The sequence below is a fragment of the Pithys albifrons genome, chromosome 2 (genome assembly GCF_047495875.1).
Source record: "Pithys albifrons albifrons isolate INPA30051 chromosome 2, PitAlb_v1, whole genome shotgun sequence".
NCBI classification, from domain to species: Eukaryota; Metazoa; Chordata; class Aves; order Passeriformes; family Thamnophilidae; genus Pithys; species Pithys albifrons.
Window position 1 is genome coordinate 68893543 of NC_092459.1, and position 1003567 is coordinate 69897109.

The 1003567-nt window shown below is 36.7% G+C and overlaps 2 protein-coding genes and 1 long non-coding RNA gene across 6 annotated transcripts; 1 reads left to right on the forward strand and 2 right to left on the reverse strand.

Moving 5' to 3' along the window:
• Positions 1 to 4304: 4304 nt before the first annotated feature.
• Positions 4305 to 725652, reverse strand: PRKN (parkin RBR E3 ubiquitin protein ligase). 2 transcript variants are annotated; one of them, XM_071549418.1, is made up of 12 exons: positions 725506 to 725652; positions 593508 to 593671; positions 500691 to 500931; positions 469426 to 469544; positions 398509 to 398592; positions 366381 to 366496; positions 280964 to 281100; positions 133948 to 134009; positions 121848 to 121997; positions 23138 to 23224; positions 7913 to 8030; positions 4305 to 5556 (listed from the first exon to the last, which is right to left on the reverse strand). In XM_071549418.1, the coding sequence occupies exons 1-12, from the start codon at positions 725543 to 725545 to the stop codon at positions 5447 to 5449; spliced, it is 1428 nt and encodes a 475-aa protein (XP_071405519.1). In that variant the 5' UTR covers positions 725546 to 725652; the 3' UTR covers positions 4305 to 5446. The 2 variants fall into 2 exon arrangements, with proteins under 2 accessions (XP_071405519.1, XP_071405520.1); XM_071549419.1 differs by lacking the exon at positions 398509 to 398592.
• A 75-nt stretch (positions 725653 to 725727) lies between these two features.
• PACRG (parkin coregulated) lies at positions 725728 to 954419 on the forward strand. Of its 3 annotated transcripts, none has more exons than XM_071549422.1 (6): positions 725728 to 725758; positions 726187 to 726360; positions 778843 to 778977; positions 845422 to 845593; positions 860435 to 860584; positions 953962 to 954419. In XM_071549422.1, exons 2-6 carry the CDS (start codon positions 726229 to 726231, stop codon positions 954114 to 954116), a joined length of 744 nt encoding a protein of 247 aa, XP_071405523.1. In that variant the 5' UTR covers positions 725728 to 725758; positions 726187 to 726228; the 3' UTR covers positions 954117 to 954419. The 3 variants fall into 3 exon arrangements, with proteins under 3 accessions (XP_071405523.1, XP_071405521.1, XP_071405522.1); XM_071549420.1 differs by lacking the exon at positions 725728 to 725758 and adding an exon at positions 725773 to 725991; XM_071549421.1 differs by lacking the exons at positions 725728 to 725758; positions 778843 to 778977 and adding an exon at positions 725773 to 725991.
• Positions 899520 to 910059, reverse strand: LOC139669032 (uncharacterized). The gene is made up of 3 exons (XR_011697159.1): positions 909889 to 910059; positions 904902 to 905094; positions 899520 to 900666 (listed from the first exon to the last, which is right to left on the reverse strand). It is a non-coding gene; the product is annotated as an uncharacterized lncRNA (long non-coding RNA).
• Positions 954420 to 1003567: the final 49148 nt, after the last annotated feature.

The window sequence follows — 1003567 nt, forward strand, 5'->3', positions numbered from 1 at the left end:
GCCATAACCATATGTCTGTCTTCAGCTGGGATCATTTTTTTCCTAGTAGCTGGCACAGTGCTGTCTCTTTGGATTTAGGATGAGAATAGTGTTGATAACACACTGGTGTTTCAGTTGTTCCTAAATAATACTTAAGTTTCCCATGCTCTGCCAGTCAGGAAGTGCACAAAAAGCTGGGAGGCAGCATGGTCAGGACAGCTGACCCAAAATGAACAAAGGATATTGTATATCATAGAAATCATGCTCAGTATATAAATTGTGGGGAGTTGGCTGAGAGGGGCCGATCACTGCTTGCAGCAGGGCTGGGCGTTGATTGGTGGGTGGTGAGCAGTTGTATTGTGCAGCACTTGTTTCTCTTGAGGTTTATTTCTTTTACTCTTTCTGTTATCCCTATTTTCATTCCTATGATTCTATGGTGATGATTATTATTATATTTTACTTTTTTCAATTATTAAACTGTTCTTATCTCAACCCATGGGTTAAATCTTTATCAGATTCTCTGCCCCATCCCATGGCAGAGGTGAGCAAACTGTATAGTATTTAGTTGCTGACTAGGGTTAAACCATGACACCATACTAGTCAAACACTAAATCAGATAAGTCAGCATGGGGATAACCAGTCTTTGGAATTGACATTATGCTTTATCTTTCCAATCTTGCTGCAAGTGTTGCTTATTGAGCTTACTGCACACAATGATTTATTTTTGTAGTGGTTTGAGCAGCATCATGAACACAAGGACATAGCAGTTGTTGTTACTCAAAGTGTGAGAAAGTTTGGCACAAAGGGCTAATTCTTTCCAGTCTTCTAGGCCAGCAGAATTTCTTGGAATCTGGCCTCTTGCCCCCAGGTGCCTCAGGTTTCCCTCCACAAATGCCAATTTTACTTTGGCTTAAAAGATCTGCAAGATCTGTAGGCAAAAAGCTTTGCTACCAGACCAGTTTGCAATATAGATGGTATCTTACTATTCATATGCAAAAAGCATATCCTATTGCTTGCTGTCCTTTCACAGCATAACTATTATTTTCCAATAGCAGCATAATGTTTCTTCTGGAGTGCCATTTACTGGGGTTTTTTAAGTGTACATTTTAAAATGCAATAATTTGCCTTGCATTTTGTGATGAGAGAAGGCACATGTATAAATGATATTTATACATAGACAAAGTCACAGTTTCCAAATTATTATTTATTTTGAACTATGAGACATGCTTTTCCTTGAGGAAATCAAGCTGCTATCTATTTTCTTCTTAATCTACTTGGTATTTGGATTTCACTGTCAGCTGGAATTAAATATTACAGATTTTCACTGTTGTTATAGAGCTGAATTATTATAATGATATTTTTAAATATTTCACCATACATCCCGTATTTAACCCATTTAACACACACTGAAGTATCCTGGATTGCAGTACCAAGAGCAAGTTTGTAATTGTTTTAATGTGAAAGATGAAGAAGGTTCAAGCTAAAGATACACCTTTTTTTTGCTTGGTAGCACTGTAATAAATCACCTTCTTAGAACATACATGTGAATTGCTAGTAGAGAAAATAAACCCTCATACTCCTGAAAACTTTCCATCTGCTTATGGCCTCAGGTTGGTTTACTCCTTGTTTCATGCTTGAGTCCTGTTTCTCTTCATTACCCTTCATGGCTGCCCAGGACCACTTCCAGAGATGTGCTTGCCAACACAGAGGAAGCTTTTGCCGAGGGTGGCTTCATGAGTGGTAGCAAGCAATGCCAGTTTGATAGTTTTTAAGAAAAGGAAAACTCCCCTCTCCATGCAACAGCAGTCAAGAGTGCGCAGGAGCACATAGAACAGACCCTGTTCACCCCATCAGGAGCTGCACGTAGTCTCTGACAGAGATGTTGCCATTATGCCTCTAGCCATGACCAATTGTACTACAAACTCAGCAGGCTCCACTGTAGACATGCACAACAGGTCTCTGCACGAGCCTCTGAAAGCACCAAACCAACCAAAGATGAGGTGAATTCCACTCTGATATTTCGGAGCTGAAATAAGACAGTCAGTCTGAATAGACACTGAAAACCTGGTTTGTTCTCTTCTGTTGTGTTTCAAATTACAAAAGAAATCAGATTTTTAAAGTTTCATATTTTTTAATGGCATTTCCCATGCAAAAAAAAGCTACCAGTGTAGGATATTTCATATCCACTTCACACACCTCTATTAATTCCAGCATTCCTACAGTTTCAGCAGAGCACTAATCCTGATTTTTCATGTGTGCTGATTTAAAGGTAAACCAGCAGTAGAAATGAACCCAACTGAAAAAGAGATAACAAGTCAGAGTTACAATTTACTAAAAAGATTACAATAAACACAGTGATACAGAGAAACAACTGGTTTTAACCCCCAAACCCCAGATGTATAACCCAGATCCCTGGGGCATGAACAAAATGGTGTTTGTCAGCCCCTGTGCTGAGTGCCATGTGGTCCCCTTGAGTACAAAGTAAAAGGAAAAGAAAGCCTGTTGAGGAGGATGATGGTTGCAGCCTAGTCAAGACTGGCAGTCACAGCCTTGTTGAAGTTCTGCTCCTCCTTTATATTCAATGAGTGGCCCCAGCAATCCCAAACGCCCAAGATTATATATGCTTAGGTTCAGGTGGGAATGCCCAGTACCTCCCCCAGGGCAAGGAGTTTCACAGTGGGTGATCTAACTCTGAGAGTCATGAGGTTTTTTTGGAATCTTAGATGGTCCATTAGCAGACATGACCCCGCAGGCTGGGTGTGAAGGTCCTAATGCCTCCCTTATCTCACAGGGCTCTTTAACACCCAGCTTGTAGCCTGTGTGCCCTGGGCAGCTGCTGCAAACATAAACAGTTCATCAGAAATGATACAGAGGGTGTAGAATGCACAGTTTTGGTTACACCCACACAGTGATAAGCTGGTCCCAGCCACTGTAACTAGGACATCATGGACTTTAAATTATGAAAACTCTGAGAATCTTAAAATAAAGAGAAATCAGATTTACAGCCTGTACCATCTCAAACATTGTACATATATACACAGAGACTTTTAGTATAAACACAGAGAATAGCAGGACATGTTCTATTAAAGTCTGAAGAAATACATTTGGTTTTGGCAGAGCGTAACTCTGAACTGTGTGAAGCAATCCTATGTGACAAGGGCCTACAAAGTCTGTCTCTAAAAGTAGATAATCTTAAGTCAATGTTGAAACTCCTTTCTTTATTCTCCTTTCCTGCTCTTCCTTACATTTTAGATGAATGCTCATAATCCCATTCTCTAAGAAATTCTTCCCAAAAAGAGGTGATTCTATTCTAGCTTTATGACTCATGCCTGTCATGCCCTTCCCAGGCCAGAAAGAAATACAGGACCTGGTCTATAGTACATTGATTTCAATGGATCTTGATCCAGATGTGTAAATCATGTTTCTATGTAGCAATTAAAACATTAACTTGTTAGGGCAGGCTCTAACTCAGTGAAAATGCCTTATAGCAAATAACTTCTTCCTGCGTATGAAACACACTAAAAAACATGGGGAAAAGTTTCAGACTTCTTTTTTTTCCTGAATGTTTCTGAATATGAAATCTAGTGATGAATTTACTTGATCAAAGTAAAATTAAGCATTGTGACTTTCCCCCTAGACTGTTGGCAACAAGACATATAAATTATAAAATAGAACTAGGTATAGGAAATTAAATAATGAGATAATCAAAATTCACAGTAAAATATCCCCATTAAGATAATGTACTTACATGGGCTACATTGCAGCATTCAATTTCACCCCTATACTTCCATGTAGCTACTTCGGCATTTTAGTTCACCAGTGCCAAACAGGAAAATTACCTCTTGGAAATGTCCATTGTCTTCTTGCTGTCACTTCCCTTCTTACTCATTTTCTTAATTCTGCCTGTTCACCTTCTCATTTTTGGTACCTCATGCCTTCAATTCCTTTGTTTCCATTTCATTGGAAGTGACTTTTAATGTCACTCCCAGTTTAGACAGATGAATATTCCACAGCTCATAGCAATTGGACATTTTTGAAGTGAGCCTGGGATTTTTTTTATACCTCAAGGTTCCTGATCTGCACTGATATGAAGCACACCCATATTTTCAGGACTCTGCAGTCATGCCATACAAAATATTAGTTCAAACTTTAAAAGAACATCATGGCTGTGGAATTTATTTTGTGCTGACATTATGTTTTATGTTTAATCAAAGTGTTAGCATCTCAGCTAGAAGTTTCAATCAGTTGAGGTGATGCATGACCCACCCAACATCTTTGTACTTACTTACTTTGTATTCAAATGAAAAAAAGAAAAAAGTTTAAAATTTTGACCACTTTATTTATTGTGCGTTTTTTTTTCAAAACTAAATTGTGCAAATCCTTACATGGCATGTTGGATATAGAGATTACACATTTCATTTAAGAATAAGACAGCAATGTAAAGATCATAAACAACAAAATTGTCCAGGCTTGGAAATGCTATTAAACTTTACTTACTGTGTTAATGTCGTAAAATGAAGTTGTATCCCTGCCCCACACTCTTAGAGCAATGAATATATTTTCAGAATTATACCCATATTCTAATACAATTTAGGAGAATGATGATAGAGATAAGCCCTGAGAAGTCTTCTCCTGCCTCACTTTGCTATGTCCTAAGTATTCTGTAAGTACAGGAAAAATGAAGCCCTGTAAGTCTAGCTTGCACAAGACTTAATTGGATTCAATCACCACTGTAGCAACAGTCACGGATAGCACTGAAACTGCATTCTCAGCTAATCTTCCCATTGTAACAAAGTCTATAATGAGTAGGTAGGCAGGTTTCGTGTTGTATGTCACAAACACACAGCCATTAATGTGGATGTTTCTATGAGAATTTGGTTTGAAAGCAAAACCAATCCCTACTGAAAGTCTGTTAGGAAGAAACCCTGAGAAAACACTTAAGAGCCAACAGTCGTCCCTTTGCCAAAAAAAAGCTGTTAAGAAATACTGCCTCAAACAAAAAAATTGTGCTGAATGAGCAAAGAAGTGGTCAAAGAAAAAAGCAGATAATTCATTCTCCACCCCCCTTGATGCTCACACACTCACACACACTATGCAGGCTCATCGTTCTTGCAAGAGCTATGGATTCCTGACAATGTCAGGTAAGGTTCTTGATAGTATCACTGTCTGTCCTCCATACTGACAGACTACAAGAGTTCAGAAAGTTGTAATTTACCCCTCTTTGTACCATCATGAACAAGTCTGTCCATTAAAACAATTACTCTTTTTACTTAGTGGATTTAAACTCCTTGGCATAACTTCAGTTTGATTTTGGTATGATTGTATATGCAAGAAAGCAAAATACAACAAACTAGGCCAACTTCTGAACCCTGTGAGCTGAAACCACTGGGAATTTTGTGTAAGCAAGGAGTTCAGAATTTGGCCTCAATGAAAACTGTAGCAGCAGCACAGGCTGGCCTCAGCACCGCTAGTCAAACCAGTGATCTCCCATGCAGGTTCTGTTCCACTCCAAGCCACAGTTCCAGCACCACTCAAATCTGCACTGAGGGCGAGGACATTTCATGTGCATGCAGCCACCTGCAAAATAGCAACAGAATGGCTTTGGTACTTGGCAAACACTTAGAGATGCTAATCAACAATTAAAAGCATTAAAAACAACTTTCTTAGGCATTAATTTACCAAGTAAGTAAAATATTTAATGAACAAAAGGTACAAACCTGAAGAATGTTTCCCTGGGCTTTCTAAAACCTGCTACTCTCTCTCTCATTGGCCTGTAATATGTGGGTCTTACTTTAGGGACTGCAGGAGTAGAAGGAAATTAGAAAAGATTTTGCTAGGGATAGGGAAAAGAATGACAGACTGTGGCCTCTCAAAGCAGTCATGATGGTGTCTCCTCAAGGTTACTCTATGGTAGTCCAGCTGTGAGCCAGAAAATGAAAAAAATTAGACTAATTTTTGGATTTGTATTCAACTGCAAGATCTGCAAATAGAGTAAATCAGGAGATACAGGCATTAGAGGCTGAGTGCTGATTATATCAACATAGTATTAGGAATTTAAGTTGATTTGACCTTTTTAGTATCTGAAGTGGCCTTTTGATCACATCAGTGTGTTGCATTTCTTGCTTGCCCATACCATGAGAGCAGCTTTAATCTGTCTGCTCACAACCTTGATCAAATGTTTATTTTGTAACATATAAAACATTAACATTGTCAAAGGTCATTACAGAAATACATTTCAAATGGAAATTATGTTGCTTACCACACAAAGAGATCTATTGTATAATTCAAACCGAGAGAAAAGCATGCAGTATGAAGAAATGCTGAGATGTCATCTTGGTTTGACTCCAAATGGTGATGGGAGGTACAAGGAGTGTTTGTTCACTACTTTACAAACTGTTACCCTTACACCACCTTTTTCATAAATGTCAGTTCAGAATATTTCTCAGAAGGCAAAAACGGCAGAAGATACAAGAACTGGTTTATTAAAACAGGCCTATCTGCTTCATCTGACACAGAGAGAAAACTAGTTGTGATGGCAAGGTCTATTCGTCAATTTATATCTTTGTGTAAGAAATGCAATGCACCAGAATATTTTTTGTCTTATTTAAATGTAACATACCAATGGCCAGCTCCATGTTACAGTTTATTTAATGTTTAGATCCAGTCCTATCTTATGATTTGTATTAAGTCCTCACTGGGTCAAACTCATCTCAGTTCTGGCGCAGGACCCAAACTCCAATGGACACGCTCTGTCCAATGTGAGGCCTACCTGCTAAGCTACATAAATCATGTTATTCTCTGCTACACGGCAGCTGAGATCAGCAGTCAGATTGGAGAATGCCTCAAGCAATATGACCTAGAGCTTTGTGAGGACAGCAGTCCTTGGAGAGACATGGATGTGTGTTTAAACTCACTCAGACTGGGAACTGAGCTGTAGAAAAGTGTTTCTTTCTTTCACTTCAGCTATTACAGGAAAGTTATTTTCATCCAGAAATATTTTGGAATGCCTGTAGTTTATACAGCATATTACAAAAAAGTTATTAGCATTGTCACTGTCCCATGTAAAAGACAGGGTCCGTGGAAGCATCTGGGGAAGGAAAGCACAATTATTCTCCTGTGTGGAGTCCGTGTACTCCCCAATAAGGACTGTTGGCAGACTTCAGTGTACAGTTGTCAGCCTCTTGACAGCAGCTGTAGGCAGCTCTGAAGTGCTTCTCTCAGTTTACAAATGACAGCCTAGAAGCGGGCACGTGCAGTGCCCATGACCAAAGAAGAAAGCAAGCACTGCACTTTTTAAGCTTCACGCCTTAATCTGCAGAATGACAGAATCACTGAGGTGGGAAGGTCCTTTTAGAGATAATCCAGTCCAAACCCCACTGCTCAAAGCAAGTAGCATACTCAGGGGTCCAGTTGGGTTTTGAATGTGTCCTAGGATGGAAAGTCTTTAGGGGAAACTTGTTGCAGTCTTCAGTCACCCACATGGTAAAAGAACCTTCTCATGTTTAAATGGAATTTCCTGTATTTCAATATGTGTGCATCGATGCCTGTCCTTTCAGTGGGCACCACGGATAAGAATTTGCCTCTGCTTTCTTTTCTCCTCCCATCATGTGTTTATTTATACAGTCCTTTTATCATCTTTTTAGACAACTACCTGGGTATCCAATCATATGAATGCTTCATCCAGTGCCTCATTTTCCCGACCTACAAGACAGCTGGGCATTTTGTATGGCTTGATTAGTGGTTTTAGAACTAAGTGACTTGGAGTTAGTATTTTCAAGATAATTTAGATAGTGACAGAGGGAATTATTCAAGCTCTGTATGCTTTCCCTATCTTGGAATAATGCTATGCATATGTACACATGCCCATTTATACATTTATATTGTAAAATTAATTTTAAAAGACAGTAAAATACAAAATATCTAATAAATTTACCATTTTTTTCTACTGGAATATTGCAATTGGGGCATGGCTTGGTTGTCTTCTTGATTGTTTCTCTAGATGCTTCTTCCCATCGAGCTTGCATGGCTGCATGTTCATCAACTACATACCCCTGCAAAGAGAAAGGAAAAGCATCTGTGGGCACATTGGTGAAAGGCTGTGCTGGAACATGATGTCTACACTGAAGTGAGAACCATTTACCTGCATAAAACAGACAGGCCAGGTAGGCTAGACTTGGTGATATATGCATAATTTCTGCTTCAAAATGCACACTATTTTCTCCAAGGGTGCACAACATATGTATTAGGTTAGATCCTGAACTGCAGGGTAACAGGAGTAGTGGCAGCAGCTGAAGCATGTGCCTTCCTGGAGATTCCTTCTAAATCCAGCAGCAGCACAGGCTGCATCCTCCCTTCTGCTCCCTGCACTGAGTGGCAGGGAAAGTCCCGGCAGGAGGACATGGGGGCATCAGTCGTGCTGCAAATTCACAAAGGCAGGTAAGACAAAAGGCAAGGCAAAGCAGCAGTCAGGTGAATCCAGCTGAGGCATGTCATGTCAGACATTCTATGTTTGATTCTGCTTCAGGGATTAAAGTCTTTGCAAGAAAAAGAAAACCACCAAGGCAATGCAACACTTAGTAATGCAGAATGGTGGGGTGCCTCAAAGGAAATTGTTTTCATAATAAATCTTACTCCTTTGTGTCAGAGGTCTGGGTTTCATTCCAACATGAATGCATATAAATGTAGAAGGTGTCAAGAAGAAACAGAAAAACTTTGGAGAAAAAGTAAAAAAAACCCACCTGAGAGCAATGAAAGCAAGCAGCTCCCCAGACAGAATGACATAAATGGAAAAATCATCATGTAGAGTGTAAAAGGGGCTCCTGTGTTTGCCCTATTTATGACTGGGACAAAATTACATAATCTACACAAGTGGCCTATTTGGCAGTTTCCTACCTAAAAATGATAGTTCAAGGACAAAAGAGATGGCAGTGCCTTGGGTCATTTCTATCACACGAGGTTGGCAACTATGTGAATAGTAGCTGTAAACAATGTATGTAGGTTCTAGCCTTGAAACTTTCTCATTCCTAACATGAATTTTTTCAAGCAAGTCAGAAAATGACCATCTTAACCTAAATTATTTAATTTTTAAAAAAATCCTGTAACTTCTTTGTGTGCACTTTCTAAATATTTTTAGGTGGTTAGGTGGATAGACTTTAAATATTCATTTAAATGGATAATTTTAAAATACATTTATTTTGAGTTAGACTGAAAAAGGAAATTTGCCCAACTTTAAAAATGCAACACAACTATAACTCCTTCTGATTTCTTGTCATCTACTATTGATAAAACCTGTAAGTTGTTGCAGTGCTAGTGAGTAAGAGCTAATTTTTAATTCTTGGCTGAAGTGATCTGAGTAAAACTGGAATAACAAAGAGCAATATCTGCAGAAATTTGTTTCCAGATCACTGGTGGCCATTTAAATAAGTATTTAAAAAGAAAACAAAACACAAAACAAGAAAAAAATCTCTACAAGCTTATTTTAATCGAGAAACTTCAAAATTGTGGGTTTGGTTATTATTTATTTTATTCTACTATCAGCCTCTTCAGCCCATAAATCCCTTTTGTCGCGCCTCACGTAAATTTCTACAATTTGCCAAAATTTTGATGTAGAGGTGACAGAAGTGTACAAAGTCATTCATCTGTATCCTAGAAGTGACTTTTACTTTTGGCTCTCTGCTTCTGGAAAGTGAACTCAGCCCTGCACCCTGCTGGATTATTCAGCAATTCGGCAGAAAGATGACCTCTATACAACAGCACATTAGTAAGTTCTGGGAAACAGAAAAAGCTGCTCAGGCTAATAGCAAAGAACATAATCTAGTATTGATTTTGCAACACCTTGATCTTTAAGGAAGGATGACTTTAGCAAGCAATCTGAGCTAGCTCAGAGAGGCCTGAACACCAGATGGGGAGAGAAGGCAATACTTGACCTGAGCCTCAGTTTGCTCAGTGACAGGAATAAGATATTAATTTCATCTCATTTTAATGGAACTTCATTACTTAAGATCCATATAGATGACTCAAGATGAAAATCACTATAGCAGTGACAAAACACTGCTATTCTTTTCAGAATAGCTAAGTGGGAAGAACAAAAGTATTTTTAATTTTTGTAGTCAGCCCAGAAGAGCTTCACAGTGTCTCTATTTTCTCAAATAGTCCAAATTCAAAGTTTTAATACTTGCAAACATACTTATTTCCCATCTTCATGTCTTTGTTGTGACCTAACAGTCAAAATTTCACATATCAAATTGTTAATTTGATTTACATAAACATTTTTAGTCTCAGTTCTGAAAACAAATACAAACGTGGGAGTACTTAAGAATGACTAAAAGAAGCAACTTCTAACCACACATATGCAGTTCACCAAGAAAGAACAAATTGCTGAAAAAAGCAGATTGAATTAATATATTAACATTTTCAATTGCAAAAATTCTAGCATGAACTAGATGCAGCAACACAATATTTTCAGCCCATTAGAGCTGAATTATCCCTCCTCTCCCCAGTCTTGCTGAGTGCTAGGTTAAAGACTTCCTGCTGTAGGAAGCAAATGTAGAGAAATGGCACAGCGACAAAATCCCTCTGATTCAGTAAAGAAATTATACCATCTTCTACTATGAGCCTCCTGTGTTCATGTGCTTTATGTGTTTCACATACAATGATGGCAACACTCATTTTTTCTTCAAACAATAAAGATGTATGGCAATTCTTCATTACCAATTTCTATTTAAATCATATTCTTACATCCTAAATTAGCAAACTTAACCTCCTTGGCAATGGCCTAGGTAATAGAGCAGGTCTGTCAAGCAGTGGTGTCTCTCACTCTGCTTGCTCTGCCTGGTCTTGGATAGGAAGTTCAGAGATGCTCTGGGTGTGCATCACATGTCAGTTTGCTGAGGACAGGAGACTTTGATCATTTCTGTTTCTGATTCAACACAATATGCTCTAGCGCCCCAGTTACTACAAAATTTTTGTTCCAGCCCTACTGAAAAGCTACTAGATTTCATCTATGACACTTTATGAATATTTTTTTTTTGATTCTCAACTGTGCTGCACATTATGACCAGTAATGAATATGCATAAATAAGAGGATGCTACAGTAAGGACTGTTGCAAGCATTATTCAACATCCCCTCTACAATAGTCCCTTAGTGAGATAGAAGAAAGGGTCTGCCTTGTTACCTCTGGGTCACAAGGAATTAGATTTACTTCTGTTTCTATGTTGAGTCATTTTTGAAAAATGATAAAGACACCGCAGAGACTCCTGAGGACCATACAGCAATATGATGATGTGTAAAAGGAAAACTTTTTATGTATTTAATCAATATCATGCGGTACTGGAAAAAGGGACAGAAAGCACCTTGAAATAGAAATCAAGTGTCCTTAAAGCAGCATCTCATTCAGGTAATAGAGCACACACTGATGTCTTGTAGAACTATATAAAGGACATGAACTATATGTTCACAGACTGCAACTAAGCAGTACCATCGACACTAAAAACATTGATAGCAAAATTTCTTGTTAAAAATACTGGAAGCATTAGACATATAATGCTCAATTCTGACATCCACCAAAGTATATGCTGTCTTATGTTTATGATCATGCTTATTTTGCCTAGTATAGACAACATCTGAAAGCTGAAGACTCCTGATTCAGAGTAAGAAGCTGTTAACCTTATGTTTCGCTTTGCTTTAGTGAATGTGATTTCTGCACTCCTGTTTGTTTGCTCTTGGTGCTTCATTCCCTTCTGATACCAAAAAAAAAAATCTGGTCATGCATAACTTAAAAAAAATGCATTTTAGTGCAGCTTTCTTTAAATTAGAAATACATTTGCTTTTTATCAGAAATGCTTGATTTTAAGCTAATTTTACTTGCAAAAAATAAGCTTTTAATTTAATAGAAATATATAAAATTATGACTTTCTTTGAAATACAGAACTTTAAAAAGGTTTAGATATCTCAAACTAGAAAGTATTACTCATTTTCTAACATGAAGGTGAGAAAAGATTGTATACTTAAAGACATTTGAAAGGAAGACAAAGAATAATTCATTGTACACAAAGCAATGTTCAGCCCACCATAACACAGCCCACTAGAGCTAGAGCTCTAAGCAAAACCAGTTCTACTTCTTGAAGTCTGAGCTACAAAGGAACCCTGATCTTTTGTCTTCTCAGCTTCTGCAGGGTTGTTTTATGAACATGATCACATGAATTGACATCCTGTCATGTTTACTGGTGTCTTCACTTATGGGAGTAAAAATATCAGATGTCTAGGGCGCTAGAGAAGTTAGAGTGATTTTGGAAGAAAATGCATTATTTGAGTCATTTAATAGTCAATATGTCACAAAGAGAGGTGTTCAAAACTGTGGGAGTAGTGCTCTAATTTAGAAAAAGATTTAGGCTAATCCAAACACTAAAACATGGCTATAGATAAGGAATGGAAAGTATATTCACTCAATGAGAATATGTTTCATGCACAAGAAAAATAGAGGTGTCAGTACTACAGCAATCCAGTTAAATCCACATGAAGCAGCTTTGTGTGAACCAATTTGCCTGGTGTGCCTCGGGAATTCTGACATTAAAAAGTTTTGCTTTCTGATGACAGCAACTAGATAAAATCAAATTGACATAGACAGGGTATTATGTCGGATATAAGATGAAAGACTTTCACTAAATAATATCAGAGCAGTCCAGTTTGGTGACACTGCACATCAAGGTTCTCACTGCATGTTGGGGCCATTCATGTAATGAATTAAATTCAGGTAAGTGGTGAATATTTAATTTACATTGATTTAAAGCAGAAAATCTAATCTAATACAGGTCATTCTTATGTAACCATTTTCCATAAGGGGAATAAAGAATATGCATTCTCCAGGAAGTGGCAACAGAGCTGAAAATGAGTGTCAGCTCAACCTCATAAACAATAGCAATCTGTCACATCTTTTTTACTTTATTGCTGCCCAAGATAAGAAAGCTAAAATTCTCTTCCTATAATTCCCATCTATTTTTCCTTAAACAGAAAGTTAAGAACTAGTCTCAGATTTCATTCTGTGCATCTTTATTTATAACATAGAGATTAACTTTACAAGACATTTCCCAGTTATAGTTATTTTTCTTGCTCCTTTAATTAGGCACCTGTGGGCTGAGACATCCTGAGCATGACATTGTGAATATACCAGCTACTAAAACGCTGAGCCTCAGTTTTCTTTCTTTCCTTTTCTCTTTCTTTCTTTCTTTCTTTCTTTCTTTCTTTCTTTCTTTCTTTCTTTCTTTCTTTCTTTCTTTCTTTCTTTCTTTCTTTCTTTCTTTCTTTCTTTCTTTCTTTCTTTCTTTCTTTCTTTCTTTCTTTCTTTCTTTCTTTCTTTCTTTCTTTCTTTCTTTCTTTCTTTCTTTCTTTCTTTCTTTCTTTCTTTCTTTCTTTCTTTCTTTCTTTCTTTCTTTCTTTCTTTCTTTCTTTCTTTCTTTCTTTCTTTCTTTCTTTCTTTCTTTCTTTCTTTCTTTCTTTCTTTCTTTCTTTCTTTCTTTCTTTCTTTCTTTCTTTTTGTTTTCTTCTCCGGGGACACCCCCTTGTCGCGGGGGAGAAGCTTGCGTGCCCTCATGAGGTTGAGAGCTATACTGGAGGTGGTTTGTGCCGCCGGTAGGGTCTCCCATGCCAGACAGGTCTCAGCTGAAGGGTCAGACAAAGTGTGTCCACGGGCAGAATGGGCTCACTAGCCCTCTGGCAACCATCCTAGGAGAAGGACAACTCCAACCCCAAAGCCGGGCAGATGGAGCTCGCTTAGCCCTGTAAGGCCATCCATCTAAGAGAAGGATACTCTAACCAAACCTACGCCCTGAGGTATTCGCTGTCACCGTCCAAGCTCGCTAGGCCGTGGCAGATGAACCTTAGGAGTAAAGGGTGGGGCCAGTTCTGCGCACGCTGTGGCTCACCTAAAAAATCCATTGCGCAGGCTTGAAGGGTTCACCCACATTGCAAAGCCCTGTAGCGACAGGTGAGGGTCGAAAACGGCAGGTGATAGGAAGCAGCTGGAAGCCGCAGACCCAACCCTGCATGCAGGTGGTTCAGGATATGGGTCATTAGAGACTTGACCCCGGAGATGATAGTCTCTTGCGGCAGCATCCTGTATGACCAAGCAGCCTTTTCTAGGGACAGCACTGCTTGTTCCACATGGAGAGGGGCCTAGCAAAGGTGGCCTAAACAAAGCTCATCTCCACACCCGGTTGGATAACCGTGGCCAACCGGCATCTTCCATGCGGTCAAACAAAAACAAAGAGATTTCAAAGGCATACACCTGCCTGCAAAGGTGTGCTCAAACTAACACTCGCATGTTGGAACATCAGAACCATGCTTGATACTGGGGACAGTGGACGTCCTGAGCATCGTTCTGCTCTAATTGCCCATGAACTGTCACAGCTCAACATTGACATTGCTGCTCTCAGTGAAGTTCGTCTTCATGAGGAAGGCAGCCTTAAAGAACATGGTGCTGGCTACACACTCTACTGGTCAGGCAAACCCAAAACCGATAGACACCTTTCAGGAGTTGGCTTCATGATTAAAAACTGCATTGCCTCCAAACTTGAAAATCTGCCGACAGGTCATTCCGATCGCATTATGTCCTTACGCTTCCCTCTACACAACAAGCAACATGTTGTTCTCTTTAGCGTATATGCCCCAACTCTCTAAGCTGACCCAGTGGAAAAAGACAAATTCTACACAGACCTGCGCCGCCTCACCCAAAATGTTCCTGCAGATGATAAGATCATAATCCTTGGTGACTTCAATGCCAGAGTAGGTAAGAACTCTGAAGCCTGGAAAGGAGTCCTGGGCAAGCATGGTGTTGGAAACTGCAATGACAACGGACGCCTCCTGCTAGAGTTTTGTGCAGAACGGCAGCTCACCATCACCAACACTATCTTTCAACAGAAAGACAGCCTGAAGACAACCTGGATGCATCCTCGATCCAAGCACTGGCACCTCATTGACTATATCTTAGTACAACAGAGAAATGTCAGTGATGTCCGTCATACTCGAGTGATGCCGAGTGCAGAATGTCAAACAGACCACCGCCTTGTGCGCTGCAAACTTAACCTCCACTTCAAGCCCAAACCTAAGAGAGGCGGCATTCCAAGGAGGAGGCTCCAAGTCAGCAATCTTCAAACAGCCACAGTGAGAGACAGCTTCCAGGGAAACCTTCAAACTAGACTTAAAGATAATCCCATAGATCCCTCTCCTGAAGCGCTTTGGCAACATATTAAAAGTTGCATCCTACAGTCCTCTGAAGAGTCCCTAGGGTTCTCCTCCAAGAAAAACAAAGACTGGTTTGATGAGAACAATCAAGAGATCCAGGAATTGCTGAAGAAGAAGAGAAGTGCTCACCAAGCACACCTTGCTCAGCCATCTCGCCATATAAAAAAAGCCGCCTTTCATCTTGCATGCAGTAAGCTCCAACAGAAACTTCGAGACATCCAGAACTAATGGTGGCTCGACCTAGCAGAAAAAACACAACTATGCGCAGATTTGGGTGACCAAAGAGGATTCTATGAGGCCCTGAAAGCAGTGTACGGACCCACATACCAGGTTCAAAGCCTCCTATTCAGTGCAGATGGTCAACTGCTTCTAACAGATAAAACCTCCATCCTGAACCGATGGTCTGAGCACTTTCAGACTCTCTTCAGTGCCAACTGTGTAGTCCAAGGCTCAGCAATTCAGCACATTACACAACAACCGGTGAAACATGAATTGGATGCAGCCCCTACTATGGGAGAGATACTCAAGGCCATACAGCAGGTGAAAACTGGCAAGGCAGCTGGGGTTGATGGAATTCCACCTGAAATCTGGAAGCATGGAGGTCAAGCACTCCATGCCAAATTCCACGAGCTTGTTGTGCATTGCTGGGAACAAGGGGAGCTACCACCAGATCTCCGTGACGCAGTCATTATCACCCTGTACAAGAAGAAAGGAGAAAAATCAGACTGCTCAAATTACCGAGGTATTACTTTGCTCTCCATTGCTGGTAAAATCCTTGCAAGAATACTTCTGAACAGATTAGTACCCACTATTGCAGAAGATCTTCTACCTGAAAGCCAGTGTGGTTTCAGAGCCAATAGGAGCACCACAGATATGGTGTTTGTTCTCAGACAACTGCAAGACAAGTGTAGGGAACAGAACAAAGGTCTCTATGTAACCTTCGTTGACCTCACCAAAGCTTTCAACACTGTGAGCAGAAAAGGCCTGTGGCAGATCTTGGAACGTTTAGGATGTCCCCCCAAGTTCCTCAAAATGATCATTCTGCTACATGAGGATCAGCGCGGACAAGTCAGATATGGCGATGCACTCTCTGAGCCCTTTCCAATAACTAATGGTGTGAAACAAGGTTGTGTTCTTGCACCAACTCTATTCACAATCTTCTTCAGCATGATGCTCCAAAGAGCCACAGCAGACCTCGATGAAGAAGATGGCATCTACATCCGATATCGTACCGATGGAAGCCTCTTCAACCTAAGGCGACTGAAGGCCCACACCAAGACCCTGAATCACCTTGTCCATGAGCTGCTTTTTGCTGATGATGCCGCCCTCGTTGCTCACACAGAAGCAGCTCTGCAACGCTTAACATCCTGCTTTGCAGAGGCTGCTGAGCTTTTTGGGCTGGAAGTCAGCCTGAGGAAGACTGAAGTTCTCTACCAACCTGCACCTCAAGAAGTCTTCCATCACCCTCACATCACCATAGGCAATTCAGAGCTTAAGTCAGTCCAGCAGTTCACCTATCTGAGAAGTATCATTTCCTCAGACGGTAAGATTGACAAAGAGATAGACAACAGGCTAGCAAAGGCATACAAAGCCTTCGGAAAACTCCATAAAGGAGTCTGGTCCAATAAACACCTGAAGAAAAGTACAAAGATCAGTGTCTACAGAGCCATTGTACTGTCTACTCTTTTATATGGGTCTGAATCCTGGGTCATCTACCGCCACCACCTGCGGCTTCTCGAACGCTTCCATCAGCGCTGCCTCCGTTCAATCCTAAACATCCAGTGGTCTGATTACGTGACCAATGTGTCTGTTCTTGAACAGGCAGGGGTCAGCAGTATCGAGGCCATGCTGATGAGAACGCAGCTGCACTGGGCAGGGCACGTCTCCAGGATGGAGGATCACCGTCTTCCGAAGATTGTGCTCTATGGTGAACTCGCCACCGGCTGCTGCAAGAGAGGAGCCCCAAAGAAGAGATACAAGGACTCCCTGAAACAACACCTCAGCCTTGGCCATATTGACTGCCACCAGTGGTCCACTCTGGCCTCCAATTGGGATTCATGGAGACACACCGTTCACGACGCTGCTGCTTCCTTTGAGAATGCACGGAGAGTCAGTCTTGAGGAGAAAAGACAACGCAGAAAGAACCGTTCCTTGCCAATGTCACCTAGGGAGACGTTCCACTGTGCCTTTTGTGACCGGACCTGCCTATCCTGTATCGGCCTTTTTAGCCACCAGCACGCTTGCAGCAAGCGTGGGTAGTGCCCTTCTCAAATCTTTGTTCGCGAAGCCTGGACATGATTTATTTTGTTTTAGATGCTTAAGAATTCAAGCTAGGTGTGCCACTTTTTGTACAGCCATGTGTTATTTAACTTTTAAAATTTACCTGATAGGAAAAGAAAAATCAATAGCCTAATAACAGATGTTCCACATTTCATACTGCGACTCAGGACTCATTGAAAGATGTGTAAGACAAACGTCTTCAGTAGCTTTTTCTTTCACTAAAATGCAATGATATAATTAATGGTTTTTGTGGTTAGCATTCACCTTTTATCACTTAGATTATTATTAGCCACTTAGAGACTAGGCTTCCCAGCCCTACATGCTTGCTGGAAGTGTACAGCATAAGAGTTTAGAAGCTATTATTCCACGATGAAAAGAGAAGCCTGGCAAATAATGCCTGTACATTTTATACCACCTACTGTCAACTCTGAGACCTGCATACAAGCAAGCAATGGGAGGAAGATTCACCTGCAGTTCAAGTAAGCCATTCCAGGAGCCATGTTACAACAGACTTCAGCGGGGTGCCAGGTGATGTGACAGGCTTTCCTGGACGCGTGCATGGACACAGAGGTGACATGTTTCAACTGTGCAACAAACAACTGTTCTGGGAAGTGATCAGATGAGTGTGCTTCAGAGCCGATGGTTTGCTTGAGACATCATGGCTGCATTAGGTTTGAGCCCAGACAGTATGGTTAGGGGTACAGACAGAGCATGTGCTGATGAACAGGGGTCAGGTTTGCCCTGACTCAGCTGAGGCACTGACTGCACTGCTTTTGTTTAGGTCTGGTGGGTTCCTGGGCTGACAGGGGTGCTGGATAAGCTGGATTTCTGTAGACTGCATGGGTTGCAGAGCCAGACTTGCTAGAACTATCTGGAATTAAGGCTTGGACTAAGACTAGATATGGTCTGACAGGATTTTTAAGGAGTTTGCATTGGAGCCTGAAGCAGAAGAGACCACTGGGCAAGTCTTAAGAATTCAGACACAATGGATGTTTTGTCTAGGCTTAGGTTTACAGCTATTGTTGGTCTAGTATCAATAGTAGACTTTGTTAAAATGAGATTAACTATAATTATGTCTGAGTTTTCTATAAAGACTTCTAGACTGGAATGATGAATTAGAAATTAGATGCTTTTTTGGGTTCAACCTTTCAAATACAGGTTATAGAAGGGATTGGTTTACTGCTGTCACTACAGAAATCTATCATGATGTTTAACTTACTCTCTTTACTAAATTCACAGTAATTTCTGGAAAAGCAAGCTTGAAAAAAAGCTATTACTTTTTTATAATTACATACTCATTGTCTTGGTAGGACAATGTATTCAGCAGATTCTTGGAGAAAGTTTGTCCATAGAACCACCTTTAAAACATACCTTTATGTAAACCATGTCATCCAGTTTGTCTCGCTTTTCCCCCCCAAACATTTGCGACTAGTTGCCCCATATTCTATTAACTTATTTACATATGCACCACTTTTACATCAGTCTCATTGCTATTACCATTACAGTTTACCTTGCAGTCTCATCAACATGCCTAGCACCAAAACCATCCTCAAAGCTACTCTGAAAATGTTCAAATCTGATATGTGGTCGCATTTTATTGTCCAGTTGCTAGTGAGCAAGAAGGTGCATTGCATATCCTTGTAAAAAGAAAACCACCTGGAAGGGTTTTGTGCTGGGAAAGCTAATTTTTAAGGTGGGGTCCTACATGGGAAGCTGGTTTATGGCTAGATTCCCTACCAGCATAAGCTGTCTATGTGCGAGGTTAAAATGGGCAAGGAAGCCTGGTTTTGTGGTGTACATAGCAGGGACTATGTGGCAATTTCTAAACCTAAATCTGGCTGGAGTCTCCTTTACTGTGTGCCTTATAATTAATCAAATATGATTCTGTCTGTCATCCCAAAGTTCAAACAGCTCCAAGAGGCTGAAATGCTTTTAAAACAAAGCTTCTCAACTGAAGTTGCCACAGCTAAATTTTCTTTTCCCTGAAATAACATAACTTACACACTAAGATGGGAAATAATCAGCCCTGCACCAGTAAGTAAGTGCTTAAGATAGGCTTCCAATGGCCTTTTGGGGCTAAAATGGACATTTCATAAGAAAGAACATTTTATCCTTCCCAACAGGCTCTGCTATATCTGTGCACAGATCAGAAAGGTCACGATACACCAGTAGTTAAAGCTGGGCTGGTCTCTGCACGAGGCTGCTGAATTTGCCTTTTCTACCACAATCAGCAAGCAATGACCTTTAGCTGCCCATATTATAAGGTTCCAACTCCTTTATTTTGAATAGCCTTTTGAAGCACCACACATGGCACCTGCTTTGTCCCTCCTATGCCCTGCAGCCACACTTGCCCTCTTCCTTCCTCCTGCCACCCGACTCAATTCCCCTTCCCTACTGCTCTCCTCTACTTCACAGTCCCACCAGATCCATTCCCCTCTCTTGATCTCAGGCTTTCTCTTCTCTCTTTCTCGCATCTGCCCAAGCACAGGCCCATTTCACCACCACCATTGATGTTTTCTAGCCCCTCATACCTGTGCCATGTCATCTCACATTTCTCTTCCTTTTCCTCTTTCTAGAGCTTCCACTCTATCTCTGACAGGTCACAGTCACTCTATCAGCTCTTGGATATCATGGAAAATAAAATGCCTCTATATCAGACTCTATCTCTCCTTCTGAGGGATCACCTTCTCTGAGGCTTCCCAAATTGGTGTCAGGCTCTAAGGACACCACCGGACCTTGCTGTACCATTCTCCTGGTAATGACCACACCCTGCTCATGGCTCAGGAACCCATGTCAGCCTCTGCCCCAGTGACACTGCAGTAGGGCCTGCCTCCAGCTGGCCACATCCCTGCCCAGCCAGTCATGGGCCACCTGTGGACCCACCTTCCACTATTTTGACTCATCTCTGTCCTCATGCCCTGCCCTGACAGACCCACAGAGAGTATTTCCCTGAGACTGATCACGTATCCTGCACCTGTTCTGGAGAGGAAAAGTTTAGTTGCAGTGTGTCTTGTTGATCTTTAAATCCCACTGGCAGGGGAAGTGGCAATAAATAAAATTTATAGAATAAATTATTTGGAAAGGATCCAGACAGAAGTCAAACTGCCTAAGCTGGAGACAACCCTGGAAGTGTGTTATTCCTACGTTGAAACAAATGATGGTCAAAGATAAAGCAATCCTTCTCACTGCTTCACCAAGCAGTACAATAACACCTAGCAGGGGAGGGCCAAATGGAACAGACAAGCTGAAAGCACAGGTGGATAAACCTTTACATTAATCTCAGCGAGGGAGACGGAAACTGTCCGACATGCACTGCTCTCCATATATGCCCCACAAATGATCTGTGTGCATTGTACGGGAGTGCTGTGTGCAGGGGAGCTCTGTAATGATGTTGTTCGGAGGAAACCAGCACCTCACCAGCACCTGGGCTTGCCCTGTTCCAGTTCTCGGTTTGCCCGCCTGGCCACGGGAAGGGAGGGAAAACCTTCCGTCAGTGGCACAGCACCACCTCGTGGAGAAGTTTAATTGGTGCGGCTCTCTTGGGAGAAAAGGGGGACCTTAGATAATTAACTTCAGCTTAAATTGGAGTCTAAACGAATTTTGCGTAGTCTGCGGTTTTGTCTATATAGGAGAACCGATTCGTATAGATGCAAGAGTTATTTTGGTACTATCATATAGCTATTCTGAAACAGCTCTTTGAAAGTACAGGAAATTTTTCAGGAACAGCAAAATTTTTCACATTACACTGGAGCTGCTAAAGTAGTAAAAATTCTCAAGTTAATAGGTCTAATTGGATGCAACTCACATCCTGAGAGACTGGATCACATAGATTAAGTGCTCCCATTGTTATAAGGAAAAGATAAGGCAATATTCAAATATTTAAAATGAACAACTTCCTCTTAAGGTATTCTGATTTCTTCTGGCACAACCTTATCTCTGCCAAAGCACACAGAAATTATAAGAACTGTAACTTTCACAGAGTCAACACTGTTGAACTTATTTGTTATGTGCCATGAAAACTTTCAGTACTTTAGGCAAAACTCTAGGCATAGATAATGAATATAGGGCTCACTGTTCATGTTGAGATATATTCAAGTTCCAGCTCAATTTAATTAAGGTAAGACACTGAGCCTTGGTCTCCTACTTTACTATGCTGTTGGATGCTTTAGGTATCTCTCAATATCTCTGTTCAAGTTGCTTTGTTTTTATATAAATGTCAATGGGAAATAGAAGACTGCTCTAAGGCTACTGCAAATAAAATTAAACTGGTCTTCACAGAGGTTTGCAAAACTGCAAATCTTGTACATATATGGCTTCAAAAAAAGAGGTTTCACAAATTCATAAAAAAAAGTTGCCGATAGCTGCTAAACATAAAATACCCCATCTACAGCACAAGTCCCTAGAGGCTGGGAAAGTAGATGGATTTTTGGGTCTCATACAATACACATGTTCCAGGGCAACAGAGGTAGATACCCTTTCTGACTACTAGGGTACAGGCTGTTTAATTCTGCCTCAACCAGTGCTAATTCATTTATAATTTAGAACAGCTACCCTAAAAAAGGTTAAAGAGAAGGATCTCTACTCAGTTCAAGGCCTAGTCCAATGTCTGCAAAGTACAGCATATGAGCCTTTTCCAGGTAGCACATGGCAAAGATTCACCACAGAACTTCAGCTACCCCCTAGTCGCTATGTTCAAACAGTCCCCAAAAAGCAGCCTCAGACACAGCCTGCCTGCAGGCACTGACAGGACTTTAGTATGCCTCGTTGAGAGCTGGCTGGGTGCAAGTCCTCATCAGCACTTGCCCACAATCCTGTATCTGCCACTTTGGACTGTGTGGAGACTCATGGTTCAAGTTTCTTCTTAGCATCAAACATGTCAGACATCTGAATACCAGTTTTCTGCTTCCTAAGAGTGCACCCTGGGCATCAAGTTGTGAGATATTTAGGGGGTATCTTTCTGGTTTTTTTCTAGTTTTCCTATTCTTTCCACTTCCCACTTTCTGTCTCTCTCTTTTTTTTTTTTTTTTTTAATTTGAAAGACTGTTGTTTATGTGATCTATTTATTTCAAGGAAAGTTGAATCTCAAATGAAGAGAAATGGCAGGAGAGAAAAACTATTTCCTGTCCAGGTCTATAGCTACAATAGTTACAAAATTATAGAGCAGCATAGAATAATTATCATCTAGCAGCTTCCAGACTAGACAATCTATTTCTTTACTTCTGTAAGCTAAAACATAAATTATCATCAGCATTTTCTCCATAGGCTGCATAAAAGTCCTGTTACTCAGTCCAAACCCACAGGATTTCCTGACTGGTGCACTGAAAATAAGCTGAAAGGCAGAAAGACTACAGAAAGCCTTTCAAAAGTGTTCACATTGAATAGACACAACCCTAAATGCCCATTGGGAAGGCATTTCCTTTATCAACGGATGGCAGAGCCCTGTGTGTTTCTGACAGAACTTGGCTACTCTATCAATCAAAGCGACTGAAATCCACTGCAAAGCCAATTCGGCAACTCTGACGGCTGGAGTAATTCAGCATGAACATAATTGCTTTTACTTAGGATTTTAATTAGGATCCATTTGACAAATGTCACTCTAGCTGGGTCAGAGATAATGACCAGAAGTTATGAGAGTCCTACCTTCTGGGCCATGGCTCCCTGCGGGCTGAGGATAGAGTTGCATTCTCCTTCATGGTATTCTTCTTTACATTCACGGCAGAAAACAAACTGGAAAACAAACCAAAGCACACCAGTCATGAGAAGACACCAGGAATATAGGCAGCAGGTTACAATCGTAAGGAGTCATATAGCAGATGATCCCTTGGCCTTCTCATGCCATTAAATTCCCATAATCCTTCTAATTGTGCATCTTATTACACACTCTTATCATTACCACAACAATTTTGCTGTTATTATTATTATATTTCATTGGTGAAGTAACATAAGTGCCATTATTAAAAATGAGATTTTGCTATATGATTCATTTAGGAACATAAAGTCACACTAGGTACTTATGGCTATGTTTCTGCTTACAGTGAAATTTGTTTATACAAGAAGGGTGATGGCTGAAACAAGCAGTTCTGCTTTACAGGGTTTGCTAATGGAAATAATCTATTCATTGTTCTGAATAAAAGGCATTCTCTATGGAAAACTACTGCTGACTTTACTAGGGGATGACCATCTTATAAAGGCCATATGAAATACCATTTTCTAGGAAATTATATCCTTGCCATAGACTTTTATAGAATGGTTAAAAAATCCATAGAAAGAACACAATGATAGGTTACTTAACATGGGGTTTAGGATTCAACCTCTAGAACCTTATTGAATTTCTGGCAATTGTTCTGGTTTCATCTTCCTTAAATAACATTGTTCTTTACATAAAGCTTCATTGAAAAGTAATGTCTTTTGCAGATGAGTGAAACAATTGTCCCTACTTCAGTCTGAGCTGCCTCTGCCACCTAAAGTGGTTCATATCTATCAGGTTTAATGCTTTTTTTAAAACTCTACAATGAAGATATCTGTCGTGACATGTGTCAAAATCTTTGACCCATCAATGCTACATTAAATTCTATGTCCTTGGAGGCAAGGGGAAAAGTCAATAATGTAAAATGGGTCTCTCATATGCTGTTTTAAAGCTGTGGTGTCTTGATGCAACTCCAAACTCTGAAAGATCTCTCAGTGGTAAGTCATTTTGACTGGCATTATAAGCAAGACTGATAAAATAGCCTTGATTTTTACATACAGAGCTGCATTCACATGTACTGAATAAAGCATATCAGGAGGACATGACACTAGAACATTTGTCTGCCACAAATTCCAGCTTTTGCAATTTCATTTCGAATTCTTTCAAGCTGTATTTTCACTTTCCTAAGAAGCACTGAAAATTATATTTCATTGTTATGTTAAGAAACCGGACTTTATAAAAAGAAGTATTGTACAAGTCCAAAAGGATTGCTCCTGTTATTCAGAAAGCCAGGGAAATTTAGAATGGAGGAGCAGAGTGAAGGTTCTAACTTCCAGAGATATCAAACCTAATCACCTGTTTGCTTTCTTGTCCCTTCTGCCCACTATTCTGTGAATGATCTAAAATGTTTTGGTTTACTTCAGCTAACACTGATTTGTTAATTCACTTGTGGTTGTTAGCAAACAGCTTCATGATGGAGGTGCTTTTCTGCAACATACCTTGTATGAGAGGCTGCATTACTGTATTAGAACATCATTTAATACAACAATGATTTGCTGTGCATTAGTGGTCAAAAGTTTCAGGCATGTCAAGCGCTGCTCAAATACATATAGAGAGGTACTCTCTGCCTGTATATCTAAGGTCTTACAGACTCATTATCCCTTAACATTTAAGATTATGCCTGGGTTTAACTGTATTTCCCTCTGTGTATCCTATTCCTATTCTCTTTTCCTTTGTGACTTTTTTTCCTTATTAGCACATCTGACTGGCAACATTTGTCTCATAGGCTTTGGTATACACTTGTTTTATCACTGCCTTATCACACAATACCTCAGCTTGCTTCCCTCACTCAAATTTCTCTCACTTTTCCAATGCAAGTGCAATTTTAAACCCTTCATAAACATTGAAAAGGGGGAAATAATGAAGAAAGAATAAAAAAACAAACCAGGGCATATATTTTGCAAAGACATTCCAGCTGCTTCACAATGGAGTTTATGTGGCATTGCTTTTTATTATAATAATAAAATTCATAACCTCATGTAGTAAGTACTATTTAAGATGTGAAATGTGCTTTCTCATTACAGAGTCCACATTTTATACTTACCTTTGAAATAAATTATCCTCAGGGCCAATGTTGCCAATGTTTTCCCCACAGGCTTACTGGAAACATTCATGAGTGCCTTTCACTAACAATTGTATATCCTGCAAGTAAGTCTGTGAGTGAGCCTGCCACATCCTTATAATGAAACTAAGCCCATTTTTTTTTTCTGAGACAGGATACTCTTTTCACATCTTATTAGATAATGGATGAGATGTAGAATCAGTTCTGTGGCAAAAGAACACCCTGGAGGCTGATCAGTTTGTCAGACTAAATAGGCATCTCCCAACAGAAACACATTAAGCACTCCCTTTTTATGGAGAAGCATGCATCATAAAGAAAAGGCATGCCACTTACAACAAAGAGCAGTTTGTGATAGTTTTATTTGTTTTTTACATTCAGACATAAAAAAATAATAAATTTTCCATAACAAAATATAGCAACTGCAAAAATGCTGTCAGTTAGCTTCTATTTTGTGGCTTCATTAATATTAATACAGTTATTTTGCCCTTGGAAAGGAAAGGATTTGAGTTGTTCAGTCAGGATTTACTATTTTGCATAAATTTAATTAATAAGTGTTTAAAATTACTATAAGTAGTATAATTACTAATAATAGTCACACTTTCTTTTCCTTCTTGTGCCAAAAAAGGACTGGCAGATTGCTGTGATAATATAAACAGCATATAAACTTTCTATGTCTTTGTGTATTTAGCACTTACTGTTGTTACCCTTGAAAGATTCTTCAGTTGGAAAACAACCAACAAAAAGAATAAATCCCAAAGGTTCAAACCTACCCTCTAGGTTTATGCATTAAAGAGGATTATCAGGGAAATCCCCAAAGCACTTAAGGGATTTAGGCACTGGAAATTAATATAACCTGTGTGTGGGCTATTACAGGCTTTTGAATATCTGTAAAAATGTATGAGATAGGCCCAAGCAGAAATCCTAAATCCAAGTGACCTCACAATAGGAGGCATTAAAAACCTCAACAGGATTCAGATCCTGTTTTTAAAATCCTTCTATCCTTATGATTATTCAAACAAAAGGTAAAATCAGACCAAACTCTGGTCAGTTCTACAGCATTCAGGCTCCACATATGACATCTGCAGTGCTGCTGAATAAAAGCTAGGGTTCTAAAACCAAGCTGCAGAATCAGTTATTCCTGATTGCCCCATTTATAGTGTTTTAAGTTTGGAAGTGGGAACAGAATGTAGCTTTTTTTCTTTCTTTTTTTTTCTTTTTTTCTTTTTTCTCTTTTTTTGATGAAAAGAAAATGAGTTTGTCACTCACATGATATGCTGGTTGGCTTTTTGGAAATGAGATTTTGCATTTCCTGTTTCACAGCATTTCAAAGATCTGCTTTCCCTTGGATTAAGAACTATGGCTCTCATTCTCTCCCTTGCCTACTGCAAATGCCTTTTCTTTGGTCTCTGATAATATCTCCCTATAGTGCTTATAAAATATTACTGCTAAAATTATCTTTCTTCCAACTTCAATAAAATACTCCCATTCCCTACACAAAGCTTCAAGTTTGAGCTCCCTACTGTTATTTTAAAGCTACTTTTCACCTCAGGTATTCCTTTTCTTTTCCAACCTTACCTCCTCCCATGTGTGTACACAGCAGAATGCAGGCAAGGTCATAGGAAGACAGTCATAGAAATGGTTTAATCTGCAGCACTGTAGATGCAGTGCTAGGGATGTCTGTGTGAGCTAACAACTCAAACACATACCCAGAATTCTTACCAGCCTTCTGCAATCCCTGTTGGCATGTGAACTGTCATGTCTTCACTACCATAGTTATCACTGTGAGTTGTACTGAAGACAGACTATGATTTGGCCAAAGTGTGTCTCCTAAAACAAACATTCACATCCAGATTAAAGACATTTGGAGACTCTGGTACAGTACATTAAGGGCCCTTCTATATCCCTTTTAGAAATTTTATCTAATGTCTACTTTGATCCTTTATAGTTTAGGCTTCCATCCACTGCTTTCTGCTTTGCATTTCTCTGCTAAAATGAAGACTCTTTCAGTATCCCATGCTTTCTTCCTGTGAAGGTACTTATGTACTGTAATCCCAATACCTCTGAATCTCGTTTAACTTAAACACAGAAACTTCTAAATTTCTCAGTGGTTAAGCCTCCTCCTCCAGGTCCAAATCATATTCATGCCACTTTTCTGGGGATTGTATTGGTTTTTGGCATTAATTATATTTGAGTAATATTTGTATCATTGCTGTGCTGCATCAGCAAATTTTTTTTATTTTCTTCAGAATCCCTGTTGAGTACTGAATTTGATAGGTTTGCTGACAGTTCCTGTCAAATGCTGCTAGCAATACCCAGCTATGCATAGATTCTTCACAGAAAACACTACTTTCTGTGATCTGGAGGTTTCTTAATACTCATGACCAAACCACAGTGAGGCGTCCATACTACATCCTTTGACAGTGAGGAGACAATGCTGCTGCTCAGACCATAACCACATCAGTTGGAGCCCAGCACTCTAAAGCCTCTAATTGATACATTATGGTGATTTCCTTAGCAAAATACTCTTGTTTGTAGTCTTAAAAATGAAGTTGATTTTGTGCAATTAATTTTTCTTACCAAACTTGTAATCTCATAGTAGAATAAAATCATTTTCTTCTCTTATGACCTGTTGACACTGAGAATATATAGGTCTGCATTCCTCCAAAAATTGCTTTATCTTCTCTGTTGTTCTACCTCTTTCTCTTTTGATCATCCCTCATTCAGAGGTGACTGTCTGGACTCATCACTAATGAAAGGAATTGTGAAAATTAAAGCTACTGAATGCAGGTAAATCAACATCTCCATCAGTACTGGAGAAAAACTAGTATGCAAGAAATGCAAAAGTTCCTCAAAATCATAACTGTATGAACAAATAAACCCAACACATCTCGTCACCTTTAATTTAAAATGCAGAACATGCAAATTTTTATCTTCCTTCTCACAAAAACGAGTGAAGAAATCAACCTTCAATTCATCTACTCATTCTCTTCTAAAATCAAGTTCAATTCAAAACCAAGCCAAAAGAGTACTACATTATCATTCATGCTAAGATTGAAATAAACCACAGTGTTAATTCTATTATTTATTGAGCTGCCAGAAAAATGTACATTAAGTGCTTTTATAATGTGTGAGAAGGCTGTAGAATATTCTAAAGAGAATCCCAGGGAAACCATGTATAATGTAAGACACATTTATAACTAAATAGACCTAATTTTATGTCTTCAAAACCAGTTCGGTTATATATTACATATCAAAGCAAAATAAGTAGCATTCTAAGATACTTGCACAGCTTTGATCACCACAGCATCAGAAAACCTCTTTTATTGTACTCCAGTGAAGCAGAAGAGTACTGCTATTACTGTTTTAGTGACTGAAAACTATTTTGTAGAAAACCTTGGCCATAGATCTCTAAAATTTGATGATCTTAATTCAATTGATGTGACTATCCAAATGCCACTGAGGATCTACACCAAAAATACTTGTGCAAGAGGACATAGCAGCACATAAAGGAGACTTCCTGGTTTTAGACTTTGGACTCCCCACTAGTCATCTCAGATTATTCCTCTAAAGTAAAGTCAAAACTTAGCCTAATAGAGATAATCAGTAAAGTATTTCCATGTTTTTTTTTTTCCTTTTTGTAAATGAAAATATAATGGAGGAATGTAAATAAGTAGTCACCAATCACACATAATCTCCCACGAGTCGTAACCATCAAACGTTTATATATAGTATTAAGCAAATCAGACTAGCAAGAATTTTCAACCAGGTTTTTTTTTAACTGAAGAATGTTTTATAAAGTAGAAACAGAAACAAAACATTGGATACGTAAAAAAAATTAATTATCTTCATTGGGCAATATGATCATACAGTAAAAAAAGAACCCTGGAAAATGTGAAATATAAGACACCAAGTTTCAACACTAAATGAGCTTTTGTAGTCAAATTTTGGCTGCTGATTGGAGGAAAGATCTATGTCGAAAATATGAGCATGCCTTACAGGAAATCAAAGTAATCAGGAAGTGATATATAGAATAAGCCAAAGTCATCTCTATAATGTTTTCATTTAGAAAAATATGGCTTCAAAATGTACTTTCCAAAGTACAAATTATAACATTATAGTGAATGATAAAGACCTACAGAATTTTTAAATTTTCTTTTAGAAAAGCCCCCAGACCCCAGATTTCAAAGGAAAAGATTTTACTATGTAGTATGTCTTTTGATTAAGAGAGCAGTTGGATTCTTGGCTACTGTTCAGAACTCCATAAACACAGACTAAGCATTTTTTACTTTGAAGCTACGAACTTTGTTACTTATTTCCATCCAAAATCAATTAAAACTACCCCACACCCTCCCCGAAGAGCACAGTCCTTGTCGTGCTCCTCCTGCGAACCACACATCTTGGGTATTGGGTTGACTTTGCCTTTGGCACTTTGTCATACCTAGTAGCAAGTGTAAGACCAACACCCACACACCCTGCCTTTTGGTATTTCTTGTCCTTACTGCAAGAAACTTTAAAAGCAGAATATTTACCATCTGCAGTAGCTATGTTTACTTAGGATTTGTGGCTTTGCCAATTGTCAGTTACAGGAAAATCTGCAAATACTACAGTGAAGATAAATGCCATGGTACAAAAAGCATCCATTTTGAATTATACCAGTTTTATCAGATATAAGGCAATTGCAAAGCATGGTAGTAGTTGCAGAGCAATTTTAGTCTTTTTTCTTATAATAAAGTACACACATTTACTATGCATATTTCAGCTAAAATCAAACTTTTCTGAGAAGCATGACAATCTGTCAAAATATGGTGTCAAAAATACAGCTGCATTTTCTGTGCAGCTTTTGCAATCTAAGGACAATTTGCCATCAATTCTGTAAGAGGCAATTTTCTATAAACATTAAAAGCTAAGTGTAGGACTGCATCAAGATTTCAATGTTTTCCTTTTGAATCTGAAAGTTTCCTTCCTAACTCCTGCAAAACAACTCATGGGCTCATCCCCTAATATCTAGATGATGACTTTTACATCCAAAGCCACTTCTTTGAAGTGCTGGTGATTTTGAGTCTGCAGTCAGTCTGTCCCAGAGTTTGCCTTACATCCGGCAGCACTAACCTGAAAGATGGATTGCTAAAACAGCATAAACTCAGACAACCTGGCCCAGACCTCCCAAACCTAATTTGGTGATTTATGTGGGTTGGCAATCTTATTTCTGCTTTCCAGCCCCTTCTGAATTGCCTGCAGTCCAAGTGCTGCAAGGGATTGAACAGAAGGAAAAAGCGGAGTGGGACCCAGATACTTCTCTCAGATGAGGTGACTTCAGGCCCCTGTGGGAGAAGAGATAATGCTCCTTCCAGATTCCTCTACCATATCTACACACAAGGGTATTACACAATTATGTTCTTAGCATGTTGGCTGGGATGTGAGATTTATTAGCCCATTCCAGAACATAAGAAGGAAAAGCCTACAAAGCAGAGTTAGCAACAAGATTATGTAGCCTACTGAAAGTATGAAAACCTGTTACTAGTTGTGCTATTAAGTGTATATAAGAGAGTCATGTCTTGTTATTACTGAAGAATCCTACCTGATAGCTGACTACCCAAGCAAGTATGAGTTCAAACACTGCAAAATTTTCAAAGCAGACTATGGCTTTGGTTGTCCACTATGGCATAGGTGGCCCTGGAAGAGTTGCACAGCTTTAACTGGAAGCAGAAAAATATTGTGCCCTGAAGCATCAGGAAGGGATTCCTAGATTGATGTCAACAAGCTACCTCTGGAAAAGGAAGCCAAACAAGCTTAAATAAAGTAGGCAGCTGCCTACAGCGGCAGGCTCCTAAACCCTGAAAGACATTCATGTCCTGCTCACTTACCTCACCTGTGCCAGAGCTGCAGACAGCAAGCAGAGAGAGCAAGGCTTCTAGCTTGTCATGCTACAGGGACTATGACAAGACCTTAGATGTTAAACATTGCTGCTTTGAGGAGCTCTCCCTAACCCCAGAAACAGCAGCTGCCACAGACTCTGACCCCTCCTTCAGGACCAGCTGTCACAGCTGCTCATCTACCTCTGCTCTTAATTCCTTTGTACCTGCTTCTCCTCTCTGCCTCCTCATTTCTACACAGCAGTAGCCCAGACCCTTTCCCTTCTTCAAGTAGCAAACCTGTGTTTTACTTGCAGCTTACACTGCTGTGAAGCTTTCAGGTGGCCCTGCTGGAAGCCTTACAGCTGTATCAGAAATCCGTAGCTCACGCAGCTGGTAGTGTAGCCGGGACCTGGGCAACGGTCTCTGCATGGTGCTGTACTGTGCTGGTTAGATGTTTCAGCACTGCTTGGAGCCAGCTTGGGGATGCAGAACTACTGAGATCCCTTACTTTACTCTGCAGTACAGACATGACAAAGAAATTTAATTATTAAGTTCTTGCTGGCACCACTGGAGAGAAAAAAACAATTGAGTATTGGCTTCAATCTGTTCCCATTTAAGTAACTATAGTAAGTGGTACAGACACTTAATCATATCTATCTAGTGAATAATGTTTAGCAATTTTATGCCTGGATGATTAATAAAATGCAAAGTGTATCCAGATTAATGTAAGATTTCTACAAATGATTTCCATAATAAATTACAAAGTATTTGTATGAGGAAACATTAAAAAAACCCCAATATCATTGCCACCTTATAATTTAATCAGATGCAATGGCTAAGGAGATTAGTAATTTATAAGGAACAATTTTAAATCAGTTGAAGATGTAAAAGGTATCTAAACTGTGATTTTTAAAAGATGTTTTGTAATTTAGTGCCTACAATTCTCTTTTCTGAGTATATCACAAAAGAATGCAGCATTTCACTTACATCTGATAAAAAAAAAAAAAAAGAGAAACAAACAATAAATGTCTAATATACAGGCACGAATTAAAGCATAAACTATGTGTCCCTACTGCTTACAATGGTAGAAATCCACTGTAATTCAAATGGAACATTATCTTATTTACCCTAGAACAAATAAAGTTACAGTATGAGTTACACTATAAAGAAAACTCCAGTGTATATTGTCACCACTAAAAGGGATACAAAGAAGCAATAAAATTTTACATGGAAGAAAATATTTTTAAGGAATTGGGATGTAAAGAGGCAAAATTATAGTTATCTTGAGATGCCTTTAGAAAGTATGAGACAAGCATTTTGTAACAAGTATAACAGCGTACCTTTTGAAAATATTTTTCTTGCAGAACATGCACCACTTTAAAACTCTGACATAAAAAGTTGGAGTTTTTTTGCAATAAAGTGGTTGAAAACTTCACTAAAATACCACTTCTCCCAGTCTTGAAAAAGACATTTTGTTGCTGAATGCGTATATCAGTTCACAAGGAATGTCATGAGGAATGAATTTTACTGCCTGTGGCTTTAGCTTCTGCTCTAGCAGTTTTGGAGTTCAATTAATATGCCCTTAAACAGTACAACAAACCTACTTCCATATGATAATACTGCCGCTATGCATGCATGCCCCGGGCATTTGAGCATCTAGCTGCACATTTATATGTGCAAACAGACCTGGAAATTTGATAGGTTCATTAACATGGTTCTTGAAATGAACTACTGAACACACAGGCTGGGAAGCTGTTGGGTGCTAAGCAATTACTCAGTGCCAAATTCACACTGAAGAGCAATAGTAATCAGGACATTCCCTTCCTTCAATGTTTTTTTTAGTACCCCTAACAGAACCAAGGCACCCCACATACAAACTTTTATTCTGTGCCATTTGGACTGTGTTCCTGTAACCATGTACAAGATGCACATATTTTGTTCATCTCCTGGTTGCTGAAATTTCTGTATATTGAAAAACTCACCCAGCAAGATTGAAAACTTCCTGAAGATGGCAGCAGCGACACAGGAATCGACACAAGCTGGCTTTGCTAAGCTTTAGCAATTGCAAAATATTCTAAAAAACCCCCATAGTTAACAGCCAAGATCCAGTCCAGGGTTACTAACAGCTGATACATGCAAAACCAGTCCTGACAAGACAGTCTCATAAAGAAGAAATGGTATTCAGATGCACTGAAACACATAAAAAGGAGCTAGGGATGCTCCTTGTTTCAAGGGCATTGCATCTTCCTTCTCTTGAATCTAGTAACAGCTGAAACCCTGTAAAAAGAACATCCTTCTAAATATGACCATTGAGCAAATAAAATAGCATAAATAATGTAACTTGGACAACTGCAGTGCTGTTTTAAGTGTTTTATTGGGTTCATGCTATCCCCCATTTGTAGCACTTGCTTTTTAGAACTGTAAACACACATCTAGTTTATGTGCTAGGGAGAGCACAAAATAATGAACAGATTTCTGTAAGTCTCTCTGTTCTCAGCAAATGCCTAGCTTCTGCACAAGGGTCCAGTGAGCGTGCCTTTCCTCTTAGTGACCAGATTAAGCAAGGCATTAGGATATTTCTCTGAGAGAAATTGTTTTTTTGGAGAGCTTCTTTTGCTTGGTTTGAGGGTGGGGGTGGGGTGGTGTTTGCTATTTTTTTGGGGAGGGGGTGGGGTGGGGAGGAGTGTTGGGTTTCTTTTGAGAGGGGAGGGGAAAGAATGATCTTAAACCTTTATTCTGCTTCCAGTTGATGTTTGTCTTACAAAAAAGTGAATCCTTTAAGACATAACTAATCTACAGTCATCAAATCCAATCCGTGTTCTTTCCAAAGACAAGCACCATTCAGTTCAACAGCTGCTTGATTCAAATTTAGAGTGTGAATGGTACCTTCCTGGAAATAACAAAACAAAACAAAATGACCCCTCCCCTGCATTAGATGATTCTAATTAGAAGTGTTTCTAAGCCTGAATATTGACACTAACCAACACTGAGAAACTCTAGACAAATTTCAAAAACAGATGAAAACTCTGTGTTAAGCCTGTCTAAAATTAGATGCAGTCAGACCTTGGAACTACATCAACTCCAAGCTCTACAGGATGGATTGAGACCAAAGATCTACAATTCCAAGTAATCTGAGAGGACAATAAACTAAAATAAAAATCATTTAGAAGGGAGAAAGAAATTGCAGTATCTTTTTTTAAACCTGAATGGGGCATTATCTTTGCAAAATGTTCTACAAACACTCCTGGAGAAAGCATTGGAATAATGATGAAAATACCATGTTCATCTTTCAAGAAAGAAAAGCAGATGGTTTCTGAACAGCACACGTCTGATCAAAAATCAATGATATCTGGACTGGTTTATGTCAGGAATACTTTGTCACAAGCCAGAGTTCCCATTAAGAATACCTCATTTTCTATATCTTCTTTTTTGTACAAAGGCTAGATGTACAGCTACAAGTAATTTTCTATTGAAACAAGATTTTTTTTTAAACTGACAGAGTTTGTGCTAATTGTATTCACAGTGTATATACCAAGTCAATAATGTGACTTCTTGTCTGACCTTTCAAACTGATCCTTTACTGGTTTGTTGATCCTAGGCATTTTCTGTAAAGTAATTACAAAAGCTACAAAAAATGATCCCTGAAATGTGAGCTCAAAACATTACCTGGTTTACAGGAAATACAAAGAATTTGGCACTTGTCTTAGCATCATTTTGATGAACTACACATTAAACATTTTAGCAAAAGAAACTCTGCTCAGAGTCTGAATATATATATGTGTATAAACACAACAAATATTGTCCTGTATCAGCATATACTGACAGGTAGCAAGATCCACGTCTATAAAGAAAAAGGTCCATAAATATTTCATGTTTATCAAGATCATTTTAAAACTCAGCAATTTTCTTACTTTTCTTTGGATTTCTGACAGATCTACAAATCACTCAACATGCACTACATTTTTCTAGTTGCCTGGGAAGCAACACAGCCGGGCGTGAGTAATCTATAAGTTTTCTGGAGTGCATTGATGACAATTCCTTGATAAAAGTGATGGAGGAGCCAACCAGGGGGGACATGGTCTGCTGTACCTCATACTTCCATCAATGAAGAACCGGTTGCATATGGTAAGACTAGAAGCAGCCTAGGTTGTAGCAACCCTGAGTTGATGGAGTTTGGGATCTTGAGAGGAGGGGACAAGGCAAAAAAAGACCATAAATCTGGACTTCAGAAGAACATGCTTTGGCCTGTTCAGGGCCATAGAATGCCAGGGTAGCCATCCCTGGAGAAAACAAGGGTCCGAGACAGGGGCTGGTGTTCAAGGATCACCTCCTCTAGCTCAACAATCATCCATCCTGACCATCAGAAAGTTAGTTAAAAGCAGTAGGAGACCTGCATGTTGAATAAGAAGCTCCTGACTAAATTCAGACATAATAATGCAGCATGCAAGAGATGGGAGCAAGGATCCTACAACACTGTACAGGCACTATCCAAATGTGCAGCGATGGGGTTAGGAAAGCCAAAACTCACCTGGACTTGGATCTGATAAGGGACACAAAAGGCATCAAGTACTTTTGCAAGTACACCAGCAACAAAAGGAAGACCAAGGAAAGTGCTGATGAATGGGGCAGCGATCTGGTGACAAAGTACATGGAAAAGGTGAAGGTACTCAGTACCTTCTTCACTTTGGTCTTTACTGGCAATTTTTTCCTTCAGGAATCCCAGATTCCTATGACCAAAGAGGATGTCTGGAGTAAGAAAGACTTGGCCTTGTGGAAGAAAGACCAAGTTAGAGAATTTTTAAACAAACTGGACATACCAAGTCTATAGGCCCTTGTGGTGTGCACCAATGAGTGGTGAGGGAGATGGTCATCATCTTTACAATGCCACTTTTGATTACTTTTGAGTGGTCCTGGCAACTAGAGGAGGATCCCAAGGACTAGGAAAAACCCAGTGTTATTTCTGTCTTCAAGAAGAGCAAGAAAGATGGTCCAGGGAACTACAGTCTAGTCAGCCTCAGCTAGGTCCTTTGGGAAGCTGATGCAGCAATTAATCATGGAAGCCATTTCCAGACATATTAGGAACATGAAGGTGATTGGGAGTAGTCAGCACAGAGTTATGAAAGCAAAATCATTCCTGATGAAACTCATAAATTTTACAATGAGGTGATTGCCTTCAATGAATAAAGGAAGAGCAGTAGATCTTATTTATTAGAAGTTGAACCCAGACACACATTGCCCAGAAAGGTTGTGGAAGTCTCTATTCTTGGAGACATTCAAGCCCTCACTTGAACTGACCTGAGGAGCCTGCTCCAGCTGACCCTGCTTTGAGTAGGTGTTGGCTTGAACTAGATTACCTTGACATCCCTCCCAATCCCAATTATTTGTTGCTTCTGTTTTCCAGTTGCTTAGTGAAGACTCGCACATTTTTATCAGGCAAGAATCTGTGCAACATTTTATTTATCTTTCATTTTGGTATATTAAGACGTGATTCTGCATGATTCTGAGAATCCTTTGTTTATGTCACCATTAGTGGGTTAATGTGCTGTAAAGGCTCTTCTCAGGTGCACTTTCTGCCTGGTTTTACCAATGGTGAAGTCATGCAACAGGGCACCCTCAAAGGCATGTTACTTCAAGTAGAGGTGCTAAACCAAAGAATCACAGAATCACAACATGGTTGGGGTTGGGAGGGACCTCTGGAGACCATCTTAGTCCAACCCCTCTGCTGTTTCACCTAGAGCAGGTCAAGCAGGACCATATTCAGTTGAGTTTTGAAGGACACCCCACAACCTCTCTGGGCAGCCTGTTTCAGTGCTCTGTCATCCTGAAAGTGATAGATTGAAAGCTCTGCCACCTCCTCTAGCTGCTTGCTCTCTCTTTACAACCATGGGATTTATACATAAAGACAAGAAAATCTTGGGTGACCGTATAGAAATCTTCTCCACACACATAGGAATAGACGTACAGTGCAGTCCTAGGACCCACAATCAGTGTAAATTTCACTGCTACTAAACATATGATATGAAATTACACTCTGGATGGTACATCAGCTTACATTAAGCCAATGCCCAGATGTTTACCCTTATCTCAGCACAGTCAGCAAAGGAGATCCAGTCCTTAAATCCCAAGAAAACATACATGCATGGGTACAGAAGGACCACTCCAAGCTGGAACTTGAGAGTAACCTGGGATTAGACTAGACCTCTGGATAAAAACAGTTTATACTTGACTAAAAAATATTCATGAAACAGCTTTAGTTCAAAAGATCCACTGCAAGAAGACAAATCAAACATAGTACCAGTGCTGATTGAAACAAAGTTTGCCTGAAATCTAGGTGTCTTGGTTTGAGATAAGCAACTGCCAACCCCCCCAAGCACAGAGAGAAAAGCCTCCCTCCTAACACCAGGGAAAGGGAGGAAAAGAGAGGGGAAAGAAAAAAACCACTTCAAACTGCATTTATACTAAATCTACATATATTTTTCACAGAAAGAAAGAGACAATTAGAAGAGAGTACAAATGTACACTCACACAAGTCTGCAACAACAAGTTCCCCACCTCAACTTCTTAATGAACACACAAATTCTGTCCTAACTCCACATTACTTAAGAAGAAGCTTATTCCCCAGGGAGACAAACCCAAGCAGAAAGGAGAGACCCAGAACAACACATTTTACTTTCCTGAGGTACCCTGTGAGCCAGTGGTGGGCCTGGTCCTCTCCATCCCCCCTGGGACAGCATTGTGCGTCCTCCCAAGAGGAGGGCTGAGAAGCGACTGCCTTAACCACTCCCACACTGGTTCCTACTTCCCTGGAGATGATGTCATAATGTGGTATGGAATACAAAATTACTGGCTAGAAGAGGTCAGCTGTTAGCTCAGCCCAGCTCAAGTCAGCTGACAGCTTCGGCCTAGTCCACACTTCAGAGCCCAAATCTAGGCCCACCTAGGTGAACCCATAACACTAGGAAACCATAATCCAGGTCCTTCCAAGTACCTCTAGGAGCTCCCTGCACCTACTGACAGGTCTTGTTCTCAGAATAACTCTGAACTGGTACTTTTTTTTCAGTTTCTGGAATTAATGACTGCAATTCAAATTATCTGCATCTTCAGAATAAGCATGCTTGGCTGAAGAATACCTCATTTATTTACTGCTTCTAAGAAACCAATGTGATACGGCTTATTTTTTGCTTTTAATAGGAAAGAAAATGCAAGAATTCAAATTATATGATAATTAGATTGTGTGTTGATCTGATTACATGCGAAATTTCTTGCTGTCATGATCAGTTCCTCAGTTTATGGAAATAGGCATGACTCCATTTTCTCCACTAGAGCTACATTAATTCACAGCTGCTCAGCATCAGAGCCTACCCACCAGTTTCTGACATCTAGAATATAAATTCATATGGCTGTATGGCATCAAGAGTCACTAGACAAGCACAGCACACACCGAAATATTTGTAATTTGAGATGTTCTGGTGCAGTAATGCACCTTCTCCTGGGCTCCACCCCTCCCACTACTCATCTAATGCATTCCATCCAAATTCCCTTTTTCTTTGCATTTCTCTAGCTACATTTACACCCTGATTCTCTTCATTGCATTCCTGAAATAAAATTCAAGGTACTTGCTATCTTTATTTTTTATTTTTTTTTCTCTCTCTCTCTTTTTTTTTTTTTCCCTCCTCCCTCTCTCTCAATTCCTTAATTTTCCTTTTGTTCGTACCTGGAAATGTTAATCTTCTTACATTGTTTCTGAATATAGGAAAACAACATAATAACAACATAATTGCTGTTAAAACTTAATAAAAGCAATAATATAACAATGCCAACAATATCACTATACCAACCACTAAGAACAATACTACTGTCAAACACAAGGTGTATCATCTCTTCCTCTCACCCCTTCCTTGCTCTCAGAAGATTCAGAAGCAGCCACACCTGGAAGCCTTCCAGCTATGAAGCCACGTGACTTCAGTGTATTCTCAGGATAGGAACAAAAAGTTATGTGTTTGGAGACACTCACCTTTTCTATCTCCCAAGGTATATCCTTAAGGCATTCTATGCAAATGAGTCAATGGTAATTAGGGTAGCATGAGCTAAATTCTGTATTCAGGACCCGAACAGAAAGCAGATAATTAATCAAGGGGGAAAAAAAGAAAGAAGAAACTTCACTTTTTTCTATATATTATTCAGATATAACTGAGCTCAAGGAAACTATTAATGTGTGTCTAATCCCCACTACTTGAGCATATATGTCTGTGGTTCTATTCTGCTGCTAATCACAATATTTTCGCTTTCTTTTTTTCATAAACCAAATGAGAAAGAAACATACCAATGGGTCACTGAAAAATAGAAATGTAAACTTTTTCTTGAAATAATTATAATGTGGTGGGAAAATATATCTTTTTGTCTTTTCCCCTCAAAATTCAAATTCTTTTGCTATTGGGAACTTAATGCAAAGAAAAAAAGAATAGCCACTGTTACTGTATGACCCTGCTGTATTTTTGTTCTTTGCCTTCAAAGGGAACCTGCCAGCTCACACAGAAAACAAAGAAAGGTTATTTTTGCAAGCCATCTTAAAAACACTCAACAATAATGTCTTCAAACTACTATGGCTCCCAGTTGTCTTATTGCAGTATTTGGGGGCTATTACTGTAGCTTTTTGATAGATTAGGATCATTAGCAAACCTTGTTTGGAGTCTTATGATGCCTTACCTTTATGTAGTATGTTTACTTCAACTGTGTGCCACAAATGAGTGCCACCAGCACTTTCTGATTTCAGTGTCATTTTTGGACACATAGGAGGCTGAAATTTTTCTATAAGCAGCAAAACAAAAAGAGAAGAAGCATGCCTGCTTGCATTGAAGTGGCAAAATCGCGTTTGTCAAACAGAGATGGACTTTAATTTGCCCCTGTAAGTTGTGATGTGTTATTTTCCCACTGGAAAATCAAGTGTGAATCCCTTTTCTCAGCTTCTTTATGAGAAAATTGTAGTTCACGAAAACCTGGTAGGTACTAATGGAAAAAAGATGCAATTTGACTTACAGTTCAAGTTATCTTGTTTCTTCATTAACAGAAATTAAAATTAAAAATGGTCCAAAACTATAAAATTCAAGGTTTGTATCAACATTATATTCAATCTTATGTTCAGGGAATAAGTTGGAAATTAATACCATGCTTAGGTCCAGCTCATTTTATACAGCCTCTGCCCATGGACTCTAGCCCTTGAGGAATCAGTGTCCACTTCCAGGAGTTTGTTAAATGCTCATCACATGTTAAGATGAGATTAAAAATTCAGAAAGAAAAGCTATTTGTTCTAGCTTGTCCATCATCCTGGATGCTTAAACTAACTATCTAGTTATCTGCTCAGTACATACACACACATACAGACAAGCAGAATTATGTGACAGCACCTTGTCTTGATGAGTCACAGACAAGCTTCCAAAGGGAAACAACTTTATAAGATGCAAATCCATGATTTTCTGTATTTATACTGTGTTTATACCACAAAAATTACTAATATGAGAGTAGATTGAAAAGAAAAGAAAGGAATTACCCTTGAAGTCAAGGAATAAAGTACACATTTGCTATTTTTTGAAAAGCCTTCCTCTAAAAAAAAAGGAATTCTCTGATTTTTGACAGATGCCACTGTCACTGTGGTATCCAATTAGATGTTTTTGTCTTGCATAATGACTGCTAAGGATATGTATAGGATTAAGCTGTATAATTGTGTAATGACTGGTAAGAACGCATGCACATGGCATTACACAATGAATTTAGATGTATAACTGTTAATGAGAGCAATGTTTAATGCCTGAGAGTAGCAGGCTAGACATTAGGTCCCCTTTACGAATAAGCTTAATTTAAAACATTTAAAGAATCTCACTCAAATCGATTTCAAGTATAAACAGATGCTTAAGTAAAATTTTTCATTAAGTCTTTAATCCAAGCACACAGCAAGTTTATTTCATCCAGATTTTCTAAGAGCTTGTATTAGAAATATATAAAGCCAAGCAACTAAAACACATCCGATTACTCATATGAAGCCTTCCCAATACATCATTTTTCTACACCTGGTATTTGACAAGTCAACCTACAGAAAGTCATTGTAAATCAGGTTTTATTAATGCCTTCTTTACTGAATTTCTTTCTTAAAAAAGAAAATAATTTGACGTATTGGCAGTCTTCTTGGTGTTTCTGTTGGGCCATCTCAGCCTACTAGTGGCTCTGACTCAAAATGTGTCCACACTTCTACAGATTTGCAAAAGAATTTTTGGTCTAAGTGCCTTCCCATTATTCACATCCGATACATGATGGATGTGCATCTTAGCACTGAACTGTAGACAATGGAAGTGCTATAAACATATAAAAGTGGCACTTCTGTTAAGACTCTTGCAGTATACTTGTCCATCAGCCACAGAAACTGTAAGGCTTAACATGATGTGTGGTACTCTGAGATAACATATGCCTCGTGGGTGTTGTGAGGTATGAGGCAGAGGCAAATGCTTTAGTGACCCGCCAGTGTTATCTTACAGCAACATACGTACCTTGGAATATCCTATGAAATTATAAAATAGCTCCAAACTAACAGAAAATATTTTTTAAAAATTTAATAACAAACAAAATGAGGTGCATAATAATTAAATGGCCAGTAAAGAGCAAATAGCTTATGAAATGTTTCATTTCTGGACTGCTCAGTAGAACAATAGGCAGGGACATGGGTAAATGAAATAAAATGTCTTGTACATTCTTCATGCTCTTCAAGCTCAGCAATTTCCCCAAAAGGTTCTTCATTAAAACAAAAATGAAGTGATGGAAGAGATAGTTTGGAAAATTTTTACTTTTTAAAATGACTTTTAATATCTCTCAAACCACACTTCTATTTATAATTCCCACTTGCACTTGAAATGCCAGTTACTCCACCATACCATATCACAGCCCTGTATAGACATGAATTTTGCAGTCTGAAATTTAATTCATACAGATATCTGTAACTAGAGCAATCCAATGTTTCCAATTCAACAAAATTTAGTGGGTTCATGTTTTCTAGAAAATACGGAATCTTTTTTCTAAGGGATTCTTACAGACCAATAAACATCACTAGTCATTTTTCAAACAACAGTAGGGAATGTATCAATTTGCTTGGAAATCTTGCAGCCCTGCATGATTTTTAGCAAGAATCAGGGACTACTCTGGATTTACAGTGTTTAGTCTTCTGCAACTATGGAAAAAAAGTAAAAGAACCCTGTTCAGTTATATAGGATTAAACACCAAGAGATACTAAACCAACAAATTCCAGTTCTCTCTTGTAGAAACCTTTAAAGAATGCTGTTAAGTAAATTTCTCAATCATATTCTTTGAAAACAGAAAATACTTCCTAATTTTGTTAGGCAATCAATTAGAGATAAGGTAGACGGGAAGCTTGCCCAGACCATTGCAATGTGAGCTAATACCTGTCCTCTTTGTCCTGTGAATAAATATTGGTTTTGGCTGGCACAACTATCCAAATATGGATTGCAAATCAACTTTTAAAAGTATCTCACGAGATGACTTGTCTTAATGTCCTCTTGAAGCAGTGGATTCCACACAGTGAAGTACTTTGTACTCAAGAGTGAGTTTCTCTTGTGGATTGGGTTGGTTTGTTTTTGTTTTTTTTTCCTGTAATGGCCATATAAAATCCATATCCAAGACTAAAATATATCTTTGATACAAAAGCAGATGAATGAACAATTAACTCAACATTTAAAAAGAATAACATCAAGACTGCACATTGTAAGAATTTCTTAAAATCTTATTTTGTTGTAAAAATACATTATAAATCAAGACCTGATATTTCCATAGTTATTTCATATATTATTTATGTCATAGTGTATATGCTGAGATGCAGTAGTTTGTTCCAGGGCAAGATCTCTGGAGACAGTTAGTATCTTTTGCTGGATCAGTTGGTACAGCTAAAATATTGAGCAGGGCTGTGACATATATACTGTCTTCATTTTTATCCAAAAGCAAAAACTCCCTTTTAGGAGTTACATAGAATGAAAGAAATTAAGAAAGCTATTCTGTGAGCTTTAGCAATCAAGGACACAGTTTTACAGACATTTGTATAATGACTTTGAGAGACGATATGGATTTTCTGATGTTTGATCAGGCTTGAGCTCATAATGCAGCTCAGGATATTTGAAAAGTCTTTCTCACTCTTTCTCTTCTATCCCACTGCCTATTATTGAAATTTATGGAAATATATCTGATAACATGAGGTTAAAATTGGCCCCACAGGTTACCAAATTCCTACAGGGGTGTGAAAGATCAGCAAGACACAGAAACAATGCTGTTGCATGAGACTTATTTCCACACAAAAACAGGATAAAAAACTGTTAACTCATCACACACTCTGACAGGCAAAGCCAGCTGATAAAGAGGGAACAGGAACATGGAGCAGATACATAGTGATGAACATACAGTAAAGGACTTACAAAATAGAGAACAGAGTGACATGTCCCATTGTTAAATCTACTACTCTTTGTGCTCTCTATATCATTTTCTTTTGTGATCCTGTAACTCTCTATCCTTTTTTCTGCTGTGTGTTCTGAAAGGCAGAGAGAGATACCTTTTAAAGGCCCTCAATAGGTTTTGGTAACCTATTTTATGTGATCATTAGCCTTCATTATGTTTCCATCCCCTGATTTTTGAATTACTTAGCTTCATTTTTTGCTCTCTGTAACTCTGAAAAAAGAAATGCACCTACATCCAGGTTAGCTTTTTGTATGCTGAACCCAAACACTTTCAATAGGTTGCTATAAAGATATTATTTTCTCTTTTTTTTCCTGTTTTTTTCTCCATGGAAATAAAACTTCTTATTTTCCAACATTTTAGGGCTTAACTATTTGAAACTTGTCATGATTTTGGTTGTTCTGCTTTGTTCCTTTGTTTCAAGAGCAATTACACCCTGAGGCGCAGGACACAATAGGAGTTATAGCATTTTTGATGCAATGTAAGTGGTGTCTTATGTAACAAGAGCACCCCCTCCTAGGCTTTGCTTCACTTTGTTTACCCCAGCAATACAATCCAGCATCTGATTTGCTTTCAGCACTGCAGCTGTGTTTTAGTCCAAAGGCTTTAGGGACTTTTCTATAAACAACTCCCAAATCTCTCTCCCATCTAATAATTCCCATTCTTTTCCGGGAGGTATTTTTTTTCCCCTGAGTGCTGATTAACAAGGTAGCTGAGTAGAAGTTGTTTCCTTTCAACCTTCCTACTGATTCATGCATAGTAAGACCCCAACGCAGTGCTTGCGACACCACTGCTACTTCCAACGAAGACTAATTTTATGTCATAAACAAACATGAGCTTATAGACAAAACATTTCAAGAAAAAGACAGTTACAAAGAAGAAAGCTAGATATAGGCTCATTCTCCTGCCCTTATCAGGTAGTGGCAATCCAAAAATTATCTGTGTCTATTTAATGCTATGAACACTAAATAGTAGAATGCATAGCAAATAAATATCTAAGGACAGAGCTTTTGAACTACGTCGATGTTATGTGTGCAACAGAGGGTACAATCACATACTTCATTTGTAGTTGACTCTGTAGTCACAACAATATCGTGGTTTTGTTAAGCAAGTCTGAATGGAGGAAAGGAATGCTACATTTTGCTATGGCTGCTGCGCTCTGGATCCTAGGGCAGCAGGAATTTGCTTGTTCTTCCAGTATGTATGGATGTGGGGAAACCATGGGAGTACAGACTGGAATAGGGAATGAGACCTGGTAGCTAGGCCATGAATAAAGGGTGGGAATCTTTCAGGAGGCACAGGGTACTTATTAGAAGGGAGCAAATCCACAGCTAAGTTGTGACAGAAAGCCCATGAGCTCTTTAAAATGTGGGGGGCTCTCTGGAAGTTTGTGGTTTCTTAGAGAGCCACTAACAGCTGATGGGCTGGAAAGCAACACGGAAGTAATGGCGTGGTGCACCTATAGTGACACAGTGAAAGATTTATCATATAAATATATATATATATAGTTCTGAGTGTACATGTGTGCATACATATATATAGAGAGAGTATATGTAGTATCTAGTTTGGTATGTTTTCAATAAAGTCTGCCTCCAAAGGTGGAAAATTCTTTCTTAGTTTTTTTTTCAGCATGCCTTTCTTTTCAAGAAAAAATGGGCCAGTTCAACTTTAAAGCTTCTAGATATTTGGAGGTCCAGCTGTAATACACAGTAAGAATACATTACTGTCCATACGGGGTAAATACCTCTTGGGTTAAAAAGACAAGTCAATTAGGACTCTTTCCTATAATTACTATTTTATAATGATTAATCTTCATTGTGTTTGTCTTTCAATCTCCTTATGAGACTCATGCTTAGGTAAATAAATGAATTCTATTGAAATCAAATCTAATCACAGGGGAAAGTGTTTCATATCTTCTGTACAATGTGAAGCCATTTATTAAAACTGACTTAACCTCTAGGATTATGCAATTCCTTTTGGTGTGTGTTTGTGAAGAGGTTTGTGAAGGGAATTCTGCAACTTCAAGTGCAGCAGACACAGCTGAGATCCACCTGCAAAAAACTGAGAAATGCCCTGCAGCAGATCTCACCCAGGGTCCAAACATGTCTGGTTCTGTCTCCCACACAAGCTTCCCCATTTCAGTGATAGATGACTTCGGAGATCCAAAGGCTTACTGATGAGAGAGAAGTATGAGAGGAAGATCAGGCAAAAGAAAGGCTTCAGCCTCCTGACTGTGCAGACATCCTCAGCCCAACATTTATCAGTCTTTCAGAAGTATAGCTGAGATTCTCAGTAAAGGGAAAAAAAGGTGTAAAGGTAAAAAGGTAGTACCTTCAAATGCTTTCCTAGTCTACTGTTTCTATACAAAGGCACAGTGTTGATTTGTACTTCAGGATAGATCCAATAAAGGACATGGGTGCACAGAAGTTAAATACTGCAGTATTTAATGTCCTAGAATGAAAAACAGACACTTCCACACATACAGGTGTTTCAGGGCAGCACAGAGCTGCTGGCAGATAGATGTGTTGCTTGCTCAGAGGGACAGTCGAGTGTCTGCGAGGGCTTAGGCTCACACAGAAACTAAGAGGTGGTATCTTGCAAGCAGACACAAAGCAGAGAGTAAGCAGCCAGTTTTTGCAGTGAAAATGAAACATGAGTGGAGCTCCCCAGGGATGCTTGCCAGGAGCTGCTGTTTGTCACACCCTGCTGGGAGTCTGCAGTGAGGTGAAAATTTTGCAAATGACAATATGTTGTTTAGAGGCAAAGATGAAGGCTGATTGTAAAGACCTGTAGAAGAAGCTTACAAGACTGGATGATAAAGCAGCAGATTAAATTCATTGTGTATTCTGTGGCTGTTTACCCTGATTCAGTACAAGATTTAGGAGACATCAAATAAAGATAGCAGCAATGAAATTCAAAGCAGTTGATTGGAAGGGAGTGGTTCCTCATGCCACGCACAATACTTTTGTGGGCCTTATTGCCAAAGGTTATTATGCAAGCTGAAAATTTACATTCTTTCAAGAGTGCCTGGTCAAGTGGATGGCAGACAAATCCAATGAAAATAATTACAGACACACTGGTCTCAGAAGTATCCTTAGCTAACTGGAGTCTGAGAAGGTGTGAGAGACAATATCACAGTTGCTTGGTCTGTTCTTACTCTTTTCTGGGGACCGGCATATGGCTGCTGCTTGTGACACCACACAGCCATGATGGACCCGAAACCCAGTGCAGCAAGGCCGTTCTGCCTCTGCCTGAGTGCAGTGTCCAGGTGTGTGTTGGTGCCTGGCTCTGGGGCAGGCAGGACTCAGTAAAGTCGGATAAGCTGCCCAGGGTGGCACAGGCAGGAGCACAGTAATACTGGCTTCAATTCACTGCCATACAGATTTAGAAATTGGGCATTATTGTGGTATTGGTACCATGGCAATGGTGCTGGCACTGGTACCACTCACTACTGCTGCCAACAAGCTCCAGCAGTAGGAATTTGTTGGGGACTAGAGCCAAAAATGAGGCCCTAGTGCATGCCATGACAGCTATACCAGCAGACAGCAGGAGCCACAGTAAGCTGATCTACCCTGCCGCTTATTAACCTGTGTTAAGGGTCATGTCAATGCCAGAAGAAACTCAAAATGGAAAGCATTCCTCACTCCTTTACAACTTCATTTACACTAAACTGCATTTTCTGTGATGCCTCTGCTGGAGGAACAGCTCAGAAACTCATTCTTCATATAGGAGATGCTGACTATATAAAAACAGATCTGGCACTACATTAAGCAATGAAAAACTATATATGGAATGAGAATTTAAAATGAAATTTAAAATGCAGCGTGTCAAAACCAGTTCTTCTCCCCAGTCTGTTACAAATGATATAGCCTTCAGTATAAGCTTAAAGAAGCAGCAGTTCTTGACAGCAGTTAACCTCTTTTTTCATTACTGGGGCTCTTCCAGTTCCTCCCAATCAATAGCACTCCTATGTATCTTTATAAATCTGAGTAGCAGAAGTTGACCCCATCTGCTTTTCTGCTGAAAAGTAGAATAAAAAAGCATTTTAATGGATATTTGAAACAGGGAGATTAAATTCTCTCTTAGTTATACCATGAACAAAAGGCAAGAGAGAATGCTACATAACTTGATACATTTCTTACCCTTGGACTTCTGCAGATCACAGTTATTTTTGTCATTTCTTTATATATTGCTTTTTGCAACTCTGAAAGTTTTTTAATGTGAACTGACTAGGTTAAAAGGTGCCTATATTTCATATCCTATTAAAAATACTTCCTTTATAAAACTGACATTGTTTTAATATTTTGCAGTTTATTTTTAGCAATAGTCTGGGCAATTAAATGAGGCAATCCACATCTGCTCTCCCATCCAGTAAGTTTTAACCCAAATTTTAATTCAAGATCTTTTATAGTAGCATTGAGCTTTTCTTTCTGTGCTGTAAGGACTCATGGAAGTTAAAGAAAACAGATTTTCCTCTGATCAGTGAATATGAAAAAAATCTATCTATCTATCTATCTATCTATCTATCTATCTATCTATCTATCTATCTAATCTATTGATCATCTATCTATCTATCTATCTATCTATCTATCTATCTATCTATCTATCTATCTATCTTGATTTTAAATTTATTTCCATATTGATTTTGCAACATTTATAATCTGAGCAAATTTAATCTGATAATTTCTTTTTAAAATTCAATTTTACTTTATATTAGTATTTTCTGTATATCCTTCTGAGTATATCCATTCTAAGTATATTTCTCAAGTGGAGGAAACCAGGCTAGTTTTGTATGTATTCCCCTCTCATCTTTTTAAGGATGTTGCAGAATTTTGTCACAGTGGATAGAATAATAAAAAGCCTGTTTTCCAAGTTAGATAACAGTTGTATACATAATTCACTAGAAATAGAGGTAAATGTACTTCAGCTAAATGTGTTTAACTGTTCAGATAATTAAGTAAAAATGCAAGTTGCTTCCAAATAATTTACAACTTGATTACTTGTTGGATGATGACAAGAAAACAAATGCAATACTTTGGTTCCCTTTTACTAGGAACACGACAAAAATCCAGCATATCTTTCCAAAGACAATAGAGGAGTTTTTGACAAGATGCTGAAGTAGTCAGCAAACACAAACAGATTTGCAATTAAATTTGGTCTAACAGGGCTTCTTTTACGTGTAGAAACCATCATGCGTGCTACATCTATTTTTGGAGCTGTATGTTTGTTTCTGCAAGTAACACATCCATAGAATTAGTATTGTTGTTGTTATCATCATCATCATCATCATCATCATCATCATCATCATCATCATCATCATCATCATCATCATCATCATCATCATCATTATTTCTGTTAAAATAATAGTGCTCGAAACGCAGTTGTTGAACTAGTACCTTGAAAATAATCTCCAGGGTGGCTAACAGTAGTCTGAAACACCCATGTCATTGCTATCTCAGAACTGGAAAACAGAGCAACACTGATTTCTAATTCTAGTTCTGCTTTTAAGTGACTGCTATCTGCAGGAGTCACAACTCCTGGATCTTATCCCTTGCATTTCTGAATGAATGTGGGAAGTATGTCAGAAACTTCAGAAACACGCAAACTGAAATCCCTCATGTGCCAGGTCAGAGGATTGATCTCTTTAACTTCTACTCATGGGATTGGCACTCAATCTCCCTTTTCCAGGAATTTCTACCCTTCTGCCCATAAAAATTTGGATATTTTGGCGACGACCGATGTATTGAAGCACCTCCTAACGCCTGTGAGATGGAAGTGGAGCACTGCAGGCGTTGGGAAGCACACCCGAGCATCTGAGCTCTGCTGGGAGCAGTGGGGGCAGAACCTCCCTCCACATGGCACAGCTCAGTGGCACCGGGGCTTCCTGAAGCACTCAGGAAAGGGGCACACAGGCAGACTTCTTCTGGTGGAGGTGACATGGAGGGTGCGACGACTTACTAGCTTTTACGAGAACATTGTAACTAGCAACAAAATTGGAGCTAACTGTGACCCAGGAAACTGCTGTGAAATAACTAAAGACCAACTGAGCCAACTGCCGCACATCAGCGGCACATCAGTCAACATCTGGAAACTGCCCTTTAAGCTACCCAAAACCCAGGGCTTCTCACTAATGAGCTGTTAAAGGGGCTGTTTAAGAGCTAGGAGCTTGGCCCATGGCTGCGCAGCAGAGAGCAGGAGGTGTTCTGTGTATGCCAGAAATATGTAGCCTCACTATCTTCCAAAAGTGGGGCTTATGTGAAAACATAGCAGCAGCTCTAATTCATGGCCTTGGACGAATTTTCAGCTTACCTGTGCAGTTTACAAGAAGTTGTTCAAAATTTATATTACAAGATATGCACTCCATAAAACTTTAGAAAAAGCCCTTGACCCAGAAAGAACCTGTTAAACAAAACAGCTGTAAGAGAAAGGATGGTATGTACAGACTGCATGAAAAAGAAAGGTTTGTAATACAATTTGTACACCTTTAAGCAGATTTCCTCACTTTCAGATAGCTGGGGTTTTTGTTTGGTGGTTTGGTTTTCCTTTTACTTTGTTTGTTTGTTTTTTTAAACCACACTCACCACCCAGTTTCTGGATTTGATAGACTCCCACACCTACTACCTGTCTCAGGAGTCCTGCTAACCTAAACAGAAGGTTTAAAGATTTGGAAAGGATTTCCCAGCACTCAGAAGGAGTCAGCACCTTTTGGATAGAATTATCCCAAAGATAATTCTAGAGATCAGAGTACCTGTAAATTGTTCAATGTCATCAAGCAATTCTGAACTTATATACCTTTGCCACATGCAACATCCATTCCACAGCTAATCTTTATTTGACTCCTACATTTCCTAACCAGCAAAAGCCTTTTGTAAATACACAAAATTCCAGCAACTTCACTTATGAAAGTGATTATTTCTCCTATTCTATCACCAGGAACAGAATTTATGATTGCCTATCAGACAATGATAGAAAACCAGAATTCATATTTTTATTTGAAAGGCCATTTCTTTAATATTATTCTCAGTCCCTTTCCCCTTCTAAAAGTGGAAAATACGAGTGTCCTCACTGTGTACACATTTATTTGAAACATAAAACACAGAAATTTGGAGTTAAAATTACTGCAACCAGAAAATCAGACATTGAAGATTTTGTACAACCAAATAATGCATAGGCTTTTATAACACTCTGAGTAAAACCAAGAGAAATTTAGTGAAGTCTAGATCTATTTTTAAACTTCTGCCTCCAGATTTTAATATTTAGGGGTACTAATTGACAGGAAACTCAACATGAGCCAACAGTGTGTCCAGGTGGCCAAGAAGGCCAATGGGATCCTGTCCTGTATCAAAAATAGCGTGGCCAGCAGGACCAGGGAAGTGATCCTTCCCCTGTACTCTGCATTGGTGAGGCCACACCTTGAGTACTGTGTTCAGTTCTGGGCCCCTCAGTTCAGAAAGGATATTGAGATGCTGGAGCGAGTCCAGAGAAGAGCAACAAGGCTGGTGAAGGGACTGGAGCACAAGCCCTATGAGGAGAGGCTGAGGGAGCTGGGGTCGTTTAGCCTGGAGAAGAGGAGGCTCAGAGGTGACCTCATCACTGTCTAGAACTACCTGAAGGGAAGTTACAGCCAGGTGGGGGCTGGTCTCTTCTCCCAGGCACTCAGCAATAGGACAAGGGGGCATTGGCTTAAGCTCTGCCAGGGGAAATTTAAGTTGGATATCAGAAAAAAATTCTTTACAGAGAGAGTAATCAGGCATTGGAATGGGCTGCCCAGAGAGGTGGTGGATTCACCATCCCTAGAGATTTTTAAACGCAGATGGACGTGGCACTGAGTGCCATGATCTAGTAAATGGACTAGAGTTGGACCAAGGGTTGGACTCGATGATCTTGGAGGTCTTTTCCAACCCAATCGATTCTATGATTCTATGATTCTATGATTCTATGAATAAACTGTGAAATTTCACTCCAAAGACCCATGTCTATTCTATTCTGAATATTTTAAGGATTACAAAGTACATATAAACATGGCACATTAAAAAGGTCAGGAATACACAGCTCTGGGACACATGGTACATTTAATTACTGTACTTGCTAAACTTTTTGAACAGTGGTAGGAAAATAGATCAAACAACAGGCAAAAGGAGTTGAGTTTTTAAGACTATTTCCTTAAATTGCTTTCATACTGTAATATAAGAGAACAGGGAATTGTTTGAATAAGGATTTTATATACATATATAGCATCTTGGGATTTTTTTTCAGATGAAGCTCAAAGCTGATTATTTATGAAAAGCAAATTGTTCTCTCAACCAGCAGAGGATGGTCTCTGCAGATCAGTAAATGAACAGAGGACAGTGGTAAAATCCTTTAGTTGTCAAAGACTACATTCTACAGGGGCTGTAAATGAATGAATTTCAGTTCTAAATTCAGACACTCCATTCACAGAAAATTAAACTTATTCTGAAAGGGAGACATATTGAGGATTCACTTTCGTTCTAAAATTATCTGACAGCTTCACTGCTTAATGACATACAGCCTGTCATTCCTCTGAAAATCCATGAAAGCCACAGCTGCTGTATCACCTGAATTTTACTAATGCACCATTCACATAATTAATGAAATCATAGGGATGGACCAGGCCCTACCAGAAATAACATAAGCATACACAAGACCTTGAATCCTGCTCATTTATGATACTGCCAATGACTGTGACTAAGAAGATAATATTACATATTAACTATGCCTGTGCAGCTGAGTCAAGGCTGTATATGTTAATATGACATTTTCTTAACTTTTAACTCCCAAGCTCTTATCTATAATGTTTTAGTAACAGATTTTAAAAAGGAACTTATTTATCTATAGATAATTTAATGTTCTTTCAGGGTCTTGGTTATGATTACTCAGTCTTGTGAGGCTATACAGTATCAAGAGAGTTTAGCTGTAAGTGTTGAGGATCACAGAAAAAATAATACGTAGAAATAATCTCTAAAATGAATTTTCTTCTACATACAAAGAAAAGAGTTGTTTAGTTTATCAAGCTGTATTTACAACTAGAAGTGCCTCATGGATTCAACACACACTCTATTCAGTGCCATGAACCAGATACATTTATCACAAGTGTTTTTCACCTGTAGTTTTACCAAAGGCTTTAAAGAAATGCAGTACAGACATGGTCACTTCTTAAAATGCCCATGTCTTTCCACTATTACAGCCAGATATAAAATAGAATGCAATATACAAAACAAATGAAGACAGTAAGAATGTAGGTGGAAACTTCCTGCTTAGCTTTGTAAAATTCACACATCTTTTACAATGGATACTTCAAACTGCCTGAAACGTAAGTGCAAAACCTGCCACGCCAGCTACTGGCAGCAGGGAATGTCCTCACCTTACAATGCTCTAAATGTGGGTCAGCTTTCATAGAAAATTTCCATTCTGTTAAACGGCAGATTATGCAAAATCCAGATTGAAGAATAAATAATAGCAGTTTATCTGATTGAAGAGGAAGAGATGCTCCTCCATGAAACCCATTTTTATTTCTGCATATCAGTTTCTGTCTCTGTTCTGAGCAATGCATTTGTCCACATGCTGGACTGACTCTGAAGCGCTTCCTATGCCAGTTCTGCCTGGCAGGGAAACATCAAGGTGACCCTGTCTAGACAGGGCTGTTGAGCAGCAAGGAGCTGTGTCTTCCCACAAGACTTGGTCAAACTCCCCTACAAGACATTTAATAAGGGTGAAAGCAGATGACAAGCTTTTTTTTCTAGCCTCTGGCTTTTCTTGGCCTAGGGCAGCCCTTGAATTTACAAGGGCACCAGCTGCTAGAAAGGCTTAGAGAGAGGCAGAGCTGAATAAAGAATCTCCCCAGAAGGCGAATGAAGCCCTGGGCGCACTGGGGAACAGACATGTTGCTGAGCATATGTCTAGGTCACAAATTTGAAATACCAGAATTTCAGTTTCCCTTTGGGGAACTCTGGACCCAGAGGGAAGGTCTCCAACTGAACTACCAGGCCTCTCTCTCTCCCCCCTCACTGCAAATAACAAAATAATGCTTCCCCTGCCAAGAGCAAGAGGAAAAATAAGAATAAAATGGAGCGGATGAAGTTTTCCCCTTGCCACTCAAGAGAGACATTGTAGCCTTGCCTCCTCACCCAACTAAAGACAAAGTCCAGGTATCCTTGGGTCACAAAATTTACTATAAGAATGGCCAAATTCAATTCCCTTCTTCACTTTGTAGCACACCTTTACCTACACACAGAAGAAAATCTTGTGTTAATACAATTCCAAGGATGACTAAATTGAAGACCTTATTTCGAAAAGTTGTGTTGGTTCACAGAATGTCTGCTGAGGGAGTGTGCAAGCTGTGTGTCTCTTTTTATACTCTTGACACTAGAGGAGAATTGAATGAGGGAAATTACATCTGAAATAGCAAACGTAGGGGTTTTGAGTCACCACCCAGAAGCATCTTTTTATAGATGAAAACTGCAATCGTTTTGACAAGCAAAGTGTAGTTGGGTGTTCTTTGTATAATTTGACTTATCTGGGTTTTCTTTTTATAAATCCCTTTCCTGCCCACAATGGTAATTTCTGTTTACTGTCTTTTTCAAGTACAACATAATTTGTTTCCATTCGTAATTAAGACATTAACAATTACAGCAGTGTTCAGTCATAAAAACTGAGTACTGTTACATGCTTTACTAGTAGAATTATTTTGTTCTTACAGACAATGAAGGAGAAGAGAGAGAGAAAGCAAAAATATTTATTGCATCACAGCAAATATGTTCTCCAGAACAGAAATAGCCATGAGTTTCTAAATTCTGACTTTTCTATTAGAAGTCACTTTTATTTACAGGGGAACAGGAATTGTTATTTGGGACTCTTTTTGGCTAAGGAGTTTAATATGTTCTGCAAATATTTCTGTAAAATACGACATGCAATGTGTTTTTGTGAACAATAGCAAAAATAAAACTTGATGGAATTTTATGTTTGCAATGGGAAGTGAGCAAACCTGAATATAGTTAAGATCAAACCATATTATTTTTAAATTGCTTACTATTCTGGAGAAGAAGTATTATATATTATAGTTCCAATATGAAACATCACCACTACCAAAAAATTTGTCTTTCAAATTCAGCAATAATTGACAAAGTCAGATGTGGAATATTTGCAATAGTTTTAATGCTCTTATGAAACTCAGCATTCATTCAGAGGGAATAAGGTAGAAGAGAAAGCAATGAGACTATCCATGCACTGCTTTGCTAAGCTCAGAGTATTGTGTCTAATACTGCTGGTTATGGAAGGCTAATATTTGTATTATCATTTATGAATACATTTGATTCACTAATTGTGCAAATTTAATAACTGTGCTTTTGAAAAGCTATAGTGTGCACAAGATCATCCAATCTTAGTCCAATTGGGTTTTGTCTGGCTTAAGTTTCCATACACTGTTTCTTGTTAAACTCTTACATTATTAGTTTTAAAATTCTCTGAGGGATTAGAATATGCCTTAGTGCTGTCTCCACGAAGGGGATCAGTCATCCCTCAGTATCTTCTGTTTACTTAAATGAATCAAGTACTTCCAATTTGTAAAGTACTTTTTGAGTCCTAAAATAAGTTCTGTAGCTCTTATATGATCCTCAAATTTTCAGCTGTTCCCAGTCAACTGTTCCCTTAGATGTTCTCAGATCCCAAAGTCACCTGTTTCTGGTTCATGATCCTGGGAGCACATGCATAACTGCATGTCCCTTTCAACCCAAAGGTCCTTGTCAAAGTCACTACTCTCTTAAATGTGGTATATCTGGGAGGTAGTTGTACAGCTGTGCATGTATATTAAATTACATTTTATTTCTGCTCTCAGTTGCTGAGAATGAGTGCATCTTTGTTTGCAGTTCCCACCAGTCTTTGTGCCATCCACAAGTTCCATGATGGGTCATTTTCATTACTCTCCAGATCACTGATTAAAACCTGGCTTTGTACCAATGTCTATGAAAGTCCAATGCAATCACTCCTATTGAGGATAATTTCTCATTGGCAACAGCTTTTTGACATCTGTTCACTACATTAGAATGTCATAAGTCATAAAGTCAAACTCCTAGCAATAAATTATTTCTAGCCAATTATATTCATCAACCAAATCTGTCATGATGTCTGAGGTTTAAATCAAGTTTGTTGACAAGAGTTATCTTTATAAAGTCTACTGTTTGAAATGGATTACTTTCTTGCCCTTTAAAGTCTTCATTAATTTAATTTCATTGGTACTTTCTTTGTTTTTTCAGGGATAGGTGTTAGCCTAACCAGCATATAGTTACTTGGGACATCCTGCTTGACATTTTTAATAGGGAAAAGACACAATATACTGAAACAACTGGTGGTTCATCACTGTTGTTATTTCATTTTCCCACAGTTTACTTTGTTCCAAGATTTACTAGAAAGAGCATCAGCAGACTTTAGATCTCCTTATCTAGTACTTCTGAATATGTATTATCAAATCTACCTATTTAGAAAAATTTACATCAGGCACATGCTTCTTCAGTTCTTCCAAATTAGTAAAAGACTGGAAAGTCTGCATATAAAATAAAGTAACTTATGATATTTTCTTCCAAAATGCATAGCTAAAATATTTATGGTGCACTACTGATAATTTTGCTGACTACATCTAAATATGAGACTACCAAATTTAGTTTTTCTTCAACATTGGATGTACACATCTTTGTTACTAACTTTTTAATTTTTCAAATCTCTAGAAACCATGCATATTTATTCAGCTCCATCTCTAGTTTCTTTTATTGATTTTCTATACTTGACAAATTCTAATTGATATTAACAATTTTCTTTTCTTCATCCTGTTTGTCATATACTGCTCTTTATCTCTGTTCAATGTCTGCTTTAGATGAATTATAAGCCCAAACTGCCTTTTACCCTGTATCTACTATGGTCAATAATGAATTATGTTTCTTGAATAATCAATCATTACTATCTATTAATCCATTTCTAAGAATTCATTTTTCATTTCAAGAGCAGTTTATGCAATATTTATACTTATATTTGAAAACATGTAACACCTGTGATGCAAATTTAGCAATCACATTTTGGAAAAATATTCCTTTTTCATTTTGCTGAAGTGAACACATGATGCATTTTGTACCATTTATTATTTATGTAAGCAGTCACACTTGCAAAACCTACAGAATAAATTGCTTTAGAAGGCAGAAACAAGCCTGGTGGTTTTGGCCTGTGCATTTCAATATTATGATCAGTTTATGACTGCCTGCTGTCATTTTCAAAATATTCATAAACCAGTTTCCTTACTAAAATCTCTTACAATTCAGTTAAATTCATTTTATTCTGTCTTCCTAATTCAGCCTTTGTAACTTCCATGAAGAATTTAAGCTCTATACCAGTTATTGTCAGACCGAGGTATTTAGCTAATACCTTATTCCCAATTAATGAAAATATGTGGAATTTATTAAGAATGCTGAGAAGCTAAAGTTGTCTATTATAGCTGCTGAGATATAGTTTATATCTGTATAGATAAAATAATTTATAAAGGAATTTAACTGTATTTTCACTGGAGAGGGTCAGGATTTGAGCTAGACCTGCAGTTGGATGTGAACTGAGGACAGTAACACTGAGACTGACTTTCCTGAGATTAGACAGAGCACACACATAACTTGGTACCTTCAGAACTGAGTTTACAGCTAATGCTTAGCATAGGGAAATGTGGCTGCCATTACTCCCCTGTGCTAAACCCTATCCTGTAGTGAAGAGAAAAAGTGAAACTGCATATTTCCTTCTGGGCATACTATTTCTTCCATGGCTACCAAATATGAATTCTAAAATACTTCCATTAATTCTATGGATGACAATAAGGCCAGATATTGAAGCATTTCCCTATGTCTGCAGGTGGCTTATGGTCTTCAGCAAAATTGTTTTCTCATTGGTCATCTCTCCAGCTGTCCCATTGATACAGAAATCAATGAGACAGGATTACAACTCCTCACCAAAATCCTTGCAGGTCTCTGGTGACTAAGTCCCATTTTTCAAAACTCTCCTTGAACAGACTGCAAAGAAGTACGCAATAATGTAACCGTAGCTTCTGAAACTATTTGAACCTAGCCTGCATGAAGTACGGGGATACGTAAGGGAGAGTCTGGACTGGCAGAGGGGTGAAATGGGTGGCATTTCCCAACTATGCCACTTGAGAGGCCCAGAAATTTATAAAACAATCAGTGAATTAAAACAAATCAGTGAGTGTGAGAGCTCATGAGTCCTTATTTATACCTAACAGGACATATCTACCACAAAATGAGATTTTTTCTTGATTTTGTGAGGCATTTTGATGTGCAGGGTTTATAGTCATACTTACTCACAACCAAAAGCCAGCTCTCTCATAGTCAATGCAGCTTCAGAACAATTTCACTTACAGTTTTGCTGCTTGAGGTATCATGTACAGTGAGAGGTAGTTCATGACAGCATATTTCAATGAAGTGTAAAAATTGTTAGTCTGGAGTGTCACAACACACTGTAAAATTAACTGTTAATTATTAAAAGGTACTTGCCATGGCTCTACCACAGTCCCACGTATGAGTGAAGATACTTAGAATGGGACTGTGTTGATGAACTTCATTAACCTATCCCATATCTTTATCCAGACAGAACTAAGCCCTGAGGGTGATTGTTTCCCACAATCTGGACTAATTTGTGTAGCGAGCAATTTGTGCAGCTCTAACACTGCAGCTTTAGAGGCAGAATGTGATCCAGCAACATGGATTTCCTCTTCCCCTTGCTATGCAAGGTCTGCACAGCAAGCAAAGGGAATCAAGCAGGGTAGGTTATTTCTCTTTTAATCTACTGGAATGGCACAGAGGACAGACAATAATCTTCCTGCCCACACTGTGTTTAAAGGAAATTAAAGCTTTCTGAAGGATGAAAAACATATGCACTTACGAATTTCAAGGATTATAATTATCCACAGCATATGCAAGTGAGGTGAACAAAGGAATATTCCTTTGGTTTTAACAAGATCTAAAGATGAAAACAAATTGACCTACTTGGAGCTGTAAAATACTTCTGAGATCAATGACAATTTGACTGGTATAAAATACATTAAACAGGTGAAAAACAAAACAGGAAGCATCAAAACAAGAACGTTTTGCTTGTTGTTTCTGTTTTGAACAACTTCAAACTACATGGAAGGTACTTTCATGTGTGGTATCCAAATTTTAAAATTCTCAGTTTTGGACTTTGTTTGGATGAGACCATATCTCCAATTAAACTAAATACACACATTTGTCACTTTGCAAGAAACAACAGTAAAAGCACTTAAAGATTCTGACCTTGTGCCTTGGGAAAAAACATTCTTACATAGCCACTGTCCCAACACTTATGCCACTAGACTTTAGTGCACTATCAATTTGTTGTATCCATTTTGAAGTCATAGGACAGATTAATGCTTTCCCCAGTTACTTGAACTACAGGATTTCACCCATGATGCTATTTAAATTTAGCATCTTACTAAATTAAGTCTCTGAGTGATGAAGTGACAGCTAGAAAGTCCTTGACACATCAGAAGTAGTGGCATACCATGAAGAGAGCTGACAGCACTAATGTTTATGGGAATATAAGAATCTTTAATTTACAGCCACCTTGCACAGGTTTGGTTTGGTTTGATGCTCTCAATTAAGCAAAGACAGCCCTGTCCTAGTTTAGCAGGTGGGACCAGTTAACACTGTGTGGGGGTGATCAAAGCTGTGTATTCTACCCCCTCTACTCATTTCCCAAGGACAATGGACCATTAGCAGCAGCTGCCCAGGGAGTCATTAGCACCTTAACACCCAGCCTGAGCGGGGTGGCTGCTAATGGGCCATCAATGGTTCAACAATACCCCCTGTCTCCCAGAGTTAATCACCCATTGTGTGAGTCCCCGCCCAGGGGGAGGGACTGGGTGCTCCCTGAGGGTACATAAGTGGTGGGTAAGCCCTTAGGAACCTCTTGTCAGATCCAGAGAAGCAGCAGGACCTTGACAGAAGGAGATCTCTATTCTTGATCAGACTACAACTGCCACTCTCAACCAGACTACAGCCGTCACCTGCACCAACAGGTTTTTCACTTCCTTTTGTTTTGGACTTGATGGAACCACGTGGATCTCAGCACAAGGGCTAACAAACCCCTTTGGGTTTGTGCTCCAGGACACTGGGTTATATTGCTGGGTTTTGTGAGTTGAAAGCAATTTCCCTTTGTGTCAGTGTATTTATTGTAATATTATTATTAAATTTTAGCCTCTGACTTATAATCTCTCTCGTGGTGAGTTCATTTCCCTTGCTGGTTCACCTTTAAACCAGCACAGCCTCCAAATTGCAATCTTATTTTATCATATTCAAAGTTTTCAGAGTTCAGTGCCATGCTAGGAATTTCTCAAAAGATATGAACACAAACATCAAATGTATTATCTTAGTCTTGTTGTACTGTCCTACATTCTAAGATGTCCATCCTAAAGCTGATCCTCTAAGAAACTTCTGCTTAAATATGCAATACAAGTAGTACTCTGTTTCCATGATAAAGAATGTGAAAATTTATGGTTCAAAATGTTCCTTAAAGTTAATCTTTACTGCTGCAGATATACACAGTATTGGAAACAACTTTGGGAAGACATATAGTATGAAAATTGGTTAGGCTTTTTTTTTGTTCTAAAAATGAGTTGTAAGACAAGGATGCCTTTCAATTATTATGAAAACTGTTTTCTCCCAGGTTTATCTTCAGTCTCATTCTTGTTTCTTTCCTAATGAAAGAGATACAGATGTGTTGGTTTTGCAGTTTCCTTAGTTTCTAGGGCCACTTAAGAATACTTTCTTTGAAAAAGATCAGAACACTAGTTTGAGATGCCTCCCTCTATTTTGGCCTTCCTTCCTTGAAAGGTAAAATTGTCCTCCTCTTAGCCTAGTCCAGAAATGTGTGTGGGTAGATAAGAATGAATTCAACATTGGTTTCATATTTTTTCTCTTAGCTATAACGGGGCTTAATAAAGACCTCTTCATGGTTTAAAGTGATTTACTTGTATGTCTTATAGGGTGGACCTTTCTTTGAAAGTTGTTTCCACTGAGAAAGAAGAGAAGGAGTAAAAAGCTAAAATGAGCACAGTGAAGCTGCATAACAGACTATGAATTAAAAGTCATACAACTTTCATAAGAACAGTCTTTACAATTTAAATGCTTTTTTGTTTCATGTTCTATTGTGTACATGCTCCCACATGGTCAAGCTATTCAATTATTATTTCTTAATTATAGTAAAAATGGGATGAACTAAACAAAACTAGAGCTCTGGCACAAGGACTGACCTGAGATATTTATTTACTATTTCTAGCAAAATGGATCCATATCTGACACTTATTCCAAGGGAATGCCAATTTGCAGGCTGATGGGTTTGCTGATACCATTCTGTTACACAGAAAAAGGTAACAAAGGGTGTCCTGCCAAAACCTGTAAAAGTTTACCACTGCTCCTTTTCATTTTGCAGGTTTGCTTTAAAGTAAACGATAAATAAATGGCGGAGGAACCGACACCATACACCGATCATTGCGATCAAGTGAATGCCATTTATTTCACACTACACATGGTTTATATAGAGTTAAAGCTACATTCTATTGGTTAAATTGAACCTCACATTATGTAACTGCAAATCCCCATTGGTTCTAATGCATATCTCACAAGTCCAATGTTTTGGTGAACTTATCCTGACTGTTTTGAAGAACATCTCTGGTGTGCTGTGAGAAATCTAAGGAATTCTCATGAGAAACCTCTAGTTAGTAACTCCTCCAATGGTCTAGTGCAGCTGTGGCCTTGTTATTCTCAGCTGCTTTCACTCTCATAGGGTCTTATATAGATCTGAATTGCTCACTCTTAATTTTTCTGTACCAACAGGACTTCACTGATTTTCCCTTCGCAGACATGACATAAACTTTGAATCTTATAAGGCTACAAAGATAGCTGCAACTTTTATAGAGAGTTTACCTACTTCAAATATTGACTAAGTGAAGTTCCAAAATTTCTTTAATTTTTGAAATGTTTTCTCTAAGGCACTTCTAAGTAAAGGTTCCTCTCAATTGAGTTTGAGATTGTTTGATAGTAGATTCCCAGTTTCATATAGGCTTTACAGGTCACAACAAGTAGCAAAATGCATCCATCATTCTAGGGCATCATTTCTGGAAGCTCCCAATTCCAGTTCCTCTCTTTCAAATTCAGTGTTTTGACATGGGCTTAAAACCATGAGTGATGCTTTGCAATCACTGCAGTCATGCATGGTTGATCGGGCAGCACTTCCTAAGTGTCATGACCTGTGTCCCAGCACAACAGAGAACAGTTTCTTCTTCTCTCTCCTTTTAAATCAAATGTATTAAAAGCAACTAAGACTTTCTCAAAGCAATCTAGTTATTTTCTTTCCAAATAGTGCACTAAGTTTTTAGCATCTGACATGTCAAGAATGTGAAAAGCATAAGAGCCTGACACTTTCACCAGCATGTCTAAGAAAAGTAGACAGAAAATATAGCTGAAGGGTTTGGGTGGAGCAGACATACCCTGTGTGACTCTAACTGACTTTAATATCTAACAGATGGGGCTCCATATCACAAGATGTTTCTATTGTTCACCATTGATTCTGAAAGAATATGCTTCTTCTGTAGCCTTGAAGGTCTTTAATTTACTGTAGTTTTCTAAGTGTGTTGAACTATAACTCCATTTGACAGTTTAGTGGTATTTTTCTATAGATCTGAAGGGCTGTCTTGTAATTTCCAAAAGTTATTTTTCTAGTCACAAGCTCAGCATGTGCTATAATAAATAGCAATAATAATAATAATATTTTTCTGAAGATGCGCTGCAACACCCCCCTCTCTTTCCAAGCCTAAAGAACACCATGCAATTACTACTCATGCTACATTTAGTCATCAAAGCCTCCTACCACAAGTAGAGTCCTTAAAAGGTGATAAACAAAAAAGGAGCCATTCTATGGGTCTGGCACTTTTCCTACATAATTTAAAGAGTTCTCTTCCAAAATATAAAGCTCTTGCTACCTCCAAACTTGGTTTAAAACATCCAATCTAGCAGAGATAAAGGAGGTGTTTGGTTTCCTCTACAAGTCCTTGCCATGTCCCCAAAGATTAGTGATGGAGCAGTATTCTTCATGCCTGATGTACATATAATGACATGCAAAACACTACTTCTGGTAACATTGACTGAGAATCTGATAAGGAACATGTAAAAAGTGATGTAGCTCTGATATAAATGGTCACATGTCTGTGGGCATTTGGAATCTCAGATTATTGTAACAATTACTTAATTTGCCTTTGAAAAAGACTATTTCCATTCAGGAAATATTTGTCATATCTGCATTGACATATATCTAATTATTACACCCTGGGAAAATAAAAATGTTTCACCCCAAACTGTGCAAAAGCAACAATAAAGTTGGATTCTTCCATAAGGTAAAAAATCCAACCAAACACAAACAAAACAAACCAACATTTAGCATGATTATTCCAAGGCACAATGTTGAAAAACATTTTCCTTCATCTTAGTCACATTGCTCAGAATATTCTTTTAAACATAAAGATCTCTTTTTTTGTGTTTGATACCTTATCCCAGAGATAATTAGGTAGCTATTCAGATTGGTTCTCTAATGGACTAAAACAAAGCAACATCACTATTACTATTACTAAAAGAAAAATAAATACAACAGTACTTTTGTTTTGAGTGGTTTATCAAGCTCTTTTTCATGCTGCTGAGAGCATAAAAACATCCCAGACTAGTCCATTAGTGCTAAAAATAATGTCTTCCTTGATCTTTACCAGTTGTATGCAGAATAAATTTGAAGTCATTGTCAAGTCATTAGCTGGATAATGAAGTGAGCTTCTCATTTCTTCCCACCAGAATCAACCTTCCTGACTATTCTTTTTCTGAGATACAGTTGGTGGCAAAAGGATAGTAGCATTCTCATAGTCTTCTTTCGCAAAGGAATAATATGTATTACATCCACCAAAGGACCTTTTTTCCTAGAAGGGCTGATGAAAATGGTTTCAATACAACTCTTGTACATTAAAAGACCTACTCATGAAGTTACTGTCAATGTTTTCTTGCTAAAAATTGAATGAGTGTGTGAACACTGCAAGCACTACTAGCAGGGGTTGCAGCTTAGCCTAAAGATACCACCGTGCTCATTTAGGAACTCTGTGCCTATATAGTTTCAAAACTGTATCTATAAATTCATACATATGCTGAGCTGAAACCTGTAAGAGGAGTAAGAATTTCCTAAACTACAAAACATCTCATATTCTACAGCTCCTTTTTTAGAGTTTCCTTAGAGGGAAAGTCTGCATTTCCTCCAGGCATTGAAATGAACTTGGGGCATCAGTGACTGGCTTTGTTGACAAATTAACTGAGAATAAATAAATTTATACTATATCTTAAGATGCTTTAAAAGCCATTTTAAGCTTAAATTGACCCAATGGAATAGACTTACTAGATAGATAGATTAATTCTACATAACTTATTTTAAAGCATCATGTTTGAGTCACGTATCCATTTTATCTGGATTATGTTTTTTAATTCAAACTCTTTGTGGCATTGCTAGATTAACAGAAAACAGTCTCAGTGTTTTTTGAGTTGTTTAGAATACCTAAGTAGAAAATGGTTTTCTTTGTCTCTTTATCACAATAATATCTTAAAAAATTTATGACATCTCTATATAGCCTAGCAAAAGAAGCACTTGGCAGGGGTAGCAGGGACTCGGTTGTTATTTCCAGCTAATGCTTCCTCCTGATACAATTCCACCATTTTGATAGGAACAATGTTATTCTATCTAGAATAACCTATTGTGCCCATTGCATTACAGCTGAGAAATTAAACTTTTTCTACTGTTGGAATCTAAACAGATGTGATCTAGCTTGTCTAGGCATTACAGAAAGAAATAAAACACTCAGTATTGTACAACAGCCTATTACAGAGATAAAACGGTGCAATCCTGATAAAGATATAGAAAAGAAAAAGAAATATAATTTCATTGTGAGAGTGTTTTGTGGATAACAAGCAATAAAGCAACATTTATTTTGTGTGCTATAATTAATGGACAGTGCAGACTGCAGTTTTGTATTTTTTTTGTTCTGAATCATCTCTCATTGTCCTTTTCTTGTTTTCTTTTCTCTGCAAGTTCCTTCTTTGACTTTCTCTTTTTTAACTAAGTTTGGTTTCCAGTTGTTGGCCTTTTTTCTTTGGAAACCTAATCTGTGATCATCTCAAATAGCATTTTTGCAAAGGTCCTACAGAGATGCTGCAGTAACTTTAAAAATGGTTACACTGTACAATCCTACACCTAGACCACACTTCAAACTATCCACACATATTTTAAAATATTATTACTTGGAAAGGCCCCCTTGGAGGACCTGTAAAAAAATGAGGAGCAAAGAGGGTAGGGCAACAAAGCTCTTGGAGATCAGTAAATGGGAAGACATGGAAAAGGACAGAGCGCTAAGCTGAACTTCACCTGTATTAATGGTATTGAAGTAGAATCACAGGAGGTTCTTTTTTTTTTTTTTCCCTGTGGCTTGCTTTTAGAGGACTACACACAGAGAATGCCTAGGAAAATGTAATACTTGATGGAGTTTTGATGGCTGTAATGCTTTAGATCATTTAAGAATACAATTTAAAAATACATTTAAAAATGTGTATTTTGAAACTGTGTTTTGAAGATGAAGTAAACAGGCACCAATGTGTACATTTCCCTCTTTTGTTTCACTTGACCAGCTTAAGAGATAGATTGAAGGAGACAGATTTATGCCTTCTGGTCTGAGAATAAATACACTACTGCAGGAAAAACTCATGTCTGGGATACCTTAGGAGTTTATATTTCAGGTGAACACAAACAAGACAATCAGAAGAAAATCAATCACATACATAGAGCTATGAATATTTAATCTGGAGAGAATGTGTCCCAGGATAGGAAGGAAAAGTGGGAAATGTGCTCCATTTTGTGCTGTGGCAACACTGGCCACTGCTAAGACACTGTATGATCCCGAGCTCACACACTGAGAACAGAGCACGTTCATGGATAGCGATGACAACCTGTGGCATTCCTATCTGAATTAATAAAGTAGCAACAACTTTTCCCTTCTAGATTGCTCATCTAATGGAAAAGAGTAGACATGACAGCTTAAGTATAAAACCTGTTAAACTTACCATATCGGATAAGTAACAAAGAATTACAGGTACTTCAATGTTTTATCGGAATATTGTGCTAACATAGCAGAGCATTAAAACATAAATATCTTTCCTAAGAATAAATGACTTCTTATTCCTACTTGCTGCTCATTTCGAACACTTAGTGCTAGTTGACTGTAATATCTGTGTGGCATTACAATCTGAATTCTCCAAATTTTTTCATTCTTAGTCATCTTACAGGTAATCCACTAAGCAGCTTTCTTTACTCATACCACAGTCAGAGTTTTAAACCTCATTTTGTATCTATTAATGCATCAGATGTGTTTGTAATAAACCTTTGTCATATATATATATAAGGCAATAAGAAGACTGCTGATAGAAAGATTGAACTTGTTTTTCCTTCCAGGCCAGACTATGCCCTAAACTAATATTACATATACTTGGGCAGCATGTTTTATAATCAGACTGTACTTTTTGCACTAATGATTCACTACACTAGAGGTGGATGAACACTGAAGGTTTTCTAAACATTCTGAAGTTATCTAAGACTTATGCTTTTAATTTCTTGACATTTCTGTTTCACAGATCCAGAGCTACTTTCCACTAAGATTTTAAGATATGATAGTTCTTTCATAATTCATGGCATAAATATGTTGCATTTAAAATAGGTAACATTAAGGTATTTGAAAATAATTTTGCTTATACATTATACGTGTATTTGAAAGAACGTAATAGGTAAAGACAATTAGAAAAAACCTCTTCAGAAACTTCACAGCCCTTAAAAGTATTCCAAGTTCTACTTAAAGGCACATAAAATGAGGTATAGGTTATCTAAGGCTAATTATTTAAATGGGCACCTGAGATTGCACATCTGTTTCCACATTTAAATTTCAGGGCCATATGAATTAATAATTCCCAAAAGAAGATGTTCTTGCAATTAAGTGACTCTCTGAAATACTAAATATCTTATTTTTGTTTTCATTTCTCTCAGAGAATTTTTTTGCTATGCTACAGCTCCCAGTGGTACTGCTTTACCATATAGGTTGGGGACAAGCTGTCTAATGTGAAAAATGCATCTATATGCCAGGGTGACAAATGCCACCAAGAAGCTATTGACAAATACCTACCTATTACAATAGTGAATAATAGTCTATCATTTTTTGTGCCACCATTTGGATTTTAACAACTGTTTTAGACACTCATGTGAAAGTATGTCTCTTAGCTACTTGTCAGTTTTATAAGTTGACTGTAGTAGTAGCACAGGCCAACAACTTTACACCAGGATCTCTGTCTGGAAAACTGTATCACATTTACTCTTTAGTAATGCTCATCTTTTGGTCAACTCAAAATTTAAAAGCTTAAAAGAAGCACAGAAGAGAAGGACTAATATGAATTCATGATTTTAAAATAATTAATGATTCAGTTATTTACATTAATAATCTAAAGCTATCAAAGGCATAGATAATGTAGCTTAGTGTTCGTGCATTCTGAAGGAATACAATGGGTATGCAATTTTATTCTTTCTTGGTGAGGCTATCAAAATGGATAAAAAATGTGTAGCTATATTCATTCTATCCCCAGGCAGCTCTAACTGGAGTATGAAAAAGAAATCACGTATGGTAATAAGTATCAAACAAATGGTACCATAAAAGCCTATCCATTTATATTAAAATCCTTTTTGTGATCTGGAAGAAAGTAATGAAAACCCCAGCAAAAACAGTTTAGAAGCCTACATGAGGCATGGGAACATTTGTCACATAAGCTCAGACACATCTATCATTAGAGGTCAGCAGTGAAAAAGAAAACAGATTCCCAGAAGCCCCAAAGAAATTGTTCTGGAAACATCAAGGTCATGCAGCAGTGTGTACTCAAGGAACACTAAGGTCTATCACATCCAAACAATGGCAATGTGTGTGCTATTGAAACCTGACAGATGGCAGTGGTTAGCCTCACCTTGGAGCACTGAACTAGATACATCTGAAAAACATTCTCCTTTGGTCACTCATGCTAAGGCCAAATCGAATTCCTTTCCTAGTTTGGCTGGTTCAGCTTTATCCTCACAGAAGGCAGCATACTTGCAGTGGCAAAACAATTTGCCCAGTAATGCAAAAAAGCAAGTATTATGAAATGAGAAAAATGACAACATCTGCTGCTTATGGAGGGTCCAGGACAAGGTCTAGGTACTATCTGAATCCTCCTTAGATCTTCATGCTAGTCCTCCTGCTCAGAGGTGAATTACATGAAACATGTTAGCAAAAGCAAAAGAAAGCAACTAATTCAGAAGGAAACCCCCAGAAAATCTGAAATACATTTCTTTATTATTCATAATGGTTTAGTATGACTAAAGTTAATGGTGGTCAGTAATGGTTCATCTTTGTGTACTTAAGGAAAGGCCTGATTTAACTTCCTTCACTGAGAACTGCTGAGCTGCTGTACAAGTATCCACATGGCCTTGCTTGCTGCCTCAGGTTACTGTTCTCTGTTTAGACCTACATGTTCACCTCTATAGTGTGAAATCACTTCACCAAAGGACTGAAGCTCCTGGTTTGCAGTTCATCTCTGGAACAAATGAGCAGACTTTGTAGAAGGTACTAACTCAGTTACTTTTTATTAAATGTATGACCTGCAAAAATTCTACAGATATTTGATAAAAAGAAATCCTTTCTGTGCAATGGTATTTGCTCTTTCATTCCCTTCTTTAAAGTTGAATGATTCACCTGTGATGAAATTGTGAGGACTTCCCCTGCCTCAATAGGGTCCTAAAACACATCATCTCTATTTCCACTAGGGAAAATGGTCAGAGGCATAGAACTGTCTTTGTGCTTTTATAACCTTTCACTTTTCTGTAGCACAGACTCCTGATCCACTTTGACAGGTTAATACACATCACTTATAGGCAACGTCACCCCTGCTAAGCTAACTGTCTTGCACAGAAGTCAACCTATTGCCCTGAATCAATTCTTTTCAGGGACAGAAGACCTGAAACTGAACACTCATTCTTGTCAATCCGGTGCCGATGCTTTCTGAGGCTTTCATCCCACACAATTAAAACAGAGAAAAAATGATAACAAGAAAGTAAAAATGCTCTCAGGTTCCCATGAAAAGAGATAATCCTCAGCATCAGTCGGAATTTAGAAACTGATTGTAGAAAGATTATCCCAGTCATCATCTTTGTCATGAGCCATGAATTTCTTTTGGGTTTCTATTCTTGTCTTTTGGGCATGTAAATTCCAAAATAAATGTTTCTTTTTTTTTTTATTTTCTTTCTTTCTTTCTTTCTTTCTTTCTTTCTTTCTTTCTTTCTTTCTTTCTTTCTTTCTTTCTTTCTTTCTTTCTTTCTTTCTTTCTTTCTTTCTTTCTTTCTTTCTTTCTTTCTTTCTTTCTTTCTTTCTTTCTTTCTTTCTTTCTTTCTTTCTTTCTTTCTTTTTAGTTTTTTATTTTTTGTGAGATTTCAGTCATGATCAGCCTCTGAATGATAATTTTCTATTTCATATTGCAATTAAATATTCATTTTCATCTTCTTTCTGTGTTCCATATTTCTACTGGTACTTGATTTATAGATACTTATTACTATCACTTTTGCACATTGAACTGCCTTATTTTAGCAATTCCTACAATAAGCAGGGTAAGTGTGTTTGAGTCTCTTAGATAACCATCAATAATGTAAAATAAAGTATGTGATAGACATAAGTGATACTAGATCTAAATATATTGACTTGCATGTAATAAGTACTTGGCATCAGTATTAGCATGGCAGTACACAAAGCAGGAGACAGTTACATTACCGAAAGCAGTAAAGAAGATTAATGTGTTTTATCTCTTTATGTCATCACACAGAAAATCACATCTTAATCCTGCTTTCTCTGTTGGGCAAGAATATACTATTACTAATACTTCTATTTCTTACCCATTTGCTGGATTGCTATCAGTAGTAATATTGTAATACTTATTAAAGATTTTCTCCCACAGATTTTCTCCCTTCTCTTGTTATAAAAAATGATAAGTGCCTTCCCCTCACTTTCACCATCATACAAATTCTTTCTCTTCCCCTGTCAAACCAAGACATTTCTAGGATATTGTCCTCTTTTGAGCCTTCATTAAATCTTTGCCTTAGTCTTACTCCTGACTGCTGCCATACTCATTCTTTTCCCTCTTTCTATTTTTATTCTCTTTGGCCTGTTTGGACTTTCGATTTTCTCACTCTTAAAACTACTGTCCTTCATTTGTTTCCACAATTCTGTCCTCTTCATGCTATCTATAAAATCTAAAGCTACTCTTTCAGCTTAAGCAACATCTTGAGCAAACTCTTCACCCTTTTTTACTGGTTTTGGGTGTAACAGTTCTAAGGACTTAGGCCTTAACTTTATTTTCTTCTCTTTGTATAATATATTTTGGGGTGATTTAATCTGTAGATGTAAATTAACCTGACAATTCACAGGCCTCCCTCTCTACCCCATGCTTCCCTTTTCCATCCACATTTTTCATTTACCTCCAATGTCTTCTCATAGATTCCTAGCCATGCCATAAAACTAAATATGTTTACATTAGAACTCTTTATTTTTCTCCTATTGTATTTTTTTATTTCTGTGGGCAAGAGAACTATCTTTAGATGTATAACTTGGTACTCACCATTCATTTTTACCTCTTTCATTTCTTTGGGATGTTTTGAAGTGTTTTCCCTGTTCATACACATATTTGAAAGTGTTTGATGAGAGCTGTGCTAGCTTGTGTTCTGGTTAATAAAAACCCCTCTTTTCTTGCTTCCATTCAGATTGCTATTGCAGAGATCATCTACCTAACCAGTAACTTTAGTTATGTCACTCTCCCTTTGCATTCTTCTTCATCTCTTTTCCCTTTACATATTTAAGCAAAAGCTACTTGTCATCTTTGAAGGACCTTTCACAGACTATTGTTTCTTTACATACTATTTGTCATTCACCAACACAAAATATTGATTCCCATCCTTATCAGTTCACTGTGCTGTCAGTCTCAATCATCTAACTGTATTGCTTTCTACTTTAGTGCACTTCCAGCTCAGAAAAGCTCCCTCTAAATAGCCACACAGAATTTCTTTCTCCAGTTTCATATCCTTGACAATGAAGCATCTGTTTGCTTTAATGTCTACCTACAAAAAGGTTGAGAACAATTAGAACACTCATTTGCTGAGACTCCTGCTTGCTGTCCCTGTCATATTATTTCCCATACACCCTCACCTCTCTATCTTTTGCCTTATCTTTTTATTTTTGGCACTGTTTTTTTGATACCCATCACAATGGGCTTTGTTTCTTGGCTGTTCTGCATGAATTGTACAGCACAAAAAAACCCCTGCATGTCTGAATACAGGTATGACTTGGTGGCAACACCATATTTGAGGTCAGAGGGGGAACAGAATTGGACTAATGAAGTTAACAGTTTCAAAATCTATATTAACCTTAAGTTTTTATTATTGTTACTTAATCTTTAAAGATCCTTTCAAAACAGTTTAAAACTGCAAGCACTGCCGAAAGACAGATTTATTATAAAATGCACAGAAACAAACACTTACATTGAGATATAAACTACATTCAACAAATTAAAGTTCAGTTTTAAAAGAGAGAGACAGATGATGGGATTAAAAAAAAAAATCTCTGTTCCCTTTCCTACCCGTTCTTGCAAAATCCTACTGATGATTGTGTTAGGTTGAGCTGGCAAAATGTCAATTGCCCAACACAGAGAGAGAGAATCCACCATCCCACCAAGGGAAAAAGAAGGAGGGAAAAAAAGAAATGAAGTGGGAAAAAAAACCCCAAAACCTGAAATGGCGAGTTTCTTATTTTCATACAAAAGAGAGACAATTGAAAACAGAATATGATATAACACACATATATACAAATGTGGAAAACAGTAACCACCAAGTCGCCCACCCAAACAACACAGACCTCTACAACCTCAGCTCACAAAAACACCCCAAAAGACTCCCAGCAAAGGACACTTGGAAAGAGAGGAGAAAAAACAACAACAACAAAAAATGTTTGCTTCCCTAACCAAACAGCTGTGAAGTCGTGGCAAGGCCTAACACTACTGGAAAGGTGATAACATGTTCATTCAGTGTTGGCCATGAAGGGGACTGAGGCCCCTCCTACACCTGTTTTATGCTTGCTATGACATCAGATGATAGGAAATATCTCTTGGGTTGCTCAAGTCAGGTGATGCTTGTCCCCTCTAATCTATGTAAGACTCTCTGGGCCTGCTAAACTGAGGCCTAGCTAAAACTAAAGCCAAAACTATTACAGTGATACAAAGTAATTATCAGTAATTAAAAAAAAGATTATTCCAAAGTAGTGTCTTGGCAATTGCCTATTGCTATCCTTAGTGAGCCTATAGGAAACATTGTTTAAAATCTATAGCATTATTCTTATAAAAACCAAAAACTTTCAAAAGTATCTTGAGACGCACTATTTCTTTGCCCTAAATGACAGCACTGAAATGCCCAAGATACTTTCCAACCAGACAACAGAACAAAAAGCACATAGAACTATAATTAGGTGTAAATCCTTTGGCTGAATGAAAGGCTATTATTGAGCCTGAAAATGGAGTTTGGAAATCCAGAGTGCCACATGTGTGATGCTACACATTATAACCAAGAACATTAGGGAGTCTATTATACAGAGGCAACCACACGCCCACACAATAAAAGCGGTGTGCTCATGTTGTCTTTCCTTTGTAAAGCTTTTTGGAAAAAATGATAATAATAAAAACATATAGAGCAATTTTGAGTCAGGAATTCAAAGGCTGCAAAATCATTATCTGACACAGGGAGAACTATCATATGGAAAATTACTACCTTCAGTATTACCTTGAATGCTTGAAATGCTTTATAGAAAAATGAGAAACATTTTTTTCTTATTACTAAGCTTTCAAAAAAAATTTTGTATGTGCAGTACCATTCTACAAGAAAGAGCTGCACTTAGCTCCACAGTGTTCCAAGCACTCCGATGCTCAGGTGACAAACAATATCAGCCATTCATAGAAAGTCATAGGAGTCTGGCTAAGTGTTGGAAACTTCTGATAATGTCTTCAGAATTTAGAAAAGTCCTTTCATTTTTGTCATCTTTGTGAAAAACGAAGACTGACATTTCAATAAGTAGAGGAAAAAGAAATGTAAAACAACCTTTCCTCACTAAAATTAGTACACAAGACATTATCTTGCTGTGCTTTCTACAGTCTTTGTGATCCTGGCTTGTTACCAGGGTGATAATGTATCACAGAGCAGTAGCCTGCCTATCTACTACCCACAGCATCTTCTTAAAAACATGTAAGTTGCCCTAGCACTTCACAATATCTAAATCAGAAGAAATTACTTGTTTTATTCTCCTGCATTTGACTTAAATCACATTGACTAGACCTAGTGACAGGTAACATAAGGAACAGGACTGTTAGGGCTCCACAATGTGACTGGGGACTTTATCCCTTTTAAATTTAAGTCACAGTTTCTCTGTAGTACAGTAAAATTGTCTCTACAAAGCATTGTGACAAAGCCATGCTGTCATTTCAGTAGTGGCCCACATGTTTTGAAGTTTTTTGAGGCACTCTCTGTAAGTCACTTTTGAACCATGAACAGTGAACAAGCACAAAAAAAGGAACGGAGAAAAAAAATCAGACCTATTTCAGTTCTACAATTTGTTTTTGTGGCAGAGAAACGCCTATATGAGTTTGTACTTTCTTTGTTTCCACCACATAACCTTTAGAAAATTATTTCCAGTTCAGTTTTCCCTTTTAGCTCTAAGGCAGCAGCTACAGGACAGGTAGAATAAGAACATCAACCCCTCTCCATTAAGAGATCCAAATTATATTTGAAATGACAATTCAGAGATGAAATTACAAAATCAGGGTCTTAGACTAGTTAATTAAGTAGATCTATCAGCTATGATAATAAGAAATTAGGGGAAAAAAAGGTATAAAAGAGGAGGAGAGCAATACCCATGCTGGAGCTGGTAAATTATAACCACTTGTTATTCTTGGATTCACAAACTATCTTTGGCTTTAAGTCAATCAAATTCATGCATGATGTTTTTCTTAAAGTAGTGGTGTGCCACTTTTGAATGAGTGATTAGGAGCAAAGTGTTTGGGACACTGCAGCAGGGGATACCATCTTTACTATAACACACTCCCCCATCCGTTCATGGTACCTTGAGGGTTCAGCCTTCAGGAGGTATTGAGTTCTCAGAGGCACATAACTTTGAGATTTTTACTGCAGAAACCAAGGCTTTTTCTGTGGGTGTGGGTTTTTTTGTTTGGTTTGGTTTTATTTTTGTTTTGAATATTAAGTATTTAAAATATTTTAATATGGAGGGCTGCATGTTGCTCAACAGGTCTGAAATCTCAGTGCTATCATGCATTTCTGGAGCCAGATCTTCAGCTGGTATAAACTGATATAGATGTTTTATTTTCAGTGAAGCAAAGCCAATTTACTTCAACTGGGAATTGAAACTACATCTGGTAAAGCATTCTTGGATCTTGGATACATAATAATCATTAATACTCATTCAACAAATAGTTATTGTAGATAATTAATAACTGAAACACTCACTCATTTTTCATTTGTCAAGTGGAGAGGAATCCATTTAAGTTCTATAACAAATATGTAAGTAGTTTCAAACAAAAAATATTTCTCCTTGAATAAATATCTTCATTTATTTTTGCTAACATTCTTTGAAAATTCTTTTGAAAATTCTCTACTAAATGAGACCTAGAAGGGTACATTAAAGTACTAAATGGTAGATGATTTTTAATATAAGTTTTCTTCTTTTTGCGCATGTGTACCCCTCTATCCCTATATGGTTGTTGATATTTTTAACAAAACATGCTGAGGTTGGAGTGAGTGCAGTCTTATGAACTAAAGAGAAAGACCACATGCTATCACTTATTCAGTCTACAGGAAACTCCAAGTTGCATTGCAAGCAACACTAAAAGACAGAGCACTGAATCTGATAAGGTTTGCAAGCATCATCAGAATGGAACAACTGGTTAGAACTCATAAGCAAGACGCAAATGTATACATTTTTTAACTCACAGCATTGAAAGTAAGAAAAAGGGACAGTCTCTGTGACTTAGCAATGTGTAAGGTACTGTGAAAAGTGCATTCTTGCTGAATGGATCAAATCATCAGCATGACTGAGCATGTCTCACAATTAGTTATGTATATATGAACCAAACGGAGAAATACACATTTTTGTTTTAGCACAGATGCTGCAGCTTCACATTCACAGAAAACAGAGCTTTTTCAGGACTATAAGCTATTTTATTTATTTGTCTGTTTGTTTATTTATTTGGTACAGTAGAAGTTCTTAACGTGATTTTGCATGCCCTGCATGGATAGCATGGCATATGCTTTCCTATTACTGAATGCTTAATGACTTTCTAAATTAGTTTGAAGGCCTAAGGCAAGGAGCGGATGGTTAGTACTTTTGACCAGTCATTAAAGTGTCTCTTGATGGAAAGAAGAAAACCCTCTAAGCCAAAATGATACTTGGGTCTTACATTAGCAGGCTATCCAACCCCTATACCAAAGGTTTTATGTAATAAGTAGCTTTTGAATAATGCTGTAAAAATTGGAGGAGGTGGGACATCCTCTTTTCCCCTTGCTGAAAGAAGGTGACACACACATCTTGAAATCCAAAATGTATGCTAAGGACTGCTGCAAGGATGTTTCCAGTATAAAAGGGGCTAGTCCTATTTTCTGTAGATAGAGGTTCTTGACAGTCACTAAAAAAAAAAATCACCACTTAAATTCAATAGAATAAGCTCAAAATCGCAACACTTTTTACTTTTTTTTCTCTGCAGCCTTCTTTGGTAGTGCAATCTGAAAAGTTTGATTTGAAAAGTTCAACAGTTGGTATGGGAGACAGAATGTCCATACCATTAATGTTTCAAGGGTTTTATTTAAAACCAACTTTAGCCTGTCTTGTGGATTGAGTGCTCATTGGCAGCAGGAATGCATGATATAAGCTCCTGGACCTCATCCTTCAGTTTAATTTCTTTAGGACAAAAGGTCAGTTGATGTGCCCTAAGATCACGCTATTATGTGAATCAAAGTGCAGTGAGTAGGAAAAATCAAGAAATTGCTTCAAATGAGCTCTTCTGAGATAAAAATGCTAAGGCCAACACATATTATAATATTCTGAGATATTATGAATTTTAAACAATATTATTTCTACTCTAAAGTTTGTAACTCTTTAATGGAAAAAAATAATGTTCTGCCCATTGCTTCTTTCCACCATTATTTATCCTGGCATGGAGAGTTTTGGATTGACCAAATATTTAACTAAATGAAAGAGAGAAAGAATATACAATTTTTATTAGTCTGGTATTCTAAACAGTACCTTTTTTAAGGATACAAAAAAAAATAGGAAAGAACACAGAAAATTATGAAACTATTTTGCATGAAGCACCTCAAAATCTGAAAGGAAAACAGTCTAATTCTTATCTTCTGATTATGGATTAAATCTGTTTGTTCAAATAGTTCACACAATCACAGACTACGCTGAATTGGAAGGGAACCACAAGGATCATTGAGTCCAACCCTTAGTCCTGCACAGGAGCATCCCCAAGAGTCACACCATGTGCCTGAGAGTATCATCCAAAAGCTTCTTGAACTCTGTCAGGCTTAGTGCTGTGACCACTTCCCTGGGGAGCCTGTTACAGTGCCCAACCAACCTCTGGGTGAAAAACTTCTTTCTAATATCCAACCTAAACCTCCCCTGACTCAGCTTCAGGCCATTCCCACAGGTTATGTCACTGGTCACTAAAGTAAAAAATGTAGGGTTTTGAGCTCCCCAGGTTCCGGTGTGAGAGTCAAAGACGTAACCTCCATAGAAGTATTGGTCAGTGTTCTGATTTATTATTTACATTACACACACACATATCGCATATTTTCTGAGTCCACGAATAGTACAGGAATATCATTGGTCAATGGCTAGGGCGTGCTACCAGCTGGATTGGTACTTTTCTCAAAACTATGCCCTTCTGTATCAATGTGTTTACCTGCTTCTCTTAGCAGCTGCCGCATTCTTTCTATTGTTTACTGCTCTTCTTGAAGCAGGCTCAAGGATACAGGGGCCCCGTTTCCCTCTCCATGGCCTGGGTTGTGCACAAAAACTTCTAAGTTCAAATTTCTTCCAACAGGTCACCACAGAGAAGAGATCAGTGTCTGCTCCTCTTCTTCCCCTCACAAGGAAGTTGTAACTAAAATGAGGTCTCCCCTCAGTCTCCTTTTCTCCAGGCTGAACAGACCAAGTGCCCTCAGCTGCTCCTCATATGGCTTCGTCTAAAGGCCCTTCACCATCTTTGTTGCCCTCATGTGGATGGTCTCTAAGAGCTTAATGTCTTTCTTACATTGTAGCACCCAAAACTGCACCCGATATCCAAGGTGAGGCTGCTCCAGTACAGAGCAAAGTGGAACAATCCCCTCTCTGGACCATCTGGCGCTGCTTTGCCTGATGCCCTCCTGGCTGCCAGGGCACTGCTGACTCATATTCAACTTGCCATCGACCAGGACCCTCAGGGCTCTTTTCATGGCACTGCTTTCCAGCATCTCATTCTCCAGTCTGTATGAACATCCTGGGGTTGCCCCATCCCAGGAGCAGAATCTGACACTTTCCCATTGCTGAACTTCCTGTACTTGGTGATTGCCCAGCCCTCTTTTTGCCGAGGTCTCTCTGCAGGGTCTCCCTGCCTCTGAGGGAGTCAACAGTATCTCTGAGTTTTGTGTCATCTGCAAACTTGCTCAGTATCCCTTCCTGTCCTGTATCCAAATCATTCATCTCATTCACTATCCCCCTCTGTGCTCGATCCATGAGCCAATTGCTTATCCAGTGTGTGACGTGTTTATCCAGCTGTGCTGGACACTTTGTCCAACAGGATCCTGTGAGAGACAGTATTGAAAGCTACTAAAATCCAAAATGATTACATCATCAGGATTCTCTTGGTCAGCTAGGTATGTTAGTACCTTGTCATAAAAGGAAATCAGGTTTGATAAGCAGAACTTTCCTCTCATGAAGCTGTGCTGGCTGTGATCAGTGACAACGTTGTCTTTCAGGTGTTTTTCAATACCTTGCAGAATAATCTCCATAACTTTACCAGGCACTGAAGCGAGGCTGACAGGCCTGTAGTTTCTGGGATCCTCCTTCTTGTCTTTCTTGAAAATCCAGACAACGTTTGCCTGTTTCCAGTCACCTGGGACCTCTCCAGATTTCCAAGACTGCTTGAAATTCATGTACATGAACCAGGGGACTTACATTATGGTGGTATGGTTGTGCCTGGCCTTTGGTCGCTAAGTGCTGCCCAGAACACTTGGAAAACTATGAAGGATTATGTGGTAGTACATAAACCAGCAAAAATTTAGAATTTGAACCCATTCAGATGGATAATTTTCTCATTACTTACTACACTATCATCAGTGATAAAACAGATAATGATGCCTATATTCTAATGAGATCAAACTCCATCTAGCATCATAATTATACTGATTAAACTCTACCCGACTTCTCTAGTTAGAGCTTCCAGTTAGTTGGTTCCAGGTAAATTGACTTAGATACACATCCTATGATATTAAGTTAGAGCTTAACATTCACTTAGTCCTTTCCAGTTGTATTCAATTTATTGTCTTCTTTTTTTCACAGTTGTTATATGAGACAATGGTATGTCCACTGTTCTACTAAAATGAGAAAGCTGCAAAGGGACTCATACTCTTGTGCAGACATTTTGTGAAATGGCTCACCTAGGAACTGTGCAAGAAGGTGTCCAGTAATGGCCAGTATCGGTTGCTTCATAAGAGAGAAGAGACTCCCCATAAGCCATTTTTCTGTGGCTCTGACCTATCCATGTTCTGCTTGGCAATTTCTCTTTTGGCTTCTGATTGCATCTTTTAATCTTAGAAAAATTTTCAAAGCAACCACAGATCAAACTTTTGTGAATGCCAGCATTCTTCAGAGAAAAAGTGAAATCTTTCTGGCAGATACAGTTGTCTCTCTATGTATATCTGTATATTTGTGCACAAGTCATGTTTTCTACAGCTATTTTAATTTTTTTCCTCTCCTACTGGTTGTTAAAGCATCAGGATGCTGTCTCATCTATGCTGGCAGTTTCTTTAAAGTCTATGTAGCTCTGTTTTTACCTTTTCAGAATCAGGCATGTGACAAGTCCTTGGAATCAGGACAAAGAGCTAGGCATCTGGGCTGTACAGCAAGGGCAACTCACCAGTGTGTATTAAAAGCTTTTCTTTCTCAAGAATGAGTGTGGATGTCATGAGCATGAATTTTACCACTGAAATGCTGATCTCCCTGACTGTGTACCAGAGATGCCTAAAGCACCTTTGGACTTTGCTTTGATACTCGGATCTCTAAACTACGTCACACATTTCTTATTCTCACTAACTTCTTTGACAGATAACAATGGGAATGTTTTCAGCAGAAATCCTCTATGTCCCGTGTTCTAGAACAGAAGGACAGGGATGATTCTGCTTTCTCAGCTATCTGAAAATGAAAAGACATCAGAAAGTGATTCTCTCGACCCATCAAAGCACCAGCTCTGCACTGCAGGGTCAAGGTATCTACATCTAATGAGGGGCTATACTTTGAAAAGTAATCCAAGAAAAAAACAGATTATCAATCATACCATTTTAGCTTTCAGTATAAAATACAGGAACAGACAGCTGTTTGGAAACTTCTTTTTGGCTTGAACATCTATTATCTACAGCACACTTAATGCTCCTAGATGGATAATCTCTTGGCTAACTCTGCCTCTGGGTGGAGCTGTGCCATCTGAACACATGTGCCATCTAAATTACTTGAACAATATCACTAGAGAGTCAGTGCCAAGTGACTGTAGGTTTAGACAGGCAGCATACCTAATATTATAAGTGCTGTCTCCTTTGAAAAAATCCTATTCTCTCTGACAATGTTGAAAAATTTGCTTTACTTTCCATCCAACATGTGATTTCACCTGTTGGTGCTTACAGAAATTCTCCCTCTCCAGCCAAATCTTTGTAGCAATAAATGACCATTCAAATGTTAGGCAAGGAAGGTCTCCAGCCACCTAGGAAATTAAACTCTCCTTTATTTAGATATTACAAAAATAATCAAGTATACTCAAAACTGAAAGGTCCTCAGGGATTCCTTAATAAAATCACAAAGCCTCTCTTGGTATGCCCTTTCATTGTGGCAAGTCCAATTAAATTAAAGGGTTTTTTTTAGAAATGCTGCAGAGTATGGTATCAGCACACAATTCAGGAAGCCACACCTAATGTGCTGCCTACCTGTGTTTGTACCCACACTCCCTTTAAAATCTGGACAACTATCAAAATTATGTTTCATTTGTGAATAAGCTGTCCAGAAGAGATGCAAAATTGCCAAAAATTCAGAAAATGTTTGACTGCACAGAGTGCTGATGGGAAGAAACACTGGCCAAATTGCTTATGCAGGCACAGTTATGGGAATTTTCTGCTTTACAAAATAATTAGCTGATTAAATCACTTACTGGAAGGCAATCAAATACCAAACCCTAGCTTCCAGTGAGGACACAACAAAACTAACTAGTGTGGTTACTATCAAATTGTTACTTAGGTTCTATATGTTGTGGCTATATTCAGTTGCAGATTTGCTGCAAGAAACTTTATGTATGCAAGTCATACGTATTGACTTAAACAACATTGTTCACATCTAGAGACTTAAAGGCAGTTAAAGGAATGATTATCAGATAAACCATTATCCACTAAAAATTCACTAGAATTTTATTTTCTGCTTATTGGTGGAGCATAAATATTACTGCAATTAAAAATATATTATTATCAATTCACAACAGTAGAGTTTCAAGAAATTCTGTTCCATTTTGCTGTTTTTATTCACTGCTCAACAACACAGTCTTTTACCTTTCAGGAATTCAGGGCACAATGCAGCTAATGTTTTGTATGTATTTGTTTTCCTGTGGTAACTCCACAGGGAACTGGACGTGTGGTATTGCTCCAGTAGGAATTTTTGTTTTGTTGCTTGCATTAACAGAAATTTATATATTTGCCTGGGAAACAAGGTCAGAGAACTGTCCCTCTAGAGGAATTATAAGCAGTACAGTAGCTGCTTATTCCTTCTAAAATGAGCAGCAGCAAAGGAAAATTTTTAGAATTGACGAAGAGAAAAATGTCTTAATCCACTTACACACATGAACACAGACACACATTTTACGTGAGAAAAATTGCCACCTTTGAAACAGCTGCTTTGAAACAGTAGAATGATTTCCCAAGATGAGGATAATTCAAACATCTTCAGCTTATCACCTCAATACTGTAAATTTCTATTATGTTCTACAGAAAGGAACTTTGTTAGGCAGGGAAAGAACCTGCTTTGCTTCTGCCTGGACTCTGTTTTGCCCTGAATCAAATAATAACCACCAGAAAGACAAACTGACCACTTAGAAAGAGATAATGCAATGTGGGATGGCAGCTTCTGTAGCACAAAATAATTTAGAAACAAAAGACACATTCAGAGTCAGAAGGATTTGTGCTCCTAAATCTCTTTGATGCTTTTAAAAATCTCCTGCTGTTTTAGTCTTATTGCCTCAGAGTTACCCAGACAATTGCACTCACTGTAATGGAATAATTTGTGATTCACAGTGGAGTACATAAGAGGAATATCATAACCCTTCATCTCTACATGACAAAAGAACTCCTTTTTTTTTTCCAAGGGAGAGTTTGTAATTTAAATGGTCAGACTCGGAAATGGAAGTATGGAACCCCTGAGGTCTTGAACAAGTTTCTTAATCTTGCAATTGCAGGCTCTCCATGTGTACAAATGGGAGTAATACTTTCTCTCACTGTAAGAAATAGACATTAATGAGACTGCCTGCTCTCTCCTGCCATGGGACAGGTGTCTTAATGCCTGGGCCAAGAAAAGAAAAGGGATTTCTTACCAGTGCTTTTGCTCATAATACCTACAACAAATGCCATTCTGCAATTCAAATATGCAATGTATTCAAAACGTGGTTTGAATTGTACTGCTTTGGGTGCGTAAAACCACTGCATTAACTGACACTTGAGTTTAGTACAATTTTCCAGTTCTTAAATTTTGGGGGATATGAATCTTTTCATATTTGTCCTGTAAGTGTTACTTATATTCATACTGAATCATACCTGGCCTGCACCAGTGGGAAATGTATTTATCAGCTCCTAACCCAAAGCAGATTCTCGTGTTTCTTTGAGATGTTGAAGTAATGTCATAGGTCTCACAGTTCATCGTCTACACTACATTCAGCAAAAACTAGTGTGTCACTATGCCCTGGTGGGCACGTTGGGTTGGCTTTTGACCTGTTTGCATTGCAGCTTGTATCACTCCCTAGCATTGTCTCGTTGACCTGAGAGAGATTTCTACTTAGAAATCATAAACAATGTATAACCTAAAGATGCAAAGCATTGCATAAATGAAAAGTCTTGTTAGCTCAGTAGTATTGTCAAGGAGCTGAGTACTTGGATCAGCTCTCTTCAGAGTACTCTTTCTTCCAGAGTGGTAAACACATGTCATTGCCTCTGACAAGGAAGAGACTTTCCTGCATGTCTAGCAACATCACAAGAACAGAAGCCTTAAGTACTCCCTGCCATGTATCTCCCTCCCAGAGCCAGAAGAAACAGTAAGGTAAATCCAGTAGCCTTCTAGCATAAAGGAAGTAAAGCATTGTACTACTTTATTGAAATAAAGCCTTATAACTGCTGTGTGCCTGCACTGAAACTTGTGGCACTTTGGAAAATCTTCAGTGTGGTGAAACACATTCATTAACTTTTGTACTTATTGTGGATTGACTCTGGCTGGATGCTGCTCTATCACTCCCCTCCTCAACTGGACACAGAAGGGGAAAATATAACAAAAGTCAAGATAAGGACGGGCATAGATCACTCACCAGAGCAAACAGACCCAACTTGGTGGAAAAAAGAAAATTCATTACCAGTCAAATCTGAGTAGGATAATGAGAAATATAAACCTAAATCCTAAAAACACCTCCACACCTCTGCTCTGTTCTCCCCAGGCTTATGCCCAGTTTCCCTAGCTCCTCCTCCCCAGAGGCAATTCTTCAATTCTTCCTTATCCAGCTGCAATTGCTATTCCACATTCCCGCCTCCCCCCCCGTCCCGTCCCCCCCCCCTTATTTATGTTATGCCAGCAGTGCTGCCACCATCACTGATGGGCTCAGCCTTGGCCAGCAGCAGGTCCCTCTTGGAGCCAAATGGCATTGGCTCTATCAGACATGAGGAAGCTTCTACCTTCTTCTCACAGAAACCACACTGTAGTCCCCCTCACTACCAAAACCTTACTGTGCAAGCCCATTATGGTATTAAATACCAAAATGAACACTATATGCTAATGTGTTGTCTCACTATTTAGTTTAGGATTTATATTATTTTTTCCCCTCCCTGTATTTAAGTTGTCAAGAAATTTTCAGAAAGAAGCAGGGACCTTGACAAAGCAAGTGATTTAAGTTTAATTTGTTCTCAGACTGTATAGGAAAAAGCCATGACATAAAATTACCACTATCACAAAGCAATTCATTATTTTTCAATGACTGAAACGCTTGACAAATAACACCTTCATAGCAGTGCATGCATAAAGGCTGCCTCAATTGCCATCTCTACCAATTATCTCACAGAACTTGATGAATTTGAAACTTCATATCTTGGTTATTCAAAAACTTTTGCAGACTTCCTACCAAGTCTCGAGATAACAGAATGGAAGATATTTTGAAACTCAGAAGTTTTCAAAATCTTATACTCCTGAATTCAAAATTTTAAAAACGAGGAAATAAGTTTCATGTTTGAATGCAAATGAAGTCATGAAGTATGAGGAGAAATAACAGCAGAAAATCAGTCTACCAGCAAAAGCTGCAGCTTTTCTTTGGGAACCCTTCAAGTTAATCTTGTTATTCAATAACTTTCACTATATCAGTGAATCATGATTCTGCTATTTATTAAATTCTTCTGTAGTCACGAAATCCTATCAAGGTTCTCCTTTCATTTTAAATCTATCTGTCAGGCTTCATTCCTAGTCCCTACAGACCACTTTCATGATAATAATGCTGAGAAGTCTACTTTAAATTGGATAGAAAGAAAATGGAGCAATCCTTGAAATCAAGCAGAGCTCGTATTTGTTAAACTGCAATAACCTACTGTACACTTCAGCTGAATATTGTTTGTAATATGTTCCCTTAAGTACTGCAGTAGTGTTGGATACTACTACTTTAGCAAATTGAGCTGAAAATAACGTAGTGTTTCTTTTGGCTCTGCCTTCTACTGATTTAAGGCAGTCTTTTTTGGGTTTGTTTTTTTTTAAATTTAGCTTTTTAAAAGAAACACCATGCAATAAATTTTTGCTGCACTGCCAAATCCAGCATGTAGCTACAGGATGTGACACAGAAATTGCACCTAGTTTCTTCTACTCTTCTGGAATATAGGGGTGGTGGAGGAATGGCGGTCTCCTCCAGAGATCTAGGGCAAGCAATAAGACTCCTACAAAAACAGTTTTTTGGAGTGATAAAGATATTTTCTAAACTTTAGAATTAACAGAGTGAAACAGCTGTTAAAAAGTACCTCTCTACTGTACAACCTATCTCCTCAAAAGCCCTAAAAATTATATCTGACCACTTTTCTTCTTTCCTGACTTTTTCCTTTCTTTCCAATGATCCAAGTCCAGTGTGCCCCACTGTTCTTGTGAATGGGGAAGTTAGGCCATAGTCATACCACCACTTTTCCAGTTCATCTTGCTACTTGTAGCAGGTCTTTCATATCTAGCTTGTGCATGTTCCTATGGTTATTAATAATCTGTAAATAAAGGGAATATTGATGAAGTAGCTAAAATATAAATACATGCAAGGACAATGGCTTTTTATTTTTTATTTATAGTAATATGACTTTCAATACTTTTTTTGAAAATAAAACTTAAGACTGCATCTTGTTTATCAAAGAAACTATAAAATTAAACTGAATTGATTCATGACCAAACACAAAATTTCAAGAAAATTTGATGAAATTGCTGAGCAAACTCTTCATGGTTCAACTAGTAAAACTAGACTCTTTCTAGGATTCTTGTGTTCTTCAAAGACCCAGCAGAAGAAACTAATGCCTGTGTCATGTTTGCACCATATTGTCATAAATAATAGTCAGAAACATTTACTGTAGGCTAAGGTACAGGCAAGGGAGAAAATACCAGACTTCATTAATGCTCTGGGGAGCTGCAGTAGGATCTTATGGGAATTTAAATACAAAACCAAAGAGATAAACCTTGAAAAAATATGTATGACTGTTAAATAATGTAAACAAAATGGGATGTTTAGAATGCCTATTCTGAAAAAAGTGTGTTTACTTGATAGAGTGAAGAAATTTTTCAAGACCATTTCATCCTTGTGTAATTTTTCACTGTTTATGCTGCTAGAAACTTCTGCTTTGACTAGAACAGCCAACTTTTCAGGGAAAAAGCTAAATACTTTGCAATCATGAACTGGAAGCTTTTACTCATTTAAAGTGTTCCATCATTGCAATCACTGTATACCTGTTTTATGGTGTGCAAATTACCAGACTTGCTGAATCCCTGTTGAAGGATTCTCTTTGCATGTGACAGTTTGGTAAAAATAGTTCAAATAGGTAACATAAACAATAGTAGATAATTCAAAACCATTTCCCAACATGTTTTCAGTGTATTTAAAAACCAACAACTCCAAGAGCCTCTCTTTGCCTGGAGGAAAGCTCAGCTTCAGTATATGCTACAGTCTGACAATGAATAAACGGACATGCAAATGAATTCTTGACACTGAAATCTTGAAACTTTTGTATGAATGATGCCACAATCAAATCTGAATCCAGAAATGGAGGGGAAAAAAAGCCAGAATGCATTAACATGAGCACTGCAGTTTGGAGCAAAAATGCAATTTTGAAGTGGAACTCGTAGCCAGCTTTACCTACAATGCTTTGGTGCACATTTTGATTTTCTTATTAAACTAAACTGAAAAATGTACTCCAAGAGCTTGCTTGATGCCATATGCTCCTACCAGACATTACATCTACAGGATGGTTTAGAACTAACCTACCATGTTAATAGTGTGGTCACTGTGTCTCTGGCACCAACTATTTCACTTTGCAAATCCACTGTTGCAAGTCCATTTGCTAATGCAGGCAAAGCCTATACTGACAGGACTGTGAACAATAAAGTATTCAAATAGGAAATGACCCTCTGCATGTCTTGAAGAGATACAGTCTACAAATTGTTTTGCAGTCTGCAGATCAAACATCAGTTTTGTGTACAGAAACTTGATTACAAAATCTGCAAATACAATTTACTTCAGATCGAGTCATAATGCTGCCACATGAAGAAGTTTAGATGTGAGCTGGAAGTCTGGATTCACAAGTTTGTCCTGGTGTCTCATCTGCTTTTTCAAACATTTCCAGTCCTACATGAAATGAGGAATAAAATTTTGACCCCAGTGAATCTGAGAATTTTGCCAGTGACATCAGTGGGGCGGGGGTTTGATTATTAAAATGCATTTCAATGCATTTCAATCCTTAAAGACCATTTTACAGAGCTCCTATTAGAGTTGAACTAAGTGAAAACCCAACAACACACAGTCATCTCAGAGCACACCAAACAGCATTTTTAGGAAATTGCCCCTCAAAGATTATGATTTAAGGTTCTAAGTGTCCTCTGCTTCATGAACATTTGAATGCCTAGTACACTGATGTGTCTAGACTCCTCCCCTTACAGACTTCATGAACCTTAAATAAGAATATCAGGCATATTCAAGTAAGAATATCAGTCACAATCATATTACTTCCACATCTGAAAGGAAAACTGGCAAACTTCTGGCCAGCTACTGATGGCAAAATGCATTCAGAGTTCATGCTCTCTCCCACCAATATACAACCAGACCATGAAAGAATTGCTTAGGCTGCAAAATCTCATTACTTGCCTTCATACACATTACTCTTCCCACAAGGAAGGAATTTAAAATGATGTTTTAGAAAAACCTTCTCTTATGCACTGAGATAATGTGGTATAATATAATGCCAGGCTGCTAAATCCAGTATCATTGATAGATTCATGACCAATCATTAATAACTATAAGTAAACATGAAATAAGAAAAACACTTTCATTTAGAAGGGCTTAGTAATAATCCAGCAAAAAAGCAAAGATATTTTCTATATGCTGCATAAACATGGAAGAATGACACCCTCCAGGCTGCAAACAGAAATTTCTAGGAAAAAATACAAACCCACTTCTTTTGTCCTATATTGTACAATAAATATATTTTGAATTACAGAAACCTGTGGCCTAGAGGTGCTGGACCTAGATGGTTCAAGGAACCATCTTCTCACCTTTGGTCTTTCGTTCACTTCTACCCAAACCATTACTGTGTTTATTTTTCTCAGGAGGTCACATGGAATGAACTGCTATCCTGAATTAGTTTCTAGAGGACAAGTGTTTATATTGTAGGTACCAACTTTAGCACACAGCAGAGAGACTGAGAAAAAAAGAGATTTGTGAATCAGCTTCTTTTCTCATCCTAGAGATGGTCTTCAGATCAAAGCACTAGCATGTTGACCAGGGACAGCCTACTATTTTGTGCACAACTCCTGCTTTCCATATCCATCCACTGACAGTGATTACAATAGTTGCAACTAGCTTATTTTAAGAGACAATAACCTTTAAACAAGATATTTAAAAAGGGACTAGGATTTGCTTGTAATTTAAATCAAAAGAAATGCACGTTTCAGTCATGAGATGGCATTTCTCTACTATGAAAAACAAAATCTCACTATTACTCACTACTACTACGACTAAAATACATTTAATTCAAATTCCACTCCTTATTGACTGTTATTTATTAAAAGATTGTTTTTAAAGGAGGACAAAAGACCCCAGTATCCACTTTTGTCCATCAACATCAACATCTAAACATCATGAAAAGCAATGCATACTCTTTACTAATTGAAACCTTACCCCTCTACAATATATCATGATTCGGTACAAATCAGTAATTCAAATTAGTTCATGATTTGTATCCTTCCCTACATTTTTTCCCTTCCCTGAAAGCAGAAAATCCATGAAAATATCACTACCAGTAGATCATTTCATAAAGAAGTCTGGATATTACTATCCAGTATGTAGAAGACTAATATAAACACCTTAGGTCTCAATAGTATATTTATATTAGGATCAAAAGACAGTTTCTTTAATGGTTTTAATTCAAATGGTTATGTCTTGAATTAGTCCCTGTAACAACATTTCAGAATCATGATGCTGAGTTGGAAGGGATCCACAAGTATCATTGAGTTCAACCCTTTGCCCTGCTCAGGACCATCACCAAGAGTCACACCATGTGTTTTTTGAACTCTGTCAGGTTTGGTGCTGTGACTACTTCCCTGAGGAGCCTGTTCCAGTGCCCAACCACTCTCTGGGTGAAGAACCTCTTTCTAATATCCCATCTAAACCTCCCCTGACACAACTTCAGGTCATTCCCTCTGATCCTGTCACTAGTCACCAGAGAGAAGAGACTAGTGTCTACCCCTTCTCTTCCCCTCATGAGGAAGTTGTAGACTGTAATGAGCTCTCAGCCTCCTCCAGGCTGAACAGACCAAGTGGCCTCAGCCACTACCCATATAGCTTTCTCTCAATGCCCTTCACCATCTTTGTTGCCCTCCTTTGGACACTCTCCAAGATCTTAATATCTTTCTCATATTGCAGAGCCCAAAACTGCTCACAATATTCAAGGCTGCCCCAGTGCAGAGCAGAGTGGGACAATCCTCTCCCTTGACTGGCTGGCAATGCTGTGACTGGAGCCCCCCAGGACACAGTTGCCCCTCCCTGGCTGCCAGGGCACTGCTGGCTCAAATTCAACTTGCCATGGACCAGGGCCCTTTCCATGGCACTGCTTTCCAGCATCTCATTCCCCAGTCTGTACGAACAGCCAGGGTTGCCCCATCCCAGATGCAGAATCTGGCACTTCCCCTTGCTGAACTTCCTATGGTGGTGATTGCCCAGCCCTCTCATTTGTAAAGGTCTCTCTGCAGGGCCTCCCTTCCTTCCAGGGAGTCAACAGCTCCTCCCAGTTTTGTGTTGTCTGCAGACTTAGTATCCCCTCCAGTCCTTTTAATTTTGTACTTCTCTTTAGTGACAGGCTAGTGAAAAATACTAGGTATTTTAATTTACTTCTCTATTTCTTCCAGTGAGAAAACTGCCTTATAAAAAGCATACTTGTTTCACAACTTAACTAGCTTTCTTTCTTTATGATAATTAAAATTTCAGTCTTGCATATTTATTTTCTTTTCTCCATTTATATCTGTTTTACTGGCTCTCAGTATATTTAGAAGCTTCTGAAAAAACATTCTTATTGCTCTACCAGGACTTTGTGGTCTTTAATGCATTATTAACCATATGAATCATGATTTTTTTTTAACTTTCTTCAGTTTACCTTTAAAAGAAGAGCAGCTTGGTTTTTTATTCTTTTGCAACAAAAAAGGAGCAACGGTTTTTTTTAAGGGATCAAAGACCAATGATCAGATTCCACATTATTTTATAAAAAGATGCATTTGATGACAATGTATTTTCTGCTGTTCACCTAACTTCCTTTACATATGCTCCCAGTGATGGTAGTGTTAATCTTCACTCAGGCATATAACATCAGAATTCTGCCTAAGCGTATCTCAATGATCTTTTCCTACAGCAATTCTAGGAAGCAAAATTTCCAGCAAATTAATATGTATTCGTGCATCTGCATAGTTTTGTTCCTAGCTGGTTGAGGGATGATAGAATTTCTTTCTAGACTGTGCTTCTGGTTATCCCACCTCTCTGTCCATTTTCCTGAAAAGAAGTGTGGATAAGTATACCTTCACCCACAGACACACGCAAGCTGTAAGCAACTCACAGAATTACTGTAATTATACTACCAAATAGTGATTAATTTTCTGGGCTATAAATATGTCAGAGAAACTTAGACATAAAAGAGAAGGTGGTGGTCTGACAAAAGCCTTTTTTTTTTCAAAGTGGAAATTCCAGTAAATAAACACTCATTTAACACAGAAGTACTTTGAAAGCAATTCTTTATGCTAATAACAGGAACATATAACCAATCTTTCCTCTTTTAAAATGTGGGGTATAAAAGTCCATTAATAATACCCCCTAGGTAATTTATTTTTGATTCTCCACATCAAAATGTGAGGATCATTAAAAAGATGTCCAGTTAAGGCTCCAAAATAATAAGCCACAATTTTATGTTAATATAAGTGGGAACAAGCTCCTTTTTATTCTATGTTAAAATTGAAGCCAAGTGGCTGAAAGTTTGAATATTTTAATACATACTAAAAACTCCATAGTAAATTTGTCTTGTTAGTTTATTGATGTATCTCCATGGCATTCCATGCTAGTTCTCATCAATGTGTTCTTCATACAAACCTGTTCTATTTTTTATATTTTGTCTTCTACTCTGTATGTTTTGGGTTTGCATATTGGATGAATAAATCCTTTAACTCTAATTCTGTGTTTGTACTAAGAGTGAATCTCTAAGACAGAGCCGCCTCATGCAATTGAATCCCTCTCTGTGGATGTTCAGTCAAACTAACTACCTTCAATGGAAGAAAGTAACAGCTATTGCTTACTGCTGTCAGATTTTTAGAAGACAACATAACTGTTGGTGATAATAGCTCTATAATAGATAACAGCTGTGGTGATCCTGGTTCTAAGTCTCCTGGTGCATCATAAACAAAGCTGTTCACTGACTTCTTACCAACTACATCATTAAATGATGTTTGAGGGAAAGGTTTGCATGATGGAGATGTTCCAACAGAAACTTCATCACAAAGGAATGGCCCAAGAATAGCGTGTCCATGTTGATGCTTTGAGTCCAGGCTGAGTTAGCAACACACACAGATTATTCAGTTCAAAGTGTTTGCTTCATGGGCGAGAATCAGTTGTGTTGCAGTGGAATGAACAGTAACAGTGAGTGGTCAGGCTTGCATACTACTAGGCACCTTACAAACAAAAAATAGAAAGGTAGTCCCTGGCTTAAGTGAGCTTAATGCAGTACAAAGCATGGACTCCCACAGTGCCATTTTTGCAAATTGTTATTTCAGGTTTTACCTACAGTGTAAGGAGCTCTATTGTTAATTTACCTTTTAAAAGCATAAAACATTATGCATACTTTTTATACACAGGCCTGAAACCCTTGGTGCAGACAAAAAGCAGATCATTCAACTTAATTAAATTCCAGTGCCTAAAGTGACTAAAGGTCAGGACAGGAGACTTGAATAAAGCTGATTGCCAAAGAGCTCAAGCTGCTTTGTAAGTGCAGGTCTTTAATAGAAAATGGAACAAGGACTAGTGTGAGTGTAACAACTTAGAGCAGAGTGTTCTACTTGGGTATTACTTTTGAATTTCCAAAGGGGTTTGAATAATTTTTGTGATTCTGTTTAGGGTTTCCAAATGTCTTACTAACTTGGAACCTAATAATAGTAAAGTTTATCTAGATGCATTATCACCAGGAAACACCTGACTAGTTTTGGGTTAAATATGTCTTTGAAAAGCCTGGGAACAAGACTTACCAGTACTCTAATGTTTCAAAAATCAGGCTGTCAATAGAAGTACCTGATCCCTCATTAATAAAATGCCATCCTCAAAGTAGACAATATTCTTTTAGGCTATTCAGCAACATAATGCTAACTTACCAATTAAAAGTGAATTAACTGCTGAAAACTGTACTAAGTCATATCTGGAATAATAAAGCTCTTTTTCAACAGGCAAGATTTTTTTCCCAATTATCTTCAGAAACTCCTTAAAGAACTGCTGCATGATGAGTAGACAATTATCACTAAATCTTGAGAAACATACTTGCATAATTTCCCCTGGACTCCTGACACTTCTTGTTGATTGAAGTTAATTGCTTTCAGGACCTGCAAGCCGAAAAGCTATTTTAGTTTTATAAAGGGCACTTCAGAAACCTGTTCCTCTCCTGACCACATAAAATGGGAATCTGCTTAAGGTCATAAAACACAAGAAAACCAGATCCCAGAAAACTTTATAAAAGTTTTCCCACAAATAAATAATTAAAGCATTAAGGAGTGTAAGTTCTCGTGACTGAAATTTCTTTTCATTTAGTTTTTTAGAAGCAGAGAATATTTGCTCTACAGAAAGTAGAACTGGGTTGTGAAAACTTTCAGAAGGCAAAGTGTATGCTAGTTTATCCCTCTCTACCGTACCACTGTGTGCAGTGCTGACAACTGGAGTGTTTCCCCCATCTCATAGAGGGTGACAGTTGCAATAACCAAATATTCAGGGAAATCCAAGCAAGTTTACAGTGACTTAGTGATTTAATTATCTTGATTTTACAATTAACTATGTCATGGTGCAGTGTGCTACAGCTGAAGGAGAGAAGTTTTTCCATGACCTCTGGCACTGTAGGTTGTGACTGTCTCTTTAACAAGCTCCTCCTTTCTTGTGAGATTTACAAAGGGCTTTTTAAAGACAGCCTTACAGCCATTCTCTGTATATCTGTACCAGGCTGCCAGCCTGAAAGAGGAATATTTTATTAGTACACAGAGACAGGTCATCTAACAATGGAAAAATAGCCTAAGGGTACTCTGCAAGCTTCTGATTGACTTAGATTGCACTGAGCTCATACACCTACTCTTAGCCATTAGCAGTTGGGATTTCATTAATCTTCTTACCTTGGAAACCACAGGTAACTCCCTTGGAATACAGTAACATTAGCAATTTAGTATTCTTTTATCATAGTTTAAAGTATTCTGACTGTGACAACCATTCCTATGGCTGATTTGTTTCTGAATGATGTTACATTGAAGGCTAAAATTTATTACTCCTCATTTCTGTCCATCCCAGAGAAAGAAGGAATTAGTATGGAGATTTTTTTCCTGATCCTTGATTATTATTATTACATTATTTCTATATATTCTTCTATATTCAGAGGCTTTTTTTATTCTGTAAACTTTCACTTATCTGATAAGCTAATAGCTGTGACTTTGCAACTTGCTAAGTTCTATATGCAGCATTTCTGCAGCATGAATGAGAAGCAAGTAGTTAAAATAGCAAAATCTCTGAAATTCCCAATTAAGTATCCAATAGCAGTGTTAGTTCAGCCAGTTTGTCAAGTCTGTATATTTTACAATGTATACTGCAGATTCAATTATGATCTCTAAATTAAATATTGAAAGAAAGACAGTTATAGATAACACTTTTTATAGATAGCATCAGTTATTATCTTGGGAATGGATAGTATCTATCTTTATAAATACATAAAGATATCTACTCTTCTCTTTTGAGGTCTTCCCTGCTACCACACTCTAACTATTCATTAAGCAACTTTTCATGAAACATTTATTAGGCTTTGAAACTAATTTCTTACATTAGAATGAAGAAAACATTTTCAAATCACTTTCTTTAATTTTTTGAGTATCATAGGAGCAAAACAGGGTTGACCTGGCTCAAAATGAACCATAATAATCTTCCAGGGACCATTATATAAACAAGAACAAACCAAAATGCAGAAGCATGTCAAAGGTCCTCAGGGCATTTCCCAGTGGTTTTACATTGCCCAAATACTGCAAAGCAGTGAAAAGTCGAGGATCTGGCTCTTAGCTATTAAAAAATTGATCTCCTAAAATATTTCTGTATCTGATATGACAGTTACAACATTTGCCAGAGTAAATCTCATAGGAAACCTACTCTTCACAGTGTAAGTCTTGAAAGAAAAGGAATTAACTAAGCAAAAACCAAAATAACCTACATAACTGGAATATCATGTTACTGTAACCCTCTTGCTCCCTTCCCTTACTCCCCCTTTTCTGGTCATTGTTTCCTTTCATCATGCCACTACAGAAGTTTCAGCTCTGAGACAAGGATTCTGACTTTTCTATGGTATTGGTGATAAACGTAGCAGGTAAAATAGTGGCAATTCCAATGCAAAAGAAGTATAGAATTGCATGCTGGAATTATGACTATGCTACTCCAACACCTGCAGAGTGACAGAGGCCTGATGATGTTCAGTCACCCCCTAAACCACCCTGTCTAACCTCAATTCAGTTCCAATTTTGTGCAGTGAAACTGAAGCTTCACCAGTGAGACATATACTGTACCTACGTAAATGTTGGCCAGATTAGATAATGAACTATCTAAAAAATATTATTGCTCCATCCTTTGTATGTTTTATCAGAATGGCTCTTTTGTTTTTTTTACTGATAAGTGCTTTATAACATTTTTTAATGAAAGCAGACAGTCTGATGCTACTTGTGATACAAGATCTCTATTTAGATTATGTATATTCATTGAACAACAAATTAGGCCCATAGAAACTAATGTTTGCCTTATCACACTGTTTTATCTGAATTAGGAAGAGTATTAATCACCATACCATGTGACCGAGTAGGTGTTCAGCTACTCCCTGTAAGTGAGGCTGCTTTAGAAGTTGCTGTGAACAGATACAAACCAACTTCAAATAGTTAAAAAGTTTCTTATGAGACCCTGCTGAATTGTAGCCTTGGGAAAGGCTGATTCAGGAACTGTGTAATTCCGGGACTGTATAATCCTGGCAGCTCCCAGCTCGTCTTGTTTCTGGTTTTGATGTGGATATTTTTTTCAAATGCAATTGAGTGGCTGGGGTAGGCAAAAAATTGGAAGACCAAGTACATGAACAGTTAATACTCTATGGCACAAACTGTGTCAACTACACAGCACTTTTCCAGTAACAAGTTAAAATTGCCAGGTGCATTAGACAGACACTGCTCTGTAATTTGAAAGACCTAACAATTTTTAGTATTATAACTTGGTGGTGCAAGACAGACTTCAGAAAAAAAAAATAACTATTTAGCTCTCACGATAGGTTTTACTTCATTGACTACTAGATAGAAAGTCCAATGTTCTGATATATTAAATCACTGACAGATTGAGAGATCTTTATTTCAACATTAGTAGCACCTCAGGATGTTACTAAATTTATTCTCTAATAATGATGATTCTTGTTCAAATGCAAAGGGTTCAATTTATTGCCCTGCATGAGATTCAGAAAAGAGCAACCTAATGACTTTGTTGGTGTTTTCTACATCTAGATTGCTGAACAGTGATTATCCACTGCAGTCAGGTTAATTGACTCTGCTCATGAAACATAAGAAATGGTGATATTCTGTTACTGTCACCATTTTGAAATATCAATGAAAAATATGTAATAGTACCAAAACCTTCAAGTATTTATCTATTTTTTAACAAAAGCAAATTTCTAATGAAATAAATAGGAATAACTACTGATTAAATATTGAACAGTGACTTTTTTGTTTAATCTTTGAAGATTTGACATTTTTCAAGAGGGTTTCTAATCTTGGTCAGATACGTCAGTTCAACAGTATTAAACACAATTTAAATTGAGAAAAGTCTTAGCAATTCTAGTGAAGGGAGAGTTTTGGCCATCTTCACAGACTAAATAGCATTCTGTAACAGAAGTGTGTCTACTAGAGTCAACAAAGTTCCTGTTATTGTATGTTACTGATAACATAAAATAATTTATGGTAGTAAAGTCAAGGAACCACATTCACAAACAGGTACATGATATAGCAGACAATGAACCAACACAAAACATGCCACACATTAAACAGTCATATGTAAAAGGATGGCTCAAGCTGTCATTGCAGTAAATAATGGTACCATACTCTTGGGAATATAATTATCCCTTTGAAAACACTCAGCTCAACCTGTTTATGTCACCTTAATCCCATGTAAACTCAAAAATTATTAGTATGTAAAAATATCTGAAAACCACAGGGTCTCAAACCTTTGAGGCCACAGATGACCAGCAGCCCTTAAAATGAGGGGCAAGCACTAGGATGGCATTTCTTGAGCCTGCAGACCAGCTGTAGTAGCTGTCAACATTCTTGTGTACCACAGCCCACTCAGATCTTCCTTAGATCAGGGAACTAATCTATTCCACCTGTTCAGTAACACTGACAGTCCATAACTGATTGTTCCTACCTTGAGCTCTGCTTTTCTTTATTAAATCATAGCAACTTTTAAAAATTCCTACTTAGTAGAGGAATGACATGGAAATCTACTGCAAGACTTTCTGGCATTCTGCAAACCAAATAATTGTCAACACAAGACTTTCTCTGCAGTCCTCAAGATACATCAAAAATTACTAGATTTATTAGTTCTTAATGTCTCAGTGACACTTAATTTGTCTTTCCCAAGGGTATGTGATTTTAAATGGTCTTTTACTCTATTCTTCACCACATAATATTCTTTGCTTTCCTTTCGGTAGAAGGAAAAAAAAAAGGCTGATGTTATGCTCTCTTTTATCTAGCAATCTTAAAAGTCAGTTAAGCAAACCCATTGCACCAAACCATATGCTTCACAGAAGTGGGTGTTTAACACTTGTGCCAAATTTCTCCAAAAATATTTAGAATAGTGCCCAGTCAGCTGACTAACATGAACCAAACAGGTTTTATTTCCTGATAGATTTTATCCAACAATGTGATGAATACTTCTTCCAAACAAAAAAGGGGGCTGTAGTTTCCAGCATGTGGATGGCCTTCAACTAATACCAAGATAATATTTGGTAACTTGTTTATAACTCTGAGCCAGACTGGCTATTTTGATATGCTCCTAGTTATCTTAAGATCCTATTATCTCTTCTCATGCTTATCCTTTCAACAGAGACCCTTGCTGAGAACATTATAGTTGAGGGAGAGAACAAGCTGTCTTTCAGTTCAAGCCATCTGTCTGTTTTAACAAATTCAGCATGGTCTCTCTCATTTGCTCTTCTTTTAAGTTTCTTAGACACCTTTGGGATATTTACTGGGTAGACAGAACTGTCTGAAAGGTTTTTAGTTTGTGGTTGTTGGGTTTTTTGGTTAGTTTTGGTGGGTTTTTTGGGGGGTGGGTGGGGTTGTTTGCTTTTTTGTTTGTTTTGGGGGAGTTGGAGCCTGCTGAAACAACAGAATAAATACTTTGCCATTCAGTTTTACTTTATAATATAACCAAAGCCAAAATCCTTTCTGACATGCTAAATAGGCAAATTTAGCAGTATGAGCTATATTAACTTAAAAATTTGATTCAGCCCCATCATCACGGCTTGGACTAAGCAACATTTGGCGTGGGCAATGCAGATCGGTTGAGTGGATTCACCTTTTCCAGGTTATAGTCACAAAGATCAAGCAAGCACATGAGCAGATGACAAGGAGACAGCAGTCCCATCTTCTGCCTGAGGAGCCTCATCTCTCAGAGGAAATGCTCTGAACACCAATGCATGAAAACTCTCCTTGGAAGCACTTCAGAGACCATAAGGTGAACAACATTGGAACAGTGGTTCCTGCTTCCTGGAGAGAAGAGAAGCTGTAGTTGCTTTTCCTCCTCTGTTGATTTGACTTAAATTTATCCCAGAATTTTTGTTGATTTGTTTATAACAGAAGTATTTCTTGCCACAGAAGTGAAATCCAGGTTTTGGCCAAATATAACTTTTTTTTTTAATATGATATTATGTTGCTTTCCTTTGGTGACTTGAGGTCTCTTTCATTAGATGGCTGAACCAAAAGATCAGTCATTGATATGTTCCCTTTGCTAAGCAGAGGAAAGGAGTAAGAAATTAATCCAGACTCAGAACACAGTTTAGAAAGGTGACCCATCCCTGTTCTCTGTGATACAATTAACGAGACCATTGACTAGATTTCTCTCATGCAAACTGATCACCTTGACTCAAAAGGGAAAACAGCCATTTTTATAAATAGCAAAGAACACAAAGGCCTACAAAGGTCAGATTTGACTCTATTGTGTTTTCAATTCAGTAGTATTTAAACTTAAGTTTATTCTTTTGTTCTTTATGAAAATGGAAATACCAGCAAGGACTGAGAGACAGTGAAAATCATTCATTGCTAAGAAATAGTATCACAAAAATAATATAATCTACTTTAAACGGAAAATAATCTCAGTAATCTCAAAAGCAATCTCAATAATCTTTTTAGTTGCAGTAATCCAACTTCCAGGGTAAAGGAATGAACATTTTTGATACCTGTTCCTTTAAAATTTCCACAGAAGTGCTGTGGGAATTGCCATTAGAGAGAATAAAGGATAAGCTGTGCTAACAGGGAACAGTTTTGGTGGGAACACTAATTACTAGGAGCCCCTGAAACCTCTGTTGTCTACTAGTGTCATCAGTTGCCACACAATCTGCTCTGAAAATAAATATATGCAATTATTTCCTGGATTTTGTTTGCTTAAAATACTCTGACTTTATAGCTTAGATGCAATGTCACTGAACCACAAATACCTTTTGATCACAGGGCAAGATGAGAAACAACAGGGCAAGCAGTGAGTTGCAAAGTTACTCTGTGGTTAAAGCAGCAGACGGGTTGCTTTCCAAAAGAAAAGAAAAAGCCAACTGGAAATAGAAATGTTAGACTGAGAAAACAATATCTCAGTTTTGCAGAGACAGCTTCTTCAGTGGCATTCATTTTTACCATGAAATGGACTTCATCTCATTGTGAGCTTTCAGCTGCAGGACAGGCATGAATTTTTTTAATTCACCCTCTTTTTCTTGCACACGCACAAACACACATCCTGAATGGCGCTATGAAAAATCTCTAATATTAAATCAAATTCTGATATGAATTTGCTTACAGACTCAGAATTTATTAAATCTCTACCAAACCTTCAAATTACAGGTTCTTAAATGAGGTTTAACAAATAGATACCTTTAAACAATCTGGACATGTGCTGTGTTCTAAGTATGGCCAGTGATGAGATTCACTGCTCCAAATTCAACATTTTCAGGAGAGCAATTTATGGTTATATCAATGAGAATTTACATATGACAATGAATGAGAACAAAATGTACATACATTACTACATTTATTGTGGTAACTATCATTGGCTTTCAACAATAAAGGCTTATATAAGGAAATGTCACAAAGCTCAGATACTAAAATTCTTATTCTACACATCTGCTTATGTCTGGATCACAGATTAAGCATAGCCCATACTACTCATAGCTATAAAGAAAATTGGAAAGAAAAGAATAATAAGAAAGAGCTAAGAGAGAAAGAGGGAGAGGAGGTTTGTCTGAGAATATTGAGGTTATTAATACCATACAATATGTTCATAATGAGTAGGCACGTTGAAAAAGGGCAACATTTAAACTCTGAAAAATCAAATGGATAAATTGAAAACATTCACAAAGGAAAAAATCCCAACAGACAAACAAATCTATCCCTTATATAAAATGTGTGAAGTAGCAGAATTATCACCATCAGTAGATCTGCTGAAAATGAAATAGCCAGAAACAAAGCCTTTTGCATCCTTCTGTGGAAGGTACCTTTTGCATACAAGTACACATGCAGACCAGTTTTCAAAGAACTGAAAAATTTCTCAATTGTTTCACAATTTTTTCATTTTTGGACTCTAAAACTAGAATTTTTTGACAAATGTCTGTATGTCACTTCTTTTCATGTACATTCTCACTTCATTTTAGTATGGAAACTCAGATATTCCCAGATAAATTAAGATTTCCTATTTTCATTATTCTCTAATTCATCACTGCAGAAGCAAAATGTCCTAAAGACAACTTAAAGTTTTCTTGCATGTAATGAATAACAAGTCTATGCCCAGTTCCACATTGTCTTCACCTTAGGTATTTCCAAAGACAACAACAAGAGCAAGCTCCATTGGAGATGCAATTTGGCAGAGAACATTGTTTTTAATCTTACCCAGCTTCTGAACTGGGTTGATACAGCTGTGAATGAGGAGAAAAGGTGATTTCATGTTCCACCTAATCATGACCCAGACACTTTTGGGCCAATCTCAGACATACAGAAGTTTCAGTGAGGTTGCTTTATGTTAAATTGACTTTTTCTAGCACTAATCTGATTAAACCAGTTTTACTGCAAACCAATGGATTAGTATAAGGAGATAAGCAGGGGAGTTAGAAGATGGCCTGGAATATTTCAAATTCTCTTTTATTCCATTAATTTGTATATGCAAACATAAAATCAAATCAGGAGTACTTTCCATTAAAAGCCATGAAAGTACGCAAAGTCAAAGTATTCATATGCAGTTTTTGAGTTCTTTCTACTGTGATGATTTTTACCCAGAGCTTTATATAAACACAACAACATATAAATAAGAGCATGCATGTAGGAAATATCTACAGACTTATGCATTCCACCCCCTCAAGTTATATTTCCAAGGACTTCCCTTTTAGGTTACTGTCCCCTTGGCACCTTTAAATCAATCTCTTTGTGATCCTTCATAATAGAGCTTCAATGCCAAGACATTTAATGAAAAATGTATAAACCCCCATAACTGCAACAAAAGAAAAGATGCAGGAGAAAGTATTTTTTTTTAAATTATGGTACATGGTTTCTCATGTTTATATGGCACAGTGGCACAGAATTGAATTTTTTGTCATATATTCCAATAAGATATAAGATCTAAATAATGGACTGTATGTTAGAAAGTCTCATATATTTAGAACTTGAATAATCTTTTCAAGAAAACACAAAACCAAAGACAAATCTGCAATATTTTGTGGTGCAGGAACATCAATTATATAATGTAGTATCCTTCACAGTAGAACTGGAAACTAGAAACCTGCTGGAGTCATAGTTTTTATTTTTCTTTCCTTCACTTGTGACTGTCATACGCATATATATCTGCAATTCATTATACATCTTGGTTCATGAAAAGAAAAAAATCCCCCATAATATTTGCACTAAACTACTTCCATTGTGTTGTACTTTGCTTATTTGGCCTATAAGTAAAATCACCTATGCCCTAGTAGTTAAAAGATCAAGCCTCCGTGATAATTTTGTCACATTAAAAAAAGTTATTTTTTGTGTTTTTTTTTTTTTTTCTGTAAGGTTTGTTGTTTTTTACTGGAAAGTCACTTATGTAAGCATGAAGTATATATTTACATATATTCCATTACTTATTCACATATACATATAATTCTTCTTAATTCATTAAGCACAACTTTGTGGGTTAGAAGCCACAGTGTGCTAAGCATTATTCAAGTTAATGACACAAAGAAAACTCCTAGCTAAAAAGTAGAGATGAAAATTGGTAACGGTAGGATAAATTATATAGTAAACAGTATTATATCACATCTACAGGCTTAGAGAAGGAAAAAACCCTGTCTGTCAGTATTTGCAAAAAACTCCAACAGGGTACCTGTAAACAATAATTTTGAGATAGCTGTAACTCAGCTAAACCTAAAATCTAGCCCTGTCAAAATACTAAATGTAGATACAGACCATGAAGATGACAGGACTCCCTCAAGAGACAGCAGGTAAATGTATTAATGTTGGCAAAACCTCAATTTTATCATGTCCATATCAATATATCTCCAAAATAAAGTGTTTTAAAAATACAACAACCTGCAGATTAAATTGTATGTTTAGTATTTTTATAACGACTATACTATGGAAAATATGTGGCAAACTAAAAAAGAAAAAGGATAATGCTATGAAAAACTGGCTGTGAAAATGAATTAACTAATCTTAAAATTATCTGACTAAAATTTTAGAAATCAAAAATATCCCCTCAAAATCCATTTTGCTGTGCAGGAAATACATTCTTAACTATTATTTCAAAAATGAGCCATCAGTCTTCCATATACAAGAAAGGCATTTTATGGATTAAATACATGATGAGATGGCATCCCAAAAGCAATAGACTTTTGGGAGTCTACATGGTGCTTTTTAAAGAGTGTCTCCATCTGATCAGAATAAATTTTAAAATTAACTTTACCTTCTTCCTTGCCAAAATAAAGTTCCTTTCTATCTTGCGTCATTTTGCTAAACTACAGGCTGAAGGTTTATTACAATTCCATACTATGATACTAGTTATAATCTATGTGAAATCAAGCAAACCTTTGTAACTGATATCAGGAAAAAGGGTGGCCAGGTCCATATGAGCATTTACATTTTTAATGAAGCATGTCAACTCTGCAAGTTAAAACTTATTCATTCTTGAACTTTCAATTTGAAAAGTCTTTTATAATGTGTAACTCCAGAAAGACATGGAAAATGAAAATAAGTAGGAGGAAAGCATTTAGAAGCCTCACAGGTGTATTTCAAAATACATATAGTGTAAGTGGCTGTTTATAGTAGTAAGAAAAATATAGCTAACATATCCTACTGGGGTTAATTCAGACTAAAATCTGACAACCCATTTTAGGTTAAAAAACTATTTCTCAGCAGCTACCTTCTGAAAAATGATGTAGTTTTTGCAGTCCTAAGAGACATCTGGAAGCACTGAGGAACAATTAAGTAAGCTAAGGTTAGGGCTGTATTCTTTTCTGAATTTCGTTACCCTGAGAGTTCAATTTATTTTGTTGCATCTTAGAAAGAAAACAAGTTTAGCTCTAACCAAACATTTACATGCTACTTATTCCAGAATTTATTGACAGGACTTCTGATTTATTCTATGACATAAACATCATGATCTCTAAGTAAAGAAATTGGCTACTGTTTCACCTGTATAGACAGTATCATTTAATACATGGAGCCCTCATGCATTTTTCAAGCAGACCTAATTAGGAAGTATGCTTTGACATCCATGCTCTTTATTAATTGTAAGTTGTATCATACACCTTATGTTGTACTTACCTATGTAAGTACAGACATTAAGATACCACAGACATTAAGATACAGACTGTCACATCCTACTTGGACATTGCTTCGTCTTAAAATCACCAGAAAATTATTTCCATAAATCATAGTCTAGCTTCATTAATGTAGTCACTCCCATAATGGTTCCCTCAAACAACAGCTAACATACATTAACATTAATAAACCATTGAATGAGACTCCAGAAACATCAGATTTCTCTTTCATTAGTTGACTTAAAATCTGATGTATAATATAAATGGAAAAAAAGGCAAACTGATAAAAGTTACTCAAATGGTTAAAAGTACTTTCTGATATGCATGCAAAAGGAAAAGATAAACAAAAATAAACCTCATTTTAGGAGTCTCTCTTTACAAGTGGAGGTTTAAAAACTGATACTTAGCAAGAATTTTCTGAAATTGTGCCTCTGTAGGGCATTTAAAAAAAATTCCATTAATAACATGTTTGCTGTTGTTGAAGTGTCTATTATGAGGCTTAGGCTGTGTGAAAGCCTGTCTCTCCACAAGAGAGATATGACAGGCTTGTCGGGAGGGATAGGAGATGGCTGAAGATGGATATGTGCTGCCCTGTTGATAAGTGGTGGGGACAGGCAAGGAGATGGATCAGTAAAAATTTCCATTAAATCAAGAAAAACACAACTTGCCCCTAACATCACCTCTGATAGTTTCTTAGACCAGCTGCTTTCCTGACACCCCACTGAGGAACAAATTGCTTTCCTAGCAGGACATTTGGACACTCCTGCATTAATAGATATGGATCCCAGCATGCCAAGCCAAGCAAGAAGGCAATTTAATATGAGCAACACTGTCATCTCAATTTAGGACAACAGTTAGGATGCCCTACAGGGCATTGCAACAGCTTCTAGAAGTACATAGTGTAAGACATTCTTTCTGTCTTAAGGCTATAGAAAGCTGGTATTTCTAGTAAATAGCCAAGCCAAGGAGAATGGAAAATGTAAATGCATAGATGACAACAGCATTGTACTGTCTAGGAGCATCAGTTTCAATTCCAAGGCCTTTCATTTCTCTAGAGAACTGCAGCAAAATTTGAAGAGAGGGAAAAGAGAAAAAACTTTGAGGAGAAGAAACAACAATAGATTGCAGGCATTTCACTATCAGGTGTAGGTAAATTTCAGAACAAAAATTTAGTCAGTTCAGACAGCTGTCTAGCATAACAGCGTGACACTGCTAAGTAACAGGAAGGACACAGAAACTTTTAATATGTACTTTCTGGCAGTGAATGCTCTTAAATCTGTAGCTATTTTCAGTAATCATGCTTTTAGTTTTGCACAATATACTCTTCATTATAACCTCCAGATAAGACTAAACAAGAAAATAAAGTAAACTTGTCATCTGAAAACAGGGATTGTTACAGTGAGGCAAGGTCTCCACAACTATTTGGAGAGAAGGGATTGGAGATTTTCTGGGTTACCAGCACCCACATTTCTGCAAGCCTTAATTAGTTTTGCAAGACAATGATTTTTTGATTGTATTTGGTAAGAGAAGATGGATGAATAATTGAATCATCTGATGAAGGGAATAACAAGACTTTTTCCCAATCAGTCTCTTTAGGAAGAAAACATCATGGAAGGAAGATGTTTCAGCATTAAGTGGCATTGCAGATAGACTGCCTTGAAAGGCAACTTTGAAAAGAAGTTGAAAACTTAGCGCTTTTGGAAGGGACTTAGACATGACTATGAGAAAATGGGAGTCAGCAAACCGTTGTCAAAACTGGAAGACGGGTATCTTTAACTATGATAAACCAAAGTTATGACCCTTTATCTGAATATCTTAAGCAAGGATGCTTTAGAAACAGTATTTCCCAATCAGCTGTCTATCGCAAGTATGCTGTTATTCAAAACATTTCCATCAGCAGCACAGGCCCAATGTTCTGAAGATGTTCACCTTGTGCATGACAGTGTGTGCCCCTTGGTGCAAGTGTAGAGTTGCATCATGTGTTCAGATGTCTGATCAGTATCAGGAAGACATTACAGGGAGATTTGCTTGCCAAGAAAGACATGACCAACACTAGATATATCACTTCAAATTTTCTCAGTGAGCATAGGGTTTCGCAGAAGTGCTGATGGTAAGTTTTGTGCTATGTCTTCAGGGAACCTGCTCAAAGGTTCCTCCTCTGACTGCTGCATCTGCACACTATTTGCAGACTGCATGAGTGTAATTTGACAGGAGGTCTTTTCACCTACAATTTCCAATTGTCTTCACAATTTTCTTATTCATAGAAAGCTGGATGTTCTGGTGGTTTCATACATTGCAAGCCCATTGCATGGCCAATGTATAATGCAAGAGAGCTGTGGCATCATTTGAGAAGAAAGAAATCTAGATAATTGTTAACCGCAATGCCAAAAATGTGATTCCCTGACTCTACGGGTAGCTCTGCTGCAGGAAGCTCCTTTCTGGTGTCTCCTGTGTCACATGTGTTAGTCAGATGGTATCATTCAGGGCTGTAAAACTTTAAATTGATGTTGGGTGAAGTGTCATTCAGAGCTCTATAGTTTTAAATTGATGTTGGGTAAAGCGAAGAATACAGGTCTGTGGAAGTAGAGATTGTTTGAAAGACCCCCTCAAGCTCTAAAGCATTACTAAGATTACGAGAGTAATAATAATAAACCTGCCACCATCCAAATATTAGAAGCCACACAGTTAACCACCTGTGAAATTATGCCATAAAACTTAACAACTTCCTTCTTGATAGGGAAAAGTCTAGACATTTGCTTTATATTCTCTGAGCTCGCTCAGCTCTTCTTGAAATTGTCTTTTAGTGTAAGAAAACTAATGAGATGCTTGTTAAAACATTCTAGGATAAGCAGCAACTACCACTTTCCTCAATCCTGACTAATCTTCACATTCAAAATGACACTATATATGACAGAAAACAACACACAGCTCTCTATGCTGCTGATACTGCCAGGTTTTTTCTCCCACAGCTTCAAAGCACATGGAATGAAACATCTCTCTGAGAAAACAAATCAAAGTGGTACTCATTTACTCCAGATATCACAGATTCATAGAAGATGCTGAGTTGGAGGGGATCCACAAGGATCGCTGAATCCAACTCTCAGCCCTGCATAGGACATATGGTGAATCAAATCAAGATATCAGACAAAATCTTCCAATTTCCTTTGCTGACTGGTCCACATTGAAAAATTAAATAATTCAGAACACTTTAAATCAACTTTACTGAATATTTCTAATGACGAAAATCAGTAATTGTAAATTTCAGTAATAATATTTTACTGGAATGATCTTGTACCATTCTTATCTCTGTAGCTGTTTACAGATCTCACATGTATGAGTAAAAAACCAGAATGTTAACATGTTAAGTTTTTCTAGCCCTGTCCTTTAATCTTACTGACTGTGAACTTAATTGGTCACTATTTTCAATTCCCTGATCCATGATCAAATGCTAAACAGCTGAGTACAAGTTCTAAAAATATGACAGCTGTAGTTAAATTGCACTACATGACAGTGTAACTGAAGTAGATAACCTACCTGCAAGATCTGACTCTACTTATCATGGTCAGAAAGCGTAGCCTTTCTTGCTTTATAAAAAACCGATTAGCTATAAATCAAGAGGGAAGCTAAAAGGTGAATCTTTGGCTTTTCACTGTCCGTTTTCATTTTTCTTCACTATATGATGTTTTCAAATTTAAAGGAGTACAAAGGAAGAAAGTTTTCCAAGACTAGAGGTGAGAGATGAGATCTAGAAACTACCATATATGAACATACACGAACAGTGAATCATTCTCTAGGAAAAGATGCTGCTCAACTGAATCAAAACTTCATAACATGCTAGGAGGCCTGATCATTATTAAGAACTTGGAACTACCAGGAATATAAAAAACAAACAAAGCAGGCTGAAGAACCAAAGTAGCCATTGCTAAAAGTGACACTAGGGCACAAAGGGAACTCCCTACAAACAAGAAATAGAAATGCTACATGAATATCTAAGTGCTGAAGAACCAATCTACTACAAATGCAAATATACTACAAATAAAATATGGAGGGAATTAAGTGAATCTAACTGTACCCCAAAGATTTAAGATAAATATGAAATTGAGGGTCTTTTTCTGTTTTAAAGCAGAATTAGTTGACAATACCTGACAAACACTACTTCACTTGTTTCATAAGAGGTCTGAAGGCTTTACTTCAAAATGTGTTTTTTAAAGAATGTGGTAAGGAAGAGATGAAAGAATGAAACTACAAGACAAACGGTAGAATTGAAGTAGGACAAAAAGGCATGGAAAACCCCCATGCCTACAAACACACCAGAGCATGGCTACACATCTTTAAATCTGAGAAAGATTCCTACAAAGAATAAGTTGATCCAAAGGACAGAGGAGAAAACAGCACTGAAGAACTAGCCTGCATAAAAAGATTTCTAGTGCTTGGTGATGGTGACCTGTTTCCATACTTTAATATGCATTCAAAGAGAAATACAATAAAATAATCACATGATTTATGGTGCATAAAATGTGAACAACCTTTGCTAAGAGAAAAAAGACAGAGAGATGAACAATTTCCTTCCTTTTACACAATGCAATGCCTCAAATTGCACAATTTCCATGAACATTTTCAAGCACATCAATTGATGAATGGGACCAGTTATAGTGTGGACTTTCCTATGTCATTTCCAGACTGTCCAAAGTACTGAGAGTTGGATCAAATAACTGGGAGCTGTGAAACCGTGGACTGTATGAACTAACCAGATTTCTTCCTTCAAGTTTAAGTTAAATGTTTCTTTCCTCATAAAATGTCCACAGTGATTCTGACATGGTGGCTAGTTTATTCTGTGCTATCATGAAGTATCAGCAGTGCTATTTCATAAGCAGCTGGCTATTTGAAGGAAAAAAGATTATCTAATCAAATTCTGTCAGTGGGAACTCACAGGAGAGGTGGAAGAACTAATGTCAATCTAAACTAGGACTGGCTTTCTGTAAAGCAGTATCTAGAAAGACTCCATGGATATGAACTCCCCTTAGGTTTATGTATGTTTGTCACTCACAGCATGTAAGCATTCTGCAATGTTGCACTTATTAGATTTTATCTGTATCACCTGCCTTTTATTTGGGATGTAGTATTTCTAGAGCAAAGTCTGCTATAGACTGGAATGAGCAGAGAGTCAAGCAGCTATGGAGAAAGTTGTTGATGGCACATCTCATTGATTTATCTTCCAAACCAAGTGGGATGGGAAGAGGCTAGGAAAAAAAAACCCTTTTCTTTGATAAGAAGCATGTTTAAATGGACACCTTCCTTCTTTAACTGAGTAATAACATCAGAAAAGAAAACAGAGCCAGTTTGTGTTCCCTCACTGCGCATTTAACCTGATATTTTGGATTAGGACAAATAAATACTATAATTTATATACCTCACTCCAGCATTTGCCTTTACCACATTTCCACATTTTTGACTCAGGATAGGATTGTGTTCCCAGACGATTCTTTGTCATGTTGCTGTCTCTCTAAACATTTTATTTCTCTTGGCATACAGCTGCGTGTACTTGTCTACATATAGAAACTGCATTTATCCTTACCGAATTGTTACCAAGTTCCAAACTCTTTGCTGTCCCCCCACTACATACCCCATGTAAATATAATGGCCTTACACTATAATCATTCATCCATGCATCAGAGAAAATATTAAAAACAATAAACCTCAGGACAGATTTGAAACAACCCTCAACTTTGATTGTGAAATGCTGATAAATAGTCTATATGCAGCTTTCCAACTAATTATGTATTCTCCTAATAAAATTATCATCTGGTCTTCTATGTCTGAGTTGGTATTTGTGAATTTTATATGAAACAATATTAGAAGCTCTACTTTTCTTCTACCCATAAGTCCTGTTATTCTGGCATAACAAAGGCAGATTGATGTAATAAACTCTAAGAAAACACTTGTGTCTTCTTTGCACAGTTTAAAGATATGTATTTCTCTCAATGAGAAGCCAACGAACAGCTTTCTGGATCTTTAATGTTACTGTTTCTCTTATTTATGGAAAGCTTTCTTCATAGTTCTGGGTACACTTTATATTAAAAATACTTTATTTCACATCTTGCACTTTGACTGCCCCTGTGTGTTTTCTGTTTTTATAGCAGTTCAAAGTGATACAACCTACTTAAATTTTGTATTCATTTCTTTCTTAAATTTCAGGTCATAAAAAGGTCATTGCTCAAACAAGTTGGTCTTCTCTTACCCTTCCTAGTCTTTCTTTACATTGAGAAAATTTACCATTACACCCCTATGATTTCTTTACTTGCTTAGTTCCCTTTTTCTGCTTAGAACTGATTTCTTATCAGTTACCAAAGAGTGCTTATTCCTACTTTCCAGACTTCACTGTTTTCCTCTGAAAACATTTTTGCCACCACAAAACATTTGCAAATGTTATCAGGGCAATTTATTTCTGCCATGTGTCATCTCTTCAGCAGGAATACTCTGCATGGGTTAAATGTTTTTTAATGCAGTTTTGAATTGTTATGTGTCACACTCTGAAAATAAAGATTGAACTGTTCATTCTCTGTTGAAGGAATTCATGTAAGAGATCCTTTGCTAATAATTAATGTCACACCCCACTGGGACAAACACTATTTGCATGGCTTATAATAAAAACAATTCAAAACCACTAATGTGTTTCCCTGAACAGTGAAAGCTTGTGAAGCATTTTATGAAAACACCACTGGTGAGAACCACAGCAGCATATAAAAAACTATTATTGTACTGTACATTTATTCTAAGTTTATTTCTTCTTTGATTTATTTAACTCACCAATTATGAGTTGCTGTCACGCCTCTCATAGGAGGATATGGTGAGTTTCTAGCTCAGAGCAATGCTACTGTTTAGCATCCTCCTTTTTCTTCATCTCCAAATCCCAGACATTTTCCCCAATAACTTTAGGTAACTACTTCATGTCCAGAAAAAGTTTCCTATCAGTATAAAGGAATTTAAAATATTCCTGTAGATACTTGAAAACACAAAATTTGGTATCTAATCAATATGCATTCATGTAAAAGTTCTCCAGTGACCAGGAACTCATGTAAAATGTCACAGTCACATGGTCAGGCTGTTCTTATACATTTGATGCTTATACATCTTTGTAGAACCACTCTGTACACACTTACAGTCTCCCCATACAAAGATGTGGCAGGTAGTTTCCCATAATTCTGAATACACTGTCTTGGTTTGAGATAAGCAACTGCCAACCCCCCCCAAGCACAGAGAGAAAAGCCTCCCTCCTAACAACAGGGAAAGGGAGGTAAAGAGAGGGGAAAGAAAAAACCCACTTCAAACCGCGTTTATACTAAAACTACATATATTTTCACAGAAAGAAAGAGACAATTAGAAGAGAGTACAAATATACACTCACACAAGTCTGCAACAACAAGTTCCCCACCTCAGCTTCTTAATGAACACACAAATTCTACTGTCCTAACTACACATTACTTAAGAAAAACCTTATTCCCCAGGGAGACAAACCCAAGCAGAAAGGAGAGACCCAGAACAACACATTTTACTTTCCTGAGGTACCCTGTGAGCCAGTGGTGGGCCTGGTCCTCTCCATCCCCCCTGGGACAGCATCGTGCGTCCTCCCAAGAGGAGGGCTGAGAAGCGACTGCCTTAACCACTCCCACACTGGTTCCTACTTCCCTGGAGATGATGTCATATTGTGGTATGGAATACAAAGTTACTGGCTAGAAGAGGTCAGCTGTTAGCTCAGCCCAGCTCAAGTCAGCTGACAGTTTCGGCCTAGTCCAAACTCCAGAGCCCAAATCTAGGCCCACCTAGGTGAACCCATAACAACACACAGCCAAGGCAGGTATTATCTCATCTACACTTATTCCTTAATGTCAGATGCACCCATGAAAGGATTTAATAAACTACAGGTTTTCCTACAGAACATGCATTTTCAGACTCAGCTAGGGATATCCAGAGAACACCGTGTGCCCTCACCTTCCCACATATTAGCTTCTTATTCTCTGTCTCCACCTGCTCACTAGGGATCAAGCGAGACACCAACCAGAGGTGTAATACCACCTCACAAAGAGTCATAGGTCTCAGCAGAGGAGGCAAGTTCATGTTCCTGTTGATTCCTTCTGGGCTGTTCCTACAAAATGCAGAGCAGTTTCTCACTTTTCAAGTCTCGAGAGGGAGTGGAGATATTGGTGCTTCAGAGAGAGTTTTGAATAATCAGTAAGTGCCCACCAGGTCTTTTCAGACCTCACTGTATGGCTTTTTGTCCTCATTTTCCTGTTTAGTTCTCCTCCATCCCCAGTGAGAAATTGTGGATTTTATTTTTGCTGATTTAGGTCAAATGTCAGTGAAAGACTATGCCACCAACAGATATGTTCAACTAATCCCCCCCCCCCCCGCCCCAGGCCAGAATTTGATGCTGCTCAGTAAGATTTTGACAAAAACATCCTTACCATAAAGATTAAGGAATTTCCAAAAGCATGTTGAAGAGAAATACAAGACGTTCCCTAAACTAATTTCAGTTGGAAAGGAAAAGTAAATAGAAAACAAAGTCTCGTCAAGCTTTCTTTATATATGTTAATGTTGTGGAACATTACCCATGCCTATTTTTTTATTTTTAGACTATATTTAATATTTAATACTAGCTTTAGATTGGTGGTCTAAAAGTCTTTTTTAATATAATTATTTCAAGTGTGCATAAGAGACTTATTAATGTCATTACTTGATTTTACATGTCAGTATTTTCACTGGCATAAAAATGACAATAAGTATAAAACATACTATTGCTATTTGACATTTCTAAATGGAAAACAATGCCCTGTTCTACCAGCTTGTTTTATTGCTCATTTAATCTGAACAAATAAGTCACTAGTACCTTTAAATCTCACTCTTTATCTTTTCATTTATGTTTCTTAAGTGTCAGTGGGAATAAATTTACTGTCATGATAGTGATTGTCAGCCAATTTAACGTGAGAGCTTTTAGGAAAAAAAAAAGAAATTTTGAGAAATAAAGGGCTAAATTTGAGTTAACTGATACTTGGCTATCCACTCATGATCTTCTGTCCCCAGTCAAGGCCTTCATTCACAGATATATTACATTATCCTTATCAGAATTCTTCCTTTTCTTCTCTCTGATGATAGTTTATGAGCACACACTGCATCCTGGTTTTCTATTATTTCCCACTGAATTACAGTTGGTCACAGTTCTCCAGATCTATGTCCTTGCTTTTCATTCAGAATATTGTTACTGTGTAAGGGATGTCTTTTATTTAATTTGGTCATTATATTTTCATTTTATTTTATTTTCATAGTTCGCCCTTGACTTTGCAACATTTTCTTTACTTCCTTTATTACAGCTTAGTGACCTTAATATAATTGTTAAGGTTGAGATGCAACTTCTATTCTAAACTCACTTTAATAAGCTTATAACTTTTCCCTGATATTCTCTTTCAGTCTGAGTGTTTTTTATGCTTATACTTTGTTAGAAGTGGATTTTTGTTTGAAGCTTCATAAGCATCATCTATTTGTTTTGAGTTATCCATCATGAAAAGGCAGCAGTCTTGCAGCAATCAAGAGTTTTCAGATGCTTTTTTTTGACTCTGATAATTGAAAATCAGCTTTGTTTCAGCACTTCAAAATCAGCTTTGATTGAGGAATGGTGATTTTGCTATCGCTTTGAAATGGTTTTGAAATAATAAAGTTCTGCACGTGACATCATTATTAAATAACTTACTGAAATACTAGTGGTGAGGAAAGTCAAGCTCAGAATAACTCTGTTCTATTTAATAATATTTTAAAAAGCTGTTCATTTTCTGTAGGAGAACTACATTTAGCTATACTTTAAATATTTTTAGTGCCAGTTTCTTCCCACTCTTCAAGAAGCATAGCCCAAACATATGCAGTACAGATTATCCAGTCAATCTGGGTTCTTTATAGCACATAGAAGTAACGCAACATGTGCAATGAAAAATCAACATTTCTCTTGTACTGGTGAAAAGATAAGCTTAATTCCACAGACATATATTGCTATTGTAATTGCAATGTATCTGAAAGAGATTTGTCTTAAAGGGCCAATAAGAAATTCTATGTAAACCCAGGAGCAGCACAGGGAAGTTTTAGACAATATCTTGTTTGTCTTCACAGAAAAGATATTTTTCAGGAAAAGTGTCAATGCGCACTGCCTCTAGCTTTTTTATGGCTCCTCCCTATGGTATGCTTGTGCTCTACATTTTGTGCTATTCTTTTTTTTCCATCACAAAGAGTTTTATAGTCTCAATAAGTAATCAATTTATGCCCTCCACATGAAAAAAGATGTTGTCTTGAAAGAATGAACCAAGAGCCTGGGTGGACAATGAAGATTTTATGTCTTTCAGAGAGTCAAGCTAAAGCTGAGAAAGGCACTCTTAGGCCATTTCTTCAATCGGCTAATGAGGAAATATAAAAACTTGCAAATATTTGTAATAGGGGGTAAAAAAATGTGTCACTACTTTTAAGTTCCAAACTGTCAGAAATGATGGTTTTTCATATTTGTACTTAGATAGATTAGACTTATACCCCAAATCTCTACTACACTTTTTCACTCTGACATCAAACAACATGAAGATCACAAGTGCCACAACAGCTGTAGAAGGAAATACTTTTTCTGGAATCTATGTGAGCTGCTCACTTTTTGACTTTGATTTTCTTCTGAGTTGGGCCACAGGCTAGCCATTACACCAGACATATAATGAGGGTAATTTTTCTTTAGCATTCAGAACTTTAAATATTTTTTCCCCTTGCTAACCTACAAATGCCAGTCAAAAGATTCATCTAATCTATAGTCTTATTGTTCTGGTCCTATCTTTTTACTCCAACAATTCTCATTGATTAAGCCCCTCTTAAATTTTGCAAAAATGTAATAATAATAATACAACCCAAACTACCTGAGGAGGCCTTCATATGAAACATCATATGAAAGGCAATAAATAGGCCTACTTTGATTAACATTTATTTTTCTTTTCATTTATAAATGATTTCCTGCATTCAGCCCATGTTTCACTTTCCTGTTAAAATACAGTTTTTAGAAGATAGCTCAAATAAGACTCTCACACAATTAGAATCCTGCCCCGGTGGCTGCCATTCTCAAGCAGCACATCCTGTTCTGATTGCATCATTGTTCCCTCTCCAGTGACTCAGTGATATATCTGTTTATTCATACCAAATATTCCACTAACACCTAGTTCTGCTAATTTACAAATTCATTTGTATTCATTGATTATAAAACTGCAGTCAGTATATGAACTGTATAAGCAAGGAAGCTCAGGCACCTCTTGTGGCTGCTACAACCAAGACTTTTTAATTCATTAGCTGAAGGAAACACAGGTTGATTTAAAATGACTGCACTTTTCCATGAAGAGTTTTTCTTTATTCCATCAAATAACGGAGAATAACCTTACACTTTATGTAAGTGAGATATGAAGTCACAAGACAGAGCTCTGTTTTCCATACGTGCGGAATTAACTGGCAATTCCTATAAACAGGTTATTTTTCTTTCTCTTTGATTTTGTATCCCATGTCTTTCCTGATTGGTCACATGACATACTTTGTCCCCTGATTGCCAGACATATTTCTAGACACTTTGTTGAGAGAGAGGAGTAGTAAGCCAAAATTAGTTGCAAGTTCTCTCCAGTCACAAACTTCCATTATATTGAAGACTTGATAGAATTATGAGTTCATCTAATATAATCTCCTGAGCATCATAAGCCATTTAATATCACTGAGATATTGCTATATGGAGCCCAATTATTTTAATTAGACAAGAGCACTTCAGTCGTCAAGAGACTAAACTGTCGTGTGCCACAGGCATAGACCAAAATAGACAAAGATGCCATCAAAGCCTCAGGCTCTTGCAATAAAAAGGAATTTCTAGGGGAGGAATGCCCCCCAAATTCCTGGAGATGGTATGTAGCTCATCCACCAACTCTGGCACTGAATATCAAGTTCCTAGCAATAAGCCCTGAGAGAAAATTTTGAATTTCCTTCAGATTTGGTGATCAATTTAATCCTGACTTGAGCATCAGAGTATGATATAGTCAATGGGTACTTACGCACAGGAACCTCTCCAGAGAATGCACTTTTTTTGGAGCTGTTTTTCACATTGATAAAATCAATTTACAGTAAGCTGTGGATATTTTAAATTATGCACATTTTCACATTGCATCTACTGTAAAATGTTGGGTTTATTTTTCCACAGGAAGAAATTTGAAGTCCAGGCACCTTTGGCTCTGGAATCTGCATACCGAACGAGTGACAAAGTCAAGTGTTTGGTATCTCTAACAGGAAAATCCCAAGGGCCTGTTTGGTCTAGCAGTTTACAAGGACTAAGATTTAGTTGATAAATTCTAAAATCAACTATTGATGTGATTTTAAACCCACCTCAGCCCTCAATTTAAAATGGGTCTCACATGCTTGCAATTTTGGCTCATTCCTATTTCAGACAAATCAGTTAAAGTGGGACCACTTGTCTTCTGCAAGACATTTGTTTACAAATCCCAGTCTGAGCTGGTTTATATTCACAGAGACCAGTTTTATCATCTCTAGTTCCTAGGTTTGTGTGTCCAGTTTAGACTTATCTTTTCAAGCAAGAACTTGATTTTATCCTAGTTTTCTCTAATACAATTCCCCTGACTCAAATACAACATTATTCTATCTGTGTTCTCAGACTAGATTACAGAGACCAGCAACCTCCACCCTTTATCAGGTAACTACCTCTTCTCTCTACTTCCTTGCTTCTGTCTCAGAACATATATGACAGATTTTAAATGGTGAACTACTAGGAAGCCACAGAATAATAAATCAAGCCAAAACACTGAAGACACTGCACACTCAGCTTCTAATGTGTATGTATAACAGCCATTTTCCAGATACCTGCATGATACCCTACATAAATCAAGGGATACAGAATTTCATCACAGGATATGGGTCATCCCATAATATTCTGGACATCTAGCAAGACAAAACTAATGAGGTTTCAGTTTTTGCTCAGTTATAGTGGAAGAGAATCTCATGTTTTCTGACAGTATTTTTCTAGCTAGTTCTCCATGATTTGGGATGTAAAGGAAAAAGCAATAATTCTTCTACTGTTGAACCAAGTGCAAGTAATTGATTCATTCTCTGCATAAAAGGTATTTATTGTGCTTTTGCTAGTCCTAGGAAGTGATGTGATCCGTATAATTAAAAATGGAAACATTCTCTAGATAGCTTTGTCCACTCCCTGCTGACAGTTGAGTTTCTTATCAGTCACGAGATCAATGAATTGCAGCACTGCAAGATATGGGCAATGGAAATAATGCACATTGACTGCAATACATAACTTGTTAATTGTACACTGCAATTCTGGAGTAAACACTTTACTAAAACATTAACATTTTACTACATCTTAAAAAGTCCCAGGCTTTTGCAGTTCATTTTAACCCACGTAAAACAGTACCAGTAAAAACCTGCTACAAATCCAAAACAAATTTTGGTCAGCCTGAGAAAGTCTGCCATATTTTAGCAATGAAACAACTTGCTTAGCTATTGAAGCATAATGTGTCAACAAGATGGAATTCTACTTTCTAAAGGCTAGAGTGCCCACTTAATAGAAGAAAGCAATACATGATTACTGCTTAGAGCTTGTGGCGCAATGCTAGCAGCTCTGCATTTAGCAATAATAGAAAATGTCTGTCTCATTTTCATTCCCCTTGAAAAAACTTCCTATACAATACTATGAAATGCTCCTGCTGTGAGTTGGTTTCTTAATCACAGCAATATCTTCAGCTATTACCTTATCCATGGTGATACCTTTCTGGCAAATTCACTTAAAAGCAAAAATTTAATGACATAAAGAACAAGGACAGATACCTGAAATGTAGTAAAAAAAGAGTAACCCTTCAATTTTGCTGTAAGTACTAGATAGCAGCTATCTCTTATTTCCATTTTAGTGTTTTGCAAATGACACAAAGGTCTTGAGGTTCCCTTTTTTTCTAAATTATTCATCTGTTTTTCAAAACATTGGAGCCTCTTATTTCTACTTCTGCTTCAACTTTCATTCCCATCTTAAAACTAGGAGAAAAATTCAGATCATTGTGCACACAGCCTTTCTTCATCCATGACCTTTTATTCATCAGATTATAAAATTTAAAAGATCTTTTTCAGTGCAAGTATCTTCAAAGTTTGTCTTGAATTACCACTATTCATCTTGACTATCTTTGTATCTCCAAGTATTTTAAAAGCTGCCTATTTTCTCTTTACATACACTGAAGATTCTCCTGGTACTACTAAAGTAGAAAAAAGTACATGTCCTGAACCAAACATTTATCCCTATATCTTTGTTTGGAAATAAAGTCTTTGAGGTTAGTCAGACTTTCAAACATCTTGATCAGGCAATATATATGGAATAACACAATAAAAACAGATTTGAGGGAGAGAAATTGCAAAAAGAAAGTCCATGCTGATGATGACAATGCATTGCACTAAAACAGAACTTTACAATGAAAGACATAACTGCCAGATGTGGAAACTGCTCTTCCCTTCTAGTGTAGGGTACTTGTGCAAACTCTTATGCACTTTCACATACATAATACAGCTCTGAAACAGTATTTGCAAGGTAGTTCAGATTCCAGAGGGAGTATAGGTGCATTCACATAGCACTCCAACTGAGATATAAAACCCTAAATTAAACAACTATGCAACAGAATTTTAGAAGGACACACATGGCTAACAAAATCATCATTTGTATTTATCAAAATTAAGTGGTTAGGAACTTGTTGCATGGAATTTTTATAATTCAAATCTGTCTCTTCAAAACAAAAGCTTTTCTCCCATTATTCAGGATTTAACTACATGCATATTATTGGGCATAACAAAGGCATTACTGAAGATGAAACATGCATGTTAGGAAATACATGAACAGGAGATGATGAATCACAGAAAAGAACTTTGCAAACAACAGAAATATCCTATTGCACTTCTGTAACTATTCTAGACTGTCCTCTATTCTATTAAGCTTTCTGAAAAGGTAGACAATTATTAATTTTACAAATATGCTGCAATTGCTTTTGACATGTGCTTCCTTAGCCATAGAAGAAGAATGCAAGAAGAAATCAATGAGAAAAAATTGCTGGGTAGAGTGAAATTGCCTTAGGGATTTTGCTTTATGTAATAAAACAGCCTAGGGATTCTATTTATAAGGAAGACATAGTATTTATATCTATTCATTTTTCAGGGACCTCTTGCAGTCTGTAACCTTAAAATTTCACCTGTATTAGAAGGAAGCACATCTTTAGTGAAATCTTGATGTTCTTCAATGCACTGTGCTTACAGAACAGTAAATATAGTGTAAAGGAGGTGAAATAACCCCAGATTTTGTTCTCCCTTTACAAAACTACAGAATTTGCCTTGCCATTGTACATTTAATACATTGAGCTTGAGTACTCACAGACTGGAGTTTCAGATTAGGGGATTCAAATGAAGAATGACAAAAACATCAATTATGATTGCTTATTCCTAAGACCATTTAAATTGTCACGTAGACATCAGTATACTTAGCATGGTCTCAGGACCTTAATGAACATTCAGGAGTCAGATCTTCTAGCACGGGACTATCAGACAACAGATACTTTCTGGAAATACATTTTTCTTGCTTATATAGACTATGGTATGAATGAACAAACTCAAAGGGAAAAGACTAACACAGGCTCTGTCTCCACTATCTGTAATCTCCCATCTTACTCCGTTCCAAGAGATGGGTCAATTGATATTGCATGCTGCAAAAAATTCATACTGTTGTGAAGCAAAAGGTGGGATGCAGTTCCACATCAGTCAATTATCATCCCACTGAAAGATACTGACAGGGGATGTTTTGCAAGGCAGCTGAGCTGTATGTGGAGAAACCAAGGCAGACTTCTTAATACACAAGTAGTATAGTCCCTTTTCAAAATCCAGTCTAATCTGTTTTTAACTACAAGCTTCTTTAATATGTAGTAAATTACATGCCAGTATAATATAAAACAAGCAAAAAATGTTTTATTCATAGAGTTTTTGTACGTCTTGTTTACTACAGCTTTTCCTGTACCCACTCCAGCTGGTACAATATGTACCATCTTCTATGTTTTGTTGCTATTTTCTAGTATTAAATAAGTCAAAATTTTATAGCTGAGCAATAGATGTTAATAACATAGGTCTGGTGCATAGTAATGAAGGTAGAACAGTGTATAATGGCAATATCTTAGCAAATCAATTAATATGTTTATGGCTAATGATAAGAAATATGAAAGACTAGACAATAGTGAGGTCAGTCAGTGATACCACAACATGACTGTAAGTGAAGACTATTCATAATCATTAAAAGTATATCTGCAGGCTACTTTTCAGTGAAAATACATCTCCTTGTTCTATTTTTCTGCCTGAAAGCCTGAACAGACAGCAGTGCCCGACTGCAGAGGGTACATATGGGGATGCTTACATTTAAACCTCTTTTCTCACCTTTTAGATACAGTTCTGTATAGGTATTTAGTAGGCTGGTTTTGGGCCCCACATGTTGGTGTTTCCAAATTTCCCAAGACAAAGCAAAATCCATCATCTTTAAGCTTTCCCAAAGAACCTTTTAGTAAATTACCAGCACTCTTTTGAAGATTCACATTTAGCTTTGATACCGCTAGTGATGACTTTGCAGAAAGAGATTCTAGTTTCTCATTTCACATAATATATAAAGAAACTGAGGAAGTCAAAATGTCTGCACTGTGGCTCAGTCATCTGCTTATTTTTCAAGTTCTTTCAGATTTTGTCATAGTCCTTATATGTTTGGGACTTGCTTCCACAGTTCTCTCTCTGAATAATGGAATATTTATATTGCTCTAGTCCCTGGAGGACAGCTTATTCTCTATGTGCTTTCTTCAGCCTGTCCTTTTCTCAAATGGCTGCTGAAAACCCTTTTTATATTTATTGTCTTGACTTTCTCTTGAAAACCCATCCTTCTTCCCTCTCTTGAATCATCTCATCAGCTAATCAAAATCTTCATCTACTTGACAGTTGTTAGCTACCCTTATATGCCAACTCAGACATGAACAATCAATTTGTTCTGTGCAGTAGGCAACTATTTCTCTACAAGGGCTTTTGGGTGAATTGGTGAATAACAGACTGTTGATGTTAGATGTAACCTCTGTTAGTAATACAAGCTTTACACAAAGACAGGGGTTCAAATACCCCAAAGGAGACTATATATAACCAAAATACTATTTAAAGAATGACATAGATCTTCATGGAGAATCTCCAGATTAGCATTAACCTTCCTTATTTCTTTGCTTACTGCCTTAAATAAGGAACGTATCTCTAATCTAAGCTGTACGGGTACGTACTGCAAGACATCTTTTGCAGCCTTTATTTGCATGGGCAATAGGGATGTTCTTCATCCTGTGCCTTTTGTTTGATCTTGTAAATCATTGCATGAACTCATGAGAGAATGCTGAGTTCTGAAAAGGATGTTTCCGGATTCCATAAAAATTAATGGAAGGCCTTCACACTAAAAAAGGCAAAGTTTTGCCTAGAAAAAATGACATCGTAGTTTAAGATCAGAAAACACTCAGAGTGACTACATAAAATGGAGTAAAACCAAACAGCTTTCCTGTCTTGACGTCCTTGCAGTCAGATCTTTACCTTCAGCCAGTTTTATCATCAGCAGCTGATTTCAGTGGTAGGACCTACACCACAACAAGTCTTCTGTGACAAATCTTCCTTGAGGTTATCATTTGTCAGGGTACAAAGAAGGATTCAAAGGCACATATTTTCACCCTGTTCCATTATAGTTTCTGAAGAAGGGCCTCAATCTTACCAATATTTGGCTTACAGACCAACCTTCTACTTCTCATTTCAGCCTCGGTGAATTGTACCCCATAACATTCAAGACATTACATAATTCAAAACAAAGGGTGAGGTTAAACTCAAGGCTGCAGATCTGTTCACTAGCAAGCACAGCACAGAGTCTGTAAAAGGAAAGAGAGCAGTTTGCTAAACTAGGCAATACATCAATTCTTTACGCTATGCACGCTTTATTTACAGGGCATTTGCAGATTCTGAATGATGATGAATGAAGCTGCAAAACACAGTATGACTTTCATCACTTCAAGGTAGAGCGCAGAATAAAGATTATTTGTGGTTTTGTCTTTTTTAACCAATCCCTAATAGTTAATTCAGAGGCATTCCTTTTTGTTTATTCAACTTTGTTGCTTATTACTTTCCTAGATTCTGTATCATTTTATAGCCCTATGTCTGCTCAGTGAATTTGGGTTGTACCCTGTTTTACATGCACCACTGCATGGATAGATAGGAAGTTTTACCAAGGTCGACAGATGCTAACCTACTCAAAGAAGACAAGTTACTGCAACTTCCTAGTTCAGCAAACTGCTATTCTTCCATGGTATCAGTTTGAGCAACAACAAAACTGCAATAAAAAGTGCATTTTCCACAAGAAAGACAAGAGAAAGAGCATAATAATATTTTATAAATATAGATATTTTCTCTTGTCTTGTAGTCTTCACAGAATTCAGCAATAGTGCCAACCATGGAAGAAGTCACATAGTACAGCCACCAGTTAGTCATTCTGACTTAACATTTAATAGGTTTTTTCATATATAGATTCATCTCTATGTAAATCTATTTCCCAAAGAGCTTGATTCTTGTAAAGTACTTGCTTTTTCGACTGCCAAAAAAATCACAAGTCCTCCAAGATCTGATCTCTTAGCAAAAATATTTTCAAGTGTCGTCTGCTCTTGGTTTCCGTTAATCCACTATTAATTGTGCATTCTCCTTGCTTAAAAGCATTTTTATGAGTAAATGAGACTATTTCTATTTTTCTTTTCATCATGTATCTTAACACGCACAAGCAATGTCATTTCAGTGTCACAAACTGGCTATTCTATCTCTCTTTTCTTTTTCTATAGAGAAAATATTAATATGATAATGCATGGCTTGCTCAAAATCCTGTTCATTTTTGCTGAGTACTATGGGAAAAGAGTCAAAGTGCATTTGGATTTTTATTTGCACTGTTCAATTTCTTACTGTAACTACTCAGCAACTTCTTAAACCAAATAAAGCAAACAATTATGGAATGGAAATATTCCACATGATGAAGTCATTATTCCTAAGCCATAGTCCTATATTTAAATTGTTTACTGAACTACAGTATCCCACTCTGGTATGAAGGACAATTCAGTGTCACTGATGGAAAAGAAGAAAAACCAACCACATTTCCCCCTTATCTTAGCATTGTACATTATCAATTATTTACCACACTACTAGAAGGACAATATAAGTTCTTACCCCACAGCCTATTCCATTGCCAGGTTCACAGACAATTCTTCTCAACCCTGGTTCAGGAAGCAAACCCGCTCCACAGCCGGGAGTTGGACACAGCACTCCTCCCATCTGCAGCACACACTCCTCAGCCCCATAGCGCTGGTAGCGGTTGTACTATGAGTAAACAGACTGGCATTAAATTTCTAACAGCACAGAAAAGAACCTCAAAAGCTTTGAGCCTGACTCTGGTGCACATAATCAAGTCTCACATTCTAAACTCAGGTTAGTTGTTAAAAGTGTGAAACTTTATGGTGTCATTAAATTGGGTGCCCCTTCGCTCCAACTCACATCATACACATCATTTTCTGGCTCACTGCTGTCTTTTTCACCAAAAGAGAATTGTGTGGAATATTAAACCCAAAAACCAGAAGAATGTCTCTAAGTAACTTCAAGTACTCTTAGATTACTATAAAAAAATGTTGTAAACATTATAAAAATAGTCCAACAGATTACTGATAAATGCTGCATACAGAATGAAAAGAACACATAAAAAGCCTCTCAAGGACCCATAGCTAGAAGTACAGTGCAATGTTTTAGAGGTAAAGGGCTGTAAAAATTCACATAGTCAACTTTATTGTAAAAGTATGCTGACCATTAAATTGATGATTAAACAAAATAAAATTAATAAACAAAATAATTCTCTGATGTACCTTTCTTTCAATGGCATATATATTTTTTCCGGGGCGTCCCATGACATTTTTTTAGTATTTTTCATTTTTCATCTAATTCCATTCTAATAGCCTCAAAGGCCATGGAAATGCTTTTATTTTAATGACAGAGGCACTGACACACAACAATATGAAGTAACATGCTCACCGTACACTCACTGCCAAAAATACCTATTCCAAAATGTCCGATGCCACTGCAATAACTTTCTCATGTCTCATTTACCCTGCTTTCAGCCAGAGAGAAGTGAACAAGTACAAATCATGCTGCATATAGGTAAATCACGTCCGCTCTAGGGTTCTGTGTTGGTGTATTTCCACACTAGTGGCTATATAACCACTGTAATCCAGATGTCAGACTCACCTATAAGGTTGGTCTATTGTGGAGGGAAATAAATGAAAACATTTGGTTCTAACAGTCCCAAAGAAAACAGGCAAAGCCAAAAGGCCAAAGAGGAAGGGAATAGGTATGAATTTTCTCTTCGAGAAAACTCTCAAATCCACATTCCTCTCCAAAGAAATCCCACAAGGAAAATGAAAGCTTTAGGATTGACACCTCATAAACAAAACAAAAAAAGAAGAAATTTAAATTACAAAGATGGCTCTTCTACATATCTGCTGAGTACATTTAAGAACATTCTTCTCCAAATGTTGCCATAATGTGTCTTGTTACACTGGCTTTTTAAAACTAATATGAGAGTACTTAAAAGACTATAATGTATTAGGCACAAAAGCTTGTATCACAGAAAAAAAAAAACAACCTGAAGTATCCACCTTTGTTAATTAACAAAAATCCAAACAAACCTCCTCTCAAAAGAAAATCAAACCTAAAAGGAGAAAAAGAGTTCAGAATGTCACTCACTCAATGTACAAATGACAACCAGAAATTCTGAATTAAGAATCTTGGATTTGGAAAATAATAGTGTTTTGAGAAAGGTGCAAGACATGCCTGCAAAGTCTCCTTGAACGTGGGGGCTCAAGAAGTCAACTGGTGTTTTTCTAAGCTATCATTATGCTCGACCCCAGAATAATGGCATACATGTTTAATATTGGATGCTCTGAACTTTCAGCAGTTTGTGATCCTTGCACTCCTTGCTGAGTGCTCTGAGTTGTTCAGCTGGCCTTGAACAGAAAGATAGGTAACCACAGATGCAAAACTCTCTGGTGACCTAATTTTTCTTCAGGGAACAGACTGGGCCTGAAGGTGAGGCTGGTGATTATCTTACCCTGCTAAGAATGAACTTTGTGCTGGCTGTGGGATTGTTAGCAGCTTCTCATTATGAAGGCAAACACCAGTGACACTGTAGCTGAGATTCTGTCAGCAATTCAATTAAAAATTCTCAGCTAAAGAAAGAATATGCTTTCCAGCCATTAACTTAGCATTAAAGGGCATGGAGAGAGAGATTCCTCCAATATCCTCTCCTTTTTTGGGGGGGATACACAAAAGTGGAGTATAGGTAAAAAGAAAATCAATTTGTCTTGTTAGAGAAAGATTACAGAAAGGAAACATCCAGTTTACCTTCTGGCAAGATAGACAAAGCTATCGTATTCTGTCCAACAGATCTGACATTTTACACTGGTTCAGCATAGGACTTATGCCAAAGCAGTATGGACCCTCATCAGTGATTTTCACACTATAAAATCCAAAAAAAGGTCCAGTTTGAAGACAGAAAAGATCCTACTAAATGCATTAGCACATCTTGACATCTAGTTCCCAGCCTGTTTTCTAACTTCAAAGTCCAGACACACCCATAAGACATCATTTTTCAATTTCTTTTTCCTTGTGCCTTGCTCAATTAAAACCCAACAACCAAGTGAAACTCATAGTCCCAGAACAGATACATGTTTGCTGCCATAACACAGTTGTACACTACACATGTGGATTTATATCCTTTATTCAGTGGCCTGAAGCAAAATTTATCACTTTACAGTAAGGGTGCATTTATAAGACTTGTAAAGGACCAAAACACTTATTAATGAATTATTATTACTTGCATATAGTGACATTATAGCTATTAGAGGCATTTTTCCTATATATCACAGCCATACATGTCATACAGGACTGATGTAATCAACATGCACTAAGCAAGTCATTTTTCAAGAGCCCTGAAATGTCTTTGGAACCCATGACACATTTTTGATCATATGTCTGGATGAGATACTTGAGGATATTACAGCAGTAAACCACCGCTAGTTTACTCGCCTCTTAGCTGGAGATCTAAAGTAGGATTCACTTAATTTAGGTTGCATTTCCTCAGTGATGATGCCTATAGTTACACTGGTTGCATAGACTTTTATAATTAGCAGGAAAGAGAGGATGTAATTCATCTTTTCTCTTTTAGATTTGTACATCAGGATGAGCAAACTGAGCCCTAAAGTGCTCTATTCTATTAACAATAAAGAGAGATGGGAAAATTTGCTACATAATGACACTTGAAATTAGGTGACTCTCACAATAGCTCCTTCAGTTCCAATAATTTTAATCCCAAGTCACCTGGCCTAAGTTATTCTTAAAATCAAGGTCTAGGTATCTAAACAGATTGGACTGTGAACCACCTCACAGAACTTCAGGTCATCAAAAATCAAACATCTAACCTAAACAAGTCATACAGGCTTCAAATGAATGAGAAGAAACAAGATATTAAGAAGGGAATTTATCCTGACTTACATATGATGTCTAAGATAGGTAGGAAGAATCACCCTGTGGAATTGCTCTAGTTGAAGTTTAGGAGAACTAATTTAGCCTAGATATCTAACATGTAAAGAGCTGCCATTAAAAGATGAATCTAACTCTTCTGTAATTCAAAGTATTTCACAGTATCTATTCCTCAATTTTTGTCAATGTGCCTCCTATTTAGAGATGCACTCAGCATGTGCAAAATGGTTTTGTGTGCTGCGAGGAAGAAAAATATCTCCAATTATTTTTAGGAAAAACCTCTCACAAAGTATAATATATGGGAAACTTGATGGAACTGGCATTCATGGCAGCTGATTTCATTCCTGGCAGCAGAACAGTCTTCCTGTGGCTTTCACGTAAGTCACTTAATCTATGCTTCTCATCAGTTCCCCATTTGTAAAGAGGAAGAATGATACTCGCTGATTTCACTGTAGTGTTAAGAGGCAAAATCCATTAATAGTCATGAGAACATCAAATACTATGGTAATGAGCAGCATAAAATTACACAGAAATCACTAGCCGTCTGCTGCTGCTAGAAAGCAGCTTTTGAGCAAAGCATGTCAGACATTTATGTGCTGCTGAAATAAGGTCATTAGAAATACAGGTAGGCAGATAGGTGCTGGATTCACCACAGAACCATATATTACAATACTTTTTTGAAAAAAAATCCCCAACAAAACAACTTCAAAAATATGATTTACTCAAAATTGCTGATGCTAAGACAGCAAAAGGTATACAGACAAGGCAGTTGTAAAACATTCTGTTTTTTCTCTGAAAACTGCATCCGATTGTGAACCTTCCCTACAATTTCTGAATTGTCCCAGTCAGCCCAAGTCTAATCTTTTCAAGGAATAAACTTTTGAGTGGAAAAAAATCCAAGCTCTACTTACAGTATTTCAGCTATATAATGAAGTTCTTTTGTGTAGTCTGGAGACTGGGTAATTGTAAGAATTTATTCCTTGCTCTCCACTTTCTCGATGGGAATGGTTTCCCTCAAGTCTTAGACCACTACAGGGCTTTCTACCAGTGAAAATTCAATTAGTTGATGTTGTAACAGGAAGGGTAATATAAATAAAATTATTTGGTTGATACAGGAATAAGAGGTTTAACTGTGGATTGCAGTCTTTTCAGTTACATTGAGATTCAGATACTAAAACAAAACTGAAACGCACCTGGGTGCACAAAATTCCCACAAAACATACTTTGTGAATACAGTGATTCCTTGCTGTGTCATTTAATTTGCATATAATGTTTTAGTATTGTAGACTTATAGAATGTTTTGGGTTGGACGTGACCTCAAAAGATCATGTATTCCAACTCCTCTGCCACAACACATATATCTTGAGCTACTTTAATTTCGGTTTTACACTTTGAGTATAATTTTCTTTATTTTCCTTTTTTATTAATTCACAACTAAAAGCATCTGCTCAGTAGTAGCCTTGCAGAGAACTTTGGACTAAAGTTTCACATTAGCTGTAAAGCCAAAGTTTCTCATCTCTGAAATGTAATTCAATTACTTGTTTCTTTTAACTGCATGTAACAGTCTCAGAGGAAAGAAAATCTACTTTCTGGAGTCAGATTGTTTTTACTGCTCCTATAAATCAAATAAACATCTGTGTGTTTCAAAATTAGATTGTGGAGGCTATTAGTCCATAATGTAGACTAAGCACTTTATTTATATGTATTATACACATACAAAATCTCCAAGAATTAGTTCTGTAATGTAATTAGGCAACTTAAATACAAAACCCTTAGTACCCCTTGGACTAGTAAAAATACTTACAAAAGTGTAATCTAAAATATAGATTAAAAAGTGATGGACTGACATGGCTCTCCATGGAGTACCCTTGATTTATTTTTCCTGAGTTACTGGGCTCCTTTGCTAACCAGTGGTCAGATTGGAAGAGCAAGTTTGGAGCACCAGCTTCTTCTTCTTGCTTCCACAGGAGTACCACAAAGGAGACTAGAAAGAGAAGTACTTCTAAAGGACTGGAATTTTTCTGACTGGAGAGTCATGGAAAATTGGGTAAGGCAGTCATCTGAAAAAAATATTTAGATAAGAACTCCAAGATGGACCAATGCACCACAATTCACAGACAAAATTAAACTGGAATAGAGAGGGGAACAAAAAATCCAGAAAGACTGCAACTTGCAAAATGATATGAAGGCAAGTACAGGGTAAGGAGTATGAAAACAGAAAATACAGAAGACAGGACACTGCAGCAGGTTGTATTGGAAACCAAACTCAATATATGAGAGGCACTATGATAGAATGAAGAAAGTAGATTTAGCACTGTATTTACAAATCACTAGGAATTTTGATCTTCCAGCAGATATTTGAGGGATCAATCTGAATAGACTGAATGCTAAACATTCAGCTTCTTCTGATCCTCTTGGAGCTCAAATGCACATTCCTCTTCCCCCTACAAGTAACAACCATAAGGGCTGTAACTGATGCAAGGAACCTCTTCAGTTGATGCTGTTGCAAATTGTGGAACTGAGATTCACTGCAGTAGATACAGGCTCCCAGGAATTCCTGTTCTCAGGCCACAAGAATGAGTATGTGCATATTCCATGAAAGCTGATCAAAGCAATCCAAGAGATGGAAGAAGTCCTAACTTCCACATGAACCTGAGGCCCTGAAGACTGGGATTCAAATCTTCCCTCTGAATTTAATCAAAGCTGGATGGAAGAGAAATTTGAGCCCTACTAAAAATGACATATTTTCTAGTTTTGACAGAAAAAATATCCTTTAAATTATTTTTGATCACAAGCACCTTTTCCTTTGTCTTAATTCTTTATTTCAGTCACTGAACAAAAAATAAATTATTTTTACAAGTCTAGTGCATGGACAACAAGTTGAAAAAAGAGTAAGAAAGTAGAGATCTCCTGCTTACGACAAGAACCCAAAAAATAAAGTTCTGATAATCCAGAAGAGACAGAACTGAGGAATTCATATGGATACCGATTACCTCTGAAGTAAGGGAAAAAGGTGGTTTGGAGACAATAAAGGCAGGTCTAGCAGAGGAAGAAAAAGAGAGGCATATCAGTAGTCATATGAAATTGCAAGACTGTAAAGTTTGTTGTGTAGTTCCAGCTATAAAACAAATGTAGTATAAAGAGGATCAAGAGTTAAATGCAGTAGCTCAGTTTTAGAGAGAGAGTGATGGGATGGCAATGACAAATCCAAAACGTGAGCCAAATGAAATGCAGAGAAATCGGATAATCAGAAAAGAGGAAGAAACTGAGAGATGTGTGTAGGTATCACTCACACTGAGTAGTAGTTGAAGTCAAGGGACTGGGTGGGAAGCAGGAGAGCTGTAAGGCAGTAGACTTGTAAAGACAGATTTGAGAATACTAACAAAATAGCTTTGATTTATTGATTATGAACTGGAGAAATTATTCAGTGAAAATTTATTCTGTTCTTTAACTGTTGTGAATTAGTGACATGTAGCTTACCTTTTCTCCAAGTGTAGTTGTCAAAAAAAACCTTGACCCACAAATGCTTCAGAAGCACTTTGTTGATCATATTTGACAGTTTCCTTCACTAAACTCAGATAATTAATTAGAATTGTCACATGACATTACTTTTGCCTGAATGGGTAAATATATATCAATTACTGACTTTACATTAATATTCTGTAGCATACTCTTGAAAAAAAATTCCTCTAGCATGTATTGCAAGCAAAAAAAAAATTAACTTTGTCACACACACATATTGTATACAAAATCCTTCAAAACCTTGAATAATGTTAAATGATCTCTGTTCATGCTTTGTGGTCTTAATATTAGATTTTCATATTTCCTAAAGTTACAGCTTACAGCAAAAATTAGCACAAGTCAACACCACCATTGAAGAGCATGGGGATGTGCATCTGCATATTTTCCAAATAGCGTATTCCTTTGCATAATTTTTCCCTAGGCAGCAAAGAAATGGAGCGGGAGAAGGTGTCCCCATTCAGGCATGCTCAGATTCCAGGAATATAAATGCTAGAGAAAAAGTGAGCAGTGATATGAGTTGCAGTAGCAGCTGATAGAAGAGATCTGTTAAAATTGATCATTCACCTGTCAAAATATTAAGGAACTGGCCAATACATTCTGCAAAGTTGTCAGAGCAGTTGACACAGCAGAGAAGTGCAACTATACATTACTTAGCAGCTCCTTTTCCTGCCACTAGCATGTCATCTGCTTCATCTGTGCTGTGACCTGTTGGGGGCACTCAGGTACAGCAGCAGATTGCTTGCTCCTGTGTTACTGGTTTTCCCTTCCAGCTTTCTGTTGTAGCTGCTATTTTATTCATGAATCGCAATATTACACTTAAACAATTAAACAAGGTTTTTTTATCACTTTGGGGATCAGAGAGAAGTTTCTCAGAGAGTCATTAGGGAGACTTCATAACAGTTCACTGCAAGTCATCTTGCTATGTTGATATATTGTAGCACTTTGGTTTGAATTAAAGTGTTCTCTCTGCTGTCTCTGGCATTGGCTTATTGAATTACCTGCCTTCCACTGTATTTGGACAGAGCCCATATTTAGTGCATCTTTAGCATATTTTTGTAAGCAGCTTGTACTATCATCACTTGTAGAACCATTTATATTTACTTGCAGACACAGCCAGCCTGACAGGGCAAATGGCTACTGCAGAAGACTAACTTTCTTACCTGGTCCTATTTCTAAATAGCTCCTGACTTAATAAATCTTTCATCCTAACCCTGAGTGTATCTCAGGTACTTATGAAATGAAGCAGTTAGCCAGTAGGTTGGGCTGCATTCATTATGCCAGGGAAAAATGATGGCTTATGAACAGTGAGATCAAATTGCAAGAGAAAGAGCAGCAGAGCTATGGGCACTTAGAAAGCTTCGAGTTTTACCCTTCCTGGGACTGCACGTCCAGGAGACTCTCTTTGTCTTGTACACACCTTTGTGGATTGGGAGAGTCTATAAAAAGGGGGACCAAAAGAAACCAGACAAAGCTGCTTCTGGAGATTTTTCCTGGGTCAAACTCTGGTACCTGCTCACAGGGTCAAGTATCAAGTGGGGTACCAATCTGTTGCTAAATCTACTTAGGCTGCATATTAATTTTTCTGGAAGTTGGGTTTATGTGGTAAGTTAGGTATCCACAATGAATATCATGCACCAGGAAAGCTTGCACTCTTCTATTTCACCACACAGACTATGATTACTATAGTCTAAAACCAATTTCCTCTTTAAAAACTAATTTTTTTGCCACAAACTAAACAGTAAAAGGTAGATTTTCCAGCAAGAATGAATTTCCGATAACATATGTTTCTGAGGGAACAGAAGACATGAAAATTTTACATGCCCAGGAGACCACCAAGAAGTTTGACTGTTTGAATAAATGTTTAACTACTATACAACCCCTTTCAGGAAATATTAATCAGCACCTCTTTGCACTTCTAGTTAAACACAAAGCATTTTTTCTCAGCATTAGTTTTCCATCATGTTTACATTTTTATAAAGGTATTTCAGATAGACAAGCAGACATGTTTTCAAGTGGTTTGATCCTGAAAGCCACTCAAAATCTTTCTCTCCTAATAAAATCAACAAACATTATATATGCTCAGTATTCAGAGGAAACAAATACTCAGTGAACAAAAGGTAGAGACCAGCAGTTTATTCCTTGATTTTAATTTGACAGAAACTTGGTTGATAAAGGTAAGACAGTTGAAGAAGCAGACAGAGTCATTTACCTTCCTGCTGCCTAGCATTTCAATTCACAGTATCTAGAGTGATACAAAATTAAAATGCTATATATTAAGAGTATGAAACCTTAGTTATGTGGCATGTCTAAAATATAATGGCAAATGGGCAATAATTATTAAACAGATGTGGTTCCAAAAAGGTCCTGAAGGTTTTGATTCTTTACGGCATCTAAAATTTCTATCAATAACTTGGAAGAAAAGTAAGAACATAGAATATCAATGATGAAGCTTGTAACAATATGAGAAGAGGAAATAATTAACATATAACATGGGTCATTGAGTTAATGGAGTTCATGCTGCAGGACTATCCGAACTGTTGGCAAACTGGGTTTAAACAAACAAATCACTTTTCAGGACAGTCACATGTAAAGTTATTTTTCTAGGAACATACTATAACCTAAAATTGCATAGTGAGATTTGTGTCTGGAAGCAGTGTGATGGTGTCTGAGCTGAATCTGAGCTGTGCCCATTAAGACACCTCTTAGACGAATAAACAAAAATCTCTAGAAGAGAAATAATATTTATTATTGGGCAGGCACTGATTTAACTGAAACCCACAAGTTCCAGTGGAATACTCACTTCAAACTAAAAGGTTCCTTCCTTCTGTCTGAAGGAAGAGTCTGACAGTCTGACTGACAAATAGAATCCCTTTTGCGCATAAGCAATTTTTTTCTATTTCTGTTTCAGGGCTATGGTGGCTTATTCTGAGCTGCATTCATAGGTTGAGGTAACTTTTTATTATGATGATCACCTATTTCCTTGTGACAGGACAAAGGGAGTTGGAAATGCAAAGGACCTGAACACTGAGGAATGGGAGATACACAACACAGGAAATATGCTGGTGCTGGGAGAGTGGTGGAAAGAAAAGAAGCTGGGAATGTTTTTGTCTTTCACTACTGAGAGGTATAACAGGATCTAAAGTCTGCAAGTGATTTGTAAACAAAAATGGATGTTTTTCTAGGTAATATACCCCAGTTTAAACAAGAACTAATCCAAGAAAGTCATGTAATGTGTATTCTAAAGGAGATCAGAACAGATTATCACAATAGTCCATTCTGCTTTTATAATCTGGCCTTAAATACATAAGCACTTTAAAAATAAATCAATATTGGACACGAAGCAGGAACATGTCCCTGTTATTCTCTGGCTATTGCTTTGAGTGGAAGAGAGTATATGATGTTTTATAATACTGAAATTGTAAGCAATCTGAGTAAAACAGTTTTACAATTAATTATGATTTCTTTCTATATAGTATGCATGATAACAGAAAAAGACACACTTTGGATCCTTTTAAAAAACAAATATCTAACTAAATAAATGTAACAAATAAATGGATAGTCATGTGAATAAGGACTTTGCCTTAAAATCCTTTATTTCTTCATTTAGATGTATTTTAATTTTTTTAATCTTGGATTTGCACTGACTTATTTTCTGACTGTCAAAGTGTGCTCTAACTTCAAACAAAAGCTACTGTGGTCTGCAGGAAACTCATGATAGCAAAGTTTTTATAGGGACAGAGTATAATCGCAATATTCCTTATACTGGTATGGGCTAATGGAATAATCCAAGTCTCATGGCAATGTTAACCACTTGCAAAGTCCATCAATTAAAATATGTTGCTCTGTCAGTGGTCGTTAGTCAGGCTAAGGTCTACAACTCCATTCTCAGGGCTTTGCCAGCGGAACTGTCAAGTCTGTCTTCTTCAGTCCCCTCTCTCACACTTGCAGTCTCTTGGTTTAGCTGTTTCCTACTTTTCCTTCAAATTGTTCCTTTTGTCCCACTCCTCCTACTCTGCTTCGCTTCACCTCCCCATGCAGCTTATTAAGTGCAGATATTCCTTTATTTACCAAGCAAGTTTCCATATTTGGTCATTCCTTTCCACTCTTTGGTCAACTCCTCATCAGATCCTTATAATTCTGGTTTCTACTCTTAGACTCTTACATGAGCCAACCCCATCTCTTGGTCTAACCAAGTTTCATCTCACTCTGCTCTCCATTTTTCAGGTAGCTCTAATCAGTGTCTTGGCCTCATCAGTCCTGGTCATAACTTCTCTGACTTCCTCTTCCCAAATTCTCAATCTCACCAATTCCTGCTCAAAGTATCAACTTTGGCCTAGTCTGTTTTCCATCTTTTTGTTTTCGATTTTTGCCAGACAAACCCTCCCACGCTTCCCTTCATGCTGCCTTCTTGCAGAGGAAAAGCCAAAGTGACATCTCAGGAGTTGCTCCTACCTCGGTCATAGCCCTCACACAGCTTTGTGCAAGTCCCTTGGTGCCAGGTTCATTAAAAGATGTGGATGTTCTCATGTACTGCACACTAATTCTGAGCTTTCAGGCCCTCAGTCCCTAGTACCCACAGCTCTAGATCAGGGAGTCAGGCTTTATAACTGGTCCCTTAGGAGGGATACTTCAGAGACGAAGACAACTTTAATTTCAGAGGCACTGAGCATTTGAAAATTCAACTTGTCTCTCAAAATTTAAGGCCATCTCTTAGTATCTTTGTAATTTAATTTCATTTTTAACAAAATAGTAACTGTTCACCTTGTGAGTGTTTTAAAGCATATTTCATTTATGCTTTCCTAAGGTCCCTCTACAGAAGTAGTTTCCTAAGTGCAAAGCACAGCTATAATTATGAGAAACACCTTTTTAAGAGAAAAAAAGACCATGAAAAGAGGTGGATAATATCATGAGTAGCTGTAAGTGCCAATCCCTTAGTCAAACTGTTTGTCTATCTGCTGCTTTAGAGTCTGTTTACTGCTTCAGTCAAAAACTAAAAAACTGTGGCAGGTAGCAGATGTACCCATTAATAACCTGTCAAGGCTGACGAATAGAATGAAAAAAACCCCAACTCTCACACAGAACTCCCAAGTGTTTTTTCCTCTGCCTTTGAGGTCATTGGGGGTCATGAGATACAGTCTGTCTCCCTGGAGAGAGATGAAACTGTCTCATTAGCGTCTATCTTTCATGACATTAAGATGCTACCTTTGAGATGCTAACTCACCTGTTCTTCTCCCAGAATCCTGAAGTGATGAAGCTCTTTAATCAAGGAATCTGGACAGCCAGCTGTTGAAAAGAAACAAAAGTAGGCATTTTAGAGCTTCCTGTCAGTATGGTTTTGGCATAAGACACACACGGGACAAGAGTATAGAACATACAGATTACCTTAGATAAAGAAGATTAGAAAGATTAGCCATGGTTCTGCAGGCACCAGAAAACTGAAAGCCATCTATCAAATAATCCTTCCCTATTTCTAAGCATGCTACCAAGAACACTTAGAAAGGTTATATTCCAAATATCTTAGCCCTTTTCCCAAAGGACTGCAAACAAAAGCAAGATGAAAAGGGCAGCACTGTCTGCCAGATACCGCCAACCCTTAGTGTAAGCCAAAGAGCCTGTTAAAAGAGTATCTCACATCAAAACATTGGAGCTGCCAAAGGTGAATTCTGATTCACACATCAGAGTTGGAATCATTTTAAGCATAATATAGATTTTCCCCAGTTCCCTGAATGATACCATAGGCCCCACAGGCCACTTTAATTTTGGCTGTCACAAATATAACCCATTTCACATATATGTAGTTGTTACCCACAGGTGTTAATACACAAATCAAGTACACAGGCAGGGAAGTGATTTGCCAGAACTTTGCAATGAGATTAATGTACAGTCACTACAGACTTTTCCATCTGTACCAGCCAGTAAGAAAGAATATCTGCCATGTGCTTTACTGACCTGTTCGGACTGTCTTTACCTTCCTGGTGATGAAATCCAAGGTTGCTGTACACTACTTTCATACACTGCTTTTGTAAACCACTTTTGTACGCTACTGAACTCATTTCTGGCAAAGGATGAAAGTGCAGACTGTGAAAGCCAACTGGGTTTTATTCTTTTTACCATAAACTGAAGCATCATATTGTGAACACAGAAAATTCCTTAAAAGGAATTAAGACCATAGTTCTTGGCAGAACATGGGAGGAACTACGATCTTTAACAACCCACTTTTCTGCTGATGTAACTACAAACAGTTACCTTTCACTCTTAATGACTGCCATTAAAAGGATACAAATTAATTTGGACATAATTGTCACAAAATCTCTATTAGCACTGTGGCTTTACTCAGAGACAATGAGACGTGGCCTACATTCACAACCTCTGTTGGCATGGTTGCCTTAAGAATAAGAAGGACAAGCCTTTACACTCAAAAGCAACATAACTAAAAAGGCAAAAAAACATCCTATAGATACAATTTACTAGTACAATTATACTAGTTCAAGACTCATCCTAGTATAACTTTTTCTACATAGGGAAACTGAGTTAATTGATATTCAAATCAGCTTCTTGCTGATAAATGTTTTATCTCCATTCAGAAGAGGTGCAAATGGAGAATGCACAAGCTACACAACTTCATCAGCAAATTCTGGCAAAGGTAGACAAGGTTTAAGGTGGCCCAGGTTTAAGCATCTAGTAAGAATTGTCTATTAATGGCTTGTCTCTTATTAAATACTAGTATTTTTTCCCATTTAATAAAACCTAGGATATTCTTATAGGCTTCTTTTCACCCACCTATTCCCTCCTCTGATGCACAAGGATATTCACATAGTTGAATGTGTGAGTTTTAGCTTTAAGTGATTCTTTCTTAACACATTTTTATTCTCCTCAATCTCTAGGACTACAATCTGAGTATCACCTTTAACTTTTCCCTTCTCATTTTCCCCATGCTTAGTCTCTCACTGTTCATTCTATTTCTTGCTCTAAAGCACTTAAAGTTGTTCTTGCTACTCCTACACAGAATCACTGCTACACAGCCTTTTTATGGGATTTGCAACTCCATCTTGCAGGTCATCCAAAACCTGAACATATCAACTCTGTCTCAGTAATTTCTTCACCTGAGGTTTGACATGTAGTCCAGAGCTGTTGTCTTTTCTGTGTTTCATATCAGAACTTAATGTATAAAAGACATTTTCATTATGAGGGTGGTGAATCACCGAAATGGGTTGCCCGGAGATGTGGTGGATACCCCATCGCTGGAAACATTCAAGGTCAGGTTGGATGGGGCTCTTAACAAACTGACTTAGTTGAAGATTGCAGGGGGTCTGGACTAGATGACCTTTAACTGTCCCCTCCAACTCAAACTATTCTCTAATTCTATGAAAAACATGCAAGTTTAAGTGTTACTACTTGTCCACTTCTGCATCCTCTTCCCAATAAAATAGTCTGTTTTTCAGAGATTTGCCCAGGTTAGTTTCCAGTCTTTTCAAAGGTCAGACTTTCACTGAATCCTACTGAGCTGATTATAGAACAGATCCTAATGGTACTAGCAAAGAAGGAGAGTGAGTTTAAAAACTATGTTACTGTTGGCATGATACTTTCCAGCAAAAAGTTCAGAAATGTCAAATGTATGCAATATTGAATTATACTGACATATCTTAATATTCTGCTGTCTGTAAGAAGTCATTTCATATCTTCACATTTCAAAAGCAATAATTTCCGGGGGGGGGGGGGGGGGGAATCTTCCCTTTTCTGTTTTTAATTGTTCTATTTTTTTATTACTAGATGTATTTCTGATGTTTTCTATATGTAGTTTAATTTCTTCTGTTCTGCAAGCAGATATTTGTAAAACATGCTCTAACACTTAAGCTATTTTTACCAAATATCCATGAAATTTGAAAGTCTTCGATTATGTTAAATTCCTTCACCATGACTAGAGACAAAGGTTATTGAAAAATAACCATCCCATAAATAAAAGGTAAAGGGATTAAAAACCCTCTGATTCTGCTCAAAACCATTAAGAACTATTTGTCATCTCACTCACAAAATCATCCACATATCCATCAACATATTGATGTATATGAAAACACACATTGCAACTTGAAAATTATTGCTAGCTAAGCACAGCACCTAATGGGTTTGCTGGCAAACTCTACACACCAAACATGTGTAGAAAAATTTTTCTAAGTTTCTGATATGCAGCTAGTACATGCCAAATGACATAAGTAATCTGCTCTTGACAGATTTCTGCTATTTTGTACATAACGCTTTGAGGACTAGTTTTTATGTCCCCTGTAGTACAGAATCCTCTATAATCAATGGTCTCAACAATTATCAAAACTTTCTATTTCCTTCTTCCCAATTATTACTGGAAAAGTACAAGCCTTCATGAAATTTCTACAGACATGAACTGAACAACAGCAATATTAAAAAAAATCAATCAATAATAATTACACATAAGACTGTTAAAAGGAACTGATGCAAAAGCATGGACAATTGTCTTTAATTGGAAGCCAAAACTCGGGATTGAGGACATCTGCAGACTGATAAAATGGCAGCTAAACTGCTTATTAGTTCCCTCTTTCAACTCCCATTCAAACCTATGTGTTTCATATTTTCTCAGCTCCAATGGCTGGTAGAGGTTTTTACTAACTTTGAATGCAGAGTAAGATGCAAGAAATCCAAGACTGATGCAAATATTAAATACTTTTATACCACTTTTTCCTCTGTCATAGTTCCATTGACCCCAAAGCAATCAGATCCATAAAACTAATGTGGTGTCTTAGAAATGAGTCTGAGTCTAAGCAGGAAACTAAATTATGAAGGGATGATACTCAGTTCAAAGCATCAGCAGCTTTATAAACTCACAAGTAATTTCTTGGCCTCTATTTAAGCATTTATTACTTGTATTAAATTTAAGCATATTATTTGCTTCTAAATGTTTAATCATATCCCAGATTACTTGTTTGAATAATTTTGTTATTGTTGGATTCCCATATTGCTTTACTATTTAACTCCAAGTGCCTCATTTATGAATGAAAGGTACATCTTAAGTTACAGAAATTTGCAGCTGCAAATTTACATTTTATGTTCTGGTATTCTCTTCATAAAGATACTTTTCATCTGTTCATATGAGTATATATATCTCCAAGAGAAGAATACAGAAGCAAAATTAAAGGAGGACAGTTTAATGTCTCCTAACATCATAAATTCCCTGATTTCAACTGGTCTGAACACACATTTTCAGACACACTTATAATTAAACTGTGATTCTAACTACTACCAATTTAATTACTCAAATCTTCACATATTTTTTCTCAGACAGAATTAGCTTCTTGTTTTGTTTTGCTTAAAAGTATCACTTTGTATAACTTATGTTCTCCAGGGAGAAGGCAAAGAAAAAATTAAATCAACCCTTTAATACTGCTTAACCTGGCAGAATGAAAGCAAAAATCTGCTGCTCCAAATACAGCCAACTGAAAACTAACATAAGTGTCAGGACCCTGGTGGCACCCCAAGCCCTGACTTTCCCAGCCTAGAACCCCAATCAGCCCCTGCCTCACACTACTGCACCAGGGCTGATCTGCTTAGAAAATTAAGGAGCATGTTGTCTTGTCTTTCTTGACTTTAGTTATCAAAACCATTCCATATTCAAAACCAGAAGTCTAAAAATCTGGAAATGCAGCACTTTAATGGCAGGACTTGCAGAAAAGAAATGCTTTTTTATATATATATATATATATATATATATATATATATATATATATATATATATATATAATATATATATTTATATATATATATTTATATATTTATATATATATATTTTTATATATATATATATATATATGTATATATTAAAATATATATATATATATATATGCACTTAAGTGCGTGCTGGCCTGTCATGAGTGCACAGCAAGGAATGGTGGCAAGGGAATCCTGCAGCTTGGAGGTGTTTGTTATAGTAGGTAGAGCACAGCCAACCTCCAGCTACAGTGGGACACAGTGTCTGAGACTCCATAAGCAAGGTACAAGTTACTCAGCATAGCCCAAACCAGCTGACTCTGTTGAGTGAGCATTGATGGCAGGAAGAGCACAGCCCTGCAGTGTGTATAACAATGGGAATGGTAACAGGGTAGTAAGAAGATGGAGTCAGACTCAACCTTCACACTAAACTTAACAGGTTTAAAATCCCATGAATAGTGTGAATTAATTTGTTACCTCATTTTCCCAGTCTCATCTAACTTGTTCAGCTTATTGGAATAGTGTTGTAAAAACACACATCTTTCTGCTGCCTGCGTCTCTTCCAGTAAAAAGCAATCCTGTGCTGGTGACAGTTCAGTCATTCTTACAGGAACTGACAATGATTTCAAAGTATGAACTGACTTCACTGGGCTTTGGTTAATTAAATGTTTCGATGTTTCAGGTGACCTTTTCTCATTTTTGATGCCATGTGAACGAGAAAAAAGACAAAACTATTAAGAGTGTCTAGAATGCATAAATATTTTATTGAGAAAAGATATTATGAAGACTATCAAGTATGCAATTTACAGAATATAAGCACATAAGCCCATCTTTGCAATACTGCTTGTGCATTGTGAAAAGATGTTGAAATATTTTCTCACAGATCCTACAGAAGGGTATTACTGCAGGCATTTTCACAATGTTTTTTACAACACTCAGGAGCAATACTTATATAAATAGTAAATTATTGAGGTTTTTTTCTCTGTTGCTAACTAGATAATTTGCTAATGTAGACAAACCTAGAACTTCATTAATTTGTAGATGTACACTTGTATTTACAGATATCTTCCTTTGTATGAAAAGATTTAATTTTTAAAGAAAAAAAGCTCATAAAAATGTCCTGAGAATAATTTTTCATCTCAAGTCCCTAATCTTGTATCTGCAGGTCTAAAAATGCAGAGGATTCACATGGGTTCACAACTTTATCTCAAAATCAATCCCCATTAATCATAAAATCACATATCAGAGTCAAAACCCTCTCATGAAATCAGTTTTTAATCACTAGATTAGATAAGGCCTTCTTTATTTTCCTTCTGAATCCTTAATGCTGATCATGCATTCAAGTTGCATTTGCAAACAGAAATTCTCTGACCTATTAACTCATTCTTCTGCTTCCAATACCCATTTTGAGTCTACTGTGATCGGGGTAGGTTAAGTAATCAAAAATTTTACCTCCAAAAACTAAACCAAATAACTTTTTGTTCAACAGATACACAGGGTTTATACCTTTGCCTTACCTATAGGTATCACAACTTTTCTTAGTGAGTATGATATGTCTCAGGTATAGTTCTATTTCAAAATGCTACAAGCGATTTCAAAATACAACCAGCATTCAGCAGATAGCATGACTAAAATATGTGATGATTTATTTTTTATAAATATCCGGTTGACTGCAGTCAGCAGTATGTTTGCAAATTGGGGGTCAAACTTTTAGTACCCAAATATTTTGTATTGGCCACCTTTAAACTGGTTGAAAAAATTACATATTCAGTAAAACCAAAACATGTAAAGTAAAAAAACCAAACAAACATGGGATTGTGCACTTGAACTGATGTTATCAAAATAGCATGAGTAAACAGATGATATTTTTCTGTATAGTAATCTAGATAATTAGATAGCAAGGCAAAACAAATATATGCCCCCAAAGAGACACATTTAGAATGCTTCAATAATACAGATTTCCTTGGGGAAAAAAATAAAAAAGAATATTTTTTCAAAAGCAAAATGTTTTGAATTATGTCCTTTCAAAGTCATCAGGCATGTATTTAGATTGCAAAGCTTAGCTCTGCACTGAACCAGAGCAGATAACCAATACGTGCACCTTATGTCTGTACCCAGAGGTCAACATGGTGAGGGTGTCCTTCTCTAAGCCTTTAAAAGTCTCTCTGAAACTACAAATGTCAGGGCAGTTCCTCAGCCTCAGCAAACTACCATAGCAATAATTAAGTCAATGTTGCTTCCCTGTAGCATACTAGCAAGCAAATTGGCTATGTACACAAAATGTACTAGCTTGCTACAAAAGACCATGTGCCAGTAAAGGACATATTTAATTGCTCCTTTTTCAAAGGTCAATCTGCAGTAAGAAACCTACACTCTTAAACACCACCACCCTCCCCCACCCCAACCCAAGATTCAAAGTAACATTTTCTCCTGATTAAAACCCTGTCAAACAGCATTATGTTAATTTTCTTTTTGCCTTGATTGACTTCTGACAGCTGAAGGCAATAAAAACCCCTCTACATTATTTTGTTATCATAAAGGCTGCTGAAGCTTATAGCCAGGAAAATTTCATGAAAGCTGAATGGTCAGGACACAATGCTTGTCCTGTTCCAACCAGTCACCAGTAAAGTTGCCCAGCTAAATAGGTTACATCTTAGCGTGCTCTTAAATCCAAATGGCATATTTTGCTCTCATGAAGTTCTTGTGAAAGAATTCCACAAAGAGACTGCAACATAGTGGGAAAGGATCACATAAAGTTGATTGTAGCAAATTCTGCTGGCCTGGCTTTCTCACACTGCACACAGCTCTGGCCTTCACTGTGCTGTTACTCACTGCTTGTTTTAATGATGCTTTAAAGCCAAATGACTAGAAGTAATGAACCAGATTAGCCATTTTCTACTAAGATCTTCTTTTAAGCTTTACCAGAGAAAATATCAGCAGGAATATTGACCTGCCATTTCAGTTTAAAACCTGCTTCCTTGCTTCCTTTTTGCATATTTAAAACAACATTTAAACCACAGTTGAACAAGTACTGTTTAGTCACATCAGCATTCAAACCCTGAATTGCATTGAGTTTCACAATGCCAGCAAGCCATTGCTTGTTATTTTTGGCAGTTTTCTGTATATTCTGCACTGCTATGTGACAAACTGTTGAAAGAGTCTGTCAGAGGGGGTGAATTTTCTAAAAAAAGAAACATAAAAAATTCAATATTGCCCAAGAGACTAAGACTTCAGGGCAACCCTGCAATAGTGCAAACATATTTGATGAATAGTCTGTACCATCTGGTTTCTCAATATTCCACTTTAAATTATAGGTGTAAATTCACTCATGCAATTCTCAGTAAAGTCAGTGAATACCAAACTCATGCAACACAACAAATTCCATGCTGTCTATCTGTAATGAGATATTGAGCTATGACCTTTACTGCTCAAATACAGTAGCTCCAGAAGCAAAAATAGTCTCTTCTTTCCATGCAAGTATTATTGCCAAATTAAATGTTACAGAAACATTTTTAAATTTTTCTTAATTAACAGAAGTTACTCCTACAGTTTATAACATCAAAGAGAAAATCAACAAGTCTAACGCTAGTCCTACCATAACTAGATGATTTTATTATTTTTTTTAATTTGAGATACAACAGAGCTGTTTTAAACTGCTTTTGGCAGACTCATACCTTCTGCCATATAAACCTTGAAAGAGAAAATCTCATTTCAGGAATCTGGACTGAAAGGAGTTCTTCACTCTCAGTTTGATAGGTTTTTAGCTCAATCAGCTCAATTCATGATAGGTTTTCTCATCTTTTATTCAAAAAGTAGTTGAAATCTCTAAAGCAAACTCTGTTCTCTCAAATTCCAACCTTCATGCTGGCACTGGACTTTGATGATGATCAGTACCTTTGAGAAGGGAAGTGAGAGGTCAGGAGCTTTCAGCATGTGGTGGAGACTTTGTAAGAGAAGAGATTGTCTTTTCAGGGAAAATACAACCACCCCTGAATAAAAGTCTTTAAAAGACTGCAATTTCTGAATACCAGAACTAAGCAGGTACAATATAGAAAACATTAAAAGGTTTCTAAGCTGAAATTAAATTAAAGTTCACACAGTCATTTTCCAGGTGATGGCTCAATAACTGAAGTATATTGTAAAGCCCAAATCCTGAGAATCAGATTTGGAGAGTAAATATTTCTTCTTTTTTACTTTCAAGTGTTGAATTAAGGAAAATGTCCTCCTATAATTTTGGACATTACAGATAGAAAGAACAGTTTCATCAATTCATATTTCAATACATTTCATCTCATTTGTATTTTACCAAGGGAGATTATTACACTGACTATGTAATGTAAAATAAGCCATTGCATCATCAAGAAAGTTGTGGACAGGTGCCAGAGAACAAACACAGCTTTCCATCTCTTTAATTAAAAAGAAGCACTTAAGGATATTCAATTGCAATTTTAAAGGTTATTTTCTTTCCCCAGTACATGAAAATCAATATGCCGAGCTAAAAAGAATCTTACAGAAACACCAAGATGCACACGTCTTGCTCTCCTGCTCACACATGCATAAGCATGCACAAAATTACAGTTGGAGAAAGGACAATGGCAAACAATATTCAGTGACCCAGAAACAGCAGTGTTTTTCTTTCTACTTTTGCATTTCTTTTTTTTTTGGTATGACATTCTTCTGTATAATCAGTATATAAATAATGCTATTCCTTTAATCTGTAGAGCATTTATAAGACTTCAACACAAGCTTTCACTGAGAGCTTAGACAAATATTTAAATTGCTACATAAGTGACTCAGACTACAAGGCAAGCCCAGGCTACTCTAAAAATAAATGTTCATGGACAATAAGCCCATCCAACCAAAAGAGAATTTTAAAAAGCCATAGAATATATTATGTCTCTCAAAATAGTGCATACATATCTGGATGAATGGCTATGATTTTCTCGTTTGCACAGGGATTTTATGACAGAAAACCATTTCCAAAACAGTAAAGAATGAAGCGATTGTCTAGAAGTGACCTGCACTCTCGTAATGGAGTTTAGATCTTAATTGATACCTAATTGTAATATTTTTCTTCCTACTTTGCAGCACCAATACATGTCTGCATATCTTGCTGTCCTCTGTGAGCAAACATGGCAAAGTTCCACTTATGAAATGAGGACGGTTTTCACCTTAATCAGATCAAATTAGGGCAGGTGGCAACCCTGCAGGAAACATAATTATGAAAAATGCCTGTGTTCAATACAAACTGTCCCTCCACTCTTGAGGTCTAATAGGACATCATTGTATAATCTTTTTACATTTTACTGGCAGGTCAGAATACAGAATTCCACTGAGGGGGGCTACATACAGCTTTCACTTTTTTCTCTGCAAATCCACAAAAAGTATACATATGTTCTTCAGTATTTGCTCTAACATAAGAATCAGAGTGTACCTGGGAGTGCAAAAGCTGGTGGGACAAAAAATAAAGTTAAATACAGAACAAAAAGAAATTAAGTCGCTCTCTAGTCAGGTCTAATTCTAATAACATTGTGTGAGACAGGCTAATCCTGCATTACAAACAATGATTCATGTTTCTACTATGAAAACACCTGACAGGCAGGCATAAGAGATCATGCTGTCTGTTCATCTAACAGAAAAGAATTGGAATGACCTGTGAGATTCCCCAAAGAGAAAGTGTTAAGGATTTTTCTGATTTTATCCTGATATACTGCCCCTATTCTTGAACAGGCCACTCATGATGAATAGCTGGCAAAACACACTTGAAATAAACTGAGAATTTAGTGCAAAATTCTACTCTACATTAAAGGGATAATACAGCCAGGTTCATTTAGAATATTACTCCTCTGAAGACACCCCCAAGCACTACAATAACAAATGTTATATCAAAGATGCACTCAGCAACAAATGCAATATGAGTCTCTGTGAGGCGATTTTTCAGTATGTCAAAATTATAATATCACTCCAAGGAAACAAATTAAGCAGCACAAGCTAGGCTGTTGGGATCACTTTATTAGCAATACAGGGTTTTCTCATAAAGAATGCTTTGCTTTGGATCTGTCAATGAGATGGTCCATCCGTTTTATGGTGCACGACTTCACATTTGCCTATGAAATAAACAAAACACTTTAACATTCATCTCTCTTTCCACAGCACTATATAAAAAAAGAATTGAGAATAACAAAAAAATTTCCTGATCATTTTTACACTACAGCTGAAGACCAATGCAGGGTGGGTTTTTTTAATCAATGTGGATAAACACTTAAATCACAAGGGATAAAACTGCTATACTAGCACCAGTGAAGAAATGCATAAAGATTTCTGCTGGTGGAGGAAGATCTGGTTTTAAATATCCACAGGCTTCTGCAAAATATTCTGCTCTGGTTAGTCACCATGCTGATATAAGAATTGATTTAATTTTTTCCCTTGTGCATAAAAGAGGAAACAGCCCTTGCTAGGTGGACAGGCCCTTTCAATGAGTCAGAGAAGGATGCTGTGCTTGCATTGTAATCATAAATTTTCAAGGCTGTCACAATTTACCTGAAGCTCAGTGGCTGTACAGGATGAGGAACACAGCAGAAAATGGATACACTTTACTCTACACAGGGCAGGAGAGAACCCCCACAGCTCAGCATTATGCCATCAAACTCATCTGGACACTGAAGTGAATTAGTGCAAGCAATTTCATGAGATTACACTAGCAATTTGGTATAGAACAGCTGCCACACCACACTACAGGATTCTGCTTCTAGTCTTTACTTACATGGCCAAAAATAACTTCCAAATTAATCCAGAACAACACAATCTATCCTTTATCTTTACCACTTTACACAGAGATACGCTATGCCTTGTAATGAATTGGTCTTGTCTTATGTTTTTTTAAACTAACAATAATTCCATTAGCACAAGTCCCATGTATCTTCATTAAATCAGACACTCCGTATGATGCTTCTTCTTCTAATATTTGAATTATTTCCCCTATCTAGACCATGCTCATTTTTCCCTTCATCTACACTTTTTTTTCTGTATTATTTTAACAGTGCAGAGTTTCTAAGCTGTGAGCCTGAAGACAGAAAAGATAGGTATAGGATCAAATCTCCAATCTTACTAATTGCATTTATGAATCCCCACAGGGTACAGAGTTCAGCCATGGGTTGTGGGGCAGTACACATTTTTTGACTCCTCCCTTTGGCAATTAGTAGTGCTGCATCAATCATTTCCAAATAGGAAAGAAAAGAAGTAATTTTTAAAATTTATACTAGTGGGATTCTACAGTGACATAGTTGTGCATTATGAATGCTAATGTGGACACTAGAAATCGAGACTGGAATGTTTCTGACCTTGATGGTAACACTTAAGCAAGTTGATAAGCCGAGAAAGAACTGGTGACCCCTCAGTAGTCTTCTCTCCCTCCCATATGTATGGTCTCATCTTTGCCCAGTAACAGAGAAACAGACTTCTGACATGAGTATCCTCTGGTTTTATTTTCCTTTTAAAAATGGAAAGTCTAACTAATGATAAGGTTCAGCTTTTTCCTTTTCCTTTTTTTTTCTTTTGTCCTCACATCATTAAAATGCCCACTTGACTTAGTCTCATTTCAGGAGATCATTGAGAGGCAGTTGTAAAAAATAACAACACTAGGTCTCACTGCCTGTACATTTACCTTTTGACATCATGTTAACTGTTTTTTTCCGTAAAGTATTTCTAAGCAGTCATTTATATGTTAAGTACTGAACTCTCTATCACTTCTGCGTTTCAGTATTACTCTGCTTACTAAGTATTTTCCACTTGTGTCTGTTTCATGGATCAGAAATTCATTCCTTGTACTTCTGTCTGGCTCCAGTATACCATCATGCATGAAATTTCAGAGACACTTCTTTTCCTGACTGAGAATTATTGGATATACAGCTATAAAAGCATACATAAAAGCTAAAAGCCCTTAGAAATACTTGGAGGGGAAACAAAACATCCCTTAAGCATCAAATCAGTTGGAAATTCTTCATACTGCTCTTCTATACCAGTTCCTGAAGGATTTGCTTTCCATTGCAGCTTCCCTCCTGTCTGCTTCAGAGAAAAGATTGTCAATTATGATAAATGATTCTGTATGGCAGGATTTAGACCCACGCTACAGAAAACTATATCTAATGAGATTATCTGATTCTTTTTTAAGGATCAATAATTTATTTATAGGCAGGGGCCTCAAAGGTTAATTTCTAGTGCTTTACTTACCAGGCTAGATAGCACTCAAATAACTTGTAAGAGACATAGAATCAGAATTGACTAATCCACATCAGCTTGTTTAAAAAAACTGTCAGATTAACAAATCAATGATACTTACACACTACGAAATTGGTTTCCACTTAAAAGCTGACTGGATTTACACAGTTTACATGCAGCACAAATCCTGTTTTCATGTAATTTAGCAAGGATTCTGGGCAAAGTGATTCTCCCCTCTCTTGTCAATTTCCAAGACACACACACACTGGCCAGCAGAAATCCTATTGCAGTTTGATGGATGTCTGCTGAGGGAAACAGGGGGAAAGAGAAAAAAAGAGCAAAGCAGGATTTTTGATGTCTGGCTACAGATTGCTGTCACTGATCATTTTCCTATCTCTGCTTTCACAGCTACCTGTGACTTTCCATTTAGAGAGTTTTCCCCCGCTTTACTGGTTATGCCAAGAAGTATGCCTTGCCTAACTTGTGACTCATTGATGCATTTATGCTACTATCCAGTGCAGGGGTTGCATGAATGTAGCCTCAGTGGGTGGTGCTGCATTCATAGTTTTTTTGCACATTTCCTCACTTTAATTCCGCTCACACCTCTTACAGTCATTATATGAAAGTCAAAAACGTGGATGCCATTGAGCAGTCTCTGGCACTGAATGTAAAAGTCAACTTTGCTGCAACAAATTCTTTGGAATACGTATGCACGTCTTTTTCTCTCTCTCCATTTCTCACTATATATTTATAGTTCTCCTTTGAAGGTTGTAGAGCATTATCGAATTTTATTTTTGTAACATCTGGAAGTTGATGGAGAGTGGGTTTTGGGAACACAGCACACTTGAGATCATTAGGACTGTATCCTCCTTCACTGGGACAATAACAAATCAAGGCAGCAAACATCTGAAAGGTATAATGATATTTTTTGTGCAATGGTCACTGAATTAGAGGAACTGTGATATAAAACTGATTCAGGTGACATGTGCTTAATCAACTGAAACTCCGACAACTCTAATAATAGTTTCCTAACTTCTTTCTGTACCTGGAAAATATGATCGGAAGACAAACAAATATTTGCCATAAAAAAATACACCACAGTGTCAGTTTGCATATTTTCATCCTTGTATCTACAGATCTTCCTGAATTGAAGGTTAATGCTAACATTTAAAGACAGGCTGTGCATAATCTAAGAGGACATGTGACATTTTTATGTTTCAGGCTAATGCTTTGTGTCTTTGTTCTTCAGGACAGTCTCATTTAGGAAAGTAAGCTAATGCCATTGACTATCCCAATATTAAATAGATAAATAAATAAAAAAATGCAGACAAAGGAAAATGCAATGGAAGTGGCTGAAATAACTGGTATGTACACAGTACAGTAAACAATTCTGCCGAGCACTGTTCTAATTTGTCCCAATCTACCACAACCAATTACTCCTGCCTCAGAAACTCCTTATCTTGGATTTTCCAAGCCAGCTAGCCTCTATTTCTTGATAAAAGACACAGCGGTATTTCAGAAAATTGCAGATTAGATAAAGAAGTAACCCAGTGTTAGAAGTAATTGCCTGCATTTTTTCCCTCAGCTGAGCCAATCCTCCATCCAAATAGTTGAAAAGCTACCTTCCAAGTTAGGTCTTGGTAATCCATCTGTATTGGCCACAAAATAATAGGCTTGACAATATTGTAGAGCCTTTGTTCTTAGCATTACTGTCTGCTAGAAAAAGCTGGGAGAATAATCTTTGAAAGGTCAGCAAGAGCAAAAAAGTACTAGGTTGAATTGGTCCTCCACAATACTGTCTGGACATAACACACACATGACAGAGATGCAACACTGAGCTCCACAATACACAAAAGCTTCTTCTTCCTTCCTCTTCCTCCTCATCCCTCTTCTAGGAAAGAAAGATAACTTTGGCTTGGGAGAAGCTGGAGCTGACTGAAAGTACTATAAATAAAAAAATGTACTGAACCTAACACAAAATCCATCTCTCAGTACTCTGTCTGTAGCACAGGTCAGTAACAGATGCCATGAGAAAAACATAAGAAACAAGAAAAGAGTTAAATTTCTCTGTATACCAACCTTATCTGCAGACTGCATTTAATGATGTTCTATGATCGAGGATGCAAACAGATCCCCCACCTCCGTCTTGTGAATTCTCCAATTTAGTATCTAGTCACTTTGAGAACCCTGAATACTTTTTGTCTCTTCAATATCCTTAAGTATCCCATTCCACCATTTTAATTTGCAGTGGGTGAGCTTCCTTGGTTTGCTTTAGACATGCTGCCTTGTAGTGGTATGGCTATCTCCAGTTCTCACATATTAAAAACAGGTACATTCCTATTAATCTTTTCCATTCCTCTTATGATTTTAGAAAACATCATCACACCTTAATCCAGATGTCTCTTACCAGAAAAGAAAAATCAGGATTTCATCACATAAAAACTATTCCTTAGCTCTGGCCATCCTTACTGTTCTGTGTTTAAACAATAGTATTTTCTTTTTCAGAGGCAATAATCAAAACTGCACTTGGTATGTGCACAGCAGGGTGCACTCTCGATTTGCCACAAAGAACTAACAATTGTCATTCCTAGTAGTTTCTAAGCTCTTAACTGCCTTTTTGATTTTCACTTAGTGCTCAGATGATACTTTCAGTGAACCACCCAAGAGGACGGCAAACAGAGGCAGCAGATGACAGACCAGTGCTACCCTGTTTGCTTTTGCCCTTGGACACTCCAAATGATGCTTCTTATGAAGCCTTACTGGCAAGGATGTTCAAAAATTCCAGCAGTGTCACACTGACAGTCAGCTCTGCAAAAGGAGTAAGTTTGTTACTCCATCCTTGCACCTGTGCAATGCTGCAGCACCATTCCAGCCAACATGGGATATGGCCATGTACTCCATTAGCCTAACTTGGCTTCCTGGATCCACCTCAGCTTGTCCCAGCATTGGGACTTTCCCAGTCATCACAGGACTATGGCTAATCCCCACGGTGAGCCCCCTTGGCACAGCATGGCATGGCACAGCCTGACACAGCATGGCAGGCCTCATTACTGCCCCAGAATCTTTGCTTCACCACGTCCTGCCAGCAAGTAGTCATGATAAAAGACTGCAAAATGCCTTACTTAGTGCCTAAGGAGTTAAGGATATGGAAGCTGAGCAGAGGTGTGAGATATGAGGGCAGAAAACAAAATAGACATAAATCTGATAATCCAAAACTAACATGAAAAAAGCTTTTATCTGAAAGTTGGAACTGAGGAACAAAAGATCAGGATAGAAAACAAATAGAATGAAGAAAACTACCACCAGCCTCCTCCTTTTCATCTTCTAAAGGACAAATATTTCTCAAAGAGCACTATATTTACCCTGTATTAAGTAGCCTTGTTATTTTCCTTATGAAGATCATGTAATAACAAGAAAATTACAAGTATCATTTTATTTTCTGACAGATAAAGTAGCACAGGACTGGAAATTCAACACTATATAATAACTGATGTTCAGTGTAATTTTGCCACTGTCCCCAAATCATTTTATTAAGTAATGTAAGAAAAGTGTAAGATCGGTGACCCTTAACTACACAATACTAGCAAAGGCACTGTGTTCTGCTGTATGCTGTATATGGTACTGTCAGCTTCTTGTCTTTTCATCACTACAAAGAGAAATGGAGACAGAAAGCACTTATGCATATGTGCCTTTTACATCTAAATTTCAAAACTATGAAGAATGATCTCTCTATACCCTAGATGTGAAACCCTGGAGCTTCATAAAGAGAAAAAGTTCCTTGCAAACTAAGTTGTGCACACAATTCTTGCTCTTTAGGAAGAGCCTCTACTGAACCCATGTAGAAAATTCCTGAGGATGAGACAATTTCTATGGTACACTCAGTTTTCTTGTTTATGCTAGGAGAAACAAGGACCTCAAACCTACATAGCATCTGACCCAGAATAAATGGAAAATGAATTCTCCATTTGTAGCTTAGGTTTTCATCTCAGATCCCTCTACAGGTTTGGTTTGAGGGCTTATTTTCATCTTTTGTCTTTTGAGGACAAGCTCTTTTTCGATTGCAAAGCCTGTTTATATAAAGAATGCTGCATTTATCTGTACAAAGGTGATACATTTATTTTTATTCATAATACAGTTGAGCTGAAAGCCTTCCTTGTGCTATTAACCCCACTGTGTTAAATAGTGGGCGAACATGTCAAATTAAACAGATGATAGAGTCACTTGTAAATCTATCACATAATGCCATGTGTGAGAACTATACAGAATGTATGGCAGATTCCCCAAGGGAGCAGGCTGAAGCAGCACAAGGGAACTGCACAGTTTTCCATGCTGTGGCTTTAATGACCAATGCAAAACTGAGATTTTAATTTGCTCTCTCAGCATTGTAAACTTTGATTTTGGCCTAACTTGGTGATGTTACATAAAAAAAATATTACACTGCCAAAAATAATTCCCCAACTACCCTTTACAAAGGAGAAAACCATAAATCCCATGTCTTGAACTTAAGCAATATATGCACCAGCAATCTGTAGCTGAGTCAAAGCTGTGTTTGACAATGATAAGGCAATGCTGCCATGCAATTACCTTGGGAACCTCCATTGAAGGCAATAATTGAAAGTTGTAACATCTGCTCTGAATCCTCACTTGATGACTTTGTGGAGAAAGAACAATCTTAGCTGAATGACAAAATATCAGTTCCATATTTTCTGACTTTTTTCTTGAAGTCTTAACAATATTTAAATATGGCTCACTTAACATTACTGCGTGTATTATATAAGAATAAAAAAATACAAGATCTGGTTCCCACAAGTCTGCTATGGAATATATTAACATACATGTTACTCAAGAGACTGAAGCCTTATCCTCAAAGACATTTTAGCCTTCTGCATAAAAGCAAACTTAGACACAATTTAAAAGAAGAAAGAATAAAACAAAAGGAAACAAATAAAGAAAAGAAACCCTGCAATTAAAAGAAGTTTTTTGGTTTGGTTTGGCTTTGTGCCCAAAAGACCAAACCAGTTTCAGTTAGCAATTTCCATGTGCTAGGTACAGCCAGTTTCTTTATAGTTTTCCTTAATTAACCTGGCTTTTTATCTGGCTTCCTGGAAAAAGCGTTATTAGAACCCACCCATAACTAGCCCTGAAGGTTGCACCAAAAGCCAGAGGATGCCATTTAAGTAATAGCTCTCATGTCAGTCTTCAGGTTTAGCAATACAATTATTTTTAAAACAACCTTTAGGGTCCAGAATAGCTCTATTTTTAAAGAAAGCTTTGTTAATAAATTGCTTCTTTGTCAGGATGCAATCTGCAGTTTATTCAGTCTGAAATATTCTCCTGTGATAGTTATGAGTCTGAGTTCAGTGCTCAGAAACCTTCAATTTTGAAGGAAGCAGGGCTTAGCTGGACAGAAGGGTAGATCAAAAACCTAGCAGCCTATATAATCATTTGTAGTGAGTGAGCAGAGAATACCTAGTGGGGGTAGTTTTTTCACTAGGAAGCTTGAAAGTGGGTGTACAAGATGAGGAGACAGGGACTGCAGCATACAGAAAAAATAGAGATCATAGAAGACGTGCATTACCAGCAGAGCTATTTTTCATGTCAGGTTTTCTTCAACTGCAAACTCTTGGTGCCAGACCTACTAGCACACTGATTGTGGTGCCTCACCTGGGCACTGGACTACACTTGTAGCACTGTGGTCTATATTTTCCTGACTAACAAGGCCAGAAAGCGGATGGGGTGCACTGGGGAAGCTGTGGTTACCAGTACCTCACTGACACAATGAATGATGCAGAGCAAGAAGGCTGTGCTGAGAGACAGCTGTAATTAGAGAGACCTCACTGAGACAGTAACATTCATATAGCATGGGGGGAGACATTCAAAACCAGAAGAGATGAATGCACATACCCCAGGAGTAAATGGCCCCTCTGCAGGGAAAAATATGGCCACTTGGCTAGTAGAGTGTTATACTCCCTAATAGGAACAGATATGTGGAAGGAACTAGTAACAAAAACTTAGCCAGGAATTGGTGATAGAATGAAGGTGACAAAACCAGCCCCCTGCCATGTTTGCTAGGCACATTGCTGATGTGTTGCTTCTAAGAAGCATAAGACTACTGAAAAATTGCTAGATCACATACAAATGAGATCAATTCTTGCCCATGTTAGCGTGAATGGAGAGATACTGTACAAAATATATAATGATCTTGGGAAGATCAAAAGTGGTTGGAGGGTATGTGAGCAGACATGAAGAGATGGCAGTTATAGGGCTATTCCCATTAATCCTTTTAGAGAAGTATCAAATATCAGGTAAAGACAAATAAGATCTAGAGGTTAAGTATAGGCAGTTTTGACTGGAATATGATTAGTTCTCTCAAGCATGGAATGGTGTTCCAAGGAACACAGTTTCTCAAATAACCTCTCCAGATAGTTAAAGTAGTGGATGAAGCAAAGTCACAACTTGCTGCAGTGTCCTTTGAGAACTCAGGGAGAACAGGTTTGCCTAAGTAAAACAAGAGAAAAATGTCCTCAAGTCCTTGACTTATAAGAAATAATAACAAACTTAAATAGCTGGACTGACAGTACACTTGATGTTGACAAGATCCTTGCCCCTAAGAAGAATTTTGGGCTGACCTATCACTCAAGATCCTCTGTGAAATCCAACTGACGGTGATAGCTGCAGGGTCTGTGTTCAGTGTTTTTCATTTCTGCATATTTCAGATGCTATTTTTCTAACAATGACATATATTAACATTTGTGCATCACACAATGTATAAGAACTCAGGATGAGTTTGAATGAAGAGACACATAACATAGGAGAGTTAAGAAGTACACTCCTTGTCCCTCCCATCCCTAACCTCCAGAGTCAAACAGAGGCTAATTCAGCTTATGGCATGATTCATAGCAGCCTATGGAGTATTTTAACTTTTGCCAACTGCAGTGTTTCAAAGATGTTTTGACATGGAGAGACTGCTAAGTGTACCTAAACCAGACACCCTTTTGCTATGCATCGCTCTCTAGACTCACTAATGGCAGTTCCACAGCTCTGTGCCACCAGCCAGGAAAGGAAGTATCAGCTGACTACATGATGTCACCTCGATTTTTCACTTTGATGAGGGCCTGGATGTGCTCCATGACAGCATGTCAACATTTAAAAAGGTAAAACACTGCTGTTGTAGAAAAATGTAAACGGAGATTACCAAATACAAATGTGAACCACATAGTATTTATGCGTCTCTTATCTATACAAAGCATACAGGTTTACTTAGAACTGAGAAAACCACTTCTTCAGTCTCCACAGAAAAGGATTTGTAAACATTTCTTTGTATGTCTGAATTCCCTTGGATGTGTACCATATATGATTTTTTAATGAAATCACATAAGGTAACACATTAATAAACATTTAAAAGGAAATGTTTTTGGAAAGGCATATCACTGACCTTAAGGTCAATCAGTAATGATAAACTTATAATGGATTTAAAATAAATGTGTGGTATGAAAACACACACAATAAAAAGAAAATTGAAGATATATCTCCCAAAGAAATAATAACCCCCCCATCAATATACAGCAGGGTGAGTAGTCCAAGAATTCAACTAAGTAAGTTCTATCCCATCCTGAACTCTTATTCTATTCAATAATCCACAGCATTTATGCATAAAGAAGTCCATGGGGCTGTGGTTGCCTTGCAAGAGTTCTAGACAGAAATAAATCAGGACTTTGCCTTATGTGAACTGGGATTTGATGTGACCTTCATGCTGCAGACCTGTCAAGCTGTAGCAATGATGAATGCAATCAGACAGCTATTAGACACTGTTCTAATTTAGACATAGCAAAACCTATTGAGTAACATCAAATAAAACAAAAAGCAAGACTGGAGTGTGAAAGGGCTTTAGTTCCCTTTAGGTAAAATTCAAAGGACTTTGTAACATCAAGGCCTTGCTGAGCTGGGCATGAAGGCCTTGGAAGTGATGTGGCAAACTATTGACCAAATACAGCAGAATCCTGTCACGATCCTCAGAGGAAGCTTGAAATTTCTACAGGGATGCTGTGTTTTTGCAAAGTTTTGAGCAAGGCAGTTAAAATAATTTTGAAAGTTTGCCTTTCTTTTTTTCCCTTGTCAACAATACCTAAAAGATTATTTCTTAAGCAAGAAATGTGTGAAGCAAAGCATAATTTATTTCAATACTGTTTTATCATCTCAGTCAAGACCATATCTATGAAGAACCCTGGAACGATTTTACGTGCATCAATACCTACTCAAGCAAAAAGAATTGGGACTGAAAACTTCTCCCCTGAACCTTAATATTTTCAATATTTTAACACATGGCTGAAAATTCCCCCCAAGCCCTTTCAAACACTTATGTAAAAAAGTTCAGGATACAGCCAAGTGTGAATGATCTGAAACATTTTAAGAGACTACAAAGCTGTAACCGGAATTGTCTTTTCAGCTAGACACTGGCTCAGTAACATTCAGTTTCTCTCCTTCACCTTTCTGAACTTTTAAGGAAATAGAAGCTGTTTTGAGATTGAAAGCAAATTTCTGCTGATCAGATGTCATCTATTTTTCAGCCTGCTCCAGTCTGGAGGATGTCTACAGAAAAGTTCAGGTCTAATAGAGGGATTAAATGGAAGTTGGAAATAATTTTAAGGATAAATTCTGTCTGGGACTTAAAAGTGACTTTATGGCTTCAGAAGCAAATGCCTGCTGGACTCACCACGTCATGTCCCTAAGCAGTAATGGCATAACCCTTAGGATGGAATAAATGTATGTAGGCCAGACTTTGCAAACAAAGATTTGGGCAGGGCTCTCCCCGCGAGCCCTTCCAGCCTGCACAGTGGATTTTTTAGGTCAGGCACAGCGTGTGCAGAACTGGCCCCACCGTTTAACTCCTAAGGTCCATTTGCCACGGCCAAATGAGCTTGGACAGTGACAGTGAAGTCATTAGGACTGTCACAGCACCCAGTACTAACCAGAGTTGACCCTGCTGAGCATCCGAGATCTGACGGGATAGGATGGCAGGGAGGCCTTGAACTGCCAGGGGACGGTCCGACTGAGACTCGAACTCATGTCCTTGGGATTCAGAGTCCAGAGTGCTCTACTTTACACCATCAGACTGTACAAGAATGGAATAAATAACATGATGCCAAATGCACAACAGAAGATTCAACAATCTATGAGATCCCAAAAGATCAGAAGTGGAGGAAACAGGAGTTAAAATGCTATGAGCATTACCTCCTGCTGGTTATGACAATTCATTGGAGTGCAGAGCAGGTCTACACTGAGCTGACACAGCTGGAAAGTGCACACCTGAAAACCAGTTGGGCTCATCAGGTCTTCAATCAGGTAATCTAAACCAGAAGAATTGGTCTCTGTAGGAAAGAGACAGCATTGTGAGAAATTTGGGCTTGAAACTGCCTGGATGATCTTTGCAATGTTTTTACTAAACACTGTCAAACTAGCCAGAACCCCAGCTTAAGTACAGGGAGAGTGCAAATCTGAATTCCCTTGCTTTTATCAGAAATTATGTCTCAGCAAAGGACTAATCTGCCTGTGGACAAATCTACCGAAGGGAGCTTTAGTAGGTCTAACAATCTGTCAATGCTAAATCAATATTATCAGGACTACTAGTACAATTTCGCTGGGCCAAAAGAAAAAAAAATAGACAAACCTTCTGGAAATTTAGGACAAATTCTACGATATCAAGAAATAGAAACTGCTTTTCACCTGTGAAAACTAGGAGACACATTGGCTACTTCTGTACTCATATAATTATGATGGTAATTTATATAAACTATAAGGATGGTCCCTGGTGTACTTCTGACCCTTACACTGTATAGTATGTGAGAATAGTTTCAGTGCACAGGAACATGCCAGGAACTGTTTCCCAAAGCCTTTCTGCATGCAGATGCCATGGTTTGGAAGTTAGAGGAACTCCCTAGCATAGTCATAGTCTGTTTTTGTGCCAGGCAGCCTTCTTGTGCCCTGGTATATGCCTTCTCATTTTTAATTCATGGCTCTAGATACCAAGTCTGGGGAAAAAACTTCCTACTTCTACCCAACACCTCATATGAAAAGGTCCTGAATGTTCCTTTATTGAACTCTAGTGTTACAAGAACAGACTTGGACTAGAAAAAGATCAATTCCTCCCTCAGTTGGAATTAGTATTAATTCACTTTTTTATTCAGTGAAAGCAAAGTTAAAGCTCTCTCATTGTCCTGAAATTGAGGCAGAGTAAGGTCTTTTGAAAAGACAATAAAGATGTGGTATGTATGGCAAAAGGCAAATTCCTTTCAAAGAAAATTTCAGTTCAAGCTAAGAGTGGAAACACAATTTGCTATCTGTGAATTCCTGTAAGTGAAATTCTGCCCAACCTTCCTTTCTGGGATGACAATTTCTGAAATCTAGGTTTTGATTGATATTATGTCTCGAGGATGAAAATATTACTTAAGATTTATAATAATTGTGAGGGCTGAAGGAAAGAGAAGTAACACAAATCATTTGATACACTAGAACTTCTTGTGTACAATCTGCTATATTAGTTTATCATTCAATTGTTTTAACATTCTAACTCAAAGCCTTCTATCAAAGAAATTACCAGTCTTAATAACAGTGTGAATTACTGGCAGTTTACAGATTATTCATTTCAGTGGCGATAAGTTCCATTTCCTTTGAGACCTTATGAACTTCTATTGCAGTAGATTTATAGCCCTACTTTTGAAATCATTACTTAAATTCAGTTAGGACTTATTATCTTCCCTTACAAATTGCTAACATTAAGTTGCCTATAGTGAAAGGTTTTTATTATAGAAAAAAAATTTATAAGTTTAAATTTAATAAGAGCTTCATTTCCACTGGACAGTAAATATGCAGCAGTATTCAGTCTCAGAAGCAGATCACATGACTGCTAATTTCCTGAAAGACTAGAAAGTTAAACTTATTCTTTTTAGTTTAGAGTTTTCTGTTTCAGAATGTTAAAAGTATAAACCACATATAATTATCAGTGTAAAAGCAAAGTAAGTTTGTGTACTTCATCTGATATTTCAGTACTTGTGCAGTGGAGGGCTGTCAAAGCTCCAACACAAAGCACCATAACTCTCCTTGAGGGCACAGAAGATCATAATTAGATAGACTAAGGGGTTCAACTATCAGTCCCTTTCTAAAAAGAAGAAAAGATTAAAACAAAAAATGATAATGCAAGATAGTACAGTCACAAGGAATTACAGTGAAGGAAATGAGCACAACATACATAACTGGAAAGTGGTGAGATACTGCTAGCCAAGGGTACTGCAGAAATGTTTAATGTTAAGTAAACATGTGGATGCTTGTGCTGAGATATTTGTAAACAAAGCAGCCGATCTGGCCACTTTCCAAACAGAAAAAGCAACATCATATGAGAAATACTTGTTTTCCCAGCAGGTGAACTCATATACATTTCCTGAAAAGGAAGCAGTCAAGGGGCTGCATATGAACCTGTTTAAAATGTGTATTTTAAAAATAATGTTAACTTCTGTTCTACATGCATGCTTTCACAATGACACAATCTTTACATGACCTATACTCTCGATAAAAATCTGCACTCTTATTCAATCCTGTTGCTCTGTTTCTGGACATGGTTTGGGGTTTTTTGTTTTGCGGGGGGGGGGTGTGGGGATAGGGGTGGGGACCAGTGGTTGAGGCAATGGAATTTTTAATATAATTATTTAAGATCTAGACAGACTTGCATGTTTTGAAGTATTATTTGAAAATTTTGATTGGAATGGCCAATGCACAATGAAACCAAGTAACTGCATAAAGGCTTCTCAATGCCTTAGTTGTGTTTCTCATTATTTGATTTAAACACAGAATTACAGCTGAATGTTTTTGGTTTGCAATACTTGATTTAGGAAGAAAATATACCACCTCCCTAGCACAGGAAAGTGCACTTACTAGTAAAGGACCTTGCAAAACTAAGTCCTTATAAAATGATTATTTTTTTGGATACACAGTGAAACAAATTATTTTTAAATTGTAAATGTAAGCAATTTGATTTGTAGTTTGACTGTAAAATTATTGTTATATAACTGGATAAAATATTTATCATGCAAGCAATAAAAACACTTCAAACTTGAAGTTATAAATACATTAATGGTACAGCTTATAAGACATACAAAGAATCAAGTTGCTAAAAGCCATTGTCCAAAAATTTAGCAAAAAAAAAGGGTTTTAGTAGTTTTTGGACAATTCATAAACATGGAATGGGTAAACTTCTGGAAAAAAAATATATATATATTCAAAAGATTGAGCTAGCCTGCATCCATAAAGAAAAAGATTTGACTTTGTCTTAGGAGCAAGTTTCATAAATTCATACCTCAACTGACTATAATAACTATTGTGTTGTGATGGCTTAGAAATGTCATTGGATGCATAACAGTGTAGTTAGCATTAAAGGTTAAATACATTACCATTATCATAACACTAAAATTTTAAAAGTCTGAGAATTGAGGATATATAAAATAGAAATATTATCCTCAGAATCTTACTGAGACAGCTTTGTTTACCAATTAGCTGAAAATCTGCACTACCTTAATTTACATTTCAAGTATTAATCAAGATGCCCACATGTGAAAAAGTCCTTCACTTTAAGCAAAACTACCTACATACTTCATCTGATGTTTTTATTGAACATTCATTTGTCATTCCAAAGTTCCCTAATCAAATGTTGGAATGCTACCAAAATAGTTCAAAATGTCAGCATGTTTTCCAAATTTTGACAATTATTTCAAATTGATACTTGACTCATTTTTAAGCTATCTTTAGAGGGAAGGTTCTCATCGTGCATCATGACCTTGAACTCCCTTCCAGCTATCCATAGCAAAATAATAATTCTCTGCTTTAAACCCCGTAGGTTAATCTATGAGATTAAAACTCAGAAATGAGCCTTTGAAGATGTTGCCTCTTTCCCCAGTAGTCCCCCTCCCTTTTCCCCTACTGCACCCTGCAGACAGGTTATATATTGGATACATTAAATTTCCTTTCTGTACAATACCAGATAATATTGTAATCCAGCACATAAACCTCAGAAAAAACTCTGAATAGAAAATTAAAGCAGTTTTGCTAATATTTACCAAATATAATTACCCATTCTCAAAGTGAATACAGTGTACAGCTGAAGATATTTAGCTTGCCATTGCTTGCCAAACTTGTATTGTTTTCACTCCCAACGATGCCATCAGCACAAAATACTAAATATTCCAATGGCTATTTCCAATCGTCTATGTTTTATTTTATCATGTTAAATGTTAATAGCACTTCAAAACCTGTATTCCTCAAATCAGCCACTGGAAAACTTCAGTTTAATGGAGATAATAATTAATAATGAATTTATAATGCAGTTAGGGTTTGGAGGACCTAATTAAAATTGGGTGCCATTAAGTTCATCATTATCTTGTCAAAATACACAATAAAATGAAATTAAATTCTCTTCCTTCTGGCCATTTTTCTAAAGGATGGGTTTTTAAAGATCTTTCAAAATTTGAAGGACAATTGGGTTCCATCATATCCTTAATGGTCTGAAAGAGATCCGAGAGAAATTTTCCCTCCCCTCCTCCCCTTTATGTTATCCTCACAAGAGATTGTAGAAATATCCACTTTTTATTTTAAAATACATGCAGGAAAAAAATGTGCTCATTTCTGAAGGAGCAGCTGACTCAGCACTGGTCTCCCCCCAGACAAAGTCTCAGGAGGCTGTGCAAAGCAAAGGCAACTACAGCAGCATGTGCCAGCGGAGGAGCTTTACTGCTTACTGTTCTGTGAGGGACTGGGAGTAGAACAGACAACTAGGAAAAGTGAAAATACTATCACACACAACATCTTTTCATTGTTGTGATGTACATTTTGAATTACATAAGAGAACTGTCCACATTAAAAAGGACACTCCAAACCTCTCACGACAACCCTGTTTTGGTCAACCCAGCTAAGTCCTCTGCTTTACATCTCTATGTGGTTCCAAAAATTGTGTTGCTTCACTTATGGTGATGTCTAGGAGTTCAAACCTGGGATGAGAGGTAAATATTTCAGGAATACTTGAAACTGGCACTACTGTCAAAAAATTAGTAAACGGAATTGTGATGTGAGAGAGGGGCAGCAAGGTAAGTCTACAGAAAGTACAGCTCTGAGAAAAGGAATATTCCCAGGCAGGAATATTTTGGGACGAGTGCTCCCCAAAAGGCCTAGGCACTATGAAAACAAAACAAATGAAAACACATTATCCTCTGCTGTGTCTGAATAAACAGGGATTTCTTAATAAATTGACAAGTTCTTCCCAAGGCAGCCCCACTATTGAGGCCACTCTTTGTAGAGGCAAGGGGGGTGCTAATGACGGTCAGAAGAGCTCAGGGACAGCAGCATCAGAAGGCTAGAGTTTATTTTTAGTTACAGCTTCACCTTTTATCTACTCCTGTATACAGCTCACTATTGGTTATCAGTTCAGCTAGCATACACGGAAACATCCTACTGGTTACAAGGTATACCAAATTCTACACGTGGCTGTCTGGTCCTTAAGGGTGCATTCATCAATTACCTCAGGCATTAGGAGGTCCACACACACACTGTCATCCCCCACACCCCACAAGCTTTAAGCATTCTTCTATCCAGAAAACTCGCAGGAGCAGGCAAGGTGAGTGCTCTTCAACTGGCTTTTCAGTGAAGTGCTATCAAATATTTTCAATGATAATACTGAATAGAATCTCCATGTTGTACAAATGTATTACAGAAAAAAATTTCATAAAATAGTTGATCCTGATGAGGACAAATACAACTGGTGTGTATAATGTAGTCCTAGACTTCTCAAGGGACTGACTGCATAAAGAAACTGCAATAGCATTGCTAAATGAATTGGTTTCTCCTTTCCGTTATCCTCTCAGCCATGTCAATCCAACCACTTGTAAACGTGATTATTGAAAGATCCAGATTGCATACCTTTGCCTGCTTTGCTTTTTAAATAAAGTAGTGACTTGGTTTAGTTGATGAACTTGGAAAGAATTGTACAATCAGAATTGAAGAGGTAGTAAAAAAAAGTGTAAGGGTAAGAAAGGAGAAAGGGTACATATGAATGACTTGAGAAGTATTTACTACTGAACACATTACTCCATCTAAGTTTATCCTTAAAGTAGGGGGTCACAGGAGAGGTGAAAGTTAAAGACTTAAGTGAAGGGTCACTGTAAAAGTCATCATGGATGAAGAAAGGCAGCAGGAGAGCAACAGAGGTCTGGTTTAATTCAAGCAATGCAATAAACCTAATATAGAATGAAAATATGACACTTCCCTGCTAGGAGAAGAAACTTTTCCTTCCACATACAGTCTTTTCAATCCTGCATTTCAAAAGGAATTTTCACATGCCTTTAAAATCTAATCACAGAATATTCTTTACTCCAGATTCAATGCATTTTCAAACAAATAAACGTCCCACAACCTCCACCCTCCCCCCCGCCCCCGAAACAATGTTTAAAAAAAGGGTGATCAGCAAGAAGCAGAGAAAAGACTTAATGCCTCAAGACAATAAGGAGTAGCAGAGGTATGGGTGTGCAGTATGAAGACTGTAAGTCCAGAACATTAAATATATTAATTTCAATAACAGTATTTTGAAAGCATAATAGGTGCAAGATTAGGCATGTGCAAGCAACTTCTGCCTGCCTGTCATTTTTTGGCTCACAGCTAGAAACCTCCAGTGATGTGGTGGGTGTTATGTCAGGAGGGCAGTACACAAAGAGAAGGCTGATTTGAGTAATGAGGGTAACTGTAAAAGAATGAATTGGGGACTAAAGAGGTACATTAGCATTCTGACTCTGCCCCACTCCTGCACAGAATGAAAGATTTATTTGAGAGACTGAGAATGTTATAAATTCTTTGGCTGCTGTAAGGATATCTGGCTTCTTAGCAGGTATTTGATTTGCTTAAAACTCATCAGAATGAATAAAGAAACTGAATATTTGCCCTTAAATCTGAATACTGTGTAAAATATTGTGTCACACTTGACTGGGGCATTCTATTGTCATGTCAGCTGCAAACGAATATTTCAAAATATTCTGAGATGTCACTGCTGCAAAGAGAACCTTCAATTTATCAAAGACTCATAGAACAGTAGGGGTTGGAAGGGATGCTTGAAGATCAGCTCGTCCCACCCCCCTGCAATGACCAGGGACATCTTCAAACACATGAAGTTGCTCAGAGCCCTGTATAGCCTGACCTTGAACATTTCCAGGGGGATAGGGCATCTATCACTTCCCTAGGCAACTTATTCCAGTGTTTTACCACCCTAATTGCAAAAAAAATCTTCCTTATATCTAGATTAAATCTACTCTTTTTTAATGTGAAAGAGAGGTTTAGTTTCTTCCATTGTGTTTGTGTGCTCTCCTTTGTTAAGTGGAAAACTATTAACAACCACTTCTTAAATTAATACTGCTAATATTGCTGTCCATATTAGAGCAAATTAAGAAATACCGTTTGCTTATTAGAACACAGTGTGCAGCAACAGCATTCTATTTTATGCACTCCACTTGAACATAGCTCGGCTTCAGCTCTTCTCTCAAATATTGTAGTGTGTAAAGACAAATAGTGGGGGTAAAACTCAAATTTAAGAGATGTCATTAAAGCTGTCACAGGTTTTGCCAATATTCATGTTGAACTTCTTGTGCATGAAATAGTGTATTGGAAAACAGTGTAGAAGATTGGTAATTCAGGCTACCAGAGAGAAAAAAAATAGAATTGTATTAATGCTGGACTCCTAGAAATTTCAGTCTCCACAAACTTAGTTTTTTTTTGTTTTGTTTTTTTGCTTCCTTTCCTTTGACCAAAGTAAAAACTGGATTAGAGATGTAAACTCAGCTTTATAGCTTAACCCTACCTACAAACTATACATCAATACAGAACTAATTGTGCATAAAATTTAAATTCTATTGCACTGCTACATAAAAATACAAAATCCTCCAATGGTATAATGGCTGGTGCTGAGCTCAACCCCATCAGGGTTGCCCAGGGCAAGTCATACAATATAATTACTTCTTACAGACTTAAACTTCTTTCTTTCACAGCATTAGTTTTACGATGAAAATGTAAGACCATCTAGAAGATTAAAGCAGTACTTGTGTCTTACCTTCTCAAAGTGTAATTAAAGATATTTAAAATTTTAGTTTGGAGGAATGATTCTAAAGCAACAAAGAGTTAGACATTGCCCTCAACCTAAATTATAAAATAGATATTAGAAGAAAGACAAAAAGTGCTTTGATTCATTATGCTCACTCACTCTCTTTTATTTAGCCTTTCCTTTTTGAGCAAGAAGTGTTTATTGTCTAGATGAAGGCAATGTGGAAATGGGACTATGGATGAGGAGAAGTGCCCATTTCAATAAGGGAGGCAGAAGTGCTGAATATTCATTGCCCTGCAACCTGTGCATTCATTTTGATGACTGTTGTAGTCACATTCTGATTAGGCAGCATCCATACTCACCCTACACAACTGTGACTGATGATGGAAAGTGCTGAAATAATGAGTGAGCCAGACTGGATGTGTCAGCAAGAAACCAGCACAGAGTAAAAGCCTGTGCAGGGAAGTGCTGGGATAAAAGGACAAAAGGGAAAGTGCTACTCACAATCAAGTGGGATGTGGAACTGAAGAGCTTTGATCTAGCACCCTTCTGTACAAACCCAGGATTTTTTATGACCTGCCTGGGGAGAGGGTTTATTTCCATGCCAAATGGACCGGCTCCTTCAGAAATAACAAGGGATTTTAAAGCCTCTTCTATCAAGCCTATACTCTTGACTGGTGAAAAGACATAATGGATAAGGACTGCTATCCTAATAATCCCTACTGAATATTAACAGTTTTTAATGAACCCATGCAAAATGCGCTTTGAACTCCTGGCTGTTGTTTTGGGTTCTCTGGCACAGAACTGTTATATATGTACAGGGAAATGACTTGTGTGATACAAGTCTCAGGAAAACAGAAAAATGTAAGGATGGATGTTGGAGATGGTGATTACATGGATATGCAGGAATGGAGGAGGGCGAGGGATCACCGGACCGAATTTGATGTGTGGAAGGTCCAGGAGGACCATTCCTGACCCGGACCGTGTCTCCAAACCAAGGACTTTGCTTGTTATTGTCTTTCTTGTTCTAGCAGTTTCTCCAGCAGGCAGGAGCTGTCACCAAAGGTACAGCTGCCATTGGACGGCTCCCCCCAAGGGGCGGTCCTAGTCCTGCCTGTCCCAAGTTCACACCCCTTCAGTTCCTTCACCCAGAAGTTTGTAGCGGATTTGCATGCTCCGCCTTAGCTCCACCCCCTTTCCAGAACATTCCCTACCCAAGGTTATATAAATCCCCGGTTCTGTTAATAAAGTTAGATCAGCTTTGATCACCCCAGACCATCCCTGGCCTCCTGGGTGTTTGTTTCTCCCTCGTGGTGGGCAAACCTTACCTGGGGCCTGGGAACCTGCGAACGACAGCTCAGCAGACGGTCTGCGAACCCCCGTCGCTGGTCTGGTCCCTTCCCAAAGAGACCAAGACTGCGACAAATGGAAATTTTATTCATGTTGTTTGAGCTGAAATACTGAAGAATCCATTTTTCAATAAAAAACAGTTAAAAAAATCTTCAGGAAAGGCTGTGATAATTCCAGGAAGAATGCCAACATACAAAGTGCTGTGGTCCTTATCCAAGAAATCACCTTTCTTTTCTGCAAAGAAATTGTTCTGAATATTTTCTAAATTCTTAAGAGATGTCCAAATCCTTCTGAAGCCAAAAGGATTACAGAGACTGAAACAAAACCACAAAAATTGGCAAAAGCACTTAGTTAGGTACTTTGTTTTGTGATCTTGACATAGCTAACTTTTATCTGGATTAGGCTGGCGGATTTGAAAAGCCTTGTCTTTATTTTATTTATTCTCTAGCCTTGTTTACTATACCAATGTTAATACTTGAAATTCCTTCTTTGTTAATCTACCAAGTGATAACTGGATGCAAATCAACAGGGCTCTCTTCTCAAATCTCAGTACACATAAAAGAAAGTTAAAAAACCATGAATACTTACACAAAATACACTGTCTTTTACTAGTAAAAAGGTGAATATATTTCAGATTAAATGGTTCTTGAACAAAAACACTACCTAAAGATCAAATGAAATTATAGCTAATGTTTTGTGATGATTTTTCTATTGATATTGTGCAAAAAAGAATTAAACAGAATTTTTAATTCCATAATTTTCTTATAGTTTTGGTTGCAAGTTAATAACATTTAATATCATTCCTATAATATCTTTTTTTGTTTCCATCAATTTCAAAAGGAATTATAGCTCTTAAGGCCTATTATTTTCTCTTACTTCACAGAAAGTGTAATAAAATATTGTTCAAATTATAAAACAGAAAGGGACTAAAGCATTTCATAATATATTCTGTACAACATATAGATCTTCATTCCCTAAACTCTAGTGGAAGAGCTAATAAATGAAAGCTGGTACTGAATTCCATTAGCATGCTTTATGTAGTTATGTTCCTTATTTCTTCTCTTCCCAACATACAACCTCATGTAGGAAAGAATCTTTCCCAATGTGCTCACGGAGATATGAAATTAATTAGAATTAGGATTTCCATCCTTTCACCTACTTTGCTGTAGACATCTGTAGTCATCTCACTCCCTTCCCTTTCACTTGGTTTTGAAACTCTTCCCCACTGCAGGTACTGCTGTGTTTCTCAACTTCACTCCCTTTATTGATGCTGTTTTATATAATTCTTATTATTTTATAATTTTTAGTTGTTAACCTTCGTGAGTCAAAGATGGAATAAGATAACTGTAAATCAGAGAAAATCATAATGTGCCATAAATGCTTGTAAAGGGAAGACAATGTAATTTATCTTGTGCTATGCCACAGTGTATCTGATCTCTGGCCTAATCCTATAAACATTTAATCAAATCATCTCTAGATACATCATTCCAGTGGCTTAACTATGAGATTTCTAGTAAAGACACGACACATCTAAGAAGGGTTTTATGGAAATGCATCTTAGATATAGCTTTAGACAGGAAAGGATACCATGAAGTAGAAGAAATGAGGACTTTTTAGGAATTTTATAGTCCCCTTGGAGCATTAGGGGCAGCATGCCTGCTGATGTAATTAGAGTAAGAAAATGTGAACATTCGTTTCTATGCCAGTCCAATAGAAAACAATTACATTTTAAGAAGACAGTCTTAGTTGTTACTAAATATTCATACTGACCTAAGTCTGGTGGCTTTACTAATTAATACAATTCTGAGTTTGACAGCTGGTTCGGATCTAGAACTAGGAGTGTCTCTTCTTTCCCAATACAAAAATTATGCAGATCCACCCTGACATTCTCTTGGCATTATCATTAACCCCCCAAATAATTTTTCTTTTCTATTCAGGAGTTTATTTGTCTGTTATGCCATTGGTTTGAATAACAGGGTCAAAAACCAGGATGTGCTAAAAAGTACAGCTATATAGGTCCTCTGTTTTGTTTCAGCAAGGCTCCTCAGTGAATCATAATAAACTTTGTGGATCATCTAATAACAAAAATCTCAGAAGATTGTCCTTTTGCTTTTCCCGCAATGAAAGGGCATGTGAGTCCAAAGCCATATTGTATAGAAAAGGTAAACATGAGCTCTTAGATGCAAAAATGCAGTGCTACGGGTATTTAAGTTCACAGGAATGAGGGTAGTAATCCTGGGAAAAAAAGCAGTGATTTCAGCTTTGTATGGGGCAGTTAAATGCCTCCCTGACATCCGATCCTGTCAGATCTCGGAAGCTAGGCAGGGTCAGCCCCGGATTAGTACTTGGATGGGAGACCTCCTGGGAAATGCCGGGTGCTGTAGGTTCTAGTCCTGAGGACTTCACTGGCACCATCCAAGCTCGCTCGGCCGTGGCAGATGAACCTCAGGACTTAAACGGTGGGGCCAGTTCTGCGCATGCTGAGCCTCACCTAAAATCCACTGCGCAGGCCGGAAGGGCACACCCACGTGGGGACAGTCCTTCCCAAATTTTCGTTCACGAAGCTGAGCCACACAACAGCTACAAAACTAACACTGAAAAATTCACATCTGTGTCCCTAGTCTTAAAAAGAAGTTAAGAAGCTGAATAGAGGGGAGAAAAGATCTATAAGACTGATCGAGGCCTGAAGAAAATGTCTTACAGTGATGAAGACCTCATCTGTTACACTTACTGAAAAAGAAGATTGAGAAATTACTTGATTGCAAAGGGTAAGTATCTTCATCTTAAAAACCTCAAACCAAACCAAAAAAACCACCCTGGACTGTACATGATACTATAGTGGAGAAAAAAATTAATGAGAATTATTGCTGGAAGCTGAGGACAGTCAAATCCAAATGAGGATGAACCAATGAAGCACAACTTATTTTGTAAGAAAGTGGCTGATTAATCGCTTAGAATTAACTGGCAAGAGAACTGGAAGTTCCATTGTGACTTTCCAATACAAATCCAGTGTCTTCTGGAAGGTGTGATTTTGCCAAATAGTTATGCTTTTCCAGATTAGGGATTTCAGCAGAAATACACATTCAAATGTGCAAGATATGATGGTATGTGACATGCAGGATATCAGACTAAGATATTTAACTATGCACACTAAATTACAAATCTATTAAATCAGAATACTGAACTGTGTGGCTACAGTTCAAACATTGTGGTTCAGAAACTGATGGGCACAGAATCCCTAACAGTGAAACTACTGTGACTCAGTTGCATAAAGAAGGAAAAAGATAGAAGTCCAGATCTCTCTGATAAGCATGAATAAATTGATGTAATTGATTGCATAAAAGGCTTTTGTACTATAGTAGTATGAGATAGAGAAAAACAGGACCTGCCATACCCTGCTGATTGGGAATCTAGTTTGCTGGCATAACAAATATGTGCATGGTTTGTGCTTCAAAGAAGAGAAAGCATTTTTAATTGGCTAAAAGGTGATAAAATACACTGCCTTGTTATGTGTTAATCTGTCAGACTGAAAAGTCTTTAAACTGCTGGGAAATTGTAGTGAAGCTATTTGAACAAGATATTTGGAGGCTAGGATGTTCTTACACAAAGGCTTTGATAAGATATAAGTACAGAGGATTTCAATAAAATATTGAATTAAATATGTTACTGTGAATTAAATGATGTTACAGATACAGAAGGAAAGAAAATGTAAATATATTGCTATTTAACATTTGAAATAAAGCATACAGAATGTATTTTGAAACATCTCTCATTTAGACTGTTCTGTTTCTGAAAGGACATGTTGAAAAAATAGCTCTTAAAAATTGTAATTTTAACAGTTGTTAGTTATCTTGTTCTGCCAGGACAAAAAAAAACCCTATATGAAAAGGTTAATATGTTAGCAGCAAGATCTGGCTACTTAGGCCTTGTAATGCTTCTTTGGCCTTATAAGTAGAGAACATTAGTTCCTGATTTCCCCTTGAGTTTGCCCTGCATTAATTTTACCATGCCTAACAAGAGTTGAGTCTTACAAAATTACCATCTTCAGGATAATCTGATGGTAAGCAGTCTATTTTAGTAATGCCCATACTGGACAAAAAAAAAATCTCCTTTACATCAGTGATGCTCCTGACCCCTAATTCTGCCAATCTATATGGGATAATTTGTCATTACTGCTAATAGTTCATCTGCAATCAGGCATCTCTGAAGACTTGCAAACAGAAGAAATAATTTAAAAATAAAAACATTTGCATAAGATTAAAAGGAGAATTTAAATTACAAAATATGGTGCAAAATTATTCACATATATTATTCTGAAAACCATAGTGCAACGGCCCTTAGATAGGCTATTAAATGGTGATACTTTTTTCTTTTAGCAAATTCAATTTGAGCTTTAAATTATATTTTATTTCCCCTTTCCTGTTTTTAGTCAAGTTTAGGATTTGTTCTCTTTAAAGTGCTTGCAGTAATGAAAATAGGTCCTGTAAGGAGCCACTGTCTCCAAACTTATTTGTGACGTTTGAAAGGCCTGAATATAAATGAAAGGTAAAAAAAGATAAAATGCAAGAAAGACAAAATACCAAACAATTGTTTCTATTCAAAAGTAGTTGTGCAAGTTTACTTGAAGTATTCACAGCAGCCTTCATGAATAAGCAATCCCGTCCTTCACTATTCATGGACTGTGTCTACTTTTTACTGTTTTCAAACTTGCAGCAATTTCTCCCTGGTTTGCATGTTACAGTGAGTGTAACTTTTCTGGCTTCCCTGTGCTGCAGTCTGTATTGCAGTGATATATAAAAACATATTTCTAAAAAACATTTCTTAAAAATTAATTGGGAAAATAGTGAGAACCAAGGTTAAATACTGTAGAAGAAATAATAAAACCTCTTTCAGTGACTTAGATTATTAGCTTGTCAGAAGACTTTGGGTTAATTCTTCTCAGTGATACTGCCCAGCATAATCAGAGTTAGAGAAACAGACTCACTGAGAAAAAGAAAAAAAAAGCATGGAACATATTGATTTGGTTGGAGAAAATGGATTTTAAATCTAACATTTGCTGTGTTTACTCTAATTTCTACAATGCTCCTGTGTACTATGCCACATTATTTCACTGCTGCATGAGCTGGAAAGCCATTTTCTTTCTTCATCAATTACTGTAACACCTGCATATTCACTCAAAGCTGATGGAACATCCATTCATTATTGCCCTAATACTTCAGTAAGTCTATTTGTGTGGAAAGCCAAAGAGCTTCACAAATGAAAAATACACAAGACAGCTTGTTAAACACGAAAAAAGGCATAATTTCCATATTTCCATGCCCACATAGACAGCCCTAAAGTTTTCTAGGCACAACCCAGACTATTTTAAACAATTGCTACTAAACTTCCTGACTTGCTGGAATAGTAACATATGTTCCAAATGGGACTCATTTGTGTTGTGCTTTATCCCAGTTCTGCTGCTTAGTATGGGCATTATAATAGTGAGGACAATTTCCACAGAGGGAAATTGTGTCAAATCTCAATCTGCTACAGTACATTAAATTTTGTAGGTTTAATGCTGAGTGCTGTAGACACTAGCACAATTTTCTTTGAGTTGTTATTTAATAGGACATAAAAGTGTTAATATTTTGACTTGATGAACTTGCTTTTTGCTTTCAGGAAGAGTTATGAAAAGTTACAGTGATACATTAGTTACAGTAATCTGGGTTTGGGACACCAGCAGAAACAAATAAAATCCATTAACAGAGCCAATAGCTATAACCAAAGCTAATAAAAAGGGCTAAAGGCAATTTATAAAAAGGAGCCTTAAATGTCTACAAAAGAAAGACAATTTAAAGTGATCATAAGAGTAACTGAAACAATATTGTTTTCCAATGTTTTTAATTTTAAAACACTTAGCAATATATACAAATAGGGTAATACAGAAATTGCATTCATTTTTCTTGGTTCTATACATTTATTTACTTAAAATGTTTTTAAGACTTTTGATAACAGACATCAAACATGAAAAATAAACCACTCTAGAAAAACTGAGACTTCCCTATCGTTCTGAGTCTATATCCAGCTCCAAGTTCTCTCTTCTTTTTAATGGTGGAGTAACTATTGATATGTAATTTTAAAAAAAATCTATGTTGTTGATAAGCATGATTCTCTGTACCATTTTCTTTTTCTCTCTCAATCATTTCCAGACAGAGCTATTCCTTGAGACATTTGACCTTAAGAGAATATTTAAATTTTTCTGAAATTAGGTGCTTTGAGTGGCATCACTACCTAACAGACCCTAAGGAACAATGCTCAGGACACCACTGTGAAAACATGTCTGCAGATCTTTATGAATAAAAGGAGGGACTGCAGAAGGGGGAGAGGACTACACAATAATCAGTAGCACTTTAAACCAGAATAAGAAAACCTCATTTATAAATAAGTACACTACACACCATTGGGTTTTGTTTTTTTTTTCCTAGAATGAGGAAAGCAACATACTATCCTGTTTTCACTAGATCTGAGGTGAAAACAACATGACAGGTGACTTGGAAACAGACTCAGAGACACTGCTGGATACATATCATTAGTGAGAAGACATATGGCTTTGCATTCCACACATTATCTGGAAATGATTCAAGACACTATGGGTTACAGAAAGTGCTCTAATATGATGTGTGTAGTCAGTGGAACCAAGCCATTAGCAAAAACAGCCACCACACAAATTTATGTGCCACTTAGGCTGCTGCTTCTTGGCTGTGGGTGGGATACTTTATTTCCCAAGGGAAATAAAGAAGAGTTACATTTTATCGCTCTAGGGGAATTCAACCTGCAGTATACAATCAAAAATAGTTATAACTAGAAGCAGGTTCTACCACAGGAATTCTTCACCATTAAACAACAGACAAATTTAGTTCTCTCCTCCTAATTGTAAGTGTTAAAAATATCTGTGTGGGCCTATCGGCCCAAAGAGGATAAAGCCCAGTAAGCCAGAGAATGAAGCTGCAGCAGATCTATAAACACTCTTAGTCCATTCTGGCCACCAAGTACCTTACTCCTTTTGAAAACTGCAGTAATGTGCCTCATGCAGATGTAGTTCTAGGATATGGGCCAACAAGTTTCCACAGGAAAAGCTGAGAGGGAACATACAGACTGATAGCTGTCAGGCAGGTAATTCCCCACTCCATCTGCTCTGATTTTAGGATAAAGGCAGCTTAACCATATTTCATGAATATTCATAACATTTCATCATTACAGGCCCAGAATTTTCCCCATGCCATTCAGTTAAAAGTGCAGACTTTCTAATCTCCAGCAGCGTTCAGGAAAATGGCAGCCCTTCATCTACTTGGTGAGTGGGCTACTGAAACCAAATTACAAGCTTTTCAGCTTTTAATGATCCAAGACAAAAACTGAAGAGAAACACAATGTCACAGCTCAAACTCATCTTCCCCATTATTTTCACGGTACAAAACTGACTTTTTGAGTCAGTCTATCGCTCTGAAAGGAACAGAAATTCCTCCAGGAGCAGGAGCTGAAAATGACAGCAGCACTTAAGACAATAACAGTATTCCTTTCCACATATTACAATGACTGAAGGCTGTCAGCTTCAGACACTATCTCATCGTTTACAACTCTGCCCTTTATCGATATTTGTCCTTTACCATAGCAAGACAAAGGCAAAGAGCAAGGGGGAAATTACTAACTTTTAAAATGACATATTTAAATCTGACACTACACAAAAAACCCGCCACAGTTTAATGACCTAAGCTGTTGCCACAGAAAAATCACCATCAGAAGTATCAGCCTACAATTTTAATCTATTACTACATGATGATACCATATTTTTGGTTCAGAGATCTAACACTTAAATAAGGTCCCTTTATCTATGCTCAGTTTTTAAATTACTGGTTTCTAGCCTAGATAACACTTCCAGAGTACCTTACTTTAGAAGAGGTCAAAAATCTAAAAAAACCCAACAAAAGCAAACCACAAAAACCCAGCTTCCATATTCAGTGCAATTCTAATTTCAGTTTGCTAGACATAAAAGTGGTGAAGGCAAAGTGAAGTGAAAATAGGTCTCCTAATCAGGGTGTCCTAAAATGAAAACAGCTAGAGAACCATCTCCCAGCCACAGCTGGGAAGCTATACAGGAGGAGGCACTGCTATGGGCTTCCTATTACATCCTGATATGACTTTATCATACTCTTTCACTTTACTGTACCTTAAGGTAAACACATGCCCAGTTGTATAGGAAAGCATCATCACAAACAAGAATCCTGTTTTGACTCAGTGTGCTAAAAAATGAAAAAAAAAAAGAAAAAATAAAAAGAGAGAGACCTCAGTAACTTGATAGTTTCCACTGTAGAGGTTTGGGAGACACAGAAAATTTTCTCTTGTGCTTTATGTATATTAAGTTAGCCTAAAAGCCATACTATAGTTTTGTAAAAGTGAATCTAATATGAAGAATTAGTGACTCTGCTACAGTTAAGGGGATTTGCTAATTGTATAAAAGATTGTTTTCAAGTTTGAATTATTCAGAAAATCCTGGCTCATTATGTTTTTATACCTCCCAGGGTATAAAGGGTGAAGTTAGTTTTAAGATCTGGCTCATTAGAGTGAGAGAGCTCTTCAGCTCAGGGGATAACACAGATTTTGCTTTGGTATTGTTCAGTATGCTAGCATTAAATAGAGGTAAAGTAAAAGATTTCACACTGAATAATAGACACACTTGCCAGTACAGTAGGTCAGTAGAACTAACAGAGAGAAGGAGGACACTGAGATGAATCAAGCAATTCACAGCTGCTGGAGCCTTGTTTCAAACCATATTTATCTCTACTAGATGTTTTCAGCTAGGAACATCAAGGTATAATTAAATGGCCACTTCATGTCTTCTGATACATTCTATGCTGCACACACCAGGTCTAATTTTGGCGCAGGACACTAATGTCCTACTCCTTGTCCACAGCTGATGTCTGCATTTAGCACTGCTCTGCATGCTTTGCAAGCTTACTATAGGCATGGAATAGCAAGTAACTGCCTAACCACCCTTCTATCTTAAAACAGCTTGAAACCACAGAGAGAAGAGGTGGGGAGTGGGCTCTTTTTCAGAGTTCCAGCCAGCATACAGGGGCACCCATCATTCCGTTTACTCCATTAAAATCTTTCCCTCTTCATTATCTTCGGAGATACTCAGCCTGTGGGGCTTTGACATATAACTTACCCTTTGGCAAGAAAACAGAAAGATCTTGTAAGTAATAATGAATTAACCTACATAGCTCTTCCATTGTTCAAAGGACCTCCTGGAGAAAATGGGGAAAAACTGGGAAGTAGTAAACATGAAGAAGCCAGACAATAACAAATGAGAATGTGACTGTCAGAGGGAAGTGCACCTGGTAAAATCTCCAGCCTTTTATAAGGAAATCAACTGTGTCCATAAGTCCAGATGTGGAGAATTGAAGATATAGACCTACAACATCTGCAACACATCCTTTCAGATCCGTTTGTTCAGAGCAATGACAGATGAAAAGATTCATTTAGAAGAAACCAAGTTCCAGTCTGTCAACAGACTGTCAGGAAAAGAACAGAGAGAAAGATCCTATCCCAATGTTATTCCTCTGATACAGAAAAAAAAAAAAAAGAAAAGCCTGGTCTCACCAGCCTTTCCAAAACCACAAAACCCAAATAGATCTTAGATAATCAAGAAATCAGATAAATGTTTAACAAATTTGAAAGCAGACAATGTCCTAAGGGCAGAAATAAAAGCAAGTAAAAGCAGCTGAGCCAAAATTCAAGAAAAACACTAGAGAAGAGCAGAAAGGCTATTTTTGTTTGTCTGTCTTGGTTTTTTACCATTCCAGGGTTAAGAAACCACCATTTTTGGTCTTCCCATGTTAAATACCTTTGTTATTGTGAAATTGCATTGCTTACTAATATATTAACAAAACTGTTACGCTGTTACACAGAAGCTGAAGTATGACTGTTAAATTCATATGTTTATATTTTGGTACTGAGAAGTAATTTACAAAACAGCAACAAGCCTAAGGGAAGGGTACAGTTAAAATCCAATATTTGATGCAGACTACCAATTTATAGATAACTTGGACTGTATATATTAGAATTTTATCTTAATTACATTAACACAATAATATTTAGTATATTAGGTAGTCTTACATTTTTATGTACTAGTATGTACTGTTTATGACATCATATATCATTATGTCACTCAGTCAAACTTCTTATGAGATCAAAATCTCTTTGCTACTTAAATGAACTGTTTAATGCATGTGAATTTCTTGAAAAGGAAGAGAATTGATAAGTAAACACACTGCAATAATCTAATACAAACAGATGATTAGTGAGGCCCTCCAAGAAAGCAAAGCAATAACTTCACATTCTTTTGCTAAACAAGATATCAGTACTAGAAGAAAAAGAAAAGCCATGGAACTCCTGGTGTCTACAGTAGCATTTGAGTTATTGCAAATGGCAAAATGATCTATTTTTCCACATTAGGAAGGGTTACCATTATAATCAATAAATATTTGAATACTTACTACAGTCAAAAATTTTAATTATCTTTCCTACTAGATGGAAAAATATGTCTCCTGACAAGAGAAAAGTTACTTTAACAGCTGTCACTTGACTTACCTTTGCCATTAGAATTAATTTTGAGACATAATCTTCACTCACCCCTCTCAAGGACCCATAAATGATAGTCATGTTGCCATCAGATTGTTGATAAGTCCCATCTGTGCACCAGCCCTGAAACACTATCTAGAATTCAGGACTGAAATTAGATATATTTTGTCCTTCAAGAGGTACACACACACTTTATCATATCAGAACAAAATCTTTACACCAGTCTGCTCCAGCTAATCTCCTTCATCACAGAGAAGTGTGAAGATACAGAGATAGAATTAGGATGACACAGTGAAGAAGGCATACATGTGGTTTCCTGGTCTATACAAATTTAAATTTGCATCATTAAACTCTATATTTTTTCTCTGTGTTATAAGCTCCTCCATTTTTGTTCTAGAGATTTTTGAGTAGAGATCACACTTCTGGCAGAACTCCAGGTAGCAGTGGTGACCCCACCTTCAAGCAGCTTATCCCAGCAAAATCCAGACCTGCCACTCTCGGGTAAGATTCTGACAATTGTAGGAAGTCAAGGGCTAATCTGGTTAACTATCATTATATTTTCCTTTAGAAACACAGAATATTCTCACCAGGCTGCTGGCATGAACCTCTGATGACTATTAAAACAAAGCAATCTGTGTGTGTAGACAGAAGCACAAGAACTGGTTTACCAATTCAAAGAATTATATGCACTTTCATAACACCAAAACATACAAGCTAACAGTGAGAAGACCACTGGAATAAAAAAAAAAAAGAAAACAAAACAAACAAACCACAAAAACCCAGATTAAGTTTAACAATCCTCTATCTTTATACAATCTTGTCATTAATATAGATGAAGGGTAAAGTTATGAAAGCTGTGGAAGAACTAAAACTTGATTGTGCCCAGTTGGACACTAACTTGTTTTGGAGTCCTGTTTTTCTGGGGTCTCTCAAGGCATCAGGCTGAAAAAGCCAATATAAAAAGAAATACAAAAAGCTCTTTAACTTTCAGATGCACATCAGGTGACCAGACAAACTCTGTAGCGACTTGTCATGTGGGATCTCTCTGCTTCTAACTCTTGGATCAATTTGTCAGCTACTAGAAGCTATACTGGACAGTTTTTTGTATGGCTGGGTGGGACGTGCAAAGGCATATGCAACACAGAAAGCCCTTTGCAATTTTTTCCAAGGATATCCCAGTTTTTTTACTCAGCCTCCTCTGTAGTCAACTGCTAAAACTTAAACTGGCCAAACAGATTATTATTTTTAAAAAGTAAGGCAATCCTCTTGCATGAAGCTAAACCAATGTTTTTAAAGTTAGAAGCCTATAGACAAGCAACATTATCCATTAATAGACCTGAGTTTTTAATGCTTCACGAAGACGTCTAACAGTTCAATAAAATAGTGAAAATTAAAATATTTTAAATAAAATTTGTTTTTTCAAAGAAGTGTTTGGATGCAAGATACACACAATGTATATTTTTTCTCTTTTATTATTAATAATCATTTCTTGAAGTAATTTGAAAACAGGATACACTTTAAAGAGCTCACCTACTCCTGCCTGTTTTTAAATATATGAAATCAAAATGACATTCTTATGACATCATAAGTAACCAATTATTTGCATCAATTATTGGTATCAATTGCATTTAGTGAAATAATAGCTTGGACACATAAAATTCAAACTCTCATGTAAGTAATCTTGTCCTTAAAAGTAGGTGAAACAAAGCCAGAGAAGGCATGTGTTTGGACAATCAGAAATGTTGGTAAAGATACAGGATATTTTCCTGTGTCTGCCATGAAATGCCAGTACATTAAGAAGATACATTAAGATGTAATGGCAGTACATTAAGAACTTTCTGTGTTATAAATTAATACAAAGACTGGGAGAAAAGCTCCTTCCATTTCAACTCCATTCTTCACCGTTCAATTGCTGCACTGTATGTTTTTCAGCTTAATGGGATAGAAAACTCCAATCTGCGCTCTGTTTTGATGTTTCAAACAGAAAAGTGGAGTAGGATTAAAATAATAGAAAATAATTGAACAATATTTATTTCACATTCTTCACTTTTCATATAATGAAAAATAGCTTGTGCACATATATTTTACTAAAATGTTCTTTGTAGTAGGTCCATGTCTGATCAGCCTAACCAGTGTGGTGTGAATTACTTCCTCTTTGATTAATTTTACTATCTTCCAATGCTTCTCTCTTTTAAAGAACTGCACTCTAACCTCTGCAGATACAAATTTTGGGTAGATTTAATCTTTACACTACGTTGCAATTACAAAGAATTGTGATGCTACTGAACATGAAGTGCTTCTGAACTGATCTGCTGTTTCTGATACCGCTCCCACATTTTCTCTCCAGGAGGTATCAACAGTTTCTCACACGGAAGCCCTTGAAAGGGTTTCACTTAGAGCTCTTTAAAAAGAGATCCTCAGCCATTTTCAGAGTGACATTTGCAGCAAGTGATGTAGGTGTCTAAGCCCTTCCTTTGAAGGTGCCAAGAGACTTAAATAGCTCACACTACAAAACAAATTAGACCCTCTAGACATTATTTAAAGACAAACTATTATCATCTTAGCTAAATCCACAGTTCATAGCTCTTTATTAGAGTACCTATAGAATGAAGCTTTAAAATCGTTTAGACTATTGTAACTAAAATTCAGCTTCCAAAAGACTATTGCAATTCTTGCAATATTTCCCTTAGCAGCATTTTCTATTTTAAACATCTGTTAAAAATCAGTAGCATTAATTTAATGGGATAATCTAGCAGGGCTCTTTTGAAATTAATCAAACAAATTAGTATTATGGAGTTTTAACAGAGAATGAAAAGAGCTGATTTGAATACCATGCATTGAAGTAACAAGCAAATCTGTACTGGGGCAAATAATTTGCAGCAAATGTTTCCATGGTGCAAAGCACATTTAGGGTCTTACAGTTGACATGTGTTCATAAAGTGATAAAGGGAAGTCCTATGTCCTTAGCTGAGATATGCCTCAAATAAATAATTGGCAAAATAAAAGCCTTTCTGTCCTTCCTGCACCTTCCTCTGTCAATGAGGAAGTCAAATAATTGCATAATGATAAATGACTGAGACACTGTTCCCAGACACTCATAATGGCTCACATAATACTGTGATGTGCTGCTATACGATTCAGCCAAAGGAACAAACAGTGGGGTGATGTTATTTCAATCCTGTTGCAGAGAATATCTACCTGACACACTCATCCTTGACTTAAAATAAAAAATACATATATTGTAGTTATACTCAGTGACTGCTTTGTAATGCAAATTCTCAAACCACAAAGTTTCAGATGTGGTATCTAATACTGATAAGACAAACAGGACAAGAAATTTTAAAATGTCATCATATTCAATGTGTATCAGCAATCAATTGCAGTCTGCCTGCAAATATCTGCAAAATGTGAAATGCACAAGCAAAATATCTTGTGAAATTTCCAGTTTTCGAAGTTAAAAATAGGCAGAAATACTGTAAGGAAAGGCCTCTCTCAATCTGACACATGCAATTCCCTGTATTCTTGGTCCCTCTCTTAATGAGAAAAAAATGAAGGGAAATAAAGATAAAAATTAGGAAGGAGAAGAGCTAATGAATTTCTTTTAAAACTGTATTTATGTAAATAAAATAAAAATAAAGAAATAAGACAGAAAAAGGTAAATCGAATGAAAACTTTATGTATTCACTGTTCTCCTCTCTAGCTTTTGTTTCTATTTGTCTTGCTATTTCTCTTTTAAGGAGATTCAAATGTGTTATGTAGGCGATCAGATGCTTATGGTGGTATATTTCTGCTCTCAAATTCTATTCAGCTATCAAAATATTAAGGCATGCATTATTTCCCCTGTGCTGGCAGGTATATGCTTCTATATCCCTTGTCCCCTCCAATGCTATTTTGATTGCTGGTCTTAAAATATTTGAGTCCTCTTTGCCCATCATCCACTTTTCTTTCAGACTTCTCATTTTCCTTTTTCATTCCTTTTAAATCCATCTGCATTCAAAACCAGCTGTAAAATGCTAGAATAGATATGCTATTTTCTTCCATCCACCATTTGTTCTGCTTATGTGTTCTGCAGCCTCCTTTAGTGCCTCAGTTTGTGTCTGTTTAGGTCCAAATGTGGAGAGCATGTTTGCTACTCTCCTCTGCAGGGGTTGGCATGACAGGTTCCAGTTTTCATTGGCTGCTGCACAGGACTGCAATAAACATAACTAATGACAGTACTGGAAAGAAGTTGAGTTTTCATTAAAAAACATTAGAGGCTACAGTGCATCACACTGAATGCTAAACCCCTCACTGAGTGTGCTGGATAGTCATGGCTAAGTATTGCATGAACAGTCACGCCCACATAAGGAAGTTGAAAAAGAAAAGAGCTTACATTGCTGAAGGGCTCTTGAAAGAATTTCATTTAAGTTAGAACTAGCACTGCTTTTGGCAGGTATTTCACAAACAGTTTTTGTTCAAAGTGTCCCCAGTTACCTAGGAAGAAAGACTATAAAGCAGAAGAGCGAAAGGTATCAGGTCAGGAGGACAAAGTTCAAAACAGGGCAGAACTATGCTCCTGCCGCATCAAGTATTTTGCATTTGAATGTCAGACACCAATTCTGATGCTGGTCTGTCAGGCTGTTATTAGCAATGCTACAACTCACAGAGGTAACTGACAGCAACTGGAAATTCTGAAAACCTGGAATGCTCCTCTGTATTTTTGATTGTGATGATTTGTGTCAGAAAAGTTCCAGTAATGCTCAACATACAGAAGTGAAATTAAACAAACAAACAAAATTGCTAAGCATAGGAATCCTTAATCAATACACTGAACCACTTAAATATGAATGTTTATTTATCATCTTTCTCTGTGATTTTAGATTAGATTGCACACAGAATTAACAGCCTTTACTGAATATGCCTTGTCATCACACAAACATCTTATCTGAAATAAATAGCAAATGGTGGAGTATGAGACCTCTCATAAGAGCTAATAGAGCATGACCAAGAACAGGATTTGAAATGGGATTCTAGAATAAATGAGATATTGAATAACAGTACAAATGAGTTTTATAAACTTGAAACTTTGTAGTGTGTTTTATTGGTTGATCACATTATTTAGTTACCAATGAAGTGGATTACTAGGTCATTTATTTGTCTTTGGAAAGCATTGCTTCACTTTTTCATTGTGCAAAGATCACTCATAAGATACTAATTTTTTGCTTCACTCTTCTTTCCCACTTTTTTTACCATAAGGCCTGTAAAACAAAGAAAAACTCTTCCTTCATGTTCTTGCCCTTGACAGTTTAATCAGAGAAAGTGTATTTCAGCCATTTGACATTTATTTATGATAATGAAATTGATTCAGATTCTGTAACCTCCCAAGGCTCTTGGATGTAATGTGCTTTCAGCTTTTATATGTAGTAAATTTAAGTGGACAACTGGGGGGACTAATATCAGTGAGATCAAAAGAATGTCATGGACCTAGTTTGGAAAAGTATAACTGCAAAATAGAATAATTCTGTTTGCAGAAAAAAAATCTGAATGCTTGAATCATACTGTTCTACTTCCAAACTCTGTCTCAAGTTTTTCTGCCCTCAGCTTATGAAGAAAACATACAGGTGTTTCCATTTTACTAGCCATGCAAAATAGAACGTCTTCATACAAAATAAAATGTCTTCATACTGTGCTTGCTCAAAGAATTCACTCTCCAGAAGTGGATAATGTATTTTGAGAACTATTGTTTCCTAAAGCTTTATACCTTGAAGACCTCTAAAAAATATGTATTTTTCACCTTTGAGGGTAAAGGAGTTTGAAGTAACAGCCTCAGTTGTCACTGATTGCTTTTCTTGACTGAAGTCTCTACTGAAAGACAATCTTTCCTCTGGTAACATGTTATAGATTCAGAGGTTTAGCATAAAGTAGCACCTTTTGGAAAAACTTGGATTTAAAACAGTCACTTTCAAGGTACCTTTACATATTTGAAATAAATAAAGAACTGCAGATGAATGAGGCTCAGTGGAAATGTTTATTTTGAAATTTCTCCTAGAAATTCAGAGACGTGATTTCTAGTAGCAATGTAGTACCTGTGACTTAGACATTTATATCCTGTACATATGTATTTTCCAAACTTTTATTCATTCCTGTGGCTTTAGCTCCTAGAAAATACGAACACTGTGAGCACTGTTCATTAGTGTCAAAACATAAGTATACTTTTAATATTCTTCTCATGTATAATGTAAAAGAAAAAGTGGACTGACAGAATGTCAGAGGAAAATATATTGAAAATAACAATTAAGTGTTACCTAAAGGAGATGCAACCCCTCAAACTGAAAGTATCACTAATTTATATATTCTCTTAATCAAAATTGCCTAAGGCAAAGGACAGCTACATTAAACCAACAAATACAGTTAATTGGGGTTATTTCCTATCTACCATCTCAGAGTTAAACTTTAAATAAGGTTGTTTTGGAAACACTCTTGGAACAAACTCAACCCTGTATGTTACGGGCTTAGAATCAGGAAAAGGCTAAAAATGTGCAGATTTGGAAGATCAGTGGCCAGACATGGATTACCTCCGTGATGTATTACACTCTATCAACACAAAGAGAGAAACAGCAACCAGTTCTCAGTACAGGCAGGTACTGTACACACAGGGTGGTATAATGCCACACTAAAAAGGTAAGACATTGTTTCTACATGGCAGGAACAGCAGCTCTCACTTGTGATCTTGGGCCCAAGGCAGCCTGCTGAAGACTGTGAGGACATTACAAATGAACACTCCCATGATCTGCTTTCACAGTTATGTCATCCATGACCAGGCACCTTTCCTGTCACAGCTACACAAATCCCTGATTCATCCAATGTTCATGAGGTTAGAGTTAGCTGTACATCCTTTCTGCATAAAATTTACTTTGGGCTGAGTTTAAACAATGTTCAACATAACTGAATGTGGATTTGGCTTAATTGCTAGACTAATGTAGACACTGATATACTTTTGAGTTAGTATCATTAGATATGGCTGTATTGATTTTAGTGATGTGTCTTGTAGGTCATTTCCTAGTTTGGGCTTGCAATCTTTACTTTGCTTCCTGTTTTATTATTCATCTTGTGCTCATCCCTGCTGTTCACTTGTCTCTCTGTTAACAACTGTGTATAATATAAGGCACAATGAGTTTTTAACTGCAGCATGAAAAACTGGCCCCATGGAAGCTGATGAATCACCAAGCCAATCCACTACCTGCCTCCAGCAGTGCTCCACATACAACACAGCAAACAGCAGGGAAGAGCAAAACAAAATCCCCTTTGTATTAGGCCTGTCCTGTAACAGTGAACAAGAGAGGCAAAAGAAAGCTTCTATTTGTATTTAAGATTGCTGCAATCTCTACCATCAATATAACACAGTTATCACACACACAAAAAAAAAAAAAAGGAAAAGAAAAAAAGAAAAAGAAGAAGACATGAAAAAGAAAGAGAAAACTGATAGAGGCATTTTAAAAGAAGTATATGTGAACAGGGAAATGTAAAAAATAAAGGAAATAAAAAGTGTCCCATTCTCTTGCTCTGTTCAGAGCAAACTGCAGCTTGTTCATTTGTTCAGTATCTCTTAGCTGACCTTGCTGACTCAGTCTTGAACAATCTCTGTGAGTGACTATCCCTATAACCTTAACTGCCTCCCCCACTTCATACTGCTGCTTGGGGATGTGGATGTGGGTTAGAGAAGTCCAAAGTGAAGGAGTGAAGATGAGCATGAGAACGTGTTGAGAAAAAGTACTTTTGTTTCTCTTTGTTTTTCGCTACACTGATCTATTTTCACTGGCAAGAAATGAAATTATTTTTCCCAAAGTTGACTCTGTTTTGCCCACAATAGTACCTAGTGAGCAATCTCTCTCTATCAGCCCTGGAGATTTCTCATCCTGTTTTCTGCTCCTTTTGACCAGGAGGAGAACTGTAAGCAGGTGGGTGAGAATTTGGCTGTTAATCAAAGATAACTCACCACAACAGTTCATGGCCTGGTCGAGTGTGGCAACGAATCTCAACTTGTAAGTCCTACTGAATATTCAGTACTCCGCGAAGAGAAATGCAGGTATCTCCCATGCTGTCTGCAGCTTATCTTGCCACACATCCAGTATTTGGGACACTCTCATTGTTTAGTGCCTCAGTGACTAGAAGGCTAACAGTACAATGAAGATTGAATAAAAAAGGGAAATCTTCTTGGAATCCCATAAGCATATATATTCTCACCCTAGTAGTATATCCTGAAAAGACAATAGTTTAGGAATTCTATGATGCACATTTTAAAAATTGTTGCAAAATGGGATATATTATTATTTGAATGATTGTTGTGCTCATTTTACAAATAAAATATTGAATTTTCAATAACACTAAGGAATCTCTTGAAGAATTAACTTGGAACTAAGCCTATCCCAAAAGTGCAGACCAGAGAAATAAAAATGTTAGTCATCCTTTCCCTTAAGTAACCAGCTAATCTTACAGTCACTATTATTGCCACTGACCATTGCTAATGACATATTTTGCTAAAACACTTTTGTCAAGGCAAAAATCAATATAATACTGGTTAAAAAAAAAGAATTGTATCAGTAGTTAAAACTTAAAATATATTAGAAAATTAAGTTGTAATTTTTAAGACAAAAAAAATATAGCACAAATATGTACTAACTCCAAGGGCTGGGATGAACTTTACATACCACCATGAAGTGCTGAGAACACATTTGTCTCATGAAGATTAGTTTAAATATCCTCAGGGCAAGTTATTACACATTCTCTATAGGTGGAATTTATGACAAGTGAAAAATGAGTAGCAAGAATAGATGCTACATACATCAGACTGCATCACTTTTTTGTTATTGTCAAGAAATTAACATAGAAGTTTGCCAATACAGCTGAAAATGTTGCAACCTATTTAGTTTCTGAAGGCTAATTTCATAATGCCATAGTTATCTGCATATGCCATACATCAGAGAACTGGGGAAAAATGAAAGTAGGTTAAAAAACCCCAACTGATTACAAACTACAATGTTCCTGAAAACATTGATTAAAAAAACCCCAAAACCCAGAAAAAACTCAGAAAATATGACTAAAGGTTAGTTTTTCTAGGCAAGCTTTCTGTTTACAGATTTAGTACACTACTAAATCAGCTTTTTAAGTTTCTGACAATGGAAAGTTAACAAAGAAAAATAAATCATTGTGCTTTGAACAACTGGCATTTTAACAGCTTTAGTCCGTTTTCTGCTTCTCAAAACCATTCAGGAAAAAATACAGCTTACAAATTTAACATAAAAGTCTGAAGGTTTTCATGGAACATTCTGATCACATAAGATTGTGAAAAAATATAGTGGAATAGAGACATATGGAGGTGAAACAATGCTGAAAAAACAGATGTGATTATTGGTGTCAATTTGACAATGTCATTTTGAAAGTAAAGAGCAAGTGTTGGCCTGTAATGATACCACTTTTCAGTTGTTGAATAAAAAATACACATTCTAACATCTACATTAATTAATACTGAATGGTTGCCACACTCTAAGGATCTTCTTTTGAAGTCTTATAAAAACTCCAAAGCCTTTAGCAATAGAGCAGCTTTTTTGTGATTAAACAACTGTCATAATTATGCAAATTTCTCATCCCCCATTTCAAACGGAGGACCTAAATGTTCAGTATTAAGTGACAATTGTACTTTCTGATTAATAATGCTTATTTTAGTAAAGCCCTCCTATTGGAATATGATATTGATGTGTGCGGCAAAGTAAGATTGCACAGGACCTGTTATCTATGTCTGAGGCAAGAATTTCTTGTATATAGTCCATAGTTGTACATTTTTGTTTAAATACATATTTGTATTTTTATACAGAGAATACTGTAATTTCGTAGATTCTGTTTAAATTTCAAGAATATTTTAGGAGCCCAAGAGAAATTTATTTTAGATGAACACATCCATAAATTATTTCAGCTACTAAAAGGCACGAAGTCATGATGTTCTTATCAACTATTCCAAGTTCTGTTTTACATAAGACTCTTCAAACCACAAAGAACTCAGTGTGAAACTTAGGCTAAAACATGCAACTGCTAAGTAACTTTCTGTGTAGCTCAGGCATAGGGTATGGAGGCTGATGAATACCTGGCATCATTTCATGAAGGACATCATCTTTCTGTCTGGAGACATTCCCTGCGGTGTTGTTGCCCAGTGCAAAAGTGTTATGCTCCCATGCACAGCCTGAGTATTTGCACATTTAGGATGTAATTCCAGATGACAAAACTATATTCCATGTTCAGTGTAATGTGGCACTTACATCATTGCTGCAAAAGCTTTTTAATTGTACTGCGAAACTTAGCACTGTTTTTATAGTAATTCAAAGAGGCCAATGACAAGATTCAGTCCAGCAGCAAAGAGAAAGGAGCTGTGGACAGGCTTTGAATATAAACACAATTATTGGACATGAGGGAAAATCCTGTATGCTGAATAGCTATTACAATTAGTCAAACCATATGTTTGCAACAGATCTCACTGCTCACCCAACACATAATGCACTCCCCTGACAATGCTCCTTGTTAGTACTCTCCAAGATACAGACATGAGAAGAGGGATCATGAAAAAAATATATCAGACCAGCAGTTGCAGAGAAAGATATAACCTCAGTGATTTCAAGAAAGGCTGCATCTCTGAGTATAAATGGAGGAAATTAACAATTTCTGCAGATAATTCTCTCAGAATTCAAGTTGTATTTCATCTTACATGTTTACAGAATCATTTATCTGCAAGTACCTGTGACAAAATGGATGAGGTAATTGACACGAGAAGATTGACAATTCACAATTGATAATATTTGACCACAGATACCTTTGGCAAACAACTTTCATGGAAGATTAGAAACCTTCTACCAGACAAAAAAACTAAGACATGTCTAACAACCACAATAAACAATGCTGTCTCAGCACAGGAGGCATTTGATTTTGAGAAAAACAATGACAGAATTGTTTCCTTCCTAAAAAATCCCCATCTCACAACCCTCTGGGAGCACTTGAAGTAAGAATTCATACGGGGATGAATGTCCACTCTTAGGACACATTTTCTGGCAACGAATATGTTTGTAGAATAACATTCTCCCACCCAAACAGGAACATGTTATTGGTAGATCAGCTGGCTGTTTAATTATGGAATACAGTACAAGATCAAGATCTCACTGAATGACAGAGTTCCTGAGAGGTAAAATAACTCCAATTAAAGACCTCAAAAACCACTAGCAGAAAAATGAGTAAAATGGGTAAGAGAATAATTTCAGGATACAAAAGTCAAACAGCATCTAAATGAAATTAAAAGATCAAAGTTCTTTTCCAATAAAAAGCTAAATTTTCAGTACCTAAGGATACTCTCCACTCTCTGCTCTTTCCTGCAAACAGAAATATTTGCTGTGCAGCCCTTTCCCCTGATAAGTGAACTCTCATGAGATTTTTTATATTGGGGATGCAAACAGAACTGACACTTCTGAGACCATTCACTGAAGAAGGGAAGAAGGTTCAGACAGTGGCAATGCCAACAAATATCACATAGCTTTCCATCTGTTTCATATGATATATAACCTAATTTGGTTAAAAAATAAGGCAGTCTGCTCACCAGAGGTTACTGGCTTGAGTTACAGAGGGATTTTATTGGGGAAAGGAACCATATTCTGTGCCACTCCAATGTGGCTTCAGTAGGTGTGTCTCATTAAGAGTTGCATTACTCCTGTATCCATCCATTCCTCATGAGCATCAACAACTAAAACAATCTGTGAATTTTGCAGCCTGTTGGTGTGTCATTTGCAAGAAAAATGATAGAGCAGAATATTGGGATCTGACACAAATGGAATAATGATAGTTAAATCTCCTCTTTCTACATGATTTTAAATAGGTAAGATTCCTAGAATGCTAAAAAATCTCCATGTGAATGGAGTGTCTCAACATGAAAGAAATGAAGAAGTCTTTGATCTCCTACTGAAAACTGGACTCAAAGATTATACCTTCTGGAATTCCTTGCATTTGTTACTAGGAATATCTTGTAAGAACCACAGCTATTTATGGATCTTGGTAAACAGCTGCAATTGCAATTGCAAGAAGAATATTAGAGTACTTTTCTAAATTCCTGCAGTAGAACCCCCCCAAAAGACAGTAAGTGGGCAAACACTTTAAGGAATAACAGTCAGCTCATTATATGCACCTCAAAATTGCAGCACAGCTGCAGAAACCTGTCCATGTAATGTGTCACCCACCTCCCAGGGAACAAATATGTGCAGTCTTAGTTTCCTTGCTCTTCTGAGAAGGTACACCAGCTTCCAAAGAGGAAGTGCTACAAAAAATGTAATATATTATCCTTGAATGTAGGATTTTTCCCCCTTGCCAAGACATTCTTCAGTGCCTATCTTTCCCCAAGACCGAATTGTGTCAAATTAAACATGTTGGATCTCAAGCCCCGCACTAACAGCCAGGAAAAAATTAGAAGCTGAATGATAGCGGAGGTTCAAGACCATGTGTTATGCAGAAGCTCATTCAAGGAGAAAAGTCAAAGAGGAAGCTAACCTATTTAAAAGCAGCAGGAATGAGAAGTAGGTATCCTATGCCACTCTATGAATTACTGCAGTTCCTTACTGGTAATTAAAGTAGGCTTTCTGGGAGAAAGAATGTGAGGGCTTTGAAGCTATAGTGACAATATAGTTGAGAAGTCCCTTTTTAGTATTGCTGCACTGAGAGGAGGTGGAAGGGAGCATGGGAGCCATAGCGTGACAGAAAAGGATAAAAACTCAGAGGACAATGTGAATAAAATGGGGTCATGGTACACAGTAAAAAGGCATAATTAGAATTTTATCTGTAGTACTGTCAAAGATAGGCCACTTCAGCGGTTGTGCTGGTCTATGAGGACCACAGATGATACATCCTCAAGGAAGCAATAAGAGGGTTTCTACAATAATGGAAAGTTGAGAGCACTCTGCTTTAGGCAGGCACAGAAGGATTATTTCCACTCAGCAGAACTTTGGAAGAAAGGAAGAGGAAACAGTACACCTAATGCAGAACTTTGGAAGAAAGGGAGAGGAAACAGTACACCTAATGCTTTTTAAAACTACAGGAGGACATGCAGAGACAAGGACCTTAGCACATGACCCTCATAACACGGGCTAACAGCACCTGCACATGCCAGTGTGAATATGCATTCAGAAAAACACTCAGAAACTCTCTTATATCCTCTTTCTCTGTCTTAAAGGAACTTTGCTTGCTGTTTTTCTAAAACCAGTGAGTGAATATAAATATGCCTGAAGCAGCCTGCTTAGATGCATGATCTGAAAAACATAGCACTTGTTCAGCACTTGTTAATGTTTTCCTTATTGCCACAAAAAGGAAAAAAAAAGAGGATGATGGCTTAAAAGAAAATGATTTAGAAGAATTGAAAAAGAATTGAAGAAATGATTTACAAGAATTAAATTTAACACCCAAGTCCCAGGATTATACTGACTTTTGGCAGGTAGACTGCCAAGCATAGCATAAAATACCAAAATGTCATAGTATTCCTGGTGCAAATGAAAAATGCTTATTAAACAAAACCCAAACAAAATCAGTCAACCAAAGAAAACCCCAACAAAAACTTCTCCCTGTACTATCTGGATGAAACAATCAAATTAAAAATATTTTAATCATACACTAACTAACCAAGCACTCCTTCGAGAAATGACGTCAAACATGTAACATGGGTTCATGCAAAATGTGTAATGATTCAAACTTTGCCTTAGAAAGTCCAATAGAGGCATAAGATCACACCTTTGAAACGAAAAGTTACTAACTCACTTCAAAGTAGGTTGGAGAGCTCATTCTTACTAATTATAGTGTTACTTTGTTGGGAGATTTTTATAAAAAAAGGGAATTTACAGTGGTTTAATACTTTCAACTAGTCCTTGACTGATCCACTTGTTACAACTTGAAAATCTTTTCTAAGCATTAGAGCTTACAGAATTAAGGGGTTTTAGTTGTATTAGTGAGAATGCTGCAGAGTACTACTGAGATACCTATCAGCTGCTGTTGTTTTCTATTTGGTATTGCAAACAATGTTTCATCATTTAGTTCTGAATAGTTTTACCAATCATCTCTTAGTGGTGAATAAAATCAATGAATGTTTGGAAAGAAAAGAAAGTGAATACAGATGAAAATGAAAGCCAAAAAGACAATCCAGGTAATTAAAACCATCCCTCTCTTGAGAATTAATCACTTCAGTTTATAACACTGAATATGGGTGTGGGAGGAGTAGGGAGTAGGATGATAAAAGAAGTGCCAGCAGTAAATAGGTTTTTCCTTAAATCAGTGTAAATATTGGACATTTTAAAAGGTTTGAAATGCTGATGCAGGCATCTTCTTTATCATTTCCAGGAAAAGATATTAACTTCCAGATGAGGGGCTTGCTTAATGCTTTTCATCTTCCAACCACAGCAAACAAATCAGTTTTGATTATTTACTCGAGTATTAAGCACATTTTAAAATAGAAACATCTCTAGCAAATTTTGTATATTTTAACCCTATTTTCTGTCTGGTGCTTTTAGCCTTTTGGTACTCTTTTTTTTTTTTTTTTTAAAAAGCAAAGTTAGCATGCAAAAAGCATAATTTAATTGAGCAATAAAGATCCTAATCTTTTCACACACCTAAGAAATCTAAAGTGCTCTTCAGCTCACTGAAACCAAATAAATTCAATAAGGTTTTGCTTTTCTCCATTCATTGTTTAGTTAAGTTTTTATTACCAGTGTGGTTCTCATGATGAGTAAGGAAATGACAGCACAGAAGCCTCAAGTTCTCTACTTACACAGCAGCCAGGAATAGTTCAAGTGGAAGCAATGCAAAGCTATTTCACCGGTGCAGATCCACTTCACATTTGACCTAACACTACCATAACTTCTGAAGCAAAATGGCAAGTCAGGTTTCACATTCACTCTTTTTTTTTTTTTACACTTATTTGGATTACCAACTGTGCCAAACTGCACGTGATGGTTCTGTAATGCTCTTGCCAACCAACACCTCAGTAGGATTTGAATAAACCAGGAAGAACCTGCATATCAGCTACTGGGAATCAATATTGCCAGCACCCCTAAGGGAAAGCAGTAAATGAGAAAATGCTCACACAGAGATAATAAAGACCTACACAAAAGAACAAACACTGATCTTCATTTGGTAAGGTACAATTTACATTTTAACCTTTGATTCAGATGTCTACATTAGTTGCAAGGCGTATTCCTTTATGTTTAATCTAAAATCCCTGCCATGGACTCCTTTGGCACAGTTTGCAGTTCAACATTTTGTCCTGAAGCAAAAATCATGGCTAACATGCAATATATGGCTCTTCTGTAGATTATCCATCCTCACTTCTAATGGTTATTCATGGTATTACTGTTATTGATATTATTACTATTACCATCAGCATAACATCTAGCTACAGATCAAGTGATACATGCTGTATGAACACTGAAAAAAAATACAGTCTACATCTTATGGGGCTTGCAATCTAATTTAAAAGCAAAACAAAAAGCCCCCAGTAAAGAAAATCCAAAACACAAAAAAAGAACACCAACAACGAAAGAAACCATGTCAGAAAGTCAAACTGACCTGCATGATGGCCAGTGATCTTGCAGAACACTTGTACAGACAAGCTGAACAGTGCTACAATGCATAGTCACTTCAAGGGCCAGTGACATCTTCAGTGCCATTTCTTTCAGCATGGGAACAGCTACTTCCTCCTCCTTTTCATTTCTGATTTCAGAAGATTAAATTACTCACTTGCTATAACCTATTGCAACTTGTCAAGGATTTACCTTGTCAAAAACTACTGAAATGAAAGCAAGAGTAATAAAAAGCATATTGATTTTTTTTCTGCATGTAAAATGAGACATCTCTATCAGCCGCATTGAAAAATCTGCTACATTTACTTATTACAAAGGGAACTTAATGAAAGAACTGTGTAAGGACTAATTGCCACAAAGAGCTGAGTTCTAAAACCTACCAAAACCACCACTGTGAACAAATCTGACTAGCATCTTTAGCCCTTACTAACAAGCAAGTCAACCCAGCGGCAAAAATCTGGTCACTAACGCACAGAACTAACTTGAGTTCCATAAGGATATATACATCAATAAGAATAGCGTACTCTCAAGTCCCCCAAATGGGCCCTCTGCTACAGAGATTTTGTAGGTCTTTCCTCTCCATGGGGTTTCTGAGACATGACACTTTTACCAGATGTGACTACAGAGCTCCTCTTATGCTGAAGTCCTGTGCAGGTAACTATGGCATAACTCAATTACTAAATGTAAAGGAAATCCCTCAGAAAAAACTTGATGCAAGGAAGGTGGGCTCCTCCCATGCCAAAATGATGTCTTCATTGCACTCTGGTTATTGATTCCTCTTCAGAAAGTACTTGCAACTTCTCTCTAGTCAGTAGTGCATGGCATTGGAATTTAACATTTAGGTACCCAAAAGAAAGGTGATGCTTACCCTGTAACACAAGTGAATCTTACTCTAAATAATTTCTTTCTGTCATATTCTGACTCAAGAGGATACAACAAATTACAGAAGGCACTGTGTAGAACAAACTTTTCATACTTTTTCATTCTTCTAAGCTTTTTTTTACTGCACAATCAATTTACAAATATAGTAGAGAATATTTCACGTACCAAAATAAGAAAATGGCACTGATAAAAAAATGGAAAAAAAGAATGAAAATGAGAGAGGAAAAAAAAATTCTGCTCTCCCAAAATCTCCTCAGGAAAAAAACTGTTCACAACTCAAAACCAGAGAATAACCATTTAAAAATAGATTCTATCTCTCTGCATCCATCATTCTTTCCCCTGTTTGTCAAGACTCTATGGCCTCGAGCTCTGCTTTAATTCATAACGGTAAATTAAGTTCATCCTTTATTTAATCTCAATTTAATAAATTACTGCTAAATGGTCCTTCTGGTAATTTATTAACATAAAATAATGGCTTTACAGGAGGCCATTCAAAGCTGTTCTGAGCTGGAGAACAGCTAGTCCACAGCCTTACTAGGTTTTCACTCTTAAAATGTATCTATGTCCCCATGAATTTTGGGGGTTTGGTTAACATTTCTGTAAGATGATATTTTTCCAGGAATACAATTTTTGATGGTTTCATGAGCAACTTAAAATTCAGTAATAGATATTTAGTTTTATTATAGTTCTTGTTGATGCTCTAAGTCGGCTTTGTTCTGTACAGATGCAGTATCAACAGTAGTAGTATAAGAGCCTTAGAACTTCCCCTTTGTTCTCTTGGTTTCCTTAAACTGCTCAAAACAAAAGCAGTATTAAATTAATCTTTTAAAGAATTCTAGACCTATCTATAATGTCCATCTTAATATAAATCAAAACAGTATTTTAATGCCCTGGGAAAGGGTGTTTCTCTTAGTTCATTTAGCTATTGTGTGAGCTCAGAGCTAACCAGGTTAATCATGTGCACTGCAGAATTACCTAGAGAATTCTTCTGTATCAGACTTTGGTTTGATGCAGCTGTGGAGTATTTGGAGCAAGAGTCAAATTGTAGTGGTGTGCATGTTCTTCCTCAAAGTCTGGCAAACAACAAATGAATAATAGCCTCTTCAGCAGAGAGCAGGGATACAGAGTCACAGTGCACATTTTCTGAAGAACATTTGAGTTTTTTGAAGGAATATTAGTTCCTGATAGCAGTACATTGGTAGGAGCAATGTATTTAACCATGGACAAATAAATCCCCTATCCCTCAGGACATCAGCTGAGCCTTACTAATGAATATCAAATTCACTTTAAAAAATTTAATAAGATCCAAAGTAAGAGTTAAATATAAAAATAGCTGCAATGTCCTGAATTTCAGCTAACCATATTAGGATGCTTTAGCTTAATTTTGAATATCTTGTTAAAGACAAAAAGTCTTTGCAGCTATTGTAACAAAAGAGTTTAAAGAGCTATACCCTTCAGCACGCCAAGATGAGAAAAGAAGTTTAAACCAGGTGAAATATCTTGCAAGTAAAATACGTCCCTTCTGCTGAAACAAGAAACTGTGGTTGGTCAGCTGTCTGATTTAAAATATTAGCTTACAGCAAAAGTGTTTTCTCCTCCCTTCAGCTTGAGTCAGTTGGTCTACAAGGAAAGGAAGGTATGCAGACTTTAGATATCAGATGATACAAATTATATTCCTTAAAAATCCTCCTCCCTGCTGTAATGGCAAATAAAAAGAAAATAAAAAAAAACAACCTCAAATTGTATGATAAACATTATATTAACTGGAAACTGTGGCCAGTTACTGCATATTATATCTTCATGTCTCAATAAAATGTACACCATAGAGTTATTTTGTTCTGTTTATTGCTTGGGTTTAATTTGTTTGTTTGTTGTTTTGTTTTAAATTTTTGCTTCAACTAAAACTACTATTAACCCCAACCAACTGGCTTAGAGTGGTATAAATACATTAGTCTTTTAAAACAGAAAGTACACTTGAAAAGGCAATTGCGGACATGTCCTTAATAACAACTGAAAATTTGCTCTTTAGAGGAAATTCTAAGTGCGTATGCAGAAAATAAAGGTCAGATTTTTAATTATAATAGTTATACATTTGTACAAATCACAGATTCCCTTTGTTGTAAGAATTAACAATTAGCTAAAGCAGTGTTTTTTGTGTTGTTCTGGACCTCTAATGTTATTAAGATTATGAAATTTGTTTGTTGAGTGGAATTTCATTGATTGACCCCTTTGGTGTTCAATGCATAGCAGGGATCACCTCAAGGGCTAATAGTTTTGCCAGAATGCTCAAATCTGAGAATGAAACTTGAAGATTTAATACCTTCTATCACATGGTCAGGACTCAAAAAGAAGCAGCTTGCAGGCAGTGTGTGTCTTACAGTACTCAACGACCTCTGGGAGTCAAGTGCTCCTAGTGAATGTTACGATATGCTCCAGACAGACCGTTCCATGGTTGTAATAAAAAGATTAAGCAGATAAAAGGCAGACATCAGTAAAATAAAAAGTGAATGGTATGCTTTTGTAAGTGGAAAAGAAAACAAAATACTGTGATAATTAACAAACAGAAAACACCAGAAAGGTTTCTCCTGTGTTAAGATATGTCATTCTAGCACCAATAAATGTAAAAGATTTGTAACAGCTTTATGACACGGAAAAGTATTTTACCTGGATATTCACAAAGTCAAGGTCTCCTTTCTGCGTGTCCCATAATTATGCAGTACTAACTGCCTCAACATTCACAGGAGGGAATATTTATATTCCATCAGTTTAATTTCTTCTCCACTCTCTGCTTTCATTAACCCGTTCTCCTCAACACAGGAACAAAAAATTCAAAATGAAGTAAACTGGAAAGCAGTGGCACATAGTACTTGCTTCTCAATACAAATGAAATTTGTTGTGTATGAACCATAACAAGCCAGGAGGCAAAACAGAGGGTAGAATCCAAGAGAGAATCACTTTCCATGGCCACCTTACTTTAAATATATCACAGCAGAACCAACAGCAGGCACCTTTCAAACTTTTACATATATGTCTGAAAACCATACGAAACATCTACCAATACACTTATTACAGTTTAAGTTCTGTGAACTTCCTTCCAATTCCAGTTAACTCAGCTTCCTTTCAATACCAGTTCACTCCAGGTCATTCATTCAGTGAATGTACATCCAAGAGCAGTCCAGCACACAAATACAAAATATTTCTGTTTCACAAAACTGTATTATCACACTCTTTCTGATGTCCACACAAGCTTTTGCAATTGTAGACCTACTCTAGTGTGCTGGTTTAAAGGTAAACTGGCAGGAGAAACAAATCCAGCACAAAAGAGATTGTAAATATATATATATATATATATTACAATTTAATAAAAATATTGCAATAAACGCAATGGCACAAAAAGACATTGGTTTTAACCCACAAAACCCAGAAGTATAACCCCGTACCCTGGGGCACAAACACAAAGGTGTTTGTTAGCCCCTGTGCTGAGCCCCACATGGTTCCCCCAAGTCCAAAATAAAAGGAAAAACCTGTTGGTGCAGATGATGGTCACAGTCCTGTCAAGGTTCTGCTCCTCTGGATCCACCAAGTGGTCCCAGAAGTCCCAAAACACCAAGATTATATCCCCTCAGGTCCAGGTGGGACTGCCCAGTACCTCCCCCTAGGGCGGGGAGTTCCACAATGGGTGATCCCACTCTGAGTCAGGGGGTATTTTGGAATGGTTGCTGGCCCATTGGCAGACACACCCCCTCAGGCTGGGTGTGGAGGTGCTAACAACTTCCTGGAGGGGAGTTATCACAGCTCTTATCTCCCAGGCTTTTTTCACACTCAGCTTACATCCTGAAGGGGTCAGGTGTGCTCTGGGCAGCTGCTGCAAATGGTCCACTGTTAACACTTCATGAGAAATGGCACAGAGGGTTTTAAAATACACAGCTTTGGTCACACCCACACAGTGATAAACTGGTCCCACCTGCTGAACTAGGTCATCTAGATATAGGCAAATATTACTAAAATGTCAAACATCTATCGTACTTTAACAGTGAATCTTTGCTGGCATTTACTGGCAAGATTTTCCCAAGACACATACATTCAAATCAATATCCTCCAATGATTTTCATTAGCTCAGATAGTACTAGTGTCAATTCCACTCAATAAAATCTATTTTACATTGAAAGGAAAGGAATAGTATAGCATTAAGCTTTTGTTTCTGTTTTGGTAGGTATGATATTCTGGTGGGAGGGTTTTTTTCTCCTTTAGTGAAGCTTGCAGTCTAATGCTCATCCTTTCTGACCTGGGTATGAAGACCAACAACATCAAGAACTGGCTGTGCATATTGCAGAAGCATCATCTGAATGCAAAGAAGCTGATGGCAGTTGTGTTCTCACAGTACTGTGTATTTGCAGACGAGACTACCACATTATGGTCTACTAAAACAATGTATTCCAAAAGGAATATCAACAATCAGAGATCCTTGCAAAACTGAAATATATATTTTTGGTTCATACATTTGCTGAAGGCAAAGAAAGAAAAACAAAATTATTAGATGAAGGTAATTCTTAAAATAGCTTAGTGTCATGCATGTGGTGAGAAAATACGCTCCATCCCAGTCAAAACCTGTATACCTGATAAGCACTGAATAAACAAATGAAAGGGATCTGTCACATGAAAGGGGGAGAGACAGAAATACAAAGACTTCTAGTCCCACCTGTATTAATATAAAGGTATTAGCTATAAGTGTCCTCGGAACAATCAAAGCTTTATGAACCCATCACTGCCTGTCGACTCTGGACAGAACACAAGTGGAAAGATTTTTGACTCCCCTATGAAGACCACACTTAAGCTAGGGAGAACTTATTGGCAATAAACGCCTCCAGACAATCAGATCCTTATGCACCCAACACTGCCTATCGACATGGATAGCACACAGGTTGGAAGGGTTGCTGACCTCTGATATGAGACCACACTTAATAGCAAGAAAAGAACTTTCCTCAGAACAACTTCCGAAAAGAACTTTCCTCAGAACAACTTCCGAAATAACATTTATTAATACAACTATGTGACAGTTATTGTGGGTTTTGCGTTGCCAGTGCTAATGTTTAGCTGCAAGATTGTATTTAAGTGATAACAAAAGACCACAAAAGAAACCAGCACAAAACACATTTTACAGAGACAAGCATACCAAACTTAAGTTTCAGTACCGCAGTGTATCCCACTCTCACGACAGACAGAAACTAGCAACAAAAAACTACTAACTAAAAACACAGCCACCCAAAACACTTATCTAGACACCCCCTCAATAATACAGGGCAATAAAATAGCTTGCACACCACCTTCTCTGTAACACAAAGCAAAGAAAGAACAGAGCTGCTTCTCATCAACACACATGTTGAAAAAAGAACTGCACACTGTAAAAGAACACAATAACTAGTATAAAGTAAGGTATATACTTAGTAAGTGGGAAAGTGTAAATCAAGTTACTGTTATTAGTATTAAAGTAGCAAAACACAGATAGTAAAGAAGGTGCTTATAGAGTAAGAATCAAAGTAGCTGTAAGCATAAGATGTAAGATAGAATGTATAAAATAATAAGCTTTGTAAGAGAGTAAAGTATAAGATATGAAATATAAAGTATAGAAAGCACAGGGTTTCTCACCCCTAAATTGTTCCAAGAGGTGGGAGGAGTCAGGACAAGCTGCTATCAGTTACCCCCGCAGAGACGATGACATTTCTCCCCAGTTTTAGTTTATACTCCATCTCTTTTTATACCTTTTTTTTTTTCCTTAGGTGGTTTGTGTGACTAAAGTCAATACTTTGGGGGTGATACAGATGCCTCGGGGTGGCTCTTTGGGTAGTAGAAGATATCGCAAAGGAGGGACCTGTCATCTTTGCAACACTTCATCCTTTGTGAATCTTAACAGTTTGAAAGCTCTTTGTCCTCTGCTGGGAGCATCCATCTGGGGGGGCTGAGGCATTTCCCTCAACTCATCAAGGCTTATCAGTGCTATCACCCCACAGGATCTTCTATATAGTTGAAGGAAATCCACTGAAAGGACTTTTGCTACAACAATGACATGGGAAAGAAAAATATTCAGAAGCAGAGGAGACATATTTTGTTGCATGTGTTCAAATGAATGAGGCCTGAAGAAAAAAAATCTTGGATCAACATGACAAAAGAGTACATTTAGCAGAATGGGCGACAAAGCTTACAACTATAGGATCTAGCTGCAGCCATAAGGAAGCCTTCAACAGCCTTCTGCTAGATCAGCAGTGCTCTTAACCAATACAGAGCAGATAAGGACTAAAAAGCAAGCTGCTGAACTGTCTCTCAGCAGCTTGGCCCCTATTGCTGCTGTCCCAGTCATGAACACATTTCTTGATTCCTCTACGCATCAATGTCCCTCATTGGTAAAATGTGAAGAAAAGTAATAGTTTTCTTTGTCATAAATTTTGGGATTAATAAAGCACTGTACAATAGTGTAAAATACCATGCAGTTCACAACCAAGGATTTCAAAGGTTGAACAGATCTTGGTAAGTGAAAATACCGTCCTTAAAATATCTCATTACTAAAGCTTCCTTGTCGTACACTCAGAAAACTGATTAGGCTTCACTTAAAAGATTTAAGAAATGCGTAATTTTTTCAAAGATAGCAAGACTGAAATTATGGAAGTATCAACTATCACAACTCAGTATATTCAGGATACATCATGGATGAAACTGAAGCTGAGATTCTTGTAACTGTTTGCAGTCATTCTCAGGATGTCTTACATTTATATGGATCTATCTAGTAAGCAAACCAGTCAAATAAAATTTTTCAGTCATTGATTCTCTTCTAAACTAGAAGATCAGGTATATTGAATACATGCATCCATACTAAACAAGCAGAATGTTTTAGCATGAGAAAATCTATCATGCTGTTACCGTTGGCAGGCAGGCAGTATTTGCAGCCTAGCTTGCAAATATGTTGTAGCTGACATTAGCACAATATAGAAGGGATTTTCTATTACCACTTCAAATCTTTTATATAAGTCATGGCAGTGGAATTAGACCTTAGTTTGATTTTTCAGACTGAAATCCTTTTCTAAATGTTATTGTTGCTTTAAGATAATGTTTGCCTTTCAACTGATCTGACTTATAGCTCTATATGTTAACTTGGTAGAAGGAAATAATGAGTATATTTTAAAGAAACATTTTAGAAAAGATTGTTTCAACTCTCATAGTTACATCTTAGTTCTGGATTAGTTTCCTGAGAAAACACCCTGCAACAAGTATGCTAGCATTTTTCTCATGAAAAAAAAAAATAAAGAGATGTCTGTGCCTCTCTAGGATGAAATGGACAACAGGGGCAGAGCACGTCCTTTGCCAGATCAAGAAAAGGACACAAAACTGAGATGCTGCAGCCATTTGATACTGTGACATAGTCTGGTTCATGGTCACAAAGTCTAAACTTCTTTTTTACCTAAATAAGTCTGGAATTCTGAACTGGAAACAAACAGGGTAGAGAGCCATTGATATCTACGCAGAAGAATCACATAGATCAGGGAAGCCTTAAGATGCCTACCTTTTATTTAGACTCCTAAATAACCACTGACTTGAACACATTGTTAGGATCCCCAGTATCTTTTTGATTGATGCCCAAGTAATGTAAAATGCTGGCAAAAATTCAATAAATCTCTCTTATACTGAGAGAGTGAACAAATTTGAACCTAGGCCATTTTGTGGAAAACAGGAAGAGAAATGAAAGGAGTAACTTTTAAGCAAGCCGAAACACTGACAAAAGAAAAACAGGATTTTTCAAAAAAAAGGAGAGATGACAGTTTCAAGTGTTTACGCTCTCCCTCCTCTCCACCTACATCCTCCATGGTGTTGCTTGCCCAGCCTCCAGTTAAAAAAGAACTTCTTGCTACTCTTAACACTTTAGTTTCACAAAGTATAGGTGATAATGTTTGTCTTTGTGTTGATAGTTCTGAGTGTCTTTATAGAAGGCAACCTAGGAGCTATTAGTATAAAGTTACCCAAATTGAAACTCTCAGGTGTTAATTTTCTAACCACTCTATTTCTGTCTCTATATTCAGCTGAAATATATAAAAAATAATAAAGTATATTTCTCTTGGACTGATTTTCCTTCAAATATAATGCTACTTTTTAAACTTAGCTCAGTTTTGTGAAATGTTTTTAAGGCAAAAATTCCTTTGAATTTTATTAGATTTTTTCTCTTAGGGCCAAGCAAAAGAGCCAGTGGTTACTGCTTGCAGTCCATGGTTTACAATTATGATATAGTAATAATAACAAACAAACCAACTAAATTTATTTGTACATAAATCTTTAAATAAGAAACCCATAAATCTGTAAAAATTTATAATTTAATAACAGACCTCAGCCCTGCATGCTAATGTGATATCTTCTTTGACGATGATTGTCTGAATACACTCTTTCCTGGGAACAAATTAATCTCATTAAAAGCTATTAGACATGAACCAGTGCAAATAAACTGAGACCATGCTCAGTCAAACTGCTGCCCATGAAGGGCTTCACACTTGATCCCTCTGGCAGTGCTGAGGAAGGCTAAGGATTACAAGATAGTGGGAGACAGCCAGAACCTTTTCCAGATCAGAACAGAGGTGTCCTGGATAACATGGAAAAATTTACAATATGTTGTACCTAATCTGTATGCATAACAATAGCAACAGAGAATAGTATTTTCAATGTGTCACATAGGACATGGTGCCTAGGAGACAAACCAATACCCTGGATTTTAATGCCAATGTTACTTGACTGAAAAGCATTCTTTGAAATTCTGAATAAGCTGAAATAAAAATTTGTAAGTCAGCATCACTTTTGCAGCTCAAATTCATATTTTACAGCAAAGAACAAGCCTCTTCCCACCTGCTTTATGGACTATACTTTTTGGTTGCTTCAAACACATCTATAGCTCAGTGAAATGGCTCAGCAGAAGTTTCACTTGTTCCTGTATATTACCCTGTACGAATGGGAAAACAGTCTTGTAAGAATAGACTCAACCTGTCTAGAATTTCCACAGTGCAGATAGTCTTTACATCTGTTGCTGGCTTGTCTTTATCTAATTCTTATTTTCCAAGATGATAATTTTATTTTCAAGAAATGAGGGAATATGTTATTCTAGAAGTTTTAAAAATGTGTGAGCTTCAGGTCATCTTTCCTCTTAGTTACTGAAATTCAAGGTGACATAAAGGTGGCCTATAGGAAAGACAGAGGGGGACTCTGTTCTGGAATGCCATGATGGGATGAGAGGTAACAGTTTTGAAATGAATTAGGGTAGATTTAGATTAGATATTAGGAAGAAATTCTGTATATGAGGGTGGTGAGACACTGGAAAAAGTTGCTTAGAGAAGTTGCTCCATCCCTGAAAGTGCTCAAGGCTGGCAGGATTCGGATTTGAGCAACACAGCCTAGTGGACGGTAACCCTGCCCATGGCAGGGGGGTTGGAACTGGATGATTTGTAATGTCACTTTCAACCCAAACTGCTCTATGATTCTATAAGAAAACAACTTAGAAAGGCTTGGAGTACCTTCACTAAAGGGGTACCCTAGATTCAGAGGCAGAGACAACCAACTGAAAGTTGCTTCACATGCTTTCCAATGGCAGGCAAGGAACTCCTAGTTGCATTGCAGAGACTCACTGAATTTACTAATTATATAGGAGCCAGTGACAGCATCCAGTGTGTTAGCATGAGAGGGTATCAGAAGAGATCTCCAGGAAGAGAAGGCAAGTGCTTGCAGTTGTGTCAGTGTGGCAGGATTCAACGTTCTCTCTCCTCTTTGAAGAGGTACAGGATGCTCTCTGAAGGAAGCAGTTCAGAATACTTTGTTTTCACAGCATTTTCCCTCCTTTTGTTTATAAGCTCCAGCTTTACACACACTAAATTTCATTTATGATACACTTCACTCATCTAAATCCCTCTGGATCACTCGGTATGGTTCACAAGTATTTGCTTTACCATCATAGCTAACTTGTTTTCTTCTCTGAAGCATTCTCATCTATTATCACTTGAGAAGTTCCACCATTGCTCCTGGGGATATAAACTCTCAGCTGCTTTTGGGAGAAGACTGAATCTTTGTTTTTCACCATTGAAATTAACTTTTTATACGGAACATTGCTATTCAGTTTTACCTGTATACTAGGAACAAGGAAAATAATTTCTAAATTAAAATTACCAGAATGCAGTAAAATAGCTTAATTTTCAAGGAGCTATGAACATAACATTTTACTTGTCTCAGAAGTGTCTGTTCCCATCTACTTAACTGTACCAAAATTAGCTAAGTTAGACAGGGGTGTAACAGAATATTAAGTTCATGAAACATCAGGGGAAAATTACATCCAAACATGCAATAACATTGGCATAAATTATATCTATTGCATAATATTTTTGTGGTATGTATAAGTAATAACAATTAGATGCAGCTATTCTAATACTCTTCTAAGGGGTTAATCTAAGCATGTTTGGGAACGAAGGCTAAACAATTCAACCTGTAAGCATTCAATACACTGAAGAAGATCTAAGAAAGTGTGATTTAAAAGAAACTGCCCCTTGTGCTATTGCATCTGCAGGCATGATTAATATATCGTATTTTACTTTGATGTTTAATACTGAAGGTCTCTTCAAATCAACATTATTTTAAACAAGCCCTTTGAATCATAAAATGTAAAGTGACCAACGACTTTATAATTAATATTAAAACAATGATTTGTAGAAATTACAAACATCTTAGGAGATAGGCCACTAATGTTCAAAGAATGTTTTTTTTCTAACTTCTGGGAATTTTGATATTCCTGTGTTTTATCTAGCACTTTTGGCATCATAAAGAGTGGAACCAGCTATCATGATCTCTAGAATAGTATTCAGTAAACATAAATAATTCTGACTAATTTTACAGAAAAAAATGTCATTACATTTACATAACATGGTGACTGACATATAAAGAGTGGAGCATAAGTCTGCTGAGACTATATGCCTAACTTTAAAAAATCCACGAAACCCATCAGCCCCAAAGCCAATACTATGAATGTCCAGTAACACTGCCTGCTACAAACAGTAACACTGAGGCATATTAGTGAACAGCACATTTCATTTTAGCAATAAAAACATAGGTCTGTACAAATGCAGACGTACCTCAAACAGAACCTCCATTGTGCTTGGATTAGAGGACACTATTGCTCCCTCAGACAGATATTGTCTCAAAGATGTATCTCAAGAGTCATATTAGGGTTTCTTTCCAATAATTCCATAAATACAATTTGCAACTTCATCTTAGTTTACTAATTTGGAGGTTATTTATGTTTTCTCAGTTCCCTGGTTCTTTGCCTGAATACTATGAATTCTCCCTCTGTTGGTTAGTATAGACACCCACATTACATATCCACCCAGCATATTAAGTCATCTCTGTACTGTAAAACTTGTTATTTCAGTTGAGAATAATACTTAAATAAAGTAAACTGGAATTTTCATACCTCTCTAGTATTATGATGGAAATATGTTAAATTATGTTGTTCTCTATGATTTCTAAAGCACTGCTGAATATATGTCTATATTTAAAATTTGAGTTAAAAAAACACATGCATATGTTGATTTAAGAGAAGGAAAGAGGAAGAAGCTAATAAACCTAGAACAACCACCAAATGGCAAGCTAGTTTATCTACATATTTTTTTCTAATACAGCTATGTCTACATTTAAAATATCTACACTTGTTGCACATTAAGAGCAACGTTAAACATAAAGACACTATTCAGAAACCTGCTGCTTGTATGAGTCAGCCTCCTTCCAGTATGTACACAACCTTGTATTTGGCATGTTGAATTTAATTTGCCTAATCCTCCACCTGTATTAGCAGCCAGCAGAGTTGCTTGAGATTTTCTCTGGCCTGAATTTTTCAACTTCATTTGAAAATTTAAATAACCAATATTCGGAGTGTTTGAATATCCACAGTGCCACGTGATTTTAGTCATGGAGTAGGAGATGTTCTGTATTTGTGAAGACCAATTCTACGCTGCAGCCAGAAAAAATTATTATGGAATAAGTTCATGTGAAGAGAAATGTCATGCGTAGAGAATGCAAAGTAGTTCTTCCAGTCTACTTAGCCTGGACAAGATTGACTCAGATGGACTATGCTATGCTTTACATAATGCAGTCCAAGACAGCAGACTGGGGTAGTATAGGAAGCAACAAGTGTTTAGTTGTTCATTTGTTTTTTGTTTCTTTTTAATTTTGCCTAGAAAATATAATGATTGAAGAAAACGAAGGTAGGAGCTTGCAAATTTGGATCAAGAAACTGAAGGAAGGTAAGAAGATAGTGTTGTCCATGACCACAGCCAACAGAGGAACAATGTGAATGAATTATAGCCAAAGAGATTCAGTTCATGTGTTCCAAGAACCCTGTAAAGGACAGGTGAACATTGGATAAGAGGTGAAGCTTATGTCATTGGAATTTTTTTTGAGAACAAACCTGATCATGACCTTTTAGTTATGGCACGGTGTGATTGACTTGCCTTTGGGAAGGTGGGTGGACAAATACCTCTTAAAATTCTTTCAGATTTTAGGTTACAATTCTGCATGTAAGGCTGTGAATTCTTGAAAGGTTTCATACTTACACACATCAGTTTTTAGGGCAGTGCCCCTCAGCCACCTGACAAGAGACCCCACTCTCAGAGGTGCATCAGCAATGTCCTTGCAACAACTGACATGTTAATTCTCCAAGGCAGGAGGAAGGCAGGGAATAGACAAGTATTGCTGTTATTAAAATTCTTTTAGTAAGGCAATGCTAAAAATTGTTTATCCAAATGGAAACACACAAGAGCGTATTTAATTAGTCAGTAAGTAGGAGGCAGTAGGTTTTCTCAAACTCCCATATGGAGAAAATGCTCATTTTGTAACAAATTTTTATTCTCAGAGTATCAATACATATTTTAAGAGGGAATAGGAAATCATGTACATCTTACTTTAGAGACACCAGTTATCAGTTTAGCTGGGCAGACACTAGGCAAACATTCTTTTACATTTCTATTTCCTAGTATAAGATAATGCCACTATCTATTTCTAATAAAAAGCCAGGCCACACTAAATGACATCCCTAATACAGTGCCTAATGAGATGTTCTTCTCTGCCCATGGCCCTACCGGGTGTATAAACTTTTAATTAACCTAAGATTTTGCCCCTAACACTTACACAACTCACAGATTTAGCCAGTCAACATAAACATGAACATTTGGTACAAATACCTCCCATTTGGAGCACTAATGTAATTGAAATTGGTAGAGATGCAAATATTGTGGAAAATATATCTGTACCTTAATTAACAACATCTGAACCAGAAGATGTCAATTACTTCTTTTCAATCATTAAATACTCCATCAAGTAATACTGCAGCATAAACATATATTTAAGTATATCATTACTTTGTTTAACCCAGAGGTATTTGCACTGTAATAAGAGAAATCACTACCAAGATGGTAGTGATAAATTTTTTCCTCCTTGCAAAAACTAAACCTCATGACAAGGCAGATAAACTGGCATAAAAGACTACCTGATATGGTTAGAAATCTCCTTAACTCTTCTACTTTCCCTCATCTCTTACACTTGCCATCATTCTCTGCTTTTCCCAACTATCTTGACAGTCTTAAGAAAGAATGTGGAGGTAAAATCTAAATGTTTGGGATTTTCTAATTGATAAGTGGAAAGCCAATTAGTAACTAACTGCTTCCAGCTCTGATGAAATATCTTCCTTGAGCTAGCAAACGAATTTGCACATTTCTATAGTTTAAAAAGTAGTACTTAACTTGCTTAGAAGAGTTTAACTCTGTGTCCCAATATTTCCATTGCAGCTGGGCCTACACGGACACATTAGTCACACTATTCACACTTACAAAGAAACTAGAAAAAAAGGAGTGTAGGTGGATTTTTAAAAGGATTAGTTAGTTTTAAAATAAGAAAACAGTTTCATTCTTCCTGCTAATAAAAGAACAATGGAATTAAATTTTAAATTTAATTCTTAAGTAAAGTATTTCCACCACTCATTTCCCTTGCCACTACTTTGGAAAATAGTGTCTGCATTGCAAAGGCAAATCTATGAAGGTTTTGGATATTGTTTACCTTTCCCTGGAATATCAGTATTTCCTAATGTTACTATAACCAACTATCAGATCAAACATTTTTACTGCATTTCATTTCTATAATCGTGATCACATCTTTGTGTCTGTTACATTATGCAAAGCATTATAAATGAGAGATAGCACATTTCTGCCTTTGTTCTCTTTGTTTTTATAGTCAGTCTCTCTTTGATTATAACAAAAGAAAGTTACAGTTTGAGCTTGTATGAGACCTCAGTTTCAATAAACTTACAAATATATTTCTTGTTCTACATGCAGAACAATTTTTTAAAAGCCTTTATATTACAAATTAAAAGACTGTCTGAATGACAGTAGTCTATGGTTGCACCATTTTCCATTCTCATTATAATTACCATCATAGATATAGATTCAAACTACAGCATTATTCTCTCTTGTTGTACTCATGACAAAAGAAAGAACAAGCGATCAGAATTTTATTGCTTCATATATTCTGTAAGTTAAGTACAGTCCTGTATGGCTTTGACCTTTTCAATATTCCATAATTTCATTGACTGGCTACTCTAATTTTTCCCCTGTTTACAGTCTCAGAAACCTGTGGGGAAGAACTAAAATGTCCAGCCAATCAAAATACTGAACACTGAAAAGATCAAAGTAGTAAAACATACTACAGTCTTTCACAGAATATATTAGACATTAAAATTTTCATATCACCCTATAAAAAGATAACACTTCCCCCTGAAACTCTAGACACTTTAAAAGTGGAGCACTAGTGCAGCAAAGGTGATACCACTAAACCAAATAGCACAATTTATACTACTCATATGTTCTTGGTTTAGATTTTTACACATTTCCTTAAATAACGAGCTCTTTTCTAGTGCCGAATTTTAAACAAATTCAACTATAGTTTAATAATTTTAATACAAACTCGTGACTTTCAAGCATGTGTTTCAGTTTTGGAAACTGCAGGGTTAGTTGCTTCTGACCCTGCTGAATGCATATCACTAAACAACAATGCACATTTCTGGCAGCACTACATGCATTTTTTATTTTTTTTCCTGTGGTTCATAGACACTGGGTGACTCTAGTAACATATAGGCAATTTTATATTATTTTTGTGTACAGGACTCACTTGCACTCCTACACTACTGAGCAAATAGGAGCAGGTGACACACACATCCAAAAATCCATTGCTTTGCCAATACAGCATTCTACTAGAAACAAACAAAACCAAGGCATCTTATTATGTCAAAGATGCTAACAGTATACAATGAGATTAAAAATCAAATGTAAACAACACTGAGATGATATAATCTGAATACTTTATGGATTCATTTCCATGTAATCATTGCAGCTTAATTGGCTTATGGAACTATAATGTATTACCCTGTTATCGCAATGCATATTTCTTTATCTACTTGCTAATGAAACAGATGTAAACAAGATGAAGAGCACTAATATGATTTGATTTGCAAATCTTTCCTTGAAAATGCCCAAAGAACACCCTTATTATTGATATTCTTATCAAATAAGTCATCCTATTTGTTACCTTTAGAATGCAAATTGCTAATGTTTATCCTTAACAAGTTTCCAAATGAACACAGAGTTAATTAGAAAAGTTTGTCTCTGTAATGCAGATTTATCAGAATCTCTGTTTCCTCTTTTGCAGCAGGCTACTGTTGTTAACAAAGAGGTTCAAATATTAAGCATAAGTTGCTCATCCTGCTTGCAAGTCTGCATTTTACAGTATGATCACAGCAGGCACAGGCACAGTCACCAAGGAAACAAAGGAAAGGTACTTCACCATCAACCTTCACACTGGAATAACAAATGTCTTATAAGACAATGAGAAGTTAATATTTGCAAAAAGGATAATATTTAATGTTACAAAATTTATAATATAATAACTCTAGTTGGCAAAAAAACGGACAAGAGTGCCATCTAATTTACTGCACTGTGCTGTTGAGCAAGGTTTACAGGTAATGGTGCAGAGCAGCAAGCATGAATCTTCCTCACCTACTAGTCATTTGGTTATATGATCTCATGCTGTGTGCTCTGCTGGTCTATCTTTCTCCTTGTTGCATTACAGCCATCCTGTATCCCATTCTGGCTTTTTTTTTTTTTTAATCTATCAGGACTGTTTCTTTCACTGTCTCACTGAAATGGCTCAGCAGATCTACAAAATCATCTTATAAAAGTAGTCTTTTACAATTCCTCAAAAAAAATGCTATCCTAAAATACTATACTATACTACCTTGTTGTCCTACAAGTGAATTTTGAAAGAAAACTCTGTAACAAGAGGTACATTAGGATTCCACTGAGTAAGACTAGTAATTTGAGTGGGGTCAAGGGGAAATGACCAAAGTGCTTGTGTAACACTTTACAATGACTTGCAAGGATGTTGTTGTGAGTTGGAGGTTGGTGCCTTCTGCCAGGTAACAAGCAATAGGACAAGAGGAAATGGCCTCAAGTTGTGTCAGAGGATGTCTAGATGCCACAGTAGGAAAAAATTCATCACCAAAAGAGTTGTCAAGGATTGGAACAGGCTGTCCAGGAAAGTGGTGGAATCACCATCCCTGGAGGTATTTAAGAGACATCTACAAGTGGCACATGGTTTAGTGGTGGGCTTTGCAGTGCTGGGTTAAGGATTGGACACAGTGATCTTAGATGTTTTTTCCAGCCTAAATGATCCTATGATTCTATGAATATCAACACAGAGTCCAGGTAAGCAGACAAAAAGATTGGCAATTTGTGCAGATATATGACCAGATAGAAGTCAATACCTGGCAAGAAAAAAAAAATTAAGTCAACGATCATCTTATAAAACAATGGGTATAAACTAGCTATGAATAAACTTAGATTGGAAACTGGATGATGATATTGAACAATCAGAGGAATATGTTTTTGTGAAAAGATCCAAACAGTAGAAGATGAAGAAAAAATATATCTTGAAATACAAAGAGAAAAAAGAATGCCAGGTGTTTTTATTGCAAAGAACTTTTCTGCATCACTATTTTACAGCTACGGTGAATAAAAAAAATGCTTTTTCTCCTGACATATCACAAAAGGGAGATAATTACACTTATTCTGTAGGTGTATTTGATAAAATTTAAGGACTGATTTAGAGAGCCATCTCATTGAGTTACACAATGTAAAATTAAGCTTTGATATTGATGATTATACTGTGTGAGACAATCCCTCTCCAAAGCAATTGTAGGAATTAAGAGAAATACAGACTAAAGAAGAGACTACTTTCCATTGGAAAGCACCTGTGATTGCTCAACAGACAATAAAGGACATAACATTTCTTCTGCTTCAGTTGCTGATCAGAAGAAAATCTGCACTCACCACTGACACTGCTTGGCAACAAATGTCTAAAAGACTTGGGAACATCCTCCAGAACATGACCCAAACATTTATGCTACCATTTTTTAAAATGCTAACAGGAAACATAGAGTTACTAAATTATAAGCAGTGTAATTCATGGAACAGCTGAAGAACAAAGATGCCAAATCTCAAGCATTACTATCTGGCAGGTAGTCCAACAGGAATCAATCCACTTCTAAAGGAAAATCTCTTCTACACGAAGTGGAGATTTAAGGAGAGATGGCAAGTAGAAATGAGGTTCAGTTCCAAGTTGTTATTGCTACAAAAAATATCCTTCTCTGTCACTATGCCATAAAAATAGTTGTTTGCTGACTTGTTGATAATGTACAAGGCACTGGTAAGAGGAAACCTTTAATTGCTTCCATAACTGAAAGTATCATTTGCAGTTGGGTGGATGAAAACATGGTGATGTCTCCAACTGATCCTGTCTATCAACGAAGACCTAGAGCTGTTCTCACAATCACAAACTAAGAATTTGCTCTTCTTACATTTTAATTGAATGTGAAAGAGGGTGTTATCAAACATGTTTTGATTTAATATGTTTATAACTTTAAATATGCAAGATTAGTCTTTTGAGACTTTTTCTGTGGTGAGAAAGTTTGATGGTGAGAGTTTCATTTCTCCAGAGGCCAGTTCAAAGCATAAGCCCAAATTTGGTACTCATTGTCACTTATTATCCTTGATTATATGGGAAAATAGAGGCACCCAGCTCGACAAAGCTAGGGCTTACTTTTTTTTACAACCTTACTTTTAGATTTTATAAATATCAGCTCACTAAAGAAAAACCTTTGGATGCAGAAAATACTAAGTCAAGAAGAAAACCCTATAAAAACCTTCTCTTGCATCCTCTGCTTTTACAAAATGGTTTCACAAAATTTTATGATCCAGTCCCTTTCCATTTTGGAACTGAAACCTTGGTGATGTTTGAAAATATTCTGAAACATTTGTCTTGTGGGAAAGGCTATTTTCATGATGCCTTGCTCCTACACTCTGGAGAATAATAGGCTTTCTCTCAAAAGCCTCTTGTAGAGAGATTTCCAATGTCATTTAGTAAACTCAAGAGGTCTGAATAAACATCTAGGTTGTTGTTTTCAACTAGCTAAGAAGCTTTTAAAGTTTACTGAATGTGTATTGATGCCACAGGGACCAGGTAGCATTAAATAACATTAGTGGATTGGCTTACCTGGGTCTTACTGTGAAATACTCTTCATAAGGATAAGTTTGGGCATCCAAGGCATTTTTCTGATGTTCCTTCTCTAGTTAGTGAAATGAGACAGAGGGTCCTTCTAATGAGGAGCCCTGCTACAGGGTTCCAGATCTCCCTGAGTGCTCAGGATGACAACTGTTCTGTTCTTGGCCGTCTCCTCTGTTTTTGCCATCTCTTCAGCAATATGTGGGTGGAAGATAAATATAAGTGAAGAGTTAGGAAATAAAATAGCATATTTCAGAGTAAAAATATCAGAATGGATGATATATTTATCATTAATAATAAATTCCAAACATTTATCTGCAGTGTGTGTTTTCCATATTATTCCAGTGAGGATTCAATGATATCTATGAGCTTTTCAGATGCTTCATAAAATGGCATATCAAAATGAATTTGTATTTGAAAACAAGACCACAACTGAGCACAAGCAAGGGAAGAATTCAAGGACACAATGAGTGGGTGGATACACGCAAAGGAGTAACATATGTCAGCACTACCAATTAACAAGTATCAACTGTGTATCTGTCAGTTTAATTACTTGCTGAAGTAATTCTATTTTTGTGCCTTTTTTCCCCTCTGATTTCAACTAATCTTCCTTCTTCTCTGACACACTAATATTTTTCTCTAAGTTTTCCTCTCACCATCTGTATTCTAGGATGATGACTTCCTCCCCTTATGGGGAAGGGAAAGAGTGGAAAAAGTGGAACTTAAAAAAATCCTGCAAACATAGATTTGTAATAGCATAAGAATGTGAGGGGTATTAAGAATTCTGATATATTGAGACATTTAGTGGTGACCTGGAAGTGTTCTGATACAGATTTGTTGTAGACCTTTTGGCATGACAGAAGTTTATTAAAGAGAAATCTCAGAGCTAAACTGCTTAGCTGGCTTCCACATTCTGCCTCTGGATTTCATTTGCCATTTCTAGTGAATTTCCATGTATTTCCCATTCTATTTGTTTCACAGAAGACCTGTTTTAAACATGGTTAATTTATCTCCTGATAATGAGCATACAGACATGATACCAAGCAGTTTAAAACCTCTCTGTAGGAAGTAAGCAAACTCAGCATGAATTTGATCTCAGACCTCCCCCGCTCTTTCCTTTTGTCTAATGCAGCATATGCAGAAAAACAACATAGATTCAAGAAAACAAATTAAATTTCAACTGCTGGGTGCTATCATTGACAATACTGTTTGTCAGAACCCTGGAAAATAAACCATGTTTTCTTGATAATGATGGTATTAGTAGTTACTGAGAGGGACCACAGAAGTCATTCTTACACAAGAGAGAGTGACAGTAATGAAATCAGCAGATACAGGAACAAGAAAAACATTACACAACTATTCCTGAAAAGCTATACAATTCAGACCAAATCTTATAATTAATTAATTAATAGTGATTAATAAAATATGTTGAGTATTCTATGAATAAGTCTAAGGGAACATTATTATAGGGATTTATTTTGTCTCAATATGACAAGCAACACTCATTATGTTCTCAAATTAAATATATATGCTATCCCATTTCTAACTGTTATTCCAAAACAAATAAATAAAAAAAATCAAGCTGCTTTTATACACGATGAATGCAAGTTAAAAGATTTATATAGTAGCTTTGCTTTGGTTTTTATGCTGTTAAAGACAGACTTAACTCCAGAGTGGATGCAGAACAAAATTCTGTGTAGGTGGTCCTATGTAAGAAAATGTCATAACTGTATCACTGAAGAATAGTTATAAGTACAAGTAGGATGTCATTATGGAATTTCACAGTTACTTCCAAGGAGGAACAGAATTAAGGCATAGGATGGATTATTTTAATTGGATTTACACTTTTCACCCATGCTGTTTTACGCTTGTAGGCATCAGATTCCTTCCTAAGTTTCCTCTGACTCATTTTGTCTCCTTTTCACTCTCTTCCATTTTGTCCTGCAAGACACAGTCTGTCTCTTGGTGGTTAAAAGAGGAAGGAATGAGATCACAGGGACACACAAATACTCATGTTCATGTTCTGGGAAGATATTGCAAACCATTTTCCATCTGTTGACTCCATGTTCCTAAGCAAGGAACCAACAGTGCTGCTGTCTGAGGGAAGTGGAATGCAGCCCTCTATTTCCTGTGACTATTACACCCATCTTCTAAACTCTGCGGAAGTCAGTCAGAATATTTCTACTGATTTTAATGGATTTCAGAACAGTTCAGTTCCTGTGCAATGCACGTTTATGTGCACTGAGTCAGGGTAAATGTACGGCAAAATCAGTGCACAATTTACACAGCTAAAGAGATGATGGCAAAAGCAATGCCCTCAGTGCTGAGAAGACTGTAGGAGTAAAGAGCCATATTTGACTCATTAAGGACTGCAGAACCAGAGGGATTGGTACACAGAGTGAGGTGCTGTGCTGTGAACACTCCCATACATACAGTACAGCCGCTTCTCCATATTAAAAGTTGTGCAACAAACCTGCAGGAAAAATTTCCATGGTCTAAGGGAAGCACCAGGAAGCTGAGTTTGCTTCTCCTTCCTCTCTTGATTAGGAAATGGTGTAGTCATCTATATGTATCTACTGCTTTGCTCGAGGAAATGATAAATGCCAAAATTAATTTGTGCTTGCTTATTTATCAAAGAATTCCACAAATATTACTGAAATGTAGAACTTACCAGAAACAATGAATAGCCATTAGAGAGAAGGAACTAAAAGTCGTAAAGAGATTTCACATATTAATAAAAAAAAATCTAATTCTCTAGAAGTTCAGAGAAACATCTACTACAACTGTAATTCATATTGAAATGAGCTGCATGGGAGGAAAATGGACTAAATACCAGAAGCCTTTAAACAACACACAGTTCTCAGTAAACCTGGAGAATCAATGCACACTTCAGAAATTAGCACATAGAAATCAATTAAAAATGGATAATCACTAATTCAGATATCAAAGCAGAGAAACATGCAAGTTCCTTGCTATGATTTATTAGTTGCTTTTGGCTTCCTCAGCTACAAATTAAATCAGTAGATAATCTGGAAATACTAGAACTAACTTAAGTATCAATTTCCTAATGCTTAGGCTTTGCAATTTGCCAGACAGACAATAGATTTTCAGTTGGAAATGATAGGAATGTTGGATTTTAAATACAAACAACACTCAGACTTTAGCAATTCACAGTTAATGCTTTTCTTTGTAATCCAGATCACTAAATACACACAACTTATTTTTGAAATTTGTTGTATTTTCCACACCTTCTGAACGCTGTAAGTGGGCATACCACAATTTTTAACAATATATCAACCTACTGTCACCACATTCTGATGCAGGTATTATGCCACATTCTGGCCATGTACATTACAAAATTTATATTCCTACTCTATTGCATAGTACTTACAAAAACATCATAACAAATATGGTCTTGGTAAACGAACAGCTTGAGTCTGTCCCCATTGATATGGCTTTATAAGTTACAAATTTTTTTTATTTATTTATGATTCAGACTCCTTTTCATCCACGAATTTGAACTATATTTGGATATTTTTTCTCATTCTTTTGTGCACTACTAAAAGAAATTCTTATGCCTTATTTTCTTCCTTTTAATCAATTGTCTATAATATACATATATATATATTTGGGTGTGGACTAGCAACGAAAGAAGAGTCAAGATACTACCTATAGACTTACTGACACAGTTAAGAGGTAGAAAAATAAGATGGGAATTTACATGGCAGCAGTGGATAGCATCACCTATGGACATTCTTTCTAGTGGTTTTACTATTTGATGCTTTTGACTATTTAACTCACGGCTTTGCAGACTATTTGGATGAATCTTAGAACTTCAGTGATACACTGCAAGTAGAATCAAGCCTAAAGCTGAAAGACCTACAGCTCATTTTCAAGAGTCAACTCAAGTGAAAATACCCTTAGGTTAATATCAGCATTGGAAGTCAACCACAGCTCAACCAGGTATTATAAATGTACCTACAGAAAATGGAAAACAAATCTCGGTTATTGAGGAAATTTCATATGCTGAAAACAAAACAAATATGTTTTATGCTGCATCAGCCACCATTATCTACTGGGAAAAAGTAAAAAGGGTTAAATAGTTCTTTCTGCTTACAGAAAGTTGGGGGATTTTTCACTAATTTTTATCCAACTCCCTTCCCATATAAGTAATGGTAAAACTTCTACTTATCATTATAGAATGATCAAAAATGTGATCAAGGAAACTTTTCCATTTTTTTGTTGAAACTTACATCTAAATAATAACATAATAAATTACATCAACCCAAGATCTGCTAGAAAAGTGTTGAGTTTATGAATATGTTTCATAAACATGAACAACTTAATGCAATACACTCAAGCCAAAATGTGATTCTAACGGAGAAAGAGGTTGAACAAAGAAACTTTCAAGATGTGATGACCCAGGAAGTATGTGATGGGGAAAAAGACCAAGATAAAAAGCAGAAATCAACTACCGTCTTTGCACTTTCAAAAGATTTGGAAGATTACTATAACACAGATTTAAAGCTACAGCTTGTTGTATGCAAACAATTCTATTTCTTTTCTTTGCAATGTATTATTTCAGGGATTCCATTCAATGTTTTGTAGTACAGCAAAAATATTTCATAGTTTCCAATAATTTGCAGCCACAGTGTCCCAGAAACCACTACTGGAAACCTACACGAAGATAAGACACTAAAATTCTTCTAAATATTTTTCCCATGTGGCATTCAATTTCTCTAAGCTGCTAAATGAACTACATGAATACCTGAAAAACATTCAATGATTACGTAAAAATGGCTTTTTGCACCTTTTTTGACTTTTTCCTTTTTTAGCAATCTAAGCTGCAACTGTACAGAATAAAACAGACTTCATAGCCCCAAAATGTGTCAGTCTTTTACAACAGTGAAAAACATATCCTTTTCCTGAGCAGGGGGCCATACATGACATATATAGTATCTGCATTCAGATGGTTAACAAGTGAGTTAGAGGCAACCATACATCATAAAGATCTTCAGTAGAAATCAGAGCACTCTGGAGATGATAATCATTTACTGTTCCCTAAACTTATAGTTACGCAGACTAAAATGACTGGATGTTTTGTTTCGTTTTCAAAACCATTCATTAAGGTAAACTTTTGTACAAAGGCAATTTTAGGCTTTTTCTCTCATATTTGCTACCCTGCATTGGGAGGATGATTTTTCCGAGAGCTGCTCCAAGTGCAGTTCCCAATGAATATTGCTGTTTTGGTCATAAGCAGACTCTAAGACCCCAAAAACACAGGGCAAAATTGCCTTTAAACTGCAGGGGAAAAAACACACTAACTACAGTAGTCATTTCTAAGGATAGGCAGAAAAAACACTAGACTAATTGGAAGAGACTTTAAGAAATAAGAATGTTTAAGTGGGAATGCATGAAAGGACCTTGATATCTTCAAGTGCTATCCAAATTAGGGTCACAGGGCATACATGAAGAAAAAGGCAACAGAACTAAGTTGTTTTCACCTTCCTGCCATTAGGAATGAGGAAACAAAAGCCTTGGCCTCTTTGCCTGAAAACTAGTTTTGCAGGCATCCCAACATGAATTCCTCTTTTCTCTACAAAGTATTTTCTGCTTAGAAACAGCAGTTTGCTTCTGGTGCCTACTTTTCAAGAATAGTGGTTGTTTTCTTTGCTTGTGCCTCAGTGGGGAAGGGAAGAGATCACATCTGTGGGTGAGATAAAAAGGAAAACTGTATTTTCACTGAAACTCTGATGGGTACAGAAACAGTCTCTCACAAAGCAGGGCATTTTTCCTAGTTATCCCATTTGTTGCAACCATACAATAATGTCACATTACAAACAGGACAGCGTGCAATGTGAAGGGTGCATAGGACACACCACAGCTTCAGTTTAGCCTGAGAGAAAAGCCAAAATATTATGAACAGACCTCTTTTTTCATATAGATCAATAGACTAAGCTCCCTGTTTAGCTCTGGTTTTCACTGTAATGACTAATGAATTCATTATACTGCAGAGAGGTGATTAAGCTTGATTTTGACAAATGTTTATGTGTTTCTGTATGTTCTATAACTAACAATGTCAAACACTGGCTTCACTCATTAAGAGAAAAACAGACCCAAATTTTTAAAAAAATGAAAGTTGTAAAATCTAACCCATGACTTATAACATGAGCAAATTGAAAAAGCTATTTCATTATAAAGATAATTACTGCAGGATTTCTGAGTCACCCTTTGATGGCATCCATCTACCTGAAAAGTAGTATAACTTGTGACACCAGCTACACAATTGCAAGAGATAAACTACTTTAAGAAGTGTCCATCCTGATTTAATACTAGTTGATGAATCACAGAAAAATACAATATTCTACTCTTTAAATATTTATTGTATTGTTTAAATATTAAACTTTTCTTCTTGATTGCCAAATCAGTATCATACAGGTTGGAAATGTGTTTACAGACTCTTTCAATAGGAGCACTACCTATCAGTGTCAGATGACATAGTTTTCAACCCTCTGGCTGGTGACAGCTTTTTTGCTGTGTCATGACAAGTGTAATTAAAACTCTGTTTTCAGATACATTTGCATTTTATTCCTGCTGAAAAGGGTTTTATGAATCTTCAGACTGACTAGCAAAAAAGCTGACTTTTCCTTTAACTTTGGCCTAGGATTTGTAGAATGAAATAATCAATCTTTGCTGATAGACCCTCAGAATAATTAGGTAGCTATTTCCTCAATGACCAAGGCAGAAAACGCAGTAAACTTATGCTAGTGTAAAACAAGGATGAGAAAAAGCAAACCATCATGAAATTTCATATCTCCATCTAAGCTCTGTTGTCAAAAGCTACTGTTCTACGCATTTACAGATGATGCAGGTATTCTGTTCTGTATCAGAAATACACGGCTCAGTTTATTGTAATGCATGATGGTTTAGAAAACTTGACACTTCAGAGTTCCTAGTACCAGGCAAGTAAGACATGTTATGTTGCTGAGGAACAATGAGATATGGAAGTTATCACTTGAAAGTGATAGATTTGAAGGTGTAATGACTGCAGCTAGAAATGGGAAGATATTTTCATTTGGTAGTTCAGTGAAAGTACTATGCAAAAGAGCTGGAAAAAAGTGGACCTCTATCTAAACTTCCCAATTAATTCTAATCAAAACCTATCACAGAGCTTTTAATTAGCAAATTACTTTAGCCAAGCACAAACCCACAGATTGTATTTATAGGGAAAAATGACAGATTCTCCACTCTTCTCTCAATCACAAATATAAAGGAGGGTATTTCCAGTATTACTGCAAGAGAAACAGCTACTGATCCATTAACATAAATGGTTACTCACGTTTTCATATCCAGTAATGTATTACATTCTTGTGCTCAGAATTTTGGAGTATTATAGGATTTTATGTGATATTTTTAATTTAAACACTGACCTGTTTTGATTATATATATTAATATAAATCATAAACATACAGTAATTTCTCTGAAAAAACCCCTTTTCTACATAAAATTGGTCATTTGATGACACCACTAACAGACTTTTTAGATGATTATTTTTTTTAATTTCTATTTTATTAAGTTATAAAAGTTATTAGGCAGTTTTGATATCAGGACATTTGTTGCCTTCTTTGGTAAATTCCTAATCTACCTTTCATTAAAATAACCCGTAACTGTGAGAAATTGTCTTTAACTGTATAGGAATCCCTGAGAATCAGGACTGTTTATACTCCTTTTTCTTACAATACATGTGACTTAGAACTCAGTGCCACAAGTTATTACAGGAAGACAGGGACAAACTGGACTAAGAGAGGTGAGACAACTTGTCCAAAGGATGTTTGAGCTTATAAAGTCCCTACACTTTTTGTTTTATGAAATGCAAATGGCTATATATTTCTTAATTCTTCCCTGAAGCACTGATGGTGGCTCTTGTAGATCCTGGCATTCACATCAGGTGGACTTCATGTTTGCACCACTATAACGGCCCTGCGTTCTGTGATGTAATTGTCAGACTTTAGAGATGATTTCTAAAACTAAAATGAATTATTTCAGGAAAAAATTACAAAGTATACTTTAAGTATATCACAGGATATGCTTCCAGTTTCTCCTATAATCTGCCAACATATTCTGATGCATCTTTTAATCCATGAGATAAAACAGACATCTGCACATTCATTTCCCTCATCTTCCACAAATTTTATTGCACTAAATCAAGAAGAAGCAATAGGCAAGAAGTCTCATATACTAAGTGAAGGTTATTTTGCATTCTTCTTGTTCAAGGAAATGTAGGTCTTGTTACATTCTCTGTTTTACTACAGGGAAGTGAAAATATGAAGGAATTCAAGAGAGAAAGTGCAACAAAATTGAGGGAAAGCTTGATAAAATCTTTGGCAATATCCTGATTGTTAGTTACTCTCCAAGCTGGAAGGTACAGCCAAATTATTTTAGACAAAAATTTTTGCATTAATGAAAAATACTGAGGTTAATATATGGAAATAATCAATTAGGATTTACATTTTAAATTACAGGAACCCACAAATTAAAGAGCTTTCCATATTCCCCACAGCATTTTCTTGTCTGCGGCCCCTTTCTAGTCACCACAAATCCTTAAACCAGGTTTGCAGAGTACTCAGAAGAAAACGTTTTTGGTCTTCAACCACATTGTCAATAGAGAGAATCCTCTTTGGCAGAAAAGGGAGACCTTTCTAATGCTGCAGCCCTTTAAGCTGGTTTAAGGGACCAGAGAAATGTGAACCTCTAATCTTTGCCTCATGTGAGCTATGCCAGTAACAGCACATCACTCCTCACATCAGTGCGCTTAGCATCCCATAGTGATGGTGACAAAAGATGGTGGTACACTCTTTATCAGCTTGAGAAAAGGCATGGGTGTAAGACAGCAGACAACAACTCATAATAAATAAACTCATAATATATTTCAGCATAAAAGAGTCTTGGAGTTGCAAAAAACCCCACTGATAACAACCAAACTCAAATTTTATAAGCACAAAATATTATTTTGTAGTTATGAGCAGAGAATAACACAGTATGACTCTATAGCATTTTCAGAATGAAATGGAAAGCTGAGCTGTGCTTTAAACAATAACATGAAGAGTGTCTAGACTCTCAAAAGTGTTAAAATCAATTGTGGGAATATAGATAACTCTATCATACACTATCCAAAGATGGAAACTGAGAGTTAGCATTCCATCTGCATCTTAGGCTAACAAGATACAATTCAAAAAAACAATAAGATATTGTCTGACATCCCTGTACATAATCAATAACATATGTCCTCCATTCCATAAGGGCATACACTTACTGTACATATGCCAATCTCTGGTGTAACTCTATGGAATTAGACAAGGGTCATTTGGCCAAAGAGCACATACAAAGAAAATAGGTCAGGTTTTAAGGCTAGTGTGCAAGCAGATCTCAAAAGTCATGGTGATTAGTCTATGCTTTCCTCTTCTGAACAGCATGTATAGTTTTTATAGCAGCACCAGTGAAATCACACTAACTCCATGGTACCACAAAAACTTAACAATATTTCAGCAAATAAATACTATCTTTTTTTTATACTCTTTCAAAATATAGTGTCATGGCAGTAAATAAAGCTAATCTGAAAATTAAAAAGGTCTTTTTAATATTTGACACTGAACTTCAAGGCACTGCCTGTCACCCATGATTGAAGAAACCTCATAATATCAAAATCAAATTTTCATTCAATGGAGAGCAACAGAAAGTGAATCTTTGATTTAAAAAGAAAGTTTCAAATGTAGACTCTGTCATAAAACCATGCCCATTAGAGAAAGATGCCCATCGGAAAAAATACCCCAACAAACCAAAAACTATTCTCAGAGATTCCTAGGAACTCTGCATTTCTCCTTTCTTTCATTTTTTAAGGTGTGACTTTTGGTTTGCTGGTTTGGGTTTTGGGTTTTTTTTGGGTTTTTGGTTTAGTTTTTGGTTGGTTGGTTGGTTTTGTTTGTTTTTTTTTGTTTTTTGGTGAGAGGAAATCGAGATAGTGCAGCTCTCAAACTAGTCCTGTACTAGGTCCTTAGCTTGAACAATCAAGAGAAAACCATGTGCAGCAACAGTGGAGAAAAAAAGCCATGGTAATTGTTTGGAAGGAAGAGAGCAAGAAAACAGACTTTAAGAAGGGATCTCAAGAACACAGAAGTCACATTGAATGAAGAACACCTTCAAGCACACACAAAAGGGATAAACATTATTGCTATGAATTTACGACATACTGATACAGTTTTGAAATGGTGAAATTAATGCACAGGGAGCAGCCTCTGCAACAAACAAATGCACCTGATTACATCAAGAAACCTGAAGGCCACATTCCTGTGGCTCAAAAATGTCATTAAATCCATAACTGTTAGTGCTTCTATTTATATGTGATGCTCAGAGAGCCATGCACCTTCTGAAATTAGTAAGCAGTGTTTCAAACTACTCCAGCTTCCCCAGATTTAATCACCATTAGAATATCTATGATGGTTCCTTCACAAGGGACTTAATATTCTTTGATATTCTTATGTATAATTACTTCTTATAATCGGTGCATAGCTATTAAGTGATGTACTGCTAAACCTCCAGGTTTCAAATGAATAAATATTAGCCTAATGTGCTCAATCAATGCATAGAAATAACTTTAAGCACTTTTCCTGCAAGGGAAAATATTTACCATATATCATAGTTAGATTAGCTTGAGGCACTAAGCTGCTGATAGAGGAGGATTGAAAGCCTAGAAATCACTTTAAAAGTCCTTGCATTTCTGTGAAGGACATCGCCAACAGAGAGGGAGAAAAGCAGAGAGCTCTGTTACCTTGAGCTTCCTATAAAACAGAGTACTTCGGATCAGAACCATGTCAGAATATTTGCTTTGTGAGACACAAAATGATCTTTTCTGTAGAGAAAAATCACTAGAGGATACAAAGAGCTTCTCGTATCTTCACTATACTGAATTTTTCAATCTAAATGACTCCAGCAGCTCTGGAGCAGGTTGTTAATAAATAAATCTCTTCAAATGAAATTTACACTGTAGCTGGGGTCATGCCTGACTGGATATACAATTAATATCTTAGACTTAATTGTACACCTCTTAATATTCAAGGAGTACCTTTAGTGTCTCTCAGTCTGAAGATGAGGGCCAGGTGGGATAATTTCTATATAATTTAGAGAAACTTCAATACTGTATTCAAATTGAACTGTTGGATTTTTTTAATCCACACTGAATAAAGTAAAAAATAAAATGCTAATAGCATTTTGCAAGTTTGTTCTTTCCAGAAAAAAGTTTACTTACTTCAAAAGTAAGGTTATAATCAAGATAACAGTAAATTCAGCTAAAGCTGCAGGTACATTTAGATATAAAGCTAGAAAACTACACACTTTCTTTTTTCCACTGCACAAAGGCAAAGCTTCCTTTATCAAATACATCACATGTAAATAATAGTCTTAAAATTTTTTGTTATTCTTTTGCTTAATTGCAAAATTACTTCTTATTTGATCAAATGTACCAAATGTCAGCTGATTCCTTGGATATGTTAAGTGGACTGAAGATATAATTTTCCAAATCACAGGCTGTTTACTATCTGGTTCTTTCTTTTTTCATTTATTATCAAAGTTGAGGATTTTCTTACATATGGCAACAAAAGTAACAAAATTCACAAAACTTATCAAATACTTAATAGTTCTGTTAAAATGTATTTGCTGCTGCTGTTTTTACTCCAGCACTCAAAATTTCTTCTGCCACACATGACTTAACATTTCCAACACTTCATTTTTTTAAATTTCTTTTTAAAATCATAGAATCATAAAATATGATGAGTCAGAAGGGACCCATCAAAGACATCAAGTCCAACTCCTGGCCCTGCACAGGATTCCCCAAGAACCACACCATGTGCCTGGGAGTATTGTCCAAATGCTTCTTGAACTCTGTCAGGCTTGGTGCTGTGACCACTGCCCTGAGGAGCCTGTTCCAGTGACTGACCACCCTGTGGGTGAAGAACCTTTTTCTGATATCCAACCTAAACCTCTCCTGACACAACTTCAGACCATCCCGTTGGATTCTGTCACTGGTCACCACAGTGAAGAGATCAGTGCCTGCCCCTCATCTTCACCTCACAAAGAAGTTGTAACTGCAATGAGATCTCCCCTCAGTCTCCTCTTCTCCAGGCTGAACACACCAAGTGCCCTCAGCTGCTCCTCATATGGCTTCCCCTCAAGGCCCATTGCTGCCTTTGTTGCCCTCCTTCAGACACTGTCTGATAACTTCATGTATTTCTTACATTGTGGTGCCCAAAACTGCACACAATATGCAAGGTGAGGCCGCCCCAGTGCAGAGCAGAGCAGAACAATCCCCTCCCTTGACTGGCTGGTGATGCTGTGCCTGATGTTCCCCAGGACATGGTTGGTCCTCCTGGCACTGCTGACTCATATTCAACTTGCCATCGACCAGGACCCCCAGGTCCCTTTCCACGACACTGCTCTCCAGCCTCTTGTTCCCTGGTCTATACACACAACCAGGATTGCCTCATCCCAGGAGCAGAATCCAGCACTTTCCCTTGTTGAACTTCATATGGTTAGCAATTGCCCATTTCTACAATTTGTTGAGGTCTGTTTTCAGAGCCTCTCTGCCTTTGAAGGGGAATCAACAGCTCCTCCCAATTTAGGGTTGTCAGCAAACTTACTTACTATCCCTTCAAGTCTTGTGCCCAAGTCGTTAATGAAGACGTTCAAGAGAACTGAGCCAGGGATGGAGCCCTGAGGAACCCCAGTAGGGACTGGACCCCAGCCTGATGTCACTTTCCTCTGTTTGATTTTTTCCTTGTTATATAGTACAGAAGTGAACATGTACAAAAAAAACACTAAAAAAAGAGAATAAATATAAATTAATTTAAAATAAAGTATCTATTGTTTTCTTTCCTTTTGAATTAGTTCATGGCTAAACTGTGAGCAATTAAACTTTACAAATTTTTCATACTTCACTTCCTTGAAAAAAATTGTATTCTTGAAAGAAGTATGTTGCAATTCTTCATGAAAGAAAAGCGTAGTCCATTGGGAGTTTTATTTAATTCATATTCAATAATATGCTTCCAATAGAAAAGAGTACAGAATAACATTAACAAAAATGAGCAATTAAGAGTGCAAGAGGGTAAAGACAAATGATCTCAACCACGATTTTGAAAATAAAGTTTTCTTAACTTTTAAAAGGTAGTTACACAATGTGAGGACAGAATTATGTTCCTTTTAACTCAAATTCTTGTTTTATAAATTATTTCTTATTTCACATACAATGAAATTGCTGTCACCTCTAGTAAATTGGGATATATTTTTCTTTTCTTTAGCTCTTTTTCATTGCTTTCTTAATGAATTTGATTGTAGACTAAACCCAGGAAGAACAGAAATTACTTGTTTCTACCATCTTAGCAAAGATACAGGATGAACACTAACTGCAAGAAAGGCTTCCTACATTACTATGGCTCAGTCTCAGAAATTGGAGGAAGGAGCTGGAAAAAATCAGGGGTTTGGAGCCTTAGTTGAAAACAAAATCAACAAATGCCAATTTTCCAGCACAGTTTTTTGCCAAATTCTAATGTGACTAAGTATTCCAGTTAATTTTTCAGAATAAAACAGAAGTGTCATTTTAAGCCAGAAATTCAAACCCAGATAACAAAATTTGCCATCACTGGATCGTGAGAGCTGGATTCACTATGTTTCCTGAAGGCATTCTTCATCTTTCATTAGCCAAGGAAATCTCTTCAACCCTGCTGTCTGCCAGCTCGGTGAAGAAGCCAGCCAGTGACTGTAAATAGACTAATTTATTTTATTGCAGAAGACAGTTCTTGTTCAGAGCTGAAACACATTGGCTGACTGATGTAGGAAATTTTTTGAGAATTTTTTTTTCCTCTTTTGTTAGTAGATACAAGTCTTTACCTCAAGGTTTTCTCATCCTGCTTTCTAATGCAACATTTACATGATAGATGCCTAACTTCACTGACCTACAGCACTGTTGCAAGGTTTTGAAGAGCAGATGTATATACACTGAGCTATATTACTCATATCTGTAAAAAAAAAAAAAAGAAAATTCCTTTAGCATGAAGGACATTTGTACAATTAAAACTTTATTTAAAAACAGATGCAGCATACATCTGCTAAAATCGGGACATTACAGGAAACATCTTCTCGTGAAATAATCAGTTTTCTTTCACTTTTCTGTGCTAGGTATACCACAAGACTTTCACCTCCTCCTATCCCATCTGTTATACTAGTTACTTACTTCTTCAAACAGAGAAGAATCAGGTTATTTTGCAGCTGTAATACTTGGAATAATGTACCTCTAGGAAAAAGATGCACAGAAGACAACATTGAATTTTCTTGGCAAATACAGTTTAAATTCAGTTGATATGAACTAGAGCCTAGAATTTCATAAATGCTCACTACTCATCAGCTCTCACTGTTCCCAGTGGAATCACTGGGTGCCAAGTGCTTTTGAAAAAAATCTGTCTCTGTACTAGATGCCTGACTTGGAGCTGCAGCATTATGAAGCTATTTTTAAGGCCTGGCCCAATGTTATTTATGGATGCATTATAAGGCAGGGTGATAAGATCCTTTGTCTAGGATTATGTACTTTACACTTTTACAGTACTATAAAGAATTATAGGAACATGTAGCAAAGATAAAATGTGCATTCAGGAATGTGGTTAACATAACCAATTAACATTACCCAAGCAAATTAGCTATTTGTTTGTTATTGCATTTCAAAAGAAATAATATTTGCATGCTCGATTTCCCTCATAAAAAAGGATCTAATCTGCTGATTCCCAAATACATTGTGAAAAGAAACGTGCATGTGAAATCAGTGGCTAATTGCACATGTAAACTATACTGGTTTAATTGTAATAGTTCCTTTTGCCCATAAAAAGTGCTCAAATGCAGTTTATGCATTCAAATAAACCAATTTTGGCAGGTGTCTGTTGAATTGAATTTGCCATTGCAAGATGTACTTAAGAACAATAAAAAAAAACTTGCAAAGTGTAACTCCGTAATACAAAAGTGACTCCATATGAATTTGATATTGCTCCACAACCAAATTATTCAGATTCTTTTATCTTTATTAGATTTTAGTTCTTAACTCATTACTGAAGCACAGTTCACAGATGAATTAACTATCTTATGTTTATTACTTGTACTCAGAATTATTTAATAAAACCTTGTTCCAGGTCTATAGCTGTGTTACTCACTGATAAATCAAAAAGGTTTACAGACAGTATCATCGCATTCTTGTAGCTAACACCTCAATTTTTGGCAGAAAAGTATTTACTTATGTGTCCTTAGAAATAAAATCTTTTCAAGATGAGCATAAAGTAATAGGGAAGGGGGTGTACTACTGAGCACAAACAACTGTCTCATTATTTCAACAGTCTCAGCCCAGGTACTTCCTAACTATTCATCAAATAACACAGAATTTAAAAAATTCTGGAAGACTGTGTATTTAATTTTTCCTGCACTAAATGTCATTACCATGACTCTTCACAGGAAGAAACACAAGGATCAGAAAAGTTCATAGAAGGAATGGAAGGGGAAAGAAGAAAATGCTATGAGGACACTTATAACAGCAAGAATAAACAAAAAGGCATCCAAAAAATGTTTATTTTCATATTGTAGGCTAATTATTGAATTTTCAGGGTTGATAGAGAAAAATGTTTGGTTTAGTTGCAGAAAAGTATATTTAGTAGTACTCAAACACACAATACACATAGCCCTGCAATGCCATTGTTTCATTAATTATTCAGAGTGCAAACATAGCATATAGGGTGCTGCACAAACTCCACATTTTTGGCACCTGTTTCAGTATTACATAGGCCACAAACTCCTTGGCAACTCCATGTGAACGAATCATAACACAAACTTTGGAATGGGGCAACTACACCAATAATTCTGCACCTGGCACTGCACAGGACCTGCACATTGAGGGAACCAGCAGCTTTGTGATTCGCAAGCATAACCTGAACATGCAGCGATGAACTAAATGCTGTGTTAGCTGCCCCTGCCAGCTCCTCGGACAGGTGAAGAGCTAGCAGTGCCACAGAATGCACATGGCAAAATACATGTTCCCGCTGAATGCAGAAATGCAAAGAGCAATTTGTTTTTCTGATGCCTGTGTCTAGAACATAGCATATGAAAAAGCCTTTGAAATAATACCATTATATCTGCACCTACTAAGAAACAAAAAATTCAAGAAATATTAGCCCTGTTGTAGACCATTTCCCTACATCTCTGAAATAAATGTTCTTTTTCATAACTTGGCTAAAATAAAAATGATACAAAGCACATTCAGTTCACCACGGAAGTAACACCTTTCTCATTTTCACTAGTCTTTTGGGCAACAATGAACCTCCAGGACTTAAAAACTGTCTTCTTTCCAACCTGACTAATCAGGACTAAGTTTCTTCTCTTCTTCTAGTCCACACCAACAAATCAAAACCTGAGATTCTAGAGGAACACTCATAAATCCCTAATTCTCTGTAAACTCCCTAAAATTTACTGTGCTGAAATACCAAGGAAATATTTCCAGTGAAACCTCAATGAAAAGAGAAACTCACCCGATTTTCTTTTTTATATCTGATATCAAGTTTAGTGAGAGGTGTCTGAAGGATTGCAAACCTTTTCAACTGAACTTTGGCCAGTTTATGACTTCAAAGAAACTACTGAAAATAAAAGGTTTTGTTTTTTTTTTAGCTACAACTGGAAACTAAGCATCAGACTACTGATTGATTGAATTGCCTGCAGTCTACTATATTTTAAAGCACAAGTAAATCTAACAACAGTTTTTGTGACTTAGGTAATTCTGAATACATATAAATTAAAATTAAGCCCAGATCTACTCATTCATGCCACAAGTATTTGAACATGTTGTTTAGTGATGTTTCAGTGGAGCTGCTTCCGAGTTACTTTTGGAAGGTATCACGTATGGATCCAACTGCAAGTGAACCCCTGAGAAACAGTGCTGCAAAGGCTTATTACAGGGGGGTTGTAACAGACCACATATAACTTTGTTAACCAAATTCCATAATGCCCTCGTTATTGGTCTGGAGTGGCCTCTTTATTGGCCTGAAGCTTTGGTGAGCAATAGCATCTAGGAAAGAAGCCTCTGAGGTTTCACTTGCTCTGATAATTTTAAGCAGCTAGCTGCAAGCTTCATTTTGGTTTCTTTACCATGTCTTTCTTTCTTCTCCATTACCAGCTAGATATTTAAGAATTAACTATACATTTAAATAAGGTCTAGAATCTCCAAGTTCACCCTCCTGCTCAGATTTTATTGCTTTTCTAGAGAAAAGGGCTTTCAGCTTCTCAGGGGAATGGTGAATGAGTTTATGGGGTGTCTTAGAGTGCCAGATAAAACAATTCCTACAGTAAGGTATGGGGTCTACTTATACAAGTAGATATCTTTGAAAATTCCACCATGACAAGGAAAGAAAGCAAACCAGGACCTCCCAGAAAACAGAGAATTTAGAATTAATAGACTAGAGTGTTTCATCATTAGTAGCAATTCCACTGATAATGTTTCACATGGTATTTAGCATATTATAGTGGGATCTGGTTTCCCTGCGTGGGGTGGAAAGGACTGAGAACTAATAAACACCAACTGGAGTAGGATTCATGGTTTTACTTTGGTGTAAAGAAAGCCATAAAAGCACCAAGGACCTTACAGTAGACTATCAGGAACACTGGAAAGCAGGGATTTTATGCTGGACACTCTAGGACCTTACAGTAGACTATCAGGAAAACTGGAAAGCAGGGATTTTACGCTGGACACTCTACTGATCTTTAACTGGCTTTAACAGTTTACTTGGCATTCACATAGTTGAAGCTGCCTACATGCCTAGGACTGTTACAGAAAAGACCCTTTTGTGATACATGGCACTATTTGGTCTATACTTTTTGGTACACTTATACCCCTCTGAAACCTAGAAAAACAAACAAACAAATAAAAAATATATATAGATGGCTAATCATTCACACCAGGAGCAATTAATTTAAAACTTATTTCAGTAGTCCATTATCTACAAAACCATCAATTTGACATGACCTTTAAATTGACTAGGCATTTAATTCAAACTGCATAAATGCTTTAATTAAATATCAGCTAGGGACAATGATTAAGTGAATGCCTGTCATATTCAAACTGAAATACAGTTTTCCACTATAGGGTCTATGTGCTTGTAAATTTTGCTCTACTCACCTCTTTTTTTACTATTGAAACAATAGTGTTATCAACAATGATAGCAATAGGTACATAAACTCAAAAAAAAAATCCTCTAGAGCCCCTTGGTCAGAAATATGGCTCTATTAGTAGCATCATGATTACAGTTTTGTGTCCGAAATGGCAATCTGAACAGCTAAACTTACTAGAACCTGCCCGATATGAATGTATAGGTGGTTTCTTTGAAACTCACAAGGATTAATATAGGGAAATAAGAAGTATATTTAAAAATATATTGTGAAATGTTATTTTCTGTAAAATGTAACTTTATATAGGCTGGAAAAAGCCTTGTCTGCAATTTATCATATCAGTGTTTTTGTCCTCTTTCGCAACTTTCCAGTAACTCCAAGGTGCAAAGAAAAATAGCATTCCTTTTCCAAGTAGGACTCACTGAGGACATTCCTCATAAAAGAAAATGGAGAAATGAGTAGACTGGCTCAGAAGGGAACAAAACCACAGGCTTTATCTGAAAGATATTAATTTCAGAAGAAATACAGTTGTGTGCTAATAATAATTATGAAAAGGAGAAATGGTGAGAAAAAAATGTGAGAAAACAGAAACTTCTGTGACAACACAATCATGGCCCAAGCTTTCGCATATAGCAGAGTTTATCTTGGGAAATTTCTAAGTGTCTTCTAAAACTTTATTTATCAAAGTTGGGTACATTAAAGCCTACTTTAAAATAAGTAACCAGAGAATTTAGAAATTAACCTCTGGATAGACTAAACTCCTTTTTCTTTGAAAACAAGGAAGTTCAGAGAAAATTCAATAAACTTATGCCTGTCAGGTGAGAAATACAATGCACAAAATGATTAGTGATTTGCTTTTGTGCAAAAAAAGAACAGGACTGAGAGGAAGTGCTTCAGGATCATTCTTTTAGTCTGCATGATTACCACTTGTGCCAAAGGTAGCAAACACTGAGTGGGATCAATAAAGAGTCCTTGCTGGGCAAATACTCTGTACCACAAATTGTGCAGTTTACTTCGTGAAAGGATAAAAGCACAGTGAAAGACTGCCAGCATCTTCCAATGGTACTCCATGGAAAGCCCAAGGATTACATGAGCAGTACTGCATAAAGTAGCTTTTTGGCAGTGGTATGAAGAAATTAAAAAAGCTAGTAAAGGGATGGGCACAGAACTCATCAAACAAGAGAGAAGTGTGACTATGTCTAACAGTCTTGTTAAAATAACATAGAGCGATCATACAATTTTCCTTGTACACAGGAGATAAACTATTACACCATTCAATAGCATGCAGGGATAAATGCTTGACCAGTTTAGAAACATTTCTTCCTTTATTTTCCATCAATTACACTAAATTCTTGAAATGTTCATATATTTTACATCCTCGTGTTTTGAGGGGTTTTTTTTGTTTGTTTGTTTGTTTTTGTTTTTTTTTAGTTCAATGGTGAAGAAAAGGAAAAGAGTTTCACTGTTAATCTTGTCCATGATTTTCCTCCACTTATTGCATGTCTTTACTGAACTTAACTCACAAAGGTGTATACAATGTTCATACAAATAATTCCTCTTAAATCAAATATGTCAAGTGAAAATGCATAAATGCCTGACTCTGTGGAGGAATATGACTTTCTACAAAGATAACATGAACTGTGTTATATGAAGGTCAGTGTTACTTTGGAATCAGGTTGCTGAGACAGAGCTGTAGTAGGAAACTGGCCTGGGAATAAGGAGAGCTGTACTTCATGACGGAATTAATTTCACCTCTCAATGCCCAACTGGAAAGTGAGAATAGAAAACACTATTTCTTTCAAGAAGAAGGAACAGGAAAAGCATTTTAGGATATTGTGATTAAGCTTTCAAAATTATGGGGTTATAAACATGCTTCTGGTAGAAAGCCCATGAAGTAACTGGAAATTGTTATATTTAACTCAGTGATATATTTGAAAATGAGAAGAAACTTCTGTATACACATTGCTTGCTATACCTTCCAAAAATTTGATTCAACTAACTCTGCTTCAAGACAAACATGATTTTGTTCTCTAGGAAAACATTCGACTTTTATTTTAAAGATATCTGTAACTAAGAATCCATCACACCCCTTGATAATGTAATCAGGTGTTTAACTGCCTTCAGTGTAAAAAATAGTGTATTTTCTTCAACACCACTGCCTGATACAGTAAAAACCTTCTACTATAAAATTTCTCTCCCAATTATGTAGCTGTTCTCATTAAGTTATCTATTAAGATTTTCACAATTAAACTAAGAAGACTTGGCCACTTATTTCTTTGTACTCCTTTCAACTATTTGTGATATCTGTGAGATCTATTATCCCTACTGATGCGATTTAGGGGACTCTTTACCTAATCCTCAACAGTAATCAACTTCAAGCATTGAATTCAGAACTGCAGAAGCTCTGCAGAAGCAATACAGAAAATCACCACACTGCTAAAAATGGGAGTAATGGCCCTTTTTTTGTTTGCTTGTTTGCTATTCACTTGATTACGTAGGAACACTTTATATACCATGGGATTGCACCAAGGTCAGTGTCAGATTGTTTATTTGATGTGACCCACTGAATCATTTTCAGACTAAATGCTTTTAAGGAATGGACGCCCTGTTTTTGTAAAAATGATTCATGTTCATTTTTCCAGATATATTTCCCTAATGAAATGACTATTATTTCTTTTCTCAGTTTGTCAACTTAGTAAGATTGCTCTGCATCGCTTATTTTTCTCACATATTTTACAGTTACTCAATCTATATTTTCTTCAATAGCTTATTTCATAAAAGTTTAATACAGCCATGAATATATTTCTCTTATACATCACGTTTCTATTATAATCTATCAGTTTGATTTCTCATTTGACATCTGATATCTTTTACATAGCTGAAAAACCATGCCATGTGCTTTGTGCTTTTCTAGTACATTAAGATCTGTTTCCTTATTAAACTTTGCCAAAAGGCTTTCATAAGTCTTTTCTTTCAACATTATTTAAAAAAAATAACTTCATGAAAATGATCAATATTATATTTAAAACACATTTCACAAATTATTTTTAGTTGTCTTTAATATTGTCCTTCTCTACAACTCCAATACTTGGGTCTGAAAGCAAAATTACTTGAGTTTTCTGGTTTCTTCTTTCTGAAACATTTTTGCACATTAATTATCTGCCTTCTTCCTTTAAAACTGTTCTCCAAACCCTCTTTTGTATGAACATTAAGAGTCTGTAAAGCTTCTCAGCTAGCTCCTTTCAAGTAAAGCTGTGGGGCTCCAGCTGTAACACCTAACACCAATCCAAAAGAATAATGTCAAAAAAAGAAGAAAAATACTTTTGTTGTTTTGATAAGTGAAGGATATTAGAAAACTTGAAAGCAAGCTTTGCATTACAAAATGAACCAGAACAAGAGCAGAAATGTATTATAAAACTTGTCTAGCAGAATCTGATTAATCTTATTGGGAATCTTCAGAAAAACAGGTTCAAAACACTCAAATAGAGAGCCTTGACAGGAGACCAAATGTGCCAGAAAGTCTGCTTATTTACAGGCTTGTCACACCACTTCTGTCAGGTGTCAGCCTGTGGTACAGAGAAACTCTGCATCATTCTCCACAGTCTCCTTGAGTATGGAAATCGCAGTGGTTTAAGGAAGAAGAAGAAAAGCACATTTTGGACAAAAAAATCAGTAGCCAGCCTCTCAAAACACACTTCCTGCTTCAAATGAAGCTCTCCCCCAGAGTGGGAGGCACTCAAGGAAGTGCTGCAGCAGCAGAAGTAGCAGTGAGATGCTGGGGGGCCACCCTGGGCCCTGCTCTTCCCCATGTCCTGCTGCTGTGGGGCACCTGTCTCCTGCATAGCATCTGGGACAGGGGCCAGCAGCAGGCTCTGATACCCAGTCCCACATGTCTCAGGAACCACTTTAAACCATTTCACAACACTGAATTTGTGTTGCACACTAGAAGTCATATGTGATCGACGGGCATTCATATAATTTTTAAAATAGCATATTGTAAGGCTGAATCACATTGAGCATCGATGAAGCTCATTTAGGATAAACCATAGTGCTATATTCACACTGTCCAAACAAACCCTACCATTCTGTTCCTCCTTTAAAAATCTTTCTACCTGTTTTTTTCTAAACTTCAATGCAATCACACTCTTGGAGCTGCAAGCTGAACTTATGCCTCTCTTTTTGCCATACAGAGGTTTCCTCTTTGGAAATTATCTATATAAATCAGTAGCATCTACCTTTTATTCCACAAAATGTGCTATAACCGTGGTAGTTAACAGGTTTCCTTCCCTAAGCTCTGAGACCTCTTACTGCTATATATCTGTTGTATTAACATGATCTGAAGTGCAACGATTAATTACAGCTTCACTAAGATTGCAAAAAAGGGATTTATTTTGACACACTGTCCATTTCCCAAAAATGTGTTTAACTTGGAAACAAAAAAGAAATACTTCCCAATACATTAACAATCAAGGATGTATTATTAGTAATGCTTAAGAGGACTAAACAACTTACAGATAGTATTTTTTGGTTCCATTTTTAATTCATATTCAGAAGTACTGAAGTAAGAAAAAAGTTCTGAGACAAGTATGACAAATATGTTAAATCAACAGAAAAGATAAGCTTAGGTAGTAAAAAACTAACAGCTCCATGAAATAACAGATAGAGAGGATTCCTAAATCAGTGGAAGATATATTGGCAACAATTATTTTCTAGATGAAAAGCCTGCCACTGATTTCTTAAAGCATTAATATTTAATAACCTTGCATTTGCACTGTGTTAGTCTGCTATTTCAGTTACGTTGGCTTATAAGTTTTTATAAAAATCACTGACCTGACAGACACTTAAAGGTACATTTTCAGCACCGTGTCTAGGAATTAACATTAATGGGATTTATGCAACGAAGTCCTTGAGCACCACTTTAAGTATTACTCTGCTGAGTTACTAATTCAGTGTGATTGCATAAGGTTAAATGAAAGGAGAATTTTGATCTAATAGTTTTATACTGTGAGCTAAATACATGTAACAGTTTAATTCTCTCCAATACAAACCAGAATATTTGCATTAAAGCAATGATTTGAAAAAATATTCTATATTGAAGATTTATGTTGGAAAGCAATTTCTTTGCACAGCAAATGAAAATGTCTAAATTCACCAGATTGATATTTATCAGTACAAAAAAATGGACTTCTGGAACACAGTAGTTTTTAAGAGCTGCTATCTAAAAATGAACTACACAAAGTTCAGGTCTTGGATCAAATTTTTCCCTTCTGCTGAACAGTCTGATTCAAATATTTTGTCTTTTTCTCTTCTCACAAACATAAAATATCATTAACTTGATCAAATGCAGGATATAAATATTATTGAATATTGTATTCATTTGGTACCAGGCTATTAATATTTTAATTATAACTCATATTTTGTTTATTTTTATTTTGATACAGTAGTGACATATTGTTTTATTTAGAGGTGAAACCTTATTTATCAACAAAGAAAAAAGCTTTAAAAATAACCTTTAGTAAACCCAAAATGTGCTTCTTCTAAAACAGAATTTATAAATCTCTTTTATTGCCTTTTATACATTTTTATCTCTTTTCCCTGTATGTTTTGATTTCTAGTAGAAAACCCCAGAAACTAGAGAAAAATAAATATAAATAAAAACAAAACTTAAACCACAACACAGAAATGCACTTTTTAAGTCACCAAAGATGAATATTTATATCTATAGGCAGCTACTTCTTACAATCCCTATCTGAAATTTATCATGTTCTATCATAAAAGTGTTAAGGCTGTTAACATCTACAAAACTTGTTCTAGAACAGCAGCTTCCAATAGTTAGAAAAGTTGCATTTTTCATCCTAAACTGATCTTTGGACCGTTTATACCCATTTGGTTTTATGTCATCATAATTCTTTAGCTCTTCTCATGCTCTAATATTTATCATCTCTGCAACAGTTCTAGGCAGCACTTACATTCCCTCACAGATCTTCATTTTCCTAGGTTAAAGGCTTCAGTCCCACATTCCTTTCAAACTCAAAATTTGCTGGTTATCTTGGATTTCCTGAACCAGCAACCAGAACAAAATGTGGTATGAATGAGCATCTGCATATATAACCATGAAATGAAAAATTGCCCACAAACTTATACAACTTTTAATTTTATTTTATTTGTTTCTTTAGTATTTGACACTGTAAATAACCCTTACTGCGCAAGGCTTCATATATATCACAAAGTTATTACAAATAGATATGTTACCATCAGCTATGAGAGCTGTGTTGTGATAACTGGTGGTCCATTCAGTTTTGGCAGAATGGTGCTGTAAACACTCAAAAAGTTAAGCAAAATGTCCTCACTGCTCTGGGCTAAGAGAACATACAAGGAACTGATCATAGCTCAGGTGTTGCTATTCACAGAACAAAACGGAAATCTGAAATTTTTAAAATTTTACCATTTTTTATCCGTTACTGCTAACTTCCACTGAATTATGAAGCCAGACAGCAGAAAATCTGATGGAATGGCTAGCCACCACCAGCAGTTTTACTGTCAACTGCTCAGCTTAAGGCACTAAGAGTTCAATATGTCAGCAGAGTCATCAGACACACAGTGACAATTGGGTTTGAATAGGTTGCTGCTGTTACAATTTCTGGCAGATAATAGCACACTGAGACAAAGCCAGCACCTCTATTCCTGTTCTACTGTGGTAAATGAGAGTAAGAGATCCCCTAGGAGTTCATGAAATTCTTTTTCCTGCAGTTTGGAACACAGGTATACACTTTCCTAAATTTCTAATCTCATTTAGGCATATGGACACATGGGTGGCTAATGGTGCTTTACAGAATTGTTATTTTCAATTGTTTTTTTGCAACAATACATTAAAAATGATGTTTCTGAATGTCACGCTTGAACAATAATAATTTCATTGACAAAACAAATTCATTGCTCATCATAGTGCCCTTGAAACCTTAGTAGTAAAGGCAAGAAAGACCTGTGACATGACTTGGACATTCCATTTTGAAGAGTTTTCTATACTCTTTCTTGTACGTATCTCTTGGATTTCATATTGCAAGCCCATGCATTTTCTTGTGACCACACCTTTAGCTATGGCACTAATTTTCAATACTGAATTTTTTATATTTATACTGTATAGTGATGAATTCACTCTCTTTCTGTTCTTACTATGCTCTCTATTGTGCTGTGTAAGACCTCATTGTCTGGAACACAGAGGATCTTTACACCACACCACATGCACATAAATAATTGTCCAGCAGTTTTTCACTTGTATTTGGTTTACAATACAAGACTGAGAAACAGGAAAATTAATGTGGCACTGCATATATTAAATAATTTTGCTATCCCTTAAACACTTCCTCAAATCAAATCTAATTAACTGTAAGTTAAAAAATGAAGTATAATTAATTGTATAACTCAACTTGAATGTTTCCTTGTGTTAGAAAAGAAAGCAGCAGATAAAAAAACTTTAAACATATATTTTCACAGTCTTTACTACTTGACGTATCAAACATTTACTAGTACCTGGTGTTCACTCAAAAACAGAACTACATTTCATCTATTACTAGCAACACACAGCTATGATTTGCAATTTCAGTGTTAGAGATGAAGGAAGTATTTCCCTTGGAATCATGGTTTTTTGGGCTGCTGCTGTTGAAATACTGTAATTTCCCAATTAAGATACTTTTTATAAGTCTGGTTATGCTTTCTCTCTCTTCAATGAGATATGTATTCATTATTTTGTTTTTTTCATGTGCAAACTTTACATGCAATACATGGAAACAACTGAGGCACGTCCATAACAAATACATAAATTTAACACATGAAATAGGTTTTAAAAAAAGCTTTACGTAGATCTCATAGAATTAGTATTATGACGTGCTTGTATTCTCCCTGGTAGCAGCCTTGGAAATGCATAAGTTCTGTGTGGTAATTATTTCCAATGCAAAATGAATAATTCAGGGGCAATAAAATGGTGATTTCAAAATTGGGAATTACAAAAGTACTCCTTGGGAGATCTACTAGGCTTCCTATGTAAGCTTGGACTAGCCAAAGACTTGATGCTTCAATTCCCCATCAGTAAGGTAAGGAATATTAATATTTCCCTTTTTTATGAGTGTAATTTGAGAGCAGTAATGAAAGCCATACTAAAACATAAAATAGTAAATACACCTGGAAAAAGACACTGTTTCCTATTACTAATTAATACGTAGAAATGAGCCCACATCTGTGGCTTATTTATCTTGCTGTTGGGTCAAGTCTACTAAGGAAGTACCTAAAGCTTTCTTGTACTTGCTGTTCAAGTATTTGCCTAGGATAAATCTCCCTTTCTGTGAAGTTTGAGACAAAAATAGTAGGTATTTCCCCTCCTGTTACTTCAAAAGCATGAAATGTGACTGTGAAAGAAAGCAGAAATTTGTGATCAGCCACAAGACAGATATGAATTGCACCAAACCTGACCATTTTTGGCTGAATTCTTTCTGGTGACTATGAGAGAGAGAATTAGGAAAAAATACTTTGAAATTATGTGCTCTAAAATCAGTATGACAATGAGGCTGGAATGCAGTTTCTTACTTAGCTTGCCTGAACAATTGAGCTTATGTAGCATAATAAAATATTAGCAATACCATTTGTGAAGTATCCTAAACACTGATAGCCTCACAAGCTATGTACATTGACTGAAGAACCTCAGGAGGGCAATGTGCTTCCCATTTCCTTTTTTAACATGCTCTTGTCTACTAACAGAGAGTGATACAAGGATTCAGCAAATGAAAACTATAGAATTGCTGTACTGATCCATCAGTTAATCTAATCCTTCACTTTTTACAAGACAGATATTTCAAGTCTCTAATTTTAATACTAATCTTATTCTGTTTCTGCAAGTATAATGGTATCCAATGATTGATTATAGATAAAGCTATAGCAGAATATTTATAGCTTACATGTAGTATATTTTACTCATGCCATACCCTACAGATGGGACTGCAGATGAATGCAGTAACGAAAAACTTGAATTTTCCTCTACATAAATGAATCACTTTTCATAGTCAAATATTTTCCTTCCATAACATTTTTCTTCTTTTTGCCATTCTCCAACAAATAGAGTCAAACGAAACATGTTCAAATATGCAATTCTGCATACATTTTGGTAGAGAGATAACAGAATATGTTAAGAATCCCTGGAGGAAAATTACAAGGACCCAAACTTTATAGTACAAAAAGGAAACCCTGTAACCCTAACTGATCCACCTTGCTATATGTCTACAGATCACTGTGAACTACATGCAAGTATTCACATTTTTCACATTAAGTCCCGGTCCTGCTCACCCCATTCCAGGAATAATGAATGCAAACCAATATGTATTAGGACTGATTTAGCAGCATTTCATATTGCAGCATAGTGGAGTCATAGCACTGCCAAGTCTCTACTGATGATGTGGGGAGCACAAATACAGAAGTACACAGAATATATACATATAATATACATATAATCTGTACTAATACCTTATAATGTGAAGCAGAACAACTATGAGCTTGAAAGAATAGTGAAGAGAACTAAAAAAGAAAATGCTTCTTCACAAACTTAATGGATGACAGAAGCAGCATTGTAGCCAAGTGAGAAATAATTGAGAGCTGAAGAGGATATCAAACAATAATGTCGCCTCCTGTTCAAGAAAAGGACACTTTTCACCTTCATCTAAAAATAGTTATTTTACTCATCTAAGCATTTATTACTGAATCTCTGTAGCACCAACTGGATGGCTCAGAAGGAACCCCTCTTAAAACACACCTTATAACAACACATACTTAAGTCAATTGACATTTTAACTATCTTTTCTAGAATAACTAGACAGAACAATAGTAGATACAAAACCAGAATGACAGCTGTGCAGAACTGGCTGACAATTCTAGTGAGAACATAGGCATCACTTACAACAGTGTGCTGGTTTTGGCTGACATAGAGTTAATTTTCTTCACAGTAACTGGTACGGGACTGTGGTTTGATTTGTGCTGGTAATAGTGTTGATAACACAAGGATGTTTTTGTTATTGCTGGGCAGGGCTTACAGAGTCAAGGCCTTTTCTGCTTCTCACTCCACCAGTAAATGAGCTGGAGGTGCACAAGTTGTTGGGAAGGGACACAGACAGGACAGCTGACCCCAAGTGACCAAAGGGATATCCCACACCATTTGGCATCATGCACAGCATATGGGGCTGGGGGAAGCTTTGTTGAGGGGGCTGGTGCTTGGGGACTGGCTGGGCATTGGTCAGTTGGTGGTGAGCAATTTTCATTTGCATCACTTGTCTTGGGTTTTATTTCTCTCTCTTTGTTATTTTCAAGTGCAATTTATTGTTATTGTTACTATTATTATTTTATTTCAATTATTAAACTGTTCTTAACCCATGAGTTTACTCATTTTTACCCTTCTAATTCTGCCCCCATGACACTGCTGGGGGACGGTGAGTGGCTGTGTGGTACTTACTTCCAATCTGGGGTTAAACCACAACAAACAGCTTTTAATTTCTGGATACAATAGAACAGAATGTGTGTTCATATGGTATCAATCTCACCCAAGGACTTCAGAGACATGCCAGCTGAACACACCTGGCAACACTCCTTGAGATTTTCTCTTATTCCAGGTATTAAGTTTACAGAATTTGGCTTCCCACAGAGCTGAGACTCTGAATGCCAAGACTGAAGCATTTACTTCTTAAAAATAGCAACTTCTGTCTCCCAGAGCAATTTCTAGTTTTTCATGAAGCCACCTAATAACTGAGTCTAGGCAGAAACTAGTATTGCTCCCATAAGCAGTTCTACATCTGCTCAATTTAATGTAATTATGTATTGATCACAAACACAAGCAAAATTTAAACATTTTATAAGCTTTAATTTAAGCTTACGTGATTTCTCATGAATGATGTGAGGCTTTGTGCTATACCTAGACTCTATACCTGATTCCAACAGCAGGAACCACAGCTATTTTAACAATATTGGTAGCTAGGTGATTTCATTAAATACTACTCTTCCTATTCTTGGAATAACTGCCACAAAGCATTAATTTGTTGTTTTTATACTGCTGGTCCAGATACTTGATAGATATTAGAAGTACAGCCAAAGCATCAAGTACTTAGCAGGATAGACATCAGGTGCCAGGACAATAGAGTGCCAAAGATACTGGCAAGCTCAATTTTGAAATATTGGCCTGATTTGGGGAAAGCAAGCCAAAATGCATCAGTAATACATTCTTTCATACAAATGCTTCATCCAATACTGAAACTGGCAGCATTAAGCATTGGGTGTTAGTCTGGTTTTCAAATGAGGGAATTCTGTTAATTTTGTGAACTTTCTGAAAAATAACTGAAAGGTCCTGGACACAGTAAGCAAATCACAAGGAAAGAGGTTGCTCAACAGCAGGTTCAGCTAAACTCAGAGCTACATGTGATGGCATCTTGATATGACTGGCAATAAGTGGAGCCTCTGTTCCATCACCCACACAAACAGAAAAATTATTGAAGGCATTTAAAGATATGATTAAGTCAAATTAAACACTGTATCAATGACTGAAATGACATATACACCTAAAGGCAGAATACAGTAGACCTCCTGAAAAAGAAATAATTGAGAAGTGATGAGTGGTTAATGCTTGAGGTAAGTTGGCTTCTCTTCCCCTGAATTTAAAGCTTTGAGAGCTATTCTTGAAAGTAAATATATGGTGTATGCTCCTTGAGCATTATTCTTCTTGGCATTCCTGATGAAGGTGATAACATGTATGCCAAGGAAGATTGTCAATTAACAATCAGCAGCATTGGTCAGAATATTTATATCAAAGAGGTATGAAAAAAACCCCAAACAACCAAAAAACAAAAAGAAGAGTACCAAGTACAAATTGCTGACATTCATGCTAGCATGCCATTTCATGCTAGTAGCATGGTACTTCATTGCACTGTGGAGAACTTCTGTAACAAATCTGGAATGCAAAACCCATTACAGTCAAACGGACAGTAAATATAATATGTTCCCCAAATGGAAAAATATCAAAAAGTCAGAAAGGATTTCCTTTAAGAAAAGCAAAAAGCTCTTAACATGGCTACAAGAAATTATCATATTCAACTCTCTACCAAGTTCAAATGCCTATTTTGGATGCATATGCCACTTGTGCAATTTCTCTCTGATATTGCAGAAACAATTATACCATTAGAATTGCTATTGTGGCTAGTTTAAATTCATTCAAACCCAGAAGGTGATACCAAATTTAGAAGCCCACATTTTAAGCAGAGCAAACAAAAATAACGTAACTTAATCTGTAGCTGATGCTTGATGGTCTCTGGAGCCCATTCCTAGTGCCTTGCATACCTGGGAGGTTGCCTCCTTACACCTGCCAGAGCTGGTATTTATGATGGTGCTTCCAGTCAGTAGAGATTAATGACATCAAAATTTTGGCAGAAAACAGAAATGAAATTCTATTCCAAATCAATTTATAGCAGCAGTAAAAATCATTTGAAACCTGATTGAAGAAGGGTTGGCAACGTCTATTCCAAAGAGATTTATTCTGCTTTGCAGAAAGAATAAACAAAATGCTACAAGAGTTTGTGGAGGTAGAAAGCTCTATACCAGACTGGCTGGCAAAAACTATTTCAGGATCCAGCAGAATTTTTCTCTATCTCAAAAGAAGCTGCTCCCAGAAATATTTGAATCACCTGCAAAACAAAGTCATGCCTTACTGTACAAGGAAAAAACAGTTTCAACAAGCAGCTAAAGTAGATTACTACTGCATTCTTAGAGATGTCCACTGTAAGCTTTCATTTCAATTTAAAACTATATTTCATTTGAATCCCAAGGCACACATTTGGAAAACAACTACAAGCTCTTGAGATATTTCTCATCCTTAGAGTAAGTTAGGAACTACTTGAGCAAGTGACCACCACAGTAACAATCACAGCATGTGACATCTGTCAATAACCTGGATATCCTGCATCTGGGAACATGCTATAAGTATCCCCAGTGACAGGAGTGTTCATCACCTGCAAAGAAGCAAATGTCAGAAGGGCATGCACAAGAAAAAGATAGCTAGAAAAGCAGGAAGACCTGGCACATATATTTCAAAGAAAATTAATTTCTCTTCAGGCTTTATGCATGCAGAGAATTAGTTGGCACTCTTGGATTCAATCTATGCTGGGAGGCATTCAGTGTTCCATGTCAGGGAACAACGCTCAGCATCAGAGCACTTCATAAAAGGACAGGTCCCTGTACAAGTGAGTTTCCAAATTTTGCTAAACACTAAAAAGGGTTACACCTTGACCTCCAGGGAAAGGCCTACTGAATGGGGATGGAGCAGGAGTTTGAATGTGTTGTCTTTCATCATAACTCTGTCAGTTTTAATAAATAGCCACTGAAGATCATACAGCATTACCTACCACAAAACTGGAGGTTAGGGTCATTGGCTTTATAATAGGACATCCCAAATTTTCAGGTTCTCCCTCTCTTCCCTTTCACTTTTGACGACATATAGATGTATATACACTTACTGGATAGGCTTACTCCAAAAACTGTTCATTATACATGAGCACTGATATTGTGTAGCATATCTGAACAAAGAGACAAAAGTACAGGCTAAGAAAAGCCCACATTTTGATGCTCAGTTCACTGAAGTCCATATCAATGCATAGGTAACACTACATTATTGAAATATAAAATATACCACAAAAGTGAAATACGGCAGTTGTGTGATTATCTGTAACATTTCATGTACAATTTTCAATATTCTTTTACTTAATATGAACCCAGACTTAGTAGCAATAAAGAAAGAGAATAAAGGAGAGCATGTTAGCACATGTACTTCTAATAGAGGGGCTGTAGCAAAGAGTGAAGGGTTCTAAACCTAGAGAGAAATAATCCCATATATTCCACGCTACAGTGTTACTAAATGAGACTCAAACACAGTCATAAATAAATGCCATTTCTTTCCAGTTTGAAAAAAAAAAAGGCTGGTATTCTGTTCTAAATGGAGCATTACAATGCCTGTTCTTTGTTCAGCCCTTCATGGAATAATGTGGTGTGTAAAATCTGTCTAAAAAGCAGTCTCTCTCTCTCTTTGTCTTTTTGCTACCATGGATATGACATCATTTTTTGCCAACCGTTGCTAAGTCATGAACAGAGGAAGCATTTCCTTTTCTCACATAGAGGGCAGGGTATGAGCCAGAGCTTCCAAGAGACACAATGTTCTCTTTATGCAACCAGGGAAAACAGTAAGAGAGGGCTGCTGATGGTCTGGGAAATGGCGGGCAGCCACCAAGCACACAAAACTCACAGCACTGCCTGGCCAGTTTCAGTTCCCACTAAATTGGTGGCCTATTTTCTCATTTCAAAGGAGGGGAAAGGAGGGAAAAGGAGGGAGAGAGGGGAGCAAAGAAAAAAGCCCTACATCTATGCCACCCAACTCTTGCTGAGGCAATCGCTTGTCCCTCACCTTTCCCAGCAAGGGCTGCATCCACTGTTGGGGAACAGGAGAGGGAGCACTTACGGTGGATCCAGGGGCTGCTTCTCCTAACCCCAATATATGCTGCACCTGTTAACAGAGTGCATTTTATGGCTGGGGGAAAAGAGAAGTTTCCAAAAGGTCCAAAAAGGATTTGGAACTCAGTTATGGTCAATTTAAGAAGCACTATAAGACATGTTTTTCGGATGCCTGCAGACTCAAATGCAGGTCCTGAAGTCCTAAGCTCTTTCCTAGCAGAAAAAACTAATGTTGAGATCAATGCAAATATCATATGAGAAAGGATTTTCAGTACATGAGCTTTGATTGTTTCACTCACTTGCATAGTGACAGTGAGGTAGATTATAGTGCTACAGTTGCAATGTTCAACACAAATCTTTTGGTAATTGAAAAAAGTTCTACATATTCACTTTTCAGAAAATAAATCAATGAAGCCTGTTTTCTGCAACACTTAGGAAAACTTCCCAACCAACACAATGGCTAACTTTCTTCCAGGTCTGAAAACTTTCATAGGTCACATTGTGTGACTTAGAGTGAGGAAAAGCAAATATTCTTTTTTTTTTTTTAAGAGAAGAGATTAATTTTTTTCCTTATTGCAGCTATTCATCACTTATCAATTTAACTTACAAAAGACAGACTACAGGTACTTTTGCTTAGCTCTGTCCTAGAAGAAAAATAGAATTTCCTGCCTTTCAGATAATGGCAGCAACCAATTGTCTTTTTTTTTTTTTTTTTAAAGAATCTGAGTGCAAAGGAAAAGGGATGACATTTCTCAAAGAAAGTAGAGGGAGTAGGGGGGGAGTCAAAAAAGAGAGATGCTGTTTCATAAGACAGAAAAAATATTTAGATTCAATCTAAAGTACTATTTTTCCTCTCCACCCCAGATGAAGCTTCCACAGACTTCCATCTTCCATTAGAGTAAAAATTTACTCAAGCTAAGTTATCTCAGGAATAGGCAAAGATTTGAAATATATGTTCCATTTTCTCCTAATTTTTACTTTGCGCAAGCCAACAATATGAGAACATAAATACATGTTGACTCAAAGACTCTGCTTTGACTGGCTATTCCTGTAAAAATCACCGGTAGGGGACACTAAATGAAAGATTTTCACACTTATTTACAGATATGTGAGGTTGCCCCTAACATGGTTAATGGTATAAAGCTCATACATTAAAGAAACAAAACTGCTCCTAAGGGAAGCCTCCCTTCAATACTTCAGTAATTTTGGTCTTCCTGCAAAGATAATTTAAAATAAAAAAATTTCATCAACACTGACACCTAAGTGACACAGGCACATGTTTTGTGACACACAAAACAGTTGCTTTGTGGTGCAATACGGTATTAAAAGATATTCCGTGTGTTTGCACCTCTGAATAGAAATGCATGAGTAACTTGTGAAAAGAATTTTCAAGTGTGAACTTTTCATAACAACTGCCATGAATTTATTAAAAAATGGACTTAAGTAGTTTGACAGGATGGAATTAGCATATAGGGCATAGCTCGTGGCATAAAAGAGACTAAACTTCTAGCTGCTGTTCACACTTAGATAGAGCACCATGAATAAGCAGTGAGCTTCTGTCCTCAGTTATCTAGGAGGGCCTTGATCCTGCCCTCAAATATGAAGGAAGGTGTCTTGTAATATCAGCTACTCTGCTAGCACTGCACCTGATATTACAAGACACCAAGTGATGTGCTCTGGCTTATTAAAAAGAAAACTCAAAGTGCATGAAGTAACCCTCCTCCAATAAGCCTTAATGCAAGCAACAATAACAACAACCAAAACAAAAGCCCAAAAAAGAACTGAAAAAGGCAAATGAAAAATAACCCCGTTCCCCCATCTTCAGTTTAAGAAAGAAAAGAAAAAAATTCAGCAGATATACATGTAAATTCCCAGAGTTCAACTGAATCACAGCATAAGAAGCAAGGAATTTATATTAAGCCTTTTAGAACCCTTTGGACTCAACTGGTGGCATTTCTTTTGAGTTCACTTGCGCCTGAATGCCCAGGAAGGAAGTGAAGTGAATGTGCAATGTTGAGCTTGCAGGATATGCTGCTTGATAGGGTGCTGGCATTGGCAGGGTTCATTTTCTTCTCAGACCCCAGAGCTGCACAAGTGTATTACTGTGTGCTTTTGTGCAACACCAGGGAAGCTGGAACAATTCCACAAACTATATGGATGAAAAGATGGAATGCATCATCCCACAAAAATGCACTCTTTTTTCCTCCTACCCTCCCAAAAGACTGCTTAAAAGGGGAAAAACGTGATCTCTTTTGTAAATCGTTCGCAGTCCTTTATTTTGTGTTTGCACTGTTTCTTTTAAGCAAACAAAGTTGGAACTCAAATATTACAGTAATATAAGGAAACTGTTCTTGCCGTGAGAATTCCCAGCAGTGAAGATTCAGGTTCTACTACATATGCCTTACAACTTTGCAGAAGAGTTTTGACTCAATCTAGCTTTCCCCTGTATTTTGTTGGCATTCATTTGTTCAAAAATTAAAATTTTGTGCTCCCTTTCTCCTCAACAGACTAGTGCAATACCAAATTTACATGAATCAACACAAAAACCTGTGGATTAGTAGGAAAAATATCCTAAAACAAATAATTCATCTTTGAGAGTAACTTCTCATCAAAATTCACAACCCTGGAAGTCTATTTGCATTAATTATTTAGGACAGTTTACCAAGGAGAATATTAATAATGTCTGTTTCTTTTTTTTTACCAGATGAACAACTTTTTGTTAATTAGATACAGAATAACTAGCATTATCAGGACTGAAACGTGCCACCAGGGAAAAGAACGCTACTAATGTAATGAAACATTAAAAGAGATAATGAACCTAGTCAATAGATAATTATGGGGGGGGTTGTCAAAGAAAAGTATGATTTCTCATATTTGATGAGGCTGAAGCTTATGGACTCCTTGAGAAATTGCCATAAACCATCAAACAAAAGTTTCATAATGGACACAGACCAAATTGGTTTATAAATGTATTTAAAGGAAAACAGGAATTGGGATATTTCCTCTCTGTTTCAACTGACATATATGGTGGCAGAGTAAAAAATGAACATAAGGAGTCTGATGCATTTGCAGCATGATTATATCGTATCCATGGAATAGAAAAAGTTAAACCTAATGAATATTTTCAAGTGAATTAAATGGGCTCTATTAAATACTCAATCATTTTCTAAAATCAGTACATTGCAATATCTGGAACACTTCAAAAGTGTTAGTGACTTTGAAAAGAAAAGGGAAAAACTGACTAGCTCTGTGCAGAAGAAATCTCTACTCTCTGCAAGTACTAGTAACATTACTAGTGCTACTAAAAAGCAAAACATTGCTATTAATTTTATAAAAAATAAATGAACCTGGAAGGATTGTTTGAGGCTGTTGCTTTGGAATAAAGCAGTAATTTCAAGTATCTTAGCATGCATAAAGTCTTACAGTATTTATCTAGGGATTTAAAAAGCAATTTTAATTGGACCTGTGGTCCAGTGTATTGGACCTGCCTTGCCAGACCTTTTAAGGGCAGTGACCAATCCCCCTTAAATTAAATAAAATTAAATATATAACCTGCATGGTATAACCTTACCTGATGCAAGAAGATTTGTTCTGTGTATGTTCTAGGACTATTTTGTTCACATTATACCCATCCTGCTGATGATATCCTTTTTATATTTTAAAAACAAAAATCTTGTATTTAAAAAGCCCTATGCTATCAAAGTTGTGAAGCCTTGAAATATTTTAAAAATTCTATATGCCAATTAAAAACATACATACAGATCCAGTATATTCAATAGAATGTATAGGTTCAAATTCTTTTCCAATTAGAATCTGGAGTGCTAATGAATTGGAAAAAAAATTTGCAAAATCATATTCTGATAAAAAAGTACTACTCAAATCCCCACGAAATGAATCCTATGGAACCACAGGAATAACTTACTGTCATTTACTTCTCTTTTATCAAGCCATGTTGGAGCTCGCATGGACTGACTCAATTTCTTATGTCAAATAAACTAAGTTTAAGACATCCATTCATGTCCATTCCAAACAGCAGGGGCTGCTGTGTAGTCAGCTACCTCACCTGAAGGGTAAATAAAAGGAAATGGAAATCACCCACAAAATAAATAATTAAACCTGCTAGCATGGCCCATGTATTAGAAAGGACTCAGCATAATGAGACATCTCATCAGTATAAGAGTAAAAGGAAAAGTCATATTAATCTCAAATCCTCTTGGATATGGTTCATTATAGATAGCCTGCTGCAGAATTTTGAGAAGAAGCTTCTCCGCTATAACTTCTTGGACATTTTTCATTACTGCATGCTGCCAGGAAGACCTGACTAACAGCATTAATGAGTTATGATGGCACAGATTTAGAACAGTGGATGCTACTACACATGTCCATCTTACCCTCTGGTAAAGTCAAACTTATTACAAGATGACAAAAACCATACTGGTCCATATTCTCTGAACCTAAAACATCATTTCCATTCAAAAAGCAAAGCTTTGTTTTGTAAGTGACCCTCAAACATGTACTAGCAGGAAGGAATTCACCCCAGGCAGAATTTTAGGTCTGGAGAACCAGGGGTGTTTTCCAGTAAAAAAATTGTGTAGCAAAAAAGGTAAGAAATCACTTAGATTCTCATCCAGTGCAAACAGAACACTGACCTACAAATGTATTTTACTTATTTTTTCTTTGAAACAGCTTTCCATTTCCTGCCTTTAAACAGAAGTGGAGAAGCACGTGTTTAGTAAGTAAACACACCATACTTCAACTGAGACAACAAAAATGAGTTTTGAAATCCAATTTCCAGGAAAGTCCAATTTCATTACCTATTTTTCCTGAACTGCTATCCTAAATGAACTTTCAATTTTCCAAGTATTTTTGCTCTCATATTCAAAAAAAGTTAATGTTGATAAAGTTTTTCATTTTCTTTCCTCATTATTGCAGCATTATATGCTGACCCTTTGTTTAAAGGTTTACATCTATGTAAAACCCTACACTCTTTCCATTTGATTGTGAGTGTAAAAGCAGTTATCTTACACTAAGTAAGTAAGGAAATACTTCTATCTCAGAGGTTGTATAGCTGGTGATGCTAAGGTGTCATGTGGTACCTGGAATATCTTTAATATACTTATATGAAAGATTGGATATATATTGGATTCTGAAGAACAGACATTCAAAATACTTTTAAACAATAAATTTCTGACAGAAAAATTTGGGGTTTGGAACACTTTGCAAAATCTCTGTCGACAAGTCTATATAATCTGACATGCAAAACCCTAAACACAGCTCCAGGTTACAACTTAAGACACAAATTTCATCTGGGGAGAAATATTTTTTTCTGGCAGAAAATTATTATTGTTTTCTTTAACTTAAGGATCAGTTCAATAGAGTCTTGCTCTCTACTGTTAAAGAGAATGTCACAAAAGTAATACAAGCTGCAACACATAAGGGATACAAATCCACCTTATTGTCCTGGCTTTATGTTGTCATGATATACTATAGTGATAAAATTATTATTGCCCTTTAGAAATGCAAAAAGATACATTAGCTAATTCATTGCTGATATAAAAATCCACTGGAACTAATTTGGTTTATTCTATAGGTAACTTGCACTCTTTTCCTTTAAAGTTACAGTAGCAGTAACCTCACTGGAACTTAATCATCATAAAACCAAAATTAAGCGCTTTCATTTCTGAGCCCTGAGTTAAATTTCTGTAGAAATATCGGTGGGCTCACACTACTATTGTCCAACAAGAAAAAGCCATGAATGGTGCAGAGTCTTAGATTTTACAAAGAAATTAAAGGAAAGCTTTTTTGCAGCTAATGGACCCAAACACATAGGTAAGTGATGTAAAATCTTTAAAAGAGTGACCTCAATAACTTGTACCAGTATCAAGAGCTCAGCTGGGGAACTCTACTTATTAGTGAACACATGCCCTATGTAGTGGTACCCAAAATGGCAGAAAGTAGCACTGTTTGTAACTTCATCATCTTAGCTACATAGAAACTCACATAGATTCAACATACATGGTTGAAAACAAATACGGAAATATGTGTGCATATAAATGTGTACAGATACTCATGTATCTTTGAATATGCAATCTGACAAAAAGAAAGCATAAATTATTTCTCATGTACTGATATTGGCCACCCTCTGATGGCCTCTGGTTTATTTAGGGATTCTGTTTGTACAAAACTGGATTATTTCCATCCATTTTTCTCTAAATTAAATATCCACCACTCATCTATAAGCTGATCTTTGCTCACAGCTAAGACCTTCAGGCAGTGAGATCTTTTATCTCTAAGTACTGACTTTAGTCCTTTGACAATGAACCCAGTGGGTAACCTAAATAGCTGCAACAGATTCCAGTGCCTATGTGGAAAGGTCGGCTCATCAGCAGGGGATAAAAAACACCAAAACAAAAACAAAGCCAGAAACAACAAAAACCCACAAACCAACAAAAAAGCACTGAAACCTACAACTAAAACACTACTTGTAACTACATTAAGAGAACATTTTATTCAATCTATCTCAGGTTCACTTGGGATCTCACATGACTGTTCTATGTGCTAAATTTACTGAAAACAGGGTCTGGTTTGTTTTCACAGATAAGGGACTGATTTGTACACACTAAATGTTTAGCATCCTGCAGATGGTTCAATATCTAAACATGACGCAGACTTTAGAATGAAGTCCCTCGCCTTGATTCTTAAAGGTTTACTTGTGCTCAGTCTTTACTGTAACTTGAATCCTCTTCTTGATTTAGTATGTGATATAATATATGAACCCACAGGCACAACACTTCACCCTTGTGCCCTGAGCATTGTGAGCCTCAGAAGACTTGAGAACTCTTATCAAAAGACCTAATAGGGAATCTAATCCTGCAGATAAGAGTAATGTGGAGTGGAGATATGGAGAAGGGAAGAGGTGGTGCAGAATCCGTTTAATCGCTTGAATGATGCTGTAAGCTCTTCATTTTATTAAATTTATCTACTTTCCATGGTTGATTTACATGACTAGATACATCTTCTTTTGGCATTTTGATGAAATCATAAAATGGGAGGAACTTTGAAAAAATAAAAATTCTAAAGACCTTGATAGTGTTTTACTGAGATTTCCAGTGTTTTTTTCCTTTAACTAAAACCCATAAATGAAGAACCATAGCCTGGCATGGATTGAAATGCAGCACTCCCAACTGATTTCAGTGGGATTTGTTTTGAAAAATCAATTGTGTGATATACCACAAAGATAGACATTAATTTTTTCCTACTTTAAAACAACCAAACACATTAATTATGACAAATTATGAACTGGTGTTTAACATTCATTTTGCTGGATTATTGCATGTACTACTCAGAAGTCAAAAATAAAACTAGAGGAAACAGATCCCATTTCTTACTTTGCAAAAGCAAAAGAGTATGTAAAAGAAAAGTAGAAGAACAAGATGAAAACAAAGGTACTGAAGACATCAGAACATTAAGTAGATAAAATTAGTACCAATGCATTAGCAAGTAAAACAGGAGTCTATATAGAGTTATTACACCTTAAATAAAAAAAAAAACACCCCACAACAAAACAAAAACACAAAAACCCAGAGTGAACTTTGTAAAGTCCATATTTATTGTTAGCTACGAAAAAACTATGTAATATATTCATTGTCACAACAAAATATTGAAGGGGATATTTGAGATGCTATATATACCTTCTGACAACCAGCTACCAAACCTTCCACTTGGACAGTTATCAGAAGACCAAAGATAAGCCTCCAGTGTATTTCCTGACATAGTACAGAGACACAATTATTACGAATTTGGAAACAAATCCTGAACCATAAATATTCCAAGTCTTGACAACTGTAGTTATCTGATGGAGACAGATATAGTGTATCAGAATGTTTATGCTCAAAACCAAAGTAAAATTAAGGTTATAACAAAGTTAATGATTTAACAAAACTAAAGCATCTACTTCACTCAGTTTTTAATGTTGCTTTTTTGTATTGTTTGGTTTGGTTTGTGGGTTGTTTTGTTTTTTTTTTTTGGGGTCTCATTTTAAGGATATCAGAAAGTGCTAAGTTATCTTAGGATGTATAAACAAAGGGCACATGGCAAATAACCTTGCTTCCAAAAGCACTTAATTTTTTTTTTCAAATCTAAACCAAAAACATTGCACCACATTCACCTACAGCCTGTATTTGAATGCTGTAATATTCTGATTTCCTTGAATACTTTAAGGGGTTCCCAATACCTGTTACACTTTGAGGCTGCCTGCTGAAGCACACAAGAAGGTGGCTAGTTAGTGCTGGGTGTATATTTAGTGATACTGTAACATACTTGTGTGGCAATAATTGAGAGCAACAACCCAACTTCTCGATTCCCTGTTTTTGATTCACTGCAATAAAATACAATGTTCAGACCTTTTAAAGGCTGAGGAGATGATTTCTTTGATCTTTAAAACATGATTGCTTATTTCAACTATGGTTTTGGGAATAATTCTTTTATATTTTTTTTTTAACACTTTTCTTTCTTCGGCTTATTGAAAGAAACAAAATGCTGGATTCTCTTTTCAAAAAAAAAGAGCTGAAGACAAAATGGCTACGTAGATAGAAATAATTTTTTTTCCATTTTTAAGCAACTAAAGTTCTAATTAGTTCTAAAATTAATATTCTATATTAGACATGTGAAATTTACATGAAGTTGTTATGGCAACTGTATTTTTTAACAAAAGGAAATAACAGAAGTATATACTTAGGAAGAACTGATGGAACACCATCATATTGTGGAATTTAATAAAAATAGAGCAATTTATGCAAAATTATTCTTATAATTATTTTGTTTTAGTGTTACAAGCTTACCCTTTTGTGAAAAGAAGCACTGAACCCAGAAAGCACATTGATATGATTACTTGCTAGTGTGATCTCTTCTCTTTTCCCAGATTTTATCAGCCATAAAGTGAGCTTGAGAAAAGTATTATGAATGGACTGTTGTCATATTATCACAATATCTGGAGTAAAAATGGATTGAGGAGGCTCTCAACTCATCTCTAAAGGTTAATGCTTCACTGAGAAAAGGACCATGGGTGTTGTTTATAACAGTGTTCTGGAAATACCTTCTTGTCAGCATCAAATTTGTTTTAAAATGACAGATTTCATTCCAATATCCATGGTACAATACAAATGACAGCATGATATTATTTCTTTATAAAAATGTTTCCATAACTTTAATGAAGATCATAGTCACTGGACGTCCATGTTCCTTATTCTTTCTAGCAAAGAAAATGCATCCACTCATACTTCATATGCTGGGGTGGGGGAAGGCTAAACAGAAAAGAAAGGCCTTGTTGCATATTGCTGAAGATGTCCATTTTAGCACACATACAAACCCAGCAAAATCCTACCTACATTTTTTTCCTTTCCCTTTTCTCTTACATCTTCATCAAAGTCTTCACAATGTCCATTTAATCTCCAGGAGAAGAAATGTCACATGTGAGTCACTTTGCTTTGCTCGGTTAATTATACTTTGTATAACTTTTTGCATTTTGTAGACAAGGAGCAGGTTTATTCTGGTGGCCACATACATTTGTGATAGAAATGGCATATCACAAACAGCACTAATGCACAGTAACAATAGAAAAAAATGAAATAAATGTGGCATTTCCCCCTGAAGCTTAAATGAATAAGTCCCAAAGAAAAGTAATGAAGGAGCAAAGAAATACTGTGAGCCAACTCTGTTTTGATGTAGACAAACAAAAAGGAGGAAGAATAAATCAGTCAGAGCCCACATTCCATTGATATTTCTGAGCTCTCCTGAGGACTCCTTTGCTCAAGACTGCTCAATAGACAAAGAACCAAGTTAGGGGCAGAGCAAAGACAACTGGCCAAAGGGAACTCCAGGAGGTACTGTACCTCACTGCTTCTGTTTTACAGACTCAGGGGCAACCTTTTATTCAAGCTATTCAAAAAGCATTAACTCAGAGTCTCACCAGCTCGTTTGAAAACTGTGACATCTTCTTGGAAGTGCAAATTCACAAAAAAATCTTCCTTTTGGTGTAAGCTTAACAGAGATTTCATTGAGTAATTGCCAATTTTTCTACTACACATTGTTAAAAGTAACAAAGACGTATGAGGAGGAAAGCAGAAAAGAAAAGAGTTCATTGAGCTCAGCAAATTGTACAAAGCTGGGTCTAGAGAGTAGTTCATTTAGTCCTTGCAAAAACATTGGATTGCATCCAAAACGGAGACTCTACAGACTTTCTTCATAGCAGAGTGTCAATACCTCCAGGGAGGTTTGCCTTCCCTGGGAAGAAATGGGCATTTATCTACCCTTTTTCTGGTCCTATGAAGACTACTGTTTAGGCTTGTGACTGAGCTGGCACGGGTTATATGTATGGGCTGCCCAGGACCATCATAATTAGTATGGATCCATGAAAGGGGTCAATAGTGTGTGTCTATTCACTAGCAGTCTCCCACTCCACCCCCAACTTTAAGAAATCACATGCACATAGCCTCTGTTTACTGTTAAACAGAGCTTCAAGAAAATGAGGAAATTTCAAAGTTCAGTTCCAAAGAAGTGAGAACTTACGGGGACAGACAAAATCTTTCTGTGTGCATAAGGCATACACTCACTTTCGCTATGCCAAGAAGCACTGCTTTGTTATTTGTTATGGAAATTTTAATTTTATGTCATGGGTGAATAAGTTGTACACGTGCAAAAAAAATCATGCACCTTCAGCTAAAATCACCTGGAGGTTCAGAGAATACTCATAAACCTTGCATGCCTAGATATCGATTTTTTATCTTTCAATTTGTTGGGAGGAAAATAAAAAGTATTAAGTATTTTATGGGAAAGGTTCATCTACAAAAGCTATAAATAAAAAAATAAAAAAGCAGGTATAAATAAAAATATCTGATGCAGAAGAACTTTTCCAGCAATACAGAAAGAATGACTGTGTCCTTGCTTTGGCCTGTAAAAATATACAACAGCTTTGTCAAAATCCTACCCTGTGGAAACATGTAAATTCTGCTGCCTCCACTGCTGGCATCACTAAATCTGAATTTTACCAACACTGTGTGGTGTGGTAGCCAGTAAATTTTCTTTTGTTCAGTAAGAAACAGAAGCCACAGCCCATTCCCTAAGAATAGTGATTTGTATGGACATTATTCAAATGTTCATCCACATAGAGGGATTATTCTGGTGATATATTTTCTCTCTGAGAACATTTTGTACCACCTTTCTGAGACTGTACTATGAGTTTTACATGGTGACTGTCTATTGTCATGGCAGAATTACATGTGGGTCTGCTCACCTATGTACACAGGTACCCTCTTAGGTATATCAAGGAGAAAATATACTACCCTTAGATATGAGATATAACATAAATATAAATTATAATTTTTACAGTTTTAAGATTGCTATAATGCATTCTCTTTGGAAACTTTGCAATATAAATTAAATTAAATTAAATTAAATTCAGAACTTGATAATATATAAAAGGCCATTAAGGAAAGACTGTGTTGCATCACATTCTAAGAAACAACTCGTTTTATTTTAATCAAGTCTAACTTACAATCTTGGCTGCAAAACAGCTGAACTAACTGGCAGAATAAGGGCAATTTATGATATTTTAGGGAAGCATCATGCTCTGATTTGAAAATGCACAGAGGTTCAGTGGACTCAATTTTTACATTTAATTAAGGTGACTTCCAGATTTGACTTTTTAATTTAATAATCATCAAAACAAATGACTCTTTATTTTGTACTAAAGTTCTTAATTTCGGTAATCTACTCTGAAGCCAAAAGCCACTCACATTGATATAGTAAAAAATTGGTTAATCAAAGGTTACATATGATGATAAATTGGTATGGCATTTGTTCTTCTGCCTTTTTAATGCAAGAAAAATAAGTGAACTTCTAACTAATCTGTCCAATGACTCCTTCCAGACCTATCCTTATTTTAAAGGATATTAAACAATAATTACATATTACACAATACAGAAAGCAGAAAACAACACTGAACAAAAATCTGAAACATTTTAAGACTAAAAGGGTAGATAACCATGCAATGTAGTCCTTATCTTACTGATAGTGAAGTAATAACTTGTAGTCATTATCCTACCAGTAGCTAAGTAATGAAATAGGTTGGTACCTGTGAGGAGACACCCAGACTTGGAAAGCACTAGGTCTTTCTGTTTAAGACAGGGCATATATTTGACAATGTGAAAAGGGCAGTGTGGAAAGGAAACCAGTTTTGGGTACAATGGGAAGAAATGGCCTACTCCCATCATGCCTCTCAAATGCCCACTCTCTCTCAGTCTTCCTCAGACTGCTGCTTCGTTCCTGGTGTCAGAATAACTGAGTGTGTCTAAGGCCATTTTAAAGTGGTGGAGGATCCCCCGGGAAGCACCAAAGTGAGCGTACAGAACGATTGTCCCAAAAGCTGAGGGGAGCAAGAAGCAGGGAGGAGCAATACAGGTTTTTGGGATCAAAACTCTTTTCTACATCGCTGTGCACTTAATAAATGATGGAGTAATTACCTTTCTTGCATAGATTTTACACTGTCATTAACTCTACAGAAATACAGGAGTGACAAATCAGAATAATTAGTAAAGACAGTAAGTAGTATTTAAATGAAAGGTTTGAAGGACACACCGCTGGTGTGTGTAGTGTATGCAGGCCCCTTATAGCTGTATAGTATGTAGAATCCTCAACTCTCAAAGGAAAAACAAAGAGGAGGTGAGACTGAAGTGAAATAAAGACATCCAGAATCAATAGCTCTCTCTGTTACTCTCTGCCATCAAAGACTTGTCTGTGGAACAGTATCAGGGCATACTCAACCACGCTTTTTAAGTCATGCAGCATTCTTCATCTACAACTACTTGATAGAACTTCTAAGGAAAGAAAAGGGAATTTACCCAAATACTATGGCCTTACAGGGATGAAAGGGCAAGTTATCGTATCTCTCCTAGCAGTAATATAAAAATCTGCTTTTGCAACAGCTTGATGTACTAGGAATTTCATTTTTTCTAAAGTGCCCTGCATTTTTAAGTGACCACAACTACAACTCATATACCTTAAAGCTTTCCTGAGAATTGTCTCAGTTTATGAACCTTTAGGAATTTCTTCATTGCTGCCAAATATTAATTGAAACAATTAACTGTGAAGAACACGTGGGTGCAAAAATATTAGTACCACATAATTCTTTCTAGTTAAAAGGTCCTTACTGGATTACTGCAGAAATGCTCTGGAGTTCTAATTACCTATGGAAGTCCCACAAGGTTACTGCAGAACATGGTAATTAGACAGTTGTAATATAAGGTGTTAGCAGGGGATTGAGGATTTGTGCTAAGAAGCATGGTGCTTTCATGGCTATTTACTGTGCAGAGACCCAGAATTTAATGGAATTTGGTGGAAATCTACAATGACAAGTGTAGTTAAAAGGTGAGAGAAATATCTTAATAGGGATTCAGCAGCTGGTGATGGGAGACTAGCTATACTACATCATGATGTTTATATGAATAAAAATAATGCTAAGATTTTTGTGGAATTTTAAAAAATCTTGATGAAATATTTAATGCAAAATACTTCTTAGATTTCTTCTGTATAAATAATACTTTCATTTACCAATAAATACACCAATATTTACCAACAAAAATACAAATAAAATACTTCTCAATTTTGTTCACAAAGTGCTTCATACAAACAAAAGGCCATTTGACCATTGGTCTATCACTGCTAAAGAAAAATTATGTCACTTTTTATGACAGCACACAATAAAGCGATGTGGCTTTTGTTGTGTGCAGAAGCCTTTTATGTCCTAGCTCAAAGGACAAGGGTCCCCGGGGTGGGATTAAAAGCAAAAGCTCATGAGAAGGCTCAAACTTGTACCTCTGGCACTGCAGCAAGACACTTGAACTGTTCTGTTATGACATCCCATTGAGTAGAAGCAATTCAGTATTACCAGTGTTTAACTACATCTAAATGTATGGACAAAATATAGAGGCAGAAGGCTATTTAATTATACTAAGGTAAAGGGTAAATTTGGAGCAACTGAAATTGAATTAAGTAGCACTACTGCAAATTGACACATAAACTGGAGAGAAAAATAGAGTTCCTAGTGTTTCTCTTCTATATGGCTGGCACATTCTAAACATGACTTTGAAGTTCTGAAGCCATGCACATACACCACTACTGAGGGAAAAGAGGAGTGGGAAAACCTGACACAAATCTCCAGCCTTTTTTCATCTTTACAACTCTGTGAAGTGGATATATAACACATCAGATGGAAATTACTGGATGAAGTGGAAGGTAGTGGTAAATCCATCTTTAAATGTCTTAGCTTTTTACATGACAGTTATTATAACTCATTTGCTCATAATGGCTAACATTCAATCCAAAACCCACAGTCTTTCACAATTTTATAGGAACAGTCCTCCACAAGACTTGCTGCATAAGGGTGAAATTCACTCTTCTTACCTAACCACACAGCAAGGTTAGATCACCTTCATTATAAGAATTATAATATTTCCATTTAATCTTTATCCTCCCCTGTCAGTAAAATACACCTCTCAGCTTTGTATGTCAGGCTAAGTAAAGAAAGCTTACATAATTCCGAAGAACATTTAATACTTAATTTTTTAATTAAAAAAAAAGCATATTTCTAACTGGCCAGCCAAATGTATTTAAAAAAACCCCATGTATTTTATAGCTATCATTACACATAAGCAAATAACCACGCAGATTCACAAACATCATAAGCTTCTTTTAACACACATACAAATTCTTTTAAAAGAAAAAAACATAAAAGAACATTCTGCAGGAAACTTCCCCTAATATTTTTCAGCATAATTTTTTAATAACAGCAAATATTTTTTTGTTACTCTGATTCTGAGTACATGACCTTTAAACGTATCATCTTGCCTGCCTCTGTACATCTTTTGATTTGTGACAACAAAATAACAGTCACTAGCTGCATTAGTTCATGATGGTGACTCATCTCTGCAGAAGTTAAATCCTGGCTCTTATGATCCTGGCTCTATTAAAGCAAATTGTGCCATTTTTAACTCAACATTAATTAAGAGCTTGTTACCTTTTGCAGGTCTTTCTAATGGAACTGCTGTGGAGCTGCCAAGATATAAAAATCCTTGTGTGTCTGTTTTTAAATGGACTGAGGAGAGAATATTCTCCCAGACAGAATTTGAAAAAAAATTTAAAAAGAGAAATTGACTATGAATGACTGTTTGCTTTCAGGAAAGTAAGGTCTTTGCAAACATTAAAGCAAGGAGCTAAAAGCAAAGACAAAAAGCTGCTGAGTTGCCATCTCTTATCAAAGGACTCATCCTGAAAAGCTGACCTCTTTTCATTTGATTTAAAAAGAATGGTCAAAGGGTCAAAGGAGAGAATGAGGACAAAAGGAAGGAGAAGACAGAAGAAATTATGAAACTGCTCGAAAGAAAGAATCAGGCTGAAAGCACGTGTGTCTCCTCTAACACATAAAGCCACAACAGAAGGATGGCATGGTTGGAAGGCTGGTGCTAACAACCAACAGTTCTGGCCTAGCTAGGAATCTCAGTAAAGCAGGGTTTTTCTCCTCTCCAGGGCATAAATATCTCACTTTAAGAAGGCTAGAAAATATTAATATATTCACTGAAAGTCACTCCTTTCATCCACTCCATAAGTGCATGCAAAAGTTTCACCGCACAGTGTATCTCACAGCTTTCCAACAGATACTGGGCAGTTTCGTTTATTGATTTATTGCGGTATGTGAAGTGTAAACTGATTCTCTTGTTATTTAGATGTATCCACAGTTTTCACATCCTGGGTACTGACAGGACATAACTGGCTAGCAGTTTTACAAAGTAGCACATTTACACCTTGGGGAAATATCTTTTCATGGTGTTTACTGGAAGTGCTAATTGACTTTTATTTCCTAATAACTGTTGAAACTAATAATTTCAGAAAAGCTGGTGACTTCAAAGAACTGTAAATTAGACATTAAGACGTCTTTCAAGCTGTCTAGCCTTTATGTGAAAATCTTAAAAAGTTATTTTTAAGCTTCTGTCCTCTAGACTGAATTAATGATGTCATCAATAAGTCAATCATAACTGTCATAATGCAGGATGTTGAGAATCTAGTAACATCATATATGTAATTACTACTACTGTAAGCCATCAGCTGCAGCTAAGACATTTAAGACACACTTCACGTGCCTCAGGAGTTGGACTTTGAAAAAATGATCTTTCTGGGAGCAACTGACAGTCTCTTTCCTCACCTTCTCATACCACATGTTCACACCGTTTCTTAAAACGTTGAACGATTTTGCAGAGGAGTTCAAATTAAAATTATCACAAGTCCTGCAAAAATAAGCAGATGGACAGAAGAAAGGTACCTTCTAAGTGTCTACAGGAAAGGTGGAAATAAGAACTCATACTGTATTAGATGGCAGAGAATTCGCAAAGATAACTGACCTTAAAATGACTCCATTGTGAGAAATTTTTCAGTCAGTGCTTCCATGTTCTTAAGATACTACAGTCAACTGACCAGGAATCACAAATCCATGAGAAACCACTCTATGTTTTCCTGCAATTGAGAGAAATCACTGCAAGGCCAAGCCTGACTACTTTCTACTGCAGCATCAACAACAAAGCCCATCTGCAAAAGTTCTTGCGTTAGAGGTGAGCAAAGTTTTAAAAAAGGACATTAGAAAAAAAATAATGTAATTTAAAAATGGTAAGTAAAATAAAAGAGAAAAAAAACCAAAAGGAAGATAAGGCTGTCTCACTGTAACCTCCCTTTCCCCTTCCATAGAAAATCCAGCCCAAACCCTGCAATTCACAGATGGCAGTATCAATGCCAAGGAACACTGTAAGAGGTTTCACTCACCCATAAGGCTACTGGAAATAGTGATACCAGGAATCATGACTGGGACCCATGCACTTATAAAAAGAGATAACCTGATCAAATTAAACAGGGCTGTTTTTCATTCACTCCATAGGTTCTGACTCATTCAAAGGATATTAGCACTCACAAAGCTGACTGCCAACTGCTTCCCTATTCAGTGCATATAATTGGAGTGGAGGTGGGAGGTGATAAAAGCAGGAAAGAGGCATAATAAGACCACAGAACATAGTGAAAGGTAAACCTGGCCAATGGAGTTAAAAAGAGGGGCTGGAAAGTAAATTAGACACTTCATGTTGCCAAACCAATAAAACAGTGAGAGTCTGGAGAAGAAGGGAGAAACGAAAATTGGTGAAGTTCAATCAGGAATGGAAAGGAAATGGACCAGTAAGAACAAAATGAGCCACAGAGCACAGATAAAGAGAGTTACTTGGGAGGGAACTAAAGAGTGGAAAGAGAATAACACAGCACTGAAAACATCAGGGGATCTCAGCTGACTAAAGGTGAGAAATGAAAACACAAAGGAGTGGTAGAGAGATAATGAGGGGAGCAATGAGATGTTAAAACTGAAGAACTGAAAGAATACCTGCCATTTAAGTATGCCAGTAAACTTTAGAGGAAACTGCAACAGAGCAAGCTGAACTGGCAAGATCACAAGGTGAACAGAAAAGAGGTTCAAGTAGTGAGATCAAGAGACTTTAGGATGCAGTAAGATGACCTCATCAGTGCTACATATACCTGCACAGACTCCTTTAAAGCTGACTAACTATTCATCATTATTTTCTGTCCCACAAGCACATTTCCTCTTATAAGCTAGAGTAGCTTTTCATCAAGGACGCTTCCAGTAATCAGCCACATTGCTGCTTTTAGAGCTTTGAACTGTTTGCTGGTTTGCATTTTGTCAGCACCTAGTGACTTCCAGGTCTGAAAGTACAATTCCATCCTGTTTGCTTCATCAGGAAACGAGTTTTAGCACAAGATTTCCACTATGTAACTCTGACTATGAAGTCATATTTAAAAAGCCAAGTGACTCAGGATCCATATGAAATACACCCTAAATCCTGTAGAGCAGACACAATAAATTTCTATATTTAAAAAACAAAAGTGGTAAAGTAACATAAGTAATTCCATTTCCAGTTTATGCTCTGAAGTCTATGGGTCTGATAACACATCTAACACGTAAATGCAAGTTTTAAAGTGATTTCAGAATAAACCTGAAATATGTTCCACTAATATTTCATTAATGGTCTAAGCTGTTGGACTGAAACACATGGGCTCACAAAAACAAATACTCAAGAATCACTTTTAACACCATTTTTTGAAATACCAGTGAACAACTCCTCCAGGACTTTCCCAATGAACAACTCCTCCAGGACTACATATTTGATTGATGCTTCCATCTATTCCCAATGTTCCTTCTCTCAGCTATAGCATTATTCAGAAGAGTCCTATTTTATAAATAAGCCAGATACCCAAATTTCTAATGATTTTTTTTTAATATAAACCCAAGGTTTGGAGTCACAAAATTAATACTTTTGTAAGGCTTAGCTCCATTCTGGGTGCTGTAACACCATATATAACAGGATCTGCTATATTTATATGTCATTTTCCCCTAGAAGTGAAGAAACAGACAGATGCCGTGTTGACTGCTTCAGAGAGAAGGAAAGGGTTATTAGAAATGGGAGCTCTAATAGAGCCATTGTGCCCTATTTCCCTTCTAATAAGTGTGATCTCTTTGTGTCCTTTAGCAGGGTTTCCAAGATGCTAACCACTCAGATCTTAATAGCCATATAGAGTCTCACAAGCCAGCAAAATTTGATGACAGAATAGTTTTCTACCAACTTTTTCTTGTTCTTATATTTATCTCAAATGTAATCCCCACAATATCTAATGATATTGCAGTTTTGCTTCTGTTTTACACTTGTGTTTAGTGACTCACCCAGTCATCTTTAAGTCTTGCAACTCTACACATTGTTTGGTTCATCTTCCTACACATACTTCAGTATCCTTTTCACTTGAATCTTCATCTTTCAAAATGTTTTCTACAGTCTTATAAAAGGCACATTTTTTCCCCTTAAAGTTTTCCTTTAATTGCCTTTTTCATTTCTTGTGTAGATTTGAGCTTAAAGTAGAGGGGACCATAAAACTCCCCTTGAGGTGTCAAATATAATTTACTCCTTAAATATTGTTTTAGGACATGGGAGAAGTGTCATTAAGAAGAGATAACATAAAAAGAAGGAAGAAAAGTGAATGGACAGGTAGTCTAGAAGAAAATGTGAATTAACAACATAGGTAAAATGAGTAAAAGGGCAGCTATGGAGTAAAACTAAGGAGGTGGCTTAAGGAAACAACAATCTTACAAATGGAAGTGGCAATCACAGCAAAACAACAGTTGTCTAAAAGTCCCCTTCAGTTTCTCAGAGTAGGTATATTGGCTTGAACATCTCTGTAGTTTTAACTCTGAAGGCCAAAATGTAGAGAGAAAGCAAGTATCAGCTACACTTCAACTTTCTCCAGAGTGGAGTAATCACACTGAATCACACCATTGTGACCCTCTTCATAGCATGGAAGAAAGAGATATCACCAATTCCTTCTCCCTGCATTCAACAGTCTCATTTTCATTTCTGCAGGTGTTCTTACTGGCTAGAGTCCACTTCCATCTTTCCTTTATGTTTGTTTATTTCTCTTAATATCTATTCTCATCTTTATTATTCTTCCTATACCTTCATGAGTTTTACATTACATTGTACCACATTATGGCAACTTTTTTTTTTTTTAATAAAATGTAGGATGAATGAACAAAACAGCAAACAGAAAAAAAGACTGGAATATTCCACAGTAGGGGAAAGGATATAAGTCTTTAAAAATAATGAAAAATAAAGGCAGAAACTCCTACCACAACTGACCCACTTGCAGAGCATGCATTCTGGTTCAGTTCTTCTAACATAAGATAAAGAACCATATCCTAATTACCTCCTTTGCAGTTGCGGAGAAATACCTTAAAAGAATATATGACTTCATTAAGTGAAGTAGCAAAAGCAGTATGACAGTTTCTGACATCTCTTGACTGCTAAGCCAAAAGCTAAACCTTTTTATATGTACTTATGTGCATGTATACATATATCATAGAATCATATAATTGATTGGGTTGGAAAAGACCTCCAAGATCATCGAGTCCAACCCTTAGTCACACTCTAGTCCATTTACTAGATCATGGCACTCAGTGCCACGTCCAATCTCAGTTTAAAAACCTCTAGGGATGGTGAATCCACCACCTCTCTGGGCAGCCCATTCCAATGACTGATTACTCTCTCTGTAAAGAATTTTATTCTGATATCCAACTTAAATTTCCCCTGGCAGAGCTTAAGCCCATGCCCCCTTGTCCTATTGCTGAGTGCCTGGGAGAAGAGACCAGCCCCCACCTGGCTAGAACTTCCCTTCAGGTAGTTCTAGACAGTGATGAGGTCACCTCTGAGCCTCCTCTTCTCCAGGCTAAACAACCCCAGCTCCCTCAGCCTCTCCCCATACGGCTTGTGCTCCAGTCCCTTCACCAGCCTTGTTGCTCTTCTCTGGACTCGCTTCAGCACCTCAATATCCTTTCTGAACTGAGGGGCCCAGAACTGAACACAGTACTCAAGGTGTGGCCTCACCAATGCAGAGTACAGGGGAAGGATCACTGCCCTGGTCCTGCTGGCCACGCTATTTTTGATACAGGACAGGATCCCATTGGCCTTCTTGGCCACCTGGGCACACTGTTGGCTTATGTTGAGCTTCCTGTCAATTAGTACTCCAAGGTCCCTTTCTGCCTGGCTGCTCTCCAGCCACTCTGTGCCCAGCCTGTAGCGCTGCAGGGGGTTGTTGTGGCCAAAGTGCAGGACCCGGCACTTGGCCTTATTGAACTTCATCCCATTGGAATCAGCCCATCTCTCAAGTCTATCCAGATCCCTCTGCAGAGCCCTCCTGCCTTCCAGCAGGTCGACACTCCCTCCCAATTTGCTGATGATGGACTCAATCCCCTCATCTAAATCATCAATAAAGATGTTAAACAGGACTGGACCCAACACAGACCCCTGGGGAACACCACTGGTGACTGGCCGCCAGCTGGATACAGCTCCGTTCACCAGCACTCTCTGGGCCCGACCCTCCAGCCAGCTCCTAATCCAGGAGAGGGTACACTTGTCTAGGCCATGGGCTACCAGCTTTTCCAGGAGTATATTATGGGAGACAGTGTCAAAGGCCTTGCTGAAATCCAGATAGACCACATCCACAGCCTTACCCTCATCCATCAGGTGGGTCACCTGATCGTAAAAAGAGATCAGGTTGGTCAGACAGGACCTTCCCCTCCTAAACCCATGCTGGCTGGGTCTAATCCCTTGTCCACCCTGAAGGTGCTGTGTGATTGCACTCAGGATGAACTGCTCCATAACCCTGCCAGGCACGGAGGTCAGGCTGACAGGCCTGTAGTTGCCAGGGTCCTGCTTGCAGCCCCTTTTGTGGATTGGGGTGACATTGGCCAACCTCCAATCATCTGGGACCTCCCCAGAGAGCCAGGACTGTTGTATTCTGTTTGAATATATATGCATACTAGTCCCTCACACACACAAATATTTATGTTTATATAAAATGCATAACATGATTTTGCAAGGGATAAAATAAACAGTGGCAAAACCGTGAGGGAGCTATGCAAGTCATCCTAACTGAGCAATATTAAGCTATAAAATGCCATCATTCATCCTGTGTTCTACATATATATTAAAAATATATTCCTATAAAAATTTTAAAAATATTTTTACAAATTTTATTAGTATTACTTTTCATATCCATCTGCTGGTAGAAGCAGGCTTCTTTACTGCTAAGATTCCAACTGTAGAGGGCCCTGAGGGAGAAGAATAGTATAATTTTTTAAAACCTCTCAAATTATGCAAAGTAGATTTCCAACATATAAAAAGTATCCTAATCTTAAAGTCTGCTGTGAACTAAAAACATGTGCCAAAGGAAATCAAGGATTCCTTCCTTAGAGCATAAAGCTTCCATTTTTGTTCCTTAGATTTGCAAGATATCTCTAATTGGCACAGCTCTAGTGCTGAACTGTGCCTAGACCTGCTCTTCAACAAATCTAACTTTTAGCACTGCTTGTGCACATTCCGAGAAGACAAAAACATGAAAAAGAAAATGCGTTTCTCTTGTAAGTTGTACTAAAAACTCTGCAACTTGATATTCCTCAGAGGTCTAGAATTGCAACTACACCCCACTTAAATGCTGCTGGAACAAGTGCAGGAGAGTTGATTAAAGTGGCAATAACTACACATGACTTAAAAATGGCCACACAAATGCCTAATGCTTTACAAAATGTGACACATGAATACAGTAAGTGACCTTTTCAGGAGTGGGACTGGCTGAGCAGGCACACGAGGGCAACTGCACACAGTGGTTTTGGGAGAAGTCACACAGGAAGCTTACTGCACAACCTGACTTTAAGTTTGCCCTTTTACATATAGGCTATCGACACCTCTTATAAACAACATAAACAAGAACCAGAGTTGTAGTTTGCATGCATGGAGATGGAAACAAGTGTTTTGGCAGTAAATTTTTCAACTCTATCTTCAACAAAATGAGTTAAGACTTACAGAAGGGCAGTTTCCAAGTGATGATTGTCTCAAAAAGACTGGAAGATCTCATTTCTCCAGGAGCAAGGAAAAAACTGTTCCAAGCCTAATAGGCAAAGTAATATATTTATATTGCAAAGTTACATTTCTCTAGCCATTTAAAAGGGATAAAGAAGGACTTTTAAAATAAGAGGAAAGTCTCATGTGACAGAATTTCGGAACTTACAATGAGCACTTAAGAGAACTGTCTTTTGATAATACATGTTTAAACAGATAACTACTGTAATAATTTATCCATAAAACCAATTAGTTTCATTGTAAACATATTTTGCCTTCAGCTCTGATAATTTTACCATTATATTTAGATATTCAACATACAGTAGGGTGATTGGATTTGAACTACAATGTAAAACTATTCTGTAGAGGATTGAAAAACTCAGAAAAGTTAATTGATTTATATAAAATGGTCAGAGGAAGATTTAGTTAATATAGTAAAAATTATCTGATAAAGCTAAATACTGTCTGTACTTTAATGTGAAAACTTAAAATTATAACATAGAGATATACTTGTGCATCTGAAATGCATTATCTTCCACAAATAAGATTTTAATTGCAATGAAGTTAAGATTACATAAAGTGAAAATATGTATAAATATCTGCACACATATGCAACTTGATTTTGATAGGCAGGAATCAGAAACGTCAGTCTAGAGTAACTTTAGTCCTTTCAGTTAATTTGATAAATATTCAAAGCAAGCTAAATCATGACTACTATTTGCAGGTGCAAATCATTGCATTAAACTGTGCCTAGATTTGCCCAAATTTCTGTGTGTAAGTCTATATCTACCTGCTGCGAGATCAGCAGTTTGTAAGTGGGAGGCTGAGGCAAGCCAAGATTTCAGTGTTATCTCTTCCAAATTTTTCTGGTGCATTAGCAACCACTTTCTGGCTGCAAACAATACCATACTGTATGTGTCATATTGTTAGTACTATGCCTTAATTTCAGATGTAAAACTGCCTCTCAAAATAGAGCAGAGAGTGAATTAAAAAAGAATGTCATCATACCAGAACTGTGAGAAACTAGAAAAGACAGAAGACCATATTTCCAGGTTCCTTGGATATATCACAACATATGGACTAGAGAACATTTTATATTTAAAAACTCTCCAAAATACTGAATTGTCATTCATAAGAAGACTGTCCTGTGCTTTTGAATTCTAAGGACTAAAATTTAATCTTATTTTGTCTTTATTGTTGTCATAAATCCATATTTTCCAATACTACCTAAGATAAGACATTTATCTAAGAAATATCCTTTGTTTTCTGGCCTCTGTTTAAATGGTCAGGAAGCTTCCTACATACATATGTGCCCATCAATCCCCAGCTTTTTGAATTTGGGAGATTTGTGTTACTGGGATGAATTGACTATAAAGAATTTCAGTATTATGATTAAAACCAAAGTTTTCCACATCCTAGGTATTTTTCAATTTCAATATTCTAATGACTACCTTTAAAACCATGGGGAAGAAGGATTTTAAACCATGAATAATTTTAGTCTATATTCTCAAACACCAAGATCCATTAGATCCGTGATCCCATTAGTTTCACTGGGAGTCATCCATCAAATATCTGCCAATTTAAAAACATGTAACTCCAGCAATTGCAGAACAATAACTTACACTTTAGAACACTGTTCTAAAAGGACTACAAAGATTTCTAGTATAAACAAACTGTGACTCTCAGTTGCAATTTAATGTTGCTTTCAAATATTTCACCTATGAGAGAATATGAATTACATGGTACTTTTAATTAGCATAGTTACAGCAATAATCAACTTTGAGAGAAGTCTTGGTCACACACCAGTCCTGATTTCTGGAATACCTGGCGTATGAATACAAATCTCCTTATGTTCTATGTAAGATCACTTCAATTATCTTGCTTTCCTCTCAGTCTGTACAAACATTATCAGCTGCTTTTCGCTGCTTTGTGAGACACAAAAAAATGACCTTAACATACACAGAGCAGCTGCAGGAGGAACCTGATAAAGTTACGAAACTCTCCCAGTGCAAGAGCAACAGGGGCTGTCCTGAATGTCATGGTCATAGTCTGTTGAATGACATCACTTATGCAACTTGTATGGCATCTAGAGAACAAACCCAGCATAGAGGTTTCCCACACTAGAGGAATCCTATTCCTTCCCAAATTTCAGTTAATGTCCAGGCTAGAGTACGGCTAAAGTGAAAGCACAGGTTAAACCACCTGACATTTGCTCTAAGGTTGGACCTTGCTATCTGCACTAAATTGCACTATTGTGCTGCTTCAGTCCATAGTTAGAGACTGTGCCATTTATTCTTTCAGTTCTACAAGTGCTGTGAATGCCTACTATTTTGTAAACAAACTTAGAATGATATAGATGAACTGTGGGTTGCTTTCCTGTGAGGATTTTACATGCCAAACACTTGAATGTCAAATCTATTATAAAATGCTGCTTAACTGGGACTTAGAATTAAAAGTGGTGGAACAAAAGAGGGAAAACACTTTCATGAGCTTCATCCAGGACATGAAATTCACTGCTTTGTTTAATGTGTATTTGGATAGTCATACAATGCATGAAGGGTTGTAATTACTTTCAAATACAATGTGTTTTGAAACAACATGTTTTTCAGGTTTGGATGTATTTCCAAATATGCTGTGTAAAAATGTAAGGAAAATTGGTTAACTTAGAAACAATAAAGCAGTTCCCTGAATCAGTCCAGCCTGATGCCATTGATGCTATCTAGCAATAAGGTTGATGCATGGAAATTCCATTATCCAGGAAAGTATGCAGGTCCATGAATAAACATGAGCATTTGAACACAATCAACCAGGTTTAAGCATAAGCAATATTCCTTCCATTGGTGAAAGGCCTAATATAAGCAGCAGAAACCTCAGAATTTTCTGAGAAGAAGGAAATAAAGGAGTGAACTGCAGGAACAATGAGTAAAAGATGGGGGAGTTTAGGGCCACCCTAGAATGAAACATAGAAATGGGGACAGAATAACATAAGAAATCTGTTAGAATTTGGTCCTCTTCTTTTTTGTGGAAGACACCCAACTAAGCAGAGGAGGTTTGGCCCTTTAGAGAAAATGTTTAATTATAGGCATAATGTGACTGTTTTGTCCTCAGCTTTTGATGTTGCATCTGTGATGGGAAAAGGCTTCCATGTAACACCCTCATAAATCCTGATGAAGTTGGGAGGACATACAGAGGCTGTGACCAGTTTTCCAAATCCATATACTGAGATTTTTTAATTAAAAAATAATCTACATTTATTTTGATAATGAAAATATTCTCAATGCTGATAGGATTTTGCATGTTTACTAGTAAACTATAATTTAATTTTTAAGAAAATGCAATGTCATGAAATTGATTCTTCAGATAACTCCTGTTGACTAGATTTTTTTATTATGAAAATTCTACATATCATTATATAGGGTAAATACATCATTTGGAAATACCTTTAAGGCCTTACAGTATTTTCTGACAAAAATATTTATCATTCTTTTAGAAAAATAAAAACTAATTTCTTATGTGGACTTCTGTAACACTTAAAGATGTAGAGCAAATATAGACTTGCACCAAATAAATTCAGGACAACTTCCATGATACTCTATGGAAACCAGTCTATAAATTCTTATTAAGAAAAAAAACAGAGTAAAAAGGTTCAAACAGAAGGAGGGAAGAGCATATACTAGTAGAATAAATAAGTCCCTGTGGATCGACATGCACTGTAGAAAAAAAAATTCTTATTTTCATTCTGACATATATTAGACATTCAGTTCTCTTGCTAGTAACTAGTTATGGTCAAAATATGTAATTCACTATTCATACCATCATAACAAAAGTCATGTCCAGCACAAAAGAGACCATGCCATTTCAGACCTGATATGTGCTCCAGATTTTAAAAACTAATTTGGTAGCTTGATTCATTAGTGGCCTCAAAACTCCCTATCCAGACAGCGTTTCATAGAGAAATATGGCTGCTGGCACTTCTCTGGTCATCTTTCCATTGAGAATAGAAGACTGCTATGTTAAAGCAGAATAAAGTTTGAAAACTTTTTAGAAATCATAGAGCACTGGATAGAAAAGTAGTCACACCACTGCATTTTGTGTTTTCTTAGTGTGGTATTTTGGGATGGTGATGTGCTTTTATTTTAAATACAGACACTGTCAAGCGTAAAAGATCTGTATAGAAAGTAAAAAATTTCACACTACTTACCCCAGAGGCTAGAATGACTTCCTTCCCAAATAAATAATTAGGCAGATTTGCAAAACACACATTATTTTCCCAAGTGACTGGAACGGCTCCAAGCGATTAAATACATAATTAGGTTGTTTTTCTAAAATGCATATTATTTACCTGAGAGTCTCATCACAGAATCTCTGGTAAATACTGTCTCCCTGCTAGCAGTTATTACCAAAAACGCCTCTATAATTTTCAGCCTTCCTCCAGCAGTGATAGCAACAGAGGATATTACTTGGGGCAATGGATCATGAAAAGCAAAATCTGACTATGCCAGGCAGCCTATTTAACTGACAAGCTGAGTTTCCCTTGTACCTGGCATTGAACTCTTTCATATGTACAAACACAGTAGAAAGCAAACAAAAGGAATTTTTGGTACTTTAATTTGTGTTTAGCTGGCCAGAAACTCTGCTAAAGGCTGTGCCTATCCATGTTTATGTCCATGCTACAGAAATAAGAGAGAAAAAAAGCCCCATACTTAATATTAACTGTTTTCTACCTGATAAGGTTAATGAAGGAAACATCATATGTTTGTCAAAAAACAAATAGCCCTCCAGTCCCTTTGACAAAGGATTTTTTCTCCAAGCAGCTGTCTGGGCCAAGTTATCAGAGCATACCAATCTTCACTTGTACCTACCCCTACCCCTCTAGGGGACACACAGTTACAGTGCAGGCATGCAACTAGTGAATGTGAATATTCCTGCTCAGCAGGCAGGAAACAAAATGGTCAGGCAATAAGACCAAGCTGGTTCACCTATGAAACCAAGAGATGATACCAAATGGCTTTTCTTAGTGATCATAGACAATAAAACTGACCCTCAGAAGTGAACCCTTTTCATTACTCCACCTTCAGAGTCAGTTTTGCTCATGCTTTTATCTGTTCAGAGGCCTTACTGCTTTGTGGTCCTTACAGAGGACATCGAGAGTGATCAGAATTTCAATTAGAAAAAAAAGAGGGCAGGAGGAGACAGCAAGGCATGACAAGGTGAGGGAGAGAAAAAAGACAAAAGTAAAAATGAAGAGCAAAAGAAAAGATGGAAAATAATCAGAGGGTGTGCTAGCAATATTTAGAGATCAGTAAATAAGGCAAGAGAGAGGGGCAGACAACAAAGGCAATGGCAGTGAAGGACAGAATAGAAAATATATTGCTTCTCAGAAAGAAAAGAAAAAGTACATAATGAAAAGAAAAAGTGTAGAACCAGGATAGACTTATTCTTGGGGGAAAATAAAGAAAGGGAACAAATAGAGAAATAAATCAAAAAACTAAGCAGGAGAATTTTACTGTGAATACCTTTTACACTCTATTTCCCAGTAGTTTCATTATTTCTGTTTTTTAACGTGTTCAACTAAGCTATTTGTTTTTTATACATATATGCAAATTCACAGTCACAGCCAAATATCTTAAAAGGGGGTGAGAATTTCTTCAGATTTCTAATTTGGTGCTAACACAATAAAATTCTATCCTGGATATTTTGGCTATTTCTGTAAAAGTCTAACAGTAAAAGCATTCCTGAAGCACTGATGTCTCTTGCAATATGAGCCAGAAAGCTGAAGATGGAGTAGCTGAGGTATGCATCGAATGGCAAGAACTGCACACTTTGCCAGGTCATTGCTTTTATGGCAGTGTCTCATTTTTTATGAGGTTTAAAAAGAGACATCTAGGTCAAAGGGGAACAGAGAAGAGAAGAAAACAGGTACTGACAGGCAGACAGTGGGTGACTGCAAGCACACTAGGATGCTGCTGGATGGTATCAGTTTCAAATACAATTGTTTCCTAATATTCTGATCTCTGTTACAAAGAGACTATGGGATGCATCTTAGTGCTTCGGTCTACGCCTGTTCAATGAAGCTAATGCTTAACATTCCACAGAGTAAGCAAGGTACACAAAGGTATAGACAGAGAATGTGTGAATATTGTTTCAAACTTAAATTGTTAGTGAACGATATGACTATCAAAGTCTGGCAAATTTCACTTCCATAAGCATTTCAGAAATGGGAAAGTCTTATAAGAGAACCTCATTCACTCTCTTTTTCAAACCATTTAAACAATATATGAGCAAAATATACATTCTACTATGATTCTCAACTGACTGTATGTCATCTGCCTTTTACTCCTCAACTTAGCTGTAAATAAGACCGAACTGTGCACTAGGAAAGTCCCTTTTTAGAGGGTTTTCCTAATTCTATCCAGATGTGCTATTCACCTAAACTCTGCAAACTCCAGGATTAGTTTCCTTACAAATATTGAAAGGTCAAAACATAAAATATTGCAGAAAATATAGGGGTATTAAATTGTTCTGGCAGACCTTATTTTCTTGTCAATATCATTGAAATAACAAGGCTACACTGGTTTTAAAACTGGAAAATGAAACCTAAACATTGCTAACTAGCCCAAATTTCTCAGGGATCAAAGCAAAACAAACTAACTGTAAGCCTCTGAATGAGCATATTAAAACTCACCACCTGCTTAAACATGTATTTTCTATCTTAAAGGATCTAGACTTATTTCTGAATGAGAATAGTCTGTTATCATATGGTGGTAAGTCTCTATAAGCAATAGTTAATTATAAATTCCATGCTTATAAGAAGGGAAGGAAGCAAGGCTACTAAATGGCAGTAGGTGCCATGATGGCTTTTTTAATGTGAACATCGATTCCCCGTGGGCCAATATTGTTATTGCATACAGACCTTTCATTCATCACCATTTTCATTCACCACTATATTGGACTGTATTTGACCCAGACACAGAATGAAAATCTCTTTCCTGAATTTCACACCTTGTCTCCTTCCCCCCCATTTATTTGTTGTCTTGAAATATAATTTCTGGGGACATAGAATTTATTGAAACGCAGTTTGAACCATGTTATGCTTTATCACTCTCACTTGCACCTACATTGTGCAATCATTTGACACATCTGTTATATCAAGAACAAATTTGATTTAAGAGTTTTAATAAGAATTTGCATCAATAAATTATAACAGATTGGTGATTAGTACTATTATTTATATGCAATATTTTTGTACCCCTTATAATGCTGATGTCTGCTTCACAGGGATTAATTATTTTCATAATTTTGTCTAAGTAGTAATATAGAAAATGTCAAAAAGAAAATTATATTTTCACTTCCCAGACACAGAAATTTAATTAAAGCCAATTCCTTGTTGAAGGGGAATGTCCTTAGCTGGTTCTGTGATATGGTAGCAGCTCTACATTCTGCCATATGGGAGATCAAGGCTCAGAAAGTGACTCAGGGAATATTAATCATTAGGCTTCAGAGACTAAACACATGCTGAATGTGCCACAGTTGGTCCCAGCAGGTTATTTATGGAGTATATATGTTAGCAGACAGCAATGATTTCTTATAAAGGCTGCCGCTTGCACAGCCCACCTCAGAGATAGCGCTATGCTGAAAAAACACTCTGCTTAGATAAAAAATTTATCATTAGGAAACCTCTAATTATCCAAGTATGAAAGGTCAGCTTCCCCTCATGCTGCATGAGTGTAAGATAAACACTAGCACATTCCAGCTGTAAAATCAACACCTTCAGTCTGCTGGACATTTTTAAGACAAATACTCGCGTGTCTTCATTCCATGGAGGAACAGTCCATATATAAACTACTGAACTACTGTCATGGAGAGCTAAATTCCAAGAAGTGAGAGAAGCTGGAGGCATTATTTACTCATTTTGCCTACCCCCTCTTTAGCTCTCTTTTCTTTCATGCCTTGAACAGTTACCATCACTTCTCCTTAATGCATGGCCTCTTTGGCCTCTCTGTTCCTTCCCTTCATGACTCCTCTTCATCCTATTTCCTGTATATTATTCCTTCCTTCTATTTTGCTCAATTACTCTCATTTTTCACCCAGAGACTTCCTCATTAATATTAACTGCCTATGGACTAGAACAGGAGTACTGAGCAAGGCCATTCAGGACTTAAGAACACCATCCAGGGACAATTGAATGTAGTCCTGGTTCAAAGTTAATCTACAGCCATGAACGAACAGAAAAGCTTCTTGTTCAGAAGATGACCTTTCTTTCTTAAAAAAATACATTTTTCTGGAGAAGAGACTTAAGGAGATACAGTCAAAATCATTGTACTTGCTATGACAGTACTGACATATGATGAATTAGAAAATAGCTTGAATTAAAAACCCAGTCAGCCAGTTCAATGTAAATAACACTAACATAATAAAACTCCATGACTTGATTTTATTGTTCATGTATGTGATGGTTTTTCTCAAACAGATGGCAGTGACTTTTCAACCATATGCCCAAATCAAGTGATCACTGTAAGATGAACCAGTGTGAGAAGTGCTTTCACTCAGGACAAACACCTTTCATTTCAAAGACAAAGTCACAGCTTTCACTGACTCCAGTTGGGACAAAAATTCACCTTCACTTCAGCTGGATACAGAAATAATATAAGACAGATAGACCCCTTTGCAAACACTTAAGCAACTGCTCCAGCATGTTTATTTTATAATGACACTGGCCATCTTATTTTATAGGACAAGAAGTTTGCCTTGAAAGTTCATTTCTAGTTCCTCTTAAAGCCAATTAATTTCTAAGGAAGATTTTTTCATTATCTCTTGTCCTTCATTATTGCTAACCAGATTAAGCCTATGTGCACTGCCGTCTCTATGCAATTTACAAATGAAATATGTTGCAATAGAAGAATCAGTGAGAGATAAGGGAGAAAAACACCTATGGAAAGACATGCTGAATTTAATTATGGCCATTTAGATTTCTATAAGTATTTACATGGAATGATTTCATTGTAGCTGTTTCCAGACAAGAACCCAATGCCTGCTTCAGAAATACCCTGGGATCAAGCTCTGCTTGTTCGATAGATTTGGAGGCTGTTTAGATAGGGGAATGGCAATCTCCTGCTACAGAAACAGCACAAACACCTGAGGGAGCAAACCTCAGATGTCACTGCCTGAACTTCAGTCAACACTGAAAATGGAAATGAAGGAGCTGCTGTGACTTCAACCATGTCCTTTGAGCTAGTCTCATGAGCTTGTGCTAGTAAAGGAACATAAAAAACCACTTGATACACTGTTAGTTCATGTTTATTTTATGACCACAGTGAGAGGAGAAGGCAGAAGACCATAAAAAAATTCTTCAGAAAAACCACTTCAGGAAACTTCTGCAAATTCAATTAATCCTTGAGAGTAAAAATCTGGTTTATCTATATACTTTTAGTTCCCTTCTCCATCACATTCAGCTTCTGTACACTCAGATATTTCATTTCAACAAAAAATACAAAAATTTTATAGCTGTCAAGAATTTAACAACTGCTAAATATAAAACATAAAGAGTACTTTGAAGAAATCCTAAAGCTGCAAATGTGTGTGTTTCCAATTCCTTTGTATTCCTCTAATAATTCCTGCATTTTTTCCTGCATTTTCTGATTTCCCAGGGTACCTCAAATGTTTTTATGCAGGATTATTGGGGAACACAGATTTCAGAAACTGTTGACCTATTGAGGCTTCACACCAGGCAACTCTTATTTCTTGTACCAACAGATGCACTCTTCCACTTTAGGCCCCACTAAACTACGCCTGCTTCATCATGTTCTTGAAAAGGTTCTGTTCATAGAACACTGACCTTCACTTTAAAACCCCTTGCACATGCATACACCTGAAATTTAATAGAACTTTTGTTTGTAACAGAAAATAATCAAACACACTATTTGTGTGATCAAATCAAACACAGTTTTCCTCCTCCCTTTTTCTAACAAACTTTGCTTAAGCTACCTATTTATTCTCTGCTTTTCTTCAGGGGTACTATGATTTTGAAAGATGATTCAGAGATTCACGACTGTGTTGACATACTCTTATTTTACAAATAGCATGTAATGTGGGTAGAAAATTCAATCTGACCCTAGAAGCTTTCTTTAAACAGAAGATCATTCTTGAGGCAATTTATTATACTTTAAAGCCTTAGTCCTTTTTATTAGCAGTTCCATATACAAACTAGGGTAATTCTATTTATTTATTTATTTATCTTTGTGCTAAAATCAGATTACTTTCCAGATACAACAGTGTTTTACAGTCATCAGGAGAACTGCATCTTTTATCTGGATTCCTTTCATGCATAGGATTACTCCTAAGAAATAAACTGATGCAAAGACATTTTTGCAAAGTGCCTACAGCAGTGTAAAACCTTGCCTTTCCTTGGCGTCACCAACTTTTCTTCTACCAAAGATCTGTGGAAGCCTATTTTACCCTGGGGACCAAGACTCATAATGCTGTAATGCTATTTTAAAAACGAAACTGTGTTCATAAGAACAGTGTGTGATTAAATGCAGTAATATATTGTATTTTTGTATACAATTCCTGCTTTGAGGTAATGCTATAGGATTCTTTGTCCTGCACAGTAACTAAATAACCATAAATGATCTTTCATGCATATGCAAATCTATCCCTCTAAGCACCTTATTAATTATTTCAAAGATACTTGGAGGTCACCACTCATGGAAATTTCTATGCATGAAGCCTCATTAATACAAGACACCACACAGAGAGATGGGATAAATTTTTGTTGCCATTTAACAAGGGCAGAGAGTATAATCTGTAACGTTTACTTTTTTGTTTTAATGACCAATGAAATTTAGCCAATTCCTATCTACAAGTCCTTCCCTTGAGCTTGTACAGGGGGTTTGAACTGTGGGGCTGCTGCCACACTCCCCTGAACAGCTAATCCTATCAATGCACCAGTTACCCTTCTCAGAGCTCTGGTCCTCAATGCTGGCTGTTCTCAGCTGGAGCAGTGCCAGCTGGTGCTATAGATTAGCAGCTAAACACTAAGGAATTAATGTTGTTCTTCCCAAAATCACAGCAATGACACATTTTGTTTTGGAACAAAGTGCTATGGCATTATCGAGGTGATATATCATAGCTCACTAGCTGAGATTATAGCCTTCTTTTGAACACATTATCTCCTGCTTAATTAGGCCCAATAACAGAAATCAAAGCAAAGCAAGGATATAAACACACAAAATACCTCAATGCAATGACAAAATTCATCTTCTGGCATATCTGTGCCAGGAAGCAAGAAATTAAACCTACTTGAGAAGCACTATTTATCTGAAATCCCTAGATCCTTTCCAGCTCAAGTTATCATACACTTGTGATAATAACACTGATCTCGTCTGTCACAGTGACCCTTTGCTGTAGCAGCTGCTGTTTATTTTTATTCTGTTGTGTGTGTGGTGCTTTCACCTCTAGGTTGATCCAATAAAAGATATAAAAAACTTGCTATGTTGGTACATACCCTTGATAAAAATCGGGAACAGTGAGTCAAATGTTAATGGAAACTGCAGGCTATGTTCATTACGTTATCTCTATTTTTGAAAAACACTAGAATGAACAGAACTAATTGGAAGTCCAAACAATTTAAATATGCTTAATTACAAAATCAAACCCTCCTGTACAGTTGGGGGGCAATGTGTGCAAATATGTCTTGAAGAAATGGGCTAGTTTTTAAGTAAATCTGCTCTTACATGAAAATGACAAAATAACTTTTACAAATTCAAAACTTTAAGCTTCAACACCTAATAAATATTACTTCAGCATTGTCTGTGATGTTTAAAAATATATGTGATAATGCAGTCTTTTGATCTGTTTACACAACTCTGTCACCTGCTGTAACATAAATCTCATCGGAGTAAATATGACTTTGTTTTGTATTCCTTTTATAAGCAGGCTCAAATCAACATCTAATCTTTCAATAAGTTTATATCTAACATTTTTTACTTCAAGTCATGCTCTGTTAGATATAACATGCATTAAACCCACATTGCCAAAATAAAGAAAAGTCTTTTCTTGGCATGTCCCATGGTATTCATTTCTGGCAAGGGGAATTAATTTTAGACTTCACTGAGGTAATTAGAGAAAGCTGTGTCAAACAGTGCTTTATCATTCTCACATGTAAATAAAAACTGCAAATTGCAGTTGCAAAATGAAGATTATGAACTGTAGGCTGTAAAAATTCTATCTTTTTCTATTCAGTAAAAGTACCATGATAAGTGGGAAAAAACCCCACACAATACTGTCCCAAATGTTTCTTAACTGACTTCATTGGCAATGAAAGCTACTGGATCCATAGCTATGAAGGAGGCTAAAATCCTTTGTATCTGAACAGTAAGAAGGGGTTCGCAACTCAGGGATGTCATCTCTTCACAGGTGTGAGGAAACTCAGTCTCGTGACTTTCTCAAACAACAAAAAATAGTTAGTAGTTCCTAACTCAAGTATAACTTAATATTGGAGACAACAAAATTACTTGTATATCAGAAAGTGAGGTTCAGGTAGCTGCAGAAATGAACCAGTGAAGTTACAGCATCCCTGCTTAGATTCTTCATTCTGCAAAGCAGTTTAAAAGGTAATACTTCTAAATTTTTATTTTTTTTATTCTGATACACAACTGCTAAGACAACAGAGAGAACTAATGGAGGTAGCAATCAACAAGAGAAAGAAAATATATTGCATTTGTATTATTATTACTACTTCTAAAAGAACTACATTAAGGTGTAGTATTTTGAAATCAACTTTCTTATTTGCAGAGTTCTGAAACTTTGAGATTAACTATATTTTAGCATTCCCATATTTAGCTATTATAACACTTAAAGCGTAACACATCTGAGGCTAGATTGGCAACAATACCTTTTTCCATTCCCTCGGCTGAACTCTCACTTGAACAGCAGAAGTACACTCATACTTTATGCATCCTTTACAGCACACCTTTTTTAAGACAAGTCTATGCCTTCCTCAACATTTGAGGACTGAAATCACATCTCTGAGCATTCTAGCTCCAATTTCTTGTATATTCTCCTCATCCTATCCCTACTCTGCTTCTACTGCTCAATTCCCGCAATGTTCAACGCCAGTGCTTCAACAAATAGAAGAGGGAAAAACTGACTTGAAACTGCCTGTAAAAACTTCTGAAAACTTCTCAGTCTCCTCTCCAAGAGAAAGTTACTTCTGAAGTGAACAACCATTGCTGAAGATACATAGAAAAATCCTAATACAGGTTTGGTGCAGCATGACTAGCAATGGGTTTTCAGACAGAAGAGGTGGAAGAGTAATAAGTTGGACATAGAAACCTGAACTGGATGAAGTCCTGTGACACCAGCCAGAGCAGCAAGGAGGCCCACAAGAGAGAAGATTAGCTGGCTGCTGCACCACTAGCATAACTGATTAACCTAAGGAGCTAATAGAAGAAAGGGAAGAAAACCAATGAAAGAGAGGTAAAAAGGATGGATTCAACTCAAGCAGCTTATTAATTTGCATGGGATCAGAAAATGGATTAACTTCTGGAGAAGCAAGGAAGGAGGCTGAGAGCAGAGACTAACCACACAGTACTACAGTAATGTCAAGGTCAAGGCAAGAGCACTGGATATAAAGTTCCTGTTCAGCTTCTCATGACAATTTTTTCTCCACATTAAGAAGTGTTTTGTGTAGTATGACATCAATGTGTAAAGGCCGTAGCAGAGAGAACTGTTGGGGGGGGAGTAAAATGAGACCTGGCGAGACAGCACATAAACAGAAATTCTAATGAAATGAAAAGAAATGGTGCTCATTTGCTCTTGGAACATTTAAAAATAAATAATTTTAAGCAGTCCTATTGTACTTTCAGTATCCTCAAGGCATGTTCTCAGGTTAAGCAATGCCATTGTCCTAAGAAATTTTGTCCATTTTTCTCCCCTTTAGTGGATTTTGAAACTTACTTGTCAGCCAGTCAAGCAACCAGGCAAACCCATCCCTGTGCAGCTTCTAATATGCTGGAAAATCATTCTCATACCACAGTACAGCACTCGTGACAAACAAATATGCACATTCAAAATTAGCAACAGGAAAAAGAATTCTATACATAAAATATATTTCTCCACAGCAAAATTTTTGACAATTTTAAAGCCTGCATGCCAGTGTGATTGAAACAATTCTCAAAATAAATCTCCTATATTCTAAGTGAAACTTTGTTTCCTATTCAGGCAAAACAGGTAACCTGTCATGTTCTCAGGATGATCTACATTTCATTCAATGAAGTGAGAATTAATAGTAATAACTTCATCAACAGGAAAGTTATTTAAAATTACAACTGCAGTCCTTTATTTATTAGTACTTGCAAACAGACCAAGAAAGTTAATAATTTACTTAACTTGAAAGTGGAAATGTGGAGGTGAAGATGTTTTGCGTTTTTTTTAACCGAAGTGCAATGCTATCATCTGCTTCCACTTTATGATTACAAAATACTAATATGAAGACAGTATGCATTTGATTTTAAAAGAAACACTCTTCGGAATCCGGTTATTTCTCCAGTTCACATGCTCAGCAAGAACCACTTCCATATTCAAATATTTTCTCCAAGAAATTATTCTCCAACCTCTATGAAAGCAGTATAATTCCACTGATACACTCAAAACTAATAAGTGACAAAAAAATCTTAGTCTGAAATCAAAATCACATAAATTTTAAAAAATAAAATAAAATCATGTGAAACATACCTACACACGGGAGGGAATAGCCAAGCTGCGGGTCATGGATGAACTGACGGTCATTCAGCATAGTCACACAGTACAGATGGAAACAGTCCAGGCAAATAACATGGCGATGCACACATTGGAACACAAGCACAGGACTCCTGTTCAAAACAAAGCAGTGAAAATGATGAACAAGGACTGGACTGAACTCTGCAAAAAACTTCTTTTCAAACTTCTAATTTAATAATAATTTTTCATTGAAAATACAGAAGGTTATTATATACATAAAATTAGAATTTAGCCTGGCATATTGCAGCACTTTTAAAAGAGATGGTTTCTAAAATGAATCAGATGCGAGGAAATGGAAGTTAAGCTTTTACTGGTGTCCTAGTTCAGCAGGAGGGACCAGCTAACCCTGTGTGGGGGTGATCAAAGCTGTGTATTCTACCCCCTCTATTCATTCCCCAAGGACAATGGGCCATTAGCAGCAGCTGCCCAGGGAGCCATTATCACTTCACACCCAGCCTGAGGGGGGCGGAGCTGCTAATGGACCATCAACAGCTCAACACCCCCTGGCTCCCAGAGTCAATCACCCATTGTGTGAGTCCCCGCCCAGGGGGAGGGACTGAGAACTCCCTGAGGGTACATAAGGGGTGGGTAAGAAGACCTCGGGAACCTCTCGTCGGATCCAGAGCAGCAGCAGGACCTTGACAGGAGGAGATCCCCGCTCTCGCCCAGACCACAGCCCTCGCCTGCATCTCGCCTGCATCTCGCCTGTACCAACAGGTTTTTCTTTTCCTTTTGCTCTGGACTTGGGGGAACCACAGGGGTCTCAGCACAAGGGCAAACAAACCCCCTTGGGTTTGTGCCCCAGGACACTGGGTTATACTGCTGGGGTTTTGGTGAGTTGAAAGCAATTTCCCTTGTGTTTCAGTGTTGCTATTGTAATATTATTATTAAATTTTAGGTCTGACTTATAATCTCTCTCGTGGTGAGTTCATTTCCCCTGCTGGTTCACCTTCAAACCAGCACAACTGGAAGTTGAAACTGTATTGAAAACTGGAACCTAAAGCAAGAAAAGTGCTTTAGTAGCAGAAATCATTTGTATGAGGTGAGAAAAGATCATATATGGTAAAACATCAAATGGTGATAGATGGAATAAAATAGAAATGTGACTAGCTAGGAAAGCTAAATAGGATTTTGTGAAGACCATCCCATTCCTTCAGTCTCTGAAGGCCATTTGAACTCTGCATGGGGGCATTCCTTTGGTAACAACAAATAAAGTAATTCAGCTCCTGATCAGAAGTATGGGATTCAATCTGGGAACAAGACACCTAAACTTAAGAGCTGTATATTAATACCAACCCATATGCCAAGTGAGAAATTCCTGCTATAGTCAATACCTCCAGGTATCTGCATTAGGGTGAGCTGAATCACCAGCTTGGCTCCATTGTCTGCATGGACTAAGTCTCCATGGACCATTACAGGAGTTCAGACACCCATCCCACATGCAGACACCTACAAAGAGACAATTAAATATGGGTATCCCAAGGTTGTCAGAATACTACTTATAGAGTTGCAGAGAGGAAACACTTAGAAAAAGTGAAGGCAAACAGTTTTACTCCTGAGCTGGCCTGCACTGAGAAACTCTCTCTCCAGTGGTGATCACAGCAAGGTGAGGCAGTGGCTCCCAAAATCCTAACCAGGACTAGGACTCTAAAGGTGAAAGAAAAATTGAGTGATACAGGAAATATTACACACATGAAATGTGCCTTCACTGCAGGAACACACTGATTAAGCCTAATGGGTTTGTTCTAATGTAACTTAACTTCTGCTAACTCCTGATAGACGTATCTTAGCTGTCAATTCCAAAGTAATGTATAAGTGTTTTACAATCCTGCTTGCTTATCTCTTATCCTTCAGGGCTATTTTGAGACCTCTAGTCTCAAAATTGGAAAAATAAAGAGAGGGATGCATTAAGGTGAACACAACAGCAAAATTCCCATTCAAATGCTGAATTGCTTTAATTTGCCAGTGGACAAACACAGGTAGAAGTTTAACACAGTTATATTTTTTTAGTAACTGGGAAGAAAGATAATTATTTAAAAAAATAAAAGGAGGAATTCTCACACATTCATGGTACTGAGTGAGACAGATATCAAAATACAACCTCAAATACAGGAAGACTTGTGATAAAAGATAAGAGTTAGCAACAGAGGAAACCTGCTAGCTGATGCTTTGAAAACCCTCTGAAACAGTAAAACACCAGGCCCTCAATGTGGGAATGCAACTTCAAAATGTAATCAGTAATTTCAGATACTGTATATAAGCATTTAATCTTCCATGAAAATATGTTCTAGCTTTGCACATACTATAGAATTCATGCCAGTGTGTTGGTATCTCCAAAAATATAATCTCTGTGTTTTAAGGATTTTGTTGAATAAAGCAGCTTAAAAATGGAATTAAATAAAACCTCCCCATTACTAATCCTTATTAGTTGCCCACTTGCTGTTCTGAATGTATCAAATAATAATTTTAAAAAGACAGCTGTAAGGCAAAATGAAAATCTCATCTGTATGAGTTTAGTTCTGAATGGTCCCAAAATCATTACAGAGAGGTGGAGGAGCAGTTATCTTATCCCTACAGTGCAAAAGTCTCCATGGCTCACCAGTTAAATGTAATCTTTAGAAAAACATGCAAAGATTTCTTGCTGAAATGCAGCTGTAATCAAATTTGCCTGTAGTTTTAATGGATATTTCTCTTTTAAGGTTAATTGCTCTCTTTCATTGTTTCTGTATCTGAGTATTTTTTCTAGTTTCACAGGACACTCCCTGGTTCTAAATTCACACTTCTGTGACCTTCATTTCAATCACAAAATATATCTCATGCGTGGCGTGAGATCCATAAGAAAAAGACATCAAAACTTGAGTATCTTAAAAAAAACAAACAAAAAAACAGGCCAGGAATGAAAATGGTGTTCATTATTATTTCCACCTAAACTTGTATGGAACCAAGACTAACAGCACTACATTTTGCAAATGTACTACTACAATCAGTTACTACTGTAAAGTATTTTGTGATAACTCATTTTGCTTCTTAATGTGTACAACTGTTTGAAATCAAAATTACATTGTCCAGAAGAGGCACAGTCATGTATGTACACACTTAAATTGCATCTTTAGGAATAATTGTTAGTCTTAAAAGGTGCTACCTTTTAACACTATCAGACTCCAAGCTATGTGTGTGAGATAGGTATAAATCTGGGTTCTGACTATGTCACAAAACACATGCTTAGCTTTCACAGCTATTACACTGTCCACTAATCTTGCAGCTCCCAGTATCTGTGTCATAAGCCTTTGAGAAACTCAATCTGTATGCAATGCAGATTTATCCAAATTCACTTGGCATTGGAAGAGTCACTGCATTCCAACATTTGCAGAACTTGTATCAAAAGAATTCAATTCTAGTTTAAAAGAGGCATAAAAGTCTTGTTCCTGAGATCAGTAAAGATGAAGATGTAGTGATTATGTTCATAATCCCCAGATGAAACTAGTAAATACTCATTTAGGATAACTCCAAGAGTCATTGATAGAAGCATTGCTTGAACCAAACACAATTTATTTTAGAAAGGAGTTTTATGAAAGTAAAAAAAAAGTCATATAGTGTAACAAGGGCCCTTGCTCAATCTAACATAACAGGCTAGTAATGTAAATCTGATATATATTTTAGAAGGTATCTCACACATTCCATTTACATAATGTGTTTGGCTGAATTAGAGGCTTCATGAGAATAATACATAAGAAAAATGTTTCTCATAGCAAGGGATAAATTGGTCCTTTTTGTTCACCAATTAGGACTGTAACCACTTTTAAAAATTGAAAATCCAACATTATAATGCATCACAGGAAATTTTTACAATAAGTCACTCTCTCCTGTTCTCATATTCCATTTCATTAGAATTTTATCAGCATGCATTGACTTGAATGAAAAAGAAAGGAGACCCTACATGTTTCTGCTTTGTGTTACTACTGTTGGATAAGTGTGGCACAACAACAGCATGGATGGAAGGGGTTTCTGATTCGTTCACTCTTTCCTCTCTCTGCCCAAAGCAGAAAGGTGCAGATAATTCTCAGACAGACTACCACAGTATACTGGCTAAATAAAGATATGAAGACTTGATCTTGTTTAAGACAAGAAGCCCTCTGGGAAATAAATTTTTCTAGTATATCCCAAAATCTCATAAAGATTACTTGTGTATTGAAAGTGAATCCAATGACTATGAATGTGAGGTGCTGCTTAGCATAAGGAATGATTTGTAGACATAACGGAGGATCAGTTGATGTATTTTTCAATGCCTATGGAAAAATGTTAGGCAATTTGTCCCTTGCTTGGTCTTTACTCTTCAGATTTTGAAAAAAACCCAGACTGAATAAAGGTTAAACAGCACACCACAAATATCAGACAATTTTTTTTTTTTTTGAAAATGTGAGTAGCAACTGTCTGAAGCACTTCAGAGCAAGGAATATATTTAAGTCTGAAGTATTATGTGAAAATCACGTAGGACAAATCTGTGAAACCCCCTTGAGGTCATTTCTAGGTGACAGTTGGATTTTTCTCTCCTCAATCTCAAAATCTTAACCAAAATAAAATTAAAATCCTTAGCAGATTTCTATAAGGTGGCCTTACTGGGATTGCAGTCAGTGAAGCAAAAATAGCCATGTGGAATTTGTTTCTGTGCAGTAAATAAATATGAACGCAAACAGCTATATCACAGCCTTTAGCCCCACCTATGAGTACTATATTTATCATAACACGCTTCTGCATTTCTAGCTCATTTTTCCACTTTGGCAATCTTCCTGTACTTCAAAAAGCTTTCTATAGAAGTACCATGCAATAATTTGATTTATAAATGGATCTCTATGTCATTACAAAATGGATTTTTGGTAAGTTTCAGGTCAGCACCATTCAAGAAAAAGTGAATCACTGAAAAAAATGTGAAAGGAAAAAAGAATACAGTAAATATAAACTTTGGTGACACAAACAGCAGAGGCACTCTCCTGTTTGATAAACAATCAAAGTAATTAAAGAGAAATACTGTCCTTGAGCAGCAGTCAATCCGTTTTGGTTTTAACCTTGTTGCAGAATGAAATTACAACACCTAAATAAGCCAAATTATTCATCCATCACCTGCCTTCCTCATAGAACTCTATGTGGGAAGAATATAGTCCTTTAATTCATACAAAGCTGGTGTCACATCTGGCTTTCCTGCCTATCACATACATTACACAGTCTTACTCAAAACTACTGAAAGAATTGTTGGTTTATGATGCTCTAAGTGCATGGCTTTCTTACCATGAAAACACTTCCAAGTACTTTCTGACTGAATTTGTTACTAAAATCCATTAGAAGGATGTTACTATTCATATAAAATATAAATACAGAAAAACTACCACAGTGATTTCTGATTTAGATCTTATACAGTTTGGAGGAAAGTACAGCAGAAAATCCTACTTTTTAATGAGCAAAATGCTATTGTGGATTAATAGAAACAGTGACCTACGAATTACAGGCAACCTGTAAGTAACAATGCAGGACCCAAATACTTAGACAGGGGTAGGCATCTAAAATCGGTATCAAGGTCTTACAAGAGAAAAGAATTAATTATAAAGTACTAAGAAACAAATACCACCGATATTACTTTGCAGTCAAGAATCCATTTTTCATGGACTTTTAGCAATTCAAAAAAAGTACATCCCTGCTTTTCCCTTCCTAAAGGATAAAAATAAATCTTTACATAGACTGTACAAATTAAAACCCCCAGTATATATTAACACAGTATTATCAGAAAAAGAACATATTAAATCCCTTAAAACAACAGCAAAAAGAGAAATCTTTTTTTCTCTTTGATCACTATCCACACAAGGCATCAAAGGTCATGAAGTGAAGGTTATGAACAGCATGAGACATCACTGTGCGAGCTTAAACTTTCAGCCTGTGCTTCTGTATAAAAATGTATTCTGATCCACAGCTGTTAACTTAAAGGGCCATTGGCAAGTGAAATCTGACCTATTTTCTCCTCTATTATGTTACATGTTTTCCTATAAATGTGCTTTCATGTTTCTTATTTCTGTTGGAAAGCAGTGCCAAGAGGCCAGAATCCACTAACAGCCTGACAGTATTAAACCAGAATATGAGGCAAAAACAGGCAAGCTTAAAATTAGTGCACATGATGGCAAGTACTCCTTTCAGCAGTGTTCCTGTTAACTCTGTTCTTAATGCTTTTTTCAGGCTATGGAAGTGACACACTTTATTGTCTATAAAATCTCTGATCAATGTGATAGGCAACAGCATCTGTCTCCTGAGGACAAAGACAAGGGAATTCTATGTTACATGTACTGGTACATTCATATTAGTACCTGGTATTAGATATGTGCTATGCTTGCTTGCTCAGACATGCCTTGTACGACCTCCGTGTTCAGGCGCAATAACCACTCCTGGCACTAATAGCTGAATCTTATGATATCAAGGAGTAGAGAGTAATGAGGCTGGAGGAGAAACTCTCTTCCTGTAATCTATCAGATTAGCTGTTTACAATGCTTCTCTGCACAACAAATAACTAATAAATCAGTCATGTTTTGAAAGGAGATCAGTAGAACCTGCTCATTTTTCTTCATCTTTAAAACCTCACGAATGCTCGACTGGAGGAAAAAAAGGAAAGATCCTGGTAATGGAAGCACAAGATGACAAGCATGAACAAAGGAAGCAGTGCATGAACTACTCTAACCCAAGCCCTGGCTAGCTTGCTTGTTACCCTTTTTAGCTTGCTGACCTCCAGCCTCTTTTGCACTGGCTCTTTTGTACACAATGACACATGTCACTTGTACCCTCAGTTTTTGCCACCAAAGGGTGCCAAATGCCTCTTTTACACTTTCCTGGGTTTAAGCCGGCTCCCAGCAGACTGTCCTATCCCTCGAGGCAGCACCCAACCTTTAGCAGCTGAGGCAAAACTGCACAGGGCACAGCAGCCCCATCACTGACAAACCACAGCAGTTTGCCCAAGAAGTCTTCCTTTCACAGGCCCCTAACTTTCTGACTAGAGATACTTGAGTTTGACAGATTCGAGATATAGTCAAAAATCCATCTAGTTTGGTGTTCAGGAAAAAAAAGAAATCATCAAGGTAACCAATGAAGTTTGGAGAATGATGTGATATTACAGTAAGAAGAAGGGCTAACTCCACCTGGACAAGCAGCACCATGTGATCTTTCAGTAACTAAGCATGAACAAATGAAAAAAGTCTTCAGAATGCCTCTGCACCCTAATAGCCTCTTATTCTACTGATTGGTCCCACTGGATCTACTGAGGTACTATGGATTTCTTTCAAGAATTTAAACCTTATGTGGTTTTCCTCTCTATACCTATGCCAGTAAAATTAACATTGTCAGCAAATGTTCTTATGCCACTGGAATGCAACTGTCTGTGCTTTTAAATTGTTAGAATGAGCCCTGACATGGCTCCTAATCTTTCCAAATAGCAAAGTCTCAAACAGTTCCTAAGCATAGTCCGAGGGTTATTGTGTGCTGTCTCCAACAGGCAACAGCATGTGGACACACTGGCCTAAAAGCTAAGAGTCCCAACAGAGCTTTAACAGAGAATGGTCTGGGATCATTCTCTTAATACCAAAGCTTACTAAATTATTCTTTTTTCTTGTTTTAGACTCAACTCCACTTCCAAAATCAAACCTTTTGAGATAGCCTCTGAAAATTATGTTGTCTGTAAATATATTACATAGAAGAAAAGTTTCCTAACACAAAAGACAAGACACAATCATGAACTCTTTTTGTCCTCTCAGAGATGCTGAAATCCCTGGAAAGATACAGGAAGAAAAGAATATTGGATATAATCTTAAGGGATGCTATCATATTATACTCTTCATTCCCTGGGACTCCAGGAGGGACTAGGACTTCTGGATAGTCTGTCACTACTGTGTAAATTTCAGTTATTCCATTCCAGTTAGCTTTGAAAATACCCTCTGGAGCATGAACCTTAAGACTGTAATTCTTAACATATAGAGAAGAAAAAAAGACTGGAAAATAAGGAAATATAGAGAAGAGGAAAAGAGGGGAGAGGAAGGAAAGACGTAAGAGGGAACAGAAGGTAGAAGTGATATATTAGAGTGCATTTGCTTCTAAAGAATTATCTTTCACCACCTTAACATTATGTTTTATGCTTTTTCTCATCTTTCTTTTCAAATATAAATGTTCAATGTTTATGTTCATCCAAACAATAACTTCAGGGTGCTTTCCATTAAATGAATCTTCAGTCTCAACCGAAGATATGATTATTATCTTATAAACAAAAACACCCTAAAGCTATTGTTATAACAAAGAGATTTCTTTATAGAAACCCCCCTTTTTTCAGTTCCTCACTATTTTTAAAATTTACAGATATTTTACCCTTTCCTCCTCAAGGCAAATACCCCAGTATAAACAACAAGGTGCAGTTACCTGAAAACACCTTCTACATCAGCACTTCCACTCAAAGGGAAGAAGAACAAGCCTTGGGCTAGCAAGTCTCATAGAGAGCACTTAGACTTGGCAGAGTTTAAGGGTACCACAAAGCAGTTAATTATCTTTAACAATCTGAAAAAATAGTTTGTGATGTCCACCAGAAAACTGTATTAGCAGCGAAAGTGGTTTCTTTATGTCATATTCATATTGTGAATTTAAATTTCTGATCTTATAGCTTTTTGTCACACCTGTAAAATTTAAATGCCCAACAAGCACACAACTCTATGTTTAAATTTCATTTATCTCTTCCATCTTTTTCCCTACACGTCAACTTCCAGTTCATAAAAAAGTAAATGGAATCAATTTCCAAACCAGAAAAAAAACCAAAACAACACAACAAACACTACACACCCCCACTCTCAAATTAAGTTGTAAACCCAAACAAATTATTATAAAGTTTGGGAAGTATAATTTCTGAATTTGTAACTAGGCCAATAAAAATATACGAAAAAATTCTAAAGATTTATAGAGAATAAACTCAACTCAATGGAGGATTCTGGAAACTCAAATATTTTAAGGTGCCTGTTTTATATTTAATCTGAGCATACATTTCCATTAGTTTTGTATTGCCTGCTTGGAGGCTGGCTGGTCCTCTTTGTGTCTGTTATTTCAAAGAATTACAGTATGTATTAGGTCTCAGGCAATGTACTGCTCTTTGTACAGGAGTGCTCTGTAAAAATCTTCTCCCTGCCTGACCTAATAATCTGTGTAACACTTAGGAAGACTGTTATCAATCCAAACCCAATATTGTACTCCTATGGGAATTCCACATCTTGATACCCAAACAATACACAGAGTACAGGTGAGAGACAATAACAAATAGGCACAAGTGAGATTCATTCCTCTTCTACCCTTACTGAATATTGCAGGAATAGGAGAAAAGGTATTCAGAGTACTACTTCATCATGCCATCTCTGAAAATCCTGTGGAAGCTGTTCGTGATGCCAACAAGAATAGACTTATGAAAAAAAGACAAACTGAAAGAAAAAAAAATGTGGTGACATTTCCTCTGTTCTTCAAGCAGATCAGGTTTTTAGTTATAGTGATACATTAGTCATATAAACGTTGCAGAACCTATATGAAAACACCTCATGGATTTCTGTTTATATATAAAAATCTTTCATTACAAATGGTAGATTTCTTCCATTACAGTGGCAAAGAGAGTATATTTGTACATGGGGTCTAAGACCTGGCTCAGCCTTAAGAATCTGTACACCACTAAAATGTGTCCAAGGAATAAATTTGGACTCTGTAACAAAACACTTCCTTCTCCTTCTTTTGTTCAGGGAACAAAGAGAAATACATTATGACTAAAAACATACTGACAAAACAAACCAACAAGAAAGCATCACTTAAATCAAAATGCAGGCTAAAATAACAAACATTTCCCAATCAAAATATTTCTGGAACTCCTGCATTTGCTCTGCTTCAAATTAGAGAATGGCACCTGAAAAAAATTACAGCCCCACCTTGGTATTTACCAGTAAACATTGGAAGTTAGATCACTCACTATCCCTCATTTTAAGTGAAACATTCATACTATTGTATTTTTTCTAAACAGTACAAATATTATATATGAAAACTGTACTCCAAGGTATATTTTTTACAATTTTTATACTTATAGGTTCTTAGAAACCAGTGTTGTTTAAAAGAGAAGGACACTTACCTACTTTGTTTCAAAAATAAAAAGACCCAAACAAATCAGGACATAAGGAAATTACTTGATCGGATTTTGTTTTTTACTTTAGATGCCATGCAGAAATAACCTCCGAGATTAAGATTGTGCATGGCAAAAATAAACGGATTTTTTTTTAAATGTTAGTAATCATGAGAAAAGTACATTTGGCAGACTGTAGTCTGTAGATTCTGTCAGACAAAATAAGGAAAACACTGGAACACATGAATTTAGATTTCCTGCTTCAAGACTCTTAAAGATGATGAGGAAAAACCTTAAACTAGGGAGTGAGTCTCACTTCTTTATTATGTTACAAAAAAATTCTCAAAGGCCACATGGTATCTAGCTCCATTCACAGAATAAACTGCAAAAACTTCCATGGGATATTAAATTCCATAGCCTAAGTTACAACTCATGTAAAACATTATTCAATTACACTATTATTGGGTTTACATGTAACAATATCCAGAAAGTAAATGTCAATAATCTTTAATATTTAATTTTAAAATTATTTTAATTTATGTACTTTCTAGCATATGTAAAATTTACTGTCAAACTGTAGTCTCACAAAGACAGAAATTTTTCTGCTAATGATGAAGAAAGCCTTGAAATTCAGTGATGAAAATGGGAGCACACAGAGGAAATGCAGCTGTGCAAATTATGTTAACAAGCAGGGACAGTAGGAGAACAAACTTGTCTGAAGTCATACATCCTCCTCTCAGTGCCATTTCATGTCTTTGAAAGTAGTTCCTACAGAGGATTTATGCTTTCTTCAAGAGAAAGGGTGCTGTCTGGGACTCAGCCACACTTATACACAGATGAACAAAGCATAGACTTTGATTAACATGAAAGTAGTCACTGAATCTGGTAGGAATTTGGTGCTACTTCTCTGAAGTTATGACAGAAATGCATGTGGTTGTAGACTGCAAAAGAACAATTATATCACAGCAAGGAAAAACTACACAGAACAGTGGCAGTTAAGTTTCTAAAATGACTAACAAAAAAGTTACTACTTGACACTTCTTTCCCAAATCTGATTCTGTTTGCATTATAACCAATGGATAAAATGGCATTTACTGTATCTGACCACAGGCCTTTGAATATCTACAAAGACATAGCTCAGTGCGAAAAGTAATATCTTATACTGATAGACAGGGGCAGACCAGGTGTCTTAATCACATCTAAAAAATGTTATTGCACAGCAGCTGCATACAGAAAACATGTTTTCATTGTACATCTGCTTAATTTTATCTGGGAAACATTCTGCTTCAGCATTCATTAGACATATTTGCTTTTTTAAGTGGAGGATGACAGAAATTTCATTCCTGAAATAAAATCAATTGAGAAAAGTTTTAACAAAATTTCCTTATCTGTCAAAACCGTACCTTTACCCCCCCACTCCAAACACTATAATCAACTTTTTCATACCACTTATTAAAGACTTTGGAGCACTGGTTAAGGGCAGTGAATCTCACTGCTCTGCAGTGCCTGACCTGATTTAGAGTTCAGAATAAGAGAGAACAATAGTTCATCAGCCAAGTTAAAGCTGTAAGGTCAATAAGACACCATTTTTAGGATTCTCACAGTACTACTATCTATGCCAGGCTTCCTAGCAGTTACATCTTTGGCTACACAGGCACTGGATTTGAGTCTGCCTCTCTCCTCCTTTATGGCAACTTCATAACCCACAGGCAATGTGCAGACCCAGAAGGAAAAATAGAAAAAAGCAACAACCAACCAAAACAAATATATGACAACTGGAGTTGAAATGACAACTACGAGAAATAGTGAGCAATCCAAGTATATGGATTCAATACAAAGCTCTTCCAGAAACTGCCAAACCCTGTGAGCATGATTGCTCCTCCAAAGAATGTTCAGGCCAATTCTTATCAAAACTGACTCACACATTGCCCATTATATAAGGGAGCAATTATGTTTCCCACTCTGTCTTACATTAGCTAGCCTGACAGTGATCTGTTCAGCCATGTGTGATTCATTGGGTTAGCCTTCTGTTTCTAAACACGAACTATGGAAGAGAGCGGTCCTTGCATTCCAGCCTGCTTTGCCCAAGTGTGAGAAGTCACTGACATTTCCTTGTCTTGTGGCATCGGAAACGTGGCAGCCTCCTGGCACTTTGAATCACCACACCACACGTGCTCAGCTGAGCACTGCTGCTACACATGTTTTATAAATAGTGCCTATCTAGGGTTTCAGTGTACTTGTGCAAAGGACCTTTTTATTTGAGGGTTGGCCTCACTACAGACAGCCTTGTTATATGGGGTGAGGTTTATCAGATTAGAAGCAACACTGTTAGTATTCAGGACACATTTCCAAGTGCATATGACATGTCAGCTGCTTACATATCTTCCAATTCTGCTTCACAAATTCCTTTTAAAGTTAAACATGAAGTGACAGAAGTGTAGAAATATCTGTGTCCTGTACTCTGTGAACATAACAGCTAAAAAAACCACCTTGACATGTCAGCTGACAACAGAAAAAATATTCCTGATCTCTGCTGAGGCATTATGATTCCTAACATCATCTACTTGTAACAGAGAGAAGAACTGAAAATACAGAATCATGAACTCCACAATTAAATACATACATATAAAAAGCATGAAGAATCTGATTTGCATGACCCCAGTCACAGTTTCAGTTTTGCTCTTCTCTGTGCCTGTACATTTACCTATTCCACTTTACAGAGACATTTTAGACATCAACGCAGGGCTAGCTACTTATTTCATGTATTTGTAGCTATTTTCTTTTAAAATATATTTTCCTGCATCTTACATTGACAGATACAACACTTTCAGCAGCTAGCTCTTCCATCATTTGAATAAATGAAGCACTCCCTGTAGCAACTCGCATGCCTCCAAAATTAATTTCCTACTACTTAGTTTTTTCTCTCTGTCTTTCAGATTCCTCCTTCAACATCCCTCCAGTTCTAGCTTCAGCTATTGTTTTCAAATCAAGGCCAGTTTGATGGTCTTGAGCTTTTTGGAGGCCAGGAATCTACTCTGACAAAAGAGAATGACCCTCCCATGAAAGTCATGCTATATGACATTTTTCTTATTAGTCTGATTCTGTATTTACTGTACAAACTCCAATTTTCTCAAAACACAAGGGCAACAGGTATAGATTTGTTTATGATAAACATAGCATGTTGTAAATTGTCAAAGTATTTCTTCCTAGTGTTATTAACATTTAATTTCACATTCAATTAACTACCACGAAACTTTCTACTTTTTAATAATCAATTTTTGAGAAGCTATATGATGAAATAAGACCTTTCCTTTACCTTTCAGTTGGGTGATGAGCTTGGCTATGCTTTAAATATACACTCTTAGAAGCTGTGAGGGAGAGTTTGGGGGATGGGAATGGAACTGTACCTCTTTAAAAGACACACATCCCTACATGACCTTCAACATCCTGCACATGCTGTGAATTGCATGGGAGACATTTGTTATGTACCTTGAAAGGTGAAGAGCTTTGGCAACCTTGTCAAGATTCTTATCTGTAATTTTAATTTTGCTTAGTTCTGCATTAATGGTAACTGACTACACACTGAGGACAGTGAAACTGTAGTCAGCTGTAAAACCAGTGGGAGGTCAAAATTTTCTGGTAAACAAGTACCCACGACTCTCTCATGGTGCTTCTCAGATAATAGGTCACAATTGGAACAATTGGGAGAGTGCGCTAAAAATGTCACATCTTCAGTCAGGTGTTACAGGTAAGAGCAGTGCACATTTTAAAGGTAAGATGAAAGGAGGCCTATTACAAAAATAATTGTCTTCAAAATGGTCAAAGAGGACACCTAAAAAGTTTGAGCAACTCATCCCTACCCATTTTACTCAATTTACTTGCTTTGCTTTTATTATGTGCTACAGTTATTTGTATAACCATCTTATATTTTAAAAGGTCACTATTCTTATCTGTCAGATATTGCAGGAAAGTCTAGCTGAGATAAGGCTAATGCACTTGTTTCTGGCAAGTAAGTACCTTCAATAGTTTTCTGATGGTGATACTGACACTTCCCAGTAAAGGTGATACTTAACAACCCCAGATTCCAACCATGTGTGGTGCAATATATACTTGCTAAGTGAAATGTGTAACTTCCTGACTCAGGTGACAGAGGAGCAACAAGGGGAGGTGTTATGAATTTCATGCTTGCAAAACATGAGGGGCTTTTGGGGGGTGTGAGTGCTGAAGGCAGCCTTGGCTACAGTGCCCACAAGATGGTGGAATTCTGGATCCTGAAAGGAGGAAGCAGAACAAAATGCAAGATGACAACCCTGGACTACAGGAAAGCAGACTTTGATTTCTTCAAGGACTTGCTTGGAAGAGAGGTCCAGGAAAGCTAGTTAATATTGAAGAACCATTTTCTCTAAGATCAAGTGGTCCATCTCAATGCTGTAAGTCAGGCATAAATACAAGGAGAGCTGTGTCGATGAAAATGGAGCTACCAGAAAAACTGAGATAGAAAAAGGAAGTGTACTGAAAGTAGAATCAGGAGCAGATAAAACGAAGCAAGCACTGCCAAGCTAGGAAATCCAAGGACTACCTGGAATTGAATCTGTTGAGATGCCAAAGGCAACATGCAAAGCCTATGTAAGTGGTAAAAATACAAAGTTCTGCACCTGGGGAGAAATAACCCCAGGCACCAGTATTATGATGGGAGCCAACCAGCAAGAAAACAGCTTTGCAGAAAAGGGCCTGGGGCTCCTGGTGGACACTGAGTTGAACATGAGTCAGCAATAAGCTCTTGTCACAGAGATAGCTAGTGGTATTGTGGGCTACATTAGGAGCGATGATCCTACCACTCTACTCAGCACTGTTGAAACACACCTGCAGTGCTGGGTCCAGTTCCATGCTTCACCAGAACAGGAGAGGCATGTAGCTACTAGAGAGACTCCAAAAAAGGGCCATTAAAATAATTAATGTCTTGGAGCATCTCTCATATGAGCAAACACTAAGAAAGCTGGGGCTGTTTATCCTGGGGAAGAAAAGTTCCAGGGGAGTCTCATCCATGAAGAGAAAGCGTACAGAAGATGAAGTCAGGCACTTTTCTGTGGTGCCCAGTGACAGGACCAGAGGCAAAGGGCACAAACTCAAACACAGGAGCTTCTGTGTAAACTGTGAAGAAGACCGAGAACTGGCACAGGTTGCCCAGAGAGTTTGTGGGGTCTCCATGCTTGGAGATATCCCAAAGCCACCTGGAAATGGTCTCAGTAACCTGTTCTAGGTGATCCTGCTTGAGCAGGGGCCTGGAACAGATGACCTCCAGATGTTCCTTTTAACCTCAACAAAATTTTGAGTCTCTGATTTTTGAATATTACAATACAATAAAACAAATAAAGATAAAAAATACAAGATTTAATAAAAGTAGTGCAGAATTGCACTGGTCGTTAAAAAAATGGTCACTAACTGAATATTGCAACCCCAACCTGAAGAGCATGCAAAATGGCTCTGGGTTCTGGGCAATGTGCTATTAGAACAGAAGAGAGTTATGAGAGGAGATTATTTTATTTTGTTCATGTTGGGATGGTATATACTAACTTTAGCAAGCACAGTATCCTTCCACTCCCATGAGAAACAAAACTGCTTGCAGGGCTCCTCTGTACCCTTGTTTAATCTGTGACACTGCAATTGGAATTTGTCACTCTAAGAGCTACATCTGATGTTACAGCCTGAAGCAGAGCTCAACCAAAATAAACAATCTGCTCTATTCTGCTTAGACTAATACGACAGTGATGTAAGCCCCAGCACAGTGGAAAATGCATAAATGGGTTGCCACACAGCACACGCATGCACAGGAACAGCAACACAGCTCAGAGTTTTATTACTTATACATGTCGTGTGTAAGAAGCCCTGCTTGCATGTTGGCTTTGCTATGCAACAGCATTTTTTCTGTGTTTTAATGTGGAAAATATGCTTATTATTTCAAAAGGCCCTAGGAATTCTGTGCCACACTGAGATAATATCTTTTTTTTAAAAAAATAATTAGTTAAGTCAAGAATTTGCTCTATCACAACATGCACACAGTTATTAGAGTGGAAGAGCTCAAGTGGATTATTTTACCATAAACATCCCACAGTGACACAACTGTGCAAATATTTGTCCCAATATCTTGAGTGTGAATACAGTATTTTTCCTCCTCTCTTTCTCTCTCTGGTTTTTGATTTAGGGTCTCTGGAGCTTTTCCAGTGCTAGGCTGTCCATTCCAGTGGCACATACAGGCTCATTAATGCAAATAGTCACACTGAAGCCCTAATCTGGTTATCTCTTCTACTCAGGATCACTTGATCAGAAGGGAAGATGGAGAGGAAAATACTGTACATAATTCTGTTAAATTCGTCCACCAGAATGGCTGACCTCAAATCTAAAGCCTTACATGCAGTCATTTTTCCTTTTCTCTGTCCCCAAGCTAAGAGAGCCCTGCAAAGGCAACTGACTGAGCAGGTCACATTTTTCTGTAAAGATACAAGAGGTTATATTGTTCAAATAATTTTATTTCAGGAAAAAAAGAGGATGGAGTGAAAAGGACAGCAACAAGGTCAGTTCAATAACATCACAGAATATTTTCTAACTGCCTTACTTTTTTTATATTTTCAACCTCAAAGATGCATTTTCACATAGAGCATTTTTATTTAAAAAGGCAAGAAAAAGCCAGCAGCAGCAAGAACAGCAAAAAAGATAACTATATAAATAAAGCAGCTCATGAAAGTTAAGGACCCAAGAGCAAAACCCTTTCTCTCTCCACATCAAGCACAATTTAAATGGCCCTGGTGCAAGCTTCCCCTCATCGTCCTGCCAATGACCTCAGCTCACATCGGTAAAATCATTTTCTCAGAGGACATGAGGTTATCTGTTCTGGGTGAGAGCTCAGTTCCTGTATTTCTTTTCAACAGAGACCTCTACATGAGCCCAGCTAAAGTGTAGCAGCTAAAATTTAAAATTAGTGCTATGAAAGACACTTAAAAAGCAGCAGCCACTCTTCCACATTTTGCAGAGAAACGCTGGCCGTTTACAAACACCCTGCTCTGCTCCCTTGTCCCTGCCTTGCTGACAGCCCTAACTGCGAGGTGTTTATTTCCTTGTCCTGGCAAAGCAGGGCTCAATCCTCACTTGGCACTTTGGACTGTGCCATAGGACCACAGCGCTGCAACGTTGGCAAGTTTAAAAATCGTCTTGATTTTCCGAATTCTTTAAGCAGCTTCTTTCACTACATCCTACTACTAAAGGCACTGTGCTTTGCGTGCACTTGTTTGTATTCTGCAGCTGTATCTCGGCCTGGATGTGGGTATTTCCCAAACCCTCCCCTCCCCCATCAGCAGACTGCACACAGCAGAGATGCTCAAATCCACCCCTAGATGGGGATACTGTCCGCAAATCGCTACACTGGGATTACAAATTCTATTCTCTGAGCACAAGAAACTAAAATTAAACACTGACTATTTATTAATCTCCGGCCCATTTATGAACCCCCTCATCCTTCATACATACTTCTCTGGACTGGCTGGCACATGCCAGGGATTGTATTAAAGTCTTTAACTCTTTCTCATCCCTTCTCTGCCCTGCAATAAGAGCTATTTTCCAATCACATAAAACTACAGAAAAACAAAGAGCTAACGGCTGATCAGAGAAAGCTGTCATATTTCAACAGACATAATAATAGAGAAAACACCTAGTGGATGAATGTATTAATTTTTCTGTTTAATTTCATATGGCACATAGTATCTTTCACATTTATTGTCACATCCAAGCTATCTTCTTCCAATTATTTTCTATTTTCATCTTGACACTTTTCTTAGCTGGTTACAGCTAACTAGCACTATATTGAAAAGTCAAAGCAAATCCCTAGAGAATGAGTTGGTTACCCAAACAAAATAATTTCATGGTTTTTTTTCCCCATGTCTTTAGCAAGACCTTAGGAGTGATTTCACACAGTAGAATGAACAGTGATCAAACAATCTAGTTTGCATATTTACAAGTCCCATTCCACTTCATTGCATCATGAACCCATTTCATGCTGACCTGCCCTTCTTAATATCATTTCCACTTACACTGAGTGCAACGCACTGACTCATAATTTGGAGATATTTTATATCCACTATGTACAAGTATAAATGAACAAAGACAGGAAGTAAAGAACTAATTCCTCTATGATTACCAGTTTGCACCAAAGTAATTATTATGCTATTTTTCCCACTCTAGAAAAGTGAGAGAAATTCTGCAGTTTGTTTCCTAGAACTACTTCGAGAAAGTCTGTATGTTCACCTTTATGTAAAAGAAATTTATAGAAGAGTTTTTGGTACCTCTGTAGGGAAGATGAAGTGATTCCATGCTAAGTAAAGAAAAAAAAATGTAAAGGAAAAATGAAAGGAAATAAAGAGCATGCACAGTGGAACAAAGCAGACAATTGAATAGAAGTAGACAGAATAATTATAGATGTCTGAATAACACTCCAGATGGCATTTTGGGCATCACAGTTAATAAGCAGGTTGTTTCAGGGGACCAGCATGTTAGCACATTATTGCAACAACTGGAAACCAGCAGCTGAAGCATGTCTGCCTGATTATCCAGGGAGCAGGCTATATGCAGCAGCCAGAACCAGGAAAAACACAGTGTCTGGATGCTTACTAGTATGACAGGTTCAGGAACCTGCAGTAACATCCTTAAAAAAAGTTACCTCAGACATGACTAACACTCACTTCATGAGGAAGTGGTTTTAGGCCAGTTAATCTGGTCTAAGTTTGAGCATTTAGAAAAAGTATCTTTTTGGCATTAATTACCCCATCTATTCATTTACATTAAAACTTTTACACTTCTGCTAACATGAAAATCAAGCTGTCTACTATGTTCTTCTCCCTCTGTGCAAATTTATTTTAGTAAAAGCAACAATTATAGCTGAAAAGGAGTTTATACTACAATTTCATTTTATTCCACTTTTCACCATTGGAACCTGCAAACGACTTCTCCAGTTACAACTGTTGGAGTTGAATGTTAAATTGGATGCCAAAATAAGCTTGATATTTTGTCATTTATCTTCTCAAATGAAATTCATCATCTTCAGTACAGCAAAGAGTTCCACTGCTGATATGCAGCCCTCAGGAAATGTATTTCAGGGATGGAAGATCTGATATTTCCATCAAGTAGAAAGACCCTTAGCAACACCCATGTCTTCAATTTATTTTAAATGGGAATTCTGTGAAAACATAATATATGATATTCTCACAAATGTCAAAAATAATGTGCCTTTTTATTTTCAATTTCAAATCAAGGTTACACCACAGAACTCTTACAGATCTGAAATCAGTGACAAATCCTGCAAATTCAGCTCTGGAATCAGGAGCTTTAGCACTGAGAGTCTTCATTCTTTCTCTTTGATTCCTGTGTTTAGCTTTTGCCATTAATGACTCTTCAAGTCTCGGACAGATCTGTGACAGATCTGCACATAAAAATCTCAACAAAAGAAAACAAAAAAATACCTCTAAACAAACCTAACTCTTTACAATAACCTCTGAAATATTAGCAAAATAAATATATATATTTTAATAATTTCTATAGCCCATGCTATGTTTTTTACTGTTTGCATTAAAAATATACAGTACTTTACTGCTACTTGGTTTGCAACAAATCCCCATCTAGTTGCTACAGAACACATTTGTCAATTACAGCAATTGCAGAGTCCTCCTACCTCCCCTAGGATACTAGTTGCTTGTTCTGAAAACAGAAAAAAAAATGCTATGGCATATTTTTTGGCCTTTTTTGTGTGTTTGGGTTTTTTTGGTTTTGTTTGTTTGTTTGGTTTTGGCTGGTTTTGGCTGGTATTGTTATGTCACTGTATCAGAAAATAGTTTTAAAAAATCTTGGTCTGGAAAAGATAGTGAAAATTTGCAGTAGTTATCTAATTTTCTATGATATAAACACGATTTATCTATGTACACACATTCCCACCTTCACCAAAGGATTTCTGGGTTTAATATTGAACAATACCAAGGTTGATGTCCCTTAAAGTTGGCAGACATACACATTTCTAATATATTTTATCCTTTGTGAAGAAAGAAAATATCAAATGCATCAGAAAAGAAGGCAATTTATGACTAATTCATAGTGGCTTCTCTAGTTCTGTGCAGGACATTCCAAGAATCCCACTATGCTTAAGAGCATTGTTCAAACACTTCTTGAACTCTGTCAGGCTTGGTGCTGTGACCACTCCCCTGGGGAGCCTGTTCCAGTGCCCAACCACCCTCTGGGTGATGAATCTTTTTCTGATATCCAACCTAAACCTCCCCTGACACAACTTCAGACCATTCCATTGGATTCTGTCACTGGTCACCAGAGAGAATGCCCCTCCTCTTCCCCTCACAAGGAAGTTGTAAGTGCAATGAGGTCTCCCCTCAGTCTCCTTTTCGCCAGGCTGAACACACACAAGTGACCTCAGCCACCCCTCAAGGCCCTTCACCATCTGCACTGTCCTCCTTTGGACACTCTCTAATAGCTTAATATCTTTTTTAAATTGTGGTGCCCCAAATCAGACACAATAACCGAGGTGAGGCCGCCCAAGTGCAGAGCAGAGTGGGACAATCTCCTTCCTCGCCTGGCTGGTGATGCTGTGCCTGATTTTAAGGGAAGTCAACAGGTCCTCCCAGTTTAGTATAGTCGGCAAACTTACTTAGTATACCTTTAAGTCCCAAGTCCAAGTGACTTGCCTACATTTCTGTTAAAAGGAAGTAACTACAAAAAAACTAGAAAGACATTCAAGAAAAAAGTGCAGGTCGGGGTTTTACCTGGTAATTTATACTGACTATGATGTGCATCCTGATTTGACAGTGTCCTGCTGTTGCCTTTTTTTCAGTTTCTGTAATGTTTACTGGCAGACAAAAACAAACAATAAAACTCAAATCAAAGCAAAATGTAACCTGAAATGCTAAGAAATTAAACATAAGTCAGAAAACAGCCAAAGGTATCTGTTCTCAAAACACAAAATTAGATTACACACTTTGAGCATTATTAATTAAGATCTAAATTCAACAAGGAAAATCAGCGTACAGAGTATTATTTATGTCCTGCTTGATTATGTTAACTTTGCAGGAGAGGTTTTAACATTTCTTGGACTAACTCTGAAACACTGAATGCCAGATAAGCCACAAGGGGGGAAAGCAGGCATGAAAAAGAGCTTGAAAATTTAAAGGCTGCCAAGTAATCTATTGTCAGTTCAAAAGTTCTCAACCACCCTCTACGTAGAAATCTCCTTGAGCAGCATCTAGACCACTAAAGTAAATTACAGAAACATTAACGGAACATAAAAGAAGCATAACAAAAGTTTGGCTTGCCAGCATCTGAGCAATGTCTCACATACTTGCTCTGGAGGAGACGTTAATAAGAAATGGCCCACCTCTGCCAGAGAGGATTTTAATGGAGTTTAGATCCTAATAGGCTTTGGCATTCCTCTGACCTCCTTTGTATTATAAGAACCTTGTCCCTCTTCTCTGTATCTCCCTTTACACGCTCCTAAAACATTTGACATAACTTCCAGAGGCTTCTGCCATTCTATCCATAACCTCATCATCAGCAAAGTAGGCTTTTCTGTGAGCTAAATCAATTTCCTTTAAAAAATCAGAACAGATACCCCAAACTTCTCCAAAAGCCCAAGAATCCCCCAAACTGTACTCAGAATTATGGTTTAAATCTTGTTCAGATTACTCTTCTGTTTTTAATTCCTTCTGTTACATATCTTAAATGTCTTTTTTTGAGTCCATAACACAGTTTTTGAAAAGTGGTGTATTCATTGTAAACTACATATAAAAAAAAGAGCAGAAAGCAGAAGAAAGATTGTCCTCATAAAAGGGTATTTTCACGTGGAATGCATAGGCTGAAAATTGCCACAATCCTGAAACAGTACATGACGCTATATCATGGACTCCGCTTAGGCACAGAAATATGCCATATGTTGGCTGTTCTCAGAGGAAATCTGAGACTAAATTCAGAAATGTGTCTTTGAATGGATTCAGTGGTCTTTGGTGTTATGACCACTAAGGCACCACTAGCAAAGATGGCTTCTGAGTTTCAAAGTTTCTCAGGATTTTTCAGTAAAAGTCCCCTGCACTAAAATAAATCAAAGTGTTTACAATAGAAGGAAGATACTCATGAAGCTTCTATGAATTTTCAGCTCATGAAAATGCCACTGTTTTACAAGATGTTCTTAGATAAAAGTGATCACTATTCATTATTTGAATTATAGCAGAAGACATAGAGAAAACTGATACCTCATTGTGCTGGGCACAATATAAAATACAGAATAAAAGACAATTCCTTACATAAGAAAGGTAAGAATCTAAATAAACAAAAGAAGTAAAAAGGCACTGGGAAATAAAACTACTTGTCTGGAATAATAGGCACTTTCTTACCAGATGAACAACAAAGACAGCACGTAGGTGGCCTGAATGAGGATGAATGTCTGACAGCTGTGCTTCACAGCATTACAGTGGGAACAGCAAAAGTGTCTTTCACACACCATCTAAATCAAGACATTTATCTCAAACAGAGAAAAATAACCAGCACCTACCATTACCACGATTTCCACAGTCACAGGTTCAGAGAATGGAATGTTCTTATTACCTTAGCAGGAAAATTCAAACTGTGAAAAATTTATCCATTTCTTGGAAAGACAGGCAAAAGCAAAACTGATTAGGCAGCCACCTTTATCTGCAGAGAGATCTGCACCAATACCATACAGTGATGGTGGATGGGGGAAGACGATCCTACAGAAACTTCCCTTGAATAGTTGCTGGGACCAGCAATAGGAGAGCAGAATATCACAGAGCAGAGGGAAACAATTCAGATATAAATTTTGAATAAGAGTGTTTTGCTGAGGAAAGTAGCATTTATTAAAGAGACAACCAGATCAATCATTTGTTAAAGAAACGAAACCAAACATAAAAAAACAAACACCCCACCACCAACAACAAAAAAAAACAATAGTTTATGTTACTAATGAACATAGTTTATTAATGTTAAACTCCTCCTTTATGAGGTCTATGAAAAACCCCACAATCCATTATGATGAGAGGCCATTTTTGTCTGTGTTCCATGCTGAAGACCTGGATTTTGAGTAGGTAAGAATCTGATCAGGATAAAAGAGCCTGTCAGAGCGTAGGTGAAAACTTCTGAAATTCACAATTGCTCTACATCTCACTTTTGGGCTCTCAGTGCCTCATTTTCAGCATATTCATATTCTGTCATCAGAGTTTTAATATAATGCTGTAGAAGAGTGAGCCTGTAAAATGAGACTGTTAAATCCCAGCTTTATTCTCTAATGACTGTCTATCAAATACATTCAGATTACCTGTCAAAGAGAAGATGTTTTTAAATTTCTGGTTCTTCAATCCATGTGGGAACCCAAAAATCCCAGCACTGCTGCCTTTCATAATCACAGTAGGAAAAAATAAGCAATCAGAATGTAGCTGACAATCACAGTAATTATGCCAGCAAAGTGCAGTAAAACTTGCACCTTTATAGTAATTATGTCTTTCCCAGACAGAAAAAAAATCCCTACACTTCTCAGTAAAATAAGTAAGTAAAAATATGTTACATAGTTACCAGTTATACAAAGCCATCTTTTTGTCAAAGCAGTATAAGAACTCAAGAATGTGTATTTTCATGAAGGGACTGATATCCCTGCATCTAGACAGAAGCTTCACGTTTGGAACAAGGATGTTGAACTTCTTCTGTTAGAGACAAAGTCGATACACACAGAGAGGTCTTTTCTACACAGACAACTAGAAGAGAAGTCAAGAGAAAATTTAACTATGATAAGAATCCTGATATAGTTACCCTGTTTGAAGTCACTATATTAGGCAGATATTCTGTTCCAGAATAATATGTTCTTATTTAGAAATACAGTAAGACATGCAGACTGAAAAAGTTATTATGGGAATAGCATTTCCATTTAAATCCTTTCTTGCAAATAAGTCTGTAACATCCACATTTTACCAATGAAGAGCTGTAGCAAATAATATTTCCCTACCTCAAAAATGAGGGTAATAAGTTAAAGAATTCCATTTGTGAATATGTGTTTTAATTCCCTTTGTAATGAACCCAATATAAAGACTTTTGATTAATAAAGTAAATACTGAAGTAAAGGATGTCAGATGAATAACTTATGCTGCTTACTTAAAAATAATGGAAATTTAAAGAATAAAACCCCCAGCTTTTCACTCTCTGAAAAGAAATCACTGCTTTGAATTGCATAAAATGCATTATACTTCATTATATCACTGCAGTATTTCAGAAGCTATGGACTAAAAACTTCTAGGAGGGTGAGCATTATATAAACATTCACCAACTGAATTTGTTGTTTTACAAGTATGATACTTATGAAACCTAAAACAATGTCATCCTGACACGTTTTGTTGAAACTCTTTTAGCACTTACTCTTTATGACAAAGAGTTCTTTTTATTTACATAGGCATCCTTTCTCAGAGGGCATTTTACTGAGTATGGCTTTCTGCTCAGAGATAGAAGCTTCCAGGGCTCTGATATCCATAAAGGTAATAAACAGCTTGGTAGCATTGCCAGATGCATCAGAAATCTGACAGGAGGAGGGAAGGGAAAAGGAAGGATTGATTCTAACCAGTTCAGACTTTGAAATTTTCTAATGCAGATTATTTTTCAATATTATTATATTTTACTAGAGCCATAAAAAATAGACTATACACTTTTGCCAGCATTTGTCATCTTTCCTCTTCTGTGTCTCGATTCTGCTTCATTGGTTCCTCTGAATTCAATTCTTTAAATATGGCATTAAATTACAGTTGTACAGGTATTTATGGCTGCAGCTGAGGTAGTCAAGGATACTGCCAGTTTTCAAAGGCAAACAAACCTGCATTTTTCTCTTTTTCTGTTTCTGAGGGGTTAATTTTTGTTTGTTTTTGAAGTAAAAGCTTCAATTACTTCCTCTGGAATATTAATATTCTGTATGATAATGCAGATAACTTTCAAACACTTGTGCATTTCCAGATGGAATTATAGAAAATTAAAAGGAAAGCTGATAACTGGATTACTAACATTACTTGGGTAGTTACAGGATGTCTGGGTTTTTTCCCAGAAAAGAGAAAACAGAGCAGAGTCCTGCACACTGAGGGGAGTTCTCTGACCTACACTGTGTATCAGCTCAAAAGTTGAGCAGTCAGAATGCTTTGAGGAACAGCCCTTAAGTGTGTGCTAACTTAAAAAACTCTGTAGGGTATAAAAAGTCACTAAAGAACATATAATAAGCTATCTCCATTGTGACAGGCAGGGCTTAGACAAATATCCTTCTATATAGGCAATAAGAACTCAGAGAGCACTGTATTTGCATACATGATAAAGATACCCAGTTCGATGCTAAAAATACACTGGAGACCAAGGCTACCCTAGTGTTCAAGTACATTATATGTTTTACTGGACAGAATTTGGGAGCAGAACTGTGTAAGTAGCTGAGACTCTGCCTATATAAAAGGCAACACAGAATGAACTCACAGAGGGAATTCATTTAGCTTCATTCCTCTTAGATACATGCTGAAAAACTAATGAATTGGGGTAATACCCCACTCAGTATGCAAACAATTAAACTGCATTTATTTTTGTTGCTTTTCTTTTTCAACTTCTCAGCTTTCAAAAAGCAAAGTACTTTAAATATAGTTGAACAATTTCATTGAATATCTTAACCAAACAAGCCTTCATTTTTTTTCTCTTTCTTAATTGGTATTTCCAATCCACATATCCAAAATACAACTAAATAAAATTAGAAGTTTAATAATACAAACAGAATAGTACCTGTTGAGATACAATGCTATCCCTTAAATACTCCTCTTGACTATATTCATGCTTTGTATAATGATTTTGTCACGGTTGTTTTCTAAAAGATACTGCACATGTCATATCAAGAACATGGAGATTATAACTTGAGTCTGTTTAAATGAAACAAGAACTGCATAAGGTTAACATTGCTGTTGTTGTAACATACAGTTGTAAAGACAAGCCAGCGACTTTAAACTGTTCGCAGTATTTATTATCTGAATGCTGCTGCAAAATGCATTTTTATAGCCCCAGCACATGGTAAGCACTAAAAAGCTGTCAGAGGAGATTTCAAGAGCAACCTTGTTAGGTTTTAACACAGGTTTCACAGCACAGCCAGCCTCACCGAAATTGCCTAGCTCAGGTATAAGCAGCTACATACATAAGTCTGACATAAGTTACTGTGTCCTTCCCTGTCTTCACAGGACGGCAAAAATGTCCCCCTCCCCAGAGGAGACACATATCACCTGATTCTGTGTGCTTCAGCACACTGAACTCCCCTTGCATCCCTATGCACATGAAGGAGTGAAGGAGGTCACTGGGGAACCACTAGACCTTGAGTGGTTTAGCTACCACCCTGGATAAAAACTGTGCAGGTCATCACTCCAAGAGAATGAGAAATTATTCATCTGGCTGTGCAATACTCCAAGTCAGACCAGCTGAAAGCCTTTTGAACATGGACACACTATACCTAGGAAAAAGTCTAGTCTAATTCTTCACTTGAGGCATGACCTGACACTAAAATAAAAGCATGAACTACTTGTATACTTCAGTGCTTTCATAATATAAACAGTAGACATATGCAAACTAGGGGGAAAAATAGTAAAAAGGACACATATATGGAGAGAGAGAGAGAAACTGCATGTGCACTTTTCTTCCCTCTATCAATACTGTTATGTGTAATGGACATAGAGGAAAATAAAAATGAGTCTGAGTCATGAAAATTCCATGTCTAGAGCCAATTGCTTTGCAGTTCACTGGAAGTCACTATGTCTGCTTTTCCTTAGCTGTAATTCACCATATGAAGGACTTGATTACAAGGATCAATGATGCTTCAAATAACAAAATGAAAATTCAGAATAATAAGTATAATAAGAATTACAGGGAAAATAGACACAAATTCATACTATTTGGTCTTCAGCATGCCTTGAGTTTTTAAACTTATAGACAAGGCAAGCCTGCAGAATTTGCAATCAATTCTCATAATTACGTCAATATATTGAGAACTTAAATGGAAACCATTTCCTCTAATACCAAAACAATATGTTACTGTACAATACTTGTTCAAGCCCCTTCGACAACTGTATATAGCTTAGGTTTAATTTTGAGATGCTAAACACATCACACAACAGAATCCTAGGAGAGGAAGACTACTTATGAGCAATACTTCAGAAACATTTGCTATGAAGAAAAGAATAAGAAAATCAGAGAGAAGAAGATTGCAATTGCTATCACTGCAAATATTTTCAATGTGTCACTGATTTAGAAACCAAACCAGAAAAGTGTTGCTCGATGTTTTCTCTAATGAAGAACAATAATACACAGGACTAGATCTTAATTAATGAGGAGTAGCCTCTTTAAAAGAGGATAAATTATAAATATGTGCAATTTAGGAAATGCTAGCAAACATTCAATTTTTGTGTGTAATATAGTACAGAAAAAAAACAACATCAAGTTCTGCCTTGTGAGAAAAGCAGGCTTGGGTAGATAGAAAACTGGGTGGGTCAGCTGCATTTCACAAGACCTGGGAGCCAAGCAGACAGTGATCAGTGAGATTTTTGATTTTTTAAAATTAATTAAAAAATTAAGCTACTTATGTAAAATGCTTCCTTTTTCAAAGTACCGAATTCCCTTTTTACAGTTTCCTCAGTGAAACTTCTGACAACTGATTTTAATTCCAATTTTGGGCAAGTCCTGCAGGCTCACCAATTCAGGCCCAGGGTGTTGGAGTAAAAGCACTGCCAGAAAAGCTGGTAAATGGATACCAGGTGGAAAATTTGGAAAACAAAAATACGGATTGTTTTGGATCCATGTTATTTATGAGAAAACAGAAAATTTCCAGGTGAGCTAAGGAGGACACTGTGGGCTTCTCCCATGGGAGACAGACTTAGAATGAAGAAGTATAGAAATAGCAAAAAGCCCACAGATGAAAGTAGAAGGTGAGGCAACAAAAGTGGTCAAGAGCAAAACCTTAAGGCATGCTAAAAAAGAGGACTTATATAGGAGAATCTTCAAGAATAACCACTAAAGAAATGGAGGGAGTGACAGCAGAGCTGAGTGAGGGCTCTCATAAGAGTAGAGGATGAAGGTGCCGAGGAAGAAAGAAGGGAAGTAGCTCAGAACAAGAAAGCTAGCCAAAAGTTTGCATGAAGTCAGGGGAGACTAAAATACTGACACTGAGCCAGAATAAAAGTACTTGATGGCTTCATTGCAAGCAGGTTCTCTGGAGTGGAGAGTGTGGCATCTGTTGAAAACACACAGGGCAACATGGTCTAATGTGTTCTGCACAGATACTTACACCATGCTCACCACCATAACGCGAATGCCCTCCAGCAGTGCATTAAGCTACATGATTAACATCTGCTAGCAGTTGTGCTAATTTACATCATTCTATCAGGTAATGCATAAGCAGTGAGAGTTAAGGAAGCTCTTAAAAACAGGCCTTTTCAATGCAGGAAGTTGGTTAATGGATAGTCAGGCTAATGTACATCCCACTGAGTTGTGTCAAGGCTGTAAATCACTATCCTATGATACATTTCTATTTATCCAGAGACTACAATGTTTGTTGCAGGTAGTACCATGGCATAGTCCTTGAAAGGCTGAGTTACAGGAAAAAATTTTCCAAGTAGGCTGCCTATAATTTACAGCAAAAGTTTACAAAGACCCATTTTAACGTGGCAAGGATTCCAGTTAAACCTCCACAGCCTGATTCATTTGCTACTTGCTGATCCTTAAGTGACACCCACTACTTTCAGTACTTTTTCCTGATTAATTCTCTATAAAGAAGAAAAAACAGATTTTCAAAATCATGGCCAGCTTCTCCCAAATTGTTCAAACTCACAAACCACAACAAACCAGAAGCAGTGATCCATGTATTTTGAACTACACGAAATCGAGGAACAAAACAATGACAATTTGGATTGGTCTTATCGATGCCATATAGATTAGACCATTCTAATGTGAAATAAGCCTCTACTCTGTGCTGGCATTAGAAGGAGGCACTATGTGCATTGAGAACTCTGAATATGAAAAGAGGCACAACAATGTAATGAAGGCTATGCCTACTTTTTCACTACAGTTCTAAATAAAATATATCTAAATCACACACTGATGTTATTCTTTAGAATTGCCACAGCAAGATTTTTAAAAGTATGCCTGGAGACTGGCTTTCTAACACCCATGATGCATATTCCACTGTTTCAAAAATTGATTATAACCATTACATTGAGTTAAAGACTTACATTCCTCTTAAGTTATCATAATTGAAATGAAGATATATTCTGCGTTGACAAGTTTTATTAATTACTCAAAACTACCACTTAAATCAAAATATTTTCAACAGGTAAGAACTTTCTAAATGCTTTCACTGTGTGGCTTCCCAGATGGAAAGATTCCTAACTTTAAGTTACAGCACTGACTTCTGAGCCTCATGGTTTCTTTACTGGCTGATTCAACAAACATGACTGCATTTTTGTTAAAGCACTGGACAACAAGTTCCCCCCCAGTACTTAGTTTCAACTTATTAAACACAACTCACACCTTAACTTATTGTATTCTAGTCTGTGATAAGTACACCACTGCTGGATGTTTACCCACCCTTTGTGTATCTCTTTGAATAGCACCTGAACCAGACAGAAATCTGGTGTCTACCAACTTTTGCTTTTTTTTCTGCTTCTCGTTTGCTCCTAAAGTCAACTGAATTCTTTGTCTCGCCTTCCAGGACCAAGTTAGCACAGAAAAGATTAGTAAAATGACTGTCCAGTCTAAAAGACCACTAGATCATTTATTGAACGGTTACTTAAACACTTTGGGCACTCACTTTCTGTCTATCAAGTAATCGTTTAAGTGTTGCAAAGAGCTGATAGTAACCTTGGCAGTTTTCCTACAAGGTGCCTGCTTATGACATAACATATAATTGTTACTCTCCATCACAATTCAGCTGGTGTTTTTATGAGTCAGTGATCTTGACATTACATTTTCTTCAGCAGCATATAATTTTTCTCATGAGGTGGATACCACAAAGTTGTACTTCTAAAAAGCTTCTCTTGACACATTTCCAAAGGAGACAGAACTTCATTGTTATTGTCCTGGGGATCAGCAAGACATGTGGGTGGCTGCATGGAAACAGTATTATACAGTATGGCTAATTGCTTAGTCGTGCCTTTCAGTTAACTAAGCTTAGGCTTGTTTTTTTGTCTTGATTAGCCATGCAAGTCAGATTGCATGTTTCACTTCTGGAAGAAATTTCACAAGCACCTCAGTCTTCATTTCATTGTCTGAACAGAAAATTGATATTGATAAAGAACCCTTTCTTACAGTACACAAATTCACTACAAAACCTTTTCTGCTAGTTTTACATCTTAATGAAAAGGAAAGCCACAAAACATTAGCAGTGTGTACACTGGTCTTTACAGTAAGTTAATTGCTGCAAACAAACTGTAGGCAAAATCTTCAAGAAATAAAAAATCTGATAAAACAAATATACCTAAAGAAAGATAAAAAAAAGTTTGACAATGTTCTCTTCCATGGATTAACTCTAACATTTTTGGCACAATATATCATAACACACTAGGAAAAACAAAAGGAAAAGAAAACAAATTGTTTTCCAAAATCAAAACTGTTTCCAGCATCAAAATCTAGCTCTATTTCCCTCAGCTGTCATCTGTGATGAGGAAAAGAAAGACTCAAACTCTTGTTCTTTTCTTGTGACAGCTTCTATTCCACAACAGGCTAGCTACCCTGCTGTGGTCTGACACTTCTTTGTCAAGTAGGTTGTTTCCTCTACACAAAGGCACCTGATGCTCCAAAGACTGGAGGGCTATAAAGGCGACACAGCCATGAGGACAACCAAGGATGGGATTTTTCAAAAAGGCTTGAGTCATTTATCATCAAAGATCCCACTGATAGTTGATGAAGTCTGGCCTCCAAAATCACTACATTCTTTTAAACACAAACAAAAGAAATATACCTTCAAAAATTCTTTATAAGATTTTTCTCTAGCTTATAATGAATAGAATGTAAAGATGAGCACAGACTAGAAGATAGGGTAGCATTCCGTAACTGTGAAAAGCAACAGTTTTTATTTCTTGCGTGCTTTTTAAAGAAAGGTCTTTGTTTTAGACAACTCAACTCCTTGTTATAGATGGGCTTGTCTCTAATCACTCTAAAAAAAGATGTTGCAATCTGTAGAGCTTGTATGAAGATTTAGAAATTAATTCAAAAATCTTGGAAGTTTGGATTATGGGTATTGATAGACATCTTCCTTTAGATCATCCCACCCTTGATTCTCAAGCCCAAACAGCACCAAGCACAAGAAATAAAATTGTGGACAGGAAACTTGCTTGTATGGTGTGTGGGATTCTTCAGTTCTGTTCTTACATGTATAGATTAAAAAAAGCTGTAATATCTTTCAGAAGAATGCCAAAAAGCCAAGCAGCTCAGAAGACAGCTGGGAGCTTCTGGACAGTTCAGCACTTCAGGTGCATTCTGGCCATATTTCTTCTGATGGTAGCTTGACAAGGGAGGCTAAAAAGGACCATTAGCTATAGGTTACCTTTACATGAAAGAGGAAGCTGAAAAGTCTAACTAAACCTCTTCATCACCTATTTAATGCTACCAGGTCAACAAATGCAAATGGCAGAACATAATGTCAACTTGGACTCAGGAAAACTTGTACAATTTTCCTTGCAGTAAACTTAGAAAATGTTTACTGTGCTGGTTTGTGCCTTCCTCTGGAATGTCAAATGCGCTAGAGAGCAAAGAAAAAGGTCAGAAAGAGTTTGGGGCAAAAGTATTGAAGATTTAATCCTGCCCTGCATAAAGACAAAGCATGCCCCATGCAGTTCAACATACCAGTCTGCATTTCTTACCTCAGGTTAGCAAACAGTGCAACATAACCATATCTCAATTTATGACTGTGACAGACAGCTTCAGTTGCTGTCAGTCATGCATTCCCTAAGGAAATTAATCATAATCATAATTTTACACTGTGACTCTGCAAAAACTGTCATTAAAAAGCTTGATTCTCCTTGTTTGCAAGGTTTTTAAACTTTTACATACAACAGTTTTTTTCTCAAAGCTTGGTATTGGAAAATACTAGCTAAAGATAACTAGGCAACATGTTAACTCACACTTTTTTCTTTCCTCTGCTAGAATAACTTCTTGATTTTAATTAATTGAGAAGCTGCTGCAGGTGCCACAAGGATATTATAGATTTTTGAACTGAGGGAAAAATCTCTGAGTCATCTTAACATGAAGAAAGAGTTCTTCTATTTCGCTACCAGAGCTACATAACCAGTTTCGAGATCTCCTTTTTTACTCTTTGGCATTTTGGATGAAGTAATGTGGAAAGGGTAAACTGATTTATACACTATGGTGACATTATTGGAAAATAGTCCAGGCCAGGTTGTCAGAAAAGTAAGGTTAAAAGTTAAAAAATACTCAGAGAGCTGATGCACTGCCTCAAGTGCAATGGAGGAGTCAGCTGGAGAGCTCTGCTCCAACCTCAGAGCAGCGTGAGGGTGCTGCAGATCCAGTGTGCGATCGACCATGGCAAGATGGCACGGAGTGAAGCAGCCCCCAAAAACAGAGTGGTGCAAACACTTCCCTGGGGCACTGCAGCCCACAAATAAGGTACACGAGTAAGGTACAAAAGGTGTTATTCTTTGTTTTCAACAAGTAAGGAACTTACCTTGTTAGACCTGACTCAACCAAGAGCAAGTAAACTCAGCTTCAAATTTGTCTGGTGACATAATGCAAACTGGGATTGAGGGTCTGCAACACAGATAGACACACTGATCCAAAAACAAGAAAGATAGCAAGGCAGTACAGCCAAGTCCCATGCTGAAGAGAAATTAAATTCAAATGTCCTTTACTTGATGATGCATCCATGTTACTATCACATTTCTTAATCTATTAAGGTAGACAGATAGAAAAGTGCCAGAATGATAAAACTGAGGCAGTTGTATGAAAAATGTGAAAGAAATATTATTTGTGTGCCTGCTTTAAACCTGTGATCTTGTGCAGAGCCATTTTACACTTAAATGATACTGTCCCTGATCAGAATTTCCTGTGGTACCTCAGGGGGAAAAAATACATGCAAACCCACTTCAACAAATGTTTCTGAATGCAAAGGTCAGAGAAGAACCAAACTGTTTTCAAGATTACATTAACAGGAAAGACTCCCAGAGTGAGTGAAACATCAATAAAAATAAAAGAGTTTTGAGACTCTAGCTGAAAATTCTTGGCTTGCAATTATTCCATTTATTTTTGTGATATGCCTTTCTGTTGACACATTTATTCCAAAAGGATACTCAATTTTCATGGTAGAAATATCATACAAAGAATATGGAATTCTCTTTCAATGAAAACTACAGAAGCACGGACTAAAAATACAGAAAGTAATTTTCCAATGCTGACAACACTGAATCTTTACTTCTTTGATTATATCTGCTATTCCATGATCAAACTGCAGAAGGGCTAAGGTACAAATACTGTAATTAACAATTTAACCAATGGGAAGAGGGAATCTATTAAAAGTTCACTGATGTACAGCATTTAATATTTCAATATGCTGGTCTTTCTGCAGTCTGTCCAATTCTCTTCATTAAATATTCCAAAATGTACAAATACATATTCATGCATTACAAAACATATTCTTGAAAACAACTTTGCATATTTTTCATATTAACGTGAGCAAGGATTTAGGTTACTGTTCAAACAATCTAGCCCAAATGTGCACATAGGTATTCATTTAGAATGTCTATCAACATATGCAGATCAGGTAACTCTGTGATCTTTTTGCATATTTAATTACCCAATTAGCACAACAAATATGTTTGAGTTTTTATTTCTGGTGAAACAGAAAATAGATAATACTTCATAATTTAGTTATTTCTGCCTAAACCTAATAATGCAAACCTGAGCACCCATAGCTTTTTTCAAGCAGAAGAGAAGAGCTTTCAACTAAAGAAACTACTGGCACTGTAATGCTTTGCCAGGCAAGTCATTATACAAGGAAAGGATAACCTAGAAAGTGTCTGACCTAAAAAGGCATCAGTCTCAGCTTTTCTCTCAGTCACAGCTAGAATTTTAAAGAAATAAACTGCCCAAAATTTTACAAATATTGCATATTAAGATAATTATTTTATCATTTCTTCAGATTTTTAGACAAGGATAAGACCGATTAAGACAGCTGCCTCGAATAATATTGAATCTTTTGACTGTTTTCATTGCTGTCAATTATGAAAAAAATCTTTTTTTCAGAAAGTAGTTGATGATTTTGCATGTCCTAGTCTTGGAAGGGCCCAAACAATCCCTTTTCAAGGATTTCTTGCCCAAGATGAGTTTCTAGTATTTTCTAAGGATACTCATGTCAGCCCCAAATTAAGGAATCCTTTTACCACCCCCACATTTCTGAACATGAACTGTATACTGGGAACAAATAGGGCTGCTTTATAAGAGATTGATACTCCTGTACTTAGTACTGCCAAAAAGAATTGTTATTAAGAATTGTTATTAATTTCTAACATTACTTTTATAAGCATGACATTTTATAAGATTTCTTCTGTTTCCTCACTATTGATAAATATCAGTGAATACCTGAATGCTGAAAAACAAAGTGAGGGTGCAAAGCTATGCTCTGCACACTGATGAAAAGTAGTTGCATAGCCCCTTCTTCCATCTAACACAGAAAATGCTGCCAAATATGTTACAGAGCATCTGGTCAAGAATGAAGCATATCACTGAAGACTAGTTGGTAAAATTTGATGCCTATGGGGTTTTTGATTTTTCCATTTTTAAAGATTTTAAAAGTACTTGTATGTAGTAAAAAGCAAATGTAGTCTGTTAATATTTCTAACAGCCTAAGTTCATTGCTTATGTATCCTAACCCCTAGCATTTATCAGTAGTTCAAATTCTTTTAGCTTTTAGTCTTGCTTTCAAGGTAGAATAGTGAAAACTATCAGAAGGCCTGCAGAGCAAGACATAAACACGGGGCAGAGTGGCCCAGAAATCAGAACATTGGAAGAACTCTAAAGCCCGAGGAAGAGGAAAATGAAGAACAGAGGGTCTCAGTGGCCCCAGATTTAAATCTTGAGGAGGTGTAACCAGGGGCTGGACCGAGAGATGTGTGAACTGGGGATTGGGTGGGCAATATTATAAAAACCACAGAAATCAGTATTCGGGGGAGCATGTCATCATGTATTCTTGTGGGCACTTAGCCTGATTTTAAAGAATCTACCTTTTTATCTCATCCCATGTTAACTTGGCTCAGAGTCCTGTTTTTGGGTTCTCTCATGGCATTAAACTAAATTGCAGGAAAATGGATGTGATACCATCAGAGAGGCAGAAGCTATCAGAGTTAAAGTTAAGTTTACACATGGCCCTTTTTCTGAGATTGTGCCTGCTTATTACGCAAATTTGCTGTTTGGGAATGCACCATCTCCTGTTGCTACTAGAGAATCAAACTGTTAAGGTGTTTCAGTAGGATTTTTTACTGCTGCATGACCAGAAGGCTGAAACTATCCTATTCTTTCTCTCTATTGTGCTGAATTCCCATTCCCTTCCAGGGAGGTATCCTAGACATGAGTTTCTATTTTCATTTAGTTTTTCTGCACCTGCTTCAGGTTCCTTTAAGGTGGTGTATCAGGTAAATCCTGAACGATAAATGAGTTCTATTACTGAACAGTGGATGGCAATTATGACTTACCATTTGCATTACAGTTGTGCCTAGTAGTTTGACCAACACCAAGGCTCAGTTTTTCTAGGTAGTGAAGAAAAACATTGCAAGACATTATTCTTCCTCCAAAATCTATGTAATGTAAAAGATGGATAAAAAAGCAGAGTAACTTGAGGACATGACAGTATTTGTATGATAACATGCAGAAGTGGAACAGCAAGAAGCACTTTGCACCAAATGTTGTTCTCTTGTCTGGTAAACAATGCTTCATCCACTGGATTAGGTTGCGTTGCTGTGAACAATTCTCCTCATGAAGTTTGCAAGGCGTGATTAATTTTGCATAAGCCCTTTACAAATACTACCCTACATCTTACCAAGCAGGGACTGTGAGCTAATTATGGCAATTCGATTCCTCTTTGAAAACATACAGATTCTGTATTTAAGAACAAATCCTGAATTTCATCAATGACTTGTGGAACATGATTATCATATCTAAAATCTCCAAAAAACAGAAAATGGAAGTTGAATATAAATTATCCAGCATCAGAGCCTCATTACAGGGAGAAAAAAATATTTAGAAAGGGAATAATGATGCCTGAGATTCACGCTGATTTAGCCTTTAACAGGCTGGTATGCTTTATTTTATGGTGTAATATAATCACAGTTGCACTTTTTTATTGTTCTGCTCTTTCATATCCTGTAAATGGCATTAGATAAGTCTATAAATAATAACATGATAGCTAATTGGGCCACAGCCGTATTTTTTTTTTTTACTTCCTTAATGTATTCTCTGCTATAAAACCAGAGTGAGGCTGGTAATGTTAGGAAAAATAAGCACTATTAGCCCTCCCTATATACTACACACTATTAGCCCTCTAGCTGAATACCTGGTAAAGTGGGTTGGTATTGTACTTTTCTTCCACGTGGTCAGGAAAGTCAGATCATTGAATAAAGCCAAAATCAATAGTAGAAAATTTCATATAATACTACAGTGTTTTGTATTCCATTCCTACAAGAGGACTTTCAGAAGTTTTAGTGGGACAGTTCTCCTCTATCCTTACTCTCCTCTGTTGAGGAAGGATGAGAAAAATATCAAACACAGTTAAGTAAAATTTGCAATATATTTTTTAAAGTAGCATATTACAAAATATGTACAATAAGTCTCTCAGGGTCTTCTAGACAGAAAGTGGTAATTACAGACTGTATTAGATGACATTCATATTTTCTAGACCCAAGTCAAAAAGAAAGTCATACCCTACTTTTAAGACAAATACTACCAAGTTGAGCATGTATGGACTGCTCCAGGACTTTCAGAAGGATCCTCAAACAAATTAGCCAGCATACTATCTAACCAAAATTTCCATCATGCTCTATTCTCCAGTCTTCTGAACTGGAAGATGGAAAACTCAAACTATTAATGGATACAGCCTATAGGTTTATATGGACATAGATGTGGAAAAAGTACAGTGACCATGACATCACCTTTGTGATCTTTACCCTTGCTTCTGATTGTTTGGGTTTTCACGCAGTTTTATTTTAACTATCACTGATAGATATCCAGGTTAATATCTCAGGCCACAGAGTTTTTGAGATGTGAAAGCATCTTAGGTTTTACACATGGATCTGCTGTTTTCATTAAATGAATTTTATTGAATAGTGATCTGATTTTTCTAGATTAGCCTACAACTTTTTACTCAAATGGACCAGGCTAAGTTTGTCTGCTGAAAAAGCCAACACTCTGCCCAAAATTTGACAGCAACTGACACCAACCTGAGAACCTCTTTTGAGGGATATTAAAACCAACCAAAATCCCAAAGAATTGATGAAACAGGAAAGAATGACCATATTTCCTTTCCTTTTGATTGTTGGGGTTTTTTGGTTCTCTTTCTCTGCATTTTGTGTTTTATTTGAAAAAAGAACACATGATTTGGTAAGTAAGCTCCAAATCTTTTGGTGGATGTCCTTAAGAGGCTGTCATAAAACAAAACAGGTTTTCTACTTTATATATTATTTTCTTGCAGTCAGGTAAAGAAAGAAGCTCAATACCCTCCATGAGCTTGTAAAGACTATGAGACTCCCAGGACACAAAGGTAAACACAGAATACTGGGATATAGTCTGAACCAGGGGAGCCAAGAAGCCAACTAAACAATGCAGCAACAGTGATTCCTTGGTCTCATTCAGGATGGAATCTCAACATTCATTCTTTCAACTCTTACTGCTGCAATTTATTTTCATTCCTTGCAAATAAATTATGTGGTTGCTTTTTCTGTGTTTTGTTACCCATTTAGCCCTGAAGCCATATGTTGCTTAGCCATGGTACCATTCTAGTATTTCATACACCTTAAAAATTGACTAAGGCTGTACGAATTTACTGCCAGAAAATATTGCCTCCTGGATTCACAATGTAGCTTAGAAATAGGTCCTCTACAACAGTCTCACAAGCAAGATGGGGAAGTGCAGTTCAGGCAAAATTTCTGTCATGATATGCACACGTCAATTAATGCTTTCTCAGAGCAAGTATCAGGCCCTGAATCTTCATCTATCCAAAGTTTACAACATCTTGTAGGACTGACTAGAGAGCATGCCTTTCACCTCTAGTACTAACCTTGGAAAGATTATAAATGCCACAGAGACAGGATCAAAGTTGAAGAGAGAGCCCCCAAATGAACCAGACAAAGGAAAAAGAGCAACTTTAGGAAATAAAATTTAGACTAAAACTGCAGAAACTGCAGCAAAAGTTATAAGGCCACAGAAAAGTATAAATAAAAAATTGAATACCTACTTAAATGAATACTAATGAATTATACAGAGCAAAGAGATCAAGTTGAGGCATACTTCAAAACACATGTATATGGCCTATGTAATACACTGAGGGCTCTATCTACTGCTGAAGAATACTCAGCTGGCACACTCTGCTTAGTTTTGAGCAACACTGTTGTTATGGGTCTAGGTCTCAAACCAAGACAACTGTCTAAGGAAAATACAACTAAATGACCTTTTTTCAAAGAAAAAAGAGAACAAGTATTTTGCTAGACATGAGTTATATAGAGAAACTGAAGGAATTAGCTTTGCTCAAATTAGAAAAGAGATAAAAGAGGTAGATATCATAGAGGGTTTCCAATAGGCAAACAGTCAGAAGGACATGGTGAACCTCTGTTCTTAGTGTCTGCACGAGAAAAGAATTAAAAACATCAGCTTGCCTATCAGAGCAGAAGACACAAGACGTCCTCATAGTAAAGAACAGATATTACATTGAATGGACTGCTTGGAGGGTACAGTATCAATCTGGATTAATTTCTGCATATTTGATCCTGCCATGGATGACAGGTTTGATTAAGTAGCCTCATGAGGTCTATCTACTTCTACATTTCCATGACAGTCTTCACTCTGACTTTTCTTAATCAAATTAAGTGTTAAGCATTTCAATTCTTCATCTCCCAGCAGACTCACACAGGCTTTACTCTATTTTTCCCTTTCTAACAGCAATGTGCTAAAAATCCACTGTGCTTACCACAAGTTAAATAACTTCTTCGGCATTCTCAAGTAATTTGAGCATTGAAATAGTTCTCTCTATTCTAGTTCTCTCTATAATAGTGGAAATAAATATCACAGTTGTTGGGAAAAGTAAAAAGGAACCAATGCAATGTACAGATGACATCTGTTATTAAGAATAAATAGGAAAGTCACCAAAACCTAAAAATTATAAAAAAACCAAAATAAACTACGGCAATGGGAGGGTGTGGGAAAGTTTTGTACTAGTTGACCTTGAAATTTCCACTTCTGAAAATTCACCTTTTTCAAATAAAGACAGAAAATTATATGAAGCTGCCTATGAAGAGATATAGCTAATAATATTTTTAAATATTATTTCAGTCATTTTATAAAATATGCCTCTTTTCTCATGAACTTGCCAAACCATTATACTGATGCAATATGGAGGTAAACACTAGACAACTACATAAATAGAAATTAACTTAGAAGATTCTTTTTATTAAAGATTCTGTTCTATCTTATTTTTACTTTGTTCTTTTGTCATCCAGTGGTCTGTATGATATGACCACAATTGTTTCTATAATATAAACAGCATAAAATATTAACTGGAAGTAGAGACTTTAACAACTAAAGCAAAAGCACTGAAATTACTTTTTCAAAGCCAATCTAAAACATCTTCTCCAGTTTAACTAAGAATACTAAATATATTTTACCCACACAAGATGTTTTGCAGCTACACTAAAAAAGTACTAAATATTTAGTTGGAATCAGAGCTAGTCTGTTTGATACAAGACACACAGACAAACCCTGCAACTCCTATTAAATCTGACCATGAAAATGTTTACAAGGATAAATAGAACCAAATCAAACACATGAGGAATAATATTAAGGAGAAGTGATAATAGCATAAGTTTACCTAATTTTTGCAGCTATAAATCTGGCTTGAGTTTATAATCATCATATTTTGATTCCGTGTTTGCCCAGGCTCTGGCAACTTTTCAACAGTTTGTTAAAACACAGGCAAATCTGTGTCTGCGACAGTTTGATAGTAAAATACAAATGGAGAAGGGACAAGACTTTTTAATGTTATTAAACTATAATGATTTGATGATATTTTCTAGAAGATGTGTATAACATCAAACACATGCCAAAAATATTTAGTGAAATTTAATAAGAATATTGATATGTTTAAATGACTTACTTAAAACTCCACTTTCTAGCCATACAAATATTTTCAACTTTGTTAAAAACTGTTAGTTACTTGAGTTATTAGAAAGATGCACCCTATGTTATGAGTGAACAGAGAAGTGTTCCCAAACATATATAAGTTTATAAAACCAGGTAAAAATTAATTATAAATAATATTAAATTATGAGTCTTGCATGCATAATTTCTCTACATGATTCCTGTAATAACTTTTTCCCCGGATAATCACAGTAGGCAGCAAAAATCAGGTGTTGGCACAACTCACACAATACACAGGGTTCATCCTTGCTAAAAAATTACCCTTTATTTCACTAACCTAAACCAACTCTTTTTCACTCTCTTCATATTAATTTCCAATGCATGTCTACTGCAGCGTCATACAAAAAAAAATAAAATTTGAAGGCAATTATTCTTTGGACTCTCTGAAATAGTGGAAGTGGAGAAATGCTGTCTCAACACAGAGAATGTTTCTAAGCACAGTCCATGCACAGTAGGGCATACTAGTATGTGTATGACTATACATTGGGTAATTATCAATTTAAAGAATAACTACAGTGTAATGGGTTGATTTTGGAAATAAAATGCTTTAATTCCATGTAGACGTACACTTTGTTCTCATTAAAGATAAACATGTTACTGTTGCATTCAATGCAAGCTCTTGTTCAGGCTCATCTATACTGTAGAAACTGAGATTCTGCTTCAGGAACCATAAGTTCATGGTTTTACCAAGACCTTTGTGTTGCTCAGAAGAATGCAATGCAAACCACAGCAAGGATCTTTATCAACACAGAGCTAACAAATAAGCCATACAATCTCTTCCTGTACAATATCCAATCTATGTAGGCTTTCTATACAGTTAAGGTGACTTTACAAGGCAGTAAAAATACATGTCTTATCATATAAAATAAATTATATTATCCCACTATTAATCAGTCTGTGACTTTGAATTAATTAAGGGGGAGGGGGGGGGGGCAGGGTTCCCTACCACCATTTTTACTCAGAAGTTCTCCCTTCATAATTGGAGGCTTTAAATTTCTAGTTTAAAACTTATTCATGGCCGGCTTATGTAAGTTTTCTTATTTCTGCCCATTAATAACAGTTTAGATGCTTTTATTCTTAAGAGTTCTTTTTTCCTAGAATTAATTTCAATAAAATGTATGCTAAACATGATTGCAGTGCAACACTGATCCTCAAAGAAATCTTGAAGATCAGCACTAAATTAAATAAATTAGAAACAACTCACAGGAAATTGAGGAGCATGTCAAAGCAGATATGTAGTAGGTCTTTCATGAATGGTCCTAGAGTAACTGAGGAAGTCCCTGGTGGAGTGTCCTGGGTTGAGCTGGCAAAACGCCAACTGTCCAGGACAGAGTGAAAGGGTTCCTCCTCCTCCCAACCAGCTAAGGGGAAAAGAAGAGGGAGAGGAAAGAAAAAAAAACCCTCAAAGCAGGTTTATGCTGAAACTAACTACATGTATTTATACAGAAAAGAGAAAATTAAAAGGAAACTACAATATAACACACACACAAGTTACATATATATAACAAGGCATAACTTCCCACTCCCCAGTTAATACAAAGCAAAGTCTATTACACTAGATCTGTAAGTACTCTAAGAGACACATAGCAAGAAACAGAGAGTAACAACAAAAATGTTTCTACTTCCCTGAATGCAAACAAAATGCAAGCAGAGGCAACAGGAGCAGGGCCCAGCATAGTAGAGGAGCTGCTAGATGTCCTCCTCTTAGTGCAGCCATGATGGAACTAACCAAGCCACTCCCACACACTGGATTTTACCCCCTTTGAGATGATGTAGTATGGTATGAAATACAATATTATTGGCTGGAAGAAGTCAGCTGTGAGCTAGCTCAGCCCAGCTTAAATCAGCTGACAATCCTAGGCCTAGCTGAACTTTAAAACCTAAATTTAGGCCCACCTGGCTAAACCCATAACATGGAATTTGTATCTAAGGCAGACGAAAGGCCTTATGAACAAATAAAATATGCTATTTCTGCTTGTATCAAGAGTTACAGAAGACACTAAGGACATCTTTGCCATATTCCTGGGGCTGCCTCAAATGTTAATTTTCAGTTTTTCTTTCCCTATCCTTCAAAATCTGCCACAAGTTTAGTAAAAAAAGGCAGCACAAATGATACAGATATCCACGCATTAACATGACTGGTGAGAGGATTAATGTGGAGAATTAATCTGGATATTAAATAGGTGTTGCTACATACTATGAGAAAATGAGAAATGTTAGATATGCATATCATGTGTGATTGAGCAGGAAAAATTGTGGTTATCAAGCTAGAGAATTTTTAAATGAAATTTCAAAGGGGATGGAAATGGAATATAAAATGGGACACCTGCTCAAGGTTTATATGATGGTCATACCTCTGGTTTATACTGTAGAGGAGATTTCAACACTTCAAAGTGCTGATACAGTAGCAGAGGTAAACAATTTTAATGCTGGGGTTTGAAACAGTGTAATAGAGAATTCAGACCAGGTGTCCTAGTTCAGATTTACATCTGATTAAAAGATCACTGAATGCATGGATGTAAACATATAACCAGGTCCAAGAGAACAGGAAATGAGAATATTCAAAGTTCTTTTTAAGTACACTCAGCTGCTTCCCTGACCATGGCTCTGCAGCAGTAATTGCTGAGTAATACTGTGACAAATGGAAGGAAGACTGCAGGAGTGATAGGACAACATCTTTGCTTATTTATTTTCTGATAATATTGCCTGAAAGTAGTTCATTATGAATACAGTATGGAAAACCAGGAAAGGAAGAAGAATCACTGGAATTGCAAAAAATGTAATAAAACATTAAATGATTCCCCAAGTTTTACTTTTAATTCTGCTGTTTACTCCTATGAATTGATAAAACACAAAAAAAAGTCAACTATCATATTGAATGCTCTGCAGAAATATCCACAGAGGCAGACACAGCTGTGCTGAGCTGGCACAGATGTTTTAGTTTTATTTTTGTTAGCTCTCAGTCAGATTTTGAGGGGAGATTACTCACAGCTGTTGCACACAGAAGAATAATATACTGGCACTAGTCCTTATCTACAATGGGACACAGAGTACCAGCACTGGAGGAAGGGTTACTTGCTGCTCTAGGCAAAGAGGTAAATGCCCATTTCTCCTCGTCTTTCAGACAACAGTCATTAATAGTTGAAGCACTACATGAATGTTTTTACAGTACTGTACTTATCCCTAGGAGGTACTGCCATGACACTTTGGATGAGTAAGAGCAGTATCGGCTGTCACATTCAGAAGGATGAAAATTATAGGTCAGAAAGAGATTTCACCCTGTGGTCCAGTATTACTCAAATAAGTGCTTTACAGGGTTTTACAGCTTTCTTTCAAACATCTCTCACTACTCATTTTTGGAAAATAACATAACATGGAATGCAAGAAGGGTCATATAAAATGAAACCTACATTGTTCTGATGTTTTTACTACCCCTATCTTCTTCTAGTTTGAGTTATTATGAGGCAATCAAACTTCTCAAAAAAAAAAAAAAACAGAAAAAAGAAGGTGTACTGGATTCTATTAAATTAGTATATATAATCTCATGTATATTTCCCCCTCGGTGTTCAGGAAAGGCTATAATAGTTCCCTATCCATGTTGTTTGCTGATATACATTACTGCATTTCCATAGTTAAGACCACAATTTTGGTTTTAAATCTAAAGCAAAATCAAGCAAACATTTTATGCAATAAGAATAACTGGCAGCACTGCCTGCCTAAACTCTTACCATGCAATATCTGCTAGTTTATATGTTTGGGCAGAGTTCTTCACATGTACTATAACAACTAATATGGTTCAATTTTCAGGAATTAATATGCAAATGTAGAACTCAGGTTTATGATAATTGCTGAACAGGTGAATTCTGACTTTTAAACCCACCCCTACTCCTCACCCCCATTACCCCCTCCAAAAATAAATTACATATGTGCTCCATAGAGGTAGTGATAATTAACCTGCTGTGGTCCGGATTCTATCTATGCCCCATCCTTTGAAAGTTAACAAAGGTGTGCATAGTAAGAGAGGTCACTAAATTCCACATATGTGCTCCGAAATCAGTCATGCCTCTTCTACCATTCCACTACTTTCATATTCTTTTCATTGATACCACTTTTGGAATGGTGTCTCTGTCTTCTTAAAAGCCACGCTATAGCCACAATCCAAAATCCAAAAATATCTTCTCCCAAATGAAGTGCGTGTTCTCAGTCCTCCCACTAACAATGCATAAGGCCAATTCTCTGCCAGAGTGTTTGAGCATTTGCAAAACTGCCTTCTCTTTCACTTGATCTGATTCTTAGGCATTACCATGCCTTCACAACTGAAATTTTGGGGGAGCAATAAAAGCAACTTCATAATGGTAATATCTGCCCCTGTGTTCTGCAGTGAGTTACAAAGTACAAAAGAGGTAATAGTGCCACAGCTATGTGACAAACAAATTCCTACTCCTGCTGTGTCCTTTCGGAGACTGTTAGCTGAATGCTCATTGCTAGCCTCCAACCAGCATAACACATTTGTTCTGCTGTTTTCTTTACACAGCATGGTGTTCATAAAAGATCTTCATAAAATCCAGTGTGAAACACGACAAAGCACCACCAGTGCATGTGATTCCTACAGAGATCATATAGGGAAAAACAAAAAAGCAACTCTAGAGGAAAACAAAGTGAAGCTGCAGTCTGAAAGGCACATTTGGCCACATACAAGAACTACAGATTTTCCAGCAGAGCAGCAGATTTCCCACAAACTTGTAAGAGAGTAAATCTAATGACTGTGTTGTTACAAAAAAATCCCAACCTATTCCAAAGAAACTTGTCTTCCACAATGACATTTCCAGAAATTGCTGAGTTATGCTTGTGAGATGCTGTGATACAGACTGAAACAAAAAACTGGAATTTTTCTATGGATGTTATCTACCTTGACTTCAGGAAGGTATTTGCCCATCTCCCCTAACATCTATGTAGATAAGCTGAGGAAATGTAGGTTAGATGAATGGACAGTGAGGTGGACCAATGGATAGTTTTCTAAATCATCCAGCCTAAGATCCCAGTCTTACATAGGTATATGTTTACATTCATATTCGGGTTTTTTTTCAAGCAGAATTCCCAAAATAGATGAGATTTCAGTATCATGGTTTACTTCTTTCCTTGGAGACATTCCTGAAAGACTTTCTAATGATGACCAGCTTTCTGTGGCTAGGCAAGATGCTGGTACACCAGAGAAGGAATATTGTATGTATGAAAACTGTCCCAGAGATACCTGTTAAATCATACAGATTTTATTGTATTTTAGGATTCAAAAAGAACTAACAAGGCAGCTGTGAGGCCTTTTCCCTTGAAGTAAGAGGTACAGAGTTTTTTTGAGTGAGAATATTCACAATTTCAGTTTTAGATGTGGTAATACTTTTTTCTATCCAATCCCAATCACATTTCCTGACTAGAGAGACAAAATCACAGTTACCACATCAAATTCACCAGAAGTGCTGTGAGGATGCAATTGTTTCTAGGTGTTAGCTGTTTCTCAACTGCTCTGAAGTACCTCCTTAGAAAAATTAGCTCACCCAATCAGGAATGGGAAACAAAATGAAAGCTAGCCAGACAGAACAGTCAAAGTCAGTGGCATATTGAGGGGCTCAGGTCTGTTTGGGGTAGACTGCTGGATCAGTCCATGCTCAAAGTGAGTATTTTTTAATGGAATTTTGGAAACACTAATATACATTTCAGGCACAGACAGGAGTCCTAAAAACAGGATGAGAAATGCAACCCAGCAGGTACTTCACTGCCCACCCTGGGATAGTATTCCAGTGGCAAAGCTGGACTAAAAACAAATATTTGAAATTATGCTTATATTGTATATGTTTCATAAAAAATGACATAAGAAATACACTTGAACATGTAACATAGCTACATCAGAATGAAATTCATTTCCATTTTAGAGAAAGATTGGCACTCTACAAATTTAAAATGGAATGATTTTTTCAGGTAGGATGTTTTTACAATTCAAAATGTTGATTGATCAAAACAGTTTAAATAAATCTCTGGCAGTATTGAAATACTTTTCATTTATCTGAAAAGTTTACCACAAAGGGCATCAGAGTATGACTGAGCCTTCCTTCATCTGTATCTGATATCTAGTTCATGTATTTTCTAACAACAAAAAAATTCATGTTGGTAGGTGCTCAGACTAATTTATGAGATAAAGGTCATTCAGGGATGACTAGAATTTTTAACACAACCTTATTATGAAAAGTCAGGTTTTGGGTGATTGCAGTTCAAAATAATGAAATGTATTGTATGCAGTTATCTAAATGGAAAGGCTTTATCTGAGATGTATAATACTGAAGAAGTCAATCAGATGAAAAGATTTAGTAATGTGAGACCTTGAACAGGCAAAATCTGTATGGAGGTAGGCAACTATCAAAAAGAATGAATAATGATCTTGACTAAAGTATTTTTCAATCTTTGCTGGGAAAACTACTGCCTTAATTTGTATAGAATAATCACACTAAGGCAGTAGATATGCATAGATGCTCTAATTGAGGTGGAATAGTCTGAATACTTGTCCCAGATGATTTGCTGTGAGCAAACTACATTTAGATTAAAGAAAATCTGAATGTATTTTATAGCATTTGAAACTAGATACAGACAAACTGGATAAAGCTCTCTAGAATTTCTTGTAGTTTACTGTAATACTGTTTTCATATGCAAGTTTAAGGTGAAGTTTCATCTTACAAATTGGGTTTTCTATTACAATTTATTCTCAATTTTTTTTTTGTGGTTTGAAATTCATGGTGAGCTCATTGAGGCAAGCATAAAGTGCCCAGCTTGCATTAGTAACTCCATGGCTCTTAAAATGCATGTAAAAAAAAGCAAGCATAACATACTATCATTATGTTGTGCAGCTAAACAGCTGTTCACTTTTTTCTACTACACTGATTTTTTCCATTTCTAGTCAAGTGCCAACTGCCATTGCAAGGGTTCATGCAACTGGATGTTTATTTGCTCTTTCCTGGAGACAGCACTTTTGCTTTTCCTTTTTGTTTTTCAGCAATTTCTATATTTTTTTAATATAAATTCCACTCAAAATACAAACACATCTTTGCTTTTAGTATTTTTAAAAATAAGAGTTTTCAATATTAAGGCCGGTATCACCAGTGCTTGTACTTCTGCTTAAAAATTAACACAACAAAACTTTTCTGCCTTCCATTTAAGAAGTTAAACAACAAAGGTAGCAAAAAAGCTACTTGAAGTACAGCACAAAGTCCAGATGTCAATTAAGCTACAGTGAAGTCCAATACTTTAATCCAGACAAAATATCCCAAACATTGTGTCATGACTCTCACTGTAAGCAACAGTCAGTTTTGCTACCAAAACGGATATTTTCCAGAAAAGTCTTTACTGGCTTCATAATTACACCAATTCTTCCATGATGGACCACAGTCCCTTGTGCTAGTGATAGAAAAAAATGCATGAATGACAGTGCTAAGTGAATAGAGAACAATGGAGATGTTTGACAAATAAAATTCCTGCTTGCACGAGGCTTTGCATCAGCATTTCTTAAAAAATTTCTTAAAATTTATCAAATAAAATATTTTGATCCTTCATTTTTAATGAAAAGAAATATACAACAGTGACTTAAAACTTTTTAAAAATTTAAATTCTTTTGAAATGGTTTTGATGGAAAAAACTGTGGTCAGCCTTCTTTGAGATTTCTTATTTTCCAGTTTTGGAGTACTTGACTTTTCTAATCTCATAGTCTTTTGATGAAAACAAGAAGACCTCATCCATATAGTACCTCATAAATTGTGGAATATCTCTGGATATTCTTTCTGAGATAAGGTTCAATTACACTAATTTGTACACTAACATGAATATGTGATTTACAACCATATTTATGAAATTATCTACATATATATATATATGAATAACATTATAATTAGATTAAATTCTAAAACTTTTATAGGACAATGACTTCAAGTATTAAATATATATAAGTACTTGAAAACATTTATATATGTATCTACTACTTGAAATCACCATTCTATGAAAGTTGTAGAATTGTACAATAGCTGTAGTCCTGTAACAGTTGTAGAACAGCTGCAGCCAAGCACTGGAAAACAGAGAAATTGCCAACTTTCCCACTCAGTGAAGCTGCTGATCATTATTGAGACATTCAGAAATCTGCAGCTATTGAAGTGATAGTTGAGTCAAGTCTGCTTCCAAGATGGATGACAGGTGAGAAAGATCTGGAAGATTACAATTATTGCCAAGGTCAGTCCTCACCTCCCAACATGCAGAGATGTATCACATTGCAGAGCTACCTCTGCTTGCAGAGGCAGTCACTCAGAATGGCCACACCTCGGTGCCAATCTGGGAAATTAAGAGAGAGGAGCAGCCAGTGCTACTACTGGCACAGTCCTGGGAATGCAACAGCCACCCAGACGCAAGGGCAGACTTGGCAAGTATTAATATAATTTACTTCTTGAAGTGCAGCCTGACATAACAAAACACCTTTCTTCATCTTTGTTTTTAAACAGCTTCAGCCTGTTCATTCTGCCTTTCAAATACATGTTTGCAATTGTTTTTAATTCTCCACATGAATCGAAGCACTGTTTCTGAAAATTTGCCCTCTCTCGTCTGCCAGATCTCAGAGTAAGCTAATTGCCACATGTGACAATGAGGAACATTTAAACAGGTAAATACATTTTATCTGAAGAGCAGAACTATGAAGAGAAATTGTAACAGATTCTTGCCTTTGTTCATTAACCATTTCTTTTAACTGGCAATAAATTAATTTTCTCCAAGGTGAGTCCATTTTGCCATGACAGTAACTGGTAAGGGAGATTCCTGTCTGTATCTTGACCCATGAGGATTCTTCCTGCTGTTCTTCCTTAACAGCAGAGAGGGAGTAAGCAAGCAGCTGGATGGGAGTGTGACTTTTAGCCAAGTCTAACCCACCACACAGGAACATCTACAGGGAATAATTTGCATCACACTTTGCATGTCCTGGTTGTATCATAGGTGTCACAACAAGTGATTTTCCAGTGCTTTAGTGGAGTTGCAGTTGGAGAAAATTACAGAGGTATGTTTTATACTAGACGACACAAAGAGAATTATTCTTTACAGACTTGGGAGAACTTTACAGCATAATTATCCAGCAACCCTAATTTTTATTATCTCTTATTTGTTCTCCCTATTATTGTAACCATCTCTTTATTTTTCTGAAGCCCATAACATGTGAAAACCTAATTATCTGTATTTTTTAATTTTTTTTTTTACTATGACATAAAACTTAATCTTTCTCCTCATTTTCTGTTGCCACATCGTTCTGCCCTAAGTTCACTCCTTAGCTTATGACCACAAGTTTGGCCAAGATATCAAGTAGCAAGTCAGCTTGAACACAAGTCAGAAAATCAATCAATAATAATTTTCTGGAACAGAAATCTCATTACACTTCCCGGCCCAAGCTCACTTGGACACCAGGGTATCCAGAGTTTAGTGTTAATAATAAATAAAGCTCTTTTGGATTATTTTTAAACAACATTTTTTCAAAGGAATAACAAGAGAGTTTCATGGCTATCCTATGCTCAGATGCATAGAAATAACTCACTGCTGAGAAAAGGCAGCAGCTGCTGCTCCAAAGCTGCATCAGTCCATGTACAGACGAACAAGAGCACTGTATTCACTTTGCTGTGTTATTTTTCCTTTGTTGACAGCATCACAACTGTGCTCCTGAAAGCCCTGGGGGAATACTGGGAGCTGCTTCAGCTGCTCAAAAGAATCATATAAAAGTCACTTCTCCCTCCCCCCTTTTTTATATATATCGAAAGACAGTTTACTTGTGTTAAAAGAGCGAGACGCAAAGGGACCAGGATGCATTGCCAGTTGCTCTTTACTCCCACCTATCTCCCATCATTCAGTGTGTACAATCTAAAAAAATAGGCATAAAAACAATCTCAGAAGTGGCAAAGGCGAGATCAGACATCACGATGACAGAAAAGATCTTCCCACGCAGACTGAAACACTAAAGACTTCTGGTAAAGGAAAGGTCTGGAAAGTCTCGACTGCCCTTTCTCTTTGTGGTACCCTAAGCTTATCTTCTAGTAGCAATGCATCTCTTTGGTGCAGCACCCTGCATTCAAATACCAGATCCAAGATATCACATTGCCACTTGTGCCAGACTGTCATGGCTGTAATGCATGCTTAGCTGTAAGAACTACAATTATATATAGAAAGTATAAATACTTTGCAAGACAGACTAATATAAAAACAATTTTTTCTAGTGCTTAAAGAGTAATAATACACTAATATCCTTGAAGAAAAAGATCTATAATACAGATCTTTACTTTTTAATTTAGGTTGCAATATCAGCCTTTCATATTAATGCCAGTTTATTTACCCTAGTAAGTTGCTGCTTCAATAAACAGATAAAATTTCATGGAAGACTGCTAGAATTTCTCTTCAGTTTTAAAGGGTTCACAGTGCTGGCACTAAGAATATTGTACAATACGTCTGTAGGCTAAATAGATATTACCAGTAATCTAATTATTTTTATAGATCTGTTAAAGGGTAGTTTAATATTTAGTACTGCAATTTAAAAATGTTATGTTTAATTTTAAAATATTTTGTCTTCTGGAACACTAGCTTTATAGATTTTTTCTTTTTTCAGTCTCTGACAGATCTTTTGGAAGTCAATTAATACATTAAAACTACATTAACATATAATCTGATTTTTTTACCAAACAGAAGACAAACTATTTTTGCCTCCTGCAGTATTCATTATTTTTATTCCCTTCTTTTAGAAAACTATATAGTAGTCATGCAAGTCATTATATCCTCCACTATTAAAGCTACACTGATTTTGTTACTACCTACTACCACAGTAATGAGATGTCTTTAATAAAATTGCACTTTGATTATTTTTTCCCCAACTGATGATCTTGATCATAAACATTTCTGCAATTCACAATTGTCTCCAAATAATGGCTCTAAGGATTTTCCTGTATATATATTATAGACATGATTACAATTGTTTCAGGGTAAAAATTCACATGATTAAAACATTGCAGAAAGTAAACAGGTGAATGCAATGAAGGTATTAAAAATTCCCCTTCCTAATTCATTATCCATTTCATTTTCTGTATATGACTGGAGCCCTCCTTGAAAACAAAGCTAGAAAAGATCTCTCTCTGAGTCTTGCTTGATACGAGGTGTAAATAATGAAAGTCAATCTGCTCTTTGCACATTGCTGCTGAAGAAGCTGAACAGATGTTTGGTTGCAACACACAAAATGTACCAGACACAGATAGTAAAGATACTTTGTGGGGAAATGACTTCAAAATTGTTATTCAAGAAAGTATGGATGGATGGTTTTCCCCAGCAAAGTCTGATCTAATCACAAGAAGAGTGGAAAGCCAATTTACAACAAAGCACAAAAAATAAGAGGAGAGAATTCTTTCAAAATACATTTTTACAAACCATACTCACTGATATCTTGCACTCTAAGTTATATATTACCTTAGAGAATATAAAATAAGTGCTAACTGTCCACATAAGAATACAATCTTACTCTTCTCTGCAAAAGAATTCACTTGCTTTGTGCAGACCCTTGTGTGAATACCAACCATTTTGGTATGGTAAAAAAAAAATTGCTCATTTGATTTCAAATTAACTTTTTTTCAATTCTATTCAATTTATATGTGAAAGAAAAAATCCCATTTTTAGAATTTTGAGAATGACGTCTTGCTTTTGACAGGTGTGCGGGAACACTGGCCAACATTTCAGTTACGAAGGAGACATTTTCAAACCATTTCCAGTTGACAGTTGGTTTGGATTTTTTTAAACTATTTTGTCTACTGATTTTTTACTTATAAAAGCAGAGAAAATATAGCATACATTCTTACCTAGCCCTAACTTTTATCAGAAATGTCTTCTCACAATGTAGGGCACCTACATTCATGAAAGACTGTCAGTACTATTCTGCCTATGGGGCCCCCACTTTAGATGAGGCAAGGACATTTTCTGTGTGTCACAAAGGAAGTCTGTGTCAGAAAGGGAACATGAATGTAAGTTTTCCTAGATTTAGATTGGCAATTTAGGTATCATCTTTTTCTTACCTCTCCTTGCTGACATTGTTTATAACCCTGTGGCAGTGGGCCACAGATGGGCTCTAGACATTTGTGATAAAGAGAGGGGTTAAAGTAACATATCTCTATTTTCAGACTGATAAAATCATCCTTCCTCAATATATGTCAAAAAACCCTCGTAAATGTCTCACAGTTTTATTTGAATAGCATGCATATAAAATAAATAATTCTGAAGAAAGAAAGGATATATCATTCCTACTTTGTTGCTGACAACAGATTACAGTGTCTCCAAAATCTACTTGTATTTATCCACTTCCTTTCTCGATTTTTGTGCTTTGTCCCTGTCCTTAACCTATGCCCAGAGAAAGAGTAAACCACAGCTAACAGTGCCAATAACATTCAATAGTTCATGTTCCCTTACTCTTCACCCAGGCTCAAGTAACCACATTTGGTATGCAATCCACTCTGCAGCATCCTGGAAACCTGCAGTTTGAACCTGTTTTTCAATTTAGCAGTAATGCACTCTGAACAGTAATATGTTACACAGCCAGCTGGTCTTCCTTAGCCTTTTACCCTCTTTTAATCTTTTAGTGTTCCATGGACACCTCATCTACTCTCGGCTGCTGTAACCTTCGATCATGTATCATATTTGTTGTACTCTTTTACACTGCCTTAACCTTCCTATCGTAAAGGGCAAATGCACTGTTATTTCCATTGAAAAACAAAGTAATCTGTCAATTAATTCAGAGATTTGAAATAAATCTGACAGTAAAAAAATCCGAACCATCATTAGTGTGTGATTAAAAACAAAAGATCAAAGATGAACAAATGCACCCAGTTTAAATTTTTATATCCCTATTACAGAATTTCATCCATAAGCATAAACATGCATAGATATATGCAAGTATATACACCTACACATCCACACACCTGCACAGATGTGCAAATGCTCACAAACACACACACAGTCTGTCTGCATATGAGAAACATATTTTTTACACAATGATTTAATTAGAGTGAAAATCACATCAAGAAATGAACAGTAACAACAGAGAGGAAAGCAAAGACTATTTAGGAATTTTGATAAACTGGCCTCAAAGTACAGAAACAAAAATGACTGACTTTGTAGTTAATAAACATAATTCAGAGTAAAACATGGTAAATGATTTAAGTTAGATATGCATTAAAATGTCAAACTTTTTGGGTGTCGGGATACAGAGCACATTCAGGCTTCATTCTATAAAGTGTCTTTGCTGGATTTTTTAGTCTAGCAAAATGGAGAATCAGATGGATTTCTCTACAAATGGTAAGAATTTTAGAAATAGAGAATGTGATGTTAGCAGTGGCCATATATATCTGGTTTTACTTGGTAGGATAACTCTAATGCAGTTCTCCTAACTCTCATGTTTTCAGTGATATATCCAAAGGAAAGGGTTTCCAATTAAAGAAATATTCATACTGTTGTACTAAACTAAGCATATTAATTGCATTGCAAGGGAGTCTAGTATGGTTAGGTTGCAGCAAGGAAGGCATAAAATTTGTTCGTGTAAGCTTGTTTGTGATGTGCTGGAGAAAGAATAAATTATGAATAAACACAGATGTTTGCTTTTTTTTTTAATTTAAATTTTCTAGAGATCAATATGAATCCAGAATACTTAGCAAATGTAATTTACATTTTAAAAATTCAGAGCGTGGTCCTCCTTCTCCTAAGGATTAAAGTTATCAAAACTTAATTGCAGCTTTCACATTATTACAGTTTGAAGCTACTTTTGAAGATTCACGAAGCACAACGAGCATGTATGAACTGAAGGGAAAGTATGTCTCTTCAGCATCTACTTAGTTTGCAAAAGAAGTAACCAGAACATCACCCATTAATGAAGAACTAGGTGACACTGTTTAAGTTCTAGCACTGTTATTTTATTCTCTTAAACAATTTCCTCAGCCCTTCAGGATTAGAGCACAAACATGATTTTAAGTATGTGTAAAATACAACACTTTGAAGCCTGAAAATCTTACAATTTAATATTCTAATATGCACTCTGGAATCTCAGACAAATCTGTGTAATATATTTTGAATTAAATTTTGGCAGTAAAAAAGAGTCACTTTGTGTTCTAATAATGTGTCTCTCTTTCTTATTTTAGTCTGACGTCTAGTATCACAGTAGATTTCTGCCATCTGCAAGGTCAGGAAAATGCAGACCTATCAACACCTACTGACTATAGCAAACATTATTTGAAAGATTTTTATATGGGTGAAAGGGCTTCTATTTTGTCCTAAGTGTCTCTCACACACAAAATAATAGCTATGAAAAAGGCAATCTTAAAAAGGTACAAAACTGGAAATGAGCATAACAATGATCCTCCTGATTAAGGAAAGAAACAATTATTGCATACATCCCTCCACACGTAACTAAGTTGGAAACAAACTCAGGCATCACAGCTTTGTAGTTTGTAATTCTGCCATAGTACACATTAGCCTATACCTGTAGAGGATGCTGCGTGCCAAGTACAGCTGCAGTAGCTCAGCAGCAAATAGGACACAACCTCTGTGTCAAGCACAGATCTCATCAGCCTAAAGCCTCACATGCAGCTTCAACTCCCCAACTCCTAATGAAACAGATCACTATGCTACAAGATATCTCACAAAAAACCCCAGCAAACTCCCACACTGCTGAGCAAATAAACTTCTGAGTTCATTAAGCATAAAAAGTCAATTGTTTCCTTTGCCATCTCTTAACTTATTACATCCTGAAGACTTATCTCAGTCTCAAGCACCATTTGAAATATCCTCTGTCCACCTTTAATCCTGATAGGTAGGAATATTGTTAGATAGCAATTAGTAAAAAGTATTTTTTAAGAGAACATTCTCGTCCTTGTGCTGCTGTGTACAACTCTTCAGCTGGGGGCTACTGGAGAACCCAGCCCCAAAGCAGCAGCAGAGACAGGAACAATCATGATAATGGGGTAGGCAGCCAAGCCTAACCTGGCACTCTAACTGATGAATCAGACCATATACTACAGTCACTTGAGACTTCTCTTCAGAATATTGTTTTCTTTCCTGTTAGGACAGCGAACTCCCTGACCTCCATTTCAGGATGATGTGTAGCTCTTTGAAAGAACATCACCAACAGAAATAATTCATCTTGTTGTTTTGAAAATATGTTTGCCTCCCCAATGTCATGCAATAAAATATATATTTTTTCAAAATGTATCAAAATCCTCCTTCCGATATCAAAGCAATTTTTCAACTGGTATAGTTACGTTTTTGATTTCTCATGCAAAACTGACTTTTATCTCTTTAAGACTCAATGGGCCCAACTAATTCGTGCCTTATCACTGGAGCTTGGCAAAATTACAAGAGGAAGAATTTGGACCAAACATTTCTGTATAAGATGCAGCAGCAGAAAGGTGTCCAAATGCTGTAATCTATCCCATATTTTGTTCTTAAGCAGAAATCCTAGAAAACCCTGTTCCTACAGAATCCGTTTGACGCTAAATATATGTCTAAGCCTGTAACAATTACGAAAACAGCATCAGCTTTTCAAAAGCAAGGAATTGTTGATAGAACTGGAATAAAAGGCACTGACGTGCCAGTAATCCATTCTGGCCAAAGCCTGACAAAGGTAGTTCAGCTACAAAAGATATCTGAAGTAAACATGGTTTTATTTACTGACTTATTTTGAGTTGCATTTTTTACACTCTCTGTTCCTGCTGCTTGATATTTAGCAGTAGACAGAACTTTTATACATCCAGATGGACTAAACAGCCTTAGATTTTTATTCTTTGGTTTTAAATTCATGTTACTCCTAGCTGGGCCACAAGAGGCCAAGCAAGAAAAGAACAGCAAAACTTCTCTGTTAATATAATTTGTTATTTGCTGTATTGAAATAACCAGATGCCTCAGTCAGGGAGTTATACTGCTGTTGCAGATAAAATCAAAGGCAGAGGCACAGATGATATTTCTCTTGAGGAGCTAAGTACCACACTAAAGCAGGATGACAAAAATGAGCATCCTGAGGTTCGCCCAGAGCTGGGGTTGGATCTCTGTGCCATCTGCTGCCTGCAGGAGCTGCCCTGCAGCTGGCTGCCAGCACGCCACCCCACACTGCACCATGGCAGGAGGCATTCCTGAATCTGATTGCCAGCAGAAGCAGCGGTGCAGGGAAGACTTGTGTCCCTACTCTGCAATTCCCTGCATCAGCTGGAGAAGTTCTCTAGCCCAGCAGTTTTAAACAGAAATGCCAAAATATGAGCATTTTGTTGACAAATAATCTCACTGATAAAGGTTGTGAAGATATCCAAGTCCCTTGAGAGTAAACAAGAACCTCAAAAGTTCAGCAGTTATAAAGCATGTGCTGCTTAATTCAGCACCCCCTTGCAAACCCATAGCTTTGTGTGTTAATTCTGGCTCCTCTGTCATGCAAGTATCTTACCTAAAAAATGGATGCAATAAATGTTTATCTGGCATGGTAATTTGGTTTGTGTCTATTACCACAAAGCAGCTAAAAAAACCTAGAGACAGAATAACACAACACAGAATACTCTTAACTACTAACTCTTTCCATTTTTCCATTTGCAGATCTACAAAGAGTATTGCTGTGCATCCTTCTATAGCAGAAATAAGTGGTTACCCAGTTAAAGTCACTGGAGACCACATCCACTAATGTTGCTAACATATGTTTATAAGAATCAAGATTTAATTTCGCACGATTTCAGAGTTACAGAATCTCAGATTTCTACTCTGTGGGAACATGATTATTTTGGGCAGGACTTCCCCTTGGGGTGTCTGTCCTTAATTTATTGCTGCAGGGTTGAGTAATGTACCAATCACAGAACCATTCATGTTTTATTAAAATTAATTTTGAGAGAATGTTGTTTCTAGGAAGTATGTATAGGACTGCTTAGATGGTTTGGCAGAACAATAGCAGCAATAAGGAATAATGAAAATGTTTCCTTTTTTCATTCCTTTTACTTTAAGACAAATGAATTCTAGCCTCAGAATATACCCAGAAAAGAAGTAACAGGAAACTCCTGCTTTTTTTGTCCAAGTTCCTCTGATTTCTCTTGTCTGTCTTAGCTTCTCCTGGAAGGAGTCCTCTTTTTTTTCTTTTTTTAATCTCATCTCCGATCTTCACAAGAGTATTTCATTTAAGGTGCCTGTTATCACACTTTTGCTAGGTATGTGGGGTAGCAGAAAATAACTGCTTTATCTGGTAGATCATTTAATGTCTAAGAGACTGTTTTAAGGGGAAGAGATGCCACTGGGTTTAAAGATTTGCTGACTGATAATTACAGGCTGAAAATGAAATAAAATGCTGATCATTTATTGGAATATTTCAGTCACTTTAAAGTAAGACTGATCCAGAAACTCCCATTTTACAAGGAAGAGAGAAAAAGAGGTGCGAGAGGAGAGTAGTCCTATCACAAGAGCTAGAAGAGATCAGACACTTCTGTTACACAGCTAGCACCATCTCAGAGGTACACAACGAGACAGAGTTCATACTTCACTATGTAAAAGTGCACACCACTACTATGAGCACTACATATGCACCAGATGTGGTATCAAAATGGTCTGTTAAAGAAGAATCACTTGTTAATGATGCATTTTATGAAAACAGTTTTTAGTGCGGTCAACAGATTTTGTTATAAGGAGAGCAAAACTGTTGTGGTTTTGTGTCACAATACACAGAAAAAAGAAATAAAATTAAAGTACAAAATGACCTATCAAATTTGCTTGACAGGTACTAATTCACTTTGATCTATCCCTTGCCATATTTTCATTGGCAGGGAAGCCATACATATTTATAAAAGTGGGAGCAGGCTGCTGTTTTCTGTTTGTAATTTACAGCAACAAAGAATTCATTTAGATTACCATACTTGAAGTCCCAAGGTGACTCTGCTGTGGTTACAGGCCCCCTGCTATGCAGGATACCTAACATAATAAAGAACAAAGCAAAACAATGCTACACTGAGACCAGGGCTCCTGGGTAATCAGTCCAGGTATTTACAGATGAAACAATAGCTCTGTGCAAATCAGCATCATTACTACAATTTGCTGATAGAAACCCCAGGGAACTCAGGAAGTGTCTGCCTGCAAAGCTGCTGATTAATCTGAGTTACTTATGTTTTGTTAAAGCATTATTGTTTCCCATCATAATAAACAGCAAATGATTGTTTAAGGAAAAGGCACAGGAAATGTAACCAAATATGCAAGATACATATCTCTTCTACCATTTTGGCCTGGCACATTGGCCAGCAAAGGTATCTGTCAAGGAGGCCAGTTTCAGTCTTGATACTGTGAAGCACCATTCCCAGACTTGCCCGATTATTGTTGTTGTTTGGGGGTTTTTTTGGTTGGTTGTTTGTTTTTTAATTTGTGGTGTTTTTTTTTTGGAGGGGGGAGGGTGGGAGAGGGGCTGGGGGGGATTTGTTTTGTTTTTGTTTTGTTGGGGTTTTTTTGGATGCTTGCTTTCAGTCTTAGAGACTTTTGAAAAAGATGCATAAATGGGCTCAGGGAGAGGCAGCTTATGGTTTTGGCACATATATAGGGCTTATTGCCTCCCCATTTTGTTCTTCCTATTGGAAGAGCAAGGCAAAGAAAAAGCAACTTCATTGGCACTGTCTCTCCTCCCGTGATTTGTCCGCAAAGGCAAGTTGTCCCACATGACCACATCTTTCATACCCAGTGCAAGTGATCCTAATTCTGCATATTCATATATTTCCTCAATATTTTACTAATATAAAGAAAATGATATTTAGGCACCCTTCAGAATGTTGATTCTCAAAACCAGCCATTCATTTTTTAGAAAGGATGAGGCAGGCTGACTTGCCTTGCCTGTGTATGAAAACCTCTGCTATGAAATGGAGATGGATGACTGTTCATATCAAGTTTGAAATGTGCCTTACACTGATTTGCAAGGTGTTCATAAAAAAATCAGAAGAGGAAATTACTCCTTCAGTGAAGGATATTTTCGATACTTCCCAAAATATACACAACTTTATTTTAAGAATGTTTCTACCTATAGAAAAATTAGATGGTCTAGCTGATACACTGTTGCCTGTGTACTAGTAGTTTAAACCTGCTTTTGTCTCAGCAAACAAGTAGTCACTATCCTATGCCTTCTGCTGCTGAAACAGCTGTGCAAAAAGCATAGTTGCACAGTGTTCAAAAAGTTCTCAATTTCATGTTAACTACAAGTACATTATCTTTTAAACAGAGACATCATTTTTATCTGCCACTAGTTTGTTTACAGAACTAATTCATGTAAAAAATCCACTGCACAGGCTGGAAGGGCACACCCACATGGGGGGACAGCCCTTCCCAAATCTTAGTTCGGGAAGCAGAGCCACACACACACACACACACACACACACACATTAGTTTGTTTACATAAAGAATATCCGAGCTTCTTCTGCTACTGCTATAGTTTTCAAAAACATATATTCTATGTTAATCTGCAGTTGATAGAAAGTATGAGACCAAACAACATGGAGCGAAGGATTGTGAGCATAAACTGAAATTCCTGCAATACAAGATTTGCAGTATGGATACAATCCCTCACAGCAAGCAGGATTCTAAAGCAAGGACAAAGTCTGGAAACGTAACTGCAAATTAGGGAGTTGTGCCTTTTTTAAAGAACCAACTTATATGGACTTTTGGATCTCAGGAACCTCTGTATTCTGGGTGTAACCAGAAAATACTGCAAAAGGCATGGAAAGTCTCTTCACATCTGATTAGTCAGGTCCTTAGTGAGAAACTGAAACATTTTTACTCATGCTAAGACTCTTTCTGCTGTGTTTACAGGATGCCCATATGCACATGCCCAACATCATACAGAGTAACACAAAAATTATCTTCCTTCAGACACTATCAGCAGCAGCAAAGTTCCTCAGTCAGTGACACTGCCTCATTGAACTTATTGGGACCATAACACGGCACAGACTGATAACGAACTGAAGTGTGATTAAGTTTCTGGGATAACACACATCTGAAAAGTGTTAAGGAAAAGAACAATAAGAAGAATATATCCCTTACAATAATCTAAGCCAAAAACCAAAATAAGATCTATTTTTTTTTTAAGCCTAACAATGGCTTACCTAGAAATCAATCACTGAAGGAAGTAAGGCTCTCGACTTCCAAAATACAGATGACAGTGGTAACATTTCAGGGGGCTAATAGTATTGTTTGAGTCCAAATTTTGAATGGTTAGAAATTAACTCTCATGGCTGCTGATTTCTAAATATACATTAAGGGTGTAATAAAACAAAGGAAAACAAAGCCTGCTGTTTGTAGAACAAGCTGGAAATACATAGGTACTACTATAGGATGCAAAAAGAGGAAAAGAATGCAAATAGAAACAAAGATTTACATGGTAGCTTTGTCTCCCTGTTTATTCAGTTACCTACTGTCTACTAAAGTAAAAGCACACATATTCAGCTCAATCACTTGCAAAATTACAATGTTTGAGAAGTCCTTTGCATTTTAATTTTGTAACATTAAAACTGAAAAGGCTGAAAAAGAACTATTGTTTGTTCCTTATAAATATACAGGAAAAGGTTGTTCAGGCCATGGCAAAGCTTTCTTTTTCATTGTCTTACTGGCTTATGCTTTGAATAGAGATTCTGATATGGTCCTACAGGTGAGATTATCCACCCAAAGCGATAGAGATAATTATATCCCTCGTAATTCAACTTGCATTTTGTTACCTACTTTCACTGTGCATATTCCTTTCACACAGAATTACAGAGAGGGGAAGCTCCTGTCATTCACTGGTCATGCATAAAATTAGGCAACCTCTTTTAGCTGCGCTTCTATTTCAAAATTGTCATAGAACTGAGTCTTCAGAATTGCTATGCTACACTTAGAAGTATCAGCTTTTTGGAGAAACAGATTCTTGTAGAAACCTGGAAGCAGTAAAGAGCAGAACTCAGTTCAGTTCAGACAGGACATATGGTAATATTAATTTTGTCAGTAAGTTAATTTTTCAAATGAATGCTCAGTCACTGTAATGAATTTCAAATGAACACAGGGCAGAAGAAATCTGACAAAGACGGGAAAAAAAAAGTAAAAAGACATGGTGAATATCAAAGAGTGAGTAGAAGCCAGACTGCATAATCTCCAAGAAGACATTTATTGGAGAAAAGTAACCTATTTTTGTGGATCTAACAAATTAAATATGAACAATTTTTTTGTCAAAAGTTCTTACCTAGCAGCTGGTCAAGCATCCAAATGTTACATGCAAAGATTCACATGGAAATAATTTTCATCTGCTCAGGGTAAATAGAATTACAAGCAGTAGATAAATCATAACTAGGATTCAATTCTAGATTCAAAGCATTACAATTTTAGTTCCAAACAATTCAAACAGTATAAGCTCACATAAAAAGCAGAGAAACAAAAGAATAAATAAACTAAGTCTAGTATGATAATAAAAAAATCCCCGCCATTCCAGCCCAGAAAAGTAGTGTAAATGAGATATATAAAGGATAAACCATTATAGGTTAAAAAGCATTCCTATTGTTTTGGGGCTGACAATCATCAACTACAAAATACATCCTTCTGCAGGCAACTGATATTTGGAAGCATTTAATTACATATTGTTTTCATTTCCCTTTCCACCCAGGGTTTTTCTACCTTGGGCATATACAGCCCATAAAACACACTGAAGTCCACTTTTTTCCGCAATACTTGGTGAAATCAGAATAAAATACCATCAGGTTCAGTGATGGACTTGACACCTGTTCCATGCTTAATATGAGAGAGTAACATGAAGTACTGGCAGAAAGCAGATCAGAGTGGGTTTTGAATGCTGAAGTTTTAAAGTACATATATATAAAAAAAGAGTACATTGTGAAAAGGTCAAGTTTGGGATACAAAATGGCCCAAAGCAAGCAGTACAATTCTGTAATTGGCACCAACCTGGCTGTGATTCTGGCCACTAGAATAATCTGTCCAGACAAAATGTAAAGAAGTTCAGAAATGGTTACAGCAGATCAGTCTCCTTCTACTTTCTTGGTGCACCTTGTCAACTTAGCAGCATCCCAGAGCTACGAGAATTTCAGCTTTATAGTTGAATCAATTTTTATCATTTAATTTAATAAACCTTTACATTGAAAGATAAATATAACTGCCTTTGGGTATTTCATTAAAATATGCTTTGTGAATTATTTATTTTACTCTCTCGAAAGGCAAAAGTATTTCAACAGGCATAAAATAACCTTGATTGTCAAAATATACATGTAGGTCACAAAGTAAGCAAAGCTTCAGCCAAAAAGCTGTTTTCAGAAGTTCTCATGAAATTATCTCTTTACCTAGAAGGCATCATTAAAAGAGGTTTAGAAAAATAGAATAACATAACACAAAAAAAGATTAATCTGAAGGCAGGAGTTGAGAAGTTGTTAATAACTCACCCAGCAGAGAAAATTCATGTCATTGACATTTAAAATCATGACAATAAAGCTATACTCATAAAAACAGCACATAAAATATCTTAGTCCATAAAACTTTCTACTTGCCTTTTTTTAAACCAACCAAACAAAAATGAAGGTTGCCAATCAAATACAAATACATTAGAGTTGTGGGGTGCTTTTAAAAAAGGAAAAACTTGTATGCTAAGAAGAAACTAAGGCAGGACACTCAGGGTAGAATGAGTTGGAAAGGCAAGTACTTGGTAGAGACAGGGTCAACATACTTAAGTATAAATATATATAAGCAAAGAAGCATCAAGAATTTGATAACAGCAAAGCAGGTTAAGGAAGATATTACTGAAATGCTCTGTTGAAAGAATATAACACCACCACGACAAAGACAATACTATGTTCCCAAAACAGGCAACCATTATTCTGCTGCCTCTTCTTGGTTAAAAACCTTTAAACCATTCACTTAAAAAAAAAAAAAAGAAAAAAGGGAAAAAACAAGCATGAAGGGGATTACTAGAATTCTATATTTTAACTGAATTAAATACAAACAGGTGGGAAAGATATGTTAATTAGGGGAAAATGAAGTACTTCAGATACTATTTTAATCTGATCAGAGTGTCCTCCATAAAAGTTTGCTTGGAGGTGTCTTATAACATGGTTGGTGGCACAGCTTTCTGCCACCACAAATGCAGTGATCTCTTTAGAAGCTTATATATCTAAACTGCATTTATAGATATGACTTATTCTCTGCAAGTTGCATAGATGATAAAACTGAAGGTCAAGGTTAGAATATGCAGTTACTTCTGGAGAGGAGAAACTATGGAAGTTTCATTTAAAATTATTATAAATCTAAAACAGGCTCACTGAAGGGCAATGTTTGATACCTCAACCCATGCCAACTCCTTTGTTTCTGCACTAGCTGTGTGAGAAGGAATCCTGAGCAAACCTGCTGGTGGTGACTAGAGTATAACCTTCACAGCATTCAATCAGCAACACTGGTTGACTTCAAAAGATAACAGGATTTCGTCTGCCACCTCATATAATCTGTCTAATTCTAGCAAAGCATTTGTTCCAGTATTAATTGTACCACTCTATGCAGAAATCACTTGTAAATTTCCTGAAGCATGGAAAAGGGAAAAAAATAATGCTGTTCAAAGAGCATCTATGAGAATATCAACAATCATTTAAGACTTCAATCACATTTTCAAAGGTGGCAATGATATAAAAGGCTAATAAAATACTTACACACTACTGACATGCAGGAAATGCTGTAGTTTTGAAGTTCAAAGGTGATATGAAGTCTAAATGATTCACAAATTAAGCATTAGGCTTTCTACTTTCCACAGTAAAATATAGTCATACAAATATGTGCTAGGCAAATTTCTGTGCTGAGTTCCCAGCAGACTAAGTCCATACCCACAGCACAAGTATGCCAGCACATCTTAAAGGCCTGCAGAGCAATGGACACACATTTACACGTCTCATCACAATTAACCATTCCTCCACAAAGCCTGAGGTCACATAACTCAATTGCCCCTCCAAATTCTAAACTAACTAAATATGAATTATTTACTTTTTTAAAGCTCTTTTTTTTTTAAACTTCCTCAACAAATCAAATAAATTTATTTATTAGATACTGGCATTGTACCATCTCACTACCAGAGATATTGGATTTTGACTATTGATGCGAGTTCAATATTGATTTCATAACTGAGTAACAAATGCATTTTTCTTTAGGGTGCCCAACATTGGATCCATGATCTGTCAATTAGGTATAAAAACATAGGTGAAAAAAACCTCTTTCCACTGCCTTTAAAATCCTTTGTCTTGGACTGCACAAGGATGATGGTCTTGACTGTCTGGGATTTTTAATCTCCATGTCTGAAATCGCAAGTACTATTCAGACAAATATTCTCTGAATAGTTTTGAAACACATATCAAAATACAGAATGGATCAATCTCTATTTACAAGAAAGAAAAAAAATAAAAGGAAACAAAATTCCCCAAAAAACTATGCAAGCTCTCTGCCCTAGGTCTCAGACCTAGAATCCAAATCCTACTAAGGCAGCAGCTAACATTTTTACCTGAATTTGATGTTTAATCCCTAGTCTTATGATGGGGAGCAATCCTTTATATCTTCTAAAGCCAGGCAGAAAAATAATTATTTGTAACCTGCTCCATGGATGTTTTGTTTGATTTAACAATTTTTGACCAGATATTCATTTTCTCTATGAAGTAATTGTAATAGTGATAACTTATTTGAAAACCTACAGTTTTTCTGGAACCTGAACATATACCATACTGTTGGCTGGGAAACAGCTCTTGCTGGTTGCTTACCTTTTCCAACAGCAATTTGCAAGCAGCAAGCCACTATGGTAGCTGATTCAGTGCAGTCATGCCAATTCTATGCTAGCCCCACTAGCTGAGCAGAAGAGTAAGGTTGTGTAATTTTAAAAAAAAATAAAAGGTATAATGACTGCAACCATTTATACAAATTTCTCTAGTTCCACTAACACCAACAAACACTTCTAAAAACAAGAAGCTGTTCTGCGCAGGGAAATATAGACTTCCTCACTCTGCTGTGTTGCAAGTCAAACCTGGAAGAAGGCAAGCAAGCAAAGCTTCCAACATTTCTTTCAGCACATGAGGGAAGCAGATGGAATCATTAGGCTCAAACCAGATAATATTACATTACCAAATGAAAAGTTTGGGATATTTCGAGTGTCAAAGTCAAGCCACAGTATATGACAAGCTGTAAAAAACACTACTCATTCCATCTCACAGCATTCAACACATAACCACTGAATGACTGAGTTGTAACATGAGGTATCATGCTATCTGAACTAACCTCCCACAGGGCAGTGGTTCCAGACTTTTGCACTTTCCAGCACTATTGAAAATACCATTGTTTCTTTTAGTTGGTTTTACTAATTTTTTTCTGACAAGCACTGAACACTCAAATGAAAAGAAAAAGTTAGCATAGGTCTTAATTTGCAAAGCCTTCATTTATTTATTTTACTTTGCACAGGCAACTATTGGAGTGTCAGTTACACAGGCAGTCTTTCAAAAATCCAAGGCACAAAGTGGAGTGTGTGTGTCAACACTTATAGAATACTTAAATTTTAGGCAACTGAACCAAGACCTAGTTGTTACTTCTCTGGTTTCTGCTGTTAGTTAAATGACCATTTTTTACTACAAATCATTGACTTCATGCTTCCTGTACACTAACTGGCACTGTTACCCCATACGAATTAGATTTAAGTATACTGTCATGAAAGTAGAAAAGAAGGTAGAAACATCAAAAAACATGACAGTATGTGGAGACCAAAAGTCAGTTTTAAAAAAGGAACAAAACCAAAAATAAACCCACCACCCACCCAACACCAAACACCCATCAGGGAAGGAATGTTCCAATCTTTAATTTCTAAATCAGTCTTTTTTTTTATTTTAAGCTTCTTTATTCCCACTAACAAAGTAAATAATTCAGTTGCCTCAGTTCCTGAAATTCATCCACCTGAAGACTGACAGTTACTCCCAGTAAGATTTTGCAAGTGACTCCTCTATTTGTGTACCCTTGTTCCTGGCTCTCAGAACTTAGATATTCTGACCTAAACTTGACAAGGCCAGTAGAGAAGAAAAAGCTTATAAGGGGCAACTGAAAAAAAAAAAACCTAATGGGAATAAGCATTTGCTCTTTTGCTGGTATATTTAGCCACTACCCACGTGTTCAAAGTCAAGCATATGTGTAAATAACATCCTATACTAGAACTTGAGTACTCACTGCTTTGCAGAGTCAATCTTCCATTAGCATCTGATTATATGCACAGTAAGAAAAGCCAAGCTAAAATAAAATAAAACTCAAATGTAATGTTTAAAATGCAACTGAAAGTTTAAAAAGCTCATTGAAAATAGATCTTTTTACCTGTGGAATGTTTTTCACTCATGCATATAGTAAAGTATAAGACAGATGTCAGTAAAGGCTAAGTGAAAACTTCTGCTTTGAGATTGCCATTTTTATGGAATACTCTGCCCAAATGAAAAAAAACCACTACTTGACATTGGTACTTAAAACTGACAGCAATACAATACTACCCAATCTGCTTCATATGAATTTTTAAAACATCTTCTAATAGTACAATTCAACTACCTGACTGCTTGCTGCACATATAAATCAATTAGAATTTTCATTTAAATTGAAAAATGAAATAACAATGCTTGTGATGCCTTAGGATTTTTATATATTTATAGAATTTCCTATATCTGTATAGTTTCTCACACTCGAGGTAGCAGTTAGCAGTTTCTTACAGTTTCTAACAGTTTCTCATGGTCTGTGCCACATTCCAGAATTTGTTTAACTGTCTTTTCAGCTACAAGAGAGCAGCAAGGACATCATGTCTGGGACAAACACATCTGGACTGGAATAACAAAGCAAAACAAGATAGGAGGCCCAGAACCCTTGGCTTTGCTCCAATGGGGCAATTCTGATATTGCTCCCAGGGGCAAAAGATTCTTAGGTTGGGTGTCCCAATTAGATATGATAATTAAGTAGTGTTATAAATTTGTAAGAACCCAACACTGTGCGCGTGTTTATGTACATTGTGCACAAGAAAGCTTTCATAAAAGAACTGCTCTCTGCTTTCCCTATATTAATATTGCCTCAAAAGTTTTTTCCTTGATTTCAGGAAACATTTGCTGGTATAAAAAATGTCCTCCTGAACATACTTGACAGATCTAATGTAAAGCCTTATTTCTCTGGGTTTTTTTCTTCTTTTTGACTAAAAAAAAAAGTGGAATCTAATAAACACAGCAGGGATAAGGAGAGGGACAAGGGAAGAAAAGAACTCAAAAAATATTAGCCTGGCTTCCTTAGGAGCTGAATGCAATCTTATGAAGCCTGTTGAAAAAGAAAAAATATTCATATATTTAGAAAAGAACAAACAAACAGAAAAAAGGAAAGGAACATGAACAGAGAGTAACAGTATCTTATTCCTTGATCAGCAACTTGAATCTGAAGGAATGTTCACTTTTCTATAACACATTTTCAAATGCCAAAAATATTTTCCACCATGCTGAGAAAAATAATAATTTTAATCAGAAATATTTTAACATGTTTCAGTACTAGTGTTGATATTTTAACCCTGAGATAAATACCATCTGAATTGCAAATGTGCATACTGCACTTTCTAGAAAACAGGAAGCTCTGAGATGGTATGATCAAAGCGATAAATGCCTCTCTGAAAACAGGGGGTTGTTACAATGCACCTAGTGAAGAATAAATCATATCAAATACATCTTTTTGTATGCATACAGATTAGCACAGATAATCAGAAAAGTTGGCAAATGGTTGAGGAAAGAACTCTCTCCAATGATACACATGCTCTTTACTGCAGACTCTTTATCTCACAAAAATAAAACCAAAAAATCCTGAATAATCACTATTAGATCTGCCTCCTGTGACGGAAAGCATTATAAATCCCACCTCACACTGACAGATTCATTAAAGAGATCCCACGACTACATCTTGGATGTGAGGATATCATTCAGAAAATGCAGTAGACTGGATGAGTCTAGGTCCTGACTGAGCAAAGCACATACACTTGAATTTGTTACCTGTTGGTTTTGATGATATTATTCAGAAGAAATAAGCTAAACACAGGTTTAACTGTTTACTGGGATGAGGTCAGAATTCGCTTCTAAAAATTCAAACCACCGTAGAGACCCTATCAATATTGTAAGGGCATCTCCATAGAAATAATTTATTTCCTGCTATCAAAGGCAACACAACATTTTATCGAGTGAAAGACAGCAGAGAAAAAGAAAACGATTTCTCAGTAGATTCAACGTCTATTCTTTTTCCCAGGACAGGGAAATGCACTACACCCACAGCAGAATTTCCCAAGGGGCCACACTGCCCCAGTAGCACACAGAGCTAACACCACTCAGAGGTGTACAGCACTTCTAACACACTAATATTTTCCCCATTCTGTCTAGCTCTGGAAAATTCAGAATATTTTATATCTGACAGACGAATAACCAACAAAAATGTCGTTGTTTTTTGGCACTTGGGCTTTTTAATGAGGAACACAAAAGCAGGGATGGGGGAGTCCTACATTTTATACTTTCTATACCTTGGCACATTACATATGTTAAGGATCAGCTACTATTCAGCTTTGCCTTCTGTTTTCATTTTGCGACTCACACAAAAACTTTTTTAATGCCCTCTGCTAGTCTAATGATTTATTAAAATAATATGTTACATCTCTGTTTCTGTAATACAAATATGACTTAAAAGACACAAAGATTGGCACTAAGATTGTGCGGAGTGTGTAGAGTGCTTTAAATTCTGTTTTATTATTAACTGTTAAAACTTCCAGATATGGTGTTTCATTAACCAAAACATAATTCAAATACAAATTTAGAGAGTTAGAAAGTCAAAGGTACAATACTTTACAAGACTCTAATTAGTGAATTAATTTCAAAACAAGGTTTCCACAGCTTGCCAATGCCACTAAATAAAACTAAATGTACTACATTTTGCATGTAGCAAATTACATGCTTTCAAATAGTATTTCTTTATCATTGAAGGAAATGAGGTCTTAAATCCAACACAAGTTAAAATAGTGATTTGTCTGATAACTGAGACAACTAAACACAGCTATCTGGAAGCTATAAATGTTTTAAATTAGTTTCTATGAATTCATACCCCCAAATTTTTTTTAAATACGTACTGATACTTGAACATAATCCAATTAAAACTGCTCCCTACTTTTTTGTGTCTTGCCCTTTTTCTGTTCTGGCTGGAGAGATGAAAGTGCAAAAAAAAAAGGTGTGAGACACTTTGCAGAGTTTCTCTGGGCTATGACTGAGAATTTGTATCACAAAGGATAGGAAAATACATTAAAAAAACTGATGCAATCATTCAATAAAGCAGACACTAGAACAAGTACTGTCCATACATCACCTCTTTCTAACACTTGCACTAAGTATTTAAGGGGAATTTGAATATATATATTTATATGCCTAAATAATGTGTAAGAAGTGAGTGAAATTTCTAGAAGAGCACCTTAAGTTCAGAGATGACAAACTCCCATCAACTCCCACAGAAAATTAAGAGCGTACAGTACTCAAGGAGAGCTAAGCAGGTGCTCCAGTCTGCACCTGTGTGTCCTCTAGGATTTCTAGATACACAATCCATATCTGGCCACTTTGTACGCTATAACTCCATGTACTTTACAGAATAAACCTATTCAGCTGATCATAGTTGTCTTGAAGGTTTTTTTACTATTTGTACTGTGTTCCTGAAATAAGTTAATAACATTTCTCAATACCAACAAAATATTTATCAAACTATATACAGTTTGCATAATAAAGTTGTGGCCTGAGACTAATAATTATAAATTCACACATTATAAATTTAAAATAGTATATTTAAATCTTCCCATTCAACTTTTCGCTTTATAATATAAACAGCAGACACAGAGTAATTCAGCTGCAAGTCCTACCTCTCAGATTATTTACACTTTCTTATTCTATACACCGTCATTTCCAAATGGTTCATTCTTCATGAAGTAATGCTCAATAAATGTTCCAGACACACTCCAGATGTGCAACAGATAGCACAGAGACCACAGGTTTAAAACATATACACTGCTTCAGCTGCTGACTTGTGGGACCTTGGTAAGGACGTTCGTACTAACTTATTGAAAACTATTGAATATTTTCAGTTCTCTCAGCACTTTTTGTGAATGGAAATCTAAAATGAAAGTGTGAGCCTTTTACCTAAGTAATCACAAAAGCAGCAAGGGGAATAATAAACCATGATCCAATTTTTTAAAAAAAATATTATACACTGGAATAAAAGATAAATATCTCTTAGAGGATACTAACATGTCCTTCACTGACAAATTTAAGTCTGCAAGGCTTTTAAAAACATTAGCAGTGCTTGGAGATGTTCAGGTATATTGTGAGTAAAGTATATTGTGAGTGGATCATAGACACAGCAAGGATCTTGAAGTGCTAAAGTGTCAGGGGAAATTTCTCAATGACCGTGATAGGAACAATATCACATTGCCAGTGTTAAGGTTAATAATTTTTTTGTGTTCTGTGATCCATTTAATATTGTGGTGATCTACCAAACTACGTTTCAAAGGGTTCATAATGTTTTGCGAGATTCCAAAGAAACCCTGAAAAATCTCACCTAAATTTTGACCTTTCATCCTGAGGTTAATAATGAAAAGAAATTAAAATTATATTTATATATCCAGTATAATCCATTCTAGCTTTAGAGGCTTTCTTGCTCATAAGAAATTTTAAAAAAATCAGGGCTAATACCAACATCTAGAAAATATGAAAGAATCTGCATCTGATAATTTGAGTTCAGATAGCCAGTTTCCATTAAAAAAAATCATTCTAGAGACAGTAATTTTCTAATTTTGTATGAGATATCTTAGCAACAAATAAAGAGCTCTGATACAATTGCTCTCTACAAATATTTTTTCACTGCCAATAACAACAGTAATTTTTTTTGATTGCCAGTGACACCAATAATGACAACTAATTTACTTGCCTGCTTAAAAATAATGAAATAATAATTTAAATGTTGGAAGGAAGATCTTAAAATATGACATAAAAATTTTTATGTTATAAAGGGCACGTTATTGAATTCAAAGACCCAGGTTCTCTGTTGTTTTTTTTTGTTTGTTTGTTTGTTTTAACATAGGCACTCCTGTAAATTGAAGACACTGGTTTTGACACAGCCATAATGGAACATCTAAATTCAGAAACAATAAATGGTTATGCCTCTGACCAAGGAACTCCTTGAGGCCCTTTCAGAGGACAGTAGCAGAAAGTCTCATATTTTGTTGCTCATGTAGGCCAATTTGAACATCTCATATTGAGTGGAATCGTACTAAAGTGCTTCCTAACTTATGTAGAGACAGCACATTGACTGGGAGAAAATTCCTGTACCTGCATTGCCAAGCAGGCACACAGCAGTCTGCATTTTTTCTTCCTTGCATCTGAGAAAAAAAGCAGACTTTTGCAGTATTCTATTTTTTTGTGAAAAGCCATACAAATAATACTTTTTTTAAAAAAAATGGAACATAAAAGTTACTGCATTAAAATGGAAAAAATGCAAATAAGTTGAATATAGAGTGGTTTTCAGTCTAGACTTCTGTACTCAAAGCACTCTGCATGCTTTTCACAAGAACAACTCTGTTTTCAAGTTTAGGTAATCCTAACTCTACTTAACTTTTCATCCTACTGTGCCAAAGTTTATGAAATGCAAACTGAATAAAATAAACCAAAATATCTCAGTAGCTGAAGATGACAGTAAGCATACCAGACGTATAATAGAGTACTTTGTATTTAAAACATAAAAGAGAAGTTGTAATGAGATCTGTAGCACAAAAATTAAATAAAGAGAAAAGTATTACAGATTGCCACAAGCCAGAATCACCTAAGAGCATTAAAAGAGAAAGGAATGACCATTATAGTGTATGAGATACTCTAAGTACCCCTCAAGGGCCCGTACATGCTTCACTTGCTTTATGTGAAGCCTTGCATCCCTTAGAGTACAATCTTGTTAATCAGTTTTCAAGGTCACGGTTGAATGCAAGGGGAACATTTGTAGAAGATACTTATTTCTGGAAAAAAAATATAGTAGTATTTATGCAAAAATGATCTGCAGTAATGCAGTACTTAAGTCCTAACCTGAAAACATTTGTTCCCATTACCATCATAAAAAAAGTAGCCAAACACACAAAATTGTTTGTAGAATCCAAGTCTAAAGGGTCAAGGTGAAAGAAAGTACAACAACCGTAGAGTAATGTGCCACTGCCATTTGCATCTATGGGATAGGCAGGTAGGCATGAAGAACAGTAATCAATTTGGCTTTCTTCTCTTTTTTCTTCCTTACATTGCCCAGTGCAGGTCCCTCCTCCTGTGAAGGAGGAGGTGGGAGAAGGAAGGGAGACTGGTGAAGAGAGAGTAGCAGGGAGCACACTGGGCATAATGGGAGTGACTGAGGCATAAGCAGGCAATCAGTTCTTAAGAGAAGCATTCAACAGCCTTGGCATTCACACTTGTAGGACCTGCTAAGGACCAGTTTCTACAGCTGCATCATGACCCTTCTTAGCTAGCCCTAGACCCCACAAATACTGAAGGGAATGCTTAATTGAAACTTCCTCTACTCGCAGGGACCATTATACTTGGCTTTCTAAGATGGTAAAGAAATTAAAGCTTTAGTGAAAAAACAGTTTCATTTCCTACCTACTGCAGAATTTTGATTCTTGTTTAAAATGTGTCTTTTTAATTACAATTGCTTTAGCAGATAAATGCAAAAAAATATGCTCACACAAAACAGTAACTATTTTGTTGGGGTCCCCTTAACCTGATCAAGGGTAAAGCGTGAATGACGGTCAGAATAGCTCAGGCACAGCAGGCGTTGGAAGGCTTGATCAGAAGGATTAGAAGAGTTTATTTTTAGTAACATCAACAACTTTTATACCCTTCTATATCTAACATGACATAACATTATTCGTTAACCAATTCACCTCACATACATAGAAGCATCTCATTGGTCACAGGACCCCCCCCACACACACCACAGGTAACTCTCTTCTCTTAAAGGTGCACTCCAAACAGCTTTCCTAAAGGGATTATATACTCACAGTCACCCCCTACACTATTTTGGCTGAAAAGATGGACATATTTGAAGGACAAGATAGAAAAAGAATTATTTTTTGAAAACTCAATTATGAAAGTTATTAAAATGCTTCTCTCCTTATTTTGGTATTTTACTTTAAACACAACATGAACTTACAAATACATGAATTGAATAAGTGACTTTCTGAAGCTGTTTTATTTTTATATAATCAGAAATTAACTATATTGCAGCTTCACTCTCACCACATGCTTCCTGATCAGGACATGGCTTGACACCTTTTGAGGCATATATATTAACAGGGGATAAATAACACTTATTTTGTCAGAAAATCCAATAAATATCAGCAAGTTTAGAGACTCTGTAGGGAGAGTCTTGTAAAGGCATAGTCTTGCTCATAGATATAGCTCAAGACTGATATCAGAATTGCCAATCCATTTGCAAGAACAGGCTGCACAGATTTGTGAAGGTGACGTCTCTGAGTGCATTCGAATTTGCTGTACTGTGCATCTCAATAGGCTGGTTCTGGGTTTCTTGGCAACTGTTTGGATGACACTGCCTTTAGTGGTCACAGAGAACATTGCTTATGGGAAGCGGCTTGACTGTTCTCTTTTTAGCTTCAAACAAAACAAAGAGGAATTTTTAAAATGCAATTTTTTAAAATTTGCATTCCAAAAGAGCACTATGTCGTTCCTACTTTCAACAGAAATATGGGCCGATTTGTCTCTTGTGCAAAATCAAATAATAGTGTAGCTGGGGTGGGAAGTGGGTGCAACAGGAGGCAGGAGGGAATGTTTATAAATGTAATCCACTTCAAATAACGAGAAGACAAAGAAAGAAACAAGTACATGCACATAATAATATATAAGGATATATATTATATATAAATATACATGAAAAAACTGATCACAGTTCCATTTTACTTAAGAAACATGTAGGAGAACATGCACTTAAAGTGAGATGAAACAAACTGACTCTGAGGAGATTATTTTAAAAGTTTACTGCTGAAAAGAAACCTGTGGAGGCTCTGAATTCTTTGGACAAAGAAGCAGCACTTATGCTAACTCATGTATTCAGCAGAGTAGGAAACATTTTGCTCTTATCTTGCTATCTAGCAACCCACATTCTCTCTACTGTTTTAATCACCATTCATGTTCAACCAGTCACAGTCGATCTTTAGAGAACAAGTGTAAGATTTGTTTTCTCTGCAAGAGAAAGTTATATCAGTGTAATTGGAGAAACATTTCAAACTCTTGATAGACAAATGTAGTTGTTTTCATTCTGCTTACTGTATTTCAGTATGTCATTAACATAAACTAGAACAGACATGTCAATTGAAAATATATGTCTTAGCATAGGAGTTTGCACCAATATAAAAATGTGGGTTTATTTACGTCATTTTTCTTGTTGCATTCTTACACTGACATGCCAGTGTACTACCACTACCACTTACAAACTTGAGAAAGTTGTCACTCCCTTAAATCAAGCACACTTTCGTTAGTTTTAAAATGTTTGCACTCAGCTCCCTAAATATGTCATTGACTGAAGAAATTTTGATTGATTTTATGATTTTTTTCTCCTCATTTTCAAACCATACTGAAAATCAGCATCTTCATGATCGAAGTTCATAATAGTTATCTATAAACAATTTTACTTGACTTCTATGTTTCAAGTTCCACAATAGGAATTTACTTTCTATGCCCCTGCCTAAAATCCTGCCCTGGATTTTCAATCTGTAAGGAAAATTTAGTTTTGCTGACAACTTCATTGATAAGGAACGCAGTCCACCACAGCAAAATTTACACTAAAAATTTTGCTATCACTTATCATTAATTAATCACAGTATTATCACAATTATTTGGTATTTCAGAATTGTTATGTTTTAAAGTAATCATGTATTTGAGTTTATTAAATGAATAAATATGTTCACCTGGAGGAAGAGGAAATTTTTCTTAATATCTGAAAAAGTTAGAACGTTACCGGTTTCTCTTATGGAATAAAATAAAGACCACACTCATTGTGGACTGGCTTTGGAAACTATCTTATCTTCAGAGTTAACCTTTAACACCACCAAAAAATGAGGGAGAGGAGGAGGAGAAGAGTGAACTATGAATGATCATGGGCCTCTCAGTTAAAAAAATTGTAATTCTAAATATTAAATTCCATTAAAGTTCCACCAGGATTATAATGCAGCTTTGAACACTTGGTGGTTTATGACTGTCTATAGAAAATGTGTGAAATACTTTCCTTATACTGATGTCAATCACTACAGTGCTATGACAATTTATTCCACACCATAGCTTAGACATAAAGCAATAACTGTCCCCGTTTATTATATGTATACAAGTGAACATATTTCTCGAACATATTCCTCAATACCTGCCTGCTTTACAAGACAAAATCTCTACCAGATACCCCTGAATGTGGTATTCATCACAAAAATGATTCTACAATTGGAGAGTAGTACCTTGCCACAGACATCTATTGAAAGCAATGTGCAAATGCTTACCACCAAAATTCATACACTTTATTTTCCTAAAATGTTTATTTTAGTTAGACATTTCTGAAATCTTATAACAATTCCTATGGAGATATTTCATTGAGGAACTGAATGACTCTTAAAGACATTACCTAGAACAACCCGTCACTGTTACATGTTAGATCATTAAGTGACTCTGTGAAGTGTCAAGCAACATTTAGTAAACTTCCCTACATATTATGACAGTTTCTCTGTCTTATGTTCTCTATCTTCATGTATTTGGTTTCAGAAACTACATCCTGGTACATTTGCACAGTATAGCTCTTTTCAATTTTTGCCAAGTTTCTACAAATAAAATTATTCTCCCGTGTGTATATTTAGGTGTTTGCTGCCAAGCAGCTTCATTCTTTCTGGGATATTTTCACTCTTGTTTCTCTGTGCTGTAAACATCAACACATCTTCCACAAACACTGTCTCCCTCTTCCCCACTTTCCAATTTTTGCTAAATTACAATGTTCAGAGTTTAACAATACTACTCTAGCAGATGTCAATAATCTTGCTATGATTTTATGACTCCAAAACAACCTAGAAAATATAAACCATAATGGAAAGCAAACACTCATATTACTTTTCTCTCTATAGTGCCCTACAAAGCTAAATAGGCAGAGTATTTATTTTTCAGTTTATCTAACGCTACAGTTAAATTCATTCTATGAGATTTTTTTCCTAAAAGAATTGTTCAATTATCATTGTAAATGCTAAAATAATTATTCTTTATGACTTTCTGGCAGGAACAGATTTAATAGCTCTGTTTCTTCTATCTTAAACAATTGTCTTACAAAGTCTTCCAAAAATTAGGTTTTAATGGACTCAACATTCATCATTTTTCAATGCCCTTTATAGGAGTGTTTAGGAACTTAGTTTTATGTGACTTCAGCTTCAATAACAGCCTACACTCCGTACATACTTTTGAATTCACTGAGTTGTCTGTATCTTCTGAGTTTCTTTTGTCCTAGTGGAATGCCTTTTTTGTTCTAAACAACTGATGACAACAAACTCAAAATTAATTTCTCAAAATTGAATTCAATTAATTAGATACTCATTAGTACCAACTAAAATGATTTCTAGTCTAAACATATTCTTTCTAGCTATGCCACCGAAAATAAAAAAATATAAAAAAGGAGATTTGGAAAAAACTGAAATTGGAAAAATTAAATGGAGGAGATGTACTCTCTGTCATATGAAGTTAGAAACACTCATTTCCTAAATCAATTCATAAAAGAAACAAAATTCAGCTGTGATTGTTTCAAACACTCATAGCGGTAGCTGTTTCAAAAACATTTACATACATTAAAAGTCATGCAAACTTATATGTATGAACATACATATAATTGTAAAAACTTATATGTATGAACATATTATGAACTTATATGTATGAACATATAAGTTCATAATATATACAGTTATATGTATACATACATATAACTGTAAAAAATCAGCCATGAGTCAAGACAGTCCATATACTATGACTCCTTCATACCTTTGATAAATTCTTCCAGTTCAGTAGAAAAATGTATTTTCTGCTTTTAATATTTATGATGACATTCAGTTAATCAAGAGAGAGTATTTTTGCCCCACAGTGGCAGGAGAGTGACTCGGAAGGGGTCATGACTAGAAAAGCTGGAAATATCCAATATATGCACTCCTTTAATTCTACAGACTGTTTGTCTGGGATGTGGTAGATTTCAAATCTTAACACGGTAGAAACAGTATGTAACTGTTTAAAATGATAAGCTGAGCACATTCTTCACAAAATCAGGTTCTTATAGAAATAAATTAATATATATAAGTTTAAATGCCATGCTACTTTTTTTCCTACATGCTATCAATCAATATGTGTACATATATATTTGTGTGTTTATACAGAAGTAAAATACAATGTTGTATCTGAACTATATTTGAAGACAATTTTCACATGATACAGACAAATTATTTCTCTATATTTAAATTCATTTCCAAAGAATGTTTGTCTCCCGTCTTCCATCAATGGTTCATTAATGACACATTGAATATTAGTTCCTAAATGTAATTTCATAAAAAACATTAAAGCACTGACTTTTTTTCTAAAAGGGCAGTTTTCATTGTTGCACTTCATTTTGTAAAATTTTCATCATCTGTTACATATTCACATTCACTTCCTTATTGTTGCCAATTTTTAAAATGTGATAAAAGAAAGAGACAAAAGAGGCAATGGTACAACATCTCTCAACTTGCTGAAGTGCAAGATTAGCCAAACCAGCAGCTCAGAGCAGAGAGAACAGCTGACGTTCCTCCACAAAACCTTCCCACAATACTTCAGTTGAGACCTGAAAGAAACATCCCTCTCAAATGTGTTCGCCTTGTTCATTTACATCTCAGGTCTCTGCTGAGAAGACGAGGCTGCTAATTAGTATAAGCCATGGTGGCATGGCTTTGAAATACAGATAACTCTCCAAAGACAACTGGATTGTGACCTCCAATAACATTTCTCATAGGTCACTACGCTGCTATCAGATGACGATAATATTCAACTGTTACTAACCTTGCCTGAAGCAAAACTAACCAGAGATGAAAATTCTTTGTCTTCTGTGTTAAGGAATTAATTTTAGAAAGAAAGAAAAGAATGTCCCAGACACCTGAACCTGCAAACATCTATGAGAAAAGGCATACTGTGAGCTTCCAAATTTCAAAAAACATCTCTTTGAATAACATTTTAAAAAGACTTGCTACTCTGCTTTTCTTAGACATTGCAAATAAATTCTAACTTTAACATTTAAACTTACAGCACCTGCACAAAATTTAAAATCATTAGCTCTCATTTTTCATTGATTGTTTATATGCAAGTTGTCAGACTTCCTCAGAATATTGTGGAAGTGAGAAAATGAAACAGATGGAACGGATGTGGTATACGTGGATACCTGATACACTAAAACTACTAATTCATCCCAATCCATTTAAACTTTTAAGTCTTGCAACAGGCCTACAATACAAAAGTGAAGAAATCTGCAAAACCAGTTCACTGCATTAATCATGCCATGGGTAAGAATGGCAAAGATACAACATCTAATATAAAGCCAAGTGATAATATGCTACAATCTGTAGACTTCACATGAAATGTCAAATGAGAAATGAATTTGATGACATGTATTGTATCTCATATGGATCTGGAGATGCACATTATTGAAATAAATTCAAGTTAGAAATAAAATTCATTTGTGATTACCATAGAAATTCTCAGCCATGCCTGTTTCAAACACAAACATACCAAAAGCCATGTATCTTTATATTTACAAGGACAAGTGTAAAAAAAATTGAAATCAGCAGGTAGTCAACACATTGCCTTCCATTTGTCCTTTCTGTCAATTGTACACTAACACATATGCCAAGCAAAGGATCAATGTAGAGAAAACTGCACACCATGAAAAAGGAAAAGCAGGCAGGTTTTGTTCTCCCAGCTGGACTGAAGTTCATGCTTTATGTTCAGGAAAGGAAATGAGCGAGGTTGCATAAAATCTTCCTCACTTGTCCGCTGCCAGCAAAGGACGTGTTGAATATGACAGTACAATAGCTTTGCCACTCTATTCTTTTCTTCACAGACCTGTAGAAGCTGGAAGGTGTCTCACTGAGATTCAGTTGCTGGGCAGATCTTAATAAATTCAAAGGCAGAACAGTAAGAATTGCACTGATGTCCTGTCATGTCCAGCCCCCAAAGTGGGTTGCTGTATACTAGTGGTTACAATCCAATGGAAATGTTAAGGCAACTGAATTTCATATATGAGGCACATCTTCCAGAAGCCCATGGTACAAGTCTTTGAATCTAAAATCCACAGTGTGCACACCTGAAGAAAAGAAGGCATTATATATTACTGGCATTTTTATAGTTTGTTCACGTTTCAAAATACCAACACAAGTGCTAACAAAACATTTCCTCTGCATGGTTTTACTTGTATCAGAACTCAAATATTACAGCTGGAACAAGCAGTATTCCCTTGGCTACTTTCTTGGGGAAAAGATAAAAGCTCTAACCCAATTAGTATCAGTTCTTAATTTTATATTTGATTAATTTCTTACTCTAAATAAGTGATCCTTATGAAATCTCACTAATTTCAGGAACTTTAGGAGAGAAAGCAGTAGACATTGTCTCCAATGGTCATAGTGCTTAGCCAAAGCAAATTTAATTCTTAGTATAACCTTTTCCCCCTCCTCTTTGAGCTACTCAAGGTATATAAAGACAACAGAATGAAACAGGAGACATTTGAAGCACATTATCAACACAGGTCACAGAGGGAAAACGTACTTTAAATAGATGAGATAAATACAGATTTAATAACTTCCTTGGATTACAATGGCCCAGGAGGTAAACTTAGGATCCTTTACTCCAGAAGCAAAGAGAAATAGCAATTATAAGTCTAGAATAAGGTGCTATTTACTCTTCTGAAAATCATCGCATGGGCAACATATTTAACAGACATGGTCTGCGTTTTCATCTCAGAAAACAGAAGGTCTCTCCAAATAATAGCAAAATTGATCTGAATCAAATTTGTAGTACAGCTTCTTCACTTTGAAAACCTTAGTAGTTCTGAAACAAATCCTTATCAGAAACTGAATTTTGGAAATTGTCACTTCAGCTGTACCACTGGATCCAAATAATGAACTAAAGATTCTGGAACTATTTTTGTTGTAAAGATTTTGAATACCATGGCAGACCTGCTACCTGACACACTTCTTGACAGTCACTACTGTATTTCTTCTCCAATATTCTTTCTCACTTTTTTTTTTAATCCAGACTACATTAATACCATATATATTTTACAGGAGGAAAGAAATGTAAGGCAAATTATTTAAGGCATCTCTAAACAGTAATTTAAACTATAATTGAAGAATTTTTTTACTTCAAAGCAATGTACAACATTAATGCACAATATGGGACAACACACAGCAGACATAAAGGAACATGGCTCACCCATATCAACAATAAAGTCATAAATATCAAAACCTAAAATATGACACACAATAATCTTAATACCCATAATTACCATGAGGAGCTGGTCTTGTTTTGGCATATAAAAACCACAACTGAAAATCATTTACACGCACATTTGTTGAGAAGCAAATTATTCTATCCCCAACCAGTTTGGGAACACTACATCATAAAAATAGTACTCATCAGTATCAGTTCTGACTCTACAAAAAACGCAATGAGAAAGAAGGAGCAACAGGAGGATGACACAAACTGCTGCTGGAGGGAAATTTTTCCAAATTGTATTTTTAACTCAGAAAAAAGCAGAGATTGAAAAAAAAGATGGCTGATTAAGAGCTAGTGAGAAGCTTAGGAGGCCCAAAGTAGTCCCACCAAAACCAGAATAACACACTGTTATATTAATGACATGCAGAGTAGTTCATTTTTTATTATCTGAAGGAGAATAGAGCTGCCCACTGAATTTTCAACAGGACTTAACTTTTTCTCCCTCCAAGTACTGACCTTCTCCATTACTTTCCTGCCCATGGAATCTAATATGATCACAGTCTGAATTGATTTGGCTGAAAAGAATTATGACAAAGACCTTACATAAGCAGTTACCCTTGAAGAACAGCTAGCATATGCACTTCTAACTATCATCACTAGCAATATGAAGCTCTCACTTCCAACTCCAGTTTTAAGAAGTCCGAATAACAGAAAAACATATTACAAGATTACATTGCTTAGACAAACCAAAACATTCCTTTGTTCAAGACTATGAAGCAGGAATTTATTTGATTAAAGAAAATATCTGATAACACAACAAATACTTCTCTTTCCAAAGAATTCTTTCTACCTACTAAATGACAGCAAGTCCTATATATCTTTTACACGCATCTGTGTCTGTTGAAAGCTAAAAATAATGGTGCCTTTAGGAATTGTACCCTACTGAGTTTGTGAAAGATGGCACGAGGCATTTTTGTTCTGCACATTTTATTTTTTACACTGCTTAAAACTGCTGTTATTCCTGAGCCTGATTTATGGGTACCCTAGGGTACTTCTAACCCCTTTTGATGTTATTTCTACTGGAAACAGTTGACAAAAGTAGATCTTCCCTCGAGGATTGCACAGTTTTAGTATTTGTTTCAACTTTCAGTCATTTGCTCAACCTATTAAAGCTTCCTCAAAGACATAGAATAGCAACTCATCACCTTGAATGCTACAGGAAAAAAATGCATAAAAGCTGCCAATTCACACTAACTCTGCTGTAGATAAGCAGAATACATTTGAAGGCATTACACTACATGGAATAGTGCCTATGGATTTAGCATAGCCCTACAAGGGTATTTGACTCTGAAGTATTTCACTCTGGTGGTCAGAGCTGCATGAACATATTCATATAAAATACAAACCTAAGGCAAACAAAGTGTGTCTAATGTAAACTTGAGAATAAAAACTGGCAATAGACTTTAATGTTACTTCCACTTTGGATTTTTTCTATATAACTTATTACACCACTCCTTTAAATAAGATTTTTATGAGTTCTGCTAAAACCGTATAAACATTGTGCCACGAACCTTGGAGTTTAATTGCTCTGCCTGTGGTGGACTAACTGTCCATGATAAATGGATGGAACCAACTAGACATATGGTGTGTATTGATGCAAACAAAAATATTTAAGAAATACATAAATAGTTCCTGGTTGTCATCTCTCCCTCTTTGTTTGTGAGGTTTGTTTCTATTTTTAGGGAAAAGAAAAAGAAAGAAAAATATATTTTGAAGAACAGACACAATATTTTCATTTTACCATAGTGAAGTTAATACAAAATAATAGCTAATGTACCATATATAGATTTAATCATCTTTTCCACCTGAATGCTACAGAATGATGAAGGTAAATTTCTCAAAATACTACAAACTGCCTTGGATGCTACTTTGCAACTGCATAAGAGTTTTAGAAAGTAACTGCCAGTACAATCACCTAAATGTTTATCTACAGTAAAAAGATTATGGGTATTGTTGTAATTTCTTGGAATTATATATGGATATTACAAGAATACTAGGTTGGAGAAAAAAAATAGAAACTCAAAAAACTGAGCAGGGATTTCATAAGTACCCCAAAGATTTTACAATGACTTGTGCAGCACTGAAATGATTTCATTGTCTGATATCTTGCTCTTTGCCATGGTCAAAGGCTTACATCTGAACACCCTTGCAACTAGTAAATGACAAAATCAGAACTAAAGTAATTTCTTTCACAGATTTAACTGGAAGATTACTTCATGCATCCAAAGATACATGTGAAAATCTATTTTAACAACTAACAAAATCAACCATGCAAAAAATAAAATACAACATGGTTGTCTTGGTATCTTGGATTTTAGTATCACCTACAAATGTCTAACATTACACAAAACTGCATAGTAGCATTTTATGGTTTTAAAAAAATTAACTTCTGAAAGATGGTCATCATTTGCAAAATGTTAGAGTTATCATGGAAATGTATCAATATTTTGACAAGATGAGACAGAACAAATTTCCTGAATTTTTCTTCCTCTAAGATTACCTACAGAAGGGGTTTTAAGCCAGTTTTTTTCCTTATTCCTTTTCTTCTTTTTTCTAGGCTTTGCTTGTTTGGGGTTATTTTTTTGGTGTTTGTTTGGCTGTTTTTTGTTTTGGCTCTGTGTTTAATTGAGAAGAGAGCTTATCAAAACCAGAGTAAGTTATCAAGAACAGACAACCTTTTCTGCAGTCTAGTAATACTTAAGAGTTCTTGAAAACCCAGTGGATAGAAGTCCTGGAATAGGTACTGTTTATCCCACAAAGCTCATCTGTTTCTTCAGCAATTTTTACCTCTTTGTTGTACTTCATAGAGTTCAATGAGCTTTTCTGATGCTTCCTGAGGCCTACACAGGGAATATTAGGACATGAACACCCCTTTTCCATGCCATCTTACTGCTAGAATAAAAAGTATACTTTCAGTGCAGGTCTGGTTTCAACAATGAGACTTTGGGTTCCAGTTTCATGATTATCCCAAGGTGGCTATGATGAATCACCAGGCTGCACAACACTGTGCAGGTTATCTCACTTTTTGCCATTTTGCTTGGGATCAGGGATCAGCTATTGGCCCTCTTTTGTTTAGCAGTAGAGACACACACTAGGGCTCTGCACTTTTCAGTAAGCCAAATCTTTCCTCTTGCCCAGTGACTTTTTAGAAGGGATGGGAGAACTAGCCACTTTTGAGTAGTTGAGTCTGTAAAATGCGGAGGTACCAGTTTGACAGAAATTGATATTTGGCCTATATTTAACCTGGACCCAGGATCCAGTTCTGTAAATACACCACAGAGAATGCTGCCAAAATCAGCTCTTTCCAGAAGACACAAGATGTGAGAATCAGTACAGAGTTCAAGTGTCCCCTCCAATTTCTCCCTTCTGAAAACAACTACCATTTTGCAATTCCCTTTGGTATACATTTTATGTAAAATACCTCCTAATCATTAGATAAACGTGTTTCAAGTAATTCTTCCCTGCAATGGTAGCTGTCTTTTTCAGGCAATTGGGTTTTAATCAATGCTTTTGCAAGTAATGGATACTCTTGAATGCATGTCCCCAAATACCATATGCAAAGATGGATTACAGTACTTAAAACTGCAATAAACACAAACATGAGAACAGATGCATTTTACTATGATTTATAGAACAAACACCAAGAAGTTAATTTCTGCAGAAACAGTCTGTCCCCTTTGAAAATCAGGCTTTCTTTCACTGGCTTTTGAATGCATATTAGCAGAAAATACATACACAGCCTTGCCACCACATTGAGCACTCGAGTTTTGCATTAGACCTTAAGCACTTGGACTTTCACGTGCAACACAACTAAGGTACAAAAGTATGAACTGCAAGTGTACCAGCAAAACAAAGATCACATCTGAAAATACAGCCCATTTTTCACCATGGTACCAGGATGGAGGAAAAAAAATCTATAAAAAGGAAAACAAACATAGGAAAAAAAGGCTCTTTGGAAGCGATAAGTACTGTGAAGCACTGAGGCTGTGCTTCTCTTGACACTTTTTCTTGTACTTACCTAATATCTGTGCATGTTATACAGGTGATACGGCGACTGTTTGTTGTAACGAGGTTCAAAGCCACAGATGTTTCACTGTCAGTGGTTGGGTGTGCTCCACATTTAAAGTAAAACTCCTGAAATATTGAAAGAGAGATAAATAGAAGATTATGTACCTGTCGCTCATGTCCTTTCTTTATCTTTTGCTAACTGACATGTGAGAGAGCAGACAAATCACCACTGCCAACAGCAAGGGAGGACAATCATTAGGAAAGGTTTGCAAGGAATCCTTTGTAAAAATGCTAGGTGTGTGGTTTTTTAGTCACTTCCCTAGCAAGAAAAGATGCCTACTCTTGTACTAATTTGATATCAGTGTGACACATTTCATGATTTTCTGGATTTATAGAAAAAATTGCTTAATTTAGACTTCATTTAAGTATAGTTATCAAAGGCAAAATATTAATAATTGTCAGTATGCATTAATACTTCCTTTCTTTTTTTGTTACAGGTATTACCGCTTTCTGAATTCTACCAAACAGAATTTTAGCTTCAAATTCTTAAAGTCTAGCCTTGCTTTTGTGATCTTGGTAATGCCTAAGACACAATTGTACCATAATATTAAAGGCAAGCTGTAGCCTTCTGGGAACACATATTACACTTGCAATTATGTGGTGTTTGAATTAAGTTGTTTTAGTCCATACAGCTGTATATAGCCTCTCAGACTGCCTTCATTAGCATAATACTTTCCGCACAACTCTGTGTTTTATTCTCTTTTCCATTGTACCCCAGGGAAAGTCATATGAATCACATCATTCTTTGATAAGGTTTTGTTGTAAGAGATTGCATTTAATGTCCAAATCACTAGGTATATGTAAATAAAAGCAGTCTGAAGATACATGCTTTGCAATAGGAGCCACAGACTGCAGATTGGAGTTTCTTTGTTGCTATGAGACCTTTTTTCCAGTATCAAATTGTGGAGATTTGTGATGAAAACATAAAGAATGGGATAAATAAAGTGGGAATTGGAAGGTAAGGGTATAAAAGCTTTGGAAAAAAGGACAAGAAGGCATAAAAGAATGACAAGTGTTGATGGTATCAAGATATTAAGATCAAAGATAATTCTCAAGACACCCAGACTTGGGAAAAATCCTAAGGAAAAAAAAGTAAAAGAAATAATAAACTGGAGCAAGAGAAAAAGACACAGGCAGTGAATAAATCGCAGCATTTCCTAGTGACTCATAGAGGTGGGATAGGATAAAAGAAAAAAATAATTAGTTACTGTCAACTTCTTTAGGGTGAAAAAGTCACATTCAAATCCCAGGATTAAGAACAATCCAAAAGCCATGAAAAATACCTACTTGGTGTTTGCTAGCATCATCCCAAGTTCCTATCTAGACTCTCTGGACACATGTTGTAACACTTGTCAATATATGACTAAAAGACAATGTGTAGATGAGTGCAGATGAATGAAATCAGTTTTGTTTAGTAGAAAATCACCTTTCCCTCTATACAGCTTTGCACAGAGATTGACTACAATGCTGTGCTAAAAACAGTCCAGACAAATGTTTTTGCTCAATGCCTACAGCCTTGGACAGGGAGTTTTTCATCTGCAATACAGCTGTCAGTTACTGGGTTTTTGTCCTCCATGGCAATCACTTAGATATATTGTGTATTTCACCATGAGACAAATACAGCACTATGCACTACAATACCCCTCTAAGGTGGAGTCTGGTAACAGGGACATGAGAAGTATTAATGAATCTTCCTCGTAGGTTAGTCAATCCTGTTTCTCACAAAAGTGCTGATATACAAACTAGTTTCAACGGAAAATATTCAAACCCTGCTATAAGTGAAGGACACAATGCATGTGTTAGTAGCAGTTGAAAAGCAAAGTATGGGGTAAGAGTAGAGTCTGAAAGGAAGCCTGTTTTTAAAACCAATCATTCACAAAGCTTTTGAAGAAGTCACCTGTACATGTTTATATACAACTAATTTTTTAACAGCTAAATTTTCTTTCTGTCCTGTTTCATAGTGTCAGGATTTAGTCCCAAACAAGAAAATATGCTTAAATTCATCTGTAGCAAGCCGTAAAGACTTTCCAAGTTTTGCTCTTGTTGAAGACCCAGTTCCACATACAACTTTTAAATATCAGCTTAACTTGAAGCATTTCAGCTTCAAGTGAGTAAATGGAACTACACATTCATCTGGAATACATGAAAATATTACAAAATCTGTAACTTGAATTTATTTTCAACCTTTAAAAATGTATCCACTGATCTTTGTAGTATTTGCTAATGGGTTTTGGAGCTTGAGTTTTCTTTGCCCTTTAATTTGCTTTGAATCTTGTTTGAATTAAATGGTAAGAAGGATTTATTTTAATGCAGAAGCATTGAAATACATCTGCTTACTTCAGTACATCTTCTGCATGCAGCTAAAAGAATACTGACAACTCACAATTCCAGAACAGGCAAACTATTGGCAAGGAAACATACAAAAGAAAAATATTTTTTGATAAAAGAACTTACTGACTATAATAAAACTTTGAGTAACAACAACAAAAAAAGAGTAATAAAGGTATTAAGCTCTAAAATAGCCACACTGAATATAGATTTTTTTTTAAAGAGCATCTGTTGGGTAATTCTAATTAGTTTTCATAATACCTCACAATGGTTCTTGTCATGAAAGCTACCTAATGAAGACAGATCGTAAATAAAACAATGCAATTCTTATTCCATGGAAAGACAGACAGACAAGGAAAAAAATAATCAAGAGTGCTGTGCTACATTCCCAAAATACTTTTGCTGTATCATTAGGAAAATTACTTTTTTATACTTCTGTCTATCAACCCAAAAACTGCTTTAAGAAAACTCTGCTACTAATTAAATTTATGATATGCTTTGGTGTTGCTGAATGGAGAACATTGTGGAATGTGAAAACACTGTTTAAAATAACAAAAGAAAATATTGCCACTGTCCAAAGCTATTCATTAAAAGACTCCCTGCTTGACTAAATTGCAATTAAAGACAAAGCAAATCTTAATATTAAATACAAACAGAACAGAGAAAAATAAATCCCTCAAGATTATGTGTGAAATATTTTTTCAAAAGATGTCCTGAAGATTAAATAAAACAATTATTTAAAACAAATCTGTTGAGATCAGTAGTACAGTAAAACTAACCCACTTTTAAAATGTTCACCCTTGCAAAATCAAAAAGTGTCAACCCACACAATGCAAAATTGTACAAAATCAACACAACACACTGTCTGTAAGCCTGAGACCTCAGTGCTGTGAGGGGAAATGCAGGGAGAGATGAGAATTTGGGAAACTGAGTGCCTAACAGTTCTGCATTAGTGTGGAATCCAGTTCCACGTTTTTTGTAAATTTTTATTTTCTGTAATAATACGCATTCCAATTGTTCCAAGGCTTTTAAAAGTAATGAACTCAAGCTTCCAGTTGCATATAAAAGTTCATGTAGCCTGGTTTTACACTTTGCATAAATAATACACAATCCATTAATATTTATTTGTTACATTTACCAGATCACCCAGAGACTTAACATGGTTTTTATGCCAGGGCATATACCTGTGAAGTTACCATGACAGATAACCCATCAGCACAAGGCCTTTCTCAGCTGCTTCCCACAATGAAATTACTGAAATTAAATATAAGGGGGAAGAGTTTAGCCATTTCTCACTCTCCAGCTTTGCATTTCATCAGGCATGTAAATGCAGCTATTCTTTTATTTAGTCCCTCATGCAGTGTTTGATAGCCTAAAGAGGAAAATTTGAGGAATTTTTTTAATCCAAATTATTTATGTTCAAAGGTTTGTCGGACAACTTAGACGTAACACTAATTTTGCCACAGACTAAAATTCATACTCACAACTGTTACTTCTTAAAGTTGATATCAAAATATCTCTCTAATTTATGCTATATGAGACAATACTTCTAAATTGTTAACTTTAAAAAAAACAAAACTTCACATAATAACACAAAAAGAATGGGCAGTCTACATCAGTACCTGACCACTTCCAAAATGTTTTAAAATAGAAGAAATCACAGTATTCCTCTTTTCTGCAGTTGTGTTATTTGGTACAAAAAATTGTGATTAATGCCTTTTTTTTTAAGTATTTCTGTTTGGCAATGAATAAGGATGTCTACAAATTACTGCAAAAGCTGAGCAAAAATTTAGTGCTTTTCTTAGTTCTGAAAGGGAGTAATTTTATGGTCACCTTCTACTGCAGTGAATACCTTTACATCATTTTCTTGCCTAAAGGCATAGGTTCCATGAAATTGTGAACATTCTATTTAACACTATAAATGTCTTCCTTTTGGCAGTGTATCTGATAGATCGTTATTCAGAGAAGGGAACAGGCATCACTCTTACATACTCTGTCATATTCTTCATTCCTGTTATTGCTTTTGTGTCATACAACATCATAAAAAGTGCACGAGGGAAGAAAAGGTTCAGAGATACATGGTCACTGTTAGCTACTTTTTATGACACTCAAGAAGAAAATGCTCAAATTTATCAAAAAAACAATCTTTGATCTTTTACCAAAGGTATACCTCTGTAAACTCTGCCTTTTCAAACAAAACACGTGTTTACATAGCTCCAACTGCTGATGATAAGCAAGCTGTCTTCTACATGGTCAAGTAAGCAACGTAAGTAAGACCAAAGGCCAAGCCATCACAGGGAAGACAGGGTCTGAAAAAGACCTAGGAAGGCAGGGTCTAAAATATAAAAAGGCCTGGAAGAAACTTCACCCTTTTGATACATGTTTCCAAATCCAGTTACCTGCACTGTCAGCATAAAACCCCAACCAAACATTGCTCTTTGCTAAGAATTAACAAAATAGGCTGCACCACAGCTGATACATAACATACACATATGAAAACACAGGTTCCTACCCTTGCTTCTCATTCTATGCTGTGTAAGTTTGGCTAAAAATCCTACGGAAGCTTAACCATATTTCTTATTCCCACTTCATAAGAAGCTCCAAAATAAGGTGGGTGCCTTATACATGTGTTTATTTAGGACATGTTCATAATGGAATCAGAAAAATTAGCAAGAATGAAAAGAAAGGCATGTCACCACTAACAGCAGACTTTATGTACATTTCTACAGCCTTTCCATTTTCAAATCCACAGAATCCCACAGAGCTTCTGCTGTAGAAAATGCAGAAGAATGACAGTTCATGGATGCTGTCAGAAGTATGAATTTTGAAAGAATTGCCTTTATGGGATGCAAGGGGAAAAACTGATATTCCAGGGGAGATCAAATGTTATATAATAAATCTTGTTAATATACTGCTGATAATTAAGTTCACCTCAAAGATAAGTTGAAACATCTGATGTGAAGAGAGACAATAAAGTGCTGATATATTAAATTTCAATGTCTGCAAGTAGTATATGTTTATTTAGTTTGGCAAGAGACAAAAGCAGCATAAAAATGAAGAAGAAATATGAGCTTTCTGCTCTCTGACCAAAGCCCCATGCACTTCTTAAAATGCCTCTGGCTAAGATGACATGTTACTCATAATAAAAGCTCTTTAGGATGAGAACCTTTTGCCAGCTCTTCAGTGAGGCTCTCAGAGTATGCTTGGTCTTTGACCTGTGCGAAGGATGGGGTGGAAGACAATTAACTTTTAAAATTATTACTACTTTCTTGAGACAGGCATCAGTCAGGGACAGAAATGTTACCCTCCTGCATTTTCCCAGATTTTCTTTTATTCCATTTTCAAAAATCTTGCAATCTGTGTTCAAGCGACTAAAAGTCACAGAGAAAGAAGTGTCAATACCTCTTTATAGCACCTCCTTTTTATTCTTGGTTGATGTTAATTAAGTTCAGGTAAGAAAAACATGAAAAATACACAGTTTAACTTCTTTCTCTCAGAATCAAATAAATTCATTATATCTTTTATTCAGTCGGGAATATCAAGAATAATTTGCTGCATATCAATTATTTGAACAGATAGTCTTTGATATGGAAAGTGTTTTGAGTGTAGAAGGATTATCGAGCAGTAAATGTGCTTTACAAGACCTAGTGTTTTAGTCCTGATCAAGTCACATAAAGCCAAGTTTTAGGCATACAAAAACGTATCCAAAATCTCATAATAAATTGTTTTTATGGGACATTTGCAAGGAATATAAAAATAGTAACAGCGTCTATTGTCATCATACCCAGATCTCACTTTTTTATGCATATTAAAAAAAAAAAAGAACAAAAACTAAGCAAACACATTTTTGTTTATGTATTTTTTCCCCTTGCCAAGAGGGAAAAATTTTATCTTTCATTTTCCAGAATTCACTGGAAGAACAGAGGTACAGTTTAAAAATTCATAAAAGGCCAGCTATAGCACCATTCAGTTTTATTCAGCCATATAATATGATATGTTAGATTATTGATGATTGAAAAGGTCTTCCTATCCATTTCTGAGGGAGCCATCACTTGTTATATGTTATTTCCAGTGACTTATACCAAAAAGGTTGTTTTTGTAGAATGGTGCATACAGCTTGCACATCTATTGCCTGCACTAAAGAAACTCCAAGCCAGCTATTACTTTTCGGTAATTGATTTGTACTGAAGTCTAAAAGAAAAGACAGATACATTTAAGATTCAAATGTCTGGCATGATGGATTATTAACTACACAAAGTTATGATGACGTCTGGCTTCTGAAGACAACATGCAACTATAGTTTCATAGGACTTTTGTGTGCAAGCAAGCAACAAGAAAAGCAGTGCCTATCATGCATTATTCTTTCCATGTTTTCTTGAAAAGGCACCGTGGAAACAGAGCACAAGTGCCTGTGGAATTCCTTAGCTGCTGCTGCCCACACATCACTCCTTCAACCATCCAGGAAAGTTCTCTGTGTGAAAGTGACTTTTCCCATTTTTAACAGCAACATTTTTCATTTGGTTTGCTTGTCTAAAGGCAACCACACACTACATGTGCTTCATTTCTCTGTAAGTGGTGGCTTGTGCTCAGACAATCCTGTCACTAATTCTGCTGTCATCCTTCAAGTAGCAATATTTTCATGACAGAAACACAGAATGATCATGATCCAGATATTCTATCACCGATTTTCAAAATACAGACAAAGAAATGAAGGCTGTAGTGCATCAATGTCCTTATCAAATGGATCTTTACCTGAAACATTGCCTTGCAGTGGAATCAAAGGCCCTATAGATATTTAGCCCATCACCAGAAATGCATAACTGACAGCTCAGGGGTACCAGAATGTCTGTGGCATGTAAAAATACAGTAAGATAGCTGTACGTAAATAACTTTTCAATAGGAATGGCTATGTTTTAATATAAAGTAACACAAAAGCTTTACACATTCTTTCCCCTGAAAGAATGCAAACTTCCCTTTTCTCCTTTTTTCATCCATACATCTATCCAACAAAATCTCTGATCAACACAAACTTTTGGGCTAAACCAAGACTGCAGTTGTCACAACAACTAAATTACCTAGCCCAGCCTCCAGAGGCCAACCCAAATTGTTTTGCTGAATATGTTCACCAGCATATATGAAACAGATTATTTTGGAAAAGTCCTTATGAATTACTTGAACTACAGAAGAAGTCTCAGTTTCAGAGTAGCTACTTACAATATATTACAATCATCATACCCCTGAGCATTAGTGCTGATTTGTAGACTTAAACTTTCCCATCAGCCTCTTTTAAAGTAGAATCCAACTGTCTAAATTTGTTATCAAGTGTTTCCTGTAGAGAATAAACCCTTTACTTTGAGCTTAATTTCCTCTGGCAATCAGATCTGATTTTTTATGTGAACAAAAGACACAAAAAGGGCTCAAGGAGGTAAGAAACTAGGGTACTACATGATAAGAGACCCTCAGGCTATGCTTCTTATGGCACAAAAAGTTGCTTCCAATTACAGCTTTGAGTAATTTCTTTATTTTCCAATGATGTTAGCAAGCACTTGGGGTAAACACAGTGATCAAGAATTCAAAATGACTACAGAATAAATCTAAAATGTACAAGAAACAGCACTCCCATACTTGAGCTGTAAATATTGTACAGGTGACATTAGGAGCAAGGTCTCCCAAAGAATCCTATCTTGATGTTTAGAGAAAAGCCCAGAGTAAACAAAGCACAATATTAAGTAAACAACATAATTTCTTTAACTGAATGTTACTTTGTCTTGAGTATTCTATATGACAAGACCAATTCCACAGTCCAGTCTGCAAATATTGATGCGTTTCCGCAATATAAGCAGTAGATTCCCATCCATCTGATACTATTACAACTGAAAAAAAAAAAAAATTACTCATCCCTTGATATGGAAAAAACTGGGCAGGTTCAAAGTTTAGAAAAACTGGTATTTTTAACCCAATATCAATTTTAAAAAATACTGTTATTTTTTGGGTTAGATTTTCAGCCTTTAGCTCATATCACCTATGTCCCAGGGCCTCACATCCGTCCATTAACCATACAGATGATCTAAAAAGTCTGTAACACAGCTGAAAGACAGTACTAAGACACCTTTCATTTAGTACTATGGCTGCCTCAGGGGGAGCATCAGTATCTATGTGATGACACTGGGCAGACAGAATTAGGCTGTAATACTACAGGAGTGGCTCTCTCCTTCATCTCTGTGTCTCTGCTTTGAAAAATTGGATGGTTTGTTCTGTCATCTTTCCAACGCCTGCCATAAATCAGGATATGAATGAGAACAAATCAGGTGAGACATTGCCCAGTTACAAAGCAAACAATGAGAGGAAGCAAGGCAGGAAATTTTGAAAAAAGAAATGTTATTCTCTCCCTCTGTTAAAGGTATGCTTCCCTTCCCTGAAGACTCAAAAATGTACAAATTAATGTTTGGTACCTCCTCAATATTCTTTCAACAGGCATTGGGGTTTTTTAATTCTATTTGCCAACCAACAGCCTGCTGCTTTTCTTTTGAAGTATGTTCTTCATCATGACAAAGCATTCTGTTAGCACATCTACAGCTATAGTGACCTTAAGTCTTAACAGAGTTCTACTGAATTATGGGGATTTATGCTACTAGTGTTCTCCTTTCCACAAAAATGCTGAAGAGCAGGTCTTGTGTTTCACCATCACAAACAGAGGTAATGTCTAACCCATACAGTGCAAGACATATTTAATCCTAAGGTTTGAGGAAATTCTTCAAAGGTTTTACAGTAATTATTTTTTCAGGCTTGTCCAGTTGTCAGAGTTGATTGGGTTGGGTGCAAATTTAGGTGTGTTTTAGTTTTTCCCTGAATCCCAAGTTTAATCTTTTACTTTTACATGGACTGAGCAGTCAGATGGAATATTTGTGCTGCATCACACAAACTGAGGTTTTCTTAAAACAGAAAGCAACTAAAATACCCTGTATGATAACCAAAACATATGCTATTCAGAAAAGGAGGAATGATGTTAAATACAGTCACATGAATAGACTTATGTGAATAATTGATCCATACTACCATCATCCAAGAAGGAGAGAGGACTACATATACATTTAGTTATTATTGATTCCAACAATGTCAAATCCGTACATAACTCCTTACAGAAGGATCATTGCAACTGTTTCTGCCACTTCTGTGCAATGAGATAAAGACACCTGATTAGCAAGATAATCACTTTAGACAGTCTTTTAAAAAGCAAAATTTGAACTACAATGTCTAGCAGAAACACCTCATAAACCTATTAAAGGTTTCAGTATATAAATGCATGATTTGTTGCTTCAAACTTAAGAAATAAAATACTTGTAAAATGTTCTACATGACTCATACAATAAAAAAAACCCCGAAACTACACAACATGGCTATAGAATCAAATATACCAATATCTAATAAAATAGGCTAAACCCTTGAAAAAGCTTTCTCTGGAGGTTCTTATAAGTTACTAAATATTCTTGAAAGTTACAGAGGGTTGCAGAAAATTAAGTGGACTGAAGGGACAAACAGAAAAAAAACCAACAGAAAAAACCCATCAAAATTGCTCATCTCTTTGGCTAATCTTGTACTGCAAAAAGTCACTAAAATCTCTGGAGCAAACTGACTAAACTGGCATTTAGTTTTATGCTGTCTGTTGTCCTTATTTCAAATATATTTTCTATATGTAATATAAATGGATGAGCTAGATGCAATATATATGCAAGATGAGCTAGAAAACATAAGTCACAGTAGGATATTCATTAGCTCCTGTATAATCTTGTAAGGAAAAAAATAAATCTATGTTTGCATACTATACCTATAGTTTACAGCATAAGAAATCTGGAAAATGCAGTAAATAAGTTACACAAGCATTTAATACAAACTTATTTCATGTACATACCAGTGCAGAAGTAGACAACATTTCTCAGTAGATGACAGCACAGTGTCAGATTTGAAAGGATATTTTCTATCATTAAGACCAGAAAGATGTGAATGTTTTCCCTTTAAGACACAGATATATTGTCTAGTATAGATGGCTACTTCCATAGCTTTAGTGTAATCCTGATGTTGTCTTGATAGACTGTTTTTACTAATGTGACTTAATTTGGTTTTTTCCCAACAAACCATTTTCTGTCTACATCATCTTCAGTGGAAGAACAAGCAGAAAAAAACCCTTAATTTTTCTATAAGTAAAAATGCAGAAGAGGATAAGGCTACATCTACACTGGCAAACAGTTTTTGTTAAAGAATATCCAAGAGCAATTCTGGGTAATTGAACACAGTCATCCATATAGCTGCAGGGTTAGCAAGGTCCCTTATACGTTTTAGATGTTGCCAACTAACATCTCACACCAGCAGAGATAAGGGGCGGGCACACCCAGACACGGTCCATGGCTTGCATCCCTCTTTTGGGGACTAAGACTTACTAGCTGTAGATAAACTATGCTGTGCCATTTGGCCTTCAGGCATGAGGAATTCTGCCAGCAACAATCGACCTTGTGGTCCTCGTAGGAACACTAATAGGGCATGGTTCACATCACTCTCTACATCTGGAAACACAGTATCTTCCTAACTACTGCTAATTCCCAGTCCAATTTCCTCTAGTCTTCTGACCAGTCAGGCAACTGACAGCAGAACTCTTCTACCATTCTCCACTGCAAAACGCTTTGTGCTCCCTGTTTCTTCTAGCTAGGTTTCTACCTATAAAAATAGCTATAAATTCATAATTAATCAAAAGAACTTATGCAAATAAAATTTATGCTCTCTCTATGATAAAAATTAATTTTGTTTGAAAATGGGTTTACACAACAGCAGAATCTTTGAATTAGTGTATGAAACGTGAATGAATGGTACAAAACTTTTATTTTAACATCTGTGTTAGAAACTAAAACTGTTTAAACTTGAAAAATACCTTTTGAAAGAAAATAAAAACAAACAAAAAACTCCCCACAACTTTTAAATGTCTTTATTACTCAACTATTTTAGTTCAATTTTATATAAGGAAAAGTCCTAATTTGGAAGATACAGGTGCATGACCAAAATCATTGCCTTGTAACAGTCTACCAGATAAATATAAAACTAGGCACATTATCATGGACTTTAAACAAAAACAATTGTTTAGATGCGTTGTCTTATTCACAGAATTTCCAACACACCATCCTGAGTCCCCAGTGCTACAAATACCTGGGTCCTTGTGGCTACTGAGTGCACTATAGTGATGTGACAGCATTCACAGAAACCATCATGAACTCACAATGTCCAGAGCACCAGCACAAGAAACACTGAGAAAACAACTGGTGAAAACTAAAGCTAACCCTGACTTACAGGTGTGAGGAGGCAGAGCCGGACACTGAAATACTGATTTGCTTTGCTTCTCTTCCTGGGTAGGATGGACAGCTTGCAGAGGTAACTGAGCCAATAAGATGAATTCGGTCTCACAAGTGTTGAGTTCATACAAACATAAGAAGTCTATTATAACATTTATTATGACAAATCATTTTTCAGACTCCAAAATTCTCCCATTGATGGCATAAGCAAGTAATCAGCAAGCGTTCGCCAGACATTGCCATGTGCTTACCACTGCCTTCTCAGTTCCCTGACTGTTACTCTTTCTGCATAGACATTATCTTATTCAATAGCAGCAATGTTCACTAAGTAAGCTCACAACTCCAAAACAAACTTTAAATCACACAGCCTATATATTCTTGAATATGTAGTAGATATTTAGGAAGACCTTGGATAAGCACATTGCATAAAATAATCCCTTCAGTAAATCATTGTAAAAATAAGTATTACAATTGTCAGTAAAACACACACTTCATTCAAATGTTCAGACATGTAAATTATAAAAAAAACGTGTCCTTTCAATTTCAGAGAGAAATTACGGTGGGATAATAAATGTTGTTTGGCCTTGTCTGCTTCATGAGTTTTAACTTCTCATTTATCCACTATCACACTATGACCCAGCCTTGAAGAAATAAACCTCATCACTTCTAAAACAGTTTCTACCAGTCCTTAAAACAAGTAGTCTGTCCAGCCACTTTATTCAGATCCATGATAGGATGCGCCCCAGGAGCACCTTGGAAAACACACACATCAGCAGAGAAAGTAGAATACTTGTATTTAGCTCTTTCCTGAGACCACAGAGCTCCCAGCTCAGCTCCTAGGAGAGTGGGTATGCAACTGCATTCCTACAGACACAAATATCTAGCTCATGTGCTCAATATTTTATCCAGCCTGACATGCAAAATGCTAAATTAGTGCAAAACATGGAGACTGGAACACCGACAGTACAGCCCAAGGACAATACTCACTACATTCAAGATTACCATCTGCAAAAGCTAAGCCCAAAAGAAGATACCCTGTGTGCTGCTGGTAATTCTGGTATATTTAAGACACAAAGTACAGAAGTCACAACCACTCTCAGTTGCAAATCCAGTAGGGTGGTGGTGCCCTTTTGCACTAATCAACAGATAAAGCCGCTTGTCCTTCATGGACTGGGTGAAACCAGCAACAAGTGTTTTACTTCTACCAAAAGACCATCATCAATAGAAAATAATTCCAGAGAAACACACACTCCCTCTAAAGCACATTGGTTCAGATCCCTACACTGACTGTTATCAAGAACAGGATGTAAGGTGTTCTTTCTTTGTAGAAAGCTGGGAGACCAGTAGTAATGCCAATGTCAAGTGAAATTTTTCCATTGTACACTTTGCTTGCTTTTGAGGAAGATGAGTAGGGAGAAGAGAAATTCATGGACAGTAAGATGTCACAAATATATAACACTAATGTTTTAATGAGATTGAATTATAGATCCCACTGTGTAATTCTCGTACATGTATGGCCCTGAACCAGGCTGTTACTCAGATTCCAGACAGGCACCCTAAAACATCATGGCCCGCACCTAGACAGGCAGCAAGTCCATCTCTAGGGCTACAAAAACCCGTCTGACCTTCTCTCTACAAGCAAGAAAAATAAGATAAAAAAAAGGACTATAGAACAATAAATCTTCTTGCCCCAGTATGCCATCTTCTAGGTAACCCACCCTGTTTCTTCTGAGCCTCTTCCAAGAGCTTTCTTAAAACCAAAATGAGAAACAGGCCTTCAAGCTGCCCCTGCCCATGGCAGGGGGGTTGGAACTAGAGGATCTTTATTGTCATTTCAAACCATTTTATGATTCATTCTAAACATGTTCCAAGATAATAGTTAAAAAGATTCAAAATTCACTCAGTATCTGATACATAATATTTAAAATAATTTTAAAAACCTCCAATGTATATGGTAATAGAGGAAAAAGTGTTACTTTAAAAGTAGTGGCAAGTGTTACATTAATGCATTTTTAGCCCTTTCTTTTGTGGGTGTTCTTGTGGGGTGGCAGGTTAAGGTTTTTTGGTTTTGTTTTATTTTTGTTTTTTTGCAGGGGGAAAGGGATAATACAGACCAAATATTTTCCAGCATGGTTATTCTCTTTTTCATATACTTTGCATATTTATTTCTATATATTTTCAAGGTATCCTTGAAACTGAATACTTATGACTTTTACAGTGACTTAGAAAACTAAATATTTTAAATCAAAGTTTAAATAAATCTACAAATTTACTAGGTCAGGTTTCTCTGGGCTTAAAAAGAAACAAATCAGTTAAAAGGGATTCTCACAGAATTCCAGCTATACAAATGCCAGAAAAAACCTGTAAACTACAAGAATTAAGTTATCACAACAAATCCTTATTGACAGGTTAGTGATCCTGCAAGCAATGCACTACTGCTTTCCAGTGTTTAAGAATAAGCTTCCAGAAATCAATCTGTTTGTGACTACCAGCTCTAACACACTACAAAGTCATAGCACCTTTAACAGATATCTTAACTGAATTTTATTATTTTTTCTCCTTTACAACCTCAAATTCACGTGGGACAATATTCTGTTTACAAAGAATGAGACATGCACAATTATAGCTCCTCCTAATGGTACGGTAACAGTGGTGTTCAGTGAAAATTTATTCTCAGTAATTACCACATAAGCACTAGAAGTACCTGGCTTTTCTTTAATGCAGAAGACAATAAAACACACTCATGCAACTTGAAGACTTCTGTGCCAGTTCTGATGTTTCAATTATGGGGTAGCAGGAGAGTGAAACAGCTTTATGCATCCAGTGGAAGAAACACACTTCATTAGAACACTTTGCCTCACCTTCGGGCAGCAGCTCAAACATCTGTAGCTTGTAAGAACAATTCATAACCACAGTTATTTTGCCCACATACATTAAAGTCCCACAATGGCAAAACTCACACATTTGATTGTAGAATGCCTCAAACATTTACTGAAGTCCCACAGAGTGGGCATGATGTACAGCAAAACTGATCAGCAGATATAATTACTCTGAAACATAATAATATACAAATACTTGAAAGACAACTGTTGAAATCCTTATTGTCAAAACCTGCAGATAATATGCTCTTGAAAAGTCTTGGGTTTTTTAACTGTATGTTTCTAACCATCCACTATGTTCAAGCAAGGGAAATACTTCATTTTCAGTCATTTTCCCAGGAAACAGACCAAAAAACTGAATATTTCCAATTTCACTGTAAGAGCTTCACTAAAGCATTTTTATGTATTTATACAATTAATTATCATGTATTCAAATTGATGCCCCAAATGGGGCAGGTGTTAAAAGCATAAAGCATTGTTAACCTCAGCAGACAATTTGTGTATTTAAAGCTGGGTATATACTTTAAGTATCTTCCTGAGCTGGGTCTAAGGCAGAAAACAGAATATCAAAGACATTCGTTATTACAACTTAAACCCTTTGGACTCAAAACAACAGAAGTCTTGCTTATACCTGACTTCTGTGAGCTAGAAGTACATGTTGTATACTGAATACAGGCCCTTTCGACTTGCCATTCTGATGGCAGTAATTACCCATCCTATTAGCATGAAGCATAAGCGGCAGAACCCAGAATATGTTGCAGCAGTTCCAACATGAATTACCTTGTAGCCTCTGATGAGAGAGACTCACACGTGATGCCACTGAGTATGTTACCTCACATTACCACATCCTATAAACACTGCATGCTCACTTTGAATTTAGTTCTGATTTGTAAAAATGAGTTAATTTCATAAAGTACATGCACAGAAGTAGATGACACAAATTCAAGAGTTTACGAGCTGCTCCCAAATCAGTTCTGGGCACAATTCCTTAAAAATAGACCCAAAATTGAGTAGACGATTGTTAATCAAAACCTAATACCTTCACATTTTAGAATCTCAGACCAGAACATTGAGCATGGAAACTATAGGTGAGAAACAGATTTTACGCCAAGGTAAATTTTATGACAGCTTTTAGATCTAATAGAATATCTCACATAGCGTGTCAGCCTGCAAATTGACACAGTTATTAAACACTCAATAACAGTACTTGCCACATGTGAATGAAGAAATTGTGCTCTTGCATATAAACACTGCCTGACATTTGAGAGGAGACTCCTCAATAACCATGCTGTAACCTAACAAAATCACCTTCATCTGATTGGATTGCTGACAGATGATTGCAGGAACATGTTGCATGCTTGAGTGGAAAGCCAAGGTTTCAATCATCAGTAATGAATTTGCAACAGCTGCAGACAGTAACGTACTGTTTATATGTCATGTGCAGTGAGCAACACAAGATTCAGTGAAAGTGTTACTGAAATTCATAGAATTACAAAAAAGCTATACCCGAACACATTAGACAATTTGCCACAGTACATGCAGAAATACCTATCAAACAAGCTGCATTTAAAATAAAACACAGGCCTGATTTGCCAAATAAGTGACAGTATAAGCATAATGTTAGGCTTTGGAACTGACTCTACTGTATCTTCTTGAGTTTTTTTGTTTGATGTTATTATAATTACACTTCATTCATAGGTTTTAATTATTGCTTCTCAGCTGGTTCAGGTCCCTGAATTCCTGCATGTTTCCTAAAACTTGAATAGAACAAATACATGGGTGGTATAATGGTCTTCAGTAATACATGGAAATGGCTTGTTGGGCAACACACAACATAGAGTAGCTATAACACTGCTCTCACTATAGGCTCAAGACTATATAATGGCAATAGCACATGCCATGTGGGAGTCTCACTTCCTTCCCACACTTCTCCCTGTTGCATAAGAATACAACGTACTGAATTTGGATTCCCCTTTCCTTTTGTATTCATACTAAGTGTAACTAAGACTCAATAAATACATATATACATAAATTGAAAAAAACCACACAGACTAAGAAATATATTGGTCATATTTATCCTTTATATCTCAATCTGATAATACCTAGCTTCTCCAAGAAAACTGTTCTGGTAACATCTGATTATTTCAGCACATTAAATCACAGAACAGTCCATCCAACCCAGTATCTTGTCTCTAGTAGGAAGTTAACAGTAGATTCCTGGAATGTGTGCCAAAAACAATAAAAACCCCACTGGTATAAAATAGTATTTGCTTAGATTTCCTTAGATTATGCTCCTAATCTTCAGCAATTTGTTGCTCTGAGACTTTGTAAACTAAGAAGGCATCTCTTCACATTTAATAGTTCTCAATGGATTTTCTCTTATTAGTTTATCACTCTTTGAACACATTGTAACTTACACTATATATCAAGGGAAAGAGTTCTGCAGTTTAATTATGAACCGTGCAAAGAGGAATCTCACTGTGGTTGTTTTGAACATCACAATAACTGGAAAACAACATTACATCAGGCTGACATAGGATGTTATAATCTTACAATGTTAAGTCTTTATGACAGGCAACACAGCATGGGAACAGGAAAAGTTCCTTGCTGCAGTGAATCAGTAGCATGCTTTTCAGACATTTCTAGAAGTAAAATATCTTGAAAATATTAAAGAAGCATTTACATTCAGTTTTGGCTTGCAAATATCAAACTACCTTTCAGCACAGTCAATAGAATTATTAAAAGACCCAGAAATGACCTCGTATGGCTCAGATGAAAAAAAGCTGTGCTCCTGCTCACTTTCTCTAACATCAAACCCTTGACACTGACAGTCTCAAGGAGGATATAAAAATGATAATTTATAAAATGGTAACTGCTTTTTCAGTGAATCCAGGTGAATAAAAAAAAATGAAGAAAAGCTGTTGATTTGTTAATATACACTATCAGTCTTCCCCAAGCTCCCACTGATTCCTACTACAGGATGAATTGTCAACTCATATGAAATTGCCTCTCATCAAATGATGAAGCATCTACACTAACTGAAGAATATTTCAAGAACTCTATCATTGAAGGAAATGTGGAGTTCAGTTCAAAACAACTGCTTATTTTTAAAAGGCAGTTTTGAAGGGCAATGACAATCTAAAATGAGCACAATCACACAAATTGCTCACATAAGACAGAATAAAACACGGAAAAAAAACCCCAAAACTCTGAAAGCATGCTTAATACTCAGGTTTTCAAGATAAGGTTTTCTGGAACTGAACCACAGATGAAAAAGAAAATGAGCAACAAAGGTGGTGCTGGTTTTTTTTGTTTTGTGGGGTTTTTTTGGTTTTGTTTTTTTTTTTTTTTCAATTTATGTGACAGTATTAACAACTAAAGAACAAGATCCAAAGAGCAGAGGATTTGTCTGAAAAGAAAATTATAATCTTCAGCAGTTTTTGTTTGATTTTTTACAAAATTTTGGCATTTCCACATATGTAAATGAGAATGGTTGTGCCCATACAAGCAAGACGAGCTAAACTTCCCAAGACCATTCAGCACAGAGCAAAATTACTGAGTTTCTTAAGGTTTGCCAAAACATGTATGAAGAATCCAGCTCAGAAAAACTACTAGCGATTCTTAATTAGTGGTGAGAGGAGAAAACTGCTAAACAGCTCCAAAGACCTGCCTTAATCTCCTTTTTAGGACTTTTACGGTATCAAAAAAAGGTACACAAAACACCAAAACCAAAAAAAAATAAAAAAACAGTGAAAAGAAAAAAGAAAATTAATATATAGTTCCACTGCTCCAAATAAGACTTGTTAGGTTTGCGAGTCCTAGGTTTTGATGCAGATGTTGCTACTGGCCCATAAAAAAAAAAAACAACATTCAATACATATGGTGGAAATATTGTGTTTACACTGCTGAGGAGTGAATAACTTTTCTTTTCTTTTTTTTTTTTTTTGGTAAGAAGGATAGATCCTAATTTTATAAGCTTTAACTTCTATTTCCAAAATAAATAACTTAAATTTTTGTCCCTGTAGATAAGTAATTCAATTGAATAAATCGGTTTTTCTCCTATCTTTGATTTTCCTGAACTGTGAAGTGGAATAACAGAATTTCTTTATAAAATAAAAAATTATCTACACCAGAATGAGGTTATCTTGAGAATACTCATTAAAAAAATAAAATGTTTACTTATGGTTTCCTAAAGATGGCTCTGAGAAGAAATGTAGCATTGAAATAATTTGTAGCAACAAGGCAAAGAACTGCAAAATGTGGTAAAGATCTTTAAATAAAAAAAAATTAAAAAATCAACTGCCTTGTGCCTTTCTTCATAATCAAGCATTTGAAGTAAATATTTTTAATCTCAAATTGCTAGTAAATATGTCAATTTAAAGGCCTAGTCAAAATTAGCATAATACAGTCACAGCACCTTTGCAGGTTATTTCAAAGTGCCAAGGTACTGTTTTGAGTACTGTTCCCCTTTTCTCTCCTCCTCAGAAAACCTACTGGTGTCTCAACAAAACCACCTTCACTTTTGCACAGTCCCAGAGATCTGACATAACTGATGTAAGTGAAATATGGTGCTGGGGTCCATCAGTGCTGGTCACTTTTCAAACATCACCTCCTCAGGGCACAGGAACAGACAATTCCCATACGTCGGAAGTCAAACAGGAGAGGCAGATGGATGGCTTGGCTGAACAAGAATCTACTCTTAGCAATAAGGCTAAAAAGAAAGGTGTGCTCCCAGTGGAAGTAAGGTCAGATGACATGGAAAGAACTCAGAGATGTTGCTTGCCACTGCAGGGAGAAAATTGGTACAGCTGGAGGTGAAGCCGGACAGAAATCTGGGGAACAATAAAAAGAACTTTTTACGATCAGGTGACCCACTTGGTGGATGAGGGGAAGGCTGTGGATGTGGTCTATCTGGACTTCAGCAAGGCCTTTGACACTGTCTCCCATAATATACTCCTGGAAAAGCTGGTAGCCCATGGCCTGGACAAGTGTACCCTCTCCTGGATTAAGAGCTGGCTGGAAGGTTGGGCCCAGAGAGTGCTGGTGAACGGAGCTGCATCCAGCTGGCGGCCAGTCACCAGTGGTGTTCCCCAGGGGTCTGTATTGGGTCCAGTCCTGTTTAACATCTTTATTGATGATTTAGATGAGGGGATTGAGTCCATCATCAGCAAATTTGCTGATGACACCAAGTTGGGAGGGAGTGTCGATCTGCTGGAAGGCAGGAGGGCTCTGCAGAGGGATCTGGATAGACTTGAGAGATGGGCTGATTCCAACGGGATGAAGTTCAACAAGGCCAAGTGCCAGATCCTGCCCTTTGGCCACAACAACCCCCTGCAGCGCTACAGGCTGGGCACAGAGTGGCTGGAGAGCAGCCAGGCAGAAAGGGACCTTGGAGTACTAATTGACAGGAAGCTCAACATGAGCCAACAGTGTGCCCAGGTGGCCAAGAAGGCCAACGGGATCCTGGCCTGTATCAAAAATAGCGTGGCCAGCAGGACCAGGGAAGTGATCCTTCCCCTGTACTCTGCATTGGTGAGGCCACACCTTGAGTATTGTGTTCAGTTCTGGGCCCCTCAGTTCAGAAAGGATATTGAGGTGCTGGAGCGAGTCCAGAGAAGAGCAACAAGGCTGGTGAAGGGACTGGAGCACAAGCCCTGCGGGGAGAGGCTGAGGGAGCTGGGACTGTTTAGCCTGGAGAAGAGGAGGCTCAGAGGTGACCTCATCACTGTCTAGAACTACCTGAAGGGAAGTTCTAGCCAGGTGGGGGCTGGTCTCTTCTCCCAGGCACTCAGCACTAGGACAAGGGGGCACGGGCTCAAGCTCTGCCAGGGGAAATTTAAGTTGGATATCAGAAAAAAATTCTTTCCAGAGAGAGTAATCAGGCATTGGAATCACCTGCCCAGAGAGGTGGTGGATTCACCATCCCTAGAGATTTTTAAACGCAGATTGGACATGGCACTGAGTGCCATGATCTGGTAAATGGACTAGAGTTGGACCAAGGGTTGGACTCGATGATCTTGGAGGTCTTTTCCAACCCAATCAATTCTATGATTCTAATACATTAATGGAATAGGCAGTATAAAAATAACATTGGCTCATTACAGGCTGAGGATGGCTCACCTTATAAACAGGGACAGAGATAAGGCAGAGGCATTTGAAACTTTCTTTTTCTCTGTCTTCAACACAGATGGTGGACCAAGGGGGTCTCAGTTCCCTGAGCTAGAGGACCACAATTGCAAAAACGATTAACTCCCAGCTGACCCTGAAACTGTGCTGGATCTGCTGCTCCAGCTGGATCCCTACAAATCTGTGGGGCCTGATGGGATTCATCTATGAATCCTCAAAATGCTAGCTTGATGTCATTGCAAAACCTCTCTTGATTTTTGACTTGTCTTGGGAATCTAGAGAGGTCCCAGCTGACCTTACTGGAACCTGGAGAAGGCTGTCCTGATTTTCAAGAAAAAGGAAAGAGGACAACCCCAGAACTACAGACCTGTCAGTCTCACTTCACTGCCTGGTAAAGTTCTAGGACTCTAGAAAGTACTGGAAGACACCAGAAAGACAACACAGTCATTGGTCACAGTTAGCATGGCTTCATAAGAGAAAAATCCTGCTTATCAAACCTCATTTCCTTCTATGACAAGGTAATAACCCACCTGGTTGATCAAGGGAAGCCAGATGATGTCATCTTTTTGGATTTCAGTAAAGCTTTCAATACTGTGTCTCACAGGATCTTGCTGGACAAAATGTCCAGCACAGCTGAATAACCACATCATGTGGTGGGTGAGCAATTGGCTCACGAGTGAGCACAGAGGGTGATAACGAATGGTGACCTGTCACTGGTGGGGTTCCTGTGCTCTTCAACAGCTTCATAAATGACTTGGACATAAGACTGGAAGGGATACTGAGCAAGTTTGCAGATGACACAAAACTCAGAGAAGCTGTCAACACCCTTGAATGCAGGAAGGGCCTGCAGAAAGACCTCAACAAATTAGAGTGCTGGGCAATCACCACCATAGGAAGTTGCTGGATTCTGCACCTGGGACGGGGCAACCCCAGATGTTTGTACAGACTGAGGAATGAGATGCTGGAAAGCAGTGCCATGGAAAGATCACTGGGGGTCCCGGTCAATGGCAAGTTGACTATGAGTGAGCAGTGCCCTGGCAGTCAGGAGGGCCAACCATGTCCTGGGGGCCATTGGTCACAGCATCACTAGCCAGTCAAAGGAGGGGATTGTCCTGCTCTGCACTGGTGTGGCTGCACCTTAGGTATCGTGCGTGGTTTTGGGCAGCACAATATAAAAAAAGACATTAAGCTCTTAGAAAACGTCCAAAGGAAGGTAACAAAGATGTTGAAGGGCCTTGAGGGGAAGCCGTATGAGGGAACTTGGTGTGTTCAGCCTGGAGAAGAGGAGACTGAGGAAAGAGCTCAATGTAGCTTACAACTTCCTTGTGAGGGGAAGAGAAAGGGTAGGCACTGATCTCTTCTCTGTGGTGACCAGTGACAGGATCCAATGGAATGGTCTGAAGTTGTGTTAGGGCAGGTTCAGGTTGGATATTGGAAAAAGGTTCTTCAACCAGGGGGAGGTTGGGCACTGGTAGAGGCTCCTCAGGGAAGTGCTCACAGCACCAAGCCTGACAGAGTTTAAGAAGCATTTGGATGATTCTCTCAGGCACATGGTGTGACTCATGGGGATGGTCCTGTGCAGGGCTAAGGATTGAACTCGATCCTGGTGGGTCCTTTACAGCTTGGCATATTCTGTGATTCTCTGTGATTTAGAGATGGCTTAAAAAACAAAGCTTTACAGGAACACAACCATGCCATCCCTCCTTTAGGGCAGCTTTATATGAGGTAATCTAGGCAATTATCAGCATGTAAACCTGACATCAGCCCTATAAACAATGAATAGGTAATACACTGCTTGATTAATAAAAGAAGGATGTGTAATTAACATCAATCAACAACTCTTTATGGCAGCGAGACTATATCAAACTAATATGACATTTTTATGAGATTACAAACTTAGTGGAACAACATAATAGTGATGTGGGAATTTACCCAGATTTATGTATGGCATTTGATACAGCACTGACATTTTGATTAAGAAACTAGAACACTATGAGATTAGTGTTAGAGACATTTAACTGATACGTTTCAAAATGTAATTTCCCACAGTGAATCATCAAATGTCTGCTTTTCAAGGTGACTTTCAGTCATCATCTCCTAGCCCTATGCTATTCAAAACATTTCTTAATGATCTAGCAAAAAATAAGAAGGCATAAGGTAATTATTCATAAATATTTCAGACTGCACAAAATCTGGGGGATTGGAAACAATGAAACCTAAAAGTCACTGACAAAGCCACAAAAACAGCTCATCTGAGATCAAAAACATAATATGCGTTTTAAAACAGTCAGAAATAAAGTCATATCCTTCGAAGTAAGGGCCATTCTGTTCAGCAAGGCAATAACTTGAAATGACTAAAGTATTTGCTAGATTATCAGCCAAACTAGAATCCCCAGGATGACATTAGGGTTAAATTGTCTAATCAAAGAGCTGGATATCAACACAAGTAAGCAGAGTGTATCACCCCTGCAATGGCATCACTACTATAAAACTGTGTCATATTAGTATTTCATTTGGTGAATACACAGGTTAGTAAAGGGAAGAGGCTTTAAAAACAGCAAATTCTCTGAAATTGTTTGCCTTTTTGCCCTTCTGGTATCCCACAACAGAAAAGAGAAGAAAACTACAATGACAGGTCTGGTCTGCTTGTTACTTAACTTGTATTTATGATTTATTTGTTTTACTTGCCATAACACTGGGAATAAAATAATAGTCTGTAAATAGTAAAAGCAATGGCCAGAGTAAATATGAAATATATTCTCAAACTTGTATTATATGAAATGTGAATCTTTCTCCTCTCCAGAGGCTATCTCTTTGATATATGGAAAGCCGCTTGTATCCTGGGCTGCATCAAAAGCAACATGGCCAGCAGGTCAAGGGAATTTATTCTGCCCCTTTACCCTGCCCTCATGAGATAACATGTGGAATCCTGCATCCAGCTCTGGGATCCCCAGCACAGAAACCAACCAGTTGAAGCTAGTTCAGAGGAGAGTCAGAAAGATAACTGAGGTCTGGAGCACCTCTCCTACAGAGACAAGCTGAGAAATTGGGGTTGTTCAGCCTGGAAAAGAGAAGGCTTTGAGGTGATCTTACAGCAGCCTTCCAGTACCGGAAGGTGGCTGTGGGGTGATGGTCTGATAAAGCTAGATGAATTGAGAGAAACACCTCAGTCTCCCGGAGGGATGTTCCCAGCAGAGGACAAAGAGCATTCAAACTGATAAAATTAACAAAGGATGGAGTGCTGTAAAAAATGACATGGCCCTCCTTTGCGATATCTTTTATGACTACTCAAAAAGCTACCCCTCAGGCATCTGTATCACCCCCAAAGTATTGACTTGAGTCACACAAAAACCACCTGAGGAAAAAAAAAAGTATAAAAAGAAATGAAGTAAAAACCAAAACTGGGGAGAAATGCTATCATCTCTACTGGAGCAACTGCTAGCAGCAGCTTCTCCTGCCTCTTCCCACCTCTTGGAACAAGGTAGGGGTGAGAAACCATGTGCTTTCTATACTTTACACCTTATACTTAACTTTCTTACAAAGCTTATTCCTTTATACATTCTATCTTATCTCTTGTGCTTACATCTTATGCTTACAGCTACTTTGATTCTTACTCTATAAGCGCTTTTTTACTATGTCTTGCTACTTTAATACTAATAACAGTAACTTGCGTTAAACTTTGCTACTTTACAATAGTTATTGCGTTCTTTTGCAGTATGCAGTTTCTTTTTCAACATGTGTGTTGATGAGAAACAGCTCTGTTCTTTCCTTTTGTTTTGTTTTACAGAGAAAGTGGTGTGCAAGCTATTTTATTGCCCTATGTTATTGAAGAGGTGTCTAGATAAGAGTTTGGGGTGGTTGGTTTCTATTTAGTAGTTTTTGTTGCTAGCTTTTGTCTCTCATGAGAGTGGGATACACTGACGTATTGAAACTTAAGTTTGGTGTGCTTATCTCTGTAAAATATGTTCTGTGCTGGTTTATTTTGGGTTCTTTTGTTGTCAATTAAATACAATCTTGCAGCTAAACGTTAGCATCAGCAATGCAAAACCCACAATAACTGTCACACACTTGTATTAATAAATATTATTTTGGGAGTTGTTGGTGGGAAAGTTCTATTCTTGCTATTAAGTGTGGTCTCGTATCAGAGGTCAGAAACCCTTCCAACCTGTGTGCTGTTCGTGGTTGATAGGCAGTGTTGGGAAATATAAGGCTCTAATTTTCTGGAGATGCTTATATAGCTATAAGTTCTCCCTGGCTTAAGTGCGGCCTCATATCAGAGGTCAGAAACCCTTCCAACCTGTGTGCTGTTCATGGTTGATAGGCAGCGTTGGGAAATACAAGGCTCTAATTTTCTGGAGATGCTTATATAGCTGTAAGTTCTCCCTGGCTTAAGTGCGGCCTCATATCAGAGGTCAGAAACCCTTCCAACCTGTGTGCTATCCATGTCGGTAGGCAGTGTTGGTTGCATAAGGATCTGATTTTCTGTAGGCGCTTATTGCTAATAATTTCTCCTTGGCTGAAGTGTGGTACTCGTAGAGGAGTCAAAAATCTTTCCAGCCTGTGTTCTGTCCAGAGTTGACAGGTAGTGCCAGGTTCATAAAGGTTTGATTGCCCCAAGGATGCTTATAGCTAATAACTTTGTATTAATTCAAATGGGACTAGAAGTCTCTTTATTTCTTGCCTCCCCCCCCCACCCCTTCACGTGACAGTGGCCTACAAGACAACTGTAAAGGGATTTTTACAAAGTTATGTAATGATAGGACAAGGAGGAATGGCTTCAAACTGAAAGAGAGTACCTTTAGATTAGATATTGTGAAGAAATTTTTCACTGTTGATGGTGCTGAGGCACTGGAACAGGTTGCCCACAGAAGCTGTGGATACCCTAACCTTGTAAGTGTTGCAAGCAGGTTGGATGGGGCTTTGAACAATGTGATCTAGCAGAGGGTGCCCCTACCAACAGCAGGGGAGTTGGAACTAGACGAACTTTATGGTCCCTTCCAACCCAACCCATTCTAGGATTCTATGAAGACCACATAAAGAAGCTGTTATAATGGCTGAGGAAGCTGGGCTTGTTTACCCTTGAGAAAAGAAGGCTCACTGGCGATCTTATCACTGTCTATAATTACTTGAAAGAAGGTTGTGGCCTCTTCTCCCAGGCAGCTAACAAGAGGATAAGAGGACATGGCCTCAACCTGTGCTGTGGCATTTCATGTGGGAAATCGGGAAGAATTTCTTTCCAGAAAGGACTGTCAAGCATTGGAACAGTGTTGCAGCATTTAGTGCTGTGAACTAATTGCGAAGAGGGTGATTGGTCAAAGGCTGAACCTGACGATCTTGGAAGACTTTTCCAACTAAAATGATTCTGTGACAATTATACTTCACAAATATTAAGTTGTTACAAGGTTTCTTATCTGGTATTTTAATTAGCAATACTATTCCATCATACATATTGTAATTTTTTTTAACAGCATATGATATCTGGACCACTGTCTAATGCATCAGGCAAACTAACATGGAAATCAATGAAATAAATAAAAATGCAAGAGGTTTCTTGGTATTAAGGAACATCCCCGAATTTTTAAATTATTCATAGCAATATTATGACATTGAAAATATTATAATGGCTCCAAGGACAGACAGACATGGTTCCTTTCACAAATAACCAGGTACATCATTGAACACAAAGAACAATGAATAAATAATATAGCAATGTATCAGAGCCTTCCCATAATGAGATGATAGTTCTTTACTATATTCATACTTTGATAACATCATTAAATTTACTCCTTTTTTTGTGATACTCAACTGCTACAGAATTTATTTCTGTTCTCAACTGAAATTGAGGTCTGAGCTAATCAAAGCAAAATGAGATGAAAAATGAAGCATATTTCATCTGAACAGTGATGTTTGAAAAGAATAGCTTTGGATGCTTGAAAGAAAAAATCTTTTAGCCAGTTGCATATTTAAAGTATACACACTGAACACTACTCCCTTGATTTCTTAGTCCAGCCTATTTCAGAAGAGCACAGACTCCCTGTGGAACACACAGACTATGAAACGATCACAAAATACTGCTGTCCTCGGTGATAAACTTAATGACAGTAAACAAGCAGGAAAATGAAAAATATTTATGAGAAATATTCAAAAAAATAAATAGATAAAACTGCAAGACTCAAATCACACAGGAGGAATAGGGGAAAAGTAATATGAAAAGCTACATAATTAAAAAGTAGAACATGCCTCCTATCGCAAACTCTTTGCTCCCAAGCACAGCCTCCAACAGTGACACTACCCTATAGTGGAATCCAATTGTTGAAAAATCACATGTAATGACCATATGCTAAACACAAAAAACCAAACAAACAATCAAACTTGGAATAGAAATCTTTGCTCTGGACAAAGGAGATTGCTATAGAGCTTCATTAGAAGGATATACTGATATTATGAAAATACAGTACGTAAAGATCACAGAATTATCCAAGTTGGAAGATACTCACAAGGATCATAGTGTCCAACTCTTAGCCCTGCACACAATCACTTCTAAAAGTTCACAGAAGTCCTGTTCCTTCTTTTAGAAATGATTTTTTGAAGCCCAACAGCAGACTGGAGAAGAGATAAAGATGCTATTCAGTTGAAATGATGGACATTTGACACAGTCTTCATGAGAAATAAAAAAATCAGGGTAACAGTAGTGAGAAACATCAAACTGGGAGAGAAGGACATTTGAATTTCCATTACAGTGATTTCTATTTTTCCTTATTCCCAATATCTTAAGCTTTCTAAGCTATAAACATATTTATCTCTTTCATTATTATTTCTGAGACTTTCAAGTCTACAGCAACTCTTTTTGCACATCAAGTGATAATCCCAACAACACAGAACATTAATACTTTTTCCACAAGTTTCTAAAGTTCAAAAACATTTGCCCTGTATTTTTCCTTGAGGACATGGCAATGGCTTTCAGCAACTGATGCATGTTCACTGAAGTGTAGGACTGATGTGAAGCTGATTCCTATGAAGTCACTAGTTAAGTGATTTACAGTGTCACAGCGCTGTCCCTGTACACATATGAAAAGAGCTATATTATTTCTATGTCTCTTGATGACTTCTAAAAAGCATGAGCTTACAAAGAGAAAGAAAATCTAAGAGCATTTTTATATACAGAAGTAGGAAAAGCCCTCTTTGCAATGAGAAATTCACTTCATTAGATGATAAACAAAAAATGTTCTGCATGTATTTTAGAGAACTGTAAAAGCTTGAGCCTAACAAGAACACTCCCTCAGTAATGTTTCATTTGCATAAGGAAAAGACGAATAAAGAAGTTTAGTATCACATGTATTCTGACCACTTGTAAAGACAAGCATGAACCCACAAGAAATTATATCAGAAATAGCCTCAAGACATGTTTCAGTGGTAGACCTGGCAGTACCAGGTTAACAGTTGGACTTGATGATCTTAAAGGCCTTTTCCAATGTAAATGATTCTGTGATTCTAAGCTGTAACTAAATTATGCTCATGTGAGAAGAGTATCTGGAAATTCATAGAACTCCACTTATTTCCAACCACACCTGCACAGGTACATACAGTGCTGTTGGCTGCAAGTGTTGTGAGAGAGCCACCACAAGTACTGGGTTCTCTCTCATTTAGTGAATGGCCCTAATTGGTGAAACAGCTTGAAATACTCCAGTCCAATTCTCATTTAAAGTGTGTCAATCATCTCAAGTCCATCCTTCCCTTTTCTAATTGATATAATTAAAGTTGGTTATAAAAGTGACTCAGGTGTTCTACAATTGCAGCAACACAAGTGTTCACACCAGCTTCATCTTTTAGAAACTGTAGAAGTTCAGAGCAAATGCACTGTTTCTGATATCCAAAGCAGAACTCAGTGTGTTTGTTTTCCACATTAATTACAGTATAACCAGTGTATTTTACTAACTGTTTCTCAAAGTACTTGGGTACTCACATTGTTTCATAAACTAGTCTAACATTAAATCAATGAAACAAACAGTGCTTATTACCTTTCAGGATCTATATTCTCTATTTAGACTCCATTTTCACCTGGTTTTGTAACCTTTCATATGTCTGGCTAGAGCACACAACTTCCCAAGAGCCCATTGCTCCAGGCTATGGGGTAATAGGCTGCAATGGAAATTAACATGAAGAGAAGCTGTGGGGAAGTACCCCAGGTAGCAGAGGGGACCAATATCCAGTGTTCCAGGTTCTCCAATTTCTCAGTCTGAGTTAAAGCATATTTTAAGATATTACAATTGCAACATTTGCCTTTTATATTTATTTCTCTTGCAATTATTTAAATCATAATTATGGACTATAACTAATCACTAAATACTTTTTTCCTCACTACAAGCTCAAAAGTAGTTGAAATTACAAATAAAGCACATAGAGCAGATCATATGAAAATTTTAATTAAGTTTGTTGAGCAAACCCACAAAAATTAATGAGATACATTTCATATTTGGGAGCACATTGGAACACATCAAATCACTGTGCATTTATCACCAAGACAATCACATCTTCTGGCAATCTTTGATAAATTTTATTTAACTGAATTGAAATTCAATTTCCATTGTCTTCTCACACTGACAATTACTATATTTACTTTTTTTAAACCAAAAGAAAATCTGTAATTTCTATCAGGAGACTAATATCATACAAAATATGTACAAATTAGTATTTCAGGGAAAAAAAAAACACATTACCCCATGAAGGTATGTTGCAAACTTGCATTTATGAGAACTGAAAACTGACAAACCCCAAATTTTTAAGTAAAACATGTCTTGAGGGAGAAGTAATGCAGCAAACTTTCTGATTTTTTTCCTCAAACAGCAGTATTTGTACAAGTAACAGCCTCAGAGCCTCTTTATTGCTCATCACTGTAAAGAATCATGCACACTGTGGAGTTATTTGAGACAAAACATAACTGCACAAACTTTGTCATGACAATGCAAAAATGAATATTTAATGATAAAATGTGTCTTAATCTTTTAAAGACTGTAACAGCCAAGAAAAGCTTAAAGGTTTCAACCTATGATTTAGTTAAGGTTATTTTTCTCTCTGTTCCAAACAGACTGTTTAACCAGATCAGAAAAGAATGACAAATCCTTGGAAGCACATCTGTAGGATCCCTATCATTTCCCACTCAGAGCAAACACAAAACAAAAGGCTCAGTGATTTAATCCTTTGAACTGGAAGATTTCCCAGGAAGTAAAGATGTGTTTTCACAGTGACTGAGGCTGAAAAAGGGCAAATCATCCCAAAGCACAAGAAGAATGCTATTCAGCAACCAGAGAATTTCAAGAAGCCACCAATTTAAATATGGCTACCTACTGGATAGGTAGATTAAAAAAAAATCAAATTCACTTAATTGCTTAATTTTTCTTGACTAGATTCATATTCCTGGAAATCCTGGGTGAAAATCATAAAAATTAGGAGTGTTCTCACACCTCAGCTTGGCTCAATTCTAACACCACTGGATAGAGTGGTTTCTAGCTGATAAAGGGCAAATGTGCCTGGACATAAGGTTTGGAAATAAAGGAGCAGCACATTTTTCCAATAACACTCTTATCCCTGTAGTTCAGGTGGTCTGAAACCGCATTTGCAATATGACAGCCTAATAAAAGGTGGCTCCTGAATGTTTTTCAGTGATGCCTTACTGAACGATAACCCCGATCCTTGGCTCTGCTAAATGTGCAGCTTGCCAGAGGCATTGACAGCAACTGGAGTCATGGGCCTTGGTTGCCTGGGTATTGGTTGATTGCCATAACATTAACCACTCAAGATCTTAGTGTCATGGTCAGTGCTTTTTGGTCTTCTTTCTTCACAAAGGATGGCATCTTGTTTCATTTTTTGCTTTTAAAAAGTAATAATTGATTCAATGTGGGAACGGGATATAACTCAGGAGGCAAGGTTGCCAAAAGTGTTGTTATTTCACAAATACGTTAGAAAACAAAAGCCGTAAGTTGGTAGCTGCAAGTCAGTCAGATATATTCCGCAAGTCCCATTAGATGACAAAACTGATCTTAATCACATGCTTTAGCATATAAAGTCTCAAGATGGATACCTGACAAGGAGACTCTTCTTCTTTGTGAAAAGCAACTTTTATCTTCTTAATTTTCCTGTGTCAGCCTTAAAGAAAGAAGGGCAACAAGAAGAACTTCTCCCCACTGACAACAGACAGGTACCAAAGCCAGGCAGTCAACCTTTTTGCAACTAGAACAGCTCCTGAGGCATAACAACTCCAGGCAGACTACAGCCAGTCTGCCCAGAGGCAAAGTGGTGCCTGCTTTTACACTGCAGCAGTACGACTCCAAGAATAGCACTCCAATGTCTAACACCCGCTACTTTCAAGGGAGCAGCTGAGCCACTACTACAAGAAAGTGCACATCAAGAAGGAGAAGCCCAAAAACTGCCAGACCTCAGTTTGCCTTGGTTGCACATGGACACGGCCATAAATCCCATGTTGTTAAAACTATCATTTGGTGCCTAAAGTTAGATATAAGTATTTCCTGACACCACCCATGGCCAAGCAGCAGACACATATGGAACATGTATGGGCATGTCTCCTCACAACCATCTTGCTAGGGAAGACAAAGAAAAAGATGCACCAGAGCAAGTGAGCAACTCCGAAAAAAGGCACTTACATAGTCCCAATCTGCAAACCTTTGAAGAACAGAATCCTTTCATGCATACAAAGTTTTGTGTTTATCTTTAAAGTCTATGTCCAGAAGGAACACTCAAATTAAGCTTTTTCCTGAGAAGGAAGTACACCTAAAACTTTTTTAGTATTAAATATTTAAAACATCTAATACATGAAAGAGATCGGTAGGCATAAATAATGTTTGAAAAAACTTCATTAAGAATTTGAGATACCTATACTCCTTCTTACTCAGTCTTTTCATTGATGTCACTTCAAAAAAACAAAGGAAATAACAGCAACAAGATGCAGGAGAACAGATTGTAAAGTAATCAGTGTGAAGAACCTGCTCCTCCGAACAAAGGCTAGAAATCTGACGTGCAAGTTCTGACATTTAGCATAACATGGAAATTTAAAGCTTTCAGGGCAATGATATACATAATAACTATAAAATAGACATTGGCATAAAAACGTAAGTATTACATTCTGTGTTTAACCTATGCATACTTGAAAATGTAAGAGCTCTGCTTCAGTGCAAAAGATGAGATAAAATTATTTCCTTCTTCATTTTAAGCAGCAACTGACTCAAGTTCCTCCATTTTGGTAGACATCAGAGGTATATTATCTGATGCTGAACACCTGTTTTGGAAGTGTACCATACATGTCATTCAACATTCATTACTGAAATTCTAACACTATTAGAATTGCTACAAAGAATTGTTCTTATAAGTACTTGGAGAAACACGACAAAAATCTTACCGCTACATTTCCATTGCACCCTTGGGACTGGCAAACACCACTTATTCTGTTGGGAATCAGCACATCATCCCAGCAAGATGGGCCCTTCAAAACAAAACCAAAGCATATAAAGGTTGAATTAACTTCATAAGTAAACATAAAAAAAATTGATTTTGTTGCTTTTTTCCTATCCCAGTTTCTTGTAGGCTTTAGCTAAACAGTTTTGTCGTGACTGGACCAAAAGAGGTCAAATCAGATTTTATAACAATATTCAGCAGTAGATCTCGGTCACAGATAGTACATAAAGTCCCTCCACCTTAAGGTCAGTGTCATGAACAGCAGTCATACAGTAGGTATATATTCTCAGCTTAAGACAGGGACTGACTTAATCACAATTAAAAAGCTACAATGGTTCAACATTGTTTACACATTGGCCTGCAGCTAAGGGGAAAAAGGGAACAAAGACAACAGTTGGAAGTGACTCACAGTTAGAAAAACTGTTATCAAATCATATTTCTTGACAACAGATAAAGCCTTTACTTACCTATAATACAACCTAATGAAAATGTTAAAGAGAATTGTTAGTAGATTCGTGGACACTTACATTAACTTCAAGATTTTTCAATCATTATTAAAAAGGAATAAAATATAAAACCTCAGAAATAAAATTGACAGAAAATCCTTATCAGACTTTGCAATGACTTTTTCAATATGAATAGTTCACTTATGAGTATATTAAAAAAACAAATAAATATAAAGATACAAATGATCAATACTTCACAACTATGAAATTGTTTGATTGTTCATCTTGTTAGCCATACTATGTTGAGATATATATATGGCATATATATCAACATTTATAAAAATATTTTGTAGCACATAAAAATTGATGCTAGCATGTCTTTGTTTTCTATATTAATTTCACACCAATTAATATTTAATTCAGAGACAAAATTAATCTGAGCAATAGGTATGAAACCTACAGATATCCACATACAGAGCAGAAATAAACAACTAAGGTAACAAAAATGAAAATATTTGCTACTTGGATTACTTGGTGTTCAGGATAGAGCCACTGCTGAGGAAATAACAGAAAAACTTGTGCCAGAAGAGAAATTATGGCCGTCAAGACATTTAAATGCATTAATGAAATTCCTGCCTCCTTAAACCATAGCTGAATTACAAAGTAATCCACTACCACATCTAGATCCTTTGTTTTCTGTGAGTTTTTTGTTTCTATTTTAATATTATTATACTAATTTTTCTGAAAGATGCATTCTTGATACTAGTAAGATTTGAGCAAAGTGCTGAATGCAAATATATTACAGTCACTGTTATAAACCTGGTCTTTGTTACTAAAATTATAACCCAGGTGCTTCTGCAATACCTTCTCTTGCAGGTTCTTTGGTCACCTTTGCTGTAACACAGCCTGATAGCATCTAAAAGTTTACTCAAGGGATCATGGTTTGACATATTTACATGAAAGCAGTTTAGATATCCAACTAGCATACTTTTTCCTACATTTTCAAGCTTTTGATTTTGCACAGCATCTTGTACTTACTATCATTGTTTGGTCATGTGGTTTTTAAAGGTGCTTTTTTCCCTTTTCAGGCCTAGAATTTCAATCCATAAGGATAACACATAACTCCCTAGCTTGTTAAAGGCAGCCAGGACTAAGAAGTTAGTATTGCCTTAGCATCTATCCCTCCACCTCCATACTAAAATTTATTAACATACATTTGTTAGAACATTTTTTTTCCAATTTAAAGGAATTCAATAAGTTATTACTTTGAATAATTCTTACATTCAGGAAGAAAATACTAGGAAAAAAAGAAAAGGATGAGAAATAAGAAGCAAGTATGTTTTATAAAATTTGGGGTCAAGGAGGAGATGGGGACAGGGAAGAACACTCATTAAAATAAAAAACCCGCAAACTTAAAACACATACCACAATCACTTCCCCCACCCTGGTACTGATCACATCAACAGCAAACTTCCCTGTTATTTCATCCTTGTGTGATTAATTGAAGGCTTTAAAAGTTAATGATGTTACACCAGTATACACACAAAAATAATCACAAGATGCATACTAAAATTAATGTTTTACTTCACTGAAGTTATTTCAGATGAAGGTGTATAACCAAAAGATGTAAGAAGGCATAATAATTCTCAAGCAAGGAGAAAAAAAACACATGCACAGGCTCATTGATAAGGTTGAGTGAGATTCTAGAAAAGTGCATTTTTAAAATGGATTTGAAACCGCGTCACTATTCTGATTATTCCAATCCTGAGAAATGAAAAGCTGACTTGAAAAAAATGTAATCAAGAAAGCATCATTAAAGAAACCAAAACAGAAGTGAATTGATACAATATTGATTACCATTAGAATTCAGCTGCTACAACTAGCACTGTATCAGGTACAAATATGCTTAGTATGGAAATATCTTTTTTATTTATTAACAATAAAAACATTAACATGAATTTGAAGTTCTTATCTCCAAGGGAAACCCGGTGTACTACATCCCATGGTGTGAACTTACAGAGCTCTCACTCTGCAATAATTTCCTCACAACATTTCTCATGCACACAGAAGTACTTTTCCCACAAATCAACTCGCTATTCGAAATAAAAATGTCATCTTTCACTTAAGGCATGCTAAAAGCATATACCCAGGGAACTAGGAGCACAGTCCCACTATCGGCGATTAACAACTGTTCACTCTGTAGCTAAAAACTTCCAATTTTTGCCTTCATAAAATCCTCACTCTATTCATCACTTCTTTACTTTACCTCCTATGATGGACATAAAACCCATGAGGAAAGTCAGATTCATTTAACTCTTTTGATAACATTAACCAGACCCACCTTTAAGCCAACAGTGTCAGGCTTTTTTCTGTTCTAGCTAAAGTTAGATCAAGTTCCTAAGGAACAAGCAGGAATTAATTCAGCAGGAATTACAGACTGCCAGAAAATATTGGGTTTGTGTCTTTCTGGCATTGATAAGTGGAGAGGAAAAAACCTAACAAAACAATAAACCTCAACCAAAGAGAACCCCTATACTTTGCCTCATTTTACAAATTTGAAAAATAAGGAAACATCTCCTTTCTCACATCTGTGCTTGACATTTTTCAGGGCCATATTTTATTATTAATGCAAACCTAACACACTTCCAAAAGATTTAGTGTGCTTGAGAATTTTAGTTTTTCACCTTCAAAACAAAAATAGCAATAAAGACATTTGTCCTTGAAAAACACTGAACATTCAAAATGTTAATGTTTCTTTAGCAACAGCACTACTAAATGTCATTGCTATAATTGCGTCAAAATACAATTAGGAATTCTGGCGAGATAAACACTTTGAAATGCAATTTGTCTATCATTTTTTCTTGAGTCTAAGAAAAGCCTGTCAAACTGCAGGCCAGCCAATCACTTGTGGTGTTGTAACACTGCACACTGTAGCATTTGCAATTATTCATTTGCATTAATCAAGAACACACTGTGAGAGGAACAAAGGCTTCTGATGAAGCCACTGCCCCTCATGTACCCAGCCAAATGGCTCACAGAGGAAGCTATGCATTAAAATAAATACAGCAGAGAAGACTTTCCAGTATAAAAATTGGCAAGTGCAGAATAAAGGGAGAAATAGAAAGAACACCACCGAACAGAAAAAGTCATAACAAATGTAGTAAAGTACTGCCCAAATAACAAGGAATGGAAATACCTATAGTTGTTCCTTCCTTTTTTGAGGGGGAAGACAGGAAAAAAAAAAGTTGACAAATGGCATAATAAATTTTAACTGAAACTCCTATGCAGCATATGAAGAATGGAGAGGATTGAGGTGTTTTTACAAGGCGTGAAGGAAGTTCTGAAAAACTGTATGCATTCCACCAGTTTATTGTACTGATGCCCACTACAGTGGATAGTACAGTACACTACTCTCAGTGTAGTTTCCATCCAGTAGCCAAGATTCAATTTCTTATTGCAGAACCAAAACCAAATTTTCATTAAGGGCCACTTCAAAAAATTAATTTTTTTTTTAAAAAGAGACCATCCACAGATCTCAAATGACAAATTATTCTAAATGCAGTTGCTGACAGAACTGCTGACCTGTAAAGTCAGTGAAAGGTCAGAAGCAGAGGTCAGCAATAGAAACTATCAAAGACACTGAATCATTTAAAAGGACAAATACTATCCATGTATTCAATGCTTTGTATTTTCCCTGCTTTAAATTCTCCCCAGTGAACAACATGCAGCAGAATATTATTAAAACACATCTTTGTACCTGCTACAATTTACATGAGAGACATAAATCAGGAAAATGTTGAGCAAATGACCCAACCAATGAGCAAGTATTAATGCAGAAGGATTTTTAAAGTTAGGTAAGAAATAATTTCAAGTCTTGAGAGGATTTAAAAATCAGAATATAAGTCACTAGAAAAGTGCTCAACCTGATGCAAACCATGTGGACACTCGGGCTCCTCTGCAAAATTATGGCTACTGACCCATCTGTGTGAGAGTATTTGAAGAGCTAAACATTCTGTGGGGACCACTTGGCATGATTTCAGCATCTTGAGACAGTAAGGAAGAAAAACCTCCCCAAAATGCTAGGATTATTTAACAAATGGGGGTTTTTATTTTTGCTATTCTAACCAGTCCAAGCTACCACAATTCACTACTTCCAGTGCCAGTACAGAGGGACAACTCTGCCCTCTAGGTAGAATAAAAACCAAGATGTATTGTGACAGTAAGCATGCACCTCTCCTATGAGAACAGGCTGAGAGAATTGGATTTGTTCAGCTCAGAGAAGGCTTCATGGTGATCTAAATGCAGGCTTCCAGTACCTAAAATGAGCCTAGAGGAAAGATGGAGAGGGACTTTTTACAGGTGCATGTAGTGACAGGACAAGGAGGAATAGATTCAAACTGAAAAAGAGAGTAAGTTTGGATTAGATATTGTGAAAAAATTCTTCACTGTTGAGAGTGGTGAGGGAACAACAAGAGGTTGCCCAATAAAATTGCAGATAACCCATCCCCAGAAGTGTTCAAAGCCAGGCTGGATTGGGCTTTTGAGCAGCCTGGTCTAGTGGGAGGTGTCCCTGCCCGAGGCAGTAGGATTGGAACTACACGGTCTTTATGGTCTCTTCCAATTCATGCCATTCTATGATATGCAAACACAGCTTAGCACAGATGATGACTATTACATGAAGAGCAATAGATCCTGTCACAAAGCTGATAGCAGAGATAAAAATCTGCTTGCTATGATTTTCTTTACTAAAAGCAAGTTTGAGCTTGTTTTCACAATACGAGCACTTCTGCCTAGAAAAATAATTTTTTAAAAGGAACACAGTTTCATAAAACAGTATGGACATAACTAAATAATCAGAGTGGTTTCGCTCTGCATCACATAACTAAACTTTGTCTGCTTCTCTAAAATCTAGCACCTTCCAAAACTTTTATCTTATTATGCTACTTCCTCAGTGTTTCTGAGGAAGCAACTTGCAAGACAACAGACAGTCAACAGACAGGCTCATGAATGTCTCAGAACAGATGGGTAAGGCTGGAGAAGTGTCAACAGCTGACAAATCCCCAAGGAGCTGAGCAAATTCCAGAGTCAATGAAGGGGAAGGAAAAACAGAGCTTTTTCTTGGGTAGACAAAATGCTATTGATTAAGCCTGATGTTACCGTAGGTAAACCAGTGCATTCATACTTTTTCCTCAGCATCACTAATCCTGTGATCTGGTTTTCACATTTCATACTTGTCATTAGAGTGGCATTGCTGAATGCTAGATTGTTTCTTCTGAGCATTGTACAGATATAAAACATTTAAATAAAAGCTTTCATCCTATTTTCTTAGTGCAGTAATGGAGATGAAAAATTAAGACCTTTAAATACACCAATCCATATATCATAAGTTCTTAACAGACTTAATATAGAAGAGAAATTTGACCATCTTTTGAAGCACTTACTAAGAAAAAAAACCTAGCTGTTATATGAGCAATACTCAACTAGACTCAACACATTTTAATAGTAAAGAGGCTAGATAATTAACTTCAATTCCAAAGAAAATCTATTTCAATCATAGCATTCATGTAAAGCTCCATATTTATTTCATAATTCTTAATCTTAACAAATATGAACACAACTACACTATGTTCTTAAATAAGTAGTAGCCCTATGAAGAAAGACTTGGGGGTGATGGTTGACAAAAAGCTCTCTGTGAGCTGGCAGTGTGCACTGACAGCCTAGAAACCAAGCAAATCCTGGGCTGCAACCAAAGGACAGTGGCCAGCAAGTCAAGGGAGCTGACTCGCCCCCTCTACTCTGCTCTTGTTAGACGTCACCTAGAGTGCTGCATCAGTTCTGGTGCCCCTGGCACTAGAAGGACATGGAACTTCTGGAGCAAGTCCAGAGGAGCACCATGAAATTGATAAGAGGACTGGAGCACCTTCCTTACAGTGACAGGGTGAGAAAGTTGGGGTTGTTCAGCCTAGAGAAGAGCAGGTTGCATGGAGGCCCCATAGACCTCCCAGTATCCAAAGGGGCCTATAAGGGAGCTGGAGAGGGACTCTTAATCAGGAATAGTACTGATAGAAAAAGGAGTAATGGGTTTAAACTCAAAGAGGGAAAATTTAGGTTAGATCATGGAAGAAAATCTTTACAGTGAGGATGGTGAGGCACTTAAAACAGGTTGACCAGAGAAGTTGTGGATGTCCCAACCCTGGGAGTGTTCAAGACCAGGTTGGATGGGGCATTGAAAAACTCAGTCTACTGGGAGGTGTTCCTGTCCCAGCAGGAAGCTGGAACTAGATGATCTTTAAGGTCCTTTCCAACCCAAACTACTTCATGATTCCGTGATTTCTACTGAAAGCTCAAATATCAGATAGATATTATTTTGCTCCTAAGTAAAACTCCATGAGCCATAGCATCCAGTTTAGCAAAAAATGCACTTCTCCAAATTACCAAAGCCCAGCCTGCCAGAATTCACCATGAGAGCGAGAAGATAAAAGCAGTAGCCTTTTACAGATATTCTATTTAAAACACTTGAAAATTTATTACATTAGATAATCTATTGGAGGTAAAACCTGCCAATTAGCGAATTTTATGACCAAACCACCTAGTTAACCACAAAGCTTATCACAAAGGTGGACATAATTAAAATTTACCCACAATTTATGCAGATCTACAAAGACCATATCTAGCAGAGAGAGAATAATTTTTGTTCCAAAGCTATTAATTTTTTTAATATTTCTGCCAACACTGACACCAGCTGTCTCAGACGCAGGGACATTTTACTGCAGGTAAAACGAACCAATTTACTGTGGACTGACTTTGTTTTTAAAGGTTTCTGTGAAACAGGAATTGAAGGACTGGAGTTAAATGCTCAGTCTACACAGCATGTTAAAGAATGCATAAGAAGGAAGGTTTTTCTTATTATTGACTTTGGTCATTACACCAATCAATAAAGCACATGGTTAGCTTTATTCATATGAGAACTAATACTGAAGTAGAGTCAATCACATGCATTAAGTCTTTGTAGGATTGAACCTACTAGTCTAATTTATAGTGAGATTTAGAGATGAAATCTTCCTTAAAGAGTGCCCAGCCTAATTAGTAAATTGACAGTTTTATGTCAATAGTTATAACTCTTCCAAAATGAAGTAGCTGACAATTTGCTGAACTGCTCACAGTAGTGCAATTAGGAACATTTCCTGCACGGTCATTATTTCAAACGAAACATGATAGAAACGCATCTCCAAGTGAAAACGTAGGTAAGTCTAGTAAAAATAACTATTATGTTACTTTATTGATCATTACTTCTTTCTTATCACAGGATTTTTTGTTAAAAAAAAAGAAAACTCATTAATGAAATGCATTTAATAGGTCTCGGTCTTTCTTTTCTTTCACGACGTATTATACCACTAGGATGTGCAAGAGTCATCCCACTGAATCAACTAAATTATGAAGGCTCATACGAAGACACCTAGGAAAAAGGTCTCCAGAGTCCCCTCTTCAACAAGAGTATTTTACAACATGCATTATGTCACCAGCACAAGCAATTTCTTATACAAGCAGAAAACTTATTCAAATTGTGCTTTTGAATAGGTATTTCAGCTGGCCAACCCTAGCTAAAAGGGGCAAAAAGAGAATAAGTGGGATTCAAATACAACTGCCGTTGAACTAAAAAGTCCTGCTGCTACTTGACTTCTTGCGAATAATGTAGCTAAACATGAGTCTTGAATGAGAGATATAGAAATAAAAGAAAGGGACATAAAGCCTCCTAAAACCCCAACGAACTTCATTCAAATTATCTGTCAGACTAATGATTGCCAATCTATAAATTCACTTTGTCTGGATAGCATTAAATGCTTTCTCAAGACAGAGAAAAAACCAGAACTGGAGAAAATATCTATAATTCTTTAAACATTCAATATATTTACTGTGTCCACAGAAATTATAACAACCTGAGAAAAAAAATTAGAAAAATCACAGTTGCAAGTATTAATACCAGCAGATCCCATTGAGGTCGGTGTGTCCAGGAGCAGATTAAAGCCATCTGGCTTCAGTTGGGGTTGCTACTGAGGTGACTTTGCAGGGCTCCTTCCACAGGTGAGTGAACAGATGACAGGGATCTAACAGACAGGAAACATGAAAACTTCCAATACACATCCCTCTTCTCTCTCCAGCTGGGCTGTGCTCAGGTTGGCCCAGAACACTCTAGGTTATATAAGCTACTGCAACTCTCAAAATGCAAAAGTAGTCCTCCATGTTTTAAGGACTTTTGGTTGGAACTAAAAAGTGCAAAGGCTATTTTGTCTGTCTACCCAAAACACTCCTTGTGCTACTGTGCTTTGCACTCTCAAGTCACAAGCTGTGAAACAGCTCAATGTGAATTAAACTTACTTTGTACCTCAGCTTTTTCTAAAGTAGCAGCTGCCTGCAGCACATGGATTTTGTCCCATGGGACTTTCTGGGCAGTGAGGAGCAGCCCAGTGGAAAGCCCTCCACAGCATCAGTGGGGCCAGGCTGCACTACAGCTCCATGCAGGGCAAAAGGGGCTGCTGGGGCCCAGTCAGTGCCCTTGGGGGCCCCGAAAGACTTGGCACAATATTAAAAAAGAAGTGACCAGTACCAGGATAAATTCTTAGTAACCATATAAGAAATCAACCTCTTCGAGTCAGAGAGCTCAAGAAAAGTGCCATCCATTAAGAGGTGAAGCACTTCTAGGATCGGGGAGGAAACTCTTACATCTTTCAGCTCTCCAAAATTCAGTGGGAGAGTTGAAATTCCGTAAACATATGTGAAATTCCGTAAACATATGTGAAATTCCGTAAACATATGTGAAATTCCGTAAACATATGTGAAATTCCGTAAACATATGTGAAATTCCGTAAACATATGTGAAATTCCGTAAACATATGTGAAATTCCGTAAACATATGTGAAATTCCGTATGATAATGTCCTGCTCATTCTGGAACTCACAATAAATTGGGATTACAGTGAATTTTCCATTCTTTAAGGAAAATCTCTCAAAACAGAGCAGGTATAAAATGCATTCACTCTGCAAATGTATTTTTTTACCAGTTAGAGTTATAATTTCACGTCAAACATTAAACCATTTCACCTAAAAGTTTTGACTTACTAAAACATTTAAGCAACTTCGTACATTTTAGGCAGAGAAAATCATGCTAGTCCTGTAATTTGAATACATCGTAATCTATGTCTGCATGAGAAATATATGGACTAAATGAACTAGCACACAAAAATGAAAAATCTAATGGAAGCCAATATACAAGACAAAGTCTGCAATTAACATATTGTTAATAACGCTAAATAGGTACCTTATAATTCGAACTGATATGAGCTGTAGTTAAACAAAGACAATAAAACAAAAATGTAAAATAAAATCCAAGCCTCGTGAATATTCCATAGTAATAATTTAATTCAGATGCCATAATTGCTTCTCACATCATTCAATTTTAAATATTTTTCTTTACAGAGCTTAAAAATTTTTAAAAAATCTTATGACAGATAGATGAAGCTAGAGCATTCTCATTGTAGGCAAAACCCAGAGAAGCCATCAGCCCATCGATTCACTTCTGTAAGTCACCATTAGCTAACACATCCAAAGACAAGAGTCAATTCAAGTACTTGGGCTGTGGTAAATCCACATGGAGAGGGTACTGCTGTTAGCTACATGATCCTGCTATTGCCTTTCTCTCTTTGAGCTGTCATCTACTATTTCCTTATTCATACTCTCTTTACTTCATCCAGAGGGGTTTAGGCCCAGTTCACCTCAACATCTTCATAAATGACTTGGACATGGGACTGGAAGGGATACTGAGGAAGTTCTCAGATGACACAAAACTCAGAGGAGCTGTCGACACCCTCGAAGGCAGGGAGGCCCTGCAGAGAGACCTCAATAAATTAGAGTGCTGGGCAATCACCACCGTAGGAAGCTGCTGGATTCTGCACCTGGGATGGGGCAACCCCAGATGTTCGCACAGTTCAGAAATAAGATGCTGGAAAGCAGTGCCATGGAAAGATCCCTGGGGGACCTGGTCAATGGCAAGCTGAATATGAGTGAGCAGTGCCCTGGCAGCCAGGAGGGCCAACCATGTCCTGGAGAGCATCAGGCACAGCATCACCAGCCAGTCGAGGGAGGAGATTGTCCCACTCTACACTGGTTTAGCCTCACCTGGATATTGGGTGGTGTTTTGGGCACCACAATATGAGAAAGAAATTCACCTATTAGAGAGCACCCAAAGGAGGGCAACAAAGATGATGATGGGCCTTGAGGGGAAGCTGTATGAGAAAGAGCTGAGAGCACTTTGTCCATTCAGCCTGGAGAAAAGGAGACTGAGGGAAGACTTCATTGTAGTTATGGCTTCTTCATGAGGGGAAGAGGTGGGATGGGACTGATCTCTTCTGTGCGGTGACCAGTGACAGGATCCAATGGAATGGCCTGAAGTTGTGTCAGAGAATGTTTAGGTTGGATATTATTAAAAGGTTCTTTACCTTGAGGGTGGTTGGACACTGGAACCGGCTCCCCAGGGAAACGGTCACAGAACCAGGCCTGACAGAGTTCAAGAAGGTTTGGACGATACTCTTGGGCACCTGGTATGAAAATGGTCCTGTGCAGGGTTAAGGGTTTGATTCAATTATTCTTGTGGGTCCCTTCCAACGTGGTCTATTCTGTGATTCTGACCCACTCCCATGGAATGTTATGCACTCTAAGGATACTAGTACCTTTTTAACAAAAAAAAAAACAAAAACACCTAAAACAAAATAAAACAAAAATCTCACCCCAGAATACACTCCACATTTTTACTAATAATAAATTTCTCAACTGATCAACACAAAAGTCTAACGCTAAAGGGCCACTAGCAAGAAACTAACTTCATAAGGTGCCCAAACATCTTTTTCAGTTGCTGTAGCTCTATAAAACTGTAAAATCAAGATTACACACTACAGTATCTGAGGAAAATAGATTGCTATATCATCCATTTCTGATTTTACACATAATCAGAAACCCTGAAAGACAAAACCATACCAATTTCAGCAAAAATATTCCTATGATCCAAAAGGAAAGGTAATAGGATACCAAAGACATTTTAAAATGAAAACAACAAAACAAAAATTGTAATATTAGCTACTTTCTCCTGATTTCTATATTTAATCTAAATTTTACATATCCACCACAGCATTCATAAGCAAAATTATTTTAACCACTAAGAAATACAGGAAACACTGCATCAGGTGTATTACTCAGATTCATTTGAGATTCATTTAAGATTATGTTGCATGCATAGTATTTCTACAGTCTAGTTTTTGCTACTGCACAAAAAAGAAATTAAAAGATGATTCCTTAAGAATTTTACATGAAAATACAGCTAACATTAAAGAATTGAGATTGCGCCAGGCAGTTCAGGATCTTGCCTTTGCTATCAAGGTACTGCATATACAGGAAACCACTCACTGAATCATGGCATCGTTTAGGTTGAAAGGGACCTTTCAAGGTCATCTAGCCCAACCTCCATGCGATAAGAAGTGACATCCTCAGCTAGATCAGGTTGCTCAGAGCCCTATCCAACCTGACCTTGAATGTTTCCAGGGATGGGGCATCCAGCAGCTTTTTGGGCAGCCTGTTGCAGTGTCTCACCACCCACATTGTAAAAAATGTCTTCCTTATTTCCAGTCTAAATCTATCCTCTTTTCAGTTTAAAAGCATTGTCCTATCACAATAGACCCTACTAGAAAGCCAGTTCCCATCCCTATCATAAGCTCCCTTTAAGTACTGAAAGGCCACAATTATGCATCCCTGGAGCCTTCTCTTCTCCAGGCAGAAGAACCTCTCAGTCTGTCCTTACAGAAGAGGTGCTCTAGCTCTCAGATAATATTTTTAGCATAACATGACTTATTAACACAGAGATAAATTCTTATAATCTAGTATCAAATTTCCCAACTTTTTCTTCTCCTAAAGCAGTGCTTTAAAGACTACAGCCCAGCCTTTTTTCTATTCCATCTCTCTTTCTCCATGCATGAATTTTGAATTACTCTTGAAATATTTTCTACCTATCGGAAAAACTGGAAAATATCTTAAGTCAGTCTTGATGGTTTTCACAAAAAACACAGAAAATGTGAACCAACTCAGGCTAAAAGGGCATCTGGAACCTAACTTGCCCATTTCCTGACAGAAACTCTTAAGAAGGCCCCTTTGTGAGAGACTGAAATGTTAAAAGTTATGACTCAAACAATTGGCCGTTTGCAAAAGCAGCAGGTGCTTTGCTGAGGCCACGTTTGCATCCCCCCACTCAACAGGAGGAGGAGAGTTTGTGAATGTGTGGTGGCAAAACCTCTGACCTCCATAAGAGCAGCCCAAGTGCAGAGGGGTGAGCACCAATCACCAGAGGATGAGCACAACCAACCAACCTCTGTTTAACAGCAAGTTGAGTCTAAGCAAGATAAGGGAGAAGGCCAACAAAAACCAGATCCTATGGAGGTGGGGTAATGCTTTACCATGGAGACTATCTTTCTACCCTTATCCTTTCTCTTTTTCCTTAGACATTTTCTTAAGTGATGTACTTTTATATTGCCACATCTGTAAATAAAAACTGAAATGTCTACATACCTCCTTTCAATTGCAACCAAACTGTTCTAAAATAAGCCACATATACACAAACACGGGTCATTCAGTGTTGTTTCACTCTAATCTGCCATGAGGGCCCTATTACCAAGAACCTCAGGTGCCCTTGCTTCAGGGGGGATTTGTAACATGGCTACATGATGCCACTAACACCTGAATTTTGTAACACACATGGTGATCTCTGTGACTGTCTTACTGGATCAGACTTTGAAGGACATGAATTTGAAACAATACCTCATTTTTTACAGCTGCTCTGAATTGTTCACGTAACTCTAGGAGCTGATTTTCTTAAATAAGCACTGGGACATTTGGGGCATAAGCACTGAATTTCCCTGTGTTGCAGTGTTCTGAAAAGACACCTACAAGGCAAAGGCAACACAGCTAGGCATCACTGGCATAACTCTACTCCACACCCACCCTGTTTCAGGCCCATCAGTGTTTTATCAGGTTTAGCTTTTTATTTCCTTCCACACAGTAGAGTGAGATACACTCGTCTAGAAAATGAGTAACTCTCTAGTCACGGATGGCATGTCTGAAGTCACTTCACAAGCATTAGAAAGTACAGAAATAAGTTACTTTAAAAGGGGAGTGCTGTCAGGCTATTTTGAAAAGCATAATTCAGGACAAGATCAGCTAGAAGCTACATAAATCATCATTTAATTTCATGGTAAAGTTAAAATTTCTCCTGAATTCTAAGCAGCATGATTAAAAGATTTTAGTTTTGTAGACAAGATATCTGTATTTCATTTACGAAGGTTGTGATTTGCATTCAAACTGCTGAATCCATTTCAAACTAAGATCACCTGTAAAAGCAAATATGTAATCATTTCAGAAAAGAGTAGGCCCTCAGACATAAATTCTATCTACTTCTACAATGGTATGACAGTCATTTCAAATTAATTTGCGTTTCTACAGATTTCAATACATTTTATTCTAGAGACAGAATTCTCTTTTATTGCCATCTCACTGAGTATCCGTTTATTTTGCCACATGATAAGACAGTAGGTATATTATTTAAGTGTTTGGCATTTTAAAATAACATTATCACTGTGATGTTGTTTGCCTTGCTTATGGCTTAGTGTAAACTGTGGCAACAAATAAAATTAACTGGAATTACTATTACAACTTATTTATAGCTCAGTGCCTATGGCAGTTGCTTAATCAGTACTTTTTATTTATTTGTCATCATCAGGCTTAGCTGTAACAAATTTAGTTATAATAACGACATGAATCTAGAACTGGCACTTCAGTCAGAACACAGCTGTGCATTACACCACACTTTATATTAAAAAAAATACACAGAACTTCCTCAAACACACACACACACTAGCACAACCCTTCTTTATAACTATGTTCCACCATTCCAAGTCTTACACATTTCCCCAAGACTCAGTCTCCATATAAGGAACAAGCTGTTCCTCTATTTCAAGATGCTACATCTGCAGAGCAACTCAGAACCCAGAACTGCAAATCTATAAACAGAACTATAACTGAGGGAATGGCTTCTCTTCACAAAGATAAAGCATATGTAATCCCATTATCTTTACAATGCACAGACTGTGGGCAAGAAATATTAGTGGATCATGTTCTTGTTAGAAAAACTGATACCAGATACTAGACAGCAAGTGACTCCACTGAAAACCAAAAGGGTGAAACACACTGAATATTTTTGGATAAGAGGAAAGTCAAGTAACTAGTCAACTTCATGCAGCTTCATTACCTTCTTCCTTAAGTTGTGAGACCTTTTTACTTGTCTAACCCTAGAATTAAAACAAAAAAGCTACATAAGGGAGATGCCACACAGAGTTAATTTTCCTTTGGTAGAGGGAAGAGTGGCAGAGGAGGGGAAGTGGAACAGCATATTGAAACAGGATCTAATGTCTCTTCTCATAGATTCATTAATTTGCAATGCCAGTAAGAAAAAAATCAGTAAAATGATTCATTATAAACACAAAACCCCCCTCTAATATATACTAATAAGATTTTACACATCAGGGTTACGCTACCTTTCTCTTAATTAATGGCAATATTCTTCCATTAATTCCACATGAACAGTTTCCAAATTATCAATACAAGGCCAGAAGTTTTCCCTTTCAAACCATTTTAACAATTTTGCACAGTAATGGAAAACCAGTGAAAAGTTCTGGAACTACTGTATGCTTATTTTGTAAAAAGCAAAAAAAAAAAAAAAACAAAACAAAAACCACCAAGAAAACTAACTAAAACAATTCACACCTTAAGATTTTAAAAAAGTTAAAATAAAGAACAGATTCATGCTCTCTGGTTCTTGAGTTTTCACCAGCTAAATTCTTCCAAGTTTCCTCAGGTGTAAAAATACTTATTTCCAAAAGTCTTATTCTCCAGAGCTTTGTTGCTACCACCAGATAGACTAAAGATGGACATTTATGCATGATAATTATTCGTAAGCATTTAATTATGCTATGCAAATATCCATGCACTGCACTGAACCAATTCCCATGGTGCAAATCCATTGAGATAACGGGTCATACAAGCACAGAGCACAACCCTATTATAAACAGGAAAGGGAAGACTGCAGTTTCATAGCAATCAAATTATTGTGTTAGATAAAGTGCTTGTAGTTCAATGCCTAATAGGAGTGGCTGGGATTGGACAAAGGAGGTTTCTGTTCAGATTTCTCACTTGCCTACTGAGTGGCTGTAGGTACAGCAATTTCTTGCTTGGCCCACCATTTTCTAATTCTATAATATAGTAATTCATATTGCCTCAGAGCTATTGAGAAGTCCTCACTTTTAAATTTAGCATAATTTATAATTTAGCATAAAACTAGAAAATATCATAAGAGCATTGATTTAAAAATAAAAATTATTACATAAATTAAAAATTGAAGCAGTCCTTACTGGCTCTAGTTATTGAACTATATATGTCCAATGAAATCAGAAGAAGGATGTATCTCCACTCAGCTCTTAAAAGTACCAGAGAATACTGATTAAGCAATACTTTTTATTTTGATCCTGATTTTTTTTTTTAATTTCTCCGCAGCAGACTTAGAGATTGCATTTCCTATTACATTACAGCAAACTGCTTGATTTTAAGCTCAGAAAAAACAATTGTTGCCTTTTCCAATCATGGTTTGCAATTAACTTCTCATCTTTAACATAAGCATAGAATTAATCTATCAACTCATGCATTGTAACTTTTGACTAATTATACAGTATTATGACATAAAATGCGATACATTTCAAAAAATATGCATGTGTCAGTAGGTTTCTATGCACCCCCTATTTTAAAGCATTTCCTTGGAAAGTTAACTCAAGGTGGGAGGAGGAACAACATCAGCAACAACCACGAAAACCAAAAACACAACAAAACCCCCAACCCTTAATAGCTCCTTTATAGGTGTTTTATGTTTTTTGTTATAGCAATCCCCATTATCTCATTATCTTATATTGATATGCATATGCCAGCTATATTCAGCCTTGTCTCATTTGTTATGAAAGCAATGACCTTTCAAACACTTTCCTAGTCTTCTTTTAAAATAAATAACCACAAACATGCATGTGAGTGTCAGTGAAGTGGAAAATTAGCCTTTTGAAACACGTAAAGCATCCTCTCCACCATATTAAGGAAACCATAAGACTGAACAACAGCAACAAGCCTGCTGAACCATGATTTTACCGTGCATGCTCCAAAAAAAGTCCTTGACATTGCTAATGTTTGTCTTGCATATAGGTCCCAGAGCCAAACCTCCATCTGGAAGAGATTTGAACTACCATCCAGAGGCATTTCAGGATCTGAACCAAAAGGTTTACAGCATTACAATCCAGTTAATTCTATTGCTTCTAATTCCAGCTGGACTTAAAGTCTTATCTCTGCACTCCAGGCCTTCCACTACAGACTATCACAGTAACACCAATTCCCAGAGAATTCAACTCCATGACCCAAGTGAGATTAAATCCCTCCAGATAGGCCAAGTAAACGGCTCATAACTCGTTTCTGTCACTTTCGCTAATGCCTTTGTACCATGAAAGAAAACAGCAAAGGTGTAAATATCTACAAATTATTAACTGCACTTTTTCCCTTGACTCCTATCAGCAATTCCAGTTGTTTGGGTCCTGCTGAGAATACCACAGATACTTACTCACTGAACTTTCTCTTTAAATGGTGCACTAATCAGCTACTGAATATTTGTACTCTATACCCAAGTGCTGTTATTTTGGTTAAACGCACAAACAGACACAGAGATATAAATAAATAGCAAAACACCAAGATAAAGAGGAGATGCATATTTGACATTATCTGTACTTAAACTCCCTCAAGTCAGGCAATTCCACAGCACATTTTGGGTTAAGTAGTTTCACTCAAAAGAAAGCAGAGGTAAGTTGAAAGAGACATTGTAAAGCATACTCTTAATGACATATGTAATTTTTACATATGAGGACCTATTTATTTAAATGAATGGAAGACATGGTTCCCAAATATTCCTTTAGGACAAACAGAAGAAAAGGGCAACACTTTTCTTAAGGTATCATAGAAACATAATGAGAAATTCCTGTACAAACCAAAGCCTCAGAATTCAGCATAATCCTGGAAAATACTGAGAGATAGCTCTTCTCAAACAAAGAAACCAGTTTTGTTTATTTTTTACTTCATGTTTTTCTTTTGTTTCGCTTTTTTTCCCCAGAATGGATAAGTTTGGAGAAGCATAAAAAGAAGCAAATAAGGAACAGTGTAAGTAAACAGAATAATTTTCTAAAGTAGTTTCCAGGATTGGCAAGAAACCTGTTCCAAAAAGAGACTTTTAGGGATTCAAGAAGGAAAAAAAAAAGCAAAACAACCAAACACAGAAACATTTAGGTGTCCAGATTTTGTAATTTCAGTCTGCTAAAGTTTTATCTGTTCAAAGCACTGCAGACAGACAGGTAACACAAAGAAAATCACCTAGTAGAAACTCACCTTTTTTTTTCTTTTTTTTTTTTTAATCCAGGATAAGAAGAGAACCTTAAAAAGTCTTTGGAAGCAGTAGATGTCCACCTTCAAACACTCTCTCATTGTACAACACTAACAGAGCTCCCCCTCAGTGCTTCTACCAGGCATTTCTCTTTGAGAGTGTGACAGAATACGGGCCAAGGAGCTTCACATAAAAGGGTGAGGAGAATCATCACTGATAGTTGTTTATCACATTCAGGTGAGTTCCCAAATCAGAAGGATGACTTCCAGCTGTGGGTACTGGACCAGTGCTAGGGCTGTTGGTGGACCCTTGCTGAAGGCTAAAACCAGGCACAGCTGCAGGACAGTCTTGGTCCGGTGTGCTGAGATTCATTTTCAGACTAGGCAGACCAAGGTGTCTAGGGTAATGTTGGGGAAAATTTGAGGCAATCCAGAGCTGGGAACAGGAGTTCTGGTCTTTACAAATGCTAACAGCTACACTTAGGTCATGTTCTTTCTGACAGAGAACAGGGAATGTGGTGAATGTACTGAGGTTTGTTGCATCTACAATTTCTAATCAGATACTGAGGGATACCAGTGTTGCTGGGAAGATGCACAGAATTCTTTTCTGGTAGAATGTCCAGACATCACTACTCCCACAACCACTCTTGGGGTGCTCCCACCTAAATTGGCTAAAGCAGTTCTATGAAAATTACTCAGCATTTAAAAATTCCACAGAAGCACTTTCTGTTTAACATTTAAAGCAGTCAAGGAAGCTGAAAACTCTCTGCTTGTGGTTCATTTAGCTACCTTTAAGTAGAAAAGGACATTGTACCTGTGCAAACTCAATGAGGTTAGATCTACAGGGTTAGTCAATGAAAGGGAAATGAATTGGTGTCAATGAGGCAGGTGACCCATATTTGGTTTCAATATGAAAGGGATGGGAAAGCCTGGTCGGCACAGCTCCGTTTACCTATTGTAAGATTGTGACCATATACTAAATGACAGAATGCCTTGGTAATCAAATAGCATAATAAAAGTATAAAACTGGGCCCCATGTTTAATAATCTGTATATTATGACTCATAGGCTATAGATCCAAAGAAAAACCTGCACATCCCACATATTTTGCTTTACCTGAAGCAAGTTTGTAACTCTGAGCTAGGTAAATGATATGATGGATTAACCCAGATGAAACTTTTTTTATTCTACTTCAATAATATTTATGCAAATTACCAACTTGATTTACTAGAATTTATCCAAAATACTAAATCTACAAAGCACATTTTGTTTCTATTCTCTGTTTGTCCTTTTTAAGTGCCACAACTTTTTACCAATGAAAAAGGCAATATTTTTTCCTACATTAATACCAATTGTCTATCTCAAGACAAGAGGCTCAGGTTTTTAAATATTTTAGATACTGCACCACTGAGTTTTGGAAGGGTTATGCAACTAGGATGGCAAAGAGTCACTGTGGAAATGTGGCACCAGTAAATCACAGTTCCACTGATATTCAGACCCCCACTCACCTATGATACTTATTTCAATATGAGTTATATGAATCACAAGAACATCTCAATTCTGAGCACAAAAGCAACATAATATCTTTGAGAGTCTGGTCCAGAAACACCTACAGTGGTATTTATTCGACTAAATATAGAATTTATGTATGAGCAGGATTTCCTGTGTTCTCTTTATAATGGAGCAAAATACCTAGTTTCAGAGTTGGATCATCTTGTTCTCACTTCTGAAAACAGGTCAGATGAATTGTGTTCAGAAATCTTCTATTCCTTTTTACCAATTCTGATAACATAGAGTTAACTCCAAAATGAGTATCTGTGTGATAAATGTTTAAGTTTAAGTGATGTGAACCTATGCCTTACTGATACTCAGAAGGAAGAGAACTGTTTTTTTTCTTTGGAGATAGAAATTACTGAAGAGTTCTTTTTCCTTAAAAAAACCTAGTGTATTTGTTTTCAACTTTTCAGGATACATGAAGTCATGGAAAATCTGATTCATAATAGAAGGGGCTTATAGCATTGACAGGTCTTGAGCACATGTTCACAGAGTAAAGAAATAGGTGTTTGAATCCTAATAAAGCTATATTAAATAATATATAATAATGAGAATGGAAAGTGCCTTTACCAACATACAAGAACAAGTCTGATGGGAAAAGTTACTGTTTATAGACTTAAACAAATGTCTTTGGCCACAATGCTAAGTATAGCACACATGTATAGGTCCATAACATGTATCTGAAGGCAGAAATACACAGGAACAAGAAATCTCCAACTAGAAATAATTTCAAAGCTGAGTAAAAGGTATGTTGGTGTGTGTCAGAATTAGATGCTTATATGTCAGTTAATGTTCAGCTTGAAAAAAACACTAGTAATTATCATTTTTATGGCCAAAAGATGAATAAGCTCAACTGATGGCTAAAAGAGAAGTTTGGTCCCTGGTTTTGTGCTTCCTGAGAATGCTGGGAATATTAATCTGAAATCAAATCTATCCAATTATTACAACTGTATAATTGGGCATCTAATTAAGGCTGGAAGAACCTTTATCTTCTAAAATTTCAGTTAGATTTTTTATCTTAAAGGCAACCCTGTGAATGATTTCCATTCTTCCTTAGCTATTTAGCTTGCACTTTCGTTTGAATATGCTAGTTTTTTATTAAAAATGACAAAACTCTGCCTACTAATTCATGACAATAGCTCAAACAAAATTAAAAGGGACATAATGTTTGGGCTTTCTTGCATGTGCTTGCATGACAGAATGTTATAAGCCAAATTGATGAATACACCAAACTCAGGGGTAGCATGATCATCTATCAGGGTGTAGATGGCCAATGCACTTATATTGGTTGATGCTATAATGCACATTAATGAGCATTGAAATAATCAAGTAGCAGATCTTCATATTCCTTGGGCAACAGTAATGGTCTTGAGAACAGCCAAGTTTCCCTCTTTCACCTAGATTTATATGGCTTCTCATGGGGAAGGTAGGGGACTACAGGGAACCTTTGTTGTTAATAATTATTGTGTACAAACTGAGAATACCTTCCAATTTCTTGAGCTTTAATTACATGCCATGAAAATACCACTTTATTTGAGCAGGTGTATATATTTCATTCCTGTGAGAGGTCACACTGGCTCAGCAACCCACTGTCACAGCAGTCCATCTGCTTAACCAAATCAGGACATACTGCTGCGGCAGCACAGGGAAGGCATTAAGCTTTCAGAGGAGAAGAGGAAAGCTGAGTTCAGCCCCATTAGACTTTATCTCAAGTAAGGAGCAAAGAAACAGAGGGTCTTCATAGAAGGACAATTAAGGTATCCTGGGAAAAACATTCGGATGAGAAAAATTAAGTTTGGAGATTTGTACTTTTTGTCTTTTGATTTGAGCAAAGCTGGTAGTGATTCTAACAATACCAAAGGCTTCAGATTATGCTCTACACACAAGAAGCACGAGTTTCATATTACTCTTTTCTAGACTGTAATAAAAAGTACCAGGATCTCTGCTGTCTTTGACAACATAGATAGGAGCATCACTTTTCATTTTCAAAAGAGCTTGCCATTTTTGACAGCAGAACATACTGTATCCCAGAGTACATTTTCTAGGAGTGAATGTGGTATATTGGTAATGTATTGTACCAAACAGCTCATCTATAGCTGACATGCTTCTTATTATTTTTAATATTATTAAAATATTTTCCTTAGAGAAACATTATGTGTTCCATGTATGTAATATCTGGCTCCAGTCTGCACTCCTCAATCACTAATACCATGCATTACAATTTCATATGAACAAAATAGAAATCAGAGCTATGCAGAAAGCTGAGAATAAATGTTAAAATGTACTTCCAATCCACTAACTGGATATGAATTGTGTCTTTGCAGATCTTTATATTTCAAAGCCTTGTAAAAAAAGCAATTCTGAGTCCTTGCTGAGTGCAGATCACATTTTTAGATACCTAACTTAAAAGCAGACTTAAAGGTCATCAAGCCTGATTATATTCTGTTCAACACAATAAAGTGCAGCCATGTATAAATTATTCTTGAACAAATTATGAACAATTCATGGCAGATTTTTCATTAGAATGTAGCCTCCTTTTGCTGTAAAGTCAACATTATGATCTACAGTTATTTCTTAGAGCTCTTTCTATTAAACTAAACAGGAAGAAAGATGCTTTTATTTGTACCATTTATATCTGCATGCAGTCTATCCAATAGCAAATTTACATTCAAGACTGCCCCTCCCTCTGCTATTTCAAAACTCTCAATCACAAATTTAACAGGAAGGGTTGTTTCATAGAATACCTAAACCCCTTTACTATTATTGCTAGTATTTGTTTTGTCAAGGTAGGTTTATTATAAGTAAATACGTTGTCTTATAACTTAGTTAAGCAATAATTTCTTTCAATCTGCATCACGTTTTTCACTCTGTGCATGACCATCACATCCCTCTATTTACTTCTTAAAGGTTACAGAAAAATATCCTTGCCTGCTCTTTAGAAGATAGCCACTTCAAAGACTCTTTTGAAAATGAACAGCCTTTACAAATGTTTGATACAAAGCCAGAAAAGGGCATGGGGCTAAGTAACGGAGGGGGAATGCTTAAGTTAGCACTGTGGGAAATTAATGCCAAAAATTTGGTTTATCACACAAATGAAATTCTCTTTTCCCTAAATAACTCCTTGTTCCACACATGCATATAGCCAACATCCTTCAGTGCTGATATCCATAAAACATCATCTTTGAAACCCTGTTCTCAACACATCAACTACTTCTTGCTTCAGTACTCAGACAATGGTACTGTTCAGTGTCGGATGTGAATTTAAGCTCATGATGAGCTTCTGGATCTGAGTGTTGGCATTGAAGGTGTCTGGGTGTTCGGTTTACAGATTTATATGAACAGGCTATGCCTCTGTTCAGAAGAAAGAGAGCAAGTGCTGCATCCAGTCATCTTCTGTTGGTTTAGGAAAAGAGAATGAGAGCAAGTGGTGCATCCAGTCATCTTCTCTTGGTTTAGGAAAAGACAAGGAGGTAGCACAACTGTTCCCATTGCATAGTAATGGGAGAATGACTTGGATTAGAAAAAAAATAAGCTATTTCCTTTTTTTCAAAAGACCAACATTGCCAGTAGAGAGATAATTGTTACAGATCATTAGTGTACAGCTACCATAAAACTAAGTATTTTAAAAGAATAAGGCAATGTAAGAAAAGGAAATGTTTTGGGGTAGCTTTATGTTGTGATCTAAATAGATTGTAAATCTTTACCTCAAGAGCAAATTATTTAGTAAAAAAGTAGAATTAAGTAATTTCCACAAAGAATTTCATACAAAAGAGATAACTGGAGGCTTTAACTCTAAATTACAAAATAAAGTATTTCAAGTGTTTCAATAGATAATTTTGGCTTTGTTTGCACGCTGGAGGGAAGCATGACAGTAACAAACTGTGCCTAAAAACAATTATGTCACACATTACCATAGTAGAGGAGAATGTGAGATGACTATAGTAAGAATCCCAAATGGAATGTTTTCAGATTTTGCTGGTCCAGTTATGGAGCAATACACAGGACTGTAAGAAGACAAAACTTCTTATTTCTACACCCAGCTTTATTGCTAATGTCCTCTCTGGTACTTGGAAAATTTCTTAGTCAGAAAATAATTTTTTAAATCCTGACTTTCAGGGTTGCTTTATACTACAAAACAAACCAATTACAGATAAATATTTAATATTAATTGTGATTACCTGGCTGTAGAAAATATACTTAAGATACTGAACACTAAGAATCTACATATATATTTATTTATCTTAATAAAAAGATTGCATTTTGCAGAAGGCAAATCAGTGGCCGAGTGGGTACTCTGCAAAAGTCCATCCCAGTTTCCATTATTTGTTCACACATCTAGAAATTTAGTTGCAACCTGCCAATATTTGGCTTCCCTCTTCTACCTTAAAATTCCATAGGACTATGAATAATACTAATTATTAGTGAGATATTGGAGGGATTTAATCAGTTCATGCTTCCTCTGTTTTTAAGTTACTAGAGGAAAAATAGTCATCCTGTGAAGAATTATTATTATTAGAATGATCCTTCAAGCAAAAGAATAAAGCCATTTCACAGTAACATGTGCCCTGAAAACGGCCCTGAGTCAGCAAGGTATTCAAGTGAATATTTAAGATTTTGATAGAATGCAATTGACCTGGGCCAATTATATGCTGAAAATTGAGTATAGTTTAAACCAGATATACATAAAGCAAAAAAAAAAATCAAACCCATGTCTCTGTTGTAATTCCCCAGGGTCATTCTAATTTAACTTCTTACTAAAACTCTAAGCTAAACAGGAAGCAATGCAGAATCCAGAATCTTGGTATCTGGATATAAGCAAACAATATTTCATAAACTTCTGATTCATAAGATTGAAATGTCAATTATTCAATGAGGCTTTTATTAATGCATTCCAAAAATTAATCTTCTAAAACTCCACCTATCTAGTTTTTCTAATGAAAAACTAATTGGACAAATAAAGAAGCAAATAGATCTAAATGATGAAGCTAACACAGATTTGAGAATGAGGTTTGTGATCATATTACCATTTCTCAGTTTTCTCTCTAGTGGATTGCCAACCTCCTTATTATTTAATTGAAGTCTCTGTTGTAGTTGTTCAGGGGCATTTATAATATCTATAATAGATCTGTGACTGCATAGTTATCAAAATAATATACATAAAACCATTGACAATAATTTGCTCTGTCAACTACTAATATATTAATGCTAATGCAAGTAATTCTTTATATAACCAGAGTATCCTTAAAAGCCCTAACTCAGTGTTCCAGCACCCAACCATCCTCTGGGTGAAGAACCTTTTTCTAATATCCAACCTAAACCTGCCCTGACACAACTTCAGGACATTCCTTTGGGTTCTGTCGCTGGTCACCACAGAGAAGAGATCAGTACCTGCTCCTCTTCCCCTCACAAAGAAGTTGTTAACTGCAGTGAGGTCTCCCCTCAGTCTCCTCTTCTCCAGGCTGAACAGACCAAGTGCCCTCAGCTGCTCCTCATGTGGCTTCCCCCCAAGCCCCTTCACCATCTTCATTGCCCTCCTTTGAACACTTTCTAGGAGCTTAGCATCGTAATTACATTGCAGTGACTAAAACTGCATGCTTCATGAGTTTTATTCACATTCCTGAACTTATATAGGTGTTGCACATTTCAATATATCACTAAAGTAAGAAACATGTGCAGTAAACCATGTTGTGGATCCCAACACCCACACCATTGAGCATTCAACAATTTCTCTGAAACTGCGGTTCTAGCTCATTGAAGGGAAGGAGAAGTCCACATAGCTTAAATGTGAGATGAATTTCTGATATATTTAACCAACCATAAAGAATCTGAAATAAAACAATGAGTTCTGAGGTATTTGAAGCAGTGACAACAGTGAACAGACTCTGATCTGCAATAAGCTAGAGTATTTTGTCAAAAGACCAAATATCTGAACCAACAAATTGATTCTGCATTTTTATAGTCTATGGCCTACTGTTTCTAGTTCTCTCCCCAGTAAAATTCTTCTGCTATTGTTTATACTGATTTGTCTCAGAATGCTTTCATTAATCTTTTAATATTTATGTTTTCTGGGGATAATAACTGGGAGTCACAGCAGAGGCTAATCCAAAATTAATTCTATTTTTTGTTTGTTTTATCTGTAATTGCATTGTAATAGCTTTCTACTTGGCCATGAGAGTAATTAAAATAAAACTAAAGTATGCTATAATATAGAGACTTCCACCTAAACAGGACTTTTAATGAAATACTTGTGTAGCTTCCCAGTTCCTGTGGTAAGAAATGTCAAGAATAAAACAAAGAGGTATTTAAACTAAGTAACTATTTAAAACAAGCATGTTGATAATCAGTGTTGCTGATAGCTTGAGGTAAGAAACATGTTTCATGGAGACAGATTTAAATCCATGTAAGAAATTTATCACCACAATCAATGTTATTTGCTTACTACAGAAGAAATGTGTTTCCAAAAATGATTGCATGTGTCCATCCATTTGTATTTTTCCCTTATAAATCACAAGGATTACTTCCTATGTATTTCCTTTAGATTATCTTCTTGCTGAAATAAAAACATAGGATGGCAGAGGAACCCCATGAGTCTTCTGCAATGGTGAATCTCCATTAAAAGTTCTCAACTTCAAAGCTGTCTATAAAATATCCATGCATTATTGGACCATGACCACAACACATCTTTTGTATCCTAAAGCAAACTGAAGATATGCAGTTTAAAACAAACAGAAAAAATTAAAAATAAAAGGACACAACCATATTGTTACACAGTGGCTGGCAATTAGCTTAACTTCAAGGAGATAAGCAGGTTTTATCACACAGTCAAAACGAGAGATTTGACCGTAATGAAAAGGAACTGTATACATACATTTTTATGTAGCCATGCCTTTTTCCATTGCTTCTGAAGAGGGGAAAAACCTCAACTCCAACAATTCAAGCCAAACAATGTGTCTGTGTACTGAAGTATATTTCCAGGCTCTTGCAAATTATTAGGAGAAAAGCCTAGTATTATAAAACCCAACACACTGGAACAAAAAAATAACTGCATTATTTCATAACCCCTTGAAAATGCCCACACAATCCCAGAAGTGATGAAGTGGAAAGTAACCTTTAGGGATCATCTAGACCAACGCCCTGCTCTAAGTAGGATGAGCTGGAGCCTGTTGTCCAGGATTCTGTTCACTTGGGTTTTGAATATACCCAAGGTTAGACACTCCACAACCTCTCTGAACAATCTGTTTGGAAGTGTGCTCATGACTTCTGTGCTGTTACTGGACACAAGGGAAAGATAATGTCTCAGTCTCCTGCATTGCCTCCCATCAGGTATTTACACATATATTACTTGTGTGTTAAGCACTGCAATTTAAGCAATTTTTGTTATTATATTTTCATATTCATCTTTGAGTTCTTGACTCTTTTTAATTATTATTTCAATCCCTTCTCATAATATTTCTTTACAGTGCCCTCCTTTTCCCACAGTTTGCCATTTGCCTCTGCCCCTCACTGCCCTTCTTCTTACCTTGCCCAATAGCCTTTGTTCCAGTCTATCAGCTTCCCCCACCAACTCTTAATTCTTTACACCCCCTTCTGTGTTGAACGGTCCTCTACAATCTTTCTCTCATCACTTTCTCACTCTCTTCTCCACTCCTAAATTTCACTTGCTGCTCTCCTTTTTCCCTCAGTCCAGACCACTACTTTTCACATTTCCACCAGTTCTCATCAGTGACTTTTAGGGACAGAACAGAGAAATGGCAGACACTGCATATCAGAAACATTTTGGTGTAATGAGCTCTGTCATGATTAAGACTCACTTGCTGGATAAAGCAAAGAAAATCTACAAAATAACCATATTCTTATCTCCCACAGAAACACATGGCTTCCCCTCAAAAGAGGATACGTGAGGGTTTACTGACAGGGGAGCAGCAAGGGGTCCAGGGCTTGCTTGGTGGTGGCAGTAGAGCAGCGTGAATGTGGCATCTGGCTAATTATGCTGCAAAGAAATTGGCTGGTTTTCAACTCTCTTTCTGCTTTCTATCAGAAGATGTGCTGGAGACTGTGGAACAGGATGTAGATGATTCTTAGAAATATTTTTTTGATGTTCCTTCAGGTGAGGAGAAGAAAGAAGAGCTGGTTTTTGCTGCTTGACACAGAAGATGCCTTCATCAACATGTAAGGTATAGCTAAGGAATTCTGAAAGAAAAGGCTTAAGGACAGCCAAAAAACTCAGGTAAAAGACCACATAGCCTTTTAGGAAACTACTACAATAAATAGGTAAGAATAAGAATTACAGAATAAATTACACCCAAAGTAATATGTAAGTAATTTCCTAACCTGCATAAAGATGCATGTTATGTCTTCAAAATAATTGCTTTGTATATGGTACAATAAATGTAATAAAAATACTTATTATATGGAAAAAAACCCTGAAAATGCATGTTATTTAGAAATATCTTACATCAATTTTTCCTGAACTCATATTCATTTTTTAACATGTGAAATTTCATTAGCTGTGTTTCGGCCCATTATATTTCTAAGCTAAAGTGTGTTCCATGCAATTTGCTACAGGAAGCACCTTTCAGATAAAATATTAAAAGCGAGTAATGACCAAGAGCACCGAGGACCAGAAATTCTAATAGACTTTAAAAGAATTTTATTTGCTCAGCACCTTTAAAAAAGATGAGTTAGTCCAGCTTTGCTTTAGTGTGCATACCAAGGCAGCACTGCATGATTTGCATATGCATAATTATTATCTTATGCCTTTATAACGTCATTCAGCAATATGGAGTCAGAAGGATTTGGACCATTTTGCATGCCTTAATTTTTATCATTCACACTTTTAAAAACCGCAGAAAAGCAATAAAGTGGAGTTGCACCCATTTCTCTGTATAATTGTTCCGCTGTCCCCATTGCAGAGTTCCATGCACCACTTGTCTGCCTGCTTGCAGCTCACTGACCTATGAATCAGGCACTTTTCTATGATGGGAAAAGTCATGCCTGAAAGTTCTCTGTAGTAAAGGCTCTTTATTTCTCTGAACCTTCATTTAACTATCTGCAAAACATACAGAATAACAACTTCTATTTCACAGCATGATCACATGTGTACACAATTTGAGTTAAGTACTGAGCAATGATTTAAGAAAAATCCTATCTGGGAAGCTATTTGAGGTATTGGAAAGTAAGATGCAAATGCCACCACAGCACGTGAAAAATACAAGAAAAGAACATGTATATCAAAGAATCATGTTTAATTTCTGCATTCCCTTCTTGTCAAGAAAATGCCAAATATAAAGAGAAAGATACAGAAAAAAATCTGAAGGGAAAAAGAAAGCAAATCCAGTGTTTCACTTCACATTGCAGTCTGTACTTTCAAAAGATACTTGTGGTGGTGTCTTTGGATGGCAAAGAATGATCCTTTAACCTTGCAAATCTGTAAAACATTCTCCTGGAGAGGAGCAGGTAAATTGACAGTAAAGAAAAATCCTCTCCATATTGGCATTTCCAAAACACAGTATTTTTTAATGTTCATAAGAACAAGTGAGTTTAATGAGTTTAAAATCTCAAAACAGCTATAATAGTTTGAAGTTTTTTAACTGTAAAAAAATAAACAACCCTGTGTATAAGCACATAAAGCCTTTTTACATATGAGCAAGAACATATTCTGCATACTTATACAACCTATTTCTGATCCTGTTTTTCATCTGTGGACTGTGGAAGAAATGTCTCATCAATGACATGATTCACAGAGATAAAATGTGTTCCTAAACTGTGATATTTCTGAATAAATGGGGTATAGAGTCTTTTCAACATAATACTCTAGTTCATTTAATGACACAATTCATACTTTGTTTTGTACCAAAATGTTGCTGTTTTAAATGAGATCTGTTATTTTGCATCCATTTTTGGAGATTAAGCCCTTTCAATGGACTTTGAAATGTATAAACAATATGCAGCTTATCAAATTCTTTAACGAACAATTTAGTAAAGTACAATTATACTGCACATTTTCTGTAAAAATCTCATTAGAATTTGGGCATGATCAAGAATCATGCTATTGTATTACTGACAGGGGTGTATACCCTACAAGCTTTCTGAATACAAGCTTCTCCCCACAGAAAATTCCTGACCTGTCCACATAGAAGTATGGACACTGAATATCTAAACAGTACAGAATATATGCCTCAGGGTATGTGACATGAACATGTAAATAAATCATCCTTCCCATGATGCTCCTAATGATTGACACAAACATTCCTACTAACTTGAATAGACTTTGGATCAGATCCTAGATACTCGCGTGTCTTTTTCAAGTCACTACAGCAACAAGGAGATAGGCAGGAGCAATTGTCTTCTTTCTCTTCGACTGCAGTCCAAAGACTGCAGGCATAATTCTCAGTTCTTTGGCATGCATTCATGGTCCAGAGATTCTCCCTTGGCACTGCTAAGGGGGGATAGGGCCAGGGGCAGAGAGAGAAGAAAATCTGCATTTGATCCTCAGCCTTTAAGGAGCACCTGTCAGGATTTTGTTCCTTTTGGAAATGTAGTACAAAGACTTCTAAGGCCTGGAGGTGAAAGTGAATCACTCTACAGTTTTGGCTAGTTGCTTAAGTCATGTTTATGCAAGAATTGTCTCTCAGAAAAATGCCATATTTCCATTTTTATGAGAGAAATAGCATGGAGAATATCTTTCTTTGACTTTAAAAGAAAGGGGAAAAAATCAACACAAGTGACAGCACAAAAAATTATCTGCCTTTCTTGAGGGTTTTTTGGTGTTGAAAAAAGGACAGTGAATGTGAAAGCTAGGGAATGACAGTAAGACGTAGGAAAAGAGAGGTATATTACTTCTCTGACTTAACTGTGGCACAGCTAAGTCAGCACCTTGTTGACTCTGTCAGCTCTATACAGATGGTGCTTTTTAAGGATGAACTGTCCTTGAGTGGTGCCTCCATTTCACAAGACACACAAATTTTACTATAACATCAAGCATTAGTTTCTTTGTTTTCCACCTTTCGCCCTCCCACACTGTTGTAGAGTGAACACCAGGTTTTACTGACCTTTTATATCACTAGTTTTCTCTTTGGGGGATTAAAATTGATGTTTCAGAGGACAGTCCTTGCTTGCTTTGTTATTTAGGAACACAAACTGCCATGACTGCAGAAGATGCTGAGGTTAAAACTTACCACATATGCCAACCTTAAAACAGTCAATGTGAGCAAAGCATCGCAAGGTGGTTCTGCCATCATTGATTTGCCATTTGTATATTTCAAAATCATAACCTTATCTATTATCAATCAACCACTTGTTACTGTACTACGTTGTTATTTTGCAGTGAGGGTTAAAAGAAAGGCAGGTAAATTTGCACATCCGAGATCAAACGTTCATTGGTAGTTAAAACTAAGGGGAAGTACCAGGAATAGTTCACACCTCAGAATAAATATGTTAAAAAGATATTACAGTTCTCCTAAACTGAACTTCATGACCATGTGAATTTCAGAGTTACAGCTGCATGTAAAATTTCACTTTGGCTATGCCAATCTAAAATTACAAACCTTATTATTACAGTCCTCTATTTTCACAAAATCATACAATTAAGATTAAAGCATGCTCATCTCTATGGGCCCAGCTTTTCACAACAGTGTTTAGATTTGGGAGTTATAACTGGGTGTACTATTTCAAGGAGATGTGACAGGAAGATAAAGCAGTTTGCAATTGTCACCCAAATCCAGAGGTCAAGGGAATACTATTATCACTCGTTGCTACCTTAAGTGTCTGACAAATATGGAAACAAATTACTTTGTCTTGAAAATTCTGTCTCATGCTAAGTAACTAAGAAGTTAGCATATCTTTTTAATTTGTCGCTGTTGGAGTTTAATTTTTAACTGCATTTTATGCAAATAATTTCATAATGTTGAGTCAGGTAGAAAGCACAGTGGTAGAGCAGATGAGGTGTCTCACCACAGCTCCCAGATTTCGTCAGACTTTTGCTGAACTTTGCAGTGTGTCAATATGACACTATTAATTTAAACTGGGAAGTCCCTTGTGTGTGCACATACTGTTAAATAAATACACCCCTTTTTATCGGTCACAGAAACTAGTTCACTCTAAGAACATCCTTTGAGATGACCAAGTCTGAGAGATCTTTGCCTTTCTTTTTGTGTTTTCATTTTTATTATTGTCACCCATTGCCATAAATAATAACTAAACTTGCAATAGTTTAATGAAATTCTGTCCCTTTCATCTTTGTGCTATCTCAACAGATTTGGTAAGACAACTCTGAAATACCTGGAACTTGCCTATAACACTTTATAAATTTTATAAGATCCACTCACTTCTCTGGTTCATGATGTTGTGTTTGCTACACAACTAAAAGGAGAAAATTCCAGCAGGAGCTAATTGCTAGTAGTCAGGAAAGCAGATAAATACTTCCAAAAGCCCCATTCCCTCACTGTTCGCAAATTGTGCAAGTGCTATTTGCTTGGTCCACGTTGAGGAAATTTTGAGGGGAAAAAATCCATGAAGAAACCTGAGAAAAAGGTCCCAAAAGAAGAGAAGAAGAGAAAATCAAAGGCTGTCTGAAAGCTGACTGAAACCCATTTAACAAAAATGGAGTATCTGGATTAAGAATGACAAGTACAGATACTTGTTTGTATTAAAATCACCTTCTCTTTTTATATGTTGCTACTATTATGGATTTAAATGATAGCTCATTTTAAATAACCTTTCCCAAAAGATATTGCACAAATAACTCTAACAAAACCAGATATTCTGAACAATTAGAACTGGCAACAAGGCTGCAGTAAATTTTTGGAGTCATAAAAGCTGGGGCAGGGACTATTAGATTGAACAGTGCAATTAAATGTCTTTAAGAAATACCTGTAATGACACAAAAGAATAAATAAAACAACCTTTGTGCAATAGAAAACTGAAGTTTCAGGTTTGATCTGAAATGCACCAAGATTCTGGAAACCCTAAAATGAATTAATATTACTTTTATACTTTTTATGTTGTGAAGATAGCACAATAAAGAGAAGGAAATCCAGCGTGAGGCTGCTTGGCTAACCTTGTCTTTTGAAAATGTCTCTTTCCACAGGAATATAAGCTAAATAGGAAAAAAAAAGCAGAAACAACTTTTTTCCTGAAAGTCTTTCATCTTCCAGACTTTCAAAGTATAAAGAGGAGCATTAAGAAAAGTTGTTATCTGACCTGAGATATTTAGGGGGCACCGGGGGGAATAATATATATAAAAGAAGCAGAATTGGAAGATGAAAGAAATGAAGTCAAATTCTGGACATGGAAGTGTTCTTAGAAAATAACTATCTGCAGTCCTCATGTGTCTCATAACTTGGGTGTAGTTCATAGAAAAAACAAAAGAGGTGTAAGCTCTAGTGCTACTTACAGTCACAAAAAGACAAAGCACTTTGTGGCCAGCCCAGCCAAACATGCTGAGATAAATGACAATAAGAGACAGTGGGACACATGAGTGCTGCCTGCCCTGCCTACCCTGTATCCCAGATTCATGACCAGCTAAAGCTAAATGGATGTCATTCTCATCTATATGGCCTGATCTTTGCCAGAAGTTTTAGGAGAGTCAGCAACTGAGAAACTTAGGGCTCCTACAGATTTGGGAGTGTGTTGTGATAGACAAGAATCACACCCAGCTTTCTCAAGAATCCAGCCTTTTCCTCTGGAAACACATACTCCTTGCTGCAGCAAACCATTCCCACAGCTCAAATCCATTTGTTTGACTTTGCAGAGCTTCATTACTTGTCTCCTACCTTTCACTCCACACTGCACTCCATGTAGGAGCAATTAATTTTATTATAGAATTTCCAAAGCTATTAAATAGAACAAATACAAGAAGACATTCTCAAAATAATTTATAAGCTACAAGATATAGATCTATTTCTAAAATATGTGTTCTTTCACATTAATGGAATTATGCATATTATTTTAACTCATAAGCTTGGAATTGAAAGGAAATGGGGAGATAAAAACCCTGTGCAGTGAGCTTCACAGCCAGACAAGGACAATTGGGTTGTCACACATGTATTTTGGCCACAAAGACCAGAAAGCCATCAGTTCTGCAATGACTAAACTACTACTAACTTGTTCAAATCCATGTTTGTACAGGGTGCTCTGGGCACACAACAAAACCAATGCATATGGATCTCATCTACAAGGTGTAACACTGACATAATTTATATATTCTTTTTGTGTGTGTGTGTACACTCTGGATTCCCTGGTTTGTTTTCTTTTAACCTCAGTTGCTCTTCCCATATCTGCACTTGCATCTCTTACTTGTATAAATACCATTTATGGCATAGTTCTTACTGCTAAAATGCGCTTTTTTTTTTCTTTCAAGGTTATTATATTTGAGTAGCTTTAACATCTTTGTTGTAGGAGATTCTATATATTAACACATTCATCTTCCCCAAGCAAGAATCACAATATATGCAAATGCAAGCAAACTGTAGTAACTAGCCAGCTATGAAATGACACTGGTTGTCCACTCAATTAGCACAGACTACCCGAGGACAGCTGAATCTGGCATGATCTGGCATGACTAAATGCCTTATTCTTCCTGAAGATAAAATGTGTCAACCCAGGGGAACACACAAAATAAAGTATTTTCCAAAATTATTTTTATAGTTTTTCCCTTTCTTTCTAAAGTTCAGTTACTTAATAGGTTGCTGATTGTACTATAAATTACACTTGGGAAAACTATCAAAAGAGGAAAGACACAGTACTGGTATCTCACTTCTTGAATTTCTTGGGGTTTTGTAATGTTAAATAGCTCATCAAATTTTTCACTGAAGCCATTTCATAAACAATAGAACAATATTCCTGGTTGTACTGAATACGAGGCAGCTAGCACTAATAAAATTGATTTTCCAGCTTCTGTCCCCCATAACAGTTGGCAAAGTCAGATGTAAATTGCATCCACCTGTACCAAGGAGATATTGACTTCCAGGAGGGCACAGAAAAACTTACTGACAGGAGAAATGTCTTCCTGTCAAGGAAACTTGGAAGGATGCGCAGATTTAGCAGAAGCCAGCACCCTCAAGTCTTCCTATTCTCTTAGGAAAATCCTGTTTCTGAGAATGACATCAGTATGGAGCGTTGGGTTTACTTCCAATGTTGTAACATTTCTCTGAACAGACTTTTCCACATCAAGGGACTATCAGACACAGTGAAACACAGGTTCCTCACTATCAATTCCTCATGGTATTTCAAAAGAAAACACCCAACTGAATTACTAAATGGAACACTGAACAATTTCAATCAAATCCTTTTTCTGCAAAATATTTTCAATGAAGCTTTATATGTCTTAGACTAAAATAAACTTCAAACTAACATCATCTCCCACTTGTTTAGCCTGACTCTTAGAGAGGGAATTGGAAAACAGTTGCTGTGACTAAAATTCTTCCGTCTTTTGTTCTTTGTGAAATGTAAAATTAAAAATAAAAATGCATTCTGTACGAAGTTACTATTTGAGCTTATGCAATAAAAGGCTCTATAAAGACAATTTCAGGTTGTCATCCCAAGTTTCTCTACAGAAACTCTCAGAGTCCTTTTCAGGTAGGTAAAATCCAAATACTCAAGGAATGGAAGAAGATCTTTACTCAAAGTTGTGAAATATTTTCACTGTGTTTGTCATCAACATGTTATTTGGAATTAAGTTATGATGTCAGCTATTTCTTCAGTCCAATAGAGAGCAGCTAAACTCTTTGTCTTCCTTGGCATCAAATCAAGCACTGAGAGACCAGGCCACCTTGTTTTCTTTTCTAGTCCAGTGTTTCAAGGGAAAAAAAATCAGAAAAACATATTATGACAGGTAATCATTTGCAAACATACAATTCTTTCAACATCTGCCATGTTCAGCTTCATTTTATAGCATCTGTCTTGGCAATATAAATTGTGCTTGGCTTCAGAGGTGCTTTGTGCCACACAGTGAAGAAAAACAATCATGACAACTGAAAAATAAAGCACAGTATGGGGGCAGGGAAAGAGAGAGCTTGGAATGTGGAAGCTGTTAACTTTTTCTAGTTTTATTTTAAAGGAGTTTTAGGTTACCTTTTCTGTATTCTTCATTGGCAGCATAGTTTTGCCAATTGAAGAAAAGTGACAGCTATTGCATTTATAAAAGGTGCCAAAAAACCTCAAGCATTTCCAAAAGAATCCCCTGAAACAGCTGCACAAAAAGAAGGCAATTTAGTCCAGCTCACGCAGATGAATTATGTCAGTAGAAATTTATCACTACAAGAAGTTTTTGGGGTTTTAGACACAGAGGCTATATCATAAGCATTTCAAGAAAAGCAGCATTGGGGAAATCTGAATTTCACATGAAAACCACAGGGAAGACAAAGTAACTCTGCAGAATACTGCATCATCATCACAACTCACTGTCTCATTAAGAGTTATTTTAGTTTTATTTTTAAATATGTGTTATGCTTAGAAATTTATTGCTATGAGCTAAAATATATTAAAAATAAGCTTTGCAATATATCACATACCTTAGAGACAAAAAAATGGTAGTCTATTTCAACCATATTTTCCATAAATGCATAGACTACTCATAGAAATATTAACACCTACTGTCCACATGTGTGTAAGCATGAGAGAGTAGGTGGGTTTTCGTTTTGAAAACAGGTTAACCAAGGAATAAAATCATATATTTATAATAAATTCTCACAGAGTAAAACACTATGCCATACAAAATATTTGAAAATTTGTCTGTAAGCAGCAGTGGTGTTTTACTTGACCATTCAGGTCTAAATATGTACATTACACTACAGGTCACTCCATGACACAAAATTCTTCAAGGATGAATTTGGAAATATTTTAAAGTAAGAGCAAACCTTCCATTGAAATTTGAAAATTCAAAAAAACTTTACCTAAAGCTCAAAAAAAGTTCCTTTAGTATCAATGAAAAAGAAAGGGAAAAAAGGAAGGCATTGATTCATAAGCCTACTACGAAAAAGAATGTTAAGGGATATAACCAGTTTATGCTTGAATCCAGCCTTTTCAATAATATATTTGAATGTGTGCTTATGTCCCAGAGGATTTAATGAGATGCCATCCATAATCAAAGACATGTTTAAGATATCTACATACTGTCATACAATATTCCACCTTATCACATTTAGCAAAACATTTGTTTCTCTCTGTCATGATAAACAATCTTATGAAAATTACTAAATCATTCCCATTTTTTTCCTCCACATAATTTTTCCAGGGGATAGAGTGGAATCTAGGAACCACTACACCTCAAAAATTTTCATCTCTGTTATGACTCCTAGGCTGTAAGAGTCTGTAGAGATCTATAATGATCCAGACAGATCTCCAACAATGATGATGTTAAAATGAAGCAGCTTCTTCTTTACTTCATTCAGTTGACTTTCTCTAATCTACTAAAGAGCCCCAAACTTTACTCTGAAACCCTAAGCAAGTCTCCTTCACCTCCTTGGAATTGCTGGATAAACAAAAAGTCTCAAAAAGTCTGTTTCTGATTCTGTGGCAGATCATGTGTGCTGGCTGTAATAGATGCATAAAACAGAGCACTGTGTTTCTTTCCCACTGAGCTCCTGGAGGCCACCCCCGAGGTAACGCCTCAAACAGAGCCTTACCCATACTTGGGAATATGTCCAAACACTGGCTTGCTGCAGTTGGGGAAGAGAAGGAAAGGCTTGTGGCCCAGAAACAGTGCAAACAGTCTATTTTTGAGCCTAAGAGCTAAATTTGTGCTAGTAAATAAAGAACAAATTACTGAACACTGGAACAGATGGATATTAAGAAAATAACCAAAGCATGCTGGAAATGAAAACGTTCATCCAAGTTACAACTCCAGTGTGTAACCTCTAATATACACATTTATCTTAGAAGGACACTGTCAAGCTATTCCCCATAATGTTTCCAGTCTTTGTTACTGGACTGCAAGCTTGTGGAAACTTTTGCATTGACAGAGGTTGAGCTATTGGCAGGGCAGAGGCAGAACTGCCAGTTATCAGGGGGAGTTTTTTCCACTGTCCTGATTTTGGCTGGGATAACCATATTTTTTTCTTAGTAGCTGGTACAGTGCTGTGGCTTTGATTCAGTATGAGAATAATGTTGATAACACACTGATGTTTTGATTGCTGCTATGTCATATTCATCGTAAGTCAAGCACTTTCTTGTGTCTCACGCTCTGTCAGTGATGAGGTGCAATAAAAAGCTGGGAGCAAGCATAGCCAGGACAGGTTACCTGAACTGGCCAAAGGGATATTCCATATCATAGAACATCGTGCTCAGTATATAAACTGGAAAAGTTACCTGCAGGTGTGGGTGATCTGGGTTCAGGGATGGGGTGTGGCATCGGTCAGCACGTGGTGAGCAATTATATCACGCATTACTTGTTTTATACTTTTTATTATCATTATTTACTATTCTTACTAAATTTCACTTTGTTTATTTACTTTGCTTCAATTAATAAACTCTTTTTTATCTCAATCTACAAGTTTTCCCTCTCCCCATTTCACAGGGATGGGGGGAGGTGAGCAAGCAGCTGCATGGTTCTCAGCTCCAGCTGGGGTCAAACTGCGACACCCACCAACACTGCAGCTCACACCTGCATCACAGGGACCCCTCTGCAACACAGGGGTCTTATCTTTTGAACTTGCTTCCCCTTTTGGATGACTTCTTCAACGTGCTGCAATCATGGAACAAAACGAGATGAAGTGCTATAACTTTTTACCATTCTACTTGTGCTTTGCTAACCTTTGAACCATGTAAATTAAAATCTGTTTCCCTACAGGTAAAAGAAACCCCACACAAGGTTTCTCTGTTTGTCAGCATAAGACTGACAGGAAGATATTCAGACACTTTGGGGGGGCGGGGGGGGGAACCAACAAAAAACCAGACCTTGTTCATCCACTTGTAAGTTAAAATGCAAACAAATAATTAAAACTATGATGATATCTGGCCAAAGTAAATGCATGTTGCTCTACCAATACAACCATGTTTTTGTAGAGCATGTAACCTAGTTCTAATTAATGTGGTTCAACTGTGCTTACCAAACAGCTTTCTTCCAAGCAAATTAAGCCATTGCTGTACTTCCAAAAGTTCTCATTAATAGTGTTTATGGGGGAATTTAGAATACCTTATGACTCAACAATAGACTGAATAAAGGAGAAATGCATGCAGAATGGCAGCAGACTAATGTAGTGCCAAGCTATGCTGGTTGGCTTTTTCATTAAAGAGTAAATAGGAAGGAAAATAATGTGTACAAGCAAGAAAAATAAATGCATATATTCAAGTGACAGATTATGTTTCTAATAACAACAAAACATGGTTGTTGCCAAGGCTATTAATATAGTTTAATTATGTCACAGGTAAGATTTGTGTATAAATCATATTGAGGGCGTCTCACACCAAAGAGTAAAAGAATTCATTAAAATGCACTAGGACAGATACTTCGTCATCTTTCATGGAGCAATTATTTTTGGAAGCCCAAAGAAACATGCATCTGTCTCCAAAGGGGTTTAAATTACAAATTGGTACATAATTTTAAAATCTTTTGTCATCACAAAAGTACAGAAATCACTTCCTCTTTAGGACTGGAAGGAAATAAGAAAAATTAAAATACTTGGATATTTTGTATAACTGAGAGGTATTCTATGAGCAAGATGAATGAGTCAGGAGGGGAGAGGGATAGGATGAATAAACCAGAGTAAAAAAGTGGATTATTGATTTTAACCATCAAACAGACATCAAACTGTGGCAGTCACACATAATAAGCAACATATGATTCAAATTTCCCTTTAATTTCATGGATGCTCTGCCTAAGAGGCCTCATTGATTTTGATTGTTTCTTTTATTCAGGATGATTTGACAAAATTAGCTTTTGCTGTTCCCTTCTTTACTGTTGATGTTTTTATTTTGCACAGCGTTTTAAGAGAGAAAATGGACTGGTAAATGCTACTGTAAAGAAGACAGTGATACCCAAACCTTAAAATCAAATTTCTCACAAGAGAAGTATGACATCCTAAGCTGAGATTTCCACTCTCTGTCCAAGCAACCTGAAACAAAGTGATGAAACTAAAACAGTGTTTTCTGTTCAACTCCTCTTGTACTGTATATATGCATATGTATGTATGTTTGCCTTCTGCTTTAAAAAATATTTTTATTTGTTCAATAGTCACATAAATGACTCAAGGGCTGATTTGGTCTCTTACAATGAACTATATGTGAGGAACTAGAAAGTACTCTAAGTTGTAACTCCTTTAACATCCCAACAACCCATTAAATAACTACATAAAAGGGACAAAATAAAAAGAGGTCTTCAGCACTGCTGTGCTCCAGAATGTACAAATTCTTTGCACAGTATCATTGCTGAGAATTTTGTCCTTCACTGTGTGTAATAATACTGAACCTGTAGCCTACAAATCTCTCCACATGATTTTAACGTGTAATGTAGAGAAGAACTAGCTTCAGTTTTAAAATAATAATACACATTTTGATCAACTTTTCATACACCTTTTCTAATAGTTTGCATTTTATGATCTATGTAAGTAGCTCAGACTATGTCTTGGTTTGAGATAAGCAACTGCCAACCCCCCCAAGCACAGAGAGAAAAGCCTCCCTCCTAACACCAGGGAAAGGGAGGAAAAGAGAGGGGAAAGAAAAAAAACCACTTCAAACTGCATTTATACTAAATCTACATATATTTTTCACAGAAAGAAAGAGACAATTAGAAGAGAGTACAAATACACACTCACACAAATCTGCAACAACAAGTTCCCCACCTCAACTTCTTAACGAACACACAAATTCTACTGTCCTAACTACACGTTACTTAAGAAGAAGCTTATTCCCCAGGGAGACAAACCCAAGCAGAAAGGAGAGACCCAGAACAACACATTTTACTTTCCTGAGGTACCCTGTGAGCCAGTGGTGGGCCTGGTCCTCTCCATCCCCCCTGGGACAGCATTGTGTGTCCTCCCAAGAGGAGGGCTGAGAAGCGACTGACTAACCACTCCCACACTGGTTCCTACTTCCCTGGAGATGATGTCATAATGTGGTATGGAATACAAAATTACTGGCTAGAAGAGGTCAGCTGTTAGCTCAGCCCAGCTCAAGTCAGCTGACAGCTTTGGCCTAGTCCAGACTTCAGGGCCCAAATCTAGGCCCACCTAGGTGAACCCATAACATTCTCCACCCCTTTGTTGGAAAGAAGAAGAGTATGTATGAGAATGCAATCAAAAGGAAAACTAAAGCTACAAATTAAACGTGGTTAAAAACATGCTTAGAAAAATATCTGAAAAAAATCTACAAGCAAGAAAGATCTGACACATCTACAAGCCTAAAGACATTAATTTTGGTTAGGTCTGGCATTACTAGGCAGTATTTCAGGAACAAACATGCAACAAAAGAAATTTCCCTTACTTATGATTTTTTATCCTCTACAAGTAGTGTGGTTACTATTGGAAGTACAGTAGGTGCATTTAGCAACTTCAAAGAATTGTATCCTGTACTCTGAATACTTCTAGGAAAGAAGAATCAGAAGCATACCAAATTTCTTAACTTTCCAGCCTAACTGGATTTCCTTTTCAAATGGACCTACTTGCAGACTTCCATAAAATTCATTTTGTGTTCAAGAAAAGGAGCAATTTTTGGAGGATAAATTATTTTTCTAACAAAACTATGAATGAAACAATGAATATGTCTTAAATGTAATGGTATTATGAAACTATGAAAATAATGAGAAAGAAAAAAATAAAAATTCTTGCGGACAGCCCAGTGGCTGGCATGACTGAGGAACTGCTCCCAATTTCTAGCAGACCAGAGAAGATTATTTGCTTTATGAAAGTCACAACCCATTATAAGACCTGCTTCAAAGCGAATCAATGGCAGCATTGCTGTCTGCTTATAAATTGACAGGTTAAAACATGAAACCTAAACAATAACAGCACCTTAAAGAATGTTGCCTCATAATGATACTAGATCCAGAAACCATGTCTGGAATTTAAAAAAAAGAAGGAATGTGATTGTTAAGTGAGTGTGAAAGGGAGATGCCTGAAATCTGCTTTTTATTCAGTGATTTAATACTGAAGTTTTACTAAAGCAAAATCTACTTTCCCATATTCTTTAGAAACAGTTTTGAAGGCAAATCTACCATGAAAGAAACAATATATTTGTGATCTCTCAGAACTTGAGAAACAGAAGTAAGAATTATTATTACCTGCATTATGTGAAGGGAAAAATACAACATAACAATTTGAGTCTATGGCATATGGAAAATGAGTAAGATCTGATTCCCACTTCTCAGCAAGTATGGTAGGACAATGTAGTCACACTGCAATACGTACCTAACGTGGTACAGATAAAAAGTAGCACAAATACTAAGTTAACTCGGGTGAAACAAAACCATTCCTGAGGAAGAACTTTTTTTTTTCCTAATTTTTAATTATAATACATAAAATTTATCTTACCAGCTTTTATAAGGCATGAAGGATCACCTTTAGATGTCAGAGTGGACAGGCACAGCTTCAGAAGTTGCTACATGTGACTCCCTGAAATTAGTCTCTGCTGGCCTAATTTTAGCCAACAGCCTTTCTTTGCATTTGTCTTTTTTTTTTTTTTCTGGAATTTTCGCTGAAAGTTACAATTTATTCTTTCAGTGGTCCATCAGGTACCAGTCTCGAAACTTGTAATTGTTTGATTAGTTGTAATAAACTTAGCTTCCTATCTGCAACACACTGTAACACAGAGAGGTGCAACTTAGATGACTAACCTGATGCATTATTGAACAGCCCAAATTAAAAGGGAATACAATTAAGGCTGCTATCTGTCTGGATGATGGATGCTCTTTATTTTCCTCTTTTTAAATCATGAATCTACTTTTCTGTCTCACCAGTTCAGCAAGTAAATCCTCCATTACAAGATTTTTAGCATACTGTTTCCAGGGAAGTGGCAACTCTCTCCATGCCAATGACCCTGATATTTCACATCCTGTCCCCTACTCTATATACCCATATCTGATAATATATAGAGAAAGGTCAGATATTTTACTTCAGGTAGCAGTGTGTTCAAGGGAACTGACAGTCAAAGGAAAGACTTAGTATGGAGGAAAAGAAACAAAAGTTACTCCTTACCCTGAGCCTCACAGCTCTTTGGGATGTCTGATTCTTTCTCATATTAAAATCCCTTAAAATAAGCAATTAAATTTCATTTCATAAGATAGGAATAATTCAGCTCTCTGAAAATCCTACCATGATGGCAGAAAAATCAAGAGGTATCTCAGCTGGGAATCATACAGAAACAGATAATGCTGCAACAAAGTTTGCTCACATCATTAAAAAACCTGCAGACTTTCATCAGAATTAACATAAGATTCCACAGTGTATCTTGTCCTTCTCACAAAACAATTTACCTGTAAAGAAAACCTAAATACTGTAACTGTTGAAAATCAAGGGGTATCAAATATAGCAATCTTATAATACTTTTAATGTTTTACCTTAATGCATAAATAGCACACTACTGATGTACTAATGCTCAACCAAAGATGGCAACATTCAGAGGCTCATGTAACTGCATGCAGGATTTCTAAATCAACAGGTCCCTTGACATTAAATGATAAAGTTTTGACACCATGTCTCAGAAAATCTCCATGTAAATACAGATATGCTTTGCTTTCTAACTGACATGTTTGAAAACCAATGTAAGGTGACAAGTAGAAGTGTCAGAAGTCCTGAAAGGTGTGTAAAAAGGTGCTGGTACCTAAACAAAGAGATTTGACCTCAAGCTTGCTTTAGTTCCACATAGTATAAGCTAATGCCATAGTCAAGCTGAGAATTTCTTTTTAAAAGTCTACTTTAAATGTTCAAAAATTGTCATTCTTGTACACACTAAACTGGAGGGAATAGCTTAAAGACAGTGGGAAATTCACAGAGAAGTCGGCACAAAACAATAAAATGTCATGCACATTGATACATATCTAAAGGTAAAATGATAATTCTGTAGAATAAATTCTGAGACCCAGTCTTTCAGAGACAAAGATAATTCTGAAGTGCATTATCTGGTGTGATGTCACAGTAGCTGATGGTGTAGAGATGAAGTACATAAGGGGAATGAGCACTTAAGTGCTAAGAAATGCAAATGATGGAAAAAAAAGCCCTGAAAATTTATGTAGAAGAAAGCCCTGAAAATGTATGTAGAAGTTTTATTCTTGTTAGTATAAAATATTTGCATTTAGCAACTATAAATCTGTTAATCATCAAATACCCTAGTGAAATTAGGATGCATTATTTCTCTTTTTTTCTGTTAGAGAATATACATATTGGGTTCCAGTTCAGTGAAATATTTACTGAAGTATTAAGTTTAAGCACTTGACTAATTCCAGTTTTCTAACTGAACTACAAGTATCTTACTTATTCCATACTAGAGCCCTTAAATATCCATGCTCATGAATAAATTCTAGGAGAGCCAAAATTTGAAGTTCTCTGAGGTTTTACCAAAGTGCCTTAGCTAAGAGCTGATTTTTCTTCTTGTACTCATTAAGCTCACAAAAAGAGCAGCAGAAGCCAAAGGCTCTCATAAACATAACCAGGAGATTAGCAACACTGGTAAACACTGAATATTGAGCTATCAAGTATTAGCAAAGAGATAAAGCAGCAGACTATTATGTTTCTTTCCCATATCATAGTCAATATTTCTTATATATAACAGTGAACACTGTTGTGTTATTCAGTACATTCACGATGACATCTATAGTATTAAACACAGATCAGAAATCATAAAGTTTAACCTGTGTGCATAGATCTGAATTTACAATGCACACTGAGATGCTTTCCTTTTGCTCTTTTCTATTATGTACTCAATAATTCAAAAAAATAAGCTCAGTAAAGAGTAGGACTGAATACCAAGTTTTCCATATTATTATTCAGTAGGAAAAAACCCCATCACCTTATTTAGAAGAACTGAACAATTGTATATTTAAAATACTGAAATTCAACCACCATCTGTTAGCCTCTAAGGCAGCTTTCATTAGGGCCATCACCTCTTCATAAGTCACTACAGGGAGCTATCATTAACATTAGCCATGATTAATGAGGATGTTGCCAATTACAATTATTCCACTCTAAAGCTTAGCAACATTCTGACAGTGTCACATAGCCTAACTTCCATCTCCATACTCTCAGTTGCCTCATTAAAAAAAAAAAAATCCCTGTTGCTGTTTACTTTAGTTATGATGCAAAACCCTAGCAATTCTGGTAAGTTCTTCTTGGTTACAGAGATGGGGATGGTCCTTTCAGGCTATGTCTGGAAATTACTAAGATGTAATAACTGAAAGAAGAGTCTGCATCCACTATAAAAATAGGGGTTTAAAAAATCAGGTAAAAGGTGAAATAAAATTTATTTTATTATTGTAAATCTAAAGAAACTCAATTCTTATTGGCAAGCTTCAGTATGTTGCTTTTAATAACTATTATTAAATGCCATTATAAAGAAAACAGTCTTTAAGAACCCACTTTTCCCTATCCTCTGATTTTTTTCTTTCCTTTTTTTGTTTGTTGAGGGTAAGTGCCATAGTGTTTTTTTGTTTGTGTCCTTTGAAGGGACACAAATCAGAAAAAATGTCTTTTGTTTGGTTCTTCCACCCCAAATCTTCCTCTTCTGCCAAGCAGAGAAACTACAGAAAAGTTCAAACAGAAGTACAATAATGGATTAACTCATTTTCTCAGGAACACAAGCAGTTTCCTGCTTTGGTCTTCCCAGTTTATATTGACCGTATTTCCACTTTACAGCCTGTCCAACATTTGGGTTCCACCAGGGTATGTGCAACATGGCACTGCAGTAAAACTATGGCCTACTTTAGTCCTGCCAAAGGCATGGTAGGTAAAGGAAAATAACTTCTGCTTGATGTATAGTTAGCATAAAACCAGACCACATTAGAATGAGTGTTAAAACATCATTAAAGCTGAAGCTTAACCTCGCAAAGGAACCTCCTGTAATTAAATCCATGAGAGCCCCTGCTGAAGGACTTCCTAACAATATTGGTCAATCTTTGTGCTTGTTCTTTTCTCTCTTGAGTTGCTTGGAAAACGGTGTGCCACTAAAACATACTGTTTGTGAAGGTGCTTCTCATCTGTAAAGTGATAGTCCCTTACTGCTGAGTAACAAGATATTGAAAATACAGCCAGAAGACTGACCATTAGTCCAGCTTCACAGGCTTCTGCTTTGGGCAGCTTAACCACTCCTAGGAAAAAGTAATTTTTTATTCCACACTTTAGAAAGGATGCTGTGAAATTCTGGCTATCTATAAAGACTGTATCCCAGATTTCATTTACTATTTTTATTCCTTGTTTATACTCTTTTATTTTGTTTACCTAAAACAATTATCAGTTGCATAAACTAATATAAAAACAGAATTTCAATAAATCCTATTTTTATTAAAAGGGGAAAAAATCACATTTTTAATGCCAGTGATGTTACACACAAATCTTTTCAAAACATTTTTTAGAAAGTTGAAAATATGACAAAGAAATTAATTCTTCACCATATCAAGTTTTATTTAGAATATTCTGTGTGAGTAAAAATGTCCTAAAGAACCAACTCGGCATTTTTAGTTCCAAACATCAGTGTATCCTCCAGTACTGTTGAGAATACTTCAAGTGGGAATCTCCCTCCTTATAGTCTATATTGTGCTTCAGATGAAAACTCTAAAAAATGTTATTTTTGCTTTGCCAGTAGCTGATTGTACTGGCAGAAATCAATCATAATGTCTCTGCTGAAAGTTTTTGTTGAAAAACAAATTGACTGAGACCCAACTATTTTTCTTTAACAGGGACCACTTCCGTTGTACTGAGAACTTTGCAAATACTGAGAAATGGATCTAGAAATGGCTACTTTTCCATTGCTTCCTTCTGTGCTTAGGAGAAAATGTTTTGATTTGTTTCTAGACTTGTTTGCAATAGTATGAGAAAAGGAGATAGAAAGGAATATGCTGGAAGAGTTGCTTTAAGGAATTTGTAATGCATTTAATTCTGAAATAGTCCCACGTGCTACCTTCCTCTATAGTTCTGTTTCATCATCTACCTTCTCTACAGCATCTGTTTATACAAACAGCTTAAACCACTTCCACTTTTTCAAAAAGGATGCGCTGTGCTTTCCATCCTTAAAAAAGGAGTCCTTAACTCACTTAAAACTTGGATTTCAAAGACAATTTGAACTTTGAGGAGCACAGACCTGGCATGAAACACATGGCATGGGCACACAGGGAATTGTCAAATGGACAAAACATAGAATCATAGAATCATAGAATCGATTGGGTTGGAAAAGACCTCCAAGATCATCGAGTCCAACCCTTGGTCCAAGACTCAAGGTGGAAGGAATGTCTGAGGCCTCATAAATCTGAAAATCTTCCATCAAAGTTTAAGTCAATATAAAGATTATTCCTTCACTCCTTTTGATCTGTCTATTACTAGCTTTTAACCTATCAATAACTATTTTCTCCCACCTAGCTGATCAAAATGGAGTCCAAAAACATACATTTCATTTGCTTCCAAAATCTTGTCAGGTGGAAGCACACAGAATCCTCCAGAATAACAAAAAGGAATTTTGTAACTCATCAGACACTGATAAACAAAACAGCTATGGGGTGACTCATCAAAATTAGGTGACTGCTAAGAACCTTCTCAGTGTCTACTGGAAGGATAGTGCAATATTTGCATCCCAAAAATGCTCTCTTCAAATCCAGTACAAAAATAATCTAACACAGGAAGCAAGATATATAAAGGACAAGAAGTCCTCAAAATAGCTTTTTTTTTTCAGTGTCTAGGAAACATAAAACAGTGCAACAGACCACTTGAAGAAAGAGGTGGTCAGCTAGGTAGGCTTTGTAAAGTTTCTTAGGGAAACACTAATTAGCAACCAGGTATTAGAGAATCCAAACCTGACTGTATGGTAAGAGAAAAGGAAAAAAACAGAGAGCCAACTCTGTGTTCAAAGGTACTTCCAGTTCCAGAGCTGGATGCATTGCACCTGTCATTTCCCACCTCCAGGGTACACAAACGTTAAACTGACTTTTTTATAGCTAATGATAGTGAAAAAACCTGCACCTATTGCATGCTAGTAGCAGGGGGAGGAAAAGGCAAAGATCCAAACACCTGCTGAAAGTAGCAAAATTGGCAGAGGCAATGAGAAAATGCATAGACTCACAGAAAAGCAAAGAAGCTTGTGTTTTGGTATATTTACTGATTCAAATTATTAGAATGTTTTCTAGCTTAAAAAAGGTCTTCTCAATTTATCTTTATAGGAAGTAAAAATTTGCTGAAAACCCTTCTGTGCTAAATTTTGCTCACTTGTTCTCATTAATCAAATTCAGTGTTTAAAACTGCCACAAGTCCCTACAACATTTTCCTAATGACTGTGACTTTTTGACTATATATCCCACTGTCTTTCTGTAGCCTAAGTAAATGTCTTAAAATTCATCACCCCTAGCAGATACAGAAAATACTTAAATGACAGAGCTCCAGGCTAAATGAAGTGAGGTGGAAAGAAAACAGCAAAGTTGGGATCTTCTGCAGTTGAAGACTGATAAAATCTTGAAATATGCTTCAGTTGACTACACAAATAGGCTAAAAAAAAAAAAAACCACAACCAAAAAAACCTGGTGGTTTTAACCCAGACAGTAACCCAGAAAATAAACACAGCATATTGTGCAGTCCTAAGCAGCTCTGCAAAATAGTGTGACACTTCAAGAAACACATTTAGTCCAATAGGGCTGTCACCACAGAGCCCTCTGTGAATGAGAGAGCACCACTAAACACCATCACTTCTACTTATTGCTGTCACCCACAGTGAGCTGCAGATCTTACTAATCTTACTAACCAGCAAATGCATTTCTCTAACTATTAACACAGACACGCGCTCAAACATTTTCAAAGCAAATTGTGTAGAAAATGAGCAGACAATGTGCACAAATGAGTGGGGCTGTGCATGCCCAAAGGAAAGCATCAGCCAAAGGACATCTACGAGCATGCAATGACATGTTGTTCTACAAGTCATTTTGACAGCATGCCTAACTTCACATTTGGCTGAAAGAGAGCACGGGTCTTCCCCAGATGTTTTCCAAGTGCTTTTTTGAGAGTGTATGCAGCCATACTCTGATTTTACACTGAAGAGCCAATGGGGAAAGTAAGGTTCATTTCACAGTCCTCTTTAGATCCCAAAGCATATGTGTCCAAGTCAAATAGAAAAGACTTTTGTGTTACTCATAACAAGTTTCCTCAGCTGGTTAATTGCTTATATTTCTAGTGATGACATCTAGCCCCCTGCTTAGAAACCTAGCCGTCAAGATATGGTAGATGCTTGTGAGGTGTGCCTGGAAAATGGGAGGCTTACAATCAGAAATGGTTTAATATAACCTTTCTGAAGTTGCTAAAAGAAGACTCTTCCAGCTACATCTTAAAATCAGAAGTTTTCCAGAAGAAAGTCTAAACTGTTATGTTCTTCTCAGAATAGCCTTAAGAAGGGCTCTCGTATACTTAGAAGATGAAGACCACCACCTTTAGATGGCAACAATGTATAACAATAATGATAATAGTGATAATAATCATAATAATCAGATAATAATAATAATAATAACAATAATAATAATAATAATAATATGTTCAGTTGACCTGGAGTGGAGCTGTAGGAGTGGCTTCTGTTGGAAATGCCTCCACAATGGATGATTGATATGGAATTCTTTCTGTCTCTGTTTCTGAACTGGAAAAATACTCTAGGGAACTTAGGCTGAGAAGGAATACATTTATTTGCCATGCTGACTGCTGACGCAGCTTTGTCCTAGGCCTCAGAAAACTGACCATGTTCGTGAATGGTGATGATTTCAGAAAAAATATTTTGTTTCAGATCTTTGAAAAGCAATACCAGATGTTAAGCAGTGAATTATCCAAAATATGCAACACTGTAACACCCAATAGGTATTGCAGGAAAGAGAATTCTAATGTGTGACTTTATTTCAACAAAATATTAGGATTTTAACAGGATTTTTTATGGTATACATGGAGGGAACTAGGAGATCCCCACTCATTGTTGCACTGTATTGTGTAAGATTCAACATATCAATGATACAAATGTGGAATTACTCAGTTTCTCAGTATCAACTCTGCCCAGTCTTTCTGGTGAACATGAATATTTGTTCAATAAAATTATTAAAATATTTTAAACTAAAATCATTAAAAATTAATTAAAGTGGTAACAAGCATCTAGTCTAGACCAAGTGTATTTCTGCAGTTTTCAGGCAATACTAGCAATATTTTTTGCTAAGATTTCATATGATCTGCTAGTACCTGACATCAGATATATTAAATACTTTATTTATATCTTCATGATAATTCCTAAGTAAGTTCTCCAGTTTCATGCATCTTCCCCTATGTGCATTTATGTTTGAAGTTCTCAACAACCTTCCATTGCAGCAGGGCAGCTGAGCAGCCAAAAAGTACTTTGGAAAAAATGGTGGTCCTAATGGATAATGAACAAGTAAAGTGCGATTGTAGCAAAGAACAGACCAGACCACAGCCCAACCAGACATGGTCTTAGGCAACTGTAATCTGTTAAGGGCTAAATTTCCTCTGAGCTCCTGCAAAGAGTCTTACAGGAAGAAGAATCTGGATTCCTGAGCATGACACTTTCATTACTACAATTTACACTGGAATTATCATTCAGGAGGGGTAGGCTTTTTTTATTTTATTGGGTTTTTCTTGTTTGTTTGGTTTTCATTTCAAAGACATTACTGGAAACAGGAACAGACCCAACAACTTGAATATCAGTCAGAGTGTGGTCTCAATATTATATACTGAATGTCACTGTGCAAGAGAGAATGCCAGTATCTTAAACTAAAGGGATAAAATGCTCTGGTAGTTGGCCTGAGCTAGAAAGGTTGACATCCATGGATTCTACAGCTCATCGGGGCCTTGCATATGGATCCATCAGGAAATTACCTTTGACACAGCACTTGAAGTGCAATAGTTAAAATTCAAAGTGCAGTTTTACAGGAAGCTACTTGTTGTCAGGCACTTTCCTAAGTGATGCAAAGAAAAGAAGGAAACCCATGCAAAACAGAACATTCCCCTTCTCTAATAAATTATATCTATTCCACAATGTTGCCTGCATTTTCGGAAGATCTTTGCCCCAAGTTAAGCAGATCTATATGAATAAACACAGTAAGTAACATTTTTGGGCTGTGTGACAAATTCTGATGTGGTTTAGAAACCCTCAGAAGTTGATGACATTCATCAAAATAGATTGAAGAACTCATATGTTTTTCTCAAGCAGTTTTCCTAAAAGATCAAAGCTGCATTTATGGAACTCACAGTCCCAGAAAAGCAGCACAAGGAGGAAAGTAATTAATAGTTCTGGGAAAAGAGAGCTAATGAGAAAACTATCACTTTACCTCCCTCAATACCATAGCTATTAATGATGACATAATTATTGATCCATCAGAATTTCCATTATAAACCAGCAATTTCAGAGGTGATATAAAAACAAGTTCTTTCCCTTAGATATCAGCCCAAATACTGAGATTTTATTAAATCTGCTCCTTGCAGAGGAAAAAGCTAAATGCTTCTCTGCAATTTAAGATGTTTTTAAGTCATAAACAGTTGTTTCTTTTCTATTCCACTTTTAAGAAATATTCAGAATAAACAGGGAGGGGGATTAAAAACATATTTATCAAAATTATGGTGTAATAACACTTCCAAATCTAAGGCTATTTCTGTGAAGTACTTGATTACTATGCCTCACTCTTGACTTGTAGGTTTAAGAGCTTACTTATGGTCTTTCACTATCACTAGGTTATAATAATGCAGTAGTTAAAATGCGTACCTTGAAAAAACCTTAAAACATACATTTCATAAAATATACAATCTGCATCTGAGGAATTTAAAATAACTCATCAGGCTGAAGACTGTGATGGTTGGCCAAAATCAACACAGCAGAAAATCTTTCTATAAGAAAGGACAGATAAAATCTGCCAGATTTAGTCCACAGAGATTTTCAATATGTGAACAAACGTCCCTAAGCACATATTTAGACAAATGATCAGAGTATGGCCTTTTGGGTAAATAATATTTAATTATAAACACTCTGAGGGGATCATTCCATTTCTTACATTCTGGACTCTACATCAAATACACAAAGCAAACACACTTGTCAGGAGAACCATGAAGGCAGTCAGAATTTTTTCTCCTGTGTAAGTGGCTCCATGGGGCAGTCCCGTGGTGTAAAGGAGAGCCCTCTGGACTCTGAATCCCAAGGTCCTGAGTTCGAGTCTCAGTGGGAACCGTCCCCTGACAGTTCAATGCCTCCCTGCCATCCCATCCCGTCACATCTCGGGTGGTCAGCAGGGTCAGCCCCGGTTAGTACCGGGTGCTGTGACAGTCCCGAGGACTTCACTCTCACTGTCCAAGCTCGCTCGGCTGTGGCAGATGGACCTTGGGACTTAAATGGTGGGGCCAGTTCTGCACACGCTGAGCCTCACCTAAAAAATCCACTGTGCAGGCTGAAAGGGCACACCCATGTGGGGAGAGCCCTGCCCAAATATTCATTTGCAAAGTTTGGCCATACATACATACCTGTGGCTCCATGGAGTGTCTTTCCTTGCAACTCTTCACCAAAGAAAAGTGGTCAGTGCTGTGTTACAGCAATGACAATGGAGAATAAATTATTTTGGATTCCTGATTTTCAAGAACAAAATCTAATTGTGATGCTTAGGAATAAAAAAAGCATTGGTAGAATATAGCATATGCTAGGATATAACATTTTTAGAAACAGTTTCAGAAAATAGATGTGACACTGCAGTTTAAACTAAAAGACTTAAATCAAAACTATACACTTGACTTGATGTGCTACAGCTGCCTGTAAGGTACCCCATAAGGCAGGGGGGTTTTTTTACACTTTGCAAGTTGTCTTATTTTAGCAGAGAGACCTGCAAAATATTTTGGAAACCAATAGATTGACTTATTTTGAAGTAAAATCAGTGTTATACTGATGTTTTTTGTCCAAGCTCACCAGCAGAAAGTATCAAACTAAGCATTTTACTAGTAATTGGATTCTATATAAAAAAATCCGAAAAGTATTTCTTGCTTCTGTACTAAATCTTAAAGCTTTAACCAATTTCTTTATCTGTATTTTTTATTTTTGTAAGGCACAGAATTTAAAGAGAATATCCTACTTTATTAATGCTCCTGTGTTTCATAGAAGACCTAAGATTATGGCTGGAAATCCAGCTGTGTGAACAGGAAAACTGGGTTGGCAGTAGTCATGCACAAGCCTAATAAGATTTTCCAAAACAGTTTCTGAGCAAATGGTTTTCATCTCACCACTGCTTCTGTTTTCTTGTACCCAGAAGTTTGAAGCTACTTCAACCAACTGTTTATAAAATAATGACTGCTTTATTTTAGGTCAATGTTTTTACCAACAGCTGCTCCACTGTAAAGCTTCTCATTTAGTGGCAAGTACAAGGGGAAAAATTATAATAATGAGGGTGAGAATGACACTCTGGTACCTGAGAGCAGTTAAAAGCAATGGCAAAGAACACAGCAGTGTCCCAGAGAAAGCAAATAATCTAATCGCATGGTTGCTTGCCTCATTACACAGAGAAATATAGTCGTGCAAGTTTTGCCTTCATCCTGTGCTGTGTGGAATAGCAAATCCCAGCATTTCATACAACAGATGTTACAGTGAATTTATGAAGTATATACTCTTCATCTTCCTCTGTACCTTCCCTCCTTTTTTCCCCTTGATCAGACATCAGCAAAACAGGCATGACTGAATCTGTTTTCTACCTTTTCCCTTTCTTATTTATGTATGTCTGCTCCAGGGCTATACAAGATGGTGGGAGATGTGGGAAACATTTTGCACATCACTTTTGCAAGGTAGTACTAATATAAAAGGCACTGGTATAGCCAAGTGTCTTCCCACAGGCACTAATTAAAAAGCAATAAACTCCCTTGAGAAGTGTGTGCTTCCATTTCATTCCTTCAGTACTCAATGCACTTAAGTCTTTCTCCTTTCCTCCCTGATTACAACTACACATTAAAACTTGAGACACACAAAGGTAGGAGATAGAAATTAAAAAGACCCACCAAAACAAGACAAATCTCTTTTGCTACTTTCCTGTACAAGCTTTTGTATAATGAGTTAAAACTTAAAATCTGACTAAAGAACTTTATTTTCAGAAATTGGCCTGTGAAAGAGCAGCTTATTAACAGAAATCTGGGTTCTGAAAATGGGCCTCTGACTTGACTGCCAGTTTATTTGTGATGAAATTTTAATATTTTGTATATTTTCTGCAAAATGCTAACTTCTTTAAGATTTCTCACACACTCATCACTGTCAGGAACCTGTGTTACAACATGTGCATAAACCGTGTATTCCTATGTGAATGTACATGGTTAGCCAGATTACATTGTGACAGCAGAACAAAAGCAAAATCAGTGCAAGTAAAAGAAGATGGCTCACTTTGCCTGAAAACATAATGCAGACAACTTACACTAACAGAGTAAAAATTTGGAACAGACAAATGAGACCTGAGAAGTCACTGATGGGGAAAGAAAGGAATGGAGGAAGGAGAGGAGAAGAGAAGGCATTTCACCTTTATTTATGCTTTCCTGCTGAAGGGGACAGGTGAAGAGTCTAAGCTTAATTACTGAGTCATAACCTACAACTTTACTTCCTATAAGTCTGTAAGCCTCCTAGGTCTCCATCTCTCTGAGCTAATGTAAGTAAATTCAATAAAGTGTATTTAATTAATTGATCAACTTTTAATTGAGACTTTAAACAGGAAAGAATTGTCTGTTTTTCCTGTGTAATAGGATGTTGAAGTTCCTACTCTGTTTTCAATAAAAAATAGGCCTTATTCCTGCAATAGACATGCAGATGTAAGAATGCCAGACCTTTAAAAGGGCTATGTTATGTATTTGTAGAAGTTTAGACAGAGCAAACTGAAGTTCCACAGGGTCTACAAACACACTGGAGAAATGGAGTTGTCTACTACTCAGTTTCTGACCTTCTGCCTCTGGGGACCAAGTTAGGAAGTTTAAAGCCCAGATGTATATTTACCCTACACTAGAGTCTGCAATGAAGAAGTATATGGAGTCTGGTTAAAATTTGTCTCCCTTATCCCACAATGAATTTCAATATTTGAATTTATGTCTCTCTCTCCCCATGCATACTTATTATATTCACCCAGAATATAAGATATTTTCCTTTAGAAAGACAAATACTGTGAAAATGAACACTATGTAAATTGCTTATCAAGAATTCCACTTTATCTCACCAAGGAAGCAAAAAGAATATTCTTGGATAAATAAATAGACCTCTTTCTTTAAATCTTTGAATGATGAATAGGGGAAATAAAAGTTCCTGATGGGTTGCAGAGCTGAACTGGTAACAGAAAGAACAGAAGTAACTTTGGCATCATGGTTAGTATCTTATCTGTTGAAAGAAACCATATGTTCTGAAATGGATATACTTGGTCCTGGGGCAGGGGAAGAAGAATGATAACAATTACAACGCCATTAACAGATGTACTTTACAGTGGGATTTACAGCATCTTTAGGAAGTGTTTTACAGCTGACTCTTCAGCACTGAGCTTGGTATCTGTCACAGGGGTTAGAAAGCTTAGCTACAACAACCAATACGGGATGAAGTTCTGCTGTGCTCTATAAACCATGAGGACCATGGCAAACAACAGGCTAGAAAATTAAAATGATTTCCCAATTCCAAGGGCAGACAGGTGGTGACCAGAATCTAAATCTAGGAAACTAAATTACCATTTTTGTAAATCTCTTGGCATAGTTAATGACAGATTTATTTTTCTCACAAGAGAAATTTTCAATTCCATCCTTGTTACTGGCACCTGAACTAAAAACACTTGTATAGCAATCTGGTCAATTTAACTAACAGGGTCTGCTCTTTAACCAGTCCACATCAGATTTTCTGCTACAGCAGTCCCAGGAGTAGTAGTTTGTGGCTTTGAAATGGTGCTGAACAACTGCAGCAAATATTATTACTTTCTAAACCCTATTAAAAAGACAGAAAATCATAATGGAAAATTTCTACCACAATACAAAGGCAGGAAAGGAGTCCTTCAGACAAAGGTGATGAAAAGGAGTGTAAAACTTTTGAAGATTAATTTTTCACAAAGGATTAATTTTTCTTTTACCTTTATGGGTGAGGATGAGGTATAACTTCACTCAAGTCAAGCATTACAGGTCTAAATGTTTTACTTCAATGTAAAATAGTTATAAGCAATAGAAAACAAACCTTTTGCTTTTCATGGACTTCCCAAGTCTATATATACCTGTATTTGGTTACTAAGGATTAGAAAGAATGTACTACCATAATTTTACAGTATGTAGTTAACTGACCATGAATGAATACTGTATATTTATTAATAGATAAATATAAATTAAAAGTACATTAAAAGACTGTTTACGGTAACACTGTGTTTTCAAACTGTGAATAGGCATAAAATGACCTTAAAATAAAGAGAGAACTATGTTCTTGTTTATTATACAACACCTCTGTTTACAGCTTGTAAGTCTCTGTGTATCAGTGTTACCCAGGCATTGCACACTGAGATTGGGGCCTGGGGAGAGTCTTAGCCAGTGGGTCCTGTGGACACAAGTCACAGTGCATGGATCTTGTTTACATGATTTTACAGCATGCTAAAACTAGACTGAAACAGTAAAACAACATAGTTGAAGCCAAGTAAAGTGTTGTTTTAAATTCAATTTGCTTACCTATTGCTATTTGTCTAAAAGAGAACAATTATTCTCTCTACTTCCAAACTGAAATTTTACTCCAATATAGACATGTTGCTGTTGGTGACATATAGAGAGGCCTCTTCCCTCATGATCCCCATTTGAAAGGCATTTTACACACACACGCACACACACACAACTCTGTTTCCCCCATCCTCTCTCAAAAAGTCCTTATCTGTATCTGAATTATCCATCCTTTCTTGAGTCCTGTTTGCAAAGTGAAAGGACAGCCAAGAAGTTGCTACATACAGTCATGTCCTTCATTTCATATGGAGACTGATTACCAGTAAAAACATCAAAATTTTAGCAGCATGGTGGAGGTTGACATAAGGTTGTAACAGAGCACAAAATAACTTCTTTTTTCCATCTGTGTGCTTCCAATTTTCGTACAAATATGAAAAAACTTGTTGATAGGTGTGTTGTGTTGTGCTAAGTGTTAACTTTGTATGGAGCTGTATGGGTGGTCCTTGTCATTTCATCTTAAATGTAAAGGCATACCTAGAGATTTCATCCCATATATTTCAAGGGAGTCAAATACCAAAAGAGAGATAGAGAGTACATAAAATATCAGTCATTGAAAATAAAACATATTTAATATTGCATAACAGCAAGAATGAATACAATAAATCCTTCACTTTACCCACTTTATTCTACTTTATTTTGTTTTCAGAAGCCTAACTAGGGATTTTACATCATTCCACTAGATTTTGCAACCATATGGGCAAACGGAGAACACAGTGACTAAGCGGTAGTCTTCCAGCCCCAACAATCTGCATTTGAAAAGGAACAGGTCCATATGTTTTTCTCCTTCTCTCTCCTTTTATTTTTTTGGTGAGTTGCGTACCAGTTGCTACAACACTTGTCCTTTGTTACATAAGACACAGTATTTACAAGAGCAATTTTTACACTGAGACAGTTTCAATTCCTGACAGTGCAGGAACCTTAGAGTTGACTCATTAAGAGGAGCCTGTCCCAGAAGTTAATCTACTATCTTAGCTTTTACCAGCAGCTTTTGGATTTATGTACACTGTGTAATTGTAGAACGTTGACGTATAATTAAAGTACATACAGATGGGTAAGCCTATTGCAAATAGTTTTTCTAAGTGAGATGCATCTATTTAGAGTAAACTAGTGCCAAGATTCTTGCAGTCTATTTCCTGACAGATCTAGTTTCTGAAATTGCTAGCTACACATTGCTGAGGCTCATTAAAAGACAGTATCAGTGGCATGAAGATTTTTATCTTTTCTTTATCATTAATCTCTATGTCATTGATACAGCCCAGGTTCTGGACCAGCTGTTTTCAGGTAAAATCTTCCTTCTTCAGATGAAAGATCAATAAATACAGGATCTTCCATTTTATGCATGGTAGTCATTTCATGCATATGTGCTTTGTACAGAAAATACTTGCTGCGAGGTACAAATACCAAATGAGAGGTGAGGCTGCATACACAATATGCTCTGATAAATGAAGTGCACCAGTCCTAATATGTTTGATCGCATCCAGTTTTAATCAGTACTTTACTACTTGGAGGTGAATTTTTAAAGAAGAGGGAGCATGGAGTACTCAGTTACACTTACTGTTACTTGTGTATGGTTTATGGATCTCATACAACCTTATTATTATAAAGGGAGTAAAGTCAGGCACTGATTTGGCTCACTAGACACAGTAGTCCTTCTTTTTTGAAAAAAGCCCCAGTTCAATTTCTCGCTGGAATGGATTTTTCACAAATAAGGATAATCCTTCATTTAGTGTTTACACACTTGGTTACCTCTTAGCATTCCTCCCTGTCATATCAGGTTTTCAAATTTTATTAAAATTGCCAGAATTCATTTATGTATTAGTTGGGTTTATTATAGTTATGGACGAGCTGGCATTCAACAAATTTTGCATTAGGAAATAATAGCCATGATTTTATCAGAATATAACAGGACCTATACCAAATTTTACCTTCATTTTCTTGTGACATGTTACTATCCATGCATGTCCAACATATTCACCCAGCACAAAATGAGTATCTGTACTGGCAAAAAGTAAACTATTTTTCACTCTCCCACCTTCTCCTTCCTCTTGTCACCTAAAACAGACACAAACACTGAGGCTCTCTAATTTATTTTATCAGACAATACAGGGCAAAATAGATTGTATGTGGCCTCCCTGAAGTATACAGGAAGACTGTACTCCCTGCACAAAGTTAAGGTTCAATTATCTGGGTTATATTTTAAAAAAGAAAGCTGCAAAATGTCAATTCCCTTCAATGGAATATACAAATTGAAATTTGCTACAAAGAAGTAAAAGCACAAGAAAAAAATGTGAGTCAAACAGAAGGAGAATTTTTCCAACAGAGTATAAATATTTTAAATAAAATTACAAATTTCGTAGAGTTAAAAGAACCTTAATCTAGCAATTTCATTCTAGTTGAAGTAAAGAAAGCCTATGAATCCTAATTTCCTCTATAAATTACTGTTTTGCCAAAATGCCAAAGTCAGCAATCTTAGTGTTCATCACTGGGCCTGAATTTCAGGAAATAGCTTTTTAAATTAGCCAAAAAAGCAACAGTGAGAAAGAAGGTGACAGAAAACCAAAGAACAACCTGCTGGCTCTCATTTCTGATCACTGCCTAGAACCTGAACAGCCCCATCCTGCATTCCTCTTCTTTGGGTTAGCCACAGCGATAGGATGAAATCAAGTCTAACATATGATAACATCCACTGAATAATTATGAATGCACATTAAAGAATTATTATTGTGAGGTCAAGACCTGTAGGGAAATTAGGTGAAAAATAAAAAAAAAAAGTCTTTTGACACTTTCAAAACCAGGTAGTATTTTTAAAATCCATCCTCAAAAAATAAATCTGTACATCACCATCAAGAACAGATGGTATTTTCTGAAATTGTCTTACACCAAAAAAACCCCATGTGTGATACCACATAATAAATATATTGCTTAAGATGCATGAAAAAAGTGAAGTAAAACTAATGCATAGTAAAAGCACACTTGTTCCCATGAGTTGGTATTTTAGCTTTTGTTTAGCTTTCCTTTTAAGAATTTTTAAAGAATTTTTAGTCATCTACAAAACCACAGAGCATCCTTTCCTATTAGCCCAGAATAAAAACAACCCTCAGTTTGTTACCTTAAAATTGACTGAAAAAATTTACAGCCTATAAGGCAGGAAATGCATATATAAAATTGTTTATTCTGATGGCACCAGAATGCACTACTTTAAATCCATTTTGTTTCTCACCAAAAGTATTGTCACACTTCAGACAGAGATTTAATCTGGTGACCTGACCTCAACAGAAAGGTCTATGAGGCTCAAGACTCATGCAAGTAACCAGACAGTCTTTCAGTTTGGTGATTGTTTTTCACAAAATTTTATTAAATTATTACTAACCACATATAGAAGGAGTTTGGAAGTTTCTGGACCTGAGCTAAAGCAGATATATCGAGACATTCAGAAGAGACTGCATATTAAAACAAAAATATTCTCCCACTCTTAAGCACCACCTAAAACACCAAGATCATCTTGGGTTAAACACATTCTTGCTTATTTGCCCAAGCTTATTATTTTAAAGCAAGGAAAGCAATTAGACCAGATTAAAATGAAAAACCTAACTCCATCTTAAATTTTTTTCAAATCAATCAAGTCAAACTGTACAGAGGGAATGTGAAAAATCAGAATGAACGTGCTGCTCAGATGAGGACAGGGCAAAATTGTAGATCTTTGCTGCATCAGTGGGAGAGTGGGAGCAGACAGGAAATCTGCAGCCTGAGGGAGGACCAACACATTGGATGTAAATAATGAGAATATGCCCTACCATCTATGACATCTGTATTGGTAACAGACAAATAACACTATCTTTGGTCCTTTCTTCAAAGTTACGGACATGACTCTGCAACAAGACAGCAGTGCTTTTAGCTGGTAGGCTACAGGCAGAGCTAAGCATTAAAAGGCCAGCAAAAATATCACTTGGAACTCTTCACGGGAACCTGAGGCATCAGCTAAAAGGCAGTGCCTTACTCTGAAAAAAGTAACTTCTGCCAACTGAGCTGACTTTTTTGACAGCACTTATGGAACTAAGGACATGCAGAATACACTAATTCTAATGAATAAAGCCTGAATTCAACATTTTTAAGAAAGCAATAAAACCTAGAATTTGGGGATGTACAAACAAATTCAAAACAACTGCAAATACTTCCACCATTGGATCATAAACAGCTAATGTGCACAAGCAGATCAAATCAAAGCGAATATATCATGATACTTTTTTCACCCATCTTTTAGGATGGTGTGCAAATAAAGACTAGAAAAATTTCAGGGTTCAATGTTACACGTATATTTGTATAGTTAAAAACAGAAAAAAAAGTCAATTGGACTTCTAAGTGGAGGATGTACTATTTTTCCAAAAATACCCCAAAACAAATATAAACATCTTCTGTATTCAGAATATATCACTAAACTCTTCTTTCTGCATAAAAGAGCAAGCTTTAAACAAATATTGTTACTACATGGAACCAAAGTTGTCTTCTTTTGTCCAGCTGCTTATAATAGAAAAACTTAAATGAGAACTAATGATTTATTTGTGGATTACTAACTGGTCATCACCCCCAAGAAAAAGGGGGAAAGTCATTAGTACACTGCATGCCTCTGCCAAGAAAGTTAGATCAATATAACTACCATGGTTGTGGTTCCATCATGGTAAAGATATTTTATAGTAATGAAGCTCTGAGGAAAGCTTTAATGAATTTGACCTTAATACCTTCAGATCACAATCCTATCAATATAACTTAAAATTAGCTAATTTTTTAGTTACAGAATTCTGAGTACCCTAAACCTTTCTTATTGAATAATTCAGTCCAAAACCAGGAAAAAGCCCACAACCTCAGATACTCCAATTCTAAAGATTTGGAGGGATTTCTTCTTATAGTTCTTTTAGAGGTAAACAGTCCCTTTAATATGTTGTAAAATAACCACATTAGTTATGAATAATTTAGATCAAAATACTATAGACAATAATATTAATTTAGAACATACATCAGCTTCTTAATGGAGAGGAAGGAGCACTTATAAGAAACTAGTTTGACATTTGCTACTTCTGCAACTATGATACCTTAAATAAATACACTTAATTTTTCCTCTTGAGTGAGCATCTTAAAAATTAAAATTACTGACCCTTTAGAATTGTTTAATATTCATCATTATGAAAAATGTTGAAATAATGTAGTGCTATCATGATCATTCTGTACTCACAGGTATCTAAGGACTATTACTGGGAAGACAGAATTTTGCCTGTACTTTAATAAAGAAAGCAAATTATGAGAGTTATGCACAGGGCCATCTGAATCTCAGTGGCAGTTGCCATATTTAAAAAACAGCCCCACTGTCACAGCCCATGATTTGTTTGTCCTTTAATGCATTCCAACAACACATCTACAGCACATTTCCGTCTTATTAAGTAGAAAAGGGGATCTAAAAGGATAGATATTTACAGAGAGGGAGAGAGAGAGAGAGAGGAAGACAAGATCAAGAAGGATTTACCTACATATGCAACTTAAGATGTCAATAGAGAAGACATGTCTGTAATATTTAAAATGCTGATGAATATTCATTGTATCTACTTTCAGCATAAAAGGCTATGAAACTTTAGAAAGAGGCCTTTCTTTGTGAGGGGAGGAGTTACTACTTGGAAGAGGCAGCTATCCTGACACATAGTTAAGACAATAATGTCAGAGTTGCCAATAATTAATACGGAAAAAAAAGTAAATTTTCATTTCCCTGGCCAATAATACACATTTGTGAGAGCAATATGCAAGCAGAGGGAAAGAGTGTTCCCCTTCTGGTTACATTCCTGCTCCTAAGAATATTCCAAACGAAAGCTGACTAAGGCTTACATATCACATCTGTTGGTACTCTTTTTTTCCCCAAAAAGATATACTTCTAAACAAATAAACCTTAGAACACATTAATAGAAATAGCACAAGATGTATAAAAGAGTGAAACAGATCAAAGTTCCAATGTGATCTACTTTTATGCATTTAAAGAATTTGCTATGTTACACAACACCAATTCCAATGCAATTAAGATTTTTGACAAAAGTGTTACTCTGAGCATGGTATTTTTAAATAGTCCAAGGGCCTCCACAGTATACTGAGATAAATACTATGGGTGATCTCATCTCTTTGTATGAATATCTGAAGGGAGGATGTAAAGGAGACAGATCCAGGTTCTTCTGGGGTGTCTAGTAACAGGACCAGAGGCAATGGGCACAAACAGAAACACAGAGGTGCTGCCTCAACATAAGGAGTAACCATTGCACTGTGAGGGTGACTGAGTGCTGGCACAGGTTGAGCAGAAAGGCTGTGGAGTCTCCATCCTTGGAGATATTCAAAAGGACAGGATCCTGGGCAACTGGTCCAGGTGGCCCTGCTTGACTAGGGATGGTTGGACCAGCTGACATCCAGAAGTCCCTTCCAATCTCAACGATTCTGAGAGTCTGTGCTTCTCTGATACTACAGCAAATGCAGGGACAAGATATAGCAAACACCATCTGTATTACTAGGCATAAATCTATCCTCTCTGGCAAGTGGGTTTATTAGACATTTTATTCAGAAACTCATGGAAAAATCTTATCAGAAAGTAAATTTGGTAACTATTTTCTTTTTCATTTATAACTGTTGTCACACAGGCTAGAGAAAGTCACTTTAGGCTCCACATTAAAAGGCAGTTTTATTTTCACAGCATGACTTGAAACAGTACATAATACCAAAGTCATTTTCCCTGTCTCCAACAGTGGGTTTTTTTCCCAGTTTTTAAGATACTTTATAACATGTAATCTCACTGAAAACACGGACTGCAATAAATATTATAAATCATGCATAGATATCTCAGAGCTTATAATAGAATTAGAAGTTAAAATATACTTTCTTATCCCATTAAAATGAAAGAAGCACCTATATTATTATTTTTTTCAATATAGAGGCAAAACTCTTTCCTTTGCCAAGTTTATTTTGCATGAAAGAATTGCTGTTCCTGTCTTTTTGAAATGTATGTTATATTTCTTTCTATAAATCAAATATCTATTTGTTTTCATTTACTGTATCTTACAATTCAGGTTCAATACAATTAATTTCTTCTTAAGGCCTATTTAAAAAATAAAGAGAACCAAAAGCCTGAATAAAACCACATCAAGTCATCCGAATCCTCCCAACTGTTCTCGTCAGATGGAATTGAGCACTTTGGAGGCCAGCCACAATGGCAGTGTCATTGTGTGAGACAAGTGTCAGAGTGAGGCTGTCCTTTAACAGGCTCACTGGGAAGTGACAGTCAGAGCTAAAGACAGAAGTAGAGAAGAAAGAATAAAACACCTTTAAAATAATTTTACAGTCACACAGTATTGAGCTTTCTTTATTCGGTAAGTTCCACAGTATCTTAAACAGGCTCCAGGAACATTTGTTGGAGCAGCCTCCCCAGGATGTGGCTGGATTTGGCAAAATCTAACACATCATCAAAGAAAACATATTTCTTAAGGTAAAAACATAGGCCTTTTTTGTTCCTTCTGATATCCATGGTATTAAAAGCAATGAAGACACTGGATATGTTGGCTTAGGATATTATATATTTGCAGGATTTTATGTACTTGTAGATTTTATATATTTATGTAGCTTCTTATACTTGAAATATTAGCTGGGAGCTTCTAACCTCTGTGACACATTCCTGGACCTCTGTGTCATGGAGAAGATAAGAGCTAGAACATCTTGCCATGTACCAACACTAGGGTAATAAAATACCACTTCAGTCGAAATAAGAAGAGAGGACCCAGGAACCTTGGGAAAACTCCAAAGTGGGAAAAGAGGCATGAGGTTGAAGAATGAAGATGAAGTAAGGAAGGCATCTTGGGACCCCAGACCCAATTCTAACAAGGTGTGCCAAGGGGCAGGCCCTGCGGAGGTTTGGAAAGCAACACCAAGGTGGCCTGAGAGTAAACAATACTTAGATGGGATAGAACCTTTAGTTATGATAATTGTGTTACAAATTGTAAGATTTCTATGTCATAGCATTCACATGTCAATATTTTGTAGACTTGAAAGGCTTTTTACTAAAGAACTGTTGTTTCTACATTTAGCCAGGTTAATATTGTATGAAAATTCTTCCATTTCAGGCAACAGATAAGCAGCGGCAGAATCAGACCTGCAGACTGCCAATGATCATTCTTAGGAAAGTTTCACCAGTAATTCCAAAGTCTGAGTCAGCTCAGCAGTAAATTTATTTAATGCTGATGCTATGCACCAGGTCACTACAAGCAACACGAGAACAGTATGGGAGTGGACAACATGAATTCCTTATGAGAATGGCACCTGTGGAACTACAGTAAAAATACCGGAAATATTTGCCTCTTTGGTCAGGCCAATTATTGGTAGCTTCTCCTTTGCTATAATGGAAAAATATTCCTTTCTGAGATAGGTTTTGTTATTGGAAACTGCTCAAACTATGTAATGGATATGAAACATAGAGGGTTTGTATCTAACATGGACTTGAACATGAACAAACACCATTAGGAAACAAGGCTTACTATCAAAATGTTGTTCTTCACAGTCTCAGCAGTACATATTCATGACCGATCTGTCACTGTCAGATCAGTTCATAATAAAAACAAGAGCACAAAAGACTGCATCTCCCTGTGCAGCAGGTAGGTAGAAGATCAGAATTGCTTGATTTCTCTATGGAATTCTGGCACAGCGGGGCTTGGCCTACACAACAGAATCACAGGTCTGTATCTTAAGATGTTCCCTCACTCTCAAAAAACATTTGTTCACTAAAAAAACCCAAACTCTAGGCTTACGATTAAATGTCCTGACTTAATATAAGGAATGCAGAAGGATTTCCTGAATCAGTGGAAACCCTGGAAAAAATTATTCCGAGAGCTCATTTTCTCTGTGCTAGTCTTCTCAAGGCGGCATTAACATCAGTGCCCAGTGGTGGTAATTTAGATGTCAGAATTGAGACATTTCCCATTATTTATGTAGAAAGAAGCACATATATTGAATACATGTAATTTCCTGTAAGTACTACTTCTGTCAGCCAAATGCAGGGAAATTAAGCTATTTTTGTACTAACGCATTCATTAGCAGGAACCCAAAAATAAATGGTTGCTTCACATTTGTTAGTTTGACCGAGGAACACACATTACAGTGGTAACTTTCCCGTGCACAGTATTCAGCAGAAGTAATTTAATACATAGTGTTTGTCATCTGTTAGCTAAAATATATCAAAACCATTTTTATCCTCACAACAGACGTGTAATTTTGGAGAGATAAATACCTACGTCACCCAGTCTCAAGAATTCAATCCCATTTTTAATATTTCCGTAGCCTGTAAATGAGTTCATTCTTTAACACATACACCTCAATGGGTGTTCATTTTGCCATTTAGCTTCAAAGGACAAATTGATTTTTTGTAACCTCATTGTAATTTTTACCCCAGCAGTGTAACCAGCAGAGGAGAGAAGCTGACTCAGCAGCAATAAGGGCTACATAATTTCAGAGGTGCTCCTTGTCCCTTTCTCTTTCAGTCAGCCTTGCTCCAAAGCAGTGAGCAGTACTCTTCCCTTTCTTTGTCACTGAGCCAGGATACCAGTAATTAATTCCAGGAAAAAGATAAGATCTGAAATGAGCAGTGTTAAACGGTCATACACCGAGGAATGGAGTTTCATAAGATACATATAATAAAGAGAAGTAAAAGCAAACTACCTTTTTATTTATCTCTGCAAAGTTTATATTCATTGAAGAAAACTGTTTAAATAACTTAAATGGAATTAGGAATAAGAAGTCAAAGGAAATTATTGAAGAACTTTTTCTTCCTAAGAGATATGAAGGTATGAAATTCCAAATGTCACACTATCATCGATGAGGAAGATCACTTGCACTGTCTGTGACCTGTTATTTGTGAGTCACTGAAAGGCACTCTTCTGAGTGTTGGTGCTTCTCCCTCACAGAACTGTGATGCACTGTACAGCCTGAGCTAACTGACAAGCCCCAGATGACAAGGCTCTCATGGCTCCAGAGAAACAAAATTCAGCAAATGTTCATTTCTTTGTTAGTTTTAAGATGAAAAACAGTAGATGAAAGCAACATGCCCAGTGCAACAAATGATGGAAGATCAGTTCTGTGGCAGAGACAGTTTAACAAAACCTGTGGAGTTGGGAGGCTCCACTGGAGCACAGAGGGCAGGCACAGCAATAGGACTGTATGCACCAGATGTCCTGTAAGTGCTAGAAACTAAGTCTTATCTCATCTGCAGGAAGTTAAATCAGATGTGAATACAACTCTCCATGTCTGAAAAGATCTGATATAATGATGTGAACTATAAGGAACACTTGACAAGTACGGAAGAAGCTATGACAAACACCAGAGGATATACTGAGAACTCAACCAGTACTAACTACCAAGGACACAATGAAAAGAACCACCAAACAGTAATGAGTCCCCACACCAGTGAAGGCCTCACCATAGCACCTGTGGCTGAGTGGGGAGACCTAAAGTCTATTTACCATATTTCAATCCAGGCTCTTACTCTGGTTGAATTCAGTATTATGACAAATGGATACCAAACCAAATGTTACTATCTTTTGTAGCAGGAGCACATCAGAGAGACACCTACATTGAAAAATCTGTGTTTGTGTATAGGCTGGTGCATATCAGTTTGCAGAATCATGCCTTCCATTCACAGACACACATTTTCCTTTTCAATATAGAATTAACAATGTGAAGGTTAACACAAAGGCTCCAAAAGAAAACTGCAAATGGGACTTCTATAATCAGACTTGGTTTTTTGGGTTTGTGTTTTTTGTTGGTTGGTTTTGGTGAGGGGGTTTTTGTTTATTTTGAGTTTTCTGTTGCTTTTTTGTTTGGTTGGTTCATTTTTTTCTGGAAAGAAGAATATCACAATTACCTGAATGATGCCTCCTGAAACAAATAGCAGCATTATATGATATGAAGAAAACCCCAACCAAACAACAAACAACAGTGTGAAACTAATGAATAAAATTTTCAACTTACATGAATAAAGTTACTGGTAGGCTTGTAGCTGGTATAGTGGTGGTGTAGTCTACACCAGACTCCCACACTCCAATTTTCCAGACATGCTTTTATGCTTGATAAATCAGAGAAACTAGGGAGAGGTGATACTTCTGCAGTGACTGATGTTTTCTTATAACTAAATCAACCTGGCATGTATCTCCCATAAAGCACTAGGTCATGAAATGTTCATAAAATGCCAGCCTAAGTGTCAACTGGAAAATTACAAATTTAATATTTAGCTGGATGTTTCTGGTAAAAATACAGTGGGCTCTTTAATTTCATAGAAATATAGTATAATAAATGTACTCTGAGCATCATATATTAAAATAATGCTATGCAAATAGGCATGACAGTTAAATAAGGTTTTAGAATAAGACTGTTTAAATGAATAAGTAATAATTTAAAATGTCAGTCAACACACCATGAAAAAATAAAGCTCCGTTTAATTAGGTTGGTCATTTGTGGCTTAGGTAGGAAAAGGATTAGCATGTAGAGTAAGTGAAGGCTGCCCAAAGCTTTTTGTGGTTTTACACAGGTATTCACTTTCATCTCAATAAAAGAATTAGAGTAACAAATGCTGGCTTACACGGCACTTTGGTGCTTATGGCACAAGAGAGCTCCTCAAGAAACTTGCTGTGTTGCCATGTAAAGGTCAGGCACCAATAATGAAAAGTAGAGGGGAAAAAAGAGAGAGCTAAAAATAGTAGCTTTGCTGACAAATCTGCAGTATAGTGGTATAGACAAGCTTTTTAATTGTTTGTTCATGTCAACTTTGTTTTGTCTAATTTTTCTATAAAAGGAAAATAATTATAGTACCAGTAGAGATGTATATCAGCAATCACTGGTACAGTCCAGCGGGACTGGAGTCGAAAGATAGAGGAATTGGGATAATATACGTATTTGAACTTTTTAAAATCTGCATAAAGGTCAACTGATTGACAGTAAGATTTTCAGATGGACAGAACTAGCCTATTGTAGACTGTAATACACTGAAGAAAGCAGAGCAGACACCATGCACTTGCTGTGAGGGCCACACTTCTGCCTGGCCTTAATGCAGAGATGTCTCTAGACAGTAGTCAAATATAAATGAGCCTTTAGTACATATTAGAAGCCTCCTCAGCTGGAATTATTCCCTGTCTCCCTGGAAGATGGACCAGAAAATGACAAGGACAGATTCACAAGGGCCAAGCACATGCCAAATCTGTACCTACTGTTTACAACCACAGAACTGATGTAGGTGTTATGTATTTGTAAAACAAACAAACTTCTGCATATCACTTTTATGACACTAAATCTTCCATACTGCAAATTGCACTTTGGAAGTCCAGAGGACTGAGAGCCCAAACTGCAGGAACAGCATGCTCACTGTTCCTAACTACTGTGCTCTGCTTGAGTTTGACAGAAAAGAATAATAACAGATTTTCTTTGTTTTGAGGAAAAGTAATAAGAATATCAAGTGCAAAGTAATTTCATAGACAAGCAGTATTTAAAAATTAAAACAGACTAAAACTAACATTTTATACTTTCCAAAAGATATCGCCCTTTTGTCTTTTGCACTTCTATGCTGAAGAAACTTCTCAAATCTTCTGAAAGAAGGAATTTTTTAATCAATCTTGAAAATTCGAACAGCTACCACTATAAGTTTCCAGCTTTCTTTTCATATTTATTGTAAAATATGATAACAGAAAAAAGAAGCAGCTGTAATCTGCTCATTCAATTGAATTTATCAGTTTGTGTATATTTATTGGGTTATTGACCCTGCACTTGCTAAAAGAATGCCAGCACATGTACATTCCAGGCAATCAGAACTTATTTATAAGTACACCATCCTGAAACTTTTTATAAGAGGGTTTCCATCATGAAGTTATGAGGAATTCCTGGGAGACAATAACAGGTAGGATTTTCTTGTTTGTTTGTTTGTGGGTTTAAATCTCCAAAACAAAGAACACTGTTTAACAGATAATGTGAAAACTAAACACTTTGGAAATTTATTCAAGTTTATATACGAAAAGGAACATAGCGATTCCAAAGCAAACAGCAGAGATGCGAAAGTCATCGTTACCAAAAGTGGGCATGCCAGAGGAAGCCACTGAGTCTAGCAAAGGACTCATGTTGTGTGATGTCAATGCCATGAACAAGTTTCAGAGTCATCTAGTGATAACAGCAATGTTTTTCAGCAGCACTGATTTCTTGTATTCCAGCTGAATCCAATGTTGTCCGTGTTTTTATCAACCCTACCATTGAAAATGTCATTAATGGTGACTTCTCTTGTATTTTAATTTATATGTGATTCAAGCCTATAGTAAACACCAATATTTAAATGCAGCTATTGAGAGAAAAAACAATCCCCTCATATATGTTCCTCTCAAACACCAAAAATGCAACACTTTGAAGCCTCTGAAATATATCAGAGATAGTCAGGTGATTCCGGAGTAGCACACAAAGCTTGAGGGAGTTTGTTGTTATAGTTTTTTGAATTGGATGTGCATAAGCATGGTATGATTTATTCTTTTTGTTGAGAATACAGGATCTGGGCTTTTAAAGAGTCTTACAATGTTATTACATATAAAGACAGTGAAGCACTGTGCTACACTGAGAACATCAAGCTGAAATTAAGCACTTTAAACCAGAGCAAAGGATGAATTTGAACATTAGAACATGTGCCAAATATGAAAGTCCCTGCCTCAAGATATAGCATGGTACAGCTCAGTTTTCTTCAAAACTTAAGACTCTAACATCACAAAACTGGCTGATAAACACTTATTTATGAGAGAAAGGGACTCTCCTTCAACAGTAAGACAACCAGCAAAATTAACATCTCTTAGACGAAAAAACACCTCCAAAACTTTACACTACTGCACATTCAACTCAAACAACACTCTTCCATTGTAGGATACAAACCTATCTTGAAGATCTCCTACTAACTTTCTGTCCCAGAATAATATCTTTGCTTTGACTTTACATGCAGTGACTGGTCTGGAGGGATTAATATGCTCATTTGCAGAGCCACTCAAGAACTTTTCGTCTCATTCCCTAATAGGCACAATCTAGATCTGAATTCAGGTCTTTCTGGGGCCTTAACTGGTCCAAGCTTTGAATAAGCATCTCTAATCCCATCTTTTTAGCACACATGTAGCTGTATACATAGTGCATACTACCAGGTTAATCACTATTCCTTAAAATAAAGAGCTAAGTATGGCTTTCCAGGACTGGAGCTCTAATCTGCACTGTGTTCCTTGCATATGTTGCTAATAATGGAGATAAGTACATGAAATTTTCAAAAGCCTTTGAATTACTTTTCTCAGTTATAAACAGAAAGAAAAAAAACCAAGTAGAAATACATTTATACATAGCCACATGTATGCAAATAGAAAATGCTAGATATATAATTTCCATATAATCCAAAACCTTGAAACAAATCCAAAGAAGCTTACCCTTGCCAACGTCAGGGTTCCTTGTTTACACACATTGCAGCGGACTCTCAGTTTCCCAGGCTTCACAGCTTGGCAGATTTTTTTGCAAAAAACATAAAAACTGTTGTAACTAGCTGCACCTGTCATAAAGAAAACACAAACAAACAGAAAACAAGCACTTTTGATGTGTAGTGAAAATCAGGAACAAACTGTCATGATAAGTTTCTATTTGACTCTATAAGTGATAAGTTAAAAGAATTTTAAGTTCTGAGGACAGCATTGTGATCATCTTACCTTGACTGGTCTAGTTCTTTACACCCTCCCGTAACTCCTGCTTCATCATCAATAGCTACAAGTGGACTACACTGTATCTCCTAGGAAATGGATCCTGTCTATAGTTTAAGCTCACTGATGAGTACCAACTGTAACGTTTGGCAAGTGATGTATGAGATTAATTACACCAGCTCTCCATAATTTGCATATTTGTCTAGCTGCAAGTTTTATGAAGTCAAATTGCATGAAAGTTTCTTTGGATGAAGTTAAAAAGGTGAGTTTGACTGATATCAGAGAAAGAAAACAAATATTTAATTCAGCCAATTTACTTTTATTCATGGAAGACTGGGAGCCACTCCTTTATCCTTCCTGGCAGGCATATAACCTAGCAAAGTTTGTGAACTGCTGCCAAGATATCAGGCCAAGTAGATTTTCAAGGAAACTGAAATTAACCACATTCTGTTCTGTGAAACTATGGAACAGAATGTGATATGCAGAGAATTGTGAGAGCCCAGGGCAATGCTAATGAATTTGATTCCATGGGCAGTGCTGATCACTGTTTTGTGTGAAACAGGTTACTGTTATTCCTTAGAAAATTCTGAAATATAAATGTCATGGTTTTAATCTAGACTGTACATCTACCAGTTCAGAGTCTCAAGATTATTATCAGAAGTTAAACTAAGACCAGAATAAAGTTTTAAACAAGTATTTCTAAATATTAACAGAAGACTTGACCCATTGATAGTGAACTTCAGATTCAGTAGCAGTCCTTTAAAGATGAAAAGTTCCTCACTGTCTTCTTCCCCATTCTACTATTTCTCCCTACATTCATCAGCAATATACTGTTTAGTGCTTTTGAACCCTAACATATTGCCACAGTAAATATGACCTGGGATAATACTTTTAAACATGGATGTCTTGCTTGATTTTTACATGTTTCTCACATGTTAAGGGTCAGACCCTGTGTCTCGCCAATGCAAAACGCTTATCAATTACATGTTATACCTATCCATGGTTGTCCTAATACAAATATGCTCAAACACAATATGAGTGTAACTCAAATGTCATTTCAGTTTTCAAAGCTCAACCTCAAGAGAACTATTTTGTCCATAAAAATTTATTTTGCTATGAAAATGTATGTAGATGTCTACAAAGAATAAGTACACTGCTGAAAGAAGAAATTTTGTAATATTTTTTCACTTTTTCCAAGACGTAAACTATATGAGTACATCAGTCATGTATCCAATACTAATTAATCTATTGAGTGTTTTCATTATTCCTTCCTGGAGAATAATAATCACCATACTGAAACATACAGCATAACAGAATTTAATCTGGATTCAGTTTTTATGAAAAACTGCCACAAATACATTCATTCACAGACAGAATCTAGCAGAGACCCACAACAGACAGGATGATTTCAGTCTCAATCTCAAACTGCAGGAAGTGAGACCAGAGTCCACTACCTATTTTGTTATCACCATTCCTCTCCCATTGTTTCAATTTCTTATATGGGTTGCCTAATGGGACTACTGAACCTGGTGCAACTATTCACATGTACAGGCACTTATCCTGAGTAGTTCTGTGGTGTCACTGCTCACTGTCCTAGTTTGGTCCTACTCTCCAGGATTCCTGCCAGAAGGATTCCTGCCATGACTCTAATGAAACCATTCCAGCTAAACAGAAGCATCTGAGTACATGAGGCCTTACAGCATAAAATATTTTACTAATTGGCTGATGCCTTTCCTGATCTAGTCCCCCACTCCCTGGTGTCTTGTGTCCCTGTCTCACATTTTATGCCAAGTTTATTTCAAGCATTAAAATACTTGAGGCAGGAACCATGCTCTGTGTCTGTGTTCTAAGCTCATTCCATCTGGACCCAAAGATAAAATTATTTTATTGATAATACTCTGGAAAATATTCACTGGATAGTATGGCATAAGTCAGCATGACTGAATACTGCAGTAAAAAATAGTAGTCATAGGAGAGACCTAAAATGACACATATTGCTGATTTACTACAGAGGATAAATCTTATGCATTAGCTTGATATTTGCTCTGTGCAAAAACAGATTACATTACCTCAATATTCATTTTTCTTATCACTTTCAATTTTGTTTTCCTTTTTCATGAATATAAAAAGTCCCTCCAAACACATTCCCTATGCACAAATTTGAAACATGAGAAACAAATTTATAATCTAATGGGTTGGAGCAGTTAAGCAGCACAGATCTATTCAGAGACAGAATAACTTCTGAAATGTCTGCTACAGCAAAGAAAAATGAAAGGCACAACATGACAAGAGGAATGCACTGATTTTAGAAGGAATGTGTTAAATGGAGTTTCCAGCAACCCATTCACTATTTTATGCAGATGTGTCGATCACATTCCCACAAAATACAGTTACATCGTTAGGTGTATATCCTGAACATCATCACCAGGAAAAACAGACTGAACTAAAAGTGCAACTGTTGAAAGACAGGTAACAGTACAGTACTGATGGCCAGCATTAACCTTCACACTGACTTGTTCATGTCACCACCTACACTGGCATGGCCATTGGCTGGGACTGCATCCCCCTGGACCCCATTTCAGAGGGGAACTGAAAGACAAAGAAATCTGTCTTATGCACCAGCTCTGACATATCAGTACTAACAAAAACCAATTATGGTACTGTGCCAGTAATCACTAAAATTGCTGCAGAACCAACCAGATAATAAATGTATGAGCCACACATCTTTTGGGTGTATAACTGTAGTGGGTTGAGCCCAGCTGGATGCCAGGTACCCATGAAGACACTCTATCACTCTCTTCTGCAGCTGGCCAGAGGAGAGAAAATACAAAGAAAGGTTCATGAGTTGAGATAAGAGCTGGGGGAGATGACTCAGCAATCACCACTATGGGCAAAACAGACTCTAAATGGGGATATTAATTAAATTTAGTACTAACAGAATCAGAGCAGGAGATTGAGAAGTAAAATAAATCTTAAAACACCTTTCCCCAACTTCCCTCCTTCCCAAGTTTTACCTCCTCTCCCACAGTGGCAAAAGAAGATTAGAATGGGGGTTACAGTCAGTCCATCACAGGTTGATCCTGCCACTGCTCAGATAGGAATCCTTCCCCTGCTTCCCTTGGGGTTCCTCTCACAGGAGACAGTCCTTCCTGAGCTTGTCCAGTGTGAGTCCATTCCACGGGCAACAGCTCTTCACAAACTGCTGAAACGTGGGTCACTTTTCCACAGGGTGCAGTCCTTCAGGCCAGGGCTGCTCCAGTGTGGGTTCCAGAGGACTACAAGTCCTGCCAGGCAAACTTGCTCCAGCATGGGCTCCTCTCCCCCTGGGTCTGCAGGTCCCTGCCAGGACCCTGCTCCAGCATGGATGCCCCACAGGGTCATCACAGCCTCCTTTGGGCATCCACCTGCTCTGGTGAGAGTCCCCTCCACAAGCTTCAGGTAAATCTCTGCACCCTGATGGTCCTCCATGGGCTGCAGGGGCACAGCTGCTCCACCATGGGCTGCAGCACAGACTGCAGGGGAACCTCAGCTCCAGCATCTGGAGTACCTCCTCCCCATCCTCCTGCACTGAGGGGGGTGCCTGCAGAGCTGTTCATATGTTTTCAGTCTGCCTTTCTCTGGCTGTAATTTTCATCTGCTCAAATAATTCCTCCCCCTTCCCCACCTACATTTGTTATAACAAAAGGTGTTACTATCATTCCCGATTGCCTCGGCCTTGGTCAGCAGCAGGTCCATTCTGGAGCCAGTTGGCATCGGCTCCACCACACATGGGCAAAGCTTCTGACAGTTTCTCATAGAAGCCATCCCTTTAGCCCTCCTGCTACCAAACCCTGGCCACACAAACCTAAAAAGTTTAATAAGAATTCAGAAAACAATCCCTATTTTGCAGCTTTCACTTACAAATATTATCATATAAAGCCATTTATTACAGGCTAGTTTCAGTAAAATGTTTGGTGGTTTTTTCTCTATCGAGTTCATTTAATTATGTTGCTTTTACTGGTCAAAAAAATGTATGATGATATGAATGCAAAGGCTGCTCCTTTATGATCTATGTCAGTACCTGTCTTCTCATTCTAGTGAGGCATGTTCTCTCTTCTATCTCTTCAGAGCTAATTTCCCCACAAACATCTCATCACGAAAAAGGCTTAAAACTGTTCTCTCCCTTTAGTATTTTATTTAAAAAGAGAAAGTAGCTTTCTTTGATGTGTATCCCAGTGTTTTGTACTGTCTCCCATTTAGGTTTTTTAGCTCCTTAGAACCTGAATTACTTCCTTTTTTTCTGTGTTATTAATGATGACCATGCTGTGGGAGCTTTTTACATGTTAGTGATAGCACAGACCAATTATTTTGATATGCATGGCTAGTTAATGAGAAAACATTAATGACCATAGACCTGATCCTGAAATCTCTAATCAGTCAAAACAGCATTATCATCAATATGATGGTTTAAGTGAATAAAATCTGAATAGGGATATTAATAGCTAACCTAGTGTTTTCATTTGAACTGCATTTTCATATAGATGATAATGATTACTGAGTCTTTCCCATAATCAGCTATTTAAAAGAGGACACAGCTACAGGAAGTCTTTCAACAGATTGAAAACTACATAAAGCAAGCATTGTTACAGATTCCATTTTATTTACATTTAGAGTAGTTGTAATTTGTAAAATATAGACTGACTGTCAGAGACCTCAGACTATTTTAGCAATTTGCGCCCACATAATAAAAAATACACAGTTTAAAGTGAATAAAAATAATCTACCAAATGTCTTCACTTTAAGGACTTTTGCTTTATTCAACACAGTAGGAGGAAAAAACATCTGAAGTCTAAGCCTAGAAGTCTCAAAGCTGTGAAAATTTCCACATAAAGCTGAATTATGAGGAAAAAAAAAAGGAGGTTGTACTTCTACATCTTGAAAAAGAGATGTTACTTATAAGATTCCATTCACTTTCCAAAAATGCAACTGGTATATTTAAACTTTTCTTCTTTAACCACTCTTCTTTACCTGCAAAGGTTTCACAAAGCACACTGTTTTTCTCCCCAGACCCATCTGTGCAGATGCACACATTTACAAAACTTTTGTACCTGTTCTAGATTATACTTATTCTTTATGAAGCCTATCTAATTTAGAGCATGAAAATGGCATTCACTCAACAGCTAGATTCATCTAAACTGGTGGTGTTATATTCTAGTGAAAAAAGGGCACTTTTATAGTTTGGTTTAATTCATCCTAAAGTAGATATAAAAAGATGCAAACATGTCAGATAAATTGTTTCTAAAAGACTCTGTTCTTCTCTGTTGTGGGAAATTAGAACCACTAGGTCTGACAGAAATGTCTACATTGCAAACCTCTAAAAGCAGGAGACATGAATCCCGCTTGGTGTTGCTGTGCACAAGAACCCATGACAAAGAGCTGCAGTATTTTGAGCTATGGATAACAATATGCAATAGACTCAACCTGGAAAAATCCATCATAATTCTTTTTCTTGAGATTCAAATACAACTTGCAGAATGACTATGGATCTCAGCTAATTAAAATATATGGAAGACACAGCTATTCAGAAAAAAGAAATGGACTGTCACTGTAACAAGGACTAAAAGTTTAAGAAGAGTTGAAATTTGGCTGAAGAGGGTGTAATTCCTGTGTAAGAGGTGGACTATCAGAAGTACTTGACAAAGACAATGAGGCACACATCTTTTTAACACATTCTCAGTGGAAAATTTTTGTAGAGAAAAAAGAACAATAAGGAGACTTCTATGAATTAAAAAATAAAAGATGCAAAAAGCACAGCATTTGATCTATTTTAAATTCCTGGAATTTGGAATGGGGTAGGAAAAAAATTTATTAGGCATTTTTACCATGAAAGAATCTTCTGCTTTGCCTTTATGAGCATCTTTATTATTTACCTTCACTTTCTTTTATATTTCTCCAAATCTTTCATTATCTAGTTACCCAGATAACTTCTGTAATTATTTTTTCCCTTTCCTGACCTTTACATAGGCTTTACCTTTCTCTTACTTCTCACAATGCCTTTCTCTCCTTCCGCTTGCTCTCTGATTTTCAGACAAGGGATCCAAATCCAACATTAACACTAGCATAGTTCATATTAAAAATAAGGACTGAAGGCAGTAAAAAGAGAGACAAACAATTATGATGATTCTGCCAGACAGCAAAACATGGCAAAAAAAAAGAAAAAAAAAAGAAAACCAGACAATTTCCTGAAACTGCTGTAAGCTTGGCAAATAATAAATTGGAGAGAAACAGTGATACCTTGTACACCAGCAAAGTGTTCAAGACTTAAGGATATCAAAAGATCTGCCTCAAAATGTACTCCTTTTGCATGAGGCAACCACTATGCACCAACCATAATATTCTCCACAAATCACCACCCTAAGCTGCTTTTTACACCATTGAAGGGACTGAGTGTGACCTGTGGTGATAACAACTGGCTAGAACTGGTTTATTTGCAGTTGAAGGCAGGGACTTTGAGGTTTAAGGCTAAGCACATGAAGGAAAGCAAAGCTGCTCCAGAAAATGATGCATGGGTGGCACAGACCACACACTGTACACTTCAGCAGGAGCAGCAGATCCAGTTGAGCACAGTCAAAAATTAAACCAGTGGTCATCAAGAAAATCCGTAAGGACAAGGTTAGTCCCAGAACAGGCCAGAAAATCAAGATACACATCTAGATATAGTATACCTGAAAACATAGCCCAGGGATGGAACAAAGGTAAGGACCTGAGGTTAAATGTAACTCCTAGGCCAGTGAGCCCACTGAGGATGGGTGAAGTGAAAACCTCTGACAAGGCTTCCAGCAGCTCTTTCTCACACAGCTCTTCCAGTAAAAGTCCTGATCCAGGTTATGCAGCTGCCCATTTCACAGCTGGCCTTTGACACGACCACTTAAACACCCAAGGAAGGAGGCAGATTGCAGAAGTGGCAAAGCCTGTTGGTACCTTTACACAGAAAGAGTGATATCTCAGAAAATACTCATGTCATGTCCAACAAGAAGTAAAGTACTTACAGATTATGGAAAATGCAAACCCCCCCCCCCCCAAAAAAAAACCACAAACAAACAACCCAATAAAACACAAAGCAGTCATCATCTTCTTAAATTGAGAATTCCCTATAGATATTAGGAAAAAAAATAAAAAGAAGCTATATTGAAGCGTATAGAATGGATCCCTGCCTTTTCAAACTGAAGATGAAACTGTATCAACTTATTTATAGTTTTAAATATATGACATTTCACAAATGCACATCCACATAGATCATCTGCAATTTTGGCAACCACCTTTTTGACAGTACAGATTGTAAACTTCAAATTCCTGCTCTTGGTCAGTTTGAAATTTTATTCCTACTGTAGTGTACAATCACAGTAGCTAATTAGATATATCTCTTTTGAATGAAAGTTCAAAAATCAGCTTACCCTCAGTTAAAACAATGGTTATTCCTAACGAGCTGCTTCTCTGTATGATTGCCTGAAATGGAAAAGAACTTTCCAGACAATATTAGTATAGATAAAATAGAGAGCAGGCCTTTAATGAAAGTGCTTTCAGGTGCAACAAAATATGTAAGTGAACACCCACTATAGGGATCTTGCAAATTTATTAGACTAATTAATTATCATATGTAATGGATACATTCAACCTGAGAATCATCTGCTCCCAGAATCTCCCTGGGTCTGCCCTTTGGAGCTTCTCCAAGGGTTTTGGGACTTCTATCTTGCTTTGACTACAGTTTATCTTCCAAGTGCATGTGTCCCAAACAAGATGTGTCTGCTAAAATCTTTTCTATTGAATAGAATGTTAAACAGAATTTCAAGAATGTGGCAAAAACTGTGAGAAAGAGGTTTATAAACTATCACCTGTGACCTTAAGTGTGAGGAACTATACAACTATATTCATATGTACAAATACATAAAAATCTTAAGTCATCAGTATCAGCATCCTAATTACTTTCAGTGTCCCAAGAAACCCAGCTCTAATAAACTAATGTTGTCCAGATATAGGTACTAACACATTAATCACAATTACAGCTATGAAAGGCTGGTAACAAGCAGCAACAATACTACTGTTAGCTCTGTGACAGGCTGTGACCCTAGTAAAAAATGTGGTGAAAAAGTTTGTTTTTCAGAGCACACAAGGAATAAACAATGAGTTAGCCGAGCTTATGGAAGATAATTAATATATTTAAGGTACTAAAACCTTATCCCAGGAAGTGGCTAAGGCCTGGCTGGATGAGGCTTTGAGTAAACTGGTCTAGTAAAAGGTGTCCCTGCCTATGGCAGAAGGGTTGCAACTAGATGACCTTTCTTTCAGGAAAGAAGAAGAAGGTCAGGAATAAATGATCAGTTTTCTTAATACAGTCCCCCAAAAAATTGTTCTAGGACTTGAGTATTCACCATCAGAAAATGAACAATGAAATGACAAAATTTGTCAGTGATATGATTTTATTCAAGGTAGTAAAAACTAAGGCCAGCTGGAAAAAACATTGAAGACTGCAGAATGTTGAATGACTAATAATAAAATGAAAAATTAAATTCATTGTAGATAAATGTGAGGTAATGAACACAGGAAAAATACTTTTACCTAAACCATGATGAACTTGACTAGCTATTACCATACAGAAACAAGATCTTGAAGCTATGGAAATGTCAGCTTAATGATCAGTAGCAATCAAAGAAATAAGCTGAATGCTAGGAATTATTGAGAGGAATGGAGAAATTAAAAAAAACCCCAACCTATAATAATAATAATAAACTCCAAACCAAAAAAAACCATCAAAGTAACAAAAAACCACTTCACAAAACAGTGCTGTACAAATGCTCTAAAAATCTATGGTGTGGTCCATTTTCAGCACCACGTGCAATTCTACCTTTTCCATCTCTGAGCAGGATAGAGTAGAACTGAAAACATTCAAAAAAAAGGAATGGATAATCCATAGCATCCATGCCACAATCACTTAAACAGATTATGCCATTTTGGCCCAAAAAATTGATGATTATATGGGACTACATCAGAGATCTACAAAACCATAAGAAGCATAGACACAGTGACCAAGACTGGGACAGCATCCTGGACAGCATCATGACCAGACTGATTTATATAAGCTACTGGCAGGGCCTATGGACTGACAATAGGGTACCGTGCTACAGGAATCTTTGATCCGAGCTGGAGTAGCCACTGCCAGATTTCAGATGAGAAAGAGATGGAACTGATCTGTTATGACATTTCCCTGTGCTGCTATGTCCCTTCACAAAACCAGGAGCTTGGCTCTGTAGCTACAGATCCAGTGCTCCAAACTATTTTAGCCCACAGGCTGCCATGGTAAAGACACAGGACAGTCCTCCTTCTGCGCACTCCAGACCACGTCCTCTGCTGGAGGTACTGTGTGTTCCTGCCCAAGAAAAAGTCTTTACCAAATGATTTGCACACTTTTCTATCAAAGTACAGATGTTTATGCTCTTGGTTTTTTCAACAAGATAAAGAAGACATTTAGCTCTGTTGTATCAAGATACTTTAGCAACAAAATGACAACAGGCTTTTCTACAAGTCTTGTAAGTTTAAAGTAATAGATAAATGTTTATGTATTTTCTTTGAACTCCCTTGACTTCTTTTTAATTTCAACCTGTCATATTAAACTTTAAAAACTGTGTTCTGCATTGCACCTTAATTTTCTGAAGAATATTTCTCCCACAGTAAAATCCTTTAAAGTATTGTCTTCATGTTTTGATTACAAAATTATCATAACTTATATGCCAGTGTTGTTTAGAAAGTATTCTTTATTTTCTGTTCTTTTGCTAATGCTTTCAGTATTTTTATTAGTTCTGATACCTTGTGCATTCAAAAGAGGAAGAGCTTTCCAGCTATTTTTTGTTGTTCTGTTCACTTTTGTAGAAATTATTTTTTTAAAGAAGCATTATTTTGAATACCTATTTTTATATTTAGAGACATTTTCAAAGAAATTTCACCTGATGTAAAGAAACATATACCCAATTACCTGGTAATAATGGCTAATTTTGATGGTTGAGCATACAAAACATTAGTTATTTTGCAACAGAGTAGTATTGAACATGCACCCTCTCAGTTCAAAAACATTACTGCAAAATATGCTTCAGAAATAGTGGAAATTAATACATTGCCTAAACTCTACACATTTACATGAATTGATGATTGCACTATCCTGTGTCTACTCTGAGGAAATGACAAAAAACAAACACAAATAAAATGCAAGTGACAAAATACAAGCTCCCAAACCCTATTCTTAGAAAAAATTCAAATTTGCCAAATCATATTATTTGTACAGATGTTTTTCATGGATCAAAAAGTGAAAGATGTATTTGTGGAATCTACAGATGCAGAGACTTGCACAATCACAATTGCAAGCAAAACTTCTTGACTGTGTTCAGAGAATAATATTTTTTTATAAAATAGATCAAACTGACCTTTCTGTAAATGGAAATAAGGGAAATTCAAGTTTCATGGTTATGTTACAAGCTAGAATTTAGACAAACTGCTGTTTTCTCTCTTCATTACCCTTATGCATAACAGGCCAGGTGATAATGAGCAGAAAAAGTGGGCAACAGATGTATGTAGACTTGAGTAACAGATTAAAGATACTGTGGTTACACAGAACAGATAAGCACTTACAGTTATATAAATCTATCTAAAATTTAACACAAAGCTTTTTAAAATATTTAACATATGTCAAGTGATGTTTATCAACTCCTGGAAAAGTAAAATCATTGTATAAATTTTACATTATAAATTCCATCAATCAAAACATGAAATCAAAGCTATTAAAACATTTTAAATGCAACTGGAATTAAAAAAAAAAAAGAACCTCTACCTATCTTTAAAATTCTCTTAAAACTACTTTCACTTACACATATGCTTTTTAAAGGGTTTCAGCTTCAAATACTAGGCAGACTTTAAGAGGTTTTAAATTTAAAAATGTTCCTATAACCTTTATTTATACATCAATAAAAATATCATACTATAGAGCAGCAGGATCCCATATAGACCTCAGAAAATAGTTTAATAAGCACTTAGAACGAAGAACCCACAGTTACGGACAGGCCACAATCTAGGGAAAAAGAATGACAAATATTCAAAACACACATTATGGAAGGTGTTATTAGCTTTCATTAAAATGGGACTGATGGCATAATCTAGTCAGCCAACTGCTGGCTTACTGTGACATGATCAAAAGTAACTCTCAAGAAGCTATGAATGGAATTGCAAGATGGAATTGCAATTTGGGCGCAACACCCAGCAGGAATGCAGCTTATTACCAAACGGCTCCATTCCCCTACCACAATGTCCAATATTGATAGATAAATTGAATAAAAGGTTTGTCAAGGTTTTCATGATTTGTTGGCCTGATGTCTTAAGATCCTTATGACTTTTTATATATTTGTAGAGTTTAATAGAGCTCTATAGTTTCTAACTCTTTAGATTAGCCATTAACAGTTACTAAACTTTTTTCTCACAATTTGTGCTACATTCCTGCAATTCTGCCTAACACTCTTTTTAAGGAAAGGATTTTAGCAAGGACATCTTATTTGGGACACATGCCCCCAGAAGATATACTGTAGTCAAAGCAAGACACAAGGCTCAAAACCCTTTGGAGAAGCTCCAAAGGGGTGGAAAATTTTCAGGTTGTATGTGATATGATAATTAAGTAGTGTTATAAATTTAGAAAAACATACTGTATTGTACACTTCGGTATTTTGCTACACTTGAAAGCACTTTCATTAAGGGACCTGCTTGTTATTTTATCTATATTAATATTGTCTGGAAAGTCCTTTTCTTCCATTTGAGGCATCAGACCAAAAGTTCCTAGCCCAAATGAGTAAACATAGAAGGAAAAGCAGTATTTCACTATAAACTAAAAGACACAGAGAGTTTCACAAAACTTGTCTCTTTGTATATCATGCTTGTTTGGATGCCACGCTAATCCCCTCTGCATCCTTCCAGTTTTAGTGAATGTACTGTAGGTTCAGTAAGGTTTCAGACACTGCTTTCAAGGGTCTCCACCAGTGATACAGGGACAAACACAAAATTGCTGTTTTCAGTTATGCAGATGGTATTGTGCGTCTGAGCACAAAACAATGGCCAACTTCAGACATTATGAAGGTTACTGAAAAAGTCATACTACCAAAATGTTAAAATAATATTTCTATGTTGCTCTACTTAAGGGTCTGTTTGGAGATCTCTCCAGGTCAAAGATATTCTTTTTTTAGTTATATTGTACATAACCATTGTATTTTAAAAAAACAAAACATGACAAGTAACTGCTTATCTTATGACTACAGCCAACACGACATGTCCTTTCCCCTTCCTTAACAAGCATTAGATCGCTATTAGAGAAGAAAAATTAACTACTAGTGAAAACAGGACTGTTCATCAAGGTACTAAACTCACCAGTGCTTTATTCTAACAACTGTTTCAGTGTGGAACAAAATGTTACACAAAAACAGTGTGCCACAGAATCTGTCTTTTTGATTGATTTATGGTACTGCTTTCCATTCTCAATGCCCTGCATGTCAGGCTCTTCACTCTGAAATTCACATAGAACTAGGATTTTAATCACAATTTACTCTCTTAGAAATAATAGGAAGATAGAAAATGGCTCAGGAAAGATGTAACTATAACTCAGTTGATATAACATTTTTCTAGACAGACATAAAACACCGGTACCAGTACTTTTGCTTAGCTTCTAAAACTTGCTATTTAATGACATGGGTAACTTACTATTTCAGTCAAAGTAGCCTTTTGAGGAAGATCCTTAGCTGCTTCTATGGAAGTGCAAAGATTTATATTAGTTGACAATTTTTCTCTTAAACACTTGTCCAGAAAAATATAAAAGGTTGTGTGAAAATGCCACTTCACCATGTTGAATTGTCTCAACATAATGGCATGGTCATTGCATTACTTTCATATAATGCAATACCAGGACTATGTTGTGAAGAGTAGGAATGAATTTAAAGAAAAAAAAGTCAACTTAGAATTTCACATACTCTGTTCACATATCCTTTAAACTGAAATATTGGATATGCTGCAACAGTCTCACTTTCAGAAGACAGTTCTGAAAACATAAACCTAAGTCAAGAGGTTTCTTTATCTCTTTAAACCATTCAGCAAAAGGTTTTGGGAAGAAGGGATGCAGATTTTCCAGGCTACTACAACCAGCCCTAGGTACTTAAGCAATGGGCAGTAAATAGCAGCTCTTTAAAGCCACACACACTCGTATATCCAATTCTGACACATGCAAAGAGCTAACTTCCTCCTGTGGAGGAAGGAAAACACAGAACTATTTCAAGAAAAGAAGAAAAGACAGATAACGAGAAAGAAACAGTGCACTTGTAATTGCACTCTAAGCTCCTCTAGCTCTGCATTAACTAACAGAATTCCCCATCCACAGATTAGTTGAGAGGCAGCAAGATTCATCACATTAAAGTTAAATGTGCGGAAAATGGAATCATAGTAATCCACACTGACATGTTTACATGTACAGTCTGCTGAGCATCTACGTCTGTTATTTGATAAGAAGCATAAAAATAACAGTATCAGATTTTGAAACAGTGATACTGACTATTTCTAGCCCTCCAACTCTTATAGATGCCTCATCACATCTGAAAATTCCTCACAGTGAGGTGGTGGTACCTACCATCTAGTGAGCTGCCTTACTGTGCCAAGATACATAATTTTACATATGAGAACTTTGAGCTTCAGCTCATGATGATTCCACACTGCTTTGGGGAGACTTGTAGGCTTGATCATCTTCATAAATAACAGAAAATATTATCCAGAAGGAATTAAAGGGGTTCTCGCACACAATGAAATAAGCTAATGTTTAAATACTTAAAACCCTCACAATTAAGTTTCTATGATTATAAGTAGGTATCTGTCACTATAACTCTTAATTAACCCTTTTTCCCTTAATGCAAACCTAGGACCAAGTGAGAATGCAGTAATAAGTAGGCCCTGTGAGCCTTCTCAGAAAGAGACACTATCAATATAAATATGATTGAAGTTAAACAGAAATACTTAAAGACTATTTTGTCCATTCAACTTGAGTTGTACTTAATTTCTACAAAAGCTGTTCCCTTCCTCCCAAATGCTTTTATTTTTCATCTTTTCATACAGTACATTTGACAGTTCAACAAATGTTTGTGCAGGGAGAGTTCTCCTTTCTATTGCTGAATTCCCAAGTCACGCTACACAGTAGAAGACATTCCTGCAGGCCCTAAAGAGATAAGTTTTCATCTCAATGTCTCCCTACTTCCTTCATCAATAACCATTTGATTTCTAGTTGATTTTCAAGGATTATAACAAACTAGGAAACAATCAAGATAGCATATCTACATCTCCAGTACTCAACTGAGATTCCTGTTCTGCTCTGTGTCTGTGCAGGAGGTAACTAACCCTGCAGTTCTGCCATATTTAGAGTATATTTATAAGTCATTTAAGAAAAGAAAGTGACTTGGGGTGGGGGCTACAGGAGAATAGGGGTAATAAAATGGAATATGGGAGACTGAGGAGAAATAGCAAAATTATAGCTATTGTTAGATACGGTAATGTTTAATGAAGACATTTTACTTCTCTACATATTGCTGGTCAAATACAGATCTTTGTGCCTGGATGGAAGATATGTTTGTTCACATTTTGTGCTGGTTTTAAGGGCGAACCAGCCGGGGAAATTAACTCACCACGACAGAGATTATAAGTCAGACCTAAAATTTAATAATAATATTACAATAACAACACTGACACACAAGGGAAATTGCTTTCAACTCACAAACACCCAGCAGTATAACCCAGTGTCCTGGGGCACAAACCCAAGGGGGTTTGTTAGCCCTTGTGCTGAGACCCCTGTGGCTCCCCCAAGTCCAGAGCAAAAGGAAATGAAAAACCTGTTGGTGCAGGCGAGGGCTGTGGTCTGGGCGAGAGCGGTGATCTCTTCCTGTCGAGGTCCTGCTGCTGCTCTGGATCCGACGAGAAGTTCCCGAGACCTACTTACCCACCACTTATGTACCCTCAGGGAGCACCCAGTCCCTCCCCCTGGACGGGGACTCACACAATGGGTGATTAACTCTGGGAGCCAGGGGGTGTTGAGCTGTTGATAGCCCATTAGCAGCTCCGCCCCCCTCAGGCTGGGTGTGATGGTGATAATGGCTCCCTGGGCAGCTGCTGCTAATGGCCCATTGACCTTGGGGAATGAATAGAGGGGGTAGAATACACAGCTTTGATCACCCCACACACAGTGTTAACTGGTCCCTCCTGCTGAACTAGGACACATTTATACTGCTAGATTTAGCGTACCTGAAAACTTTCTATTACAGACTAGGAGACAAAATGTGGAGGACAGGTAACTTTTCCATTTAAAACATAATTTTTTTACATTTCCATCCTAAATATTTCACAGTGGTTGAAGCTATAAAGAAGATATTGCTCAAGATGAGTCAAATATTAACTCATCTACAGCCATCGTTGTGCTCCTAAGAAGCTGAATATCACTGTGAAGAATGTTACGGGGTTTAGAGAGCAGGATAAGATCTATAGCTATTCACCAGAGATTAGGTAACAAGAACAATAAAAGTACAATATCCATAATCATTTGTCTGCATCATGTCATTAATTTAGATCTTGTATATCCACAGCTGAAGACAGTGGTGATTTTGCTGTTTATTTCCTTATTATTTGCATGAACACAACATTCTTTTCAAGGGAAATAAACTCTGGGAAAAGTCCTTGATAACATTAATCATGACCCTCACCTGGCCATATCTCCAGTGCTTTGTTTAAAACACTGCTGAAGTTTGATTCAGCTACCCCAAAAATAATTAGTAGAAGCTGGGAAGAGGTGCAGGAGATAAAACCTCAAGTTTTTACTGCCAAGTAATATACCTTTAAATCAGAAACCAAAGCTGAAGAGGAAATTGTGGTGAACGAAAGAAGGAACTGTGGCTCCCAGAAATTTTTTTGCTCAAGGGAATTTTTTAATTTTTTTTACAAATTTGGTTAAATCACCATCATAGCAAAAAAGCAATAAAATAATGTCACCCAGCACTAAAAACCAAAATAGGGCTGATAATAAAATCCTTGCCAAGTTGTGCAGTGTTGCATGAAGCTGAACATCAATGAGTACAGAATGTGGTGAAAAGGCTCAACTTAAAACCCCAGCTCTCCATAACCCTGTGTTTCTTTCTTTTTCTCCCTTCCTGTCTTTTGACTACTAGGTGGAAATTTAGTTGCAGATACTCTACTCCAAAAAATGCAGAAATTGTTACAGGTAGATAGACTGTCAAAACTTAATCTGCAAATACCAGTTATAGCAGCAGTTGATAGTAACTGCTAAGATATTAATAATATATAACTGAAAATATAACATATATTCAGAGAATCTGACATGTTCTCAAGGTCAAAGACCTAAGACAATATTGAGAGAGATGTCAACAGTACAGATATGCTTTTAAGATACAGTTTCAGGTGTCAGTGAATACAAAGATTCTTTTTTTTTGAACTAGCATTTGAAAAGGTTAGTTCTGAATCTTAAGGTTAATGCTTAAATAGGGCCTTCCAGATCCTGGGTACCTCACTAAGAAAATTGTGATTCTGACACAGCAGCTGTAAAAAAAGTAGCCTCGCAGCATATGTAATCCAGCTCAGAACTATTCCAGACAGTTGCACTTGCAGGCCACTGTTATGCTCTGTGTCATATGTGAAAGGCAGCTCAAGGAAGGTATTTTCTTAAATGATTTTCTTTTCAGTTTGATAATTTGATCAAAAATGTTGTAATCCTATCTACGTTAAACTTTCTGTCTAGTGCAAATAGATCCCATAGAACTTAAACATTCCAAAAGCATCTACAAAATATTTAATAATTACAAATGATGGTAATTGTTGCAAAACATGCATCATATATTCTGTTCCAACTGGATAAAATCTTAGTTGATGGGTATAATGTAGGCCGAGTTTTTTTATGACAAATATATAAGGATGAACAAGGTTTAAGCAAAAGGTTCAACGCGACACAGAGTAGGATTAAAAAACCCATTACATTGGAGGGTTTTTGGAAATCCACATAAAGCTGATATAGAATCTCAGTTGCTATGGCTAGATGCTCTCTAAAAAAAAGAAAGAAACAAACAAAACCACAAAACAACAGAGGCACAAGTGATTAACAAAACGAACTGAAATCCTAGCTGACAGCCTCTGAAGAGAAGCCTGAACAGACATAAAGGCCACTACCTTGGCATCTCTAACAATGGTTACCCAGCTAGCAGTGAAAATGTGAAACCTTCACCAAAACAAAGCTGATGGTAAAATTGTGAAACTTTCTGTCACAGCAATGTATGAGCATGCACTGACTTTAATTCTGCTTTTCTGTGAATATGAATTAGAACTTCTGCATTAACTGTTCATTTTCTAACCACAACCATTCTCTTTTAAAAAAAAAACCCACCAGAGAATGTGCCTTCCCTGATAAATTTAATGATCCTTTACTTTTATGGAAGTTCAAATTGAAGTTATCTGTCTTTGTAAAGAGAGAGTCGGGTGTGTTTTGTTGGCTATTTTTTAATCTTTTAGTATCAACTGAATTTATGAATCTGTTCCATGAAAGTACTTTCTGTAGATCAATCCTTTTTAACGGGTCTGTTCTCCCAATGTCCTTGCTGTGTGCACAGAACACCCAATGACATTAGTGAATCTGAGCACATGACTTGAGTGAAGGCTATGCTTCATGTCATTTTGAGTGGTAAGAGCTCACAACAGAGACCACGTACTGCAAGCACTAAGCTGCACAGGAGCAGCAACTACTGGTTTTTTAATGAACTTTAAGCATTCTGCTTAGAATACCATGAGATAAAACCCTAGACGAAAGAGAGGCCCAAGAAAGCTAGTTAATATCCCAACACAGAGGAAGTCAGGCAAAACCACCAGGAGGCCTGCATGGATGGAGAGGATGCTCCTGGACAAACTGAAACACAAAAACGAAGTCTACAGAGGGTGGAAGCAAGGACAGGCAGCCTTGGAGGAATAAACAAAGACTGTCTGAGCAGCCAGGGATTAGGTCAGGAAAGCTGAAACCCTGATAGAATTAAATCTGTACAGGAACACCAAGGGCAATAAGAAAAGCTTCTACAGGTAGGTCAGTGAAAAAAGGAAGACTAGGGAAAATGTGGGCCCTCTCAAGAAAGAAACAGGAGACCTGGCTACCCAGGGCATAGAGAAAGCTGAGGTGCTCAATAACATTTTGTCTCAGTCTTCACCAGCAGTGCTCCAGCCACACCACCCAAATGGGAGAAAGTAAAGGCAGGGACAGCTAGAATGAAGAACTGGCTACTGTAGAAGGTCAAATTCAAGAACATCTAAAGATCAAGGAAGTTCACAAGTCCATGGGACCTGATGAGATGTATTCTGAGTGAACTGTCTGATGAAGTTTCTAAGTTACTACCCATCATATCTGAGAAGCTGTGGCAGTCCAGTGAAGTTCCTACTGACTGGACAAAGAGAAACACAAGTTTCATTTTTAAAAAAAGGAAAAAGGAAAGACTCTGAGAACTACAGTCCAGTCAGTCTCACCTGTGTGAGTGGCAATATTATGGAGCAGATCCACCTGGAAACTATGCAAAGGCACACAGAAAATCAAGGAGCATGTGGCTTCACTACAGGTCATCAGTCTTACAAATCAGGTAGCCTTCTACAATGAGGTTACTGGGTTAGGTGTGGTAAGGAACAAGCAACTGACATCATCTACCTGTATTCATGCAAAGCATCTGACACTGTCCTGCACAACATCCTTGTCTCTAAACAAGGCAAGATATTGATTTGATGGATGGACCACTCAGTAGGTGAGGAATTGGCTGAATGGTTGTACTCCATGAGTCATGTTCAGTGGCTCAATATCCAAATGGAGACCAGTGAAAAGTGATGTTCCTTGGGAGTCACTTTTGTCAGTGACACATACAGTGGGATTGAGAGCACCTTCTCTAAGTCTGCTGATGACACTAAGCTGTGTGGTGCTGTTGACAGCACTCCAGGGAAAGGATGTCATCCAGAAGGACCATGACAGGCTTGAGAAATGGACTGATGCAAACCTCATGAAGTTCAACAAAGTGTAAGGTCCTTCACCTTGGTCGGGTCAATCCCAAGCACAAGCACAGGCTGCATCAAAATCAGCGTGGCCAGCAGTTAAAGGGAGGTGATTCTCCCATTCTACTCCCCAGTCATGAGACTCCAGCTGGAGTACTGCATTCAGTTCTGTCAGAAAAAAAGAGGACATGGATCTGTTGGAGTGAGGCCAGAAGGCCATGAAGATGATCAGAGGGTTAGAGCACCTCTCCTACGAAGACAGGCTGAGAGTTGCAGTTGTTCTGCCCCAAGGTGGGAAGGCTTATAGTGAACCTTATAATTGCCTTTCAGTAAAGAGGACTACAAGAAAGCTGGAGAGAGAGTTTTCGCAACGGCATGTAATGATAGGACAAAGGGCAATGGCTTTAAAATAATAGAGGGTATGTTTGGATTGGATGTTAGGAAGAAATTATTTTCCTGTGAGGGTGGTGAGACACTGAAACAGGTTGCACAGAGAAGTTGTGGATGTCCCGTCCCTGAAAGTGTTCAAAGCTTAGTTGGAATGGGCTTTGAGCAACTTGTTCTAGTGAAAGGTGTCCTTGCCTATGGCAGAAGGGTTGGAATTGAATGATCATTAAGGTCCTTACAACACAAACCATTCTATGATTCTTATTTGTGCTTCATAATCAGATTCTTTCTGTTAAAAAAGAATCACCCTAAAACTCTATTGTCATATTTTTAAACATAACAGACGTTTCCTAATGCTATTTTCCTATTTTTCTTCATGACATCAGTAATACATTCATGCCAACAATTACTTTGGAAAACATTACATGTATAGTTTTGTTTAATTATGACAGAACACTTACCACCTATAAGTGTCACCTCCAGCTGGTGGCATAAAGATACAAGTGATGTGTTTGCAGAAGAAAGTTCACCTATGTTGTCACATATAAACAACAAACATACAGTGCAGAACACAACTGTGTTCCACTCCACCCCTGACACACAGGAAATAGCAAATGTTACTGGTTTCAATTAACATGAAAGGGCCTTTAAAAACAAAGTAATTAAGACACGTTCATGAGAGATAATTATGTCATGTAAAGATGAGCATTCCCAGAAGTGGTTTAGCATCTATTAGAAAAGAATATTTTTTACATTTTTCCTCTCAAATGAATCTCACAGTCATGCAAGGTGTGGGAAAATGGCACCATTCTCATCAGTGCTAAAAGCATATGATATGAATGAGGTCTCCAGCACAGCACTGGCAGCAATAAATTATCAAATGCGCGTTCTGTTTTCTGAAATGGGCTCAATTTATCATTTTATTGAAAAGGTTCCATTATGCTAATGTCTTATAAAATCACTTTTTGCTCTTGCTGGAAGGTGAAGAGGGGATATCAATTTTTATATATAGAACGTGGAAGTATTGAAGCAGTGAATTGTCAAGGGTTAAGAACCCTAACAGAAGATACAATTTAGGTAAGAGCAAACTTCCAAGGATTTTGTAATGACAAATTTTCATAATTCTACTAGAAACAGAAAAAGCAGAATAATTTTCTTAAGATTAACTATTTCAAAAGAAATATTCACAGAATTAGCAACAGTTAATTGCTGAGATGAAAAATTTCCCTCTGTTCTCTAATTAACCCTTGAATTGACACCAGAGACAGTTCAGGAAATGTTTTTCCAGTGAAGGTCAGATTAGAGAATACCATTATCATTCTTGTCTAGTTGTCCAGATAACAGAGATGAAGGATAATCCAACAGGCGTACAGGGGTGATTACTTGAAAAGAGGAATATTTATCTCTAAATAAATAAAAGAATGTTTTTCTTCTTTTGAAGTATTGGATACAAAACAGGCAAGTATTAAGAGAATTAGATAGACAACTGGTCTGATCTTGCATAATAGCTCCTTTGGGCTGAGACCAGATTTGTATCCAAAAACTTCTTTTGCTGTGTATCAAAAAACAGAATAATGTTTCAGAAACAATACTGTATTATGCATAACTTTTAAAAGTAAGCACTGCCTTAGGGGCATGCCTTCCCTTACCTCCAAACATACAGTATAATACAAGGAACTATAACAACTCATCAAGAGGGATAATTTAACATATACTGACATTAACAGGCTGCCCAAGGAAGGAGTTGAGTCACCATGACTGAAGGTATTTAAAATATGTTCAGATTTGGCACCTGGGGGTGGGTTCAAGCGTGAACTTAGCAGTGCTCGCTTAATGGTTGGACTCGGTGATCTTAATGTCTTTTCCAACCTCAGCAATTCCGTGATTTTGTGATTGCAATATATTTTAGCAGTTGAAAACAAGTTGAGCTGAAGCGCTGTAGCCATTATTTCAATGGATCATCATAAGCAACCTTCTGGATCTCACAGCTTCAAACATGGATCACAGTTCAACAACTTCTGCCATGAAACATTTACCAAAGAGCTTAGAAACTCTTAAAACTTCAGAAAAGTTCTCATTCAACACATAGGAAATAGTTAGTGGGATTGATTTAAAATTAAATTCAATGTCACTGTACCGTATAAAAATGTCACTGTCATACTCTTAATACACACATGGATTTTTAACCCTCAGATCCACATACTTATAAGATGGTTACTTCTGAAAAACATGTAACACTGTGATGATCTAGTTGGACACAATGCGTACACATTTTGCATGAAGTATGTGAGCAACCTAACCACCAAAGAGACATGACATGTGTAGTTGCACACTTATTTGTTTCAGGAGGTATCCAAGTGACAAGAGGTTGTAAAAAGAAAACAAAACAAATCATTACATGCATGAAGGAATACTAATGGAGAGAACATCTTCCAAGTATGTAACACCCATAAAGGGTGGCTGGCAAAACAAAAACCAATGAAAGCCATGAGGAACACAGAGGAGATTCCCATCCAGGATGAAGACAAATAATACAAAAATGTCAAATAAGAAAGGAAAAATGGAGAGGAAGGAAGACAAGTCTCCTTTAGTACCAGTTTGGTTTTTTCAAATAGCTCTCAGGCCTGATCAACTGAACTTCTGTGACTATAACACATCAGTGCAATGAAAATGTCATCAGCTGTGTGGTATTGTACACTGACTGCAAAATTAAGATAAAAAGTCTAACCGTTAAAGCCTAACAGTTCTGTGTATGTAATGAAAGCATACTGAGAATGATTAACAATGAGCAGGAACTAACAACAAGTATGTGTTGTCAATGCAGAAATTTTGTAAAGTCTTGGGTTGAAGTTTGAAATTTACACAGTGTGTAATGAAGACAAATGCAGCTTTGCTTCCCAGAAATTATTTGCCAAAATCAGGACTGGTATATTATTTCTGAGTTGGCACTTTATTGTGCATTTCTAAAAAAGTTTTAATATCTTCCCTTTTCTGGATGTAGATGGATCCTCAAATTAGTACTGCACTTAATATTTACAAGTTTGTAAAATAATGTATTATAAAAAATCTGAAATATAGGCTGAATCACAATGTGCTGCATAATACATTATCATTTACATTAAAAGTGGTTTAATCCTGATAAAAAAGTAAACTGTCAGGGCACCTAATCCAAAAATACATAGCAATGTAACTAGTTACTTGAATATGTTGCGTTGGTTGCATATTAAGTAGTTTACTGCTTTCTTGTATAGCAGTATGAATCTTATTCAAATGGATGTCTGCAAGAAAGAACTATCACAAGAATCATGTAACCACCAGGAAATGGTGTATTAATATTTCAAAAAATTTAACAAAGGTCAGTGTAAGTACTCTGGTAATTTGTTTTTAGAACAAAATTTTGATATCTCTGGGGACAAGAACCTCATTACTGAATACAAATTACATAGAATACTGATTTTCCTTCCTCAAACCACTGATTTACAATACCATGGACCTAAGGTACATTTAATTATTTGATTTATGTTATAATTAATCCACAAATGATTTGTACAGACGCCAAAGGAAAAAAAATCTTTACACTGATTAATTTCCTTTTAAAAATGCAGTTAAATGGCAGGAGAAAAACTTTAGGAATTATTTTTTCTATGACAGTAAACATTAAGAAAATAGTAGATATTCAGCTTTGTCGCACAGCAAAGCAATATTAGATCATGGGAAAATAAGTTCACCGTTATCTCAGTTTTGTCTGGTGTAGTTGCACAATAGTCACAGAGCTTGATGTTTCTGAGTGACAACAGAAATGTTCTTGCTGCACTTGAGGCCATTTAGAAGGGATAAGCGTTCATGTTTTGATGACATTCTCAAAAAGAAAATAAGGAATAGCCACAGTTGTACTCAGCTTGGTACTGGGCATGGCACTCAGCCCAACACTGCATTAAAATGTGGAGGTAGATGTACCCTATACCATTGTCCACTCTGGGACTAATTTCACATTAAAAAATTATAAGGCTTTACAAAACTTTATAAAGCTGTGAAGTAATCTTACAATACTTTAGGAGTTTAGTCTACTCATTTACTTCAAACAGATCTGGCAAAAATTCTTATTCTTTTAGGCTTTTTGAGTACAAGAATCATAATAAAATGTGATATCAGTTAGAGTGTACAGGACATTTTTAACACACAGTCATCAAAATAATATTGAAAAACTATTTGTAGTGTCAGCAATTTCCCTGGTTACATTGATTTTTTTTTATTCATCAGAACTTCTCTCAGACGTATACTCAGTTCTGACTATCCAAATCCTAAATTGTGGCTTTCCTTTCTAAATGTCTCTTTCTTATGTCAAAGTCTTACATAAAATGGGAACCGGTTCATTACTTTATGCATCACTGACAACACTGACTCTTTGGTAATGGCAGTTTCCTCTTCTAAATCACACTTGTGCCATTTGTAAAGAGAAGAAGTTTGAACATATATTAAGTTTTGATAAAGCATTTCTTAACTTTGTAGAAAAAAAATCAATCTGGATCTTTTCTAGAATTTACAGCTTAGCATACCTGTCAGGATATACCTTTACTTTATTTACTCTTCTGTGAAAACAGGAACATGGAAAGATAAGTAAATAGAGGTGCCTTGCATGCATTTGTAAAAGACTAGTTAAAGAACACAAGGGGATTTTTTTGTGAACTGAACAGTTGAGCATTTATTTAAATTGAAAAGAAAAAACATTAGTAATGATGATCACATCCAATTGATTTAGACAAAATAATAAACTAGCTAATAATGGATTAAATTGGAAAATAAATAAGTAACAACATTAATATCAGCTTACAGAAAACAGATGCTGTTAAACTGGTGGTTTTTTTCAATGCTACATATTAGCTTGACATTGCTACCTGATAAATACATTAAGAAAGGGAAGTGATTCAGGCACCCATCAAGAAAAAGGATTTTAACCCTTCTCCATAAAATCATATGATCTTTGCTAATTTTTAATCGGACCTCCACTAATTTTATATTTTATTCTAAATTTTGGTAACATCTTAGCTAAATAGCTTGTTTAAGTCATTTAAGTGATGGTTGTACCCTATTTTAGCCTAATTAAGTGAATTTCAGTCATGTCCTGAAAACTTTTTCATGCTCTTATGTCTCTTCAATTTCTTTCAGCAAAATAATCTTTTAGAAACCTGCATTATGGCTTACAATATGTGAAGATGCCATTGTTATTTAACATGCTAACACAAACATACACAATTTAGCAGTGAAAATGCTTTTATACATGGAGGCAAGGAGCTCCTGCACAGCTACTCCGTGAGGTGAAGAGGACTGACTGTGGTCAAGGCAGGCTGTGGCAGGATGGTCTGACCTCGACGGAGCCTGAAATATACTCACAGAATGCAAGCACTCTGTGAGGAGCAATTACTAGTGCCAAGATGATGTTTGGTGTTGCAGAAACTCCAGACACACCTTGCTGGCAGAAAGCTCCTGATGGGCCCGTGCATTCATGGCTAGCAGTCAACCCCTTCATGTTATAAAAGTGGAATCTGCTTTTTGTATTGTCAAAATGCAAGAATTCTGAAATTCGAGATTCCTTTGAAAATTGCCTGAGATTTGCAAAATTGCACACTCCTAAAACTCAAATTAGCAAAATTTGTGAAGAGATATGAGAGACATAAGACACCTTACATACCCCAGCCTTGCCTATAGCTAAGGCAGAGAAACAACTGTTTCATTGACTCCTCATATTCACATAAGAAAAATTTAATTTACAAGATTATTAAATGGTCTAGATTTCATTTTACTTTGCAGAAATTCCAAAAGCCCATGAAAATGGACATTCCTGTTCCAGACTGAGAACTGTTGAAAGATGGGACACTGACATCTGCATGCTGACTAAAGAGAGTCATCTCAAGTACTATTAACTAACTACACCACAGTCAAAGACCGAACTGTACCCCTGTGATTCACATCCCAGGACCACTTCAAAGATTAACAACCTGATGTCATCCTAAGCAACAAAACAGACTGCTTTCTTTGCATAGCAGGTTTCCTGGACTTACTGCAGGACAGAAGTCCTCTGCCCACCAAACAAGGGCAACAGAGACTATTACTTTCTTAAATTCCTTTCTGTATGTATTGTTTGCATTGCTACTAACCATGAATTAAGTTTAAAACTGAATTTTGCAGTTGCATTTGACTTTAGCCAAAACACCAAAAAGATTGCTAAATTTGCATTATGAATTTAGCTGAAATTTAGAAACAAAACTTGCATGTGACCCTAGTCACATATCTAAAATCCTTCAAAACTGACTTCTGTATTTGTATTCAAATACCAGCAATTGATGGAAAGCAACTGCTCCTAATTGGCATTTTGAAGAATGAAACAAACTTTGAAGAATCCTATGGAATTCCAGGGACCTGAAGATCCCACCTCTAAAAGTGAGTCAATTAAAAAAACCATCATCATTGAAATTATCCAAAATCAGCCCTCAGATGCTATTGCAGCTTCAGAAAAGTCCAGAGTTTGTCTCATGTAGTACTTTAAATCAAGTAACTCTTGGAAAGTTTCCACAAACCTACTTCTCGGTTACTGAACCTAACCAACTGTTTAGTTATGTCATTAGTGTTTTGCATAATAGCTAGCTGCAAAATTTAATACTGTAGCTTTTTTTACCTGTTACTGTAATGCTAAACTTAAGTAGTAGAACCCAGACAAAATTTTTGAGTTTTGTCTATTTCTAAAGGGGGGACTTGATGCCGAAGGGGATTTTGTTCCAATTTTTACATTTTGTAGATTTTAGGAACACAGTAGTTGTAGATTTTTAGAGGGTTAATATTTCTAACAGTTTAAGTTTAATGCCTTTCTATCACTACCCCTGTCCCAGAACAGGGAGCTCAAATTCCTTTAGTTAATTAATCTTGTTTAGACTCCTTTCCAAGGTAAAGAGCTGAAGGATATCAGAAGGCCTACAGAATGAAACATAAACAGGTCAGAGTGACCCAAAAGCCAGAACTGGATGAACTCCAAGAGACCTTTGTGAGCCTGAAGAAGAGCTGATGAAGACAGAGGGTCTTGACGACCCCAGTCCCAATTCCAGGGGGTTGGACAGGGGTGGGACTTGGGCTGGACTGAGAAATGTGTAAAGCAATGATTGGAGAGATCTTATTATAAAAGCCTTGAAAACTAGAACTGGGACACATGCATGTCACCCTGTATTCCTGTGGGCCATAGGCCCTGTGTTATTAAAGGACCTTTACTTTTTATCTTACCCTACACTAACGTGGCTCAGAGTCCTGTTTTGGGGGAGGGGTCATTCACGGCATCAGCTTGTAAGTTTGTCAGTTCTGTTAACCACACATAGCTCTAGACAAAGAGGAATTTAACCCTGTAGCAGTAAGATGAACTTCAAGGAACACATCAAAAACATGTTTAGATTAGAAGCTGAGCAGTAAGAAGTAAAGCAGAAAAGCTTGAAGCTGTAACATTGTTTAGTTAAAAGGAAATACAGAGCTGTAGAGATAAGAGCAGGTCATTAGAGCTGTTAAGAGTCACTTAAAATATACTGCTTCACTTTGGGGAGGAGTTTCAGTTGTAACTAAGTATATAAACCTGGAAACACAAAAGTGTTATTGAACATGTCTTTGGTGGAATTATCCCCATGTTCCCAGTGCTGAATAAAAGAATTTTGTTCTATTTTATTTGATTGTTTTTTCCACTCAGAAGCAGTGAGATTCAGCAGTCTGACCTCCTGTCTAGGACTGTTCATAGTATGTTGAAGTCCAATCTTTGTTGCTACACATTTGTTTCAGAAAAAAAAAGTTCCATATTTATTTATAAATGGTTAAACATGATGAATTCTTATAAACCAGAATAACCTGCTTTGGTGATTTTTTTCCTGGCAAGTTAAAATCTATGTGTGGTGTTCATATTTGCTGGCTTGCACTTTCTGGACAATGAAAGCTTATATCCTAAAATAGCTGGTAAGGTCTAAGACTCCCACATTACCGAATTTCCACTTCCATAAATGCCACAAGACTATACCAAGAAATACAAACCAATCATAATCTGCACTTCTGTAGGATTCTCAGGACTGTTCTTGTGAACCTTCTAATGGATTAGACATCAAAACAGTGTCTAATCTGTTTTGACAATTGCACTTTTAGTTATGCAAGTATCAAAAGTAGAGAAAAAATTATCTGTTTTCTGTTTATACTTCCAAAGACTGTATTAACTTTCTTGGACCCAGCATCATAATGCATTCTCATAATGAGCTGATGAGCTATACAAATGTTTTTCAGATTCACTGTTTCTCAGGTAAAAGTCAAAGAATCATAGAATTGTTAAGGTTGGAAAAGATCTCTAAGGTCATCAAATCAACCATTACCCCTTCATGCTATACATGTATCTACCAGTATGCAGCCATAATAGAACATGGTTTATTTGCCTACATCTTGTTTGACAAAACACTTTATCCCAGACATTGTACAGAAGAAAATTATGAGGCAAGGCAGGATGAAAGTCCTGTGCTGAGATTTTGTTTCCATGTCCATTAGAAATCATGCAATGTTTTCAGAAAAAAAAAAAAGAGGAAAACCAAAGAAAACAAAAAACCCACAAAACCCCCCCAAAACAAACAACAACAACAAAAAACAACCCAAACAAAAAAAACCAGAAAAAGGCACTTTTGTTACCTTAGTCTGCAAAATGAGGAAACCTAAAAATCTTTGATGCAGAGATTATTTGAATCCACTTTGGTATTTTTTCAGCCTATTAAGACTTTCACATTTCTGAATTTCTCATAGAAAAACAGACATTGTACTCTCAAAACAGAAAGCAAGTAAGATGCTTCTCCAGACCAGTTGAGTTCATTTCATTCCTCACACTGGAGTAGGGGTGAGCTGAGAGGAGGATGCCCTGTTACACTCTTCTGCCAAGAGCAAATACCCTTTAGTGGAGGCACCATGCCAGGCTATAAAGGCTTTTGTCTCACCAAGTACAGCAGTTTATGCTACTTAAGTATATAAGTGCAGTAAAACAAAATAATTGTCTCTCTCCTCCTTGGTCTGGTAATATTTCATATTTTGACCTCCAAGAATTCATGTAAGTACTTCAAAATTACTATTTTTGCAGCCAAATGCTGTAACAGCTTCCGAGACAAGCTTTTGTGATGCAAAAATTACCACAAACCTTTTTACTTGGAATTCAAAGGAGGACAAATGAATCAAAAACCATGCAGGAACACGGGCTCAGCACCCTGTGGTAACAGAAGAAATACTTAGGCCTCAGGAGACATGAAGTCTCAGTGTTTACTGCCACAATTATGGAAGAGCTGTGTAGTGTGTTAGACTAAATAATAAGTTAATCAATTAGTTAATCCTTTGCCTCTAAATTGTACATTTAAATTTGTTGACAGCACATCAGATAATATCTCTCAGACACAGAAGAAAAAAGATTATACTTGGTTCAACTTTACTGGTTGCTAGAGTAAATTGTTCACTACAACCATCCACTCCTAAGAATGCTTGATAAGTATTCCACTGCCAGTGATGGCACCTGCCTTCTTCAGCCACTCATTCCCACTACTATTAGTCATTTCAGCTGTGCCAAAGGAAATTCTCAATACACAGTAAAGTTTATTGAAAAACTGATCTTACTTTTTTGTTTGGTTGGGTTTTTTGTGGTTTTTATTTCTGTGCTGGATTATTTTTAACCCAGACTAATTCTTAACTCACAGAATTAAGTGACTGCAAATTAACTCACACCAAACCCATAACAAAGACCCCATTAAAGTTCCCCATATTGAACAATAGCAGCGGAGCTGAACAGAAAAAAAGGACAAGTTTTCATAGTGAGAATCAAAACAAGGAAAGAAGACAATAAGTCTTTAAAAATTACTTCTTGTTAACATACTTGCAGAAAGAATTATTACTCATTAGAGTGAATCTTCTTTTTCTTCCTCCTTATAAAACATTTATAACTTAATCACAGATAAAACTAGGCCACATATGCTATCAGTAATTTTTTTCCTCAGCTTTTATCCTGCCATGAAGATATTTGCTGCAGTAGACGACACCTATCAGTTTGTACCTGCCTTCACAGACTTTGCAGTCTGTGGACAAACATGTCACATGATAAATTTTGAAAGTCCTTACACATACATAAACTATTCTGTGAAGTCAAGCACAGCTATTAAAGCCTGGTACCTACCATGTTCAGTAGTGAAAAAATAAATATGTTGTAACATTTAAAAGCTCACATTTTTGCCTTGATTCTGACAGTAAGACCAGGTTGAAGGCCTCTCCTTAGTTTACCAGATTTAAATCAGCATGTGCCCCTCTTATCTCATCAGTCATTCAGATTGGGAGATGTGGATCATTAAACTGGGTACTAATTTGCTCCTAAACTGCATTCATTCATCATTAGTTGGCAGCAAGAGTCTGACCAAGTCAGTTGTGGAATACATCTGTGACCCTCCCATGGATTGTGTATTTTCTGCATGAGTTACTTAGTAAATTCTCTGGAAGTTATTTTAACAGTTTTAGTAGCCATTTTCTTAACCGTGATGATTTCTATGGTCAGGTTAGTCACAGAGGTACTCTGTCATGTTTACAATTTATCTTCTGTAATCTGGATCTATATGTTTAGTATTACCTTCTGTATTGTGTAAAAAGGGTATTTGTGTACTGGTCTTTCTAAAAAGTCATCTCTGATGGAGTATTACAATAAATCACAACAGAATGTGGTACTGCACAGAATGATGTCTCTTAACTAGGGACAACACTTTTAGCAGTAAGGATTAGCAAGACTGAGAGGAGGGGGTTTCTCCAAGAAGATTTGTGTAATTGCTAAGGGATTCTTATACTTGCTTCTGACTTCAGCTTCACTCTCATGAATAGTTTGAAACTTTACAGCACAACCCATTTTGCTGAAACTTAACTTGTGCCTCAGATTATTTGTCATGATGAAGATATTGCCAGCAATCATTTGGTGGATGAAGAACTATGAAAATCCATAGTATGAATCATCATCATGTGTTGTGCCAGCAAGTTTTAATAAATAATAAATCTCTTGTAAATATTTTTTACAAAATGTATGATATGAAAACATCACAACAGACTGGGAATTAAACATATTTGCAATGCATAAACTGCCCAACATTCCAGTTAAGGAAACTTCTATAATGGAAATTTTGCAAAGACTACTTTTTTACTTTCTCATAGACCTCTGGGGTTTTTCCCAGCTTATAAGAATTTGCAAAACAAGACAGAGACAGTAACAACACAAGAAATCACTCATTTTATGCACAAAGCAAAATTGTTTTGCCAGAAGACACATCAGATTCTTATCAAATCTTAATATTGTTGCAGGTTTTTTTTTTAATAACTTAAAGAAACCACATATTGTGGGGTTGTTTTCCCTTGGTGTAGAATTAGAACTGTTCACCCTTAAAAATAAACAGACCCATGTTGAGATATGTATATTGAAATGTACTAAATCACAGAATTACCTGTTTTTTCAGAGGGAAGAGAAACACTGTTTTTTCCAGGATCCAGAATAACAGCCAGCCCTGCAGAGAGCGATGGGAGGATACTGGTACTGAGATCTATGCGAGTTAGGCTTTCAGGTTCTTTTTCCAAGGCTTTTAGAGTACTTCCAACATGGTTATCTTCTGTCTCCTCTTTGTTCTGACTGTTCTTATGTGGACTCTGAACAATATGAACTATGCTTTGCTGGGCCAGGTCACACTTCTGCAACACAAAACCAAAATCTGTTAGTAACTAATTTTGACATAACAGACAAAATCCCTCAATCTCAAACTGGTTATTTGCTAAATGCTGTGGAGAATTTGAGTGTGTGGTAATAGAGTTTAAAGCAAAACGACAAGTGTAAATTGGTGGAATTAGGATTACTTGCAAGGCAAAAGAGTCACAACTCTTACAAGTTCTAAACATTTAACACAGAAATGGTGAATCAGAGCCAACAGCTCTAAATAAGTCCAGTTTATTGGCACAAAAGAAAAAGTCCAGAGGTTGCACTACTAAATCAAGCACTGAAAATACTCAACACTCCGTAGGTACTTCCACAGATTATGCTGGTAAACACTCTTTCTGGTGCAATTCAGGGTAAAATTTGATTATCACAGAGAGTTCATGGAAAAGCTGCTACAAAGTATTTTTTACAAACAGAAACAGGGAAGTTGATGATACCAATGGAGACTGACATTTATTTCTTCTCTAGCTAGCTGAAGTAATCGCAAAATCTCTCTCAGTAATTTTGAGCAATCTTGGCAATCCAGAGAGGTCCCAGCTGTCTATAAACTGGGGAATGTTGTCTCAGTTTTAAAAGGCAAGAAGGAGGACCCAAAAAACCACAGCCCTGTCGGTCTCACTTCAGTGCCTGGTAAAGCTATGGAGATTATTCTGGGAGGTATTGAAAAACACCTGAAACACAACACAGTCATTGGTCACAGCGAGCACCGCTTCATGACAGAAAAGTTCCTTGTCCAACCTGATTTCCTTTTATGACAAGGCAACCCACCTAGCTGATCAAGAAAAGCAACTGGATGTTATAATTTTGGATTTCAGTTAAGCTTTCAATACTGTGTCTCACAGGATCCTTATGAACATGTCACACACTGGGTGAGCAATTGGCTCACAGGTGAGCACAGAGGGTGATAGTGAGTGGGGTGACATTGGACTGGTGACCTGTCACTGGTGGGGTTCCACAGGGGTCCATCTCAGGCCCTGTGCTCTTCAACATCTTCATAAATGACTTGGACACAGGACTGGATGGGACACTAAGCAAGTTTGCAGATGACACAAAACTGGGAGGAGCTGCTGATGCCCTCAAAGGCAGGGAGGCCCCACTGAGAGATCTTAACAAATTAGAGGACTGGGCAGTCACCAACCACAGGAAGTTCAACAAGGTGAAGTGCTGGATTATGTACCTGGGATGGGGCACCCCTGGCTGTTTGTACAGACTGGGGAATGAGATGCTGGAAAGCAGTGCCAAGGAAAGGAACCTGGGGGTCCTGGTCAATGGCAAGCTGAATATGAGGGAGCAGTGCCCTGGAAGCCAGGAGGGCCAACCGTGTCCTGGGGGCATCAGGCACAGCATCACCAGCTGGTCAATGGAGAGGATTGTCCTGCTCTGCTCTGCACTGGGGCAGCCTCACCTGGAATATTGTGTGCACTTTTGGGCACTACAGAACAAGAAATATAATAGGTTATCAGAGAGTGTCCAAAGGAGTGCAACAAAGATAGTGAAGGGTCTTGAGGGGAAGCTGAATGTGGAACAGCTGAGGTCACTTGGTCTGTACAGCCTGGAGAAGAAGAGACTGAGGGGAGACCTCATTGCAGTTACAACTTCCTTGTGAGGAGAAGAGAGGCAGGCACTGATCTCTTCTCTGTGGTGACCAGTGACAGGACCTCACAAAATGGCCTGAAGTTGTGCCAGGGGAGGTTTAGGTTGGAATATCGGAAAAGTGTTCTACACCCAGAGGGGGGTTGGGCACTGGAACAGGCTCCCCAGGGCAGTGGTCACAGCACCAAGCCTGACAGAGTTCAAGAAGTGTTCGAACAATGCTCTCAGGCACATGGTGTGACTCTAGGGGATGGTCCTGTGCACAACCAGGAGTTATACTCGATAATCCTTGTGGGTTGCTTGCAACTCGGCCTATTCTGTGATTCTCTCTCATGTAATGTCAGTCTAAATCTGATTTTAGATGTAGACTCAGTATGAGTTTGCCATTGTTTCAAAAAAATTACATTTAACTGTTGACTTTAGAATTAGATAAAGCCTATGCAAGATTTCATGGCTGCTTTAAAACAAAAGGATAGCTAGCCATTTTTGCTCAAACTGAGACCATCATTAGCAAAGGGCTTTCAAGAAAGACTGGTATTGATCTTTCCACGGTACACCTTGCAACAAAAAATGTTGGTTTTTTGGAGACCCACACCTAGTTCTCTAGTGCCATGAATTAATCACACACAAGCATCAACCTCCACAGAAAGTAGTTTGAATTTCCCTCAGGAAATTAATTTTCTCTCTCTTTGCACCATCATTAGGTTTGCCATCTCTATCATGAAATGTCATGACAGAATGTTGATTGCATTTGGGAGGAAGAGAAAGAGAATTCTGAAGCATTTGTCTCTGTATCTACACAATATTTAAATATTTTAGTTTATATATGCAATTATTACATCCTTTTAAGTGTAAAAGATTTCTTTATAGATATTTTAGTGCTGTTAATCTCTTTTCAACAACTTTTCCTAATCTGCTCTCCTCTTTGTTTCGTGGTTTTCCTTATTTCCTTGCGTTATTTCTCAGTACTTCTCCCTTCACACTTGCAATGCATTTCTAAAAGACTAAAAGCTGTTGTTTTAATTGAATTTTTAATAACACACTCTCTCCTTCATGAAGCAGCAATCAGCTAGCAGAGATTTGTCAGAGCAAGGACACTGCACACTTAATATTCAATCAAAGTAGTTATTACATTTCAACTTTAAAACATTATGTTGACATTAAAGGTCCCCTTTTTTGTGCAACTTGTTGCCCTTAGCATTTTAACAAGATCCATTAAATAACTTAATAATTTCATTCATTAAGACAAAATCCAAAATATGTCTGTAACTCTAAAACCTCCAACTAAGAATACTGGATAACATTAAAGAATTTAATAACTTAAGAGAAATTAATAATAAATTTAATAATCTAGGCGAATGAGGAGCTCAGAAGTGATTTGCTCAGTTACAGTGAGAACTAAAGAGAAATAGGTATATATGTAAAAACTCACAACCTCAGAACCCCTAATAAACTGCCAACCAGTCACACCCTCTTTTAATCAGCATCTCTTCCGGCAGTTTTGCTTGCTTAAACAGCCCCTGTCCTGCCTTTCATTTTTGACTCATTATCTACTGTGCTTCTCAGTTTGTTTGTTTGCTGTTTTGGGGTGCTTTTTTTGTTTTGTTTTTTTAAATTTGCATCAGTTCCTGATAGAGTTCACAGCTCGATGCTGTGCTACAATTACACTGAGGGGATGATGCATATGAGAGAATAAGAGGGATATGGCAAGGGCTGCTTAAATAAAGCAAAATTTTCCTACACCACCACAACCTCTTCCAACCACTCCTACTTAATCTTAACTGCTGTACACATTTAGATACCTGCTTTAAGTTGATTGATCTTTTAAAAGCAAGAGTTCTTTTCTAGCTATTTTTTGCAGGCTGGAGGGTATGTGGTTAGCTTAAAAATGAAGGAAGAGCTGATGAAATAGAACCTCCTATTCTCTCCAACAATATCAAGAACTTCATACTTTAAAAAAGATGCAAAATTTGCACTTTGGGCAATTATATATTTATATGTTCATAGTAATAGCGTATTTCTGGATTTCACTTAATGAAAGTTTTCATTTTAAAAGGGCAGGTGAACATGTTGCATCTTAGCCTTCTTGTACCTCTTTATTAAAGATAAAAACAAACTGACAGATTGAACATCAGTGCTGCTGCTGATAGTGTAGATAATAGTCATGGGAAAGCTTAATTAACAGATCTCAGGATAACATTTCAAAGACAGCAGGCAGGAGAAAGAAACAACATCCTCTAATTCTACACTGTGCAGATCCAACATGAAAGTTTCTGAGCAACAATAAACATGGAATTCAAAATCATCAGTTTTCTAATGTTGTTTCTGACTACATGTGAATTGAATTGGCTCGTGTTTAAAGAAAGCAATTCCCAACCTTTGTAAGAAAAGTGACAAAACAGTACAAGAATATAAAAAGGGTTGTGGTCAGATCTTAATTGTTGAGAGATTTGGATCAGCAAGCATTGCCCAGAATTTGGGTGATAAATGCTTTATAGAAGATTTACACCATAGACAACAGAAGCGCTAGGTCTGCAGCTTTTATTTGGGGAAAAAGAGGTAGAATTCAAACTATTTCTGTAAATGTTTAGGTATTGCCTTAAGTTACTATTGCAAGATACAACTATTTATGGCAATGTCACTTTCATTTTCTTCATGTGTTTGTTTTATGCCTCAGGAAACAATCTTTTGAAAATATCTATTATTAATGATTCTAGAGATACCATCCTGTCTTATCTCTTGATCCAAATTAATGCCTGTGATCCATATTCCAGAGCGGAATACTGCAAGTGTATTGTCATAGGTTATGAAGCATCTCCTTTTCACTAGAGCAAAGGGAACTGAGAAGATCCTGAAACTATGAAACTCAGTGTTAAGGACTGGTTCTTGGGTTTTGACCAACTTGGGAAAATGAAATCATAGCAGAGGAATTTTTATTTTTTTTAATCAAACCTTTTCCCTTTTCTTTTGTTTTCTCTTTTTTCCCCTGAATTCTCAGGTTGAATTCAACAAGGCTAAATCAGCCCATACTGGCTGAATAATACAATATCCTTTGGTGCTGACAGCTGTGGGCTAACTAGAAAGTCAGCTGGAGAGACTGAACTAAATTATGAAGAGGGAAAGGATGACTGTGTTTCAGTGATTCTGAAATCCTCATTAGGCTCTGAGGAGACCTCATTGCAGCCCTTCAGTACTTAAAGGAGGCTTATTAAAAAGATTCTTCACTGAAAGGGTGGTGAGGCACTGGAACAGTTTGCCCAGAGAAGTTGTGGATGCCCCATCCATGGAAGTGTTCAAAGCCAGGTTAGACGGGGCCACCTGACCTAGTGGATGGCATCCCTGTCCATTGTGAGGGGTTGGAACTAGATAATGTTTATTGTCCCTTCCAGCCCAAACCATTCTATGATCCTGTGATTCTGACAGATTTCTGTTTGAAATCTTCTTGACAGAATACTTTGATTGTATTTAAATATTGAAAGAAAGAATATAAAGCCCACTAGAGGAGACATATAATCTAAGTCAAATAAGCTTTATTTTGAAAGCTTTTATTTAAAGAAACTAGAGCAGAGAATAGTTTGAATACAAAACTTTGGATGTGAATGGAAAAAAGCTTATTTCTTGTGATGTTTTGTCTTGGAAAGGAATTCGAATTTTTTTCCTTTCGTGTTAACCCCTTGTTCAGATTTTTTAGGTATTGGGGTTTATTATTGCATACCAATCACAAAAAGAAATTCCTCACACTTCACTACTTATAATTCAGTTTGAACTTCCAACTTTTACATTATCTGGAGATCCACATCTTTGCCCAAGATTCCCTGGAGCCTATTGTGGAACAATAACAGCTTGCCTAATTGCTGCCTGTTTAGATCAAGCAGATAATAGACTGCCTGATGCCAACCCTTGAGAGAGTCACACAAGGTCAATGCTCAAGAAGAGGCATTTGAAACTTCTAGGAATGATCAAAAACCAACAAAATGTTGGCCTTCCAGTTAGTTTTTTTCCTTAACTGTGCTGCATTTCAGTATCAGACAGGAAAATAAGGGAAACATTTTTGTCTCTTTAATATGCAAAATGAATGAACTAATAGAACTGTTGTCCAGAGTATGCCTAGCACAATACACCTCTTCAAACCAATACCACCCAGATAAAACTGCAGATGACACACCAATTTTTTTGGAAAAATCTTTTTTCCATGGATAATATAGAGGGACATTAAAAGAGACCTTCTAAACAGAAAAATAAGCACATGAAGTTCACAGAAGAGAGAAAAAAAAAGTCCATCAAGCCATACTGTACTATTGCTGTAACCTTCTCACAAGGACAGAGTTCAAGCCTCAAAAGCAGCAGAAACACAAAAAGGAAATCAATTGGAAAAGTGATACTATTTCTTTCCCTGATCACAGGGAATGCAAAAAAGCAAGAAGAAAACAACAGAAAAATACACTTTATTACATAGGAAGCTAAAGCTGATATATTAAGCAGCTTGAAAGTAGAGACTACCTAAAATAAAAAAAATACAGATATAGCAATAACATTTTGTTGAGCCACACTGGCTTAAGAAATTGAATGAAAGATTTGCAAGAAGACTTAACATCTTTTATTTAACGGGCTGGTACAGAAAGAAAAATGAAAAAAGCTTTTGGGCTCAGAGACTCTTATGCAGGTCATGGTAATGGAAAATCTGAAGGGAAAATTAAGCCCTGTTAAAATAATGAAGCAAATCAGCACTCTGATCTGATATCACCATCCGTTTGTGTGAATTCTGTCTGCTCAGTGGCAGTGAACTAAATATTGCACCACATGGGGCAAGGGAAAAAAGTCAGTGCACCACTGGGGATAAATTACATAGACCACTTAGCAGTTAAATTCCAGCAATCAGAAACTACTTCCTACTTTATGATGCTGTGGAATACATCTGTATTTGACTTCAGTTCACCTTTTCCACATTTTCAGAGTTATAAATTACTTTACTCCTTTAGCATTCAGAATATTGTGGGTGCTAAGCAACACCTAGAAATAGAAGAAAAAATAGATGTATTACTGAAAGAACCACGCATTCAAATAAATGTGATGAAAAGGCAGAAAACCCTTCACTTAGCAGAGTATTTGTACCTAATTTTTATAATCTTTTCCTATTCAGTTCTTACTGTAGTTTAATGACTGACAGTGCCAAAGAAAAGAATAAAAGGAAACATTAAATAATGGAAGAGGATTCCTAGCTTTTCAAGTCCAAAACCAAGTATCATTTTAAGGACTATTATTAGAGTCCTTTCTCACATGGAGCATTATGGAAAAGACAAGGGATAATGAATATAAGTTATTCATGGGGATATTCTAATTAGAACACAAGAGGAAATTTTTTTACAATGAGAACAATCAGCCATAGGAATAATCTGCAATATTGGACACTTTTAAGACTCAGCTAAACAAGGTGTTGGCTCATCTTGTCCAGACCATGCTTTTGCCAAGAACATTTGGAGCAGATGATCCTTGAGGTCCCTTCCAACCCCAAATTCTATGATTCTATGAATTAATCTTACACAGGCAAATGAAGTTCAGTGGAATTCAGGAAAGGCTCTTAAGTAAGAATCAGGGCCACGCTATATAACCTCCCCTAGAGAACCATTTATGTTCTTTGAAGTTGTCACAGTCCTAAATGTAATTTGCCAATTGATAACTCAGGATTAGGGCAAACAGTAAGTCTAGCAGTCATGTTGGTATATACTGCTACATATTTTCTCCTTCTGTGAGCCTAAACCTTCTAAAGATATCTCTAAAGACTCTTTCCCATAATACATAAGGGCTAGGTGAGAGGAAGACACTGTCTACACTTTCTCAGGAAAGTTAATCCTAAAATTCCCCGAGATATTTACTTCAACCCATAAATATTACTATTGCTTTGAACTTCTGTGGAACATGCTTACTACTTAGCTTCTATAAAGTACTTTTATACAATGTTATACAAAAGGAGTTATGCCATACACGTGTCAATAAGATTCTATTGCTTCTTAGCCAAGAGAACAATGACTGTTGATCAAGAGGAAAGAAGCAGATACTGTGTGATTTACTACAGCTTCTCCAGCTGATGGTCCCTCCATGTAGCAGGAAGCCTTGACTAGCCTTTACAAAAATAAAATCCTCTGATTACAGTCAAACACAGTAGGTTATATATTACAAAGGTTCTGCTCGGAATTACACTCTTTAAAACAAAGTAGAAAACTTATAATTTCACACTGACTAGTCCCTTAATGAGTTAATAATTTGTTGGAAATGGAAATGTATTCAACCAATAGTATTTTAAATTTCTCACACTAAACTTAAACTAAGTCAGAAATTCGCCACTTCCTTCACTTACAAATCACTTTACACTTCATTTCCATCTTTTTCACATTACAAAACAAAAAATGTAATGTTAATTTCTAGATCAGTGGAGGGAATGCAGAGATAATGCTCAGTTAGGAACTTTGCAGGGTTATTACTTTTTGTACACAATCTAAAAACATAGCAATGATATATACATATTTCTAAATGACATTACTAATATCATGGCATCATTAATATGATAGCTTTTCTTGAATGTAGATATTTTAGAACAATTTCCCAAAAGATAAATTAACCCTTATAAGAAATAAAAATGTTTTATTGGCAGCATATGAGACAGTTTGCAACATTAAAGTACCTGCTTAGGTTATTGTTATTCACTTCAAAACTCTGCATAATGATCTGCAAAAGACACAGAAGGCAGCCAAACTTTTTGATTTTATGTTTACAAAGCCATTAGTATCTCCACAGTGAAATTAAGAACATATCATGATGATATAAAAAGGAAGAGAAATAGTCACACGAACACATAAAACTTTTCTCCTCAGGAAATGAACAATTTTCCTTCTTGTAATTTCATGTATTGTGCATCAAGAACAACCTGTTAACCCACTATTTTTTCTAATGTCTATATAGAAAGCAACAAGCCGATGAAAAGCTTATAATGCTTCATTAAAAATTTATACAGTTAAGTTCTCTTGACTGTTTGCTTGCCTCATAAATGCAGTTAGTTGAGTGCACCTCATTATTAATCCATTTTCCACACCAAAATACCTGAATTTGTATTCTCTAAACACATTATTTCCATCTGGAAACAAAACAAGCTTATTGTTTACCAGGTACAGATTCTCAAGTTACAGCAAAACAGAAGAAGTAACAAGTGTAGTCTTGAGTAAAATGCTTGAATTAATTACATTTGTGCACATTTTAGCCTCCATTAAATGGTGATAAAGGGTACCAAGCTCAGAAAAGGTCTCATAAGTGAGCACTGTTTGCAGTCCTTGGCATGCAGCACGACCTCAGGATTCCGAACTGTATCTTTTTGGATTAACATAAGATATAATTTTTATTTCCTCTTTCATTTAAATTCTTCTTTGAGAAGAATTTATCTCAGCAAGGTAGACATTGCCAATTTGGTCACACTTCTCTGTCTTCACTTAGCACCTAAATGACACATTAGTGAGGAAGAAATATAAAAGTGGCCTCACTTAAGTGTCAGGACATTAATGAGACATAAATTGTATTTGAAAGGAATTTGGAAAATTCCCTTCTCCAAAGAGTTCTGAAAAAATTCCTATGTGCATTTAACTCCACTTTAGAAAGCAATTTTTTCCTATGAATTTATTGTCTAATGCATCAAAAGTTTAATAGCTATAAATATTTATTTCAATTACTTCAACTAGTCATTCACAGATGTTTTTTTCATGCTTTATGGCCAGCACCTGGTATACATTCCCACCAAAGAGCACTTTGGTCTCCTACTTGTCCCAGTTCATGCATCTACATAACAGTTTGAGCAGCTGCTATGAGAACAGCCATAAACAAAGCCCTGTGCATCCTAAGTGGGCTTACTTGGTAACTTCTGAACTCACTAGTATAAACATAGATAATAAAACAAGTAGTTTCCAGAGCTTTCCTTGACTTCACCTTACTTTTAACCTAGCAGTTTCTACAACAGGTGAAAATGGTATTAGATTTGATTTTGGGCATATTCCTACCAAAATATCCTAGAAGAATAATGCTGGAAAATCTATGCAGTGTAATATTGTGCAGCACAGTGACATATCCAAATGCATATTGCTTGAGGGGAGCAGAGACTTGGAGAGGTTTGCCAGAGGTATAGTTAGGTATGTCACAAAATAGACAGTGAACAAACCCTAGTGAGGGATCCATGCCATATCAGAAAACACTCATATAAGTCAATCCCTATGCACAGAACATGTGGACATAGTTAGTCACCTCTTTCCTTCCCATCCCATATGCAATCATGTCTTACTTTACCAGGGAGAACACTCATGTTGTGGTTTAGCCTGGCCGGCAGCTACACACCCACAGCCACTTGCTCAGTTCCTTGCACCCACCCAGCCCACCCCTGAATGGGATGAGGGAGGGAATTGGGAAAAAAGGAAAAATTGTGGGTTGAGATAAAGACAGTGTAATCAGACACAAAAGGAGAAATAATAATAAATCATGTGATACACAACACAATTGCTCACCACCCACCAACTGCCCGGCCAGTTCCTGAGCAGCAGACCCTGGCCAACTTTCCCCCTTGTTTATATACTGACATATATATGATGCTACATGGTATGGAATATTTCTGTAGTCAGCTGTCCTGACTGTGTCTCCTCACAACTTCTGCCCCCCACACCTTGCTTGCTACTGGGGTGGTGTGAGAAGCTGAAAAGTCCTTGACTCTGTGTAAACACTGCTCAGCAACAACAAAAACATCAGTGTTATCAACATTATTTTCATACTAAGTCCAAACCCCACACCATATCAGCTACTGGGAAGAAAATCAACTCTACCAGCTGAAACCACAGTACCACACTAATACAAGCAAGGTGAATGCTATGAAGCTATAATATAAATAATTGCAATATGCTATTAAAATGAAAAGATCCTTTTTATACTTGTAAGTAATCTGTGTGATTTCAAGCCTAGCATAAATGGAAAAAATAACATAAATGTGAATCCAGAGCAATTCTGCTAAATAACCAACCTGTATATCAAACATTCCATCATAAAGGGGAGAAGACCTTGTTAAGTCACAGGTGAAAGATGGCCTTGAACATCAGAACAAGAGAATAACAACCCATTAAAAAGATAAAGGAAACCTGCTTTAAGACTGTAATTTTACCCTAACCTGGAAAAAGTATGTTTGGTTTCCTCCAGAGGCAAGTCAATTCTAAGATAGAAATCTTCAGTGATATAGCATCAAGCTATGACAGAGAGGTTCAGTATTCACACTTAAGTAGAAAAGCATAGATTATTAAGACAAAATAGGTTCCTGAAAATTATTCTGAAGATTTTTTGTATCATGGCATTCTGTCTTCTGCATACATTCAGTTTGCAACACATCACATCCTTTTTATAAGCCTGCCAAATAAAAGTTCTAATTTTTACTTTGAATATCTGAAAAATCTTGAATATTAAGAGCTTCTATATGGATGAAAAATTGTGTGTTCTGGATTCAAATCAAGATCCACATTCTGAAAACAGGGCAGAAAGAATGTCTATGAACATTCATAGAGAAGGGGAAAGTGCTGTGAAATTGAGTAGTGCCCAGGTGTCAAAAACGTTAAGTTTTACTGAAATGGAGGTTCCCTCAGGTCTAACAGGCTAAGTCTGAGCAAACAAGAAAGCAACCTAACTTGTATTACCATGTAGTGGAGACCAAAATAAGCAGCTCTCCACAGCAGAACAGTTCATCTCAAGAACCTCACATCCACACTATAAAGTTTGGGGGCTAAGGGTTTGGGGATGTTTGGAGTGGTTTTGAGTTTAGACTACCTCTAGTCTTGCCTCTTTTGCAACTGTAATAGATGAATCTCTGAAAATGATCTCCCCGCTTAGTTTCAATCAAAAGGTATCTACTTCATTTACTTTGAGAATGCTCTGCAATCCAGGCCAAAGCACGATAAATGGAGATGATCAGTAGATTAATTTCAAAAATTGACTTCTGTTTCAAACTAAGACACTACTGCAGACACACACCGATTGTCTAATTCAGAGCTCTCAAAGACATCAGCAGACAAATTTCAGACTGTCTGAGGGGGATGTACTATTTAAAGGTAATAGATTTATTAAAATAGCAACAACTACTGTCTAGTCACAGACTTTTGTGCAGTGATTTGCTGGAAGTTACAGATATTTACAGAGACCAGAGGAAACACAAAGTACCACAGAATGGCTAAATAAATATCAGCAAACATATGCTGCCCTCTCTTCAGAACCAAACCACTTCTGTTTTAAAAAGAGATTAGTTGATAATTTTTCTGGCAGTGTGGAAATTCAACAGGTTTTACTACTTGCATTTCTACTGATTTATCTAGTCAAATCACTACAGTGTTTTCTCCAGAGAATCAGACCTGGTTTGCTCAGCTAGCTCCACTAAAAATCAATTCAAAAAATCTATTATTTTGAAAACAAATGTCTTGTTAACAGTTGTGCCAAGAAAGCATACAAATTCCTATGAACTTTCCTCAGCAGTGGGAATTAAGGTCTGTAAGCCTGGACGTGTAAATAATCTGTCTTAGAGCTGAACAAACAGTATAGTACAGACACATTTTAAAGCTGGAAAACAGGTAATGCAGCTACTTAATAAAGGGAAGAAAAAAAGCCAATGACTGTCACACTTAAGTGAAAACAGAGAGACTACCAGCACAGATTCTACCTTTTTGTGACAGGGATTGTCATGTCTGAACACAACAAGCAACATCCCTGTCTTTTAGCACACTTTTTATTAGAGTGGATGGATACTCCTATGAGTAAGTTGAACCTGTTACCTTCACAGCACCTGTTTGTGTTAATTATTGTTTCATGGTGTGAGAACATTTTCTGACTTCAGCCAGCTATAACATTCCTGGATGCTGCTCTTATCCCTGCAAGGTCAACACTATGAAAGTAAAGCAACAGATGCTACAAATTCAGCTTCTAAAAGCTCTTTGATCTTGTCCAGCCTCAACTTAGGTCCCTCTCAAAGAGTGAATTCAATGACACCATGTGTGTGTTTCAATGCCCACAGTTAAGAGTGATGCAGAGCTTACATCCACACACTTTTGTCCATGTCCACTCATATAATGCTAGAGTTGGCTGGCTGTAATTAACAGGATGTAAAACTGAAACCCTTACAAGAAGTATAGCATAAATTATTCTTTCTTCAAACAAGCCAGCACAGGAACTGAAAACAGAAAAGATGCAGGGGAAGTAGGGATAGGCTGGTTTGAGTGGGCATGGAGGGCCACAGATCTGGGAACTTTCCTATGTTCCCACCAAGGGAAGGAATTTCCTTTATTCAATGCTCATATATTTTGTGTAAGTTAAACACAAGGGGCAGCAGGCAGAAATCTGAAAATGTCAATAAATGTTTCTTTTTCTTTCTCTAAAATGTTTGGAAATGCAGGGTGTCACAAGGCACTGTCAGTTCAATATTGCTTTCTAGATATGGCAGCATGGGGCTTTCTCGCCAAACAAGCAAGATGAGAGATTCCTCTGTTGGACTAAAGCTACATCTCTTCAGATTTTGGCACAATTTTGGCTGCTTCTGGAGATGCAGCACCCAAGCTGCATATTCAAGTTCCTGCAAGACACGCACTCACACCCCTGAACGCAAACTGCCTCAGAGTACTTGTTGCTGTTTATCTCCTTTAAAGATACAGCCACAAAGCACTCACAAAAATCTGGAATTTTGCACCATAAAGCTATGTATAAGAGCCAAAGGTCAAGAAAAATCATACAGTTTCTACTGCAGGGGGCCAGTATCCTTAAAGATGGAAGTGCTGCCCCCTTGTAAACATGTGCTGTCATTTTCTGGTGTGTGACAATGATAAGTGACAATCCCTTTGCTGCACTTGAGGAAAAACAGAGAAAAAAAAGGAACAAATTAATAAAAGGTATATTTTCCAAATTATGTTCTAAATCCTTACAAAACTCCATTCAGTGTTATATTAATTGCAATGCATTAGTGTTTCAGGAGCTGTGGTGCAACAGCGACCTTGTGGAATGAGCAACGCCTGTCAGTCTCCACTGCCCAGGATTCATGCAAACCAAAAATACACACCTTAACTTGGCTAAGGCCAAACATCAATTCATCACTTATGTGGGCAGTCTTGATACACTTACAAAGACAAAATGATGCTATTCACTATTAGAAACTGTCTTCTCATTGTTAAAAGAAAAAGCTAATTTTATTCTGTTTTCCACAAGTTGAACAAATTGGTAAGTGATAGAGATGAAAACATAGTTATAAATATTTAAGTCACTAAATGAACATATGCAAATGCTTGAAGCCCAGGGGCAGCTCTCTCTTGCACTCAGAACATTTACATAGTTTTCCAAGCTAATATTTAATCTAGTATTCAGTAAAACATCACTAATTTCTTTCATAAATTCCTAACATTCTGTGAGATGTCTCTTCCCTCTAAGCTGCAAAACAGAACTTTCAAACATTTTCCTCAAGGAAATGCAATTATTTTCCCCTCTATAGTGCTTTTAATTCTAAAAAGAGATAATTTTTAGTTTTCATCCTATTGCTTAATGATGATCTTTGTAGTTTTAAAAAACACTAAAATATTATATTTTGGCAGGAAAAATTTCAAGGCAGGAAGGAATTGAAGGACTATAATACAAAGTTCAGTTAAAGAATTGGTATGGTTTATAAGAGTAACTTGATGATGAGAAGGAGGAATAGCTACAGTGAATGACCCAAAAAGGGTCCATCACACTCACAATCAATTGCTTTAAGGGAATTTATAAGACACTCTGCAAAAGGCAGTTGTAGCAAAATTGTTTTCCTAACACCTGTAAAATTAGTGTGAGGATGTGTTAATCTCCTAGTCTTCCTATATATTTTTATTATTTGTACACAGATAACACAGTTTTATAACACAAGTGGAAAACTGCTAGGAAACCTATTGCCTTCATTTCCAATGGGGCTGTCACCACAATAGCTGTACTGACTTTTGTCCTCAAAGTACAGCACCCAAACTACATAACTCCTAGTACATTACATACACAAAACAGATGAATGAAAGTTTATAATATAGAGTCACTTTACAGCTGTTATTTTATATATGCTTATCATATCCTTTACTGATTTTCTCTCACATTGACAGTTCAAGTATTTTCAAGGGTTTCAAGTATTGTCTTCTAGAAGTTTTCTCTTGTACTAGCAATTGTATATGATTCACAGTCCTCCCCACTGCTGCTCTCCTGATCTGAGCTCCACCATTTGATTATTGTAGGAGTGTGGCAGCATCTGCATAGCTACTGTCTAGACTGAGCTGTAATACAGTGTGGTACAATTTTAGTGGGTGATGCTCCCCTGCTACATGGAACCCTCTTCTCTCCCTGCTCTTGCATTTTGTATTTATTTTCCTGTTTGTTTAAATTAGACATAAAATCAAGTCCCACATGATAGAAGAATTCTACAAGAATATTGCAGAATACCTGCATAAGTAATTTCTTTTTTTGATTTAAAACCCTCTTAGGTCTATTTAATGGATTTTAAAAAAAAACCCAAAACTAAATAGGGCAGACTGCCCTGGCACCATCAATGTAATTTAACACAAATCCATAGAAGAGGATTGATCTTACTGAGCTTATCTCTAATATGGTTTACAAATACTGACTCAAAGTGTGTTAACTTAGGCCCTCTTTGCTCTGAAAGATATTTTTATACCTACTCTCATACCAGATGGGCACCCAAGTATTTTATAAAAGATGACAGAAAAAATACATTATATAAAGCTGAGAAGAGACAGACTAATATCAAAACCAGAAAAAGAAGTGATGAATTTGCCTGAACCAATCTTGTATTTCATGACCTCATCATGCAGAAGCTGCCTATCTATTTTAGAACAAGCGATAAATATTAAAATGAAAAATTTTTTGCATGTCTTATCAAAAGCTTCCAATATCAATTGTTTTCACAAATGTTTTCTCCTGCAAGCAGTGAATGCCTCTTCATCAATCTTTTATCAAAAGCAATCTTGTTCTGATTTCAGTCCTATCAAAGAAACTTCTCTCTCTCCTTTGTTGTTCTTTTTTTTTTCCTTTCTTGGCAGAAGGTACATGAATATCATTTTACACATGACCGTGGCTGCATTGCCATCCATCAGGAAATAAAAAGTAAGTCTGAAGGATACACCATGACCCCACAGAGCTCCAAACAACAGAAATATACATGTCCGATAGTGACAAAACTGGAAAGCACATGTATATGAATGTGCATTGCCAAACTTTTCTAAATAGAGGAAATGAAGATTTAAGAGAGGACTTGACTTCCAGATACCTTCCTGACATGTCCATCTAGATTGAAAGAGAATATACAAACATTAATACAGCAGAGAGCTTGGGCTTTCAGCACAGCAGGGTTTTGGCAGGGGGGAGCAGTGAAGGGAAAGGTCACAAACTGCCCCTTGCCAGTCACAGCTGAGCCCAGACACCTTTGGACGTGGAGACAGCAACACATGGTGTGCCAAAACTGCAGTCAAGCAGGTTAGCTGGCAGCAGCCCAGCTCCAGCCCATCTATGACATACCTGCATGCATTAGGGTGAAGAAGATGCACATGGAAACTGGTGGCTGGAACCACATGGCTGAGGAGACAGGTGCAGATGTGCTGCCAAAGGTGCTGTGAAGTAAACATGGCCAAAGGCATTCTTTGAAGGAATAATGCCCTGCCAAAAGGGGTTATTTGTAGGGAACATGTCCACCAAGGCAGGGACAAGCTTTGCCAAGGTGGGGAGAACCCTGAGAGACTACAGCCCATGGGCACCCCACGCTGCTGAGGGACACCTGTGAAGGACTGAAGCCCACAGGTGAACCTGGTCAGGCAGAAGACAGACAAAGGAAAACCAGCGCGGAGTGTCAGACAGAAACCATTATGCCCTTAATTTCATCCACCTGTGCTGCCCACAAGCTCAGCAAAGATACTGTGAGGGACTGACCATAATCAGCACTGAAAATAAGGGGGCTTCAGATGGGGAACAGGAAGTTGAGGTGTTTATTTATGTCTTCTTTTTTTTACTCAGTACCCAACTCAGTGATTAGAAGTTTATGTTAATTGACAATATTTTAAATCTAGTAAATATTTTGAGTCCGTAATATTTTCCGTGCAAGACTTGCTCAACCATCTTAAGCCCATAGTGCATTGAGAACTATTCTGTCTGAAGGCTCATTTTAAACATCACCAAGGACTGCGGGGGAAGAAAACACTCTGAACAAATACCATATGCTTTCTGCTGCTAAAGCTGGACAGCAACCAAGGTTTCAATATATCTGGACAAGATCCTCAGTTTGTACAAATAAATGTCATTCCAAAAGTCTCACAGCACACCAAGTCCAATGTACAGTGACAGAGCTCCAAAACAGGGTGTTGCTGCAGTGACAAAAGTTTGACTATATAATCATTTTCATAGCAGAGACAAAGAGGCTGCAAAATTCCAATTTTTGACTCCTGAGAGGAAAAAAAACTCAATAACCATAAATAAATCTACCTTAAGAGAAACAAGAAGAAAGTTACAAATTAACTTAAATTCATGGACAAATGACTGGAGGCTTGTGCTTCCCACACAAATGCTACGTATGTGTTTGCTTCATAAACATGGATGTACATCAGATTGTTCCTGCACCTCACAGAAACAGTCTTGTCTTGAACATCCCAGACTAAAGAGCATTAAAGAGACAAAGAGCTTCCTTTAGATGAATCCAAAAATAAGCTGCTCCAACCAGGCTCTCAGCTCCTGGACTGCTGAAGAGGAAAGTTTCCTTGCAAAAAAGTGTTAAGTTGAATCACAGCAGAAACAATCCCAGTGCCAGGATCATCATAGATCCCCACCTTGTCATGATGCCTTCCCACACAGGCAATACATATGTAAGCACAGATGAAGACAGGCTGGAGGACTCAGTCATTATGTAGACAAACTGCTGGGGTTTAGGAACATGTTTTGACTTGATCCCACTCGGCACAAAAGTGGCAGACTTGTAGCATGTTAAGAGAATGCTGGAAACAAGCTGATGATTTGTCAGTGTTGATTCTGGGGGTAAAAGATTTCAGAGAGAGCAGGCTATAATCATGAACGGCACACAGAAGGTACCAAAAGAATTATTCATGCTTAAATATTAAGGAAACATACCATAAAAGTGCCAGATATAAGATAAAAGCCGTAATTTTTTCCTACAAAATTTTGTACTTTATTTCTACATAGCTGCCTTGTTTCAAGATGCAGGGAGGTTGAGGGGGTTGAGTTTGAGGGTTAGAAAATCACTGACAGACTGGAAAGTAGATAATTTATCTCTTAGAGCCAGCACCATGTAGGGACTCATTCTTGTTATGCTATTTATATTTACTCCTATTCCTACATCTGACAGGATGCCTGCAGAATAGATTGACAGATTTGGTGAAGACTTTCTTTTGTAGGTGAGATGTTAGTAATGCAAAAGAAGAAAAAAAACTCTTTGTAGAGATAGCATAAATATGCCGAATACAAATATTGAACATTTTCATAATATTCCTGATGAGTAAAAATTTTGCTAACTTGAGGCTAGAGAGAAAGTATTTATGGTGCTTTCTCACCTGGAAGTCATCAGTAGCTATCAGATTGAGGGTTAAGCTAAAGTTGTCCACTATTTATTTCTAGGACAAATCTGTCAAAATGTATCTCCTTTTGATTTTCACCTGTAACATGGCCTCAGTAGAAGATTTTGCAATTAATAAGATCTCAAAGATTTGAGTGATGAAAGTAAACACGTTAATCTTTTAAGGAACTAATGTCTTAGTAGTCAGCATGAAGAGTAGTAGATTAGGCACTAAAACACTATTCCATTTTTCTGCTCACAGTAAATGAAGGAAAACCTATTTCATGAAATATTTCATTCCAAATCATATTAAGAATGTAGAAGATGCATTTTTATAATAATCCTTAAATTACTGCAAGATTCAGAATTGAAATGCCTTGTTCTTAAGACACTAGTTTTTTTAACTGGTGTTAAAAAAGATCACTGTAAAGATGCTTTGCAAAATTGAAAGGCATGCTGATATATTCTTCTAAGAAGGGAGAAAGTTTTCTAAATTCCTGTAATTATTGCATGCTAATGTATGGATACACAGAGGACAGTAATCATGCTCATTCTTGTCATGTTTTGTTTCAGCTCAAATTTTTCAAACAATCTCAAGGTACCATCCACGAATGCATATAAAGTCCTATACAACACAGACTACAAAAGTGCATCATAAATATTTGTCAATAATATAATTTGCAACAATAATTACTGAATCTGGGGAGAAACAAAAAATGAAGATTCCCATTACCTGCTATGAAAACAATAAAAAAATTCTATTAGATATTAATTCACATTTGTTTTGAGGGTTTTTTTCATAGCTATGAGGTACTAAACATCAAAAACATTTAATGAAAATGTGCTATAAGCAGAGGGTTTATTGTGGCAGTTCCTCAACAACAGTCATTACTATGCTCTGGTTTACATTTTTCATAATATAATGCTACATTGTAACTATCTGGAATTATTTTTTTTCCCAACATAATTCTGTTTAAGGATCAATTTTCAGGGAAAAATCTTATCTTAAAGTATTCAGATCCTTGTAGAAATTAAAGAACAATGTAATGTTTCAGCCTCACTAGAAATAGTTCTCACTGATAATCAACTGGGTGGGGATGGTAAAAAAACTCAGTAACCGGCACAGGGTGTTGGACTATGAATATGAGAAAAGAGCTGAAAGTTTGAAAACACATGAAAGTTTAACAAACAAGTTATCAAACAAGGACAATGTGATCTGAAGAAAAAGCCTGGGCAAATGGCCACTGGGTGAGACAGAAAGGGACTAGACACCAAATGAGAGAAAAGGGAGAATGACACCAAAGTCAGACTGAAAAAGAAGTGAAATAGTCATAATCAAAGAAAATAAAAAAGTTAAAGGCCATCAGATCACAATTCTTTCTTTAATCTCAATGGAACCTGGAACCTGCAATCTCTATTATTTGGAACTACATAAATGGAACTACATGGCAAAGTACTTCTGAAGTATTTCACTTTCTCCCTCAATAGCAGCAGGGATGATTGTAACACATTGCAAATATTGGTTACTCTCAGTTGATAAAGATCTGTAAGATGTATTAGTGATTCCAAATCTGATCTGTTGCTTATTCATTTTTTTTTTTGTTAAAGTTCAAGCCTGGTAAAGAATTCAATTACTGACTTAAATTACATTATAATGTGCTTATTGGTTTTTTGTTTTGTTTTGGTTTTTTTACAGGATCTCTGCTTCATTCAGTGACAGCAGCATTTGCAAGACTGTTAAGGAATCTCTTCTTCAAAAGATGAAAGAAATATCTTTCATTTACGTAAAGAGAAGGAGATCGAGCAAACAAGTGTATGAACTCCCAAAGTGCTCTTAAGACTAAAGAATGCTGCCTTAAAAAGACACCTTTTGGTAAGCAAATTAACTTACGTTTTAGAGATTTTCTTTAACTGGGTGTTCCAAATTTTCTGTGCATTTCTGTTGAAACTTAAATACTGTGAATAAATAAGTCTTAAAGTCAAATTACTGTGCAGAATGTTGGGGAAAAAAAAGTAAAGCCTGCCTTTATAAAAACACAACTATTCATTAGAAAACAGGAGTCTGGTTGTGTCAGTTGTTATATCATAAACCATGTTGACCACCTACAAGGAGATGTACAATCCTCTAATCCTTACCAGGTTATAGTGTATTTTACTGTTCATTCCTTATTCCAAGACAAACACATTTTGACAGAAATTGTGTCTCCTTTTCCTTCTGCATTACTTGATTGTCACTTAATGAGAACAGACAGGGTAGAGTGTTTTCAATGCTTGTATGAAGGACAGCAAAAAATAGCTCATGTAAGGGAATGGCTCTGATGGACACATTCCTGTTTGTGTTGGAAAGTGATTAAGACAAGGCCAATTTCAACTTCATCTGTTCTACTCAGAAAAAAAATAGATAATTTGAAAAATTTTGCCAGATTTAAGGGAAAAAATGGAGTCGGCTGTGTCATAGTTATCTGAGATATATTATTTGTGCTATTTTATTTGCTAAATAGTTTTATTTAGAAGGATGTTCTTTTTACAGGGCCTCAGCTGTTACCAGATTGGTATAGAATTGGACACAGATGAACATACAAATTGTCATCACATACTTCATTAGCAGCTAAGAGGGTCATATCTCCATATACCCAGAGTAAACAAAAGAGACAACACGCATTTGGCTAAACTCAATCCACCATGGGCACCTGCAGAATGTTAGAAAATTAAAATCTGCTTCTGAATTATAGCTTTAACACTTTACACAGCAATTATTATTTTGGTCTTTGAGAACTGAGAGCTTTAATAATGTATGAACTACTAAACCTATTATTTCTTCTGTTTTCTGCTTTCTTTTTTATTTTAATACTAGCCCAACAATTAAACCAACCTGCATCATGAAGAAAAGAATGAATAAATCCTGATTTACTAAGAATTTTGGTTCTGCATCCCACTGATCCTACTTTAACATCTACAATTTCCCTGCACGTTCCTGTGATGGCTTTCTCCACTTGTCTGCCAAGCCCACAGGTCTTGCTGGATTTCCCTGTGCCCGCTCTCTGAGCCGCTGACCCCACCAGCTGGCAGAGCAAGCGCAGATTCCTCGGAGTCGCACAGGCCCAGGGCCAGCTGGTCCTGCTGCCAGAAGGAGCGGATGGCAGCTGAAGTCTGCCTGTCCTCTCCTCAGCAGGGACACTTACTTGCTTTTTTGGTCTCCTCTAATGAAGACCTAATTTTCAAAATTTTTTTGATCCTGGAGATTATTACCTTCCTTGTCAAATTTGGCTGCTATTGCCCAACAGCTTAGAAAGTTAATATGAGAGCAGAGACAGGCAGTTGAACAGGCAGATGTGCACACAAAGGTAAAGCCATAACAATAAACTGCACTGCCCTAGGAAACAAGCGTAAAAATTACAGTCCAATGACAGCAATGCTGTAATTTATCTTCAACAGTAGCTGAAGGGGAAACAGGAGGGTTTACTACTTTTATGAAAGCTATTTCTAGGGATATTAGTGACTGATTGCACTTTGCATTATAACAGTTGGGTGTCTTCATTTTTTATGTCAAGTGTTTTTTAGTTTTCTAATATGACATCATGTTCCACAATGTGGGGCTCTTATCTATTTTCTCTGTTACACAATGTACAATCACATTTCCTTATGGTCCCTGTTGCTTTCCCAAAACTCGGGACGTCTTATGGGGTAATCTATAATCAGTTAATTAATACTATATAAACAAAACAAACTTTGAAGATTAAAGGATGCTACACCCCCTGGTTTGTTGGTTTTTTTTTAAATTTTTTGAATCAACAATCTAGCTCTTGTGCTGATGCATAATATATGCAGTTCTAAAAAAGACAGAATCAAGTTTGGTAAATCCCTGAGCTACTACACACTGCTTTATGCTTGGGGTATTTATGCAAACACTGTGTGGGATGGAGAGGAGAACTGGAAGGAAGAGGGACATAGGAGAGAGTATGGCAGAAGCTCAGAATGTTCTGTAAGGGAATGTCAGCTTTAATGTGTCTGCCCTTAGAAGCTGTAAGGGACTGTTTTAAATGTTATACCTGGGCACAAGCCCTCCCTCTAGCCCAAACATCCATGGTCTGTGAACGCATGGCTGTGTTGAGGACACACAGCTTTACCCCAAGGACCCTCTGACGTGTTCTGGATGCCTGTCTGTACACATGTTGCAAGGCAACCCAGGGGCAGCTGCAGTCAACACACAGACATACAGCACCATAAATTATGTTTGCTTTTACAGTAACAGCAGCTGACTTGGCCATTCTTCCTTATGTAGAGCCCACAACCATCTCAGAACAAAGTCTAAATGGAGCTTGGAGCTGAACACGATGTGTCCTAGATCATTGAGAAAAGTGAAAAAAGGCAAAGCAGCAGACTAGATTTAGCCAGCATGCATCCACCCATCAACCAACAAACACCTCTCAGTATATCCTGATCATTTTCTAGGTAGTGTGATCCAATATAGGGACACAAAAGCTGGGTCTGTTGCACCGATGTTTTCAGGCACTAATCCCTCCTGTTCCAGCCTTCCCATAAACAGACATTTTATCTATGACATGCCCAAAACAAATATTTTTTCAGATTGGAATCAAGACACTTCAACATAAGGGATCCTATCTGTTTTTTCTATATCTTGGTTTATAAAATTGCAGTTAGTAATATTTAATTCCTTTATTGTTCTTGCTGACACAAGTTATTGTTTCTCTATTATGAGGACTAGCTCAGCAAAAGTGTTACTTTCATATTTAGAAACGTAATAATCTTGCAAGCAAAATCTAATAAAAAGAGAGTTCTAGCTCAAGATATGGCCACTTCTTTCAGCAAAAGTAAAAAAATTAATTAATCCGAAAGTGTGTTAGCAATCTTCAGCAATAGTAAAGTAGTACATGACTGACTTGATAAACAGAGGGAGGGAAAAAAGAGGAAACAGGTCTGACAAACACTTAAGAAAGGGCTTTTCATTGTAATCTAAGCTGAAAAAAAAAGGTGGGAAGGTTGTTAGAGGAATTTCCATAGGCTGATTTATCTTTCAGATATTATCATGAAAACCATGTTAAGTTTTTAGCTATTTGAGTGAGCAGTTATCTAAATTTTACACACAAGCACAGTAGATTTCTGTCCCTTCAAAAAAAAGATGCACAACTGAATAAACATGTATTTATCTGTGCTTCAGATTTTCTTAAAATAGCTTCACTGTCTTCCTGTTCCCACAATTCTGTTAATTGACTTAAATGTATTATACAATACAAAATCTAAGCAGGGAAAAGTGATTCTGGATCACTTTCTTACTAGACAAGAAAGTGATGGCATTGAAGATACTACTTAGTTCAATAGTCAGTTTTGATGCTCTTTTTTGGCAGTACTTGAATCCAAGGAACAGATCTATTGAAAGATCACAGTTCTTTTAAATAAAGAAGGTTTAAATAGTTATGAAAGCTAGTGTATAGAGAAAATGAAGATGGAATATTAAAAAAAATAGTAAAGAATGTTGAAGAGATCATAAATACATGCTACAAATAATTGATGTTAAAAGATATTATAAAAGAGGAAAACTCCCAAAGATCAAGGAGCAGTGTCTTAAGAAAATGCAGTAAGAGATAAGGAATAGAAGCTTTATAAGTATATAGTGTAAACAGGAAATGAGGGGACAAAGTAGAAAAAGACATGACTAAATGGTCTAGAAGGACCATAGGCATGGTACTAAAAAAATCACTACTTTGGAAGTTCGTGAAACAGCCTTTTCATTATTTCAGGCACTCTGATGTAACAAGCTGCCAAAGATGATAATTATACCAGAGACAGAGCGCAGAAGCAAAGGCCCAGCAGCTGTTCAGGCTGAGGATTGTATAGTGTGGATGCACCCAGGTTTCTGCCCTGACACAGTGGCATTGTGGGTCTGAGTCAATTCATAGCAACGGATCCTGGACTCAATGCCTTCTCCTCTCTGTATAAACACTTAATAAGCAGCCAATACCTAAATAAAAAAAAAAAATTCTGCCTCTTTTTTAGAAATTACATTCCCATTCTTCCTTAATTCAGATTTCTTTCCCCAGTATTCTTTTTTCTATTTATTTCGTTCATGCCTCACCAGCTTCCTCTTCTTTTCACTGGTGAAGATCTGAATTTTGCCTTCTTACTTCATTCCTGTAGTTATAATATATAGCATCACATAAAATTTGTGTAACTCGCTGACCTATCTGGAGTTTTTTACAGCATGGATCTGTATTTTAGGCATCCTGAAGCTTGTTGACATGTGTACCTAACAGATTTATGTAAGTGTAGCATGAGCCAAGTTGATCACTCCAGCTCAACTTCTGTCTCTTTTTTTGAGAAAGTGAAACACTTCCTTCCTTGTTACTGCTCTTTAGTTTTTCTTATGCTTCAAGACCTTCTGTTCTGCATATTCCAATACAGGATCCATGAAGAGGAACGTAATTTAATGTGAATATTTGTTCATGAAGACAAAAAAGATACACATACTTCTACCTACCAAATGTCACTGCAAAATGGACAACACCTGAGATCAGCTCAGTTGGTTAAAACTTGGTTGTAATAATGCCAAGGTCATGGCTTCAATGCCCTGTGTGGGCCATTATTGAATTAAGAGTTGGACTCGATGATCCTTGTGGGTCCCTCCCAACTCAAAATAGTCTGTGATTCTGATTCTGTCTGTGATTCTGTGATACGTTAGTACTGGTACTAGCTGAAATAACTTTTGCATACAGTTATATTTAGAGATATAGGCACCTTAAGAGCTCTATGAACTTTTCCAGTTCCTCATGTAAATCAAATACATAAATGTTTAATCAACTGCTCAAGAAAAATCAGGTAAATTTACAGGACCAACAAAGAAATGTTTATTCCCTAAAGCAATTAATAGGTTTCTCTCAGGTCTACCTGTGCATTAGTGATATATATTACTTTTAATTTTAATATCTTATTTCTCCCGCTTATAATCAGACTAAATATAACTGTACTTTCCCACTACAAACTTTTACACCAAACTGTGCTGGCAAATATGTCAAAATTGGATTCCTGAAAGAGAATATTGAAAATAATTGGCCAAAGTATCCAGTTTCTCAGTCAAATCTGCTCTGAGACTAAAACAGTCATGAGAAGGATATGAAAAATAAGGAAATAATTTCTATTTTCACATCTGTGTTCTCGTCCAGAATCAAAAAACTTATAGAATTTGATGCAATAATTTAGAGGGTTTAAAAAAAATTGGAGTGTAATGCTCTTATTATTCATAATAATTTTGCATGCAATGTACATAAGCACATTTTATAATGCATTTAGTGAGGGTGTATTCAATAAAAATAACCTGTATGTCACTTATGATCTGATCTATTTGAAAACCCCGGTGTCCAAAGATAAGTGAGAGGAGATTTTCAACTGCACACACCTACCAGCTACACATTTACCAATTTAATTGGTAAATTTTGTCAAATGAATATTTCTGTCATGCGGTAGCAAAATAGTATGGATTTCAGTTGTTCTAAATGTTTATCATAGGCTTTCATATTATACAGAAATAATCATTTTATGAAAAGTTTAAAATATGTTTTAAATATACTCTGTTGTTTCATGGTGAAATGACAACTGGACTTGGAAAGGGAATGTGCAAAAGAATTAAGAAATAGCACTTTATATTGATGCAAAAAGTAATGAGACATACCAAAGATATAAAATGAGATTTATTTAGTTGGGAAATAACCAGAGTTTTAAAAAGCATTCTGGAATTTAAAAAGAAATTTGAAGACTGACATAGCTCACTGATAGAGATAATAAAAATATTGGTAATGCAAAAGAATTGCACAAAATATTTTACTCTTCAATTCTGGAGAGGAATGAAAGAGTAATTACAACATATAAGGACGAAGAAATAATTTTTGTCCTAATAGCATTTAGTGAAGATGTTGGAACTTCTATACACAGCTTAAAATAAAAAAACTTGGGTTATCTCGATTCAATTATTCAGGGAAGATCTCTGACTTATCTTAATTTTTATTGAAGAGTGAGACACTATTTTGTAAGGCTGAAACCAAGCAAGATAACCTGTTTGCTTCAGTATAAGACAGGGAACTGGATGTAAATCCAGAGAAAAAGAAATTAAAAAAAATTACAAGTAATGCTCTTTAATTTAAAGCTTTTAAAATACAGGTATTATTCATTTGGGTCAACAAGACTTTATGGAAAAGTAGATCATGCCAAACAAAATGTTTCATTTTTTAACATGGAAATGAGCAGTTTGGCTGAGAAAAATAACTTCCTTTACCAGCAAGGCTAATCTAAGGAGTTTCCTCTCCTTCTCTCTCCACCTGTTGCAGACCTGTTCCAGAATCCCAGCTGCTCTTGCAGCAACTCTGTGGAGCTGCCCTGCAAATAGGGTGAGAGAATTAAACTACCTCTGAAACAACACCTTTCCCCTCATTTTTAAACTCTTCTCCACTTTCACACAACAGTTCAATCAGACTTACATGAACCTTAATAAAAGGCATGGGGTTGCACGGCAAAGGTAGGAATGAGAGATTAAGGGTGAAAATGTTGATTATTATGAGCTAAAATTGTCATCAAATCCCCCATTTCATAGAACTAATGCTTAGCTGATTAAAGCAACAAAATGTTGTTGGGATTCATTCTCAAATGGGGCTTTTCTAATAATTTTTCCACAGTCATTGGTACAAAGACTGATGCCACACTTTTCTATCAATAGTATATGAATAAATACACAATCATATCTGATGTGTAAAGTTTTAATCTCAATTACTTTTTTGATAAATATAGGAAGGATGCAGAGGAGAGATAAAAAAGATTGAAGTCATGGGGGAAAAAATTCACAACTTAAAACAAGGCAAGGACCACAATCTGTTGAACAATTCAAAATAAAACTGATACATGACTTGGTTGCATAAGGTAGAAATAACATTTGCAGATTACATTGAGAAGTCATTTGAGGCATAGACCATAACAACACAAGACATAGGAAACAAATGGTTTTTACATCAATTGGTTCCATGTGTTAAGAGGCACTTTGTAAAGAAATTAGCATCCAGAGTGTAAAAATGAAAGGCTCCCTTAAATGTTACTCCCATTACATTTACACTAGTATTTGCTTCAGAGACTTCTTTGGAATTGTAAACACCGGTGAATACCTGACAATCCAAATCTTCAAAACCAGGACTACTAGAAGACTACTAGAAATTCCTGCTAAGCTGTTAAGGGGGAAAGATACATATGCCATCACAATGTGATAAACTGTTTTTCTTTTAAAGGAAAGATTGTTTCTAAATATGGAACATAAATACACCTGTTATATACATGAGCACAAATGATGTGTAACGTTTTTCAGTATTATGATCTTAATAGAGCCAGAGACACTTTCATATCTTCTAATTTCCAATAATGTTGGTAATTACCATTAAAAATTAAATAGATAGATACCTCTATAAAAGTGTCTGGTGCTTTTAAGTCAGTGCTCCAGAGCTCTGCTTTCCTAACTTCCTCATTGACAGCATTTACCATTCCACTTGATATTCCAATATGACCAAACTCTTGTGATTTGGTTTGGTAGTGCTAACAACTCAAATCTCATGAATCATAGCCCTAATTTTCTGAATGATCGGCCTCACATAGTATCAGGAGGAATCCTTATCAACTGATGCCTACATGGCTCCTCTCAGCCCACCCTCCCTGACATTGTTGTGGTCCTGTCTGGACTCTATGCTGAGGGCACATAAAAAAGAAATGAGCAGAAAATGAATCTGCCAATAAAAGGAGTAATTTTTGCTGAGTTAGGGTGTTACACCAGACCTCAGAGGAGTTCCACTTGCTCAAGTAGTGGCTATAAGAAGGGAAAACGGCAGGGAAAGCAGGGTAAAGAGAACTGGCTGGGCCCCAGCTGGTCCCAGCCAGTCACCTACTGGCACAGCCAAGCCATCTATCTGCTTCTTCTTACACACATACTATCCGGATTCCTTGCATGCAACCTCCACCAAGCAACTTCTCTCAAGTCTGTAAATGGGCAACTTCTTGATCTGCCTGGCTTAGCTTCTGCTTAGGTCAGCCATGGATACTGTGGTCCACTGCACTGATGAGGAATATTTTACCAAACCCACCAAAGAGCCCAAGGAAGATTCTTCTATTAAACAAACAATGATGCTTAATACGTACATATCCTTTAACTTCATTTACAATTCTGTAAAGGTCAGAGAACAATCTGATGATAGCAATCACACAATTGCTTGCCCAAGCTCTCTAAACCAGCATCTATTGAACACTGCTCTTCAAACAAAAACTTGTTGACCACTGTTTCTTGACAAAAAAAAAAGGATAGAATGTCTCTTATTTGAGATAAATTTCATATTTTTTTGTTAACTGTATCTCAATCAGAGAATTAAAAAAGGCTAATGCAGAAACACAATCAAGTGGATTTTTCAATATCCCATGATAGGCAATTATCTTAAATTGCAGGTATAAACGAGGGTCTGGTTATAAATTATAAGAACCATAAGATAGCAGCAACTTACAAATGGCATTAAAAACAAACAAACAAACAAGAAAAATGTAATTCTGGAACTTAATTTTTCTTTTACTTAAGACTCTCCTTTAATGAGAAAACAAACTAATATTTTTGTCCCTATATCAACACTGGACTGATTAGACAGAACTCATATCTTTTTTTTTCTACTTCCTGGCTCATTCATCATCACCTGTCCATCTACCACAGTATTTTTAACTGTTTTCTTGGAATTAAATTATTTGTATATTTTGTGTATGAGCAACATATAAATAGATCTTTTTACATTAAAAATATTTCCACACTCCTGGCATAATCCTCTGACATTTGCACTCAGCATGATTCAGCAACTGGAGACGACACCTACCCTCAGTTTTCTCCCCATATACATAATTATCCTAACACATAGCGATTTAATGCTGTGAGACAAAATGATCTCAGGGGGTTTCTCCAGCTGGATGTCTCGTTGTCCCTGTAAAAGAGCAGGCGACTCTGACTCTACATGTGTTTTTATTTATTGTATATGTTCTTACTGATGGCTGTACAAGCAAATTAGTCACCATACTAAGCTCCATCCATGTTTTCACAGCTATACTGCTCATGCCACCAGAACCAAGCATAGTGGAAGGCAAATGAGAGGGCAGAAAAAAACCCCAACAACCAAACCAAACCAACAAAAAAAAAACACTCAAAAGAAAGCTAGGAGCTCACCTCATAATTTTGAACCTGTTTCATACTCTCTTCTTCCTTTCTACAATGTTTTGATAGGAAATACCTTACACTTTTTTTTTTTACGCTGCACTGCCCTTATCACAACAGGATCCTGAGCAGAGCTTATTAAAAAATACACATCTACAAAAATTTATATATATCACTCTTCACATACTGTAAAAATTACAGAACTACTCATCCCTACAAATTGAGGAGACATCTGACAGCGAAGACAAACAGTAGTCTGAGAGGGGCTTAGAATCTCTCTTCTTCTTGGGTCTCAAAGACTACAATTATGAGTATGCAATAAGAAACATCTCCAATCCTGTGTGGTCTCACTGGGAGACTTGCCAGGGCATCTGAAGTCATAATGTACAAACACAATATGTACAAATCACTTCTTTTCACCATCAAAACACTGTGAAACCTGGGCTGTAATCTGGCAACTGTTGTGAAAGACTCAGCAGGTCAGGTTAAAAAAGGATAGAACCTAATCCAGCTACACCCACAGAAAACTGAAATCAACAGCACAATTACTCTACCTAGAACTGAGGCAAGGCAAGGAAACAGGTTCTTAGAGATGTCAAAACCCCCTTAATTATCATACATTTCAAGTTGCCTCTTTTCAGTATGCTTGAATCAAAAGGCGACATCAGTTGAAGGCTGAACAACAACAACATAAATAAAGATTATAACATAAATTACAATAAAGCAAAACTCTCCCTCCAACATGCCAGAAGTTCAGTTCAAACTTTAATCAAGACCTGCAGGATCAGTGAGGATGGCTTGGTTCTCAGTCCCAGAACATACTAAAGTGAACCTTAAATTATTTATTTTGGTGTCCATCACAGTGGGTTTCCTCAGCATCAGCATGAAGCGTTGTTTATGGCTTGAAGGTGCTGTATGTCATGTATTTTAGCCTATTTCACAGCATATCTATTCAGGGCAGGAAGGCTTTAGAAATCAGTGTTTTAATTTCACAACAATCATGCATTATGATTTCAACAACTCTTCCAAGGAAAATTCCAGTCTATGCATAAAACTGACTCACATGACTTTCATCATAACAACTGATGTAGAGAAAGTGATATTCCACTCATCTGTCAATGCCTTTGTTGTCTCCCCACTCCACACTAAACCCCCACAGGAAAAACAAATGCCCCACACCCTCATCTGCCTGGGTAAATGTGTGGGCAGATTTACAACTTTTTTTAAACGTTATGATCATTAACTCATCATTTAAGAAAAGAACTTTGAGATTTCTTTATATTCACTTTTAAAACAAAAGTCAAATATAAATTGGTGAACTTGGTCTGTGAGACATAAGAAAATAACCATCTGGAGCTCACTGACATAAAAAGAGAGAAATCTTCCTTTCATCAAGGGTCACATTGAGTTCATAATGAAGTGCTAACAATAATCTTTTGCTTCAGAGAATGCTTTAAAAATCTTACATGCTTTGCAAAAGAAAAATAAAGATTTTTACATTATCGGTGATACTGAAGATTAGAAGAACTGCCTATTAAAAGTCCTATAGAAGAATTAGCTTTAATAACTTTGAGAGAACAACAACAAAAACCTAAAACAAACAAAAAACCACAAACAAACAAAAAAACCCCATCACCACCAAAAATACAAACCAAAAAACTCCTTGGAAATATAAGTCAAATATAATTAAACTAAAATTATTTTGATATGCTGCTATGTTAAGAGATACTACTCAAAGGCAAATTCTAAAGCTGTCCTTTTATTAATTGCCTAAGGACTAAAAAATATTAATAATACTTACAATGACGTACACCTTTTGCATTATGCAAATGTTAGACTACGGCTTTAATCTCCTACTTAACAGCAAGAATTGTTCTTGCCTGAGGTCCCTACTACTCAAACTTCAAGAGATTAAAAATAGCTCTCCAAACCATATAACTTTTCTCTGATATACAACAACCTAAACCTTTATGAAACAGAAAAATGACAGTAAGGAACTTGAATAATAATGATGTTCCTCTGTAAAAAAAAAAAAGGCCTCATTTGAGACATCAGCCATCACCTTTATGGCATTAGATTGAGAAACTGTGACTGTGGAGCTCTGCTGAAGCTCAACAGTCTGTCAGGTAAGTAGAGACATAAACACAGTAGTACGGCTAGTAAAACATCCTAATTCAAGGAAAATGGAGAAGTTTATTTTAAGCAATAGATATGCCCACTTATTTCTGCTTTGTCCGAGACCTTTATTAAACCAGAGGTGGAAGGGATAAAACCAAGCAGATCAGCACCTTCTTCGTCCTTTGGCAGGTCACCCTTAAACTTGAAGGTACTGTTTCATGAGTCTAAGAAAATTTTTGCTTTGAATTAAGGGTTGAGCCAGGTTATTGTTTAAGAAATGTCATTTCCTTAGAAGTTCAAGGAGGCAAACTAAAATATATTACGTAAATTCAGTTCCAAGAAAAGAGTATTATTTTTGCAGTACCTTTGCCAAAAATGAACTCTCTGTTATCCACAAATTCTGTTTTACAACATATGTGAATCAGCAGAATGTGAACGAAAAAATAAATAAATATTGGTCATAACTGGTTTGAAACTGGATCGAAAGTGCTGAGGATCTGATTAAAAACAGATAGGAATAATTTATAGTTTCATTAATTTTTGAATGTGCCTGAATACTGACTTTTTTGTAAACTACCTGTGTTGTGGGGTCAGAAGACACAAAGTGTCAAGATGTGATAGGAGACTTAGGTAATACAGGCAGAGTAGTCCCAGAAATTACAATCACTTGTGGGATTTCACACCACAGAAGTAACACCTTCACAGGTTAAAGTACCCAAAAAAGAAACAATAAAGAACTGGCTGAGGGAGCAAGCAAGTTCAGCAGAGAGGTCCACAGCACTGTGAGCAAAGTAACCTGAATTTGCCTATACATCTGAACAGCAAGAATATATTATAAGGTGATGTGTAGTCAAGGAAAAGAAGCTGACACCCACATCTCTGCCTGGAGGTTGGCTGGCCTCAAAATCATGGCTTGTAGGTACCTCTCTAGGCTCTCCTTGGAAACTTAACTCCCAAGGGTCTATAATCACTTTTTGATCAGAGGAGTATCTTCCAGGTTCTTTCCTCTAAACAGTCCAGAAACCTTATACTTCAGTTTTAAGATTGAACAGTCCAAAACTAAATCACTCACTGCTACAAAGAACTTTCCTCACCTTTTCAACCCACTTTATAGACTAGTTTCAAAAGCAATTGCACAGCAACAGCTGAGCAGGAGGTTAGTGAGGGTAGGACTTAGATACAACATACAGACTATATTTGTGTCACAACTCAAGATGCCAGTCTGCTTTGCTTAGCCAACATTTGGACAGGTGAGCCCCATCAGACAGATCAGTAAGAAGAGTACTCCTGCTTGGAGGGGAACTAAGGATGCTCTGTGAGGAAAGCTAGAAAAGACTAGACTATCAGGTGTGTCAGGTACAGAAAAGATTAAGAGAAAAACAAGACCACAACAATGGAAAGAGACTCCTAAGAGAAGGAAGCTAAAAAGCTTTAGCAGTAATGGAGGAAAGCCCAGTGTTTTGTCACTCAGAAAGCTGACTTGGCTGACACTAAATTGAACCCATCCAGAAAGACACATTGTAGAAAGAGCAAAGATGCTCATAACTGCTTTTGTTTCTATTCCTTTTTATCTAATTTTAAACCTTATGATATTAACATTCATTTTAATATTAACGTCTTCCCTAATTTAAAAAGTTACAAGCTCGGGAAAACCTGGAGTGGGGAGCAGATTTTGAGTGAATGAAGGCTACTGAGTGAGTTTAAAAGACTTTCCGCTTCAGACACTTCACTGCAGAAACAGGTGTAGCTAAATCCTGTTGAACACCTTTTCAGCCAGGCTGGGAGTCATCATACATTTCGGGAATAAACACATTTGTAATGTAATACCTATCATTTCTTGGTGGACTCAGAATATTCAGAATAATTCCTGTTATTATGTATTTCTGAATGAGAGTAGACCTTAAATCTTCAGTAAAATAGCGTCAGAATTCTCTAGAGCACATTTACTGTGATTCAGTGCTGTAAATAGAATTACAATTAAACTAACTTGTCATAAGAAAGAACAAAGTACATTTTTGCTATAGCATCTTTCATTTGGTTTATATGAAAAAACTGCATATTCCACAGTGGGTTTCCAATTCATAATTAATTAGTCAATTTTATTGAGTTTACTTTTACAAATATTTTGTTTTAAACAAAACCCAAGAGCTCTGTAGCTTTAATTTGCATTTTGTTCCATTTCTTTCTGTTGCCATAAAAAGTCACTCACCACTTGGCTCTGATAACTGCTCAAAGAATGTCATAAAAGTTTTGAATTATATTTGGAGCCTATTTATGATAACTGGGAATCCATTTAGCCCTCCATACTCAATCAACATGGCAAAAATGACATGCAGGTAGACTGCATTAAAGAATGAGAGAAAGACTTCTTGAAATAAAATATATCTCAAGTCTGACTATTTTGCAAAATCATTTAAAAAATTTATTACCATGGCTGGCATATTTTTCGACATTTACTTCCTATATGTAGTTAAGGTTATTATTTCATTTTGACATATTTATGTTTTCCTATGACAGATTAGTATTCAGCAGACAGATTAATTGAGTATGCATGTGTTTGAATGATAAATATTTTAAAGATTTCTTCACTGAACATGGATATATATATTCTCTACAAAGAACGAAATAAATCAGTCAAGTCAAAATAAAAGCCCTATTATTCAGTCTTCAAATAACAAGAGAACAAAAAAGTTTGCACTGCCACAGTTTATGCTTCTACAGTTTCTGAGAGAAGACAAATATTCACATAACCAAAATACACTTACATTAAATTTTGCTGAAAATCTTTTTTAAAAAACGAAGGATATAAAGACTAAAATGACAAAAACAATCACAGGAGTTTCCCCGACAGATTTATACTCACAATTCTCATAATCTTAAGGGAATTTAAACTGCAGAATGCTGTTATCAGGAGACATAAAAAGATGGTGAGAATATCTCCAATAGAGAACCAACACATTTTATGAGAATCAAAGATGACAAGCTCACAAGTTGCAAAGAAGCATAACTTGTACCGTGAATATTATTTATCAGGTTGAATCCTTTTTCAAAATATGCCAGGGGATAGTACAAGGTTGACAACTGCTCTCTGGGAAGTTTTATTTTGTCAAGAATTTCACAGATGTGATTACGCTGTGTAATTTCAATATATTTTACCAGACTCCTTCAGGCATGGTTAACACTCTCCTGAAAAATATATCAACAAAATTGGTGAAGTACTTCAACATATTCAGTGTCACTCACATTAGGCTGGCTGAATAATCACAAGAAATTTAAAACTTCCCACTGAGTTATTTGGCACTATTTGCTTATTTGTTATTTGTTGCTACCTGAAGATTAAATGCAGCCCCTCACCATATCAGAATATTTATTTATTTGTTTGTTTGTTTGTTTATCCAGAAAGGTAAGCAAGAAAAAGCATTCTTTGCCCTTCACACTTGACAAGTGAAAACTGTTCTTCAATGAATTATTCCACAAACTAATTTGAAACACAAGCACCCAAATTCGTAAATTAACAAAAACTGTGTGCCAAGAAAAAATGGAAAATGCAATTGTTCTATGTTTGCACTGGAAGGGAATTCATTGGGCAGAGAAAGTTGAGTAATTCAATGAAAAAAATTAAAACATGCTACAAACAAATGCCTAAAAGTCTCTTCAGTCTAATCTAAGCTAACAAGCATGAAAAAATCATCTTGGTCATCTCCTTAAGGGCTGTTTTGGGTTTGTGTGTCAAGGTTTGGTAGCAGGGGAGCTGTAGCAGTGGTTCCTGTGAGAAGCTGCCAGAAGCTTCCTCCGTTTCTGACAGAGCCAATGCCAGCTGGCTCCAAGACAGAGCTGCTGCTGGCCACGGCTGAGCCCATCAGCAATGCTCTCTGGGACAATGTAGAAGAAGGAAGTGGAAAGTGAGGGGGACAGGGGAGGAACTGTGCAACAGCAGCCTAAAAGAAGATTGTGAACATATGAGAGAAACAGCTCTTCAGACACCCAGGTTAGTCAAGAAGGAGAGGGAGGTGCTCTAGGCACCAGGGCAGAGAATCCCCTGCAGCCCTTGGTGGAGACCAGGGTGAGTCAGGATGTGTCCCTGCAGCCCATGAAGGATCACAGTGGAGCAGAGATCTACCTGTAGTCTGTGAAGGAGCATCACACCAGAGCAGGTGGAAGCTCAGGTGAGGCTGTGACCGCATGTAAAGCCTGTGCTGGAGCAGGCTCCTGACAGGAAACATGGATCCATGGAGACAAAAGCCCATGCTGAAGCAGGTTTCCTAGCAAGACTTGTGATCTCATGGGGGACCCATGCTGGAGCAGTCTGTTCCTAAAGGATTTAGACACCTTGGAAGCGACCTGCACTGGAGCAGTTAATGAAGAACTGCAGCCCATGGGAAGGATTCATGATGAAGAAGTTTGTGGACGAGAGCCTCCCATGACATGGACCTCATGCTGGAGCCTGGAAAGACTGTGAGAAATATAATCAGGATGGTGAGACACCTCTATAGCTTGTCCAGAGAAGGTATGATCAGTGGCAGTATACAAGCCCAGGTTGGATGGAGCTTTGAGCAACCACATCTAGTGAAAGATGTCCCTGCCCATGGCACATGGCTGGGCTAAATGATCTTTGAAGGTCCCTTCCAAACCAAACCATTCTGTGATTCTGTGCTTCTGAATCCTTCTCCTGAGAAGAAAGGAGGGGAGCAGACGACATGGGATAAACTGACTGAAACTTCCCTGTCCCTTTGTGCCACTGCAGGGAGGAGGAAGAAAAAATCAGGAGTAAAGTTAAACTCCTGAAAAAGGAGGAGGTGGAGGGAAGGTAATTTCAAAATTTGGGTTTATTCCTCATTATCCTACTCTGATTTAATTATATTTTTCCCCCAAAGCCGAGTCTGTTTTGCCCCTTATGGTAATTGGCAAGTGATCTCTCCCTGCCCTTAGCTCCACTCATGAACCTTTTGTTCTATTTCCTCCTCCCTGCCCAGCTGAAGACCAGAGTGATAGACCAGTTTTGGTGGGTCAGCCCATTGTGCCTAACAAGACACGCCAAACAAGCACTTTCCCTGAGAGATTTCAGAGAGCCACTAAAACTTCCTTGACCAGTATCCAGCCTCTGTCTGTGGCCAAAAGTAAAAATGCCCAGAATCTGTATCACATATAAAAATAAAATGCAAATTTCCTATTGCATGCAGAACATTGAACCAGGAGATTACTTAAATGCAACACAAATATGTCTCACAAACATAATGATTGATATTTTCTTTAGTTATGTCTAAGGAATATCAACAAATTCATTAGTTGCAGCTGCACATATAATTTTTCTATTTCTAATTTCAGGACTGCACCTATCCTGTCATAAAAATATTTCAATTTTTTCTTTTTGTTCCATCATGAAATCATTTTCTTTATCTGCCTCCACAACTCTTCAAAAACCATTTTCCACAATCTCATTATGGTTTTAAAAATGCTTCTATAATTACACAAGAAATAATATTACATGTCTCCTTTGTTGATTTTCAGTACTTGAGTGATCACAGAAAGAAAAGAAAATTGATCACAGACAAACTCTTGCAACTATATGGAAGGAAGAATTTATAATTATAATTGTATTAGGTTTTACATTTGCAATAAATAGATACACATTTCTTAAAGTGTGAAAAGCAGCTGAGGGCAACCTGAATTATAATAATACATAAAATCAAGGGAGCTCTAAATAAACTTCCCCGAGATAAATTGTTGTGCTTTCAGATCTGGGCTTTTTTCTAGGCTCTCTCTCTTAGCGTATTCATTATATTCCAAAAGCTCAATACAGGTGAAACCACTATCTCATCAAAACCAAAAGATATTTTGACATGTCCCTGTTTTTACAACAGCCTCCACCTATTGTAAAATCAAAAGATACAAACATGAGGAGAAAGAAAGCAAAACCACATGTAAACCCAGTGTTCTTTCTGAATTTTCTTTAAAAAGCAATGTTTAGTCTCTGCTTTCATAAATAGTTACAGAATGAGATGAATTTCTCATTGCTGTAGAGATAGCCATATGAAAGATAATGTGCCACCAAACATTCAGCTACGGTTTCAATGTATCCCTTTCTTGTCCCATGTATGTATTTCAATGCCTTAACAGCTCAAGCCCTGTGATATTTCAGTGGTGTGTATATATAATGCAGGGCAGTTTATCCAAATAGCCGTTCCTGTTCTAAAAGTTAAAACCACCCATCTGGCACATAACTTGATGCCAACTGCTAAGCACTGAACTGACAGAAGATCATGACAAAATGCTAATTCACTTCATGTTTTGCATGAGATCAGTAGAATGAATTGGAGGCTATTATGTGAAAATGATTGAGGCATGCCTCATCAACAGCATCTCCTACTCTTACCTTCAGTCAATGATTCAAATAATGTCAAGCCAACATTTTCAGAAAATGTGTAAGGAATTTGGCAGCTACTTCAGCTTTGTGGCTCATTTTATGAGTAGATCAGAAAAAAACAAGTCAAATAATCCTCTCTTCAAAGACTATTCTCTGAAATAATATCAGACTAGTGTTAAAAAGGAGGTACTGAAACTTGCTTCTGCTTTAGGAGTGGTAAGTTCAACTAAGAGCAAAGGGAGTAATATGGATTTGAGTCTTCAGAACTACACCTTTTGATGCTAATCAAGAGACGTTACAGAGGTCTTTCTGAGAGTTTCACAGAATAAATCTACAAATATGTCTACTGTAGTCAGGGCTCCAATGGCACCTCCAGCCCTGACTATCCCTTCCCAGCTCCCAGGTGCTCCCCCACAGCCCAGGACCCCACATCAGCCCCCATCCCAGCCATGGTGTAGCAGGGCCAGTCTCCAGCTCTTTACAGACTTGACCAGATTTTCCGAGGGAGATGCCCAATACCATGGGCTGGGACTGCCTGTGCCTGGAGGGAGATTGGACAGGCCCTCGCCACCGACACCCCCAGGACCCAGGAAACCCTGGCATTGGAGTAACCCATTCTTTAATCAGTTATTTATTCCACCTTATGGATTAAGGTAATTAAATAGCATATTAAAACTGTCAACTTATTATTATAAACTGCCCTTATTAGTCAGACTTTCAATTCAGTACTTACTGTGGTCAGCCTAGCAAAAGGATGGTTTAGTGAGACAGCCTTTAAGAGTGTACAGTAAGACTAAATATTTAGCAACCTTTAATAATACAGCAGATCTTGTAGGCATGTAGAGTCCCTGACTGAAAAAGAATAGAGTTGTAAGTTCAAAAGACATGAAGCACTCTGGTAAGCCCTGATGGGGAAGGTTACAGGTGCAGAATACACACTGTTGCTCTTGCTCCTTCCTTTTGTCCATCAGAAAACTGCAACTATTCATCATTTGGTTTAAGTTGTGGTACAATGTTTTTTCTCATTTCAGTCACAATGTGACAAAAACACTGCCAGATGATTTTCAAAAAAACAGTGATGCATGTCAAAAACAATTAGAATTTTTCAGCTGCAGATTAGTGAATAAGCTGCCTGCCTTGTTCCTATCTTACAAACAGGTTGGGGTAGTGCTTAATACATACATCAAGAATTCAGGCTCAAAATCTCATGTTCTGCTATGCACTGTCCCAGCCTCTCTTTAAACAAAAACATAAACTCAGTTGGCCAAAGCATCATCTATCCTAGCAATCTTGTGTTCAATGGTGGCTGCAAACAGCAAATGGGAAAAATAGAATAGGGCAAGCATATGTGATAGTTCTCTTTCACTCTTCAAATCTCTATTTATTTTCAGCCCAGGGATTTCCAAAGCTGGATAAGGATTTTGTGAATTTTCTACTGGTAAGATAACATTCTGCCTGGATCATGGCACTACTTTCCAACTTCTATGCTGAAAAAGGCAGTCCCTATAACTCATGATAAATACTGAAATAAAACTTAAAATAAAAATAAAAAAAATCTGCTGGCTGTTTTTAAAGCATACTGCAGCTCATTAAAATTTGCAAATAATAATTAAAAAACCCCTCTTAGAATAAAATCTGATCATTTGAAAGGGTACTCAGGAGTTCCACTGCAGAGAATGAGATTCAAAAAGTCTATCCTCTGTGCATCAAGAATTTGGTTAGATACAGGAGTCTTTATGTAGGAACATAGCGAAAAATATGCTGTTACCAAACCCATTGCTCAGGTCTTCTCAGTGCAGTCAAAGCTCAGATGTATTCCCATGTAATTTTTTCAAAGGTTCACATCTCTTTCTAATGCCCCAATTTCTGCTTCTGTTTCAATAACTACAGTTTGCAGTTCTGCTATCAAACAACCACAGGCGAGAAAACAGCATCATTTTCAAAAATAATAACTTTCGTTCAGATCAAAATCTGTGTTTCTGTCTCTATCCAATTTTAGGATGACACAAGGTCAATATTCCAAAGCAAAGGATTCCATTAAGTTTCAATACTTTTTCTTAATGTAATTCAAGAGATGACATACTATTAAAAATTTATTTTCAAAATTCCCAAGTGGAGACCGGAAATGTTACTAAAACTGTCTGGAGCAAGGCTCTGTGGCTCTGCACATGCCAATTGCTGAAAACTCCAGTTTCTACTTAGAGTTTATGAAAGTCATTGAAATTCCACAATGTCACTGACTACTGCCAGCATGAATTGAGTCTTGACATCAGGTCCTGCAGCTCATATGACTAAAGCTCTCAAATATCTACTCAGAAAACAGAAGAGAAAAAATATCACAAAGCATTACAGCAAAATTTTTCTAAGTGTTCATTTTTGATTGTATACTATAAATTTTTCATTGTACACTACAAAAATTTTTCTGCGTTATCAAGTTTCTAGAGAAGTAATTTATATAATGTACTTTAAAACATGGACTTTCTTTAAAAAATGACCTAGATAAGATTTTTTAAAATTTCCATAACCAAAGCTGGCAAAGCTGTTATGATAATATTCATAGCCCAGTGCAATCTTAAACAAAGAAATTGCTACTCTGCCTCCATAATATCTCTCTCATCATCAGCGGCAGCTGGAGAATCAGCAGGTTTTCATCTATTATCATTAGTTACTGGGCTTGATGATGATTACTGTGCCACTTGAGTCTAGGATCAAGTAATTAGTACTTGTAACTGATAATGTGAACCTTACCATAGCTTCTGCCACTCTGATGTTACATGCAATGTAAAGATAAAAACATGCTCTGTATGACTGCATTTAGTGTGAAGTTAGTATTGAATGTCCTGATGGAGAATGATGACAAGATCCCTGAATCATTAGGGAGACATTCCTAAAAGTTGTCAGTTATCAAAAGGAGTGTTTTGAGTACAATTAATAATACAAATACTTTTATAACCTGTGAAAAACACCCTATGCTGAATTGTCCAAACCTGCAAAGAAGGGAAGTTCATCTGGGATTGTATCTTCCCTATCAAACTTAAAACCAGTAGTTCTATACAGTGTATGCTTTCATCTCCAGAACATCAACCTTGTCCTCACCTTACAGTCACCTGCAGAAGGACACAGAGTATTTGCCAAGACCCCACTAGCACTGCTTTGGCCCCACTGCCATGGTGTCCTCCACTGGCTGCTGAGTGTCCACCTTGGAAATGCCCAGGGAGAAGACCCAGAGGGAGACCTACACTAAAGCATCACAGAGTGTTTGCTGACTGCTCTTTCTCCACGTGTTGTCTCTTGTACAGTTTGTATGGATGCTCATGGAATGTCTATAAATGATGTCAGAAGGAACCTCCATTTTCAATTGCTCCCCTATCCATACTATTATAAATAAAGAAATATTATTATTCACATAATAACACCACAGCACTATAAAACATGGGAAATACACTATGAACAACTGTGAAATAAATTCAAGCTATAGGTAAAAATATCAGCAAGGGATGTATAAGATGATGACTACTCCCTGAGTATGTTCAAATAGAGGAAATACATTTCTTCTGGGAAACTAACACAGCACACACTGAGGAAATACAGCAACACGTAGGGATGGAGTGAATACCTTGAAAGAAAAGCTATTAAAAAAAGTCCTGTAATTACTGCTTAGAAGAAAATATTGATTTAAAGACACTGAAGAAAAAAAAAGTGTTTCAATAGATTTAGCAATGAATAAACTTTGCCAGTACATATAAAATTTGAGAAATGTATTTCATGTTATGAAGATGAAAGCAAGTATATATTGTAATTTATTATTATTTTTAGAATACTTTCATCAAACATTTAGAGCTCTATCAGGAAGCAGAGATTTCTTTAAATTAAGAAGGGTAATTTACAGCTAACTTTTAAATATCAATAATTTCAACTTTGATTCTGGTCACAGGAACATTTTATTAACTTGCATAAAACAGTTATTGTTTGGTTTATACAGTGAAATACATTACTAAGCAATATTTATCACATCTACATAGAGAAACTTTATTTCCTATATAGAAAAATTAGTGCACCATGGCCACTTCAATTTTATAAACTGGAACACAGCCAGTGTGCCACAGTTCCAAGAGTTACATTGTAGAAAGTGATAGTCAATTAACAGTAAAGATTCCGTCCAAAAAAAAATTCTATTTAAAAATACTTAATCCGCTGGACTTCAAAATTTTAATTGATGGCTCCAAATTTTCACAAGCAAGGAGAGAGCAAAAAAGAAAAAGTAATACTTTTATTTGGAAATAACAACTTTTTCTTTGGTTCAGATATGAGTAAGAACTTTTTCTTATGACGGAATCATATTAGTAAATATCTATAAATAATATAAGTAAAAATTTTGCTTTGAATGAGAAAATGTCTAACAGACAAAACTTTCATTTTTTTCCAAATTATAAAAATAAGGATCTGGGTAATGACAGATCCAGTTGGAGCCTGAAGTTTAAGTGCATTCCTACAGTCCATAAAGGAGAAGAAAGAAAATTTTGAATCTTGGAATAGACAATGGTTTGTCCAAGGGGCAATGCATCAGGGAAATTATTGTAATCTTTTTGGTGACCATCATAACATGACTGTCAAACTACATATATTTTTTAGGAAGGTACTGGAGTTTATACACCATTAGAGGACATAAAACTGTACCTTATATTTTTACAGTAGCTATTAGGACACTGATTAAAAATATGGAAGATTAATTCTGGCACCACATCAAATGTTACAAAGATGTCAATCTGTCTCTCAAATACAGTGCTGCTTTTTCATACAAGACTTGAATGTCATCGGATCTTAAACGGAATCAGATTTCCAAACCCTCGTGTGTTTTGCAAAATGGCATTTTTGGTTTCTGGCTCTTACTACTGACTGCAAGACTTCTATTAACACTTTTGACAGATTTGAGAGTATTGAGAAACATTTCTGTTGTGCCAAATGAGCATTTTCCAAGGGAAAATTACTTCACCAGATATAATTAATTTGCTTAAATGTATTCTCATACACTTTTTTAACAGGAAAGCACAAGGTACTTGATTCTCTTGTTAGAAACAGTAGCAATTTCATTTCAAAACAAAGATGGATGTATCTAAATTTCTACATAATTCATCCTAAACTAACAATATTCGCAAGGCACATTGTAATTTAACTGCCTTGGATCAAATGAAGCTGGTGACAACACCATCCTCGTCACATTCTTCCCGTTTTATCTCAATCGGTTTCTAAATAGTGATGAATTTCTTAATTTCATCCAAACATTTCTCACAAGGGATGACTGTGCCTTAGTGTCAAATATGAATGAAGCCAAATTTCCATACTTAAAACAAAGTAGTTAAAGTATCATACAAAAGCATGTGTGCAGGGGCAGATTTAATACAGAATCCCATTTGCCACAATTTTCTTAAACATAATCCTAAGCATTCAAGAGCTGCAAAATTTGAATCATTCTCTATTAGATTTTTTAAAAAATTCATTTCCCCAGCAGTATTACAAAAATATTGTGTATTTAATCACATTTGTATAGATACATTCAGGTCATGTCAGTTTTAATCACCATGGTTTCTAGTTACTATTAAAATCTCTAATATATCTGTGTTTTGCTATTATTAGTCTTTCTATTTAATAGCAATTTACTATTCTTAGACTCCTCAGGTCTTATTTGGAAAATGTAGCATTCTATATAGATGCTTTATATGCATCATACTGAAGCAAAATATCTAATTTCATACCATGTTGTTGAATACAGGATAAAGGCATTTGACAACAGGGTCTTCAGCTCCAGGTTATGAGTTCAAATTCAACATGAGGCAGAAAAGTTAAAGGTAACACCAGGTACTAAACTGCCCATGAATTGTACTAAACGTAAAAATCTGTAAAGCTCATAGATTTTAAAGTCAGTGGGCACTACTATGATTCTCAGTCTGGCTCCAGATTCAGTACAGGTCACAAAGTTTTACACAGAAATTTCTACATGAAACCCGTGAATTGCATGAGGTAAATAATTTCTTTTGGAAATGCATTCTTCTTTATTTACAGTTCATTTGATGAAGAATCTACTCCACTGTAATAACCACTTCACTATCAAAAACATGTCAGTGCCCACTTAGGTAACAGAATGTTACAAAACACATTAAAAAAAGAAGACCAAAGCTTTTCACTGGAAAAGGCAATGTAAAGGAAAGTAGCTGCCCTATGCAGATGGAGCAGTGCTCACAGGAAAAACAAACAAACAAATAAACAAAAGTACTAATTGTGAATAAAACAAAAGGAGAATGATACATAAGAAAAGGGGTTTGCCACCACAGAACCAGATTCCTGGGTTTTATACACCTGTTTTAAACCTACATCTTGCCATCAGATCTTATAAAAATAATATTTTTATCTTCCTTTTTGGTTCAGTGTTTGTTGTTGATTTTCTTGTTACAGACACTGTATTTTTTTATTAAAGAAATACATTTCAGGTTGCATAGTTGAATCTCAGCCTAATAATCAACAATATAAAATGTGTTCTTTCCATAGAAAAATAGAGCACAAACTGCATTATCGATATTTCAGTGCATTCCTATTTGGAGGGAAGAAAGCTTCAATTTTTTTTCATTTGTATATAACTGGGCTCTAAAGTTCAATTGTTTGCTCTACAAAGAAGGCAGAAAGCAGAAATACAAATATAAACTTTCTCCTACATCCTTCTCAATCACCATCATTTCACAGTCTAAAGTACAAAGCTTTTCTCAGTTACCTAATGCATGAGATTCTTATGTAATTGATTGCAGAAATATGACTGAAGAGCTTTTGCTTCATTTAAAAACATTGCTGGAAAACAAAGTAAGTGAGTTTTAAAGACTAGGTAACACTAGTGAGTGGAATATTTAAAATATCTTCTCAGGACGAAAAAAGCAAATAGGAAAAATGTTTTTACTCAGTAAATTTGATGTATGCCTTTGTGCAAGACTTTGCTCATCTTACTGAATAAAGTTGCAAAAGAGCTTTTCTAAGTTCTCAAAATTTGATAAGTGCTTTATTCCACCACAGGCAGAAGGGAATAAAAAAGATTCCACACTTCCTTGCACATTATGATTTTAATATATCCCTTGCCAATAAATTAACACTATACAAACCAGCGGACAGCAAAGGGGTTGCATACATGGCATTGAATGTAGACTTTGAAAATGGTATCTTTCCTCTCCCCAGCATTCTGATTAATAATATGTAGGAAACAAAATCTTAGCTTAAAGCTTCAGCCTCAGGCTGTTCCTTCAGAAACAGCAATTAGAATCTTCCTGTAAAGTGAAAAATTTCAAATACTAGCTAGAAGGAGAGCAGAGGGAACACAGAAGCACAGTTTAAAGCTTCAAAGAATTTCTTGATCAGATAACATACTTTAAACATATTTATTACTTTGGGGAGGAAGTCATCTGTTGGATTTAAAATTTTCAAGCATGACTTCCTACCTTCCTACATGTTTTTCATTTTTTTTCTCTCCTACTAGAGAATTAAAATAAATCAGTGGGGAGTTTTTTTCAATGGATTTTAGACTTGACATACTGTGAATAAATATTACCAGTTATCGCCTCTATCCAGCTGGTTCACTCACAGACAACAGACTAACATCCTTACTCCCTCTGCCCTAGCTCTTACTATATGCTGCTAGTACATCTGAATGAGAATATTTCATAGTATGAAAACGTCATTTTTGACATGACAAGCAATTCTTTAAAAAATTATAAATTCTCATAGTCGTAATTTATCCCACAGCTTGAATTTAAAAAAAATTAAAACGTCTCATGCAACGAGGTATCACAACTCAGATATCAACATCAGTTCTCATACATTTTGAAAAACTAAAAATCACCACTTTGCTAAAAATAAACATGCAAGATGTCAGCTGAAAGAATTTTTCAAGAAGTCATGTGTGTCTGTACAGTGATGCTTATAATAAAAGTGCCTCTCAGCTACAGTTGTATTGGGTACTTAAGCACATCTTCTACTTAGTTTGATGTGCAGCCAATACACTGATAGAAAACCAATCGTCCTTCTGTGTTTTTCTTCTACTAAACTGTTTGTTTCTTTTGATGACTGTAAGAATAGTACACATGACAGGGCTGATAAGCAACCCAAGTTTATGACAGCCTGTGCCTACATCCTGTTTATATAATCCCCTGTTTACTCCTATGGAAGCTGACACAGCTGCAAGAAAGATATTATATAGTTCAGTATATCTTAAAAGGCTTGTCTGACTAGTCCAGTTCAGTCTGGTAGTACTTCTGAAAAACACCTTCAAGGACAAGGATTTCAAAGCCAAGTTCTCATAAATGTTCTCATTTCAGGAACCTTAATGAAGCATCCCAGTTACAGCAGTTTGCATCTCTGGTCCCTCATTTCATTTCTCTGTACTTAATAACTGGTCACTCAAACAACCACAGTGCATTTAAAATTCATAAATGCATGTTAACATAATAGTAGCAATGAAGAGGGTTTTTTGCATAACACTGGGAAGACAAGACAGAAGCTGAAAAAGGCTTTGCAGTTACAAGATGTACTATTAAATCCTGAGACATATTTTTTTGAGGTTCCCTTGTTGTCAATTCAGAACACTCTCTAGATGATGAACATATACATGGTTTTGCATTCCCACCTTCCATTACTCACTGGTGTCAGAAGCTGAACACGTGTCCGAGTTCAGCAGAAGGGACCAGCTAACCCTGTGTGGGGGTGATCAAAGCTGTGTATTCTACCCCCTCTATTCATTCCCCAAGGTCAATGGGCCATTAGTAGCAGCTGCCCAGGGAGCCATTATCACCTTCACACCCAGCCTGAGGGGGGCGGAGCTGCTAATGGGCCATCAACAGCTCAACACCCCCTGGCTCCCAGAGTTAATCACCCATTGTGTGAGTCCCCGCCCAGGGGGAGGGACTGAGAGCTCCCTGAGGGTACATAAGTGGTGGGTGAGAAGACCTTGGGAACTTCTCGTCAGATCCAGAGGAGCAGCAGGACCTTGACAGGAGGAGATCACTGCTCTCACCCAGACCACAGCCCTCGCCTGCACCAACAGGTTTTTCTTTTCCTTTTACTCTGGACTCGGGGGAGCCACAGGGGTCTCAGCACAAGGGCAAACAAACCCCCTTGGGTTTGTGCCCCAGGACACTGGGTTACACTGCTGGGGTTTTGTGAGTTGAAAGCAATTTCCCTTATGTGTCAGTGTTGTTATTGTAATATTATTATTAAATTTTAGCTCTGACTTATAATCTCTCTTGTGGTGAGTTCATTTCCCCTGCTGGTTTACCTTTAAACCAGCACAACATGACTGACACTTTAACCAAAGGGATTACCTCATTGCATTCTTTCTAATCATAATTTACTTCTGTTTAACTTCAGTTAGCTGTGGAATTTGCTTTGCTATTATTGTTTCTCAGATTGGTTTTGATTTGTGTTGTTTGGGGGTTTTTTGCCTTGATTACCAATTCTTTTACCTTTAAATTTCCCCAAAGGGTTGCTTACCAATGTGCAATTTAATGAGAAAAATTACTACCTTTTTGCCTTGCAAGATTTAGAAATGGCAATTATAAAAAGTTCCCATTACAGTTTTTGCTCTGAAGCCAAGTCTTTGAAACAAAACTCATAGTGCCTAACTTAAGAAATATTGTTTTGTAAGCTCTCCAGCAAGCCATTTCTTATGAAATACACAGTAAGCCAAATATTTTTGGCTTTGTGTCCACAGAGGGATACAACTTTGTTTTCAAAAACTCTGTTATTTTTAGAGTTTTTATACTAATTTCAGGCTGCCTGACTGCTGCAGTTTGGCTGCTGCCTGACCTGTTGCGTTTATTGCCAAATTCACTATTCAACTATGCTTGCACATCTCAGCAGTGCTCTTCATTAGCACACATGACAGACGATAAGAAACTTTATTCTTTGCATTACCACAATTAGACATGTCCATCCTTAGATTCTTCACAATAGTACAGTATCTGCAGATATACTCATAATCCATCAATGACATACATTGCTTCTTTTTATAATATTAAAGATAATCAGTTTATCAGATGGAGCATATTTTCCTCCAATTATGACATTGTTTTAGCCCACACCTATTTCTAGCTTTCTTCTAAACACAGCTATGCTTTTTATTCCAGTGTCTTGATATTTTTGCATTTGCTGGAGCTTGTTTTCAGTTATGGTTTGAAGGCTGAGTTTTACAAAAACATCAGATCTTGTAATATCTTTTGGGTTCTTGAACAGAACCTGGATGTCAGGGAAGTGGAATAGATGGACTCTCCAAGCAGATGCAAAAGACGTATCTCCTACCATAGTTTTGGAACTCCAAAAGGAACAAAATTGATATGGTAAGGATATAGGTTCTAACACATGTTCACTCAAGATCTCCACATAACCTAAACAGAACTAAATTTCAAAAAAAAAATTCTCTATTTCATGAAAATGTTAATACTAGAAAGTTCCCAGTTAAGGATCACTGGTCAGTGAATGTACTTTTAAGATAAAGAAATCTATTTGGTCTACAGAGCCACCAGTAAGGGATACCAAGCCACTAGAAAGTCTCAAAAAACTAAATGGACAAAGGGAATGGTCTGCATTTACCACAGAGCCACCGAATTCAAAAAGCCCTGAAAACAGACTATATAGCTTCTAAATAAATCCCTGATACTTTAGAGTTTGACACTGTTCTGGAGAAGTTAAAAAGTAAATTAAATGGGCTAAAGTCTAATCTCTGTTTCTCAGGCTGGCAACATAGCAGGTTTTATTCACTTGCCAGAATTGCTCAAAATAGAACAGTAGCACCTAAAGTGCCTATTGGGAACAGATCCCAGCATATGCTGTTGACTCAAGCCACTCCTGTGAACTGTCTGGTAGATTCTAGGCTGGAGCAGATCAAAACTATGCCAGAGAATATGCTAGTAATAAAAATGCATAGATGGCTGCTTAGAAGAGCTTGAGCCCTTGCCACTGCCCTGTTTCATCCTCTACTAAACACACAAACCAGGTGACCAACACCGATGCACCAAAGTTACTGTCCTGCAAATAGCAGTACCGAAACCACCCCATTTTTTCTAAATTACCACATGATCCTTGTATGCCTGCTGTGATGCGTGTACTTACATGGAACATCCTAGATAGAACATTATCCATGGAATTGCTGAAGTTGGATTTGAAACTGATATCAATCCATAATAAAAAAAAAAGAAAAAACACCAAAGGAAGCAAATGAGCAACAAGCTTTTATAGTCTCCTAATTTATCTTAAAGCCTTTACTATTACAATATTAACTAATGATGTGGAATTTCCTTAGGCAAAAATATATTTACCAAATTATGTAAAGACAACAACTAATTCTACCTCAAACATCTCGGTGAACTTTACTTAAGAGTAAAGCTTAACAAGGCTTCTCCACAGCAGAAGCTTCCAAGAAGACATGCACAGGAAGTATCAGAGGCCCAAAAGATTATAGTGCAAATTGCAAAAGGAAACTTAGAGTGTCTAGGATTTCATGCCAATCAGAGAGACCAAAAGAGCATATATCCAAGACAGAGGAACTATATGATACACATTCGGAACACAAAGCACATACCAAGGAAAATCATCAAGACAGTTTCCTCAGTTGGACAAGTCTCCTTTTGGAAGTACCTAACACTAATATTGATAAGAAACAGAACTTAGGCAATTACATCAGGTTGGATATCTAATTTTTAGAGGGCTACACCGAGAAAAAAGGTACCATGCTCCTTATATGGCCTTAATTTAACAATACAGCAGCTTTCTGAAACAGAAACTCCTAAACAAATGCACTAAAAACTATGATGATAAGCAAACACAATAAGGTTGAGGAGATATCTACTACTTAACACAGATACTATAAAAAAATTCAGAACATTTCCTGTGTATTGAAAAGAATGCCACTACTCTGAGGGGGTTTTTTGTCCTTTACTCTTTCAGAAGGGATAGAAAGAGGCACTTAGGATAAAGGTGACCTAGAATCCCCAGAGAATTACTGGGTCAGAGGCAGATTGCTTCAGGTGTGAAGCTGAGTGTCCCATCAGTGCACATGACTCCAGAGATTGGCAAAAACCACCCACCGTCCAGTTTCTTTTTCAAGTACTGCCTGAAATGTACTTTGGCTGCAGTTTCTCTTTTCTCAGAAATATGGCATTCATTATCCGAGAACTTCACCTTACTATTTTAAGTCAGATCTAATACGGCAAGAGTAGTCAAGCAAGTAGCAGTTCTTTCATACCCTAAAAAAATAGCAGAAAATTACATCTGTGGGAACTGATCATCATTTGAATGGATCCAATGTTTCATTACAGATAGGTGAATCTGCTGTTCCACATATTGCCAGGCTAATTCTTACCCTGCATATTATTATTAATACAAATTTGTAGTGGCGAACCATTCCCTATACAAAACAACATCATGGTACCTAAAGCACAGCCACATCTCTTCATTTATAAAGGTATTTCAACTCTTCTCATCTCAGTGGCGTCATTTATATAACTGATCTGTTAAAATTTATGACCCTTCTAGCAATAAATAATGGAAGTTGTATGAAATTATTTCAGTCAGAAACTGAAAGGAAATTCAATACTGTAAACTCAGTCAACTGGAAACATGAATTTCAAATCATATGGCAAAATTTATTACAACGAGATCTGCAGCAGTTCCTTTGTTTATTTTTGCCACTTCCATGCAAATATCCTCTTCAATCAATCCAACAATTTCACTTTGGCCTGTTTTAGAAATAAAATATTTTTTACTCTTGGGAAACTTCTTGCCATACTCAGTACCTCTATTCTAACTTCTGTCACATCTGCCCCTGGAAATGTATTTTGGCTTCCCTGTGTATTTCTCCAATTTTTATAACAAGATAGTAATAATTAAGGTCTGTTTCTGGGAAGGCTAGACCTATTTAACATGAGCTTGCCTTGCAAAGAAAATAATGCATGGCCTCGAAAACTGGCAAATTTTTTTAAATATACAGAGGTACAGTTCTGCATCATGTAGGGCCATGTTTCCCATAAATAGGCTCTCACTTCTTGTCTGTTTACCATCCTTGTTCTTTCTGATACAATCAATTACTCAACCAGAATAATGTTCAACATTTAATACAGGAAAGTATGTATGTATGTATGGCCAAACTTCACGAACAAAGATTTGGGAAGGGCTCTCCCCATGTGGGTGTGCCCTTCCAGCCTGCACAGTGGATTTCAGGTGAGGCTCAGCAGAACTGGCCCCACCGTTTAAGTCCTGAGGTTCATCTGCCACGGCCGAGCGAGCTTGGACAGTGCCAGTGAAGTCCTCAGGACTAGAACCTACAGCACCCGGCATTTCCCAGGAGGTCTCCCATCCAAGTACTAATCCGGGGCTGACCCTGCCTAGCTTCCGATATCTGATGGGATCGGATGTCAGGGAGGCATTTAACTGCCCTACAGCAAAGTATTCAGTAACTATTCAGCAAAAGAAACATTTTAAGCAAAATTTTACAGCTGTTAACCTAAACAGAAATCACTATTATCTTGTTATGGCTTGTGAGTAGCAAAATACTAAAATAAAATAAATTAAATAATCTGTATTGATGGTTTCATTCTTTAAATGTAAACTTCTCTGTGCAACTATAATCTGGTGCAGACTTAAGAGGCAATTCATAAGGATTTTGTGACAGTTCTTCCCATACTTCACATTTGATCTATTTTTAAGGCATTATCTTTTAAGCTTATGTTTTTAGTAATGTCTTCAGATTATTTGTTGCCACAGCTTTGGAAAATACATTTAAGAAAACTGCTCTCCATTCTGACGTCCTATTCTATGGTCTAGGCATGCACAGAGTGAAAGCAGACTTGTGAATGTGTCAGGATGCATTTCCAGTGCTGGTAATCATTCCTTATGCTGCGTAATTTTCTTCACTAATGGATTTTTTTACCCCAGAGTAGTGATAGAATATTGCTAATTATGTTATCTGGAAGAGATAGAAACAGGTTTTTCCAGAAACTATGTCATTTAGGAGAGTCTGACTTCCCAGTGTAATATCAAACTAAATTATTAGACACACTATTAATGCAGATTTTTCTTCACAAAAAAATGCTAAGAGAGTTCTTCTCCCAACATGCATAGGTTCAATAAAAAGAGATGCTATTTTCAATCTGTCTTTGATGAGGAGTTATGGTAACTTGGAAGAGGGTACTTTAACTATAGGCTGGCATTACACAGTCCTGAGTTTCTTCTTTCTTAATTAAATACAATAGCTAAAAAACAATTTTAAGTTGTTTGGTGCTTAAACTTTGCAAATTAACACCTCCTTTTCCTCTTACTGAATAAATATATTTAGGTTTATATGGAATTCTTAGAAATTCTGAGTTTACTTGAATATTGTTCTTATTATATTAGTCAGTAGTGACTTAATCTTTCCACATGTATGGAAAAATCCCAAATTGGTAAAGATGGAAGGAGTAAAAGCACTATCCAGCAAAATTTTTGACCTTGTCTGATTGCACTGGGTCTTAAGGTGTATAACGATCCTAACCAATACACAACATAAGAGCTTTGGAAGTGCAGAGAGGGTACCACTATGTGCAAAAAGAGTGAGAAATAGGTCACTGAATGCTGGATGAGAAATCTGAGTTCACTGGATTAGGATTATTGTAAACATCACAGAATTAATGAGAAAGGACTACAGTTAAATGACAATCCCACCACAGAAAGAGTTTCTAAATCATGAGAAAACTTGTCTCCCTATATAAATAATTTAATAATCCTGGCAATCTCAACACAACACAGTTTCTTCTTACTTTTAGGACTCTCTCTGCAGAGAACAAAATGGCTCAAAAACTGTTTTGCAACCAAAAATGTAACTGCTTCCAAGTTACTGAACATGAAAAAAAACTAAGAAAAGTCGATAAAAGAAGAAACTCTGGGCAATTGCGGCATCAGCAATGAGACACACAGCTGTATTTCAACAGTCTGTGAAGCAAACCACTAAATCAGTAAGAACTAAAGTAGATTATTAAGCCTACAGCATGCAAAACAAAGATTCGTTTGAACCAACTGTATTTTTTTTATTTCTCAGGATCACTCTCTTCCCATTTCTCAATGCTATCTGAGAAAAAATGGGAAGCAAAGTATCGTGATCAATATAATGCCTTCCTCAGAATTCATAAAGTAAAAATTACACCATTTATTATAATTATGAGGGCTGCTAGGAACAACTGCAATACTGAAAACCATCAAGTCATTCTTTATTTCAATCCTCTTCCCTTGGCTTAGAATGAGTGCTTTGTCATCTTTCTGCAGCAAATCAGGTTGTTGTGTTTGGCCTTCATCCTAGATTTCAAAGAAACAGGGTACCCTTCTCTTTGATGCCATTACCCCAGAAGATTGCTGCTTTCTCAGATTCTATTATGTTTTTTTCTTTTAAAAAGATACGTTTTATCAAATGACAGTAAATCTAATTCAGAAGACATTGAGCTGACATCAAAATGCTCTGATTAGAAACTACCTATTATAGAACTAAGAAAACATTAAGGATTAACAGTTGTTTGGTTACATACTCTGAAATCTTAATCCTCTATTCAAAATCGAATTTACTCTTTACAAATGAAGATGACAAACTTGCTATTCAAGAAAGTTATAAAACTAAATAGGATTTTCATGCTCAATTATAGAAAGACTTTTGCTTTTGTATTTTATCTGGCTAAAAGATGGATCTTCAATCCCTCTAGTATATCTGGGAGACATGCTCTCAAGGTTTCTATCTATACTAACTGCAAGTACCTAAGCACCATCAAATAGACAAAGAATAACTGGATATATAGGGTTACATAAGATGAAGGAAAAACAAACACAAGCAATAATCTCAGAAATACATAAGAATTTGTTAGCTTAACTGGAACTAAATTAGTCTTTTATTAGTATGAAAACATTTTTTGATAGTTTTCTGGTTAGATTGTACTTTCAGCATAGAGACATATGCCAAAGTTCCTGGATTACTTCCTCTGCATGAAGATTCAAATACTATAGAATAACCTTTCCTATGATCATTCTGAATAATTTTACAATTTTCCTTCTATTTAATGAATAATTTGCATTATTATTATTATTATGTTTGCACTGTGTCACATTTTCATTGATTTTTCTATTAAGTGAAAAACATTGAAATACTTTCTGTCCATAGCATGCACAAGTATTTATCTCACAGAGCTATGCTAAAAGTTTTCAAAGTGATGAACAAGTACAATGGATTAGGAAGTAAAAGGCTAAATAGAAAAGAATACCAACAGAGTTAAAAAGGCAACAATTGCCTGTACAAAGATTGAAGAACTAATCTGCTTTAACTGTCAAAGGAACCACCACCACAGTAACTGTCAAGGACATTTGTCAGTTGGAACCATAAATCAAGGTCTTAAATGTTGCATATAAGCAACTCTGTATCAGATTAGCCCCTATCCTCCCTTTATTAAAAACCAAATAGGTTTGGTTTATGCTTCATTTTTTTTTATCCTTATTTTTGTGCAGATCTATAGAAAATTAAGTTCGGCTGTCAATTTTTAATGTCTGCTGTTTCTTAAGGGGATTTGAAATTTTAAAAAAAGGTATTGTTTTCACAGTCTACTCTTATTTACAAATGGAAAAAAAGTTTCAAGTCAACTTTTATCACTGTGGTATTTTCTGAAGTTTTTAAGGAGTAACTCCCAAAATAAAATTACTGAAAGAACAAAATCATACAGTGAGCTATAGCAAAGCTTTCCTGAAGTGCTCAGTATCTAATTCTATTGCCTGACCATCATGTAATGCCACCTGGAGTTCTGCAAAAACATTCCATAAGTGAAGTGACGACATTGTCTTTTAATGTCTCTTCTGATTTTCCAGAACGAGACGAATGAAAACATTCAGGCTCTGCTTGTTCCTGCAGTACAGCATAAAAGTCTATTTGGTGAAAAGCCACTTCATTCCTATGTCACTATATGCTTCCCAGCACAAGAGGTTGGAGAAATGAATTCACATGTGAAAAGATTGAAGCCTTCTGTTTAACTTAAGGTTTCCCTCTCTGATGAAGGACAGGGCTTTTTGAAAATGATGCTCTAAAGACTATGCACATACAGTGTTTTTCCACCAGTCAAACAAAGGAATAATCAAAAGCAGCATATCTTTCCTGATGCTTAATGAATGAAAACAAACGAAAAACCAACCAAACAAAACCAATACTTTTACTCTTTAAAAGTACCTTTAACTAATATTGCTGTTTGCTGTCAGCATATAACAGCTGCCATCATGATACCTGCGACTCATCAGTAGCTCAGAAGTGATGTGAGTGATACACCGTCCTTTTGTCTCAGGGAAAGGATAAAACGGTAACACAGTACCACCCAGAAAGGCGCTTTCAGCCACCCCAACTTCAAATATACTACAAAAGAAAGCATTATGAAATTTACATGAAAATGAAGAATTCAAGCACTTCAGAATCCCTTCTGTTATTCATTTAGATAGGTAACTAATTGAATTTCATGCTGCCACAAATTTCCAAAAGGTCACAGATTGAAAAAATCAAACCTATGTATAACTGCAGAAGTTGTTGGGTTTGAAGCTGGGGATTTTCGCAGCCAGGAGGGGTGCAGCTGGAGCTCTGGCTACCTAGCAAGTTGTGATAAATAGCTTAGACACTTAAGAGACCAAGGCTTTACATAGAAAATGGGTCTTTTTTTTTTCCAGTATGAACTCCATAAAGGGAACTCTAGATGGGAGTCTGCTCTCCTACTGCACTCTTCTGAAAAACCCACCTAACCACATTTTTACCTAACCAACTTGGTTTAATTTAAATTACTGTAGTTCACAGTTCAGCAATGCTCGAAGCTCTCAGCTGAAATTTGGGCCACTTGTTACTGGACTGCTTAGAGGGGAAAAAAATGACACAAAGAGCCTGCAACAGATAAGACTCTTGTGAAAATACAAGGCACAGAGAAAAGTCACCAAAAGACAAATTATCAGAGCAAGTTTTCAGGTCTCGTAGATAAAATTACTATTCTTATGCCCATGCTACTTCTCCCATTTTAAAAGGATAATGTTGACATTTCAAAGATAACAATTTGGATTTATACTTCCTATGACTACATATAAATGAGAAATTTCCCATCCCTCCACCTCAGAAATAATATTTCAAGCTGCCTGAACAATCAGAAGTTTAGCATTACATGACAACAGCTCCTGCTTACATTCTTCCCACAGTTTGGAAAGTTATCTTTGGAACAGTAGGAAATATTGAAATGAGTTCTTAGAGCCCACTGCACCCTGCTGTGATGGGTGATCACTATGGAAGATCTGAGCCTTTGCAGTTGCATACTGTGTGAACAGATAGATGTATCTTTTTAAAATAAAGAATGAAATCAATGTTGCTAGTGAATGAAGCTGAAAACAATCCTACAGAATGTCAGACACACAGACTGGGCTGCCAAGCAAAACACAGTGGAAAAAAAAAAGAGGCAGCATTATTTAATTAGTTACTGAATCCACAGACTCACCATTTAGCAAAGGGTTCAAGTGACCAGAACAAAACTGTTAGCACAAAAACCAATTGGAAAGAAAGTCTCTCCTAGCAATAATATTTTTAGCATGTTGTGAACAGAAAGAGGAAGATAAAAGCATTCTTTCCACTTATGTATTTTGCATTAATTTCCCCCATTTTTGACAATTTACTTTAGACTAACTACCATAACCTTTTACAAAACTAGATATTTTGAGGGGTTAAGAGAAAGTTTCCTGAAAAAATTATCAGCAGCAGTGCTTATTTAGCAAAAGTAAAAGGAAAAGCATTATATAAAACTGTAGCTTTTCCTATAAAACTACATGAAGATTCACAATACAGAGGTTTATAACACAGCAGTTATAGCTGCCTTTTACACAATCCCAGGTTAGTACATGATACTAACTTTCATTTGGAGAAAGAAGGATGTAATTCATTTTCTCCCTGTAATTATTTGACATTTTGTGAATCAACAAACTTCAAATGTCAACATCCATTTAGATCACTGAGAAAGGAGTGATGCCATGAAAATTAGAAGGGATCTCAGGAGGCACTACAGTAAAACACGTGCAGGGAAAAAATCAAACCACAAAAATCTGAAATATCTTCTTTTTTCTTTCCCAACTTTATTTTTTTTAACCTTTGCTTATGAAATATAATCAAAGCTAACTCTCAAAGCAAAAAATAAGCCTGGTAGGACAGATATCTTGATTGTAATCATTAACAGTACTTTCATCCTTTCTCTTTTCACTCACAAGCCATTCCACTGATATTTAAAAAAAAAATTCTCATGAATGGAAGTTGGTCTTCATGACAAAATAGAAAAATGCTAACTTTAAGAATGAAATATAGTGAAAGCTTTGAGCTTTACTGAAAATTAGAAGGGGGAAAGAAAGTCCAACACTTTAAAAGAGCCTTTCATCACAACTGAAATATTTTCATAAAAAAAACTTTGGCATCTCACTCAGTACCTTTGAAGTTGGCTGCAAAACACAATCGTCCATCTTATTAGTTGGGAAGAAATGCCTTTCATAGAGTGGTGAAACTAATTTGTAGACATCAGTCAGATTGGAAATGCCTGTATATTTACTATGCATATTGGCTTTGTACTTACTATATCTAAGATTTTAGAAGTATGCTTAAGTTGTTTAGAGACATTAAAGAACATTCTATCTTTAATTCCAGAGCCAACCTTGTTAGATAGCTGTGATGAATTGGTGACATACCTTGACTGAGCATTTGTAGAGGAATCATTCAAAAATATTCTACTAAATTTTGGACCAAGGTATTAAGACTATTATATCAAAATTTGCTGGGTTTTTCTGTTGTTCATGTCTATCTGAGTTGCTAAGGTAAATATCAAAGTCACTTTCAAGACAAACAGACCATAAAATCATAAAAAGAAAACAAAATGAGAACTAATATAACATTAGGGTTCAAGTATCATTTCTAGATGAAAAAGATGTTACCAAATGAATCTGTGAAATCACATTCAAAGTTTGTATTACAGTATTTTATGAGAACACTAAAGACTTGGAAAAATAATCAAAATAAGCCATAAAGTATTTCAGAGAAGATTATTAAAAATTAAATTTTTCTTAAAATTTAGATTTTGTAGATAATTTGTTATTCCTTAAAATACCTAGCTGCCATTTTATGTCCTAAGCAGGAATATTTAATTCTTTGGGAACTGTATTCAATGAGAATGTCAGTATTAGTCAATAACACTCAATTTATACATGTAGTTGTTTAAATCTGCTCAATTATTGTATTTGCATTTTTAAACTACGTTAAAAACTTGTTCACTCTTACAGTATTTGAATACAATTTTTACAAGAAGATTGTGATGGCACTTTTGAATAAATTTTAATTCAGTACCTACAAAACTATTTACACAGTTTATTGATGAGAGACTCAAACCTTATTGACGTTACCACAATTCAAGAAAAATGAGGCCTTTCTGTAAGTGGGATTCAGTTGGAAAGATACATAAATGTTAAGGGGAGCTCAAAGCATTTATTCTATTTGTTTTTTCTGGAGCACTGACTAAGACAAAAAAAAGGCAGAAAAAAATGTTGACTCAGATCGATCAAACATAGAGGCAGGAAATTTTCACTTACAACCAAATTAACTTTTTACAATATTTCAGGAGAGCCCATATTAGAGACAACGAAGAGTCTGATCTTGCACATTCTTATTCACCTGAAAGTCCAATTAGCCTGAGTATTTACAGTGACAAGTACTTTGAAAGAAAGGAAACAATTTTTTGCATTCATCCTCTGAAAACAATATTTGACTTGAATGTATATTTAGAGATCAGAGGATGCAATAGAAGTTTGTAAACAAAGACCATATTGTTCACCTTCAAACTATATGCACAGTTGTGGAGTTGTCTATGCAGTTTTTCCTGTTAACTTGGCAGGTGATTTACTGTCCACAGCTCTTTAAAGATATTGCAGACTGTTTTTTGACCAGGGAATTGATGTCAAAATCAATTTGATAAGCAAAGTTTAGCTTTCTTCCACTGTTAAGTAACAACTAATGAATAGATAGGTAGGGACCACATGCAGAATACACAGGCCAGTGTGCCAAAAAGTTAAGAGAAAAGAGCCTCTAAGATCAATAGATACACTGCCAATTGCCTGTAAATTAAAATGGGAAACGAGACACAGAGAAATACACTTGAAATCAAAGAATCTTTTCCTTCTAAATCTCCAGTGTACATAAATTAAACACAAAGCAAGAAAAATGCCAGCTGTTCAAATAAATTACAGATCAACACAAAGGAATCAAGTAAGTTCAGGCACAGCACACTGTGGCTGTCTGTAGACATAGAGTGCGGAGAATAAACTGCTTTCCAGCAGCTAACAGTCTCTGGGGCAATTCGTGTAAGAAGTACTAACAGGAAACTGAAATATGGACTTGCTTTTCACTTATGAAATGAGAAACCAACCTAATTCATACTCTTTATCCTTATTCATTTCAGAAAGGAATGTACCAAAGCCAAATCCACACGTTTATTGGCTTACAATCTTAAATGTTATAGGAGAACATAAATCCCAGCAAAGCCTGGTAACTCCACTGGCCTCTTAGAAAACATAAAGAGCAGCCATGAACTTGTCAGACGAACAGCTGGAGCTGAAATATTCAAAGCAATTAGCTTCCCTCTCATATTTTAGCCTAATGTCTAACCAAGAGACAACAAACTTAGGAGGTTTGTCCCAGTACTTCTGTAATTAACACAAGCTGGTAAGTTAGCAGCTATGTGTTATTAGGTCAGCTTTGTTAAACTGGGGACCAGCTGGCAAAGGGATTGCAAACTTCAAAGAAAGCTCTCAAATATCCGATCACAGAATAAAAAAATACCCACTCTTAGTACCTTATCTTGGACGCTCACATTGGTTAGACGGTGACCTTTACAGGATTACCTTAACATGGAAGGAAATCAGCCCCTCTCTGAAGTGTTCTCAAATTTGTAATAGAAAATGGCTCCATGACTGATGTTTATGTTGGAAAAATGGAAAGGAAGAAAAAGGCTTAAATGTCTCCCAACACAGGCAGAAGCTCTGATTTACTTTCAAAGAGACGATGATAAGCCAACTGCCAATTTACAGTACACAACACAACACTCACTCTGTCAACTAGGGCAGGTCAGAATGCAGTTTCCAGCTTCCTAATCTCTTTTTTTTTCTTTCTTCATGAATTTGTTCATTTTACCAGTATGAACAGGCTGATTCTGTCAAACATGTCCTTTGTTCTTCCCCTCCCCCAAAAACCCTGTTCAGTCTGGCATCAAAGAGAAGTTTTGAGAAAATGAAAAAGATTTTAAAGACACATTTAAAAGCAATAACTGTTGTTATCCTCTATTTATCAAGCACAGGTGGAGAGTGTAGAGCAGATCTGTCAGACAGTTTCTCAGTCTTTTTATAGAACTAAAATATCCCTTATGCTGAAAACATCTACTTATCAGCCATTTATGTATTATTATACTTACTGAATCCTCAACAGGTATGGAAAATTTTCAGCTGTTCTAGAGAATTAAGAAAAAAATTCTTCCATTTAATCATATTAAAGATATACTATATTATTCCTAATGTCAGCTTCTGTACTTACAATTCAAAAGCCCAATTTCTCCTCTTACTGCTGATATATTGCTTTTTGCTATTCCATCATCATAGCCTGGAATACCAAATTCACCTTTAAGTAGCCCCAGAGTCCACATACAGTCCAACTATCTGTGATGCTTTGAAATAAAAATAACTTACAGGTAGAAAAAGGCACGAATAATGTGGCACCAGTTAGTAATTTTTTTCTAAATTCTTTTAATTAAAGCAAGTAGCCCAGCCAGTTGTTTCCAATTCCCCCTGGATACTGAGCATAGAACAAACAAAAAAGATAAACATTAAAACATGAATCAGATCTTGAAAAATGAAATTAGTCTTGGGTTTGGATAATATGTTATTTGAAAGCAGTCTCACAGTTTCTACCACTAAGGCAGTGCTATAATTAATCACAGGTTTTATTATGTAACAGAAGATGATTCTTAGTAGTTTTCAAACATACAGATACACAGAATAGATAAAGTGCATTTACATTAGCATTCTGGCTCAGAGTACTGAAGTTAGTTTTGAAAAGAATGACCTCACTTCTCTGTTTTTTAGTATATGGATCAGATTTCCAGAGCAGTTTTGGTGCATGTTAATTACAGTCCCTGCAAAGAAAATGGAACAAGGTGTGCCCAAAATGCCCTTCACTCCCTATGGAGGATCCAGTCCCTCGGACGGTGTTGAACCATATATTGGATCTTGACCACCACAGACCATGGACCAGAGTATATCCAACCCAAAGTTAAATACCTGAACCACATATACTACAGATGTTGGTGCCTTAATACAAAATGCTTGACCTACTGATCCCTTCCAATCCCACTCAATGATTTGTTAATGTAGACAACAGCTACACAAGACTACGAAAAAGGCAAGCATATTGCAGAACGTGAATTGAAATCAAATCTCACACAAAGAATTCTGAACTAAGAATGTTCTGAACATTGTTAGTCAAGCGATGGTAACACACTAACAGTATCATAACATTTCCACTCACCTTCTAGGAATTGTTTCATCTGTATATTTAGCATAAAAATCCCTATGTGGTACTTTGCATTTTCAGCTATCTTAAATTTAGGTAGCATTTCAGAATATGCAGCAGATGCCCATAAAATATTCTTGTATTACCCCTGCTAGCATCAGGGGTGACATTTATTTACTACATTTCATCACCTTTCAAAATAACTAGATGTATCAGGCCTATTTATTTTTGACCGATGAGATATAAACAAAGCTCCTGGGATGTTGTGGCACTTCAGGGCCAATTTGCAGAAAGGATCAGAAAATTTTGCACCTCTTCTATGACAGTGAGAGCTTGTAGATGTGCAGACAGCACAGGCACACATGGGGAAGCTGTGCAAAAACATCATACCCTCTTCAATCTTTATTGCTTGTACAGTGAAAATTTTATACCCCCTTCTGCTAGCAAAGCTCTTCCTTTGAGACTGCAATCATAGCTCCTTGCAGATGAAAAATCACCAGGCAGTAAGCAGAGCCCTGGAAGGCCAGAGTGAGTGGCTAATACATGGCTCTGTGCACAGAGCTGGCCTTGCCGCAGTGCCGCGCAGCAGTGGCCCAGGCTGTGTTCCCCCTGGGATGGGGCTGTAAGCAGTGGAGCCAGCCCCTCTTGCTGGGAGCTGCCTCTCACCCACAGCTGAAGGGCTACAACCTGTGCCTGGCCATTCATCTCCTGGACTCTGACTTGAGGTCCCAGATCCACTTAACCCTGCCCAGGTGCTGTAACCTGCCCACATGGCAGGCTGGGGTTCATGTGCCTGGGCTGGCTGGCTCCCGTCGAGGGGCTTGGCATGACACAGCATGGCACAGCTGCCTCTGCACACCCCCACAGGGACTCATGGGCACATTAGCTATCCTGTGTTAACCACCTCAGGAAAACACACAGCCCAAGAGAGGCTTACATACTTCTAGAGTGAAGTCAACAAACCCCACATAATAAAAACCAAGCTGTTGCTATCAGTGACATCTCCTGAGGCTTAAAATCCTGCAATTTGTAAACTGATTAAGATTTACACTGTTTTCAAGTAACTCATAAGGTGGAATGCCATTCGAGCAGAGTGGACAAGTCAGATATAGTTATGGGCTGCAGGCACAGAGTCTTGTGGCTAGGATTCTGGATTCCCAGCACAGCAGGAGCTCAGCAGGATTTGCCTTCAGAGTTACAAGACACTGTGGCTTCCATCCCACCAGACCTCTGATCTCACAGATGGATGCAAATTGAGATGAACCAAGATGAAAAATAGCACATATTGGTTTGACCTTCCTCTTGCAGACAGGGAAAGTCAAGCAGTACTATAATATTTCTGAATGATCCCTACCAAGATGACTAGCTAGAAATAAGAAATTAACCTCTTTGCTACATTAAGGACACAAAGGGGATAAAAACACAAAAAAACTTTCTGGTGAAAAAAGCAGCAAGACTGAATTGTTTTCTAAAGTAACATTTAAAACAAAGTCTCTCTCCACATTGCATGGAAGATTCGGCTCTCAGGTAGAAACCAGAAGGATTCAGAAGTTCCATTCCTCACCTCATGTACTACTGGACTTCTTTTCCTCTTGTATTATATTTTCTCTTTTAAAGTGTTTTCAATTTGCCTGAAGCAATTGTCAGGAGAATTCTTTCACTCCTATCTTTTAGTCTTCCTATCTTTATCCTGTAAACTGTTTATACTTGGATGTACTGTGCTTTTGTTCCTTGTTTCTCATTTTCATTAACATTTTCCTTCTAGCACTTAATGTGTTTCAACTACCATTTCTTTGAGTAACAAAGGGCAAAAGCCACTTTTTATTTAGCTTTGCTACTGTCACTATACACACCACCTTATTACCTTCTTGTTCAATTACATGTACTGTTTTGATGCCTACTATGCTTTTTAGCACATTCCTAAAGTGTTGTTCTCCACATGTATACCCTTCTTACAGACTTCTGTTAAAGAGGCAATTCTACCAAGTTCCTTTTCAAAAGAAGCCTATTTCTTGATTCTATTTCTCCAGCTGTTTCAGAGTATTCAGTCTTTACGCACTTAGGTGCCTTTGGGAATTTCAAATTTACATCCAGAAAAGGGTAACACATGTAGGCCTATCTCAAGCATATTTTCTTTGCATTTACCTCAAGTAACAGTGACAATGGAAGTGTAAGAGGCATAAGATTTTATGCCCCAGTTTGTTCAGGGAAGCTTCTTCAGTCCACACTGAAGTGTCTGCCCATGCAAAGCTGACTTTGCAACTCCCACCCATGTTAGCCAGACACACGATATGGCTCCAGATGCTCCTGGCACAGTAACCCACATAATGTGCAAGCATAGACTTAATTTCTTTATAGTGGGGCTTCAGAAAAACTGCCACAATAAAGCTGTTAGCTAATGACTGCATTCGCAAATAGTCTGCCAGTAGGAGAAACTGACATCTCTAATTTGAAATGCCAGGTCAATTAAGCATTTCATAAAGGGATCAATAAACCCATAAAGTTTGAAGATATTTTTGGGTATATTTTCAATTCAGTAACTGTAGTCTAATTTTGACTGAACTGTCAACGAGGTGGTTAAAAACTGGAGGGCTAAAAATGACAACAATTGAAAGATGAGCAAAGTAAATACACAATACTAAAAGCCAACTATGCTAGATGAAATTATTATTTCAGATATTAATTCAACCGATACTCAAAATGCACATTCAGTTATTATGATTTAATGTATGATCAACTGAAATCAAGCATTACAACTATATGTGATTGGTAAACACTATGAAGGCAAATTTTTATGCAAAAACATAGAAACAAACAAATCAAGAATCCAAAATGTACCGCAAAGATAGTGCCAACAGAATCTGGTGCCAACATTAATTAGCTACTAATCAACAGAAAGTAAAGTAAAAAATAAAATACAATGCTAGAAAACACCATGAAAAGAGAAAAAATTGTGAAACATTCAAAAAAGACAGAAACAGTAGCCAGAATTTATAAACCTAGCCCAGCACAATGATTAAACTCTAATTTTGTCAGCATTTGCTCTCTATAGCAAATTAAAATAAGGAAGTAACTTGCAGAACATGCAGAATGATTTAATCACAAAATGAGTTTCAAAGGATACTTTTTGCCTGTTCTAATTACATTTTAAAGGGTTCAAGTTTATATATATTATTCTATAGATGACAAACTAGAAAAATCCATTACAATCTAATCTGAAATTTCATGAAAGCATCTTAGTTCAGTCTAACAACACTTCAAAGAGAGATTTAGGTAAATCTTCTAAGTAGGATTACATGCAGATGTCAATCAATAGGTGCTCTATATCTCTACATATTTATAAAATTTGAAATGTCATGCTTAATAATTACTTTTTAAATGTCCTCCTTATCTAACATAGCCTGAGTAAAATTGTGCAGAAACATGTTATGGTATGCATGTGCTCTGCAGACTCACTAACATTAAGATATCACCTTTGGTTTTACAGTATGTTCATGTTTGTTAATTAAACCCATCTTTTGCCTCACAAGTCTAGATATCTTGGAAAAACACAAATACAAAATGATTATTAAAAAAACCCAAAAGTGTCCAGGCAGCTCTAAGAGTAAAAGAAGTAAAAAAACCAAAAAAACAAACCAAAACCAAACAACTATAGAATAACTAACATATTATTTAAATGTCCATGAATTGAAAAATTAAAGCATAACCTGATACCTTTTATTTTCAGACATGTCTACTGAGAATAGACTTCTCTTCTAGCTAAAGAAGAAAAGATCCAAGTGACAGGTTAAGAATACTTCCAAATTTACAGTTAAACATATTTTTAAGAGGTGGCAAATGATATGGTTATCTGGTATTTGAAGTCAATGCAGTATAATTGAGTTTGTTCTAAAAATATTGGCATACTTGCAAAGAAAAAAAACCTTACACAATCCAACGAGCTTAGGTTTTTCTGGAGCCTACAGTGAATTACAGCACTATAGTGGTAAATAAGCAAGCAAGCAAACAGAAACTGCTCGCTTCTGCCTCCTTTGTGGAAACCAATTAAACTGAGTGATCAGTAACTCCTTTCAGTGCAAGTATTTCTCTTAACCAGTCAAAGGGTCACACAAGTAGGCTTCTGGCCAATGTTTCGTGCTGCTGATGCAGCCAACTTTCTATGGCTGTATGTTTGTCAGTGATAAATGTCAGAGGCAGCTTGCTCCTGGGATTTGACTGTAAAGGTACCATTGTGTATCAGGAACTTGCCCTCAAGGTGTTATGGGAAAGCCAGCAAAGTGCCAATATTGCAACTTTGCCCTTTTGTTTTTCTCCAGGATATGATTCAGTTAAATACATTCTCTGATAAAATTCAGCAATAAGCTAATGTGGGCTCTGTATGCTCTTTCATGGCTATCAACTTGCAGCACAAATGGAAATTTAAAAAAAATCCCAAAACACAGTAACAGTGGAAAACCAGTACCATACATGCTACTTATAAAATCAGGATGCTATGGGGTATTTAGCTGTCCTAATGAAAAGCAGGGGAGCAAGTAGAAAAGGCTTCAATTTTCCTTTGTAGTGGTCAGGTAAAGCCATCTCTTGGGTATCTCCCTGTTCAATGTCTGAGTTAAGAAGCACGAGAGAACAGAAACCAAACGGGAGAGGAGCTGACAGTGAACAGACCCATCGGTGCCTCAGAGATGATCACAATACACAGGCTCCCTTGAGTACCACAGCCACAAGCAAATTGCTTTATGCCCACAGAATATCTCCCTCCAACAGACCATCTGAACAAATAGATGCTTTTATAACAGTACAAACAGCAAGGTAAAAAAGACCATGGGTTCAGCTAAACAAGCAGCATTTCTTGGAGTCCCCTTTTACCTTATTTATCTGTCCTTTCCAGGAAGCTCATTGCCTGATGAGCCCCTGCTCTATCACTCCCATATTGAGAGACAGTAAGACAATAATTCACTTAAAATTTGGTCAAACTAAGGAAATACAGAAAGGTATCAAACACTAATAGAAAGGCTTTCCACTGCCCAGGTAACAGCAGGCAGCAAAACATACCAGTCCTACTTCATCTACAGAAGTACCTTTTCAGGAATAGGTCTATAATACTGACTTACTCTAAGAAAATTACCAAAAGTTTCCACCAATGCAGGTATTGCTTCAATAGAGCCTCATAAGCTACACTGAAGCCCAAAGCATCTTTTAATACACCTTACTTCCAACTGAGGTTACTGAAGAGAGACTCAGGAGACTTTAGGATTCTTTTTCTTGGAAGTAATGCAACTGCCAAGGACTGCCATGAGTATTTAAATTTCTCTAGCCTTTGCCTTTAGTTGTAATTGCTGTATTTTTAATGTAATTTATCTTTTTTTAATTCAAAATTCTACATCTCTATGTCCCAAAACTTCAGGGGTGTAAAATTTTGCAAGGCACATTTTTCTGTCCCCTTCTTATAGGCAGGTGTCACATTTGCTGACTTCCAGTGAACTGGGACTTCTTTGGCTAGCCAGGACCACCAAAAATGACTGTGAGTGACTTAAGCATTTCCACCAGGTCCCTTGGTATCTTTTGGTGGATCCTATCTGGCCCCATAAACTTGTGGGTGTCTAAAGGGTGTAGCAGGCCACTGACCATATCTCTTTGTATTATGGGGATTTCATTCTGCTCCCCATTGCCATTTCACAGCTCGGGGGCTGAGTATCTGAGAACATATTGAAGACTGAGGCAAAGAAGGAATTAGGCACCTCACCCTTTTCCTCATTCTTTGTCATGAAGTTTCTCCTTCGGCCTCTTTTTGTTGTTGATGTATTATAGAAACATTTTTTATTGTCTTTTAAGGCAGTAGCCAGATTAAGTTCTACTTGGGCTTTGGCCTAATTTTCTCCCTGCATAACCTAAGACAGCACCAGAGGTATTTAATTAACATCTATTTTATTCTATTACATCTTACTTGAAGCTGAAAATCATGCATGAAGAATTTTTCTCGAATACTCTTAGTTTAAGCTAATCAAGTGTTTAGTGCTTGATAGCTGGAAAAATTAAATTGCAAACATGTTCTTCAAAAGAAAAACTAATTCATTTATAATGAAGAAAATAAAAACCCCCGCAGTTATAGTACACGCATTTTTAATCTCAGTTCTATATTTCAGGATCCAAATTTACAGTGGCTCGTGATGCTACTGTAAACAATTATTTCTTCTTGAAACATGGAATAAAAGGCAAAATTTATTGTCTTTTGTTAATATATATATAAGTCTACAGTAAATAATACCATTCAGCCTCACTGAATGCTTTGGCTGATTAAAGAATACATAGGAAAATGTAAGTTACAAAACTAGAACATAATACCTGCTGTCTGCCAAACAAGAAACAGGGTCTTTTCAGGCATTTTTCAGCTATGTATTTCATCAGAGGATGTTGTAAAATTAACTGCACAAGAATACTAGTTTCAATGATTTGTTTTTAGGGTCAGATTTCTTCAGTTAAGAATGAAATTTCTGGTGTGAGATCCATCCATGAGCCATCCTGGAAGCCCAGGTTCTCAAACCACCACCCAAATCAGAGTCTGTCCTTGGCTGCAGGTCCCAGCCATCTGCCCAGTGCTGGGCTAAGGCACTTCACAATTGATTCCTGAAGTTTTAATGTATCAGTTCCTGATCCTTTCTACAGCTCAGGGGTTAGATCAGTCAAGTATAAATAGAAATACTCAGATTCGGGCCCTGCTTTGAATTCTCTCCCACTTAATACTACCTGCAAAATCTACCTTAATTTGAGTTATCTAAAGAAAAAAAGAAACAAGAAAATATTCAGTCACATTTTAAACAAAACTAACTTTGAGACACCTACAGTGGAAACAGTGCACACAAGCTTAATGAAAGAGTGTTGAATGATAGGTCTGCATGCAGAGGGAAACTGTCTGGTGGAATTTGTTCTGTAAAAAGAGGACAGATTTCTCATGCTTGCTCTTGAATGTTCAGAGTTTCTGTCAAAAGTTTGTTGTCCAGGCCTCTAGTATATGGAAGAGAAAACTTCATCAACATTGATAAATAAGTCTTTGCAGAGTAATAGTAACAGAAGTCTTATGCTGGTTAAAATAATCCTGATGATACAGCATCAAAACAATTCTCTGAACAAAATACCATGAGAAGAATAATTTTCTCTTCTGCCACAAGATTCATGTCTACATCAGACTTTTACCAGCACTGCTGAGTCTCCTGTACATGGATTCACTTCTTAACCTACACAGCTATCCCTGCAACTTTCTAAAAGCAGAGCAAGCCTCTGTGCATGTCTATGGACCAACTATTCTGCATGTTGTTTATGGGTTAGAAAAAAAAAAAACACCACGAAATGAGAATATACTTTAAAAAGATAATTCAAAAGAAAATATGGGGCCAAGTGAAGGCCCCAATGGGTATTTTGAAGGGAAAATTGCAACAGAGAAACTTATTCCAAAGTACTTTGGAACCCCTGCCAGTCAGCCTCCTTAGATGCCTGGATCATTCAACACCTCCAGTATGTTTCCCTGGTGTTCATGAAGCACTCAGCTTTCTGTTTCCTTCTAAGAAAGAAATATCTCCATTTTCCATGTGAATGTAAATGTATCAACTGTTAACATTGATACAGAACTCATACTTTCCCTTAATGACACAATTTCTGGCACTTACAATTTAATGTATTATTTTAGACTTCAGAGGAAAGTAACCACAATAATAGCAAATGACCCTGCAACAGTAACAGTACTGAATTGTTTGTTATTATGCAGAAGGAAATTTGAGTCCTTTGTCATTTTCCCTTACCTATAAACCAGCAATTGACTCTTCTTCACATAAAGAACCTTATGGAAACAAAAAGTGTATTGAAAAAGTATCATTAAATTCGTAGTATCAAGTAGAAAAGGATTTTTTCAGATTCAGTGCCAAATTTTAGAGCGTACATGAAACTCGAATTTTGGAAAGAACTGACTTTTTACATCCAAACTCCAACGTCATTCTGTGTTCTTTACATATCTCTTTTATGTGTCACTTGAGTACAGTGTATTTCCTCATTTTATGCCTAAAACTACCTTTTAACTCCCTTTATACTGATAGACAGACTGATTTCTCTGGCTTTTGCATTTATTGCTTTCTGCCTTAAAAATATTCCTGCCACGTATTATGTAAGTAGAGATACAACCTAATTAAGTCTGTCAGTTAGATGATCCCATTTTCACCTGATTATAACTCAGCACTTACTCCAGCCTTCCAACACAGTAGAAATCCATGCCTCTGGACACAGGACTAGAGTATGATTAGTATGATTAGATAAGAAACTTGTATCAGTACACTCTCTCCCCCTTCAGCTTTAGGAGCAAACTAATTCATGGAGAGTCTGGTGGCTCAGGGGGGCAGCTGTTTAGTTTAAGAATTGACATCTCCAACATCCCGAAAGACACTGCCAGATGAGGTTTTCGGCAGTTCAGTCCATCGCAGCTTCCTTCTTTAGTTTCTTAAAGGAAATTAGGAAACGTCAGCAATAGCAAAGTTTATAAGCGCACTGAGGTTGCAAAGTCAAACACATGCAAGTTGGGAAATGCCAGACTTACCCAGTTGACTGTGTAAATTTAATTCTCTCCTTGCTACACTCGCATCTGCACAGTGTGACATAAATTTTAATTACCCCATTGGATACTGTTTTTTCCACAGGACTTTACTCAGCCCACCAGCTGAATGCAAACTGGGGCTGAATTAACATTGTACTGACAGTCATAAAAATGCCATTTTCAATTTTCAGGTGCTTGACTTTGCAACCAAAGTTGCATTGTTTTGACACAAATCCGAATAAAATTTGAATTATATAAACACACATAGATTTGAAGGAATAATGCAGCAAAAGGGGGATGAATTATTTATATATGACTGGCATCAATGCAATTAATAAAAATAGCAGGAGGTGTTAATATCTACACAGTTGAATATATTTTGCAAACACAAAGTCATCACCATAATTTAGATATTTCAAAACATTTCACAAACCCACAACATTATTACTTGTGACCTTAACCCTTCCAAGATAATCTGCAGAAATTGCTCTATAAGAAGGATAATGAAGATCAAAAAGCCAAACTGGTATGCACTAAAATGTCCTGCTTATTCTTGAAGTTTAGTATAAACTGAAAAGGGAAAATATCTGTCCTTTTGTAAAAGATGGTGGATGACTTTCTAAGATGCACTGGGGTTATACCGACATTAGTTTTATAAAAATATCTGTACATAAAAGCTGGAACTGAAAAAGAACCAGAAACTGATCCAAGAGATGCCCTAATGTCAAAAGCTCCAGCCCTGTGGCATAGTCAGTCATCCAGAAAATTGAGGCTATATTTAGTTCACATTTTCATGCTTTTATTAGCAAAAATCAGCTATGGCTAGAACAATCAAGGCTAAATTTGTTATTTCAGATTAAATGAGTTTTTAACATTGTACTTGCTTGCTTATGCACAGAAGTGAGTCCAATGTTTTATCCAATTTACAAATCTCCAAATTCAAAGCCATATAACTGATGTCACATCAAAGAAGCAGTTCCCTTAGTCTCATCACTTCTTGTTATGATGCATCATGTTGTTATTAGCTGCTCTACCATAAAAAGAAAATTATGGAAATGGAAATAAAAAGGCTCTCATTTGGAAAACAAATTGTCACTGTTCTGTTGTTTTATACACAGTGCTGAATTCAAGCATTTCCCTTCAGACAGAGAACTGTAATGACGATTTCTTTTTTTTTTTTTGTTCTCTTGCAGTGGATACCTTTAATCTCAACAGCTTCTGCTACACACAAAGAACTTGATGACAAATAAATATTCATCAAGTAGTTGGATAAAGACATAATCACGTGATTATATTGGTCTGTGTCTGGTGACACTGAACTGCTTATTTCTTTTCCTTCTGGCTAGCTGCTCTGAAGGAAGTTTTCTATCAGCCTCTACAAAGCCAGAGAGAATTTCTAAGCAAGTAGTTGCCTAAAGTAAACAATAAATGCGTGGAGGAATAAGGACACCAGGCACCAGACCAATGTGATCAAGCGAATGCCATTTATTACACACTGCACACAGTTTATATAGGGTTAGGGTTACAATCAATTGGCTAAATTGGATCTCACATCATCTAACTGCAAACTCTAATTGGTTATGATTCATATCTCAGAAGTCCAGTGTTTTGGTGAAATCATCTTGACTGTTTTCAGGAACATCTCCGGTGTCCTGTGGGAAACCTGAAGAGTTCTCATGACATACTTCTGGGGAGTCGCTAAGAACTCCCAGGGGAGTGATTTCTCCTTTACCAGACAGCAGCAGGTGTGGCCTTGCTGTTTCTCAGCTGATATCTGCCTTCAGTCTCACAGGGTCTATATAGATCTGAATTGCTCACCTTTGATTTTTCTATACCAACAGTTGTCTTTTTTATTAGAAATAGAAATAAATTATACAGAAAGTCTTATGTCACAATCATTCTACTTCTTTTTTTAAAATAAATTGTCCCATCTTCCAAGCCTCATTAAAAAAAAAAAATCAATCCGAAGCACAGGAGACTGGATTCAGTCTTCATTAATTGCTTCCATGCACTGCTGCTCCCTGGATTCACAAATTTGTCCTGTCAGCAGCAAATCTAGAATACTGCTTCTCAGCCAGCCTTGCTGCTTCCTGTTCTCTTTCCCAGTGTCCACCCTTACTGCCAGCTACGGGCCACACAGTTACAAGGCCAGTTCCTACATGAGTCCCAAAAACTCAAGTAGCATATTCACACTCCACTTTGAAAAAGAACAACTCTTTGGGAAGCAAATTTCATGCAGGACATTAAGTAAACTGATGTTGTCATTTGTGCAAATGTCAGGTTCATTATAGCAGATGTTTCAGCTGAAGATTGCTACACATTAAAAACTAAAAACAAATGTGTGGCGCATTCACCATTTGACTTAGTGTGTCTGGTTCCAAGCTCACAAAACTGAACCACAGGTGGCTCCAGGCATCACTGCCTTGTCTGTATGTAGCATGGGAAGGCCTCTGTCTGGGGCATTCCTGAAACATGTCCTGCACACAGCCTGCTGAGGATCATTTTTATCAGCGCTTTCATATGTAAGATCTTAGTGAAGTACAGAAAGCAAAAGCTACAGCTAATGTAGTTAGAGACTGAAAAGAGCTCTAGTCAGGCAATAGTAAGGAACCTCTAACATATTGCAGTTACAGAAACATCTTCATTTGGAGGAATCTGTGGTTGTGATTCTAATAAATTATATTGCTTCCTCTAAGCTTCACAGTTCTGAAACAGACCTGGTTTTGGTGTCTTCACATGAGAACAGCGGATGAAGTCCATTGTTAGAAACAGTGATTTCTGAGGCTCTTGTAATTCTCTACGCATAGGTAGTAGTATGAAAACTTTCCTGCCTTTCAGGCCCAAAATAATTTGGTGTAAAAATAAATGTGAACAATAATTTAAAATAAAAAATAGAAAGAAGAAACTGTGGTTTAAAAACAATAAAATATACCAAAAAAAATCACATGTGTTTTGGAAATCTAGTTCTAAACCTCCTTCCTAAGACTATAATTCAGTTTTTCGATAGGAGTCTTACTTTGATTTATAGGACTTTAAACAATCTGCAGCTTCTAAACTCTTCTAAAAGCAGTAACAACAGATGAATAAAAAAACCCCAAAAGCTCTAGGTGACTGTAAGAAACCCACAATATGTAAACTCCCTCAATCTCACACAGGTTCAAAACCTACATCTTCAGAGACCAAAAGCCTTTGTCGTAGCCTCATTTCCATGGAGATACAAAGTTCCTTCTTCTGAGCTTAAAAAGCCCCTCCTCTGCCCCTCCCAGAACAGGCCAGCTAGAAACCACTTCAAACTTAGATCAAATGCAGAGCATGTTTTTTTCAAAATCAAAGTTCCATGCATGAACAACTGATTTAGGACCCCAGGCAAGACAATGCAACCAAAATTTATACAAAAAAATGTGACTTAGTATCAAATATTTGTTTACAGAAAAAGGCTAAAGAAAGAAGCAGCAGAAGCACAAGGGAAGATAAGAGAAAGAAGCTGTAATATACAAACGTGGAGACCAGAGTTAAAGCGACACTTCAAAAGCAATCTGCAATTTAAAGAAAAAATTATTAATTTAAATTTCATTTCATGTGCAATTTCAACTGATTGAAAAGATCTGTAAAGCCTTGAAAACATTCTTGCAAAGGTCTGAACATGTTCTTGGCTCCAGTCTCCGATGGAACCTTAAAATTTAGGTCCGTGATTTTGCACCACCCTAGCAGCTCATAGGTGAGCAACGGGGCAACACTTCCAACAGGAATTTCTTGCTATCTGACACTTAAAGCCTCACTTTTGTCAAATGTATACTCAATTGTTTCTGTTCTGTTAAGTCCATTACATTGTTCACTTCACAGTATCATTAAAATTTACCCCAACTGGTGAATTTTTCATGCAATAATACAATAAAAGAAAATATTTTACATTTACCAGCATGTCTCAAAACTAATCCATCCAGAGTAGAGTCAGGAATTTAATGTATAAAATTCAGCTCAGGAAGAGCAAGAAAGCATGGCCGAATTTTGTTTTTACATTGTGTGTGCGTTTATAGCACCATAAAAAAAAGAAACAATCTAATTTTATTTTCCTAACTGAAAACAAGTACTCAACTGAGCAGCTTTCATTGAGGTAGTACATACAACAAAATAACTTATCGATGAAAATAGGATTACTGCATAATCAAACATTCTTTTTTTTCCTGAACGACTATAAGAGCTCACACTTTACATCTGTAGGAATAGATACTTCTCATGAGAGAAAAGAATTCCTAATTTTTTTTTCTGCTGCAGACGATGACCTGTAAAGAAAAAATACTAAGGATTGTTTTATTTTGTTTTTTTAATTTCTGATAGAGATAGGTTCCTTTGGAAATTGTTCATTGATACTTTTTTTTTCCCCAACAGTAAATGGTCCTTTTGACCTGTTCATTTTTCCCTTGGAAATCACAACTTTAGATGCTGAAATTATTCAAGCAATAATAATAATAAAACATAATTTAGAATAAGAAATATTCAGATGCTGCTCACTTGAATGAAAAAACACTCCATGAGAAAAACAGGCTGCATAACTTTAAGGTCTCCTCTCCTAAAGAAATCCACCATAGGAAAAAAAAAAAGAAAGAATTACTTAAATGTGAAATTTGAACATGAAAAGATTTGTGTTACTGTTAAGGTGAAGTGGTTCAGAGTCACACAGTTTTTCTGGCCCAAGAAAAATAATAAAGGAAGGTTGTGTTTTCACTTGTATTGTATGACTTTTTTCGGGTTTTGAGTGCATTCTTACTTACTCTACACATCCTTTTCTTTAACAATACTTGCTGGGTCTGCCCTCTGTGTGCAGTTTTCACTGAAATAAAAGGGTAGTGTATGCTGCAGTCTTTCTTTGCTTTAGACTTCCCTGAGTGTGAAGATCCCAGTAGCAGCTCTGCAGCTCTAGGAAAAGTGATTCTCTGAAACAAATTGTCAGACTTCTGCTTAAATGCCACACAAGGAGGTATGGTAGCCAGAAACAGACCAATCTTTGTGGCTTTATAACTATTTTTTTAGACACTTAGACAGGAAACTGTCATCCATGGTGAAAGCGCTTCTTTTGGAACCCTCTTGATTAGAGATGTGAACAGAAGAAAACTTACAGAAAGGGATTCTTCTGGCAGTTAATTTCCAACTTAACTGAAATTCAGATAACACTCTGGGGTTCTAAAGGGCACTGTAATACAGACCCTGTCCTGAAAAACAAAACAGGGGAGGGGGAAAGGGGGGAAATAATGTGAAAGATCACCTAGGAGCAATGGCTTTCTCCTACCATCCTGCTGTAAGTCATAACCATAGATTCAAATGTCTGGTACATTAACAATGTAAGGACTAGTCAGCATGACTGGTGCTTTTATTACCAGGGCAAGGCAGGAAAAGCACAGTAGAGGAGCCTCCAAGCAAATTCTTAAATGATCTTAGGAAAAAATGATAAATTCTCCATGTATAGAAGGTATCCAGATACAGCAGCTAATAGACTTCATCAGAAGTGGGGAAGCTGCCACCACATTAAGCAATGCAGAACAGCAAAGCTCTGTGAAAGGGGAAGACATGGAGACACACTACAATGAAAATATGGATTTACCTAGTGGAAACATCCCTCCTATTAATCATACCTTTCCTGACTGGAGACTGCAAAAGTATTCTAATTCCTAAAGCCCTCCACTTCCTGCACCTGAAAAATGAAAATAGAGGGTCAGGGAAGAAGGTGGCCTCTTAGCTTTTTAACATAGAGGCAAGGATTTAGATACCAAAAATGCCTTGGTCAGCTGGCAGTAGCATAATCACTCTTTACACTGAGTAGAGCACTAGCAGAGAAGGCACCTGAGAAACAGGTTTATCAAAATCTCTACAGAAACAAAAATTCCTTTAAAAGGAAAAATTAAACAGTAAACTGACCCTTTCTGTTGATGGAAAAGCAAAGCAGCAGACATGAGTTCTGGAAAATTACTCCCAGATTGACATCCCAGATGGACATTAATGATCAAAAAGTTCAAAATAACTGAACCATAAAACTAACTATATAATAATTAAAAAATCTCTACTTCAAATCTTCACTTTGATAGACTGGTCTAAGGTCCAACAAATTTCACATCTTTAGCATACACTAAATTGATGCGGTGTATCTGCTGTTTATTTCAGAAGTGAGGCTTTTACAAGTTCAGAGCACAAACCCATCTTCCTTCTCAGACAGGGGTCCTACTAATGCACAAGGTCACCACCTGTAAACTTCTAAAAAATGACTCATTGTTTTAATGGAACTCCAATCACTTTTTTTTCTCTCAGCAGAAGCTATTGTGTAGTACCTTTGTAAGATACTCATATGAAGACCTGCCAATGAAGCAGAAAGATTTTTGGAAAGAGACAGGGAAGGGCATATCTGATGGATGAAAGAAAGTTAGGCAGAATAACCATATTAAGGAATATGTATTTGGATGATAGCCATTTTAGACAGCAATGCAAGAACTGATCCCTAAAAGTTTGTTTATTTAAAGAGTTTGTTGATGAAGCAACAGGAGTTAAACTGTGTGTTGACATTGTTCATAATGCTAGGGATATGTGAGACTTTCAAAGTAACTGACATTTAAAATGTCACAGACAACAGACGATGGTGCCATATAACTTGAATGGGAATAGCTGTAAAGGCAGAAAAGGGTTCCTCCTTAGTAAAGCAACACTACACTCACAGGAGCCTTGCCACCACTCTGCAATCTCTAGCCCATATGAAAGGCTTTCATATGGATGTTCTGGAGCAATCTGTCATTAAACCCTGCTTTTACCAATTCACATGCCAAACAAACTTTCATCCTTCAGTATGGAGAATATGAAATCATATTCCTAAGACTTCGTCAAAATGGCTTCCTAAGAGCATACAGAATGGATGGGAAATGAGGTAAAATGTTTTACTCTTCTTTGTGCAGAGTTCCAGGGACTTACTCCTTCAGGGAACAAGACAAGAATAAGAACCAAGTCCTTGACTCTCATGTAATAGCAAAAAGCACTCATTGCAGGCCCATCAATGAAATGACAGAGAATAGTGTTGTGGTTTAACTCCAGCCAGCAGCCAATGCCTACGCAGTCATTCTCCCACCAGCGGCATCAGGAAGAGAATCCAAAGGGTAAAAGCTGGAGAACTCATGGGGTGAGACAAAGACAGTTTAACAGCGAAAGCCAAAGCCATGCACACAAGCAAAGCAAACCAAGGAATTGATTCCTGTTCCCATGGGCAGGTGTTCAGCCACCTCCAGGAGAGCAGGGCCCCATCACATGTAACAGTGACTTGGGAAGACAAATGCCATCAGTCCAAACATTCTCCCCTTCTTCCTTCTTCCCCCACTTTATCTACTGAGCATTATTTCTTATGGTATGAAATATCCCTTTGGTTAGTTTGGGTCACCTGTACTGGCTGTGTCCCCTCCCAACTTCCCGGGCACCCCCATCCCTCCTTGCCAGCATGGCAGTACAAAAAGCAGATAAGGCCTTGGCTCTCTGAGCCCTGCTCAGCAATAACAAACACATCTCTATATCATCAACCCTGAAATCTGCACAAATCTGAAATAAAACACAAATCTGAAATAAGCGCCATACTAGTCACTCTGGAGAAAATTAATTCTACCTGGGCCAAACCCAGCACAAATAGATAGATAATGAAACTGATGGATAATGGACTCAATAATATATAATTCTGATGGAAAATGGAATTTGTGCTGTGTGTTAGAGCAGCTTGGAAGCACATTAAAATTAGTATGATTATCTTAATGAAAAAAAAAACACAGAGAAAAAGTCAACTACCGTGAATTTAAGCACTCAGTAAAGCAAAGCAAAGTAGCATCTCCATAATTCATAAAATCACAATAACACACTGAAATAATGAAATAATATTTAGAGAAGAACTGTTAGTGCAATAAAGCAAATACTGTAGAGTGAGAAGAAACTCCATTTAACAATGATGATACTGTCATATAGGTGGCTCAACAAGTGGCCTCAATATCACCCTATCTCCTATCATAACTCTTCATGGGAAGCAAAAACATAGATTTTTTTTTCAGTTTTGCAGGCAATTGATTAATTCTACTTTTCAAGTTTAAATTCTTTTGAGACAATTGGGGAAGAAGGAACAAAACATTTCATTACTAATAGCTGTAGTTAAAGTCCAGAGAGAACTCTTGAAACTCACAAACTAGATCATGTGTGACTTGGCTTTATTTGGCTCAAGGAAAGAAGAAATTAATTCTAGATGGAATACTCTGAACTATAGAATAAAGGTGAAGAACAAAACAGGACAATTTAAATTGGAAGACTATGGAAAGTAGACTGGCAATATTCCAGTGGCTGTTTCTTCATCTGCTGTTTCTGAAGCTGAAGTTTATTCATTGGCAGCCTTCCTGGAGCTCATATCTGTGTACCTTGGGCACAGGACAGAGTTGCCTTTATCCTCTCACCTAACATAGAATACTCAGCTGGTAGCTGTAGACATCATTAAGCTGTTTGTTCATTGAGAGAGCCCTAACAGTTCGGGAAAAAGCAGGATGTTGCTCTATGTTCTCAACATGTGAAGATGCCAAGTGACATCCTCTGGATATTGGACTCATATTGTAAATAAGGAGTGCTAGTCCTTGAAATCAGCAAGGTACCTGAGTGTGTGCCAACCTGCAAGATATTGCACAGCTTCTAAACTGTAGAAGTCGGTATGTAATGCCAGAATCCTGTAAGATAGGGAAACTCATTACGAAAATAACCAGATATACTGCCAAAAGACTTTTTGCTTAAGTATATTTGGAAGTTGTACATGCTTTGCATAATAGCATTTTTGCATGCGTTAGAATGTGTTTTCTATTCCCTGACATTTGCTAATAATTAAGAAGTAATTGATACTAATCAGTGTTAATGCCTGCTATAAGAACTCACTGACTAAATAACCACATTATGACACACACACAATAGCCAACACTGTTACAGAAAGACATTTAGCACTTAAACTAAAAAAATTATATGTACTTTCTAAGGACTGACTAATGAGGGGTAACTTATGCTGAATCAAAAAGTATGTAACTTCATAATTATATAGCATAAACATATTCATTGTGGCAAACTGGTACAATATTTGGCAGAAATCTACATACTGCAGGGACCAGAACAGTGAGGGCATAAGAACAGAAAGTATTGACTGATCAGGTTGAAGTGGAAAGAAGAACAGGAGAGATTTAAACCATCTGCCAAAGCAAGCCTGTGGAATGAGGGCCCAGAGAAAAGAGGCAATACGAGCTCCACAGGCCACAATTTAGTGCAGGAATTTTTCAGAACAAACTCCATTAAAGTGGGTCAAAATATCTCCAGTATAAATGCAGTAAAATAACCTTAATCTATATTTAATTCTTCTATTTAGTTATCTGCTTAAAAGAACAAGAGCATTTGTTAGCTTGTTGAAAATCTAACTCATGTTTTGTCTTGCTGGGCCTGGGGATTGAAGTCTGAATAATATTTACTTTTTTGATTCCTGTCTTTCTTCTATTGATTGAAAAGGGAACAAACACTGAAGAGAAGTTATTTAGGAACACCATTAGTATCTGAAACATGAAAAGAAATTGAAAAAATTAAGCTTGATATTATTAGAAGCTGTAATACATAAAAAGCCTTAAAACAAAACTAGAATATTTTATGAAAAACAATATGAAATATACTACTTGAACCACACATTTAGCCATTTTGGAAAGAATTCTGTCAACACAGATGCCAATCCTCATGTTATTCAAAATTTGAAGAATACTTAAGAGATGCAGTTATGACATATACTTACTGTGAATAAAAACACCAGCAAAAATTAATATTCTAAAGAATTCTATAAAGGGTTACCACCTTTAATAGTTATATGCAGCTGAAACCAATCACATCTGCAGCTGCAATTAAATTGCAACATAAAATCATACAATACTGTATCAATGTATTTTCTGTTTTGCTATGTAATAAGATATTTTCAGTTTTCTTATTGTACAAAAAACCCTAATTATTTCCACAGTTATTTTTCTGTGAAAATCATTCATATTTATGGGTTAGGGCAGATGGGAAATATAGAATGTAATTAAGCAGAATCAGTTATAAACTATGACAGTCCAAATGTAACTTTGAATCCTAAAATGAACAACAGTGAGTGTTTTAGGGTATTTTTGCAATGGCAAGCGTTTGTTTGTTTTGTACTTTTCAAAAGTAATTTCAAGCAATTCTATGTTTCAAATCTATGTTAAGTTTCACAAATGCTTATCAGAATGGCTAAGGTTGGAAGGGACCTCTGACCAAGGCAGGGCCACCCCATGGTCATCTCGATGTTGCGATTATCGTGAACATACACCTTTGCTTTCCAGTTTTATTGTTTGCAAACCAAGAGCTGAAAATTAAATGGAATCAAGTTTTTTCTATTATTCACTGACGTAATATACGACAAAATACACATCTTCCTACTGAACCGAAAAAGGAGGCTGCCGTAGGCAGGAGAAAAAATATAACACAGTCCTGCAAAGACTCAAGTTTAAAACACAAAAATTGCTTAACAAGCAGTATATGACCTATCTTACATAAAAGCATAAAAAAGTACAGAAGACATAAAGTATAAAACAAAAAAAACATCAAAGCCCACACATCTAAATGGAAGTTTGATAACAAAAATTGCAAGTTTGGTTTTTCCTCATTCAGCTGCAGGATAGGAACACTGGTCTGTGAGACCTTCGATCATCAGCCTGAACTCTGCATCAGGGGAAATCTTGACTATAGCAAACACAGTTGAGAAAAACAACATCAACAACAAAGGTTTGAATGAGAAGTGAATAAGCAGAGTGTCCAGAGAGAGTACTTTTTCTTACACAGTCGATGTACCTTGTCTACACAACAAAGAACTTCTCATATAGTCCATGTAACAGGGCACTAAAATTCAAAAGCAGCACTTTTGGCAGATCGCACTGTAAGTCATTCGGACTCACAGCAGCACGTTGTAGCACCTCAAGTGGGCAGTCCACATTCTAGGATGAAAGGCTGGGAGTTAATTACTGCACTCTGCTATAATCAAATCACATGGATGTAAATTACTGTTACAGTGAAAAATGGTCAAAAATTAATTTGTATAAATATAAAAGCTTTGCCTCTGACTCATGCAGGAAGCTTCTAGCCTAACATAGTCAGATAAGTCATGTCTCTAAATACCATTATCCTTGAGAAAATGGAAGCAGTCCCTTTCAAAACAACATGAAGTTACAGAACTATGAAGATAACTGAGTTACAAGGACATTAAAAAACATATTTCAGCCTCCTCTCTGTAGTGAAATGAAGTCAGGACATGACACACAATTCTTCAACAACAAGACCTTGTATGCTCTCCCTGGTATGCACCTTTTAAAAAGGCATTGGCATGCTGACATTTCAGAAAGGATCAAACAAAGCTACCACAAAGAGATTTCAAAGTGGGCAGTGGCAAAACAAGGCTCCAGAGAAAACATCATCCTTCTCTCATTTTAGGAAAGGTTATTTCTCTCTCAAATACTCTTTCTTCTGAACTCCGGTGCAACTTCCCTCATATAAGCAGCCCTAGAAATCCCAGTGTTGACTAATAGTGTCCAGTACAGTGCAACTTTAAACCTGCAGGTACTGGCCTAACTGTGAGCTAGTGCATATCCTGCAGGGCTGTTACTGCTCTCTGCTGCTAGAAAAATTCAATTTTTAGTTTTACCTATAAATACAAAATACATCACAGTAAATTACCTCACAATGGAAGTAAAATGTTTCTAAATCAGTGAAACAATGGAACTTATGAAAGTTTCCATAAATGTGAACAAAGCAAACTCTCTCTCCAGTTCTGTGCTTCATTTATTTATTGATAGCTTTTTTTCCAATACTTCCTATAGCCAGCAGGGGCTTTTCAAAGTCAATCCTTCTTTTTAATAGAAAAATAACTTTTCTGAGAGATTTGAATTATGTCAGAAGATAAGTAATTCACAGATTGCTTTATGACTGACACATATACAAGCAGAGACACAAGGAGATTCAATCCTGTGGCTACTTGAGGCATGAACCCATTCTGTGGTAATCTTCCTCCATTTGTTTCTGGAGACTGACACTGTGCAGTGCTCACGGGTCAGAAATGCATCAATCCTTCAGAGAAACAGGAGAGAGAGCTTTCATTTGCATTCACTTAAATAGATGAGATCAGCAATGAATTCCATTGGAAAGGTACACTTCTGGGGATGCTGCTTTTATTACCTCTGCAGTGATAAAGGATGGCATTTACAGAATGGTCCTCTGAAAAGCAAGTGCACAAATCATTGCAGGAATATAGTGTAGGTACTAATACTGTGATGTGTTACTGCATCCAGTTTCTCCACTCTTCTGAAATCAGAATTAGAACTCATAGCTCTAATTCATAAGGCTAAATGCTTACTTGGCTGAATAGTGCTTATATGGCCAACATTTCTGGTTGAAAATATATCCCACCAAATCAATGGTTACCGGTTCACCTCCCCAAATCTTGTTTCCTGTAATATATTTAGAATTGCATGCACTTCTGCACTACATAACTCTTCAGTTGCCTTGTTAGATTATGGGCTAACAATTCCCAGTATCTGCCTTCAATAAAAATGATAATAAATATTGAGTATGCTGAGTAAGTTTAATATTTTGTTTCAATTTATTGTTGTAGGTAATGCATTCACTGCATAGCTCAAGTCAAGTAAATGAGCTGGAGCATTTCCTAAATTGGTTTCCCAGACAGTAGAGTTGCAAGGATTGCTGCTCTTCAGTTTGGATTTTTATTTGTTTAAAAATGCACTGAATAAATTTCTAGTCTCTTTTTTTTTTTAAATAGTAACATTTTGTAAGATAGAAGTCTTTAATCTTATCTGATGGTAGACTTAAAGAATTCCTTGACTCTGATGACCCACTAAATGGGTCTACCACTTCAGGTAGATTTCTTTAATGTAACCACACCTCTTTTGAGGGTGATAACATCTTCATCTCTGCTTTTTTAGATGTCAGACCTTGAATGCAGTTCTTTATATTCTCCACACCTATTCCCCTATTTACTGTTTGGAGTTTTTGTTTTTGTTTTTATTTCTATGTTGTTGGGGTTTTTTTTAAATACGGGCTTACCAGTGGTTGCTGTCAATTTATATACTTTTGCAATTCAGTCCCTTGGTTTTCCCCGCTTTTGCAGTTATCTGTAATATATTTCAACTTTCACCTTATCTCTTGCCTATTTCCTGCCTGGTAAGGCAATGTCAGACATGTCATGAACACTGCCATAAAATAATTTTTCCATTGGTTGCTCAGGTAATCTCCTCACATTTAGTACACGTCATATAATTAAGCAGAACCCTCTCTGTCAAACCCTTCAGGTCTACCTGCAAACTTTTTTATCTGAAAATCCCACAATCCTTCTAGAATTCTGTTTCTCAGTCTGGAAATGTTTACATCAGCATAGCATATATTTCTATGTGTATTATTTCTTCCCCTTGTTATTGTGCTGTGTTGTTGTACCACTTTTTCAGTTTCTATATTTGTCATTGTGACAGCACAATAAATTATATAATTATTTTTAGAAAACTAACACAAGTTTCAACTACTACTTTGTGACCAGAAACAAAAATTACAAGAGTATTATGAAGCTGAGTATCTTAATAATTTCAGAATAAAAAGGCAGAGTTTTCATTATTTGTACAGAAGGGAACACTTTTATAAAGAATATTTCAAATTATGTATATTCAACTGGTCATTTTAATTTATTTACTGTCATTGATGGTCATTGAAACATTTTTGCTACAAAGTTCTAAAAGTAGAAACATTAAGATGTTTTAAAATTGGATCAATTCTTCCTTTCCTGAAGCTCTGACACTTTAAATTACCTCTGCTTAAACTATAGTAATAAACACACTGCTATAAGATAAGAAATAAACAAAGATCCCAAATTGCCATCTAGGCTAATGAAAAAAAGGCAGGAATGCAGGTTATTTGAGACTGGTTAAAGAGGAAAGCAGCTACTATTGCCTTTTACTTAAATACACTTGCATGCATTTATTTGTTTTGTAGTCACAGTTTGCTGCATACCATGAAAGATACAAATTAACAGATTGCTATGTTAAAGGTGGCAAGTAATACAGTAAAAACATTTTATAGGATAATTTCGGATGAGCTATATAAGAAACAAATCACGATGTCAGAGCTGTGGTATATTACACATACCAAATATACGACAATAAAATTTTAAATGTTTCCATCGTGCTGTTTTATGTCAAATAGTTAATATGGAAAAACTGTATTAGAAATGGTTTTGAAGTTCAAAAATCTTTCATTATTGGTATCTTTTTTTTTAATTAATTCTACCATAAAACTAGCAGCTGAGGGGTTTTTTATGTCTCTTGATGAGAAGTGTAACCTCATCAACCCAAAAAATTGCCAAGATTTACATCTTTTCAAAAATAAGGAGTGTATTTTAAAATAAGGTGATGACCTTTTATATATTGTCACACTGATATAAAGAGATGCATGAAGTCCAATAACTGACAGGAGGACCTGGCTGTTTTCCTGCCAGGAACACAGCTGTCTGAGATGAGATGAACCTCTCCAGATTTTCTCACAAGGGCCTCTTCCCTACCTGTAGCTATTCCATTACCCTATAGCCCTACAGACTCCTGCACATCTGTGAGCTTCTTGGTTCAATACAGGGAGACATGAAAACAAGGAGGCCAACAGACAGCACGGAAGCACATCACCCAGTAAGAGACAGAAACCACAGGCAGCAGGAATGTTTGCTGATTAGCAGGTAGAGCAGATCTGCAAGGCAACTTACTTTTGTCTTTCCCCCCATTGTTTCTTAGGCTGGGAAAGGGAAAGATTAGAGAGAACTGCTAGTTTCCTAAACTGGTTTAACACTGCAATGGGCAACAGATGTTAGATGGGAACTGGATTTAAAAGAACTGGAATTGATTAGGAAAAGCAGAAATGGAAGCAGAAAACGTGGCTTCAACTGGGAAACTAATGATAAGAAAAGCAGTACAGTGAGGAAAACACTGACTGATTCATTCAGAGTTCATTCAGCCCTGTGAACTGGACTCAGCAGAAATGGGAATGACATCTGTACCTCTATGGATCGAAGGTGTATCATTTTACACTAACTGAGAAGTTTCCCTAGGACAGTAAGTATTTTGTGTGTTTGTAAGAGAAAAACAGAGAGAGAAGAGGGAGAGAATTAGTGAGAGGCAAAATGTGCAGAATAGAGAATGAGAGGGAGAATGGTGGCTCTGGAAAGGCAATGGCACCATTTTCACTAAATCAATGGAGCCAACGTTTTATGTGAAATAAATGAAATTACAACCTGCTCTGTATATGAGGAAAGTGATTCATTTGTGGAACAGGTACTTTTTCTGCTTTTTTTAGTCTAAATGAGGAGAGAACATTGTATTGCTCCATTTTCTCCTTATTACTGATTTTTTTTTAAAACATTTTACATTCATTTCTTCAACAGGTTCCTAAAGTTCACAAGAAAGCTTCTATGAATTATAAATTCATTGAGGGTTGCTCCAAGGATACATAAAAAATTATATATCTACTTTTGCTTCAATAACTCCTAAAATAATTGTCTTCTGTCCCTTTAAGCCCGTATTGGTGTTTTATTTTTTTGGATGACAAGTTTTACTTACTTTTATGGGGCCTTAGCTGTCATAGTGCAACAACTCTATTCTGTTCATTTCTTCTCCTGACCTCCCCACCCCATTTCCCATTCAAAATTATGTCTCACAAAATTATGCTGCTTCTCCTAGAGTATGGAGTATTTTCACCAATGATGAAAACTGAAACCAGATATGAAGCATTTAAGTTTCCCTACCACATTTTCAACTACAATGAGTGAGAAAGATTGAAAAACAAAAAATAAGAGACCCCAGAACAGTTTATTAAATAGCTGTGTGACCTTGATAATTAAGAATATAGACATATTACAGATGAGATTTCAGACAATCAGAGCTGTAAAAATTTAAATAAGTAAATTAAGGCTAAAGCAAAGAAATTATGACAAGGAACTACATTCCACCTTTCTATTGAGGAGGTATATTTGGTATGCTACCTACTATTTAAAATATATTTCAAACACTGAAGCTTCCATTCTTTCTTCACAGTTTTATTTGCCTGACACAACATTCTCAATACAAGTAACTGTCAAGGATTGTTCTATTTTAGTTATGAATTAGGAAATACAGCGTGTCTGTGGACCCTTCCTTATAAATGTACACTACCAAAACAGTAAATATCACGTTTTATTTTTGAGGAAAAGGAAGAACGCAGGAAATATCCCTACTACTCATGACATTCTGCTTATTCAACTATAGTTTTTGGTAATTGTGTTCAGTATGCTAAACATTTTTTCACCAAAGCAATTTAAAAAGGTGGTAAATGAAAGATGTGGACTGACCTTTCTCCTACTGTCATGATTTACAAATTCATAAAAGTTATTACTCACTGCCACCACTTCAACAACTGCAGTTTTTTTAAAGTTTTTATCTTTCACATTTTCTCTCCTGCAATCTAAAGAAGTATCCAAATCATAAAATGGACAGAACTGTAAACATATGAATTGAGTTATACTCATGACAGGGGAGAAGGATGCAAGTGCCTGCCTAATGCAAGTATGTAGATAGAAAACAAAAGCCCACCTAACACATGCAATTTCCAAGATAATTTCATCCTGAAACACTATATGTCTTGAGAAAAACTAAAGTGACTTGCCAGAGGACTTTTTTATCAACTTACCAAATTCCATGCAAACTTACTGAAACTGTCAGTAAAGCAGGAAACAAAAGAAACTCATATTTAGAAATTTGGAAATTAATCTAAAGGGGCAGCACAGGTCATTCAGAAATAAGAGTCAGTAAAACTCCTATAAGAATACTGGCACCAGTAACCTTATTACAAGGAACCATGAACCAGACTGAGCAGACAACACAGAATTCATCTAAATACACTGAAAAATTAAATACAAGTTTGTACAGACTGCACACTGCAGAAAGTTCCCCACACTTATTCCTCAATAATTATCGGCCAACTAAAACATATTAAGACATGTCAGAAGAATTGAGGAGGAGCCAGCAAAGTTCAGGGACATAATAAAATGTGCAACCTCGTCAAACATGACTCATTCACATTTTAGAGTTGATAAACTACTTGAAGATAATTTATCCCTCATTTAGCCATAGTTAAATATTTTTCTAGTCTTCTACTTCCAGAAAAAAACTTAGCAGAGAAAAGATAGAGAAGAAATGCATTAAAAGCAGAATGGAAATGTGTTGCCGGGCTTGAAGGTCAAATCTATTAATGCATTTAGCTCTTGATCTGCCAGCATATATCCTCTTCAACAGATACAGAAAATCTGTAGACCTGAGCTAGCTCTGTCTTAATATAACACTAAATACGGCTACACAGTACTTTCTCTATTTATTATGGGAGTATAACACCATAAGGTGCATCACAAGTCTTGAAAAGATTTATTCAACAGCTCTCTATTGTCACAGTGAGTCTGCTTCCATCAAAAGAAATAAGAGTGGGAAGCACTGTTATCCTCTCATTTAGCCAAGTCCACATTATCTGGCAACACGGGTGTGGCACCTCTAGATTTCCTTTGTTACTATAATATACCTAAGTATTATTCAGCTAGCTTTTCCTGCTTTCAAGAAGTACAATATACATCTCTTCCAGTTTTACAAAGAAGAAAAGACTCAGAAGTCGATCAAATATTGACCAAAAATACTGATTTAAACACATACATAAAATAATTTTCTCTCTTTGAATTTCACATATGATGATTGATTCAGTCAGTATGCCTGTGAGCGAATCTCTATAAACAGCATTCAATAAGTAAATTTTGTCTGTTGTATTTGGTAACCCACAAAACTGCTGAAAATCAAAGTCGTTCCTCTGAGTGATCTGGTATCCTAATATATAAAACTGTAACACAAGGCATTTAAATGCCTGATCCCATCAGCTCTCGGAAGCTCAGCAGGGTCAGGCTTGGTTAATACTTGGATGGGAGACCTCCTGGGAATACCAACTGGGTGCTATAAGTTCTAGTCCTGAGGACTTCACAGTCACTGTCCAAGCTCACTTGGCCGTGGCAGATGAACCTTAGAAGTTAAAGGAAAGGGGCCAGTTCTGTGCATGCTGTGCCTGACCTAAAAAATCCACTGTGCAGGCTGGAAGGGCACACCCACGTGAGGAGAGCCCTTCCCAAATCTGTGTTTATGTAGCCGAGCCATGATGGAGATTGTAACACAAGGTAGTACTTGTGTTTGCAAAAGACCCAATCTAATCTTAGTGTTCAGTTGTTTAAAACTAGATATGGAGGAGTTTTGCTGGCTAGGGACACATTTTGCACTGTGTCATCTGGTTCCTTCTTTGAATCTTCACTAAAAAATACAAGAACTGCTGGAAGTTCTATTGTATTGAGATGTGCTTTGAGAGTAAGAATGTTGCCATACATTTAGGTACACAAGGTCCTTCGATGAAATCTTCCATTATTCAAATACCCCTCCTGACAAAAAATAGTACCATTTCTCCCTACCAATTCTCTGTATCTTCGATGTTGCTATTCCAGTTGTGCCATTCCAGTATGCTCATTATTAGTTATGGTTGTGAGCTCACAAATCAGTTTTTAACAATAAATTTTAGTAATGTTTGTTTGTTTCCTGAATGTATGTATAAGTTACTTCAGGCAAGCACCTATATGGATGGATGCAGCCACATCAAATTCACATGAAACCTATGCTCCAAACCTCGAGCCTATGCTCCAAATTCGAGCTAACACTGACTGAAAAGCTGTCTCAGAGGAGCACTGCCCTAAAGCTAACAAGTCCTGCTACTAATCACATGTTTATTCCCATTCTGTTGCAAGGAAACAGAAAAACAGTACTTTCTGGATTTACATCTTAGAGGAAACACTGTCAAAAAGAAATGGTACAGGACTGGGAAATAGAAGACGCAATTCTATCCCTGTTTTGCTACTGACTGGACAAGCTAAGCTACTGATACCCATCATACCATTTGTCTGCTTCATGCATTTACACTGTAAACTCTGCAAGGCAGGGAATCTTTCTTGTAAAATGGTTGCAAAGAGCTTCCTCACGCAAGGGGATTTTGAGTTCTCCAAGAAAGGGGAAGTCTGTACTAATACAATACTGCTGCTGTTAGCAGTAGCAAATTTCAAATTGTTTTCATTGAGCAAAACTGTGTACCTATTGCATATTTTGTTTCCAGAAGCTTTGTTAACTAATTTTGCCATGGAGGCAATAACAATTGTGTAAGCAGTCACCTCCTGTTAGGACACTGCAAAGTCCATGACATGCAGCCACTTCCTGTTTATCCTGTTGGTGACTCTGTTATGGTTTTGTTCTTCTTTCACTCTTATTGCCCCAAGAAGATCTTACCACTATTCTCCCATACTCATGACAGCCTTCCAAAAGAATTCCTGTATTTGGGTCTATATTAATTATTACTTCTACTCATTCCAAAGTGAACTGTAATCAGTAGGGAGCTCTTCATCATTCTTCGGAATGTTTAGCACCCTTAAAGTGACAACTTTTGCTATGCTTTTAGGAAGCAGGTTGTTGCTCTAATTCCTTGTGATGAGATTCAAATTTGCAGGTCTCATTCTTCATCCAGTCATTACCAATATTTCCTTACCATGGCTCTAATTTCACTACTTGTCCCTTAGTCCCTTAGTCACTAGTTTAGATACTGATCTCCCCTGTGGACAGTTGAATCAGTGTCTAATCTTCTCCCCTTTTTTCAAGGACAAAATACTTATCTGCAGTACCAGATTAAATGTGTCCACACATATTTCACTTCTATCCTTCCCACAATATTTTTATTGTTGTTGATATCAAATTACTTTTTTAATATCTTGGCTCGGCACTTTCTTTCTTGCAATAATTTCTCTTTAATTTCTGCCCATTCCAGCTTCATTTCTTCCCTACAAATTTCAGCTACCTGAAAGATTTTTCCTTCTCTCCAAACAGGAAAATGAACACAACCTCCAGATTCTCAGTTATGTTTTGTATCAGCTACATGACAACCTGAAGTAGCTCTCAAGCTAAATCTAGTTGTTTTGTGAGCTGGAAAACCAGTAAATTTTGCTATCCTAGAGTATTCCTTTTCCCATGTCCTCTATAATCTCATTATCTGTAATACCATCAGTTCTCCTTCCTGACCTCTAGAGTATTCCACAATATCTTGGGTAAATAAGTTCAAAAGTAATTTAAAAAAAAAAAAGAAGTACAAAATGGTCTTACTAGAAATTCTGTTATCATAAAATGAAATAACTTTAAAGCATCAGTTGAATACAAACTAATATTATATTTTTCTTGTTCTGCTCAGAAATCCATAGGTCTAGAAAACAAGAGCTAGTTCATTTGCTCAGATGTGATATTAACTCTGAAATTACAGAGGCAACATAAATGCCAGCAGTTAGTATTTCACTAGCACCCAAATTTTATTAGCATTCAGTTTCTTACACAAAAACACCCTGAAGAGCCTACGATAGAAATTCAAACACTTCAAAGACTCAACTGTTCTTCTTGTGATGATAAATTTCCAGAATAATTTACATACAGAAAAAAATGTGAACACAGAAGCAAATTAATCAAACATTTAATCAAACATCAAGAATAAAAATATAGTTGATACACCACTGATGATATCAATCATTGCAATGTTTAAGACACTTAAACACAGAAGTATGGGTTATACCATCTGTGACACCTTTTGACCTTCCTAGCTGCTTTAGAAGCCAAGAATCAAAGCAATGAGTCTAGATCCAGCTTACTAAATAATAGTCTTGACTACAGGTGGTAATTTTGACATTTCAATGAAATTAAGTAATCACCAGGTCTGTATATCTAAAATGAAACTTTAATTTACCCAGGCAACAGACTATATGTTATAGCCAACAACAAACATGTTTGCAAGGGTCAAACTGAGTTGAAATCTGTGTTTCATGCTGACATAAAATGGCAGTAATACCAACACCTACAGCTTCCCAGGAAAAACAAAGTGATTCAGAAGCTTCTTACAGAACAACTCAGACACCAAAATCTAGCAAGGGGGAAATGACAACTTCTACAATTCGCATGACTGTTTTCATTCTTGCACTTTCATATATGTGTTTTCACATTTAAGTGCAGCACAGTGCTGTTTATGTCATGCATGTACGCATCAACACTCTCACAGCTGACGCATTGGAGACTGACAACTACTCACATTTCTATACCTTTCTGCGCTGAAACTCCCTAAAGCCCTTTGCAAAGCAATAAATATCACACCCAAGGAGAAACAGTGATAGGTCATCAATACAGCAGTGACTTTCTGTACCAGGGCTTAGCAGCCATTCTAAGTACAGCAATACATCTGAGATATGAGTGCCAATTAATCTGAATAGTTTTGCCTGTGAGGGAACTTTTATACAATCACCTCCACTACTACAGATTGCATCTGCAGCTCTTTGATACCACTGCAGAAGGACAGCAATTTCACTAAGCTGATACACCAGTAGATTCCCCCAAGTTCCCCAATTGTCTTAAATCTTATGCTAAACCTTCGCTATTGGAGTGAACTACCAAATGCACATACAAGATAAAAAAAATATTTATAAAGCAACTGCAGCTACACTGGTAGAGACAACAAATAGCAAGTTTGAACCTCTCTTTCAATGCTTACTACTGCTCACCACAGGTGAACCACCGTTTGCATTAATTGAAGAGAACAGTTTGCTAACCTTCAGAAGCTGAAATTCAGATACCTACTTATAGCTGCCCTTCTGTGCTCTCTGCTCCTCTTTTAGCTTCACACGTTTATGAGTTCAGTGGTTTGGAGTACCCTTCTGTGTGCTTTCTGATCTGGAACCAGCCCTTGAGCAGCACACACCTGAGCAGACACAGCAGCACATGGAGCAGCAGCAGCCCTGCAGCTATCCTCCAGGGGTCACAATTGGGTTACAAATTCTATCAAATATGATGACTGTGCAGCCTGATTTAGAGCAATTTATTCACATCCTTCTTCATTAAGATTCAAATGGAATAAGTAAGATAGAAATTGAACAGATACAGAAATTGTGCATGGTTTGCTTCTGTAGTCAGTAAACATTTATTCACTAGCACAGCTCTCTCTCGTGCTCTCTCCCTCATATTCTCTCTCTTTCTCTACCCTTCCTGCTTGCTGTTTTAATGCATAATTAAGAAGGTCAGAATTAATGAAGCAGTGTGGAGTAAAGTTCAAGGAATCCCCAGGCACTATTTATTCCATTAGATCTGAGGCATGAACATCAGACTGGCAGCATTAGAGGCGGAGGCAGTGTAGCTGGCAGCAGTCCAGGACAGAAGCTACCAAGGGATTCTTACCTGCAGTGTCAAGTCATTGCTGAGCTCCCTCCCTGCAAAAATCACCCGCAGCTGGTCGGCTGGAACTCCCTGTCGCTGGGCAACTGCCTCCTTCAGCTGGAGGATGCTGGCGTCGGAACCAACCTCCACTGGGAAGCCATGGCTGGAGTTGAACCTGACAAACACTGAACAAGAGCAAAAGATCTTTATAAGTGAGGATTTCTCTTCAAATTCAGTAAGCATGTACACTTTTCAGAGAAATGCTATTAATACTCCCTTGTGGCATTTTTAAACCCATCACAGAATAGTTAGTGATCACTAAATAAAAACCATGAGTTTCCCCTTGCCAGTGTTAGCAATAACAGAGAGCACTTAGAATCAGAAGAAACCCAGCTAGGCAGCTGTTTAAGTAGTTGCTAACTGGTACAACAGATTTTCAGTTCCATCCAAACCTTTGCAGACACAGGTACACGTGCCATCTTTCTGTGCCCCTTGTGCTCTTCCCCAATGCATATAACAAATAAATACAGAAAACTGAGGTACGCTTTAGATCAAAAATATATTAAGCTCTACATGGGAAAACAATTTCTTGTTACAAGGCAAAGCACAGTCATAGAAACTGGTTTCCCACAGATATAATTCTACAGAAGATAATGATGAAGAGAAAATCACATGCTAGAAGAAATCAGAATCACAGACTTCCGTGTTTGGGAGTGTTGTATTACAGCATGGTCTTTTCTGAGTTCACTAAAATATCTGCAGTACATAACTCCTGTCAGCATCCACCTTCAGTGCAGAAAATCACTACTGCACCAGTCATATCATTTTTACAGCTGCAGCAACTGGTTTATACATCCAGAGAAGCCCAGCAAACAAACTCATAAGCTTCCTGCCATTCAGCTGGCAGAACTCTTTTTCATAAGGAGTCTGAATGTGCTCATTGAGCCCATGGTCAGGGGAATGACTGCAAGAACTATGAAATAGGAAAAAAGCCTCATTACATCCATATCAGTCATGGAGATTGCACAAACAGTGGACATGTCCCCAGTGGACTGCTTTGACCAGTACTTTCACAGACAGGAAGGAAAGGAATTAACAAAACACAATATAAAACAAAAAAAAAAAACATTTATATCAATTAGATAGTGGGTACCTATCACCTAAACTGCTTGAGTATTGATTGCAACAACCAGTCTTTTCAAAGATCTATTTCCTATTCCCACTGCAGTGTTTCAGCTGAAAATGTTAATCCTTTGCATTTTGTTGACTGACAGAAGCATAAGCTTAAAAGTACTTATACAGTTTAAAGAAACAACTATTTTTAAAACTGAAAAGAGGACTTTTATCATTTTTCAAACATAGAGTCTGCCTGACATCTCCAAAGGTGTTGTATACTTTAGGGATATTTGAATATGGTTGAAAATGCTGCCAATGTTTTGCTCTGTATCAGTGTTGCAGGTATTTGCAATTTCACATCTTCAATTCCAATCTGGCTAATCTTTAACGGATAAGGCCAGATATCAATAAAATTTAACACAACAATTTAAGATTGCACTTGAAAGCACCCTCTTAATGTACTAAAATGCAGGGTAAGATTGCACAGTGCAGTGTCAAGGCAGGTGTCCTGAAGTGTGTTATGCAGCCTCCTGTACTACATCTTGTTATGGGTTTTGATTTCCACTTAATGGTGCTCTGGAAATAACTAAACTGTGCAAGCTGCATATTCAGACTGTTCAGAAAAATCAGCGGGATTTGAATTGTATTTTGGTTACGGTTTGGAGAGCAAAAGAGGATATACATGGCAAAAAGTAGGTACAGCTAATGAGAATGAAATATTTCCCATATTTCCAGGAACAGTCATAACACTACAGTGTAAATAACATTACCTGAGCCAATAGCAAAATATAGCTAAATCAATGGGGAACACAATTTTTAATATGCTATGCTCTGACTATGTTAATATATCTCTATCTATCTATCTATATTTAATACATTTGTATAGACGACAATGCTCACATACAATATAAAATGCGTACATGTCCATCTCCAAAGAGTCCTTCCTAACTAATACATAATCCTCTTTCCCTTTAGCCTTACAAAAGACAATGTTATTCATTTTGGAAATGTAAAAATAAAAAATAATCAGCAAGTGTGTTGACTCTACAAAGCAAATGTGCTGGTAAGAGGAAAGTGCTTGATAAAAGAAGCATAAAAATGCATCACTTAAATTAATTATAAAGCAGAACTTATTTTTTTAAAGACAGTATAAATCCAACTTACTTTCTGGAAGCATAAGTACTACATCAAAAATCCCAACACCTTCTCTCAAATAAAATTATTTTTGTTCACTTACAACAGGTATAGTCTCCTCCTCCCAATGTGTATGAGGCATCAGAAGTTTAGTATCACAATTTTTACCACATACAAACAAGGGAATGAGTGTGAGTGCAATATTTTGCATTCCACAGCACAGAAGCCTTAAGAGCTTACTCAGAAAAATGCTAGAATACTGAAATTTGCTTGCTGAAATGTTCATATACACAGATAGTTTACTCTTAAGACCTGTTATTCTATTATATAGTCTGCAATCCACCAACTCCTTTTAATGTAAAAGAACAGAAGAGAATTTCACTTACTTGCACAGAGCATAAAAAGATTAAATACAAAATTCGGACTGCAGAATAAGATCAGAATTTCATTAATATAATATTTCAAGGTGTCTTTTTAGGAAAAATAAACTTATTTTCTTTTACATATTTCACCTCAAAAAGTCAATAATTATTACCAAGCTGATATTCTTAGCAGCACACACTGTTCAAGAGATCATAGATGAAGTTATGAAGACATCCGAGACCTCTTCTAAAGAATACATACTCAGAAAAATTTAGAATCTAAAGTTTTGTCCTCTAGAATTTAAATAAATATCGACTTAATAGACAATTAGAGAATTTACCTGAGGCCTAAACTGCTGACAGAAATCCGAAAGAAATAAATGGAGTTACTCAAAACACAAGGACATGGGGCAGGTGTGTAGGGAAGTTGCAGAATTCCAAGTGTAGGCTGGAAGAAAGCTTGGGGCAGACACCCCTGCTAGGATCTCATCAGGTCACATTTCCCAGCCCTGGATTCACCAGCCTTTCTTCTTTGGCAAGTCTTATCAAAAGTGCCAAAGCTTTAAACTCCATTGTTATCACTCTGTTCAGGTTTTTCAGTCCTGAATGTTGAAGATAAATATAAAATGTTGGAGAAGCTTAGGCCTTCTTTGTGAACAAACTGTGAAGACACAGTCCTGATACACAGAACGAAAGCAATAGAACTGTGCCAAGAATGAAAAAAGTTGAAGATGTCTTTACACTGCTACATGCAAAACACAAATTTCCCTTTGAGTTTTGACATAAAAGAGCTAATTCTTTTTCTCCCTAAAGTAATGAATCACACAACCCTGCTTTGCTGGACAAGAAACAAAAGTTATAGCATACAAGATAACACCAGTGGCAAAAGAATGAACATATTTAAACTTTAAGATCTTATTGGCTAAGATGTAATTCCCCATTCCTCCTATAGCCAAAAAAAATAAAAAATAAAAAGAATGTTACCAAAGTTTAACCCAAAACCAGCATAAAATCTGTGATTTTTTTTTTTTTTAATTTGTAAAAGGCCCTTCTCTATTGAGGTCAGATAAGAAGACCTTTGAAAGGTATTTTCCTAAGAATGAGAAGGAAAAAATGTCTTGTGACGGTATCTGTCTGTGGTGACCAGATCCTCTTTCACTCAGCACAGGATTTGAGACCACATCTCTTCTCAGCTCCAAACCCCACATCCAGACTATTTCACACTTGAAAGTATTATCCTTTCCTTTTCAGTATTAAATTTTTCTCATAGCCTGTGATTAATAATTTATCCAGTACAGCTTGCCAGTTTAGTACCGATTAAAAACAGCAAAATGCACAGAAAGGCTAAATAAAGAGAATGTAGAAATTGAGAAAACATAAAATCCTTGCCCCTCTGCTAAAATACAGTGGAAATGTTCTGGAAGTCCCTCTGTTACCACAAAGCTATGCATCACCTCTCAAGGCACAGGCTGAAGGCTGCTGCTCCAAGTATCTTTTTTTTTCAATAAACAAAAACTTATAAAACATATTTTTCAGATCCCCGGGGCTCTTGCTTCTTCAGTCATACGAGATATTATTCTAGTATTTTAATCTTTAGATTTAATTAGCATTAGATGCATTTGTAGACACTTTATAAATCCCCGATGAATATCAGTTGCTGCCTGGAATTTCTACCACCTAAACTGTAGAATTGCAACTGTAGGATATATGCAGTGCAAGAAACTACCAGCAGAACACAAGATAATGGGGAGGCAGTAAATCTTGTTCCACAACATTTTATTGTTATTTCCTTCTTTTCAGTGTGCCAAGAGAACTGAAAAATAGGAAAGAAGTAAAGCAAAATACTAAAGAGAAACAAAAAACAGAAAAAGATGAGTTGGGAAGATTCTGTGAGCTGAGGTCGGGGCTGGAAAGGAATAGCTCAGAGTTATGTTAACTTGTAATTGGCTTGTATTACACAGCCAGGCAGTACATGTTAATGAAGGTCCAATCACAGCGTTACACAAGGTTATTTGAACTTTGTCATTCCACAGCAATTTAAGCAGCCTGGAACTGGTGCAGTCCTTTTGTTCACAGATCTGTGTATCTAGGTTCTGCACTGGAATAGGAGACCTTTTCTCCCAAGAGCACTGGAGAGCAGGGTGGTTCAGTCAGATCCACTTTAGTTTCTACACTACTTCCACTACATCAAGTCTCCCTTTGGATAAAGTCACTGTAACAAAGCTCTGGCCAACTGGCTTTCCTGATTTTTATCTTGACTTCAATAAATAATAAAATAAAATTTCATCACCATTAGAATAACCAGTCCCATAACAATTCATGTATCTCTTTCATCAATTAGCAAAAAACCCCTCAGCTCTTTCCAAGAAAACTCTCAAACAGATGTCTTTTCTTCAAAAAGTTGCCAAATTCTGACAAATTGGAGCCAAGTTGAGATAACAGGATCCTGAGTCTTTATGCCCTTGCACTGAACATCCTGTCAACAATTCCCTTCTTCTTTAAAGAGGGTAATCCAACTACAGAACCTCTGCTGTCTACAGAAGGAGTGAGATAGTGTCTCAGAGATAAATGATTTCACACGTTTCAGTCTGTATGGCTAAAAATCAACAGCTTTAACACTATCCCAGGAGGAGTGGGTTGTCATTGCTGATATCGAAGCATTGGTATGACATTTTTCTGGCAAAATGCCATGCTTTGTATTTTGCACCAGGTCCAGGCCAAAATGTACATGCAATGGAGTTAGCTGTGACTTAGTGAGTTACCACTCACTGCTGAGCCATGATAACTGGAAGCATTAGGCCTCTTTCATCATTGCACTTGTGAACTAAAATTAATGCACATTAATGTAAGCCAACTTCACAGCCGCAGCAGAAAAAGAGCCTACACAGGCAGTAAGTGGCAACTCATTAGGCTAGAGTAATTTAGTTGCTTCTGATGATTTGTAAATTACCCTCACCTAACAAATGATTTTATGATGTTGTCCCACATAGAGAGCAACGTAGCAATCTAACATAAACAAAGTCTATAAAACCCTATCCTTGGTGAGGTTATTGCCCTCCTCAGCAAGGAATAAACTGTCTGAGGGAAACATCTTTACTGTTAGCTAATGCAAAATGAATATCGTAAAAAAAAAAGTTCCTTGATCATTAACTCAAATGTAAGACTGAGATTTCTGATGTTTTTATTTAATTTTTAAATAAAAATAAACATTGGCTTTTATTCAAACCACTGTTTAGGGAAAGCAAGACAGCATTATTTATAAATGCTGCATAAGTACCCAATGGCAGTTTTCTACCAAGTCATGAGCAGCATGGAAAGGGTGAGTAGGGACAGAGCACTCACTTCCATCACAAGATTTAGGTGGCATGATAATAAATTTATTTGAGCTGGATTCAAAAGAGGAAAAAATGCTGTTTGTCCACAATACTATCAGCAGACCTTCTAGGAAACTCGGACAGAGAAGTGGTAGATGAATGATACATAAATTTGGCTCAAGGGGAAAAAAGAAATGGGCAGTTTCAAGCAGCTCAGTAATCTCTCTAGTGGAAACAAAAGAATAATATACACTAGTGTGAAACAAATAGTTTATGTGTAGGTTATGAGCTTAGAAAAGCAACATCTTTCAGTCATATGCTGAGTCAAAGGGGACTAATGACTGCAAGGAAGTAAGATGACATCATATGATTTTTTCCTTATTTATTCTTAAGAAAATACATTTTAAACTTCCTGTCATTTGAGTTAACATCAAGGAGAAATATCATCTATGCTTGCCCTATTGTCTTTCTTCAGAAGGGTCTCCCTGCTTGTGATCACTGTTGTAGACAAAATACATGGGATTTAATAGTCTCCTCTTCTGAACTATCATGATGTTCATTTGTAGATGTCCTGGGTTTGTATCTCCATACATGCATACTCCAAGAGAATGTAAGACTGAGTAAAATCTAGAAAGCAGCCAGGTTAACAGTTTCCTCACAACTCTTCATGCTACCAACTAATCCAAACCACGAATAGAGGCAAATAAAAAAGACAAGACTTCAGCATTAGACTCTTTTTTTCCCTCCAGAACTGAGCATGCCCATGAAGTTGCTTTCTTTCTTTCATTGCAGTGAGGCAATTTTTAAACTCAGCAATTCTCACAGTAACATAATTTTGTTCTAGGAAGTATGCCTCTTAATCCAAGACACAGGCTAAATTTGTCCAGTAAATTATTTCCTGTGATTAATTCACTCAGTTTTACTATTCTCTTTAAAGCTGGAGGAATGCACAGCTAGCTAACCCAACACTACAATTATGTTGGCACTTCCTTTATAAGTGTCTTAAAAATGCTACTTTCCTGGCTATTTTTGCCCTGATTTACTGGCTGCTTATGTCAGCACAAAGCTGCCATGAACTTCCTTGATACAGAATCAACCTAAATATATGTTTCATTTTAAATAGATGCATACTGTTCTTTAATGTGCTTGGATATGGATAAGAGTCCTCCAATTCCACATATTTCAAGCTATATGCTACAGCTTTTGGTATTAATAAGAAGAATTACATTTAAAAATAAAATGTATATTTTTGCAGCTTTTAAATTACCCCCATCCTGGGGAAGAATGGGTCTGTATTTTTGCAGAGACTGCATGAGTTCAATGAAATCTGCAAGGGGGTCAGAAAATCTCGGACTTCTACAATAGTTTTAAGGCTGTAAAAGGAACTGTCAAGTGAAGACTTGCAGAAGGGAGATTCCACTGTTTAACAGTCATGCTCATTTGCAGTTCCACAGGAAACTCAACATAATTTTCTTATGCTATCTACATTCTGCTAAACACCAGAAGCTGAAGTTCCAGTCAGACATATACTAAATATGGCAGCTATCACACTCGACTAAAGAAAGAGCTTTCTAACCTCATGAAATTTGTTGTTAGATGCTCAGTATAAGACAAAACAAGCATAAAAATTTGTAAAATCCACATTATAATATGGATTAAAATGGTATATATACCATTGGAATAGCTATGTAGAAACAGATTAGTTCCATATATAAGAAAAATAGAGGTCCCATAGAAAGCATATCTGCATACCCACTGACTGATACGGAAACCTTTTGTTTCACTTTGACTTATTTCTACAAGAGCTACTACAAATTAAAACAAGCCAAAACTCAAAGGCATAAACATTTTTACAGCCCAGAACAGTGGGCTGTACAAGGAGTACATGGCTGTATGCTGTGTAGCCACATGCATTGCTTGAAGGGAGAGGATGAAGACAGCTGCTCCGGAGAACAAAACCATAGTATTTCCTTGGTGTTTACAGGTCTAATGTCAGCTTTTGAATGTCCAGAGTCTTTGCTTTTTTAATTCATCACATTTGAGGGAATCCCAGTACTACTACAATCCTGATTTAAAATACACAATATGCAAACAAAGTTGTGTTTCTTCACAGAGCACTTAATTTTAAGGTTACCTACTGCAGCCTCTTTTTTTTTTTTAAGTATCTTTCTGGTTTACCAATTTTACTGATAAATTGTCTTCTACTCACAGAAAAATAAGCTTTGATGTTGTGGCACAGTCCTATCCCTGCCCTTGCTTTCACCTTTGCATGCTAACCTCACCCTACTCCTTCCAAATCGTGGTCACCATCTCTCCTTCCTCAGGTCCTCTCTTCTCACCAGCAAAACCAAAGCAATGGCAGAACAAGCTCAGGAGGAGAATGGCCTCAAGAAACACTAACAAGGAGGGCACTGTGGGCACCACCAGCCCTGACTGTCCCTGCCTGGCTTTGCCGGGGGCTCCACACACTGCCCAGAGCTCCTGGGGTCACAGCTGCTGCCCGTGCTGCAGCAGCATCACATTCACACCAGCCACTTGCTGGTCCTGTGCCAGCCTGGGCTCGCAGGGACCTGATCCAGCATTGCTGGCACTGGGTCTCTGCTCCGCACAAGCCCTTGGCACCTGCGAGGACTTGCACATCACCCCATATCTGGAAAGGCACACACCATTGATACTCCTGAAACAATTTTAAAATGTTCATAGCTCTTAACATTTTAAGAAATTGTGTACTGTTCCAAAAGGGGCGGTCCCGTATTGTAATGGTGAGCACTCTGGACTCAAAATCCCAAGGACCTGAGTTCAAGTCCCAGTGCAGACCATCCCCTGGCAGTTAAATGCCTCCCTGCCATCCCATCCCTTAAGATCTTGGATGGTGAGCAGGGTCAGCCCCGTTTAGTACCGGACACTGTAGACAGACCTGAGGACTTGATTCTCACTGTCCAAGCTTGCTCAGCTGTGGCAAGTGGACCTTAGGACTTAAACAGTGGGGTCATTTCTGCACACGCTATGCCTCACCTAAAATAAAAAAAATCACTGTGCAGGCTCGAAGGGCACACCCACGTGGGGAGAGCCCTTCCCAAATCTTCCTTTGCAAAGTCTGGCCATATTGTTCCAAAATGTACGGCACTTCTGCAGCAACTTGGAATTCACTATGACAGGTCCAACGTAAACTCATTTGCCAAAATTACATCTGCTGAAGATGTAAATATTAGTTACAGATCCTAAGTAATTACACTACCTTAGTAAAACTATCTTATCTGCTTACTCCCCTGGCAGTAAAATGTAACCCCTTACATCAAAAGAGAACTATAAGATGATGGGTTGCCAAGGAAATTTACAATTGTGTCACAGAAATGTGTACCCAGCTTTTCTTTTAATTAGCTCAAAAAAGCAAGTTCCTGTAGCTCAGCTTGAAGATTTGCCATATATCAAAGATAATATTCTGCCTATTGAGTTTTTCAAAGCTCTTCTCACCCTTGCTTGTTTGTTTGGTTTTTTTTAACATCTACTTTTGCTATCTATCTCAAAGCCAAACAACAAACACCTCTAAGTCCTTAACACAACAAAATATTCTGCAGCCACTTTTGCCAGGCAAAAACATATGGCCCGTAAGGACTGCCAAAAATAGTCTGTCATTCCTTCAACAAAACTGGTGGTTAGCTGGAAAAAAGAAACATCATTTAAAATATCTCAGTGTCATGCAAGAATCCTACGAATTCACCATAGTGTCTGAACACATACATGCAGAGAAATTAATTTGGCCTACTTAAAATAGACATAATACAGTCATTTACAATTTCCCTCTAGTTATATTAAATGTATAACTTTATATATATATATATATATATACACACACACACACACACACACACATATACATACATATATATACATAGATACATACATATATACATATATATATATACACACATATATACACACACACACACATATATATATATATATCATTAGGTACATCTTTATGCATGAACCACTCAACTCAGCATGCTGCTATTTCAGTAGAGAGTGAAACACTTATTCACTGAGCAGTCAAAGATATGAGCTGCCTGAGTAAGATGAGAATAGGGGCGACAGTTCACAACAAAGCTTACTGGGAACATGACTCAAATAGTATTACAAATATGAAAAATTAAAAACTCCAAATCACAACAAAATGTCAAATACAGCAATGAGCCCTCAGACTGATAAATGATGATGTATATGGTATATCAGCCAAATCTGATGGGATAAAAGTTGTGAAACATTTCAGATCCAACCAACTTCGCTTCTGCTTTGTTGTCGAGGGTTTTTTAAACTAACACTAAGCAGAGCCAAAGCATGTATAAGTTATAGATATGCACAGCAAATCGTGAAGACCATGTGGAGCTAAGCTGTGACACAAATTTGCTGAATATGTTTCTTGCCACTTCAACAATTCTCTGCCAATGTGCTTTGCTGGATCTAACTACCATCCAATACATCAACACCTTTGAGGAAGATGACATAATGATTTCTCTCTGGTAGATGTAGGTCCATAGTTGATACAAAGTTAGATATTTCAAGGCCTGCAGGCTTATAATTTTGAGGTATATTTCACTAGAAAGCTAAGAAACTATAGGGTTTTTTTTAATTACAGAGTAAGATAGCACCGTAAAGTAACTACATAAATTAAAAAATGGAGGCCTCATAATCCGAAGTCTTAGCTTATTGCCATGACAGATCAAAATATCACAGATATCAGAATAAGAAGACTGTTTATCTAGTTTGGGTCATAATTACTCTGGAAGAGCATTTTCCATTGGCATGTGTAATGTACTGAAGCCAAATGTTTTCTGGGCATGTATCATTTTATGAATTTCAGATAAAAAATTATTCAAAAGATTTGCTATGTCAAATGCAAAATACTCATAAATTAAAATGTGAAATAACAGCTGAAATGATGATGACAGGATGAATCAGTTCCTTCTTGGTAAGTGAAAGCTTACTTTAAAAAGTTTTTAAGTTAAAATACCCATTTCATTACATCCAAATGAATATATTTTCCTAAAAAAAAGAAGCTCAGAACACAAATCCAAAGAATTCTGAGCAAGGCATGAAATTAAAATTTCTGAACAACGTGAAGAATAAATCTGTTTGATTACAAGTAATTCTCTATACATGGGCTATACAAAGCTAAAGCTTAGTGAGAGGCAGCAAGTACAGACTGCATCCAACCTTAGCAGCATGACCCATTTGCAACCAAGATGTATCTGCACAGCACAGTTCCATAAATTCTCTTGCAAAAATCCTGGCTTGCACACCTTCCATCCATGGGTGGAAGATAAAAATGCACCATCATTTCTGTGAGGAATGTGAGGTGCAATACAGTTTGAAAGAGAAGAGTTTTTCCTAACTTTGGTTTTAAAGGCTGACTGTGCTGACCAAGTCTTCAAGATGTCCAAAGAAAATGTGGTAGACCAGTATCAAGTTATTGTTTAGTGCTGTGTGCTGTGTTCCCATTGTGTCTATTTTTAGGAGAAATTATGCTAGAAGAGCAACTTAGTCTTCTATGGGATTTTCTCATTTTCAAAACATATTTTAAAGCCTGAAAGAATGGGCAGTCTTTTTTTGCTGAAAAAAAATAGAAGTTCTTCATTCTAACTATGAACGTTCCCATAAGAAGATCTATCCCAATGTCACTACCACCTCAATACTTCTCAAGATTTCCTTTCCTTATTTCTGACAAAATGAACACAGCTGCAGCCCATCACTCCCTGTGCCAGGGCATTTGTCAATTAGTTTGAAGGAAATCGCCCAGCACACAAAGCTGAGCTTATGATCCGACAGGAAATTATGGTCTATTATGCAATTTTATTCTTGTCTGTGATTGACTGCACATCAAAGGGCCACTCAGTGGCAGCCACTGACACTTGATAAGGTAAAAATAGTTTTGTAAAAGCAGATGGTGAAAGCAAGGCACCAGAAGATCAGAAATGCTGAGTATATTATGCTTTATATGAGAAATAAACTAAAAGGATTTTAACACATAGTGTTCCTTTGCAGTATACTAACATTACAAACTGTATGTGTTTTAGCTACAGTGGAAATCTGCCAAATTCCGATCACAATTTCTCCTCACACACTATTAAGAGTGTTATGAGCATCACCACCTGTAAATAGGTACATTTTTTCATAGCATATGCTCCATATGTGCTCTACCAGCATATGAAGTTATGAATATGAATAATTCTGTATGCAAATAACCTCTCTGAGCTCAGTAAGATTTTTTACCTTTTTTTGCAGCGTTTAGGGGAAAAGCGATTGTGACATCTCCAACTTGGTAACACATTTTTAACAATTTGTGAACCCAATTGTGTCAGCTTAGGCAAGGGATAAATGTGAAAAAAGAATAAAATTAGAACAAGATTTATTTAAATAAAGTCATTAAATGTTTTAAGCCAATCATCCTGTTGAAACCACACCTTTGTAATGGCATGTGGAAGCTTTGAAGAGTGACTGAAATGAAAACTTTAATACCTAGGCAAGCTAAAGGGCAAAAATAATTTCAGAACTAGGTGATTTTGTCAGAGATTTAGATATGCATTTAGAAGAACTTAACAGCAAAATTAAATAAGCTGAAGAAGAATATGAATTCTGAACAAAAACTGCTGTTTTAAACTCTGTATGTCAAGCATTAGGTACAAACATGTGACAATGTATTTGGAAGCCTCATTGTAGAAAAGAGAAGTAAAATATGGATTTATTTCTTCTTAAAAATTATATCCCACAATTTTAAAAAAGTGGGGTTTTTAAGTTCTTTTTCCTCCAAAGAATGAATACTAAATTACGCAGCTGGATCACAACTTAATAGTTAATAATTTGCAAATAAAATAATACTTCTCATTATGGAAGAGGGAAGATACATTAGTAACAAAAACACATTCATAAGACTTTGAGCCATTATTTATTTGTGACACACATATGGTGGAAATTGCAAAACAGCAAATATTTGTCATCATGTAGATAAAATCCTTGTTTTCTTTTTTGAAAAACTCCAGAATACATAGCACATGATTTCCAGAGAATTAACATTTATGTGGGGACGTTGTTTAAATTTGCCAAAGACACTGTTATTTAGTTAATAATGCATTCCATGTAAGATTTTTCTGCATGATTAATGCAACTGAAGCAGCAACACCAATTAACAGTTACACCGTGTTAGTGAAACTGTTTCCTTGCCATAATAAACAACTTCTGTAAGGATATTACTTCCAACAAGCAGAGAAACTAAGAAGTGTATTAAAGCAGATTTAAAAGGGAGTGTAACCTTCCCTGGAATCCAGCTTTTCTGAAGCCAGCATTTCTAATATGCTCTTCACTCACTGGCCTAGAAAGAGGCAAGAAGGATTTCTAGAATTCGAGAAGTTTCTGACTTTCAAGTTGTAGGAACCTGGAGTGGAGGCTAATTCTAGGTAAAAAGTGGAATTGGGCTACTCTGGATCTTCAAGAGTGGTGCTTTGGCCTGTCCATGACAAACTGTTATGCACTTTCATCACTAAAGTAGCCAGGAGTGATGTAGCAATGGGCAACTTGTAAAATACAAGGGAGTAACAAACACAATAATTTAACAAAGTGATAATCTTTACCTGGAAATACCAGGAAGACCCAGGAGAACTCGGAAGCCTGAGGACAGTATCCAGACAACAATAATTACTCTGACTCATGAAGGATTACTGGAAGAGCATAGCAAGTAAATTTCAGTGTACAACAGACAAATGCAAAAGAGAAACAAAGGGAATAATGAAGCTAAGAGAGAACAAATTGGAAGCAAAAAAAAAAAACAAATCAGAGGGTGAAGAAAAGGCTTCTCCAGGAACAGAATAATAGAATGTTTTGAGTTGGAAGTGACCTTAAAGATCATCTAGTTCCAATGGCCCTCCCACTACAGCAGGTTGTTCAGAGCCTGATTCAGCCTGGCCTTGAACACTTCCAGAGATGGGGCACCCACAGGTTCTTTGGGCAACCGGTTCCAATGCCTCATCACCCTCACAAGGAAGAATTTCTTCTTAATATTTAATCTAAACCTACTCTCTTTCATCTTAAGGCCACATTCCCCCTTGTTCTGTCACTACAAGGCCCTTGTAAAAAGTTCCTCTCCGTTAGTCTTGTAAGCTCCCTTTAGGTACTGGAAGGCTACAATTACACTACTTCAATGCCTTCTCTTCTCTAGGACAAACAATCCAAATTCTCTCAACCTTTCCTCATAGTGCTCCATCACTCTAATCATCTTGGTGGCCCTTCTCTGGACTTACTCCCACAGCTCCATGTCCTCCCTGTGCTGGGCCCCCCCCCGGAGCTGGATGCAGCACCCCAGTTGGGGTCTCATCAAAGCAGAGGGGCAGAAAAACCTCCCTTGACCTGCTGGCCATGCTGCTTTTGATGTAGCCCAAGATACAAGTGCATATTGCCAGCTCACATCCAGTCTCTCACCAACTAGCACCCCCAAGTCCTTCTCAGCAGAGCTGCTTTTCATCCCCCAGCCTGGATGGATACTGGGGATTGCCCTGACCCAGGTGCAGCACTTGGTCTTGTTGAACCTCATGAGATTCCCATGGGCCCACTTCTCAAGCTTGTCCTCTGGATGGCATCCCATCTTTCAGGTGTGTCAACTGCACCACTCAGCTTGCTGTCATCTGCAAATCTGCCAAGAGGACTAGAAAGGACCTACAGTCAGTGCCATAAAAGGGATAAAAACTGAGTGGTCTCCATTTTTCTAGTGTAATATAGGTAACTCATGAAGCAGCATGAAACTTGTCCTTACTCCAGACCGCGCCTTTTAGGAATCAGAAAAAACCCCAGAAACCTGCCAAGATCCCCTAACTCAGACTATGAGTAAAGATACAGGACAGATGTCTGTAGAAAAGAATACATTTCAACATTTTTCCTTTTAATTTTTTTAACTATTCAGTGAACAGTGTATATTATTAACTTTTAAGAACAAAGAGTAGAAGGAAAATAAAAAATAGTACAGATAAGAGACTGAAATCAATCAACAACATGATGAACTGAGTCCATCTTTCAGTGTGTACTTGCCAAAACCTTTCCATCTCCTGAGTCCTATATTTTACAAAGTTAAATATTCATATTAATTTGTCATTAAAAAGTTCCACAGGCAATAGTCAGTCCTATATTCACAAAATGCAGATATCCATTTCATAAAGAAATTTCACAAAGTCATGCAATAAAAGTTGTATAAAACCATAAAAAGAAAAAGAAAGTGGTTCTTCAAAATAAGTCTGTATCATTGGCCAAAGCACTGAAGAAAGGTTTCTCAAAACTTGCAGAAATTCTAAATTAAGACATGGACAAAAGGATACTGATAGAAATATTATTTTGAAACACCTTCTGTTTTCAAAAGTAGTAAAATTGTAGAGTTAAAAATTATTTAGCACTTTTCTTCAATATGTTCTGCGGTCTTACAGCTCAGTGCAACTCTGTAACTTTTTGCAGCCTTAATGAACCATAAACCTAGAATTCTGCAGTTCATCTGATTCAGTAGCTTTTCAAGGAGAAAAAATAATAAATCCTTGCACACTTTATAATATTCAAGTGGAAAAGAACACTCCTCTTTATTGCACTCCTTTAGATGTCATTCAGAGAATCTCATGCCAATATAATATATTCAACTTGGATCCTTCTAATATTGCTGGAATTATGTCACTTTCTTCTCAGAAAGTGTCACCCCCTTACATTAGTTTTACCTAAAAGAGTAAGTTAAATATATATGTATGTGTATATATATATATATATATATATATATATATATATTTGTAACGACATAGAAACTCCTCCAAAATACTGAATTAAACATAGATCCAAAAATTACTCAAAATTCAAAAAAGCAGACACAATAACTAGGACAAAAATGGAAAACATCTTTACACAAGCTAAGAGAATTTTGCAAAACTCTCCTTTAATATATTTATATTGATGCAAACTGAAATATAATACTGTTATTGCAAGGATTTCTTGAAGGTCATAATAAGAAAATACTTAGAAAACTGCATAAAAAATGTAAACCAATCCCAACCAACCCCTTTTGACGGACACAGTTGCTATGTCTTTAATTACCACACATGCCTTGGGTTTCCATTCACTACCTCTGCCAGTGTAAGCTTTGAGAGCACCAGGAACAGCCTGAGCCCAGGAGCAGAGCTGAGCACATCACGATCTCTGCTCTCTGGCAACATCAACAATGCTTGAACAGCCCCCCTGAAAATACATCAGCTTAGGTGAAACACATTTGAAATGGTGAAATATTGTGCAAAGATTATCTGGCAGTACCCTTAGGAGTCACTTTTCATATCTCTACTACCTATATGTAAATACTGACTTTATATATAAATGCACTATATAGAGATATACATGCTGTGCATGTATATATATGCTCATAGCTAAAAGAAAAATTTCAAGAATCTGTATTATTATGACAAAGACTAACAGCTAAAACCAATCTTATTTTCTGGATTTAGAAAAATTTCCATCCATAATTCAGACAAAAAGTTCACCATACCATGTATGTGGACTATTGCTTATTCCACACAGACAGTAACTGAAGGAGACCTGGGCACTCATTTTTGGCACCACTGAATATGACTGCATCAAATCTACACCTAATTGTTAAAGAATTGTTGAACTGCTCTTCACTGTTGTGAGAACACAAGCACCTGTGCAGAGCAAGATGGAACACTCAATGCTACAATTCAATGGTAACCTTTTCTGTATAGTTGTGGGTGATATGGAGATGAAGTCTAGCCCCATACAGAGTTCACTAAATCACCAGTAGTAAATGTTTCTGTCACTAAGTAACATAAAGAGAAAAATATTTTGATAATTTTGACATTTCCATTAAATCTCTGTTTAATCACACAGCTTTAAGAACTGTGAAAAATGATGCAAGAAAGAATTTTATTTTAAAACTGGAGCCAAAAGCAATAAAGCCAATATAATATCAACAATCATGACTCCATGAACCATACTTCAAAGATATGAGGGGATCAAGAGCAACAAAATTCATCCTAGGTACTGAAGAGACAGACATAAAGGCTGCTCTAGGTGTGCTGTAGTCCAGCCAGACATTAGAGTAGCTTTCCAGGGGTTCAATTTTTATTAAATTATGATGACATTATTAATCTATTTATTACCTTGAATATGTTTACTCTAAAAAAATTCACCATCCTTTTTTTGTCTGATCTGTGCTATGCTTAACATCAGCATCCACAGTGATTGCTGCAATCCTGACAATTTCGACCAGTTTGCCTGAAGAGGTTCTAATCTAGTGAACTATCTCTGCAATTCACTGCATAAGACACCCCATTGTGTTCCTGGTGCAGAGAACCACTAGCTGCACTAGGGATAAAGCTTGACTTCCAAAAAGAGGGATTTCTTGCAAAGGTCCCAATAAGACTTGCCTAAGGTTGTGGACAGATATTAATTTATCATTGGACATTGCTTTGAGGAACTGAGATCAATTATTAAACCCCTTCAGTGGAACAAGACTCAGAGGAGATGGCCAAGGGCAATGTGCCCCCAAGGTTCATGGCAGGAGGTAGGGAGTGACTGGTGACAGCTGCTGCAAAGAGAGGTGAACTTGGCTGCATATAAACAGTCCTGGAAGGTAGCTTTGGTCTAGAGAAATATATCTGAAATCAGTTTAGTGGAACAGCAACTGGTTATGTTAATTGAATGAACCACCCATTGTTCATTCCCAAGTTAATCCAAAAAGAGCAAATTTCTTTCTGCATGTGCTAGACCAGCACAGAGGAGTATATGCACCTCCATCAAAAATAGACTATAAAATAACATAACTATGAACTTTGGATAGCAATGGGTTTGAGCTGACTTCATACTCCATGTATTCCCTCCTGGCCACTGGGGATGCCCAGTGTCACAACAATGAACACACTATACAGACTGGCAACAAGATTCACATGTAGATTGTGATTCAACTATTACAAAATTGCTGCAAAGTGTAATTTGTCTAGCATTGTGGTTTACATGTACTGTTGTACAGCTCCACTAACTCAAAATCCCATGAAATGTCACACAACCTCAAATAAGCAAATTTGTTGTTAAACACTAAACCTTCCACACCTGGAATATGTAAAAGAAGATGATCACTGAGTAGGGGGCTCCAAAAAGAAGAGTCCTCTATGTTCAACATAAAATATCCATTTATTTACTCATGCAAAATCAGCTTTGAAGATCTAGAGGACTACTACGCAGCAGGGAAAAACAGACGAGAAAAAAATTGTGGCTAAAGCGTTACTTTTAATACTGCATAAGATACAAGAAGGGCTTATTTCTAGTCTTAATGTGTTTTTCCAACATTGTGAACTAACAAAACCTTTACTAATCAATATACCCAACATACTAAATAACAAAGTCAGAAGTTCATACACTACAGATAACGCAAGTGAAAACAAGTTCAGTATTGAAATGTGACCCTGTGACTTTCGCCTGTGTGATGAGGGGGATTTACCCTCCCCTGCCTCTCCACTGAATAGGTGATACTACAACAGGTCATTTTCAGTAAATTATTTTCAGTATTAGAATTCATCAGCTTAACTGTGGTGCTAACTGCAACACGGCTTGTTCCCTAAATAGTGTTACTTTGTTCAACATGTCTTATGAGAGTAAGTTAAAGCCCTTTAAGTAAGCATTTATGCTGAGGCAAAGCATACATTAGAGTGATGAATTGGTGGGAATCCTGATCAGAGAGAGGTAAATTTGTATTTCTTGCTTGAATAAATTTTACTGTCTTACATTTGGTTTGTAGATTACAGGAGCATGCATTTGGTGGCAAAACAGGCCTACTCGAGCATCTGGATGCTCAACGAGCTCTCAATCATTGTCACAACTCAGAGAGTTAACTGCATTTGTTCAAGCAACTATTGTTGTCAGAAATAAATCGTAGCAATACAAAAATAACATAAGGGAAATGACATGCTATATTTTTGTTAATTTTATCTGCATATATACTGCATTTGACATCTTAAAAATTAATTTTTCTAATAGCCCCTTCTAGTTGCGGAATAAGTCATCTCATTATCTGCTGGCCTCTGGCACTAATATCCTGCTTCTTTTACAAAACCTTAAAACCCCTACTGTGGGGAGGCTGAACACAATAAATAACAAGAACTACTACAGAGTTCTTCAATAATAGATTTGTGCTAGGAATTTCTGAATATGATTATAGTCAGAAATATCAAATTAACTTTAAAAATACTAAATAACTTATGTTGTCAGAAGGGATTACAGTTGTTTTTTTCAGATGTCCTACCAAATCATTCCCAGCATAATGATTATCTAAGGACTGATGTATATCCTGGGGAAGGGGAACTGAAGCTCTATCATATAAAACTCAACCAACCACATACAAAAAGTACACTGCTCTAGAATACACCCTAATTAGGAATACATATTGTCCCTCTGATAATACCTGCAGTCATGGTAACAATATTCTTGAAGGCTACCTCTAAGATTTATTTTATGTAACCTTTCTCTGAACATATATCCAGACACTGGTCACACACTCTTGACCTTCAGATTCAGGCCAACCTGAATACAGTAGCTAGCAACATGCTGCTTCTACAATTTTAATTTTTGCATTCTGAAATATGTTTACTAATGCCAAGCATGAAAACATGAAGCAAGTATGTACAAGGGAAAGGAAAAAGCTTCAGGAGCTCCACTGAGACCCCAAAATACTGCCTAAAGGTAGAATCAATCTTTATGTTAACAGAAATGTTGGGGCAGCAATTGTCTCTCTCAGAATGATCATTCTCTCAGATAACAACAGGGCGACAGCAATCACTGCGAGTTTTTCCTTAGGCAATCTGCATAAATGTGCTGACAACTTGTTCAGGCCTCACTCCCCACTGTCTGCTAACTTCTACAAGGGAACACGCACAGCTGCTTTGGGGAAGGCAAAGCAAAACCACAAACGAAAGATTGTTAGCCCTTCTCAAAGCAGATCCAAATACAGGGGCATGAACTAATGCCACCTCCTTTGATTTTTTATTTTTTTTAATAGCAACTAAAACCTATCCAAATTTAAGAAAATGAATTTCACATTCAGTATAACAAATAAATACTGAATTGGATTTTTCAGTTACTTAATGTAGACTTTCATCAATACGATGCAGGGCAGAACAAAGACTGCATGACAAAGAAGTAAAAATAACCCCCAAAAGCTTCCATAAATACTGTTGGATTTCACCAAAATTATCATATCAAAGAATCTGACTTTAGTCACAGACACCATAGCTTCATTAATCAGCAGTTGAAGTACATAAATCTGCATTTTGGGAGGTGTAACTCAAAAAGGAACTTTCCAGAAGCTTAACATCCCCATTTGTCACAGTTATAACTTGAAAAAAAATAGGGAGCATTTTCACAATATTTTTAAATCAAAAGTTCTTTGATATTGAAGCTAATGCAATAGAGACTATTACAGTGTAGGAAACACGCATTATCATCCTAAGAAACAACATGCATGGACTTTAAACACTACACCTACACTGACAAAAGAGATATTCCCAAAAAATCTCTTGAGCCACAACCCGCAAACAAAGAAGTGCAACTGAACAGACCATAATCACTTTTAGGGTCCATTAGAAGATAAATTGCTTTCTAATTAACATTATTCACAAACAGATCTTGGAAATATTCTGCATACTTGTGAGAAAAGAATTATGTGAATAACATGTATTTGCAAAATGGTTGACTTTGCCAAGACTTCTATTTATTCAGTGGAACAGTCTAGCAGGACTATGCAGTAAATAATGTAGGTATGAAAAATCATCACCCATGTGACAATATAAATTTACTCAAAAGTCAAGGTTTTAAGTTTTTTTTTCTTATAAATAATGTAGACAGTAAAAGATGGATATGCATAACTAACATCAGACCAGAGATATGTCTTTTCAGGTGATTAGTGAGTACATAAAAGATGTAGCTGATGTATTGTTTTAGATGCAATTCCTGTTGCAGGCAAACACTGCATATTTTATGAGTTTGAATTAGTGGAGTGACACCACAGTTTAACTCAGATGAGCTTCTAATTTAACAGATTTTTTTGACCATGTGGTAGTTTTGGCAGCTAAACCACAACAGAGCACTAAAAATCAATATGCATGCTCACATTGACTGGAAAAGTACTGTCCTTAAATGGTGTAGAAACTAAGCTTATCATAAAAAATATATAGCATTTTGTTACCGCATTTTCATCAGTTTATCTATTTAAAAGTGAAACTTCTAACCAAAATTAGTTCTCGAGATCCCCTCTCAGATGAATAGAGCATCTGTCCCTCTGGCTATAGAAGGAACACAGATGAATAGGTTGGCCCTGTGTAACAGCAATGCTGTTGTACCTAGTCCAAAGATACGATTGTGACATAGGTAGAAGGAGACAGGATGCCTAAGGCTGCTATAGACAAATAAAGAGGAGACAGTCTTGAAAGCACAAAAGCTCTTCCTCAGATCTGAAATAAAAGCTGCAGACTTCAATGTTACATGGAAGCTGACAATGATGAATCTGTTTTGATGACCTTAGATCACCTGAAAGGGTTAGGTACACACACTTGTTTAACAATGGAAAGGTTATTGGCAAAAGTGACAGCTGATGAGGTCGTAAGTAGTTGATTAGGTTTAGCCATGTAGAACTTTATTATTTATCCATGAGAGTATTTGATGCATTTAAACTATCACAGACAGAGCAGTCAGCCAGGCTACATCTGTAGTCAATGGAGATAAACTTGTAGGATAAATGACTCTGTCAAAAATTATTTCATTTTTTCAGTTTGAAAAACTGGTCTTAGATCAATCCTACATTGGTAAGCATATCCTCAAACACTGCATACTATTTCCCCATGTGATTTATGCATATTAGTCTATTATGGCTGGCCACAGATATACCTCATACATCCTCCATTCAGGGAAGTGATACATGAAAAATGTTAGGAATTATTTATACACACATCTCCAGGTTATGTGACACATTACAGCAACTCTTTGTGACTTGTGCAACAGGGTCTCATTCATCTTAATGCCTCAATGTATAAAGCACAATGTTTGGTTTAATTGCCTCACTAAATGCATCATTTACATATGCCAAATTAAGTGGACTGGAATCTGCTGCATACACTATCAGTCTCTATACCCAGTCTACTCAGAGAGATATTGTCCAGTCTAAAAACCAACTTTAGTAACCAGAATGTCTAAGTTAATGTGATGCTACTTTCTTAATATTCATTATAAGGTATAAGACACTTACAAAGCATGTGGTTTAGAAGAAAGATAATCCCCCAGTAGGCTTCGCTGAAAGAAATTGATGGTACTTGCTGATCTTTCTACAGCCTTTCCCATGAAAATACCTCCAGTGTTAATGTGAGCATTTTACTAATAAATGGGATGTACTGACAGTATTCAAAAAAAAAAATGTGCACTGTTACATTCTTCCCAATAATACTCTTCTTTTCTTCATTCTAGCAGTCTGCTATGTATGCATAGCCCTTAGCTATCAGCAGTCTTTACTCCCACTAAACAATTTTTTTTAAGTATAAATGCCAGTTCCACATCACAGAGAAAGAACAGAAACATTGGACAAATTCCATGAGTTATAAATGGTCCTTCAGGAACTCTGTCTGAACTCAGTGTGAACACAGAACTTTTGTGCCCCAGTTCACAGCTTCACTCAGTGGATCATAATTTCTATTTAAAAAAACCAAAACAAAACTGTGAGAATGTTACAAAATGTGATGGCTTATCCAGTTAAAGTTTGGCGCATACTCACTTTATGCGTAATTAAAATTCAATGCTGGCTTAAATACATTTTTCTAAAACTAGTTACAATTAGTTCTATCTCTTGGTAAATTTATAAAATTTTGGGGGATTTATTTAGATGAAGTGTGTTAAATAAAAATAAATCAATCATTACTAAACCAGTGGTGGTGTCTACTAAAAACAAATTAGAAAAATTCTAACTGGAAAGAAGCAATCTGCCTCTATGCACAATGAAAATAAATTCCTCCACCACATTCCTCTGCCCTTCCCTCCCCAATATTCCTTCTTCCTCTGGAGTTCCTTAACAAAAGCTTAGGAGAAGACCTTCACTTAAAGACAGAAATTCTTTCATGTTTATAAAGGCCTGACTTTGAACTAAAATATTTCAAATTACTAGATATGTAAATGTATCTGTTGACCTATCTTTCAGGATTGAACTAAGTCAAGTATATGTTAAAAGACCAAATCTGAAGGAAGTTTCCAAATATTCATTGTGTTTATAGTGGTTTTGACCCTGCACTTTCCTATATGGACAAAGTGATTTGAATGTTTGAATATTTCAGTATCGTTGCTGTAGCCCAACTCTTTTCTGTGCTAGAAATAATATGTTTCTGGTTAATGCAGTGGTTTTTTCCTATAGTTTTCTTGCTAAAAATGTTATTATATACTCTTTCAATTAATATAACAAGAAGTGATCCTTCCCCTGGACTCTGCGTTGGTGAGGCCACACCTTGACTACTGTATTCAGTTCTGGGCCCCTCAGTTCAGAAAGGATATTAAGGTGCTGGAGCGAGTCCAAAGAAGAGCAACAAGGCTGGTGAAGGGACTGGAGCACAAGCCCTATGGGGAGAGGCTGAGGGAGCTGGGGTCGTTTAGCCTGGAGAAGTGGAGGCTCAGAGGTGACCTCATCACTGTCTAGAACTACCTGAAGGGAAGTTCTAGCCAGGTGGGGGCTGGTCTCTTCTCCCAGGCACTCAGCAATAGGACAAGGGGGCACAGGCTTAAGCTCTGCCAGGGGAAATTTAAGTTGGAGATCAGAAAAAAAATCTTTCCAGAGAGAGTAATCAGGCATTGGAATGGGCTGCCCAGAGAGGTGGTGGATTCACCATCCCTAGAGATTTTTAAACGCAGATTGGACGTGGCGCTGAGTGCCATGATCTAGTAAATGGACTAGAGTTGGACCAAGGGTTGGACTCGATCATCTCGGAGGTCTTTTCCAACCCAATCGATTCTATGATTCTATGATTCTCTCATAAAATGAAAACTCTTAGAGAAAGCAACTGTCTTGGAGAAAGAATGATCTCTGGTTCAGTTTGCCATAAAGTTCCCAAGACCACACTGCAAACCAGTAACAGATTCTGTGCTGATTACACGAGAGCACAACTTGAAGGAGAAGCACACTTAGCTGAAAAGGGTAAGCAAACCAGTCAATGTGAATTTCCCCTTAACCGATTGTCTCACATCATCCTGCATCTAGTATACACCTTGGGGAAACCAAGATTTCAGACAATAGAAAGGCTGCTGAATGTGTAGCAGCGTGTATAATGCCTGTGACCATGAAAGCAATGAAACATAGACCTTTGCTTACAGCAGAAAAAGGACAGAGGGAAAATTTAAGCTATTCTCTAGGAGACTAAACACTATGGCAGCTTGATAGTATTTTCTGAGATGAACTGGAGAACTTGCAGAATATAGAAAGCCGTTAAGGAAAGGAAGGATTTTAGCAGAACCAAAAAAGGAAGCTGAGCCAATGACACTCAAGTATATCAGAGGAGAGATGAGTGATATAAACTAAGGGGAACACAAACAAGTACAGAAAAGCCAAGTGTGGAATGACACATCTTTCAGGGCAGAGAGCAATAAGCCATTTTCAAGAAAGAAGAAGACAGAAGAGATAAGGCCATTCGGGCCTTAAATAGTAAAGAGCAATCTCACCAACTAAAGTTCAGTTTAAATACCAATTAAAACCTCTGAGCAGACCAAGATGAAAAAATCAGTGCATTTCTACTCAGACACAAAAAAGATATCTAAATAAAATGGAATGCTTCACTGTAATTGACAATATTAACTGGACAGACATGTCTGGCACAACTGAAAGAAGGCAGACAGCAGGAGAGGTATAATACCCAGGAATTATTTTTATTAAAATAGACCACAAGAAATGCCTGTGAAGAATTGTTAATGAATGTTCAAGAAAGTCTTGAGACTAATGAAATTAACATGCATCACAGAATTTCTACAGGTTGAAAGTAACTGGGCTAAAAAAGAAGAATATAGTTCAAGGACTACTGTATTAGTCTTTTGACTAACGTGATAACAGTGACTGAATTAGTAAAAAAAGGTCATTGAGATGCAAGAGTAGAAAACATATAAATGGGAGAATCCTCTGGGTGAGCTCAGTCTCATATTAGAGAGGACTGTGATGCCTGAATTTTCAGATACCATTTAGTGATAATTTCTAATCCTGAGTGTAAAGGACTCGTCCTAGTAGAAATACAAATTGTAATCATAATGCACTAAAATTAACTAACAAAACCTCTTCACTATTACATAATAAACACACAAAACCCAAAGAACTACAGTAAAGTAAAATTAAAGGAAGTTAAAAGGAGGAACTAAAAGGGTGAAGCACTTAGTAGAGTAAGTGTTCAAAGCTACAAGCTACCATTGGAGATAAGGTTCCGATATAGATTGACCTTGGCGTGATTTAGCATAATCAAGTCTGATGTTTCTATCATTGCCTTTGTAGCTTATGACTTGAAACAGTTGAAAATTTTGTCACATTCAAACTAAAAAAAAAAAGTTGCTCAGAAGATGTCTAAAACCAATGCAACTTAAGAACATAGAGAGGCAAACAGATCAGGGCAAAATGACTGACAATGGCAAGTAGAAAGTGGGAATTTGAAATCAGAAGTGCATATGATCATCAAAACACAAATGGAAGAAACAGGTCCTCATGGACTTCTGTATGAAAAGAAATGGAAGTGAGAGACTCCAGGAGAAACAGGACTTAGGGGTCTTAAAGCCAATAGAGGCTAATATGATTGACAAAATCAAAACCAAATGGGGGGTAAGAAAAATTACCTGGAGGCTCTGAGAAATTATAAAGACTGTTAATTTTGGGATTCTAACACTATATTGTGATCAGGAAGATGGAAAGAGCAAATGTCAGACTAAAGTGGAGGTAGCTGGAGTAGGAATAAAGGAGATCAAGCACATGGTCAAGAAGATAACTAACCAAATGGGAAAGAGATGGAGAACTAATCCATGAATACTGAAAAGGATATATAGAGTTAATAGGAACCACAGAAAGTGGACAGATTTGAGAAGGAGCAAAGAAGAAATACAAAGTGGACTGTAAAGAATGACAGGTGAGTTATGGTTGGTCACAGTGAGAAGTAATCAATTATCTTGAAAGCAATTACCATGGAATTGGTCAATAGTGCAATGAGTCAATTAAACTGTGAAGTAATTATATGATGAATCAACTACTGTATGAAGTAAATATGGAGAGAAATAAAGTAGAATGAATCAATAACATAGATAATCAGTAATGGAGTGATAGATACTCAGTAATGCAGTGAACTAGTTATGTCCATAAATACACATGCAATGAATCAAATATGGGAATAACTAATTATTGAGGAAATAAAAATGCTGATAATTAATACGCCTAATATGTAAGACTATAGCCACTAAATAGCACACTGAAAATATTAGTAAGCTCTTCCCTTTACACTTTCCTTCTCCAGATGGTCATAAGAATGTACAGTTAACTGTAAACTTCCCTTTTTTTTGCTTGTCAGAGAGTTTATTATCTTGTATCCCTGGTAGACTTTGTTCAGCTTTCAAAAGTAGCTAGGGGAGTTTAACAAGGAACATAACTTGTTACCATAGGTCACAGTTACTGTCAAACATATAGCCTACTTTTAGAGACCTTTAAAGAACAGAAATGCATAAACCAAAAAGTCTGTACACTGCAGACTAGAGTCAGATATCTCCTAATAACATGGTATGTGGCTGTATGTAGAGTAACATTCCTCACTGAAATGTCCTTCCTTTCCTTCAGAGTTCATAGCCTGTGTCATCTGACATGCACTGTGGGGGGATTTGAATGTGGGGCTGGCAGACAGGGCACAGAACACATGGGAGAGCGTTCACTTCTGCAGATGGGGACACCAGAAGGCCATGTAAGAAGCAGGACTGGATCTTGAATGGCACAACATGACAGTGTGTAGGAAAAAGAATCAGGTCACAGGTGCATACTTTTACGGCAGCCGTTGGACTAGCGATCCTGGGTCCTGCTCCCAGCGTTGCTCCCATAAAGATGACAGGACTCCAGGAAGCAGTGGAACAGAAACACTTTATTGAGGCAAAATGCCTTCTTCTAGGATTAGGATGGAATTCTCTGGAAATATGGGTGGGACCTGGATGCCCATTGGTGGAGAACAAGGTTGAAAAACGCACCAATAACAGGCACAAGAATTCAACAACTGACCAACAGGAGATCGTGTAAATGTACCAATAACAGGCTCAGGGATTCAACAAGTAACCAATAGGGGATTGCGTAAACACACCAATAACAGGCACAGGGACTTAACAACTGACCAATAGGGGATCACGTCCAACAGCCAACCAGAGGTGGGAAAGCAGCCCCGAGGGATTAGGGGAAGAAAAACCTGGGTAGGATCTCTAAAGGAACAATGAACAACATGGACGCTGTTTGAATAACCATTAACAAACAGGGAAAAACATACATAACACAAAAAACATTCATTAAATGTCCATTAGAATCCCTTAAACTGTCACAGTGCATTGATCTTCCTCAGGGGCAGCTGGTTCAAGGCTGTCCTCATCACTAGAAATCCATTGTCAGTAAAACCTCTTCCATTGACTATAGGATTGCCATTCTCCTACACTCTTAGGGTCAAACTCACTATCTCTTCAATGCTCTCTCAACTCACAACACTACACTGTCTGTAAAGATTGCATGTCTGGTGATCCAAATGGGAACAAACAGCCAAGCGCTAGTACCAGTGCCTAAATTAATGCATCTTAACTTATTTCTTAAGTGACCTTAAGACATCTATTTGTGAAAACTTAGGTATTTGAATCTTCCTGAACTTGCCAGACAGTTGAACTGGGTCTGCCTCAGTCTTAGTTAGCAGCCCAGAAAGGCTTTTCTTTCTTGTTTCATTTGCCATTAGTCTTTCTTGACTGTGAATTATCAGAACAATACCTCTATGTTTGGTGAGTATTTGCCAGCATTCCTTACAATGAACAGGCCTTTGGTCTCTAGATTATATTATACGATATGTTGATAAAAATAATAATCAAAAACATGTTAGGAAACAAGAAGGCTAATGGGACTGAATGTACAGAATACAACATATCAGCATGAAACATCATCCAAAAAGTTTAATATCCCGATATGGCTGGATCACCTCCAGTCTCTGGAAAATGAGAACATGACAACATAAATTCAAGAACAAGTATTGCTAATAGATCTAGCAAAAGCAAAAAGGCAGCATATAACTGGAGCATAGCAAGTGCCATGTGCATATTTAAGAAACTGATAAAAGTGATCTTGGCAATTACAGACTCATTAATCTTACCTTAATAGCTGAAAGGTTTTACAAGAAATTCTGAAGGGAAGTATAATTAAACCCATAAAGGTAAAGGAAAAATGAAACAAAAAGCAATATAAGTTTACAAAGTTATAAAGCTCTGTGCCAAGCTAAATATGTCACTTTCTTTTAAGACTGGAAAATGAAGATTTAGTTGGTCTGGAGTTCAGTGGAGCTAACACATGGCAATGAAAGTGTAGAACTTGTATTACTTTAATGTAAGATCTGAAAAGTTAAAAAGGAAAAAAAAAACAATGTGTTAATCGAGAATAAATTTGTTATTACAGTTTCATAAGTATTTGCTTTGGGGTTAATAATACTTTAATTATTTGGCTTTGACTTTATAGATAATTTTCTTAATTTGTACTTTGCAAAGTTGGAAGGCATCATCAGTACAGCACAGGATTAAAGAACTGGATGATATACAAATTTGAAACAACAGAAGGTGAAAATTTACAGTATTTAAGGGATATCAGAACATTCCACTATAAACTGGTGGCTTATCATGCAGGTGCAGCCAGGACTCATGCAGTAAATAACCACAGAAAGACAATGAGGATTTCCAAAGGACAGGTTTCACCCATCTCTTGAAGGTCTTTCCTATTTATCAACATTCTTCTGAAAATATGAACATCAGAAAAGGCCATTGCAACCAGTAATGCTTTTGTAAAAGTCATATATAGGTGCAGTTACAACTGACGGTCCTCTGCTTGTGTAGAGGAACTACATTTGTTTTATTGGCCACCACATCACACCGAAGATCTTGTTCAGTTGAACAGTGTCCTTGATGACCCTTATATTCTTTGACTGATTTCGAAATGACCATACTATAAAGCTGGCACAAACTTTGCTTCGTGGACATAATAAACTGTGCATTAATTTTTACTTCAACTGATCCTGGTCAGATTCACCAGTGTTAATGTACCATTCCAAATTACCTTGGAGATCTGATCTACTATCATCATCATTCATGGCTCGGCTTTGTCAACAAACATTTGGGAAAGGTTCTCCCCACATGGGTGTGCCCTTCCAGCCTGCACAGTGGATTTTTTAGGTGAGGCACAGAGTGTGCAGAACTGCCCCCACCCTTTAACTCCTAAGGTTGATCTGCCACAGCCGAGTGAGCCTCGACGGTGACAGTGGAGTCCTCAGGACTAGAATCTACAGCCCCCGGTATTTCCAAGTGCTAACCGGGGCTGACCCTGCTCAGCTTCTGAGATCTGATGGGATCGGGCATCAGGGATAGATAGGTAACTAAAACACCTTTTCAAGTCACCACTGTCAATGTCTGAAGATTTTATAAACTGTGATTTTCTCTCTCATCACATCATCCCTAGTGCACTCCTAAGAGCTAGCAACAGCTTTATGGTGGAATTGAAACTCCTGCTACAATTCAAAAAGGATCATTCAGTGAAATGTGTATCAGTAATTAACGCATTAACATATGAGTCATTGGCCTAAAAAGTCACATAACTGAAGAACAATTCCCACACTGGTAGCATTGTTCTAGCATCAGGAATAAGGAATAGTACTAATGACTGGATTGTGTTTTCAGATGTGAGTTAACATGCTGCAGACCCCTAAATATTATTTCTGCTGGAATCATCTTTCCTCGAAATGAGTATTCTTAGCTCAAGGCTGAATTCCTTGCACATACGTGAGCAGGTAGACTAGTCATCTCAAGGCTACACATTTTCTTCAACATCATGTCCTTAGACCTTGCAAACTCTGTATATCTGTACATCTTTCGAACGATTAGCTTAGAATTCAGTCATTTCTTTCATCCACAGTGTTTGCTGACATAACTTTTTTGAAAGCACTATTTCTAGAAAATTACTTCTTTCTACCTTTTACCACTCAGATTTTTAAATAAAAAAAAGCCCTTAATGCTCTTAAAGAGAGATTAAGGATGTCAAAATCACCCTGATGCAATGGTTTGAAGCCAAGAAAATCTTTTTATACTGCTAAAATACCAGAGGCATTGCCCAAATGAGCATGAAAATGTTTAATCTAAATTGCTCTTAAATTCTGACTACTTAGCAAACTATTTTCAGCTTATAATGTAAACATTCAGTGACACACTGGTAGAAAAATTTAGGTCAAATCTTTTATTTTTAACTGGTTTTGGAAAGTTTATTTCTATTTAAGAAAAATGAAGTAAATGATGCCATTAGACTGAGAAACTTTGGCACCACTTTGTGACCACCTGTCCATCAGATTTTTGTTTCTCTTCAATTTGATTGTTTCTCTTTCATTAGACATATTTATATTTAAGGAAAAAAATACACATTTATAATAAAATCTTCCTTAAACAATAGTGGCTAGTGCTTAGAAGTGAGGATTTATTCTTGCCATCACTGCCATGGGCACCAAAATGAGCACTGCCTTTAATAGATACATGGTTTAAGAGGATTTTAGTTGAACTCCATTAATTTTGTTGCATGAACAAGGACCTGTTGTGTTTCACATTAAACAAACATAAATGTAAGGAACAGTTCTTATCCTGAAGAACCTGCAGTCTAATTATTCATTCACCAGCTATTACAAGTCCTTACCTGCAAACACAGGGGTTTTTTCCTTCATATATTTAAATTTTTACTAGCACTGAATTGCTGGATGAGGAAATAAACTATTGATATCCTCACACTAATTAATTCTGTATATATGAATTCCATATACTGAGATGAGCCATAAGAGCTGCAACAGGGAATGCAGTGGAACATAATGGCCACAGCAACATGACTTCAAGTCAGAGAACTCTGATATTAAAAAGTAGAGACAACTGCCTCAGGGTAACTTCACACAAAAACAATCAAATCACAGAATGAAAATACCACGGATTAGAAATGGAAGAAAATTTCCCAGACTGCAGCTCTTTTGTTTTGATTTAGAATTGCATCACATGATGATTCTTTTTTTCCAGTGGGCTGCAGGATTTTCCCATGGTACCCTGTTTATTTTCTCACAGACAGTGTCAGGCTAAGCAAACAACAGGGCAAAGAAATGTCCTGGTATTTCTTCTATACCTAAGTTTTTTGAAAACAATATATACAAATTTTTATTTTCATGAATAAAGTTTATACAGTTTTACACAAGAGGGAAATTCTGACTTCTTCTTACAGAGAGATACATATTTTCTATGGGTTGTTTTACAATATATTTTCTGAAGCTAGTTTTAAGCATTATTCTTTTATTAAATGTGCCATGTGTTTGGACTACAAAACTGAAAAAAAGACATTTGGAAAACCAGTGTTACACATGCAGTGTTACTGCATCCACTGACCTATCATTCACAGAATCACAGATTATTCTGAGTTGGAAGGGACCCACAAGGATCATCCAGTCCAACTCTGAAGTCAATGGCCCATACAGGGGATTGAACCCTTCACCTTGGCATTATTACAGCCAAGTTTTAACCAACTGAGCTAACCGAAATCACATTATTTCTATGTGACACTAAGAAAGAAATGGGAATATAATTTTATTCAGTCTTGCTACTTGCAGTAGGATTCCTGTTCATGAAATGAGCTACTGCTATTTTTGCATTTTTATATACAGAAGACTCACAAAATGACAGCCCTTTTCATAATACGCATTTATATGCTTACCTCAAGACCAACAAAAATCCCTAGCATTAGTGAAAATTTGGCATAGAAAGAACCCAAAGAGTCTATAAGTTTGAAGCTGAGCTTTGTTGTTCTATAACGTGATTTACTTAGAACAGGGATTAAGTGAATTTGATGGACAGCCATTAGGAAACTTATTTCCTGCCCATAATAGTGAAAGATAGAGGACTCAACCTGACTGAACTAATTTTGAAAAATACACTTTTAACAAAATAAAAGATGTGTACTCATTTATATTTTACTATCTACATGTAAATACTGTTGGTCGACAGACAATGTAGAAATATCTTTCAGCATGTCTGAATGATTAGGATGTTTATCTTATTAGATTACATTAATGAGCTATACATATAGGCTAAAATATTTTCAACCAACTAAACTCTGCAAAAAAGATTGAATGTCCAAACGTATTGTCTCTAACATAAACTGAATCTTTCCAATTAAAAGTGCTGCAATCCTTCTTTGATTTTAATTGCATTACATACTTTATCAGTAATGACTTCCATTCCATTAAGGGACACTTTCAATTGAAATCCAGATATAAATTTAGGTACTTAAAGATCCAGATTTCATGAAATCACAGATTAATTGAAATGTTTCAGTAATAATTTGAAAGTCTAAAATATTCTTCTTCTGGTTTTACAATATAATTGCTAGAGGTTTTGCTATTTTCAGAAAAGCTAATTCTAGGTTTGCTTTCAGTGAGCAGGCAGTAAAAGCATAATCACATTTAATGTAACACAAAAATATGGGCCAGCAAACAGAGCATCTCTACTCTTGCTATGTTATATAGGACTTATTGGACTGTCATTATGTAGAACTTGAAGACCAGGAGAGATAGGCCACCTCTTTTCAAAAAATAACCTCTTACTATGCTTATTTTTCCCCTTCTCTATCTGTAATACAGGATACATAAAAAAACAGTGAACCAGCTCAGCTTTCATTAAGAAAAATGAATTATTAATAAATAATGATGGCACCAGGTATCTACTTTTAAATACATGTGTGTGTGTTAATATACTAAATTGTAAATTACAATGTTGATTCCAGACACAGTAAAGACCACTGTATTTCCAAATGCAGAATTTCAGACATAAATCTGTAATAGGGCTGAACCCTATTTTTTTTTAATTGTGGCTACATAAAAGACAAAATTAAAAAAAAAAAAAAAGAGAATATCGTAGTAGTTATTCCTGAGCTAAAACTGCATGATTGAAGTTTTGAAAAAACAGAAGTAAGAATATCATTATTTTATATACATTTTATTCTGGCTTTCTCAACCATTTTCTCAATCCAATGAAAATCTGAAGCAATTGATTCTTAAAGTATAAGTCAATAAGGGAGGACTTTTGTGAGATTACTTATAAAGATTTCTAGCTCACATCCTTGTAATCCAAGGTTATTGCTTGTATCATCATACTGACAGGTTTATCTTAATAAGAAATGTTTTGTGCTAGGAGAATTTATGTTTTTATGCTCAATTACAGTTTTATGTTGGAGGTATTAAGTAGGCAATAAAAAAAGCCTGCCTTACATCTATTATTCATTTTTCACATCCACAGTCATGAAGGTAAGATACCCTTGGAAATGTCTTTCTCTTGTCTTTATTAAGCAAACAATTTGTATTAATTTTGCTTATCTCAAACCTTACCATTTTCAGCTGGGAAAATGGTAGGTCATAAATTACATGACCTTACAAGAACGTACTTTCCTGTTATGCCTTCATTTAGAACTGGATTCCCATGACATGAAACACAGGATAAATGTAAAACAAAATAAGACAGTCTCTGCCACAAAGAGTTCACAATCTAAAGTCAACAAAACATAAAACAGGAAAACTGAAAATTCAAGACTCTGTGGGTGACAGCAGAGCAGGTCTGGAAAAAAGGAAAATTTATTTCTAAGTATAATGAACAATATAGCATTCAAGCATTAGATACTAATTGCAAATTTAAGAAATTATAGAAAAATGATAAACATTTGAAAGGTCCCTGTATCTGATTTTTTTAAAAGTGACTACACATTTTTCTTCCTCCACCCCCACCAAGGTATTACTGTACATGCTGCTAATACAGATGAATAATATGAGACATAGCTCAACAATCACAGTTTGCTTCAGGTTAAAAAAAAAAGAGCCACAATAATTATGTTCATCACCATGACAGGTTAGTTAGAGTCCAGTAAAAGCACTGTGTCCTTCGTGACTCAATTAAGTTGATACCAAGAAGAATGCCCAAGGAGAAATTTCAGTGTTAACTTACTTCTGTACAACACACTGAAATACTCTAATGCAAAAACTGCTTTAGTCCCTATCCTTCATTTCAAGTGACAGTCTCTGCATTAACTGTGCCCTAATCTTTCCACTTATTGGGCTGACCTATAGTAATCACAGGAGAGAACCTACTACCGATCATTAGGTAGGCTTTGATTTTACCATCTTTGGGTTTTGTCCAAAGTATTCATTACACAAACACAGAATCTTTCAGCAGTGGTAGCGATACATGTGGTCACTAAGCCCGGATAAGACAGCACAGTGAAGCCTGAAGCCTGAAATAGGAATATTTAGAGGAATAGAGTGACTCAACCTTTCATAACTCCCCTGTAAATTAGATTGCTTAGATTCCTTAAGGATGGATTTATGTAATAGGAAAGGTAAATATACTTGGAAAAATGTATTTATTTGAATGCTCACAATGCTACAGCCTCATGACTTTTCTATTGCCATTAATCACGGGACATTCTTGTATGATGAACTCATATAGAATATATTCTCATGGCTACAATGACATCTTGTGAGGGGAAAAAAATCCACCTTCAGCATTCAAAAAGACCACAATCAAAAAGACATACTTCGAAACTACAAGTAGGTATAAACAAAAAAAAAAATAGGAAGTATTATAATCCATAGCCAACAAAACCATCTTAAAATCTGGGAATACATATTATGTCTTTAAATCCATATTTGCCAATCTTACATTTATAGAGCAATTATTTGGCCACTGTATGATTCTATGCACTTTTTTACCCCAGATTTATTTCTGTGAAATAAAGCACAGTCCCATATTTTTATGATTATGGCACAGGGGAATATGACTAGCCTGGCCTTGTTAACATGACCTGATAACAGCAAGTGATGTGGTAAGAATTAGAGTGTAGCCAGTGTGTGTGAACAAATTTTCCAAGACTGTCTCTGCTGAGAGGGTGTTTACCCCAAATGTGATAATGTAATGAAATTGAGAGACACTTTTTGCTTAATGTGACCACCAGCTAGATTAAAGAGTAGCCAAGGCATACCAAGAGATTGAAAGTAGGACTGAGTTTGGCAGGAAGTATCCAAAAAGGACGAAAAATTCTGCCTAGATGGAAACTTTGGTATCAGCAACTGCCAAACAGGATTTGGCATGGTCAGAAGTTGCCCTGTTGGCATTGCAACCCCACCTGCTCAGTGCCACCTCTACCCGCCCAATGTCACTCCCCACCTGCCCAATGCCACCCCGACCTGCCCAATGTCACCCCTAGCTGCCCAGTGCCACTCCTACCTGCCCTACAGAAAAGGGTCTGACAGCATAGTTTGAAACATGCAGATGTTCCTGGCATGGTCTCTCACCAGCATGTTGATCAGTGGATCAGAGGGAGTGGTGCAAGCCATGTGGGAGGTATAAATACTGGATCTGGACCTCACAGAAACGGGGGTGCTTGTAACCCACCCTGCATGGCCCCATGGGCATCAAGCACCCACCTGTGAGGTGTTTGTGTGTGGAGAGAGGAGAACTTCCTGGGAACGAGTACAGAAGGGTGTTCAGCAAATTTTAAGAATATGTTTACAGTCTCTAGGTGTCTCACATTGTGGTTTATCTGTTATATTGATGACATGGAGTAGTTCACTGACTGCCAGTTAATTACATCTTGTTAATAAATCAATAAAACTCTTTGATCCTAATTCAATTTGGAAAAAAGTATGCAGAGTTTTTTGTTGCAAAGATGCTATTCCATTTTGTTATAATTCCTCTGAAAACAAACATAATCTGTTCTAAGAAAGCCGAGTGCCTGCCTTTCTTACTAAATCATAACTCACTTCTGAAATGGACGTGAGCATCAGGGCCAGACGGTGTAATGCATCACCATCTACACGGTGGTAGATCACAGACAAATGGGGAGAGGTATTGTGGGAAGTTTTCTGAAGGTGAAAAAAAATCCTCTCTAGTCTGTATGCCTGAAGTTAGAAATAAATCATCGTCTGTGCCCAGTGACAATGCATTCTGCAGAAAATACTGCCTAGGGAACAGCCAGGGTCACTGCTAGCTTTGCTTAGCTACACAGGTGGTGTTCAGGAAAATGTGACCTGGGGCATGCTGTTCACTTGACTTGAATCAGCCTTCAAAAGTTGCCACTCACAAAGGAAGCATTGCAAAGAACTCTGTGCAAGCTTGGATTTGCTTTCCTGATCTCAAACGCTACTTTGCTTTATATTACTATGAATACACATTTAGGACAGGCATTGATTACAAATGGAGTGTGCAAAGTGTGGCTTCACTCTGTATGAACTCTATGGAATTAAAAATACATTACCATAATATTCAATCTGTAATTATCTATCTTCTTTTTAGTATATTTGTGTACCACTAATATATCTACAATTCCTCCAAACTGTAACAAGAATAATGTAGTTAATGGGACAAGAGCACAAATCTTGTAGGCCTGGGATTTGAGTTATCTTTAATATTTGGAGAGGTAAAGAAAAAAATCTGAATTTTAAATACCTTATTATAATAATTGAGTGTTTTAAAATATATTCTTTAAAAATATAGTCAAAAATAGAACATATGATATATGAAAATGGTTATACCTCTGTCCCCACCCACAGCAAAAATAGAAAGAGGCTGCAAAAAAACCCCTCAGAATCTTGTCCCACAAAAAAAAATGTCATGGGTGACAGTTTCCTGAGCAGTTTCTGTTCTTCAATCTTTCAATGTTTTATAAGAAACTGTGAGGAAAGTAGTTAAATCAAAATTTCAACCCCTTTCAAGAGGCTAAAAATTACTAAATGACTGTAATACACTACCATATTGCTAAGTTCTCCCTTGTCAGACTCACATCACCATCCTCAGAACAGATTCATTTCCAAAAGCATCACTTCCAGAGTTCACAAATCCACACATATCATCCCCCCATGTTTCAGGATTTGTGCAACACATTCACACTATCAGCATTAAAATGGTTTGCATCATGAAGAACCACTACCAAAGCACATAGTCTCAGCTCCAGTTGTGATGTGAGCTCTGGTACAGCAGCATGAATATTTATGGTTTCAGATACACAAACTGGCAGCTCAGTAAGGTTTGGATAGTCACAGAGCAGAGTTCTCTATAGTTTTCCCTGACTGTCCTACAATTTCTACAACAGCAGTGTCTACAGACGTAAATAAAGCAAAACTTTGGTCTCAGATTTGTACAGATTCTCTTTGTCTGAAAGTTCATACCTGTTAAGTCATTCTATATGGAAAACATAAAGAAATTAGAATTTCAAAAGCCCGTCTCCATCCTTGGGAATACCATTCCTGAAGACTTGCTCTCTCAGAGAGGGAAATGCCACTCTGTGAAAGACAATCATTGAAGTTCCACAATCAAAGTTAGACATTGTGACTTCCATTATAGATGAGGCACAGGAAATAGGTGTTTGTACAGTACCCATCACTGCAAGATCTCATCCCTCCTCCCTCTCTTACAGAGTTTAGGCAGAAATTACCAGATTTTAAAAATGCAGAAATTAAGAGAAGGAAGAAATTCTAGATATATCATTCAGTCTGGAAGTAAACTGTCTCCCTCCAAAAGCCAATCAACCAAAACCCCAAAAACAACAACAACAACAAAACAAACATACAACAACAACAAAAAAGGCAACAAAAACCCCATATAAAATATAAATACTATGAATCATAGCCATCATGATCTCTTTCGGCTTACCCACCTTTATGAATGCAAAATGCTGCACTATGTGCTGAACAACAGACCCTGAGAGTAGGAGGGATGTGTCAAGAGTGCAGAGGACACTGCCCCCATTCTGCAGTGTGGTCCTCTGTGCTTAAGGCCTCTGGTAAGAGAGAGATGTTTCAGAAGCCTCTGCTGCCTTGGAGATCTTAAAAAAAAATTCTAGGAGAAGACTGAGGAGCAGAGACTCCTCCAAACAGCCATGCTGAAGAGCCTCACCAGGGGTTCCACACTTCTGGAAGCTGCTTTTAATTTGAGGCTCTCAGCTCCATCCTCTGCTTAAGCTGTGCTGCTACAGTGCTGCAGTCAAGCCTCTCTGCTGGCCATGCCCTCCCTGCATCTGGACCCACTGACTGAACTCTCTAGCTTCACCTTGGACTTTCCTTATCACTACAGACTCCTCTGGTATCTGGTGTGCTGGTTCAGCCCTGGTTACTGTCACTGGACCTGCCCTATCCTTCTTGTTTGTGTACTGTGACATCTCTCCCTTACCAGCAAAGCCACAGCTTCTGCCAGCCTTGTACACTCAGGTCCCATCCTCCCTTCCCCTGACAAGATGTACTTCAGGCACATTTATTAAATTGGGATTTTCAGGGGAGACAGGCAGGAACCATCTACCAGTTTATGAATTCCAAAAAGTCTGGGAAGAAAAATATTTACAAAAGCACTTCCCAGAGCTCCCAAAGGAGCAGCCCATCTGCACCTGTGCAGGAACAGAAGTGCTGCTATCCATGAAGGTTTAACCACAAGAAACTAGGTGTCACTGGTGCTGAGGGTTTCCAAGATCTGCTCTTTATAAATTAAGCACTCAAATGTTTCCTTAAACAAACCTTAGGGATCAACACCTTTTCTTGTTTAGGGTAACACAGTTTATCCAAAGCCATGTAATAAGAGAAGTGAATCCAGACATCTCAATAACTCAGTCAGCATCTTAATTTCTAAATCACCATTTTTATCTATATATTTTGTGGGGGTTAGAAATGACAGTAGAAAAACTAAATGAAACAGTGAGCTCTTGACCTGGAAAAGTGGAAAAATTAAATGATAGCAGAATTTTCCTTTTTTTTTTCAGCAGGAAAAGGATTATATGTCTGTACCAATAAATAAGACTGTAAGACCCTGCCTCTGAAGAATCCTTTTCCTTGCTTCACAGGAAGATTTGCTTCACAGCCAAAAGTGCACACAGAGAGCACTGCCCTTGAGCCTCACTGCTGGAAACCCCAATACAGGGTTTGGCAGTTTCAGAAAGGCTGTTGCAAAGAGATAGGACTAATCAGTTGTCCCTATCCATGGGGTATAAAACAAGGTTTAAAGGAGCTGAATTGCAACAAGAAAGACTCAGGTTAGACAATAGGGACAATTTAACAAAATGGCAAGGGTAGAGGAATAGATAATCTCTGTTGGAATGGATAATCTCAGGTGATTGTTGAATCTCAACAGAGAGATCAAAGAAGCATCAATGAAGAAACACATTTGTAGAGTTAACTGAAGAGAGAGAGAGCAGGAGAAAGGGAATTAGATGAAAAGCTGAAATCTCTTTCAGTTCTGTTTTTTATGATTCATGATTTCTTGGTTCTTACTTTGGAGCAGATAATACTTATATGATAAGTAATCACCCTGTCCAAGTTTCCTTTGTGGAAAAAAAAAAGAGTCCTGCTAATTGAAACCTGCTGATAGTGCATCAAGCTGAGGAGTTTTTATTTGAATTCATTAAAAAAATCATATTCCTGCGCAACAGAAACACATATAATGCTCTATGCACATAAATACATTCAAATGAGAACCAAAAAGGAAAATCACTCCCTTACTAGACCTCAGAGAAACTGGTCAGTAATGAAAACAAACAAAAAGAGTGGAGAGAAGGAAAGAAGACTCCTCTCCAAGAGATACATTTACAGAAAATTATGACATAGCAAATAAGAGAAAGTAAGAACATCCATTACTGATCAACTCTAAAGTCCCTGGTTCAGTATTCCAAGCACAGTGAAGGATTGGCTATACAATAGTGTGACATGGTGAAATGAAAGTACTTAATCATTTGTTCTGAAAGTGTTGAGTTTAACAACTATTTTTAACACCAGAATTTCTAGAACCAGTTTCAACTGTCCATAGTAAATTAATAATATATTATTTTCGTAGTTCACCTGCTAAAACTATGGGTACACATAAGGTGCATAAAACAAATGCAGATGTTACAAATCGAGTTTTACATCAGGATGACAAATTCTATCGTAGCATGACAGACAATGAACAAGATCAGAGGGCACATCTGAAGTTCCCCTTCATGCGGTATCTGGAGTCTGCTACCAAAACTGCCAACTGTGCTACTCTATCAGACACTGAAAGCTGTTGCAAAACATGAGCTGCACAATCAGCCACACTATCACTTTCTTACTTTGATTAGATGAAAACCTGGTAAATGATTGTATACAGTTACCTATATTTGACTGTTATATTAAATATTGCAGAAAAATGGAATGGAGTTAACTTGTTCTTTGAGACACAAAGAAATGAGCCTTAGACATAAAAAAGGTGTTAGGATTATTGATGCTGTACAATGCTGAAGCTGGCAATATTTTCCTGTTTTTAATATATCTGCCAATAGTGAGCTGCTGGGCACGCAAGGACATGTAAGCCTAGACCACAGCTGGCACTTCTTGCCAGTCACAGCCACCTACATCTTGGCTCTCCAATATTTGCTATTGTCTACCTTCTGGTGTTTGCAATTCTGGCTTTAAGTCCCAAATTCCACATTCAGCTTCACAGGCTATAGTAGCTTACGTAAAGACTTCCTGATTTCATACAGCCTGGTGGATCTGGGACATGGAATTCTTTCCTTTGGCAGCTGTGATAAATCACTAAAATACTGTTTCTTCTAAAAGAGAAAATCAAAATAATAAAATAAATAATATTTTAAAAGTAATAAATGTTAAGCATAAATATGCACAACCTGATTTATCTAAAATTAAAGGAAGACACATCTTATTCAGATCCCTGATGGGGGATTGCTCCACCTCTGAAACTTTTTTGCCTCAAACCAACAGTAACATCCTGACCTTCAGACATATTCTGCATTTTTCCATACAATCAAAATTACTGTATTCCTACCATTTCAAGCATATGCAATATTCCAAGAGAAAAGTGTTTAACAAAGGAGCTGATGGATCAAGCCAGTACTTCACAGTAAACAGATGCAGCAATATTCTTCATATTTTGGAAAGTGACATATTGGCCATGTCTTAAATCCTGGAGATACATTTGCTGTGTATTATCAGTGAGTTAACACTACAGCCCTGCAGCATCCCAGTGAAGATGTACTGTTCTAAAACAAATACAGGTAGCTCCAAATCTGTCAGAAAAGAAGGAAACACACATCTTCGATACACCACATATCTTCTTGTCTCAAAAAGTCTTTGCTCCTACTACAGTGCCCTTGGACATGCAGGGGGTTTCAGGAAGCAGGTAACACCAAAACACCAGACTGAGCCACGTGACAGAGCTGCAGGAGGTCCACCACTGTCCAGGTGCCCTCAGAGGTGCACTGGCCTTGCCTGAGCTCTGCTATAGCTGAGGCTGTGTGAGGCACACAAAGTACCTCCTTTTCACTTATCATCCCAAATCCACCCTCAACCCTTCCTTCATTCCATTTTTATTTTGCTAGCAATAGGGGGGTTTGTGATAAACACTCTAGCCCTTTGGAAATGGAAGGGTTTATTTAATGGCACAGAGTACATATTCAGTGTGACTGGTCATTCCCACCTCCCTTTTCTCTGTCCAGATGGCACAAACCACCAGGATTACTGACCCAACTTTTGTAACAGAAGTCCACCCATCTGCTTCTCTGGTTGTTTCAAATGGCTTCACAGATGAACTACATTAAACTAAGAAACCAGCAGCTCAACTACTTTGAACAAAAAGGCAAGTTCAAATGAAAACAGGAAAAATGTCTAACCTTTATTGTGGAACACATATGTCACCCTCTGCTAAAAATTGGTTTTAGTCATGTGAAAACTCACGTATTTCATGCCTTCATAGACACCCCTGGGATTTTATTTCCTCTATATTTAATCCATCTGTAGAGTGGTTGAGGCACTCTGGACAAGTGATATAGCCACTTCTTTATACATAGTTTTGACAACTACAACACTGAAACCTATTGGATCATAAGGAAAATCTAGGGAGAGGTTATTTAAAAGACAAAGTTGTTGAACACATTTTTCTGCATATTTTCAGGAGTGTACAGTTTCTACTGTACCTCTAATAAGAACAGAAGAAGTGTGATATTGTTTTAATATACCAAATATATTTTATAAAAAGAAATATTTTAAAGTAAAAATAAATATATATTCCTTTTTGATGCTATTATTGGTTCTTTAAAAAACTAGAATGTAAATGATATATTTGTTTTGCAGTATTTAGTTTCCTCATACAGGACATTTCCTTATGGTTTGACAGAGAGGGACATGTACTCTAGACAGATTCCTCTTAGTCTCACTTTAAACAAGACAGAGAATTGTATTGTCAACAGCAGATCCCAAACTTTTATAAGCTATGCAACATTTTCTTGTCAAAGGAATTTATCAGATGCATTGATATGCTTCTGCCCTACAATATGAAGGATATTTAGGAACATGCTCTGGTATTGATATTCTTGTAATAAGACTATGCTGCTCATTCAGTGATGTTCTATATAAAAAAGCATTTTAATACAGTTAAGTCAATGTGCTTTAGGTTTCATATCATATATAGCTCTATTTTAAATACCAAAAGACATTTCTGTCTTCATTGTCAACAACTCCTATGTTCTAAGTTTATGTCCATATAAGAAACTAAACCATTAGAGTTAACCTCTGCTAAATAAAATATATTTCTTTTATCCAGGTCTTACATTGAAGGTTTATTTTGATAAAAGGATTTTGATTCTTTGTGAAAAGCGACTTGAAAGAGGTAAACTTTTCCCCCTGTAAGTTGCTGTGGGGTTTTTGTGGGGTTTTGTTTGGCTTTTTTTGAGGGGTTTCGTTTGTTTGTTATTGGTTGGGTTTTTTTACTATATACCTTTTAATAGATGCCTTCTGTAGCTTACTTTCCTTTGAAGGTTATGATATCAGATACAACTCTAAAAAAGAAAGTGGAAATATGACCTGCTATAATAATTCACAATGGAAAACACATTTGATGTGGTACACGAAGAATAGATCTTGCTAAAAACCTTCTGAAATATTTTTGTAATTTTTACTATAAATTACATGTTTCTTCAGGGCAAAGAAAGGCATGTAATAGTCTGTAACATAATTTTTTTCATACTACAGTAAATACAATAATCTACACAGAAGGTACTGAAGAAAAATCTCACATCATGATGCTCTCAGCTATCATCTGAGCTGAATGACAGAAAAGTAACCTTGCAACTTTTGAAATGCTCTTTTCTCACAATAGTACAGTTTTTCAGATTAAATATTAAGGATTTGATAAATGATGATAAACCTTAAACTGATTAACAAATTAATTTCTCTTACTCACTGTTTTTCTTCAAAAGAAAATTATATAAACCCAAGAAAGAGGCATAAATATTTTCATTAAAAAATGGACAGAAATTCTTTCTGAGTAAAGCTGAAATTATTAGCTTTATGGTTGCAAGCTGAGAGAGAAATTATTTAATAGCTTTCCCGTTTAAGAAGAATCAGGTTTTTATCTATGGTTGCCAACTATGGACAATACTACAAAAAGCACTTAGACGCTTACCACCAGTACTGAAATTAAATTGTCATCATTGTATAAGAAATAAACACATTAAAAGTTATCTTTAATTGGTGGTCCTTTCACTGTATTTCTTTTAGTGATTTCAAATGACCACACAAAAGAATAGTAGAAGAGCCGAATACAAAGGTTTCACAGAGGACTTGCAGTTATACTCACTGCTGCTATGGAAGCAATGCCTTTCTTTGTGATAATATGGCTGTACAGCTCTGACATTTGCCCGACCATACATACCATCATTATATCTATCCTGTATAATGCCCTAAAACTCAAAAAAAGATAAGTAATATTCTGGAGATCGGACTCCTTCAGAATACAAAGAAGTTGCATTTCCTAGAAAAATCTGACATGTAGGAAATGCACCATCTCAATTTCTTAGCAACAACATCACTGTGAATGTGTCTCAGTTTGCTCCCCCTCCCATTTTCCATAGTCCAGCTTTTTATAGCATTTCTTTACACAATGGAGAAACATCTTACTACCTGCATAGATATTCAGAATTCCCAGGGCAATCTGCTTGGGTGTCTAAAATACTACTGAGATGGGTCATGCCCCATGGCACCCACATCCAACAGAACCCCTGTACTAAAAAGCTCACATGCATGACCAGTGAAGACAGAACCATGAGAGAGTGATTAGTCTGCAAGTCTGCCATATAAGGAAACTTTTCTTAATAAGGTTTTGGGCCCTATCTTCATTGTTCTTCATGTTGCAAATTTACAGCTGAATTTAAATGTGGCATTTAGGTTGAAAACTGTAGCCTTGATGAAAAACTAGCTTTAGGGCACTATGGCAAAAGTCCAGTAAAAAACTCTGACTGCAACAGGTTCAACTTTTAAATTCCCTGAAAAATCTGATTTGTTTCATATTTTACTCTTGGCAAGCCCAGATAGTCAGCAAAAAATGTAGGATTTTTTGTGATGCACTGTTTTCCGAACATACTTATTTCTCTGTGTTTTAAATAAAATGTATGCTGATAAGATGGTCTCATATGCAATCATGTAACAACTGTTTTGCCTTTCTTTGATTTTTTGCAGTACTAATTCCTGACGAGGTTCAGTCTGAGTTTCTAGAAGATTTTTGTGCATAAAATGACCCCATTTAGCATAATATTGTTGTCAGTGGGGACCTTGTTTATTAACAGATTATTCATCACCAAACAATTATTTCTTTGAACATAATTGAAAAACCTATCCATGCCATCCAAAGAGGTTGTCCTCTCCTAGGTAAATTATACTATATAGTATGGAATATAAACAAAAAACAAATAAAAAAAAATTTAAAAATCTGCAAGGTTTTATATAGGGAAATAGCCTGCATATATAAAGCCCATTTTTCTGTTTGTTAGATGATGTAACACACTTATAACTTCCTCTAAAAGAAAACAACATATATTTTCAAGCTTTAGGGTTTTTTCCTAAGAATGACTTTGCGGTTTGCATTCTTACAGCAGAGCTGATGAAAATATGATTGCTTTTCATGACTCCTCCTCTGCTGCTGGGTAGACACATTAAAAAGACATAGCTGTCTATCTCAATGTACACACGCCATAGTAAAATGTGTGTTATTTACTGATAAAAACCACATGACAGCAGTTTAAAAACTGGATTTATTCTGTCAGTCAAATTAGGGAGGCAGAATATCCTCTGTGCCAAGTGATTACTGTCTAAGTCTAAGTGTGGTGAACTGCCAGATCAATTATAATGGTAGAGAAGAGGAAATATGAAGACAGATTGGCTCAATTCTAAGCAGAAGCATCACTAAAAGAAACCCAGGGACACTTTAATGCAACATCCAATTACTTAAAAGTGCATCTTCAGCCTATACTGCAGTTTTTGTTTATATGATTTCTTTCTACACAGAGTATTAAAAGGGAGATCAGCACACAGCTCGACAAATCAGGTTCAAATAAAAAAACACATCGATATAACCAGTACATTGATGCTTCTCAGATGTAAATTTCTGAATGTGAGTTTGAACAGCAAAAGCCTAGAAATACCATGGAAAAACATACGCAGAAGATATCCAATAAAATTCCAGATGTGATCACATTAATATAGTACCACTTCCCCCTGTGATCTGTAATTGATTTCAAGGCAGGGAAAGGAGGGAGGAAGGCTAGATTGCTCTTCATACCCAGCATTTTCCTCTGGCATTCATTATTTTATGGATAATTTACCTTTCCCAATATTGTAAGAAAAAAGATAGCAGTAGGGCTGGTAGATTAAAGCCACCTAAATCTTGCCTGTGGTGTTAACTCTCTTATCATAACAAGAAACTTAAAAAAAAAAAAAAAAGGAAAAAAGGCAGATAAAGATGTTCTGTAAGTCTTTTCTTACTCTTATTTTTATTAATAATGGAATTCATCCTCTCAATTACACATTTTTATTTCAGGTCCCTAAAAACAACATGGGAAACAAGGGTTTGCAAGAAGACCATGAATTTAGTATTCTGAAGAATAAACTTTTTAGCTTTATGATCTGATTAGTCTTCAGATGAAACCTGAAAGACATTGATCCAATTTTAATAAAAGTTGCTAAGGTTAATGTTTCACAAGTGGCGCAAAATTAGCATCTGATCATTATTTCATAGTGCAAAACGACACTGGTTAGAATGAGACACACATCTAAGACCCCGCAGCCCTCACCATCATAAACAGTATCTGGCCAAATTAAAATGATTATCTAAAAATGAGTACAATACAGCAATATGAACTAAAGAAGAAACTTTCAGGATCTCATTGTGGAATAATTGCATTATGCTGTTTATTCATGAAACTAATAGATTTCTGTTTTACAAAACTTTGGAGGAATTAAAATTCAGAGAGGTGCAGAAATGTGACACTATGAAGTTCAAGAGATTTGCACGCGAGCAAAAGGCAAAATAGATCCATTATTTTGCAGCCTGCTGCATGATGACTAGTAAAAGGATGCACAAATTATTGGGTCTTAAAGATATCTTTCACTAGACTTTGAAGATTTATGATTAAAAAAGGTTCTACTGAGAGTCAGAAATGGTAAAAAGGCAAAAAAGATAATAATATGAGAGCCTTAACGTTTTTGAATCATTAGGGAAAATTGTTCACCTTTAATGGAAAAGAGATTTAAAATGAGTAATATTGCTATAAGAATTTGAAAATAAGCACAGGAGAATCTAATGCTAAGCACTGTCAGCTTATACTCCATTTGCCATTTTCTAACACACCATTATGAAAACGTATTTATCCTCTGTAAATCTATCTTAACAATGCAAAGTATTCAAACGAAAATTACAATTTTATACAATATATATAACTGGCTAACTGATGGCTTCAAATCAGGAATCATCATACCCTGAAGTACTCTTTGTTAGGGGGCCATTTAGTATTGCATAAGAAAGTGGAAGTAAAATACCATTCAGTTAACTGTAGCTCTGAGCAACTGTTCAGTTTCAATCCAGCCTGTCAGTGTGTGGAAATGCTATTTAGATCTTAAACATATAAGCAGGTGAATACAACTCCCTCTACTTCCACTTTATAAATGTAGGACATAAAATAAGAAAGATCAATGTTGGGATGCCGTCATTGTTTTTTTGTCATTCATTTCAAAAAGATACTGAAAAAAGATTAAGAGAATGAGTTGTGTGAGTAATTGAAAATTAGAAATAACCTCCATTGTAACTACACAACAAAACTGCAATCTGTGGGCTGTTGGTTTTCTTTTGTTTGTCCATGAAGATGTTAAAATTGATCCAACTGCCAACAAATGGAGATGAGAATTAAGACACACAAATAAACATATATATATATATATATATATATATATATAAAACATTATTTTTCTGCTAAGGACAATTAACCACTGAAATAATTTACCTGGGTACATTAGAGATACTTCATGATTGGAAGCCTTCTAAGTGTAACCAGTCATCTTTCTTGAAGAGATGCTCTAGTCCAGACAGAAGTTTTGGGCATAAACCAGAAACTGGTAAGCAGCATCCTTTGACCTCTGATCAACAGATCAAAACTGATGGCCACTAATGGCCCTATGCTGGTGTAACAATCTATGCATTTTAAATGGTTCTCATATTACTATTTGCTCTTTCTAATGTATCTCAGGATCCAGAGTGATGACTCTTCTCTTATGACTGTCTTATCCCTATCACTTATCACTAAGTCCTTTCCCTTTAAAGGAATTTCATTTCCCTTTGTCAAGAAAAAATCAAGATGTATTTCACGCAGTATGGAACTTAAGCTGATCCAGTAATTAGGTGAAGTCAGGAAAGCAGCTTCTGAAATCACTCATGCTTAAAAAAGATGTCTCACACTTCAGGCCAATAGTAGAGCATGCATGTGCAGAAGCTGAGGACAGCCATCTGCTTTCTAAGGCAAGAAGAAATGAACAACCCATCTGAATTATCTGACAAGCCCCACAGCTCCTGCCTCTGTGAGCCAGGGGCACTCTCCCACTGATGTCTTTTATTCTTCTCACAGGGGAGACCACAACTGGCTCTAAATACAATCAGAGAATCTGTCCGCAGTTTGCTCATGGACTGAAAAATCTGTATTTTCTATATTACTGGTCTGACTTTCTTTGGTTCTGCCTCTACCTATATCACTTGGAGAGCACAGTCAGGCGTAACACTGGCATATACATCCCAGTGGATAATTAGGCCAGCAGAGCCCTTCCTGAACCTTTAGATGAGGTGCCTCTGCAACATCAAGGATCACAGTTAAACATTCACACAGAAAATGCTGTATTTAAGGTTACATGTATGTTTGTTTTTAGCTGCATCTAATTATGTGTTAGATTTACAGGATAGATAAGCTCTTTAATTATAGGACCACACCATGGTTCAAGTATCACAGCATCACTCTGATGCTGCATCCCTACGTTCCTGAAATTTAATTTATATGGAACTATAATTTATATGACAGTTTTAACATGCCTCATACATTATGATGAATAATTCAATCTTCTAGGAGACCAAACACAAACAGAAATTATTTGAGAAACAGAATTATTTTAATGCAAGAACTCAAATTGTACTTAATACTGTCATTTAAATATCTGAAGATCTGCAGCAATACTACTTTAGATTTCTTCTACAGCACTAAGTTACTCACTGATTCACTTCATTCAATCAGTTAGCTTTTAAAAACCATATCAATATCTGAAATGAAATGTATTGCTATGGTCACTAAGCAGATTTCTGTCTAATTGAAAAATTAATGTAATTATCAAGTACTAGTAACTTCTGAAGCACTGATTTGGTAAGACCTTTCTCCCTTTCCCAAAAATTGTGTTTTAATCCATCACATTTGTGTAATTCAGACAACTGACACTTCTAAGAGTTCTTCTGGGCTAGATTAAAAAACCCAAAAACAAAAACCAACAAAAAATTATTCAATAGTCAGATAAAAATTTAAAAATCCTGAAAAAAAACCAACAACAGTTCTTTCTGCAAACCAAAATACTAATAATTCTGCCATTGACTTTTCACGAATGGTTTGTGTTGAAAAAGAGACATATGTGTGTCTTTTTCTCCATGGATAAGTTTCACAATGAAATAATTAATACGCTCCTCGTTCTGTTAACTCTCACCCTCAGTACTACTATCATAATAATCCTTGATCAAAATACCTCAGGGCATAACCACAACTCAGTGGGCGGTAGGGCAAGTCAGTAGCTCTGCAAAGAAACTTGCTTTGAAAAACAGATACAAACATGCTCATTAGTTTAGTAGCATAAAATAGTCACATGAATGTTAGAATCATAATACTATTCCATGAATTATACAGCTCAAAAATATTAGAGACTAGTACTCATTTATTTTTAACTACTTGGTTTTTCATTTACACTGAGGGGTTAGAATTATTTTTCCTCCCTGGAATTAAAGACAGCAGAACACGTCATGAACAGATTTTCTCTTCAGAAATATTAATATACCACCTGCTCATTGTTAACCTGTCCATGAGCAGAAATCCAAAATCCCTAGCCCCGGCCACTAAGCCTTTTTGATGCTCCCACCATTTGCCTTTCAGTCAGTTCATGAAGGAAAATCAGCCTCCTCTAACTACTTAGTAACTGACCCTAACTAACAATACAGAATCATCAGCTTAGAGATGAATTCAGTTTGAATGTGACCTCCAGAGGTTATGCAGCAAAACTCCCACCTCAAAGCAGTGTTAACTTCCAAGTACATTCAGGCAGCTTGGGGCTTTATCCATGGATGGATTCCACAACCCATGTGAGCAATCCAGTCAAGATCCTTGCCATCCACACTGGAGTTTTTTGCCCTCTATATTTAACATAATTGGTTTCAATGTTCTCACATAGCATAAGGTGTCTTGGGAAAGAAGGCTATTCCTTTTATTCCCTGAGTTCCACCTGTTAGAGGAGACATTCTGACCCATCTGATCTCCTATTCAACAGCTGACTGAGCATTTCACTACTCATTTCAGGCAAAATTAAATGGTTTAGGAAAAAAAACAGCTATTAAAACTGCTTATGCAACTACATACCACTGACATTTTTTAACTTTATTTTCCCTCCATCTTTTTGAACATAAAAAATTACTGCAGTTTTCCTTCCCTGTGGTTTTAACTCTTTTAATAGACATTTTTCTTACTGGAATTTTCAAAGTTTTACTATTTTCATAGGTTATACAATGCTTCATCACACAGCCAGTCACAGAATCACAGAATCTGCTGGGTTGGAAGGGACCCACAAGGATCGTCGAGTCCAACTCCAATCTTTCATCGTGATTTCAAGAGAAAATGTATTTGGGTAATTGTGCTGATTTTGGCTGGGGTTAGAGTTAATATTCTTCACAGTAGCTGGTAAGGGACTATATTTTGGATTTGTGTTGGAAACTGTGTTGATAACACAGGGATGTTTTTGTTATTGCTGAGCAGGGCTTACACAGAGTCAAGGCCTTTTCTGTCTCTCACCCCACCACGGAGTGGGCTGAGGGTGCACAAGGAGTTGGGAGGAGACACAGCCAGGACAGCAGACCCACTCACCAAAGGGATACTTCAGATCACATGGCACCATGCTTAGTATACAGAGCTGCAGAAAGAAGGAGGAAGTGTTTGTAGTGATGGAATTTGTCTTCCCAAGTGATCATTACGTGTGATGGAGCCCTGGCTTTCCTAGGGATGGCTGAACATCTGCCTTCCCATGAGAAACAGTGAATTCTTTGTTTTGCTTTCCTTTCATGCAAGGCTTTTGCTTTACCTATTGAACTATGTTTATCTCAGTACACAACTTTTCTCACTTATACCCTTCTGATTCTCTCCAACATCCCACCATGGAAGAGGCATGAATGAGCAACTGTGTGGGGTTAGTTGCCAGCTGGGGTTAAACCGCAAAAGTAATATACATTTTTACTAGTGGATGTTTAACTATGTCACCTAGATCTACAGAAACCTATCACCAGGCTAATTCCTTATCAGATGGACAAATAAATGAACATTCTTTATAATTATGTTCCTTCACTCAAAGCTATGATTTATTCCAGTTCAAGGATCAGCTGCTCTTCCTTGTGTACTACCTTGCAATTTGGATGTTTACATTCTAGAGATCCTTCTTGAGGCAAAAATGTACCTTCTATTTTACCAGCTGTTTACTGAAAGGATAGTCTACTTTTCAAGCTGTGTAGTGATCCAAAAAGGATTTCACTAAAGGTCCAGTTGTTGTAACAGAAACATGAACTTACTAGTACCGGAAAATGAATACTTGCATGACTGCCAGCATTTGAATGAAGTGACTGTGGTCAAGCTGTCCTCAATACATACAGATTCACACACATGCCAGTTGTGGTGCACAACAAGTTCTTTGGAGGATTGCTAGAAAATCTTAAGGTCACAAACTCAGTATAGGACATATGCCATCCCAAAGATTACTCATTAAGGCACAAAATAATTTACTTTTAAAAAAGATGTGAGCAGTTGCCAGGTAATACAAGATGAATGCATTAATCTGTAGTAATATTCCCAAAAGCCAAGTCTCTGGGAATTCATTTGGAAAAACATATCACAGGTATAATGAGTGCATACTACGTCCATTATCCCATCTGATGTTATCTAATTCTCTTCCTTTAGTGCCAAAATTAATCTGCTTGCTATCATTCGGCATAAAAAATAATACTTAATTCCTTTGGAAAAATATTTCTAAGAAACAAAAATACTTTCTTCAGCAGGCAAAAGGTTACTATCTGTGGTACTGACTACTCTTGCCTTCTGCATAAAGGTGTCTTTGGGTACTAGCATAAAGAGAATCATTGAGCGCAGTACAAATATTCCAGAGAATTGAACACAGGAAGATAAAGTCTACCAAAATCAATGGATTTGCATGACTTTATATCAAGGAAGATCATGGCCCAGCAGCATGGAATGAATCCCTGTGTACCAGGAAAGCCAAATTTGACTTTCTACACTATTTGGAAGTTTGAAGGGAGCAGTATGAAGGACTGCATAAGGGACCCCAATATATTACTTGGTGTCTTTTTCACATGCCATCCTTCAGTATTTGAAATGACTCCTGGTTCAATTGCTTCACTCTCCCATTCACTAGCTTAGATGCAGTAAAAGAGCTTTCTATTTGAATTCCAGCTGCAATAATTGAACTAATTCATCAGTCTTAACAAAGCCAATAGCTTTGTCCTCCAGACTCCTTCCCCTCCAACCTATCAACCATAAGTGAATATAGCTCAGTCATCATGGAATTCTGAACATATTTCTTTTGTCTTTTTTTTTTTAACTGTATAATTGACATGTTTTCTATTCCTTTTTCTCTTTTTGTTTGTTGGGGTGGTTTGTGTGTGTGTGTGGTTATGTTTAGTTTTACTTTATATCCTCTGCATCACTTTATAGTTACTAATGCCTACAGCAAAATGTCTGGACTTCACAAAGCACAAACCTCCTTGCCAGCTTCAACAACTATTTCAAAGACTGAGACGGTGGTTCAGTAATGCTTTGTCACTCAAAATAACTGTATTTATTGTCTCCCTCTCTACAGGGAAACCATTCTTCAGCTCCATCCCTCACTTCATGTGTCAAGATCTATACAATCTGTGCAAAAAAAAATCCATTATTAAAATCAAAACATGTATCCATTATGTAAACAATCCTTTGAAATTAGGAAACTGTAAGATCCTCAAATCATTACAGCTCGCTACTTCACTGCCTGATTGAGTAGGGAGCATTTCTATTCATAAATCCTTAGGAGAATGGTTTTCAGCTTCCTCTATTAGTCATATTGATCATCTCTCCATTCTGGAACATTAGGAGACCAGATTTTTTCCCTTTATGTGAATGAAGCAATATTATTCTAGTTCTACCTTTTCCTTACCTTGCTAGAAAAAAGTGTTTCTTTCCTGAATGTGGAGTTCTGTTTTCCAGTTACGTCCACAAGTTGTTGAAATAAAACAAAAGAAAAAATCCTACATCAGTTGTATGAAAGAAGCCTCCATAAGTACAGAATGGAATGATTATTGATACAGAGAAATCTACGTAACTTTTTCTGAACTTCAGCAGTTCACACAAAGTTTTTACATACTAAGGGTAGACTTTTTATCGGGGGATTGATGCAAGGATGGTTTACTTTATGATTTAAGCATTTCTTACAATGTTCAGGAATAGAGCTGGTCTGGAACTGCATATTTAATATATTGACAGACCACTTACAATAAATATAGATAGGGTTTGTTTCGAAGATTTTATAAACCATGACAAAAAATAACAAAAGTAGGGCTGGCCATTACTGCTATGGGTACCCTTATGTTAGCAATATTAGTTAGAAATTTCAGATTGTGAATGCAAATAAGGCACTGAGAGAAACATCAAAGGAGGCACAAAGAATAATTCAAGCACATCTAAAAATGTGGGTTTAGTTTGATTCTGAGCAAACACACTAAAATAATTTTTTGCCCTTTCTTCCCTTTAACTTTTGAGTGCATTGGTTTTCAAATTAATTCCAAAAGAGAAGTAGAATTACCAAAACATTTAATTCCTGAAGTTTAGTGAAAACTGAAAGACCAGAAGACACTAAAGCATTACTTTCTGAGGAAAACAGTCAAACAGAAGGTGGATGTTATGCATTCTATGGGGTAGAAGTCTCCTCGTGAAAACTACTGGGACAAAATATGAAAGAGATGCCCAGACTGTGTTAGAACTAAAACATTTTGTCTTCTCAATCTCAAGACAGTTGCTATAGATTTTTTTATCACAGGAAAACAAATAAATTAACAAAAAATCCAAATCACACACAAACACTAGTAAACAGAGGACCTTAACTAAGTCATCTGAGAGCAGATTCCATGCTGTGAGCTGCAGTTGCATCTGAACTTCAACAATCAACTAACATTGGCACAATTTCTTTCCCTTTCCCTCGTCCTCATTCCCATTCTTTCCTAGAAGTCCTCTTCAAGAAAGCAGATAGAACTATCAACCACACAACTCTGAACTGAAAGACTGTATCAAAGACTTCTTAAATTATCACATAGTTATGACTTGATAATTCAAATGCATTTCAGTGTAAGTTAGTCAGGTTAACTGCAGCTTTGGAAGCGAGTTAAGGTCTACATTGCAACTTCGTTGACATATGGTAAAGAACATCCCTTGGCTCAGACACCAGACAATTGGTACACAGCTCCACTCACCAAAGCACTGCCTGCTGTATAACACTTTTTTTCTTGGGGGGGGGGGAGGGGAGAAAATATGAACTAATTTGGTCCAAGTTATTCCTTGTATGGTGTGCACAGGACACAAACATGGCAGAAGGACAACTTGGCAGAACTGAGGTTATAATATAAACATGAGGCTATTTCTGAATTATGCTGAGCAGAAGACGCTCATGTAATTTCTGTGCTGGCTTTTCTGTTTGACCCTAGCTCATCATACCTCAAAATGGCAACACCCAGTGTTTTGCAGGGGGCTGTGAGTCAAGTGAGTGTGGCAATAGAATAATTAATTATTAAAGCTATCTAGTAGTTCAGGTGATCTCCCCTGGCATTTTATCAGGCAGAGAGCAAAATGAAAGTAGTTATAGTAGTGCATCAGCAATTAATGTATTAAGGTGACTGTCATGTGATTCAAAATTTCACCATGACTTATATATCCATCTACAAATGTCTTATCATGAAAGTTACAGCTTCTGACTATCATTTAGAATACTTTTAAAAATTAGAAAAAGGAATCTGTATTAAATACAAATGCCTAAAGATGTGCTGGATACCAAATATTTCTAAACATTTGACATATTACAGAAACCCTAAGTTGACAGCAGAGATAATTACAGAGATGAAATTTTAAAGTGGGCAAAACAGAGATCCAATTTAGGTAAGCTTTTAAGCTGGTATTTAATTGGAAAGCATTTCACTTCCATGAGGCTCAGGCCTATGTTGACCTGTTTAGCAATGTTTGCCTGATTTCTATTTTACATCTGAATTACAGAATATTAAATACATAAAATCCTGTGAACTCTATATATGTATTATTTAATCATATTAAAAAGAAGTACTTTAAGGGCTCTGATAGACTGCACATCTAATCCAGCATATGAGAAAATGATGCCTGCAAAAAGCACTGGATCAGGTCATGGATCAGCAATATATAGAATCATAGAATTGATTGGGTTGCAAAAGACCTCCAAGATCATCAAGTCCAACCCTTGGTCCAACTCTAGTCCATTTACTAGATCATGGCACTCAGTGCCACGTCCAATCTGCGTTTAAAAATCTCCAGGGATGGTGAATCCACCACCTCTCTGGGCAGCCCATTCCAATGCCTGATTACTCTCTCTGGAAAGAATTTTTTTCTGATATCCAACTTAAATTTCCCCTGGCAGAGCTTAAGCCCGTGCCCCGTTGTCCTATTGCTGAGTGCCTGGGAGAAGAGACCAGCCCCCACCTGGCTAGAACTTCCCTTCAGGTAGTTCTAGACAGTGATGAGGTCACCTCTGAGCCTCCTCTTCTCCAGGCTAAACAACCCCAGCTCCCTCAGCCTCTCCCCATAGGGCTTGTGCTCCAGTCCCTTCACCAGCCTTGTTGCTCTTCTCTGGACTCACTGCAGCACCTCAGTATCCTTTCTGAACTGAGGGGCCCAGAACTGAACACAGTACTCAAGGTGTGGCCTCACCAACGCAGAGTCCAGGGGAAGGACCACTTCCCTGGTCCTGCTGGCAACGCTATTTTTGATACAGGACAGGATCCCATTGGCCTTCTTGGCCACCTGGGCTCATGTTGAGCTTCCTGTCAATTAGTACCCCAAGGTCCCTTTCTGCCTGGCTGCTCTCCAGCCACTCTGTGCCCAGCCTGTAGCCCTGCAGGGGGTTGTTGTGGCCAAAGTGCAGGACCCGGCACTTGGCCTTATTGAACTTCATCCCATTGAAATCAGCCCATATCAAGTCTATCCAGATCCCTCTGCAGAGCCGTCCTGCCTTCCAGCAGATCGACACTCCCTCCCAGCTTGGTGTCATCAGCAAATTTGCTGATGATGGACTCAATCCCCTCATCTAAATCATCAATAAAGATGTTAAACAGGACTGGACCCAATACAGACCCCTGGGGAACACCACTGGTGACTGGCCGCCAGTCACTACTGTTAAATCACTAATGTTAATACTGTCTTCTCTTAACTTGTTATTAAGTACCTACATTTACAGAGTAGAACCATGCATTTCAGTAGGCTATTCTACTACTCAGATATTAAGTGCCTTCTCTTAATAACTCACCTAAACCTTCATTTCTTAGCTTCAGGCTAGTGCTTGACTCCAGAAAATGAATAATTAACTTCTTATATTTTTATGTGCTCAACTCTCTTCTAGTCAATTTAATTCAGGTACTTCGGTCTCATATGTGTCTTCTTTGAAGAAGTTTGTATAAGTTTTGTTTGCCTCCTTGGTGTTTTCTTCAGTTTTATTTTATTCTTTCTAAACTGTGGATAACATGGAATCAAGATAATGTAATTAATATGCAGTATGTTATCTGTTTTATATCTTCCTCTGACTCATTGTATTCTTCATTATTTTATCCCTCATTTGGTAATGATAGAATTTCTTCTGAGGTGTAAGAATTGCACTTTTTTAATCAGAATGGAAACTGCTCTATAGTTCACTCCAAAAATGTAAGAACTTTTTTTCTAAAGAATGAAGGCAGCTTCTAAATAGCATAAAGAAACATTACCACATAGCATTTCACATTAAATAGACACTGCCCTATCCAACTTCTAGAAAGTCTGCTCAAATTACTTTGCATTGAGCAGGTCGACATGGCAAATCTAGCATATTATTACTGAGATAACTGTAATTGCAATGAAAGGAATATCTTTTAAGGAAGCTTATTGTTACTTAAAATACTAAAATATATTAAAAAGACTTATTTTAAATACTGGCAGCAATGAATTCTAATTCAATTTAAAAAGGTGTTATGAGATTTCTGAATATCGAAAATAGCAAGAAATGTGGCCTATTATATCAAACATTCATTTTCTTCAATACAGTTATTTTAAGCCTTCTATAGGACAATCAGTACAAGAGAGAAAGTTATTGTATTCATTTCTTCAAAGGTTAGTGACATCTTGCACAAAATGTTCTCCTCTTATGAGGAGAGAGCAGGAGCTGGGCCTGTTTAGTCTAGGATAAACATTAAGAGGGCATTTCATCAATGCATATAAATATCTCAAAGACAGGTCCCAAGAAGACGGTGCCAGACTCTTTTCAGTGGTGCTCAGAGACAGAACAGGGAGTAATGCACATAAACAAAACACAAGAAGTTCACCTAAACATCAGGAAGTATTTCTGTATGCTGAGGGTTGCAGAACACTGAACAGGCTGCCCAGGGAGGTCGTGGAGTCTCCTGCTCTGGAGACATTCAAACCGCCCCAGAGTCATTCCTGCGTCACCTGTGTCACAAGGTGACCCTGCCTTGGCAGGAGGGTTAGACTGGATGATCCCCACAGAACCCCTCTAACACTAACAATTCTGTGATTCTCTGAAAATGGGTACTTTCTTAGCCTGTTCCCTTCCAAATTTCCTTAAATATTTGTCTCAATTTTATGTCAATGATGGTGTCTTCATGGCTACCATTCTCTTTACTGGGAAAATACTGTATGGAAAATTTAAAGATCAGAAACTTACAAACTTAAATTTCAAAGCATTTGCTGGTCTTGCTGACTGACAACCTTTCCACTCTTAACTTCTATCTACAAGTAGTTGGTCCAAATCAAGAAAAAAATGAAGTCATTTTCTTTGCTTTAGGCACTTTAAAAAGAAATCTCTTCCAAAGAAGCTCTCGGGTCTGCTGCTGACTGTTGGTTTTTTGCAGAATGAACAAGAACTGTAACAAAAATTGCAGGATTACTCTGAAACATACAGTGAAATGAAAATGCAGGTCAATGGGAAACACAAGATCTCAGAACACTACAAGCACTTTATGATGACATCTCAAAATTAAACACAACACTTAACAAGGTTCAAAAAGTCAATTTTTAACTAAAATCAATTGTAAATGCCAATCAATTAAACTATCTCAGCTCCAAGAATTGTAAGGAAAAAATACCAAGGCAAGTTTTTCAAAGAAAAACACATAATCAACTAAGAATCAAGCAAATTAAATACAGTAAAATACAACAAATTGCCAGTGGTGTTATGAACTAGGTGAAATTATGTACAAATTGTCATTTCTGAATAACAGGACACTCAGCTGCTGGGCAGGAACCTTATGCCTTATTGCCATATCACGTTTTCTACATGAAACAATAGCAGTTTGGCAATTACATACTTATGGCCCTAAAATACAACTTTCCAGTGCTGTGAGAAGTTTTATTCACAAAATAAATTTGCATATTCCCTACATCTTCTAAGGAAAAGGTTTGATATGAAAGAATTTCCTAGTATGGGATGAAAGAGATCAGCACATATTCATCACGATAGAGTTAGTTACATGCTTAAATGTTTCTTCTCAAAAAGTGCAGTTTTTTCCTGCCCAGACTTATTTTTAGATATGGCAACTCATATTACTTCTATGTATGATGCACATATTAAATATCAATTTAAGAACAGATTTTAAAGGCTTTTGGAATTCAAAAGCCATCTCTGATGTTCAAAGACATACGTCATCTAGGTATATAATTGAAAAAGCCAGGCTTCCAGAAATATTGAATATATCTTCAGTAGACTTTCCAACATAGTTTCTCTATTGAGATCATAAAGTATGCCAAAGCATTTTGCAAATACTAATTAAATGTAGGTTTGCCCATTTTTTCTGATGCAGAAGCACAGAGGGATTAGATAAACTACAAGAGAGAAGTCAGCATCACAGCCAAGAAAAGGTCCCAAAACTCCTGACTTTCAACCACTAAATGTTTTTCTCCACACCACACTCAAAGGACAGCAGTTTGCTATTCAGAATTTCTGCAAATGTAAGCATTTAAAATTACCTGGGCTACTTTATTTTTGCATTTCCTAAAATATATAAAAAGTACTATCAGGTTCTATATAATGTAATCTTGGGTTTCTTTCTAGCAATAGAACACTTTAAAATATTTTAAATTTAAAGGGTGCTTTTAGCTTTGAGGCACTACAACCTGTTGTAAGCACAAATCAAACTTTAATTAAATTACTTTAATAGGAATTTTGAGTGTTCTGCATGCATAGTTTAGAATTGTACAATTTTATAACAAGGTTGAAGTGATGAAATGGCATGACTTTAATAGTTACCATCACATTAAATAGATTTCTAATTACACTATGGGTTCCAGAGAGAAAACTACAATTAATGAACATATGACCCAAAGTCTTTCAAATTTACTGAACTGTGGGAAGTTTGGCACATAACATGCCAAATGCAAGTGGGACAACGAATGAGGAGAGTGAAGTGGAGCGTGTTGCAAATTCATGTAAAATTTTATTTAAGCTGTTAATTCAGCCCCAGTATGGGTCAATAGTGAAGAACATGACAGCAGCTGAAGTCAATAGAAGCTGTTCTTTCAATGCCTGTGGCACTGTATATAATGGGAGTTAGACAAGAGCCTGTTTTTACAGACCACTTCAATGCCTCACCTAATGATCTAGATTCAGAGAATGGTGAAGGACATGTAAAAACCAAATAACTCCACACTAAATGTATACCCAAAGGAAGACAATATAAAAGAGGGTATCCTCTAATTGTTATCTCCAAGTTTTACTCGTTTGATTCATGGGGCAGGTTCATGGTGTGATTCTTGAGGGTGTGCTGTTGATTCTTGTGGGTCCCTTCCAACTCAGACTATGTTCTGATGCTGTTATACTTTTGAAGAAGAACCTAACACACGAGAACATGAGTCACAGTGTCTAAAAAGCTTAGAACGTCTCCCAAAGGTTCTGATTGAGACTGAAATTATAACCTGACTTTTTCTAAACACTCCAATTCACAAGCACTAGAAATTTTACAATTTCCTCAAATTCAGTAACATGGACTCAAATATTGGGAATAGAGGGTTTTCCAACATATTCCTCCACTAATGAGTAATTTCATAGTGAATGACACTTTTCCTTCTTAAAAAATTTCTATTTCTAATCAGGTCTTTCTAATCTCTTTTTTTTTAGGCTTGGATGTTAAAATTACACAGCTGCTTGTCTTCATATGATACCTTCAGCCAAGCGTGTGTCAGAAGAAAAAAGTTCTTAATTTTTTACAATAATGATATTCTCTTTTCTTGCTTGCTTTAATTGTTTCTTTTCATCTTTATCATTTCAGTTTTCAAATGTTCTTGCACTGGCTTTCCTAAGTAACCATTGCAAACACCCTTAATCTGTGTGTGCAGAACAGCATAACACTCCAGGGGAAAAAAAAAATACTGCTGAGTTGGGTTTTGGTTTTGTTTTTTTAATAACTATATTATATACTATAAATAAACCCAGGAAACTGAATATAAAAGAAGTTAATTAGACTGGTTTTACCTTAAAAATTAAGAGAAAACAAATTAAAAAAAAAAAAGAAAAAAGTGACTAAGGTGTCCATCGCAACACCCAAACTCCAAAGTATTAGATTTCACAATAGTAAGGCTGGCTCGATTTTTCTGTCTTTAATCTGTAGGGTTTTTTCCTGAAGTTTATATTTTTCACTTGAGAAGATACTGGGGCATGATTTCTTTCCCCTTGGGGAGATCAGAATATTTTTATCTTCAGTGTCATCTTATTACAAAATACAAGAAACATCAAAATAAAAACTTTATCTCAAAATCAGAATAGACATACTTTTTAATTTTCTTTTATGTTCTGAGTAGATTTGCCTGGCTAGGAAAAGACAGTTCTGTTCTCATGAGCTCCCTGCTTTAATCAAGAGATATAGTTTCATGGACTGAGCCCTGCTATGTATAAGAAACTGACCTTCTGTAGAGTTCTCTCTAACTGTACAGTCCATTCACAAAAAGGAGTTCTCTCTAACTGTACAGTCCATTCACAAAATGGTAGGAATAAATAAGTATTGGGTGTGAGGAAGAAGCTCACAGAACTCTGCAACATGACCACTCAGTAAGATCCACTAATTATTAAAAAATGGACATCCCTCATTGCAAATAACTACAGACTTGAACTCACTGAGATAAAGCAAGGCACTAAGCTTCCATGGACTTACTATTTTTGGTTTGTGATTAGAAATTATCTGACTTCATATTTTTAAAGTTTACAAAAAAAAAGGAAAAGCAAAACATGAAAATGCAAGAAATTGTAAATGTTAGCAAAGTCTTGAAAACTGGAATTTCTATCATAACAACTAATGCTGTATCACAGCTGTGACATTAAATGGTCTTTGGTCACTACAGATAGGTTGGAAGACCTACCTTTTTGCATTTTTAGCAGTAAGGCATATCTCTATGTGAGGGAAAGAATTAACACATCAGAATTTGCTGTCAGTAAGAAACCTTTGATAAGAGTTATTGTGCTAACTTTTTTCCTACTGTGTTGCACATCCATCCTTTCAAGGCATTGTCAGATACATAGCAAAATAAACCTAAACAGGAGCTTAACATTTATGACAAATTTTAAAGAACTCACCTAGTATGTCATAAATACTGAAACCATCAAGAGCTTGTGACCAAATCTGAGTGATTACAAAAAAAAGGAGTTCTAAAAATACATGTGCTGTCAGAGATGAACAGCAGTCTCTATAATTTAGTGTTGCCTTAGAGTAAACATTTTGTTGGATGAGTTTGTAGCTGCCCCTCTCATCTATCCAAAGGAGTCACCTGCCCCTGAACTATGCTGTCAGCCTAATCCTACAAAAGCAGAGATGGAATTCATGTATGTGCTGAGATCCAGGACATCAGGTGATTGTTTCAAATTTTGAAAGATAAATCGGTTTAAGATGTCAGAGAGATACTTGAACTTACATTCATCATGATTTTGCTATAATTTTTCTTTCTGATATAAATATTTACAAGTCTGAAAAAAGCAATCTCATTAAATTTAATGTGAATTATATTTCGAAGATATTCTTGATATTTATTAGGTAGTTTGAGAAACCGGAGGGAGAAGGATACTTCTGATTTTCTATCTGTGCTTTTCTTTATGGACAAGATGGCACACTGTGTTACTCTAGGTACCTTATTCAAACACCTACATTTTAGTTTGTATGTGAACTGTAACTTGTAGAAAGACAAATATGGTCTGTAGTAGTTTTGGCTTTAGTCAGCATAGGTCCCCATTTAGGCCTCAGTTTTTAGCAGGCCTCAAAGGTTGTGACACAGGTTAGAGGGGACAGTTATCATCTGACTTAAGCAGCCAAAGAGGTATTTCATATCATCTGACATCATCAGGAAGTGTCGGGGAGTATAACAAGCAAGGTGGGAGGAGTCTCTGCTCTCTTCGGTCCATGCTTCTGACCAGGACGGTTCCCGCTCCCTGACTGCTGATATCAGGCCCTCCTGCCGGTCCGCACGTCTGTTTAGCCGGGGACGTGAGCACATTCCTGTTAATTCCTCTTTCCCTCTTGCTGGGAGGTTTCCTTTGGGGAGGAGGTTTGGTTGGTTTGGAGTTTCACCTGTTAGCTGGGGCGACCTCGGTGAGCCTGTTGTTGTTTCCTGTGCTATTTCATATTCTGTTAAGCTCTCCTCTGTATAAATATAAAAACCTCACTGTGTTTAAAGCCTCGTTTCTGCTGTTTTCCCTCACTCTCCTGCTCTGGGAGTGGACTTTTTGACTGGGTACCAGGCAGTTGGCATTTTGCCAGCTCAAACTATAACATGGTCCTTGGTTAAAATGAAAAAAAAAAAAAGGGTCTGTGGAAGAGAGACAAATACAGCCCTTCAGTCAGACCTACAGACACTGTATTGGCATGACTGAGATTGCCACCTAGAAGTGGAAATGCTCCAGTCCATGGGTCTGCATGCCCATGAGGAGGGTATTATGGTTCTGATGGCCCCAGCCTTCCCTGCTGTGAGAGGGACTGGCCTGGTCTAGAGCTGTACTGACCTGAAAATGTTGTCAGGCAAGATCCCAGCAGGTGTCTCCTTTGCTCTTCGAGAATCTAGATGTGTTTAGTTGCTCAAGAATTGCAACATCCCCTGATATAGTGGATGGCCCTTCTCTTCACTGTGCCTTGAGACCACTGTCTGCCACCCTACCTCTTGAACAGCACAAGGCTGTACCGTGATTAATCAACAAGCTACAGCAGCCATTGCAGACAGGCATAAAGCACATCCTGCCATCCACAGAGCACTGTGATCAACCTGCCAAATGCCCAGCACTTCTGGCACAGGAGGTGCAAAAGGTTGTGCCATATCTACCATGCCAGTGAACACCACAAAGGGCAGAGGGGCATCCCATGTTTCAAAGAGCATTAAAGAGATTTCGGTGGTACAGACACAAACTAGTGTTTGGTCCAAATAACAAAGACTTTATAAAGCTATCAGAGTTGTCAGCTCTACCAGAAAGCATCACTGAAATGGTTTACTAAATTTTGTGGAACAAAATGCATGAGCCACTCCTTTATCCTCGCAGCTTTGGTTGGCTTTTTAAGTTAGTCTAGTTAACTATTCTCTGTGTTAGAGCACTGTCCACTGTTTTCCTTCTCTGCAATCTAACAATGACAAAACTCTAACAAAACCAAGTTTAAAATGTTCTCCCTTATTTAAAATCAAGTCAAAATGGCATAGATTTTGTTCTCAATGTAATTTCAAATCACAAGCTGCAATGTTAAGAAGCTCATATTTTCAACAGAAATGCTGCTGTTTATTTTTCTTCCCTTAAATTTTTGTCTGCCAGGTAAATATGTTAAGTAGAATTTTCATCTCAACACCATTCCATCAAGTCCAGATTAAGCATTCTTTACTACAGCAACACAAAGCATAAAGCATAAAGAAAATATATTGGCTCTCTGAAGAGTATGTGGCCTTGAAAATAAAGATATTACACTTCAGAACTACAAGATATCCCGTATAGTTCTCTGTGATCTAAACACAGTGAGAAAAGAAACTAAATCTGTATTTCCGATGATGTATTTCATACGACTGTAACACAAACAGCTATAAGTGATAAATATTAATGATAAAGTTAACTATGTAACTGCATGCCTATTCTACATTATCTACCAAGCTGTGTGAGGAAGACAGGAAATCTGAGAAGTTAACTTCTTTAAATAAACACAAGAAACCAGTAAAATCTTCAAGTATTATCAACCAAACAGGATTATATTACCTATAGTCTGGTACACATCTATTCCAGCCCCCATTGAAATAGAGATCCTAGTGCCACATGCACATAGAGGGGGTTGGCACAGTCACACTAGTTGGACTGGAAGTGCAACAGTCATAAAGCTAACCACAAGGAAATTCACATTTTGATCTCATCTTAGGCCACATGTTATCTTATTTTTTCTAATCAGGATATGTTTGATAATCCTTCCACTAATTATATATTACTGACTATCTAAAGATAAATGCATTCCATCCAGGGAGACCTATGGTAAAGAGGAGACTGGAGGCAAAAGACTCAAACAAGAATTCCTAGGATATTAAGTACAATAGCGGAAACAAAGATTTCCTCAGTCTGACTTGAAGCATGTGGTTGGGGACCATTCAATTAGCTAAAGTAAATTTCTTTCTTTTGTGAATATCTAGCCACAGTTATATAGACCAATCAAAAGCATTTATTCTAGAACACTAATGATATGATTGTTAAAGATGTATTAAACTTCATTTTAAAATCACATATATAATAGAGAAAATTATTATTTTCACCTAACTGGATCCTACTTTGAATAAACTGCTCTTCTAAAAATTATTTTCAGTTAATAGAACTGGAATACTGTATGTAACAGCAAGAATCAGAGCAGCACCAGATGCACTCTTTTGCACTAGATTTGGTGTTATGGAACAGAAGGAGGTGATGCTGCAAATTGAACAATGTTATTAGATCTTTTAAAGTGTATTATGTCTAAATGAAAACCTACTAGCACCTGTTGAGTATTATAGCTCTAAGATCTGAACAGTTTTATCAGTTACATAGAACTTTTTACTTTTTACAGAAATATCCAAGGTTACTTGCTCTGTTGTAATAAAATAGTAAGCCATATGAAGTGCAAAATCAATTTTGGCATATTCATAAGCTGTGAATCCTGTCCAGGAGGCCAGCTGCCAATACAGAAAAAATCAATGATATTTCCAAGTAACATCAAGTGTATGTGGGTTTTTTGGCTTCTCTTTTATTGAATGTATTGCTGTAATATCAAGGCCAAAAACAGCTGGGAATCTGACAGTAAATAAAAGTGTGAGGCCAGATTTTTCACTTAACGTATGTAAATCCAAAACAATCTAGAAGCTTATAAATATCTACTCAATATAGTAAATACACATTAAATTTTTTTTGTTTATCATATTCATTTTTTTTAATATTGCCAAATGTTATGTTGCTGTCCTTGTAACCTGTAAATTGGTTTAACTTGACAGTCAGGTGGGCTGTGTTGCAATTCCCCAGCAGGTGCCTGTAGTGGCAGCAGCAGTACTTGTGGATTATGATACAGCAGCAGTTGCTAAGTCTGATCCAGCAATGTGCAGAAGGAACTGGAGAGCTATTTCTGAACTTCTCCAGAAAGTATTTTGTATCTCCTCCAAATCAAAGGCAGAAAATGAATAAGCACTTTGTGCATTTATTTCAACAAGCCATCAGCTGGACTCTGCTGATTCAAAATTAATAAACACAGTCAATAAAATATTTTTTTAAATCTTTTTTATAGTTCATATCACTCCTTTCTTTTCTCTCTCAATATTTTATAATTGGAAATCATCCTCTTTATTCAAGTGAATCATAAGTTAAAGAAGCAAGACTGTGATAGCCAGTTATTACCATACAAGTTGCTACACATCTGTTAAGAGTCAAGATCACCTGCCACAAAAGGTCGATTCATGTAATCATATAACAAATTAGATTGGAAGAGAACCCTGGAAATCATCCTGTCTGACTTCATGCAAGTATGTACAGTCTTTTCAGGAGACATCTTACTTTTCCTCTGCCACTTGGGTGACTGACATGGAGAGGGGGAATTCAAATCTTCCTCCCAGAAAAGCTGAAAGACCCGCTGAGCCTGAAAGAGCAGGCTGAGAGTAGACTCAAAAACAATGCCCTTTGCAGAAAGGAATTATTGAATAATGAAATAATTTCCTTCACAGAAGCAAATAAAAGTTTCTAAAAATCTGGAAGAGTACAAGTTATTTTCTCTATATAAGCCCTAAAGTTCAAGTGTCAGTAAAAGGCCTACCAAAATTGATATTCATGCTTTGAAGCACTAATATGATTTGTATTAATTCAGTCAATAAAAGCCATTAATGGAATGGAAGGTGCACATGACTAATCAAATCAATAAAACAGTAATATTAATTCAGACATCTAAAATGCAGTATCAACATCCAAGCCCAGAGTGAAGTCAAGTAGCCAGTAAAATGGCGCTTTTGCCAGCAGTACTCCTTAGTGATTTGAAATACAATTAACTAGGCTTCCCTTTTGTGTGCTTTCTCAATATTATAGCCAAGTGAACTGAAAATCAAAAGCACAATAGCTTCCCATCAATTAATATTTGTAACAATAAACTTGCTTTCAGTATACTTCACCTTGAAAGTAACTACTGAAATGAAATTATTTTATTTGTGCCAATCTACATTTTTCTTTAGTGATGTTTCCACAGAAGCTTATGTAGGATTAGTAAAATTTGGCGCTTACCAACTACTTCAATCACCAATGAGAGTCAGCACTTTCCAACAGGACTCAAAAGTATGAATTAATAAACAGTAAATGTACTCATACACTCACAGAAAACAACTACTTGCTTCAGAGGCCACTATGAAACAGCAGTTTACTATCTAGTTTCATGTATGAGGTATGCAGATGGAAAAGAGTTGTTATTTACAGCCAAAGGTAACAACCCTACATTTGCAGATATATATATATTCTATATCAAATAAATCTGTGTCAGGTTTTAAGATTAAGCAGTAGCAAAATTATTTGGATATTTTAAACATCTAATAATCCCAAAGTGAAAAGAGCAAACGTGCTGCTGATGGAGGTCATGAAAATTAGGTCCTGACAGTTATGAAAGACAGAAACTTGTAAGAATAAAATTCCCATGATTACTATCCTGGCTAAATTCCAAAGATGTAATTGTTTTCCTGGTACTTGAAAATCCCTCAGGGTTTACCTTTGAGTCATTATTCTCCATATTCTGCACAATTCATATGTTTTCTATATTCCAGTTTCACTTCTAAAAGACAGATTTCACTCATCAGTAATGTTCTTACAAAGTTTATCCTTTCTTTTTTTACTTTTGCAAACTGTCCTGCAAACATTAATGAAAAGACTGAGCAGAAATACTTTTTATGCTACAAAAAATGCATATAATAACCTAGATTTTATCCAACATGCTTAGCTTTCTTGAAACATATCTCAAGAAGTATCTCAGTTTCCAATTCTTCAACTACTACAAGCTTTGTGGTCTCTCTGAAATTGAAATAAACCACTGAGACCTGCAACAGAAAAACATGTACTTTTGTCCTACCCGTCTGCCATGGTGGATCCTCATTAAAGGTAAGAAGGATTGTGAAATCATGGCCATTACTTTGTCTGTGTCAAAATTTCCATTCCTTTAACAGAGAGCATTTTTGCTTACAAGTAAAATGTTTCCCAGCACTGGAAAATAGCTGGATCACATGGAAATAATTATCTTAGAAAGTGGAATACCTGAAACAGCTCCTGAAGACGAGATAACAAAATATCATAGCAACAACCTCAACCCAGTCTGGAAACTGTTTGCAGGGAAGCGGGAGCGCCTTAAATGTGAAGGTCAGTACAACCAATATAGTACTGGCTACTCATGCTGGCAGAATGCTGATGTGGTATCTGTGATGTGAAATCTAGTTCATCTTGGGTGACAGGCATACTCAGGTGTTTGCATGATATTTTAAAGATCAGCACTTTTCAGTTTTAAAATGCTTTAAATGATGCAAATAAGAAGATGTCATAATATATAGCAAAGATATAAGTATTGTAAAGAACAACCTGTCTTGATCAGATACATTTGAGTTGTGTTTGCTGAGTTTGAAAGAAATTAATTTGTTAGTATGCAGAGACACAGCATTTCAAAATCTTGGGAAACTTTAGATTAGGGGAGTGAAACTACAATTATGAGTCAGAGGCCTCTGATTCTCATGACAAGCTAACCTGTTCATGATGTCACATGAAGTTCAGACAGCATCTGAAGGCTCTAGTATGGACACTGTACTATCAGGAACTATTTGCTCAGCCTGTCAGAAATATAATTCACTTGAGTTTCACTTAAAAATGCCCTTTTGTTTCAGCCAAGTAACCAGCTATGAGGATGTGACACAGTAATGAAGATGGTAATGGTTTAGATAGAACAAAGTGTCTTATGTCCATTTAGCTGTGGCCTGTGGGAAAGTATGAGCTTTTCATCTTTTGACAGGACAGTAAAATATTTTCTTTCTTTTCTCTAGCATACTTTAACTTAGTTTCTGATGACCAGAAATTCTGAGACACTGCATTAAATACATTCCAACTCAAAACACTAGCAACATATTCTCTCAGGTACCTCTTGTAATCTATATTTGTTGAATAAAAGCCTTCCAAGATGAACAGCTGAGTCTACATCCCTAGCTTTTTCTTTCCCTCACAGTGCCCTACATGACCAAGCTAGCATGAAGTACATAATATTGATTAGAAGTGTACTATGGATTCCTTGCGCTGCAAGTTAAATTACTGTATACTGTATATTTTTAATTTCCCACATATAACAATAAACATGATAGATTCTTCAATTTCAGAGCATCATTTTGGCAATTAAGAAAATAAATACCCTTTCCATGTACAGTTCGCCTTTTTCCTAAGTAAATGTCTGTGGTGTATTAGCTCATGTGTGACAGACAAATAACTACCTACCCCTCTCCCTGTAGGCCTCATTCTGTTTTCTATTTCTTTTTTTTTTATTTATTTAGGACCTGCCATTCATTTTCACACCTGACAGTAAAAACCTCAGGACGTGGTTGTTGTGAAGAGGATTATCTTTCAGATCAATGCTGAAATTGATTCCAAACCATGCTATTTATCAGTCTGCAGCTAAAGCGCTACGAGTCAGGAAATATTTCCTCTCCTTCAAATCCATTCTTATTCTGCTGTTGGAAAATCACAATACCGTGATCTCCATTAATACACATAACTTCCATTTCCTGCACATGTGGAATATCAATGTCAAACAGAGTATGCTGTTAGTTGCACTATCAAATTCAGTTCAGAAAGAAACACATTAAGAAAACAACTGTGTGATTAACTTTTCCACTACTGCTGAACAGTTGCTGATGCTAACTAGGAATATAGCCTTACTATGGCATCTGACATTAATGACTCTGCATTACACATAAAATACACTGTATACTTTTATTAGCATCATATAATGATACAAGAAATACACATTAAATGTCCCTTTCAAAGCCATACTTACACACTTGTTTTTTGTTGCTCGTAGACTGAAAAAAAACAAAACAAAAAGAACTAAAAGGCCCTCTACATTGCATGATTATGTACACAAACTACAGAAAATTAAGACATTCACCAAACTCTCCAGGCATAATACAAGAGTCATGCAGGTATGCAAGGTCAAATTAGTTAAACCCTATCCTGGTTCTCTGATTAACAGTCTTCATGATGAACAATTAGGGACAATCTGATGAATGGTGAAAGTTAATGAGAGTCTTTCAATTTATTTCAGAAGTATATTAAGCCTTTATTTGTTTGGGACTGTGGTGACACTGTTAGCTCATTATGACATTACCTAAACTGTCATTTAATACTGTCTGAAAGTACAGGACAAAGCCTGTTGTGAAGCTTAAACTAATGAAGTACATAAGATCCAAATAAATAAAATTTACAGTGCTATTTACAGTATGTAAAGAAACACAACATTCATGGAAAAGTAATGTCTAATAACATTGATATATGTTGAATATAAAGATGATAAAAATAGTTAGATCAAGCAACACTGGCTTGTTCTCACTTGGTCTCTTTTATAAGAGAAAACCTGCAGTTTGTGACTAATATTCTAGAGTTTCAATGGTTCTGCCAAGGGTATCAATGGCAAAATGGGGATGTTGCAAACTCTACTAGAGATGCAAGCTGAAAATTGTTAAACTAAGATCTAATTAATGAAAGCTTAATATTAAATATAATGAGCTATGTTTAAAGTGGATACTTAATATTTTTTAAAATTCAGACTGCAATCAAATATCCATTGCCAAACACCTCCGATGTATTTATAGGAGGACAGAGTTCAAGTCTTCCTGAGAGCAAAGACCTTGGTCAAAGTTTGTTGTAATGATGAAAGGAAAACAATAATTTTGATTATTCAAGATATTACTTAACATTTTTTAGGCAGATTTTATCTATGAGTTTAATATATCTCTCAATTAATCTTTAGGGTATATGTAAGTTACTTGCACCAGATTAACATAGATGTGGCTTGATAAAAAACAAAATCCATAAACCATTGTTAGAAAGGTTAACCAGTAGAAATAATGCCCTATCTTCTTGCTTGAACTCCAACATTTGTTGGAAGTTGTAACTTCGAAGATGTGCCCCTAATAAAGCAAGATGATCACTGCAGTTCTCCTCAGATGACAGAGGTGAAATTTGTGTCTTATATACCGCCGTGCACTCTTCAGAATTGTATAGAAAACAATGCACCTCTTCCACAAAAAAATACAAATTTACCCAAATCAATTACTAACACTCCTGGAAGGAATTTAATGACCTGCACAGACACAAATATAGTACGTACATGCACTTCCTACAATCTTCTAACAAGACTAATATTGAGATTGGAAAAACAGCAATCACTACATAATAGAAAAATCTGAACCATTTAGCAATCAAATCACTTCATGGATACACTAAGGGAATATTAAATCCCTTACTAATAGCCAACTCAGGAAATTTTTCAGCATGAACACATTTTTCTTTCTATTATAATTATTTATCTTGTTTTAAATTACTCCAAATTTCAAACAAAAGATGCTAAAAGTCAATCTGGAAAAACAAGCCCTTCAGCTTTGGGCTTTCCACTTTCAATTTCAGTTTTTCAAAACAGAAGGAAAAAGGAAGCCATGCTGTTCACAATAGTCTATTCTTAGAGAAACCTATGTAACACATGCAGCCTGGAGCATTTATTCATATTTAGAACAGCAAAGCACTCAGCAAGACGAAAGATTGCAATTTTTTATGATCGGTGTTGAATGCACAAGCATTTATTTTAAGTATGATCAATACAACCCAACATTCCCAACAACACTGTGTTATTCATGAATTATTCTGAATTTTTCATAGCGAAATGAAAAGAACAATGTTTTCAGAGTTCACAGAAATTAATTTATATCAATGAAAACAAAATCATATTTAAAGGGGTTTTGTTTCTAGTAGAAGTGAAAAATTATACACTATGTCTACTAATAGGATATAAACCAAACTGAAATAAGTCTTATCACACATATACACAGAATGATTGGAAATTCATATTGAGAATTGTAGCATTTCATTTCTAAGATAATACTCTGAAAGCAGCTCACAACACTTCATCAAAACACTAAAAATACACTTATTTATGTGAAAAATACAAAATGGGTGTTCTGTACAGATGAGTTTGCTTTGGAAAATGCATTTTAACTATCTTAACTGTGTCTTGAGCATATCGCTAAACAGCTATCACTGAAACATGCTGATTAGTGGGAAAATGTTGGATGAAACGGCATTATTATTATTATTATTATTATATAGTAGATTCTTAGTAAAAAAAAAATCTTAGGAAATTATTCTACTGATTTACACAGCTGTGACTAGGGTGTGGGCATTTTACTTTTGGAGTAATAGGCTACTGTTGGCCATTTTTTATCACATTAGGCAATTATTTGCCACTATAATTCTTGACTCATTGGTCTGTCCACTGATTTCTAACACAAAGAAACATTACCCTGAAAAATGTCATCTTACAGCTACACATCACTTTTAATAAATCCCATTAGCCAAGGAAAATGAGTCACTTAAGAAATTACAAGAGACTCACAATGTCTTGGTAACTTTATAACTCAATTTGAGTTAGGGTCGAATCCCTTCCTTAGGCTTACAAGGGATAGCTGGGGGCTGAAACTGACTCCATTTAATTAAATGCTGGGCAAAAAATTTTCTTCAATATTCACAGATATTTGCTGTATCTGTGTCTATAGGCAGACATATTTCCAAATTATGATTCAACACACCGATCAAGACCCTGCACTTGATTCAGTATGTGATTTCCACAATATGTGCTAGAACTGGGCTCAGAGCTGCACTGGAGCAAGTGGAATATCTTTACAAAGTACTGCTGTGCACAACAGAAAATTACTGCAATTGATGTGCTGGAATCTGTTATATTACTACATGCATTAGGCATGGTCCAAGAATTTCTGCTGCTCTGGAGTGGAATATCTAGTTCATGAACTACAAAGCAACTTTAGGTATGACACAGAGGCATAGAGATGGTGACTTACAATATTCCTAGATAGTGAGTATTTTGAGTAGGTTCAGTTGCAGATGTATAAGCATATAAACAACTTAATTGTCAGAAAAGAAGATACTAAGTCCACACTTGATGGATCACATACTGAGATTTGACATAGGAGTTTCTCCTTTGTCCCAGGACAGGATCCTGGCCACTCATGGGTGGTAACATTTAAATCTTGAATAGCAGTGATTAAATAGTTACGCAGACAGAGACCTTGACAGTGCAGTGCTATTTCAACCAGGCAATGCTCTGCTCTGCTCCTCCCTAACTTTACTGTGGTAAACTGTTCACAGCAAAAATTCCTCTTCGGCCTGTGTTTAGGGCCACCAATTGTGATCAAGAGACAAAAACCTTTCCTTAAATGTTGCTCTCTCTCTTATCCTGTCATATTTCCACAATGTCTTATATTTTTTAAGAATGCAAAAAAAGACAGTGTCCTTTATGAATTAGAAAACAAAGTAACCTGTAAACATATTCATGTTTAACTAATGAAAGTACAAATCCGTCTTTATCATGATGAAAATAGTCTTGCCTTTTGACACTGAGCATTTTGTACCGTCTTTCTCTTTTCACTTTCTTCTTCAGTCTTCTCTTTTGGTTTGTTGGTTTGGTTTTGATCCACTGGTCTTTTTTTATTCCATCACTTTTCTTTAGAACATTTTCCTAGGTCTTAAATTACTTCCACTTTTTCATTTACTTCTGGAAATATTTACAAATCTGGGTCTTGATATCTATCAGATTTTTAAAAACAGTTATCCATGTATACATCTACAAAACTAAGCCCTCATTAAGTCTATGGTAGGCAATTCAGTTGTAAGTCAGATTTGGACCTAATGCTGAAAGAAGTTGTATTAAGTTTGTTTCTTTCTCAAACTGAGCATCTCAGGATAGTGCTGATCACACCAAAAATTATCCAAGTATAATTCACTGCACTAAAACACTTTTCTTAGTGCAGACACTTCTTCCCTTTTCAATGACCAAAATATAGTTAAAAGACTCATTTCACCAGTGCATTATTATACCTGTCTAGCTGTGTCTTTCAGTTGCTTTCAATGGGGTTACACTAGAGTAAAACTGAAGTAATGCAGTGCTTAATCAACCCTAATATATGCCCTTGATAGCTTTTTGGTTTATTCCAGCCCATTAACAAGCTATCTGGTGTGACAAGGCAAGAAGATCATTATGTCCTAATGAGGTGATTAAAAACAAAAAATATGCAGTTGTTGCAAAATATAAGAATGAACTCCAGGAAACACCACTGGATACTTAATGTACTATTTTAATACTTTATTTGTTGCTAACTGTAAAGTCTTCAAACTTCAATTATGTTGTTATAAGTTATCTACAATATAAACATTCCTCATGCTGAAGCACTCACTGATACTTTCAAATGTTGGAACTAATTTTAGAATTAATTACAGGTGTTGCTCTGATATTATTTTTACAGTGTAATAGTACATATTAATTTTATTAATGTGTGCTTTCCTGTGGACAGCATTTAAGCATGTATCATAATAACGTTATGCTCAAATTTGAACTTTGCCTAATTTTTTTTACCTGGTAAGAGAGGTTTCAAAAATGTTTCAAAGCTAATGCTTATACTGACACAGCATTTCAAGTTATTAACTTGGAAGGCCACATATCCAAAATCACTCCAGTATCTACATGAGCTGGGTAGATGCCTAATGACACTTCCTAGACAACCTCTCTTCCTGCCCTCTAAAATTTCATAGAATTGTATTAATTCTATTACATTCAGTTTTGCCAATCCAAGGACTTCTGTAGTAATTTCAGTGTTAATAAATTATTAAAAAATGTAAACAGAGGAAAATACATATTAAAGCCCTCAACTGTTAATCACATATCTGCAAAGGCAAAGGTGTATTTGTGTTAATGCTACCTAAAAGTACATCAGAACAGACAAAATAACAGGATTTGAACAAATTAGAGAATGAATAAAACCTCAATTTGCGCTTTAACTGTTTTTCAAATTATTTGCCAGTCTTGTATATGTCTCAGACTAAATATTTAGTGTCCATTACACATACCCATAATTCTGCTGAATTAATAAATTATTTTATATTTTAGTTATCACCAAAAAAATCAGCAATAATCACAGTGGCATGAGCCCATAATCATACAAAGTTATTTAGAACCACTGTTTAAACAAAGGAGAAGAGACACTATGATGTTTTTAGTCTGTCTTCAAACCAAAAAGCAGAACAAACAAAAAATCAAAAAAAAAAAAATCCACCAAAAAATCCACAAAAGTTTTGTTGCAAAAGCTCAGTTTCCAGAACTAAAAACTGGTTTGCTTTGAAATTTATGTCAGTTGGATATCACAGGAACTGAAAAAAATTATGTAGGTTTGGGGATTCTTTTTGTAATTTCTAATAAAGGAAAGGGTTTCATTTCTACTCAGAATGATCCTAAGAATTCTGTATTGATTTTTTTCATTTGACCTGTCTTGTCTGCCTTTCCACTGTAACTTCTTGAAAGTTGAATGGACTTGTGTTTCCTCACACAAAATACCTCTAAGTTGCAACAGGGCATTTCCTCAAAAATAATGGAAAAATTGTAGTCTTCTTATGTTTTTTCATATTAAATAAACCCCATTGTTGTAATTCTTCCACTTTGACCATCTTGTCTGAACTCACTCTCAGCAAAAACTTGCTAAGAGATGATGCTTCTATGAAAATATTGCTGTAGCCCTGCAGAATCATAAGTAGTATTTAGAATATTGGTTTATTTATTCTGTAAGTGTATGAAAAATGTGATACTATAGTGCTTTTTAAAGTTAGACACTGCATCCAGGAATATATAACAAAGAAATGACAAAAATAAGTTTGTGGCAGAAAAAAACCTACTGGAGGAACTTTCTGACTATTCATAAATTAACATTCTGTATATTGAAAATTGTGTGTGTACATATAGGTGCATATATAACTATGAGAGGGCGGTCCTGTGGTGTAAAGGAGAGCACTCTGGACTCTGAATCCCAAGGTCCTGAGTTCGAGTCTCAGTGGGGACCGTTCCCTGGCAGTTCAATGCCTCCCTGCCATCCCATCCCGTCACATCTTGGATGCTCAGCGGGGTCAGCCAAGGTTAGTACCGGTGGCTGTGACAGTCCTGAGGACTTCACTGTCACTGTCCAAGCTCACTTGGCTGTGGCAGATGGACCTTGGGACTTAAACGGTGGGGCCAGTTCTGTACATGCTGTGCCTGACCTAAAACATCCACTGTGCAGGCTGGAAGGGCACTACCAATTACCCTGTAGATTCAAATGCTAAGCAGACAATATTGTATGGTTTGCACAATTGCAACATTAAGTGACAACTTAGCAGCACTAAACAACAAATGAAAGATAAATAAAATATAAAGTGAGTCTTTCAAAATGGAGTTTACCGGCAAGCTATCAAACTTCGCTTTTTTTTTCTTTTATGGCCAAATACAGGCCATAACCCAATGTTTAGTGTACAAATTCACAATTCAGACGCTCTTTCAGAAGTGACCTTAGAAACTATTCTACAGATGTATTGGGCATCCATAACCCCCAAAATAAAAGGGATGCTAAAAAAGGCCTAATTATCCAGGATCTAGTGTCCCAGTCAAAACAGTACCCTCCTGCTCCCAGTATACACATTAAGAACTTACTGCTCTCTCTTCTTTATCCCTGCAGCATTTACATTTGAACAGTCACATATTCACAAACTGAAAACTCTGTCTATGTGAGGGTAATTAAAAGCTGCTATGCAAATATGAAATATATTTTAAATAATATAAAATAAATCAATTTTTTTTCTTATATTGCATAGATGTTCCCCTAGAGTTAGGAATCTAAAGAAAACCAAACCAGGGGAATTTTACTGCAGATTTATTTTACCCCTAATTTCACTACAAAGTGCTGACATATATCTTTAGCATCACAAATACAAGGCTGTATTGTTTATGTATTTCCAGAATCTTGACAGACTATTTTATTTCTCTTTACCTTCTCATCCCATTCAAAGAAAAATTAATTACTTGTCTATCACTAAGATACGTACTTTCTTTTTTATGTTCTGTGACTACTGTATTCTAATATGTAAAGAACTACAGAATGTTGACGATCCAGTGTTCACCTGAAGAAATGGTATAATAATTTTTCTGTAGCTCTTGAGAGTGATCTGAATTAACTTGGTAGATGTCTCAGCAGAATAAAGACAGATTGATATTACGGTTAAGATTTTTTTTTTGGTCTGGAATGTAATATACCACAAGAGTGAAGGACCTAGAAATGTGTGTATTTATTTTTCATCAACTGAGCTGAACAGCAGACATACCAAGACAGCTTATGCGAGCAATTTTGGATCTGAATAGCATTACAAAAAGAAAGAACTGCTTGCCACTGGACTGTATATACCCTGAGACTCTCAGTGGAGCATTCCCCCTGATCTCAGCTGGAGAATTCTGACAGACGATGGAATATTTTTGGTCTGAAAAGGCCCAGATTGCTCCATTTCGTAAGTAATACCATGAACTCCAGTCAGAAAGCTAAATCACCAAATATTAAGAACATATGGTGGCTATAGTGACTTTCTCAAATTAATACATTCTGTATTGAGTATTGCTCAGAGCAAGTGCTTCATACAATATCAAAGACATGTAGGGTCTGCATTTAAATGCAAAGACTACAATATTCTGATTTAGTACCTCTTCCTTACTCTTACTACCTGGATACTGGTTTAGCCAGTTAAACTGGTTGTGGACAATTCTAGTTGGGAAGAAAAAGAACAGGTGAAAATTAGGTGCAAGATAGTATTTGTACTTTTGAAAAGCTCCCTCAGTGTTAGAGAAAAATCCTTATAGACAGAGTCAATTCGTCCAATCTAGTTTGCCTAGTTGAACTTTGAGAATGAGTCACCTGAAGAGTTGTGTTTTCATCTATACCTCAGTGATGTCCTGAAACTGAAAAAGGTATGCACCTGAACTGTCATCCAAAGAGACAGACAAAATACTAACATTTCTTTTTTATTTTTCCCCTGACTTAAGAAAATACATAGACTTAGTTAAAATCTCTAACACCTCTTCTCTGTTGCCAGATGGTCCAGTTCTGAAGCCAACAAACTGCCTGGTTTATAACAGCTGAGAATAAGCTGGTTCTGCTAAAAGGTATCTCTTTGACTGGTAAAGGGTTATCAATTTTCTCACTCTCTATACCTAATATAAGCATAACCAAGCATCCTTTACAACTAATGCTTAAGAAGTAACAAAAAAACCCCAAACAAACACCAAACTCCAATCCCTTTCTTTCCTTGTTTGTATAGAGGTTTGGAGTTTTTCTCCAGAAAACACTGCTGCTATCTTTAATGGCTATAATGATGTGTGCTGGTATTAGTATGCTGGTATTAGTATTATGGTATGAGTAACATGGTCATCACAGCAATAGACCTTACAAAACATAAATTCTCAAACTTTTTGACCAAAAATAAGAACTCAATGTGAGCTTGTAAACTTAATGAATGTTAAGGCATGGTTAACAGAAATATAACACATGAAAATGAAATAAGGGCTGGTTTATTATTCTTTTAAAAGACTGCAATAATTTATTAATTACAGTGCATTCATCAGAACTAGAATTTGACAGACCCATAGACATTTTCATCCCTAATAGACGAAATTAATCATAAAATACATACTATTTTCTGCCCAGCTCCCTTCTGTGAATCTACTTGTTAGTCTTTAATCCTGAACACCAATGCTAATTCTAAGCAAGTGAGAGAGACATAAAAATTACTAACATGACCTGGCATCCTTGCTGACTTATTTTTTCTATTTTGATAAACACAAAGATTACATTTATGAAAACAAAAAAGTTCCAAGGCAGTGGCAGTTTTAGATAAATTACTGAAAATGATAAGTTATTTAATACTCAACTACATTATAGAAATAAATGGAGTTAAGTCTCAAGAGCAAATGGGAGTTACTGAATTTCTTTTAACTGCTTCAGGACACAAACACTGGTACAGTAGGCAGTCTAACTGCCATTATCTTTAAATATGAGAACATATTTGCAGCGTAAGTGTGTAGAAAAGAAATAATGCAACGTGGTAGCAGTTTTAAATTCACATTTAGGGCTATTTACTTTCAAAGTGAAGTGGCTCTACCAAAATCTAGAGAGTCCAAATTTCCTTCAGGTTTTGTGTGCATCATTTTTTCAGGCTTCTCCAAGATCAGGTTTTAGTGGCGTCTATGATCATATCTGATTCATATTAAAGTCACATGAATAGTATCACTGACAAAGGACAAGAAAAGGAAACAGAGGTGCTACAAAGTACCCAGCCATCATTCCCACTGGCACCATGATCTTAGCTCAATTTAGATCAAATACAGCTTTTTGTGCCAGAGTTTTGGCTCCAGAACAGAGAGAAAAGCTGAAGAGATCCCAGATATGCCTACTTTTGGATTGTGTTAGTGAATTCAGTTTCACTGCATCAATTTATTTCATTTTCTGTCTGTTTACTGTTTCTGTTCATTTGTTTACATGCAATAAATATGTTATTTCTTCATTGCACTGTGTTTCAAGGCAAAATCTGAAGGAGTGACCATTTACCAGCCTCTATTCTCAGTGAAAACACAGAGCAAGATAAGACCACTTAAAATTGCTTCCATTAAAGTACAGCTCTTGATATTTTTTACTTGATCTATTGCAAAATACCAGCTTGGTCTCACAGAATGAGACCATTTGAATTCAACGTAACAATGAGGCACACTAATCTCTATATGAAATAAAGAAGTTACTCTGTTCTGTTGCCTACATGAAAACAAAATCTTCTGGAAACAGGAGCAGAAATATTGTTACAAACAGAAATAGAGAATATGGATTCTCTTTCTAGGAAAAGGGATAGAGGTTTTCCACTGAATTTACAGGAAAAATAATAAAAGCAAACTTTTCCCCTTTTAAGAAAAGAGAAAGCAGCATAGAGTTGACATTCCAGCTTTATTCTACACCTGCTAGCATCCTTATAAAAATAAAAATCAGATTTTATTGATTTCAGCTTGGGTGGGCCAAAAATTCACACTTATTTTTAAAGAAAAAAAAACACAAAGAAAGTACTTTTTCATACAGTTCCTTTGAAGTCATATGCTGCATTTATGCACAAACAATTTCACTTAAGAATTCATGTTATTTTTGTAAATTCATAGAAACATTGACATGAGCAAACCACTCAATGAAAAGGAATGTGTCTTAAAATAAGTAGCAAGAAATGAATGCTAGAACTGATCATCAGAAAAGAGTAGTTATTCTGTTACTGGAAATAGACTTCTGTCAAATGAAGATTGAAAATTATTATCGCAGTGAAATAATGGATCTGAAAATTCAGCTGACCACAATGAATCGTGATGAATATTATTTAACATTAGATATCTGCATTTTATGTAACAAACTAGTTTGGGCACATAGTCACAAAGAATATAAAAAAGTGTGTTTCCAAAAGAACATATTTTCTTCTGTGAAATATTTCAGGTTTGGTTTTATGATTCTTTAATGTCAAGAGACTTTTGAAATTGTAGACAGCATTTTAGTGGTGATTATATCTGCCTAGCATTAAGCCTTTGAGAAGGAGATGTTGGGTAAAGTCAGTGAATTTTTAATTCCAAATAACAACTTGAAAAAACAATCTATGGAAGTAACCACTGGATGCCAGTATATTTATAAACTGTGTAGAGTTATGCTCTGTTTTATTATTGTTGTTGCTTTTCTATATGCTCTCTTTGCTGCCTTCAAGTCATACAGACATGTTTTCCCTCTTTATGAGGCAGAACACAGTTGTTACCAAAATAGTATTTATTGCTCCCTGAACTTCATGGGATTCAAAATATCTTTGTGGCTGTGGTCTACTAAATGAAAAGCAAGTATTACCAACATGTAAAATAATTTTCTATTTGTTATTTATTCTTCTTGTTGCCACTAAAAGATAAAATATCTGGAGACTCAATTCTTCCATGTCTGTGAGTGGAAGTACAGACTCTTTTTACCAATTGATCAGCTACAATTCTGAAGGACAGTTTATTTGGCTTGAGAGTAGTTCATAGACTGCCTTTGATACTGCTTTGCTTTTTGTTAAGGCTGCCACCAAGGAAGAGTAATCAGGTAGTGTTTATCTTTAAGGAATGTTAATTATTTTCTTAAATGAGAAACACTGAAAAATAGACACAATAAATTCCAGGTGTTTTTGGATGATTCTTTGCACCATCACCTATCTATCCAGACTCAGAAATGACAGGAGGGGCTATTCTTACTTTCATCAATTCACTCCAACAGCTGCAATGATCTACTTCCTATGCAGCTCCATTTTAGTTCTACAGCCACAAATTTTATCATCTAAAACCAGTGTAAATAAAGATAACTTCAATTAACGCAGTCATGCAAGTAACACAGCTTAGGGTCTGACTAAGGCAACACTTGCCACGACACTCAGCATCATGTACCAACATAAGCCTGGAAGTACATCATGTAAGAAAGACCATAGATGAAGAATCTTATCTTTTTATCCATCCAATTAATAAAGCATAACTCTGAAATCAAATTCTCTCATGCTATTATATTCATAAGTATAGCTGCTTCTGGTCTGAACCAGCAGTCTAAAAGAAAACCAGCCACAAACTTTGTTGTACTTGGAAGCCAACAAGGGGTGGACCAGAGTCCTCAAAGAATATGCAGGACATAGATCCTGGGCTGAAGGTGTACAAAAGGCAGACACAGCTGAAAGCACAGAGATGACAGAACTTGAGCAGGAAAAATTTAGAGCAGGAAATACAAGACAGGAGCATGCATGACACTTAGATATAGTCTGCTTGCCTCATAGACAAATTCACAAGATCTTTTGAAACAGCTAGAATGGGTCTTATAATTGCAGCATCTACTGATCCTATTGAGTCTTAGCATAAACAATGGGGGGGGGGAAGTAAAAAAGCATCAGAACACATCTATTGTAGCACTAAAATGTGAGGCACAACTTACCACTTTGGGCTCAGGGCTACACTAACATTATGATGTGATTTTTGTCTACAGCTTAGTCATCTAACACAGCTGGAGCTAGTCTGAAGCAAGCTTGTGTTTGTCTTCAGCAATCTGTATAAATCCATCTAAACCTTTCTCAAAAACAGCTGCTACATCATGAAAAGGTGACTTTGTCTCAATTTGGATTTTTTAACTATTCTATTGGTCTTACCAATAGAATGATAGTTAAGTTTTTTCACTTTTATTGTTTTTTAATAAGGAAAGTTATTTATTAAAAGTCTGCATCACTGAATGTATGGATACTTTGCTATTAGTGTCATTTAGCAGAATGGAACATTTAGATGAGAGATTCATTTAATGTATTGCAACTTTGGCTACTCCTAATCTAAGACAAACCAGAAGGAATGGACTAAAAGTGAATGCTTCTGTAAGATATTGTCTGCTCATACTTTGTCAAGTTTTACTATTAAGAAGAATGTTGCAGTAAAGTAGGAACACCAGTGGAGCAGTGGCATTTCCACAGTAAGATTTCAATTACCTCCACCTCTGACTAGAAAACCTGTCTCTAGACAAAATTCAGTGAATAATTTTATTTCATAATCTCTACATTTTTGCTTGATAGTGATATGACTTATCAAAGACAGCATTTCAAAATCCAGACGAAGACAAGCCTGAATGCATTTTTCCAATTTTCAATGCTTTTTGTATTCTGGGAACACTCATCTACTTTTACTTTTTTTCAAAGCAATTCAAACAATTGATTAGATTTGAAGGAGAAATGGGTATTATAAAAACCATGCTTTCAAAATAATGAAGTACATCACTTCTAAGATATTTCAATACTTATAAAACATAAAGAGCATCGATGCACTGTTTTGGCAGCTCCAATACATTGGCTGTCACATTCAGATCAATGTTCTTTGTATTTGACAATGCTATATGGAAAATTTGTTTTAGTCTTTCCTATTAAGAACTGCAAACATCAAAAGCAGGAAAAGATTCTGAAGAAACGAGAAAGCAGTATTTATACATAACAAACTTTTTATTTTACAAACTTTTTCTTTCATTAACTTATTAAATTAATAGTCTGCTTGCATCCAGAGTTCCATAAATCTCAGACTTAAAAAAAAAAACAAAACAATCAACCAAACAAACAAAAAAACAACATAAAAAGGTTAGCATCAGTAAGAATTGAAGAATTTCAAACTTGACTTACTGGTCAACATCCTGCTGTGATGCTGTTATGTTTGACGGATTTTTCCACATTGACTATTTGTGGAAGTATTCATGATGCAGTAGCATTCATAATAATAACTTTTCAGAAAATATTGTATAAATTTGTGTAATCAAATCTATTTGATTTGAATGGTTAAACTGTTATGGTTGCCTCCTGTACTCAGAGATTTTTTTTTTTAAAATCTTATCTACTCTGAAGAGTGAAATGAAATCTTAAGCATTTTTTCAGGCTAGGACCTCATGGTACTTCTCATATAAAGGATTCCACAATATACTTTAAAAGAAAGATTTCTAATTATAAAAAACATATTTTTATTAGATAAAATTCTATGTGAATTCGTTTCTCATATTTAAAGTAACATTACAGTCAGATAATTGTACTATTATCTTAAATACATTAATCACAGACATAGCCATAAAACTATATTTTATGTACTTTTGAGACACTGAAGACCTGCACTTTATAGAAAGCCACGTCTCAATTTTGACATCATTTCCCATATAGCACCTGCTATTTCTTTCCTGATCAGTGCAGCCACATTTGTGATGTGTGTTGTAACTATTCATTTTACCTCATTTGTAGGCATAACCACACCAAAGACAGCATGAACAGTTTTCTCATGGTATATCTTGCAGTATGATATCAGTTTTTGATATTATGGAAGAAAGAAAAGCAAACACTACAATTATTACCCCTTTCCTGTGATCTCACATTAATGAAGGGCAACAGAGACCAAGAAGTAGTTTCTGCAGTTGTGTTGTAACTTGCTGTAGATAAAGGTTACTTATAGTTTTTCTTACAGCTGTCTTCTCATATTTCCTTATAGATCACACTTTGTTATGTTAGTATTTCCTTAAAACCAATTTTCAACTGCTGATAAAAATATTAGGTTTACCTCCTTTTATATACCTAGTGTACATTTCTTAAATACCGTAGGATCTGTAAAGCAAGTAAACATTTTGAATCAAAACTCCCTATCAGTATGGTTGCTGCTCTGGTACTGGTACAAAAGTCATAGAAATTAATTAATTCCACACATAAAAAAACACGATTCTTGTTTTTTCTTCCATAGCCAAAGGGTTTAACTGAAAATATTCAAGTGAAATATAGGGTTCAATCAAGTGTCCCTATATTAATTTGTTAGAAATTTTATTGAACTGTAGGTACTAGTACAACAGTACAATTTAATTTCATTGTGCCACTCCATATGTTTTGGGGGACATTTTCTTGCCTAGGAAACAGAAGATTGATTGTACATGTTTGTAACTACACACTAACTCCATCAAGTAAAATGCAAACTTTCCCTGATATCTAAAAAATTACATTTTATGCAAATTTATCTTTTTCTTGTACAATAATCTCACTAGCCATACAGAAGGCTCCTTTATTTCACAGATTTTATCACCCAAGACCTGATAAATTAGTTATCACCTCTCAAGAAATATGGTAACAGCTAGATGTATTTCAATACAACGGCAGTTTTCAAAGAAGCTATGAAATAAAACATTTCTTATAATAAATGATCATGTGATCTCTAATTTAGAGCACGCTGCTTTTAAACAGAACTGTTTTAAACAGACCTCTTTAGTTCTGTTTAGTAGATTAATTTTGAAGCATGAAATACTTAATTTCACATCCAGTGGTTTCTATTTTATTACATTTTAATTCACAGAAAGTTGCAAATCCTTCAGACTTCCACCAGAATCTAATGACCATCTGGAAATGCTGCATAACCGAAACGTCAAAAAGCCTCTCAGAGCCTGCCTTTCCTTGGCAAAGTACAAGGGTTTTTCTCAGCGAGTATTTTTATCATGACAAATGTTTTAAATTCCTTTTCAGTCAGTTACATCAGTGTTTCTCCAGGTTTAAGACAGACAAAACAGAAGAGGAGCTGCCATCAAGTATTAAAGTAGCATTTTAAAGATAGTGGTAGGTGGACTCCGTCAGCCCAAACTGATCATATATGCCTGAAGTACTTGCATTTACACATGGAAAAGGCAACTCTTAGAAGTTTAATCATATGGAGATCCCGATTCGTCATCTGCTGACAGTGAAGACCTAAAGGCTTTACTGGCTGGGACTAGTTAATGAAAGAGGAAACAAGGTGGAAAGCCATATGTTGAAAATGAATAGGAACCGATCCATTGAGCTAGGGATTAAGAAACAGAGTAACATTCTAAAAGTGTATTGTGAAAATTGGTAATGCAAAAATATTGTATTGCAGGACTACTATAAAATAAGAAAGTTAGTTGAGCTAAAAATGCTTTATTTTCTATGGAGGTTGAATTTAAATTCCTATTTTCTCTTAAATTTCTTCAATTTGTTATTTAGCTGTCCCTTATCCTCTAGTCCACACTTCATATTTCATTATCTCTTTTGCTGACAGTCTCACTTCTTAACGTCTCTTTCATTAGATTCCGCGCTTTTTGTCCCTCATGCTATTCATTACATTAATTCATCTTTGCTCTTATCTCTGCAGAGGGCTTCCGGACAATGCTCACACAGCATTCAAATTCCATCTAAATATAATCCCAGATATTACAAGTCATTGCAACAGTAAGACGTAGAGACACCCATTTCAACAAAGATGAACGTTGCCTCATGTCTTCAGCTCCTTTCATAAATTTTTAAGAACATGATCCGTCCCTGTGCTCACTATAAATCCTGCCCAACAAGTGCTCTTGACCTCGGAGAGCCAAAGGTAAGCAAAAGCTGTGCTATGTATTTATTTACTAATAGAGAGGAATGTTACCACCAAGCAGGTCAACTCCTACAGTGCGCCTGGACTCCTAACACCTCTACTACACAGTGAAACAGAACAGATGGCAAGTCCCAACTAGCTACAAAATGTGAAAGAGTACAGTCCCTGCAACATCATGTTGGTACACAGCATATTTAGCCCTACCGAGGACACTCAGCTCAGCAGCCCACTGTGGATCTTTGGGCCTCACACCACTCCATGGTAAAGAACAGCCTAGAAAAAATGTTTCCAGAATGGGTTATGTGATAGGATGTTTTGAAATCTCTTGTAAAGCAAGGAGGTGGGGGTTTTCAAGCAGTCAGTAATGATTGGAAGAGGAGAGAGCATGTCAACATCCCACAACCTGAGACCTGGTCCTGCAGTTACACATGCATAGCTCGTCTTCTGCTCCTGTTCTGGCTAAATAAGCTATGGTTTCTCATACTCTCAGCCTGCAGATTTTAGAACAGCAAAGCTGACACAGAATCACCAAAATGCCCCCATGGACCACATAAATATAAGGCTCTGTGAAATGCCTGTACCAAGTAGATGCTTGAGACATACTTCTGTCTCACTGCCATTAGGGTAACACTGTTATCTGGCAGCGAACTGTTCTTGTCCATTTATTATCTCAATTGAAAGCATATATGCTTTCCAGAAATTACACTTCTGCATTCCTCTTTAGCCATAAACAGTTGTTATATTGCAGTTACCTAAAACAGTAAAATTGTAAATAATTGTATAATTAAAATCCTGAAATTACCACAGTATGCAAAGACCAATGTCTGTAGTCAATGCCAACATACATGAAACAAACCTAAAAATATACTTCTATAGGTCTCCTGTGAGCTATAATTAGATGTAAGAATTAAATTACGCAAGCTTTTTCACCTATAGGAAAAAAAACCACCAAAAATAACCAAAGAATGTTTATGTACGTATATGAATTTATAAACTACATTATTTTAATATAAAATATACTGCATAAATAAAATTATAATAAGAAGTTAATGACAAAAGGCCTAGTCTGTAATGATTTTTTACAGAAAAGAAAGTAATGCATAATGCCTGACCATAAAGGCTTTTTTTCCTGTTGGCTAATTACCTACAGATTGGTGTACCAATTTTACTGTTGCTGGTTATTATTAATCGGAGTATGTTTCTCCACAGTATTGTTCCTTTCTTTCACATCTTTTCGACCTCATGAGAGAAAATGCACTTAGTATTCATGGTATTTGGATGCATTGAATTGCAATGGATTTCTTTACACAATTCCAATGTACAAGGTGAGACACAACCCAAACAAAAAGCTGACTGAACAAAAGCTACAGTCATACACATTGTGCTGCTTTAAAAGTGGAAGTTGAAAATACTGAAAAGAGTCATATTTGCATTAGAATTTTCTTTGGCTCTGTAACAACAACGTAGCCCTGGGCACATATTCTTACATGCCTTAAAATTATGCAGTATTGATTTTTTATATAGAAAGCAATTAGCATTTTTTAATGATTCATTCTGTAGAAGCCAAATCTAATTTGGGGCATCTGCTTCTAACAATAATTCCCCATATATGTACTAGAATTTAAATCTTAATTATTCCTTTTGCAGTATAAGAATTCTGACATAACTATCAGTCATGGAAACCATGATCACTCACAGAACATGGCTGAGCATTCTTGCCAACCACACAAAACTGTAAGAATCAGAAATAAAATTCTTTTTTAACCACCATGTAGCACAGAAGAGCCTTGAAGATCTACTCTTTAACTAACACCTACTTATGCAAACTCAGATCTACAATTTCAACTGCTAAGAATAAATAACTTTGACTAGCTTATTTATATTATGCGCTTTATTTGTCTCCTTCATATGTTTGTACTGTTTAAGAAAGAAATTTTCCAAGATCAACAATTAAAAAAAAAGGAAAAAAACCAACAGTCCTAATGTCTGACAAAGAAATGTTCACCAGTTGGACTTCCAGGTTTAGCTTGCCAAAACTACTAACTAGAAGACAACGATTTTTAAAGTTTGCTTTAAGTCATTCCCAAACAGGAGCTGTTCTGTCACAGTTCTTCAAATATCACCTCTGCACACCTTAATATTTACTCTAGCATCAGTTCACCCTTTACATCAAGTTCTTACACTTTACTATCATCTTACACTTTACTATCATCAAGTCAGAACTTTTCCTCCATTTTTGTTATACCTTTTGTATTTCCTTTATGTCTTCAATACCTACTACTTGACAGAGATGACCAGGAGAAAGAGTTTGCATTCTCATAGAAATCTGAGATTTCACAAATATTCCACTGAAAATTTTCAGAAACGCAAATAGGGAAAGAGGAAAGAAACAAATAATAACATGACAGCATATGCATTTGATAAGGGAAATTCTAACAGTATTTAAGTTTGCAGTCTGCAGGAATAAAAGAAGAGAATGTTACACTCTTTTTTTTCTGGGATAGGGTTACTAGTCACCTTGTTGTTCTGAAAATAAATTCCAAATGCCAAGGAAAAAATCTATGATGAAAGCTTTATTCAAATTCAATTGGCAAATTATTTCTCACAAAAAGACATCTGCTCAGAAGATTCCAAACCAGCTGCTCTCTAATCTTTTCTTCTCAAATATTAAAGCCTTTTAAGCCAGTGTTCTGTTCCCTGTTTCTAAACAGATTCTTCTTCCCCAGCAATCCTCAATGTCAGTGATTGGGAGATTTTTTCCCAGCTGTTTTATCACACCAATTGATAAAATGTGCTTATAAACTTGGAGCTTCTTCCTGATGCCTATCTCATTGTAGTTATTTACATGTCTCACTGCCAAAATATGGGGGACCAAAGTATTAGGTACCTTTTTCCCACCACTTTCCATATCAGCTGTTGACGTGGCAGAAAAATGCCTTGAAATAAGAACATATTCCTGGTGAGGGAAAAAAACTTGACAAAATCCAAGCCAAACTCTCAAATCTGTGGTTGAATAGCGCAAAGAACCTAGATGAGATATCTCTGCTGGTAGCACCCTAGTCCGAAGGGTGGTTACAGCTTTCTTCTTTTACTCACTTCATCTGACTGTGTCTGTCTTTGAAGGGCTCAGCAGTGCCAGTCTCAAACAGTCAAATCTGACTGCATTGCAACAAGGCCTTCTGTGACATGAGCCAATTAATGAGGAAGCATTATCTTTCTTCTATCTGCTTTATTTCTTTCCCATAGCATGACCAAAAATAGGTTAATTAGCAATGTGCTGGGGGAAATAAAATCACTTTATTTAGATGAACAGTTTTGGACTGGCCTCATTATGAAGTATGGGACTAGTAATGAAAAATAAAAAATGCAATCACAGTCCTGATTTAAGTTTGCAAACAAATTCCCTGTCAAAGAGCTAGCAAGTTTGGATTAGAGGGTATTTTTAAAAAATTATAAATTAAAATATGGTAGTATGGATAAAATACATTTATTTTTTTTGTCAAGGAGATATGTTCATAGAGAATATAGCTATATTTTTCTACAGATTCACATGCACAATAAAAGCTGTTTAAAAAGCGGAAGAAAAAGATCTACCACCCACCTGGGAAGCTGAAAACATTGTATGAGTAGATTAAAAAAGACAATGCAAGCAGTTTCACTACAACTAGCTGAAATAATTTCCATGGGAGTTATCACTTTTTGAGTTAACCTAGCTCAGAAGACAGCAATCACAGTGAAAACACACAGCACAGATTGATTGCATTAGCAGCACTAAGTAGCTATTGTGTTCCTAACTCAATCCACACTACTCAAACTCAAATTTAAAGCATCACTAATCCTGAGCTTTATATTCTAGGTTTGGAATAGAACCAGATGAATGTAATTGGTGAATTACACCCTAAATTAACAATGTACTGAATACCAGCCTTAGAAATTAAACCATAATTTTCTTAAGTGCTGTAAAACAGCAGAAGTCCCTTCCTGCCAGCGCTGCTACGTCATTTTACAGTATTTGAGGATCTGTCTCAAGGCATAAAAAGATATAACAGACTTACTGACCTGATGAGAACAGGCTGAAAGTAGGCAAACTGGAGAAAGTTTATCATCACCTAAAGCAAGAGTGCAGGGGCTGTGTGAATTATGGCACAATACGATGAGGGAGGCTCTTGCACCTCCTTCCTCTTTTGAAAGTGACATGACTGAGATTCATCTCAATCACCTCTACATCAATATACATAGCATGGGAGAAAACTGGGGAGAATGAGAAATCTGTGCATGGTTCTAGAGCTATGATCTCACTGCGGTTAGAGGGATGTGGAGGCATAGCTCCCATGACTGGAGTACTGCTGTGGACAGGAACAAATCCTTCAGGAAAGCTCAACTGAAAAGGTGAGGACCTGGCATTGCAAGCTATGCTAAGGAGTTGCTCACAAGCACAGAGCTTTGTCTTTGAAAATGCTCAGATCCAGCTGAGAGCACTCAAGACACTGCAGGGCACCCCTGAGAAAGAAGCTGGAGAAGTGGTCTGACAAGAACCTCACAAAGTTCAGCAAAGGTAAATTAGCCCTGTATCTGGGACGGAATAACCCAATTACAGTATAGTCTGTGAGCAAACTGGCTAGAAAAGACCTGGGATTCCTTGTGCACAGGAATTGAATATGAGTCAGCAGTGTGCTCTCATAGCACAGAAACCCAGTGACCTACTGGACTGCATTAGCAACAGTCTAGCCAGAAGGTGGAAAAGTGATTATTCTGCCCTCTCAACCACTTGAGAGAATGTATCTGGAGTCCTGAGACCAGTTTTCGGCTTTCATGCCTTGCAAAAGCCTTGATATACAGGAGCAAGAAGACACTATGTAAAGACAAAGTTGAGAGCCCTAACTCCATTCAGCTTTAGAGGGTTGAGGAAGGATCTTCCTGTCATGTTCAGCTTCCTGACGGAGGGCACAGAGACAGTGCAGTCAGACTCTTCACATGGTACCCAGGGACGGGACAAGAGACAACAAACTGAAAGACAGAAAGTCCTAATTAGATAAAGGAAGGAAAAACTTACACCATGAGGGTGGTCAAACACTGAAATAAGGTTGCTAAGAGCGGTTGTGAAGTTCCTACTGTCAGAGCATTTCAAGACTCAGAGCAATGTGACTGACTCTAGTTTAAGCAGTTAAACTAAATTATCTTCCTAACTTATAACAAGAGCTAATACTTCTTTCATTGAGTAACCTACAAATTTGCAATGTAATAAAGTATTTGTTCAAGAGCTGCTTTGTTGTTTTTTCCCCTCCTCCTGTTCTTTCTTTTCATTTTCTTATTCTGTGAGAAGGAAATTAGGCTTTCTAAGACTGAAATGTAGTGCAGCCATATTGGCCCTCTAGGAATAAACCCATCAATACTGTTACCAATGCATTTCTTAAAAGAAGTGTACGTGTGGCTATAGAACTAAAATTGGGAGTTTACAGACCATTTTTGTCCAACAGCAATGTCATTTTTATGCTATATCTCAAATGTATTCTGACTAGACCACTTGCTATCACGTTTTTTTCTTTTATTATTGTTTCTCAATTTTACTTAACAAAATACTATTTCTTTTCCTTATTTTACAGTGGGAAGGTTTAGATCCTATTTAGCTGGTACTCAGTGCATTCTGCTGTCGTTGTGATTTATGAGTTTGCTGATTCTAACTTGTACAAAAAAAATCCTCTTCAAGAAGAAATAATTTGGAATTGCTTAATATGCTCCAATGAATGTGCTAATTATTTCAGAGAAGCAGATTTGCTGTCACCTTTCATTGTTCAAAGCAACACACTCATGGCAGGCTCTAGTGCCACAGAAATAAATACCATAACTGTTTAATGTATGAAAATGTTATTGGCCATGCATAATGAGTGATTTAATTTGTTCACCATCCAATGAATTTGAACAAGTCTTTTCCATGATTTATAGCATAGACTGTCTTATGGCCTGCAATTTTTCATACTCTAAAGGGTCTTGGGATACAGTTTTATGCAGAGTAATACATTAAAGTTACGCTTTATTGTAAAATGCTAGAAAACACATATTCATTTCATCGTACCCTGGCCCTGGAACCCTATAATGAGATTTCAAGGGATGAATTGAATAATAGCGGTTCCTAAGCATAAAAGGGAAAACTTTAGGGAAACTCAGAGTCTAAAGAAAAAATATAAAAACCGATTTTATTTTAAGAACTTCACAAAGTAGCTTGAGATCTACCGTAAAATATTCAATTTGCATTTATTCCAATCTTAGGGTATGTTATCCTTGAATTATGTTTCAAAATATATTATTTCAGAGGGCTAGGCACAGAGCACAGTACTTTAGCTATTGAGAATATGTCCATATCTTAGAAAACATAATATATTCTGAGGAGTAGTTTTGTTTGTCAGCCAGACCTCTGACTCCAATGTCTGTTTGCTGAATGTTTTCAAAGTAAAATTTAATTGACCAATAATCAGACACTATTGATAGGCAAGTAATTAAATATGGTTTCATCACCAGTTTCCTTGATTTCTCTTAAACAATTAAAATATAAACCTTTTTCATTGTTAAAATACAATTGCTGGTTGGAAGTTGTCTTAATTTATATGTGCAGACTTATATATAATGTTTGCAGCTCTAACTCTGCTTACCACATGCCCACTTAAAACAAAGGTGTTTCTAGTGAAAAAAGGATACATATTCTACTACACTAAATAGGTGATAGTTATGTAATCTGTTAAGTGCATCTTTATGTGGCTACTACCTTTTAACTTTTAGACTATATTTGTTTTCTGCAGTCATTTGCTGAATTTTTAGTAGCATTAGTGTTGTTTTTCATGTTTAAACAGAAGTTAAAAATGCAGTGTGAAAACAAATCCATTACTAATTAATCTATCACTAATTCATTCAGAAACTCTGGTGGCCTAAGTGTTAAAAGTCTATCTCAGTTCAGTTTTTAATATACTGGATACTTAGTATACTTGGAAATACAGCACTTCCAGCTCCAGCCAAGCACTTCACAAACATCTACCCTGGGTGATGTTGCTTGTACACACTTTTTAGTAAGACATTTATATTTAGGACTTGATGTAAACATACACTTAAATAGTCTTCTGATATGATGTAGTTTTTGTGAATTGAGAAGTCATCCCAGTAACTCAGAGAAAAAGAACAGAGACAGGTAAGTCTGAAACACCTACCCATATACAAACGCCCATGATTTGCAATAAATGTGTCCTGCAGAAATATTGGCCAAAGCTCTAAGCTACTGCATTATTCTGACTGAAGTTTTCAGAATGAGTTTTCAAGAGTTCCTTGCAGCTGTACTGCCAAGGAATTGAAACCTACACTCACTGTAAATGTTGGAAGACTTTTGGTATTTGAGGGCACCTTTAAATACAGCTCCTGTTCATCTCACTTGGAAAGCAGATGTTTGGCCCGTCTTCCCAATCCCCAAGTGTCCTGAAATGTCTCTGAGAAAATGTTTGGACCCCTACCTACATCCCTTCTTGCCTTTATAGCACAGTAACTTGTGGGTATTCATAGCCAGCAGTAGCTGAGGAATGTGGTGAGGAAATATGCAACAAATGAAATAATTAACTCTCTTTACCTTTATCACCTCAAATGCAGACAATCACTTGAAACAAACAAAAATTTAAAAGATTGAGAACTGCAGGTTTGAAAAAAACATTAATCAAAATCTATGCCAAAGCAGTAAATGTGATAATTTAGCAACAATCTGCAATCCAATTTAGTGTACTGGAAAATAACACTGTGGCAGCAGATTTCAATGCCTGCTCCCAGCTATTGCTAGCTGTACTAAAAATTACTTCGTATTTCAGTGTGACCATAAGCAAAGGGCTTTCTAACATTAAGATTTCTCCTCTTTAACTATTAAATACAGCTCTTTACTCACAGTTTGTCTATTCTATGTTTTACATGTGACATGAGAATAATTGAAGAAGAAATTTTCTGTAATTTTCATTCCAATTATTTCAAATTCTGAATTTGCTGAGTGCTGGTAATACAAAAGGGTTTTCCCTACCCTCCTAAAACAGTTTACAGGCCAATAAGATATATGATAACAGCGATACTGTAACATTGAAGAAAGGTATTCAAATATATTATCTGCACAGCTTACTTTAGAATTACAAGTTACAGTCCAATTACTATCCTTATTCTCCAGTTTAAAGGCAAAAAAAAGCTATGACAATTATATAGATGAATATTTTACAAAGCATTTTCAGCCAACAAAAAAGTCAGAAATGAAATCAGGTTCTTCATTGCCTCCTCAGATACCGAATTTGGATGCAAAGTGAAAACATTATTATATACAAGTCTTGTATAAATACTTAAAGGTCTTAGCTCTACAAAATGAAGAAGTGAGATGGGGAAACGAAATGTGTTTTGTTCAGAACTGTTTAATTTCCTAAAGAACTAAGTGGGTAACTGTAGGTTACTATTCACAAAATACTTTCTGACAAAGATCTACTAGACTCCTGAATTACTTTCCAAGTAAACAGCTGAAAACCCTCAGCAGTACGTATGTAAAACAAAAACATTTTCCTCAAATATATTATGGAAACAACATATATCAAAAAGTCTTTTTGTAGCATTGTTTTGTAGTCATATTAATGAAGTTTTTAACAACATAATGTCAAAAGCAGCATTTCTCCTTCCTTCTTAAGTCTTCAATTGTCTAATTATCTGTCACCATTGCTTCCACAAAAGATGATAAAAATTTTATGTTTGCCCTCATTTCATGTCATAAATGTTTTACATTTCATGAATATTAATTTTGTTTGCTTCAAAAGTTATTTAAAGACAAAGGGGTTTCCATGGTGGTTTTTTTGCAGTTTGTTATTCTGCAGTTTGCTTTGGTTCATTTGAATGATTTTGTATAATTGCAGTTGATTGGTTCTTCTGTACACAGCACTCACACCTACACTGAAATAGCAGATTTATTTCCTTTTTTTCTTGGCAAGATTTCACAAAGTACATGGAAAAAGTCTCACGACATAGTAAGTGACCCCCTAGTCTGTAAGTCACCTTTGTCACCAAGATTTGCAGCAGTGAACTCTACTAACATGTCAGTCACCACATGTTACTTCATTTTGTAAATGACCCCTTGAAAAGTCTGGATTGAGTAACCACACAAGACAGCATATTTTTGCCAATTGCCTCCCTGAAAACACTGCTTAGAAAGAGAATGGCATATCCTTATTACTTAGCAGTAGCCATTATTTTCAGCACATAAGATGGTCTACTGAGTTACCAGAGTTTATAAATATGAGCCAAATTCTCTGCAGAGATGGAAGCAGAGAAACAATATTTGAACAGCTGCTGCCAGGAGGTTATAAGCAGGCTGTGTTCTGACTTTCTCCTCACACAACACACACACATAAGGGCTACTGTTCAAAGTCATCACCCTTCTGGGTCAATCCTTTCATAGTTAATTAGGAAACCTGTATTTATGAGGATTGTATTCATATCCCCCCAGTCTTGCAAACAGTTGCTAAATTGTGGTGCTCAAGAGCATGAGTAGCCTTTTGACTTCAAAGAAATTCATGTGACAAAGCACTCCAGGCCAAGTGTTTTACTGTTGCAGATAAGTATTTGAAAACTGCATTTATAAGCACTAGGTCCCAATGGCTTTTGAGAATGTGAATATTAGCACTTCTGTAGTGCAAGACCTTTCTTTTTCTGTCTTACACTTCCCCTACCCCAGTCTTTCTATGTGTAGAAGACATCAATTTAGAAACCCGCAGAAGGGTATTTTCTCTGAATAAAAGATTTCCTAAAATAATAATATACTGATAATATACTGATATTGATGCCACTTTCACCTGTAGACACTGTCTTAAGACTTGTTACCAACTGTATTTGTCAGACTGTCAGGTGACTTTAGTCCCACAAACATAAAACCACAACAGTCCTGGAGTGTGTAACGTTTGCCTTCAGAGTGTGTTGACTTTTATGCAGGGCTGCCACATCTCAGATCTCATCAGCGTGCAGCCTCTCATGGAGCACAGCAGTGCCTGCGCCACACACCATTCGCTACCCACACACCTGGCACAGCCACGGGACCCGGCACAAGAACCATGGGTTGGGATGGAGGATGGATGCACTGGCACAACCAGTCCCACACACCAGTCAGCTTTAGCCGAGTATGCTGAACATGGCAATTTGTACCACTGTTGCCTATGAGCTTTCATCTTAAAGAATGCTGCCTGAATAGACACCTTGACAGAGAAAGCTGTCCCCCAACTATGCAAACCGGCACCACATATAAGATGCACCCTTCATTTTGCTTCTTTCTATAGTAGCCTTTCTGCACTTGCTTCTTCAGAAAACACAGTTATTGCAGCTAGCCATCCAGCTGACAAAACTGTGGCCCAGAATATATTATTCTTTCCCAGATACAGACACAGGTGTTAGCAGCAGCTAAAATAGTGTACTTGATGCCTGCCCTCTGAAAGAAATTTGCCCATCAATAAGATTGAACTACCACACAGTCTTACTTCCATTAAATTTCCAGCTCCTTTCTATTTGAATTTTAGGTATGAGCTAATGGATTAGTCTTGCTACTTCCTGAACTGTTCTCTAAGCCATCTTTCTGAAATGCATGGGAGGCCAATACCAGAGATAGATGAGGGGGAAAAGGAGTCTGACAGCATGACAGACACTTAGCACCAGCATGACTGATGGGCAGACTGGGTTGAGTCACAGAGCTATTAAGGCTGGAAGAAACCCTGTTGTGGGGTCATCCAGTCCACACTGCTGCCTAAAGCAGACACCATTATATCAGGGTGCTTAGGGCTGTGTCCAGACAAGGTATCAGTGTCAAGGAAGGAGATTGCACAACCTCACCAGCCAGCTTGTTCCAAAATCTTAGTACTCTCATGATTATTTTTTTCCCCAATATATTACTTCTTGTTTTAGAACTTCACCAGTTACCTCTTGTCCTCTCATGGTGCGTGTGTGAAAAGAGCTCCGTTTAACTCTGTATCTTCCATTGAGACAGTTCTAGACAGCAACACCTCTTCTCAGCCTTCTCTTCCTAAGACTGAATGCAGCCTGTCCTGTCCTTCTCATAGACTGTGGGCTCTGGCAACACCTGACTGGATTCACTCAACTGTCTACATAGTGGCTGTAGTACCAAACTGTTTCCCATTATAGTATCTCTTCCCCACACTGAAGATCGTGCAAGGTGCAATGAAGCACATCCATGGACTACCAGACAGCTATGCATTGTCCTTCCCATGCTTTGGCTTCTACAGAAGGCCAGCAGCCCTGGCAACGATCAGCCAACGCAAAAGACATCAGGATCATGACTGAAGAACATGACAATAAGGAGTGAAAAAGCATAAAGTTGGTGTTTAGAATATCAAAGTGCACAAAAAATCTTTTTCTTTAAAGAGCAAGTATTCCAAAGCAACTCAAAAGGCAGCTTTGCAACTTCCAGGCTCTTAGTCCTCACAAGACAATCTGTAGCAAATTTGAATGATCAGGCTCCAACTTTGAAAATGCTCCTATAAGCTGAGCATTACTATGAAAGTTGCCCAATAATCATTATTCTTTCTGAATACTCCGGGAAGATGTACACATATCAGGTCATTGTTAGTCTGTGCATATTCTTGCACCTGCCACATTTCATTACAAGACTGAATTTTTAAGCAACCAATTAACTTGAAGTGTTAGTATTATGTTGCCAGTAAGTTAATGCCCAATTCAATACCCAGCATTGCTTCTTTCAACCAATGGATTATTAAAAATCTGATCTTTGAACTGAAAGGTCAGAAGGATAGCATATAAATATATATATAAACAGGACATAACAATTACACACGAGTCATTAGTCTGAACCAGTCCTAGTATCCTAGTTACAGTATTCCAAAACTGATATTCAATGTTCATTTTTATATTAAAATTACTGTGTGAAACAATGAGCTAATGTGGCTCCTACATTAAATTGGGGAGAGCCTCATCATATTATTTGAGACATTTGAGACTTCTGAGACATTTGAGCCTTTTCTGAAATACAATTTCAGAAGTCTAAGAAAAAAATACTCTAAAATTCCAAACACATTAGAGAAAGATGGCAAGTTGAACTGAAAGTGCATTTATTAGTCCACTTCAGCTAGTGAGCATACATTATTATCCTGTTATAAAATTTAAAATGTACTACTCAAATGAGTAAACTCACACAAACTCTCATCACCGAGACCCTTTTCCAGAATTAGCTTTTAATGGCATATTTCTTTCACAATTTCCAAAATATGCAACAAATTTTAAAGTGATTATAAACATGCAACATTTTCCCCATCATTGAAATTATGACATTTCTTGCACACAGAAGAAACACTAAAATTATTAATAGAATTTCAAGAAGCTGTATCCCAAAGCAAGAGGAAATCTACAGTCAATAAGATGGAAGATCTGTGTTCTCCCTCCTCCTCCTCAAAAAAAAAAAACCCAACCCCAAACCAACAAACAAAAAATAAAACAAAATAAAAAACCAAACCAAACAAAACAAAACAAAAAAAACCCAACAACTCTTAATTTAAAGTCAAGTAACAACTACTGCTTTAATTAAGACAGTAAGATTTCAAGGCTAAATCAGAAATTAGATATTTATTACGCACTCATGAAAATTTACTTTCTTCAAGTATTAATATCCATAAATTTGATGAACTGAAATTCATTGACAGCAAGAAAGTGGCTCATGCCCTGGGGTTTCTTCTGAGTATAGTTTCCACAGAAAGATTTTTACCTTACTGAGTAACAGACTGTGTCAGTTATACTTTAAAGAAAACAACAAAACCCAAGCAACAAGAAACTCCACAATTCTCCCCCATTACAAAACACAAGATTTTCCCCCCATATGAATAAACATGAAATCTTCTGTATTAATTTATATCCTCATTTTGGATATTTATTTCCTAGATGGACTGAATCTCTAGATTATTATTAAAAATCTAAACATTTTCAGGCAACAAAAATACATTTTCTCCTTCACACTAACAGCACACATTCTAGTGCAACAGGATTTTCATACCAGTACATTTCTGGGTTGAGACAAAGGATAATTGTCTTTAAATATCAACATCCAAAGTGAAAAAAAGATGTAAGGCCTCATACATATAGGGAAGATTGCAAGAAAATCATTTCAAAGTAAAGACAACATTCAAAATATACTCCTTATGAACATACTGAGAAGACTACCAGCAGATCACCAAAAGAGATTTTTTTTCTGAAAAAAGGACAATCTCTACATCTACAAATATCTGTCCAGAATTGGAAGGCTTATTATTTCATTTCTTAATATTATGTCATCCATCACCACAATAAAATTATTTGTGGTATTCTTTCACATATACTCCAAAATGTGTAAATATTCTATTACACAATGGGGCATCAAATCAAAGGAAAACACAAAACCCAGGACAAACAGATTTCAGATAGCCCACATGGACTTGTTAAATAATTTTGTCACAAGATTACAGAAATGCAGAAAAATGTATCTTGGTTTTGAAAAATTCTACCATCAGTCACTACTGAAAAAACAAAAACAAAAAACAAAAACAACAAAACCCCAAACCAAAAAAGCCCCACAGGTTGATACAATCCAGCTGAAGAAAGGTCTTAAAGGTCTAATTTCCCATTTCAATTCAGAACTGAGTTGCCTTTGAGGTAGAAAAAATATTAAAAACTCCTATTACTTAAGGGTAAGTCAGCTGGATAGTCCTATAAAACTTTTAGGACCTTTAAAAAATATCTCATTTTAAGAAATAAAATCATACAGAGCACTCTCAGTGATGTTCCCCATAGTTTGAACTGTAACGGTTTTATTTTGTAGTGAATGTCTTTGATTTTCTTAATGGCAAGTCAACAAATTTATTTCCTTTTCTATAATTTTATGAGCTGCTTTTTTTATCAGAACTGATTAGTAAAGTGAATCTAAATCTCTTTTTTTCCCAGATAGAAGACTTCCATATTCAATTTGTGTCTATAGAAATTTTACTAACATAGAGGCCTTGGGATAAAAAATTTAATTTTATGGTTATAAAAGAAAACAGGGGAATTGAAAGAGCCCCTTTGGAGTTCAGTCACAAAAAGGAAAGATTCAATTAGTTTGAAAATCTTTAGAACCACAAGACAGAAATATTGGAAATGATGAGCCAGACAGGGGGTCATCATCAACTGTAATCCCAAATGGCATTTGTTCTTTGGCTTGTTCTATTATTCATTTAGAAACATAATGAACAGCAAGCCACTACAAACATGAGGAGATAACTGCACTTAAGGAAAGTAAGCTCTGTCATAAGTATTCACAAATAGAATAAAAGCAAAAGTTAACTACACTAATATTTTCATTGTCTGTCTAGTGTTCCATACCAACACACATTGTAAGAAAATCACAGTTTCACAATATGTTTATTTATGTAAGATCCTTAATGGCAACATATTATTATAGGGCAAATATGCAAATAAAAGAGCTTAAAATACATTTTTATTCCATGAAGATTAATAGATACATAGTAAAATACTGAGATGATACTTAAAGTTAACTATACTTTGACAGAGTGAATCTGGCTCACACTATTTTACACCACTATGGTTCTATTAATGTCAGTCTTTTACTCCTAAAATACAGTATGCAACATGAAGTTGTTTCTGTGCATACTCCTTCACAATGTACATCTGGCACCAGAATTAAAAGCAAAAAACAAATTATTAACCAGCAGCCACTTCCTTCAAATATTTATTTGAATTACTGCTAACACACAAGCAAATGAAAGTGTGACAAAATGAATTAGAAACAGTTTGGAAACAATCTCCTACAATGGACTGATTGATTTGAAGTGATTTGTAGTTGGATAGTCAACCTATGTTGAAATCTAAATCAATTTATGTCTTGGAGAGATTTCAGAACTCAAGATGATCATCCAAAATTGCCCTGAATAAGATTCATATAGAAATTACTAACGTAAAGCACTGATTATTTTTGTAAAGCACTACTTTCTCTAACACTGAATGTTTATTGTTGAAATACATTCAGCATATAAAAATGTCTTTTGCTATATTTTTTCTTTGATTTTTAATTTTTTTTAAGTTCAAGTCTCCACTATCCTAAATGACCTATTATTTCTTTTCATGATCCTACTCATTATATCTAAACTAATAATAATTCTTTGTTACTTTTTCAGGTGTTTAAGTATGTGCATATGCAAACAGTGAAACTTAGCTTGTCACCTGAGACTGTTATTATGTCTGACTGCTATAATAATGCAAAAAGTCCACAGATATATTAGTTAGCATGCAATATATATGAATACTTTAAGATAGATTTTTAACTATGTGTGTAATGGTGACTTATTTGACATTAAATTATGTCTGAAAACTGAAAACCTATAAGAACAATGTTCATGTTTCATTTCTGTATCTATTGTTCAATGCTTGTAGTCACCATATCTTGAACTTCATTGACCAATAAACCATCAATACATTTGAACTCTCCTTATTTATGAAGCAGTTTTCTATTTCAAATATATAGAGTAAAAGGAACAATAACTCAAAGAACATCACAGTACTGTCAATTAATGCACTGTATTCTATAAATCATTTAAGGGATTACTCTAGACTATTTAATTAATCCATCAACAAGTAGTGATTTATCTGTTAGAAATTGATTTATGACCTCCACCCTTAACTCATCTTGCCATTGATCTGTCATTCTGCCCTCAAATGATTTCAAATTAAGTTCTTCATTGCTTAGGACTCCTAGTATAGAATTTCAAGACCCCTAACCTAACAAAAGGGTCCTAGAATTCACTGGATGTAAATCTCTGGATGAAAGAATGTTAGTAAACTGGGAAAATTATATATAAAGTAAATATTAGAGTCATTTTATAGCATATAATGCTCTCTGCCTTTGGTGATTCTTTTAAATTCTTTTATAAAATAGCAGGCTTTGTCAACTATATATAATGTTTGCATTGTATGTGCTGCCTTACCTGAACTGCTGTAATTCCCTGCTATACTTACAAGAACTCTGTAGCAAGAACACGTTGGGTTGCAAATACTGCCTTCTGCTTTGCAGTAATCAATAAACAGACAAAACAATTCAGCTTTATTCAATACCATGCCCTTTTTTTGTGTGTGTGTGTGTCTAATGTGAACTATCAGGACAACTGACCAGAATTTCAGTTCTGCCATGTGCTGTACTATATTCCAGAGTTTCTGGGCACTCTCAAAAGCCATGTATTCAAAGGGAACTGATGATGTTGCACATTTTAAATGGCATAGTCTGACGGCGGTTTTAGAAGAGGTTGATTTTCAGATTAAATTTATCTTCCTGCAATAGCTAAAAAGAGGTAAGAAATCTTCAGTTTTGCAAGTTGAGTTTCATTTAAACTGGAGAAACAACCAAAAACTATTGAAATCACACACTGTTATTTTCACAAACTGATGCTAATCAAATAAATATTCCCAATGCTAAATGCTACGAGGGACTGCTAATCAAATAAATATTCCCAATGCTAAATGCTAAGAGGGACTCATAAGACATTACTTCATTTTTCCCTTTACTCAATAGGCTGAGTAGGATTATTTTAATAAATTCTATATTTTACAAAGCTTCATCTGTCTCTATTACTTCCCCTATTTATTTTACAAAATAGCTGTTACCTTTGTCTTCATAATTGTATAAATACTCTAAAACTACATAAATTATCTTCACAGTTAGGTAGCAAACCATTTATTCCCATTCTTTTCAGTATTACCCACTCCTGTTTCACAGAAACGTAATTAAAGTTATCTAAGCCCAAATTGCAGAAAAGTAACTTTAAATTGCTGGATGTGCTGCTGATCAGGTGTAAAACTCATTGAGACTCACATTATATTAGTTAAGTATTAAACCTGATTGATACATACAATATGGCCCAGTTTCCCAAGGTTTCAGTATGGAGCGCAAAAGCATGAACTATAGGATGCTACATGCCTCTTCTTTATCATTTACACTCAACATTTATTGTCATGAGAATAAACTCTTAAACTGGCAAACATTATTATCCAATTTCAACATTTTCATTTGAATTTTCTACATTTATCCCAAAAACTTCAGAATTTCACTGCCTTCCTCTTTTACCTCAGTGTCATCTTGCTTTCCTTAACTGTGGCCTGTTGCACCTAGTTACACTGAACAGATTCCTCCAATCAATTTTTTTCTCTGTCTGGGGTTCAAAAGGTAATTAGATAAATACAAGTAAAAAAACCTCTGCCAATGCCCCACAAACTAAAGTGCAGCTTCAAACTTTGACTCAGAAAAATCCTAAACCTCCTGGAAAGACTGAGGAATAATTCATCTCTGAATGTCTGCCATGTTCATAAGTCTTTCCAAAACGATGTGCAGCTGCAGCCTGTCTTGAAATAAAAAAACTTTCTTGGAAAGGGTCAAGGAGCGGGACTGACAACATAACTGTAGTGGAATAAGACTAAAAAAAAGGAGGACTAGAATGGGACATTGGGAACACCTCCAAGTGCCCACTGACTTCTGAAGACACTATCAAACTTAACTAGATATGGGACACTGGAAAAATTGGGCTGGTGTTATGTTCTCAGTATCTCAAGCTACGGATAAAAAACTGTTTATGAAACTCTGCAAATAAAGGGACATGCCTCCAAATTGCTCTAAAAGGATTTAATGTAGTTGTTGTAATTTATTAAATAAGCTTTCATAATTTATCAAATTACTACTACAACATAGAAGAATATTGTGACTTTCCATGAATGTAATAATTTTCTTCATTTTTATCATATGAATTATTTCCAGCTATCTGGTGCAGATAGTATTTTTGGAGTGGACTGAAACATGCTGGAATTCTTAAAAGAAAAAGTAACCAGCTGTAAATGGCTTTAAACATATTAACATCACATTTAAGAGGGCAACTACAATAATATTCAAACATCTGTTTGTCAAAAAATGTGATGGCAGAATGAAACTTTGTCAGCCCTATGACAGAATTTGGCCAGAATCTTCTTAGCATATATTTTAGCCATGCTTAACAATCTGCCTTGAACTACAAGGAATTAAACAATCTAGAAAGATCAAAAGGGCAAAGTTCTGTCTACTAAGTCACTGCATCCACAAATAATTCTTCAGTGAAAAGATTTCCCAAAGCTCTTCCAAAACCTTTATCACTTCCCACAAGTAGCCCATCAGTTTTCTACTGGCCATACTGAAACTAATGACCTGAATTTCTAAGTCACTTTTACCAGAGAGCAACACTGAAACTAATGTCCGGAATTCCTAAAACACCTTAACAGACAGCAACAGTGAAACAAACCAGTTTCAATGACAGTGTTGTCGAAGATCTATAGACCAAGACAATTATTCAGAATGAATCTTTTATTGGAAGTCTTCATATAGAAACATTTCCAACATTTTATTTTTAACAGGTTATGATTAACCTCAAGTTACTTTTTTGTCATATGCAATTAAACTACTTCAAAGTAGAATAACATGAAGGTATAAGAATTTATGTTAAAAAAATATCTGGAGTTAAAATCATCTATCAATGCACAGTAAATACACTCCAAAGGATACATTGGTATTTACAATAACCACAAAACTAAATTAGTATTTTGCAAATGTAGTTCTAACTGTTCAGGATAGCTAAGAACTCTTAAATCTCTTCTTTTTTTCCACTTTATTTATTCTTTTTAATCATGCTACATTACTTTCTAAATATAGTATTGAGGCTGTCAGAAATTATATCCCACCATTACCTGATGTGGTAAGCATTCTTGTTCTTAAAAGGTTAGTCAGAAAAAATAGGCAACTGTGCTGTAAATCAAAGTCGTTTGCACCTCAAACAATCTGCATAACTCAATTCGATTCCTGTCAGATGACACATCCACACACTTGGGTCAAATGGTACACTCAGAGTTGCAAGTTTCTGAAGGGAGATCTACAGGTGCACAAAGGAGGTAAAATCATTAGCAGCAGCTAAGACAAGTCACTGCTGAAGCAAAGAAGTAAATCCTCACAGAAGCAGCAAAAGAATCTCAGAATCAGAAGACAAGAAACTTGAAATAGACAGAATATGGCAGAAATTAGTAAAGAGAGAAAGAAAATGTGTCTAAGAAGAAGACTGAAAAGTCACCTGGCAATAGAAAATATTGCAATGGGGAAGGGGAAAAGAGATACTACAAAACACTCATTAGGGAGGTGATGGGGGAAAGGAGAAATGAAGCAAGCAAGCAAGCATCAGAATAAATCAAAAGAAAGCAAAAATAAGGGACAAGAAAAGGACAAAGACCTGCTTTAAGAAAGGTCAGATGGCATATGGTGGCCTAAAAAGTAAAGAAACATACTATCCACTGATGCCTAAGGTCATGAGGAGCTTCAGTTACATAGCTTTAAAGATTTCTCTGCTTATATGCTTGTGAATATGGGTGGATGGCAGTCCCAAAAGCTCATGTTTGCTGCAACAGAAATGTTTCTGTCCTACAGCACAATCAATAAAAATCAATTGGCTGATAATTGCTTTGCATCACATTAAATTATGGAGGGCTCCATAGCTCAGGGGGTTGGAAATGAGATGTGGAGCCTTTCACCTCTAGGTCACTGCTACAAACACAATGCAAGTCAATAATGACTAGGAGTTGTTACTTTTGTGTTAGTAAAAAACCTGATTTTAAGCTCTACTAAGCCACACCTTTATTGCTTTATAACCTCAGAACTTTATTTTGGCAATCCCTGAACAAAGCTGAATGAAGCTCACAATACTTCTCATGTGACCTTTGTGCTGCCTGTGATTACAATTGACATAATTCCTTACCCTTCCAATGGATTACAACCAATCCAAACAGTCTGGTTACTTCTCAAACCAGTCTGAAAAACTGAAGAAGGGTATGAGTTAGATTTAAAGTACTTATCAAGGCCCCAAACCCATGAATAGTATTTCTTCTTGTGGTCAGGATCATCGGTACTCAAAAAATACAGACATTTCGAGCATTTTCTTTGACTCTCACAAAAAGCACAAACAAAAAACAAACAAAAACAAACAAGCCAAACAAAAAACCACAACCCAACAAAACTTCCCTCCTCCCAGCAAAAAAATCAACACATAGAAACAAACAACCCAAAATATCACTAAGATTTGCATCCCTATTGAAGCATAAAACCAATAGGGAGATAATACAACTTTCTGAAAACACTAGCTGATGCTCCATAAAAGGTAGCTGGTTTTATTGTGAAAGTAAAGTCTGGACAGTACCTCTGATACTGCTGACGTCTAAAACTGCACACACAGGTATCCTTGAAGCCACTTACTTGGTAGTGGCACTCTTGCTTTTACTAAAATGGATCCTCTTTTCCAATGTCTAATTTTTGCTTTCAATTATATTTAGGAAATTATTATTCTTTTTATTTACTTATGAATTTCAGACTCTAGATTCAACTTAATAACTATCATTAGCAAAACTAGCAGACTGATGTGGGCAGCCAAATGCAGATGGATTTGCTGCAGGGATTAGGAAACTAAGACATCGACTTGCATGTTCAGAACATCCAAGGAGAACTTTTCCCCAGCAACTTTACTTTTACAATTTATCATTCTAAGAATTGTTCAGCAATTAAATACCTTTACAAGGGTCATGATAAATGTTGGTAGTGGTGGGGAGCTTCCATGTGCTATGAGTATCATAGAAATAAAAACACTTATTTCTATTTCCCTTTTCCTTCAAATATCCTGGCAGTGAAGAATGTACGTCACCTCCTTTGGACAGCCAGGCACTTCCTTAGACAGTAAACCAAAGAAACATACCAATGATTGTAACAGCTTTCAGTACTTAGCTTTACTCAAGTATATCAAATACCTGTTTTCTAGAAAGCAAAACCGCATGCTTAGTATTTTCAGTAGTGCAGACAAGCTGTAAATAAAAGGCCTCATTATAAAAAGCAGTCTGTCTATAGCTTCATGCTACTATCACTCTGATTTATACACCACATTATGAAACTGCCGCTCTCTCCACTACTGCAGCAAGAGATTGTCTTTTGGTTATGACATGAGGAACTGAGCTAGTTTAAAAAAAAAAAAAAAGAGAAAAGGTCTAAAAACTTTTTTTCAAAAACATCATCCATGTCTCAGTGCAGTTAATATAGCACATTCATAAACCCCTTTAAACAGAGAGTGCAGACCACCACAAGGGTAACAAGCAGCACCAGGAATAACAGCAATATCGTAAGCAGGTACCCTCTATCAAGAATCACAGCCCAAGAAGCATCCTTCATTCAAGAAGGAACAATCCTCACAGCTCAGTAAAACTGCATAAGCAATACCAAACGTAAAAATACTTAGTAGTTTAAAGATGACCATGCAAAACTGTGCCAGCAACACACTGATACTGATTTTACTTCAGTCAGAGGAAGCATAAGTCTTCCTTTTATACAACTCGTTAAAGCACTCATCAGGGCACTCATCTGACTGCTCATTTCCAGACCATAATCACCCTGAAGCCATGACTTCTTTCTAGGAAAAAGCTTTAAGTTGTAGAGAGGACCAGGGAGCTCTTTCACTATCATCAAAGTTTCTGAGTTACTGTGAGCACAGAAGGATCAGCTTCCAAATTACACCAGCCTCGGCACTTAAACAGGCCATGTCTAATGCCCTATGAATCTTGCATTGCTACAAAAGGTCCCAGATTCAGCTATAGGGATGACCAGTTTCCCTGTCCTAGCTTGGCTAGGAGCTTGGAACACACTTAGGGAAGCAGAGAACTGCACTGACAAACAGTTTATCTATGGCTTTCATATGGCTTTTCTTGTGCTCTCTAACCACCCACAGTGCCTGTGTGAAAGGTTGCTATCACATGATGTGTTTTGAATTGAAACTGATGCTAAGTGAATTAATTAGCTGTGCTCAGACACTGACCAAGAAGCCTAATTATTCCAGGACCTTAGGTAAAGTACCTACAAAAATTTATGTAATTTACAACCTACAACTCTATGCAGAATTTCCCATCAATATTAGGGTGCTGTACATCTTGCAATATACATTTACCGTTCTCAAGACTTTGTCACTGCCACAAATAAAAAATGATAGGTTTATAATGCAGATTCATTATAGATAATCTTCACATGCAGGATACATACACTACTTTATGAATCTTGACCTGGAAACACATCAAAGATGTTGCCATTGACACCATTTAAAAAATATTGGGCTAATTCCTCACTATATTTGAAAGCTTAATTATCTACTGTTATTTACTACACAGTTTTTCCTCTAGCAGAGTAACTATGGAAATATTTTTCAGCAAGCTTTGAAACAGTTCCTAGTGATTTTTTAAACATACTTTTTATTGGCATAAAACAGTTTGATTTCAGCTTGATTTATAACGCACATTTCACTGTGTGTTATTTTTCTACAGTGGCTCTTAAAAAGCTGTTTCCATTCACAGGTACATTGCAAAAACAAAAAACTTATACATAAAAGGTAATGTGCCACCATAATTTGAAAAATTCACCTCCTTCACATTCCCCTACCTCCACTAAAAGATTTATAACACATCTAAAACAGGAATTGATGAATTCATCAGCGTCTGGGACATTTTGATCATAATCAATAATATAATTTTACCCTTTAAATGGGTTTTCAATTAAAGTGCATTTTTTCAAAGTAATTTTATTTTATCATAAAAATAGTTTCTGTGCAGACTAACAGCCTTAACTCATTTTATACCAGGTGCTACGTTCTAAGGGACAATACTTGCACAGCCAATGGCAATAATATACTTAATGGAAGATACATAAAATTCATTGTGCTACTTCATAGGTCAAATATTACATATATTGCTTAGATAAATAAGGACAAGTGTAAACATCAAGCACCATTACACAAATTTAGAACTGTATAATGAATTGTGTAAAATAATCTAAGCACAGCAACAGAGTATCAATGCAAGGAAGGTAGGCTTGTCTCACTCCTACAAGTTCAATTTTGAATGTTCTCTTAGCTATCAAGAAAAGCCAGGACAAGACAGTCTAGTAGCTTCCACAGGAAGTTAGCTGTAAAAAGATTTCTTGGATAGAAGAGCCTGCCAGGAGCTGCAGAAACAGAGAGGACAGACCATCACCAGTCTCTCATCAGATGATATTAAATGGCACCATCAGAATTAACTTTTATCTCTTTGGAAGCTGGTGCTTACTAGGCCAGGGAGCTGCTGTAGGGAGCGGAAGGAGTGAATGTTTTAAAAGAAAAATTATTTTTAATGCTATAAAGCAAGACATTTTAGAAATAGAAACAAAATTTAATAGTCTGGAATAAGATGAATGAACAAATACGTATGAAGTCATGCTAAACCAGAGGGTTTTGTGGTCCATTGAACAAATACTCCTGCTGAAGAAAGTGAATTAAATCAAGTGGTGTGATCTGATTATCTTCAAGGATTATTTGTCATGGGCAAACTACTGGTTCAGGTAGGAACAGACTGTTACCTTTCAACTAAGTGGCAGTTATTGATCTTTGCTGGCACAGCCTCATTGTTACATGGCTACACTGTTATGGAGAGGCTGCGAGCTTAATGTCTGTCAGTACGGGAAATAAAACTACCCCTTCCTTACAAAAGATAAAGGGAGGTAATTCCAGTGTCTTTCATCTTTTCCAGAGCTGTACTGCTCAGAAGCCACAAAGTGTATTTTCTTTGTCTACGGCAATTAACTAAATCTTGAACACCACAGTCTTTATGGATGGATAATATGTATACCTAGACATAAGGGAAAAAATACTTCACCCAGAACCATTATCCTGCACCAGAAAAGAGCTCTCAGAGCTGTGGGGAGACTATGGGGAATTCTTTGAAGCCCTTCAAGTTTTGGTGTTACTTTTAGAACTTTCTTAATTGAATGGAGGAAAAAATTGCAGAGAATTTGAAGAGTTTAAAAAAAAAAAAAAAGGGTTGTGTGGCATTAAGGACAAAGGCCTTGTGATCCTTTCCAGGGAACGGCTTTACATAAAACTTCACAAAGTTTCTGAGAGGCAGTATCCTGGATAGAACTCAGACAGCTATTTCTCAAGCTCAAGTATACAGCTGATTTTGAGGCAAATCTCAAGGCAAATACACCAAAAGACACACATCAGAGAACTAAACTAGATGTGTGCAAAAATAGGACTACAGAACCCCAGAACAAGCACATAATCCCACTGCACCTCACTTCTGTCAAAAAAATATTTGCAAGTTTAAGTTCTTTACAAAATTTGAAAATTGAAAGTTACAACTTGGTAATTTCACTCCATTTGGCGTGGGGATGGGAGGAAGCTGTAGCTTCCCTTACACTATTTCAGGTTAAGAATCTATCAGCTTCTGTTAGTTTATATTTGGAGGCTGGTCCTGAGAAGCTTCTTCACACAGAAAATTCCTCTTCCCATGGTACACAGCCAAGTAGGTATGAGTCCAGTCACAAATTATCGTTCCAGTGTACGCAAACACTGACCAATTATATTAGAGGAAAATCTTGTTTTGATATACGTCCCCTTTAGTGGACAAGGTTAACTCCTGGGATACATCATTCTGAACATCTTCCATCATTATTTTACGTATCCACCCAGGCTCTTTGGTGCTGTGCATTTAAGTCCCAGCTGGGAGATCCAAAGGCATAATGACATTCCAGTGAGTTTCTGAAGCTCAGTGACTGTGGCAGGGGAGTCAGGCTGCTCGCAGAGGAGTGACAGCAGATGCCCTCCAGGGGAGCTGCAAACCCCGTGTCATCCCGGACTGCCGTCATCCCGGGAACACACTCTGGACTCAAGGAAAAGAACTGACAGGCAGCAGCCATAGTTTCAGCTGTTTCCTTTAGATCTCTCCCAGCAGGTGTCACTACGATGTAACATTGCTATAAAATCTTAAAATAACAAATATAAAAGCAGCAGGTTTCTTTTTCCCCTCTATGACAAAGTACCTTTGTAGATTGATTATGTCAAACCTGCATAGTCTGCACAAATGAGCTTTTTGAGGAGAGGGTGGGGAAACCTGTTAGTTGTGTATCATTTCCACTTCCATATAGCTGATTTTCCTTTCATAAATTGTTATACCTCTGGAAGAGATGTCTTCAATGAAGTAGTTAATTTAATGCAAAGACTCAGCATTCCCTTTATAACAGTAATGTACACAGATGGCTGAACTCCAAACTCCATCCGTCTATTTCAAATTGTTATAAAATGGCTGCTGAATTCTCTTCTTTTGAGAAATAAAGTATATTTATAACAAATATGGCACCCACAACAAAATTTTTAGCAACTGGTTCTGAAAATTAAGAAAAAACCCCAACACAATAGAAAAATAAGGCATTTCAAAAGCAGTCTCCATGCAGACTCTGAGTGTCCTAGCACCCAGCGATTCTGCAGGCATTCAGACACTTCACTGTAATGTCTGAAAAATCAATAGCAATTTATTCTCTCTTTGGACCCCAAGCAACAAAAGTAAATAATACTGTCACCTACGGTCTGCCTTCTGAACATGGTCACAAAACAGTCTTGCTACTACAGTACAACCCTACAGAGCTATTTATCTATGCTGGCTTTGCAGATTGTATTGGCTTTCACAAGGGAAAAACACACAAGACAGCAATACAAAGAGGTCAGGTCCCTGTACTCCCATCAGCCAGGCTGCTGAGCCAGAATTAAGAGAAAGGTTTGGCACCTGTCATCCTGCAGTTTCACCTATGAAAAAAAAGGCAGTATTAGAATTTTGTTTTCCCATGCAAATGAAAGGGAAATCCAGAAGGAAAAAATTGAAAGATGGGTTGGAACTTCAAACCTTTGCATAATTTAAAGATACTTTCTACACTAATTTCTTAAAAATTGGAGGCTTTGAAATTCACATTCATTGCAATGCTACTGAACATGTCAGAATATTCAAAGTAATCCAGAACACTGACAGATCTTTTCCAAAATAATTTTAATTTGTAACCATTAAGAAATCAATTCTCATCTCATTATATGCCAGCCAGTTTCTTTCAACTGCTCATAGCATGAGGCATAGCATCATCACCACAGGGACTTTACAAAGTCTGAAACACAATCAAATTGTTAAATATAAACATATGCTCACTTAGGGGACCCTCTGTATGTGTGTACAGTGGACTCTTTCAAAGGAATAGTATTAAAATATGCTTATATCTTTGTGTATTTAATCATCTTCACTACTGGATGGTATGTTAATCCTATAGAGGAAAGAAATTCTCATCACCAACACCACCAATTCTGTTTCTTCTCAGAAATACTGATTTCTGTGAATTCATATATAATAGGCTTGAGATGCATCACTAGCTCATACAGGCATCAAGTCCTGGAGTCCACCATTTCTTCCGTGGCAGTTTGTATCGATGAGCACAAAGACAGGGCACAGGCTGAATACAAAGCAGGAACTGTAGGGTTAAGAGAAGAAAGCTTACCTACTACTCCTCCAGCTTTCAACATGGACAGTAATTCCACAAAGGAATGTCCCAATATAAAATGATAAATTGCTGAAAATTAAAAGCACAATAAAAATATTTAAATTTAATGGATCTTATAAGAACTCTCATTACCATCCATGTCAGAATTGCCATTTCTTTCAGTAGAGAATAACTAGTAAAGAAAATGGGAAATTCCAAATGATTTTAGGTTAATATCTTAGGAAAAAGAAAAACCTGAGTGGATTTTACATAACTAAATGAGCAGAAATGAGATGTGAAGACTGTTTATTTACACAAGATATATATATACACACACACAAAGTTGCCTAATCAAAGGGCATTCTGAAACAATGTTAACAAAAATCTCTGGTAAAATTTTAGAAGGTGTACATATATGAGAAATCAGTCTAAAATGCAGAAAACCCAATAGCCACTAATGTGAAAGAAAATCAACAAAATAAACTGAATGAAAAGGCAAAAGGCTATAGAGATTGAATTGCTTTTACTGTGAACCAGAGCCACAATGAATGGAAAGTCTACTGTTGTGAAAACCAACAGTTAAGACAGAGCAAAGACAGCCTAAACAGTAGATTATTATTCAATTGTTTCATTAGAATATTTAAAATCTGTAGAGCTTTTTGATGAATATTTAATAACCACATTGACATCCAAATTCAGACTGCTGGCATGTGACTGTTGGCATGGCTGGATACTCATTCAACGCTATGCAGGCTCTTACAAGTCCCTTATGAAAAAATCTCACAAAATAAACATATATTTTTATGTATAATCTTACAAGAAGCTAAATAGCATGTGAACCAACTAAGCAACAGTGAAAATCAAGAGTACTTCTCTACTGTTTTATTTGTATCCTCCCCAAGAAGAGCATTTAATTTAATTTACTATTTACTCATTTCACATTTGCACCTCTCTGCAGGTGTCACTGAATGCAGTGTTAACTACACTTATTACTGGGAATACAAAAAGTAGAAATTTTTGGGATGGGCTTATATCATTCCAGAAATTCTTCAGTGACTTTGAAGTATCTCTCGGAAAAGTTCTGACAAGTGATATGAGCTTTAATACTTTCAAGAATAGTTCTATTGTGCTTAAAAGAATGACTCCCAGTTGGCATCAGAAGCAGCATGGCCAGCAGGACAAGGGAGGTGATTCTCCCCCTCTACTGCACTCCCATGAGTACTGAGTCCAGCTCTGGGGCTTACAGCACAGGAAGGACATGGACCTGCTGGAGCAAGTCCAGAGGAGGCCCATGGCAGGGGCTGGAGCACCTCAGCACCTCTCCCAGGAAGACAGGCTGAGAGAACTGGGGATGTTCAGACTGGAGAAGGCTCAATACCTAAAGGAGACCTACAAGAAAGCTGGAAGAGTCACTTTTTACAAAAAGTGTGTAGTGACAGGACAAGCGGGAATGGGTTCAAACTGAAAGAGGCTAGAGTTAGATTAGGGATTAGGAATTAGGAAGAAATCCTTCACTATATGAGTAATGAACAAGTTACCCAGTTCAAAAAGCTAAACTCACTGAAACTAGCACAGAGGGTAAAACATGAACACTTTCTGAATTAGCTCAACACTGTGGGAGACAAGTAAGAGTACTGACATGTGAAAGGTGAAAGAAGATAATGATTTAGTTTGGTTTTCTGTTTTGTGTACACATTTTATCAAGTTAGCTATGTTGTGAAACTGCAACCTGATGGTATAGGGGACCAAAACAGATAATATGAATGCTCAGTCATCCAATACATCAGCTACTGATGGTGTTAAACGAAATTAGATGTTCCTTTGTCTTTATAAAGAAAAGTTTAAGTTAACATGCATAAACTAACTTTGAGTTAAAAAATTGAGAGATATTTAAAAATTTTGCTAACTAGTATCCTGGTTAAAGCTGTGCACTAGCCATCACATATTATAAACTGTTAACTAATTTCTATTTCTCACAAAAAAATCAGAGTAAATGTATTTATAGTAATTTTAAGGGACCTGTGCATAGATAAATTAATTGAAAGTAGCTTTGCATAAATAAGAATTAGGAACAAATAATATTTTGGGGTGTTTGTAGTGTTTTCCATATATTGCAAAATCCAGTACAAGCCCAAATCCAAGTGTTACTCCTTACACTTACAGAAGTCAGCACACACTATAGGAATGTTACTATTTCACCAAACTTTCTCTTTATAAAAAGTCTTAATACTACTGCTGAGTGCATGTCATTTCACCTACCTGTCCAGTAACACAGTTGTTATATTATTTATTCAGCCTTTTCCTACTCTAATCATAAATTTGAAATATTAGAAGCAGTTAACACCTGATGTTTGGAATAAATGTGATACAGGGAATATTGGTTCAGTATTCTGTCATATTCATATTATCTGCTGGCCATTTCCTCTCCTTGCTGTACATGCACAGTAAGTGAGGGAAAAAGTAAGAGAGAAAGATAAAGGAAAAACATATGGGAAGAATGGAAAGGTTGCCTGCATTTCAAATTTTGGAATATCAATTGCACCACTTCAAATTTTTTTCTTTTCTTCAGGAAAAAACACAAAAGACTGAGAATTCAAATAACCTGCTGTACCCAAACACTGCCATCATTAAGGCATTAGACCCTGTCACCACAACTTTCAAAATCAAGTGCCCTAAAAATAATTTTCTAAAAATAATACATTTCATTTTTGTCTGTCTTCTGGCAAACTTTTTATAGAGGCTTGTCTAAACCAGTGTGTGTGTGTGTGTGTGTGTGTGTGTGTGTGTGTGTGCGCACGTGCATATATATATATATATATACATATATATATATATATATATATATATATATAATGTACACCACACATGTGTGTATTTCTAATTATCACCTATCACTCTCCCTCCAAAATGCTTGGAAAAAAAGGATAATTTGGGGCCTATGCTGACATGAGTGTTCTCATTCCACGTATATTAAGGCAGGAATTTCTGTTATCATAAGGCCAGGTGAGCCCTAGCCTAGAATTTATAAGCTTACTGTTTATATGGAACTAATGAGAGTTAGCAAGAATATTTACTAAGTTTGTAATGGATCAAATCCTTTCCTTCTAATCAAATCTCTTCTAATTGTTTCAACTACTAAAAGCTATGCAAACAAACTAAGAATTAAGAAGGTGAATCATTCTAATGACCACTTTGTCAATATTGCCAATAAGGTTACTGCTAATGAGGCCGTTTTTCTTTAGGATGTAAATAGAAACTGTTAACTAGATTACATCTCTCAGATAACTAGTTTTGACTGCTTATCAGTTTAGGCTGGATTAGTATTTGCAATCTAAACACGAACATCCTTAGAAAACATTGCACTTCCATTAAAAGTGAAATTGACTGGATAGGACAGCATGTTTGTTTCCATCTTCGCCAACTCTTTTCTTTACAGCTTCATACATGTGATCAAATGTGATCTTATCAGAGCCAAGATGCACAAGAGTATATCACTTAACTGGAAAGCCAGGCTAAAACTAACATGGGAATACAGCATTTTATCACAAATTTGAGTACTTAAATTTTTCCAAAATGCAATAAATTACAAAAGCTTTGGATTTTTATAATTCTGGAGTATTTTAATTGGCTTAACTTGTAATAAGTTTGTGCAAACATTAATTTGAAGGCTAATATTCCAAAATCAAAATACCTAATTGACCAACTGCGGTCCCCTTAGCAGGGTGCAATGCATACAGGGAAACCAAAATCCTCTTCTTGTACTTTTGACACTGTAACAGTGTATGTCTTTCTGAACAGCACTTCAGACTTCACAATACACTCCAAATAATTTCACACTATTTTTCTCCTGAAGTTTGACACACAGCTCCACAAAAGTTCCAGTAACAGACAAGAGAGTTCACAGTCAGAGTTCTTCAAGAAAAAAAAATAAATTTTTTTGCAAGCTCAAAAAAGAAAATGTATTGTCAAACCCAACTGTTTGTGCCTCTCCTTGCATAAAGCTAAAACGATGCTTGCAGGACAGATGTAGTTTTGTGGCTTATGGCTGAGCATAAGCAGAGACTGCTCACTATAAGGAAGCTGTATAGCACAGTTCATTATTTAGATTGCCTGTTGTTTCCTGTTGAAAGACTCTGATTCAATTCCTTTTTCCTTATTGAGTTTTGAATATCCAGAAAGAAATTTTCCGCTAAAGAAATATGAAAAGAAAATAAAAACTGTTTCAAGGAGACATGGAATGTATTTACTGAAACATTCCATTAGCATGATTCTTATCATCGAAGACAAGATCATGTAGAGCCAGATTCCAAATCAGATTTCAATAAGACACAACATGCGAGGCACAGTCTGAGGTACTGAGGAAGGAGAAATTACCTTGACTCAATGAGTGTGTACTGAATGAGACAGAAGTTCTGCAGAAACACACAGGCATTCACCCAACTGAGTGCGAGTCCATTCGGGCACAGCCCCCTGACATGAGCTGACATGGAGCAGCATCGCTGAGCTTATTTACTTTACCAGCTCTGGCAACGTTTCACGCTTAGTGATGAGCACATAAAACAAATATCATGCTTTTGATGCATTAACTAGCCCACTATATCTACTACCCAAGTAAAAAATTAAATATAACATCAAAATGTATAGCACATAGAAGACCTTAATGCTAGTTATTTCTTTACTTTTGAAATGCTTGATCATGATGCTGTAATAATATTCAGTCTATATTCATAAATGTGTAATGTTAAAAGCAGATTTATGCATTATTAGCAAAATTATAAAAAATTTTATCCTAATATAAATAGAAAAGGTTTCTGAAAGAATCACATATTCTGGAAACAGCATAAATGTTGAATAATTTCATTCAGACAGAAGATTTAGCAAAGTAGACTAAAAGCAGATTAAGGGCATCATCTCACAGTTAAGTACTACCAAACAGTTAATTTACTACAATACTTCTAAAACCTGAAATACCAGAATTTATTCTACAATCTTAAAAGACAGAACACCCAACATCTACTTGCTATTGTAATGAGAAAAAACAAAGAAAAAAATAAAACTGATTCTGAAGTATATCTTAGAATTATAGTAGAATAAACAAATATTAATATATCCAAATTTAAAAGAAAGTTTTCTCTTCTCTTACTTGCTTATCATCCATACTTACTTATGCAAAAGCTGGATTTGAAAGAGCACAATTTAATGATTCTAAGTTACTTTTCAGTCTGCTGGCATACAGAAACATTCATACATATTTAATTTTAGTGCTGCTCTGAAATCCGTTGACTATGAAAAGCACAACACAAATCTGCCATTCTGAACACATAAGAAACCATATAATACTTTAATTATATAAATTAAGATAATAAAAAGAGCCATGACAAAATGAAGACCTATACCTAAAATAATAGTTATGGAAGAAGAAAACAAAATTCACAATCCAACAGGTTCTCTGGCTGGACAATTCCATCTGTCTTGCAATCATCTCAGGGAAATACTTTTAAAGTTAGTCTCTGAACACATACATGGGACAGTTGAGCCATTACTGACCATCTCTGCACTCCTCTTTTTTGGCCAGAAGCTCCCTGCCTCTTTAGAATTTGGGCAGCAGAGATGAATGTGTGCCAGCTCAAAACTACTGTATTGCAGCGTACCAACCACACTGATCTCCAAACAAACTTTTAATGTTCTAACTGAAATCTTACACTCAATATCAAAAGAATCTATAAACCTGAAGCTTAAGTAACACACTTTGTGCTACAACTGGGAATTTACATAACCTAAAAACAAATTCAAATGAAGCCACACAGCAACTTTTAAAAAGAAGAAATGTACATGTTAAGAATACAAAAGTGGAGTTGTACAGAAATAGTTCATATATCACTTTACTGAAAGAAAATTTTAGTACAGCAAAAAGAAAATCCTAATAAGTGCCCAAGAGGGAAACACTGAGGTGACCCACTAATATAGGGCAACTTTTTCTGTTTTTGTAATGAGTACTTTTGCTCTGTTTCAACTACTGTTGATTTGCGTGTTAGAAGTTTCAGCATGTTTGTAAATGGAAGTGTAAAGTGGACTTAACAGAAAATTAACAGAGCTTTTGAGAACCAGAAGCTGTAATATACTGTAAAAACAGAATCAGCAAAGCTCATGAAAGAACTGCCCACTGTAAGAAATGTACCTGTTTCTAACAGAGGTATAAACTACTTCATATTATCAAAATTTAAGTAGTTTAAGAAAAGGCCTGCTGCAGTAAAATTATGGTTTGATTCACAGTGTAACTGTAAGAATGATAGTTCACAGTCAAAAGCTATTGCAAGTAAAATTAACTACCACACATAAAGTGAAACATTCTGCTTCTTAGGAGAAGGCTAAATAGAATTTGTACACACTTGCACTGCTAAGATCTTTACTGCCCAGCACAAACTCTACTGCAGGTAAGGCTGCATATGCTAAAACACAGATAGTCATGAACACACAAACTGTTTAACTATATGGTTTGATGACCAGTGGCAAAAAAGTCAAATTTAGGTTGGGTATTAAAGATCATTATGCTTTTAAGGTAAACAATTAGGTGACAAGTAAATAAAAATAATTGGGAAATACTGACATAATGCCAAATATTAATAAAGATCTCATTTTAAATACTCATTTCAGAGGTAATATTCTAGAGACAAATATTCATTATTAGGTCTTTAAAACATCAGCAACAAATGCCATATGTTTTGCAAGTTCTGGAATTCTTAATGCTCTTAAAATTTTAGCTGGGTTGATCTAGTGTAAAGGCAATATTACTTTTTAAAAATAATTGAAGCTTTTTGTTTCCCACTATATTGCTATAGAGAATATTTTTAACTTGTAGCATATTATCCACATAAACAATAGATGCAATATCACAAATTTGTCATTTTCTTTTTCAGTGCAATCAAAGTGAACCCATAAATGTTAATTTCACAGAAAAGTGCTAGCCAACTGCATTTGGGCACAAAGATGAGACACAGTTATTTATGGAACACTGCTCACCATTATCCTTTTCAAATCCTACAAGGTGGCTAAATATTGATGCATTCCCAAGTCACCCTTTCCCCCCGTTAGTGTCAACAAGTAGGAGTATGTTTTTGATGCTTCCAAATTGTCAAGATCAGGTGAACTGAATGGTTTTACCGAGTACACTATTCCAACTCCTTCAGGGGATATAAAACCACATTAAACTCAGCTTGTTATTAATAATTCATGGCACCTTCCTTAGTTCACTACAGGGGCATCACTCTTAGGGCATCATTCTTATTGAAACAACTTAACAGGAAAAGTCAGATAAACATTGTTACCATGAAAATGAAAAGCCACCTACCATGAACTCAGGGACACAGAAAACTCTAAAGAATTTAAATCCTTTCAATTTTCAGACTAAATCCATCATTCTACATCCCTTTCTAAAAGCTGATATTAACTTAATAGATCAGTAAAAACAACAAAATTTCACCTATCTACTGAAATTTGGTTTACCTGCAGATTGAAGTGTCAAGCTTCAACACATTAAACTATACTGCACAAGAGTTATTGATGCTCTTAATTAATCTGAAACACATCCTTTTAGCAAGAGTATTTTAAGGATTAAATAAAGCATATCCCATTAGACATATCTATGATGCAAAAATATCATGATTTGGAATTGGAACACTTTTTACTATACCAAAAATACCTACTAATAAAGCAGTAATTACTGACACTAATTACTATACATAAATAAAGAGCACAAGACTTCATTCTTCATGGCCACAGAATAGATGGCTCTTACAGAATTATGTCATGTATTACTACTATACTTGGATTTCAATGCACATGAAAAACTACATGGACAGATTCAGAAAAAAATGGTAGTCAGTATAAGCACATTTAAGGTAGAGACTAGACACTCAAACTACATTTTTGTAATTTACTCAATGGAGCAAAATTAGCTTTGACACGTCAGTAAACGGATAAATTGGCTTTATCCTTACAGAGTTAATTAATTCTGGTGTAGAAAGAATGCAAGTTCACTTCAAAAGCTTAGTCTACTCTCTGAGTAAAATAGTGACCAATGCACAAAACCCTTCTAGTTGTATGAAAATTCAGAATTCATCTTTGATTCTTTGAGGTAACAAGAGAAAACACTATTAGTGTTTTAACTGCCTTGCCCCCCCCCCACACACACATTTTGGTACTACAAGACAACTTAGTGAGTGGCTTGCTTTAACTTGCAGTCAGTGTCCAGCACAGACAAAAGCTGAAAAGGGCAAGGCCTCAGAGGTACATGGGACTAAGTGGTTTACTGCTAAGCTTTCCACATACAAGAAGAAAGAAGAGTGTCTTTACTGTCTGTATTATCACTCCACAGACACATTATCTACGTACTTTTAAAGACAGACTTCAGATGAATGAGTTCTGATTGTTGGAGAAAACAAAGGAGGTCAGACTTTTGGTACTGATTCTGTATCATCTACACAAATACTATTTCCTGGTGTTTCTTATTCACTCCCTGTTCAGTAATGTATCAGCCCAGCAAGGTTGTGTTCCCTGATATAAATCCCAAGGATAAACAGAATTTTGTTACTGCCATATGGCTAAAACAGCTGAGAAGTCTTCTCAAAAGTCACTTGTTTCTTCTAAGGTAGTTTACAACTAAATCCAGCTGGGAAGTAATAAAAGAGACCCAAACTTTCCTTCTGAAGAAATCAGCATTTTCTTATTTGACTGTAACACCACTGTTAATGAAGTCTAATTCTCTAGTAACAATACGCAGCAAGTAGATATGCACAACGGTTTCATGTAGATAAAATGAACAAAGGAATCAAACATTTCTTGATTACTTTTATCTTAACCCCCCCTTTGCACAAGTGGCAAAATAACTCAAAATTCTCTCCATGTGCACAGCCCATTGTCCTCAAAGGGCTGCCTATTCACATTCATGTCTAGAAGTGGAATAAGATTTCAAAAGGTGTGTATTCCCATGAAATCAACTATCTGATTTTTCACATGTGGCAGGTGCATCCTTAATTGGTTTAGTTTGCTGTGTACTCTCTTAGTTCAGGAACCTGATTATATGAACAGTTCTAAAATAACACATTTGAAATGAAACAGAAATAGATACTGAATACACACTGCACAGTGATACACAATGACATCTTAGGTTCCTACCAGAAGTATAGCAATAGTTTGACAATTACCCAACAGAGAATGCTTATTTTTTCAATTTTATTTACATTAAAAAGAAATGCTGATTTCCTAATGTTGAAAAATCAGGAATGGAAAATATATGTTGGAACTATTGTCACTGTCAGATGAAAGCAGGGAAATCCCAAGTTTCCAGAAGTGCAGTGCATCATGAGAAACTTTTTAAGTCTGTCACCAAATACGAGTAATACGATGGACAAGAATTATTAGTAGCATTTGAGTGCTACTTGGCATTTTGAATGTAAAACTCTACAAAACTGAGGGAAAAAACCCCAAATCCTAAATGTGTACATGACATGATTTTGTGAAGCCAGTGTCACAAAACAGTCTGCTCTTTTTAATGCAAGTTTCATGTCCTTTAGTCAGGATATTAGCCAAGAACCCAAAATCTCTGCAAAAGGGTAAGTATGTTAACATATAGCCGGAGTTCACTTTTGTGATAGGATGTTAAATTAACTGTATGATTTTAAATACAATTTTAAAGTATCTGATGTTTCATTTTTAAATATGAAATGACTTTATCTTCAGATCAGTAATAAAAGATAAATTTAATTCAGACATTAATGCAGAGGTGCAACTTTATAACACCTAAGCAGAGCCACACACCCACCAAAGGAAAATCAGCTTGTGTTAAGTATATATGACTCTCAATAACTCTCAGGTACAAAGGGGAGAATAAAGTTACTGACTGACGAAGGCGGCTGAATTCAGGCAGCACAGGTAAACTTTCAGAGTGCTGCTGGGATCAACTCTGAGACTCCGACTGATTTTAGTACGTGTTACTGAAGTCATGTATTTATTTGCTGAACAAACAAGGCAACAGAAATGGCTCCAGAAGTGGCTCTCCTATGCTTCAGGCATTTTATGAGATTGATGTGACCAAAGCACCACACAGACTTGAAAATTTTGAGTTTTCGTGTCATTTCAGAGCAGCACTCGGTACTTTTATAAGGCTGTAATGTGTTTTCATTTTACCTGTACTGAAAAAGAAAGAACAAAGAACAGCAGGAAAGCAGCTATTCTAAGAAAGGGAGGCATAAAATGTAAACATAATGCAACAAAGAAGCAAATGAAGAAAGTCTCCTTTTCCTTTATTAGAAATATGGGAAACAGATTGTGCTCATCTTGCTTAGGGCCAAGAGCCTCATTGTGTGGAACTCAGCCAGGCTCTGCCACACAGCTCACTACAGTTTTGCTGTGCTGAAAAGTAAACCAGACGGGATATTTGCTTCCAACAAGATAATTCTAATGGAAATTGTTAGAAGTACTGTAAAAGAAACTTTTCAGCTTCATCTGCTATTTTATTGTGTATAAGGAAGGCAAGCAGAATGAAAAGTAGACCATGAAAAAAAATCAACCAAAAGTTTTACAATTCAAAACAATAATCATTAACCAATTTTAGAATTTATCTGCCTCAGAACTCCAACGACTTACATAAGGCACACATCAGGCTAAAGCCAAATCTTTAACAGTAGCAGAGTTAGTATGAATAAAATATCTTAAAATTATGTAAACTGAGTAAGTCAAAAACACCCAACTTGAAGGTCAGCCTGTAGCTTCATACAGCTTGAATTAAAAAGTACGTAGCATGTTAACCGACTAATACACCAGGGTCTGGTGAGACCATAACAGACATGGCCTTTTTGTTCTGGACCATTAAGATGACATCTCCTGTTCTTAAAAGACCCCGTATTTTCCAGAGGAGCTACAAAAGACAAAGAAGGTAGATGAGGTATAGTTCTATGGTCCCTGGTTTTGTCACATTTTGGTACAACTGACTAAGAATTTTTGAATTCCTGTGCCCTAACTGTGCTAGGGCAAAATGAAAGACTTGCTTTCCTGGTTGTTTTTTGGTTTGTTTTTTTTTTTCTTGTTGCATCAACATCTTTGACTGTAGACCCTGAAAACTGTTCCTGGCAGGAAACAGCTTTTTCAACATAAGCTACATCCATTTCATCACAACAACAACTTCACGCTTAAAGAAAAGAAAAAGGTAATACAAGCAGTATTTTGTAAATAAAGGAGCTTAAACACATACTGAGCCCATTACTTCTGAGAAATAGGGTCAGTTATCATACAGAGACAAGCTCATACTTCAGTTATCCCAATCCAGTTTGCCAAGTAGAGTTACCTACCACTAAGAATGCACTGTTAAATGGGCAATATATATTGTCTTCCTCTTTAAAATCTTGCTCTCCCATAGTAAAAACTGCTCTGAGCTCCCTTTTCTTCTTCAAGAACTGGTCTAAACCAGACTTAGAAATTCTACACAGTCTTTGACTTTGTCCTGACATGTTTCTTCAATCACCCAGAAAGCAGACTGGAATGAAATTGATATGACTGGATAAAGGAAAATCAAATTTTTTCAACATTTAGTTGCACTAACCTGATTATGAAGCTTTTAGTAATAGTGTAATTACTTTGAAGTTCTGAACATATGTTTCCACTGAGAGTATTCCATAGAGGACACTATATCAGAAAAGGAAGGAAATGCAAACATAAATGTACCAAAAATGTTTCAGTCCATTAAAAAAAAAAAGTTGAAAGGAAAATCATATGCCAGAGATGTAACAAGATGTCCAATATGAACCACTTTTGTTTACATCCACAGTCCTTTAATTTAACACCAACAAAGACAATGGAAAAATGGAAAATTTTTTTCCATTACATCAAAACATAGACCCCAAAACTTACTGGATTGACACATTGAAAAGAGGAAAAAACACATAGGAAATTATTATGACAGAAAGCAGCTGAACACTGTTCCTTGAATTCTGAATGCAAAATTAAAACAGTTCCTTATGTTTGCACTGACGGAAAGGGCGTCTTAGAGAAACAGCTCACACAGTAGGCTTGAACAGCCCAGCTATCGCAGTTTCTTGTGATTCTTACACTTCCGAAGTTCATTACTCTTACCTCTATACACTGAAAGTTATTATATCTGATATATTAGATCTGACACAAGACAGTTCTATTGGCTAAATTTACCAGGAAAAAAAAAGTCAATGAACTAAGAGGGAAAATTCACCACTGAATAAGACTTTTAGAAATGCTAAACAAAAGATACAGAAAACAGCAGCATGAAAACTAGGAAGTTATTGGAAAGGAAAAAAAAAGGAAGTAGTGGAACTACATTATAATACTGAAGAGCTTTACACATTTAACAAAACACTCACATTGATTATCACAACATCGATGAACAAAACAAGCATATTTTTCCTTCTGAAAAGACAAAGTTGATTTTTTTGTTTGTGGCTTTACATATCACAAACAATACATAAATGTAAATGAATTTGCTTCAGTGCCCATCTGTATCATCATAAGCAAGCTTAGTGCATAAGACTACTCTTAGATAGTACACAAAACACTTTCAGACATCTATAAACACATGAATAAGTTTTCAAAAGATAACCTAAAGCAAATAAGGATGTCCAGCTCTTGTGGTAACATGTATTGTTCCCACCACCTTCACAAAAACTCAGCACAACCAACAGCTTTTGAAGGCAGCTGCTCTCTAAACCTGTGCCTTCATTTCCTAAACATTAACACATTATAACCTTGCTGCCCTTTAAACTGCCATGCAATGACAAGCTTTTTCCTTAATTAGGACCTTCATTCATCTTTATCAGCTTCTGAAGTTCTTAAACAATTAATCAACTTCTAAATGCTTTTCTTTCATATACATCAGGATTGCTTACACTCTCAAAGAGGTCTAAGCTTAGAGCTCGGAGGCAAAGAACCTGTGTCCCCAAATCAGAAAAGGTCAAAAGAATAACAGAAAACATAGAATAAAACAAAGCACAAAAAATGCTGTTGCTTTCTTACCAAAAGATCTATGCTATGGGGACAAATAATACATAGCAAAAGAACTTTTGATGTATTCAGAAAATAAACACACAATCTCATTGGTCAGATTTCCAAAATAAGGATTAAAAAGGGAACCCATGAATGCCAAGACATTCCTTGAGAATGTTCATAAGGTAACCAGCTTCCTTTCAGCATTTCAACTTAGCTCAAACTAGCCAAGTATAGAAAGTCAACAGTCTTCCTCAACAATCAGAACAGGAATACAGATGAGAGGTGTGCATTAAAAACTGTATGCAGTATCCAGATAATTTATTTTGGAGATGTTTAAAGGGCAATGGCCCATCTTTCTTTTTATATCTGTGTGTGTGATCATTGTTTTTCCTCCTCCAAAGGTAAATGGAGAAGAACATAATGGCACACATGATCATAAATTCAGAGGTCTTCATAGAGAATGAAAACTTTAAAATAGTTTTAGAGTTCGAGTCTTAAAATTTCCTTCACTGAGATTGTTAGCATGAACAGATGTATTGAATTCCACAGACAGCCTCAAATAATTCTGAGGTCCAAGAGCCAGCTTCTGCTGCAAAAACATAATGCAACTGCTTAGAAATAAAAAACCCCATGAAATAGTTCACATAGTTAATTTCTCTTAAGCACATAATTTACGATGTCACTTGTTTTGGAAGGCATCATGATATATTTAGAAGGAATTGCAAAAGATTTTGTGGCTTATCTACTATAGGCATGTAGTCATTGTAAAAAAAGACATCACTGAAACATCCTACATAAAGATACCATGTACTTAATGCATCATAATTGTGACAAGTTATTTACTGCAATCTTTTGGCTGAATTCATGAGAAATCATTAATCAGACTCCCTTCCTCAGGAAGAAATACATGTTTACCAGCACGAATACCAGCTACCACTGTACAAATTGCCCAAGGGCATGATATAAAAGTCAGCCCGATGATTAATTCTTCATTAATGTGTATCCTTAAGATAACTGACATGAAATTTAATATTTGACTAATGGCTGGAGAACTTAAATGATTACTCGTCTCTTGTCATTTTAACAGCAATTTTGTAATAACATGGCAAATATCTCACAGTTATTTTCATATACCTCAAAAAAACCTTTGGTGCTACTATTTTTCCTGGGTCAAACTTTAACAATACTAATGTAGACATGAGCATGCTGATTGAGGGAAGTGATGGAAATCAAGAGTTACAGCTTAAAAGCCAGTTTAGTACAATCAGGGAGGCTTCAGTCTGCCTCAAAAGATACACAGTTATGAATTAGTTCTTTCTCCATCTTGCTCAGCCTCAGGAATAAAACAGGCAAAAAGGTAGTGATGCATTTTTCTACATTAGATAAATCTGATGGATTTTTATCCTTATTTTGTAAGGTTATCCATCTTTTCATTCCGTTTGCACAAATCAAAATACAGAAGGACTGTGAGAGGACTGAAGTTCAACATTTGGAAACCGAAAAATTATAAAAATATAGATTTAAAAGAACATAATTTACTATACTAAAATTTAGTCAGTTAATGATTATGATGTAAGTTCTCATAAAGTACAAACATTTGCAAGATGCCACAGCCACACTGTAGTTCAGAAGGGAAAAATCATGTACTGTGAAATAACTGACAATTATATAAGTAAAGCTTAACAACTAATTATCTCCAAACCAACCTTTCTAGTGGCATTCTGTGAATTCTGGAGATGTAGCTGCACATTTCTGACATTACCATTTTATTCTTTTTTTAATAGAAAACTTCATACATCACTGGCTGCATTTTGTGTTAGAAGCTGATGTTCAGCCCAATAATCATTACACACAGTGTATTAAAAAAAATTATTAAATAATAAAATTGATTGAAAATAATTAACTAATCTCTTTTACACAAACCTCTCTGGAAAAGTAACCAAGTTCCCACTAATGGTTTTACTGTCCCTTGGGTTTCTCCTAAATATAACGATTTGGAAAGCCTGCACCATTCTCAGTATTATTTGCTGCTGTGGCCTGACCATTTGCGAACCTGACAGTTCCATGATACAGTGTATGGCAGTCCAATTAATTTATTTCAGTAAATGAGGGTATGTGTGGTTCCAGTTAAGAAATCTACTCCACCTTTTGAGGCTACATTATCACAACAGAATCAAATAATGTCTTCGGCTTTCAATGTATCTACAAAACACACATACATTACTTTGGCAAGGACTCTTAAGTAGTAGTATTTACTCTTAAGCTTTCTAAAATATTTTTTAAATTTTCTTATTTTATTAGCATAGGCCTTTTCCTATTTTTTTTCTGGAAAAAGTGGAATTTGAAATCCTTAACTTTATTCTCATCTGATATATAGACTGGACCAAAGGTTTTGGCAATACATACGATATTTACACATTACATGTAAATATACAAGGGTAGTAATTTTAAGAAACTTCCAGATTGACACTCTGTCTGTAGGGCAATATCTGAAAAACTCAGCACACTCATCAGAACTCCCTTAGCCACTGATAAATAGTTTTCAAAAGGTCTTGGTTTGCAGCCATAAAAAACCCCAAAAAATCAACCAAAAATACCAAAAAAGCACAATCTGGACCCCCCCCTTTTCCTCCCCCTTGCTACTTTTCTTTCAAAAAGAAATAAAAGAAAAAGTCTTCCCATCTCTCTTCAGGGAAACAAAGAAATCCAGAATGCTCATGTATATCTAACAAAACCCAATTGTCTTTTGAAGATAACCTGCTTCAAATGATACTAACTTTATAGAACCTGGCTGAGAGTCATAATAAAGCATTTTGTAGGAAAACGATCAACAAAATATAAATCCAGTAAAACACACAATGTTTCCTGATGCAATTCTGTACACACAGTACAATACAACCACCCTAACAGAGGGAAAAAGGCTCAAAACAATCTGAGAAAACCAGGTCATGTATATGAAATGCAAGTAGCCTTTCATATTCTGAGGTTTAGGTTTTGTTTAAGAAACCAAACATTGGAAAGATTATTATCCATGCTCATGAAGTAAGTGAGCCACAGCTTGAGCTATTATTCCAATGAAAAGTACATACTGCAGTGGAACTGTACACAGCATTATATACACTGAAATAGAACACCAAGATGACAACAAAAGAAGGAAACCCAAAACTCCACCATGAGATCAAAATGTCTAAACAGAAAATTCCCAGAATACTTTTCCTTTGGTTGCTACACTAGCACCATTATTTTCTAGTCTAAATACATTCACAGAAACTCTGAAAGGGTCTATCCTTATTTTACTTCCTTAAGGTTATTTTCATAACAAGGAGAAATATTTATGCAGAAAGTAGATTACCAACACACTGAAAAAAGTTGCAAGACAGAGAAGAGATGGGTCATCCAGATAGCCGAAACTTTCACTCAGGCTCCCATTCCCCTTTAACCTGATTACAGCCCTATGAATCACATTTCACTGTCAAAGCCTTTTGCAACCTGTCTCTACTACCACCTTCATCTCCCATTCGCCACAAAAATGCTGACCTGTCAATGTTGGCTATATAGAGCCCAACTTCTACATTTTTAAAACAGTTTAGGGTCTTCTCCTGTGTTTTTTTGCTCTTTGAGAAATATTTCCTGAAAATTTCCACAAAGCTGCCCCAGTATCATCTTTCTTCACAATCAGTTTTGATTTTTTTTTCTTCTCAAGAGGAGGTGTTCAAAAAGGTAACATTATTTCCAGGGCTGTTGACTAAGAGGTAGCTCAGCCAATCCAATTGGAGGTTGTCACTTCCCATGTGCCAACACTGGTTTTTCAGCTGATCCAATGGGAAGCAAACAGAGTATAAATAAATAAAATAAACATAAAAAACCTACCACCAGCAAACCCCAAAACCTCACACATCCCTAAGTAAGTGGAGATTTTGACAACCCAGGAAACACAATCTGGATTCAAATTACCATTTTAGGAATCTGAATGTGTTCAAGTCCATTGGACCTGGTTAGATAAATCTGTGAGAAATAAAGAACATAAGAGAAAAATAAAAGAAAAAAATAAGAAATGCAAAATTAAAAATCAATCAAAATAATTAACTATCATGTTATCATGTGTTGCACAGTTATATTTTAACATTACCTCACGAGGACAAGGAATTTCCAGAGCCATAATACTGTAAAATATTTTGGAAAATACACAATGTGCTTCTTGGGAAAGTTCTCTTAAATATACAGGAAAAAAAATTGGGCACAGATGACACAAGTTATATCACCTTTCTGCTCCTGACCCCAATTTTGCCATGTCATTCCCAGCTCATAAACATCTAGAGGAGTCTTTTCAGAAAGCAAGAAACTGGACCAAGTCTCTACATCACACACTTAGAAGACAATTCTTGTATTTTTTGGGGGGTGGGGGGAGTGTGTTGATCTGATTTAGGCTGGGATAGAGTTAATTCTTCTTAGAAGCTGGTACAATGCCGTGTTTTGATTTTAGTATAATAATGTTGCTAACACACTGTTATAGTTATTGCTAAGTAGCGGTTAAGCAGTTCAATGCCACCCTGACACCCGATCCCGTCAGATCTCAGAAGCTGAGCAGGGTCAGCCCAGGTTAGTACTTGGATGAGACCTCCTGGGAATACCGGGGGCTGACCCTGATGTAGGTTCTAGTCCTGAGGACTTCACTGTCACTGTCCAGGCCCCCTCGGCTGTGGCAGATGGACCTCAGGACTGAAACGGTGGGGCCAGTTCTGTGCACACTGTGCCTCACCTATAAATCCAGTGTGCAGGCTGGAAGGACATGTGGGGAGAGCCCTTCTCAAATCTTCATTCGTGAAGCGCAGCCATGATGATGAAGTAGTGATTACCTCAAATCAAAGACTTTTAGTTTTCCATGGTCTGCCAGTGAGGAAGTCAGACAGAGTGTGGCCAGTACAGCTGACCTGAACTGGCCACAGGGATATTCCACACCACAGAACATCATGAGAATGAAATGGTGGGAGCAGGCCTGCAGGATAGGCTGGGCACTGGTCAGTGGTGGTGAGTGACTAATGTGCATCCCATGTTTTTCTTGGGTTTTATTCCTGTCTCTTCTTTTCATTACAATTATCATCATCATTAGCATTTAGCATTAACAGCATTACTATTATATTTTACTTCGGCTCAATTACTGAACTGTTATTACCTCAACCCACAAGTTTTACTTTCTTTTTTCCCCCAATTCTCCTCCCCATCCCACCGGCAGGGAAGGAGGGATTGAGGGAGCAGCTGCATGGGACTCGGTTGCCTGATGGGGTTAAACCATGGCAGGTCAACTCATGTAAAGCTCCGTTTATAAATTTGCAACTAATTAGTATGTACATTTTATAATCAATATTCACAAACACTTCCGTCTGCCACACTGAAAATAAAATTATCGTTCCTCAGTCATATAACATTCATATTCATGAGCAGTAAGTAAATATTTAGATTTCAGCGTGAGGGCTAGAGGCATCCACTCTGTAACCACATGGGCTGTCCCTCAGGTGCACTCAACATACTTTTTTGAAACGTACAAAAGCAAACACACACAGCAGTTCTGTAAACACATGTATTTTATACACTACAGCAATACACCACATCAGTAAACAACACTGCAAAATGAAAAGACAGTGGAATTCCTGACCCCCTGTGCTTCCCTTAAGCCAAGCCTTTAATTTAAAATATTCTCTTCTACATTAGGAAAAGAAATAGCCTAAATGACAAGAAAGTTCAGCAAGCAAAATGCCACAACTAGGAAGACACCATTTGCATAAATATTCATACAGACTGAAAATACAGCATAAGTAACTGCTTTTAACTTTCTTTTTAGCTTTAACAAAGCTGACAGAAAAAGAACATCTCCCACACACTCATGTTCATACGCTGCTTATTAAAAAAAATATGTAGTTGAAGAACCCATAGGATTCTCAGTCACTTTTGAGATGTTCAATTTAAAAACAGTAAATATTTTTAGATCAAAATGTATGGTTTTCAACTTGGTCGGGTCTTACCCAACTATGACACCTACACTGATGATGAAACAGCGAGTTTGTTGACAGCAAGTTGTTAAAATACACGTGCATCCGTACATTTTATAGTTCTTAGGTTAAATAATTCTCATTGAGAAAGTGAAAGTGAAGTGAAATGTGTCATTTGTGAACTCCCCAGGCACAGACTCCTCTTACAAGGAACAGCAGAAAAACCACTGCTGGAACAGGGGATTCACGTGTGACGCCAGCACCGCATGGGCACAGGAACCAGCTCAAGGACCAAAGGGTCAAACTTCCAACACCATCGGTACAAATTGCTTCTTTTTCAGGTCACCGCCAGCAGTCACCACGCCCGACCAGCATCACGGTTCTTTATACGCTGGCAAGACCGAAACATTTCGCAGACCACACAAACCTTGCCCAAACGTATTTACAGTCGATACACCGAGAAGAAATACAAAGGAGTTTAAACATGCCGTCAGCGAGAAGCCGCGGCCAGGCCCGCTCTGCCCCTCGGGGGTGAGAGGGGCCCCTTTCCCGCGCCTGTCCCCGCCGGGCGCGCCACGCGCCGCAACGAGCGCGCGCGAGACACAGAGTGGCGCGTCCCCGCGGCCGCGCGCCCGCCCGCCAAGGCACCGCGGAACGCCGGCGTGGACCGAGAGGGATCCGAGGAAGCCGAGCCGGCCCCCGTCGCCGCCGCCGCCGCCGCCCCTCGGAGCCGCAAGGGCAGCGGCGACAGCACCATCACTAATAGCAGAAGCAGCGGGGGCGGCAGAAAGGAAGGAGCGGGCAGGAAAGGGCGGACCCGCATCCGGGCTCGCTCGCTGCGCGCTCACTCACCGATCATGGCGGGCGCGGGTGGGGAGGGGGGAGCGCGCATCCGCGCGCACGTGCCGGCCGCGCCCCTCTCGCTCGAGCGCTTCCCGCGGAGCCGCCCGGAGGGGTCGCGCGGCCGCGGGCGGGGCGTGCCGGCGCGGAGCGCGCATGCGTATCGTCCGAGGCGCGCGCGGGGCCCTCTGGGTAATGTAGTTCATCACCGGCTCACACCCGCCCGCGCTCCGCTGACGTGGTCGCCTCTCCCCCTCCCCTCCAGGTCCTCACTGCCGCTAATGACTTTCTTGCTAATTGCCGTCCGCAGCCCCCGAGTTCGGCCCACCGAGGATGGGCAGGGCTGGGCGGGGCCGGCGGGGCTCTCTGCGGTGCCCGTGGCGCTCCGGCTGCGGGTTGTTGACGCGTTGCCTGGCGACGGCCCGTGCACAACGGACCCGCGAGGGAGGCGCCGCAGCGGCGGGAGGGGGACAGGCCCCCGGGGCACAAGGACAGCAGGTCGTGATGGAGGGTTGGACACGGCGAAGTAGCGGGGGACGAGCGGGGTTGAGGCCGAAGGAGTCCGGGGGAGGGTGGGGAAGGACGCGGAGCGTGTGTGGGGGTGTCGCTGGTCCTGGAGGGAGCGGAGTTACAGCTGCTACCTTCTTCTAACTCGCTGGGCACGGGGCGCTGATGTTCGCTTGTGTTTTCCAGTCCGTATTTCTCCTCTGGTCCATCGTGTGCGCCGGTGGGGAGATGGTAGTGGAGAATGCGGACTCGGGCCCCTCCAAGCCCGCAGATGTCAGGTGCCCCCGGAAGCTGGAGAAGAAGAGCAAACAGCAGGCCTGCGACGGATTCACTATTAGAGCCATGATGAAAAACAGCGTGGTACGTTTGCTGCTAGCATAGAGGTGATATTAATTAGCTGCCCTAAACGAGTCCGAGAAGTGTAGCAAGTTAGAACTGAGCATAACGCATGTCAGGAAGGTGTGCAAGTTATAGTAATACCTTATCTGGAGTTTCCTGGTTGCTGAACTTACCTTCAGAATTTACCGAAGTATTATCACAAGGTAACTCTGCCCGTGGCAGTTGTGATGCTTCAACTACGAAATGCTCCATTGCTTTGGTGCCAGCCTGTGGAATTGTGTGCAAGGCTTACTACCTCACTTTTAGCAAAATGCTGTCAAGTCGTACTGCAGCATTACTCAAGTATTTTCATACACTGGCACAGTGTGGTAGAAGTTTGATGTAAATGTCACATAGGATGGCAAAAATCTGAAAAATACAATGGTTTTTAAAATGGTCTTGAAATATAGTAAAAAGCTTCCACACCATCTAGGAGAATACTAAACTGGAAATAAACATTAGTTCTCCAACTCATAGTTCAAAGACAGACTGATCCAGCAGGGTTCATTTTAAGTAAGTCACAATTTCAAACACATTAGAGGGTTTTGTGCTAAAATGTTAGTATAAAGGCCTTTCAAATTGCTTTATATTATTTTACTTGTCTACCTTTATCAGAATATAGGAATAAAAAAAGCTTCAACTGGTACAGAATGCAGATGTTGAGCATGTAGCAGATGAGGTAATATGTGCATACATCTGTGCTTAAACTCCTGAATTGTATTTTTCTTTATTTGGACACTGTTCAAGGTGTTAGCAAAGTCTTGAGTTCTCAAGCAGATTTTCAAATCTATGTATTTTTCTGACAGCAGTTATGAAGCACATTATTTCTCTTTGTTTTGCTGAAGTGGGCTTCCTGGAGCAGTCTCTCTGGTCTTGTTATCTGTAAGAGCATCCTCTTAAAAGCCCAAACAAGTCCATTTTTAAACAAATTTTAAATAGAGTAAAAATTATGACTGGAAAAACGTTCTCCTTATTAGTAAAACTAAAGCATGTTTCACCTTAGTTGGAAAAACACAAGATGAATACAACCAAAAAAACCCTTTGTCTTAAAGATTGTTTGGTTTTATTCTATAGATGTCTGGAATAGACTATAATATTTCAACTCTAAGGATTAATTTTTAAAAGATGCTTCCTCTTCTCTGGGCAAAAGTCAGGTTATGGATATTTGCATATATTTGTTTACACCTTAATGTATAAAAGACGCTTAATTTTGTCTAGAACAATCATCAGTTTCACTAAATATTGAGAAATATATATTTAATTTTTAAAAAGGAGCTGTGACTTGTGAACTTAACTAGCTATGAATTTATTCAGAATTTAGGTTTCCTTTTAAATATTTATAGATTATTAACTTCTGTGGCTGGATTTCCATTTTCCTAAACATGAGCAGAAGGTTAAATCACAGGTAAATCTGCTGCCTTTGGAGTTACTCATTGAATCATGGAATTGCTTTCTTTGGCCTGGACCTCTGTAGATCATCTAACCCAGGTTCCCATTTGAAGTGGGCCTGTCACTAGGACTACACCGGTTAAATCATGGGTTTTCCTAACTAAGCTGTGAAAGGCTCCAACGTAAGAGATTCCCTGACCTCTTCTGGCAACCTCTCTCTTGCCTGTCTGCCGACCCTGTCTGTCGCTTTGGCCCTGCTAGAGGTTGTGTTTACAATGTTCTGACCTACTACACAGGCTCTACTCATAACTGGGTAGGAAGCATGAAACTGTTGGCAGTCCTGGGAGATTCATAGTGTAAGGGATATGTTTTGCAAAAGCTCCAAGTGAGTACAGGCAGCCACCAGAATCATTTCCAGTCAACGTGCAAAAAAATCAGTGTAGAGTAAGGAATATCACATCACACTGCCACTCCCTTTGCAAAAGTCTGTCCCTTTTTTCCAACAACTGGTTAGATGGAGCTTCAGGTTTATTAAGTACTCACCTGTCAGAGATTGACATCATTGATGAAGTTCTCATGGAAGGCTCAGGATTTGACTGAAGGGCTGAAAGCGCAGCAGGAAATTATAGTTAAGACATGATAATTCTTTGTGTTAAACAGCATGACAAAGCATAGAGTTGTCAGCAAACGTGTTCAGCATCTCCAGTTCAAACAACAATAATAGCTGTTGGGGCAAGCAAACAGTGTTAAATTGTTGGTATAGAGTCTTAACAGATTACCAGTATGCATATTTGACTGCAAAAGTGGTGGTAAAGGTTCCAGAATTCTTTGATGTTGCTTGTGCAAACAATGGTTTATGAAGTTGTTTTTCATGAAAGTTCCTGGTTTCACACAGTGAAAGTGCAGAAATTAAGTACTTGAAATACTGAAGATTTGTCTCAGCTTTCACTAAATCTAAGGTTTGCTTATTGTAATAAAATACTTAATAAATATTCATAAAAAACCTGTTCCTGAACTGAAGAAAGTGTTTTAAGTTATTCCAAAACTGTAAATTTATAGAGTGGTTTAGATTAAGAGAAAGATTCAATAAAGGTCTTCTACACTAACAAGATTCAATAAAGTTCTTCTGCTAACAACTAGATACTGTGACATTTACATTTTAATTGTTCTGTCCTCCAAGTGGAATCAAGAATGCCATATTATGTACTCATAGCTCACAGGTACTGCATATAGAATTAGGAATACAATTAAAAATTAATATATAGACTGGCAAGTGGAAAAGTGTCTGAACATGAACGTGTGCAGCAGGGAGATATTTCTGTTCCCTTCTGATCCTCTCCAAATGATGTTTTTCCTATTTTCTGCAACAGTACATAGGAGAATAAAGTGTTAGTGTCCCCATTTTCTGTAATGCACGAGTGATAAAAGGACTTTTTCAAGGACAGGATTTATTCTGTTACTCAAACTCTAGAAAGGGAATTCCACTCTATCTGCCAACTTTTAAATGGTTCTTAACCAAGAATTTATAAGATTACTGAGGTGGAAAATATCACAGAGAGAAAAATATGCATGTCTTTTCAAAGTGCTGTTACTGTGCAGCAGAGGGTTAGGATTTGTAGGGCTAGAAGGTGGTAAGGTAGGAAAACTCACTGGATAATGTATTCTAGTGCACATATCATTCATGCAGGAGTTTTGAAAGCTTTGTTCTTTGGAATTTTATGTCAGTCATTACTTGCTGGAATGGACCTGATGATACGGAGTGGAATAAAGCTATGAGAGGTTCTTTCTCCGCCCCCCCCCATTTTCTCTGAACCTTGAATTTCTTACTGCAAAACAGCAGGACTTCAGCAGGAAAGATAAGAGTTTGTGTTTCGTCTACAGGTCCTCCATTAGTAACACTATCACTGTGCAAGTTGAAGTATCCTTTTGTTGCATGTGAATTTGAATTCCTCTGGCCAAAGTACTGAGTTTGGGTTTTCTTCCTGGCTTAGAGTATAAACCAACAGATTTTATATAAAAAGTGTTACTATTACATTCATCTATGTTCCATGAAATCAGTCAGAAACTGCTTCTACGTATAGGCCATAGGGATAGAGGGAAATTGTCTACTAGATGACCTTAGAAAGGAGACGGATTTCTAAAACCGAAGCAGCTGTGCAACCTGTGAGAGTCTTAGATATGTGCAGACGCATAGCTTTTGTCTCCTGAAAGAAATATAATGGCTCATAAGCAGAAAATGGTTTTTTTGGATTGCACTTCTGGATTTTCATTCTTCTATTCCTCCTTTAGGAGACTACAGTCTGTACGAATTGGGATGAGTTCTTAGTCTTTGTTGCTTAAACTCCTCTTGCAAGCCATGATCAGTAATGTGTGTTGTGAAGGGCTCTCTTGCACTTCACTGATTGATAATAACTCATAGCAAGTGTTTCATTTTAGCCATCAAGATAATGTGATGTGTTTACATCTGAAGCTTTTAATGTGACATTATGTGCATCTACTGTGGAACTAAAACTGCTTTGTTATTTACCTTGTAGCAGCAAAAGTTTCTGGTCTGATTTTGAGGGTATAGGAAAGAATTGTTTACAAAAAAGAAGTTTTATCTTTCTATTATAATAGCTAATTTATTGGAAATATTAGTATGTTTGGGGATAAGTAAATGTCAAGTTAAAAGAATGTTTTGATAAATGTTTTTTGAGAAGTTACCACATCCGTCTTGGAAGAACTGCTCCAGTTTAACAATAGCAATTGTGTACAATCTACAAGTATACTTCAGTGAACACTGGGATACAATTTAAACTGTCAATGCTCTGGAAAGCAGTTCTGTCTTCTTCCTCTTTCAGGCTGTTTAGTACTGCTGCCCCTTTTTGTGTTCACAGTTGTTGGCTGATCAGGGACTGATCCTGCTGAAAAATTCTTCAGCCTGTTGAAGCTAACTGCATTGAACTGCAGTCTTTGGAATTGAGGCAAAGCTTCTGCTTCAACGAGGCTCATCTCCCTGTCCGAACTGCATGCTTCCATCTCCCTTTTTCTGCTGGCATTGTTTTTTCTTCAAATACAGAGGAGATTGGATCAGCTCTAACAGCTCTTAATATATGAACAGAGAAGGGAAGGAGGAAAATGTTGTCAGCACAAGCTGCGTGGGTGAGAATGTACCTTGGCAACATCATGGTCTTAATTAATTTAAAACCAGTGATGATATTGAGCTCTAGCAGAGTAATTCCACAAGCATTTAAGGCAGCATAAACTTGCACCACAATTGAAAGGTGTGGGCTTCATCCCTCGCCATTTATTCTTTGTGCAGTATCAGCTTTTGCATGGCCTAGCAGTGAACTAGACTGGGGCCTTGGTTAAACGTAGATTAAAAGCAGCTCTGCATTTTTTTATAGCAGTGCAGGCTTGACATACAGTTTGGTAAAAGTGTAAGCTCACAAAAGTTGTTGCTGTGATAGCCCTGCCTGCTTCTGCTTCGTATTTGCACCTCTTCCTTTGTGCCAATACACAAACTGGATTGATGAGGTACTTACTCGACTTGCCTTAGGTTCAAACACAAAATATTCTAACTGGAGATGATTAAAGAGATAGTTGTCCAATTCTTTCAATTTCCACATTGGAATGAAGCTATTTTTAACTTTGCAAACTCTTTAAAGATTTCATACAAATTAAAATTCTGCAGTGCTTTAAGTATATGGATATCTTCATCTGGTGTTTCTCTGAATGTAGAGGGCATTTTTGGATTTGAGATTTTTTGCTGCAAATACAGGAATTCAGAAGGAATTTGACACTAATTAATAGGCTCCAAAAACATTTTAAGCTGTCAACTTGCTGTGTAAGGATTTATCTAAAGTCTGTGTTTCCCACATGCAGGTGAGTACACCTCTAGAGCTTTGCAAATGTGAAAGAGATGAGTTAGAAAGCATTTGACATACACCCTTTGTCAGCACTCCAACTCCAGAACAGTGGCCAAAGAAATACAGGTTCATATTCTTTCCTTCAAATTGATATCTTTCATTTCAGTTAAGAAAAATCCTATCCTCTATCTTAATATTGTCCCTGTTGGTTAACTGGGGATGTTGCAGGATACCTGGAGTGAGTTCAGGGAAGAGCCATCAAGGCGGGGTTGTGGAGCACATATTCCAGGAGAGGCTGAGGAGAACTGTATTAAGCCTGGAGAAGAGAAAGCTGGCAGGATACCTCATGGTGTTAGGTCCTAACAGACCTAATGACCCAGTAGCTGTGAGAATGCTATTGGAAAGTTAAAGCCAGGAGGGTAATACCAGTCTGTTCCCTCTAGTGATGGGACAACGAGAGATGTGTGATGAAACAAGGTGTAAAGGATGGTGAAACACTTTTTCACAATGAAGATAGTCAAGCAATGCATCAGGTTCCCCTGATGTTGTGCAGTCTTCGTGGAGATTTTCAAGACCTGAATGGAAAAAGGCCTGAGCAACCTGTTCCCAGATAATCCTGCTTAGACAAGGAGGTTGAATGGGACCCTTCCTGAGGTCATTTCCAACCTGTTTTCCCATAATTCTTCTTCCATAATAGGGTCCTTTATGGTCATTCCATGGCTTTGCTACTACTAAGGTCAGAAAAATTAGTGATGAATTATTGACTCTCGATTTGGGTGAAGAAAAAGGAAAAAGGCATTTGAGGGTTTTTGCTTTAATAGATTTGCTGCTTTTCTGAAGATGTAGAGGTGATAATAAATACTGCAACTCTCTTCTGACCCTCAGAAAAACTATACAACAATACTGTTCCAGTTATAATAGTGAACTACATCACAAATATGACGTTGACTTTATAAATACAGTTCAGTAAGCCTGCATCACTGTTTGGGTAGCAGCAGCATGTACTTATTAACTGAGATTAGCTGCAGCTAATTCTGTGGTCTGCTGCAAGTATGCAGGGAGTGCTGCTGCCAAGTATGCAATGAATGCTTCAAGGAATTGAAGCACCTGGCTGTGTCTGTAGCTGTCAACCTTTGGATGCTGTCCCTTGTCTCACAGTCTCTTCTTGTCACTGCTTAAATGACATTGGAAGCTTGAAGTGGGTGAAGGAGACAGGAGGAGACAGTGGCATTTGCACTAGAGAAAGGAATTGAATGAGACTCCCCAAAGTGGGGACCTGGATGATCACTAACCCAGTATGATTTTTCTTGTGTCTGTGCTCCCCAAACTTGCATACCAATGTGGTAAAGACAATTGCTGCCTTACTGCAGGCAGACAATGCTGGAGTTCACATCAGGAAAATGGAAGTTCTCTTTTTTCTTAACTGATACTTCTAGTTAGTATATATGCTTAGTCTGTGTTTAACTGAAATCATCTGCTAAGGCTTTGAAGGGTCAGAGACATTTTGTTTCATTCATAAAGTTTTCTTAACTATTTTGAAATAACAATTATTGCAAAGCCAAAAAACATTGTAGCAAACAATATTGTTATTACATTGATAAAATTTCTAGACAATGTCATAGAAAAACTGCTGTGAAACACTGAATGGTTCCTCCTAGCGATGTAACAGCCATTTGGTGGAAGAATATGTTTTTAAAGTTACGTTTTGATGCCTATTTCATTGGTCATATGCATATTACTGAGTGTTTTGTGTAGTTGGCAATACATGGTATTCTGCACAAAACCTAAAAACGTAAACACAAATCAAAGGGAACAATATTGTCTTGTCTGTCATACGTGCTTAAGATATCCACTGGTTTTGCCATTATCACATGAACATTTTTAATTTTTGTCTTGCTCTGCATCTCATTGTAATACTGAATTAAAAACTACTTCTGCATAAGTGGTTTGGACTTATCCTGGTGTTCTTGAAAATATCTGGAGGTATTAAGTCTTCTAAGTTTAGCAGATCTTTCATTCTTTCAATAATTGCTCAGATAGAATTTCTTTCCTGTTATTTCCATGTAAGATTTGTCTTAATGACAGCTGTATTATTAAGGCCATGATTTAGGGAATGAAATATTATTTCCTGAATTTTTTTTTTTTAATTTAAGGGAAAGAGTGAGGAAAGCCCCATGGAAGCAGAATTTCCTGCAAGGGAGGGAGTGTGCAAGGACTTGTGCAAGCAGCATCCCTCCTAAAAACTTAGGGTGCAAGGCTGGGATTGTACAAGGTCATGCATATGAGGCTGGTGTGTGCCCCTGTGCACACTCCCACTCCCTGATACTTCACTGACTGTGACCACTGCAGCCCCCTTTTTATAATAATATTTTAGAGGTGTTCTAAAAGATCCAAAAGCTTTGAATTTAATTTCTTTTCCTTATATATCTCATTGCATAGAGATAGAGGACATGCTTTATTATCCTAGTTTTCTGTTTCAAGACTAATAATTGTGGACTTAATTAGAAAAGACTGGTGGTCCACATTTAAAACTTTACAAAAAATATGTTCTGCCCTGGCTTTTCTTATCATCCCATTGCTGATATTTTAATGTGACATTAGTGTTTTGTTTTGGAAATCTTCTCAGCTAAAACTATTTAGGCAAAGATGCATGCATACTTCTACTGATATTGGTAGCCAGAATTTGGTAAACCCTTTTTTTTTCACAGAAGTTGAAAACATACATTCTTTATTCCAGAAGCAGATCTACTGATCTCTCTCTTTCTGCACTCTTATCTACTGCTCATGCTCACTTTTTCTCTGACCTTCTTTACTTGTCCTCCAGATGTGCCATTTTTTTGTGTCGGTGGATTTCTCTTGCAATGATGTTCATCAGGTGGGTTTTTTGGAGGAGGGCAGTTCCACATGGCAAGAAATCTTTTAGAGAATGTACTTACAAATCTTACACCCAGACCTTATTAGAACATCCTTTATAATAATTTTTAGTCTGAAGAAAATCTCAAAGGAATGAGCTCATTATAATTTTAAATTGTAGCTTTGTAAGGTAGGACTGGAATATGTTTTTCACAGAAAGTGGACAGGTATTATCTGGTTTTTTAATATTTTCTTATACTGCATTTTACTTACTCATCTCATGCCCATCTAATTTGTGTGTCCTTCATTTAATTCTTCAGATTAATAGGTAAAGGTCAGAAGAACAATTACTACAAGTTGATTAAATCCTCTGTGTAATATAGTCTGTCAAATTCAGAAAGTGATTTCTACATGAAATGTGTAACTTCTGCTTAAGCTAGAAAATATGTTTTTTTAAAAAATAATAAAACCCAAAGGTAATGGTGGTGTCAGAGTCCATTTTATCTCTAAATTATGCCAATGCTAAACCAATGCAATAGTATTAAAAGTTTGCAGTCCAGGCCTATATAATATTATCACAAAATACTCAAATTTCAATGTGTAAATATTTTAGAGTGAGGCAACTACTTACAGAGAGATACTATCTTCAAAAATCCACAAAAGTAAAGTTTTAGCATGCTTTAGCCTTCTACTTAAAATCTGTTTAAGTCATTATTTTATGAGCTCCTAGTATGCCTTTGGATATATGCAAGATATATTACAATATTATTATTCAGATCAACAATCAAGTTTTAATATTTTATTTGATAGCTTCTGAAGGCTTTTGGTCATCCAATTGTTCATCCAGTATGAAGAATTCAGACAGTGCACGAGAATTGTATAACATCCATCACTTTAATTTAAAAATGCAAAATAAGTTCCATTGGATCAGTAAGAAGTCAGAGTTACACATTTAAGATTGCATGAGATTTCACCAACTCTTCTGTCTACTGTTGTGTGACAAAGGAATCTTTATAGCAGAAATGTTAGTTGTGTGTCAATAATTGACAATACTGTGCCTGTCAATAACATACTGGGTGTAAATTTTATTGAGGAAATGACTCATTTTTAACAGATTTGCTTCCGTTTAGATTGTAATTTATCATTTTCCCTGCCAGCAGATAGAATTGAAGTATTTTTCAGCTTAAGTGAGTAAAGAAATGACCCTTTAGTAGCAATAGAATAATTCTATCTCTATTGTACTGTGTTTCGTTAGACAGTAATAACAAACTGTATATCAGGTGGAAATATTAAAATACATTTGCAGAGGTAATCAATAAATTGCAATTAACAAGTCACTTAACTCTAGAGGGCTTTTTTCCCCCATTTGATATTCCCTTAGTTGTTCTTTATGAGGTTATCATTTGGTAGGATTTAGGTGATTATTCGCCATATTTTATCCGATTTCTTCTTTTGCATCTGGAAAGTGGAACACTGTAACTCTTTTGTTTTTTATAATATTAAGTATTCTTCAATTTATTAGTTGTAAGTTAATACTCTTTCAAAACTGATAGCAAAAAAGCTTGCCTGATGGTGTGTTTAACACCAATGTTTAGCCAATGACAAGGCTAAGCATTTCTGAGCAAAGTATTTATTCTGATTCCCAAAACAGTTCCTCTGAAAGCAGCTTTAGCTGAGATGTGTGTACGACCTTTCTGCTTCAAGTCACAGATTAGAGTTCATACTTTGGAGAGGCTGATGCAAATCAGCTAACACCTAACTGAATACCCTTCCCAGTAGACTACCTTGTGTTAGAAGCTCCTCTGAAGCCTATGTTCTTAACTTGTGTGGCCTACAAAGATAGTTTTGCAGTTGGATTATTAGGATGTGCTGCTGGACAGTGAAAGTTGTAGACTTGAAATGTTGTGTACTGGAAAGGGAAATTTACAAAATCCTTACCTCTTGAGTCCTAAATAAATACGCAAAAATGGCATTATTAAAAGGGAACCATCCTGAAAGCAGGTCTTAGTCTTCAGAAAAAATTTCATGGTCTGCATTTTCAGTAGTTTGATATATCACTTTGGTAGTCTTGATTCAAGTGTCTGAACTCCAAAGAGGAATGGGAATTCACATACATCCCTGTATTCATTATTCTGAAGTATCTCATTCTCTTCACCAATGTTGAAGGAGCCTGGGTTCAAAGGTTAATTGAGGCTCTTTGAATCACCCTGTTCAACTGACAGACTGGATTTTTAACATTGGTTTTGTACCATGGATAACTCAAGGGAACAGCAATCTTTCATTAGGCATCTAGAAAATGCTATAATGTAAATATTTATTGCCTAGCAGAAGATTTTAAAAAATCCACTTATTGTGATATGTTCTTTATATGTGAGAATTCTGTAATCCTCTATAGTATCTAGTACTGTCTCCTTTAATCTGCATTTTTACGTTTCTTTTTCCAGGCAATTTCCCTGTTTTCCTAATCCCTGGCTGACTGCTTTAGATGTGTATTAACTTCAATTCAGAGTCCCATAGACCCACTCTCAGAGACAGAGTAGTTCACAAAGTATCCATTGAAGGAGCTATTATGGTGTCTTCTTTTCTTGTGAGTTAGAAGCTGGCTAATTAAAATGATCCTTTTGGATCATGTTTTTCCAAAGAAAGGAAACAAGATGTGTTTTTAGGGGAGATATTCATAAATATTATCATAGTCTTGTGTTTTAAAAATGACTCTGTAAAACTGTAAAATTTGCAACCTCATCACTGGAAGATTATGCTATTCCATGAAAAAACCCACAAAGTGAAAATAAATCATTGCATTGTATACCAGGCATCCAAACTAACAAAGCCTGATATCCTGAAGGTTTTTCTGTTTTCTGGTTGATAAGTATTAAAATTAAGCTTTTTCGTGCTGCTATTTAATAAGATATTTTGTGTCCAGTAACATGAGAGACAATCTGCTTGATTGGAGCATCCGTTCTGTTCTCTGTTATTTCCATAAAACATGAAGGCAGCTGTTTATGCTTGAAGTCTGCCTTTTTCTCAGTTGAAAATGACCAACAGATACACATTCTTTAGGAAGGGAAGTAGGCAAGTTTACCCACAGCATGGAAGTATAAGCCATATTTCCTGATCATGTTTGAGACAAGAGTACACATGTGCGTTCATCAGACAAGCACGAAGATTGAGTTCCTTTCAGTTAGGAACTATTGCTTGATGGTGAACACTTAATAGCTGAGTTCCATAATTTTGTTGTGAAAATGAACAGTCTCTCTCAGAGCCTAGACTTCAGTTTTGAAACCATGAGGACATTAGCAATTTCAGTGGTTTTCCAGTGAAGTGACTGGCATCAACAGAGTTGATGGTAGAGTGCATCAGCAGAACAGTAGAGAATTTCCTGTAGAATCAGAATACCTGAAGCAGATCCTTTTGGAACTTCATTAGAAACCAGAAGTTATTTTCCTACAGTGACAGGGGAGAAACCTCTGACTTCCTTTCTGGCTCCTAATGTTTAGTCTGTAGGTGTTATTTCATGACTAAATGTTCAAGAATCTGTTGCTAAGTTTTATAATTAAACCAGTAATTATATTCTTGTTTATTAGGTCCTATTGTTTAACCTTCTGATTTTAATGTTCTAGGAACATGAATTTAATTAAAAGGTATGACATTTATGAAACTTTTCTCAAACTTTACTAAATGCTTTCTGATATACAATTTAAGCACAGGAAGGTAGTAATCCTAGTATCACTTATAGTTTGCAAAGACTGCAACTGCAAAGCCACCAGTAACATAAACACTGTAATGTATATTGAAGGTTTTATTATATAAAAAAATCTGTGTAGTATTAATGAAAACAGCCTTGTGATATTAAGTTCTCAAAATAGGATTAAGTGATAGATAAAAGGCATAGAGGGGACAATTGCTTGGTATGAGCCAAATAGCTGCGCTCATATGTGAGAAAAAAGACAAAAGTAATTTTATCAGTGTTCATTAATATAAAATATGGATTTGTAATTTATGTTTAAAAGGAGTGAACATGTAAGAGTAAAGTTATTTGCTACTTACGTAAGTTAAGAACATTTTATAACATGGAAATACCACTTAATTTCCCAGCTCTTTGTACAATATTGTATCTTAGGAGGGGTAATAAAAGGAATTCTTCCAAGGATAGGCATTTAATGGAAAATTACCATTACAAAACTTACTTTATTTTAGAAATAAAATGGCATGAAATATAGCAGTTAGATGCTATCATGGGATAATAAATTCCTAACACATTAATAAAAATCTGTTTTGTGTTTTGTATTGCTTGGGGTTTTTTTAAATGCATTTATTTAGTGATCTGTGAGTTCAGTTAATAAACTGGTACTTAAGCATTGAACACTTAATTTGTTTTCTCAGTGTGTGTAGTAATTTTTTTTTTAATATTGTAAATAGATTCACAACCTACATTAAAAGCAGAGGACTTTGCCTGTGAAGAGTACAGAATATGGAACATGTATCAATAAGTTTTATTTTATTTTTTTTCTTATGAACCCTGTATTAATGCAGTTTCATTTTCTCAAGGCAGTATGATTTACTGTATGCATGCTGCAACTGAAATTCAGCTATAAAAAGGTAGCTTCTTAATTTAAGGAGGAAATGATGCTTTTGCTAAAGATTTGAGTAGGTGAAGTTTTGATATTTTCAGAATTGGTATACAAAAACCTTAATGGAATGTAAAAAGACAAAATCTTCCCATTTTTACTCAAATGAGGGGGGTGTTAATATTTAAATATTTCTGCTAAGCAGAACTTCTATTTCATTGTCTGAAACTGAAATATATCCTTTAAACTCCAAATTTTAAAGGGGAATATAAAAAGCTTGAGAATGATAAACCTAACTGAATTTTTTGAGTCATTCATGTCACCCTCAGCTACAATGTTTGCAATATCACAGATTGAAAGTTACCATGTAGATAAAAACATCAATGTACAACTGGCAAACAGTAAAGCAAAGATGGTGTTGGTGTGTATGTATGGACAGCTGATAGCACTGTTTGCGGATTGGTGGTCTGGAAAGAATCAGGAACTGTTAAGTAACTTAGTGTGTCCTGCTCTCCAGTCTTGTCTATGGCAGTCAGAGTGTACTAGTCTGCCTGATAAACCATCTCCTTTCTAGCACAGCCACAAGTAAGATATACATGAACCTCATGAAACCTCCCAGCACTTTTCAGTCCTCAGTATCTTTTTTTTTCTTTTTTACACTGTGCCACACCTTTCTTTCTTTTATTCCAGATGTTCGTTTAAACAATACCTCCTTTTATTTCTTTTTTTCCACAAGAGCTTTAGGTCTTTAGTCCATCAGTGTTTGCAGGAAGGAAATAAAATAAGGAATCTGCTAACTGTTGTTGCCACTGAAGAACTGTGTTGTTTCAAGATCTCATAAAGTTTTGTGTTAAACATAACAAGAGGTACAACCAATCCTCTCAGCATCACACAACTAAAGGCTTTCAGAGCCTGAAAGAAACCACCCATCAGAATTGTCTGGAAGCTGACTGAGAGGAGTTGACCTATCCAGTTCAGGGTGACTGAGTCATTTCTGCCAGTCTCCCCGGCAAGTCAGCAGCACATGGTGATCTTCAGTGTCAAACACTGCTGATAGGTTTAATGAAGTAAGCATAGATATCTTCCTCTGAGCTGTGCCAGAGACGAAATAGTTTGCAAGCAAGACTAATGCACTCTGAAAGCTGTTACGAAGTTTGAAAGCCTGACTGCCCTGATTTAGCTTCTTGGCAGAGAAGTCAAATTCTGTAGGAGAGTATGTTGTTTGGTTGGCTTTTTAAATTACTTGTATGATCATTTTTTACAGCAGTAAAAAGCTGTAGTAGCTGGACAGAACATTTGGGCTAAAAGGAGTTTTTCAGCCTGGGCTTCATTTTCTTTTTGGTTTAAAAACTGTGATTTATATTCAGATTACATTCAGATTACATTGGGGTGCTTAGGAAGTTGCCTAGCTGGATTTTGATTGTCTTCAAGGATGGAGATTCTGCATCATCCTTGGATAACCTGTACCAGTAACTATCTTCATTGTGAAAAACGTTTTTCTACGGTCAAAAAGTATTACAATTTGTGACCATTGCTTCTTCTTTTTCTGTTGTGCATCACTACAGTGAGCTTTGCTTTCACAATGGTAACCAAAGGCAACAATGAGATTCCTGTTAAGCTTCCTCTTCTTAAGGTTGCACAATCTGTTTCTCTCACCCTTTCCTCATGTGCCATGTACTCCAGCCCTCCCTTCTTACTGATGGCCTTCCACCAGCCTTGCTCCAATATCAATGTCTTTTTTGTACTGAGAAGTCTGAACTGTGACCTTATGTTCTAAATACAATCTCACAAACATCAAGTAAAAGGGAATGTTGAATTACCCAAACATTCTTGATGTAGCCCAGAGCACAGTTACCTCTTCTTTGCCACAAGGATACAGGTATGTTCCACTTGTTCTCAGATATCCCCAAGATCTTTCTTGCAAAGCTGTCTTCAGTGCCTTGGCCTGAACTGATCTAGTGCAGAACTTTTCATTTATTGTTGCTGAACTTTGTGGAATTTCTGCAAACCCATTTTGCCAGCCTGTCAAGATATTTCTGAATGCCTTCCTCCAAATTTGGTAGCATTCACAAAGTCTCTCAGGGTACATCTGGTCCCACAGTCCAACTTGTTAATGAGACGTTAAATAGCTCTGTATTGAGCCCAATAATACTTCATGTAAATCCCTACCAGTTGGTCAACTAGCTGCTATCCTTTTGACCCAACATCCCACAATTTTCCATCCTCTTTGTGGTCAGTTCCTCATGGAACTCACTCAAGGGAATGGGGTATAGACTGCTAATGGCACTAGATGCCACGCTTTACATTTATGGATGTTTCCATCTGATTAAGGTCATGGGTCAATGCATGAATTAATTTCTACCTTAACCCCTGATCCTTGAGAATGACAATCAAGTGGCATAACTTTTATACTCTATAATTTAAAAATATAATTCTCCACCATTTCTTGAAGGGATTAATTGCATATCTTATCCCAGTGATGAATATATACACTATAAATCAGATTTTTTTTATATCACTACTATTGCCCTATAATCAGTGTATCTTATATCTATCATTCTCCTTGATAATGTGCAGGCCTTTCTATATTTTCTATATAAAATTTAAATTAAAAAATATATAATGATGTTTTCATGATGTGAGAAGAAACAGCAGTGCAATTAGTGTCAACAGGGCCAAATGAATTTTACTATTTGTTTCTGAATTATGTAGATTTCTGATTCTGTAATACAAGTAAAATTTCAGCATCCTAACGGCACCAATAAATATTACAATGTAGAGGTTTAAATGTTTCCTGAGTTTTGTACCATTTGATTACTATCTATTTTTCACTTAGGACTCTAGGATCTTAGTTGGAAGAAGTTTCTTGATGACTGGGTTTTCTGTGAGGAGAAAGACATATGGTTAGCTTCTACTTAGATATATTGTTGTAATTGTATTTGATAGTGATTAGAATAAATGTGGGCTGAACATACAGTTGTATTGGTAGGTTAGAGCAAAGCTAGGTGAGTAAATTAACCAACATCATGGGGAGATTAAATTTTTAGACATCAAGTAAACCACACCTACTTTATTAAACTTCATGGAAGGAAAATAACTCTAGAAAGTTAATCCTTCTTAATGCAAGGAAGGTTTTATGATTGTAACCATTGAAGCTTCATGTGCTATTGTATATATTGCCTTCTGCTGATTTTATTCATTTGCAAGTGGGCCCTTTGGCTTTTTTCATCCCTTTGTACATTATTTCATTAGCATTTTATAAATTTTTTCAGGGATAGGAACATAAGTAGAGAAAACATATTGAAAAGTTTGGCAACCAATATTTATTCTGTAACTAGCCTAAGTGAAGATTTATTTATTTGTTCTTTACTTTTTTTCTTTCATAGTAGTCTGATTTTTTGTTGTAGTCTTGTTCTGATAGTCTCTTTTGATGAGGTCTAAAGGGTAACAGAGTTCGGCATAGCACTTAGCCACTGTGTAATCATATTAGCCCACTTTCATTATCATTTCAGCCATTAGAGATGATGGTGGTGGTGTACAGTTGTCAAAACCAACCTTTCTATCTTCTGTACCTTACTCTACAGACAGTCACTTTGCAGTGTGAATAGATATTTGTCTTGCTTTTGACCAAAAGGACTGAAGTTACAAGTGATCAGGGGTATAATTGAGCAACAAATTACAGTGAATGTGAATTAAACAAAGCATCCCTAGAGCTACATGGCAGAAGTCAAGTGTTACTAATTCTCCGAGTTATTACCTCATAATAACTTGCATCCTGAAGATGTTTTTCTGTTATTAAATTCTTGCAGAGTGAGTGTGTTTTATGAAATACCGAAATTTTTCACAGTGCATGAGTCGTGCTGACTATCTCTGGTAATCAGATCCCATTGCATAACATAGATGTGCGTGTGGTTGAATCAGGCAGAATTTAGAGGACAATCATATTTTAATTAAATTTGAAATAATAGAAGAAAAATGAAATAATCAGTCAACTTTTCTGCATGTGTTTAATGGATCACATCTTAGAGAATTCTAGAGTTGATTGGGTTTCATAAAGTTATTCAGTAACAGGAAAGGCCAATAGTGAATTTACAGTTTTACGATTTCTCCAAAACACTAGTTTTTATTACAGATGTATTGTTATGCTCAAATTTGTAATGCAATTTGAAACTTATCTCCAAGGTAGTATAATAATAAGAGTTAAAAACTGTAGTTTGCAGTTTCTATGATAAAATATCATTGCATTTAACCAGATATATAGCTAGAGATCCACTGTACTGTTCCATAGGTTAATTTATAAGAATTACCTCTAAAAAACTGAAAATATTTAAAGAAGGTCAAAGGTTTTCAAGAATGATTGAACTTAACTATTTTACTTGTTCTTGAAATTCATTGTACTTTAACAACATATTTATCCAGGCAGCTGGAAAGAATCCCATTTAGGGTAAAAATGGAAGTTATTTTTGCTACCTGGTTCAGTTTTTAGCTTGTCTGTTAATAATTTCATACTGTCACTTCTAATGATGGCTCGTGTGCTAGCTCAGAACTAAATAGAACCACCAGCCTATTTTGGGAAACAGTAATTACATATAAACAACTTTCTCTCACTGTTGTAGATAAGGTAAAATGTAACTAAGGGTGAAAGAAATAATATTCTATTACAAAATGTTAGGATGGCAGGGCTTCTCTCTGTATTTTCTCCAAATGTTGCCAAGGAATGAGGTCTTTTCTGCAAATCATAAAAATGGTATTTTGTTTTAAGCTTTTGTTTTAAATTGGCTTGTTAAATATAAATGTATCCTCTTCATCAAAATGTACATTTTAATTATACTCAGTGTAGCCTATGAATTAGTAGTTTATTTATTATAATTATTCTTACAGTAACATTTGCTTGATCACTGACTGTACATTTACAGGATTTAAGTGGTAGGTGTAGAGTTCCATTGAAGTCTGCATTTGTAAGGCTTTACACAAATATTTCATGAAAAAAGAAAGTCCATAGACCCTGATATTTTCCTGTACTTTGTTAATTCATTAATGAATTAATAAGTTCATGATTTAATTAAATTCATTATTGTTTTTCACAATGCTTCACAATTGTTTCTCAGAATGCTTTTATACTTTAATATCTAAGATCACTTTTTTGTACTGAGCTATAGATATCACAGAATCATAGAATCATTAAGGTTGGAGAAGACCTCCAAGATTATTGAGTCCAGCCTTTGACTGATTCCCTCAACCTGTCACCTCAACCTTAGCACTAAGGGCCACATCCAGTCATTTCTTGAACACTTCCAGGGATGGTGACTCTACCACCTCCCTGAGCATTCCATTTCAATGCCTGACCACCCTTTCAGTGAAGAAATTCTTCCTGATGTCCAACCTGAACCTCCCCTGGTGCAGCTTGAGGCTATGCCCTCTTGTCCTGTCCCTAGTTGCCTGGAGGAAGAGGCCGACTCCCATCTGGCTTTAACCTCCTTTGAGGTAGTTCTAGAGAGTTATAAGGTCCTCCCTGAGCTGCCTTTTGTCCATGCTGAACAATCCCCAGTCCCTCAGCTGCTCCTCATAGGATTTAGTCTCCAGACCCTTCACCAGCAATGTTGCCCTTCTCTGGAGTTGTTCCAGCATCTCAATGTCCTTTTTTGAAGTGGTGGCCTGGACACAGGATTTGAGGTGCAGCCTCACCAGCACTGAGCATGGAGGTGCAATCACTTCCCTAGTTCTGCTCTCCGCACTATTTTTGATACAGGCCAGGATGCCATTGGCCTCCTTGGCCACCTGGCACACTGCTGGCTTCTGTTCAATGGCTGTTGATCCCAGGTCCCTTTCCCCCAGGCAGTTTGCCAGGCACATCCCCCAGCCTGTAGCACTGCATAGGGTGGGTTGTTGTGACCCAAATGTTGGATCTGGCACTTCTACTTATTGAACCTCACGCAATTACCCTCTGCTCAGTTATCTAGCCTATCCAGAGCTTTCCTACCTTCCAGCAGATCAGCACTCCTGGCCAACTTTGTGTCATCCCCCAGCTTACTGAGGGTGCACTCTATCCCCTCATACAGATCATCAATAAATTTATTAAACAGGACTGGGCCCAATACTGAGCCTTGGGGAACACCACTAGTGACTGGCTGCCAGCTGGATTTCACACCATTCAACATCACTCTCTGGACCCAGCCAGACAGCCAGATTTTAACCCAGCCAAGAGTGCACCTGTCCAAGCCATGGCCTGCCAGCTGCTCCAGGAGAATGCCTTGTGAGACAGTATCAAAGGCTTTACTGAAGTCTAGATAGACTACATTGACAGCCTCATCCACTAGATGGGTCACATGGTCATAAAAGAAAATCTGGTTTGCCAGGCAGGACCTGCCTTTCCTAAACTCGTGCTGGCTCCGCCTGATGCTTTGGTTGTCTTGTACGTGCCAAGTGATCACACTCAGTATAATTTCTTTCATACCCTTCCCTGGTACCCAGGTCAGGCTGACAGGCCTGTAGTGTCCTGAATCCTCCTTTCAACCCTTCTTGTAGATGGGTCCCTTTGTCCAACCTCCAGTTATCTGGGACCTTCCTGGTTAGCCAGGACTGGTGATAAATGATGGAGAGTGCCTTGATGAGCTCTTCTGCCAGATCCCTCTGTACTCAGGTGAATCCCACCTGGCCCCATGGACTTGTGGATGGATATGCAGACTTCTAAGCCCATACACATTTTTATTTTCCTTTTAGAAGCCAGATGAGCTGCATAGGAGTATAGGTATTGATTTGAACACAGATCAAAGATCTTGGTATAAATTAAAAATTGTTTGGAATATTTAGGATTTGTCTGTAAACCTGTAATATGTCTGGTTTTACCAATGAGCAGGAATATAAAAGTTTATGCTGGTGTGTGCTACTTGCAGAACTGTGGCCAAGTAACAGAATAATCCTATATCAAAATTCGGAGTCAGACAGGCCCTTCAGCCAAAGCAAATGTTTGAAAGCTCTCTGAGCTGCTGTATATTGGAAGGGGTAAACTGGATCCAAAAAAACTCAATCTATCCCAACTTCAGAATTTAGCCTTGTCCTACCTCTGACAAATCTGTCTGCAGAAGATGTAAGGCTTGATTCCCATTTGCAGTAAATGTTTCCCCACATCCAGGGCATTTAGTTCTGGTATGCAGTTTCCCTTAATTTTTATCTCCTTCTCTTCCTGTGGCACAAGCAGCACATTAACATGAAGAATTAATATGTCAAGAAAAACAGTGAGAGGTGGCAGAGAAAAAGAGACTGCAGTGCATCATTCGAACTCATCATGGTGGTGACTACCCTTATATTTCCATCCTTTACTGTGTACAGATTATAGTTACCAGATTTTAATAGTTATCAATTTTGCATGTTCATTCCAGACTTCTTCATAGCATAAAGATTCTTTCATTTTGTCTAATTCTCTTTGTCATCATGCTATTTACACTTTAAATTCTCTTGGCTAATCCTGTTCACAAATCATATTCTGTTTTTGTTCAGTAGATCTAAAGAAGCACACAGAAAAGTAAAACAAAAACTTCTGTGAGTTATCTGTCCTTTCTTATGACTTAAACCTTTCAGACAGTTTTTAATTTTGTAGCATTTTCCTTCTGCCTGTTCAGTTTGCTGGATGTTTGACTTGCACCTCAGTCTTTGTCTGTCTGCAAAGGAATTACCTTCAGCATATACTTAAAGAATACAACATGCTTCCTTGCTTCTGCTCTCTAAAATGCTTCCAAATTAATTTTTGCTGTTCTACCCTTCCTTCCACTAAAATGTTTTCTGTGTTTTTAAACCTAATTTCTAAAGGGAAGAGATAAAGCAGAAGAAGCTGTGAGCAAGGCAAGGTTATAAGAAATGTTAAAGGAGCTGAGATTATTGCAGTGTTGGTTACTATGGAGGAGAATACAAAACACTAGGAAACTCCAGTTAGGAATTCTTGTTCTTAGAACTTGTTCCATATTGAGATGATAGGAGGGTTTGAACTTGCTCTTAGAGGACTCTCTAACATTCCAAATGGCTAACTGAACAGGGAAACTAAGGTATTGATGCTCTTTCTGTTGTTAAAATAGAGAATTGTAAGATTTCTCACCAAATTTGTTAAGGCCAACCCACTTTTAATTGTTTTAATATGTATGTGGTTTTTGAAGCTGTACCTATAAAATAATACATAAAGGCTGCTGTGTGGATGTTTACTCTTTCTCTAGCTATCAAGGGGCAATAAGTAATTATTGTTACAATCAACAGGTTTTTTTCTTCTTTTGCTTCTCTGTAAATGGAAAATTATTTGATATATATTTATGTTACAGCCTGAGTGAGAAAAAGGTTTTGTTTAAATCTTCACTTACAAGATTAAATTATGTAGGTTTTGTAAATGTTCATTTTTAAACATCTGGTATGCAGTCTACATGTTGAGAATTCATGTGGTCTTAAAAATAGTAATGAAAAATTCTTACATAAACTTTTGATTGGCTGAATTGCTAACTAAATGACTAAATAAATTTTGTATGAAAATATTAATTCTAAATAGAGGCAACTGAAATGAAACACAAGCAATAATGTGTCTTCTTAGAAAAGCTATCTTACTTCCTGAAAAACTGAACCTTGACTAATCATTCATAAGTTATATCTTTATCCTGCAAATGAAGACTGCTTCAATTTTGGATCAAATTATTTTGAGAATTCTAACTTCAACTTTTATTTTTCACCTCATCAGAGACAGCTAGTGTTCTAAGATTTGTGAGCTAGTGTTCTAAGATTAGTTATTAGCACTGAATAGCTTATACTTCATATATGTTTGTGTGTGTGTGTGTGTGTGTGTGTGAGAGAGAGAGAGAGAGTTTAGGGAGCGTTATTCATATAATAACAAGAAAATCCTCACAAGAACCCCAGGGTTATACTGTTTTTCCTGTCTAGAACTCACCAGCAAAACAATTGACTGTTGAATGTTTTTTTCTTTTGATATAACATTCTTACGTGTTGAGTCAAAAAAATTTATTCTGAATTTTGCTAATTCTAATACCTCAATGTTGCTATTCACTTAGATGCCTATTAGAAAGAATGAACCAGTTACTTGTAGATCTAATTTCAACTTGCTGTTTTATAGCAATTCTTCAAATAGTAGTCATGCAGACAAATCTGTTCTTGAAAACTTCTTGAAAGCTAATTACATGCCCTATACTGAGATGCATTTTACGTCAATGAAAAACTGTAAATCAGGATATAATTATGAAATTTAGTAGAGCTAGAAAAGCATGAGAAGGAAAATTGAGAAGGATTTTTTTCCTAAATGCAGTTACTGTTCTACTTAAAGTTCCATGATTAGCAGGACTGGAATAACCCTGGTAGAGATTTATGCAAACCTATAGAAGATTAATGCTGATTTCTATAGATTTTTGTATCTGGGTAGCTGCCATAAAGTACATGGTTCACTAAAACATTTCCTATTAAATTGGTGTGGCATAACATGACTTATTCTTACACATAAAATATAATTTTAATCATATGTTACTGCGATTTATTCTTCCTCATCCAGTCACAGGAGAAATATAGCTGACTGGCACTTTTCTAACAATTGAGTCCTTGTCATGAGTCTGGTTTACCCTGTGATGATTTATTGTATAACATTTTTCTTTCAAAACTCCTGTGGTTTTGCATTGTCTCTTGAGCCAAGTAACAGCTGTTTGATTAGGCATTGAATCATCAAGAGGTTTTGCAAATCCCAATAATGGGTGTAGAATGCAATCCTGAATTTTAGGCTCTTGATCCCCAAGGAGGAACATGGAATCTACAGCTTAGTGACTAAGCTCCTTATATAGCATCTTGAGGATAAGTGCCATAGAAAGATAGTCCAGAAAACTTCTGAATAGGTGCCTGGTCTGTCTATGCAATAGGAAATGTGAAACATGGTGTCATATGGTTTCATAACAACTTTAGTTCATCACCTCTGGTTTAGAAGTGAAAGGGACACCCTCATTCACTTAAAGATTGATGAGTTTTTCAGAGAAGAATCAGTTACTGGCATTCTTTGAACAAACAAAATCAGTACTTGCTCCTGTGCCATTGCTACAGCTACCATTCTCTATCTAATAAACTAGTGTTTAGAGGTTTTTGGCTAATAAGCAAAAGATCTAGATCTTATTCTCTTAGGCAGAACAGATTCAGGTTCACTTCTCACAAGAGCCTCTATATGTGCATATATATACTTAACATTTTCTATTGCTTTCATGTCAAATGGGAAAGTGGAGACAATGAAAATATTTCAGCTTGTACATTTGAGAGGAGCTATTTTTGCATGATAAATTGGCAGAAACCTAATCCCTCTTTTCCCTGAATATGAATATAATTTTCTGATTGCTTAGTGCAGAAAAACAGCTTAGCATAGCCTAATGTAAGGCAAGAGAGCAAAAGGAAACATTGCACAAAGAATAAGGTTGTTATGGCACTGCAGCCTTGAACATACTAAAATACATTCTAGTTAGAAGAGTCGTGACATCCTGGAATGACTGATAGTGAATTTACTTACTTACTTAGGCTTATTTCAAAGTATGGTTCTTTTTTCTTGTCTCAACGCAGTCTTAGCATTCATTTCCAATTCAATGAAATGCAAACCTACAGTAGCTGGATGAATGAAAAAGGCCAAATTGTTATAACAGGTTTACTATCAGTCCTAAAGAACAGTATTTTATCATGCTCAATTTGTTAGATACTTCACAGTGCAAGACAAAATATCAAAATGTAATTTAAGTACAATCTACATTTCTGTTGTTCTTAGATTGAAAATATACTGATAAATAGTTTTTAAAGCCATGTAATTTATTGTAGTACTTAATTACTTGAAAATACTTGTATTAGAAGGTTTTAAAGTATAATAGTGTTTTCTATTGATTGCAGACAAATGTTATTGAGAATATATACCCTTCTAGGGCTCTGTTGGAGAGTCATGTTTTGTCAGAAGAGTCAGCAGTGATTTCTGTACTGCATTAGCCACACCATTTATTTTTATGAATTTCAAGTATAGATTTGAAAGTAGTTTATAAAAGTTATTATAGTAGAAACATGCCAATGTGATGCTAAAAGAATAATAATTCTTTTTTCAAAAAAATGTGACAATTGTAACAACCCAAATAATATAGTCTAGGTGAGGTAGATCTTAACTGTTACCACAGCTGTATAAGCCAAACAGAGAAATCTGCAAAAGAGAGTAGAAAGCAGATTCTGTAATAATTAGCTCTTTGTTTTCTGAGTATTTTTTTTCCTTTCATCCATATTGTATTATAGAGCAGTGCTGATATTGGTAGCCTTCAAGATTATGATCAATCCTATTGTGTTTAATAAAACATACAAAATAGTCTTTCTAAAGTCTGAGTAGATTTTAAAACAATATAATTTTGTTTAAAAAAACATTATCCATTAGACTTGGAGTAATTAGCATAGGAAACAAGTTAATGAATATGTGTGGTTAGGTACAGTGGCAGAGAGCAGGACTTGTTGAGCAAAGATTCAAGCTGCTCCAGCACTTCGTTGAAACTGATGTTGCCACTTGCAATTTATTTTCCAAATTTTGATTTTCATTATTTTGTTGAAACTACACACCCTAAATAAAAGGAAAGTCTTAAACTTAATGTTTATGCTAAGTTGCTGTCTAAATAGACTCATTTAAAAATGGTGACATCAAGAGTGCAATTCACTAAAAATAAGTGTGGTTTAATTTTTTGTTTAGCAGTTATCAGTAACACTGACAAATTACCCATTTCTCCTGAATTTTTATGTTTTTCCTAGGGACAGTAGAAAAATCAAATGTATTTTAATTTATATTATCTACCCAAAATTTAGATGCCCTTGGTTAATGACTACATGTGACAGCAAATGATAGCTCTGCTTTCAGTCGGTTACAAAGATCACAGAAGCAGAGAATATTATGACTCTTAAGATGCTTTCTAAGGGATCAAGAAATCTGCACTTTTCTAAAGACTGACCTATCACCTTGAAAAGCAGTCATGAAGGAAAGCTGCAAATGCAAGACCACTGTCAGGTCAACCTGTCGTGGTGCTGACACGTCTCTGATATAAAACCCAATTTACAGTTTAAGAAGCACATCCATTATCCTTCAGATTTTAAAATATAACATACATCAGCAAAATGATAAAAGAAAGTGCTTAAGAATTATGAAAGTCAAGGACTTTTTCATATCAGAAAGTCACAGACTTTTTTGCATATTACTGATTAAAATTACAGTGAATTTTAATACTCTTCTGTGTCTTTATTTCTTTCAGAAAGTTAAGACTTTGCATCAGTTGAACTTCAGTCTTCATAATTCTATTATGTCGCTATTTGGATTAGTCAGGTGTTATATTACTTTATGCTTTATAGTTGGAAGTGAGTAATTTTAGAGAAACCCGTCTGTCAGTTTGGGGGAAAAAGTACTGACTTTTTCACCTAATGAAAAAAACTCGACAATAACAAGCCATATTTTTCCTATCATTAGATTCAAGCTTCATCTCATGTGTAATTTGGAATAGAGTAAAATTCTTGTTTCCCATGTAAAAAGGATCTGTAGGCTCTTCAACTTAAGTTCCGGTGCTTGAAAATGGACAGTTTAAGGCATTACTGAATAGGCTGTAAAAAGAAAGGCATATTATATTTTTTTTACTTGATGGCCTTAATGGAATTAAATGTCAAATTGCATATCCTAAAATAGTAGGAACAAAACACTGGTATTTTACTGTAATGTCCACCAAGGCTGATGGAGAGATTATGGATTTAAAATATCAAAATAGCTTTTGCTCTTTAGAACAGTTTCCAATGTCATCTTACTTTGGAAATTTTAAAAATAGCTGTCTTAACTTATGCCTATATTTGATAATACTTTACTTTTCCTGTCTTTTTTTTAGCCTTTTATTGCTAAAGTGTCAGCAGCTTAGCACATAACTCTCAGTTCTTCACAACTACTGAGCATAGGATTTCCTAAGTATAATTTTTAACCTTAAAAATTCCTTAGGAATAAATATACTATTGGTTTCATATTTTCATGTGCTTTTGATTTTTCAAGAGTTTTTCCAGTCTGCTTGTACACTATTAGCATTTCTTAAATCTAGTGGGCCTATAAATTCCAGAAGGGCTCCATGAACTTGTCTGCATTTGGTTTAGTTTAACTTCTACTGGTAAGCATTTTGAAGTCATTGATCTGTGATCTGCAAAGTGTAGCTATGTTACTTTTGTCTTGAGAGTTTAAATAAGATGTGACAAATTTTCAGAGCTGAAATACATTTCATAATATTTTTAAAGTCTCAGGAGATCTTCATGTGGAGTAATTTATAAAGGCACAAAATAATTTTGCAATAATAATAGTACAATTTCAGCCAACTGGCTCACAGTCTGTTCTGTTCACTTAGTCTGTGTTTGCTGTTACAGTCTGTGTTTTTGCTTAGCATTTCTTTGTTTCCTGAAGACAATGAGATGTTAGCTGATATGGGGGATGACAGTTGTGTGTATGTATCTCCTGGTGTCTCAAGTAATTGATGAGTGCACCCTGAAGGACCAGAGAGCCACCTGTAGAATGTGGATACCTTGTAACCAGTAAGATGTTTTCATGTATGTTAGGTGAACTGCTGACCAATAGTGTGCTGACATTTCGATATAAGAGCATATAAAAGTTAAGCTGTAACTAAAGTCCTTTGTCTTCGGTGTAAGCCTTCTGTTCTATCTGCTGCTTGAGTTTGTCTCTGCCTCCTCTGACCACCTCAAACTACCCTGATTTATTTTAAGTATCAACAAAGTTAAGGATGTTGATAATTTAAATGAACTACAGAAAACACTTTTAGCCTATACAATCTCTGGCAAGATTCTTCTTCCCCTCATAATATATATAATTGCATCAGTCCTCATAAGGCCATTGCAACAATTGTCATATAGGCTTATGCACAATGTGCATATTGTCAGGTTAATTGCTTTCTTGGAACAGCTGCTCTAAAAAGTGAAAGGAACCTTATACCTGCTCCTGGATTTAGCTAACAGGAGGCAGACCTATGCAGTTTTCTTTGAAGTAACTACTATGATAATAAAAGAAGGTCATCTACCACAGACATCCTTTAACTTGAGTATTTCACTAAGTAGTACTAAGAGATAGACATTCTTTGTATATAGAGTTTTTTGTTGGGGGTTTTGGGGGGGTTTGTGGTTTGTTTTAATTTTTGTCTTTGTGGAGATTAAATGTAGTATAAATTTTTTGCAATTAATGTGGAAATTGCAACTCTAGTTGTAAAAGTTGAATTTGATGCATTTTATTTCTTGGAAATTTTGGAAAATCTTTATTCTTCTTCTAATTGTTTTAGGGGAGAAAATCTTAGCATGAATACTATAGTTCTTATAGATTCTAATTTCAAATTATTTAAATACAAAAAGTATAAAGTTTACTTTGAAATTTCCAAAACATAATTCTTCCTATAAAGCATTTTTTTTTAATTTTTGCCAAGGTATAGACTATTTCTTGGTGATTAAGTTAGTTAGTTGTGTGATTTCCCAAGGCTTCCTTTCATGCCTTGTTTGGGCTATTACAGGAGTTTTAGAAAAATGTATTTTTTACAACACAGTGTAAGGTTATGCAGTCTGCAAGCAGGAAATGCAGGCCAAATGTGCAGAGTAAGGTCTGTGTGATTAAGAGCAAGGATTAAAAAAAATATCTATTACTATCATGTAAGTAATAACAGGTAAGCAGCCATGGGCTGTGACCTTGTATACAATGGACTAATATGAACACAGAGTTTATAGAGACTGTATGGAAATTATTTTGGTCACATATATTAATAGCAGTAGGGGATAGATCATGAAGATAATTTCTTGTATTACATATAACTCCATTATACTGAAAGACATATGCAAAGGGAATATTTACCCCCTTTTTGTGTGCATTTTAGATTTTTTCAAAGTATCATTATTCTAGAATAATTATCTCTGTGCATGCTCCCCTCCTAGGTGTGTTTTCATATGGACTTGAAGTGAAAGAACTTAAAAGAAACAATTGTTCTAGATTAATTAGTGCATATTAAATATTTTGGAAAATTTCCACTCTAGATGAGTGTTAATGATGTACCCTGCAGACTTGGTCCAGAGCCCACTGGATTTAATTCCCCCTGCTTCAATGAAATTTCTTTCAGAACTACTGAGCCAGCTTTTAATATTTACTGGAGTAGATAGATAGAGTTCAGGCAATTAGCAATTGTGAATAGGATTTAATGGGGCATTCAGATGATTTATCGAGCTCTCCAAAGTTTTACATAGATTGGATTTCTTTGTAGTTGTCTTGTTCCGGAGTGAAGGGAGATATCTCTCGCTCACTAATGCGTGTGTGCATTACAGCAGCCATTTGCACCAGCTTCTTCCAAAAGCAGTGGGTTCTGCAGGTATGGTTTCCTGAGGATGAGCTCATGTAACACTTGGCTGCTGCCTAGAAGTCTTCACTGTTTAGCAGGTTTTTTTCTCCCCTGGTCCTCACTTTGCAGCTTATTGTCTTGTGCCATCTCTTCTGTTCATGTGACATAGGTTGATTTGGCTTTCTAAACCAGCAGAAAACAATCATTTTTTTTTCCCTTGGTTAGTTTTCTAACAAATTATTTAGATGAGTCAACTCAGAGAACACTCACCAGCATGTCACTCAGTAAAAGTCAGATCTTCGGAGAATATGTTGAGTAGCAGGAAGTGGACAAAAAGAAAGCTCCACCTTTAAGCAGTGGTGAGATGTTAGATCAGCTCATTGTGTAGAAATACTGTGATCCCAAAGCCACTATTTGAAGCTTGCACTTGACAGCAGTCCTTTGAAGAAACACTGGCAAACATGATTTCCTGCTTCAGGCAATGGAGCTAAGGCTCCAAAATGTAGGGTTTTTTATAATCACATCAAAAAATGTTTAAAAATCCATTAGAATTAGTTCTCTTTTTTTTTTTTTTTAATGCATTCAGTTTTTGCTGGGTGTTCTGTTCAGGTGTATAGGGCAAAAGTGTTCTGGCTGTGTGTGTAGGCACTCTCTTTTTAGTTTTTCTTTCACAAAGTGTGCAAAATTCTATGTTCATCATAGCTTTTTTTGTGATATACTTTACAGTGTCATCTGTGCTGTATATAATGTCTCTCTGTTTACGCTCTGTTGTTTTCATTATCTAGGTAAAGACTTGCTTATTATTTTTTCCATTCCTAATGCACTAGGGTACATAAACCAGTTGGACACCATGCAGAATTTTCAATGTCATTAACTAAAAGCAGGAAAATTATTACCTTGACTTGAATCTTTTTCCCATATTTACAATTTTGTGGACATTTAAAACTTGTTTTTTAGCTTTTTTCTGTTAGCAAATAATCTATTTTTCAATAGGTTAACACTCTCAGTATTTTCTCTAATATTGCTATCATATTATTTAAGGCTCTCATATTTTCTTTACAAATATATTTTCTTTTAGCAAGAGAATTTTAATCTGTTTATTTTATTAGTTTTTACTTTTATCTCCCAATCACATTTGGATTTTTGGGACTAACCCCAGGTTAGCTATTCTTTCTAGCATAATAGTACTGTTCTTTTTCTGAGCTGTTTAAAAAAAAAAACCCACTGTGAATATTTCTAGTTCTTGTATTTTTCCTGTAAAATTTTAATTTATTATTCATTAATTAAGATGTCTTTAAGCTGTTTTAATAAACTTCCAGGTTTTTATTGCAGTAATATTGGAATATTCCATTCTTTCTTTCTCCTTTGGCTACAGCAAGCCCCATGAAGCTCATGAATCCGTGAAAATGTATGAGGAGAAGACAAGGCACAAACTAATCATACCACAATTCTTTACTCTTATGTGTGTATCAGAACACTTCATTTCAGGAAGTTTCATTTATATCCCATCAATAATACTAATTATTGCAACATTTCTAATTCCAAAACAGCTTTTGCAATGTTATATGAAGATTTCTTCAAATTGTTATAGGTTCCTACTGCATTTGCATTGAAGCAAAGATTTTTGGTCATGTATTTAATTTTCCCAATAATTTGTATTTTGGCATCAGATATTCTTTACAGTCAAGTTCCTGAGTTTATTCCTTAGCATGCAGAAATGCGAAGGGTTTATGCAGCAATAAACTTTACTAATACTTCCCTTCTGGATCAGTTTTTTCCTATAAGTAAAAAAAAAAAAAAAGAAAGCCAGAGAAAGGGTGACTTCTTTGTTTTCTGAGATTGCCTTATCTATATCACTTCTGAATCTTTGACAAATATTCGTTACTATACTATTCTTAATGGTTTATTGCAAATTCATATCACACTATCACTAGAAGTCATAGTAATAATACAGGGTCTGCTGATGGCAATGTACAACACAATTCAAAACAAGAAGCTCAAGGTTATCAGATCTGTACCTTTAAAAGTCCTAAATGCATCTTATGCACATGATAGAAATATTGATATTTCTGTCTATTGGCATTTATTGAATATAATCATTTCACTGAAACAGAAGACTACAGAGCATGGTGGAATATTCTGGAAGAGTATTTTCAGAAAACTACCAGTAACAGATTAGGTTTTCATTTTGATTAAATGTTTTAAGTTCTTATGGTGAGGTAATTTATGAGAAAGACGAAAATAGGAAATGTGAAACAGTACTTTGAATTGTTGTGAAAATTGGATTCTGTATTATCAGACAAAATAAGATCATGCATGGAAAAATTATCTAGTTCATCAGCTGGTGGGATGACATTCATCCATACAGGTAAATAAGTGTAAATGGCATCAATGAAAATGGCATTTTGTCTTTGTAGTTCCATGAGATTATTTTACTCTTATTCCATTTGTCCACAGTTTTGTTATGTCTAATCAAGTTTATAGATTGATATGATGGATAATAACCCTTCTCTTCCAGGGCTAAAAGAGACAACAAGTGGGAAAAAATGTGAAAATATATCATTAAAGTTATTGAGGGATAATTTCTTTGTGCATAATTTTTAAGCAAACTAAATCTCTATTTGACCCAAGGTTGTTATTTTGTCACTGAGCTACAGTTATTGTTAAGGTTTTAGATATCAACAGTTTCTGTGGTTTTGAGAACAGGTCTTATCTGTCATCTAACTGTGTCATTGGTCTAATTTTGGTTTTGCAGAATTCACTATGCAGTTACTCAACATAGTTTTGGTCTTCAAAGAACCTATAGCTTTATTAGTACATTCTCTCTTTTTCTTCTTATCTCTTGAAACTGGCAAAGTCAACAAAACATTGTACATAAAACCATATTTTCTCAGCATTGGCTTTTTACAGTCCTATTGTCTATCTGTACCTTTTTCCTTTTTCCCTTTTTTACTTTTTAAAAATATACATAAAGTTCTTTGAAATTTGTACCATATTATTTCAGTAGCAGATTCAGCTTATTGATGATGTAAAGAAAACTGACAACTGAATGTCTGGGGTTTTTAATGCAGGTGCTCTTGATTTTGATAATCTAGTTGCCTGTTAATGATCCTTGGGATGACAGTTTTTCTGCAACCCATGGAGGCGGGGGTAGGGAAAGAGTGTATGGTTCTTTCTGGATCTCAGTAAGGAAGGTCTGACAACAGAGGACAAGATAAAATAGCTATTTTAAGAAGACAGAATAAAAAGGTGAAAACAGATAGCAAATAAATCTTACGGTCTTACAGATGCTGGGAACCCTCCATGCTTTTGTTCAGCATGGAATTGATCTCCAGATGGATTTTCTCCTAGCACACTGCATGCACACATTATGTCTTTGGAGGTTTTCCCTTTCTCTCCTGTATCACAATACCTTTTATTTTGTGTAGCAAACAGAATCATGTATCTTCTCCAGACAGGTTGGAATGTTATCTCTGTCATAACATTCACCAGCATGCAACACAGGCAAGCATGGGCCACCCCAGCAGATTCCCTTACACTGGCATAATCATAGTAACATATGGGCTACTCAAACCTTGAGTCCAAGACCCAATAGAGCAGCCATTACTTGCTCAAGATCACTAGCTCCTTGAAAACAACATTTTCCACAAGATTTCCAGTACATTCTTCTCATCAAATGTTGATGCATATCAAAAAGTGAGGTAAGAAAAAAAAGAGGTATCCATAGAATCTACAAAACATATTGAATTAACAAAATTATCAGCTTTCCCTGCCTACAGTGTGATTGAGCTGATTCTAGGGCAGACATGAACTTTTAGCAGTAACTGTGCAACCAAACTTTAGCAGTACTCTATGAAATAGCTATTTAACATATCTGAGTTGGTAGGACTCATTCTATGTCTACTGTGTAACTATTCAGAACACAGGGAATTTGCCAGAAGCCAGTCCTATACATATTTGAAGTATAAGGTCTTGCATCATTTGCTATTCTATCTGCATTTTTAAAAAGTGCTAAAATACTTAAGTATTTGTATTGTCCTTTTAGAGGAATTGGATTGAAAATGCTGTATTTGAGAAGATATATTTTATCTTAGTAAAGTTTAACAAACTTGCTTACAAAGTTTAGCTTGCTTCCTTTCTCATAAAGCAATCTTTGGTCAGCTTATGGTCTGTATTTATTCTGAGTGTTAGATTTATAAAGGAACAATCATCTTTACCTTTCAAAGCTGTCTTTGTCTTTGAAGTACTAGAGGTTGAACTTCCCTGAAATGATGCAGGAAAATTAGCCAAGTCTCAAAAATGTGTCTGATTGTTCTTTACTACTAGTCCATATAACAAAAGTACTATTGTAATACATACAATTTTTCTCAACTATAATATTAGCAGATATCATAAAAGGCATTCAAAGATTGTTTTACCTTTGGTAAATGTTTAGTATCTGTAGACATATATTCTGAGACATTTCTATAGTTTATTTCTTCTAAGATGGTACCATTCTTCATTCCTATGTTTTTTCTAGCTTTGATAGTATCTGGGTTTAGGCATATGCTCTGTTCTATCTGAATAAGAAAATGGATAAGAAAATTGCTAGCATCTAATTTGTTTAAGGTCTACTCTTGTGGAAGGCATCAGATTTTGCAAAGATATGTTTAGATTATTACTACTCTTGCTTGCAAGAATTGACATTGCACACTAGTTACAAGAGACTGCCAAAATTTTTGAAGACCGAGACCTGTTGGTGATGGTGATAGTCACCGTCTAGTCAAGAGTGGCAGTTGCAGTCCTGTTGAGGTTCTGGTCCTCCTCTGGATCTGATGAGTGGTAACAGGAGTCACAAACCCCAAAGACAATATATGTTCAGGTTCAGATGGGGATGCCTAGTACCTCCCCCAGGGTGAGGAGTTTCATAGTGGGTGATTTAATTCTGTGAGTCATGAGATATTCCTGGAATCTTTCATGGTCTAGGTTGTTCCAACCTGCCTATTGTGCCAATCCCTAATAGCCCATTAGCAGACGACACCTCTGGCTGTGTGTGAAGGTGTTAATGCCACCCTGGAGGGGAGTTATCCCAGCTGAGTCACTTGTGTGAACACAGAAAACATTCTCATGCCTCGAAGGGTTCCTTAACACTGAGCTTGTAGCCTGAGGGGTCAGGTGTGCCCTGGGCAGCTGCTGGAAATAGTCCATTATTAACAGTTCATCAGAAATTACGTAGAGGGTGTAGAATACACAGTTTTGGTTACACCCACACAGTGATAAACTGGTCCTGGCTGCTGTAACTAGGACAAGTCTTATCATTTTATAACTGGCTGAGATTTGGTTACCAGATCCTCTACATCCCTTCCTGATATTGAAAACTAGATTCTATATCTACATTTCACCTTGTAGTTAATGTAGCTCCTCTTTTTCAGCAATCTGTAGATTATTTCAGCTCCTTAGAAAAATTCTTCCCAAGATATAAGAACCTTCTGACTTTTAAGTGGTTTATGCCTTATATCCTAACCTGGCAAAATTGCTTTTCTTTAATGATGTTCTGCTTTTTCAACATACTTGCTGTTATGGTGCAATTTTGTTTACTTTAAGCAGGTCCTTTCTTAAAATGGAATGTACCAACTTTCAGAAATACTCAAAGAACTATTCAGATAAACAGAATCCTTAAGAGTTTTTTTCAGCCACTTACTGATTTACATATGCTTTGACAGTCTCTCTGTTCTGGTTTGGTGACAGAGGAAAGGTGAGAAACATTTTTCCTTTAATTTTAGGTGGTTTGTTTCCATTTTGACATTATTTGAGAGGGTTTTTTTCCATAATTTCAAGTTATTAATAGTAGAGTGTGATATAACTTATTGCTAGCAATAGGTAGACAGTTAAGTCAGTATTCCATGAAGTTTTCTGGAAAGTGTATCATATCATGTTCAATTCCTATTTTGTTGTCTTGTCCATGTTAAAATAAGGGTACCTTTTAAAATTTTACCCTTTAAAAAGTTATGGAGAATTTGCTGTAGTGTATATAATCTGCTCCGAAAGTTTCCTATTTGTAATGGTTTCCTGTTCTTATGGCAGTATTGAAAATTAATTGCTATATGTGAAAGATTAAAATACACATGTGGAGACATTCAATATGTATGTTCACATACTGCATAGAGGAGCAATTACTGAAATTCTGAGTCTTTCAAAATATTGGGGTTTATCATGTATAAACACTTTTATGTTTATTTTTTTGAGATATTAGGACTTCATATTTCTAAAGAAGACATATCTAAAGATTTTAATATATGGCATCTGATACCTGATTTGTTCCAATATCAGCTGTGATTAGTTTGATAATCTTTTATAACCTCTTTAATCCTCTCTAAGTCTCTTTATTATTGAAAACTCCAATGTCTGACATCAACGTTTTTATTATGCCAGTTACACCCTGGCTTAATCCATCTAAGTCATCTGTTGGAAGACCATCTTTTCTTTTGAAAAAGAAAATACAGTTTTGTGTAGAAACACTATACTCAAGACTACAAAGAGTACCTTAAGACTATGCCTATTTCATACTGGGAAATAAAAGATGAGATTGCATTACTGGGGCATATAAAATGCAAAATGTAATATATGTTCAGCTGGATATTTTCATTGTTTTCAGTAAGTGCATAAATTCACCAGGAGAGCTCTTGTTAGTCAGATGTGTAGCAAATAATTTTTCACTGGACTAGACTTCTTTTTTACATGTAGAAAGTGTCCCAGATGTGCAAATGTTGTCCATACACCTTCTTATTAGAAACCATTTCCATGCAAGTTTCTAGAGAATATGAAAAAAAATAATAGAAAAATTTAGGTAAATGTTTGTAATCAGTAAAATTACAAATCAGCAGCAGGAACAGTGTTGTTTAGCCTGGAGAAAAGGAGACTTATGGCAGACCTTATTGCTCTTCAGAAAAACCTGAAAGGAGGCTGCAGTGAGGTGGGGGTCAGTCTCTTCTCCCAAGTAATAAGCGGTAGGACAAGAGGAAACAGCCTCAAGTTGTGCCAAGGGACGTTTAGATTGGATATTAGGAAAAATTTCATCACCAAATGAGTTGTCAAGTCCTGGTACAGGCTCCCCAGGGAAGTCATTAAATCAGCATATCTGGAGATGTTTAAAAGATGTGTAGATGAGGCACTTAGGGTCATAGCTTAGTGGAGGACTTGGAAATGCTGGCCCAAGGGCTGGACCCAATGATCTCAGAGATCTTTTCCAACCTAAATGATTCTGTGATTCTATTCTATTATTAGCTGCAGCACTTTATTCTCATTTCCATCGGTGTTATTGTTAATTGCTCTCAGTTGACTGTATTATTCAAAATTAATTCCTCTTAAAAGCCTAGTAGGTCTGATAAGCAAATAATAGTTGCTGCCCATGTGTCTTTCACATCTTTAATACACAACAACCCAACCATCTTTTCTTCCTGAGATGGTATAACTGATATATACCAAACTAAATTGCCAGATTTTTTCCTCAGTTTCTGTTTAACTTTGAAATGGCAGTTTCTGTTACAGAGCTGAAGGAGAGCTTCTGTTTTGATTTTGCTGGATGTACTAATTCATCTAATAAAAGCTATTTACCCTATCTGCAAATCTTACTGCAAGATTCTGTGTACATCTCAAATCCTTACATATGTTAATTGCATTTGTCAAGGAAAATGGAGCTGATAAAAATAAATAATTGCAATAAATTCAGGAAAAAAGGTTTTTTTACTATAAATCTAAGTATCTTTACAATTATTATTTAATACATAATCTCCCATTTCTTTGGTCTTTTTTTGTGGATCCTCAATTCAGCAAAGAACTCATCTTTGTGCTTACCTCATGGTAAGCTGAGATGAAGAAAAGATGAATGAAGCTTAACATTTTCAACTAGTTTCCAGTTGCTATTCTGCTGTGGTTTCAATTGTACCTTTTGCTCTTTACTGGAAAAAGCATTTCTCACATAAAGGTGGAGAAAACAACTATGAAAATTCAAATATATTTTACCATGTGGAGAACCTTGTTCAAATTGCCAATTATCTTTCAGTATCCATGTTAGCTCACTGAGAACTGTCTCCTCTGACAGAAAAAAAATGACTTATGTACCCATAGAACAGCAGACATTACAATGTTGTTTAGAATAGCCAGACACCTTGAAGTCTCCATTTTAGTGTCAGCTTTTGTATCCAGCAGCAAGAGGGACATTGAAAGATGGTCTGTTTAAATGACCACCAACAAAATTGCTGTGGATGTTGAAAAAAGTCTTAAACATTCTGAACTGAGGGGGAACATCACATCCATTGGATCTCTGTTTTCATTGGATCTCTGTCTTCAAGCAGTCCTTCATTTCTCCATATTTGAAATATTTTTCATAATCGTGAAGGCTCTTTTCTTTTTTTTTTCTCATTTTATGTGGAAAAATGATACAGTGAGATTGAAGGAAAACAATTTCAAAAACTTCCATGTCTCAGAGGCATAGTATTGTTCATTTGTGTTCAGGGGAGAACTACTTTCTGATAAGCTCATGTATTTTTAATTGATTCTTTTGCAACTTATGTTAAGGAAAATTATTCATGTTTCTGAATTTTTGACACTTAAAACATTAGCTCCTTTTCTCTTGACTCCATCTACAACTAGATTATGTTAACTGTGTTTCTTCTCTCTTTTCTACCTTAACTAAAGTGTCTGCCAGGTCCCAACAGAATTATGCTTTGTGATACTAAAAATTGTAACTTTTATTGGAATTTTGTTTTCCTTAGGTATTTGTTGACTTATTTTAAAATATTGCAGTTTATGATTAAAACCACAGAAATGTTATTCCTTTGACTGGCATGGTCTTTAAAGTCTGCCCTCTGTTTCTTGAAGTTCAAACTGGTAGTATGAAAATTAATCCTCTTCACTAAGAGATGAAGTCTGAGTAGATGTAAATACCTGTGTCAGGAAATGAAGCCCCAAACAAATAATTGGAACAATTGGTAGTCCAGATGTGTCTCAGGAAATGATAGCCTGAATTTTCTGGAAAAATGTAAAGTTGAATAGTAAAGCACTTAAAGCTCTTAATAAAAGCTTAATGAGCAAGGATTGTGTCTAGTAGCATGGTAAACACATGCTGTTGTATTTGAATTACAGCCTGGGTCATCTGCACTCTCCATCAGTTGCTGCACTGAGATTTAATAGCTAAGCCCCAAGGGCAGGGTTACCAGACTAAGCAGCCTATGCCGTTTCTGTGAGCTACAGAAACACAAAGAATTTATGTTTCATTTAATTAAAGTCTTAACAGTCTGATAAAAAAAATTATCGGTCTAGGTAAGAAGATGCTTACACATATAGTCAAATTATCCAATTATTGCCGCTTATGCCTAATAATGAAACTATTAAAATTATGCACAGAAGTTTTCTAGTACCTATGCCTTAAGCAGATGTTGTGCTCACCCTTCTAGTGCTTGTCTCTGTTCTGAAGTCAATGGTGCTATTCCTGCTTGAAAGAAAGGGTTATGGAGGTGATCACCATCCCAGTGTTGTGATAGGAGGAATGTGGTGGGTTTGTTGATGATTTCTTCCCACTAACAAGGGAGTCCCTGTGGGTCTGTTTGGCATCACATTTACACAATAGCTAACATAGCTGACTTTTTCTTTATTGGTCTGCATTTTTGCATATGTCCAAATTTACTCTAAATTATGTGTTTTGCATATCTGTTTTATACTGGTCTGTTTGGAGGAAGGCTATTAAATCTATTTATTTACAATCTTTTTTAGTCTTTGTTGTCCTTATAAAGTGGCAATAATGATTTGGTAACGTTGTGTGGCTCGGCTTTGCAAGTGAAGATTTGGGAAGGGCTCTCACCACGTGGGTGTGTCCTTCGGACGGAGCACAGAACAGGCCCCACCGTTTAAGTCCTAAGGTCCATCTGCCACAGCCGAGCAGCTTGGACAGTAATAGTGAAGTCCTCGGGACTAGAACCCACAGCCCCCGGTATTCCCAGGAGGTGTCATCCAAGTACTAACTGGGCCTGCTTGGCTTCTGAGATCTGATGGGATCAGGTGTCAGGGAGGCATTTAACTGCCTTGACTGGGTGATGGTGATTCTATAATTAGAGTAGAAACAATTACAGTAAGTGTACAAAGAATATGGTTCCCTGAGACTCTGCCTACTTTCCAAGAAGTCTGATTAAACTCAAAAAGGATTTTTTTTTTTGCATGTCATTGTTCTATGTAAATGTGTCAGTTTCTTGCTTATGGCACTAGATTTTCTGATGCATTCTGGTCTCTTGGTATCTATATTAAGGAGCTAGGACTCAATAGATAAAAAATGCCCATTGAAAGTTTCAAATTATTAATTTTCAACATTTGTAAGCAACCTATTTATCACTCTATAATACATAATTTTCAACTTGTGGGGTCATTAGAACAATTACTTTTGACTAATGTATAGAGACAGTAATATTTTATTTTGATGTATCTGTACAATATTGACACAGTTTTGCATCTGGGAGGTTTTTTAATAGTTTTATTACTGATACTCTTTGTTAGATGCTGTGTGGATCAGTTTTGTCATAGTCCCACCTTAATTTGCTTTCTCTTTTTTTTTTGTTCTTTGATAAATTTCATGATTACATTTTCTGTACCACTATATTGTCCTATGGTGGTACCCTGGAGGTCAAAGCACTCATCTGCAATATAGAAACCTTGTATTTTTTCGGAGTTATAGCACTGGAACAGATGCATTTGGGGCATGACTTAATCCTTATTTAATCAATTAAAAATTGTTGTTAAGGGTTCTAGAACCACATACAAGAAAGAAGATAAAAATAACTAGATTAAAGCACTCCATGTTGAAACTTGATAGCTTCATTCTGGTCTCTGCCCAGAATGCCATATATACCAAATACAACTACATCAGAAGATGCCAGGAAAAAGAGCATCCAAATACTATGCAGCCCCATGATTAGGGATTTCTCCCTTTTCTGCCTGAACCAGACTATTTGTTCTGTAAGGAGTCCGTACACAGTAAAGTGGAGGTGTCAGATTAAACTGAATTGACTATAAATGTGTATGTTACAACACAAGAAAATGAGGTGAATTGGACATAATTTGACTGAGAAACAGCATAACATCTAAAAGAACCGCTTATATTCTGCACATTGTGCATACCTTTCAGGTTCTCCTAAGTAAAATAGATCCTTGTTTACTTTTGAAAATCTTCAAATCACGAAGAAATGAAAATTATCATTAAGTTTTATGTGTTCACTGAATAAGTAGTTAAGGCTACTTTGGTAGTAACGCATACTGAGGATAACCTGTTTCTGTGCTTTAGCTTTCACCCCTAAGTATCTTCATGCTTCCTGGTAAGCTCAAAATGGGGGGAGATTAAGATTCTGCTCCCATCGCCACTCCAGCAGATCAGCTCCTGAGGTGATGAGGAGTGTAAGAGGAAATGATCATGATGAGCTAAAGAAAATACATAGTTGTTCATATTTGCTGGAAGATAAAGAAAAAAGCTCTCCATCTGCTGTGGAGATACTTGGAGTGCGGAGAGTGAAAAGATCTCTAAAACTTTTCAAAAAATCATGTTTTGACTAGCTAGATGGAATTTGTCTTCTGGTGCCAAAGTATATCCCTGAGAAGACTCCTGTGAACAACAGAAGAATTTACATCAATCTTCTGTATTATTTCAAGTCTAGATGGAATAAAAGTTGTATGCAATATGCATCACTGAATCTGTAAAGCCATGAATACATGGGACAGGAAGGCTAGCAAATTGCTGAAGTAACATTTAAAGGTCTAATTATATTATGTGGAAAGAAACTTCAGGAAATTACAATTGAAGTAGTTGGACAGCCTGTTTCAGAGAATTGTGAGAATTCTAAAAACAATCTAGGTCTCAGACCTCTTTTCAAAATGGCAAAACAAGCCCCCAAAACACTGTCAGTACTCTCCAGTCTGAAACTGATCAACTTGCTGAAAAGAGAGAGACTTGTAATGTTTAAAGACATTTTCAGTAACATGACAGAAATAATGAATCACAAAAAACAATATTAGGAGTAAAAAAAATGGGAGGAGACTTTGACATTCAATAAGAAGAATTAATTTATCTGTACTTCCGTACACACCTGAGATAACATGATGACTAAACAGTTATTATCAACTACTTCCCAAACAGTCTTTTAAAGAATGATGGTAGAATTCACAGTACTTTACTTCCAGATACTTCTGAAGGAAATTTAGCAGTTTCAGGAAAAAACCAACCAACCAACCAAACAAAAACCCAAACAAAACAGAGGCATCAGGAAAGATCTTAAGGCAAAGAGCGATTAAATTGATTTGAAACCATTTCTTAAATGGCACACTTAAGTGGAGCAATTTTTTTATAAAAAGCATAGGCCTTGATACTGGATAGGCTTTAAACTTGTCAATGAAAATTAACAAATATCACATGTGATTACCAGGCTAACAAGTATGAAGATAACTTCACATTCAGAATTTTTTTGGAAGTTAACAAGAGGGTCCCCCATATCTTCCAGACCTCAAAGAGACCATAGAATTCTTACCAACCTGAATACAGGCAGATTAATTTAGTCCATAGTAACAATTCTATGTGGACTAAAGATGCTGCATAAGAGCTGCAGTATCAGGAATAGTTATATTCAATAAATACTAATGGTAATAGGAACCCACAAAGCACAAAGTTTTTTGTTGAAATATTTCCTGTGTTCTGATCAAGATTAATATATTTCTATGCAGATTTAGTAGATTTCAATAGCAGACAGTATATCTTCCAGCTGTGCTGAAATTATTAACATCAACATAATAAAATTTTATCACCATCTTTTTAGACATGAAAAATTACATTTCAAGGGAAAAGGATGCAAACAAAAAGTCTCTAGGTGGTTCTGGAGGTTGAAACAACATATTTGGAGAATATCAGTTCCTACAGAAAGTGATTAATCCTAAATTTGCAAATATGAAAATATTTCAAGTAAAAAAATTATGAAAGTAGTAGTATTATGACCTATGTAAGATATATCTGTTCCTCCATAGTTACAACCTAGCTGCTTTCACTAGCTGTGAAGACATGCTCTGTGGGCACTCGTTTTCCCATGCATCCTGTGGTTTTGACTTCTGATATGAGACAAACTTCTCTTTTTCACTAAAGAAAATTTTTCCTCTACTTGGGAGGGTTTTTTTACCTATATGCAAAGCAGACAAACAGAGATTGTTAAACCTTTTTCAACTGCATGCAAGTAGAATTAAATAACTCTTTGTCTCTTACTAGTGGTCCTCTTGTGAGGGAATGATTTCAATTTAACATCAAAGAAATCCATTGATCACTTGTCCCTGCAAAGGGGGCAGATGTCTTAGCAGACTAATAAATACCTTTATTAGCAACATTAGCAGTGAACAAAAGTAAATAAACACCTGCCATACAGTAGAATAGCTATTGCATCATGTCCCAAATTCTAATCTACTTTCTATATGTAGATTTGGCATCCAAAAATACCTATGCAGTCATAAAGAATTTGTGGTTACTTCTGTGTCAGGGAGCAGTGCAGTGCATAGAAGAGGATCATCAAAGGAAGAAAGCTGGTGCTGAGGATATGGTGTTTTACATGTTTCGGGGATTCATGTTTCCTTATTCAGGCTGACTGGTGTCTGAAAGGAGCCTAGTTCATTCACTTAGAAACTGCTTCATGATGTGAACTGTAATTGGGTGTCACTTCAGAGGCACACTTGTGATCTCAGCTGAAAAATGAATGAAAATGAACTCACAGTGAATTTATATTTTTCTAAACATTAGCCTGCAGATGGAAGAATTTCCACAAGCAGGAAAAATTTAGAAGGCTTCCAGATTTAGTCCAATTGATTCACTGGAAAGCTTTGTTAAACTAACAAAGCAAGACTGTTCATCTGGATGGGAAGAAGGACAGAAATATATTAGTAGAGAAATATAGTAGTAGTTGTCACTCTTCTTCCTTTGCATCAAAGGAAATTGCTTGGCAAGCATCAGGAGAGGAATCTAAATTATATGAAATAGTTACGCTGTATTCCAGCAGAGAATAAGAGATGAAGGACCTTCCAAGAACAAAGTGCTGTAGAGCAGTTTGTAACATAGGCACATCTGTCTTATCGAAATAGCTTATCTTTTCCAAAATCAAAAATAACATTTCTAAGGTGATGAAATAGAGTAATTCTGCATGCAGCTTATGACTTACTTTTAGTAGTCTCTTCAGGCAATAACAAGATACAGTACCTTTGTACAAAATCACATGTCTGATTTTTCTTTCAAGTTCTAGTTCTTTAAAGGCATTTGTAATGTTTGCTGACCTATCAGTAGCTTCGTTTGGGGGTCTTAAAATTGATTTCGCTAATTCTGACTTTTGAAGGCATGAGGTGAGCTTTGATCTGCTGTCCAGATTTGTGCAGTAGCCCCAGAAGCATCTTTTAAGCATTAGATGTAGCACCATTTAAAGCATATCAAGGATGGCACATGCGAAGAAATATCTCCTTGTTTCTTTTTGAACATAAAAAGCTTTTGTTTGATACATGTTGATGGATCATGTTCTTTTGATATTGAATGCTTGTGATACTGATATTAAATAAAAGAAATTAACGTGGAACTCAAGAGTATCTACTGGGAGATGTTACTGTGCCTTTCCTGTCATTTGAAGTTTCTGATTCAATTTCCGGTATGACTGCATAGGAAAAACATGGTTGTAGAATGTATTAACCAGCTATGTTAGTTTAATCAAATTAGGATCAGTCAAGTAAGCAGTATAGTTTTTGTTGCTTATTGTCAGTCAGAGTAGACACTCCTAGTTGGGGATGCCTAGTTCAGATTTAGATTGTTAACACTTGCTAAGATCTGTGTTTCCAAATCTTTATACTACTACTACTACTACTACTACTACTACTACTACTACTACATTTATTTGAAAATCTGTGGATGTGTCATCAAATACTACTATCATGCTATTGTTTGTTGGGAAGTTTCTTTCAGAAAATGGGTTTGTGAGCAATCCAAACTGCACCAACGCCGTGAGACTGAAGGCAGCTGAGAATAAACAAGTCACAGCTGCTTGGAGGAGTTAGCTACTTCCTAGAGGTTTCTCTTGGGAGCTGCTCAGGTTCTCACAGGACTCTGCAGGTGCATGGAAATAGCCAGGATAAGATACTATAAACACTAGACTTGTGAGATGTGGGTTTTAACCAATTAAAAGTTCTAGCGTGGTGGTCTGAGACCTTATTTAGCCAATAAGATGTAGTTCTAACCCTATATAAACCGTGTGCTGTGTGTAATAAAATGTCTTCACTATAAGCCTCATAGGTTTGTTGGGTGAAGTCCTTTCAGCAGAAAATTGTTTACTTTGAATTACTCTGTTGTGTTGGTAGGTAACTGACAAAATCTTGATGGTTTTTCATGCATGATTGATTGTCTTGATGATGGACTTGTCTGTGTTACAAATATAGAAACAGATAAGGTAGTTATGGGTGTGCCAACTCCAGAACCACAAACTGCATCATGGCTTTTGCACCTGGACTTGCTCTGTGGGCATGCATTGTAATGAGGCAGAGTTGTGCCGATGCCTGTGAAGAGCTCTATTACACTATGTGGTTTGCAGGTCTAGCAAAGTTTTGTGTATCAACATGTGCTCGATATATTATTTGGCCTTTATTCCTGCTAGCTTTAGTATTTCTTCATTGCATAGTGCAATTTATTTGACTTATTTAATATATCTTGCATTTTGCTTGAGGTTTACATTAGGATTTGGCAGCAACTTCTGGCTCCCGTACACAAAGAAATGAGTGGTGACCTTTCCTGTGGGGAAATAAATGGATTGCCAGGTGGGCTATGCTGCATTAGCCAAGTTTAACACCAGTACAAGAGAAGGATGAGACAAAGGCCCTGTCAGTGGTTACACAAATATTTCCTTGATTGCCATAACCTTTACATCTTCCTGAGAGAGTAACATGCATGAGTAGACTCCATTCTGTGAATACAGAGCAATTTTATACACATAATTTCACTTTGAATAAAAATAATGAAGATTTACAATTTTATTTCTGAAAATTTAATTCTTGAAGGTGATAATATGGCATTATATTTTCAAGGAAGATGGCATTTTTAGATCAGAGGGTTGAGTGGTCATATAACATTTGATCCCTATAGCTCCAAAAATAAATTTAATTAAATATTTGTGTGAGGAGAACACTTAAAAGGCTTAGGTTAAATTCCAGGCTTTCTATAAGGATTTTGGCACACAAAAAGTGGAAGTTATCCCTTCCTAATTGTCATCTAAATGCATTAACCTGGGTTAATCAACTAAAGATATGTCTGTAACCATTAGATTACAATGTCACCTGTGGGGGTTTTGAGTGGTTTTTGCTTGAATTTTTGTTATATAACAACAATCAAATTTCTGTCTGGCTTAAACTTATGTTAGTGTTAGTTTTTGTGAAAATCACCACTTGTCCTATGCAGGCATGTGTTTAGGTCCCTGAGTATGCATAGAGTTTGACACTCATCTAGAAAATGTAGACAATAACTGTTTCAACTTGGCTTCAAATAATTCTTCTTAGTAATTTTCCTAATGTCCCATCACTAAAAAGTCTAAGAAAGCAACCTGATACAATGGTTTCAAATGCCTGTGAGTCAATGAAAGAAATGTGGTCTTTCTTCCGTTTTTTTGCTTAATGGCTTGTATTTTTTATCTTGTCACATAGTTCAATGGCATAGAATGACAATAAATTATTTATGTAATTATCAAACTTTTCAGCTTCTTTTTGGCATTTAACAAACCTCAGAAGTTGTTTATTGCTTCATATATTTTGCCATCATGAATATTAGGATTTAATTAACTAGAACACTAATCTTAAACTTTCTAGTTATTTTCAATGAAATATTTTTGTTTGGTTGAAGAAGATAGTATTTGTTACTATTTTTCCAATAAATGGAATACTTCAGTATGACCTTTTTATCAGTAATTATAACAGTATAAAATGTAGGAAGGCAAAATTCATTATCACAAAAAAAGCACTGTGTGATTACTTTTTGTGTATTCACTTGTCAGCATAAAACCACAGAGAAGCCTCAGCTGAGAGAAACAAATAGTGATCATCTGGTCCAGGCCTCTGTTAAAAACTGAGTGAAAGATTTGTCTTTTTCACATCCTTGCCAGGCCAAATCAAATATTTTCAGGAAGATTCCACCAATTCTCTGAGCAACTTATACCATTGTTTCCTTTTTTTCTGATGGTGAAGAACTCTTTTGTTGTATTCAGACACAATTTCCCTTGAAGTAATTTGCCCCTGTTGCCTCTTGTCCTGTACATCCTTCTGAAACAAATACAACCTCTCTATCTGCTGGCTATTAGAGGGCTGTGATTAGGTCCTCCCCTGAGTCTTCTCTTCTCCAAGCTCAACACAGTCAATATCTTGAACCTTCTGTCAAGATCTCCAAAACTCTATTGTTCTTCATGGTCCTCTGCTAGACATGGACTGGTAGGAACAGAACTGGACACAATATTTCAGGTGTGTTCTGCTCTGTTTGCTATAGCTTTATTGATACAATCCAGGGCTCATTCTGCCTTCACTGCTACAGTGTCTCAAGTTTAGTGCTTCCCATAAGAATGCCTAGGTCCCTTTCAGCAAAGCCACAGCCCAGACACTCAGATCCCATCCAGCTTGTACTGCTGTTGGGAATTTTTCTATATCATGTGCCAGACATTACAATTATGCGAATCTTGTTGGCCTGGTCTTGTAATTTGTGAAGACCTGTCTGCATGATGGCAGATACTCCTTTTCCCAGTTTGGTATGATCCAAAAACTTGGTAAATGAGCCTACCAGGGGTAAGGCCCTGCTAGACCTACTGTTTACAAACAGAGAAGGGCTGGTAGATGATGTAGTGGTTGGAGGCCGCCTGGGGCATAGTGACCATGAAATAATAGAATTTTCAGTCCTCAGGGATGTAAGGAGAGCCACCATTAAAACCTCTACCTTGGACTTCTGGAGAGCAGATTTTGGCCTATTCAAAAAACTGATTCAGAGCATACCCTGGGAAACAACCCTTAAAGGCAAGGGGGTCCAGGAGGGATGGACATGTTTTAAGAAGGAAATTTTGAGTGCACAACAACAGGCTATACCAGTGTGCCGAAAGGCCAGCGGAGGGGAAGACGGCCAGCTTGGTTAAATAGGGAGATTCTGAAAGAAATCAGGGATAAAAAGAAAATTTACAGACTATGGAAAAAAGGGCTGGCTACTTACGAAGAATTTACAGATAGAGTTAGGTCATGCAGGAAAAAAATTAGGGAAAGAAAAGTGGAATTTGAAGTTGATTTGGCTATTTCAATTAGGGATAACAAAAAGTCCTTTTATAAATACATTAATAACAAAAGGAGGGGCAAGGAAAACCTCCATTCTCTGTTGGACTTGGAGGGAAATATAGTTAAGGAAGATGAGGAGAAGGCTGAGGTACTTAACACCTACTTTGCCTCAGTTTTCACCAGTAAGACAGGTGGCCCTCAAGACAACTGGCCTCTGGAGCTGGTAGACAGGGAGAGGGAGCTGAATAGCCCTCCTATATTCCAGGAGGAAATAGTTACTGACTTACTGAGCCAGCTGGATCCTTACAAGTCTATGGGACCAGATGGGATCCATCCCAGGGTGATGAAGGAGCTGGCAGAAGAGCTTGCCAAACCGCTCTCCATCATCTTCCAACAGTCCTGGCTCTCTGGGGAGGTTCCAGATTATTGGAGGTTGGCGAATGTCACCCCAATCCACAAAAAGGGCTGTAAGCAGGACCCTGGCAACTACAGGCCTGTCAGCCTGACCTCCGTGCCTGGCAGGGTTATGGAGCAGTTCATCCTGAGTGCAATCACACAGCACCTTCAGGGTGGACAAGGGATTAGACCCAGCCACCATGGGTTTAGGAGAGGCAGGTCCTGTTTGACCAACCTGATCTCTTTTTACGATCAGGTGACCCACCTGGTGGATGAGGGGAGGGCTGTGGATGTGGTGTATCTGGACTTCAGCAAGGCCTTTGACACTGTCTCCCATAATATACTCCTGGAAAAGCTGGTAGCCCATGGCCTGGACAAGTGTACCCTCTCCTGGATTAAGAGCTGGCTGGAGGGTCAGGCCCAGAGAGTGCTGGTGAACGGAGCTGCATCCAGCTGGCGGCCAGTCACCAGTGGTGTTCCCCAGGGGTCTGTGTTGGGTCCAGTCCTGTTTAACATCTTTATTGATGGTTTAGATGATGGGATTGAGTCCATCATCAGCAAATTTGCTGATGACACCAAGCTGGGAGGGAGTGTCGACCTGCTGGAAGGCAGGAGGGCTCTGCAGAGGGATCTGGATAGACTTGAGAGATGGGTTGATTCCAATGGGATGAAGTTCAATAAGGCCAAGTGCCGGGTCCTGCACTTTGGCCACAACAACCCCATGCAGCGCTACAGGCTGGGCACAAAGTGGCTGGAAAGCAGCCAGGCAGAAAGGGACCTTGGAGTACTAATTGACAGGAAGCTCAACATGAGCCAACAGTGTGCCCAGGTGGCCAAGAAGGCCAATGGGATCCTGTCCTGTATCAAAAATAGTGTGGCCAGAAGGACCAGGGCAGTGATCCTTCCCCTGGACTCTGCGTTGGTGAGGCCACACCTTGAGTACTGTGTTCAGTTCTGGGCCCCTCAGTTCAGGAAGGATATTGAGGTGCTGCAGCGAGTCCAGAGAAGAGCAACAAGGCTGGTGAAGGGACTGGAGCACAAGCCCTATGGGGAGAGGCTGAGGGAGCTGGGGTTCTTTAGCCTGGAGAAGAGGAGGCTCAGAGGTGACCTCATCACTGTCTAGAACTACCTGAAGGGAAGTTCTAGCCAGGTGGGGGCTGGTCTCTTCTCCCAGGCACTCAGCAATAGGACAAGGGGGCACAGGCTTAAGCTCTGCCAGGGGAAATTTAAGTTGGATATCAGAAAAAAATTCTTTCCAGAGAGAGTAATCAGGCATTGGAATGGGCTGCCAAGAGAGGTGGTGGATTCACCATCCCTAGAGATTTTTAAACGCAGATTGGACGTGGTGCTGAGTGCCATGATCTAGTAAATGGACTAGAGTTGGACCAAGGGTTGGACTCGATGATCTCGGAGGTCTTTTCCAACCCAATCGATTCCATGATTCTATTCTACGATTCTAAGCAAGTATTCAGTTCTGTCATCCACATCCTTTATAGAGATATTGAATAGTATCAAACCTAATACCAGCCTCTAGGAACTCCCTTTGCAACTATGGTCCATGAGCCAGTAAAAGCATAATTAATCTTACCCTAAAAGTTAGAAGTGTAACATTTCTTTAAGATTTTGAAAAGCACATTTTATGTAAGCAGCTTGGTAAATCAGATTGCTCCAGCTGTCCCCAGATCAGTAGGTATTATCCCTCTGTCTTCTACATTTGGTAATTAGGGGCCAGAAACTGTCACATTATAGCTAAAAAGGTCCTAATGAGCTGTACATGGAGAAATACCAAATCTGCATGAGGAAAAGACCTGTTAATAATGGTCATTCAGTTATTAGGAAAGACTGTTCAACAGTTTTCTACTGTGAGAAACATATCTTCCATATGAAAAGTGAAAAAGAAGTAAAGTTGGCTTTGTTTCCTGGAGAACTTGACTGGTCCAGAGCTTTTGAGACAGCTTCTCACTCTGTATACTTTGTTCCAGAGTCTAACTGCTACTTTTTTATTACTTTTTGATAGCAATTAATATTAATCTATGACTGGCATTTCTGTATTGTGATAGGCTGCAAATAGAACACAAAAAGAAGTCTGGTCTCAAAAACAGCTACATAAAATTTAATGTAGGAAAATAAATGCCTAAAACAAAATAGATCAGGGATTCAAAAAACAAAATAAAAGGAAATTATACACATAACCTTTTCCTCGGGCAGACTGTGCACTGCTAGAATGCCCCAGAGAGATGGCTACATTAGAGAAGTGAATACCAAATATGATAGTGGTGGTCTCATTAGCAATGAAGATAGGAAGGAAAAGGAATTGTTTGCAAAAGGTAAACAGAACTATTTCCATGCAGCCACTCTAGCAAATATCATCTGTGTTTATCAGATACCAATAAAAGGAGCAAGTTGTCTCCATGGAATTAAAGAAGAGCAACAGTACTCTTCAGTCAAGCAAGGTACCATATCTTCAGTTCAGAGACAGGGCCACTGTCTTCCTGATTGCTGGTATTTCCTTCTAGACAGATGTTAGGCTCATTCCTGTCTATATCATTTCAGTGCTTTGAAGTCAGTTGCTCTTCCTGGTATTTAAAGGTCTCTATGCCTATTGCAGACCAGTCTGACAAGAAAAACATCTTTAAGACAAAGGGACTGTTTTCAAGTATGTGTTATGCTGCTTCTCCTGTAGCTCTACACACTACTTTGGTAGTCACACAGTATAAGATGTGTTAGTTGGGTAAGAAAGTCCATATTGAAGTAGAGATAATACAACCTGTAACAACATGTAATATTCAAATAGGAGAAATGATAATAGATGAAAGTTATTAGTGGAATTTCTTAAGAACTTGTTTTAGGGCTCACCTTATTTTATATTTTGTTTGGAAAAAAGTAAGTATTGTGTAATGAAATTTATAGCTGACAGAATGTTTGAAGTTGATATTAAAACAGATGAAGATCATGGTGTCACACAGATAAAAATGGAAGCCTTTGAGAACTGTTTGATAGAAATGGAATTATATATAATAGTACAAAATAGATCATAATGCACTTAAAAGTATTGACAAGAAATTATGTTATTAACATAGAGACTGTCAACCAGAAAAGATAGTTTCTGGGCCAGTTAATCAATGTAATTATGTAATCAATGAGATGCCAGTGTGATGTGGCCATGAGAAACGAAATGTAAGGTGAGCAGGTCTACCAGACAGACTGTATCTGGTGAAAAGATAATACTAGATAACAGAAATTGTATTTCTGATCACTGATAATAAGGATTTAGTCACCCCGAATGGATTTCTTTTTCATCAGCTTTTCCAGTCACACCCTGAATGTACAGAAACTTTTAGTATTTCCTACACTGACTTTTGGGAAGGAGTTCCGTAAACCCACTATTTACTGCATGAATGCGTAACTACTTTTGTTTGTTCCAAACTTCTTACTGACTAGATTTTTTTTCATGTCCTGTGCTTTTACTGAAGGAGATAGTGGAAAATCTGTCCCTATTCATCTTCTCTGTAATGTCTTGATTTTAAAGTTCTTTATTTTATTCCTCCTTGATAATCATCTTCCTGGTTTATACTGATCTTGTGAAAGCCATTCCATGCCTTCAGCCAATTTTCTCCTCTGAACCTTTTCTAATTCTACCATACCTTTTCTTGAGATACCTTTTTTTGAGAATTTTAGACAGTTCAGAGTAAGCATACTACTTAAGACAGGATTTCTAACCATTCTTGTACAGTCAATGTACAACAGAATGGCTTTGATTAACCAATATACTTTTATTCCTCCTAGCATCTGTGTTCCTGAATAAAGAACAGGAAGAAGTCAAATTGACATAAACATATATTCTAGAAAAGTCATAAAGCTGCAGTAGGAAAAGGGTCATAGCAAATTTACCTACATTAGTTGGAAAAAGCAAAGATTTGGTATCAGATAAGATGCAATTTAGGATTGCATTAGCTACCTCTAATGATGCTAGTCTGTGAGAAATAATTCAGATTGTATCTCATGTGGTCAAGACAACATATTCCTTATCAACAACTGAGGTTAAAATTTAATAGAACAGTGACCTCTAACACTGTACAGAAAATAAAGTTTCAAAAGATGCGTGAAGGACCTTTTTGTGAAAAATATACAAGAACGGAAGTGCTTTTCTAGTGGCCTCAAATGCTCAGTGACTCATAAACTTGCCTGAAAAGGAAAAACAAAAACCACAACCAAACAAAAATAACCACACAAAAACAAGTGAAAGTACTTATACTAGTGGTATAGAAGAAATTGTTCCCCTGCAGAACAGTAAGGGTAGAATTATTTATATTGAGTAGAAATGCTTTTTTCGAAATATTACTCTCAACTGCTGCAGATGTGTTTACTAAGCAAAGTTATGGCTATGCATATCAAAACTTTCACTGGACACAGTCTATCAGTGACACCAATATGCAACAATAGGTCACAGTTTAGTAGCCCTAGTTTAAGGAATTTCTATGAAAATACAGTGTAGAGTTATCACTAATGGACCCCTCTACCTCAGCCAGTGGAAAATTATGCTAAAATACTTTGGAGAAAAAAATTACCAAGGCAAATTTAGATCTGTAGTTAGCAGAGTTAAATTACAAAATAGCAGAAATGAAAAAATGGATGTTACCTGTTCTGTTCACTGGAAAGCTAAATGTCTATACTGCTGGAAACTAATGCATGGGTTGCTGAAGAGAGGAAGACAAATTGAACAATACAAAATACTGGGTCTGATTTATGATCCTTGAAGTTCTCACCTTTTTTTTTTTTTAAATTACACATTCTGTTTTATAAAAAGTACCAAATTATAAAGGCATTTTTTACAAAAGAGAAACCCAGAGAATTGTAGAAGGTCCTTATCCCAGATGTACAGCGATAGAGTTTCTCAAGGAAGAATCAGTTGTCAAGGACATTTGAGATTAGTTTAACTCTCTTAGACTCTTTTAGCATTTGCAATTATCTTTGTTAATTAGCTTAAATAATAGATTTCTTATAAGTTCTTGGAATTCTATTATCTTAGTGCCAATTGTTAGTTGCTGTTACTACCATGCTTGTCTGAGAAAAAAGGTTCCAGTCTGAGCATTTTGGAATTGGTCTGTCATTCAGACTACACAATGTGCTAAACTAGCAATAACTCAGAAAGGAACTAAGTGGAGCCAGATCAAATTTCCTCACAGGCAGAGAGGAGAGGTCCGAGAGAAGACCTTCATTCTTTCCAGTGCTTCAGCCATCAATACTGAAAGACTAATGTCATTACCTAATGACTAGGGAAAGACAATGGAAGATGTGGACAGCAATATTAGGTGGAAATCAAGTCCAGTTACTTCTAGAGAGAAGCAAATAGAAAAAGGAGAAATACTATTTTCCAACAACTACTTCTACATGATATCAAAACCTTCTTGGTGTTTTATTCCTGCTTAAAAATTCTGTTTTAATGGAGAGATCTACTTTGAAATATTACCAGTTTTTATGAGACAATCTGAAAGTGGAAACAGAAATGAAAACTATTTACAAAACCTGTATATCACCACAAAAGTGCACTTTCAAAGAAGTGAAGTGTATCATGTTAAGAAGAAAGAAAATTATCATTTTGAAGATCAGTATTGTTTTTCATTCATATCTGTTTCTATTTAAGCCATATAAATTATGCTTTTTCTACAAATGTATTTCCACTAAACTATGGAGACTATTTTCGTTTTGTTTGGTTTTGTTTTTTTTAAGGTAAGAGGACCCCCACTTGCAGGATCAATAAAAGAAAGACCAGCAAAGCCCACAGCATTTCGCAAGTTTTATGAGAGAGGAGACTTTCCAATTGCTGTTGAGCACGACGCGATAGCAAACAAAATCGCCTGGAAGGTAAGTCCTGGCACAGCTGTGACAGCCAGCTGAGCTTATTGAAGTGACATCTCTCATTGTCAAACAAAGTTAGCTTGCAAGTAAATACACTGAAATGATTTCTTAGCAAGTGGAAGATGGTGGGAAAGTTGTTAGAGAAAGGCCCCTGAGTCAGCTGTCTGCCTTGGCTAACAATTAAATTATATGCTGCAAAAAGGAAGATGACAGAGTTGCTTTGCCTTAGAGAATTGTCTCCTGCCCAATTCATCTCTATTTTTATGAGGACCTGGCAATGCAGCTGGTTTCAGGCAGTCCATCAAATGATGGAAGTGGCTGGATACAGTGAGCAGCAGCCATTTATCTCCCCCAAATTTCACCTTCCTGCAGGACACTTCCAAATAGAAGCTTTAATTACCTAAATGGATAGGTCAAGATTGCCTGCTCCCTGAAAATGCAGAGCAGAATACAAACGAAGGCAGATTCTCATTCCACGGCTGTACTCTCAGTCTACAGCATATGTCAGACAGCGTAATCGCTGTCATACGTGCCTCTGTTACAGGCTGACCTCCACTGCTGAAACCATTACAGCTGTGACATTTCTCTGACAAAAGGTTAATTGGCTTCAAAATAAATGTATTGCCTAATGACTCCATTCTAATGCAGCTGTGTTTCTCTCTAAAAGGCTTAGTGATGTTATTTGTAAAACTTGCCAATCTTCTAAGTAACTACCGCAGACTTTTAAATTTAATTTAAAAAATGAATGCTGATCTTTAACCTGCTCCTGCTATTTAATTATTTTGGTTATCATGAATTACTTTATTTCTTTGTCTTATTTATTGAACTAGAATAAGACTTTGCTGGAAGCAGTGATAGTTACAGAAAATGAATATGATATCCATGAACAAAACATGTCAGATTTGTAGAATGTTTTAAATTGTTCATGTTAGGAACATTATACCCATTTTAAATGTAAAGCTGTGTTAAGTCAACACTAAAAGGAGAGATTTTGCAATCTGATAGCTGATTCTACTTGTAATGAAGCCAACAGAGTTAGACCTTTGGTGTGGTAAGTGGTACTGTATTTGATAGTGACTAGATTTTCAAGGTAGCTTTTTTGCTTATTGAATTATGGAAGAGAAGTTTGTACTACTATTTTGTTGCCTACATAACAGTGTTGAACCAGCACAAGATAAAAATAATAGTTCTTGTAGCAAAGGAAATCTCTATCTTTAGAGATTATTATCCATGATCAAAATGAGATTCCAGTGCAATTGGACTTTAGACAACACTGGAAATTCCCTTACTGGACTAAAACTCACAGGCTTACAACACAGCACTCTGATCTTTCATCACCTAGTGAGACCCAAAGGTGGTCTTCAAGCAACTACAAAAGAGTCTGCACAATTTAGCTTTCATTTTGAGACTTTAAAATTTCTAATTTCTCAAAATCAGACTGAGAGGTACAGAAAAATGACCTCATTTTATTGCATTTTGATACATGTATTTCCCTCATAAGGACTTTCATTCCACTAGATGATGCTAGTGACTGCTTAGTTGACTTAGGACATGAGGAAATGGAATGAAACTGCTTAAGAAGTTCAGATGTTACATTAGGAAAATGTTTTTCAGTGAGAGGGTATTTGGTCACTGAAACAGATTCTCCAAGGAAGTGGTCGCAGTACTAAGTCTGTCAGTTTGTGGACAATGCTCTGTCATATAATTTAGGTAGTCTTGTGAGGAGCAAGGAGTTGGATTCAAAGTCCTTATGGGGCACTTCCAACTTGCTAACTTGTTATCTATAAGCCTTCCAACCACAGATGAATGTCTAAACTAAGTGTTTGATTCCTGTATCTGACATTTTGAGTGGTTTGAAAACATTCTACTTTGAACAGTCACAACAGCAGAGTCTCTAGTCAGAGATCCAGCACATACTTTTTCTTAGCAAAATTTGCAACCTTGTAGACCTAATGTCCACTACCACAGTGAAATACTGTCACTCATCTAGTGTGGTGTAGGACTGAGATGTCATGCAACAGTTGGTTTTGCTATTTCCTTTCTTTTGAAACAAGTTGTCGTGACTTCATCATGAATGCAAGTGGCAGAGTATTCCATTCAAACATTAGTATGGCCAGGTTCAGCCTTATTTCCTTTATCCTGTGCTACTGATATAGTCAAGTCAATCCAGACTGAGTTCTGTGGCAGGCAATCTGAGCTAGTAGCTACTTGAGGATGTTGTTTAGTTTGATATGCAACCATCATGAATTGTTGTCCAATTTAAGTAGATGAAGCAGGCAAATAGGAGTTTTCTAGTTCAAAGATTACATTAGATATCTTCTAAAGCCTTAGAGGCTGCCCAACACTGTAAAAGGAGAAGAATGTTCATCATTAGCTAATATTTAAAGGTACAGATAAATTAAGGTCTGTACTTTTCACTTGTTCTAAGGACAGGCAAGTATTTTAACTATCCAACAGACATTTGATGGCTAATTTTGATTAGTTCATCATATTTAATTGTAAATCTGATAAGTAATTTTTTTACAAATATATTTTACTTTATACTGCTTAAATTCATGACAACAAAAAGATATTTTGCTAATGAAATGTGTCTAGGTAAAATGTCCTGTAAAAGCTTGGCTGAACTATATGTATTTGCATGAATCATGATTTAGTGGAAGAAAAAAAGATTAAATAAATGGTAACAGTGATATTTTAATCTTACTATAATTGCACAATATCAATATTTTATTTTGAGAGTGTTGGGTTGTTTGTTTTTTTTTTTGTAATGTATATCATGCTTCATTTCACTCTTGTTAGTTTGTCTACCAAGTGGTGCATGAGAGAAAATGTGAGAGGGTCTCAGAAACCTGATTTTTTATGACAAAAAAAAAATACTACAGGATTTGGTTTTCCTGCAAAATACAGAGCTGGTTTTTATTTGTTTCTTTGGTTTTTGTAATGACTGAAACAAAACCATAACTGTCAGACATTAAATATTTAATTTTTTTGAAAACACTTGGAGTTCTTTTTCATTATGTTGTAATTCTGTGGACAGAATATAGTAATTTTCATCTAGAGCAGGAGAATCTGAAATGGTTTATTAATACATACCAAAAATATGCACAAATGACCCTTGGTATTCTGACAGTACTGCATATCCCTAATTTTAAGCCCATCATTAATTTCCTGTATGGGCTTGTTACATATACCTATGGTTGTAGATCTAGATAAAATATAAATTTCAACTTTAGGAACTACACAGGACTGTTACTGAATAATTGCATGGGTTGAATATTATGAAGTAATAGTGCTATGTTTTTGTTGAGCTTAATTATTTCCATAATGCACTAAATTTAGAAAGAGGTGTTCTTGCTCCAAATTAATCCTAAGCATAGACGAGATTAAACTGTGCGGATAAACCCTGTTGTTTACCTTGATGCCTTTTCTTAAAAAAAAAGGGACCAAAGCAAATTAGTTCTCACTGCAAGACCGTTATGCAAGATGTGTGTTCTATATGAATTCTTAGACTAAGTCTTTACATTTAGACTGGCATCTGAATATGTCTGTAATGCTGGCATTCTGCTCAGTAAGTTTTATTATTGTTGCAAGTTCAAATACACCTGTTTCAGCCTAATGAAAGAAAATATCTGGAAAGATAATATATGTTTACAATATATTATATAGAAGAATGAGAAACTGAAACTGGTTTTAAAGAAGAACATCCAGAGGAAAAAAAAAGGGACTAAAAAATGACAATACCAAACAATACGTACACGGTACTAGAGGCTATAATCACATTTATTTCTAAAAGAAGAAGACATGATCGTCTTGGTGTTCCTAATGGTTGTTTTCAGAACTGGAAAAAAGTTGTCCTTTTGTCATTTTCAAAAGGTGAATATAGAGAATGACTTGTTAATTATGTCTGTGAAAACAAACTCACCTTCTTTCCAATGTAATACACAAATTTCTAGCTTTGATTTGAATTAAAGTGAAAAAATCCTTACAAAATTAATTTCAGACTTTTCATCCCCATTCAGAGGAGATACCAGCAGTCTGTGAGTTCTTTGCTAAATGCATACGCTCAGTGTAATATTTTAATATTAAATTTGAAGCCTTTGTTTTTTCCTCTGTGATCATAAATAGAGCTCTCTATATATCAGTGCCTTAAAATGCTGCAAATATATAACGCTTATTGGGGGGTGGTGTGGTGTGTGTGTGATAAAGTGGCAGTTTTTCAGATCTAGAAATATGCAATTTCTTTTGTTGAGTTATTAAGAAATGTTCAAGAGTCTTTCCACATATAGAGCATTCGGTTTTGTCCACTAGCAGAGAATGAATAGTAATGGTATGGTTTGAAAGTGTGTATCAAATATAAAACTTTGGTACATAAACTGTTGTTAATTTAGAGTTAGATAATATTAGAAAGTGATCTTTTTAGGGGAAGAGATTATGTTCAAATACTTATAAGCTCTTTGACTACTTTCCCACAGTTCTTTTCCAGCTTATGTATATCAAAATTTTCATTCAAAATGTAGTAATACATTCTTTTGCACAGTCTCATACCAAGCTATGAATAATAAAAATTCACAGTTCAGGTCTGAAAAGGACTTCCATTTTTAAATATATGATACTAAATTAAAAAAGGTCAGAATGCAATTAAACCTTTGACTAAGAAAGTTGATAAAACCAAGAAAGTATTTCTGAATTATTAAGAATGTGTTTGAAATGCAGTCTCTCTGTATCACACAGAAAGTCATCAGAATGTTTGAAAAATTATTTTTTAGGTAGTGGAATTAATTGTGAAAGTCATTATGCAGTGGTAAAAAAAGCTTCTATTCCTCAAAAGAATTTTAGCAATTTCAGAGAAATGAAAACCAAATTCAGAAATGCAAATCTTGCAAGCAAAATGTCAGCACGAACATGATTTTCATCTTTCTGGGTTTATGGGTTTTTTCCCAGAATAACTGTGTTCACTAAGGATGTGACTTTTACCATTTTAATTTCTCTTCATCTCTTCTTGCCTACACAATTTAATTTTTTTCAGGAACCAGTCTCAGTTATGGTATCAAAATTACTTCTTGGTGATAGCAACTAAATTCAGTGGTGAAAGAAAGTGTTTTGCCTTTCACATCATGAATTTGGAATATACCTACATTTTTTTCCTTATGTGCAGACTATTGAAGGTTGCTTTTAGTTGTAGAGAGTACAAATAATGTGAACATGCCACAGAACTACAATTTTTATTAGCATCTTTCACTCTCCGCTTGGTTTTATCAGCATGTTGTATACTAGTTTATATAAAATTCCAAACTGCTATGATTAAGCTGTTACCTATATCCAGCATCAAGAAAAATATTTTTGTTTGCTTGTTTGTTTCAATGGTGTTTTTTATTTTTGTTTTGGTTGGTTGGTTTGGATATTTTTGTTTTGGAACTTTGTTTTGAGGTTTTCTCCATAAAATAAGTAGATTTTAAATTTTATTTTCTTTTCCTGGAAGGGCAATCTTTTTTATTTGCTTGAGGATTAAGTTTTAAGCAAGACAAAACACACTTTTTTATATCACACTATATAGTTGGAGGGAAGACAAGTTTTCAATTGCAGAGTTTTCAAGTAATGTCTTCATATTTTTCATTTTTGTGGCATTGTGTTGGCATTAAGCCACACGAATAAACACTAAGTTATTTGCTGTGTTATATCAAGTAAACTTAAGGAACACTTTCCAAAGTTCAAATAATCAAACAAATGAGAAGGAACTGGAGGGAGCTAATTTAGCTGGCACAATGACCCCATTATTATAGTGTTGTCTTGCAATTTATGTAGTTCAAGATGTAATTCAAGTTGAGGGGTTTTAATAGTTTACTGCCATCAAAAGGGGAAGGTGCAGCTTTCCTTCATGTTTTCTGCTCTCTGTTACTAAAGCATACTTGACCCTGGCACTGACACTTATCAGAGCCCTCTGTGAGTAAATTTATCTTACTAACTCAGGAAAACAAGGTAGGCTTGTTTTTTCTTGTTTAACAATTTGATTCTAGTCCTTGGAACTTCGATTACAAGACTGCCCATGAGTGCTAATTCTGTGTGTTAGTGAAGAAGAGAGAAATAGAAGTGAAGTACAGTGGAGAATGTGAGAAAGTTCAAGCATTTTAAACGTTTTTTTCTTTCAACAGCAATGAAACTGCTAGATTAGTTTACCTGCCCATGGAATGGCAGCCTTAGGTATCTGAAAGCAAAGTGAAGAAACTACCTATGCAAAATAGTACTGTTTTAAAATTTGTTTTCTGATATAGATGTATTTTTTCTGCTTGCATTTTCTGTTAAATCCTATTTAGTGTCTTCTTAACAAAAAATACTGAGAGGACACTTAAGAAAACTTGTGAATCCCCCAGAATTGTTGTCATGGAGAATGCAAGCTTTTTGAAATATTACAAAGAAAGAGAAGTGGTCACGTATCATGCTTAGGCACAGTGAGTGCAACACAGACTGGTGTTGATTTATATTTTATTTAATATCTTTGTTATTGTTTTAAGACATAATTCCATTTTCTTCTGCGATTGACCTCTGTTTGCCTTTCCCAGAGGGTTCCTTTTTTAAAATCATTTCAGTGATCCTTTATAAGCCTGACTCCAATATAAGTGTGTTGGTATAAAAGAAAATTGCAGTGTGGATTCAAGAGAAGGCAACGGAAAGCAAGAATTTCTTAAGTCAGAACTTATACATAATAACTTTGAGAAAATAGAATTGTGAGCTGAGGTAAAGAAATAATGTTGGACAAACAAATTCTAAATGCTGCCTGTGGACAAAAACTACCACAGTATATTAACGGTTACAATATAATGGAATCTTTTGGAAAATAATATTTTTTCTTAAATGACAGTAAAAACCTTCATTTTCTGTGCAGACAATAATACACCAAACTGTGTGATGTGGTAGCAAGAAAGAGGTATTCAGTTTTAAAATAAAAATGTAGCAATAGCTCAGCTGCATCATTTTAAATCAGAAGTTATTACTAATCTTTCTGCTATGGCTTCCTGAAGCAAGCACAAGTACTGTTCATAAGTAGTTGTGTAAAGACAAGTGTCATTCATCATTCTTTGTGACTATGATAGTAGTGTCCTACTAATCACTATCAAAATGTTGTCTTCTCTGATGTGCATGTGACTTCATTTCTTAGAGATTTTTAAAAATCACAAGTTGGTTCTAGTTTCAGTTTTTAAATGTGTAATACTGAAAAATAGGCACACCTAATGACTCTGATCTGGTTTTCATTTACATGAAAACTCCTTTAAATCTCTTAATCCATGTTGTGTAGTTACTCCACTTATACCTTCTCTATGACCTTAGGTCACACAAAGAAATATTAAATGCAATATATTCTCTAGCAAATAAAACACCAAAATTCCAATTGACTGCAATAGAATGGGATCCTTATTGCCAGATGTAAATGTTATCCAATATGTTGGCCCTTTTCCTTCTTCTGATATACATTTTTTTCTACAATATATTATGCTTTTAGTTGACAATGCTCACAAGAATCCATTTGTGATTTGTTGTCATAGAATCATGGAATCATAGAATTCTAGGTTGAAAGAGGACCTCAAGGATCATCTTGTTCCACCTGTCTTGGCAAAAGCACGGCCTAGACAAGATGGCCCAGCAGCCTGCCCAACTATAAATTATAAAGTTTCAGACAACTGGGATTGTTCAGCCTGGAAAAGGAGATTTCAAATAACCTAATTGTGGCCTTCCAGTATCCAAAGGGAGTCTACAAGAGAGATGGAGAGGAACTTTGCAAGGACATGTAGAATCAGGACAAGGGGGAATGGATTTAAACTGAAAGAGAGTTGGTTTAAATTAGATACTAGGAAAAAATCTTTACTGTATGGGTGGACAGGCACCAGAAGTGATTGACCCAGGAGAGTGTGGATGCCCCATCACTGAACGTGTTGGGTCTTTGAGCAACCTGGTCTAGTGAGAGGTGTCCCTGTCCATGCAGGGGGGATGGAACTAGGTGATCTTTAAGGTCCCTTTCAACACAAACCACTCTATGATTCTATGATAATATCCAGAGTTATGATGGTTCTAGAACATATGATTATCCTTTTAATAACTGCCAGTTTAAACTTCTCTCTTATATCTAAGAAAGTGATAGTTTGAATCTAATCACATTTATATTTAACAATGTGTAAATTTTATGTTTATATTCAATAGGTTTTTAGTTGTTTTATTTGGGGTTTTTTTCAAAAATCACTATTTATATAGTTTTAACCATCTTTCATTTATAATGAAAATATGGTGCCAAACTAATGTCCTTCAGATAAGGCAACATTTTTTCAGTTAATTAGTAGCTCTGGGAGCTTCCAGTTTCCATTCCATGACACAATGCAAAGCACTAAAACAGTAGGTTTCTCAAGTTTGAAATTTCTATATTGATTTTAGCTCACCATTAATACTAATTCCAAATAAATTCATTCTATTAAAATGTCACCTTTTTCAAAATCACTATACTAGATTTAATTTTCAATTGAAAAACATTTCTTAATAATAATGCATCCACTAATTGCATGCTTAAAACTGTCATTAAAACTTTAGATAGCCAATGGCCATGGAATTTGCAGTTTCTGGTTGGCTCCCTACTTTTTAATACTAATCTACAAATCATTTATGACTTTACTTTTTTCTGTGAAGTTCTTTTTCACATCTGAAGAGATATGAGATTTTAGAGATTAAAAAGGAGTCTTATCAAAATGCTGTTTCAAAACACTGTAGCAAAACAGTATGTTTTTATGAAATCCGATAAAAATCAGTGTAACTATTTCAGTACTTAACATTCTCATTGGTTGTTTGCAGTTTGTACATTTAAACTAATATTTCTGGTGAAAACACTGAGTTATGTCACATTATGTGTTAGAGGTTACTCAGTGCAATCTCTTCTTTCTTCCCCCTTGTGGCTCACAAAAATGTAATTTTTTTATAGAGATAGGGTTTTTTACAGTCCTCTAGTCATTTTCATTTCTTTCATATTTATAATTTAAGAATTTAATGAAATGTCTCTTTACTCCATGCTCAGAAAATGTCCCATATTTTTAAAAAAAATGGGACACATACGTTTGCATAACAGCTGAATATGTTTCCCTTAAAAAGTGAAGAAAGTTTTCCTGCAAATGTCTGAGATCTCCTTTCTTTTAGCAACATCAATGCTGAATCTGGGGACTAGTGTTGAGATGGAGTCTGTAACAAAGAATAGTGACAGTTTACCTGATTCGTGCAGTGCAGAGCAGCCATATTTCATTCATTAATTCCTCTGTGGCTAATTAATAGTTACAACTTACCCCAAGATTCTAGAAAACAGTAATATTGTGGCAGTTAATTTACTGTTCCTTTTTCCCTGAATACACAATTAAAGCCATTCCTTTATTTGATGTAAATTGCCATCTCTTGAAAGCGTATGGAATGAAAACCCAGCCATGTATCAGAAATAACTTTAATTTAAATTTGCTAAATGACCTCTGAAAGCTAGATGAAAGATTTTCTGCTGAATGGGCTGGTGCTCCCTGCCTGTATAATTTATGTGAGAAATTAGTGTGAATGGTTCACTTTTATGGAGCAGTGCTGCTTGTAGCAAGCCTGCAGAAACAATTTTCCCCCAAGTCTCCATCTGTTCTTCAAACCAGGGCATATGCCATCTCATCGAGCTTGAAAGTCAACTGATTTATAACTCCTGAAAAGTGCATAGATTGAAAAGAAAGGTCGACTGCAGCTCTGTGACAGTGATTTGCTGGGTAGTTGGATAAAGACGATTCACAATACTATGGACCCCGGAGGACACAAGTGATGTTGTAAGCCTTGGAAATTGGTAGATTAACATGTAGGACAAGAACAAATTGCTCCTCCTTCTTCTGTTAAGCAGATACCCCTCTTCTTAAAGATGGAAACTTTTTGGGAAGTAAGCACATAATACAGCCAAGACATTTTGTTATATTGCATTTGAAGCAGAATAAGGTTTTCCTAGCTATGAAGGTTGCCATCCAGAATGCCAGGGCTTGCTTCACTTTAATCTTTAAGCTACAGGCAGAAACATCTGTCTTTAAAGTGCATCTTGTTGTTTTGTCAGAGAGTTTTGTTCAGTGCCACAAACATAGCACTGATGAATTTTCTCTATCTATGTTGAAGGTGATTTCTGAGCCCTATCCCAATTAATGGATGGCTTGTTCTCTGTCCATTAGTTATCAGCCTTCTCCGTTTTACCCAAATATTGCAGAGTTCTCTGTCAAGTGGCAAAACAAATGGAATTGACAACACTAAAATCAATGTGTGCTTGATGTTTTCATTTCCAGTAGTCATATACTGTGACTGTTCTGCTTTGAGGCTCAGATACTGAATAATTTCTTCAACTATTTTTTCATAACAATTCAGATTTTTTAAAAATGTCATTTCAGGTGAAAATTAGCATAGAGCTAAGTGTAGTTTTTATTTAAGAAAGAAATGTAGAAAAGGTGCAGCATCTTTTAGTATGAAAATCTGGGGCAGATTTTATCTTGAAAAACTCAGAAGTGTAGTATAAAAATTACATTTGAATATCTGGAAGAGTCATCCTCTACAAGTATGAACTTCTTGCTTGTTAAGGTATCTGTAGCATCTGTTAGAAAAAATGGCTTTCAGCAATAATCTAATGTTATGTAGCTGTGGATATCCTGACCTAGCTCATACAGATGAGTCTACTTTCTGAACAATGTAAAACTCAGTGAAGCGGAGCAGTGCAGATTAACTAGATCATAATTATCAATTATTTCTGTTGTGTAATTTTAAGTCAGTACCCAAAATGTTTTAGATATTCATATATTGTATATGCTATTGATTTACTAAGGATGATGAAAATGTAGAATTAATAAACTGTGGCAATTAAATAAAAATTGTAAATGTCTTATTTTGCTGGAAGAGTATTGAAGAGATGTATTAAACAGTTATAATACAGCTTATAAAATCATAAATTTTGTAAAGGAGAATGAGAGATGTTTAAGAAAACCTCATTGTTTGTCTATGAAATTAATAGACAAAAGTTCACTATCACTGAAAACATAATAAATGAATGTCTCTGCTTTGGAAAGGTACTATGCTGGATGTCTTTCTCATCGGTTTTGTGACAAACAAATGTTACTCTATCATTGTTTCATTTTTGTTGTCTATTATATGTTTGGTATGTGCATGGGAAAAATTTATCTCCCTCAGTTCCATTTCATTTCCTGGACTGCATTTAAAGTATAAATTAATGATCATCATTTCAATGTCATTTTCTTATCACTAGCCTCAATTAGCATTTTGTATCAAATTCGCATTCACATCTGCTATGCTACCAAGTTCTAATCTTTTTTTCCCCCAAAATTACCTCTTTGAAACTTGTTGACAGCTTGGTTTGAGAAAAGTATAAATCTGGCATGAAAGAGATCTGTTCTGCATGCAAAGATTTAAGCATGCACTTAATCCCCCTTGTGACCAACCCACTGAAGCAAAACTTTTTCTTATACTATATGGCAGTGGTGTGACATGTACCTACCTCTAAAATGAAGAAAGATATTTACATTTGTCTGTTTTCAATCATAATAATGTACCTTCTTTAATAAGTGCTAGTTTCAAATTAATGTTATTGCATCTTTAAGACATTAAAGACCTGAAAAAATCAACTAATTTTAAAGTGTCTGACAAAATCTGTATTGAGGTGATTGAATTGTGCTGTTTTATAAAAAAGTAAAATTGAAGGCTGAGTCTATATTTACATTTCAAATAGCACTTTGAGTTTTTGACTGCAGTAGTAGCATGTGGTAGATTATCAGAGCAAAAATAAATTATCTTAAATATTTAAATGAGATTATTCCCTTTGGCTTTCAGCTTTTGCACATTAATGCTCAGAAGTGACAATTGTAGGCAATTACAAATACTGCAGTTGTTGTAATAAGTGACAGAATCTGTGGGTTGCTCGTGTGCACAACTGTGGGTTCCTTCAGTACCACGCAACAAAATGTGTCTTACATTGGCTTTAAAGGAATACCAGCTACACAGTCTTTCTATAATGGAAAAATCTAAATTGCTGTAGTATCTGGTAGAATTCTGTGTTTAGAATATCAGAGTTAAAACACCCCAAAACCTAATTGGTACATTAGGCTTAAAAATAATTAATTTAAATCTCATGCATTGGAACAGATTTGCTATGTTTTCAGATTAATATTTTACTGATATACGTAGATAAATCCATGTCTTACTTAGAGAATTATTACAAAAATATAGACAAATAATGCCGAATAAATTCACAAATTATGGTCTTTAAAGAGATGTGAATATTCAGATGAAAATCTCCTCAGCCTATAATGATGTGAAAAAAGGGTGTTGCTTCCAGTTTAATCAAAACTTCAGTGTAAATTCAGGTCTCTTTAGGAACATGACTTACATTGCAGTGCAGTGAATCTGGTCTTATAATGAAGACTAAGTGCACTGAAGTATAGTTGTGCTCTGAAAAAGCAACAAAATCAATATTGCTCTGTTCTATTCATATTCAAGGAAATTCTGCTAGGGTCAGAAGCCAGGGGTTGTACACATAAGAATCATAAATACCTATATAAGCCTGCACAGTAAGTGATGTTCCCACTCTGTGCTTCTTGTCTTGTCCTTTCAGAAGACAGTTCAAATGGGAGACCCCTACTTTGCCTCGCTCTTTAATAGCACCACTGGAACCTTGATGCTCTTAATATTCTGAGGTGGTAGACAGAGGGCCCCAGATAAAGCCCATGTCTGAGGCAGAAACATTCCTTTTAGCAAAGCTCAGGCCAGAGTATCAATTTTGCACTTGAACTCAGGTGAATTTCAGTTTCCTGTGATTTGCCTCTTACCTTGTGCTTCCCCTGTGCGAAAGACAATATGTATTATTAACTGATCTCAATGTGACTTTTTTACTTCATATGCTCACAGATCAATTAACATACTTGCTAAAAAACCCTCCCAAAACATATTAACCAAGTGAAATCTGCAGTCCTTTATATGTCTGTTCTAAAATCTAACCTTCTGTTCCTGTGCAGCCATGTGGGTAGAAACATGAGCAACTATAAGTTGATACAGAAGGACATAGTATACATAAGTTTGGGAATTTGGATGCCATAGTTGTTAAGGCTACTTTACTCCTTTTAGAATGAAACTTGCCTGTTTAAAATGCTTGCTGTTGTTGAGTTCTCAGGAGTTGATTAATTTTGAGTTCAAATAATAGTTGCCAATTTTCTGATTTAATTGGAAATCTCTAGTTTAAGCTAGAGATGAAGAAAGCTGTGGGGTTTTGTTCTTGTAGAATAAATCTATATCTTACATCTTCTTTCTGATTTATTAGTACTCATTCCTTATATATTTTGATGCTTCTCTGAAGAGATTGGAAAAATAGCTGTCTAAAATGCCTCGATAACATCACTGAATTTGCCCTATTCTTTCATGTCAAACTGTAAGCAGCATATAGCCAAAGTTATGATACTACAAACCCTCCCCAGAATGAGAAAATAACTTTCTTTTTTTTTTTTAACTAAATTTTGTATGTTAGGGAAAAACTTTATTAAATTTATGCATGGAATTTTACTGATTTTTTTACCTTGAACTTATTCAAAACATTCCTTCACAAGTTAAATCAGAAATGCATAGCATGTTATTTGCAATATATTTATCATCAACCGTGATAAATTGGATATATTATTTCTGTGAGATAATAAAAATCCATAAAATCATAAAGTTCAGTCCAGCTACAACAGAAGTCCTTAAGCTATGCATAAAGACCATGGAAAGATGAAGTGACTACAACTTCTTGTTCACATAGCTCTTGCCATGAGTCCATCAAAGATCTCTTGTCTCCAGACATTCCTGATAAGAGAAAACAAGGTTATGGTTATGCATTCTTGTGTACAGAGTTGCAGCTAATTAGAACAATAAATCTGTTTGCTCTCTAGGGCATAGAAAGACAAACTTTTATGGATTTAGCACCTCAGAAGGTGATTTGAACTGTCTGATTTTGCATGAAGTTGATTTGGAATGCTGACAGGAATAGAGAACAGAACAGAACAGAATAGAGAATAGAATAGAATAGAATAGAATAGAATAGAATAGAATAGAATAGAATAGAATAGAATAGAATAGAATAGAATATTTAAGTTGTAGGGACATACAGAGATGATCTAGTCCACTGCCTGACCACTTCCTGATGCATTAGTTAGACACAGCTAATAACCCTTGGTAAGAACAATCAGTGAGAGCAGGAACTTTAGCCCATATCTTTTCTCCAGGTAATTGTTTATTTATGCATTAAGGATCCTAGATCATTAATCTAGGGCTTTTAAACATAACCTAATTTGGTGATACCATCTAATATGGTGACTATAAGTTTAGAGTAATCCATGAAAAGGGGACTTAATTTTTAGATATGCATTAGATGTATTCAAAAATTTTGATTACTAGTTAGCATTGGGTTATTTGATGAAAATTTAAAGGTGGTACATGTTGAGACTTCTAGAGTTGTGCTGTTCATCTTAATCTTTTATTTTATCACAGAGGTTTGCTGATAAACCCTAGAATATAGAAGTGAGTTCTCCCTAAGAGTGAGGCATGTTTTTTCTGCTTTAATAATTAATTCTGTACCCATGTATATTTCATTATAAAGTGGCAGCCTTTTATACTGCTGTTACTTCTGTAAGGAAGTCAAAACTATTCCCCTGTCCTTACATAGCATATGGGATAAGGTGCCCAAGCAAATTAGAATGGTTTTTTCTAAATTTTTATGTTTTAAACATTATCTTCATATCAGCTAAGAAATGTCTTCGCTTATATCCACATTCTCATATGCAGATAATGAAGTTGGTGGCACCAAAGAATGAGCCTCTAGGATATTATCTATATAAAAACTACTGCCTTTTCTTTTCAGATGGGTTTTTAAAAATAGTTTTGTATGGTTTTTATATGAAAATTTTTTATGTGAAAGTTATTTGATTCAAGTCTTCCATGTCCTACTGTATATTATAGGTATTAATGAATACCTATAATATAGGTATTATAAGTATATTATAGGTATTAATGAATACCTCTAATATTTCATTAGACCAGTAGAAATTTTCATTGTCTGTCTAGAATCTACCAAGAAACACTGTGCATCTGCTTGGAATTATTTAGTCATTCAGCAGCACATAATACCTGAGTCCCATTTGGTGAATATTTGTTGCAGAATACGTTGAAATAGCTGGTGAAGTTATTAAATAGTCAGGTTCTTTGTTTGCAAATTATGATTTGAGTCAATCTATATAAATTTAATGGACCAAATATTTTGTTCTGACTATACTGACATTTTCTTCCTATTTATTTCTAACTTTAAATCTGTGTGAGGCTTTTGTCTGATAGAAATGTTTAGCCTCTTCTCCAGTAAATGCTACTTTTCTATGAAGAACCATGACAAAGCCATTTTCATGACCTTCTAAAGAAAGGCCTTCTAGTTATAGTGCAGCTCATAATATCATATATTTCCCCAGTTCCTACAATGTGATTGATTTCCAAGAATTTAAATAGATTCATTCCTCCTTAGCAAGAAATTTTATAACGATATCCTATAAAGCGCTTGTCTTAGCTTTTTGTTTTAATTTCCAACATTGTTACCTGCTAGGGATGTAATAACTATTGTTCTATAATTTCTGGAAGGTCTTCTTCTGGTCTTCAGATCTTTGGGCCAGTTGTTGCTGTTAATCACAGCATGAATGTTTTCTAGAACGTTAATCACTCTGTACTCATTTCAAACTCACACCGTCTGATTTAGGTGGTGGGTTGATTCCAACATCTTATCTTCATCTTTTCCCATACAATTTAGACACTGAAGGAACTGGTTTGGGTTATCCTGTGCAAGAGGAGGCTAATTGAGGTCTAATTTTAGTCTTCCAATGCCTAAGGGGTATTATAGAGGAGACAGAGCCAGACACTTTCCAGTGGAGCACAACGAAAGGAGGAGGCAGCAGTCACATTTTGCAAGAAGGGAAATTCCAAGTGAATATTAGAAAAACAGTTATCCATGTTTGGGGCAGGGAATTGAATGAGATGATCTCCAGAGGTCCCCTTACAAAGTAAGTTGTCCTTACTGATTCTATGAAGTTAGATAGATTAGCCTATTATTTTGTGTTTCTCCATTACTTTTCTTTTGAAAATGTCATAACATACTACTGCTTAATGAGTAAAGACTTTCCTGTGCTTCTGAAACACCTATGTTTTACAGCTTAAGAAGGTGAGGAACGAAAATAAAGGTAAACTTTAGAAATGTTAATGGGCTTAATTTTTTCCTTTATATTCTTATCATTCCCTTAACTTGACACCACATAATTCCCATGTGCAGTATTTTTACACATATGTAGTTTTTTCAGTGCATACTTCTTATCATTTCCCAGCTGTAGCTTGTAAATTTATAGTTGTGCTCATAAGATGTCTGAGAGTTAAATTCAAGTTTGGTTTACCATAACTAAATGATAAATGTAAAAACACCTCCAACTTTAGATCCTATAGTCAACACACTGGCAGCTCTCTAAAATGTGTCAATCTGATTCTTCTTGAAGACTTTGAAATTGATGTAGCTTACTGAGGAAAATCCCTTCTTCATGCAGGAAAGCCAGAAAGGTTTAAAATTATTATGATTAGTCTATTGACATTGTAGAAACTGCTTTGGGCCTCTAGATTTCACGTGATTTAAATGAAAGTAGAAGACTTTTAACTGTACCTGTCATGTAGAATCAGGTTCTAAAAGTGAATCAAGTAGAGTCTTATCTGATTTCTTTTCAACTTAAAAAAAAATGAGGAGAAAAAATATCTAATACCTTGCAAATTTCCTGTTGAGCTACCCAATACCAGAACCTAAAGGCAATCCGTAGAATAATAATTAATTTATCTGATAACCATCTTGGTAACCATTAACTGGATCGTCTCTCCAGCTTCTCAATATATTTCTTAAGGTGTGGTGAGGAAACTGGACATAGTACTCTATATGTAGTCTCACCATTTCTTATTAAAGGACAATAATTTTCCTCTACCTGCTGGCCACATTCTTTTTAATGCAGCCTAGAATGTGGTTTGGTTTCTTTGTGACAGGAGCATCCCTGTCTGTTGCACAACACGGCAATCACTGTAAATCTCAAGGGAGCAGTACTGTTACTCAGCCAGTCAGTTCCCAAGTGTAAAGCCCTGCAGCTGGGGTAGAACAGCCTCCTACACTTCTTGTTGAGTGTAACAATGTTTCTTCACATTTCTAAAGGTTCCTCTAAAATTTAAGTTCTATTGTAGTTACTCATCATTCTTAATGTCAGGCTTTGCCTTTAATGTTTTGAGGGGATATAAAATCTGCAAGTAGTAAAAATTCACTAGTAACTTTAGGTGTAGCAACAAAAATATCTTCTCCAAGGTCTATGGGTGTGCACATAGGGGGGTGTGTATACACACGTAGTATCAGAAAGGCAATATGTCAATTTGTGGTTAAAGAAACAAAAGGTTGATTCTGTGAACTTCCCATGTCTTCATTTGTTTATCTTCTGTCTTTGCCAATAAATGTTCTAGTTCTGATATGATGGCACATAAATCTCAAATTTTCATTTGCTTCTTTAACAAACTAGGAAATGCCTTACATCACAATCAACAAAAACTATACTTTGATTCATTATTATATGCATATATTTTTTCCTTAGGATCTGACTTGATCTAGTATGCAGGACTGATAGTTCACTTGGGATAGAGCTACATGAACAATTGCTGTTGCATCAGGACCAGATAAAAAAAGTTCCATCTGTTTGTTGATGTGCTGTGGCACAATCAATGCTCCCTCAGTTGCACTTAGGTTTCATTCTATGAATCAGATCACAATAATGGTAGATCTTAAAGCCAGTAAAAATTCATTTGTGGTGGATTTGGTTTTGGTTTGTTTTTATGGATTTTTTTCTCTTATTTTTATTTTGATTTTGGTCATTATGGTATTCCAACAACAACCACACAGAGATTTGTACTGGTGCAACTGGAAGGAGTGTGAGACATGACAGTAGATGAGGAAGCAGAGGGAGGAAAGGAGAGCAGGCATCTTAAATCCATTTTGCACATGTATACAATTTTAAAAGATAAAATATCTAATCATTGGTCCCTAGGAACATTGCATAGAGAATATTTTGGCTTATATCTTTATAATCTGTGGGGGTTTTATAGTTGTCTCAGTGTTATATCAGATCAGCTCATAAATGTTCATCAGTTTATTTTACACAGTTTATGCTACTAAACCTGTCTTGCAGACAAAGACAAGGGTCACAGAGGGAGACTTTGTATTAGATTTCTAACTGTAACTTAACCCTGATAAATATTTTAATAATTTAGTGATTAATTAGAAGCTGGTAATTTTATTCTAAGACCTGACTGTTCAGATTACTTAATTTTATTTATTTTATCTGTTCAGCTCCTACTGAATTATATGCAATATTTATGAAGGCTCTAATTGAAAAACTTTAGCAACTGTTCTTCAAATCTTATTAAATTATTTTAAATTGCTTAGAACCAAAATACACTATTTCAGTAAAACAAAACAAATGTTTCAGTTAAAAACCTAGAAAATATACTTTCCAGACAGAAATCAAACCAAACCAAACCCTGTTTATTTTTCTGTTTGTCAATTCTACAAATCAGATTCAGGTCTCTAAAGTGTGGTTCCTGGAAAACAGGGAGTGGACATACAAAGATTTTCAAGTAAAATAGCCTTAGATGTTTGCTTTTTCTCAAGACGCAGAAAGAGCATCTTTCAGTTATTCTTTCTTTTCCTGAAGTTCTTCTTCCATAGTAAGAATACACCTTTCAGCTTTTTTAGCCAAAGAATCAAAGGTTTTGTAGACACCAAGCTGCTAATAAACTTATATCATGTATCGTCTCTGAGTAGGATCTTTCTACAGAAAGATATAAATCAACACTAATGAGAGAAGGAAGGTTGATTCTATAGCTAAAAATTTTATCCATCTTTGTAAAAACAAAGATCAGATTTTAGATTGTAAAGCAAGTGCAACAAGTACTTTGCTTAAGATTATAATGCTCGGTGATGCAACTTCAGAACTGTCCTCTATTTTTTTCTGCAATATTTATCTGCTAATCTGTATTTATCCTATCTTTATCCTAAAGAGAAATACATAATATTTTCTATCCTACTCTGTACAATGTAGGCACAAGCTGAAAGTACTCTAACATAAATGCTAAAACCAGTTTTTTTTGTACTGTCATGTTTCAGCTATTTGTAACTTCATTCAATGAATTTGCTAGATGTATTTTGAAGAAAAAATATTTCTGCATAGATGAATACATGGTTACCTTATTTAAGAAAAAAACTCAAAACCTCCTACCTCTTAATAAGAAAAAAGTCAAACTCCAAAATTGAACGTTTCCATCTCTCTATTAAAAATCTTAAAATTTTCATAGAGCTATGAAGCTGTATGCATCAATATGTATTGAATAAAATACCTTTCAGTATGCAGCCATTATCCATGCCCTTTAATAGTTTGAAACCTACTCTTACTCCAGTCATATCAGTGGGAATATTTTGCTTTTGTATTACAATGGCATTGAGGAACAGTACATTTTTTAATGACTAGTTATTCTCAGTTGCATGAATTTTAGTGAGAAAGGGAATATGTTTTGTATGTGATTGCTGTCTTGAGTGGTGCAGGAGGTGGCCAATTCAAAATCAAGTATTCTGCTCTAACTACAACTCTGTGTAACACCAATCTAAGCTTTAATCGCTATTGCTTGAATACACAGGTCAGTGAAGTGCATTTTCATATGGAAATCCCATGAAAAATGATCAAAAGTCTGATTTTAGTAGACAACAAATAATAAAATGGATGCCAAATCTTATTTTTATGAAACACAGTATAAAATAAATACTACAGGATTGTGTTCATGCAGCTAGAGGGCTACTCAAAAGTTTAGGTCATAAATATAATCCCACGGAATCTCTGGTTTGAGAGAACGGTTTATCTGAAATAGTAGTAACTGAAAAGAGACTCAAATAATTAAACTTACATATAATTTTTTACATAAATGTATATACTTATGTAAAAACACGTATACTTATATAAAAATGCGTGTTTTACAGCTGGCTCCGAGTATCATCTCTATTCTGTTTTTCAGACACAGCTGCATGCTCTCAGTTGGCTGGACTTATATTAGAAGTAACACTGAACAATAAAATGAAGTTATCTAATTTTCACAAATTTTCAGTAGCCACACTGTGGTGGGACAGAAAGCAGTACAGTAAAAGTGAATCTGTCATACAGATAAAGAAAAAAAATATATTGAAACAGCAGAAACTGTTTCTTAGTGTGCTGATGTCCATTGCAGCAGAATCTCAAAATTTTGTGAGGTGATTTTCAGTATAATTCAAAAGAAGTATTTCATGTTTCTGAGCAAAGTTAAGTGTGGGGAAAGATAGGAAGAATCCTTCAATGTCTTAACAGAAAGAGGAATAGGTTTAAGATATTCTTTTCCAAAGAGTTCACAAACATGGAAACATTTTTTGTTTAATTGTTACTGTAATCTTATTCGAATGGAATATGCAGATCATGCCATACACACTTTTTATTTAGATTGCATGGAAGAGGTACAAGCATTCATTCTTCATATTTCGATGACTTTCGATGCAGAAAAATGTTAAAATATTTTATTGAAATATTGTAGTGACAAATTATGGAGCACATTGTAATAAAATGATCATTCATCAATACTTTACATCTTGTTCCACATTGCTATAATTCAACAGTGTATGTATTACATAATGAGCTAAAATATTTTCTTCCACTTATTACCTTTCAGATTTAATGGAATATGTTCTTACCTGTACTGATATAAAGAATTTAAAGTGAGGGTTTTTTTCTCTAGTGATTAGATAAGACATCAGTCAAACATGGAGGATAAAGTCCAAAAATCTAAATTAAGTAGTAGTGAGTAACATAAGTCTCAATGAACTGAGAAGAATCTCTTTCACCTATTTCCTTTACAAAAAAGATATTGAGGAGACATGCTGTAAAAGTATCAGAAACTCTTTTTTGTTTTCTTCAACTGACAAACAAAACTGAACCCAAGTAAAGTGGCAATACTTCCTCAGAAAGCCTGTCTGAATTGTTAAATGTTTTGCATATGAAGGTAAGGACTTTATTCAGCATGGTTGTTTACTGAAGGGCAGGAGGTGATCTTCAATCTTGTTAGGTTTCCAGTGGTGACTTCAGAACACAAATACCCTTACAGAGTGTCTGTAGCAACAGCAGCATGCAACATAGCAAGGTATATCCAAAGGCATGAAACAGGACAGCAACTGCTACAGCTACTGTCACAAAACTTTACATCTGTTGCATTTGCTTCTCTGATTTCTGTTTTTTCTAAGGTAATGGAGAAAACTGAGGGACATAAACTTCTGTGTTACTAGTTGCCTTTATGCGGCAGCTTACTGAACATTGTTACTTTAAAAGTGTTCGCTCTTCTAATTAAAACAGTACTGTTTTTTCAGCATCTGGAGAAGACTATTCAGCATGGACTGTAGGGGTTGACAGGGAAATGGTTGCTATAGAACTATTTTCTGAGCTAGCGTGGCCGAGGAACATTAGGCAGGTTTAATTTGCATCTCTTCCATGCTGGAGTCTCTTCAGGATGATCTGATCGTAGATTTCACCGGTCTCACAGAAAGCACAGCTCATTACTGAAAGTACCCTACCACCCCTACATTTAGCAAGGTTTCTAAAAGCAGTCTAGACCAATCCAAAAAATTATTTAATATGTGATCTAGTTTATTAGTTGCAATAAATCCTGAGCATCCCATTTTTTGTCATGAAGATGTTAGACTTATGAGAGAGAAAAGGTGGTATGTTAACTACAACAATTATCAATCTCTCACTGAAAACTGTTAAGTGTGAAACACTTGGACTTGCCATATCTGCTATATATGTAGAGATCTATACATAATAAATATTTTATGTCTTTATGTTCCACTGAAATTATGTTTAATATTGTGAACTTAGTTTTCTGCTCATTTGAAGGGACTTTCTACTTAAATTTTTAGTTAATCTATAGTTTGTTATTCTAATTGAGATTTATTACAATTGATGTTAGTTGAATAAAATTAGTGTGAATAAAATACTATTGCATTTGTGCTCTGTTAATTTGGAGGATCTGCTAACTAGAAATTGTAGCAAGAAAAAACAACTATTGTAACATATTGTATAAGAATATTATAATTTCAAAATTACATATTAACAAAAGTGTGGGCTTGTATGCTATTATGTCCCGGTCTCTATTCACGTGTCATTATTTCCTTCCAAACAAAGAAAACAATTCATAATCATTATACAAGAAAGGCTGTCTTGGGATTGTACAAGTCAGAATCTCTTTCAGCCCAGGGATGTGTGACAACTTCAGCAGTAATTCTTGTTTTGGACATTTAACACTCCTCTGAGACTTCTTCTTACCGAAATACTGCTAAGCAGTTTAAACAATTCACTAGATTATCGTGACAGGGCTGCTGTCGCCAGGACTGCAGTTTCCGCCGCCGCGTCGGTGCGGCAGCACCGGAGCGCGGAGCGTGTGCGGGCTGTGCGTGTGCGGGCTGTGCGTGTGCGGGCTGTGCGGGTGCGGGTGCCGTGCGGGTGAGCAGGGGCGCAGCACCGGCACCTCCGATGGCTCCCGGGCAGCCCGCGCCGCCTCTCCCCAAGCCTGGGCCGCTGTGTGTGTGAGATCTGCTGCAACGCGCAGAAAAGGACCTTGTCTTTGAGTCCCGGAATAGGCGAGACCTGTGTCCTGCTCTGGGGAAAGGGTCCCCAAAGTGCAGTGTAAGGAGAGGTCTCTCTGCCCGGCGTGACTCCCTGCCCCTTTGTTCCCTGTGTCCTTGGCAGGGGCTGAAAGAGCTGGGCCTGTAATACTTGGGCCCTGCTGTGCCACTTAAGCAATAATAAGCCATTGTCTTCATTAAGCAAGCCTTGTTTTAGCAAACAGAATTCAAATACTAAAAAGGGAACATTTTTGAGGGGGGAGAATCAGAGACAGGGATGCTTTACAAAATTCCCTAGAGAAAGTGCTTTGTTTCCACTATTTTATTGCTACTCACTGAGAAGATTCATATTCAAATAGGTTGGGGTTGTGAATCGGTCGTTTGCACATTCTCATGCACCCAGGAAGGCTATGATTATGGCTAATTACAATGACGAATGGAATCCTAACAAGAGTGCTCAATCAGATTGCTGCTCATGCATGAAGCAACTCAGACCCGCAAGTGGAGGTGTGATTTCGGTAATTACAAACAATGGGTCTAAGTTGGAAAAAAAATCGGTAAATCTGCTGGAGACAAAACAAGGTCTAATTAATCACTTTAAGTTCTCAGTTCTCCGGATGATCTGTGTGCTCAGTTCTCTTAAGCATTCTTTTAATAGACTTAGTCTAAAGAGTAAGAATGCTTCCTTTTTGCTCATACTTTCACTGGATAAAACACAACTGTTTCAAAATATTCTGACTTTCCCTTTGTGATGATCATGTTGCAACCTGTTTTTCAGGCAAGTAGGTGGAACATTAGAAAAATAAACACACTGTTGTTTGTCTTGCTAGCCGTGCCATTATTTACGTTGAGAAAAGCGATGAACCTTCTTTAAGTTGTCATAGTATTACTGACCTCATTCCTAAAGTTAATTTAACTGAAGTAAGTGGGAATTTTGACATTACGTCTAAAGACTGTAGATCTTAAATCTGCCTTTTAAAAGTTGTACTCGGGCTAATGTAAATAAATTACTAAGAAGTCATACATTTTTTACTGCTTTATTTTTTAATAAAGAAATATTAGGGACATATACATAAAGTCAAATGAAGGTTAATCTTTTAGCTATGAAACTTTGAGGGCAGGGCAGTTTTTCTCTGTGTATTAATATTGATTAGAAATTTCATTTTGAACATTTTATTACATGATCCAATATTTTCATAGCAAAGCAATCCTTAGATTAATTTGTCCATAAATAAGTACTATACTGAAGATAATAACCTAGCTCCACTACTTGTGGTAACATTTGAGGAACTATTTTTTCTTGTAGATTCAGTTGGTGCGAAGGGGTCACCTGTATATTTGACTTCAGTGAAACCTTGCTTTGACTTAGACTTTTTCAAGTATGAAGGTATTATGTACTTAGGATACCTTAGGATAAATTCCTTTTATTGAACTACCATGTGAACAAACACAAACAATAAAATAAATAGCAATTGTTTTGAACCATTGACATTTGTATGTATGTCTTCTCTAGTTTTATTGACTGGTCATTTAGACAAGTCAACACTTTGTCTAAAGGCCTTTTTATAATAGAAAGATCTTTTAGTATACAAAATATCTTCCTTGCCAAAAATATTGATGAGGTTGATGCAGAGGATCAGATTTTTACTGGATTATCATGTTTTGGCTACAGTTTTAAGCACTGGTATTTTGTGAGATCTGTGTTAGAAATCATAAAACTTATATTTGAAGTGCTAAATACCCTCAGCAAATTAGACTAAGGGTTGTTTTGGTGTTTGCTTCATGTGATCTTATAGATAGATTTGTTAATAATTTTGTCACTAGTAGAAAACTGTCTCTGATTCTTCTATCACCTTTATACCACAAAATGGTGCTTTGCCCATGTTGCTACACATCTTTCATTATCAGTTTTCTTAAAACACTTGATTTTCATTGTGAGGTTTGGCTCTGGGGAGGCCTTGGTGGCAACAAATTGGAACTTTTTGGTGTGCCCTTCAACTAATCTGGTAGGGATTCTCTCATATCATGAACTATGTATGATCTGGCAGTGCAAAAACCTGTCATTAAGGTTCAAGGAACCACTACTTTCAACAAGGCCCAGACTTGCAGACTTCCCTGGATCCACAGTGCTTCATTAAATGATTGAGCCAATAAAATAGCTTGTTGCTGCCAAAATGGTAATTTCTCCCTGTTCTCTCCTGCAGTTTCCCAGGGATAAATCCAACTGCTCAGCTAAACCTGAGGCAGTATTGCTCACTAAACTAACAGTGGATTTAGTGTTCTGCTGGTTTGGTGAGCTGAATTGATCTGCAAGGGATCAGGACAAGAACAGAGCATACAGAAGGACAGAAGGATGGTGCAAATCCAGACATGGAGATGGAGAGAGGAAGTGAGACCTCATTGTGAGTGTCAGGCAGCTAGATTGTTTTAGTCATCTCTCAAAATTATGTCTATGTAGGCCTTGATTGTACTTAGAACCTTTACTTCAGTTCCCTTCATTAAAAAAATTGGTTAGGGAGTGTCCTTCAAAAGCTTTTTACCTCCTTTGATTGTATCCAAAATGTCTTAAACACTTATGCTTTTGTATGGAAAGCCTTTGTATAATCTTTTCCTTTGATTTGTCAGTAGTCCATCAAATTAAAGCCATCTAAGGTCATATGCCAAACATAGGTCATATCTTAAAATTATTTAGATAATTCATAGCTCATTCACATGCCATCTATTTATCTAACAAAAAATAGAAGTAACACTTTGCCTAGTTGCAGTTGCTCATTTGATGTAATATAAATGAGAACCTTACTTGAATATGATTTTAACTTGAAAATCTCATGAAAACTTCTGCATGGGATGCACATACAGAAACCTCATCTATGAATTTACACACTGGGAAGACCAGTTACTTTTGTCCCTCCTTCCATGCGTCTTCAAATCACTAGTCCTTATTTTGATAAAAATGCAGGAGTAGGAGTAAGAGGACTATTTAAACGTTTTCTCTCTATGAAAGGAGTCTCTATCCTTCACTGATAGGATATCTTCACCAAGGTAGGAAACAATAATGCATGCATCAAAAAGCCCAGTAGTGCGTAGCTCATTGAGGCAGGTGGGAATAAGGTTTTTCTGCTGTTAGATAGCCATTGGTATCTGTCTGCTCTATTCCAATGGATTAAAAAATTTTTATCCTTGCCAGACTGTGATGCTTTTAATAAAAACATATACAGAAAATATTTTAAATGTATTTGGCTTAGTTTTTAGAAAGTCATTACATTTTTTGAAGAAATTATTAGTCCTAAAGGATGTTATAATTGGAGAGATAATAAAATTAAGGCTAGTGTGTTTGTATTACTAGTCTATAATTAGAATTTTTTAAAGTATGAAACATTTATAGAATACATAGTGGTATGATGCAATATTAAGGTTTAACTGGCGTTCATTTTTAATGGACTACGTATTGCTTATAAAACCTTTATTTTTTTAGTGTAATGTTTTTTTCACTGAGCCCTGCATTTGGTTTTATCCTCTATGAAATCTAAGAGTCGTTTAGAGACCTTCTCTAGTAAATAACTACAGTGACTTTTGGTATTCCTCACTGAGTTACTGTAACACAAAAGTGAAGCGTATTCTGCTATATGAAGTTACTTCAGATTTAAACTAGATCCCAGAAAAAAAATCCACAGTTTCTTTAGCTAGGCACTCTGACTTAGTTAATTTATTCTGCTTGTCAGAAACTTTTGGGATGTACAAAATTCAGCTGCTCTCATGACATCTCTGACAGCTTATTTCCACAAGAATCAGCTGGGGTATTTAATTTTTGGAACAGGAGACGCTTAATTGACAAAGTATCCTGAAAAACATGCTGAGTTTAGAACAGTACCCTATGCTCTTCTGTGACAGAATCACTTATGAATCAGGGAGCCTTAACAGTTTGCTGCCTGTCTCAATGACACTTAGGGTAGGAGGAATAATGGACCATAATATCTCTGTAGGTTAGTGCATTATTCTTATATTGTGTAATGCGGTATGTGAAAGATCTTCTTCTATAAGTAATGAGTAAAACTAGGCATTGCATCTTTGATGTTGTCAACCATTTCCTTCATAATTATTTTTTCATCGTTACAGTATTATTATTATTTATTTTTCATTTCAGTCTAATCACAATACCAATGCCTTCTTTTTTGTTTTTGCTGGGGCCTATTATGCTTTTGTTTTCTTTTTCTTGAGGTATTTGCAAGTCTTAACGAGAGTAATAATGTTACAACGTTGGAAGGTGTTGCCAGTGAAAAAAAAAAAACACATAAGAAAAGTTAGACAAGTTTCTCAGCTGGAATGTAAGAAATAGATTGAAATTTAATATCAAAAAGTTATAGAGAGTAAAAGTTACTCAAGGTGATATTAGCCTGATTCTTGAATTTTTTTTCCTCAGTGATATCAGTGGAAGTTTCTTCTTAACTTACACAAAACTTAAAAAAAAAAAGAAAAAAAAAGATTTTAAAGTTCTGACAATGCTGGTTGACGGAAAGAAAGCCATGAGATACTGGTATGATGGACATCTAATGCAATTTTGTTAATCATTAGTGCATTTAGGAAAGACAGGGAATGTAGTTTTGGGCAAGGCATTGAGAAGACCTGACTCTGATATTCCATAGTTCTACTCATCTGTGTTCAGGAAAAATTGGTTTAAACAAGTATAGAGAACTCCAAGGATGACTATGAGAATGAATATCAGTTGCACAGAGAGATATTTAAGGATGGCAGTGTATATAGCTGAGCCAAACAAAACTGAAGGAAAAATGGCTACTCAGAATAAATGCATGGTTATAAATTGTGACTAGAAATTTAATCAGGATGAAAATCTGGAATAATCTTCCAAATTGCATGGCAGCAGTCACTTGAAAGCCTATGGAAGAATTATATGGCAAAATTGTAATTCCTAGAGATAACAAAGTCCTGTAGATAATAAATTATTTTGTGTATGTCTCCCTAAGTATGATTTTCTCAAAAGGATATGAAAATAAAATGTTTGCTTCTTATTTGCCCTTTGATTTGTGATTATTTTATAATTGTTTTAGTATTTAAACTTGATGTGTGTTCCATTAATTTATAATAATTTATAATAACATTTTGGTATGTCATAAAAATCAATTTAGTGTATAAAATAATCAGAACAGCTAAATCTGTATCCTTTTGCTAAAAAGGACTTTGTTTATCCTTTACATAGTAATGTTGCAAGAAACTATTTGAAGGTTTTCTATGACATATGCTCTGGTGTCTGTTTTTGCAGCAAACATAATCTTCAGGCAGAAATAATTGAAGTATGAAGTTTGTTTGTAATTAGGCCCAAACTTGTCAGCTGCTTTTTTAGGACTTCATGTATAGTGTCTGCATTATGAGTATGGAACAACAGTATTTCTTTGGGAAGAGTTTAAAGGAAGGAAAATAAGAGAGAAAGGCAAGTAACTGATTTCTTGCTATTGACAGAGGACCCAACTGGAATTGACATAAACTGATTGCTGGGTAACCTACAGCTGCTCCAGTAAGAATATCTTACAGCAAGCGTTCCTCTGGGCATTGATGTTTAGGACTTTTTCACGAATTAGCAGAAATGCAACCTAAACACAAGTACTGAAAAAAAATCCCTTATTTTTGCTGGAAGTTTTACAGGACATATTTATATTTATGACTTTTTTGATTTTATTATCAATTTTCTATTAATAGATTTTAATTGAACAATTGAGGTATATGTCATCAAGTTATGCCAAGATGATTGTCAGAAACAATACTGCTGTGTAAAAGCACACAGGCATGGCCTAATTACCCTCTTTAAGATAGTTTTAAAGTATTCTTAGTGATTAGCTAGAACTGTCACATGACAGTAAATTCTATCTTAGTAATAACTACTATAGAGTTTAGAAGCTAAAGTAATACATTACAATCAAACCCAGAACTGTATATCACTTTGCTAAGAACATTTTAATGAATTAAATTTAAACCACAAAACTGCTTTTATAGTTAATATCCTGTTGTGGCTGAGGGTTTTTTTTTTCCTCCATCCTGTTCAATATCACTTCTTGAAACTTCTGAGAAAATCTTGCCATAAGAATTACATTTTAAGTGGAAATGGGTCTTCTTGACTTGTGAACGAGAAGAAGAAAGCAGACCTCTACTACGAAAATGCTTTTGCATTTCACTTTTAAAATAATAATTTTCCAGAAGTTGCTACAAAACACTTTCCATGCAACTTGGATACAGTTAATAGTACAAGCCTGATAGTGTATTCAGACATTAAACCAATAGATTAAGATAATTGGCATTATAATAATGGTCATAACATAGAGAATTATACTATTCTAAAAGGACACTGTAGAATCATGTGTACATAATTAATTTTATAATGTCTACATAATTAATTCTAAAATGTGTGTTCTTTAGTGGAAACTCAGGAGGCCAGAATGTTTTTAATAAGATTTAAAATAGTCGAGAAGTATATATATGACAGGAGAGATTTTACAAAGTACTGGGCTGCAGAAATGAGTAGTTGGAAGAAGCCAGCACTGCCTACTGTTCATAATACATAAACCTATTTACTGTTTATAGAATGTTAGGAATGCAAAAGAAAAAGCCTCTTGAAATGAGACTGAGCATTGTAGGGATGGTCCTAATGCCTTTTTGTGATAAATATACCTGTGTAAAACAGGATTTGTTTCATGTTGCAGTGAGTTAACATGTTCAATATCAAATGAGATAGATTTTAGTGCCATACCTAAATTTTTCCCTTAAGCAATGTTGCATTGTTTTTGGAAAAGTCTCATTTTTCTTACGAAATAGGCTTTATTTATCTTAAAGTAGGGATATTCTTAATGGTTAAAACCGTTTCCAATCATACTTCTACCTATGAAGTAATTTTGACAATTGTTCTTCTGGAAATTAAGAAAGAAGTGTATATTAAATAATACCATTAACGAATTTTGCAGTCAATTCAGTATTATAGCACCATTAATGTCTCCATTATTTTTTGCATCATTTCTTCTTCAGTAATTTTCCCTCACTTTGTTATTTGTTTCAGAATGCAGGGTACTGAAGTGATGCTTGTGTTTTCGATTAGGGAGAGAGGTAAATAAGTTTTATTGGTAGTCTGCTTCTACATTCACTTTTTGGTATATTGTATCTTTAAAATTACTTTGACATGTAAATAGATGTCATTTGCTGAGTTGTAGGGGTAATACCTGTTTTATTTCCATCACTAAATTATATGGAGAAAGAATTGACCTTCTCTTTTTAATTTTTCATTTTCAGTTCATGTATTTGACTGACAATTATACACGTCACTCCAAACTGAATTTCAGGCACTTTGCTGAAGTTGATATAAAGCCTCCCATTCATTTTAATAAGCACAATCCCAGCCCTGAATGAGAACAAAAAAAAAATTACCCTTGAATTCTGTGAATATTAAAAATACAGATTCATAATTGTTACTCAAAGTAGATTTCATATTCCAATGATCATGTTCTCCTTTGACTTCAGAGCCCAAGAAAATTTTAAAAACCTTATTATTGATAAGAACAAGACACTGTCATGCTCATTCAAAGGTCTATTTGTCTCATTTCAAGGTAATTGAGATGCAACAATTAGGGGAAGTACAATCACCAGGGTATTTCTTCTGTATTCTCCAGTATATCCTCCCAGTTTCCACCTATCAGTGGCTTAACAGCTTCCTAATTGGGATGTTGAATAAAATATTTTGCATTTAGGAAGACTGGATGGACCTTTCTTAATTCTTTTAAATGTATTAATTGATCTTCACAATATACTTTGTCAATAAACTCTGCTATTTCCTTACGCATTCTTTGAAAAGAAATTTTTCCTTTGATTTTAAATGTATACCTGATTCTTTATATTTCACTCATATTACAAAAAAAAAAAAAAGAAGTTGAAGTATTGTTCTTGATTCACATTTTTACTGTTCATGGCTTCTGGTGCACACTGCTCAATCAGCACTTTATCTAAACAGTGCAGTCCTAGCCTGCTTAGGTCTTTCCACTATAAAAAATGTTCTGTACCTCAGATAATCCATGCTGCCCTTTTATTTATCTTCTTGACTTCTTTTACACACTCTTTAAAGTCATATGAGTACAAAATTTTGCAGTAGCCAAGCATCATGGGTTTGTCATCTGATAGAATGAAACTTTATGACCATTTAGTACTGTTAAGTAATAAATGCAACCATTTTATTTCCTTTTCTGACTGTTGCCAAACAGTGTTCCAACATTTTTAGGTTACTCTCTGCAGAGCCTTCAAGATCTCTTTCCTGAGAAATGTACTCAGGACTATATAATTAGGATTGTTTATTATTTCCTCTCATATATATTAGTCTGCATTTGCCAATAAAGAATTTAAACTATCATTTTACCTCCCTTTTCTACTTAATTTTTAAATATAGTGAACAGCATGGGCCAGCACATATGCCTTTGGAATCATACCAGTATCTTCTCCAAATTATGGAAAATGAATGCCCAGTTCTATGCATCATTACTGTGCCTCAAGAAATTACTAATATAGTAAAGGACTTTCCCTGTTACTTTCTTGCTCTTTATTCTCCATAACAATCTTTTGATAGATTTGGTGCTCTATGCACATCTACAATTTGACACCTAACTTAGCCAAATACCCTTTGGAAGCATCTTCTGTAGACAATGGAGAAAGAGGAAACAAATTTAATGTATCACCACCTTAGCAAACAGTAAGGCACAATAGCAACAGGTCTATAAAGAAGTTAGTCATGACAGCTCCACATCCACATATGGGTTAAGGGAGATGTAGTTCTGAGTATCTGTGGCTTGATTGTGTGTGTTGAACACTCATCATCAGCTGGAATAAACTAAGTTCCAACTCTGCATGTTCTATATGCATCATAGATAGTCCATCTTTGCTTCCATCTACTATGTATTTCCTTTTGATGTATGAGATCAGACAGGAATTTTACATTCATCTTTGCTGTCCTTCTGCCATGCTTGCTTGACTTTGAAGAGGTTGATGTGCTTTGAAGGGGTTGTCTATCTCTTTTGGCCCCCTTTGTCCTGCATGGCAGTTTTTCATTGTACTGTATTGTTATTAAAATTTTGATCCACCTGTGGTGGCACACAGTTTCTTGAAAAGTAAATTGGCATGTCTCATCAGAAAGAACATTTATACATACATACATACATACATATATATATATATAGTCATATAGTCAACATAAACTCTCAGCTTGTATAGGAGAAATGTATTGTAGGTAAAACTGGAGTTTGTTAACCTCTAAGGTCTAAGAGGTAATCCAAATTTTAAGGAGAAAAATGGAAAACTAAAAACTGATATTAACTTGAAAAATGTTAAAATCACTAAAGGCAAGTATATTCTTTTCATATAATAGTAAAAGAGTCCTGTGAAAATCACACTTTCTGAAAGCTACTGATAGTTCTGACTGTACTGAAAGAATGGAAAGGTGAGTACACAGGCTAAACTGTTGCTAATTTTTACTTTCAGCAGGTGTTAAAATGCAGCTGTTCATCTTTGTGTAAACTATGTTTAACAGATAATAATAAAACTAAAACACTGAACTTTCTATCACTGATTACCAGGCAGCTGTCATCTAATTTAGGATTTTTTTTAATTTAAATTTTTATTCCTTGAATTGTTTTACTGCCAGATTGTTATGAATGTATTTTTCAACATTGAATTTTGTCCTTCATAGTTCTAAATATGAAATCTTTTCATACCACCAGTTTTATTTTTTAATCCTTTTCTTAGTTGGTCTATTTTGTCAGTAATGGATAGTTCATATTCAGTAGCTGTGTAATATATAAACCCTTCCAACTTCAGTTCAGCTATTAATAGTTACTTTATGTTTCAAATTACTGAGATACTCTACTTTTACACATTTTGCTCGGTCTAGTGAGTAAAACCTGAACCTTTTTTCCCTGAGAAGATGGAATTGATAGTTTCCTGTACTGAAAGAAAAATGTTGGTCTTTCTCATCACAAGATGGGGTGTAGCTCAAAACTGCTACCAAAGTTCATTCCTGAACAATGATTGGCTTTTTGTGATGGAATATGTATTTCCCTTTCTGATAGTAATTGTTGATGATATAAGTGATCATACTGCGTTTTTAAAAGAGTAGTTAAAAGGTTGTAGGTAACAACCATCTACAGTTTGTATAAGGCTTCAGGAGGTTTTTTTGTTTTTTTCCTAAATACCTTGAAGACTACATGAAAAGCAAAGACTCGGTACTAGCTTACCATTATTTCTTTGTCAAATTCTTCATCCCCACTGTAGCACTACTTCTACACCACAGCTACTAAACACTGACACTGTTATACTAGATCAAAGTAAGGCCAGCCTGGACCTGGTGTATTTTGAGTTCTGGTTCAGCCAGTGGACAGAAAGGGAAACTCCACTGCAGAAATGCAAAATTGTCTGAAAATTTTCTTCTTGTAGTCACAAATTGACTGAAAATCTGGAGCACAGGACATCCCATACTCTTAAATTTCCAACATGCATTTAGAGGACTGACTTCTGTCTTTTTTGTATTACCGTGTTGTATTATTAAATAGATTCAATATGTTTTCAATAAGATAGTCTAAAGATTATTCAGTCATTTGAATCTCCCTTACTTTTTTTTGAACATTAGTTGATGAGTTCCATGCATTAATTGTGCATTTATAATTCTTTACTATTATTTTTCTTAATTTCACTGAATGCCCTGCTGTTCTTTGCAACACAAAGAACAGAAGTTCCTAATCAATTTCAGATATGTTATTCATTATTTCATGCACGTCCAATGTAAATAGTTTTATTCTTCACGATTTTGAAATAATCAATTTTTCAGTTCCTCATATTTTTTTCTAAATTCCTTACCAGTCTCACTGTTTCACTATCTCTGAACTCATTAATCCTGAAATTTATTTTCAAGAGAAGTGATCATTACTCTTGCAATAGTTCAGATTATTTTCATTACATTTTTTCTCTGTTTTTCATTATATTACATGTTTTCTAAATACTGACTTTTCATTATCTGCTTAGACACAGCAGCTCCCTGGTGAACTTGTTTTGCATTTAGTAACAGTCATTGCATTTCAGGTCTTGTGTTCATTCAGTTATTTCAGTAATGAGCAGGGCACAGGTTATTGTTAGGATTTTGTCCTGTCCATTTTGTAGAATTTTTGAGGAAATTGAGTAGGAGAAGGATGTCCCTTTTTCTGGAAATTGTATGAAAGTCTGTTATGAGTTGAGCAGATTAGACTGTGGGACCTCCTGCAACTAGAAGTGCATTTATATGCAAATTGGAAGAGTCCTTTGACCTACAGGCAAAACAAATTTGTGTTGGAGACAGGATCTTTACACAATTCATTTCATAATTTTCATTTTGATATAACTTTTTGTAATCTTTCTCAAGTAATTATTTTCTTCAGCACATGTTTTTATTATGTCTTTGTTATTGTCCGTGGAATCATGGACCAAAGCATGCCCAGAATCTTTATTCTTTTGGGAAAAAGAACAGCATATATATATTTTAGGGTATGTGGATGTTGTGTTTATATTTCTGAGAAAGACCTGAAACATGCCAATAGTAAAACTAGAGGTCTGTAACCTCATATTACTCTCAGCTGCTGTATTAAGCAATAAAAAAAGCGATTTATTAGTTTTTTACTTAGATCTCATAGATATCTTTCCTGCAGTAATGAATGTAGACCATTGTTTACTATCTAAATCAGCCTTGTCAGTGAAAAACTCTCCAATAATATTTTTAAGTCAAAATAAACAGATGAATTCTTTTGTGGTCTGTGGTCAAACAATCATGGATGGCTGGGTTTTTCTTATATTGCATATGAAATTTGATTAAGACACAAAGCAATCTAGGCTGAAGTACTTCTTTCATTAAAAAAGTATATTTGACTTGCACTCACTGCTTTAATCAGTATCTACCTAATAAACTGATAGAACTTCTATATTCTGATTACTTCCTGTTTAAGTTTTCTTTAAGATGTTTGAAGTTTGTGTTGACACTTATTATATAAAATATTTATTGTAACCTTATTTGTAAAGTATTCAAAAGCAATATCAATATCAATATAGTTTTGCTTTTTGAGAGAGAGCTCAAAATACAGCAATAAGCAATTTCTTCTACATTCTGTAATTGATGTGATATGACTTGAACAGCCAATTTAACATTCTACTGATATTCCATGGGTTTTCTCGGGGTAATATTATAAAAATCTATTTTGGTAGGAAAATTCACATATCATACTTCAATTGTGAGAGTTGGACAACTCAGTGAAAGTTGCCATTCTGCCACAGGTAGAAAAATGTTTGTAGAATAATTTCTGAGAAAAGGAAAACTATCAAACTGATTGAAATGCAAGTAAAGCAAATATTTTAATAGCAGAGTAATAGACAACAAAAGGATTGGTTAATGTACTTATTTCTTTAGAATATTTTGAATAAGGTACATTAATTAATTTGAAGATATGAAGCCACAACAGGGTTTTAGGCCTAGGATTAAGACAGTATAATGGGTTACAAAGTGACAAGTGGTATGACAATGAATATTGTTTTATATTTCTTAATTTCTTAATTCTTTATTTGAATGGAGAAAATAATAGTAGATGAAGTTAATATTTGGAGAGAAGGGTAGAAAAGTTATATAGAAAAGAGTCTGGAGAGTAAAAATGGCTTAGTAGAAAATGAGAAAATGAGTTTGTAGGAAATAGGAGATTTAAAACTGCATTTTATAAAGGAGTGAAGAAGAATAAAGAGAAAGTAGAAATAGATTCCTGGCAAAAGCCCACCCAGGAGAAAGGAACTGAGGATGAAAGTGGTCTGGGGTTTTCTAGGACTGGGTATAGGGATGACCTTGGACCTATGAATCTTTTATTTTAGTACTTAATTGGAACTGATACAGGTTTGATACAGATTAGGAAAAAAACAGATAAAGACTTACTGAGTTGTTCTACTCAAGAATTTACTGGTTTTCTTTCAGCCGACACAAATGTTAGTTATAGTCTGATCACTATATGGTTATTCATATTATTACAATATTCAGTGAAACAAATTTTAACATTAAATATCACAGAATTTCTCAAATAAATTATAAAAAATATTTGTTTGAAGCTGCAGGAAGTTTTTATCAAAATCTAATGACACTGGGTTTATTTTTCAGGTAATCTTTGAAATGGTTGATAAATACTGACAAAACATACATTTACATAAGGCTGGTGGCTAGTGAGAAAATTGCCTACTCATATGAGCTATTGCTCTGCCAAAGGGAGAGGACTTACTCTTAGACACATATACATATATATGTATAATAAATGTGTGTATGTAGAAATATAAATATATTTTGTTTAATCATTTTTCAGTTAATTATCTAACCTATTTTTTTTTCCTGTCTCAAAACATCTTTCATATAAATTAGAAATATCTCTTAATAGCATCAAAATAAAATTACTCTGATAAATCATTATATAAAAGTGTCACCTCATTTGGTAGATGTGTTTCTATTGCAGCATTTGAGTCATATCTGACACTAATAATAAAAATACTTTTAATTTGGTTACCTCACTTCTATTACAGCAACAGGGACCAAACTAAGAAAAAAGTGATAACTTCAGTCTCCACATTTGTTTCGAAAAGTCAATATTATTGAGGGGTGGTGATTGATGAGATATGAAAACTGATGAAACTCAGAATCCAGATCACATTTTTTTCCTCTGGTAAACTTTATAATTTAGGAAAAAGAGGAGGGACCATAAACTTTGAGCATCCTCTGAAAACAGCCTCATTTGAATGGAGTGAGCATGAAGAATCCAGTCATGAAAATAACAGGAAGTTATTTATTTTTATTTATTTTGTCTTATCAGGTTATTCTTTTAGAGAAAATGGGTGCTTTGTCAGGTCAGGGAGAGGCAGAGCTTGAGTCTGATGAGTGTAGGACACCAGCAGAAGGGGCTGTTTTAAATGTTTTGCTGAGATGTTGAGGACTGTGCTGTTTGAGATCTGCTATAGTTTGGCTATGTCATTCCTTTTGTACACAGCCACGCTTTACATGGCTTTTACAATAGACATAGAATCTTCGGTGTTAAAGGTCCTTTGCATGTGCAGTTTATTTCCATATGGACTGTAGCTGCCCCTTGTGATATTCCTAAAGGACAGATTTGATTCTATTGACACTTCATTCCATTATGCATGACCTCTGACCAGAATTGTCTGATGGCTCTTGGAGGGCATTTCATAGCTAAAACTTTATGATCTCATGTTATAAGAGGGTCTTTCAGTGGAAAGGAAATAATTTCTTGTGGATATTTCTTATTTTGCCTTTGTGCATTCTTTATTTTAAAGTTTTACTTAAAAGGATTTTGTGGAAGCATAGTCAAAAAGTTACCGTTAAATCACAATAAATTCCTACTATAAATCCAAGATCGCTACTCCAGCTTCCACATCTTTAACGCACTCATGTCATGTGGACTGTGTAACAAAATCTTCAACGACAATAGAAACAATGCAACTATATTCATTGCTCTGGGAGTAGGGATTTGAACCTTCCAAAATCTACAGTTGCTTCTTGGCAATATTACTTTTGTTGAGAATGTTAGTTTTAGTTACCAAAGAGGAACAATTGTTGTTTAAGTAAAACATTTTTCTGATGGGTGAAGGTGGCATTTTTGCCTCACTGAAAAAGTCAGCATTTCGCACAAACTGGAAATGTGCTCATTCCGGAGAAAATATGTTAACTCCATCCAAGTTCTTATTTTAGTCTCCCCAAACTTCCTCACAGCAGGATTCTTCTCCAACCAATGCAAATTCCATCAAGTTTCTTCCCGTTAGTTTTGTCAAACATTCTTTTACTTTAAAGCCTCATATAAGATATGTTAGGAAACACTATCCATTCCTGATGAAACTTGAAATAACTTCTATCTTTCTTACCTCTAGTAATTGAAAAAATTGTAGCAGAGTTGAATTGGTAGCAGAAACTGCCCAGTGCTTAAAGAGAAGTTCAGCGAAGTTTTTATGGATCATTTAATTCCCTAACAGGCAATGAGTCCCACACTTTGGCTCTTCATGAGAGAAAAGATTATAGCATTTAAACTTTAATTTTTCTGTCATTTCACCTCAAGTGAAGAAATCACTTTAATAATCTACCACTGCTCTGCTTTTCCTGGATCTATTTGAATTTTAAGGGGTAGTGCATTTGCCTGTTCATGCACTGTTCACGCTTTTTCAGCATGCAGTTAGAGTTCCCTTATAATACACGTAAATAGAGACAGGTACCCACAGAACTCTTTTTGCCGTGGTCCTTCATGATGTTTGCTTATAACCATGTTTTGTCCTTTTTTAGTAAAATGTCCATTCTTTACATGTAGATAATTCAAGAACTTTATGAGTTGCTACAATATGGAATCATGGAGAATAAAAATTCTGGTACTAAAAAATGTGATACCATGACAGCTGTACTAGAAGAGCATGATTTGAGATGTAACTTTAAGAACTTGAAAGTCAGGAATTACCAGACTTACAGCTGCCTGAATAATTCAAATTCTGATCATTTGCACTTTCTTTCTTTGCATTGCATGTAAGGTTTAAAGTCTGAAAAACAGTGTCGAGTGTAGTGAAGAAGATATACAAAGGGGGAATTTAACATTGTGCCAACAAGTGAATGCAGTGTTTTTTGAGATATCATCTTTGCAATCTAATGATTTTCCAAAATAAGTTCAATATTTTTAAAACTAAATTCGTAGGGTTGTGAGTTTATTTTCTTTCTTTTTTTTCTTTTTCTTTTTTTTCAGGGAAGAGGTAATTTCTTTTTCTTTTTCAAAGAAAGTTTAACTTTACATGTTCTTAGCATTTACTGCACCCTTGAATCTTCAGTGACATGTTACAAACAGTGGCAGGAGGACAGTCTAATACAGTTTATGTCTGCTCCATAACACCTGCTTTCATATTTTCTAAGTATGTCTTGTTTGGCAGCTTTTTCCCAGACTCAGAAAATGCATACTCAACTAGACTGGCATTCCACTAAAATTTGTTTGTACATTGCAAATAAGAGAAAGGAGTTTATCATACTCAGTGATTTTGATACCTTTGCTAAAGCTTGAGCTTTTCACCACAAAGGGAAAGCACTTTTCCAACCTGAATGAGTTCCCTTGTTAATTAAAGGAATCATAGAATCATAGGATAGTTTGGGTTGGATGGGGCCCTTTAGGGTCCAACCCATTCTAAAGTGAGGAGGGACAGCTTCAACTAGATCATGTTTCTCAGAATCCCCTTTCAGCCTGACCTTAAATGTTTTCAGGGATTAGGCATTCACCACCTCTCTGAGCAACCTCTTCTAGTGTCTCACCACACTCATCATATTTCTTCCTTACATCTAGTCTGACTTTGCTTTACATTAGTTAAAACAATTACTTTTTCTCCTGTTGCTACAGGCCCTGCCAAAGAAATTCATCCCCATCTTTATTTTATGTCCCTCTTAAGTACTGGAAGGCCCCAGTGAGGTCTCCCTGGAGCCTTCTCCTCTCTGGGATGAACACCCCAACTCTCTCAGCCCTTCTTTGTAGGAGAGGTTCTCCACCCCTCTGATCATTTTTGGGAACCTTCTCTGGACCTCCTCCAACATGTTGGTGTCCTTCCTGTGCTGAACTCTGCAGAGCTGGATACAGTACTCCAGGTGGGTCTCACCAGGACAGAGTAGAGGGGCAGAATCTCCTTCCTCAGCTGCTGGCCATAAAAAAGTCACATATGACACAGTTAGTTCTTTTTCCTGCCTGTATCATCTTTGATGCAGCATTCTGTGTTAAGTGTCATGAGGCAGGAAAATGTTAGTCAATTACTATTCATCAGTGATCATGTTCATTATAGGTCAGAGTGTATTTCCTGAACTAATCACCCTTGCAAAATTGTATTTATAAAAGAATTCAATAGATCTTTGGGAATCATGCTTGCAGAAGTGTGTAAACACATCAGTTGATTATCCTCTTCATATAAGTCAGCCTCAAGAAGAAGACCATTACTCATTAGAGTGATTTTAGAATCTGTTATCACTAAAGATAAATAGATACTGCAGATGATACCCCTCTCTCTATAGTTATATGTATATATCTAAAATTACCACTAATATTTGTTTACTGATTAAAGAAATGTAAGTTACTGATGAAATAATTATGTCATTTTGAAACATTAAAGCTGTGTATATTTTCAAACACCATCATATTATTCATTTTATAAACAGGGGATTTGCAGTTCAGACCATGGAAAGTAAAAGGAAGTCTGGAGTGGCAGAGGCAAAGGGAAGCCATTTATAGGAGTGAAAATTACAACAGGCTCCTCATTTCCTAATATTAGGGAATATGCACTTCTGTTATTTATGTTTGTTCTTTGATCTGTCCCTTTCAAAGCTGAGGCAGGCCTGAACTAAGAACACAATGATTAGCCACATTATAAGTCTAAAATCACATTAGGAAGCCCAAGCAAAATCTTGAAAACTGACTGATTCAGTACAGCAGGGGATTTTTATAGAACTTAGACATTAACCTCAAAGTAAATCAGTTTGACATTATCATGGAGAAAAACAGAGAGGGCAAAAAAGCATGATTTTCTAAAATATAGGTTGTTAGACTAGCCTCATGTTTTTCTAATTGAAAATTATGAGATTCATTAGCCTACAACAATAAAAGATGAAAGAGTACATTGATAGTGGGATATTCTCAGTGATTGTAAATAATGCTTAGCAGTGGGTACATCATCAAAGTCCGCTGATCCACTTAAAACTTGAATTGTGTGAAATTACAGTGATTAGGAGTGCTAAATTTTGCGTCACCTGCAGATTCTTCACTGATTGGTGCTTAGTTTCACATATCACTTGTCTGTCTCATTACCTGCCTAGAACTGTCTGAGTGACCGTCAGCCCTCACTGTCTCTTATTGTCTCTTCTGTTGTCCCACCAATGAACACCAATTACTCAAGTTCAAAAAAGGATGAGATGACACCTTCTGTACTGAGGTCATTGCTTGAGCAGTTTTTATTCTGTAGTGCATAATTCTGCACGTTCAGAAGTAACCTAAACTCCATTAGAGAATTATATTTTCTTTAGGATTATCTCATAAGACAATGGGAAATTGAAGTGTTTCAGTTACTGTAGGGAAAGATTGAAGAACAGTGAAAATTAATATAAACTGACCCCCATTATGCTATCCAAGTAGTGTTGAAGCAAAATTCAAAGATTTCTTATTTCCTCGAATGCCAAACATGTTTGTATTTTTAAATATATTATTTCATTACATACTGGTCTTTTTTTGACCCAAAATCTTAGCAAAGGAACCAAAAATAGAACCTGGATTCAATGCACTGTTTTCTGCAGAAGTGAACTAAAGGAGTAATAAAATAAGATCACCTTATTTTCTTGCTTGTTCAAAGCCCTTGGTCCAATTCCTGATAGCTGATCTTCACATCCATTGTTTGAATTCTGTGGTAGACATTGCTCCATAGAACAGTTTTAGAAACTATGTTCTAATGTGTTGGATGAAAAAAATACTACATTTTTAGCAGTATCTGTTCTTGTCTACATAACAAATCCTAGTATATATTCAGGACTTAGATCTCCACAGTAAATTTATTGTGTTTGGAAAACAAATGTATTACTTTTCTAAGTATTTGCATAAATGTCAATAATGTCACATTTTCAATTAAACTTGTTAGAAAGTACTTTATATAAAGAGCAAAAAACTTTTGCCTCTTCTTTTGGCAGCTGCTTGCTTTTTCACAAGGAATTATTTCTATTCTGTACCAAGTTCTATAACTCTCATGACCTACACGCCCAAGTTCAGTTCACTGTCAATGAACCGGTTGAGTACCGGTGTATGCTGGCAATTTGTAGTGATAACTGGCTATGCCCAGGAGACAGACTCCCATTGGGCCTCTTCCAGTCAAGATCTTTTCTGTGGTATTGCAGCGTTCCAAGTCAAATTGTGTTGTTCTTTTCACAGTTAGTAAGCAGGGGTTTGCAGTATAGAAACCTGAGAAATGTGACTTTAACTAACTAACTAACTAACTAACTAACTAACTAACTAACTGTCGAAGTCTTCACTGGGTTGACTAGGATAAGGAGAAACATTTTCTCTGCAGAGAAAAGCTTACTTAAAATGGAAACGATGCAAAATATAAAGGAACATTTTGTATCTTCTAAGTCAAAGATTTATTGTATCTATTCAGCTTAAATATATATGAATCCTTTGATGAGTGTATTGCATGACAGTATGGTGTTATATCACTGTGAAAATCACTGGGCTATTTCATTTGCTTATGAGTGTCCTTATTGTGTTCTTCTTTGAGGATATTTGCATATCACGTAAAAATAACTGTTCCCATTAGACATTACTTGTTTGTTATGTGTTCTGACCAAATTGATTAACTAGAGTTAAAGATTTTGCACATCTTTCTTGCTTGGAGGAAAAAGTGTTAATGGAGCTCATGTTTTTAATGCAATTTTGTTTATTTACAGAAAAATGTGAAGTCCTCCTCTCCTAAACACTAAGGGAATTCAACAATGAGAAACAGCTTCAAATCCTGACCTCTACTTTTTTAGTTCTCGCTCTGCACTAAAAGCCTAATTTCAAGCTTTCTCTGTAGAAGAAGCTTTCTGGCATAGAATGTATGCCCCAGAGTTTTTGTTCTTTTTCTAGTTCATTATCTCCTTCAAAAACTGACCTACCTCATTCACACAGAAATGGGAAACATACTCTGCCCAAAATGGTGCTCACAAAAAATGTTACTTCCACAGAGATTGTACAGTTTCCAAGTATGAAATAGCTTACAAATAGGAGTTTTTCCAAGGCTAGATCCAACCTATGACCTCATCTTTAACTTCACTGTAGTTAAAAAATAATTACTAAAACTATTGAACATACAACTGAAAAAACAGCATGTCTATGTAGTTTTTGATTGATTCTTTTAAGCCTTTTAGGCTTTAGATGTGTCATTGTTGGACACACTAACTGCAGGTATAGAATATCATGAATGGTTAAGTTATTCTTACCTTTGCATGTTTTGGGGTTTTTTTCTCAGACGTGTCTGATAGAAGATCAAATTATACAAATTCCTTTTTATATTAGTCAAAAAGTCTCATTAAATTATGGATTCAGTGAATAAGGAAGTGTCTTTCAAACATTGCTAATACAAATTAAAAGCACATGAATCTTTTCTAGAAAGAAAATTACTTCAATCCTTAGTGTCACTGTCAAATTCATATTGAAGGTACAGAATTTTTATTAACATCATTAGCAATGTTGTTTGTTTGGTATGGAAATCACATTTTGCACTAAAGCTGGTTATTTCAGATGTTCAGATTTTCAGAATAATTTTAGACATTCAAGAGTTTGATGTTTGATAATATTAATCTCATAATCTGATTTTTGTATTGCCACATTCACTGTCTGCATGCTAATAGTTTCAGAAGAATTTTATTAGGGTGGATTAAAATCACAAACAGAAGAGAATTAAAGGAAAAATTAGAAGGTAATCACAGGTTTGTGGAGTTCTACTATTTGAAGCATTGAAGCCAGCACCTTTCTCTAAAACCTCTTGAATTTCAAAAGCATAAAAAATAAAGCTGACAATATCAGTTCTCAGAAGGCATGAACAATTATATGCCAGTCACCTAATATTTGCATCCACAGTGTGTGGAATAAAATTTATTGGATTACTCAATTCCTGAAAAAATCAGGAATTTTTTAATGGTTTTGTCAACTAGATGTGTAGTGCTCAGGTCTAGATCTTTCTAGACCCCATGGTCTTAAGGCTATTTTCCAAACTAAATGATTCTCTGACTCCATGCAGGAACAGATTAATAAAATTGAATAATCTTGACCTGGTGAGTGGTTGGGGCAGACTGAATAAATAATTAGGCCTGTTTCTCGAACATTGTCCTGGATAATGGAGGTTTTCTGGAGGTTGTAGGGCTGAGGATGTAATACTCTCTTCTTCAACAAATTAGGGTCTTCTTTTCCACGTTCCTCATGAAAGTGGTTTCTTACTCTCTCTGCCATTTGGAGACTATTTTATGCCATGATAGGAAGTCTTGGTGAAACTCCTTTTCTTGCCTTCTGCTTTTGTTCACTGTTAAAACAAAACAAAAAAAAAAAAAAAAGGAAGGCATAAACATCAACTTATACACATGGGATTTTGTGTGCCCCACTGTGTGATAGTCTTCTGTATAGTCTGGAATGTACCGTAATTATTACTCAAAACTTACATTAATCCTGGATTTAGAGGGATTTTGTCAAATGTTCAATGACTGTCTGTATACAAGCAGAAAAGAAAACACAAACAAACATAACAAGAAACCCATTTTCCATGTTCAGCTAAATTTAAAAGCTACAAAAAGAGATAAAATGAAACTTTCACACACTACAACCTATTTTTCTACAAGCCAGAATATTTAAGAACAAGCATATAAACTTCTCTCGAGACCTGGAGGCTTCTGAAACCTTCACAGATTGAGCTTGTACTGAGCCAATGTGTTCAGGAAGTTGTCAATGCAAAATTTGTTTGCAAAGCAGACAAGAATGCAGATAGTAGTAATATGTCACATGAAAAAGGTGGAAAATGGAAGCTTAGTAAAAGTTAATGTCTTAATACTGCTTTCAAAATGTAATGTTTAAATGTGGAAATGTGAAATCACAATTCAGTTAGAAAGGCTGAAGTTTTGAATTGTATATTCTATGGTTTTATGGTATAAAACCCCGGCAGTTAAATGCCTCCTTGACATCCGATCCCGTCAGATCTCGGAAGCTAAGCAGGGTCAGCCCCGGATTAGTACTTGGATGCGACCTCCTGGGAAATGCCGGGTGCTGTAGGTTCTAGTCCTGAGGACTTCACTGGCACTGTCCAAGCTCCCTCGGCCGTGGCAGATGAACCTCAGGACTTAAATGGTGGGGCCAGTTCTGCGCACGCTGAGCCTCACCTAAAATCCACTGCGCAGGCTGGAAGGGCACACCCACGTGGGGAGAGCCCTTCCCAAATCTTTGTTCGTGAAGCCGAGCCACACATAAAACCCCAAATGAACAAATCAACCAACCAAACCCTCCTCCCTTTGCCCAGGTTCAGGTGATGGAAGTAGATTTCCATCTATTTTTCATTATAAAACTTAAACATTTGCGATGACCTGAAAAGGAGGTGTTAACTGATGAGATGAATGTGATTCCTTTGATTTATACTGTTACAAGTTTTCATGACATGCTGGTTTGATTCAGCTCTCACAACAGCTTGTAAGAGATAAGGAGGTTGTCAGAAAGATATTACTGGAACTCAGAAACTGCTTTTGAAGTTACTCTGAGCTGACAAGTAATGAGAAGCATTTTTTGATAACTTACCCTTGAGTGTATTTAGATGTTACAGTTAGTTTGCAAACTTGTGGATTAAGTATGGCTTTGTTTGCTGTCTGTAATATATAATCTACCCTACCACCAAAAAGATAGTTTGTTAATTCCCCTTTTCTGTTCTGTGGGGTTGGATTTTGTTTGTTTGCTTTTCTAGTGTATATTTTCCTTACTATATCTTACAACTAAACAGCAGTGGTTTTCCATAGTGAAGGTGACATGAAGTCTGAATTCAAAACTGAGGTGTCAGTGTGATTGCAGTGAATTTGTCTGCTGTGACAGCAAGAAATACTTTTTCCCGCAAAATGCTAAACACATTTTGTAAGATAAGTACACACTTGTATCTAAGGAGCTCATAAGGTTATGAGGAGGTCAGTTAAAAGTGTTTCTCTTGATAGAAATTATTTGGAATGTGTTTGGCTGAAGTTAGGTGAAGAAGTGGCAACTGGTTTTGCCTCCAGGTGTACTTTTAGTAATCCTTGATTTTTTTTTTAACGTCCTATACAAAGTAGTCAAGATACTTTTGATAACCATGATAAAATGATAAAATAATGCTTTTCAATGCTCAAGGCACTGTGACACAGAAAAAGCTATTTTTAAAGACTTAGAATTGTCATTACAAGAACTTATAGGAATTAAGGTAGTCAAGGCAAATATAAGTGAAGAAAACATGAAGTAATACAAATAACGTCAGTTTCAATGTTCTCACCCATTATCTTCTGAAGGTAAGATGCTGAGGAATTTTCTCATATTCAAATGAGTAGATGTATTTGTTAATATGATATCAACCATGCAGCATTCAGTTTAAAACCAGGTGTTAAATTTTGTATGTGAAAACTTAGTCCTGGCTAAATGATTGCAAAAGACTAGTTCTTACTAGTATAACCAGTCCTACTTAGGCAGTTTTGCCACAGAGGAAGATGGAATGTGGATTCTTATGGTTCTGGTCTCACAAGAGTGTGAGAGCTCTCAGAATTAAAATTATTGGACACCTTATCTGTTTCCACTAAAAGATCCTGGACTGAACCATGATGGAACTAGTACTAAAGCAGAATTTTCTTTGAACCATGAAACTGGTAAATCAGGGTATTTCATCCGTTTGGTAATACATGACCATAATCCATTATTTAAAAGTTAACATAAATAATGTTAACTTTTAATGTTAGCATTTGGAATAAATTTAGGACTTGAATTCTGACCAGTCAACAGTGATTTCCATAGGCTTCACTGGTTACAGAACCAAACTATCATGAATAGGATGATACAACCTTAATTTATTTCTGAACTGTGAAATAGGTGCTTGCCACAGGATATCCTGGGACACTGAGGGGCCTGGCTTTACAGGAAATGCCTTCCAGCTTCCCTGGGTAGGTGCCTTTTCTCCTGAAAGAGATTGGAAGTTGAGAGAAGAAATGGTGCATGTTCTCATACTTTTTGCCTTACATGGAGTCTGGAAGTAGCTGAGGATCATCCAGTGCTGAGGAGCTGGAAACTCTTCTTGTTTCACATTCAGTTTAAGCCACTCCTTGGTCACAACCACTGTGGTCACTGACAGGCCTTACAGAACTGACATTTGGCTGGTGGTAAGAAATTGAAGGATTGGTTTTTCCTACCACAGTTCTGAAGTTCCTCTCCTGTAGTTTTGTTTGAGGGCAGACTCCACTGGCAGACAAAGTACCTCTAAATAGCGGTGAGAAAAACTACAATGCTTATAAGTGTCAAATTAGGAAAAGACCAAACACTGATTATACAATGCATAAAAAGTCCTCGTGCAATGAAAAGTATTCACACAGGAAACCACAGAGGCGAAGAAATTATTCATCTCAAGAACCAGAACTATATTTGTCGGTTAAATAAAAATGAAAAACACACACATCCTGCTTATAAGCTTCATTCATTTGTGTGGAAAAAGAACAGACTTTTAAGAGGTATTTTTTGCTCATCCTACTGAGGTATCAGTATTAGCCATTATGAGATTTGGGATAGTTTGCTGCTCTGACTTAGAATGGCAGATTTACATTTCTCTGTTTTTAAAACCTGTTAGCCATTATCACTTTATCTCTTCCCATTTTTTCCCACTGTCTCCATCCTCTTTGCAGAACTTGGACACAAATAACACACTGCAGTTACAGTGTGTGCCAAAGTCACTAACCTTTCTACCTCTGTTGGAAATGGAGACATGGTCTCTGGTTCAAGAAAGTAAACTTGTTCTGTGAAAAGATAGATCGATACTTTAACTGGCAAGACAAGCTCACTTTATTTGTGATGATGAACTAGGAACATCAACTGAACTTGCACAGACGACTTGAAGCTTGAAAACTAGTGTGTCAGTAATAAAAAAAAAAAAGAAAAATCAGAAATAAACCACAACTGCTGTCTCCAGTTCCCATAGAGAATTGCCCTAATATCATTTTGTTAATTCTCCACTGAAATTTCAGACCTTACATCTGAGATAATTTTCAGTTATTAAAATGGAATAGAATGTTTTACACTAGAAACTGTTGGTGTCTAAATATTAAAGATCTTATTTTGGTCTCTTTGAGTGTTCTCAAGAAAACATCTTTTGTTCTAGTGATAATACCATGGCAGTGAAAAACAGAAGCATCAATCTTAACAGAGTATTAGGGCTGAACATTGATTATGATCACTTAAATCTCAGTATGTTAAATTATTTTTAGTGTTCATTATTTTATGAGAATATTCATCTTGAATGCTTATCTGGTGTGATTAGATGAAGTTTTTATAAGGTTTAATTGATCTCACTGAATTTCATACTATAGGAACAAAATTCTAAGTACTGTAGCAATCACTGAATGGTCTATCAAATATAATTTGGATTATTGAAATAATGGAAACATTTGTTGCTCTCCAAAAAAATTGATTAAGAGGATTTAGAGTTATACCTCCTTAAAACCTTCTTGGATTCCTGCAGAAATCTGGTTAGTTGTGTGCCTCCTGAGGTATTGTTAGGTATAACTGATACTTAGTGATGGTATGGGAAGTAATAAAAAACACTATTGTCATATGTTTTTCAGAGTGTTCCAGCACTGTGTATACACCCTGTTTTCAAATTTGCATTCCACAGCCCATTTGACAAATATTAATCTTTATCAGATTCCATTTTCATTCTTTCTTATTATTCCACTTTTTGGATTTTTATTACATTGCATAAAAATATATGTTTATATTAGTCTTTACAGTACATTTCAATCCTAACTGATTTTAAAAGCAGCCTGGAAGCTTATTGCAGTAGGATGACAAGTAAGCCTTCATTGACACATAAAACATATTTCCAAAAAAGAATATCTGTGAAGAAATTGTAGTGACAACCTTTTGGTTTTAGCTTGTTACACAGCAAAATTAATTTCCTGCCCCAAGGCTGAGACAATACAAACAGTGCTAATGTACTGATTTGGAAAATACCTCAGCTTAGTCCAAAGAGAGTTTCATGTAGAAAAATCACTGACACGGCCGCTTATGTCACTGCATCTTCATGACAGCAAATTAAGTCACTGAGGTATCATTATAACAATGTAAAACTAAGCAAAAAATTAGTTACTTTTTAATAAAATACAGTCCTATTGTAAATATTTGTATAGTGATTTAAAAAAATAGATCAAAATTTGCACTTTTTTGCATTACATAGCATTGTTTTGGTATCTAAGGAGACCGTGGAATAACTTGAGTGATTACAGCCAATGTGCTACTGATCTGGGATTCAGTCCATGGTAGCCTGTCTGCTTTTTTTTCTGCTTTTTTTTTTCCTTTTCTCTAAAGTAAGTGCAGAATTCCTAGTATGATTGCTAGGGCTACAGTACAGTGCATAGCAAACACACCATGTTACAGTGATTGCTAAGGAAATAGGTCTATGGAAGAAAAAGCACAAGGAATTTCTTCATTGGATGACTTGTATACTGAGTTTCTAAAACTTGAGATCCTCATTGCATTAGTGAAGCCTATTTACACTTCTCTTATATTTATATTATGTAATGCCTTTAAACCATTTCTTCAAAGAATATTTTTAAAACACATATCTTCCCAGTCTGAATACACTGCATTTTATTCAGATTGTAGTTCAATTAAGAGATATTCATAAAGCCAGTATCTGTGAAGCTTCTATACTTGATGATGCTAACAGTGCCTACATTAAGGGCAACTCTGTCAGAGAGTTCTCTGTCATTTTCACCTATTTTTGAGAAGTTCAGATTTCACATAGAATTTCTGCATCAAAACCTATCTAGGATATCCCTGTATTCAAATAAAAATTCAAATTTCTTAGCCAGCTTTGGTTGTTTACTTCCATCCTGGGATCTTTTTTATCTGTTCATTGGAATCTGTCTCACTGTAGCAGTGAGATTTTCTGCTGGTTTCAATGATCCTGCTAGTCAGAGGTCTTTACTGCCATCATTAACTTTATTTTACTCTAAAAAGGGATACTCTCCATTTACTTTGCATGATTAAATCCTACATTTTTAGGATTTAATGACTTCTAGATATTTCTATTTGAGAAAAATTACTTAAATGGTTAATGACCAGATCTTAATTGTTGGTGTCTGCTTTTCAAAGTTACTTTCTTTTCCCTCTAGAGACTGCACAGGAATGGTTGCGTTAATAGAGTTAATCCAAACTCTATAGGCCTATTAACCAACAAAAAGTACATAGGGACTTAGAACTGAGAACATGACTATTAATTGGACATAAAGTCATGCCAGTCATAACATAACAATGAGTACTGACGTGCAAACTAGATACAGGACTTGCACACAAAACAACAAAAAACAAACCAAAGACAGTGGCTTATTTTTCCTGCACTGACTTCCCTTCTTCCCCTGTTAAGCAGATGTATTTCTTATGACCTGGAAACCAAGTTGATGTCTTTTAAGCTTGTTATCTTACCTTTATATTTGACATTGGGTTTAGTCCATTTAACTTTTATGTCCATCTTACTGGCATTACTTATCTATGCTATTTAACTGTGAATGAATATAGATATGGCCAACAAAGTCTTGGAAAAGGAAAAAACCCAAAACATATGTATAGGCATGATTTCTCATGCATTTGGTGCATAACTTATTGCCATTTGTTCTTTTGGTCAATGTTGAAACAGAACCGCATTCCTAAACACAAAGCTCTTGGAAGTATCAATCAAAAATCTTACTAAGTAAACTTATAAGGATACATCCCTAGAATGCATATCAATATTACAGAAGCATGCAACATGATATGTTGACCTTCTCAGTATATTTGTTTTAAGGACAGTTTGCAAATCCAGTGGCCTGATCTCATTTCATCTAGTGAAAAACTATTATTATAAAAATCTGTTTGTTTCACATACAGATTGCAACACTCTGAAAGGCACAGTTCATCTTTCACTGATAAATTAAATAGAAAAGACAAAGAACTGGGCAATGCCTGTGAAACATACTCCAACTTACTGTACCGTGTGATAGTGGAGTTTGCATAATGTAATTCTTGAGGCTTGTAAAGATATTAAAGCTAGCAACTGTTTTGCTGCTAGTTATTTCACTTTATTTAACTGATAGTTATTTTATGTAAGTTCAATTTACTTTCCAAGACTTTGTCCTTGGTTTATATTTTTTATTACCTTCAAAGAAAATAAAAAATCAACCAGAACTATCATTGCCATAATCAACTGTAGTTATTTATCCAAGCCTCTGTAGTAGTTTGTCCTTTCCCATAATTTTCATCTAGCCTGAAAAAAGTCCTTGAGTTAGGATGCTGGATGGTTAATATTTAAAGCAGTGCTATAGTGGAATGGTAGTACACTAAATAACCTCAATAAACTTGATCCTCTTTTTTTTTTTTTTTTTAATGTGCAGAAGTCTAATTTTGAGCTGAGAATGCTAGATTTAGCTGAATTCTTAATGACTTCTGGTTTGGAAAGGAGTTGATTAGAATTTTTTTAAGCTTCTATACTAATTCAAAATATATAATTTATATATATTCAAAATATTATTGTCTTGTCTTCAATTTATTGTCTACTTATGTCTGCATGGTAGGATTTTATGGTGGTAACCACTCACAATAGCTGCAACATGCTCAGACCTTAAGTTCATATGTTTTTAAAAGAGCATTTTACTGATTTCCATAAAAACTATAGATATGCCTGCAAAGTAGATCCACAAAATGTAAGAAAGATTCTGGGATCTTTGGGAAATAATTTGGTATTGTTTCTTTATTGTTTCAAGAATAAAAAAGCACCATTATGCACTGATACAATATGGTTTTTTTCCATAAATTTATCTAGAATCTCAATAATATGGACTCTATTAAAAACAAATTAAAAAATCTTTATACATTTTCAACATTACACGGCATGTAGATTTTCAAGATAAATTTAGTGTGGAAACAGAAGAAGTACAATTAAAAACATAAAATGTATTATGCCAGAGAGAAAAAAACCTCCATACTCTGACATTTGAAGTAGGGTTACTACTAGTCATGGTTTTAATTAAAAAATAATCCTTTATGAACTCACTCAGTTGCTAAGTCCTAAAGTACATGTTACTATAAGAAATTTCACTTGAACTTAGGCAAATGACCACTGGATTCACCCACAGAAGCTTTGTTATTTTTTAAAATTTAAAAAAAAATTGTTTGTTATTTCTCTAATGCAATAAAATAAAGCCTTGAGTATTGTAGTACATTTTAATATTTCTATCCAGATTTCACCAAAACTACTCCTTTCTTCTGAAGACTTAGTCTATTTTTATGAATTGGATATGGTTTGGAAAAAGATTTTCTTGAAGGAGCAAATAAATGCTTAATAAAACAATCAGAACTACATTGGGAAGGGTTTCTAACTTCAGTGTCTTAGGTCAGTTGACCTATTTGAAGTGCCTATTTTTTTATACCTAACAGGATTTGTTATGAGTACCAAATTGAAAAAGACCTTTTGAATTACCTGGTTGCTATCCATGTACTCAGTTATCATAACATAACATTGCATCCAATATATGAAGAAAACTGGGACTGGCACAGCATTTTGCACAGAAATCTAAAAAAAAAAAAAAAAAAACAACAAAAACACACCTCAGCAAAGGTCATATGGATGTATTGACTGAAAGTCATCTGAAGACTTATTTCCAACTGTTAAATGCCATCTTCAGTGACACTATCAATGTAACAGTTATGTTCAGTGACTCATTTCACAGACATGCATGTCAGATGCCACAAGAAACTCTAATCTCCTCCCAAAGCTGGTTTTATTTTTAACTTTTTGAGAGTAATACTGTCTCAAATCATCTCAACTTGTTTAATAGTCTGATTGATGTGTCTGCACCAAACATTTTTCTCATATTTCCTTTTATATATTTAAAATAGTATTAAAAAGTTATGCAAGGCAACTCTTATTGATTTATTTTTGCAAATGTATTTCTGCTCTTCACTCCACCTCAGTTTGTGTAAGTCATGCCAACCTCCAAGTTTATCCTAGAAAACTAACAAGGTTGTATGATAGTATGGCCTTGAGCATTGACACTGCACTGTTTTAAATATGCAGATAGCACAGTCCCTGCTATGATTTTGTCTAGGGCTTATTTGCTTAGATAATGCTCATCCATGATTCGGGATAAGCAACTATCAAGACTATTCACAGTATGCAATTTAAAGGCAACCATCCTGTTTTGTACCTCAAAGAATTTAGCTGTACAGAAATTACCCTCTTCCTCACTACTGTGCATTGGACTCAGAGAATGACTCATACCTTGTTTTGGTTTTAAGCAGAGATATAGTTTATCAAAACATCTGTTAGTCATGCTGTCAGTTACCAGTTCTGAAAATTAATTTTGACTTCTTTGAAATAACATGGATTTTCGTTATGGGAGGATTTTAACTTCTTTGTGTTAACCCAGTCAATTTGTTCCAAAATCTGACCTTGAAATTTGCAGTAATACCCTGCCTATCTTGTTTCATAGTTCAATCTTGAAATAGAACACCTTCACACTGTTTGGTGTCCGCCAGCAGATGGTGCAGTATTCCCTTCCTTTTCAGGGCTTTGTCAATGTCTGGAATTGGTTCATTTAGCATATGATTCACCTGTCTGCAGTTTAACTCTGGGGACCTTTCAGCATTGCTAGCACATTGTCTCTGGTATTTCATTCCACCAGATCATGACTGAAAAATATGAAGTAACTTCAGAGCCATCTTCCAGGAGCCTTGGAGGCCATGGGACTAAGGATTTCTGGTGGTTGACATCATCTTTTTAGACAGTCCACTTCTCCAAAATGCTCTTGGTCCATGCTCCTTCTCAGACACACTTGGAGGTGGTGAGAATGTTTTGGTTTTCCTTTGTACTAGTCCTGAAGTTAGGGAAGATTGACACGTTGTGGCCCAGCTTTCTTCAACTTGTTTCAGAAAGATTTGATTGTATAAGTTCTTCGTTGGTAAGGTGCAAGATATACGCTGGATATACAGCGTTCATGGCAACTGTTCCACTGTTTTATAGTATCTTTCTGGATTCTGGATGGTTATTTGGAAATGTTCAAACATTGCTCTTTCATAGGGAAGAAACTAATTTTCATATATGGGAAATTGAGCCAAACAAGCCTATTGTGCTGGTGAACAGATTCACAAACGGATATACCACTTTAAAAGCTGGATAAAGACTTTAAAGACTTGCCATTCACAACACAATCAGTCATGCAATTATTTTGTCAACTTCTGCAGCTTCTTGGCACTTTCTGAAAGTACCTTGGTCTTAAACATCAGTAAGGGTTTAACCAGTTTCCCCCTTGAAGAAATCCTGTTAATCAGTACAGAGCTTAATCTAGTTCCTGCGGCTCTGAACAAAGCACAAGATAGGTCAGACACTTTTTATGCATGCTTGACTTCAGCTTACTGAAATGTGGGTTTTTCTATTGTCTGTATTCTGGGAGAGTGAAGAATTCATATGTTAAAGAAACACAGATCTTAAAATATCCTAGTTACTTGAGTAACCTTATCCACTATCCTGAAAAAAAAAGTTATTTTATACATTTCAGTATATGTAATATCCCAAATAGCATTAAATATTGATGTCGTGTCTTTCTACATGAAATATCATTAAAATGCTTATACTGGGCAAAATGTGCTGTGTCCAAATGAAACAGTTTCCTAGCTCCATTGATATTTGGCTTGTTACTTAGTTATATTACTTCTAGAGATATACAATTATTTATTTGTTCCTTAATTAGGCTTAATCAGTATAAAAATAAAGGTCAGTTAGGAACTCTATGCTAGATCTTCTAGGAAATGAAAGAATGACCAGTAGTTTGTGCATCTAACATTTGTCACTTGATTTTCAAAATGGATTAGTTTAGGTCTAGGAGAAATTGACTAGATGTGTTTTGAATTTTAAACTGATATTGTTTTGTTGATTTCCTTTCAGTAGTAAGATCAGTAAATATGCTGAAATCACAAACAACAGGGAAAGTAATCACTTCCTTTGCTGTGACAAATTAATCACTCATTAAACCAATAAAATAATTTAGATTTTACTATATGCATTTAATATACTGGGGAATCTCAGCTTCTTTGTGTCCATTGGATCAATGGTGGAAGGAGTATAACCAAAAGTAGCAAACTCAAATTCATCCAAAATTAGGGGAAGTTGCCCACCAATGATCTATGAGGAGTACTCTCTGTTGTGACAGCTCAGATAATTCTGTTCAGTGAGCAGAAAGTTTTATTTACCACTGTCCTAGTTCAGCAGGAGGGACCAGCTAACACTGTGTGGGGGTGATCAAAGCTGTGTATTCTACCCCCTCTATTCATTCCCCAAGGACAATGGACCATTAGCAGCAGCTGCCCAGGGAGCCATTATCACTTCACACCCAGCCTGAGGGGGGGCGGAGCTGCTAATGGGCCATCAACAGTTCAACAATACCCCCTGGCTCCCAGAGTTAATCACCCATTGTGTGAGTCCCCGCCCAGGGGGAGGGACTGAGTGCTCCCTGAGGGTACATAAGTGGTGGGTAAGAAGACCTCAGGAACCTCTCGTCGGATCCAGAGCAGCAGCAGGACCTTGACAGGAGGAGATCTCCGCTCTCGCCCAGTCCACAGCCCTCGCCTGCACCAACAGGTTTTTCTTTTCCTTTTACTCCGGACTTGGGGGAGCCACAGGGGTCCCAGCACAAGGGCAAACAAACCCTCTTGGGTTTGTGCCCCAGGACACTGGGTTATACTGCTGGGATTTTGTGAGTTGAAAGCAATTTCCCTTGTGTGTCAGTGTTTTTATTGTAATATTATTATTAAATTTTAGCTCTGACTTATAATCTCTCTCGTGGTGAGTTCATTTCCCCTGCTGGTTCACCTTTAAACCAGTACAACCTCCAACCAAGAATTTCTAAGTAGACCAACATTTCCTATATATTTGCATAGTCATTGATGTGATTTGGCCTTAATAGGAGTCAATGCAATTACCAGAAACTGCAGCATTATAAGTTGCAAAATAGTCCATACTTTTTACTTTTCTATCTTGCATTCTTTCTTCACTATATTAGTAAATCATTTCATTTTGTCAGCCAATTTCAAGTCTTTGTGACATTCCATAATATCTATCATTCTGAGTAACACTTTTAATTTAAAATTGTTGTGGCTTATGATAATATACTGTTCCTGCCAACTCCAAGACACTCCACTATTAGCTTTTTTGCTAATTCTACTATAACCTGCTTTTAATTCATGAAAGAACTTAATTTTGCCTCCTCTGGCTACTAACTTCTCCTGAAAAGGACTCTGTTGAAAGCTTTTTGAAATCCTAATTCAATATCTACAGAGCCAGATATCCTTTATCTATTATTTTGTTAACTTAAAACTATGCCTGAGATTGCTTTCAGCAAACTGAATCTGCAAAGTACAGTCTACAAATTTCTGCTCTGACTCTAGCAAGCTTGTTTCAAAAGAGCAAGAGATATATAAAAACTTTAATTTAGTGTGGTAAACTAGGTTCTCAGTTCTTGTTAAATTTATGAGACAACCAGTTAAGTCACTGAGACCTTGTGCATATAGGATTTGGATGCTGCTTCTGAGAAGCAGATTTCTTTTAGAAAATCAGCATGTACAGTAGGTTGTTCTCACTAAGGGAATTATTCAAATGCTGTGTGAAATTGGTAAGATTAACTGTATAATAAACTAATAGACTGTCTTCCTTCCTGTTTCATACAGTTTTCCATGGTTAATAATGATGTAATCCACAAATACACAGTTGCAACCTAAAAACATGCAGATTGGAACAAGTGTAAGATAGGTAGGATGTTTTTTCCTCTGACAATGCCCAGAAATTCCCACATGGCTGTGCATTTTTGGAATTTGTGAGCAACATGTCTACTCCTATAGGAAACTATCAGTAAGTCCTTACCTCAGAATAAGGAATAATGGGAAAGGTTAAAAAGAAGAAATAGCTTAAACTCATTTATATACAGCAACACTTTTGCTGCTTTTCTTGCAAAATGCAAATGTTCCCTGTTTGGATCAACTTTGAAATTGTGTATCATTTCTAACATAAGTTAGTAATGTAGATACACCTTAAATCATTTGAAGAAATATTTCCTTTTCTGTTGGGGAGAGTAAACATAATACCACTATTTTATTCTATTTTTTATGGGTATTCTGCCCACTTTTCTGCCTAGAGATAAATGTCAAGATTTGGAAGCTGATAGGAACTGTATCATAGAATGCTCTAAGTGTAGAAAAATCACTATCCTAATTTGGTTTTCTAATTTCTATTATATTTTTTTAAAAATTCTAATGTTTAATGACATGTTTTGAAGATTACACAATTTCTAACACCATAAAACTACCAGGTTTTCCCTACATGTGAGTATCAAAGATGAAAAAATCAGATGGATGGACAATTCTATCTGTGCATTGCATTGTAGAATGTTTTATGGTATATTTGCTCTGGTTTAACTATTAAAAGAAATGAGATCTTCAGAGAGCTGTTTTCTCACAGACTTTGTCCCAGATGGAACCAGTTTATCACTGTGTGGGTGTGACCAAAGCTGTGTATTCTAAACCCTCTATGCCATTTCTCACAAACTGTTAACAATTAACCATTTGCAGCAGCTGCCCAGGGCACACCTGACCCCTCAGAATGTAAGCTGGGTGTGAAAGACGCCCATGAGAGAGGAGCTGTGATAACTCCCCTCTGGGGTGTCATTAGGACCTCCACACCCAGCCTGAGGGGGCATGTCTGCTAATGGGCCATCAATGATTCCAAAATACACCATGACTCACAGAGTGAAATCACCCATTGTGGAACTCCCTGCCCTGGGGGAGGTACTGGGTGCTCCCACCTGAAGCTGAGGGTATATAATCTTCGGGTTGGTGACCTCTGGGACCACTTGCTGGATCCAGGGGAGGATCAGAGCCTTGCCAGGAGGAGACCACCATTCTCGACCAGACTGCAACCATCATCTGCACCAAAAGGTTTTTCCCTTCCTTTTACTTTGGACTCAGGGGAACCATGGGGGGGGTCTCAGGACAGGAACTAACAAACACCATTTTGTTTGTGCCCCAGGGTGCTGGGTTATACTACTGGGTTTGATGAGGCAAAACCAATTTCTCTTTGTATCATTGCATTCATTGTAATACTTTTATTAAATTTTAACTCTGACTTCAAATCTCTTTTGAGTTGGATTCACTTCTCCTGCTGGTTTACCTTTAAACCAGCACCCACTTTTTTATGTGTGCCTTTGTCCCAGTGCTCTTTATCTCTGATTTTGGAACTTTGTGTTACTTTTCATTAAAACCAAATAATTTCAAGTTAATTCAACACACAGCTTTGCATGAACAATTGGCAAAGAGTAAGGAAATTAATGCCAAAAAAATAAGAAAACAATTACTTGGCCACTAGCTTCCTTGATGGGATACAATCAGTTGACTGTCTTTTCTGATTTACCTTCACAATTCTTTAAAAATAACATGACTATTAGGTTTCATCTTATGGAAACAGTAGCAAAACTTCTTTGAGCAAAAGAATATTTATTTCCAAAAAGGCAATTTTAATTTAATCCTTTACTAGCGTACTACGTTGTATGTGTTTTGTGAGGGTTAACAAACTGGTTCACTCTTCCTCTAATGAAGTTTAAAATTACCTTCAGACTGCACAAAGTAAATAAATGAAGATCAGTATATCTTCCTCAGAAGATAGTGGGAGAGTCTAGAAACCAGGTCCTTATTGTCCTTGTACCTTCAGACTCTGCCTTGGAGAGGGGGTATTAATCTCTGCCTTGCCTCCTTTCCTTGCCTGGGACAGTTTTACCATTTTTGCTTTCCTTTTCTGAGAAGAGTTGTCCACTGGTGTCCAATAAAGTGTCTGAAAATGGCATGTTTCTTCTTCACCATGACAATTCTCTGCATGTTCTGTAGTGAAAAAATGGGGCTTGTCCTCTGATTCTTGCTGATGCCGAAGTGCACCTGTGGGGATGCTCTTAGATGCTGCAGCTGGGATTGGAACTTAATCCACCACTGGGCTGTGGATCTCAAAGAAGATATTAATTCCCATTCACCCCTCAGAGGAGGGGTATACAATACATATAATAGCACCTGGCTATTATAAGTGTGATTTATCTGTATGCATTGTGTAATGCTCATATTAGGCAATCACAAATAAGAGAGACTAATAAAATGAGAGAAATAATGTCCCTCTATTGCAATTTAAAATTTCACAATTACTGTGCTTATAAAAAAAAACTGGATGTGTCTGAAAGTGTGTCAGCAAGCCTTTGAAAAGTAAGAGGAATGTAACTAGATAAGTGTCCACTCTGATGTAGCAGAAATACTTTCGTCTCCATTGAGGTAATCCTGTGGTCCATTGTTCACTGCACACAAAAATATTCTCAAGTATATTCAGCATTTGTCAGAGTCATGTTTACAGAGCCCTTTTCTCAGGGTGCTTCATTTTCTATTTATAATGCCTGCCATCAGTTGAAAGAAAGCAGTCCTTGAAGTGTACTCTACAGCAATTTTCCATATTGAAAAAATAACATATTTTACATGCTTATTGGAAAACAGTTGACTTAAATAAATTAATGTGATCAGAATCCAAATAAAGAAGAATAAGGTAGCACTTAATTTTCTTTACTTTTTCCAGTTTGGTATATTCCTATACATCAGTTTGTCCCTGTTATTTCCAATAATGAATCAATTGGAATAAAATTTGTGTGTTTTATTTTAGGTTACATTGATGATTATAACAGGTAAGATCTCACAACTGCCTTGTGTAGTAGCATTAATGTTTTTCTAGCTATACTAGAAATACCTCATACATTTTAAATAGTATTTGCCCTTTTCACATCTGCATCATATTGATGGCTCATAATGATTAATTAGCTCAACTCTCTTTCCTGTCTTACTTTGTCACCCTGATGAACTCCTAGACTGTAGTAGAAGTCCTTGCTGTTCCTCTGTCACTTCAACATTGCACATCATACTATAAGACCTGTATCTGTGGGGTTTGTCATGCTGCTTTTCTCCTGTGGGGTACACTGACCCTCCACTATATTGGCAAGACTTGCCTGCTCTGTATTATCAACTAAGTGTATATTTTTAAAATGAAAATCCAGGCAGTAGAATTAAAAATATTTATGAAAATGCAAGATTAGAATCCCCTCCTCCCCAAAATGTGCTAATTATCTTCTGAATGGCATGGCTCAGAGAGTTAGAGATTCATGCATGTAGTTGAGAATCCATTTCTTAAATAAAAACCAATTATATTTCAGGTTGGTTTTTTGCTGTCTTTCAAGCTGGAAAGGATTCTACAGAAGTTCATATCTTCCTTCTCCTTGCCTCCATTTCTGAGCCAGTCATTGATCCTCTAGTTATTTAGGGAATGGTATGACTTTCTTGTTGACTATTAATTTTCCTCATCTCAGTAACCCCAGTAAGATTGTCACTTTCAGATGTGGCAACTGAAAAGAAAATGTTTTGGTTATCATATCATGTTGGTTTCAGCTGGGGTAGAATTAATTTTCTTCACAGTGACGAGTATGGGGCTGTGCTTTGGATTTGTGCTGAACACAGGGTTTATAACATGAAGATGTGTTTGTTATTGCTGAGATGGGCTCACACAGAGCCAAGGCCGTTTTTGTACTGCCACTCTGGCAAAGGAGTTGGGGGTGTATGAGAGACTGGGAGGTGACACAGCTAGGACACATGATCAAAACTGAGCAAAGGGATATTCCACACCATATGACATCAGGCTCAGTATATCAAGCTGGGGAAAAGGAGGAAGGGGAGGATGTTTGGACTGATGGCATTTGTCTTCCCAAGTCACTGTTACATGTGATGGGGCCCTGCTCTCCTGGAGGTGACTGAACACCTGCCTATGGGAACAGTGACTTAATTTCTTGTTTTTCTTTGCTTGTATGCACAGCTTTTGCTTTCCCTATTAAAATGTCTTTATGTCAACCCATGAGTTCTCCAGCTTTTACTCTTCCAATTCTCTACCTAATCCCACTGGTGGGGGAGTGAGCAAACAGCTGCGTGAGCCTTGCCTGCTGGCTGGGATGGAACCACGACACATATGCAGGACCATCACCATTGCTAGTAACAGTTCTCCAGATAACATCTATGGAGTATTTCTGCTGTAGTTACATAAATTTGAGTATTTGTTTTTACAAAAGTCTTGATCATATCAAGTTCTTGCCAGTACTGCTTAAGAGTGGGTTAAGAATCAACTTTGGTTGCCATATTGCCAAATGATTTTGATCAAACCATTTGTTTAGCCGTGCTTCTAATTCATATGTAAAAGTAAGTGGATGCATTTTATTATGAGTGTTTCCCCATAATTTGAAAAGAATTCACATGGATTGGGCAGCAATGCCAGCTGAGAGAAAGCAGTGGAAAAATGAGGGAGAGAGGCAATTAGTCTGCAGGAATAGAGAAATGTATTGCTTCATTTTGGACCTAGGAGTTGAAAGAGCCTCATTGTGCAGATAGGAATAATAGCTAGGAAACCATTATCAATTATATGCCCCTAAAATTAGAAAGAGTTTGGAGCTATATTACTTTAAGATGTGCATCTTAGTTGGACGGCTTTTCATATCATACTCCTCTTCAGTGTTTTCAGAACTTGTGTTACCGTGTCCCAACTTCATACATTAATACATACATTTGTATGTATTAAAACTCTACTCTTGTAGCTAACATGGAGGAAGTACGGAATGCAGTAAATTCAAAATTATTATCTATGTAACATTTCTGTATTTTTAGTTATTTATTTTTACATGAGTTATTTCAAAGCTGAATTCAGATAGCCAGGACAGTAACACTCCAAAGACATATCTTATTTTTGCTTCTCTTTATTTGTATGTAGGAAGCTAATAGTTTCGTTACTTAACTTGTTGTGGAAAGTTTAAATATCTACCAAATATGTTAAAAAGGCTCTGAATAAAGTTTGACTGAGTTAAAAGATTTGGGTTAGGAGTGTTTATCTAGTTTCTCCCTTGCCATTATCTGTTTCTCTTTGAGTCTGATCATCTTCCACTTGTTTTTAAGATAAATATTTTAGCGTTTAATTACAGAGCACAAAATCAAGTCACAACTTCCACCCTTTTTTTTTTTTTAATGTAGAGAACCTATGTAATATGACCCTATTGAAAGGTGAAATATAGCAGACTAAAAAGAGAATAATTTCTTGGTAGAAATCTTGTAGGGCCTAAAAGTAACAGCAGAATCGTGTTTTGACCCATAAACAAGTCCCCATATTGAAAACTCCATCTAGTCAAGTCTGGAAAATACTAGTGGGCATTTCCATAATGAATATTAAAACTAACATGCCATTATGAATCAAATATACTAAAAGCAAGAAACGAAAAACTGGGAAATGCACAGACTTCATCTTGACTGTGAGTAGAGAAACTGGAAGCAAAAAACCCAAAAAACAAGCATAAAAGAAGGTTGAAAGAAATCTTAGAAGAAAAATGAGGAAGTTTAAAATTGAGACTGCTTGAGAATGTTTCTGCTTTTCTCTTTCCATTAACTTGCAAACTAGAGATGAAAATAATCCTAAAAGGAACTATTATTTTGCCAAATACTCCTTACCAAATCTCTGCAATCCTTACGAAAACTCCTGTTTGCCCTTATCAAACAAACAATTCCAGAGGGTTTTTACTATACCTCATTTTAATGCCTTAGAGAAAGACATTAAAAGAGTGCATGCACAGTTAGGTATAATGTTTCTAGAAGATCAAATCCATTTTTTGGATAATCATATCAAAGACATAATATTATGTAATCATTTGTGTGAAATGAGATGGAAAATTAAATTGGTTATATAGCTTAAACACTACTTTCTAAAACTCAGGTTTGCCTTTTAGTTTACTAGATTATTTTAAATAAGATTCTTTAGGGAAGACCAATGATATAATTATTGTCAAACTACTTCTGTATGTTAAGTTCTCTCAAATAGCTTGCTTTCTTCATCTAGCAGGCAGGTTGGCTTATTTTACTATTTTCAACTAAGAATCTTTATCTGATTTTTCACTCTCTCAGCAGACTTGCCTCTCACTATGAGAGCTGCTTCACAGGAACAGATTTTCTCCTGGACAAATTAACTGTGACACTGTCATTAGTTGCCTCCCATCTTGTACATTGTTATGTGTATTGATAAAGCAACAGTTCTTAACTGTATATTGTTTTCCACCTAGTGAGCTTTTAGTATATATAAGGAGCCTGGAAGTTTCCTGAAACAGATTTTACTCATTATACTATGCTTGCTTTTGTTGTGTAATCATATATTATAGATCAATTTTTATTGGCTGACCTATTTACTGTAAGTTCAGAGGTTGTGTCTGCACAACTTACAAACCACAAGTAAAGAAGTTCATAATAATTACTGCAAGATTTCTTTTTAAAATCCATAATTGCAGCATTTTTGTCAGGTGTGGAAAAGTTTTGCCAAGAATTTGAGCTTTAATCAGCATTTTTTTGTGGGTGGATATAAAAAAAACAAAAGAATTTTGTGGGCGTAAACAGAAAAAACCACATTTTTCTCTGAACAGCTGTATAATAGCCACTTTTAAAAGCTAAATAGTAAACACAGAAGGAAAGGGTTTCACACCATAGAATGTAAGGCAAAATATTTCTGGCTTCCATATTGTGGGAGTTATTATAGAGCAAAAAATGCTAAGTAAAAATTGTCTGTATGCTTGGACAGCTGACACTTCAAGAAATAAGTTAAAAATCAGAATCATTTTCAGACCCATGCTATTTGCCAACCACTTAAAGCCTTGGAACTAATTGAGTAGGGAATAGTGTACACAAATGCTTCATGATCTACAGCTTGTCATACCTATATTTTATAAAGGTTTTTTTCATAATAAATCCTTGGTGCCATGTATAAAAATCAGAGTTGTTTTTAAACCCTGAAATCATATTCACTGTAAAGCTGATTTATCATTCCTGTGTATACAGTGTATAACCATAATACAGAGTTGACAGAGATAATATCTTTTTTTGACCAGTGATTATCACTAAAAAACACTGACAGAAGTTTTCTTTATATGTGAAACAGAAAAAGCATGTTTCAAGGGCAAAGAACAGCTGAAAAAATTGCTTAGAGTATCAGAAATATCACATCTTTGAGAAGAAAGATAACTGGTAGATACAGTTAGGAGATACTAGTGAAGCGTGGAAGAAAATAAATGAGACATTCTACTATATGTGTTTGGAACAAAATGGTGTCAAATCCTGATTCAATAATCTAATATGCATTTGTATCAGGCATATTTTTTCCATGGAAATAGTTTGCAATTTTGAAAGAGTTGTCATATATGGAATACATTCTAACCCAACTGCCCCCACTCCCCCAACACACAGTGTGCTAAAGATGTTTTAGCTTGTGAAACACCCCCCAGTTTAAAAAGAAAAGCCCATGCATTACTAATTGTATCTCTCTTTTTCACACATAAAGCTTTCCCCAGACCCAAGTAGCTGTTGTTAGTTTTGGCATTGATTTTCTGAAACTAGAATGTTCAATAAAAAATCTAACAAGATCATTAACTACAAATTAAATGTTAAAAAAGAAATGTGCTAAAGGAATTTTTGTTGTCCTACTGACAGAACAGGGAAAAATTTCTTCTTCTTAGTCCTGCTTTTTGTCAATGATTTTTTGACCACCTGATCACTTCTTACCTGATAGAGCTCTTTTGCTGTAATAACAATTTGGCCTTTGATTTACATTTGTCACCAGAAGGCTGTAGTTACTATATTATTGTATTTTGTTTTCGTGACTTTTGGGGCAGAATTCTTTTACCATCTCAGTATTGCCAGTATCATGCTGAATGTCCTCAAAAATACAAAACTCACCAATTTCGGAATTTGAATGTCTTTTTGTTTTGTTAAGATCTTCATACATGGTTGCTTAGTAGAGTTATTTGTGAACTTTCTCACAAATTGACCCTGGGATATTCAAAAAATCATAGATCATTAAGGTTGGAAAAGACCAGGAAGTCCAGCTGTCAACCCAGAACCACCACCATGTTCACCATTAAACCATGTCCTCAAGTGCCATAGCCACATATCCATGGGTGGTGACTCCACCACTTCCTTGGGCAGTCTGTTTCAGTGCTTTACCACCCTTTCTGTGAACAATTTTTGTCTAATATCTAATCTAAACCTCCCCAGCAGCAACTTAGGTCATTTCCTTAGGTTCATATTGACCCTAAAGACATCTGACAAAGGCATTTTTTCTTGTGAAGCAAAAAGCTAATAAGGAAAAATGAGAGAGAAGCAAATCATATATGATGTTGTGAAAGTAGGCGATGTGGGTTTTCATTGTTCCTTCCTCTGCATAGTTCCTTATTGGGAGTTGGTTTTATTCACATGGGTGAATAGGTGTTTTGCAATTGCTCTTTTTAACCTTGTGTAAGAGATTAACAATCAGTGCATGTGACACTACGTAAGTATGTAATGGGCACTATGTCCGCCAATAGTGAGATGTACACAGCAAATGTGAAATACTTTAAAGTATCTGTTCCAATTTAATTTTGATTTATCATAGATAGAGGCATTTCAACATGGAAGATTGAAGCAGTCAAGTCAGTAGCTAAGATGTGCACAACCAGGATTCAGATGTACTCGGAGTGAAGCAGAGAGGAAAATGAATAATGGCTGCAAACAGAAAATGTCTGTCTGCTGCTTTCTGACTGTGGGATTTACTCAAGAAGTGTAAAACCTGAATTCAGTCCTTGGCTTCTTTAGATCAGACTTGCACAATGCAAGTGAGAAGGCAGTTTCTGTCCTGAAATCAATGAATGGGTATTTGTTTGCTTAACCTGAAAAATTTTATTTAGGATATTTGGAGCTTCAGCTTGGTGTTACATGACCAAGCTTGTTAGGTGTGAAGCATCTATCTGGAGTCCACCTAATCTCACTAGAAAAATAGGGTATCACCTAAGCAGTGTTTCAAAGATGGGAGTGAATTCTTAAAGAGGTGGATTGGTCTCCAGGTGATTTTGAGGATCATGTTCTGTTCAGAGAAAGTTAATTACTGTTGAGTCACTTCTTAGCTGTATTCAGAGCTTATTCAGACCATAAACAAACTTCTGACTCTCACTGGCCAATCTGAGTGTATGTGGTAGAGTGTTTATGACTAAAAGAAGGAAAAGGGAAGAAAACTAAAGTGCAAAATCCCTCACAAAATCCATAACTTGTTAAGATTAACACACTTTGTATTTTAGGATTGGAGGGAGATTAAAAATAGCTTCCTTTTTTTCTTCACAGTAGATAATTATGGAATTTCTTGATAATAATTTTGCTCCAAGTACTAATAGGAAATAAATTAGGCCAATATTCTAGAAAGTTTGGACATCTGTACAAGTATTGATATTTGTGCCATGCTGGGTACTGGTTGCTTACAGGATTATTTCTCTTGCTAGTTGTTTTGAGTGTCCAAAGGAAGACATAATATCAGATTTTTCTGAAATAGGGTATTATTCTTAAAATGACTGGTTTAATTCCTGTGGGTAGCTTGCAAAGTAAGGTACAGAATCTGGTACTGACTTATCAAAAAGTGAAAATATATGGGAGTATATTAATTTTTGTTCTTTCCCTGAGGTCTAATATTTCTGTATTTTAATATCTGGTCATAAACCATATTTGAAACTCAGTGATATTCTACAGTGATAAAAAAAATGAATTATTATTTACTAAACATGCTTGTGTGGATGGCATGAATTATCTGTTGGTCTGATCACATTGTATTAGTGATGAAAAATTGCATTTATTTGTTTGTTTATTTTATATTTTCAGGTAGAGATTGAAAATCTGGACTATCATTACTTTCTGCCTTTGTTCTTTGATGGGCTTTGTGAAAGGAAATTTCCATATGAGTTTTTTGCTCGTCAAGGAATCCATGACATGTTGGAACACGGTGGAAACAAGATTCTTCCTGTCGTTCCTCAGCTCATTCTCCCAATAAAAAGTAGGTGAACATGTAGGGGGTAAAAACCTCTAAAATTGTATCTATAAGATGTAGATTTTTGTAAAGTTGCTAACTAGGCCATAAGACATGACAGCCTGTATATTTCATGAAGATTATTGCAAATGAAAGTAAATTTTAAGATATAAGCCCAGAAGGTTTATGTCTTCAATCACATGAGATATGAAGTAATCCAGAAGAACAGACTGTCTGGCTAGTGTTTTTTGTTGGTTTGATTTTTGTTGTTCTTTTTTTATTAGAGGTGGTTCTTAGTCTTTGTAAATGTGAAGTGATGTTTTGTTAGCTGATATTGTATATTTATGATGTAAATCCATTACTGTATAGACCAGTTCATCTAAAGGGACAGGGAAAATGAACAGATGACATTTTAAAAATATTAATTTTGAATGTTTTATGTATTCAGACCTTTTTTTTAGAATTATGTGAAAGGTAGTAAATTATTTTAATGCCACTAAAACTTCAAGTGTAATACCACTAAAACTTTATTTTCTTGAAGCACTTAGTCTCTCAGATATATTGTTTTGTCCTTTCCTGTTTCTTTATATCAATACCTTGAAGAGATGTTATTCTGAACCAGGTATTGTGATTCTTAAGACTGCACATTACACCCATACAAATAGATTCTCACATTTGTTTAACTTTAGTGTTAATCATGATTGGTGTCATTGCTGTGCTTTGTCCTGTTTTCCTGAGAGGGTTCAACTAATACAGAGCAAAACAGAGCAATTGTATTTGTGATACAGAATGAAGACTCAAATACAAGTTTGAAAAAGGGGAATCAGATGTGTTTTGGAGCCTGATAATACTGCAATAATATTGTTAGAAGGGTCAGAATGCGGGGGGGGGGGGGGGGGGGGGGGGGGGGGGGGAATGAGGGTGTTTCATTCAATTTTTTTTTCTCCATTTAAAAAAGATTAATTATAGATGCCATTATCTCTATCTTACTGTAGATTTTGAAAATGTCAAAAGGAATATATAGTATTCAGAATGCTTACTCTGTGACACTTGAGAAAAGGTTATGAAAACAATGTCACTGGTTTTTCTCTCTAAAAGGAAAACACATAGAGAGGAATCATGTCATTTCTCTGGAACTGTACTTTCAACACCACACAACTATATTTATAATCATAACATTTTTTGGAAGCTGAAATAATTTCTTCAGAAAAGACTGCAAGTTTATGAAAGCAACTACTCCATTAGGATTTAAAACTTTTGCTGAGACCCGAATCTAGCTTAGAAATAATTACCTGGAAGCTTGAGCTGTTCCACAGCATTTAGCAGTAGAAAGAGACTGATAGGCAAGGTATTTGTACGGGTTTGATACATAGTCTTTTAAATCAAGCCCTAATTTATGGTGTTGGAACACATTCAAGAATCTACCAGCTAAATTTGGTTGTTGGTTCTGCTTTATTATATTCTCAAGTGCCTATTTTTTAATTTTAAAAAGTCTTCAGTACCAGCTTTAATGTGTGAAGAGTCTAAGTATTATCAATGATAAAGGCTTCTTCCTAATTAAAACCATATTAATATTAAAAAAAAGACACTGCCAAATTCAGGAATCTAAAAGTGCATACTCTTAAGGGTTTTTAAACTTGGTATGACTGTGTAATCTTAGCAGTGTAGTCATAGCTATACATTTCTGTGACTCAGCTGCATCCACAGTAGGCTCAGCTATATTGTACACAGGTTACTGTCCGTGAAGTGTCCCTCTGGGTGAGTTATGTCTGAATAACCAGTCTCCTAGACTGCTAACATATTTCTACTGTGAAAGACTGAATCAATTTATTGTTAGGCAAGGTAATATATATGATGAAGGAGAAAAGGTTAAGAGAAAGACAAAACCCTGAACTTTAAAGATAAAATGCTTATAAAAGCAGTTTTCTCTCCTGTGTGTTCATCAAACAAAAATGTTAGTAAAGAGCTGTTCTTTAAAAACATTTTAAATTACATTTTAGAATTATGTAATATATTTTCATGATTTAAGACAAAATCCATCCCCATCCACCCTTGCTTAAAGTTTACACTTTTTGAACACTATATCATTAGAGATGAAAATTATATTATTTAATCAATCTGTGGGTTATTGCAAGCCCAAATCCTTTCAACAAATTTTCTTCTGGTTATGGAAACAGGCAATGGTTAAAAAGAAAATCAGACATTTGAAATTAACAGGCTTGGTTTCTCTTCCAAAATACCTGAAATGTGATTAAAATAGTAAAGAATGGTATTTAGTTGAAAACTAATTTCTTCTTTTTGTTTTCTTTTGCACATGCACTCTGTTTTATTGGGAATTGAGAGGAAGAGAAGGACCCTCAATTTGGACTCATTAGTTTCTCAAAGACAAAAATAGTCAAAATATATTTTGATTTCTCAAAATAAAAATTACATGGTGTACCTTGCACTGAGAAAAGATGATAAAATTGCTTGTAAATATAGTCTTTGCATTACATAAAATGCAGGAAAAACAAATTACCTGTATTTGTTGAACTTATAAGGAATTCAACTAACAAACAAAATGCAAAATGAGAAAATGGAATTAAGGTGTAAGGCTTTTTACTTCCTTTCATATAAGACATAGGCAAAGCCATTGTCTGAGTCATTTAAACCTCAGCAAAGATACATAAATTGAGATATATGGCCCATAGCAAAGTACTTTGGAGCAGCATCATGGAAGTTCTGATGCACAGCACACAGCCTAACATTTTCTTTGCCAGGAACACCCATGTTGTTACTTTCATATTGCAGATGGGTAAAAAAAGGTAGAAGGTGGCTAATTTTGCCCCACATCACAAACTGTATTGGTGGCTGAAAGCTGAAGAGAACCAAAATATAGCTCCCAGGGTTGACAAGGGAAGATGCCTGTAGGTCACATGAATTCCCTTAGCTTTAGGGAGCAGGCGGATCTGTCCAGCCATGTCTTTCAGTAATGTGCTTGTGCTGATGTATCTTAAAATTTGTGTGTGGCCTAACATTGACTAACCAAGAACAGTCTGGAAGATGCCTATTGTACCATGAGCTTGTCAATGGAAAACTCCTGTTCTAAATTCTGTGTGATAATTATGGGAATGTAAAATTCACTTTGTTACTCATTTTTGAGGGAAATTATTGCTTTTAATCTTATATTTCCATAAAAAATGCCAGATCAGAAAAGCCATTTACTTGCTTTTGTTAGGCTTGTGCAACTCTCGGATTCCTACTGCTGAATTCCCTAGTGTTCTCTGCATGAGACACACGTGCAGACATAAGCACTGAGTGAGCCAGAATTTTCTACACCTTTGTCTAATATTTCTATGAGTAACATCAGGGACACGCCATACAGTGTGTGGAAGCACCTTCTCTCCTTTCAGAGGAAGCAAACATGCTGCCATTCACATTTGCTTTGCTGGCAGTGCAGTTGTAGGAGTTTTCAACCCCTTCATGCACAAAATCACCAATTGTTCCAGCTCCCACACTCTGACTTTTGCTAATGCATTTTTTTAATGGAGCAACTCACAAAGACTCACATCTAGATGTACCAGAAAAAAAAGGGGGGAAAAATCAAATCTGAAATACACCCAAAATATTTTCAGAGTAGGATTACTTTGAAACTCAGATCATTTGAATGGTCTATTTTATGAGTCCATTGTCACAAATGAGGGACTTATACCCAATAGGACAGAAGGTGGAGAAATGGACAGAAATAAACAATAGGAACATCTTGATATAGCTTTGCTAATGACATAAATAATGTGAAATTTAATACTTAAGTGTCTTGGTTCAGCCATTTGACAGAACCTTTTTTTCTGTTCTGCATTGTGAATCCTTTTTGAGGCTTTTTCATGCTGTTAAAAAATTCATCCTGTGACACTAGTTCAAGGATACATTAAACTTTGTTTAAAATGTTTCATTAAGGGAAACAAGACTTCTTGTGAGTCAGATCTAGAGAAATGAGCAGAGCTTTTCTCCCTCAGTGTCACCTACATAGTCCTTTTTAATGTTTAATAAATTTCTAAATTAAACTGATTTCTGTTTTCTATTTGCATGTAAAAAGGGGAATCATGTTGTCTTAGACAACAGTGTAGTTAATTCCCCTTCAATGTCAAATCAGTCTCACTGTTGCATTTAGATAAGTAATACTGAACATGTTGCTAGCACTTGTTCTAAGCCCAGTTATAGTTTTCATATATCTTTACTGTATTTAAGAGTATTTAATAGTCATTAAATGCTTCCTTTCATGCTGCAACATTTTTATGGACTAAATATGGTTTTCTGCTCTGTAGTTTTTTCTTTCTGTAAATCATGTAAGTTGATTTCTGTCATCTAAGGAAAGTAAATTAAACCTTTAATGGAATCATCTTCCTCATGACTGACTTGCTCTTCAGAACCAGTTCTGGCTATTAAGATCACATCTGAAAAATAACTTTAAACAAACTTGCTTTTATAGACTTAAAATGTTTTTAAAGAAAGTAAAGGTCTGTTTTGTTTTAATTTTCTTGATAGTCAAAGACTAAAACTTTTCTCCCCTATATCTCTTATCAACCAGTACAAGTGATTGTAATTAGGTTTATGTTTGATTCCTCTGCTCAAAACTGGTTATTTCAGGTCTTTTCAAGTGATATAGAAATGGTATAGGTTCTTTATTACTCCCGTTTACTCCTGAGAAGAAACTGTTTTTCTCATTCAATAGGAATAAGTCTCATCCATGTTTGCAAAGTGAAATCTACAATTAACATTTCTGAATTTTGAAGTTGAAATTAGAGCTATTCTCTCCTGAATTCCTTAATTTATTAACATTTAGAATTTTTTAGGAATTAATTTAATCTGCTATTTTGTCAGCCAGTTGTTCTGTACTGTAAAGTCCTTCTACACTTCCTCAGAGTGAGCTCTTATCTTTGGCATCTGCAATAACTTGGTATCATCAGGAATATTTATTATCATTAGGAAAAACACTCTTCTTAATCACCTACCGATCTTCTGAAAAACATGAACTTGTGCATGGCCTCTGCTAATGGTGCTTCTCCTCTGTGACCTTTTATTGTTGCCCTCAGTTCCTATCTCTGAGCCATTATTTGTTTATACAGAAGCCATGGCAGTGTGGGACTTTATCAAATACCTTTTGAAAATCTGAGAAAATTGTATTGTCAGGCTTTTCTTGTCCGCATTCTTCTTCTTCAAGGACCAGAATTGCATTTAGAATGCTGTATTAATTTTTGCAGCACAGATGCCAATAATATTGGTCTTTGATTCCTCAGATCTTTTTTTGAAAATAGCAACACATTTCATAGATAACAGATGTGTTTTCATCAGCAGAGTGGGTACTCAATGCAGTTTTAGTAGCTTTAGACAGCACAGAGGAAGGACATCTAGGAATGGATGCAAACTCTGTAGACTGGCATAGTCACTGAGAAGGTTTTCGGGACTCTTTTCTCAGTGTGGTCTTTATACTAGATAATTAAACTGTGTCCACAAATGTTAATAGAAGTCAAGATTTATAGGAGTTGATCTAGTAAAGTGCCCCAATTACAAGCACAACTAAAGCTGGGAAAAAAAGGCACAGACATTCTCTTCCATATTCTGCTAGTTCCTGTTTCTGGTAAACATCAATGTTTCACTTATAGATCTTAGCCTTTTCCGTGCCTTAGGTTTTGGCCTTACAAAAAGTAATCTTTGATGACAAAATTGTCCTGAGGTTTTCATGCCTTGCCCCCTATTGCTCCTTCCCATCACTTCAGTGCAACACATCACTCCTTCAGTTGTATGGGAAGAAACATCTGTACAACTACGCTGTTATTTGGAGCAGGATCTTACTGGAATTTTAAAAACTACGGAACACAAGGTTGTTACTCCGTTTTTTTTATTCTCTCTTGATTGAAACACTGCATTTCATTACTGTACATTACCTTCCTTACCGTTCTGTGAAATTAACATAATACTATTGGATCAGTTCAGGTAGTTAAGTATTAAGCATTTTGAAAGTTTTGGACAGAATTCTCTCTAAGAGACGTACTTATCACTAATCAATCACATTTTGAGAACACTTTATGTTAGCAGTTCTTTAAACCTGACTGTGTGAATTTAAAAGAAGCCCTTGATCAACAAGATTAAGTAGATCACAACAAGTGAAGCATTTTTATCCCAAGTGCTTGTTGCCCTTCAGGAGACCTACTCTATGTATCTTGTTCTGCTTCAGGCAAAGAATTTTATAAAGCAGTTGCCTCATTTACCAGTTGAGTTGGAGATATGAATGCAAACTGCATTGGTTTTAATCTTTGTTTGTGAGACCTAAATAGAAAAAGGAAACTCTTGGTGCATTTCTAAACATAGATTCACAGGTGTTTTTGAAGAAGAAGTTGAATATATTTACAGGCCAGTGAACAGTAAAAGGAATTAAATTATCAACATAACTTGTAATATAACTACCAAAATCTAAATTTGGTGTTTAGAGAGAAGATGGAGGTTTGGGGAAACTTGATTTGATTCTGTAAAGTTCAGGCTATCAATGTGCTGTCTGGGGAGGAATGTTCTGATTTGATCTCTTCTGTGAAATAAATCCACTGTGTACTGGGAGAAATGCTGTCATGTTTCCTACCTTATAAAGTCTATCAGTCCCAAAGATGAGAACTGTTTCTATTATAGATATTATCTGAGACTGAGATAGGATTTTCCAAACTGCCACATAAAGCTAAAATATAAATATAAGAAATATCAACTTGCATAACTTGTAGGTCTTTGAGATTTCAAGGAAAAGACTTGAATGTTTTGAATTAATCATATCTATTGTAAAGAAGTGGCATGTGTCTTAAGAAAAGTTTCTGCTCTTAAAGGCAATTAACAAAAGAAAATTCTAAATTTACATCAATTGCCAATAATGTTTAACTGAAATTAAAAATACAGTGAATTAACATTTACTGAAGTTAATGAATTTGTATTTTATATTGGATCATTTCTAACAAGCTTTAATAAATAGCACTGTGGAAAATTTCCATCCCAAAAATGTTCAGTGTTTCAAATACGTTTCAAATTTCATAACTACTTGTTACCATGGCTTTTAATGGTAGAAACACAGAGCTGACTCAGACACTGAGCATCATATATTTAACAAATACATCAGATATTTAGCTTGCTAGCATTGTAAAATTCTCTTTTATTTAAGACAGCTATGATCAGCTTCAGAAAGTTGGGGATTTTTTGGAAAAACTGTACCAGTACAAAATAAAATATGTTTCAATGCGAAATACTTCAGTTGAACAATTATTTGAGCTGGAGGATTTCTTGGAGAAATGGGTATCATAATCATGAGCAAAATCTTCAAGCTCATGTGCTGTTAAAGGAGAAAACATCAAAACCACCAAGCAACAGAATCAATTTATTGGACTGGTTTTGTTTATAAAGTTGCTGTTTAAGAGATGTTACAATGTATAACCTGTAGTTTAGGTGACCAAAGTGAGAGACCTCCCATGGAGGGAGGGAAGTCCTCCAACAACATTTAGGAAACAGAAAGGTATCTTTAACTGATGAGCAAGCCAGTCACTCACTTTGCTGTTATTATGAAGATTCGTCTCTTACAGCAGACTTCTAGGCCAAGCTGCAACAGCCAATACTTTGGATTGTTATGCATGTTTCCTTCATTTGGGCTGTATAGCTGTGCTGTACTAAAAGTCTTAAATGGTCTGCTTTATTCCTGTGTAAGGACACTAGTACTTTCTTCAATTTCTGTTAAATTCTGGGTATCACTGACATTGTCCAGTGTGTTGAAATGTACTGTTTTCATATACTGTATTAAAATTCTCTTCATTTAATTCACATAGGAGAATGGTCTGTAATGATGGTGGTACACAGGAAATAATTACCAGATTTTTAAAATATAAACAGATACTTGAAATGGGAGTATCTTTGGGGCAAGGACTGCCTCTAATGGAATGTTTATAAAGTGCCTAATACAATCCAGCCAGGAACTGGTTGACTGCTAGACAAGCCACAGTCCAAATACTTAATAAGCATAACAGTTCTATAGTCAGTTTGATCGCACTTTTGATATTTACAAGTGTTTTCCTAAGACGCCCTGCATATTTCTGCAATTTGAAGGGATTCAGGCTCAAATTCTCAGTCTGTTTGATCCTACCATATCCGTCTTCATCTATATCCCTCTAGGCTGCAGTGTGTGCCTTGCTCTTGTGTCAGTACTAGGCAGCAACACTGAGCACGGCTGTGGGAGGTGTGTCCAGGTGGAGGAACTTCACTTTGTGACAGAGTTCCTGAAGCAGGGGGGTAGGTTGAGGAGTTTCAAGGAGAGCGGGAGAGACTGCTAGAATTGCATCTACCTTCTCTGAAACAAGCACCACAGGCAGACATGGTGACTCAAGGGATAGGAGGCAATGGTGACATGTTCAGCTTGGACTGTGCCACTTCCTGGATGCTTCTATGCAGTAGGATAAAAGGCTCTGGAAGTGGTACCAAGCAATAACAAGGATGATTGTTCATCTAGCACGAAGGTGTCATGAGTTGACCTGCACCCCGCATCAAAACTGCTTCCATAAAGAAAAAAGAACTTGCCATTGTAATAGGATTGTAAGCCCTTTGGCAGGGAACAGAAGGCTCAATATGCACAGTGGACCCACATTTTGGGTCAGCCTGATGCCTCCCTAGGGCCCAGGTTAAAGATGTGAAGAGAAAGCTTCCTACCCTGATATGGTGCTCAGATTATTATCCATGATTCATTTTTTAGGTAGGCAGTGATGAAGTCTAAACAAGAAGCCTTAGGACAATCTTGAGACAGCTGATTAAGGCTCAGAAGTGGGAGTAGTTCTCCTCTATCCTTCCAGTTGCAGAGAATGATGAGGGAAGAAGCAGAAAGGGCCAGCACATAAATACCTGGCTCCATGCCTGGCGTCACTGGAAGGATTTGGAGTGTTTTGATCACACCTCAGTTTAAATTACCTGAGACCTGCTGGTACCTGTGTCAAAGGTGAAAAAATGATCTTTGCTCAGGAGTTAGCAGGGCTCATTGAAGAGCTTTAAATGAGATTTTGAAGGGGGATTGTGATCAAACCAGGCTCACTTCAGATAGGTCTGGGTGCAGCATGTGACACTGAGGGATGGTGTGCCAGTGAGGTCCTTCAGTCTTCTGTCTTGGTAGAGGGAGGAGATAGAGATCTCTGTGATGTGATGGCTGGAGGCCAGCTTGGGCACAGCATTCATAGAATCATAGAATCGATTGGGTTGGAAAAGACCTCCAAGATCATCGAGTCCAACCCTTGGTCCAACTCTAGTCCATTTACTAGATCATGGCACTCAGCGCCACATCCAATCTGCATTTAAAAATCTCTAGGGATGGTGAATCCACCACCTCTCTGGACAGCCCATTCCAATGCCTGATTACTCTCTCTGGAAAGAATTTTTTTCTGATATCCAACTTAAATTTCCCCTGGCAGAGCTTAAGCCCATGTCCCCTTGTCCTATTGCTGAGTGCCTGGGAGAAGAGACCAACCCCCACCTGGCTAGAACTACCCTTCAGGTAGTTCTAGACAGTGATGAGGTCACCTCTGAGCCTCCTCTTCTCCAGGCTAAACAACCCCAGCTCCCTCAGCCTCTCCCCATAGGACTTGTGCTCCAGTCCCTTCACCAGCCTTGTTGCTCTTCTCTGGACCCGCTCCAGCACCTCAATATCCTTTCTGAACTGAGGGGCCCAGAATTGAACACAGTACTCAAGGTGTGGCCTCACCAATGCAGAGTACAGGGGAAGGATCACTTCCCTGGTCCTGCTGGTCACACTATTTTTGATCCAGGACAGAATCCCACTGGCCTTCTTGGCCACCTGGGCACACTGTTGGCTCATGTTGAGCTTCCTGTCAATTAGTACTCCAAGGTCCCTTTCTGCCTGCCTGCTCTCCAGCCACTCTGTGCCCAGCCTGTAGCGCTGTATGGGGTTGTTGTGGCCAAAGTGCAGGACCCGGCACTTGGCCTTGTTGAACTTCATCCCACTGGAATCAGCCCATCTTTCAAGTCTATCCAGATCCCTCTGCAGAGCCCTCCTGCCTTCCAGCAGGTTGACACTCCCTCCCAACTTGGTGTCATCAGCAAATTTGCTGATGATGGACTCAATCCCCTCATCTAAATCATCAATAAAGATGTTAAACAGGACTGGACCCAATACAGACCCCTGGGGAACACCACTGGTGACTGGCCGCCAGCTGGATGCAGCTCCATTCACCAGCACTCTCTGAGCCCGACCCTCCAGCCAGCTCTTAATCCAGGAGAGGGTACACTTGTCCAGGCCATGGGCTACCAGCTTTTCCAGGAGTATATTATGGGAGACAGTGTCAAAGGCCTTGCTGAAGTCCAGATAGACCACATCCACAGCCTTCCCCTCATCCACCAGGTGGGTCACCTGATCGTAAAAAGACATCAGGTTGGTCAAACAGGACCTGCCCCTCCTAAACCCATGCTGGCTGGGTCTAATCTCTTGTCCACCCTGAAGATGCTGTGTGATTGCACTCAGGATGAACTGCTCCATAACCCTGCCAGGCACGGAGGTCAGGCTGACAGGCCTGTAGTTGCCAGGGTCCTGCTTGCAGCCCTTTTTGTGGATTGGGGTGACATTCGCCAACCTCCAATCATCTGGAACCTCCCCAGAGAACCAGGACTGTTGGAAGATGATGGAGAGCGGTTTGGCAAGCTCTTCTGCCAGCTCCCTCATCACCCTGGGATGGATCCCATCTGGTCCCATAGACTTGTTAGGATCCAGCTGGCTCAGTAAGTCAGTAACTATTTCCTCCTGGAATACAGGAGGACTATTCAGCTCCCTCTCCCTGTCCACCAGCTCCAGAGGCCAGTTGTCTTGAGGGCCACTTGTCTTACTGGTGAAAACTGAGGCAAAGTAGGTGTTAAGTACCTCAGCCTTCTCATCTTCCTTAACTATATTTCCCTCCAAGTCCAACAGGGAATGGAGGTTTTCTTTGCCCCTCCTTTTGTTATTAATGTATTTATAAAAGGACTTTTTGTTATCCCTAACTGAAATAGCCAAATTTACTTCAAATTCCACTTTTCTTTCCCTAATTTTTTTCCTGCATGACCTAGCTCTATCTGTAAATTCTTCATAAGTAGCCAGCCCTTTTTTCCATAGTCTGTAAACTTTCTTTTTATCCCTTATTTCTTGCAGAATCTCCCTATTTAACCAAGCTGGCTGTCTTCCCCTCCGGCTGGCCTTTCGGCACACTGGGACAGCCTGTTGCTGTGCATTCAAAATCTCCCTCTTAAAACATGTCCATCCCTCCTGGACCCCCTTGCCTTTAAGGGTTGTTTCCCAGGGTATGCTCTGAATCAGTTCTTTGAATAGGCCAAAATCTGCTCTCCGGAAGTCCAAGGTAGAGGTTTTAATGGTGGCTCTCCTTACATCCCTGAGGACTGAAAATTCTATTATTTCATGGTCACTATGCCCCAGGCGGCCTCCAACCACTACATCATCTACCAGCCCCTCTCTCTTTGTAAACAGGTCTAGCAGGGCCTTCCCCCTGGTAGGCTCATTTACCAGCTGATGAAGGAAATTGTCCTCTATACACTCCAGGAACCTCCTTGACTGCCTCTTCTCTGCACTATGAAGCTCCCAGCAGATATCTGGCAGGTTAAAGTCACCCACAAGAACAAGGGCTGGAGATTTTGAGACATCCGCCAGCTGCGTGTAGAATAATTCATCCCCTTCATCATCCTGGTTGGGCAGTCTGTAACAGACTCCCACAAGGGTGTCAGCCTTGTTGGCCTTGCCCCTGATTCTGGCCCACAGGCACTCAACCTCGTCACTGCTGACCTCAACTTCAACAGAGTCAAGAGACTCTCTAACATATAAAGCCACCCCTCCACCTCTCCTTCCCTGCCTGTCTTTTCTGAAGAGCTTGTAGCCCCCCATGAAATGACAGTTTTCAGTTCTCAGAGAAATAAGGAGAGAGGTCAGCAGAACTCCTGCCTAGGACTTAGGGAGAGCAGACCTGTTTAGGAGCCTGATTGACAGAGTCCTGAAGGGTACACAAAACGACATTCCTCAAGAAGGAAATCTTCAAGGTGCAGGGGCAGGCCTTTCCCATGCGTCAAAATATAAGCAAGCAGATGGGCTTGAGTGAACGGGGTTGGGGAAGAGTTTATGACCTTTGGAAAAAGGGGGAGGCAACTTAGGAAGACCAGAAGGATGTCATGAGGTTATGCAGGGAGAAAATTAGAAGGTGCAAAGCCCAGGTAGAACTTAATCTGGCTATTGCCATGAAAGACAATGAAAGTGTTTCTGTAAATGTATCAGCAGCAAAAAGAGGGCTAAGGAGAATAGATGGAGAATCACCATCCTTTATAGGATGTAGGGGGAAGCATAGTGATAAAGGATGAGGAAGAAGCTGAGGTACTTAATGACTTCTTTGCCTCAGTCTTGAGTAGTAAAACTGGTTGTTCTTGCAATACCCAGTCCCCTGGGCTGGAGACATGGATGGGAAGCAGAATGGAGACACTATAATCCAAGAGAAAAAGGTCAGGGACCTGTTACACCACATAAGCAGAGATAAGTCTATGGCATCAAATGGGATCCACCCAAAAGTTCTTCCTAAGGGTAGCTGGCAGCCATTTCCACTTACATGACACAGTCTGCATGCCTCAAAATAAGGCTTCTCATCCTCCAGAATAGATTCTACAATCAGGAAGAACTATTGCTGAAAATGGGTATAATTCGTTAGTTAAGGATTAAGAAGCTCTGATTTCTGTCAATGATTAATTTTAATGTCTTTTAGTTCATAATTAGTGTGTGTATGAATATTCAGTTTTATTAATTTGTATTAATTAATTCATAAAAGTGAATAGAAATATTCATTTATGTTTGTGTGAATGACATAATTATTGTACTTAAGATACAAGTGTTAATGACAATTTCCCTATTAGTTCAGTTAGCTACTCTTTATGTGTATGACAATTTAGTCCTGAATAAATCTGTATGTTGGAACCCCAGACTTTCCTTTTCTAGTCGCTCCTTTATGAAAATGAATTATGTGAGAATATTTTCCTACCTGAGTCTTGGACCTATCTTTAAAATTGTATCTGTGGGGGAGGTCTCTCTTTGCTAAAACAGCCTTAGAACATCTACCCACAAAAGCATAATTTGGAATAGCCAGCCCTTTTGCTGGAGCTTAGTGCTAGCATGCTGCATTGGTGGGCTTCCTGTCTACACACTGACACGCTCAGGGACAATATGAGATTAACTGTAGCCTGGTGGCTACAATAGGGACTAGCAAATAAGAAGTACAGAATTCGGTCTGTATTTGCATTTAGCAGCGCTTCTCTAACTTGGAATCCCTATGATATGCAATAGTACTTTTATGCCTTGGCTCTCTAACTGTTGTCTAACAGTACTTTCAGTACATTGGTCAAAATCATGCTAAGAGGCATAAAGGAGATTATGTGCTAATTGATTTTCAAGAGTTGTCTCTACATGTTCACACAACCTATCTGCCCTGCCCTTGCTTTGGAGCTCTAATTCTGATTTCTAACACTCTGCAGACATGCAATAAGAAGCAGAAGTGGATGTGGTACAGTGCATTTGCTTAAAGAGTTGGAAAAAACTGACATTGCTCCCATGTGAGAATACCACTTCATTCCATATGAAAAGGCATTCTCATGCCTTGACAAAACTCAGTACCAGAAATACTGAATCATAGAATTGTAGAATCATAGAATGGTTTGTGTTGGAAGGGACCTTTAAAGATTATCTAGTTCCAACGCTCCTGGCGACATCTTCAATCCAATTACTTCATTTTGAAAAGGCAGTTCTTGAAGCAGTTGTTAATAACTCCTCTTCAGATTTTGGTGTGTTCTTTACTACAATTTTTTCTAAATGCTTATAATTAACGTCATATTATGGTATGTTGAATCACATGTTTATATACTTCTGTGATTACAAAACACAGCAGTGAATATGTGCTTATCTTTTTCAGTTCTTTCTCTGTGCAATGATGTAAACATTTATGGAAGTGGGCAGAACTCTGGAGAATTAGACCAATACATAATAGCATACCAAATTTGAAAACTGCTTCCAGCTGCATAATTTTTTTAATAAAGTGATGGATTTTGCAAGGAAAATAAAATATATTTCAAGCATGACTCATTTTTAATTATGAAAGAGAATGCAAAGTACTTGCTTTTAGTAAAATTAGAAGAGAAACAAAAGGTATTTATGAAATGTCATCGTGTCATAAGATTAAAACCATGACACTGAAAGCTAAGAGGAAAATCTAAGTAGGCTAGACAAAATCTTTTTTCTTTCTAGAGTGTTTTTCTTTTGAAAAAAGCCTACAAGGGTTTTTTGTGTGTTTTTTTTTCTATAAACATTTGCTTCATTGTACTGATTCTCAGAATAGTAGGAATTGTTAGTTGAATGAATAAAATGATCGTGAAATAAACGAGTACAAACATACAAACACTAATTGTTGCACTAGAATGTGTCTGTTGTCAACCTTTGCAGGTTGTCTTGCAGTTGTACAGTTCCATTGGCCCCAAATGGTACTTACTGAACATTTATTTTTCATTTGTTTGGACCACACCAGTGTAACACAGGCAGCATGAGAGAATAATGAGCTGCATTCTTTGGGTTACTGAAGAGTCAGCACAAATTGTGGGAACAAATAACAATCAGACAAGGCAGTGTTTTATAACATCAGGACTGCAATCCATCTTTCAAAGCTGGGCTAATAAAGACCCACTTACAATCCCCGGCAGAGTACAGTTTAATTAAATTTGTCCATTAGAGGACTCCTCCCCCTCCCTCTACATTTTAGAAATTAATTCTGCTTTCTGCCTGTTGTTCTTTTTGCATCACAGAAGCACTGAACCTTCGTAACCGAAAGGTCCTCATCAGCACACTGAAAATCCTCCAGCACCTGGTGGCATCAGCTGACATGGTGGGGGAGGCCTTGGTGCCCTATTATCGGCAAATTCTCCCAGTCCTAAACATCTTTAAGCATATGAATGGTGAGTTATCCTAACAGACACTGTCTTTCAACTCCTGAGGTAAAAAAGGGGCTTGAGGCAGGGTTAATTAACAATGTAGTTAAGATTTATTACTGTATATAAACTCAAATCCATTTGGAGCTCTAAATAATGCAAACTCCCCCCTTACTATTCCCTAAGGATGCACTGAAATTAACAATTTCATTTATTACTCCTTGCACGTACAGTTTGTTTAACACAGTACAGAAGCACTGAAGCAGTTCTATAATCTTCCAATAATTAAATTGTAAAGTTTTGTAACAATATTTTTAATACATTAATAAATTGCGAAGGTTTCTTCCTCCCTCCAACACAGTAGTTCAGTGCAGCTGTTTTATTCCATTCTATGCTCTCCACAAGCAATTCACTGCAACCAGAAGGTTTAGGAAAGATTAAAAATAAAAGTAGAGATCAAACTAATTAATTTGAGGCTCAAGAAAACTCCTCATTAGAAAATTTCAAGTTACGTAATACCTAGCAAAACGGTGAAGTTTGAAGTTATTACTGCACACTTAGCAGGTTTTATTTTAGAGAAATTTAGAACTAATTTGTACCTACAGTTAAGTGTGTTGTTTTCTTTGTAGTACAGATCTCTATTGTCAATTTCAGTCTTTAATAACTGGTACTATGAGAACTTTATACTCTGAATGCGTTTGCACCATGGTCACCAGCTGAAATCAATGTGATGTATCTTGTTTTTGCCTAACCAATATCTAAAGTATTTTTTGGTAGTAACACTATCTACACTTATCTGTTCAATTATCTACTGAGTTACTGTATTTAAAATTTCTGTTCCTGACTTGCAACCATGTGGATGAAGAGAACTTAATTCCTCACAATCTTTCAATAGAGGTTTTTCTCGGAATTCATGGCATTTTAATAGTTCTTTGCAGGACTCCTTCCTATTATACTTCCTGTTTGCATTACTACAGAATATAATATCTTATACTCACTCTTCAGTGAGTATAAGATTCACCTCAGATTGAAAAATGCCCTTTCAAAGACTGACTTTAAATGAAATTTAGATTTTAGATCTCTTTAAATACATTTACATCTGCAAATTTGTTTTTCTTAGTGAGAAATGTGCAGTAACATGGACTTCCATAAACACAACGTAGTTCAGATGACAACTGTGGCTTTCTAAAAGTTATGAGATGAAAGATTATGAGTAAAATCTGTAGGCTGAACTTAAGTAATTTCAGTAGGGCTCCTTATGAGTTGGAAGATTCCCCCTTAACTGATCTAATTTCAGTATCTGGCACAAAATAAGACTGTTAAAAGGACTCTCATTGATTAATGAATATAGCACACATGCTTTTTTCCAGGTTTCAGTCTGACATAGCCCATAAATTCTCTTGACTAGGCTTTCCTACAGTGATTTCAGATGAATAATAGGAAAAGCTCATGTGTAACCAGGTACATACCTTAGCAAGGCATTAAACATAATCTAAATATAGCTTCAGTTTTGATTGTATTGTGAGCAAAATAAAACATATTTTCAACATATTTGCACAAGATCTGTACTCTGTGAGTTTGTGCCTATATAAAACTACACTAAATCATTATTTTTGGCATTTAAGAACTAAAATCTTGGGAAGAAATGAAAAGTAATAGCTCAAAATTAATTGATTTTATTAAGACATTACTTTTCTAGAAATAAAAGATTTGAAAGGGCAGTATTACCAGGAACGAAATGGACACTATTTGCAAGGCTGACCATATGAAACTGTTCAACTTATTCAGTATTTGCATGTGGGTGATGAGGAATATCTGTGTCTCCTCCTGCCTCAAGCAGGTTATATTTTGTTCCTCCTTCACTGGTGGTTGACAAAAAAATGCGTGCTCGCTTCCTCCTCCTTTCTGTGTCCCATAAGCTACTAGGCAACTAAGGTGCAGGTGTTTGCTCTCAGTTATAAGAAAGTTGTAGAGATTGATCCACGCTCTTTTCTCTACCTTGTGTTCATGCAGGTGAAAGATGAGGGAGTGGAGTGTACACTCTTTTTTCCTCTTTTCTGTATAGCTTGAGAAGGCAAAAACTGTGACTCATCTTCCAGGAGTTGTAAGAATTGCATTCAGTCAATAGACATTGAGTCAAACACTGCAGAAGTTTGTCCAGAATTAAGTCAGCTCTGAGAAGCCACTTTTTAGTCATTGCCACCCCACTAGAACAGTATCAGATGAAAGGAACTCTCCTGAATTCAGCATCTGTGAATATCACTTGCACTAAACAAACTTGTAGTCAAGAGAATATTAAAAAAAAAAACAGAACCAAAAGCCAACATATAAACAACTAAAGCAAATCAACAAACCAACCAACCACAACAAAAAAATCAAAACATGAAACCAACAAAACCCCAAAACCCAAACTGTCAACAACAAAAACAAACAAACAGACAAAGGCATTGTTACCAAATTAAGGTCAACTTACTTTAAGTTCAAGTTACCTGCTGAACAGGTCAGAACAAACCAAAATGGTTCTTCATGCAGTGGGTGTGATGTGAAGCTCTGGAACTTCCAGCTCCAAATTCTTTAGATACCAAAGGTTTACATGAGTTCAGAAATGTCATTAAAAAGGGTCTGTTGCCTGTTTAATAGTACACATGGGTCATTGTTGTTGGTAATTTTTGTAAATTCTAAAAATAGGAGAGTATTGATGAAAAATAAATTAAAAGTTTTAATTATTGAAAACATCTAGAACATGCTCACCTATCTGAGTTAGAAGATACAGGTTTAAAATAAATCAATGCAACCTGTGTTATAAATGCCAAGGGGAAGAGCCAACCCTCCTGAGACAGTCTGTGTGAAAGCCGCAGGAGAGAGCAACGAACTTTGGGAGAGTCTTGTTAGTGAGCAAGAGGCTTTTTGGCGCACAAGTCATGTTTGGTGTGTTTGAATTTGTGCCCTCACTGGAACTTAAACTCTGGCCTGCAGAAGGCATTTCTTTTCACTTGGGTTCCCCAGTGCCCTGTTGCAGAGCATTAAGACATCAAAGAGCGAAGTTCTGTTGGTGATGCTGCCAGTAGTGTCTTTAGTGGTGGAGACAGTGAGAGCATCCTCACCAGCTGGCCAGGGTGTTCTCCCAAAAAGGGTTAAAGCTTTCCAGTGATTGAGGAAGAGGAATACTGCTGAGATACAGGAGTGTTTGCCTAATCTCTACAGACTGGGAGGGGACCAGCAGTCTCTAAGCAAGCTTCCCAACATACAGAACTATTATGCACTTTTGCTGCTATGTAATATAAGAAACAAAAGAAGTCATGATAATGCTTACTAAGTCTTATTATAAACGCCATAATGCCACTGGAGTTTAAATGTGTAAGGTAAATGCACTCTTATGAAACTCATTTAAATCTTGTTAAAGGGAAAGAAAATTCTGCATAGACTCACAATGAAAGTATGATCCTTTTGCATCACAAACCCCTTTTTCTCTGTGCCTTACTTTCTAAGCTGTCTTTTGTTAATGTAATAATTACCTAATGTAGAGACAATTTTAAAATAAATAAAATAACTTTGTTCTTTTTCAAAAGCAAATAGAAGAGAAAAATATTAAAAAAAAAAACCAGGAGGCTTCAGAGGCTGAAATTTGCTATTAAGGTGTGTTTATACGAGAGCGATATCTGAAGCAGAAACTTGTTCATTTAAAAGATTAAACTAGTAGGAAGAGCAAAATTCCCTTCTTTAGTTTACCTGACTGGTAGATGAAGATTTCATTGACTTAGTTTAACAACTATTTTATGCTGTCAAATCCAAGCAGTTTTAATGCCTGTACTTCATCAGTTCATGTACAGAATATTTTCAAGTGAACAATTTATATTATTCAGCAGTGATCAAGAGCAGTTTTGCAGATAAAATAACGTAGAGTAGATGAAAACAAAATATTTTTAAAATTTGCATGCCTCAGAGAGAGAAGTGTGAAGTGAACTGTAGAAGGTACCTCTCTAGCATGATAATTTTGTCTGTGAATTGTTTCAGTCACTGTAAGGCAAAAGGGGGTAATACAGCAGACTAAAGCCCAAGTTTCTTTTGGCTGCAGTAAAAATGCCTTGACACTATCAATAACTTAAAGCTAAAATAAACTTCTGATGGCTTCGACCTATGTAGTCAGTCCTTGAAAATCAGATTTTAAAGTATGACTGAGAATACCCCCTGTAGCTGTGTCGTAGCATTCAGCTAAGTGTGAAGCCACACAGAAGGATTATACTGCATGCTTTACATGCACTTCACTCAGGGGAAACATTCTCTTGTCTGAAAGGTACTTCACATACTTCGGAGAACTCTGTCGTACAAAATGCAGTAGTACCACCTAGATGCTAAAGGAAGGACTCATGTTTCATGGCAAGAGCAAAACATTGTACCCACAGGTACAAGAGTTCCAAGTAGTGGATTTTGAGTATTTTTAGAACTGCTTGTGTATTCCTGTGGCAGTGACGCTCCTTCAAGTGGTTCATGGTTATTAGTAAGAAGCAGCAATTATCCTCTAATGTGATTGAATATGCTCTCAAGAAAATTTCTTGCCCAGAACTTTTCAACTGTTTGCTTATTTCACTGGGAAATATAAAAGTCCTTTCACAAGGAATGTCAGTCCTGTTCTAAAGTACTTTACATTTTGCCATCAACTTTGGCAAAGTAATGTGTTTGAGATTCTCTTAATTTCTCCTGTGAACTTTGAGATTTCAGATTATTCTCATACAACTTTTCTCAGGGTTCCCTGCTAATAAGAGCAGATAGATGCTGTAGCTTTTCTTTTTCTTTTTTTTTTCTTTTAAACTGAACATGGAGATTCCCACAGTTGTTTCATGGTTGATATTTGGATAAAAGAAACCTAATACCATAAGATTATTGCTAAATTAATCCATGTTAGTACACTAGTCCTATCAGAGCAGGACCATAAAATGTGTACTAAATCAAGATTTCAAATTATTCTTATGCTTCATTGTGACACTTATTCTTCCTATTCCTATGCATATTTTTCAAGCTTTTTCATTATTTCCAAGATTTCTTTGAATTCCATCAGTTATAAATTCTGAAATTTAAAACCAAAGATTCTGATGTGACTTTAAGGGTATGTACTTCAAAGAAATAAAACCACCATGAGAACATAGATCTGAGTGAATACATTAGTTTAGATACATTTTCTGGGTTTTTTTCCAATATATAACTTTAGCACAAAAGGATTCAGAATGTTCTAACTCATCAACATTTAATGAAAAATATTGTTTTCCCAAAATGGAATCTGCCAGTAAATCAGCTTTTAAAGCAGATAAGGATAAATTGATCACACTCCAAAAAAGTTATTATCTTACTAGCGGGAAACAAAATATATTTTTGTAGTTCCCAAATGTAATTAATGATATTATTTCAACAGGCTTCCTATGAATTATAATTATACAAATATTTCTTTAATAAATTTATTTCAATGTTTTTAAGAACATGAAAAAAATTTTCTTCTATGAAATCAGCTGCTGGTCTTTAATAATGTTTTTCAAAAATGTCTTGTGGGGTTTTTTGTCAAGAATCTCATCTTGATTGCCAAAGTATTCCAAAATAATGTTTCATATTCTAATTAAATATACAGGAAAATGATCCTCAACCATTATAAGATGTTGTCTTACATGTTTTTTTGCATACTTGTCAATCTCATTTTGATTCAATGACCACTCTTGCACATGGAGTTACAAAAAGGCCATCAGAACCCTGAAGAAAAGAAATTAGAAGATACCAAGACCCACCTATATTGGACCATTTGTTGCTTCGGTATCTTTAATAGGAAGCATGTGATTTTAAACTGATAATATAAAAAACTTCTAATGTATGATCACAACTCTGTCAGGTACGCTATAACACATTGAGTTAATCATCACACTTAGATCTTAATTGCTGAATAATTTCTAATTACTATCTAATTTCTTAGCTGAAAATACAGCACCAGTTGTGGAAAATAAAACTGACTCAGCTGTGATTAAATTGATGCTGTTCACACTTAGCACTTACTTTTAATGTGTTAATAGTCTAATTAATTCAGCATCTCGAATTTTGGATTAAAAAAAATTAAAACTTCCCATGTCAGATGGTGATACATTACATCCTGTATTTTATTTTTCCTTTTTCAGGTTTTAATTTTTTGAGTATGATGACTCAAGGAAATGAGAGTTGTCTATTGAATGACAAATAGGTTGTGTGTGAGTTCAGACTTCTGAATTCACAGAAAATTCATGGACAAGTGAAATAGTAAAAACATCAAATTCTTCCTGTGCTTCAGTGCAAACAGCTGTAAAATGGGTATAACCTGAAAGGGTTTGTAGGCTTCAATCAGCATTTTGTTTGACAATTAATCTGATCTTTCACTAATTACCAGGAGTGTGGGCATGTATGTCAGTGAATCATAATTGTCACTAAGAGTTCATATCATGCTTTGCTTTAATACTTTTGTCAGATTTGTGTTTCTATGGGAAATTATTACCTTTGGAAATCCTATGTTTGAGGATGATTTGAACATTCAGGACGAGACTTGAGTAGAATTGCAGTAGTATCTGTAAGTCTGCTTATTCTGAGTACTTATACCTATCTTAATATCAGCAGGTGTGTATCTGGCCTCCAAAAGAGACAGGGAAGCGTTTAAGTTACTGAGAAGTTCATAGTGTAGGCATGCTTTGAGCAAATCCAATGCATAGCTGCAATACTAACATCAAAACACAGCAGGCATAGTCATTCTAATTTATTTTGCTTGCAGCTTTGTTTCTAGCCTGTTTGGCATTGGTTGGCCAAGAAGGCCAATGGCATCCTGGCCTGTATTAGCAATAGTGTGACCTGCAGGACCAGGGCAGTGACTGCCCTGCTGTACTCGGCACTGGTGATGCTGCACCTCAATATCTGTGTTCAGTTTTGGGCCTCTCATTACAAGGAAGACATTGAGGTGCTGGAGCATGTCCAGAGAAAGGCAAGGGAGCTGGTGAAGGGTCTGGGGCACAGGTCTGATGCAGTAAGAGACCTGGGGTTATTTAGCCTGGAGAAAAGGAGGGGACATCATTGCCCTCTACAACTGCCTGGCAGAAGGCTGTAGCAAAGTAGGTGTTGGTCTCTTCTCCTAAGTAGCAGGAGGAAATGGCCTCAGGTTGTGTCAGGGAAGTTTAGGCTGGATATTGGGAAAAATTTCTTAATGGAAAGTGTTGTCAAACACTGGAACAAGCTGCCCATGGCAGTGATGGAGAAACCAACCACAGAGGTAGTTAAAAGATGTGTGGATGTGGCATTTAGGGACATGATTTAGTGGTGAACTTGACAGGGATAGTTTAATAATCTTAAAGGTCTTTTCCAAACTAAACTGTTCTATTGTTCTATATTTGGTTTTTGGATTTTTAATAAAATGCATGTGCAATTGTGCAACTTGAATTAGAACTCACAGTTCTCAACTGCTGTCTGACTTGTGTTACTGCTTCACCTATAATTTCTTCTTTGGGTAGAAGTTCTGAACTCTGCTGAACCAAACGGAATGACACCATGAGGGATGGTGCAGGCTGGCACAGATTTATCTAGAAAATGCAACCCACATAATCAGGTAGTTCAGTCCCAGTTTGGTGGAATTACATCTGCATAGGTTCACAGTTCTCCAGCTGCCTTTGGTAGATCAGAACTTCCATTCTGCAATTCTGATTAAAATCCTGTAAACTTTGGAGGAGTAGTTTCATATGTGCTTCTCATTTTCAGCTGTTTTGCTGTAAGCAGCTCCTTAGGAACTTCTTTGTCACTCTTCTCAGGCTCCTGATTCAGTTTGCAAAGTCGAGACACCTACAAGTGCCTTGTAGGTGACCAGTCTGCCTCTCTAGACATTAAGGCTTTCTTTGGATCTGCCCTTTACAATCGAGATTGTTAAAAATTTGACTACCTTCCGATGAGTTCTTCCTTTCTTCTGGGTAATTAATTTCCATGTTTTTCATGTAGTTGGTTTGCAGTTGGTTGCTGGGTCTGAGAAGTGATTTCTTCAGTTGGACTTGCACTATCTGCTTCATTTAGAACTACTTTTAAAGCACACATTAGGTAATTCTTAAATAATACTTGTTTTCTGAATAATTATTCTATTTTTATGTGTGTTTGCAAACAAATTTGCCTAAGTTTGAGGAGACATATGGTTTCAACTTGTCACATTTATTAAGGTAGCATAGTTTTTGTTTTAAATATAGATCTGAAATCTGTGTTCATTTAATAATTTAAAGCTGATTTTGTTTGTTTATTGCAGATTTTTTAATTTGTGTGCTCAATTAGGATATTTGCTCTGAGAAAACTATTTCTGTGAAAATCAGTACGATGTTGCCAAAATTGCCTAAATTGGCTCTGCACCTGGCTTTCTGTGTTTATATTAAATTAAGAAAAAAAAACACAAAACCCCCAAACAAATGAGAAAAACAGGTAATGGGGAGAGAGAAGCTCAGGAAAGAGAGGGAATTCCTTGTATGTATGACAATTTCACTTGTGGCATCTCTCCTTGCCCTCAAGAAAAACAGATTAAAGCCCCATATAATGGAAAGATACCAGTGGGAGCATAAATATTGCAGAGTGATTAAACCACCAAAATACTCATGTGATTAAAGTGCTTCAGGTCTTTCAGTTATTATTCTGATATATAATTTCATCTCATTTCACGATGTTGCTTTTTTCATAGTTTTTGAAGAACACTCTGGGTAACAAAATTGATTTTGTGTGGCCCATAGCTTTGGACTATTGATCCTTTTTTTTTTTTTTTAAATTACACATCCATCATCCTCCTTTTCAGACACACCAGTAAAAATATATATTCTTGTTATAATATCATCTGGTCATTCCCATGCTGATGCAATTAGCACATGGAAATCTTTGCTTCTTTGACAGAACTATACTAGCTAGCTGAGAGCTACCCTTTTGACTTTTCTTCTTTAAGAATTAGGTCAAGTAGATTAAACATTTATCATCAGAGCATTTGCTTACTAGTCTCTGCATCTAATTCAGAAACTAGGAATTTCAGCTAGGAGTTATATTTTCTTATATTTTCAAGGGGAGGAATGCCAGACCCAACCAATCAGCCAATCCAAACCAAACCTCACCTTTTTATGTTAAGACTTTCCACTTGTACACTATGTTAGGTTCCCTGATATTTTGGCTTTTAAATCTTAATTAAGCATTCAGTAAAAGGAAGGAATGCCAAAACTAGCATTCAACCCTTTCACTTCTCACTTTGTTTTATGTATTGTGATGCAGTTTCTAATAAAAAAGATTTGACACAGTACATGAGAAGAAATTAAATCAATACATACTTAAGGACGGGAATAATTTTTCAGATTTAGTAATTGTCAAGCTGCCCTGTAGGTCGGTTGACACATGACAGTGATGGGGTTACCTGTTGCTGCTGTCTGCCTTTTTTTCTCCAGTCCAGTGATCAGAAACCCATTTATGGCTGAATTATGTGGGCAAGAACTTTGGCCAATATACAGAGCAGAGGTTGTCAAATAGTACTATACCTCATGTCTCACTGCAAAGTGCTTTTTCTATTTTCATAATGATGGATTTTGTTTAAGACATTGATATTCTGAATCAATTTCCTGTAGTGTCAACAGTAATTTTTTTATACATTCCCAACAATCCCTGGGTATTGGTATGTTGTTTCTTGTTTTTTACTTAATGTTCAATTCTCCAAGACAGAAGCAGATGCATTTCTGATGTATTTGTGTGGTTCTATCAATGATGAATTCATGATCCAAGGTCCCTGACTTTGATTCTTAAGCCCTGTATTAGTATAACTGCATAGCTATGATGTGTCATTGAACTCAATTAGGGATTGTGACTTGGAATTAAATTTTAGTTTTAGATTATAATATATTCCATATATTTCTATTACATTAAAGTATAGGGTACTGCAAAAAATGATCATCTATTTACTCACTGATCTACTTTAAGTGAGCAGAAATTCCAATTGCACATAAAAATACATAATTTTTCTGTAACTAGCAAAGTATAAGAAACAGAACACATATTCTAACAGTTTCATTTGAGGAATGAAACTGGATCCATAAAATGGAAATTTTTACTCAAAGAATGTTCTCCTTCCACAAACCTCACCTTTGTATTTGTTTGTCAGTCCTCTTTTTTTTCTTTCTAGCATTCCTTGCCATGTGTCATGCATTTCCTAATCTCCTTGTGCTTTATGTCAGCATTGCAGAAGGCTTGACTTCTGTTTTTATTTTTCATCCAAGTTAAAGAATAAAAATTCTTCGTTTTGCTCTTTTACTGTTACTGTCAAGGTTTTTGTGTAAGAAAGAAGAGTGCTTCAGCAGACGACACCAAAAGAAGTTAAATATATTTTAAGAATTAACTTTTCCTTCTCAAACAAAGCAAATACGATGGAGTATTACAGAGAAGATGAAGTATTTTTAAGCTGTCTATCAAGTATAATGTAGCCTTAAGCTACATATTTAATAAATCTAACCATCTGACCATGGGAAATATTATGCAAGGAAATGGTATAATTCTCTTTAGGTGGCTGTATTTTGGTTTAATGAGAACTGTGCGCTAATGAAAATGTGCACTGACAAATATAAGAGTGTGATGTTAAATGCTGATCTATACTTTAAACTGTAAATTATATGCTGTATTCCTGACTTGCAATGGAAAGAGACAGAACGTATTCAGAAAGGCTGGATATGTAAAATTAAGTTTCATCTTTGGAGGAACTTGCCTTCACTGGTTTCAGGAAGAACCTGGAGAGGTTAGCTGTACTAGGAAGTAAAATTAACATTGGTAAATAAATTGTCCATGTATTAGATCTCAGAGAGAAACATACTGTCCTAGTAGTTTCATCTATTGTCACAAAAATGTCAGTTGCAGATCAAGGCTAAGCAGTGGAGTGGTCATAGCAGGCAAATCATCATAGATGTTCACAATTACAACTAAGGAAAATAAATGTGAGACATATGAGTAATTCGAGTTGCAGCTCCTGTAGTAAAAAACATTGTGTGGTATGTTATTTGAACAGCAGCACAGTTACCATAGGCATTGTGAAAAGATGGTTTCCCTGTGCTACAGGAGTCATTCTGTTGGCCCCCAGAATCTGTTCTTAAAGATCTTTACTGTAAAATGAACTCACACCTACCTTATATAACTACCTACTAGTAATGCAAACATTGTGATGAAACCAGATATGAAAGTGAATGATTTTGTTGTTTTGGAATACTTTTTGTAATGTTTTTTGTCTTGTTGTAAACAAATAGTGGTTATAGGGAAACTACCGTGTCACAGCCTCCCACAAAGAGATGTATCCAGCAAACTTAAATAATCAGGAGTGATTGGCATACCCATATTTGTATGTGAAAAGGAAAATTGAGAACCTACCATCTGAAAAACTGTGTGTGCACAGATGGAACAAGAAAATGTGATGTGTGTGTTTGTGTATGTGTGTGATTTTTTTTTTAATGAAGACATATCTACAGTGAAGATCCCCTTAAATTATTCTTATGGGTTTAGCAATTCAAGGTTCTATTGAGGAGATGCAGAGATTATTTCCTATCTTCTTGAAAACTAAGTTCTTCATATATCAACTTTGTTATACAGTTGGGACAATATGTCAAATATAACTAAATTTAGGGTGAGAATAAATTTAGACCTTTAAGGTTCTCCTTCACAAAGGACCTCTTCTTCTGCATACTTGTAGAAACTTATCAAACTTATAGAAAGTATTCTTGGTACCCTGTCTGAAACTGGTAAGTAGTGAAGTATCATTATTTCTTGTATGGAATCCCAAAGAAACTCATGAAACTTGAGGTAGGAGCAGAGATTTGTTTGTGGGGCCAGCTGGAGGATAAGTATTTTGTTTGCAACTTAGAACAAACACAAATCCTTGATAACTAGGTGTCAAAATATTACGTATCTTGAATGCAATACATAGTATAGGTGTAATGCAGATTTAAATATAAATAGTAGAGTATATATTCATGCAAAAAGAGTATTCCAAGTCTTCTTTTTTTTTTTCCAGATGCTTTTCTTTTTGGAAAATAGTAAGATGAAAAAAACCCTTACATTAGCATTATAATACTCTTAATCCAAGACACATGCAAAATACAGATTGCTATTTGTTTCCTATTCTGTCCTCTGAGGCAATCTAATATAGTTTCAGAATTTACTGTCCTCTTTTCTGGGGCTCTGACCTGTAATTTCAGTCATATCCCAGATCTTTAGGACATCTCTGGATCATAAACTGCATGTGAATAATACTGACTAAGGACTCCAATTTGTCATCATTATGCAGACCTTACTTGGAACTGAGGATTGTGAAATGCCCAAGTGTCAAATTCTCAATATGAGAGGTTGAAATCACTGAATGCAAGATTTTTTCTGTTTTGCACAGTCATATTCCTTTTGAGTTGAACAGCGTGTTTGTCAGCTGTGGTCTGTGTCTGCATCATTCTTTGTATCACTTCTTACAGGAAGCAAAGAAATTTGTGAACTATAATTAACAAAGTTATCTAAAGAAATAATGTAGAAATAGAGTCCCAATTGCTATGAAATATGTGCTCAAATCTCCGTTTTGATGAAAATAACTCTGAGGATTTGACCTTTTAATATGTCATGATGAAATGTAATATAGTTCTGTTCAGATTTTATTCAGCAAAAATCATGCCACTTTACATGTTAATTTTGAGGTTTTCTTTTATTTACTTCCTAACCCTCTAGTACATGAACTAACTAGAGAGTTCTGAATTGGAAGTGAACCAAATAAGGTCTAATTTTTGTGAATTTTTTTCTTAGGACTGAATATATAATGCTTGAACATATTACATTGCATTATTTATGATTTATGGTTAAAGGTTATTTCTGGTTTGCTTTTATTCATTATAACGGCTCTTGTGTCTTGTCTTAAATATTATTGTCATCTTTTTATCTTTTTTCATTACTAAATATATGTCTTAGCTCCATCAGTTAACATAAGCATTTCATATATTGCACAAATATTGCACATGAGTTATGGGAACAATGAATAACTTATTAAACACTGTAAAATGGTATGTCTCTTTAGGAATATTTTCAAGTCACACTTCTAACACTAACAGGATTAAGGAGAGTTAAGAATGTGTATACCTACATTGCTGACATTGTATTTTGTTACATATCTAAATGTCCAGTATGTGCTGATGTGCAAAGCCAGTGGGATAGAAATACCCTACACTAAGTATAGGCTGTGTATCACAGCTAGTCTTTTGTTGTATGAACCTAGATTTGGTTAATCTATCCTGCAATAGAGACAGCAAAACCTATAAACACTGCATATTATTTTATTTTATGTGAAATATTCAAAATGGAAAGCTTGAGTAGAAGAGAGTTACTGTAAAATCTATATCTCATACCTTATCTATCCTGTCATCTCTCAGGGGATTTTGGTTTTTTTGCAAGGATGACTTTGGGGTTTCCTAGAGATTATTTTTTGTAAAGTTATTGAAGATTACAAAATAATCACAATAAATAGATGTACTTTAAGTCCTAGCTCTCAAAAAAAGGAAAATCTGCCATTCTAAAATCTTACCATTACAACCATGTGTTAATAGCCTGGAAATGAGTAAATAGTTACACGTTCAAAGAATTAAAATTAGTGAATTAAAAGAAAGGGGGGTTTATTCTGTCTTCATTTAACAGAGAGCTGATGCAGCTCTACAAAGAAGGATTTAGGGTGCTATCACTACGATTATCTAGGGTGCTTTTGAAAACAGTAATAGAGGCATTGTTGTTCCCAAAGATGGATAGATTAAACACCTTTATTTAAAATAGGACTTTTTAAGATAGTAAGACATTGTTGATGCACATAATTTAATAAATGGAAGTGAATTTAAATAACAATAATTTAGGGAGTCTGAAACTGTATTTTGTGGAATTCTGATTTTAACATTTGAAATGATAGTAGGTGAGATAAACTTTCTAGACCACTTTTTCCTGTTTGAGTTAGGCACTAATGTTTTCCACATTTCCTTTGTAAAGCCGTATTCTTCAGTCTCTTTTTCTCACAAAAAAGGATATTTAATTTTTGACTTTCAAAAGTGTAGAAATCTCCTTAATATACACAAGTTAGCATACATTATTCATACACTGCGTGATACTACACAGTATTTTCTTCTTGGATTTTTCATGCTTAGCTTCTATACTAAAAACTGATTTGTGACTGAATTTTTTTTCCCCGCATTGTTTTAGATCCAGGTTGCAGGGGAGAAAATAAGGCTATATCCTCTCTGCTACATTAAAAAAAAAAAAAAACAACCAAACAACCAAAACCAAAAACAGTTCAAGCACTGATCCGTGGTCATCCTTGTTGCTTAACTGTTCGCACTGTGCCTGACATGGGTTTAAGCCTGTGCAAAGTGGCATGACTGAGTCACAGTTTCATTACCATTGCAGAGGTCTTGGTTCTACCCTCAACGCCATCCTTGTTCCACTCCTAGTTTGGAGGCTGGGTAAATGCCACCCTGCTGAGCTGCACTAGACTCAAGTCATTATTTCAGACACTCTGAACTGAAGAGAGAACTGAAACCATAATAATCTCTTTCTGAGTGTCAGATAGATGTCACCGGTGGCCCAAAAGATAGTGCCAAGTGCTATGCAGCATGCTTTTGCTAATTGGCCCCAGGAAGACAAACACACTCCAAAAGTTTATTCCTTAGGTAACTAAAATGTTACTTCAGTTATTTCCAGGGCAGTTTTAATTTGTTTTAATGATTAGAATGTCAATATGAGATGGATTCATGCTTTACAATTATTAATGTACTACTGTGTGAATAATTCAGTACTTTTTCTGTGAATTTAGCATCCAGCATATCCCAACCTTTTCTTTGTCCCTTTCCTACAAATGAAACAGTTCTACAGCCACCTTCTTTCAACACCTGATATGCTAGATATGGTTGGATAGAGTGGAAATGTAGGCAAAATTTAGCATAGGAGGTGACTCTGTTATTTCTGCCACTTTTATACTGGTGGAGGTTCTTGGCACTCATAGGGGTTCTCGAGGGGTAGTATCCATGTTGTTTTGCTGTTGATTTGCAAATCCCACAGTGCAACAGATTCGTAAAAGAAATCAAGACATCTTGTCAATCTGAGTTGTTAAACAAACAATGGTCCTCAAATATCATCCCTCCTTTAAACTGTCTGCATATTCTATGGCGATTAAAAAGTGTTTGTTAAATGGCGGGAATATATGCAGATTCTTCATTGATTTGCTCTGTTTATGGGTTTGCATTAATTAGACACAGAAATTCTGACAGCAAATATGATAGAAAAGTTGCATGTTAAAATATTTGATGGGGTCTTTTTATGTGTAAAGATGATTGTATTTTGGTTGAGAATCTGGATAATGCAATAAAAAATATCAAACCCTTTTTGTAATAGCTAATTTTGCAAAACAGGGGTCAGTTAAGCTACTGTGCTTTGTCTATTTTTATATTTTTTGTTCTTTTACTTTTGATATAACAAAAGTACTTCTCACTACCACAGAAGAAAGATATTTGTTCTGCTTGCATGAGTGCCATCAAACATACAAAGTACATTATTCAAGGGCAGGATTATGCAGATGTTTACTCTCCTATTATTAATATTTAGCATTTTGTCTGGTGCAATCGTTCACCAACATTAGAAGAAAAACATCCCTTTGGTTGCATTTTTTAGAATGGCAAGTGACGCTGTTTATTTAAAGGAGCCATATAAGGCAATGGGTCCAGTTTGCATACCCTCATTCACACTGAAGCAATACTTTTTATCATTATTGATCCCAAAGAAACAAATGACCAGGGGAGCCAGGGGATTTCATAAAGGGAAGGCTGAATCTGATGCTAACCAAAGCAGAAGTGTTTAAATGCAAGAGCCCACATTATCAGATGCAGTGATAGGCACCAGGCCACAAATTCATTTATCTGAACACTAATGATTTTAGCTATGCATATATTAATTATGAATTATGTTTCCTTTTACATAACGTTATCTTCACATTGTAAGTAGATGTGAGTACACAATATTGCTTTAATTCCTATTACTTAATTTTCTGTGTGACTTCTGCCCCTCCCCAGGCCAGGAACAGACTGTACCTCTTCTATGGTATTTTGCTGGTCAGAAATCCCATTTAGCTGCTGCTATATCATCTTTCTATCATTAAACTATGATTGTTTATCTTCCACAGTAGGACTGGGGGGGTTTAAAATATGAGCAAAAATGGAATTCTGAGAACTCTTGAAAAATGGCAGGCAAGTTCTGCAGTTGTTTCAGCTCTGTCTTTAGGTAACTTTCTAGTCTCAGAAGTTTTTATATCATTTCCCACTGGATTACTTCATTGCACTTCTTTCAAGATGTGACTTCCTTTTGAAATTAACTTCTTCCACAAATTTTCAATTTCCCATTGTGTGTTGGGAAAGTCTCAAATACAGGCAGAAACTGAGAATGCTCTTCCAAATCAGACAAACATCTGGGATTGAGATAAAAGTTTAGCAGTTGGGTGAGTACACATGTGATGAAATGACACTGTTAAAATCAAGAGTCTCTTGTGCAGCACATATAAAGTGTACAAATTCCATATATTAAAGCCTGTAAATGACAAGAAAATCTATAATGATCTACATTGATCTGCACAATAGTTATTGTTAAATGTCTTCAGAGAGGTGTTAATTTTATTTCAATACCTTACTTAGTAAGGAATTTATTTTAATTTAAAATATTATATAAATGGCAGCACTGTTGGAGGGAAAATATATTTGAAGTAACTGTTCAGTTAGACAAATAATTAGTAGACACTAATAACTAGTTAGACACTACAACCTTTAAATTGTAGTGCTGGAAATAAAAAAATTATTCACAATAGTAGAATCTTCTATTTCAAAAGTAACAGTCTGATTTTTAAACTTTTTGCATAAATTGCTCTCAAGAAAAAAACAGATTACTTGCAATTTCATTTTTCTGTTTTAGTTCTAATGTAGATCTAACCTCGAAATGCAACTATAAATATATTGACCTAGTAGGGTTTAAATTTATTTTAACTTAGATGTTTTCTACACTTCCAGTTTGTTTTCATCAGTATTTATGCTCTTTCACTCCTGAGAACCTGCAGGTATATCATGACATTGTAGTTAAGTGCAGGTTTTTTCTCCTTCCTTCTCTGATGAAAACATTATGAAATCCAGATTTCCTACTTTAGATATGAGAACATATAAAAAATCTGAGACATTTTATAATGCTTCATTAAAACTCAAAGAATTATTACTCTTTATGCAGTTCCATAAACATTGATTTGTAAACTTTATGGAATTTTGCTTACTGGAAAACATTATTTGAAGAGTTTCTGTGGTTTATTTTAAATAACAGCTTTGTTACAGAGTAGAATAACACATTAAATCGGAGGTATTTTTTTTCTTTTTGATTCATGACTGGTTAAGTCATTGTTTAAAATCTAGCGCTGCTTGCAATGTCATTTGGGAAAGAATGTGACAGGCAATTCCCTACTGTTGTGTAATAAACTTAGGGCGTTTGTTTGTGTATCTTTAGTACTGGTTGATATTACTTTATATATTTTCCATTTTATTTGCAAATGTTTATGCAGAAAATAAAAACAAATTAAATATTTAATTGGAGCAAAAATATCTTTATGAGTCTTTGTAATTTATATGCTGTTGTGTATTTATTTATTTATTTACAGAAAAATCTAACATATAAGCAAATTCTAAAAACAATGGTTACATATATGTATTCTTAAGCTACTCTTTTTTTTTTTTTTTCCATTTTCCAAAATTTTTAAATGTGGTGTGGAATTTAAAAATCTGCTATAACCACTGGAAGATGAATTATAATGGTACCTTAGCCTTACATAATGATTTTTATTTGGAAACAATTTTTTTTAACTTTTACTAGACATTTTGTTTACTCAATTGGCAAACTGTATCCACCATGTCACATATCTATATTTTGTTCTGTAGAAGATGAACAGCAGGGATTAAAATTAAAGTGGTGATATGATTTTACATGATTAATTGCAGATGAAGATTAGACCCCTAATAAACTAATTCCCAGAGAAGCTCCTCAGAGTGCTATTTTGCCATGAGGCTCTGATAAATAAGAAGTGATTGGAGAGGAATGGGGATGTCAGATTTCACTGTAACTGAGATGACCTTTTCCTCTTGTTTTTCAATGCATTCTTTACTGGTTTTTGTTGCTCTCTGCCTTATATTTCTGTCAGTTTACTCACATGCACAATGTTTAAGCACTGCCCTACTAGTCATGATTGGCTGATAGTAGGAAAAGATCTAAAAGTGGTTTTGTGGACTTTGATTGCATGTATGCATACTGTGTATGTGTACTTACACACACACAAAGAAGCTGTATGAGGAGCTGCTGAGGTCACTTGGTGTGTTCAGACTGTTGGAGACTGAGGAGAGACCTCACTGCAGTCAGAACTTTCTTGTGAGAGGAGGAGAGGCAGGCACTGATCTCTTCTCTGTGGCCACCAGTGACAGGACCCGAGGGAAAGGGCTGAAGTTGTGTCAGTGGGGTTTAGGTTGGATATTAGAAAGAGGTTCTTCACCCAGAGCATGGCTGGACACTGGAAGCAGCTCCCTGGGGGAGTGGTCACAGCACCAAGCCTGACAGAGCTCAAGAAGTCTTTGGGCAACACTCAGGCATACGATGTGACTCTTGGGGATGCTCCTGTGCAGGACTAAGAGAGACTTGATGATCCCTGTGGGTCCCTTCCAGCTCGGCATATTCTGTGATTCTGCAATTTTGTGATATATTAGTGGATATGCACACATGATAACCTTCTATTCTGGAAGAAATTTCTTACTTTTAGCTTGTAAAAGTATTGTAAAACTTGCCTATGTGGAGCCTGTGCCATACCTAAAGACAGCAGGTTAATGCCAGCCGTGAAGTAGAAAAGGTGGTACTACAGTGCTGCTTCTGGGCTATGGACAGTTTTCCACGTTTTGGAGTCTAGTGGTGTCAAAAACACTGGGACAAGACCAGAGGAGGTCTGTAATTCCTTGTATTAATGTAGCTATCTCCTGCAGGAAACAGATTGCAAAATTTAGATTTCTCTATGATAACTTAGCTATTACATGAGAATCTCTTTATCTTATGGATCTTTGACAGCAGTGTAGCACATGTCATGCATCTTAAACACCAGATTCTTAAGTCTTCAAGGTGCCTGTTTATTCAAAGTGCTGGGTTTTTATGATACGCTGTACATTGGAAAGGAAAAGATCGCTTTTAAGTACAGCGTCCTCTATAGACACCTAGACTGAAATCTAGCTAGGTGTTACACCATATTTACATCTGTGTTTGTGCCTTCCTTAAGTGTCTACCATGTTTTCTTACTTTGATAAGTTGAATCTTTATATCTACTAGGTTCAGATTTTAGCAGAGAATTCTAGGATTACTGCAGAAAATATTAAAACTTTTATACACAGAGAAATTGCTATAGAATCCAGTTGCACAGTCATTCAATGTCTTTCAGGCATCCAAAGCCATTATTAATTGACCTCAGTAGCTTCATTAAAAAGAGATAGAACAACTTTCATTTGTGTGTCAGTACAGATGGTGATAGCCCTCTGCTTCAAGCCAGAGATCACAAGCTATCTGAAACAGAGCATATCCCTCCATATACTTCCTACTGATCATGGTCCATTAACAGCACTGAGTTCCAGTGGGAGAGGAGGCTAAGCAAGAACTCTGCTTGGCTGCTTTAGGGCAGAGCCTGTGTTATGCAGTTTACTGCACTAATTATATACTCTTGATGAGCTCATTAGAGGACAATAAAGGAAAATGAAAACAGTTTGCAATATGTGTGGTCAAATTAGCCACACAGAGAAATTATGGTTTCTACTTAAATGTTGTTTAGAAAGTGTCCATTAAAAATGTAGACTCTTATGTATGTACACTGTAATGATGCTTAAACTAATTTTCTTTAATGTGTTTATTTTTTACATTGGGAATTGGACCCTGTTTCTATCTGATGAAAATGCAAAGGAAAGATTTAAATGAGAGAGGCAACAGGATGTCTGTAGCCACATTCTTCATGGAAGTTGTTAATTATGCAGATCTGAGTTGGTGGTCCATTTGCAACATTTTAAGATTGAAATCTTATCTCCATTTAAGAAAGAGACTATTTTTAAGTTGCTAGACCACTTAAGACTATCAATTTAAGACTATCCTCTTAAGGCTATTCATTTAAGTGCCCAATCCACTTAAGACCATCCATTTAAGTCTCCATTTAAGACTCCTATAGACAGTTAAGTGAAAATAAAATGCGCTTAAGTGCAGTTAGGAATCTACTATAAGTAATTCATGGTCATTTGAAGAAAAAAATGTTGTGAAGATTAATAAACACTGTCTGAGTACATACATATACACTATTTCATACACAAACTATCAGTGTGGATGAAAGCTGATGGTGGTATTTGTGGGAACCTGAAATCCAGCTTACTGCAAAAAGAGCTAGAAATCTTAAACAGCAAGCCTTGGTCAACAAAGGCTGAGAGAAATTCCATCACCAAGAACACAAGAGGCTTGGTAATGCTCAACTTGAAGATAAGCTGTCTCCTACCTTAACATAAGAAAAGAGTCTAGAATGAATGTTATCAGACTGTGTTGTAATTCCCTGCTGTCTTCCCTCCATAAATTCCTGAAATTACCATAACCCTTCCTACCTATTACCATGTGTCTCCCTGAAACCTTAAAAAGTGGTCAAGTGTTCAATAAAGGTTTCCAGTTTTCTTCCCCATAGCTGGGATCGTGTAGTTTTTGACCGTCTCAAATGGCGCCCAACGTGGGGCTTTTACAGTTTCAAAAACAACACGCCAAGGGTGTAAGACCTTTGCAGCTTTGTCATCGCCCATAGTGGCCGCTTCCCAAAGGAGAGCGCCAATATTATCCCACTTAGCATCATCAAAACTGTTCGTTGAATTTAAATCAGGCACGTTAGCCTGCGCCCAGAGCAGTAAGTTCTGTAAAGATTGTTCATCAATATTTGAGCCGTGTAGGTTAAGCAGGCTTTTCATAATCGAGTATACATGTTTCTGCTCTGAAGATAGATTTCCCCCCATTTTTCTTATTATCCCTGAAGCTCTTTTAAGCTTCCGTTCGTGGTCGCTCACCTGCGCAAATCCTTGCAGGGACTTAGTTCCGGAACCCTTTCGAAGTTCGACCACGCACCGTCCCCGGAGCGGAGGCGCCGCTTCTCCTGCTACTGCCAACGGGCTCTGGACGGCTAGCTTCCAAATATTGGGAGCCGAGACTTCAAGCCTCACCGTTGTGCGCCATTTGAGACGGTCAAAAACTACACGATCCCAGCTATGGGGAAGAAAACTGGAAACCTTTATTGAACACTTGACCACTTTTTAAGGTTTCAGGGAGACACATGGTAATAGGTAGGAAGGGTTATGGTAATTTCAGGAATTTATGGAGGGAAGACAGCAGGGAATTACAACACAGTCTGATAACATTCATTCTAGACTCTTTTCTTATGTTAAGGTAGGAGACAGCTTATCTTCAAGTTGAGCATTACCAAGCCTCTTGTGTTCTTGGTGATGGAATTTCTCTCAGCCTTTGTTGACCAAGGCTTGCTGTTTAAGATTTCTAGCTCTTTTTGCAGTAAGCTGGATTTCAGGTTCCCACAGGTATTTAACTGCAAAGGGTTTTTCTTCTCTGTGACTGTACAAAAGTTTATTTTTACAGTTTATAAATGAGGAGAGTACAGTGGAGGTAAACTTGTTTCATGGCTGCAGCCAAATCAGATCAAAATGGTGCTACAGGAGACAATTGAGGGACCTTTCCTCATGCTGCTTAAAAGTTGATATAGTTGCATGAGTCAATGTTCCTTGCCCCAAATCTGTCAAGTAGCTCACAATTTTAAAGTCTTCCAGTTAACCTGACTCACTCCAGTAGAAGTTAGTTAGGGCTGCATGTGCAGCCGTACTGGTAAGACTTGATGGGAGGAATTACTTTCAGTAAGGGCTGAGTATATAATGGACATCTGAAGGCTGACAGGCTCAGCTTACCCAAACTGGAGTTTGCTCACGGTTACCTAGTCAGGAGCAAGCCATATTCCTGGTGCTTTGATCAACTGAAATTATTTCACACAACAGTTTTCAGCAAAACACATTTGAAATTTCAGCCCAATCACAAGTCTTCATTTCTAAATGAACCCTTTGCTTTGAGCAAAGTTTTTATAAATCCTTGTTACCCTGAAACTTTTTTCTATTTGCTTTATTATAACTTTTTCACTACAGTTGTTTTCTCTGTTGGTTTTTTGTTGTTTTTTTTTTGTCTGTTGTAATGAAACTCTTTCTGCATAAGCTAGAAATATCACATACCTATGGAGTCAATATTAGGTTTAAATTTTGTACCTTTATTGGCATAGGTCTGTTTGGTTGAGGAAATAACCTGATAGGTTTCCAAAACATAGCTTTTTTTTAAGCTATTCTTTCTGAAGTAATCTACTGATGTTAAAATTTGGGATGAACTTTTATCAAGAATTCCCGCACATTTGTAGATTTTATTGTCCTCCAATCACTCACTGGAAGTGTAGTCATAACATTGACACCAAAATAATACTTACACACTTTTCAGTTTTCAAGTCAGCTCTCTTTCTTGATTCCTTCTTGGGACTGAAATTTGCCCAACTTTCATGTTAGAAGAACTAATTTTTTCAAGTCAACATAAAGAAGTACTATTTATCATTTGTATGTTGCCAAAAGTTTGGTTTGGGTTTGGAGTTGTTGTGGCCTTTTTGTCCCCTAAATTAAGAATGATTCAAAATAATTGTCTTTACTTATTATTACTTTTAATACCTAGAATTTTCCAAGGCAAAAATAATCAGATAGAAAATCATAGAAAAACAATCAGAAGTGAAACAATGGGGCATGGAGTCACAGCTGGATGAGGCAGTGGGGACGAATGCCTCTTGTTTGCATGAACAGTTGCAGAAGTCGATCAGGCTTAAAGTTCAGACAAGTAGGTGAGTGAACTTTTCCTAAGCTATTAGGAGTGGAGCATCTCTTTCTGATCAAAGCTATATAACAGTAACTCTGTTTATACAAAACATCATAGAAATCAACTTAAGCAGACTGATTTGTTGTCAGAGCTATCACCATTTTGTAGCTAATATATAAGTTTTGGTATATAATATATAATATACAGATGTAAATCAGAACTTCTGTTTCCCCCTGATTTGTTCATATAACTTAATCTAAGAATTTCTAAAGGATAAATAGTATAAAATTATTTTTAAAATGCTTCTCGACAAAAATTGTATGATCACATATGTATGATATTATATATTCTTCATCAAAACTTAATATCATTTAATGTGATATTATCATAATATTTGTGACATTATTATCCTAAATTTATCATTGTTAATTTCAAAATAGTAACATCCCAGTGTATGCACTGTTTTACTTTATCAAGGTGCCTTGTGACTACTTGTTATCAGATAGTACATCCTAAAAAAAAGAAAATCCAATTATTTTATATTGCTCAAATCTAAATAACTGAACTTCCATTCTGTGCTGGAAACAATAACTAGTCAAAGCTTCAAAATGTGAAATTGCCACACCTTATTGCAAAAGTGCATCTTTTTAATGTTTTGTTTATGAATTATCAAAGAAAATTGTCTCAGTTTTATTTTGGGATAACTGGACCATTCTTCTTCACTAATTAACCAAAGTTCTTTCAGCCTTAACTGAGCCCTACTGGATTCCTCAAACCAGAATATAAACTGCACCAAAAACTTGAGAGCCTACATCTGTATGAAGAATGCAATGTTTTTTTTTTTTTTAAACACACCATTCTGCTACCAGTTGTCTAATTTATTGCCCCTTTTCTTTTCCTGCACTTGGTGCCTACTCTGGGTGGCACTGCAGTCCAGAGAATTCTTCTGTTCTGTGGTGGCTGGTTGTGACTGCAACATTAGTGGATTAATGAACTTCCTTTAGAGGTGCAAGTGGGGGTCAATAGAGCAAGAAGGAACAGGGCTCCTTCAAAGAGGAACTCCCAGAGAAAATGGCTAACTTAGACTCCATAACTCTTTAGTCCTTGGTGTTTCTGGCAATGTTCTCATAGCTTTGCCACCCATCTCTTACAGCATTAACTTTTTTTGAAACTTAGGTCATAATAACCTTCCAAACTCAGCAACTGGAGAACAGTCTGACCCAGGAAGGATTCCCATTGATTTTAACTTTAATGAGAATTGGATGAGCCCATAAATGAACAATTTGTATTATTGCCTTTTAATTAAATAAAGAGGCCACTTTAGCCATCACAACAGAATCACAGGACTATGTGTACAATTGGTGTTTCAGCTCTTCCTAACTGAAGGTCTACATGGGCTATTAGAGGATATAATTCATTTTATCAAAGTGTAATCTGGACTACTCTCCAAATCAATAATCATTTGAAAAGAAAGAAGATCCTTTTTGCCAGACTGTAAAGAACCACAGGTTCAATAATGAAATGATTGACTCTGTACTTCCAATAAAAAGCAGTTAAACTGCATGCAGTTTGCTCTGTACTTGGACAAAACATTAAAGACTGGAGCTGTATTTACTCCAAACGAAAAGTGAAAATTAATGGAATAAGAAATAAATCTTGATTTGGTACTGTGCCCAAAGCCTTTCCACCTGTGCTGGAGCATAGGTCCATGAAGCCACTGTCTATCTGGCTTCTACATTTTACTGTTTTCTAAGAACTGCACTGTATTTCTAAGGTTTTAAAATTCCTTGGGAGTTCTTTGAGTCCACCTGTTCAAAGTATGCTAGAGTTATAAATAACATTAGTTAGGAAAAGATAGCAGTTGTCAGTCTTAGCTATTAAATTCAAGTGCTTTATAGCAATTTTCATAACTAAAGTAACATTAGTAGTACTAATTCAACTTTATTATTAAATTATTTGAAATAAATTATAAAAGTTATTATTGTTATCTTCAGTCTCCATTTCCACATAGAAACTACAAATAACAACAGTGAGAAAATAACAACACTGGAAGACTGTCTCCTGAGTTGCAGTCAAGAATTTTAAATTCAAACAAATCTCAGCAAATACCTAAAGTGAAATCATCAGCTCTTCCTCATCTGGAATTAAAGACATGTCAAAACAGTTTTGAGATTTATGTAGGTTTCATGCTGGTTTGCCAAGCAACTGAAGTACTTTGTAATGAACAAAAAGTAAGGTGTATAAATAACACTAACCAAACCGTGACTTTGATCCAGGTTCTAGAATCTCCTTAAAGTGGTATAATGTCGGAAGATGATTATGTTCTTCTTGCTATAATTTTGAATACAAGCAGAAATCAGGTTTTTATATCTGCTGAAATCAGTGATTTTAATTGACTCCAGGGAGAATGGAATTGAGCCTGGAGCATAAAAGGTGCTATGAACAAATACATATATCGTATTGAATGTTGTTAGTGTTGTAGGCCTAAGTGGTTCATATACTGGGAACATGAAAATCAGTGCTTTTGTTACACAAAAACCATAAGCAAACTTTAGTTTCCTAGCTAGTTTTAGGAGAAAAGTAGAAAAAATCAAAAAGTTAATTCTAAAATTAGCAGGATCCTGATCCTCAAGTACCCACCAACGTGGCAGGTGTGGATTTGAATTTCCCTTTGAACAAAGAAAATAGGTCTGAACTGTAATGTGCTGTGTGTCTGAGAAGATTCATTTTGGTTTTTTCATGCTCTAAGGCTGTCATTTCAAACAGCTGAATTAGGGATTAATAGGGTCAAAAATGCTCATAATTCTGTCAAAGTCAGATTTGTCAGGAAGCTCTCTCAAAGATGCCTCCACTTTTCTATAGTTTACTATAAAGAATAGGAGGTAAAAATCCATTCAAGTCTGATTCCTGTTCTAGAAAGTCTCCATTCTATGCCCTGATGTCTTGAGCCATTTTGTCAAGTGTATTTTGAAGTAAAGATAATAATGTTGTTAGAACATAAGCTAGTACCTATAATACTATCTTCTGATGGAAAAGTACATATGCTGCAGGTACCCAAATAATTTAGATTTTTGCCTGGGAATCTTTATTTTTCTTTCTTATATATAATATAGATTTCAAAAGCAAACTCTTTATCATTTTAATTTGCTCATTCAAATGGAATGGTCATTTTTCTTACCCATACAAAGCCAGAATTGTAAACTCATTTCTTTCACACTAAACTGACCAAGTAGCTGCCATTAGCTTTTTGTTAGTCATCTGATATCAGATGGAGTTAGTCATCATACTGGTACATGTTATTATTACGTTAGCTTGCATTCCAAACACAAGGATCTAAAGGGAATCTTAAAACTCAAGAGGAAGTATACTAGATCTCCTAACCTATCACCAGCCAGTGAAGGTCTTCTTTGTACAGTATGTTAGAGGCATAATTGAGAGTAGTAATAAAATATTAATAGCTTTGCTTTTCATTTATGAAATATAGCATCCATTTATAAATAGGCAATGCATTGTTACTAGATTTTAAATTTTCTCATGTGTTTTGTTTCTTTAAGTGAGTAATGAATTTAAAGGTAGCTTGTGCTCCTAAGGTAGAGACACAGCTGCAGAGGTCTAGCTTAAAATGTGAGGACTTTTGTTGCTATAAAGTAATTATAATTGCAGGGAATAAAAATGATACTGCTATTTTTATTGGACCAAACTAAATTTGATAAATTCTATAGCTACTACTTGAGGACAGACAAACAGAATTATTATTTTTCATACCACTTCTTCAGTGTATTAGTTAATGAGTTTTAAAAGCTTTGAAAAAGGTAATATAGGAAGTTAAATACTTTTAAAATAATTGTACTTACCATCATTTAACTGAAAATACTTAAGCAGAAAAGACATTACACAATCTGAGTCACAGGCTATGCAGAAAATGCATGCTTGAGAATCTCAAGAGGTTGAAAATGCTTAAACAATTTCTACATTAATTACAATTCCTAAATTAAATTGGCATATATATTATTTATAACAAGACTGCTACTGTATCATCTATAGTTACTAAAACACAGCAGAACATTTTGTTATTTCTGTAAACATGAACAAAGAAAAGATTGTTTATTCCCAGAATGGGAGAGAAAAGTAGTCTAATTACAGTTTGCATTGTTTTGCCTGTGGGTTCCCCAAGAGCCAGTCCCTGATGGGAAGCTGCTGCCTCACATTCAGTGATGCATGAACTCAGTCTCTTTGTTCTGTATCGGCGAGAAAAAAGTATCTGTGTAGTGCTATTTCTTGACTGCTGCATGTAAAAGGTTATTGTACTTGATTCCTCTGCATCTGCACAGAGCTGACACAGAATCTGTCCTTTCTCCTTTCCCCTTCTGCATGTAACTATTGTTAGTTTCTTCCTTCTGTCGTCAAAAGACATAGTGAAAATACAGGAGAATCAATCTTTTCTTTCTCTGGCAATGAAAGAAAAATTTTGTGAATTTATACATTGATATCAGAATAATTGTTTATTATGTAAACTGTTCAGAATATGTCCATGAAGGGAAAAGTAAGCTCATAATCACATTTAAGTAAAATATCTATGTTCCTTAAAATAGGTGGGTTTATAATATTTTATAGTATTTTAAGTATTATGCTATTATATTTTGTATTTATATATTATTATTGATATTTTATATAACATATAATATACATTTTTTAATATTTAAAAATGTTAATAGAATACATGAAAATATTGGGGAAAATACCATCCTTTCCCGGGCAATGTACATAAAACATTTGGTAAATGTAAGAAGTCTTAGATTCTAGTTGGACATTACTGATAGTCATTGTATACCAGATCTCCATATGTGATCTGGAGAATCAAGGAATATATTGTTTCAGTCTGCACATGTTGTGTAAATTGCATCTTTCAAGTCACTTTCTCAAACAAGGCTACTGTGTATTTGAGACTTGTTATGTGCAATTATTACCAACTAAATTACAATAATTTGATGCCTGCACTATTTTTCTGCATTTGTTGACAATCAAGAAATGATTTTACAAAAAAAAAAAAATTGCAGATCAAAATGTCTTGATTCTCTATTTTGTCCAAGCAGAGCTTTCACATCTGTGACAAAGGACCTGCTAAAATGTGGTTTGAAGCTCCCTCCCTCAGAAGGTCCATCTTCAGCCTAAGGTAGAGCTGCAGAGGACAGAGGATGAGTCTGCTTAAGAGAATTTACTTTTCTCACGCCACATGTAGAATCCCAGCATGAACAGGGGGTACTGTCCCATTTCATGCTGGGAGTCCTTGTCTCATCTACCCTGTTCATTGTGCAAGAAATCTCCTTTATTAATTAGTTAGATATAATTACTTAGATATTATTTTTTGCTTAGTCTTTATTAAGCGTTTGGCTTTTAATCTCAATACTTTGCTTGTGTAAAGTATGCTGCATAATTTCACATTGAAGGTGCAAGCATTTTCATGGAACAATAGAAAAGGGCCCGAAAGCTCCAGTGTATTACAGGAACAATGTATGCATGTTGATTATTAAGAAATACTCTTTCCTTGTCATGGCATTAATCACTTATCTCCTGTTTCAAAATGCCTGTTATCAATGCTATTTATCAACACCAATACCTCCTTAGAGGACATCCAACTTTGAAACACTTGGGAAGGAAAATCTTTGACAGTTAGTATTCCGACTCCTGAGGAGAAAAAACCCTAAAGCAGTTAACCAAACAGAATGCACTGATTATTGCCAGTTTTGACTCATTAAATTTATCACTAAAATTTGATTCTGCCTCATTTTTTTAGTTAAATCTGTCTAGAAAAAGTTCAGGGTGCTTAGTAGATCTGTTACTTTGTCTCAGTGATGGACTCTCAGCATATACATACTGTGCATGCTGTGTATAATATATGTGCTAATGTCTGAAGAACATTTGCAAATGTATTATGAACAGTTCCATCTGGTGGAATGAGCTGTGAAAATTACTTTGTTTTTTAATTAGACTTCAGTGAAATTGAAAGAAATTAGGGTAGCCATTTTTTATAGAGAAAGGTCTCTTTTATTAAAGTGCCTGATAAAATTGAAGAAAATATTTTCTGATATTCAATTCTAGGTTCATTTCAGAAATTTTTGAAAATGTATTTCTTGTTCTACAGTTATTTGCTAAATTATATCTGGCTCAAAATTTCAGAGCTTTCCCATTCACTGTATTTCATAAAGACTGGTCATTAGAATGACCATTAAATACTTCTTCCCAAGAAACACTCTTGAATATGCAGTTTTGCATACAATTTTTGTAAACATTGGTTACATGCCCCTCAGCAATAACCCTAAAATCTACCTTTTAGATCTTTATATTTAGCTCATTTCAAGAAAATGTCATGTGTTTCTTTTGCATCTCTCTGTGCCTTCTATGGGCAAAAATATCAGCCTACTGCACTCCAAGTGGTGACAGTGCTATGCTACTGTTCTCTATTGCTTGCAGATTGTTCGATAGAATAGAGCATATTCCAGACAGAATTAATCTTAAAATATGCAGCACTAATTGTGAAAAAGGCAGGAGGAAGATAAAATCAGTGGCAACAAGATGAACTCCTAGTAGATCTCAGTCAGCAGTTTTCTTTGAACATGGACACAAATAGACAGAAAGCTTTGTAAATGTGGTAAAAATTGAAAATGTGCATCATATATCAAAGGATGAGAAATACTGGCCAAAGTATGTTTTATTCTGAAAGAAAGTTACACAATTACCTTGTGCTCTTTTATTTAGCAGCTGTAATAATGACCCCTGAAGATCAAATATGCTTTGTTCATGGAGAAAATATATCTAACTGATGAAAAACTGATGGTAAGTACTAGATAAGGCAATTTAAAGGCTAGGTACAAAAAATTATACTGTTTAGTTAAACTAGCTTCTAGTTGTAAAAGACCTTCATTACTTAAGTCTCTAGGTAAATACTGTCCATATCCAGACAGTTAGTGGGTAACCGGTTGGTTCTGCTCTTCGTTCTGTAACAGCATGGAGAGGATTATTTACAGGAATACAAATCATATACAATAGGAGTAACAAACATGGAAATATACCTATTCAGAAGCATTTATGCCTTGTTTTGTTTATTTTGTTTTGTTTTTCTGTGCTGCTGGTTATGCTCAGGAAGAGAAATGAATTTTCATCCTTATAGAGCAAGTCTTGTATTCTTTAGGAACATCTGTTTTTCTCCCACATTAATGTTTTTTAGATTGAAGGGAGCATTTGCGCCTCTGAGTCACCAGTCAGTTGTGACAGTATGCTCATGCCTCAGGATATTGAGTCCAATGGTTTCATGTGTATTAGTCATCTCATTTGCAGGATTTTGAACATGCCCTCTTCAGGCTTACCTTAACACACAGTTTTTTTGCAAATACCAGTTTCATAGGCTTTCATAAAGCATATAAGAAAGAATTAATAGGCTACTATGAGAACCTGTACTTGACAGTGTATGAAGGTTAATTAAAAACCTCTTTTTCAGTTTTTGAGAGCAGTTCCTTTCATTTCCCTGAAAAATCAACTTGCCTAGTTTCATCTTAAATTATACAAGCTTATTTACTTTTAAACACTCAATCTGATCTCCTGAGTATTGAAATTAGCAGACCTTTGCTATTGACTTCAGTGACACTCAGTTTTCTCTTTACATTTCTCTGTGCCAAATCTTGTTTATGATAAAGACAGTTGACATTTGCTATTGTTAGGATCTAGCCTGTGCAATAATTGTATTGATTTTATTTATTTATTCTTTGTTATTGAAGCAATAGGAATGTCTGGGTGGCATAAGGCAGAAATAGTTCACATTTTCATGTGAGGGAAATATGGGTAGAGAATGTGTACGCTATCTTCTTCTAGAAGGAGTTTTCTATCCTGTGTTCACATGACATGCAACTAAATAGTAAATATATGTGAAAAGGATGGCATATTATAGAGGCTGATAAATATATTTTGCTGCTCATGTAAATAGCTTGCTTCCTGCAGAGTTTGGTTCAGTGGCAAAAGAATTTATCAACGTAAGATTTAGTCAAGAAAATTCTACTCTTAAGAAAAAAAAATGGAGAAACTGAGATGTTTTGATCTGGCTCCCTGAGCTGATAAACCAGTTCTACCTGCTGAGTTACAGATTTAAATACTTAGTTTTAGCTGATATACTTTCAGGCCTCCCTGGCCACTCAAGGAAATTCACCAAAATCTTGCACTGAAAAGAATGCTGCAATATCAAATAAAAACCTCATTCCATCAGAGAACGTGGTATGTGACAACATATTCTCTTAATTTTCATTCTACACAGTTTACCAATTAATCACTCAGAATAGAAATGCAGGGAATCACGTGCTTTTCATTATTGATTTAGGTATCAAATATCTTGAGTCTGTATTCTTAAATCAGCACCAAATAGATGATATCTTAAGTTAAATTAAAATATAACAAATCCAATGTATTCTGAGAATTCTTCAATATTTGGGGAGTTTACTTCTCTATAACATTGCTTTGCTATATTAAAGTATCAATGAAAGAAGTGAGATTTTATCAGAAACTTCATTGTGAAAAAAATTACTGTAACAGTGTTTTATTATATTCTTATTGAACTTTGGCCTATAGAAAATAAAACCTCTCCATCCTTTGGAATTAACCACAAACAGGAAGTGAAAGACATAATCAACAAACAAATTTACATTCTAGCTTTGCTATGATTGCTGCAACTGCAGAAGATAAATTAATATGTGTTAAGGTTGATGATTCCAAATTTTAAATACAAACATTAAAACCCAGAGCATTGTGAGCTATGATTCCTTCACCAATTTTGGAATCATTAACTTGTCACATATTTACATACATAACTTCAAGTAAACAATCCAAATTTATAAAAAAAATCTTTGTTGTGACTTTCTGTATCTACACATCTCCTAACATACGGCACCTTAGAGCTCCAGGGACCAGACTGAGGGCAGGTGGAAAATCTGACAAGTAGCAAAAGGGTCTGGAATATGTGACAGTAGTGGGAGTAAGACTGTAAATGCAAGGTATTCCTGTAAATCTTTGTTCTCTCATAAGTTTTAAGATAAGTAGAAAAAATCAGTATAAAAGGTATAGAAATATTTTATGTTGTTAATCACACAGCACGTCTGGTATATTTTAATCAATATTTACATACATTGTAAATAATGTATTTATGAAGTTTTAATTACTTAGAGAAACCTAAGGTAACATATTATGCAAGTATTTTGTTCTATATTATTTTAATCAGTCCTTTCAAAAATCATCTAACTTCACATCTTTCATCAAATCACAGAAAACATTCACAAATATTCTATCTAATAATAATTAATTTGAGTTAGGGAAGAATATATATATATATGTGTGTGTGTGTATATATACACACACATATGCAAGCAATTAAATATTAACAGAATTAATTTTAACCACATTTTCAATGCACCTGTAACTGGATTTACAACTAGCATATACAGAATAATATAAATTTTTCTAATACCCTGGAAAGATGATTTTGACAAATAAAAAATGAATAAATAGAAATTGTAAACTCTCCTAAATATTTTAAGACTGCTCAATTGAGGTTAAACATACACAGCATTTCTTTTGCAAACAGGCCCATTAATGATGCGTTTTCACCTGGTATGGATGGATCTCTCAATTGGTTTGTTTCGGCAATGTGTGACAATTTGTTTAGAATTGCAATACAGGGAATTAATCAGTATACTCGGTGTAGTTGGGTCAGCCTTAGAAGCAGATGTCAAAATGTAATCATTTTTGGGAAGATAGTGATGGCCACAAGTGAGGGGATATCTCAGAGGGAATTATATCCTGAATTCATGTTTATCAATGGCGTCATTGATCATACAAATAATGTTACTAAACCTTTGCAGATAAAAAATCTGATATGAAAAAAATTAAAAAAATAAAAAATTCTCTTAATCACCATTTAGTAGAGAAATAGATTTTTTAAAACGCTAGGTGCAGCATAGTAAACTTGGAAACAAGTATGCACCTTGTACTTACATGACAGAGCTTGTCTTTGAAAATGATGACTCGAGAAAGAACATAAGGTCATTGAAGATCTCTTCGTGAACAGGAATTCTTGGTGCCGTGCTATGGTTAAATGGGATGATACAATGTTTATAAGAAGAGGACTATCAAATACAAGTAGAATGTGTCTGCACACGTTTCATTAAACACAAAACTATTGTAACACTGCTGTGTTTAAAACTGATAGTCACACTTCAAGGAGAACATGGAATATTGGAGAGATTTCAAAGGCTCTTAGAATTAGAAAAAAAAGGTGTCCTGAAACATAAAATTTACAGGTTTCAGTTTAATCCTTTATACACTACAGAAACCACTAAGAGAGGACTTAATCATGCGACATAGATAGCTACTCATGACAATAAAAATTATGTAAGCTCTTGGTAGCACTTAATTTTGCCATCAGAGGGTAATACAATTTCCAAAGACAAAAAGTTGTTAGCTTCATACTCAACTTACTTTAAGTTCTAGTTGCAAATCCCTGGAACAATTTATGTATCATATTCAGGATTCTACCATGGCCTTTAAGATAGGACTAGATAGATTTATTAAATAGAAATTTTAATCCAGTTCTTAGGGGAGGAAATTGTCATGTATTTATAGCCTTAGATTCTGTGGGTATGTCTGTATTAGCAAATAAAATATCCTGAGCCTGTTCTACAGTGGCTCAGTATTTGGGCTTGGAAGTCTGCTAATAATTAAAAGAGTATGGGCAGTATTGGAGCAGTGCTTGGCCATGCTCTGGCCCTGTTTGTTTCATTAATACAGCTGCAGTCTGTATTTTTTTTTTGCTGTGGGGAAGATGCACCAAATGTCCTGAAAACATCTGGACTATTTTCTGAATTTTCTTGAATTTTCTTGAATTACACAAATTTTGTAGTTATTATATCCGTTGAGATGAAAGGAACCTATTTTTGCCAATGATCCTGGTCCCCAAAACCTTAACAAGCAACAAACTGCATAAAGTATCAATGCTTAGTAAGTTCCATAGTTACTAAGCAATATGAGGTGGGTAATCTTTCTGCTTAGCTGCAGGTTTAGAAGGAGGTTTTGAGACTTCAGAAGAGTTAATTATATTTTAACTCAGTACTTCAAAAGAATTTTCTATAATAAACAGCCAGCCATTGCACAATAACTTTGGAATCATGAGAATAATGCATAGGCAAGGCTGGTAGAACTGAGGCCATGGAGTTGCTGAATGTCAAGAGGTACATAGATTTCAAAGCCAAAGAGATAAGCAGGCCATCAACGCTGATGGTGACACCTGATAATGTGTTTGAAAGTGTCTCCTACTGAAAAAGGGAGAGCTCAAAAGTTGACTGAATTTTAACTTCCACAAAGACAACCACACCTTGTTTTAAACTCTTGTTTGGTTTGCATTTCTTGAGTAACCAGATGTTCTTATTGTTGTAATGGCAGCCTAATCTCAATTGAATTTTTAATTTGCATTTGAATTTGACTTTGGTGCTCACCATTTTGTGTTTAGTGCTATCCCTCTACATAAGATCAAAGAGCTTTTTGTAGATAGTATTTTTTCCCATGACGATATTTATGTACTGTAGTGAAGTTACTTTCCAGTCTTCTTTCTAAATTGCAGAAACACATTGCACTTCTGAAGTCTCACACTGTGTGGTGTTTTCTCAGATCTTGTGGTTCTTTGCTATACCTCTGCTAGTTTTTCACCTTTTTTTAGCAAGACAGAGGATCAATACATATATTCAAGAATTAGCCTCACCAAGACTATAAAAATTCTTTCTGCTTCTCTCAGTGCACATTTTTAGCACCCCATAAATAAGTACTGGCTTCTTTGCAGTGGAGATCTACATGGCCCATAAAGGCAAAGGTAAAAGGCTTTACACAGAACGTAAATAACTTTAGGTAATATTTCATTAAAAAAATAGAAAAATTCATATCGAATATGAGCAAAATAAGAAGATGGAGAGGGGATGAAAATAGAAGAAAGCTATGGCTGAAACTGAAATATAGTGTGAGATAAAATTTAAAGGCTGGAACAACCAGTAGATCAGAAGGGATGGAGTTAAATTAAGAGTACCAAATAATCTGATGTCATCAGGGGCTAGAGATTTTTCTTCACACTGATTTGTCATGGTTGACTCCCTCCTGAAGAATGCTTCAAGCATGGGGAGAGAAGAAAGTGCCATATCTAGGCCTTATATCCCATGAAGTCAAGTGGTCTCCTTTGTAGACCTCACAGTCTAGAGACCAACTCTGCTTTGTTTTGTATTGGTTGGTGTTCCACAGTAGCCCAAGATAATCTAAATCCTATTCCCTCTTTCTCTGCCACCAGCAGTTGTGCATTCCTGCCCCTTCTCTTTGGCCAAGTTCGATACTTGCTTCACCCTGCTGTTTTTTCTACTAGTGACTATGATCTGAAAAAAGGATTATCATTTGCTATCAGGCTAGCATGCTGAAATGGCCTGATACAGTATGAGATGAGCAAGTTCGACTTGATAGAACAAAGATGGTGAGAATACAGTGTGAGTGTTGCAGCCCTGATTCAGGTGGGTCCAAAGGACCACCTTACAGGTTTCGTTTTCACCTTAAAAGGACATGTTTCCAGCCTCAACCAATTGGAGTTAGACCACCGCACCTAGGACGGGGTCACGTGAGGTCATATATTACCTGTGTTTTTGAATAAACTTGGGATTTGCTTGAACATCACATTGGTGTGCATGGTCTCACTAGGACATGGTCAGACACATGTGAGTTCAGAACAGGAAAAGTCAGAGATAACAAGGTGTCCAAGGCATTATTAAAATGGCAGAGTCTCTGTCATGGGCTAGGAACCACAGCCTGAATGACCAACAAGAAGTCAGAAAAACTGCAGAAGTTGCATTGGCTAAGGGATAAAATTCCTTCACTGAATCAGGAGCAAATCATAGAATCATAGAATTGTTTGGGTTGGAAAAGACCTCCTAGATCATCATGTCCAACCCTTGGTCCAACTTCAGTCCGTTTACTAGATCATGGCACTCAGTGCCACATTTAAAAACCTCCAGGGATGGTGAATCCACCACTTCTCTGGGCAGCCCATTCCAATGCCTGATTACTCTCTCTGTAAAGAATTTTTTTTCTGATCTCCAACTTAAATTTCCCCTGGCAGAGCTTAAGCCCGTGCCCCGTTGTCCTGTTGCTGAGTGCCTGGGAGAAGAGACCAGCCCCCACCTGGCTAGAACTTCCCTTCAGGTAGTTATAGACAGTGATGAGGTCACCTCTGAGCCTCCTCTTCTCCAGGCTAAACAACCTCAGCTCCCTCAGCCTCTCCCCACAGGACTTGTGCTCCAGTCCCTTCACCAGCCTTGTTGCTCTTCTCTGGACTTGCTCCAGCACCTCAATATCTTTCCTGAACTGAGGGGCCCAGAACTGAAGGGCCCAGAACTGAACACAATACTCAACAAGGTGTGGCCTCACCAATGCAGAGTACAGGGGAAAGATCACTGCCCTGGTCCTGCTGGCCACGCTATTTTTGATATAGGACAGGATCCCTTTGACTGGCCTTCTTGGCCAAATTGTTGGCTCATGTTGAGCTTCCTGTCAATTAGTACTCCAAGGTCCCTTTCTGCCTGGCTGCTCTCCAGCCACTCTGTGCCCAGCCTGTAGCGCTGCATGGGGCTGTTGTGGCCAAAGTGCAGGACCCGGCACTTGGCCTTGTTGAACTTCATCCCATTGGAATCAGTCCATCTCTCAAGTCTATCCAGATCCCTCTGCAGAGCCCGCCTGCCTTCCAGCAGGTCAACACTCCCCTACAGTACTGACGGCACCCTGTGCTTCTGTATCTGCTTGGTTTCTGTGAGGCTCGAGAGCAGCTGTGCTTCAAAGACTTCAGAGCAGAAATTGTACAGCTCAAAAGCTTAGCTAAATTGTCATTTTGAAGATGTTAGTGTTAATACTTGTTATTCACCACCTTTATTGTATTTTTCAATAGTAGATATCAGAGCTATTGTATCACACTTTGCTGTGATGTGGTGATCCTCTGACATTATTGTGGTATTTTACTGGATGATCTGTAACTGCTTTAAAAAGTTAATATTGACCTACTTGAATATGAAAAACTGAGCCTCTGATATAAATATACTTACATATTGACTGTGTCAGGAATACATCTCTTGCTGTGTACTCAAAGCACTAAAGTAGTGTGTTGCTATTATACCTGTCACCCTTAATTTCTCAAAAAGTGCAACAGGTACAATATAGAGTAGTTTTATTTCATAATATTCTAAAATAATATCTCCTTTGCTTGTGGGTGATTTCTGCAGTTTCTATAGTGCCAGAAGTCTGAAAATCCTGCAATTATTTGGAATGACACTGTTGAGTTAGATAAAGAGTAAACAGGATGACAATGTTTATGATAGGTCAGCATATTACTCTTTCTTTTCCTTGATCTTTTAAAACTGAATTTAGATAAATATTTTTACATAAAAGCTGAGTTACACTTAGTTTTGGTTTTCCTTATTTACAGAATCTATACTCTAGCATCTCATAAATGGAAGGCACATTGTATAGAATTATTTTTTTAATTAAAATCTATAGATTTGATTACAATAGGTTTACCTCAGTTTAGTCAAAATACATATTAGCAATTCTATTGGTTTCCAATTTTTCTGCAGTGTTGCATATCTAAACCAGACTAATTTTGATGGAGCATATAACACAGTAGATAATTACTTCACTTTGCTTAATGTATTATAAATCCATAAATAGACATTTGTTTTATGTGAGAAGTGGGCAGCCTGGTAGAGAACAGGAAAAAATAACAAAGAGGAATACTCAGTGACAAATGTAGACTAAGAATAAAAGCTGATTAATTGAGAAATTTTGTGAACTGATTATTCATTATGCTGTAATTCCATGTACTGCATCAGAATTTCTTTTCATTTCTTGGAATTAATTCCAAATCAGAGTTTCATAATACTGTTTTCTTATGCTTTTGTTTTCCACATACATTGTATGTAAAATTTTTTTTCAAGAAAATGCTATTTGCGTTGTATGTTATTTCTGTGACATAAACCCCATAACAAAACTGGGTTTAGAGACTAATTCACATTTTAGTGTTTATAACATCAGCATCTGGTATAAAATGTTGGAATCACACAAAATGTATATTTATTGCAATGCTGGATGCAATAGTAGTATTTACAAAAGCTGGCACACACTGTTATTCTAAGATGTTAAGCATAGCTAGGTTGGCATGTCAGTGATTGCATCTTGCAATGCCAAGTACTTATTTCCAGAGCCAAAAATGGCCAGCAGTAGAACATCTGAAAATCTTCAGCAATGACATTTTTGTCCTGCTAAGTTGTTACCTGTTCATCAAGAAATTCGGTAAATCTCGAAGACAGACACCATGAAAAGTTTACCCCTAAATTAAGACCCTACATCAGTCTTCTCCACATGACAGATTTCCTCTCTTTACATAATCAATCACCAATGGGTTAATATGGTTGTCTAATGAAGCTCCTCTCATTCTTCATTCATTAATTGCAGTTTCCCATGAGGAACTTTGTCTGTGGAATGTTCCCTTTGTGCTGATCTGAAGTAGCTTCATTCTCAATATTTTACAAAATCCTGCAAAGATGCCTTTTGGGATAAATCTGTATGCAAATAGGATTAATTTATACTGCAAATATGTGGTGACTCAAAAGACTTAATAACACTTGTCTTCTCAAAGTAACTGGAGTAATTGTGGGAGGTAGAGGCGCAAAAAGCCTCCTGGTTTCATTACATAGTTTAATTTCTGGAAGATACTAAGGAACTGACAGTTTAAACATACACTGGATCCAACTTGGCATTTTGGGTAGATTTACCCTTTGTTTAAAAGTTTTGTCACCTGGAACAAATATACTTAAAAAAATAAAAGAACAAAAAAAAGATAAAAGGACATTGTTTCAAAAATTGCATCCAAGAAAAAACATAAATTAGTTGCAACCTTCTTAAGATTCTTAAGCACTTGAAGACTATAATTGCTATCTGGAAACTGAAGAAATGTCACTAACTTTCTGTAAGCAGGAGATCACCTATGTTTTTAAAGCACTTTTCTATATATTTGCCAAAGAGAATAAAATAGCATAATCTATGTTTTGTGACCTACTGCTCTTCAGATTCTACCAGTTTAACTCCAAAATTCACATTTAATTTATGAACAAGTTTTTTCATTTCCTTCACATTGGAATTAAATAGTCTTATACTTGCATTTGCACAAAACCAGTTAAAGTGTCAAACAAAAAATAGTTCTATTGCAGGTTGCATATTAAAAGTTTACTTTGCTTTCCAGTACTTAACATATCCGAATCTTCAAGACTAACAGAGAAGCCGCGAGAAAACAAGTTCTTTAAAAATACTTCTGCAAAGAAATCAGGATTTTTCAGTAGTATATTAACAATCCCAGGAAATGTCAAATGCAAGAAAGTACATTCAGTTCAAGTCAAGCTTTGGACAACATTCACTTTGCATCATATTTTTATGTGGAAATTTTACATGTCGCTCTCTTTTCCATTCTGAGCAATTTTTTTCTTCTCTGAACCTGTCCATAAGCTGAATAGAAATTGTCAGAGTACATAGAGACGTTCGGTCCCAAAACACAAAAATGCTCATCCCATGCTTTTTTGTCTTTGAAAGTATGGCTATTTTCTAGAACAGAAAAACTATTTGTGATGATGAAACTTATTCTAAGAAAATCTTTTTTGTTGTCACCAAACAAAATTTTATCATCTTCGAAAACCTTTTAGTATGTAAGACTTTGGCTGAATTTCACCTGTTCCTTTTATTAACAGTTTCAGGTTTTCTGAAAGAAAGAACACATGTTCACAAATTAATTTAGTATCTACCCCATACTTATGAAGAAGTCAGTGAGTTGACAGGGCAATTTCAGGACAGCATTGCTGGACTAGGATCGCTATACAGTTTGTCATCATGGACAGTAGAAGAAATTGTTACTTGGAGTGTTATCTGCTGTCTGATCATCTATGTGCATTCGTGGCAGAGGTCAGAAGGTTGCCTTCTTGGTCAGGGAGCACAGCAATGGCATCTGTCTGAAAAAAAGTGCTGTGGGTTAGAATACGTTAAAATAGTGGGGATACTGTTTGTCTGAGTGGGTGCAAGGACACAAAAAAATCCATGCTTTGCCGGAAAAAGGAGGAGAAGAGAAAAAGCACAAGAGAAGAACAAAAACATTCCTTCTGCTAAATACTAAACTATAGTCATTGGAAAGAATACAAGAGGTTATTCCATCTCTCTTGTTGACTAAATTGTATATTCTTCCTACAGACAGTTCCTAAGAAAGAACTGTTCTTTGTTTTTCTCTGTATAGACACACTATCTGTTGTTTATGACTATAATCATAGCATGCATAGTTTAAAATGTGGGACTGTGAGACAGGCTGTGTTTCTCTTTTTGGTTTGTCGTCAGTAAAACCCATGTTCCTTATTTATTACATCTTCTTTGTGATTTGCTAACAAAATTTCTGTCTTTAAACTAGTTTATTATACATTGCTTCTAGTAGCCTGGTCTGTTTCATAAACATGGGACTATATTCTTTCATGCCTTATATTTAGGCCCAATGTATTTTGTCCACCACCATTTATTTTTTATAGATGAACATAATTCTTCCCAAATTTATGGAAACAAAGTTTCCAAGTCCACAGGGTCTGTTTTTGTTGAAACACTTTGTCAAGCTTTGGACAGGTGCAGACGTCTGTGGCTTTATAAAGCTCATGGCTGTCACCGGATTAGCTGTTGTGGAGGTCTCAAACTCTTTTAGCTCCTGGGGTCTCAATTTACTGATTCTGTGCGACTATCCACAACCCTCTAGCTCAAGCATGTGTACAGAAATCCAAGCCATCAGTGCATCATTAGAAATTGCAGGCAGTTGAAGGCTTACCTGTGAAGGAATCATTCTGCCTCCTTTGGCAAAGATCAGGTAGGTGTTATGTCATTTAGCGTTCATGTTTACCTTTCCTGATATTCTGTTTGGTTGCTGCCATACATCAGTGGCCTTTTACATCAATATTTACTAGTGTTTCAATGCAGAAGCACACTGAAATAATATATGCAGTGTCTGTTATCAGAGAAAGCTCTACTTACTTTTAAGTATATTCATAACATTTAAAGCATTTTATTGCAGGTTTGAAAACTACATTCAGACTTTATTAATGCCTACGAAAAAAAATCTTTCTATTGTTCTCTGTCAGCAATCCTCATGTTCGCTGACTCCATTAGTAGGATTATAGTCAGGTTACTATTCAGTACAGCACTGGAATTTGTTGCTTTCTTTTGTACTGAAGTACAAAAGCTCTGTCAAAATTTTTGAAAATTGTGAGCTAGGCAATTTTGCTTCTGGGTTGTCAGAAAAGCAAATGTGTGGCAGAGCTCTTCTTGACAACTGATTATCAAGGTATTTGCCAGTAGCCTCAGCACTAAGCCTCTATGGTTTTATGTTCAGCTCAATGAAGGGGAAAAGAGCCATAGATATGATTATTTGGGGAGTTTTTGGTTGGTTGGTTGAGTTTTTTTAAATTCATTTTCTTTCAACATTATTGTTTAGAACACCAGATGACTTCCACAATTTAAGAGCTTTGACAAAATGACATCCAAAGAACAGATAACTAATGCTGTGCTACTGAAGCTAGGAATAGTGTTATATTTGCTTTACATAAATCAAGACAGAGATTCTCAGTTACAATAGTTCAAAACAGGTGGGAGTTCAGTTCATTCCAAGTCACTCTTCTTAGGTACACTGGAGAAGAAAATCTTTAAATAATGTGTCTGATCTCTCAGCTTAAATCAACTGGCCTGGTTTTGTTGCCTACTCTTTATTAAGAAAGTATGTTGTGTGGTAAGCATGGTCTCTTTTCAGGAATTTCTCATATTTAAGAAACAGGTCTATCTGTTCCTCCGCACATTAAAACTTTTTTGTTGTTTTAATAGACCTATTACCTTTTTAAAGCTTAGAAGACCAAAAACATTATCACCAAGAAAATGTCCTGAGCTTCAAGTGAAGTTTTTTATTCATTTACAAGGGAGCAAGGACAAGTCCAAATCAACTGTGTAGCAGACAAGGATGCATAAAAACAGGAGAGTACAGTAGATAAAGGGGAAAAAAGGAGCAGAGCTCAAAAGGAGGCAGGGTGAGAATAGAGCATAGAAGACTTGTTATAACTTTCTGTGAGGTCTGGTTTCTCAACTTTAGACTGGACATATTTGAAGACAACTCTATATGTGATGAAAGCAACACAGCTTTAAATTATTTCTAGTTTTAAGCTCATACCTGTTACATCATAACACTGATGCTCAGTTCCATTATGCATAAAGAGGTTCAAAATAAAAAGGTATTAACTTTGAACTACAGATGGTGAGATCACAAACTAATCTGTGTTCACACATCAAACGCTTGTGAACTCCTCACGCATGTTTGCAATAACAGCACTCCATGTGTGGTACCAGAGAAATACATTCCACATGTACAGTCCAAGATCCACTGATAAGATCAGGGTTCAGTGGCAAGTGCCAACCACCAGTGTAGATTTCTTAAGTATAAAAAAAATAGGAAATGAGATGTAATTTTTATACAAATTTTTATATGAGACTATGTCTTTCCAATATGAATGCATTAAATATAAAAGTATGTCCATGTTTTTCTTAAAAATTCATCCTTTTAACTTTTTCCCTTTTCTTTGTTCTCCTGACTTTTGTCTTTGCCCTCTCACTCTTTTTCTCCTTTCAGTGATTATTTCATATCTTAATTAATAGCTTACTGTAATTCCATAGCTCATACTGAGAGGGAAGTCTTCATAATAAGCCAAATAATTTTGCAATACACCAGATAAATAGATGAAAAAAGTCTTGAAAAATTAAGTGCTATTAAATATGCAGACATGGACAAAGTTTTGAGGGCCATAAGCACCCAATTATATTAAACCAAGTTTTGACTGCATGAAATTAAATCGTTTGCACAAACACAAATCCAAATACAGAATTGATCAACAGGATTTATAGAAAAGAAATAGACCATGGCTAGCTCAAAGCATTGGGGTTTTATCTAGGTATGATCTCATCTTTGAATTTCCTGCCATCTTGGTACTTAATTTGGGACAATTACTACATCTTTTTTATGCTTACATTTGAGAAATATACTCTCAGTTCTATCTCAGCATGAGTGAAATTTTATTTTTGACTGTTAAGACAGAATATTTATTAATTTTTGCATTTTCATAGATCTCTCTTTATGCTAGTCCTGTTATCCAACAGAAGCAATAGCATTTTCCAATTTTTTTGTGACTACCATGTGATATTTGAACATTGAAACTGAGGCTTCACTGAGCAAGTGAAGAGGCAAATTTGTGTAGGTAAACAACTACAGTTGTAGCCAGACACCTATCTCAGTCTAATTGTCAGAAGTGATGCATTCAGGGAAATAAATCAGGATTTAAGTGCCATTTAAAAAACCCAGCAGTCAGTTTTATAGGTGCTTTTATACCATGATTTAACACTCAATGTGTATTGTTTTCTTTACTATATAAAACATAGTTGAAAGGCTTCTAAAACACAGTCATCAGGGATTCCATTCAGTACCCTGAATGTAATCTATTCAGTGGAATAATTTGCACCATACTGAAAAAGAGGGAATAAAAATGTGTAAACATTAGAAACCTCCAGTTGTGTTTATCATGTGAGAAAAGGAAATTCTTAAGAAATTGCAATTAAAGGTACTGTGAACATTGTCATTTAGAAATTATTTGATCTTTAAGTGCATTTAAAATACTTGGCAAGCATCTTGCTTTCTAGTAGCTGACAGACAGTAAGGATAATTATTACACAAAGCAGTATGACAAGCTACCTCTAAGAAACCTAGTTCAGGTACTGGGACTACTAAAAGTGGGTACACTGGCTCTAGCAAGCTAACCCTGCAGGAGAGTGAGACAAAGGATTAGGCAAAATAGCTTTCAGAGTTCAGATGCCTTCACACAGGACTTGTGTGCCATGTAGTTACTGCCACATACACTAGGACTAAAAAGAGAAAGGTGTTGATGACAAAGCAGCAAGACAGAGCATCAATGCAGAAAATTTCTGTTTACGTGTGTATGCTTTAACAGTAGCAGTTTTGCCTTCAATCAGTAGGTAGTCTAAAATGAACGACAAAATTAATATTGCCTGCTATTCCTTGATTCTGCAATGAAAAAGCACCTGTTGCTTTAATTTTCAAGCTTTTTCAGTAGCATTTAAATGATCATCCAAATCCTGAAGCAGCCTCTATTCTCCGAATACTTACCATATTTATAGTCTTTGTAACACTCACTGCTCTCACAGGGTGCTGCTCCAGCAATGCCAGCGATGAAGGGAATGCTTGCATAGACTGGCTCTCAGCATTCAGACATGCCATGGCGTCTCCCCAAAGCCAGATGGGGCGCATGACAAAACATCTTGTGACCTCTCTGCACTAAACTTCCCACTGCTATGTGACACTGAAAGAGCAACAGTGACAAATCTAATGAAAGAGCTATGTAGTCAAGGTTTCAATGCTCTGTTATCAGGTAATTCAATCCTCTTTAGGTGTTTAAAGTCAAGCTGGGTGGAGCTGCGGAATGACAAACACTCCACCATCCAGGTGTTTCGTAAATGGGTATTTTTTGTGGTTGTTTTTTTAGGTTTTTGTACCACCAAGTACTGCTTTTACTGAAAAAAAAGCCACATTGCAGTTTCATTTTAAAAAGTAGTTCTTAGAAGAAGCTTTGAGCAAAAATCTTACTTGACTAGCCGGTGAACCCAAACTATTTGTTTTTAAAAATCATATTAATGTTGCTGACAACAGACCTGCTTAGGATGAGAGACAGAAAAGTCACTCTGGCTCATTAATTAGCAATCTGACTTCTCCACCCTACCCTCCTGTGACCTGGAAAGACACCAGTTCTCCTGGCAGTACTTGCTCATTTTGGACCTGCACTTTTGTCAGGGAGAAGCAACAGCAGCACAGCTCCATGGACGGGGGGACAAGCCAGGAGCCAAAGGTGACCCCAGCACAGGCTGGTGACTCTTACCAGTGAGCACAGTCCCATACAGGATGCAAACACAGCGACAGAGCTGGTAACAGGGTCTACCAACAGCACAGCCAGCGGTGGCCTGAGGTCCGTCCAGCAGTCCCCGCCAGCACTGAGACCTCCAACAGGTAACCCTGACCATTAGTGCACCTGGAGCCCTGACAAGTTCATTTATTGTTCAGGTGAACTATATATATCATAAAACAGAAACTTTAATCTACTTTTTAAAATTCCGTTTCCTTTGCTGTTTATACATATGTAGAACTACTGGCAGACTCTTCCAGTCACCTTCATTAGCTTAATTTAATTTAAAGTGGAAATTCCAATAATCTCACTTTTGTAGCATCAGGTGGGACAATTAAGGAAAGATAATAGGCCACAAAACAGGTACAACCTGTTGTAGTTTATTTACTATTCTTTAGTGTCTATTTTTTCCCTATACCATTTTATGGTATCAAATAAACACTTCACCTTAAAAATAAAGGGTGTTTATTCACCTTGTTTTGGTATAAATGGCAGGGAGAAGTAGCTAATAAAGATAGGCACAAACACAACATCTTCAATTAATTATTGTTATGTGCAACTACTTCTTCTCTATGTGATTTGTTTTGATATACATTATGTCCCATATTTAAACCCTCTATTAAAATGATCTGTGGCTTTTTCTTAGTCTTCCCTGGTTTTCTCAGTTCCTTCTTTTTCCTCTTGACTTTTCTTAGTATTTCAAAATGCAATAGGCATTCATAGGGAGGAAGCAACATCTCTGACTTCTTTTCCACTTATTGTTTATACTGACTATGTCATATAATGATCTATAGCTTAATTAAGTCAGAAACAATGATTATGGCTGTCTAGTATGGCTTGCATATAATTTTATTTATACATCTTGATTATAACCATTGACTATATCATAATGTCCAGGTTAAGATGACTGGTAAGCAAGGGCATTTCCTCACTCACATTGTGGGAAAAGGATATGCCATTGCTGTCTCTCAGTGACAATGGCTGGGCCACGAAGTTCTGAAAATTTGTGTGCTTTAGATGCGGTAAAATTCCCTCTGCAATGGGTACCTTCATAATTTCAGATTTCTTGTCTTGTGATGCAAATGGGCCATTCCCAGACTTGGAGAATCATGAAGTGGAGTTCTTTAAAGGATTAAGAGATTAGGAGATCTATGAGAAGTATAAAACATGAACTACTTTCTCAATACACTTCAAAAGTTGTCATGGCTTTGCACTCAAAAAACAGAGCCCCAAAGAGGGTACAATAGAAATTAAAGTTCGAACATGCCTGATAGTTAACTAGTAGAAAATTCAAGTCAGTTTGTGGAAATTTTAGACAGGTAATTTCTGCTGTAAACTTCTGTATGAAGCTATCCTTGGGACAGGCAAGCACTAGAAAATAGTGTCCACAGGGGCTCTGAAGTCTCCAATTTTGGTGTTTTCTAGCAGAACAAAGATCTGAGTAGCCTGATCTGATCTCATAACTGATCCCACTTTGAGCAGGAGGGTGGATGAGAAACAACTTGAATCACTTGATGATTTTCGTGACTCAGACAATTTTCTTTACATCAGGAACAAAGCCCACCACAACATATTTCACACAAATGTAACTGAATTTCTTGTAGAAATATGCCCTGTAACATTTTTATTTTGGAATAAAATCTCAAATAGAATTGACAACTGCCTAATACATGCAGAAAATCAGACCACAGCTTTTACCGAAGAGTAATGTCAAAGCTCTGCATTCCATATGGATGTCACCGAAAGGAATTGTGATTTCATCAACACAGCTGCTAGCTTTGTAATGACATATGGAAGTAACTTTTTTTATGACTGTTCTTACACCAATGTTTCCTCTGCCTTCTGCATTTTTACTGACATCATGACTTTAAATATGAGCACTATTTAAAAGACAGTAGTAATTTCTGACAAATTCTTTGTACTTGTGTTAGCAATATAATTTATCTCTAGAATTAGCATTGTGTCAAATCTACTATTTCCTGAAGAACCAGACATAACTTTCATTTATTCTGTAATTGTGAGACAGATATTTTAGTCTGGGATTCATTTTGTCTTGTACAGCTCAATGTGAACTTTGACTTCACTCACAGATGAGTGAAAGTCTTTCTGGATTTTACTTCTACAAGACAGATAAGGGAAAAAAAATTATAAAATAATATCAAGAACCTAGCACGGATAACAAGGATCTTTTGTATTGATCTTATTTAAAATAAAATATTATACCAAATCAATAAATATGATGACAAATGCATAATAGCAGCAAAATAACTTCCCATATGCTATGCTATATTTAATGTCATCTTGGGCTATGTAGGAGTTCCTGAACTGAGATAAATTTATGCAGAGACATTTTTTACAAACAGAAAAGGCCTCTCTACAGGACTATTCCTTATGATGCAGTGAATCTCTAATTTGAGGAACAAATCAAGTATTTCCAGTTTGGGGTTTTTTTAAACACAAAAATATAGTTTAATTTTTTATTTTGTTGTTAAACTTAGTGCTACTAGAAGATGAAAAGGAGACATGTTACATTTTCAATTTGAAGAAGTATGTTTTTTCATGAAATCTAGTGTATACAACCTCTATTAGTGGACATAAGTCTTTTTTTATTGAGAAGAAGCAGATGTGAAAGGGAGGCTTGTTTTACAGAGCAAGAGTGTGTCTTAATTCACAAACAAACACTTTGCAGGTTCAGTTACTAGGTAAAACGGTGGGATAAATATTTAACACTTTTTTCTGATATCCTTCCCTTATAACAATAGCCATGGTGTTTTTAATGAAGGTAGTAAATAAGGAGACATGAAGCATTTAATAGAGTAAGTAATAATATTTTAGCTAAGAGTTTTCTATTATATTCTAGTAAATGAAGTTCAGTAACTTTAAATAATACTAATGTTTAAATTGGTAGCAGAAAAGTAGCTTTCAATAGGAAAGTTAATTTATGTAAGACTGCTACACCCTTTTAAAATACAAACATTTTGTTAAAGAGTTGCACTTACAGCTTTATGGTATGCCTTTTATTTGTATAGAGTTTTTGCTTTGATAAATGAATGGTGTGCACAGACATGTTTGTGTTATGCTGTACGATCTGCTGTCAGTCTCGATACATTATGAAAGTTGAATCCATTCAGTTATCTTCCATAACTGAAGGTGAACCAGCAAATACCTAACCACTGCTCTAACAGGGCATCATGTCCCTACCATTTTTTTTTTAGTTTTTATTTTCTGTATTCATAGTCATTAAATAAACCCATCTCAGATGCCTCCTTGACTATTTGGACAAAGGGCAAAAACCACCTAATGTTGTCACAGTGAAAACGGCAAAGGAATGCTTTTCAAAAGCCACACATGAGGAGGGCTCTTGAACATAGGAATGCTGAGATATGAAATCAACATCACGGATAGGAGGATGTAAACTGACATAATAAATGAATAAAATATATGCCATATCAATAAACATAACTTTAAAAATTCATGTTTCTGTGAAATTGTAATGTTCAGTTCCAACTTTTGAGAGGGTGTGGGGATGGAGGAAAGTAGCACTGTTTTAGATATAAACATTTTACTTGAAGAATTACTATATATATTGTGAAATCATGCAAGACCTTTCGGTTACTATAGAATATCAGAATGGATGTCAAAAGAGTTTAAACTCAAACAAATTATACTTTAAAAGATTGAAAATCTTTCTACAGCAAAGAAATAAAATGTAACTAAAAATTCACCATCTATGAGTAAAGTGGTTAATTTCATTCCTTCCCTGGGATGTTCCTTCATAAGTTCTGACAACCTTAACACTTGCACTGCTTGTATCAGCCACTAAGTAAAAAAATCTGACTTTTTTCCTTTGCCTCCAGCCGTCCTTATGATACAGACAGGAATGGTAATTTATCCATGTAAAATCAATCAATTTTTTTTAATTGGGTCATAACAAGTCCTAAGAAGGGTCCAGTAACACAAAACACTAACAAATGCATCTCAAGCAGTCCAGCAAGTGTTGCATAATACCCAAAATTAATTCATTTTGAGCACTACTTTACCTGAGCAGGAGCCTTCACTGACTGGCTTAACAGCTATTTAGTTTGCCCTTGCTATCTGTAGTCACTATTAAGCTCCTACAGCACATTTATTTAAATTGGCCATTCTGAATGACACTGCCCTAACTTCCCCACTGTCAGGAGAGACTTGTAAGCTCACCTTTCTCTGCAGCAGTTTCTTCATTAGTCTCTTTGTGGAAGAATCTTTATCCCCAGCTGATGCCTGTGAGAGTATTACATGAGAAGGAGTCAAAGATGGCCTCTGGGGAGCTGGAATTGAGGTTGAAGGTCTCACATTAAAAAAGTCATTTACTTGTGGTTTAGTTTTGCTCTTAGGCACTATTCACAGCTTTGCTCTGTCTTCAAACTACAGGAGCAGTGGCCCCACTAAAAGAAAAGAAATCTGAAGCTATTGAATGTGCTTAGAGTTAGTAAATATTAACTTGGGCTTTCAGGAGTCAATCCACAGCATGTCTTTAAAGGGAGAGAGCCTCCTCTTTTATTGCTATACTTTTTAAAATTTTTTTACCAGACAAGGTATTTCTAATAATACTTTTTCACAGCAAATCATTTAGTACATCACTGGAGTAAAGTTCTTTTTCCTTAGTTGATTATTGTTGTGATGAGCTGTTTTCTTCTTGGTGCTAACTAAAACATAATGAATATTTACAATGAAATACAGTAAAAATTTTTTTTCAGTATTTTGTAGTTCTGGGCTAGACATGTAAAGCTTCAGTATGTATTTTAACATTTCTGGTGCTGACTACAAAGAAGTTTCAGAATAGGTTTGCAAAAATCCCATACTCGAGCTTTGATTGATCTCACAGAAATGTCTTATCATACACTTTTGATTATGGAAATGTCAGTGTATTGGCTTTATCATCTTCATATTAGAGGATTTTTTCACCATATATTTCCATGTATTATTTTCAGCTTTTTGACTTCTCAAGCAGCATGAAACTGAATTTATGTAAGTAAGGCTTACCTGGCAAATAAGTAGGACTGGGTATAGTCATCATTGACAAAAGTTTTTTGATAAGAAGGAAAAATGCATGTCTAAAGAAGCATCACACAATAGCTACTGATTTCAAGGGGATTTTTTTCCTCTCATCTAAGATAAATTTAACCCAAATAATTTAAGCTGTCAAGATAGTGAAGAGTTAAAGTGAACGTAACTTACACACTGTGACATTTTTGTTATTGTTTCTAATTTTTATTTAAACAGAATCATAGAATCACAGACTAGGTTGAGTAGGAAGGGACCCACAGGGATCATCTATTCCAACCCTTAACCCTTCATAGGACCATGCCCAAGAGTCACACCATGTGCCCAAAAGTATCATCCAAACAAAGGGCTTGTTAAATATTTTAAAGTGCTAATTCAGCAATTCAGTAACTGACTCAGAATAAAGTAGTCTTCTCAAATTCATTTCAGTAGGAATTTCTAATCTTAATATAATCTCAACATATTGTTTTCAGTTTCTTTTTTATAAATTGTGCATAAATGTGTGCAGATATGAATGCTGGAATAGCTCAGACACCCATGGACTAGAGTTTGCCTGTCACAGTCATTACCAGTATCCCAGCTCCTGGCCTGATAGTTTCATGCTGTCTGCCGGTGAATACTTGGGAAGTGCTTGCACTGCAGCAGCACTCTGAGTTGTCTTAGCTGAGGCCAAGCCAGCTGGAAATGCAACACAATTCATGGACAAGCAGAGGTAACAGCTGGGATTGGGTTGAATCACTGGGTGTTGACCTGGGCATCTCTCCGCAGGATTCCACTGCCCTGTGTGGACGTAACCAAGTGATTTGCCACTGTAGATATTGCTAATGAATTCCCCTAGAATGACCCCCTTACATGGTTACATATGCTATGCAAACATAACTGTTCATGTTCTTGTAGGGTCAGTGTTTAAAAGTCTGTGGAACGTAGAGCAAAAAAAGAGCACATTTTATCAAATTAGTTCTACTGTATTGAAGGCTTCAGCTTTATAATATCTTAGTTTGTGCCTGTGCATCATTTCTGGGATAAGAAAAAGAAAACAAAGCCAAACAAGTCATATTCTTCTTTTTAATATTTTCTTAAGGATTCTTTTTTTGATATTTGGAAGAGTGGTTGGTCTCAACTTTGCTTATCTAGAGGGTACCAAAAGCATTGCAGGCATTTTTCTCATGTGCTTGTCAGGAAGGGATATTTTCAAGAAAGAAAATTAAAATGAATTTAATAGCAAAGAGAGATCTGCACAAATATCTTTCCCTTTTACTCCTTTAGTAAAGCAAAGTACTCTCCAATTACAAGTTCTGCTATTGTTTTCAGAAGTTTCAAGATTGTGGAATAACCTGGTATTACAGTGTCTTTTTCAGAGCACCAGAAAAAAGCTTTGAAAAACATTAGGCATAGTTTGCATTCCTTGTTGTTGTCACTTGCAATTTTAATATCACTGTAAAGTACTACTTTTTTTTTTTTTCTAACTGGCTGGTAGCATCAAACTTTCATTCTGTGTCTTCCTGCAGTAATCCTGTGAGGTCACATGTGCTTTAGTGAACACAAGCCCACAGTCTGTCCTGTACACAGGACCGATCAGGTCAGCTCCAGAAGGATTTTAGGGGCTAATTGTGTCCATTTTATAAATAAGCTTGTGGTAGTTACCCAATAGTTAATGCCTAGCATAAATATGGGCTGCTTCCAAAAAGGGAAGTGCTTCACTACCTCCTGCCCTCTGTCCCAGACACCAGCTATTCATTCCAGCCACATTCTCAGTGCAGGCTCATGGGGTCATGCAGGGAGTCAGATCAAGGCAGTGGTGGGGATTATAACTAGCAGTTCTCTTGGTTTAGGTTTCGTGTACTGATGGCAAATAGCAGGATTTATTCCTTGTGTGTATGTTCTTTTTTTCATGTACTATTAGGTTATATTTCTATACAGATTGTTTTTCATAAAGTTTCCAATTCTTTAGCTCAGTACAGGAAGAAATTGAAGCTCTTTGGCTTAGATAGATGTAGTCACAAGAGGTATTTTTGCAGGCACTTTCTATACTAGATTAGAAACTTCCTCTGAAGAGGAAATAGTCCTTTGTTTCCATGGGAAAAAATCAAGTTCTATAATTTGAAATGAAGTTGTTTGAAAAGATAAGCAATCCTAGAAATATTCTTCTATATAAGTAGTCATAAACATAATGGGTGATGAAAATGAATTTTTAAAGAGTGTTTTCCAAATATTTGTATACAAGCTTAACTTGAAAACTTAGGGCCTGTTCATTTGAAGAAAACCATGCTCTCAAGGTTGTGATCATACTTCCCTTGCCTTGCCTGGCCTTGCCTTCCCTTCCTGACTTGTAAAGTGGAAATGTTATTGTTTGGCAGAACAATCAGTACATTTAAAATGCTGCTTTCGAAGATATGCTAAAATCTTGATGAGATTAGTTGCTTTCTTTAGCAATTTTTGTACTAATTAGCAAATAAATGATGTTATACTAGATCTGAATCATCTACAGGAGTCATTACTAAAGAAGTACAAAAAGGTATTTTTTGGGTGAACAGAAAAATGGAAAAAATTGAAGAAAAAGTATTTGAGAATGAATTAGGTACTGGCTTAATCAGGTCAACATGTTCCATTTCAGTGTATGATATTATGAACATCAAAGTAATGGAAGCTATGGACTTTTCTGAGCATCCTTGCCAAACAGGAGGCACAAGGAATTAATATTATGACCAGTCTGTTTTCTAAGTTTCTGCTGGTTATAGCACAGAAACTTGGGCCCAGTTCTCTCCATTATTCTGAGCCAGCATGTTACATGGAAAAGTAAGACAATCTGAGCGTAACAGCTACACTGAAAAGTGTATTGCTCTCATTCTTTTCTGCAATCTCTTCACTGATGTGTTAGAATCAAATCAGGCAAATTAAATTAAACACTAGATTCAGAGCTTCTCCTACTCAAAAGTAACTCATGAAGGGTGACCTGTGGCAACTCATAGATAGTTCAGTGCCAGTTTACCCAGAACTGAAAGTGATCTTCAGTGTCCTGGGAAGGGTCCCAAGCTACTGAGCATGTTTGAAGAAAGGGAACATCCCTTTCACTGTGCAGTTATGCTGTACCAAAATGTTTCACCAGAATCTATTCTGTGAATTCAGTAAAATATGTAGCTTGTTTCTGGATGACCAAAACTGTGGTTTAAAGTCCAATTATGTTGTCAAAACCAGGAACTAAGCTGCCTTTGTCACTGTTCTGTTAATGAAGTCATTACAATGTTAGTAAAGGATAGTTATGGTTAACCAACTGCAATTGTTGGGTTTAATATTGTTTTATTCTATTATTCAGAACTAAAGAGTTCATTCAGAAAATGCTGTTTTCCTAAGTTCAATATCTATGAGCTATTTTGAACATATTTTTATCGTTTCCTTTATCTGCTGTAATTTCCCTTCCGGTCTTTGATCTTTGCTTCGCGTAGTTTCTTGTTGTTGTCTCATGTTGATGAAGATGCACCTTTTCAGTGTGTATCAACGATTATTTTATGTTGCTCTCTTTAAAGATGCTTCACACTAAAATTAACATATTTTTTGTTATATTGGAAGCAAGGCCATGCCTCGGTGTGATTCTTTAGGGCAAAAAGCATAAGTAGGTTGTCCAGTTTGACTTCTGTTCATAGCTAAATAACATATTCTACAGTATAGATGGTCAGATACAAAACTAGTTTTCTGGATAAATGATTCTGTATCTCCATTTCTGCTTGCATGGTTTGTTGATGACTAATTCTGACCTAAGTAGAATATATCTGAGCCAATAATCTTTTTTTACATTGGTGATCCTTAGTCATAAAAATAGTCTTTTGCAAGCAGACACATAAGATGGAAGAGAAACATCATTTATTCAATGCTGGATGGTAGATAATGTGAAAATCAGGATGTAAGATACTCATTTTCAATTACAGTCTGCAGTGTGTATCAGGCAAAGTTACCCCAACCAGCACAGAGTGCAAATTCTGTTTTGCTCCATTGCCAGCAGTCAGTGTACCACGGCAGTGGTAAAAAGGTGACTTCCTGGAGAAAGAGCAGTTGGCATATCTGCTGTTATGTGCCTGCACACATCTTGGGAGAGGCAGCTGTCATTTAGTGAGGGCTTGTTCAGACACTGGCGATAGAAAGAGCTTTGGAAATGCACTGAAGTAATGCATCTTCTGGTACTCTATTCACACCGAGTCCCAGAGTGGTATCATTAATTTTTTCAGCTCTAGTAGCACCCTTCAGATTTGATAACAGAAGGAAAGTTGTTGCAGTTTTACATGTTTTCATTCTTATCCAGCTGCCTTCCTGCAATTAGTGACAGTGGAATAGTCTAAAACCCAGCAATGACAAAATAAACCGGGGCAATGGTGGACAATAGAGAAATTTTCAGTGTACTGTAGAGGACAAAAATTGCTGATTCAGTTTGTGTAGATGAAGCCTTTAAAGAGCTAAGAAATCCATAGTCCCTCATGTATGCACCGGTGTTGCTATTTTTTGGAATATTTCTTGATTTCAGATCACCAGAATAAAACACAAACTTTTTGAATGCAGGCTAACTAAAGAAAGCAGTAAAATTCATAGAAGCTGTAGGAACTTATACATGAAGATTATGTGAATGCTTTTGAAATACTTCTCACTTCAGCTTACAAATGGGGTTGTAATGATGAGTGAAAGGATGAAATTTATAAAAGGATATAAGAAACTGAAATTAGGAAAATACTCCCCGATGTTCTGGTATTTCAGTTTGCAGAAAAGTCTCCTGAAGGAACAGTCACTTAGGACTTCCAAAACTAGAGGAGATAAACTTTGGAAAACTTAGCAGAGTACAAGTTACTCCACTGAGATCTGAACAAGTAAACAGCCTCTTCTATATTCTTGCTTCTATTATAGTAGTTCTATATAAATTTTTCTATTTAGGTGCTGAAAGGGGAAGCTTTCAACTTTAATAAGCCAATATGATCCTTATAGAACTTATTATTATAAAATAAACTGGTTTAGCAGGGAATATAGCACTAAATATGCCTCAAAGGAAAGTTTAAATGTTTGTTTGAGGACTTTTATGTAACCAGAAAATCATCAAACATGGAGCACATTTGAAGTCTAGGCCCGTGAAAGGAGCAGAACATATTTTCAGCAGGGCTTTATGATATGACATCTAGTCAAAACTCAAGAAACTCAAGCACCACTATACACCATCATAGAATTGTATTCCAAATATATATCATACTATATTGATATGTGATCATATAGTCATTGATATATGAAATATATATGGTACTATATTCCAAACATTTGGTCACAGCCGTCTTCATCAAAAATTGCCTCCAGAAAGTAATACCTACAATGTCCTGGATGAGGTGGTTGTTTAATTAGTCATTATAACTTTTTTTCTCTAAGAAAATGAAAATTGTAATAAATGATAAAATTACAGGAGCAAAGCCAAGACATTTCAGTGTCATACCAAGGCAGAATACTTCATGTTATTGTCAGAGTTATTTCACTTATTCTTCAAAATTATACTATTATTTTATTATTTTAATAAATAAACAAACAAGAGATTTGTTTATTTCTTCTTTAAAAGCAAATGGGGTTTATGTTTAAATAAATTTCATTTTGGCTCCAAGAGATCTGCAAGATGAAAAAAATATCCTAAATGTTTTATGAAACTGTAGAAGATAGTATTTACCCATCTTTTATGTCAGATTTTGGAAAAAAATCTCTGATGATTGAAGGTGTAATTTGTATTAACATTGTAGGCTGGTATTAGCAGTTTGTTTTATACTACCAAGGAATTTATTTTAGCTCCATGCAGCTTTAACAAAACCATAATTTTAATTTTGATCTTCTTCAACAAGTGAGTTCTGTGAAGTACTAAAAACTGTCATTGCTGTAGTATTTGAAACTACAGAGATTTGCAAAGGTTCATCCTCCCATAAGCTTTGGCTATATTTGTCAGCTCAATGAAGACTGCAGGGTGAAACCTGAGGAGTGCTGATCCCAAGCATCTCCTGCTGACATGAATAGGAGCTTAGCACCCATCAGCATCAAAGAGTTTTGTTTCTGCAGCTGACTCTCAATAATGCAAAACAATTGAAAATAATAACAAATGGAAAAAAGTCCAAATGATGCAATAGATTCTGGGAAAGGTTTTTTAGATACTCTAAAAATTCAGAATCATCTCAGTTTTACACATCAGGATTTCAGTCGTGACCAGACCGTACCAGCAAAACATGATACAGAATTAAATTCAGAATCGAAGCTGCAGTAAATTGTACAATAATGACTGTTTGAAAAGACTGGCCGTGATCTATGTGAAAATTAATGCAAAGTCAATCTGAAGTAACACTGTGGTAGGAACCAGCATTGTCTCTTGTGTCAGTACTATTAAATTTAAATGACATGTTCCTCCATGGTGAACATTTAGTGGTTACTTTCTGTCCACCACCTGATAACTTGCTCTTTGACACAGGAATCACCTTTTTACCTGTGTCTATAGGACTTTACACAATGGAGGTGATGATCCATAATTGAAACTCCAGTAAAACACATAAAGAATAGCATTATTTACACTATTGAGCCTATAGCTCCACATATGCTTTTCTAAGGATTCCAAGCTTAAGCGTCAAATCTAGTTAATGTTTAATTGTCAAATCTTGATTCTTTCTGCCATACTACTTCTTGTCCTTAGCAAGAGGCCTGTTGCTGTGGTCTGGTGTGTTTAATAGTTTTATCTGAGTGGTCTGGATTTACTTTGAGGAAAGCTGATTGAATGTCATGCACCTATTTTAGAGTTGTCATCCAAGGCTAGGCATATTTGCATTTTCTTTTTCCTGGAGTCAGTGTAGCTTGGACTTTGTGTTAGTCCTGTACTATACTTTGATATCTTTTTAGATGGACCTATGCAGAAGTCCTAAATTTATTTGTCCTCAGGAGAGTCAGGAGTCCAGAAGCCCTGCAGATAAGAAATCACAACAGAGACATTTTCTAGTCATGATAAAGACATAGCTAAGCCTGATTGTAACTGGAGCCAGAGTTGCAATACCACATTAAACCTAAAGTATGAAAATGAATCACAGGAAGTACAAGAACAAAGATCAGACCTCTAAACTATGATGGAATAAGTCAGACTTTGCCACAGGGCATAAGCATCAACCTGCTCTTTCCTTTGAAAGCTACTGCAGACGCCAGGGCTAACAATAACTCAACTCTTCAACTGTACAGTAGCCAATGTATAAAATCAGCCAAGTTCTCTCTGAAGTGGACTGTGTCTCATCTTGACTGCCAGCTGTCCTTTCAGCCTTTAAAATGTTCAGAATACATAGTTATGGAGAAAATCACTGAAGCATGAGCTGGTATATGAGCTTTTAAAGTTCTGCTCATTAATTTCCAGTCCTGTCCGCTGCTTTTCCTTTGCAGAAAGGCCTATCACTATCTTGTAATAGTCAGCCTTCCATGCACTCTTCCTCCTCATTTTCCTCATTCCTCCCACTTTCTTTTCTGTCTGATGAGACATCTTCAAAGACAGGGCTATGTATTCATGCAAAAATTGTGCCAAAAGTTGCAGAGAAGTGCACTGGCTTGCAGACATGCAGCTTCACAGTGAAATACCAAGTGTTACTGCAACATCCACCTAAATGGGCTGTAATTGTTAACTGTATAGAATAGAAACATACACAAATATAAAAAGAGATAATTAGTTGTGATTTTTTTTTAATCTAATCATATGGTGGAATTGCAATGACAGCCAGCTAATTTTCATAAAGTTTCCACCTTAGACTGCACAATCCCTCCCAGAGGTACCAGTGACACAACGGTACTTGAGCTATAGCCCAATTTATAATAAACATATAATTCTGAGAAAGTTCTTCTATGACTGCAAGAAATTACTCATCCTGAATTAAAATGCACTGTTCATTTGCATGCAGCTACTGTGTACCATCAGCTGTCTAGCACTGCATGGCTGAGTAAAGCCTACCCGTGTAGATAAGTCATTGATAGAATCATTTTCCTGCAAAGAGTCAGGCTTGTTCGTGAGGATATCTGTGATATTATTAGCCTGTGTGAAAATTATTCCTTTTTATAACATAATGTGAGGCCAAGAGTTTACATCACTGGAATTATTTGTTTTTTAGGTCTTGTTCTTAATTTGTAGTGTACAAGCCATTTCTTCATAGTTTCAGCATATTTGTGGAATATGCTGAAACTGAGTTATCATGCCACTTGTATCTATTTTCATGTCTGTACCCAAGAGATATACCAAAGATGTGTGGCTCCTTGCTTGATAGATCAGTGCAAACATGGATTTAGCTCTGCTAAATTAGTAAGAATGACTAATCATTCATCTCCTGGTCCATGGATCAAACACATTTTCTTTGTTGAAAGCCTCTTCTCAGGATCATTCCTGTTTTCATAAGATATATAGTGACAAACCTGAAATTTCACCAATCGAAGAGAACTTTGCACACTTTAGGAAAACTTTTCAGGTCAGTGGGATTCCAGCAAGAGCCATAGTTTTTCCATGATGGTAAGTGGAATTAATCCAAAAGTAATACTGATATAAATATTTAAAAGTGTCTGTGACAACCTCACTTTTGAGATGGATGCTATTTGAGATAATTTGCCAATGGGCTTTACCATCAAATCTGGAGAGTGGAGAGGTGATTCAAAATTAATATATGTAATATACAATGCCATTTGTTGCCTTGTTTCTTGCATTGTTTGTAAAATAATGTTTTCAGCATGTTTTCAAATCAGGAAAAAGTCTTTATACTTTGTCTAAATTTCATCACCTCTAAGATGAATACATAATACAGGATGATGCTGAACCAGAAGCAACAGGATCTTTTAACTTAAATCTATGACTTATCAGAGACAAGCACAGCAATCAGCTGAATTGTGTAAATGTGTTGTATTGTTCTAATAACAATTTTTGTTGGCTCTGAATTGGGCAAAAACCTGCAGGCAACTTGAATTGCAGGAATGTAGTTCAGTTGGTTATATCGAAAAGATTCCAGGCACATCTGGCTCTAGTGGTATTTAACATGGTTTCACAGCAGTTGCACAGATCAGGCCTAGATAACTTTCACATTTTTCTTTCACATAAAAGAGCAATTTCCAAGTCGTTTACCAAAATTTGTGAGACCATTGTTCATACAAAGTAGCTGGACATGCACAAGCGAAATAAATATTCCAGGCTGTTCTCTTCCATAGATGACGTGAGGCAAGGTCTCCTTTCCCTGACCTTGATGGGCTGCTCAGGTAAATGGTAAAGATCTAATGAATTGAAGACTAATAGCTAACAGATGTACAGACACTATCCACTCTATTAATTAATGCTGTGTACATTATGTGGAACTAATGCAAATTACTGTGTGCAGAATGTTTACGGATTGGAATTGTGCTCAGCAACTCAGTGAGAACCTCAGTGCAAGTTTTTCCAATACGTTAGGAAAAAGGCTGGGAAGGAACTAGTGTGTACAGTCATTGTGAAATTTATTCATGACCTTTAGGTTCTAATTAGTTATCCTTGCTTAAGAAATTTTTATTCTGTTTGAGTCAGTTAAGGCTGCATTTTATCATTACTTTTAAACAGGTAAGATAACATTTAATTTTTCTACAGTTAAAAATTATACACCACAGAAAAAATGGTATTGCTGATGAAACAGTCTTCTGTCTCAAAAGACTTATTTAATTAAGTGTATCTAAAAATAGACATATAAACCGTGGCACGATAGAAACTCATACTCTGGTGCCAATATGTCATTCCTTATATGTCAAGTTTTTCAGACTGCTATTTTTTTTTTCATTCACTTCTCAAAAAAGATGATTTACCTAAATATTACAACAAACTGTTTCTTTTGATAGTCAAATGAGTTCAGGTCCAACTGAACATTTAAAGGGAACTCAGGTTGCAAATTACAACTGAAATGAGTCTTGCGTCAACCAATTGTCCCTTTCACATAAATACTATGCATACTAGAATAGAAATATTCTCAATTTTTTTAATAATGCAAAAATATGTTTGAACAAATTAATGCCTGTACCCAGCTCAAACCCTTGAGATGATTGCTAAGGTGAAGAAAAGTATTCATAGTTAAAGGAGGAACAGTGAGCAAAAGAAGTGCACTTCACCTGATGCTCAGAAATTAGGTGTGATATGCACAAGACAGTGAGATGGGGTAGAATCAGTAGCAGAAATCAATAAAAATTTGGTGCAAACTTGTGTTTATACCACACGTATGGGATCACAGGAATAGGTATCATATTTAGACACTGTGTTTAAGCAATGCCATTTATAATGCCTTTGGTAAAAAAGATTCTCATATCCAATAACTAAAGCCAGCAAGTTAAGCAGGGTTATTATTCTTCTTTCTGACTAAAAATATGTATTGAAAGACTCTGCTTACCCGCTATTTAAGGGAGTCAAAGTCTGTTTTTACAGGCTACTCTTAAGTGTGAACATAATTTATTTCATTCTCAGCATAAACAGATACATCTGCACAGTATTATTAATCAGTAGCTTGTAAGCAGTTTAAAAAAAAAGGGTCTTCTCGTTTCCAATAAAGCCTTTACTCCGTTTTGTATGTCAGTTATGAAATTAAGTTTAATCCTAAAAATTTGTTCCCAGTTATTTGTATCAAATACAGGATTTTAATAATTACTATTTTGGGTCTTGAAAGAACTAGTTTCTTTTGAGAATTCCGCTCTGAATTCAGGGTTTCACATTAGTATTGGGCTACTATGAACAGAAATAAAAGCAAACAAAACCTGCAGTAATAATCTGCTACAAAATCAAACTGCGGTGTTTATAACTCCACTTGATCCCTGGTAAGGAGTGTGTTAAATTTTTATTTAACATAGCCAGAAACTCCAAAGCCTTTGCCAGGATTGTAGAAGGGAACGACCACTTGAGGTTTGGGCTGCCTGCAATCAAGTAATTAGCTTAGCTGCACAGCAGAAGTTCTGGGATGAGATTATTTATGACCTAATTGACAGCCTGCACTGGTTTACCCTAGGAAAGGGAAAAAGATAATCTAATGGGAGAAAAAGCTACTCTTAAAATGGAACTATTTCAGCAATGAAATTACTTGGTTTGCATATTTTCAATCTTCTTGAATTTATGGTTCTTTTGCTGGGAGAAATTCACTGTCTGCTGAGGAAATGTTATTTTTTAAAAAAATTCTTTTGTGTCAGCATCCAAGATTCCCTGGTAGTGCATTGTTTAACATCTCTACATTCTGTTTTTAAACATGATAAACAGCCTTTCACATCTCATCTAAGAATGGTCCTGATTCAAATTCTTTCCTCTCCTCAAATGTCTGTCAGAATGTTTAACATGAGCGATATCAAAATATTTGTACTCAGGGTCAGCTCAGGATCCTAAACAAGTTTTAAATTTGATCTTCCAAAGCTTCTTATGTTCTGGATTCTTGTCCATAATATAAAAGTAGTGACACATTGTTTCCCGTCAGTGCAGTTCTGAATATAAGCAAAACAGGCTCTATGAGCATTGAAAATAAACGGATCTTTGGATTAGTTTGGTAAGTCTTCTACTCATCTATGATATTCATTAGCATTTATAATAATTTATAATAAGTATTCTTTAAGCGTTTGAGAGTCTTGGATTAAAACATTATTAATAATAGGTCTCATTTGCAGTTTTCAGAGAAAGGAATAACAAAGCTCATTTTTATATAACTATTTTCAGTAACTGAGATAGGATATACTTTCTTGCATTTTTAACACCTGTTGTCTTCCAGTTTCCTTGATTGTAAAGGTCAGAAGCGGCATAAACTGAACCATAAATACTAAGATTTAAAGCTGAGTGAGTAGAATTGGTTGACAGTTAAAGAGCTTAAAATAGTCTCTTATAGCTTCTTCTAGCTGTGTTACAAACATACACAGGATTTCCTCTGCTCTGCTCCTCTGCTGAACCCAAGCTGAACCCCCTTTTTTGACAGAATCTGTTGATCAAAAATGAACAGCTAAAATGAAAGTAATTTTTCAAAAGAGGACACGATAGCTGTGTCAGAAATCAGCACTTGAGCCTTGGTTAACTATTCTGAAATAACAGTCAAACTGCTTCTCCAAAGTGCCAGATTTATCAAACCATAAAAATAACTTTCCGGATATTTCTCTTAGTGTCTATTTGCTAAGGAGATTAATGTTTACCTGTATTAGGAAAGAAATTGCTTTCCTGTCAGTTCCACATTCCCTTTCTTGGTCTTTCTGTCCCAAAGAAAGTATGGAGCTGCAGGGTTGGTTTTTTATTCAAACCCATATCTTTCACATTTTTGAGCAATTGTTTGTGCATTGTAGGACTCTCCTAGAGCGTGTATGCCATTACAGAGCCATTTGCACAGCTTTTTGAGTAGAGACTGCACAGAGAAGAATAAGAACATCCCTCTTTTAATAGAAAGATTCATGTTCAATTCTCTGTGGGTTTGAGGTCTTCTGTGATGCTCCATGCTCAATTTCTCCAGTATTTCTCCAGTCTGTTCATTAGTGAGATATATATGGTTATAGAAGGATATAGATGTTGGCAGGACAGAAAGGAACAAAATAAATTACAGCAATTTAATTTTCAGTGGTTACAGAACCTTCTGAAGAAACCAGTGGTCTGCAGCTGTAGGTTCTTACGAACTCTACCCCAGCTTTAATGGAAGTGACGGAGTTCCCTTTCCTGTCTCTCAGAGGGATATAATGGCAGCATCACTTGGGAGCCTTCTGACTCATCTGACTCATATGAAAAGAACTAGGAGGGATAAAGATGGATTTACTTGCATGTTTCTTTCATTTAAAAAAAATTAGCAAATGCTCATTGCCAAAACACCTTACTGCACTGAAATTGAATTATCTATTTAGTCAAAAATATTTGGCCGAGATTTTGACAGATTTTTGAAGAGAGTGGCACACATCAGTACTTGCTACAGTTGGTTAGTTTAGCAGCTGCTTTAGGGAAACTGAACAGCTAGAAGTGGTACCAGGGTTGTTATGGCATTTTTTCCAGTTCATGCTGCAGTGCATTTTGAGCACTTCTCTGTCACCTCTCACTTGGCTCTTCCTAGTGAAGAAACGTTGATACATTCTCTGTGATACAAAGCTGATTGTAAGGAGCAATCAACAGAACATGTTCAGAACTGATCAATAGGGTGAGTAGTATGGAAGTTAGAATAGGTTGATAAGGTGTGAAGGGAGTGAGTAAAAGAGAAAGTGGTAGCTGCAGAACCAGAACTCTGTGTCTGATACAGTAGAAAATGGTAAGCCAGAAAGATGTCCAAAAGGGTTTGATTATTTACAGCAGAGTTCCAGGCTAGGAAGATGACAACCAGCTGTGTTTTGAGTTGGAGATGGAACTGTTTCTTTCAAATAGACTAAACTGAAAAAGATTGGTGACAAGAAGGCAGATTTTAATGGGATTTATGTTTTGCAATTGTGTCAGTAAGACAAAAATTACACCATGTTAAGAAGCTTGGGGACAATGAGTTTGGTTTTGCTTTCTCTCTTTTAAAATTTTATTTTCTATGATGTATACACTCTCTATTGACCTTTAGAGGTTCTCACTCTTAATTATTTCCTTTCTTGTGTTTTCTTCTAAGATGTAGTAGAATATTCAGTCAATGTAGTAAATCTATTTTCTTACATGTTTAGAAACAATGAATGTTATTTTCCAAACTACATAATAGCTTATGAGAAAGAGGACCTACTACTGTGATTGCTGCTTTTCCTGCTCCATTAACTCACAAGAACCTCAATTTCTAACAAAATCTAAATCCATTTCAAAACCAATTAATATCTAATATTAATTCATTTTTGTAACACTCTTAAATAAGACATGATATATACTTTTGTGTTCAGTATATGCATTATTTCTATAGAAGAGGACTGCAAAATCTTTCTGTGAAATTTTTGGGAGGGATCATTTGTGGAGTTTTTTGATTAGGTATCCTTAATCAGTTCCATTAATCTTCATCTGTAGGTGAACATGTACTTTCATAAAGGAATCTGACTGGGTTATTTTTTACTGTTCAAATAATTCACATTTTATATCACTCTTCTGTGTCAAATATTGTTTGGGTTATTTTTTTTTATTTTTGTTCAACATTCACACATTTAACTTATGAAGGAACAATATTTTTGAAGGAGCTTCATTCTCCTCTTGACTGCTTTGCAGAGAAATATGAACTCCTAGGCTAATGAAACCATGTATGCTGCAACCATTATTTGTTCAGTGAATATACTGTACAGACTTACTGTTGTGGGTGTTTTGAGTAAATCCTGGCTCAACCAACTTTGTGTTCATCCATGTGTATAATTCCAATGTGAAGTTCATGAGGCACTGTAGATTCCTTGTGTGGAAATTTCAAAGAACTTTTATACTTATATTTTTATTATCACTATTATCTGTGGACAATACAACACACACATTATTACTTATAACTATCCTTTTCCTTCTTGGAAATATGATACATTTTGAGTGGCATAAGCTTCAAATATTGCATGTAAAGTGGCATATATTAATAAACTCGAAGCATATATTGGGTTTGGGGTTTGTTTGTGGTTTTGTTTTTGTTTTGGAAGGTTTTTTTGTCAAATACAAACTAAAATGGAAAGGAAAGTAACATTAGGAGAACTTTTTTCCAGTGTTATATGCACATTCTCCTTGAAGGTAAAGTCGTTCACTCTGAATTTGCATAAGGGATACAGGATTTGGAATGCTTCTTCCTTAAAATTAAGAACATTCACTTTGATGCCAAATCAACACTGATTTTTTTTGTTTCTCTCTCAAAAGGGAAGCACAGCCATTTGGTTAGTATAAGACACGTTAGACTTACAAATGCCAGTCATATGATGCTTTCGTTGCTTTCCCATATGAAATTTCTACCACAGGGAATAAATGACTGACACATCACCCGCTGCCATCAGAACAACTGTCATGCAACACCATTATTTTTCAAACATTAGTGGCATCCCTCCAACTGGCCATAAGGTTGCAGACACATTTTTTTAATCACTACTTTGCCCATTGCAGGAAGCTAAAGTCACATCATTTAATGTGTGCTCATGATGAATTTCACTTTCTTTTATAATAAAGTGGAGGCTAATGAAGCACAGTACAATTGTGGTGAATTAGGCAGCAGTAGAACAAGGCAGGAGAATATCCACTTACTGACAGTACCAAATCTATCTTAAATGCATCGACTTTTAAACCAATGCTTATTCAATTATTATAAAGGGACCAGGGGACCATACTGTTGGCTTCATAAGGAAGAAGATTATAACAGCTCATTAGTTATTAATTAATTTACAATCTCGCTGCTTAATGCCTTTACATTTAATAAAGACTTCTGCACCCAGTACCTTAATTCTATCCATTTTATTTTTCATCAACATGCAAATTATGACATTTTATTTCTTCTGTCCATTCATATGACAGGGATTAAATTGTCGTGTTTTAGCAATTTGTATTAAGATACTTACAGTATCAACTGAGATATTTACAACATAAATTATTCTTTGAGTTAGTAAACGTTTTTTTCTATATGCAGTTAGCCATAATAGTGAAACACATCTCTGTTTTTTTTACTATAGATTAAATTTAGGTGTTAATCCTGTCTTAAGCAAGCCACAGGTTTCCTGAATAGAAACTTGTAGGGAAGGACTGGGGGAAATGGACCCCACTAGGAAAACAAGAGGCTGTGACGAAAATGCTCAGAATAGAATGAGTTTGACAAGAATGATTCACAGGCAAACCTGTTTAGTCTTCCATAAATTATTGCTTTACTGTAATTTTTACTTACAGCATATTTTTTGCTGCTGTTTTATACCCTATTCTTCCAAATCACAAGAATTACTATTTCTCTTACATTTTGAACTTGGGGTTACCAGTGATTCAATACATACTGTAAGATAGTATTTTTACTCTAAAAACAAACAAACAAAAAACTCATTATGTTGACAACTGTAGGTGAGTCTCACAGACGTGTTATCTGAATCATTACTGCCTTTCAACACCTAACTATAATTTGCCCTAAGTATACAAAAAAACCCCAACAACCAAACATTTCATATTAGCAGCTTCTCTCAAAAAATGTTTTCCTCATTACATTTTACTTTTGCTTATCTTACCAAATTTATATATTGGTGGTCAAAGGAAATACAGAGAATCTGAGAGGGTAGATGGAGCAATAATGAGTCTCTGGGGTTGGTAACTTCATGCGTAACTTCTTAAACCAAGTCACAGGTTCTATTCCAGCTGCTGGAATAGGTTGTCTGACCGTAGTCACAGAGTGACTATCATATTTTCCTACTGCTGAAAAAGGCAGTCACTTTCTAAGCCTCCCTCCTGGACGGAGGGTCCTGCTGCTTCATTCAGCTCACCCCTAAGAGAGCTGATTCAATTCAGTATTTTGTCTGAAAATTAATCTAGCAACAAGAAAAGAATGGCTGGTGTTTCTGCTGGGTGTGGGACCCGAATTATCCTACAGACCTCTGAGATTATAGAGAAAATGACAGGAAGAAATATTTCCAGGTCCCAGGATAAAAAACCAGCACATGTTCCTACAAATCTAAGGCCCCAAAATGTAAAATAAATAAATATTTAAAATATTGGATTTTTTTAGTGCTGTACATATTTTAAAAATTGCATACAGAATAGGAGGTAATTTAAGAGGGGAAGGAGGAAAAAGAAGAATCATAGTGTCAAAAGGTTGTCAATTAGTCTAAGCATGGTTATTTCCATATAATGTCTCTATGATCATTTGTAACTAGAAAGATTCTCTAGAAGTCAGTTCCAAACAAGAACCTAATTTTAGGCATTTTGATTCACCTCAGGGGAAATCTGACCTCTTCCCCTACCATAAATGTTGAAGAGACTAAGAGATGAGCCTTAGGCTAATGTTAACTTTGTGCTTTGTCTTCCAGTGACTTCAAAAATGTGCAAATCAAATTCTAATGAGAAATGCTAAGAATGAATCCAATTCAAAATTTCGCTTTGGTAATTTTAAGGGGATTCTAGACTTCAGATTCAGAAACCTGATAGTGTAGAAAATCCTTGGATGCAGTAGAAGAAACTTGCGCTTGCTGGCAGTGATTTGCTTTCCCCTTAATATAAACACATTTCCCTGGAGGACAATTTAGGAATGTCTATAAAGAGGCAAAAAGTTACCAGCAACTGGAAAACAGAAGGGGTATTTGAGCCAGTAAACACAAAAATGTCTGAAATTATGTTTGTTCTAGGGCTGGGTTTGACCTTAGATGTACTAAGTTCTTGGAGAACTTTTTTTTTTCACTTCATATTTCGATTTCTTAAGATTTTACTGTTATTCTCACATGAGGTTACGTGGATCACTGATATAACTCCTGTACGTCACAACACCTGCACACTGATATAATTCCTGTGTCTCTTTTTCCTTTACTAAATTTTGCCTGCATTTCTATACAGAAGGCCCTCATGCTGTAAAACAATGTCTCCTGATAGGCCATTGAATATGTTTCTGTAGCAATACAGCATGATGCAGTTTTGTCAAAAATGAAGTAGCTTGTGCACAAAATATCGCCCCAAATCAAAAATTATTTCTTAAGTGAGATATCAGCTCTCTCTGCACATTTTGAAAATTCAAGAGATTTCATGATACAATTCATGTCTGGAGGAGTTTTGGACATTCTTAGTCAAAAAGTGAGTATGTGGATCTGTCTAGCTTGAAAGTAAATATTGTGCTCTATGAGCTGTAACTTGTAAACCTTTCAGAGTTCCTAAGATCAGTATTGGTTAGATTACTAACTCTGATTTTAGGTTTTTGTTGGTTTTTTTTTAATTTAGAAATCTCTACTCTACAATTGTATTCTTTAACTATGATTGAATAAGAAACTTCAACACATTTATAAAGTAAATTAATAATTCTAAAGCTAGAACTCTAGAACAGAACATTCAAAAATACAATTTTCAAAAAGTTTCAGGATTACTTTATATGCTGATATGAAGGTAAGGCTACAGCTTTTTCTTCTTCCGTTATGGTTTTAAAGAGATAAAAATGGCAGTAATGTGTTCTTCCATAGTTCAGGAATCTGTAACTTATACTATCTCGACTCAGGTTTTTGGGGTTTTTTTGTAATGCCTGCTCCTGAGGAAGAGATAACATAGAGTCATGCATATATAGAAATATATGGATAAAGTAATATAAGAGGAAAACTTTCAGTCAGCTGGGTTTTATCAGTTTTACATGCTTTATAGACATCTACTCTTGTTCATGGCATGCTCAGCATTAAAATTTTAATAATGATTTAATAATACCTGCATTGGTTTATTAGCATTGTATTAGCATCAAGTTCGAAAGTATCCTCGTGTTTGCAAACACTTAAACATAAGTTTACATTGTGAGTAATTCCCTGCCTTTCGTCTGAACTCACTGCATGAGTTGCTCTGTGCATATACACAGAAGTTTACAAATCAGAGCTTAGAAATGTATCCAGAGTTTGCTTTGAAAACAAAATAAAACATTTGGTTTTTGGCCTAAATATTTTCTGTATACATAGGACATGGGGAAATGGCTCTAAACTGAAAGAAAGTGTGCTTTGATTGGATATTAGAAAGAAATTATTTCCTGTGAGGATGATGAGGCACAGGAACAGGTTGCCCAGAGAAGATGTGGATGCTCCATCCCTGGGAGTTTTCAAGGCCAGGCTGGATGGGGCTTTGAGCAATTTTGTCTAGTGGGAGGTGTCCCTGCCTGGGGCAAAGGGGTTGGAACTAAAGGATCTTTAAGGTCCCTTCCAACCCAAATTATTCCTTGACTCTGACAAAAGCTCTTTTGTAGTCATTACTTTTAATTATTGAAGCTTTTTAACATTTTCTATTTTGGCATTTTTGAATGGAAAAAAGTAATCAAGGCTTGATTGTCTAACAGCAAACTTCTATGCTTATGTTTACATGCAAAATTATGACCTGAACAATCAATATTTGTGAAATTTTAGCATTCCTTTTTTATATAAAACCTCAAACTGTATAATTTATTTTTTTAAAATCTCTCAAATTCTTTTTTTTAATGTGAGCTTCTTCAGACATAAGTAAGTTTTCAGATTAAATATTTTTCATAATGTCTGAATATTTGATTCTTGCTTACTGAAGGCCAAATCTTCTTATATGCACTGGCATTGTTCTCTTCATGTTAAATTGGCATTATTCCACTGTATCAGGTAAAGATCCAAAAATCTTATATGGTCCCACTAAAAATATCATTCTCCATATGGTATGACTTTTTTAAAAAAATTACTTCATTAGGTTTTAAATTTTTTGGAAATCTAGGATTTTTTAAGAATCATAAAATAGGAAGAGAATGAGATAGTGGAGACTTTCTGAACTATTATAGGACGAGCATCCACTTGCAATAATTCTTATAGAGAACTTCAAACCTTAACATGTAGGCCAAAATTGCAAGTGCTGTGTTCATTTAGTACTTTCAGTTTTCCTTGCATTTCCTTTCTTTACAATGAGCCTTCTATAAATAGAAACCAACCTGTTTCCTTGGCTCAGTATCAGGAAAGTAATGCATCATTTCATATAGTGATGTGCTGAAGATGGTATGAATATTTAAAATGTGGCTATACAATCTAACTCTAAATAGAATATCTATGGCTGGAATTCCGAAAGTGGCTAAAGATTTTTGTGCCTTTGAAAAAGTACGAGTAAAAATACATACGCTGCGAAAGAACAGAGCTAAATTCTTCCTACCCATTCCTACACATTGATCCTTCTTGTTTTAATGCAAATTTTTTGTCAAAATTGTTGCAAATTTTAAATCATAATTTATTGTTACTTTTCAATAGAACATCAAAGAATAATTGTCTATGAAAATGAATTCGCGCATCACTGTGTGTGTAAACTTCATTATTAAAAATGTGCCGCTTTCCAAATTTATATTCATTTTTGTTAAAATTAATTTCTGTGATTTCATTTTGTTTGCCTGTGTTAGAGCATCACCTTCTACAATATTAGCATGTCTACTAGCATAAATATTTATTCCTAGATGATATTCCATTTAACTCAATGGAATGGAGTCTTATTTTGTAAAGTGTTGTGGAGTCAGTCGTGGGTCTCTCTATAACAGTAAAAATATATATCTCTTTAAAATGGTATCTTACAAGAAGCAAAATACTTTCTAGCCAGACAGAAGCACCAGAGTGTTTTCTTATTTGGTGTTGGTTTTATATTTTTAATATTGTTTCTCTATTCAAGAAACACTGTCAAGTGAAATTCTTCCAGTGCAGAAATCCCTTTCCAATTTCCCTGTGTCTTTCTGACCACGAGCAGTAGATGAGATCTGACTAAATTTTTCCCATCTCTGTTTTCAGCCATGAAAGGGAAAGACTGTTCAGATTTACATTTTCCATATTAAATCAGGGATTAATACAGAATTTGGGATTCCACTGTATTCCAAGGTTTTTATTATATTAACATGGATCTTCCAGACCTCACATGAAAAATGGAAAAACATGAGCTATGTAGCATTTAGCACTTCCTTTTCTGCTTACCAGGGTCGTAGTTCATCCCAAGAAGATGCTTTAATAGAAAGCATCATGTAACTGCTGTGGCACTCTCTCTTAAGACATGTTTGCTGCGAGCCAGTGAGATTACAAACTAGTGCAGTAAGGAATTCACAGTGGCATGAAAAGAATGTGGCATGAGAAGGATGTGCACATTATCCATGTGTGATAACCCAGCCCAGTGCAGTCACTGCCTGATGAACACATGGTTGGCCTGTTTACAACATGAACCTAAATAAGCTACAGCATCTTTGTTTACTTTGCTGTTATTCACACTATTTCACTGCATTTCATACCATTCACCAGTTCAGACCATTGTGAATGAACATACTTATTGTATATAACAGAAAATAAGTGTGCAAAAATTAACAATTGTATGAAGAGGAGTATTTAAATCCCGTATAATTAGTTTTCATTCTAGCAATGTATTTCTGAGGTTTGGATACATTTTCCAGCAGCGACTTGGGGAACTGTTTCTTGTGGTAATGAATTTAAGTTAACATTGCATAATGAACATGAGCATTGGCTTCTAGGTATGAACTTAATCTATATTTCCTAAACCAGGGTGAATTTAAGCATATTAACTGATTTCCTGAAATTGGGGGCTGCAGGATAAATGACGTATTTTGTTTGCTCTCTGTTTTGCTGCCTGGGCCTTAATTTGAATACAAATATTTAAGTGGGCATGACTATGTTACCTCTTATTTAGCACAAAATCACTCTCTTGTCTTCATGTCAGAATATTACAGTGATGCATCTTGAAAATATTTAAAAATATTTTTTATCAAACTTAGTGCTTAGCTGCATTTTGTAGATTAAAGACTATCAAATTTTGTAGACTGGAATGACCAGCACTTGCACTGGCAGCCTGAGAACTTCACAAAGTTCAAAGTTTTGTGTTACTTTGGATATTTATCCAATACTCAGAGTCAGTGACTCTTTTTAGAATGGTAAATAGACCTGTAATTTTGCAAAGTAGAAAGGTGTTCAAATTGAGCTTCAGATAGATTAGCAACTTGGAAATGGATGTAAAAGTGAAGAGGAGCCTTTCTGATACTAGGCTGATAGTTTTGCACAAACTAAAGTCTGTGTAATTCCTACCAATTTTTTCTGAATGAAGTGGCAGAGAGGAAGACATGAGGAATGGAAAGATAAACTGATTGCTAGTATGCTCCAGTGGGAAAACATGGAAATTTTGTTGACCCTGGTAATTATTGGCTTATCTTGCTTACCTAGTTCTACATTTCTTCAACCTTTTTATGGGAAGGTTCAGACAGTATTTTTTTTCCTGAACTACAAACAGATACCTTGTACAGTTCTTCCTATGGGCAGGATTCATTCTGGAAACTGAGTCAGTGTTATCACAAACTAATGCATTAGAGGTCTGCAATATCAGCTATCTGAAAGGTAGTTCCTATCTGCTCACATTAAGGTTATTTCCATAAATGAACTCCTTGGTTCCCTGAAAGTAAGAAACCGAGAGTGAAGTTAGTAGTGGCTGAAGGAGTGGCTGAAGGTCAGTGCAAACAGCAAAAGAAGATATTTATCTACTGACATCAAAGTAATCATCTTAATTAACTGAAATTTATATCAGTTATGTTTAAATGAAATCTGATTTTTTTATCCTCTTAAATGTACATAATCTTCATGCTTCCTGACAACTTCCAGAAGACCTGTCAGACAGCATTTCCTTCTAGTCCTCTCTCTACTCTTTCATTTTGCTGTTGTTTGTGAGGAAGGAAGGAAGGAAGGAAGGAAGGAAGGAAGGAAGGAAGGAAGGAAGGAAGGAAGGAAGGAAGGAAGGAAGGAAGGAAGGAAGGAAGGAAGGAAGGAAGGAAGGAAGGAAGGAAGGAAGGAAGGAAGGAAGGAAGGAAGGAAGGAAGGAAGGAAGGAAGGAAGGAAGGAAGGAAGGAAGGAAGGAAGGAAGGAAGGAAGGAAGGAAGGAAGGAAGGAAGGAAGGAAGGAAGGAAGGAAGGAAGGAAGGAAGGAAGGGAGGGAGGGAGGGAGGGAGGGAGGGAGGGAGGGAGGGAGGGAGGGAGGGAGGGAGGGAGGGAGGGAGGGAGGGAGGGAGGGAGGGAAGGACTGTTTGTCCTTGTTACTTACATTTCAGTTCTTGGAAAGATAAAATGCTGTTTACCGTAGAATGGAGATAAATGTATCATGCCTTTCTACATGAATGTTGGAGCTTTCTCGTTTTACACTGCTCTTAATACAGTTCCAGGGCATTTGAATACAGCTACCAATCACAATTAATTGGAGAAAATTACAGTCATGTATGGTGAACAAATGGACAAAACACCAAAAAACACACTTTAACTGTACACTTTGACTTCCAGCTCTCATCTGTTGGACTGAAAATCCAGTTAGAGTGTCAACTCACCATGCTACCTATGTTTCTTATCTTTGTCTTCATACCAATTGAAGTGTACAAGTTACCCGATAGTATTGTGGAAATATTCTCTTCCTTCATCCAGAAGTTGATTTAACATTTTGTACAGGCCAATGATTTTATCATGTGGGTGACTGTAGCTGCAAAATAAGCTTAGATGATCTTTATGTTATGTCTTTTGGAAAACTTCAGGATTGGTTGAGCAGTCATGCTACTGACTCAATTTTATGTGTTTTATTAACCACCAGATCTTGCATGGAAAGAGAAAAAGTCTTCAGGATTATTTTTTCTTGTGCTGACTGATTTTAGGGAAGATCCTGTGTCTTATTTGTCTTCTTCTTTGAAGGTTTCTTGCTACACCTTGTTTATTTTATGGTATTGCCAGCAATCCTAGAGGTATTATATATGAAGGTAAAAGCCTGGTATTAATAGTACTAAGAACTGTGAAAGTTAATATGTGTATCAAGATCTATAGCTCAACTGACCAGCTTCTAAACTGTAAAGCCAAAAATTTTTATAAATGACTGACACCATCTACTATAGCCATAATCACTTATCTTATGTGTTAATTAGTAGTTTGTCATTTGAAAACATATTTCAAACTGTATTTCTATGGCAGTGTAAATCACTGGAAAACTTACATACATGCTAGTTAAGACATAAATGGGAACCTGCTACCAGGGCTAGAGAGCCATAAAGTAAATGACCACTGACATAAATATCAAAGTATAGTAACTATATACCCGAAAGACAGGAGAAAAGAAAGGTTATCATGGAGTCTTATTCATCAGTGAAGCATGGGAATGCTAGTCAGTATAGCCATCAGAAACAGTCCCTGGTGGATTCAGGGTTCTACTGAAGCCCATGAGAGCCCATGTTAGAAGTGAGGTGGGCAGACAATGTTCACTGATGCCCAGGGCCTTTCATACCTGGGCTTTTTTTTAGGATTTTCATCTTTTCTCTGTATTTGATCAGTTTTTTTGCGGCCAATAAAATAGGTATGTTTTCACTTGTTCAAATCCATATTCTAATTAATCATGGGACTCAGAAATATGGAAGTTATGAAGTAATATGGTAAAAGGACAACATTTATCAGAAAAAAAATTTTTCAACATATTAAAGGATATACTATAATGATGAAACTAGAAATAGAAGTTATTGAGATATAATGGTACAAAAGCCACTGTGTGGCTGTTAGACTTCACTTAATGCAACCCATGATCTACAAATTTAGAAGAAGAAATGAGATTTCATTCCTAGCATATGTGTTAAATTCAAGTACATCTAACAAACATGCTGACAGTATGCTTTTCATTTCCTCATTCACAGGGAGACAATGTATTTAACCAGCTTAATTGCTCAACATGAAGCAATGATGGGTATCAAACTAAAAAACCTACCCATCCAATTCTTCAGGAGCATTTAAAATAAATTCTGCAGCTTATAACATTTTGTGTAAAGTAGAATAATTTCAAACGCTTTTTTCTCATTTATTACTTGTTAGAAAATATTTCTCTGAAAAAATAAAACATAATATTGGTTTCTTTTAATAAATAAAATATAACTTACAAATGCTGTCATTATGTAAAAAGATGATCACAGTGTATAGCTGGAGTACAAATGGTGATTCAAATAGCTGTGTTTTGTATTTAGATCCAAATTTTTAAAATCCACTAAGGTCTATTACATGCCTTATCTAAGATTCTGTTTGTAGACCTATTTACCACATCCATTAATTACAGTAAAAGACATATATATTCATGAAGTGAATTTGACCTTACATAGTAGGACTAGGAAATGCCTCTTTTTTTGCCATTTACTTTGTCTTTGTGAACCAAAGTGGATCCACCTTTCTAAAACTTACAGTCATCCCTAAAGACCATAGTCTTGCCATTTCCTTGTTCACATGGGCTGTGGTGAATTAGATCTACTGCCAATATTATAAATTAAATAACTCCAAGGAGTTATCTCCAGCACTGAAAGCTCATAAGATCAAGTGGTGGACTCTGTGACACACTACTCTTTGGTGTCATGGTCTAGAGATCTAATAAACTCACTTTTCCCTCACTCTGTTACTCCTATTCTTCTTCCTGAAATCAAACTGAATTTTATGTGCTAGCAATTTAAATAACACTTTTTTTCCTGCTAGATCAATAAACCTGAAGTAAATATTGGACTTTTAATGCCACTTTATAATGTATTCTTTGGGGTCTATATTATAATTCCAAACATTCCAAGTATATTTTGCTAGATACTTTTAAGATGGTAAGATGATTTTTTTGGTTGTTCTTTCAGAAAATCATAAAATAATTAGTCTTTGGGAAAAACCCTTCTTCTTTTGTAAATAAATAAAATTGGCCAGATCATCAGCTCATGTAAGTGCTTGTCACTCCGAAGAAGTTATCTTATGCTAGTTGTAGTTAAACTTTATGAAAAACAATGTAAAATTTTGTCCCAATATTTTTAAGGTTTCTGTTTGGTTCAAAAGATGGAAACAAAATGTGTGGCTGAAGATAACACCCCATACGGACAGAGAGGTTGATCACAGACCTTACCTTCAAAACACAGTTCTGCTCCCTCGAGGACACAGTTCCAGAAGAATCTGTTGATTTGCCAACAGAAGTGCACTAAGATGCAACAGTTCAATACACAGCCATCTTTACTTAATTTAAAGCGTTTTAATTGAATGTCAATTACACAGTTATAATCTATATCTTATTACAAAGTACTATACACATGCATTTTAAATAGCACATTTTCTTAACTTAAACCATTTTCCTTTTAAGAAACCATCGAAACTAAGCAATCAGTTGTGATTATGGTAACGGCCACAAAACATTCCTTACTTAATGTGATTATTTAATTATAAATTTAAAAAAAATAATCCCAAACCTAAACCCAACAAACTCTCCCATCTTATTTTGTATTTAACCAACATTTCCCAGCATTAAATACTTTTCCAAGGTAAAGTATTTCTCACCTTTTTTAAAGTTACCTATCACAGGATTCAAGTATTTTCCAAAAACTCATTAAACTCACAATAGCTCAGCAATCTCATTTACTCTTACCCTCACCCCTTCCACCTTGATCCATGTCCTATTTTCTTCTTAGCTGCTTTTTATAGTTACTATGAGGATACTAATTTGAAGTGAGTTTTCAGCCTTGTGCTGAAAGCTGAGAGAATTGTGGTCAATCTAATATCCTCTGATGGGGAATCTGAAATCTTTTGTTCTGTTTATTGAATTAGCCTATATTCTGCTCCCATGAGCTTGGTTTTTCAGATAGATAGATTCATGATTAATACCAAAGAGAACAACTGAGGATAACAGTCTCCTCATGTAGAAATATACTCTGCAGCATGTGGGAAAAACATTTCTTGAAGGACTTTCACATTTAGGATAGAGACTACATCTTTGGCCTGACAATTTTAAAGGATAACAATAGTCAGTGTTTGTTGTACTTCTATTGAAGAAATATAAATTTAGGTAATTCATTTAGGTAGTTTTCAATGAAAAATCCTGGTCCTAATTGTAATACAGCAGTCTAGGGTACAGCTTTATAGTCAGCCTCAGGAGGGAAAAGGCCTTTTTCAAAATCTTTAACTTCTCTATGACTAAATGGCAAGTGATTCAAATGGGCTGTTTTGATGGTCCAGATAATCTCCAAATACATCAGTATAAAGTAATAGGTTGGAAGATGTCAGCTTTAGCAAAATTTAAAATAATACTCTCCTCTTCTAAAGTCATTTTCTGTCTTGATGGAATCTGAATTTGTAGAGCTGCTGTATCTTAAGAGCTGATTCATGTGAGACACTGGGAATGGTGAAAGCTGAGATCATTACAGAGATTAGAATTGAATAAATAACACAGTGGAAGTATTGACATCAGAGTTATGGACTATCACAATTATTCCCCAATGAAAATATTCCTGCTAATGTAGGTGTTTCTGTTAAGGATGTTTTTCAAAAGAATTTTTGAGAAAGTCCTCAAAACAGCAGAATTAAAAGGAAAAAAAAGCATATAGATATTACATGCATTCCTTCGATTTCCCTTGTATTCATGGACTAATTAAGGAATTGGGGAATTGTGGCTCTCTTAGAAAATCAAGTATGAAATTTATTTATGTCTACTATTATGTTACTATTGAATAGACATTATGAAGCATTGGGGAATTGATGTCCATATCACATCTTTAGCCTGCTTTATAGAATATTTGAGATGTGTGTACAACATCCTATTATTTGTCTGTAGTAGTCAATTTAAACTATTGCAGGGAACATATGCATTACATACGAAATACTAAAGATGCAGCTGAATAAACACATTTCCCATCAACTTCAAAGATCTAAAGTAGACTTGATGCACAATTTAAAATGAAAAATGTGTAGTGCATGCATCTGACCTCTTACATTTAAAATGCTATTCTGCCTTTTCTAAATTATGTATGTTTTGGATCTTTCTGTATTAAATGTAGGTGGAAGGATAAAGCTTCATATGTAATATTTCTCCACAATATATATTTATTGGCATTCGGACAGGTTTTATTATCAACACTTATTGTACCACGTGAACCCATAAGTACTTCAGAGTATGTGTCTAGTAAAGCTTTTGTTAATGCTCATTAATACTTTTCAAGTAGGAGGGAAATATTACGATACCTAGATGTTCTAGGGAAGAAATGCAAAGTTTAATATCAGGATATGGGGGTTTTTTTGTTTGTGGGGAGATTTATTTTTGACTTTTTTTTAAAAGGAGTTTCTGATTGTATGTTTTGGTTTTTGTTTTGATTTGTTTTTTTGAGATGAAATCCAATTACATTCTTAGAATGCTTTTTAATTAGCATGTTTCTATCAACTACAGCTCAAATGTGAGCTTTAGTTGTTAAATGAAAATCTTAAGCTGCTAAAGGAAAGCACATTCACTTGCTGAGTACTCATTTAGAAACAAACCAACATGAATTAAAACCATGTAAGTAAGAAATAGTTGTCTGACATAGGAAGCTGTTAAAATGAATTTCTGGTAGATATTGCTGATGATGCTGAATTCAGTAAAAAGATTTTTTTTTTCTTTTTTAAAAGAATGTGATTTCCTTCAAAATAAGCTACATGGCAGTAATCCTTCTGAAAGAAAAATGGCAGATTTTAGAAACATACTTGCAGGGAGAAGAATGATTGCATTCTGATTTACATTAATATAAGAAAAATTCGCTACTTGAGGAAGAAGTTAATCCCCACTCCTATTAACACTTCACCCATGAAAATGAAATCATAGCATTTGATCTTGCTCTCTGTGAATTCAGTGTATTGAATTTAATAGAAAGACAACCTCAGTCCAGCACTGGCCCTGCTATTCTAATTAGACTTTAACAATATTAGTTTCTTTTTCCCCTCATTTTTTTACTTCATTTCCCTTGACTGGAGTGCAATTTCACCAAAATGTAGTAGACTAATCATTAACTGGCAGAAGCATATAGACTGAAACTTTAAATTGACAATCACAGCAGTAGAATACCAGAAATTTATAGAAGCATAGCCGTTTCTTCTGCTGGGTGTGTGATAATTGTTTTTCTGCTCATTTACATCCAAAAGTAATTAAGCTCTACAACAAAACTATGTACTGCAGTGTTGGTGCAAAGGCTGCTGTTTGAGGTTATGCAGAGATTCCATGAAAACATCACAGTGGGAACTGTTGTTCATTTGCATTGTCACTTCCTAACAATTTGCAGAAATATACCCTTGAAAGAATTAGGTCACACAAAATATGGCCTAAGGGCTTCTCCTTTCTGGTTTTCCCAGTGGAGTTCTGCTGCTGATGCAATAAAAACTGTTCTACATCAATACTTATTTGAGTTTATTTTTCCTGAAAAATTTACTTGGCTTATGTAAATAAACCATCTTCATCATTCAGTGGGAAAATTTCCTTGTCTTTCCTTCCAGTTCTGATTTCTTGATACAAATGAAGCAGTGTTGCAGTCTAAATCTTCAGACAATTGTAGTTAAAGCCATGCATTAAAAATGCATGTCACAGTGATGGTAGACAATTATTACAGCAAATTTTGCTTTCCCTGGATATTACAACTTATATATAAACAAATACAACTTGACTGAGGTGACTTCTTTCTCATGACATTTCTTACCAAAGTCTCCCAGTGTTTCATGGTCATGTGTGTCTTTTCCTTTTAGAGGGTAATGGATAGCAGTTATTTCCTTGTACTATTGATACTATGGAAAAAACTATGAGATAACAACATACTAGTACTTTTCTTATTGAAAATAAGCTAATTAATCACAGTAGTGGGCAGAGAACAGCTAATTCCCTCTCTCATTTACTCTTCTGAAACTCAATGATTTACATGGTGAGGAGTGAATTTAGCTGACAGCAGTATTATGCCATTCATTTCTTAATACTTTGTATATTCTTGCTTCTTTAGTTAGGAAATGCTTTGATATAAATAAGCACACTTCAGTCCTAATTTTGCAATCACACATTCACATGACAGTTTCCTGACTCAGACCTACATCTGCTTATGATATCAAAACCTGCAGTTTAGGTAGTGTGAGAATTCTCTTAGTGAGAAATTTGGCATGAATTTTGTTGAATTCCATTTTCTGAAGCTTCTGATACATGTGCTGAAATATTTTCCTTATCTTCCTGTACTTTCAAATCTTTGTTTTCCTTTCAGATTTTGGGGGCTTGTTTATTTTATGGTAATATCTTGCTTAATCTTACAATGGTACACATGACTCTAACACCTCATTTATGCTTCTTTGTTCACTTTACCTTGTGGTCATGGAAGTTTTCCCTTGAGGAATCCCTTGTGAGTACAACACAGAAAGATCCTCTTTATATAATTTCTATCGATCGTGCAGGACAATAATATCTTGAACTGTTATTAAAATAAAATAAATAGACAAGGAACAAGCTTTGGATCATTTATTATATCTGTAGAAACATAAACAGCCATAAATAAATGAAGATAGATTCAGAATAACCATCTGTTAGGAAGTTAGTTCAAGTCAAAACACTTAAAAATTGGCACTGTAAGACTGTGTTCATGTAAATGTGTATTTAGACATTTAAATACCTAGCCTCATGTACAGATGTTCTGACTCACTGCAGCCTTCATTTGGGAACTGCTAAGGGCTCAGGATCGACCCACTCAGGTAGCTGCGGAAAATTGGATTCAGGTGCTAAACTTTGTATCTTTGCAAATATTGGCACAAGTTCACAGTCTAACAAAAGGTCTGTGTTTACAGCTGCTTCCTTGCCAAATCATAAGCATAAAGGTCACAGGAGTGCTTCTCTGTGAGTAACTAATTTGATAATTAGGTGAAATCTCCCTGATCATGAAAGATGCAGATTTGAAACCACAGAGGCTGGGCTTGTTTCCTGCTTCCTGGGAGGGTGCTTCACCACTGGGTTTTCAAACTATAAAAACTAAGGGAGCCATTGCTGCCTATGCTCATATTTTTTTCCTGCTTTCTGAAAAACACAAGGCTTAATGGGTCACAAGGTTGTTCTGTTCTTAAGTCTTCCCCTCACACCCTCAACTCACATAATTTTAAACTCATTGTCCAAATTCAGTCAAACTGGAAAAAGGCAGACTTTCTGGGAAAATGAGCATCTGGGTAGAGATCCAAATTCATGGCCATAGTGAGAGAACTGTTGGTAGGGTATAGAGCAGATACAAAGTCTCAAACCTGGCCTTAGTTTATCCTGTCTTTTAGCTGGTAGAACTTGTGGGAAACAAATTGTTATTGTAAAGAGGTGTAGTGCAAAACCAGCACACACCCATGGGAAACACTAAGAGAATTCTCACACTACCTAAACTGCAGGTTTTGATATCATAAGCAGATGTAGGTCTGAGTCAGGAAACTATCATGTAAATGTGTGATTGCAAAATTAGGACTGAAGTGTGCTTATTTATGTCAAAGCATTTCCTAACAAAAGAAGCAAGAATATACAAAGTATTAAGAAATGAATGGCATAATACTGCTGGTCTCATAGCACAACTTGCTTGTAAAGAAATCATTCAGTCTCACGCAGATAGAAATAGCAATAGCTGTCTACCATCAGGAAAACTTCTGAGCTGTAGCTCCATGCTGGATGCAAATATTTAAGTCTCAGAGAAAAACTAGATTTTAGACATCATTCTGCTCCCTGTCCCCCAAAGGCTTCCACTGTGAGACTCACTGTTCAGCCTTTCACTCGCTTGTACACTGTTCTTGGGAATCTAACTCCTACTATATGCCATGAGATAAATCTAATGCAGCACTACCAAGTCTCCTGCAGAACCCATGCAACAGATATTAAATGTTGCAATTCCTAACTTGGTCTGAAATTTCCTATCTGACTGTAAAAGATTTTTACCACAATGTTGCTTTCTGCCCTGTGTCTGTAATTCTGCCTGGCTGTTTTCACAGTTGTCTTCCATGGACGTGTGAATTTAAGTCAGTCTGTTAGCTGAATATTGTGAGAATTGTGCTATTATTGTTCCTCCCTTATAAAATCAAATTCTTCTCTTATTGTACTGTTTCCCATACAGAGCTCGAACTATAACCCCTGTTTAAGCCATCCTGAGCTGCTAGATATGGATGCTACAAGAGAGAATATGTAAATAAACTGATATTAGTCTGACTTCTTCAATGTCTTCCAAGGATTCAGTGGCAGTGGCTATAATCTCTGCCAGACAACTATCAGCAGTTTCAGGAGCTGTGGAGGCAGATGGCTGAGGCACTAGATCTGATAACAATCATGCCTAAAATGACTTGTTGACTCCTGCATTTTTTGATGTTAAGTAGAGAGGAAAGCTTATGCCTCTCTAAAATGAGGCTATTACCAAATCAGCAAGAGATTTCTGGACTACTTTTTTTTCTTTTTATCCATATGATTAAAAGAAAAGAAGGCAGTAGAAGAGAAGAGGTCTCAAGCACTGTGGGGCTGTTGATACTTCTCATGGATTAGTAACAGCTTCAGTTCACCTCCTCTATCTTATAAAGTCAATATGTAAGCTGATAGCACACATTCCTGAAAGAACCCTACGCTTACAATAATATGGTTGACATTCCGTTCTAATCATTTCCCAAAGTAGACTTGTAAGTAGGCAAGATTCTTGCTCATAACTGTAGAGCAAAGATATTGGGTAGCTACAGATGTGTAGATAAGCACCTTTTCACCGTGTTTTGCTACAAAACAACAGCGGAAAGGCAACAGGCTCAGATGTAACATGTCAGTTGGCATCCAGTGGGATATTTCAAATTACACTGTGGAATAATTATACTAACCCATAATGCATGTATTCATATAAGTTAGAACTTTTATGAAGCATACTTAGGAAAATTAACCAGCAAAAGGAATGTCCTTGGCATCTCTTCCTCCACTTTCAGCATTTGTTTGTCTTCTACTCCTCCCGTGTCCACATTCTTTTCACTGAGACAAGAAATGTCTATATTACTTATCAGTCAAGCACACAATAACCTTTGGTTGTGTTGGGATAAGCAATTCAGGAGAACCTTTTCAAATATCACCATTCAGTGATAACATTTCTTAGTGACTCATGAAGAATTTTCATCGCATGAATTTATGGGGACTAGTATATGTTATTCTTTTCCCTTAAAATAACATCCCATACCTTCCTTCAAAAGTTGCCATTCTGCTCTATCTGCTGTTGTCCAAAAATGCTCAGGGATAGTTTCCCAAAGCAGAGTTTTCTGTTAATCTTGAGGTAGTGTTTCCAACAGGTACCAATTCAGCACTGCAGCTGCCGAGTTGGATTCAGAGACCTGTAAACTCACCACAGCCATTAGCATTAAACAACACAGGAGATGAAACACCCATCTGTGATCTGCTGGAGAGAAGCGATAAAGGAATTTTGTGAGGTGTTACTTCTTCCTTTCCTCTGGAGGCTGACCCTACCCACTGAGCAATAAACATTCCAGAAAAACTGCAAAAGAATATTACTCTTGAAATATGTCCCACCTAGATATTAGTCAGGGTGCCTTCCAGGTTATCTTTTCAAGGTGTCCCAAATTTATCTAAAAAGCCCCCTCATGACTTTACTTTATAGGAATGGACATTTCATTGTTATTAATGTAAAGCTGATTATAATATGTGCATGTACTCTCAGATCACCCGAGTGTGAGAAAGAATACTTAAATTACCAGAGAAAAATTGTCTTGACAGCTTTTTACTTTTGGTCTTCATTATAATACGTGAAAATACAAACTTCAAATACTCAAACACATTGTGCACAGCCGTGCTATATAATGTTTTCTTGGCTGTTATAAAGCTCTAGGCTGGCCTGAGTTGACCAAGAGCAGGCAACCATATCACTTACTACTTCTCTTGTCTCTTCCTTGCTGTCCTGACATGCCCGTTTGTGTGTGTTTGTGTGTGTGTAAGATCTGTTTCCTTCTGCAGCTGAACAGTTGTAGGTTTATCAGGCACCAGGGCTGGAAGGGCTGTGAGATATGTGAATGATGAATAGAAAATTAAGATTACAGTCACAAAATGTAGCATGCTTTTAGCTATGTTAGACAACAAAAATGGCCATATTTGCCAGGATTGTCTGGAGAATAACGAGTTACAAAATTGCTAATCCTGTGCTGTAGAGCGCTGGCACAGCACCATGTCAGGATAGAAAACACTCAAGTGACCACTGCAAAGGAGTTGAAGTGACTGTACCCAGTTCACTGCCATCAGCCTGTAGAAACATATATGCGGCCATTTTGGACAAGCAACCACAAATTCACCTGAGGAGAAAAGATTTTTTTTCAGACATGACTGTTCAGGTTCACTGGTTCTGAAATGAAGTGAAAGAATAGTAAGAAAAGTATTACAAACTGAACTAGAAGTGCTGCTTTGCTACCAGTTTGATGTTCTCTCTCTTACGACACTTGTGTGATCAGTGCTAATCAGGTTCCAGTTCACTGTGCTGAGCATGTAATGTATCCTGTTGGCACACAGAAAAGCCATTTTTACTTCCACATGTAGTTCCAGAATAGATGTTTAAAGGTCTTTTTTTCAGAAATGTGTAAAAACAAGCACAGCCTTAAGAGATTATGTACTTACAGATGGTTGCAATTCTTCAGGTGTAAGCAATGTAAGAGCAGCATTTTTTTCTATATTCATACATGCCAAGAGTAAAATTTTATCATGAACACTGGAAATCAGAAAAATATATTCTTAATTCTTTCTCCTATAGCTGAGACCTATGACTGCTTTTTATTTTTATCAAAAAACCACTATCTGGAATGGGAAAAAAGACCCTGCATTAATAATTTTTACTCAAGCAACACCATTTTCTTAAAACAATGAAGAAAAGTAATAAAATATAATGGAATAAATATATGGGTTTGTATATTAAGAATCACTTTTTCTTAAAATATTGTAATTTATGTGAATACAAGTTGTATCTTAAAAAAACTGCTAATCATTTCCTATACTGTTAGTTTTATACACACTTATTGTAAGGAATTACTTCTTTGTTACAAGCAATTTAATTTAGGTATCACTAAAATGCTTGTATTTTAATAACACTGGGATCCCCTTGTGAAAAAGTTGGGAGTACATTTTAATATACACATTCGAGGGCCTATGATATCGATAGTGGCTTAGTAAATAATGATTTTCTATCAGAAAGAAAAGGAAGTAATTTTATAAAAGTTGCATAAGTAGTGAAACAAAAGGCTTTATTGTGCATTGCAGGAGTGTGCCAGTCTGCTAAACCTCAGTAGTTGGCCTGAGTCAGGTTACTGAAAAAAACACGTAAATGTCTTCTGTCGCCTGGTACGTGTATGACTTAGACAAGAAGAAGGTTGAGTGTTTTCCAGCTAAGAGTCACTAATGACATAGTTCTTATTCACTTATCTGTCTTCAGACTTTAAAAAACAAACCCCAAAAGAATCAGTCTCCATGTGGTGTATGTGCGTTTTCTACATTGCTTTCAAGAGGCTTTAACTCCCACAATTCAAAAGCTGTGAATCTGCAGCAACATCACACCCAGGGGACACAATTTCCTTTCTCTTTTTATCTGTTTTGCATTCCTATAAGTAAACACTGCACATCATACTATATTTTAGTGTATAAATCTTGGGGGGGGTTCTGTTTGCTTGAAAACCTGTTGTAAATTCAAATGTATGCTTTTCTTAATATAAAGTGAATAGCTCTTAACTGGCTTTAGATAAGTTCCTTGGTTTTTTGGTTTTTGTGTGTGTGTGTGGGGGGGGGGGTTTATGTCCCTTCCCTTATGTTCTTCATAAAAAGAAAGGAAGTTCACAACATAGGAAGGTTATTTTTTTTTATAATCTATGATATGCATTGATCCAACTAGAAAAAAGTCAGAAAGGAACAGTAATAAGATTCATCAATTTATTAATATATATATATATTACAAAAATATAAAGAGACAGCAGGAGACATCCTGACACTTATAGTACTTTATCTGGGGAGAAGGGTGTTCCTTTCTGTCTGGCTTGAGGATAAAATAGCACATTCCAGTTCCAGTGCTAGCTGTCCTTTAAACTGCATAAATTATGTCCTTGTCCTACAGCAGTGAAAGAAATCTTGGCAAATCTACACAGTCATTCATAGCTTTCATCTCCTTGTCCGTTCTGAAATCACTGCTAAAACACCCTCTGTTTATTTCAGATTCTTACTTATTTAGCCTAATTAGGGAACAACAAAACTAGAAAACTGGCAACTGCAGGCATATCCAACAAACTGTAGGTATGTCTAACAGTTCGGTCCCATAATTTTGATGGGAAATTTATTTTAATAAATTGACCTGGTTTAATATGGTTGCATTCCACAGAATCACAGAACTGTTAGGGTTGGAAAGGACCTCTGGAGATCATTTTGTCCAACCTCCTGCCAAGGCAGGGTCACCTAGAGCAGGTAACACAGGAACACAGCGAGGTGGGGTTCGAATTTCTCCAGAAAGAGGAACACCATGACCTCCCTGGGCAACCTGTTCCAGTGCTCTGCCATCCTCAGTGTAAAGAAGTTTTTCCTCATGCTGAGGTGGAAACGCGAATAACAATAAAGGTCTCACTTTTCTGTCATAAATTTGTAAAAGCAGTCATTGAAGTCATTTAGTTACCAATGAAATTTTTGACGTGCAGGCTGGACCAAACAGGGTCCTTAAATGGTAAGGATTTTGAATGGTGAAATTGGAACCAATTCCATTAGTACATGGCAGATGTACAATCACATCAACAATTATTAACACAGAGAAATGACTTAAAAAGAGCTTTCTGCTTGTAAAGAAAAACCTAGGGCTTTCCCTTAAAAGCATTTTGGTTACATTAATTAATAAAAAAAACTGGGGAAAGAGGATGATTGTTAAGCATCTTGAGTTTAAGTATGTATGTAACTCAATGTTAAAAATTGGCTGGTTTAGGGTTATGTTCATACTAAAAACTGGAGATCTTTAAAGCATTTGGGGACTTTCAGGTCTGTCACTTTGAATTACTTTAAAAAATAAATTATGTTTATTCCACACACATGCAAAGATTTGTTTTTTCATGGTATTAATTCCTTGTGCATTAATGATGCTATATTTGGATGAGAAATTAATGGGATGAACAAATGTATTTCACATCAGTCCAGCAAAGCTATGCAAATTTTACACACACAAATATGGTTTCCAACTAAAAAATATTTTTATGTTGTACTAGTTTATATACATGCAAAGCAACTGGAAGAACACCAGATTCACATAACTGGTGCAACTCTTGCTGCACTTTAAACATGATTCGTAACTAACATATTGTTTTGCAATACTAAACAGGCCATGGAGATCTCAGCCTCCAGATTCCATTCCCCTTTGGAGCATGCTGTTTATCTAAGATTATTTAACTCTACTTTGTTTGATATTGATCTGCAGCACAAACATAGGCAAACTTCAAAGTCTAAATTAACTGGAGAAGTTTATCTACTTATAGAGGAAAAAATCCACAATAATATTCTCTTATTTTTTACCTCATTGGTCAGATATGTTTGCTAATAAATTTTTTTACAAAAGCTGTGATTTCTTTTTTATTGTTGTACTTATATTAAAAAAAAATTGCCTGGGCTTAGAAAGGATTACATCTGATATTGCTAACATTTCCTGGAAATGGGGAACTGTGATAACAGCAGCTGTCTTGGCTCATTGTCAATTGGGTTTTTTGGTGAGTTGGGTTTGGGTTTGTGTTGTTTTGTTTTTTTTACTGCAGCAATTTACAAGTAGCTGCAGCTATCTCTAGTATGATTACATTGTTAGTAAAACATCACAAGTCAGTCAAATGTTTCCTTTCCAATCAGAGCACTTCCTCTGCTTACTGACTTGTTGACTTTCTGAATAGTATTTATAGTAACAGCGCTTATATTTTACAATAAATGCTAATTGATGAATTAACTAAAAGCTAGCTGCATATGGAAGATAACTATAGGAAGAATCTATATTTTATGTTAAAGCAAAATGCTTTCAATAAGAATTTAAAAAATCTTTCCTAAGACATGATGGGCTGAAATTTCTCTATATTTTAAATTCCAAGCATACATGCTCTCTTCTTGGATTGAAACATTCTTCTGCAATCTCTGCAGTACTGTAGCATTGTAAAGTGACTAACACTCAGCACTAGTGATGAAAAATAGAAGAAAGAGCCAAGTAAAGCGAGACAAGGAACTCTAAGTGTTGATAGTGTCAAAAAACAGGTCTGTGCCTATTCAAAGATTTGGCCTCTTTAAGTTATATTAATATGTTAAGCCTTACTGTTTCAGAGAGCTTTGAAAGATATGAGTTGGTTTTTTTCATTACCTTTCATGCTTTCAAGTCAGGGTGTTAATGAAATTTTATTAATTTTTCAGCCAAATATATGCCTTTTTCCCTGGTATAAGATTAAGCTTCCAAAAGCAGTGCTATATATGTGGTTATCTGTTACTATGCCAAAAGTTTAGATTTATTTTGTATCAAAACAGATCAGAAATTATTCTCCCTTTGACATTTGTAACTTCAGCAAACCCTCCTTCATGAAATACATTTTCGTATATAAGAAGTAGCACTTCCCTTCCTCACATTTGAAATGGTGAAAAGCTCTTCCAGCCCAAGGGGATCTCTGCACCATTTCTCATTGTGGGATTACTCTGTGCTGAGCAACTGCAGATATTCCTCCCCGCGCAACCTGATCTAGCTTTGGAAATGGAGCTGACTGAGAGCAGAATATCTGGACCAGATGCTCCAGAGGTTCTTTCCAACATAAATTACTCTATTAGCTCGTCTTTCCAACACTCTAGTTTTGACACCACCCTGCACGAGGCCAGTTGGAACTTCTCTGTGTACAAAACATATCCCAAGGAACATGTAAAACTGATGTTCATGTTGCTCTGAGCCTTCAGGAAGGGAATGTGAAGTTCTCATTCTGGGTTAAAAACAAGCAGAAGCTGTAACCTCCTGGTGTCTCTTCTGCGCCCTGAGTGAAATGAACTGGCAAAGTCCCACTGTTTCTTAGCAGACAGGAGGAGTTTAGAGTCTTATTCTGTGACTTTTTACAGACTTTGAATTAAATGAAGAGGGAGACCAAACTAACTCATCCTTCCTGGAGCTGAGAGTTTCAAAGTACAGTTCTAAGTCATGGTGATAGGAGTGGTGCAAAGGAGCCTTCCTCCCTCTCCCCGCACTGACTCATCAGGGGCTTTCATTTTCCGCTCCAGTCAGGAAGCCAACACCTTCTATGGCAATTAAACTTATCCTAACAAGAAGACGTTGAAAAATTAATTAAGCTCTGAACTGTACACAAGCTGTGAATTTACATTATGTGAACCCTGACATAAAGCATGTCAATCTATAGCTGAAATCAGCTTCCATTTATTTCTTGGTGTTGGTGATGACTCCCAGAAGGAAAAAAAGTCCTGAAATTTTCCTCAAAATGCTAGTTTGTCCTCTTAATGGTACTTTGTTCTGTGGCAGGCTCAATCTTGGTGGGTTTTTTTGTTTAGAAGTAACATTCAGGTTACCATGTTACATTACTGTAATCATTCTAATTCCTGAAAATACTTGTTGGTTGGACTAGGATGAACTGAGCCACTTAAAAATGATTTTTACCATAATTAGAACTTTCATTGTTGACAATGAAAAAGTGACAATCATGGTTTGTGACTGATACCGTCCACGAATTGCAACAAGTCACTTTACCGTTCAGTATCTTTGTTTCTCAAGATTCAAAAATGGAGGAAAAATGCCTATCTTTCCAAGTAGTTTTGTTGAATTGTGTACAAACAAAAGGAAAACCAAACCCAACCAACCAGAAAAAAACCAAAGCCGTTATACAAGATGTCTTTGTTGTTTCCTAGTAGTGCTTCAAAAATTTCTGCTAAGAATCGCTTGTTCCAAGAAAATAAGTTGAAATATATGTGTGTGCCTATATCTACTTAAAATCAGTAAAGGATCACTTTCCTCAGTAAAGAATAAAACAAGAGCCTTTGAGTCACAACTTGATTAAAGATGTTGTCTAAGCTGGAGAGAAGGAGCTGTCTTCAGTCTCTTCAGAAATCTCTTTTGAGTATTATTCTCCTCCAATACTAAGCATTCCTCAGATATTTAACGTTTGGGGAAAATCTAATATCCCAAGATCTAAGACATCACTTCAACAGGTACATGAAAACCCTGGGTTTAATTGGTGTTTTCCATAAAGCAGAACCATTTGGAACAATCACCACCAGGAGCGAGCTCTGGGATCTGTGAAATACTTACAAGCAACGTATTTGGGGGATTAAAGAACCTTCTTTTTGACATCCAGCCTGCCCTAAAGTGAAATCTAACAAACTGAAAGAATGTCTCGGTCACTTTCAGATGCTGATAAATATACAGAGTTAAGATTAGAACTGTCTGAGCTTTAAGGGTTGTTTCACATTTCTTGTCCACTCCAGGACTTCGAAACTGCCATATTGGGTACTCAGTGCACTGAGAGAAACTTGCTTCTCCTTCTCTAATGCAATAAAATTTTATAGTTGTAACATTATCCTAGTGAAATTTTAAAATTAAATGAGATGGAATACAAATAACACCAGAATTTCTTTAATATCCCGAATCGTGAATAGAAACATGTCTAAACTCAAATATAAACCACATTTTAAAGCAAAATTCAAATCCTCCTCTGCTCCCTGCCAAGTGCTGAGCTCAGGCCCTGAGGGTCTGAGCAGGCTTCCCTCGGCTACAGCATCTGGCATCAGCAGGGCAGGGAGTGCCGCTCCTGGACTCGGTGTGCTGGGTGATTTCATCAGCTAACACAGGTCTTGACAGGTGCAAAGCCTTTCACTTCACTTAAGGACCATAAAACCTTTGGTGTATGATTTGGGAGGTTGAGAACTAACTTTTTGGTCTAGGAAGGGAAAATGAGATATTTTCCTGATTGTAATCCTCTAGATCTGTTAATAGACCTTCAGTACGTTTCTTCTCAACACAGAAATAACATTTGTTCTGAAAAGAGTTCTTGTTGCCTGCTGAGTTTGCCAGACATTTCATTTTGAGACAGATATGACAACTGTGCTTCCTAGCATTTTCATGTTGATTTATTCTTCCTCACAAAGGACAATTTCATAAAGAGCTTGAATCAGATCTGTGTTCACACTTTACATATGCAACATTTTTGTGGCTGACAAAGCTGGCTTCTCAGGCAAACTAACTTGGAAATAAAGTCAAACCAGAGAAGGGCATGCTGATTCCACTATACTTCAATGGCTATTTTTTTTTTCCAACTAATCATCATTATTGTTATGAGTAGATATTTACCCTTAGGTGCATTGGGCAGATCTTTCTGACTCATCTATTTAATGGATGTTGTCCTCTTGGGTTAATGATTATCTTTTTTGTCTGAAAGATTTGTTAATTCCTATAACTACATAGGATAGCTATTTTAGTACTTACCATGTGACCTCAACAGTGACATAACCTTTCTAGTATTGTCGGTTGTAGATTGTGTCATAACATTAGTGTGAATTATGGCTGTCTTGAGGATACAAGCCTTCATATAGCACAGATGGTCTGTAAAAAAAATTTATAATGACGGTCTGCACATCACACATTCAGTCTTCCCTTGCAGACTATCTCCTTCATCATTGCCTTGTTCTCCTAGGTAGCTTTTAATCCAGCATCTAAGACATCATTTTTTGAACAGGCTGTGCTCTATAATACAGACTGTAACATACAACTTTGGAAAATTCCTCTTCTACCAGCTATATCACTTAGTCTTGTTGGCCTCCTCCAAACTTCTTTAGCAATGTATCACCATTACTTCCAGACAGCTGATTTTTTTTACTACTTCTTTGAAAAAACGATGAAAGCTGTGTAAGCTCATTAGCAGAGCATGTGTGTAGGCTTAAAATTACAGATAATAGACATATGGTTTGAAAGTCAGTAATTCCTTTACATATTTGCCAAGACTTAGGTCAAGGTTCAGGGTTTCCTTTACTCAAACTGGTGAAATCAGAAATACCTCCAGGTGTTCTGGGGAGTGCTGGCAGTGTGCATGCAAGACAGGTGATGAGGCATTGTTTTTGGCAAGAGCAAACCCTATTTACTCTAAATTGCACTCAGTTGTGATGTGCTTTATTTTTGTATTAGTATTTTGTATAAGCCAATCCTGTTTTTAGTAACTCTTGGTGTTTTCTATACTCTCTCATAATCTGTTATTTCTTACATTACAGTAAATTCATTGTAATAAATTTTGATGTCACAACCCTGACTTCTTATGTCAGTGAAATTAACAGTTAATGTATTCAAAAATATTTGTGTGCTTAAAAGTAATCATCATTAAAAAAATTACTACCTTTCCAGTCAGAAGCACAGCCCTTGTATGTCACATCTGTATTTGTATAACCATTTCATAAAAAGCAAAGTGACATAAATATTTTAAGCAGTTTGAAAAACTGATATACACATAATTAACTTGGAGTGCAATCAGATATATTACAGGAAAATTCAGCAAAAGGCTGATTTTTACCCATGTTTACCAGCTCTGTTTTCATGAGCATGGTTCTTCAGGTTTTACTGGTAATAAAGTCACAAGCTTTAAATCCAGGGCCTTGGGCTTAGATCTAGGAGAGGCTATGAGGATGGGTGCAGTTTTACATATATGTCTCATCGACCTGGGGTTCTGGAGGTAGCAGTGGGAGCAAAATCTACCCTTGTGTGTGCCATGTTCCTAATGTGAAAGGCAGCACTACTCCAGGAGTTAGTTGCGTTGTCTTGACAAGAGTGTTTTTTGCTGAGAGAGTCAATGAGCAAGCAGGGTTTGATATGTTAAATGTTTCTCATGGGCACATTGTCCCTGCTGCCCACAGTGAGGCCACTGATGCTTCCCTGTGGACTACCCTACAGCAGTGTGACAGCTGCCCCACCTGGCCACTACACCACACGTACGTACCACCATCTGAGTATGCTGTGCTCCTACTGAATTATTTTTCATATATGTCTGGGAATATATATTCAGATACCTTTTAGAATATTGTTTTAAAACCAAATTAATTATGTTTTCTTCCTTTAAATCCCTCAGCATCTTTGCAGATGAAGTTATTTCTTTTTGTTCTTACTTTGTTGTCACAGTTGTTCACACTGACTTTTAAAGAATTATGCCCTGTGTGCATGATCATGTGTCATTCCTGCTAGTCCATGTTACAGAAAGCAGCAGTAAATGTTACTGCATCTGGGAGCTGCAATAATTTGTCCTTTTGACATTGGCTTAATTTTACACATTTTTCAGGAAGCAGAAATTTAATGAGTACCATGTTATACTCCAGAAATCTCGTTTAGGCCACATGACATTCCCTCTATCACAAACAACTTAAGCATGTGAAAATGATGTCTGACATGGAGCAATCCCAAACCAATACCTGTTTAAGATTTCAAACCATAACAAGTCTAGATTAAGTCATGTTTTGTAGACAAGTGCTTATGCATCTGGAAGTAGAATTTTGTCTTAAATAAGCAACGTTAGAAATAAAGAAGGAATGGTTTTAAGATAATACCTGTGTAAGAGAGTCCATCTTATAAAAGAACATGTTTTCATTATTTTATTAGGATTTTTGCTTAGATACTAAAGTAATGCATACATAAATTTTGAAGGCATATGAAGCTGGAGCCTTGAGCAAAGCCTTAAAAAGATACCAGACCCATCCTGTTTTCAAATCCAGCTCTGTTTCATGTCACAGAACAAAGTTTCTAATAGAGGCACAATGACTGACCAGCAATTACAATTTCCTATGTCATTATTTCAAAGTGTAAGACTACCAATATAATTTTTTCTTTTGTCTTTTGTTAACCAGTTAATCTGGGCGATGGGATAGAATACAGCCAGCAGAAGCGTGAAAATATCGGAGCTCTCGTTCAAGAGACACTGGAAGCCTTTGAACGCTATGGTGGAGAAAATGCTTATATAAACATTAAATACATGGTTCCCACTTATTGGTCCTGCCTTTAAACTGAATTATATTAAATGGGATGATTCCATCTGTGTACTAAAAAAACTGTATCTGACTCTGTATGGCATCTTGTTAGTCATGCTTTATTTTCTCTACAGCTGCTAACATAGCGGCTTCTGGGGCATTAGAGTGTTAGCACTATTGTGAACAAGGCTTTCCAAAACATAAATAGTGTCTGTTCCTCTGATTACAATGGTGTACTGTGCTTGTTTGTTCCCTGAAAGAATCACTCCTTTATAACAGAACTGACTCGAGCAGGAATCTGAGTTAAACCTTCACTTGTATAGACAATAAAACTATAATTTTCATACGCGATTCAGCAATTGCTGTTCTGTGTCCGCTTGCCCTGAGGGTGATGTCAGAGGCTGTAACAAGAAGAGTTTATGCTGACTGCTTAATAGGTGTTTGTCATGGAAGAGAAACACCAGTTCAGCAATGGCTCTCTAGCAGCTGTGCAGAATAATGTGCACTGACATACAATAAAACTGTTGAATGTATATACCAATTACATCGGGAAAATTTATATTGTCCATTATAAAGCACTGTCATAAAGTGAATCCAGGTTTCTTACACACTCCTGTTCTCAGCTTGCAGGTGTTTACCTTTCATGGAACTTGGGTTCCTCTCGGTAAATATAAGGCACAACCACAGTTTTGAAGTAAAGAAGCCCAGAAAAAAAACTTGAATAAATCAAATGGAAGATATAGGGTACATAAAGTGTTAGTCCCTAGCAACACTTAATCTGGGTAAACACAGAATATACACATAAATTTTTAAAGGACACTGGCTATTTTTTGGTAGCTGCAAGTTTGCTATTGCTTTTCTGTTATTATTATGGTATGTATGTGTGCAAACAATGTAACTATTGTTGCAGGAATCCCTTACAATTTCCTACTTGAATAGTTTCTCCCTGCATACCCATAACACAGAGCTGATATAATCATGGATTTAAGAAAGGCTGTTGAGATTTACTTTATTGCTTTTTAAGCATTTCTATGGGATAAACCTACAAAAAACAAGTCTTACAGTTCTCAAGGACAACAATTTAAAATTATTGAGGCAGCTCAAAACAAATCAGAGATGTGAACTTTTCCTAAAAAGCATGATATTTTTTTCAAGTACAGATTTTGGGCTCATTTTGCTTTTATTCTGGTTTCTAGAAGCTCTTAAAATATATGCAAGTTGCACTTTCAAGTGTTTCTCTGTAACTGTTAGAGGCTGAAATGCACTCTCTGGTGTTAGACACATGAGATTTTTCCAAGCGCTTATCCATATCCATATTCACACCTTACAAGGCTTGCCCAAGTGAGAGACACAGCCCCTACACCACCCTGCTCTCTTGGATGCCTACTGGAAGTGTGGGGAGCACCTTCCCACCTGCTTAAACTTTGAGCCATATCTGTTGTTAGACTGACATTAGAATTGCCTTTTTCTGTTCTGTGGCACCTTCAATGTAAGGATTTTTTTTCTGGCTTTCTTCCCTTTCTTGTAATTGAAAACAAGTGAAGAATTTTACTCTTCCCACCTCTTTGGGAAACTGCAGCACCAAGTGATTCCACTAGCTGCAAGCACTCACCAGCCCCCGGTTTGGGCATGGCTGCTTGGAGGTGTGCTTTTTTCCCAGGCTCCAGAGGCCTTTCTTCTCTATTTGTTTGGGGTATTTTTTTGTACTTTCTGCATTTTGTTCTACATAGTTTTGTAAGGGCTTCCCTCAAATCCTTAGAGTGTAGAGAATGTCTGTCCTGTGTCCAAAACATGCCTGTGATGGATAAGCACATCCAAAATGCTGCCTCATATCTAGAGTATCTGTAAATCCTTCAACTTCTGGGCTGAAAGAATGATGAAGCCTGGCTTTAGGCCCGTGTCTTTGGAAACTCAAGAGCATTGTCTTCAAACCTGGCAGCACAGAGGCTAGCAGAATTCTGCAGGGTGGGTAAGGCCACATCTTCTCTTCCAAAATGTCTTTCTACACAGCCACTCTGGCACTACAGCACAACCTTCGCTAGGAGTTTCTCTCCATTTGCCTTGCATGGTCCCTGGCACCAATAAGGCATACTTTTTCATTTACTGGTGTCTATGTGTTTGGTTACTGTGGCATTGCAGGTTTCCTAAGAGTACAGGGTGTGCTGGAGCACTACAGCTCAGAGGGAGCTGAGCTATTCAGCTCAGAAACAAACCAAGCCCTTCATAAAAGGAAAAATCCCAGGCCACCTTTCACTCCTCAGCTATTCATATTCTTTCCTTAAGAGAAAGTCCAGTACTGCTCTTTGCCTGAGATCAAAAAGCTCCTCAATAGCTGGCTTCAGTTCCCCCACTGCTGGGCTCCAGCCACAGAGCCGCTCACAGAAGGGACAGTGAGGGAAAGGGCTCTCATCCCTGGGTTTCCCCATCCCCATTACCCCTCTGCATTCCCAACAGCACTGCTGAAGATGAAATGAAGTTTCAAGTTTCTCAACAGTTTTGTAATTCTGTTCCCTGCTGACTGACAAAGACACCATGGAAAATGGGTACTTCATGAAGCCTGCAGACTTGCCCAGACCTGATCCCCTCAGCCCTGTGCTCTTTCTTGATTTCTTTCACAAGACATTGGTTGAACAAGGGGTGACCTAATGGAAAACCATAAAGGCAATAGAGGTCATGCCCATTCACACCAGGAAAAATAGGTTTTAAAGCAAAGTGCTTTTATTTGCATGTTCAGGATGGGAACATTTGCCTCTATCATACTATTTCTGTGCCTGGTCCATTGCTTTAAAAGTGAACATTCCCTCCTAACCTTATTATTTCTAGGAGCAGGACTGATAAAAAGAAGCATGATAAAAAACATAGGTTGGTAATTTAGGAACACTGAGATTAAACTATTTTAAGATGTCATTTTACTAAGTCAAACTGTAGGTGTTTCAACCTTGACAGTGTCCCTTTAAGCATGATCAGCAGCATATTTATAGGCAATTACAGAACAGCTCAGAGCACTTTATAAAGCACAAGATCAAGGACTCAGGTGCTTAAGCATATGAGTAATACTATGTCATTCAATACACTGCTTAGTTATTTTTCTATGCTCAAAAAATGGAATTATGGTTAAAAAATGGTAACTACCTCTCTTTTTTACCAAATCATGTAATTGTGGTCACTGACACTAGGGGCAAGCCAATCAACAGTTTCTAATGGTAATCAGTTAAAAGGCACTTAGGGCCAGGTGTTTCAAGGGGTATAAATTAAGCGTAGTGGCATTGGGGCTAACTTGGTTTTACATGAGCAATGTGGTTTGTGCATCACTCTGAGGTCTTCTGCTGCTTTCTATCTCTCCAGTGATTGCAAGGTAAGGAGCAGTAGTGGATAAACGTGTGGACAGTTAAGTAAAAGCAAATGTTTGAGATGTCTCCAGTTTATCTTGATAATCATGTAAGATAGGTTGGCTGGTAGCTATTTCGCTTGAAGAATAAAAAGCATATGGTAACAGTGGGGCAAAAAACCCCAAAAATCTACCTGTGGCTGCCTTTGTCTTGGGTGATCATCAAAAGAGGAATTAAATAAAATTGTTTGATGATTTCTCCCCAAAGCTGTGTAAGGGAACTCTATAACAGGTGTCATAGTTCAGGGAACTCTGGCACTTTGAGAGTGCTGGCAGGTGTTGTAAAGCAGTTACTGTGTAAACTGTTGAGCCATGGAATGCTATGACTTGCCCATGTGAGCAGGAGTGGGGGTGGCTGCAGCTCCTGCCCAGCTTGGCCTGGAGCTGCTCACGAGCTCCTGCGGAGGGGCAGAGCTTGGCAGAGGACAAGGCAAGCTGCTGCCAGTGCTGGTGGCAGGGAGCTGGAGCCGGGCTTCTTGCTGGTAGCTTTCCAGTGTTTCAAAGAGATGGAGCTGCCAAAAAGCTTGAAAAGGGCCTCCCAAGAGTCAAATACAAAAGGGCTATGGGAAGCTGTAAGTGGGAGGGAAGGTATGGAACCCTAGCTGGGAGGGGGTGTGTGCATGGGGTGCAGGGAGGTGCAGCTGCAGCCAAGCAGGGCAAAAATAAAAAGTTAGACCAGACACTGTGTGCTTTTCTAATCCTGTCTGGAGACCCTCTGACTTGCAGAAAAGCATTCTCCTGTCTGAGGGGCTCTGCAGGCAGTGGGGCACATCACATTTTTCCACTCATCTGTAACATCCTGTGTTTTCTGTCTTAAATAAAAGCAGTGATGTTTGTGGGAACTCCATATAAAGCCTGTCTGCTTGCAACCTCTCAGAGCTGCTTTGTGGTTCCTGGAGACCGGGAGAGGAAGGTTTATGCCCTGGCAGGACAAGAAGTTTTTTGCTCTGGCCCCATAATCCTTCCGGCATGTGAGGGGAGGGAAGGGGAGTGTGTGTGGTGGGGTATATCTTTGCTGTTCTTGTTCTTACCCCAGCTGAAATCGCTAGGCATACCGGTGGGACTCTCCCCTCCTTGGGACTGTGTGGTGGCTTCTGGTGAGGTGGGTGGAAGCCTTGCCTCAACTGAAGCAGCAAGCTGCAGTCTCGGGAAGGAAAGAGTATGTTTCTTGGGAAGCTTGGAGTCAGCTTTGTGCTTTATGTCCCATTTGTGATGACACAAAAACTCTTATTTTTCAGCAACATTTAGTAGTGAGCTAAGCAGCTCTCACAAACCATTGGCTCTTAACTCCCTGAGCTTGTGATACAGGCTGTGTGTGCAGCAGGTCAGGGTCAGTGTGCCCAGGGTGCTCGCCTCTCTGGGCTTCCCCTTTAGCAGCAGGAGCACTTGCTCTTGGCCACTCTGCTGTGGCACTCACCAGCCAGCTGTGTGCCCAGAGTTCCCTTCTTCCAGTGGAGAAGAGGGGGCTGCTTGGACTTTTTGCTAACAGAGCTGCTAATGGAGTCCCTCACACAGAGTGAAATCCTTAAGCTACAGAAGAATGGGCACCTTCATGAAGGAGAAAGCTCAGGGCACAGCTGTGTTGGCATTGCTGGGGGATTTTTGGGACTGTACCCTCTCTGCTTCTGCTGTGGGTGCCCATGTGCACAGGAACCCTCTGCATTTGCTGTGGTCTGCTGACCCTGGCTGCTGGGGGCATGGGGTGAGAGGGGATGAAATGGGAACTAATCCTGGTGCTTTTCAAATCCTGAAAAGAGAAGTTAAATCCCAGCCTGCTTACTCTGCCTTGGTGGGGGTGGGTTAATACACTGAGGTAATCGGAAGAAAGGGAGCACCTAAACAGAGTAGTAAAGTTTTGGGTCTTATATGCCAGTCTTAAGAAAAGAGTATGAAACACCCTTGGTTCATTAAGTGATCTCAGCAATCCAAACTTCCTGTGTTCATCTGCGTCAGCATAATGGTTTTGAAAAAAAATAAATGTGAGTTTGAGGCTCTTAGAAGGCAGAACAGGATCAGCTGCACACCAGCCTGCTGCTGCAGTTTGCTCTGCAGCACTGTGGGATCTTGGGTCTCATCTCTGCACCCCTTCCACCTCTGTAGCCATATGATACACAACTTGGTAGCATACTGCTCTGCAATTAGTGTTGCAGTCACTAGCATTCATAGCCACTGCAGCTCTGTGACTGCCATGGAGTCATACTGACCTAGCATTGAAATCATTGCTCTCTAATATGGGTCAAATGGTCAAAGAAAGCCTGTGCACAAACTCCTCAAAATGCATCAGAAAACTCAAGCAGTCTTCACATCACAAGCATGGCCTGCCCAACAGTGTGGGATGCTGAGGCCCACTGGATATAGGCAGGCAAAAATATTGTTTGACAAAGCATTTACCTCATCTTGCACACTATTGCATTAATCAGGGCTTTAAATGTGTGGTCCATCCAATTTTGTATCAGATTTCAGTTTTTGTTTTCTGGGTGTAATTCCAAAGCCCTTCCCTAAGGAGCAATTACTGTAAAGCAGCTTGGCTTACCTAACTCCAGGCCCAGAAGCAGGGAATGATATCCCTGCATCTGGCCATCTCCATCTCATGCATTAGTCCAATTACTTCATTTTTGCATGTTTTTGCTTCCTGCTTCTCCTGGGTCCCTGTGGTGTTGTGCTGAGCTGGAAGAGATGCCAAGGGTGCTGGGCAGGCAGGGGGGTAGCTGATGAGAAGAGACCAGGAGTGAACAGCTATTCCGGCAAAAGCTTTTGTTTTGCAGTTTACGTTTTGGAAAATGTGAGTTTTGGGGAACTTGTGTCCCTGGGCAGTAGCTGAGGCAAAACATATCTGGAATAAGTCCTCCTCTGTTCTCCTCCTGCATAATCCTGCAGTGTATTGGGAGAAAAACATCAGCTCTGCTGCAGGTGGGGGACAGGAATGAGAGCAAATGCTGGGAAGCTCTGGGCTTGTGAGCATTGAGGGGCTGCATTTGTTGAGCTTTTTGGGCCCCTGCAGCTGCACATCCCAGCCCCCTGCCTCCCTGGTCCCCCAGCTACATCCTGAGTTCATTCTGTGGCTGGGAGTTTTACAGGTTTTGTGTGGTGGAGCTTTCTATGCTCTTACTCATATGGAGGGCAAAACAGGTGCCCCAGTGCTGCCATATGGAGTAGCCTGGGACTTCTCTTGCTTCCTTTGTGACTTTCAAGGCACACTTGGAGCTGCTGCTGGGGGCACAGCACATGTTCAGCTGCCTTCTCCAAGCACAGCTATGTCTGCCCCAGTGTACCCATAGCAACATCCTGCCTCCATGGATGGGATATTGTCACCATCACAGCTAGGATGTTGTCCGGCATCACAGAGCTGTGCCTGGCTCCTCCTAGCCAGCAGCACAACCTGCCAAGCCTCTTCTTCTTTTACTGCAGGGGCCAGGGCAGCTGCTGTTGATGTGTTGTCCCAGGCTGGGAGCACGTCTGATCCCCAGCACGTGCTGGGCAAGAGACCCTGAGAGTGGTCTGCAATTCTCCACCTCTTTGGAAAGCAACTAAATTCTTTTGGAGAGAGGAGGGAGAAGGAAAGAAAAAGAATAGTTTCTAGCAGAAGTAGTACTTTAAATCAACTACTCAAGTCCAAAGATAACCCCCCAGATCCCTTTCAAAATGCTCTTAGTGCAGTGAGGGGAAACACTTGGAAGTCCTCACTTAGCCCCACATTTCAGTGTGAATTATTCCTCAGCTATTTACTGGAAGAACTCTGTGGCTGAAACTTTTTTTTTATTAACACTGAATCATCTATGTCTGTTACAAAGGAAGAAATTGCTACTGCACTGCCTTAAGAATCAAAGTAAAGGGAACATCTGCTCTAGACTTCTTGCATCCAATTATTGTTTGCTATGCATTATTACTTACAGGAGTAATGTGACTAAATTAAAGCTTTCTTCTCTTGTGTGTGCTTCTATGCATTGCTTTGGTATAAAATGTGTGGCTTGCTTAAAATCAACCTACAGCTAAAACTATGTCCACATAGAGCTAAGCCCACGTGTACTTAAATGCAATTAAGAGCACAATTGGAGCATTCTGAAAGATTGCCTTTAAAAGGCCTTTTGTTCCCTCCCCCATAGGGACTGGGTGTATAAGCACGTTAAAATGCAACATTAAGGAAAAAAGCCCTCTGTGAAGAATTCTGTAGAGGCATAGCTATGTTTTCTGTAGCTCGGCAGCTGTCTGTATTCAAAGGTTGGGGGATGGCTTGTGTTGTGAGGGTGATGACAGTTTTGATAGGAATCCCCCGCATCACAAGAATGTTTCTAATGAAGGAGGAAAAACCCACCAGAAACATTCCAGGGCTGTGAACCTGCAAGTGGCCAAAGCCACCATCCGAGCTGCTCTGCAGAGACAACGGCAGCAAATCCAGCTGCTTCGGCAGAAGAAAGAGGTAGCGGGTATTATTCTTTTTCCTCCTTTCTGTAGTGCATGTAATCTTACAGTGAGCTTAATTGATTGAAAAAATACCTGGAAAATAAAGCTCTTGAACTTCTATGCTTAGAAACCTGCCAGAGTCACGTGCATAGCAAAGGCCACATATCTGACAAAATACCACAACATTTCACAAAGGAGGTTTAAGAGCTCCAATTGAATAAAGCTTTCTCTGTGAAATATTGTTATGGATCTACAAAGCAGTTAAACCCTCCCTGAAAAAAAGAGTGTACATCTCTCACAGTGAAGCAGCAGCAGTGTAACTACTACTACTGAGGCCTCATTAATAAGGGGTTTTTTCCATTATCAGTAGAAGGAAAAAAATAAATCCTTATCACAGGAAATAAATTTAAGTTTGTAAATTCAGACTATTTGCTTTTAAATTCTGCATATGTGTGTATATATATAAAAATCTGTGTAACAGTGCTCTGGCCTTCTTTAGGGGATAGATCACCCTACTGAAATCCAGTAGTGACAATAAGGGTCTAAATTAACTTGATAAGACTGTTTTGTCAGTGATTTTGTTACTGACATATTGCAGGATTGATTTTTGTCATTTGTGTTATAGCACCTTTTAATTATGAGACAATTTTGGTACCACATGAAGTAGGAAAAATGGGCAGTTGAGAACTCTGCAGTGTTTTATCATACATATTATAATGGTGAGTTTTTTCTCTTTAAAGAAAAAAACTAGTATTCCTCTATTTTCAGTGGGACTTCTTTAAGCCTTTTACTCCATGAGCATTTTTCAGCTCCTCAGGAAGATGATTCTATTGTCTCTGCTTAGCGCCTTCCCTTCATACCCACAATATTCTCAGCTCTTCATTACCATTGTGGAACATTGCACTGTATTTTCATGTCCCCCATATTGCTGTAATTATGTTTGGGGAATGAAGATGGATGGTGTGTTGAGTGTGTGATTGGTTTCTTCACAGCCATCACTCAGGGCTGTTTTCTAAACTTGATCAATAGAAAAGCAGTTGTACAAACAACAGTTTTTAATTTCCAATTTCAGTTTCAATTTTCTCATGAAAACTTAAATGTTTTCCTTAAAATTATGTAGAGAAATTTCATTTGCTCTGCCTGAGACATTTCATGACATTTGTTTCCCCTCCCTCCTGTGAAACCATGGTGCTGATGCTCCTGGGCTGCCTGGTCCATGGGCACACATGCATTTGCCATCCTTAAGACTCAGGGAAGCTCCTGTCTCTCATAAACGTTCCTCAAAGGGCAGATGCTGCCACTGAGGTGCAGGAAGGTCTGCAAACTTGTCTGGGAATGTGGTGAAATGAGCTGTGTGCTGGTCTCAACTAGGAGCTAGGTATGTGAATCAAGAGCAGGACACACTCCCAAAGCTGTGGCCCCTGGGGAAGTCAGTGGAAGGACGTTTCCCACTACCAGTGGGGGTGTTTAGTGGCCACCTCACCCAGCTGTGTGTGGCCCTGGTGATTTTCAGGCACATGGTGAGCCCAGGCCTGCAGCACCCACCAGCCGGCTCCTGGCAAAAGCAGATGCTCCCTGTGCCCAGTGTGCACTGAGCTGCCAAAGTCTCTGCACATCTGCTTCCTTCCTGCCATAACAGATGGTTGCTGCAGCCAAGAAAAGCAGCTGGCAATTGGCATCAGCCAGGCTTGGTGGTTGGGAGGAAGAGGATGAAGCAGCAGCAGGGCAAGGAGTTGAAGGCAGTGATATTTTTTTTCCAGAGAGATGCCTCTGCTGCTTCTTTGGACTAGCTTTGCTCCAGGCAAGGACAGGAATGATGTATATGCTGCAAATAGAGAGAGACTGGGGAAGAACTGTGACCACTCACTTCTAATGCTTGGCAAAGGACCACTTTCTCTTTGACCCCTCAGTGGATGTGGTGGAGTGCTACTGTGGGCAGGGTGGACCACCACAGAGCCCTCATCCTGGGGGCCAGCATCTCCCCAGGGACAGCCAAAAAACAGCTGAAAACCGAAGTGTTGCTGCACAGTTGGAAGTGTTGGTATTTCTGCTTTTAGCTGAGCAAACTGCAGTCACACAGAAAATGTGTGCTAGAGCAGAGGGTGAAACCCAGTCACTTGTCCTAACAACTGCTGATGCCAATCTGGTGCCAGACCTCGCCTCTCAGTCTCAATGAGAGGAAAATGAGGAAGAGGTGCCGTGTGACTGCTCTGGTTTCAGTTCAGCATGGACTGAACTGGCTGTGGCTGTGCAGAGCCAGAACTGCAGCTAAATATTGCCCATTTCAGCTTTCAGATTGGCCCTAATAAAGTCAAAGGGACTTCTTATATTAAAAAGAAGAGCAAGAGCTGACTCCTGAAGTTACCTTAAACTTGTTGCTGTGCAGTAGATTGCATGGGGGAGGTTCTCCAGTATATTTTTTTCTTATACCTGAAGCAGTACTTTTGAAGGGCTGTATTTGCATGTGACCACATCTCCATCTTACAACTGTGTGGTCTTTTCAGTTGTCGTCTTCACGTCACTTTGGTTTGTGCACTTTTAGTGTGTTTTACTCATTGGCTCTCAACCTGCAGTTTTCTGTCTAAATCACTTTCTACAGAAAATGCCAGAAATCTGGGCAGCTCGGACTCTGACATCTCATGGTTTGATAAAAAAAAATTACTGTACACCTATCTTTAAACACTGGCTAAGGTTAAAAATCTGTTTCTTTTCTATTTGTTTAAGAACTTACAGAAAACTGCTGCTATCACACAATAATAAGAATCATGAAATTGCAATGAAAGGCATTTCTTTTTTATTGTGAACTTTACACCTCTTTACTTATTTCAATAAATGTCCAATAAAAGTGCAATAAACCCAATACTGTAAATGCACATATAGAGGGTTTGCACTCTGGGCTTTTTGCAGCCTGGCTTTCCTGCTGTATGCAGTACCCAGCCTCCTTTTGAGACCTCCTCACCATGTGCCTGGAAAAACCCATTTTGCCTTCAGCACGTGATGTCCAAGTGTATCCTGCCATAAGCTGCCCATCTGATGCCATGCCTGAGGGAGGGAGGAAAATAACATATCAACAAAAAACAGGGGTGGCTGATGCCCAAAGGTGTATGGAAAGTCTCCTTTTCTTTTTTTCTATGTGAAGGTGTCAGCAACAAACACCACTAGTTGACACTGACAGGGAAGGGAGTGGGGCAGGGACAGCACCCTTGGGATGGAGAGGGGAGGAGGGGTGTAAGGGCTAAAGTGCCTTGCCCACAGGGAAAGGCTGTGAGATGGGTGGGGTGTGTGGTACACTGAGGTCAACCCTCTTCATCTCACAGGTAAGAAGGATTAAAATGGAAGTTGTGAAAGAAATTAAATTCCGGGGGAAGGAGAAATAAACTTTGTGGCAGCAGCTGCTTATAGTGAAACAGATAATGCCTTTAAACTGGAATTTAACAGAGAAACATTAAACTGTATATTTATGCCTTACTTACTCCTATAAAACCCAATACAAATAGCAAAAATGGTGAAAAAACCCAAACCAAAATGACCAAATATGAATTAAATTTGAACCAAGAGGAAAATAACTCTAGTATAAGACTGACTATAACCTTGTAACTATGACACCCTCCTCAGTGAAGGGAAGGAAGTGATTCCCCATGCACAGGCAGGGAGATGGTAGGGACCACCTCAGCAGTTCTTGTTTCTGCTAGAGTAAATTTGTGTCAGCACCTTCCCAATTGGCACAACTGCTTCTGCCAAAATTTCCTGGGTACAAAAGCAATGTTCCCTCCATGCCCACCCGGAAGAAGAGGCTCTCCAGAACAAGATTAGTAGGCCAAATCTCAAATTTTAAATCTCCTATGGGAGTCTAAATGTGACTTCTTGCAGGCTTTGCTTGCTGAGCTGAGAGCAAGTGTGTTGCAGGGTGGAATGTGCTGGAGAGGTATCATATATGGATGTGGACATCCTGTGGCAGGGCTAATGAGAGCTCAGCCTGTGGTGCAAGCCCTGCCACAGTGTTTGCCTTCATGGCCTGAGGCTGGGTCCTAGACCATATTCTGTAATTTTGGTCCCAGCTTCTCTTCCAGTAAAATGTGGGCAAAAATCAGAGCCCTCTTTGCTTTCCCATCTTTTCTTGTATTCTCCACTAATGTGGCGTTGGGGAAAGGGGAGCAGTTCCTGCCTGTCCTCTGGAGTTGGGGAGTGCTGAGACCCAGATTTTTCAGTCTGCGAGTGAGTGGCAAAAACTTCTTTATTGCAAAATTCATGCAGCTTTTATGACATCCCGAAGGGAAGGTGCTGGATCTGGGAAAGGATTGGGCCAGGACTGGGCGGAAGGGAGAGCTTTAGGTGCTGACTAGCCCATGGAAAAATGAGAGGAATCACAGCCAATAGAAAACCAGGGATTGGGGCTAGATGTGTGAGATAACCAATAGGGTTAGGACAGGGTCGAGAAGGAGAGATGGCCATGCAGCCCCCGGCTGCTCCAGGGACACGAGGCAGGGGGTCCTGGCACAGAGCCAGCCCCAGCCTACCCAGGACTGGGGTAGGCGCAAGCCTGGGCAAGTTCCAGCAGCTGCCCGGGGAGAAACAATGCCTGTGCCTAACTAGTGTGTGATGACTCATTTGGAGAACAAAAGCCTCCAGGGAACATAGGGAGGACAGGGAAGGGTGGTGATGACACTGCAGGAAGGTGATAATGCAGGGAGAGGTAATACAGAAAACTTTCTGAACTAAAAGTAAAACACTAACTTTAAAACTCCAACAACAAGTCTCTCATGTACGAGGCTAATAAAATTCAGGGTATTTCCCAGTGTTGTTCTCCTCCGAGGTCCACAATCAAGAGTTTGCTCTTTCCATATGTCGTAATCTGGTCTGTTTCCCACACTCCACTGCCTCACTAACTCTCATTTACAGTTGTGTACAGAAGGGGAGAACAAGCCTTCCTAGTTGGTTACATTTTTTTTTTAGCTTAGCCCTATATTTGCTAATATATTTGATGATCTACTGCTGCTGAGTCAATAATTACAGCAGCATTTTGAACACCAGACTAGAGAAGCAGCAGTATATGCTGTGGAAAATGTGGCTGGTACATAGACCCCTGTATGTTAGGCCTTGTCCTCCCATCCAATGAAGTGTTTGGGTTCCAGGAGGAAAGTCCTACTATGGACAACTTCTTTGTGCCAGAGGATAAGTATACAGCTGTTGTTTCAAGGGATGAATTCAAACTGACTTGCAGCTGGGCAAAAATGTCTTGACAAATTATGCCTCTGTGAATGGTCTTGCTGCTAGCCATGGAGAGGCAGCAGAAATAATCTGTTCTCTCAGCAACTGCTGCTCAGATCTGGCCACCTGGTCCCAGCCTGTCTCCTCCTCTTCTCTCTGTGGTGTTTAGCTCAGCACACCAGCGTTTGCTCAAAAATGCCTCTGGGCAGGGACAGAGGCCATTTCAAGCAGGAAAAATGGAGCTGAGCTCCTCTGGAATTGAAGTTTGCAGCGAAGTGCTGAACAGGCAACATGAGCATAGGAGGAAGTGCTCAATGTCAAAGGGCTGAAGGATTGAGAGGAGGAAGGTGAAAAAAAACACAATGAGAAAAGGAACAAATGTTCCAGGAGGAGATCAGTAGTATATGGGAGGAGAAAGGCAGCAGGGGGAGAAGGTCAAGGCAAGGAAGAGTGGTCAAGGGGAAAAAGGCACAGGATGCAAATTGACTAAGGAGCAGAGAAAAATACATGTTCCTATAGCAGGTAGACATGAGTGACTGAGGAGGAGTCCTTTTGCTGCTGTAAAGAAGGGATGGGGCTTTTAGATCTACCTCTCAAACAATACTTGGGAGCTTGCACGTGGTTCTCCAGGAGGTATTGATCCTAAATATGTGCTGTGGGACACCACAGTGGTGAAAAGACATTAAGTGCTTACAACTGTGATACAAGACAAATAGATACCTAGCCCTGTGTAAGAAAGAGAATATTGCTTGAATATTTAATTGTGTTTTGGTTTACAGTTGTTTAATGGTGTTAAAGCATCTAAAACATACTAACAGAAAAATCAGTGTTTTAAAGCTATAAATTATTCTGGTTGATTTTGTTTTCCTCTCCTCTAGATAAAAGTAACCATTTGACAATAGGCTGCCTCAAACAAAGTAGACCATGACAGTCTCATTACAAGATAACATATTCTTTCACATGTCTGAACCAAACCAGAAAGCAATAAGGGATCATTCATAGATGCAGACTGGTAGCTAACAGCATCCTCGCTTACCTTCTAAACACTGAGCAGAGTTAAAATAAATTCAGGATGTATGCATGCGGAAAACTCAATTACAGCCGCGTTAGAGATGAATCAAAAATAGAAGCAATTCAGAATTGCTAGTGTAAAATCCAAATAATGACCCACAGTAGATGTCAGCCTGAAAGGACAACACATGCCTTGTAATTATCTTAAAGGAACTCTGTCTATTTGCTCGGGGCCCACACCCTAGTAAATACATGTAAATTCTGTCCAAGGGTTCAAAAAAACCTAATAGGTTAAAAAAAGACCTATTTACACCTTGTGGATTCCTTGGAGTGTGCTGGATGCTTCAAGTCACTGACATTTCGGAAACTAGCCCCTTGAATTTGCCATGCTTGACCTGTGATTGCCACTTTGCATGGGGCAGCAGCCTGTACATGGTGCTGGTGTGTTGCATGTGCACAGCCCCAGGTGGCCAGGCAAAACAGGAGAGCTGATACAAGCACTGCAGTGCATTGAAATGGCAATTTTATGGATAATACTATATGGTGATTTATTAAAAGGTGTGATTCTCCAGCAGCTTTTATTGTATAATCATAAACCAGCACTCCTGTATAGTACATTAAGCTGGGTAATTCTGTTGGTTCTTCACTAAGGCTGAAAAACCATGTAAGGTTGCATCAGGTGGGCTAGTGAGCTGAAAGTGCTATCACTCTAAACTGACCATCAAAAAGAGGGGAAAAAGCTACATAGTCAACATAGTGTGGGTGTTTTGCTGGGCAAGGGAACCCAGTATGGAAGGGTAAATCCTGCTGTTCGCTACATCAGTCCGTTCCAGTGGCTTGCATGCCTGGAGCGACTCTACTTCAGCATCAGTGAAAATAATGACAGAACTTGTCTCGCTGGATTTAATGATTAGGGCAGGTAATTAGAGCTCCTTGGTTCCTGCCCCTGCTCCCCTGTTAACTTGTTGCTGGGCAGCTGGGTTGTAGCTTGACCTCTTTATGCCCTAATTTTCCCCTCAATATCATGTGAATACTAGTTGTTTTGTGGAGGTGTTGTGATGCTCTGTTAATTGAGGGAATGTGCCAAATGCATTAGACTCAGCGGAAATGGACTATGCAGCATTATTAGGATGTATACAAGTTTACATTTTGAAACATGTTTAAATTCCCTCTCTTAAATATCTTTTGCAAATAGAACTTGCAAAAAAAAGCAGGGCAAGCACCGCTAACACAGCTTTGCCACACACTGTCAAGTGCTTATAAACTCTATTTATAGCTACAGTTAAAGATTCAGATATGCAAGTACTCCATTAAAAGACCACATTAATGAGCCCTTAGAGAAAATATCTCACAAAGCCTTTTGAGCTTGTAACTGCTCAGTTGTGCAGGGCTTCTTGCTTGTTAACATTCATAAAATATAAATACTGTATACTAAACACCAGTACTTTGTGGATCACAGTGACTTATCTCACCATCAGGACTGTAAGGTGAGTGGAGAGGCAGCAGTGTGGGGTGGCTGCGCTCCGCTGTGGGCTGTAGGTCTGCACATGTCGCTCACCCACCGCCTTATCTGGGGGCCTGTCTTTGCAGTGTGAAGCTGAGTGACAGATTGACTCACAGGTCAGTATCTGTGAGTATAATTTCAGAGAGAACAATCAAACCTATTAGCTGAGAGTGGCAGAGCTGGGCTTTCTTGCAGCCGCAGCTCCAGAGCGTGGCAAGTATGTGCAGCAAAAACTAATAGACAAAAATCGCAGGAGATTTTTTCCTTTTTCCTTTGACATAAGCTAGCTGATGAGAAGTGTCGTTTGAGGGAGAAAAAGTTGCTATATTTGATTTGTCAGTATTTCCCCATTGTCCTTTCCTGCCTGCAATTATATAGCTCCCATTTTCTCTTTCTCACCTCTCACAGAATTCCATATTGTAGGTTGTGACAGATGCTCTTGCTTAAATGTTTTTGATATATGTTTTATCTGAAATTGTTTTATCCAGTCTACATTGTGTAAACAAACATCACTAGAGCCCATTTAAGAATAATTCTCTGTAACCTTTAATAGTGTATTTCCATTCATCCACAAGTCGCAAAGCGCTTCAGCGCTAGGGAAGGCCATTTCTGTGTTTCTATCTGACTCTCAGCAAGCTGAAGAAGCTGAGGTAGGGAAAGACCAAGTGACTTGTTAGATGCTATTGGCTCGTGTTTGTTACAAACCAATCTATGTTCTTGTTTTTGTGCTTTTGGTCCTGCAGCCTTTCAAACAGAAGGTGCCCTCCCAGAAAGAATAATTCTGCTCATGAAATGAAAAATAAGGACAGCAGGCTTTGAAAAGCTTCAGGGCAGTTCTTACTGTTCAAATGTGTCATTGATTTCAGTAGCAGTCTTGTTAAGCACGATCTAAAGTGCTTAGCTTTATTTTATGGTAGTGAGTACCTGATTATTCAAAATATTAGCATCTTATTGTAACAGCAAACTGGATAGTTCCATAAACTGCTGGTGCTGAGACCGGTGTGTTACTGAGTGCCTGATAAAAGAGGATCATTCACAGTCAGTTGGCAATGTAGATGAAGGCAGGGCTGTGGCACTTCCTGCTGCTCTCCTCATTAATTTCGCTTTTATCTGCTTTGTTCTGCCTGTTGGCAGAGCACTGCTCTCTGTCCCGAGTCCTATGAGCTCCAGCTGAATTCCTTCCCCAAGCACCAATGCGTTTCTGCCCATCTGCAGGTGAGACATAGATGCCACCTGTGCCAATAACCTGGGACACAGCAAGAAAAATCCTATAGCTCAAGGGGTGGATTGCTATGCTGGAAGATCTGGGTGGATTTCCCCTGACCTGGCTTGGGGAGCTGGTTCTGTGTGCAGCAAACTGGTAGTCAACAGGGTCAGTACATCAGCCAGTCAGATGGACATCTCCATGCTAAGCAAATCTTTCCTTGACTGTGCTGAGTGACCTCCTCCAACTAAAAGGAGAGCACAGTCTGATCCCTGGTTCCAAGGTTCCTGTTCAAATGTGTGACAAAATCTTATGGTGTGACACAGTTTTAACACCACAGACTGGGAGAAATTCAGTGCAGAGTAACTGTATCACAAGTTGCCCTATGTGTTGTCTGATAAATCCTTTGTGGAGCTGTACATGAGAAAGCCACCAGGAACAGTCTGTGCCCTGACCTCAGGGGTTTGGTCAGCTGGCAGAGCCTGCAGCCCTGACCCCTTGCACCCACAGCCATATCCAGGGTGGACTTCTCCTTCAGGCCATTTTTTCAGAGAGCATGCATCTTCAGGGAACAAGGGGGAGAGCAAAAGCTGGGGAAATGGTGGAGAGGTGGTGGTGACATTGGTTTTGTAACCCACCATCATTTTGTATCTGTCTGGGCAGATAAGGTTCTGTCAGTTTTCAGTAGGGTAAGTATGAGGGTCTTCAATTCTTACGATCTTCCAGGAGCAGCTGGCAATGGAACTGTGGGCTTGGGGCTTACAGTGGCTACTGCCTCTTACATCTGCTGGGGATTGAGTGTTCAAGAGGTTTATGTCCTCATTTTCTTGCACCTCTGTAGGAAAAAAATTCCCAACATTGAGGAATTAAATTTTTTAAATCACTACAAAGGAAATGGGTCGTATTTGTGTTCTCCATGCTTTAGGTGGTGTGGGAAAACAAAGCAAGCTGAATAAACCCTTGCTATCAGAGTCTAGAGGATGCCTTACTGGAAGTGTTGCTGGCTGCAGGCTGGCCCAGCCTTTAGCTGTGTGAGGTACATATACATTAAGGATCTGTGAAAGGAAATGGGAAAATGAGAGAGAATTATGTGGGCAGGAGGAATGAACAAAATGGTGCTAGTGGAGGCAGGACTTGTGTGTGGGACAAGGAAACCAGAAAGCATTAAAAAATAGGAAGCTCCTCAGAGGAAAGCAGCTGGGCTTCTGAGAAAAACAAAAAAAGTAACAATTAAGAAAATGTTTTTCTTTTCAGCTGAATTCGGCACTGAGGTTCATTCAAAAATGTGGATCATAACTTCAGTACCCTGGTTTCCCTCTTCATAAAATGTAACTAATAACACTTTCTTTACTCATAGAGTGGTGTGAAAACAAGTGTGTTCATGTCTGGGAAGCATTTCTAGGCTGTATGGGAAGTATAGTGAAGACTATGAATATACAGTTAAAGCTGTGGGCTGGCATTAAGGCACTTGGCATCTGCCCAGATACACCATTCATCATGCAAAAGAGCTAACAGAAAAGGATATGAAAACACAGGCCAAACTTCATGAGTTCTGAAGTCAGGAACATGTGACTCCCCAAAATTAGAAGCGCAAAAGCTTTGAACTCTCATAAGACACTGAGAGGGGCATATGTTTTCTTAAACAAACAGCAAAAAGTAGTGAAAAGGTAAGATACAGTGGGAAAATATCAAAGGTATAGTTGATGGAGATCAAGAAATCTGTATACCATTGAGAAATAATTCTACTTTAAATAGAGATGACCACTGTGGCTGACTGGGGAAACAAAAAGAGCAATAAATGGAGAAGAAAATAAGACCTATAAATCAGCAGGGTCAGCACTGCAGGAGTGGGTAGAAGAGCCAATTGTGAAAGAAGAATGCAAGAAAATTGTCAGAAAAAGCTGAGACAGGAAAAGGAGGGAAAATATGTGAACATGATGAAACTTTTTATAAATTTGGTATATGGGAAGGCAAAGGTCAGCTGGGGAGACAGCCATCATCTTCCTGAGCAACAGGGAGGCTACCCTGACAAAAAGGGGGATATTGCTGGGTAAATGAGTTACTACTTATACCTCAGTATTCATTAGGGAGGGATGTAAAGTCTGTCACAGTGTCTGTGAATTTTCAAGGACAGAAAATTAAAAAAAAAAGTCATTAACTCCAAAGGCTACCAGGAAATCCAGCAATTGACTAAACCCACCTAGATAAATAACTATTTTAAAAGTGTGTTGTTTACACCCTATTTTGAAAAACAGATGTTAAAAGAATGAAATCATCCAGAAAACTTAAGCTGGCTATGGAGAGTACCAGAGAAGTTAAGAGAAGACATTGATGCATACCAGCCTTTTAAAGGGGGATAATGGAGGAAGAAGTATCTATCAGCTTCAGGGAGCACTTGTAGCCACTAATTATCACTACCAGAAAGGCAAATATACCTGGACACCAATCCTTTACTTCATTAAATAAAAGATTTTAAAAAGGGAGTTTGAGAAATAAAAGATTAATTTAGCATCCTCAGATTTCAAGAGTACAGGGATTCAGTGCTTCATGAGACATCACTGTCTAAGATAGGAGGTATTGGACTGAGTTTCTAGATGCTGGGATTAATCACTGAGTCCAGGTGATGATAAAAAAAATGTTGCGATTATTTAGGGTAGGGGTGGATAATGCTTATATATTTAACTCTGCTAGCTCTCTCCAGTTTGGAAGAAAGAGCACAGGGAAGCAAAGACATCAAAGAAAAAGGCATTGGAGAGTAAAGAAGAGGAAGGCTTTTGGAAGCAAAGGATGTTTGCACTGGTATGTGGAACTTAACCTGAAAAAATGCAAAGCTGAGAAAAAGAAAGTCAAGGTAAAGGTGCCTTGAGGAGATAGCTGGGGTAAGTCAGCATAGGAAAAATATCTGAGGGTAGCAGCCAGGTTTCTGTTTGTGTTCCTTTTTAAGGTTCAGGGAATGAAAGAACTAGGCGTGAACATTGCGACATCTAATTTTTTTGTACTTTGATGGAGTTCATAACCTTAACACTTGCATTTACAGTGCTTGAGGAGACAGCACTACCCAGCAACGGGATCCAAAACTTGTTTCACACTAAGTTGGCAATTATCCTACAAGCAGTGCTGCAGATACCTAGTGGTATAAAGTGGTTCAGTGCCTCTTGCCGTGTGGTGTGTGTTGTGGAACTGGAGCACAGCTAGACCTGGGTTGCAGGCTCTCCTTTCGGCTGATTGCTTGCAGCCTCCTGTTACGACGATGGTAATCAGATCGCGTGTCTGGGATGTAAGGACATTGAGTTCAGAGCTCACTTTCTCTTCCTGGAGTGTTTCAGCCCATAGTTCTCCTCTGTGACACCTTCTTGAGTTAGGCTTTTGAGATTCCTTCCAGGGAAAGCTTTTCTAATTTTGTGTTGCAATTGGTTCACAGAGAGAACCTGGGGGCCCAGCAAGACCGTTCCACATGTCCCAGGTGCCCTGCTGCTGCTGTTAGTATTTCAGCATGACATGGAAAGTGGGAAAGATTGAACATGTTAATATTGAAGTTTTGGGTTCCAGCATTCATCTGCAGAAGGAGGGAGGCTGAAGGGTTAGTGAGTAAGGATAAGTCAGGGAAAATGGGCAGCCTTAAGGGCATGTAGAGCTCTAGAAGAATTTTTGAAAAAAGAATATTCAGATGCATGGAGGTAAGAGAAATTGGAAGAAAATGCTAGATTTTGACTTACTGCAGTAGATTATGCCAGATTGACTGATATCTTTGTTGATTAAATTGAATAATGTCCCAGATAAAAGAAATGCTTAGCTCTCCTGCCTAGGAAATGTAGATGCCTGGTGAAACTGGATGACCTGAGAACTAAAAAGGGAACTGTGAGACTAAAAACTGATTTTGCTGGTGGGAAAATGGCAGAGGGTAAGTTTGAGGGGAGGTAATGGAGTGCGGTTAACGGAGAGTTTCTGAAGAATCATCTTCAAGTCCCCATGATCCTGGTACAAAAAGGAGGTAGTGACATTCTCTGCAGTCACAGCATAAGTGGAGAGGAAAGGCTGATACCCCGGGGCCCTGTGCTGATGGCAGAAAGCTTTGGGGTCGATGGAGGCAGCCTGACATTCTCATTTAGACACCAAAGTTAGATGCTTACAGTGAGCTGCTGTAAGTAGCTTGCCTTTCCCTGGAAGAAATTCTTCTTGCTGTATCATTGTCCCTATGTATTTCAAACGGGTATTGTTAAGCTGTTACTCTAAATGACACGTAGACCAAGGTGCAAGGGAGACCATGAGACACCAACTGCATCCTAATGGATGTTTTCATGAATCTAGCCCTCAAAAAGATGGGAAAATCTTTACTATCTCCTGACTGTGACAATGCCAATAAGGGATCCTAGCTTCTAACTTAACTGCTGTTGGTATTTACCTATCTTCAAAGCAATTATTTTTGTATTTGTGTGTGTAGACAGCAAGAAATGAACAGATGCCAGAGCTGCTTTGCTATGGCTGCACAGCCTCCTTGAACAATAAACTCTTCCATGTGGTCTAGGCATTTACAGTGATGACCTTACACTTCTATCAGCAGACATGGACTTCTCTTGCAAGAGATCTTTACACCTGGTGAACTTAGGCAGGTAACATATTGGGTGTAAACATGAGACCTGTCCTACACTTAAATATCACACAAATCTTATAGAGAAAGAGTTCAGTCCTGACAAACTTACATGGACAAAACCAGCCCCAGTTTCTTAGTACTGAGGCAATTTTTTGCTGATATATTCATACATCCTCAATTTATTGATCAAAATGCATTACAAAACACTACTCCATACCATCTTATTTTTTTCCCCTTCTTTTTTTCTCTCATTAATTTCAATCATGTAATAAGAAAACCCAGTTATGTTAATTGGTAAGACTCCCCCTCAAGGGCATTGTGAAGCATGAAATAATTCCATTCATTACTGACAATGCAGGGACATGAGTCTTCCCCTGAGGATCTGTTTCATCTTGTGATTTGGTAACCATACATAGGATTAGGGACATATTGTTTTAAAATTAATAGTTTGTTAGGGAGTAGCTGGGAGATGGTGGGGAAAGAGGAAGCTTAAAATTCTGGAGATTATATTTGACTTTGAGGCTCTTGGAGCCTGATGCATCTAATGGGTATTTATCAGGCAAACCCAGCTGCCGAGCCATTGCTCACCCCAGTTCTAATTTTCTTTTTAAAAGGCAGCTGAGCTGGTGTTTGAAACATGCCATAGACCAGCAGAAAGCTAAATCGATGTAAAGCTAGTCAGATTCATTTCTCCTTTTTTATTTTTGGGAGTCAGAATTTCATTTCCCTAAAATGCACTAAATGTTCAGACATGAGCTCCCAGGCTGTCCCAAGATCATTTCGGAAACAAAGTCAACACCACTGCCTTGCTGGGGTTTGTCCTCCCCTCTAACAAGTAGCCTGACAAGCAAACACTGCAGTCCTAGAGCACAAACATCAGTGCTTCTAGATGAGAGGAAAAAATGGTCACTTTTGTTTTTCCTTGCTGAGCTAGTAAAGAAAGCATCTACTGCTACTTTTGCTGAATTTGCAACACTTTCATTAGCAAAGGGTTGGGTTTTTTTGGAAACCAGACAGTTTTTGTGTGGAGGAAGTGAACCTCCTGACGCTATGTCATTTCCCTTGTTTCCAAATAGCTTCTTGTCTGAGCACACAGCCTCCACTTGCCTCGCTTAACATCTGGCTGTAAAAGAGCAGGGGATTTTCTGCCAGTTCTTCCTCTGCTCTTTTCCTTGCCGTTCTCAGATGAAGTTATCAAATCTTTACTGCATCTTTAATTTTGTTCGATTAATGTGCATACTTTTGGATATTGTTCCTTTCATGCCCTGGATAGATTTACTGGTTTGACAACATCCTTCCTTAGCACAGAAGAATAGGTCCAAGCCAGCAGTGACCCATATTGCATGGGTGTGTTCATTAGCTAAGTGCAAAATACCAAAGAGTGTCAGACACGTATATTTTTCCATCTCTTGAGCAGCCTCTGCTGAGGATTACTCATGAAAAATAATCAGTAAAATACGTTGCAGATGAACATTATGACAGGAGAGATAACCCTGCCATTAAAGGTCCAGGAATACAAGCATATTGTCCTCACAGAAATGGAGACAAGGATAACATCTTTTAACTGAATCGATAGAGATCAATGCAAAGACAATAACTCAAGAAATGGATGCATTAACCAGAGAGCAAGAACGAATATACTCCCAAGTTGAACCATGGCTCTGGAATTAGATGTACTGAGGGGATACAGACTAAAAGCAATTGAAATCGTAAACAAAAAAAACTGAAGCAAAAATAATTACAGGTTTTCATTTTAATAATGTCTTGTGGTAGAAATTGAGATTTGGACGAGAGAGGAACAGGAGTAAATTAGCCTTATGGGTTATCTAGAAGCCAGCCATCTGTAACAAAGGATGTGACTAACTGACTTGATGGAAAAGGAGCAATAACAGCCAGGGACCATGTAGTCACCTTCTCCAGGCTACCCTGTGTTGAGAAGAGAGCAAACTTTCCTGTTGCATATGAATAAAGGCGGTGAATACGTATTTTGTACTTCTACTCACAGGTTTTCAGAAAGAAAAACCCCAAAACAAGCGAACAAAAATCCTTGAAATCAAACCAAAAAATTACAAAATGCTGCAACAGTTACAGGTTTGAGAAGCATTTTGGAAAGGTTTGTGTAGTTGGAAGAATGATATCATACCAAGCTAATATGCACGTGAGACAGCCAAAATCCCCACTGGAAGAACTGTGGAAAAAACACCAAGAGCAGTGGAAATACACAGTAAATATGGCATCAGACAAGTGCATCTGCTGCCACTGTAGGTATCCTGTGCACAACAGAACTGCTGAAAATGGTGTGTGATAGGCATCTACCGCAGGATGTGGAGAGATATGATGACTTTGTGCAGCTCCCACAGTAATTGCTGGGAGACGTAATTGTTTAGCAATGCTGGAAAAAAACCTCAGCAGGCTCTAGACATGTCTAAGTACACTGACGAAATGATCTTTACTGAACCTTGTCTTGTCAAAGAATAGACTGAAATCCAATGTTACCTGGCGTGTATGTTTGCATTCCTCATTCCTGTCATTACACCCATGATTGCTCTCTCAGTTTCCATACCTTGCCCAATTGTGCTGCACTTTCCCGTTGTTCTTGGAAGGCTGGTGGTGAACGAGCCAGCTGTGTCACCACTGCCTTGCTGCCCTCCCACCCTGCCTGCTCCTGCAGCAGCTGCCAGCAGGACGGTTTGTGCTTGGATGCCTCTGGCCAGGGATCATGAGGAGCAGCAGGCTGGCAGCTGTATGGTGTGGAAAGGAGAATCCAAGACATTTACTTAGCTCTGAAGTTGGCTTCTGCTGAGGCTGAAAGCAGAGGCTGTGGAGTCTATTTGATGTCTGCTAGCAGTGATTGCTGTTCCCAGGGACTGATAGGGATCCCAGCTAGGCCCCTGGTACAAATAAGTCCTAAAATGTACTTACATCTCTGTAAATTTCCAGTGTAAAGTCTTAGCAGCCCACTGTTGATAATACCTGTGAGTGTATGTTTGATCACTAGGAGACCCCACAAGAAAAAAGAAAGGGTAGAAGCCAAAACACTGAAATCAAATTCTGGAGATGCAACTACACCTTTGAAGTACTCACTCTATTGCCATAGAGCAAGGAGGAAAATCTTAGTAAGAGACACTTGAACCTTTTAAGAATCATCTCTTGGCAATAATGACTTCTCATGCATATTTATGTACAGCACTTAGCTTTATAATGGCCACTTGAAAGACATTTAATTCTTTTTTTTTTGCCTAGGAATGAAGCTATGTGGAGTGTGGTAAAAATATTCCCAGGTCCAAATATTAAAATACAGTGATGGTCCTGGTAGCTCCTGCATGCCAGCCAAAACTATGTCCTGGGAGTATACTGTTTAAGAATTCATGTACTTGATTAAATGAGTATGTGTTTGCAAGCATATATACATACCCATAAGAGTTAGTAAAATCAGGTAGTTGCTACAGGGCTTCAATCAGGCTTTCCTGGAAGCATTTCAGATAGGTCCTAGGGCTTGGTTTGGTTTGTAAAACCTTTTTGTTGCACAAAACTTAATGTTGTTCATTATGCACTGAAAGCAAAATCATATGACTACCATTTCCTAAGTAACATAATTATCTTATTGATTCTTATGGGGCAAAACACTACTTTTGTTGTTAATTAATACTACCAAATCTGGTTATGCAATTCTGGATATAGGAAGTCCAGTTTAATGTGTGTTTTGGGGGAAAAGTCTAAAAATAATTGCCTTAATTTTTTTTTCCTTTCAGAATGTGAGTATAGATATTGCCTTGTGTGATTCCTGTTCATAATACTAAAAGAAATAAAACCTCTTATCACTTTTCATCAGGGAAAAAGAAGTATAGACAATGAAACACAGAAATGCCCTGTGAAAAACATTTTTAATAAGCTTTAAGTAGATGAACAGAAACATGCAATGCAAAGAAACGTAACACTGCTGTTATAGAACCACAGCTATTTTATGGGAAATGAAAAGAATATTTGCATAATTTCAAGTGCTTATATTTTGATTCTTGTTTTAAGTGGAAATCTATCAGGAAATTTTTATCCAGAGGGCACATAAATAGTATCTTGTCTGTCCCATGGAAAAGACAGCAAGGAAGATTCATTACACACTGGGACATACAACAACTTTGCGATTCTTTCCGTTTTCAGCCAGTGCTCTAATGAAATTCAAACCTGCTACATCTGCCATACTACACTGTTAATTAGTTTTCTATTTATTTAGCAGATCTAGAAGTGGAAAGCAATCTATTGCCAGCGAATTGTTTGACTTCTATGCTAAGTAGGCTGCATTCCAATCCTCTGATGTTGAAACTAGCATGAATCCAACTTTCATCTTGTTGCCATGTCAAATTAGCACCCAACAGATTCTACATACAAAGACTTTTTTTTCCTTTCATTTGTAAAAGACCAAAGTTCTTGGAAGTCAAGAAACAGAAGCAGGGCAAATATTCTGCAGTATCTCTCCATTCCCCTTACTTGCTACATTGGATTAAATATAAGAAGTATAGAGGCTGTGGTTCGTTTATATTGAAAAAGGAACATTATTTTGAGCAGACAATGTTCATTATGCAAAACAAAAATATTGATGCATATTCTTCAACACTTCGAGTAAAATACTACCCTGACTAAGAAAAACACTGAGAATGCCGTGGAAAAGTTATTAGATGACTTTTGCACATGCTTTGCCATTTTCTATTTCTGTCTGAATTCTGTAATATATTGCAGCATCCAAACACAACATTGTGTATGTGACTTACTCCTGTCTTGCAGTGTTAATAGAGTCACTGGATTGTGAAAGTATAAAACGAAGCTAGATGAAATTAGAAAATAAATTGACTGAAAATGAAGCCATTAATCCTATCATACTGCATTGTATGTATGGGAGGTGTGTGAAAATACTTTGGAGTCTGCCTTGTACTTCGTGCTTTTTTCTGAAATCTAGATACAAACTTTGAAAGTTCCTTTTGGATCAGGCTGGTCCTAAACAAGACACTATTGTGCAATGAATAAGCAAAATGCTGTACCAATTTTAGCAAAGCAATGACAAAACTGATCTCCTACAGTACTGTTATTTGTGGAGCATTCTTGATAAAATGCTTATAATAGGCAAGGTGTTGGTTTTTAATAATACACAATGTAAATCAGAGAGATACGATATATAGCACAGGACGGTGACATACAAAAGCTAGGTCCAAGAGCACAGCAGTGGTAGTGTTCACAAAAGAATAGCTCCTTTCAGAGAGAGGAAATAAATCTCTTTTATGAGACCAAATGATATTTTTGGAAAAAAGGTTTTTGAATTTCAGGTCTGAAACAGAAATAGTGAACTCTGATTTAAGGACTGGTTGAAAACCAGTCTATGTGAGTTTAACTCTATTGTGTTAATTAATTAACTTAATTGAGATTCATAGAGGAAAAGGTTTTATCAATAAAGATGGGATACTTTAGAAAGTTAAAGCCAGGACTAGACTTGGACAACAGAGGTAAAAAGGAGAAGATATCTGAAGAAGGCAGCATGGATGAGAAAGGGAAAAACGTTCCAAGTTTTGAACTGCAGGAACTTGATCTTAACTCAGGATAAAAAACCCCAGTCAGCCCAGCTCTTTACTGATTTAAATTCATGGCTATCTGTCTTTCTGCTCTTTGGAGGCGTGGGATTTCTTTTTTCTTTTTTTTCCATGATAGATATTTTCTTGACTTTGCCATTATTTCCTGAGCATGTTCCTCTCTTCCACCTTTAGGGAAAGCAACCTAAAAAACTGGTAATTATAAGCCTGGGGGGGGGGGGGGGGGAAATAGCACAATATAGTGATATATTTAACGGACTCTGCAGTGACAAGAATTCCCTAGTGCTTCCTGGAAGCCTCCATTCTTACAGCTCAGTGTTTCACCACGGTAGAAAAAAGGAAACAAACTGAATGAGTCAGAGTAATTTTCCTAAAATTTTTAAAGTTGTTTTCCTGGGTTTCTGCATGTTCAAAAGGACTGAACAAAGCTTCTTAACAAAGCATACCATTAAGTAAATGCTTCATATTTAATGGTTGGGTTTGAATTTTTGATAGGCAGGAAAAGGAAAGAATATAAACCAGGATTTATTCATATTTTCCAGTGTTTGTAGAGCTGAATGGACTGAAACAAGCAGCTGAGGTTGGAGGCAGAAATCTGAAGGCTAGAATGCTGCTAATGAAGCTCTGTGATTTATAACCATGTCTTCTGATGACTAGGAATAAATTCATGATTTTCAGGAGCCTTAAATATACCTGGGCTGCAGTTTTTCCAAATGGATAGATTATCTGCATAAACATATGAAACAGTTGCTAGAAAGCCTTCTGGTTATTATGAACTGTTCATAATCTTCCTATAAGTTGCTGTAAGAGCTGAATCTCAGCCACAACTCCCCTTGTTTCTGCCCAGCTGGGAAAATTTGGCTTTATCATATCTGCCCCTGCATTCTTGATGTGTGTGATATAGTACATCTTCCCTTACTGGTTTCTTTCACCCCAGTTTAGAAGGGGCAGGGAAAACATCCTGCAAACAAAGTTGCTGCAGCACTTCTCTTTTCGATCAAGTTACACACTTGTGTCTTATTTTCTGAAGAAGCACAAGAAAAGGCATTTGTCTAAACTCCCATACTCAAACAACAGATGCTTGTGACCATGGATGTTGCATAATCAATGAATGATAACTTGTAAAATCTTTAAACTTGCAGAAAGAATTCAGAATTTTAGCAAATGTCTGTCTTGTCTAGGCCGCTCATTTTGATTTGTTATGGAGAAAAAATACAGTTGTGCATAAACTCCATCTGTTCTTATGGAGTAATGTCTATGTTGTTGGTGGGATATTTGAGCAATGTTACTGGAAAACCAGAGAAACTGAATATGGGATCAGGATTCCATTTGAGAAGGCTGCAATAATCAGCAATTCAATGTCTTGCAAAATATTAGCAGAAGAAATTGATCTTTTAAGTATAATTTTTGCTATGAAAGAAATTTTAAAAGTTATTTAAATTATGATTCCATTTGACAATGCTGTGTAATCTGTTCATACAAACTACACCTCTGATTCTTGCTTATGAAGATGCTGCACTGAAATCCTTCTCTTAGTATTCAGTAGAGCAAGATACAGATTTTACTTAATAGTGGAATAAAAGGCACAGGGTGAAGGTGCTATTTCATAACGTGACTGACATAACTCAGATTAATTGTTCTTCTTGTTTATGATTCAAAGGCACAGTACTTTTGTAATGAGATTTAGTTGAGAAACACCCAAAGTATGAGTCAAGACAGTAAAATGTAATTTTAATTTTAGAAAATACAAAAAAGGGTTTGTGAAAGGATAACACAAGGCGTTTGTTTCTCTTAATTTGTACTCCTTACTTCACCATTACTTACACTTTGTAGTAGAGGTAGCTGGAGTAAGATGTGGACTGAAATTTTCAGTGTGCTAGAACACAGCAGCCAGCAGGCTGTATTATTACTCTAACAGGCAGAAACAGCCACCCCAGAAAAACTCTACATTTCTTTGTGTCTGATGCAATTCTACAGAGCTGCAAAACAACTCTGGTGAAATCATGTTTATGCCTGGAGATCCAAATGGATCGGAGAGGCAGCAAAGAGAAAATGGGGGAGGAGAGGAAACACTGAGCTCTACTTTCCACAAAATAAAGCCGCTGGAAATAAGATAGTGCCAAAATCTCTGCATTTGTTCTATTCTTAAAAGGTCCCTTATACTTTTGGCAAGAGAGATCCTTGTCCTGACAAGCTTACAGGCTAATTGAAACCTTTATGTCTCTGCACAACACAGCAACATGGAAACATTGGTTGTGTCAAAATACACATTTCAAGAGGATCAGCCATGAGAAAAGGGTGGATGTTACTGCAGGACAAGGGGACATGTGGCATATGGAAGCTGACTGAACTAGCACAGATCAGGGAGAGCGGCACTACAGGACAAGCCTGGGTGATTAGGCAGGAAAGAAATGATGCCAACAGCTTACAATATCAGGAGTTGTGAGACAGATGGAAAGAGATGTATCAGAACAACAAACTAAGTAGATTTAATTGTTTGAATGACATGTTTGAAGTTTCAGTAGCAGGTGAAAGGAATAAGAAGCATATAACCACCTGAGAGACTTTAAAGACATCACTTGGAACTCAGAGGTAGAAGGAAGATGAAAAGTTGAACTATGAAGAAGTAGTAAATTAAATCTAAGGATGAGGTATATCTGTTTTGGATGTAAGCTTGGCAATGGAAGATTACGGTAAGGGGGAAAAAGGAACTTGAACATGAGATGTGTATTATGGGGACAGAAGAAGGAACAGAAGCATTGGGAAAGGGAGGAAATAGATCCTTTGTAGGTGGGAGAACAGAGAACACTAGACCTGGTAGATTATCTATGCAATATAATAAGCAAAGCAGTGGCAGAGGATCAGGAGTTACCATTTATTTTAGTGACATAATCTATATGCAGTACCCAGTCTTGCTAGTAATGGAAGCACAGATAAAAAAATTCAGATGGAAAGTTCTAGAACTTTTCTACTCAGCACAACAGAGGTAAAAGAGGGAGAAAGTTTCAATGATGTCTATCAGAGTATGTCCAATACCAGAAAAACTAACTTGTAAAGAAAAAGTGGGTTAATTTTTCAGGGAGGAACCATTCTCCAGCCCTCCACACATTGTATGCTTTGCACTGTATTCAGTGAATGAATGCATTCTTAAAATGTCCGCAGTTACAAGCTTTATTTTCCACAGCACATGCCGTCATGCCTCTGGCACTCTGTTTATCACCTCCTTACTGTGGCTGCTCTGTCCCGTTCACGACAAGTGTTCTTCGCCACCACCCTCTGAATTCCTCTTGGGTTCATTTTGTTCTTTGCTCCAATTCTTTGCATTTTTCTGCTTTCATGTTACATTTTTGCTGCTGCTGAGGTTGAGAACCACTAAAGCTCTATGCTAAATCCTTTCCTTCTGTCTATAGCTCCTGACCCCTATAGACACTGCAGAACATTTGCCTCCTTGCTTCAGAGAAGGTGTTCTTCTGCAGGTGACCTGGTACCCCACAGCATTAGTTTGCTTCTTTCTTTCTGCTGTTTGTTCATTCTCCTTTTCTTTAAGTGCATCAAAGATTCCAGTGAATACTTGGAGTTTTCTGTCAGTGAATAAAAAAAGGCCTACATCCCATCTGCCGAGACTGAGGCTTTGTCTGGGAAGGGGTGAAGTCATCTCAGTGGTTTTTAAATTCTGGAAGACCTGACCAGGTTGGTGCAGTGGCAGGGCGGGATGGAATAAAAACCTCCATATGTTCTGGTCCTGGGGAATGTCTTTTTGTATGTTCCTCTTTTATTTACCTTTGAGAAAACAAGCTTTCTATCCATGATGCCTTCCCCCACCTTTCCCAAGATTTATGAATGATAGAGACCAGGAGTGAGAAGTACCTGAGTTAGAGCCTTGTTCTTCCCCTGCCCCCCTTCATCAAAGGCCTCAAAACGCATTGGCCACTTCAGCATTCTAGTGGATGGAAGGGAAATACGCACATAGTCCAGCACCACATGCAAATTATTTAAAAGACATTACCTACAAGGACATCATGCAGTATCCAGGTGCTTTCACTGAGTATACTGTGACAGCCTGGGTGGGCAGTTCCACTGCTTTTAATGCAGCAAAACTATTGCTAAAATGCAGGGTTTACTTTGATGTGGTATAATCAGTAATGTAGCAATATAAGAAACCCCCTCAGTTATCTTCTTTGATGATGCATTTGAATGTCCTAGTTCATATCTGCATGGTTTTTAACTTTTTAAAAGATTTTATGTGTCTTAAAAAAGGTAGTCATGTCATGAATAAAAATAAAATGCTGATTTTAAGACTCAGTTTATTTACAGTTAATGATATTGTGAAGTTTTCTGGTATTTTAAGGTCTATGATTTCTACAGCTGCTTATTTTGGGGTATTTTATTTCAGCATGTTTAAATATCTGATGTAACGAACAATAATGCAGATTAAATATTTGCCACTTCTGTTGTACATGCAACACAATTTTAAAACCTTCCAAATACTGTCTTTGAAATTATTCTTTTATTTTTTTTACGAAAAGCCCCTTTCAAAGGTGTATTGTAATTTTAAAAATTGTTCTGGAAAATTAGGGACAAGATGCTGGCATCACTGAATCAAGTTATCCATCAATGTCAGTGGGCTTGAATCTCTCTAGTTTAAGTAGCAGTGTTACCTGGCTTCATGAACTGACTGCAGTATAAATCCACTATTTGCTTTTATACTCACATATTCTTACTCTGAATTACAAGAACCTGAACAAAAGCCATTGTTTGCTTCACATCCCATGACAGCAGAATAACTTAGGCCTTTCACTTTCACACAGGAAAAACTGAGCCAGCAATACTCAGGAAACCATTATGAGACAATGAAGTAATATTAATACAGATGCAGGTGAGAGTTCTCATAGGTTGCACTCACATAGGAATGCTCATTCTGCTCTTCCTTGTTCTGCAACCCTGGGCTTTGCCACAGAACTCTCATCGCATGATGGGAGATTTAAGGATCAGGTCTCTCCTTTGTTTCACACCCGTTACTGACTCCAGACACAAACCCTCTCCCCAACCCTCTCCTGTGCTTGGAGACACTTTGGCTCCTCATTTCTTCCTGCAGGTCTTTCTTTGTGACAGTTTTTCCTTCTGTCATCTCCTCTGAAACACAACCAGCAAGCCACTATTCAACACAAATCAAACATTTCATGTCTGAATTCGAAGAGAACCCTTTACAAGACAAGATATTGTAGCTTTGTTCTTGGCAGTGTTAAGCAAACTGAAAAAGCATTTTTGTGGTGTAAATGGCCAAAAGGGATTGAAAGTGCTTCTGTGAATGGACACAGAAGACTTCGCTTGAAATTGCTGAGAACTCGCATGGTTAAGCTGAACATGGTGCTGTCACCACATAGCTGCACAAGAGATCCCACTTCTGACCTCCGTTTCTGTTTCATGCAAAGATAAGAAAAGACAAAAAAACTTTTCAAATGAGGTCTGTCTTTAAATTTGTTTTCTGATTCACTGCTAAACCTAAAGCATCTAACACATTTTGCTGCTTATGTAGCCTTCTGTGAACGAAGATATCAACACCTAGAAACAGTTTCTCAAGTCTAGAAACCAATTATTCTCAAAACAAAGTCTTTATTGTGTTTGACTGAAGCTAAATAAAATTGAAATTCACATTTTTTAAAAAAAAGAATGGTCTGTTAATTGGTGTAGAGTTTTAAATTTTAAACTTATTTCTCCCACTTCCTTGAATCACATTTCAAAAATATGCCCTTTATTTCAGTGTATTAATTATCAAAAAGAAAACATTTATTGATATCTTGAGAGATGTGTGTGTCTAATTAAGGTTGTGTCGTTGTACATCTTTTGTCTTAAACCCTTCCTTCAGTTTGACTTTAATCAGGTCTGAAGGGCCTTAATAAGTGTTTGGCTCAATCACTTATTTTTTGCTTCTTTCCTGGACCAAGGGAGGAGGTACTGTATCAGTTTGCAAAGTCACATAATTTACTATCACTTGAGGAAATTCTGCCACACCCTGTAGTATTTATTTAATACATTTGTTTCTATAAATGTTGGCAGCTGGTACTACATTCATGTTTTTGATGGAACTTGTAAATCCAGAAGAAATCTAGAGTATTTGTTGATTGCCAAGTATGATTAGACTGCTACTTCGCTTATTTAATGGTTATTTCACCTATTTTAATTGGAACTATGATTATGAGAAGAAAATAAAAAGTATTTAGTGTTTTCTGAATTCCTGGTTTAAAGTTTCCAATTTACTAGATTGGTTTTCTTTGGTTTGTATTGTTGTGCAAGGTCCCTCTTTATGCAGTTACTGTTGTCATTTGATGTTTTCTTTACTACGTTTCTTGTTTCATCTACAGCTACCAGCATTAGAAGAAGTTCACTCAAGTGTGTGGCTCATCTTCGCGAACGAAGATTTGGGAAGGGCTGTCCCCACGTGGGTGTGCCCTTCCAGCCTGCGCAGTGGATTTTAGGTGAGGCACAGCGTGCGCAGAACTGGCCCCACCGTTTAAGTCCTGAGGTCCATCTGCCACGCAAGTACATAGCCACTAAAACACCTGTCTCATGCTTGGGTTCTATTTCACTTGTGCTGTCCCTCATCTCTGTGGTTAGCTTCGTCCTTCATGAGTAGTTTTTATGTTGCTATAAATTAAATAATATGATTATAAAGATAATATAAAAGAGTATCAAAAAGGGACTAGCTACCTTTGTTTTCTCTGTGAAACACTGTCAGTTTTAAGGGATATGGCATATAGGCCTATGTGGAAATGTGTCCAGGTTTTCAGAGGCCAGGTTTTCATAAAGCAAGAATAAGCCTATTTAATTAGCTACAACATTTCTGTCAAATACCTGTGTATTATATTATTTTAATTCTGTGGCAGACTGATGCAGTAATAGAAAATTCTTTTGGATGGTATATTTAAAAATTATATACATACATCTACTGTATATTATTATATTTACAGGTTCACACTTAGAGAAATATACATTTATTTGCAGGGGGAGCCAAAGACTTTCTTTTATCAGACTTTTCTAAATTTTGGCAATCTTTTGGTTGCTATTCTAATTATTATACTATGCAATAACTTCAAATTAAAGCTATTATCTGACTGTAACAGATGTTTTACCTGTAACAGAGAGATTATTTTTACCAGTGATACTGTAATCTAAACAGATGTAGCAGATACGAAGAGGAAGAAAGGAAAAATAGTTGTTCCCCACTAATGGGGCACTTAACGATAGAACAGTGGATGATCTGATGAAACTCATGGGGATTATGTGTGCACTGAGAAATTCTGCAGTGCAAGGGAGTGCAAGTGTCAGTGCTGTGTGGGAGTCAGAAGAGCCCCAAGACAGTTTTTAACTCAAGGCCAACTAGCACTTTCCCAAAGACTTGACAGGCACTGTTCAACAGGTTAACACACTGTAACCTGATAAAATCTTAACAGTATGAACATGGCCAGCCCAGGGTGATCAGCTTTACAGGCTCAGCTTAGTCCTGGTTCTGTTTAACCTTTTAGATGAGATGCAGACAAAAAATTTGTGTTAAAAGTTGACGTTAAATTTAGATTTTTTTGGTCTCATTTCAGTGCCTTTCCAGATCATTACCCTTATTTAGATGACATTATTCTTAAAAACCATTTTAGTAAACTGTTTAAGGAACAAACCCCTTTTATCTTCCTCAGCCAAATGTCACAAAATGTTAATTATTTCCAGCTTTGATAGTTTCTTTTATTATTTTTTGACAAATGAAAAAAGCAAAACATAACTGATTCAGTAATAAACTTATAGAATGCCCCCAAATTAGACCATGTAATTAATAATCAACTTATAAGCATTGTTGTTTGGTGGCATTACACTTACAGGAACAAATTCAGTCCACAGAGTTTAGGAACACTAAATGATCTTTAGGAAGAAATGATTTTTGAGGCTTCTGTAAGCTTCTTCCATTGATTTAATTCCTGATACCCAACAGTTCTTGAAACAGAAATTCTCACATTTCTACAAAGAAAATCCTTGACAAACAAATTAGCAACAGAGCTGCTTAAAAAATGTCAAAAATGGAAGTAATTAATATGTTCTGAAACAGGGAGTATTTATTCTTGGAATAACAGTACAGGCTCAATATTCATTTATTCTGTGTTCTTCAAGTCTGCAAGGTTTGCCTGTATCTTCTTTCACCTTTCAATCACTGTATCTATAAATTGTGCAGATTCTGCTGTCAAAAGCAACAGGTAAGAAAACAGCTATCAAACAGAAGCCTGTTCTTCTGCCCTTCCCCCTTTACATGGAGAAATTAAAACATGAGAAAGAATGGTACAAGAAATACTGTTCTTGGAGACTAAAACTTTCCCAAATCCATCTTCCTTCTTCCTAGGTCAGCACTGTTGGAAGCTATTGGAAGCTGTTTGCCTGAAGAGCAACTGCAAACTTCTTGATGACTTGTGAAGAAATTTGGAGTTGATTTGTGTAAGAGGGAAGAATTGTTTTCTGTTTACTAGAATCTTACAGCTTTTCTGTTATGACACTGAAAGGAGTTCCGTACCCAAGGTAAGAAATCTTTGTGTCTAAAGGTGAGCTCAGGTTCCTTCATCAATTAATTGATGAAGGTTATGTGTCTGAAGGGTTATTTCTCGACACTAGACTGGCAGGGGAGTCCTAATAGAACTATGCCTATGAATCTGAGCTATGAATTTGAACATTGCTTCTGTATGAGAAGAAAAAAGCATGCATCACCCCTACCCATAACAACCTGAGAAAATTTGTGGGCTTGCTCTGTCAATATTTTTATAGATAATGAACCAAATTGCCTTTTTTTTTTTAACAAAATGTTAGAGGGGAATGTCTCTTGAGAAATTTGTCTTAGAACATCTCATGTTAGATGCCTAATCACTTTGGTAATGGCTTCAGTACCTTGCACCTTTCTGTTTGTTAAGAGCTCTAGTTCTGTCTATCAGCAGAAATTGAGGCATCTGTGAGTACAGAAAGAGACAGAGAATTTTCACATTTTACACCTTCATCAGTTGTTTAGGCACCAAAAGACAAATTCTGTAAGCATGTACATCAAACTAACAAAAAAAATCCTTTCAGATTCGCTTTCAGTTCAATGCTGTCCGTGGAGATACACCTCCCATCTGTGAGATGACTGTTACACTAGTTTGGAAAAAGCTAGACTTCTCGTAGCTAAGGCAGGTGGCAGATTCCATGTAGAATGCTGTGATTCATCTGTAGAAGATTTCTTTTTGGGAAATTAAAAGGCAAATTTATGCAGGATGCCATTTGGAAAAATACCAGCCTCAAGATAAAGTGGACTCATGAAAGTACTTTCTTGAAAACATATGGCTGCACCCCACTGCCTTCAGATATAATGTGACAACGCTTCAGAATCAGCCTTGGGAAAAAGGAAGATTGCTCACTTTTAGTGTTCACTTCAAAAGTTGAGAGAAGTAACCTGCAATTTCTAGTGGTGATTTTTGTGTTTTTTTTTTTTGTTTGTTTTTGTGTGTGGGTTTTTTTTTTTAATCCTTATATATCTTATGATTTCTGAATTTGAGCAAATTCAATGGAAAAATTTTAAATTATGTGAAGTGAGTACAAACTACTAAAAGGGAGTTTCTATTGTTGGAAATCTTAACCTGCATGGTAATCCTCACAGCACTGTGATCTGGATCCTTACAATCAGTTCCACAACCTTTTTCTCTCCCCCCGCCCCCGCATCCCCCACCATCCTGAGGAATTAGGATTTGCTCTGGGACCTAAAATCTGAATCCATTGTGGGACTCTCTGATCATGACAACAAAGAACGTGCTCCTCCTCTTGGTTGTTTTTTAAGCACAATTTAATCAGGCACATCTCTAGGTAGGCTCATGGTCTTGCCTTTAAGGATCCACTGAAAGCATGTGTTTTATCTGTGCATTTTCATCTTCTGGAAGCAGGACTTTCTGGCTCCTCATATGGACCTCTGAGCCTGGAGAAGCAGCCTTGTCCTCAACATCAGCCTCAGATGCCTCTGACTGGCTCATGGCTGTGATGCCCACCTTGGGCTCGTGTTCTTTGTACATTTTTGTATTTTCCTGTGCCATTTCCTTTTGGGAAAAGTACAGGTAATTGCTTTCCTTATCATTGACATGGCACTCCTCTGGGCTACAACTTCTTTGGCTTTGGGGATTTTATTTATTACCATCATAATTTGGGGGGGATGGGAGATTTAATTATGTGGTATTATAAATTAAAGCCTTTTACAGGACTCTGACGTGCCTGTTCCTGATTTATGCCTAGATTTCATCTATCTTTCTTATCTCAAAAATACCTGCTTTCAAGGACCTTGGCTGGTGTGCTTTTTTTCTCCTCCTGTATGTGGGAATGTTAATAGCTGAAAGGGAACCCCAAAGCCCCCTGCTCAAGCCAAGGACTATCAACTTTGTTTTTCCTTACTGTTGTCCTCTATGTCATAGCTGTCCTATGCCTGCCTCTACCCCTGCATCACTCTTTTTTCTTCTTCAGAGCTTATTCAAGAATCTTAGCTCCCTGATGCATTTTCTTTATTCACCTATAAAATCCACTTTGTGCTGTACATGTATATATAGGAGGTCCTGCTTCTCCAACTGGCAAATCCACCTACAGGAAAAAAAGGGACACATTATACAGATGTGCAAATCCATTTCACTAAGATACCACATATGTGCTTCAACATGCCCAGGATGGACAAGTCCAGGTAAGTTTGAAATCTCCTCAGTTAAGAAACAAAACTGAGATTTTTTTTGTTTACATTTAAGAGTTTAATTACTTCAGCAATATCTAATATTGTATCTGTGGCCATAACTGGCTATGCAGACGTGCAGGAATAAAAGGCAAGAGGGAGAAGATTTAGGCTAAAGGATGAAAGATTTAAAAAAAAGTGATGCGATTTCAGTTGTTAAATACTGATCTGTTATTAGGTCATACGGCTTTACTGTTTTGGGATCTGCTAAACAAAATTGTTTCACTTAACCCTGAGTGTCACAGGCAAAGTCATTGCAAATAGCAAAATGACTATTTTAAGATCATAAATAATAACTTTAGAACAAATGAAATATAGATGGCTTTATTGGATTTAATTACATATGAAATTCAATACTGAAAACAAAGTACAACATAAATATATTAGGGCAGTGTTTTATGAACTTCAAATGGGCATTTTATAAATACAAAAAGCTGAGCATAGGCAGTGCACTAGAAGAGCTATTTTGCAATTGCTTCAGTAGGTTTTTAAGTGACAGCACAAAAGCACATTTTAAAATCTCCTGTTCTGGTTCCTGAATGTGAAAGAATTTACTGTCCCACTTGTGTGAGCTGTGGCCCTGTCTGGCACAGCTATGGGTGAATCAGAGAATAAAAAGGGGTAGAAGGATGGCAGATGATTAAAAAGTTGGAGTTTGTCTCTTCGTGACAATGTAGTATTAAAAGAATATACCTGTATTTCAGAACTAGTACTTTAAAGCCATGTAATCTTCTGTCTAAAAAAAAGCACATTTCTTAAGTTAATTTTGAACCATTCTTAAAATAATACTCTAGTATATCGAGCTATAATCTCAGTATATTCTATTTAATTTTTAAAAAGTCCATTTAGTTTTCAGAAAAAACCTTGGTCTGACAAAAACTACTCTCTTGACTAAATGTACTGAAGTTAGCAAAGTCATGGCAAAAACAGTGTCACTGACTTATCTGACTTGTCAGTCTAATTAAAGCATACCTAAATTACATCTTTTATCATACCAGAAAATACGTATCATGTTTATTGCTATTGATGTTAAAGGAAACTTGTACAGGACTGCAGCTTTGCCTCTTCTTCATTACTGGAAACACAAATCCAGTTAAGACTTTTTAGACAAGCTTTCATTTTTCAATTAACATGTTTTATTTCAAATTCATTCAGAGCTGAAACAAGAGTTTCATTTAGAGCTGAGGAAAGCAAAGATGAAACTTTGTTCTTTCTTTTGTGCTCAGTCACAGAATTTATTTTTCTCCTGGCAATGGATTTTAAATCTTTTTTTTTTCTTATGGGAACTGTTTTAGTAAGTGCCGACATTAGAGCTGACAATGCTTTGTGTGGGGTTTTTTTCCTTTTGCCTGGTTTCTGTGTCTGTGTGTGCAGGCATGCATTCATTAACCTAATTCCTCAACATTCAACAAGAGTGCATCATAAACCAGAGCAAAAAAAGCCTTATAAATATTTAGATCCTCCACCTACCTTCCAAAACAAGAGTGAAAAAGACTATTTAGTGTGGACTTGGTTTGAGTTAATCTGCATATGAACTGAAAGGGGGTACAAAAGGATGAAAAGGTGGTGGAAACGAGCATACAAACCCCACAGTCTCCAGGGGGCCATTCATCTTGTTCTTGTCAATACAATCTCAGTCTCTCTGCTTGGCTGTGCTCTGCGCATGACCCAACAGGCTGCCTTTGCAAAGGATGTGCGTGTTTTCTTCCTAGTTTTGTTCTATCATGTAATTTTTCGAGAGGAGAAGAAAAACACTTCATGTTTTGGAAGCTGGAGAAATTTCTCTACTTGTTTGCGGTTCACACACCGACATACAAACTTAAAACATTTACATAGAACAACAAATGGGTTATATGAAAAGCATTTTAGATAATCTGATGATTAATGAGAGATAATGAGATCACAATGTAGATTAAAGCTTATTATCCTCTGTACAGCTACAAACTCACACAATCTGGTCCAAATCTCGTATATATTTACATATAAAACTTCCAACAAACAACACTGTCAAACATTACAGATAAGTAATCAGAACACCAGTAAAATTTAGGATTTAATGCATTTTCAAAACTGAACAGTCACATAATTGTTTAGGATTTTGCAATTTTTAAATGTATTTTAATTTTTTTAAATGAACGTGTAAAAATTACTTATTTTTTATTTTATGATCTGAGATCAAATTAATTTTGGAGGAATACATCCCACTACCTACTGACTTCTGATCTAGAACTGCTATGCTTAGGTGCTCTTTTCAGCCAAAAGGGCATAAAGGCCACTGCAGTCTCTAGTCAGGCACAAATAAGGATTTCACACATAACAAAATTCTTGATCATAAGCAGCCAAAAGAGTGATTTTTGTTTTTCATGAGGACAAATACTTGTACCTCACAGAATTAATCAAAACCCAGTCAATCAGATGAATTGAATGACAGCAAATTTAAATAAACAGTACATGCAAAATGGTCACTTTAGTCACAGTATTCACTTATCTTACTACGTTGTTAATCTTCCACTACGTACTTGTGGTAACAGAAAAGTCCAAGTATATAGTACTTTCAAATAAATCTCTATTTCAGTCTCCCCCTTAAATGAACTCAGCTGAAGGAGGGTTTTTTTGTTGGTTGGTTTTCATTACCAGACCTCCTCAAAACCCTGTTAGTGACCACACCAGTGTAACATCAGGTCCAAGCATGGGCATGCAAACAAATCACCCGGTGTCACTCCAACACAAAGGTCTCCGCCTACTGACAAACTTGTAATGAAGTACCAAGATGTATCTGTAGCCAGAGGGATAATTGATTTTGTGACTAACCTGTAAGACAGGTGCATACAAACTTCCAAATGGGACAAAGGATCAATTATGCCTCTAGTAATGAAAATCAGATGGATAGCTATAAATTGACTACCTGGAAGGAAAATCAAGTTAGGGATGTGTATTTTAATTGACTTGCTAAGGGGAAGACCACCTTCTGGCATAAAAAATTGGGTATCTAATTGGCTGTCATGACTTCTTAAAAGCTGGTAGAAAAATTTCAGAGATGGGGAAATGCTTGAAGTCAAGCAATGCCTCCCCTTCTCCACTTTTAACAGAGAAATGGTTTGCCAGGCTCCCAAATAACAGGGACTTTACAGACCTTTCTAGGGTGGGAAGAAGGAATGCTGTCTAATTTGTATTTGTATTCATGCTGACCTTCTCTAATCAAAACATTATGACAGAAACTCACAGCACCTTTTTTACCGTGTTACCTCAAGTAGTGTTTCCTGCATAGTTACCTCAACAACCTGTTGGGTTTTGACCACACTGTCAGACCAGACTAAATATTCACTCGTTAATATATATCCAAAGAGTATTGTTATGCAAATTGGGTAGCAGAGTATACTCTCTGGGACACTGATTTTTCATTTCTCTGTGCTGCTGACAGGGTAACAGTTCCTTAGTTGTACAAGGATTTGAGGTGTGTAGGGGGTGTGTATGCTAAAACCAGAGACAATGACATACATGTTCTGTCAAAACAAAAATCTGTAATCAATGTAAGTGTAATAATCTTTCTTTAAAAATTTGACAAGTTATGTAAATATCTAAAAGGTGAAGAAAAACTGCCCATGAAACTTTTATAAATACATTTTTAAACAAATACAGTACAGTAAGAGGTCACATTAACATTTCAGTGATCACCTTTATTAACAAATTATACAATAACTTCCAAAATATAAAGCTGCCTCTTAGAGAGGGGTTTTTTGTCGTATGTACACAGAAGCTTCTCATGTTCTAAATGAACAGGAACATCTAGACTTGTGTGAACTGGATCTGCACAAAAGTCATTTGAATCTACAGGAAATGCATTGTTTCCCTTCCCTGTTATTTCAATCACAATTTGAGACCAAACACAAAACATTTCAAACTAAGAATAGTAACAAAAAAATGTGGGAACCTGAGAGATGGCCAGCAGTGTAAAGCATAACATGCAGACATTTCAAATTTAGCTGCAGTGATTTTTGCATGTCTTTTGCCGCTACACCACAGTGAACTTTTCAGCTTATTTCCTTGCCCCTTACTCTGTGGTCTGGCCAACACAATGACTTGATGAATGTAAAATAATAACACACTTCTGAAAGCCAAAGCTAGGGTATGACTGCATTACCTTCAACAGAGTAATTTAGTTCTTGTCAAAATCCTGAACCCAAGCTGTTGTTCACATTATTCTGAGAGCAAAAGTGGTTAATAGAAAATGTTTCTGCATGTTTAGGGTGAGCTGCAGCTGACAGCTCAACAGTTTGCAGTGGCTGCTCCAGACATCCAAAGGGTGTAAGAGACATCTGCATGGAGCAGGCAGATGCCACATGGCAACTATGAGATTAAAGTGACCTTCTGGATATTCCTGTGGAATACCGTAAAGCAAATGAATCCTATCCTTTATTGTGCCTATAAACTTGTAACAATGATTTACTTTTGTCAAGCAATAAACTAATTTTAAATAATAATCAGATCCAGTATCAGCAATATAAAATGATATGGTCTTGTATTAAGTGACTGCAGTGCAAAATGAGTCACATCTAGATAAGCAAACAACCCAGAAACATTCACCTTTTGGCTTTGAGCCCAAGAGTTGTGTTTTACTGATTGTTATGACTTGCCCTTTGACCTCTGGTGACAGAGACTTAATATGCACCAGCCTACAAACTCTAATAAGGATGGCATTGGGATGCTTCCTGTTTCTATGACGAAATTCTGAATTTATCCAAGTGTTCAACCACTAATTCTCTGCACTCTTGCCTTTCATCCAAGCAACTTGAAGTACTTGACTAAAAAGTGTTTCATAGCTTCTGATGAGTAGAAAACTGTGAAGTAGGTTCTGGGGCAAACTGTAACTCAAATATATGTGGCTACTACATTCCAGGAGAAGTCTCCCACACTCAACAGAAAAGAGTGTGGGTAGGAGGAAAGAACTGGAGACATTAAGTCATCCACAATCAAAACAAAGTTTAGGCTTCCCAGTGAAAATGTACCATAAAAAAAATTAAGAAACTGAACACTGCTGTTTGCTTTTAGAGAGAAGGCACAAATAGCAATGAACAGATAAAGGAGAGCAAGATTCTGAGCATACTATAGCATGGAAACACAATGGTCTTTGTGCGGGTAATTGACAACCACTGTAGCACTGCTATGTCCTGTCCTTTGGATGAACACTGTTGAGCAACTCTGTCTCATCTCCAGAAGCTTTCAGCATTCATGTTGCTTAGTCCCTTTCTTCTGTCACAGCTTTGTAGCTCCAGATACTTCTCTTCACCATTAAGTACACAAAACAAGGGCTCACATTTAATAAAGACTTGGAAAATATCAAGTATTTTGAGCAGGGAAAAAAAGACTTTTAGTAAAAAATAAGATTCTGGAGTTTTCAGACTGATTAATTTTCTTAGAAGGCTCACGAATACAAATGTTTCTTGTTCGTTACTGCAAAGTTTTAAAAAACGCTAAAGTTTTCTTATAATTTCTTTATTCATTCTCTGTTCAGTTTAAGAACTGCTGCTTTTTGAGTACAGAACATTAAGAAGCAGAAGCAACACATCACTAGCAATCCCACAGTGTAAGTCAATATACATATACATTCATATTCCACATGTTAAAAAGTGGAATTAATGCTTCAGTTGCATTTCACATTCTGTTTGGTTTTAGTCGCAATTGAGAAGAATGGTTAATTTCAATCTCTTTACAAAGCTAAGACTGAAAATATTTGTATTTCACCAGTATACTATGGTATTTTACCAAAAGATTATGCAGCTGAGAAACAGAACTCAGCTGTTTTAGTGTCAGCTCTTTGACACTGTGGTTGCCAAAATAAATCTTCAAACCTCCCTGATATGAACTTTTTATTTTTGAAACCTATAGTGAAAATGAAAATATTTCTCACTATGGTGAAAAGTAAAAATACTTCTGATTACATATCTTACACAGAAGTAGGTCTTATATTGAGTTACATGTAGCACATTTTAAAATCTGCTGAGGGCACAGGTGAAATGGACCGCATCAATTAAAGTGCAGAACGTTATCCTACATGGTTTTAAATTTGGGCATCTAATTCAAAACAGCAAGTAAAAAAACCCCAAATATGTCTGAAATAATGGCCAAGACCTTTCAATATTCTTAATTTCCAGAAATAATCATACTGTATTCTTTTAAACTTGAATGTGTGTTAGCTGGACTCCCAATGACAGATACTGTGCTTAGCAGTGCTCAATTCAGTGCCCCCACAGACTTAGGCAGCACTTACAGTAATACACACTCACTGCGATTCCCCCTTTGCAATGCGTGGCACAGATTTGCTCATATTTTCCTTCCAAAAGGGACAGGCCAGAAGCCATGTGAAATTCCCTGTTATGTGAGCAGAGCTAAGGTAGTAATTTTATGACTGCAAAGATGGAAAGTGTCGTGTCTAGTACACTAAAGCTACAGGACTGTGCATGGGATTAGAACCACTGGAAACGTGCATGGTGTATTTCAAGAGATTACTTTGCTTCTTTTATTGACCCAGGCAGAGCATTGATTACTCATAATCCAACCGTAAAATGCACTGAAACAATGCAAGTGTTTATAAGATGCAGGAACATTTATGAGCTTAGAGGTAAAACACACCTTCAAAAATACAGGATTCCAGTATGTTCTGTAAATAGTTTTTCCCCCCGGCTTTTAAAATTTAAGTGCTGTTATGAAAGAGATGATAAAGTAGGTAAATTTTATTTGCAATGCAGTGCCTCAATTTAGTTTTCTCTCTGTAACTGCTGGTATTTTTTATTTTCTATGCCTTGTCAGATTGCTGTTTTCCTCTTTTTCACTGTTTTCTGCTTTTCTCAGCAACACTGTAATAAAACTGGCATATTTGAGACTTCATTTTCATCTCCTACTGGAGAATGTGAAATGAAGCCAATCTAAACTTTGTTTTCAATGAACAGAGATTTCCAAGAGCACAGCAGAACTACCACCCTCTCTAGACAGACACACCTTTTCTTGTTGCTAGAATGCTATCTTTTCAGGAGAGAAGTCTACATAGTACTTAAAGAAGCTGCATGTAGAGCCATTGCATACCCATGAAAATAATCTACTTAAAAGTATAATCTACTAGGCAAATCATTCTATGGTAATCTTGCACACAGATGTAATATATTCTATCATATATTGATTTACATATTTTCTGTGAATAACCATGACTGTTTGCTAGGTAGCTAAAGTGGACCCCAATACACAGATACCCATGCCTAACCTCACTACTCAGTCACACATAATGCTCAGTATTTTATGAAGCAGGATTTAGGTCCCTCCATCCTATCTATGTAACAGTAACCTGTAACAGTAAGTTAAGGCACATGAAATGCATACCTTACCAAGAAATCTGCCAGGTACAAAATTTAGGTCACAGGTGGAAAAATACTTGTTTTACTTAGCATTCCTTGTCTTTTCTCCCCAGCTTAAAGATTGCATAATTAATACCTAACCACAGGAACACTGAGAATGCAGCTCTTCCTACTGTTATGTAAGTGGGTGAATCACAAAAGTACCTCTTCTTTATTCCAACCTGAGGAATAGCCAGTTCTACCAGGAGCAAAACTGTTGGTTACTACACCCTTCTTCACAGTTGTTGTAGAGCTTGAAGTAATTTAAGTATAAAGATACAAATCTGAATGCTTCAAGATTTAAGGTGTGCTTAAAACCTTTATCTTCCACTTCTTCAGCAATCACTTAACATCACTAGTGGACGAATTTAGGCATTCTCTCTTCCAGGATTACACAGAACCACCAGAAATGTCTCTTTTTAGCCTACAGCTTCTGTTTGAAAAGTTACCTGTTGGTTTGACTTAATGTCAAGAGAAATATGTTTTTGTTTTCAGACACTGCACAGAATTTCAATGTAATTGGTTCTTGAGCTTTTTGGTCTGGCTCTAGACCTTATTCTATTAATGAATTAATCATCTTGCAGAGATAAGTGAATTTCAGATGTTCATTTGGGCATGTCTGAGTACTGCACTACAGTTACAGTAGGTACAACGTTGAACACCATGAACAATACTAAATCACACACAGTATTTTTTTTCAAGGGACTGTAATGGGTGAATGAAGAATCATTTCCTTCCCTAAAGAGCAGCAGTACAGCAAAGTGGTATTTTCCTGTTAGAGACAGCATTGCAAAAGACTTATGATAACCAATAGTGGATGCCTATGATTTGGTCAACGGAGACACTGGAAGTAACAGCCAACACTTTTGAAGGAGTCATTAGCCTTCTGATTTCCCATTTCCCAAGGTGTTATCAGCTACGAACATTACACCAGTAATTAAATTTGCTTTTTATGATCATTGCAGGCCTTTATTGTAATATATAGAGGCTGCTGCTTGCATTATCATAATTTTTATAACTTTGAGATTAGATTAATGCAATAAAACTTCACCTTAAAATAGAAACTGTTGGTGAATACTATGGGTTACATGATACAAGAATGGCTACCTAGATGAGAACACAAGAGTGAAAAGATAGGGAGTTCTGCCTTCGTCTAGACAGAAGTTAAGACTTTGAGTAGTTACTTAAAAGAACTTCACAAGGCCACAGGACCTGATTATCTTGAAACAAGACTAATCAGCCTCTCTCCCTGCCTCCTCCCCTTCCCCTGACATCAAGACCACACAACCTCTCCCTCATACTCACAGAACCTGTTTAGCCAGCCCTGTGTCATGTCCTCCCCCCACCCTTCTTCCCCCACAGGAAAGCTGCAAAATTAAGACAGTGCAAGAGTATTTCTAGTGCCTCTGTAGATCAGGCTGTAGTCATGCCAGTCTTGATGGGAGCAACACTTCTTATAGCTCTTTAACAAGAACTAATTCAACTTTCATCTTCCAGGAATTCTTAAAATACCCTTTGCTAGGATATGGAAGTGTGAGAAGGTAAAGGCCGAAAGAAGAAAAAAGGCATACTGAGAAGGGCTTTTAATTAGCTGTTCTGGTTTTACTGTGTGTTCGATAAAGAAATACATCATGCTGATTTGCTCATTTAAAACTAATGCTTGATTATCTGCATTTTGTTAAAACATTCAGCTTTTCCACTGCCTTTTTTCTATAGATTTTAATTCAGACTCTTGAAGGATTTACAGAAAAAAAAATCAAAGATCCGAGTTTTTCCTGAAATTTATGCCTAATTTAATGGGCAACTTCATCACACAGCTTTGCCTCAATTTCTGTACTGTTCTAAAACAATAATTCAGACTAACACAGAGCAAATGAGAGCTTGAATTTTGCATTGTGGTGCATGAGTGATTCCTCAACTGCTTGTGTGCACCATTTCATTCTCCAGTAAATAAGTACAATATACCTTAGGATAAGCTATACTGTTCCTATTAGTAGCTAAGATGACTGACAGCTGCTGAAAACAACTTGTGCTGGTATTTCTTACCTCGTAGTATCTGCTCATATTCAAGCAGTGGTAACACTTCATGTGCAGGAAGCAATACCGAAGTGGTATGGGAACAGCTGCACCGAATCTGCTGAAAAAAAGTCTCCATATGCTCTTTTTACTGTGAGAATCATCAGTCCAGAACAATTATTCAAACATCGCCTAAGTTCATCTAATTTGAAGATGAAAGCTTGCTGTTCGATGGATGCCCTTCATCAAATGGAAGGATTTGACAGCATGTTTTATCAGGGTTAAAAAGAGCCTTCACTCACCGCTTAAAAATTGGCAAGTAAAGGACTACAAAAATGCATCATTGTCCAGACTGGTCTACAAGAAGCAAAAGGTTGGCAATTTAAGCATTAAGGCTGTATTGTAGCTTGTCACAATCTTAAAACAAGGTTGGAAAAGAGCAAATGCAAACACGTTACTAAATAGAAACTAGATTGTTTTGTCATCCATAGCCATACTGCAGCATGCAGTGGGCATGCTGCTGATGAACTAAGGATCTATATTTAAAAAAACAATTTTTAACATTGCAACTCTTTGATAACAAAGATAATATTTTTGACTGAATACATAGATTTTTAATGATGGAAGCAATAAAACTGACTTACCTCACCTAAGCCATTAATTTTTACTTAATGGAAACAAAACTGAAATGAAATAAAAATTCTCATGACCAAATAATGATCTCTACATGCTTAAAGGGGAAATACACAATAAACACTAGACAGAATGCAATAATCCAAGGCATTTTTACTACAGTGAGAACAACGCTTTCTCTACAATTTTGTCAATACACATCCTTCGAGAAAAGCAGAGTTAGTGCTGCTTGGCAATACCCAATGACACTGTACACCTGTCAAGATGACGTGTCTCTGCTTCTTTCCAGTTTTGAAAGTGATTAACCTAAAATATCTAATAATGTGAAGTATGTATTGAAATACATTTAAACTTTTTACAGAATATCAAGCAATAGCTAACTTTAGACGTAGTCCTATTAAAAAAACTCCTGTTTTCAGAGAGCTACATGAAGAATACAGCGATTTTCAGCCAGCTTTCGAACGAAAGCTCTACCAAGCTACCGAGAACTACATCAAAGCTTCCTGACGCTTCTTTAAGTGATAAAAACCAAGAAAGAACACCAAGGAGCTGCGTGGGGAAGGAGGAATACGTACAAGCAACCGCGTCGTGCTGCTTTGCCTCTGCGGCTGCAGTGGATGCAGGAGCACGCTAGTTTTGTCCTGGCTGCGGATGCCGCTGCTCCCAGTACGTTTCCCACGCCAACCCGCCAAGCCCGGCACGGCCGATGCCCGAACGCGGCGCTGCTCTACGAGCAGAAAGGGCTCCGGGCAGCCCCGCGGTGTGGCCCGAGCGGGCGGGAGTGAGCTGTCGGCCGGGCGCTGCGGGACCCGCCGCAGGGCAGGCCATGCGGGGCAAGGGCCGCGCTTTCCCCCGCGCCGGGCAGCGCCGGCGCGGACAGAGTCCAACCCGTTCCGCGCTCCGCCGGGACCCACCGCGGCCGCTCCGCGGGCCCGCAGGGGGGGAAGCAGATCCTGCTGGGCCCGCGGCCAGGGGATGCGGCTCCCGCCGGGCCCTCAGGCAAGGGAAGCCGCTCCCGCCGACCCCGCTCGTTGCCGCGGGCCAGTGGCGGCCGGGCCGCTCCTCCGCCGCCTCCCGTGCGCGCCCCCGCGGCCCCGCCAGCGACCGCGCCACGCTCCTCGCGCCGCCCGCCCCCTGCGCGCGCACCTGCCCCGCCGCCGCGGCCGCGACACCGGGAAGGGCGAGGAGCGGCGCGGGAGAACGAGTGCGCGGGCGCGCGCCCCGGCGGGGGCTGTCCCCGCCCCCTCAGAGCCCCACGTGACCCGGCCTGGCCCCGCCCCGCCCCGGCGGCGGAGGAGACTTTCTTTGGGAGAGTTGTGTGCGCGCGCGTGTTCCGGCACGGGGCGGGGCGGGGCGGGAGCAGCAGCCGTACGGCAGGCTGGGTGTCCCCCCCAAGCCACCGCCACCGCCCCCGGAGCGGAAGGAAAGCAGGGAGGGAGGCAGGGAGGAACAGCTGTGGCTCCGCCAAGCGGCGCTGCCGCCGCCGGGCAGTATCCGCCCCGCTCTGCCCCTGGTCCCGCCCCCGGCATGTCCCACCCCCGCGGCCCTGCCCCCGCCCCTCCTGCCGCCGCCGCCGCTGCTGCCAGCGCAGCCTGAACTGAAGCGAACTCCGGAGCGAACTGAGGAGAAGTGAGGAGGCGGCGGCGGGGCTGAGACTCACCAGCCACAGGCGGCGGCAGCGGCGGCGGCAGCGGCAGCAGCGGCGGGAGGGCGGGCAGGCGGGAGGCGGAGAGGAGGAGGAGGAGGAGGACGACGACGACGACACACGCCAGGCGCAGCGCGGCGGCAACAACAGCGGCGGCGGCGG

What these genes read in the sequence shown, in the direction of transcription:
- PRKN (XM_071549418.1), bottom strand. Translation starts at nt 725,545, where the DNA reads ATGCGCGCTCCCCCCTCCCCACCCGCGCCCGCCATGATCG. An exon ending in GCAATGACTTGACACTGCAG is followed by an intron (nt 500,932 to 593,507) that starts GTAAGAATCCCT and finishes TTTGTGTTGCAG; the next exon opens with AAGTGTGACCTGGCCCAGCA. An exon ending in TATTCCAGTAGAAAAAAATG is followed by an intron (nt 5,557 to 7,912) that starts GTAAATTTATTA and finishes GCTATTTTGCAG; the next exon opens with GTGGCTGCATGCACATGAAA.
- PACRG (XM_071549420.1), top strand. Translation starts at nt 725,827, where the DNA reads ATGGGCAGGGCTGGGCGGGGCCGGCGGGGCTCTCTGCGGTGCCCGTGG. An exon ending in CCGGGGCACAAGGACAGCAG is followed by an intron (nt 725,992 to 726,186) that starts GTCGTGATGGAG and finishes TGTGTTTTCCAG; the next exon opens with TCCGTATTTCTCCTCTGGTC. An exon ending in CCATGATGAAAAACAGCGTG is followed by an intron (nt 726,361 to 778,842) that starts GTACGTTTGCTG and finishes GTTTTTTTTAAG; the next exon opens with GTAAGAGGACCCCCACTTGC.